Consider the following 984936-nt stretch of genomic DNA (forward strand, 5'->3'; position numbering starts at 1 on the left):
CTCTCTAGCATTGTTTACAAACACTGTGCTACTCTACCTAATTTCTTTCTAACAATACTTGTACCTGGTCTCTGTTTTGTGCTTCATTGTATGCAGTGAGTAGCTTCTCATATTCCCTGAACCATCGCAGCTACAAAAACACGACTACAGCGTGAATAGAAGTTTCCACCCTTCTCAGATTTCAGCATTCATGGAGGTGAAGACAAAGAGCCTTCACGCATTCTTGACATTTCTCCCAGAGCTTTGCTATGCTTTTTGCTGCTTCCTCAGATATTTATCTGAAGATATGTCTAGACTCCCCCTTCTCACAGAGCTGCTTTACATTTCACATTTGTCAAGAAATCTGAATCTCTAATCATGGGCCAGCATGGGAATTTTGGATTCTATTTCACGGGCAAATAGATTTAATTCATGCTTCCTAACTTAGCAGATCCTGTTACCAAGGACTTTACTAAACAAAAATAGCATTCCTGTAAAATGAATAAACAGTTTCTGTAAGTAAGAATTCAGTTAGATCAGGTGTGCTGCCATTCATTTATCTGTCCAGTTCTCCAGTTCTCTCTTCTCCCGGGACAAAGGGGCCATCACTTGTGCTAGCCATTGTTCTGATCTCAGCACTGAGGAAACAACCTAGAAGTTGGTGAAAATGAAGGTAGACAACTTCTTTGCCTGCTACCATTCAATAATCCAACCTTGTGATCATGATGTGCTCATGAAGCTCTGGCTTCGGCAGGGCCAGCTGAGCAAAGGCAAGTGCTGTTAGTATCTGCAAGGGCAGTCATTAAACTCAGAGCCGCGCATCCCCTCACTACACAACACTGTAATATCTTTCTGCTTTATGTACCCAAGTCTCGTCACTTAGGACGTTTATACACATAGTTTTCTATCCCATGATGCACCACAAATCTGCTGCTTCAGAGCAGACTCGCTTAATTGAGTCTGCTCCACACAAGCTGAGGCGAACTGTACTGCGCCACGTGCAGTTGTACAAATGGCGAAATGCATGAGCGCACAGAAAATGGTGGTGGTGCACTTTTGAACTAAAGCATCTCCAATGTGCTTTAGCTCAAAATCACCCCACCACCATTTTCTCAGTGCTGATGCACATTTCACCGCTTATATGACTGCAAGCTTGCAGTGCCGAGCTCTTTTCAAAGTGCCCAGCGCTGGGGCACTCATGTTCTCATGCCCTTAAGTTTTAATCAGAGCAGAGATGCTAACAGACTGTGAACAGGCCATACCTCCCTTAGCAGAGTTTCAGCACAGTTCTTTAGATGTTCATAAAAAAAACCTTTTGGGGGAGAAGCCTATAACAGGGAACCAGGGGCATTTAAGGGAGAAGCTGCAGCAGGGATAAAACTGTACATTATGGGCTAGTTGCAGGGGAGTAGTCAGCCAGGGCAACAGGTGCCTATTGCAGGGCTACCTGCCTAGCAGTAGAGGAGTAGGGCAGAGCCCTGGTTAGGCAGCTTGGGTGCTGGCAGTAAGCTGCCCTGGAGGCTGAGGGGGCACACCTGCAGCTGGTCAGGGGAGCACCTGACTGGAAGGAGAGGAGCTAGGGATATAAACCTGGGCCTTGAGGCAGGGGGGCATTCCAGGCTTGAACTCAGTTGGGGCAAGAGCTCCTGCTAGTTCAGGCTGGTGGGCAGTGAGAGCTGTGGGTACTCATGAGGCTGGGACAGCAAGAGAGCAGGACAGTGGCTTGACAGTAGTATAATGACCCAAAGGGTTAGTGTTTGAGTTGGGAGTGGTTGCTTGGATTTTTGCTCTTGTTTATGCCAGGAGGGTGAATGTGACTTCATGCCTGAACCATCCCTGTAGCTACAGCATGCACCGGTAGATTTATTAAAATGTGCACTAATTTGCTAGGTTATATACAAAATCTAAAAAACACAAAAACTCAACAAGAACAGTGAAAAGATATTATTTCATTAATCCTGTAGTCATTGTAGTCAAATGTACTTCTCTTATTTTGTAAAACAAAATCTAGCCTTCTTGAGTGTTTTGAGAGTGCTTCCAGTACTTCAGTGTCAATCATTTCTGTAACTGAATTAATTATTACTATACCTGAATTAAGGGTTTTTTTGGTAGCGCTAAAACAGTCTGCAGAGCTATGAAATAGAAGAGAGATTACTAGGAATGGCAAACAGACAGCAAAATTGCAAAAGGAAGGGTAGTATGAATAGTGACACATCAAGACCACTGCAAAGGAGACAAGGATGTTACCATCTGTGGAGTGAAAAGAGATTAGCAGGAATTGGGTAGATTATAAGGAGTCATTAAATCAAGTAACTCCCTCATGGCTGCCTGACTAGAAATGCCATTGATGCTGCCAGACAGTTGGTTTTAAAGTTTAGCTTAAGCGAGAGGCAAGGGGGGGAGGGGTGGCGGGGAGTAGTGCAATTATACCACTGAATCCCACTGGGTCCACCACGATAGCCACATCACTCCATGAATTTGTCATAAATAAAAATATTGCCTGACAGCATAAAGCTAGGGAGATTTTTCTTCTGTGATTTTTATATCAGGGTCAGCAGATGTAATTTTTTTTTGGACAACAAGGACCATTTAATAGTAGTAGCATTTATGACCTGCAATCTAAGCATGCTTCTAGCTAGCAGCTTTTAATGTGTTAGTGCCTTGAAAACATGTACAAATGTAATTGTTACGAGCTGCTCTATAATTATAAAAGTATCTAAAGCACTCACAAGTAGGTCTCCATAGAGCCTGTCTGCAAAGGAACTGAAATTTACCCGATGGCTTATGATAGGAAAACTTGACTGGTCCTTCTCACAGCTAGGTGTCGAGAGTGCAGACCCTGCACAAACTCCCCCACAGTGGTGAATCCTAAGCATCTTCCAAACACAGGTTCCCAGCTGACCTCTGCTTTTTGAACGTGGACAAATTTTGACCAGGGAATAAGAGGAGCTGGTCAACCCCATTTTGTGCTCATGATGGATGGAAAGCTTTAACCCAAACTCCTAAAGATGAAAGGCTGTTAGGTTAACCTGCTATGCCACTGTATACTCTAAAATAGAGTCCAGATTTTGTATGGCACTGTCATTTCTTTGCATGGTCCATCACTAACCATGGTTAATTCTTTATTTGGGCTACTTGATAGAGACTGAGACCCCATGGGTTCTCTCTCCCACCTTTGGTAGTGTCTCATGCCTTCCTCAGGGTGGCCTCAAATCTGGCCTAGGGTCCATCAACAATGGATTGTATTCTGGGCCTTGTTGCTTAGTGAAGTTAGTGAAGGTATATATACATGGCACAAGCAGTTTGGGTATTAGAAGCCGCATAGCTACATCAGCACCTCATTCTGCCTGGGCTAATCTCTGCTTCTCAGTAAGGCTAATGTGCTTGAGCATAGAGCACTGCCATACCTAATATGTCCCCAAGATAGATGCTAAAGGGAGCAGCTGATACTGCCTAGAGGGTATTGAGACTTGTATGGGAAAAAAGGTGATGATAAAGTATTTCTCTGTCCAACTGCATTTAATAAACATGAGCCAGGTCCCACAAGCTGTTACCTGTCAGCTTTGTGTTCTTGAGGGAACCCTGGCACCCAGCTTGCTGGACTTACAAAGGACTTTTCCTTCCCCCCTCCTCCCTGGACACCTCATCTAACCAGAACTAAGCAGAAGAAAAGTTTAATAGGCATTTCAAGCCATAGCTTCCTCGGTCCCAGTATGGGAAGCCTATTTAAACTTGATTGACTAAAACTTGGTCACCAGGTTAGGAAACGTTGAGGCAAGAAACAGAGTCAGAGGGGGTATGGGCCACATTTTAACAATGGTTAAGGGTTCATCACAACATCCAGTCCGTTTGGTGCCCTGACCACAAATGTTGTCATACTTTCCCAGGATGACTGGTGGAATTCCTCCCCACAAAGTTTATGAACACTCCAAGTGTCCCCCTAAGTCGACTGCAGTAAGATCTGGAAGTCATGCTAAGCTGAGGTTTATTAACAACAGGTAAAATGCAAAACATTGATGCTGACTTCACAGTGCAAGCATAGCTAGGCCATCTGAGAAGAAATAATGTGGTATCCCTTCCAGTTTATCTTCTATATTCATAATCATTTCAAGCTGGCTCCTAGGTGTCTGGTTACTCCTTAACAACCAGGAAAAACAAAGTTTTAATCAGTTTCTTGAGATGTTCCAAACCAGATAACCCTTTGTCACTGAAAAAAGTAATTAATTTAAATTGAAACTATTTATATAATAGGTTTTTCCCTGTCAATTATGGCTTGGGACCCTCTTGATTTACACAATTAAAAGAATGCTTTGAAGAGGCTGGGCTAAGGGTATAAGTAAAGCAGCAAACTGTGTGCTTCAAGAGGGAGAAATCTCTCTGACACCATCTGCTGTTGTTCTCGAGAAACTGGGATAAATGGATCGTCTCTGTTTAACCTTCAACAATCACGCTGGGAACTTTGCCTGTCAACAAAACACCCAGGTGCCTTGAAATGATGAGATCCCACCTCTCTCTCGCGCGCGCACTCTCTCTCTCTCTCTGTGCATAGCTTTCTAAACCTGAATTGTATTAGTTAAGCTTGAGCTAGGTTTCCCTAAATACTCAATTGAATCAGGGTAATATTGTAGTTGTTTTTGTTTGTTTTTCCTTGCATGGCTATTATTGCTAGTACCATCATAAATTTCATATACTTAGCAATAAATAACTTTTATAGTCAAACTGGTGGTAACCAGGTGTATTTTTCCTTCTCTACTTCCCCTTTCCCACTTGCTCTGCAGCAACATTTATTTTACCTAAGCCAAAGATCCCTGTAAAGCCCCAAACTACTGTGATGTCTGCTCATCAAGAGGCTACCACTACTAGGACAGCTAGGGCAAAAGATTGGGATGTGCGGAGTTTGAGACATAAGGGGATCAGCTTGTACAGGCTGATTGACCCAGTTTGGCTCAGATGTGCCCAAATGAACTGAATGCTGGCCCACGAAGGTGTCAGCTGGACACCCAGCCGGATTCAGAGGGACTCTGTTCACCTGTGTGCTTGTGTCTGACTGCAGTTTATTGTTGCCCTGCTCAACTGATTCCTGGCATATGAGAGTGTTAGCCTGTACATGCTGATCAACCCAGCCGGGTCAAGCGTGTCACATTAATGTGTGTGTGTGTGTGTGTGTGTGTGTGTGTACTTGACTGATTTGGTGGCTGGAGGAACCCAGCCCAACTGAAACTGAGTCCTGCAAGATAGCTCCACTGGGGATAAGGACTTGCAGAAGTGAGAGATACAGCTTCATACAGAAACACAAGCAGAACATTGAATTACAGAGACCCCAGAAATGTACCCGTAATAAATGAGTATACCCCAAAGTGATGGGCAAATCTGATAACAAAGCCTCTGAACAGTAGGGGTTACAGAGAGGACAAGCCAGGCAAGTCACTCTACCTGTTTTGGTTTCTGTGCAGTAGTTAATGTGCATTTAGAAGTGGTTAAGAAATGAGGAAGACAAATTCCGAAGTTTATGGGTAAAAGCAGATACACTGGGGTCCTATAAATCACAGCCTTGTCTGATACCAGGTACAGGTGAACACGGAGTATTTCTTCACATTCATAAATCATTAATAGAAACAACGCTGGCACATTCCAGGTGCAAAGCAAGGTGTGGGAAGAGGAGTGAGTCGGAGGGGAGGGGCGTAAAAGGGAGAATGTGTGGGCTGAGAGGAAGCAAAGCCACACATTTTTAATTATGAACTCTCATTCCCCTGCACCTTATTTGAGGGTCTGCCCTGTTGCTGTAGTACACATAGCTCCTATTGAAGTGAACACAGCCAGCTTGCTCTCCACCTCTTATAGACTAGATGCAGGTGATGTGAGCAAAGGATTTGGACATGAACTGTAAACACAAAGCAACCTCCTCCCAGGTTTATATTTTGGCTCCTTGACTCAGGCAGCACAGAGTGGCACCCACTAGATGGGGCTGCCAGCAGCAATGATTACGTGTGCGTTGCTTCCTGGCTACACAATGATTTAAGAACTGTTGACAGATGGGGGAAAAGTGATCATATTTTAAAGCTTATGCATTCTGCAGCTTGGTACCTGTTGAAGACAAACAATTTGTTCACAACACAAATGCTGTCAGGCCGGTACCCTAAGCCAGCGCCAAATTGTTTTCTGCTCCCGTCGGGGAATAAGGCACTTAACTACTCTTATTTAGAATTTTGTCCTTCATCCTTTACACGTGCCAAACTCCAAGTGATGTTAGTCGGCTGCCGTTACCATCAGTGGAAGTTGTGTGCAACGACAAACTACAAGGGAGAGCTAATATATCCTATGCCTCTGAACACAACATTGATTAACCTGGTTCACAGTGTTGACTTTTTCAGGTTAGATTCTACATTTTGCTTCTAATAACAGATAGACCACTTGTAAATAAGATAATTTAGACCTAGACCCAAGAGAGAATAAATCAGTAGTGTAATGCTGGGGCACATGGGGCACAAGCCCTGGGTGCTGTCTAGAGAGGGAAGGGCACCAGACTGGAGCTGTGGAGGGAGGGCCCTCATCCACCCCCACCTATCCCTCCTTTCGTCCCCTCCACACTTTGCCCCTTCCCTGCAGCAGCTCTAGCTCCAGCAGTGGAAAGGGCAGAGATGTGGCATCTCCCCGAGCAGCAGTGAACCTCTGCCTCCAGCATGTGCCAGCACCACCCAGGGCACAGTACTGGCCAGTTATGTCTTTGAGAGTAACATTTCTGTTGCACATATTCCTAAATGTTTGAATTTTCTTGAATGGATTATCCCAGCACATCCTCACATAGTCTCTCCACCAGTAGGCCTGCATATGTGAAATAATCAGGAGCAGAGGATATGCCTGCACTTTGTTCTTTGTGGAACAGAGAGAGAGAAGCTCGTCACTGCGCTCGATGGTCCGATTTCAATGCGGCGATTACACCAGTGAGCTTTTTCAACCCTATCAACCCTTGCTTAGGTGGAACTGATGCATGTGCAGGCACTGATGTTTGGTTTGGGGTTTTTTTCACTTCTATAACCCTGCTGAATCAGTGGGAAATTCGGGTGGAAAAGAAAATGGAAGAGGCAGTCCCTCCATTGTGCTATAAGAAGATCTCCCTGGCATCCAGTGAGGACAGAAAGAAAAAGGAAGGGGCAAATTTAAAGGACTATAAATAAAAAGAGGACAAAAAGAACCTGCTACTCGTACAACAGGGCAGCGGCAGGATTACAGCTACAGGTGACCGGAGAGAAGCCTGGCTTGTTGCTGCCACCAATGTCTCCTTGGAAACAGGACGGTAAACTCCAAGTTCCTGAAAAAGGAGCTGGCCAGGATACGTAAACACGTAAACTGAGACAGACGGACAAGGAATCTCTCCAGTCGGTTTTGGGGCTTGCGATAGCCCTGCATCAATTAACATGAGCTGCCCAATCACAACCAGGGGGCTGTGACATGGAGAAGGAGGAGGAGGTGAGGGGGAGACAGGACAGCTTCCCAAGCTGAAGGAGAAAAGCATCCATAGTTTCAAGTAGAAGCAACAGGTTCCAAATTATCATTAAAAGGTAAAGGTTTTTCTCTTTCATTTGCTACCTGGAGATTTTTATGTATTAATTATACTGGGTTTCAACAATAGAAAATAGTCAGCTGTTTTATTATTAAAGCTAAAGCCACAGCAAATAATGATACTTTTGCTCCTTGTGGTAGAAAGCAGACCAAAGCTGCTGAGGGGACATTATAGAGAGGAGAGGTTTAAAATAGGGCAAAATGCTGTATCAGCTGATGGTTTCAGGGCGCGGTGCTTCTCAAGTGACAGAACAGAAACTTGGCAAGCAGATGTGCTGGTTCAATGCTCGTAGTATTTGTAGGGAGTGTTACCATTAAAAACAACAAGAGATGGCGTTCGTTTAGATGATTAAGTTTTCACAGAATGTGACCTCTTGGCGTTAGAAATAGCACGCTACGTGGCACTTAGACAGAGGTTGTCACTTTGGAACTGCTACTGTCATCTATATAATAAAGCCTTTTTGTTCACTTGTCACACCAATGTGTTTTTAGGGAGATAAGGCTGGACTTCCTAAGAGCATTCCCTGGGGCTCGATACAGACTTGGGCTGGTAGCGTGGAATGAGGTGATGTACAGAAAGTCAGATGAAGTGAGTCAGTCATTCCTCTTGGCCTTACAGTTCTGATTGCAAGGGGATTAGGCACCCAGATGGCATTACATTTCAGTGACCTCTTTGAAAAGACCTGCCTGGCATTTCATTTTTCTAAGAAAAAAATGCAGTCCTTGACCAAAGCACCATAGCTAGTAAAAGGCAACAGCTCAGGCTAAAACCTGAAGTTATCCCATACAAAACTGTTTAATGTTAAGAAATTAAATCAACAAACCAATATATCCTTCTTCACTTATGAGTGTTATCTGCTGCTTTCATGTAGTAGGAAATCATGACATTTCCATTTTTTTTCACTGCCAGTAACATTCATAAACCACATGCAAAGCAACACTATTAAGCATAAATGTACAATCATTTAGAGCTAGATCCAGAAACGGACTTGTGAGTTGGGTGCTGCAATGCTTAACTTAGAGGCACTGGGGCCTGAAGCAGACACTAGGATGTGGGTTGAAGTGGGTACGCTAGTAGGAAGAAACAGGCTGCAAGCAGATCTAGGCAGGTTACAGGGGTGGGCCGAAGAGAACAGGATGGGGTTCAGCACTGACAGGTGCAAGGTGCTGCACCTGGGGAGGAAGAACCCGTGGCACACCTACAGGCTGGGGAACTCCCTTCTCACAGTGTTGAGACAGAAAAGGATCTTGGAGTCATCATTGATGCCACAATGAACATGGGCCGACAGTGTGGGGATGTGGTCAAGAAGGCCAACTGTACCTTGTCATGCATCCACAGCTGCATCTCAAGCAGGTCCAAGGAAGTGATCCTCCCCCTCTATGCAGCACTGGTCAGGCCGCAGTTGGAGTACTGCGTCCAGTTCTGGGCACCACGCTTCAGGAGGGATGTGGCCAATATGGAGAGGGTCCAAAGGAGGGACACCCGCATGATCAGGGGTCAGCAGGGCAGGCCCTACAAGGAGAGGCTGAGGGACCTGAACCTGTTCAGCCTCCACAAGAGAAGGCTGAGAGGAGATCTAGTGGCAGTCTACAAACTAGTCAAGGGGGACCAGCAGGCACTGGGAGAGTCCCTGTTCCCCCAAGCACTCCCGGGAGTTACAAGAAACAACGGACACAAGCTAGTGGAGGGTAGTTTCAGGCTAGACATTACAAAGCACTATTTCACTGTCAGGGTGGCTAGGACCTGGAACCAACTTCCAAAAGAAGTGGTGCTGGCTCCTACCTTGGGGGTCTTTAAAAGGAGGCTGGACGAACATCTGGCCAGGGTCATTTGACCCCAGTACTCCTTCCTGCCACAGCAGGGGGTTGGACTAGATGATCTCCTCAGGTCCCTTCCGACCCTAGCAACTATGAAACTATGAGACTCCAGAACCCATAGGTTCCCTGTGCAGTAGGTGAGGAGAATTAAGCACTCCCACAACAACCAGCACACTGAGTAGGGAGCCATCTAAAGAGAGCCCATAAGGAGATGCCAGTGACAGGATGTATCTTTAGCCCTGCTCCAACCTGGGATTTAGGCATGCTATGATTCTGTCAGGCGGCACCTCCATCCACTTAGACCCCACAGCTCAGAACCTTCCCCAGAGTACAGATAACTATGTCCTTTCAAAAGAAGCAGCACAAGTTTCATGGCCAGAAGAGGACATGGTGGGGGTAGTGGGACCCCCATCCTACAGTGCCACCCAGCTCAGCCACAGTCCCATTGTACAGGAACCTCAGTCTCAGGGATTACAGTCCCTCCTCCAAGACTGTTGGTATATTTTTCCAATTACTGTTTAATGTTAAACCACACAGTCCTTAGAGGAGGGGTTGGACCCCAGATCCCCCTGCTAAGTTGAATACAAAACTATAAGGATACAATGTCATGCCCTCACTTGCACAGCATCTCCTTTCTCCTCAGCCCAATACATTTTGCATTTGGCTGTGCTGTTTCAACAGGTAGGGTGGAGAGTGCCCCTAGCAGATTATCCTGTATCCGGAGACTTAAGGAGTTCTCCTAGGTGGGTCTGAATCTCCTGGGTGGGTCTGGGTGGGTGAGGCTCTAGAGTGGTGTTGTCACCACTACTATACTAACTCTGGTTACAAGAAAGTGGGGGTCTGCCACAGTATTTTCTCAAGAGCCCAGTACAGTGTTTTGTACAGCATTTGGTGTGCTTCTAGAACATGCACCAAATCAAGTCCCAAGGGTAAGAGATAGAAATACATCTGGTTTCTGGATCCCAGTTATTGTTAGGCATAAGTTTCTCAGCCCTGTCAAGACTGAGGTGCTTTTCCAAGATACCTACAAGCAGGATGCTAAGTATTTAGGCATCTTTACAAGAAGGCACAAGTGAGGTCCCTCAAGGTTTAGATAGCAGCTGGATTTGGTTTTCAGGATCTCATTTTTGCACACAATGCAAGGTTTTTAGGTACCAAGTTCCCATCAGTTTTTATAAAGTTTCATTTCCAAATATCCTTGAGGATATTTGTTTCAGCCTTGTAGTTGCCATATGTATTTCTGATCTTCATAACTCTGAGTAATAATGTTATCAGAGTGGACATGGGATTCTACAATCTCTCTCAGACCCCGAGTCCATCAAGGTCACATTTCTGTGCAGGGTTGCAGAAGATACAATATAGGGAACAATTCTGACCTATGAGAAAGCTGAACTGAGGGATTTAGAAGCGATTTGTTATTCATGATATCAAACAAGAAGTAAAACTCTACTTCAACAATTAGATCCACTTGTGCAGCCCATCAGCGGAGCTTCACATGGGCCACAGTGCTGAATCCAGCTGCTGTGGATTCACAGGCAAAAAAATATTTTTCACTTTCATCAATCCAGTGTTTACCATGCTGTTACTTAGTTTCTTCTGCGAATGCAAAAGAGCCAGCTTTATCTCTGGTGTAATTCCACTGATTGCAAGGTCTCTAGACACCAGTTGTGAAGGGTGCTGTAACCACTACACTGACTTGTCCTCATCAAGCAGTTTTAACACTCGCTCCAGCCAGGTTCCCTCAGGCTTGGGGACCAGAATGATTTAGGGCTGAATGTCCCCCAGCTCACACCTTTACTTTGTCAGATGGAGAAAATTGGTACAAAAGGGGAGGGAAGTATGGAATACCAAGTACGATCACAGAAACTCCAGTTTTTTCTTTTTACTTGGAAGTTACCCCCAGGTCCATGCTTTCTGCAATCTGTATATTAGGTGCATGGAACAGACACAATAGAAGAAACCCCTGCTGCCAGTGAAGGAGAAGAGACACTGGGAAGACAATCCATAGAAGAGAAATCCTATGAGAGACTACTGAAAATAAGTTCTGCTTTTGGAAGCACCAGTATTTGTTGCAGAACAGTATAGTCCCAAAGTGTCCCTGCCCCTTGATCATGCTGTTTCTATATCACACACACTGGCATTCCTCATCACTTCTAGGGATTCATATGAGTTAGAATTTATTTAAAACTGCCCAAAAGAAATCCAATATTAAAAAATCAGCTGTGATTGCTTCTCAGGGACTTGGCTACACATCCTCAATCTATTCAAAGAATTGGGACAAGATTCCACTTCTGTTCTGAAGGCAAAATTATCCTGTATATTCTGTACTTAATTGTTGTATACACATTTTAAATAACTGTGAATAGATATTCACTGTTACTAATTCTCTGCAAAGAGTCTCAGGAACAGCAGTCAGGGCTTTCCTGCACTAAACGTATTCCACTGAGTAAAGATACTGAAAGACTTAGGGTCAGGGCCAGCAGCTTTGCCTGTTTTAATGCGAGATAGTGCTATCTTCATCTCTTCTTCACTGAAAGGAGCTGTTAGGCTTTGATATGTAGTTGGTTATTTTAGGATGGATGTGGTTTTCTGCTTGATGACCTTGTCAAAACTTTAATCTGGTTCTGGAAAGTTGCCATTTGTGACTAATACATTTGTGATGGCATTTGGTTGAACAGGACAAAGTCTCTGTGGCTTGACCTCTCCAGTTAGTCTCTTGCTGATTGACCAAGCCTTTTGGCTTGAATGGGTCATGTCTATGTTTTTTATCATATCTAGCCTCCTGTTCCTCTTCATCTCATTTAGGTGGAGCTCTAGCTCACTGGCGGTGTGACATCTAGCCATGCTATCAGGTGGCTATTCTATAGTCTGCAATAGTTTGCTGCATTTCTCATCCCAGCAGGGTTTTTACGGTGCCCTCTGGGGGTGGTGGCATGGGCTGTTGTGAGGCTCATGGAGGTGAAGTCGGTGATATTTTCAGCAGTAGGTGCTGGTAGTTCATGTGCTGAATCCTCGATCTTCTCAGAGTATAATAAGCAATTAGCCTTACAAAAGTTCCATCTGGATGCCAGTTTACTTGGTGTTTCAAGTACTGTATTGGTAGTTGTTATTATCAATGTGGGGTGATGTTGTGATTTGGGAAATTGGCTTAATACCCTTATTGTTGGTGCTGGTTGTGTGCCAACCCACCGCACCAGGTCTGAGCTGGTCTCAGTGCCCCATCTGCCAGATGTGAAGGTCTTTGGTTGTTTAGGGTTGTGTATGAGCAGTATGTTGTTGATGCTTGCCCAGGTGATTAGTGTTTCTCTATTCTTATTGTTCCTATGGTAGCCCCAATCAATGTGTTGGCTATTGTAGTCTCCTGCAAATAGAGCAGGCATTGGCATAGTCAGGATTGTCGCATGTTACCTGTGCTTGAGGAAGTTTGTACATGTTCATGATAGTGGTATCTGTGGTTCTTATTGCTGGCCATTCAATCTCTTGCTGTGGTGTACACTTCTGAAGGAGTAGGTAAGGTAGGTTGTAGTCCATGAAGGTAGCAATGCCATGCACTCGGCTCAATGTAGAGTCTGCAAGTACATAACCTGGTATCTTCAATCTCTGTGTAGTTTCACAGTGAGTCCCTTATAAGAGGATCACATCTGGTTTGTACTTGATAGTCAAATACTCAAGCATGTTAATCTTGAAGATTGTAAGACTTTGACATTGAGTTGTAATATTGTAAGGTTCAAGATGGCTCAAGTAAATTGACTAGTTGCTGTGAAATGTTCTGAAATTGTTTTGGTGACGTATTTCATTTAGCTGTGGAATGGACTCCTCAGCTGCTCACAGGATGCAACATGGGAAAGTATACTTCTTGCATCCCATCAAAAAAATCCTAAGCATTCCCCATGTGGGGTATTCATTATACAAGATCTTTAGGAAGAAGATTGGAATAATTGATGCACTTGGTCCTAAATATCAAGTTCCCAGAGGATTGTGGTGGTGTAATTTGTAAAGCTTGCAGAGATAATACTAATATTTAGTACTTGTCTTTTTTAACTACAGACTATGGGAGTAGGGTTGTGCTTTTTTCTCTGTCTGTTGAGTGTGAGGTCATCATTGGAATATCATATCCATCCAGCTCTGGTGTCCACACTTCTAAAACAATGCTGGTGTGGGGAGGAAGCATCAGAAGAGAGCTACAAGGTGATCTGAGGCCTGAAAATATTCCTTTACAGAGAGAGACTGAATTGGCTTATTCTATCTAGTCAGCCAAGAGAGAGTTAAGAGAAGCACAGTCTACAATTACCTATCAGAAGAAGGCAATTATGAAAATAAATGTATCCTTAATCTAGCAGAAAAAGGTATAAGATCTTTCATTTGGAAGCCAAAGTGAGACAAATTCAGACTAGAAACAAGACAATGAATGTAATTAGCCGTTGGGAAGGCTTGCCTAGGGTAGATTCTCCAAACCTTTAAATCTAGACTGATGTTTGTCTGAATGTGTTATTGCACAAGCAGAAGCTAGGGCTTGATGTAAAGATTACTGGGCGAGGCTCTTTGGTCTCTGTTATACAAGAGCTAAGACTAGATGATCATGCTGGTTCTGGCCCTGTTCTGTGAATCTTGTGTGTAGCATGTTGGGTGTGAATAATTTGAGCAGAAAATGGTTTGGTGGTAATAGGGCACACTTGGATTCAGGAAATATTAATGGGAGCAACTCTACATTTCTGCAAAGGGGCCTAGAAAGAGAGATCTGGTAACCCTGTTGTGTTAAGAAAATATTTTATAATGTGGTCATTTGGATGACCTTCAATGGGTAGGTTTTTGCAGCATGCTTTACTGCTAAGTGAAGTTGGCATTTATCATAAAGAGATCAGGTTTGTTTGTGGACAGATAGCTACCAATCTGGCCACCTGTACATTTCCTCTTAAGGGCAGGTTGCATTTCCTGTTTTGTGCAACTACATGTTTGCCCTCTGAAAGGGCTACAGAGGTCTTTCTAGTAATCCATTAATGAGACACTAAGAAAAAGGGCCCCTAAGTACATTGTTAGTTCTGAGTGATGCAATAGCTGAGGCAATATGCTGTACATCCATTCAGAATAGTGCTGTCTTGTATTGAAACACCAATTGAAGAACAGTTATTTTCTCATCACCTATCTTCACACACAGTTGATGCAACATATGAATCTTGAGACCTGGAGTCCCTCACTTTTGACCCTTAGCCCCTGCACCCTTAGACCTGCCAGTACCCCTCACTCTGACCTGCAGCCCCCTGGCTCCCCAGCACTGCTGCCCATGCAGCTCTCTGCTGCCCCCGAAGAACCTCTCTACCCCCTTCCCCTGCCCCAGCACCGGCAGGCAGGCAGGCACGCACACGCGCATGCGCACACACCCACACACCCCCTGCCTACAGTTGCCAGGGCCCACACACAGACCATGTGTTGCCCCAGCCTCCAATCACTTTTCCCTGCTGCCTCCAGCCCCGGCAAGCTGGCAAGTGCCAGGAAAGCAGAGGCAGAGCAAAATCCCAGACTTCTGCTGATATCTTAAAAAACCTCCTGGACAGAGATGGGAGGACCCAAAAAGAGGACACATCTAGGAAAACCCAGATGTATGGTAACTCTACTCCTGTCTCTAAAATGCCAGCATGACCAAAGGAGGTCCTACAGCTAGGCACCAGCTCTGCTTAGTACTGGACAGGGGAAAGGACTAGAGCAACGGTTCCCAATCTGTGATACCGGTACCACCAGTGGTACGCAGACAACCTATTAGTGGTATGCGTTAGCAGATTTATTATAATTACTTTATATGACAAAAATGTGCTGGTGGTACTTAAGGTTGAATTGAAAAAGTTGCTGGTGGTACTGAAGATTGTATCATTTTAAATTGGTGGTGTGCAATCTGTCAGAGTTTGGGAACTGCTGAACTAGAGGCATGGACTGATTAAGCAATTATGCCACTATAAAGGGGAAGAATTCTCCCAGTCCACCTGAATTGCCTGAAATAATTTCCTATGTCTCATTGATCCCACAGTCTATTGAATAAATTACCATTTGTTTCATTCAGGGGTAAATCACTGTGGTTTGTTTCACTTGTTGCAGGAAAGGATCAGACAGACAAAACAATTACAACTAGTCTGTTGAAGCATGTTCATGAGACATAGTCCTCCCCCCGCCCTCCCAGTTTCCCATTTAAACAGCATAATTGTCTGTCTATCCCAGGGGTTCTCAACCTTTTTGAATAACTGTACCCCTTTCTACTCAAAGTTTCAGCTCATGTACCCACTTATCATTTTTTCTGTTTTTAAGGGGGGTGCAGATTGATGCCTCCGCAGTGCGGGAGGAAGTGGGGCTGGGGTAGGCGCTGCACAGCCGGGGTGGGTTGCGAGACAGAGCCATAAGCGGCTCATCCAGGGAAGCGTGGGAGGTGGGGGGGGGGAGCCCCCGCCACTGCATGCACCCCAGGAGGGCATATGTATGCAGGGTGGGGCAGGCTGCCCCAATGGTGGGAGAGGGAATGGTACTGGGGCAGGGGCTGCCTAGCTGGGGTGGGGCATAGAACTGAGCTGCATGGTGGGGTGGGAGAGGCTCCTGTCACTATGCGCACCCCTGGGAGGGCATGTGTCCCTGGATCTATGTGCGGGGTGGGGTGGGGCAGGCTGGATCTGTAGGATGGTGTTGGGGAGGTACCGGGCTCTTCCCGGCAGGGGCTGGGTTGGGCTGGGATGTGCTTGGGGGGGCAGTGGTGGAGCTGGGAAAGTGGGTTGGGGGGGCTATGTCGAATTCTGAAGTGGCTGCAGCCCCCTCCATAGCCCTGCTCCTATAGGCCCCTGCAGTGAGGGAGGGAGTGGGCAGTGGAAGGGACAAGTGCTGCACCGCCAGGTGGAGCATGGTATGCAGCCATGAGCAGCTTATCTGGGGATCGCAGGAGGGGGGGTGGCTCCTACTGCTGCATGCACCCCAGGAGGGCATGGGGGGTGCATGCCCCTGGATCTGCACACAGGGCAGGCTGGGACCAGGGCAGTGCCAGGCTCTTCCCAGCAGGGAGGCTGGGCTGGGCTGGGTTGTACTTAGGACGGACAGCGGCAGTGCTGGGAGGAGGGCTATGGGAGGGGCTGCAGCCACTCCAGAATTCACTATAGCCTCCCAACTCCCATCCCAGTACTGCTGCTGATCACCCCAAGTGTAGCACAGCCCAACCCCTCCACTGGGAAGACCCTGGTGCAGTCCTGGTCCCTGTCTGCAGTGTCAGCCTTCCCTGTCCCTCACACAGATCTGGGGGCACATGCCCCCTGTGCCCTCACAGGGCTGCACATAACAGCAGTGCTGGGATGGGGGAGACAAATGGGGGGACTCACATGTGGCAGCCGCCACCCCTTCCACCACCCACTGCCACTGCTGCCCCACCTTGGCTGTGCACCACACTACTTTACCATGGCCGGTTGCACGTGCAGCTCCATGGGCTGCTGCTAAGCCTCACGCCCAGCTAATCGCATGCTCCTGGGGGCAGGCACAGAACACACTTCCTTTCCTGCCATTCAGACCCTCGTGGCTCTGTGGGAAGGGAGTGGCCGCAGCACCTCCTTGCCTTTGGCTATTGGCTGAGGGTGGCAGCTCAGCACCCAATCAGGACAGTGAGCGGCAGTGGGGGTGGGGAGGTGATGGTATGTGCAGTGTGGAGCTGGTGGTGCCTGGCATGCCCCTCCCCCTCTCCCTACCCCAGCTAAGAGACAAAGTGTGGGAATGCGCCAGGGGAGACGCTGCCACCACACCCTGGGGTGTGCCCCATCCCCTGCCCACCCACACTCCCACCCACGTGTACCCCCTATGACCTTTCTAAGTACCCCTAGGGGTACATGTACCCCCACTTGACAACCCCTGATCTATCCACATAGTAGGAAATGTGAGGCCACATGGGCTGCTCTACTGCTACTTTCTGTGAAAGGCTGTGGACACTAGGGCCATTTATAAATGTTATCTTTTTCTAGGCTACTCTTGGACTACAGCCGTTAGTATATACACATGGATGTTTGTAATCCGAAATAAAATTGGCTCCAGTCCAAATGAACTAAACCTCATTGAATGAGGGCAGTTCGAATTAGGCATTTTAAACTGTATTAATTAACATGTATATAGGGAGTTGCTTTTAGGAAAAACAGTCCTTAGGAACTCTGCAGCTAAATATTGCAAATATCAAACTCAAATGGGTTTTTTGCAACACAACAGAGGTTATCAGGCATAAAGTAACACCTTTACAAAGTCAAATGTGCCAACAACACCTCACCATGACTAAGTCTCAGGTCAGTTGCACCCATTACAGTTCTGGAACAGCACTTTAGATAACTGTCAGTAGATTTGCAACAATGTAGTAGTGCTTAAATAGGTTGATTGTTATTTCCTAATTATTTCCAGCTGCAAGCGCTAAGTGCATAAGCCGACACACAGAATGTGCAAATCAGGTCTGTTAAGAGGCTGATGGTCAATGATAATTTATTAACTTTTAATTCAAATTGAAATTTGATTCAAACTGTGTGATGTAAATCAGTTAACATAGTTTACAAAATGGTGAGGAGGTCTGCAAAGGACCTGTAGGATGGTAATGGATCACTATGGGATTGCTAACCCTCTAATACACATGTACCCCACAGGGTGGTTGTGAAATTTAACTGAGTATTTACAGAGAGCTTGACATGCTGCAATGAAAGATGCTATGAACACCTGTAGTATTTAGTTTGCTGTTTATTTTAAATTGGTACTAAAGCTAAGGACAGAAATTATACCTAAACTGATAAAAGCAATAGGACAGTGGTTTAAATCTGGAACACAACAGAAGTTCAGTGCACCTAAACCACTTTCAAAATGACCAAAACCAGTTTAAAATAAACCTGGATGGATGTAGTATCAGACTTAACTAATTTAAGTTAAATCGATTTATTGAACTTCTGTCCCAGATCCTCTCCTGATTCAAATTAATCCAGCATCCCAGGATGCTTTGCATCTGCCCTGCAACCTCCCCCCTGGCAGGGTGGCCTAAGCTGTCTGCTGCAGCCAAGCAAGAAGGCATGCTCTAGTGCCTCCTGGCTTCTGGCCTGAGCCACTGCAGGCATGTGGCTGCATTTCTGGAATCAAAAGTGAATGTCTGTTTACTTGCTTATGGGTTCAATCCATGAAGCTTAGACTAACCTACGAATATTGAATGGATTCAGTCTTGGGCTTTTTGACTGTCTATACTTAGCCTGAGTCACCAAGAGAAGGCCTCAGTATGCCAACCTTTGTACCTGTAGGAGACATCCACTGCCGTGGAAAACTAGTAGCAAAATACAAAAATCCCTAAATGAAAAAAGAACAGCTATGAGAGACTAGTAACTGCAGTACTTTGCATTTTTGTTGTCCGTTCCATATGGAGATTCAAGCTGATGAGCTGGGCTGCCAAAGGTGCCACTTTTCATTGCCTTAGTAACCAGAACAGTAAAATGACGGTCTAATAGCCAGCTGTGTCAGACTTCTAGATGGCCAAGTTGCATTCATCAGCCTTTCCAACACTGCTCTTCAGTATGCATACTACACATGTCAAATACTTGCATGTCTTTTACTATTCACATATGAGTCAGGGTCCTGGCCCGAGTGGAATAACTCTACAAGCCCCCCTTCAGGTGCAACAAGCCCACCCACTTACTCTAGTTGTCCTCCAGGTCAAAGCTGTTGTCTCCAGCATGAGAGGAGGAGGCCCTGCCTGCCAAGTTAGGCCCTGCATAATTTGCCCCTCCGAGGGATCTGAGGAAACAAAATAAAAAGAAAGTGAGACAGAACAACTGAGCTGCCATCCCTCCTCCTCATGGAGCCTGGGACAACTTGCAGCCTGACTCATTGACCAGCAAATTCCTTAAAACAATAGCTCATAGTCCTGCCCACCTTCACAGAACTGGGTTTTAGGGTGGAGCCATAGAAGTAGCTCTTTAACCCTGTTGTGCGTGGAGTGAACTTTATACTGTACACCCCTTGCAGGCCCCTCTTTAGGAAAGCATCTAGGTATGTACTTAAGTCCATCCCTATTGATAACATAAGCAGGTGCCCATATCTTCAATGGTAGTTATGCACATATGTGAATGTCAAACTGCATAGGGATAGTTTCCTGAATCAGGGCCCCCATGTATTCAGCTAAGTATGCACTTAAGTATTTGGCAGGCTTAGGGCCATACACTACATCTTAGCAGAGCAGAAAGCTCTGACAAGTGAATATCCTGCTGCCAAAGTAGGTAAGCCAGGGTTAACTATTCATTAGCAGGTGCTTTTGAGAGTGTATTCTGCAATCAGTGCCAGTCACACTAAGTCTTTATCTTCATTATAAATATGCACTAAATGAGAATTCTTGTACCAGATGCCCGGTACAGCAAGACATGACCGAGAGATGGCAATCCAAGCCAAAAAAGACCTGGTCAAAGCCACAAACCCAATTGAGAAGCTTCGGCTGCAATGTCTATCAAGGGGGTCTGCAGGCATCAAAGGACTTGGCAGGTAAGCCTAGGCAGCCAAATAAATCATTAGTCTGAGTAGCACGTGTTACAGAGAGCTACAGCAATCAGGGGGAACTACAAAATCTCAGCAGTAGAGTGAAGTCCTGGCCACCTTGAAGTCAATGGCAGACCTCCCACGCACTTCAGTGGGGCCAGGGCCTCTCTTGTCTATTTCAAACCCTCCCTAATTTGGGAGTGGAGGTTGAACCTGGAAAGTTCAACTGCAGTTCCAGTGCTACAGTGCTGTCTTTTTTTATTGTATTTTTTTCTTCAATGATTTTTTTTTAAAAGTACAAAACCAAGTGACCACTGGAAAACCATGCAACAAGCAGGGCAGATAAATGAATGCAACAATCAGGACTACCAACATCAAAACAAAGGAGTGTAGTAAAACAAGGGCAAAACCTCAGACTTTGGTAGAGTGACACTGATTTCCAACAGCTGAGGACATGACCCATATCTTCTGTTTTGTTAACATTTTAACACAGGGAAGGAGTTGACTGGAAAGTAGGGTTTCAGCCCCCCAGCGCATGGCTATAGGTTATATACTTACTAGTTTATGAGTTTATAGTGTGAGGTTGTACAATCATTGTATTATTCCCATTTATGAATTGGAAAGTGAGGCACAGTGAAATTCAGGACACAAAAACACCTGGGCATCTAAGTCAGGTTTGACTTCCATATTAGGTATGTAAAGATATGTCTGTAGCACCCCTCCATATCGAGTTTTTATTAGTTTTGTTTTTGTGAGGTCCAGAGGTCATTTTCAGAGGAGACAGATTGGAAAATGGGTCTTATCAAGCTGTGTAGATGAGCTGTGTAGACATTGTTCATCCCTTCCTCAATTGCTGCAGCCCTGCTCCTTCCTGAAAAGAAATTAGGAGGAGAAAATGTTATCCCAATGAAGGCTCCTTCTACCTTTTCTCCTTATTTCATTTATATTTTCTTCAAATCACACATTTTTCCACAGAGTCTTTCGGATTATGGATGATGACAACAGCAGAACCCTTGATTTCAAAGAATTCATGAAAGGATTAAGTGATTATGCTGTCATGATGGACAAGGAAGAAGCACAAGAGCTTTTCAGGATGTTTGATAGAGATGGCAGTGGAACAATAGACTTTGATGAATTTCTCATAACATTAAGAGTAAGTTTATGATCACGGTGCTTTGTTATTACAGAGATGCAAAAAAAAAAAAAAAAAGAAAAGAAAAAAGATCTGAACCTAGTTAGGTAATTTATCAGTACAGACCTGGCATTTCCTTCAGTAACAGTGGTATCTACAGCAATGTTAAGGTGACAACTTCCATTTGAAAAATTCCACTTTTATCTAAGTTACATGAGATTTAAGGGGGCTTTGCTATTTAGGCTACTTACTTGGGGCTCAGAAAATTTGGGTTCTCCCCCAGCTCCAGCTTCTGTGGTCAAGTTATTTAATATTTTTGGGCTGCAGGCCTGCATCTCTAACATGCTGATAAGTCTTCCTTTGTCTTTCTTCTCTGATTATATTGTGTGTTCATCCATGTAGGGCTGTCTCTCATTACAGACCTCTGATCTATGGACTGCTACAACTTAAAAATAATTAAAAGAAAGATAATATTTTGCGTCTTTTTCAAGTGATATTTAAAATCATTAGAACAAAAGGATATTATAGGAATCATTTCACTTCTGTTTGCAATTTGTTGACTTTGCACTTGATATGAGTACCCTCCATTAAATTGCTTTGGTGAGGCTGAATTGCACTTTCTCTTTTGTTCATTTGTCCAATGAGACCACTCTCATATTTGGCTGTGGTCAGAATACCTATGTCCCAGGAAGAGCAGTAGTAAAGCTGCTTGAAGCTGATATTGGACAGGTAAGCAGCAGATCAGGATTAATTTATTACTGTTTTCTTCCAGCCTCCAATGTCCAAGGCCAGAAAAGAGGTCATCATGCAAGCATTTAGGAAGTTTGACAAAACAGGTGATGGCGTGGTAACCATTGAAGACTTACGAGGGGTTTATAATGCACAGCATCATCCCAAATACCAGAATGGAGAATGGACAGAAGACCAAGTTTTTAGGGCTTTCTTAGATAATTTTGATTCGCCCTATGACAAAGATGGGAAGGTAAGTGAAATAGCTTGTGTCACCCAAAAAGAACTCCACTTGATTCCTGTCTGACATTGTTACATGTGAAAACAGTCATAAGCCATTTTCAGCATTGTGCTCTTACTTTTGTCCCGAGATCTTTAATGAAAATAGTCAACAAGACTGGTCCCCAAACGAATTCTTTAAGAACTCCACTGGTAATTTCCACGCTTTGGTTCTTTTCTGTTTTAGACCACGATGGGGATTTTGGTTACCACCTGTGCCAGTTACTGGCCTTAACTGTGTTTTCCACTTGAGAAGCCTTTTCAACACTCTTCTAATGCTGATGGTTATAGAAAAGTCAGTTCCAGAACCTAGTTCTTTTGTTTAGAAGTTCTTGGGCTAACCCACTAGACCACAGGTCCTGAGCAACAAACTTGACCTCTCTGCACTAGAATCTGATCTCAGCCACAATGTTGGTATAAAGCTCTGAAGCCTGACCTCAAGTTTAAAAACATCCTGTTATTTGAAACAGGGACACGGTTCCTGAGTAAGTACAGAGGACCTAGCCTGGTGTTTTTAACATCAGGTTTCAGATCAACAAGATTCATATAACTGAGAGACAAGGATTGCTGACTCCAGCCAAAATTCTTCTTCCTAAGTGCCTTAATGCTGAGTTTTGCTAAAAAAGCATCTTTGCCCCATGGTCTTGCTGAATTCTCTGAGATGACCAGGCTTAGCAGTATGGGTTATTTGCTTATAATCAGTAGAACAGACTGTAAGGTCTGGTTTTCCCATTCAGCAAATATTTTAGGTGTTTGTCAACTAAAATGTTTGGAACAATGGGAATTACGGGGTCATATACCTTGATATATGAAGTGAGAGGCAGGGATTTCTTAGGGTGATGCCTTTTATTGTACCAACTTCAAATGCAAGACATTCTTTGTCCATTCAGATAATTCTTCAAAGAATGTCTTGCATTTGAAAGCTTGTCTAACTTTTTTTCAGCTAGATAGTTGATCCAATAAAACATAACATCCTAAGAAATTCTTGCCTTCCACATATTTTCTGGACCATCACTGCTACAAAATTACTCTGACACATTATATAGGATAGCTTTATTCAGAGTATTCTATAAATAAGCCAAGTATTAAAGCTTCACAAAAAGTATGTATGATTCATATGAATGAGGGAATGGAAATATATTTCTTCATGCAATCAATGCCATGGCAGTACAAAGAGCAGGAAGTTTAGGCTAATTGTTTTTATAAAAGGATTCAGTCCTGCAGTGCATATCAAAATAAGAAACACTCCCCTGGGTTTAGAAGCCCGTTTTGTTTGTTTCTGCTCTGAAGAATGGTACTTCTTGCTGGATAAATTGAAATAAAGCTGCAATCTCCTAATTGCACTAGGAGCCTCTTCCATTGTATTCACAACAGTGCAAAGAATGCCTTGTTTGAAGACCAAATGAATATCACTGAACAAGTTACGTAGCAATATTAATCTCCGTGAAGGATCAGTGTTTTACTCATTCTGGTTATTCTAACTTTACAGGTTTCTCAAGCAGGATGAGATTAATAGTAAATCTCTTTAACTAGGTTTACCTATGGTCTTGCCTCATGGTCTTGCTGAATAACTTCTGTACGCAGGTCAAATTTCTGACCAGTGGAGAAGCCCCAGGAGGCTGTGGAGTGCCCTTTAACTAGGTTTACCTAGTTATAGAAATCAGAGATTAAGATCTCTGATTTCAAGGACCTCTCTATAGTAAGACATTTTACAAATGAAGAGGTTAATTTCTGCAACATACACGTCCTTCGTTTTCCCTTGTGTATTAGCTACTTAAATGGAAATGACTTAAAACATAGCTATGCACAAAAGTTGCTTTTTGCACCATTTAAAATGCTTCAGTGCCATGACAGCAGAGGTGCACAGCTTTACAGCACTTTAACAATGGATACAGTGCTTTAAATTAACCCTTGTTAAATGAGGTATTACATTTGAAGCACTGTATTTTATAGCACTTTAGCAACCTACATCACTTTAAATAACTTCTGTATGCAGGCCAAATTTCTGACCAGTGGAGAAGTCCCAGGAGGCTGTGGAGTGCCCCTTGCCTCCTAGCCTGGAAAGTGCAGGGAGACACATAGGCCCCCACCACCAAACACTACACTTCTGTCATGTTTAAGAGTACTTGTGATACACCTACAATGTTTACAACATATGGTCTACATCCTTGTTCACTTCCTGGTGTTTCTTTACATATAGCTCATGTGTATAATTTATGACACAAAGAATGAAGGTTTCTTTTTCTTTTTTAAATTCTCCTACTTCAGGTTACAACAGATGAATTCATGAACTACTACGCTGGAGTCAGTGCTTCAATAGACACAGATGTCTATTTTATCATCATGATGAAAAATGCTTGGAAATTCTGATTGCATGAAACGAGACTGTATTTCTTGCTTTTTAGCTCCACCTCGTTAAATACATACACAATCATTATGGCCACACTTCCTGCAATAGCAACTTTCAGTCAATGTGCTGATTTCAGTAAATAAGGAGCAGCAGTAATTACTGTAGCACACTGTTTTTGACAAAATCATCCTCACCTGATTGGCAAAAGGCCATGCCAGTCATCACTCTTTTGTTTTTTTTCTTTTACTCTCCATATCTATCTTTTCTTCTCTCAGGGAACCCCTTTCTTCTACCACTGTACTGACTACCAGTGGTTCCCAAACGTGTCCTTACATCTGTCGAATAAGATGCAGCTGTGTTTTTCAGGAGGTGGAATAGAAGCGTAGCAAAGAATTGTGGGAATGCAAATACTTCACATTTTACACCCTGTAAACATAAGGGCACGCGTGTAGCACAGACGCTGTCCCAGGGTTCCTTAGACGTGTCTGCCATCTTTTTTTCCCTTCTATTCTTTTGTGTCTTGACTTTCTCTCCACTCTCTGGGACCATCCAGCTTTGCCCTTCTCAAAGAAAACTGTCTTGTGGATGTAGATGTTTTATGGTATTCTTTTGTAACTGTGCACTGAAATACTTACCACCGCTCTACCAGACCTACCCCAAAAAACTCTCCCATTTACTAAGATGCTACTGCTTGGAAATTTCTATGAACTACAGAACTTTGTAGTCTGACAATTTCTGGCTTTGCTGCTGAAAAGAAAAAATAAATAAATGAGAGAGAACCTAAAGAAATAGTTGGACTCTTTCTGAATTTCAGTACCTCTGAGAATGGCTGGCTGCTCAGTTACCTGTGAGGAGAAGCAGAAGCTTGTTGAAAAAAGGAGCCTGTCTTGCCAGACAGGTCTTGTCTAATTCTCTCGGCTGTGGTCCCCCATCCCCATTGCTTCCCCTCACCTATTTCTCTTGTTTGGTTCCTCTTTGTCCTGAAATAAACTGTTGTCATTGGAGTTCACAGTTTGCATGGAGAAGCAGGTATCCCTTTTTGGTCATGAAAGCACCACAAGCCGATATGTTCAGTCTTGTCATCCGTAGTGAAAAGCTCAAGGTTTGATAAACAGTGAGCTACACCGAGAGCACGGTGGGTCAGATTTCCAGAACAACTTGCCACTGGAACCAGAATTTTAAGAGTTCAGCTCCTAGTTAGATAGAAACATAACTGGGTAGTCCTGTGCCCCCGCTGGTGGCCATGTCTGGGGTCAGCAGCAGGAGTGACTACTATTTTTGTGCCCCCTCCCTAAGTCAGCACCCTGGTCACCGTGCCCACTTGGTTACACTTGCTTTTAGAAACCAAAAGCAGGCTTACCTTTTGGCTTGAATCGATATGATGTAGCAGGTAGGTCCCTGGAATTCCTTTCCACAAGCCATGACCTCTCTGTGCTTTCCTTGATCAGCACACTTGCTTAATGATTTAGTGTGGAAGTTGGGATGAATGTACAGTCTATGGAACTGGTTCCATTAAGAAAACATGTTTCATCAAGAAAAAGAGGAGTCTATACATAATGTAATACTGTTGGGCCCCATCAAATACATCTATGCACATGAAGTATAAAGGTGGCTTATGTGAAAGATATATATGCCCTCAGCTACAGCCTTTTCAAAAGTTGGCAGTTATACATAACCAATTTAAAAAAAAAATTATCTATTAGTTCTGTAACAAGTCTTACATTCTCTACTATGAATGTTTTAAATAAAAATGTAACCTTAGTGGACTGAGAGAATTACAGAGTGAAAAGCATATACTTTTTCCCAGGTCCACAAGTTTGTTGTGTTGACATTTAATCAAGTGAACTGAAATGTTTTAATAATTTTAACCAGCTTGTCTGTTTAATAGTAATTGTATAAAGGTGACAAACAGTCACTCCATTCCAAACACAATACACCTTTTCAGAAGTAACTGTTTCTTCAAAACAGGTGAAAAGCACTTATAGTCCCAAACCTGTTGGTCCTGTCCCCAGCCAGTAAGGACCATGGGGTGCATACAGATGAGCACAGTCATCCCTGGGGACAAGAAGCAGCAGCAAGCCTTGTGCCACTGCTTCTTGTCCCTGGGGAATGCTTGTGCCACATGCCCTCTGGCGCACAGCAGGTGCCCCAGGTAGGGTAGGGGAGGCTGGGGCCAGCAACTGTGCTGTCCCCAGCAGCCTTGCCTGGGGTGCTGGGGGCAGGGGAAACTGCAGCCATGTTGCTCCTGCAGCTTGGAGGCTGCCTAGCAGCTGGAGTATGGCTTTGGCAGGCCAGGCTTGGGTTTTGGGCAGCATGTGCTGCAGCCATGTGCACCGCCCACATTTTTTCTACGTGGATTTTATTGAGCCCAGGATCTCCTGGGGTCAAAAAAACCCCAAACCAACCCGTCCTGGAAGGTAGCAGCGCGGGAAACATCTGAATGTGAAGTATGTGTCTCCGCGGATGGGTCTGCAGCACCACATACCAACATGGCTGTGCTCATCTGGATGCAGCCTATGAGTTTTGGAGGTAGTTAATAAATGTATTTATGTGGTTTGTGTGTCACCCTTCCCAACAAAGGCCCAGGATAGCTTACTGCAAGAGAAACAGAAACTTAAAAGGGAAACTAGACTACATAAAATAAAATGAGACATTGTAAAATAGCTGCATTAGGCTGAAGTCAGGCAGAAAGCAGGGTAGATTTGAACTTTATAGACTAATTAAATTTAGTGCAAATCAACCCTGCCTTCTGAGTTTTGCCCTTGACTTTAAAGAGCATAGGATCAAGCCCATTATGTTTAATGAAAGATCACTACTTTGAGGTGAAATCTCTCTCCTCTTTCTGCACTAAGTTTGAGTAACTAGATTTGTATAGGTGAGTGAGTGAGATCAACAGGGCTAGAATTTGTACATCCCATTCATCAGGCAGGCGGTACCATTGGCGAGCTATTCCAATAGGATGGAATAGCAGCTCTTTAAGCCACAAAATCTACATAAGTACAGCTCCCATGGCTGTTTCTCTGATAGACAAATCTTTCTAAGCCCCTTCTAGAAATCATTTGTTATAATTAACTAACCCCTATCATTTAGTGCAGAACTGATTACTAATGGTCTGAATCGGATCCCTTGATGTCAATAGCAAAGCTTCCATTTATTTCAGTGGCCAAAAAAATGCTCTGGCAGTCACATTTTCAAAGCAAATCATGTAAGCTCTGAGAAAGTATGTTGTACTCAGGACAAACAAATCTGGGAAAAGGCTGATTTGAAATATTTGTTTACCTTTAAGCAAATATATACAAGGTGCAAATAAAGGGAGTTTTGTTTTCAGATGTGCCAAATCCGAGGACAAACATGATCACCAGCATGCTGGCTGTTAATTAGGAACAGTGCCACCTGACAGCCACATATTGCCACCCCTGATTTCCAGGCAGAAGTTTTACTGACTTTAATAGAAGTCAGTGCACAGACAGATCAAAGCCAGCTTGGGTTTAAGCACTGAATCAGGACTCCTATGCTGTTATGACTAATACCGTGTGCTTCGAGCCAACAGCAGTCTCTAGCATTGCTCTGTCTTGTTCCACTAAAAATGCAGTGCTACAGAAAACAACAGTAGTTGGTCAGAACGAAGCAAAATCAATTAAACAGCCTCTGCTAACCTGGTGGGGTTTGTTTGCTTTGGTTTAAAGACAGTAAACACTGGTACTAAACAGATGCTGTAGATATGGCTGTAGATATCTACTAGAACTCAGTACTGCTTTTTGCACAGCAGCAGAGATTGGAAGATACGTGACAACGCACGTCAGCTTATCTGGCACTGCAATCAAGATTCGACAGTCTTATTGAGGACTTTACACAGTGGCATCTTTTTTTATTTCCGATCATGAAAGACAAGGTAAACAGGATGGTATAAACTGAGAGAGAGGTAGCAAGCTGTTTCAGATGGAGGCCTGTCACGTTTTTGGTCGACACGTGGAATTCTCACCGATGCCGGTAGGGCTGTGCCTCTGGGCCCAGGGCAGCGTGCAGTCCTTGACTGGGGCATAAGCTCCTGCGGAGAATCTCTGTAGACACGACTTCTGTGCAAGGAACCCAGGGGCTGATGTTCTGGCTGAATCTTCTATTAATGCACAGGGGAAGCAGATTGTTTCTCCCTCCTCCTACACCTCTGTGTGCAAACATCACATCTTAAAGACAGCACAGTACATAAGAGGAGCAAAGCTAGGGAGCAGTTGCCTTACACAGAATACTTCTCCAGGAAAACTTCATTTACACACAAGAAACACAGAGAACAGTGGTGTTGGTTCAGGCAGTATTGACTTGATTGCTGCAGCTGTGCATCTGTCAGAGATGACAACAGAGAGCAACAGGGAAGTCGGGATAATGGCAGCAGAGCCCGACACAGAGCTATTCTATTTACTATGCAGGAGGGCCTGGATATCAGCTAGAAACAGACCCATCAGCCAACATGGAAGCCCCAACACCAAAATTCATCCATTGACCCTTGGCTCCTGGCTGCCTGCCGTGATGTAGCCCCAAATCCTTCAACAGCAGTGAAACTCGCAGCATCTTCCCTTTCATTTTCCTCTAAATACAAAAGAACATAGGACTAGAAGAAGCCTGATGGGCCACCCCTCAGCCCCAATATGTAATACACTTATTCCAGTCAGGATACCACGTTGTATCAGAATCTGACTCACAAGCCAGATGTTCCCGAATTTAAACTGAGTCATAGTCTTGAATATGATTATTCAAGCTGGCCTCTGAAGTCAAGCAGCCATAAAACTGGAAGGTCAAACCAGGAGGGGTTTCTCCTGCCTATGAAATTCCTTGGGCAGTGCAATTACCATCTTAATGTCTCTTCTATTAGCCCTTTTTGCATCCAGTTCAGGAGGTGTCTATGAGTGAAAGGGCTTCTGAGTAGTTTGTGACAACAGTGTTAAACATGAAGCTACTCTAATGTGCACCAGGAGCTGAGTCCAGTTCTGAGCATTTTCGTCAACTTTTCCCCCAGATGAAGAATGAATACTACTGCAGTTGAGCTTCAGCTCTCCTGTTGCTGGATGAAGCAGTTTTACAGCACCACAGGATGTAAAAAGAGAGACACTGAATCTGGATCTAGGCATGGAGAACACTTGTCCAAAGGAAAAATGGGCCAACTATGAGCCAATGCTGAGCAGTCTCATAGACTTCAGTGGAGCATTGCTTGAGGCTTGGCGACAGGATCCTGTTAGCGTTCCAAATGCAAAGTAAATTCAGACCAGAATTAACAGAAGGACAACAAGAAGAAATGAAGTATTTCCACTGAGGCTGGTCGAACAATTTCAGACAAAACTGCTTCTCCCTGGAAAGGCAGGCTATTTGAACGAACTATTTTTCCATACGAAATGCTGGCTTTTCACAGACCATTTCAATTTTTAATAGAAAAACAAAATGCCCAAATAACAGTAATATTTTGGCTAGGACCCAAAACATTATTATTATTGGCTGACATTTTTCATCATTTGAATTTAATTTGGTATTTTTCAATGGGTCTAAATTTTCTGCAGAGAAAAAGAAACCCATCTCTGCTTTTATGCCCTGGTTTAATTCTTAAGATCTTTTTGAAATGTTTCCTCCTAAGTTGTTCAGTTAATCCGTTCATTGCTTCTTCTAAGTCCTGATGGTGATGGCATGTATGTTCGATTGTTTCAACTGCACGGTAATATCTGATTTCCAGCTAAGGTTATTTATTTTAGTTCGGGCCATTGGACCTGTCCACCCCCCCATCACAGGAAATGGGAGTCGTTTCATTGACTTCAATGCCCCTGGGTCAGATGGGCACCTGTCCGTAGCAATGAAACATAATATCAAAATAGTTGATCATTTGACCTAAAAAAACAGACCTCAGTGAAAGACAGAAATCAAGCACTTGCAGCGGTTTTGGAATGTGTTATTCAAACATTCTGCTTTAGTGTCTGGCATGGAGCAATGTATGATGTCAGCACGACAAGCTGTTAACTATCTTTTTCTCATTTCTAGGTTACAAAAGATGAATTTAAAAATTATTACACAACTTCATTTTAGTGATGAAGAAACCCTGGAAACTCTAACTCCACCGCCCTCCCCATTTTGCTGTTGCTTTAATTGAGATTAGAAACTATGAGAAAGTGAAAGGTATCTGAAGGGCTAAACATGAGTCTGGTGTTTTTTTTCCCCTCAAACTCTTCTTTGGGCTAACTCTTCTGAGGCATGCAATGAAATTGCACTGCCTAATGCAGCAGTTACCCTGAACACTCAGGCATACTTTTCAGTATTTTCAACAGGTGGCGCCTTGAAGCCAAGAAATTACTGAAATTGAAAAGAATGGAGTCAGTCAGCGGATGTGGTAATCTACTGAAATTCACATTTGCATTTTTCAATGCAATCACTTGCTTTATTGTATGCCTACGTGTGAGATTTGTATCACAAATGTTCCTGCTCTGTATAAAAGCACACCATTCTACCACTTTGTTGCCCTTTATCTACTGATCACAATACTAAGGGGTTTGCTTCACCCTGAAATAATTTTAAATAATGATTTTAAGTCTCCTTTGTGCTACATTTTAACACATTCAGAATGGAAACCTTGAAAGCCTACAACCAAGTTTCTAAATATATTTAACACAAAAATATATATGCTATAAATACAGACTTGTTTTGACAATGTAGACCCAAATGCTGGAAGTACTCTTGCATGTCAATAACTTTGCTTTTGTGAATAGTCCAGTGGGACTATTTTAATGAGAAAAGATAGCACCTCTAGTTACAGTGATAAAATTATTACCAAAGGCTTGACTTCTACCAGTGTCATTGATTTCACCTGGAGATGAAGGTACTTAACACTTCCAGGAGCCCCTCGTCACCCTGCAGAACTGAGCCCCAGCCACACAAAGCAATCCTGCAAGGTACAAGATCCAGGACTACCTGATAAATTCAGAGGAAGTAGGGAGTATTCAGTGAGCACGTCTACATCAGCCACTTAATGTGCTGAAGACTAATTCTACTGCACATGTGTGTGGCAGGCTAAGCCCATGCTAATGCATTAATGCACAGTAGATTTAGTCTAATGCACATTAACGTCACTAAAAAAGCATTCATCTGTACTAATGTGCAGTAATATGCTGATTACAGCACATTAAGCTAGTACCTGTCATTATAGGTATTAAACTTAATACGCTGTAATTACAATGCATTAATGAATGCGTAAATGTGCCCAGTGTCTCCTTGGCCTTAGAGCCTTGTTACACCTTATGCTGCAAGCCACACAAGCATTGATCAGTGTTAGTGCTAGCTTTAGTTTGGAGCAGTCACAGCCTTAGTCTAGAAACCTTCTCTGACCGTCCCCCACCCACACAGCTGTGACCTGCCACTAGAGGCCTGTTGAGCAGGGGGATGACTAGGAGCTGTAGCTTTGAGGTGCCACTACAAGGCTGGTGATCCAGGACAAGCTTCTATTCCTGCTCTATGGGCAGGGGGGTGAGATCTTGGGCTACTGGAGGATTTCAACTGGGCAGTACATCTGTGGGGAGTGGCCACACCTCAGTGGAACAGGAGCTGGGTAGCGCAGATCAGAGATAATCCTGCCCTGGAGTGGAATCATGTTGAGCTGCATGACAAGTGCTTAAAGCCACTTTAAGGTGTTAATGTGCAGACAAGGACCCTTAGGGCCTTGTTACATGGTAATTTTGGGCAGCTCCTGGAGCTCTTAACCCCTGGATTGTCCTCACATTAACATCTTAAAGTGGTTTTAAACTCTCCTATATGGCTTACAGTATAAAGTATAACAAGGTCCTTAGATGCCTAACCTGCATAGGAATGCAAAAATCTAGAACTCTTGGTTCCAAAGTGATACCTTTTATTAGACCAACCAAAATAAAAGGTATCATTTTGGAACCAAGAGTTCTAGATTTTTGCATTTCTTTTTGTCTCAGACCAACACAGCTACCACATAATCCCTGTAACCTGCATAGGCACTTTTAAGAATCCCCTTAGAGCTAAGTACAGACAGTCAAAAAGCTCAAGACTGAATCAATTCAGTCTTTGCAAGTTAGTTTAATTGCAGAGATTAAACTGAGAAACAACTGGATACACATTTACTTTTGATTCAGAAAATGCAGCCACATGCCTGTAGTGGCTCAGGCCAGAAGTTGGGGGTGCTACAGCACAGCTCTCTGGCACATTGCCAGCCTGGGATGTGTGCTCACTTCCTCTTCCTGCTGCCCCTGAGGTCTCTGGGATTTGTAGTCCACACTCATAGCAGCAGAACTCTTCCTACTTCCAGGTGCCTCTGGGATTTGTAGTCTACAGTTGCAGCCAGAAGTAAGTTTGAGACGGGGAAGGGAAGTTTAACTGGCATCCCTGGCCCCAGACCTCAGCCTGTGGGGAGCAGTCCCTGTCTTCTGGCCCTCCCCCTCAACCCTGCTCTCTGAAGCAGACAGCACAGCCCAGGGCTGCAAAGCATGCTGGAGGACTTTAATTTGAGCCAGGAAGGGGTCTGGGACAGACATTACATAACTGATTTAGGTCAAACTGGTTTAAGTCTGATACTACGTTCAACCAGGTTTATTTTAAACCCATTTCAGCCATTTTGCAACTAGTTTATGTGCACTGAACTTCTGTTCTGTAACAGGTTTAAACCAGTTTCTGATCACTTAAACTGGTTTGTGTGTAATTTCTGTCCCTAGCCAAGGCACCTACCTGCATCCTTAGACATTGACATACCCCCGCTGTTCCCTGCTGGATCTGGGGAGCTTCTGCAGGATTGAGACTTTACTTCACTGTGCATTCTGCATCTCACCCACTTAAGCACCACTTGGTAACCTCCTAGGGAGAGATACTCTCTCATACATAGCACCAAAATTAGAAGCCATTTCATCTTCCTAATGGCCCCTGCAGGCAAAAATTTATTTCCCTCCTTTCTCATGAACAAGTACAAGAGGAACAGGTTTGGTAAACAAACTAACAACACCCACAGGGAACAAAGAGCCTTGGGAGGCCATTAGCATTTCTGTCTCAGCAGCCCAAGCACAGACTGTCATTCATTATTGAGCTCCTTTTGGCAGAAAGCATTGCTCATTTCTGACAGGGGCAGGTGTGCCATTAGAGGTTGTTTACATAATGCAAAGGACCTGTAGATAAATGGGAACATCACTTAGCAGGGACTGGTGTGTCTTGTTAGCAGAAGCAGCTGGCTGACAGAGCTGACGTGCATGTCAGCATAACAGCAGTCTTCTGCCTGAGGCAGGTGGCATGAATCTGCTATATGCCTGTCAATGGGGGAAACCAAAGTCTGCTGACAAGAACATGGCCAGAACAGCTTCATTGGCCATGTCCATGTGGCATAGGGAAAAAGAGCATGTGTTAGGTCGGATGCAAAGAAAATGTGTGTGTGTGTGGCATATCCAGGTATTTGTTTCCTGGGTTTGAGTAATGCCCTATGGAAAGCACCTGAGCTTCTGTCTTTCAGGTGAAATAAGGAAATGGCACACGTCTGTGTAATGGCTGCATGACACCTGTGGCACCTTTGGCTGTGCAGTGACGTATCTTCCTCTCATTGCTAGTGGCGGTGCATTTTGCATGATGGCAGCTAGAATTTGACCATGCAGCGCTACTACTAACAGCTACCTTAGAAGCTGCTGTGGAGTGACTTTCTCCTTCTGCAAAGAGAAACTGAACATTTATCAGAAACCTGGTCTGTTCTCTTGTTTTATTGTGCTGAGGCTATTCTGCAAGGCCCTCAAAAGCACAAGTACCAGAAGATAAAACATTTTAAAATGGGAAATGAAGGATAGTTGCAGGAGCTTGGCACACCTGAAAACACATCAACCTATAGCATATGGCCAGGTTTTTCCAAAGGTTCAGCTTCTACAATGGAGGCCAGATTTTCAAAAGCCCCACAACAGCAGTTGGGTCCTGAGCTATCTGACCAGTGTGCACATTCCTAGACATTCCCAGCTAGACTGTTTAGAAAAACTGGCCAGCTAGGGCCTGAAGCAATTGCAATTGTAATCAGTGGCCCATTTTCACTGACTTCAATTCATTTTGGATCACATACATATTGAGGTACTGACTATAGTACTATGGGTACTGAAAGGTACTGAAATGGGAATGGTTTGGTACCCAAGCACATGAAGGTAAGGATTGCAAATCTAAAATCCATCACATTTGAAAGTGGTGGTCACTGCTTCCTGTATACAGGTTTTATCATGTTTCACCTGCCTGCCGTACAAAGATAACCCAGTGCTTCTAAGGAACAACATCGTACTACAGTTTGCATAATTAGCAGCAGTTTGGAACTACTCTTCTTCTACATGAATCCTTAAGTTGCATTCATTCAGTAACAAATCTCTATTTTTCTTATTAGTGTATTGTTTAAGTTAAAGGTAGTACAATATCTAACACTAACTACATAGTCATGATTCAGTATATCTGCACATTAAAAAGCACCTCACAAGGACACTTTCCTGGACCCAGAGGAACAGACTTCCACCTCTGTGAAAAATGAAGTTTGCTTTCTACCTATGGGGACTTTTTACCATCTTTAATTTTCCCAGAGCCTGAGGAAGGGCGTGTGTGCCCTATATCTTTCAGTAAAAGATAATTTTTTGAGATTTCTTAGTTGGTCAAATAAAAGGTATCATCTCTAAATCAAGAGTTGTAGAGTTTCACATTTCTGATTCAGTGAAATGCATAGATATACTGCAGTCTGGGGGACGGTTATTACCTTTTCAGTTCATTTTGATCCAGATTCACCACTGTCACTGCTGGGCTGTTGAGCTCTAGGGTTCTCCACTGCAGAAGAGACAGGCCATGAAAGTACAAATACCTTGCAGCTAGGAGATTCTTGTTATGCTGCTCAGTGGCTTGTTACACAGCAATTGCCATACAGAACTGGAGGGTAAAAAGATGATCACTTCTGCCCTGACTACCTTCCCGTCAGGCTGGGAAGGAATGCCTAGTTTCTGCTGTAAGTGTTCCAGATTGTATAGGGAGGCTTTTTTCAGACATGGCATCCAACCCCATTCCAGATCTCCTTGCTTTGTGAGGGCCTGACTAATGCACAGAGAATATTTCATATCTGCTTGGACTTTTCAGATTTTGAGTACATGCAAAACAATCCCTTAGTAACAATACCTTCATTTAAATAAATCAAGCATTAAAATGCAAGCAAGTAGTCATTTGTTTTCCATGTCACTGGAGGACTCCAAGAGCAGAGCCATTTTATTTATCTGCCTTATTTTAATGCCACATTCCTCCAACATGGCAGGGGCTCTAGAGGAAGCAAGCTGTTTCTTCTGCAATAAAGGAAGGGTAAACATCTAGAGGAGGAAAGGCTGATCACAAGCAGCCAGCATGGATTTGTGAAAAACAAGTTGCATCAAACAAACCTGATCCCCTCCTTTGACAAAGCAACTCCTTGGGTGGATATGAAAGGAATGCTGTAGAGATTGTGTATCTGGACTTTAGCAAAGATTTTGACAAGGTCTGTGCGACAGGGGGCCATCCTGAGGCTGACCTCTGTGTCAGCCTACCCACCTGTCTTGGGCAGTCCGCCTACCTATGTCGCCTGCCACAACTTGTTAGTAGATAATTAAGTTGTTCATTAGGCAGGAGGCTGTCCTTCATGCACCCAGCTATACCAGGTAGTGTATACATGCTCTGACCTTCTTTACATATGTCTCATGCTTTGCAGGTGTTACTACCATTGCCAACTTTATACACCCGTGGCATTGAGCCCTCTGGCTCCCATCTCTCTGCAACATGCAGGAACTGAATTCTCTAGTGACTGGCTTTCTGTGCCTTTCTCTTGGGTGCCTGATTCTGTGCCTCTCTCCCAGGCTCCTGGTTCAGTATCCCCTTAGTTCCATACCTCCGGCACTAGGGGTGCTGCTGTATCTCTCTGGTGCTCTGGGCTTGTTGTACTCTTCTGGCACTATGCTTACTGTGCCTGACACTAGGCATTACCAAATTATATGCCCTCTCTCTCCAGGCACTAATGAGGCCTCCAAACCTCCCCTTCCAGCCTTATCCCAATCCACTGGAGTAAAACTAATACAAATACAAGCCCATAGGCTATAATTTAAATACTAACAACAACAACAGTTCTATGCCCTTTTAAAGGGCAAACTTCCACTCTTCCTTATTCTGGGAGACTTCTTGTAGTCAGGTAGCACCTAGATAGCAGACTAAGCAGTACTGGAAGAGCTAGGCAGGCAGCACCAGGTCTCAAGTAGCTTCAGCAGACAGGAACTCCTTCTCCAGCAGTTGCCAAAAAGAGAGTGTATTGTATGCTAGCTACAGCCTGGGCTTATATATCCCAGAACCCTGCCTTCTCATGGTCAGGTGACATTGGCAGGTGTGACCCATTACTTCCTTAGGCTGTTACCCCAGCAACCTGCAGCTGGGGAGCTCTCTTCTTCAGCCTTAAGGACCAGGCACATCTTAGTGCCCTGCTACAGTCTGGCATGACCTCCTCATACACAAATTGGAGAAATATGGGTTAGATAAAACTACCACAAGGTGGATAGATAACTGACTCAATAACTGCAAACAAAAGGTGAGAATTAACAGGTCCATGTCAGAATGGCAGGAGGTTTCAAGTGGAGTCCCACAGGCATCTGCCATTTATTAATGATTTATATACTGGCATAGAAAACTCCTTGAGCAACTTTGCAGATGACACAAAACTGGGAAGCATTTTGAACATATTGGAGGATATAAGTGCAATTCAGAATGATCTTGATAGATTGGAAAGTTGGGCCAGAGCTAACAGATTGAAGTTCAATGTGGACAAATGCAAGGTGCTACACCTTGGGAAATAATCGCAAACAAAAATACAAAAGGAGTTGCACCTGGCTGGATGGCAGCACTCTGGATAAGGACTTGGGATTCTTGGTTGATCAGAGTCTCAGTATGAGTCTGTAGTGTGATGCATCTGAACAAAAGGTGTATGTAATTTTGGGATGCATTAATAGAAGCAGTAGGTACAAGATATGAGGTGATGATGTCTCTCTACTTGGTACTGGTTAGTCCTCATCTGCAGTTGTGTGTGCAGTTCTGGGCTCCACATTTAAAAAAAGACATGGAGAAGTTAGAGAGGGTCCAGAGGTAGGCAGCAAAGATGATCAAGGGCTTGAAAAGCAAGTCATACAAGGAGAGGCTGAAGGAGCTAGGCATCTTCAGCTTGTGAGAGGGAACATAAGAGGAGACATGGCAGTAGTCTCCAAATACTTAATGAGCTTCCGTAAAGAAGAGTTTGAAGTTGCAGCAAAGTAAGTTTAGATTGGATATCTGGAAAAACTTCTGCACTGTTAGAACAGCGAAGCAGTGGAATAGGCTGCCTAGGAAAGCTGTGGACTCTCCATCACTGGAGGTGTTAAGGAAGAAGTTGTATAGCCATCAGTTTGGGGTGATCAAGATGGAGCTATGCCTATGTTCTCCTATAGGTATTTCTCATGCTTCTGAGCTTTTCTGGTTGCCCCAACCCCTTTCTGCTACATGTGTCAGGGTGCTTTTAAATCTTTCTTAGAAGTGTTGGGTGTTGGTTATGGCCACAGCTGGGGATTTGACTGAGGCGTGCCAATCCTCCTGCTGGGAACAAAGCCAGAGGTTCCTGACTCGGAGGTCTTGCCTGGCCCCTCCACTCAGGGTCACACCAATCTCCGTATTTGGGGCCAGGAAATTGTTTTACCCCATGGTCAGACTGGAATGGACGGTGTGTATTTTTGCCTTCCTCTATAGTGGGCTGCATGGCCCTCTACCCCTCTATATCTCTTAAGCATATATTGACAACACTTCATAGTTGGACATTGGCTGCCATGGGTCAGGCAGCTGCTGCTGTCTTGGCTATTGGCTTGGATCCATAGCCAGAGCTGAGTCACCATCTGCCCTGAGCTGGGGTGGCTTGCATGGCAGGGGAGGGGGCACATGGCAGAAGAAGACCACACAGGAAGGTGGGGGGCACAAGGGGAGACTGTGCAATGGGAGATGGGTGTGGGGGGGCCTGAGTGCATAGCTTGGGGAGTGTGTGGGGGAGACAACAGCCTGCCCCACCCCAGCTACCTGCACCCTCCCCCACACACACCATTTAGCTTTGTCTCTAACTCTGTCCCTGGCTCTGGCCCTAGTTCTAGCTCCAACAGAGCTGGTCCTGGAGCAGTTGCTGCTGCTTCTGGTTGTCCAGGCTGAGCCAAGGCTGCTGCCACCTCTCACTGCCCTGGAGCTAGAGTCCCCACAAAAGGTAAGTGGAGGGGAGGCTAGAGGCCATGAGGAAGCAGGTGGCAGGGGGAACCCGGGGATAAGGCACAGGGGCAGCAGGGAGTAAGGGGGATAGGCACAGGAGCAATATGCAGCAAGGGGGAAGGGGCAGGGGCAGGCTCAGGGGGGCGAGGAGTAGGGGGACAGGCAGGGAGAGACCGAGTGTGGGGGTCTGGCTATCTGCTCCCCGCCCTCCTCTGCTTTCCATTCCACAGCAGTGGGAGGGACACATTTAAGACAACCTTCCACAATTAGATTCTATATTTTGAAAATTATAACCAGGTATATTATAACAACGATATTATTATATCATTTTCCATGTCTAGAATCTAATTATTAGGTGATCATCTTAAATTTGAATTTGCTTTGGATTCAGCTAAAAATGGTAGCTTCTATGACAGCAGAATCAGACCTTTCATTTCTAATAGAAACAGGTGGTTATACCACGACAAAGATAAGTTTGAGAGATGTGAATACGTAATGCTGTTACATTCTTTAATATGGTAAAAACATAAAAACCATGGTTACATGCTATTCAATTAAATAAGACACAAATATAATGAGTATTTAAACAATAGCAGTGATGCAAAAATATACCTACTGCATATGAAGAGCATGTCTGTGTCTGTATACACACACACCCACGTAGATAGTTTGTTGGTATTAAAATAATTAGATAAATGTTTACAAAAAGATGCCTTTGTAAAAGAGCAACCACATTTTTTCTGGCATGCACAGTAGAGCTGTTCTTTCATAAATGCCTTATTTTTTAAAAGTGCAGATGCTTGTGTCTCCTTAAAACAAAGTGTGTGAGTTTAAAATATGTATAGCAGGATACATGAGTTGTGTAGTATTAGGTTTTACATGTTCTTTCTTCCTCTTTGTATTTGGTGTTGCGTTCCCAGGGCTAGATACTGTATGTTCCCGACACAATGTCTGCACCTATGTTCGCACTATGCTTATATCCAAGCATTAGCAGCAGCTTTTTTTTTATTAAACAGAAGCATTTTCAAGCAAATGGATTCACATCCAGTTTGATCAGATGATATTGTTTTACCACTTGGCAAGAAACAGGAATGAAAAACAAAACTGCAAAACATCATAAATGTTTGGAGCCACATTCCCAGCACTTCTGCAGAGACTACAACACTGTTCCTGGTGGAGGATCCCCACAGGACAAGGTGTTTGCCAGGGTGTGGCCAGCTGGGGTACTGATGCGTTGCAGCTGTCTCTGGTTAACGCAGTGGTTTTTCACGAGTTCTCGCTGGCTGTTTAGAGACAGTCCGAGCAGCCCGGAGGCTGACGGCCACCTTTCCATGTTCTAAGCTTCTGTGCTTAGCAGAGTTCATCCAAACACACTTATGTGCATGTAAGTGGATGTTTTTCTTCATTTGCTTTGGAGAGTAAAAGGCATATAACACATAGACATCTAGAATCCAGTGTGACTGGGATAGCATGATGACTGCTTTCTCTCTTTTTAATTTCATATGAGAATGAATAAAAGAAGGATTTGTGTTCGGTACTTTCTGTGGCATATAAAACATAAACTGCCTGTAGGAACTACTTTGTATTGCACTCATTGTGGCACATAGATAGACCTCCCTAAAAAAGACTTTGAAGCAGCTATGGGAACTGAGACATTGCAAAGAGAACTGATACACAGTAAAGCAGCTGGGATCTCCCAAGGCCCTACTCATTGGCTGTCATGCAATCATGAGGCTATAGCAGCTCCTGCAACTCCCATGCACCTTCTCCAGGCTGACTATGATCCCAGTGGGTGCGCATAATTGATGTCTATGTTGTAGCATATAAGTACCCCATGGTCTGAGGCTAGAGTAGGGCAAGTAGGCAGGGGCAGGTTTCCCCCTTCAGTAGTAAATACTGAGTATTCCTCGGACATTGGCACTGGACAGATTATGAGATGTGCAGAATGCCCCTTGAAAAACAGACCCTACAGCCAGTAGCAGAATCTATTAATTTATTTTCCATTTGCTAACCCAACTTTTGCAAAGCAGTCATGAATAATTACCAGCCCAGGCACACAGTCTACAACGCCTTAGTCACAGAGACTGGTGATAATGAATGAATCATGATAATTCAGTCCTACCCACCTGGGAAATACTCACAGGCTGCACTAATACATCATCAGAGGTCAAAGAAAACAGAAGTCACACATCTCCTATATACACATCTCACTGCAGCTAGGCCAGTTTGCACCCACCAGGGATTCACCACATTATTTTAATATATAATTAATATTAATCACCATAACCCCCCCCCTTAACATATTGCCATATTTCATCTTTACCTGTGTTATTTGTTTTTTATGTGTATTTCCTGTTTAGACTGGTGGCGCTTTTGGTCCTGGGGTGCAGGTCCGCAGGCTGGATTGGGCCCCTCCATGCCAGGATTGGGCCCTGCACTGCCTCTGCTGGGCCTGCACACCTGGATCAGGTCCTGTGCAGTCTTGGCTGGCACCCCAGTGCCGAGATCAGGTCCTACAAGCCGAGCTCAGGAACTGGGAGCCGGCATTGCCCCTGCCTGGCCCCAGACACTGGTATCAGGCCCCATGCCACCCTGTGTGCCTGATCTAGTGTGTGGGGCCACACTATATGGCCCATGGGGCTTATCACAAGTCTGTAAATGTGGTAGCAGAGGAGTGGAGCCAAATAACATGGTGCTGGGGGTCGGCTCTGGCCTGCAGGCCAGGGATTGAGAACCCCTGGTTTAAACTAATAAAAATGGAATGCTGGGTTAGTTGAACTGTAATGTTGTTTCTCTGTAACTGTTTTAATTGATACTAAAGGACTCAAGTACACAGCAAGAAGCAGCTATATCCTTCACACAGATCATTGGAAGTTAACAAAGCCAGCAAAGAATTTGGCTCATTTTTTTCCCTCAGTAAATAAATAATAAAGCTTCAGAATACCTAAAACGAGAGGATGGTCCTAAATTTGTATCCCAGAGTCGAGGCGTGGTTCCACCAAAGGGGTTCATTTACTTCCATCTCTACATAAAACCAACATGAGTAAATTTACATGTATTAGACACGTTTCTTCCTCACCACTGTCCATATCTTCCACATGGGCTCCAGGCATATTTAAGCTTTTTTTGGACATCAAGAAATAGGATTTTTTTTTGTCTCAAGTACTATGCATCCAAAGAGCCCTTCCCATGGTTATGGGAGCATGGTTCTAGGTATCTTAACAGTATGTCAGCATTACGTATGAAGTTATCAAAGATGTTATTAGAAAGTAATTCCATGTGCTCCCTTTCCTGCTGGAGCAGAGCTGCCTCCATCTACATTTTGCTGAGTGGGAAATGATCAAACTCAGATTCTGAAACCCAAATTAATCCAGCCAGAGTCTGTTCTCAGTTACAATTTTTGTAAAGCAGTGTAACTTCACAGACTTTACCTGAGTTACTCCTGAGTTACCCCAGCATAAGAGAGATCAGGCTCTACTTAACCAAGTTAGATTCTGTAGCACTTTTTTGTGCCAGGGATTTTATGACCATCAATAAACTGGTCATAAATTATAACTCTGAAGACTGAGAGCTTACTAACATGTGAGAACTACCTTCTGGATCTCTGATGAGCTCACTAAACAAGTGCAAAGTTGCTATTATGGATTAATCAAACTTCATTAAAGCTATCACTGACTGGGACAAATTTGGGGGTTTTTTGCTACAATGGATTTACTACAGACCATCAATGGTTTGACTGAGACATTAATTAATCATGGAATCCTAAAAATGTTCACTGTCTAATGAGTCTAGCATTGCACAAGATGGGTGCATTATTGAGTTTTGTTGTTTACTGAGACAATCATCCAGAGGTAGGAGACCCAAACAAAAAGGTTCCTTAGTCTGCTGTATGACATCATATCTTACGTTGCTATATTTTTCATGGTTTACTGATTTTTGTAGAAGCTGGACATTGTGACATAGGCTTCATCTTTATTTGATGACCTAATTTCATTATTGGGCTGTGTCTGGGATGCTATGCTCATATTTAGGGGTCCTGACCTGTGCTGAGTCATGGCATCCATTGCAGAGCTGGAGTGGGTCCTGACATCATCGTTACGCCATTGCTTGCCCGAGCTGCTGCCCTCTGGATATGTGATGGCACTGCTGAATCCAACACCATTGGGAAGCAGAGTTGGACATGAGCACCCATTCAAAGCATCAGATGGCCAGATTCCTCCATAAGTGAACAGCAGCTTTAGGTTACATGTACCTGTTCCAATGGGGCTGCTCTTCAGCTCTGATCCACTCTTAACCTTTTCAGGAACATCTGCTTCTGGAGGAGTTGATGGCTGCAGGAAACATTCTGTTTCTGTTTTGGCTTGAATGTTGTCAACTTTATGGATATGGACATATCCAAAACTTTCAGGGTTAAAGCTGGTATCAAATTGCTGCAAGACAAGGAGGATAATAACAGGAACTCATTTAGGGAAAGATATTCCCATAACTCACCAGATTTTAGGAGAATACTTGTTTATTTTAAAACTTTTATAGTGAAAAAGATTATTCTAAAAGCTATTTAAGATCTGATCAAAAGCAACTCTGGGTGTAGCATATAATGGCATGACCAGCAGTTATAAGAGAATCAGCTACAGAAGTGACTCCGAAGCTTGTCCATACTAGAACTAGTCAGGATCTACACAAGGCCAAACTCTGATGTAGCAAGGGTCAGGTGGTCATGCCTCCAACACCTATTTGTCATAGCTGTCAGGTAGGGTAAAAATGAGGCAGGAGACCAAAGACTAAGTATCTTGGACACGTCAGAAGTGGCATATACTCAAACAACACTCCATGTGAAGAGCGGTATTGTTTACAAAACACCACTTTCTCAGTTAAAAAAACCCAACAGCCTAGACTCGAGAATAGTTCAAAACCAATAAGCTAATCACTCCTGTGCCTTAGTCAATTATGCACTGTCTGCCAAAGAAACATGTACATGTTTACCTTTATACACTGAGAATAGTCCTATGGGCTATATAAGAACAACTGGCCCCATCCTGGGACACATTTTGAAGGCCCTTAACCCCAGGTCTAAGTCCAGCCTGTAATTTATTTTTTTTTACAGATCAAATATCACATCTCAATTTGTCAATTAGGTAGTTAAGTTGTCTGAGTTGCCCATCTAGATTTGCAAATACCATCTGCCCTTGTTAGTGCTAGTTCCTGTGAATGAGAATTTAGAAGTTATTTTGGAATATCTGGTCCACTATCTACAGAGTGCACTATACTGTATGAGAATTATTCATATTCACTATGCATATATTCATGCCATAAAAGCAGTGGAAGAACATACATTTTTTGGCTTTTTGCACAGCTGTTCCAAGGTTTTCTTGTGGTCGGGAAGATTTGGCCATACAAGGGGCTTGATTCTGAAATAAGATATAAGAATAACAGTATTCAAAAGAGATTACTACAACAGCTATTGTGGAAGATGCTGAGCTGTACCAGTCATCCTTTGAATCATCATACCAATCATTAAAGCACCTGGGTCACTCATACTACCCAGCATGAAATACTGGTTCAGGGATGGCCTCCTTAGAACTCTTACTCCAAGGATGGAGATTAAAAATAAGATGTAAAGTAAAAATAGCAGTCACTGTTCTTTTGAATGTACTGAGTGGTATGGAGTATATCTTACTACTTCTGAACGATAGTAATATTGTATTGGTACACAGTAAGACCACTTCATCCATACTAGGCACATCTACACAAGACATAACGGTGCTGTAGTGATGCACTACGGTGACATAGCATCTGTTGGCAAAAACTGTAATGCCACCGCTACATCACCATAGCAATGCGTTATCTCTTTATAGTGCATTGCTATGGCAATGTAGAAGCCAAAAATAACCAGGCATGGCCGGAATGGAGCAGTACAGGTTGTTACTGTGCCGTTTTTTCCTACTTCCAAAAGGAAGTACTAAACGACAGCGGTGACAAAGGTGCCATATGGCCATGAGTAGACATGCCCAATAGGGGTGTGCCAAATGGGCCCTATTTGATTCAGATTCAAATTCTGCCCAAATGGGGGGCAGTGATTCGATTCGTTGATTCGGATCACTGTCCCTGATTCAATTCGGCCAAATCTGAATATGAAGATTCGATGATGATCAGCAATTCGGCCATAGACACAGCTTTAAACGTTTTTTCTACATACCTCGAGGTAACAGGCATGGCTTGTGAATGCTGCAATGGTGGGATGGATGGAGCATCCCACAGGATTGCAGGGGAGCCCCCACATACTCGTCAGTGAACTGAAAAGTGAACTGGAAGTACTGCCGGTCCACTTCTGAGTCCACTGGGGAGCGTGCTGGGGAGGCTCCAGCGCGCCCTCCTGGCTTTGCAGTCAGCTGCGGGGGGACCCTGGGTACTCCCCAGGCCCAGGAGGCACCAGTCACCAAGCCAAGGGGGCACATTGGGGGGGCCCTCCTGACTCAGATTCAGAGATTTGGTCACAAAATTGGGCCAAATCTCTGTTGAATTGAATCAGGGACTGAAGCTTCACACAGCCCTAGTGCCCAATGTATATACAAAAAATCATTAATTTACAAGATTGAACTAAGACAAAATAATTTACGCACATAGTACCCTAATTTTCTAACTGTGATATTGAGGCAGGGGTGCTAAGCTCCACATTTATCAAAATAGCTACAAAATTTGAGTACCTAATTTATCACAGGGACAACATGATACATCTAAGAAGAAATTCAGAAATTAAAGGGAAATTAATCTAAGCCTTAATGGAGCACTGCTGAAAACTGGGGTTTAGGTTTCCCAAGATGAGCATCCATAATTAGCATGACAACTTTTGAACATGTGGAATTCCATGATTTGTCCAAGCTCACAGAAGGAATCAATATCAGAGTAAAGATTATATTTCAGGAGTTGTTTATTCAAACTTCTGTGTTCAGATTATCTCTAAAATTTATTCAAATGTTTAATAACTTCTATAAACCCACAGCCAGTGCTCTTAGCAGGTATCCTTGAAATTAAAAATATCAGTACAGACAATGGGCTACCCATCAGTGTATACTCCTCAAACAACAACCTTTGTAACCTTAAAAGTGTACGTGGATTTTTAGCATCATTAACTAATTTGATTTTCCAGTAGCAAGGACCACTTAGTGGAGAACATCCTGTCAGCAGCTTCCTCCTGGGAAATCCCATTTGAGCATCTCTGTCCCACTGTGGCAATACACCATGGAAAAAGGCAATCTCTTAGGCAACCAGCTCCCTAATAATTTAGAATATTTATTGGCAAAAACATAAATTTTCATTTAATCTCAAAAGCTTTTTGGAAGCCAGAGTAGATCATGAAGTTTCAGTTTAATATGCTCCCAATTTTCAGTTTTTCTTCCTAAGTGAGCGTCAGTATTCTGCACTCGCTTAAATTTCTGAATGTTCCCAACCTGTAGAGAACATGACTGCAATCTAATCTTGAGGAGACAATGGAGCTAGACTATCTCCTTTGCCCTACTTATGGTCTTGCCCATGAACGACTGGTGCCTCCTGCAACTAGAGGGGCACCATGGCAGTGAGTGGGGACTGCCCACAGCCAGCAGTGGCTGTGTTGACGGCAAGGCGGGGTGCTGACTAGGGCTGTGTGAAGCTTCGGTCCCTGATTCAATTCGGGGGATGTTCAGCCCAATTCTGTGACTGAATCTCCAAATCTGAGTTGAATTAGAGGACCCTTTAATCTCTCCAAATTAAATCGGAACCCTCTGAATCAATTTGGAGAAATTTGGAAAGATTCAGAGATTTGGACATAGACACAGCTTTAAATGTTTTTTCTACATGCCTGTAGGTACCAGGTGGCTCATGAATGCTGTGATGCTGGGGCTCATGGAGTGTCCCATAGAAGCACAAGGGGCTCCCCAGCATGCTTGGCAGCAGACCCAGAAGCGGGCCAGAAGCACTTCTGGTCCACTTCCAGGTCCACTGGAGAGAGAGCCCCCTGCACCCCCCTGGCTTGGCAACTGGTCCTCCTGGGTCTGGGGGGGCACCCAGGGTCCCCCCATGGCTGATTGCTGAGCTGAGGTGTTCGGGGGGGCCTCCCCTGTGTGCTCCCCAGCGGAACTGGAAGTGGACCAGAAGTACTTTTGGTCCACTTCCAGGTTCACCACCAAGCACGCGGGTCCCCCTCCCCCCCCACTTCTGTGGGAAGCTCCATTTGCCCCACCATTGCAGCGTTTACGAGCTGGGCATGGTACCTTGAGGTATGTAGAAAAAACATTTCAAGCTGTGTCCATGGTCAAATCGCTGATTCTCTGAATCAGCATCGAATCCTCAGATTCAGATTCAGCCGAATTGAATCAGGGACAGTGAGCCGAATCAATGGATCGAATCACTGTCCCCAATTCAGGCTGAATCTGAATCTGAATTGAATAAGGCCCGTTTCACACACCCCTAGTGGCAACCATCTGCAGGAGCCAGCAGCAGCTTTGGCAGCGGCCAATCTCAAGGGGGGCACTTGACCTCCTGTGCCCCTGCCATGTGTTACCTATGGTCTTGCCTGCCTTCCTGCCTGCCTCCCTTCTTCCTCCCTCCCTCAATTTGTTCTGCAATGTGTTTGTTTATTTTGAAGGGTAAGCTGGGGAGGGGAGAGAATTATTGGTTAGTGAAAGAGCGTCAGGGGAACTTTGCAATGGGATTGTCTTAAGGATCTTTTGATTAAAAGACATTTAAATTACCTGTTTTTCCAAAATGTTAGGATCAGAACAATCACAATGACTGAAAAGATGAAGCCCACAGTGCACAGGGTAACCATTATCATGTCGCTGTCTAGCAAAAAATAAAGAATAGATACCACAAGGTTACTCCTTCTGTATACAGTATTGTTGTGAGCTCTTGTAACCCGACCAGGGCAAGGTCTTCGACGTGACCTCGAAGTGGGACTCCAGCAACCACTTCATGCCCAGCAGGAGCTTCATGCGCTTCATGGACTGGCGCTTCCTCCACCATGCCCGCCTCAACTGCCTGCCTCTGAACGAGGCTGTCTGCTTTGGCCACCGGGACAAGAGGTGCCGATGGTGCGGCTACGCAGCACAGACCCTCCCCCACGTGCTGTGCAGCTGCAAGCTGCACACCAGAGCCTCGCAGCTCTGCCACAATGCTGTCCAGGACTGCCTGGTGAGGGCCATCCTGGCCGCAGCGGGGGAGGTCTCCGTGAACCGCACCGTCCCGGGCTGCGAGAGCCAGATGCGCCCCGACATCGTCATCACCAATGAGGAGACCAAGAAGGTCATGATCATGGATGTTACCATCCCCTTCAAGAACCGACGCCAAGCCTTCACCGACGCCCAGGCTCCCAAGCGGGAGAAGTACGCCCCGCTGGCCGACATCCTGAGGGGACGCAGCTATGACGTGACGGTCGACGCGCTCATTGTGGGAACACTCGGAGCTTGGGGCCTCAGCAACGAGAGCGTCCTGCATGCCTGCTGCATATCCCGCCACTACATCAAGCTCATGTGCTGCCTCATGGTGTCCGACACCATCCATTGGTCCCGTAACATCTACATGGAACACATCACGGGCCACTGCCAGTACACTGACCCCACCAGACGAACCGCCGCTGGACTGGACCCAGAGGGGACAGCCTGAACCCCACCTCTGCACCAGATGGACCTTCACTTCGAGAGGATTCTTCAACTACAGATGACCCTGCTCCACCTGAAGAGGCCCCCTGTGATGAGACTCTATATGGACTGAGACACTTTTTCTGCGAACCACTTCTTCCACTATTGCAGACCATTGTAATGGGTTTTTGTGTATCTATCTTATCCTCTCAGCGTCGCGAACCCCCTCCCTCCCTTCTCCCTTCCCCCGGGCTTAGTTGGCTAACCTTGTATCTCCTGTAACCTAGTTGCATTCCCCTCCTCACCCCCATCCTTCTATTGTTAGTCCCTCGCTCGGGCGCTATGTATTTCCCTACCGGCTTTGTCAGCTTTTTTTGGATTCACAGTCCTAAACATTTACTAATAAAAGTCAATCTTTACTTTCATGAAAGAACCAATTTATGATTAAAAATAGTAGACAATATTGCCAAATGATACAGTCCCCTGCTTTGGATTACAAACCCACTCAAATTCTTCTTTTTTTCTATCTGTCTGGAGGTGACAAAGGGGCTTTGCACACCTTCAGCCCTTGGATGGCCAAGGAAGAAGAGAACTTTCTAATTCCGGCTAAGAGCTGTTCAAATATGCCTCACTAGCTTATGTAGGTTATAGTAACTTGGAAGACGCTCTGAGTTATGTCCAGGGCCAAACTAGCCCTTTGGGATTGGAGGCCCTATGGCAAAATACAGGAACCTTCTGTTTTTTGCATTTTACCGAGCACACTTCAGTTTTTAGCCTCCGATTTCTAAGACATCAGTCTGAATCTGGCCTGGCTTTGGAGTGATACACCAATACATGCTTACAAATGAAATGGTGACATTTCAAACACAATCTTGTTTGTGATTAATTATAAGCTGATTTCAGCTGTAATGTGTCTGGAACTCGACAGAAAAAGACGGAGCAATGAGTATCAGCCTGACCCCCAACCTCTCTTGTACCAAGTATCTTAGTCAGGTTTTAAACATTTTACAAATGTAAGACTCTGGGGACTCTCTGCTTACTTTTCTCCAGGGGAGGTTTCATCTCTGTGGTGAAGAATTCAGAGGTGCTCCAGTCACTCCATGTGCCATTGAAAAAATTTCCATTGGGCTTTGAGCGCACTTTCAGTTCATACACTGCACCCATTTCAAGGTTTCTCCCCAGTAATTTTATCTGAAGATACTGAGACTCTATGGTCTAAATAGGGAAAGATGCAATTGCTTTTCTCAGATGAAAAATTGTACTTTTAGATTCAGTAAAATAAAACAATTAATTCAATTTGTACACCAAACATGTTCAGAAACATCAAAGTCCTACCTAACAGAGACAGGTCCCCTGCTTTTTATGGATGTGCATCCTAGCAGTAACTTAATGAAATACAGCTGATAGAGGAGCCCCAATCAATCACTTAGTCAAAAGGCCAAGAACTTCCTGCAAATACTGTCCAACATGAGAAGGTCAGACAGGTAGCACAACACACTGTAATTTTCAAGAGAGCTGAAAAACAGACTCTCTTCCTTCATGACAAGTTTTATTTGAAATACTAGATTTCATAGATTTCATACTGAAATACTCATAAGTGAAGGACTTGAAGCTTCCTGAAATAATCTATGAATTTACTATATAGTCTAGGTAGTGCTGAAGTGATGTTGTAGCTGTAATGGTCCAAGAAATATACAAGAGGCAAGGATTTTTGTGGATGCTGTCTTTTATTGGACCCACTGCATGGTTGGGATAGATTCAGACAAACTTTTATTGCATGGTATGCTTCAAGTCTGAGAGAAAAGTGGGAATAGCTTGAGTTAAGTCTATACCAGGGTTGGGCAAAGCTGTGATCAGCTTCAGAGATGTGCAGGCACTGGATTGCAGCTCTTCCCTGGCTCTGGACCACAATATCACTGCTACAAGATCCCAGCCCTGAGCAGCTCCCTGACCAGCCATGTGCCCTGCTAGTACTGCTGGGGCTAGTTTCCATGGAAACCCCAGCCCTGCACTGTCATGGCACGGTTGCTGCTGGGGTCTTCAAGTGCACCAGTGCACCCCCATCCTGTATCCACCCCTGATTATGTACATCTCTTGGGTTAATTCAATAGAAAACTGCCTAAGAAGACAGACAATAGCCCAGATAAGAGCTCTTCAGCAAACACTCTGGGCTTTTAGCTCTGATATGCTATCTCAAGTTTCCTGATAGGGCATATACGTTGATTTGTCTACAGGCAGTCCTTGGACTTATGACACAATTGGTTCCTGAAAACCACATCTTAAATCAAAACGTTGTAACTTGGAACCAATTTTCTCATATGAAACAAAGTTATAAATGGGGTATTGGTTCCTGAACCAAGGCCTGACACCGTATTTTCGCCAAAAATAGCCCAGAATTTTGTACTCAATCAATTATAGATGAGTAATATAGCTACATTAATGTATTTATATCGTAAATAGCAATCGTATTGATTTGGAAGGACTTCTTTGAGGTGACTTTGCTGGACTTTTTGAAAGGCTCTTGGTTGGACTTTTTGAAGTGCTCTTGGCTGGGCTCTTCTCAGGAGTCTTGGCTGCAGGTTTTTCTGGAGCCTTGTCTGCTTTCTTAAAGAAAGTGTCCAAGGAAGTTTGGACAGATGTTCTCCAGTGAGATGGGTGACGCAGCAAACTTGTTCACAGTTGTGGCGTCGCATCAGATCAAGCATTGTAAAGTCAAAACTGACGTCATAAAGTTGAAACAGGGTGTCAATTTAGAAACATTGTAAGTGCGAAACGTTGTAACTCAAAACATTGTAAGTCAAGGACTGCCTGTACACTCAAGGGATGATAAGAGAACAAAGAATTTTGGGGTGGATGAAAGGAAGAGGAAGGATGAGAGAGTCACTAGCCCAGGTGTATTGCCAAGTGGACTCAGATAATCTGTGAAGTACTGCATAGGTATTTCTTTTGCCCCTTACTTCTTTGATGAGGTATTTAATCTGAGTCACAGTCCAGTCTACCATAGCTGTACTCATTTAAACATGTAATGCACATTTCTAATAATACTAATGCTGATATATTTTAAGCAATACAAAGTAAATCTAACAATCCAAAATAAATCCAGAATGGATTGGAACTGGTGATTGAGAAGTGAAATGATCTAAATACATTTATTTTAGTTTCTTAAATTTTCAGCTCAATAAAAGCAAATTGGATCTTTTTGTGTGTGTTTTAGTACTTTAAATAATGCAAACTTTAGTAACTAGCAAGTCACTACAAATTTTTACTTACACTCCAACTCCCTTTTTGCCACCGATAGGATATTTGGTGTATTAATTTACCACTTAGATATCTCTTTGTTGAATGTGGCGTCTTATATTGAACAAGATACTCATTTGCAGCCTCTTGGAATGTGATTGTTACATTAAATGGTTTCTCAGGTTTTACTGTAAAAGACAGTAAGACAAGTTGCTGTGTTATACATTCATGCTGATCTTAATGCAGAACTTCCTAATAAATTCAATCCATTCTTTAAAGACTTACTAAAATAAAACCATCTCTAGAGCGACCTAATTTGCTCCAGGAACCATTCCAGCTCACAGCCCTCCTCTCAGTATTTCCTACTTAAGTATTTCCTATTTCCCTGCTCAATATGTTGGCTACTGTGAATCCCATTCTTAGTCATCTATCTAACTATGTGAGAGGTAAAGTTTGGTAGATGATAACTTTTATAGTATGCATTGTTTAGGTGGCTTAGGATGTTGATATAACCCTTGCTCACTATGGCCATACTAGACTTTAGGAGAAAATGGCCATCTACTATCAGCTCTATACTACTTGCCAAATCCATTTGATGTCTTCTACATCTAGGGCTGGATCAGAAATACACATAGGAAGATAAGTAAGCTGCCTACTATAAATGTAGTTTCATTATATCTAGTTTTGAGGCACGGGAACTTCACATTTTTTCTATGTCTAGGGCCATAAATTATCTTCACTCAACCTTGTCTTGATCTTCCCCTCAAACAGTCATCATTTCCTCCATCTTATCTGGATTGAACCTTGGGTTTTGCAGTTCATTTTTCTTCAGTCATTTACATTGCTTAATACTGTGCAAGGTGTTTAGCATCTTACCAATACTGATTACTTTGAGACTACTGCAGTACTTTCTTTTTGACTCGAGGATGACACAAACACGTCTAGGCAGAAGGATTTGGGAAAACTCCAAAGAATATGTGCTTTCCTGCTTCTTCATTTGTGAACACTTCTCTATTCTTTCTTCACTGATACTGTTGAGCCAATATAACACAAATTTACTTTCTTATTAGTCTTAATGTAAAACATTTTAGTAAAGGTAACTCCCTATCTCTATGTGAGGTTGGATTTTCAAGTTCTTTTCCAGTACATCTTGCAAATATTGACTAATGGATGAAACACTCACTAAGACACTGTCCCTTTGAAACCAGTGCATTGACTCCCAACAGAGTAATGTTATAATACCTGTTTGAATAATCAGTTCCTTTGATACACGGACAGCTCTTATGAAAGGCCAGATTCTGATATCTTTGCTTATATTGACTTCAGTGAAACTGCGTGTGGAGCAAAGTACCATGTAAATAATAAAAAACCTAGTTGTAGTTTAGTAATGATCATGTGTAGGAACCTACGGAAATTTTGCAGGCCAATCACAGGGCTGGCTGCCATGTTTGCGGGATTATCCTGATGGGGCCCCCCCATGCCTCTGACTGGCCAAGGGGCCCCCGGGGCCCTGCCCCCCAATGCTGATTGGCTGAGAAGGCTGCCTATCATATGGCCCCGTCCCTTGGCCCTCTCCCAACAGGCTGCAAGGCTGGGCCATAGCAGCGATGAGGACTGCTGGCTCTCACTGGGGAGCCAGCATTTTATTTTTAGTAAGTTTTTTTGGTTTTAATTTTGCAGATTTTTGTGGTTTCTGTGAAATCTGTGTAATCACAGATTTAATAGTCGCTAATCATGTGGTATCACTATTAAAGCATGGTAGGAGTTATAAAGCTGAGTAAGAAAATGGAAGAGAGATTTTGTATGCTAATAAGAGATGTTTGGGCTAAAGTAGCTGTGTGTTTTTAAACTTGATCTTAGTATTACAGTTTTCAAGTGCAGTACAAATGTATCCCAAAAGGGTCTGCTCTGGGTACCACTGCAACCAAGACAAAACCTTCACTGGTTTCAGCAGAGGCAGGATGAATGAATGAATGAATGGAGAGAGAGGGAAAAATTCAATGGCAATATTTCAAGGACTGAGGAACTTCCCTATACTCTTCCCTCCAAATCACCCATGTTATATGAATTCTAGAACAGTTTTAATCTGAAACTCAAACCGGCACCAACTTTCTAACTAAAATAAGGTGGAAAAGCTATCAGGATAGCTGGATGCAAACCCCTCTTATAGGTGGCCATTCCTGCACTTTTGGTTTTGGGAAAAACAAGGCAAAGGACAAAGCAAAAGTAGGCCACAGAATTAAAATCTGAACCAATTCAGAGAGGTGCCTTTGTAATAAACAGAATTGAAAATGTTACCTGTCCCTGTCTCTCGATCAGCAATTTGCTTGATAACTGTACAGGTCTTTATAAACAATATTCATTCTAGTGCATGCTTTCATGGAAAGGAGATGACTAATTAATATATATCTCAATTTAAATAATGGAGCATCCAGGTCACCCTTTTTAGCCTCACATACCCCTATTTTAGTAAACAAATTATACTCTGAGTAGTATAAGCCCCCCCCCTCCCTTTTTTTTTTAATTCTATGACTCCATCCATGTTCCCTAACCTGTGACAAAACAATCGCTTACTGATGGAATGCCTGACTATTAATGTGGCAACTGATATGCACATAGCCACTTACCATGAAACAATTTGAAAGTTAGTGTTATTAAGACTTGGCTCTGAAAAGCTGCAAATTAAGGCATGAAGGGAAGAGACAATTTCCAGCTGGCTGAAACAATCAATCTCAGGGTTGTCTAGTTCGTCATCTCCAAAGGTCCCTAAGGAAAGATATGCAGAATATTAATGAAGGGAATTAATATGTTAACACAGGCCCACTGTAAGAGGATTTTTTCCACAGAAGCTGATTAAAAGAAAGAGCACCAACATTTCAGTTAGGTATATGGTTTTGAAGAAAAGAATATGTATTTTTAATGGTGTCCTCCTGCACCTGGATGGTTTCCATTCCCTGTCAGACTCATGGAATTAAATGCACATATGGTAGTTCATATGAGAACTAGAAAGTATCCTCTAAGAGCTAGCTTATTCTTTTAGATAGAGTAAGTTTCTGGTGTTGATGTGTTTGCTGTCAGACATGATATAAAGGAATATTTATGTGAACTTGGAGGTCCTGTAAGTATAGACTTCCTATAGACTAATACAATGCAGACATTTTGTGGGACTGCAGTATATAGTTTTACTTACCATGAATTAGAGGTGACCATATTCTTTAGAGGTAGATGAATATTGGCTTTAAGAAGCATGTATGAACCTTATACCAAGAGAAGAATAGTAACTAATTTAGGATGAATTAATCTACAAATGGAAACTAGGAATGGAAGCTAACTTAAGAAAGTGATCTAAACACTCAAGAGTTTTCCAAAATAGATATTTCCAGTAGAAATACTACTTCTAGATTCAAAGGTCTGCTATTTCATGGGCTGTTAGGGATAGAAGAAAGAGATACTGCTGGCAAACCAAAACCCAGTATCAACCTCTAGGCCTAAATCATAGTTTCATAGTTTCATAGTTGGTAGGGTCGGAAGGGACCTGAAAAGGAATACAAACATGAAAAGGAATTTGATTGGCATCCTATAAATTGACTCAGATATTCATAGCACAATATTGTTTAAGAAGGTTACAACTGCAATAAAAGAGGAGTTTCTGGTCAAGACCACAGGCTTGTCTACTAGAGTTATTAGAGCTCTAGAGTTACTAGAGCTACTCATGCTTCAAACTGCAATACTTAGCACTGGAAGTAACCCCTTATTATTCTGGTATAGCACATCAAAACTGGAGGACCACACCACTGCCACTGACTGTAGCTGCATGGGTACAAATAGCACCCGTATGCATACACCTCTACATAGCTGAGAATTTCAGTGCAGCAGCTCTCTGCTCAGTGCCTTCTGCTCCCCCAAACTCCCATTCATCCCCTCACATCTCTGATGTGAAAATGAACCCATGCTTGTGCTCTGCTCTCTGATTCGTGACAAGGAATAGAAAACGAGGGTAACATTTTTAGAGTTCTCATTTAGCACTTCTTTGCCCTGTGGCACATTTCTGTCAAATGTCATAAATGAGGCTGAGCAGGGAAAGCTGAATTTTTTGTCATACTACAGTTTCTCGCAAGTTGTGTCTTGATGACTCATTCTAACAATTGCATTTTGACTGCAGGGGATAGCAACTCACATCCAAAGCTCCTGTAGGCAAGACCAATGATAGTGAAATAAGAGGAGGATGTCACTTTACCCTGGCTTCATGAAATCCCACTTGTCATGGCAAACCAGCGGTGAAGGGTGAGATCATGACAGGCTCTTCAGTTGGTCTGCAAGGGAAGAATCCCAGGAGCTTCTTATCCTCATCCCCTTCTAATGAACTAGCTACAAAGTGGGTAGGAAGAACAGACCCTGTTCTGTGAGTGTTAGTTTAAAAGCAAGTATGTACAACCTGCTGGTTCCCTACTATATTCTGGAAGAGATGGGCATGATGAATTGCACCTGGATGTCAGGAAGCTACTAACAGCTTCTCCAAATCCTGTAGTTGGTTCCCTCCTTTTTGATTCTCAGCCGTTCCCCTCTGCTTGTCTTGGGGAACTTGTAAAGAGCCATGATCTCTGCCCAAGCGATGTGGGGTATACCCCTGGAATCCCCCTACCCAGGGGCAAATAACACAGGGCTGTGTCACTATCACTGATTTGCCATTGCTAGAATTGATTCACTGATCATTGTTAAATTGTTTGCATTAAAGCTGATCTCATAACCTGCCTTGTCACAGGCAAATTATGCTAGATACAACATAAACCAATTCCCATCCAACAGAGAATACGTTATGAGGAAATCAAGACTCAGCCAGTGGTTTCAGAGTTGAGGGAATGCGGGGGAGGAAACATAGAGATAAGAGGATTTAGGGTTATTTTAAAATAGAGATAAGTAACAGCAATGATTTTCCTAGCCATTGTGAGTTGTGGGCATCAAGGCAGAAGTACATCTTGAGGGGAGATTAGAGGGAGAACCTGGCAGCAGTTTGAGAAGGACACTGATAACAAGGGGCCGTGCATCCATGGAAGCAGCAGCCCAGGGGAAAGCTGCAACTGCACTCCCAGCAGAGCTCAGGAAGTACGGGTGTTTGTATTCAAGGTGGCATCAAACACTCAGTGGTTTGAGTCTGTTTTTGTGAAGGTTCAGATTTACACCTAAAGCTAAGACTGTAGAAGCTTGTTCTTGTAGGTATCTGGGTGCCAGGAAGCTATGAATTGCTTCTTTATCATAGTAAAAACCAGTTTCAACTTTGTGTTGTGTTTGCTACAGAATAAACTAACTTCCTGTATCAGGAGGAGAAAAATGGGATCTGAGGACATCCACTGTCCGCTCTTTACCTTGCATTTAAAGTGGGATGCAGGTTACAGGGAATTTTCTTTTAAGGGGGAGAGAGATTTTTTCTTACTAAAAATGAAATATTCTGCCCAACAGTTCTAACAGGCAAGTGAGTTCAATGCAGGTGAACAATGTGGAGTTGGAGCCCTTGAAGAATGATGCTCTCTTTAATCTATAGGAAAGGTACAGCATGAAGAGCAGCAGTTCAGACTTCCCCCAGGCTGCTCTGCTTCGACTGTGAATGGTGAGGACCACTGCTAGAGGTGAGAGGCATACTACTGTGTTGTTATTTGTGTTAGACATGTGCCCTAGAAGCCTTGATTCAAGATAAGGGCTCTATGGGTCTAGATCAGTAGTTTTCAACCTGTGGTCCACGGACCTCTGGGGGTCCACAAACTATGTCTAAGGGGCCCACAAAAGATGACTTTGATCAATCAAAAGTATGTGAACACCCACACTTACAAATCAAAGGGGTCCACACCTCTATTTGAAAATGTTTAGAGGTCTGCAAATGAAAAAAGGTTGGAAACCACTGTTCCAGGTAGTCTATAAACATAATGAGAGAACTATGCTCTGATGAACTTGCAGTGTAAATAAAACAGGTAGGTGAAACAAACCACCAGGTATGGAAGAGAGAAGAAAAGTTAACAGCAACAAATAGCACAGACTTTAGGACAGCTTACTACATTCAACAGAGGAACCAAGAATTGACTGGGCATAGAAAACATCTGGTATGAACTGAACTATTCCACCTACAGATCAGGGTAGCAATGGTGAGACTGTCCATGAAGTCTGCCTATTAGGAACTGAATTAATGCCATCATGTTTATTTCACATAAATGATTTCAATCAGTATTGCTTCAGACTTGACACGAGTAAAATCATAGACTCATAGGAAAGTAGGGCTGGAAGGGACCTTCAGATGTAATCTAGACCAACCCCCCTGCCTGAAGCAGGATCATACCTATTTAAACCATCCTGTACAAATACATTGTCTAACCTATTAGCAAAACTACACTAGCCAACACCCAAAAGTTCTGAGGAAGGCGAAACCTGCCCTTCACATATACACGCACCAGCAGAAGGGGAAACTTTTTCTTCCCAGCCCTTGCCACAGGCACGTTAAGTCATACATGACTACAGACTATGCAGAATGTCATATAGTAAGCACTTTCAAGATTTCCAATTCAATTTTTTGTAAATAATTTGTAAATAATTTCCTATCCACAATTCTGGTTACATAGAATTAGCGTTCAAACTGTTACAGATTAATACTGCTGTTTTTTACTTATATAGTGACATTGCCAGATGTTTTATGTATATAAAGGTGTTGGCATATTATATATGAATCCACAGATTGCATTTGATTCATAAATATTTTTTGTATGTAAATATTCTCTTGCCATCTGCTAACCATTTACTGGAAAGGGGCTCATAAACAGAGGAGTCAAATGCTAGAAAAGTTGTAAATCAAAATCCATCCTGCTGTCCTTGAGAAATCATACAAGCTTCTTCGTTTAGCATTTGACCAGACTGTTTAATGTTTAACTAGCAAAGGAGCCCTTTGGTTGTTAAACCAGTATTAAAGTTGAAACAGGTCTCTTGCACTGTCTGACGTTGAACTTCTCACACTGTGAGTATGTTTCATGACTCAGAACAAACAGTATTCTACCAGTAAAAATACAATTAAAGTAACCTAGGATTATCATTGCATGTGCAATTTTAAAAGCATTTACAAGTACCATCTTATACAAATTAACATTGTGTTTTGGTATCTGGTATGGGCTTATATATATATATAATATGGTTATTTGCTTCTTTCTATCTAACCAGAATGGTATACCCTTCTTTGTTCACCCTGGATTTTCCGACCCTTATAAATAGCTCACAAACAAGAAAGTGGTTGCAGGGACTCCATCATGGTTTCTCCCATGAGTAACAACTGTTTTGGGGGGTAAAACTTGGCAGGATCACAACTCTTTTTCCAGGTCTTAGGTATTGCAAACTAATGGGTTTATCCATATTTCCCTAAACTCAGTCAACGGGTAACTCTGACACACTTGACTCAGATCTATTTATACTGTATGCTCTTCAGGGCACAGGGTTTTTTACTCTCTCTTGTGTGTACAGTGCCCAGCACAACGGGGTTACAGTCCTAATAGGGCCTTTTGGCATTACCATAGTATAAATATTTGCAGAGCCTTACACACAGTTGAACTTCCTACATTAAAGTCAATGGGATTATCTACAAAACACAATTAAGCAAAGCCAGAACGGTTTGACAGGATCAGGGATTAAAATTGCCTTGGAAGTCATCATCATTGCCGCAGATAAGGACACCTATTTCATGTAGTCTTTTTGGTATTACTGCTACCTGAGAATGGACAACATATTGAGAGATTATCTGGAGAAATCTGTAATTAAAATAATGTTGATGTGGGTTGGTCCAGTCTCATAGGAAGAGGACCACTGAAGTCACCAGTTCTGTCCAACCATCACTGCTACCCCCACATCAATGCTACTTCCCCACCAACCTCATATCTGTTCTCTTCCTCATGTACCACATCGGTCCTACTCCCTCCCTCCAGCAAAACCTCTGTTTCTCCTGCAGCTTCTGGGTTCTTCATCCCTCTCTCAGGCTGGGTGTTGCAAGGAGAGAAAGTTAGGGGTGGAGGGGAGAGCAGGGGAAGGAGCCACTTTATTGCTCATTGGGGTGATGGGGAAGACCTTCTTGAGCTGCTCCTCCCTCCCCTCCCCTGTCTCAGGACAAGGGTATTGGTTCCTCAGGAGGAGAGAAGAGTTTTGTTTGCTCTGTTTGCTTTCTGAAGTAGCTCAGATTGGCTGCTCTTCCTCAGCAGATGGAGAAGGTGGAGGGTGGTCAATTGTGGTAAATATTCCTCAGGCAGGGCTAAAATTCACGAGGGCTGGAGCTGTAAGTACCATGACAGACCAGTGCCAGCCCTGGCCAAACTTGCCTGACTTAAAGAAGCGAGAAAACTGGCAACACCGAGTAAGGGTTGCAAGGATCTGTTTCTCCAGCTAAAGAGGTGCTCCACCTTGCTTTTCTCAAAGTCAATGGCAAAACCCTTTTAACTCAATAACGGGTTCAATAATGTGTCAGAGATGCGTGGTCCCAATGATTTCAAATGCATTGACTTTAACTTTAAAAGATTAATGTTGACTTCAGAGGAACCCTTCACCTAAATAAGGTTTGCAGGTTCTTTGATCACTCGCAATTCTAAAAACAGAAGAAAATAGAACATATGCATCAGAATTCATTTGAGGTTCTGGAAACCATCGTGTACTCTATATTCTTCTGGCTTGCAAAGCTGCCACACACTACAGCTTTGCTCTTCTATTATAAATAGAATTCTTTCAAGCCAGAGAGAAACAGAAGGAGCTAACAGAATTATAACTAAAAGATAATGTAGGTACATGGTAACTGCCTAATTATTAAAAAACAGAAACTGTACCCTCCAAGTGTCACTCACACTATAATGACCTATATAGTCACTCACACTTTAATATCTATTACCCTAAATGACTGGTAATTAAAAGAACAGCCATATGTCAGTAGTCTTTTAATGTGACTTCTTATATGAGTAAAGATTATGGCATATGAGTAAAGAATATGGCATATGTGACTTCTTATAGGGTAAAGATTATGACACAGGTATTCAGGATTCGGCTCCAAGGGTTACCAAAAGAATCTAATTTTGGAGTTCTACGTATGGCAAAATTCTTGCTGTCAAGGGAATTTTTTCCTGAATGGAGATTTAGAATGAGGCGCATTCCTGCTGTCAAGGGAATTTTTAATAAAAATGTGAGCATTCATCTGCTATCAAACATTTCAAAGTGTGTAGACCTGAGGAAGGGAGTTTGTGCCTAAAACGTCTCTAACTTCTTTCCCAACTATACAGTTGGTCCAATTAAAGATATACAAAAGAACCTTGTGTACATTTTGTGGACCATCATGACTATACTGAAACTCTAATCTCACTACAAATAAAGTCATGCAGTTCATAATAATTTACGGACTTAGAGTTGTTATGGAGCCTACTGTCTATGAGTGACAAACAGCCAAACATTTGTGGTCCTCTCTTGCTGATTTCTAGGAGTCCCGTATTTAAATGTTACTGTGACCACACGAAGAGTGGAACAGAGAGAGCCCCTTATACCGTGGAGTCACTCCCTGCCAGAGATAACTCATACTGGATGTTCAGAAATATCCTTCTAAAAAGGATGCTTATGCTGGAGCCGAGCAGGTTGGACTGTGTATGTACATAGTAGGTTGGCTCTGTTGCTTCATACCCAAACTACAGCAAACCATTTTCTCTTGACAGGGTTGCCTACAGAGTTTATAAAACAAAACATAATATAAAATATACCAGGACCAAATGATTCTTCACTTACAAGCCTTAAATAATCACTGTTCTTTTCACAAAAGATAGATATAATGCTAAAGGCAAAATGGGTCCTGCGTTCCTTCTTCACGCCACATTTTTGGTGATTTAATAAGATTTTGACGTATGCAGGAAAGGCAAGTATGGAAATAAGAGCAGATCCATATCTGTATAAATAACACATCGGCATCACACATGTCTCATGACTAGGGAAGAGGCCAGGCAAATCTAAAGCCTAAAGTTCTAATAACTCCTATGTAAAACAATTCCAGTAAAGGCACTTCCAAAAACCGTGCTTTCAAGATTATTCATGATTGTATACACAAACATAAATGACTCACCATCCCCATCTGCCGAGGTACAACAACTCTCTCCAGAAGCAGTATGAAGTAAAAAGAGTAAAATACTAAATGCTGCACTTGTCCGTGTCATCCTGAGCATACTTCATGTGTGCTCTGTGTGAGCGTGTGATATGCTTGCTCTCCTACTTTATACTCAGCCTGCAGCAGAAACCCACTGCTCTGATAAAGCAACCACAGACAGGGGGAAGTGTAAACACGTTGAGAAGGATGACAAGTGGCAAAGAGCAAACCAGGAAGCGAGAGTATAAGTATTTGTGGAACTTATATTTCAAAACGTGCCAAACAAAAAGCCCCTGAATTCATTGGAAGGACTCCTACTGACTTCAGTGGATTCAAGATCAGGTCCTAAGAGCCCATTTCTGTTCCCACAGATGTCAATGGAATTTTTGCTAGTGATTTCAGTGAAAGCAAGATACAGCTCTTATGGAAAATGGCTTAAAGCCTATGAAGACCACAAAGCTGGGAACTATATTCTATGCTCAATTATAGCTGTGTGACTTTCATAGAATCCTAGAAAATTAGGACTGGAAGGGACCTGAGGAGGTCATCTAGTCCAAACCCCTGCACAAAGCAGGACTATCCCCAACTAGATCATCCCAGCCAAAGCTTTGTCTAGCCAGGCCTTAAAAACCTCTAAGGATGGCGATTACACCACCTCTCCAGGGTAACCTGTTCCACTGCTTCAACACCCTGCTAGTGAGAAAATTCTTCCTAATGTCTAACCTAAGCTTCCCTTGCTGCAACTTGAGACCATTGCTCCTTGATCTGTCACCTGCCACCACTGACAACAGTCCAGCTCCATCCTCTTTGGAACCCCCCTTCAGGGGATTGAAGGTTACTATCTAATCTCCCCTCATGCTTCTCCTCTAGACTAAATAAGCCCAGTTCCCTCAGCTGGACCCAGTACTCCAAATGTGGTCTCACCAGTGCTGAATAATTACTTCCCTCAATCTGCTGGCAACACTTCTACTAATGCAGCGCAGTATGCTGTTAGCCTTCTTGGCAACAAGGGCATACTGGTGACTCATATCCACCTTATTGCCTTCTGTAACCCACAGGCACCTTTCTGCAGAGCTGCTGCTTAGCCAGTTGGTCCTAAGTCTTTAGTGGTGCATGGGTGCCCCTGTGGTGATATATGGGAGGGAGAATGTACAAAGTGCCCTGAGATCTTCCATATGACAAATGTTATTTATGACTGCCATTATTCATTCTTTAATCACTAATACTTTAATCATTAATACTTTAATCCTTAGCACTATACTAGAAGCAGATAAAGAGGCTATGCTCCAAAGAGATTACAATGTAAAAGGCAAATCCTGCAACAGATGACTCACACTATCAATTTGTATGCAACCAGAGCTTCTTGCAGTTTGCAAGATCAGGACCTAGAAGACAGGTACAAATAAAGCAAGATGAAGGGAGATGCAGAGGAGGTGTTACACGTTTCCTCTGTCTCTTTCTGTATCTCCAACCCCCGCTGCACCAACACACACCAAAATTGCATAGGGCTATATCAGTATCGACTGATGTGGGCTAGTGTTTGTGAGCAGGAGTTTGAAAAGAAGAGTGAAGTCCTGCCACAATGAGACTGGAAGCAGTTAGATAGCTCTCAGCTGGTAGCGGTGGAAGGAAACAAAGTGTGTGGAGCAACTGACATCACTGGCAGAGCAAAAGGGACAAGAAGACAAAATAAAAAACATCCAGTGTTAGGCTTGGCTGGAGCTGTCCAGGGGCCCCTGAAGCTGCAAGGAAGCCGATCAAATTAGTGCCAAATATCCATGACCAGAGGCATAATGATGAGGCAGGTGCCTGGGGCACCTGCCACACGTGGGGCGGAGGTGACTTCTGGTTACCATCACTCTACCAGCGCAATTGTGCTGCTGTGATAGAGCTGTTATTTTCCAACCCTCCTGCCACAAAGTTGGTGCCTGGGGCGACTGCCCTGGTTGCCCTGCCTTGGTTACATTGCTGTTCACAATGAATTCGTCTGTCTCAAGTCTGTTGCACGGAGAAGTGGGCTTAGCAGTCAGATCAGTAGCGAAGAAAATACACATTTGGCCTTTGGTGGGAGACAGGGGAACAAATCGTAGACTGGTTCCACCATTTTTTAACCAGTCTATGTGTGCCTATCTTCTGTTCTGTTACAGGTATCAACTAGTTTCCAATCACTTATACTGGTAAAAGTGTAATGTCTGTACCTAGCCTCAGACTCCTAGTTTGGGCTCTGGTCTCCCTTGCCTTAGAGGAAAGTATTTTCCTTTACCAAACACAAATTACTTCACTGTTCAGGTCACCTCAGCTGTTTTGACTAGTACCTGGTGGAGCAAATTTAAGGCCTCACTCATTTCTTCTCCTTTTGCACAGGAAGGGGAGTAGCAGTTGTGTGGAAGCAGCTGTCAGCCTGTGCTCTGACCCATGACAGGACAGACATGGAGAGGAGCAATGGGGCAGGCACCCCTAGATAAAACTAATTTCTGTTAACTGTATCCTAACAGTTGATCATGCGTGTGTGTGTGTTCACACACATACACGCTTACCTGCTGAGATTTAACCCTTGCTTATGTGTAACTCATTCCTTTTTTGGATTTTTATACTTATTTGTGTTTTGTTCTAAACCTTTGCTATTTCATGCTATTTGTGCAATTATTAGCACTAGCATTTTTGCCTCAGACCTGGTGTTTGCCCCTCTTCATTCCTTCCTTCAAGAAATTTCAGATTTTTGGATACTGAACCGCCGTTGGACTTTGACAGTACAGTAGTGATTCTCAACCAAGGTCCTGCAGCACCCTGCGGTGTCATGAAATATTTTTAAGGATGCCACACAATATGGACACTGTTAGGTGTGCAAACACCTGCACATGATTCACAAGATAAACCCAGAAATTTCAAAAAGGAATCAATAGGGTGCATCTACACAAGATGCTATGTTGCCATAGCAATGACCTACGGTGACATAGCTTGTCACTATAGTGATGTAGCATCAGTGGGCACAAACTATGACACTGATGTTACTGCACAGTAGCAATAAGCTCATTGCTACTGCACAGTAGGGTCAGAAACAACCGATGCGCTGCTGGGACTGCACAGTAATGGTGGTTACCACACAGTCGGGGGCATGTGTAGATTTCATAGATTCATAGACATTAGGGCTGGAAGGGACCTTGGAAGATCATCGAGCCCAGCCCCCTGCCCCAGAGGCAGGAAGTCAGCTGGGGTCATAGGATCCCAGAAAGAAAAACATCCAGGTTTCTCTTGAAGGTGTTCAAAGTACGTGCTTGAACTACCTCTGGTAGCAGGCCATTCCAGACCTTGGGGGCTCGGACAGTAAAGAAGTTCTTCCTTACGTCCAGCCTGAAATGGTCTTGCAGGAGTTTATAACCATTCAACCTTGTAATCCCTTGGGGCGCTCTGGTGAACAAATGTTCCCCCAGATCCTGGTGAACACCCCTGATAAACTTACAGGTGGCCATCAGGTTGCACCTGAGCCTGTGCTTTTCTAGGCTGAAAAGTCCCATGGCTCTCAGCCTCTCATCATAAGGTCTGTTTTCCTGACCTCTGATCATGCGCATGGCTCTTCTCTGGACTCTCTCGAGCTTCTCCACATCCTTCTTGAATTGTGGAGCCCAAAACTGGACGCAGTACTCCAGCAGCAGCCTCACCAAGGCCGAGTACAATGGGGGAATGACGTCCCAGGATTTGCTTGAGAAGCATCTATGGATGCAAGCCAGCGTTTTGCTCGCTTTACTTGCTGCAGCATCACATTGCAGGCTCATGTTCATCTTGTGGTCTATCCTGACCCCCAAGTCCATCTCGTCCGTAGTGCTAGTCAGTGTAGCACTGCCGAGCCTAAAGACATGCTGCAGGTTTTTCCTCCCAAGGTGGAGAACCTTGCATTTTTCAGTGTTAAACACCATCAGGTTCTCGTCCACCCATTTACTGAGCCTGTCAAGATCAGCCTGGATTACTCCCCTGTCCTCAGGTGTGGATGCTTTACCCCAGAGTTTGATATCATCGGTGAACCTAGCCAGTCTGCTTCTGACTCCAATGTCTACATCACTAATGAAGAGGTTCAATAAAATAGGTCCAAGGACAGAACCTTGAGGGACCCCAATGGTCACAGGGCACCGTAACAATTGACTTCCGTCAAGCACCACCCTCTGGGTCTGACCACGGAGCCAGTTCCCCAGCCAGTGGATTGTGGTGGACCCGAGGCTGCAGTTGGCTAGTTTTGCCGAAAGGTGATCATGGGATACCAGATCAAAGGCTTTTTTAAAGTCAAGATATATGACATTAATCTCTTCCCCCTTGTCCAAGTGATAAGTCACCTGGTCATAGAAGGAAATGAGATTGGTCAAGCACTATCTACCCGCAACACACCCGTGCTGACTATCTCTCGGGATATTGGCATTGGCCAGGCCATTAAGAATGGCCTCTTTAATGATTTTTTCTAAGACCTTCCCTGAGATAGAGGTCAGGCTGATGGGCCTGTAGTTTGCCAGATCCACTTTCCTCCCTTTCTTGAAGATAGGCACCACATTGGCCTTCTTCCAAATCATTGGACACTTCACCAGAGTGCCAGGAGCTCTCAGAGATCCGTGCCAGGAGCTGGGCTATGATGCAGGCCAGCTCCTTGAGTACTCTGGGATGTAAATTGTCAGGGCCGGCTGACTTGAAGGTGTCCAGCCTCTCAAGCTGTTACTTCACGAAGTCAGCACTGATGGAGGGCAAGGAACCACCCTCACTTAGGCATCCCTGTCCTGTAATGGGCAAGGGCTTGTGAAAGACCGATGTAAAGTACCAAAGCAAGTTGGCTTTTTCCTGGGTGTCGGTCGTCAGTTCTCCCTTCTGGTTTAGTAGGGGTCCAATGTTGTCCTTGCTTTTCCTCTGGCTCCCCATGTATCTAAAAAAGGACTTTTTATTGTCCTTGATACTTGTAGCCAGTTGGAGTTCCATGGCAGCCTTGGCTTTCCTGGTTAGCTCCCTGCAGGTCTGGACCAGTGCAGAGTATTCCTCCTTGTAGATGGATCCCATCCTCCATCCTTTATAGGTCTGTCTTTATAGATGCAGGAGGAATGCTAGTTCCTTGTTGAGCCAAGGGGGCTGCTGTGCCCTCTTGCTGCCTTTCCTCTGAGAAAGATAGCCTTAGCTTGTGCATAGCCTTAGCTTATGCATCTAGGATCACTCCCTTGAGGAGCAACCACTCTTCCTGGACTCCCTTTCCTTTGGGGTCGTGGTCCCTTAGGGCCTCACTGACAAGTCTCCTGAGCTTGTCAAAGTCAGCCCTCCTGAAGTCGAGGACCTCTGTACTTCTGACTGACTTGACAGCTTTTCAGCGGATGGTGAAGGTGATCAGCTTGTGGTCACTGTCACCCAGCTTCCCTTCAATCGTTAGGTCACTGATTAGGTTGTCCCTGTTTGCCAGTACCAGGTCAAGCAGCACTTTGCCTCTTGTTGACCCGTAGACTTCTTGAGTCAGATAGAGCTCATCCACGCACATGAGAAAGTTTTGTGAACATTTGGATTTGGCTGAGTGCATTTCCCACGAGATGTCCAGGTAGTTGAAGTCCCCCATGACAACCATGGACCAGGAGTGTGCAGCCTCAGCCAATTCCCTGGTGAACTCCTGGTCAATCTCTTGATTCTGGGAGGGAGGTCTGTAGTAGACTCCCACCATTGTATCTCCTGTGCCATGTTCCCCATGGATTTTAACCCAGAGGGTCTCTAGTCATTCACCCTGGGTGCCGATGTCAGCTTGTAGGGATGTGTAGCTCTCCTTGACATAGAGAGCTACATCTCTGCCCCTTTTGTCCACTCGATCCCTCCTGTACAGGTTATAGCCATCTATACCCATAGTCCAGCCATGGGTGGAGTCCCACCAGGTCTCTGTTAGCCCTATGATATTGTAATTGTTTGTGTTGAGCAGGAGGACAAGTTCTTCCTGTTTATTCCCTAAGCTCCTGGTATTGGTGTACAGGCATGCAAGTGCCCCTTTGGGGGCCCTTGCCTTGCCTGCAGCTTGCTCTTGGGCTGGGGTAGGGGTAGTCTCCCTTAAGCGCCTTGGGCTGCTGGCTTTGCAAGGGTTGCTCAGTGGGCCAGCAGTGCCGGTAGTCCCCCGTGTCCACCAGTGGGTTTAGTTTAAAGCCCAGTGGAGCAGGTCAGCCAGTCTGGCTGAAAAGAGCCTTCTACCCAGTGGAGAAAGGTGGAGGCCATCCCTTCCCAGCAGCTTGCTGCCTCTCTCACCAAAGGACTGTGGTCATGGAAGCCAAAGCCTTTCCGATGACACCAGCACCGCAGTCTTTGGTTCACTACCTGGATCCTCCTCTCCCGCCTCAGCCCGTAGCCCAAAACTCGAAAGATCGAGGAAAATATCACCTGCGCCCCCAACCCCTTAAGCCCTGCTCCCTGAATCCCTGTAGTGCTTCATGACCCGACTGGGAGGGTTCCAAGCCATGTCATTGGTGCCCACATGGATGAGGAGCATAGGGTAGTGGTCAGTGGGCTGAAGGAGTTCAGGGATCTTCTCTGCAATGTCTCAGATACGGGCTCCTGGGAAGCAGCAAACTTTCTGGGCCAAGGGGTCGGGGCAGCAGATTGCCCCCTCCGTCCCCCTCAAGATGGAGTCTCCCATGACAAACACTTTGAATTTTGTCTTAGGAAGAGCGGGGGTGGTAGCTACAGTTGAGCCTGTTTTGCCTGCAGGAGCTGGCAACTCAGCAGGCTCTGCTGGGGCTGCAAGAGGTTCGTACCTGCTGCAAAGCTCCAGCGGGGCAGGGGCCTTGGTGCGGCGGGACTTAGGGCCCTTGACCACCTTGGTCCAACCCCATGGCTGGACAGAATGGGAGGTCCCCAGGTCCTCCCTTGTCCTGGAGGGAGACCGTGGTCTACCCTCCATCTCCTGGGGGAGAAGGGCCTGGCAGTAGGAGTCAATCTCCTGCTCACAGTCCCTGATGGCGCACAGTCTCTGGACTGCGGCCCGGAGCTCCTCCAGCTGGTGCGCCAGAGACCCCAGTAGGGAGCAGACCCCACAAGGGGAAGTGGCCATGCTCCCAGGCCCCAGAGCCTGAAAAAGTGGCAGGCAGCCCCTGCAGCCGAGAGCCAGGGGCTCCGTCTGGGTAGAGGCCTCTGAGGTGCCGGGGGGGGTGCAGACCCCTCGGGGACCGTTGGGGTGCGGCACATGCCCATCTGTGTCATGCCATTGGTGGGCTGGCTATGGCTGGGACTGCTTACCCAAGGGGGCTCACAGGCAGGGCCTCGGGCCCTCCTGCTTGCCCTCCTGCGCGAACTCCATGCTAACTCACGTGCCGGGCAGACAAGTACGCCTGTTTGCACAGCCTGTTTGCACGGCTCTGGTTGCGCGGCTCCCTGGGGGGGCTGGCCAAAGTAGGGGCCGGGCGGGGCGAGACCCTCCCCAGTTCCCACTTAGCTGCGTCCCGCAGCTGAGCTGGGCTAGTCCCCTCCCCCACGGGCCCCACTTACCTCCGTCTGTTGCTGGGGTTCAGTGGGGGGCTCCGTGGCAGTTGGGGGTAGCTGGGGGGCTTTGGGGTAAGGGGGTGATAGGCTTTCACCTGTGCGTCTCACACCACTCCCTAAGCCTCTCTGGGGCTTTTTTTCTTTGGTGGGTCCATTTAAACTATGTGTATGCTCAGTGGGTCCACCTCCAGCACCTGTCCACTCCTGGGCAAGGGGGGGCCCTGCCTGGGATTTGGGGGACCCTGCCTGACTGGAGAGGGGTCGGTGAGTACCCCCTCACCGCCCATAGAGTTAAAAACAGTCTGACTTGTTGTGGTCTGGGTTCTTTGCAACAGAAGAATTGCTCTATTTTTTTCCTCTGGTCAAAGAATGAGTGAAAGCTAAGAGCTGACATTTTCCAAGGGGTTCCTTGAGTCTAAAAAGGACTGAGAACCACTGCAGTACAGCATTGCCTTATGAACGTTCCCCCCTTGATTTTCCAAGGACCTGATTGAAACCCATTGAGTCAGACAGGTCTTCAGTCAGACACAACAGCAGACTCAGGGGGTGTGCTGCTACGTTTCCACCCCCCTCTAGTTCCTACTCCACTCAAAGTTGAAAACCCCTAGCTTATTAGTAAAACTTCTAATTTATTTTTAATTTAAGAAAAATATGTGTTGCTTTCATATGTGATGATGCACCTCACCATCTGCACCCCGCTTTTCAAAGCTCTAGATCCGCCAACGATGGGGCAGGTTGGGGCTATGAAACATTCCTGTCACAAGACCTTTGGATAAAGGCAGCCTCCCCTATCCCTAACCTGCTCCCAGCTCAACGGTCATTCTGCCTTAAAGAGACTGGGAGGATTTCAGGATCTGGCTTAATAAAATTATGTACAAAATTTAAAGGACAAGAACTGTTTCACTAAATACAATTTCTACTGCATTTTCCCCTGTTAACGAAGTATCAGATCTCTCCAATTAATAGTACTTATATTGTGAATCATACAAAGTTATATCACTGCTCTTTAAATTTTTATTGTTTATCATTTGAGTGGACCATCACTTTTGATCATTCCTTTTTTTTTTTACCTGTCTCAAGCAAAGCAAACTGAAAGAACAAGGCTTTTTAGACATAATATTTTGGCTGAGCCTGTGCAATCTTATTATCAGAACAATGTCATTTAGGGGATTTCCAGCTTGTCACTTTATCACAGTTGCATTTTCTCTGGGTGGGAAAACAAGGAACCACAAAAAGAAATAATAAAATAAACCAAAGCAAAAGTATATTTTGTTTTTACTTCTGAACTTTGCTTCAAAAAAACAATTGCTCTGTGAAAGGCATTTGTTGTCTGGTTCAGCTCGTTGCCCATAATAACTAAGGTCCTTATTCAGTAACATATTTTAATACCTGCTTAAATCTATCCCTGATCCATTTAGCACTTAAGAATGGGTTTAATTTTAAGCATGTAAATCTTCAAAATAATACCAAAAAATATCAGGAAGCAGGAGCATTTGCATTCTGGAGACAAACTGTAGGGCTTGGGTACTGGAGGGCTCAAAGTTTGAACTAAAATGCAGGGAAATTCATGGAGCTCTGAGACAGGCTCCAGGAACCACACTAGAATCAATTTTTCAGGAAAGGGTGATCATCTTCTCATGTGCATGTACATGACAAGGCAACTGTCCTGACTGGGACCTACAATTACTATAACTATTAAATGATAATATTATTAGGAGTAATTGGTAAATCAGTAACAAGAGAGAATGAGTCGGGTATAAATTACATACCTGTGTAGCCCAGGTAACTCGAGTATATACTCCCCTTCTCCAATTGAAGGGAATTGTTAGCTGGCAGGTGTGCTGTGGGGGAACTGCAGACTGCTCAGTTTCCCTCCGTCCCTCTAGAACCAGGCCAGGACAGTCAGGGGACTTAATTATATACACACATTTATTTACATTAACTTATCACAAGGAAAAGAAACATGGATATAAACATATGTACAATATATATATATATTATATATACATAGTACATATGTTTATGTATGTGTGTATTTATATAGAGAGAGGACTCTACTAGGACTCTACTCATCTACTAATTTACAAACATGAGAGTTCACAGAATATAAGGCATGACATCACACCACCTATGGCACAAGAACCCCAAAGATAAACTTAATCCCAAGGGGAAACCCAGGGCTCATGGGCTTTTCCCAAGCCCTACAAGGAAGCTGGTAATTTTAGGGGTCCCATTCCCAGTGGGACCTCCACTTTCAGGAGCCCTTAACTAACCAGGAGGGACTCCCCCTCCCCTGTGGGAATCCTCTTTTCCCTGCAACTCATGACTCTCAAGCCTGGAGGGTGGCCCTCGTCCTCTGCGCCAAGCTGCTCTCTCGCCTGCGGTGGGCTTTGCAGGGGTCACTGTCCCCTGGAACAGGGCTCTGCTAGGCAGGGCTTCTGGCTTGGCCCCGTTTGCTGACACAGTAGCCCGAGCGCCGCCTGGCTCTCTGGACTCAACCTTTAGCTATGGGTCGGAGGCCTGGGCTACCTCATACAGCACCAGGCTCAGTCCACTCCCAGACCCTCTGTGCAGTGCCTCCTGCACTGAGCTCCCAGCCTCATTCTGGGGGTTGAGGACCTGAGCCGCCCAAGCGCCCCAAAGATCCTTCTCCATGCACTGGCCTGTGCACCGTGTCTCTGGCCATACACCAGAGGTTGCAGACTCAAGCAGCCTTACGCAGCTCCCCAGGTCTGGACGTCATGCGCCATGCTGCACACCAAGAGCCTAGCTGCTGGAACCGTCCACCGTTCCCCGCTGATGGAAGTCTTCAGGTGCGTTTCTGGGCTACTGCTTTGTCCTGCTGAGCAGCTCTCCTCAGCTCTTCTAAGCCCCGCTCTTCTCGCTTTTCTGTCCTGGATGTGTTTCCCCCGTGCTGGGCATGCAACTCCTTTTATACTCCCCAGGGCTTTGCCCCTGAAGTCTTCCGGACCTGAGTGTTGCAGTCTTCGATCAGGTCCAGACGGGGAGCTCCTCTGCCCCTCCCCTCAGGCAAGGGACGTGATTTGCTGCCTCTTGATTGGTGGATCCTGCCTCTTGCTGCCTCGTGATTGGTGGATGGGCTCCACCAATCAAAACAGCAAGATTTCAAGCCTGGGACTCAACCCAAGCTCCAAAAGGCAAGCCTGCTACACCTGATTCTGTAGAGTTTCTGCGAAGAATTTGTTTTACTAGTTTCACTGAACTTTCAAAACATTTGAAATCTCCTGATCCTCTAGCAGGCTGACCAAAAAGTAGGAGTGGAGAGTTCCCCTAGAAAGTTTTGGATTTTTAAAAAATGATTTTTGCTGAAATTTCAAATACTGACCAGCTCTGATGCATGTCTATGTATCTAGATATATGCTTAGAAACCCTCTGAGAGACTGCCCTCTGAAGATGACTCAAATTGGGCATCCAAGAGACACCCAAAATCATTTGTAACTTTTGAAAGTATAGGCAATAGTGCATGGTAAAATGCAGACTTGGCTATGGAGATAACTTGCATTGTGTGCTACAGTGACTTAAAGGCATTAATTGCTTCTCTGGCACAGAAGGATAAGAGATGTATGATGGTTGCACAGTCAAGCCTTGCTTCATATGATTGAGCTATCAAGAACTGTTAGTCTATGAATTAAGTTATTTTAGGAACTATTTCATTAATTCATCCCAAAATGACTTTACTCTGAAGAGCAGGATGAGCAACACTAGTGGAAAGTTTTTGTTCAATACCACATAAATCAGCAGAGAGAGAAATAGGACTTAATTTAATTGATAAGGGAAATTTCCCAGCATCCCAACGAAGTTTAATTTTTAGCCCTGAACTATTGCTTAATCCATCTGATCTATCCATTTTAAATTCCTCCCCCAGTAAGATTGCTACTAAGGATTGCTGTTGAAGGATGAAGGAATAAAAAGCAGAGTAAATTTTTGTAAATATGGGGATGGGGCAAGCCATACTTTGTCATGTACAATATCAACAGCCCCAAGCATTCAAATGTTTTGGGTTAAGCCTCCAAATACATGCAACTCATTAAAAAAAATACATTTTTAAAAAAGAATAATTTTAGAGCACCTTTTATTTGCATTCTGCTTTTCTAGATCTATAGGACACAATCAGAAAACATTTTCAATCTATTCTCCACAGCCATGAAGGATAAAAATGTATCTAAACATGAAATCTAGATCCTCTTGAAATCACTTATGCTGGGGTTTTCTGAAAATATCAAATATCATTAAGCTTATCAGCACATCTCTACAGCTACATTAACACTTCCAGAACCAGTCCCCCTAAGGCCCCTAAATAAGTCTACCAGAGCTGAGCAACATTTTTGAACCAAAACATGTTTGATAAAAATTGCAGATTTGGCAACATGGAAACTTTTGTGATTTAAAAAAAAAATGCTGCTCAGATGTTTGCCCAATTCTGAAATAGAAAAAAAGTTTTGTTTTTTTTTCATTTTAAATACAATGCTTTGATTTTTTTAAATTAAAAAACTACTTTTAGTTATGAAATGTTCTCTACACCTATTTTAAAAAATAAAATAGTAAAATATGGTCCAAATTAAATATTTTGTTTTGGTATGAGAGAAATGTTTTGACTCAAATTAACTTATTTTGGTATTCTCAATTTACCAAAAAATGTCTAAAAATAGTACTTTTGGTTTGACCTCAAATTAATTTAAAAAAAATCAGTTTTTAGCTATCGAACTAAATCAGTTTTAGTTTGGTTTTTTGCTACTAAATCAGTTTTTAGCTATCGAACCAAACAGTTGGTCATTCCTGTTGTCCTGGTTGTCACCTTTTCATTATTTTTCTTTTCAAGAGAAGTGGAAGTTTTCACTTTAACTCGGAAAGCAGAGTTGTTGGAGCAAAAGAGCCAAGAATGCTCCTAGAAAGAGTCTATCTGCTTGTCTCCTTTTCTTCCTCTTTGTTAGATTAAGGTGTTTCAAATGAAAATGCAAAAAACTGAATCACAGGGGGGGGAAATTCCCCTGCTCTCACCATAAATGGTGAGCTGCCCAGCTAGTCTATCACCATGTCCACTTGTGGATGTCACTGCTAGTGAAAGTGAAGTTTGAACTGCTGCTGGAGCTAATAGGAATCCAGTGCAGGTACTGCTATTTGCAGGGTTCAGATGATTTCTGCAGCATTTCCTCCAACATGTGCACTGCTGTCAAAAGTGAAAGTAAAAGGTTCAGGCCCTCAGTAGGCAGATCTAACCACATACTAGACCAGCAGGGGCCAACTTTTTGCGGCAGGCATGGCACAAATTAAGCTCCATGTGCTCCTCAAGTGCCACTCTGCTCTCCTTCTCCTGCCTAATCTGACGCTCTGCTTTCTGCTCCCTGCCCCACACCCAGTTTGCTGCATGCCATGCACATGACACACGTCTCAGGTTGACCACCCATGTACTAGACGCTAGAGCAGGATTAATCATTATAATTCCTTATGCTTAGATTCCAACTGAAAAGCAAAAGGTGTGCCTAAGAGAATAGTAGAAGGGAAGAAAACTGTGAAAGGAATACAAAACATCCCCTACACGCTATACAGCTGCAAGAGGGCCAGCAGAAAGAAAAATGGTGATGTTGACTTAATCTACAAAGAATTAATGCTGGTCTAATGCTACAAGGGCATGAAGATCAGTTTAAAAATTGGCCTGTATTATTTGTAGCTGGTAATAATTTGGGATGGTGCTTGGCCATCTTATTGTTGGATGTATTTGGAGTGTTGGCATTGGCTTTTTGCTAATAGCCACTGAAATTACGTATATAGAGACATGGAGGGTGCTGTTTTACAAAAAGAGTTGGGCACTTAGGTCTTCGTGGCTTCACTGGGTAATCAACTTGCAGCTGGGGTCTGGGGAGGAGACCACCTGAAAGCAGTCGAGAAAAGTAAGCATTTGAAGGAGGAAAAGTTGTCCCTCAAAAGCCAACTTGTGTCACTCAGCCTGTTACTTTGATGGATGAGGAAACCTCCATCAGCACTGTAAGATGTTCTACATGATAAAGCACTAAGGGATATTTCCCAGATATCTTTCTTGCTCTCTGCCTCTTCATTCAAGGAAGTAGACCTGTAAGGCAATCAGGAAACCTGCAACCATGCCACACCTGGGAGCACTGCCATGACACACTTACATTCCTTGTGCATCTACTCCTAAAAACAACCACCTAACAGCATGGCTGAGTGCCCTCTAACTCCCCTTTCCAGGAGTGCTCCTTGGGATTCACTCAGTGCCCCTCGAAGGAGGCTACACTGCCTTATTTCTGGGATTTGGTGTGCATGGAAAGAAAGCGTGTGGCCAGCACTGGTTTTAAAGGCAGGGGAACAGAAGTAGTATAGACATGCCCATAGGTTTGGTCCCATGATAGTTGCAAACCTTTTTACTCAGCAGGTTTACAGTCTCTAGATGAATTTGGATGACAATAAACCATAACCACATTTTGAATAATTTTGGTAACACAGCTTATTGCTTATTGACCGTGGTTTGAGCATAGTTTAATCAACCTGGCTGAAGTGTGATAAAACTGTTTTTTAAATAAAAGAAAGGATTTGCTTGTCATTAAAAATACTTTAAAGGGCATAAGCAAATGAAAATGCGATAAAAATGACAAAATTGTAGTTAAAAGACAATTTCATGTTCTTAGTTATCTCTTCAATTTAAATCACATCAGTGTCATCTAAATTATAAAAATAGGGCTTTTGAGGTGTCCCTAAATTTAGATATCTGACAAGAGAAAACCACAGGAATGTAAATATGATTAACGGAAAAGGTCATCCCTCATTATAAATACAAGTGTGGTGGTGGAGGCAGCCCTCAATGAGAAGTGCAATGAAAAGAATCACATTTCTTCTTCCTATTTCCCTTTCTAAACCAGAAAACAAAAATAGATGCATAGCTATAACATCCGTGAGAGGAACACACACATTAGCATATTGGGTCCAACCAGCTTGCTTTGATATTGGCCAGCATAGATGCTTCTGAGGGACTGGTCCCATGCCATTCATTTGCCCATGGACTGGTCCCATGCCACTCATCTGATCCTCAGGCTGTGTTTTCAGTGCCTAATTCAGTTCAAAACTAGGCTATTCCAATATTGTGTTTAGATAGATAGACATTTAGCTAAGTCTTGTGGTTGAGCTTGCCTCCAACCAATCATAGTTGCAACTTTAGTAATTTTTTGTTTATGCTAACATGGCTGTTAAGCATCTTGTTTATAAGTCTGGAATCACAAATAAATACCTGGTGCATATATCTCCCCTACCTAAAGAAGTAGGTGTAATGAATAGTCATGTAGTAGATTTGAGTGTGGGATGAAAGCTTTCAAGCAATATTGACTGAGCTATTGCTAGTGCTAAAAGAGGAGCATGGAGGAATTACTTGCCTAAGGAATCTGTGGAAATCCTAAAAGTTCACTGATACTGGGAGCATGCAGTTTACTAATATGCGTGTGAGTTGTTAGTATGTGTAGCGTGTGGTGCATGGCGTGTACCCAAGATGGTGGGAGAGTCCCATTAGCTTTGCCTTTTCCTCTGAAACACAATATTTTCCTTTTTGTGGTTCTTCTTCCCTCTCCCTTTCCTCTTCACTGTGTGATTTCTCTCTCTCTCTTTTCAGTGGGTTTGTATAATGGCAGTAGCATTCAGTTTATCAAAACCACATTTGATAATTTTTTTAAAGGGTCAGTGCCAACCATTTCATGGCCTAACAGAAAGAACCAACCTAATTAAAAGGGCTAACTCACAGGTGCCTCAACAGGAAGCAATGGGATAGCACCTACCCTAACAGTTAGTTCATGGAGAGGTAACAGAGCTTGCAGCTCCTACCTCTTTATGCCACTGGCGCAGGAGTTCTGCTATATCTTGGGTCCTCTGTGCCCATAAGTGTGGGAAGACTTTTTTACATTTCACAGTCAGATTCCTGTTTCCTAAGGACTAGCAGATGATCTTTTGCCACCTATGTGCTAGTCATGTTATAGTCTACTGGTGAGTATGTCTTAGAGGTCTTTCCTCTGAGCCAAAGATATGGATTATTACAGAAGCCTAAGGGGGAACTTGATAACAGATTTAAATGTACAAAATGTTATTATAAAGAAGGCATTGGTCAAATGCTATACCTGTCCACTAGCTGTAGGTAAAGAAGTAATTGACTTAAGTTGCAGTGGAGAAGATTTCGGTTGTACATTAAGAAAAAAATTCCTAGTTATATCACCAGTGAAACACTGGAACAGGCAGGCTACCCATTTAGGTATGCTATCATTATCATTATGGGCTTCAGTTTTTAAGAATAAATGAAGCAAACTGGCTCAGAGGAAGAGGGGTGGACTACCTGAACTCTTGAGGGCTCTCCCAGCCCTACATTTCTATGATTTTCCACAAGTCCTACACAATTGTTCCTGATTTTCTACTTTTGACCAGTTGCCTTTACCTGGGCTTTACTCCAGTTAGTCTACCATGTGGCACCATCTGTTACCACGCTGCAACTTTGCTGGATTCTTTCTACGAAAGGACAAGGTCAAACTGTTCCCTGGAACAATTTAGACACACCTTAAGGCTCTCAAAATTGTGATGGCTGCAATAGCTCCCAATGGGCCATGCTAGCAGAAGGGTATTGTTGAAGCTCTGCAGCCTGGCATTCTCACAATAGCCTATAAGCAAGGCCTGAAATTACAAAAAGGTTGGGTGACCTGAGCATTAAAAGAGGAAAAGATAATGGTTTGGTGGACAATGGTAAGGAGATCATGCAAAGAGGATGGCATGAAAAAAAGTATGGAATCTCTTAATGGTAAAACAAACAAGGTAGGTATGGAAGGGTATGAGTTACTATTGATCTGTTCTGTTTCAGTTTGTTGGCACACAGATATTCATTTTTAGAGTGCTGTAATAGTTTAATAGTTTCATAGTTGTTAGGGACTGGAAGGGACCTTACAGATCATCAGGTCCAGCCCCCTTGCACTTGGGCAGGAAAGACTGTGGGGGTCAGATGACCCCAGCAAGATAGGCGTCAAGATGCTTTTTGAAGATCATCAGGTTGGGTGACTGTACCACCTGTGGGGAAAGCCCCTTCCAAACCCTCGGCACTCGACTTGGAAAGAAGTTACAAGATAAGATGTACATACCTGTGTGTCCAGTATGTAATGATGCTGTTGTGATTTAGGTGCTACTTTCATGATTATTCTATGTTTTTATATGTTTAGAACAGGGCTGCCCAACTAGTGGCTCATGGGCCAAATGGTTAAATTGAGGCCTGCAGGGCCTCACAATGCAGCTACCAGAGCCTATATATTGGTACAGCTCCAGAGCCCACAGGGGAAACACTGCTGCCACTCACCTTGCTACCCACACCCTCCCACACCAAAGTCAGGGGTTTTGGTCACTGTTGACAATTCAAACTAGTGGCAGGGGAAAGGTGGGGTGAGCAGCAGCTCACTGGCTTTTGGAACCACACTGACACAATGGCTCTGGCAGCTCCTCCTTTTATTTTACCATGGCCCCTCTCCTCCCCACCCTCTCTGTGACAATGCCTATCCCGACAGACACATGGAAGGAATGCTGCTTAAGCTCCTCTAAGCAGAGCTTTTCCCCCTTACACACAACAGGTGCTTTTGTTTCCCCTTTAACCATACACCTACAGGAGGGTTGAGGGTGACCTGGCTGATAGTCTTCTGTCTCTCCTCATCAACACAGACCATATCATCATTGGACTAAATAACTCCCATTAGAACATCTGAGGTTCCTTCCCTGCTCCTCTACCAAAGTCATATAGTCCATCACCTGTTTACAGTGCCCTTCTGCTGTCTATGTTGGACAGACAGGGTGATCTCCACATGAAAGAATGAGGGGACATGGATGTGACATCAGTTCCAGAAGGACACACAAGTCTGTGGCAGCACCTTTAACCTCCCTGGACATTCCACTGTCGATCTCATAGTAGCTGTTCCTAGACAAGGAAACTTTACAAACTAACTTTAATAGGACATTGCAGAACAAGAACTCACCTATGCACTGCGAGGAGTTAAGAATGGTCTAAGCTGAGACTACGGATTCTTATCCAATTACTTGGATTACTCTTATGTCCCTCAGTGGGTTAACTGTTTTGTTTTTCTCTCTTCTACCCATCTTGCTTCTCTCAACAGTGTCCCCTCCTTTTTTCCTTCTCCTTCCCTACCCTTTGTATTCTAATCACTGCTTTCTATTTAGAAGCTCTGCTTTATGCAATCCCTTCTTAGCATCTATGAAATAAATTGTACTTTCGACAGTTTATATCTCTCTGCTTTAGTCAGTTTATAAAGTGCAAAATATACAGCTTTTTTGCCCACATTCTCTTGCAGTACTGCACACACTGTTCAGTTTTCTATGTGAACATTGATGGGTTTTGTATGTCAAGAACAAATATTATCTGTGCTTTAAATCTATGGTAGTTCAAAGGAGTGTTGCTTTAAATTTCATGCCCACATTAAAGGTCCATGCTATTCAAATCTGTGTCAAAAGTTATTTAAAAGCAGGATAATATTCATGCAAAACAGTAAGCACAGCTTTGCTCAGAGAGCTTGGCCAACACTTCAGCAACCTCAACCTGAGCTGGAGTTTGTAACAAAGCATGACAATAGGCAAGTATCCACAGGTTTCGGGTTTTTTTAATACCAACATTGCGCACAGTGCAAGTACTGTCACTGTGGCCAAGTTACAGTTGCTCCAGGAGCTATCACTTTGTATGTGTTTATATTTACAGTCATCATGTCACATCAGCCTGAACTGAATTATGTTAGTTCAAAGAGACAGCGAGAAAGAAAATATAAAATGCAAGCAAATAAAGAGAAAAAACAAACCACAAAAAACAGCAGCTTGTTGAACCATGCATATTTGTTGTAGCATGAGAGTCAGCTGGAAAAGTGCGCAAGAAGTAAAATGCAAACACAGAAAGACCAAGAACAGAAAGGGTTTTGTAGCCCCACATACCTGTACAGGGGATGTGGAGGTCATAAGGGACCTACTGATTTTCCTGAGTGGCTACTCACTTGGTGGAGTGAAGAGCAGAATTCATGGTGCTGCTGCTTCCTTTTCAGGTAGGTGATCACATAGTAAGAAAGCACTCCTGGAGCAGGACCTGTTTTCTCCCTCTCCAAAGCATGCTGGTAATCATAACAGAGGCAGCTCAGAGTGGAAATAATCTGCATCAGCTGTGGAATAATAGTAGGTTACATCTCCCATTGCGAATAGGAAAAGTCAAGGAATAAATTGTGACTCGGCGGGTTCTTGCAGACATTACCTTTATGGCACAATCAACGTTTCAATTACACCAGAAATGGCTACATGTCACATGTTCAGCCAATTTATGGCACCATAAATAGCGAACCAGCTACAAAAATTCCACATATAACGTATGCATGTAAACCATTTTTGTAGCTCCTTTGTTTGGAGCCTTAAATTGAAGGTATGGCATGCCCGGGTCCCTATATTGTTTGTGAATATTGCAAGGGGCAACCCTGGCCTGGTTGGAGACCCCAGGCTTTCAGGTTCCCATGATAACTATCAGTTGTCCTGCACATGTGGCATGGCAGGAAACACAATTATTTGGATCAAGCATCAGATTCCATCATGCCTTTAAATCAATGTCTGCCAGGTGTTAGAGTTACATGGTTGTACCCTGCTGCAGCTGTTGGGCAGTTCATGACAATCTAACTAAAGGAAAAGTGGCAGGGTATGTGTATTTGGGTCTTTACAGCTTTGCAACATGGAGATAACATGGTGTATAGAGTTCTAAAGAAGGAGAGCTGTAAGGCACCTCTAGAGGTCATCTAGCCCACCCCCTGCCTGAGGCAGAATCAACCCTATCCGAACCATCCCACACAACTATAATCTAAATCCTAAATAAAACTACCATTAACCCTGGCACAACATAGACCTAACACTGTAACCTGCTACAACCTGCTACAGGGGAACCACAACAGCCAATTTCCTGCTTCTATAAAATTTTGGCAATATATACTCAAGAGGTCCCAGGTAGAGGGCCACCTCTCCCCTCTCCATCCTCCCTCCCCCTGCAGAAGAAGACAAAAACCTCCATAGTCCATACCAATCTGACCATGGGGTAAAATTCCTTCCTGTTCCCAAATATGGTGATAAATCTGACCCTGAGTAGATGGGCCAGACCCTCTAGCCAGGAAGTAAGCAGACTTGGAAAGATGTGAATACTCAGAGTGATCACCATCCAAAAACATGGATAAGGTCTGGAAAGATTCTGAATATCCTTGGTCTAAAAAGCAGAATGGAAATGCCAGAGACAGAGTTTATATGAAACATTGGGTACGTGGTACTTTTTACTTCTATTCAGGCTGGATATTTCATGGAAACAGTATTTTTAGTAGGAAACCATTTAATGCAGGGACCAATTTAATGTTTAATAAAAACTAGTGGAAAAAAATAATAGCTTCCCTTCTTATTCTTGGCTGAAACAAGAAAGTTCTGAGATTCATGTTCAAAGATTCATGGCAAAAAATAACCCTTGCTTCTGGACTTTTTAATTTTAAGAAAACATGGGTTGCTTATTTATGTAAGTTTCACATTTCTGTTCTGTCTCAACAGGTTCATCTGTATCTAAAATCACAGCATTTAAATATATATGAATGTACAGAGATAGTGGGTGCAACATGAAAAAATGCATCTAAAAAGACTTTTTCATTCCACTAACATTGAGCTTTTTGTCTTACCCAGGTCTGCTGAAACTCTTCCAGTCATCATCACTATCTTGCAGTGGTTTACACTGTTATAGAAGTGGTATTTTAACCAACACAGTCAGCATCTTGAAGTTTCCTGATGATTTTTTCACATGTACATACACATGAGAAAATGGCATGCAGGTAGGAGTCTACAGAGAAATCATGTTTTCCTGTCTATATAATTGAATCAACGCTTACGTCTTGAAAACTCTGTTTAAGTTTTAAGGTTGTACACACAAGACTTCTTGCTTCAGTAATCAATTGACCATACAGAAAGTCAAAGAACCTCAGCTAGTATAAATTGATGGAGGGAGCCATCTTAACTTAAACCAACCATAGATCAGGTCCAGGGGTCTGGGAAAAGATTTGACAATGATTGAGAGAAATAAAGGTTGCTTCATTTATATTTAGCACTGGTTGACTATTTCAGACACAATGAATGAAACCTTAATCCCATAGAAATAAATGGGAATTTGCTAATGACTTGAGTGGGGTCAGATTCCATCCAGTGTGAGCAAGTTTCCATTCAAATTGCAGTTGCTATTTGAATTATGTTAATTTCTTACTTTAATATACAGGCAACCCCCCACCTAGCGCTCTTAATTGGTTCCTGGAAAACCGGGTGTTAAGCAAAACAAGCATTAAGTGAAACTGAAAGTATTTGACCACCCAAGATGGGGACTGCAATTGTTTTTAATGACCTAAAATGGTGACTGTGAGTGTTATAATAAACTCGCTGAGCACTAAGTGAAATCAGGTATCAATTTCAAATGAGCGTTATAGCAAAAGAGTGCTAAGTAAAACAGCGTCAAGCGGGGGTTGCTTGTATTCATAAATATTGGAAATAGTAGGTTTTATTTATGAACAAGGAATAGCTTGACATAAATGTTTGAGGACATATTGTTTTCTTGTTGGTAAGTAGTACCTGTTTGTAAATGAAGAACGGTACTCATATTCATGCATGAACTAAGTTATTTCTGTTTGGAAATCTTTTGTTATCTAAACAGGAAGAATATTTGTGATTTACGTGATCATAGAATCGTAGAAAGTTAGGGTTGGGAGGGACCTCAGGAGGTCATCTTGTCCGACTCCCTGCTCAAAGCAGGACCAGCCCCAACTAGATCAGCCCAGCCAAGATGAATGTTATACCACAGATTGTATGTGATCAATATATGCAAATCAAAACTTGTTTATCTAAATTTTCAGACTAAGTTTCTCAAATACAAGCATATTTGGTGATAGCTGGGATCAGCTTGTGAATAATTTGCAAACAGGCGATGGACTGAAATTTGTTTGACTATTTATTTGCAATGAATAGCTTTGCTTGTGCAATGTATCTGAGCGCTCTGATTATACTGTTAGTACTTAATTGTTTTGTCAGTACTTCAGCCGATAAAAAAATATAGCTCCATTAACTTCAAAGCAGCTAAACCATTTTATGGTTGCAGAGATTATATTTAGTTTAGATGTTGCAGTTCTTATTACAAGATCAAGGTTCCCTGAATCAATAAAAAAAACCCCCTTCACTTATATACTGTTTCCTCATCTTCAAGTGGTTGTACAGATATGAATTTTTGCCCATTTTCTTTCCCTTCTCTTTCAAGGTCATCACCTGCTAGATTGTTTTGTTGTGTACACACGTATAGTTTTGAGAAAACATTGACCAATGTAGATTTTACCAACCCTCAAGGATGCGTGAGTGGTTCCATTTAGGTGTGGGTGCGACGTGACACTTTTGCCTGTGGTTTGATGTGTTAAAAAAGCTTCATCTATTAAGCTACTGGTATGCAGTCAGCATACTGTTGGTTGTGCAGGTTTACAATGAATGATTGTGGTCTGTATGTTTCTTGTGTAGATTAGCTCTTAATTGCATAAGAAAAATAGTTAATGTTTCTTGAAGTTTCAAATGTCACAGGTAAGAAGGTAGAGAGATTTTGTTTGTCAGGCTGTGAAAACTCCCTCTTTTATCTTTAATTTAAATAAAAAGAAAAAGACACCCACTGGGGATTTTTAGATTTTTCTGGTTTATCTAGGGTTTTTTTTTTTAATTCTGTATCACAGAAGAAAATTTCTAAATTAAAAAGACTTGACATTTTTTTCTGTACTAGAATCCTAGAACTCTAATTTCAAATTGAAAGTACAAATTTCAACTATTCTAAAATGTTAAAGGGTGAATTATAGAAGCATCAAGGTTTCTCTTACATCCAGAGAGAATGGGCAAGAAAGTTATATAAAGTTATATAACTTAAATAAATAAATAAATAAATATAAACCTGAGAAGTGATTGGTGTCAACTGTGATTCCTGCCTAGTGCAGGGGACTCAGCACCATGATCTTCCAAAGTCCCTTCCAGCTTTACAATCTATGAATCACCAATATTATTAATATTATTATTTAGATTTATATCTCCTTCTATGCAAAAAGGCTTGGAGTGATTTACAATACATGACAAACAATAACAGTAAATTCTGTATATAACACTCTTAGATTGGTTTGAATTGCTCAGTTGTTTATGCTTCACAGACAACATGGCACATGAATTTATCTAATTCAGTATGCCCAAAGTTGAAGGAGATGGTGTGAAACCAAAAGCTGAATAGAATGAAATAATAAAAATGTTTTTGTAAGTTAAAAAATCATTATCGTCAAACATGTTAAGTAGTACAAACCAAAAAAAATTGTGCTTATCTCAAAAAATGCAGAAAATCTTTTCCTTTGGAGTCTTCAGCACCAGTGTATCATTTCATTAGGTGTTTTCCAGGTTTTTCTTAAACAGGAGTAAACAATTAGGCTCCTAGATTCTTTTTAAGACATTTAATTTTTCCTGAGCTGAGCATCCAAAATCCTGCTTGCTTCAGTAAGACTTTTGAAAACAAGGCTAGTTATTTTAGTGTTTCAGCTGGAATGTAGGTGATCCTGTGATTTTAAAATGAGGCTTACACTTTACTTAATTCTTGTCCTTCAGAAAAATTTAAAGCACCAGGCCCACTATTAGGTGATGATGTTGGAGTAAAGAAAAAATACGGATTTGTTTTAAACATGAGAAATTGTTCAATAATGGCTACAAATGTCCAATGAAAATAAATGTTCCTAATTAATGCTATTACTTCTACAACTGAAAAATATCACCAAGATGGTACAAAAGACTGAAGATGCCCTCCAGCACTGAAGAGGCAAGCGTCACACAGGAAGTCTGCCATTTGTTCAAACCATAGAACAAAATAGAAAAGAGGTGAGAATTTTTTAGGTGAAATCCCTAGGGGTTTATTCTGCACAGTATTTAAATATCATGAACTAACTAGCACCGAACAATCTTAATGCACATTGTAGTAGCTCAAATATTCAAATGATTATATCTGAGTCATTGTTCATGTTGATACGCATGAGTCATTGCTACTACTGAATCTCTATGGTAATAACTGAGGCAAGATTTTTTAAATCTGTTGTCCTCCTTCTGTATGTTTGAAAAACTGCATGAGAAATTTCCAAACCTAGCTGCATTGAGGGAAACACAGAACAGAATTTAATGTACAGACAATGTTATTATAGTAATGCATGATATGAATTAGGTCAGCTTTCATGTGTGTCTGATGCCTGCAACCTACTCCCTTCAAAGTAGGTTAGCCTCCAGTGTCCAGTTTACTGACAACATTTCTATAACAGGGGATATGGACTGTAAAGCAGCAACAAATGAGGAAGCCAGAATGAAACAGATTAAAATAAAATTTGGGGGTAAATTCTCCCCTCCATGTCAACCAATGGCAGTTGCACAAGTATATCTCAGCTTAGTTTAGTGATGGAAAGACACATAAGTAATAAAACATCCTCTGGCAATTCAGGATTATTCTTGACCTTTACACTAATACTATCTACCTATATCACCATTCTGCAATGGTATTGTATATCTTCCTCTCTTGTATTTATGGACTAGTAAAGCATGCAGTTCTCAACAGGAACTCATCATATTAATAACAACAGTAGCTTGAAAATCTCAGTAATAAATCAAGATAGAAAAGAGTGTGCAGTACTTCAGTTCCTGTTAATCTAATCTAATCTAATCTAATCTAATCTAATCTAATCTAATCTAATGCGTGAATTTGTTATGCTATGATCTGTGGGCAGGAGATTTTAGTTCTATAACAGAATTAGTAAATTACAGGAATCCTGTGTCTAGTCCTGGAAGAGATACTGAAAAATTAGAAAGGTTTCAGAAAAGAAACGCAAATGGGAAGTCAAGTCTAAAAAAACCTACTTTACAAGGTCACTCTATTTTATCAAAAAGAAGGTAAAGAAATCACTTGGTCACAATCTATATACGCTTGCACAGTTAGAAGAGGGCTTTTGTTAATGTACCAAATAAAGGCATGATAAAACTCAATAGCTGAAAGTGGAAGATAGAATTCATGCTGGAAAAGTGTCGATTTTTAACAATAAGGGCAATTAACTTTTGGAATAACTAAAGATCGTACCAAATCCCTTTCACTTGAAGTCTGCAAATCAAGAATGGATGTTTTTCTAAAAATGATGTTTTGATTCCAGTGGAAGTTGTGGGCGTTGTCGGGAATTACTCCGTCAATTCCATTCCAGGCCCGGTGGACGAGATGACTTGAATGAGATCTTGACTGAACTGAAGTCAATATCAAAACTTATATTGACCGCAGTGGGGCCAGGATTTCACTCTGGGTATATGCAATCCCCAGAGTGGACTGTTTATAGGAAACAATCTTTGATTACAAGTCTTAAAAAAAGGTTTGTCCTTATTTTGTTCCACAATCTACTATTGTTTTGTTCTCAGAGAGTTCAGATGTGGGTAATGTTAGTGGAGAGGAAATTTGCTTTTTTAGTCTAATTCAGCTGTTTCTGAGAAGCTTCATTTTGATTTAATCTGGAGAAGAGAAGACTGAGGGGGATTTGATAATGATCTTCAAATACCTGAACAATGATTATTAAGAAGACAGAAATGAGTTTTTCCCTGTGGAAAAGGGCTAAGAGCAATGACCTCAAACTGGATCAAAGAAAATTTATGTTGGAGATTAGGAAAAATTTTATAAGAATGGCTAAGCGCTGGAACAGACTATCTAGAGACATTGTGGACTCTCCCTCAAGAGCAGTTTAGATATTTACTTCGCTGGGATGGTTCAGTCAGAGATGATCCTGCCTTGAGCATGGGGCTAGATTAGATGACCTTGTGAAGTCCCTTCCAGCCCTACTTTCCCGTGATCCTATACCATGCCAGATATCTGTGTGGGTGTGTGAACATGCACACACACGTGATTTTAAAGTATGCACGGCCACTATCTTTTAGTAACATTGCAGCCTCGCTAACCTATTGACCCTGTGGAACATGTCCACCCTTTACTATATTCTGTGGTTTAAGAATATTCTAAACTTTTCTGGTGAAGCCTAAGGAGTGTAGAAGTAGTGAGAGGAAAATGTTACCTATAGATGACGTAGAGAAAAAGAAAGGGAAAAAAAGAGAAGTGAAACGCAAAAAAAAAATAGTATTCACAGATAAGTAAAGTTATGAATAGGACACTCACTTCAGGAAAGCCCTAAAATGTTGGCTTTGCATAGATTTAATAGATTTTTAGGGTTGGAAGGGACCTCAGTAGATCATCGAGTCTGACCCCCTGCCCTAGGCAGGAAAAAGCACTGGGTTCAGATGACCCCAGCCAGGTGTTTGTGCAGCCTCCTCTTAAAGACCTCCAAGGTAGGGGAGATCACCAGCTCCCTTGGCAGCCCATTCCAGATTTTGGTAACCATTACTGTGAAGAAGCTGCACTATTAACTCTGTTATAATGAATGCACATGTCTATTCCTGTTCCTTTTGGTAAAACTGTATTGAATTAGCTATTGTGATATGTTACTAATGTATTCCATAAAACATACAGGCTATATAATATAGCCATGCTAACATTGTTGGGTGCCTATAAATGTGCTAGGCCAACCAATGCTGTTTATAGAGAGACATTTTCAGAGTTGAACTACACTGTATTCTTTGGAATCTCCCAATTTTTGTAATGTTACCATAATGCTTGTGGATTACACCTCATTTTAAGTTTTAGTTAACATGCTGTGTTCTTTTACAGCTTAGAGAGTTTTCTCTTTCTTCACTGATTAGCAAAATTAAACAGAGTCAGGAGGTTTTTAACAAGATGACTTCCTTCTCTTGTGAACAGGATGAAAAAAGGCAGTGGTTGAACCTTGTGCTCAATGGAAATTTTGAGGTATGGACCACAGAGCAGGCTGAGGAACTCAGCTTGCTATTATAGCAACAGCATGATGTCATCCAGCCACATTTTAAGTTGAGAAAAAGAACTGAGTGTTTTGAAGCTTCGTCCAGATATCACCTCTCAAGTGTTCTGCCTTTCACTAGGCCATATTGAAGGTATGGAAGGGGTGCATCGTAGAGACTAATTGGGTCAAAGAGGCATATACTTTTGTAGGCAACTGACTACTTTGTCAGATGCTGTGAATGGAGTTGCAGAAAGAAAGAGTTTTAAATAGAGAGGAATTTACATACAAAAGAAGGGAAAGGGAAGGGAGAGGGAACACTGTTAAACGAGGCAAAAGGCAGGTTAAACAGGTCAATAGGGATAAACAGGGTAGTTAACACATTAAGGTTAGGAACAGATGTTGCATTTCTCCCTGGATAAATTGTGCCTGTGTTTGTCCTGGAACAAATATATCTCAGGATTGGCATGTACATACATTGCCTTCTTAATCAGGAATTAGTGAGGAGGGGCTGAATGCAGTGCTATTTTTCTGCCATTGATTCAATGATATGATGCAATCCAGGGATAACTGTACATACATACTTTGAAATATTTGGGGATAAACTGTTACTACCTTTTATCCAGGAAACGTTTTTAGGATTTATCCCAGAACAACAGGCATGGACATCTGTGTGATTGTGCCTTGTCACAGAATAAAATGGTTTATCCTGGGATAAATGTGATGTCTGTTTGCAGCCGACAGGGCATAGGAATAAACAGCTGAAGTTCATAGCTAGTCCAGGTAATGCGATAAGAACCTAGAATTTCTGATGTGACCATGTATATTAACACAATCCAGCCTATGTATGATTTCTGGTTCCATAAATTCATGTTCAAGTTGGTCTTTAAAGTTATTTTTATTTAAGCATAGGTACACTGAGGCCAGTGATTGAATGTCCAGGGAGGTTAAAAGATTCTGACAGAAGCTTTTGCATGTTTCTGGAATTGATATAAAATTATATCAATCATTCTTTCCTGTAGGGATTGTCCTGTCTGGTCGATGTAGACAGCAGAGGGGCACTGTTAGAAGATGATGGCATACATAGTGTTGGTAGAGGAGCAAGTAAATGAACTCCCCAATGTTATATTTCATGTGGTTTGGTCTAGTGATAATGATGGGGCAGAGCTGGCATCTGGGCAACAAGGCTTGATAGCTTGGAGAGCATTGGAATTAGGTAGACTGTTGCTTGAGAGATGCTTGAAGTGGGGGATGCTACCTACAAGCCAGGACAGGCTTGTCTTCCAAGGCTATCTTGAGAAGGTCATCATTTTCTGGAAGGAGTTTGAGGGTCATTAAATGGTGTGTTGAAGCTGGGAGCTATAGGTGACAACCAGAGGGATTCTGCTGTCCATGTTGCAGTGTTGGTATTGTAGAAGGTTAGTGACCACGATAGTTGCCCTGAGCACCCCATCTTCATTATGCCACTGGTGCCATCTGCCAACTTATCAGATGCCTCAATACAAGTTTAGTGTAACAGATGGGCAACAGTGAGCAACAATGAGCAAAGGTGATTGTAGTCAAACATGACTAGACGTAAAATGAAACATGAATGTAATATTGAAAAGAATAGCTTGATTTGTTTAATCTTGAGAGTCCTGCAACTCATCATGAACACCCTGGGTTTGATTCCCAGTTCTCCACAGACTAGGAGGATGCTGAAGCCACGTTATACACTATACAGCTATTACACTACCCTTGTTCTTGCATCTTTGCATAGTTCTCTGCTGAAGGACAAGCCATCACTGCATCTTCCAAGACTTTTCAGAAACAATTCAACAGGGTGCAAACAGTGTCAGTACATAAAACAATAAGTAAACAGTAATAGTTCCCAATTAACAATCCAGGAGGATGTAATATAAAAAACACTAATGCACACTGTAAGGAGGTGCTTAGCCTGCAGAGGCTGAGACCCAGGTGCAGGTAATTGGCAGTTAAGAGTCTACCTGGCTAGAAGCCTGGGGCTGAGCTGTGATTAATCAGGAAATGAGGGAGAAGCACAGAGCCTGTCTCACTCCTCCCAAGGTATGAAGTAAGACAACAATTTGGGGGTTTGTTGGTTTATTTGCTTGCTGTTGTACTTTTGCTTGGTTTGTTGTTTTGCTTTTACTGTGTCCCCTGTAAATAAACTGCCTGGAAACCTTGGACACAGTAATCACTGGCCTTAAGGGAGCTGGGTAGGTCACCCACATACACACACAACACTGTAAAAGTATAAAACACAGTAACCAGTGTTACTTATTAACAACTTTCAAACAAGAGGCATTAGGCAGCAAATTTAACTGTTGCTGAACCCTTCAGACCTGCCAGCAATGGCTGTGGATCAGAACAGCTAGCAGCATTTCAGACTTTATGTTAATAACTGACTGGTCCTCAGCTGGTGATGGAGCAGAAAAGTATTACCTTGCATTCCAAGGGAAATGCATATTGGGACCTAGACCTCCAGCAGACATGTCTCTTGGTGCTGCCCTGGTCAGTGATTGAGGGTATGGACATACACACATTTTATCTACTTTAAAAGTGTAGGGAGAGCTGCCACTCAGGAACTCCAACTGTTATATCTGTGTAATCCTGCAGCAATACAAAGTGAGCTAAATCTTCCTAACTTCAACACTGAACAAAGCAGGGATTAGAAGGGTAGCAGATTTGCTATAGTTGTACCACTAAACAATATTGATGTCAACTCACGGGAAACTATCACCCAGGACCACCCAAAATGAAGGAAAAGTCTGCTGCAGGGATCTCAGTTCTTTGAAACCTCATGACAACAACAGGAGATGGAAAAGTGGGAGCAACAGAAACAGCGTGTCGCAGACCAAATCAAGAATCCAGCACCACCTTCCCCGCACGGAAACACATGTCCAAGCTGCAGTAGAGTCTGTTGATCCTGAATAGGCCTCATCAGCCATCTTTGGACATACAGATAAGACAACCGTGAAAGACAACCATCCTCGACTGCAAGGGATTGCCAAAGAACCACTAAATAAAAATGCCACTATACCAGTTCCATCCTAACAACTTATATGGATATCCTTTGCTATTGATATAGTTATTATATAAGTCTATACCTTGAATCTACAGATTTGTCCTTTACTCTACATTTTGTCTCCCCTGCCTACATTCTGTCTTATCCCTCAGTTATTCTGAACTTCCTTGCTGCCCCGCTTTTATGCTTTTATTCAACTTCACTCCTTCGATGACTCTTTGCTTCTGGATTGGTCTCTCTGTGGTCAGCATGCTGCCAGCATATTCCTTTGTCTAACGGACCCATCACAAGTACATCTCTTAATCTGGCCTTTTTCTGGTGTCTTACTTTGGGCATTGTCCATTGGTCTCCCTTATCACCTTTCATTAATAGATCCAATCCTTTCATCCCTCTGATTCAGCTGGTTAGTGCCATATTCAGTTAACTGGAGCTCGTAAAAAGGCCATTGCTATGTTATGTTAAAAAAACTTCTCACAATGATAAAAATAAAAAGTTAATAAAGACAAAACTTAAGCAATGATTAAATAAGGCTAAATATAAACAATTCTATAAGCAGGTGCAACTTCAAAGTATTAAACATAACAAACTACCCTAACAATGGGGTACTTCAAGCTACATTCCACATCATTTCCCCCATGTTTCTCCCTTCTTTGGCCCACAATAACTTATCAGATGCTGAAGTATATATACAGCATGTGGGTTACATTTCCATTCCATAACTATCAGAAAGTGGAGTTTTTCAAGATGTACTGTCATATATGCATTTCACATCTCACCATTCATCCTCCCTTCTTTGGATCCTTAATACTTTTTGGAATCAGTGATAGAGAGAAAAGGGTCTGAGAGGCATGCACTGCTCTTTATGCCTCCTGAGTATGAGGAGAAACAGGGCTCATACACCATACAGGGACTGCAATAACAAAAAGTCTCTGAGCTCAAGTACTTGAGGCACATGCTTCCCTGCAGTGGAATGTGCAATGGACAACACATCTTGAAGAACTCCAATTGTCATTGATAAAACTTGTTTCTGTAAACTGTAGACCAGGGCTAGCAAGCTTCTGGTGGCTGGGGACCAAACACCTCCTGCTGAGTTGCATGCTGCCCCTCTTTCCCTGCACTGCAGGTGCACATGCCCCTGCCATGCTTTATGGACTCAGTGTCCCTGCACCCTGTATGCATATGGGTTTCTCCTACTGCACCATGGAACAGGCACACTGCTCTACCTTGCCAGTGTCCCATGCTGTGCCACACAGGGTCCCTGGATCTCCCTGGACCATCTGGCGGCAGACTCCCTTGGTTCCATCCCCAGGGGTCAGGTCAGGGAGTGGAAGTCACAGAAAGGAGCCCCAAGACTCCAGCAGTAGCTACTGGAGCAATGAGGGGAGCAGCACCCAACCTGGGAGTGTCGGGGGCTGCATGCAGCCTGTGGGCTGCTAGCTGGACAGTACTTCTGTAGATCACTTTGTGAGCAGCTTCCCTGGAATTCCCCAGTAAGAAAACATTCTTTAGCTTTCCAGGGATGCTCATTTTAATGGGATCTGTAGTTTCTAAGCCACCTTAGTAATACCCATGACAGATAAATACAGGTGACTATCAAACTTACAAAGATTAATATGCTTATTATTTTAGGACCTGACAGATATAACTTTTGATAATGACACATCTTTCTTTCTCATTGGTTTATTAATCTGGCAGCACACTCAAGAAGTAACCACTTCCTAGAAGTGTACTTCTAGCCACCATGCTATTGCGTTGGTTTGTTCTCTGCACTTGGCCAGTGTTGTGAATGCAGTGATGACCAGTGTTTTATTTAAAACTTCCCCTTTTCAGGAGTGATTCAGCAATTTCCTCAAACATGTGTTTAATTGTGAGAATATGAATAGTTATATTAACTGCTCATGTGGAATTACTCATACTTAAAGAGAAGTACACGTTTAAATAGTTTGCTGAATCAGGGGCTCAGAGCTAAGGAGATTAATATGTTACTAACTAGAGTAAACAAACCTCCCATCTTTTTTTTTAAATTTCCTTATATAATAGCACTTTTTGTTTCTTAGCTCAAGATGATCAAAATCTGAAAAAAAAAGTTGTAGACAAGCAGGATGATCAAACTATCTGCATGTGACGTACAAAGCTAAGAGCAGAACACAGTAAGCACATCACTTCAAGCAAATTATGTATCTGTACTCTGCATACTTTATACTAACCACACTGGCATACTATAACTAAGTACTACCTTAGAAACAGCCATAACTTTGTTGTGCCCCCACAAACCATGCTGAAATCTCAACACCCTCATTTTACTTTGCCAACTGACTTTACAGATTAATCTGTTCTATTAACAACATCTTTTCTTCTTCTAACAAAATACAGCTCAGTCAAAATCTCCTTTTATTTCATCCAATATTTTAACAGTCTATTCTTACAGAGGTTTAACAGACATTCCACATTTTTCATGAAGAGGCATCTCCATGTATTACTTTTCATTCCAATTTAGCTTCTTATGCTTCAAGCAAGCTGTAATTCCAAGAGTAAAGCTGTTATTTTACCAAAAATGGTAAATTTTCATTCTCAGGTTCTTCCTATAAATGTGAATAGCTTTAACTTCAGCTGTTGGAAATCAGAATCCAATAAGCTTGTTTCTAGGTCTGCAGTGACTGGTTTTTAGTTGTCTGCCCTTAACCAATTTTATCAATAATCTGGAAAAAAAACATGACTAGGATAAATAAAAAAGAAACAGCTGGGGGGTTTAGACAGGGATGTTGCTGCCTTGAATAGGGGGTTGGACAAGGTGACCTCTGCTGTCACATTCTGCCCTATTTTTCTAAGATCCCATGAAAAAATCATAATAAAGCCTGCAAATGACACACAGACTTGGGGGGGGGGTGCATAAATAATGAAGGGGGCAGGACATTGATTCACAGTGCTCAGGATTACTTGGTAAACTGGGTGCAAAACACTGTGGTAGTAAACGGCTAATGTGATCCTTGGATTAATAAAAAGGGGGAACATAAAGTAGGAGTAGAAATCTTGTTACCTTTTGATTTGGCAATGGTACTACTGGCCTGTTCTCAGGGTTTGAATTACGGGGGGAGCTTGGGGTGGACTGAGCCCCCTCTTACAAGATAGAAGCCCCCCTGTAAGATTTGAAAATCATAACCTGAGGGGGGTCTCTGATTTTATTAGGGCATCATGATGGGCAGTCCAATTTATTTTACATACCCGCCCCACCCTGCCCCCTCCCCCCACCCCAAAGTATAATTCGAACCCTGCCTGTTCTGTCTAATTCTGGTCTTTACACTTCAAGAAGGATATCTAAAAATCAGACAAGGTTCAAAGAAGAGTCATAAAAAAGAGTAAAGGATTGGAAAACATGCGCTGTAAGCAATCTGGGTAGGTGTTGACATGTGCAGGGACTAGGCAGCAAATTTGCTGCCAGTTGTCCACAGCCCTGCAATGCACCCCTGTGGCCACCAGGGGGAGCCTTGCAGCCCTCTTTAAAAGGCAGCCATGCTCTGTGCTCTCCTGACAGCATCTTCCTGTGCTCAGGAGCAGTGTGGGAAGTGCAGCGGCAGCACGCGGCAGCTTTGTCTGTGCCCACCCTGCCTCCCTGCACGGTAGTCCCTGGCCCTGGCAATAATGAGCAGCGTCCCAGGATCCCGCTGGCTGCCACACTAACCAATGGCTGACCCACGGCCGTCTCGCCTTACCCAGCTCCCCCATGACCAGCCATCACCTTCCCAAATGCAGTGTGCCTTCCCAGGACTGCCACTGTCATGCGGCTGCCACTGCCAAGGATGCTGACAATTGGCTCCATGAGGCCAGTGCCAGGGCTGCTGTCATCCTCATGGACCTCCAGCCCTGTCACCTCCAGGACCACCGCACCAGCCAGTGCTGGTGGCAGCACCCAGTCCATCAAACCTAGGATGATTAGCAGTGGGTGGACAACTTCCAGCTCACCCAGGCCATGTTTGGGGACTTGCTGCAGCAGCTCCAGCCCCACCTGGAGGACCAAGACACTGGTATGCACCCAGACCTCCCTCCTGGCACCCACCTGGCCCTGGTGCTGCTGAAGCTGGCCACGGTCACAACTTCTGGTATGTGGGCCACCTGTTGGCGTGGGCAAGGCCACAACTGCGGAGGCCGTTCCACAAGGCCTGGCCAGAGGAAGTACAGTGGGCAGACGTGGCCTGTCAGCAGGAGCATCAGCATTAGTAGGTCCCTCCCACCAAGGCCCCAAGAGATGGTGGACCTGGGGCTTTTGTGAATGGGAGGTAGCAGAGGACCTCCTCCCTGGCCCAGGTGGTGGCTTGCTGCAACACAGTGGGAACTTCCGGGGCTAGAGATGGGGGCCAGGCAGCAGCAGACATGCATGAGACCACCAGGCCCAGGATGGTGTTTAGGGTCCAATGGTCATAATCCGTGGCCTCCACAGCCCAGCCCAGGATCCTATTCTGGTCCTGGAGGATCTGGAGCCACTCCCGCTCCAGAATGCCTCCTCCTAGGCAATGTCCTCCACCCAGCACCTCTCCTGGTGGGCCAGGGTCTCCTCCCACCACCTCTTCTCCCAGGCCAAGTCCTCCTCCTGGAAGGCCTGCTCAGTCTCTTCCCACTCCTCAGCCACTGCCACCAGCTGCTGGAGGACGAGGGTCCAATCTGCAGGGAGCTGGCAGTGGGCAGTGCTGTCCCCAACCTGGCATCCCCACTGGGCTCTGTGGCCTTTCTCCCATGTCCAGATGCTGAATCTGCAGAGGCAGGAGACAGAAGCCTTTTGTGAGATTTTGTGACATTTCAGAGATAAGATGCTCTGCTCCAGGGGCCATGCGCAGCCCAGCCTCATATTGGGCATCAGGTGTGCTCAGATGACCAGGGACCATGGTAAATTAGCCAGGCAGGCCCAGGCTCAGGGTATGTGGAGCTCTTGGACAACTGGGATGAGGAACTGGCCGTGCCCCCACCCTCCCCGCAGGGGGCCTCTCTGGGAAGGTGCCCCAGGGCCAGCCACCTACCATGCCTCCACTGTGCCCCAAATGTGCCCCCTCTGCATGTGCCATGGGCAGTGTGCCTGAAGAATGATGGGTGGCAATGCTACATGTCCCTTTCCCCCACTGCTGAGGAGGACATCACCACTAGCATCAAGGCCTTCCTTGGTGTGTGAGAGGCCTGTGGCCACCCAGCTGTGGGGGTATGGGCTGTTCAATAAAGTTTTGCACTATGTCCCACCTCTCTGTGTGGTGTGTGTGTGTGGGGGGGGGGTAACCCAGGGCCAGGGGAGTGTGGGTGGGCGAGGTGGGGGTGGGGGCAGGGGGAGAGGCCGGGGCCCAGGGTGGGGATGGCCCTCCCCCTGCTCCCAATGCAGGGCTTACCACATGTCCAGGGCTGGTGAGGCTGATGGCTCAGTACAGTCCTCCCCATTGGCAGTGGTGTGCAGCTGCAGCCGGTGTCCTGGTCCTGCGGTGCATGGCATGCAGACACCCAGCTGGGGCCCCCCAAGGGAGAAGTTGGTCCTGCTGACAGCTGGTGATGACATGGCTGGTCATTTCATGTGGCAGAGTTGGGGCTATGCAGCTGCCAAGGCAGGTGCTGGCCAGGGTTCCCCAAGCTGCTGGTGGACTGCACACCCAGGGAGCTGGGTGGGATGGGATGCTCAATGCCTGAGGGCCCCTTCTCCAGTAAAATGTCACTGGAGGGGGTTAGGGTGGGGCAGGGGTTTGGGCAGGCCATCTGTGCTGGTAAAAATCGCACAGTTGCAGCCTGGGTCCTGGGGTATGAGAATGCTGGTCAACTGCTGTATAAAGGGCATAGTCTTACAGACATGGCTGGACGGATGGTTGTGGTTGGTCATGACCACCAACTGTGCTTGCAGGACCTTGACCTGTATGATATGACACTGCTATGCCAACTGGGAGTGCCCTCACTCCCACATCCCACCTAACAGAGCCTTATATATATACATGTTGGAGCATCCAGCCTGCTCAAATTTGAACTGCACCTCTGCATCACCCCAGAACACAAGTAGGTCATCAACCTCCTCCTGGCTCCAGCTGGGGCCCTGGGTAGAGGGCACGGGCATGCACACATGGGTGGGGGCAAACCTGGGCAGGGAAGAGGAGGCCATCTTGGGTCCCAAGCTGGCTCTCTGGGTGCCTACATGGCTGTCCCTCTGTTGCCAGCCCTGGGAGCTGCCAGCAGTGCCCAGCTCAGGGGTATGGCAAGGGACTGGCAGCTGCACAGCAGAGGCTATGCCTTGCAGCAGCTGCAGGTGCAGGGCAGGATGATGGGGCTGAGCAGCACACAGGTGCTGCTGACCCTGCTGCCAGAAGCAGGCAGCCCTAGGGTGCTAACAGGCTGGCTAGGTGCTGCAGAAGCCTGCAGCAACTCTTATGTGCCCACTTGGCCTGACAGGAATGCCCAGGAAGCCAACAGGCTGTGCATGGCCAAACAACAGCGCAGGTCTCTAGAGAGGCAGGCACAGCTGGGCTGTGGCCTGCCCTGGGGGACACACAGGGCCTGCAAAACCCTCAGGCTGCCTGTGATGTGTACCCGAGGGCACAAAATGTCTGCAGGCTTTTATAACCTGCAGGCAGGGGCTGCGAGTGAGGCAGATCAGCCTTGCATCAAGAGAGGTTCCCAGACAGGAGCCCTTTAATGGCTGGGCAGACCTGGCAGCAAATTTGCTGCTGGGTCACATCTGCACATGCATTACTGCGCAGTTACTATTTGTGATTAAATTTGCTACCTGCATTTGCAGGTAGGAAATTTAATTGTGATTAGGGATTTTTACTGTGTAGTAAGTATGCGCATGTGTAGATGCGCATGCTTACTGTGCAGGAAATGGGCAACAGTGCAGTAATGCTTTTTGTATAAACATGCCCACTGAGTATATTTAAAAAGAGGAATGCAAAGTCATTTGTTAAACCAGTTGTACAAAATGTCTAAAACCTGAGTTAACAATCACACCATTTTTCAGGTTTGGACCCCAAAATCCATGTTAAAATGATTTCTGCCAAGATGGAGTATATGTCTTATTGTGGCTTTTAGAAGATACTTCTAACTGGGGGTCATGCCTTGGGATTTTGTTTAGGTAGGATTGTGCTGCCCAGCAGTGTAGCAACACAGCCAGGTGCGTGGGCAGTGGTGAGAAGATTTTTTGATGCTTGTTCAAAGGAAGTACAGAGAAGGGACAACATCCTCCTCTGGAGAGTAGGAGAAAAGTGGGTTGGTTTCAGGTAAATCCCCCTTCCTGGATCCTGAGGCTAAACGTCTTCAAGGTGTAGTAGGCCTCTGAGTAGGTTAGAAGAAACATGTCATTTCAAGTCAACAGATTGAGCAGAACAAAAAAGGAAGAAACTCATTCAGCTCTTTATGGAACTGGGGAGCACTATGAAAAGAGGCAAGGGTGATGCTACATAGGTCCTGGTAGGAGAAAGTCTCTGAGTTCTGAATGTTCTATGGGTATGGAGAGACACTATGGGAATGTGCATATAGAGAAACTCCAAAGGAGAGGAAACAGTTCCTGTCAGGTCATCATTATTTCTCATTACCCATAAAAGAATGGAGAAGCAGAATGAAACTATTAGGCCTGTGCAAACAGCAAGTATTTGCTTCAGATTTGGATTCAGCTGATTCAGAGGAACAATGATTTGATTTGGTGATGCGAATCACTGTCCCGGTTTGATTCGGTCAATTTGGATCTGAAGATTTGGTGCCAATTCAGAGATTCAGCCATAGACTATAATGGGGAATCACTAAAATACCCATAATGTTGTCATTTATTTGCAGATTCAGATGAAAACAGCAGAGGTAGTAGCCCCTTCTGAGGGCATGAAGCCTACCAAGTTTCAAGGAGATAGGTGCAGGGGTTTCTGTGAAAGTGGACCTCAAACTCAAAAGCAAAACTCATATCACTTGTGTGTGTTAAGGCAGCGTGGGATGAAAACAGCAGGGATGGTAGCCCCTCATGCAGGCATGAGGCCTGCCAGGTTTCAGGCAGAGTGGTGCAGGGGTTTCTATGAAAGTGCACCTCAAGTTTCTGAAAGCAAATAAAAAAAGCATATAGAGGCAGAGTGAGGAGGGTGGCACTCACTCTGCCTGCACGTGGAGCTTGGGGAACCCCAGCCGGGGGAGGTTCACCTTCAGGAACACCAGCTGCTCCACCAAACCAGGAACCAAGGAGGTGCAGTGGGGTGTTTGCTACAAGCCTTCTGACTCTCCAAATCTCTCCAAAGCAATTCAGAGGCTTCTGATTCAATTCAGACCTTTTAATGGATCTCTTGATTCGATTTGGATCGGCTGCCAAATCTCCTCTGAATCAAATTGGCTACTGAAGCTTCACACAGCCCTAGAAACTATACAGAAATATAGAAATGCTACTGACAAGCAAAAATATTTTTTCTAGACTTCAGCAAGAGATTCAGTAAAAGTCAAATTTCATAGAAAGAAAGGAGGATAAAACAGAAGTCTGACTTAGGTCAGATATTTTCTCAGTCTAACCCAAGTCACCCCTAGATATTGATGAGTCCTGTATAGGGGACCAGAGAGAATGCAGCCCCTGGCAAAGCTGGAACTTAAGTCACATGGGAGCCTGTTTCTTTGTCTGTAAAATGCAGTTCTGTTACTTAATTACTTCTGTTTGGAAAAGGATTTTGGTTCAGGGTTTCCATTCTCATCCCAACAATCACATGAAAGGTCACTTAATCTTCACTATCCCTGACAATTTGCTGCACTTGAAAATGAGCTTGGAAATATTCTAACAGGCTGCAATCAGATCTTAGTTTAGAAATGAAAAGTTAGGAGTAGAAGGGCAAGAGTGGAGTCTCCCCAGTGGTCTGTGTTGGGCCTGGTTTTATTCAATATTTGTATAAATGACACGGAAAAGAGATGCACAGTGAAATCATAAATTTTGCATAGTATAGTAACTTACTTAATACAGTCAAAATCCAAAATATGGGTAAGGAGTCGCAGACAAAAGTGAAGTTCATCAGCCACTGCATTACCCACTCAACAAAACTGAGTGAGTGGGCAATGAAGTGGCTGATGAACTTCAATATAGACAAATGCAGTGATGTACACAAGAAAAAATAACCTGAACTATATATATACAATGCTGAGTTCTGAACTAGTTGTTATGACTCAGAAATAAGACCACAGAGTAATTGTAGATATTTCTCCATGTGCATTGGCTCTATGTGCGACAGTGATAGAAAAAGCCAATAAAAAAGTTGGGCATCATTAAAAAGAGAACTGAAAACAAAGCAAAGAACATTATGTGACTGAATAAATCCATGGTGCACCCATTTCTGAAATACTGTATGTAATTTTGGTTTCTACATGTTAGAAAGGCTGTAATGGAAATGGAAAAGGTACATAAAGGGCAATAAAGATGATGAGAGGTATACAGTAGTTGCTGTACTAGGAGAATATGAAAAAACTCTCTTGAAAACTCTTCAGTTTTGAAACTCTTCTGCTGACTGCTCAGTGATTGCTGATTGTTGAGGAATTGCTGATTGCTGAGTGATTGCTGAGTGATTGTTGCCTGGCCCTGACAGAAGCTCTAACAAGGGAGATGAGTCAGCCCAGGCCCAGAAGGGTATAAAAGAAGACTACCCAGGTGACCAAGGAGATTGTGACCAGGAAGCCAGTGAACAGGGACTGCAAATGGGAAGCAGTTTGCAGGCCAGTTCCTAGGCCAGTTCATGGGTAGTAGCATAGCCTATTACCATGCGATGGTGGGGACGCATCATGCCCCATGACTTGCCACCTCGGCCCCAACTAGTGCTCCCTTCCCTTGTACCATTGATGCCTTCACCCAAACAGAACCCATGGTTCTGGCCTCTACCCAGACGGAGCCCCTGACTCTGGGCTGTGGGGGTTGCCTGGCATGGCTGCCAGCAACTGGGAATGGGAGCAAGGTCACCTCCACCTGTGGTGTATGCTCCTTAGTGAGGTTTCATAGTTTTATAGTTGGTAGGGTCTGAAGGGACCTGAGCAGATCATCAAGTCCGACCCCCTGCCATGACAGAAAAGAGTACTGGGGTCAAACGACCCCAGCAAGGTGTTCATCTAGCCTCCTCTTGAAGACCCCCAGGGTAGAAGCCAGCACCACTTCGCTTGGAAGTTGGTTCCAGATCCTAGCCACCCTGACAGTGAAGTTGTGCCACCTGATGTAAGTAGCACCTCCAGTGAAGTAGTGCCTCCTGAAGTAGCACCTCCTGAGGTCCCTGGAGTCCCAGGTGAATGAGCTTCAGGCCCAAGTAGGCAGACTTTGTGCCCATGGTTCTGGCCTCTACCCAGATGGAGCCGCTGACTCGGCTGTGGGGTTTGCCTGGCATGGCTGCTAGCAACTGGGAATGGGAGCAAGGTCACCTCCACCTGTAGTGTATGCTCCTTAGTGAGGTCCCTGGAGTCCCAGGTGAATGAGCTCCAGGCCCACGTAGGCAGACTTTGTTCCATCAGGGCCCACAAGCCCTGGAGATTGATGACTACTACAGTCAGCCTCTCATCCTGAAGAATGAAGAGAAAAGAGCACAGATGCCCGACTATGTGAAGATGGACAACAGACTAGCTGACCTGCTCCACTGGGCTTTAAACTAAGCTTGCCGAGGGACAGGGGGACTACCACCACTGCTGGCCCACTAAGCAAAGCCAGCAGGCCAAGGTGCTTATGGGGGCCCACCCCTGCCCCAGCCCTGGAACAACCAGTAGGCAAGGCAAGGGCCCCCAAGGGGACACTTGCCTGCCTGTACACAAATGCCAGGAGCTTGGGGAATAAACAGGAGAAACTTGTCCTCCTGCTTAACGCAAATAATTATGATGTCATAGGGATAACGGAGACCTGGTGGGACTCCACCCATGACTGGACCACAGGTATATACCCTGTACAGGTAAGATCGAGTAGATAAAAGGGACAGGGGTATAGCTCTCTATGTCAAGGAGAGCTACGTGTCCCTGCTAGCTGACACTGGCGACCAGGTTGGACATCTGGAGACCCTCTGGGTTAAAATCTGTGGGGAACATGGCACAGGGGACATGATGGTGGGAGTCTACTACAGACCTCCCACCCAAAGTCAAGAGCTTGACCAGGAGTTCGCCAAGGAATTGGCTGAGGCCGCATGCTCCAGGTCCATGGCTGTCATGGGAGACTTCAAGTACCCAGACATCTCGTGGGAAGAGCACTCAGCTAAATCTGAGTGGTTGCAAAGCTTCCTCTTGTGCATGGATGACCTCTATCTGACACAAGAGGTCTACGGGCCAATGAGAGGTAAAGCGCTGCTCAACCTGGTACTGGCAACTGGGGATGACCTAGTTGGTGATCTAACAATCAATGGGAAGCTGGGTGACAGTGACCACGAACTGATCACCTTCACCATCTGCCGTAAAGCTAGCAAGACAGTCAGCAATACAGAAGTCCTCGGCTTCAGGAAAGCTGTCTTTGACAAGCTCAGGAGGCTTGTCAGTGAGGCCCTAAGGGACCATGACCCAAAGGGCAGGGGAGTTCAGGAAGAGTGGTTGCTCCTCAAGGGAGCGATTCTTGATACACAAGTTAATGCCATTCCATCTCGGAGGAAAGGTAGCAAAAGGACACAGCAGCCCCCTTGGCTCTCCAGGGAACTAGCGGACCTCCTGCAACTAAAAAGAAAGACCTACAAAGAATGGAGGACTGCAATGTTCCGATCCTGCAGGGAGCGAACAAGGAAAGCCAAGGCTGCGACTGAACTCCAACTACCTACAAGTATCAAGGATGATAAAAAGTCCTTTTTTAGATACATGGGGAGCCAGAGGAAAAGCAAGGGCAACGTTGGACCCCTGCTAAACCAGAAGGGAGAACTGACAACCGAAGCCATGGAAAAAGCCAACCTACTAAATGGGTACTTTGCGTCAGTTTTTCATCAGTCCCATGGGTTGCCCCTGCCCATTACAGGATAGTGAGGCCCAGGTGAGGGAGATTCCTTGCCCTCCATCAATGCTGACCTCATGAAGAAACACCTTGAGAGACTGGACACCTTCAAGTCAGCCGGCCCTGATGGTTTACACCCCAGGGTACTCAAGGAGCTGGCTAGCATCATAGCTCAGCCCCTGGCATGGATCTTAGAGAGTTCAGGCCAATGTGGTGCCTATCTTCAAGAAAGGGAGGAAAGTGGATCCTGCAAACTTCAGGCCCATCAGCCTGACCTCTATCCTGGGGAAGGTCTTAGAAAAATCATCAAAGAGGCCATCTGCAATGGACTGGCCAATGACAACATCCTGAGGGATAGCCAGCATTGGTTTGTTGCAGGTAGGTCTTGCTTGACCAATCTCATTTCCGTTTACGACCAGGTGACCTGTCACCTGGATAAGGGAGAGGAGATTGATGTTGTATATCTTGACTTAAAAAAAGCCTTTGATCTGGTATCCCATGATCTCCTCTTGGCAAAACTGGCCAACTGCGGCCTCAGATCCACCACGATCCACTGGCTGGGGAATTGGCTCCATGGTAGGACCCAGAGGGTGATGGTTGATGAAAGCCAATTGTCATGGTGCGCTGTGACCAGTGGGGTCCCTCAAGGCTCTGTCTTTGGGCCTATATTTTTCATCCTCTTCATTAATGATATAGACATTGGAGTCAGAAGCAGACTGGCCAAGTTCACCAATGATACCAAACTCTGGGGTAAAGCATCCACACCTGAGGACAGAAGGGTGATCCAGGCTGACCTTGACAGGCTCAGGAAATGGGTGGACAAGAACCTGATGGTGTTTAGCAATGAAAAAATGCAAGGTTCTCCACCTTGGGAAGAAAAACCTACAGTATCCTTATAAGCTCGGCAGTGCTACGCTGGCTAGCACTACAGATGAAAGGGACTTGGGGGTCATGATTGATCACAGATGAACATGAGCCTTCAATGTGATGCTGCAGCTAGTAAAGTGAGCAAAACGCTGGCTTGCATCCATAGATACTTTTCAAGCAAATCCCGGGACGTCATTCTTCCATTGTACTCAGCCTTGGTGAGGCCGCAGCTGGAGTACTGCATCCAGTTTTGGTCTCCACAATTCAAAAAGGATGTGGAGAAGCTTGAGAGAGTGCAGAGAAGAGCCACTCGCATGATCAGAGGTCAGGAAAACAGACCTTATGATGGCAGGCTGAGAGCTATGGGACTACCTGATGGCCACCTATGAGTTTATCAGGGGTGTTCACCAGGTTCTGGGGGAACGATTGTTCACCAGAGTCCCCCAAGGGATGACAAGGTTGAATGGTTATAAACTCCTGCAAGATGGTTTCAGGCTGGACGTAAGGAAGAATTTCTTTATTGTCTGAGCCCCCAAGGTCTGGAATAGCCTGCTATCAGAGGTAGTTCAAGCATCTACTCTGAACACCTTCAAGAAAAAATTGGATGTTTATCTTGCTGGGATCCTGTGATCACAGCTGACTTCCTGCCCCTGGGGCAGGGGGCTGGATTTGATGATCTTCTGAGGTCCCTTCCAGCCGTAATGTCTGTGTGAAATCTGTGTGAACAGGAAGATCAACCAGGAGCTGCACCTGGGGGATGCTTGGAAGATGGTTGCCTTGTGTCCCAAGACGCACAGTAACAGGGCCACTCCTCCATTGGAACTGAGCAACAGGTATGCACCTCTCACACCACCAGCAGAAACATTAGCAGAAGCACTGGCTCTGGATGAGGAGAGGCAGCTACCTGCCACCCCTAAGAAGAGACACAGGATGGTCATGGGGGGAGAGTCCCTTCTGAGAGGGACAGAAGGAGTGATCTGCCATACTGACCCCCAGCCCATGAGGTCTGCTGCCTCCCAGGGGCCCATATCCAGGATGTGGCAGAGAAGATTCCTAAATGCATCTGGCCCTCTCATCACTATCCCATGTTCCTCATCCATGTGGGCATGAATGACATGGCTCAGAACAAACCTGGCCAGGTCATGAGTGACTATGGGGCTCTGGGGACTGGGCTCAGAGGGTTGAAGGCACAAGTAGTTTTCTTCTCAATTCTTCTGGTTACAGGTCACGGACACAGGAGGGAGAGACGTATTGAAGAAGTCAATAGAAGACTGCGGTGTTGGTGCCATCACAAAGTCTTTGGTTTCTTTGATCACTGTCCACACTTCAGAGAGAGAGGCAGCAGTTTGTGGGGGAGGGATGGCTTCCACCTCATTCCAATGGGAAAGAAGTTCTTCTAGGACAGAATGGCTGACCTGATTGACAGGGCTTTAAACTAAGATTGCTGGGGGATGGGTGGACAATCACTAGTGCAAGCCTTGGAAGTGCAAGCCTTGGAAGTGACAACCACAGCATCAGCAGGTCAGGTAACACAAGGGAACTCACTCCTACCCCAGCCCAAAGACAGGACTCTTCTAAGAGGACAGGGAAGCCCAAGGCTTCTTTTGGCAGGCTTAGCTGCCTGTACACAAATGCCAGGATCATGGGGAACAAACAGGAGGAACTGGCCCTTCTGCTAAGTCAGAATTAATATGATCTCATAGGGACAATAGAGACCTGGTGGGATTCCACCTATGACTGGATCATAGAACACAGGTATTGTTGGCTATACCTTGTATAGGAGGGGTCATGGCAATTCAGGCTGACCTGGACAGGCTCACAAGGTGGGCAGATCAAAACCTGATGACATTCAATATGGAGAAATGAAAGGTGCTTCATCCTGGGAGAAAAACCCCACATCATATTTATAGGTTTGGCAGTGCTACATTCACTAGCACCATGACTGAAACAGACCTGGGGGTCATGATTGACCACAAGATGAACATGAACCACCAATGTGATGCTGCAGCTGGCAAAGCAAATAAAACTCTGGCTTGCATTTACCGATGCATCTCAAACAAGACCCAAGAAGTCATCCTCCTGCTTTACTCAGCCTTGGGCCCCAACACTGTAGAAAGAATGTGGAGAAGCTTGAGAGAGTCCAGAGGATAGCCACGTGCACGATTAGAGGTCAAGAGAACATGCCTTATGAGGAGAGGCTGAGAGGCATGGGATTCTTCAGCTTGGAGAAGCAAAGGCTCAGGGGTGACTTATAGGTGGCAGCCTATAAATATATAAGGGGTGTGCATCAGGAACTAGGAGAACATCTGTTCACCAGGGCACCCCAAGGGAAGACAAGGTCTAATGGTCACAAGCTGCTGGAAGACCGTTTTAGACTGGACATAAGGAAAAACTTCTTTACTGTCTGAGTCCCCAGAGTCTGGAATAGACTCCCTCCAGAAGTAGTGCAAGCACCTACTCTGGATACCTTTAAGAAATGCTTGGATGCTTATCTTGGTGGGGTGATTGATCCCAGCTGACTTCCTGCCCCTTGTGAGGGGGCTGGACCCGATGATCTCACAGGGTTCCTTCCAGCCCTAATGTCTATGAAATCTATGAAATTTATTAAAAGAGAAGGCTCAGGGGGAATATGATAGAAATGTATAAAACCATGAAGGGTATGAATAAAGTAAATAGGGAACTGTTATTTATGAAGTTCCAGAAAACAAGAACTAGGGGCTCCCACTGAGGCAGTTTACAGCAAACAAAAGAAAGTACTTTTTTACACAGTTGGTGCATCTACATGTGCTATTAAGGCAATGCGATAAAGTCCAGAGCAGTTTGTGCCTGGAACTGGCAGCTCTGCTGGGGCAGAGCTGCCCTGGACTGGCAGGGGACACAGGGGGTCAACCCCAGGCTCTGACCTCAGGTGGCAAAGGGGTTGGCAGGAGCTAGGGGTCTGGCCCCCAACTGGCTTAGCTGACCAGATGCAATTTGTGCCTGGTGGGCACCATCCACACAAGCATTTGACAGCAGTTAATTACTCTGCCATCAGACAGCACCATTGCTGACAGTAGTATCTTATGGTGGAGTTAATTAATTTACTGTGTGCTTATACCAGCACATATGATACTTTACTATGGAGCTAATTAGTCAACTCTGTAGTAAAGCACATGTGTAGATGTGCCCAGTGGCTGGATCTACATCAGACACTGACTGCGCAGTCATTGCTTGTATAAACAAGTGCTAACAAGATGCTAACTGTGCACTAGCTCGTGACCACTGCACAGTAGTGTCACATCATGCTTCCTGCCATGCAATGCTACCGCGCAGTAGTCATGGGCTACTGTGCAGTCAGTGTCTCATGTAGACATCTCCAGTGTGTAGTTAAGTTGTGAAAATTGTTACCACAAGAGGTTATAGAGGCAGATGGTATGACCAGTTGAAAAAAAGGTTAGACAAATTAATGGAGAATAGGACCCTTGGAAGCTGTAAAAGAGATCAGTCAGGGATGTATCCTTTAACATTCTTAAACCTATGATAGTTGATGTCATGGAGGGATGACAGGGGATGTGTCACTCTACATACTCTAGATGGGTCCTGTTAATGTGGTCTCCCTCTTGAGCATCTACTATTGCCATTGGACCTAGATGGACCATTGTTGGGCTAGATGGACCATTGGTCTGACCAAGTTTGGCACTAATGATTTTATGCACATTTAAGTAACAAGGGTTCATCATCTCAGCTAGTACCAATTAACTGTATTTTCATATACACTTTGTATTCATCCATCAAGTTTAACTGAGAAAATATAAATATTTATTTACATTATCAGTTTATTAACTAGCAATTGCAAAATATATTTTATATTATGTTAATAAATATCAGCATGTTTGTGTTGTAATACTATAAATACTAGCAAAAGTCATTATCTTGCATACAAAAATGGCATGTGCTATCCCCTCTACAGTGGACTCTATTGTCCCATGTATTAATATGCATTTTCCCCTAAAAAGCATAATAATGGAAAATAAATGAAATTATTGCAATAGAAGCTGCCCAAAATCAATCAAACTTCTGTTAAAACTCTCCCCTCACAGTTTAATCCTTTTGCGGGTTGTCTTATATACTGGAAAACACAGTATTAAAAATTGCTATTGGCTCTATTATATGTATTCAACTAAAAAATCAGCTCCACTTTATTTAGAAGTATTATCAAAATATTTAAGTAGAAATAGACAAAATCCTTAATTAAGAAGTATTTATTAAAAGCACAGTATATATAGCATACAATATATTTAATTATTTTAACGTTTTATCTTGCAACCCGCAAGTGAATAGTCCTTTCTATGTGAGTAAGATTTGAAGGACTGATTCTTACAAAAACCTTTGGAATATTTACTTAATAGTAAAAAAACCCTTTTATTCATATTTTAATGTCTTTAGATGTTGTGGTCTCTCCGTCTGTAGATTGCATTTGTTCAGCCCTTTGTAGAATCAGTTTAAAATTCTATGGAAAAGAAAAGGAAAAGGCAGTTAGAAAAATGGGTCAGATAAGTTAGGTCACAATCTGATGCAACTTAAAACTGCTGTAAATTAATCAGTAATCATCCTTGCCTTTCCAGGAACTTAAACTACAATGAAGGGACAGAAGGTTTATGAATATAACCTGCATTTTTATGGGGATTCATTCATATAATTCCCTCTTTCCATTTATTAAACAAAATACTAAATGGTTTAAATTGAGGATACTGGCACTGTCATTAGAGCTTAATATAGGGCTCAGTGGAATATTTCATAAAAAGCAAGCACAAAAACCATTTATACAACACGTATAATGCCAGTACAATACAAAGTTCATAATATTGGGCATGTTTACATGTGCATTTGATCTGAGATCAGTTTGCTTGCAAGTAAACTACTTGTGAGTAAACACTCCTGGGTAGGCATCTACATGTGCAGGGATGTGGCAGCAGATTTGCTGCTCTTAGCAGCAAACTGCTGTCACTTCCTGTGGTCCTGCAATGAGCCCCAGCTGCCACCAGGGGGGAGATCGAGCCTCCAGCTGCAGCTGCCAGCATCCAGCAGCCATCTTGAAAAGCTAGCTTTACTCCCTGCTCCCTGGTCAGCCACTTCCCTGGCCAGGAGCAGTGTGCACAGTGCAGCAGCAGCACGTGGCAGCTCTCTCCTTGCCACCTCTGCCTCCCTGCACTATGGCTAGGGTGGCTCTCATAGAGGACATTCTGGTTTTCTGCTACCCTGTCCTCTATTGATATGAAACCCGATGGCTTTATGTCCTCATTTTTCTCTTCAATATTTTACTTCAACAGAAAAATAGAGTTTTGTTTGGTTTCATATCAATTGAGGACAGAGGACAACTGGAATGTCCTCTATGATGGCCACCCTAACTATGGCTGCTTCAGCCCCTGCCAGTGATGACCAGCACCCTGTACTCCTGCTGGCTCTGCTGGCCTGCTGTGCTGACCACCGGCTGGCCCACAACTGTCTGAGCCTCCCAGGTCCCCCACGCGCAGCAACTGCCTGCCTGACCGCAGCACACTGTCCTAGGGCCACTGCCACTATGCAGCTGCCTGGACCTCATCCAGCTGCCTGGACCCCAGCAGGGACACTAACAACAGGCTGCTGGACACCGCCGCTGGGGCTGCCCTTGCCTTCCTGGACCTCAAGCCCTGCCACTTCTGGGCCCACTAGGTGGTGGTGTCAGCAAGGACTCGTGGCTGCATGTTCTTCAGCAGACTTGGGATAATGAGCAGTGGCTGGAGGCATTCTGGATGACCAGGGTCACCTTCTAGGAATTCCTGGGGCAGCTCTAGCCACACCTGGAGGGGCAGGACACCAACATGGGGTTGCCCCACCACACAGACACCTGGTGGCTCTTGCCTTGCTCAAGCTGGCCATGCCCACCAGCCTCCCTTATGTGGGCCATCTCTTTGGGGTGGGCAAAGCCACTAATTGAGAAGACCATCCTGCAGGTGTGTGGTACCCTCCGGGACGTGCTGAGGTACATGGTGCTCTTGGTGCATGCTCCCCTGGCAGTGGTGGTGGGGTTCTGTGCCCTGGGCTTCCTCTTGTGCATCAGGGCCCTGGATGGGACCCACATCACCATCACTTGCCCACCCCATAGTGACTGCCCCTACTATAAGCAGAGGGGCTTTCACTCAGTTGTGCTCCAGACCATCATTGACCACCACAGCACCTTCACAAATTTGAGTGCCAGCTGGGTGGGCAGTGCCCACAACACCTACGTTTCTCAACTTGACCCTGCTAGCCCTGGTACAGAGTGACTGCTTCACACTGCTGTGGTGGTCCTGCCACTCCTCATCGGGGACCCCACCTAACTGCTCCTGCCCTGCTTATATGACTCTACACTGGCCAGCTGGATTCCCACCAGGCCAACTTTAACCAATGCTTGGGCCAGACCTGTGCCCCAGTGGAGTGCACCTTCAGCTGCCTCAAGGGATGCTGGCATACTCTCACTGCCTGCCACAGGTTCACCGAGGACAACCTCCCCCAGGTTATTGTTACAGCCTGTATGCTGCATAATGTCTGTGAGGCCCACGGGGAGCTCTTTTGTGAGGCCTGGGAAGAGGAGGTATGGCAGATGGAGGATGCCTGGCAGTAGGAGCACCACCTGTGGAGGCAGTGACAGGAACAGCAGTGTACCCCCCTGCTGAGGCCCTGAGCAAGCTGCACACCTACCCCTAGGCACCAGGGCACTGGGCACGAGAGGCACTGGCTGACCATCTCCTCCTGCACTCCCTGCTGTAGCCCACCTGGACAGCCACTCATAGACCACCCCCCCCCGCGCACACACCCCCATCCCCAGCACCACGCTCACTGCAGGCATATCTCAGAAGAACAAGTTTTTATTCCCCTCACATCAAACAGACCTCCACTTCCTCCTCAAGAAACAGAGCCCTCCTCTCTCCTCTCCACCAACAGAGCCCCTCCACCACCCACCCCACCCACCAACAATAAAACACCTTCTTCCTTGTGCAAAGTATTTAGAATGTGGTTGTGTGTTGTCCAAGGGTGGGGGGGGGACAATGGGGGGGTGCCTAGGGGGCAGAGCACATGGACAGGAGGCCAGTATCCTGGGTGCACATGCCACGGTGCGTCTGGTGGGTAGGGGCTTGCCTAGAAGTGACAGCAGCCACTGGCTGTGCCTTGTGGCTGGGGCTGGGGCTGAGGCTGCAAAGCTGTTGTGGTAGGCACTGGTCCAGGTTCCCTGAGCTGCTGGTGCTGGCTGCAGGCAAGGAACTCAGCCAAATGGGCTGCTGGCACCCAAGGCTCCCCCCCTACTTTGACACATCAGCATGGGTTCCAGGCCAGGGGTTGGACAGGCTGCCCATGCTGCTGTACACAGCACAGCTATGGCCTGGATCCCAGGGCATAAGGATCTCTGTCAGTTGCCACATAAAGGGCAATGACTTTTGGGCACTTCCCCATCGACAATTGTGGTCAGTGATGGTGACCCACAGTGCTCACAAGGCCTTGAACTTTATATGGCACTACTGTGCCAACTGGTTGTGCCTGTGCTCCTACATCTGGCCTGATAGCCCCTTACAGACATGGATGCCAGAGCTCCTGCCCTGTGCGAACTGGCACTACATCTCCATCTTGCCCCACCATACCACAAGTTTACCAGTCTCCTCCTGTGACCAGTTGGGGCTCCAGGTAATGGGCATGGACATGGGCAAGAGTGAGAGCATTGGAGCTCCTGTGCCAGCTCTCTGGGCCTCCGTGCAGCTGTCCCTGTGCTAGCAGTGTCCAGTGCAGGGGCACGGTGTGGGACTGACAGCCACGCAGTGAGGCAATGCTCCAGATCACCTGCAGACTCCAGGCAGGTTGCTGGGGGTGGGCTGCAAGCAGCTGGAGTGGCCAAGAGCTGCCTGCAGCTGTGCCTGGGTGCTGACAGGCCTAGCAGAAGCCTGGAGGAGCCTGCAGGCCTGGACAGTGCGGGATTGGCAGCTGCCTGGCACCACAGTGCCAGGTAGTAGTGCCAGGTTGCAGGCAGGCTGGTACAGATAGCTTACAGCCTGCCTGGGAGGACACAGGGGCTTGGAGTGGCCTCAGGCTGCCTATATGTGTGCCCCAGGGCTCAAAATACCTGCAAGCTTTGAAAGGCCTGAGGCTAGGGCTGCCATAGAGCCGGCCCAGTCCTGGGACAGGAGAGGTTCCCAGCCCCAGAAGCTTGGGACTAGCCTCAGGGTGGCTCTCCAGTGGCAGGGCTGCTGGCTACACGTGTGTTACTACGCAGTAAAACTACTCGCAAGTAAATTTACTGCTTGCATTTGCAGGCAGCAAATTTACTCACAAGTAGCATAATTTTCTGTGCAGTAAGTGTGTGCAAATGTAGAAGCATGTAATTACTGCGCAGTAAACTATGCTACTGCGCAGTAAAGTGTCTTGTGTAGACATGCCCACTATAACACAATACATTGGACCAAATGGTTATGAATCAATGTGTGTAAGACTAATGGATGTTTCTTTACTTTAGGTATGACATATATATATCAAGCAATAAAGCAATATTTTTTTAAATATGGAATTAAACAGATTATTTCCAAGATAGTGGTATATGTGTGGTTCTTCAAGCATATGACAAGGATATGTCAAAGTATGGTGTCAGCACATGAATTTTAAATAACAAAAATCAAGAACCTTCAGATTTAACCCAATTTTCTTACCTATGGTTAGGAAAGTCCTCAAAGCAGGACATATTTATACTGTAGTATCTGGACAAGAATATGGAACATGGCAATCAATTCAGAATCTTTCTATTTGCTGTTTCTAATTCTGATACTTGCTCTTCATGAGAAGTGCATGCTTTTCATTTTTATTGTCTTAATTAACCATGACAAAGAAAAAAAAGAATTCCAACTTGATACCCTTGATGGACTTTGTCTGGAATAAAGGTATGAATTAACACCCTATGTTTCTTATTTATCTACCTAACTGGGTTTTTAAAGCACTGCAATAAAGAGAGTGGTATTCTTACGCCAATTTCAATGGAAGTTTTAAGTTTTGAGTACCTTTGAATACTTCTGATGAGCTAACCCAGTTCAGTGCAGGGGTGGGCAAAATACGGCCTGTGGGCCGGATCCAATCTGCCAAGGGATTCTATTCGACCCACAGCACGTCCATGGGCCCCACCCGGCCCAGGCGCAGGGGGCAGTCTGGACCATGGCACATGCGGCTGGTCCTGCCACCCTCAGGCACAAAGGTGCTGCTTGGTGCAGAGCGGAGCCCACCCTATCCGTGTGTGGCTCTCGGGCATGCCAAGACCTGTGGTCTGTAGAGCTGTAGTGTGGTGCAGCAGTGAGGTGGGGGCAGCATGGCAGCCAGACTATGCTTCCTGGCAGCCCCGGGGGAGTAGATCCTTCTGGCTGCTGCTGCCAGTGTCTCTACTGTTGCTGCCAGACCTGGCACCACTGCCCCACACTTACTGCTGGCAGCACCAGACAGGATGGACAAGAGGGGTCTCCATGAAGGGAGTGCTTGGCTAGGCAGATGGGATGGGGCCACAGACAGGTAAGGAGCAATGTCCAGGAGCAGAACGGGCCCTCAACAGCAGATCAAAACTTCTAAGTGCCCCTTCAGCCCAAATAATTGCCTACCTCTGGTTAAGCAGGTTCATGCATATTTGTTTCTTCTTTTCCAAGAGGGGAGACATATAAATGTATTAATGTTTTTCTTCTACTCTCCTCTCTCTTCCTGTTCATTTCTCAGTAACTAAACTATGAACTCATTAAAGAAAGGGCTATCTCTTACTCTGTATTTGTAGAGGTTCTCATATAATTGGACAGTGTTCCTGATTGGATCATCTTAATGCTACAATGTTAGAAGTGAAATAATACCATGGAAAAGTTTTGTCAGAGAGTAAGTTCTTGTACTTCAACCTAAACGTGATCATTTGTGAGATTAGCCAACCTCCTTTACAAGTTTGTTCCACAACCACAACCCTTTGCCTATGAGAGATTGTTCCTGAAACTCAGCAGCATTGTCAACACATCCTACATATATAAATATTCAGTCTGTTTTGAAAATTAATTAATTTTTTTTCTCAAGCAGGTTCTGCCTCAGTAAATGCTGTTTCTCTCTCAGATCTTTGAGGCTACATTTTCACTGTATGCAACAGGTAACAGCCTGGAATTTAATTCTCAATTCAGCAAACACTTAGGCATGTGCTTAACTTTAACATGTTTCAGGGGTGTACTTGGTAGTCATGTTGGTCTGAGACAAACAGACATACGAAAAGCAAGAACTCTTGGTTCCAAAATGATACTTTTTATTAGACCAACTGGAAAATCACAAGAAAATTGTCCTTCTTTGCAAACTTTCGGGATCAAAGTCCCTTTGTCAGGCTCTGGGAAAAGTATAGATGGTACAAGATGGTAAAAAGGTCCCATTGGTAGGAGATAAACTTCATTTTTGCACAGAGGGAGCTGAAGATGGAAGGCTGTCCCTCTGGGGCCATGAGAGTGTCTTTGTGAGCTGTGCTGAACTTTGTCAGCACAGCTCACGAAGACACTCTCATGGCCCCAGAGGGACAGCCTTCCATCTTCAGCTCCCTCTGTGCAAAAATAAAGTTTATCTCCTACCTATGGGGACTTTTTACCATCTTGCACCATCTATACCAGGGGTAGGCAACATTTTTTGGCCGGAGCGCGGAAAAAACCACAATGTCTATCTTGGATGGTGCTGGAGTGCCGACATGCTGGAGCCCGGAGCAGCTGTTTGCAACCTCCTGGCTGCAGCCGGGCCACGGAGCCCAGTCTGCTTGCAGCAGGGCTTGCAGCCTCCCAGCTTCCTGCTGGGAGCAGCCTGGGCTCTGTGGCTGGCAGCAGCTGCTTAGAGCCTGGACTGGCAGTGGTGTGCCAAGCAAAATGGCCTTGCGTGCCATGCTCAGCATGCGTGCCAGGGGTTGCTAACCCGTGATCTATACTTTTCCCAGAGCCCAACAAAGGGAATTTGATCCCGAAAACTTGCAGAAAAGGACAATTTTCTTGCAATTTTTCAGTTGGTCTAATAAAAGGTATCATTTTGGAACCAAGAGTTCTCATTTTTTATATAACTTTAACATGTCATTTGAATTGGCAGGTATGACTCAGAACACACAATACCAATTTCTTGAGTAAGAAGGTTTCTTTTTAATAAATCAAACATCAGACTAAAACACTTTGAAGAAATAGAGGCAAAGATAAGGAATAAGAAAAACTGTAGCAATGTTTTGAGTAGTATATACCTACATCCAGACAGTATGCAATTATATTTTTGTGCCACATTTTGTACTTATAATACATAGAGTAACTTATTAATCTTATTAGTCTGACACTTTTTTAAGGAGATAAGACACAAATTATTTAATTTCCATAATATTAGTAGTTCTACCAAATGAACGGTTAATTAAAATATGTATTTTTCTTTAACTATAAACGCAAGTAGCGTTTTGTTGGTTTTATCATGAAAGTCAGTGATTACTTATTATGTTTTACTATAACCAGTAAAAATAAATGAAAAATATTTTCCAGATTATAGAATATAACCAAAGATTTGATAAAATAAATAAGATAATGTACAAATACTTCTTTCAGACCTACTTTATTTTGTCTAAATTTTTCAAGTTTGGCTTTTTCTTTTGTTAGGTAGACAATTGCCCTGAACTGTTGAAATTTCATTTACTTTTAAAAAGAGCAGCATTGAAAAGAATAAAGGAAAAGCAGTAAAAGGAAAAAGATTAAATTTATTGACCTTTTGTTTTAGAAGTTAGTGTTAACACATTAGGCTTAACTTGAAAAGTTCTTCAGCTTTAGAGAGAGGCATCTTCAGTACACTGAGTCAGAAAAAGAAGCTTCATTTCCGGCTATATAAAAGTGAAATGTTAGCAAATGGAACCTTGAGCAAGTTCATTATCAGTACTTACCACCACCACATGAAGCAGATATTGATATCAGTTAATTGTAGTCTCCTGACATGCTAGAATGTGCATTTCATTACTTGATTTTTTTACATTCCAATATACTGTGTATAATGTATAGATGTAAAAAAAAATTCAAAAAATGGTATTTATCTTAATGGAATAAATGCTATGCAGAGGGGCATGTCTGATGTGTTCAGCATGGGAACTGGGAATTTTATATACTAGACAATACTGCACCAATATATCTTAAATAGCCTTGTAAAAATAATAATAATAATAATAATAATATTTTATTATTAAAAACTCCAGTTTTTTCAAGTCGCTTAAATATTCTTCTTTCCTTTGTATATATAGATAAAATAATAATAATAATTATTATTATTATACATATATTATGTAATTATTATTATTATTATTATTAAATATGTGTAATTATTATTATTATTATTTTATCTGTACATACACAAAGGAAAGCAAAACCTTTAAATGACTTGAAAAAAACTGGAGAAGTAATATTCTCCTAAGATTTACAAAAAGTAAATCCTTTAACAGGTCCAATACACAAAATGTTTTCCTTCAATTTCAGACAAACATATTTCTTCATCTGGTTCTTTCATCTGAACAAGTGTTTGCTTGATTAGAAATGTAAGAAACATACTATTGAGTCACGTATGTTGCCTTGTTTATGTCCTTGATGAAGCAGATAACACTGAGACCACATATAGGTAGCATTTTAATAAAATTTACTTAAAGGCCCTTTTAGGCACCAAGTTAAATTTACCTTTCCTTGTCTACTGGAACATACAACATACCACATGAAAAAGGTTTCACAAGTTTCTGAAGTATCATACGAATTATCTAGGAGTAGACAGTGATTCAGCAATGCTTTTTCTGCCCTTAGTATTAGGTAATTTATTTAATACTTGCTCTGGGCCCCTCTTGCAGTTCTTACCAAGTAAAAACTCTCCCTATGTATTGATGCAGTATACTCCTCCATTATTAATTGTCAATTGTTAATTCTGTGACAAGGATAGAAAAAATATACTGGAAAACTACCAAATGATAAAGTAATTAACATACTCTACATATTGTTCTCACTAAAAATGAGCAAAGTATTGTACTGGAAATACTGAATATTCTAAACATTATGGAGGTAAAAAGAAATTAAAAGATTTATTGTTGACTGTTGAAGTTAAAGACTTAATTTTAGCTTGTTTTGTGATTATATTACATTGAAAATGCATTCAGTGAAAATATTCAAATTTACTTAAATTAACACACACAGTCACATGCAAAGAAGAGTGTGTGTTTCAGGCACATATGCATGTATGCAAGTACACGTGTGCTTCCGTATGCATAATGATGAAAGACAGCCCTTAAGAATGATGTTTTCTGTTAAACCAGAAGTGTGTCAGTAGTCACAGAGAGAGACACAAGTTTACCCCACAGTTCTATTGTGGACAGAAGAGACGAGGTAAAACAGATAGAATAATCTTCACACCCTTATTGCTGAGGCTAATAAAAACAGCACCAGCAAAAGTGGTTGCTTTTGATGTCATCGCTGGTCGTCTAGTACTGGATTATGAAAACAAACTCATTTAAAATAGATCAGCAAACATCACATCACAGCCTGTTTACCTTTAGTTCAAAGGTGACATGGATAGATTTAGACTGATGATCATAAAGTGAAAGCTGTTTAATTCATGACCAAGAGAAACTACTTTATCTACACATAACCAAATACTTTTCAGCACCCTGTTATATTCCCCACTGTTTACGATAACAGTAGTAGAAACATTTTAACCTTAGAAACCACACCCAAGCTTTGCTATACTTATCTTGCAAAAGATCTCAAAATAACAGCACTGTGGTTCAACATCATTTTTATAGAGATTTTTATATTCACTTAAGAATTTTTGGGAAAATTTTTCATATTAAAAGTACTATATTATTAATTTTGTTGTTTTCGAAAAGAAAAATTTCCCTAGCTAGAACATGAAGCTCTTCGAACAGATTGTCAGAATAAACTGTGTTCCTGGAAGTGCATGCGTTTTTGACACTGAAGTTAGAATTCTATGGAAAAAAATACTGGCCACTAAGGCCACAAGTATGTTTCTTTGTGACTATGCAAACTGCATGCAAATGGTACTAGCTCTTCCCAATTAAATTAGAAAGTGGAGATTATGCACAGAGAACATGGTTTCATACTTTTAAGAGCAGTTACTGACTATAAACTTGCTTTCTTTATGGGTGTAATATTGCTTTCTTTATCTACAGTCAGGACAGATGCCCATATTTAAGAGACTACTTAGCTGTAAACTGCCTGTAAAGGGAAAAGTTAAAGGATAACAGTCAAAGATAGATGGTCTGCATCAGTTCTGACTGCCAAAACAAGAGATATATGCATTATCTTTAACTGCAAGATGAAGAGATAAATGTATTTAATTGAGCACTAGACTGCTTGACATATTTTTAATGGTAAAAGTTTTTCTTAGATATACTTTGGAAGCTGCTTTTGACTAGGGAATGAGTTCTAATGACCTGAGCTACTGTGCAGGTTGGCATACCAAATCTGATCTTCTGAGGAAGGGCTGTCCAACTGGTGGCCTATGGACTTCAGTTGCAGCCTCAGGGCTTCTACCTGGCTGCTGCTCTCCCTATTGCTCTGGCTGCAGCAACAGCTAGTCTCCAGACTCCCCTCCCTCCTTTGGCTTTCACTGCCTGCCCTTGCCCCAGGGGGCAGGGCACTGCAGTATGTGGCACAGAATGGCTGGGGGAGCTGAGGGCAAGTCTGGGGCCACAAAGAAGTGCAGTGCAGCAGAGAGGGGCATGGCACAGTGATGAGGGTTGGAGAGGGCCGGTGCAGGTGGGCAGTGCAACAGCATTGGGAAGGCACGAGTTGGTGGTACAGCAGGATGGGGGGTATCCATGTGACATGCAGTCTAGGTAACCTGTCTCTTGCCCTGGTGTGGCCCTTGGACATGCAATGCCCAAAGGTGTGGCCAAAGGGGTGTTCTGTTTGGCTTCCCACTGCTTAGAACCTGGACAGCTTTGTTATTAGGTAAATTTTGGAGATTGTGACATACAGGATCAGTGTGTGGGGACATAATCTAGGTGTCTTGTATATGTAAGTTTGGTTATATTTAGATAATAGTTAAGAACTCTTTTAATGTGTATTAAATTCTGAACTTTAAGCTATGTCTTGCAGCTTTTCTGAGAAATGAGTGAGGGTTAGTTAAGACTACTGGAGGTTAACTCTTTGGTAAGATCAGAATCAGAAATTATACTGATCAGGGGTTTACTGTGCTTAATAGCTGCTCAGCTTTATGATACCCTTGAACTACTATGTCCTGCCTCTTAATATTTATCTTTGCATGGATATTTCAACATTGGGGAAAAGATGGTCTCTCAAACAGAAATATTCTCTTATCAGTGATATGTGACAATTGACAGGGCACAACTGAAGATCTGCTGATGACTTGCTTTGTAATACTTAGGTATACTTAACTGTCAGCTCTCTACCAAAAGAAATGTATTCGGTTTTCGGGTTTGTTTGTTTTTTGAAATTATGGCTGCAAATGCTCCAAAAGTAGGACACCAATAAAGAGGCTTAAATTTGTCAGGGGATCTTGATACTTCTTATTTTCCCTCATTGCGAAAATTAGCCTAAATGCAGGTATCAGATATGGGTCTTAAGCTGGTTCTAGGAGACCTTTGTAGCTCAGCTGCAAGATTGAGTAATCAATAGATCTCTCCCTGTCTCTCCATAATTCCATGTCCACAGCTTCTACTTTATACCCACATAATTTCTCAAATTCTAGGAATCATACAATCATGAATTTGAAGGGCCCTTAAAGGTCATCTGGTCCAACACCCTGTAAGAAATGCCAGAATGCTACTCCTAAACTATTCCTATCAAATGTTTATCCAGCCCCCTCTTCAAAATGTCCAGGTTAAAAACAGATTGTGGCGGCGAGATACCCCCATAGGCTCCCAAAGTGGGGGGAAGTCTCCTCGGGCCCCAAGCCACACAAGCAGCCTTCCCCCACACTGGGGAAAACTCACCTGCAGGGGCACAGCCAGAGCCAGAGCATGAGCCAGCATTACACTGGCTGATTAATTAGCTGTTCCCTGGGCAGAGAAAAGCTGGATCAATCGCAGCAGCCAGAAGAGCCGCCACGGGACGATTTAAAAGCCCCTCTGGGACCTGAGGGGAGGGGAGTGAGGGAGTGCGCCGGTGTGGAGCACGCCAGGTGCGCTGATGCTCTTGTGGGAGCAGGAGCAGTGCAGCCCGCTTGGTGCTGGCATCCAGAGCAGGGGAGCTGAGCCCCTGTAGTAGGCTGGGAGAGGAGGCAGTCCCACACCCCTCTCCTCTCCAGCGATCTACTTTGTTCTTTGCCAGAAAAAAATTAGAGGCGTCCTGTCCAGAGGCAGCGAGGAGTACGTCAGCCTACGGAAGCCCAGCTGATCAGCATCTGAGGCGGAGACGCTAGCCGTTGGGACAGCCAGGCTAGCCTACCAGGACCCACACCGACACTGGTCCTCCGGCAAAAAGGGGTCTACTGAACACAATCGAAACACGCATGTGGCATCCATCTGGTTGGCGAGTGGATGGGGTGTAGGGGAGGCGGAGCCCCACGGAACATCACAACCAGACAGTGAGTACTACCATACCCAGGTTCCCCCCAGAAAGAAGGTCTCCACTGAACCCCTCCTTTTCATTCAAAGACGCCAAGTCATGGCAAGCGAGTTGAGGGGAGGGGTCCTGCACCAGACAGAAAGTACATCACCCGACGCAAACCCCACCTAAGACACCTTTTATCACACAGATGTCGGGTTTATCCCTCAGCTCATTGTTCTGGGCTTTGACTATGCAACAGACATGGGACAGCCATTTAGCCATGCAGCTTGAATGATAATTAACTTGAATTAGTCATGATTGCCCTGGCAAAAAGTGTTATCTCAGTACTTCACAGGTATTTAAACCGGGATCCCAGTCAAGAAGAAAACAGCTCCGCTGAAAGACTTAAATAGAAATGTCATCACCGATAACAAAAACAACTCGAGCATTGAATCAAACACTATGGAATTATGTACTCCAGTGAGACTGAAATCAAACATGCAGAGCATGAAGGATTACCACAGTTTGAAGTTATGATGGATTTGGGTAACAGACCTCCATTAGAAGATTTGCAGAATTGATTCCTGGGAACAAGGCATTTGGCAACAATTGCTTGCCTGATGAAATCTACAAACGTGCCAATGACAAATTACTTCAAAAGCTCAATGAAGTTATATTGCTCTGCTGGAAAGAGAAAGCAGTACTGCAAAATTTCAAAGATGTTCATTTTGTATAATTATACAAAAACAAGGGGGATAGAAGCAACTGTGACAACTATACAGGTATCTCCCTGTTGAACATTGTCAGAAAAGTTGTCATTTGCATTATGCTCCATAGGCTGCAATCTCTGGATGAAAGAATCTATCCTGAAAATTTATGTGGTTTTTGCTCAGGATGTTTCACCATTGATATGATAGCTTCAGTCAAGCAACTACAAGAGAAGCATAGAGGAAAATGAATACCCCTGTACATAGGGGTGTAGGTTGTAGCCGTGTAGGTTGGTCTAAGGACACAGGCAGACAAGGTTCTTTGGGTAAATCTTATATCTTTTATTAGACCAACTAAATAGTTGGAATTTTTTTTCTTAGCAAGCTTTCAGGTTTAAAAAACCTTTGTCTGGCTGCAGTTGGTGTGTGCACTTCCTGGATGGAATGAATAGTAAAGAAGCCAGAGACTGGGCTGGTGTGCATGCAACAAAGCCAGTCAGTGAAGATGTAAACTGAGGAGTCAATGGGTGAGAGACAGGCTGGGGGTTGAATGTAGCAGGTAAATAGTGGAGAGGTACCTGGGGAGTCAGATATCAGGCAGGTTATAATGTGTCATAAATTCAATGAATATGTCATATTACATGAATCTCTCAGTCAATGAATATGCCATAAATCTAATAAATCATAAAACTTCATTTAATCAACCTCCTGGATACAAAAAAATATGGACTAAATTTAGACATTGGATTTACGACACATTATAACTGGCGGGGGGGGGGGGAGGGAGAAGGGGAGTGGGGGTCGTAGCCAGGCTGCTTGGTGCAGCACGGCATGGCAGCCCCATCTCAGGGCAGGGGGTGTCAGAAGCCTCTCCTCCTCTTCCCTCTAGCCCACGCTGGGGCTGGGCATGCTCCGCTGTTGCCTGCATGAATTGGAGCCAACGTGCTCTGGCCTGGTCAGGATGGGGACAGCTAGGGCCCCTCTGGCAGGGCTGGAAGGGCAGGGAGCTGTGGGTCAGAAGTGAGGGGCGCTGGCAGTGCTAGGGGGCTGTGGCTTGGGAGTGAGGGGCACCAGTGGGGATGGGGGGGGGGAGTTGAGGGTTGGGAGTGATGGGCACCATCATGGCCCTTGGGAACGGGGTACTGCGGTTTGGGAGTGAGGGGCAATGGCAGGGCTGGGGTCAGTGGGTCGGGAGTGAGAGACAGCAGTAGGGCTAGGGTGGGGGCTGTGGCTTGGCAGTGAGAAGCAACGGCAGGGGCAGGGCACCAGCATGTTACTGCCCCCACCGTCATATTCCCGCCCCCCCCACTCCTTGGCACAAAGCAGGTGTCCTCTTTTTAAACCTGGATATATGGTAACCCTACTTCTATACAGTCAACAGACAAGGCCTTTTTACAGTTCTGAAGGAACTAGGTGGCCTCCAAAATGTTGGACATCATTCATTCATTATGTCAAGGTATGAAGGCAACTGCAGTATAAGGAAACAAAGAATCAAATGCCTGTCATCAACAATGGATGAAACAGGGTTGTGTCTTAGCCCCATGCTCTTTAACATCTACTTTTCATTCCTGCCTCTTCAAGTATTCAAGGGCGGCAAAGATCACATTGATCTTCAAACCAGACTAGAGGCCTGGAGGCTTGTTCAACAACACAAGGTTGAGAGCAAAATTGAAAGTGAAAGAGCTGGTTCTGAGAGATTTCCTCTTACGTATGACACAGCCTTGTGTCGATGACACAGTTGCCCACAGTGAATCTACCCTGCAAAATCTTTTCGGCAGATTTTCTGTCATGCATGAACTTCAGGCTGACAATTAATCTCAAGAAGACTATGATCATATACCAAGGTATGGAAGAACCAGTGTCTCACATCACTTGGCAGAATAAATCTCTTGGCATCTCTTGACAGCTTTTGCTACTTGGGTTCTACAGTCAGCAAGAATCTTGACTTTCAGACTGAACTGATTCACAGAACTGGAAAAGCAGCTAAGAATTTCGGGCTGTTACAGAAATGTGCATGGAATAACAACAATCTATCAATTAAGGTGAAGATACAAATCTATGAGACTTGGGTGCTAGTTGTCTCTGCTTCATGGTTCAGAAATGTGGACTACATATGCAAGGTACATCAGGAGATTGAACAGCTTCCACATGAGATACCTGTGCAAAATCCTGAAAATCAAGTGAAAAAACAAAATGCCAAACACAATTGCTGGAACAAGCAGGACCAACATATTTAGAAGTGTAAGACAAGAAGGTCACGATGGTTCAGCCATGTCAGGAGAATGGGAGGAGATCATATCCCCAAGAATATTTTGTACAGTCAGATTCCGGATGGCTCTAGAAAGTGGCATTGCCCTCTATGATGGTACCATGACGTGCACAAATGACATGAAGTTGTTCAACATCAAAATAGAAAGCTGGGAGGAGTGCACAGAATCCCATCCAATCTGGAGGGAACATCTGGGTGCCCATCCAATCTGGGTGCAGCTCAGCATGAAGTGACTTTGATCCAGAGGATGGAAGCAAAGCGAGAACGAGGAAAGCAGCATGCTGTAAACTTGGACTCCAATTCAGACAACACATGGTCTGTGAAACTTGTAACAAGCTGTGTCATTCAAATTGGGCTTGATAGCTACAAGTGGATTCATCAGGCACCTGACTAGACCTCTTACACGTACACCATGATCCAGAGGATCGATGGTTGCCTATTGGGAGAAATCTAACATCTGTTTTTAGCCCCTATGCAGGAGACTCAAAACTTCCCGCGGCAGTCTCTTCCACTATTCTACTAGTAACCTTACATTTGTCTGCACTGAACTTTCTGTTGTCTTTAACCCAGCCTTTGCAATTGACCACAATCTTTTGAAATCTCTTACTATCCTCCAAAGTGTCTGCAATCCCTCCCAGTTTCATGCCATCTGCAAACTTGATTGGGAAGCTCTCTGTTCTGCCATCCAAATAAATAATAAACATGTTAAGCAGCACTGGATTTAGAACGCACCCTTGGGGAACTCCATTTGAAATTTCCTGCCATTCTGACATTGATTCATTTATAATTACCGTTGATTGTGCTTATTAAATTAATTACATACCCACCTAATAGCAATTTAATCTAGCCCACACTTCTCCAATTTATGTAGGTTTATATCAAAAGGTCATCAGATGAACAGCAGAAGAACCCTATATTTGCATGTAGAAAGAAAGACTCTGTTCTTGCTCTTAATCTTCTCAGAATTCTTATTATTTCCATCTCAAGAATCAAAACGTTTATGGGCATAGTATAGATCATAATCATTTCATTTGTTGCTCAGGACCAAAATACATTGAAAGAGCAGGACTCTTAGAAATCTTGACAGAAGACTTTTCTTTTGATAACTGACCCCCAAGAAGACAGACCTATGAAATCTAACCCAGAGGGACAATAATCATGTACGACCCATAATAAAACGCAAGACAAGGTCAAACCAAAAGCACTCTTGAGTCACTGAGAGAAGGTTTCAGATCTGAAAATGCACACGTGTCACAGTTCAATTCAACCCCATCCAGGGTGCTTGTGTTAATAACATTTTCACACACAATTTTCTTTTAAACCAAGTTTCTAACTCTTGCCTTGTTTCTTTTAGTTCTTCTTGTTCTTGTCTTCCTCTTGCAGCTTCCTTTAACAGCTCCTGCATCTTTCTTTGTAGTGCTCTTAGCTCTTTTGTTCTTTTCCCTGTGCATCTTTGGCCTTCCTTCCTGAAAAATTCTTCCATCTTCTTCACTATCATCCAGCATTCTCTGGTACTCCCGAAATATTTCCACAGTGTTCATCACACCTGATACTGTCTCATGTAAGCTTGACACTTCTATTCATCCTGTAACAACTGCACATTTAACTTCCACAGTCCCTTCCCTTTCATGGGGCTCTTCCCAGGGGCGATGTGTAGGGGTTACATGCAGGTGCACATGTACCCCCTGAGCGTGGTGGTACCCCCCCTACAAAAAGGTGCCGCCGGCCTGCGGGCAGTTGCTGCTCGCCACCCCACCGCCACAACCACCAGCAGCATTTGCGGCCGGTCCGCAATCCCCGCTGGTCGCCACCGACACTGCTGGTAGCATCTGAGGATGGTCGCCGACCCATCGCCAACACTGTCAGCGGCATCTGCAGGAGCTCCCCCAGTTACTGCCGCCGCGCTCCCACTGCTGCTGTGCCCCCCCAGCCGCTGGCGGCATGCGTTATTCATGGCTCTTCCCAAGATTCATTTCCACCTTCAGCATCCAGTGATCACTAAAAGCCACATGTATGTTTTTTTTTCTTCTTTATCCTTATTTCTTTTGATACAAGCACAAAGTCAATTCTTGATTTTTTCTTTCCATTGGGGTCTGTTTTAGTGGAAACTATCTCCTCTGCCCACACATCTCCTAGCAACTCTTCTTTTATTATATTTGTTAACAGTCTGGATGAGCTGTGTAAATCTCCATTTCCTCCTTCCCCTGTTCTATCACACACTTCAGTTATACAATTGAAATCTCCCACTATTATGCACGGTCTCCCTCCAATCACACAAACCACTAGCTTTCTACACAACGCAGTCCTTTCCTCCCTCTCTGGTGGTGCACATACATTGAAAATTCCTAATTCTGTTCCCCCGACTGATAGTATCATTCATTGCAATCTGCCACTGATGACTTCTTCTGCTTGCTTTGCTCTCAGCTCTGGGTTCTTGAATAAAATTGCTACCCCTGCTGCTTTGTCCTCGTTTATCCCTCACCACCAGGATGGTCCCATCTCCACCTTTTCTCAAAGTATGTATAATCCCTCTCTCCTGGTATACCACATTCTTGTAGGCAGATTATGTCTGCCCTTACTTAGTTTAACAGTGGTTCAGTCTGCTCCCATCTTTTCCTTGTTAAGATACTCTGACGTTAAGCAAAACTACTGTCAATGCCATTTATGTTTGTTTTAAAATGAGTGCACCTATCCCTTTAAGGTTCATTTGTGCTACTGCTTGTGGCAGTCGACTCCTCCCCCTTCCTCACTCACATTCCTGTAGCCTTTGCAAGCTGCCAGATCGCTTTTGCACTTAGGAAGGCTTGCATATTCCTGCCTTCCTACCACTTTCTGACTTCAGGTCTCCATTCCAGGCTGGAACCCAGCAGTGTTAGCAGCAGGAAATTGCTCTCTGGCTCTTCCTCTGATTCACCTCCCTCAGTACCAGGTTTCTTTTTCCTGGTCTTCTGCCCCTGCATTTTCTTTCTTTTCCTGGTTTGTCTCTCTGGTTCTTTTTCTTGCTCCATCTCCAATTCTGTTATCTGTAGGGTGTCTTATTTCTTCCCCACCCCTACCTCCATGTCTGAGCCGTTTGCTGTTTCTGCTTTCCCTTCCATTCTGTCTCCTATCTCATCCTGCACTGCCTCAATCACAGAAATTTTGCCTCCTTCCTTCTCTGTTTCACCTTCCTGTAGGGCTTCTTCCACCATGTCTACCTCAGTGGTCCCAAACCCTCCTCTCCTCTGCTCAGCTCTTCTGCTCTGGGTTTTATTGTTCCTCAGCCAATTTGACTATACTTGCAAAGGCTTTGGGAAACCTATGATACAAGTGTCGCTCTCCCTTACAAATAGTGCATTTTAGAGACTCTTGGCACTCTGCTGCTGTATGCCCCATCCCCTCACATTTGTAGCATATTGTGAGGGGGCAGGGTATGGACAGGTGCACTACCTTTCCGCATTTGCTGCATTGTTTTGATTGCCTGTGGTACATTATAAAACCCCAGTGCATCCCAATTTGGATCACTGCTGGGAGGTGCAGCACCCCACTTGGGCTCCACTCATCTGCTTGTAACACTACTCGTGCCCTCCAAGACCCCACCCAGGGGTCTTGTCCCTTACTTTCTCTACCAACATGACCCTTTCGACTTACTTTTCCATCCATCTTTTTATGTCTTCTACCTTTAGTAAATCCATGTACATCTGAACTCTTGCCTTTTCCCCTGCTATGAACATTATCCCTCTTAATTCCTCCCTCCTATGTTTCTCTGTGTCACGGCGGGGTCTTATAGGAGGGCCGTGATCTCCTTAAGGCCCTCTCTCCGTGCCAATTCGGCCCAAGGGCACCCTCTATTCTCACCTGCCATGTCTTTGATGTTCAGTAGGTTTGGGAGGCTGCCTTGCGTCTCCTTGGGCACGTAAACTCCTGGACCCCTCGTGGGTCTTATCCTGCACCCATGGGTGCCTTGGGGCACCCTAGCCTTATGGGCTACGCGTGGCTCCTACCAACCCCTAATACCACGCCCCAAGCCTCGCTGATGGGATAGACGTTGGTATGTCTTTCTATATGTACACGGCCCGTCTCTCGGGCCTCCTCTATATACTCTCGCCCGCTCTCTGGGGCCTCCTCTTCTGTGTTGCCCCCTCTCAGGCTCTCCGAGCCCACTCGGGGCCTCCCTGCAATGTTGCCCCTCTCCGGGGCCTTCTCTATAGTGTCGCCCCCTGTCCGGGGCCTTTACAATAGTGCCCCCTCCTGGGGGCTTCCCTGCAATGTCGCCCGAACTCGGGCTCCTAAAATACAGCCCCCCCATCTGGGGCTCTCTGTGCCCACTCTGGGGACTTCTCGGCAACGCCGCCTGACTCTCGGGCCCACCGTGCTGCCACCCCCTTCTCCCAGGGCTCACCGCGCCACTACCCCCTCTCACCGGGGCAACCGCAGCACTCTACCCTGCTCTGGGGTTTACTAGCCCTTCTTCAGAAGCTCACCGCACCCGCACTGGGCTTCCTAATAATATTGCCCCTTCTCTAGGGCTTGCTGTGCCCCTACTGGGGTTCCTCATAACACTGCCCCCTCTCTGGGGCTTGCTGTGCCTGTCCTGGGCTTCCTAATAACACGGCCCCCTCTCTGGGGCTCGTCGTGCCCGCTCTGGGGCTTCTCAAAGCCGCCCCTCTCCAGGGCTGGGGTCTACACCCCGCAAGCTGCGCCCTCACTGGCGCTACGCCTTCACTGGTGCCGGGGTCCCCATACCACTGGGGTTCCCCCTGGGAATACTGCACCCTCACTGGCGCTAGGGTCCCACCCCCTGCGGGTCCCTATGAGGCCTCCTCCAACCCCTATAGCCTCACCCAAACCACCGGTGTAATACACAAGAACACAAACATAAACTCGAGCCTCCTGGCTATAACTCAACTCAAAGCCGCCTGGCTATAACTTAACATTGCTCAACTCTGATTGAGCGGTACTTGCTGTTAGGCTTCTCTCCGCATCCTAACTCCAGGAGCTCCTGCCCCTCTGGCTGCTGGCAGGGAACTGTCAGCCTGTCCTCAGCCCTGGGCTTTATGAGGGCCAGGCCCTGCCCCCTTCTGGCCAGCTGATTCTTATTAGTTGCCCCAGCAACCCGCAGCTGTGCTCATTATGTTCTGCCAGGGCTCTCTCCCTGGCAGTTTCTCCTCTCTAGGAGCAGGAGCACAGAGGCGCCCTGCGACACTCTGCATATTTCTTCCAAAAGCTCTCATATCCTGCTCCATCCTAGTAAGTCAATTCCCAAGTCTTTCAGTTCAAGAAAGCAATCAGGCTGGTGAGATTCGCATAGATCGGGCTTTCAACGTTGATGGGAACATACTTCAGAGATAAGTTAGTCAGCCCATCTGAATAAGATACATGGTGGTGCCCCTTGTGCTTAGTCCCCTGCAGCACTGACTCTTTTTCTAGTCATGGTGATCCCCTACACGGAATATACTTTGACTTCCTCTTCATTTCCACAGATGATCTGTGCCTTTCTTTCCTATTTCTAATGATTCCTGTTTCCAGCCTTAAATGTCCAGCAAACTTCACCAAATGGGGCCCAAAACAGTTCACCCAGAATCCCCCTGCTCTCAGCTTGGTACATATGATTAATATGGCCCCAACCTCCATGAGGTGGAACTGGACCAGGGTGCCCTGCATCTCATCTGCATATAAATTTTTGGAGGATTCAAGAACTCATGAGAAGAGCACCTGGTTTCAGTCATGGGGGGGAGGGGGGCTAATTAGGACATGGATCCTTTGGGCGGGGGGGACAGGATATCTGGAGTATACACACACATACTGAACAGTGCTGAGCTATGGGGTCATCACGGCTTGAAATGCTTTTGACTCTACTAGGTCCCAGCTCAATGAGCTATATGGTAAATCATGATCCTTTTGGCCTTTGGAATAATAAGAGGTATAGTTTGTACTCTATTTAAGTACATATAAAGGTGCCGCTTAAAGTATGTTTGTGGAATACCTGTGTTAAAACTTCAAAAAAGAGATAAAATGTGTCAATTCATCCATCATTGTTTTCAAATTTGCCCCTCATTTCCATGTGCTCAGGGAGAACAGGTTCTAACAGTAAGAGGGTGGATGGGGAAGTTGCAGGGGGAAGAAGTTGTGGGGGGACAGATTTATTTTCTCTGCTGTAGCAGTGAAAAGGGGACATGTGCCTGTCTCCTCTCAATGGTTCGCTCTCATGCTGCCTTTGGCTGAGCCACTGACCTTGCTCGCCAGGGACCTTTGTGCAGACCCCAGAGGTACCTTGGTTACCTTCAGGGTGACCCCCAAACTTGCCTGCCACAACTTCGGATAGTCCTTCAGTGGAGGGGGTCCCCTTTGCTGATGCCTCCAGAGTTGTCACGCGTCTCGGCAGACATCGAAGGGGCTCCAACCTCCCCTACACCCCAGCCATATGCCAACCTTCGAGACGAGCCTCAGAATCTTTTGCGGCTATCCCCTGCTGATGTCTTCCCCGGTCCCGACGTCCCCTCTTGCAGATGAGCAACCTGGGCTCTGACCGGACCCAGAGGATCTGGTGACACTCAGCCTTTGGGCTTGTCCCCTTCGACGCCCTGAGCCTTCTATGGCTGATGCCATTGGCCCTCACTGCATTCTCACTTGGTCCTTTCCCGTCCTTGGATGAAGTCCCTGCTACCCCAGCCTGGTACTGAGGGCTCCGTTAACCTGCTCTTGACACAGAACTAAAATAGATCAGCCCAAAAAGGGGAAACACAACTGATACCCTCACCACCATAAAACCCCTTGCTCTGAAATGCTCCGATGTGAAACAAACAAACAAACAAACAAAAAATGAAACTAACAATATGACTACCAGAGAATTGCGACAAAAGGGAGAACAAAAAAGAAGAGGAGTACCCAAGGGGAGAGTCCCGTACTCCCCTAGCCCCTAATGCCCCTAGGCTAGCATGCCCTCTGGGTCAGGTCCACACCTTCACCCCAGCTGGGGTCTCTCTCCTCCCCTCCAGGACCCGCCTCCGCCCTGGAGCCATGGCACCCGTTGCCTTTGATGGGAGTTCCCACGCTGGCTTTCGCTGTACCCACTGCCGGCCTCTCTGATGGTTCCTCTGATCCCAGCTGGTCATCTCCAGCATGGGGACCCCTTGCAGCTCCTGCTATTGCTGCCTCTGCCAGCCTCCCTGCTGGCTCCTTCGGTCCCTGCTGGTCTTCCCTGGCTCGGGGATCTCTTGAGGCTCCGGATGCTGCCGCCACCGCCACCGCTGGCCTCCCTGCCAGATCCTTTGATCCCTGCCGGTGTTCTCCAGCTCAGGGATCTCTTGTAGCTCCAGGTGTCGCTGCCTGTGCTGCCGATCATACTGGCTGGATACTCTCCGCCCTGCGGTTCCCCGCTGCTCCTCCAGTCCTCGGCGTCCTCTCTCCCGCACTTTTGGGGCTGATTTTTATCTTCACTGGGTGGCGTCTCTTCATGATGTCACCCCAGCCCAGCTGGAGATGGGCGTGGCTGATAAACCGCCCGGGCAGTTTTCCACCATGCACTTCCTCGCTCCTCCAGACCCCTGTAACAGGTATGTTTTTTTCTTCTTTTACCTTGGTCTGGGGTTTGCCTCAGAATGAGGCTTCCCCCTTGTCTGATCCTGTGCCCCTGGGACAGGACAAAATCAATGTAAACCTCCAATAAGTAGATTTTATACCTGGAAAATTATAACAAATTTATAATTTTTCCATATACAATAAAATCTCTGCTATCTGGTACTTGACAAATTGGAATACTGGAATACTTCATTAACCAGATTTTCTGGCCAGCCAGCCGGCCAGACATGGGAGGGAGCTCACATGCAGCGGGTGCTGTCACCACCCACCACCCTGTGCTACCACCACTCTGCATGTGGCCGCCACCACACCCACACCACCCAGCTTTGCCAGCCAGATGCAAGGGGGGGCGGGGGGAGTTCACAGGTGGCCGCAGCTGCCACACACCACCCTGTGCTGCTGCTGCTCCTGCCAGGTTATTTCAGACAACCAGAGTTTTTATATTTTTACCCTGAGGATGCCAGATAACAGTGATTTTACTGTATAGAATCTAGTTGGGGGGGGAGGGGATCTTATGTTCAAGTAATTATGGTAGATACCAAACACCACAGAAATAATTCTAATTTGGGAGAATATTTTGCATGCCACATGGTGAACCCTTAAGGCAATTTGGTTTTGGGGTGAATCCATGAAAGAACTAAGAAGCATTACAGCTGGTGGAAATCTTATAAATTAGGAAGAAATGGGCACATGAGGAAAATAAAAATAAAATTTATTCTAATCAAAAACTACAAACAAAGTGGGTGTGTCTGCTTTTCAAAGGGTGGGCTGCCCTCTCTAGACCGCTCTATCAGTACAGTGACAATCTTGTCATGATGTGAATGCCGGAAGCTGTATATTTCATTACTGATAGGAAGAAGCAGCCTTGCCTCCTGATGCTATCTTACCCAAAATGGTATTTATCAAAGTAAAAGCCTTGGTTACCTTAAACTCTGTCTATGTAGGTGTTGTGCACTGGTGTTACTACTGAGATGGGAGCTGCATTGATGAAAGATACTTTTAGAGTGCTGCAGCACATCTATTCCAGGGATTAGCACCAGATCAATGAGGGCTTCGCTACTTTTGAAAGTTAATCCATTTTAAGGGAAGGCATGGATTAAAAGTAATAACTATTCCTGAACAACTCAAAGTTCATTTAGCTAGAGAAGTGGTGCCCAAACTTTTTGCCCCGTGAATCAGATGAGTGGTGCCAGGCTTGACCTGACTGGTGGGCCCAATCCAGGTGTGTCTGTGAGGGGGAGGGGTGCACATACCAACAACCTGCATAGATTGAATCGAGAAGCAAGTGAATAAACATTCACTTTTGATTCGAGAAATGCAGGCATATGCCTACGGTGGCTCAGGCTAGAAGCCAGAGCGCGCTAGAATGAGCCCTCCCTTCCCTTTTGCAGCAGCTGCAAGGCTGGAGGGAAACTGGTTGGGGAGGGCGGGGATGGCCAGGCCCTGGCAAGCTGCTGAGTATAACTGGGGATGGGTTTAAACCCCGACACTGACCTGCAGGGTCCACAGCCGGGGCCTGCCTGACTATTCCTGCTCAAGCAGCTGTGGCGAGGGAACCTTTTGTCAGGACTGCTGGTCATCTTAAGTAGAGCTTAGAGTATGGGTGTGTACAGGATGGTCTGGACATGAATGCTCCTGCCTCAGGCAGGGGCTGGGCTAGATGCGACCCCTGCAGGTCCCTCCCAGCCTCACTCCTCTAGGATTCCATGACCTGATCTAGAGAGGAGCCCCCTGTGCTCTTCCTCTAAGAATGGAGTGTTTCAGGCCCTTGTTCTACTGCAGAAAGAAAAGGGGGAAAGGTCCAAAGTCTGTTTCCCTGCCAGGACAGGTACCTCTGCACTGGGACATGCACAAGGGGCTGCATGAAGCCGAGGGTCACACTCCCACCTCCCATGAAGTGAAGCAGGGCCCAGTGGAGCGCACAGCCCCTGCTCTCTGCCTTCCCTGCCCCACTGGCTTCCCACAGCCATGAGCAGGGGTTGTGACCCTTCCCCTCAAGGCCCTTCCCCTATGCAGGCCACCTAGGTCTGGTGGTTTGAAAGAGAAGGCTGCGATCCGGCAGCTGCAGTGCTTGATAACTCCGCGAGTGAATGCTGGCAACTTCCCCAGTGACAGCCATGGCTCTCCAGAAGTTGGTGAGAGTGACTCAGGCAGAGTCAGGAGAAGGGGTTTGGGAAGAGGGATCCCCGCTTGTCTCCTGATCGGTGCCACTGCTTTCCCCTCCCCGAGGGACACCTGCCCTGCACCGGGCCTGGGCCCAGGAATGGCCCCGGTGGGAAGAGAAGCCACTCAGCAAGTGCCCCCGGGGCCAGCACCTGCTTTCGAACACCCCACTTTCTCCCCATTGTTGCGTCACAGAGGGGGGCAGAGCTGGGATCCCTCCATGGGCATCGCTCCCCCTGCCTGCCTCCCCTCTGCTTCTGTCCATGACAACACTAGCCAAACTCTCCTCTTCCCTCCTTTGTCTCCAGTATATCTGGCCACACCCCCTGTGACTTTTCCCACCCCCTTTCTCAGCCATCCAGAGCAATGATAGTGCTCTGCCTAGGGAGGAGAGGGGTGGGGCCAACCCTGCTCTCCCAACCCAGTCCAGCTCAGGGCTGCAGAGCATCCTGGGATGCTGGGGGACTGTGAGTTAACTTAAACCAGGATAAGGTCTGGGACAGAAGTTCCGTAAACCAGTTTGACCAAAATCAATCGAGTCTACATTCAACCAGGTTTATCTGAAACCAGTTTTGGCCAGTTTGAAAGTGGTTTATATGCACTGAATTTCTGTTTTGTTACAGGTTTAAACAGGTTTCTGATCACTTAAACCAGTTCATGTGTAACTTCTGTCCCTAGCCCAAGAGTCTATACCTGTGAATATGAAACATTTCATATAATCACATTTATATATCTATAACAATATAAATTCTAGAGCTTTGTTCTCAGAAAAAAGATACTTACAGGGAGTGTGTATTCTTGATAAGTTTTGATTAAGTCTTGAATGAATGGATGCTTCAAAAGAAGTGTAATAGGAATGGGTTTCAGGTCCTCAGAGCCCAGTTCCTTGAAGATTTTTATGAAATTCTTTTAAAAAAAGAAATGATTCTTGCTTTATTTATTAGGAAAATTGAAAAAGAATGACTGGAAAAGCAAATATCAGAGTAAGCATTTCTAAAACACATTTTTGCTGAGAAGTTAAAATATTAATTTTAAAATGTGCCATTAAATATTTTACATTCTGATAATTCATTTACATGTTGTTTTCTTTCTAATGAAATATGAAGATCTTTCTTGAAATTAACCAACCCACCTTATTGTAACTGCTTTCTTTTTGCAGATCACTAAATCTATTATTGTCCTCGTCTTTACTTCCTTCATGTTGGAACACTCTAAGCAGGGTTGCCATAGAAATTCTCCCCTCATCTGTGTAATTTGGTAGTTCCCCTTCTTCTCCTGAAGGTCCTCCATTCATTTGTTTATCAATATTGGAAACAGACTGTGAAAGAAACCATAATCTATAATGCTTCAGTGGAAAGTGGTCTATCAGACAATCATATGTTTCAGCTTGACATTTATTAACAAACAAAGCGGATGGAATTCCAAACTTTGAATCTCATGAAATGGAAATCACCTATACACTCAAAATCAGTCACCAGACTATAGCCTAAGGACCTGATACTGAGTGTGCTGAGGTACCCCTGCCTGACTTCTTTTCATGAATGCTCATCCCTTCCTAAGAGCAAGTCCAAATTTCTGTTGTGGAAAGAATACCTTCCAGAATGCTGGAAAATGCTAATGCTTTCAAAATACAGCCATAACTTCCTCAACTAAACAAAAAGATCTTAATTGCCATTTACTCTGAAATGAATATTGTATTACATAAAGACTAAACTCAGTAATTCACATTACAGATTGCTACACCAAATGCAAATACAGAATTAGGAGAAAGAATAAATCCTCTCTTCAGGCACTGGAAATGTATGTAAATGTAGCAAGGTATTATCCTACTCCTGGTTATGGAGTCACTCCCTGGGGGCTCCTCTAGACTAATTGTTGGTGTTACTTCTGCAGGGAAATAGGAAGGGAGAAAAGAGTTTTGATTTAAAGATCAGTTTTTGATAGGTTTAGTATAAAGAACTGGTAGGACATCTGTAAGTTAGCAGCAGATACAAGGAGATGGGAGAACATAGATAGGGAAAGAGCAGCAGTGGAGATTTATGAACACAGAGATGAAAAAGACTCACTAATATTGATATCTTGGTCGCCTGTAAATTAAATAGCTTAAGGCAGAGCCCAGAGGGCACAAATCAAGGGCAGAATGGAACACTAATTAGTGTAAAACATCCTCTACCCCATTTTTGTGTTTTATCCTTACTGGTAAATTCTTTAAAATCAGCTTAAGGTCTTAATGTCAAGTTTATTCTCCAAATGTAAAATTCAGTCAAGAAAATTGTACTTTCACTGCATCTTTGCTTCCCTTTCTAGTGTTATGCTAGATCTATAATAATAACCTAATAATCAGTAGTAAAAAACCCTAATCTTTATCACCAAGTAAGGAGATACTACTATGAATATACATAGTAGTGGACAGGTGGTATAAAACCAAGCCATTTTTAAACTCATTTTTCAGAACAGAATTGTACCAGAAGTAGGTTAAGGAAGTACTAGTTACTGTGGTTGTGCAACTGTGGTCAGACATTTCATCATGTGCAGTGAGTGCATTACAAACATATGTACAAGAAACTGTGGGGTGCGTGCTTTAAAAGGTCAGTCATGACTTTTATATTTTTATAACAAGAACAGATAATTATCAGTATATTACAGAAAGCTTTAGATCAGGAGTGTCAAATATATTTTGGCCCCATGAGCCAAATGAGTTGGGCAGGATGTGTTTACTGGCTGAATGAATGGCACCAGGTTGGATCCAGCACCCACTTTGGTAGATCTGGGACTGCACTGCATGCAGTGTCTGCCCTAGCTGGTTCAGCATATGACTTGCGTGTGGCACCCGCTCCAGCTGGTCTGGAGTGGATGCTGTGTGCATGGGTACTGAACTGGCTGGAGTAGGTGTCACATGCAGACCCCTGTCACCTGCAGGCCAGATCCAGTGCCCATTCTGGCTGGTCTGAGATTGTTCTGCACGGTGCCATAGCAAGGGGGAGTGAGCATGGTAACCACCTCGGGTGCTGAAGTGAAGGGGCCTCAACAGGCGCTGCCCAGCTGAGGCGGGGTGCAGGACAGAGCCATGAGCGGCTCATCTGGGGGGGCCAGGGGAACGGGGGAAGGGCAACTCCTGCCACTGCATGCACTCCTATGAAATCATGTCTATAAAATCTATGAAACCTGGCCAAGTATGGGAGGGGGGCATGTGCCCCCCAGATCTGTGTGCAGGGCAAGGGCAGGCTGCCTCTGCAGGCTTTGCTCCAGGTGCCAAACTTCATAGCTATGGCACTGGTGCCACAAGCAGTGCCTCCTTCAGGACCCATGCTGCATGCAGCACCCACAGCAGACTGATTAGAGTGGGTACCATGTGTGGCTTGTGTCTTGACCTGGCCAGAGCAAGTGCCACATGTGCTGGATCCAGCACATGAAGGGGAGGTCCTGGACTGGCCCCACACAGGTAACCATGTACAGCATGGTCCTAGATCCTGTGTGCAGGGCCAGTCTGGCATGTGCCATGTGTGGGTGCCCTCGAGACCCAAGACCAGCACTGGGGTTGGATCACATGGCCCTGCAAGCTAGATTCAGCCTGTGGGCAGTGTGTGGATATCTTTAACAGTGTTATGTATAAGTTGTTACATTGGCTTGGGGATTGCAGGAGGAAACCAGAGGGAACCGCAGATCATTAGGCTAAAATGGCTCTCTGAATAAACAAGCTTTATCGTTCTATAAGTTTAACTCTTTGGTCTTTTGAGACTAACATGTTACCAGGGGTGGGATGCACCTAAAGACAGAAAAATGGAGCATCTCAGAATTCCAGAGGAGTTAAAGTTATCCAGCAATGCAGCAGAAAACAGGAAAAATTTAAGCTGAGCTTCACCATATATATGATGGCCAGTGGAGAAAAGGAAGATCCACTCAAGATAGCTATTTTTTTTTTTTTAATATAACAGGCCCAGAAGCTCTGTCTCTTTATAATAGCCTACAACTTTTAGAAGCAGAACAGAAAAGCTATGGTAATAAAAAAAAGTTTGAGTAATATTAAAACCTTTGAATGGTATAATTTCCACCTTAGACAGAAGAAAGAATGTGAGGCAATAGAAAAGTTTGTCAAAGACCTCAGACTGCTGAGCCAAGCATGCAACTTTGGAGTCTGAAAAAAGTCCATGATCAGAGACCAAATAGTATTGGGTATAAGGGTTACAAACCTCAGGAAAACACTGCTAGAGGATCCTGAGCTTAATTTGGAAAAGGCAGTTAGAATGTGCCAAGCAGGTGAGATAACAAATGCCAGGCTGCAGAAGCTGGAGGAAAAAAGCAGAGCAAGCTGAACTAGACAGGATTACAAGACTGTAAAAACCTAAGGTACACAAAAAAACAATACAGAAAGAAGGACCTCACTATGAAGCAGGCAAGCAGAGGCCAAAGAGAATTGCTTGAAGAAACAATGGTCCGCTGCAGATGCTGTGGGGGTTCCCACAAACCCATGCAATGCCTTGCAATTGGTAAGCACTGCAACAAATGCAAAAGATTCAATCACTTTGCAAGAGTTTGCAAAAAGGAGCAGGATGCAACATACAAGAAACAGCAGGTTCATGCTCTATGCAACAAGGAAGAGGAAGAATTCCTCATTGGCACAATGCAAGAATAGTTCATTCTTCTGAGGACTGGACAATCACCCTGGATACCAATGGACTAATGGTAACTTTTAAATTAGATACAGGGGCACAGGTTTATGTAATACCAGAATACATTATTAAAAAAATGAAAACTAAACCTGCGTACTATGAGAATAAGAAAGTGAAACTTAGAGCATATAATGGGAACATGATTGCAACCAAGGGTGTTTGTGCACTGCATGTTAGACATGAGGGTAATATAGTAAAAGTTCAGTTTGTAACAGTCCCGGAAAAACTAGTGCTAATTATTAGGTTGCAAACATGTAAAACTCTAGGTCTTATTAACAGAATAGATGCCATTGAGGGACTAGAAAGCAAGAATAAAGAAGAGTTTTATGATATATTTCAAGGCATAGGGAAACTGTCAAGTGAGGACAAGATAGAATTAAGAGAACCAAATGCTTCCACCATACATGCTCCAATAAATGTTACCATTGTACTAAGGGAGAAACTGAAAAAGGAATTAAATTAGTTAACATGGACATAATAGACAAAGTAGAGCAACCAACTGCTTGAGTTCATTCACTGGTCATAACAGAAAAAAAAGATGGATCCTTGAGATTGTGTCAGGATCCTAAGCAAAGGTACAGATACATCAAAAGGGAGCATTTTTCTATTCCCATCAAGGAACAGGTTTTTGGCAACTTGGTAGAAGCTAAATATTTCTCCACATTGGATGCCTCTTCTGGGTTTTGGAAAGTTCCCCTAGAAAAGAATAGCACTAGATTATGTACCTTCAATATGCCATTCAGAAGGTTTTGCTTTTCATAGGCTTCCTTTTGGACTGTGTTCTGCATCTGAAGTATTTCACAGAAAGGTGCAATAAATTTTGAAGGTCTTGATGGAACTATGGTTTATACTGATGTATTAGTTTGAGATACTAGGGAAGAACATGACTTGAGGCTAAGAAAGGTACTAGAAAGAGCTCACAGAGCAGGTTTGAAACTGAACAAACAAAAGTGTAAATCCAGGCTCAAAGAAATAATGTATCTGGGAGAAAAACTTTCTGAGAAAAGAGTAAAAATCGATCCTGCAAGGGTTAAATCCATTACAAACATGTTACCCCCTACAGGTAAGGGAAGAATGCAAAGATTATTGGGAATGATCAATTTTATAGGGAAATAGCTACCTAACTTAGCAGAAGCAGACCAAACATCTTAGATCATGCCTACATAAGAATGCTCAGTGGATACGGGAACATGAAGATGAAGCTGGATTTAAAAACTTGAAGGAAAAAATAATGAAAGCTCAAAATACTATGACCCTAAAAGACCCATTAAATTGTCAACAGGTGCCTCTAAAGAAGGCATTGGAGCAGCTTTGCTTCAAAAACATGGGGATAGCTGGAGATCAATAGCAGACGCATCTAGGGCACTCTCTAAGTTAGAGTTTCTATATGCACAAATTGAGAAAGAAAGTTTAGCTTTGGTATATGGCTGTAAGAATTTCATATATTCATCTATGGGAAGCCTGTGACAGTTGAGACTGATCATAAACCTTTGGTAAGTATAGCAAAGAAAGGGTCATTAGACGTGCCACCCAGATTACAGAGACTTTTCTTTCAACTGCAAATGGATGATCTAGACATACAGTACATGCCAGGAAAACATCTACTTATTGCAGATACATTGTCCAGAGCATATGACACAACAGAAAATGACAGAATTCCAGACTCACATAGTACATACTAATCTAATTAAAAGAGTGATTCCTGTCACAGATAAAATGTAGACACTAATTGCAGAAGCTACTGCTCAGGACACCACACTGCAAGAAGTGACAAAAGCTATTCATGCTGGTTGGCTTGGAAAAAATATACCTAGCCTCTACTATCAGTTCAAGAAAGAGCTGTCAGTACTGGATGGCATTTTGTTCAAAGGCTCATGACCTGTTGTTCCAGCAGAGCTAAAGGAAGACAAGTTAAACAGAATACATAAGAGGCATCTCGGCATTGAAAAATGCAAAAGGAGAGCAAGGGGTGCTCTATACTGGCCCAACATAAATAATGACATGGAAGATGCTGTAAAGGCTTGTACAATGTGCCTAAAGTACAGATCAGTGAAAAAAAAGCCCATGATGGTCATAGAGGAACCCGTAGCTCTGTGGTATCAAGTGAGCATTGACTTATTCATACATGCAGGAAAAAAATATGTATTAGTGCTGGATTATTATTCTCACTATCCTGAAATTGCATTGCTTGAAAGCACAACAGCAAACCATGTCATAACACACATCAACTTACATCATAACTCCGTCACAACACTTCAAGTCGTAAATACTCACAATCCAATTGCCTGAAAAATGGAGTACAAATAGTGAAGAAATTGTTGAAAAAAACTACTGATTCACACACTGATGTTTACCTGTCACTCTTAAACTACAGGGCAACACTCATGAAACATGGATTGTCCCCAGCAGAAATGCTGTTTAACAGGAAACTCAAAACTAGGCTGGCAAATGAAAAGCAAAACATGAAAACATTAAAAAAATTTGCCAAACCATGTCATAACACACATCAACTTACATCATAACTCCGTCACAACACTTCAAGTCGTAAATACTCACAATCCAATTGCCTGAAAAACGGAGTACAAATAGTGAAGAAATTGTTGAAAAAAATTGACAAACTCAAACAAAAATGGTACGATGACAGGGGTCCCAGGGAATTACCACAACTTCACAACAAAGATAGGGTGCTTATTTCAGATGGACTAACATGGAAATAAAAAGCATTAGTGTCGCATCAAGTGGCTTCCAGACCCTATAAGATAGTCACATTGGAAGGGCAGGTATTAAGAAGGAACAGATGACACTTGCAGCTCATAAAGGGGAGAATAGAAGCAGCATCATGAGATTCCCCAGAGGAATAACAACAAAGCAACAAGAAACGACAAAGGAGACTGAAAATGACACAGAAGCACAGACATCTGAACAAGGAAACCAGACAAGAACTGAACCAATAAGGATTGAGAAAGCAGAGAAATTGAGTTCATTTAGAGCTAAAAAGCCAACACAAAGACTAATAGAGGCCTGTTAAAATGTACTTTAACAATGGGTTGAACTAAACTTCCAATGTTAGTATTACAAGGGGAGATGTTTCATAGATTTCATAGACATTAGGACTGGAAGGGACCTCGGAAGATCATTGAGTCCAACCCCCTGCCCGAAGGGCAGGAAGTCAGCTGGGGTCATAGGATCCCAGCAAGATAAGCATCCAATTTACTCCTGAAGGTGTTCAATGTAGGTGCTTGAACCACCTCCGATGGCAGGCTATTCCGGACCTTGTGGGCTCAGACAGTAAAGAAATTCTTCCTTATGTCCAGCCTGAATCAGTCTTGCAGTAGTTTGTAACCCTTCGACCTTGTCATCCCTTGGGGCGCTCTGGTGAACTGGTGATACTGGTGGTCACTCCTGATAAACTTACAGGTGGCCATCAGATCACCCCTGAGCCTGCGCTTTGTCAGGCTAAAGAGCCCTATGTACTGTTACATTTAAGGGGGAAGATGTGTGATACATATAAGTTGTTACATTGGCCTGGGGAATGCAGGAGGGAAACGGAGGGAACAGCAGATCAGTAGGCTAAGATGGCTCTCTGAATAAACAAGCTTTATCGTTCTATAAGTTTAACTCCTTGGTCTTTTGAGAATAACACAGGCTGGATGTCTGACACCCTGCTTTGGATCAGTAAAGACTGGAAACACTGCACATAAAGCAATGAGTTATAAAATCTGACTTAAAATGTTAACTGGGATTTTTGAAAATAACAAAACTAAACCTTAGAGATCCTAAAGATATGTTATGGAAATGAAAGTTAGTACCTATGGCAACACAATTTTTCCTTTTTTTTAGCTTACAATAACAATAGTAACAGAAAAGATGTATTTTACTGGGAGTCAATAGAGAGCTGGGTTTAATAGTCTATGGTAAGGCCAATTCACTCTTACTGCACACTAGATACCAGGAATGCCATATATTTTTGTTACTGCTGAAGAGGCAAATTCCCAGACTCCTCTTTATATTTGTGAGGAAGGGTCATTGCAACATGTGAAATGAGAAAAGAACTGACCCCACATCTTTAGAACTTAAGTTATGATTATCTAGTACCATTATTACCCAATATAATTATTTATAGCATGATCACGTTTTACCATGCAAGGAGAAGAAATCTCTTTTTTTCTATGGATATATGTGCCAGTAGCAATACTAAGTGCTCTGTAGACTCCTTCAACAGCATCAGGGTGGGAGGCAAAATACAGCAGCATCTTAATATAGTCAAGTTGAGGTGGATCCATTCTGTCATCAGCAAATAAAGTGAAGAAGAACTATTAAAGGAAAAACATTTAAATTAATTCTTGCAATAGATGCTTGACACATTTTAAATAAAATTTTACTGATCTGTAAGAAGTACGACTATAAGAAGTCAGTGGTTTTCAATCTGAGGTCTGTGGACCCCTAAGTGCCCACAGACTATGTCAAGGAGGTCTGTGAAAGATGACTATGATCAAGCTAAAGTATGTGAATACCCATATTTATAATTCAAGGAGTCCACACCTCCATTTGAAACTTTGAAAGGGGTCTGCAACTCCAGTCAAAAATTTTAGGTGTCCACAAATTAAACAAAATTGAAAAACACTGTGCTAGATAAACGTAAAAACATAAGAAGTGCCAGCCTGGGTCTGACCAATGGTCCATCTAGCCCAGCATCCTGTCTCTGACAGTGGCAGAAGTGGATGCTAGAGGGAGAGCATTGAACCAGATATTTCTAGAGTGATTTATCATTATCTAATACCCTCCTGGCATATGCCAGCATTAGTTCAAAGATGCCAGAGAAGAAAACTTCCACAGCTATTAATAGATCTATCATCCATGAATCGTTTTAGTTCAGGTGTGGGCAAAATACAGCCTGCCAGATCTAGCCTGCCAAGGGATTTTGTCTGGCCCAGGCAGGTGCCTTGGTTTCGCCCAGCCCAGATGCAGAGGGCAGCCCAAGCCATGGAGTGTATGGCTGCTTCCACTACCCCTGGCCAAGTGGGGTTGCTTCCACCACCCCTGGCCCAGTGGGGCTGGGGCAGTGCAGCAGTTGGACTTGCTTCATTGCAGCCTGGGTGGTAGCAGCTCCATCTGGCTGCTGCCACCAGCCCCAGCCCAGCCCCGCTGCCTGGGCACCCCAGCAAGTCCATCCCATACCCACTTCCAGGGCGGGACCTGTGAGGGCAGAATGCACAGTCGGAGAGATGGGATGGGGTTGTGGGAAGGCAGGGAGTGGTGTTTGGGTGCAGGACAGGTAGGCGAGGCCGGGATCATGGGTGCAATCACAGGGCAGTGACAGCGTGGGGCCGGGGCAAGGCCATGATCTGCTTCCCGCATGTGCCTGGCCACAAAACTGGCACCCATAGCAGGGGTGTGCAGGCAGAAGAACATGGTTCTGCCCCAGGCCCTGGCCCCATGCTGCCACTGCCACAATCCCAGCTCTGGTCCCACCTGCCCATCCTGTTCTTCAGTGCTGCTCCCTGCACACTCATGTCCCCATCCTAGCCACCCAAGCAAGCATGGAGCAAAGACACTTAGGGAGTTTTGGTGAGCTGTTGCACTGGAGGGGGTGGGGTTGCTGACCTGGCCCACAGCAGTTCACCAAAACTTCCTATGTGGCCCATGGGCCCAATTGCCCATCCTTTTTGAACCTAGCTGTGCTATCTGCTTCCACCACTTCTTGTGGCAGTGAATTTCACAGCTTAACTATCCATTGTATAAAAAAAGTACTTTCTCTTGTTGGTTTTAAATCTGTCTCCTACTAATTTTAGTGGGTGCACCCTAATTCTATTATTCTGGGACTTGGAACACAGTAGTTCCCTGTTCACTCAGTCCATACCCTACATGATTATATAGGTAGTGAAACAGTTTTTGCTGAATAGAGATTCTCTTTAAGAAAGAAAGTGTGTTGAGATTCTGCAGAAAATTAAAAGAAATCAATATTATAATATTTTATTTTCTCAAATGAGTATTTCATAGAATGACTTACAAGTTAACACATGTAATCAATCTGTTTTAGTAGAAATGCTTCATGTGTATACCTATACCCAATGTATTTAAATATAATTGGTCAAGCTACATTTTCCTATTCCTGGGTGTTTTCTTATATATTATTACAATAGTTATTATTATTCTTAAGTGATTTACTTAAACTTCACATTTGCAACCAAAAACTGTGCTTATAGTTTCAAAAGCATTGAGCAACTAATGGCTCTCACTGATTTCCCTTAGATTTGGGTACCCAAATACTAATTTGAAGTCTAAGTAAGGGATCCATTTTTTTAGTTTAGGCTTTAACTTGCAATATATGAAAGTTTGAATTCAGAAGCAAAAGTGGCTGTGCATTGCAACAGAAGACACCATCAAAAATTAGAAGCAGGAAGTTTGATTCAGAATGACAAGTGATATTCCAAAATTCTTAACAGATTTCAACAGTTACCGTTATAAGATGCTCCAGCCTGTTAAAAGGCAAAGGTTCTGTAGGACTTTCTGGAATTTTTAGATCTTCACTGCCTTTAAACCATAAGCCAACCTACAAAAAAAAAAAAATTGTTACTCATTGTTTAAAGCAAAATGAGTATTTTCTTCTCAAATTAGGGAACAGCTAAGGACTTATTCTGATTTAGAATTTGTTTTTGTTGGCAACAATTTACCATCAGCAATTTAATCAGAACTCTGAATACTTGCAACAAATTACTTTTGTGAGCGAATGACTACTAGATATTATGGCATCAATTCAAAACCGTATGCTGTTGAAGGATGAAACTGATTGGTTTTCAAGGGATTGCTCTCAAAATATCAAGTATTGAAACTATTTTTTCACACACTTACAGAGCAACAAATGCTTTGACACAGGCCTCTGCATTTGCACTGCTACATGAGCAAACTGATGATTCTCCAAGTCATTATCAGCCTTGTGGTTTCCTGCTTCTCCAGGCTCGGGGTACAGCTAGCTATCCCTGAGACCTGGCACAAAATATGACCTTTGAGAGGATGTGTACCATGGCTCTGACTGATACGTTGGGGGCAGGGGTTATGCACACAGATTAGGGAAGGTGCCCTAGAGCAACTCCAGGAAGTCAATGGGTTGCAGAGAATAAGGGTCAAGTTTATACTCCATTCTTCTCCAAGGCAGACATATTGTTTGGGCTGTAATCTGGTCCCTAATTATTATTGAACAAATCTTGCACCTCATTAAATTAGAAGTACAAGTGACTCGATGTTAACATTCACTTTGGTCAGTAGCCATATGCAATGAGAAATTGCATATTTTGTACATAATGTTTTTATTATTCTCACTGATGTTTATTTTTTCATTGTTTGCTCATTGGGATGGTGGAGCAGGGAGCCTGATGAAGGCAGGCTGCAGGAGCTGGCTGCAGGTGAGGCAGAGGGCAATTAAGGGAGCCAGATGATCCAAAAGGGACTGGGCTTGCAGGATATAGCCCATGGCCTGAGCTGGGCAGGCAGTTTGACTTAGAAGTCATGGAGAGAATAGCTCCTGAGCCAAAGAGCTGCAGCAAGGTTCCTGACTAACACCTGAACTGGGGTAGGCAAGACCAGTGGTTTAGGGATTGAGACTGTAGGGGCTGTCAAGGTCTCAACTGGCCAAGGAGCAGGGCCAGGGCCCTGAGGAATAGAGGCCAAGGCCAAGGAGCAGGGTCACAGTCATAGAGTGATGCAAGCAGGCAGGGTCAGGGACCTGTAGCCCAGAAAGGGCAAAAACCAGGGTCAGGGACCTGTAGACCAGGAGGGGCAAGAATAAACAGGGCCAAGGGGGCCATAGCCCAGGATGGGCCGAGTCCATTTCAGATAATGATGCCTATAACCAGGACAGAGAGAGGACTGAGGCATGGGCCCTGGAGGGACTGGGAAAGAGTTGGAGGGGCCAGGGAAGAGACAAAGGCCTGAGCCAAGAAGGGGCTGAGACTGCAGGCCGAAGCCCAAGAGGAGTTGAGATTGTTCAAGGTACAGAGGCCTGAGCCCAGAAGGGGCCAGGATAGTTAAAGGCACCAAGGACAGAGGCCCCAACAGTGATGAAAACTGTGTCAGGTTTAGAGGCCTGCATAAAATGGAGTTGAGACTGGGGCTAGAGGGCCATGGATGAGTGAGTGACCAGATCGGACAATGGGGATTAATGCCCAACGATGAGCAAATGATAGGTAACATCTGTACAGTTTGGGTGTAGCTAAAAGCAGGAAGGAAGGCCACATAATCAGCCCTTAAGACACTAAGTAGCAACACCCGTGCTAATTAGTATGAGACCTGGCTCCAGAATCCCTGGGACAGCCTCCCTTTTCACACGTATACATTTACATCAAGGCGTGGCAGGTAACCTGAAGGGGAGAGTTTCCAAAGACAGTAAAGATAACTAGGGCTGAAGGGTGGATCCAAGGGTTCCAAGGCCACCCCTGGGGTGGAACCTTGCTATAGATGGCAACATAGGTGGTAACTTAATCTGATTTTCATGACATTTTGAAAACCAGTGAATTTTTTGTATGAAATAGAGAATGAAACTTTACTGAACTGTTACACTTAATTTTAAAATAATAAGAAATTACATTCTGAGTATATTTCTTATCTGTTTAATAGAATAATATGATTATTACAGGTGTAAACTTTCACAGTTGGTAAAGAAAGGCTGTCAATAGATTATCAATGTATCCATTAAATTAAAACTCTATTTGGATTAGGTTTTTAGGTTTAAACCTTAGCAGCATTAAGTTTTTTTCCCTTCAAAAAAGGAAGTTCCTGAATTTAAGAAGGGAGGGGGTTACCATATTTACTTGAATACAAGATGATGTTTTCCCCCCAGTCAGCATAGGGAGAAAAACCCCTCGTCTTCTACTTGCATAAAATGAAACCTCATTAAATACATTGTCTATTATTAAACTACTACCCAAAACAATATATGTTAAGCAATGAAAACCAACTTTGAAGTTCATTAAATGTAGCCAACACTAAGCATGACTATAGAGTACATGGCCCACATTGAGTAAACATGCTGATGGAACCCTTTTTTATTTTGGTCCTTAATAAATGAGTAGGTTCCTTCCACAGGGAACTGGCAGTGGGCCTGGAGGTACTACAATACCAGTCTGGAAGTTGGAGGGCCAAAGCCAGCCCTGACACCCTTCCCTTGGTGCCAAAAATACTATATTTGATTTTAACCAAAAGGCTGAGAAGCTTATGGGAGCCTAACACAAGGACAGGTTAGTGCAACCCAGCTAATTAAGCTAATTCCTAGATTCATAGATGTTAGGGTCGGAAGGGACCTCAATAGATCATCGAGTCTGACCCCCTGCATAAGCAGGAAAGAGTGCTGGGTCTAGATGACCCCAGCTAGATGCCTATCTAACCTCCTCTTGAAGACCCCCAGGGTAGGGGAGAGCACCACCTCCCTTGGGAGCCCGTTTCAGACCTTGTTCACTCTAACTGTGAAGAAGTTCTTCCTAATGTCCAGTCTAAATCTGCTCTCTGCTAGCTTGTCGCCATTATTTCTTGTAACCCCCAGGGGCGCCTTGGTGAATAAAACCTCACCAATTCCCTTCTGTGCCCCCGTGATGAACTTATAGGCAGCCACAAGGTTGCCTCTCAACCTTCTCTTGCGGAGGCTAAAAAGGTCCAGGTTCTCTAGTCTCTCCTCGTAGGGCTTGGCCTGCAAGCCCTTAACCATACGAGTGGCCCTTCTCTGGACCCTCTCCAGGTTATCCACATCTCTCTTGAAGTGCAGCGCCCAGAATTGCACGCAGTACTCCAACTGCAGTCTGACCAGCGCCCGATAGAAGGGAAGTATCACCTCTTTGGATCTATTCGTCATGCATCTGCTGATGAATGATAAAGTGCCATTAGCTTTTCTGATGGCTTCGTCACACTGCCGACTCACGTTCTTCTTGGAGTCCACTAGGACTCTAAGATCCCTTTCCACTTCCGTGCCACCCAGCAGGTCATTTCCTAGGCAGTAGGTGCGCTGGACATTTTTCCTCCCTAGGTGCAGCACTTTGCATTTCTCCTTGTTGAACTGCATTCTGTTGTTTTCTGCCCACTTGTCCAACCTGTCCAGGTCTGCCTGCAGCTGTTCCCTGCCCTCCAGCGTGTCCACTTCTCCCCATAGCTTTGTGTCATCTGCAAACTTGGACAGAGTACATTTGACTCCCTCGTCCAAGTCACTGATGAAGACATTAAAGAGTATCGGTCCAAGGACCGAGCCCTGCGGGACCCCACTGCCCACACCCTTCCAGGTCGAAACCGACCCATCCACCACGACTCTCTGGGTGTGACCCTCTAGCCAATTCGCCACCCACCGGACTGTGTAGTAATCCAAGTCACAGCCTCTTAACTTGTTCACCAGTATGGGGTGGGATACCGTATCGAAGGCCTTCCTGAAGTCTAAGTATACGACATCCACCCCTCCTCCTGTGTCCAGGCGTTTCGTAACCTGGTCATAAAAAGAGACTAGATTAGTCAGGCATGATCTGCCTGCTACGAACCCGTGCTGGTTTCCCCTCAGCATAATTTGTCCTGCCGGGCTCTCGCAAATGTGAGCCTTGATAATTTTTTCAAAGACTTTGCCAAGGATGGAGGTGAGACTGACTGGCCTATAGTTACCCGGGTCCTCCTTCCTCCCCGTCTTGAAAATGGGGACCACATTGGCCCTTTTCCAGTCCTCCGGGACTTAGCCCGTGCACCACGAGCGTTCAAATATTCCTGCCAGTGGCTGTGCAATGATGTCGGCCAGTGCCTTCAGTACCCTCGGATGGAGCTCATCCGGGCCTGCTGACTTAAAGGCATCCAGATCTTCCAAGTGACTCTGCACCATCTCAGGGTCTACGCATGGTAGTCTGGCACCTTGCTGCTGCCTCTCTACAACCCCAGTGAGAGACTTGTCTTGCCCCTCTCTTAGGAACACTGAGGCAAAGAACTCGTTGAGGAGTTCAGCCTTGTCCCCACCTGTCCGTCACCAATTGCTTCTGCCTATTTAGTAGGGGTCCTATTCCTCCCTGGGCCTTCCTTTTACTCCCTACATATCTAAAAAACAATTTCTTGTTATCCTTTACTTGGGATGCCATCCTCAGCTCCATGGTAGCTTTGGCCCGTCTAACTGCCTCCCTACAAGCGCAAGCAGAGGAGGTATACTCGTCTTTGGTGATCTCTCCCTGTTTCCACTTTTTATGTGCTCCCCTTTTGGCCTGTAGGCTGCCCTGGATTTCTCTGGTCAGCCAAGGAAGCCTCCTGGCCCCTTTCCCTCTTTTTCCTCGCATCGGGATTGTCTCTCTAATAGTAGTGCCCATTAAACGCAGACCCCCTGAACACTGTCTCTTTATTTTTTTCCAGTCATGGTGAGCCACTACATGGCATCCATTTTTACTTCTTCACTCCCACAGCTGATCTGTGCCTTTCTTTCCCATTTCCAATGATTCCTGTTTATTTACCAGCCTTAAATATCTGGCAAATATCACCAAATGGGGTCTCAGTTCACCCAGAATCCCTCTGTTTCTTCCTCTCTCAGCCTGGCGCATATGATTGCTGTGGCCCCACTCTCCATAAGGTGAAGCCAGACCAGGTTGCCTTGCACCTGATCCTTATATAAAGTTTTGAAGTATCCCAGGACTCATGACAAGAAAACCCAGTTCCAGTTGTAAGTGAGGGGCTAATTAGCACATGGCTCCTTTGAGAGAGCAGTATCTGGAGTACATACACATACTAAGCAGTGCTGAGCTTTGGGATCACCATGGTTTGAAATGCTGTTCACTCTGCTGAGGCCCAGCCCCATGAGCTATCATGAACCTTTTGACTTTTGGCTAATATCATGCATAGTTTGAACTATATTTAAGCACATACACAAGATGGAAATATGATTGAAGCGTATCTAGCCCAGATAAAGGCAGATATTATCTGTATATAAGAATGTGCAATACCAGCAGCCAAAAATTACACAGAATATGAGAGACGGTATAAGCGGGACCCATCTAGCTGGTCTGGCTTGAATACTAACAGAGCAACAGGTATACTAGGAATGCAAGCATCAAAATTAAGAGAATAAAGGAACGGAGAGGGGGGAAGCGAATCCTGCAAGTAGCGTGTGAAATAAATTAGAAAATATTTGAGATCACAAATATCTATGCACCAGTGGATTGAAAGGAGAAGTGCATATTCCTGGAAAAACTGGAAATCAGCATGACTGCCGGAGCACTGTGTACATTAGTAGGTGATTTCAACTGCAAATGACAAGCACAAGACAGAAAGGACAAGAGGCAAGCAGGAACCATAGACAAGTTGGCAAAGATTCTAAACAGAATAATCATACACACTGACCTGCAAGATATAGAAGAAGAAAGACAGAAAGAAAAAGTTGCCTTCACAAGAAGATACTGGGCAGGGAAAAGGTTCTTATGGATTGACTTTATCTTGACATCAAAGCAATGGACAAAGAGAGAAACAGAAATAACACCAGTTTTCTTATCAGACCACTGCATGCTTACAGCAGGGCTGGAAGAAGGGATATGCATGCAGAAATGGAAAGGAATCTGGAGACTAAACACCACGCTACTCGAAGAAAAGACGACCTGAGAAGAGAATGAAAAACTGTACATACGATGGAAAGCACTAAAAGGGTGTTTTGAAACAGTAACCAATTGGTGGGAGTGGGTTAAAGAGTGCACAAATGACTAGTTTATAAGAATAGGAAAAGAACAAGCAAAAAGGAAAGAAGCATATAGGATGCAATTGCAACAGAAACTGCAAAAATTACAACAGCAGAGCATGCTAGGATTCAAAATGTAAGAAGAAATTGAGGAACCAAAAGGGAAATTGGAACACTGATTTAAAAAGCAAGAAAGAAAAAATGTGTTTCTGGCATGAGCATAGTGGTTGGAGGAAATAAAAGAATGGACGGATTTCTTCAACGAGATCAGAAGAGGAAATATGGTGCCTCCAGGATGAGAAAGAAGAACAAACATCAAAAGAAGCCATACTGCAAATAGTAAAACATTTCTACAAAGAACTATACAGAGAGACAGCGGTAGAGCTGAAGGCCAGAAAGATCTGTCCAGAAGAACTGCAAAAGCAGCTAATGGGAGAAGACCAACAACAACTGGTATAAGACAGGAAGGTGCAGAAAGTCTGAGACACCCTAACCTCATCACCAGAAGCAAACTTCCTCAAGCCCAGAACACACCAAAAGGATCCAGATTGTGCCATGACAAGAAATGCAAAACCTGCCAACATAACTCCACCACCCCCACTATTACTAATACCCCACAACAGAGCCATCAGCATTCCTGGATCTTACAGCTGGACCTCCAGAAATGTAATATATCTCATCCAATGCATCATATGCCCTGATGGAAAATACGTAGGAGAGACCAAACAACGACTGCGGACCAGAATGAACGCACACCGGAAATCTATCAATGACAAGAATACCCAATTACCTGTGGGGGCACATTTCTCACAAGAAAACCACTCTCTCTCCAATCTCTCAGTCCTGATCCTCAAAGGAAACTTGCAAAACATTTCTCAGAGACGAACCTATGAACTCCACTTCATCAACCTCCTGGATACTAAATCATGGACTAAATATAGACATTGGATTTATGACACATTATAACCTGCCTGACATGACTACCCAGGTATCTTTCCACTTTCATCCCTCTTCTCTCTCTTCTCCCCTACTCCCCAGCCTGTCTCTCACCCATTGACTCCTCAATCTACATTTTCACTGACTACCTGTTTTGTATGCATACCAGCCCAGCCGCTGGCTTCTTTACTCTTCATTCCATCCAGGAAGAGCACACACCAACTGCTGAAACTTCCCTATCCTGACAAAGGGTTTTTGAACCCGAAAGTTTGCTTAATAATTATTTTCCAACTATTTGGGTTGGTCTAAAAAAAGAGATCAGATTCACCCAAGGAACCTTGTCTGCCTGAGACACCCTGAGAAGTTTTAGAAAATGGGAAAAGACAGACAGCCAAAAGAATTCTAAGTAACTTTCTGGGACCAACTGGGACCAGACCTGATAGAAGTTTACAATAAGAGGAGAGAAAGAAGAGTCTCAAAAGGCATGAAAGAAGGAATAGTAACCCTGATATTCAAGAAAGGGGGTAAAACCCAGATAAGGAACTGGCGCTCAATGATTTTGTTATACTTTGACTACAAACTTCTAGCCAAAGTGATAAGTGAACAGGCTAGAAGAAGTAATCTGGAAAATGTTAATAGAAGTTCAAGTATGAGCAGTCCACTGGAGGAAAATTAATGAGGCCACGATACAAGTAAGAGATGCCATGCAATACTGCAAAGAAAGAAACCTAAACCTGACAATATTAAACACAAAAAGAAAGCCTTGATAGGGTCAACCACAAATTCCTATGTCAACTGCTGGGAAAGCTAGGCATCTCTGCAGGATTCCTCAGTAGGTTGAAGATGTTATATGCAGGTGCAAAAAGTCAGGTCTTAATAAACAGACACCTGATGGAGCCAGTAGAAAAGAGCTCGAGGGTGAGGCAGGGGTGCCCCCTGTCCCTACTGTTCTTCATCTGTGCAATAGAACCTCTAGTAGAGTAAATAAAGAATTCTGCCATTGTGGTAGTAATCTAAATACTGGGAGGAAGCAGAAGAAAGACTAAGTGCATCGTGTACATGGATGACATAAATGTGGTAGGTAGGGACCAATGGTTCACCAGGAAAGTAATAAAGCATTTTCAGCTTTGTGAGGAAGTGGTGGGGGCAAAACTCAACATTGCGAAGAATACTTGTATGGTATGGGGGAGTCAGGGTTGGGGGTCACAGTGGTAAAAGAAGGGATATGGGTACTGGGAGTATATTTTGATGCAGAGCTTAAAGGGAGGGAGGTGTGGTAGAAAACTACTGTGAGAGTCAAGCAAAACTTGGGACTCTGAAACGTATAAGATGGTGGAAGCTAACACTTAAGGGAATGGTGTGGCTGCTAAAAGGCCATGATCTTCTCTGTGTTCTTATATACAGGATTGGTGCTTCCCCTGACATGGAGCACAGCCTGTGCAATACAAAGGAGCATGTATGTGTACTTCTGGGAGTCACAACAGAAGAGATTGGCATAGGACATATTATAAATACAGAAGAAGCACTGTGGGAGAGACTTTCCAGATGTATTTTTGTTTATAATGGCCAAGTACTTAAGTCTGTGTTGTAATCTGATGGTGGGAAGGGAGTCTAATTATTAAGGGGGGTCATCTTATGATGAGTCATCTTATATTTGAGTAAATATGGTATTACGGTATTTCCCTAAATCCAAGACAATTCCCCCCGCCCCCTCCCCCAGTCAACATCGCTGCTACTGCTGCTTCTGCTTACCTGGTCTCCCTGCCAACTGCCCTGGAGCTGAAGTCAGAGTCACCACAGAAGGTAAGTGTGGGGAGGGGAGGATTGCAGCCAGTGGGCAGGCAGAGGCACAGGGAGGCAAGGTATGGGGGTCTACCTACCTGCCCCCATTGCTGTTTTCCCTGCTGCAGTGATGGGGGGAAGAATTTAAGACTACCTTCCAATAATCAGATTCTGTCCATGTAAAATTATAACAAATTTAGAATTATAACAAATTTAGAATGTATAGAATTGAATTATTAGGGAGGTCATCTTAAATTCAAAGCTGTCTTGGATCTGGGTAAATATGGTAATAAAATCTCCTTTTTTTGTGCTGGATACCTTCTGCAAACAGATTAGCAGAGATAATTCAGCAGGTAATTCTGAAAGTAAGTAGATTTTCATATTATTTTTGCAGGTCCTTCTTAGCATAAAAAAAATCAGTGGACTCTTTACATTTTTGCTCTTTTCTTAACTTTCTGGACTATAACTACTGGCTCACTTACTCTATGATTCATTCTGTTGTCCAGGAGATGACTCAGTAATTCTATATCAAATGAGTTTTATTAAACAAATGTAAACGACAAAGGAAAGAATACTGAGTTTGTCACAAGTACTTCTAAAAGTAGTGGAGAAAATCCGACTTCCATTTCCCTATGCAGCTCATTTCAAAGGGTTAGTATAACCAAGAGCAAAATTTGGTCATCTAGGCTAAGTACAGACATTCAAAAAGCCTGAGCCTGAATTGATTCAATCTTTTCAGGTTAGTTTAACCTGCATAGTTTGAACTAATTTGCAAGTGAATAAACATTCACTTTTGATTCTTGAAATGCAGCCATGTGCCTGCAGTGGCTCAATCTAGAAGCCAGGGGTGCTAGAGTGAGCCCTTCCCTTCCCTTCTGTAGCAGCTGCAAGGCTAGAGGGAAGCTGACTGGGGGCGGCGGGGCGGGGGGAGAGGGGAGGGGGCGTGGCCAGGTCCTGGCAAACCATTGACTATGATTGAGAAGTTAAAACCCCTACCCTGGCCTGCAGGGACCCCAGCCAGGGTAAGCAGTCCTTGTCCCCTGAGGGGGAGGGGGCATAGCTAAACAGCAGCCAGGGCAGCACTTCAATGGAAGGGGGGTAGGGAGGAGGATTAAATTCCCCTGTCTCCCCTCTTGGGCACAGGCACGGGCACGGGCACAAAGACCCCAGCCAGGGTCCCCCTGGCTTTCCGCCCCGCTGGCCACTTGTGCAGTGGGAGACATTGTCAGAGCCGACCGACATGGCCCTGCCATCAGCCTGCCTCTCCCAGGGCTGAGGCTGGGGGGCTGAGCTGCGCCAGCCCATGGGTGCTGCTAAGGGCAGGTGTGGAGGAGCTAGCTTGGACTGGGACACGGGAGGAGGTCCCCTCCCAACCGGCTGTGGCTTGGGCTGGGGCTGGGGCTGTGGGAGCTGTGCACCCACACTGTTCCTGGCTCCCCACACCCAGGCTGGGCCAGGCTGTCAAGGAGGCACAGGTGGCTGGGAAGGGCCCTGCCCCCATGGCCTGGCCTGGGTTGGCCCCTCCGCACCTACCCTCAGGTAGGTGCCCCAGCCCCGGACAAGGCAGGCAGATGGCAGGGCCATGCCAGCTGGCTCTGGCCATGCCCCCTGCCACACGAACGGCCAGCAGGGGAGAAAGCCAGAGAGACCCCAGCTGGGGTTGCCATGTCTGTGCCCAGGGGAGTTTAATCCCCCTCCCTGCCCCCACCTTCACCTAAGGCACTGCCCTGGCTGGTATCTAGCCATGTGTCTAGTGGGGCCAGCCCAGGCTGGGCCGTAGGGGTAGGTCCCTTCCCAATTGGCTGCAGCTGTGTGACAGCCTAACCTGGTGTGCATGCATGGTGGCTGGCCAGGAAGTGCATGGAAGTGATGCTGTTGCAGTTGTGGGAGGGCACCTTGCCATGCAGGATGAGTCCTTCATGCCTGTAGCTGCTTAGGCCAGCTTGGAGGTGCCAGTGGGCCCAGAGCCCAGCAGCTGCCTGCTATGGGGGCTCATGTGGCCGCAGCTGCCACTGTCGCTGTGCTCCCTGCACGGTGCTCGCTCATCTATCTCATGTGGCAGCTATAGACGGACAAGCAAGCACTGTGCAGGAGGTGCTGGGCTCCAGGCCTGCTGGCACCTCTGAGCCAGCCCTGGCAGCTATGGGTATGAAGGACTCATCCCACATGGCCAGTCCGGCTGCCAGGTGCCCACCTGCAGCTGCAGTGGCATTGCCTTTGCGCTGCTGCCCAGCCAGCCGCTGCCCATGCACACCAGGCTGGGCTGTCACAGAGCCACAGCTGGCTGGGAAGGGCTCTGCCACTGTGGTCTGGCCCAGGCTGGCTCCACTATCTGCTCACCTTGCCCGGAGCTGAGCAGGGCTGGCTGTGGGCACTGCTCAGGGCAGGCACGGAGGTGCCAGCCTGGGCTGGGCCATGGGAACAGGGCCTTTTCCAGCCAGCTGTGGCTCCATGACAGCCTGGACTCAGGGAGCTGGGAGCAATCTGGGTGCACAGCTCCTGTGGCCCCAGCACCTCCTGTGCACAGCTCCCGTGGCACAGCCAGCTGAAAAGGGCCCTGCCCCCATGGCCCAGCCCCTCCGTGCCCACCTTCAGCAGCACTTGCAGGCCAGGCCGACTCAGCCCCGCAGCCCAAGTCCCAGCCCCAGGCAAGGTGGGATAATGGCAGGGTCAAGCCGACTGGCATCTGGCCACACCCCCGCTTCTGCTGCTGGAGCAGTTGGGGGGGGGAGGGGTCTATGACAGGGGCTGCTCTGCCCTGGCCAGGCAGATTCTGGCTGTGGTTCCCCAGGGGAAGAGGAGAGGGAAGAGGAATAAACCCCTTTAGGAGGCCATGCCAACTGGAGTCTAGCCACACCCCCACCTTTGCTCTGGCTAGAAAGCAGAGGGGTGGTGTCAGCCTTGCTCTCTGGAGCAGACAGTACATCCCAGCCCAGGGCTGAAAAGCATGCTGGGATGCTGGGGAATTAGATTTAATTCAAACCAGGAATGGGTCTGGGCAAAAGTTCTGTAAACTGGTTTGACCTAAATCAGTGAAGTTTGATACTACATCCAACTAGGTTTATCTTTAACTAGTTTCAGTCATTTTGAAACTGGTTTATGTGCACTGAATTTCTGTTCTGTTACAGGTTTAAACCAGTTTCTAATCACTTAAACCATTTTGTGTGTAACTTCTGTCCCTAGCCCTAATTGCAAAACTCTCTCTGTTGGGATAACCAATCTGAACTTTCCCAAGTTTGAAAAGCTTCTGCCTTCATTTTTCCCCTGAGGGAATATATAGAAACATAACTTTAAATTTTGGCACCTGGGCTACCATAGGAGTGCTCACCTCTTCACACTGGCCCTGGGATGCTGCTTTGGCACAAGCTCCCACAACATGACCTAAAGCTGCCATTCTGTTGCTCTTCTAAATCAGTGTCCAGGGCTGGTGCCTGGATCATCCCCCTACAAGTTATGCTACTGGAAATATATATTTGTGTTTTAAAATTATAAGAACTACAATTATCAGGGCTGTCAACAGTATGTTTTGTAGGAGTCTGTGGCATTCTACAGATTTTGGTGAGTATTCGTTAGAATTAAGTAGGCTTTTGTTAAATCTGGCTAGAGCCCAGTTTTAAAAAGGACTATGTGCACTATACACCTTTTAGTCAGAATTTACATGCATGGGACTTGATTATTAAGATTCTTAGATTCAGCAATACCATGTATTTTTGTACCTAAATTTTGGAATCTGCACCTATAGGAAGAATTCAGAAAGAAGAACTTGAATAAGACATCTAAGCACATTTTATTCAAGATCCACAGTAATCAGTGCACTATGCAGGGGATCACGTAAGCCACCCAACAGGAAGAGGATGTTGTATGTCTGGGACCACAACTTTACTCCTGAAGTTAAGCAGCATTTAGGCTTTTATGTTGCTTGTTTTATACAGCATAGTTTTCTGCTAATATAAGGTTAATACAATATCTTAATTATTTATACTCTGCATAACAGCTACTTTTAAAAATTGCCAACCAAGTTATACTTTCACCAGGAGCTTTTGTCTAGGTGTAAGACAATAATAGCCTCTCACAGTCAGCAAAACAAAAATTACACTTGGAAAAATTCAACCAGTGATACTCCCACATTTAAAGTTTGAAGACTGTCATGAGACACAAAATAAACCACACATACACAGCTATAGACAGATCTACTAAAGGGCTGAGGACATAGAAACCAATAAGACTGAAAAAAACATTGTGGTCAAGAGAGTCAAGATCCAGATTGACTGGATAGGTATTCTCAGATGCACCTAGGAAACCGAGCCTTATAACACTCAAGCGTTCCGGTGGTGAATATGAAAAATACTTAAGTTTACCATACATGTGTCCATGTGGATATCAATCAAAATGGAAGACATCACAACCATGCATAGTAGGTAAACTACAATGCCTAGCTATGTTTAGTACAAGTGTCAAAACGTACCAAGACTTCATAAGCACATACCAAATAGTCAGAACAATAGTGATTTGCATATTACATAAAAACCACACAAAATCTAATTAAACATATGATCCTTTTTGAATTTTCATTTGTCCTTAATGTGTGCTTAAGCTAAGTCCTGCCCAAAAGTTTATATGGATGTGAAGTCCTAGGTATTTCACCAAAGATCTATGCATTCTAATACTTATGTAAGAAAAGGCACAGGCCATGAAAAATCATGACTACTACACATGCTCCAAGCATCTGCTTTGTTGAAAGATAAGCACCTGAATCCTAAGGCTAGTTTGGGATTCTTATACTAGACAGCCTGTGCCTAAGCCCCTTGAAGGACCCAGTGCATTAGATGTACTTATTACCCATCCACTTTGTTGGACCACTCACCTTCTACCCAATAGCTTTGTGGTTAGGGTACTTTCTCAGGAACTGGAAGACCTGGATTCAAACCTCCTAAGCCTGAGAAGGTTTTAATCCATATCTCCCATTTTCCAGGAATGTGCCATAACCCCCAGGTTAAGAACTTGATAAGGCTGAGGGATTCCATAGCAATAATGGATTAATCAAAGGAGTTAAATTTAAAACATTTGCAAATATCTTTTGAAGACCATTCCATGTATTTCTATAGATTTGCAATGTAAAAACTACTTGTTGGAAGCAAGAGAAAGATACTATTAGTATAGCATTTAAAAAATGAAAAAATCTAACCATCTCCTTTCTAAAAATTTCCTAATGGTTTGTATGTATGGCTGCAAAGCAACTGCTAGCTTGTTCAGCACTCGTATCATTCATATCAGATACTGAGTTAAAAGATCTTCAACTAGCGTCCTGTGTTAAAGACGCCACATGAACGTTCTGTTCACTTTGGAACTCTCCACACTTCAGTGAAAAATACTGTAACAATGTGTAAATAGGTGAACTGTCTAGAGCTGCACTTTTTGTTGTTTTTCCAGCTCTGAGAAAGTTTGGGTGTCTATAGAACATGTTCCAGGGTGGGGGTGGTGGGGATGTTTTCATTAGAGTGGCTCCTGGGCAACCGTTCTAATTAAAATGCTGCCGTGTCATATGTATCCTGCATTTCAAAATGGCATTGGGGGCACTTTAACTAAGGCCTGTTCAACAAGTTTTAGTTAAAGCGTCCCTGTCTCCATTTTGAAATGTGGGGCGCTGAATGCATGTGAGGCTGCAGCATGCTTGAGCATGTGACATGTTGCCCTCCCCAGCGCCATCTTCCAGGTCATCTGTACCTTATGTGGGGCGCCCTTGGAGTCCTCTTGGACCTCTGCTGTCTCGCTCTAACCTTGCCTGCCATGTCTTGATGGAATTAGTATGTGAGCGGGAGACTGCCGATTATATTGGGTATGTTGGCGTCTCTCCTATAAGGTTCTGACCCATTTTTTCTCTAGCTAGACCTTTCCATCCAAACCCACAAAACAGGGTTAGACTCCGAGGCTCTAGCTCTTCCTTCCAGTGCCTGGAGGCTCTTGGCCTCTTTTCCGGCTCCCTTCTGAGGCATAACACCCCCCCAGCCCAGAGGCACAGGTGCTGGCCCCACAGCCAAAGGGGTCACAAATTCAAAACCCGGGTGCGACTCCACCTGTCCAAACAACAGAAAAAACACACAACTGCACCTGCCCCCCCCCCCGGTGCTCTAGGCCTCCCTGGCCCTTTTTAAGGTCATCCCACAAGCTGCGCCCTCGCTGGCGCCGGGGTCCAGGCCCCCAAAAGCTGCACCCTCACTGGCGTCGGGGATCCCACTCAGGAGTGGGTCCCTACAATGAGGCCTCCTCCAACCCCTAATAGCCTCACCCAAACCACTAGTATTAAATGACAACACAAACGCAAGCCCCTTGGCTATAACATAAAAACTTAAGCCGCCCGGCTCTAACCCTGTGTCGCAGGGCACCTTAGTGCCTGCTCCTAAGAGAGGAGAAACTGCCAGGGAGAGAGCCCTGGCAGAACCAAGTGAGTACAGCTGTGGGTTGCCGGAGCAACTAAGGGGAGCCAGACGCCGGTAGGGGGCAGGGCCTGGCCCTTATAAAGCTCAGGGCTGAGGCCAGGCTGGTAGTTCCCTGCCAGCAGCCGGAGAGGCAGGAGCTCCCTCGGCCGAGATATGGGAAGGAGCCTAAGTTGCAAGTACAGCTCAGGATAGCCCTGGAGGCTTGAGCTATGATGAGGAGTTATGGCCAGGCGGCTTGCATTTGTGTTACAGCCTAGGGGCTTGTGGTTTTGCTTTGTGTTTGTGTTATTACACCCGGAGGCTTGGGCGAGTCTGTAGGGGTTGGAGGAGGCCTCAATTACTCGCGCGCCAGTGTATGAGCAAATGGCGGCAAGGAGCGCGGCCCGTAGGTTGTGGGCACAACCCGTAGGTTGTAGACGGGGACCTAGACCCCGGATTGCGTGTGGGGGAACATAGACCCCGAAGGCGCAGCTTGCACTCCACTGCGCGAGCAGCTGGCGGCGAGGAGCGCGGCCAGTGGGTCGCAGGCGCAACCCGTAGGTTGCGGACGGGGACCGAGACCCCGGATTGCGTGTGGGGGGAACATAGCCCCCGGCCCCAGGAAAGGGGCGGTATTACTGAGTAGCCCAGTGTGGGCACGGCGAGCCCCAGAGAAGGGGGGGAGCGCCATACTGAGCAGCCCTAGAGAGCGGGGCCATACTGAGTAGCCCAGCGTGGGCGCGGCGAGCCCCCAGAGAGGGGGAACGCCCTTGTACATTATTGAGTAGCCCAGTGTGGGCGCAGCGAGCCCCAGAGAGGGGGAACACCATTGGGTTTTATTGAGTAGCCCAGCGTGGGCGCGGCGAGCCCCCAGAGAGGGGGAATGCCATGGTGTTTTATTGAGTAGCACAGTGTGGGCGCGGCGAGCCCCCAGAGAGGGGGAACGCCCTGGTACATTATTGAGTAGCCCAGTGTGGGCGCGGCGAGCCCCAGAAAGGGGGAACGCCATTGTGCTTTGTTGAGTAGCCCAGTGTGGGCGCACGGGCATAGCGGGCCCGGCCGCAGGCTAGTGCGGCAATCCCCCTCAGACCAAGGCAGGGCGCTGCGGTTGCCCCTGAGAATACAGGGAGTAGCAGCGTGGAGAGCCAGAGTCAGGGAGGGTATCCGTGCGGTTGGCCCATAGGACCGGAGGCCTGCTGGAGAGTCCCGGAGCAGAACCACACCGGCAGGGGAGGCCCAGAGTGGGCCAGGCGAGAGTCCCAGCAAGAGGCTGGGCACGCGAGAGGGAGCCCAGAGTGGGCCACATTAGAGAGGAGGCCCGGGAAGCGGGCGTATAGACCAAACAACGTCCTTTACATCTGCGAGGCTTGGGGCGTGGTATTAGGGGCTGGTAGGAGCCACGCATAGCCCATAAGGCTAGGGCGCTTGGGTAGCGCCATTATACGGGGAGACCCACGAGCGGTCCAGGAGCTGACAGGCCCGAGGAAACACAAGGCAGCCTCCCTATTACATATATTCCATCAAGACGTGGCGGGCGAGAATGGAGGGTGCCCTCGGGCCGGAGTAGCGCGGTGAGAGGGCCTCAAGGAGATCACGGCCCTCTGCGAGGACCCCGCCGTGACACCCTGCTCAAGCCTACCGGGGGTATGCCATCCCGCAGCAGTGTTAGATGCTGCTCCTGCATTCAGGCTGCTCCTCCCTTCCATGAGAGAGCTCCTTCCTTCTTAGCTGCTGGTAGCGTACTGCCCTCTTGGCCTCAGCTCTGGTGTTTAAATGGGAACCAGGCCCTCCCCTTCCAGTCAGCTGACCGCTAGCAGGTGGGGGACACTGGCTCCCTCTGGTCGTCCTGGCAACTGGCACCTGAGTGGCTATTCCGGCTCTCCCAGTAGCAGGCACCTTAATGCCCTGCTACACACCTCCCCCAATAAGATTCAGACTCACCGGGCCAGGTCTTGATTTTTCTCCACCGCACATCTTTTATCTCCGTTCTCTCTGGTCCGGGCTCTCGTTCCTTCACCATTGGAATACGTAAAGGCGGAGGTTTTAAGGCGCCTCCTGCTCGCCTTTTCCCCAAGGCGCACTGTGTGGGATTTTATGGGATTTGCCCCGGCACGGGCAGTACCCCCCACACTAGCCAACCTTGGTAAAACAAAGCTGCCGTCATTCCACAAGTTCATAGCTCCCGCCTTTGGGCCACTCACCAGCTTCTCTGTGGAGCTCTCAAAAGGGCACTCCTTCCCCTTCTGTCATTCTGCTCTGGCTTATCCTGCCCCTTTCAGGTCGGCTGACTAGTGGGCTGGAACCCATCCTTACCCCCTTCCACACCAGTACTCTGGGCCCAGAAAATCCTTGTCTTAAAGGTGCGGGTCTGCTGCCTAGTGACAGGGTTAGGGTTCCCTGTTATACACGCGCCCCTCTTCTCTTTCATCTGGGGTATTCCTTTCTCCTCTGGACCCTCCTCCTCTCCATACTGTCGTGATAAAAAAATCTGCACTTACTTTTTTTTTCCAGGACGATGCTCCACCTCAAAGCAGTATGGTTGAAGACTGAGGGCCCATCTCATTAACCTTGCGTTATCAGTCTTCATCCTCTGTAGCCATCGCAATGGAGCGTGGTCTGTGATTAACATAAACTTCCGCCCTAACAGATAATATTGGAGCGTTTCTATGGCCCATTTGATCGCCAAACATTCTTTTTCTATGGTAGCATAATTTCTTTCTGGAGGGTGCAGCTTCCTACTGATGTATGCTATCAGACGTTCTTCTCCTTCCACCATTTGGGCCAATACTGCCCCGATAGCCCAGTTGGACGCGTTGGTCACCACCACAAATGGTTTACTGAAGTCTGGCATATATAGTAGTGGTTGTGTACAGAACGCCTCCCTCACTTTTTGGAATGCTGTTTCTGCTTCTGGTGTCCATCTCACTTTGTTCGGGGCCGCTGCCTTTATTATTTCAGTTAAAGGCACCACTACCTCTGCGAAATGAGGGAAGAATTTCCTATAATAATTTGCCATTCCCAAAAAGGCCCTCAACTTGCCTCTTCGTTCACGGTGCTCGATACTCCCTTATGGCCTCCACCTTATCCACCAATGGTCTTACTTTCCCACTGCCTACATGGAATCCCAGGTACTGTGTCTCTTCCTTTCCAATTGTGCATTTCTTTGGGTTGGCGGTCAACCCTACCCTCCTTAAGTCCTGTAATACCGTCCGCAGTGATGTTAAGTGCCCAGGCCAATCTGTAGTATACACAATGATATTGTCTATATACACCGCAGCGTATCTCCTATGTGGCACCAGTACTCTGTCCATTAGCCACTGAAATGTTGCAGCAGCTCCGTGTAAGCTGAATGGCATGTGTCTGAAATGAAATAGGCCCCATGGGGTGGTGAATGCAGTCTTTTCTTGGTCCTCGGGTGCTAAGGGTGCCAGTAGCCTTTCTTTAGATCTAATGTGGAGATATAGCTAGCTTGCCCTATGTTCTCCACCATTTCATCTATCCTCGGCATTGGGTATGCTTCGAACTTGGCCACTGTGTTCACCTTTCAGACGTCGATACAGAGCCTAATTTTTCCATCTGGCTTTGGCACAACCACAGTGGGGCTGCGCCACTCACTTCGAGACTCTTGGATTATGCCTCTCTCTAACATCATCCCGAGTTCCTCCTTTATCTGGCCTTGGAGTTGTTGTGGGATTCGCCTCCAGTTCTTGCGGATCACCTGAGCTGGAGGGGTCTGTATTCGATGTATCATGCCTCGGGCTTCCCTGGGGACCTCTTGGAACATGTCTCCATATTCCCTCACCAATTCTCTTGCCTGCCGCCTCTGCTCTTCAGAGAGTCAGGGAGCCACTTTCACTTCACCTCCCCCTTCTCTCTCCCCCAGAGAGGGTCCTAGCTCTGGCTCTTCTGGCTGGAGGGCCACATACAGGCCCTCTCGTTCTTGCCATGGCTTCAGCATGTTAACATGGTATATCTGTTTTTTCTCTTGTTTGTCTGGCTGATATACCTCATAATCTACGGGCCCTTTTTGGCGTGTTATTTCCTAAGGGCCTTGCCATTGTGCTAGCAACTTACTCTCCTGATCTGGCAAGAGGACCGGTACGCGGTCTCCCAATTCGAACTTCCTCTCCTGAGCCCCTCGATTGTAATAGATTGCTTGCCGCTCTTGGGCCTCCCTCAGATTTCCTAAGACTTCTCTCTGTGCTGACTCCAGCCATTCTCTCAGTTGTATTATGTATTGAACTATATTCTGATCTTTACTTTGTTGCTCTTCCCAGCTTTCCTTAACCAAATCCAGAACTCCTCTTGGTTGTCGTCTGTATAACAGTTCAAAAGGGGAAAACCCCGTTGAGGCCTGCGGTGCCTCTCTTATTGCAAACAACAAAGGCGGTATCATCTGGTCCCACTTCTGGGGACTCTCTACCACAAATTTTTTTAGCATTTGTTTCAATGTCCTGTTGAATCACTCCACTAATCCATCAGTTTGGGGATGGTATACTGCCGTCCTTAGGTGTTTGATTCCCAGTGTTTTACTCACCCCCTCGAACACACGAGATGTAAAGTTAGTTCCTTGGTCAGCTAATTCTCTGGGGAGCCCCACTCAGGAAAATATCTTTAATAATTCTTCTACCACCTTGGGGGTAGACACCGTTTGCATAGGTGCCGCCTCTGGATATCTGGTTGCATAGTCTATTAGGACCAAAATAAATTGGTGTCCTGCACTGCTTTTTGGTAGTGGTCCCACAATGTCCATGGCCACCCATTCAAATGGTACTTCCACCAATGGCAGTGGTACTAATGGGGCTCTTGGAGGACAACTGGGGTTCACTTTTTGACATACAGGGCAGGAGGCACAGTATTTGGCCACTTCCTGTATTAACCCTGGCCAAAAGAATCTTCCCCTAATACGAGCCTCAGTCTTGTCTGCGCCAAATGTCCACCCATAGGGAGTTTGTGTGCTACTTTCAGTAGGGCCTTTCGATATCACTGAGGCACCAGTAATTACTCTACTTCCCCTTCCCCATGTTTGTTTTGTTCCACTCTATACAGCAAATCATTTTTCACCTCAAACCTCGGGGTGGTCTGTATCAACTCAGGTCTTAGCACTTCCCCATTCTGCTGGGCTAGGTGTTCTTGGAAGGCATACCGAAACCCTTCTTCTCGGCTCTGTTCTAGTTGGAAATGTTCATCCTCCCACAGATGTGTTACGTCCACCTCCTGTTCTGCTTCTTCTTCTGTTAGGGGAAGTCCTGGCTCCCCTGCAAAGGCCTCCGCTATAAAACCTTTCCCCAGGACCCTCGTGGACCTTGCAGTTTTGCACCTTCTTCTCTGTGTCCCAAGTGGTCTCCCACTGGGACCTTCTCCTACCCCTGAATTCTCCTCCGAGGCTTTCCCCCTAGTGGGACTAGGGTAGGACTGTGAAGTACCTCCATTTTTCCTCTCCTCTTCTAAACTAAATGCCTGAGCTATAACTGCCAGGAGCTCTGGCCAGTCACATCCTAGTATCATGGGGTAGGGTAAGTGCTCCATCACTCCGACCTTCATGCAGCGTACTTTCCTACCCACTTGCATGGTGACCCACACCCGGTCCGTGCTTTGTGCCTCCCCGCATAAGCATTGAATGGGGATTTGGTCTGCCCTTTCTCTGTCTCCTCTTGGTAAAATGTTTCTCCGCTCTATCGTGTAGGATGAACTGGAATCCAACATTGCCTGGACTTCCTGTCCCTCAGTCCTAACGTCCGTAGTCAGTACCGGTCATTCCTCTCTTGGTTCAGAGTAAACCCTTGCACCGTACCTACACATGTCCATGGGGGAAACTGGTTCTCTTGGCCTGTCCTTCACCACCTTCTCTATCACTGCCTGTAGTCTTTCTGCTGGTTGCAACCCCAGTTGTTGTTCCTTTAAATCCACAATGGGGTTCTGTCCTGACATTCCCATCTTCTTCTTGGACCCAAGGGTTCTTTCTATCATTTGAGTAAACCATCGTCTCAAGGTACCCATGACCATGTGGAGATTCCCAGCCAATGCACCAATGTGACAGGTCGCCCTCCCCAGCGCCATCTTCCGGGTCATCCGTGCTTTATGTGGGGTGCCCTTGGAGTCCTCTTGGACCTCTGCTGTCCTGCTCTAATCTCGCCTGCCACGTCTTGATGGAATTAGTATGCGAGCAGGAGACTGCCGATTATATTGGGTATGTTGGGGTCTCTCCTATAAGGTTCTTACCCATTTTTTCTCTAGCTAGACCTCTCCATCCAAACCCACCAAACAGGGTTAGACTCTGAGGCTCTAGCTCTTCCTTCCAGTGCCTGGAAACTCTTGGCCTCTTTTCTGGCTTCCTTCGGAGGTACGACACCCCCTGGCCCAGAGGCATGTGTGCTAGCCCCACAGCCAAAGGGGTCGCAAGTTCAAAACCCGGGCGTGACTCCACCTGTCCAAACAACAGAAAATAACACACACCTCCACTCCCACCCCCCCAGGTGTTCCAGGCCTCCCTGGCCCTTTTTAAGGTCATCCCACAAGTTGCACCCTCGCTGGCACCAGGGTCTAGGCCCCCAAAAGCTGTGCCCTCACTGGCACCACGGATCCCACTCAGGAGTGGGTCCCTACAATGAGGCCTCCTCCAACCCCTACTAGCCTCACCCAAACCACTGGTATTAAATAACAACACAAACGCAAGCCCCTTGGCTATAACATAAAAACTTAAGCCGCCTGGCTAACCCTGCTCAAGCCTACCAGGGGTACGCCATCCCACAGCAGTGTAAGACACTGCTCCTGCATTCAGGCTGCTCCTCCCTTCCATGAGAGAGCTCCTTCCTCCTTAGCTGCTGGCAGGGAACTGCCCCCTTGGCCTCAGCTCTGGTGTTGAAATGGGAGCCAGGCCCTCCCCTTTTGGTCAGCTGACCACTAGCAGGTGGGGGACATTGGCTCCCTGTGGTCGTCCTGGCAACTGAGCGGCTATTCCGTCTCTCCCAGTAGCAGGCACCATAGTGCCCTGCTACAGAGCATTCTAGAACAAGTAATTGAATGTGTTAGAGCACATGTATAGGCACCCTTTGTTTCTTTATTAGAAAGGAGATGGGAGTTCTGGAAGGTTTAAGTTAAAGAAGAGATACCTTGGGTACAGAAATTCTGAAAACCTCATGAATCTATAATTTCATAGCCAATATTTCATTTTCCAAGAGGAGCACTATAGATGCTTTTGGAAGGAAGCTATTGCAATAAGTGCTGCAGAATTTATTAAAGCCTTCCTGAAAATTCTTTCGTTATCACCAATTAAATCTCAAGTGACATAACGATATAGTTTTTACGTGCATTGGATGGTTCTGTAAAATAGATTATTGCTCAGTAAGAATTGGTCCAAGACTAATTTTGCATATAATTAAAAGCAAAACTAAATTAAATTAAAAAAAACTAGTAGTATTTTGCTAAAGGAGAAAGGTAACATCTGTATATGCAACACTTTATATATGACACACTTGCATGAACTTTTTAAAAGCTTACCAAACTATGCAAAATAAAGGCTAAAAAAAAAAAAAAAAAGATTTCTAAAACAAAAAAGAATACAAAAATCTTGCAATTTTGACCTGGCTAGTCAGCAGGTAGAAAGCAAAAATGTCATTTCTAAAAATTGTTTAATTAACTAAGTGAAGATAAAAGTCCAGAAATGTTACAGTGAAAATAGAACTGTCAAAACCAAGTCAAACCAAAACAACAGAAACAAACAAAAATGCTCAGTATGCCTATTTTAGTTTGGGGTCACTTTTTCCCCATAGTCAGTATAGGGTCAAACTTAAATAGGCATTCTGCTTTTTTTTTTTTTTTTTTTTTTTTTTTTTTTTTTTTTTTTTGCTTTGGCTTGGTTTGGACTTTTTTTACACAACTATGACACCAGATGTCTTAACAGAAAAGATACCAAACATTATAAAACAATGTTTCTTTTCCTAGAAAAGGGGGGAACATTTCATTAGAAAGTAGTCTCTAAAAGAGAAAAAATGAACATTAGGAGTTAGTGTAATTATCCCACAAATTATGATGGGATTGGCAATTATTGGGCACAGTTCTGAAAAGTTTCATGTGTCCTCTGCACACAAGATATGTTTCACAAAAATATTCTCAGAAAAGCAAAACTTTCAACATCCAACCTGAGCTTGTGAAATGAAATTCCTTCCTTTTTTGGGTCCTTATGACAAGGCATTTAGCAGAATTTGCAGATTAGTTGGAATTTGACAGGCCATGCCATAAGTACTTTTGCTAAGGCCTCAAACTTGCAATCTGGGCTATCAACTGTGCGCCTCAGCGCTCATGCCACCCCAGCCTCCACGAAATGAACAAAACTAATAATGCACTACCCAATTTAATCATATTCTTGCATAATCTTGCAAAAGATTCATATTCAAAAGAAGCATGAGTTAGAACCTGATTATAGTATTCATGTGTAACAAAGCCTGATGCAGCTTCATCAACAGCTTTAAAGCCATGTAGGGTTTTAAGGAGTTGTATCACAGTTGGAATTGGCCACGGCTGTGAAGCTGCTAGTAAGAATCGTCGCCAGTCAATAAGCTCCGAGTTCACTGTTAACGTAGATGCCAGTTTTTGTAACTATAAAAATAAAAACATAAATAGTTTGGAATATATTATTGTGCACAGAATTTCCTACATAATTAAAGTATCTATATTGCCAGTACTATTTTATGCTATTATTCAGAAGGAATTTTCTTTAATCTGACAGAAGTTGCTTCTTGTCATATTGTGACAGTTTTAGACACTCTTCGTTTGTGCCTTGTTATTGTTGCTGGCACTGGGCATGTTTACATGAGATTTAGAAGACTAATTAACTACACAGCAGACACATCTACACAAGACACTAACGGCACAGTAGACTAGTTCTACTGTGCATTAGTGGGGCACGAAAAAGCGGTACTAATGTGTTAATGCACAGTAAAATTAGTCTATTGCACATTAGTATCACCTAAAAAGTATGTGCCAGTGCTAGTGTGCAGTAGCACCAATTATGGCACATTTAGTTAGTACTTGTTATTACAGGTACTAAACTAAATGCGCCATAATTACAGCACATTAATGCATGTGTAGACATGCCCAGTAAACATCCCGTGTCTGCACATGTGGCTCTATTAGGCTGCAAAAACGAATTAACTCTCTAGCAAGGTAGTACTTATAAATACAAGTACTGCCCTGCTGTGGAATTTTTTTACTCCTCAGCACTGCACATGTAGATGCTGACATGGCTGGCTGGGGCACAAGGTGATACACTGCGGGTGCTGCCTACTGGTTAGCCCCACAATGGAGCACACTTAGGCCCCAGCCAGCCCCTTCACAGCATGTTGAGCTAGGTCAGAGCAGCCGCAGGCTAGCAGGCTGACCCCCTAGGTCCTCTGCCAGCTGGGACAGCTTCATCCTGACTCAAAGTGATGCGGTCCCAGGACCATGTGTAAACACAGTGCTCTGGGATGTGCACAGAGTTTATTACTATGCGTTAATAGCATGTGTAGATGTGCCCACAGAGAAGTAAAATGTCCTTTCACACCATGTGCGATCAGGTTAAGGTTCCCTGGCCCTTGTGTCCCTATAGGGAAGGAAGATTTATGAACTTAGTACTGCCCCATCACAGACATTGGGTGCATCTACATGATATGCTTACTGTGCAGTAGCCTAACAACACTGTGCAGTAGCATGTTGGTCAAAAACCATGTCAATATGCTACTGCATAGTGTTATTAGGCCACTGCACGATAAGCATACAAAAAAACTGTGCGCTGGTGCTACTGCACAGTAACTCTAGTTACTGCACATTTAGTTAGTACCTCATTAAGCAAATACTAAATGCGCAGTAACTACTGCACATTAATGAACATGTGGACGTGCCCATGGGTGGCAGGGAGTAGAGAGGAGGGACGGGTGGAGCTTTGGTTCTGTTCAGAACAGCCAGGCCGCATCTACACGTTACACTTAAGATGTGATTAACGAGTTAAAAGTTTGTCTGCAGCATATAAGCCCCAATTATAAAGTCTTTCTGAGAACCACTTGACTGGAAGTTGAGCGAGCCTTTTTTAGAAGAACGGAAATTTGCTAAATCTGGTAATCCTCATTATCCCATAGTTTTAAATAGTGACTTTGGGTGCATGTTTTGTTAATTAGGAATAACATGGGGAATTTAATATTCTAATCAAACAGTCCCAATATTCAAATCTGGTATTTGGAAAAAACTAGATTATGGGTCTATGCGTTGGTCCCTCAAGCTAAGGCACTCACATACTACTGTATGTGCTTAAACATGGACAAATAAATAAATAAATAAATAGAGTGCTGAAATATGGATTTAATTCTTGACATGGCTGCTTCCACAAAGTAACAGAATGGAAAGAATAGCAGCAAATAACTGGCAATGCCCTTTAATAGTTACTCTCTTGGCTTTTTCATGGTAAGAATAAGGATGCATTTACTACATGTAAAATGGAACTGAGTTCATGCATCACACTAAAAAAATGTTCAAGTTATAAGAATTTAAACAAATGAAAATAGCACAGAAACTTACATCTGAAACTGTTAGGCGCAACCATATATCAGGAAGGTTGTTTGTTCCAAGGTTCAAAGTAATCAAGTCAAGAAAAATGTCAAGAAATGTTTTACTTGGTATTAAACCTGGGGAAAAATAAAAATGAACATTCCACTAAAATAAGAATATTCATATCAAAATACATGTTTCTAGCATTTATATCCTATTCCAATAAGGTAACTTAATGGTACTATTAATACATTTTATACATAATTATATATAATCACATACTATGTATACAATTTCCATCATATATACCCATTTAATATCCAAAGGTCAGATCTAAAAATGAACCTAGATGAAACCAATCCACAGAAGCACCTAACCACTTAGGCACCAATTTTTACCAATAAAGTTATTTAGGCTCCTAAAGTTCTCCTCCTACACATACTCTGTGGGTACGTCTACATGTGCATTTACACCAGCTTGTTTACTGCACAGTAAATTACTGTGCAGTAAGTGGGAATAGGCCAGTGTCTACACATGCAGGCATTAAAGTGCGCTCAAGTTAGTTGCAAGTCAGTTCGTATATGCAGTGTTACTGCACAGTAAGGTGTCTACACATGCGTTACTGCGCAGTAAGTAATCCGGCATAAATTGGATACCTGCATGACGTAGCTATCAAATTTATGCTCAAGTAACTGTAAATCACCATAATTACTACGCAGTATGGGCACGCATATGTAGATGTGCACCTGTGCTATGCAGTAATTTTGGTTACTGCGCAGTAAATGTGCATGTGTAGATGCGCCCAGTGATACATCCATCTTGGCATTTAGCTTATGTCTAGGCTATTTTGGGATTTGCAAATTAGGTGACTGTGACAGGGGGCCTCCTGGGGCCGAGCTCTGTGGCCCGCCCGCCTGTCACCGTGACAGCAGGCCTACTCAGGGCCGAGCTCTTCATGGCCCGCCCACCTGTCTCTGGGCAACCGCCCGCTCATCTCGCCCGCCACGCCTTTGATGATAATGAGTTCAATTATGATGATAATTAAGCAGGAGGCTGCCCTTTGACTGCCCCGATGCCCAGGGGCGCTCTGCGGCTCCGACCTCCCCTAATACTGCAGCCCAAGCCTCGCAGATGGCATCATGGTGTTCAACATCTCACCGGCCCCACACTGGGCCCCAGAATCTTACGTGCAAGACCCCACTATGGTCTTCTCTCCTCAGGTGGCCACTCCGCCGTCATCTGGGCTACCTCGCCCACCCGAAGCCTTGTTCCCCTCTCGGGTGTGGTTCCCCTGGTACCTTCGGCTACCTAGCCCTGGCCCACCTCAAGGCCAGTTGGGACCCCAGGCCCCCGGCTCTTGGGCGTCCCTCGCGGTGGGCCCCCGGCCCTTTTGACCCTCACTGGTCCTGGCCCCAGCATGGGCCAGTCGAGGGGACTCTCCCCTTCGGGCTGGGTCTCTCTAGCCACTCACTAACACTGGGCCTCACCGTGCCACTAATCCCTTCCTCCTAGGAGCAACCGCGGCACCTCGCCCACATCACTCCCACTCTCGGGGTCCGCCTTCTCTGGGCCCCTCACACACACGGGCCCTCTCGGCCCTCATCACACGGGCCCTCTCGGCCCTCCAGTAAACACTAGGGTAACCCACCTGGTGGTGGTGGGAGCTAGGGGTTAAGGCGCCCCGACCCGCCTTTCACCGGGGTGATCACTGGCCTGGCATTTCCTGGGGGCTCCCGCGCCACTGAGAGCCCCAGCAGACCGCCCACTCCCGGCAGGGTGCAGTTTCAGGTCATGCCCAGGACCAGGAGCCTCCTACCATCCCCTTGCAGCTCCCCCTTACCTCCGGGCGTTCACAGCAGCCCTAAGGCCAGGCAATGTTGCTGCCTGACCTCCTGCAGCCAATCTGCCTGGTTTATATAGGCCTCAAAATGGCTGCCGCAATCAGGCACCTGGAGGCTGCCTGCTCCAGGCCCTTAAAGTGGCAGGAGCACCCTGTGCTCCGCCACAGTGACCTTGAACCCACAATGGCTGACGGCCTGATCATGTACACCTAGACTACATGGACAACACTGAGATCAGTGCAAAACTGCACTCATGGCCTAGTCATTAGGAGTGTCTATACATGTGCTGGGGGGGGTGCACTTTAATGCCCACAATGTCATATGCATTCAGTGTCCTATCCTTCAAAATGGAACATTTTGAAGGATTGAGATACTAAACAGATGTGACACAGAAGCTGCTGGAGTATGTTAATTAACATGCTCCAGCAGACTTGATTAATTGAATCTGTTCTGATGCATGCTAATTAGCACACATTGGAGAAGACATCTGGCATGTGTATAGGTGCCCAAGAGCACTTCCCTAGGAAGCAGGATGGCCATGTTCAATGTCCTTCTCAGCCCAAAGTGATTCAAACCTACATTTTCCATCTCCCAAGAGAGTGCCCAAAATACCAGTCTATAGGTAAGGTTCTTCAAACCTCCTGTTGAACCTGAGCCACTATGCAAAAAAGGTCACTATGTATAATTCATAGGGCCAGAAAGAAAGCAAGTGAGGGGGAACATTCTGTAGCCCAGTGATAAGGAGCTCTCCTGGGAGAAGGGAGATAAGGATTCTGGTCCCTTCTGCCAACACCTTTTATGCATTTTATCTAATTATTCTTTAATATAAATAGCATAATCAGTTCCTGGAGCTGGGTGTGGATCTGGGCCCAACTGATAAAACTTCAGAACTGTATGATAAATTGCAATTAATTTACATGTGGCCTCCTTTTCTTCACTATGTTCACTTATCTACTTCATCCTATTCTACACTGACAGATAATAAGTAAAAAGCCCTTTCACTAAAGTCCACCACCATTACATACAAACCCATTCTATGTACATGAATCTTATCATAGATATCAAATGTTGCTTTCTTTTTAACTTTGAAAACTCTAGATACTGTAGTGTAGGTTGGTTATATACAATTCCAGATATCTACAATATTTTCTCAAGTTATGGGGGAGTATGGTCATGCTTAAAGATAGGCTACACATACAGGCAGACCTAGACAGGCTAGCAAGTTGGGCGGATCAGAACCTGATGAAGTTCAATGTCGAGAAATGTGAAGTGCTCCACCTCGGGATGAACAACCCCCAACACACCTACAGGCTTGGTGGCACCAAACTAACTAGCACCATGAGAAAAAGGGACCTGGAGGTAATAATAGACCACAGTATGAATATGAGCTGGCAGTACGATGCTGTAGCCAGTAGGGCAAAGAATACTCTGGCATGCATCAATCGATGCATCTCTAGCAAAACCAAGGAGGTGATTCTTCTACTCTACTCTGCACTGGTGAGACCGCAAGGACATGGACAAACTTGAGAGAGTCCAAAGAAGAGCCACCCATATGATCAGAGTCTTAAAAGGCAAGCCATACAAGGAAAGGCTGAAGGATCTGGGACTTTGATACTGGATGTGTCAGACTCTGAGATTGGATGTCAACATAAGGAACTCAAGAATTCAAATACCATAACAGAGTCCCAGTGGGCAGGGGAACAGAAGAAAAATATGTGTAGGATAATGGCCTAAAAAGGGGGTCCAATATCACTTCTGGATGAAATCTGAGTTAGATAATCTCAGAAAAAAACTCTAAAATCAGCACTTGGTGTACCATTTGCTAACTCACACAGAATCCTAATAAATTCCTAATTTACTAAATTAAAGTTTAATGCACCAAAAAAAGACGTGATGAAAACTGTAGGCTATAGAAATCACATGATCTTGCTTTGAGCAGGGTGTCGGGCTAGATGACCTGCTAAGGTCCATTCCAGTCCTACTTTACTATGATTCACAAGACACCGTGGAGTAGAATATTTAGCTCAGCAGTAAACGTCTCGTGTCTACATGTGAGGCCCTATTAGGCTGCAGGAAACTAATTAACTGAGAAGCAGCGTAGTACTTGTAAATACAAGTACCATCCTGCTGTGGAGTTTTTTAATCAGTCAGTCTTCATTTCTCTAATTTCATTTCAGGTTGTTGATCATTCTTTTAACTTTGACATGCTTTAGATTGTTTTATGAATTTTAAACAATATTGTCACAGCATTATACTAACTTAGCTTTATGCAGTTTTTCCTTTTAGTGTGTAATCTCTTCCACTCTTGACATTAGCCTTCCTTTTTTTCTAAATCATTCACCTCCCCCAGATGCCTACCGGACAAAGCTTTGCAATGTAAAACGTACACGGCCCAAATTAGCTCTATGGTCTCTGAAACCCAACTGCTTCTTGCCTATCTGCAAAAGCTTCCCAGGATGCAGATGCCCCCATCCTTACCTTTTATGTAATACTGTTTTGTGAACGGTACTGGAAGTGATTGCATGAAAAGGGAATTCAAGGGAACTTGAGTCGGAGATAACTGATATCTGAGCTGGGGTGAAAAGAAAACTAGATAATACAATATTAATCACTATTAACAGCACTATTATTGCCAGGTGGGTGTGAGTGCATGAGATTTCTGTTTTTCTTTATTTACTTTTGAAATACTACTTGCACAGAGTTATTTTATAACCACACTGAGACAGTGGAAGTGAATGCATGGCTACAGAGATGGCTTTGGCTTCTAAGACCCCAAGATGGTAATCTTTCAAATAGAAATGGGGGGAAAAGACAGGGCCTATCTGACAAAGAACAGGAAGGAAGAATATCCTTCAAAATTAACTTGCAGCCTAGGTTGAAGGCAGCTGGAGACAAAAGCCCAGAAGTGAGCAAAAAACAAAAACAACCCTCCCCGCCCCCCACCCCCAACCAACCAACCAACCAACCAACCATAACAACTTAGTCACAGGGCTAACGTCTGAGGGGAAAATCAGAAATTGCATTTAAGCATTAGGAAAGGCAAGAGGGAGAATAATGGGGCAACCTGATGAGCAATAGTGATGTCTGTGTACAACTGCTAGGACTACAAACGACAGAATTACAAGTCTTAGTACAACACCAAAACTATGCTGTCACAGGCACTTTGTGAGACAAATAGGACTGGAATGTTAACACAGAAGGTTCTAGCTTGTTTAGGAGGGATGAGAAAGCAAAAAAGGTGCAAATATTGCAATGCATATAAAGAAAGCATGTACTTGCTTTGAAATCAGGAAGATATAAAAGGCAGGTCTGTTGAATGTCGCCGAATAAAGAAAAAGAAGAAAAGAACACAGGCAATGTCTGCTACGGATCAATTGTTTGCTGCCTTATCAGAACAAAGAGGTGGGGAGGACAGCTCTTTAGAGTAACTATCTGAAGCATCTAAAGGACAGGATTCTGGCCATAATGGGGACCTGTATTGTCTGTCCAACAGACATGTGGATAAAATCAGATGTAGATAGTCCAACCATTTCTTGAAATGTAAGTGAACATCTTTTAGAAAGTGGAAGAAGTGAATAGAGTGGCTATTTTATAGTTAGTTTTAATGAGGAACTGACTGAAAAATGTGAAGGTGGAAGTGTGATAGTCATAATGAAATTATAGAGAGTTCACAATTCTAAGAAAAGGAAGAAGTAAGAACAATTGAATAAGGATAATTGACGTAAGAAAAGCATAAAGCAAACTCAGGAAACTGACAGACTAAGGTTCTTGAGAAGATAATCTAGAGCAAGGGTGGGCAATTATTTTGGTTGGCTCAAAAACACATAATGAGTTTTGGTGAGCTAGCAAGGGCTGCATACATAAAATCATAAAAACAAACAAATAATAGATAAAAATCATATACTAAAAATCAAACATCTACTATAAAGTATTTTAATTTTATATAAAAAATATTTTTGTCCTGATCTATGTTGAGTAGTCTATATAGAGGAGATTGCATAATAGCTCAAAATAAAGTATACTCAAATAAAAGATACTCTTGTATATTGTGCATGTGGAGTGGTGGGAGGTCGGGTGTGTGTGGGGGGGGGCGCTGCCTGTGCACTAGATCCAAGAAGCTAGCTGGGGTGGGCAGGGTTGGGGGGGGGAGGCTGAGAGAGGGGGCAGGAGGCATGTGCAGCAGATCTCACCTGGGCAGTGCAGTTATGGTCTGTCCTGCCACATGGCCCAAGGCTGCCTCCATGGCACTCATGCCTGGGGCAGCCCGGGCCACACTCCCACCTGTAGACCCCCTGCAGCTGCTGACAGCACTTCCCTGGCCCTGGCTAGTGTACACAGCTTCCTGGTAGGGTGCCGTCACTGGTGGTGCAGCCACCGGGGTACTGCTCAGTTCCCCCCACCTCCAGTGGCTCCACCTCCTCTTCCTTCTGCCCCCTGCTGTGCCACTTGGGGCAGCAGGCACCACATGCCAAGCCAGGTAGGAGGAAACTGCAGTTGGGTGGCTCCTGCCTCAGTGCGCAGGGCTCCAGCTCCAGCTTGCCTAGGTGGGCACCCAAATGGATGGAAGACAGCCAGGAGCTGGAGCTCAGCATGCTGGGACAGTAGCTGCCGGGCTGCAACTTCCCCCTTGCCTGGCTGGCCATGTAGTGCCTGCCAGAGGTAGGACGAGGAGAAGTTGCTGGAAGCAGGGGGAGTTGAGCAGTACCCAGGCAGCTGCAGCAGCAGTAGTAGTGGCAACAGCCCTGCCAGAAAGCTGTTTATGCTGGCTGGAGACAGGGTCAGGGCCATCAGTGGGTGTGTGGCAGGTGCAGTGGGGTAGGAAAGAGCAGCACAGGCTGCCCTACGTGGAAGGGGGCAGAGCTCAGCCCCATGCAGAGTACTAGGCAGCTACGAGCTGGACACAATTAACTGATGGGTCAGATCTCGCCTGCGGGCCATATTTTGCCCACCCCTGCTTTAGAGGAAGAGCCAGGAAAGCTAGCAATCACTGTAAGAGACTATATTAAGTGTGCAATACAAGCAATACCCATGTGATGCAAAGATAGGAAGTATAATGAGAATGCTTTGGTTACATCAGAAACTCTTTAATTACCTGAATATAGTAATCAATAATAGTAGCAATAGTAATAAATGGCTCAATATCCAGTTGGCAGCCAGTATCAAGTGGAATGCCCCAGAGATTGGTTCTAGGGCTGGTTTAATTCAATATCTTCATCAATGACTTAGATGATGGGATGGAATGTACCCTCAGCAAGTTTGCAGATGATACCAAGCTAGGGGGAGTAGTAGATGTGTTGGAAGGGTAGGGACAGGATTCAGAGACATGTTGACAAATTGGAGGATTGGGCCAAAAGAAATCTCATGAAATCTCAAACAATCCCATGCACTGGTACACGCTGGGGACTCACTGACTAAGCAGCAGCTCTGCAAAAAAGGACCTGGGGGTTACAATGAAGAATAAGCTGAATATGAGCCAACAGTGTGCCCTTGTTGTGAAGAATGCTAACGACATACTGGGCCACATTAGTAGGAACAATGCTAGCAGATGGAGGAAAGAGATTATTCGTTTCTATTCAGCACGGGTGAGGTCACATCTGGAGTACTATGTCCCGTTTTGGGCCCTCCACTACAGAAATGATGGGGACAAATTGGAGAGAGTCCAGTGGAGGACAACAAAAATGGTTAGGGAGTTAGGACACGACAACATAGTGGGGTGGAACTGTGGCCAGCTCATCCCAGGGAAAGGGGGATGAGGAGGGGAAGTAGCTCCCTGCCACTGCATGCTCCCTCAGGGGAGGCAAGGGGGCATGTGCCCCCTGAATTTGTGTGTGGGGCAAGGGTGGGCTGCCTGCTGCTGCCTTGGGACCAGGAGCTGTGCTGACCTCTTCCCAGTGGGGGAGCTGGGCTGGGGCTGCACCCGGGGTGGGTGGGGGCAGAGCAGGCCTCAGTGATGCTGGGAGGAGTGTACATAGGGTGGGCTATGGTGAATTTTGGGGTGGCTGTAGCCCACTCTGTAGCCCCTCTCCCAGCGCCACTGCCTGCCCCACCCTGAGTGGAGGTGAGCAAGGGAAGAGGCCAGCACAGCCCCTGGCCCTGAGCCCACAGCAGGCAGCCCACCATCACCCCGTGCAAAAATCCTGGGGGCACATGCTTTCCATGCCTCCCTCAGGGTTGTGTATAGTGGTGGGGTGCCATGTCCCCAACCCACCCCCTCACACCCTTGTGGATGAGCTGCCTGCAATCCCAGCCTGCTTCTGGGGGTGCATTCATCACCCTGGCTGGGCAGTGCCTGCCCATCCCAGCCCTAGACCTACTCCCTCCCTCACCTTGGGGGCCTTGATCTGCTCCCCCATGCCCCTTCTCTCCCCCATACCCCTTCCCCCCCACAGGCTTACTGGCTGGATGCTGCTCCAAGCTGCCAGGCTGCATATTGGCTATTGGATCGGTATGGATCGGATTGGTATTGGATCGGTATTAACCAATATGGCTGGTTAATAATCAGCCATCTGTATCAGCTAAAAAATCTTTATAGGTGCACCCCTAATATTAAGTGAAACTTTCTTATTGTCAGCATGATAAAACAATGTAAAAGGCTACCTAAAGATGTTATAAGATCTGCACTGGAGGTTAGCCGAACATCTCTTGGAAATGGTCTCAGTATATTTGATTCCGGTATACTACTAGGAGTTGGATTCGATGACCTTTGGGCCAAGTCATCAAAAACATGACACTTTTATTGGTATAAGTGATTTGAAACTGGTCTAAACCTATAACAAAACAGAAGTTTGGCAGAACTGGCAGAACCTGGTCTAAGATAGGCAGCTTGCATACCCACCCAACCAAAGGGTAAATGTGTGTTCTGTTTGCTACCAATCTAAACTACACTGCTTATGGAAAACCATGCAACTTAGATCAATTCCATCTTGGGCTTTTTGAGTGTCTATACCTAGCCCTTGAAGTTCCTTTTAGCTAAATATTCTATGCTTCTATGATTTCAGAATATGTTGCATGCTGGGATGGTACTTTGACGCTTTGCAAGAATCATCCTAAAGCCAAGTACCAAGTGCTGTCAACTGACAGTATTTGAAAATCATAAATCAGACATAAATCATGAAATGCCTTTAAAATAATGAGTTTTAAAAACTAAATTTTTGGCTTGTTTTTATTTGCTAAAACTTTTTCACAACCCTGGTGGCTTGAAAGTTCCTTTAAAAATATTTCTGAAACTCTCAACTTCAGGAGCTATAGCTTTAAGAAAAACATGAAATATCATGAGACTTGTGATAAAATCAGGAGAATAGGCAACACTGTATACCTAACAATGTACCCAGTACAACACATACCAGGCTGTTTTTTGCTGCTTTAGAAGATTAGCATACTTCAACATTTTAGCTATAAGAAAATGCACAAGTCTTAAAAAAGACATACCTTTACAGATGTGCTCTATCTTATGGTTTACAACACTAATCTCTTGTTCTGATGTTACCAGATTATGTGTACAAGGCACAACGTAGCAGCACAAAGAGGTACCCAAGCTAGCTCTAAGTGAATTAGTTTGGTACTAGGAACAAGATAGTTATATTTAGGCTAATTAGCCACACTGAGAAATAGGGAATATTAGCTGCTATGGAATGCCACATTAACACAGAAATATTACTTCCAATAATATAAGCTAGCTTGTATAGAGCTAGATTGGGGATTCTATCCAGCATTGCACTGTGCCAAATAAATATACATGGAATGAGTAAGCAGCCAGTGTATGTGTATATTCAATGCTTATGTGAATATGTCCATTTATTTTACTCCACTATCAAATCTTGTAACTGCTTAGATCTAGAAACAGTTTGTGTATGTAATAGGGCTGTGCAAAGCTTCGGGTGATGATTCGATTCAGAGGAGATTCGGCCCGATTCGGTGGTCGAATCTCCAAATCCAAATCAAATCAGGAGACCAATTAAAAGGTCTGAATTGATTCAAAGGTCTCCAAATCAATTCGGAAAAGATTCAGAGAGCTTCAGCAATATGGAAGTCCCCACTTGTTGCAGCAGGGAGCGGGACCCGAACTCCATGCTGGTAAGTAGGGGGCAGGGGAGGGGGGCTAGAGGATGGGGGAGGGGACCATGGAGGGACCTCTGCCTGGCCCCATTTCCTGCCTGCTCCCCCAGCCCCCCTGAGCACCCCCGACCCCTGCCCACTGTCCCAGCCCCCACCATGGCTGCCCTGCCTGGCCCCAGCTCCAGCCTCTTTAAAAAAAAGACCCCATTCACTGACTGCTGCTAAGTGAAGGGGCAATTGCCACTGCCCCCTCGACTGCTCTTCCAGCCCCCCACCACATGGCTGCCCTGCCCACCCCAGCTCCCGGGCCTTTAAAAAACAAAAAAGAAAAAAGTCCCCACTCACCAGCTGCTGCAGTGGCCTCGCGGCTACTGGGGGCTCATGGTAGAGCCCCCCCCATGCAGCACAAGGCAGTGGGGGGCAGAGGGTATCACATCCCCGCCTGGCAGGAGCTGGATAGTGTGAGCTTTCTGGTTTTTTTTAAAGGGCCAGGAGCTGGGGTGGGCGGGTCAGCCGTGGGGGGTGCTGAGAAAGCGGGCAGGGTCGGGGGGCTCATAACAGAGCCCCCCATGTGGTGTGGGTCAGTGGGGGGCAGCAGGGATGACCCCCTCCGCTGCCTGGAAGCATCCAGTGAGTGTGGGCTTTTTTTTTTAAGAGCAGAGCGCTGGGAGAGTGGGCGGGGCAGCCATTGAGAGTAGGCAGGAGATGGGGCCGATTTGGACATTTGGCCAATTCACCAGTGGCCAAATCTCTGAATTAGATTCAGCTGAATCGATTCGGGACAGTGATTCAAATCACCGAATCGAATCACTGTCCCCTGAATCAGCCCAATCTGAATCCAAAGTGAATACTAGCCGCTTCGCACAGGCCTAGTATGTAATATATATCCAAGATACCTTCTGCAGCTATGTGCATTATTGCCTTATACCCACAGTACACAATGATCTCCTTCATTTAGAAGTTAGTTGCTTTAGGAGTTTGTTTCATTTTAAGTCCTGTCTGGGTCTTAGGCCTCGTGAAAGTTTTGATGCACAGAAATATCAGAAGTAATCTCACTCTGTTTTTCTTGTCATACAAATTTGATTGCATTATTTGAGAGTAGAGACTACATTTCTTGGCAGGTCCTCCTCTTGGTAGCGCCTCCTGGCCAGAAAGAAACTAAGAGACATCTAACTGCCCCAAGAACTACCAATAGCATGAACCCCTCTAAACCACTATGTTGTTGCATGATCTTGGTGTTCTAGATCAGACACATATGCACACATGGGAAATGCTTTTGGCGGTCCAGCAATAAACATAAAATGGCATGTGATATGTAATGAATAGCCACAGCAAAAATTGCATTAATTAAATACTACAAAGTTAATGCATGCTATAAAAATGGCTGCAAACTGAAATTGGGACTTCTGTGCAATTCTAATCACTTCCATAATGACTATCCAAATCAGAGTCCGAAGAGCAATCTGATATTTCATTAGTTATCATATGGCTAGGCTGTAGTCTTCTATTCCTCTGACAAGTAGTATTCCACAGGTGAATAGCCTTCTCTGGGTCAAACTTTCTGATGTCTGGAGAATTCATTTGAATTACCATGAGATCAGTTACACTGTCAGACATTAGTTTAGAGTGCTGTTGCATTGTGGTACGCTTCATTTGACTGAAGCCTCGTTCTGCTTCAGCTGAACTTGCAGGCAGTGTTAGGATCAGATCTATTAGTGTCAGGATGTTAGGATACTTATGCGAGTATTCTAAGTTCACCGAATCCCATGTCAAGCTCCGGATATTTTGAAATCTAAAAGAGAATAAAAATAAACAAAAAGTTGGTCACAGCTATAGAATTTCATAGTCTTTCAAAACACATACTTTAGGCATTTCTAGTTCAATAAACACACATAATTTCAGTATTCTTATTACCTATCATATAGCTCTAATTTCAGCATGCTCCATTCAGTCTCAACCTCATCAACTTTTACATTGGCATTCTCTAGTACTGCTTCAAAATGTTTAGTTAGGACAGACACCTCCCTTTCACCAAAGTCTGTAACAGAGGTAAAAGAAAACAGCTGCATAACTTAAGCAATATATATTACAAATGTGCATTTACTCAAATAGACAGTATATAGCTTTCTGTACCTTGTTCGATTTTGTCTGGCCATAGCTTAAAACTTCCAATGATGGTTGCTCTCAAAATATCTTGGCTGGCATCACAAAAACAGTCGTGTAGTCTCTTCATCATATTGCTTAGTACTTTCATTCGTAATGGTAAAATATTTCCATTCCCTAAAAGCTGGTGACCGTGAAAATGTGTAACAGTCTCCACTAGGCGCTCCTTTGGACCGGATCTGAAAGATATAAAGACACAGAACACTATATACTAACCTTTTTTCTATAATTTAATGTAAATTGTCTGATGCAGTTTTCAGATATGCCTCACCTTGTTTGATACATATGAAGTGTTTGTAATGTTGACTGCATGGTTGCAAATATATCTGCAATGGAAGAGTTACAATCCTGTGTAACACGGGATAGAATATTGAGGACATTAATGACATCCAATAAGAAATGAGAAAACTTGACAACCTCCATTTTGAGAAGGAGCTTTAGAAAACCTTTGACTTTCTGGTGGTTTGTGGCACTTGGATCTCCTTGAATCTGAAACTCAATAGGAAAGATAATTCATGTAAAAAAGTCTGGAAAATGAGGATCCATTAACTTCTTTTCCCACTGCATTACATCCAATTTTTGAAGAACTTACCTTACTCAGATGCAGGACAATTGCTGCATAACCCTTCAGGAGGATTTGAAGAGCTGTCTGTAGGCGAGGTAGCCATCGGGACCCACCAATTTTAGAGGGAAGAGCTAGGTGTAACTTAAAGGCTTCATATGCGGATTTGAGATTGCTCTTATTTAGAGGTGAGTTATGATAAAAGTAATATATATTTTGCAAGAAATCAGTTAAAACAGTATACAGCTGAATGCTTTCCAATGCTCCTTTGTAAGCCAATTCAAGGTGATGAGCAAAACAATGTACGGACTGTACACAAGGCTGAACTTCCTGCAGAAGTTTAGCTACTCCATTATTTTCTCCTGCCATGACATCAGTACCATCACTTCCAAACCCAACTAATTTTCTGGACCAGTCTTGACTTGACAGATTGAGCTGAAGATTAATCTGCAATATTTTCTCAATCACATTTTTTACAGTCAAAGCATTAGACTTATCAATTGGCTGAACTCCAACAATCTGGCAGTGGACTCTTCCTTCATTGGCAAAACGTACATATACAACTGCTGTTTCTTTAATTGAATTGTCTGAGACTCCATCGCTAATGAGGGAGAAGAACTTACTTTTTTCTAGTTTCTCTTTTAAGGCCCTTCGTTCCACTTCAGCAATAAAATGTGTAAACATTTTTGCATACTTGTAATTTCTAAATACAGAACCAATGTCCACACCTTTCATATCATCTAGCTTGCACATCCAATCAAGGTCTGTGAAGGGACGTCCAGATTTGGCAATAGCATGACATGTTCGAAAAATGTTTTCAATTCTTCCTAATGTTATTTTGCTCATGTTCTTTAACATCTCCTCAGCAGGAGCAGTATCTGGAGTAGCACTGCTGGCAGCCTCCATGCAATTAGCCCAGGCATGAGCTTCACTGCTGTGATGTGCATTTATAAATTCAAGCTGAAAGTCATCAGTTCCGGAACAAAAATTATGTACAGTTTCCCCTAAATTAACACTATGTTTGCGACACAGAGCACAGAACATTATCCCTCTTTCTTCATCATATTTTAGCCAGGGGTATTTTGTTAACCATATTTTTGGAAACTGTCGATTCCTCTTTGTTTGAAGATATTCCAAACCTTGTTCCTCTTCTCCTCCATCACCACCTTTTTTCTTGTTAGCAGAGATATTCTTGCTTTTAAATTGCTTCAGTACTTTTATAGCTATAATTTAAAAAGAAACAACTATATATAAAATTGGTTTTATTGATATATTTTCTAACTTTTTTTTCTTTTTTCTTACACCTTTATTTTATTCATTTGGTAACTAGATTATAACTTGGTCTATATAGCTGTACAAGGAAATAAGGAAGAATCAGATTTCCCTTAACATCTTTTTGAAAGTTGAACCCACACAAATAAGTAGGTGTTGAATGACCTCTTAGTTCTAACATAAAGCATGTAATTAGGGAACAAATAGTTTCAGCAAAGGTCCGGAAAATGTCTGTTAATATTTGCTGCTGGTAAAAAGTAGGAGCAAATCATGATTCTCATGAAGCAAACAAAGGAGATGGAGTGAGACTTAGAGGGCATGTCTACATGTGTGCCAGACTGTGCAGTTGTTACTGCACAGTTATTTAGTACTTGCTACAAGCTGCGCAGTAGCGTTGGCATCACAGTTCATGCCTGCTGAATCCATGTCACCATAGCAACAAGTTACAGCAACATAGTATCTCATGTAGATGTGCCCAGAGTGTACCTCAGAGGCAAATTATTCATGAGAGCTATTGCTGAAGTCATGATACTTGCACAACATCCGTTATTCACTAGGGTGCTTATAAACACAAGCTAACTCATAACATTTCCTTTTCAAGAGGTGTCTTCTTCTCTGGATGTGTATGCATACAATTACTTGTCTAAACTGACTATATCTTGAAGATGTATGTTACAACAGATCACTAGTCTGGGACCTATGCTCTTGCATGTGGACATGGTAGGAACCTCTCAAGCTCAGAGTTTAAAACCACTAGTGTCCACAGAAGACATTTGGAATGCAAAGTTTTAGGGAGTTGGCTGCCAGTTCCTATTTAGTGAGACATTAAATATTTTTAAACATTTTATTAAATATAGTAACAGGTAAATCTCAAGGAACACAAGAGGAAGGCAGAAGACTGATGGACTATCACAGCACATATTATCTGAGGTCAGGAATTTTTCTCTAATGCAAAAACATATTTTTGGTAGACTGCCCACACCTATGGTTTAAAATAGTCCAGGAATGTCTGTAAAGTGATAATAAAACCACTTAGTAAACAAACAAACATGCATACATACATACACACACACACACATATATACAAACATACATATATACATATATTCATAAGCTATAAATAATAAAAGATGAGACAAGAGATGAGAAACATGGGAAATAGATGAATTACCTTTAAAACAAAATAATTAAAAAAACAGACACTCAATGCTATTTAAAGAAAATAAGGAGGCACTGATTGAGATTTGGACCACCTAGTGCAGAAAAGATTCTGTAACACAGATTTAGTAAGGGCTAAAAATGGTCCTGCATATACTGGTGCAACTTTGCTGATGCCAGTAGGATTATGGCTGCTTGAAACAAAAACCTGTAACAGTGATTCTCATCCAGGATGCTACAGTACCCTGTGGACAAGGCCTGGTCAAAGAAAGGGGAGCTATCAATGCCTGTTGGAAGGAGCATTTTGTAGACTTTCTCAATTGAGACTCTGTTGTTGACAAGTGTTCTCAATTCCATACCACAACATCCAGTCAGAGATGATCTCAGAATCCTTCCAACCCCTGAAGAGGTGAGGAAAGCTATCAAGCAGACGAAAAATGACAAGGCATTTGGAGCTGATGGAATCTCCATGGAAATCTTCAAGCATGGGAGAGAGGAGCTCACATCACAGCTTGATACCCTCATTCCCAGATGACCTCAGGGACACTGATTGTGACAAACTCCAAGAAAGGAGACAAGCCCAACTGTGGAAACTACAGAGGGATCGCCTTGCTGTCCACCACAGGAAAGATCATTGTGAGAAAATCTCCTTCCACTTGCTGAAGAGCTCCTCTCAGAATCTCAGTGTGGGTTTAGGGCATTAAGAGGCACAACCATGATCTTCACTGCTTGCCAACTGCAGGAAAAATGCCAGGAACAACATAAACCTCTCTATATGGTCTTCTTTGACCTCATGAAAGCCTTAGGCTGTCAACTGAGAAGTGCTATTGGTACAGATGGTATGGATTCTCACTGTTCTTTGCCTGCTCCATGATGGTATGAGATCAGTGGTTCTCAGTAATGGTTCTATCACAGATCTCTTTGAGATTAAGACAAGAGTTAAGCAAGGCTCCACCACTCTTCTCGATATTCCTTACTATGATGCTATGTCTGACCATCAACAAGCTTCCAGCCGGAGTGAAGATAAACTACTGAACAGATGGTAAACAGTTTAATCTCAGCTGACCCCGAGCCAAAACCAAGTCTATCCCAACCTCAATCATCGAGCTCCAGTACATTGATGATACTGTAGTGTATGCTCACTTGGAAGCAGATCTTCAGGCAATTGTTGATGCCTTTACCAAGGCATAGAAGAAAATGGGACTGATGTTTAACATTCAGAAGAATTCAGATTTACAGTGGGACTCTGGAGAACATTGAGAATTTCCCATGCCTCAGAAGCCATCTCTCACAGAAGGCTGACATCAAAGAAATCTAACATCACCTCAGATACGTAAGTGCAGCCTTTGGATGCCTGAGGAAATGGTTGTTCAAAGATTGCAACATCAGATTCAAAACCTGGCTGTGGCGGAGCACCTTTGAGGTTGCTCGCCACTTGGGGGGCTCCCACAGGCTCCAGTGGGAGCCTGCTTTGGAGGAGAAACAGGGGAAACCCCCTAGGTACCATTTAAAGGGGGAAGGTGTGTGGCAGGGCACTGTTGGTGCCTGCCACTTTAAGACCAAAGCTAAGCAGCCAGCAGGTGCTTGATTAAGGCAGCCATTTTAGATCTCTGGCTGCCTATATAAAGAGCTCAGTTCCCTGCTGGCTGGGCAGGTAGCAACATTGCCTGGCTGTGAGGCATCATGGATCATCCTAGAAGTAAGGGAGCAGCTGTATGGGATGGTTAGGAGGCTTCTGGTCCTGGGCATGACCTAAAACTGAACTTTGCCAGGAGTGGGTGGCTTGGTGGGGCTCTCAGTGGTGTGGGAGCCCCCAGGAAATGCCAGGCCAGTTATCACCCTGGTAGAAGGCAGGTAGGGGTGCCTTAACCTGAGCCCTCACCTTTGGGTGGATTTGCATAACACTGGAGGCAGTTGGAGCCAGGCATGGCTATGGCCACCTGAGCCCTGTGGGGTGAGAGACCCCAAAGAGGGAGAGTTGGGGGCAGATATGGTTGCAGCCACCTGAGCCCCATGAGATGCAAGACCCTGAGGAAGGAAAGTGGGGGCCAGGCACAGCTGCAGCCACCTGAGCTCTGTGGGGGTGCAAGACCCTGAGAGGAAAAGCTGGGGCCAGGCACAGTGGCGGCCACCTGAGCCTGCTGGGGAGGAAAGCCCCATGGCCCCAAGTGAAGGGGGTGGTGTGGAGCCCGGAGTGAAGGGGGCAGAGATGAGTAGCCTTGAGTGGAGGGGGCAGTGTGGAGCCCTGGGTGGAGGGGAGTAGGCTTAGGTAGGTCTTCGGACTCCAAAGGCTGAGGGCTGAATAAAGGGGGACTCAGCCGAAGAGAGAGATAGGCGAGTCCTGACCCCGGTAAGTCCTCCATTGCTGGGAGGCTGAGTGTGGGTCAAAGGTAAGATCTTAAGTAGCACCACAACCTGCTGCTCCAGAGGGCAGTGAGAGTCTCCTGTGAGACCCTGGAGCACCAGTCATGGTGTGAGGCACCCTAGCTCCCACATCCAGGAAGGTGGACCTGAGAGAGAGTGTGGGGCTAGTGAGAGAGGCCAGAGGTAGAGTACCCCCTTGACTGGTCAATGCTGGGGCCAGTACCAGGAAGGTCAAAAGGGCCAGGGGCCCACCGTGAGGGATGCCCCAGAGCCAAGGGCCTGGGGTCCCACCTGGCTTTGGAGGTGAGGCCAGGGCCTGTGTGGCTGAAGGTCCCGGGGGGACCATGCCCGAGAGGGCAGATAGCTACAGGGAGCTCGGCAGCCTGAATGATGGCAGAGTAGGCTGCCTGAGTGGAGGGATCAAAGGAGGGTCCTGATAGGAGGATTCTGGAGCCCAGTGTGGGGCTGGTGTGACTAACAGCTGGATGCCATTTGCGAGACATGAGCTGTGGTGTCGGGAAGGCCGCAGATAGTGCCCCCTGGCATCAGGGCAAGAAATGGGCAGCCTCCCACTTAATTAACATCCTAATTAATAAGAACAAGGCGTGGCAGGAAAGTCAGGTTGGAGATGTGCCCAAAGGCAAGTGCGGAACCTAGCACTGTGGCTAGGCGGGGAGCCCCACTTTGCCACAAAAACTTGTAGTTTATCAAGCAGTCATGATCCCTACCTTACTCTATGAAGATGAGACATAGACAACATGCAGGAGACACCTAAAGTTGTTGGAAAAGTACCATCAACACTGCATGTGGAAGCTCTTTCAAGCTTCCAGTGGATAGAAGTATGCACGAACATTAGCATCCTCTCACAAGCAAACACCGTGGGCATTGAGGCAAAGATTATTCAATATCAACTTTGCTGGGCCGGCCATGTCATCCAGATGTCCAACTCCAGACTCCCAAAGCAAGTTTTATTCTCCAACTCAGTCAAGGCATACATTTAAGATCAGGGCAGAGAAAGTGCTTCAAGGATATCATCAAGGCCAACTTGAAAAAATGCAACATTCACATCAACTTGTAGGAGACTACCTCCCAGGAATACCCCAAATGGAGAACGAATCTGCTGCAAACATCTCAGTACTTTGAAACCTCACGACAACAGGAGACAGAAAAGCGGGAATGGCATAAACAGCATGTTGCAGACCAAACCAAGAATCTAGGGCCACCCACCCCACATGGATACATATACCCGAGTTGCAATGGAACCTGTTGATCCTAGGTCAGTCTCATCAGTCATCTTCAGACCCACAGATAAGGCAATCATGGAAGACCATCATCCTGGACTGCAAGCGAATGCTGCTGCTGCTAACAGTGATTCTTAGCCAGGATGCCACAGCACCCTGGGGTGTCTTGAGATGCTTTCAAAGGTGCTGCAAGGTGCCACAAAATCTTAGCACTGTTAGATGTGCAAATGTAATTCACAAGATAAACCCAGAGATATCAAATAGGAATTCACAGTGTTAAAACACTTTGAAATGTAAAGAATTGCTTTATTCTTTTTCTGTAGTGAAAAAAATGAGTAAAAATTAAAAGCTGACATTTTCTGAGGCATGCCTTCAATCTAAAATAGGTTAGTGATCCTTAACCATCATTCAATTCCCTTCTAGAGCAGAAAATGTAACAGTTCTTTGTAAAAGTGTACAAAGAAGGATCTGTTGCAGTCGTATCTGTACACAATATAAATTGCTTACAGAATGAAGATAGCTTAAGCTGTGGGGAAAAACGCTCATAGCTTTGCTGATTCTATTACCAAGGAGAAATATAAGAAATGTAAATACCTTCCTAACAGGGTTTAAACAGAGCCAGACATAGGGAAGAAGTGAGAGCAACTGCCTATAGCCCTGTTATTTCTATAAGCCTTGGTTCCTGTACCCACTCTGAATACAAAGAGGCAAGAACACTGAAAGCTAGCAACACATTTCTGTTTGTTTTGATGTTATTTCAACTTGTATATCTAACAATACAGTAGGGTCTGCTATTTAGAACAGAATACTGCCTAAATGGCTGTCTGAAAAATAAAAATCCATAGGAGTTGTGGCATAGGTCAGCTCTGTAAGGTCAAAGGCCATTATGTACAAAGTAATTCTACTATGGCAGCTAGCCTTTATTTTCTTTCCCTGCAAAAGGATCTGGAAAGCAACCATGTGGCATTTTCACAAGGGCATTCTATTGTCCCAAGTCACAATGAAGGAACACTTCACTTAGCCAGTTTCAGTTCTAGTTGTTACAGTGCATGTAGTGTATGTCAGCACTGAGAGACAGCTAGCAGCATAAAAGTAATCATACACATCCTACTTGCCTTAGCATCTGCTAGAACGGGATCAGGTTATCGCTGAAAATGGTCAAGAGACTAGATGAGGAAATGGCTGCTACAAACCTATTCAGAATGGAATGTGCTTTAAGAACTAATCAATTTTAAGTTACTCAGAGTAAGGGTAGCTTCATACAATAAGTTGTACTGACAAATATCAGACTAGTTGTAGAGTAAGTTGTACTCAAATGAGTGAGTGGCAGAATCAAGTCCTAAAACAAAACTGGTAACTTATTCATTCCAAAAAATGGGGAAAGGAGAAATCCTATAGATCAGAATCTTTACATTTATCTTTACATGTGAAAATATATGAAGCTCTTGAGAGTCATTATCTTATTCTTCAGCAAGGCACCGTCTGCCCCAAACTGGCAGAAACTGCAGTGCCCATGGAAAAGCTTGCACTAGTAGGTCACACATTCTTATCAGCTCATTACAAGCCACTGAAAACACCATCACAATTAGGTAATGGTAAATATTATCAAATCCTTCCTCAGTCTGTTCTTCATACTAAATCATCTCAGTTCTTCCAATATTTTCTCATAAACTGTATTTCCTGGCCCTCTAATCATTTTGTGCTCTCTGACAGATTCGGGCCAATGTTTCCACATCTTTCTTGAAGTGTGGTACCTAAAACACTTCCTTTGACTTACAAGTGACATATTTATTAATACAACCCTATTAATTCTATTAATACAAAAGTTGATGGTTTGAGGGGTTGGTGTTTTTTGTTTGCTTGTTTTTTGCAACAATACTGTTGCAGTACACTGCTGCCTCATACTCAGCTACAGGTCACCATTATCCCAGGCCTTTTTCTGTGGTACTGATGCCAAGCCATTTGAAGCCATGTACATTTGATTGTTTCATGTTAAGTGAAGTACTTTGCACTTGCCCTTACTGAACTTTGTTCAATTAATTTTGGGCCATTTTTCCTATTTTTAATGTCATTTTTTTAATCCTAATCTTATCATTCAAATAATCTGCGGCTACACCAATCTTGTTGTCACCTGAAAATTTGCTCAATACCATTCTCCAAATCATTCATGAAGATAGTAAACTGTATCAGACAGGTTAGGACAGAAACCTAGCCAAGCCCACAGTATCTCCTCCCAGGTAGACAGTAAGCCATTGATGACTACTTTGATCACAATGATCCAATCAGTTATGTATCCACTTTACAGTAGTTTCATTTATACTGTATTTCCTTAGCTTACTAATGAGAATATCATAAAAAACAGGGTCAGAAACTTCGCTAAAACAAAGGTATTTTACATTCACTGCTCTCCCCGCATCCACTTTGTCATAGGAGGAAACCAGGTTGATCAAGCATGGCTTGCGCTTGACAAATCCATGTTGGCTATTCCTGGCTGCCTCATTATCCTCTAGGTGCTTAGAAATAGATTCCACGATGACATGCTCCATAATATATCCAGGTATTGATGTTAGACTAACTGTTTTGTAAAGAACTTCCTTCTTCCTTTTTTTAAAATATGTGCACTGTATTTGCTCTTTTTCAATCACATTACATTCTGAAACCTCTACAGGTTCTCAGAGATAACATGCGATGGCTCTGTAATTACCTTGGCCACTTCCTTGAATACTCTAGGATGCATCTCATCTGGCCCTGCTGACTTTAAACATCCAGTCTCTCTAATCTGTTCTTTCCCTACTCTACACTGATTAGTGCCTTCCTTATCTTCGCTGCCAACTGTACTTTGTTATTGGATACCTGGATTTATTCATTAAGACTTAGGTTAAAAAGGCATTAAATACTTCAGATTCTTCTGTTTCATCCATTAGTAGATTGCTCTTTGCATTCAGTAAGGGACCTAATGTTTTCCTTGAACTTCCTCTTACTTCTTAATTTATGTTTATAGAATGCTTTTTATTGCCTTTTATGCCCCTTGCTACTTGTTTCTAAATTTGTGCCTTGGCTTTCCTGATTTTTCTTCTCCCTGCATACTCAGGCTATGTAATATAATATGGACAGTTTGTATTTATGTAAGATTCCTTTTTAAGTTTCAACTTCTTGAACAGCTCACCAGTTAGCCAGGACAGTCTCTTGCTTCACTTCTTTCACATTGGGATTGCCTACTCTTGTGCCCTTAATATGGTCTCTCTTCATTCTCCTTTTGTTACATCTGTCCAAGACCACAGTTTACATTAGTCAAATATCTGTCCCCAAGTATTTTTGTCCCAGTAAAATGTTAAAAATAAAGACAGGTAAAATTGAAGTATAAATATATTATAAATAGAATTGCTTTAACTAGAATGTTTTTCAAAGTAAATATTGTTTACTGAAGTATTTTGCATTTTTCACAAGTGGTAACATACAATTTCAGTAAGTATTGAAACTAGATAACATAACAAAAATGTCTGGTTTCAAATGAACATGAGATGTCTTAACAATAAAACAAAACTGCAAATGAATAAAATATATTTTAAGGTAATTTTAGAACAATAATAAATAAGAATTTTCATTATGCATGCCAAGTAGGCATTCTAAAACAACAAACAATAAAGATGGAAATAGGAAAGAGAAATGATACAGCCCACATTGTGAAAAAGCACATAAACATGAAGCAAGCTTTGCAAATACAAAGGCCAATTTTCAGAGACTTAGAAGTCAGTAATAGATTTTGAACTTAAATTTAAATTTGAGTGGTAACCATGTATTTGGCACAGAAAGAACAACAAAGGCTACCATAGGCATAATAGAAATAACAAATGATACGAGCAGCAGAATATGAACAGAAAGTAGACCAACTAGAGAGGAGGCTGAGAGATGAGCAAGAAAGATCCTACAATAATTAAGATGAGTTACTAAAGCTGGTTGAAAAAAAATAAGGAAACTGGTTAATAAAATTTCACTGGAAAAAATATGTCAAGGATGTTTTTGGCCATCACTTGAGATTGCTAAAGACTGGGAATATTGAAGATTGCAGTCAGTGATGTTTCAGTAGTGGATAAATGAGTAAAGTAAGTACTCATTGGTTGATACTCCACCCTGAGCAAAGCATGCATGTGTATATATATGTAGTTAGGTTGAATGGGTGCTCATATGTCATACTGATAAGTTTCTTGATTCTTAGATCAATATATAGATTATATATGCATGCATGTGCATGTTTGCAATGCTCTTTAAGATCCTGTCAGATGAAAAACATTTCACAAAAGTAATTATGTACAAAGAAAGATTTTAAAGATTTATATACAGGCAAACATCCACAGACTTTAAAAATATTAAATAAAAGACACCTATATGATTTTGTGAAAGGTAACAGGAGAGCTAAATAATAAGTACGTTTCATAGTTTCATACTGCTTAGGGTTGGAAGGGTCCTAAACAGATCATCAGGTTCGACCCCCTGCCTTAGGCAGGAACAAGTACGGGGTCATAACACCCCAGCCAAATATCTGTCCAGTCTCCTCTTGAAAACCCCCAAGGTAGGAGAGAGCACCACCACCCTTGGGAGTCCATTCCAGAGCCTGGCAGCCCTAACTGTAATGTCTCCTGATGTCCAGCCTGCAACTTCATTTTTTTTCAATGTGGAAGGAAGAATTAGCCTTAGGGAAAACAGTACTAGAGATGGAGGATTGATTACCTTTGCCTATAAACAAAACTTCAATTTCTATTTATTATTTGTGATTAAATTGCATTCAACAAAATGAAACTAATGATAAGACTATAATATCTGGAGTTTTGACACAAATAATGGTGATAATGCCAGCCACTGACTGTCTATTATATTTGGTAAATCTAAATTCATAAGGCTTGGGAGAAATTCTTACCAAAACTAACTGGACATAATGAATTAGAAAGATAAACATCAAATTACTGTATATATCCTGAATGTCAGAGCTAACAGGATTATTTTAAACTGCTTCAAAACTTCACAGGTATTGTTTTTTCTGTATTTTGAATGTAAAGGAAAATAAAGACCTGATTCATGATTGTTTCTGCTGACTGTATGGATCTGTAAATAGGAGCAGTCTGGCTCATCCGGGTCATGATTGCAAGAAATGGCAGAATATGACTAAGACCATGCTTATGTATTTAAGTTATAAATAGATTAAAAGAACTGGGAAATAATGTATTTTAGTTAATTTGGTAAAGCAAAATGGTGATTTCAAAGTAGGATTAAGTAGGGTACATTTAGAATAGATAGACAAGTCCCAAAAACAAAGGCATATTGATGCAATTGACAATAGATGCAGTTATAAAAAGAATATACTGCTGAAGGAAACCAGAGGAAGTAAGATCAGACAAACAAGTAGTCAGATTTTCCTGATAAGGAAGAATATATTCAAAGACACTGCTAGAAAAAGGAAAAATATATCAACTAGGCAGTAGTGGCTCAAAGATCTATCTCAGGCCTTCCATTACAGAATAGAGGTATCTTCATTCTAAGAGAATAAAGCAGCACATTCATTTCACATGGAAGTACCATTGGAAAACTGATCAAAGGACTTAAAGGAACTAACCAACGCTGAAAAGCTATCTCCAATAAAAACAATGACACTCAGAGTAACCAGAGTATATCTTAGGTGTTCCGTGTCAAATGAAAGGATGTGCCAGCAGGTACGAAGGTCCAGTACAAGCCTGGTTTTTCTTCATCGATGTTTAGAGCGGTCAGTTATGTAACTCCAGAGAGAACCAAGGGTGAAGGACACAACAAAGTTGCTTTTGATGCATCAGCACTTCTTTAATACTTTATATTCCTAGGAAACATAAAACTGTTTAAAATTTGACCTTTCTAATATTGAATTTTTATGGGTCTAACCCATTTTTAAATGTATTGGGCTTCCCCTTTGTTCTGTTCATTTGGCAATCTATTAAATATAAGCACCAAGATAGCCTCTATTTCCAAAATATCTGCTACCCAAGTTGGCTGTGGTGATTTACATGTTTATTCTCACAAAATTAAATCTCAACTTCGTATTTCTTCTTCTCTTGTTTTCCAGACTAAAGAAATGGGAAAATGCAACTAATTAAAATTCTGCTATAGGCAGAAGCTCCATTTTGGTGAGGGAGATAACCCCTGTGCTAGGCCTGGGAACATTAGGTTTGGGGCTCAATTTGAAAAGTGTGGCCTAAGTAGAGATGCTGGAAGTATTTTATGTATACAGTAATAATTAAAAATAGTAACTGATAATGGTGATTATTGATACCGCATTCAGCACCAAACCAAGACCGTGGTCCTTCTTTATATAACGTTAAGGTTTTCAGGAAAACACACAGTAACCGCAGCAACAGCATAAACAATACCACAACAAAGTTGACACAAAAAAACTTCATTAACTACACATAAAAAAACAACAACTGCTTTGTAAGTGTGTTAAGATTGGTATCTGGGGTATTATATACCTGTAGCTATCTATATCAGTGCTTGATTCTGATTCAGCCTGTGCTCATAAATTGTTAGATGACTTCCCTACCACAGGTAATCTGAGGACTACTCACATGAGTAAGGACTGAAGAATTAGACACTAGTTGGGGGTCAATAGTTAATGGTGGCTTATTGTTTTCTTTAGACTTAGTGTTTGCAGCAAAGAACTCAGAGCTCCTCTTTTATTTGGGATGAAAACTGTAAGAGGGATTTGCATAATTACTCTGTTGGGTAAAAGATGTATATATAAAGGTAATGGGATCTGAGGACAGGAATGAAAATCCTTTCCGTTTCCTTGCTTTGTCAAAAGGAATAGAAGATTTAACTCTCCTTGAAAGGTTGAGACTATAAAAAAAATAAGCCTGTCTCTCTTGGGAAGTCTGGGGAATGTCTTGATTTGGTGGTCACTTTAGGGTGGTCAGTAGGGTAGAACAGTGCTACTTTATCCTTAGGATTTAAGTTCTCGGGAGGGGAGTGTCAATGACAAGGGTCCTTCATTCTTGTGCTAAAGGCAAGAAGAGACAGGACAGAGAGACATTTAAAAAGTGTGCTGTTAAAAACATAATAAGGCAATACTGGGTTAGACCAATGGCCCATCTAGCCCAGTATCTTTTACAGTGGCCCATCTAGCCCAATCTCTTACAGTGGCAGAAGTGGAAAGCTACACAGGGAAAGCATTGAACCAGATATCTCTAGAATGATCTATTGAATACCCTCCCTGGCCTCCACCATTTATTGGGTTACAGATGCCAGAAGAAGCATCACCAGCCATTCTTAATAGATCTCTTATCCATGAATTTATCCAGTCCCTTTTTTAACACAGTTATGCTATCTGCCTCCACTGTCTCTGGTGGCAATGAATTCTACAAGTTAACTACACATTGCATAAAAAAGTACTTTCTCACATTCGTTTTAAACCTGTCTCCTACTAATTTTAGTGGATGCTCCCTAGTACTAGTATTCTGGGACTTGCTGAACAACAGTTCCTTGTTCACGTAGTCCATAGCCTTTATGATTTTATAGACCTCTATCATATCCCTTTCTGTTTTCCAAACTGAGAATCCTAGCCTTTTTGGACTTTCCTGGTTTGGCAACTGTTCTATGCCCCTGATCACTTTGGCTACCCTTCTCTGTACCTTTTCTAATTCTACTACATTATTTTGGAGATGTGGGGACCAGAAGTGCACACAGTATTCAAGATGTGCACCATGGATTTGTATAATGATATGGGGTGCAGACAGAAGTGCAGCTCCCCGCTGTAACTGAGAATGCATTGCAGGAACCTTTCTGAGTTACAACCATCTAGAAAGAACAGAAGTTCACTGTTGGTTCCAGGGAGAGGGGAATCTAGTGGCTGGCTGCGAGCTGCAGCTGGTTTCCCTTCGCAGCCGCCTCTCCTCTCTCCCAGCCTGTCCCTGTTTCAGAATTGGAGGGGGAAAGGGAGGAGAGGGAGCTCCAGTACACCTGCCCCACCCTCCAGCAGGGGCTGACAAACCCCCAAATTAACTTCCTTCGCTCCCTTTCCCTACTTCCATTCTGAAAACAGTAATAGGCTGGCAGACAGTGCAGAGAGCAGATACAGAAGATGCTCTGTTTTGAAATGTTTTCATCTCACCCCTCATGCAATGAAGGTTTATATTTTCACCCGATTGGCCTTTTTTGAAGCTGTCTGCAGCCATGCACTTGTGTTTGGTCATGGCTGTAAACTGCTTTCTGTGGCAAGATTGGGCGAAAATTTGTCACTTCTGCCTAAGCCCATGGTGATAGCCTCTCTCTTGTTTTCAATTCCCTTAGCGATCAACATTTTATTGATCACAGAATCATAGAAGTAGGGTCGGAAGGGACCTTGTAGATCTTCAAGTCCAACCACCTGCCTGGGCAGGAGGAAAACTCGGCTCAAATGACCCCAGCCAGGTAGGCATCAAGCCTCTTCTTAAAGACCCCCAGGGTAGGAGCCAGCACCACTTCCCTTGGAAGTTGGTTCCAGATCCTAGCCACCCTAACTGTGAAGTAGTTTTACGGATGTCTAATCTAAACCTACTCTCCAACAACTTGTGGCTGTTATTCCTTGTTATCCCTGGGGGCGCTAGGGGAAACAAGGTCTCCCCCAAACCCTTCTGGTCCCACTTAGTGAGTTTGTAGACGGTCACCAGGTCCCCCCTCAGCCTTCTCTTGTGAAGGCTGAACAGGTTTAGGTCCTGTAGCCTGATTTTTTTTTCTGGTTGATGCTGCACACTGAATTAATGGTTCTAAAGAACTAGCTATAATGACTCTAAGGTCTCTTTCCTAAGTCATAACAGCTAGTTCAGAACTAGCATTGTATATGTATAGTTGAGGTTATTTTTCCCCAGGTGCATTACTTTATACTTGTACACACCGAAGTTCATCTGCTATATTTTGCCCACCCGCTTAGCTTTGTGGGATCTTTCTGTAGCTCCTCTCCATCAATTTGGAACTGAGATGTCATTGTACACCCTCATCCCAGGTCATTGATGAAAATGTAGAACAAAATAGGACCCAGCACAAAAGCCTGCAGGACCCCAGTTTTGACCTGCCTCCATCTTGGTAAGTGACCATTTAGCCCTTCCCTTTGCTTTCTAATTTTTACCAGCTCTCAGGCCACAAAAAACATTCCCTCCAATCCTGTGGCAACACAGTTTTTCAAAAAACCTTCAGTGAAGGACTTTGTTATATCTGAGCATTCAAAAAGTATTTATTATGTCAAATGGATCACTCTTATCCAAGTGCTTGTTGATACCCTTGAAGAACTCAAGCAGGTTGCTCAGGCAGGATTTCCCTTTCCAAAAACCACATTGATTCTTCCTCAACAGATCATATTTGTCCATGTAACTACTGATTTTATTCTTTATTATATTTTGTACCAACTTTCCAGGGATGGAATTGAGACTCACTGTAGATCTGTAGATCTCAGGAACCCTTTTTGAAGATGGGTGTTATGTTGGCAACCCACCAGTCCTCTGGCACGGGCCATTTGTAACAATAGACTACATATTATTGCCAGCAAATTCTACAATTTCACCTTTGGGCTCCTTCAGAACTCTTGAGTGAATACCATCCACTAATGACTAATTAGTATTCCGTAGGGCTGTGTGAAGCTTCAGTCCCTGATTCAATTCAGCGGAGATTCAGTGGCCAAATCTCCAAATCTGAATAGAATCAGAGGATTTAATCTCTTTGAATCGAATTGGAGAGATTCAGAAAGATTCAGACATAGACACAGCTTTAAATGTTTTTTCTACATACCTCTAGGTAGCAGGTGGTTCAAAAATGCTGGGGCAGTTGGAGTGTCCCATGGGAGTGTGGAGGGCTCCCCAGCATGCTTGGCAGCAGACCTGGAAGTGGACCAGAAGCACTTCTGGTCCACTTCTGGGTCTGCTGAGGAGCATGCAGGAGGCACCCTCGTGCCCCCCCGGCTTGGTGACTGGTGCCTCCTGGGTCTGGGGGGACACCTGGGGTCCCCTCGCAGCCGATTGCTGAGCCTGGCATGCTTGGTGGAGGACCCAGAAGTGGACCGGAAGTAGTTCTGGTCCACTTATGCATTCGCCACTGACCACATGGAGAGTCCCCCCACACTCCTGTAGGACGCTCCATCTGCTCCAGCATCGCAGCATTCACATGCCATGCTGGTACCTTGAGGTATGTAGAAAAAACATTTAAAGCTGTGTCTATGTCCGAAGCACTGATTGTCCAAATCAGCATCGAATCTTCAGATTCGGATTTGGCTGAATCGAATCAGGAACAGTAATCTGAATCAACGAATTGAATTACTGTCCCTGATTCAGGCTGGATCTGAAATGAATAGGGCCCGGGTTGCACATCCCTAGTTATTCAGTTTATTGATTTGTTCTAATGCTTCCTTTACTACTACTTCAGTGTGGTCCAATTCTTTAGACCCATCCACTAGAAAGGATTTATCTGGCATGGGAATTTGCCCAGTTTCTTCTACAGTAAACATCAATGCAAACAAGTTTTTTTAGCTTCTCTACTATGGTCTTATCATCCTTGGATGCACCTTTTACACCTTGGGCATGCAAAAGTCCAACATATTCTCTAGCTGGTTTCCTGCTTCTGATGTATTTTTAAAAGTTTTTATTATTAACTTTAGCATCTTTTGCTAGAAGCTCCTTAAATTCTTTTTTGGGCCTGCTTTATTTCACTTTTACAACATGACTTGCTAAAGTTTGTGAGTTTCCTGTTTTCCTCATTTGGGCATGCCTTCCATTTTTTGAAGGATGCCTTTTGGCCTTGAATGCCCCCCTTAACTGTGCTATTGCGTCATGCATTGGTTTTATTGGGCCATTTGGTACCTTTTTGATTTGTGGTACACACTTTTCCTGAGTTTCTAATATCGTATTTTTAAACAGCTTACAAGTTGTCTGCAGGCCTTTTACATTTTTGACTGCTTCTTTAAGCGTCTTACTTTTTGTTCATGTGTCATTTCCCTTCCTAAAGTTGTATATTAGCATGGTGGACTTTTTTGACTTAGTCCCTTCAGTTCAAATGTTGAATCTGATATGTTATGGTCACTATTACAGAGTGGCTCATCAATAAATACCTCTTGAATCAGGTGCTGTGTGACACTTAAGATTAAGTCTAGACTTGCTTCTCTTCTTGTGGGTTCCAAGTTGCTTTCTTTTAGAAAGCAGTCATTTATCACATGCAGAAATTTTATTTCCACATCATGCCCTGATGAGGTATTTACCCAGTCTATGTGAGGGATCCACTATTATGCAGTAACAGGTGCTTATAAGAATCTTAACTATCTTACTATCACCACTGGTAAATTGCAATTAAAAGACCTAAGTGAACTAGCAAATATTGAAAAGCCACATCCAGTTGAGACAATGACACTCAGAGAAACAAAAAAGCATAGTTTAAGTGTTCCTTGTTAAATGAAACCTTGGGCAGAAAGCATAAAAGGCCAGTACAATCATATCATACAATTTAAGAGCTGGAAGGGACCTCGAAAGATCATCAAGTCCAACCCCCCCTGCTCTGGGCAGGAATACTGCTGAAATCAAATGATCCCAGCAAGGTGTCCATCCAGTCACCTCTTGAAGATTTCCAAGGTTGGGGACTGTACCATTACCTTGGGAAGTCTATTACAGATTCTGGTCACCCTTACCGTAAAGAAGTTCTCTCTCACACCTAACCTGAAACCATCCTCTAACAGTTTATGGCCATTGCTCCTTGTCCTCCCCTGGGTCAACCTACTGAAAAGTTTTTCTCCCAGCTCCCAATATTCATCCCTTACATACTTATAGATGGCCACCAAGTCCTCCTCAGTCTTCTCTTCCCCAGGCTGAACAGTCCTAGATCCCTTAGTATTTTCTCATAAGGTTTATCCTCCAGGCCCGTAATTATTCTTGTGGCCCTTTTCTGGACCCTTTCAAGATTCTCCACATCTTTTTGAAGTGCGGTGCCCAGAACTGGACCCAGTACTCCAGCTGGGGTCTCACCAGTGCTGAGTAGTGAGGACATATTACTTCCTTAGCCCTGGTCATGATGCATCAGCCAATGCCTCCCTGTAGGGCTGTGTGAAATTTCGCTGGGTGTTTCATTTCAAAGCTGTTTCAATGCATTTCAAGCTCAAAACAGCAAAATTGAAATGAAACAAAGGGCTTTGAAACAGCTTCAAAACAAAACGAGGGCACTTGAAACGACACCCCTCAAAAGTTTCTAAACGTTTTGAAGCTGGGCTTACTTGGCTTCAGCGCTGGCCAGGGCTAGCAGCGGCAACCTGTCATCCTGTGCACAGAGCCGGGGGCCCATGCCCCCTGGGAATAGTCTCTAGCACAGTCCCGCAGCCCTCCCAGGGGTGCGGGCGCCTGGATGTGTGTGTGGGATGACAGCATGCTTTTGCTACCAGATGTGGCCAGCGGCAGCAGCAGTTTTCCTGGCACTTGGCATGGGCTGTGCCCAGCACGGGTTCCAGCTGGCAGAGGCAGCCTCCTGTCATCTGATGCACAGCCGCACGGCCCTCCCAGGGGTGCAGGCCCCCAAATCTGCCTGCCAGATGAGAGGAGGCTGCTACTGCTGCTGCTTGGGACCGGCGTTGGGCACAGTCCACACCCAGCACCAGGAAGATTGCTGCTGCCACTACCCCCAGGCAGCAACGGCAGCCTCCTGTCATCTGGTGCACAGATCCAGGAGCCCACATCCCCAGGAGGGCTTCAGGACTGTGCCGGACTCCTCCCAGGAGTGCGGGGCCCCAGATCTTTGTGCCAGATGACAGGAAGCTGCCGCTGCCAGCAAGTGTCACAAGTTTTGCTTTGAACAGTTTGAGGTGCACTTTCCAAGAAACCTCTGCACCTATCTCCTTGAAACTTGGCAGTCTTCATGCCCTCAGAATGGTCTACCATTCCGGCAATTTTCATCTGAATCAGGCAAGAAATGACACAGTTTTAGGCATTTTCATGATTCCCTATAATAGTCTATGTGGGCAAAATGTCAAAACATGTCAAAACAGCTAAACAGTTTCAATGAAACAAAATGGAACCGTGCTTTGAAATGAAATGATGAAATAAAACACTGTCCCTTCGAAATGGCATAATGGAAGTTGAAGCAAAATGGTGCTGTTCCTCACAGCCCTACCTCCCAGGATGCTATTAGCTCTGACTACAGCATCGCACTGGCAGTTTATGTTCATCCTGTGATCAGTCATAACCCCAAGGTCCCTTTCAGCCATCATGATGGCCAAGACTTCTCCTCCTAACTTATATTCATGTTGCTGGTTACTTCTCCCTAGATGAAGCACTTTGCATTTATCCTTATTGAACTGCATCCGGTTCTGTTCCACCCACCTTTCCAGTTTGTCCAGGTCCACTTGGATCTACATCCTATCCCCTAGCATGACTGCTTTTCCTCATAACTTAGCATCATCCGCAAACTCGGCCAGCATGCTTTCCACATTGTCATCCAAATCGTTGATAAAGATGCTGAACAGCCTGGAGCCCAGAACCAGTTGTTTTTTTTTTTTACAAGCCTGGTTTTTCTCTATCAGTCAGAGTGGTCAATTATTTGTCTTCGGAGAGAATCAAGAGTGAAGTACACAACAAAGCTGTTTATGATGCAAATGTCTCTATTGTATCCACTTGTTATTTCTTGCTTAAGAATATATGCCTAGGGAAAAAAAGGGATTATCTTTTATAATGTTATGTTTCATTCATGTTTAACAAAATGGGACCCTTGCCATGTTGGAACCCAGAAGGCACTACCATACTATAAACTCAACTATTTTATTTGTTGCTAATAAAGATGTAAACTGGGATCCTTGGTTTTGATCTCAATAGTTTCTAATGATGAGTATGGGTACACAAGGACTGCAAATCACAATTGTGGCTTGTGCTAATAAAGTTCTCTGCTTTATAAATATCACCATAACTGGATTAGACAATACTGCAGACCATATATTGGGACAGCTAATATTAGCTGATTATTTGATACAGCATGAACTGAAAGGATGCAACAAGGAGATGGTGAGACAGTGCTTTGAGACTTTCACCATAAATGGACTGAATAAAATGAATTCACCTTCCTTTGGTGTGAAAAGATGGGACTAAAGTTGGTATACAGATCATCTCCATGTTCCTGTATGCATAACCCACTGATGTTCTTTTGGATTTACCCACACTGTTCATACTTGGTGACTTCATCAGATATATGGATGACAATTCTTCTGTGTCAGCATGGGATTCTCCCAAGTCAGTTCAGGTACTCATGAGGATCATGGCTGGCCACAGTCTCAAGTATCTGGATAAGGATTAGAGGCAGAATAATTGATATATTCCTCATGTCATGGAGGCCGTTCCCTTCTGAGAATGAAGTTGCAGCACATCTTGTTTATATGGAAACAGTTTTGATTATCTGCCCTGGAAGATTGATAGAAGATTGTTCCTTCAATTCTGTCATTCTCTTCAGAGTAGTTTTTAAAGCTCTCCAGCTATGGCTGTGCAAGAAGCCATTTTGCTTCCTATGTAGCATCCACAAAATACCATTTCACAGATTTTTTTTTTCCAGATGATGGATTACAGATCTGCTCCCTGAATACACTCGCTTTGCACTACACACTGACTCCAATCAGAGGCTGACATAGTCTGTGTTGTGAGAAGACTCTTCCTTAATTTATGGAGCTGGATTTTGCTGCTATAAACATAGGATAATTGTTTGGGGGACAAATACTGTATTACCTGTACTTGAGTTTCAGTCAGTGGCACTCTATTACAATAGATATGGGGGAATCTTTGAGATGCCTGGGCTCTGCCTTGCCCTTGAGAAGTTCTGAGTAAAGTCTTAATATAGACTGTCAGTTGCAGTCTTAACATCAGGCTGTTGGTTTCACTTAAAGACCTACTGATAAGCTCTTTGTTTAAGATAGCAAAAAGTTAATATCCATTATCTGGTAACTATTGTTCTGCCACCTAATCTTCTCCTTGTGCTTCAAGTTATCTTGATAGCTCAGATTTCCTTGATTTTTGTCAACTGAGATCAACAGGGGTACAGGATAGAAACTGTGTCGACTGTGTTGGTTGAAAATGAAGGCTAAGTGCATATACCAGTATTGTCAAATAAATTCACTACTTTCCATGTCACAAACTATGGCACATTGTTATGGATCTCATCTGTGGGTCAGGAAAGAGTGGGTAGGATTGTCCTTGATCCCTTTTCTCAGACTTTACAAAGGGAAAAGTTTGACCCAGATGGTACAGTAGAGTGCTTTTCCAAGCGTCTGATTTAAACTGAACCATGGATGATACTGAACAAGCTGAAACTTAATACTGATATACAGAGGGATGGAGAAAGTAACTGGAAGACATGGTGAGGAGTGTATTGCTCATGTATTTGAGATTATCCAATCTCCCACTTTTCACGGATATTTGCAACTTGAACATTTGGTTGGATTCTTAATGACTGCAGGATGACTACATTTCAGCAAGAACCAGGACTGTTTTCTTCTATTTAAAGCTCTGACTAGACAATTAAGACCATTATGTGGATGTGGATCTTAGTCACATGATTCATGCCTTTATCACCTAAAGGCTAGTTACTATAATGTGCTCTTGGCACTATGTATTCAAGCCATTTTATGTTGACAGAGATTCAGAAGGCAGTAGCCCAATTTTTGTGAGAAGAATATCTTGAAGAATATTACACCAGTGCCATAGTTACTGCACGGTACAGGTGTGAATGTGTAGATGTGTCTGTACTGAACAATCATTTTTGGTTAGTACGCAGTAACCTAAGTTACTGCACAGTAATGGTGCAAGTGTAGATACACCTGCTGGTGATATTAAATTAATACCAATAGTCAGATATTCTGAATCACACAATGTTACATGCACAATACTATATTTGCTAATACTCAGATGACCCTGAATATAAGATGACCCCCAATAATTAGATTCCATATTTGGACAATTCATAAATTTGTTATAATTTTCCAGGTATAGAATCAAATTATCAGAGGTTTGCCTTTAATTGGCCTTCTCCCACTGCTGCAGCAAGGAAAATAAATCTGGGGAGTCAGCTAGCTCCCTTGCCTTCTGGCCCACCCACCTTCTTGCAGCCCCTTTCCCCCATACTTCTTACTATCAGACACTGTTCTTCCTGAGCACTTGGAAATAAGAAGCAAATTTGAAAACCCCGACCTTGAAATAAACATAACATACCATATAGGCAAATCTCTATAGGTACCTGTATATTTACTTCATCTAAAAATTGATGCATTTCACCTTTTTTTCTTTAAACTGCTGCACATTTTAGCACAGGATCTTTGTAAACACACTTTTAAGCAGTGTACCTTCTTATACATAATACAAACTGCATGATACTAGTTTAAAGCCAAATGGCTCATGATTTACCATATAGTTTTTTAAGCTGAGCCCCAGCAGGATCAACAGCATTTAAAACCGTGGTGACCCCACAACTCAGCACTGCTCAGTATGCATATGTATTCCAGATCCCCACCCCACACATATAGAATTCATGTACTAATTAGCCCCCATTTCTGATTGAAACTGGGTGTTGTCTTGAATTCTGGGATCCTCCAAAAATGTATATGCAGATGAGGTGTAGGACTACCTGGTCCGGTTCCACCTCATGGAGGGTGCGACCACACAAATCGTATGCAACAAGCTGGGGGGGAGGCGGGGGGAGGAGGTGCGACAAACGGATTCTAGGTGAACTGTTTGCGGCCCAATTTGGTGATGTTTGCAAGACACTTAAAGTTCAGTGATCCAGGCTAGTGATCCAGGCTGACTTGGATAAGCTTAGTAAGTGGGCAGACACAAACCTGATGATGTTCAATACCGATAAACGCAAGGTATACCACCTCAGGGAAAAAAAACCCACAGCATACTTATAGGCTTGGCAGTGCTACACTTGCTAGCATCACTGCTGAAAAAGATTTGGCGGGTCATGATTGACCACAAGATGAACATGAGCCACCAATGTGATGTCGCAGCTGGCAAAGCAAACAAAACCCTGGCTTGCATCTATAGATGTTTCTCAAGTAAATCTCAGGATGTCATCCTCCCACTGTACTCAGCCTTGGCGAGGCTGCAGCTGGAGTACTGCATCCAATTCTGGGCCCCACAATTCGTGAAGGATGTCAAGAAGCTTGAGAGAGTCCAGAGGAGAGCCATGCACATTATCAGAGGGCAAGAGAATAGGCCCTATGAAGAAAGGCTGAGAGCCATGGGAATCTTCAGTCTGGAAAAGCACAGGCTCAGGGGGAACCTGGTGGCTGCCTATAAGTACACAAGGGGTGTTCATCAGCATCTGGGAGAACATCTGTTCACCAGAGCGCCCCAAGGAAAAACAAGGACCAACGGTCATAAACTCTTACAAGACCATTTTAGGCTGGACATAAGAAATTTATTTTTTTACTGTCTGAGCCCCCAAGACCTGGAATAGACTCCCTCCAGATGTGGTGCAGGCATCTACTCTGGACTTATTCAAGAAACGCTTGGATGCTTATCTAGCTGGGGTTCTTTGACCCTAGCTGACTTCCTGCTCCTGAGTCAGAGGGCTGGACTCAATGATCTTCAAAGTCCCTTCCAGCCCTAACGTCTATGAAATCTATGAAATCATGAAGAAACAGGAATCACTAGACATGCAAAAGAAAGGTGTAGCTCAGCTGTGGGAGTGAAGAAGCTGAAATGTATTCAATGTGGTGGCTCACCATGACTGTAAAAAGAGTTGGTGCTTAAGGGGATGGCGCAATAGGTACTATCCACACATCTTATTCAGATAGGTTGTACTAACCTATCCTTGTGATAGGCTCCCAGGTATCTAGCAGGAGAACTAACATCTCCTCAACCTTGAGTGACTCAAGTGTTAAAGGTAGAGGCCTGTCTTTCTTGCAATGCTGGCAAGCTGACCCTGCAACAGTCTACAAATGACTCCAAATGTGAGGATCTCAGCTACACAATTTATGGTGATGGGGGATTGGTTTTGGGTGTTTCCTCTAGCTTGCTTCTTCAGCATTTTGACTAAGGACAAGCAAGACTGAGGGGCAGCTGAACTACAAGGCCTCCAGGCTTTGGGCTTGCCACGTGGGATGCTTGCCATGGATTTTGGAGCATCTAAAGTCCAGACTGATGAGTCTGGGAGGTACGATATTTGCCTGTGCTAGTGTCACACAGACTTGAATGATTGGGCTCTTCTCAGTTGAAATTTGGAATTTAACTCAGAACTTATTTGGCCCGGGAAGAAAAATTTTACTAAAAAAAAATAATCAGTATGTTTGTCCAATGTGGGCCATGTGTTTTAAAGTCATGTTCGGTGTTGGCTGCATTTAAGCAACTTCATAGTTGATTTCCATTAGTGAGTACATGCTGCTCTTGGCAGCAGTTTAATGATAGCCAATGTATTTAATGAGGTTTCCTTGTCTGTGAAAGTAACATGAGAGGCTTTTTCCCCCCCATGCTGATTGGAAAAAACATTTTGTATAATTTGTGTAAATATGGTACTAGCTATACATTTAATTTCTACACAACAGTTTGGAATGATTAGATGTGCTCACATACCTCCACACACCCACGTTATAGAGAGAATGATATGTATCTCTTTAAAGGAAAACTGTAAACATGTTTCTCAGCCAAAGAGAGTTCAAAAGGTAAGTTCAAAAGTATTTTCAATTTCTATGTAAACATACAGTGAAAGGCGTTTCAACAAAAGGGACCAAATTCAATCTTAGTGGCCCACAAAGGGCTTCAACCAAGTTATATTAAGGGAATTTGATCCTAATGTTAAATTACACATCCTATTTCAAAACCTCCTACTGTTAACAATGATTTGCTAAAAAATTATATAATCTGTGACACTAGCAGAAATAAATCTGTCAGATATTTTTAGTTATTTAGTTCTTTTCTATCTTGCATCAATACTGGTTTAACTAATCAGCAGGAATCCGGGTTTTCCACTTGTCAAGAAAAAATGTAGATTTTCTCCTTTAGAGAAGAAAAATGTGGATATTCTCCTTGAAGTTTCCCCTTGCAAGCTGGCAGTGTTCCAGCCTGCAAGGGACTGCTTGGGCCTAGGGGGAACAGAAAGAGGCTGATTGAACACAGGGGGCACCATGTGCATGTGTGTGTATATACACATGCGCATGGCTTGGAATAGAGCCCCAGGCAGCGTGATGCACAACAGCTCCCCCAAACTGCCTTCAGGTAACTCTATGGCAGAGGCATAGGTGACGCATGGGGGAAGGCCAATTGAGGCGGTGGTGGTGGCTCGCACTGAGCTGCCAGGATGAGGGAGGGAGTGAGGCAGGGTCGGTGGCTGGGGCTGGGGGCTCTGGCAGCTAGGACACTGCACAGAGCCTGGGGCTTGAATGCACAGCCATGGGGCCCAGCTAGGGAGCAGGATGAAGCCATGGGCAGCTTATCTGGGAGAAGGGGAGAAGGGGTTAACGAGGCGGCCAGCTCCCTGCTCCTTTGCACTCCCAGGGAGGGGTTGGGTGCCATAGAGGATGTGTTGGGGATGCATAGGGGGGCATGTGACCCCCAGATTTGTATGCCAACAGCAGGGCATAGAGCTGCAGCCTGTCCGGATTGGCATCAGCTGCCTCCATGACACAGGACCCTGCGTGGGAGGGCGGAGCAGGGCAGGAAGACTCATTGCTACTGCTGCCGTCGGCACTGCTAGGACCTCCAAGCCAGCTGCACCACCAGGGGGTAACACTGCATTCTCCCCACCTCCCCTTGGTCCGTTACTCCTTGCGCTGCTGGCAGCACAGTGTTACTCTGTGGTGATGCGACTGGCACAGGGGTCCTGGTGGTGCTGACAGGTGGCAGCAGCAGCAGCAACAGCAATGCATCTTGCTGTTCTGCTCCACCCTTCTGCACCAGGTCCTGCCCACTGGGTGGACACAGCTGCCCAGTGTCAGTCCAGCCAGTCTGCAGCCCTGTGCCCCACTGTGGGTGCATAAATTTGGGGGACATATGCCCCCAGATGCCCCCCTGATGCATTACTCACGGCACCGCCTATGGCTGGGAACCCCCTGCCCCACACCCCCCCACCATACCACACACTGTGGGGCTGGAGCCTGGGGGTGGGGGACAGTTGGTTGGGAATGAGGGGACCAGCAGGGCTGGGTTGGATGGGAGGCTGCAGGTTGGGAGTGAGAGGCACTGGTGGGGACTGGGGGCTGTGCATCAGGAGCAAGAGGCAACAGCAGGGCTGTGGCTTGGGAGTGCGGGGCACCAGCATATCGGGGCTGCTCAGCACCACAAAGCAGGGGGGGAACAGCTACAATTGGACCCACGTCCTGGTGAGCGAAGGACACAGGGAGAGCTCTGATTTTCTATGATAAAAAACCAAAATAAAATGCCAAAATATATAGATATTTATAATTTATTTTATTATAATGATTGAGGCACTGGTAGGCTTCCAAATTGCTTTAAAATGATAAATATATCAATAAAACATTGCGTACAACTGTTATATATACAGTGCTATTTCATTTTAGTAGCAGAAAAATGTAGATTTTGGGGTTTTTATTCAGAATTTTGGATTTTGAAACAGAGAAAATCAAGATCCCTGCTAATTCAAATTGAAAAATATATATATAAAAATGCCTAATTCATAAAACACTTAAGTAGCTTTATATCATTCTTGAACCAGAACTAAATTAGCCTGGAAGCTTGATCATCATCTTGAATCTAGGATTCTTTTACTTTCAGGGTGTATTTACACTTATGTATGTCTACACTGTTGAGTTAACATAGGTACCAGGTACTGCCCAGGTTTTGTTTTTAATTACCCAGGTATTATTATTAACCTCTTGAATTTCCACAGACAAAAAACTGACTCAGATTTTGTGGTCTAAACAGGAAAATTGGTTTGGCTGGGATATAGATTAGAGCCCAAGTTCTACTTTAACCTGAGTTATGAAGTACCCACTTACTGTAAGGGCATGTCTAAGTGAAAGAACCCCCCCCAAAATCTACTACAGGATTACCGACTGCATGAAGTTGTTGGTTGGCTCCAATATCAAGTTTCCTGTGGCATAAACTATAATTGCATCTGCTAATTCAGACAGAATTGAGCAAAATTCTCATCTCCAAGCAGTGCAAGATGAAAATAAAAAAAGAAATGAAAAGATAGACCACATTTACTCACATACCACATGCACCTTTCATTCCCAAAATTATCCAACCCAAATTGCAGTATGTTTTCAGCATAAAGTCAATTTATGTGCTGGAATGGAAGCATGGGGATGCTGCTGGGGATTGGTTCCCTCCTGGCCACATGGAGGAGGGGCATAGTTTATTCCTGTGCAGCATTCACTCTCTCCTTGCTGCTCAGCCAAAAGCTAGAGGTTTAAACCTGTCACAGTCAGTGGTGAATTGAAAGCAGCTTTTGGCTGAATAGCTGATCCAAAAGCTGTGACAGGGTTAAACTTCTAGGTTGTGGCTAAGCAGCAAGGGGAGGACAAGTGATGCTGCCAAATGGACTTTACCCCTGCTGCATGGGGCCAGGATTAGGCCATAACTCTGGAAAAACCATTTTTCTTCATTCTGCCTTCCTAAAACAAAGTGCATGTTCTTTGGGGTCATGTGGTATATGAGAAACTATGTTATCTGACTAAACATTTGGAAACTGCATGAACTGGCTGTTGGCAGTGTTCAACCCAGAGGTTGGTTGCAATACCTTTTGGCAAGAGTACTAGTTGCCTAAATTATACTATTTTTAATAGCATGGTACTCATCAGCACTGAGTTGAGAACCATAAGGTTCTTAAAAACTTGTAGCTGGAAACAATTCTTGTCTCGTGAATTTTCAGAATTTCATTAAGGATGGGTACTACATAAAAGCATATATAACACCCAGATAGATAAAAAAGAGTGAATAAAAGTTGCCATGAGTTGTTACAAGGATATTAAATGTAAGATCCCAGATTCAAAGCTTTAACAGTTTACTTGCACTTAAACATTTCACATTGTCAGGAAAATGAATGAATAGCATTATGACTGCTCTCTGCAACAACAAATATATCTTTACTTACTGGTACAAATTTGTGTAAATAATGTTATTGCAAAGAGGAAAAATGGCTTAGTAGTATCTAACAGTTGAATCTTGATTAGGTAACTAATACACATTATGAACATAAGAATATTTTTCCCTACCTTTAGGTGCCAGCTGCAGAAACTGCTTGTGGAGCATGCTAAGCTGTGAAGTAGTTAGAGCACTATTTGCAGATGTCTCTGCAGGTGGAGGGTGTGGTTGAGGGACAGGATCTGGAATTACTTTTACTTCACTGCTAATAAAGAAGTCTGTTTCCTCTAAAACCATTTCAAATTGGATTTTGGTAGAACTTTCGATGTGGTGGCGTGCAACCTCAGTTAATTTTTCAACACTGTAAAATCGAAGTATAGAAATTAGGACATTAAAAATATTAAGTGGTAGTGACTTAGGGTAAGGTTTGGAGATCATTCATCACTTGCAGGTTTTCTTAACAAAGCACACATCCTCTATGTGGATCAAGGAAAAGGAATGAACAGGAAGCCTGTTCCCAGTCCGTACTGTACCTACTATAACCTGCTTCTCTACTAGCAGCATGACACCATTTGTCACTGCTTTGTGGGCTCCACGTAAAGGGGAATCTCATCTATAGAGGGGGCTTGATGGAAAGATGACACAGCCATAGCCAAAACATGCTGGGTGATGTCTGCTTGTCTGAACACACCATCTACCCACTATTTGCTCATCTTTTCTCCCTGTTCTCTCCGCTACCATACACTCCTGGATTTATACAGCACTTCCCACAGGAAAAGAACAATATTGGTGTTTTGACATATGAACTCTGATTATAGGTGGGAAAATATGACCAATACACAGAAGATCCCCTCTTCATAATTAAAGGGGGTAACAAATATACCCATATTTGTCCAAATCTATTTCCTCCTTAGACAGCGCAGACTAGTTGTACCAGAAAGGATACCTTTTTCTTTTGTGATCTTTAAAATATCTCCTGATAATTGCTACACACACAGTGGCAGAAACGCTAGGCGGAGAATTCTGATTGGGAAAAACATAGTAAAATGACCCCAAAATTTCAAAGTACAACTGCTCTGATACTGCTTCCTGGGAATAAATTACAGCTCTCTACCAGGATTCCTAAGTCTGCTAATTCTGTTTTTTAAGAAAAGAGTAAGATTACTTGTGTAAGACTTCCATGGACTAATTTTCCAAGACATGCAGCACTACTGGAATCATCAAGTGTTAGTTAAGTCATAGGATCTATATTAGCAAATTAAAGAAAAATTTAAACTCATTTTTAAAAGTTACTCGTGCTTGCCTTATCTGAACAATTATCTTCCTCAGCTTTATTATAGTTTTTGTTTTTTAAAGGGGGCACAAGTTCCACTTAAAAATTAGGCATATATTACCTGGACATCTCTGCTAGAAACCTGGCTCCAAGCCACTTTTCCATGTCTTTGTAAGTTTCTTCTGCTTTTCTTACTAGCTCTTCAACAAATGCTATTGCTTTTATTTTTATCAGCTCTAGTCGAGATTTGGCAGCTTCCTCTGTTTAAACAGTTATTTCAGAATTACTAATATTTATACAATCCAAAGCTATTTTTCAAACTTAGGCACTTAGAAGTTAAGCACCTACACCTGATCTCGTGTATAAAAAATACCTATTTGGGTTTCTCAGATTCTTGTATTCTCTTATATTTTTCAATTTTTACTCAATTGTAGAATTTTACAAAATGCATCCACGGTACAGATCAGAATATGAGGTTAAAGAAATGTTAACCAAGTTGATGTATAGACAGGAGATGACTTAGTCTTAAAAAATAATAATATGCACCAAGACTCATATAATGCCCTCTCACAAGTGTTAAGCATAATGATAAATGTATATAAGAAGAACATTGTGAATTATTTTAAAACATTTTCCTTGGACCTCAAACACAAGATCATACAGAAGTTAGGCTGGAAGGAACTGCAAGAGATCATCTAGTCCAACCAAGGAATTGTACCTGTGACCTTGGTATAGCACCACACTTTAACCAACTGAGCTAAACAACCACTGTTTGAAAGGGGAAGTTCATTATTTAATCTCTAAATCATATGAAATTACAATCTGGCAAAGAAAACCTATTTGTTCTCAGGAGGACAGGACTCACAAAAGAAAATGTATGCCATATGTAAGATGTCTTCATTGTTCTGTTCCTGACATCCCACTGAAGTCAATGTAAGTCTTGACACTGACTCCAGTAAGCATTGGAAAAGGCCCCATAAGCACAACTGTCTTATATCCACAAAGTTGTACTTATAACAATTTCCACTTTGTGAAAATGGGCAGTTTAGTGGGGACTGAGAAAATATTTCAACTCTGCTTTGATTTATATTTAAGTTTGTTTTCACTGAGAGAGTGAAGGATGGAGGCAATACACAGGATCCTGCGAATACAGAATTATCAATATCTTGAAGATGGGTACAGAGTGGGAAAAAGAGAAATAAATTGGGGTAACGCATATTGAACAGATAAGGGTATGAAAAGGCTTTGAAGAAAAAGGCAAAATCAAAGATGGTAAACTCAACTTTTTTAGAACTTAATTTTATATACTATAATTTAAAAACTATGTTTGCTAACAATAACTTCAATAGTTAAGATAGAAACTCTTACAATTACAGTCCTTATTTTTTTCTTGCATATAACTTTCCAAAGCATTCCCCTCTTGGGCTGAAATTTACTTCAGAAATCTATACACAAAGGTGAACTTATCTGGAAAATGTGAAGCAAATCCCTTTAAGATACTCTCTGAGACATACGAAAAAGCAAAAATACACATTTCTTGTTCAAATACCACAAAATATATACTAGTAAATGAGGATCCACTCCTACAATGTAGCTAAATGAAATGGCTATATACCTTCAAGTTCAAGGGCTCTAAAATATTCCCGCCTCATTTTATGCTGCAATTCTTGCTTCTTTAATTCTTCTGGTGTTAATGGAACAGGAGTGGCTTCAACCACAGGTGCTGGAGAAGGTGCTCCTACAAGAAATAGAACCGTTTTATCAAAAAATAAAATGTTAGGACGTGTACACAGCACGGTACAATTTGATTTACAGAAAATAGATCCTTTCACGTTAACTTGATAGTTTTTATGAGATGAAAAGTTCGCTTGATAACATAGCATACTTAGATTTTGGTCAGGAATTTGACTTACAACTATATAACATCCTGCATCAGCAGATGCATGACCAATAGGTCCAGGGAGGTGATACTTCCCCTCTATAGGGCGTTGGTCAGACCGCAGTTGGAGTACTGCGTGCAATTCTGGGTGCCACACTTCAAGAAGGATGCGGATAACCTGGAGAAGGTCCAGAGAAGGGCAACTCGTATGGTCAAGGGCCTGCAGACCAAGCCCTACGAGGAGAGACTAGAGAAACTGGATCTTTTCAGCCTCCGCAAGAGAAGGTTGAGAGGCGACCTTGTGGCTGCCCATAAGTTCATCACGGGGGCACAGAAGGGAATTGGTATTTATTCACCAAGGCACCCCCGGGGGTTACAAGAAACAATGGCCACAAGCTAGCAGAGAGCAGATTTAGATTGGACATTAGGAAGAACTTCTTCACAGTTCGAGTGGCCAAGTTCTGGAACGGGCTCCCAAGGGAGGTGGTGCTCTCCCCTACCCTGGGGGTCTTCAAGGGGAGGTTAGATGAGTATCTAGCTGGGGTCATCTAGACCCAGCACTCTTTCCTGCCTATGCAGGGGGTCGGACTCGATGATCTATTGAGGTCCCTTCCGACCCTAACATCTATGAATCCTGATTAAAAAAATGAATCATATTCAAAATCAGTTTAGCATGTATTAAATGAATAATATTAAATGAATAAAAAACAAGAAAATAATAGAGCTCAAAATGTAATTCTCAGTGGGGAATCACCCTCACACGGACAAGATTTTATGGGGGTGCTATCTGGTCAAAATGGTCCCTTCTGACTTCAAAATCTAGTAATCTATAACGAACTGCAAAAACACACAGTACCCCTGCATGGCAAATTTCTATCTTTTACAATTAATGTACAGCTCAGGTCCGTTCATAGGTCTGCCACAGACCACCTGTGTGACGTTGGGCAAACCTCTTGGGACTAGATACAGTTTGATTTCTACAATGTTTAGATTTAGGTGTATCAGCCTGGGAAAGCAACCTAATTTAACCATGTTTTGGTACCCAAGATGTCTATACAGTCAATGGGGAGACTTGGGTGCCTTCAAAGGACAAAGAGAGGTAGTTGGTTATGTTATTCTGAAGACAGGCAGAAGGCAACATCTGATGAAGTACGCCTCATGCTTACAAAAACTTATGCTATACACCTCTGATTTAGGGCAGAGCTGCAATCTACTGCCCTCACACCCCTGCAATGCATGCAGTTTCCTTGGGCAGGAGTGTGCAGGGAGTGAATTGTGGCTCTGCCCTGGCCTGGCCCCACACTGTCACTGGCCTGAAATCCTGGGGTGTCCATAGAGCTGCACTGGCCATGCACATGGCCAGACAGATGAGATGTGACCATGGCCAGGCAGGGAGGTGCATTCAGGGCCAGGTCTGGGATCTTGTGGCAGTGACAGTGCAGGACCAGGGCCAGGGCAGAGCTGCAATCTGTGCCCTGCACACCCCTGTCCATGGTACCACTGCCCACTGCAGGAGTGTGCAAGCAGCAGATTGTGGTTCTACCCTGGCCCTGGCCCCCCGCTGTTACCACCCCATGCCTCCACCCCATGGTCCCAGCCTCACTTGCCTTTCCCACTCCCAAATACTGCTCCCTACACACCTGCAGCTCCATCCCACATATGGAGTTTTGGTGAGCTGTTGCATAATGGGGTGATGGATGCTGATCTGGCCCGCAACAGCTCAGCAAAATTCCCAGTGTGGCATGCAAATTGCCCACCACTGTTCTAGTCCCTGCTGCCAGATCATTTCTATTTTTTAACCTATGACTATCTAAGATAAAATGTGTAAAGAATTCTAGAAGCAAGCAAGAAGGAACATGCCTCTAACTTTGAACTTAGGGGATTCACTTCGGAAAGTCAATCTCAATCTCTCCCCTCAAACTCTTTATACAATGGTGGTCAAGTGGGAGATAGGTATCTAGAGGTGCATCTACACATGCCATTAAGGCAATGTGATAAACTGCAGCACAGTTTGCGTCAGAGTTTATCATGACACACATAAATATTTAAACTGCTGTGGTTCAGGGTGCACGTGCAGATGCTGTACCCAGGACTGCAGCAGTCTGAGCCAGGGCAGAGTAGCCCTGGGCTGGGAGAGGGCCTGGGGGGTGGCACTGGGCAGTGCCAGGGTTGGCTGGGGCACAAGAGTGCCCCATTATATGAAGCTCCATTATATGAGTCCACTACAGCAAATTAGTCTACTGCACAGTTAACTGCATGTGTAGATGCACCCTAGGGCTGCACCCACACGAGCACAGATGTTTGTTTCCCTAGGGACAAGAAGCAGTGGTACACTTTGTGCCACTGCTACTTGTCCTTGGGGAATGACTGTGGAACGCACCCTCTGGTGCAAGACAGGTTACCCTGAATAGGGTAGAGGAGGATGGGGCCAGCAACTGTGCTGGCTCCAGAAGCTTTACCTGGGGTCCTGGGCGCCTTGGGGAGCTGCAGCCATGGTGCTCCTGCAGCTGGAAGCATGGCCAGCAGCTGGACCATGGCTCTGGCAGGCCAAGCTCCAGTTTTGGACAGCATGTGCTGCCACCATGTGTGCTACTCCGCTTTCTTGCATGGGTTCTTTTTGACCCTGGGATCTCCCAGGGTCAAAAAACTCCATGCGCTGCAAGGCAGCAGCAGGGGGAATGCCTGAATGTGCAGTGTGTGGCACCACAGATGGGTCTGCAGCGCCACATATTGCATGGATGCGGTCGTCTGGATGCAACCTAGGTGATCAAACTGCACTGTTTCTGGGCAGTGCTCTAAAGCTCGTGGGTAGGCACTGAAAGGACTTTGCTTAAACTGAGGAGCTACTCAGTTGTATGGTCTATGAGGTGCCTCTCAAACCAAACTGGATCAGACCAATAATTTCATTTTTAAAACAGAGATATGGACATTTTTCTCTGCCATTTGCTTATTCAGAATTTAATTTCTGCTGGACAGGGGCTCTCATATTAGTTGTATGCACAGTGCCTATCATATGGGGCCCTGATCTTGCTTGAGATTCTTCTTAATCCTAGACTTAATTTTAATATCTTTTGTTTATATATTGCGGATAGGTATGCCATATACACAATGGATCAATAAACTCCATCCCCACTATTATAATGACTGATAAATTACACTGGAAAGTAATCTTTAGCTACTTTATAAATGTGTCAACTATTTTTATCGTGATAAGTACTTGATAAGCTTTTACCTACATCAGGAGATTAAAGTAATCAAATAATCACTTTTTTAAAAAGTTAACATATTTTGACAAAAATGTCTTTATGCATTTTTCCAAATCAATACACAGAAAAAGAATAACAGTTAGTTTTCTTGGTGGTACTTTAAGATTTATTCCTACATCTCATTTATGAGATTTATTTCAGTCAGTAGCATTCTATAGTCTTTGAGTTTCTTTGTCTCTGCATCTCAGAACATATCACGTTTTTGGACTATCACAAGGAAATACAGAAAATAATTAAACTTAGCTTTCTTTTTAATACACGTGCACTAAACTTTAACTTTTTTTGCTATTTTTTAAAAGGATCATATGCTTCAGTTACCTTTCTTTTTGGTGGGTGACTTTGGAGGTTGTTTCCTAGTATCTTTGGCATCCTTACCAGCTGCCTTCCCTCCTGTTGCCTGAGAGGATTTTTGATGTTCCCTTTCTTTTATTTCTATTTGCTGGTGTTCTTTTTCTTCCTCTGTTTCTTTTGACTGTATTTCAGCAGTTACCTTAAATTCATATTCACGAGTTTAGTGTAATATACAGGATTGATAACATACAATTAATGATTTGAAGCATCTGTCTTTCATTTCCCACTTGTGTGTATGTGTATGTGAAATAAATGAGACATTTTGATTTGTGAATTTTATAGTGAGCTGGGATGTGCATTCTGATTAGGGCAGAAAACAACTGTTAAAGCAAAAAAAAAGGAAGAAGGAGAAGGATGAATATCATTAAAAAAAAAAATGGTTTAAGAACCACAGGGAGAAGTGTAGGCTATCCAGTACCCCAGTAAGCCTAAATTCAGTGGAGGCTAAGAAGCTGAGGAACTCAGTAAAGTTACTTTAAGGTATTCACATTAGAGGATCTAACTGCTAGATAGCCTTCAAGTAAAAAAAAAGCGTGTCTTACCATATTTGATATGGCTAATACAGCAGTTTGCCATGTATCAATAATAAACTTCTCATCCATGCCAAAACTAAACGCTACATTTTCAGAAGAATTCTCATCCTTACTGCTCTTCAACTGAGTTCCTTTGCTTTTTGGTTTGGTGGTATTTATTTCAGGAGAAGGAGCTCTACGAGGAATCACAGGAATCCTTAAAAAACAGAAAAAACAAACAAAAGAAATAATTCACTGTCTTTGTCTTATAGCACATGTTTATGTGGTTCAAAAATAAATAAAAGAGCTAGGATTCTACTTGGAAAATTTGTGGTAGCTATAGAAAAGGGAGGGACTTTGTTAGTGGTCAGAAGTACATGGGTTGTGAACATATATTTTATTATAAATAGTATTACAGCATTTTAAAATATATTTGATGTTATGATCTTACCTTGAATACTGAATTGTGTTCTGGGACCTCTCAAGGTTGCTTTAATTTAGGCTTAAGTATCCACAACCTAGGGGCTGGAGCTGTTAAATATTAAATTTCTCACTGGTCCAGAATTGAATGTTTAATTTCTAATTGTTATTAGTTGAAGGTTTGTTGAGAAATAGTCACAATTTGAGGGAAAGAAGGAAACATTTCTATGGTAGTTTCTTTTGCATTGGGAGATGTTCACAATTTGGAATATTGAAAAATTAAAAGCAGAGATGAGAGAGTGTATTCAATATAAGTGAAACAGTTATAAAGCAAAGTTATACATGAAATGTATTACATGGCTTAATATTTAAGTGACAGATATAATCAACATGTGGTGTTTCTTATCAATCTATCTGAACAATTTACATATGCACAAAAACAACTTTTTATTTTTATAGCAAATATTGCAGTTTTTACCTCCGTGACTTGTTTTGATCTCCAGATTGCTCTACATTAACAATATCTAGTAATGGGATTCTTGTAAACTCCTGACTGGCCTCTGTTGGGATTTTTCCTTCCATTCCCCTATAATAGTCATGAAGAAGTCTCTTTGTATCTTGGAAACGGTCTACTTCAACCTTAGAGAGAAAGACAGATTTACATTTGAAACAGGACAGAACAAAGCAATTCTTGTTTTTTAAAACTCAGACTATATTGTATAAAAGTAATGCCCATTAAAATGCTTAATGGATGGTACCAAATGCAACTATTCAATCATAAATATTTGAAAATATGTAACACATTTAATGCATACTTCAAAGGATACTGAAAAAACATACTTTTAGAATTTTTCTCAATTTTAACATATAAGCCTTAAAAACAATATTTAGTTATTACATTTAAATTTAATCGACACACAACTCCTGATACATGGATTGATCTGGTGCACTGAGGTGCCCTCAAAAGTCCCTAGGGGGTTGCTCAAAACCTGTTTACTGACTGTTCGATGGAGAAGGTCAGATATGTTTTCTGTCTCGCTCTCTTTACCTGGCTGGGTGTCTCAATCATGCAAATTGTTAAGAAATGTTCGCAGAGATTTTCAGGAACAGTTTTCAGAACCCTAAATGCCTGAGACCAGAAGATCATGGCAGCTGCCATTTCCCAGGCTCAGGGGTTTTACGCATCGCCAGGGCTGGGAGATCCTAGCAGCTGCGATCTTCCAGCCACAGGGGCATGTGGGATACCCCCATGGCTGGGAGCCCCACGGCTGACAGGGCTCTCAGCTGTGGGAGCTTGCTTCTTGCCTGATCCTGAGCTTCCCCTGCACCAGCAATAATGGGATCTAATGTGTGCACAATGGGATCTAATGTGTGATCCCACAATCACACTTTCTGCCATGCAGAAAATCATGCTTTCTGCCATGCCACATGTGGCATAGCAGGAGGTGAAATTTTTGGATCACACATTAGATCCCATTGCACCTTTACCTGCATGTATAGAGAGACCCTAAAGTTCAACATAAGAACACCAGAGTCATCCAGTACATGCTAAATCTATTGTCATCAATCTTTCATTCTACCTCAGTTTCTTCAGAGTGTGCATTATAATGCTGTGATACTCTGGTTTTGTTGTGATATTTCTGGTTTAAATGTTTTCGTGTTATTATATTGCATACCTCAGGCTTCCTGACTAGTTTGTACCCTGGGAAAAAAGGGGTTACTTTGTTTGGAACTAGAGCTGTGGGGATCTGCCTAAGTGCTCTACTAGTTGGTAGCAACAAGGAGCTAATCCATCCATTTTGATAAATCAAAAGAACTCTGGCCCACTACCTGAAAAGACTCCCTGCTGTTTCTGGTGCCAGGGAAACACTTCCCAGAAGGACAGTGCAAAAAGAGTCTTGAAAAACAAGACTCAAAGACAAAATGGGGAAGAGGAGACTGAGAATGGATGGAGAATGGATGGTCTTGTTTTTGTGGCCAAGGATCTGCCTGCTGTATTGCTATTAACCAAAAAATGTTGCTTTTGCTTTAAGAAGAGCCACCTGCTTCACTGCATGCGATTTTGGTGTACCCTGCCCCTTTGAAGAGGTAAAATCCCTCACTTAAAGCTAAGCTAGAAGGTAGCACTCTGAGTGGGCCATGTACAACCAGGGAAGTTAAAGACCAAAAAGGCCAGGAATCCAAGAAGTCATGGTCTCACTCCCTTTAGACTAAAAGCTACACCTAGGTTGGCTTTGGGGGCATTTAAGAGACTGTATAAGATTGAGAATCTCAGCAAGTGGCTCTCTATGGAATCCGTGACATGGGATTGACAGAAAGGTATATATTAATCCAGGGACCAAGGGGATGAGAGGCACCGGCAGGGAGCCTATGCTTGTACTTCTGGAAGAGGACCGGGCCTTTGACAGGCTACTCATGGTAGCTAGTCATACATGCTACACACTGGTCACTGGTCAAGAATAACATATTGCATACTTCAAATACTAACTATAATGCATACTTCAAAGGATACTGAAAAAACATGCTTTTAGAATTTTTCTAAATTTTAACACACAAGACTTAAAAACAATATTAATTATTACATTTAAATTTAATTGATACACAACTTCTGATAAACACGCAAATTTATTTCTATGAAAAGAGCTACCATTCACTTTGAAATTGTAATTAAATTAAATTATAAAGTAAGTTTAGAAAGTTGTTTTGTGTCTTTAATTCAAATTATGAAAAACCATTAATAACAACATAAACAAAACTGCTAAGTGACCAAAAGCAAGATTGTTAAAGATGTATGAGTGACCACTTTTCACTGAGATCAATAGAAATAGGTAATGAAATACCTTAAAAAATATTGTCCATGTGCTTATTGTACAACTTGTTTAATGAGGAACCAGGGTGGGATTTATAAGGCTCAAAACATCTATACATTTCAGAGTGAAGCCAAGAAGCATTAGCACCTGTCATAATTTGATTTATTAAACCAGCAATGTGTTAGTCTCCAACTGACAAAACGGCATTAAATATTCATGGGAAAATGCACAAAACCACATTCACAATACAAAGGATAAAATTCTCATAGAGTAAAACAGACACTGGCTAAAGTTAAGGATTAAAATTCTTTAGTTATAGCATAGAAACAAAGAAAAAAGCATAAAGGTACTGATGTAAGTTTGTTAGGGATAGAACACCTCGCTAAAATTAATATGTAAACATTTACAAGTTGACACAGTCATATAGCCACATGAGGAACATACTATAGCAATTACCTCCTATAGAGAAATTAAAATAAGGGGAGCTTTGAAACCAGAGATTATGTCCTCATTTTGTTCTTTGTTTCTAACAAAGTTATTGAACATATCCTGTGATGTTGGCTTGCCACTTTTCGCTCTAACAGTTTTCTCCATTCTTACCAATGTAGATTGTTGCAGATAACATTTTGGGGGTAAAATTTTCAAAAGTGCCTATGTGACCAAAAGCCTAAGTTGGACTGACTGTCAGTTAGTCCCAGGCTTGTAAACGCCCCAGATGTATATGAAAATAGGACTAAGCTAAATCACACAATGGCTTCTTAGTTTGGAATAACTAAGAATGGAATTAAGACAGCATGAAAGAGCCACTGCAGTTCAAATTCATATTTTACTGGTATCTTATTTCCTATTTTTACTGCATAAACAAGTTATAGGGGTACAACTTAATAGAAAGAGGATATAACAGAAGAAGAATGTGGTTTATGGAAATTATAATACATTGTTGTTCTGCGAAAGTCAGTCAAGAAAACAGATCTAATTTTTGTTTCTTCTCTTCTTTTCCCCACTTATTTTTTGTAGATGTCAAAGTAGAAGGGGTCATTAAGAAGCACCTGAAATGTAAATCACAGTGAATTTGCAGAATACCCTGGAAAAATGTTAAAGACCTGATCCTAAATCATGGAAGTCAAAGTCTGTATCTCCATTGATTCCAAAGGCTTTGAATCAGGTCCTCCAGACCCAGAGAGAAAAGAAAAAAGATGTTTATAGTCAGTTTTAGAAGAAACCAATGACTATGTCATTGAGGATAGCAACGATGGTTATTAAGGGATGACACCTTGATCTTAGTGGTCACTCACATTGTTGCTGTGAGGCACCTAAACTTCACCTACATCTCTGGAAGGACCTGATCTGTTAGATGTGCCCACAGCATGTCTAATTTGATTTGATAGCATCAAATGAAACTCAAAAATAGTAGCTGAGCCTGTGCCCACCTTTTGTCCAGTAGCCTAGTGATAAGAGTTCTCACGAGGATGGGAGAGACCTGGGTCATAAACTCTCATCAACTTGAGGAGACTTAAACACATGAGGAGACTTACCACTTCCCAAAAAAGTGCCCTAACCACAAGTCTATAGGCTAGTCTTGTTGTGAACCCCTCCATCCCTCCCATTTAAAGTTCCTGGGTAGCAAAGTGTGTAAAATCCTTAGGCTCAAAAGAAAAACAAGCAAAAGGCAGCATGACTGTACAACTCACTGGGCTGATTTTTTTGCCCACAATGGGGAAATCTGTTTTCTGCTCCCTGCTGCCAGGATTATTTCCATTTTTTAACCAATGACTGTGTAAAGCAAAACATATAAACTTTCCTGGCAGCAGGGAGCAGACTTCAGATTTCCTCCTCCCTGAGCTACCAAGGCAAGCTTCTGTTTGTTTGTTCTCCTTCAGCCCAATTAATCTTAGCTGCCCAGTGATGGAGCTTGAATAGAAATGGTACAGCAGGGTGAGAAAGACCCCCTAAGATCAGCCTGTACTCTGGTTAATTAAGGATAGCTCTAGAATAGTGAGAGATGTGGGTTTGAATCCCTTACACTTGTAGAGGGCTTAGAACCCAGGAGCACTTTTACATGTGTTCTGGGGGTAGGGCAGCCGCACTTTAATTTGAGCGGCTCTGAGAGTCGCACTAATTAAAGCACCACTGCATCTTGTGTATCAGTGCCCCTGCACTTAAAAATGGTGCCAGGGGTGCTTGAACTAATGCTCATTTGACAAGCTTTAGAAAAAGCACCCCCAATGCCATTTTTAAGCATGGAGACTGTGATACACAAGACATAAGAGGCTGCTGAAGCATGGCAATTGCCACGCTGGAATTCTAGTGCATTGGAGCAGCCTCTGCACATGTGTACAGGCTCCCCAGGTTTCCCAGTTCTTAGGTGAGTGGTCTAGCTACTAGACTATTGGGCAACAGATGGGCAGCTCCACCACCTAACATGATGGGGTTCAGTCCCAAGTTTGACACCTAAATTATGAGGAGTTCTGATTGTGCTTCTCATTCCTCTCTCTCTCAAATGCCTCACATTTCCTATTAGCTACTTGTACACGTCTTTCTGCTCAGCACCCAGACACACAGGCAGACACATGATTTGAGGTGCTAGATGTCATGACCCAAAGGGTATGATTTTGTGTGTGCTTCGGCACTGCAGAATTATTTCCCGCCACATGGAGCTTTCTTTGCACAGTGCAATTCTCAGTTGCATAGAGAAAACCCCGGTGCAAAAGAGTTCCCGCCACCCGTATGTAAATTTGTTTCCCACTATTGGCTGTTACTAAATTATTCCCACGTGGCGGCTAGCGATTGGCTTGCTAGCCGTATAAGAGGCTTGAGCAGTTTCCGCCCAAGTTGGAGGACTTCACACCCATCTCATGAAGAACTCTAAGCGTGCTGTGGAGCCTAACAAACTCCGCGTGTGCCTTAGAGGAGGATACAGGGGCCTGATCAACCTCTAGCCTCTCCCCGTTGCGCAACAATCCCTCGACGTACCCTACCCTGCGCGCTCGTGGAGAGTCACCTTTCGGACTCTCATTTCGGTCGTTCCACGGAGCCTAGCAAACTCCGTGAGTGGTATCCAGAGCTCTGTTCGTGTTCGTTTAGCGGAGCCTAGCAAACTCCGCTTGTGTGTCTTCGGTGGAGCCTAGCAAACTCCACTTGTGTTTGTCTGTAACTGCAACTCAAGAAAGTTTTTCCTGCCTGCACCGCGACCACCTACGGTGTAAATAAAACAATCTTTAATCAACCTCTACGCGTCAGTGCCTAATTCTAGTTCGCCGTGCCGACCTTTTCCCCGGCCCACGTGCCCGGGCTGCTGGCCACAGCCCCTCGACCCCGACACTAGAGAGTTATGTTTATGAAAAAAAGGATGGTCTTAATGTGCAGCATCATTGGTCCCACATCTATGGAAAGTATTATTTTGATTATATACTTTGAAATATGATACAAAGATCTCCTAAAAGACAGAGAAGGGTAATATCTATTTTTATAAACTGAGTAGATAGTATAGTAGCTAATTTCTCAGGATTCTCCACTGAGCCTTTGTGAACTGATATTTTCCCAAGGTTTATAGCTTGGCCAAACTTGAGCAGGTTTTCTGAGAAACAGCAAAAGGCAACTAGCTGAAACAAAGACTGGTCACTCCTAAATTTCAAGTTTCTGCTTCAAAGTATGGGAGCATTAGAACTTCTCCAAAAAGGTTGCCAGAATTATTTTATATGAGAAAGCAGCACATTTGCCCTTAGCACTAGTATTTTTCTTTATCACCTTTGTCTGCAAGGTGATACAGTGTTATTACTTTTACTTATTTTTATTCTATTAATGCTTAATTGTATGCACTCATAGGAGGAAGGTGATGAAAAGGTCATTTGCTATATTGGATCTGATCCTGCAGTCATATATGTCCACAAAAGTTAAGACTCAGTAGAACATGATCTACTGCAGAACTAGGACTCTACTGGCTAAATCATACCTGCATAAGTGATAAGAAATGGTTCATCACTGTTCCCATATGATCTGGTAACCACCCATCATTCATGAAATCAGCACGTTCTTGCTCAGCTTCTTCCCGTCTGTTATCACAAATGTCCCAGAGACGGTCTCTTAGGTCCTAAAATACAAATGCATATACAGTTACAAATAAATGATGTGTGAGGGCTTAGGAACCCTTTAGAGATTTGTTATTAGAAATTATATTAGTGCCCTGGCAGAAGAATCTGCCCAAGAGAGCACAATGGATGCACAGTTGCATCACTACTCTGCAAACTCTAATAGTAGAGTGAATTTAAAGCAAAGGAGGAGGGAATATCAGCAGTTCTTAGCTTAAATGATCAAAGCCTTACATTCTTAATCACTATGGCTTAGAAGACCACCTAGTAAGGTAATATTCTTTAGGAAAAAAATCAAAAAGCTATTTGATAGTCTGCAGATCTTTTAACCTGCGCAGTTCTATTCCTTTTATATTTAATGTAGATAATTCTTCAATACCAAGTATCATGAACTTCAGTATTTCCTGGACTTGTGTACTTCAAATCCCTTTTATTCTTTATATGGTTTTACATTTGTTAGAGACAGGGAATACAGTACTTGACTGACTGGACTTGATTTCCATCTATTGAGACTGTTTTTAATTGGTTACATGCTGTTGTTCTGGATAAAGCACACCGTGGGCATTTTGGGACATAAGATCACACTTTTTTCTAGATGGTTTCATAATTAATGAAGTGTTCATTCCAGTAGCTGGGTCACTGCTTTGATCTGAATGGGCACAGCAGAGACATCTTCTGAGGAAGCAGCTAGGATGAGATCTCACGTGGGAAGTGTTCTACATGGCCATTCTCTTTTGTTGTTATGTACCGAAATACATGTGTAGGAGTATGCTCTTTATCTATGTATCCTCTTATCTTCTCTAATATCTCCCGGATGAAGGAAGGTTGGGACTGTCTTCCAGTCTGTTACCCTAGGAGCCTGAAGGTGTAGAGGAATCAGCATAGCCTTCAAATTTTTGTCCACAAGTTTAAAACCTACTGAGCCACTGCCGCACATTTATAGCTCTCCCAGAGCACCTTGTGTATATAGGCGTGTACTCCAAGTTGAACAAGTAAGGTTCATCTGTCTCTGCATTTAACCATATTATGGTGTCTGTGTCACATTTTTTGTGTGTCCTCTTAAATTAAAAAAAAACCTCTCTGCCATTTTGCCTCCCAACTCAGGTGAACCAATTCTTTTGTGGTAGATTCTTTCTGGAAAATATTTAGTATCAACTTCCTAAAATGACAGACACCCCAGGGGCCAGTGATTAGGATTTCCTAATATGTATCATAACAGTAATACTGTTGGATAAGAGGTTCCATGTAACTTCTATCACGTCAGTGGCTGCATCCAGACAAGCACAGCCATGCAGGTACATGGTGCTGCAGACATGTCTGCGGTGCCACATACCACACATTCAGGCATTTCCCGTGCTACTATCTTGCAGTGTGGGGGGGAAGGGGGTACTGACCCCTGGAAATCCAGGGGGCAAAAAAACCCACACAGAAAAAGTGGGGCAGTGCATGTGGAGACAGCATACGCCACCAAAAAACAGAGCCTGGCCAGCCAGAGCCACATTTTGGCTGCTGGCCAGGCTCCAAGCTGCAGGAGTGGCACAGCTGCAACTTCCCTGACCCCCAGCACCCTAGGTAAGGCTGCTGGGGCCAGCAACTATGCTGGCCCCAGCCTCCCTTACCCCAAACCAGGATAAACTTGCCATGTGCCAGAAGGCACATGACAAAGGCATTCCCCAGGGACAACTAGCAGTGGCACGAGGTGTCCTACTGCTAGTTGTCCCCAGGGAACCAAATGTCTGCACCCGTCTGGGTACGTCCAGTGTGTACAACCATGATTCCACCAGTGTTCCCTTCAGAAACAGTTATCCTGATTGTGGGATTTTGTACCACCTCAATCGCTGTTTTTCCTTTGTCCATCTGGACTTAAATAATAACATTTCCTGCAATGATTTCAGCTAAATCACTCCAATATGCACCATCCAATAGCAACAAGTAGTAGCAATTTTGTTGCTATTTGCTTTTAAGTGGGAGGCTGGCCTGCTTATAGCTCTTTATTACATTTCTCAGAGGCGTTTATCTATGTTTAAACTTGGCCAGCTCCTGTTGGGACCTTTACTATTTCACTTGGAAGGAGATGGTATTTCCAAGAGCACAACAGCTAAGCAAGGAAAACAAGTGAAGAGAAGTTTGTAATTATAGTATGTAGGGAGCAGAAGAGTCAGGGAGCAGAAATGCATGCGTGCCACCTCCAGCCAGGATTCACAAGATCCTTAACGATACAAAATTTCACAGAATCACTCCCATACTTTGAGGATGCTAGGGCTGTGAGAAGTTCTGGTTGCTGATTTGATTCGGAGGAGTTTGGCCCGATTCAACGGCTGAATCTCTGAATCTGAATTGAATCAGGAGACCCTTTAATCTCTCCGAATCAAATCAGAAGCCTCCGATTTGGTTCAGAGAGATTCTATGATTCAGCCATAGACACAGATTTTATGTTTTTTCTACGTACCTTGTGGTACCAGGCACGGCTCATGAACGCTGAGATGCTGGGGTGGATGGAGCATCCCACGAGAGCGTGGGGCGGGTGTCCCCCATGAGCTTGGCAGTGGACTGGGAAGTGAATTGGAAGTACTTCTGATCCACTCTTGGGTCTGCCGCCGAGCACGCGAGGGCCCCTTTTGCCCCCCAGCTCAGCGACTGGTGCCTCCTGTGTCTAGGGGGGCATGTGGGGTCCGCCTGCGGTCAACTGTCAAGCCAGGGGATGTGGGGGGGTCCCCCATGAGCTTGGTGGCAGACCCCCCCCACACTCCCGTGGGATGCTCCATCTGCCCCACTATCTCAGTGTTCATGAACCGCACCTGGTACCTTGAGGTATGTAGAAAAAACATATAAAGCTGTGTCTATGGCCGAATCACTGATTCTCCAAATCAGAATAAAATCTTCAGATTCAGCCAAATTGAATCGGGACAGTGATTGGAATCAGTGAATCAAATCACTGTCCCCCGAATCAAGCTGAATTCAAATCGAATACTGCCTGCTTCGCACACCCCTAGTGGATGCTATCATTTCAGAATCACAGGCAAATCAAGTCCATGTTTTATAGAAATGAACTTGAACCCACAGCAAATGAAACAAACAAACTTTATCCTATCCAAACGTCAGGAGAGGGGCAATTTTAGCTCTGGGCTTCTCCCTAGAACATCAATCTAACCTTTTCTGCATTCCCATCCTACAGTTCTTATACTTTTGTGGTTTTACTTGCCACTGCTTATCAGTTCCAGATGGTCCCCAACCTCCCATCCAGAAAGACTATTCTGTTGACCACCTGCAGCTAGGTTCCTAGCCCTTTAGGGGTAGAGTACCTTTTTATAGTCCATCTAAGTAAAAATAGCTGAATGCATGCTGGTATATGAGAAAAGGGAGAGAAGGTGACTAGAACACTATCACACAAATAAAAGGGAACAAAAACATATAATGGTAAAAAATTGACAGAAATACAGATATAATAGAAAATATTATAAAGGTAAAACTGAAATAACTCCAGAAAATTGAAAAAATAATTAAGATATTAGAAGTCGTACAATAATAATATTCTGAGAGTTCAAATCATTGGAGCTTCACAACTTATTAAACTGTAACATTTGCCATTTTACTTACAGTGACTCTTTGGTGTAATTCTGCTTTTGTTTCCTCATCCTCCCACAGGTCATCAGCAGTAGAGTTAAAATCAGCTTGCCACTGAGATACAAACGCTTGCTTATGATCTGGACGTTTCAGATAATTCAGGAAATTGTTTCTATGAACAGTGAGTTTAGAGAGTTTTAAAGCTAAAATTTACCTTGGCTGGCAAAGGGAATATATGAAATGTAAATTCTAATGCATTAAGCTAGTAGTACTCACCTAATATCTGCTAAGTAATAAATAAGAGAATGCCGTTCATCTCTCAGATGTCTAAGTATAGTTTTGATGGTATTTACATAGTTGTTTTCTACCATCTCCCAATAAGGCACTAAAAATTCTGGTATTTCCTGTTAATTATTGAAATAAACAATTCATTACTTCATACACTTTCTACTGACCTGCCAAATATAATCACCAGCACATAAAAAAGAAGTTATACCTGGATAATAGACTACTTGAAATACATTTCTTTTCCATTTTTGATAATAAATTACAAATATCCTACCAAAGTTTGTTTACTATCTGTATGTCTTTCATAATATTAAAAAGTAGTAACATCTTGTCACCCATATGCTACTGTTCACTGTGATTCTTAAAGCAGTGATTCTCAACCAGAGTGTGATGGGGCCCTGCAGTGCCTTGAGCTCCTTTAAAGATTGCTGTGGCAAGCCACACAGTGTTAGCACAGTTGGGAGTGAACATGATTCACAAGATAAACCCAGACATTTCAAACAGGAGTCTATAGTGTTAGAAACATTCTGACCTGTTGCAGCTTTTCTGAGTTCTTTGCAAAAGCAGAATTGTTCTATTGTTTTTCTATAGTAAAAAACCAAGTCAAAGCTAAGAGCATTTTCCACAGGCCTTGACTCTAATGATGGGTGCCTTGAGTATAACAAAGCTGAGAAGCACTGCTCTAAGGAATTTATCTTAAAAGTCTTAATATATTTTGTTATTGCAGGGGTGTACCCTTGAAGACTGTCTGGAAGCTAAGACTGGTGCAGAATGTGGCAGACCACCTTCTGATGGGGATGGATCATTACCAACACATTACTCCAGCTCTCTACAGTCCAGCTCTCTACTAGCTTCCAATAGCTTTGCAGGCACAATTCAACGTGATGGTTTTCATCTAACTGGCCTTAGACGGAACTGGCCTAATTGTCCTGGGTCCTACCTAACTAAGGGCACGGACAAAAGTGATAATTTTTGCCAGATCTGGCCACAGAAAGCAATCTACAGCCATGACCAAACACAAGTGCACGGCTGCAGAGTGCTTCAAGAATGACCTATCAGGTGAAATTCTGAACCCTCATTACATGAGGGGTCAGATGAAGACATTTAAAAACAAAGCATCTTCTGTCATTTCTGTCTGCATTGCCTGCCAACCTGTCGCTGTTCTCAGAATGGGAGGGGGAAAGGGAGCAGAGGGAGTTTGGTCTGGGGTTTTTCAGCCCCCACTGGAAGGTGGGGCAGGTGTATTGGAGTCCCCTGAGGTGGGAGGGCTCCAATTCATGCACCTCACCCACCAGTGCCACTTGGGGAACCCCTAGAATGAGCTCCCTCTGCTTCTTTTCCTGCCTCCCATTCTGAAAATTTTGCAGCCTCCCAGGCAGGAGGGGCCACTGCTGTGGGAACCCGGCTGCAGGCTCCCAGCCAGCAGCTAGATTCCCCTTTTCCCTGGAACCAACAGGGAACTTCTGTTTGCAATGGGCAATTGTTGTAATTCAGAATGCTTCCTGCAAAGCCTTCTCAGTTATAGCGGGGAGCCGCCCCCTAACTGCGCCCTAAGGGATTACTTCCTTCCTTATGTTTCGTTAAGTTAGCTGAGACCAACCTCTTGCAAGTTCCATCTGTGTGCCAAGTGTGAGCAGCAAAAATATGTGGGAAATTATTCTCAGTAGTCACTTGTCAGCTTTGGAACTCTTTGCCCCTTGAGGCACATCTTTTGGAAGCACTGCAAGACTTCCCTATCTGGAATCACTGCTTTATTTGGGCAGGTGTTTAGCAGGCACAGTTAAGTTTTCAGGTATTATCTGGGGAGTCATTTTCTTACTCACTATTATATTTTAATATTTTATCTGTTTTTTTAATTTATCTTTTTTTTGTTGCAAGGTACCCAGAGCCTTTTTTGGTGAGGGAAGCATATAAAGCAAATAAATATCATATAAAATGCATGCAACAACTTCTCCTTCACTCTTTACCTATTGAAAAAAGTCTTTAAAAACAAATGATTTTGTATTATGACAAAGTATATGGGAAATTCACTGTAAAATTGAGAAGAACATTTAAAAATAATCTTGAATTCCTGCACCTTTGGAAGTGGTTCATCTATATAAACCCATTTATCTGAGCCTGGTTTAGTTGGTGGCGGTCCAACTGCAGTTGAAGGGGGTAGATCTTCAGGTGGAACTGGTGATTTTCCTCGAGCAGAGCCTTAAATAAGAATGAACAATTAGTATGCTGCACATATTTTATGTAAGAAGAAGTTAATAGACTTGCATTCTTGGTTGCCTTCAAATGAACTTTGCAGGCTAAGCATTTTATTGTTCAGATGTGTCATTCTTTATCCCAGAGCTGTCCAACTGGTAACCTGCAAACCGTATGTGGCCATGGAAGGTTAATATGTGGCCTGTGTGCTCCCACCTGGCCACCACTCCTCGTATAACCTCTGCTGCTATGGCAGCTGAGGGCTGTGGGCTTCCCCATTCTCTTCTGGCTCCTGCTTCCTAATCTGCTTCTGGGTGCAGGCTGGGGCAGTGGAATGGGAGGTCAGGGAGGGGACTGTGCTACCCATGCTCTGTGTACAGCCAGAGAGAGAGGAGCTGGGCTCCTTGGGCTGCAATGACCTGGAGCAGAGCTGGGCTGACTGCAGCAATAGGGTGAAGGGGAATGAGCTGCCTGCACAATGGAAGAGAACCCCCAGGAGGGCTGCCACAGGGTGTGCGACCTATGGGTCTGGGCCCTGCAGGACATGCAGCCCCACACCATCCAGAAGTTGGAAAACCCGGCATAAACCAAGAGAGACGAAGTCAGTTGCATTCCATTTATATCAGGTTTCTTTTGAATTTGGCTTTAATTTTACTTTAAATTAAACTGAAAGTTAATGAATAAATATATATACATAAAGAGTCAAAAGGAATAGGAGGTAGGCCAAAAATGCTGGACAGATTCATTAGAAAATATAATGGGAAGATATTATGTACATCTAGATTTAAACACATTCAGAGAGAAGGTACAATAACACCTGAAGGAGCTTATTTAATAGTCCCTTTTTGTTGAAAGACATTTAACATTTTTAGCGAAGATACATTTTGATTCGCTTCCGTAGCTATCATAACTCTGTGCTTTTCAAAAACAGTGTCTTGTCTGATGCCCAAAGGAACAGTTGCTTTTAACAGTGTTGATTTTGTGGGGCAGAAAACAGGTAAGTTGATGGTCAACTAAAGCACTCTGATTTATACCTTAGAATACCTGTGCTAAGCATTCTGAGTATCATTCTTTTATTTTTCCCTAGTATGTCCTTATCAATGGCCTAATGAGTACTCAGTGGTCTCCTATTGAACATTCATCCCTCTGCTTTGCCAACATTTTCCCTCCGAGCATAGAAAACAGGATTGAACTCCATTGAGAATCCACTGATATAAACCTGGAGCTGCTGCTGATGACTGACCCAACATATTTTTTCCTCATAGGACATGAGTGTTCTGTTTCTGCAGTACTTCTAGTGGAAAATCTTGGCTACATTTAAGTCAACGAAAAGCTTGCCATTTCACCCCAAAATTCAATCAAAATTTTGGAAACACAAAAATATTTGTTAGGTATGAAAATTAGAAGACTCCATCATGAAATGGCATGCAGACTCCCTTCACTGAAAAATTACTCTAATTTTCCCTGTTTCAGCATGTTCTTCCAATTAATTAACAGGTACTAATGGTATTTTTAAAGAGAGGCGTTGAAGATAACTACAGACACTAAATAGTCTTAGGTGAATTTCCAAAACAGTAAAAAATGCAAACGTATATTTAACCTGGTTTATTTGCTGCATCTTTTCCCTTGGCTGCTTCGTCTTTCTTTCTTTTTTTGTCTTTAAAGGAGTCTGACTTTTTGGGTAACTCTAATGCATGCACAGACACAAAAAAAATATACACCATTAGTATGCTGAGTTACAAGTGTTTTGAGTGTTAGCAATAAAAAAAAATATTGTGTTATTCGATCCAGTGAAAATACTAGTTTTGAGGTTTAACACAGGAAACAAAGGATGAAATTGAGACTCAGTTATTTCACAGGGCTAAATTATATATACTAGACATTGTATGTTAAACATTCTAGTGTCTCTCATTAGATTTGAAACTGATTTACATAATCTGAAAAGGTAGATAGGTTGAGGGCCATTACCTCGCAGAAAAAGGGTTCTAGTTATTTTATCTTGAAATATATACAGTATAAGTACTGTTCTCCAGCAGTAGTGTAACAAAGGATGGGCAACTGGAACATCAGCCCTGGGCGTCCACTTGGAGGGGACTGAGAACAGCAGCTGCCACTGCTTCTAGCCCACCTGCCACCACTGTCACAGCCACCCCTGCCCCTGCCACTGCCCAGGGCATAGACCCTGGTATTTATGTCTCTGTTCCCCAACATCTGTTATAAAGAGCTGAAAAAAAAAGCTCAAAATCAGTTAGTTCACTATTGCTGACAAACCTTTGGGTACTTTGGATTTTGTGAGTGCAGGATCCTTATCTTGAGAAATACGTTCAGTTTCCTTGTTTTTATCTGTTAATGTCTCAGTTGGTTGCAAAGGTGTGCGAGTTCCTTGCTTTTTCTCAGCTTCTCTTTTTTCCAGTTGTTCTCCTTTAAAATAATTTCAACAAAAAATATAATTAGATAAAAGCAGCATTAGAATAATGTTATTAATTTTGAACTGTAATTCACAGCAAGACTTTTTATGATTATTCACTGTTACACCATATATTTGTGCAAACAACAAGTACTTATAGTTTTATTTAATGTATTTAACTGAATTCTCTTTAATAAGAAATGATCCTGAAAATGCTTGAATCTATTTAGGTTCATAGAAACTACATAGTTGTGAGGACTTGTCAAAATAATTTTCTTTTAAATAAAACATTACTGGGCAATGTTTTTTTAGTTATACCACTGTAGTGCCAGATTGAGCTAATGTAACTTCATCCTAATTTATACCAATGTATCTAGGGAGAGACTTTGGCACAGGTTTATACAACAATGTTTATTTAAATACTCACAAAAGAGCCAAATAAAATTACCAACAATGTCTAATTTGCATAACAACATTGAAATTGATATTTCTAATTTGCTTCAAAGCCTGATTTTGATCCAACATTGACAGCATTTTGATCTAACCAATTTCTACAAGTGAATATAGGTTTTTATTGATAAATTGACAAAATTCTAACTAACGGGAAAAAATTATTTGCTTTTGCAGTGTAATACTGTTCTTTGCCAATAGACTAATGATTAATTAAAAAATATGTTTAAGTATATAAAAAAGTCTGCCACAAGAATAAGAAAGGTGACTTTTCAACAAATATAAATATTTTTCACTTTCATGTACTTTTAATGTCACCAGCAATAAACTTTTTTAGCACATACCTCACTTAATTATACAAAACCCATATATATTAATATTAAAATCTCAATATGAAAAATAGAAATTAAATACCTTACTTTTATTTTGTTTTTTGAAAATTTCTTCCAGTATGATTTCCTTTACACTTCTGCACAAAAGATTCTCTTCTATCTCTGCATTTACTTTCACTAGAATATTTTGCTGCACTGAAAACCACTTCTCCAGTTTGGGCCAGCTCTCCCGAAAGCCTGCAATTCTATGAAATTATATCAATATGGTATGTTTAAATTTGTAAGTCTCAAATAAACATATTAAATCGAATATTGGAAAATGTAAAGTATATACAACTATTTTATTTGTTTATTTATTTTTGCAACCATCTAGGTGGTCTAATAAAAGATATCCCCTCCCCAAGAGTTCTGAATATTTTATTTATGAATATTTAATATTAATATTATTAATGAATATTATAGGACTTTTATATATTGATATATGAATATTTTATATTTGAATACTATTTTTATATATTTTTATATACAAAAGAGTACATTTTAGGAAATGTGGCCAAAACAAAATTAAGAGACAATATTCACTTATGTTTGACACAACATTCTAATATCTTACCACATCACTGAAGCACATATAAATAAAGAAAATAATAAAATAGGACCATTTTCTCTACATGTTTGAAAAAAATAGATTCTTTTAAGACTACAACAAGCTGCACATATAAATTACTATCTTTTAGAATTATACAATATCAAGAAATGAGGGTACTGATTCAGGTCTAGGATCAGCAAAAATCTTGAAAATATCCTTAACTTTAAGCACATGAATACTGCAATGTGAAGTATAATCTGACTTCCAATGTACTTAAAATATCACAAAATGCCCAAATACTCAGATATTAGAGGTTATTATTATTGTATTTAATAAAACTAACCTATATTGCATCTGGTCCCTGATTAAATCAATCTTCTCTCTTTCTTTGAGTTCAGCATCAGAAGCTTGATCACTATCTTCCTGCTGGTCTTGAGTTGACTCTAATTTGTTACATGGAAAAATATTAGAGAATCCATTAAAAAAGAAACTATATGAGCTAGTTCTGGGTTCCTATTAAAAACTTTATCAAAATGAAAACTGCTTTATTTGAAATACTCATATCATATATTCTGAAAATAAAAAGATAGTAGGTAGTACAGGAGTTTAACAGGAAATATATTCTCTTCAGATTCTTGAAATTCTAGCATGAATTGTCAATTTTTTAAAATGTTTAAGTATCAGGATTCTTTCAAATTAATTAGACTTCAAGTATTACATTCCAGGGGCTTGCCTTTACTGTTATTTGTGTTTTGTCCCTAACCTGACTCTTGTCAAAATATAAACATACCTAAGTTCATGTCTGGGGATACTGGTTGGCGCTTGAGTAATGCTGAGACTGGAATTAGTAAATTCCAGCAACTTTGTAATTGACTCTGTTCAATCACCCAGTGCCGCTAATGAAAGCACTCTGTATAGCTCACATGGTTTGCAGTGTGGTCCCTCTTACCTGAGCTAAACTAGCCAAGTGGAGAGTAACTCAAATGCACTAAATTGTGCTAACCTTTCAAGTAATAGCAAAGCCCTCCTCTGTGCCATTTTGGAAGTTTAAGGCACAGTCTCCTTACAGATTGGCAAACGTAAGATCTCTTCATGAAAGTATATCCTCATGTGTCCAGACAGGGTTAGTAAGAGGGTAAAGTCTGAGGGGGGAGTTAGAGCTGGCCATTGCTGAGCTTCCTTAAGCTTATGTTGGATCCTAGCTCAGTTCTACAAAAAGTTTTGTTACTACAAAATGTTTTGTCCATTTTGGTCAAAAACAGATAATTAAAGAAACAGCCAAGGAAGTAATGAAAGCAGGAGTAGTGCTGGTGCTCAGTGAGATGAGAACCTGTCCTGTCCATCCCTCCATAACATTCTCAATGCATTATGCAACGCTTGAGAATGAAGTTTTCTATCTATGCATAATTAACTGCTCATATTTCTGCATCTCCTCTATTTTACGTTTCTTCTGCTTGGTACTTCATTAAATTATACAAGATATGGCACAACATTGGGTGTTAATACAGTGTAAGATTATCACACACATACTTTCAGCTGCAGGCAGATTTAAACAGAAAAAACTGTAATATTTTGAAAGTATCTACAATAATATGATGCCAAGTTTATGCATGAGATCTTGTGAGATTAAAAGAAAATTGCTATGATGGTACTTTGCTTCATTGTATGGAGCTGAATGGTCAAATCTAGTAAATATTGGTAAAGCTTGAGATAACATTTATGATTAGAGAGTTACTTAGACTTGGTTACGCACTGTAGCAAAGTGCAGGGTGTGCAAAAGGATCTTAGCAAAATATTAACATTCAGCTAAGCCCTTTCCTTGTCTTCACAGATGAAAAGCAAAGCTAAGGATGAAACTGAACAAACGGTTCCTAATCATCATCATCATTTAAAGTATGAGTAAATAATATAAGTTCTTGCTACCTGTGACACAAAATATGTATAAGAAATTTAAGATTCATTCTTAAAACTCCTGGCAAATAGGTCACATGATCCTTGGTAGCATAAATGTAGAGCAACCTTGATAAATATAGTTGTCTCAGTGTCATAACTAGTTTTTATTTCCTATTATATTAGGATGTGGATGTCATAGAGGTTTCATAAATGCATTCAAAGAAATGTAACTTACTCTTTGAGTCAGCCATGCGCTTTAGCACTGTGATATCTGAAACATCTAGTAACAAAGCAAAATCAAATGCAGGTAGAGGTAAAGGTGGATCTTTGGGAGCTGTTGGGTCTGTAACTAGTAAGGGCTTTCTAGAACGTTCATCCTTTACTTGTGCTTCATCTGGATCACTGCCTGTAAGTGCTTTTTCAAGTAATTTTGCCTGATTTATTGTCATTGGAAACCCATCCATGATCCATCCTCTCTTCTGCGGTGTTTGCCTAATGAACAATAAGTACAATAAATACCTACTGAAATTATTTTAATTTAATAAGGTATAACAATGAAGTGATTCTCCTATCATTCTTCAATCTAAATTAGGCACAACAAAATATCCTGAATACCACAGGATCCTTGCATACATTATTAAAATAAACACTTCAAAGAAAAAAGTTGGTTAAATAGAAAAACATTAAAAAAGACTAAAATCAAGCCAGACTAAAATCAAACCAAACTCCAAAGTACTTCAGTTTTCTACATAAGGTCAGAAAAACTGATCTTTATGCTATGAGAAGAAATGTTGCAGCATCAGTTTTCTCTTCTTTGCTGACATTTAGGGCCCCTCTACAAGTACACATAAAAGGTGCAATGGGATCTAATGAGCAATCCACACAATTGTGCCTCCTGCTACACCCCATGTAGGTCAGCAGCTGGGAGATGCCACTGCTGTCATCTCCCAGTCCCAAGGGTGCGTGGAACCCCAGGGGCTGGGAGAGTGTGACTGTTGCCATCTCCACGCCTTGGGAGTACATGAAACCTGGGCACATTGCTAGGACCCAGCACCTGCAACAGGCTGAGAATCCCCTTAGTTGGAGGACTCCCAGTCCTGGCTAGGCAAAGTGCACTCCTGCAGCTGGAAACCCCATCAGCTGACGGAGCTCCCAGCCACAGGGGAAATCCTGCTACATATGCAAATTAAAGCTCAGCTGCAACCAGCTATAAAGTTAGTATGTATTTTTAAGGTCTAACTTTATATCTGGCTGGAGCTCTTTATGGTGTGGAAAGTACTTTGCATGTGTGGTTTTAAGATAACTGTGCAATTAACCAGTTAATTGCATGATACCTGTAATGTATGGAGGAGGCCTTACAGTTGGTAAATAACAGATTTTTATTACAGAATCTTGATGTAAGAGTGGGAGGTACATTTTTGAGTGATTGCCCATTAGGAAACTAAAATGCAGTGCCATGAGTAGAATTCAAAAACATGACTGCTTTACTTCAAGAAAACTGATGATATAATACGAAATAGGGTTATAAAACTTTAGATGCTGCATTATACATACACACTTTCTCTCAGAAAAAAATTAAAAGAAAAGCATTAGGAAATACTGTACAATTTTATTCTGGCTAAACAGGTATATTCAGCTTTATTAATTGTTGATGAGTTAGAGGTCCCATTCCCCCCTACCACTACTGTTTTTGATTTTGCTACATTTAAGGGTGACAATTAAATGGAGTCAGCTATTAATATCCATGAGTCAGAATGGCAAAGTCTGGCCCTAAGAAAAAAGCATACAACTACATTTTGCATAATAATACTGAAACATAGTAAGGTCTGCCATTCAGGGTCAGACGAACAGTCCATCTAGCCCAGTATCTTATCTCTGACAGTGACAAGCAGCAGATACTTTAAAGGAAGAGTATAAAAAGCAAACTACTGTAGTTCGTACTTAACAGCTTCCACCATGATGTTAACTAGGAGTTCATCAGGAATATTTTTTCCTTTCTTCAAAAATTTCTCTGATGCTGCACCAAGTTGGGCATGTACGGATAGCTGGGGAAAAGAGTAGTCAAAAAGATGTAGCGTTAATATGTTCAGGAATTCAAATCACAAACTAAAATATTTGTTAAATTATTTAATGAAGTACAAGAGCTTCGGTTGGTGAAATGTGGCCTAGCTTCACTGAAGTAACCAGCTCAGGCCCTTGAACATGATTAGGGACCTATTCAAATCGCAAATTTGCGGAAATTACAAAATTGGGTGATCTTCATGAAATCCATGGAAAAGCAAAAACAAAACAAAACAAAATGACTAAAAATAAAATGCTGGCTCCCCAGCAGGAGCCAATAGCCCTTCTGGATGCACAGCCTAGCACAAAGGAGGCTACTGGCCCTAAGGCAAACACACAAGCAAGCAGAAGACCCCTGCCCCTCACTGCTGATTGGCTGAGAGAGCTACCTTTTGTCAGGCCCCACCCTCTCTATCAATCAGCAGTGGGGGTGGGGACAGCAAGGGCACCACAATAAGTCTGTGAAAATGGCAGCTGGCCCTGTGCTCTGCCTGCAAAATTAGCTAGCTGCCACCTCGAGTTGGGTAGACCCTTTGTGGCAGAAGGCCACCTTTGTTTCTCCCCAAAAACTCTGCTGTGACAATTTGGTCAGGATGGGCCCAGCAGAGGAGACACACCTTATCCTATCTCTTTAGGTAACCTGAGCTGGATACATTCCTGGGGGGGGGGGGAACCTGCTCCCTCTGCCTACATGACTATTATCACATACTTGGGTAAGGGGCTTCCTCCCTGGTGGGCTAGTCTGCCTGGCAACTAGTGATGTATTTCAATTGGTTGGCTGACAGCCAACAGGTGCTGGACTCCACTGGACCAGGTAAATGAGGTCACAAGGGCTATATAAGTTAAGGACTGCCCAGGAAGAGGGGGCAGCAGCCATGAGGGAGACACAGAGACAGTGAAGAGCTGAACCATCTGAAACTTGCTTTCTCTCTCAAAACTCATGATCAAGAAACTGCCTGCCTCCAGAGGGAATCTCTACCTGCCTCTGGATGATACTTGTGAGTAAGCTACCTGAGATCTAACTAGATATTTAGCTTGCAGTAATCCAGATGCGTGATCAAAGGCTACCCAGCCAGGGGAGTTTGCTCTATGGGATTGCTCTGATATTGCTCTACCCTGTACCCTTTTCTAGCCCTACCCTCTATAACCAATAAAGTTCTCCTTTGTACCTATTTGTGGGAGACTTATTGGGAATGGGTCTAGATTATTCCTTGGGGTCCCCTTGGTTCGGCTGACTAAGGGAGACCACTAGTTGTGCTTCTGACTAAGGAAAGCATCCCAAGTTCTTGAATTGAATCGAGTACCCTTGAGGGCTACTAGGCCTGCACTTCCCAGGGTGCACAGAGCCAGAATCAGTCCAGAGCCCTGGGTGGTGGCAGTGGAACCCCCAGGCTAGCGGTGTGCTCCAGGAAGGGGGTTGGCCAGACATGAGGCGCCCCCAGGGAGGCACTCAGAGCCTAGAAGGTGGTTGGGTGCAGTGAGATGGGTGGCTCAATGCAGGAGCACCCCCTACTGGCCCGCCACACTCTTAATCATTACATGTAATAAGTTATGCTAAGCAATGTTAAAATCAAAACTAAAGCACATAAAAGTCAGGGAATTAAAAGTCAAGATACTCGATTCCAACTTCTTGCTGGGTTTACATTGATAATTCTATGGACTTTAGTGAAACGCATTCCTGATTTATACAAGCACAGGTTCAGAATCAAGCATGGGAGTTTACAGCAATACTTAGTTTGACTGATGTCATCAGAGTAATGCAGCCTACATGTCTCAGGACCTTCCCATTTCCTTAACATACTGGAAGCAAGGGAGTATATATTAGCATGACCAGGATAAGAGTAAATTCTGGCAAAGTTTTGATATAGCAATCTGCAGCCTTGTAAATGTGAGAAATGGTGGATGGAAGATATATTTCTGGACAACCGATGACAAAGAAGTCAATAAGACAAAGATTTAAAAAAATTCCAAATAAATGTCGTGACTTTGTGCAATATTATTAGTGTTCATATTTTATATAGAAAAAAAATTACTGAAATATGGCTGACAATGTAAAAAGAGGAAAAGTGTTCTGCTTAGTAGAGGGGTGTCAAACTCATCAGACCCTGCTGGTTTTGTAACTTATTTAATTAGCAGGTTATTTAAACAAATGCATATTAATTGCTGTTTACATGCCTCATTAACAGAATATTCTATAGCAGGGCTATCCAACTGGCCCCAATAGGCCATATGTGGCCTTCAGGGGGTTAAGTTGTGGCCCCTGGGCTCTCACCTAGTCGCCACTCCCCCATTGTTCCAGCTGAAATAACAGCTAGAGACCCCAGGCTCCCCATTCCCTTTTCCAGCTGCCACTTCCTGCCTTTGCTTCAGGGGGCAGGGCAGTTTGGCAGTGTAGAGAGCTGAGAGTGAGTCCAGGGCCATGCTATAAGCAGGGATCAGAGCCACCTGTTGTGGGGCCCCTGGTCATGTGGTCCCCAAGGAGCTGAGAAACTGGACGGCTCTGCTCTATAATAAGAGAGATTTACAAATGTTAAGCTGTTATAAAAGCACTAACCAAATGCCCAGCAAGAATGATTGGGGAGGGAGGGGCTGGGATGGAGTGCTGTCACCTAAAGCCCCATGCTGCTGCTGGTCTGCCTTTTGCAGGGAGCAGGGTTGGGGAGCCAAGGCCACACCCCCTGTCCAGTCCTCAGTGCTGCTTGCAGGGAGCGGGGTGGGGAGCTGAGCGGGGTCGGGAGCTGATGTTTCCATCAGCCAGTCAGAGTGTGAATGAAGCATTACAGACAGACAGACAGACAGACAGACTTAGGCTTTTACAATATTAGAATTTTTATACTTATGGTAAGTTTAAAAAACATTGGTTGAAGGAGTTACAGGAGACAGAAGGCTGTTCAGCCTTTATCCCTGACACCGCTCAGTCTCATGTAGACAGAGCACATAGACAGTCAATGGCACATCAGATGCCCTATATACACCAAAGAAATCTAAGAATGCTTTCCAAAGGAGTCTGAAATCATTTTACTGCACTGCTCAGTTCTTGCATTTTCTCACATTCAGATGGAAAGCTCTTGCATTGCAACAATGTATTCAGTCACAAGCCTATACAAGGAACTGATTTATTCTTCAAGAAAGAAAATAAGTTACTATTCTGAGATAGCTGTTCCTAAAAACCACATTCTTCCCCTCCACTTCAATAATTGTTTCAGAACAAAGAAGATAGCTTTCGTTAGCTTCTGTGCCTTCAGTGTAAATCTCATTATCTTTAAAAATGCACTATTACTTGGCAGTACTTCATTAAAATGAAGCTGGTAGCACTATCAATCAATAAGCTTGCCTGTCATTTCCCGCTTTCCCATGGCCTGTCACATATGCGGCTCCGCAGGCTGCTGATGGGCAGCATGCGATTAGCCAGCCACAAGGCCTGTCAGCAGCCCACAGAGCCTCGTGTGCGACTGGCTGTGGGAAGCCAGGGGTGTGGTAGTGGTGGGCGGTGGCGCAGTGGGTGGCAATGGCGGTGTGGGGTGGTGGGTGGCCTCCCCCCCTCCGCTTCATGTCAAGCTGCCACCACCAGAAGGGGTAAAAAAAAAAAAAAAAAAGTTAAAAAAGATTGAAACCCCCTGCACCACAACATGTTAAAAAAGGTGGCAGTGGCAGCATAGGGTGGACATTTCAGCTGGATGCAGAGTGACGGCAGCACAGGGTGGCGGCAGCCGCTGCCGTGTGCAAGCTTCCTCCCCCCGCGTCTGGCCAACCAGCTGGAATTCCAGTTAATAGAGTATTCCGGTTAGTAAAATGCCAGATAACAGGGCTTTTACTGTACTTGTTTAAGATTTAAGACTAGAATGAAGAAAATGTTTCACTTATATAAAAGGTAATAATAAGAGCCTACAGAATTGTAGCTTGTCACTGCATCTAAATTATATCTACATATTTACTTATAACATGGTCCAGTATGGATTACAAGAGCTTTTAACACAGCATATATTTTTTGTGTTTATAATTTTAACAAATAGATTAAGAAAAAAGTCTACACAAAGCTATTGATGAGGGGGAAAAAAATCACTAATCAAAACTGCCTTACAGTTTTCTATCTGTGGGTTATTTCAAGATGAAAAAACATAGGTTATTCATTTTTCTTCTACCCTATTTCATCTTGCTGTTCCCTATGAAAGTTAAGAACAAAAATCTTACAGGCTATGATGAAGTGCACTTACTTCATTTTGTTTTACAGAAACTTCTGCTTCCTGTGGAATCAAGTTGGTTTCAATTTTAATTTCATTTTCATGGAAAGTTTTGATGGCTTCCTCAACCAGAGTATCAATAGACAATATCTGAATGTTGCAACCTAATACAAAGAAAATATTATTGTGATAGATGTACATTGGGCAGAATGCACAGAAAAAGAGAATAAGTAGAATTAATGTTGACAAGATGCACTGCAAACATCTTTCTGTTGGAATTTGTTTCCACTGATGTGTCTCTGTAGAGACTGTATAATGCATGTTAGTAACTGTGCAGTTTTTTGGCAGCATCTGATTAAGTGAACTTGGATTCTCAAAAGGTTGTGCATTATATATCTTAGTCAGTCTATAAAGGTGAATATCTATCTGGCCTTCCACCTTTTTTATAAATATCACAAATAGAAAATTCTATGAAAACATTTCCTAAACTCTCAATACATTCTGAAGTAAAGTGATGAGAGATAATCATTAACAGTGGACTTTGACATTCAGGAACTTTATCATTTTTACTTGGGAGCGGGAGAGTAAATAAATTATACAGAGTCAGTTCCAGGCACATACTAATGCATTTGAGTTTCCAGTCTTGCAATGAGGTCTGCATTGGTGCAGGGGCCTGTCCAGAAAGAGCTAGTTTGAGAGAGGACACTCAGCAAACAAGTTCTAGAGAAAAAGACTCTCTACCTTCTTTCAAGAACTTTGCACAGGTCGTTTTTCCACTAAAAAGTTTTCCCAAAATACATCCCTTGATACGAAATGAAGGAAATACAGGTGGTGGGGGTTCCGCTTTTGGAGGGTAGACAATGGCCATCAATCTACGAACCACATAACCCAATATGTTATTATTAGGTGGAGGTTTGTTTCCACTGTTCTCTTTGGGTGGGTGCCACTCCCCTGTCATACTCTGTAGAAGTGACAAATTAGAAAATAATTTGTGAACATGTATTGTTCTTCATCTTTTGAAAGATAAATGCAGTAACTGAATACATTTAAAACCAATAACCTAATATGATCATGAAAAAACTTTGCACTGCTAGAGTGATATACTTCACCTAAAGAGATCACGAACATTTATTGATTAACTGAGGTAGGAAAGTATTATTTCATTCATTTAACAGACCAGTCAACCATTTTGATTCATTTTACAGGGAAATTATACGTGACCAATGCCACACAGCCAGTCATCACAGCATTTGTAACAAATCTCTGGAATCCACTACACTAAATACTAAAGAACACTATTTGCCTATGCTATATTTCAACATCTAGCTGAAAGATTCAGTAACACAGGGATTTATAATAGTCAATAGCTTTTATTTTATTAAAAGTGTTCTATTATATAGTACTCTAAAGGAGGAAAATACTGATGGGAAATGTGAGCTAGGCCTACATTACACTCTGACTGCCACAAGTGTGTTGGTCAGAGATGTGATAAGGAATAATCCCTGACTGACATACCTTGGCCAGCAAAATCCCCCTATTACAGACACAGTCATAACAGCAAAGTTAGGTCTTTGCTGGTATAGGTTATTTCAATTTTGGTGGACTAAAATAAGCTTTACCAGCTTTTGCTGTTATAAGCTGTGTCCACACAGTGCCAAGATATTTCACTGGGATCATTAAACAACATAAGCACCAATAATGTATACTTGGCAAGGTTAATACTAACAAAAAAAAAAGGCATTTTAGTAGGTCAGAACAATTTTAATTCTGTTTTATTGATTAGTGAAGAGACAGAGATTAAACAGCTATCAGTGGATAGGTTTTGGTTACTAACAGTGTGAGCCAGGTTCAGGCTTACAACTTTGAATTCAAGACTTCATTACCAACCCACTATTCCCTCTGAGCACTATTGATAAAAACACAGTATTTATTTTTCCTCCATCTATTAACAAGCAAATATTATCAGAATACATTCTAATATTCCTGCATTCTAATATAAGACTGATATGTACTTATTTTCCCTTGGAACATCCTTGCAACATGTAAATGTGTATGACTTTATATAACTAAGTAGTAGTATAATTTAAAAATAGGCGTCATTTTAAAATCAATCAAAATAGCGAAAATATTTTGAGTTATAAAACGTACTTCTCTAATACTTCTCAGGGCTGATGTTCTAAAATGTAATGATGAACCTTTACTACTTAAAAAGGGCACGCCTGAAGAACAATTTTCTCCTTGTTCACACCCATCTCCCTCAAATACATAAGAGATGAGATGGATCACATGACTTTAACTGTTTCAGAATGGCAGGAAAAGGGTATTCAACATTGGAGGAATACTCTATTGCATCACTTATGAACTGATTTCCAGATCTTTATGTCCCAAATCTAAAGATTTTTAAACTGTGCATCTCTGCAGGCATACCCTGTCATAATGACTTGTGAAACAGACGCAATTTTTTTGGTTACACAGAGCCCAAATCATCTTAAGCTACACGGAACCAAGTCAACATCTGGTACTACACCTGGAAGTCAATGTACAATCTTTTGCAAGTTATGGAGAACTAGCATTATATGCTTCCTGTGCAGATTAACACATGAGCAGCCTGCTGCATTTACATCAGATTCTACATTGATCTGATATACTTTTACCAATTCTGTTTCTTATACTGATGTCATAGTATTTTTGTAGACCAATAAATATCCATCTGCCTATTTACTCACTTGACTTCACTGTGTCCATCTCCAATATCAAAAGTTAACACTGTACCAGAGGAAATTGGAAAAATAATTCAAATATACTGTTAATGTATTTGTTTATCTTCAAATGTGATGAAGCCACTGTATTACAATATTTGCTTTTATCATCTATACCATCCATTGTTACTCCAAAGTTCAGCTGAATTGTGTGTATTAGAACCCAATTTCTACTTATGTTTAATTTTATCAGGTGACTATTTTTCTTACTTTTAATAAACACTATTGCATATTCCATCTTATATAATATATAGAAAATATTGTCCCAATATTCAAGAGTTTATATTCTGAATGACTAAATCCTGATGTCCTCAACTCAATCTACTGATTTTAATAAAATCTTGCCTAAGAACTTATTAAACAATAATAGCTTCAGTGTATAGCTCTAAATTAGATCAATAAAATGTGTCAGATATATAAGAAAATGAACAAGCACAGCCTTATGCCTGATCAGGTATGTAAAAAATATGGTCCATGGGCCAGATCCAGCCCAGTCATGTCATCTGGCCCTTGAGACTTGCCGGGTGCGGGGGAAAGGGGGCAGGAATTTGGGGGCAGGGCTCACTACCAAAATCCATTGCACAGAGCCCTGTTGGGAATGCATGGGGGGGAGGCAGCAACAGCCGCATTAATTTGCCACTGTTGCTGCTTGCCCTGCTGTTGCATCTGGATCGAGCCTGTGAGGGGGTGGAGTGAATTTGACACATCTGGTATAGATAGTAAGATCAGTAAGGTATTTTTTTTCATGCTCTCAGATTCACTTCTGCTTTGATATTAGCTGTGTCAGTGATTGCTCAAAAGTAAATTTTGGGTTAAGTGACCAAGAGGGAGTCAATATTGAAACAACAGTTAAATGCAACCGGATATCCAGTGAATCAGGACTCTCAATCCCACCAAAAGCCTATTATACTATACTCCTTTTATCAGCACTGGTTTTGTTTCTGTTTATTTTCTGTTCAAATGTCTGTAACCAAAATATGATTTGAAAATGTTCCACTGAATGGTATGCTGTTTAGTCAGCTAAAGGAGCAGGTCTAAATTGAGGAAATGTCAGTGAAGAGAACTGAACCGAGAGTCAGAGGGCTAGCACGGCCCCAGGGGCAGGAAAGGAAGATTATGCTTATTACCAAATTTATCTCTCTCTTTCTCATGAAAGTGAAGGAGGAAAAATAAGATAAGCCAAGTATTGTGGAAAAGATCCCCACATACCTCTACCAAAAACTTTCTATGTTGGCTTATAGCAGTTTTTGTTTTTCAAACCTTAGCTTCTTTTGAAGAGAAAGAAAATCATGTCAAACTATGCATTTTGTAATAGGAGAAAATGGAGACTACAGGAAATTGGCATAAGATGACTTGCATTTGATTGCAACTCCAGTTAGGATATTAAAGTAGGTGTCTTGGGGTGAAGGTCTAATGTACATTGGCTCCTTTGGCTCTGAATGATGATACGGTCAAATGACATTAAAACAAACAAAAAAAAAAAGAGGTGAAAAATCACAATTTCTGGATTTGGCTTTGTTATCTAAATTAAAACAGGGTCATTTAAGAGTTCTTTCAATTAACCTAATTCACAGATTGCTATGGAACTGATACAACGACAAAACCTTTGCAGCAGTATCATACACCAAAATACATATTTAATTTGAACTTAGTGCTATCATGGCTAGAATGAATTTTTGTGATATGGAAACTGCAAGTTGGGCACAGAACAGTGATTGGAAATGGTCTGTAACTGTCATACATACTAGACTAGAGATATTGCAATGCATGCTAAAAGTAAAAAGACCGGATTTTTCTTTACAGTAATGTCCCTTTACACTACCAGCCATGCAAAGTGGCATTATATTTGCATCATATTTAAGGCCTAGGTATTATGACCATGATAGTGCTAAAGGAATTCAATAAAAATGAGAATGTGAACTGAAACTCCATATGCTATCATATGCTAGGAATCCTCAGGAAGTCCTAGTTGCCTTCTGGCCCCCAGCCAGTAGATTTACTTTTTTGCTGTCTTGAGGAGTTATTTTCCAAGTTATTATAGCTGTTAATGCAGTATATATAGGATTCTTGTAAGTTACTTTCATTTAAAGAAGATACAAAGGCTGAAAATAATCTGAACTGTCAGACATTCACCACAAACTCCTAACACAAGTTTACTATTCTCTGTGAAAGAAAATGTACCAAATGGTTCAGGATGTGGGTAAAAAGAACATATAGTGTGGTAATCATTTCCCAAACAAGAAAAGTAGAAAGACAGGTTATTTACAATGATTGCCCCATATTATACTGAAGAGAAAAAATTCAAAACAAAGTAGTATAACAGTGAGGTTGTAGCTGTGATGGTCCAAAAATTGTGCAAGAGGCAAGAATTTCTTAAGCTGATATCTTTTTTTGGACCAACTATGTAGTTGGGATAAAGTTAGACAAGCTTTTGAATGCAGAACATTCTCTCTCAGGTCTCTGATCACAGGAAGCCAGGCACAGTGACCTGAGGAAGAAGGTCTTATATTCACAAGTTTGTCTAACTTTTGGTCTAATAAAAGATATCGCCCCCAGAAATCCTTGCCCCTCGAGACATAAAAGGTATCTTTTCCAAGGAAGAGAATTGAGAATACTGAATTCCAGAAAATAATTTAGTAGTACTTTTCAACTGAAGCATTTCAACATTTCATTTTCAAACATTAATTGTATTACTACAACCTATACTCTAAAAATACAAAAAAGAGATATGGAAACCTGAAAAATTCTTATTTGGATTCTTACAGAATATTAACAGTAATACCAGCCATCTTTCAGAATTACTTCTTATTTAAATAAATGGATCACCAAATACCATTAAATTCCTTTATATTCACAAATTAATGGAAAGAATTTATTTATCCAAGATATACCAGATTTTTTAACAAGCACTGCATTTATTTTGCTCTGTGTTTCTGACTATATTCTTTTACATGATCTGCCATGAAGTGGTGTTAGCCATGTTTCTGTTTCTTTTTAAATACAAATTATAATGTTGTAATTAACTGATCTGTTGGGAGTAACACCATGGGCATCATATGCAGTAAGAGATGTGGTGTCCTTCAGGTCAAACACCACAGGACTACATTTTTCAGGGTTGCATAAGCTTTCAAAAGTCAGTGACACACAACTTCATAACAATATGGGGTTAATGTAAAACACGTTTAATTATGGACATGTATATTAAGTTCCACTGTCTCAAACTGAAAAAGAACAAAATGTATTATAACATCACAGCAAAATGTTGGCTGTTCTGAAAAAAACAAGGTGCATTTTCTTCCTTTATGGCTTGCCAGCTAGGTGTACCTTATATTCATCATAATCCTTCTCATCTAGCAACTTCATTTTATCCAGCTCTACAAGTTGCTCTGCGGTTGGTTCAGTTGGCAGAGGTTCAATCAAAGCTTGTGCATACAGTGGTTTTCCATTAAAAAAAAATTCTTTCCAATCCCTCATCAGTTTAATTGGAATTTGGCTGCAGAATCAAAACAAATTTAAGTTCGCTGTTATACCAAATTAACAGAGAATTATAGATACAAGTGCATAAATGAAGCAAGCAGGCTCTGCATTAGGCGGCTTGTGGGATTTAGATGGAATTCTCTCTAATAATTAAATGCAAAGTGGTGCCCAACCAGCTATGCTGATATCATGGTGGTGGCAGAAACAATGGCTTTACCTTTATTGTATCCATGTGCCATGTTTGGATGGCTGAATGATGTACAAGCAGTTCCACTGCCTGCTTTTCCCCACTAATCCCCCCCACCTCCCCGAACCTGCTTGGGATAGGCATCATTGAAGGATCTGTAGAGCTATATGCTAAAATCCAGAGGAGCTATATACACCATGTCTTAATCAAATCCTCTCTCATTGTTGCATGCTCAGAACATATGTGGGCAAAATTTACCCAAGAAAACCTACTTTACATACCAATATTAAAGTAATTCAACCTGTGTTTCCACTATAAAGGAATTAATAGACAATTACCAGCTAAAACAAACAAAAAATATTGTATGAGTATTATTACTATCAAAGGTAAGACAGGGCCTGAACACACATCACATACAATTCCATGACTGCTCAATAAACAAGATGAACAAATAAAACACCATTAGCAGCATATATTCAACAGATGTGGTAAAAATGAAGTTGAGTTGTTTTGTTGTCAAAATACATGCAGTTACTTTCTCTTGTAGCGTTCTATTTTAAGTAAACAACTAGGACTTCCTTATATGACCATAAAACGGCAAAACTCTAGAACATTGTTTACAGATACTCTAATCATTTTGATGCGACACATGAATTTGAATTTTCTTTTTAACCACAGATCTATGGTAACTGAACACTGTGCTATATATATGGGCTCTGCCTGTAATTATCTTTAAGCATTAAATACATACTGTTTTTATCTTGCACAATGAAATGTTTGGAAATACTGACAAAAATTTACCTTTGGTAGCAGTGCATGCTGATAAAATCTTGCCCTGCTTATGTATTTGAAACACCTATGTAAACTACTCAGTGCTCAGCTCATGCATGTGTTATACTAATTTACATTGGAAATATGGGTGTACATTGTAAATGAAATCACCGCTAAGTTATATTTATATTTTCAACATCACTATACTGAAATAAAATTCATATCAAACAGCTACTGAGCCATACTTTCTCTCTACACAATTGTTTTCTCTCCTCTAACAGGTAACTTGATTCAGGCTTTGCTTTTATTCTTTGAACATGGGGGCACCTTTTAAAATTTACAAATTATTCAGTTTTTCTAGTTTAAGATTAATCATTCTAATTACACAAACATGCTGTGGTCTCAGCAATGAAATTACAGTTACTAGAACATAACCATTTTCCTTTTTTCCCTTCCCTCATCCTATATTCAGCTCCCTGAATTTTCATTGTTTCTATGAAGTCAAACGCATCATCATAACTATACGGTTATTTCTTAATGATCATACGCTATGTTGATCCCTATTTAATCTAAAAGCACAGGGCAGAGATTTGCACACTCAGTCTAAGTACAGGCATTCAAAAAGCCCAAGTCAGAATTAATGTAAAATATGCAGTTTTTTTTATACATGATGCAGTTTAGATCAGTAGCGAACAGACACTCATTTGCCCTTTGCTGGTGGCGGGGCAGGAGAGGAGGGAGGCACATCTTAAACCAGGTTCTGCCATTTTTAAACCAATCTGTGTGAGCCAAACTTCTGTTCTGTTATGGGTATAGACTGGTTTCTGATCACTTATACAGGTAAAAGTGTAATGTCTGTATCTGGCCTCATTGTATAGTTATTTTCCTGAGTTTCTCATGAAAAGCATTGTGATCAGTGGAAGAAAAAAGGAAATGAGAGAGGAAAATGAGAAACTGAGAGGGGAACAATGAAGTCTCAAAACCATTCAATATTTCCATATTTTTAAAAATGTAGCTTTCAGTAGTCTAAAAGCTGTCCTCCACTTTCATTTAGAATATAAATACTAAATTTTCTCACCTACAACATGCACCTTTTACCCAAAACCAGCTTCTGGAAATTGTAGTAGAAATATGGTCCTCTTCTGGGTGACTACAAAAGTAAAACCTGAAGTGATCCACAGGGAATAGAACAACGAGCAGATTCAGCTGCACAGCTACTGCTACTCAGTTACTAACTACAAGGAAAGATGTTTTTTTCTTCATTGTGCCTTTCAAAAACAAGATGCAGATTACCTTCTGGGGGGGCATGTTGTAGGTAAGAAAATAAAGTAGTTAACTTCAGTATATAGAGAACAACAAAAACTGGAGGTTGCATCATCCTGGTTAAAACTATGTAGCAGTGACCTCTCCAAGGAGACAGAATTAGGATTTTTGTTAAACAGTGATTGAGTCTTCCAAAAACCAGGATCTTCTCATGGTGAATTAGGAATTATACACTGAATTTATTTTAGTAATCTTTATTATTTCATATCAAAGCCAATGCATTTGTTAAAAGTGTGGTCACTTTTATTAAGCAAGGTCTCTGAAGTTCAGTTAAAGATACACCACCTAACTCAACCTAACTGAGTGTTAATCTTACTGGCTTAATCTTTGAGCCATGATAGTCTGACCCTTAAGTTTATCACAAAGCCACAAATAAATGTTTTCATTCTTTGAATGGCTTAACCTATGTATCTAAAAGCTACTTTACAAGGATAGTGACATTAAACCTGATGCAAATTCAGATTTGGATAATTATGTTAGCATCAAAGCCTCAGATGGATATGCTACTATTTCAGTCTATTACAGTTTAGTCAGGCTATCACAGGCCTTTAAAAGCTAACCTGTGTCCAATTTTGGTCTCTAAAGGATGTTCTGGTCACTGCATTACCAGCAGGCATTGTGTGACTGCAGACTACAGAAAGGCCTACTGCAGAAGGAGAGAGACATGTTGTGTCCTTTCCCAATAGAAGGGGAGAGAGAGAAATTATGGCAGCTTCCTGGCGAGGTGCTCCAAAGTGTAACAAACTGATCTGTAGACCAAGACAGCACATGCAGCATGTGATGAAGACAGAACTAACCCTTGTTTAGAGATTCAAAGCCAGTATTTCTAAAAAAGAGTTGGAAAAAGTTCTCCTTTACTTTTCTACACCATAGCACATCATGGGAAAAGGACTATTAACCGAGTAGAGGTGAAGGAAGATTGAGAACTTCACAGAAAGTATAAAACATAGAAACAGTTTACTGAGAGATCAAAGGGGACAGAACTTTGCTGTTCCAGGGTAAATGAAAGGCAGTGCATGTTTTTACTCTGTTGGCATGTCTACACAAGATGCTGTTGCCTTAGCGACAAGCTACAGCAACGCAGCTCATCGCTATGGCAATGTAGCGTTGGCAGACATGAATCGTGACACTGTGCAATAGCCCATTGCTACTGCGCAGCAGGGTTGAAAATGACCCGTGCAGCACCAGGACTGTAACAACTGCGCTGTTGGGCACTCGTGTAGACGTACCCACTGACATAGGCAGCAGAAGGCCAAGGCTAACAGAGCTTAGCCGCCACCCCCCTGCCAATGCAGGACAGACTGGCTGCAGGCTCTGGGCTGCTGCAGGGTGGCGAGTCACACAAGCTCAGTCATGCAGCCAAGATCGCAGCCCCGGAGTGTAGATTACTACTCAGCATAGGAGCCAGGCAAGTTTAAGTGTACTCTGTAAAGGGGAAGGGTCTTGGGGGGGCCAGATCAAGGCCCCCCACAGTGCAGAAGGGAGTGGGGCAGAGGCAGAGGCAGGCAGAGGCTGGGTGAAGGGGGCCCCAGGCCAGGTCATGGGATGCTTGGAGCCCGGGCAGCTCATCCAGGGGCGCAGGGGGGCTCCTGCCACTGTGCATTCTGGGGAAGGCAAGGGAGGGCATGTGCCCCCAATCTGTGTGTGAGGCATAGGCGGCTGCTGCTATGGGCTGGGCTCTGTGCCCTGCTGCCGCTGCCTTGACAGCCAAGTGACACCATGTGCATCCCCACCACTGGGCTCTGCACCCCATGTACAGCAGGCACATGGTGTTGCATCACTCCTAAGCAGGGCACAAAGCACAGCCTGCCTCTGCCCCGCACACAGATCTGGGGGCCACATGTCCCCTAAGCCTCCTCAGTGATGCAAGCAGCAGCAGGAAACCTCCCCCACTCCCCACTCCTGGATGAGCTGCCTGGGCTCCAAGCATCCCACAACCTGCCCCTGCCCCGGGGCCCCATTCGCCCTAGCCCCTGCCCCTGCTCCACTCCCCCCCTCACTGCAGGGTCCTTGATCTGCCCCCACACAACCCTTCCCCAAGACAGACTTACCTGTGGGGGGCAGAGGGGTATGCGTGCGTGTGCATGCAAGTGCACGCATACTCAGTCTCCCAAATAATATTTTCTCCCTCCACCTATGCCCACTGATAAGTGGAAACTAAACCACATGACAGTAACTTAGCTATCATTGAAACAGACAGAGTACCATCCACTAACCACAGGGCCAGAGCTTGCACATGGGCAGTTATTGCAGAGCAGCTGATATGTCATAAAGCCCTGCTACCCCCTTTTACCTTATAGAACACTGTTAGTCCCAAGTGTGGTTGAAAGACTATTTAGACCAGTGGTTCTCAACCTTTTTAGACTCAAGACAACTGTCAGAAAAACCAGGCACTTAGCTCTCACTCATATTTTGACTATGAAAAAATAGAGCCATTTTTCTGTTGCAAAGACCACAGCAGGTCAGAATGCTTTTAATACTACAGATTTCTATTTAAAACCTCTTGGTTTATTTGTGAATCACATTTGCACACATAACAGTGTTCACAGCACTGCTGACAGGATCTCAAGACACCCCAGAGTGCCCCAGCACGCTGATTGTGAATTGTGGGTTTAGACCATAGATGGAGAAGTCTAATGGTATAACCTGTACACAATTCTGAAAACCTATGATCCTTTGGGAACAGAGAGCTGGTATGAAATGTCTGCAGTCAAGAAGAAGCACATACCCAAGGATGGATGAAAGTTTATTTATGGAAGTATTTTGTTATGACCTTTTATTTGTCTGAGAGAGAGAGAGAGAGAGAGAGAGAGAGAGAGAGATGTGACTATCTGATGTGGCCAGAATTGAAAACCACCAACTCCTTGAAAACAAGGGGAAGCTTGTACACTGAGGTGAGTGGAAGCTGAAGCATGAATGCACCTGAAGGCAAAACAGGTGAGAAAAACTACCATGCAGCCCTAACATGTTAAGTTAGTGTTAGAGTGTATGGCCAAGATGGCCTAGGAATTATGCAAGGGGCCTCTCTGCTCTTGGTTTTCAAACAACTCCCTAATCTTACCTGACTCATCACGAGAAGCAAACTCTCCACCTCTCAACAGACCTCAAATGGGACACAGCCTTAACACAACAGATGCTTAGCCCATCAACACGTCTCCACTGCTAAGACAATCACTCCTGCACAACAAACCATGGGAATCTATGGATTTTACATATGCCTTTCCCAAAATGTGATTCATCTGATCCAATGCACCAAATGCCCTCAAGGTAACTATGTGGGTGAAAATAAACAGCAACTATGCATCAGAATGAACTCTCAGACAGAGGTACATATTCATCAGTTAAGTGCGAGATACCTGTAATGTGTAGAGGGGACTATGGAACACAACTACAAGACAGGTGATTTGAAAGAGAACATAATGTACCTGATTAACATTTTTCTTTTAAATATATTAGAAACAAAAAAATTATTTTCTCTGATTTCTGAAGCATACTTACTTGTTTGTCAACAAACGATATTCTCCAGTTTTGGTTGATAAATCAATAATTTGGTTGATCACCTCCCGGCACATCGAATAATGCTTTTTATAACGAGCCTCAACTATTTCAGCAGCAATTTTCCTGTGAAGTTCTTTTTCTTTGAGAATCTGTTCCTCATAATCAATTTTTTCTTGTTTTGCAAGAGCCTACGGATTTTTTTAAAGTAAACTTTTTACTTTGTAAAGGGAAAAAAGATTAAAATCTGCATAATCCATGAAAAAAAAAGAACTGGTTCAACTGAAGACAAGAATAGAAAATATGTTTTAGCATTGTTTATATAGCAAACAATAGCTACAGTTCTGAATACAGTTTTTGCATATTCTAAGTTCCCACCTTTTTGTAAAATGGATACAGTATAGGAAAAAACTTACTTCTTCCACACCAAGTAGAATATTAATTTGTTTAGTGACTTTTGGGAAAATAGGACATTTATCTTTAGAACACAGAAAGAGTATTTTTGATATTTATGAGAAACAATCATGTTGAAAACCGGGTGAAGTTCCAGCCACATTGATGGGTGCAGGAAAAGACACCCATTGTGTGGTAAATAAATAGCAAGGTCTTAATCAGCTTCAGAGAATTAATATGAAAATACTGATGACCTCTAAATAGAAAAATGTTAATGACTGACTGACCTTTGAAAACTTATATAGACTCTAACTGAAGGCAGAAAGCAGATCTTTGTAGGTAAAACTGAAGGGAGAAGCAAGTGGGGTCAGCAAGTCCCTGTGACACAGTGGCCCCTGGTGGCCAGGAACTGTCATTTCAGGAGATAGTCTTATCAGAACACAATGATGGTGAATAAGCAGTTTCTCCAGGGCTGGGAGAATTATGTTTGTTTGCTTTTTAATTAGTGGAGAAGTGTGCAAAAAGAAAGGCTGGCAGCTGGTAGAAAAATATATCATAAGTGCAAGTATTATGTCCACAGGGATGCAAGATGTGGAAGGTAGACCTCTGACTCTATCCTTTCAATCACGGATTTCTAAATTCTTTTGGTGAATGTCGGCTTTAGTAACTCCAGACCAGAAGCGTTAAAACCCCAGAGTGGAAATCCACCACAGCTAGCACTTGCTAAGAACAAAGATTAAATTTCTACACCTAGAGGAACCTGCAGGCTTGATTTTGAAGAGAGATTTTTGCTATTGTCTCCCACATTTTGCTTCAGCGAACTAATCCTTTCATTCTTAGAAAGGAGTCATAATATCAGGGATAGTAAAAATAATTTTAAAATATATCAAAATTAGGTTTTAAACTATATAACAGTGGGGGCATTTACAAAGACATTTACTGCCAAGTAGACTAATAAGCTCCTCAGTAAAGAAGTTACACATAAGCCAGGTTAAGTCATCAGAAACTGATTTAAACCAGTAACAGAACAGATGTTCAGTGTACTTAAACTGCTTTCATAATGGCTGAAACTGGTTTAAGATAAATCTGTTTAGTTGTAGTATCAGACTCAACTGATTTAGATCAAACCAGTTTACAGAACTTCTGTCCCAGATCCCCTTCTGGTTCAAATTAACCCAGTACCCCAGCACCCCATGATGCTTTGCAGCCTTGGGCTAGACTGTCAGCTCCAACAAACAGGGTCTGCCCTGCTCCTCTGCTCCCTAGCCAGAGCACTATCACTCTTCCAGGTGGCTGAGGATGGGCTGGGGGAGAAAAACCCACCTCTCTGGTCCAGGACAAGACCCCCAGTCGCATGGAGGGGGGAGGGGGGAACCAGACCCAGAGCCGGGTGCTCCTGGCCTGGGGAGAGTAGGGGGAGTCTGCAGCGGGGGTTGACTCTGCCCCCAGAGCCAGGAGCTGGGAGCCATGCCCCCTTCTCAGCCCTGCAGGTGGCTGAGAGGAGGAGGAAGCCTGTACTGGGGCTTAGCTCGGCCCCCCAGAGCCAGGAGGAGGGCTGGAGTCCCCTAGCTCTGCCCCCTTCTCAATTTTTAGGCTGTCTGATGTGGCTCCCAGCTCTGGGGGGCGGAGCCAAGTCCTACTGCAGGCTTCCCCACTATCCAGCCTGGAGGCTGAGTGGACGTGGCTCCTGGATTCTAGCTGTGGGGGACGAAGCCAAGCCCCAGTGAGGCCTTCCCCACATCCCCCAGTCGAATGGAGGCTGAGAAGAGGGTATGGCTAAGGGGTTCAAGTCCTGCTCCCAGCTTTGGGAGGTGGAGGCAAGCCCCCTGCTGCAGGCTTTCCGTACCCCCCTTCCCTCAGCCAGCCCCAGGCTGAGGATGGGGCATGGTTCCTGGCTCCCAGCTCTGAGGGCAGAGCCAAGCCCAGATGCAGGCTTCCTTCCCCCACTGCCTCAGTGGGCTGGGAGGCTGAGAAGGGCTAGGAGATTCCATCCTGGCTCCCAGCTGGGGGAGATGTGAGGGCAGAGTAAAGCTTCCACTTCCAGCTTCCTCTCCCCCTTTCCCCCCTAAGCTGCTCTCAGTTGGGGGTCTGGTGCTGGGTGGGAGGGGTGGGTTTTCCCTTCCTCACCCCTTGCTTAGCTGGTGGGGAAGCTGAGAAGGGGGTATGGCTTAGGGAATCAAAGGGCTCAGGCACTCTGCAGTGGCCAGTAGACTGGGAGGTGTGCTCTAGCACCTACCAGCTATTAATATGGGCCAACGCAGGGGTCTGGCTGCCTTTCCTATTTGAAAAGTGAACATCAGTTCACTTGTTATTATTTCAATCTCTGCAGTTTAAAAAAACCTGCAAGGATTGAATCAGTTCAGCCTCGGGCGTTTTGACCGACTGCACTTCGTCCTTGCATCTACATGTGTGGCCCTATTAGGTGGCAGGAAACTAATTAACTGCAGCAGGGTAGTACTTGTAAATACAAACACTATCCTGCTACGGAATTTTTTTAATTTGCAGCACTATACATGTAGAAGCTGACACAGCTTGCCAGCCCCTCCATAGCATTTGAGCCGGACAGAAGGAGCCCTGGGCTGGCAGGTTGACCCACTGGGCTCCCTACCAGCCAGGGCTGATCGAACCCGGCTTGATATGTTGAGGTCCTGTGCGCACGTGCAAATACAGTGCCCAGGAGCAATAAACTCCAGCATGATGTGCACCAGGGTTTATTGCTGCATGTTAATAGCACATGCAGATGTTTTTTCTTAAATCAGATTTTATTTTGGATTTTTGTAGTTAAAGGCACTATATTTACCACTGGATTTTCAAGCCTAGAAAATCACAAGTGTTAATGTCTGTGTAGCAGGGCACTAGGGTGCCTGCTACTAGAAGTGCTGCGATAACCCTTCAGGTGCCAGTTGCTGAGGCAACCAAAGGGAGCTAATGGCTTACACCTGCCTAGCCAGCTGAAGAAAGGGGCAGAGCCTGGCCCCTATATAAAGCACAGGCAGGAAGCTGGAGGCAGTTCCCTGACCAGCAGCTAAGGAGGAAGGAGCTTCCTGCCAGAAGTAAGAAAAACCCTGAATACCAGTGCAGCATTGGTTACTGTGGTAGGAGAGAAAACCTGAGCATTGCTCAGGTAGGCCTGAGCATTGTTATAGCCAGGCGGCTTATGTTTACATTATAGCCAAGAGGCTTGTGTTTAGGTTGTTGTTTGTATTTGCTATTGATTACACCAGTGGTTTGGGTGGGGCTAGAAGGGGATGGAGGAGGCCTAATAGGGGACTCATGGTAGAGTGAGGACCCCAGCCCCAGTGAGGGCACAGAGTTTGGGGTGTACAGACCCCAGCTCCAGAGAAGGGCAGCTGAGAAACCCCAGAAGAGGGGGCTGCATTGCAGAGAAGGGCCCAAGCGCCAGAGGGGTGTAGGCCAAGACAGTGTTGTACATGCATAGCCCACAAGGCTTGGGGACACAGAACACCTGAAGCAGGAGAACTGTAGCCAAGCAAAAGAAAGGTAGCCTCCCTATAAAGAACTCATATACAATCAAAGTCATGGCGGGCAAGAATAGGAGGGTGCAAGTCAGAAGTTTGGCACAGTAAAGGAGGCGACAGGGGAGAGCACAGTGACCCTGACGTCGCTCCTGCCACGGTCTGAAAGTGCATTCGACAGAGTGGGTGATGCATTGACTGATTACATGTACAGTAGGCCTCCTCCATGTAAGATAGGATTACGTATCTTATTGATAGTAAAACAGACTGTTCTACAGAAAAATCAGTGAATAATTTGTTTTTTACCGCCTCTCTGTCAAGAGCTTCTTGGAACTCTTTCAGTCGCCTTTCCTCATATTGTTTCTCTCTGAAGATTCTGTTCTGCCATAATACTTCTTTTTCATGACGAACATGCATGAGTTGTACAGCAATCCTCCGCTCTTGCTGGGACTGTCTCATTAATCTATTAATAAGCTGCTCCTCCCGGTAAGCCTCCTAAGAGATAAAGCATTGTAAGCTGAACTAAGAGTGATTAACTTGTTGGTCGGATTAGTTTCAGACTACATATTACTTTCTCATATAAAGAGTCTGTACAAAATAGCATGACAATATTCATCTGTCTTTTTCAATATCAAGCATGTATATTTGATACATAACCTAACACACACTTCTATTTATAATGATGATATCAGTAATGCAATGTCAACTTGGTCTTGTAAAGCAGCATAAGTAAACTTTAAATGTTTCTAAACACCTTTCAACTAAGGTACTTTAAAGAGAAATTATTAAGCGCTACCTAAAAAAGAAATTCTATATCCAAAGAGAAAGTTGCATGCAATTCAAATAGTTATTTATAGACATATAGATATGGCCAGACCCAGTTCCCACCCCACCACCACCCTGATCTCCCACAGTAGCTTTCAGTCCTATTAGCCATGTTCCTCTCTAATTTTCTAACCTAATTTTCTTCCCCTCCACACATGCTCCCAGATCTAGGTTCTGTCTCCTTGTTTTTGATTCAAACAGCTTTCTTCCCCATCCTTTCTGGGCCCACTGGTGTCAGAATGGGTTGGGAAGAGGAGGTACTGGGGGAAGAACACTGAAAACACAGGAAAGGCAGGGCCCCACCTGGACATAGCACAGTGGACAGCAACTGAGAACTGCAATTTCAGGAGAAGTCCTAATCACTCCAGGGCTGAAGCATGACTACTGTGACAGAATTGTTGAAGCATTATGCTCAATACGCACGATAGAGCTTCACAGCTTATGAAGCATTTTTCAAAAAGTGTATAACTTTGCCAAACCGGCAGATTTTCACATAAATAACAGGCAGAAATGTTTTATTGTTAATTTTCAAGTTTCTTTTTTAAAGCATGTGGGTACTAGACTTTAGCAAAGAAATTATTACCATCTTTTTTGAACAAGGGAAAACAAAGGATTTTTCCTTGAGCCTTATTTTTGGAAATTACCAGACATTTTTTGGCTAAAATTTTCCTAAATAATTCAGCCACAGCTTGGTAAATTACTGTCCAAACTGAAGCAGAAGGAAAAGAATAGCAGCACTACATTGACAATGCTCTCCATCCCATGTAAGCCTGGGCTTGTGTTCACTGCTCGCATGTTACAACCTGAAGCATAACACATTATATAAATTCATCTCAAACACTTTACGTTAAAAAAAATTATGGTACTAGACCACATTCTAGGGAGAACGAAGCACTCTAGGATACTGGGGTCTGAGAGATTCCCTGTAGCGCTACATGTACTTATGCATGCATTACATATGGTTCTACCAAAAGGTAAGTGTTCTAGAGAAGTGCCTGTTTGAAACAGGACCTTTTTTTGTAGCAAATCTGACATCTTTGCAGTACTACAAACAACACATTTACTAAGAGGATTTAGAGCTCTATCCTTCTAAGGGCAAATGTTTCAATTAGGAATCAAGCCAATTTCTGAGGCCCTAACCTTTGAATGAGCTCCACATGGACATATGGTTCTGTCCACAGGAATTTCATACAGGATCAGGATCTAAATTTGGATACATACTTTGTTTGCGCACACAGGGTTATTTCTATATGCAAGTACAAAATGCACAAGAAAATCCAATCATTTCCACATCTTTGAGATGGAATCTATCAAATCATACTCCTGGGGTGTCCTACACAAGTCTCCATAGAGCTCAGATAGAGGGCACTGCAGTAGGTGCATCCACCAAGGTGGTCAAATACAGGTTTCCCTTGATTTATATGCATTCAAAGAAAAGCATGCATAAATCGAATTTGCATAAGGGAACCCAGTTTATAAGGTTACAAATAGGGATATGTTTGGGAGGGAGGGAGGAAGTAAGGCTGGGACTAGGGGAGGGACGCAGCCCGTTGGCCATTCCCGGGGCTGCAGCAGAGAGCAAAGCAGAGGAAACTGAGTGGGTGCAGGGCATGGGATGGTGGGGCACAGCTCTTGCTGCTACGTGCACCCCGGGAGGGCTGCGGGCTGGTGGGTTGCACCAGGCTCTTCCTAGGGGGTGCATGCCCCTGGATCTGTGCAGAAGAGGACAGCAGGCTGCCACTGCCAGCAGGGGCCAGAGATGGCACCGGGGTCTTCCCGGCGCTCGGGGTGAGCAGCAGCAATGGAAGGGGAGCTGCTACCACCCCAAAACTTGCTGTAGCCCCCCACCCCAACCTGACCTCTGAGCACCGCCACCGAGTGCTGGGAAGAGCCTGGTGCTGCCACTGGCCCCAGTTTGCAGTGGCAGCCTGCTGTCCTCCCACATGCAGATCTGGAGGCACACGGCCCCTGGGAAGAGTGCAGCAAAGCCCCCAAGCCCACAGCCCTCCTGTGGTGCACATAGCAGCAAGAGCCGTGTCCCACCCATCCCATGCTCTGCACCCACTCAGTTTCCCCTGCTTTGCTCCCTGCTGCAGCCCTGAGAGTAGCCAACGGGCTGTGCCACACCCCTCTCCCTGCCTCTTCCCCTACAGACTTACCTTGCTATGCCTCCGGCCTCTGCTTCTCCCCACTCTCCCCAGCCCCTGCTTCAGCGGCCCCAGGAACAGCCAATACCACCTGCCTGCACCATGGTACGGCACAGCCCAGGGGCTGTTGAGTGGGGACAAGCGGAGCCCTGGAGTCAATCATGTAAGAGTGAATTTACCTTGCATATGATGAATTTGGGGTATAAAAAGAGTCATTGCATAACCGTGAATTTGCATATACAGAACCCGCATAAATCGAGGGGAAACCTGTAACCATCCTATGCCTCTCCAGGGTGCTTTTCTAGTGTTCTCAAGGGGTGGTTTTCAAAAGAGGCATGTTGCTCTTTGATACATATATTCTTTCCACTTCTTTAGAGTCAAGCTTCCATTAAGAGTTTGAGAGAGGTGGAAATATGAGTGAGCTATGGGAATATGCAGAGTTCATCTCAAAGAACTTCAAGTAAAGTTCTTTATTTCATCTTAGTGTTCCCTGCATACTCCCACTCATGGGATAGTCTGACAAACAGTACCTGTAAAAGAAAGGAGACTTGCAATTATAACTTGATGATGATTTAGGAGTATTGCCCTACTAACCAGTATCTAATTGATCATGAGCTCAAACTACTAGTCTAAGGAACATTGTTTTGAAAGCATATATATAGAGAGAGCTCTATGTTGCAGCCCCAGGGATCTCAGCAACTGGAATGTGTCTAAAGCATGCTATAGAGGTATCCATTGCTCTAGTCAAGTATGAACTAGACCCAACAGTCAGAAAAATAAATTAAAGCCTGTAACTTTCCACTGTATGTTGTCTAACACTCATAAAGAAGCAATGTAACCCTTGCAGTTACCTGCTTATGAAACTGTGAGATTCTTCAGCCTATCAAAAATAAAAAAAGTTTGGCTCCATGGCTAGGGACAGAAGCTACACATAAACAGGCTTAAATGATCAGAAACTGGTTTAAACCTGTAACAGAACATACATTCAGTGCACATAAACCAGTTTCAAAATGACTGAAACTGGTTTAAGATAAACCTGGTTGAATGTAGTATCAGACTTAAGTGATTTGAGTCAAACTGGTTTATGAAACTTCTGTCCCAGACCCCTTCCTGGTTCAAGTTAAATCACAGTCCCCCAGCATCCCATCATGCTTTCCAGTCCTGAGCTGGGCTGGGCTGCTCCAGCAGAGAAGGGTTGGGGTGGAGGGGCAAGGACTGGTCCCCCAGGCAAACCCTGGCTAGGGTCTGGGGCCAGAAAGGGATTTTAACCCTCCTTTTCCCTGGTTCAATCCCACTGCCCCCAAGTACAGAGCTGCCCTGCTAAACCTACTGAAAGTTACTGCTGGCTGTAACTGTGGACTTCAAATCCTAGGGGCACCTGAAAGCAGGAAGAGGAAGTGATGAGCAACTCTGCAGAGTCCTGCTTCTATGATTGGACTGCAAATCCCAGAGACCTCAGGGGCAGCAGGAACAGGAAGCAAACACACAGCCCATGCTGACTACATGCCAGAAAGCTGTGCTCTAGTGCCTCCCAGCTTCTGGCCTGAGCCACTGCGCTTCCTGAATCAAATGTAAATGTATGTTCACTTCTGTTTCAGTTTCATCTGTGCAGTTTAGACTAACCTGCAATGGCTACATCAATTCGGCCTCGAGCTTTTTGACTGTCTGTACTCTGCCATCAGTTTGACTTTTAGTTCTAATGAGCTAACTGAAGTTTTGGACATCTTTCTTCTAGGACAGTCTCTACAACCCCAAACTGAGAACTGCTGGCTGTTTAGGAACAGGAGGGATTTGTTTTGTTTTGTGGGGTTTTTTTGTTTTCAAATGTAGACAAGTTCTAACCCAAAAATGCAGGAATCTGGGCAACATGTCTTTGAAAAGGGCATTTTCCAATGAAGTTTCAACAGGCTTCTTGTTTAAACACAATAAATAGAAACTGCACTGTGATAATCCAAAGAACCAACAAATAACAAATAGCTAATGCTGAGAGTTCAATAACACCCTAATTCTGAAATTATCCACAAAAGATGATGAAATTATCCAGGAAAAATGATGAAAATATTTGGAACCTGCCTTAAAAATGAAACCAGAGCATCTTACTTGGAAGTTGTCATTCAGCAACTGGACAAAAGTGCAACAATATTTAATGAAAAGAACCCTTCCATTCAAGTCTTCTCAGAGAAGGAAATGTTATGGCAGTTAACAAGATAACAGAATCATAGAATAGTCAGTCCGTTAGGGACCTCAGAAGGCCATCTAATCCAACCTGGTAGGACTCCACCTATGACTAGGCCACAGGTATAGATGGCTATACCCTGTACAGGAGAGATCATACTGATAAAAGGGGTGGGGGTGTAGCTCTCTCTGTCAGGGAGCCTCTAAGTTGACATTAGCACTCGGGGAGGATGACTGGAGTCCCTCTGGGTTAAAATACATGGGGAACGTGGCACAGTGGACAATGGTAGGAGTCTACTACAGACCTCCTAACCAGGAAAAAGACCACACCAGGTTTGCCAAGGAAGTGGCTGAGGCTGCATACTCACAGTGCATGAGTGTCATGGGAGACTTCAACTACCCAGACATCTCATGGGCAGAGTACTCAGCCAAATCTGAAAGGTGACAAAGCTTCCTCATGTACATGGACAAGCTCTACCTGACTCAATAAATCTATGGACCAACAAGAGGTAAAGCGCTGCCGGACCTAGTACTGGCCAAAGGGGATGATCTAGTCAGCAACCTAAGAATCGTAGGAAAGCTGGGAGACAGTGACCACAAGCTGATCACTTTTTTACTATCCGTTGCAAAGCTAAAAAAGTCAGTCAGCAATGCAGAAGTCCTCGACTTTAGGAAAGCTGATCTTGATAAGCTCAGGAGGCTTGTTTTCAAGGCATTAAGGGGTCATGACTTGACAAGGAGAGGAGTTCAAGAGGAGTGGCTGCTCCTTAAGGGAGCGATCTTGACAGCAGAAGGGATGTCCATCCCATCTCGGAGGAAGGTAGCAAAAGGGGCACAGCAACCCCCTTGGCTCAGCAGGGAACTCATGGGCCTCCTACACCTAAAAAGAGAGGTTTATAAAGGATGAAAGACTAGAATCACCACCAAGGAGGAGTGTTCTGTACTGGTCCGTACTTGTAGGGAGCGAACCAGGAAAGCTAAGGCTGCAACCAAACTTCAACTAGCTACACATATCAGGGACAATAAAAAGTCCTTTTTCAAATATGTGGAGAGTCGGAAGAAAAGCAAGGGTAACATTGGACCCCTGTTTAAACCAAATGGGACAACTGATAGTTGACACCTAATAAAAAGCCAACCTACTTAATAGGTACTTTGCGTCCCTTTTTCATCAGCCCAAAGGGACCACCCTGCCTAGCATGATGTGGGATGGCCAGGGTGAGGGTGAATTTATACCTAGCATTGGTGTAGGCCTTGTAAAGAAACACCTTGAGAGGCTGGACACCTTCAAGTCAGCGGGGCCTAACAGATTGTACCCCAGAGTACTTAAGGAGCTGGCAGGTGTCATAGCCCAAACATTGGCAAAAATATTCAAAAACTCGTGATGCTCAGGTGAAGTACCTGAAGATTGGAAGAAGGCCAGTGTGGTACCTATCTTCAAGGAAAGGAGTGTGCCCGCCTCCGTTCGACCAGGAGTTCACGCGCCGCCTTTGCCCGGACCCAAGATCTTGCGCACCCGGGCTTCGTTGGTACGCCCCAGGGTTTACCCCGTCTGGTATAAGGGTGGACCCCAGAACTCGCCTGCCACGACTTTGATGACTCTTTCAGTGGGGGGTCTTCCCTTCGGGTATCCCCCGGTGCTGGAGCGCTTCTTCGCGGGTACTCTTGGGGCTCCGTCCTCCCCTACACCCCGGCCATATGCCACCTTAGGTCTTCCTATCCTGACCTCCAACCCGTCCTCATCTCGTCCTCTCTTGGCTCAGTCCCCCCGGCCACTACCAGCGGTCTTCGGACCGGGTATGCCTCTCCCAGTAGGGATGCTGACCTGGCCCCGCCTTCCCTGGAATGCAGATGGCCTCTCTGCTTCTCCAATAGTCCCTGTCGCGGTTACCCGCGCCGTCGGCTCCGTAGTGTGGGGTGCAGCTGGCTCCACTCTCGGCGCTGCTGTCGCGCCTCCTGCCGCCTCGGGTGTCGGGTTCCCCGCTGGCTGTCACCCCACTTACGGGGCTGACTTCTCCCCCCGTCGTCTCGCTCCCGCGTGCTCCGCCGCGCTGCTCACAGTCGGCTCTGCCTCCTCCCTGCGTCGTCCCGCACTCTGCGGGTGGCGGCTGATCCCCTGCTCGCTGGGGCTCTGCGCTCCAGCTCTCTCCCTTCAGCCGCCCCGCTGCCTCGGCAGGGCCGCCTTTTGTTTCTCCCGGCCGGCGTGCCCTGCCCCCGCCGCTCAGCCGCAGCCAGATAAACGCCCGGCTGATGACCCACGCCGGCAACACTGGCGTGTGGAGTTTCTTCAGCGCCTCTGGCCCTGCGGGAGGTAAGCAGACCCCTTGGCCGCCGCAGGGGTCTCCCAGTGCCCCCGCTCCCCTGGGACAGGGAGGAAAGTAGATCCGGAGACATACAGGCCAATCAGTTTGACCTCGATCTCCGGTAAGATTCTGGAAAAAATTATCAGAGAGACCATTCTTGACAAGCTGGCTGATGGCAACATTCTGAGGGACAGCCAGCACAGGTTTGTTGTCGGTAGGTCTTGCGTGACCAATTTCATCTCCTCCTATGACCAAGTGACACATCACCTGGACAAGGGAGAAGTGATTGACATCATATACCTGGACTTTGAAAAAGCCTTTGATCTGGTGTCCCATGATCTCCTTATGGAAAAATTGACCAACTGTGGGCTCAGCTACATCACAGTCTGATGGCTGGAGAATTGGATCCGAGGTCGGACCCAGAGAGTAGTAGTCCACGGAAGTGAATCACTGTGGTGCTCTGTGACCAACGTCATCCCCCAAGGATCTGTCCTTGGTCTGGTTCTCTTTAATGTCTTTATCTACGATGTGGACACTGGTGTCAGAAGTGGACTGGCCAAGTTTGCCGATGACACTAAACTTTGGGGTATGGTGTCCACACCTGAGGATAGGCCTGATATAAACCTGATGAAGTTGAATACCAAAAAAATGGAAGGTACTCCACCTCAGGGGAAGACCCCCCCGCAGGATGATTATAAGCTCAGCAGTGCTACACTCACTAGCACCATGGCCAAAAGAGACTTGGGGGTCATGACTGACCGCAAGATGAACATGAGCCACCAATGTGATGCTGTAACTGGTAAAGCAAACAAAAAAAACTCTGGCTTGATTCCACAGATGCTTCTCAAGTAAATCTCAGGATGCCATCCTCCTGCTGTACTCGGCCTTGGTGAGGCCGCAGCTGGAGTACTGCATCCAATTCTGGACTCCACAATTCAAGGATATGGAGAAGCTTGAGAGAGTCCAGAGGAGAGCCACGCACATGATCAGTGGACAAGAGAATAGGCCTTATGAAGAGAGGCTGAGAGCCATGGGACTCCTCAACCTGAGCACAGGCTCAGGGGTGACCTGGTGGCAGCCTATAAGTACATATGGGGTGTGCATCAGGATCTGGGGGAATGCCTGTTCACCAGAGCGCCCCAAGGGATGACCAGGACCAACCGTCACAAACTCCTCCAAGACCACTTTTGGCTGGACATAAGGAAAAACTTCTTTACTGTTTGAGCCCCCAGCGTGTGGAATAGACTCACTCCAGAGGTGGTGCAGGCACCTACTCTGGACTCTTTTAAGAAAAGTTTGGATGCTTATCTTGCTGGGCTCCTTTGACACCAGCTGACTTCCTGCCCCTGGGGCTGGGGGCTAGACTTGATGATCTTTTGAGGTCCCTTCCAGCCCTAATGTCTATGAAACCCATGCCCAAGGCAAGATCATCCCTATCTAAACCATCCTATACAAGTGTCTATTTAACTTATTCTGAAAAAATACACATACAGCTATATTGCACATCTACTGGTTACATTGACCCAAAACACCAAGAACAACTGAGCCTACCACAAGTAAAGCAGTAGGAAAAGGGCACTGACAACATCCTACTACTATAGAAAACACACATTCAGATCTTAAATATGAGAAAGCTTTGTAATAGTAATTATTTGAGAGAGAATGCATAAAAAAACTTTTTAAATTACATCTGAGACAACAGTGGCATCCAGTGGTCAAACACACATAACTGTGTCTGATGTAGTACATTAATTCTATATTTATTACCATAAACATTACATTTATTACCATATTTTATTTGACTTTTTTTTTTTTTAATTAAATGGGACTAGAACAACTACATGCTGTTTTATGAAGAACAGCAAGAAATGGGAAAAACAGAACACAGAACTCGGGCTTCAATAGCAAAAGACCGTCTTAAAAGATTTATACATGTACTTCACTTTCTGTACTGTGGGTAAAATTCAATATGAGCTCTGCCATGTTAAAAGTAATGTGCACTTGTAGATTTTACAAGCCTAACCAGTAATAAATAATTACATGTGTGAGATATAACCTAGTTACAGTTCAAATTTGCAATCTTAATCTTATGTATTATACAGGATTTTGCAATGAATACATTATGGAAGTTTTAGTTCAACTTTTTCTTGTTATTCTGAAGGGGAAAGTATGGACTACACCTATTCCTACTTTAAAATATCTTAGCTTTATAGACATGAACTGAGCTATGATAGTTCTTAAGGGATCTTTTTCCCTCTCTACTCCTATAATAAAAAAAATGTGAACAGATTTTGTTAAACCTTCCAAAAATAGTAGTATCATCTGAGATAAGAAGATAAGAAGTTCCAGCTGATCAGCAACTTCCCATTTGATGTTCCCAACACCAATACATTCAAAAGCAAAATATATGCCAATCAGAATGACTACACTTCCATCTTATAAAAAGAAATGAGAGACGAGGATGATATTATCCATTTTATCAACTGCAAGAAGTTCAAATCTCCCTGCCGTTCTGAAAATATTCTGATAGCTAAAGTCTGCTGTTAGGGGTACAACTAATGCACAATGTTTTGCTTTGTTATTCCCTTTCAAATTAATAACTCTACGTAATGCACAGCACAGGTATCTCACCTCTTGTGCTTCATGGGCTATTAGCTGTTCCATTAACATCTTTCGTCGTCTTTTTTCTCGTTGCTCTCGGGCAAAAGTGTCTTCCTCTAGACGTTTTTGAATTTTTCTGATATATTCATCCTCTGAATAGGTATTTAATAGTTCAGTAGTTGTCTGTTCTGAGATATCCTGGGCTGCTGAGTCTAAGTCCTGTGTCTTCAATGACTCTTGTATATTACTGAGAAAATATATACATCAGAAAAAGAGTTACTTTCCAATAACTTGTTCTTCAAGATTTATTTCACTGTGGGTGACCATGACTTCCCTGGTTCATAGATTCATAGATGTTAGGGTCGGAAGGGACCTCAATAGATCATCGAGTCCGACCCCCTGCATAAGCAGGAAAGAGTGCTGGGTCTAGATGACCCCAGCTAGATGCTCATCTAACCTCCTCTTGAAGACCCCCAGGGTAGGGGAGAGCACCACCTCCCTTGGGAGCCCGTTCCAGACCTTGGCCACTCGAACTGTGAAGAAGTTCTTCCTAATGTCCAATCTAAATCTGCTCTCTGCTAGCTTGTGGCCATTATTTCTTGTAACCCCCGGGGGTGCCTTGGTGAATAAATACTCGCCAATTCCCTTCTGTGCCCCCGTGATGAACTTATAGGCAGCCACAAGGTAGCCTCTCAACCTTCTCTTGCGGAGGCTGAAAAGATCCAGTTTCTCTAGTCTCTCCTCTTAGGGCTTGGTCTGCAAGCCCTTAACCATACGAGTGGCCCTTCTCTGGACCCTCTCCAGGTTATCCGCATCCCTCTTGAATTGCGGTGCCCAGAATTGCACGCAGTACTCCAACTGCGGTCTGACCAGCGCCCGATAGAGAGGAAGTATCACCTCCTTGGACCTATTCGTCATGCATCTGCTGATGCACGATAAAGTGCCATTGGCTTTTTTGATGGCTTCGTCACACTGCCAACTCAAGTTCATCTTGGAGTCCGCTAGGACTCCAAGATCCCTTTCCACTTCCGTGCTACCCAGCAGGTCATTCCCTAGGCTGTAGGTGTGCTGGACATTCTTCCTCCCTAGGTGCAGCACTTTGCATTTCTCCTTGCTGAACTGCATTCTGTTGTTTTCTGCCCACTTGTCCAACCTGTCCAGATCTGCTTGCAGCTGTTCCCTGCCCTCCGGCGTGTCCACATCTCCCCATAGCTTTGTGTCATCTGCAAACTTGGACAGAGTACATTTCACTCCCTCGTCCAAGTCACTGATGAAGACATTAAAGAGTATCAGTCCAAGGACCGAGCCCTGCGGGACCCCACTGCCCACACCCTTCCAGGTCGAAACCGACCCATCCACCACGACTCTCTACGTGCGACCCTCCAGCCAATTCGCCACCCACCGGACTGTGTAGTTGTCCAAGTCACAGCCTCTTAACTTGTTCACCAGTATGGGGTGGGATACCGTATCGAAGGCCTTCCTGAAGTCTAAGTATACGACATCCACCCCTCCTCCTGTGTCCAGGTGTTTCATAACCTGGTCATAAAAAGAAACTAGATTGGTCAGGCATGATCTGCCTGCCACGAACCCGTGCTGATTTCCCCTCAGCATAATTTGTCCTGCTGGGCTCTCGCAAATGTGAGCCTTGATAATTTTTTCAAAGACTTTGCCAAGGATGGAGGTGAGACTGACAGGTCTATAGTTGCCCGGGTCCTCCTTCCTCCCCTTTTTGAAAATGGGGACCACGTTGGCCCTTTTCCAGTCCTCTGGGACTTGGCCCGTGCGCCACGAGCTTTCAAATATTCCCGCCAGTGGCTCTGCAATGATGTCGGCCAGTGCCTTCAGCACCCTTGGATGGAGCTCATCCCGGCCCCTTGGATGGAGCTCATCCGGGCCCGGTTGCAAGACTGGATTCTGTGGCACCCCACCCATCTTCTTAAGGTCCTTGTGCCTCCCACCTATGGGCAAAAAGGACTCAGTGGGCCCAACTGCTCAATTCCTTCAACAATATCAAATTCTGAAGATCTCTGCAACATTGGGGAAGAAGACAGATTCATGAAAGCAGCATATCTCTAAGAACTATAGTTTCTATGGGGTAAGTAACCATTCCCTTTTTTTCTGTGTGATATCAATGCAGACTAGATCCTTGATGATTAGCAAGCAGGTGTCTGTATATCTGAAAGCAGATACTAGGAGACCATGACTACCAGACAGCCTGACCAAAACTGCATTCAAGAGGAACCTGTCATCAAAAGGTTGTGTCTTGTAAAATGCATGGACCAAGTTACCCTACAGAGCTGTCTAGATTGTACTGGAACAAGCTCTGATGCAGATACAGTTTCTTAAATGTATTTCTAAGTGACTGAAATTTCACTCTTTAATAGTAGTAGAGAGTAGTAGTAACAGTAAAATGAATATATTTTGATATAAAGATGTAAAATGTTTTACAGAGGCTGAATATTTTGACTAATAATACATTGATATTAGTGAACGTTTTTTTCAATTACTGTATTTAATTGAATATAAGACTACCCTGATTATAAGATGACGTCCCAGGAATTAGATCCTATATAAGCAAAATGTATACATTTGCTAAAAATGTTCCAGGCATAGAATCACATTATTGGGGGTTTGCCTTGATTTTGTCCCCTTCCTACTGCTACAGCACCAAAAATAAATCTAGGGGGAGGTGGCCCCCTAGCACATTCCCCTCCCCCCCGCCCCCGCCACTACTTCCTCCTGCAGCACCTCTTGTCCCCACTTCAGCCCCCCAACTGTCAGAGCCTGCTCTTCATTTCCATATGCTCAGGGAGAGCAAATCTGAAAATGCTGACTGATGAACTGATGCATTTTATCTTTGTTTTTTAAACTGATGCAAGTTTTTGCACAGATACTCCACAAACATACTTTTATACCTACTTATAGAAAATATGAACTAAACATTATATTGGTTCAAAGCCAAAAGGCTCATGATTTGCCATTGACAGACAAGATTCTTTGGGTAAATGTGAGATCTTTTGTTAGACTGGCTAAATAGTTGGCAAAATCAGCTAGTTCCCGGCAAATCAACAGCTTTTCAAGCCATGGTGACCCCACAGCTCAGCAGTGCTCAGACTGTACGAGTACTCCAGATACAACTCCTGCCACAACAAAGTATTCATTTGCTAATTGCGCCCCCACTTGTGACTGGAACTGGGTATTCTTGTCATGAGTCCTGGAATCCTCCCAAGATGTATATGCAAGTGAGGTGCAGGGCAGCCTGTTCTGATTCCACCTCATGAAGGGAAGGGCCACACTAATCACATGCGATAGGCTGAGGGACGGGGCAACAAAGGGATTCTCAGTGAACTATTTGGAGTCCCATTTGGTGATGTTCGCTAGATATTTAAAGCTGGTAAAGAAACAGGAATTATTGGGCACAGATCAGCTGTGGGAGTAAAAAAGCTGTGAAAAATATTCTAATGTAGACTCACCATGACTTGAAAAAGTTGTTGCTGATGGGGACTGAGCACAATGGGCACTAACATATATCTTATTCAGATGGGCTGCACTGGTCTTTCCTTGTGGGGAAATACCATGACTGAGATAACGCAGTATAGTGGTGGGTTGCACCCGTGTCTGCTTGCAAAAAGGACGCGAGAGCCTCCACAGTTAACTTCTTGCTGGCCAGCTTCCAGTAGGAGGATCTTGGCCACACACTGAATTCATGGAAATGGGAGACTCCCCCCTAGTTTGCTCCTGTGGCCATCTGGCTAAGAGCAAGCCAAACTTGGGGGCATCCAAACCCCAAGCTTTTGGGCTTGGGCTTGCACGTAGGATGCCTACCAAAGGATTTGGAAGCATCTGAACCCCCAGGCAGAGGTGGAGAATGTTTGCCGGTAGTAGGGCCGCATTTATCGTTTCATAGTTTGTAGGATCGGAAGGGACCTTGACAGATCATCAAGTCCGACCCCCTGCCATCACAGGAAAGAGCACTGGGGTCAAACGATCCCAGCAGGGTGTCTGTCTAGCCTCCTCTTAAAGACCCCCAGGGTAGGAACGAGCACCACTTCTCTTGGAAGTTGGTTCCAGATCCCAGCCACCCTGACTGTGAAGTAGCGCCTCCTGATGTCTAGTCTGAATCTACCCTCTGCCAACTTGTGACCGTTATTTCTAGTCACTCCTGGTAGTGCTTGGGGGAACAGGGACCCCCCCCACCAATACCTGCTGGTCCCCTCTGACTAGTTTGTAACAGGCCACTAGATCCTCCCTCAGCCTTCTCTTGTGGAGGCTGAACAGGTTCAGGTCCCATAGCCTCTCTTTGTAGGGCCTGACCTGCTGCCCCCTGATCATGCGGGTGGCCCTCATCTAAACCCTCTCAATGCTGTCTATATCCCTCCTGAAGTGCAGCGCCCAGAACTGGACACAGTACTCCAACTGCGGCCTGACCAGAGCCATGTAGATGGGGAGGATCACCTCCTTGGACGTGCACAAGATGCATTTGTGGATGCATGACAAGGTACTGTTGGCCTTCCTGACCGTGTCCCCACACTGTCGGACCATGTTCATTCTGGCGTCAATAATGACTCCAAGATCCTTTTCTGCCTCTGCACTGACAAGAAGGGAGTTCCCCAGCCTGTAGGTATGCTGCTGGTTCTTCCTCCCCAGGTGCAGCACCTTGCACTTGTCAGTGTTGAAACCCATCCTGTTCTCATCTGCCCACCCCTGTAACCTGTCTAGGTCCAATTGCAGCCTATTCCTCCCTTCTAGTGTGCCCACATCCCCCCACATCTTAGTGTCATCAGCAAATTTGAATAGGGTGCTTTTTACCCCCTCATCCAAGTCACTGATGAAGATGCTGAACAGCGCAGGTCCAAGGACCGAGCCCTGCGGAACCCCACTGCCCACATCCCTCCAGGTCGAAAATGAGTCCACCACCACTCTGGGTGTAGCCCTCCAGCCAGTTAGTGACCCATTTGACTGTGTAGGTGCCGACACCACAGTCCCCTAGTTTTTTAATGGGGATGGGGTGAGAGACAGTGTCAAAGGCTTTCCTGAAGTCCAGAAAGACTGTCCACTCCTACCCCCGAGTCTAAGGATTTTGTGACCTGGTCATAGAAGGCCACCAAGCTGGTCTGACAGGACCTGCCTCTAATTAACCTGTGTTGGTTACCCCTAAACATAACCTCCCCTGCTGGCCCCTTGTGGACATGCGCCAGGATAATTCTCTCAAAAAGCTTACCCAGGATCGAGCTAAGACTAACTGGCCTATAGTTCCCTGGGTCCTCCTTCCTCCCTTTTTTGAAAATGGGAACCACATTGGCCCTTTTCCAGTCCTCTGGCATTGCAGCAGAGCACCACGAGTGCTCGTAGAGCGGTGCCAAGGGTCCCACAATGACCTCTGCTAATTCCCTCAGCACTCTGGGGTGGAGGTCGTCAGGACCAGCTGATTTAAATACGTCCAGTCGCTTCAGAAGTTCCCTGACTAGATCCTCACTGACCCTAGGCCTGTGTGTGCCTCCCCTAGGGCCTGAAGGGGTACTGGCGGACGGGTTGATCTGGTCCCTGCTCAGGAAAATGGAGATAAAGAAATCATTAAATAGGTTAGCCTTGTCTGGTGCGACAACCGGATTTCCTAGCGTGTCTTGCAGAGGCCCCGCGTTACCGGGTACCTTCTTCGTGCCCCCTATTTAGTTCTTACATGACTCATGGATTTGGAATTGATTTGTCCAATTTGACTTGGAACATGAAAAATTTTCCAGAAAAAACAAACAAACAAACAAACAAACAAACATGTGGTAGGTTCCTATCAGCATCTCAGCCTTTTTGGCTAAGATCACATGTAGGATTTTTGGCACCAAGGGGAAAGTGTCAGGGCTGGCATTGGTCCTTCCAGTGCTGGCCTGGTATCGCAGTACCTCCAGGCCCAATGCCAGTTTCCTGTGGAGGGAACACTCATCTGTTTAGTTTGTTTTTGGGGGTTTTTTTTAAAGGCCACACATACTAGAAAAGAAAGTTTCCCATCTGTATATTTGCACATTATGGCCCATGTACTTTACAGTTACCCTCAGTGCTGGCTGAATTTAATCAACTTTGTAACAGGGCGAAGGTTCCTTTGATGTTACTAAGTTGCAAGTAGTCAGGTCAGGGACAGGGAAAAGTTAATTACTTAATAAACACAGTCTGGAAGGGGATCGCACCTGGGGTGAATATTACTTGATTATTTTTTATTAGACCAACTTAAATAGTTGGAGAACAATTTTTAAGCAAGCTTTCAGGTTCAAAAACCCTTTGTCAGGCAGAGGACATTTCAGCAGTTGGTGTGTGCTCTTCCTGGATGGAATGAAAAGTAAAGGAGCCAGAGGCTGGTCTGGTATGCATACAAGACAGGCAGGCAGTGAAAATGTAGATTGAGGAGTCAATGGGTGAGAGAGAGGCTGGGGGGGAGGGGGCAGAGGTGGGGAAGAGAGAACGGGGATGAATAGTGTAGAAATACCTGGGGAGTCAGATGTCAGGCAGGTTATAATGTATCATAAAAACAATGTCTATATTTAGTCTATGATTTTTAGTATCCAGGAGGTTGATGAAGTGGAGTTCATAGGCTCGTCTCTGGGAAGTGTTTTGTAAGTTTCCTTTGAGGATCAGGACTGAGAGATTGGAGAGAGAGTGGCCCTCCTGTGAGAAATGTGCCCCCACAGGCACATCTATCAAAGACAGGGAAATCTGTCTTCGATAGATTTCTGGTGTGCATTCATTCTGGTGCGCAGTTGTTGTTTGGTCTCTCCTACGTACTTTCCATCAAGGCATTTGGTGCATTGAATGAGAGATATTACATTTCTGGAGGTGCAGCTGTAAGATCAGGGAATGCTGATGGCTCTGTTCGTGTTGGCAGGTTTTGCATTTCTTGTCATGGCATGGTGTAGATCCAGAACACACCAAATGGGTCTGAGGAAGTTTGCTTCTGGTGATGAGGTTGGCGAGGTTCGGTGCTTGTTTGACAGCTAGGATGGGTAGCGCTGGGAAGATCTCTTTAAGAATAGGGTTTCTTTCTAGTACGGGTTGCAATTGTTTGAGGATTTTCCATATGGTTTGAGGGAGGGGTGATACATCATAACCAGCGGTGCGCGATTTGTGGGGGTTTTTCTTCTGTACTGCAGTTCTTCACATGGTATCCAGGTGGTTCTTTCAAACTTGCGATCTCTCTCTCTCTCTCTCTCTCTCTCTCTCTGGAGGAGTGTCCTTGTTGGGTGAAAGCCTTTTTAAGATTGGTGAGGTGGCAATCTCGGGTGTTCTCTTTAGTGCAAATTCAGTGGTATCTGAGGGCTTGGCTGTACAGCTTTTTTGCTGTGTTTAGGGTGATGTATGAATACCAGCCCAGCCTCTGGCTTCTTTATGTTCCATTCCATCCAGAAAGAGCACACACCAACTGCTGAAACTTCCTGAGCCTGATGAAGGGTTTTTGAACCCGAAAACCTGCTTAAAAATTGTTCTCCAACTATTTAAGTTGGTCTAATAAAAGCTATGAGGTTCACCCAAAGAACCTTGTCTGCCTATGTCCTTAGACCAACACGGCTACAACCTACACTCCTATTAACTGATTAGGAGCCAGAAGCTACTTAAGTCCACAGCAAGGGGTTTTCCTTTGCCCCCTAGCATACAGCGTGGAGAGATTCAGCAGGGACACCAGGAGTGGCAGATCCAGCGCTGGAGCAGCTTGCAGATGAGACTGGCCACCTGGGTGTAGGTAACCACAGTGACCAGTGAAGTAAGGAGGTGAGGAAGAGAGGAGAAACCTACTGTTTGAGAAAAGGTCTCACAGAGAAAGGATCTGCTGGTACCACAGGAAAGAGAAAAGAGAGTGGGACTGGAGTGGAGCTGACTGACTTGGGGGAGTGGGCTGCACAGTGGTAGAGAAAAGGGAGACCACAAGCTGTGCAAACAGCTAGGGTGCTCCACAACCTGTGGGGAAGTTACTAATAAACCAATTTTCTTTTATCCTGCTTCTGGGGTGATTTACTACACTCTCTCTCTTTGGGGAATTAACTTCTTATTCTTCTATCATTCCAAAGTGTGGCAGGTGAGTCCCAGGGAGAGAGATTTTCTTATTCACCCCCACCCAGCCACAAACTTCTTATAGTTGGTTTTATTATAAAGTACATGTTGTTTGTGGCAGCAGTTCAACAATAGACAATGTATTTAATATGCTTTTCTTCTATGTGATTCTAAGACAAGGGGCTTCTTTCCCTCATGTTGATGGGTGGCAGGGCCTTGTCTTGTATTCAAGTAAATACAGTACTACAGTTTTATCAGTGTTAACTTGGTATAAACATCAAGTATCAACTACCAGTTCTAGCCCAGGTCACAAGTCACAGTAGTAACTGACCAGGTAGCCCAAGGGAACCCACTCCAAACACAGCCCAAGGAAAAGTCATGCCCCAGTGCATAGGGAAGACCAGGGCTTCCCACAGCAGGCTCAGCTGCCTGTACACAAATGCCAGGAGTTTGGAGAACAAGCAAGAGGAACAGGCCCTACTCCTGAATGACAATGATTATGATCTCATAGGGATAACGGGAATCTGGTGGAACTCCACCTGCAACTGGTCTGTAGGTATAGAAGGCTATACCTTGTACAGGAGAGACTGTGTTGGGAAGAGGGTTGCGGGTGTAGCTGTCTACATGAGGAAGCAATATACTTCTTCAAACTGAGTTTAGCAAACATGGAGGTCAACTCAAGACACTCTGGGTTAAAATACGGGGGGAGCATGGGGAATGGGACATAACTGTGAGAGTCTATTAAAAACCTATACAGGCTAGCTGACAGCAATATCCTGAGGGATACCCAGCACAGGTTTGTTGCTGGTAGGTCTTGCTTGACCAATCTCATTTCCTTTTACGACCAGGTGACCTATCACTTGGACAAGGGGGAAGAGATTGATGTCATAGATTCATAGATGTTAGGGTCGGAAGGGACCTCAATAGATCATCAAGTCCGACCCCCTGCATAAGCAGGAAAGAGTGCTGGGTCTAAATGAACCCAGCTAGATACTCGTCTAACCTCCTCTTGAAGACCCCCAGGGTAGGGGAGAGCACCACCTCCCTTGGGAGCCCGTTCCAGACCTTGGCCACTCGAACTGTGAAGAAGTTCTTCCTAATGTCCAGTCTAAATCTGCTCTCTGCTAGCTTGTGGCCATTGTTTCTTGTAACCCCCGGGGGCGCCTTGGTGAATAAATCCTCACCAATTCCCTTCTGTGCCCCCGTGATGAACTTATAGGCAGCCACAAGGTCACCTCTCAACCTTCTCTTGCGGAGGCTGAAAAGGTCCAGTTTCTCTAGTCTCTCCTCGTAGGGCTTGGTCTGCAGGCCCTTGACCATACGAGTTGCCCTTCGCTGTACTCTCTCCAGGTTATCCGCATCCTTCTTGAAGTGTGGCGCCCAGAATTGCACGCAGTACTCCAACTGCGGTCTGACCAACGCCCTATAGAGGGGAAGTATCACCTCCCTGGACCTATTTGTCATGCATCTGCTGATGCACGATAAAGTGCCATTGGCTTTTCTGATGGCTTCGTCACACTGCCGGCTCATGTTCAACTTGGAGTCCACTAGGACTCCAAGATCCCTTTCCACCTCTGTGCCACCCAGCAGGTCATTCCCTAGGCTGTAGGTGTGCTGGACATTTTTCCTCCCTAGGTGCAGCACTTTGCATTTCTCCTTGTTGAACTGCATCCTGTTGTTTTCTGCCCACTTGTCCAGCCTATCCAGGTCTGCCTGCAGCTGTTCCCTGCCCTCCGGCGTGTCCACTTCTCTCCATAGCTTTGTGTCATCTGCAAACTTGGACAGAGTACATTTCACTCCCACGTCCAAGTCGCTGATGAAGACATTAAAGAGTATCGGTCCAAGGACCGAACCCTGCGGGACCCCACTGCCCACACCCTTCCAGGTCGAGACCGACCCATCTACCACGACTCTTTGGGTGCGACCCTCTAGCCAATTCGCCACCCACCAAACTGTGCAGTCATCCACATCACAGCCTCTTAATTTGTTCACCAGTATGGGGTGGGATACCGTATCGAAGGCCTTCCTGAAGTCCAGGTATACGACATCCACCCCTCCTCCTGTGTCCAGGCGTTTCGTAACCTGGTCATAGAAAGAGACTAGGTTGGTCAGGCACGATCTGCCCGCCACAAACCCATGCTGGTTTCCCCTCAGCATAATTTGCCCTGCCGGGCTCTCGCAAATGTGAGCCTTGATAATTTTTTCAAATACTTTACCAAGGATGGAGGTGAGACTGACCGGCCTATAGTTGCCCGGGTCCTCCTTCCTCCCCTTTTTGAAAATGGGGACCACGTTAGCCCTTTTCCAGTCCTCCGGGACTTGGCCCGTGCGCCACGAGCATTCGAATATTCCCGCGAATGGCTCTCCAATGACGTCGGCCAGTGCCTTCAGCACCCTCGGATGGAGCCCATCCGGGCCTGCCGACTTAAAGGCATCCAGTTCTTCCAAATGACTCTGCACCACCTCAGGATCTACGCATGGAAGTCTGGCGCCTTGCTGCTGCCTCTCTACAACCCCAGTGAGAGACTTGTCGTGCCCCTCGCTTAGGAACACTGAGGCAAAGAACTCGTTGAGGAGTTCAGCCTTGTCCCCTCTATCTGTCACCAATTGCTTCTGCCCATTTAGCAGGGGTCCTATTCCTCCCTGGGCCTTCCTTTTACTCCCTATGTATCTAAAAAACAATTTCTTGTTGTCCTTTACTTGGGTTGCCATCCTCAGCTCCATGGTAGCTTTGGCCCGCCTAACTGCCTCCCTACAAGCACGAGCAGAGGAGGTATATTCGTCTTTGGTGATCTCTCCCTGTTTCCACTTTTTATGTGCTCCCCTTTTGGCCCTTAGGCTGCCCTGGATTTCTCTGGTCAGCCATGGAAGCCTCCTGGCCCCTTTCCCTCTTTTGCCTCGCTCGGGGATCGTCTTGCTTTGTGCCCAAAGGATCGTTTCCTTTAGGCACAGCCACCCTTCTTGGGCACCCATCCCATCAAAACTCCTACTCTGCAGTGCGTCCTTGACTAATCGCCTGAGTGCAATGAGATCAGCTTTCCTAAAGTCTAGCACTTTCACCCTACTAGTTACCTTACCCACTCGCCGTCTTATGTTGAATTCTATCATAAGGTGATCACTGTCTCCCAGATAGCTACCGATTTGGAGGTCCCCTATCATGTCATCTCCCGTTGCCAATACCAGATCCAGTATGGCATTCCCCCTAGTGGGACCATACACCTCCTGTGTCAGGTGGAGGTCCTGTACACAAGTTAGAAACCTGCGTGAGCGATGGGACCTTGCTGTCTGCGTCTCCCAGCAGATGTCCGGGTAGTTTAGGTCCCCCATGACTACCGCCTCTTTAGCTTTTATGGTCTCCGAGAGTTGCCTCAGGAGCCCCGCATCTATTTCTTCCCCTTGGTGTGGGGGTCTGTAACAGACCCCTACCACCAAATCCCTTTCTCCTTGCCTCCCATGTAGCCTAACCCACAATCCTTCTACTTCCTCAGCCTTGGATTCTGTCTTGATGAGGGTTGATGTATATTGCTCACTGACATAAAGTGCAACCCCCCCCCTTTCTTCCCCGACCTGTCCTTTCTGTACAATCTATAGCCCTCAATATGTACCGCCCAGTCATGGGATGAATCCCACCAGGTCTCTGTTAGCCCCACTAAGTCATAGGTGTATGTTGACATTAAATATATATGTTGACATTAAAAAAGCCTTCGATCTGGTATCCCATGATCACCTCTTGACAAAACTGGCTAACTGTGGCCTCGACCTCACCACGATCCACTGGCTAGGAATTGGCTCCACGGCAGGACCCAGTGGGTTGTGGTTGACGGATGAGAACCTGATGGTGTTTAACACCGAAAAATGCAAGGTTCTCCACCTTGGGAGGAAACACCTGAAGCATGCTTATAGGCTTGGCAGTGCTATGCTGGTTAGCACTACAGTGCTTGGCAGTGCTATGCTGGTTAGCACTACAGATGAAAGGGACTTGGGGGTCATGATTGACCACAAGATGAACATGAGCCTTCAATGTGATGCTGCGGCTAGTAAAGCAAGCAAAACACTGGCTTGCATCCATAGATGCTTCTCAAGCAAATCCCAGGACGTCATTCTCCCGTTGTACTCAGCCTTGGTGAGGCCGCAGCTGGAGTACTGCATCCAGTTTTGGGCTCCACAATTCAAGAAGGATGTGGAGAAGCTTGAGAGTCCAGAGAAGAGCCACACACATGATCAGAGGTCAGGAAAACAGACCTTATTACGAGAGGCTGAGAGTCATGGGACTCTTCAGCCTGGAAAAGCGCAGGCTCAGGGGTGATCTGGTGGCCACCTATAAGTTTATTAGGGGTATTCACCAGGATCTGGGGGAACGCCTGTTCACCAGAGTGCCATGAGAGATGACAAGATCGGATAGTCACAAACTCCTCTGCGACTGTTTCAAGCTGGACGTAAGGAAGAACTTCTTTACTGTCTGAGCCCCCAAGGTTTGGAATAGACTGCCACCAGAGGTGGTTCAAGCATCTACTCTGAACACCTTCAAGACACTTTTGGATGCTTATCTTGCTGGGATCGTATGAGCACTGCTGAATTCCTGCCCCTGGGCAGGGGGCTGGACTCTGATCCTCCAGGGTCCCTTCCAGCCCAAATGTCTATGAAATCTATGAAACCTCCCAAACAAGAGTAAGAGCTGGACCGAGAATTCAATAGGGAACTGGCTGAGGCTGCAAGCTCCAGATTTCTGGTTGTCATGGGGGACTTCAAGCTCCCCAACATCTTGTGGGAAGAGCACACAGCCAAATCTGACTGGTTGCATAGCTTCTTCCCATTGATGACCTCTACCTAATGCAAGAGGTCTACAGGCCAACTAGGGGAAAGGCACTGCTGGATCTGGTTCTGGCCAAAGGGGATGATCTGGTGAATGATCTGAGGGTCAAGGGGAAGCTTGATGACAATGACCATGAACTGATCACTTTTTCTGTTCAATGCTGGGTGGGCAAGTGTCTCAGTAAAATAGAAATTCTCAACTTTGGGAAGGCCAACTTTCAAAAACTCAGGAGACTGGTCAACCAGGCACTCAGAGACCATGGGCCTTTAGAAAGGGGAGCCCATGAGGAATGGTTGTTCCTTAAGAATGTAATCCTTGAAGCACAAGGAAAGTCCATCCCACCCTGAAGGAAGTGCAGTCAGTGGGCTGGGGTGCCCCCTTGGCTCAATAGGGAACTTTTGGGCTTCCTGAAGGTAAAAAGACAAGCCTATGCCAGATGGAAAAAAGCAGTCATCAACAAGGAGAACTACACAGCACCAGACCGCACCTGTAGAGAGCAGACCAGGAAAGCCAAGGCAGATACTGAGCTCAGGCTAGCAACGGAAATCAGTGACAACAAAAAGTCCTTTTTCAGATATGTGGGAAGTCGCAACACTGAACCCCTATTAAATCAAATGGGGCAGCTGACACTCAGGAAAAGGCGAGTCTCCTAAACAATTACTTTGTGTCGTTCTTCCACCTGTCCAAAGGGGTCACCCCGTCAGACAGGACGCAAAGCATCCAGGGGGCAGGAAACAGACCCACAATTGATGTAAATCAAATTTTGGGCCCCCCACTTCAGGAGGGACGTGGATAAGCTTAAGAGTGTCCAAAGGAGAGTCACCCGTATGATCAAAGACCAAGACAGCAAGCCTTACAAGGACAGGCTGGAGAAGAGAAGGCTTGTGGGGACTTGATGGCAGCCTATAAGTACATAAGCCTATAAGTACCTAAGGGGGGGTACACCAGGATCAGGGAGAACAGCTGTTCACCAGGGCTCTCCAAGGGATAACATGGTCTAACAACCACAAATTTCTGGAAGGCCTATTTAGACTGGACATAAGGAAAAACTTCTTTACGGTCCGAGTGTCCAGGGTCTGGAAGAGACTCCCCACAGAGGTGGTGAATGCACCTAGTCTGGACTCATTCAAATGGTGTTTGGATGCTTATCTTGCAGGGGTCATTTGATCCCAGCAGACTTTCTGCCTATGGCAGGGAGGCAGGACTTGATGGTCTTGCAAGGTCCCTTCCAGCCCCTAATGTCTATGAATTACCTGCCTGAGACTTGGCTGCTGCTAGGTGCAGGACTCCCTTTCCTCATAAACTTCTCAAACTTCTTAATCTCTTTGTGCATATCCTAAAGAAGAAAACAAGCATGAATATTTCAATGTTATTATCTTTCCTAAAAAGCAAAGATGGATACAACCATTATAAAATTGTGTTTACAGCGTAAACATTATGTAGAGAAATTTTAATGTCACTTTAGATGACATGATGCTGAAATCATATTATGCCTCAGCTAGCTCAGGGATAACAGAAGATAAAGGGTATGAACAAAAGTGATAATTTTCACCCAGTCTGCCCACATAAAGCAGTTTATAGCTGTGACCAAACATAAGTGCACGGCTGGAAACATCTTAAAAAATGGCTGACTGAGTGAAAATCTGACTCCTCATTGCATGAGGTATCAGATAAAGACATTTCAAGATGTAGCGTTTTTCATAACTTGTGTCTGCAGAGCTCCCTGAGCTCTGCTGTTTCCAGAATGGGAGAGGAGAAAGGGAGCAGAGAAAGTTCAGTATGGTGGTTTTTCAGCCCCGCTGGAGGATGAACATGGGGTGGGGAGCCCCAAAAATGAGCTCCCTCTGCTTCCTGTCCCCCCCTCCCATTCTGAAAACAGCAACCGTGGCACAGAACCGTGACTGTTGCTATGGGAACCTGGCTGCAGGCTCCCAGCCCCAGCTACATTCCCCTGAAACCAACATTGAACTTCTGTTTGGTTTGGGGTCATGCTGTAACTCAGAAGGTTGATGTGAGGATCCAGGATCTTAACCATGAAGCACACTGCAACAGGGGGCTTTAATGTGACAGTAGAGTAGAACTAAAGAGTGCAGCAAAAAACTACCAGCATTCGTGGGTTTGATTTCAGAGGTGAAGAGCTGTGTTACTCTGAGGTCAGGCAGAGGAAGCATCTGACAAGGGCTGTTGCCTCCAAAAACTCATGTTTCTTTGAACCAGTTAGTGTCTAAGGGCTCCTACAGACATGAAGGGAGCCTGCTCCAATGCGCTGGCACATCAGAGCAGACTCGATTAACTGAGCCTGCTGGAGCATGGAAATTGACGCACTCCGGTAACCTTCTGTGTCACATGTATCAGTGTCCCTGTGCATCCCCACACTGAAAAAATGGTGACGGTGCACTTTGAAATAAAACACGTTCAATGAGCTTTAGTTCAAAGCGCCCCATCACCATTTTTTCAGTGAGAGGACACTGATACACATGACACATAGGCATTTTTAATTAGCACAGCTCACTCATTAAGGCACCTGGTGCAGTGTCCCAAAACACATGTGAAAATGCCCTAATGTGCCACCCTGCTCTGCCTTCTGCCTGGTTTTGATTTAAGGCAATTGTCAATTTTAAATCCTACTACAGTTCCTATAATCCTAATATTATAAAAGCCTTAATCTGTCTGTCTGTCCATAATGCTTTATTCACACACTGACTGGCTGACTGAAACAGCCAATCATAGTGCAAATAAGCATTTGGAGAGGAGGTAGAAGTGCAGCAGTGAGCCGCCATGATGGCGGGGACACGGGACTGAGCGGGGGTGGGGAGGTGAGGCTCAGGTCTGATGCTGGGGGAGGGGGAGGTGGAAGGAGTGAGCCCGAGCAGGGGGAGAAGATGGCCCGCCATGGCGGTGGGTGGGGGAGCAGTGGGCCTGGCCTGGTCCGGTCTGGCCTGATGCAGCAGCAGCAGGGGGAGGGAAGGAGCGGGCTTCCTCCCCCGCATCAGCCCTGAGCCTGCACCTCCCCTCCTCCGGCTGCCGCCAAGTCGGCCCAGGCCTGCTGCTTGCCCCCTGCCATGGCAACCCAGCTTTTCCCCACCCTCGGGCCTGGTGCTCCCCTGCATTGGGCCCAGGCCCACTCTTCCCCTCCCCCTGCCGCTGCAGCAGGGAGGCAGGGGAGCAGGCCCAGATCCCAAGAAGCAGGAGGGAAGCGGGGAGCGGGCCCATGTGGGGGAGAGGGGGGCACAGGGCTCCATCTTCCCCACTCCCCTCCCTGTCATTCTTGATGGGCAATTGGCTAGTAAAAGATAAGCTTTTATAGGATACAGTACCAGGTACAAGTACAACAACCACAAATTGCAGGAAAAAATTAAGGGTTTGATTCAAATTTCATTAAATGTCCTCTGTATTTAGTGCAATTGGACTACATCCTAAAACAAGGATTAAGTTAGTACATGACCACACACTTTTTATTTAAAAAGAACTTCCATTGATGGCAGTGGGACTGTTCCTTAAATTAAAAATGCAGAACCAGGTCCTAAATTAATCCTTGATATTTGGCCTGATTCACCATTGCATTAGTTCTGTTTGTTGCTAGTGTAACTTTATTGCAATCAGTCAGTGACTTTATGTGTGCACATTATATCCCACTGTGGATTTCTATCCCAAGTTGCTTGGCAGTTACAATTCAGTGTACTAAATAATAAAGCCAACACTTACCTCTGCTTCTTTTTTCTTTTTTAATATTTTTCGGGCTTCAATAGCTTTCAGGGTACGGTTTGGTGGTGGTTTTGGAATCTGTATAATAGCTGCTTGAATTCTGGCCATTATTTCATTTTGTCTCCTCCTTGACATGCGTTGCTAAACACAAAGATGTTCAATTAAATCCTATGAGGAACGACTAAGATCTGGGACTGTTCAGCTTGGGGAAGAGAAGACTGAGTGGGGACTTGGTGGCCGTCTATAAGTATGTAAGGGATGAATATAAGGAGCTGGGAGAAAAACTGTTCACTAGGGCACCCTAGGGGAGGAGAAGGAGCAATGGTCATAAACTGTTAGAGGATGGTTTCAGGTTAGATGTAAGGAAGAACTTCTTTACGGTAAGGGTGACCAGAATCTGGAACAGACTTCCCAAGGAGGTAGTGCAGTCCCCAACCTTGGAAGTCTTCAAGAGGAGACTGGACAGACACCTTGTTGGAACCGTTTGATCTCAGCAGTATTCCTGACCAGAGCAGGGGGTTGGACCTGATGATCTATTTCATAGATTTCTAGGGTCAGAAGGGACCTTGTAGATCAAGTCTGACCCCCTGCTCTAGGCAGGAAAAAGCACTGGGGTTAAGGTCTTTCAAGCTCCTTTCCAGTCCTTAAGTTCTATGATTCTAGTGTTACACATGCATTGAAGTAATTCATAAAGGAGAGAGGAAGCCCAGAGGTAACTGGCCTTCCCCAACCCCCAGCCATGCTAATGCAGGCAAAGAGCCCCAGAATAAAATGGCCACCCATATCAGATGCAAGTAGTGACTGATAGGCCTGGGGGCAGAAGTTGAGGGTCAGGTGACCCAGAAAGAGAGGTATAATCACGGGGCCTGAGCCTGTGAAGGGCTGTAGGAGCTGCAGGAGGCAGAACTCCAGGAGATAGCCAGGACAAGTGGCCCAGAGGAAGGACTCTAAGCTGAAAGAAACCCTGAATCCCAAACAGGAACAGTGAAGTGCTCAGGCCGTTGGGGTGGAGCTTCTGCAGGGCGAGATTAATCCTGGGAGGGGAGCCTTTTGTTTTGGAGTAGGCACTCATGTTTTTGGGTTTTGTTTATACCAGAGGAACAGACATGGCTGAAAGGAGTGGTTTGGAGGCCATGAGGGTATGGGTAGGGCCCTCAGTGTAGAGCCTAGGGTGACCACCCATACCTAATTGGGCAGGATAGTCCTAGAATGGGACCCTGAAGTCCCAGTCCCAGGCTGCAAGACTCTAGGACAGCATTTGTTCCAGATTCACAGCATCGTGCACGGATCCAGGTTTCCCCTTGCAGGCTAGCAGTGTTCCAGCTTGCAAGGGGCTGCTTGGGGTCGGGGGAGCGGGGCACAGCGGGCACCACGTGCACAATCTCAAAACAGCAGAGACTCCCTATGCCTGAAGAAGGGTGCTTCTGCCCGAAAGCTTGCAAAGAACTTTTTTCTAACTACTCTGTTGGTCTAATAAACAATATCAAACCTACCCAAAGAAGATTGCCTGTCTACGTCCTTAAATCAACACAGCTACAACCAAAAACCCTTATCCATAGAGAAATACTTTTATAAAAAGAAAATATATTAAAAACACATGTTCTACTCTTAAGTATAATGCTAAAAAACCTTGCTTAAACAATTTATTTTAATAATCAGAGATTGAAAATAATGTACAAAGGGGGTATCTCTATCTTGCCTACAAGGAAGTCGTATCTTAGTGATCATATTTTCAGTTCTTCTTTGTGTATCCCTAACATGTATAGAAAGCAATTTTTTATTTTGTACAAAAAAAGGGGCTCTAAGCTAAAGTTTAAATTGCTTTAAAAAAGGTAACACCTCCTGACTGCTCAAGAATGCTGGCAACATACAAGCAAACTATGGCTGCAGTTAGGCTTTCCAGGTTTAGAGGGAGGCATACTTTTCAGCAGTAATAACTGAGGATAGTATGTTCTCAATTCACAATGCCTTCTGGGTCATAAGGCCATGACAGAAGTTCACAAGGAATTTGTCCGTGTTACATCTTTGCCAAGTTGCAGCCAACACTTAAACTGGCTGGTCATCTTTGCTGGTATGTAGAGGTCCGATCACCATCTCATGTCAACCCCATGCATATATACGTTTTCAGAAGCTGCCAATGCTACCAACCCTGCACGCCCCTTCAGGGACATGCTGCTCTCTGGACTTTTCTCGTCTTGTAAGACCACAGAGGGGAAAGTATAATTTAGCTGTGTGTGTCTCACTACTTTTTTTTTCTTTTTTTACTGAACTCCATTACAGAAAATAACAATGTTTTTGCCCAAAGGATGGCTACTGATGCAGCAAATGCAGGATTTTCTAATAATTAAGTTTTGAACATTTTAACATTATTATCAACATTTACTGATGGGTTCATATTTTAAAATAGAGTTCTTTCATTTATCCTTGACACAATCTGGCATTAACTTTCACCATCCTTCCCATGTTGTCTTCTATTTCTTACAGTTTTGTTTCACTTCTACTTTTCCAAATTTAACAATCCTTCAGTCTCTCTCTCAGAAAGCATGTAGTTTTAAACTGAATAAAACTATAAAAGCTGAATCTCAGATTAATGCTTCTGAATCAACAATTGACAAAAGAAGAAATTAAGAATGCGGTCCCCCACTGACACTGAAGTGCTACTCAGAGTTCATAAGCAACAGTACACTGAAGGGCCTCCTATTCTCTTCTAAAACAACCTTTTCTTCTCTAGAAACTACAACTGTTCCATCTGACATTTCCCAGCAGTACTTCAAACGCAATAAAGCACCAATTTTCCAGTCCTTTTTGTACAAATGTAAATATGAACTGGGAAACTGCTGAAACTGCATAGGTCAGGAAGTGAGACTAAAGGGACAAAGTCAAGTGGACTGTATTAGATGAGGCATACATAGGTAAGGTTGAAGTAGGGTGGAAAATAGGCACTTTCCACTTGATGGTCAAAGAGAACTTAAAAAAAAAAAGAAAAAGTGTCAAACATAATAGCAGTGTGTCTTTTATTTTAAGGTTTTAAAATGTTGTTTTTATTTTTAGATACATAAAGTACTTCTTTCTTTCTTTCCTTATTTGTCTTATACTTACAGGCACTGGCAGATCTAGAATTCAGAACAGAGGGGTGAGAGATACACTGCCCCTCAGATAGTGGTTGGGGGATAGGGGCAAGGGGCAGTTGTACAGCATGGGACACAAGGGAACCAGGGCTGGGAGCAGGCACAGGAAGGGGTAACCTGCCCCCTGCTGCCACTGTCTCTTGCTGACTTGGCAGCAGGGGAAGTTCCTCTCACCTGATGGCCAGGGTGCTGGCTTCAGCTGGGGACAACAGCAGTGATGAGTAGGTTCTTCTTTCCTGCACCTGCCTCCCTCCTGCTCCGTGTCCCCTGCTGACTAGGAACAGGTGCTAGAAGTACTGCCACCATCCCCAGCTGTGTCTGGCAACCCATGCAGCCAGTCCCTGCAGAACTCAGCTGAAGCAAGGCAGGAGAGGCTCTGGGGCTTCCTCCCCTGCCTGCGTCATCTGGGGACAGGCATGGCAGCAGCAAACAGGTTCCTCCTCCAGTAGCACCTGCTCCCAATCAACAGGGGACATGGGGTTGGGGAAGCAGCACAGAGCAGGCACAGAAAGAGGAAGTCACTTCCTATGGTGGGAGTGAGGCAGGAGTAACTCTGGGGCTCACCTCATGCCTGGGTCAGCCAGGGACATCAGCAGCAGTGGATGGATCCCACCATCCTGTGCCTACTTTCTGCCCAGTCTCCTGTATCCCCTGCCAGCCTGAGGGCTCCAGCTGCAGGGAATGGCTGTGCAGAGTGCCAAGCTACACTGCAGATATTGGCAGTGGCAGAAGGGTTGCACCACCACACCCTGCCCTGGATATACCCCTGCTTACAGGCTCAGTAAGACTCTTCATGTTATTTGCTTACATCATGATTTGTGCACATAATACAGATTTTAATGAAGCTAAAGATTTAGGTGAAATAAGAATTAGGCTAATGCTGGAAATCACAATAGAAAGCAAAGGCAGGAATGTGAATAATTAGACAATGCTCTGTGAAACAAGAATCAGTCTGAAAAATGAGACAAAGTTTTAAGACCATAAGACTATATAACTGATATGGAATAACACTTGGGTTAAGAGGTAATTGCAAAATGTACTAACCACACAGCTAAACTTCTCAAAGTGCATGCCTCTGGTTTTGAGACCCTAGCTCTTCTCAGTCCCTGACTTCCCCGGTGACTTGTAGCATTCCCTCCTCCAAAAACATTTTCTTTTTGGTCAACTTGTGGAAAGTGGGGGATGTTTTCATCTTTCAGAAAGGAGTATCAGAATGCCAATGTCCCCAAATAGCACAGCAGACTGCTTCAATACAAACAGTCTTTCTTGAGCGATTCCAGTTCTCTCTGTCCTTCCTTAGACCCCACTTTGTCCTCGCTGGGACTTTCTCCTTGCCTGCTCTGGGACCTTCCTTTCTGTCCTTCCTGGGACTACTTTTTCCATACAGGCAGCCCCTGCTCAACGTGGTTGTGATTAGCACTATTTCGCTATAACGCTCATTTAAAATTGATGCCTGGTTTCACTGAGCGCTCAGTGAGTTTTGCTTTAGTGCTCAGTGGAATCAGCGAGTTTTGGCAGGAAGGCAGGGAGAAGCAGCGGTGGCAGCAGCAGCAGCAAATGCGGTGAGTGGCAGCGAGTGGGAGGTGGGCATGAGCATGGGGGGTGGGGAGAAGCCAGGCATGGCTGCTGAATACAGACTGATGGGGTGGTGGAGCGTCCCATGGGAGGGAGGGGTCGTTATGCAGCCAGCCAGCCAGCCAGGAGTGGGGTGGGGTTTACAGCTGACCACGCATGTAGTGGGGACACTGCAAACCCCCCTGCTCCCAGCCACTGCAAACATCCACCCTGCTCCTGTGGGATGCTCCATTGCCTAAGTTCATCAGCTGAAGCAGCGGAGATAGGGAGGAGTACAAGGCCTGCGCCGGTGCCCAGGGCCAGGGCCAACAGGGGCCTACACCCAGGGTGGGGCAGTAAGAATGCGGGGCCAGGGGCCCATGCCCAGAGAGGGGCAGCAGGAGTGCTGGTGCCCAGGCTGGCACATGGGGCCAGCAGGTGGCTGGGTGGGGAGAGGTGGTGAGAAGTGGTGAGTAGGGGGGACGGGCATCAGCACAGGGTCTGCGTTGGTGCCCAGGGCCAGGGCTGGCAGGGACGCAGCAGGGTGAGGCAGCAGGAATGCAGGCCCAGGCTGGCACGTGGAACTGGAGCGGCCAGCAGGCTAATGAGGAAAGGCAGTGGTGACAAGAAGTGGTGGCCAGAAGCCATGGTAACCAATTACCTATAGTTACATTCATTCCTATGGGTGAATGGATTTCGCTAAGTGCTTGTTTTTTTCCAAGACTTAATATTTAATTATATTGGGTGAATGTGGTCCTCCAGGTTACTATAGTTTTGTAACTGTTTTGTTGCAAGTGGAGCTGACTGGGCCAGAGGAGAAAGAGTGAGGCTCTGGGAGAGGTAGAGAGTATAGGCAACTCCCGTTTAGTGCTCTTAATTGGTTCCAATCAAGCAGCAGTCTCTGGGCCTGGCTTGCCAGGCCCAGATTGCCATTTCCCCATGGGGTGAAAAGGGTATGTATATAGGTATCTTACTTATGAAACTATTTGCAGCATAGCCTATTAACTCTGAGCCCCCCGCCCCCCCCCCCACCCCCCAGTGTTCCCCATTGGAACTGCAGGAACTTAGCCCACTTAGCCTCTTCTGTCACACAAGCAATGTTGCATTTCATGTTGAAATTCACAAGGTGTGTGAAGTTGCAATATTTGCCTTCTGTCATCTTCCCTAATAATCCATTTGAAGTTCGGCAATATATGCACACTGTGAATTATCCTGTTATTTAAATATACATTTTCTAAATATTAATGTTTTAAGTGTCTTATAAAAAAGTCTATTGGTTACATCAGGACTGTCCAGCTCATTTAGATTTACAAGCTCTAACCTGACCACAGAGCTTTTTGCTGACCACACAACATTCATCCAGGCACAGAGGGCAAGTGGCAGCAGTGTTAACCCTCACATGCTGACAACACTGCCACTCCTTCCTTGCCCTGCTGCAGAAAGGCATCCACAACAGGGATCTCAACTTGGAAATGCAGTGCTGGGAGCAACCAGCTCCCATGGGTTAACATTGCCGCTGCTCACCAGGTTGAAACCAAAAGGCATTCCCAACAGGGATCCCAACATGGGAATTCTACAGTGGGACAAGTAATAATGGTGTTAACCCCCACAGCCACTGATCCTGCTGACTCAGTGGCTCTGGCTGCCATAGGACACACTACTACTGCTGCTTACTCCACAGAATTTCCAGGCCTGCGTTTCTTAATAATATTTTAATACCCGTCACCAGCATTACCCATTTTTTATGTTTTTTTATAAACATGAGATTGCATAGGAGTAACATAAGGCCAATTAATAATTTTCAATAGAACTGATCACATGCTTAACCTTAAGAAAATGCATCTAAAGAACTGAGGACCTGGTATGAAAAAAAAACATTTGGCTTCTTACCTTTTCAAGGTCTTGCACTCTTTGTTCCTCCTGTAGTTTTTGAACTTTCTGTTGTTCTACAATGTGTACACGAGTTATTTTAGCTTCCATGTTCTTAGATTTCATTTCAAAATGTTCTGAAACCTGCTGCAGTCTCAAGTCAGTCTGCCGTGGTGTTAAGTTCTTCAAACGCTAAAATGCAATAGCATTCCAAATATCCAAGAGTAAGAAGCAGTAACACAAACATTCTACTAACCATTTAAACTATTGCCAGAACCCAAAACTGTTCTAAAGCATTTCAGAAAATGATATTTAAATAGGCATTTCCCATGTACTGATATACAAAGAAGAACATCAAGACACAGTGGAATATTTTAATAGAAAGGGCCAGATTCACTGAAACTGGTGAAGACTGTTGAAAACCAGGAGAGAAAATGTTTCTTTGAACATGTGCTCAATTAGCTGGCAGGTGCTACTCACTGTGGCCTAACTGTACCTCCTGGTTTGTGCCACCAACATATAACATTCTTGATGAATGGGTACGATGGCTGCTTGGTGCTGCTCCCATTCTCATTGATGAACTTCCTGCCACTGTGGGTTTATGGTGAGGTTCATGCCAACAAAGTACATAAATCTAGGTGAACTTGATTCACAGTATATAATTTATTTGAAGTTGCTCATCCTGATAAAGAAGTGTGAGCACTGCCAATGAAGTTAAAAAATGTTTCTCCACTATGACTCACTTTCAGTCTTCCGTGTTTTGCTTAATTTTGTGATAGGTCTACACTTGAGTCAGGAATATAATGTAGAGATATTCAAGTTACAAGCTCATTCAAGTACTGGAAGTACTCCAGTTACAAGAGCAGGGAATATTATGTGCAATGATTTACCCTTCCAAGAACCAACTTATTCAAAATTAGCTTACTTACTTTTCCACTGTGCTACAGTTTGCAAGAGAGGCTGCTGAAAAAGTGTAAGAAGGAATTGCTGCAAAATGATTAGCCTGCACTGTTCTGTACTTCAAAGCAGGAGAAAATCAGAAGGGTGCAGCTAAGGAAAGATCTGGTTAAAGAAAGTGAAAGTGGACTGACATTTCTGTGAATCAACAAGGTGCAGGGAAAACTAGGCATATATCTTGGAGAGACCAGGCCAAAGCAATATTGTATTTTATGGCATACAACACACCCCAAAATAAAATCCACATCTTGTTTTTGAAAGGTAAAATGAAGAAAAAAAATCTTTTTGTGTAGTATGTAGCTGAGTAGCAGCAGCTAGGGAGACAAGCCTGCTCATTGCACTGCTGTTGAGTCTTGCATAGATTTTACTTTCCCTTTTGCTCGTAACCACCAGAAACTGCTCTTACTGTATTTCTTGCATATAACGCATACTGCAATTTCCAGCAGCTGATTTTTGGGGGGGGAAAAGTGTATGCTGTATGTGAGAAAATACAGTATATTTTTTTCACACACGTAATATATGTTGAACCAGGGCTGTCCAGCTGGTGGTCCACAGGAAGCATCCAGCCTGCTAGGAGTATACTCATTTTCCCCAGCTTCCTGGTCCAGAGGCTACTCCTCCCATCACTCACGCTGCTGCAATCAAAGTCTCCAGGCTCCCCCTCCCTTCTCCAGCTTCCACTTCCTGCTCCCCCCTGAGAGTGGGGCAGGGCAGTTCGAAGAGCCAATGGAGCCCCACAGCCTGGGAGAATCAGGGGGCCTGGAGCTCCTGTGCAGGATGGAAGCACCTGTGAAGTGTAGTGAAGGATTGCCTGCTGTGCGGTACAGTGTGGTAAGGGGTGGGGAAGCCAGCCGTGTGTGGGAGGGGTTGTGCTTGTGGCATGCAACCCTTGGCCTTTCACAAATTGGACAGTCCTGTGTTGAAGAAAGGTTTCCAATAAGTGGATTTGCATAGTTTTTGTGATCCAAGATGTACAGGTAAGGGTACTGCATTTTACTCTATTGAATATCTAATGATATGTATGTCAAGCATACTTAATTCACCTACCTCTCGATACAAAGTACTCTCAATGTACTTGAGCTTTGCAGGTGCTGCAGGTCTCATTGTTTCCATGGCTACTCCAGTAAGCCCTGCCTTTTTCTTCTTTTCTAGAGCAATATACATTTGATACAAAAGTTTGGTTGCAGCCCCAGGCTGTTCTGTCATGATGCTCTGGGCTACATTCTGGTCAAACTGCACACCAAGGAGTTGAAGTGTTGGTTCCAAACGAGAGAAATTGTTAAGTTTAGCGTTTGCAACCCTAAATGATTTAAAAAAACATAATATAAAGTATAGTAATTTGCTACTGTTATGTAGAGAGAGAGGTAGTTAGCTGTGTGAGAGCAGAAGGAAGGGCAGAGTAGCACTGTAGTGACAAACTGGTTTCGAAAGGCATAAGCTTTTGCAGGCAACAGCCTATTTTATCAGACGCTCATGTTCATAGCATCTGATTAAGTAGTTTGTCACCTAAAAAAGCTCATGCCTTTCTGAATTGATTAGTCTCTACAGTGCCACCCTGTCCTACCTTCCGCCTTGCTTCTATATAGTGCTCTGCATACTACTACATACTATAGGGAAATAATCCTCAGGCACTTTCACTTAGGTGCTGTAATGCCTAATGCCTTATGGAGAAATTAAAAAAAAAAACTCCACAGGTGCTTATACAGTAACTAGAGAGGGTCAGGTACCTTCAAAGAGCAACTTGCAAACTCAGATGCTGAGTGAGGAACCATCTAGAGCTAGCCAGTAGGTAACAGTAGACACAAAGGTGTGTCTGAATTTCCACCCTGCTCTGGAGTTAAAGCATCTGTCTCTGGCTTCACATTAGGTCCCCCACCCACTTAGGAGCCAGACTGCCAGCTCCCTTTCTCTGTATCAATCTGAAGTTCTGTTAATCTGAAATCAGGCAAAAGGGAAAGACTGGGTCGGAGGGGTATCAGCTTTTGTAGGTGACAGCCTACTTCAACCTAGGATGAAACTGATTTGGGCTGAGGACACATTAATAACATGAATTCATGTTACTAGTCTGCATGCTGGGGTACTCATGACTTTTTAAGGGGTAACTTTATCCAAAACTGGCTTTTACTTATGTAAAGCTATACACAGAATGTCCACTCCATATCTACCCTGGTGTAAAAGCAGATTATACCAGTATTAGTGTCCAGATCCTAAATTTCACATAATCTCCATTTAAGTACCTCATTGGACAATCTGGATTTTTAGTCCTATGTTTCCTTATATTTTAAAGGGAGAAATGCATTGCAAAAAATGCCTACATGCATGTGCTAGATACTGGATGAATTACTTATTCTGCACTAAGAAATCTTTATTACTAAAACAAAAATCTTGTATAATTTATATGGGAAATGTGTGTACTACTTATGCCTTAAATGTACTAACCTGCTTTGTGAAAACTGGTTAAAGTCATCCTGAAGCTCATATTTGTGAAGAAGTTCTCCAATGAGGTACCCAGTAGAAAATTCTTTTGGCAATGTGTTTGGATCTGAGTTAATGAAACAAGCAGCAGTAACAACATACAAAGCGTCACATCAATAATGAAGACTATTATAAAATGTTACAGTATCTGTATCACATCAGAGACCTAAACTTAATTGTAATACCATTCGTTATCACTCTTGTAAAACCTTGAGTGTATCAGATACATTTCTGATAAAGAAATGAATGTCTTTAAGTAACTTTAGTAATAGAAATTAGTCTTCAAACAGCAGCTTTCTTCAGAGGCACTGACTGAGGACTCTGACTGGGGCGCGCCAGCGCTCCTGCCGGGACCAGAACCTGGTGGAGGGTCTTGCTGCTCCACTTAGGGTCGCCGTATTTGGGGCCAGGAAGGCCTTGTACCACAGGGTAGGGCTGCTACTGACTGTGGGGGTTTTTGCTTCCTCTGTAGCAGGCGCTGGGCCCTCTACCCAGCATCTCTTGACAACATTTCACAGAAGCAGGATACTGGCTGCCCTGCCCCACCCTGCTTTACCTGTGGCAGCTCTGGGGTTCACTTTGTGTTTGGGCACTTTTAGACCAGCGGTTCCCAATCTGCGGTATGCCTACCACCAGTCGGACACAGACAACCTGCCAGTGGTACGCGCGAACAGATGTATTATAATGACTTTATATGCCGAAAATTAGTTGGCGGCCCTTAAGGTGGAACTGAAAAATGTGCCGGTGGAAATTAGCCAGGTTGTATGATGTCAACGGACGGCGTGTAATCAGTCCGAGTTTGGGAGCCGCTGGTTCAGACGCTGGCTGCACGGGGCGGTTTGGATGGGTCGGACTAGGTGACCCCAGCCCTGCGGGTCCCTTCTCGACGCGGAAACCTGTTCAGAGCAATGTCTGCTTTACTCCACTTCCAATTCAGCTCAGTACCAGCCCGGCACCGGTTTCCGTGGGGCTCCAAATGAAACCGTTGAGAGAAAAAGCCCCGCCCTCCGCCGGGGGAAAGCACCCCCCGGCTGCCGCCCTGCCCCGCGCCCCCACGCAGCTCCCGTCCCCCGCCGCGGGGAGCAGCACGGCCCCGGCCCCGGCCCCGGCCCCACGCCCCGCCGGCGCCGCACGCTCACCCACGGGCCGGGACAGCGTCACCTCCCGGTTGAGCCACTCGCACAGGATGTCCGACATGGCGGCCCCACGAGCGCCGGGTGCGCGTCCCCGTTGCCACGGCGACCGCGCTCTCCGCATGCGCAGTAGAGAGCGGGGCTGGCACGTGCTGCGCATGCGCCGCGGAGAGTCCTGCGCGCACGCGCCACCTGAATCCGTAGGGCAACGGGGAAGCTGTGGTGAGTTGGGGCGGGCGAGGCTGAGGGCGCATGCGCAGTAGAGCGGGAGAGACGGGCGCGGCAGAGGGCACGTGTAGGGGAACGAGTTCTGGGGAGGCTGGGGCAGAGGCGTTGGGTGGCACGTGGCTGAGCAGCTGGGGTATGTGTGGGGCAAGCACGGCCGCTGCTGCCACCACCTTCTGTGTCTTTATGGCAAGGGTAATTCCCTGCATCAGAGCTTTTTCTTTCAGTTTTTTTCACCTGGAGCCCAACAGAAATTAACCTGTGCGCTAATTGTGGCTGCGGCCTGAAGACAGCCTGGCTGGACCCTATGTTCTGGGTTGGGCAGCTGCGCAACAGTAGGATTTAGTTAGGGCAGGTGGCCATGGGCACTGGGATTGTCCCCACCAGAAGCCGAACCGGCTCTGTGGCTCGGCTTGGCCACGCGGAGAGTCGTGGTGGATGCCAGCCTACTCTGAGCGCTGCTGGCAGGAGCTAATGTATCGCCGTGCTGCAGAGCCCGTGTTTTGCTGCTGTGGATCAAGTCACCAGTATTAGGTGCCCTCTCCTGGCTTATCCACCAGCCAAGCAATATTGATGTTTTGGAGTAATGATGACAAACCAGAAGGCAACCTTGTTGAACTCCTGGGGAAACCGGGTCGTGCATCAGCTATTACCCAGACTGTTCTCTTCCTTGGGAGACCTGGGTTGTGGGCAGCACTGATCATGCTAAGGGTTTTGAATGGGCCTATCCAGTCTTACAGTCAAGCTGAATGCCTTAAATCGGAGGCCTGAGGGGAGCCCATGAAGTGCAACACGCAGCTTATTAAATTCAGTGATCTTCTCAAGAGCTGATTCAAGCTAAAGATATGGCTGATCAATTAGCACAACAGTTAGGTCCAACTAACTGAGCCTCAGCCTTTGTCACAAAGCAGCAAATGGATTCTTTGCAATCTAGTTCTTCTTGTTGCGAGAGGTAGTTTGCTGCATTCATCTGAAGTCAGGCAGAAGGCAAAGTGAGGTAGCACTTTAAAGACAGTAACTGGTTTAGAGAGACATAAGCTTTCATAAACAACACCTGTTTTGTTATTTGAAGGAAGATGATACTACAGAAACGTCATTCCCAACTCATTAAGGATGATTATTTGCCCTTTGATCTAGCTAATGAAGCAAACTGGTAAGCACTAGAATACTGTTTCTTTGCTGGCAAAATGATTCTGCCTTTTACTGCAGAGTTGAAGAAAGGCCCAAGAACTGGTTTTCCTTACAAAATAATTTGACGGCACTTTGACAGGGAAACCATTTGATCTTTGTTTTTGCTCTCAAATATGATACAGTTTGAAGATGCGTTTTCCTTGGCTTCAGCCACTGAAAGCATTTCCTTACTGAACTATGTCTGACATATAAAGAGTTAAGACCTCCACATCAAACCAGCAGCAGTTAATCAATGCCCTTTATCAACTTAGAAGTGGAAAGCCTTCTCGTGGTCTAGTTATAATAAGTGTTGGTGGAATTTGTCTAAATTTGAGCCATTTAGTGGCTAACGTGAGAATCAGAGGTACAATTTTGTCATTAGAGCCAAAGGTTAGTGCCAAACTCTCGACCTCTGCAAAGTCGAGTATTAGCAATTGATGATTGCTGACTATAGTTGATGAGAATGCAATCAATATCAATCCTAACAAAAGCACATGGGCTGGCCAGAAGTTTGGCTTGTAAATCTTTAGATGCAGAATTGCCACATGTGGGAGTTGATGAATTCACATTGTAAGGCTGTTTCTCCTGAAGCTGGCCATCTGCAACAATCTGGCCAGTTGTCCTAATTGCTGTAATAGTTGCGCGTGTGTTTCTCCTGAGTTAAAATGACAATAGAAACTATTTGAATTATCCTAGTAATCTACGTGTTGACAACACGTGTAATAGTGAGCCCTGGAATGTACAAACATTTTCTGAAATAGCCAAAGCTGTCCTCAGTAAACAGTTGAAAAATATATTCATAGTTTCTAGGGTCATAGAACCAAAGAAGTAGGGTTGGAAGGGACCTTGTAGATCTTCAGGTCTGACCCCCTGCCTGGGCAGGAAGAAAACTGAGCTCAAATGACCCCAGCCAGGTAGGCATCAAGCTCCTTCTTAAAGACCCCCAGGGTAGGAGCCAGCACCACTTCCCTTGGAAGTCAGTTCCAGATCCTAGCCGTCCTAACTGTGAAGTAGTTCCTACGGATGTCTAATCTAAACCTACTCTCCAACAACTTGTGGCCGTTATTCCTCGTTACCGCGGGGGGCGCTAGGGGAAACAAGGTCTCCCCCAAACCCTTCTGGTCCCCCCTAGTGAGTTTATAGACAGTCACCACGTCCCCCCTCAGCCTTCTCTTGTGAAGGCTGAACAGGTTCAGGTCCCGTAGCCTCTCGTAGGGTCTGCCCTGCTGTCCCCGGATCATGCGTGTTCCCCTCCTCTGGAACCTCTCAATGTCCACATCCCTCTTGAAGTGGGGTGCCCAGAACTGGACACAGTACTCCAGCTGTGGCCTGACCAGTGTCGCGTAGAGGGGGAGGATCACCTCCTTGGACCTATTTGAGATGCACCTGTGGATACATGATAAGGTCAGGTTAGCCCTGCCGACCACGACCTCGCATTGTCGGCCCATGTTCATCTTGGAATCAGTGATGACTCCAAGATCCCTTTCTGCCTCCATGCTCTCAAGAAGGGAGTTTCCCATCTTATAAGTGTGCTGCTGGTTACTACTGCCCAAGTACAGCACCCTGCACTTGTCAGTATTGAAACGCATCCTGTTTTTGTTAGCCCAACCCTGCAACCTATCCAGGTCTTTCTGCAGTCTTTGCCTCCCTCCCTGCTAACGTGCCCACCTCACCCCAAATTTTGGTATCATCAGCAAATTTGAACCCGTTGCTTTTCACCCCATTGTCCAAATCGCTGATAAAGAAATTGAACAGCGCGGGCCCAAGGCCCGAGCACTGGGGGACTCCGCTGCCCACTTTCCCCCAGGTCGACCACCACCCTCTGAGTACAACCCTTCAGCCAATTCGCAATCCATCTGACCGTGTAGGCATCGATGCCACAGTCACCTAGTTTTTTAATGAGGATGGGATGGTCGACGGTGTCAAAGGCCTCGATGAAGTCCAGAAAGACTACATCCACAGCGACACCTGCATCCAATGCTTTTGTGACCTTATCGTAAAAGGCAATCAGGTAGGAAGGGACCTGAACAGATCATTAAGTCCGCCCCCCTGCCCTGGGCAGGAATGAGTGCTGGTATCCTCAGGGAGTATTGAAGAGAAAATTGAGGACATTTTTTTCAGTTCTCTGGCTGATGGGGTGGATAGTGTATCTTCACCCAGTCCCCATAGGTCATTGCAGAGTTGCCTGGTAATTAGCGAGCAAATAATTGGTGTCCAGGCAGGGCAGGAAGCCCTTAAAGCTAACGCAACAGCAACTGCAGAAACTCGAAGAGCATGACTCTGAGTGATATTAATGATCAGATAGGAAAGGGTAACAATTTTGAGAGAGTATACCTGGTAAGTTCCATACTGGGGAAAAGAGCACGCACAGATGGTGCTTGCTGGAACTGGCTATAACCCTTAATGGCATAGTGATCACCGAGTCATAAAAATTCACAAGATTCACAAAAGCAGTGAGACTCAAAAGACCTAATTGAGTTGGTTGGAGCCTTTGAATCCCTCCCCCCCCCGCCCTGCTCCACACACATTTTACTTATGTATTACACAGGCAGTGAATTCTTTTTTGCTTACCTACATGTCAGCAGAGCTTCTGCAGAGAGCTCCACATGTACTGGAAGCTTTCTGGGCTCACTGGCTGGTTGGTTCAAGATCTGCCTGGAGTCCCTGCTTTCAAACAGCTCTGGAACCTGTTGCTGTTCACTCTTCCCCTCCGTTCTTCTTCCACCACCTTGAATTCAGCAGCAGGGAAAAAAAGGAGATGAGGCTCAGCCCCTGCTTTCAAGTAGCTCCAGCTCTGTTTCATTCCTTATCTCCTTGCCTCCTTCCCCCTGTTGAATTTAGTGGGGTTGGGGAGGAGGGGAAAACAAACAACTGCAGGCTCTGGAGCTTCTTGAGAGCTGGGACTCCAAGCAGACAACTTGTTGACCAGCTGGTGAGTTCATAGAGCTCCCACCAGGAGCTCTTCTGTCAATAGTGGTGAGCTCTTGAGAGTTCACTGGTATCCAGGATCACAGTGAGGGGTTGCAGCCAAACTCCCTTTGGCAGGGATAGCACAATGAGCTTTCTTCACTGTGCATATGCCACATAGCCAAAGGGGATGTAGCAGCACCTCTGCTGCTGTGCCTGGATCTGATTATAATAATAATAATACCTGCTAATTTGTGATTCCAGAGAGAAGGAAACAAAATTGTCTTTATTTACACTGTGTCAGATTCTGCATCCTTAGTTCCATAATGATTTGTTCAAAAGTCACATAAATAGGGATGATATAAATTGTCTTTGCATGGGGATGCAACCAATGAATGTAACATTAGGCCATCACCAGAGTGTTTTTGAAAATCTGTCTTTACATATATTTATGTATATTTTGCCTTTCATCTAATTAATAAGCAGTAAAATCTGTTAGGTTGATTCAGCTATTGTTAGTAAAAAATTGTCTGAATCTATTGACATTAATTTTTATTGTTTTCTAGGCTATTAAGCACCTAAGCTTCACTTATGGTGTATAACTATTCTTGAAATAGAGATATTAGTTTTCTAATTATATCTGTATATATATGTATTAATATAATCCCTATGATAGTGCTCATCATTTTTCAGACATGAAAATGAAAAGAATTAATATTTAATTCAAAACAAATCTTAGTTTCTAATTTCTTTTGAGACATTTTTGACTGCATTGTGAAATAATTTATTTTCTTCAGATACTTAAAGAAAAAGAAAGCCAAGCTTATATCACTTCCTGCCTCAGTCTCGCTGTAGCTAGCTATGCCTGTGAATCGGTATCATACTTCTCTTTTCACCTACACTGTTTCTCTTTACCTGTGGTCTAACTTGTTCTTGATCCTGTAAGGAGGGATGAGTTCCTCATTCCTGTAACTGGAATTCCACATGGATACAAGTGCTCACCTATTCAAATTAATTGTCATGACTTGGACCTTAGATTGTGCTCTAGCTTATTTTTTTTAAATTACAAGAAATAGTGAAAATATGTTGAGATCTGTGTGGGACCTGGCAAACAGTCTCTGCTATAGCCTTACCAGGGGAGATGCATAGTAGATCTGGACATGCATCCTTTCCCCTGGCGCACACCTGCTGGCTGCTCTGATCCCTGCTCTGGCCCTTAAAGTAGCAGGCACCAAAGGTGCTCTGCCAGATACCTCCCCTCACTTAAGATAACTACCATGAGAGGGTTGGTGTGCTTGGCTGGTCGGGCCAATGCACCATTGTGACTGGGGGCCATGTCAGGACCAGATCTTAACATCAGCCCACCCTTCTGTCTAAGGTAGTCTGCCCTGCCTCGCCTGGCATGACTTGCTGGTTAATAAAACGGATGTAAGGTGCGGGTATACCTGGGTCAAAATACACTGCTCCAGCCTTCCCTGTACAATGCCCCATGCCTCACAGATGGCATCTACTGTGTGGCTTTGGCCCCACACTGGACTCCAAGGTCTGGTGTTCAGTCCCCAACTAGATCCCTGCTAATCAGGTGGCCTCAATTCCCACCATCATGTAGGGCTGTCAGGCCCTAGACCTCTTCCCCTCTCAGGCGTGGCTCCCTTACAGGACCTTTGGCCAGACAGGCCCTGGCCCACCTCCAGGCCAGTCGGAACCCCAGCCCCCTGGCTCTGGGCATCCCTCGTGTTGGGCACTCTAGCCCTTTTGACCATCCTGGTCCCTTCCCCAACTCTGACTAGTCAAGGATTTTGTCCTGGTTCTCGTGCTGCTTGCCCACTCCCTCTCACATGGGTCCACCTTCTTGGGCCCCTGCTTGTCCCTACTACTGGGTAAGCTACCAGGTTGTGGGGGCTGGGGCTTTAAGGCGCCCCTTACTTCCTTTTCACTGGGGAGGCAACTAGCCTGGCATTTCCTGGGGACCACCCTATCATGAGTGGACCCTCCAGATCATCCTACCCCAGCAGGATGTAGTTTTCAGTCATTCCCCAGGGCCAGGAGCCTCCTGCCATCCCCATAGCTCCTGCCCTTCCCTCCAAGATGTTCCAAGCCACTCCAGCCAGGTGGTTTTCTTTCCCCAGCTGTTTGCAGCAACTGCTGACTCAGCCCTGATGGCCTGAGCTAAAATGGAAGCTGCTTAGCCCTCCCCTCCAATCACATGACTCTCCTGTGGTCCTGTGACCATCTCATCCGGGCTGGCCTGCACCTACCAGCTGCTCTCATCCCTTAAAGTGGCAGGCACCAAAGGTACTCTGCCGTACAGTATGTCCTAGGAGAATTTCCTGACTATCAGGTGCCAAACCCCTGTTGAAACTGGGTCACAGTAGAAAGGATTACAGTAGTCATAGGGCCAGGAGGAACGAATAATGATAGATACACATGGATACAACTGCTCACCTATCCAGATTATGGATGCATAATTTGTGAATCCCTGCTCAGCTCAGACAAGATGGTGGCAGTTCTGTGCGTGCAGAGTAGCAGAATTTTAGGCATGTAAGTATTTGCCAGAAAATATTTAGGTTTATGTGTCCTTCCAGATACCCTCTGTGGCTAGGGTGGGGTTTTTTGGATTGCTCACTTGGATTTGGCATCCAAAAACATCAATAAAGGCATTGTTTTTCCCTCAGTGTCTACAGTTTGGCTTTTGCTCATTCTCAGAAGTAATCCGTTTGGAGCATCTAAGGTCCAGCATGATTCATATGGGTGTTGGGAGGTACCTAAACTCTACGCAAGTCCCTGGAGAGGCATAATCTGTTAGATGTACTCTGAGCATGCCTAACATGCTTTGACACTAGCTGTCCCCCTCTCAGAGAATGCCGTAACCACCAGGCTTCAGAGCCATGTTTCCTTTTGCTTGCTGTTCTGGCCCCATGGCACTTGGACTCATGGCTATCTGGTGGCCCAGGTGTGGTGGAAGATGTGGGCTCAAATCCTCTCAGAGTTAGGAGTGGCGTTACCAGTAGTGGCATTACCTTTTGCCAATATCCAGCAGTTAGACCACTTGCCCTGGAAGCAAGAATCACACCTTTTTTTTTTTCTTTGAACAGTGCTTGTGTGAGTTTTCAGCTGAATGTTTATTTGATAAACTGGCTAATTTTAGATGCCTCATAATGTATGGACCATTAGCATGCTGTATTCAAATACAAGAAATGGAAGGATGGTACATCTGGTAGACCTACCACTGGGACGTCTGGTCCCATCAAAAAGACCATTCTCAAAAAACAAGAAAAGACTACCCCATTTTCTCAAGGTTGTAGAGATGGGCACAATATAAGCCACCACAGTCTAGAACACAGGTGGCAAACTTCCTAACCTATTGGTTGCAAACCAGAAATCTTGATACAACTGAGACCTGCAGAACACAAAATTTTGAAGGTGCTCATGCCCTGTAGTCAATGATCTGTATGTAGCACCCCAGCTTAAACACTAAGTTGTTTTTAAGTGGCATTCTTCAGGAGCTGCTTTTATACTACCTGGGAGCTACATGCAGCTCACAAGCTGCCCTACTACTCATGGGAGGCCATCTTCTTCCTTAGAGGTCATTACTTAATCTGATGCTACTTTTGCTCACTATAAGAGAGTGGCAGAACGTAGCTGGAAATTATTGTCCATCGGTGATCCTTTCATGTAGAACAGTTTACATTTCACATACCACCTCATCATCATCAGCATCAAGTAGGTTCATTAAATGTTTCTATTTGAGAGAATTTGATGTTCATTGTGTATTATATTAACACCAAAACTAAAGGGTGAGACTGGTTTCCCTTTGTGTATCTAAATAGCAGCTTTCTAGCCACACAAATGACATCCGCAGTTGTGGAAATCTGGGTCCTGGCAGCACCCTGCAGCTGCCAGGACCCAGAGTCAGCAGTTGCTGGCGCTGGAGTCCCCTCGCAGGGGAGACACTGCTACATGTGCAAATTAAAGCTTGATAGTAAGCAGATATAAAAATTAGTACCTATTTTTGAGGTCTAACTTTAGAGATGGTTGGAGGTTTTTATAGCCTGATAGGTATTTTGCATGTGTAGCTGGTCTCAAGGTAATTGAGCAATTAACCAGTTAATTGTGCGATATCTGTATTGTGTACAGTGGGTCTTATTGCATATCTCCATTCATCACCTTACCAGGCCTATCCAAAACAGCTTCTCTGAACAATAGTCAAATCCTGTATTTGACAGGCTGGATGACTTCAAAAGCAACTTTCTAGAACATTCTGCTACAAAGCAGAAAACATGGGACTAAATTACAAGTTGAAGAAGTGTGCTCTTTGGATACCTGAGCATCAAATGAATCAAGTCAATACAGATCTTACTTGAACAGCTGTTTGCTCAATGTGATTTGAGGTTTTCTTATACACTCCAGGCATTAGCAGTAGTTTCTGCACGAATTCAATATCCCCATGAAATTCTGGGAAATTTTCAAGAAACAAATCAATGAGTAAAAGCTCTTATTTATGCACACTTGTCACAACCAGAGGTTTTGATGTGAAAAAAGTTGAAAACATCTCATTGCATATCAAGCAAAAGCCCGCCAAGTTGTGAGGCAGCAATAATATATACGTGTTAGACAGAGACTTTTCATTTGCAGACACCTTCCATCAGTTATGATTAAGACCGAAGGGTATATTACTTTAAATTTAATTCTATTGACCATATTTTTGGCTTGTGATTTTTCTGATGACTGCCAGATCTAGCATAGTTACTATATCCCATTTTTTTTAAAGCTATATGAACATGAGGCGGGTGGGTAAAAACAATCAAAGTGCTTGAGGAGTCTGTTATTGAATATGTAATATGCTGCTTGCCTATTCAGAGGGGAAAAAAACTAAATACATCATTCTGGCTACATATTTTCCCTAAGAATATGTTTCCTTCATGGACAATTAAAGGAAAATTAAACTCTGCTGGCAGAAGCCAAATGGGAGGCATATAGAAGAGCAAGGAAACTGTATTAGCTTAGGCTGACATCATGAAAACTTGCCTTACTCTTGGATCAGTTCCCTGAAACCACAAGACTCTCTAGAGAGCACTTTACTAATACCCAGAGAAAAACGTAAGCTACTGATGAGGGATGGGAAAAATGTTTTTGTTTGTTTGTTTGTTTATAGTCAAACTAGCTGGTTTCATTATAGATAATCAAACAGCTTCACCCAAAAGACATTTCCTTGAGCTTTCTCAAGAGCCCCAAACTTCTCACAGATGTACAATATCTAGGGCAGTCCACCCACTTACCACGCCTTGGATGCATCAAATTAGTTGTTTATAAAGCAGGAGGCTGCCCATTTACTGCCTGATGCCAAGGACATAATACACAGCTCCAAACCTTCCCTTATACCACATCCCATGCCTTACAGGTGGCATCGTTATGTAGCTCCAGCCCCACAATGGACCTCCTTCTACAGGTGGCATTCAGACCCCACCTGGATCCCTCTTCCTCAAGCAATCTAAATTCCACCCTCATAGTGGGCTGCCAAACTCCCTAAACCCGTTTTTCCTCGTGGCTGTGGACCCCTCTGAGACCTTTGGCCTCACTGGCCCTGGCCTCACCTCTAAGCTAGTTGGGACTCCCAGCCTTTAGCCTTGGCTGTCCCTCACAGTGGGTGCTCTGGCCCTTTGACCAGTCTAGTCCTGACCACAGCATGGGCCAGCAAGGTTATTTCAGGTAGTTTCACAGTTGGTAGGGTCGGAAGGGACCTGAGCAGATCACTAAGTCCGACCCCCTGCCCTGGGCAGGAAAGAATGCTGGGGTCAAACGACCCCGGCCAGATGTCTATCTAGCCTCCTTTTAAAGACCCCCAGGGTAGGAGCAAGCACCACTTCCCTTGGAAGTTGGTTCCAGATCCTAGCCACCCTGACAATGAAGTAGTGCCTCTGATATCTAGCCTGAATCTACTCTCTGTCAACTTATGGCTGTTATTCCTTGTTACTCCCAGTAGTGCTCAGGGGAACAGGGACTCTCCCATTGCCTGCTGGTCTCCCTTGGCCAGTTTATAGACGGTCACCAGATCCCCTCTCAGCCTTCTCTTGTGGAGGCTGAACAGGTTCAGGTCCCATAGCCTTTCCTCGTAGGGCCTGCCCTGCTGCACCCTGATCATGCGGGTGTCCCTCCTCTGGACCCTCTCAACGTTGTCCACATCCCTCCTGAAGTGCAGCGCCCAGAACTGGATGCAGTACTCCAACTGCGGCCTGACCAATGTCATATAGAGGGGGAGGATCACCTCCTTGGACCTGCTCGCGATGCATCTATGGATGCATGACAAGGTGCTGTTTGCCTTCTTGACTGTCCCCCCACACTGTTGGCCCATGTTCATCTTGGAGTCTATGACTCCAAGATCCTTTTCTGCCTCTGCGCTGACGAGAAGGGAGTTCCCCAGCCTGTAGGTATGCTGCTAGTTCTTTATCCCTAGGTGCAGTACCCTGCACTTGTCAGTATTGAATCCCATCCTATTCTCATCCACCCACCCCTGTAACCTGTCCAGATCCAATTGCAGCCTGTCCCTCCCTTCTAACATGCCCACTTCTCCCCACATCTTAGTGTCATCTGTGAATTTGAACAAGGTGTTTTTCACCCCCTCATCCAAGTTGCTGATGAAGATGTTGAACAGTGCAGGCCCGAGGACCGAGCCCTGGGGAACCATACTGACCACATCCCTCCAGGTCAAAAATGACCCGTCCAACACCACTCTCTGGGTGCGGTCCCCCAGCCAATTGGCGACCCATCTGACTGTGTAGGCATCGACACCACAGTTGCCTAATTTTTTTTATGAGATTGGGGTGAGAGACAGTATCGAAGGCCTTCCGAAAGACCACATCCACCATGACACCTGCATCCAAGGATTTTGTGACCTGGTCATAGAAGGCCACCAGGTTGGTCTGACAGGACCTGCCTTGAATGAACCCATGTTGGTTGCCCCTAAGCATAATCTGCCCTGCTCGCTCCTTGCAGATGTGCTTCTGGATAATTTTCTCAAAGAACTTCCCCTGGACCTATAGTTTCCTTGGTCCTCTTACCTCCCTTTTTTGAAAATGGGGACCACATTGGCCTTTTTCCAGGCTTTCTGGCATCTCGCCAGAGCACCACAAGCACTCATAAAGCTGTGCCAGGGGTCCCACAATGACCTCTGCCAATTCCTTCAGCACTCTGGGGTGGAGATAGTCAGGACCTGCTGATTTGTTTGACAGGAGCTAGTTTAGAGTTTTAAACATGTTTTTGCTGTTGCCGTGTTAAACTCTTGTATAGGATTTGTTTTTTCTGTTAGTAGGGATAAATTAATATTAATCAAGGTGGTGCTGCTGTTTTGTATTCATATGTACTTTAACCTCTGCCATACAGTGTCTTTGGATATGGACACATAAACGAATTACAGTGGATGAGAAGGAAACCAGTTTACCAGGCTTCAGCTGTTCATATGATTGTTCTTATCTAAGATAAGTAAAAGCTAAAATCCCTTAACTAGTCTTGTCCATTGATGAGCAAGTTGTCCTGGTTTAATTCTCCCTTACTGTAGCATAAGAGTAGGCACATGAATACTTTCTGTGCATTGACTGCTGTGAAACAAGTCCCTGCCTTCTTTAATTCACTGTAATGTGTTTTTTGTTTCCTCCCTATGCTGAATGCACCGGTCCTGAGATTACAAAAGCACTTATTTACAACTTTAGGAATGTGATACAATGCAGGTGCTTAGGGTTTAGTTTTATATATACCAGATTCAACCTGTTGTGTCATTTTGTCAATTTGTTGCTAAGAACAGAAGAAAAAAGTTAACAGTTTGTTCCTGTGTGTTTAAGCAACACTGTAAATGTATGCTAGGTGCATATAACCATTTGCCTGAGCATCATCTTGGTAGCAATTTCTTATTTATGAACCTGGCCCTTATGGTCATTGGCATTCATCAGATAATTCAATCTGCAGCAGTGTGTCTAGAAATGGGATGCTATGGACATCATCTAATTTACAGCTGTAAGAATAATTTAATCTTTTGGTTCACTGACCAAACTGAAAAATAATTAAAAAAAAACAACTACTTTCAAGTTGACCATAAATTAAAGTTTGCTTTTCCTGCTGACATACAAGCTTTTGATGACCTATAACCTATAACGCTTTGAAGTTTCTGTAGTTACTGAGAATGTTTGAGCCTTTTACAGTTTCTGGGTTCTCATCCCTGCTTGGGGCTCAGGACTTTTCCTGTAATGGCTGCTTCCCACTACTGCAAACTATGGGTTGTGGGAAACGAGCACCAGAATTTAGGAAGAACCTTGTTCGTTCTGTATTCTTAATGTCCACCCCATCTATTGACATCTATGCAGAATAAAGGAAAAAGCAGTCTGGTTTGAACATAGAGAGAACAAGTATTGGGCTAGGGGAGGGAAATGAGTAGATTATGACACAACGTGGTGAGATTGGGACTCACCAAAGCAGCGAAAGTACTTGTGAGTTGGAAGAGCAGATTGGACTGGTTGGGAAAGTAGACTGGGAGTAGCAGGGCAGCAGAATGGGCACTGGAGAAAGCGAGACTTAAATTTCTGAGACATGGTGACTGGAAGCCTGTGAGGGGAATAGAATCCACTTGGGAAAGGAATACCAGTTACAAAAGGAGGCTGGGACAAGCAACCTGGGATTAGAAATGAGTGGGGAGAACAGGAGCAGGGAGGAGGACAGATAAATTTAACAGGGAAATGAGGCACAGGGAAAAAAACGGGATTAAAGTTTAAGGGAAGTAGACAGCAATCTGTGCCTACTCTATCCCTTTCCTGCAATGCCTGGGGTAAAATTCATGGGCTTCCATACACGTGCAGGGAAGCTGCTGCGACGCGCTGTAATTATAGCATGTCAGAGCAGCCTCAATTAATCAAGTCTGCTGGAGCATGGTAATTACCATAATTCAACAGACACCAGCGTCATGTGTATCAGCGTCCCCGTGCTGAAAAATGCGGACGGGGTGCTTTAAACTAAAGCTGGTTCAACAAGCTTTACTTCAAAGTGCCCCACCACCATTTTCCAGGACAGGGATGCTCATACATATGACACACTGGGTGCTTTTAATTAGCACAGCTCTCAGAGCACCCCTCCCCCTCCTGGAGCACATCTATAAATGCCCCATGGTTTCTGGGGGTGTAGGTTGTAGCCACGTTGGTCTAAGGACAGACAGACAAGGTTCCTTGGGTGAATCTGATATTTTTTATTAGACCAACCCAAATAGTTGGAGAATAGTTATTAAGCAAGCTTTCGGGTTCAAAAACCCTTCGTCAGGCTAAGGAAGTTTCAGCAGTTGGTGTGTGCTCTTCCTGGATGGAATGAAAAGTAAAAAAGCCATGGTTTCTGGGACCCACTATTTCTCTGCTGACAGCAAATACCTGTGCAATGCAGTGGCAAATTGTGCATCTCATTCTCTTAGTGCATCTCATTAGCCTACATATACATATGTGTACATGTAAATAATGTATTATTTTTTCTCTGGGTTCCCTGCTTCCTTCAGTGCACAGAATGAAGGAGGGTTGAGTAGTGAGGGAGTCTGTTACCTGTTGAAAACCACCTTTTTTTTACAGCAGCAGCAGCTGGGAGATATATACTAAATGAATTGGAGTGCAGGAAGAAAAAGGAGGGTCTCAAGTTGAAGACAGGTGAATTTTGTCACAGAGAATTGGATTCTGTCTTTGCCACTGAGATCCTGCATGAGGCAATACTAACCACCAAAAGCAGACTTGCAGACATTGTCACTGACTGTGGAGCTCTTATTATATAGATGCTTGACTTTTTAGATGCTGGATCTAATTTGCAAACACGCTGAAGGCTTATAGCTGCAATTGAAATCAATAATACTTTCACTCAAATACGTAAGTGCCATGAAGTGCAAAGTACTCAAAAATCTGGCCCTAGCTATTTTGAAATTGAACATTCAAAAATAGTAGACACTTGTGGCTAATCTCTCTGCTTATGCATCTCCCTCACATCACAATGGTTTAGTAAAGATAAATTAATCTTGTGAAGCACTTGGATACTGAGTAATAGTTTCATAGTTGGTAGAGTCGGAAGGGACCTGAGCAGATCATCAGGTCCGACCCCCTGCCATGGGCAGGGAAGCGTACTGGAGTCAAACGACCCTGGCTAGGTGATTATCTATCCTCCTTTTGAAGACCCCCAGGGTAGGAGCGAGCACCACTTCCCTTGGAAATTGGTTCCAGATCCTAGCCGCCCTGAATGTGAAGTAGTGCTTCCTGATGTCTAGCCTGAACCTACTCTCAGTCAACTTGTGGCCGTTATTCCTAGTTACTCCTGGTTGTGCTGGGGGGAACAGGGACTCTCCCATTCACCGCTGGTCCACCCCGGTAAGTTTATAGACGGCCACGAGATCCCCTTTCAGCCTTCTCTTGTGAAGGCTGAACAAGTTCAGATCCTGTAGCCTCTCCTCGTAGGGCCTGCCTTGCTGTCCCTTGACCATACGATTGGCCCTACTCTGGACCCTCAGTGCTGTCCACATCCCTCCTGAAGTGCGGCATCCAGAACTGGACGCAGTACTCCAACTGCAGCCTGACCAATATCGCATAGAGGGGGAGGATCCCCTCCTTGGACCTGCTCGTAATGCATCTGTGGATGCACGACAAGGTGCAGTTAGCCTTACTGACTGTGTCCCCACAATGGCAGCCCATGTTCATCTTGGGATCAATAATGACTCCAAGATCCTTTTCTGCCTCTGTGCTGATGAGAAGGGAGTTCCCCAGCCTGTAGGTATGATGCTGGTTCTTCCTCCCTAGGTGCAGTACCCTGCACTTGTCAGTATTGAATCCGATCCTATTCTCATCCGCCCACCCCTGTAACTTATCCAGATCTAGTTGTAGTGTGTCCCTCCCTTTCAGTGTGCCCACCTCTCCCCACATCTTAGTGTCACCTGTGAATTTGCACAAGGTGCTTTTCACCCCATTGTCCAAGTCACTGATGAAGATGTTGAACAGTGCGGGCCCGAGGACCGAGCCCTGGGGGACCCAACTACCCACGTCCCTCCAGGTAGAAAATGACCCATCCACCACCACTCTCTGAGTGCGGTCCTCCAGCCAATTTGTGACCCATCTGACTGTGTAGGCATTGACACCACAGTTGCCTAATTTTTTAATGAGATTGGGGTGAGAGACAGTGTCGAAGGCCTTCCTAAAGTCCAGAAAGACTACGTCCACCGCGACACCTGCGTCTAAGGATTTTGAGACCTGGTTGTAAAAGGCAGCCAAGTTGGTCTGACAGAACCTGTCCCTAATGACCCCTTGTTGGTCGCCCCTAAGAATAACCTCCTCTGCTGGCCCCTTGCAGATGTGCTCCTGGATAATTTTCTCAAAGAGCTTCCCCAGGACCGAGATAAGACTAACAGGCCTATAGTTTCCCGGGTCCTTCTTCCTCCCCTTTTTGAAAATGGGTACCCCATTGGCCCTTTTCCAGTCCTCAGGCACCTGGCTAGAGCACCATGAGTACTCGTAAAGCTGTGCCAGGGGTCCCACGATTACCTCTGCCAATTCCCTCAGCACCCTGGGGTGGAGCTCATTTGGACATGCTGATTTGATCACATCCAGCCCCACCAAAAGTTCCCTAACTAGGTCTTCTCTGACCCTGTGCCTCTCGTGAGTTCATCTGAGATCCTGGTGGGGAGGATGTTCAGTCCCTGCTCAGAAAAATGGAGGCAAAGAATTTGTTAAAGAGGTCAGCTTTATTGTCTGGTGCAACCACCAGATTGCCAAGTGTGTCCTGCAGGGGCCCCACATTACCCAGTGCCTTCTTTTTAATCCCTATATATTTAAAAAAAGACTTCTTGTTACCTTTGATCCTGGTCACTAGTCCTAGTTCTGTCTCCGCCTTAGCCTTCCTAACAGTCCCCCTACATCTCAAGCAATGGAGGTATAATCCTCTTTGGTGATGGCCCCTCCCTTCCATTGGGTGTCTGCCTCCTTTTTAGCTTTCAAACATTCCTGAATGCCTTTGGTGAGCCATGGGGGCTTTTAAGCACTCTTGTCCCCTTTGACTCACGTTGGGACTGTCACCCTTTGGGCTCAGAGGATTATCTCCTTAAGGAACAACCACTTGTCTTGGACTCCCAACTCCCCTACCGTCCAGGACATCAGTGCCTCCCCGACCAATTTGCTTAACTTGTTGAAATCAGCGCTCCTGAAGTCAAGGGCTGCTGCCTTGCTACAGGCCTTTGACACCCTGCGCTGGATGATGAATTGCAGTAGGCGATGACCACTATCACCCAGGTGGTCGAGAACCTGCAGTCCCCTCACCGGGTCATCGCCTGTGGCCAGGACCAGGTCCAGCAAGGCCTTTCCCCTGGTGGGACTGTGTACCTCCTGGGTTAGGTGGAGGTCCTGTATCTTGGCTAGGAACCTATGTGAACAGTCAGACCTGGCTGACTGCTCTTCCCAGCGGATGTCTGGGTAGTTTAGGTCACCCATGATGACTACATACCTTGACCTAACTGCCTCCACAAGCTGACCTGAGAATTCCTGGTCCAGCTCTTCCCCCTGGTTGGTTGGTTGATAGTAGACGCCCACCGTTAAGTCCCTTTCCCCCTGACCCCCTTGTATTCTGACCCAGAGCACTTCAGTCTGCCCCTCCTCTGACCCAGTGCTGTTTGTTGAGGATGTGTATTGCTCTTTGACTTAGAGCGTCACACCCCCGCCTTTCCTCCCCATTCGATCCTTCCTGAACAGTCTGTAGCCCTTGATGTTTACCGCCCAATCACGGCTTGAATCCCACCAGGTTTCAGTGAGCCTCACTATGTCCAGGTTTGTGTTAGCTAGCAGGAGGGCAAGTTCCTCCTGCTTGTTCCCCATACTACGAGCATTGGTGTAGAGGGATTTAAGGCCTCCTATGGGTGCATGCACCTCCCCCCTGATCCCAGGACTATCTGGACCCCTGTCACTTACCTGGGTACTTCTTGTGCTCATCACCTGTCATGGCTCGGAAGTGTCCTCGTGTCCCCCTATGGCCCCATCCCCCAGCGAAGCTAATTTAAAGCATGCCGTACAAGATCAGCCAACCTGGAAGAGAAGACACGCTTGCCTTTAGGGGAGAGGTGAAGCCCATCCCACCCAAGCTTGCCCCTGCGCAAAAATGCGGGTTGTTGTCAAGAAACCAGAGGCCTGCCTGGTAGCACCAACTCCGAAGCCGCCAGTTGACCACTCGGATCCAGGCCTCATGGCACCATCCACATCTAGTTACCGGGAGAATAGAGGAGTATTGAACTCCAGAGAAAATCTTAGGAAAAAGTTAATATTTTCCTCTCCAGAGCAGGGGTTTAGTAGTGCATGGTGAATAAGATTAGGCATGTATTGAACAAAGATAACACAAAATATTTAGTGAGCACCAACTGCCTCTGTTTTTTTAATGTAGGTTTTTCCTGTAATTATTAAGCAACCCAAACTGTTTTACAGAATATATATATATATAACACACACACACACACAAATCTCTTTGCTTTCCCCTGAAACTAACATTTTACAATTCCTAGAAGTCCCAGAGCCACTGCCACTTTCAGCTCTTCCTCTGCTCGCACCTGTGTGGTGTCTGTCCAGGCAGGACGACTGCGCACTGTCAAGGCTTCCACCCAGATCCTGGTTTGGTGCTGTGCAGACTGAAGCTCGCAGGTTCTGTACGGTGCCAGCTAGGCGGGGGGTGCCTGCAATGGGAGCGCTGCCTTCTGGTGGTGTCCATCAGGGAGAAGGCAAGGGAACTACAGGAGCAGGCAGCAAGGCTCTGAAGCATCCTCCGTCGTGAGGGCTTCATCGAGTCCATGCTGGAGGAAACGTCTAGAACTGTGGAGGAAGTACTGCCAGAGGTGATGCTAGAAAAAGAAGAGGGCAGGGACTCCTAGAAAGGTGGAAGCTGGAAGCTTAATACCTCTGGCAGCAAAAAGAAATAGTCATCCCCAGCAAGAAGAAGTTGTGGTGGCTGTCTGCTTTAGACCAGTAGACCAGGAGGATGAGGTAAATGGGGCTTTCTTCAGATAACTAGCAGCAGTTTCCAGATCACAGGCCCTGGTTCTCATGGGGGACTTCAGTCAGTACCATAGCAAAGGGGGGAGGTGAGCGGGGCAACCTCCCTGGGTACTGAAGCGAAGGGGCGTCAACAGGTGCTGCCCAGCCGGGGTGGGGTGCGGGATGGAGCCACAAGCAGCTCGTCTGTGGGACGCGGGGACAGGGAGAAGGCGGCTCCCACTGCTGGGTGCACTCTCAGGCAAGCCTGGGGGAGGCATGTGGCCCCCGGATCTGTGCATGGGGTGAGGGCAGGCTGCCTCTGCGGGCTTGCCCTGGGTGCCAAACTTCCTTCCTATGGTACTGACTTCAGTCACCCTGACATCTGCTGGGAGGGCAATACAGCAGTGCGCAGGTAATCCAGGAAATGCCTAGAGAGATCAGCTAGGGGCCATGATCTTGACCTACTGCTCGCAAACAGGGAAGAATTAGTGAGCAATGTAGAAGTTGATGGCAACTTAGGCAGCAGTGACCACAAGATGATCGAGTTCAGGATGCTGAGAAAAGGAAGGAAGGAGAGCAGCAAAGTATGGACCCTGGGCTTTAGGAAAGCAGACTTCGACTCCCGCAGGGAACTGATGGGTGGGATCCCCTGGGAGGTCAGTCTGAGGGAGAAAGGAGTCCAGGAGAGCTGGTAGTATTTTAAAGAAACCTTACTGAGGGCACAGGGACAAACCATACCAACATGCAGGAAGAATAGTAAATATGGCAAGCGACCAGCTTGGCTTAGCAGAGAACTCTTCGCTGAGCTTAAACACAAAAAGGAAGCTTGCAAGAAGTGGAAGCTTGGACAGATGATTAGGGAAGAGTATAAAATATTGTTCAGGCATGCAGGGATGAAGTCAGGAAGGCCAAAGCATAATTGGAGTTGCACCAACAAGGGATGTAAAGGGTAACAAGAAGAGTTTCTTCAAGTATATTGGCAGCAAGAGAAGGATCAGGGGAAGTATGGGTCCCTTACTGAATGGGGGAAGCAAACCAGTGACATGATGAGGAAAAGGCCAAAATGCTCAATGCCTTTTTTACCTCAGTCTTCGCAGGCAAGGTCAGCTCCATGACTACTGCACTGGGCAGCACAGTTTGGGGAGAGGGTAAGCAGCCCTTAGTGGTACAAAAACAGGTTAAGGTGTATTTAGAAAAGCTGGGTATGCCCACGTCTGTGGAGCTGGATGCAATGCATCCAAGGGTGCTGTGGGAGTTAACTGATGTGATTGCAGAGCTGCTGACCATTATCTTTGAAAACTCATGGCAATCAGAGCGGGGTCCCAGGTGGTTGGAAAAAGGCAAATATAGTGCCCATCTTTAAGAAAGGGAAGCATGAGGATCCAGGGAACTAAAGACCAGTCAGCTTCACCTCAGTCCCTGGAAAAGTCATGGAGCAGGTCCTCAAGGAATCCATTTCTAAACACTTGGGGGAGAAGGTGATCAGGAACAGTCAACATGGATTCACCAAGGGCAAGTCATGCCTGACTGACCTGATTGCCTTCTATGATGAGATGATGCATCTTATCCACAGGCTCTGCGGATGTAGGGAAAGCAGTGGACATGATATACCTTGACTTTAGCAAGACTTTTGATATGGTCTCCCACGACATTCTCACAGGCAAGCTAAGAAAATATCAGTTGAATGAAGGGACTGTAAAGTGGATAGAAAACTGGCTGGCCCATCAGGCTCAGAGGGTAGTAGTCAATGGCTCAATGTCTAGTTGATAGCCGATATCAAGTAGAGTGTTCCAGGGGTCAGTTCTGAGACTGGTTTTGTTCAATATCTTCTTCAATGACCTAGACAATGGCATAGAGTGTACCCTTAGCAAGTGTGCAAATGACATCAAGCTGGGGGGAGTAGTAGATTTTTTCTCTCCACTTTCTTCTTTTTCTCCCCACTGAAGGGAGCATTCAGAGTGACCTAGAAAATTGTAGGATTGGACCAAAGGAAATCTCATGAGATTCAATAAGGACAAGTGCAAAGTCCTGCAGTTAGAACAGAATAATCCCATGCGCCAGTACAGGATGGGGACTAATTGGCTAGGCAACAACTCTGCAGGAAAAAACCTGGTGGTCAAAGTGAAGAATAAGCTGAATATGAGCCAACAGTGTGCTCTTGTTGCCAAGAAAGCTAATGGCATACTGGGCTACATTGGTAGGAGCATTGCCAGCAGATGGAGGGAAGCAAGTATTCCCCTCTATTCAGCACTGGTGAGACCACACCTGGAGTACTGTGTCCAGTTTTTAGGTCCCAACTACAGAAAGGATGTGGACAAATTAGAGAGTTCAGCAGAGGACAATGAAAATGGTTAGGGAGCTGGGGAACATGACTTCTGAGGAGAGGCTGAGGGAACTGGGCGCATTTAATTTGGAGAAGAGAAGACTGAGAGGGGATTTAATAGCATCCTTTAACTACCTGAAGAAGATGGAACTAAACTGTTCTCAGTGGTGGCAGATGACAGAAATAGGAGCAATGGTTTCAAGTTGCAGCAAGGGAAGTTTATGTTGGATATTAGGAAAAACTCTTTCACTAGGAGGGTGGTGAAGCACTGGAATAGGTTACCCAGAGAGGTGGTGGACTGTCCATCCTTTGAGGTTTTTAAAGCCCAGCTTGAGAAAGCCCTGGCTGGAAAGATCTAGTTGGAACTAGTCCTGCTTTGAGCAGGGGCCTGGACTAGGTAACTTCCTGAAGTCCCTTCCAACTCTAATTTTCTATGATTCTATTAAATAGGTAGGCTTTTAGCACTTTGAGCATGGCTCAGCACAATTTTTAACAGATAAAGTAAAGAATAGTCTGTCTGCAGGAACAGTGGGAGTAAGAAATATAACTCTGCCTTCTGGGACCTAGGTCTTTTATCTAAGGTATTTGTTTTTCATCATGTTGAAGAGCAGTTGGCAAGGGCATATTGTACTTCAGAAATATTCTTAGGGGAACATTACATTTTTACAGTCTAGTCCACCAGGGTTAGCTAATTAGGCAAACTAATGCTACAAACATGCAAAGAATAATTATAATGCTGTGCATATAGACAGGAGGGACTGCAGGATAAGGTGTCCTACACATCTGGCTTTCTTTATAATTAACTAATGAGAAGGTAACTCATAGTATCTTAATATTCATGCATAGAGTTGAAGTTTATGAGGAACAGTTGTGGGTATATAGTTTCTTGTCTTACAGAAGTCAGTTTAGCTATTTGAGTCACACATTGATCTCATGTCATAACTGTCATAGTCTGAAGCTCATTTTAGCACAAAACAGTAGGCTAAGAAATGTGGGGGGCTGCCCTGTTTTCCATCTCACAAGGCACCACATAATTGTGTACACACACATACTCTAATGGCTTTTAGAGCACTTCTAATATTCAGACTTTAAAACAGAAAATATTTCTCAACAATAACCAGAGCACAGCTAGTGTTCTGTTATAATAAGGCAAAAATGTGGTATGTTACTACATTCACTAGAAAATACAATTTATTTAAAAAGGTATTCTTATATTCCCAATAAATCAAACACAAATGGCAGGGATCTGAGCTTCTTCATTCTTGCAGAATTAGTCAACAAAAGCAAAAGGTGACATTTACCTCAATTCAAGCTGCAGTACTATATTTTGTTGTTTTGTGGTGCTTTATACCAAACAGTCCAGATACCTGTTCAGATTCCGGTTTACATGTTCCAACATTTTGACAACCTTCTGAATTTAAACTGAACGATGATGAAAATAACTTTTTCATAAATATGTCATTTGAATTCTAAGGCAATTACATTTGAATAACCTTGAAGTAAAGTTTTGTTGTCTGGGTGTTCAGGGCAAAAACTGTATTGCTGTGAAACCTAATTGTTTGTGCAGCCATTTTGGATTGACACTGCCAAGACTATACAACAGACAAAAAGTAGCTGTTTATAAATACAATTTAAGTTGCCTTCTTTTACTATGTTTAAAGTGTGGTAGTTTATACAACCAAAAAAATGCCTTCTAGAAGAAGGAACCAAAAAGGGTTCCTCAATATTCCCTAAATGTGCTTCGCACAGGCATTTCCATTTTTCCTGGAAGTTCTGAAATACTGCAGATTTACTCACCCACATTTTCTGTTCATGATATTAGATTAACCAGTCAAGGAACAGAAAACATAACTTAGGTGATGACTGCATATTCAGATATTGACTTGTGAATATTGAATGTGAGTGGGAAGTAGCCTATAAGCAATTCACAGGCCATAAAATGTTATGTGGGAATCTTAAAGAAATGCAAAAAAAGTTTTGTGGAAATTAAAAGAAAAGGGTTTCTATACTATTTTTTTCTCACAATACGTCTCTTCCCCCCTCCCCCCATCAAAAAGAAGCCCCCCAAAACTGGGGTGTTTGTATTAAGTTGGGAAGCTGAGGTTTTGATATCTTGGTCTTTCTCATCCTATTTCACAGCTCTGGAAACAAGTTTGGCTCTTTTCAGAATCATAGATCTACCCATAGAGACCAGTCTTCCGCAGCAGCTAGGGTTTCAGCTTTAGTTAAGGCAGGAACGGGAGGGTGAGTCAACTGAAGATTAGGTTCTGTCCCTGCTCGATTCAGCCATAGCTCTGGAAACATCTTTTCTTCATTCTGCCATTCAAAAAACAAGTTGTGCAGTATATTCTGGGGCACATTATATGTGAAAAAATACCATAATTAGTTACTCTTTCAGTAGCTTGGGTTTCCCCAGAGGTAGATTCTTTGGTCAACAAGTTTACATTCAAAATTATACAGCTGGGTAACTTTTGTACTCTGAACACCTCTTCACAAATTGATAGCTAGAATTATCTGTACCTTTCAGAAAGATCTTTGAAAAAAAGTCTAATGATAATTGCTTTTGATCACTATTGATTTAAGTAGTATTTAAACTTGACTATCAAAGGGACGAAGCCTCCCAGCATGATTTAGACTTTGTCTTTTTTGAGTCAAGGTTTGATTTTTTTTTTTTTTCATAAAGCATTTAAGCTTTCATGAAAACAAAAAATTTTCAGACCTTGTTTTGTTAGGTTGCCTTGTCTCCCCTTTTCCCAAAAGCCATAAGGAGCAGGGAAAAGATATTTTGAAGCTTCCAATTAAAACTAATTTTCTAATATCTAAGATAAGATCATTATGATATTGCATACTATATTAAGACATTTATGTGTAAGCAAAGGTAGCCTACTGTAGCATTCTATATGAAAACAAAAAAAAAATCACAGTTTGTTGAATTATTCTTGAGCTGCAACACTAACAATCAAGTACAGTTCTCAGATCAAAGGCAAATGCAGGTTACTTGGTACATTCCAACTATTGCTTTCTTTGAGCCTCAGTTCCAGTTTTACAGTTTGCTTCCAGGATACTGATCTGAATGATGATCAGCATTTTCAAAATAAAATATGGAGTATTAACAAATTTTGAATAGGGGCAGACGGGGAAAGGGGGAGGAAAAAGAAATCAAATGGATTCATTGGTCATTCCAACCATTGTGAGAAGTTTTATTGATTAATTGACAAAGCAAAATTAACAGCTGAGGAAAAGCATAATCTTACAGAACAGGTGTTGACTGCCACAAAGTGAAGCTGGCCAGGCTCACAGTCTCCATCCACAGCTTGAGGTCCTTCAAACAGTCCCACAGGCAAACAGTTCACCAGGTGTCGCATAGAAGTTCCCAAATTTCCCCTTAGACTATACCTATTTATAGATAGCTGGTAAACCTAATCTTAATGTTTTAATAAATTAGCCTTCATTGGTTTTATTTAAAATTTCTTTGTTTTACTGAAACTTTCAGAATTGGATTAAACCAGGTCTCTTGTGGACCAGAACAGTGTCTATTAGTTAAAATGTATATCCTTGAGAAAGCAAAACGGACCAAAAGGGAGGACTCCCTTATTTTATTTTCCTTCCCATTTACACTAATTTGTTACCTCTGTACTTTAGTTTATGGTCTGATAAGGCTGCTTTGTTCTTACGACCTATTTAAACATTTTAACAAAAATACATCTGTTATAGCAGTGTAACATTTAATACATTTGGCTACATCCATCATTACTTATGGTTCTTTCTTACAGGGTTCCCAGTTTTCACATATGTTAACCAAGTGTCTATGGCTCACTTTGAAATGTAAATGTTGCTCCCTGCTTTCTTATGTCACATAAACCAGTTTAAGCAGTCTGGTGCCCCTCCCCTGCTACAGGTCTATTGTGTAGCTCCAGTATCAGTTAAAGGGCATGATTCTGATGACTGTACCTGATGAGACTGCTAGGTCTTTGCCAACAGGAATTGTATGGGAATTGCTTGCAAAGTACATTTTTAATCACATTTATTTGACATAATATTTCAGTGTCTGTGTTTATAGCAATATGTAAATTCACTTTTTAGTCTGAAGTTAAATGCTCCTGGCAAGCCACAGAGGTGGGGGCCAAACCTCGGCAGTCCCCAGGGTGAGAGAGGGGACAGAGGGAAGAATTAACTTCTTCCCTGCCTGGCTGTAGGCAAGCTGCAGAGGTGCAGCCAGGGCTGGCAAACTGCAGCTGCAATCCACAGGGGGAGAGGGGATGGAGGGAGCAATTAACCCGCTCTCTGACCCCTTCGCCTTAACAGGGCCATGCTGGGAGGGCATCTGGCCACTCCTGAGGTGGAGGTGGCAGGGTGGGGGGGAGCCAAAGGTGCAACATAGCCCCATGTACCAGATGAAGGGTGCTACCCCTATGGTTTTGCTGCCACTGCTGTCTGCCTATCTGGCACATGTGGTGCCTATCGGTAAGTCCAGAGCAGGCATCCCCTGATGGCACGGTGACAGCTCCAGTGGCAGGAAAGCTTCAGGTAGTGCTTGGTGCCTGGTACATGGGGCTGGGCTGTGACCCAACCGCCAGGTAGGGGAAGAGTGAGCAGGGCATGCCCAGCTCAGTGTCCAGTGGCTTCAGGTGTAGGGCTCTGGTCTGAGCCTCTGCTGTGCATGGCTGTGAGGGCCAGGGCCAGGGCCAGCACAGGCCCTGCTGTCTAGCAGGTAGAAGCAGCCACCAGGCAGAAGCTGCTCCCCCAGCTGCATTCTCAGCTGGCTCTGCCCCTGGCTAGTGCCATGCGGGTGAGACAAGTGGAGGGGAAATTAAACCCCACTCTGTCCCTGTTTGCTGGAGGCAATTGGCCACTTCCTCCCCCCCCCCCCACCCCTCTGCCGCTGCTCCAGGCAAGGGCTGGAGGGGGCAGGGGGGAATGCCTGACAGGGGCTGCTACACTTCTGGCCAGGCAGATACCAGCTGGCATCCCCTGGGGGGAAAGAGGGAAGAAAGAGGGAAATAACCCTCCTCCCTGCCCCCGTCACCTCAGGGGGGCATGGCAGGCCAGCATCTGGCCATGCCCCCACCACTGCTCTGGCTAGAGAGCAGAGGGGCAGGGCCAAGCCTGCTCTCTGGAGCAGACAACAATGCAGCTCAGCCCAGGGCTGCAAAGCATCTGGGATGCTGGGGGACTGTGATTTAACTTAAACCAGGAAGGGGTCTGGGACAGATATTGCATAAACTGGTTTGACCCAAATCAGTTAAGTGTGATACTACATTCAACCAGGTTTATCTTAAACCAGTTTTGACCATTTTGAAACTGGTTTATGTGCACTGAACTTATGTTCTGTCACAGGTTTAAACCAGTTTCTGATCACTTAAACCAGTTTATGTGTAACTTCTGTCCCTAGCCTAAGCCAGTACCCATGTGCTTACGCCTCACTCTGAGAGGCCTGTAGTCTCTTGATCTAAGCTAACTACAAACTCTCAGTGCCTTCCCCAGGTGCTCACATTGACCTCCCTTCTCCCTGCAAGCCACTCCTATGCCTCAGGGCTAAACACAAACGCAATACTGAAACAACATATAAACAACATAACTTTCCATGGGACTCTCCTCCTATCTTTCCTTTTCCCTTTAGGATCTAGGGCAGAATGGAATTCTACACAGGGGTTAGGCTTATGTCGCCTTCTGATTCCACCCCCTTCCAGTTATCTGCCTTTCTCTTCTGACCTCAATTAAGTAATCTGCAGGCTTACTGCTCTGCTGCACACCTCCCCGCAGCTGTTTAGCTCTGCTCCCTCTCTTCCAAGTAACAAGGTTTTGGGTGCCCTGTTACAAGGAGAAAAATTAAGAGATTCTGTCAAGTTCATCTCATCCAAAAGTTTCATTGTAGGGGAAAGGGAAAGAAAGTCTTCCATGCCACGCATCTGAAAATTACATGCTGCACACATTTGTGTTTATTGCAATATTCTTAATGCTGCCCAATAGCAAAGTAAGTTAATTAAAAGAATTCTCGTATGTGAAAAAGAAAATTTGGTTCACCTGACATTGTATCACCTATGTGGTTAAAATACATTTTATTTTCATTGCATATTTCTTCTAAATTATGAATGTATTTGACTAAGTTAAACATTTCCTTACCCCAAAGCATAATTACAAGTGAAAACAGTTTTGAGCTCGAACAGTTAAATAGAAATAAATATATTCGACTCTGTAAATATACTGCTTTCTAATTAATAAATTCGCACAGATGAAAATGTAGTAATTTTAGAAATTACCTAGTGCCCAAAATCATAAGACTCCCATTGATATTGTTGTTTCATGTTTCCTACCTTTGAACTGGAGTAGTAAGGTCCCCTACCTTATAGTGATACTTTGAGAATTAAATAGTCCTCTCTTGCTATTTAATATTCTAATGTTTTATGGCAGAAGGCAGGATAGATTTGCACCTTTTAAACTAACTAAATCAAAGATGTATAGCATAAACTGTCATGAGCTTGAGCTCACTTTATCGTATCTGAAAGTGCAATAGTCTGTAACAGCAGATCTCAACTTTTTGGTGCAGTGGGCTGGATGAGTTTCATGGGGCCCATTTGTGGGCTGTATCAGGCCCTGTACCACCTCTGCTTGGCTCATTGCTAGATTGGACCTCATGCCACCTCCCTTGGCCCCACACAGCTGGATCAGGGGCCCGTACAGCCGAATCAGAGCCCCTCAGTCCTACACCACATCCTTTAGTTCTGTGCCCCTTGTTCTGGCACTGCCAGACTGGGTCTCTGCACTTGGCCCTTGGACATTACCAGCTATCTGTTGATTCACACAGACCCAGTATGTGGTCTGCTAGCTAATGCACAGACACCTCTCAAGGCGGGGGTGGAATTTGTGCTTAGCAGAGAGTGGCAAGAGGGAAGGAGGGGAGCAAACAGCTCTTCTCAAACAGTGTTTCCAAGGAAGGACATTAAGCTACCTGTTGATTAGCTCCAAAAAGCCTGTCTGCCTTTGTCTCTCCCACAGACTGTAGCCAGCATGTGGTCTGCTAGCTAATGCCAAGGTGTCCACATTGGGTAAAGCAGAGGGGGGAATAATCTCTATTTAACACGGAGAAGCCAGGTAGACACAGGGGAGAGGGGCCAGCCCTGCTGTGGAGCAGAGAGCCCCATCCAGCCCAAGAGCATGCTGGGATGCTGAGGGACTCTGGTTTATTTTAAACCAGCAAGGGGTCTGGGACAGACATTGCATAAATCAGTTTAAGCCAAATCAGTTAACTCTGATACTACATTCAACCAGGTTTATCTCAAACCAGTTTCAGCCATTTTCAAACTGGTTTATGTGCACTGAACATCCGTTCTGTTACAGGTTTAAACCAGTCTCTCATCACTTAAGTCGGTTTATGTGTAATGTCTGTCCCTAGTCAATGTAATCAGATGGAATTCAATATTGACAACCACTTGTAACTTTCCCATTTTATTTCCTACTACCATTCCTTCTGAGGCCTCCTGCAGGAGGGCATTATCAGCTGACATACTCAATTGTTGCCTTTTTTGGCATGTTCAGGGAATTCCATGTTTTGCTCCCTTTGATTCGCATAGTGCACTGGAGCGTCTAGCTCTAAATTTTGTTATTTACACCCTGAAAATTCCCATGGCATATCAGATTTATGCAAAAGTTGGTTTTGTATCTGTAGTTCCTTATTTGTATTTCCCTGGAATCTATATCCAAACAGATGTAAGACATATAGTATTACTTCTTTTTCTTATGCCAACTCTATTGCTTTGTGTCACTTTACAATATTCTTCTTGAACTACTCATACTTGGTTATTGTTTCTTTTCTGAACTGAATTTTTTTATTAATAGCTATTGTTACTTAGCAACAAGAATCTAACAAAAACCTATCTGTGGCTTACAATAGAGATGATGCTTTGTTTATTTCTTTAATCAGTATTCCCAAGAACAACCATAAATTTAATAGACAATAAATGTCAGAGAAAAGAGCCAGGCAGTTCACATTTAAATCTATGAACAGCTCACAGATAAAAGTTGAAATTCAGTATTTAAAATAGTACTTTGCTAGTGAAAATTTTCTTGATATTCATGATTTTTTTATCTTTAAAGCCTGCAAAATTTACATGTTTATCATTTGAAATTTAATTTAAAACTGTATTATGATTAGTTATCCAGAAATAAAGGTGAGCATAGTGTTTACAGATTAATGAAAGAGACAAGTTCTTACCTTGATCGTGCAAAGATCTTGTATGGTAATATTAGAACCAAGCAGATAACCAACCAGAAATGGGAAAAAAAGGATTTATCAGAAAGGAAACTTATGGTCTCTGAATTGCCTTCTGGAGTCGTACTAAATTATTCCATATGCAATATAGATGTGTACACACAGCTACTGTCCTGTATCAGAATGGGAGTGCTATATGCCTTCTTGGGTGGAATAGAATTAACCTCCTAAAGTGAGATCCATATTTTTGGGAAAAACAGCTATATCAGTTTAGAAGTCTAGTAGGTAGAAAAGGAACTAGGCTAACATTTTTTGGTCATGACCATGTTTAAAGATGTTATTTTCATAATACAAGTAGGGTCATAGTCCAAAATCAGTGTTGATTGCCCTGAACAAAGCAGGTAAACTGAAATGCTACTTACCTGAATTATGTTTTTCCTTCTTGGGTAACTGAGATGTATTCCTCCAGAATTTCTCATTTCTGTTTGCTGTAGCAACAAGATATCATTCACTCTGCAGTTCATCAGCTATGAAGCTGACCTCTGTGGAGGTATCTCAAGTTCTCTCACCACCCATACATACCCACACACAGATGCACTACTAGAGCTCTTAAACATTTTAAGTATCTTTATATATTATTTTATCCTGAATAGAACACAATAATGGGCTCCTATAGATGGGCAGGGAGCTGACTCCAATGTGCTGAAAATCCAGTGTGCACTGGAGAGCAGACTCGATTAATCGGAAATAAACACGCTTCAGCAGACTAGTGTATTAGCGTCCCTGTGCTGAAAAATGGTGGCGGGGTGCTTTAAACTAAAGCTTGTTTGATGAACTTTAGTTCAAAGAGCCCCGCCGGCATTTTTCAGTGCAGGGGATGCTGCTACACATGATGCTCGGGTGCTTTTAATTAGTGCGGCTTGCTAATTAAAGTACCCCCCTCCTCCCCCCGGACACCTCTTGGAGGATGTGTAAAAATACCCAATGATATTACAAAGAAATACTCCAGAAAAAGGCTCGCCCTTTTCCTTTGGTCTCTGTATATTTATAATGGTAAAGCTGTTTCTATGTTCTGCTAATTAGTGAACCAAACTCCCATGATGCTTGACCCATAATAAGGATTAAACCAAACTTTAAATGATTTGTTTGTCACGCATTAATAAACAATAAGGGTTTTCCTTCGATAGCCAGATAATGTGTCTTGTACTTTTAGGTTTTAATTTTTAAGAATTGCAAGATGGATACCAGTAGTAATAACTTGTATATCTGGTCCTTTGGTCATCTTATCCTGCTGCTTTTGAGATAAACAAATGAGGATTAGCTAATTCTATAGATTTCTGCATTGTAAACAAGTAGGTATAAACATAAAAGTGCTTAACTCCACCTGGGTACTTAATTGATGGAGTAGAATCTGGCCCCAGGTGTCTGAAAGAAGGTGCTGAGCTTGTTTCATTTTGAGTGCTGTAGGACCACATGACTGCAAATGATTTTCTGTCACTGATTGGTTATAGTTTTTACCATCCTAATCAATAAACTACTTGAACTGTATTAGTTTGTTTTTTCTAAGCTTTCAAGCATGTTAGAAACAACTAATAGTCAACAGGGCTCTTGAATTTTTGAGTCACCTTTTGACCATTATTCTGTACCATTATAGCTGCTCTGAGTTTGCTCCTCTATATCTCAATATTCCCCCACCTCTTATTTGAACTGCTGAGAAATTCCCTGGCAGGGATTCAGACAAAGGGAAGAGTTCAGTGTTGTTTGTCTCATTTTTTAATACTGAAGGATTAACTGTGTTACAAAAGCTAAAAGTATTCAGGCCCGTACATATAATCAAATAAAGATCACTTGAAAAATGTATGAAAAAGTGAAATGTTTAGTTTGTATGATATTACTAAACATAATTTTAAAGCCTTTTTCTCTAAATGTCATAGTCCTGGCTGAGTCTCCTTTTTGGTCAGTCACTAAATTGTGTTAATCAGATCCAGACTTTGAATCCCACACATTTATCCAAGCCAGCTGGGTCTGAGCAGAGTTACTGCTTAAGGCTGGGGGGCTCCTGAGGCACATTTCTGGGATAGACCTCATCTATGAATATAGACATATTCCCCAAACAGTTACAATATGGTAATACTATGCATATTTAATTTTTTTTTCTGGTAGAGTAAAACATAAAATGGAGCCTAAGCCAACATTCTTGATCCATATCCAAATCTCTGTTGGATCTGGATTAAAAAACCCAAGCTTGCGTGTTGTCTGACCCAGAAATACAGGACTGGAAGGAGCCTCCTGGTTCGTCAGTAGGGATCCTGGTTTTTTCTCTTTAAAAATCTCAAATTCTCTGAGAAAAACCACAAATCCAAAATACTCTGACTAAAACCCCCAAAATTCACGTTTTTCCATGATTAAAATGAAATGTCACTATATATATAGGTATTAGTTGCACCCAATGTTTTATTTATATATTTATAATTTTAAAGCAGTTTGGAAGCTTACCAGTGCCATAATCTTTATAATAACATAAATTCTAAATACGTATATATTTTGGCATTTGATTTTGGTTTTTTTATCATAGAAAATCAGAGCTCCCCCTTTGCTCACCAGGACGTGAGTTCTCCCCCCTGCCCCTGCTGCTTTGTGGTACTGAGCAACCCTGATACATCAGGGTCCTGGCCCTGCCCATGCCATTGCCCCTCACTTCCAAATCACACACCTCCAGCCCTGATGGTGCCTCTCACTCCTGACCTCCAGTCCCCCGTCCCCACCAGTGCTCCTCACTCACAGCCTCCCACCCCCTACAGCCATGCTCGAGGAGGCTTCCAGATGGGAGGTGCATGGTCTGTAGCACCCTGCCTGCCCCCACAGTGTCTGAGCCCCAGCTGCCATGCACGGGGGGAGGGAGGGGGTGGCTGCTGTGGCTGAAGCAAAGTGCAGAGCCCAGTCCCCCCAACGGGCAGCATGGCCAGAACAAAGATGAGTGGAGTCCGTGGTGGGGGAGGATGCGGGCTGCCTTCTGTGGGCTCAGGTCTCCCCGCCCTGCTGCCCTCCCCCCAGGGGCTTCCATAGGCCAGCGCGCAGGACCCAGTGTGGGAGGGCAGAGAGGCTCAGTGCTGCTGCCTTTAAGGGCCTCCTGCCAACTGCACTGCAATGGTGCGGTGACCCCTGCTTACCCAGCAGCACCTGGGGTTGTGCCTTCCACTGATGCTGGGCAGGCAGGGGGTTCCTCATCATAGCAGCACAGCTGGCCTCTTCACCAAGCAGCACCTAGCCTCTCCACCCGCCCACGTTGGGTACTGACCACTGGGCTGCCAGAGGGAATGCAACAGGATAGAGAGCCTTGACCCCACAGCAGCCAGCCCGTATCTTCCCCTGCCCCATGCATAAATCTGGGGGAGCATGTGCCTCCCCCATCTCCTCCTCCTTTGGAATACACATACCAGTGGGGAGTGGCCCCCACCACTGGCTCCCAGACAAGCCAGCCATGGCTCCATCCCACTCCCCCAGTGGGGTTTCATGGTTGCACATTCTCACCCCAACCCCAGGCACCGCCCTAGCTGGGCAGCACCCCCAATCCCAGCCACCAGCCCTGCCCCACTCCCTCCCTCACCATGGGGGCCTCAATCTGCCCCCACCATATTGCCTATGTCTTTCCCCCACAGATTTATCTGCAGGCAGCTGGGGGAGCTGCCCTCCTGGCTGTATTGCTGGCTATGTGCATGTGTACGCACAAGCACATGTATGTGGTGCCCCCTGCATCCTACGCCCCAGAGTCCCAAGCAACCCCTTGCAGACTGGAACTCTGCCAGCCTGCAAGGGAAAACCTTCCATGTCACACATTTTTCTTCTTGAAAGAAGAAAATCTGTGATATTCTCCTTAAAAAGAGAAAAATCTCTGTTTTTCTCCTTTAAAGGGGGTAATCCGCATTTTTCCACAGTGAAAGCAAAACCTGGATCCTTGGTCATCAGTTTCAGTCCCCTGCATCCACAGGCAATTGATTACCCCAGGAATCCTTCAGATTAGCACTTCAAGCCGTTGCAAACAAGTAGAAGGCACAATATCTGAAACATCACCAGCAAGCTGGAACATAGAGCTAAAGGCAGAGGTGGTGAGGCACTGACAATGCTCTGACACTGCAATAAGGAAGTAACTGATTAAAATGCACACATCAACACACTAAAGCAGATTGTCTCAGTAAATTTGTGCTATTGCACTATGAGTGGGTGATCAAGGATTTGGTCCTGCAGTTCACCTTTGCTAAGTGGAGCTACCCAGATGCTGGCCTTTTTGCCTTGGATGCCAGCAAGAGCTATTTTAATGTGTAAGAAACAGTCTAAGTGAAAATAATTATCTGAACTTTTCAAATGTGCTGTCCAAATACACTTTCCACATCCCATTTTCCATCCCTCCTTCCTCAGAATCTGATATGTGCTTTGACTCAGTGGTTGAGAAGAAACTGAAGCAAGGGAAATGCTCATTGACAAAGAGGACAAGGAGGGACGAAGTAAGTGACCACTACATAGGTTTTCCTTTGCATGTTATCTCCTCAGGTTTGAATTTGTGCATTTGATTTTGTACAAATCTGTTTCATTTTTGATGTGAACTTGGTTACTAGCTTTATATGTCTTTGGTTTGAAGTAGAATTAATATGGGAGTTCTGAACTTTCTTTCCCACTTGCCCTCCTGCACCTTTCATCCCTGCTACTAATCTTTCACAGATTACTGGTAGTTCATTTTCTAAGCCTAGATAGTTATGAGTCAGCATTTTTGTCCAGTGTAGCATGAACTGCTTTGTTGTTTCTGTAGATTTTTGTGTATACTTTTGAAAAAAATGTCTTATATATATGACGTGGGTTTTTTTAGGTTAAAAGTGCCTTTGGACCCAGGGGGGAAGGTTGTTAATGTGTACTTTCAGTCCAAATAGTATAGTATAGTCCAAATGCTGTTGGAATATATAACAGATTTTTATTTTTAGTTGAATCACTTAGCCTCATTACAGTTAGTGCTTTCTCACTGTGATTTAAAGAATGTCCAGCTGAGAACTACTGCCTCTTTAATATTCATCAAGAATCTAGTGTGCTGTCAGGCTTATTTTTCCTTTGTTTTGTTTTGTATTGCTTTAGTAGGCTTGTTTTTGTTCATCTGTTTTTTACAACATTCTTAGTTTCTGATTTTGCATAACTGAAAGAGTTGTTCCACTTACGATGCTGTTTAACATTCAAAGCCCAAAAGGAGAGACAGCTAAGATGTTTCAACATTCTGGCTTTATTTGTTCCTGCACAAATAAAGCCATGTTGTGTCCTCTGGAAAAAAAATATCTGTTCACTGCACTGCTATGAGATGTACCAATTCAAATCCTACCTATCTCCTTCTCTCAGTCTTCCAGCTTCTTCTAGCTGTCAGTATTTACTGTCATTGAGTCACTTCCTCCTCCTTGGCTCACTTGTTCTTACTGTATATTTCTATGCCACCATGGTGTGTGGAGGACATTACAGAGCACATAGCACCTTAGAGTTGGAACACCAGAGTCAGAAGTGACTCTAACCTCTTGAATGAAACAATTGGCAATTGGAGGAGTAGGAAAAATCAACTCCAGTGGCATCATCCTCTTGACCAAATGCACAGAACATAGATTCACCATCACCAACACCCTGTTCCATCAGAAAAACAAGCACAAGACAAGCTGGCAACACCCAGAATCTAAGCATTGGCACCTGGTTGACCATATCATTGTCCATGCTTGGGATCACAAAGATGTCTGCATCACCCAAGCTATGCTAAAAGCTGATGATTACTGGACTGATCACTGACTTATGCCCTTGGTTATGTCACTCAAACTGGCTCCAAAACAACAGCTGCAGCAGAAGCAATGCCTATGGAAGATCAACCTGGAAGGACTCAAGGACCCAAACAAATAAGACCTCTTCCACCAGTACCTTAGCAAAAAACTGGTGAATTCTAATGAACCACAATGGGAGAATGATGGCAGCATGTGGAGTGCCTTCAGTGCCACCATCATCAATGGCTGTGAAGAGATTCTTGGATTCTCAACCAGGAAACATCATAAATGGTTTGATGAGAATGAACATGAGATCCAAGAGTTGTTCAATCACAAGCACAAGGCCTTTTGTGCTTGACAAAATGACACCAATTTCAAGCAAAAGAAATTGAATCTCAAACAAGCTAAGGCAGAGGTCCAAGGAGGACCTGTGATATGAAGAACAAATGGTGAGAAGATGAGGCTAAGGGGGTTCAGCATCTCACTGATGTCCATGATATACGCAGTTTCTTCAATGCCACCAAAGCTATCTGTGATCTGAGCACTCAGGGACCAACCCCCTTGAGACCTAAGGATGGAAGAGACCTGATCAAGGAAAGGGGAGTCTTCAATGCCTGTTGGAAGGAGGATTTTGAAGACTTTCTCAGTCAAGATTCTGTTGTTGATGAGAGTGTTCTCAACTCCATCCCACAACACCCAGTCAGATGTGGAACATGTGGAATCCCCATGGAAATCTTCAAGCAGAGGGAGAGAGGCTCACATCACAGCTTTGTGCCCTCATCTTAAGGATGTGGAATGATGAGGAAATCTCAGATGACCTCAGGGATGCCACGATTGTGACAGTCTTCAAGAAAGGAGAGAAGTCCAACTCTGGAAACTACAGAGGGATCACCTTGCTGTCCACCACAGGAGAGATCATTGTGAGAACCATGCACCATCTCTTTCCACTTGCTGAAGAGCTTCTCCTGGAATCCTGGTGTGGGTTTAGGGCATCAAGAGGCACAACTGACATGATCTTCACTGCTCACCAATTGCAGGAAAAATGCCAGGAATATATCTCTATTGCCGCACTTCAATAAGGATGTGGAAAAACTTGAGAGGGTCCAGAAAAGACCCAACCCGCATGATCGCGACACCCAGAACTGGACTCAGTACTCCAGCTGTGGTCTCACCAGTGCTGAGTGTAGCAGGAGTATCACTTCCTTAGTTTTACAGAAGATGCAGTGGTTGATGCATGCCAGCGTGTTATTTGCCCTGCTGACCACTGCCTCACACTGATGCCTCATATTCATGAGATAGTCCATCGTTACCCTTAGGTCCCTTTCAGTTGTGGCGCAAGTCAAGCTGTCACCACCGAGCCTGTATGTATGTTGAGAGTTGTTTGCCCCCAGGTGGAGCACCTTGCACTTGGAAGTGTTAAACTTCATCTGGTTCCGGTATACCCAGCTCTTGAGCCTACCCAGGTCTGCCTGTATCTGCAACCTATCTTCTGATGTGACCACACTGCCCCATAACTTGGTGTCATCTGCAGACTTGGCCGGTGAGCTTTTCACTCCCCTATCCAAAGCATTGATAAAGATGTTGAAAAGCAGCGGCCCAAGCATGGACCCCTGAGGGACACCACTGGCCACTTCGCACCAGGACGACACAGATCCATTCATGAGAACTTTCTGCATCCTGCCCTGTATCCAGTTTCCCACCCACTGAACCGTCGAGCAGCTGAGCCCACAATCTTCCAGTTTTTCCACAAAGATATCGTGGGATACTAGATCAAAAGCCTTTTGTAAGTCTAGGTATATGACATCTACCTCATCTCCCACGTGCAGGTGGCAAGAGACCTGGTCATCCGGATAACATGGCCAGCCCAGTGAAGTTGATGTCAGATGATCATCACCTCAATACTCATGCTGTTTGCTTGCAGGAGAATGCTAACATTGGTGCACCTCTCTTCCCACTGGATTTGGAGGATCTTCCACAGGCAGTATTGCTGGTACTACCCCAACAACTTTAGATGTCTCTTGTAAGTTGTCAACGTGTCAGCTCCATACAGCAAGGTGGGGATCATGACTGCCTGATAAACCATGAGCTTGGTTTCAGATTTGTTGTCGTGATCTTTGAACACCCAATTCTTCAGGTGTACAATGGCTGCACTTGCACATTTGAGGTGATGTTGGATTTCTTTGTCAATGTCAGCCTTCTGAGAAAGATGGCTTCCAAGGTAAGGTATGGAAAATATCCAAGGTTCTCCAGAGTGTCACCATGGATCTGGAGCTGGAGATTGTTCATTAGGAAAGGCTGAGGGACCTGGGCCTTTTTAGCCTAAAGGAAAGTAGGTTGAGAGGGGACTTGATAGCAGCTTACCACTATATCAGAGGGATGCATCAGGAGCTGGGAGAACAACTGTTCACTCGGGCACCCCTGGGGAAGACCAGGACCAATGGATACAAACTCCTGGAAGGCCGCTTCAGGCTTAATACCAGGAAAAACTCCTTTGACTGTGGAATAAACTCCCTCCAGAAGTGGTACAGTCACCTACCCTGGAGATTTTCAAGAGGAGACTGGACAGTCACCTCACTGGAGTCACTTAACCCCAGCTGTCTTCCTGCCTAGGGCAGGGGGGCTAGACCCGATGATCTGCAAGGTCCCTTCCAGCCCCTAACAATCTATGAATCTTCATCTGACTCCAGACTCCTGAAGCAAGCTTTATTCTTCCAGGCCAACCAAGGCATACACACAAGAGTAGAGCAGAGAAAGTACTCCAGGGATGTCCTCAAGGCCAACTTTAAAAAATGTAGCATTGATGTCAACTTGTGGGAGACTGTTTCCCAGGACCACCCCAGGCGGAGGTGGAGTCTGCTGCAAGGCATCTCAGTACTTTAAAACCTCACAAGAACAACGAGAGATGGAAAAGTGGGAGTGGCAGAAACAGCGTGTTACGGACTGAATCAGGAATCCACTGCCACCTACCCCACCTACTCCACCTACCCTGCACAGAAACAAATGTCCGAGCTGTAGTAGAGTCTCTCAATCTCAGATAGGCCTCATCAACCATCTTTGGACACACAGATAAGAATCCTGGAAGACAATCATCCGTGACTGCAAAGGGTTGTTGAAGAAGAGCACACCTTAAAAGTACCTATGGCATCATCGCCTCTTAACCAACTTCTGCTCTTTATGGTCCCCGCAGCCTTCTCTCTTCATTAGCCTATTTTTCTGCTTTACACAATCCTGACTCCATGTTTTCTCACACACTGCACCATGCAGCTCAGAGCACTTCAAGCAACTTCTAAAATGTTATCCTTTCTGTGAAATGTTCAGGACGTAATAGCCATTCTTTATCCTGTATGTTTGATCTTATCTTGAACTGTGTGCTTTTGTGCCATAAGTTCTAAGCCCTTAAGGAATGTTTTTTACTTGACTGACCTAGATTTGCTGTATACATTTATAGTACTATCACAGTTATTAACTACTTAAAGTTTTGATGCAAGTAAGTGTCAGGCATATCAAAAAAGTTGTCAGAGTTTGAATGTCTGGCAATATTAGCACAAAATGTGTACCATTTATAAAACAGAATTTTGTGGTGAGAGTGTGTAAGGATATCACTGCTATCTTCATGTGAAGACAGGTAGGCTGTGGTTAAACAATAAATCTCTTTGCAATAATGACCACCAATCAGTGACATAACTAGATTGGGGTGGCTGCTGCAACTGTCCTGGGGGCTGACTTGGGGCGCGGGGTGAAAAAAACCCAGCTGGTACTGGCACTGCAGGATTGCAATTGTGATTGTGCTGGCAGCAGGGCAGCAACCAGAAGCTGCCACTGCCCCTGTGCCCAAGGCGCCTAGCTGTGTTACTATGCAGCTGCTGACAATGCTATTAGAGATTTACTATTAGGAATTTTATTAGATTTTGAGCCTCCCTGCATGAACTCTTTAGCCTGAGCAGGTTAAATATTTCTGCAAAAGTAACTAAGGAGAGAGTTTATTAAGGTTTTATGCAAACAATTTTGCTTTATTTGAATGCATTCCAGCCTTCTCACATAATTAAGTTCAATGGGGGAAGTGAAATATTTGATTAACTAGCTATCAGCCTGAAGAAAGCAAGGTAAATCTCAACAAGGGATATATAAGATCAAACTTTGTGATCAGTGAAATTGAATTCAGTCGAATAAAACTTTATAAGTATCTTGGGTGAATGTCATCAAATATTGTCATTACCAAGTAGGATATATTTACCAAAATTAAAATGTCATGCTCAGCAGATGGTAATAGTAACAGTAGGCAAACTTTTTTACAGCATATAACTCCATAGAAATTAACAGAATTATGCCAGCAAAGAATATGGTCCACTACATCTTAACAAAATACTCAACACATACCATATTTTCTTGCATAGGACAAGCCCTGAAATTTAATACATACCTTGTTTTTGAAATGCAGAATGAAAAAAAAACAATATTTTTCCAGATTTATGGCTACATAGAAGCGGGGGGGAACCTGATCTTCAGCCTAATCTAATGGCTCATCTTCCTTTTCCTACTTATACTGTGAAATAGGAAGAGAGAGATCAGGAGCACTTAGCAGGTGGGAAAATTGCCTTAAATGTTAGCTTGATTAGTGGAACATCAAGACCACTGAAATGATCCTTAATACCTGTGAAATGGAGAACAATGATCCATTAAGTCAATTGACGCTTTCAGCATGCTGAACAATAATATTATAGCTGCTGCATTATTGAGCAGGAATCAAAGCAGGGTGCTTCTATCCTGGGCAGAAAATCAGTTTCTCTGCTTAATACATGTACCCCAGTGTTGGGAGATGATATTTTGGGGGAAAAGTTTATATTGCACACAGGAAATACAGTATGCGTTCCACAAAGCAATAGTTTCCAATTTATTTTATAGAATGAAACATATGGAAGCTATATTGCTGGTACATCGAAGTGCTGGAAAATTTTCAGCAAAAATACCTTCAAGCTATTCAACATGTGAGTTGGTTAGATAAAATCATTAATAATCAGGCTCTGGAAAGAGATTATACAACTACATAGAAACAGTTCTTATGAAAGCACAACTTTGCTGGACAGGGCAGGTCATAGCAACTGAGGACATCACTTTCCCAAAGAAAGCACAGAAAGATGAAATTTAAAGCGCAAAAGAACAGAATAAGAGATATGGAGATATTTTGAAAAAGGCCTTCACCCATTTTTATACAAATTATCAACATATATGAAGCTCTGGAATTTAAAAAAAAGTCAGAAAAATTCTAGAGCAACAGAAGGCACATAAACTTTTTTTTAAAGACTTTATTAATAAACAACAGATAAAAATAGTATTTTACAAGGGAAAAGAGTAAAAAAGAAAGCAGAATTAATAGTCCACTGACCACTATCCCATGCTCCTCATCCATGTGAGCACCAATGACAGGGCTCGGAGTGCTCCTAGCCGAGTCATGAGGCGCTACAGAGATTTGGGTGCGGGGCTAAAGGGTCTGGGGGCACAGGTGGTGTTTTCTTCAATGCTCAGAGTCTCGGTCTACGGGCTGAGGAGGGAGAGGAGGATCGAGGTAGTGAACCAAAGACTGCGGCGCTGGTGTCATCAGGAAGACTTTGGCTTCCATGACCTCAGTCCGCTTTTTGGAGAGAGAGGCAGTGAGCTGCTGGGAAGGGACAGCCTCCACCTCTCTCCGTTGGGGAGGAGGCTCTTCTCAGCCAGACTGCCTGACCTGCTCCACCAGGCTTTAAACTAAGCCCACCGGGGAATGGGGGACTACTGTCACTGCTGGCCCGCTGAGCAACCCTTGCAAAGCCAGCAGGCCAAGGCACATAAGAGATCCCACCCCAGCCCTGGCCCTGGGACAAAATTTAGGCAGGGCAAGGGCCCCCAAGGGTTTCAGAAATGTACATTCAGAAATGTATTTGTCCTGGGATTTAAAGTAACACAAGGAGCAGATGCTACCCAAATTAGTATAGCAAGCGAACACTCTGATTGCAATTCTTTTTTGGGTATTTTGCAATTCTTTTTTTACTTTTGCCTTTGAACATATTTGGTTTACAGCAGCTTTTCTCTGAATAAAGGTTGTCGGCTAATTCATGCCACAGACTAACAAGCAGTTGGGTCACACATACCCCTTACTCTCTCTTCTCCCTAAAATGTGTTTTGTGTCATTTTACCAAGAGACAGTCTCTGCATACCATCACCACACAAAATGACAGTATACCCTTTTTGTCTTCAACTGAGCTATGTTGTTCAGCCAGTCCTAAATCTCGTTCAGCCACTTTTGTGTTTTCTCTTCACAAACTTGCAAAATTAACTGTTTTTTTCTTTTAGATGACAGATTTTTTACTTTCCTACTAAGTATCTATTGATGCCAGGTTATTCTGATTCCAGACAATTTGTTCTTTACAAAGCATAAGTAGTCTGTTTTATAGGTGTTAAAAGGTAAACCTGGTATGGTAGTATTTATAACACACCCTTTTCCTAACTTCTCTCCTAATTTGGATTGCCCAAATCCATAGTTCCCAGATTTTCTGACTAGATTTTGTTTTGTAACAGGTTCTTTCTGTCTCGTGTTTGTTTGTGTGTGATATCCACATTTCTTATTTCAAGCTATTCAAGCTTTAAATGTATTTTGAGGGACTAACGGTAACTGTTAAGAATTTTGCTGGTTCTCTGAGGTTAGAGAGCAAACACTTTTAATATATAATGCAAAAACAAAAGAAACAGATCTTTCTGGTGTGCAACTTTTAATATATTATTATCAGTTCTTCTAAGACTGCCAGCATTAAGTTGTAGAATATAGATTGTCTTCTGATATTTTTTAGCTTAAGTCAAAATTGAAGGTAGTACTTAAAATATTATGGGCTAACTCCTATTTTAGCAACTGGCTGTTTCGGCCAGAGTTTGATTTCACTTCACATACTCATATGGCCATACAACTATGTCTGCTGGGTGTGTGTAAGTCAGAACAGTCTGTCTAGCAAAAACCCCCACAACTAGCAGCTGTTAGTTAAAGAAGGAGGAAGAGGGCTCTTGCATATTGTAGGTACAGTAACTGAAGGTCTATAAAATTTACCTAAGAAGTGGGAGATCTGGGTTCTAGGACTTGCTCATTAAGAAGGTGGGTGTTTGAACGCATGTCTGACTGAATTCCCAGTACAATGCTCTAATTAACAAGCCACAGGTGTCTATCTGGGTGTCTTTCCAGGATCCCTTTTGAAGATGGCTCCTTTGGGATGCCTAGGTTCACCCAGGAGGCCAGGCTAGACAGGGTTTGGCTGCATGAAATGGCTCCTGCTCTCGGAAGGAACAGGTCCTGGGTTCTGCCCTGAACTCTTGTTCCCAATACAGCAGAAACTTTCCTACTATTCTCTATTCATTTTTTCCTGTAAATATTAAATACCAGACACATATGGACTTGTGTTCTGTGTACAGGCATGCAGTGCTAAAACATGGGAGGATCCTTCCCATAACTTATGCTTAGATATGCCTGAAAAACCTTCAGAGGGAGATCCTCAGTTACACAGAAGATTATGATCTCTGTTTTTTACAACAGGAAATTTTAACTTATGTTAGGGTGTGTCCCTCTGCTCAGAATCCTACTTCAAATACTTGAAGACTGTCATAAAGAAGAGGGAGAACATCTTTTCTCTCTTGCTGCCAGGGGTAGGACATGGACCAATGGCTTGACGTTGCTGTTTAAAGAAAGCTTCATCCAGCACATCCTCCTGGTCTGGTGGTCTATAGGATATACCCACCATGACATCACCCTTGTTGTTCTCTCCTCTGACTCTAACCCAGAGACTTTTAACAGGCCTATCTCCAGTTTCATACTGGAGCTCTGAGCAATCATACAGCTCTTTTACATAAACTGCAACTCCTCCTCCTCTTCTCCCCTGCCTGTCCTTCCTGAACAGTTTGTACCCATCAATGAAGCTCCCACCAAGTCTCTGTTATTCCAATCACATCATAGTTCTGGGATTGTGCAGGGACTTCCAGTTCTTCCTGCTTGTTTCTCAGGCTCTGTGCATTTTTGTACAGATACCACCACCACCCCTTACTTCCTCTTGGTGGCAGTGATCTCAATCCTGCCTACTTGGTGATGCCTGACCTGGCCTCTTCCACCAATGGAATCTGTTCCTCCTCTGTTGCTATGGTTCCATATGTGTTCTTCAGGCAAACCACTGCACGTGGAGTTGAAGACTTCTGCTTGCTTCCAGAGGTCACAGGCTTCCGCCTTCCTGGGAGTCCATGTCCTCTTCCTTCTCTAGCGCTGTCTCTGGCAGTCCTTCCTCCACAGTTCTAGAGGTTTTCTCCAGCATCAAAATGATGAAGTCCTCATTGAGGAGGATACTTTGGAGCCTTGCCAGCTCCTTCCTTAGCTCTCTTCCCTGCTTCTTGAAGGACACCACCAAGAAGCACTGCTCACATTGTAGGCACAGCCCCACCTGGCTATCCCTGGGAGGAACCTACAAGTTGTAGTCTCCACAGCACCAAACAAAGACCTGGGTGGAAGCCTCCATAGTGAGCACTCCTACCTGGACAGACACCTCACAGGTGCAAGGAAAGGAAGAGCTGGAAGTGGAAGTGGCTCTGGCATTATGATGTCCTCCAGCCATTTCTCTGGGTCTCTTAATCTGCTGCCTCTTTCTTCCTGCCCCTCTTTCCAAGCTGACCTTCCCTAGCAAGCTCCTCTGTAAGCTGGCCTGTTTGCTGCTCCTTGGTCCTGAAAGGTTCTGATAACCTGCTTCCCCTCACCAAACTTACAGTAGGAAAGCAAGAGAGAGTTTCCAGGCATACTCCCTAGAGAAATGTTCCTCATTCTGGACTCTAGTTAAGCAAGGGGTTTAAGTATTGGTCTAACTTCTGAAAATAGCTACTTACGCTAAATATATGTAGATTAGTTTTTCTTAATTAAAGAAAGAATTTACCTTAAAGGGTCACCTTCAAAGAGGGGAATGGCAAACTGACCTTGAAATGGACTTCTTAATGGTGAAACAGAATTCTGCCCGTCATCCTTTGCCTCCATTCTTTTTTATGTGTGTTTATTTTTTATTTTCTGTTTTAAATATGTGAACTGTTTTAAATTCCCTGTAAAATAAATATAGGTATATTGTTAAAGAATACTTTTTAAATGGAAAGATAGATTGTTTTCCTCTGAATTTATGTCAATATATGCACACATGCATTCTAATGTTCTTTTTGGCAAGCAATGTTACCTTAAATCCAGTTTCACAAATTTTTGTTACAGTAATATTTTTAGTATCACTTTTATGTTACATGTTTTCTCTTTTTCTTACAAGATTCAAATGTAAATTTAATGGCTAACGCTATAATATAAATATTTTTAGAAATCTGTATCTCTGAGTTGTGTGAACAATTCTGCCTATTGTGGTAGTGCACTTGTAGTACCTACCACTTTAAGGGCTGAGTCAGGCAGCCAGCAGGTGCCTGATTACAATGGCCATTTTAAAACACAGGCCAGCTATATAAACACAGCAGTTTGCTGCTGGTAGCCAGGCAGAGACATTGCTTCATTGAACTGCTGTATGATACATCTGGCAGGTAAGAGCAGGGGGCTCTTGGTCCCGGCCATGACCTAAAACTGCACCCTGCCAAAGTAGGGAGGCCTGGTGGGACTGCCAGTGGCACAGCAGCTCCACTCAAATGCCAGGACTGTGAACCTCCCTGGTGAAAGGTGGATTGGGGCACCTTAATAACCCCAGCCCCCACAACTGGGTGGGTAAGCCTGTAGTAGGGCCCGAGTAGGCAGACCCAAGTAAGAGAAAGTGGGTTAGTTGCTCAGAAGCCTGACTTGTACCCTTGACTGGTCAATGTTGAGGCCAGGACCAGATGGGTTAAAAGGCCCGGGGGCCCACCGTGAGAGATGCCCAGAGCCGGGGGCCTGGGGTTCCAGCTGGCCAGGGCCTGTGTGGCCAAAGGTCCCAGGGGGGGCCATGCCCGAGAGGGAAAAGAGTGTAGGGAGCTTAGCAGCCCAGAATGAGGGCGGAGTAGGTTGCCTAATAGGAAGGGATCTAGTTGGGGTCCAGGTTAGAGTGTTTTGGGGCCCAGTGTGGGGCCAGTCATTAAGAACTAGGATGCCATCTGCGAGGCGTGGGACAGAGTGTAGGGGAGGTTCGGTGCTGAAGATAGTGCCCTCTGGCATCAGGGCATGTAATGGGTAGTTTCCTACATTAACCATCAGTTATGAGAACAGCAGAGTCATAGCAGGCAAGACTGGACAGACTGCCCCATAGAGAAGGTGGGCGGGCTGAAATGAGACTTGGCCCAGAGCGTGCCCCCTGTCACACTTATCCAAAATGGCTTCAGGAAATTTTAACTTACTTAGCAGTAGCATCTTGAAAATGAAACACTGCTCCCTTATCAGTTAGTAACTTTTAGATAGTTTTTGATGAATGAATTATAAAAGGTGTGTATGGCAAAGTATAAGAAGAGACCGAGAAATTTTCTTGGTCTTAACATGTACCTTATCCACAATGTTCAGTATCAGTCTTTGTCATAGGAAGAATGTACAGGAATATCAGAGAGAAAAAAATCACTCTGAACTGGCAAAAAGCTTATGGGTTTTTTTTCATTATAACTACTATCTCATTTAATTTTTTATGGCTCTTAGAAAAAAAGTTGTTCTCCACTTTCTTTTTTAAATTCTGTAATTTAGTAAGCATATGTTTGGTAGGATATGTGATTTGAAAACTAAGAGAGAAAATTGTGGGTTAAGAGATTATGAATAATAAGAGAAATATCAGTAGGAAAACATGGTGGCACAATTAAAAGAAATAATGAAAAGATAATGAAAATACTCCTAAAATATAAATAAATCTCTGAACAAAGATGAGATACAAGTATATAAATGGCAGAAAGAGACATAGTAGACTTTCTCTTTTCCTTTTTACATATTATCCTTGGTTAATTTAGTTTTAGGAATATAATAATAAAGTTAAGTATGATCTCAAAAAAGGTAGGAAGTGTCATATTCCTATAACCATCAGTTTATGGGGATAGTGGTCAAACAATGGTTTGAATGTCAGTAATAATTTGCATACAAAACTAGTTCAGCTCCAACAACAGTATTAGGAAGCAGGAAACAGTTGGTCAACAGAGTATTTTTTCCATGAAAAAATATTTCATCAAATCATGGTATTTTGGGGAGAATATATTTTTCAGTGGGTTTTTTTTTTTTTTTTTAGTTTTTGCTTAATTTTGGGAATATCAGAACATTCAATTTCAGCATATGTTTTGGTTTGTTTCAGTCTTTTAAATATTCATTATTCTATTACAGTGATTATAATTATAAATGCTCTGATATCTAAATGAAATGTTTTGAATGTTACACATTGACTTTTTTGGCATCTTTATTATGCAGGAAATTAAAAAGAATTGGCTGCTTGTTGTAATTCACAATGAAAACAAATTTCAAAATGTCAGAATGAATTGCAGAAAGGAAATTTTAGATTCTGACTAGTCCTCCTGGCCATTAATTTTTTTAAAGATACAATTTGATCAATTTTCTTCATATACTTATGTTTCTATATGATATTATACCCAATGCTTGAATTAATTTTATTAATGGGTAGTGCCAATATAGAGCACACAGTAACAAGTAATTGTTTCGTGTGAGTCGTACCTTTACCGTTAATAAATATTTTAAGATAGTTTTTCACCTATGATGGTAAAGCCTTTGAAAGCATAGTAGGATTAGCCATGTTCTGCAAACATTTTTCTAATTAAAGCTAGAAAAAAAACTATGAATAATTTTACCCGTGAAAATGATGGATTAAGTCATTGATCATATTTCAAACACCATATGCATAAGAGATCATGGTTCCAGTCACCCTATAATGACTGGAAATGGTTACTAAGAGGTGATGACATTGCATGTATGAGTCTTGGGCTACTTTGTTTTGGATTATCATCAAGGGCTTTTGAAATCAAAAGCAAACTTGCTGAAGGCACATTGGTATAAATGAGTTTCTGTGCAGTCCTGTGTTCCAAAAAACAATAGAAATAATGCATGTGAGATGATATAAGACTGAGAGGGGATCTGGTGGCCATCTATAAACTCACCAGGGGGGACCAGCGGAAAATAGGTGAGGCTCTGTTTCCCTGGGCACCACCTGGGATAACAAGGAATAACAGCAACAAATTGATTGAGAGCAGGTTCAGGCTTGATATCAGGAGGCATTACTTTACAGTTCGGACTGCCAGGCTCTGGAATGGGCTCCCAAGGGAGGTGGTGCACTCCCCTATCCTTGGGGGTCTTCAAGAGGAGGTTGGATAGATATCTGATTGGGTTATTATGATCCCAGCACTTGTTCCTACCCATGGCAGGGGGTTGGACTTGATGATCTGTTCAGGTCCCTTCCGACCCTAGAAACTATGAAACTACGATATTAATTCATCCTTATCTAAGCCTGAACAGCAATATTAATATTCTCCTTGTGTTACAAACAAGTGTGTATTGCTCTCTTTCAAGTTACTGGAAATCAGACGTTTTGTTCTCTACCACAGCTCGAATACATGTACATCTTGTCTAATTCATTGCTTCTTGACATTATGGTGAATAGAAAACCAACAGGCAGGCAATCTGTAGCCACCCCTTCAGTTACAGCAGCACAATCTATTACTGATTTCCAGATAATGGCGTTTTCTTATCAGATGTAAACACTAATTGGCCTATAGGTGGTGACATACCTGTACCTACTTGCATGCTCTCCTTACTGCTCTACCCCCAGATACGTTACACACCCTGTTTTCAGAAGGCTGAATAAAGAAGAAAAGATTTCTCTTGCCAGCAGTGAAAGAAAGCAGCTGCAGTAGGAGGGGAAGGTGGGAGGATGGGGCAACAACCTGTGGTTGCTATATTAACCCCCTAGCTGCTGGCTGGCTGTGGACAATTCCTCTCTCACCCAGCACAAGTTTACTTTTACTTTTCTCCATCTAGACACTCCTATTGCAAATGCTGCTATTGACTCAGCATCAGTGTCCTCTGGGCAGAAGTTTGAGGATGTTTCAGGGCTCAACATTTTCTCATTTAACACATGCATCACAATTTTCAGCAACAGATTTTCCAGGAAAAAAAGGGTGTGCAGTATGCAAGAAAATACAATATTACAGTTTATTCATATTTGGTTTCAATTGAATTATGGGCTCGGTATGAAGCAAAAGGCAGATCCTTGCTTTTCAAATCTGCTATGTTATCACCTGAAAAAATACAAAAGACTAATGTTTGACATGCCTCTACAAAAACTTCTCCTAAAATATTGGCATGGGCTTTTGAACCAGCCCTTGACTCCTGCTTTGCACCTCCTCTAGACCTCTTTGTTGATCTAAGGGCCGCGTCCAGATGAGCTCAGCCATGCAGTATGTGGCAATACAAACATGTCTGCAGCACTATTGTACCATACATTCAGTTGTTCTCTGTGCTGCAAGAGAGCAGCACAGATGGTTTTTTTGACCCCTGACATTTCAAAATTTGTTTTCGTTGTGAATTACAACTAGCAGCCAATTCTTTTTAATTTCCTGCAAAATAAAAATTCAAAAAAAGTCAATGTGTAACATTCAAAACATTTCATTTATATATCAGAACATTTATAGTTATAATCTGTGGAGAAAAAAAGCAGAGCAGCGCATGCACAGACAGTGTGCACCACTCAAAAGCAGAGCTGGGACATTTGGAGCCATGCTACGGCTGCCACCCAGGCTCTGTGTGGTAGAATCCCTGCTGCTGCAGCCCCAGGAGGCCCCTAGGACCCAGGTAAAGCTTTTGGGGCCAGCCCAGTGCTGGCCCCAGCCTCGCCTAGCACCCCTGGGGGACTTGACACATGCCGGAATGGGTGTGGCACAGGTGTTCCCCTGGGGACAAGTAGTGGTGGCACAGGGTACCAAGTGACCACACCATGCATGGATGTGGTCAAGGAGGCCTTTTTTCAAACTATCTTAGGGTCCCGTTCTGTGTTATGCTCCCTTTTGCAATATCCAAGTGTGCCATACCCCATCAACCAAGGTATCATTTGTAATAATTTCTTTCAAAAAAATTCTAAAACTTGGTCAGATTAAAAAAAATATATATTTGATCACAGTTGAAGCCTCTCTCATCCCTTGACTGAAGTTATAATCAAATCTTTTTCAGAATATGGCCCAGTGCAGCTAGACATCCTTTAAGTTTTCATTAGATAACTTGAAATATGGCCCTAAATTTATGGCAGTAAAAGGTAGGCTCCAGTGTGACAGCAACAGGCTCCTATTGATAATTTTATCTGGTTCCTCCTTAATGAAGGACTAAGACAAGGAAAGCCCACAAAGCTAGAGAGTTTCTGACCTCTTGTTGTTTTTTTGAGTAGCGAGTATGGTGAGACTCCACTTCCAATATTCTTGAATCAAATTATTCAGAAGTCTGTCAGGAGACTGCAAATAGTGTTGGTAATAAACACACATGGGTGAACTGACCTCAGATCTTGGAGTTGTTTCCCCAGAAAACAAGCAACAATTACAGCTCTTTGAGCAACTCTGTGGAGGGCTAGAATCTGTTTCCCAGGAATTCCGGTCCTGAAATGGTGATCCTCTCCATCATTTCTCATTATGAATGGTATAATTGACTCTCACTTACTCTGTGGTCAGAAGGAACAAAACAATATTAATCTGTAAACTGATCTGCAATTATATCATCATTAACACACAGGAGACTAGTACAAGATACTCATGGGTTAGGTAGAAACCAGTCTAATATCTCTCAATGGCTAGCATGCACAATCATGAAACAGGCTGGCTGGGTCAAAAATCTTTCCCAGGGATGTGGAACAGAACCAGGATGTGATCTTACAAGTCTACAAATGTTGGAATAAATTGTCATCAAATCTGTTTGCATGAACCAGAAATGCCAAACATCCCTGACTCCACAGTTAAAGATGAGATCTGGTCTACCAGTCTCTTTGCTGTTCCTTAGGGCAATGGTTTCTTCGTTGATGGACCCCTACAAAATTTTGGATAGAGGTGCAGACACCTTTGAATTTTAAGTATATGCATTCACATACTTTTGATTAATCACAGTCATCTTTTGCAGACCCCTTAGATATAGTCTGTGGACCCCCAGGGGTCTGCAGACCAAAGGTTGAAAACCACTGCCTTAGGGAGTTTTCTTTAGTGTACCTTTTTCCCTTTTCATTTGCCACTTGATACCTGAAGAGGCTCAAGGAAAACATAACCGTTCTGATTCTGATCCCAACAGAATGATGCCTGCCAGTTTTGGTTTTTTGAAACATGGGCAGTACCCTCTTTCCAGTGTCCTGAATCAAGGTCTAATGTATCACATTTTCCCAGGGAAAAAACCTAACAATTGTCTACACTACTATAATAGTTGTTTTTAGCCCTAAGGAGTCTGAGGGTAGATGAGACATTTACTGCGCATAGACTAATTAGCTGCACAGTAAACACCTCACATGTACCTCTAATGGACCGCAGAAAACTAATCAACTCTGCAATAGGGTAGTACGTGTAAATACAAGTACTTGTATATAGAAGTACTAGCAACACATATGTAGACGCTGACATGACTGGCTGGGGCACTAGGGTGTTTCAGAGTAGGGCTGCCTGCTGGGGCACGCTCATGTCCCAGCCAGCCCCTCTGCAACACGTTGAGCAGGTCAGAGCAGTCCTGGGCTGGCAGGCTGACCCCCTGGTCCCTGTGCCAGCTGAGACTGCTCTGACCAGGCCTAACCTGCTGTGGTCCCAGGTTCACATTCAAGCGCACTATGAAATGGTAAACTCCAGCACGATATGTGCCAGAATTTATTACTGCATACTAACAGCACGTATAGATGTGCCTGTATGAGCAACACCTATGCCCTTCCCGCAGGCACTTTTCAAACAAACTTTAGTTAAAGCACCCCCACCACCATTTTGAAGTGCAGGACACTGAGTACACAAGATGCTGTGGGTGCTTTAATTAGACTGAATCCTGAGAGCCTCTCAATTAAAGTGCTCCCCTACCCCCACCCTGGAGCACATGTAAAGACACCCAGAGAGGCAAGTCTGAAGCAGCCTCAGTGGCTGCTTGTGGCTGCAGTTATAAATGAGTGGACAGTGACAATAATGTGGTGTGATCAGGTCACTGAATATCATCTCCCAATATTGAAACAATGTGGACAGGCCCTTACAGGCCTAGCTTGGGAAAGTCTTTTAAGCATGTGCAAGCTCATCAAACAGGTTAGTCTGAAACCTAGGAAGGTTGCTACAGATTGAGAATTGTTTCCAGCTTCCACCACCTAGCAACTGGAGTATTTCTATGAGGGTGGTTGAGAAATGAGCTGTCTTCACTGAGAGGGATGGCAGGTATTCACTGTTAGGGCTGGTTAGGGCTCAACAGTTCCTTAGCAAGTCCTATCTCATAGTCGTTCTGGCCATTTGTAGACATGCTTACCCTTTTTTAAACAGTGTTAACTGATTCACACCACATAGTTTGAATCAAATTTCAATTCGAATTAAGGGTTAATCTATGGTCATTGATCACCAGGGAGGTTTTTGTACATTTCTGCACTTCAAGGCCACAAAACCTTGCTCACTTGCTACACTTGGTGGTGGGCACAAGCAAAAGCAAGCCCCAGATACCCACTGCATATACATGTTAATTAAAACAGTTTAAATTGCCTAATTAGGACTGCCCTCATCTGCATTAATTTTAATCCGCATTCAATAAGGTTAGCTAATTTTAATTTGGACTACAAATGGCCATGTGTATATAGTGATGGCTGTAGTCCAGATTAAACATGGAAAAATGTAGCGTCTATAAATGGCTTCTGTTAAGGGGAGAGACCACAAAGCACAATGATTGCCTGTGCCTCTTTTTGCTGACTTGGAGGCCAGATTCATTTTTTCCTTGGTTACGCATTCTTTCTTTTAGTCCTAATTTATTTCTCTTTTAGATCTCTCTTTAATACTAACCTTTTTGATTTGAAAGGTACCCATCTTCTAACTGTGGGAACACTGCCCCACTATTCTACAGTGATAAAGTATCTGCCTGTACAGTTCACCTCACATCTGCATTCTCTAGATGCAATTTAGGTAATTAAACATGCTATTCATCTAGAAGAGGGGTTGTTAAAATATACTTGAGAGATCAAAAGAAGAGGACCACTTCTCTCTACAGAGGAGGGCAAAAAACCCCCACATGGTCAGCCAACACCAATCTAACTATAGAGTAAAATTCCTTCCTGATCCCAAATGTGGCGATTGGTCTGACAGTGACCAAAAGGGAAGACCCTCTAACCAGGAACCTCTTGGTTTTTAGTTCCAGTAGCAGCAGCACACCCCTGTCAAAATCGTCAGCTTCTGAGGCAGGTAAAAAAAGCCCTGGAGGAACAGAAGGGGGAAACATTATTTTGTGGCCTCACGTGGCAACCAACAAAGCACAGAAGCATGGAAAAAAACAAACACCCTCCACTCTGATCTGGAAGCTAAGTACAACAAGCAACTCCACATGTCACCCTCATCACTGGAGAGCCAGAACTCCATATCATCATCCCTCCTCTCCATAGACGTATCCTAGCCCCTATACACTTCTTTCATAGCTAAACCACTTGTGGAGCTCTGTTTCATTCCCCTTTTGCTGAGCGCTGTCCTGGTCGATATCCACCTGCTCAGAACTGCAGTGCTCTTATCATGTGTTGGGATCTCTTTACAGGCACAGCCACATCTCGAACATCCCTGACAAATGCCTATTCGACATCTTCTTAAAGAGCTCCAATGAAGGAGATTTCATGACTGCCATAGGCAGCCTTTTCTACTTCCTCACTATTCCAACAGGGAAGAAAGTTTTCCTGGCATCCAATCTAAACCTGCTTTGCTGAAATTCAAGGCATTGCTATGTGTCCTATTCTCTGCATCAGTGGAGAAAAGGTGTTCTCCCTCTTTTTTATGGCAGGGCTTTAGATATTTGAAAATTGCTATCATATCCCCTCTTAAGCACCTTTCTGCAAGCTGAACATGCCTGTTTCTTTCAGCCTCTCGTCATATGGCTTGCCTTCCTTTAGTTTTAGTTGCCTACCTCTGGACCCTCTCTAACTTCTCCATGTCCTTTTAAAGAAGTGGAGCCCAGAACTGCACACACACAACTCTAGATGAGATCTAACCAGTCCCAAGTAGAGGCACTGTTACTTTCTATGTCTTCCACTTAATGCTTCCATTGATGGAGCTTAAATCTGCACTGGCTTTTTTGTAGCTATATCACACTGCAGACTTGTACTGAGTCTGTGATACACCAAGACTCCTTGATTCTTCACCACGGTACTGCCATACAGTCAGTTGTCACCCAGTTTATATTTGTTTTGGATTATTCTGTCTGCGGTGTAACACCTTGCATTTGTGAGCATTGAGCCTCATCCTTGGCTCTAGCTCAGCTTTCCATTCTGTCAAGATCTTGCTGAGTTGTGCTCCCCTCCTCCAGTGTGTTTGCAGTCCTTCCAAATTTCATGTTGTTTGCGGATTTACTCAAGAATTTTTCTATTCCAGCATCCAAATCAATAATAAAGATGTTCGTGAGTACTGGGCCCAAGACAGACCCCCATGGACCTGTGGGACTCCACTGAAAATCTCCTGACACTCCAACTTGGATCAATTTACAATTATCCTTTGTTTTCCAGTTGTCTGTCCATCTCATAAGTTAGCTGGCTGGCAGCGGATATTAAGAACAGAAAAGAAATTGGGGAAAGAGGGAAAGACTGGGACTTGCTGATCAAGGAGACCAGGATTATGAATCAGTGGCAGGGGAAAGGGAGTTGGAAACATACATCTGGTCTTTTGTGTGCAGATAATACTTGGATTAGCTAAGTACAGAGATAGGGACTAAGTGCTAGAAAGAGCACAGGGGAGATTCAGATTGGATGAGAAGCCTTGGGAGACTGGTACTGGAGCATAAAGACAGTTCAAATGAGTAGTAGTGAGATGGAAAAAATAGGATTGGCTTGGGAGGCATGGGAGAAGGGAACCTGCCCACCACTACTGATGTCTCTGGCTGAGCCTGGCTCTATGAGCAGGGAACAGGAGCAGCTCTGGAGCCCCTCCCTGCCCCCCAGGGCAGCTGGGGATAGTGGCAGCAGTGGGGAGGGGAGGGGACATGCTGCTGTACACAGAGGGGAGTGAGGAGGGAAGATTGTTACCTGACTGAAAGACTTAAAAAAAAAAAAAAAAGACCCTCGCTGCTGTTCCTGCAGCACTGGTCAGTGCTTCCACACCCCTCCCCCCTTTACAAAATCCTGGATCTGCCCTTTTATAATGCTTTACCTTCAAAAGAATACTAAAATTATTTACAAACAATATACTATATATCCTTCACCACTGGAAACTGCACACATGCCTTCAGGGACACTTAAATGTATACATTGAAAAGAATGAGCAAGGCAATTTTAGAAAGTATTACAAGAGGTCTGCATTGTCTTCTGGTGGGGGGGGGTGGTGCTTGCCCTATTTTAGGCTCCTAATATTTTATTGTAACTGGTTTTTATAAACAAATGTAATTAGATAACATCCTTAAAAGAACACAATTGTTGCCTCCTAAAAAATTGCTGTCTTACAGGAAAAATAGACAAAGATAAACATGAATTAGTGCTAGAAGATTAATGATAGTGAAAACTGCTATGATGTCTTACCTTTGAAAGTTGAAGTTGGAGCTGTGGTTGTTGAAAACTGCTGTGACAGGTATTTAATATAAAATGTTGACAGTTTGACCTGTTAATTCTTGCTGCTAAACTTTTGGTGATTAGAATTATTTGTAAAAAGACTGATAGTGTTTGAAGATATAATGTTAAATGGGAAATTTTTAAAAAGAGGTCAGAAAATATGTGTACTTACTACAGATGTGAAAACTGGAGATTTGGTAGTGAATGGATTGAAGATTTCTTCGTATTGTCAGGTACTAGTAATGCTTCTATTTTATCCTTTATTTAGCTCTGCTTTCAAGCATGAAAAAATAGGCCTGGTTTGAAGGGAAAAAAACTATTAAGATCAGATCCTGCCTTACTACTGCTGATTCACTGTGTGACTTTGGAATAATTCTAATTATGATTTCTTCTCTGTTCTCCTTCTCTAAAAGTGAAATATTACTGTTTAGTAGAGCTGTATGAATGTTTTGGCTCTTGGGCTCAGTTGAAAAATATTGTTTCAGGCTAAATTAAATACTGTGATCAAAGTTAAAAGTTTGTGTCCCTTTTTTATTTTCCAAATTAAATTGAAGAAAGTTTACTAAAACTTTCATCTTGAAACAAAAACTCAAAACATTTAAAGAATAGCAAAATAAAATGTTCCAGTTCTTCAAATTTTCTTTAGGTTTTTGAAAGTTTTTTTTTAACACATTTCAGTACAAATACTTAGTAATTTTAGTCACCCTAATTACAACCAGTGAAGCCTCCAGCTTAGAGAACTGGGCTATAGACAACAAACTGAAGTTAACAAAGAGTAAATGTAAGACGGTACGCACTGGAAAGAAAAACAAAATGCACTAACACAGCATGGGGGATAATAGCAAGGCAGTAGCACTACCAAGAAGGATCTAGCAGTTATAATGGATCACAAGCTCAACAGGAGTCAGAAATGTGATGCTGTTACAGAAAAAAAGCAAATGCAATTTTGGGCTACTTTAGAAGAAGTATTACATGGGAGACTCGGGAGGTAATAGTACCATTCTATTAGGTGCTGGATAGACCTCAGCTGGAATATTGTGTGCAGTGCTGGACTCTTCATTTTAAGAAAATAGAGACACTGGAAAAAATCCAGAGGCAAGCGACAAAGATGATAGAGAGATTGGAATGCAAGGCATAGTAGGAAGGACTGAGAGAACTAAGTATGTTTAGAGAAGAGAAGATTAAGGGAGAACTTGATAGCAGTTTTCAAATATTTGACAGGCTGCCATAAAGAAGAGGGCGAAACACTGTTCTTTCTTTCCCTGGAAATCAGGACACAAGGGCAATGGGCAATAGATTCAGAAAAGCAGATTTAGATTAAAACTCAGAAAAAACCTTCCTAATGGCAAGAACAGTAGGACAGTGGAACAAACTGCCTAAGTTGTGGAATATCCTTCACTGGAGGTTTTCAAGAGGGGGCTTGATAGGCCTCTGTCTGGCATGTTTAGGAACAGTGTATCCTGCTTCTCTACAAGATGTTGAACCAGATGACCCTTGAAGTCCCTTTCAAGTCTATGATTCCCTGATTTTAGCTCTTTGGCTGTGGAAGGTCAAGTGCTACCAAATAAGGTGGTCTACGCAAGAGGTGGTTTCAGCAGAAAGGATTAGAAGATACAGAGGCTTTTGTCCTCTGAACACTCTCACAGGAGAGTGTGCAGAGGACAGGAGAGCACAAAGGAATCCATTAATGGAGAGAGACTTTACATTTGAATCAATAAATACAGAACAGATTGAAGACTTTTAGAATCTTGAGCTACACTCGCACAATATTAGCAAACAAAGTGTTTAAGTCTATGCTTTGCTAATAATAATACATATTTCTTCATCAAAGGATATTCATGTTCTAAATTAGTTCACAAAAATGTGCTATTGTCTTATGAACAAAGTTGCTTCGTAATTAGGGACCTACTGAATTCCCAATTGTGTGATTTCTATGGAAAATGTGAAATCAGGCAGGCTCTATAAAAATGGCAGGCTTCATGATAAATGGTTGGCTCTGTGATTTTGGTGGGCTCACTGAAAAACAAAATAAAACAACTTACCTGTAAGCAGAAAAAAGGGCAGGAAATGCTGCAGTCCTCAGGCACAGGGGGAGCAAATCAGGCTGAGCCTGTGATATAAGCTCAGTCTAAGAGGCAGTCCGGGGCCAGTCAGGAAAGTGAGAGAGGCTTTTGGAACTGGGTTTTAAAGCAGCCACAGGCATGCTGGTACAGCGTGCTGCAGCTTGAGGAGGATTATTCAGCATTTACACTGAGAAGAAATCCTCCAAAACAACCAAATATGTTTCTGTGCTGGACCATGTAAGGCAGTATCCTGCAGGGACCTTGCACACAGATGGAGGCAGTCTGTTCTGTACTGCCTGCAATGTGACTTGGGATGTGTCGAGGAAAATCAGTATAGATCAACACTTAGAGTCTGAGGCATATGTGAAGCAGAAGGCTGCTGCAGAGGCTGATGGTCAGAGCAAGAAACAAGTGACCACATCCTCACTCTTTTAAAGGACCACAGAAAGCAGCTTGGCAAGGCAAGTGGTGGCATTTTCTCTTGTGGAGGCTTTCACAGTGGCAAACATCCTGCTGGAGAAACTTGATCACCCCAATTTGAGGGACTACCTGAAACAAAACATGCCAAATGCTGTCAGTTTTCCATTTGTAAACAAGTTTTGCCAAGAATATCTCCCTATAGTGATTGCTTTGCATGTAGTCCACAAAGTCTGCATTGGCAGAGTTTGAATCCTTCTCCATTGTGACTGATGAAGTCTCTGACCCTCAAGAGAACTAGGTGCTGCACATTTTATTTGTACCTGGGAGCTGGACAGACTGGGACCAACCTCTTTTTCGAATACAGCCAGTTCACCTCACATCTGTCAATTTTTCTACCATGTCTAAAGCCATAGAGAAGGTAATTGTCAACTCTGGCTTAGAATTCAACTGTCTGGCAATGCCACATACATGTGCAAGGCTTTCTCTGACATGCTCCATGGAACGATGCCCAACGCAGTTCATGTCACCCGCAACGTGCACATTCTGTCTTTAGTAAGTGACATCTGGCACATGCAGTCCCCAGTGTGGATAGCCTAGTGTCCTTCAAGAAAGCATTCAAGCACTGTTCAGGCCGTAAGGTCTGGTACAGGGAGTCTGTCACCAGTCAAAGTGGGGACTCGCATGGCACTGTGCCATTGCCACCAGAGCCTGTGCTCACAAGGTGGAATTTGTGGTTCAGTGCAGTCCGTTGCCACACCAAGTATATGCAGTACTACCAGCAGTTTGTGAGCAAGGAGCTGGAAATCACGCTCAGCACACAGTGCATGCTCAGGCTTCACAATCTCTTAAGGCAAGGCAACCTTCAAGATCAAGTGACATTTGTGGCTGAAAATGCCACCAGAGAGCGGATCTGTTCCAGGCAACAGCTGCGAAGCTGAACTAGTACTATAGGTATGACTCGTCACTGCCACCACAGTTCAGACAACTGGCTGCCTCCTACCTATTGCTGTTCACATTTTGGACCCCAGCCAGGTGCCTGTTCTGAGTTGTGACCCTCAGCTACTGAAATCAATCTCTGGATAGTGGAAAGAGCATGACAATGAGAGTGTTGCTTATATGAACTTTGTTAAAGAGTGCTGGATGCCTGTGCCTGTGTCTGCATTCTTGGACTCTGCCTGCAACCAATTTCCACATCTCTACACCCTGGGAAAATCCTGCTTTACCACTCCAGTGAATTCAGTGGATGCTGAGCATTCAGTAAACTTCTTTTTACAAGGTCCTTTCTAACTAATGCCAACTATACACACTTTAATAAAGTGTGTATAGTTGGTTTTAGTTACAATTCATGTTGTGTATAGCTTTAAATTCATAACACAATCAAGTTTAGAGTTTAATTAAATGTTTAGATTGCTTAACAACACATCAGTTAATGGCTTGTGCAGGGCCATAGAGAGAGAGGGCTTTGATAGGAGATTTCTGGGAGGGGTAAAAAGGAGGGCTTAGATGCAGTGAAAAGGATTCACTTTAATTCCAAGAAGAGAGCATGGAAGTAGAGTGAGAAACCTGGCAATGAGGCAAAGGCATGTGTGAGCAGAGGTAGTGGTGCTTAACACTATACATTACTTTATGGGTAGGGGTCTACCCAAATCAAGAGAGCAGATGGACAATTTCATGGGCTTGTCATGGAAGGGTCCCCCCATCCCTCTGGCCAAGGGGCCCCAGCAGTCCTGCCCTTCACCGCAGATTGGGAGATGCCCCACAGCCATGGCATAATTACCCTGACTAAGCCTGCAGAATCCACTAATGGATGCATTGTTAGCAATCTAGGCATTCAGTTAAACACTAAACTGAAATGTCTTACGATATTAAAGCTATACACAACATGAATTGTAATTAATACCATCACCATACTTTATTGATGACGTTGTAAAAAGGAGTTTAGCCATACTCAGTGCTAACCTTGAGAAAGGCAAGTCATGCTATCTGTTAAACACTAGCATGCAACATCCACTGACAGTTGTCATTGACTTCCTCTGTCTCTGCAGGGTGAACACTTGTCCTTACACTGAGATCTCACATTCAGACACTTGGAGATTGGACGGACATCTGGCTAGGGTCATCTGACCCGAAGCACTCTTTCCTGCCTGGGGCAGGGGGTCGGACTTGATCATCTAATAGGTCTCTTCTGATCCTAACATCTGTCAAACTATTCAGTGTCCACTGAGTTGGTTGGGGTGGTGAGACAGTGTTTTCTTAGGGCAGACAGAGAAGAAAAATGGTCACAGAGTCCCAAAACACAGTCTCAGGCATCCAGCATTCTTTGACAAAGTTCACGTAAGCAGCACATTCCCTGTCATACTCCTTCGGCCATCCAGGGATTGATTTCAGTAGCTGAGGGTCACAACTCAACAGGCCCCCACTTGCAGTCCAAAATGCAAACAGCACTGAGGAAGGGGGCAGCCAGTTGTCTTTTTTTTTTGCTGATGGGTTCTTGCAGGCATAAAAAAACCACAAAAAACCCCTGGCACTGTATTTTAACTTGGTGCATTCCCACAGTGAGCCCTGCACATGCCCAGAAGAGGGGGTGCATTATTTGCAGCATCTGTAAAGACTGGGTGCTTTAGTGGGGCTCTTATGGCACTTTTATCTAATAGGTGATTGAATTCTTTTTAGCTAAAAGTGCAAAAAAGCCCCACTGAAGTCACACATTGCTTCTTCTGGAAAAGCATGGGGGTTTTTTTTGCTTGTTTAACACCTGCAAGTGGCTCCATGGGTGCTGAGCATCCACTAATTTTTTTGGTGGGTGCTTAAGCCCTGGATCACCCATGGACTTAGTGCCTATGCTGGAGCTTATGGCCAAATCAGTGCTTGAAGGCTTTGTTGAAGGAGGACACCAAGCTATGCTGTGTGTCCAGATGTCACTTATTAAAGACAGAATGTGCACGTTGCAGGTAACATGAACTGCGTTGGGCATTGTTCCATGGAGCAAGTCAGAGAAAGCCTTGCACATATATGTGGCATTGCCAGACAGGAAGGCTGAGATCTGGGTAAAATCTAAGCCAGAGCTGACAATTACCTTTGCTGTGGCTTGAGACACAGTAGAAAAATTGACAGATGTGAGGTGGACCAGCTCTGTTTGAAAAACAGGCAGGTCCTGGACTGTCCAGCTCCCAAGTACAAATAAAACCTGCAGCACCAAGTTCTCTTGAGGGTCTATGGCTTCATGGGCCACAATAGTGGAGGATTTATACTCTGTCAATGCAGACTTTGTGGACTGTATATGCAAAGCAGTCACAGAAGAGGGATAGTCTTGGTGAAGCTTGTTGGCACACAGAAAACTGCCAGCATTTAGCATGTTTTGGTTCAGATAGTCCCTTAACTTAGGGTGATCGAGTTTCTCCAGCAGGATGTTCGCCACTGTGAAAGCCTCCACAAGGGAAAATGCTACTGCTTGCCTTGCCAAGCTGCTTTCCATGGTCCTTTCAAAGAGTAAGGACATGCTCACTTGTTTCTTGCTCTGACCTTCAGCCTTTGCAGCAGCCTTTTGCTTCGTGTGCCTCAGACTGTAAGTGTCGATCTATACTGGTTTTCCTCACCACATTGCAGGCAGTACAGAACAGACTGCCTCCATCTGCATGCAAGGTCCCTACAGGATACTGCCTTACATGTTCCAGAGCTGAAATGTATTCGGCCCTCTTGGAGGATTTCTTCTCTCTATTCATTCTGCCTAATCCTCCTCAAGCTACAGCATGCTGCAGCAGCGTGCCTCAGGCTGCTTAAAAGATGGCCCCAAAACCCTGTCGCTTCCCTGACTGGCTCCAGACTGACACCTGTACTGAGCCCACGTCACAGGCTCAGCCTCTCATTTGCTCCCTCTCCCGACTCTCTCCCCATCGTGCTCCAAGGCTGAAGGGCTTCCCACCCTTTTCTCTGCTTGCCGGTAGGTTGTTTTTTTCCCTTCTCTTTTTCACAGTGAGTCCAACAAAATCATGGAGCCTGCCATTTTTCACAGACAACACCTGATTTTGCTAGGTCCCTGTTTATGGGAAGTGGATAATATAACAATGATCTGCTCCTATGTTTTTTCCTTCTTTATCCATTAACATTTTTATAAATATTGCCACGAAAGTACTGTTCTATAAACCAGATTTGTATGTTTTACATTTTAGCTGCAGTGGACATTTTAGTTATTTGAATTGTTGATAATTTGAAATATGATTGAGTCAAGGTTACTGCTAATTCCCAGTTTAACTCAAAACACTTGGTAAGATCTGAATAGGATTTAAAATGTCTAAGGCAATCTTTCTAGTGTTGAGGTTAGGTTAATTTTTTCAGTTTAACATGGCTGGCTGAAGCTTCAGAAAGTTTAACAGACTATACATTATATGATGAACATTCTGTTGGGAAAATGAAATGCTGCAAAATGTTTGACTTATCTTAGAACAATTTGCTAAGTTAAGTTACTCTATATGTTTATCAGAAAAGCACTTGCTTTTTAGAAGATTTTGGACAGTCATTCACTCTCTTACTTGCTCAGTATTGTTACTCTTGGGCCAGAGAGAGCTGGGCGTCGCTGCCGTAGTATCCACATGCCTCTTATGGAAAGTCAGTAGCAATAACAAAATCCCTACCGGACTTCATGGACTGTGTTGCACATCTGCATGAGCTCAAAAGTTCCCTTTTTGGTTTCTCTATTTTTGGTGAGAGCCAGTAGGAGTTTGGAAATAGAATATAGTATTCACATTTTAAGTGTCATTTATGGTAGAAAGGTTGTTTTTTTTAAGTAGATTTTGCAACATTTCCTTAAGTTCATGGCACTGTGAATTTGCATCATCTCATCTGGAGGCTACTTCCATAGTTTGTTCCTAGCCATTGAGAATTCTTGTTGATCTTCATTATATCAGAGAAGTGCCCCGTCATGGTGGTTCATAGATCAGATTTGGTCTTTGTGCATGGAATTTGTATTCTCAGTATTCTTTTTCACAGCTCCTCTGTTTGCATCTGTTGTCCCTGGGAGTCCAAGGTTATCTTCCATCCAAGTATTAGCAAGGCCCAGCACTGCCTGTCCTCTAAGATCAGATGAAATTAAATGCTATCAGTCCAATACGATCCTTTCTTGATTATTATTTATTTTTGGAAGATGCATCAAAGAAGTTTTACATTTTCTTCTGAGGTTCATTGTTGTTCTGAGATCCTGTGGGGAATTGTTGCGTAAATTGGGCCAGCCAACTAGAAAGTGCATCTTGTTCCATTCTTAAACATTGACATCTCAACTGTTGTGGATTGTGTGCTGAGGTGGACTTGAAAACAACCTAAGCTTGTGCTATTGGTGACTTTGGAGACAGGGGCTGTGCACACACATTCACATGATCTGGCAGAATTAGCCTGGGATTTGTTTTCCTTACCCAGAGATACCTGAACAGACATTCAAATGCTGAGCCCCTGAAGAGCAGAGAGCTTGTAATGCTGATGCTGTGTAGCCTCTGTGCACACATCTCAGTGTACTGAAGTTTTTTTCAGTCTGCCTGAAGGCAAAATGGCAGCAGTGCAGAGGGCAGCCCTGGTTGACTGGGAGGCTGAAGGACTGCACTGTGGCTTCTCTCCAAAAAGAATGTGTAGAGATATTCACCCTCCCAGTAGAAACTCTCCTGGGAGTGATTTAACCCTAGTTGTTGTGGGGGGGAGCTTTCCTACCCAAAGTGGACACTTTTGCTGTAGGAAAAAAGTCCTGAACATCTCTATAATTGTGGTTTCTCCTGGGACAGCAGCAACTGTTTAAGGATTGAACATTTAAATTTACTGTATTCAACAAGGAAACAATTGGATAAGTGGAGCGACGTATTCTAGGTGAGTTGTGTTGCTAAGGAGACAGATTGCTTCATTCTAAATTGGTTAAAGCCTTCCATTTTATTGTTTTCAGTACAAAATATTTGACATTATATTATTCAAGCCTCGAGGTCTTAAAGCACTCAATAATGTAGTCAGACCAGTATGAGATGCCTCTCTTCACTACACCTGTCTCATTCTCTCCAAACTAACATCTCAGCCTTTCTCTCTGACATCTCCTCATGAACATCCAGCACAGAGCTCCAGTTAATGGGCGCATCTACACAAGCCATTTACTGTGGAGTTAACTAATTAGCTCTGTAGTAAAACGTCACTGTCTATATATTCAGTGCCATTAGGGTGGAGTAAACTAATTAGCTCTGCTGTAGAACGGTACTGCCAGACACAAGTACTGTCTTACAGTGGAGTTGTTCATTTTTTTTGGTAATAATATTTGTCTGTATACATAGAAGTTACACCTGTTACAATAAAATGCATCCTCGGAGTCCTCAGGCCTTTCCCTATCCTGATTATTTTATTCCTTCATCCCTGCCCCGATTATGAGGTTTAAAATCGCAGTTACGTTCTCCACCTCAGTGCATGTGTAGATGCTGATGGGCTGGCTGATTCATGAGGGTGCTTCAGTGAGTGTTGAGTGGGGTCTATGCACTGTGGTAAAACTCACCCTTCGATGTAGCATATTAAGTAGAATATCTGTTGTTCAGTGCCTGAAGGAATATCTGAATTTCTTCCAAGAATATTGTGTCTTTCTGAATACAGTTTCTAACATGTCATATACAGGCAACCCCTGCTTAGCACTCTTAATTGGTTCCAAAAAAAAATCAGTGTTAAGCGGAACCACACTAAGCAAAACCCATTTCCCCATACAAATTAATGTAAATAAATATAATTGGTTTAACTGCTTCTTGCCACTGCTGCCCCTCCCCGCCCACCTGCCGGCCCCTTTGGCACCATGTGCCAGCTTGGGCCCATGCTCCTGCTGGCCTGCCCTAGGCCCCACGCTCCTGCTGCCCCATCGGCCCTGGCCCTGAGCCCCGTGTTCCTGCTGCCTGCCAGCTCTGGCCCCGTACACCAGCCCAGGCTCCACGCTTCTGCCTCCCCACCCTGGGCCCTACTGGCCCTGGCCCTGGCCTCAGGCACCAGCGTGGGCCCCACGCTCTTGCCACCCTGCTGGCCCTGGCCCCCAGCCCCGCACTTCTGCTGCCTGCTGGCCCTGGCCCCAGGCACTGGCCTGGGCCCTGTGCTCCTGCAGCCCAGCTGGCCTTGGGTCCTGAGCCCCACTCTTCTGCTGCCCATTGGCTCTGGCCCCAGGCACCAGCCTGGGCTCCACGCTCCTGCCACCCCACCCTGGGCCCCACTAGCCCTGGCCCTAGGCACTGGCCTGGGCTCCACATTCATGCCTCTCACCTGCCCCGACTCACCAGCACTTTCGCCACCACTCCTCCCCACCCATCCACCACCGCGCCAGCACTGCATGCTGACCCAGGCCCTGCACTCCTGCCGGCTCTCCCTGGGCCCTGCCAGCCCAGGCCAGTGCCTGGGCTCTGTGCTTCTGCCACCCCACCCTGGGCACCGCCGATCTTGACCCTGGGCACCAGCCTGGGCTCTGTGCTCACGCACCCCTGCCTGCCCTTTGTCACCACCACTACTGCCGCCACTCCTTCCCCCCTGCCTGCCGGCTATTCCAGCAACATGTGCCAGAGTGGACCCCTGGCTCCTGCTGCACTGCCCTGAGCCCCCGCCAGCTTCCACTCACTGCTCACTCGACAACAACACTGCTTCTCTCCACCCCCGTGCTCAGCGTTATAACAAAATGTGCTGAGTGCTAAGTGGAATCAGGTAGGTATTTTAAATGAATGCTATAGCAAAACCACGTTAAGGGGGGGTTGCCTGTCATGAAATCACTAGTTGAAGATTAGGAATTATTTGAAAATCACTTGAAAGATGTAAAATGCTCTAAATTGTGTACTCCCCAAGGCAAGGATCACGGGGCTCCTATACACACGCAGAGCGCCTGCTCCAATGCACTGGAAATCCAGCATGTCACAGCAGATTCAATTAATTGTGTCACATCTATCAGCGTCCTGATGCTGAAAAATGGTGGCAGGGTGCTTTGAACTAAAGCCTGTCAAACAAGCTTTAGTTCAAAGCAGCCCGCCGCCATTTTTTCAGTGCAGGCACGCTGATACACATGACGATCGGGTGCTTTTAATTAGCGTGGCTCACTAATTAATGTGCCCCCTTCCATGCTTCCTGGAACATGTGTAAAAATGCCCATAGTGCCTTCTGTGTTTCTAAACTGTCTGTTATGTAGTAGGCACTCATAAGTAATAACAAATACTTCAGGGATTAAATTAGAGCTGGAGAGAGAGATTGTATTGGGAGATTCTCACTGATTTTATTTTTAAACTACCATGACTTGTAGAAAATAACATTAAGTAATAGATGTTATGGTGGGCCATCCCTAAACCTTGACATCGCATGTGGCAGTGGATGCTGTAGCAACTGCAGCTGTGTTGTCAAGGAAACAGCCTTGTGCTCAGCAGGCAAAACCAATGAGGATTAAGCACTGCTATATTCTAGCTAAGCCTCTGTGACCTTATCAGAGAGCAAAAAGATCTATCTGTTCTTCATTGCACAGGTGTCTCAGAAGAGAGGGAGGCATGCACAGGCACAAACACATACACACAGCATACCTGACTTAAATGTCAGACCTGGATTATTCAAACAAGTGAATTTACTTACTAGTTAGATGGATTAAGAGACACCATTTGTGTAAGTAAACACAGATATAAACTAGCATTAAATGTTGAAAAAGAAAACTATATAATTATGTTTTACCAAATGCTATATTGTTGGGTAATGGTTATAGAATTGATCTGAGATAAGCAACATAGAAATTCTTTATGACTTTGTGGTACTGTAGTGAAGTAGTTTCTTTTCGTAACTTTGTTTACAAGCTGAAAACTTGGAGAAGGAAGTGTAAATTGTGCAAAACCATATGAATCTGTTCATTTGCAATGGCAAGAAACATTGTGGACAGAAAAGTGAAACACAGGGGAGTTCATTACTACCATGGGATTTTCATTCTCCAGAATGAATTGGTGTGTCTGCGATACTGAAGTCAGCTCATGCACCAGTATGCACTCAGTTTTTTCATTTCAGTATTTACAGATCTATATTTCTACTGAAAAGAATTAAAATTCCAAGAGAACCAATTCTAAGCAATATGAATGGGGAAGGGATAAACATGAACATTTTTCTCTGCAGTGAGGTAGGGAGAGAGGTTTTGTAAAATGCTTCCAGGAGTTAAATATTGTTTCACTTTATCCTCACAGTGGGTTCCTTTTCTTTTCTCTAAAGCGCAAAAAAAAAAAGTTTTAGAATGCTGAACAGTACAATTTTACTTGTGTTGGTGTAGTTAATTAAAATCTTCTGTTGTGCATAAGTATATGTCATATAATATAACTCAGTGTTACACCAAAGATTACTACAGTTCTTTACGTATTAATCGTATGTGATAACCATTAAGCTGGAATCATTCATATTAGCCGTCTTACCCTTCTTATTGCAATCTCTTGTGTATTGTACAATGCCTCCTTCCTCAGCAGTCAACAGCAACATGTTACCCATAGAAAGGTAATGCCAAAGGTACTTTTATTGGCTAGATGATCCATTTACATTCCTCTCTTTCTGATATCATAAGTCTGATAGAGAATGGCAAGTGGCTGAAGAAATACATTGTGATGATAGGGCACTTTTAATCTGAACAATGCTTAATAAACTTTGCAAGCCTATATAACTGACATTTTTTTCCCTTTGGAAGCAAACTTATTTTCCTGGTGAATTTTAGCACATTCTGATGTTTCTGTTGTTGCATTTTTCCTATGGTTTGTTTTTGTGGTCAGTGGAATGTTTGCCTCTCGCGGTCTATTTTCATACACTGTTGTGTAAAAATAGCTTGTTTTATCATTCCCCTCCTATTCACTATACCTCATTGTGCTAAAATAAGAAGTTCACAAACTGCATTGCATAGTAGAAGCAATTGCAGGAAACTTAAAATTGAAGTTGCAATTTATGACTTAATTTCTAAATCTTTCCAGAAAACTGTATGAAACTTTAGAACCATAGGGAATGAGCCAAAGGTTAAAGTGGTTAGGGAGATTTCAGAATAGTGTCCTAATAGGGCACTAATAACCCTCCTTAACCTCTTTAAAATATAGAAATAGAGATGTCAAAAGGTGAAAGCCTATCTAATGCTGAACCTGTTAAATCCGTAGTTTGGTTGGACTCCAAAAACTGTGGATTACCTCCTATGATAAAAGCTTGGCATTATCCATGGATATTTAGAACTGCAGGTGCTTTGGGATTTAAAATTAAAGGTTTAAGAAATGTGGCCACCTCCCCTATGTCTCCTTTTCCCTTTTTTCTTTCATCACTCTCATTTGTAATTTTCAATTTATTTTTCTTGTTTTCACATTTCTTTTCTACCCATCATGAAATTTTTATCCTCTCTTGCTGTTCTTGCCATGGCCTCTGTAGGCTATTTCAGAAGCAATACTAACAGACAGAGCTTGTAAGAGGCACCAGATGGATGTTCTCAAACTTCATCTCTTTCTTTGTTTTGTTTTTTACTCCTTTGTTGTATCTGTTTTCTGTACCCTTTTTTGCCCCTGTTTTCTATTCTCCTTTAAAATTGCATCTCTCTCTGGTTGCTTCCTTCCTTGGCTAGCCTTGAATTAACAACCTGATGTGGCTTTGACCTAATACGTGTGAGTTTGGACAGGTAACAAGTACCTTTGGAGGAGGGGAGGGAGAGAAAATAAAATCTGCTCTCTTTCCCATTCTCTCAAATTGCTTTTTATCTGTGGGTCATCTGTTAAATTCTAATCGGCCAAATTCAGAGCTGCATTCAAGCAGGTCCAAACTGTACTCATTTATGCCAGTTGAAGGCTAATGCTGCAAGCTGGACTCAGAGGATGCATCCAGACAAGTATGCTGTGCTGCAGGCTCATCTGCCAGGCTGCACACTGCACCTGCTGCACATGCAGGCATTTCTGTGCTGCTAATTTGCAGTGCAGTACAGGAGGGAATGGGTTGACATCAGGAGTTCCCAGTGTCAAAAAACCCTGCACCTAAAAAAATTGGGGCAGTGCACATGGTGGCAGTGCACACGGCCCAAAACCGGAGCCTGGCCAGCTGGAGCCACACTCCAACTGCTGGCCAGGCTCCCTGCTGTGGGATTCCTGCAGCTGCAGCGCCTGGAAGCACCCAGGACCCCAGTTAAGGATGGTGGGGCTAGCCCAGGTGCTGACCCCAGCTTCCCCTACCCCACCCAAGGTAACATGCTGCGCCAGAATGTGTACACAGGGGTTCCCCAGGGACAAGTAGCAACGGCACACATTGCTGCTGCTCTTTCCCAGGAAAACTCACATTTCTGCTCATGGGGACGTGCTCAGATAGGTGTATAATTGGGTCTGATTTTCTTTGGTCTTTCACTTTATGGGGCTATTTACAATTATGTAAAATTGTGGTAAAATTTACTAAATGAGAATGGAAATGTTTTGCATGCACTTCCTATAGCTCTAAATGACTACACAAGGAACAAAGCTACAGACAACTTGAAAAACAACCAGCAGGCTGGTTTAACAGTGTGTAAATTAAAATAGGCCTATCCTGATTTCAGCCTATACATCAACTCCTACACATGTAGGTTACATCACCTTAGATTCCCTTTTACTAATTCTATTGGCTGTGAAAGGAGTGTGTTTATAGGAGTCTTGTAATGCATTGCACAACAGCTCTCACACTTTTCAGGTCTGTTTGCATGAATCGCACACAAATCTGCTCTGCATTTTTGCTTTGCAAATTAACTTTAGAGCTGTATTTTAATTTACATATTTAAAACATGTTTTTCATGAGGTGATTTTGATAACTAGACTTTGCTTACTCAGCTGGGATTTAATTTTTTGACAAACAAAAACTGCAAAGCTCTGCACCCTTTCTTAAATCATGAAACTTGAAATTTTTGGTGCCTAGAACACTAGTAACTGTATAAAAGTACTTGTTTACCAGTATTCTGTACCATAACTGGGCATGTTGCTTTGTTAACAATGTAGCAACATACCATCCCTTATCTGTTACATATGGATGGCTACCCATGATGGTATTATCTGCAGACCAGATTTTTACAGATATTTAAATGCCTAAATGTTATTGTTACCACCATGATTTATGACAGTACAAAACCTCCACATAAGATAAGACAGCATCATGCTTTCTGCAAATCAAACAATGTCTTTCTGTCATATAATCCATGGTCCTGTACATTGTTAGAGTATTTACACCTATATTTCACATATTCTTGAGCATACTTTTCTGTGCCTGTCTCTTAGTTTTGTTTGCCCTTTTAGTATAAAAATATTACTATCCCACTCTCACCTGCCCTGTAAAGTTGTTTGATGTTCTCTAGCATTTTTCTCTGTGTGTATGTAGCTTTTATACAATTGTATATATTTTTGCAAACCTATCATTGACTAACACGTTAAATTTAATTGCTTGGCTGTGGCACACAAACAAAGCTTGCAGTTATAAGTTACTATAAAAATGGTAGAGAGGACATCTTCCTAAATTCAAATTGTTAGCTGCTCAGCCTGTCCCTGACCTGCCCAGTTTTTCTGGTCCAGTACGCAAGATGCCTGACGTTTCCCTGTCCAAACAAAACTGTTTTTCCTAAGCTTCTGGGCATTAGAACTGGTTTTCAGCCTGCATCTGACACTGCTTATTTCCGTACTAAGGTGATTTGCTACATTAACGCACACAAGTTTGTAAAACATTTGCCTCTCTTATACCTCACCTTTATAAAAATCTCATTTTCAAGTAAGTAAACATTTTAAAAGCCCCACTCATTAGATTGTGACAAAAATCTGTTTTCACAAATTATGTGCCTTTTCCAGAAAGCAGCTTATTTATTGAAGTACTCTTCATATATTTGTGCCATTTTTTCAGCACAAAAGTTCTCCAAATTCTCATGCCTTGTTGGAATATTGGTGGTTCTCAAGAAGTGCATCATTTTAGTATTGCTAATTAACAGTTATTAATCATCTATGTGTTAAGTTTCATTCCTAATATTGGGTAGGAAGCTGGTGTAAAACTTTCTGACCAACTTTTGGGAGACCACAAACATAGAGATTGTATCCAATTAGTTAAGGGCACAGCTTACTGTCAATGAAAATTGAAAGGCAGTCAATTAAAAGAACATGGCCTGACTCATGAAATCTGATCTTGACCTCACTGTTTAATAATTCCACTGGCTTTAGTAGAGCTTTTTCTAATTTAAACTAGTTTACATTAGAGAAGGATCAGGTATTCTTATTCAGGTCTCCAGCAACCCAAAGCAGCACAGACAGAAATACCAAAAAGATCTGACGTGCAATTATGTATCTGTAAATATAGTTACAGTATATCAAAGACTGTTTTTGGCTGTCTTCTTCTAAGAATATTCTGTAGGTAATTTGCTATGTGTTGTTTCTGTTGCTGGGGAAAATAGAGAATGCAACATCTTCAGGACCTTCAATGAAGTTGTCATTACCAAGTCCACATGTATAGCTATCGATAGAGTTTTTTGTACCATAAATGCTATATCATGCTTAGTAGTTACATAGGTCTATTGAAAGGGCACAATAGAAAATCCTACTGTAACTATAGACACATTTTTAATTAAATTATATTTAAAATATATGGAGCAGTCACTGATTGCACATGGATACACTTTTTCCAGAATCCAGTATGCTATCAGGATCTGTTCCTCCAACCATTGCAGAAGAGAAGAAAAAAAAAGTAAAAGAGAAAAGTAATGAATGGGGTAAGATAACCATTGTACAAGTATGTTCTAACTGCCACAAAAGTACTTATTTTAGAATAATATGGATGCATTTACACATGCATTTAAGCATGACTAAATTTAATGCACATTAAGCTAATGTGTATTAAGTGATTTTTGGCAGGAGTCTACACATACAGGAACTTGGCACTAAAGTTAGTGCCAAATCTCTGCAGCCCTGCCATGTGCCCCTAAAGGCTGGGCAGACCCAGCACTAAGGTTACTGCCAGGTCGCATCTACACATACGTTAATGCGCTTTAACTAATCATGCCTAAATTTCATACCTGCAAATTCATACCTGCATTTGTAGGTATCAAATTTAGGCCCGATTAACCTAATTTCGTATTTTTTAATGCACATTATGGGCACTCACATGTAGATGCATGCCCATAATACACATTAAATTAGGCTAGTGTGCATTAAGAAGTCTTATGTAGAGGTGCCCTACCAGTACCACTTTTATGAGAAGGACAATTAAAATTTAATTTACTAATAGATCTTTTAACATTATTAAAATAAATTGCATTTCATCCTTGGATCTCAAAATTTTTTTCAAACAAGTAAGCCTCTACCACCCAGCAAAGTTGTGTTTTTTTATTATTTTACATGGATAATCGTAGAACAGGGGTTAGCAACCCCCAGCACATGTGCTGAGCATGGCACGCAAGGCCATTTTGCTTGGCACACCACCGCCAGCCCAGGCTCCAAGCAGCTGCTGCCAGCCGCGGAGCCCAGGCTGCTCCCAGCAGGCAGCTGGTAGGCTGCAAGCAGACTTAGCTCCGTGGGCCAGCTGCAGCCGGGAGGCTGCAAACAGCTGCTTCGGGCTCCGGCATGTCAGTGATCTGGCATGTCGGCACTCCAGCACCTTCCAAGGTAGACATTGTGGGTTTTTTGGCACTCCGGCCAAAAAACATTGCCTACCCCTGCCGTAGAATCATAGAAAGTTAGGGTTGGAAGGGACCTCAGGAGGTCATCTAGCCCAACCCCCTGCTCAAAGCAGGACCATCCCCAACTAGATCATCCTAGCCAAAGCTTTGTCTAACCGAGTTTTGAAAACCTCCAAGGATAGAGCTTCCACCACCTCTCTGGGTAGCCTGTTCCAGTGTTTTACTACCCTCCTAGTGAGAAAATTCTTCCTAATATCTAACCTAAACTTCTCTGGCTGCAACTTGAGATTGTTGCTTCTTGTTCTGTCATCTGCCATCACTGAGAACAGTTTAACTCCATCCTCTTTTGAACCCCCCTTCAGGTAGTTGAAGGCTGCTATTAAGTCCCCTCTCAGTCTCCTCTTGTCTAGCCTAAACAAGCCCAGTTCTCTCAGTCTTTCCTCATAAGCCATGTCCCTCATCCCCCTCACCATTTTTTTTGCCCTACGCTGGACTCTCTTCAATCTGTCCACATCCTTTCTGTAGTGGGGAGGCCACAGTACTCCAGATGTGGCCTCACCAGTGCTGAATAGAGGGGAATAATCACTTCCCTTTACCTGCTGGCAACATACCTACCAATGCACCCCAGTATGCCGTTAGCCTTCTTGGCAACAGGGGCACACTGTTAGCTCATATTCAGCTTATTGTCCACTGTAGCCCCCAGGTCCTTTTCTGCAGAGCTGCTGCCCAGCCAGTCAGCCCCCAGCCTATACTGATGCATGGGATTGTTCTGTCCTAAGTGCAGGACTTTGCACTTCTTATTGAACCGCATGAGATTTCTTCTGGTCCAATCCTCCAATTTGTCTAGGTCACTTTGAATCCTAGCCCTACCCTCCAGGGTAGCATTAAGTATTCTAGCCAAGTCTACTAAAATGTATCACAAAATGTGGAATTATTGTGCCAGCCTTGAAGTGTTTTGATATGACCCCAAAAATACAGAGACAACGAGCATGTTTATATTTGCTGTATTCTACAAGTATACATTTATACCTATAGAACTTCTGGGAATTCTCCTCATCTTGTATTTTCTGGCATAATATGTGCACCTTTCCCCACAAACCTAGCTAGTAAAACTTGAGGTGCACATTATATGCAAGAAAAACAGATCCCCACAGGTCCAAAAACTTGGTGGTGAGGAAGCAGTGTCAGCATAAATTACTGTGTCTTCCAGAACTATTAATACTGTCACTGTTCCCCAACCATCAAATTTATTGACCCATGGGGGGAACCCCCTAGCTGAACAACGTGTCTGCAGATTGAGCTAGTATGCAGGTTAGGTTTGCAGCCAGAATTGGTGTGCGGGGATGGACCTAACCAGACCTGGCACATGGGATTGGACCTGGCACACAGGCCTAAATCCATCCAGCGCACTGATCCAGCACACTAGGTCAGTCCACAAGTCCCATCTGGTGCATGGGGCTGGCAACAGGCTTGGGCGCAGGCTCAGCTCCCTGCCTGCTGCTACTCACTCACCATCACAGATCCTGGTTTTCTCCACTTACAAATTGCAACGTCTCTGATTTAAAAAACCTAATATCTGTGATTAAAATGAACCACCACTATATATATATATATATAATCTGTGTGTGCGCAGGTATGGGGGGGGGGGGGGTGTCTGTATTATATAGGCTGTTCGAAGCTTCGGTCCCTGATTCAATTCTGTGGCTGAATCTCCAAAACCGAATTGAATCAGAGGACTCTTTAATCTCTCCAAATCGATTTGGAACCCTCCAAATTGATTCAGAGAGATTTGGACAGATTCGGTGATTCAGATGTAGACACAGCTTTAAATGTTTTTTCCACATACTTCTAGGAAACAGGGGCTCTGAACGCTGTGGTGCTGGGGCAGATGTAGTGTGCCACAGAAGCACAGGGGCCTCCCCAGCATGCTCGGCAGCAGACCCGAAGTAGACCAGAAGCACTAAGGAGTCCACTGGGGAGTGTGCAGGGGGGGGCCCCCACACCTCCCCTGGCTCAGCAACTGGTGCTTCCTTGGCCTGGGGAGGCACCCAGGGTCCCCCTGGGGCCAATCGCTGAGCTGGGGGGGGGGGGGGGGGGGATGCACACTCTCCAGCAGACCCAGAAGTGGACCAGAAGTATTTCTGGTCCACTTCTGGATTCACTGTCAAGCAAGCTGAAATGCCCCCTGCGCTGCTCTGGGACGCTGCATGTGCCCCAGCACTGCAGCAATCATGAGCTACGCTACCTCAGGGTATGTAGAAAAAACTTTTAAAGCTGTGCCTGTGTCCATATCACTGATTCGCTGAATCAGCATTGAATCATCAGATTCGGATTCGGCCAAATTGAATCAGGGACAGTGATCCAAATCAGCGGATCAAATCACTGTTCCTGATTCAGGCCAAATCCATATCAAATAGAGCCCATTTCTCACACCCCTAATATATGTGTGTGTGTGTGTGTGTGTGTGTGTGTGTGTGTAGGGGTGGTCCTGGGGAGCACCGCTACCATGGAGGGAAACACTGGGCCCTGCACAGCTCAGGGGCTGTGCAACCTGGTGGCAGCTTTTTTTTTTTTCTCTCCTGGAGCCAGCCTGCCTGCCTGAGCTGCGCAGGGCCTGGTGCTTCCCCCCACAGCAGCAGCGCACCCTGGGAGCACCCAGGTACACTGCTAGCAGGCGAGCATACTATAATGTTAGCCAGCAACAACCCAGAACTAGTAAAGAAGGAGAAAGTTCAGTGTTTTATCTTAGTGGTTAGAGCTCTCATCCAGAAAGCAAGAAGCCGCAGCTCTAAGCCTCCTTACTGAGAGAAGTTTTGAACCAGAATTTCTCCAACTTCCCAAGGCAGTATTCAGAACACTAGGTCATCAGTTGGGCATAAATCAGTCCCTTCTCCAGTCCTTCTTTTGAAGCTGACTTCTGGGCAGCCAAGAATGGAGGGCCAGGTGAAGGCAAGCAAACCAGAGTGTATGTGGCTCAGTGAGATGGTCATGCCATGGAAAGAGAGAGAACCCTAAAGTCTAAGCTGAGTTTGGGATAGAAACATGCTCCCTGCATTGCTCTCTATTTGTTTTATCCAGTGACTAGGAAAGGCAATGTGCCAGTGTCTCAGCTTCAAGAAAAGGGCTAGAGAGTGGACAGCATAATGTTGACCTGTGGCCTGGTGTTTTGTGCTCTGTATTAGGTAGTCAAAAAATGTAGGTTCACATCCCCTAAGGAAGGATCAAAAGAACCTGAGGCATACAGGCAGCTTCTGTGTGGGGCACTTGACAGGTCAGAGAGGAGGCAATTAGCAGAGTGGCAGATATGAGAGGGAAAAGAAATTAAAGTAGCATATTGAACAGGGACCAGAAAGCATACCAGACTGGGTAGCACAAGGGGATCAGAATGACTCTTGGGGCAGGTGCAGGGCTAATTTTTGGCATCCCTGCCAAAAAGGTTAGTTTCCCCTGATCTAGAACATGGATTTCCTGCTTTCTGGGTAAGTGAACTAACCACTAGGCTGTTGGTCTGACATGAGTGGGCTTTCTGGTTTTTGCTAGCTGAGAAATTTAGAATCTATGCTCAGGTATGCACATATCAGACCCCCCTAATTAACTTCCCTTTTAGTGGGCTGTAGAAAACATATTTTGGCTTCTTTGGTTAGTTCCAAAACTCTTAGAAAATATCAAGCTATAGAATACATCATTTCAGTCCTGAATTAAGTCTAATGGCCAACACACTTATAGGATGGTTGTATCATGTAATTTTGGGATATTCCCTTAAAGATTAATGATTGTGAGTAGTGTTGGTACTTTGAGACAGTGCTTTAGAATGCAGCCTAGTTTTTTTCTTACACTGTGGCTTGCTTCATAGGCTGCTGACTGTTCAAGGAATAAATCTGTAACAATTAACAAAGGTGCCTGTGTGTTTGAAAACAGAGACTCCAGCTCTGTAAGTTTATCCAGCTGAGAAAACGTGATAGTGACTTTCCATCCAAACGTCATCATTACTACATTTTGACAGTGTTGTGGTCCACAGCAAGTGATACAGGTCCAATGACGCCCTGGTTATCTTGCTCCTTTGAGGGAGACAGAATAGCTTACTGCAAAAACTTTTCTATGGTGGGCTTTGATCTCATTGCTTCCTCATTTATGACCCAAACCCAGCCCTGCTCTTACTGTTAAACTGCTTCCCTCACCATTCACATTCATACTAGTTCTGCTGATTGCTGGCTTCAGATCCAGTTGCGTAAGCAGGTGAGCTTTGCAAATAACCTTTGTTTTTGCAATGACTAATGCATACAAAACATCTGCCAGGACATCCAGGTAGCTTCTAGTGGTATTATCAGTTCAGAAGAATGCTGACAAGGAGGAAAAGCTTAAATGTAAAGGAGGGAGGAGTGGGTTATCTGAACTGAGGTGGAAAAGGAAGGGCTTGAGAAGAACAAAGGGACAAAGGGAATATTGTTTGATGTGATGCTAAGGAGAAATAGAGAAAGCTGAGTAGAGCGGCTAGAAAGGGGGGGAAAGCTAAGGTTGAATGAAAGATAAGGAACAGGAAAAGATGGAATGAGAAGGTACAAAGAGGGAAATAATAGATAAAGGACAAAGGGTATGCTAGATGATACAATTCATGGTGACATCTGGAAATCTTCAAAATACTTTTTTTTTCAATATTATGGCTATGACAACAAGAAGTGGATAGGACAATGGATAGGACAATAAGAAATCCTTCTTTAGGTACATAGGGAGCAGGAGGAAGACCAAGGAAAATGTGGGGCTCTTGCAGAATGGGATGGGACAGCTGATAACAGACAGTCAGGAGAAAGCTGAATTCTTTAATGAATACTTTGCGTCAGTGTTCTTGCATACAAATGGTGGTTGCCCACCTGATCAGATACTGGAAGGATGCAGGGGGTGGCAGGAAGCAGGGGCAATTGCCAGCCAATGGTCAGTGTCGAACTGGTGAGGAAGCACTTGGAGCAGCTGAATGTCTTCAAGTCAGCAGGACCAGATGGACTATACCTGAGTAATGAGGGAATTGGCTGGAGTCATTGCAGGAGCATTGGCAAAGGTATTTGCAGAAGCAGTCTTGCTTACAAATGCCTCAGTCCCAAGGACTCTTTCTCTGATCGTTTACGCAGTTCCCCAGCAGAGAGATTAATTCTCTGCTCCTATCTTCCACAATAGGAGGTTCTCTTACTTAACCCAAATGGACAACATCATGTACCCTTGTCCAAACTGCAGACCTCAGGCATGCTCCAAAATCAGGTTGCGACCCTGTCTTCCTTGAAGTTGCTGCTCCTACCACCAACACACCTTTGCCCCTGTACACTACTCTGCCTAACCCGGACAAACAATGTCCCCTTGGTCAGCAGTGCAACAAACCAACCTTCTGCACAAAAAAACTCGGACACAAACATGGTTAGTTAACTTACAACTCTAGTTGGAACTACCATACAGCTTTACCTTACCAACAGATCTCCACCCATAGCTCCACAGCCTTATTCCACTACAAGTCTTGGCTGACCCCTCTACAGAGGTTCACTTTGTATCCACAAGTTCCCCAATCATTCAGGTTACTTCCCTCAAGTCCCAGTGGCCAGGTGTTGGCAGTGGACATATGACCCAGATACCGTGCTCCGGGCAGACCCAAACCCTCAGACCAGCCGCAACTTCTCCATTCAATAATAGGCACATTTTAATGATACATAGTGATAGCAGATAAGAAAATAATTCCATATCTACCAGTCCCAGGGTTCACAGAGTCAAAGTCTGGCCAGTACATGAGCTTCACTCTGAGGTTCTCTCTTGAATGGTGTCAGCAGCCTGGAGGTCAGAGATCGAGGCCCACTCTTCCCCAGTGGGATGAGTGAGATGGGCTAGTGGTATGTCCTCTGTCCATGGTGGCCTCAGGTTCCCCTCTCAGGGACCCTTTGATTACCAGTTTCATTTAAGCTCCTAGAACAGTGGTATTCAACCTTTTTGCTTGATAGGCAAGGCTGACAGTGCCCCATGTGTCCATGGGCCAGATCCTGCTGTTGCCTGTCCAGGATTGGGAACACAGCAAGAACCATCTGGTTGCATGGAGGGGGCAGGGAGGGCAGGCCAGCCCAATGCAGCCCCACAAGCCCCACAGAGGAACAAAGCTTGACTCAGCCCCATGGAGAGGGAAGGGGGCATGGCCTAGCCCTGAAGGGGAGGGGACATGGCCAGATCCCAACCCAGCCCTTTGTGGGAAGGGCGTGTGGCCCACTTCCAAAAGGCCAAGCCCTGCAGGGGAGAAGGGGGCATGGCCTGGCAACAGCCCAGCCCTACAGAGAGGGAAGGAGGTGTGGTCCAGCCCTGTGGGGCAGGGGGTTGGGGACGTGGCCAGGCCCCAACCTGGTTCCACAAGGGAAGGAGGTATGGCCCAACTCCAGTAGGAGAGAAGGGAAATGCCAGCTCTTAGTTTTCACTTGTTTTTTGACTGCAGAAAAATAATAGAGAAATTCTTTTGTTGCAAAGAACTCAGAAAGGCCACGACAGGTCAGAATGTTTCTGACACTGGATTCCTATTTTAAATCTCTGGGTTGATCTTGTGAATCACACATAGTCTTTTGAAGCCTAACAATGCCAATATTGTGTGCTGTGGCACCCTGGTTGAGAATCATTGGTGTCTTTGCTCAGGGGATCTATATTTTTATAAATATCTGAGACAACACATTTTCATTTTTATTGTATGATAATATTTTTTGCTCTAGCACTAAAAATAGTAGTTATACAGTAAATCACTTGAGTGCTACTCTTATTATTTCCTGAAAACTTGGATTGCTTTTGTATCTCTCCTTAAAACTGAACAGGGTACAGTCAAACAGTATTTCCAGTGTTAAATGGATTAATGCAATATACAAGTGACCAGAGGTAAGTGACTGGAGAGTTCTTTTTGCTAAGCATTTACTAGTTCTTGAGATGAATTACCTATATGTGAAATCCTAAAATACTCTAGGATTTGGTCATCCACTTCCTCTCTAATGGCATTAAAAGACTTATTTTCATGAAAACTGTCCATGCGACTTCTGTGTCAACTCTTTTAAAGAACTTCACCTTAAATTTGGGTCTCAAATACAGCAACTTAACAATCATCATTACCACCTCTTTAAACACAAACCTTCTTAGGAAAAAATAATCTATGGTAGACATCCTTTGAAGTCTTGTACTGGTGTTAAAGATGAATGCAATTTCCCATTTACATTATATTGGTACAAAGCACTCCCTTTCAATAACAAACTCTTTGCTTTGATTGCATCCTTCCAGAAGTGATATATTTTTGTGCCACTGCACAAAACTGAACACATACAAATACAAGTAAATGTATCCTCACACTGATAGAAAAACTCAAATGTGAAGTATCAATATTTCTGCCTCTCCTTCAATAGCACCCTTGTTTGAAGTAAAAACTGTAGTACATATAATTGCATACATTCACAAACTAATGCATGATCATTACCATAATGAAATATCCATCATTTCTATTCTGAATCTGCTGAGGGACCATAATTAAGCACGTCTCTCAACATCTTCAATTCATGTAATTTTCAAAAGAAAATTATACCCTATATCCAGTAAGGAAATTGTGATTTATATTTTTAAAGTCAGCCGCTAACAGATTTCTTAATAGAAAGCAAAATTATTCTTGTTCAAAGCAAAGCAATTTATGTGATAGTTTCCAGAAAGCAGCAAAATCATTCATGTCCTTCCTTGGAAATATATCATTTTAATTCCCTTTCAGATGTATATTTTTATAGACACTTACGTCAGTGGGTTCTGCCTGTTCCAGAGAGAACATTCAAATTGCAAACTATAAGTATACCATTTTCTACACCAGTGAGATGTGGTGAAGCATTAAAAAGAATAATGACTGAATCTGTATTTTTAGTTTACAATACACATGCAGATATTGTGTTCATAGGGAAAAGATAGATAAGATAACACTCTCTAGATATTACCCTTGATACAATGAATTAAGACTTTGAAAATGTGTTTTTTGTAATGCAGATTTAAACTATTTGCAGAATCCTTAGACAAGTAGTTCTCAACCTTTTTGGACTCAAGGCCCCTCTTGCTTCTGACTTGCAGCACCCTGGCCCTGCTGATGCCCCTCACCCCTGACCTGCAGCCCCCTGGCCCTACTGGGGCTCCTCACTCCCAATCCACAGCCCTCCACTTCCCCACCCCCCAGCTCTGCTGCTGCTCCTTACTCCTGACCCACAGCCCCATGGCCCTGCCAGTGCCCCTCCTGACCCACATTGGGGGAGGGGTGTGGGGGGGGAGGGGGCATGGCCTAGCCTCCACTGCTCCCCGCAGGCCACCTGAACTCCACCCCATCCCATCTCCCCTCCAGTGGTAGGAAGAGGGCAGCACGGCCCCCCATGGTCTATTACTCTTCCCACTGCTGGTGTCATGAGTGGTATGGGGGTCCCAATGGTGGTGGCAGCAACAAGCCTCACCATCCTGCTCCATGATCCCATGCCAGATCCCATTGGTCAGTCTGGCTAGGCTGCAGCCCTGTGCTCACTGTGGGTACATGTGTCTCCCCCCCACCCCTTGACTTACCTGTGGGGAGCTGCCCTCCACTGCTGTGTGGTTGCCACTTGCCTGTGTGCACATGTAGATTCCTTTGAGGTTAAGATGGGAGTTAAGCAAGGCTACATCATTGCTGTAACACTCTTGATATTCCTTACTGCAATGCTACATTTAACCACCAACAAGGTTCCAGTAGGAGTGGAGCTAAACTACTAAATGGGTCATGAACAGCGCATACCCTCGGCAGCTGGTGGGGCATGACTGCGCTTTCGGCGGCGGGAGCATGGCAGTGGCGACAGTGGGAGCTCAGCGGTGGTAAGTGAGGGAACTCCCGCAGATGTCGCTGGCACTGTCAGCAGCCGAGGGGGCGAGCACCAACCAGGTGTTGACAACCACCCACAGGTGCCACTGGCAGTATTGCTGGAGGCCAGCAGCAATTGTGGACCACCCATAGACACCATTGATGGTGTCAGAGGTGGGCTGGCAAGTGACAACTGCCTGCAGGTGCCACCAGTAGTGTTGGCAGTGCCTTTTTGTAGGGGTGCACTGCCATGCTCAGGGGGTGCACGTGCACCTGCATGCACCCCCTATGCATCCCCCCTGCAATGGGTGGTAAGCTATTTAATCTCAGTTGATTCCAAGCCAGAACCAAGACCAGATGTTCAACTCCAGTCTCTCAAAGCAAGTTTTATTCTCCCAGCTCAGTCAAGGCATATGCTCAATGGGAGGACAGAGAAAGTATTTCAAGGTGGTCCTCAAAGCCAACTTGAAAAAATGCAACATCAATATCACCACCCCAAATGAAGGAAGTCTGCTGCAAGGATCTCAGTGCTTTGAAAACTTATGACTAAAACAGAAGGCAGAAAAATGGGAATGGCAGAAAGAGAAGCTCATGAACTGAACCAAGACCCCAGAGTCACACACTCTGCACAGAAACATGTGCCTGATCTGCAACTGAACCTATCAATCCCAGATAGGCCTCGTCAGCACTCTTTGGACCCAATCATGGAAGCCAATCACACTCAACTGCAAGGGATTGCCGATGATTATGATAATAATGAGAACTACATAGAAAGGGATTTCTTTATTCTTTATTTGCCATCTGAATCTTAAATCTCCTGTATTCCATAAACACCTCTACATATATTAGATAACATGTTCTTGTTTATTATTTTTTAATAAATAAATGTATTCATTTTCCACTTTTAAATAAGCTATCTTGATCCACCCTCAACCTTTCACTATTATTTTTTTTTACAAAGAAAAGCTATTTCTACATCTACTTCAGAAAATAGGCCTTTCTCAAGCATAAACTCCTTCTCTTGGGGATGTCAGCAACATAGGAAATCACTTCCAAAGGTTTCCCACTCCTGCTCAAGGAGCTCTCTGAGTGCATTAGTATACAAAAAGTGTATTCAATACTTAGAGAATGTGTATTCTCAGAGGTTATGCCATGATAGTGTCTGGGCTAGGAGTTGTAGTTAATCTGTTCTTCCACTCTCTTTCCTTGTAACTTTCTTTCATTGTATATCTAAATTGCCTCAGAATGAAATATGCCTCAGAGGGCACACCTACACATGCAGTTAATGTGGTGCAATATGTGCAGCAATAAACTCAACATGCTGCAGAGGGGCTGGCTGGGACACAAAGATGCTTCAGATAGTGCTACCTGCTGACTAGCCCTATCAGTGTCTACATGTGCAGAGTAAAAAAACAACAACTCCACCATAGGTTTGTACTCATGTTTACAAGTACTAATCTATGGTGGAGTTAATTAGTTTAATCTATCCTAATAGCACTGCAACGTGTAGATGCTGAGAAGTTTACTGAGGAGTTAATTGGGCAACTCCACAGTAAACATCTTATGTAGATGTGCCTAGAGTGAACAAAATCTATTCCAGGTGCAACTGACCCAAACCCACTGGACATTGAATACTACCTCTCTATTTGGACAATATAGAGGTCTTATTCTTATGTTGCATTGCAAAATAAAATCTGATTTGCAATAGCTGTCACCTCAGGTTATTTCCAGTATTCCTGATTACCAAATTTCCCTCTCCTCCTGTGGGGGTCTCTAGCGGATGCTGTGCATACAACACCACCACCCCCCTTGGTCAGGGTCCCCCAACTCTCCTGCCATGACTTGTTGTTACCTGAAGAGAAGGAGGGGGTTCAGTGATGTTCTTCTTCCCTTATCAACCCGGAAGTGGGGTACTCACAGAAGTGCCGTGGTGTTCCTCAGGGCTCCGCCTCCCCTACACCCCGTCCACTCGCCAGCCACTCGGGTGTTCCATTCATTGCTCCGCCATTCCCTGTAAGCCCCTTTATTATGGGGGTCAGGCATCAGCTGTGGCAAACCGGCTGGTAGCCTGGATGTTAATGCGCCTAGAGCCTCAGACCCTGATCCCAAAGGGGTGAGCTCCTGTTGTTTGGCATCCTCCCTCTGAGGGAGAGGGACACTTCTATAAGCTTTGAAATTGAGGGGGCTGGGGATTATCCATCACCAGCCTCACACCGGATACTGCTCCCCCTGCCTCGATGTGGGGACAGTGTCTGCAGGGCTGCTACTACCAGCCTCTGGAGCCTGGCATGCTCCCAACTGGCTCTCTCTCTCTTCCCTCCCGCTGGCTTCTGGCAAGGTTTTTAAATTTCCCACAGTGGCAGCATTAGCTGCCACAATCAGCTGGCCACCACCCCACCTGGGAAGCAGACGCTTGAAGAGCCGACGTAATGCCAGCTCTCACAGCTCCTGCTCCGCTCCTGCTTGTCCCGGCAGTAAGTTTACCAGGGTAAAGGGGGCTTGCTCATTGCCCCCAGCATCCTCAGTGCCTGTGGGGGCTTCTCGCCACCACACCTGTTTGTTATATTTTTTGTTTATCCCTCAGATGTACTAGTTTACATTTATTCAAGGTGTTTATAACTGTATATTTCCTCTATTAAAATTTATCATCTCTTTCTTGCTCTTTTATTTCCCTTTTCTGGCTAGTATTCAGAGACCCCAGAATGTTAATATAGTCTATGAGTTTAAGTTCTGCACCTGTGTTCCCTCTTCCAGATTATTAAAGAAAGCGTTAAATGAGATTAGACCTAATACCAATCACTGTAGTACCTAACTAGATGACAACCCACATTTGCACAATAAATTTGCCATTTACAGTCTCATTAAACTGTTTCCAGTTTGCGTAACTGCATTCCTGTCTTAGCCTACTTGAATTAATCTTTCAAGTAAGATATATGAGACAATATCAAATGCTTTTTTCATACAAAGATATTTAACATTTCATTGTCTTCAGGTAAAATGAAAGTAATAGATCACATGGCTAGGCATATGGAGGGGGCACTGTCAGGATATGAATCATTAAAAACAGCTGGAATGTTCTTATTTTTATATCCCTATAAATCGCTAGGAGCAATAAAGTTACTTTTTGTATAATTAATCCTACCATTTAACTTCCATGTACCTCTAAGCAAATATTTTAGAAACTGATAGAAGTATTATAAAATTAAACTGTGAATTCATATAGCACTTCAGTGAATGTTTTATTGAGCTAACATACATCAAAGCACAGCAGAGGCCCAGACAAATATATAGCATGTATTTAAAAAAATCCTTTTCTAGCCTTAAATTCAGCCATTTTTTTAAAAGTTCACCCCACATCGTCCTGGGATTGTCTTTATCTTTTTAATGAAAACTTTAATCCCACAGTGTCATCCTACATTTAGAAGTTTAAGGACTTTTGGGACTTTTGGGACCATTTAAGGACTAAGTTAAAAACAATGTTGTCTAAGGCCCTTCAGTTATACATGTGGTTGAAAGCATATTCATTTTCCAGGGCTTCTTATCTGAGGGCTTAAAAAAAATCCTGATTGACATCCATAAGACATCTGGTTATGTTTAGCATGATCTTTGTAGGCTAACATAACATTGTTTTGTATGGCATATTAGTTTGTTCTTTGGTCGCTTCATAAGTTTCATACGTTTCAGTCCCTGTTACACCTGTGACATGTTAACAGTTAACTGTATTTAAAATGCCAGTGTCCCTGTGTTCAAGCAGTAAAACATGTGCTAAATGCCATTGGATTATAGCGATGTTAATACTTTATGCAAGAAGAGCATCTCCAGATGGTGTTAAGTAACTCATGTTTAGCTGTGGTGGGACTGCTCCTCAAAGATAAAACAAACTGTCCTCACCTGCTCTGGTGTGATGCAGGGGGCAGGACTGACAAACAGCTGTTTGTTGACTTTACAGCCAGGTCCAACCCTGTCCAGATCATAGTGAGCATTACCATGCAACTCCTCCAAGCAAGTCTGAACTTTTAGTTACACTTACTACAATCTGTATAAAACACATGCTAAGTGTCCTGTGTGACAAGACCCTAACATACATATATATTTCCTGGAGGGCAGCAGCTTTCAGTCTCCCAGCCTGTCAGTTTGACACCTTTCATGATCACCAAAGTAACAAGAACCAGTGTAGATAAAAAGTAAAAACATTTATAAAGCTCCATGGAAGGGTTTCCCTGCATGTACCCCATGAGTTGACCATTTATTCTGTTGCCTTTTGGAAGGATAACATTGTTTCCAGGATCTTTAACTGTAGCATTAGATTTTTTGAAGTATTTTTAAGTGTGCTTATTACAACTCATAAATGTCAGGAAGAATGTAAACATTTATTAAAACTTCAAGTAAAGAGGAAAAAAAACCCAGTTTCCTTCCCACACACCTCTGATTGACATGGAAAACTTCCTTATATATTATCTTCCTTTTACTCCATTTCTCCTTTAGTGGCTGCTTGGTAATGAAAACCTTAAGGGTAGAAGTAACCTTTCTTAATGCTTATTGTCCTTCTCTATCTTCCTTGGCATTACTCCTCTTCTAAATTTTCTCATGGCTGTGTTTCAGGGTGAGACTGATTACATCACTCACCTTGAAAGCATGTTATGCAACTTGCAGTTTATTATTATAAAAAGTCCTGCTCATTTCTATGTACAGATTTAATGGCAGTTTCATTGTGTCATTTCTTGTTTTTATTTTTTATCCATTAGAGCTGCCTTTTTCTAGTCCTCTTGTATTGACTTTCCAGACTACACTACACAACTTATTGAATTCTTTCAATCTATCCCTCCTAGACTATTTGTGACATTTCAGTATTGACCTGATGGATGGTGCAGAATTGCACTGCCCCAAAAGAGAACTGAAGGCCTCATGCTGCACGGAGCTTGCCAGCATCCAGGGGGAGAATGTCAGCTGCACCAACTTTAGAGTGGCTCTTAGAGAAAATGAGGTCTTGTCCCTGATTCCTCCCCCCCTTCTAAGATGTCTTGTACATGAGAAATTTCTAAAAGAGAGCAACTTCTGCATTTGAAAAGGGTTGTAGGAACACAATCTGTAGACAGCCTCTCTGCTAGAAGTTTTGGGATTTTAAAAAGTTCCTTTGGCCCTTACAGTTTACTTCAGGTTACCAGTTTGCGACTTCCAACTGAAGTCTTTCACTGCATTGATCAAGAACGGTGCTGCCAATTATAAATTTAGATAACACTGAAGAAATGAAGTAAAATAATCTAGTCCTGCATTCTCTTCAGATATTGAGCAGGTTGTGTCTTTGCTTTCTGCCTTCTGCTTAGTGGTTGTTTGGAGATAACATGGGGATCCCTTCTGTAATGTAGAGATTTTCAGACCATCTGCTATAAAGCCTTTTAACAATAAAAAAAACCCCTAGCTCCTAGTCTTACTGTTGACCTTTGCAGTGTTCTTTTGAGATGTGCTACTTACTGATTTTGAATCCTTTACATGAAGGCATGTTTGGAATGGCTCTGGTAGATTAAGAGCTAACTCAAATTTATTCAAGTCCTCATCTCATAGATTCATAGATAGATATAGGGTCAGAAGGGACCCTGCAGATCTTCTAGTCCGTCCCCCTGCCCTGGGCAGGAGAGAAAACTGGACTCAAATGACCCCAGCTAGGTAACTGTCAAGCCTTCTCTTAAAGACCCCCAAGGTAGGAGCCAGCACTACTTCCCTTGGAAGTTGGTTCCAGATCCTAGCTGCCCTAACTGAAGGAGTGCCTCCTGATATCTAGTCTGAACCTACTCTCTAACAACTTATGGCCATTATTCCTTGTTACTCCGGGAGGTGCTCGGGGAAACAAGGTCTCTCCCAAATCCCGCTGGTCCTCCATAGTAGTTTATAGATGGCCACCAGGTCCCCTCTCAGCCTTCTCTTGTGAAGGCTGAACATGTTAAGGTCCCGTAGCCTCTCCTCATAGGGTCTGCCCTGCTGCCCCTGGATCATGCGAGTGGCCCTCCTTTGGACCCTCTCCATGTTGTCCACTTCCCTCCTGAAGTGCAGTGCCCAGAACTGGATGCAGTACTCCAGCTGTGGCCTGACCAGTGTCACAAAGAGAGGGAGGATCACCTCCTTGGCCCTGCTCATGATGCATCTGTGGATGCACGACAAGGTGCGGTTAGCCTTCCTGACCATGTCCTCTCATTGTCAGCCCATGTTCATCTTGGAATTGATAATGACTCCAAGATCTCTTTCTGCCTCTGAGCTTTCAAGAAGAGAGTTCTTCAGCTTATAGGTATGCTGCTGGTTCCTACTGCCTAAGTGCAGCACCCTGCACTTGTCAGTATTGAATCCCATCCTATTTTCATTTGTCCACCCCTGTAACCTCTCCAGGTCCAGCTGTATCCTGTCCCTCCCTTCTAGCATGCCCACCTCACCCCAAATCTTGGTGTCATCCACAAATTTAAACAGGGTGCTTTTCACCCCCTCGTCCAAGTCACTAATAAAGAAATTGAACAGTGCGGGCCCAAGGACCGAACCCCAGGGGACTCCACTGCTCCCATCCCTCCAGGTTGAATGTGACCCATCCACCACCACTCTCTGAGTGTGACCCCTCAGCTTCCCCGGGATCGAAATAAGACTAACAGGCCTATAATTGCCCGGGTCCTCCCTCCTCCCTTTTTTGAAGATGGGCATCACATTGGCCATCTTCCAGTTGTCCGGCACCTGGCCAGAGCACCACAAGTGCTCATAAAGCCATGGCAGGGGCCCTGTGATAACCCTTGCCAATTCTGTCAACACCCTGGAGTGGAGAGCATCTGGACCTGCTGATTTGAATGCATCCAGCCCCTCCAGAAGCTCTCTAACTCGGTCCTCCCTGACCCTAGGCCTGGCAGAGTCTATCCTGAGTTCATCCCGAATCTCAGTGGGGGTGTCCCGGTCCCTGCACAAGAAAATGGAGGCAAAGACATTGTTAAAAAGGTCTGCTTTTTCCTCTGGTGCAATCACCAGATTGCCTAGCATATCCTGCAGGGGCCCCACATGACCCGGTGCCTTCTTCATGCTCCCTATGTATTTAAAAAAGGACTTTTTGTTGTCCCTGATCCTTGATGCTAGCTCTAGTTCCGTATCTGTCTTCGGTATCTCTTCAAAAATTGGATAACCTCTTGGATAACCAAAAACTTGTGGCACATACCCGCTTCTGAGGGAAACATAATTAATACATCACTACTGAATGTTAGATGGGAAAGATAATGAACTTTTGTGCCATGGTGTAAATAATACTTTATAGACACATGCGTGAAGAAAGAGGCATTTAGAAAGATCAGCGGACACACTGGATGTATCTACGCATGCAATAAGGCAAAGCTATAAACTCTAGATCAGTTTGTGTCAGAGTAAACTGGTCCTGGGAGCAGTGTCTACACGTGCTCCTGGGACAGCAGCCATTTGAGCCAGGGTGGAGAAGACCCCGGCTAGCCGGGCTGACTAGGTACAATTTATGCACGCAGTCACCATCTACACGTGTGCTTGAGCACAGTAAATTTCCCCACTGTAAGATAGTAATGTCAGGGGCAATACTATCTTAAGGTGGAGTTAATTAGTTTACTGCACCCTAATACCAGCACACGTGTAGATGGTGACATTTTACTGAGGAGCTAATTAGTCTACAGTAAAACACGTGTGTAGATGCACCCACTGTTTCTTAATTTTTTTATGTAAGTGGAAATCAGAGAGCGAGAGAGGATCTCATTGGAACTAGTGAGATAGGATGTCTGGAGCCAGTCTTATTTTTCTCCTGCTGAGAATTTCTCTGATCTCAGGCCTTTCTTGTGTTGTGGCTGATTTATTTAATATGGAGAAGAAGTTGGGTTTTTTTTCTTTTCTTCTTGACTGTCATACTTTTTTACCTTTTTGACTTATCCTAGATTACTGCACTGAGATTTCTTATTCATTAAGCACTTTGTCTAGAGAACAGCTTGTCAATACTACTATTATTCTCTGCAGCCTGGTTTTGGAACAATACAATGATAGGATCACAAGGAAAAGTCACTTATAAAAAGCTCCTCAGTCTCTCATGCATAGCAGTTATGTGTTTGCTGAAGATTTCCAAAGGCTGGACACTTTATACCATGATCATGTGTCCAGGTACAGTATAGCTGTTATACTATACTATAGCACAAGGGAAGGACAGAGTTGTTCTTATAGTCTCTAAAAGAAGGTAGCATTTAGCAGAGCAGCTCAACATAAGGACATTTTTTAAAGTTAATGGCCTTTGACAAAATTAAAAAAGCTAATAGCCCAGGGACATGAAGGGTAAGAAGAAAGGTTTCTACAAGTATGTCAGCAACAAAAGGAAGATCAGGAAAAATGTGGGTCCCATACTGAACGGGGGAGGCAACCTAATGACAGATGATATGGAAAAGGCTAAAGTATCCAATGTCTTTTTTTACCTCAGTGTTCACAGGCAAGATTAGCTCCCAGACTACTGTACCTGGCAGCACAGTCTGGGGACAAAGTGAGAAGCCAACAGTAGTGAAAGAACAAGTTAGGGACTATGTAGAAAGGCTGGATGTGTACAAGTCTATGGGGTCGGACATAATATATCCAAGCATGCTGGCAGGTGCTGGCTGATGTGATTGCCAGAGCTGCTGGCCATTATCACATTTGAAAACTTGTGGCAATTGGGGAAGGTCCCAGACAATTAGAGAAGGGCAAAAATAGGGCAGTGCCCCTGCTGCCATTTTTCAGTGTGGGGATGCTGATACATGTGATGCTGGAGTCTGCTGGAGTGTGGTAATTATCATGCTCCAACAGACTCAATTAATTGATTAAAATGCTGTAGTTACACCATGTCAGAGCAGCCTCACTGCATGTATGTAGATATCCACAGTGCCCATCTTTAAGAAAGGGAAGAAGGAGGATCCAGGGAACTACAGGCTGGTCAGCCTCAACTCAGTCCCTGGAAAAATCATGGAGCAGGTCTTTAAGGAATCCATTTTTAAACACTTGGAGGAGAAGGTGATTAGGAACAGTCAGCATGGATTCACCAAGGGCAAGTCATGCCTGACCAACCTGATTGCTTTCTGTGATGAGATGACTAACTCTGTGGATGTGGGGAGAGCAGTGGTTGTGATATACCTTAACTTTAGCAAGGCTTTTGATACTAAAGAAAAGAAGACAGAGAGGACTTAATAGCAGCCTTCAGCTACCTGAAGTGAGGTTTGAAAGAAGATGGAGCTAGACTGCTGTTCTCAGTGGTGGCAGATGACAGAACAAGGAGCAATGGTCTCCAGTTACAGCAAGGGATGTTTAGGTTAGATATTAGGAAAAACTTTCATCCTAAGAAGGTAGTGAAGCACTGGGACAGGTTACCCAGAGAGGTTGTGGACTCTGCATCCTTGGAAGTTTTAAAGACCTGGCTAGACAAACCCTTGGCTGGGATGATCTAGTTGGAGCTGGTCCTGCTTTGAGCAGGGGGTTGGACTGGATGACCTCCTGAGATCCCTTCCAAACCTAACTTTCTAGGATTCAGCAGAATTTAAAAAAGGTATAAGCTTCCAATGTTTTATTAGCAATGAAATTTAAACTCCTTTTTGTATGATGAATAAATTATTTTTATTGCATGTAAACATCCTGAGAACTTATCCATGACTTGATGATCTGTTAAGATCTAACAAATGTAGAGTTCTTCTGGCTGTCTAATTTGTCTTCTAAACAATGGAAAAGCTCAGATTTCACTCAGGCTGATAAAAATAAGGGTTTTTTTTTTTCAACTAAACATTTAATCAGTTTCTGGCCAGGCAAATGCAAACTTGATTGATGCTATGATGTGAAAGCTTTGAAATAAGAATTACTAGAAATTGCTGTTTAGGTTGTTAGTTTGTTTTTTCCTTTCACGAGTCAAATAAAGCTGTTTTGGCATGAAATAACATAATGGGCTAGACTGTACTTTTGTCACCCACTGCCACGTGAGGTTTTTGGAAGTGTGCACTGTAATTGGCACTAGCTGGAAGGCATTTTGCCTATGGAGCATATAAACAAGTACAGTGCTCCTAGGTGTGCTGACATTCCCCACCAGTGATGCAGCCCTGCCAGCTCATGCAGAAACTGGAGGAGAAAGAAGAGTGTTTCATACTGAATTGTCTCCAATGTAAAATCCCCTGCTGTTCACTGACATGAAAGCTGTATTCTTTCTTTCTCCATCTCCTACTGGATCCATTTTGTTACCTTTTATCCCATTGTTTCCTTGGCTCTTGACAATCATAAAATATGTAATACATATGATTATTTTTTTCTGTTAAGATACTTGCTGCATTTATGGAAAATTGAAATAAACAAAAAGATAAAAATAAGAGAATAAACTTCAGCAAAGAAAAACAAACAATTAAATGTCTTGGAAGAACCTCTTTTTTGTTTCCTTATTTGGTATTTAGTTGCATGAAGTGTCACTTTATCTTAGTCTCTGGCCTTTTTGCTTATACTTCTCTTTTGATTATTAACATGGTTAAGAATTTAAATTGGAAAATCTCAACAATAAGTGTGATGACATTTTTATGTACCATATCTTGTCATGGTAACCAGAAAATACAAAATGTTTTTAAAAAATTTCACATGGTATCTTTTAAACCTTGATACCCTCTGGAAGTTAAGGGAAGCTTTTGAAGGCTGTGCTTACACTAAGCAAAGCACTTAACTGTGTATTAAGCTAAGCACATATGCTATCCCATTGAAGTCAAAACTCCTTAGTTTTCATCTTGACCAGTGAATACATATGAAACCCCACCTTCCCTAGGATTTTAAAGTGTGCTAGCTAACAAAAATTTAAACCACAAAACAAAACAAAAGCCATATCACCCCATGCACACCAAGTCAAGAGTACTGAAGTAGACAGAGAGCAAGGTCACCAACAAACCAAGTCAGGAAACCAAGAAATCAAACTAAGAACAGGCTAGCACCAAGCCAGAGGAGGCAGCCAAGTAATCATGATTCAGATAAAACCCTACTTCCCAGACATTTCTTGTTCCTGTTCAAAGGTTTATCTGTGGAAAGTGGACAGTCAGCCGACCTCAGTCAGTCATTCAGTGGGAGGAGTGTTGCCCCAAAATTAGCATTAGGTAGTAGGTGAAAGTGATTCATGGTACAGGCACAGACACTCAGTCCATTCAAGGTATTGAGTTTATTGTATACACAAGAAAACAGTACAACAAACGAGAATGTGCTTGCATAGCCTTGATATCAGAGTGAGTCCTAAGAGTTGATCAGGCTCTGAGGATGCTCTGGGGTTTTCAGATACGATGCTCTGTGACCTCTGCTAACAGTTGTCCAATCTGCTGTTTTTGTTGTGTTTTTGTACTTCCCACCTTCTATGGTGGTTTCAGTTACCAGCTGTTGTTTCAAATCTGTTGCTCTTGTGTCAGAAGTAATTTTCCATTCAGCTAAAGTGTGCACTTTGATCGTATACGGTAGTTTAGTTTTGAACCAGCAGATAGTAACTCAGAACTTAGCAGCAGTGTTGCTGTATTATGCTTGTGGAATGGGTAGAGAGTTAGGTCCTGCTGGAGGCTTTAGGTGTGCCTTGGCCATACCGTGACAGACTGAGGCCTAATTCAAAGCCTGGCATCACTTTCCCCCAACTGTGACCCCTTGTGGGCATTATCTTTGGTTTCTCTGATGGTCCTTATGCAATTTTTTCAGCAGCTTGGGAGTGTGGATGTTTTCTGCCAGTTTGCACACACAGTCTTTGGTCCCATATCCTTCCCCATCTGCTAACTAGTACTGCTTTCTTCAGCTGACAACCATGCTAACAGCAAGGAAGGCCAACCTAATTGTGCTGATTGGTGCCAGCCTTGGGGACGAAGAAGGCCAGTGAATGTCAATGGGGCGCAAAGGCCCACATCCGTATCCGGTGATATCCCGACACTAATATGTGAATAGTTAATATACCATTGGTTGGTTAAAATATCAGCAAGGGGGAATGGTCATCTGTTTAATTCAGAAAAAGATAATGCTTATCTTCAAAACATAGGAACTTAAATGTATGGCAAAAAACAGTGAAACTTACTGAAAAAGAAATATTTTTTAATGTTGAAATATGAGATTCAGCCACTTCAAGAGTAACATTTGCTCCAAGACAGTCGGGCAGAAAGTTTGCAGTTTTTACCAATTAAATGCCAGATTCTCCAAACACTAGCGAGGATAATGCATACTTCTACTATAAATTAATATTCTGGTTGCTGACACAATATCTGGTAAAAAAGGGCCTCTCAATACTAAATAATAGGTTGCATGTACATAAAAAAAATTATCTACTCATTGTGGGATATTTTATTGACCTGGATTTTCACCTTGTTCTTTTGCATTTTGAGAAAGGAGTTTTTGCTATATGATTCAAATCCTGTCATGTTAAACTGATGAAGAATAATTGATTATGCAATTAAGCAAACAAATATTTCCTGATCAAAGATATGCATTTAATGTTCTAAAACCTTTTCGTGTTTTCTGAAGAATCTGAAGTATTTTTTGTTTTACTGAACTTTGACATGTCAGCTACTTGCCCCAATTATGATTAACTAGCCAGCTGCTTGTCAAAAATGATCAAGGGGTGGGTGGCTGGGGACAGCGGCCTGTGTCTGGCTCTGCTACCCCCCCCACCATCGGGGCCAGGCCCACTCCCCCCCCTGCCACTTCCGGCCCTCCCCCATCTGCTGGCCCCACCTCACTATTCACTCCATCGTCGCTGCCTGCAGGGCTAGGAGGGCATGGCCAAATCCTCTCCATTTTCATGGCCTGCAAGGAGCAGGAGCAGCACTGGCCCCATCTCCCCTTCATCCGCTCCATTCCCACCGCCTGCAGGGTTGGGGAGCCGGGGCCAACAGTGCTGGCCTTGCCGCAGAGAGGGCAGGGTCAGTGCTGCTGGCCTGTCCAGTCCGTCATCTGTCACAGGTGGAGACAGAGACCCGGGGCCAGGCTCGCTCCCCCCACCCTCACCCCCACTGCTTCAGGGCTGGGGCTGCTTCCCCCTCCCCTTCCCTGCGGGGGGGCTGGTGGGGACAGAGCCCAGTGTCCAGCCCTGCTCCCCTGGTCTGGCCCCACCCCCTCAATTCGGGTCTGACCCTTCCCCGCCCCCCCATTGCTTCCTGGCAATTCAGGTTCAGGGCTGCTCCCACTGTCTCCCCCACTTGCTGCAGCATCCCCGACCGCATTCCCCTCCCTTTCACCACCGCCACCTCCTCCATGGAGTGGGGGAATGCTCCCCCTTTCCCTCACTCCACCACAGGGCTGGGCCTGGCTCCCCCATCCTCCCTGCCACCCTTGCAGGGCCCAGCATGCCCCTCCATTTTGGGGCCAAGCCAGGCCTGGCATGCCCCCCCACCCTCCCCACCTCCGCTGCCACCTCCAAGGAGCAAGGTGTCCATTCCATCCCTTGTGTCCCCAACATCATGGTGGCGCTCCGCTGTGCTGCCACCTCCTGTCTGAATGCTGCTTTGTTGTTTGTGTCAACTGATCAGAGTGTGAATAAAGTGCTATAGACAGACAGACTACAGCGCTTATAATATTTGAATAATGAAGAATGAACTATACCTTATTTCACTATTTCAAAACATAGCCACAACAAATCAACCTTTACAATATTCTAGGAATTACAGAATTACTGTAAATACCTCTGGGAGTTTGAATTTTGTAATTAAACTAAAACATCTTTTTAATGGCCTCTGTTGTAAATTCAGCACTTGTTATGGATCAGACTTAAATTTTAAATATCATGACTTAGTTACAGACCATCCAAATACTATGGGAAACAAGAAAGTGGGCTAGTAATATAGCATATCTGTACCTTATTAACAAGTCATTTGTGCTGTTGACATAAATGGGAGGAAGATGTACATGAGTAAACAGGAAAATACAAGCAGGGATAAATAGTGATGCAGTAAGTAATAATCCCATTGTTTTCCATACTACCTAATTGTGGACTATGCAGTTGCTTTACACAAATATGCAAAACCATTTGTCTCAGAAAGCTTGCCAACTAAAATGTGGCCAAATGCAGTTGAGGAAAAATCAGAATTGAATGAGAAATAAAATCATAGAAAATGAGTGTTGGAAGAGACTTCAGGAGGTCATCTAGTCCAGCCTCCTGCTCAAAGCAGGAGCACCCCCAACTATGTCACCCCAGCTGAGGCCTCGTCTAGCTAGGTCTTAAAAACCTCCAAGGATGGAGATTACACAACCCCCTCTGAGTAATCTGTTCCAGTATTGTATTACTCTCCCAGTGAGAAAGTTTTTTCCTAATATCTAACCTAAACATCCTTTGCTGCAACTTGAAATAATTGTTTAGTTTTAAAATGGTACGTTTGGTGATTTCCAAGATATTTCTTATTGTTTTGATTAAGATAATAGGTGGTGGTGTAACAATGCAATCATATTTTATATAGTGAAGCTTGACAACTAGGAGAAGAAAAACTAAAAGAATTGAGTCTTTGCAAGTAGTTTAAAGGAGGAAAGCAGTGTGAGGTAGAACTGCATAAAGAAATCAGAGGAAGCAGCCTGATGTGTAAAGAAAGAAAATTGAATAAAAGAAAGAGAGGCAAAGGATTTAATAAAACTCAAAGAGTTGGTAGTTCACAGTCATCAAAGAAGAGTGTAATAAAAAGTTAGGATGGGGATATACGTAAGGGTTGGCACTTCAAACTTTGATAGTTTGAATAAGTAGTTTAAACCAGTGATTATCAACCACAGTGCCATGGCATCCTGGGGTACCTTGGGATTCTTTAAAGGGTGCTATAAAGTGCCATGTGATGTTAGTATTGTTAGATGTGCAAACATGATTTACAAGATAAACCAAGAGATTTCAAACAAGAACCCACAGTATTAGAAACATTTTGATCTATTGTGGTCTTTCTGAGTTCTTTGCAACAATAGAATTACTTATTAAGAGCTGGCATTTTCTGAGGGATATCTGAAGTCTATCAAGGGGTGCCTTGAGTCTGAAATAGGTTTGGTTTAAACCTATTACAAAATTAGACTAGACAATATCTGAAGAGAGTAAGTGTGGGGAAGGCATGGTCAGAACAGATATCACGGTAGATCAAAAACTTCAACTCATTAAAAGGGCAGATGAAGGGAAAGATGAGCAATAAAAAAATCTGATAATAGAAGGCTCTTATAGCATAGCATGACTATGGCGGGCAAGAGTTCCTGGTTTTCTACACTTTTCATATCAAACACTGAGGAAGGAGGATTTGGGACTTGCACCATCTGTTTTTCATTTGCAAAAAGAGGGAACTGCAGACAGTCAATGGCAAGGGGGATTTAGAAGCTGTCTTTGCAACTGACCCTGAGGGATGGGAAATATTACACTGTCATTGTAAAGTCTAAAAAGAACATTCTCTTGTGATTTCTTTACAAGATTTCCTGGCAGGTGAGTGACTGCTGACCCACATCAGCTAATCTGCAGTTTTTCAGGATCACTCAAGTCTCTTGCCCTTCAAAAGTGAGGCATTTAGCAGATACCATCTTTTAAAAAGGGAAAATTACTTCCTTGTAAAGATGCTGTTGATGATGATACTTCTTGATGATGATGGTTAGACTGGATTGTCACTTATGCTTGCTTGTTTGCTTCTTCTTGGAGGATGAATACCTTTTCAGGAGTTTCTCTACTTACAGTTTCTAATTTTCCTCTTAAGCATTTTTATTCCTAACTAATAATTTGGTATTGGCTTATTGTAGGAAATTCATCATATAGCCTACTGATGGCTCATCTACTGATGATATTTATAACCTACATATAATAACAAGTGCTCCTTTAAAGGGTTGTGTATTAGTACTGTTGCTGTAAAGGGTCAATTTCTTTAAGAGCAGTGGGAATTCTTCCAGCTTAATTCTTGAAAGCAAAACTCCACACAACTACCATTTCTAGAAGTTCCTACTATAAAAGATCAAAATGGTTTCAACCAGGACTCTACATCTGAAATGGAAACCGTGTAGTACATAACATGCATCAGTGACATGAGTCCGCAGCTTTATTACAAATCAAAATGTAATTTATGAGAAGGATTCCAGCTCAAAGGTAAGCAGCAAAACTAATTTGGACCTAAACAGTGTTGAATGTGAAATTTGAAATTGGGAACAATACTTGCAGGGCTAGAAGAGACCTCCTGTGACATGTAATTCTGTTACTGCAAGCAACCATATAATAAAATCTCATTTATAAAATTGAACCAGTTCCACTTTAAAACTGGTGAGGTTTTTTCCCCCTACTATTCTAGATGCTTTTTCCTTTGACTAAATTTAGCAATATCTATCTTATGCCTTTTTGTTCTTGTGCCAGCATTGTCATTTGTATTAAGTAGCTTTTCTACCTCCTTAGTGTTCACCCCCTTAATACATCTATGAAGATTAATCATATTCCTTCATAGCCTTCAGTTTTGCTAAGTAAAACAAACCAGCCTTGTTTGCTGACCTCACCCCAGGCATCCCAGTAGTCATTGCCTGCACAGGTTTAAGTATTGATTTCACCTTCATTAAAGATGAGTAGGAACTGGTACAGATCAGTCTTGTAGATGTTCTTGTTATGCATTTGTAGTGCCTAAAAGGTGCCCGTCCCAAGGGAGTGACACAGATAAATAGGGTTGGATACATGAGATCCCTAAACAATCAGTGGAGCAATGTAGCTGCCCTTAAATGGAAATCTGGAGTACCTAGCACTGACCAGAGAAGTGCCCAGAGCTAATCAAAAGTAAACACTGAGTGAAGAGATACATGAACTCCTGTTATTTTGCCGAGCTTAGGTACCCTTATGTACTCAGGCTTCAGAGAACCTAGAGCAGGAGTGGGCAAAGTCCAGTCCACAGGCCAGATTGGGCCCATGGCAGGCTCCATTTCCTAGTAGCCCCCTGCCTGCATGGCTGTGGCCAGTTTCCATGGAGACCACAGGAATGGCATGGCCATGACAGTGCAGGGCCAGGGTTTCCATGGAGACCAGCCCAAGCAGCGCTGGCAGGATGAATAGCTGGGTGGGGACCTGCTCCATGTCCAGGGCCAAGATCTTGCAGCAGTGACAACATGGGTTGGAGCTGGATCAGAGCTGCAATCCCCTGCCCACATGCCCCAGCCCACCCCTGACCTACAGCATAGTCACCTAACTCAGTGGTGACCTTTTGACCTCACGATCCAAATAACTAGCATGGGGCCAGTCCACAGGCCCTAAGATCAGGCCACCATGCAGACTGTGCTGTCCCTATAAAGCCCTGCATGCCAGGATTGGGGCCCCGGGACCCCACACCACTTCTGCCCAGCCCCGCATGCTGGGATTGGGGTCCTGGACCATGTGCCACTTCTTCTAGACTTCATGTGTCAGGATCAGGGCCTTAGGGGCTGAGACTTCCTCTGATTTTGGGGCCCTGCACCATGTCTGCCCAACCCTGTGTTTGGGGATCGGTCTCTGGGGTCTGTGCTGCCTCTGCTGGGCTCGGCCTGCCAGGATTGGGCTCTGCATTGGCCTGCGCACCCAATCTAGCATGAAGCGTCACAGCCCATGAGGCCCCCACAGACCTGCAGGGAGCCCTGCAGGTCAGATGATAGGGGCCACGGGTTGAGCACCCTTGACCTAGCTCATTCATAGTAGCGATGCCCACCTTTTACATAATAGCCCAGCAGTCACAGCATTCATCTCTGAAGTAGGAGACCTGGATTCTAGGCTCTCATTAGGTTGTGGGGGTTAAATCCACATATTCAACGTAAGTGAAGAATGCAGTAACTACCAGGTTACAGAATGTGCTGGATGAAGGTACCCTTTAAGCTTCCTGTTGAAGCTAGGCCATTGAACAGCCAAAAGTACAAGAATCATAGAATCATTGAAAATTAGGCTTGGAAGGGACCTCAGGAGGTCATTTAGTCCAACCCCCTGCTCAAAGCCCCAGACACCCTCACCCTTGCACCCAGAGCCCTGTAGTCACTTTTGATATACTCGGGGTCTCCCCTGGAAGTATCATGGGTGCCCACATGGATGAGCAGCATGGGGTACTAGTCAGAGGACTGGATGAGTCTTGGTAATCCCTCTGTGACATCTTGGATCCGGGCTCCGGTCAAGCAGCAGACTTCCCAAGGCAAGAAGTCAGGTCAGCAGATGGCTCCCTCCATCCCCCACAGAAGGGAATCTCCAACCATCACCACCCATTGTTTCTGGTTGGTGGTGGTCGCCTCGATCCTTCCCACCTTGGTGAGGCCTGACCTGTCTCCCTCCACCAATGGAACATGCTCCTCCCTCTCTCTTGCTAGGGTTGCATATCTGTTTTTCAGATAAACCACTTCAGATGGAGTTGAAGGTCTGTGCTTGCTGCCAGAAGTTACAGGCCTCCAGCTTCCACCCTCTTAGGTGTCCATGTCCTCTCTCTTCTCTAGCACTGCCTCTGGTATTTCTTCCTCCACGGTCCCAGAAGTCTCCTCCAGCATCAAACTGATGAACTCCTCATGGTAGAGGATTCTTCAGAGCCTTGCCACCTCCTTTTGTAGTTTCTTGCCTGTTCCCTGAGAGACACCACCAGGAGGAACTGCTCACACCACAGGTACTCCCCCACCTGGGTGTCACTGGAAGGAACCTGCAAGCTGCAGTTCCTACACAGCCAAACCTGGACCTGGGTGGAAGTCTCAATGGTGAGTGGTCCTGCATAGACAGAAACCTCACAGGTGCAAGCAGAGGTAGTGGCAGTGGCTCTGGCATTGCAATGTCCTTCAGCCATTTCCTTGGGTATCTTAATCTGCCTTCTTTCCCTTACTGCTCTCCTTCCATGCACACCTTCCCCAGTAAACTCACCTGGAAGCTGGCCCGTTTATTGTTCATTGGCCCTAAAGGTTTCCTTTTTCTCCTGCATCCTCATGCCAAACTAAAATACTTGCCCATCAAAAAGGGGGGCGGGGGGCTGTGGTGGCATGAACTGGCCTAGGTACTGGCCTGCAAAGTGCTTGAAAACTGCTTACCCTGGTCACCTGGGGAGTCTCCTTTTATATCCTGCTGGGACTGGACTGGCTCCACCCCCTTATTAGGGCAAGAGATATGGGGCCAGAATGAGAAGAAGCAAGAAAATTCTAAAGCCAAGTGAATAGGGAAACCCTAGGGCGCAGCAAAATTTGGTTCTAGGACGATTTCTGTTGTTTTATCAATGATCTGTTGTAAATGCATAAATTTTCCTTTATAAAAGAAAGGGTAAGAATTATTCCTATTGGAAACCTGTCCTAAAACAAACAGTGGAAGGTACTCTTTTATATCTCACCTAGTTTGAACAAAGAGAGTGCATCTACACATGCATTTGACTCAGGATCAGTTTACTAGTGAGTAAACTACTCACGAGTAAATGCTCCTGGGCAGGTGTCTACACATGCAGGGAAGTTGGAGCACATTTGCTGCTAATGGCAGCAAACTGCTCCTGCTTCCTGGGGCCCTGCAATGGCCCCTGGAGCTCTTTCCAAGTCCTGTGCCTTGATAACCCAATTGGAGCATGGGGCTGGGATCTGCCTCTGACTGGAAGAGTTCCCAGCCCCCGCTCTGTAATTGTGGTGTGGGGGCTGGAGAGCCTGTTCCCTGCCCAGCTCTGCGCCCACAGAACTGAGCACAGAACAGGCTCCCCAACCTGTTTCCTGCCCAGCTCTGCACTCATTTAGCTGAACAGGGAACAGGCTCCTCAGCCCCTGCCAGCAGGGAGCTCCCAGTGACAACTCTGCAACTGTGGGGCTGGTGCTGGGAGATCCTCTTCTCCCAGCCCAAGCTCCCCAGGCATGGGGCTTAGGATGGAAGACCCTTATCTCCCAGTACCAGCTCCACAACCACAGGGCCAGCACTGGGAGATCCTTATCTCTCAGCCTGATCTCCCATGAGGGGCTTGAGCTGAGAGAGAAGGATTTCCCAGCTCCAGCCCTGTGGTCGTGGAGCTGGTGCTGGGAGATATGTTTTGTTACATACATACCTTTGGACTTCTGCAACTGGTTCCCTTCAAACCTGGTTTGAAACCATGTTCACTAGATAGTGGGGTCAGTATCGTAGGATGCTGTTTCCCTTCATCAGGCGGATCCCAAATCTTTCATGTCCATGAGTAGTATGGGTTAATGGTTAGAAGGCCAGGTGATCCTTAGCAAAATACCTTGGATTTTGGCTTTACACAAGTAGCATACCTCGTGTTGGCATTTGGCTTATAAGATCATAGGAAATTAGGGCTGGAAGGGACCTCACAAGTTCATCTAGTCCATTCCTCTGCTCAAGGCAGGATTATCTATAGCTTAAATATCCTGGCCAACCATACTTCTGCCTTTCTAAGAAGGGAGTCTCTGATCACCACCACCCTCCTTCTGCTCCTGTTGTGGGCAGGATTGGCTGGAATGGAAGGGTCCACATATATTATATGGTTGTCTATGCTTGCTGGGGACTGGACTCAGTAATGCTGGTGGTAACTGCCAGTGCGGCATTCCTATCATGGTTCAGTTCCTAAACAGAGTCAGGAATTTGCAACTGCTATAAATAGTATCAATAGTACACCACCAAAAGACTAAAATTCATCGTCTTCCCCCTGCACGGCCAAATTGGGGATGAGTCACGCCCCCGTCCCCCTGCCTGGCCAGATTGGAGCCAGGTCATGCGCCCTCTACCTGCGTGGCTAGACTGGGGCTAGATTCTCCCCCTGCCTTGTTCCGCATGGCTGGATCGAGCCTCACCAGACCTACCCCATGTGCTGGATTGGACAGACTAGGCACCACCCATCTGACCTGTGGGACAAAAAAGGTTGAGCACCACTGTTCTAGACCAGTGGTGCTCAACTTTTTAATTGGCAGGCCAGATTAGCAGTGTCTCTTCTGTCCATAGGCTGGATCCAGTCAGTGCTCCCAGTCCAGGCAGGCACAATGGACACCACCTAGCCACATGGTGTGGGGTGGAGGGCAGGCTGGCCCCAATGCAACTCCACAGAGGAAAGGAGTTTGATTCAGTCCCATGGAGCAGGAAGGGGGCATGATCCAGCTGGGGCAGGGGAGAGTAAGGGAGCATGGCCAGATCCCCCCTGGCCCCACAGGGAAGGAACGGGACATGGCCTAGTCCTGTGGAGGGGGAAGGGAGTATGGCCGAGCCCCAAAAGAGAGAAGTGGGCATGGTCCAGCCTTGCAGGGGAGGAGAAGGGAGGGGAGCATGGCCAGCCCGAGTCTGGCCCCTCTGGGGAAGAGAGTGTGGCCCAGCCCTAATGGGGGGGGAAGTGGGTATGGCCAGCCTTGTGGGGAACAGGGTATAGCCAGGCTCCAACCTGGACCTGCAGGGAAGGTAAGGGGTGTGGCCTGGCCCCGATCCAGAAGTGGAGGGTGTGTAGCTTGACCCTGCAGGGGGAATAGCTTGCAGCCCAGCCCAGTCTACCACATGGGGCTTCGGGTTTGGGACTATGGCAGAGGGACTGTAGCTGTATTAATGGCCACCTCTCCTCTGCTGCTAAATTTCCCAACCCATGGGGAGCCCCACCAGCCAGACGGGATGGCTCCATGGGCCAGAGGTTGAACATCCCTGTTCTAGACAGTCATTCGTCTCCTTCCTAATGTTTCACAGCACAAGTATCCTTAAGGGAAGTAAGTAATTTAATGAATTAATACTAAAAATTGTGTAAATAAACCAAGTCTGTGCATCATCTCATGTATACCACCTTTCTGTGTCAGACTTCTGCCTTGCAAATTCCCAGGGACAGGAACCAATCCAGTTTGTTCTGTGAGGCACCTAGCCCACCGTTCCTTGGGGCTTCAGTGGTCATAAAGGCTTCTCTGAGATTCTCTGAGAGTTTGTAAAATTACTGGAGAGCTACTAAGTTTAGATATACTCACTGTAACAGGAGTCCAAAGACTCTGTTACTTGAAAAGTGCAGCAGGCAAGAACTGCTACCAGATACAGATAGCTGGGCAAGGGAGAGCTGCAGGAGGGTAAACAGACAGAGGAAGCTGAAGAGAGGGGTTACTGGGCTGCAAGTAACTATTTTGGAGCTAGTTGCATGGCAGTAGCCCAAAAGAACACAGCTTCAGGCAGGTAAGAGGGCAAGGACTGCTGCTTAGTTGGGCAAGATGCAGCAGGTAAGAGCAGGCTCCTTATTGAGCTGAGGGGACACACCTGTGATTGGCAAGAGGCCATGATGACCACAAACCTCTGGGCCTGACCTTGGGGGTGGGGGTGGGGGGGGGAACACATGTCCTGCTGTAGAAGAACTGCAGATTTAGAAAAGTTCCTGGAACATGGGGTTTGTGGCAGTGTAGAGACCTAAGGTGGGGTTTTAATTTGAGTTGAGGACTGGTTGGTTTGTGGTGGTCTTTGTGTGTCTACAGGGATGGTTGGAAGCCTCAGAGGGTGCCTAGGAGACACTTTGTGCTTTGAGCTCTGTGAGGATCAGGGACCTGGTGGGCTGGAGCAGGGGCTGGGGGGCCTGATGTTACAACCATGCCAGAGGGCCGGCTGAATGGACTTTGTACAACTTGGGAAGTATGGGTGTGGCTATGAGGGAGGACACAGAGGGACACCCTAAGAAGCATGCTATCATGGTTGGTGCTAGTGATTCACCCTGTGGTTTGGGCCTAGTTCCTGGGTGCCCCAAAAGGCAGACTGTCTGGGTTGGGCCTTGGGGGATAAGTTTCTTGAAGGGTGCCTTGTTAGATGAGCAGATTGGGAGTCCTGTTCAGGTTACAGTATAAGGATAGGGCAGACTGGTGGCGTAATGATGACCAGCACAGAGCAAGGCTGAAGGCCAACTTCCAGCCCTTTGAAAGACAGCCTCCCAAATGAATATAAAGCGTCTATCAAAGATGGTACATAAAGCAAAGAGGGGGTACCCTGAGGAACTGGAGTGGGGTATAATTTTAGGAGGAAGTAAAACATTATAGAAGCACATAAATTAGAAAGGGAAAAGCTCTTAAGTCCACTGCTGCTGAGAAATCATTTCCTATTTGGTGGGCGCATCTACACATGACGCTATGTTGCCATAGCAATGCACTACAGCAACGTAGTGTCCACGGGCTTCTACACGTGACCAGCAGTTATGGCACTGTAGTGATGCGCTCCCCTAGTATAACATGCTGCTGCAGCGAAGTAGCTGCTAAAAATAACTTTGCGCCACGTGCATGGCGCAGTGCGGGCTGTTACTGTGCCATGATTTAGTACTTCCAAAGGAAAATACTAAATCACAGCACAGTAACAATGTTGCCATAGTGACACATGTAGACGCACCCTGTATATGTAAACACAAATCTATTTAAATAATGTAGAGAGACTTGGCTTCTGTAGCTTCACTTGACAGTTTCCACAGTTTATTTGATGGAACATCCTCATGTCAGCCACAAACTGCCTAATGGGAATGATCAATAAATTATGCCCATGCACCTGTGGCTGGGGGGAGGCAGGAAGGTGCATGTGCACACAAACTACTTGAAATCCCTTGTGCAAACAATTTGTTATTGGGGAAAGGAGGGGGTGGGGAGTTGGTGGGGGTGATTTCCCAATGATGAATTGTTTGTACAAGGGGTTTCAACCAGCTAAAGCTACGAGATAAACAAGACTATCAATTCAAACATAAAAGCTAGGTACTGCACATATTTCATATGAAGTTAAAATAAAGAGAGCTTTTTCTGAAGTTAGCCTTCTTTTTTATACCTGTATAATGCAGAGGAAGAAGCATGGATGCACTTGGTTTGTAAGCAAATTTCAAATAGTGTACATTGACAAAAGATTATACAGAATAAATTTAAGAGGAATGTTATCTGCCACATATAGACAGCAAGGAACTGGACTTCTGTACATTGTTCTGTTTGTCAAATGAGAGCATATCGTCACATTATTTCCTCTTCTATTTAAAGATTTTTTAACACTTGCTTTTGTTCGTGGAACAGTGGCTGAGACCAACAAATTGCAGCCTATCAGCTTCAATTTCTGGAAGTAAGAGATAAGGAAGGAAAGTTTAATACCAGTAAAACAAAATTAAGCAGTACCAAATAGAAGAACATTGGAGACAAGGCATTGCATCATTGGAAAGATGAAAACAAGAACATTTCTCAAGCATAAGGTCCAGTTGATAAAAAAAAAAAAAAAAAATTGCTGTATTTTTTTGCAGCAACAACTGTACTGACTACTATATCCTTATGTCAGGTTTGGGATAATTAGTATGCAAACACATGGATGGATCCAGGGGGGTGTGGGGGTTGCACCCAACTCCTAGCTCCTCCCCCATTCCCATGTCACAGGATCAGCAGCAGGGATTGTTAAGTCCCCCAAATCAATTAAGACTCACATCTGCCACTCTCAGCACCCCCTCCCTCCACCCTCCATCTTCAGCAGCACCCCACTCCTTCCCATTTGCCTCCTCCCCCACCCATGGCTGCTGCTGTCCCAGACTGTTGAGGGGGTGGAGGGTGCTCCACAGTTTCTGCTGCCCCCTTCCAGCTGGGCTCAGCAGGGGGCAGCAGCAGCAGCTGGGTGGGATCATCCACTCCACCCAGTCCCCCAGGCATTCCCTTCTGAGTCTGATCGCAGCAGCTCTGCTACTTGTTGAGCACCCAAACTCCCATTTAAAACACCTAGCAGAATCAGTCCTGTGACCTTCAAAGAACTTTTGCCATCCCCCAAAGCACCTGTGAAATACTTTCTTAGTTGTATTGTGCATTTTCTCTTTGGATCTACTGTATTGTTGGAACTGCAGCATGATAGGAGCCATTGCTTTTTTCCTTTGGTATTTTGTTTTCAGTGTACTGTGTTTTGTTATGTAGTCGTCATCAGCAATCTCTCACAGTTGAAGGATGATGTCTCCCAGGGGTCACGTAAAGGGTTGTAGATGATGATTTTTCCTTTGTTCTTACAGAATTGTTCATTTTGTCTAGCTGTATTGTTTTTATATATGAATTGTTTCTTGTTCTATTTGTTTTTAATTGCCCAAAAGTGATTAATAAATAATTCCACATTGCTTTGTGTTTTATTTTTTAATGAAATACTTAATCGTTTTCCCTTAATTATTAAGTATTATGGTTTTTCTAAGAAAAGCATTACTTATATGGAAAAGAATATTCACTTTTCATCATTGCCATCCACAAAGAGCAAAGTATGTACGTTCAGTAAAAATATTTTAGATTAAAGAAAACAAAACAAAGACCAGAACAGCTGTTCCTTCTGCAGACAAACAGAATTCTTCAGACTTTACATTGAAAACAGAATCATAGAAAAGAGGTGGAACAGTTCTGAGTACACCTTTCCTAAATCCTCATTAGTAGATTGCTTCTTTATTTCATTTGCCTTAGGTTTCAATCTTTGTTTTTCTTTCCAAAGTGTAGCAAACTGGTTAGTCTATGTTAAAGCCTATCCACAGATGATATTAATCTGCTATAGCCCCAATCTCCAGAATCTGAGTATTTAGTACTTACATCATGATTCAGGTATTAGGCCCTGCAAGTCTCTTCTTCAGCCTTGGTGTATCAGCCAAAATGGAAGTTGCCATTTAAGCCATCGTACGTGCTAATCTTCTAAGTAAGAACTGCCATACTTTGTCAGGCCAGAGGTCCATATATCCCAGTATCTTGTCTCTGATAGTGTCAGAAAGTGAATGATTTTTCACTTAGTAGCTGTTCCTAATCTTCATTTGTTGAAAATCTATTTGTGTTGTGCATCAAAGTAGCAAGAGTATAAGACTTAAAATGTTTGTGAGTTAATAGATCATGAATCGTAGTGGAACAGGTGTAACTATTAAATCCTAGTTGCTGTGTGCCGTGTGTGAGTTGGAAAAGTTAAATACTGAGAGTGAGATTGAAAGCAGAGTACAAAGACATTTCAGGGTGCATATTAGCACATAATTTGTCCTTCCCTTCATGTAAGTGGAGGATAACAGTCATACACAAGTGGCTCACATTCTTCCTGGACATCAGTGGGGAAGAAAGCTTGTCACATTAAAAAGGGAAACCTAGCAGTGCCATGCCTGTTATACTTAAAGCAACCAGTGTTTTCTCTAAAACCAGAGGTTAGATAAATGATTGAAGAGAGGTTTCCATCCCCCGTGGTATCTTCTCATACTCCTACCATCCCCACCAATACTAGTTCTTATTGCACATCTCCACCCTCAAAACCTGGGTCAGAAGATGAGCATTGCAAGATGGCCCTAAGATGTTATATGACACCTGCTGACTACTTGGCTACAGAGGCTTTTACTGAACATTGGCTTACCTCAATTACCATTGACACCACTTATATTGGAGCAGGGAGAGGAGGTGCAGTGGAAGCTGCTGTCAGATTGTGTTTTAAGGGAGTGACCTTTTTATGATTATCTCTTCTAGTCGCATTGCAGTGGAGAATTTGTGCTACTGAGTATATTAGTTCTTCATACTGACACATAGAAACAGGACAAATTAAAATAGAAAAGTCTGAGCTAATAAGGTTCATTTGCAGTAGTGGAACATTGCAGTACACAAACAGCGATAAAAAATAAAATATAGTGTAGACATAACCCTTTACTCATCCTCTTGAAAGGAACTGAATCCATACCATCTGACCCTGGCCTTCCTCCCTCTGCTGTGGTCCTCTTGCTGCAACATACTTAAATCTTTCATAATTCCCTCAGAGAAATGGTACTTTTTTTAACTCACACTAGCAAAACTTGCCTCTTTGCCCCACCCCAGGGGCTCACCCATGCAGCTAACTTAGGCAGGGGTGGGCAAAATACAGCCTGCCAGCTGCATCTGGCCTATGGAGGACACCATTTCCCAGCAGCCCAGCGGTGGTGGCTCCTGGCTGTCGCTGCTGGACCCAGCCCTGCTTTCCGGGCACCCTGGTCTGTCTGCCCCACACCAACCACCGGGGGCAGAACCTGCATGAGCAGGCCGCATGGCTGAGCAGCTGGGATGGGGCTGTGGGCCAGCGGGGAATGGCATCCCGGACCTAGACAGGTGGGCAGGGCCAGGGAGACCCTGCGATTTGGGGGCAGTGACAGCGTAGGGCTTGGGCCAGGGCCAGGGCAGAGCCACGATCTGCTGCCCGCATGCCCCTGTGACAGGCATGAGTTCCATGGACAGGGGCATGCAGGGGATAGATCGCGGCTCTGCCCCAGCCCTAGCCCCATGCTGTCGTCACCCCATGATCCCAGCCCTGGATGCAGCTCCCTATCCAGCTGTTCATTTTCTATGTAGCTCCTGACTGGTCTCTGTGGAGACCGGGGGCTCATAGGGCCATGAGGACACGTGGCCGGGGCCAGGGCAGAGCCCCAGTTCTGTGGGCAGGGATGTGCAGGAAGCAGTATCGTGGCTCTGCCCAAGCCTTGCACTGTCACCACCCCAGAAGCCCCCAAACCTTGCAGGCCCAACCCAGCTCCCCCCAATACCCCAGCCAGGGCAGCTGTGGTGGGGCAGGCTGCAAGGTGAGGGGGCCTTGTTCCCTGCCCCCTCCCCATCAGTGCTGGCCATTCAAAGCAGTCAGGAGCTCCTTTTCTCTCCTTCCCACTTCCCCCACCCCTAATCTGACAGCCTGAGGGGCAGGGCTGGGCTGGTAGCCAGCCCAACCCAGCCCCTGCTGGCCAATCACATGAAATATTAACCGTGGAGGGAACAGAAGTTCCCTAAGGTGCTTTGCTTCTGAGCACCTTAATACCTGATTTAACCAGGGTTAATTTTTTCTGCTATCAGCTATTTTTAAAGTGCTTTGCAGTTGTGCACGTGTGTTATGACACAGCTGTAAAGTGCTTTCAGGGGCCAGCTCACTTGAAAAATGTTACTTGTCTGCGCCTAAGGATACAACTTAAATCAATTCAGCAGGTAAAACTCGTGTGGAACACAGCAGGCCTCTCGCAGTGCATACTTAGAGCAAATAATTGTTGCTCTGTTACTGCTTTGCAGTCCATTTTTCTGCCTCGTGCTCGTAGTTTGTATGAGTTGTGGGGAATATGCTGCTAAGCTGGTTCTTACTGATCATAACATGTGCTTCTAATCAGTAGCAAGGATTTTTAAAAATTAGAATGATTGGTTTTTTTATGTATGTGTAAGCAGGTTACTTAGCCTGCTGGTTTTCTGCAGGCAGGCTTTTGCTCCCTCAGGAGTTACTCAGTCGGTCCTCTCAAGTGACAGTCTTCAGGCAACAAGCAAACAAAGCAGAAACCCTCCTGCCTGTTCTACAGATATATATACATAGTTGTGTTTCATTTTAATCACGGGAAAATGTAGATTTGGGGTTACTTTTAATCTGAAAATTGTGTATTTTTTAAAATCAGGAAAAACCAGGATTCCTGCTTATCACAGTTGCATTCACAGCTTACTTCCTCTTGCTTACTGCTGTGAAGCGGGCTCCTGCTGGGGCTCTGAGGACAGCGGCAGTGGTAGCAGGCTCCAAGCATGACTCCTTGATAGCTTGCCACTGGGTTGGCTGTCAGGGAGCAGGATATTGTGGGATGCTGGGGACCCTAGCGACCCCTATAGCACTATGTTTAACCATGTGGGCGTTACACTTAGCACTACAAAGCTAAGATGTTCCTTTTTGGTAGAGATTATTTTGTAGTGTTTTCACCACCTTTGTAGCACTACAAACAGCTTGACCAGCTGAACACTTGCTTCTTGTAGTGCCTCAAAGGTATATTTAGCACTGCATATGTAACATTTATCCATGGCCTCAGATGGCAGGGGAAAAATCCTCATTCCCTTTATGCCTTCAAATGTCAGTTTCCCAGCCCCATAACTACCAACATGACCAATATGCCCTTTTAGCCCTTACAAAGAGATCTCAATTCAATTCCATGTGCAGTGTGGGCACACAAGCATCCATATGGGTACTGAGGCAGCTCCACCTCACCGAAGCACACCCTTTAGCTTGTTCTGTTCCTCCAGGCCTCACATATCTCCTTCTCAGCTTCCCAAGGAAGGCGTAAGAGGGGACTGGATAATGCCTAACTTGTAGCCTGGTGTTTAAAGTATGGCAGATGTGGTGGGGAGTTGGAGCAATGGAGGTTTAAGGTTAAAGTTTAACTCACTGGGTTTTATGTTTCCTGGTCAAGTGGTCTAACCTCTTAGCTATTGAGCTAAAACATAGGAGGGCTGTCCTCCTCTGTCTAATATTCATTAGTCGTGGTTTTTGCCTGGCTACAATTTTGTGACTTACACAGTTTTATGATTGCTCCTGTGCCCTGCCAAGCCTGGCACCAAAGCAGCCACTCCCCACAGCCCCCAGCTGGAATGGGAGTTATTCTCAGGAGTTATTCTGGGGCTCCCCATCTGCCTGTCAGCCTGGGGACAGCAGCAGCGGTGGGTGGCCATCAGCAGTTCTTTCAGGATCTGCTTCCTGCCCAGGTCCCTGGTGTTCCCCACTGGTCTGGGGGCTCCAGACATGCCTTGCTGTCACCCCACCATGGTCTGGAAAACTGTGCGCCCCTGCCCCCCTTTAGGAAATCCTAAATCGGTCCATGCTCAACATACATGACAATAGAGCTGTGTACCAGTGCCAGGCCAGTGCACAGCTTATTGCATATGCTCAATGTATTTGTGTGAATGCATGCATATGCACTGCATGTGGAGTAGGATCACAAACTGTGTTTAAGTACCAAAAATGGCAGCTCTGTGGCTAGGTAGCTGCCACTGAGGTGCATGGGTGAAATAGGATTCTGTCCTAAAATGTCCTATTTATTTGTTCTTTATAAAGATTACACATATGCCAGAACACTGGATGGCAATGTTTCTTACTGTGTTAAATAATATAAGAGGCCACAAATAATTAAGAGAAGCATAAATACCAAATGGAGCAAAGCCCTCAGGGAGATGTTTTGTAATGCTGCCTCCGTTTAGTGTCTGTGTTTTCAGACAACCTGAGATTCTTTTGGATACATTAATCACATGCTGAGTTCTCTGGGAATGCAGCCTGATCTAGAAATTCAGGTAGACCTGCCACAGCTGTGACAACATACCTGACTCACTTTACAAGAGCATGAGTTACGATTTTGCAGCGATGAATGCAGACAAGTTCCAAGAGGTTAAGCAGATTTGCTATTTTCTCTCTGAATGAGAAAGCTAAGCCTTTACATATATTCATAAAGGAGTTAGTTACTTCATGTTTTGTAGCAACACAGATTAGTAGTACATAGATCAATGACTTGTGATACCTAGGGCACGTCTGGCAATGCATGCATACGAAACATATAATTAGGTAACTTGCAACACTGTATACTGCATTTTGAATAAGGCTCAGTACACTGGAGTTTTGTATCGAGCCATGATACCCACTTAGCTACAGAGAATGAATGCATGCTGTATTTTTTCATCTTGTCCTATGATCTAGTCAGATTTTATGAGCTAAACCAGGCTGGATCGATACTAGCATGTGAGACTTTGAAGGGAAAATGAGGCACTGCTAACAGTGGGACTGGTGACTTAGTAACTAGCATTCTTCTCCCTGAGTCAGTACAGAAGAAGAACAATATGATAAGGGTTTCCGTGCTTCTAAAATTTGAAATAATTTGTGCAACGTAAAACCAGTCTCATGACATGGTGAGGGGACTCCAGGTCCTCGACCACCTGGGTGATAGCGATCATCACTTGCTGAAATTCACCATCCAGTGCAGGGTGTCAAGGGCCTGCAGCAAGGCAGCAGCCTTAGACTTTAAGAGGGCCAACTTAAATGAGTGGAGGAGATTAGTGGGGGAGGCACTAGGGTCCTGGAGAGTAGGGGAACTGGGTGCCCAAGATGAGTGGTCGTTCCTTAAGGAGACGATACTCAGAGCCCGAGGAGTGACAATCCCAACAAGAAGCAAAGGGGGCAAGAGTGCCCAAAAGCCCCCCTGGCTCACCAAGGGCATTCGTGAATGCCTGGTTGCCAAAAAGGAAGTGTACACCCAGTGGAAGGGAGGGACTATCACCAAAGAGGAGAATACCTCCACCGCTCAGGTCTGTAGGGGGGCTGTTAGGAAGGCTAAGGCAGATACGGAACTAGGGCTACCATCAAGGATCAAGGACAACAAAGGTCCTTTTTTAAACACAGGCAGAATGAAGAAGGCCCCGGGTAATGTGGGGCCCCTTCAGGATATGCTTGGCAATCTGGTGGTTGCACCAGAGGAGAAAGCAAACCTCTTTAACAATTTCTTCACCTCTATTTTCTTGTGCAGGGACCGGGACACCCCTACTGAGATTCAGGATGGACTTGGGAGAAACTCCGCCAAGCCTAGGGTCAGGGAGGACTGAGTTAGAGCACTTCTGGAGGGGCTAGATGTGTTCAAATCAGCAGGTCCAGATGCTCTCCACCCCAGGGTGTTGAGGGAATTGGCAGGGGTTATAGCGGGGTCCCTGGCACGGCTTTTCAAGTACCTGTGGTGCTCTGGCCAGGTGCCAGACAACTGGAAGAGGGCCAATGTGGCCCCCATCTTTAAAAAAAGGGAGGAGGGAGGAGGCAACTATAGGCCCATTAGTTGTACTTCAGTCCTAGGGAAGCTCTTTGAGAAGATTATCAAGGAGCACATCTGTGAAGGGCCAGCAGCAGGGATGATGCTCAAGGGCAACCAGCATGGTTTCATTAGGGTCAGGTCTTGTCAGACCAACCTGATTGCCCTCTATGATCAGGTCACAAAATTACTGGATGCAGGTGTAGCAGCGGATGCAGTCTTTCTGGACTTCTGGAGGGCCTTTGACACTGTCTCCCACTCCATTCTCATTAAAAAGCTAAGTGACTGTTGCATTGATGCCTACACAGTCAGATGGGTCGCAGATTGGCTGAGGGGTCATATTCAGAGAGTGGTACTGGATGGGTCATTTTCAACCTGGAGGGAAGAGGGCACTGGGGTCCCCCAGGGCTCAGTTCTTGGGTCCGCACTGTTCAACTTTTTTATTAGCGACTTGGACAACGGGGCGAAGAGCAGCCTGTTTAAATTTGCAGATGACACCAAGATTTGGGGTGAGGTGGGCATGCTAGAAGGGAAGGACAGATTACAGCAGGACCTGGGCAGGTTACAGGAGTGGGCAAATGAAAATAGGATGGGATTCAATACTGACAAGTGCAGGGTGCTGCATTTGGGCTGTAGGAACCAGCAGCATACCTATAAGCTGGGGAACTCCCTTCTCGAAAGCACAGTGGCAGAAAGAGATCTTGGAGTCAAGATGAACATAGGCCGACAATGCGAGAACAGGGTCAGTAGGGCTAACCGCACCTTGTCGTGCATCCACAGATGCATCACGAGCAGGGCCAAGGAGGTGATCCTCCCCCTCTATACGACGCTGGTCAGGCCACAGCTGGAGTACTGTGTCCAGTGCTGGGCGCCGCACTTGAGGAGGGATGTGGACAACATGGAGAGGGTCCAAAGGAGGGCCACTTGCATGATCCGGGGACAGCAGGGCAGACCTTATGAGGAGAGGCTATGGGACCTTAACCTGTTCAGCCTTTGCAAGAGAAGGCTGAGGGGGGACCTGGTGGCCGTCTATAAACTACTAGGGTGGACCAGCGGGGTTTGGGAGAGACCTTGTTTCCCCGAGCGCCTCCTGAAGTAACAAGGAATAATGGCCATAAGTTGTTAGAGAGTAGGTTCAGACTAGATATCAGGAGGCACTCCTTCAGTTAGGGCGGCTAGGATCTGGAACCAGCTTCCAAGGGAAGTAGTGCTGGTTCCTACCTTGGGAGTCTTTAAGAGGAGGCTTGACAGTTACGTAGCTGGGGTCATATGAGCCCAGTTTTCTCTCCTGCCCAGGGCAGGGGGTCAGACTAGAAGATCTACAAGGTCTCTTCCGACCCTACATCTATGAATCTATGACATATTAGTTGTGAAATATGAAGTAGCATTTTCATGAGTCTAATGATTCACCAGTTTCCTCTCTAGATTCTGATGCAGTAATGAAATTCTGATTAAACAAATTATCTTTGCTATAGCAGATGCATATGGTGCTGTGGCACCTTTTACCTATCCCACCATTAAATGCCAACATATAATAATAATAATAATAATAATAATAATGTTTAGATTACAGTTGAAACGGGCAAAGAACTTTGAGACAGGCTTACTGTAATCCCTGGTTATTGCAAAGATATGATGAGGAAAATTATTTGTCGCCCACAAAAAATTCTTTTTTATTCAACAGGATGACACGATAGGATACGGAGAAATTCTTTGAAATATAAAAGACTTAGAGTAAGGTATTTGAGTATTTTATCTTTTGACTGTTGCTTCAAATCCACGTAGTAAGTAGCGACGTACAACTTGGTAAGTAGTGACCAAAAGCTATTGCAATCTGACGCTTCTCTGACAGTCGAACTGGTGGACTGCAGGTCACACATGGCCTATGAGAGGATAACAGGCAGTCCATGGGCTCCCCTCATTGCTTTTGATGCAGTGGCAGCTTGGGGGGCCCTTCCCCGCCCCCCACCCCAAGCTTCTGCTTCCTGCCCCACTCCTTGGGGGTAAAGTGGTGCAGCAGGATGGAGCAGGGATACCCATGCTGTGTGTCTGGCAGGGAGAAGCTGGGCTGCCCATGGTACATGTGCCCGGGAGGGGGGGAGCTGGGCTGCCTGCACTGTGCATGGTGGCAGAGGGAGGAGCTGCCCACCTGGTGTGCACAGCAGGAGGACCAGAGTGCCTGCATTTCACACAGCAGCTGAAGACAGGCCTGCCTGCACAGCAAGTCCAGCTGGAAGCACTGTGAGGCTGCTCACAGGGGAACCAGGCTACCTGCTCAGCTGAGGCTTGGGCCACCTGCATAGCAAGCAGCCCCAGTGGCCTGTGCAGCCCAAACAGCATGTGGCTAAGAAGCTGAACAGCCCTGGCCTTCAGTAAATGAAATGGGAATAGAGGGTTGCAGGGAGGGTCGTTTGTAAAAGAGATTTATTTCTGCCTCACTGTAACCAAACAGTTGGCAATAGTAGTTGATGCCCTTCCATGAAATTTCAGTAGCAAGGTTGAAGAGCAAATGAACAAGAAAACTAAACTACCTTCTCAAGCACATCCTCAAGCATCCATTGTCTCATAGCTTTTTGCTGGTTTTTACAGAATGTAAGTCAGCACTCCTGTCAATCTGACATCTTACCACCCGCTGCAGATACCAGTGCATCAATGGGAATTTTTTCAATGGCCTTAAATTATCATCTAATTAATTCATGCACGAAGTTTAGGAAAAACCAAAGTTGGCTTTTCAGATGTCACCACCAAGCAGTATTGGATTTGTTGGTGGGTAGAGAGTTTGAAAATGAGGTGACTGAAATCGTATTTATTTATTAGATTCATGTCCCACCCTCTTCACAAGTCTTCGAGCCATAATCTTAATTCTCAACTTCCTAAATGTGTTAGGTATTAAATTATATGGGTTAAAAAAGCTTCATGCATTTACTTTATGAGGACTCTGCACAAGATACAATTTGCAGATTTTCATGTAACAGCATGAAGTAAAGATTTGCAAAAACATTCATCAACACATTCTCAACCTTTTCCCTCATCTCCTTTGCCTTTCAGTCAATTATCTGGGGAGACGTTACAAACAACACAAATCCATTAGGATGCTACTACCCATTTTTCCCTGATTTGGCTTCATTGGAGTTAAAAGAACTGAATCTGACTCTCAACAGGCCCAAGGCATTCCCAGGAAAACCTCCATATCTGACTCCTCGCGTCCTGGCAGTTCAGCTCTGAGATAAATGTTCCAGCTGCTGCTTTGCAGCCTTTACAGTCAGACAGAGGTGTAGGGCTGCAGATGAGTGGTACTTGGGGAGCATCTGTTGGCTTTTGTTGTTTGGCAACAGGTTGCCTTGCAATCCCTCTTTCACACTTTAGTTTCAGTCTTGGTATCTCTAGTTTTGTCAATGTAACTGCAAAGGGAAGATAAGTCAAACCAGTTTTGTCCTGATTGTGCAGTCTTGAAGCCAGTGGGCATGTCTACATGAGACACTATAGCACAGTAGCAATGAGCAGCTTCACTCTGCTTTCTGCTCATTGCTACTACACAATAGCATTGCCAGGCACTAACTGTACGGTGATGCTACTGTGCAGTAGTAACAAGGTACTGCGCAGTAGTGTCAATAAAAAAAATGTTTGGCGACGGTACTGTGCAGTAACACCGGTTACTGCATGGTCATTTTGTACTTGCTTATGCTGATACTGATGGGTAATGAGTACTTGCATAAACAAGTACTAAATGACTGAGCAGTAACAACTGCACACTCCACTGCACGTGTAGATGTGACCAATAGGATTTTTGCTGTTGGCTTCACTGGGAGTAAGAACAGATCCATATACAAAAATGGTTTCAACATAATAATACACTGTAGAGAGAAATATATAACCTGGTTGTTATTGTGGTTGAAAGATTATGCCCTGTTGTAGGGTTTTTGTAGGTCTTTGCTTACATTAAAGAGAGATGCCAATCTATGGGAGAAAACAGATTTTATGTTTTATGTATCAGCACACCTAATAGCTAATTTGAAACTGTGAGCTCACTGGTTATCTGGATGCATATTTGCTAATGAGAAAGAGGTTAGTATTACTCATTCATTGCAAAAAGTTATAAACTTCCCTTCCTACTTTTGTTAGTAATAAAACTGACTGGATTAGATGAGAATAATGTAGATAGTGTGTCCATTGAATCAATCCTTCAGACTAGTTCAGGATAAAGTTTGTTACGAAAGTTCATAACCAAAAAATCCATTGACTTCTTTCCTTGACCAGGCAGGAATTTAATAAAGGAGAAGATATTCCTACTGTATTAACAGTTCCAACCAGAAGCAAACCTGTTGTTCTGGTTTAAAGATAAGATACAATGAAGCTGAGGCTATCCACCAAATACTTTTGCAGGGCAGGGTCTATACTTATAGGGGCTATGGGGCCAAATATGCATAGCAGTGTCACAGCAGTCTACTCATAATAACTTGCCTTTACTTAGAGAAGGTTTTATTAGCCAGCTACTTCATATGTATGTTGAGCAATGTGGGAGGTAGGAAGAGGCTTTGTACAACATCTCCCAGTGATGGTAGATGGCTATTTAGTTAATGGCAGAGTGGTGTATGGTGTTTCACAAGCAAATGAAAAAAACGTGGAGCCAATGTCTTATCAAATTGGTATCACTGTAAATCTGAACTACTTCATTTGCTCAGATTTACTCCAATACAACTGGGATCAAAACTTAGTCTGAGATGCCTGACTATGTCCAGTTACACCATGGCAGGCTACTTCATGTATATGCTGAACAATTGTAGAAATATGACTAATTCAAGGTGATGCTCAGATCTGAGGAAGGGTGCTTGATGCCCAAAAGCTTGTCCAACATCTTTCCCATCTGTGCAGTTGGTCCAATAAAAGATATCACACAAAACCCTTCCCACTAATACACTTTCTAGACCATCACAGTTACAGGAGCACCGTGTACAAGATACACCATGCTGAGCACAAAAATGACAGACCAAATTATGGTTGTATTTACAAGATATTCAGCCCTTCCTAATCTTCCAGACCTCCTTTTTTTTTTTTTTTTTTTTTTGAAAATGCGGATTAACTTGTCAGCCATTCTTTAGAGAGAGGTAGCTAGCCGTGTTAGTCAGAAGTCAGGAAGAAGTCAGGATAGATTTGTAATGTATAGGCTAACTTAATCAATGATGCATAGCATAAGCTTTCACAAGCAGCAGGCTTACCTCATCAGATTTGGAAGTAAGCCTGCTACTTACAAAAGCTTATGTTACGCATCTCTGATTTAGATACTATATGGGTGTGTCTGCATAAGATGCTTTACTACATCTTAGCCTAATTTACTGCACAGAAGGGGCATGTGCCTACACATGCATGCCCTTACTGTACAGTAAAAATAGCTAATCATCACTAAATTTGATACCTGCATTTGCAGGTATCAAATTTAGGCACGAGTAGTTAAAGTGCAGTAACGCACATGTAGATGTGACCCAGCACTAACTTTAGTGCCTGGTCTGCTTAGCCACTAGGGAGCCACCCTGAGCCCAGCTCCAGGCCTCCTGGCTGACTGCCTCTCCTGCCCCAGGGCTGGGCTGCTTGGTGGCAGCCCCTAGCTGCAGGGTATAGAAGCCTGTGATATTTTGTACCCTGTGGTGCACACACCAGGACCTTGAAGCACTGCAGGCCCTGTGACAGGACCCAGGCTGCCTCTGCCAGCCCTGCCCCTAGCCAGAGCTGGTGCTTGGCCAAAGGTGAGTGTTGCAAAGGGCTGCAGCCTGCTGCACCCCCTGCCCAGCCCTGAGATGCCCCCAGGGTTGTTTCTGGTGGCAGGGCCAGCACCTGCTCCCTGCTGCTGTTCCCTCCCAGCAGTGTCTCCTGTATTTTCAGGTGCTGTGGCCCATTTGCCTTTGCCTCTGCTACACAGCTCCCAATCTCTGGCCATGCCCCTCTGCTGAGTGCTCCTGAGCACTGTCCAGGGCTGGCCACACAGGGACAGCTGCACAGGGGCCCAGAAAGCCAATGCAGGATGCACCACCATGTCCTCCCCAGCCCCAACTGGAGTCAGGGGGAGGTTGGTGACTTTGTGGCCCTCTGGGGGATGCAGAGATCCAGAGGCAGTTTGCACATGGCAGGTGCTCAAACGCACATATTTATGAGGCCCTGTTGGCGTCATGAGAAAGGGAGGGCATGGATGTCTGGTGCCGCCACTTCTGGAAGTGGCATGGCCACTTTTGCTGGTGGCTCCGCTCTCCGGCCAGTGCTTGCAGGGGGGACACTGGTGCTCCCACCTGCCCCCCTACCTGCCAGCTAAACAGGGAGCGTGGCCTGACAGGGGGTGCACCGGTGATCTCAGGGGGTGCATGTGCACCCCCTACGTGTTGCCCCTGAGTGAGGGCACTCCCGGATGGCACAGCAGTGGAGTAGAGTGGGTGTCCTGCATAAAGATCAAGGCCTTGCGGCACAGCAGGTAGCCACAACCAACCACAATCGTCCGTTCAGTTGTGCCCACAAGAACATGCCCTTTATGCAGCAGCTAAGCAACATTTTGACACCCCAGGACCCAGGCTGCAACCCTACAGTTTACACCAGCAGGGGCAGCCTGCCTGAGCCTCTACCTCGACCTGACTGCTCTGGTGGTGACACCTCCCTATAGGAAGGACTCTTAGGTGCTCAGCGCACTGCCCTCCCACCTCTGTAGCTGCCGCACCTATCATCAGCTTGGGGAGCCCTTGCTAGCAGCTGCCTTGCCAGCTCCTCACCCCCAGATCTAGCCACAAGGAACAGCTGGCTATGGCACCCCTGCCAGAAGTGCCAACTCCTCCCTGTGGGGGGACCATGGCCAGGCACTGGTCTACTGCACACCATGGACTGAGGACATCAGGCACAGGGAGGCCTGCACCAAGCCGCCAGCCTCACCAGCCCCGGATATGTGGTAAGTCCTACACTGGGGGGAGGGCCCTCCCCACCCCTGGCCCTGGCCCTGGCCCTTTGCCCCTGGCTCCTTACCCAGCTGGCCCACACTCCCCTGGGCCCAGGGTTCCCCCCTACAGCATGCACAGAGGCAGGACACAGTTCAAATCTTTATTCAGCAGCCCGTATCCACACAACTGGGCAGGCACAGGCCTCTCACATGCCAAGGAAGGCATCAATGCCTCAGCCATTTCCTTCTCAGCAGTGGAGGGCAGAGATATATAGAGTTGCCACAGATAGTCCTTCAGGCAACAACGGAGGTTGCGGGGCAGCCTAGGCTTGTCCCCCACACCATTGTAGCTCATGGTCCCAAACCAGGAGCGCAGGTGTGCCCAGGGCACCAGGAGGGTCAGCCGCATCAGGCCATATTGAAGCTCAGACACTCTTCAGGCTGCACAAACAGCTCATTGTGCACCACCTGGGGCATGCTCAGGGTGCAGTGGAGGCGCAATGAGGTGCCGGCACCTCAGCGGCTCCCCAGACAGGCCCCCAGTGGGGAGGGTGATGGCGTGGTCAGCCCCTTGCCCTAGTTGTCTGGGAGTCCTGCACTCCTTGAGCCCAGGAGCCATGGGATGGATGGCAGTGGAGTAGAGTAGGTGTCCTGTAGGGAGTGGTGGGGGGGAGCAAGGTCTACAGCTGTAGCAGCAGGTGCTGCCAGTAGCCTGGCCTGTCCCACCCTGGGAAGTGGGTAGGGGAGACAAGCTGCCTGAGGCCAGCACCCAGTGGGCCAGTAGGCCCAGCAGAACAAGCAAGGATGGGAGGATCAGCTGGTAGCTGCCTGGGCCCAGGCCTGCCCGGCTCACTTACTGTGGTCCCTGGGCACCCATGCATGATTGACTCCTGATCTGAGGCTGGGCAGCGCATGGCCCCTGGTGCAGAGCATCTTATTTCTGAAGTGTTGCAAACCCTAATAAAAGTCTTCTGTCTTTTGCCTCTGCAGGGCCAACTTCTGGACACAGGGGGAAGCCCACCAGCCCCAGCGGATAAGTGAGCATCAGGTCACTGCCACTCAGCGCTGGCGCCATACAGATGTGCTGGCTGTGCCAGCAGTGCACACTGGATAGAACCATCTTGCTTCAGCAGCTGGCAGAGGAGCAAGAGGGCAGGCACAGGTGTGTGGGTGGCAGGGCAGATGGGCTGGAGCAGGGAGTGCAGGAGGAGGCGATTGGCCAGGGCCTCCTCCACCTGATGCTCTGGTTTTCTTTCCTATCTAATTAACAGCCAAGCACCATACTGAAGCTTGAATGTGTCCACTGTGGGGTACATGTGCAGAGCTGCACTACCACATGTATTTTTTTATTGGCTCTTTTGCTGTGTTAAATGCTTTCTTTCTTGCTGTTCTTTTTACTCATGTTTGGATGCAGACAGAAGTGCTGCTCCCTACTGTAACTCAGAACGCTTTGCAGGAAGCGCATTGAGTTACACCTATCCCTCGGACCAAACAGAAGTTCACTGTTGGTTCCAGGGGGGGAGGGGAACCTGGCTGTTGGCTGCCAGCCAGTTTCTCCTAGAAATGGCCTCTCCTCCCTCCCAGTCTGTCCCTAATTTCAGAATTGGAGGGAGGAAAGAAAGCAGAGGGAGCTCATTCTAGCAGTTCTCCAGCCATCGCTGGAGTGTGGGGTGGGTCAACTGGAGCCCTGCCAGTGGGGGTTTTTTAAAAACCCGAGGCCTCAAACTGAACTCCCTCTGCTCCTTTTCCTTCTCTCGTTATGAAAACAGCTCTGAGCCTGGCAGGCAGACAGACATGAGTTGCAGAAGACACTATTTTTTTTTAAACATCTTCTAAACCCTTATACAATGAAGATTCAGATTTTCACCTGATCGCTCATTTTTGAAGCAGTCTGCAGCTGTTCCCTTGTGTTTGGTCGTCGTTATAGACCGCTTTCTGTGGCCAGTCAGGTGGAAATTGTCACTTCTATCTGTGTCCTTTGTAGGCTAGTTGGGACCTCACCTCCTGGCCTGCCTAAACTGGAGTAGATTACACATCGAGGCTAAGTTTGGATGTAGACAGATGAACTTCTCTTTTCTATCTGATTCTTCTCTACAGAGATCCTGCTTATTTTCCTGTAAAGATAAAAAAGGGGAATAAAAAAAACCAATAAGGCTGTGAGTAGATAAAGCTACTTCTTTCCAGTTAGCTATTCAAATTGATCAGGGTACCAGGTAAAACTTAATTCAGGTCCAGCCCTGAGCACTGCCAACATACACAACTTTCTCTAAAGTCATCATCGGTGGAAAGTGCTCTTCATTTCTCACCATGCAAGATTGGGTTCTTTTGTCTTTTCTAGGAGAGTTTCAGTTTTAGCACTTGCATACTCTATTCTTCAAGGGTAAAACACCTACTACACACTACTGATGTAATCATTCTTCCTGTCTAGCCAGTTCTGGCACTATTAAGTAGTAATACAGGTAGAAAAGGGAAAAGAATGTTCTCCTACCATGTTACTCAAACATGCAAGTATTAATGCTCCTAAAAACTTGTCTGCAGCTTCTTGTTGCTTGTGTTCTTACTTTACACAGAAGCTATATTTATTTGTCTGTCTTAGGACTCCTGGCTTCCAACAGTGCTAGTGGATTTCAGTTCTTCCTGTCATTGTATCTAACTTGAAGTTGATTCTCCTCTAAGTTACAGTAGTGTAACTGAAGTCAGGGCGTTTCTACACATCGCCCTACGGCAACGTTGTTACTGTGCTGTGCTTCAGTACTTCCTTTTGGAAGTACTAAAGCATGACGCAGTAACTACCTGCACTGTATCGTGTGTGTGGCATACCATTAGTTTTAGCTGCTACTTTGCCATAGCAGTGCACTAAAATGGGAGAGCACACTGCTACAGCGAAATAGCTGCCGATCACGTGGAGAGATTGCTCTGTTTCCGCAGCGTGTCGTATGGCACGGCAGCGTGTTGCAATGATGACAGGGTGATGTTTAGATGTACCCTCAATAGTGATAAATTAAGGTTATTTTAATGTATTAAACCTTTTCTTTCTAGAAATCTAATACCCTTGTGCTGCAGTAGCCAATGAAAACTCCAGATTTTACTAAACTGAAGGGAAACACCATATTGGAACTGGTTATAAGGTCTCTATTATTCATCCCTTCTTTGTCTCTATTATTCACCCCTTTGATCCAAGACGAACTCTGCTCCAGGGACCTTTCTGATGCAGGTTTGACTGAACTTATTCAGCATTACATTTCTTAGTTGTTATGTATTATATATAATCCCTCATTTGTAGTATGTCTGAAGGGATGCCTGGAGAGTTGGTCCCAGAATGTTTTCAGTCCTATTCTATTCTAGTGCTCAGAATTTGTAGCAAAAAATCTGAATTTTGTTGCTTCTTATTCCTCCCCCATAGAAATGTAGGATTGAGTCATTAAGTCTGCCCCTTACCCCTTGTAGACAACCATTCCTTACCCTTTTATTAGAGACCTACTAAATTCATGGTGGGAGTGGGGTGCACAGCGGCTCGTTTAATCTCGCAGGTTCCCCTGTGCACCTCCCCACCACTGAATGGCGGAAGGGCCCCGCTGCTTGCCACTCACTCCTGATCAGCAGGGAGGCATAAACCACAGGTTTAAAAATGGCACTGGTTTTGCTGCTCACAGCTGATTGGCTGTGGGCCCTGGCAGCCATGCTGTCTGTTGCTAAGTCAGGCTGGGAGGAAAAAACTGCTCACTCCTGATCAGCAGGGAGGCAAAACCCATGGTTTTAAATATGGTGTTTTTTCCCTCCCAGCCAGTCAGCAGCAGAGATCATGGCTGCCAGGGCCCCTTGGCCAATCAGCAGCGAGTGGCAAAAATGGCTCCATATTTAAAACTGCAGTTTCTGCTTCCCTGCAGATCAAGAGTGAGCAGCAAGCAGCAGGGCCCTCTGCCCATCAACAGTGGGGGGTTGCACAGGGGAACCTGCGAGATTAAAGGAGCTGCCATGCACCTCACTCCTGCCATGAATTTAGTAGGTCTCTAGCTTTTATAAACATACCAAAAATTAGCCGGGTTTTTTGCCCCTCTTCCTCATATTGAAAGGTTGTTTCAGAACCGTATTGCTCTTGCTTCAGTGGTCAGAAACATTTTTGATTTTCAACCTTCATTTCTTCATGGCCAGTTTATATCTGTTTGTTTTTGTGCAAACAATGCCTCTAATCTTATATAGTTCTTCTCCTTCCCTGTCATTTAACCTCATCCCCTGTGTATTTATAGACAGCAGTCTTACTCCTTTCAGCCTTCGTTTTGCTGCACTAAACAACTCAAGCTCTATCACTCTCGTAAGATAGGTTCTTCATTCCCCTATCTCTACATCTGTTGCAATTTGAACTAATTTTCTTGAACATGAGTGACTTAAACTTTACACAGTAGTCTAGATAACTTTACACAGTAGTCTACATGAGGTTTTGCCAGTGCCTTATACAGTGGCACCAATATTGTCCTCTTTCTAGTGCAAACACCTGGTAAGCTACTTAAGATTTGTATGCACCTTTTTCAAAGCTGCATAACAGTGGTGGCTCAGGAACATCCTGTAATCAGTGAGTACACTCAAATACTCCTCTGCTATAAGCATTTCCAGTTGATGAACTCAGAACTTACTGAAAAAATAGTGGCTGGGCCTTAAGTGCATGGCTCTGCACTTCATACCATTGACTATCATCCCATTGTTTTTATTCATCTTCCAAGTCATCCAGTTCTTCTTGTATGATATTTCAGTATCCCAGTCCTCTGTACTGACATCTTCGTTGTGCTCACCTACAAAATATTTCACTAATTTCATTTTTATTATTGTTTCTCTGTGACTTGAAATATACTAAATATAGTCTAGATTGCAGTCAATGCAGCTTGTAAAGACATACTCAGACTAGTTTTAACTAGCTAGCTTGGGCAGTGCTGGCAGAATAGGCATAATAGCACAGAACTCAGTGTGGACTGCAGAACTCACCAGAGAGAATGAACAATTAACGCATGAGCACCTGCCTTAGCTAACTAGCTAGCAGCGCCTGAGTTAACTATAAAGTGGATAGCATTGGTTTGTCGAGTTGAGCTAGTTTTAGAATGTATCCTCAGTAATAGTCGTTCTTGTCCTTCATCATGGTTTAACTTTAGTAATATTTTCTTGCCTAGGGAATCTTATTGACTTCATCCAGACTAAGTAAGGATGACTTGGTCAGGAAAAAAGGCAAGCACAGATTCTGAGTTTGTAATTATTATACCATAAAGATGCACTTCACCTGCAAATGTACCTACAGAAACATAATAGAGCAGTAATATGTATAATGCTGAAGGCAGCCCTTTCCCAAGAAACATCTTCCTGGTTCTTACTACCTCCCTCCAAGGCATTCTTTCGTTTTTTATCTTGGTTCATTTTCTAGGGCTGAGCCTCTGCATTTCTCAGAATTGCTTCTCTAACGTAACTTGCTACAGCTTGTCACATGTCCATCTTTGTGGACTGGTTATGTACCTATTATGTTCCGGGAAGAAAATATATTTTCAAACATAGATCTTCAGTCTATCATAACAATTATTTAGCTTCAGTATTCTAGATATGGAGCTACTTGGAAAGAAATGGCAGTAGACCTAGCTGAATTGTGTATTGTGAATATTTGGATAATTTAGCCATTTTGATGTTCAGTTTAGACTTTTTGTTCTTTAATATGTTTCTGATTTTCCCATAGATTGTTCACAAACTGTATTCATGTGATATCCTGTATTTGAAATCATCTGTTCAAACTATATAACTAGCATTAATTCTCAGCCCTGACGGAATGGACCAAATATTAATTACTACACTACATCCACCTAAAACAAGTCCTATTTCATCATGAAATAATTTTTTTTTTTAATTGGCATTTCCATTGCAAGCATATCCCCTTTATGTTCTACATACTTTAGTGTAAAGAAAACTTCAGTTTTGTGAATGTAGAGGATGCAAATGTGACTGAATGAAAGGATGAATCAAAACTGACCAAAACAATGTTTGCAAATAATTTCTCACCATAAAATATTAGTAAAATACAATACAGAAATGTTAGTAAAATACAAAGGTGTAGCTGAGAAGCTGAAGCTCTTTTCAGTTCATGAAGCTTCTAAAAAGCTGAAGGAAAGATACCCATTTTTCCTTATGCCTGAACAATATAACAGAAAAGGTAACTCAGGGTCAAAAGGGGTTTTTTTGTGGTATCCTGAAATAAAAAGCATTTGACGCTTTGGTACAAACAACTTTTTGGAAGCACATGATGTTCAACAAACATTTACTTAAAAAATACTACTGTTATATACTTTGGGGCAGGCCTCGTTAACTCCTACAATAAAGCTTATTGTGTAAAATATGTTTTCATTGCTGCATTCCTACGAAGTATCTCTTTAACCTTGTAAAACCATCCGGCTGGGACATTTTGCATACTGGAGAAAATCACTGTTTTGCCTGGAGCAAGGAACATAAATGTTGCAACTCTGGCTCCTCCTCTACTGGGGAGAGAGTGCACAAGTACACCGAGTTAGATTTCTCATAGAGCTGCCAGGCTGAATATCTTGTAGTCGAAGCTGTAAACGTTACAGATTTCTCTGTTTATCATTTTATGTATTTGGGAGGTGGGGGTTGTTTTGTTCTCTCTTTCCCTCTGGATATATTTAATTCACGTGAAGCTATGTTACCAATACTGGATTTTTGATATCCTTGTTCAGCAAGTGTTCATGACGTGATGTGGATCAACTCAGACCTTACGGGACAAAAAGTGAGTAGTGTGGCTAAACCTGTTCGTATAGTGTTTACCTGGGCATAATAGGATGCCTGTCATTATATACAAGGCAGTGTAAGCTTTAGATTTATCAGTCAAGCTTGCAGTGTTTGTAAGATGTTAAAAATAGTTAGAAACCAGCTGAACTCAAGAATGTGTGTTAGATACTGTGTGTCTAACAGCCTGTGGAAAGCCTGTTTTTTGGTGGGGAAGGTCACACTCTCCTATAAAATGCTAAAAATAGCCTGAAGAGCAATGTCACTCTTTTTACACAACACATTACAAGGAATTCAGACTTGCCTTTGTCTTTAAAAAAGTAGTGACATTTACCAAAAAAATCATCTCATAACTTCATTAGTGCTAAGAACAGGAATTATGTTCACCAAAGGTACATTATTTATATCAAAATACACTATATCACACGACATTAGTGATGATGTGCTGGATATGAACACCCAGATACAATAAGGCTGTGGGGGTCAACTTTTCTGACAGATGTGCCACAATTTAGCCCTGCATCCTCCCTGTGCCACTTTGATCCCTTTCCCCTGCCTGATCTGCGGCTCTGCATTCTGCTTCCTGCCCTCTCTGGCACCATGCTATCTGAGCACACACAGGATGGCCATGCCACTTCTGGCATCTGTGCCACAGGTTGGCTACCCCTACAAGAAGGCATCAGATTCCTACTACCAGCATATAATGTACCTGTTGTAACCACAAAGCCCCACCTGTATGATATTTCACACATGCATACTCATTTTAGTTATATATTTGGCTCCAGAAATTGAAGGAGAGGATCCCATTGTATCTTGCCATTCTCAGTATTTGTCACTACTTGGCATATGGTGAAAATAGAAGGTGGAGGTGAAGGAGACATAAGTGAGTAAAGAAAAGCAGCTAGTTGAACTGGGGAGGAACAGGGAGCTGCCATGATTTGTAGTTCTTTATTCCAGGAGCATCCTTTCCCTCATTTCTTCCTTCATGCCATGTAAACATGGTGCCATCTCTCATCTGTTCTGGCAGTCACAAGGGATGTCGTTATTGTGGGTGTGCTTCCTTCTCTACATTAAGTCTCCCTGCTAGTGAAGCCCTGCACTGCAGCTACCTATCTGACATACTTATGTGAAGACATTGGGTAGCTGTTGAGTTGTCTGAGGCACTCCTTTCCCCAAAGGCAGTTAGGTGGACTGTTTCAGCTGTGTGAACAAGTTTAAGCAGTGAGCAGTTCCTGGTATTTACATATAAGCACAATCACTTTGGCATATTCTTGTGTTGGCATCAGTGCCTGATATACTGATATCTAATTATGCCATGGGCTTTCCATCTCGATGAAACATGCCCTAGATAAACAAACTGGCATGAAGATTAGCGACAGCTCACATGCAGCTCTACATAAGGGGCATGCAGACCTGGAAGTAAAGTGGAACTTGGAGGAATGCAGGTAATATAAAAATTAATGATGGCAACAGTTACAAGAGCCAGGGGTGGGTTTCTTTTTGCAGTGATAATTTTTAAAAAATGCATGAAAACACATTTCAGATAAGATTGTAGAACAGAGTCTTCAAATAAAACTAAAACAGCTTTCAGCCTCTCAGTCAATTCCTTTGTCTTCATCCAGACTTTTCAAGGGTGTCAAACCCACTACACAAATATTTCAGTAGTTTATTTGTTCATTTTATTTCAATTTTTGTTTCCTTAGTAAAGACCATGAGACCAATCAGGGAAGGGCCAGTGAGGAGGAGGGGCTGAGCATATAGGAAAGGCAATGTGCTTTTGGGTGGGTGATTTTGCTTAGATTCATCTGAAACAAAACGCCTCATTTTTAAGGGTTTTTAAAAATATGTTCTAGGGTTTTTTTAAATAAAGTTCAAACAAAAATCATTGAAATATTCTCTTTTAAATAATATCACAATTAAACATGTTTGATTTTTGTAATTTTAAAAATTTGTTATATTTGGCTGAAATTGACATGAATTTGTGAAATATTTTGGTTGATCCAAGTCTACATTTTTGGTCATACCTTTGTCCAGCCCTGACTTCAGCTACCATGTTTTATGACACAGTGGTTAGTATGCAGCCTTTCCTTTTTCAACTGGGGGTGAGGCAGGAGGGCTGCAGTAGTGACATTTCTACCTAAGAAAGATAATGCAGCTTAAGTCTGACCTCCTTTCTTTGCTAAGGACTTGGCTTTGATATGATTCTAACATTGCACCTAAGTGTCAATGATACCATGCTTTATAACAATAGTATTTAGTATTATAATGTGGGAAATGTCTGTCAATCAAATTATGAGGCTGAATCTTGTAAAGATAGCTTGCCATCACCACCGTGCACTGCCATTTTCAGCACACTTCCATCTTCATTCAAAGGGAATTATCCTCATCAGTTTTACTTTTTCAGAGGTGCCAACACCAAAAGTACAGCTTGTGTTGTCAGGGTAATGGCATCACCTGTTGTATATTCTGTCAAAATGTTTCTCCTGACTGGTCAAATGTAAATACCAGCACATATGGAAATAGGTTACACATCTTATTCTGTGCTATCTACCTTATCTTATGCTGTTGTATACTGTTTGAAGAACAAGGGAATCATATCATGCATCTTTTCTCTCAAGTTGGATTACACTTAATTCACTTCCTTAAAAAATTAACACAAAACTTTTTGACTAATTTCCAATATTTGGAGGGAGCAGCATATTGATAAATTGCTTAACAAGCTGTAAAAATAGCTTTTCAATATCTTATTTGTTCCATATACATTGATTTTATCTGGGGGGTTTTGATTGTGGTTATCATCTTAATAGAGAAAAAGCTGAGACTAGAATCTGGACTCTGAAACTGGACACTTTGAAGAAATTCATATTTGGATTTGAAGTTTGCAATGAATGCCTGCTTCTAAACAAACATTAGGTGAACATAAAATACAAGTAATAATTTTCAACCCTTGAACTAAGGGAATATTAAGATGTAATAATATAAGAATAATTAAAAAATTATTTTTAATTTCAAAGGAGATTAAAAATATTTGGACTGCAACATTTTTGTTTGCTTTTTGTTGTTGTTAGTTTTTAGGGGTTTGGGGGGGTTGTTATTTTTCTTTCTTTCTTTCTTTCTTTTTACATATTCAGGCTGTAAAAGATCATCTTACATTGGACAGATTTTAATTTTTTTTCTTCCTTAACTTAAATGTCTGAAAAATATCAAATCATCTTTTTCTTACTGATTCTGGAGAAGCATTTGTATTGTACACTCCCACACTTTAAAATTATTAGAGAAAGATGGTGTTGAATTTGAAAAAAATACCTTAGTCAAATCTTTAAATATTTGGGCTTAGGGAAGCATTAAGATAGGGTATGAATATTAAACATAGAGAAGCACAAAATAAGTATTTCATATTTTATGGTATCTTATGTGAAAAAATAAACTGTATGGTCATAAAAAGTTTCAACACGTAAAGATTTCCCAACCCCAGTTCATGTCATGTCAATTATAGAGGCAATAATTCCCATCCATTTCCATATTAATTTTTTTTGTTTGCAGAAGTTAATACCTGAATGATTCTTATTAATAAGTCACTTGTGCCATGCCCAGTAGAGTGTTGAGTACCATCTAAATAACTGAAACAGGCCTGGTACCTGCTTCAACTAACATGCAGCCCCAAGGTCAGATTATGCATGAGGATCCAGCCACAGAGACTCCTGCAGCCATGAGTTCCATTGTAGTCAACATAATGTTGCGGAGATTTATGCCAGTACATCCTACTATGAGATCAGGATCTCAAGTGATGATATCCGACAACAGAGATAGAGGAGCTAGGGGGACACAAGGGTAAAGGATAAAAAAGTTTGCCCAAGTGCTCACATGTTAAGTACAATGTACAGGGTAAGTGTAAAAATCAACAAAGGATTGCTGGGCACCTTACCTTATCCTAAGAATTGTTTGCTTGTAATCTAAATATTGTAACAACATATGATTTTGCATTTAATATTTCAAAACACATATGCTGTTTACTGTGCGAAGAGATAAGTGAAATATTGCTCATAGAAGATAAAATCCTGCCTGTGTTGAAATCAGTGGGAATTTTTCTACTGACTTAAGTCGGACCACCGTTACGCCCATACTCCTGCAGCCTTCATTCACATAAGCAGTCCCAGGGAATGTTTATGTGAGTTGGGGGTTATATGATCTGTCCCTCAACAAAAAAAGGGAAAGTTTACAGCCACACTAAAGGTTGCTGTCAGAATTGCCTTATTCATTGTCAGGCTGTTCCGCTCAACCGTAGGGATCCAGTGACGGTGTTGTCTTGTAGTCTCCACTGGCTAATGAATCCATAGATCAAGCCCTAATTCTCAGAGAGGAGTTGACTAGGAATTGGCCACCTAAACAAACATGATACAATCATGTAGCTTTGCTGTGCAAGCACAGCGTTTGCCTGAAAATAAATTGAGTGAAACTGGAAATAGAGGACCAATAGGATGCAGGAGACACTAAGATTAGTGGTACTGTATTTACAGTTCTATCTGTATCTGCTTTATTTCCTTACTACCTTTATTTCCTTACTACCAAAAAAACAAGGCCCATGTTTCATGCTAAATTATCCCCTATCACTACTGAAATCAACAGAGGTATAAGTCATTGTAGAATTTGGCCTTGTGACTTTTGTAGCAGCAACTCAATTCAAGCTGTTATGTTAGGACATAGGTTTTTTAAACTGTGTTTTAATTTCAAATTGAATAGACCTGAGTTGTATATCCAAGATAAATGGTTTGTCTCCCTGGCTCAGGAAGGAGTCACTGTCAGGGCTGGTTCCAAATTCCCTGCCTATTAAAGAGTAACATATGTATTGTAGTTACTTATACTGTATATGCTGAGTTAGCAGGGCAGTACAAGAAACCCCCTCTGGGGCCAGAGAGCAGAGAGAGGAGATATAAAAAGGCAGGATGCACTTCTTTTAAACTTCAGAAAAAATCTATAGTAGCCCTGAGTATGTGGCATTTTTTCTTGTCAATTTTGTCACATGTTCTTATGATCACTATGACAATTTGGGTTGAGAAAAACTGACTTAACCCAGCTCTAGTTTTTAGTTGCACCAAGGAGGATGGAAGCTTCAGAGGGAATGAAAAGATCAGGAAAAAATGAGGCTGCTTATCACAGCGTGAATTCTATTTAGAAGGAAGGAGTACGTTAATGAGAAAGTTGAATAATTGGTTTGCTGTGTGTTGGGAATGCAAGGATTAATTCTGAAACAGATGTTGGCTTATGCTATTGTCTTTGGCTATGAACGGTGCTAGGATCTGGGGGTTTGATTCTGACCCATATCTTGGTAACAGAATTCTAGCAAATCCAGCTGCCAGATGCAGTCTCATTTCCTAAACCAGTAATTAAATGGCTATTTATAGAGCTTTTTATTCTTTGGCAAAGAATATTTAGAACTCTGCACTTAATATTCGATACCTTTGAAAGTGTGAGATTAAAGTCCATTGTTCCTGATTCTAGTCTAACTTTTCACCAACTTCATGGGGTAGCTCTAATGACTTTAATGGAGTTACTATTGATTTAACTGAGAGCAGAGTCTGTATCACCATAATTCTCTTTTTCAAAAATGGTTTAAAATGGCTTTTTGACAAACAAAGCAGACTTTAATCTGGAAAGAAAACAGTTATGGCAATACTGATTTATCAGACCAAGTGAACAGATTCTGAAGATGAGATGCAGTAACATTTTTTAAATAACACCTGTCGATGTGGGAAAAGTAGTTAAAAAAATTCCTAGTACTTTCAATATATCATTTTTTTGATTGAGTACCATAACTTGAAGAGCTTTTAAAAGAGAAATACAGTAGAAATTATATTAGACTAAATATAAACATTAATTGTAGAACAAAATACAATGAGCCAGACATTTCACTCTGGTCCACAATTATCTGGATCCAATGGTTTATTCCTGCAAACTTACAGTGAACTCACTGAATAGGTTACTTCTGAAAAAAACTGCTTACGTGGTTTTATGGAAGAGAGCAAGATGTATCCTTTAATAAGTAATGTGATTATAAAACTGTAGTTAATATAAAGCATGCTACTGCCTCACTAATACTGTGATTGCTAAAATGCTGGCAGAGTGCTTGAGTTACAAATTAATTTGCATATATTTTATTGTATTTCTAACCTGAACTGTAGAGATGCTAGTGCAATTTGAATTTTTACATAGCACTGTACAATGGGGCTGAATTTCATATTCTTCACAGAGTCTCATGCAAGTTTTGAAACTCAGAAGGTATCATAAATATGCACACATAGGTCTGCATCACTATAAAATGTATGCCAATTGACGTCTACTAATGTGGTTTCCTGTTGTGAGTCTTTTAGGGCTGCCAAAATGAGGATGCATTGGTTTGATTATTTTTTAGGCATAAATAAATTGCTTATATGGCCATCTATTTGCATGGAAGGTTGTATGCAGGCAGTCCTTGGCCTTACGACACAATTGGTTCCTGCAAACCTCATCTTAAGTAAAAATGTTGTAACTTGGAACTGATTTTCCCATAGGAAATAATGTTATAAGTGGGGGATTGATTCCTGAACCAGGGCCTGATACCCTATTTTCACCAAAAATAACCCAGACTTTTCAATCAATTATAGATGAATAATATAGCTACATTCATGTATTTGTATTGTAAATAGCAATCATATTGATTAGGAAGGACTTCTTTAAGGTGACTTTACTGGACTTTTTGAAGAGCTCCTGGTTGGACTTTTGAAGGGTTCTTGGCTGGAGTCTTATCAGGAGTCTTGGCTACAGGTTTTTCTGGAGTCGTGACTGCCTTCTTAAAGAAGGAAGTTTGGGCAGACGTTCTCTAGGGAGACAAGCGACGGAGCAAACTTGTTCGCTGGCACGGCGTGGCGTCGGGTCAAGTGTTGTAGAGTCAAACCTGATGTCAGAAAGTTTCATAGTTGTAGGGTCAGAAGGGACCTGAGCAGATCATCAAGTCCAACCCCCTGTCGTGGCAGGAAAGAGTGCTGGGGTCAAACGACCCCGGCAAGTTGATTATCTAGCCTCCTTTTGAAGACTCCCAGGGTAGGAGCGAGCACCACCTCCCTTGGAAGTTGGTTTCAGATCCCAGCTGCCCTGACTGTGAAGCAGTGCTTCCTGATGTCTAGTCTGAACCTACTCTCATTCAATTTATGGCTGTTATTCCTAGTTACTTCTGGTAGTGCTTGGGGGAACAGGGTCTCTCCCATTCCCTGCTGGTCCCCCTTGATAAGTTTATAGATGGCCACTAGGTCCCCTCTCAGCCTTCTCTTGTGAAGGCTGAACAGGTTCAGGTCCCATAGCCTCTCTTTGTAGGGCCTGCCCTGCTGTCCCTGGATCATGTGAGTGGCCCTTCTTGAAACAGGGTGTCAATTTATAAATGTAAGTGCGAAATGTTGTAACTCAGAACATTGTAAGTTGAGGTTATTTTTAGACACATATTTATCTACTGATTTAGCCTAAGATATTAATTTTACAGACTGACTATTTTATTCCTAAAATAACTGTGTTTTATTTTCTTGTTCAGCATCTCGGATGAAATGGGCTACTGGCTACCTTCTGATTTTTTATTTGTTTTTAACTAGAGATGAGTCCAAACTGAAACATTTTCCTCTCCTGGATTTTGGAGAAGATTGGATCCAGATCCAGTTTGGGACTGGAATTTCACAAGTAAGATCTATTCTGCTAACACATTTAATTGGAATTTCAAATCCAAAAGCATGGTTTGAAGAAGTTTGGGTTCAGGGGCTCACACTCCAGTTTCCATACCTTAAGCACACCTGTAGTAGTGGATCACACTAATGTGATCCATCCACAAAAAATATCTGGAGGTTAACAGCTGGAAAAATCTAGAAAATTAATGCAGAAAAGGACTCAAAAATGATCACCAAGGCTAGGGACAGAAATTACACATAAACCAGCATAAGTGATCAGCAACTGAACTAAACCTGTAACAGAATTCAAGTTCAATGCATATAGACCAATTTCAAAGTGGCGGAGCCTGGTTTAAGATAGATCTGGATCGATGTAACATCAGATTTAATCAGTTTAAGTTAGACTGGTTTATCAAACTTCTGTTCCAGGTCCACTCCTGATTCAACTTAGGTCACAGTCCCCTGGCATCCCAGGATGGTTTGCAGCACCCCACTAACCCCCACCTCACAGGGCTGGCAGGCTAGCCTTTATCAGTGCTCCCTTGCTCCAGCTGAGCTGGGCTAACCCTGCCCCCTGGCTGTCACAGAGCTGAGGAAACAAATCCTCTGCTCCCCATCTTATGTCCTGCTTGCACCTGTCAGCCCAGCAAGGCAGTGGGAAGTGGGGCACAGGACCAGAACCCAACCTGCCCTGGCTCTGGGCCCCTCAAGCTTGGGTCTGCCCAACTGAGTTTCCCTTGCCCCAGCCTAGCTGCTCAGCTGTGCTGCCTGCAAGTCTCTTCCTCTGACCTGCAAGGGGAAAGGGAGCCCTCCACCCCAGTCCCAGTCCCCCTGGGTGCGTGGCTCCCCACAGCCTAGGCATCTGCCTGCCTTCCCCAGCTGAATAGCGAATATGCTTTCCATTTGTTGTCAGTCCAGTCTACGCAGCTTAGAGAAACCTGCAGTGATTGGATTGATTCCTCCTTGGGCATTTTGACTGTCTGTACTTAGCCCAAACCTGGCAGTTTCAGTCAATATTAGAATTGCTGTGAAAGGTGTTGGTTGGGACACTGGCTATATCAGCTGTGCTTAAAAATGTACAGATCCAGTAGAGGAGTTTTGTGAAATAGTAAAGTTCATCTTGACATAAGTCAAATAATGTGACATGAAGTAGCTAGTTAAATCTGCCTCGCTAAAAAAGAGAGGTATGGTTGCTCAGTGTTTATTTTTTAAATTTAAAAACAAGTTCTCACAAGGAACAGCAAATAAGTAACAGAGATATCTCCAGAGGCCCTGAGCAGCAGTAAGATACCATTCTTATAGAAAGGATTATTCACTTCAGAACAATGGTTTTAAAAAAAAAGTACGTAAACCCATAAATCCACTCAAACTTTGAGAATTTTAAAGTTTGACTCAAATGTTGTTGGGCTATTGTGGTTCTCCTTAAAAAGGTACTTTTAAAACAGAGAAGAGGAAGGCAGAGAGATTCCAGTGGACAATGGAGCAGAAGCTAGATAGAGGGACAAAAAATACTGTGTGATTTCTATTGTATCTGAAGTAGCACTGTCTTTTTTCACCATGAAGCATACCTTACTTCATGAATAGGTCCAATAGAAACTGTATGGAGTTGAAGCGTTTTTAGTAGGGCTGTCAAACAATTTAAAAATTTGATCATGATTAGTTGTGATTAAAAAAAATAGTCACAATTAATCATGATTTTAATTGCACAGCTAAAAACTCAAAACTATGCAAGATTATGGTACTTTGTATGGTTGGGAGGTGTGTGGGGGGAAATTTCTGAAGGTATGGGGGGCTGCGGGTGTGTGTGTGGGGGGGCTTGGAGCCCAGGGAGGGGGGATCCCTGCACGCCCTGACAGGATGTGGGGTACTGTGGGTCCAAAATGAGGAGTAGCAGCAGGGCTGGGGGGGCTGTGGCTTGGGAGTGAGGGGCAGACACACACACACACACACACACACACACACACACAGGCACACACATACAGACACACAAACAGTGCACTGCAGGTAAGTCTGTAGAGGGAAGGGGCATGGGGGAAGAAAGGGGGAGGGGGGCAGATTGAGGCTCCCACAGTGAGGGATGGAGTGGGGAAGGGGCAGGCGCTGGGGTGAATGGGACCCCAGAGCCAGGGTAGGTCATGCAGGAGAGCCATGGGTAGCTCATCCATGGGCACAGGGGAGGGGCATAGCTCCCTGCTGCTGCGGGAGGCATGGAGGGCATGTGCACCCCAGATTTGTGCTCAGTGCAGAGGAGGGCTGTCCACTGCAGGCTGGAGCTCTACGTCCTACTGTTTTTGCCTATGGGCATATTTCTGATTTCCCAGCACAACTATAGGTCAGGCATTATCCTATGAGTTCTCCAGCCCTCCTCTTGAAACTCTGTTTCAAAGGAATACATTGAAATTTTTTTAACTAAGTCAACTTTGTGAAAAATAGGGGTTTAAATAAGAGGAAATAGGTCCTTTAGTAAAAGTGTGATTCAAACATTTAAAGACTCTTCCCTGTCATTCATATATATATAATTTCTTTTTTCCAAACTATCATATTTTACTAAAGGTAATAACATTGACCAACATAAAAGAAAGCATTAAAAAAGTAATTAATCCAAGAGAAAATGAGGCCAAATCTGGGCATAACTTGCTTATTCATTCCGGTGGGATACCTTCCCTGTTTAGTAACCCTTTGTGGAGTTGGAACGCTGTGGGCCAGCTGCCTTTGGCCAGTGCTAAATTACTGGAGTTACCCTAGTAGCTTAAGCTTACCCTACCCAGAGCTCTACCTTGGTGGGCTCCCCAGATTACATCATATCTATCTGGGGGGTAGACTAGGGATATAAATATAATTTTAAAAATTATCCGTTTAACCTCCTCTAATTATACTGGTTAAATGGTTAACCAATAACATATACCTAGTTCCTTGCCAGGGGGGTGGAGCCCCCAAGGTTTGGGACCTGCCCCACCCTATTCTAATGTGGGGGAGGAGCTGCAGACACCTGCCCCAGGGTGGGGAGCTGGGGCCTGTGCACAGACCCGTTCAGACACAGCTGCTGCTGAGAGCTGCTCCCTGGGGCTTTTGATGTGGGGACGGGGTGGAAGAAGGTGGCAGCAAGCCCCACCAAACGATACAACTCATGGAAGCCATGGATGGCAGCAGCCAGCAAGGGGCTTTCCCACCTCACTGAATCCACCGGTGTGCTGGGAGAGAGGGAACAGACTAGTTATGGATACTAATCCCCCCCTCTGCCCCTCCCCGTCCCCACTTCTCCCTCCTCCTTCCCCTGCTGCCTTCCAGTTCCTGCTGGGACACCGCACAGCTTCCCTTCCCCTGCCTTTTCTGCCAGACTGTGCCTTGCCCCATGCTAAATGATAACCGGTAACCTATAACTGGTTAACATTGGGCTTAGTTGTTTAACCCTAGGTTAGACACAAATTCAAATCAGGATCAGGGTTCTGTAGTCTTGTCTTCCAAGTCTGTACTCAGAATAGATGGTACTTGCACAGCTCTTGGAAAATTAACATATTTTGAAGCCTATGTGGTGGTTATATAGTAAAGATAAATGTTTTTCCATAGAGAGAAATCAGCACTTGGAATTTCCCCTACCTTAGCAGAGTTCACCTTGCAAGGATGGAAAAAAGGGCAGATCATTTGGTTACCAATGACTTGCCTATGTGGATATTATTGGCTGAGAAACCCTGGTGATGCTTACAAATGTGTGATATGGTTCAGTTGATCACCAAATTTGAAGTCAGGACTGAATTTGGTCCAATATCACATATATATAAACTTTTTTTTTTTCTTTCCTCTGGAGCACTGATCAGGAATCACCTACTCAAATTAGGTGGATGATCCTACACAATGGGTGCATCTACACGAGACACTAACTGCACAGTAGCCTGATAACACTGTGCAGTAGCATGTCAGGCAAAAACCGTGTTAACATGCTACTGAGCAGTAGTATTAGGCTACTGAGCAGTAAGTGTCACTAAAAACCCAGGAATTGGTGCTACTGCACAGTAGTGTGAGTTACTGTGCATTGATTTAGTACTTGATTATCCAAGTACTAAACTTAATGCACAGTAACTACAGCAGATTAGTGAACATGTAGACATGCCCAGTTAGTACTTTTGATGGCTAGGAGACGGTTGGATTTCACACCTTCTGTTTCTGTTTTTATAGTTAACTGTCAAGCAATCATATAAGCTAATCACAGAGAAGGCTTATAATATCCTTTTGTCTAATGCCTTTCTAATGTCAGAATTTTGCTACAAGTATGTATGTTGCCAATGTTCTGAAGTATCTTTATTCAAGAATTACAGTTTATTCAAGAATTACAGTTTTTATATAGTCTTGAAGAAACAGTTTAGAAACCAAGCAGTTAGAAACATAACTTTTAAATAAAATGATCCTTTTGCATCAAGCCTAAGAAATAAATGTATGCAGTGTATTTAATCCCCAAGAATTACAAACAAAATGTTTTACAATGTGAAACTACATATACAGAGAAATCCCTACAGGTAGCAGATGGGAGTGGGCAGCTGTTTACAGTACACAATACCACTTGTATAATATGCCAGAAGAGGGAGTAAAAAAAAAAAATTGCTTCCAGTTAAAACTGCAGAGGGAATTAATGGGTAAAATGTGTATTTTCTTAATTTGGGATATGTGCAGAACAATGAAGTTAAAATTCATTTCAATGAAACAAAATGTAATTAAGTTGCCATGTTCTTGGGGTATATCTAGGCAGCACTGTGCAGTACTGTGTAAAGATATTCAAGATAATAGAAGCACCACCAGGTCTAGTTAGCTCTGCTGAGCAACAAATTATTTTATCATGGGTGATGAGTTATCTGTGCAGGGTAATCTGTTGTGCTATGTTGAGAAACTTCGTTTTTTTCTCTTCTCTGAAAGATAATGGACCTGAGGATAAGTGCCATTTGGGCACATAAAGTGAAAGTTGAATAAAAGGTCAGGATGAGTTGCTTAACCTGAACTGATAATGTTTCTTCATTAACTCAAACCAGAATCCACTGAAGAGCAACATGGTCAATCTAGGTTTCAAGCCACTAGATGGCAAAGAGTTATATCTCTGCAACCAGATCTTTCATAATGTCTCTGGGATCAGAGGGAAGAATGGCCTCTGGTGTACCCATAATTATGCACTTCAGACCTTTGATTATGCCTTCCTAATTTCAGAATTTCACTACAAGTGTGTATGTTGCCTCCGGGTGCAGTGGGCAGGCAGCAGCAGCTGCCTCATCCTGAGTACAGGTGGGAGGGAAACAGGCCCCCGGGGCCTCCACTGGTCTGCGCCAAGCAGTGGGAGCTCCCCACACATGCCCCTGTGCCACGGAGAGTCCCAGACCTGGCTGGGCCAGGGCCCAACACCACGTTCCTCTGGCTGCTGGGCAGGCATGGCTCAGCACAACAGCAGCACAGAAGTGGGGCTGGGCCCCAGCCTGGCTGGATCTGGGGAGATCTGATCATCCAGGGTCGCGGAGGGGGGGGGGGTGCTCCTGCCCCTGGGTGCAGCCTGGCAGAGGCCCCATGGACCTGTGCCTCCTCCACCTGTGCTCAGGTTGAGGCAGCTGCTTCTGTGAGCTGCTTGCTGAGCCCTAAGCACAAGTGGGGGGGCACAAGCTCCTGGGGCCTCTGCCAGGCTGCACCCAGCAATGAGAGCCCCACCCCAAAACACACCCCTGGATGACCAGATCTTCCCAGACCCAGCTGGGCTGAGGCCACCCCCATGTGAGACCCTGCTGCTGAGCTGAGCCATGCCCACATGTGCCCAGCTGCAGCGGGACTTGAGGCATAGCAGCAGTGCCTCTGCCACCTCTGCCCCCACAAAGGTGGAGAGGGAGCCCCCCCCCCAACACATCCCTGGAGGAGCCCACCAGACTCCAGTCCTCCCACCACCCAGCTGGGCTGGGGCCCTCCTTACCTTCCCCTGCTCCTGGCTGGGCTGCACACTCAGTCGCTCATTGCGGGAGCCTCAATCTGACCCCTGCCCCTTCCCTCTCTGACAGATTGACTTGCGGGGGGCTGGGGATGGTGGGTGTGCTCATGCGCACATGCCCAGCTGTTCCTCCAGCCCACGATCAACCCAAAGGGGCTCTGAGATCTTCCTGTTGATCAGGATCCCCAGGTTGGTGACGACTGCCCTAGTGGTTCAAGCAGTTGGCCCAGAAATGTGAGACCAGAATCCTAATAAGTTCTCACCCACTTAGCATGGGTAAGATTGTACATACAGTCAGTCAATACAGAGAGGCTGCCATCTGAAAAAAGCACACCCCCATTATGCTGCATTAAATTGTTTGTACGCCCATACCCTCAAGAAAAGTTAAAGAAAGAAAATTGTTTTTGGTGTTTGGCATAATTTTTCAGGTCGGAGTCCTGAACCCCTATGTTGGCCTGGAGGTTCTGTTAATCTCCAGAATGTGCCACCACATTTCTCAAGAGCCTCATTGCACAAAGAGATTGACTAATATTTTAATGAGTGTGTAGTCCCTAGTTTTCATGAGAGTAGTGTGTCATATTTCACACCCATGTTACTAGAATTACTGCTTTTTCCATCTCCAAATGGGAATCTAATCCTGTCTCATCCCAGTTTACCTGAACCACTCCCAAAATGAAATCAAGACCCATGTCATTTATCTTGGTATTCAGTCAGTTTCTTGGCTCGCAGCAGGTGACCTCTGATGGTTGCCTTGTCAGCTGCTCCTTCGGTCACATCCACTATTCCAATTAGAAGGAAAATGTCCTTAGGTTAACCAGAGTTAATCCATTCACTTGTTACCATTTGTTAATTTTCAAATGAAACAAGCTGCATCTTTAAAAATGTAGTTAAATAAAAACCTGTTCCCTTCCATTTATTAATCAAGCTCACAGCCTGATAGGCCAGGCAATGGGAGGATGTGTAGCAGGAATCCTGCCCAGTCCCTGCTCACTGGGCAACTAACAAGAGGTGCCTGTCAGATACTCTTCTGGTACAGAAGCTGCCAAGCTTATATATCTCTAGTGTGCAGGGCAGGGGTAAGGAAGGATCTATGCACCAGTTGATCCCTTGGTCTGCCCAGATTCATTGCTTTTGCATGGCAGATGGTGTGTACGCCATTTCCACTAGTGTGCTGTTGGCTTTGCCCCTTATGACACTGAATAGATGTGTTGTAGTAAGTCAGTCATTTTCGTTATAGAAGTCACAGTTGCAAACATTCTGGAGCATTTTACAGAAGAGAAAAGGTAAGTTAAGAAGAAAATGAAAAACAAATGATGGGGGGGAGGTATTTTCTCTTCCTATGCACATGTAGTTCCTCATTAACGCTGGTAAGGAGGACATTGTTCCTAGTGAAGATTTCCTTAGTGGTCTGAAACAAATCCCTCAAAGTATATGGGCAAGGTTTTATCTTGGCTTTACAGACAACCAAGAACACTTTCTTATCCACCAAGACAGGGAATTACAAAGGCAGAGCACATGATACAATAAACAAGGACATGGCACCAAACAGTGAGGTCTGTGGGAGGAATATAAAGCACAATTTGTTCAAAAGTCTAGCTGAAGCTAATTCAGAGATTCCCCTGGAGAGGTACTAAATGTAACACTGATTTACAGGTAAGTTTTGTACTTGAGAACTATTAACCATGTAATCTTCAAGTCTGCAGAGGCCAAATTGATCCTATTATGGCTCACTAAAAGACATCAGGGATGAATTATTTTATTCTGGGTATGTCTACACGTGCATTTAAGCATGACTAAATTTAATGCTCATTAAGTGATTTTTGGCAGGTGTCTACACATGCAGGGACTTGGCACTGAAGTCAGTGCACTTGGCAGTAAAGTTAGTGCTAAGTCCCTACAGCATTGCCATGTGCCCCTAGTGGCTGGGCAGACCCGGCACTAAAGTTAGTACCAGGTCACGTCTACCCGTGTGTTAAAGTGCTTTAATTAATCGTACCTAAATCTGACACCTGCATTTGCATATGTATACAAACAAATGCATATGTGTATGTAAGTTTGTATGCATGTATGTATATTGTGGCAGAAGGCCACCTCTGTTTCTCCCCAAAAACTCTGCACTGTGACAATTTGGTCAGGATGGGCCCAGCAGAGGATACACACCTTACCCTATCTCTTTAGGTAACCTGAGCTGGATACATTCCTGAGGGAGGGGGGAAACCTGCTCCCTCTGCCTACATGACTGGCATCACATACCTGGGTGAGGGGCTTGCTCCCTGGGGAGCTAGGAACTGCCAGTCTGCCCAGCAACTAGTGATGCATTTCAAATTGGTTGGCTGACAGCCAACAGGTGCTGGCCTCCATTGGACCAGGTAAATGAGGTCACAAGGGTTATATAAGTTAAGGACTGCCCAGGAGGAGGGGACAGCAGCCATGAGGAAGAGTCAGAGAGAGAGAGAAGAACTGGACCATCTGAAACTTGCTTTCTCTCTCAAAACTCATGATCAGGGAACTGCCTGCCTCCGGAGGGAATCTCCACCTGCCTCTGGATGATACTTGTGAGTAAGCTACCTGAGATCTAACTAGATATATAGCTTGCAGTAACTCAGATGTGTGATCAAAGGCTACCCAGCCAGGGGAGTTTGCTCTATAGGATTTCTCTGATATTGTTCTACCCTGTACCCTATTCCAACCCTACCCCTTGTAACCAATAAAGTTCTCCTTTGTAACTAGCATGGGAAACTTATTGGGAGTGGGTCTAGATTATGCCTTGGGGTCCCTTTGGTTTGGCTGACTAAGGGAGACCACTAGTTGTGCTTCTGACTGAGGGAAGCATCCCAAGTTCTTGAAGTGAATCAAGTACCCTTGAGGGCTACTAGGCCTGCATTTCCCAGGTTGCATAGAGCCAGAATCAAGCCCATCCCTGGGTGGTGGCAGTGTTACCTCCAGGCTAGTGGGTGTGCTCCAGGAAGGGGGTCGGCCAGACATGAGGCACCCCCAGGGAGGCACTCAGAGCCTGGAAGGTGGTTGGGCACAGTGAGGTGGGTGGCTCAACGCAGGAGTGCCCCCTACTGGCCCACCACATATATACAGGCATCCTGCATCTTACGCGGGGGTTATGTTCTAAAGGCAGCGCACAAAGGCGAAAATCGCGTATAGTGAAATCGCATATTACCATGCCAGCGGTGACTGCCTCTGCCTCCAAAACCTCCCGCCGCTGCCGCAGAGCTGCGCTTAGAGCTGTGTGGCCGGTGGCAGTGGTGCAGCGTGGGGTGGTGGTGGGGATGGCTGTGTGCCACCTGGCCACCACCATGCCTGGCGGCTGGCCACACAGCTCCAGGCACGGCTCCATGGCGGTGGCAGGAGGTTTTGGAGGCAGAGGCAGTCAGCCCTGGCAGCGTGGTGGTGGCCGGGCCTCCAGGTAAGCGGCAGCGCTGCGTGCAGACTCAAGCCCCGCCCCCCCCTCCCCACCCGCGTATAGTTGAATTTGCGCAAGTTAAATGCGCGTAAGATGCGGGATGCCTGTACACATATATAGTTGTATGTATATATAAACAGTTCTGGGAGGTTTACTAATACAGTCCTCTGGCACAGAGGACACATCTACATGAGACACGTTAATGCGCATTAGTTTAATTTAATGCTCATTATGGGTGTGTGTCTACAAGTGCATGCCCTTCATTCACATTAAAAAGGCAAAATTAGGCTATTGTGTCTAAATTTGATATCTGCAAATCCAGGTATCAAGTTTAGGTGCGATTAGTTAAAGTACATTAACGAACATGTAGACGCAACCTGGTACTAACTTTAGTGCTGGGTCTGCCCTGCCACTAGAGGCACATAACAGGGCTGCAGGGACTTGGAACTAACTTTACTGCCAAGTGCACTAACTTTAATGCCAAGTCCTTGAATGTTAATATGTGTGTGTGTGTGTGTGTGTGTGTGTGTGTATTGTGGTAACTCCCCAAAGACCAAATCAGTTTGGACTCTCATTGTAAGTGCTGTACAAATATAGAGTACAAAGCAGTCCATGCCATGAAGAATTTCTGTGAAACTTCCTTATTTTTTTCAATATTTTAAAAGGAAAGAATTCTGAGGACCTTAATTTTCTTTCCATCTTGGAGCTTTGTTGAGTTTTGTTGTTTTTAAGGAGCAGGTGACCATATCTCTGAGCTTTCATGTTTAGAGGGGTAGATACTAGCGGAATGCAGTTTTTTAAATCTCTGTATTTGTTTCAGTATTTTAAATATTCATTAACTATTTTTATATTGAAATAAGAAGTCATAATCAAAACCTTAATGTACCACATCCAAATTCATTATTGAACTTATTTAGAAGATCTTTTTGTACTGTACCCAGGTCTGAGGTAACAGTCTAGTTTAGTTTATATAATCCTGTGTGCTCATGTTTACATAGTTCAGTTAATTGTTAATTGACTGAAGTTTTAACAAGCAGTGTGAATAATATCAAGAGGAAACAAAACAACATCAAGACATTTTTGAGGTACTGTGTACCTCAAAAACTAGTCTCAGTATTTAACATTGAAGGTGATTAACCACTGCAATAAGTTACCAAAGGACATGAATTCTACATCTCTGGGTATCTTCAAATCAAGTATGGATGCTTCTCTGGAAGATATACTTAAGTCAACACAAGTTGTTAATCTAAGATGTAGAAAAGCAGAAAGGTGGTTAACTGTGTTAGGCTGAAATCAGAGATGCAAAGGTACAGGACAAATTTTGAGTTTCCTATTTTTATTTATTTAATAATTTGATCCATCAAATTGTTATTAAAGGAAACAGGCTACTCCCCAATCTGGAGGATTAGACAAGTTGTTCTTCCAAAGTCAATGGACCTGTATTGCTCTATATCATCTGAGGATCTGACCCAATGGATCAAAGGACAAAGAAAAATAGAGTGGTAAAACCTTTAGGTTTTTGTGCTTTTTACCTATCCAAAACTAGGTAGCTGGCCACTGTTATTACAGCAGCAAACCCAGTCATCCTTGCTCAGGACTTCATTGCCTACTCCAGCAGATGGCTTGAGCTCACAATGCTAAAGTACATTTTATTCATTCCTTCTTCAGGCAAATGTTATTGCTTTGGAAGACTGAGTTAATTGTAGAGATAGGGCTACAATCAATCTGGCTCACTATGGTAATGCTTCTTGGTACTTATGGCCATGTCCAGATGAGCACAAACTTTTGGTACCCCAGGGACAACTAGCAGTGGCACACATTGTGCTGTTGCTAGTTGTCTCCGGGGAACATCTATGTCATGTGCCCTCTGGCACACCGCAAGTTACCCCAGGTGGAGTAGTGGAGGCTGGGGCCAACAACTGTGCTGGCCCCAGCAGTCTTACATGGGGTCCTGGGGGGCTGGGGAAGCTGCAGCCTTGGTGCTCTTGCAGCTTGGAGCCTGGCTGGCAGCTGAAGCTTGGCTCCGGCCAGAGAAGCTCCAGTTTTGGGTGGCACGTCCTGCCTCCATGTGTGCCACCCCACTTTTTTTCTGATCTCCATGGGTCAAAAAAAAAAATCCCCTGGCTGCAAGACAGCAGCATGGAAAACACTTGAATGGGCAGTGTCTGCCGGCCAGGCTGTTTCTGGTGGTGCATGCTGCTACTTCCCGCACCACTTTTTTAAACAGTGTCTTTTTTTTTACACTGGGATCTCCCGGTGTCAAAAAACCCCACCATTCTCCTAATCAGCAGTGCAATGAATGGGTGCACATGCACCCTGTATAGTTTGTGGCATGTCAAACAGGTTTGAGGCGCTGCAAACTGCACATGCATGCAGGTCGGGACACACCCATGAAGGCTCCAGCTAAATTAAATCAAATTAGAAACTAGTCTCAGTATTTAATATTGAAGGTGATTAACCACTGCAATAAGTTACCAAAGGACATGAATTCTACATCTCTGGGTGTCTTCAAATCAAGTATGGATGCTTCTCTGGAAGATATACTTAAGTCAACACAAGCTGTTAATCTGAGATGTAGAAAAGCAGAAAGGTGGTTAACTGTGTTAGGCTGAAATCAGAGATGCAAAGGAAGAGCAGGATAACATCCTTACAGCTTTTAAAGGAGTTATTCTGCTACCACAGTACACAGAGGGCAAAAAATGTGTCTTGGGATGGCCCCCACTGAAAGTACATGTATTTGTTGATAAGGTGTGGTCTGTGGGACCATAACTCTCCACCTTCCATTTTTCACAACTTTTCTGTAAGCAAAATGACTCAAGAGTTTCACTCTGACCAGAACTGGTTTGCCATTCATTGTACAGTGTCTATGCAGCATCTTATGTTGACTATAATGTGATCCACATACACTCCATTTTTTGTACAATTCAAAGTAAAATGTCTAGCATTTTTTGCCAACCTCTAGAAATAGGCACTTTGGGCAGTTGAACCCTGCTGAGTTCACACAGAGGAAAAGTAAGGCATCCTAATTTTTTTAACCACTCATTCATTCCTGTTAAAGATATACATAATTAACTGCCTTGCACCGTAATAGCTATCAGAAATTTCTGAGATATTGTCCTTCTTCCTCCCCAAAACTTGCAATCTGTGTAATGGATTTTAGAAGGCCGTACATTTCCTATAATGTTTAAGTGGTCTATAACATGCTGCCACATTCTTTGGGTTGCGGTAATAACCAAGCACTCACTAAATTACCTAATGATCAGTGGGTCTGATCCTGCAGTCATTGTAGGGCAACAAAATGCCTCACACCGTAAGAGCACTCCCAGAAGCAAGTAGAAAACAAATAATTGATGGCGTAAGCAATTCCAAGGGCAGTATTTGTCTGAGAAAGTACTAATTAAGTAAGTATTTCAGAATCTGGTTTATACATTAGGTATATATCTCCTATAGATTTCCCTCATCTCCCACATATATACAAATGCTCCTGCCATTACAGTACCATAATATGTTCATCTGGACTGAGGAAGAAATGTGCTTCAAAGATTTTTGCATAAGGGACAACACTTAAGATGTTGTGTTTGGTGCTGACTAATTTATGTCTATTCGGTAACCGGGATACTTCATCATATAGTGCTGAGCGCTTGCTACATTTGCTGTGTGTTCTATGCTGGGGTTCAGTCCTAAAGGATTGGGTTTTTTATAAAATGGTTGTGGTGATATAGCCTTAGTCAAGCTATAGAGGAAAAGGTTCAATAAAGAAATTTTGATATTCTTTGGAGATGAATAATAGAAAGTCATAAAGAAAGACAATATTAGTTGCACAGGTACGGAAATGTAAATCTCTTAACCCCATTGGCTTCTGTTAATTCAATTCTAGTCAGCAGTTTAAGATAAGGTAGCAAGAAAAAGATGGCTCTGAGATTAAATATTTAGCTACACTTTGACAAATCCAATAATGTTCTGATTGGGTGCTTTGTTGAAGACTCATTGCATCTAGTTAAAATTGTGCAGATACCATCTATAAGAAGTATGCAGTTTTATGCGAAACAACCTCTGGCAAAGCGCTGATTTAAACTTTTAAAATGACATGGTTTTTCCACTTTGTCAGCCAAGGACACCGTATGTGATTTCAACAGCCTAAGGATGAAGAATGAAACCTCTGCTAAAACCCTTTACACTTTGAGTTTCAGAAAAGTGGAATCTGAGGGTCTGTTTTGAATGGTTAGCCACATCAGACTTTACATGCAAGGGAATATATTTTATTTCAGTGAAGCACAAAACTAAATCCCATTTACCCCTCATGTGTTAAGAATTTATTTACAACTTGATGACCTTATCTGAATTTCTTCTAAGTACTGGACAGAGGCTAGAGAACTATGATATACTGTAAAGAAACTTACATGCCACCTTATGTTTGCAATGATCTTCCACCAACCAGTGCTCATTTACTAATAAGCACTTGCTGCAAGGATTTGCATTTGTACAGTGAGGGTGAAACAATGTCTGAAAATTGTAAAAGCAGAGGAACATGCTGTTACAAATGCAACCTTTTCTTAAACCTCAGAATGACTTGAGTGATGTTTAGTATAGTCTAGACAATGGATTTTATTACAACACATTAAACATTGTCTAGACTATACTAAACATCAAATCAGACACTATTTCACTACTCCCTTACTAAACAATAGAGTAGATAATTGATTTACATAGACAATCCCTCAGGGAGTCAGCAGTGCTGAATTAGCTTTGTTACACAGTGAGTGTGTCTGCACGTGCCCCTGTACTTGCTTTCACTCACCGAATGAGCTTTAAAGCACCCCACCTCCATTTTTCAGGCCAGGGACATTGATACACATGACACTGGAGTCTGCTGGAGTGTGGTAATTACCATTCTTCAGTAGACTTGATTAAGCAAGTCTTCTCTGATGCTCTGTAATTACAGCACTTTGGAGTACCTCACTGCATGTGTATAGGCACCTTCTTAGGTTGGGAAGGGTACAGAACATTGATCTCCCAGTCCTTGGGGGAATACTCAAACCACTGGGCTGTTTTTAAGAATGGGCAGGGGCACCTGGCACCAACTGTAGGTGCCTAAGTGTTCTTGTGGATCTGACCCTTAAACTCCATAAGTACCTTAATGTACAACCTGAGGACATGGCAAGGAACCATCTCCTTGAGGTGCTGCTCTCTCCTCCTTCATATTTGGTACCTAATGGTGATATAGTCCCTCAGGGATGACACTTCATTTTAAAAAGGAACAGGACCATAAATGGGACCCTAATTGCAAGATGGGGTGGATTCTGTTAAACAAGGTTGAAACTCTTGGTACTCTGTTATAAATGATATTTTTAATCATATATCCCCTCCCTTTCTGTCCACTATTTTATTGGTTTTCTTTTGATTTTGATTTGCCTTTGAGAAGCTGCTGTGATGTGTGTACAGTATGGTTGATCCATTTAAAATATCCCAAAAATCAGGCAGTTGAAAGATATTTCCTGAAGAACTCTAGCCATTTTGAATTGGTATTATGTAACTGCTATCTTACACTAAATGAGATATTTAGGAGGAAAAAAAGCCTTGAAGAAAAAAGTGGGTTGATATATTCTTCCTGCTTAACTTATTCTGAACTCTAAACAAGTAATTTGCTTACTGTTTCACTCAGTAACTCCTTGTGAAATCAGGAAACAGAATCTGAATGTTCCAAAATATGAGGGATCAATTTAAGAAGCGCAAGTTATAAACTTTAGATCTGTGTCCTAAATTCTTCAGAAAGTGGGTGGGAGGAATTGATTCAGGCCTAACTCCAGCAGAGATGAAAAACAATATACTTGAAAATTCCTCACAAGTTGCTACTGAAGTTCTTGTGAGAATCTGTACAATTTTCACCTGTAGAAAGGGCTGAGATTTTGACACACTAAATAATCTGAAAAGCTATGTTTTTCATTAGTTGAAGTATTCTACATCTGTTAAACTAAAGCAAGGAATAAAAATTCTTCCACCCCTTTTAAATAAAGGGCATTAGTTACACCTACCAGCTTCAAATATATTTTGCCCAACCCCAACAATCTCTGGCTTGACAGTCTTTATAGAGAATGGGATGCACTATTGTGTTTCTAACATAATGATTAAATCAACTGCAACTTGTTTCATGCTATGAGATGTTTTTAAAATCCAATGTAGCTCAACATTGTGTGACCTTTTAAATAATTGCAGGTAAAACCTATTTCCTGAAAAATACAGCATTTTTTCTGTAAGTCGGACCTTGAAATCTTCTTTCAGTTTTTCTATTGTAACCATATCAAATTTCTGAATTCAATATGTATTTTTTCACTACAAAAAAGAATAGAAATCAAATACAGAAACCAACAGTATAGAACATGATAAATTAAGCAGTCAAAAGTGCAGAGACTTCCAAAATGTAGATGTTACTTCAGTGCTTATTTGCCTTAATTCACACATGCAGTATTTTCTATACCTATTAAATGAAGCTCAGTGACTAAAATGTATTTTTTTTAAACTAGGTAAATAGTAGGAGAAAGTGTTGCAGCAAACACATTTAATTAATGAGGATAACAGTAAACCTGAAATATTCCAGTAGCAGAAAGGGCTATTTCTGGAAATATTGTTACTGTAAATTACCTCTGCTAAGCTATATGTAATATTTTGAAAGGACATGTATGCAGAAAAGCATGGTAAGTAAAGTTGATTTACTAGGGCTAGGTACAGACAGTCAAAAAGCCCAAGGCTGAATTGATTCAGTCTTTGCAGGTTAATCTAAGTTGTGTGGACTGACTCAATAAACAAGTGAAAACAGTCACTTCTGATTCTGGAAATGCAGCCACATGCCTGCAGTGGCTCAAGGCAGAAGCTGGGGGGCACTAGAGTATGCCTCCCTTTTTGGCTGAAGCAGACAGCTGGGGCCAAGAGTAGCTCCCCTATCCTGTGTGGAGGGGGACTTGTGAGTTAACTTGAATCTGGAAGAGATCTAGGACAAAAGTTCAGTAAACCAATTTAAGCTAAATCAGTTAAATCTGATACCACATCTATCCAAATTTATCTTAAACTAGTTTCAGCCATTTTGAAAGTGGTTTATGTACATTGAACTTGTGTTGTGTTACAGTTTGAACCAGTTTCTGATTACTTATACCGGTGTATGTGTAACTTCTGTCCCTAGCCCAGCAGAATACTGAACAGGAGCAAGTCTATTTACACCAGCAAGGAGATAGAAATGTATCTTAGCGTTTGAGATTCATCAGTATGGGCTATTCAGGAGACATCAAGGAACGTGGAAATCAGAGATAATCTTATGTTGGTAAGCAAATAGTAATGCAAAAGAAACTCTGTTCTATAAAAGGAAATAATGAACATGTTGCTAACCTTGAACATTTGCACAAATTCTCCGGCTGAACTTCAGGGGGGTGTTCATCCATGTAAGAGAAAGGTTTAAAATCTGGTCTTAACAATACAAGACATTGTTCATTCTCCTCAAACTTTGCATACTTTGAAAAGCTTGGGTTTTTAATCTTGCGTTTGCTAGCTTTTAATACATTATATATTTTATAGGCTGGTAGAGAGACTGCTAAATACAATGTAACAACCCTTCATTAAAAATAGGGCTGGAGGGGACCTCAGGAGGCAATCTAGGCCATACCCCTGGTCATATCCTAGATCACTGCTGTCTAACCAGTCCAAGCAAGTGTCGGTCTATCCTGCTGTATCCTCCCCAGGAATGGGGATTCCACAACCTCTCTAGGTAAGAGGTTTCTCTTTCCTTAACTACCCACATCTTTAGAAAGTTTGTTCTAACATCCAACCTAAATGTCCTTTACTGCATTTAAAACTGTTATTTCTTGTCCTGTCCTCTGTTCATGTTTGGTCCAAACCCATGGTGGAGCCTAGCCAGTTATTCCCCGATTTGTATTTGTGCATTTGATTGTTCCATCCTATATTGCACTTGTCCTATGTGGCGTAAATGGTCTTAGTGGAGGAGTGGAAGGAAGGACTCCAGAAGTTGATTAATTTCAGACCATTTTTCTCAAGGTCAGTTTGAATCCCAATCCTATCCTCCAAAGTATCTGCTATCCCATCCAGCTTGGTGTCATCTTCAGATTCATTAAGGGCAGAATTCTATTTCACTTTACTCTGTCAGATAGCAGTTTTCTAGTCTTGCTCATGGCTATTTTGGGAATTTACACACAGTTTGCAATCCTATTCTGTTTTATTTGTTGCAAGCATCCACACAGCTTCTGAATATGTATAGTAGGCTTCACACTGGCCAGGCAGGTAAGCAGCTATGTATGCTGGGTATGTAAATCACAAAAATCTACCTGGCAAACACTCATAGCCAGTGGCAATAGCAAGCCTTCCTTGTTTTAGCCACAATAATTGAGTAGTTCAAGTACTCATCCAGGTTCAACATCACTCACCCAGGATTTGAACCTACCTTTTTGTTTTACTTCATAGCTTGCTATTTGACCCACCAAGCCCCAGGTCAGGCATTATTTGCTTCCCTTACTAGATAATGTTGAAGCTGCACTTTATATTTAATATTAATTGGGCAAATGGGTAGACAATATTGAAGAAGCTTCTGCCCCATAGGGAACAAGGATTCAGGCTAGAATCATGGTTTTCTCTCTTCCAGGGCAGCATCCATCTCACTGAGCTATACATCTTTTAGTTTGCTCCCTTCCCACTGATCCCACTTATCTTCCTTTCTTGGCTTCCAGAAGCTTAATAATGATACCAGCAATTTCAGAGTAGGAAAAACAATTTCAACTACTATTAATGTTACTAATATTAATTGCTGCCACCTAACTATCATAGAATATAGGGACTATTTCCTGCAATAAAAAATAAATTGGATATCAAAGGTACAGCCCATTGGCCAGATCTGGCCCATGGAGCCCTATCATCTAGCCAGCGGTGCTGCCGATAGGTTTCAGGCTGGACCTGCATGCCATGTGTGGTATGCCCCAAATCGGCCCTCATGCTGCATGCAGAGCCCACCAGCCCTGGCCTTGCACAATATATGTGATGCATGAGCCTAGTTTGGTGTGCATACTGGATCTGGCACATGGGGCTAGCCTGTGGACTCAATCCAGACTGCAAACGAGCCCTCTGCATCTCATCCAGCCCACAGGGCCTGATGAGTTTGATGTCCTTGTATTATAGTAGAATTTACAGAGGACTTTAGTATGCCTATTTTAGACGCATTTTATTTTCTACCAGTTGTTTTGTAAGTGACTGCCTGGAAGCAAACTCCTTTGCTTGAAGTTTGTTACAGCTATATTTGTTTACCAGGTTAAATGATTGACATCCACTGTGACTAGAAACTGCCAGTTTCTTTTTCCCATCCCTCTTCTATTGGTGGATGAAGTCATGAGACTACATTCCTCACACAACTTAAAGGCACTGAACTGAAAAAATAAAAAAGGAAACCAAGTTTATTACAAGTCACGCTTGACAATCTGAGCCAAGAGATAGACAGTTCAGCTATAAGGCTGGGGACAGAAATTACACATAAAACGGTTTAAGTGATCAGAAACTGGTTTAAACCTGTAACAGAACAGATGTTCAGTGCACATAAACCAGTTTGAAAATGGCTGAAACCAGTTTGAGATAAACCTGGTTGAATGTAGTATCAGACTTAACTGATTTGGCTCAAAACAGTTTATGCAATGTCTATCCTAGACCCCTTGCTGGTTTAAGATAAGCCAAACTCTCCCAGTGTAGCCTGCCTTGTCTCTCTCCAGTGCATCTCATAAGGGGATTCCTTTCTAGCCTCGCCATTATTCTTAGGGATGAACAGCTGGTTCACTGGAATGACTTCAGGTCAGTTCACCAGGGGGCCTCACCTGCCACGTCTTTGATGATGATTGCCTTCAGATTGGAAGGATGATGTTTTTGTGCCATCTCCCCTTAGCGTCTCCCCTTGGTCGTTCCTGCTGTTTCGCCTTTGTGGGGCTCCAATCTCCCCTACACCCCACCTAATGACAACCTTGATGTCATCACCTGTGTTGTTGAGGCTGATGTCCCGTGCCATCTTTGATGCTCAGGTTCCTGGAATATGATGGCTGCCAGGTGTGGGAGATGTCATTATCCCGAGCATTTCTTCCAGCCTTCTTTCTTTCCGATTACGCGCTGTCCAGCCTCAGTGCTGATCCATCCCCCAACATGTCGCCTCCGCCCCGGGCTTGGGACCTGCCATCCATCTGTCTCACCTGTATCCCAGCTCCATCAAGTCCTGCCAGGCTTCAATCTCTGCTGCTGGCTTCCTTGGTCCACGCAGGCTCTGTAACCAAATCCCTGGGCCCTCTCTGGCCCTGAGTTATCATGGTTACCCTTCCCCCCCCCCCCCCAGTCATTGCCTAAGTGGCAAGCGCGGCCAGTCAGGGGGTGCACGTGCACCCCTGTGCACCCATTCTGCATCACCACTGGGTTGTGGTACAGTTCTGGGTTTCTTGATTTTTCAAGGAAACATTTAAGTAGCAAATTCTATGTTTCAGTGTATTTTCTGCTGTTTATAAACTTTGCTGTATTTTCACCATTTGGATTGAGGCTCTCCATGGTGACTATACTTCCATAGAGATGATACAAGGAACCTCTTGAATGATTTATATACTTAGTTATTGGTGTTTTTAAAAATATTTTTCAGCTGAACAGAATGCTTTTCTATTAGTTAATGCCGTCTTTTTATTTGTATAAATGCTCCAATCAGTCATAAAACATAAATGCAGTTATAAAGTCAACCATTACTATGAAGATTTTAGGGACAATAATTATCCAATCACGAACATTTATGTGTATAAAAATGTAATATAGTTCTTTTTAATAAACTTTTTAATAACTTTCTTTTTAATAAACTACTAAAAAAAGTTGATCAATGGGAATTCTGTAGTTTATGTGAAAGTCGGTCGGATAACCTTAGCTTGTGTTCTTATGTTTTCACTACAAACTGGTGTTTTTGCAAATCAATGCTAGTACACATCAGTGCAAATATTGTAATAGTGGTAAGATATCATACTGCCATATTTTTGGCTTTCAGTGTCTTATTGTTTGATAAGCACACTCAAATCTCAACCATTCCTTATTTCTGAGTGGGAAGGAAGGCTAGACGCAGACAGTCAAAGGCTTAGTACAGACAGTCAAAAAGCTCAACACTGAATTGATTCAGTCTTTGCAGGTTAGTTTAAGCTGCACAGATTAAATTTGAACAGACATTTACCTTTGATTCAGGAAATGCAGCCACATGCCTTCAGTGGTTAAGGCCAGAAGCTGGAGGGCACTAGAGCAGGGGTTTTCTGTCTTTTTTAACAAGCATACCCCTTTGGTCTCAACGTTTCAACTCATGTATTTTTTTCTTGGTTTTAAGCTGGGATGCAGATCGAGACCCCGTGGTGAGGGAGTGAGTGGGGCTGGGGCTGAGGCTGAGGCTGAGGCAGGGGCAGGGGCAGATGCTACCTAGGCAAAGAGAGAAAAAAATATTTTGGAGGGCTGAGCATATGCATGCCACCCCCTCCCCCCCAGCACGTAAGTCTTTGGGGGAAGGGGTGGGAGGAGGGGAAAGGGCCATGGTAGGGGGGAGATCAAGGCTCCCATGGTGAAGGAGAGAGCGGGGCAGAGGCAGGAGCAGGGGCTAGGGTGAGCAGGGCCCCAGCTGGGCCAGATGCTGGGACAAGCGGAGGCCCAGGGGTGCTCCCTGGGCTCTCACTTGTCCCACCACCCGGCCCAGCCAGGGCCCCACTCACCCCAGCCCCTGCTCCTGCCTGTGCCCCACTCCCTCCCTCACTACGGGGGCCTCAATCTGTTTCCCACTCTACAACGGTGAGGGAGGGAGTGGGGGTGGGGCTGGGGATTGAGACCCCACCCAGTGCAGGAGGGAGTGGGGCAGGGGCAAATCATTCACCATTGCTTCTGCCCCACTCCCTCCTGCACTGTGGGGGCGTTTCCCATGACCTTGCCTGGTGAATGGGGCCAAGGCCGGGCCAGGTGGTGAGACAATCAGAGCCCAATGGCTCATCCAGGGGAGCTGTTGGGGGGGGGGCATGTGCCCTCCACTTGGCTCCCTCGTGATGCGCACAGCAGCAGGAGCCACCCACCCATGCCCCTGGATGAGCTGCCAGGCTCCAGTTGTCCCACTATCTAGCCTGACCAGGGCCCCATTCACCATGAATGGGGCCCCGGCCAGGCCGAGTCACAGGACAGTCCTCACAGTACAGGAGGTAGTGAGGCAGGGGCACCCATGAATGATTCGCCCCTGCCCCACTTCCTCCTGCACTGTGGGGGTCTTGATCCGCTCCCCCCCCCCCCGAAGCCCAGTCACAAAGAAAGTGAGGGAGGGAGTGATGAGGTGAGAAAGGAAGTGGGGCTAGGGCAGGCACTGCACAACTGAAGCAGGGTGTGGGACTGAGCTGCATGGGGGGCAGCGGCTCCCACTGCTATGCGCACTTCTGGGAGGTCATGGGGGGTGTCCCCTGAACTGCGCGGGGAATGGGGTGGGCTGTGGCTGCAAGCTGGGGCCAGGGCTGCAGCCACTGGGGGCAGGGGAGGGTTTAACTGCTTCAAAATAATTTACCCAGGATAGTAAATATTCTTCAACTGCCTGTGTTTTATGTGCTGGGTCTCCCCATGTCCTGAGAAAGGGAACTTGTATCTTAAATTCAACAGCTTTAATGTGACATTTGTAGAGCACAACCAACTCTAATACCACAAGTCCCAACCTGATCTGGAGAATCAAGTACTTACGAGGGAATTGCTTGTATTGCGTCACAAACCTGAGCTGTAAACTACATAAAACCTTCAGAGTCATTCAGGGCAAACAAATTTGTAGGTAATAGAGCTGACTGGAAAATACTGAGCATTAAAAAAAATTCGTCTTGAATCAGAAAAAAACATTTTAAATGGAACATTTTTCATGGGAATAAATATTCAGAAAAGATGGAAATGGAAGTTTTCAGGTTGCTGGTTTACCAGTTTCACAGTCCCCTTGCAGTAAAGTTAACAAGATCATTTTTTTTAAGCTGCTGAGAGGGGTTGCATGGCTACAGCGAATTTTGGGGTGGCTGCAGCCCCTCCCGTAACCCTGGTCCCAGTGCCACTGAATATCCCAGTTCTCTGCCTTCGTTTCAGCCCAGCTGCCAGACAGGCAGAAGGGGCAGGTCATGTTTGCATAGCTATTTTTCTGGTGGAAAATCATTCCAGTCAGGGTTAGTTCTGACTAGTTTTAGGAGGAACCCAGCCAGCTTAGGGTACATGCTCATTAAAAGTCTATAGGTATTCCAGAATCGGAGACTACTTCCTGCATGACTTGGAATATAAGAACTACTTTCCTGTAAAAGTAAATTATCTTCTTTCAATGTGGAATTTGCAAAGTTAGGTTCATCTGTGTCTTCTAGATAAAAGATATTGCAAAATATTAAATAACTATATCCCCAATGTTTCGGTGGGATCTCAGAATAACTATGTAGGGTTTATAGCCAGCGTACCCTGAGCGCTCTTGCCAACGGCTAGAGAAAGCTTAATGAAATATTCAACATTTTCAGCATTCAGCTTTCATAAAACATGCTCATTTGACTCCCATTAGTATGTGCTAGTATATAAAGAGTAAGAACTATTCAGATAATACTGAAAGCTGTAGCTCCATTATACTGCTTTCACCCTGACTTTTACATTAAGCTTATTAACTTGTGGTAAACTGCAGTCTGCATATAAAACACTCTTTTCTGTTACACAAGCACTTCTTGAAATAAGCAATACTTTTATGATTCTTGCGTTTGCTTTTTAGAATTTTTATTTATCATTTTGTCACCAATTTCGTAGTGCCTGCTACTTGCGAGAAAGGAGTAACCGATACGTTAATACTCTCTTATCTCTATCTCAGATTGTATTTGGTGTCTTAACTAGGACTCTGAAGAACAAGATAATGTGTATTTTAGTTTATAGTCTCCTCCCCTTTAGTCAAAACATAATTCATTCCCGAGACATGCAACAACTTCCATTAATAAGAGTTCAGTATGTCTAGATAGCAGACAGAACACACTCATGCTCCGTATCATAGACTGCCATGGGCAGCAAGAAGAGAAATTATTCAGCCCAGACCTCAGTACATTGATCAGGTACCGTGACTATTGTTGTTTGCTATTTGTACTACGCTTATAACCTGTGGGGCCAATCAGGTTCAGGCACCTCTGTTACAGGAAATGTATAGACTTATATTAAAAGAATGCCAGCCCGCCAAGAGTTTGCAGGCTAGCTAAAGACAGTAGGCTATGGATTTCTTTAGCAGACAGTGGAAGAGTTGGGGCAGTGGAGATGGTAACAACAATGGGAACACAGCTTGTTAGACTCGTATAACATCTCAGTTTCCCTTTCAGCAAAAATGGGGATACTAATATTTACCCTCCTGCCTTCCAGGTGTGGTGTGAAGATATTAGTCAATGTTTGTACAGTTCTTTGATCATACAGTGTGCTATAAAAATCCTGGTTAACCACTAATAATGTTACGTTTGCAAGTAATCACTGGTAATGAAAACAGAGTATTCCAACCTTCCGTGTATGAGGGTTTTTTTGTTAATGATATTCTCTCCCTGCCCTTAATATTGCCAAGAAATATATTTGTTTGCTTGTTTCTAAGATAATTTGTATTTCTGTGCTTGTGGAGGGAAGGAAAGCATTGCAACAGACACTGTCTTAAAGATTTTTTGAAATTTTAATTAAAAATTAAAAAGTAAACATATAGAACATACACTCTACATTAGTGCAGAATTTGGACCATGGAACAGAGAATGTAGATTTGTCACTGAAAGCCTAGAACTGCTTCTGGTTCTGAAGTTCTGCACTAATACAGAAAACCATATAATGTGTATCAGTAATCATAGATAATCACAATGAAATATTATTGAATTGCAGCCACATTCTCTTTCCTTTCCATATGTTAATAAACATCAGGACCAAAACCCATAATACGCAACTCCAGTGGTTGCCCTAAAACCAATTAAGTTGACCAGTGGAGGATTTCCTGTACCTAGAGCGGGGGCGGGCAATTATTTCAGGTGGAGGGCCACTTAGTGAGTTTTGGCAAGCTGTCGAGGGCTGCATGGGTAGCCCCACCCCTTGACAGGTGCCCCATCCCCTGGTTGCCATCTTGGGCCAGATGTCCCACCCCTGACGTCTGGCCCTTGCCACCAGAAGTCCTTCCCTTTGCCCCTGGAAATACTCCTTCAGGGAAGAGGGTTTGCTATCTTAAAACCAGAAAAAAAAAATTATGTAGTAAAAATCAAATACCCATAATATTATATTTTAATTCCATTAAAAATATATATTTTTGTCCTGATATGTGTATGTTTCTGCTTTACATGTAGAAGTGATTGCATAATAGCTCAGAATGCAGTCTTACTCTTGCATAGTCTGTGGGGTGTGCAGGGGTGTCAGGGGATATGGGTGAGTGGGTGGATGTGGGGCTTGTGGGAAGCTGTGGATGTGTGTGTGTGTGTATGGTATTTGTGGGATGTGTAATTGTGTGTGGAGGAGGGTGTGGCTCTGTGATTTGCAGGAAGGGTTTGAGGGTATGTGAGTTGTGCATGGGAACGCCCTGCACACTCACCACCGAGCTGGTCAGCACCCGACCCCACTCTGCAATAGCCCAGAGCCCAAGGGTGATCTGCCAGTGGGCTGCTGGGCCCCTGGTGTGCAGTGGGGCCCAGGCCTGCCCTCCCCCATGAGGTGCTGTGCCCTGAGGCTAGCCGTGGGGAGAGCCAGCTGCCTGAATCCTTGTGGCCATATTTGTACTCCAGCATCCCCTGCCACCACCAGGAGGCTGAAGGCCACTGGGGAAGGGTCTGTCAGGCCAGGGAGCAATGCGGGGGGGCTCCCAGAGCCACTAGGGGTGGAACGAACCAGCCAAGGATGTGGCTCAGGGCATGGGGAAGCGGTGTGGAACTTGAATCGCATTCCTGTGGCTTGGGGCAGCAACGGCCCAGCTGCCCCCCCACAGGTGGCCTGGGGAGTGCCACCACCTTGGGGGGAAGGCCCGGCCCCTGCCACCCTGCAGGGGTGAAGCGGCAGCTTTCCCCCCGGCCCTGGGATGGGCAGGAAGGCTGCGACAGGAGCAGGAGCAGAGCCATGGCCACTTTTCTGCTTTGAAAGCTCCTGCACCTTCCAGGAGGCTCAGGTCCCAGGGAAGCACCTGGCTGGCCCTAGAGGCAGTGCAGGGAGCTACCTGAGACTGCTGGGGGTCGCACAACCCAGCAAGGATGTGGCCTAGGATGCGGGAAGCCTGGGGAGGCGGAGCAGAAGTTGCATCCCATGTGTAAGGCTTGGGTTGGCAATGGCCTGGCTGCCCTCCCCCATGGGCGGCCCTGGCACATGCCACCACCCCAGGGGGAAGGCCCCCCCACCCACCCCACAGGGGCCTGGTGGCAGCTCATCCTCAAGCCCAGGACGGGCGGGGAGGCTGTGCCAGGAGCTGGAGCAGAGCCGCATCCATTTTTTTGCTCCAGAAGCTCCTGCAGCCTTCCTGGGCTTCCTGCACCCTGGTCTGGGACCCTACCAAGTCATGCCACCCTCAGCAGCCCTGGGAGGCAACCCATGCTGCTTCTGGGACCAGCCAGGAGCTTTCCTGGGACCCCCAGGCTCCTTGCGGCTGCAGGAGCTTCTGGAGCAGAAAAGCGGCTGCATCTCCACTCCTGCTCCTGGCACAGCCTCCCTGCCTGTCTTGGGGACAGGGAGTGAGCTGCCACTGGGCCCCTGCCAGGCAGGGGGTCCCAGGCCATTACCCCTGGGGTGGTGGCACCCACCAGAGCTTCCCGGGGGGTGGGAAGGGCCAGCCGGGCTGTTGCTGCCCCAAGCCTCAGGCTCATGATTCAAGTTCTGCACCACCTTCCCCATGCTTCCCGTGTCTTGGGTCATGTCCCTACCAGTTCATGCCACCCCCAGCAGCCCCAGGCACCCCCCATACTGCCCCCAGAGCTGGACAGGGGGGTTGGGAGCCAGCGACAGCCAGGTGGTACCCCAGGGCCAGTGCCGGCGGGGCTTTATGGAACTGGGCTGAGCTGCCCCAGCAGTGAGGGAGGGGAGCCACCCCACTTGAAGCCCCACTGGCACTGGCCCCAGGACACCAGCGCTGGCTCCCATGCACTCCCTTGCTCCAAGCCCCCCCTCCCCAGCCCCGTGGTCAGGCAGGGACCAGTGCACACAGCCCCGACCCCACTCTTACCTGAGTTTCCCCCTTTGGCACAGGCAAGAACAGCCCCATAGTCCCAGACCAGAAGCCCCTACTGGGCAGGGGCTTCCGGCTGGGGCCAAGCAGGCCCTGCTCTTCCAGGGACCTGCCGTGGCTTCCCCTGGGTCCTATTGCCCTTGACTCCTCTCATTTTTTATAGGAGCCAGAGGCAAATAAATGTTCATTAAAAAAAAAATTGGGGGCCCCATGGGCTGGACAGAATGGCCTAGCAGGCTGGATCCGGCCCATGGGCCAGATTCTGCCCACCCCTGTCCTAGAGAAATGCCCAGCTGTTTTTTTCTAGTGATACCCAGACTGCAGATCCCAAGCCACAAATGACTGTTCAGTTTATCACATAGAGCTCTTCAGAGAAAATGTTGTTTCTTAATGCATACATAACATATATCTTCCTTGCCATCATGAATAACAGAATACATGCAACTTCACTAATGCAACACAGGCAGTATCTTTTTCAGTAGCAGTAGAAATTAAATAGTTCCATAGCTGTGTTGTGTTATTTGGGGGATTTTTGAACCGTAGTATTTTTGCCACAATTCCCCTGAAAGTATATGTTATTGTGGTTCCTCAGTCCTCAGGACTGAGTGCCACTAGCCTATTCAGTTCAATTTAATTTTGGTCCTTTATACTGACCTCATTATTGCAGTATGTGAGCTCTTGCCAGCAGTAAAATATGTGATATTTTAAATTATGCTCACATGTACAATTAAGCATGTGTCACATGTGGTTTGTTCTTTTTCTCATCCTCTCCCCAGGTGGAGAATTATGTGTACACTGTCATAGGTTGTCTTGGTAATGGCTCTTATGCCTCTAAATTGCACCCATTGGGCAGTCCCAGGAGCCTGAAGATCAACAAGGTTTAACGGTGACTCAAAGCCCTCTTTATACTCCAAAACAAAAGCCTGGTTCTGAAATTTTGGGCCAGAAGCTACCTGTTACAGAAATAGAGGGAAATGTAAGCATTATAGAAGAAGAAAGAGCCATCTGATCTGTCTTAACTTCCTCTTCCTCCAGTATCTTAATGAATCCTAATAAAATAAAAATAAACACCATAAGCAGCAATGTATTATTCATCTTATCTGCTTGTGATTTATTTGTGAATGGAAGCTGCCTGTGTAAAGGTTATAGAAAGTATTGCAATATAAACAGGTAAAACAACATAATCAATCATGTGATAAAGCTATAAAAAAAATTCAGCATAATGGGGCTGGAGTGAAAAGGTTTGATTAGACTAAAACTCCAAATTCAGAGCATGCAGCTCCAAATACTGAACCTTTATCAACCAGTGCAAAGTCTCATTTCACTCAAGCCTGCATATCTAGTTAAAAACACGTCCTCCACTGAGTTGCTCCAAAGTATTTATTAGACATAAAAACTAGGGGATAAAACTAATGAAAAATGAGTAAGCCCCAAGAACATTTACTGCCATACAAAAAAAATGTATGTAACATGTTGTCTATCCCCTTAAAAAAGTCAGCCAGCCCTGTTACAGGTGTTCGACTGTGGCAAATTCTGCTGCTGGGAGAGAGAATAGGAGTGAGTAAGAACAGAGCAGGGAAGTAATCTGTGAAGTGAAGTTATGGTGAAAAATGGCTCTTTTCCTAATGTTTGGGGAAGACAGCAGCTTTTGATTTGTTTTGTTGGAGGTGGAAACTTGTTTTGTGAAGAATAAAACTACCTGAGGAACTAACAACAAAGGTAAATCTCCTGCAAAAGGCAGCAGGATAGATGACCTGCTTACAGGTTCACTGTCCTAAAGTTTGTTAGTAGCATACCTGTAATCTTCTGTTTCTGCTCCTCTAATGATGCCATTCTTGATTCCTATATGGATGCCATTCTCGATTCCCATTTTCTAACATGCATCTTTACATTTTTCCCACGTTATATCTCATGCATGAGAAGGACTACCTGTAAATTTTTAAAAGCCACTTTATCCTCCTCAAAATCCCTCCTCAAGCCTCTCTCCTGCTATGAATCCTGCAAATAACAACAGCTGGCACACATTGACCACTGCTTCTTAAGCTGCTCATTATCACTTCATTTTTCCTTGGTGTTCCCCTAGCTCTTCTCCCTAGATAGTAGAGTGTAAAATTACTCAGGACACAGAGCCATCATTTTATTATATGTCTGTATAATGCCTAGCATGTCTGAGTGCATCAGCCAAAAAGAGTTACAGAATTTCAAAGTATTGTTAATCACAAGTGTACTATGAAGCATGTTATAAAGTTGTTTAAATAATTCTTACTACAGAACCTGTTTTTTCTCTATCACTGAAAGTCTCCATCTGTTGTTTTCAGAGGAGAGATTGAGGAAGGAATATTACAAATAGGGTTGAGGAATCCAGTCTAATTTTAGTACCAGATATGCATGCAATAATATCTGTAGCTTTTTTCCTTGTTCTTGACATTCAAAACAGAATTTAATATGTGTTAACTGTAGGAAAAAATGCAGTTAAGAGAAAGTTAAAGAATAACGTCCCTCTAACATAAGTAAATTAAATTGTTTTGTATGTATCCAAGTCATAGCTGCTGACTCATTATCCATGAAGAATTTTTCTTTTTCCAGTTGTTAAGCTTCTTACTATACGGTGCAGGGAAAGGTTTGCAGATCTGATGATAAACATTGGATTTAAGTACACAGGAATGTGTTCCACATTAATATTGCCCAGCAGGTTGATTATTATTGCCTGCTGTAAAACTATTTAGATAATTGTCACTCATCGTGGTGTCCTGTGACCAGTGGGGTCCCCCAGGGCTCTGTGCTTGGACCCATACTGTTCAACATCTTCATTAATGATGTGGACGCTGGAGTCAGAAGCGGACTGGCCAAGTTCGCCGATGACACCAAACTTTGGGGCAAAGCATCCACACCAGAAGACAGGCGGGTGATCCAGGCTGACCTGGACAGGCTCAGCAAGTGGGCGGATGAGAATCTGATGGTGTTCAACGCCGATAAATGCAAGGTTCTCCACCTTGGGAAAAAAAACCCGCAGCATCCTTATAGGCTCGGCAGTGCTATGTTGGTTAGCACTATGGAAGAAAGAGACTTGGGGGTCATCATTGACCACAAGATGAACATGAGCCTGCAATGCAATGCTGCAGCTAGTAAAGCGACCAAAACGCTGGCTTGCATCCATAGATGCTTCTCAAGCAAATCCCGGGACGTCATTCTCCCCCTGTACTCGGCCTTAGTGAGGTCGCAGCTGGAGTACTGCGTCCAGTTTTGGGCTCCACAATTCAAAAAGGATGTGGAGAAGCTTGAGAGAGTCCAGAGAAGAGCCACGCGCATGATCAGAGGTCAGGGAAGCAGACCCTATGATGACAGGCTGAGAGCCCTGGGGCTCTGTAGCCTGGAAAAGCGCAGGCTCAGGGGTGATCTGATGGCCACCTACAAGTTTATCAGGGGTGACCACCAGTATCTGGGGGAACGTTTGTTCACCAGAGCACCCCAAGGGATGACGAGGTCGAATGGTCACAAACTACAAGATCGTTTCAGGCTGGACATAAGGAAGAATTTCTTTACTGTCCGAGCCCCCAAGGTCTGGAACAGCCTGCCACCGGAGGTTGTTCAAGCGCCTTCATTGAACACCTTCAAGATGAAACTGGATGCTTATCTTGCTGGGATCCTATGACCCCAGCTGACGTTCTGCCCTTTGGGCGGGGGGCTGGACTCGATGATCTTCCGAGGTCCCTTCCAGCCCTAATGTCTATGAAATCTATGAAATTGTTATAAAATGTTGCATCTAAAGGATTTGAACTTGGCTTTGAAATAAAAACTTAATAGACCAGGTGACTGCATTTCCTCTGTCTGAAAAAAATAATGTTAATTCTTGTTTTTATACATAGTAAAATTACGCAAATATTCCAGAATACATTTTTCACATATTCAAGAGAATAGAAGATCATGTTTTTATCTGCTTGTTAGATTAAAGGCTAGCCACCAGTATCATTCTTTCTGTAGTGTTGTATCAGAATGTTAGGCCAGGTGCAGACATTACATGTTTTCCAGTTTAGGTAGTTGGAAACCAGTCTGTATCTATAACAAAACAAAACAGACATTCAGGGCACATAGACCACTTTAAAAATGGCAGATCCCAGTTTAAGATTGATTTGGATTGATTTGGTCTATCAAATGTCAGTGCCAGGTCTACTCGTGAATCAAGGTAGGTTGCTATTCGCTGGTACACCAGTTGCCTGTGCAGGGCCCCCCACTATCCCCAGCCTCGCGGTGGGGAAGATGGGCACAATGCTTTTGCAGCCACGGAGAAGCAGCTTCAGCCAGGAATTTAGTGCTGGCTCTGAGGCCCTTCCTGGAGCTGCTCCAGCAAAGGGTCCTGGGGCTCAGGACAGGGGAGGGACACATTGTACCCCATTGACCTGGCTGGAAATGCAGGGTGTGCCACTGGCACTGCCTCCCCCAAACAGCTTGTGAGCCCTGCTCCCCCCTGCCTCTGTCCTGCCTGGGGTGGACCCCCAAACCCACAACCCTGGACAAAGCCCAGGGACCCTGACAAATGACAGAGCCAATCAGGGATGATGCAGCCACTCAGCTGCATTCGGCTGCTTTTGGCAATCTCTGGCACACTGGGAGGTGTGCGTGAGTGCCCCCTGCCTTTTGGCTTCTGCCAATGCAGGGATCTGGCTGCTTTCCCCAACCAAAGCGTGAATGTGAGTTCCATTCACCTCCAAACCCATTTGCATAGATTAGATCCATCTCACTTCAAGCTTTTTGAATTTCTGTGCTTAGCCTTAATCTGCAGATATTCCATATGATGTGTATACTGACCGAAACAGTCTACAGCTCAAGCAAATGGCTAGTGTAACTTCATGAATGGGTTTTAATCAAGGGTTTAAAAAACTTTTATATAAAAGTACTGATTCTCCCAAGTATGTTCCCAAAACCAAGCTGTAGCATATTCTTCTCCAACACATATGTTACTATTAACTAATGTACTATCAAGTAAAATAGGAGACTATCCCACTAGTGCCAGTTCATCTGGAATTTCACCTAGAGAAGTTGTGGAATTGTCATCATTGAAAGTTTTTAAGAGCAGGCTGACAGACACCTGACTGGGATGGCTTAAACAGGGACAATCCTGCCTTGAGCCCAAGGTTGAGCTTGAAGCCTTGAGATTGGAGAAAATCATCAAGGAGCACATCTGTGGGGGGCCAGCAGGGGAGATCATGCTCAGGGTCAACCAGCATGGGTTCATCAAAGGCAGGTCCTGCCAGACCAACCTGATTGCCTTTTATGACCAGGTAACTAAATCCTTGGATGATGGTGTCGCCATGGACGTAGTCTTCCTAGACTTTAGGAACACCTTTGACACTGTCTCTCACCCCATTCTCATTAATAAATTAAGCAACTGTGGCATTGATGCCTCCACAGTTGGATGGGTAAAAAACTGGCTGATGGGGTGTACCCAGAGTGTAGTGGTAGATGGGTCGTACTCAACCTGGTGAGATGTGAGCAGTGGGGTACCCCAGGGCTCGGTCCTCAGGCCCGCACTGTTTAACATCTTCATCAGCGAGTTGGACGAGGGGGTGGAAAGCACATTGTCCAAATTTGCTCATGACACTAAGATGTAGGGTGAGGTGGGCTCACTTGAACGGAGAGAGAGGCTGCAACTAGATTTAGACAGACTACAAAAGTGAGCAGATGAGAATAGGATGGGGTTCAATGTAGACAAATGCAGGGTGCTGCACCTTGGGAGAAGGAATCCACAGCTTACATACAGGCTGGGGAGTTCCCCTCTTGAAAGCACAGAGACAGAAAGGGATCTTGGAGTCATTATTGACTCCAAGATGAACATGAGCCACCAATGCCAGGCCACAGCCAGCAAGGCCAGCCATACCTTGTCATGAATCCAAAGGTGCATCTCAAGCCGGTCCAGAGAGGTGATACTCCCCCTCTATATGACATTGGTTAGGCCTCAATTGGAGTACTGCATCCAGTACTGGGTGCCGCACTTTAAGAAGGATGTGGCCAGCCTGGAGAGGGTTCGGAGGAGGGCCACCCACTTGGTGAGAGGGCAGCAGGACAGGCCCTATGAGGAGAGACTGAGGGACCTGAACCTGTACAGCCTTGGCAAGAGGAGGCTGAGGGGGGACCTGGTGGCTGCCTATAAACTCATCAGGGGAGATCATCAGCAAATAGGAAGATCCCTATTCTCCCCAGCACCACCTGGGGTGACAAGGAACAATGGTAATAAGCTGATGGAGAATAGGAGGCAATATTTTACAGTTACGGTGGCCAGAATCTGGAACCAACTTCCTAGGGAAGTGGTCCTTGCCCCTACCTTGGGTAAATTAAAAAAGAGGTTAGCTGATCACCTGTCTGGGGTCTTGTGAACCCAGCATTCATTCCTGCCTGTGGCAGGGGGGTCAGGCTAGATGATCTGTTCAGGTCCCTCCTGACCCTAGCTACTATGAAACTATGAAATCTTCCCCAAAGTCCCCCTTCCAGCCCTATTTTTCTATGATTCTATAAATCTTGGATCCATATCTGCATATTTTGTAGGCATTCTTTTAGCTACTCTTGAAAATAAATAATGCAATAGGGGCTAGCAAAGATGTGGGGGGGGTTTTAAATAAAAAACCCTTGGTTCAACCAGACTTTTTAAAGGTGTGAAAGGCTTGAGGTAAAAGCATCTTTTGAAACAAAGAATGTTGATCAACCGACCCCTAAAGCAAACATCATTTCTGCATCCCCTGAATTTGCAGAACAGAAAACTGATCTTTTGTAACAAAAGACCCAGACCCAGTTGCTTGGGAGTAAAGGAAGGGGAGGAGAGGGAACTGTGGCAAGGAGCCAGGAGGCTCCTGTCACTTTACAAAGATGGAGATGGCTCAGCTGGCTTTGTGGGGCCATAGGTATAGGAGAGCAGGCTGGCCCTTGATTGACAGGGAAAACCCTGTGCAAGGCTGGGGAAGGCAGGTGACCAGAAGGGGGCATAGCTTTTAGGCACATAAACCCAGGGCCTGAGCCACATTATGGAGTCTGACCCTGCATGCTGAAGGGTGAGGAGCTCTTGAGGAAGATGCCTGCAGCAGACAGACTAGCAGGCACCTGACTGGTTCTCTGGAGCCACCTAGAGGAAACTAAAGGGAGCTGGGGGCCCTGTATGGAGGTAATAACCCAAAGCTGGGTAGATTATTTTGTTGTGAAGCTGGGTATTTTTCTTATGTAGTAAAATAGGCTTTATACCAGAGGTTTGGGTTGTGGCTATGGGGAAGGTTTGGAAGCCATGGAGGGGTGCCTGGTAGGGTACTTGGCATTAGGCATCCCAGCCTGGGTAAAGGACCAGAGAGCTAAGGGCTGGAGAGGCAAGCAGCCTGGCATGATATCAAGGATCAGAGGACTGAGGACTGTGGAAGCAAGCAGCTTAGCCCAGGATAAGGGACCAGAGGCCTGAGGGTAGAGACAGGGGCTATGGACAGACATTCAAAAAGCCTGAGCCTGAATTAATTCAATCTTTGCAGGTTAGTCTAACCTGGCTAGGCTAAATCAGTTTGTAACTACACAGACATCCCAGACATGCAGGCACATGCCTGTAGTGGCTCAGGCTAGAAGCCTGGGGGTGCAAGAGCAGCCCTCCCTTCCCTTCCACAGTACTGAGCTTAGGGGGACATGGCCAGGCCCTGGCAGGATGCTCTGATTAGGGTTTAGGGAGGGGTCCCCACCCCACCAGCCCAGCAGGGAATTGATAACACAGTGTTTCTCACCCCATTAAGAAAACAACAGAGGAACATTACCAGCTACCTGTTGATTCTGCCTTTGTCCCATCTGCCACAGCATGAACCGTAGCCAGCATGTGGTCTGTTAGCTAATACACAGACACCTCTCAGCAAGGGAGAGGAGAGGAGGGAATCACCGCTTAGCAGGGAGTGGCGATGGGAGGGTGGGAGCACGGGGAAGCCAGGCAAACCTCTTCAGTCTCTTCCGGAGCTGCAGCCAGGGAGCAGCAGGGAGTGGCCAGCTCTGCTATGGAAGAGAGAGCCCTGCCCAGCCCAGAGAACATGCTGGGATGCTGGGGGAGTCTGGTTTATCTAAAACCAGCATGGGGTCTGGGACACACATTACATAAATCAGTTTGACCCAAATCAGTTAAGTCTGATATTACATTCAACCAGGTTTATCTCAAACTGGTTTCAGCCATTTATGTGCACTGAACATCTGTTCTGTTACAAGTTTATACCAGTTTCTGATCACTTAAACCGGTTTATGTACAATGTCTGTCCCTAGCCAGGGAGGGCAGCTCAGCCTGGGGTCAGACACCCTGTTTGCTAAGGGCTGTCCTGGAGTGAGAGACACAGGGGCCAGGGGCCCAGAGACACAGAAAACTGACAGGGCTGACACCAGGAGAGCTGGGCATGAATCAGTGGAGATCTGCAGCTGGAGGAAAGGGAGGCTAAAGCTGAGAGGGTTGAGGCCTCTAAAAGGGCAGAACAGTGTACAGAATGACATCTGCAAGGCATGGGTGTAGCTGCAGAGGTAGAAGGAGGCCAAGAAGTTAGCCCTTAAGGTGATGAACAATTAGATCATGAGTGGATGAAATCTCATTCAGGGATCCCTGGGGCAGCCTCCAATTTCTAAATACATATTTACATCAAGAAGGCACAGCAGGGGAACAGAAGGGGAGGTGGCCTTGAGAACAGGGTGAAAAGAAGCTAAGTGGCCACCAGGGGGCATCACGGCCACCCCTGGGGCCATCTTTGTTACATACCTATATCTAATATCAAGGACAGAAGCAGATTTCACCTAAATTCGTGAGAGCTTGGATCTGAAGCTGAACTTGGACTCAGGCCCATACCTACTTAATACTTTCTAAGTATTATTTTCTAAGAGTACTCAGTTAACCTGCAAAGGTTTCTGATAGCATCATATTAGAATTATAGTTTTTCCTATTAATGAATCACAATCACATATTTTATTTCAAAAGGGTCAAAAGACACTGAGTCAGATTTTCAAAGGAGCTTAAAGGAATTAGGGCCTCTAGGCTTATAGAGACACTTCCACTGTTTGCTCGGTTCTCCTGTTTCCTCTGACTAGCAAATAAGTTTAAACTTTTGTCTCTGCCCATCTGTCATATAGTAACAGAAGAGACAGAAGCATTTTCAAAGTAGGAAAATGTGAATATAAAACCATAGCCATTAGTATGGTTAGGGTTTGAGGTAGCATTATACCTGCAATTACTTCCATCTCTTTCTTTTTTTTACCTTAATTGATTAGATTCAAAGTTGGAGGCATTCCTTTAAGTACAAATGCTACTTATTGGCTTGTTTGGAGGTTAATAGATTTAGCTGGAAGGGTCAGGGTTTTTATGCCTAGATCACAGACTGTACTATAAAACTGAAAAAAAGCCAACATTATGACATGTTTAAAAATAAATTACTACCTAAAATAATACACAACATTTTTGGATTACTAGTTTTTATGCTCTGTGCATTAGCCAGTAGTATGTTTTTCCTTTAAGTATAATAGCAAAGAAATCAAATGTTATCCAGTAATTTTCTCTACTTCTGGCCTTGTTTATCTGCATACTGAGTTATAGGGAAGATGTACCTCCTGTACTCAAATTCTTTAGATTAGTACAGGAAGACACAAGAAGTTGTTTTAAGAGGACTGTGTGTTGAGCTGCAAAGTAAGCTTTCGTGCTTTTGTAGAGTTGTTGCAATACAAAAATATTTGCTGTGCTAGTGCTTAGCTGCGGAATCTCTTGTAAATATATTTTACAATGGTAGCGTGCATAAGTCTGAGTCTTTCTTCCCAGGGCTCTGTAAATCATTAAAAGAGCACTATGTGTGGCCAGTAGTCAATTTATATTTTAAGTAAGCAGTGCTTGTAGCTTGGGCACAAAGGTAAAGGCATTACATCAAAGCATGAAACTGGATTGAGATTCAAAATCAAAAAGAGCTATTCAGTAGCTGCATAAATAATGTGTAATTAATAGCAGAACAACAATATATATACCATTAGTCACTAGAATCATCAAAACACTGTTTCATCCTAAAGATAAATCCAGCTACCAAAACAGCTCAGGCACAGAATGTTTGAAGCTATCTTCTTCTCCTGCCACATCTTTTCTTCCTGGAATCCTTCCACCCATCCTTTCTTTCTTTTCATAAAGTAAATGCAAGCTCCTTGTCCTCATCTTCAGGGGCTCACCTAACCTTGCCCTACCTTTGTCTGCTTAAATTCAATTTATTCTCCTCAACCCCTTTGCTTCTTTCTCTGCTAAATTATTTTTTCCTTCTCTCTCTCATTCCATCATCAGCATAGGCCTCTTCTGTGGCATTTCAATGTCTTGAACAAATAAAAGCAAACACAAAAAGTTTTCTCCCTGTTTCCTGCCCTAGTAGGGAGGCGCTTAAGGAGCAGGTTAATATGTAATCTTGTTGGGAAAGCAAGATTGAAGGTTTAGGTTTACTTTAGTCCAAGGCACTCAGGCGTACATCTTTCATACAACCTTCTACAGTAGGACTAGTTTCACAAATCTTGGCTACCAAGTATGCCTTTACTTAACTTACTCCATATACAATCTATATCTTCCAGAAATCCCTCCTCACCCATCTCTAAATCTCCTGTATCTGAACTGCTGTTTGTGTCTTTTTTGTCTGTATGGTTTCTCTTAGATTGTAGATCATAAAGCAGAAGAATGTGTTTTATTCTGCAATTTGAAAAGCAGCAGAGTTGCAAGGCAATGTATGCTGTTTGTCATAATATATTTAATATTCAGAAGTAGTCCAAGTGTATAATAATAGATATTAATTGCACGTTACAAAAACTAATTCTGGTTTTATATATTGCATGTGTCCAGTTTCAAGCCCCACACTTCAAGAAGGATATGGGCAGTTGGGAAGGAGTCCAGTGAAGAGCAGCAAAAATTGTTAGGGGCCTGGGAGGCAAGACTTATGAGGAAAGGCTGATAGAACTATGGTTATTTAGTCTGGAGGAGAGAAGATTACGAGAGGATTTGATAACAGTCTTTAATACCTGAACGGCTATTTACAGGGAAGATGGAGATGAACTCTTCTCCATGACCCTAAGCAACGGTAGTAGACACAATGGGCTTAAACTTCATCAGGTGAAATTTAGATTGGAGATTAGGAGGAACTTTCTAACTATAAGGGTGGTCAGACATTGTAACAGGCTACCTTGAGAAATTGTGGAATCTCTGTCCTAGGAAATTTTCAAAAGCAGGTTAGACAGGCACTTGGTTGGGATGGTTTAGTCAGGGATGATCCTGCCTTGAGCAGTGGGCCAGACTAAATGACCTCAGGAGGTCCCTTCTAGCCCTACTTTTCTATGATTCTGTGTAGAAAATTGTAGCACAGTAAATATTTATTCCAAAACAATAAGACTAATTGGTAATTTTCTCTCTTTGCACAGAAGAAACATTTTGTTCTAGTGTTTGCCACACAAATTAAGCATAGGGAGACCTGGCCCAGTTCTGTTTCAGCCCCTTTCTTAGTCTCGTTGAAACACTTGACAGTTCTGTACCTCTGTATAAAATGGAAATGGCAATACCTATTGCAACAGTATGGATGATTTGGTTGTTCCTTGTTTACAAATTCTGCTTGACATTATGAAGTAGATGTTCTGTATCATGGCTTGTGTCTGTGAACATGGTGTCTGTCATTTGCTATCACAAATGTTGCATATTTCTGCCAGACCACACTCAATTATTGGTCATTAAATCTTAAATCATCTGTTCAGGGGAAATACCTTGAGGCAACAAGTTGGGTGAAGTTGGGAAAAGCCACTTTCTCCACCCTCTTTGCAGGAAGTGAGTAATGGAAAATCCCTAGCAGCACAACAAAGGAACAAAGGTGTTGATGCAATTCTCTAAAAACAACAGAAATTAGTTGGGTTAAGGAGACACACAGACATTCAAGAGAAGAAGGATATATATCCATAGTAAGCATGTTCCATTTAACTATGGGATCAGCCATGATTGGAGCTGGCTGATCTGAGACAGGGAAAGAGACTCCATGCTTCAGAGGACAAGCCAGGGGCTACAGCAGATAGATCCAGGACCACAAGAGGATCCTCATCTATGCCCAAGGATGCTCTAGAAAAGAGGTGTTCAACCTCCAGCCTGTGGAGCCATGTCATGTAGCCTGTGGGCTCTCTAGGGGCACGAAATTTGGTGGTGGGGGTCTGGTGCCAATTAACACTGCCATTGCTTCCCCAGCACAACACTTCCATACCTTGCCATCTGGCTAAGGGGCCAATCTGGCATGCAGGGCTGGGCCTTGATCCAGCTCACAGGGTTGGGGCCACATGCTGGGCCAGCTCTGTATGCTGGACTAGGCCACGTTCCAGATGAGGCCCACAGACCATATCTGGCCTGCAGATTAACTCTGCACCACTCATCTGGCCCATGGGCCAAAATGTTGGGCACTAGTGCTCTCAAGTGCTGAAGGTTTTCTATAATGGTGAGGCAGGAAAATGCATGTAGGATTTTCTTTTTGTTTAAAACTATATATCTCTTGTCCTAGGTAGGTAAAGAGTAATTGTGTTTGGAAAACCTGTGCAAAGCATAGTTGTGGGTGGAGGTGGGTGTGTTTTACATGCTACCCAATCACATTCCCTCAAAGAGTAAAGGTAAAACCTCCACACAGGTGGAGTTCTGGAAGATGAGATGCTTAAGCTACACAGGGCACATCTACATGTACTATTACTGCAGTTTGTAGTAGAGTCTATTGCTCCCAGGCACTGTGCTTACATGTGTCACCTGGGACCGCAGCACATTGAGCTGAGCAGCCCTGGATGGCAGGGAGTCTGGGGGCCTAGTTGGGACACGAAGGTGCTCCAGTGCAGGCCTAGCCAGCAGACAGCCCCACACTGAAGCATCCTGGTGCCCCAGCCAGCCCCATCAGTGTCTACATGTATGTTGCAGTGCACCAAATAACACTGCCATAGGATAGTACATGTGTTGACAAGTACTAACCTACGATGGCATTTATTAGATTATTGTGGCCTAATAAGGCTACATATGTATAAGCTGAGGCTTTACTGCAGAGCTAATTAGGCAACTGCAGTAAATGTTTCATGTAGATGTGCCCACAGATATCTTGGGGTCAGCGGTGGTTCTAGGGGTCCATGACAGTTGGATCACAGGGCTCAATTTCCATAAAGAAGTAACAGACAATCTGTAACCAGGAAGTGTCAAAGAAGCCAAAATCAAAAACAGTTTTAAATCCTACTGAGACTCAGGGAAATTTAGAAACATCAGGGTTAGAATTCAGTGCAGCAGCCAGATGGGCTAGGGAAAGCTCAGCCAGGGCTGTGATGCCTACCTTGTATCATCTACTTTGCACAAAGTACATGAATGTTATCAAATGGGATGTCTGAGGAATAGCATTCCTGCAGGGGTTTGGAGCAGGTAACTCTTGATGTCTTTTCTACCCCTATGATTCTATGAAATGACAAGGCTGTGTAACTGAGCAGGCCTCTAATAAAGCCCTTAGGGACCCAGCAACATGTTAGTTAAATTTAGGAGATTTTCTATTAAAGCTGCAGAGATTTTAGCCTCACCAGTTTTAGCTTCAACAAGATTTTCATCCTTGGTAGGTTTAGTCCCAGGGCTTCTGTCAGTTCATATATCAAGACTATGCTGCCAAAATAAGTAACAGTCTGCTTTTTATTTCTTAGTTATAGATTTAGTGAGATGACTGTTATCTTTAAACCAACTCAGTGTTTGAGGGCCATGATGGAATTCTGCAGAATTGTCACCTTAAAACCTTTCTGAACCCACTTTCAACCTACATCAAATTTCAAAGCACAGGCATGTTTGAAAATAAAAGCTGCAAAACATGTAGGTCAGAAGGAAAATTTGTTTGTCTTTTTTCATGATCCATAAACCACTTGTCTTCTGTAACCGGGAATGCTGTGTCATTTACATGGAGAAGACTGTGATGGTATTCACAACCATTGCAACAGAATCCATGTCTGATTCATAAATGAATCACAAGGAAAACTCCAGGAGAATTGTTTGACATGAGACTGCATTTGAGCTGAAATGCACTGGGAGAGGTGAGAAGAGTAAATTCTCCATGTCAGCATGGCTTTTGTTGTCAAGTAAGGAGTTTATTCTGACATCACTGCACGAAGAGCCTCTGATCCCCTTGGGGACTTGCCACACTCACTCCATAGGCCAGTAGAATAACTTTCTGTGCTGCTACCTCATGGCACATTATCTTGAGCCCCCAGATATTAGGAACTGAGAACATTGGATAGACAGTGGGCCATATTAATCCCTGGTGTCATTCCATTAATTTTGGCAGCGTTAAACCTAAATAAATTTGGCCTAATGATCTTAGTCTACAGGGAGAAGGTCCCGATGGTGAGTGGTACCGTCTGCAGTTCTCCAAAGCCCAGTAGAGTTCAGCAGTATCCTAACGTTACCCAGTAAATTACCGCCTTTTTGGCTCTACAAATTTTGAAGCCCTTGTCTAAGAACATAGGTAGTTCAGGGGATTGTTTGCTGATGGGAAGCAAAGGCTGTGCTAGTGTTCAAAACATAAAGGAAAGAGAAGACACTAAACAAAAATCTGGATCTTTTTCATCACCAACAATAGGAAGTCACACTCCGTTAAACTCTCCCTAATGTTGCCAGTCTTAGAAAAATAATACCTATACAAGCATAAAATGTTCTTGAACAATTTCTGCACACAGTAGGCACAAGCAAGTTTTGTCTTAGCAGCAAAGTGAAATTCCTTTTGTGTTAGCTGCAAGTGTTAGAATAAATTTAGACACCTTGAAATTAACTGTAAAAGCAAAACTTGGATTTGGACTGGTTTTAGTGAAAAAACAAAGGCATATTCGTTTTGTCTTTTTTTTCCTTTGAGTACAAAATAGTTTGTACTTACCTTATCACTGATCTTTTGATATCAAGAAAATTCTTGAGGTGAAGTATTTTGCTCTCTGTCAAGTCTCCAGAGAGTATAACAATCTGCAAGACTGTTGTGTGTTAAGCTCACCATGGTGCTGCTTTCCCATTGAGACAATCTGCCTTATTTACAACAAAATACTTTGTCAAATTGCATCCACATCCGCATCATGTAAAAATACGGGAGATTAAAATGCCTCTCAAAGCAATATATTGACAGTAAGTGTCCGAATATGACAAATTGCCTCACCAATCATATATATTTTTAAGCATTTGGCAATTATCATACATCTGTTTCAATGCCAGTGATAATGTAAGAGTAATGGTATAGCTGTGATGATCTAGAAATTACAGTTGTATGGGAATTAGGATAATATGGAATTGGAGTAGGCTACGTAAACTTCAACCTGAACAGCAAAGGCAGTATAAATCAGCCTGCCTTCAAATTCAGGAAACATCCACGATTTACTATAGTCTTGTTTTCATGAACTATGTATTTTCACCATCTATAGATTTTTTGGATGCTGCTGCATAAATGGTGACTCAGTTCCAGCTGGGGTCATATGCATGTCTCCTTTATCCCTGATTGTGTCAGTTTAGCCAACATAAAGGCAGGGATTCTTCTGCTCAGTTTTAGTTTTAAGCATGGGGGAAGAAACAAATGCAGCAGTAACATAAATGATGATGTAATTGCTACCTGAGTAAGCTACTACAAGATCTTGACACAGTCCAAGGAAATAGAATTTCTGGTTTGTAACAGGGAAGCAAAAAAGATATAAACATGACATAGGAGCTTGCTTTAAAGTGTATATAAAATGTACTATATATTTACAATGCAGTGGGGCGATTATATCACTGCAACAGCTTTTGCTCACTTATAATATGAAGCTCTGATTCTTTTTGCAGACTGATTATAAATCAGGGATGACTTCATTAGGACTGATGTTGCATCAATTTTCAGTAATGATCTTGGTAGCATTAAAGTGAGGTTGTAGCTGTGGTGGTCCAAGAATTACGTGAGAGGCAAGGATTTATTTGGGGGTGATAGCTTTTGCTGGACCAACTGCTTGGTTAGAATAAAGATAGATAAGCTTTTGAATGAAAGACATTCTTCGTCAGGTCTGGTCTTGGCATAAAACATTTTGCTGGTGAAATTCTGATGGCATAAACTGGGGCACCTTATCAATATAGAGGTGATGAATTTGTAGACTGCAATAAGAGAAGTGATATGAAATTTAATAGTATAAAATGTATTTAGGAATGGTAACAAAACTTGCTATAAATCGGGAGCTCAGCAAGTAGAAATGCCTGAGGATTGAGGTATACGAGTTGACTGCTAATGTGATGTCATTAAAAAAAGACAAATATTAACTTTGAATGTATCATTCAAAGTATTTCCTGTAGAAATAGGGAACTACTAATAATCTTGTACAAAGCACTGGTTAAACCTTCTCTAAAATACCGTGTGTGGCCCTAGTCACTCATGTTCAAGCAAAATGCCTGCAAACTGTAACACTGTAAGAGAAGAGCTAGCAGGATGATCAAGGGATTAGAGCAGTAATTCTCAACCAGGGTGCCTTGAGATCCTTTCAAGGGTGCCACGAGGTGCCACACGATGTTAGCCCTGTTAGGTGTGCAGATATGATTCACAGTATAAACCAGAGATTTCAGATAGGAATCTGCAGTGTTACAAACATTATGACCTGTTGTGGTCTTTCTAAGTACTTCACAGCAGATTTGTTCTATTATTTTTTCTGTAATAAAAAAAAAAAAGGGAAAACTATGAGCTAGCATTTCCTGAGGTGTGCCTCAAGTATATCAAGGGGTGCTTTGAGTCTGCTGAAGGGTGTCTTGAGTCTAAAAAGTTTGGGAATCACCAGACTAGAGAATTTACCTTATGAGAAGATACAAAAAAAACCCCTTGGACTAGTAAAAAGAAGCAGAGAAAGGATTTGATTCCTTTATAAAAACACTGCGAGGTAAGGAGGAAGGATAAGAATGATTTAAATTAAAGGACAATGTTGGCATAAAACAATGGACATAATTTGACCAGAATAAATTTAGGTTGGAAGTTAGAAGCCTTTTAATCTTTAGAGCAATGAAGTTTTATGTATGGCATATTTTGAAGTGTTCTTGGATCTCCCCATTTTGTTGTTTGTAGTTTTACATGGGGGTTTAAAGTCGCAATTTTAGGGAACCCTTGAAGAAATGTGACCTGCAAATGCATGGACCTGAATTCAGTGTCCCATAAGCCCCTTCCAGTCCATTTTTTTTATGTTCCCATATACTTTTGAGATGGAGCTAGACACATTTAAGGAAGTGATTTATATGATGTGGTCTCTACAATCGCAGAGGACTAGACTTCATGACCCAGATGATTTCTTTCTGTCTGATTTGTTGATGAAGTTGCACTGGACTAAAACCTATACGAGTACGTCCAGATGAGCGTGCACGTGCCTCTTGCCCCATCTCAAACCCCTTTGAGACGGGGAAAGAGGCAAGTGCAGGAACAAAAAAATCCAGGGGTCGAAAAAAATCAAAGTTTAAAAAACCAGGGCAGGGCATGGTCCCGGACTGTGCCCTGAGGCAACTGCAGGCTGGGTCCTCCACGGAGGTGCTGTGGCTGCCAGAGCGTCTCTGTGATTGGCCCCTCGCCCTGGTGCTGAAACGCACGGCTGGCCAGGCCACATGTCCAGCACCAGGGCTCCAGTGCCAGTAAGTAAGGGGTCGGGGGGGCTGGAGGAGGGGGGAGGGCACCATGGGGGGGACCTCTTCTGGCCCACTCCCCCAGGCCCCCTGACCCCTGCCCTGCCCAACCCCACCCCTGCCTGCTCCCCAGACCACCCCCCGATCACTTCCCTGCCCGGCCCCTCCCCCCACCAGGCCCCCAAGCCCCTCTGATCACTTCCCCACCCGGCCCCTTGACCCCCCACAAACCCTGCCCTGCCCTGCCCATCCCCACCCCCCATCCCCCAAGCCCCCCCAATCCCTGCCTCCCACCCCATAGTTTTAAAAAAACGAACCCCCCTCAGCACTTACCAGCATTTCAGCTGCCATCTGGCTGACTGGGGCCCCGCCCGCACAGTGTGGGGCAGAGGGAGAGCCCCAGTGGCCCCAGCCTGGGCCCTCCTGCCCCCTTCTACTGGCTGTGCAGTCCCCATCCGGGTCTGGCAGGTGCACAGCAGGTCACAGCCAGGCAGCAGCCCCCACTGCCAGACTGCTGCAGTGGGTAAAGGGTGCGGGGAACTCTCAGGGCTGCTTCAGCAGTCCAGCTGGCACAAGGGGCAGTGTCCCCAGGTACCAGTTGGCTGGGCCATGAGCTACTTGCCAAGGCAGATTTTTGTACTGCTGGGGCCAGAACAGGGCAGCCTTTTATACTGCTGGGGATAGCACAGGTGCTGGCCCTGGGCTCTAGCTCCCCCTGGCTGCAGATCTGGGAGGAGCCAGGCAGGGTTATTTTGCCCCAAGTGGCATAATTTGCTCCACAACAAAGTGCATGTCCGAGCACGTGCACTGAGGCAAAAAGCCCCGGCTCAAATTTGCACCACTTCTATTTGAGCTGCTGCAAGCGCACATGCTTGCATGTGTGGATGCACCCTATAAGTAATTAAATGATGTGTCTTTTTAATATTCTGCTAGTGAGAAATACAGTTATACCTGGAGGCAACCTATGGTACAAAAACCAAGAAAAGTGGCTATGATCCCATGTAATATAATGTGAGCAAAGAATGGTACTTATATGTCACCACAGAATTGAAACCAGGTTGTTTGTTCCTTATAGGAAGAACTAGGAAGCTCAGTGGTTCCAGACTCTCAACATTAGACCTGGTCCATCCACTGGAATACATTGTGTGTTAAGACAACGCTGCTGCTGTGGTGGTTCAGGAAATATGTGAGAGAATTCTTGTGGGTGATACCTTTTATTGGACCAATTGTATGGTTGGTATAGAGCAGGGGTCTTCATCCCCCAGCCTGCAGGCCAGATCTGGTCCCTTGCACTATGCTTTCTAGCCTGTAGGGCTCCCCACAGGTCAGTGAGAAGCCCCATGGCCATGGCCTTGTGTGCTAGACGGGTGTGCACGGTAGAATGGGTCCTGATTCTGGTGTGTGGGGCCAGCTGGAGAACTCATGGAACCCCGATCCCAGCACACAAGGCCTGATCTGACTTGTGGACTGGCCCTATGCCATTCGCCTGGCTTGTGTGACCAAAGGGATGAGCACCACTGGTAAAGACAATATATTGAAGGCATCCCTTTCAAGTGCCAGACATCCCTTTCAAGTGACATCCCTTTCAAGCAGCAGAATTGTGCAGCTTCCCCACCCTTTAGACTCGGAGCAGAATCCTATTTCACTTTTCATGCCCAAAGAGTAGATATCCAGTCATGAAATTGCCATTTTTGGCACTTGTACACAGCTTGTGATTCTATTCCACAAGCAGCATGCATGCATAAGCTGTGCTCTATCTGGGTAGGTACACAGCTCCATAGGAGCCTATACTGGGTGAGTATAAATCACAGCATTGTACGAAAAAACCATGTTGGTGGATGAACAGGAAATCCTTCCAATGCTTTAACCCGGTGGTCACCAACCAGTGGAGCTTGATCCACCAGTAGATCTTGGAGCCTCTTGTGGTAGTTCTCAGAGCCTCTTGGAGTCAATCCAAAGCTGGGGTGAGTGGCTGAGTGCCTGCATGACACATTATAATCTGCCTGACAACTGACTCCCCAGCCCAGCCTCTGGCTTCTTTACTTTTCATTCCATCCAGGAAGAGCACACACCAACTGCTGAAACTTCCTTAGCCTGACGAAGGGGTTTTGAACCCGAAAGCTTGCTTAATAACTATTCTCCAACTATTTGGGTTGGTCTAATAAAAGATTTCAGATTCACCCAAGGAACCTTGTCTGCCTATGTCCTTAGACCAACACGGCTACAACCTATACCCCTGCTTGCATGCACGCATGCACCCCAGCCCAGCAGGTCAGTCCATGGGGGAGGGAAGGGGCAGGAGCTAGATGGAGACCCCTGCCATGGGGGACAGTGTTGCAGAGGCAGGAGCAGGAGTAAGTTGAGTGGGGCCCCGGCTGGGTGGGGCGTACCAGCTGGGGAGACATGCCCCAAAATAATTTTTTATCCCTCTGCCTTGATCTGCACCCCCTTCCCTCCCCACAGACTTCCCGGCTGGGCAGTGTGGGGGGGGGGGCACACAGTAGATCTTGGGTTGCTTCTAAATGCCAAAGGTGATCGCCTATTTAAAAATGTTGGAGATCACTGCTTTAGCCTAATAGCTAAGTGATTAAGGCACTTGCCAAAGAAGTGGAAAACTTAAGTTCTAGCCCTGCTGTCTAGAATGAGGATTTGAACCCACATTGGCCTGATTTCCTAGTATGATGCTCTAGTCACCAGGCTGCCTACCCAGACCTTTCTCCAGGTTCTTCTTTTGAAGCTGGCTCCCTGGACAGCAAGGAGAGAGAAATATTTGGGGAAAGGAGGAAATGATCTAGCTAGAGAATGTGTGAGTCAGTAACATGGGCAACTGGTGCCTCCCGAGTCTGGGAGGGCACCAGATTGCCAATGCGGGGGTCTCCCAGTGGCCAACAGCTGACTGGGGGGAGGTTCCCCAGCAGCCAGTCACTGGGCAGGGGTGGCAAGTGCACTTCTGGGTTCGCAGCTGGCGTATCCAGGGGGAAGCACCCACATGCACCCCCCATGCATCACCAATGGCCAGTAAGATAGCTACTCCTTTAGAAGGCAGCTTGGTAGTGACTCCAACCTGACCCCTTGCATTTAATGGGGCACATACTTCCCCACTGCTCTTCCTCCATTTTATCCAATGAATAGTAAATGCAAGGTGCAGTAGCTCAGTTTCAGCTGGAGGACTAGACATATATGGGTTATTGCCTAACCCAGGGCTATCCCACTAGCAGCCTGTAAAGGGGCTCCCTCCTGGCTGTCACTACCCCTAGCGTTGTACTGGTTGCAACATTTTTGAACTGATAGGGATGAACTTCCACATCATAAAATGGTCCACAGCCTAACTATCATTTAGATAAGTAGATAGTTGTATTGAGAAACAGAAATGTATCTAAGAACCACAGCATAATACATTTTTTTTTAATCTCTGGAGGTGTATAAGCTTATTTTTAAAACCACAATGGAGAAAAGCCATAATTTCTCCATGTGGTTTCAAGAACCATTCCGTGCATTTTTCTGAACCTATTGTGAAATGAAGAGAACAAACGTAAACTCCATTTGTAGGAATAAATGCAGCCAAAGCAGGGACTTCTGTATTGAACAGAGGGGATAAAACAGAGTGCAGCACCCTATGGAGCCAGGGCTATGCAGAGGAAATCACCCTCCCACTGTGGGGTACTTAGGGTAGGAAAATGCAGGCAGCCTGGGACTGCCTGTATTCTCCAAGCAGGCACACCCAGGGTTTCAGGGGCCTGACTCTATGCTGCAGGAATCCCCATGCAAGAAAGGTTCCCAGGGCGTGCCTTCTCACTGCCATACCCTGGCTCAGGGCCTGGCCTACAAGCATAGAGGTGGGGATCCTGCAGGGGATTCCCACAGTGGGGGTATCGCACTGTTGCACCCTGACTGGAGGTGCAGCGCCTATGGCCACTGTCTTGCAGAATTGGGCTTCTGAATCCCTGGGGGTGCCAGAGGTCTGACCCTGCAGGATAGTAGCCCTGACAACATCTCTGGACACCAATGATGATGATCATCTGTGTCCAACCCAGCACAGCTGATTCCACTCAAAACATGACATCTGTTTATACCCAGTCATGTTTAAGGGGGATACTGATGGCAACTAACTGTTAACTACAGTCTTCATATTCTTAGCTTTACTAAAACTGCAAGTATCACTTCCTGCTGTTTATTCAAAGTTGAACCTCTTCATTTTAAGAATTCTGGAGTTTTCATGATTCAAATAGGAGCATTTTAAAATTTCTTGCTTGAAATTCTAGACCAGAATTTTCTGGAGTCCGCAATATTCAGATAGTTGTGTCAGATCTAAGATTGGGTTTTATGCATGCAAGTTTAAATAATAATACACATAATTTGATCAAGCATTTGAGCCCACTACCAATTTTCCTTGTAATTGTGAACTGTTCCCTTCTTGTAATAACATTTTCTTGGTATGAGTGAAGATAGTGCATGACAGGGTACATAAGTTAAGTCTGCATTATGAAGCTTATAAAAATCAATCATATGAAAGAAAAACATATTGGTATATGCTCTCAGTCATATTCATAATTTATATCAACATCAATAAAGGAAATTTAGCACTGCCTTTAAATGAAGACATTAAAGTCAGCTCTACTATGGACTTTATGAATTTGTGTTGTAATACTGACAAATGTACTCAATTCTGGTTAAAATAAGTTAAAGTTAATAAATTAAATAAGTTCAGTTAAAATAAAAAGCTTCATAAGGCAATATAATCAGCAACTAAACCCACAATTTGGAAAATAATCCAAAAGATCTGTTGGTGTCTTGGATAAAATAGATCACTCCATTAATAATTTCCAACCACTGTCAATTCAGATTTTAATTTTTAATATTCATCTGTCCCATCCCACAAATCAAGCTCAGGTGAACTGTAGAAGATAAATGTTTTTCTTTGTTTTGCTTCTACTCACATATTTGGCTCACCACAACACAAGCCTTTGAAGGTGTTGAAGAAAGAATAAACAAAGGAAGAATGAATAGGAGTGACACTTTTATAAGCTAAAACTGTGCGCCTTTACATGGTAATTAACAAGGAAAAGATGTGACTACAAAAGGAAAGGAGACCAGTGAGAACACATGGGTTGACAACAGTATTTCCCTTGTCAAAAAGCTGGAAATCCGAACCCCCCCCCCCCCCCCCCCCCCCCCCCATAAACCCCACCAGAAAAAGCCACTCTAAGGTACTGGATTTGATTTCCTTCTCATGCCAACTTTGTACATTAGTGCAACTCCATTAATTTTACTGGTTTGCTCCTGATGTCTGTTGGAGCTTAGTAAATGAGAGGACATTCCAGATAATAAAGTAAAATTTAACCTTTCAAAAGAAGTTGCCAGCGAGGCATGAAGCAGATCACAGGGAAGAAACGTCATGCTTATGTTGCAACAGATCAAACTAATTGATTTTAAAATATTCAGCAAACTTGCACTTCTACTTTCCCTATTTCATGAAGTTCCAGCATACAAAAGAAGTTACTTCACATTAATTACAAGAAAAATCAATGGGAAGATGCCAAAATATTTTGCATGTAATGGTATGATTGATATATTAATAATAAATACCATTCAATATTTACAATCTATAGCACAGCTTCCATCTGAGGATCTTGCAAGATATCTGAGGATCTCCTATAGATAGGGGTCTACTGAACTCAAGGAGGTGGCCTGCCAGTTTCATAGGCAGATCATGGGGCCAGCTGCCCTTTTTGCAGGCTGGTTGTGGCAGGTCCCCCCGCCATGCCCCTGATTAGCTGAGGAGCCCCGGCAGTCCTACCTCTCCCCACAGATTGCCAGATGGCGTGAAACTCCAGCTTAATTGTTTAAAAAATGTTTCCTTTAATTGTTTCTGCAGGCTTAATCAGGGGATTAAGTGTGCAGAAGCCATTAATTGACGCATTATTAAGCAATCTAAGCATTTAATTAAACTCTAAACTGAAATATCTTATGAAATTTAAGCTATACACAACATGAAGTGTAACTAATACCAGCTATACACTGTATTAAAGGACACTGTAAAAAGGAGTTTACTCAATGCTAACCTTGAGACAGGTAATTCATGCTAGCTAATAAATGCTAGCATGCTGCATCCAGCGACAGTAGCTGCAAATGTTCTCTGTCTGTGGAGTGAGCATTTGTCCATACGCTGAGATGGCACGCACATGCAGCATCCACTGAGTTCATTGCAATGGTGAAACAGCATTTTGCCAGGGACTAGAGAAGTGAGTTCCAAAATACAGGCACAGGCAAAGGCATCCAGCGTTCTTTGATGAAGTTCACATAAGCAGCATGTTTGTTGTCATATTCTTTCTACCATCCAGGGATTATTTACAGTAGCTGAGGGTCACAACTCAGAACAGACACCTGGCTGCAGTCTAAAATGCAAACGACACTAAGGAAGGAGGCAGCCACTTGTCTGAACCATGGTGGCAATGACAGGTTGTATGTGTAGTACTGGTTCAGCTTCACAGCTATTGCCTGGAACAGTTCTTGTCTCCACTGGTTTTCATGAGGACAGGTTGGCAGTTCTTGTGATGCCCTGTCTTAGAGCCAGTTTATCAAATCTATCACTTTGTTGTGTGCAGCCTGCTGGTCTTCAAACCACGTTACAAGCTCCATGAAATGGGTGGCATTTTCAGCCATTTGATCTTGACTATCGCCCTGCCTTAAGAGATTGCACAGTTTAAGCATGCACTGTGCGCTGTGTGATTTCCAGCTCCTCAGTCACAAAGTACTGCATATGGTGGCATGGAAACAGGCCACGTTGAACCACAAATTCCACCTGGTGAGTACAGGCTTTGGTGGCAGTGGCACAGTGACATTTGAGTCCCCATTTTGACTGGCAATGGACTCCCTATACCAGACCTTACAGCCTGGACAGTGCTTGAAGGCTTTCTTGAAGGAGGACACCAGGCTGTCCACATCGGGGAGCTGCATGTGCCAGATGTCACTTAGTAAAGACAGAATGTGCGCCCTGCCGGTGACATGAACTGCGTTGGGCAGCATTCCACGGAGCATGTCAGACCAAGCCTTGCACACGTACGTGGGACTGTTGGGCAGGAATGCTGAGATCTGGGTAAATGCTAACCCACAGCTGACCGATACCTTCACTATGGCCTGAGACACAGCAGAAAAACTGACAGAAGTGAGATGGACTGACTCTGTTTGAAAAATAAGCAGGTCCTGCTCTGTCCAGCTCCCAGGTATAAATAAAATGTACAGCACATAGTTATTCTGAGGGTCAGTGACTTCAGCCTCCACAATGGAGAAGCGTTCATACATTTGTGGACTTTACATGTGAAGCAATCACTGCAGGGAGATAGTCTTGGGGAAGCTTGTTGGCACATAGAAAACTGCCAGCATTTGGCACATTTTGGTTCAGATATTCCTTCAAGTTTCTCCAGTAGGATGTTTGCTAGGGAAAATGCCGCCTCTTGCTTTGCCAAACTGCTCTCTGTGGTCCTTTTAAAGATTGAGGACGTGGTCACTTGTTTCTTGCTCTGCCTTCAGCCTCTGCAGCAGCCTTCTGCTTCATGTGCACCTCGGACGCTAGTGTTGATCTATACTGGTTTTCCTTGACTCATACAGAGCCATATTGCAGGCACCACAGAACAGTCTGCCTCCATCTGCATGCAAGGTCCCTGCAGGATACCGCCTTATACAGTCCAGGGCTGAAACGTATTTGGCTGTCTTGTAGGATTTCTTCTCAGTGTAAATACTGAATCTTCAGGCTGCAGCATGCTGTAGCAGCATGCCTGTGGCTGCTTTAAAAATTAGCACCAAAACCCTCTCACTTCCCTGACTGGCTCTGGACTAGCTCCTGTTCTGAGCCTAGGTCACAGGCTCAGCCTCTAATTAGCTCTCCCTCTCTCTCTTGTTCCCTCTCCCATCTTCCTCCCCTATCCCTGCCATGCTTCAGGACTGCTTGCCCTTTGCTCTGCTTGCCAGTAAGTTTTTTGGCATTTTTTGCAGAGCCCACCCAATTTCACATTTTCTGTGAAAAATGTGCAATCATGATTTTGGTAGGTCCCTACCTATAGAGAATCTCAGTTAGGATGAACTGTAAGTGCAAATGTATCTGAAAAGATTTCTAAGGTACTTGTAAAACTGATTTTCATTCATGTTCTAATGCACTGAGACTTGTTTAACAAATCATCTTTATTAGGCAACCTCCTCCCTTAAAAGACTGCTCAAAATATTAACACAACTGGAGTAAAAACAGTAAAGTTTGGAAGATTAGAGTCACACTGGGTACAGCTATGCTCTTCCTTTCATTAGAGGATAAGCTCTGTTAAGCAGTCTATTTATTGTCATTTCCTTAAATAGTCACTTAAGTATCACTGATTGAAAAACACAAAGACCAGATGTAACATTTTTAAAACACAAAACTTTCTTTTTACTCACATTATGGCCTAAAATATTTTTTAGAATCACTCTCTGAAAAGAGGATATTCCAGGAATACATGCATGACACAAGCCAAGTCAGTGCATCTCTACCCTGGGGTTGTTCTGCACATGCTAGCATGAAACCAGAAGCAATATAATCCCATTAGTATGGCGCTATACCTGGGCTCTCAGCAGAGCTCTTTAGTCTGGCCATAGTGCCAGGCTAATGCAGCCATGCTGCTTCTATTTCTGGAATTTGGACAAGCAGAGTTATGTTGGGATGTCTCTGTATTGCACTGCCTTGCAAGTTATAGGTATAGCCTTGCAGCTCAATTCTGCTTTTGACTGTGTCGACTTTACAGCTTGGAAGTGCCAGTACACTAAAAATAATTTGTATTCCTGCTCATTCATTTTGTCTAAAACCATGCAGTTAATTTACTGCAAATAAGTAGCACAGGATGCTTGCTATGATTTCTTTTATGGGATTCACTAGATTTGGTTTCCCATCCACCTCTCTTAAATAGCTGTTATATGCCTCAAGTTAAGGTGATCTGTCTGTTTTCGAGCAGATATTATCTTTGTGTGGGTTTCTTCTTGTGTTCAGGCAAACACCATTTGCTTTTCCAATTTGTTCTTGTCTGCTTATTTCTAAATGGAGTACATTCAGTGGTTGTTCAGAAATGTAGCTTCAACATGGCTTTCTTGCAGACACTTAGTTGATTTGCATTTTAAATATAAACCTTGTGTGTTTAATAAATAGCCCCTGGGCGTATCTACATGTGCAATTAATGCAAAGTAATAAACTCCAGAATTTATTGCTCCTCAGATTATTGCTCCCAGGCACTCTGTTTGATCATGTGCCTGGGAGCAATAAACTCCAGAGCAATAAACCCCCAGAGCCCCAGAACTCCAGGGTTTATTGCTGTTTGTATGTGCACCCAGGATCACAGCACACTGAGCTGGATTGGAGCAGCCCCAGCTTTAGTAGGGTGCTTCAGTGCAGGGCTAGCTAGCAGGCAAATCCCACATTTAAGCACCCTCATGCCCCAGCCAGCTGGGGTACTGTCTACACGTGTGCTGCTGCAGAGTACGTTTGTTTGTTAGTTTGTTTTCTGCTCCACAGCAGGACAGTACTTGTATTTACTTGTAAGTACTATCTTGCTCTGTAGGGCAGAGCTGTACTGCTACCCCACACATCCACAGGGGGTAGATAGTGAAATGACCTTCAGGGAAGGTTAGCTGTAAAATTAGCAGGGGTAAAATAAACTGTAACCTAAGAGGGAGTAACTGATGAATAAGCAGTTGTGGACCAAGCAGTGGCAGCACCACCAAGATGTGGTGAGGACAGTAGGTGGCCATGCTTACCCCACTGAAAAGCCACATACATTCTTTGACAGTGCTATGACATGGCACGTACAGGTCACCACTATATTAAGCCTGCCCAGACCCCCAGCTCTGTGTCTATAAGTCCTCACCAGAAGAGCAGGAAGTAGAAGATCTCAATGGCTATGAAGATGGATGAAGGCTGCAGCGGAATGAGATCCCCAGTTGCCTTGGTTTCCTTGCCGTTGGATTCAAGTCCCGTTCTGTCAAGAGCCATGTGGTAGCTGATGTGCAGCAGCTTCTCCATGATAAAAGAAGTCGTGCACAAGCATCTTCCATGAAAACCGCTTTTCCAGCACATTTCTCAAGCCCTTTGGTGACCACCTAATGGTGATGGGACCAGGATTGTGAAGTCTGGAAGCTCCTAGTCATGAACTGACACAACATTGTCAACTACAAGAAGGTTATCTACCACTTGGATGAGACAGGAGTACAAGTCAGCAGCTGTAACTGTGACTGAGCAGCCCTCTTCAGGCTCTACTCTGTTCACCCCAAATGGGGAGGGGACTAGAAAAGGCCCGTCTACCTTCTTCCTGACTGGATAACCATGTCCAGTGGGATCAGCTTTACTGCAGTCAAAAATACCAGCAAAGACACACCATCATTTTTGGGACCTAAAACATCAGAACCCTCATGAACAAGCCTAATAATGAATGCCCAGAGCACTGCATTGCAATCGTGGCCCAAGACCTCAGGTGGCACAACATTGATGTATCTGCACTGAGCAAGATCCAGTGAGTGGGAGATGGGCAGCTCAAAGAACATGGAGGCGGCTATACCTTCTTCTCAAAGGGTAAATAGGAAGGAGAACACTGACTTCACAGAATTGGTTTTGCCATTAAGAATGAACTCATAAACCAATGTAATTAGTTTCCTATCAGAATTAATAGGTATTGCGTGACTCCCCATGTTAAACTGGCAGGAAACCAGTATGCCACTGTCATCAGTGTGTACACCCTGACTCTTGATGCTGCTGATGAAACCAAGGAGGAATTCAGTGCCAACCTTGACCAAGTCCTTTCTGACTTTCTGGAGGGAGACAGACTTATTTTTTTCAGTGCTTTCAGTGCCAGAGTCAGAAAAGATTCCAACCTTCTGAATGGAACCATCAATAAGGAAGAAGTAGGAAAGGTTAACTCCAGTGGCATGCTCTTCTTGACCAAATATGCAGAACATGGATTCAGCATCACCAACACCCTATTCCACCAGAAAAACAGGTGCAAGAAATCATGACAACACCCATGATCTAAGCATTGGCACCTGATTGTCCGTGCCCAGGATCGCAAAGATGTCCTCATCACCCAACCTCTGCTAGAAGCTGATAATTGCTGCACTGATCCCTGACTTATCCACTTGGTTACGTCTCTCAAACTGGCTCCCGAATGATGGCTGCAGCAGAAGCAATGCTGATGGAAGACCAGTGGTTAAGGTCTCAAGGACCCAAGCAACAAAAAACTGGTGAATTCCAATCAACATCCATGAGAGAATATGAGCAGTGTGTAGGGTGTTGTTAAGTCCACCATCATCAGTGTCTATGAAGAGACACTTGGATTCTCTACTAGGAAACATCAAGACTGGTTTAATGAGAATGACCAGGAGATCCAAGAGTTGATCGATTGCAATCACAAGGCCTTTTGTGCTTGGCAAAACAACAACTCCAAGCAAAAGAAATTCAATCTCCAACAAACCAAGACAAAGATCTAAGGAGGACCCACAATATACAGAACAAATATTGGGAAGACAAGGCTAAGGAGATTCAACATCTTGCTAACATCCACAATATTCATGGTTTTTTCAGTGCCACCAAAGTCATCTGCAGTCTGAGCACTCGGGGACCAACCCCCCTGAGACGTAAGCATGGAAGACACCTGATCAAGGAAAGGGGAACCATCACCCCCCATTGGAAGGAGCATTTTGAAGATCTTCTCAATCAAGACTCTGCTGTTCACAGAAGTGCTCTCAACTCCATCCTGCAACAGCCAGTCAGACATGATCTCAGAATCTCTCCAACCCTTGATGAGGCGAGGAACGCCATCGAGCAGAACAAAGCATCTGGAATGGATGGAATCCCTGCAGAAATCTTCAAGCAGATGGAAGAGAAGCTCAGATCACAGCTTTATGCCCTTAAGGATATGGAAAGATGAGGAAATCCCAGATGACCTCAGGGATGCCATGATTGTGACAATCTTCAAGAAAGATAACAAGTCCAAATGTGGAAACTATAGAGGGATCACAGACATTAGGCGCTGGAAGGGACCTCACAAGATCATCAGGTCCAAATGTGGAACTTCCCATACCGGGAGTTGGGCCCAGGCCGTTTGAGTAAAAACCAAAAATTCTAACTGCTAGACCTTGATGTCCTCAACGGGAAAGATCACTGTGAGAACCCTCCTGAACCATCTACTTCCACTTGCTGAAGAGCAACTTCCAGAATTTTAGTGTGGGTTTAGGGCATCAAGAGGCAACTAACATGATCTTCACAGCTTGCCAGCTGCAGGAGAAATGCCAGGAACAACATTAAACCTTTCTACATGGCCTTCAACCTCATGAAAGCTTTCAACTGTCAGCCAGGATGTGTTGTGGAGGATCCTTTTGAAGTAGGGATGCCCACTGAAATTTGTCACCATTCCCTGCCTGCTCCATGACAGTATGCAATAAGTGGTTCTCAGCAGTGGATCTATCACAGGTCCCTTTGAGGTTAAAATGGAAGTTAAGCAAGGCTGCATCATCATTCCAACACTCTTCTCATTATCTTTGCAACAATACTACATCTGACCAGCAACAAGCTTCCAGCCAGTGTGGAGCTAAAGTACCAAATGTGTGGTAAACTATTTAACCTCAGCTGACTCCAAGCCGAAACCAAGACCACCCCAACCTCTGTCATTGAACTCCCAGTATGCTGATGATGCTGTACATATGCTTACTTGGTAGCAGACCTTCAGGCAATCATCAACACCTTTACTGAGGCACACAAAACAATGGGACTGACACTTAACATTCAGAAGACTAAGGTCCTCCACCAACAAGCTCCTAGGACATTTATTCACATACCTGTTCATGCTGCGATGCACTGGAGATCCAACCCATCGGAGCAGACTTTATTAATCAAGTCTGCTGTGCATGCAAGCTGACATGCCCAATACTGCATCACATGCATTCGTATAAACAGCAAAATGTGCATCAGCTCTGGAAAAATGGCAGCAGTGCAATTTTGAACTAAAACATCTTCAGTGAGTTTTAGTTCAAAGCACACCACCACTAACATTTTCTCAGCACTGACGTATATTTCACTGTTTATACAAAAGTGTGTGTCACGGTGCCGGGCGCTTTCAAACGTGCCTGGTGCTGCATTATGTGCACATCTAAAAATGCCTCTTATGAATAATCCCCAGCTCCGACAATCTAGATCCACAGCGAGACGCTGGAGAAGGTTGTTTCTCGTACCTCAGAAGCCATCTCTCACAGAATGTTGACATCAATGAAGAAATCCAACGTTGCCTCAAATCTGCAAGTGTGGGCTTTGGACACCTGAAGAAACCAGTGTTCAAAGTTCATGACATCAGATCCAAAACCAAGCTCATGGTTTCCCAGTGGCTGTGATCCCCACTTTGCTGTATGGAGCAAAATAGTTGGCCCCTACTGGCATAGTATAGTGATGCTCAATTTTTGCCCTGCAGGCCAGAGGAAGGACACAGGGCCAGTCCTCAGGCCAAATCAGGCTCTGCACTGTCCCTGTGCACTGGGATTAGGCCCTGCATTCCCTCATGCCAGGATTGGGTCCAAGGGCTCCACAGGGCCCCTGCTTTGCCAGGATCCAGCTCTTGGGGCCCTCTCACCTGGCCCTGCACACCCAGATCAGGCTCCGTGGCTCCTTGCACATATCTGGCCCACAGGCTGGGGGTTAATCACCCTTGGCCTAATGCACTGACTCGTACTATCACACTAGTTCCTCATGCTTCCCCTCCTCTATGTTACTTTGCCATCCCTTGTCCATAGTCTCTGTCTGGGGCAAAGACAGGAACTGACTTTTTTCATATTTATACAGTGCCTAGCACAGTGAGTTCTGGTCCATTACTTAGCTTCCAAGGCACAATAAAAATAATTAGTTAGATCTCAAAACCATATATTAAATAAGGTGTATTTTTCTCATGTTTGTACATACAATTTGCAAAATGTAATTGTTTTTCACTAGAATCCCTGTAACACACAACTTCTAGTTGAAAGCTTATAATAATAATAAATTGGATTTTTTTCCAGACAGTTATTTTCCACCACAAGCACTTATTATTGTTTCCGAAATTCATTCCTGTTGACTCATTATGGCTGAACTGTTTCTGAAAGAGCTTTTGTTCTCACAATTGTGCAGACTCATTATACTCGCTGGAATAGAACCTCAGCTATGGTCCAGCCATGGAGGGAGGAGGTACAAAGGTGTCTTTAAACTGCTCTAAACTCTCTGTATCCCAGAACCATAAAACATTGGTCAATCCCACTGTATGAACTAGAGCTACCTGAAAGTACCCCTGCTCTGTACTAACTGTCTATGATACTATGCCCATTCTGCTAGCCCCAGCAAAAGGGGTGGTACATAAGCCCCTACAGCAATTCTACCAGATAACACCCCCACCAAACAGGTATGAGCCTGACCCTATACTCCCCTATAAACTGCCATATTCAAAGTTGGCATGGAGCCCGTTTACCCAGTTCATAAGGGCTTCAGTCAGGTGCTCAATCTACATATACACTTCACACATTGCTGTAACTTGGGCATGGGTGGATCCAGGATTTTGAAAAGAGGGGTGCAGGAGCAGCAGCCAATGCTACAAAGTGGCTGCACCCCCACTCCCAACTTCCATCCTACTGGGGCAGGCAGACTGTGTCACAGCAGTTGGGGACTTTTTAAGTCCTTGAATCAGGTAAGAATCTCCACCACTCTTGGCATGCCATACTTTTCCCTCTGGGCTCAGCAGTGCCTCCCCTCCCCTCCTCTCCCCTCCCCTCCCCTCCCCTCCCCTTTCACTCCATGCCCCCCCCCCCCCAGTTCCCCCTACTCCACCTCTGGGCACACCCAGAGAAAACCACCTTCCCCAGCTGCTGTCCTTGTCCCACTGTAGCCAGGGCTGCAGGTAGCAACTGTGTGGGGGGCCAGGTTGAGTCAGAACAGCAGCAGCAAGCTGGGCTCCCCTTCTTGCACCCAGAGGTGCAAATGGAGAGTGGGAAGGAAGGGAATGAAAGGGGAGGGAGGTGCTGCTAAGCATGGAGGGGACGTGAGGGTGTGCTGGGGGAGGGATTCTTACCTTCTTTATGACTTTAAAAAGTCCCTGGATGTTGCTTTCATGGTCTGACTCTGCATGGACCCAGGCATCTGGGATTGCAGAGAAGTGAAGCTGCAAGTTACACTGCGGAAAGGAGAGTGGACAAAACCTCTGGATCTACCTTTGAACTTGGGTTGTCCTGACTGGAGGAATTTGCTGGGTACATTTCTTTCATTCTATGTTAGTGAGATCTATGACAGACAGACCAAGGTGTGTGGAGAAAAAATATGAACACAATGGTCTGCATATTTTGTAGACATTAGAGGTATATTGCAGTGCTATTTAGGATCAGTCTGTAGGTCAGACTCAAGCAGCCTGTTATGTGAACCACCATTCCCCATCTATTCTAGATCATACATTGTAGCCTGTACCAAAGCCTTCTTACCTCTTGAGCATGGCACCAAGCTGTGTCTGATTTCCTTGTGGATCCCTTCTTAAAATCAGTCTGCAGAAAATTTTGTTTCTGGGATTGTTTCTAGTTACAAGCAGTAGAAAAGGAAATGGGATGCAGGTCTTGTAAACAGGAACGGGGAATTGTGGGATTGATGCTGCCAGAATTGTGTTACTTACGACCTTCAGTGTACAACTAAGTTCCAAACACTTTGCAGAAAGAGTTGAGCTGGAGGTGAGCTTCCAGGCTTGAGCTGGGCTGCTGCTGGAGCTTGAGCTAAGAGGTTTATAGCATAGCTGGGCAGTGTGCGTGGGTGTGAGTAACCGATAAGTCTGTAAGTGTAGACAGAACCTCAACTGATCACAGAGGCTCTTCTTTCTCAGGAGTGGAGATTCTTATCTGAATCACCGTGATATACTACTGTGGTCTGAGGTGTAATATCAGTGAGATGTAATGCTCACTCTAGTTTGTTTTCAAAAGTAAGTGAAAATGCCTTTCAAACAGAAATGCCAAAGGTTATAGTTTGCTTTATAGCAGGGGGTTGGTGTTGTTGGGCAGAGTGCCAAAAAAATTGCAACATCTACTTGTAAGATGGGGTGCCAGGCAAACAAAACAAGAAGAGGGGTGGGGGGACTTGGCTGGATGCATTGTATATTATTATGGTTAATAATCATAAATATATATTTTTTGCAGTAAATACCAAATTTAAAAAAACACCAAAACTAACTACCTGGTGACAATAAGTAGAAGATCACATAGTACAAATATAAAGAGAAACAGGTGGATATTTTTTCCCTTTGCTATTCTGCTTTTTTTTTTTTTTTTTTTACTGTCAGTGCTTTGGGATGTCACTGACATGCAGGCAGCCAGGAGGCTGCAAACGGCTGCACCTGGGTCCACCGAGCCCGGCCTGGCTTGTTGCTGGTGGCCGGTGTGCATCTGCCTCAAGGCATATGGCAGGGGAGCCAGAAGGGCCTAATCCTTGTTCTGGCAGCACAGTCCTGGTCCCCAGCATGCATTCTGTCCCAAGGTACGTATTCACCTGCCACTGGCAATGAGACAGACCGGGACTGCACAGACCCCAGTGCAGCTGCTTGCAGACTCCTGGCTGCCTGCCACAGCCAGCCCAGGCGCTGAGCAAGCCCCTGCCACCTGCCACAGAAGTTTTACTCCGAGAAAACCTTGAGTCTGAAACAACTTTTCTGAAAAGAGCTGGCATGCCAAGCAAAATGTCTTCATGTGCCATGTTCTGGCACACGTGCCCCCGGGGGTTGCTGACCCTTGCTTTATAGATTAGCAACCTACATATTTTAAAACAGAAATGTCTTTAGTTCAGTAGAGAAGGGAACTTCTTTCAGAAATGGCAGACTTATTATTTTCCTTTTAGTTAGCCAAAGAAAAATTCCAGTTAATTTTCTAAAGAAAGTCAGATTGCTCCCAGGTTGACTATTTTTATGATATAGTTTCATAATTTGGCTATAACGTTCAAAATAACTGGAGAAAATGGTTTCTAATGGAACCTGTAGTTATTGGATGCTGCTTGTATAATTAAGTCTTTAAAAATTGATAAAGTAATCTAACTTTTACAATATCTGTTTTTCCATTCACTGATGAGTGAGTCATGGTCCATTAGCTTAAGTGCAAAACTGGGAATCAGGCAATGTTCAGTTTTAACTCGGGTTTTTACACATACTCCCCAGTGGAAGGTGAGATCTCTGGACCTCTTATAAAGTATCCTGCACCTTTCAGAACTCAGCCTGCAATTTCAGTGCCTCAGTTCTTCCATTTCTAAGGCTGCAAACAGACATGGCCCTTCTTGCACCAGAAGTTTTGTGATGGCACTAAATGTGAGCAAACAGATGTCCTTGTCCCTTGTTGCACCCCAAAATATTTGCACAACAGTTCCTAGTAAGAGTGCATGCTGCTTTATCGTGGAAGATGTCTGTTCACATATGACATGATCCCCCTAGCCCAGGGCTGCCCATACTTTTCAGCCACCCAGCACAGGCGGTTCTGGAGTATAAGTTTCACACTGCAGAGCAAGGGAACCACCTTGGGCTTCCCCGCTCTGTGCTTCCAGACACATGCCCCAGCTTGGGGACAGGCACAGGAGCCTTTGTCCTGCAAGATCAGATCCCTGAACCTCAGGAGCACCAGGGGCCTGATCCTGTGGGACAGTGGCCCTGCGTGACATTTGTAGCTATCAATCAGGATCAGCTGTTCTGGGACACATCATAGCATAGCCGATCCCACACAAAAACGGCATCTGTTTCTACCTTAAATGGGATTAATAATGCTTGCCTACTACCATCACAAGACTGTTGTAAGGAATGATCATGTAGTTTAAATCCTACTTGGCATGCAAGATATTGTAGAAATGTATGGTATCCTTATTTGAAAAACAAAGATACTAAAAAAATATGTGACACTTGCAAAACATGTAGGTTCTTGCAATGAGATGTTTGTCATCCCACAGCATTTTGATAAAGATGGATGCAAAGTGGGATTTGAGTGTACAACGATTTCTAATACATTCACCTATGCTTATTTTGCTAGTGTCCTAATTCTCCAGCCTGGATGAGTTTTATTTCTCTCACACAACACAATCCATGCTGTATGCAACCATTTTTTGTGACTAAATGCTTGGATACTACAATATTCAAGGGCATATATAAACATAAATAATTGGTACTCATTTAGTTTTTATGTCATTCTTCTCAAAGAACACTGAAGACACACTGCTGCATAAATCATGTGGGATGTCTCCACTTGTAAAAATGACTAGAAATGTAAAATATAAAAGCCCAGTCAATGAGATTCTGATAGGAGCACAGAGACTACTGGATCCCAGTGCATGGACAAGGCCTATAGCTTTCTAAGGGAGGAACTTAGCCTTCTGTATTCAGAACTTATGCTCTGCAACACCAGAAGAATAACAGAAAAAAAACTTATTCTTCTAGTTTTTCTTCATGTGTACTTTGTTGGCAGAGAGATTGATTTAAATAGTGAAATTTGCAACAGGAACAGGTAATGTAGTAAAGATAATGGACCTATAATTGTATCAGGAACAGCTATGTGTCCCATGGATATTTTCCAAGTGAGAAGTAGGCTATACATCACATACAATACAAGAAGCTTTAAGCACTACTATCTTAGGTTGAACAGCCTTTTTCATCAAGGTAACTTTCTGCTAATCTATGACCATCGGTAATGGTCTCATGAAAGGAGTATATTGACAACATGTAACAGAGATGTAATATTATACCCATGGAAGGCTTATGTATATATCTCAGTTGAAAGTTTTATTTACTCATAATTAAATCCTGGACCAGTAAATCATGGCACAAAAGCTATAATTTCTTTTCCTACTTTTCAGAAAATCAGTATTTTAAAAAACAAAGACCTGGTTTGGGTCTGAGTGTTAAAATGAAAGACAAACCTTTAAGCTAATAAATAGTAATAATAAAAAATATCTTAATAAAAATTCCTACTTTACATAACACAGTGGTTGGTACTTGTGTTCACATATGTTAGAGAGACCCTATGAGTGTATATTACTGAAACTGCTTAGGGATACCACAGCAAAGATTAAATAAGAGCTATGGTGCAAAATTCTATTCCCAAATCAAAGCCTTTCTTGAGGATTGAAAAAAAAAAAATTCGTTTCACATTTATCACATTCACTGATGGTAAAATTCATTTCTGGGCACAGACAGTAAAAGGTTTACACACCTCCAAGTATCATTTAAGTCTCATTTATTTAGGAGGTGAATTTCACTGTAAGTGGTTTTATACAGAGTTGGATTCAGAAATACTTGTCATGACCCCCCTACAGTACTGAGGACACCCAAACTCTCATTGAAATCAATGGGAGCTGAGGCGCTCATAGCACTTGTGAGAACCTCTGTTCTGCAAAGATGGGACAGCTTGTGAACACAGAATTCAAATGACCTTGACAGATCGGAGACCTGGGCCCTGGATTTTTAAATTCAGTAAATTCAACTGCAAGGTTCCAACTATGGAAAAGAACCAAGAGCTCAAATACAAGAATGGCTGGGGCCTTGTGGCTACTGAAAAGGACATGGGGGTTTTCAAGGATCACAGAGTCAATATAAGCCAGGAATGTCATGCAGTAATCAAAAAATAAATAAATAAAATTGGGGGCTGCATTAGCAGAACTATAGTATCTAAAATAAGCAAAGAAATAGGACAGCTCTGCTTAGTGGTGCTTAAGCTTTATCTAGATATAAAATATTGTATGCAGTTCTAGGCCCCACAGTTTAAGGATGTGGAGAAACTGGAGAGGGTTCCAGATTTGAGCCACAAAGATGACAAAGGAGTTTGAATGTAAGCTGTATCTGGAAAGATTGGCAGAACTCGGTATGACTTTTTTTGGTAAAAAAGAGATCTGGGGGGCACGATAGTTTTCAAATATTTAAAGGACGTCAATAAAGAAGAGGGAAAACCACTGTTATCTTTTGCTGCAGGGGGCAGGAGACAAGACAAGCAATTTAAACTGCAGCAAAACAGATTTAGATTATATATCAGGAATAACTTCTTTGCTGTTAAAAGTGTAGGACAGTGGAAGAAGCTACCCAGAGAGGTTGTAGAATCTGCTTCATCTGAGGTTTTCAAAAAGAGGCTAGATAAGCATTTCTGTGGGATAATATAGGACTAATGAATCCCACCCTTTGATTCTGTGGACCAGAAATCTATATCGAAATGCTTCTTGCAGGATCTTCAAATCAAAGAGCAGAAAATGAACTTCAGGTATTGGTGCGATCATCAATGTGTTTAGCTAAACCTCTTAATGGTGGGGGAAATGCCAAAGCCAGTCACTAGGGTGTCTGGGTAATGACTGAAGCCCTATTTAACTAAAACTCCCCCTGAAGACCAGCAGGACTTGTCAATATGCCATTGTTGTTCAATGAATATTAACAAAGTGGTGCACACCATGCAGATCTATGACTCACAGCTTTTCATTGAATTGTTCATGACCAGATAAACAAGTTCTGCTGTTGTATATTATTTCAGGTAGCAGTATAAGTCTGAAGCAGTTTAAGAATGTGTTAGGGGTTATTGTGAAATAAATAAGCGTGTTCTGCAGTATGTGTTTTATTGAGCAGTGTTTATATGTAGAGAAGAATTACCTACATTTATTTAATATTTTGTGATTTCCATTTCCAGCAATCAGTGTTCTCTGCAAGAGTTGAGAGTGTAAGGTAAAAATTAACTGGCAAATATTTAGGCATACGCAGAGCTTTGAAGACAATGTGAAAGGTCGGTGCCATTTAGCTGCTTGAGAGGCTGAAACACAAATGATCACAGACTAAAACTAAGAAGGAACCTGACAGTGAAGCAGCTAAGAGACCCTTCTTTACACAGTGATTAAGTCATATAGAACAAAGTGCAAAAGGCAGCAGTGAAAACTACAATATCAAGAAATATATAGAAAAGATAGAGTATTGATATGGTCTGCAAAGGGTGATGGATTGTATAGGTCAATCTCCTTATGGCTCTGAAATGTATGTGATGAAAAAACTTAAGGGCTAATTGCAAAGTGGCACTTACATACCTGTGAAAGTGCAATTTTTGATGCATTCTGGATCCACCTGTGATGCAGTAGGATTACTCAGGCATGTGCATACGTGCCAGAAGTAAAATAGTGGTGGCCTCTTACTCTTAGGCAAGAAGTCTGCTGATTAATGCACTAACCTAGAGAGAGAGAGACCTAGGTTCTAGCCTCTCTCACCCAACCAGAAGGGGTTTGAATGTCCACCTCCCGCTTTCCAGTGAAGTGGGCTGGACTCTCCAGTGCTCTTGAAGCTGGCCTTCTGGGCAGCTTGAAAAATATGTGGAGTTAGGAAAGATATGTGAAGTTAGGAGGAAGGAAGCAAGATAGAGAGAAAGTATCTCAGTGAAGGACCAGGTGTTTTGACCCCTGTCTTTAATGGCTTATCTGTCCCTTAAATTTAATATCCACTGGATAAACAGCAGTGGTATAGCTCCTGCTCCATTGGGGGTAGAGCCAGGCCAGTCTAGGGGGGCATCTCCCTACCGCTGCATGTACCCCCTGGGGACATGGGGGGGACACATGCTCCCCAGATTTGTGTGGGGTTGGGGTCAATGTGAGCTGCCCGCTGAGGCCTTGAGGCTCCATACCCTGCTGCCCCAGGAGCCCAACATTGCCACAGCGACAGGCCCTCTGTCCGCCCAGCAGCAGCTGGGCGGTGGCGGCATGCAGTTGTGCCACCCACTGCTGCTGGGCAGGCAGGGGTCACATGAATGGCACAGGGCTCCCGGGGGAAAGGCAGCAGGGTGGAGAGCCTTGAGCCTGCAGTGGGCACCCCACCCTGCCCTGCTCAGCTCTGGTCCAGCCGTGCCACCAGTGGGGTTGGGGGGAGGTGGGCATGTGTCCCAGCTCCCAGTTTGGAAAGGGTGATCACCCTACCCCTAGGCAAGTGCCCTAGCCACTAGGCCATCAGACTAAAAAAGGTGAGAACCCTTCCCTCATCCTCCTCCTCCTCCAGCATCAGACACTCACTACTCATGACTTTTCTTTGATTAAAGTTTTAGGACTTAGTGATACGCACATGCCTGGGTGACTCTGTCCCTCTGGTATGAAGGGAAACACATGGCAAGCACAGTTACACATGTGCAAATAGAATCCAAGCTTTGTGTAAGTGCCAAATAGTGCACCTATATGGTTGTGTAGGTGACATTTGTACTTAAAGGTGAAATAGGTTTTATTTCTAAATGTTTAAATCATGCATCTGTATTCCTCTGTATATTTTCTCCATTTTGGTAGTCTGCCCCTGTTTAGCGGACTGGGTCTGCAGGCATTATATAATCTGAGTTGCCTTTTCTGCTCCCTCCCTCCTTGGGGCTACCAGTGGTTGAACAGGTCTACATTTTGTTTGAACAGCTTCAGAACTCCTGTTAATGACCATCAAAGTTTACGATGCCACCTGGGAATCATGGAAGTGTAGGATTGAGCCAACCATGCCTCTGCCTTTTGGCTTGCAATTTCCATACCCCACTAGTTGGGAGTTGGGGAGGACCTTAAGAAGGGCATAGAGCATTACTGGTTCTTGGATTTCTTGGATTTACTGGGGGGGGGAGGGGGCCCAGCAGGCAATAGGAGCTGCTCTGTTTACCAGGGCAGCCCTTGGAATAACCAGGAACAACAGCCACAAGCTGAAAGAGAATAGATTTAGGTTGAAGATCAAAAAGAACTTCTTCATGGTTAGGGTTGCCAGAATCTGGAACAGGTTTCCAAAGCAGGTAGTGCTCTCCCCTACCTAGGGGGTCTTCAGAAAGAGACTGGACAAGCACCTGGCTGGGGTCACATGACCCCAGCACTTTTTCCTGCCACGGGTAGGGGGTTGGACTTGATGATCCATTGAGGTCCCTTCCGACCCTACCATCTATGAATCTATGATTCCATTCTCCCAAGTTGGCCAGTTACAGCAAGTGTGCATCCCCTTTGCATTGTGGAAGCAACCCAATCAGTGGGAGCCAGCCTGCTTCAAGCAGGGCAGATCAGGATTGAGACTCTTCTCCAATACCTTTTGCACAAAGCCACATCAGGTCTCCAGTATTGTTTCAGTGTGGGCACACTAAGGATTAAATTAGAAGCATAATTTAAATTGTAGATATGTATTCTGCCAAGATATCTTATGTTTAAATTATGTAAAATATGGGGCTAACTAGGGCACACATCCAGGAAGATGCAAGCCTACGTAACCATAAAAGGCAGCATTGCTAACCCATGAAACTGTACGAGAAGTTGCAGCCAACAATAAAGATTGGAGGTGTAGATTCAAATATCTAATAAAAATGACTTTTATATCAAGTGAAAAGTTCAGCCTTTGTATAAGTTATTATTAAAAGGCTGTATTGTATCATTATGTAAACTAAACTCCTCACCGACAGGTTTCTCCCAATCATTGCTCAGTGTAATAATAACTGTTTTGATGACTGCCTAAGATTTTTATTTCAGGTGATGATATGGAAAAATATTGTTGTAGCTTATAAACAAAATGAATGCTGTTAGCATGTGAAATGTCTGAGTGGAAAAGAACAGGAGCCTTGTATACTGCAATACAAGAAAACCCTGCTAAGACATGACTATTTTAAGTTGGTTTTTAATGTGATCTGAAGTAAAATAGGCTGGTGTTAATTAAAGAAGCAACAGAATACTGTCCTGGAGATGTGACTTAGTGACTAACTCCCACTTGACTCTCTCAAAAAAATTACCAATTTGGTAAACATGTAAATTATGTAAAATATGGGGCTAATGCACATTAGCCTAAGTTAATGCACATTAAGGGCATGTATCTACATGTGTACACCCTTAATGTGCATTCAAAATGGCAAATTTAGGCATGGATAGTGAAAGCGCATTAACACATGTGTAGACGTGTTAAAGCACATTAACGCTGTGTGTGCAGACTGACTTAGGACTAACTTTAGTCCCAAGTCAGTCCACACACACAGCATTAATGTGCTTTAATGTCTGCACATATAGACACCTGCCTAAATCCGCTTAATGCATGTTAAGCTAATGCACATTAAATTTAGGCACACTTAAATGCACATGTAGATGTGCTCTAAGTATATTATTAAAAATTGGGGGTGGGGAATAAAGTTTCTGATACCTGTGTATTTCCTAGGCTATGTGAAAACATTGGATACTTTAAGAAAAAATGCCACTAAAACTTTGCCATTGTTTGGCCCACAAATCATACAGTTCAAAATATTTTTGTGAAACGACACTATTGCCATTAAAACTTGCAAAAGTCTTTTCCATGAAACAAGTTAGAAATGTCACGTTTTACATAAAAATTGATCTTCATCTAGCCACAACTTCTGATTTGAAATATTGAAAGTTCTGTTGTTTGTTTTCTTGAAAACAAGACTTGTACTTGATAACAGTCCTATTCAAGGGCGGGGGGGCGTTGTATTGTGCAGATTTTATATACTCGAACAGATACGTTACTTTGAAGGAAGAGAACTTTGCATCTGACAAGGTTTTCCAAATCTTACAACTTTGGTCTCTCTAGTGACAACAAAGCTTATAAAACTTAATAATGACACAGTAGACAGAAGCTCAATTTTTTCAAGGACCTGGATTGAGATTTGAAAGCAAAGGACAAAACTTTCAGTCATAGCTGCTTGTACAGTAAATGGAGTGAATCAAGAACATTTAGCACAGAAGAACTATGGCTTGATTTGCTGATACTTGCCATAGTCCTGAACTCCTTAGACCAGGCCTCCTGCCTTTCAGTCTGACTATTTTGGTCCCCTTTCATCAAATAATATGAACTGTCCTCAGGAAAAAGCATGAAAAACAGATTCTGTTTTAGTACAGGATATACTTTGCTTATTCCTTAAATACAAGTATTTGAGGTAAATTTTCCCCTCAAGCATAAGTTTCTACTTCTTCATGATTTCACTAAGGAGTGCACAGCCCATAAAGGGGCAGGAGAAAAAAGCCATGCTGCCAAGAATTGGGACTTTGAACTTACACTCTTTTAGAAACAAAAGGCAAACTGGAGGTTTCTTGCAATACAGAAGCCAGAAGTTAGGTTCTGACGATTCTCATACACTTTATCTTGCTAGACATCAAACATTGCCCAAAGTCCCAATCCTGGGATCATTTACACGTGTACTCATGTAAGTGGTCTCTGCGTTTAGTGTACAAATAGAGTTTGCCAAAGTTTTGGCCTAAATTTAAAGCATGAACACATTTCATATATCAAAGATGTGAACCGTTCCTCTAGAAATTCACCCCCCCAGTGCAAGATACAATCCTGTTCTTGCAGTTTCTGGAGGGCAGAATGAGGAGCTAATGCATTTGCTTTGGGTGTCTGGAGATTCGGGCTCAGAACTGAATTCTGTAAACATGTAGAAAGAACTGGCACCGCGGGCACCCTCAGGGTCATTTTCTTCAAGCCCAAGAAACCCAAAGTTTATCTCAATACAGTTTGTTGAGTTCAATGGAGTACAGCACTGACCTAAACCACTTCACCACCATAGTCCAATTACATAATTACATAATTAACCCACTTTCATTTCGAAGAGTGTTGGAAAAGAAAAGTGAAAGTTGGACTACGGATCAAAGGGGGAATTTACTTCAGTCCAAAGGCCCGGCTGTTGTTTTGTGGAGCTTTACTATTCTTCCTCCACAAACCACATTGCGAAACAGAGTTTCATGCTATAAGATGGACCTGTACTCACACCTGCGTGGAGCAGAAGAAATAGTGCACCGACACACACACTACATTGCCGTGGAGTGCTGAGCAACCAGAGCTGTTCGAAAGTTTCTTTGTCACAAATCTGGTTCTCTCACAAGGGCATGCTGCTGTTTGCTTATGCGTGGGATGGTTCAACAGCACCTGTCTGAAGAGCCGAAGAAAACAATCTTCTCCAGAATATGGTTAATGTTGCGCGCTCCAGAATTATGCACAGGAACAGATCTACAAAGTGCCAAAAAAACAGAGTTAAGTATGATGAGCTTGACCCTTCTTTGCATATTCTTCGTTAAGGGAAATATAATGCTTCAGATAAAAAAGGTGAAAGAATCACTTTGATTATATTAAATTCTGTAAATGAAGTTTATATATTGTATTTGTAGCGTTTATTTCCAGCAGTTCCTCTCATATCTGAACATAAGAAATGTGTTTTCTCAGCTTTAGATTAAAAAGATAACGTTGTTCTGTTACTTCCATTAAAACAGCATTCTCCTTCGCTGGCTTACAGCATTGTATCCTCCAGCATTTAACCTTAAGGCTTTCTATAAAGAACGTTAACAGGAGGTCTGGCCTGGGGCTGACGTAGCTCACAACTGAAGCTAACAGGGCTTTGCCTCTTTGTATGAATGTATTTAGACTTGTAATTTTTTGATAGTCCGGTTCTCTTAGTGAATAGCTGTGCAATTACTTGCATAATGTTAGTTTGAATGTACTACATGTACTCAAAAAAGGACAAAGAAATGGCTACTTGTAGAGGGGCTTTCACACCAAGAACCTCTTGGAAAAGAGAACATTTAAAAGCAGTTTACCTGGCCAGTTATTTTCTTTGCACCTGCTGCTTTTGCTAATTATTGCCAGTTATTTGCTTTGTTCCTGCTGCTATTGCTAATTATTGGACATATTTCTAGTTGGAGAAGAACCTTTATTCCTCGGTAGCTAGGCTTCCTTTCTTCTCTAGTCCTGCCTCAGCCATAATGCTTTGAAGAGGAACCAGCTGGTACAAGCAGCTGCAGAAACAGTAGAAGGAGGGACTGATGTTGTAGCAGGAAGAGAATAAACCAGGGTCCAGCTGGTGCTAGCCCTCTTCCTCCCCACCCCAGCCCTACATAACTGGCCACATAACTGTCCAAGGGAGAACCCCATCTTGCTTCTCCCTCCCTTCATCCCCATCATGTGAGTGTGGGGGGAAAACTCCAGAGAGACACGAACCAGAAACTGCAGCCAGTAAGAGCATCAGCAGAAACTGCCAATTTGGGACATCAGATTCCTAGAGAATTATTAGGGACCATTTTGACTGGATTTTTTTGTGCAGTTTTGATAGGGCAGACAGCCAAGGCTTTCCCACCTCCTTCCTTAGCTGCACTGCACACCTGCCAAACTTTCTTTCTTCTCTCCTGCCTTGTCACCCCTATCATTTCCTTTCTGTCCCCTCTTTCCTCACTTTTTTCACTTACCTTACCCCCTCCTACCTAAACTCACTCCTTTCCTCTTCCCTTCTCATCTCCCCCACAAAGTAGACCATGATGTTGCAGCCATCGCTCTGCTTACGTGTGTATTTTACCTGGTCATTAGTTTTAAAAGTTTTGATTAAACTAAATTATTTGCAAAATCATTTTGATTTTGATTCATGTTTTCAGGGGAAGTCCACAACTTTTCAGTTTGGAACATTTTCATTTGGGAAATTTTGATATTTTGGGCTGAAGCTGTGCTTGAAAATACATTGTGTTTTTATTTTTATATTATTGTTGTTGTTTTTACATTTCATTATTGTTCAACAGTAATGGTACATAATAGTTGAAATATTTGTTTTATTGTAAAAGTGTTAAGGGCAGCCATAACTAAATAGTTTGAAACATTTTACCTTCTTTTCTAGATTGAATGGTTGCAATTTCTGTTATGATAAAAATGTCAAGGCATCAAATTTTCATTTCAGTTGATACTTGATCTAGAAAAGATGTTTCTGGAATTGTCTCTGGGGGGATGACCAGGAAAATTAATCCAACTTAACTTTTGACATGTGTTAGTTATGCTGCCTTTCCCTTCTATATGAATCTCTTATTAAGAACCAAAATGGCTTTAATTTGGTTATCTTCATGCATTTTGGAAAAGATTAACCATGCAGCAATTTGATCTGATTTATCTAATCCAATCTAAAGTTATGCTTTTAGTTGGGCCCTTCATATTTAAATAAAATAAATAATGTAATTTAAATAAAATAACATATTAATAACATATTAATCCATTTTGTCACACTATGTTAGTGGTAATAGTGCATTTATATGACAGAATTAGTCAAAATATTGTAAAAGTAATAGTAAATTAAAACATTAAATACAATTCAAAGCAAGATCAAAATTCTAAAATGAAATCTTGAAAGGTTAAGAAATCTGACATGAAATTTTTCTAGAGATGAATTCTTGTAATTCCTTTTCATTGGAAATTTCAGCAATATTTATTTTTATTTGGAAGGAAAATAAATTTTAAAACTTCAGCATTCCCTCCAAGTAAAAACTGCAAGTTATGGCTCTTCTCCCACCCTATGTCAGGATTGTGTGTTCCTCTTGGAGCCCCTTAGAACAGGGACCATCTTGATAGTTCCTAGCATAATAAAACTGTTCTTGTCCTTAATTCTACTATGTAATAAATAGCATAAAGAATTGATGAATAAATATTATTATTATAATTTGACTGGAAATGGTGGGTGTAACAGGCTGTATGCGTATGCCTCAGGGGCTGCAGCACAGCTGCAGGCCGTAAGGCACTGATTGCAGGCTTGCCTGGAGGAGTGAGCCAGTTGTGGAGAATAATTAGCCCAGAGGAAGTCAAAGGCTCCAGTGGGGAATGGAGCTGGAGAGTACTGAGAGAACTGAGGGAGAAAGGGAGCTACCAGGCTAGTGGATGCAACACCGAGCCAGGGTACGCTCTTGGGTCACATCCCAACAAGCACATATCTGTGGTTTGTGGCTCCTCAAAGCAGTTTGAGGCACAGAAAACTGCATGCAGCACATGTGCACCTGTTCACCATGCTGCTAATTTGCAGCATGGTAGTTTTTTTGACACTAGGAGATCCTGGTATCAAATGCAGTGATTCCTCAAAGAACAACTGGCCACCTCTAAGGGAAGAGCAACAAAGCACCCTCCAGGAGAGGGATATGGCTTTGCTGAAGCTCCAAGTATTCCAGCAAGGAAAAGAGGAAGAGCTGGCAGAGCACTGACCACCCAGCTGTACACCTGGGAGAAAGCCAGAGAAACTAGCCAAACCTCTGCGGAGGAGATGCAAGGGAGAAAGCCGAACCAAGTCAGAGGTTCCAAGACCTGGATGCCCGAGTTCGTGAGCTCACCATGAGGTGCTGATAGAGGGAGGCCCAGGCAGAAGAACCCACGCTGCTGAAACTTCAGTTCTGAGAAGTGGAGAACAAGCTGAAAGAAAGTCAGTGGAAGCCTTCAGAGAAAGAGAAGCCTGATACACTAGAAATGAAACTACCAGAAGCCACTGCTGAGAGCACAAAGCTCCCAGAGACAGCATCAAAGGAAAAGCAATGTGCAGCTGACAAAGTAAGGGACCTCAAGTTGGGGGCGAGTTACAAGCAGGAAATAGAAGAAGTTCTGAGCAGTATGCATGCATAATGTGAGCATTACCGAGCCACCCTGGCTGAGACAAAAATAATACTCCAGGCATTGCAGGAGATGGTAGAAAAGGAGGAAGAGACCTGGACAGCAAAACTGACTGTATTTGAGGAGGAACTTAAAGTCCTAGCCCCAAGTGCAATCTCTAAAAGAGGCTGTGGAGAAGATGAGAAAGGAGCTGGTGGGACTCATTACCCAGTATGAGTAGGAGCCTACCAACTTCATGATTTTATGGTTTTTACAGAAACCATGAATTTTGTAGGTCTCCCATGAAAAATCCTGGTTCCTGTGGAAAAAGCATAGGGACAGTTAAAAAGTGGGAATGCAGCAGCAAGCCAGTGGGGATGGGAGGGGGAAAGGCAGTTGCAAACAGAAAAGGGAGGCAAGTCCAGACATCCTGGAGCACTGCGGGGAGGGAGGGAGATTGGCTGAGGGGCCCTGGAAGTCCTGCCCATCCCCAGAGATTGACAGATGGTCATCTGTCAATCTGGAGAGGGGCAGGAGGGCCCGACATGCCTCTGATTGGCCTAGGGGCCCCAAAATTCCTATCCCTCCCTGCAGATTGGGGGGGGGGGCACCGCACTCCGCTACAGAAATGGCACCTGACACTGCACCAGGACTGCAAAATCTTGCGGCAGCATCTGTGAATTAGGTACGTCCCTAAGTATGAGGTCTCTCAAGAGGATACATTTAAGTTATCTGAGCAGGTAAAGTCTGAGTGACACCACTACAAACAGAGAGTCAGAGGTGGTGGCCTTGAAGAGCCAGGTCTTATAATTAGAGGCAGAGTTAAAAGGAGCCAAAGTGAGGTCAGCCACATCTCCACAGCAACAGAAAGAGATACAGAGCCCTCCTGGTGGGTGAGGATAGAGGACATGGACTGAGCAGAAAAGTGAAGCCCACTGGAAAGCAGACAGCTCAAACCCCAAGAGAGGTATGCTGCTTGAAAGGGCATGGGGTGGCAGTCTTACTGGTGGAGTTCCTCAGCAGTGGGCTTGTTAATACCATTGGACTAATAATGATGAGGTATCCCCATGGGGGTGCTGGGAAGAATAGGGCTCCCAGGATGGGAGCCAAGAGACTGTTTAAGGGACAATCCCCTAGAGCAAAAGAGAAAGAGGGGAGCAAACCTAGCAGGGCATGAACAAGGATGGGGAAGCTGCAGGATGTAGAAGAAGGCCTGCAGGTCATGATGGAGACCAGTGGACCAGAGCAGACCAGACCAGTAGACCAGTGCTGGAAACTGCAAGTGGAATCCCCACCAATGAACAAAAGCCAGAGGCAAGCATCAGGAATGGCTCTCCTCAGACAACCAAGAAGGAGCTAAGACCAGGGAAGAAACCAGTAACAACACCTGCTGCAACTGTGGAGAAAAACCCAGATTTTGTACCCAGGGGTAAGCCATCCTGAAGGGCCAGTCAGTTAGGGTCCATGGTGTTTGTGAGCAACCTCTGCTTCAAAGTTGGCTGGAGGGAACTGAAGCAAGTATTCCAAATAGCAGAAGCAGTAAGGTATGCAAATGTTTGGAGGACCAGAAAAGGGAAAAATCAGGGCATAGGAAGAGTTAACTTTGAATGCCTCAATGAAGCCACTAGGGGTGTGCAAAACAGGCCCTACTTGATTCAGATTCGGCCTGAATCAGGGACAGTGATTCGATTAGTTGATTTGGATCACTGTCCCTGATTTGATTCGGTCGAATCTGAATCTGTAGATTCGATGCTGATTCAGAGAATCAGTGATTCGGACATAGACATAGCTTTAAAAGTTTTTTCTACATACCTCTAGGTAGCAGGCGACTCATGAATGCTGCAATGCATGACGCTCCATGCATTGCAGCATTCATGAGTCGCCTCAGGAGTGCGGGGGGGACCCTCCACGTGCTCAGTGGCAAACCCAGAAGTGGACTGGAAGTATTTCCAGTCCACTTCCAGGCCCACCGGGGAGCATGCTGGCCCTTCCCTGTGTCCCTCTTGGCTCAGCAATCAGCTGCAGGGGGACCCTGGGTGCCCCCCCCTCCCCCAGACCCAGGAGGCACCAGTCACCGAGCCAGGGAGGTGTGGGGGTTCCCAATGCGCTCCCCAGTGGACCCAGAAGTAGACCGGAAGTGCTGCCGAGCATGCTGGGGAGCCTCCCCGTGCTTCTGTGGAACACTCGATCCGCCCCAGCACTGCAGCATTCACGAGTTACCTGCTACCTACAGGTATGTAGAAAAAAACATTTAAAGCTGTGTCTATATCAGAATTGCTGAATCTTTCCAAATCTCTCCAAATCGATTCGGAGGGCTCCGATTCGATTCAGAGAGATTAAAGGGTCTCCTAATTCAATTCAGATTCAGAGATTCAGCCACTGAATCAGGCCAAATCTCTGCCGAATCAAATCAGGGACTGAAGCTTTGCACAGCCCTAGAAGCCACTCACGCAGTGGCAATGTTTAATAGACTGGCATTATGGGGCAGGCCCATCCAGGTAAAGATGGGCCAAGAGGCCACTTCTTACAGAGACTGTCCAACAGAGGCCCTGGTGGGGCCACAATTGCCTTGGGACTTAAGGAACTTTGGGGTAAGATACGGACTTGGGGGAAAAACTTCTCACAGTCGTTTGAGAGAGCAAGACTTAAGGTGGGGGTCTGGCATGTGGAAAGATATGAAGGACTGTGCTTGCTACAAGGGGTATGAGAGGCAGGGCAGTCTGGGGCTAGGCAGAAAGGGCCCACAGGAGCAAGTAACTAAGGCCTCAGACAGGAATGCTCGATAAACTCCACCTGTGATGTTGGTAAGAGAACCAAAGGGCCATGAACCACCTGTACGTTGTAAGAAAGGGATGTGAAGTATGCTTGCTCCTGCTATAGCAGAGAGCAGCCTTGCCCTGTGCCAGGGATGCCAGGGGGCAAGGTAAAGCCTGAGAGGGACAGATTTCCTCTCTTGGGCTGGTGGGGTGGAGGGGGGAGGTGGTAAAGAAATTGAAGAGGGTTCCCCTCTTGGGGGAAGGTTGTGTAACAGGCAGTATGACTCGGGGGGGGGGGGGGGGGCTGCAGCACAGCTGCAGGCAGTAAGGTACTGATTGCAGACTTGCTGGTAGGACTGGGCCAGCTGCAGAGAATAATTAGCTGGCCCAAAGGAAGTTAAAGGCTCCTGGGGAAGGGAGCTGGAGAGAACTGAGAAAGAGAGAGCAAAAGTGAGCAAGTGAGAGACTGTAACACTGAGCCAGGGCACACTCTAAGGGTCTGACCGGGAAAAGACCACAGTGTGCGTTAACCTTTTATTGTTTATGTAAATATTTATTTTGTGATTTCAGCTGTTCCCTGTGAGGCAAGCGTGCCCAGAAAATAAACTGTGTTAAGTGAACACCTTACCCACTAGAGTGGATAAGGTTCTTTGCCTTGTGTTGTGCAAGTCAGACTGGATAATCATTAATTGACCCTTCTGGCTTCGAAATGTGTGTGACATCAGAGTGACTTTGGAGCAAAATGTTAGGAAGACAATGTGAGGGAGTAGACCTGCCATCACTGCATAAAATCACTTTCTTATGGAAGCAATTAGGAGTTCCAAAACAAATCCGTGGTAGAGTATAGCTGTAAGCTTTTGTTGCATGATAAAGTAAATAGAAGCTGGAAAATGTATCTTTAAACAAAACAATCTGAAATCAAAAACAATGATCCCACATTTTTAAATATGTCTTGTTCATGCAGTCCCACTTCAAATGGGGCTCCAATGGAAAAGTTGTATAATTTTTTTTTTTTTTTTTTTTTTAAAGGCAAACCACTGCCAGATAGGTTGGGACTCCAGGACTGGAACTCCTAGTTTTCAGGCTTCTTTTGGGAATTCTAGGAGGCAAACAGTTTGGGCTATCACTATCCCTGGTATAACTCCATTAAATCTCCAAGTCCAGATGAATCTGGCATCTGATTTCTATTCTGGTAAAATGGGGATTATGAACTACTTTGCTAAACTCCACCCTTAAACTACTTTTTGCCTGATGTCACACCCAGATGATTAGTTTAAATCTTTGATATCTTGGATGTAAATGCATAGTTCTGCTGTATTCAACACTATATTATGCAAGTAAACACATGAGTGTACACACACGTTCGCAGTTCATTTCTCTCCAAAATTATTTGGCTGCTAGGTGTTATGCTATTGGCAAAAAGATTTATGATTCTCATTAGCTTTCCTGCAATGGTGCTGAACACTAAAATGCCCTGATAACCTGGCAGTTCTGTTGCTCACGTGTTCCATACACTACCCAGAATGTCCTTGATGCTACCTGTATACTCTGTTTTTTCTCAAACTGTTAAATGAGAGGAGATACTACAACTAATTGGCACAGTGACACTGGTTGTTTTATATCTAACTAGTCTTCCTTTCTGAAAGAATAACTGTCCAGTGAACTTTGGATCAGTTATTTGTTCACAAAGAGAACATGAAAAGGGTATGACCTATGGAAAGACAACGGCAGAGATTTGTTTTGGTAGGCAGTGCTTTTCTGTCAGTCATCTAGTCTCAGTGTACTACTGAGAAAGGTAAAATGCATCCCATATTGTTGGGGGGAGAGGTTGGGGTTGGGGGGGGGCTGAGGGGGGGGGGTGCTGATGGGTACACAGTAGTGTGATGTTTTTCTCTATTTCTCGCATTTTTGTAAATTCATTTAGGCATTTTTGTGAAAATGTGTGAAGCCAAATTAACCTGTGGTTTTAAATAATTTAGTTGCATTAAAGTCAATAAGGTCATGTCACCTTAAACCAATAATATATTTTGTCTCTGATTTCTTTTTTTTTTTTTTTTTTGGCCAGGAAAATAATAGTAATTTTTTTTTCTTTTTAATACTAACATGACTTTCTTCTTGTAGATAATGGATTGATCAGATATTCATGAACACCGGTATCAAGAAATCTCATTCACATAAATGAATTGGACAGGTAAGATGAAGAATTTTTAATTTATTTGACTCCATGAACATAGTATTAAAACAGTTATAGCACAGTAAAATAATTACTGAAGGATCAGGCTTTGATGAATACTAAAAGTGGATTGACTTAGAATTTGACCAGCTGTTTGTAAAGTTCAGACTCTATAACTTATGCTCATGTCTCTTTCCTTTGTAAAAGAAAGTGTTCTGAAAGCTGAAATCACAAACTTAAAGGCTAGGGACAGATATTACACAAACCGGTTTAAGTGATCAGAAACTGATTTAAACCTGTAACAGAACAGATGTTCAGGGCACATAAACCACTTTGAAAATGGCTGAAACCAGTTTGAGATAAACCTGGTTGAATGTAATATTAGACTTAACTGATTTGGGTGAATCTGATTTATGTAATGTCTGTCCCAGACCCCTTGCTGGTTTAAGTTAAACCAGACTATCCCAGCATGCTCTCTGGGCTGAGCAAAGCTCTCTGCTCCATGGCAAGGCTGGCCCCTCCCCTCTGCTCCCTAGCTGCAGCTCCAGCAGTCTCTGCAGGCATTTGCCTGGCTTCCCCCTACTCCCCGCTTCTGCTCCCCACTCTCTGCTAAGCAAGCATTTCCCTGTCCCTCACAGGTACCTCTCAGCATTAGCTAGCAGACCTCTGGCTACCTCCAGAGCTGTGGCAGATGGACAAAGGCAGAATAAACAGGTAGCTGGTAATGTCCCTCTGTTGTTTTCTCAGTGGGCTGATAAACACTGAGTTAGGGGTGACAAAACTTCCCTGCTGGGGGGAGAGGAACCCCTCCCTAATCATAGCATCCTATGTGGGGGGTGGGAGGGTCTGGCCACTCCCCACCCCCAGCTCAGCTCTGGAAGGAAAGGGAGGGCTGCTCTAGCACCCCCCAGCTTCTAGCCTGAACCACTGGAGACGTGTGCCTGCATTTCTGGGATGTCTGTCTGGTTATAAACTAATTCAGCCTAGCCAGGTTAGACTAACTTGCAAGGATTGAATCAATTCAGGCTCAGGCTTCTTGAATGTCTGTCCCTAGCCAAACAGATAAACATGGCAAAGGAGTGAAACAGTGTGGTGAGGAACCATGAGATGAGCGCAGTGAAAGATTTAATGCTTAATTGATATTTGTTGAGAGAGAAGGGGAAGCATCCTCTTTCACTTAGCGGGTTAGATTGAACTTTAGAGTGGTTTGGCATGGAGTTAGTAGGTCTGCAATGCTGCAGGGGTTGTTGAGTGGAATTCACATTTTGAAAATGTTTAAGTTGGCTTTTGAAGGAGAAATGGCTGCCTCTCCCCAGTGTGTTGGCCATTGGCCACAGCTATATGGAAGGGCTTGATGAGCAACCTTACAAGTAAAAAGTGGCAGCTATTGAAGGCCATGTTATGGCTCCATAACCACAAGCCTTTTTGTGTGTGCATGTGTATCTCCTTTCTCTTAAGAATCGGAAGAGAATACTAAATTCAACAGTAACTCCGTGGAGCGTTTACTTAAGCAGAATATAATGACCCCCAATGTTGAAAAGAAGACTTGATCAAAACCTTCAAAAGAAAGATATAAAAACTTTAATTATCACAGTTAATCAGGGGCTTGGTTTTATATACATCCTGGCAGCTTTCTGTCTACTGTAGCCCATGTGGAAGAATTTATTCAGTATTAATTTAAAGTATTCACCCTTCTGGGCTGCCATCCATTTTAAGGAAAGGTCTTGTTTGAGGCAGAGAAACTGCTCTCTTCATGCAAATTTGACTAGGTGAAAATGGTATTTTAAATGGGTATTAATACCTATATTTATAGACATGAATAGGTATTTTTCAGTGAGAATAAGTATTTTAAAAATAACATCTCAGCAGATATCAATTGGATCACAAAGCTTGCACCAAGTAATAGAATAAACACAGGCATAAAAACTGAAATATACTGTGCTTGGAACTTGCTGGCCTTTGCTCTATCGTGGCTGGCACTCCCTTGCCTAGTAATATAGATACGAGACTAAAATGGCTTTAAGATGCTTTTAGCAACATGTTTATGATCCTCAGACAAACAAAGAGCTCTTGTAATTATTTTAAAGACCGTATTTTGCAAACATTAATCTTAACCATAAAATAAGGCATCCAATCATCTCACACTTATAAACAGTTTTCTGACTTTTAAAACTTCAGTATTTTTAGCTTGAATTGGTAGAAACATAGGACTGGACAAGATCTCCGGGGTCACTGAGTTGAATGCCCCATCTTGGGCAACTGTGTTTATACAACTTCTGTCATAAAGAGATCAAATTCCATTTTAAAGGTAGTTAGGTTTTTGTCCTAACTATTCCTTTTGGAAAGCTGTTTCAAAACCTCCCTGCTCTTGTGATTAGAAACCTTCCTTTCCTTTCACCTTCCTTTCACCTTCCTTCTCAACCTAAATGTATTCATGACCTGTATGTCCCCTTTGTTCATGACAATATACTGTGTTTTAGTTCAAATAATTTTTTTCCCTTCCTCATACTTACCTCTCCTCACATGTATTTATCAGAGCAATTATGGCCTCATTCAGATGATCACGGACATGTGGTATGCGGTATGCGGCACTGCAGATCTAGGCATTCCCTGTGCTGCTACTTTGCAGTGCAGGGAATTTTCTGCACCCTGGGAGATCCCCAGGTCAAAAAATTCCATGCCAAAAAAAAAAAAAGCAGGGTGATGCATGTGGCAGTAGCACATGCCACCCAAAACCAGAGCCTGGCCAGCTGGAGCCATGCTTTAGCTGCCAGCCAGGCTTCCTGCTTCAGGAAAACACTGGCTGCAGCTCCCTGAGGCTCCCAGGTAAGGCTACTATGACAAACGTAGCTGCTGGCTCCAGGCTCTCCTACCCCACCCTGGGTAACCTGCTATGCACTGGAGCGTGCATGGCCTGGGTGTTCCCCAGGGATAAGTAGCAGCAGCTCAAGATGTGCTGCCACTACTTGTCCCCAGGGAAATACACATTCCTGCTTGTGGGGACACAGCCCATATGTCCTTTTAACATTTTCCTGGGCTAAACAAACCAAGCTCTTTAGTATCTTCTCATACAATAAACTCCCAAATCCCTTGATCATTCAGTTACCCCCTCGTGTATCCCTTCCTGTTTTGATTTAATGTCTTGCACATGGGTAACTAGAACTGTACATGGCATTTCAGATGAGTTTCACCAGTGCCTTGTACAATCTCTACTGAAAGTTCCTCCTCTGAAATGCCCTAGGATCAAATAGGACTTTTTAACAGCTTCATCACTTTAGTGTCTCATAAGCTTTCTGTGATGTCTTTTCCTCAGTCCTTCTCCAACTGCTGAACTCCCAATTTATAATAGAAATTCTTGTCACTTGTCCCTAGGTTCTCCAGTTCCCCCTGTACAAAAACTCAGTCTTTCTCTGTACTGATTCTCCTAACTTTTTCTCATAATAAATTTTATCAGCTTGCTACTAAGTCTTCATGGCAAGGTCATTAATGAAAACAATAAATATTATCAATCCCAAGACAATACTTGAGGAACTCCACTATCTAGCACCCTCCTGTCCCATATTTCTCCTTTCAATACCACCTATTCTTATCCTTTTTTTAGGGAGTTCTTTACAATTCTATTAATCCTCATCTCTTCCAGTTTAACTAATTATTTTTCATGTGGCACTGTATCAGAGACTTTACTGACGGATGAAACTACTACAGTTCCTTTTATCTAGAATAGTGGGGACCAACTTTTTTTGGCGGGTATGCTATAAATTAAGCCTTCCACAAGTGCCACTCTGATCCCCTTCCTTTGTCTGATCTACTGCTCTGCTTTCTGTTCCCTGACTTATCTGCCACTGTACTGCCTGCCCCCTCCTTGATCTACCATGTGCCATGCACACTGGCCGCTTATGACACTTGTGGCACTCATACTGCAGATTGGCCACCCCAATCTATAAAATCAACTCTTATGAAACAAGAGTTGGCTAATGATTCTGGTACAAGGTCCCTTTGATAAACCCAGGCTGGATTTGATCCCATTTTCTATTTACCAGAACATCTTCATTTATTCTTTTGTGCTTTCAGAGTCAGTGTAATGAGCTGTAGTTGCCCAGACTATCTTTTTCCAGATGCTTTTGTGGTGGTGGTGGTGGTGGTGGTGGTGGTGTTATTATTTTGATCTCGGATCAAGACAGAATTGTTCTAACTGGACAGCAAAATTCCTTGCCATTCATCAAGAGCTGGCTTGTTCACATAACTAAGATGATTCTGTCCATTTCTTTTAACAAGTCCTTTTCAAAGTTGCATAGTTTTGATTGAACATTTCACCAGTTTAACCCCTACATGCTAGCTTCATTTTTATCTATATTGTATATTGGGCTTTATGAGGACCCATAGGTAATCAAATATGGTGATTTCTATATTTATTTATTTATTTCTATGACCCAGTCCCCAAGAATGCACATTAGAAGAATGGCCTTCAGAAGGTGTGAAGCCCCTCCTTACAACCAGCTGTATGAAACTATACCCAAGTTAAATTTCTCTTGCCCTCAAACTGTTAATGCTCACTTATCTTGAAGCAAAAAAACTTATACCCATTTATAAACAATTGTCCCATCTATTGTGACTGCAGGTATCTGTTAATTATAGGCAGGACTAATCCTTTTAATCCTATTGAGGTCTTTGCCTCAGTAATATGGTTTGCAAGTGCATTCCACAAACTTATTTATAACTTTGGTAAAAACCTACCATGTTACTTTGTATTAGTTCTCCATTGTCATCTTTTAATGTAATTGATTATCTTTTTGTTCTTGTATTAGAACATTATATATTGCATTCACTTGATCTTCTTTATACCATTCCTTACTCCATAGACATTAATGCATCAGTTGATTTGTGACTATGTAAAGGGGAGATGTAAAAGTAGAAGAGAGACGACAAATCAGATCAGTTTTGTGCCAGTTAGAAATTTATTCTGAAAGCATCCTCAGTTATTGTTGAGAGAATTTCTTCTGATTGTATTCTGTTTTTTTAAAGTGCATTTCTTCTATAAAAGTAGTAGTTTGGGGCTACTTGTTTATTACTTTTCAATAACTTTTTTGTAACACTTGTGCTTAGTTACAAATTAAATAATGGCCAAAGGCAGGGCAAGGTAGCACCTTAGAGACTAACTTTGTCAGATGCTTCACCTATAAAAGCTTATGCCCTTCTGAACAAGTAGGCTACTGTATGAAAGCTTATGCATCTCTGAACTACTCTCTCAGGTGCTGCCCTGCCCTGCTTTCTGCCTGACTTCAGACTAACATGACTAACTGTCTTTCTCTAAGTGTACTAATGTTTTCCTAGCTGCCAGCCCTAGGTTTTGAGTATCATATTCTTTCCTGGTGGAGCATCAATGAGAGTAATAAAGGTATGCCAGGTAATTTATACCTTAAGATACACCTGTGCAAGCAGATTGTCTTCAGTAGGTTCACACACCTATCCCTGCTTGACTCTTAACAAATCTGTTGATTTATGCCTAGAAAGTAAATGAATCCAGCTGTCTCTATCCTAGCAGTATGTCTGATTGGTAAGGATGAAACGTACTAAAAGTGCACTTACTTTACTGTTTTGAAAAAGTGAGACGGAGAGCAGGCCTGTTTCTGGAGAATGGTCATATTTATATAAACACATTATGAAATAAAACTTTTAAAATAATAGCAAACCTTTTACTTGCTTATCCTGGCCAACAGCATATCAAGGGATGAATGAGCCACACACCTGCCTCTGGTGTCCACTTTATTAGAGGGAGCACCAGAGTGGCAGCTCCTCGGGGAGTCTGTGATGCTGCAGCTATCGCAGCAGCCAGGCTCAGGGTCCAGGGAAAGCACTCTGTGCCAGCAGCAGCTGGTAATTTCCCCTCCCCCAAACCCCAGGCAGGTTAGACTGGTTTCCCACTCCCTACAGTCTCTTGTGCCCCCGAATCCCCTACAGGGGAAAAGATTCAGAGAGCTTTGATTTGGGCAGTCCCTGGTGGCTGCAGCAGGGAGAGGCAGCTGACTCTGAGCTGGTAAGTAGGGGCTGGGAGGACCCCTACCAGCCCCCCCACACACCCCAGCTCAGTACTTAAAGCCCAGGTACTGCCAGGCAGGGGGGCAATCCCTGCTGCCCCCCCCCCCACTACCCCACGCTGCATGGGAAGCTCTGCCAGGAGCCCCCTGACCCCCTGCTCCGCTCCCCCAGCCCCCCCACAGGTGCCCTGCCCAGGCCAGCTCCGGCCCTTTCGGGGGGGGGGGAAGGGGGAACCCAAGGAAAGCCCCAGGACTCACTGCTTCTGCAGTGGCCTCAGGGCTTTGGGGAGTCATGCAGAGCCCCCCATGTGTTGTGGGGCAATGGGGGGAAGCAGGAATCACCCCCCGCCAGCAGGAATGGTGTGTCTGGGGGGATTTCAGGTGGGGTTTTTGTTTTTTTTTCTTAAAGGGCTGGAGCTGGCCGGGGGGGGGGGGGGGGGGCGTCAGGGCCCCATGCAGCATGGGGCAGTGGGTATCACCTCCCTGCCTGGCAGTACCCGCTGAGTGGGGACTTTTTTTAACAAGTGCCGGGAGCTGGGGCAGGCGGGGCAGCCATTGCTGGGCTGGGGGGATGGGCCTGGGTGATTCAGAGATTTGACAGCAGCCAAATCTCTGAATCAGACTCGGCTGAATTGATTCGGGACAGTGATTTGAATCGCCAGATTGGATCACTGTCCCCCGAATCGGCCGAATCTGAATCCAAAGCAAATACGAGCCACCGCACAAGCCTGCTGGCTATGCCTCTCTCTGTTCCTGGCAGTATGTTCCTCTCTAGCTCACTCTGGTGGATTGTTACAATTGACAAATGCAACAAATGCCTCCAGGACTACTATCCCTGATGTAGTGGTGATGCCAGGTGTTTCCACAGCTAAAGCCTTCCTTCATTTTTTTTTTTAAAGTGTCTTTATTTCCTCTAGATCTGTCTAGTGTCTTTTCTTCACTTGCTTGTGTCTGGGAATCTTGTCCATGGGTCTTTATGCAGAGATGCTCTGGGTCTCTTTCCCAGTGACTTGTATCAGTTGCTTGAAAACTTGTCTGTCTTTGGGGGAAGGGGACATTGGAGGACTGGAGATGCATCTACTCAGGAAAGCTTAACTGTTCCCAGCAGCAGTGCTGGGTGCTGCAGTGCTCCAGGCTTGCTGCCTCCGATACTGAAAACAGTGTAGTCACTTCATGCAGTACTGCAGGTGATAATGAACATCGCTGAATGACAGTGCCAATTAGCCTGCCCTGTGCTAAGAACCATGGCATGCTGCATGTTAAGTATAATCCAGGGTGCCATGTGCCTGCAGCCATGTTGATTAGGAGGGAGCCTGCCTGGAGCAGCACTCCCTATTGGGAAGCACTGCTGCTAGAGATGAGAAGTTTACTGTGGAGACATGGGCCATGTACAAGCATTCATTTCTAGCAGTGGAAAGCTTCTGCCACCAGTATAAGTAGCACATGCTTTCAGCCTGCAACTGCCCCCTCTTCCCTGCTTCTTAAACCTTCCCAAGACAAGTGTGATCCCAGCCTGGGGAGCAGTGGCTGCTCCAGTCCTTCCATTTCTGTGGGGACTGAAGCAGCAGGGCAGAGCCCCCACCTACAAGAAAGGGGCTTGTGGCACTGCTTGCAGTTTGTGGCTTGTAGCCCTGCTCCCTCCTGGTGCCCATGGGTAGTGAGAAAACAGAACAGCATGGCAAAGCCCATGCCTGCTTCTCACATTAGAGTCCCTACTGGGTAAGGAGCTGGCAGGGATCAGCTAGCGGCTTTTCCTTTCCTCCTGTCCAGTCTTTAGGAGGAGCAGAAGCAGCTCCCTCCCATATCTTCTTCCAGAGATCCCAGTCTCTGGACAGCACAGGAACCCTTCCCTGCTCCTGGATTTTCCTGGTCCCTGTACAAGTGTCTGTTCTGTTGGAGAAACCCTTCTGGGAACAACCTGTATCGGGTTAGGGTTGGGTTAGCTTTCTCCCAGATCCACCATTTTTGGTCTGGAAGAAATAGCGTGAACATTTGTACACTTGCTATTTCTAATGGGAGAACAGGGATTCACCCAGTAGAAATGTAAATCTTGTACATGGCCATGGCCTTGCATTCTTGAGTGATTTAGCACCCTACAAAATAAGCAGGGGAGAGCTTATGGGGGAGAGCAAATTGTCTGCACAGTGTAGAACTCTAGACACACAAGGACAGAGTTGAAATAAAAAGGAGGGAATATTATCAGTGCAGCCCTGGGGACCAGGAAACCCAAAAAGGTGAAATTTAGCTTAGTTGAAATATAAGCAACACCAGTGACTAAAATAATCAGCCAGAACTTCTTTTATGTCACTGTTGTACAACACTTTCTTTTCATGAAACTCATGCAACGGAACATTTGGAGAGTGGTTGCAGTACTAATTAAAAAGAATGAATCAGGAAGGCTGCCTAATTACCAGGAATAATAGTTTCTCAGACTCTGGAATCCTTTCCTGTGATTCAAAAAAGCATGGACCTTGAAAAGTAAATCATCTTCCATAAGCTGGAAAGGACAAGCACTGAAAGTATCCAGCATGCACACTAAGTCACAACTGCAAAATGTGTGTGCTCACAATGTGCATGTCTTCACATGCAAAATGGCACCTGTGAAGCAAGTAGATGTATAGCATACTTATTTAACAAGCACTATATCTAACACCTTGGCCAGTAGTAAGGTTCTCATTGACTTCAGTGTGGCCATGATTTCACCTTGTTTTCCTAAACTTGAAGTAAGTCTTACCTAGACTGAAATAACATTTTGTTTTGCCTGCTCTAGATCAAAGAATTAGAGAAAGTTAGGGTTGGAAGGGACCTCAGCTGGTCATCTAGTCCAACTCCCTGCTCAAAGCAGCACCATCCTCAACTAGATCCTCCCAGACTGCCTTGTCTAGCTGGCTCTTGAAAACTTCCAAGGATGGAGATTCCACCACCTCTCTGGGTACCTGTTCCAGTGTTTTCCTACCCTCCTAGTGAGAAAATTCTTCCTAATATCTAATCTAAACTTCCCTTGCTGCAACTAGAGACCATTGCTCCTTGTTCTGTCAGCTGCCACCACTGAGGTAGTTGAAGGCCGCTATTAAATTCCCTCTCAGTCTTTTCTTTACCAAACTAAATAAGCCCAGTTCCCTCAATCTCTGCTCATAAATCATGTCCCCCAGCACCCTCACCATTTTTTTTGCCCTCCACTAGACTCCCGCCAATTTGTCCACATCCTTTCTGTAGCGGGGGTTCCCAAAACTGGACACAGTACTCCAGATGTAGCTTTACCAGTGCTAAAGAGAAGGAAATAATCATTTCTCTTGACTTAATGGCAACACACCTACCAATGCAGCCCAGTGCAGCCTACTTGGTAACAAGGGCACACTGCTGGCTCATATTCAGCTTATTGTCCACTGTAACCCCCAGGTCCTTTTCTGCAGAGCTGCTGCCCAGCCAGTCAGCCCCAGCCTGTGCTGGTGCACATCTCCTCTTTGCACTTGTACTCGTTGAACCTCATGAGATTCCTTTTGGTCCAATCCTCCATTTTGTCTAGGTCACTCTGAATCCTAGCCCTACTCTCCAGCAAATCTACTATTCCCTCCAGTTTGGTGTAATCTACAAACTTGCTGAGGATGCACTCAGTGCCATCTTCCAGGTCATTGACAAAGACATTGAACAAAAGCAGCCCCAGGACTGGGCACTCCACTTGATACCAGCCACCAGCTAGACTTCAAGCCATTGATTACTGCCCTCTGAGCCTGATGCTGCAGCCAGTTTTCTATCCATTTAACAGTCCATTCATCCAGCCCATACTCCCTTAGCTTTCCTGCAAAAATACTGTGGGAGACAGTATCAAAAGCCTTGATAAAATCAAGGTACACCACATCCACTGGTCCCCCCCACCATGTCCACAGCCAGTCATCTCATCATAGAAGACAATCAGGTCGGTCAGGCATGACTTGCCCATGGTGAGTCCATGTTGACTGTTCCTAATCACCTTCTTCTCCAAGTGCTTAGAAATGGATTCCTTGAGGATCTGCTCCATGTTTTTTCAGGGACTGAAGGGATCTCCGCTAGGCCAAGCTGGTCTTCTGTCATACGTGCTAGTCTTCCTGCACGTTGGGAGGGTTTGTTCCTGCACTCACAGTAAGGCTTCTTTAAAGTACAGCCAGCTTTCCTGGACTCCCCCCCTGACTGGTTTCCCAGGGGATCCTGCCCATGAGTTCCCTGAGCAAGTCAAACTCTGCTTTTCTGAAATGCAGGGTCCTTACTTCGCTGTTCTCCATCCTTCCTTTCCTTAAGATGATTGAGTTCAGGATCCTGTGGTCGCTGCTGCCCGAGTTGCCATCCACTATTACATTCCCCACCAATTCTTCCCTGTTTGTGAGCAGCAGGTCAAGAAGAGCATGACCCTTATTTGGCTGCTACAGCACTTGAACCAGGAATTTGTCTCCAACACTCTCCAAAAACTTCCTGGATTGCCGCACACTGCTGTATTGCCCTCCCAGCAGATGTCGGGGTGATAGTCCCCCATGAGAACCAAGGCTTGTGATTGAGAAACTTCCACTAGCTGTTTGAAGAAAGCCTCATATCCCATAGATGGAACATCCTGACATACATCTGTAGCAGTTTTGTAAGTTGGTATGGAGAGGGAAATATCCACATGTAACACTGGGGTTTTAATAATCAAACCTAATGGGACTCAAAAAAAGGCTTAAGTGTTTTGCTAAGACAGAGATCACCTAGAACTGAAATAGAAATATGCATTTTCCTTCCTTCTTCCCCCAGCCCCACAGCCTTTTTTTCAATTATTATTTGCTTTGTCCAAAGAAAATAGTTAAAAGAATCCCTACTTGAATGGCCTTATTTTTTATTGTTGATATGCTCATTATGTCATCACCAGATACGAAGTAACAATTGAAAATTGCATGCAAGGACATTAAAAAGTTTATTCTAGTGTATAATAGGAATCTGCCATAAACAACAGGAGTTAAAAGGAATGAACATAGCAAGTGTAAACTTTAGACACATTGATTAATAGTCTGCAAAAGTGAGAAGCTTTGTGTAACCCAGATGGTACTCCAAGAGGTACCCCCTCTCCAATTGAAGGGATCAAAGCAGGTGCACAAGTGCTGTGGGAGGTGAAGGGACTCTCCTCCCCCTATAGAGCAGAGCCAGACCACCAATAGGGACTTAACCATATACCTTTTAATGAGAGAACAGTACTGGGAACATAACCAGTATAAACCAGGGGGTATAGGGGACACTACAATGCCCCAAGGGGCAGGATTCAACAAAGGTTAGGCACTTACAGTCATAGACATATTCATCCAGTTGACAAAAGACAGGGTTAACCAAAATGTAAATCACAAACAGCAGAACAAACAATACTGGTTGATATTACTAGAAATATAAAAGGCACAAAATACAAAATGTCAAATGACAAGGAATATAGGGCCTAGGTACCTGGAGAGGGAGAAAGGTGGAAAACACAATAGCTCCTTTCTACTGCAAGAGGAATTTCTTCTTGTTAGTTCACTCACCCCAAGTCACCAAAGCTGGGACTTGAACTGAGATCTCCCATGTGGTAGGCAGGAACACTGCCACACAGTCACCAGTACTGGCACTGCTCCCAGCTGCTAGGGGTCTTGACCTTCCTGGAGCCCCGGCCTCACATCGAGCTGCCTGGCCTCTGACTGGAGGAGCTGGAAGCAAAGCTGGGAACTTCTCAAGTTGCTGCTCAGATCTTGCTGGAGCTGAGGAGCCTCTCCTGCCGGCCACAGCCTCTCATAGGAGATCCTGGAACCCAGCGGGGAGCCGCTCCTGCCAGCCTCATGCTGCACTGCTGAGGACCCACGTGCTGCCTGCAGTTCCTACTCCTTCAGGCTCTTCTGGGGCAACTGCTCCCACCCCACTGGCTGAGCTCTTGCCAGCTCCTTCCTTGTGGTCCCTTACTGGTCTCTTCCTTGAGTCAGCCGCGCTGCCCCTTTTATCCCCCTCCAGGTGACCCAAGGGGCCAATTAGGGGGCGTGGAGGGTGAGTCTCTGGGGCCTGATTGGTGATGAAAGGGAATCCTCCAATCATCTTTTACCCCTTCAAAGCCCCTGGGCAAAATCATTACCAGATTGGTGAGGAAAGGGAATCCCAAATCCTCCAATCATCTTTTGCCCTTTCAAAACCCCTGGACTAAGTCACTACCAGCCAGCCCGTCACATTTGTATAGACTGATTGCACTAGATAGGCATTGTTCTATGCTAAAAATGGGCTAAATAGAATTAAAGGGATACATTTGTTTAAATTTGAACTCTTATCAAAACATTTTTATCTCTACTGTCACAAATGAAAGTTTGCTGCATTCATGAGATTACTGGGAGGTTATTTTTCTCTGCTTTGTCAAGAAGGTTTCTTTGAGCCTTTGACATTCCTAGTTATTTTTGCTACTTCATTCTAATCAATTTCCCCTATTGCTGGGGAGGCTTTTTCCATGGAACAAGTCAGGAAAGCGTAAGAAAAACAACAAAAAGGAAACTCTTGATATGAAACCACAACAATTGTCAGGAGAACTGGAGGCAGACCACAGTGCCTGGGACTACATTTAACTTCTGCTTTCAGCTGATTGGATTTCAAATAAACAGGCATTTGAGGTATTGAATATACATGTACAAAATATGTGAAGATATGATGTAGAAATGACACCCTGAGGATAAATATTTTGTAAAGCAGTGACATAATATGGGGAAAAAAAATCCCTAACCACATGCAAAAACCTATATCCAGGTTTGTCAAGCAGTAGTGTAATGGGTGGACATGTGGAACATAAGCCCTCAGCTGCCTAAGGTGTAGCACACTGGAGTGGAGCTAGGGGGGCACCTTGCACCCTGCAGTAGCTCTAGCAGAGGGGAGGGCAGAGAAGCTAGGCAATGTGCAGGAAGAACAGCTAGAGGTCCTCTACTGGGGGAGATACCACCTCCTGCTGCCAGAAACAAGCGTATGTGTGTGTGGGGTGGGGGTTAGCTGCTTGCTGCATGTCAGCAGGTGACATCTGCACAGCAGCAGCAAACCTGGTTGTTTCAGCATGCACCACTGCTGTTGCTCTCCCGTCTGCTGCCGGAGCAGGGAAGGTATGGGCTGTGGGGGTGCCCTGCACTGCTCAGCACATAGTACTAGCCACTAATGCCTCCGTTGTCCAGATTAACTTAATTCACTTGACATATCAAGGAAGTGCAACAGCGAATGCTGCTTATACAAGGACTACTGATGTTGGAAGAGATGAGAGCAGGACATAGCACCTTACTATTTTAGTGAGGAGGAATCGAGTATCATGAAAGAGGCACTGAGAATGAGAAGGGTGTTGTGATCACAGCTACAGAAATAAGTTAATCCTTTAGAGGATGAATTTTAAAGATCCTTTTCTGTTGTCCTGCTGAAGATACAGCTACAGTGTTCTCATTATTGTGGCCATAATTTCAGTTGAACATTTTTGAAGCTGTTAAATCCTAATTGTATGTTCATAAAATAAAGTTAATTTTTTTCCTTTGGTTTATATGTCTAAAAAGTAAACATTCATACAGAAGCAGCACTAAGAAGGACTATTAAAGTGTAAATAATCCTTTAAAATTGATGTTTGCACGTCCTTAATTGTTTTGATTAGAAAGACATTTTGCTCTTCTTATGACAAGTTGGTCCCATATAATCAGCCTGAGCAGTTGTTAGTGCTGTATGTTTGTAAAAGCAGTATGCTCTGTGTTTAACATGGCAAACATTCTTTTGTTACTAGGATTTCAGGCCATTTTGTACAACTACATAATAAAGAAAATTAAATAAGTCTCTGTTTTAAACATTGAAGAGTATGAGACTCTATTCCTTGGCTGTAATCTTATAGAAATGCACAGGGATCCACTATAGTAAATCTCAGAGCAGAATTGAGGCATGTATTCAAATAGGAAAAACATAAGGACATGACAACGTAGGGAGACACGGGCACAAGAAAGATAACAGAATTATACAGTCACTTGGGAGATGTAAATTAAGGGACTGTTATTTACAAACTCACAGGAAGTGGATGTTGTAAATTAATAATATTAAGGCACATGGTATACAAAAACTAGGAGCCCTATTTTTGCCTTTCTCCTCTTTCTCCTACTCTTCTCATTGACTTGCCTGCTTTTATCCAGAATGCCTCTTGTCTCTGTACATCTTTGTGCAATCTTCAGAAAGATTAAGATTTCTGAAGCAGTTTATATTTAGAGACCTACTCTTTATTTATTTGCAAGGCCACTGCATAGTAAATCCCCTATACAGCCCCCAAATTCTCAACACATGTGACTTAGTAACACATCAAGGCAGCAGCAGAGCTGGAAATTGAAAGCCCTTCTCTTGATTACCAGGCTCTTAACCTCCAGACAGTTGAGGAAGAAGAAGGTGGAACCATGGCAGATTATAGATGAATTATAAAAGGACTGAAGATGTGAAAATGGATTTTTAGAGGGCTTTCTGACAAGTGGGGTTGGAGAAGGTAGAGTGAAATGACACCTTAAAAAGGGAGAAGAGCCCTAAGTTGTAGTAAACAGAAAGCTTGATTTCAGTAATCAAGTAAACTTAGGGGATTTAGGAAGATTTTAATTTGATCAAAGCATTGGGAGAAATAGATTTTTGTTTTGTTTTGCTTGTTTTGTTTTTGAATCATGGATTGATTCAATCAGGGGCTTGAAGTGAGTGTTAGGAAAACCAGATTTGGGAGCTGCACTAATGAAAGCCTGAGATGGTCTCTACTGGGTTTCTGGCAATAACAATAGAGATGCTGGAGATCTCAGAGAGGAAACAATTGGCAGCAAAGAAAGAACTGGAGAGAAAAGGGGATTCTGTGAAAAGTGGGCTGACCGAGCTACAGAGAAGAACATGTGTCTTGTTAGTTCAACATGTGCTTATTTTTAAAAGAAGTGATCTTCAGCCAATTTGTGGATAATCTTGCTTAGTTATAAAAGGGGTGTTGGGTGCAGAGAATCATCAGGAAAGGTAGAAAAAAGTGGCAGAGGAAAGGGCATTTGTGACAAATGAACTGGAGAGACTCGTGGGGCTTTTTGGAAGAAGAAATCAAAGCATTCAGAGATGGGAGCCTGGAGAGAGGTGGCACTGTTCATAGCTCCCTCATACAAAGTAGGAAAGCTAAAGGAGCAGAAGGCACTGGATTCTTTAAAAACCAGAATTAATATGTAGGCTAGTTGTCAAAATGTGAGCTGTCCATTGTACTGTAATGGTATTTCATTAGCTGTAGAGAATCGAAGTATTGTTAAACCGTATCACTAAACCATTCTGGCAGTACTCAAAAATGCAAGTCCAAAAATGTAATTAAAAAAAGAATTGGGGAAAGCAATTATGGACAAATTTTTGAAGGATAGAGGTTTACTTAAATAGAGCTATGTGAACTGGTTTTTGTATGACTATTTAGACTAATGTCACAAAAATAGGATAATTCCATGTGTAAACTGATAGCTAGACTCTTAAATATCCTCTTGTAAATACAAACCCCTGGCATTCATGCCCAGTCCTGGTACCCCTCACATACGGTACATGTTGTCTGACGTGGCCTTTCAATTAGTCTTACTGTTTCACTGTAGATAGTTTCATCTGTTTGTCAGGTTTTAACACAGCATCAGAGGAGAAAAAACATGTATATAAATAACTCAGTAGTGGCAGTACCATCATATGAAGGGGATATGTGAAACTGAATTAACTGTAACTTGGATAAAAGGTGGTGGTGTTTTTGTAAAAACTGCTGTTGTGCGTAAGCATCATCACTTGTTACTGTTTTGTGTATTGTATGAATGAAATGGTTATCATTTGTGCTTCATTATTTTTAACATCAGCTTTAGGCCATGGGAAAAAGCTGCAGTTTTCTTAAAGTGTTCTAGATTATGCAAGAGTTAAGGCTTTAGCTGACTGCTAAAAGTGCTCAAGTTAGTTTGTGCCTGAAGTTATTTGATATTGTAACATTTGAAATATATCCATTCTGCATGCACAAAAACCCATGCTTGCCTGTAAACTGTGGGTCCTTCCATTCGGTTCATACAAAAGCTGGGTGAATAAACCCAACATTCATGCAATTCTGAGGTGGTGGCAAATGAAAATGTAACCCCATTTGTTTTAAGGCAATGCACGTGTGTTGCTAGAAAACGTATGCTAAAACTAAACCAGAATTAATTGACTTTTAATATAAGTGTGCATTAAAAGGGGTGTATGTGGCCATTGTTTGTAAAGAGTGAAAATTGATCCAGATAACCAATCATTTATAATTTCCTGTGCAAGCAAAAAGCTAATCCTCACCTGTGCTCTGGAACATTGAACACAAGTACTTGTCAGATGAGCAGAATTGATTTTTAGGCCTAAGAGGTAATGGTCCTCTCTTGAAATGGAGTGCTTTTTGGTTTCAGGAGTGCACCTGGTCAGAGTGGGCCTGGGAATTGTACAGTTAGTAATATTAAGATCATGTCATGAGCTATTTCTTTTGAGTAGACAGAAGGCTTTGTTTGGGTTCTCAGTTTTCTTCAGGAAAGATGCAAGTTAAGTACATGGACTTAAATGTGACAGAAGGCAAGATAGAGGGGCACCTTATAGACTAACTTAATCAGAGAAATATAATCTTTCAGGAACTATATATAGTACCCTTCATCAGGGGCATCTCTGCTCTGCCTTCTGCCTTGCATCAGACTAACATGACTAGCTACCTCTTCATCTAAAAACAGACGGGGTTTATCCCAGGGCTTTGACTCCCATCAAAACAGGTGCAGAACAGTAGTTTACACACACTTTTTTGGATGCCACTTAACTCAAATTAGCCTCAAATATCCCAGGGGGAAAAGCGTCATCTTGGTACTTCACGGGTATTTAGGGTGGGACAATGAGTTTGTACACCCAAAGGACCTGAGAATGAAAAGCTTTGTCCTGGCCTGGGGGTGGGGGCATGGAAAGGGAGGTGAAAATTGTTTCCAACTTCTGTTTTTAGCCACTGTTAAATGTGAGGTCCACTTAACACGTGTTATTTAGGTTATGGTAAGTATTAATATAGGTGTAGTTGCATATTACAATTAGCATTTGCTAACTTAAAAGGAATGTTAGTTAGTGTTAAAATTAGCATGTGCTGGGAGCAGTCACATGGTCAGGGCTAAACCCTTTGTAAAATGCACTGCTCTGACCTGCCCTTAGAGGGTTGGTGAGCGGGGCCATGGCTAAGAGCTGCCAAGTTGGCTCTGTGCCCACCTGACTGACCTGTTTTCTGGGGTAGTGTAGGTCCCAGGAATGGGGCCTGTGGCCCAGATTTGGACCCCACCAGCTTCTGGTGGCCTGCATCAAGCCTGTCAGGCCCTGCCTGGCCAGACTAGGTCCCCATTTCCCCCTGCTGGCCTGATCAGGTCTGTCACCCCCCCCAGTGCAGGCTCCTTTCCCCCTGGACATCATTACCCCCCCCCCATCCTTTTATCAGGCCTGCCACCCCAAATTGCACCTGCTGTTCCCTACTAGCCTAGATTGGCCCCTGCTTACCTCATATCCCTGCCCCTTCCCCCTGCACCTTTCTACTTGCCTATAGCTGCCAGCACTGTCCTGGGGGAGCAGGCAAGGAAGGAGCCTGCTTGCCACCACTGCTGCTGATCTCTGGGCTGGGCTCAGCTTGGAGAGCAGCAGCAGTAGCCAGGCAAGCAGGTGGGTTTCCATTCCCTGCCTCTCCCCCAAGACAGCACTGGCAGTGAAGGTAAGCAGGGAGTCGAGGGACGTGGTGGGGAGGGGGAAGGAGCCCTGAGGAACAGGGGGCAAGGGGAAGTGAGACAACATGGGGAGCCCTGGGGGCAGCATGAGTCCAGAATGGGAGTGGAGGAGGGAGGGGAATGCTTACCTTCAGGGCTCCCCTGGCTGCCCCCACTGTCACTCTAGGGGAAGAGTCACCTGTGGGTGGCTGGGAGTGGTGCTTCCTGGGGTGCTGGAGGACTGCTCCCAACTCATCTTGGCTCTGTGGAGCAGTCCAGTGTGACTGCAACACCAGCTGCCCCAGAAGAGCTAGAGAAAGTGCTTGCTGAAAGAAGACTCCCTCTGAGACCCTCAGAAGGCACTTAGTTCATGTTTTCCTGTCATGGTGTGTGGCCACTCCTGTCTTCAGAGCCCTTAACGTGCCTTAAAGGTAACATGCAACGACACCCTAAGGCTTAACATCTGACTGCTCAGAAAAAAGTAATGCTTGCTATGATCTAAATATAGACGATAGTACTGCACTGGAGCCTTGAACAGCTCTGGTGTGATCCTAGGCCTCACACCAAAAATCAGCACATTATCGGTCTCAGCCCTGGGTGTGACTGCATTAGAGCTGGTTCCAGGCTCTGGTATGATGTAGGGGCTGGGAGCAATACTGGCAGAGTACAAAAGCCAGCCCCAGCCCCTGCACTCGATGGGAGCTGGTTCAAGGGATGCAGGGACTGGGACTGGCTCCTGTGCTGTGAGGTGCTGGGGCTGGGTGCTGTGTCACTCCCAACCCTTGCACTGCACTGGAGTCTTGTGAAGACTGAGGTAAAAAAGGCATTGAGCTCTTCAGCCTTTTCTGCATCCTCTGTCACAAAGTTGCCTCCCCTGTTCAGTAAAGGATCCACGTTTACCCTGATCGTCCTCTTGCTACTGACATACTTGCAGAAACCCTTCTTGTTACTCTTCACATCCCTTGCTAGCTGCAACTCAAATTGTGGTTTGGCCTTCCTGACTTTATCCCTGAATGCCCAAGCAATGCCCTTATGTTCTTCCCTAGTCATTTGTCCAAGTTTCCACTTCTTATAAGATTCTTTTTTGTGATTTCATTTTACTGAAGAGGTCCCTGCTAAGCCAAGCTGGTTTTCTGCAATACTTGCTAGTCTTACTGCGTATCGGTATGGTTTGTACCTACACTCTCAGTAAGGCTTCTTCTCTCCTCTGCATGTTGGACTCTTCTTTCCTCCAAAGCCTTTATTCCATGTTTAATAGACTGTTTCCAAGCACTCTGATGCATTTGCACCCTGGAGAAGTCACTCCAGCTTTGCTTTATCTTTCAAGAAAGGATTCAACACTACACTCCCCAGGTACCTCTCCACTATCACACTGCTACATTCATCTCATCCCTCATTTCTCTCCTCCTCCTCCCCCTCCCCCCCAGCCTGTCTCTCACCTACTGACTCCGCAGTTTACATCTTCACTGACGGCCTGTCTTGCATGCACACCAGCCCAGCCTCTGGCTTCTTTACTATTCATTCCATCCAGGAAGAGCACACACCAACTGCAGAGGCTTCCTCAGCCAGGCAAAGGGATTTTAAACCCGAAAGCTTGCTAAAATTTTGCTTTCAACTTCTTAAGTTGGTCCAATAAAAGATATCCGATTCACCCAAAGAACTGTGTCTGCCTATGCCTATGTCCTTAGATTAACACGGCTACAACCTACACCCCTGATTCAACACAATGGCACTTACCACGTGCTTTATTGCTTGAATGCTCGGATGCTAATGTTTTAAGTGCAGATTGTTTCTTTGGCAATCCCTTCAGCATGACTGTCTTCCATGATTATCTTACCTGTGTGGTCTTAAGATGGTTGATGAGACCTGTTCTGGATTGACAGACTCTATTGTAGCTCGGACATGTGTTTCCATGTGTGGTGGGTGGCACTGTGTTCTTGATTTGGTCCACAATATGCTGTTTGCCTGCGGATTCCCTGCTGTTTTCTATCTCCTGTTGTTGTCGTGAGGTTTCAAAGTACTGAGATCTTTGCAGCAGACTCTTCCTCCATTTGAGGCAGTCCTGGGGAATAGTCTTCCATGAGTTGGTTTCAATGTTCCTTTCTTTTTTAACTTGGCCTTGAGTATGTCCCTGAAGTGCTTTCTCTTGCCTCTTCTTGATCATACACCTTGGCTGAGCTGGAAGAATAAAACTTGCTTTGGGAGTCTGGAGTCGGACATCTGGACGATGTGGCCAGCCCAACTAAGTTGATGTCAGACGATCATCACCTCAATGCTCGTGGTGTATGCCTGCAGGAGGATGATAACATTGGTGTACCTGTCTTCCCACTGGATTTGGAGGATTTTCCACATGCAATGTTGATGGCACTTCTTCAACAACTTTAGATGTCTTCCGTATGTTGTCCATGTCTTAGCTCCATACAGCAAGGTGGGGATCACAACTGCTTGATAAACCATGAGGTGATGTTGGATTTCTTCGTTGATGTCAGTCTTCTGAGAGAGGTGACTTTCAAGTTACAGGAAATACTCAGTATTCTCCAGAGTCCCACCACGGATCTGGCTTACTAGAGCTCAGGACTGTTCATTAGAAACTTGTTGGGGGTGGACCTTAGTCTTTTGAGTGTTAAGCATCAGTCCCATTGTCTTTACTGAAGCATACAAGAAATTGATAACTGCCTGAAGGTCTACTTCTGAGAAAACACACACTACAGCATCATCACTGTACTGGAGTTCAGTGATTGAGGTCAGGGTGGTCTTGGATTTTGCTTGGAGTCAGCTGAGGTTAAAAAGCTTACCATCCTTTTGGTAGTTTAGCTCCACTCTGGCTGGAAGCTTGTTGGTGGTCAGATGTAGCATTGTGGCAAGTAATATTGATAAGAGTATTGGAGTGATGATGCAGCCATTCTTAACTCCTGTCTTAACTTCAAAGGGATCTGTGAGAACCACTGCTCACATACCTTCATGGAACAGGCAGAGAATGGTGAAAAATTTCAGTGGGCATCCATAATTCAGAAGGATCCTCCACAACACTTCCCAGCTCACAGAGTTGAAAGCTTTCATGAGATTGAAGAAGGCCATGTAGAGCGGATTAATGTTGTTCCTGGCATTTCTCCTGCAGCTGGCAAGCTGTGAAGATCATGTCAGTTGTGCTTCTTGATGCCTTACACTCACACTGAGATTCTGGGAGAACCTCTTCAGAAAATGGAAGTAGATAGTTCAAGAGAGTTCTTATAATGATTTTTCCTGTGGTGGACAGCAAGGCAGTCCCTCTATAGCTTGCACAGTCAAACTTGTCTCCTTCCTTGAAGATTGTCACAATCAATGATGGCATCCCTGATGTCGTCTGGGATTTCCTCATCATTCCAGATTCTTACGATGAGGGCATGAAGCTGTGACATGAGCTCTCCTCCCCCCTGCTTGAAGATTTCTGCAAGGATTCCATCCACTCCAAATGCCTTGTCATTCTTCCTCTGCTTGATGGCTTTCCTCACCTTATCAAGGGTCGGAGATTATGTCTGACTGAGTGTTGCAGGATGGAGTTGAGAACACTTTGGCAATGGCAGAATCTTGATTGAGAAGGTCTTCAAAATGTTCCTTCCAAACAGGCATTGATGGCTTCCTTTTCCTTGATCAGGTCTCTTCCATCCTTAGGTCTCAAGGGAGTTCGTCCTTGAGTGCTCAGACCTCAGATGGCTTTGGCACTGAAGAAACCATACATATCGTGGATGTCATGTTGACAAGAGATGTTGAATCTCTTTAGCCTTGTTTTCCCACAATATGTTCTTCATATCACAGGTCTTCCTTGAACCTCTGCCTTGGCTTGTTGGATATTCAGTTTCTTTTGCTTGGAGTTGCTGTTGTTTTGCCAAGCACAAAAGGCCTTGCACTTGCAACCAATAAACTCTTGCATCTCCTGGTCATTCTCATCAAACCAGTCTTGATGTTTCCTGGTAGAGAATGCAAGTGTCTCTTCACAGGTGCTGATGACAGTGGCCTTGAGGGCACTGCATATGTTGCTGTCATTCTCCCATTGTTGATTGGAATTCACCATTTTTTTTGTGTGTGGCTTTTTGTTGTTGTTGTTGAGGAGCTGGTGGAAGAGGTCCCACTTCCTTGGGTCCTTGAGTCCTTCCATCAGCATTGCTTCCGCTGCAGCCATTGTTTGAAACCCAGTTTGAGTGACATAACTGAGAGGATGTGTTGGTGATCAGTTCAGTAATCATCAACTCTGAGCGTAGCTCAAATGACATGGGCATCTTTTGCAATCCTGATCATGGACAATGACATAGTCAATCAGGTGCTAATGCTTAGATCTTGGGTAGTGCCATGATGTCTTGTGCCCTTTTTTTTCCTGATGGAACAGAGTGTTAGTGATTGTAAGTTGATGTTCTGCACGTTTGTTCAAGAGGAGGATGACACTGGAGTTGACTTTTCCTACTCTTTCCTTGGTGACAGTTCCTTTTCAGGGGTTAGAGTCCCTTCCAACTCTGGTGATGAAATTGCTGAGAAAAAGTCTGTCTCCCTCCAGAACATCAGAAAGGACATTTGTCAAAATTGGCGTCAAATTCCTTCTTGGTTTCACTGGCAGCATCAAGAGTTGCATATGCTCTGATAATAATGGCATCTTGGCTCCCTGCCAGTTTAAGGCGATCATATGGTGCTCATTCATTCTGATAGAGAACTCATTAAGTTGATTTATGAGTTCATTCTTAATGGCAAAACCAATTCGGTGAAGTTGGCATTCTCCTTCCTGTTTACCCTTCCAGAAGAAGGTATAGCCACTTCCATGTTCTTTGAGCTGCCCATTGCCCACTTGCTAGGTCTCGCTCAGTGCAGCTACACTGATGTTGTATTGCTTGAGTTCTCAAACTAAAATCATAATGTGGAACTCTGCCCATTCACTATTAGGGTTGTCCATGAGGATCCTGATGTTCCAGGTCCCAAAAGCGATGGTGTGTCTTTGCTGGTATTTTCGATCGCAATAAAGGTGATCCCATTGGACGTGGTTATCCAGTCAGGGTGAAATATAGAATACCCTAGCGGCTGATCACTAACTGGGGGGAGGGTCCCCCAGCAGCTGATTGCCGAGCCTGAAATCACCAGTGGCAAAACTGGAAGTGCACTTCCACCGGCACTTCTGATTTTGCAGCTGGTGTTTCCAGGGGGTGCACAACCAATCTTGGGGGGGGGGGGTGCACATACACCCATGTGCACCCCCTATGTGTCGCCCATGTAGAATATGGTATTAGACAGGTTATGTTTAGGGCACCTTTTCTAGCCCACTCCCCATGTGGGGTGAACAGATCAGATCCTGAAGAAGGCTGCTCAGTCACAGTTACAGCTGCCGAATTGCACTCCTGTTTCATCCAACTGCTAGGCAACCTTCTTGTAACTGCTGCCTTCATGCCAGTTCATGACTAGGAGCTTCCAGACCTCACAGTCCTGCTCCTTTCGCCACTAGCTGGTCACCAAAGGGTTTGAGGAATACGCTGGAAAAGTTGTTTTCATGGAAGATGCCCAAGCATGACTACTTTTATCATGGAGAAGCTGCTGCACATCAGCTTCCAGATGGCAGGGTTATTATAGTGGCGACCTGTACTCACCTTGTCATAGCACTGTCAAAGAATATGTGGCTTTTTAGGAAAGAAAGCATTGCCATTTGTTTTCCTCACCACATCCTGGTGGTGCTGCTGCTGCTGCTGCTTAGTCCACAACTGCTTATTCATCAGTTACCCCTGCTTATTTCACAGCTAACTTTCCCTGAAGGTCATTCCACTATCCACCACCTGTGGATGCACTAGATAGCAGTACAGCTCAGGTGCAGATAGCATGTGGCAAGTGTAATGTGTAAGAAGGCCCTCATAGATGTTTGTGGCTAATTTCCAGCTCTTGCATCATGAAGTTGTCACCACTTAGGGTGGCTTCCAATGGTCACTTGCAACAGTTGCAAATCATTGGACTATTGACACCTCTTGCAGTTAGTACATGTTAGAAGATAACCCTGAAAGGGAACCTTTTTGCAATGCAGAAGTCATTTACCACTTCATGTAACCACTTCTGTTTTAACTGCACTTCGTAAGTGTTAAATTCAATGCGTGACACCATCCTGACAGTGATTCACAACCACTATGCACCTTAACTTGTATTCTGAGGACATCTAGCGGTATAAGTGTACTTTACAAGTGAGAACTATTCCTTAGACTAAAGGGCGATCAGCCCTTTATTTACAACAGTATCATTCTTCCTTCCATGCTGTTGCATCCTTCCAATTTATGCTGGTATAAGGAAGAGGAAATCAGGCCCCAGTGCTCATTTTTGCCTGGTAAGTTAATCATAAAACAATGTTTGTTTTCCATTCTTTCTTTCTTTTTTACTTGCTTTGTCTTTTCCATTTACTGAAGAATCACATGCAACAAGAAGGAGGTATTCTATGTTCTGAAGTCATAGAAGCTCATTAAAAATAGGGCTGGTACCTCAAGGTATTCTGCTCCGGACCCGATCAAGGCAGGACAATCCCTGTATAACCTGCCCAGACAAACATTTCTCTAACCTGCTGTGAAAAAACCTCCAGTGAATGAGGAACCTCTCTAGGGAACCTGCTCAACCTCCCTAGGGAATCTGTTCTGATGTTTTAAGTGCCCTCACAGTTAGCAAATTCTTCTTGGTATCTAACCTAAATCTCCCTTGCTGCAATTTAGACCATAGATTCTTTTCCATAGGGAACTGGACAGAGAAAAAAATTAATGATCATTCCCATGATAATGACCCTTCTTGTATTTGACAGCTGGCTGAAAATTGCTGAGTGGGATGCTTAGCCTCTCTGCAGCTGAGTTTCCCTATGTATAAAATGCCCTGCCTGTCTGAGAGAGTAATCAGGATTAGGAAGTTACAGCTGGCAAAAATGGCTTGATTAAATAAAGTGATAATGCTATTATTGAATGTTGCATGTTGCCATATTTCTCAGGAAGCCTTTGATCTGACATCCCCACCTGGAAGAGGAGTAGATAAAGCAACATGCAGCAAAATTTGATGTTACCGGTTCAGTTTACTTTGTTGCTTTTTCTGAACATGGTGTATTTGAATGGTAAGTCATTTGTGCTTTAGAGCATGTTCTTTTCCTAAATACTTTATTTAGAAAAATCTAAAGATAATCTGTAACTATCCTTTAAATGTCTGATTCCTCCAAAATCGCCTAAGCAAAGGTTTTGAAAATGCCTTGACTTATTCTTCTTCCTTTTTTAAATTTAAATCAGTCATAAAATGAAAACACTGTTTGGCAATAAAAAGTCAAAATATTTTATTTTAAATTATGTTGAAATAATGCTTGGCTCTCCTGAAGTTCTTCAGGAGAGTAATTTTTAAAGCCCAAACTTTCCTGAATTTGATTCAATTTCTTGAATGCTATTTGCCAAAAATACAGCTTATTAACTGGGTGACTTCTGTCCTTCCCCAGGACAGTCACCTCCTGGAAAACCTGAGGTACTTAGATGTCGTTCACCGGAAAAAGAAACCCTTGCTTGCTGGTGGAAACCTGGTTCTGATGGAGGACTCCCTACCAACTACACTCTGCTCTACAACAAGGAAGGGTAAGAAGCTGCGAAGTGTTGCCTTATTTTCTTTTCTCTTACAGACAGCTAAGAAGCTGTGGATAATTCTTCCGTAGATTATTATATTCTTTAGTTTAAATGTTCATAGATTGAGCCCTCCCATGTCCTTAATGCAAGTACTCTCAGCTGAGGACAGTGTTAACACAAAATGGAGAGGTCTGTATCAGTTTATGAATTCCATTTTTATAAACCCATGCTCTATTTTAACCTCTCTTTTGTATGTAATCTTGAGTATAGGGATAAGCATTCAGTTTAGTAGTAGGAACTTGAGACTTAGGTTTTTGACAGGCATTCATTTGTACTGCTATATCATGTCTCAGCACTTTGCTCCTCTCCAGCCTGGGGACTGGAATGTCTGTGCTACGAAGTGAAAGACAAGCTAGTCCCCACGTGTGCAACTGAGGACTGTGCAATCTCTGTCCAGACCCCATTTGCTTATCAGCAGTTGAATCCCATCAGACAGATGAGTGTCTGCTTGAGGAGCAGGATGGTTTCAGGCTGTCACTTCAGAAATCTGTAAAAGAAATGTTGTTTAATCATGAATGAGATGCTTGTACTTGTGAAAATAAAAGCTCTGTAGTTGTGCAAATGTCTGCCCACTATGGACTTGGGGATCCCTGACGATGCCTGGGTCACTGTTGATTCTCATATACTAGTAACGAATCAGACTAATGGTTAGACTTCTACCGAATCAAAGCCTGAGCTATCTGGGGTTAGTTTACTTAAATGAAACGTATCCATTGTAAATTGGCATTTCCTTTCTCTCATTTCCATTTGTCTTCAGTGTTCTGTATATCAGATCTCCTTTCCAGAGTCCTTTGTCTGGACATGGTTTTTTTGGAGATCCTAAAAATGATTTGTTCGGCATCAGTAAAAGCCTAGGTTCTGTTCCAGGAAACTGCCATCAGGATTGCCGCTGCTTGCTGGATATGCAATCTGTGCAGAGACCCCCTTGAGGCAGTCTGGCAGGGTAGTGTAGCCTTTTCTTATATTATTTATTTCTATGCTACCAGCTCTAAATGTAAAGAATGGGCTCCATTGTCTGGGGCTCTCAATCATGAACCATTTTTATAACCATAAAATTCACTTTTCCAAACAGAGAAAAGATTCTAGCTCTCTTCCCCCATTTTACACACCCCACTAAGCTTTCTGATTACAAACTTATTGAAGTCCAACAATGATGAAGTCTTGTATAGGATCGAAGGGGGCCCAAGAAGTGACCCGAGTACCTTCATGATTTGCAGGTGGGTGGATATCAGTTCTGGTCAGTGAACAGCAGGAACTGTTTGGCACTATTCCTTACCTAGGCAGTGGTGGAGAGGATGCAAGCCCACAGCAATGCCCTATATTCCACCTTTGGTTCATGAAGCAGAGCAGGACCCCAGGGAAATTCATATGCTCCCTACTATGTCAGTTGTAGAGTATATAACCTCTGTGCATCCTGCTGGTGCTCAACTACTAGTGCTCTAAGGGGTGGCACGAAGCACAGGGCTCAGTCTAGGATCTAGCATTACCATAAAACGATCCTATTGCCAAAAAATCCCCAAATGCCTGTGAAAGGACTAGGTAGGTGTGATGAACTAACCAATGCTTATTTTAATGAGAGTATAACATTAAAGAATTAGATAAGGCATCATCCCGTTGGCAGACCAGAACAATCTGATCATTACAATTCTCTTCCATCATTGTTGTAAAATAATAAAGCTACTCTAGGTTCTCTAGATTTCTAAACTTATGCCTCAGTGCATACACAAATGTATCCCCAGTCCGGGGAGTTTGACACCTAGATTCTGCCTAAGCCTCATTCAGAGATGAGGCAAATCCCACCTAAATTCTAAGTCCCCTGATAGGCTCAATGTGGTAGCCCAGCTCTGAGCATGCCTAATACACACCAAGAGCAACGGGTTCAGAAGAGAAAACAGCAGCCTTGCCCACCTCCTTCAACATATAGTAAGTAGGTGGTGGGGCTGCTGCAGCCCACCTCTTACAGAACAGCCCAGGGTTGTGAGCTTGCCCAGGGCGATAGGCCATCCCAGATCTCCCACACCCACAGGAGTGTGTCCCAACCACCCAAGTGTAGAACGGCCTGGGTGCAGGCACTCTCTACACCTCCTGATGAAGTTGGACCACTGTGCTAAGAAGAGTAATGAGGCTGGAGGGGAGCAAGTGAACAGGAGACTGATTGTGTAGTCTAGTGATTAGAGCACTTGGCTGAGGAAAGCCTGGGTTCTGATCCCTGCTCCCAGACCTGCTTATGTAATTTATATTGGCCAGTCACTGCATGAAAACAGAAGTAAAGTGGGGGGGAGGGGAGGTGGGGCAGACACATTAGCCCAGGACACTCCCCCACACACGTGGGTACATTAACCACTAGGTTACAAAGTCATACTCCCCCCTACTTGCTCTCCATCTGGGAAGTGGGAGACGTTACGTGGAGTCCCCTCTGGTAGATGGCCAGGTCCCTCACTTTCTGGGTGAGCACCAAGTTGTTACGCTGTGGTTGGGAACAACCATCTCTTGTCATGTATGACAAAGAATGAGCCCTGCCCAGTTCAGCACCGAGCCTTAGAATGGGAGTCCAGAACCCGACCCCGACGTTAGGCATTTCCAAGTCCGGTGTCTTAGCTGCAGGCAGAGTTGGGTGTTTGGACATACCCCTGTCTGCAGCATTTCTGTTGGCTAGCTCTAGGCAGCTCCTGGCCCAATGTTTTTGTGGATTACCTTGCAGAAGCATTACCTCTCCCCACTCTCTGTGAATCCTACTTCAGAGGTAACTTGCCTTCCCATTAACTGTACAGGGAGCCTGGGATCCATCTACCTAAGGTCTAGGAATTGCAATGATTATGTCAGAGGCTCTCTGGATCTTGCCCTAGGTGACCTGATTTGTCTCTTCACTTGATTTGAAACATTTAAAATATGGAGCAGTGTCCTCAAATATATTCTGAGTGTCATGAAAATTATCTTTCTTCCTTTTTATTAGCACTCATCTTATTATAGCTTGTATAATAATAAGTACAGCCTGTTCTTTTAGGACCCAAGTAATTATTGTAAAAACAGTTCTAAGTCAACCAAATAATTAAGCTAATGGAACTTAAGCACATACTCGGGTGTTTTGCTGTGATGGGAGTACATGCCTGCTTAAAGTGAAATGTGTTAAGTACTTTGGTAAATCAGGACTATTGTTGGTAAATTAGACACTTTACTTCATGATATTTTAATTCTTTTGTTTTAGAGAAGAACAAATCAATGAATGTCTGGACTACAGAACAGCAGGTCCCAATTCCTGTTACTTTGATAAAAAGCACACCAGTCTGTGGACGACTTATAACATCACTGTCAGGGCAACTAATGAGCTGGGAACTAACATCTCTGATCCTCATTATGTGGATGTGGCCTCCATAGGTAAGGGAAAAAATTAAGCTAAGATGGCTCTGAGCTATTTCTCAGCAGTTATCTTGAAAGAGTGGATTGTGAGGCTAGTCTCTGTTTTATGGTAATGTAGCCCCTCTTGCAAGGGGGTGAGGGTGTATGGCAGTGGTGATTCAGTGTCCCTAACCTCAGTTTAGCAAGAGGATACAAACAAGTTGGATTTATTTACACCCTAATCAGAACTGTAAGCTGTAACCCAGCATGGAAACCTGATAACAAAATTACCCCTTTCAACAAAGCAACTTAGAACCCCAACTCCAAACACTCTCAAAAGGATCCTTTGGGATGAGGATCTTCACCTTGTGCACAGCCCAAACCATCCCAAATGGCACAAGGACTTCCACTGCACAAGGACTTTTGCAATCACACTGACCACACTAACTTCTGAAGCCCTTTCAGTGCTACCCTCTCAGGTCCTGGTCCGATGCCTCAGTCAGTTTCTCCCACTGCTGGGGTCTCCTCTGTGGTGAAGACGATCCATCTCCCAGCTGCACTCAGACCTGATTCTTCCACAATTTCGCTGTGGCCTCTTTCAATGGTGCTTGAAGCATATCAGGAAGCAAGGCCTGCTCCCTGCTGCAAGCATGCTGGCTCTGGGCAAAATGGCCCCCACGTTGCAGCTCTTTTTTCCCACTTCCCCTCCTGCTAGCCCTCAAAGCAGCCGGGGGGGGGGGAGGGGAACTGTAGTTCAACCCAGCTCCTTGAGTCCCCTTTTTCTGGACTGGGAGTGTCCCCACACCTCTCTGCATAGCCCCTTGCAACCCAGGGGCAGGGGTCACAGTAAGAAAGAGCAGGTCTTGTGAAAGAGACCACTGATCTACAAGACGTGCATAAATTTAAAATTGAAGTCTGTGATCTGCATGACGAGTGGATTTAATTTAATTAATTTTTGGCTGATAAATTGGCACAAGGGTTTTGTAAAGTTAGCTCAGTTTTTCTCACTTGTGGAGTCTCCTGGCTTGTCTCAATGCTAGTATTGTGACCCTGTAAGATATGTCCAATGTTTCCATTAGTTAGAATATTGAAAGTGTGATAAGCAAGAGTGCTGGTAAGAGGTTGAACTTTGTTTTCTAGTCCCAGTTGTCTGACCTGGCTCAAAGTTCAAAGATTTCATAGACGTTAGGGCTGGAAGGGACCTCGGAAGATCATTGAGTCCAGCCCCCTGCCCCAGGGGTAGTAAGTCAGCAGGGATCATATGATCCCAGCAAGATAAGCATCCAGATGTCTTTTGAAGGTGTTCAAAGTAGGTGCTTGAACCACCTCTGGTGGCAGTCTATTCCAAACCTTGGGGGCTCAGACAGTGAAGAAGTTCTTTCTTATGTCCAGCCTGAAACGGTCATGGAGGAGATTGTGACCATTTGACTTTGTCATCCCTTGGGGTGCTCTGGTGAAGAGATGTTCCCCCAGATCCTCGTAAGCACCTCGATAAACTTATATATGGCCACCAGATCTCCCCTTAGCCTGCGCTTTTCCAGGCTAAAGAGTCCTGTGGCTCTCAGCCTTTCTTCATAAGGTCTGCTGTCCTGACCTCTGATCATGCACGTGGCTCTCCTCTGCACCCTCTCAAGCGTCTTCACATCCTTTTTGAATTGTGGAGCCCAAAACTGGATACAGTACTCCAACTGCAGCCTCACCAAGGCCAAGCACAATGGGAGGATGACGTCCTGGGATTTACTTGAGAAACATCTCTGCATGAAAGCAAGCATTTTGCTCGCTTTACTAGCCACAGTATCACATTGCAGGCTCATGATCATCTTGTGGTCAGTCGTGACCCCCAAGTCCCTTTCATCTGTAGTGCTAGCCAGTGTAGCACTGCCAAGCCTATAAGCATGCTACAGGTTTTTCTTCCCAAGGTGAAGAACCTTGCATTTTTCAGTGTTAAACACCATCAGGTTCTCATCCGCCCATTTCCGGAGCCTGTCAAGGTCAGCTTGGATCACCCTCCTGTCTTCACCCTAGAGTTTGGTGTCATCAGCAAACTTGGCCAGTCTGCTTCTGATACCAATGTCCACATCATTAATGAAGATGTTAAGTAATATAGGCCCAATGACAGAGCCCTGGGGGACCCCAATGGTCACAGGGCACCACAACAATTGACTTCCATCCACCACCACCACCCTCTGGGTACGACCACGGAGCCAGTTCCCCAGCCAGAGGATCATGGTGGACCCGAGGCTGCAGTTGGCTAGTTTTGCCAAAAGGTGATCCTGGGATACCAGATTGAAGGCTTTTTTAAAGTCGAGATATATGACATCAATCTCTTCGCCTTTGTCCAGATGATAGGTCACCTGGTCATAGAAGGAAATGAGATTGGTCAAACAAGACGTACCTGCAACAAACGCATGCTGGCTATCCCTCAGGATGTTGCCATCAGCCAGTCTGTTAAGAATGGCCTCTTTGATAATCTTTTCTGAGACCTTCCCCAGGATAGAGGTCAGGCTGATGGGCCTGTAGTTCGCCGGATCCACTTTCCTCCCTTTCTTGATGATGGGCACCACATTGGCCTTCTTCCAGTCGTCGGGCACTACACCAGAGCGCCAGGAGTTCTCAAAGATCCGTGCCAGGGGCTGGGCTATGATGCTCGCCAGCTCCTTGAGTACCCTGGGGTGTAAACTGTCAAGGCCGGCTGACTTGAAGGTATCCAGCCTGTCAAGGTGTTCCTTCACAAGGTCAGCATTGATGGAGGGTAAGGAATCTCCCTCACCCGGGCCTCCCTGTCCCATAGTGGGCAGGGGTGTCCCATGGGACTGGTGAAAGGCCGACACAAGGTACCCATTTAGCAAATTGGCTTTTTCCTGGCCATCGGTTGTCAGTTGTCCCATCTGGTTTAGCAGGGGTCCAATGTTTCCCTTGCTCCTCCTCCGGCTCCCCACATATCTAAAGAAGGACTTTTTATTGTCCTTGATATTTGTAGCTAGGTGGAGTTCTGTTGCAGCCTTGGCTGAGTTACAGAGATAAGTTTCAGAGATAAGTGTTTCTTTCACAGCACAGGAGTTTGTGTCCATTGCCACGTGGGAGCTCAAGAGAGTGCATTCTCAAAAGTAATAGCTGAAAGTGTTATACCCCACCAAAGCTTTTTAGTGTCATTATAAATTATATCCATTAATAGTCAATTGTCAGCCCTAACCCTTGGTTTATTTCACAAGTGAAAGCTAAAGTAGTACCTTATTTTATTTTAAATATTTCCCACCCCAGTGAGATATAAGTAATGCCCAAGCACTGTAACACTTCTTTTTTTTTTCTTACCACCCCAGATTTTTAACATAATTGTCCTTTCAGCCTCCGCTTACTCTGTACTTATTACACTGCTATGTATGTATAGCATGCCCCGTTTTTCACTATGTGAAAGATCAGACAAAGTCTATAGAAGTGTGTCTGGCTGTTATGTAAGTGTGGCTCTTATTTCTGTACCTGGACAAATTCAGCAGAACATCTGAGAGGAGTATGAGCAATACTTTGGCCAGTCAACAGCCAATGAAAATATCTTAAACCAGTGACTCTCAACATTTTTCCTAATGGAACTCATTTGCAAAGGCTCATGGCCTGTCTGACCCACACCCCGCTGGCTCTGCCAGTGCACGACCCACAGCCCCCTACTGCTCCCCCAGCCCTGCCAGAGGGGCCTCCAGCTGCCCCCCAGCTGCCGCCCTCCCACTCAGCCCACAGCGCAGCGGTGGCTCCAGCTAATGCAGGCAGCAGCAGAATGAGTCCAGCCCCAGCACGGGCTGGAGGGAGCAGGAGGGGAGGCCTGCAGCATCCCCGCCCTGGGCTGGGGCTGCTGTGCCACACCAGGCAGCCTGGTCACAGCCCCTTCCATCCCCAGAGCAGCATCTCCCAGCTGCTCCGTCCCCGCGAGCACCCAACCCAGCCTCGTAGCTCTCCCCTTTCCCCTACTGGGAGGGGCAGGCGCCTTCCAGCCACCACTCTGCCTTGCCACAGTCTTGGTACTTTCGCAGGATCAGCGTTTCTCAACCTGTGGTTTGCAACCCTCTGAAATCTTGTGACCAACTTTTGGGTCACAACCCACGGGTTGAGAAATGCTGTCCTGCACAAGACAGAAAGAAAACCAGATTACTCCAAGCCACTGCTGTGTTTTGATTTGTTTTTTTGCTATGTGCTATTTCCTGAAGCTAAAGAGCTAAAATATCAGATCTTGCAGTGAGGCTCTGCAGGTGGGATAAAATAAGAGTTTCACTTTTTTTTAATCTGTTCATTTGTACAGTTCAGCCAACTGCTCCTGTGGACCTCTCTCTAGAAGTAAAACAAACAGCTGGCATATTGTACCTGTGGGCAAAATGGTCTCCACCCCCATTAATCAATGTCAGACCAAGGTGGCTAATACTCTATTATGAGTTACGACTTAAACCGGAGGGAAAGGAAGAGTGGCAGGTAAGCAAACAGTCAACTTGCTAATAGAAGTTCTCTTTCCTATTAGTTCATGAACCAAAACTTAATACACTGGCAGTTTACATGCGCTGGAGCATCTGTCAAGGGTGAGGGTAGCAAAGTAAAGATATCCAAACATGGCCATTAAAGATGAGAATAGAACTGAGGCTTGAAGAAAGATCAAGTGAGAAATCCAGATATTTGCATTACTGGCCTGGATCCCATATTTGTCAAAGAGAAATTGATTACAACACCAACAAAACACAGTAGATTTTCCTTGGAGTGGTTATTGTGAATGTGTGTGTTGAAGAGATGCTAGGAAAAAAAATCATAGGTCATACGTGTTTTGCTTTATGCAAGTGGTTCTCAACCTTTTTAGACTCAAGGCACTCCTCATTAGACTCAAGGCAGTCCATGGAAAATGCCAGCTTCCTTTTCATTTTTTTTTTTTTTTTTTTGATTGCAGAAAGAATAATAGAGCAGTTTTTCTGTTGAAAAGAATTCGGACAGACCACGACAGTTCAGACTGGTTTTGATTCTATGGATTCCTATTTGAAATCTCTGGCCATGTCCAGATGAGCATGGATGTTTGGTTCCCTGGAGACAACTAGCGGCAGGACACCTTGTGCTGCCGCTAGTTGTCCCCAGGGAATGCCCGTGCCATGCACACTCTGGTGCACAGCAGGTCACTCCAGGTGGGGTAGGGGAGGCTGGGGCCATCACTGGGTTGGCCCCAGTGGCCTTACCCGGGGGCCTCACAGGGCTGCAGCAGCAGCGATCCTTCTGCTCGGAGCCTGACTGGCAGCCATAGCATGCCCATATGGCAGCCATAGTAGGCCCGGCTGGCCAGGCTCTGGGTTTGAGTAGTACATGTTGCCCCCGCATGTGCCGCTCCACTTTTTTTTTGCATGGGGGTCACACTGCTTTATAGGCTTGAGGAAATGCAGGCTCAAAGGTCAGTACAATTATATTTCTCCTACAAATCTGAAATGGAGTTTCTGAAGTTGAAAGCAGTGAAAACTAAACCCAACTAAACCAATCATTCAGACCACAGGTTCTAAACACCTGGAGAACTTGGTCTCATTTAAGGGAGCTTTGACATTAACTTTAGGTGGCTAGGAAGTCAGCCTTTTTTCTATTTGCTGTTCTCAGGACTCCATGGGATCTTCAGTGAGGGCCAGCATTTCAAAGTATGATTTATTTTTTTGAACTAGATAAAATGCCCCAGATACTCATGGTTTCTTTATGCCTTCCAGACTATTTTTGTTGGACAGCAAACCCAATACAAGGTGCTCAAATTGTATCCTGGATTGAAATACGTTGTACAGGTCCGCTGCATACCAGACCGTGGAGAATGGAGTGAATGGAGTTTAGAGAGTTACATTCGGATCCCCAAAGGTGAGTGTTTTACTTTAAAAAGACTTAATGAGTTAAATGTAGATAGAGTATGAGGGAGAAGGCAGCAGTGTCTCTCATAATCAGCCTTTAGCTTTTGCAGCCCCCAGGTGTGACAGGCAGCCACTTCTCCCTGATCCATTCATTCCTTGGTCTCTGCTTAGATTGGCAGGTGCTATTTAATGCCACTGGTGATGGTGGATTTAGGATACTAATTAACTAGAAACTGGACAGAGATCAGCAACTCATTTCAAACCATCAGTCCTCATCAGATTACATTTACTTGTCAGCCTGCTTTGGTTTAATTATTTGTATTCCTGAATTGACATGGAGATTGTTGAAATATTGACAATAGATACAATATTCAGAAGTCCCTAAGTGATTATGGAGCCAAAATCCCATTTTCAGGTACCTGACTTAGGCACTTGGGAGCAGTGAAAATCAATGATCGTAGGCTCAGAGATGAAAAAATATTATTAGCATCTTGAGGCCATGTTGCAACCCACATGTACAACCACAACAGCCCCATTCTTTGCCATGCTTTAATTGGCATCATCCTATTTGAGTTTAAACTACACCCTTTTCTCTGACCTTCTGTATGCCAGTGATTCTCAACCAGAGTGCCACAGCACCCTGAGGTGCCCTGAGGTCCTTTCAAGGGTGTTGCAAGGTACCATGCAATGTTAATACTGTTATGTGTATAAACACAATTTACAAGATTAAATGCAGATATATGAAATAGAAGTCCATGTGTTAAAAACATTCTGACCTGCTGTGGTCTTTCTGAGTTTTCTGCAATAGAAGAAGTGCTCTATTTTTCTGTAGTCAAAAACAAGTGAAAACTAAGAGCTGGCATTTTCCAAGAGGTCTAATGAGGGGTGCCTTGGATTTAAGAAGGTTGAGAGCCACTTCTCTAAGCACTTAGCTCAAGTCTCTGATAACTCGAGTGAGAAAGGAAACATATAACAAAAAAGCTTGCTTTGGCTGTGTTCAAACAAGTAGTCGAGATCTCTAGGTATCAGGCATAGGGTCACTAAATACAGAATGTGTGTGCTTCCTTCCTGTTATCTTACAAATCAGTACAGCCTCTACTGGGGCTCCAGAGGAGAAGAAAAAATGTAGACAAGGATACAAACACATGGGCAAATTGTTTAAGAGAAAAATGTACACTCCTATGGTGTTGTCTTCCCCTTAACACAGATGTTGAAATAGCCTGTAGAGGGGTGACAATAAAAAAAGAAAAGAGTGTGAAATAATCTGAAGACCTTCTGGCTATGTCTCTCTATCTTAGTAAGATCATTTCTGTGTTTCTGCAGGGCAATCAGCTCCTGGAAAGCCGGAAATAATGAGGTGTCGCTCTCCAGAAAAGGAAACTTTTACTTGCTGGTGGAAGCCTGGCTCAGATGGAGGACTTCCAACCAACTACACTCTGAACTACTACAAGGAAGGGTAAGAAGCTGTGAATAATTATTCTGTAGCTATTGCCTTACTCTGTATGTACAGAGTTTGTTTGCTTTTAATTGTCAGGTAAAGAAAAAATAATTTCAGATCTGTGCGTTATGAAGCAGTACTAGCAACCTCACATTTACCATTGCAGCCAGGTTTCTGTTTCAAGATACTTTGCTTTGAAAAATGCTCTGGCACCACAAGGACCCAAGGAGAGTTTGTGGTACAGATTTTGGCTCTAGGGCCAAAGGGCTCCCAAGAGACTGAACTACCCAGAATGACCTGTTTGAATGATTGCCATCTCTTTCACAGGCAATGGTGGGATGAACTCGTACAAAATAGATTTCCCTGCAATGCTGTAGCTGTGCTCTAACCCTGGGTACCAGCGTCAAGATCCAAAAATTCATTAATAAAACTTTGTTCAGTATGTTGTTATCTGTGTGGGGTGAGCTAATTGTGGCTCAGCCCAGCACTGCTCAGTTTTGGGCTTAGAGCTAACTGGAGAGCAGAGTCATTGAGGAAAGGGACAGTTACAGATCCACTCATTGAGGATCAGTGCATGGTGCCTATGTGGACATCCTGCTGTTTCACAGGGGAACCCTAGAAATGAATACATGTTTTAGAAATGAGCTGAGCCGGGAGAGGGGAATAGCGATGAATGGAATTTTGGTGACATGGAAAGCAGCAAAAACTGAATTATTGAGGTGCATGTGTTTAAAAAAGCTGAAGTAACCTTCGGGCATGGGGGAAAGATGCACAAAGCACATTTTGATAGTATATCACAGAGACTAAATTCATTTGGAGGGTAAAATGAACATTTGGGGTGCTCATTTGTAAAGCTTTGCAAATTTGTCAGTTGCTTCATTTACAGATTAGTAATTTGTTTAATTTTTAAGCAAGTTACCTAGCCTGCTGCCTTCTGCAGGTAGGTTTTGCTCCCTGAGGTGTTCCTCAGCCTCTCTTGCCACATAAAACAGTCTTTAAGCAACTAACAAGGAAATAAATGAACAAAGCCAGACTTGTCCCAGGCACTAAGAGGGGAACCTTGGGGTGCTGGCCCCAGCACAGCACCCTTGCCCCTCCTTGTACCAAGCTGCTGTGCTCACAACTTGCTGCTGCTTCTTTTGATTACTCTTCTGGGAGCTTTTTAAAGCTCCTAGTAGGACACTCCCTGCCTATCCAAATGTCCTGTGGCTGGGCTTTCTCAACAGAGCTTCCTGTTCTTTCTTAAATGGAGAGATCACCCTGGTACAGGCCCCCTTCAATCTGCTCTTCCAAACAGGCAGGAGCCAGGAAGTAGGAATCACTTTGCTGCTTTTCAGTAGGAAATACTGTAGCTGCAAGCCAGATAACTCTTACTCCAGCTGGATACCAGAAGAGCTGACTGACTGCACCATCTTGGGGCAATGGTGTGCAAATCATCTCCATGTTTAGGGCCAGCTGTACTTTCTTGAATTCCAGAGGATAAACCTTGCCTTATGGCCTGGAAGCAGCTCTCCAAGCCATCTTGCCATCTCCCAGAGCATGAATGAACAGAACCTGGTCCTCGGTGGCACTAGCAATAAGAAAAAGTAAAATTCATGTATTTTGTTTGATATACTTAATCATTGGTTTATTTAATTTCAGAGAAGAACTAATCAATGAATGTCCAGATTACAAAACAGCTGGCCCCAATTCCTGCTACTTTGATAAAAAGCATACCTCACTCTGGACAATATATAATATCACTGTAAAGGCAACCAACAGGATGGGAAGTAGCATTTCTGATCCTCATTATGTGGATGTGACTTATATAGGTAAGAGACAAAGACTTTTAAAAAAATGGAGCTAGAGCTATATTAATCTAAAGTTCATGACTTTGGGATCCAGAGTTCTGGTCCCAGTCCATCTACAAAAATATACTTTATACAAAGTGACATCAAAGGTAAAAGCACTGAAAAATAAATTAAAGCTGTGCAGAATTGCATTGACTTTAAATCGATGACATACAGTTACGGTCCCTGTAGTCCTTTGAACATTTTTAGGTTACTCTATTTGTTATTACCCTAAACATCAGAGAAGTTAAAAACACAACAGTACTGGTATATAACGGATTTTAAACTTTATTAAGAAATATTAGCTTTAGGGTTATTTTACATGGCTTTGCCGAGTTAGAAGAGAATATAGGATCCTGCACGTGGTAGCTACATGGGTAGCATTTCCTAATAATAATAATTTCCTGACTTCTTTTGCCTGAGATGGGTAACTGAGCACACACATGAAGATTTCATAGGGAAAGAGTGTTTTAAGAGTCCCTCTCTATCGGTAATTTTTTTCCTGTTTGCCAGTAGCAGCGTAACTCAATTATCCTAGCAAAACCATATGTACAACTGTACACAAGGCTTAGGCATTTTTACTACCATGTCATAAATACTTTCTTGGTACAGGTTTTTCATAGATTCATAGATGCTAGGGTCGGAAGGGACCTCAATAGATCATCGAGTCCGACCCCCTGCATAGGCAGGAAAGAGTGCTGGGTCTAGATGACCCCAGCTAGATGCTCATCTAACCTCCTCTTGAAGACCCCCAGGGTAGGGGAGAGCACCACCTCCCTTGGGAGCCTGTTCCAGACTTTGGCCACTCTGACTGTGAAGAAGTTCTTCCTAATGTCCAGTCCAAATCTGCTCTCTGCTAGCTTGTGGCCATTATTTCTTGTAACCCCCGGGGGCGCCTTGGTGAATAAACCTCACCAATTCCCTTCTGTGCCCCTGTGATGAACTTATAGGCAGCCACAAGGTCGCCTCTCAACCTTCTCTTGCAGAGGCTGAAGAGGTCCAGGTGCCCCAGTCTCTCCTCATAGGGCTTGGCCTGCAAGCCCTTAACCATACGAGTGGCCCTTCTCTGGACCCTCTCGAGGTTATCCGCATCCCTCTTGAAGTGTGGCGCCCAGAATTGCATGCAGTACTCCAACTGCGGTCTGACCAGCGCCCGATAGAGGGAAAGTATCACCTCCTTGGACCTATTGGTCATGCATCTGCTGATGCACGATAAAGTGCCATTGGCTTTTCTGATGGCTTCGTCACACTGCCGACTCATGTTCATCTTGGAGTCCACTAGGACTCCAAGATCCCTTTCCGCTTCCGTTCCACCCAGCAGGTCATTCCCTAGGCAGTAGGAATGCTGGACATTTTTCCTCCCTAGGTGCAGCACTTTGCATTTCTCCTTGTTGAATTGCATCCTGTTGTTTTCTGCCCATTTGTCCAACCTGTCCAGGTCTTCTTGCAGCTGTGCCCTGCCCTCCGGCGTGTCCACTTCTCCCCACAGTTTTGTGTCATCTGCAAACTTGGACAGAGTACACTTCACTCCCTCGTCCAAGTTGCTGATGAAGACATTAAAGAGTATCGGTCCAAGGACCGAGCCCTGCGGGACCCCACTGCCCACACCCTTCCAGGTCGATACCGACCCATCCACTACGACTCTCTGGGTGCGACCCTCTAGCCAATTCACCACCCACCGGACTGTGTAATCATCCAAGTCACAGCCTCTTAACTTGTTCACCAGTATGGGGTGGGATACCATATCGAAGGCCTTCCTGAAGTCTAAGTAAACGACGTCAACCCCTACTCCTGTGTCCAGGTGTTTTGTAACCTGGTCATAAAAAGAAACTAGATTGGTCAGGCACGATCTGCCTGCTACAAACCCATGCTGGTCTCCCCTCAGCATAATTTGTCCTGCCGGGCTCTCACAAATGTGAGCCTTGATAATTTTTTCGAAGACTGCCTAGGATGGAGGTGAGACTGACTGGCCTATAGTTGCCTGGATCCTCCTTCCTCCCTTTCTTGAAAATGGGGACCACGTTGGCCCTTTTCCAGTCCTCTGGGACCTGGCCCGTGCGCCACGAGTGTTAAAATATTCCCGCCAGTGGCTCTGCAGTGATGTCGGCCAGTGCCTTCAGCACCCTCGGATGGAGCTCATCTGGGCCTGCCGACTTAAAGGCATCCAGTTCCTCCAAGAGACTCTGCACCATCTCAGAGTCCACGCATGGCAGTCTGGTGCCTTGCTGCTGCCTCTCTACAACCCCAGTGAGAGCCTTGTCTTGCCCCTCGCTTAGGAACACTGAGGCAAAGAACACTGAGTTTTTGTCAGACTGGGAAAAATACTTAAGCTCTGTCTATATATACTGGCTGTTTGAACTGATGTAGCTGTAACACTGCTGACTGTGACTGGAATATGGGTTCAGTTTCTCCAAATTTAAATAAGCCCACAATATTGTCACTGGTCACCAACTCATGCCTGTTAATTCTACATACTGTATGTGCACTTGGGAATGTTCTCTTATATTCTCTGATGTTGATGTGGGAGATGTGACTATGTAAACATGATACCTACTTAGTTATCAAAATCTGCTTCTTTTGCACATTCAGAGATATGTCGTCTGACTTTCATGGTGAAAAGGTCATGACTTTCATAATAAAAAAAAAAGCAACAAAAAAAACCCCACAGCACAAAAATGAACTTGAAGAAACTAGACAAATTGGAGGTGGCAACTAAGTGTAAAATGTTGCCAGATCAGAATTTGCTCTACCCATTTATACCACTGATAGCATTTTGTACTCACTGATGGCATTTAACACCCACTCTTGACAAGTAACAAGGAAAAAGGAATTCAGACCCTCCACTTCTGATCTCATTTTTACAGTGCAGCCAGACCCTCCTATGAACGTGATCCCAGCAGTAGGAATACAAGATGGAAAACCGTATCTGCTTGTGAAATGGTCTCCCCCTCCATTGGCTGATGTCAGATCGGGTTGGCTTACTCTTATATATGAGTTGCGACTAAAAACAGAAGGGGAAGAGTGGGAGGTAAAGCAATTCAAAACGTGTGTGTGCATGCGCATGCTCTGGTCAATGAGATTTTATATAGCATATGCCATCAATAATACAGCCCTTTCCAGAATGAATTCTTGGTTGCTCTGTAAGAGGATCATAGTATTTTCCCCGCAGAAGAAATGGCAATAATGTTTCAGGTGCCTCTGAGTGGTAACTGTAAGCCAAATATTTAATGTTGGTGATTTTGTACACTGACTGCTTCTTATCCATTTCAAATAGTCATTTCCAGCTTAACTAGGATGTAGCCTATGTTTGAGGGGTAGGGAATCTTATGTACCATAGTAATCTAGTCCAAATCCTGAATGTTATACTAACAAAAGAGAACTTATTTTACCTAAATTAATCAATCTGTGCAAGGGTTTAGGTTGTAGCCGTGTTGGTCTAAGGACATAGGCAGACAAGGTTCCTTGGGTGAATTTGGTATCTTTTATTAGACCAACCCAAATAGTTGGAAAAAGTTATTAAGCAAGCTTTCGAGCCTCAATCTGTGCAAGGAATTGCTAGGAAATTGTTGCCAAGCCATATAGCAATAACACAGTATGCACAAACTTTTGCCTTTCCATGTTATTAAATCTGGAAATGGTTTGTTTGGAATTCCCAGCTCACAATTTTTCCTGTTGCTTTCACTACTTATGGGCATCTCTCCAAGTTTCCTCAGCTTTGTAGACTTCTCGGCTTTCTCTCTTCTCAACAGCTCTGCTTCTCTCTCTGTGCAAATCTCCTTGGACCTCTCGGCCCTTTCATCATTCATGTTTTCAAAATTCCCAGTTGAAAACTTCAAAATCAAAGTTCCCGTGTTGAGAGGATGTTGCTTTCTTGATAACTCCTTCTTGGATGCTGTTTTTAGTAGCCACTGTTCAAAATAAAACTAGGAAAAAGAGGAGGGTCTACTCCCGGGGAATATCTGCCCTGGGAGTTTTAGAGCTAGAATTCATTCTCACGGTAATCTCTTATAATGCTGAGAAGTGGCTGTTTAAAGAGACCTTTATTCTGTTCCTGTATTGCAATTCCTAATGTTGCTATCTAGTTGCAGTAATATTTATTCTACAATCTCATTCCTTTGTTGTCAAATTTCAAGTAATCTATTACTCTCAGAGCAAAATGCTTCATGTTTATATGATGTTTTTGTCTTTTTTATTTCTTTCCAGACTTTTTTAGTTGGACAACAAACACAATATAAGATATTTAGTTTAAATCCTGGAAATAAGTACATAGTACAGGTTCACTGCAAACCAGACCATCACGGAGCCTGGAGTGAATGGAGCCAAGAAAAGTATATTCAGCTTCCCAGTGGTGAGTGACTGGTCATCACCCTTTTTTTTTTTTGAGTAAATGCTTTTAGTATTTTGTTAGCTGTGCAGCCTGAAGATCTGAAGTGCTGCATTACCCATAGGACAGATAAAAACAATCCAAAGGTAACTGATATGCCAGGTTCCCTATATCGCCTGCACACTTTCCTTCAATTTGATAGTAAGCAGGTGATTCATTCTCCTTGTCCATTTAAAACTTGGTCACTCTGCTGACACGGGTGCTATTCAGTGAGCTTCAGGTTGGTGATTTTTGATGGATGGATACTTGTCCACTGAGAACTGCACTAAGACTTGCTTAGACAAAAATTGGCTGTAACCCTTGGAAGGATAACATCTCTTAGCCACAGCCTCACTGGACTGCATTTGAACTGGTGGCCTAAAAATAAAAATGTTTTGTGTACCATTAGAAAGTCTAAAAGCCATATAGCTCATTTTACCCTGCCTTCTCATTTCATTAATGATTTGATACATAATTTGAATGTGAAACACCTTAAATACTGACAGAAGCAGATTTAGACTTGGCATAGATTCTTCCCTTGGTTTCTGTCCTGTGTTGCTGTTTCTAATTGTGGTACAGTTTCCCTGCTCGGGTATGTTTCAGTCTTGCATAGTTCTTCTCACAGGGATTTTATTTCCTGTGCTTTGCCTTGAGGACAAGAACAGATTAAATATCAAGCACCAGTATGCAATGTTAGATCAGCATGTCCTAGAGAAGACTTCAAACCACAAGCCTTGAGTTTGAGATTATAGACATTTTAAAGATTGGAGATGTTTACAAACTTCTCAACACTCCCATCTTTATTTGTTAGGCTGCATATAATTGAAGTATTCCTGTTTATTCTCTCTAGACTTCAGAATGAAGGATCTGATCGTATGGATCTTTGTGGGCCTATTGTCATCTGTCATTTGTTTAATCATGATTTGGATGATGGTTTTAAAAGGCTATAGGTAAGTCACCAGTCAAGGGTTCGTCTGTGGTAGAAAGGCCCAGTTAAAAACCATTTAAAAATAGTCTTTTAATATGTCTTATATCGCACTGTTTTGTGGGGGGGTGCCCCATTCCACATGGTAATTTTACTGTGAGATTTGAACTGTATGCAGCTTGTTGCATGATGGAAACTCTTGTGGATTGTGTGTGGCCAGATGTGAAAGGGCCTGTCTTGCTTTAGGGGGAAAAAGTGGTGCATGAACTGCCACTGCCACCACATGCTAGCTGGGGGAGCTGGTGAGCTGCTTCCCCAGTGAACACCTCCACCTCTGCCATGGCAGCCCCTGTTTCTGGAAGTTGTCAAGGGCAGTTGAGCAAAGGGCAAAGTGCTCACAGACTGTCTGGAGTGAGACTCACCACCCCTCCATCTCCCTTGTACTGGGACTGCAGAGCAGCAATGCACCCAGTTCATTTTGTGCCCAAAGGGGTTTTTTGCTTGGTTTTTTTTTTTTTGGTGCCTTTTTTCCATGCTCTAAGACAGGAATGGATCCAGAACTCCCCCACCACAGGCCCTGCCCCAGCTGCAGCAAGGAGTGGGGGTGGGAGGGGGAAGAGTGCATCATCAGTGTATTCAGGTATGCTGGAGGACCTGGCCATGCACTGTCTTGCTACAGTTGACATGCCAGACATTAACATTGTTGTGGGGTGCTTCCACACCAGAAGTTGCTGATTTCATCAGGAACTGTTCTGAGGCAGCTGCATATATGTTGTTGTGGGTTTGCTGTTTTTATCACAGGATAACTTGATTGATGGTACAGAAAGCTGCACAAAATGTGCTTTTAACCCAAAACAATGGAAGGTCCGGAGAGAGCTCTAGAAACAGATATACAAAGCAAAGGGCAGATCCTCCCCTGATGTAAAGGTCACTCTGAAGTGGTGCCTAGTGCACATCCAGACCTGACCTCTCTGCTCAGTTTTTTTCAACTCCTTTGGCAAGCATTACATTTGGAAGCATTGCTGCTCCTGCAGGAATAAGCAAGCTGCTGTTGTGGTTTTTACCTTTGTTTCTGTCTTGGTACCCATTGCACTGAGTACCCAGCACAAGAGAAGTATGTTTGCTGGGTAGCTGCTGTAGCAAAGTACCAGAGGTGTTTTGTGCATGTTTTTCTGTAGTAACAATGTAGATCCAGCTGTTCCCACTGTGGTGATCCACAGCTATGCTGCTGTCCAAAGTTATACTCTTAGTTACAGCCAATGGGTAGGGTAAGGACCTGTCTTCTTCCATCCTTCCCGTCTCCTTGGGAGCACAATGGGGGACAGGGAAGAAGCCATCCCTTAGACTCTCCCCACATATAAATATTGCCATAGATGGATCTAGAATTTTTTAAAAGAGGGCTACAGATAGTGCTCAGGTTGGCCCCCTAGTGCTTAGTTAACCACTGGGTTACTGCACAGTAATGAGTCTACACATACGTCACTGTGGAGTAATTAATTGGGCATAAATTTGATGTTTGTATGCTGCAGGTATCAGATTTACACTCAAGTTGACATAAGTTGCTATATTTACTGCACAGTACAGGTGTGCACATGTAGACACATGCCTGTACTGTGCAGTAATTTCAGTTACTATATAGTAAATGCACATGTGGAGACTCTGTGTTAATGCATTTGTTACATTTGATTAACTTCACCTCAGTGTTTGCAGGATTCTCTTCTCTGTGTAGATGTATAGCAGTGTAGATGCACTTAAGTTGTTCACTGAGCTCCAGCTAGCTCAGTAAGCAACTCTGGGCTTCGAAAGTATCAGGTAATAAAGAAGGTACTAAATGCATTACAAGTGTCTGAAACTTTAAGCTTATGCTATAGAAACAGGATAATTATTGGGATGATGGAGCCTGTACTTACGCTGCCTATATTCTCTGCTTTTGTTTTTCAGTATGGTATCCTGCATCCTGCCTCCGGTTCCAGGGCCAAAGATAAAAGGCTTTGATACGCATCTGCTAGAGGTGGGTCCAGAGATGTCTACCTTATCCAGTGTTTGCAATAATGAACCCAACAAAGTTGGCAATTGCACTTAACACAAGAGCAAGCTTTAACCATAAGGAGAGGTTTTATACACATAATCAGCTTTAAGGATAAGTAAAACAGCCAAGTAGGCAAAACTGGGCCTTTAAGCTAGTGTCTGCATTAGGGTATGAGGGAGCTATGTACCAGCACCTCTTGCTCCTCAGAGACACTGTATGTGAGGCTGGTGCCAGCAGAAAGTCTGAGTAGCCCTTGCTAATGATTTGTATAGGTTACAGATTGTTCTCACAATATTCTGCTGTCCAGGGAGGTGGAGGTAGCTGGACCACAGTCCTGCTTCATTCTGTCCCTTGCCACTCCATTTGATCGCGTACTTCCATTGTCGGCACTAGATTCCCCTGCTTTTTATTTGTGAGTTGTGGGATTGTGTTTGGCCCCTGATCAGGGAGTGAGAGGTCCTTGTGGGCATTGAAAGATGTGCAGTTCCCTGCTGTAACTCATGACGCTTCACAGGAAGTGCCATGAGTTACAGCAAGGCCTCCCCCCCAACCCAACAGATATTCTCTGTTAGGTTTGGGGGAGGGGCAATAGGACGGGGGTTGAGGGATCAAGCTCCACTTTGGAGCCAGCTGCATGTCTACAGCCTCTCTCCCGTAGCCCTCACCCCTGCTGCTTAGCTCCAGTGCTGTCTTCAGGATGGGAGGGGGAGAAGGGAAGGGAGGAGCTTGGTCTGGGGTTGGTCCAGCTTGCGTTGGAGGGGGGCACAGATGGATTGGAACCCCCCCACCTCAGAGGTGCTCCAGTCCAACCTCCCAGCTGGGCAAACCCCAGACCAAGCTGACTCCCCCCCCATCCTGAAGACAGCACCAGGGACAGGGCTGGACTGCATGAGCCCAGTCCTGCTCCTGGGCAGGCACTGGCAGAAGCTAATGAAGGCACTCTGCTTTGTAGCACCTTCATCTGAATCTTCATGTAATGAGGGCTCATTTGTTGCACGAATGGGCACTTTTAAAGCACTCTGCAGCCATGCACTTCTGTCAGGGCATGGCAGTAGAGCACTTTCAGGGGGCTGATCGCACAACAAGTCACTTTTGTCAGTGCCTGGCATTTTGCCATTCTCTTGTTAGCCCTAGCAGTATCACTGCACCCATTAGTGTGACTACAGCTTTCAAACACTGAAATGTTTTCCTTGTGATGCAGTAAACTAATGGCAGTTGTCAATCAGTGGGGAGAGAAGTGTCAATAAAATATAAATCCTGAGTGTAGCAGTAAACATGGCACCAATGTATATTATTGTTATCCCATCAGACAGGGAAATCTGAGGAACTACTGAGCGCTCTTGGCTGCCAGGGTTTCCCTCCAACGTCAAACTCTCAGGACCTGCTGATAGAATTCCTGGAGGTAGATGACAGCGAGGATCAGCAGCTCATGCCAAGTCATGACAAGGGTCATTCCAGTAAAAATATGAAGTTGGTGCACAAGGAAATGGACAGTGATTCAGGACGAGGGAGCTGCGACAGCCCTTCCCTGCTGTCTGAGAGATGCAGGGAAGCCAGAATCCCTGCACCAGCATTTCAGACACCAAATACTGGTGAAATTCAAGAAAATTTTGCAAAAAATAACAGGTGGGAAATGCAGAGCACAAAGGTAGAAGGGAACGTACTCTGTTCTAACACTAGTAGTCCAAAATCATCGACGTGGCCTGGAGCTCAACTACTGAACAATCAGGCTCTGAAATTCTCCTGCCCCAACAATGCAGATGACAATAAGAGGAACACTGGTTCCATGAACAGGACTGTTGTGTCACTGTTAAGGGGAAATGAAGAAAAGCATCAATCGCGATATTCTAACACCATTGAAACTATCAGTTCGGAAAAAGTGGATAAACAGGAGGAAATGCAGAATTTGCATTCCAAAGCTGGGCAAGATGCCGTGCAGTTGCTATCCAATGAGAAGTCACCTTTTTTGCCTGGTAAACTACTGGATTATGTAGAGGTTCACAAAGTCAACCAGGATGGGGCACTTTCAGTATTACTGAAACACAAAGAAAACAGTGGCAAAACTGAAAAATATAATAACCCTGGAATAAGCAAAGAATATACAAAGGTCTCAAGAGTTGTAGACAGCAACCTTCTAGTACTGATACCAGATGCAAGAGTTCAGCCCACACCTGTGTTTCAAGAACCTCCACAAGAACCTGCTCAGAGCCTTCAACAGGATCAAGCAGAAAAAAATATGAGCTATTGTCTTACAGCACCAATAGAGTGCAAAAACCAGACTGGTGGGCTAGACTACATGGATCCATCTTCTTTTATGTGTTCCTTTAACTAACTGAAAGTTTGATTCTTTTTCTTCAGGTAACACTACAGTGTAAATTAAATGCAATCAACATAAAATGCTCAAGTCTGTGCTTTACGATTACCCTCCTAAAGCCCAGTTGTAGCTTCCCCTTTTTTATACATCCTGGTCAATCAGTCAGGCTACTAGCTACTCACTGATTGTAAAGTAAATTTTATTCCATTTTCAATTGTTATTTTTACATATTGTTTTTTGTTAATAGTTAAGTACAGCAAAGCAAGAGCACAGGGCACAGCTTTGTACCAAATCTGTTCTAACAAGTGTACTATAAAGAAAATGACAGGATTTTTAGGTTGAGCAGAATTCAACCTTAGATCAAGACTCCTGAGGTAGAATGGAAAGAAGTGGATGTAACGTGCCATGAAAAACTATATTGTAAACAAATGATTTGCACATCTACTGCTTGATTTAAAGCCAGCTAAATTTTGCAGTTCAACAAGATACTAAATAGTAGGAATTGATATGCCATAGTTGTCCTCGCAATTCCTTCTTGCTAATTAACTACTATCAAGTAATGTGATGGTATATACCACATACTTCTGGTTTTTTTAAGCTATATGAATACTAGTTTCAGTTTGTCTTTGTATTTTTTTAAATTCTTAAAATGAAAGCACTAGTTTTTCAAATGTTGGAAATTTCATGTATAAAAAATAATATATTTGAGGAATTTATTGCAAAATAGTGAATCATTCTAAAGCTATTGTTCTGCTTCATTTTTGTATGTCTAATAATTGTGCACCACATCCACCTGTTAGTCAGATAAAGCCAAACAAAGATTTGCATATATTGAAAGACAAAGCCCAGCAGGATGCAATCTGATACACTGCCTTACTGTACATAATAGAAAATTCTACTTTAGTACAAGCCCATTTGTTTAACAATATATTTTTGAAGACTATTTTTCTATAACAAAGTTAAAGTAAAACATTTTCTAACCTCTCAGTCCTATTTATCTACCTAATTTCACTGTTTCCTCCTGCTGAGGCAGAAGGAAGAATTCAGTGAAGCCACCATTTCTGTATGAAATACAATTTCTATATGAAATATAAACTGAGACTATAAAAATATGAAGGATATGACATAAGTCCTATTTCTAATATTAGTTGTTGGTAAACTAGGCTGAATTCTAGGTTGTGTAGGCTCTGTCCTCTCCTCTGCTGGCCTGTTTACTGCTCCAGTAGAATTTGCTGCATGATGCTGATCAGAGATATGAATGAGGTCTCCTGCAGCCCTCGCACAAGGGCCAAAGCTGGACTTTTCCCAGAACCAGAGGGGAAGTTTTAAAGGTACATTTTCCAACACTGAACTGTCACTTTCTGAAGTTAGAGAGACATGACCTGAGGAGTCGGAGAGGGACTACCCAGTCAAAATGGAGATTGAGGCAAGGATTGGGGACTGGTCCATATACTTAGAGGCCATGTCTACCCAAGATGCTTGCTGACTACGCAGTAGCTCATTATTACTGCACAGCAGACACAGCCAATGTGTGGCAGCTTCCCCCATTACAACCAGGGGCTCCTGATTTCACTGGTAACTGCAAGAGGTAGCGCCTATAAGTACACCAAAACAGCTAGGCTTACTGGTGACCCTCACTTCATGGAAGAAGTGATTTTATTTGCTAAAGGAAAATGCAATGAAACCAAGATGTCACCTTTGCAATTAGATCACATACAGGAGAGACCTACCCAACATTCACAGCCATCTTGGCCTGGTGGAGAAGGGAAGAGGGACAAGCTGAGCATAGAGAACTGTGTTGTGCGAGTGGTAGGAAATATATTTGGAGTACATGAGCTCCCCTTCCTCACGGACCTATCCTGAATGGTGCCATATTCTTCAGTGGGTAACCTCTGGTTTTGTTCACTGAGCCAGGCTTTTTCCAGTATGGTGTTGTATGCAGCATAGCCAACAGACATGGCTTTCCAGGCCTGGGGAGTTGTGGAAAGCCACATTTAATCTGGGCAGTAGAGTCCTTGCATAATAACGGTGGGCCAGAGAGAAGCCTGCTTATTGATCACTCCTTTGTCTGTGTAACTTTCACAGTGGCAGGACTTTGGAGTGTGGTTAGTATTTTTCTTTCTTTTTTCTTTTTTTCCAAAAACCACTATTATGAAATATAGTATATAAGGTATGTGTGTGTTTATGTTTATGGTTGTATGTAGAGTGAACACCCCTAAAATCTTTGCTTCACTTTGGATAACAAGCTAATTTTATTGCAGGGTTTACAGCATTTTCTAGGTAAGGGATGCTATGATTACCACAGTGAAAATATCAAGTTTGCAAAAGGAAAATTGAAATGTTTCTAAGGGGAGAGAGTGTGTATGTATATGTGTGGTCTGAAAATACAAAATCTGTCTCTCAGTGTGCTTCTTTTGGACTTCGATTTTCTAGCTGTGAATCCGGTAATTAGTTAGGATCAAACATGCTCTCTTTCTTCACATGGATAGCAATTGTCTGAGCCATTTTTTTCCCCTACTACTAAGTAAATAGGGGCCAGACACTCAGCTGGGCTACAGGCCTTTTTTGTTTCATCGGTTGTCAAAAAGTCTGAGGAACCATCCCCTATAGGATTTCCCTTGTGTAGTGGAAATCCCTGGGCATAGGCAATGCGTAGGGGGGTCACATGCCCCCCTTAGATTGACCGCCGCCAGGTTCTGTGGGCGGTCGCTGCTTGCACCTGCTCCCCCTCGCCACCAATGCAGGTGGCAGTGTCTGCAGGCAGTCCCTGCTCCCCACTGACACCACTGGTGGTGGCTGTGGGCAGTCCCCACTTGCCGCCACCGACACTGTGGACAGCAGCTGTGTGCAGTCCCCGCTCACCTCTTGCCGCCATGGTGCCCCCAAGTTGCGGGAGGCACCAGTTGTTCATGTCCCTGGGTAAAGTACAGCTGAAGAGTTAGAGCGTGTAGCCAGAGGAAAGATAGTGTCCAGAGCAGCAGTGTACGCCAGTTGTTCATGACACTCTCAATGGTTACTTAAGACCATAGGAAGCCAGGCACAACTTGGAGCAGTTGTTAGGCTGCTTTAAATAGCATTAGAGATTTGAGATAGTCCAGAATCTGAGAATCAAGATGTAAACCACCTTTGGCTGCTCATACGTCTTCTTGTAAAGAGGTGGTTAGTTGCAAGTCAGGCAGAAGGCAGGGCAGGGTGGCACCTTAGAGACTAATTCAGGGGTGGGCAATTATTTTGGGCAGAAGGCCGCTTAGTGAGTTTTGGCAAGCAGTCGTAGGCTGCATGATAGGCAGCCCAGGGCAGATAAATATTAATTTTCTAAAATTTTTAAGGACCCCACAGGCCAGATAAAATGGCCTGGTGGGCCGCATCTGGCCCCCAGGCCACATTTTGCCCACCTCTGGACTAATTGATTCAGCAAGGCATGAACTTTTTTGGGCAACAACCTATTTCATTCAATATGATAGATCTAATGACCAGTTCTCACAATTGTTGCCTTGAAAGCTCATGCCTCTCTGAATTAGTGTCTGTAGACGTGCTGCGAGGCTGCTCCGATGCACTGTAATTTCAGCACATCAGAGCGAGCGTGGTAATTACTGTGTTCCAGCCGGCCTCTGCACCTTGTACATCAGTGTCCCCGCACTTCAAAATGGCAGTGGGAACACTTAAACTAAAGCTCATTGAACCAGCTTTAGTTCAAACACCCTCACCACCATTTTGAAACACAAGGACATTGATATACAAGATGCTGCGGGCACTTTAATTAGAATACCTCTCAGAGCTGCTCTAATTAAAGCGCCCCCACCCCCACCCCAGAGCACATTTAAAAATGCCATAAGGTGCTACCCTGCCCTGCCTTCTGCTGTCTCATCCTGTACTGAACTTGGCCAGATGAGAGTACGTGGCCTGTTATGATTTGCTGGGAGTAGGTTTACTTGAGTTCAGCATTCGCTGCTAACTTAAAGCTCGTGAGGTGTTGGACGATAAATGACTGAATTCACAGGGTATCAGTGACTTACTCTCACATGCAAGCTCCAAATGGTATTTTTTGCCTGTGAAGACAGGTTTCAGGTCTATAAGAGAGGCCCTTTCAATACTAATGGTTCAAATACAAAGGGAACCACAGCAGCTATTTCTTGCCATAAGCTGTGACAGAAGCTGTGGAAACTCTATAGCCTAAAGCAAGTCTAGAAGCATGTTCCCCAGTGAGCTTTCAGGATCTTGAGGCTGGATTACTATGACTTTATGTAAGGATGGAAGGATTCAGCCAAAATGAATAAGCTGCAGCTCTCCTGATTGCTCTGAACCATGTCAACTTTTTGGTGGGGGATTGCTAGAGATTTATTACATTTAAATGTTTTTCCGAGCAAACATCATTATTTAAATTATGTGTATGTATGCACATGCATGCACACACACACACTTCAAAATTATTTTGCTTTTAAATAACAATTGTCTCCTTTGGGGTGCCTGTTTCTTCCAAAAATCAATGGAAGTTTTGCGCAATAAAGTCCTGTGAATTTGGCCCTTTTTGTTTTAGAAGACATTGGTACACATTAAGTGAAGAATAAATAGTTGCTCTTTAAAATTAGTTTGAATATATGGATCTTCAAACATTCAAATATTTCATTTTCCCTGCTTTAAATAGGATTTTCATTTACAGCTGTTTAAGGGATATTTTTTCTTAGGGAATAAAATGCGATTTTATTACAGATATGTCAGGTTTCAGCAAAGTACAGTAGCCTGATAGAACAGGGTTTTGACATCTCAGCTGAAACACAGACAGACAGATGCATTACCTACCAGAATTCATCCCAACAAACAGAAAATTGCCCCCTTGCATTTACATTTGTCACTTGGAAAAATAGTTCAACTAGGTTCCATGTTTCTTTTTATTATAGGTTTACAAATATGCCAAATAAATATGTATCACTTTGTAATAAAAGGCCTAAAATTGTAAAAATAAAAGCTTCTCTGAAAAATACTAATTTATTATGAAATGCACAAAAATGATTTGTACATGTTGTTTAAATTAACTACCTCCACTTTGGGTTCATGCTTGCTTTATAAATGAAAGATTCTACTTTTCTTCAGTATTGAACAAGATGATGCCTCAAGCTTTTAAATTTTCTAATTAGCCTGAGTTTTTTAGTAAAGAGATATTTGATGTACAATACCACTACTTTCTGTGTACTTCTCCTGGCTTCTAACCAGTTGTCTATGTGCTTTACTGAATTTGGGACATGTGCTCCTAAACTGCATGTTACATGAAACTCATGATCTAAAGAACTGTTTTTATGATGTTACATGACTGCAAACAGTTATTTAAATAAAAATGTAAGAATCTATCCATATACAGTGTGTATGTCTACAGAGCAAAATTGAAAAACATCCTTGCAAGTACAATGAATTTCTGTTTGAAGCAGTGAATACTGTTGTAAATGCTTTAGGTCTCTGTCTAGATAGTTTTTAAACTGAGATTTACGGTGGTTTTGGATATCATTCACATGTTGGAAATACAGAAAATGAATATGCAGACCTTGCTTTGTGGCCTTTCGGATATTATGCAGAGCTCCATTTTTTTTCAACCAGTAAATGTCATTTAAGTTAGCTTAAAAATTGCACAGGGAAACCAAAGTAACCTTGATTACTTCCTAGACAATGTAAATCCTCTGTAAAGCCATACTGTCATATGAAATGAAGTATGTGTCATAGGATTAGGTTCCTTTTTCTCAAAGGAACTGCTGCCCTGCATTTTTTTTTCCTCCCTCTAAAAGGCATCTTACCATTGCAAGTATATAAAAAACAATCTTGCCACTTCTAATTGCTTCTCTTTATGATACCCTGTCAGGAAGGCACCATCTGTGTTGCACTGAAACCATTAAAAGGGGATATTAGGGACACATGGTGAGGTGTGAGAAATTACAAAAGCATTTTTAACTCCCGAGCAGGCCGAGGCCAGCCTATTGGGCAATTGCCATTTTCCTCCTGTGTTAGTCATTTCCTCACCTGTGGAGCCAATTATCTGGACAGTTTCTCAGGGCAGATGAGCTAAATTGGTGTTCACATTAATCAGACAAACCCAAGTATTTATCAGGGTGTGCTTTGAGACCTGGGGTATTTGAGTTGCTGCTAGTCTGAATTCCTGTCCACTTTCCACTTCTTTCCCACTCTGTGGAAATGGAAAGCAATATCTCTCTTCTAACAGTGACCCTTCAACCTCCTAGCTCAGCTTCTTTCTGACTCTTTTTACTATGGAGATGGGCCAGATAAACTCCACTTTCCTTGACTAGGAGTAAGGCCCCTGGCAGACATTCCAACTTAAGATGTGATTAACTTGTTAATTGTGCTATAAATAGTACCCCTCCACACATTCAAGGAATTAATGGTAACCAACCACAAAAGATATTCCACAAAAGATATGTCATATTTTTGTGACTAGCTTCCATTGTGCCTTAAATTCAATGTGTGGCAGGGTGATGACAAACCAGAGCCAGTTCCAGGCTCCTGTGCAGCCCCAGGGCTGGAACCAGCAATTAGCTGATTGTCAGTCCCAGTCCCAGGACCATACTGGAGTAGGCTCCAGATTCCTTTGTGGCCATGGGGCTGGAAACAATTGATTGCTGGGTCTGGCCTTGGGACCACTTGGGTTCATGCTGGGTTGCAGGCACCCAGGGCAGAGGGAGTTCAGGATCACAGTCTTGAGTGCCAGTAAGTAGGGCTGTGCAAAGTTTGGTAGCTGATTCGATTCAGAGGAGATTTGGCCCAATTTGGGGACCGAATCTCCTAATCTGAATTGAATCAGGAGACCAGGTAAAAGCTCCAAATTGATTTGAAGCATACAAATCAATTTGGAAAAGCTTTGGAAAAAGATTCAGCTGATTTGAAGATTTGGCCATAGACTAAACAGGCAACTGACAGCTGCCTCCAGCTGGTAAGTATGTTGGTGTTGGGGAAGTGGGAAGGGAAGGAGGGAGGGGCTGGGGTGGGACAAGCTGCCCAACCGGGAGGGGGAGGGGGGTAGAGGGGGTATGGGATGCAGACACAGCAGCGCTGGGAGCAGGGGCTCTGCCCTGTTGCCGCTTGCCCAGCCAGGGCGGGGGCAGGGGCGGGATGCGGGCATAGCTCACTCCAGGCAAAAGGGGGCAAGTGGCAGCAGGGCATAGTAGCCCCTGCTCCCAGCGCTGCCATGCCCGCATCCCACACCCTTCTGCACCAGCTAGCAAGTGGCAGCAGGGGAGAGACCCTGCTCCCAGTGCTGATGTGGGTGCAGCAGCTTCGAGAGCGGAGACTCTGCCCTGCTGTCACCTGGAGTGAGCCATGCCTGCATCGCACCCCCCCACACACACTAGCTGGGCAAGCAGCAGCAGGGCAGAGCCCCTGCAGTTCCCCCTGCTGGGGCAGAGGCAGGCACAGCCAGAGGAGCCCCAGGAGAAGCCTGCAGGTCTGCCCTGCCAAACCCCAGGCCCTGCCTCCCGGCACTTCAAAAAAAAAAAAAAAAAAAAGCCCCACATTCACCAGCTGTAGGAGCGGTGATTGGGGCATCTGGGCGCTCATTGCAGAGCCCCCCCACACAGCATGGGGCAGTGTGGGATTGTCCCCTCCCCCCTGCCTGGCACCCGCACAGCAGCTGCCCATGGCACGGGTTCAGTGTGGCTCAGCAGCGCACTGCACACTGTCTGGGAGCTGGGGCAGCTCCACCTGTCAGCCAGAGCTCCTGGATTGATTCCCAAGCTTTTCCCAGGGGGCACGGCCCCTGGATCTGCACATGGGGTTTCAGCAGGCTGCTGCCGCCAGCTGGGGAAATAGCCCAGAGCTGCTGCCATCACCAGCTGGCAGTGGCAGCCTACTGTCATCCCACATCATCAGGGGGCCTGTGCCCCCGGGAAGATCTGGGGGAAGTGATCAGAGAGCTGGGGGAAATATTGGGGAGCTGGGGAATCCAACTAGGAATTGGGGGAAAGTTCAGAGATCTGCACATTCCTCCTGCACCTGGCTCGATTCCCCAGCCCCTGGTTCGATTTGCCTGGGAGCTGGGGTGGTTCCATGCATCGGCCTTGGCACCCACGTCATGGGGGCAGCTGCCATGCGGGTGCCAAGTGAGGGGGGGGGCGATACTCACTGCCCCACACTGTGTGGTGGGGGGGCTCTGCCATGAGCACCCAGAGGCCCCAATCGCTGCTCCTGCAACTGGTGAGTGTGGGTTTTTTTTTTTAAGTGCCTGGAGGCTGGGCCTGGTGGGGGATGGGGCCGGGTAGAGCAGCCATGGGAGCTTCTCCTATGGGTCCACCCACCTGGGGAGAGGCAGGCACAGCTGGAGGAGCCATGGGAGAACCTGCAGCCACCCGGCCATGCGTGCCTCTCCCTGGCCAATCTGAATCACTGACTCTCTCCAAATCAGCACTGAATCTTCTGAAGCTGATTCAGCCAAATTGATTCAGGACAGTGATCCAAATTTCTGAACTGAACCACTGTCCTCCAAATTGGCTGAATCCAAATCAAATACTTCCCTATTTGCACAGGCCTACTAGTAAGTAGCAATGGTGCCACTTGGACTTGACCCCGATCCCAAAATCACACATCTTACCATGCTTGCATGGTATGGCAAAAAGTGTAATGATTGAGATAAGGGATCAGATCCCATCACACCATTAGATGAATATGTGCCAGGGGCCTAAGGCTGAAGTTTTTGCTTCTGTGTTTCTTCCTTCTTTCTCTCTGCACCAGGTAGCAAATGAGTGTGATAGCTGAGAGGTACAAATAAGTGATGAATGGAGATGTAAATAGTGCAGAAATGCTTGGAAGAAGTTGCAAGTGAGTAGTGAGCTCTGGGTAATGGTGCAGAAATAGAAAATGGAAAGTGTAAATTTTATCAGAGAAATGGGGGAGGGTAGTGCCAACAATGACTGATGTCTAGATGGATAGAGGGTGAGTGAGGGACACAAAAATGGAGGCAGACAGGGAGTAACTTAGAACAGGGGAAGAATAAGAAGAGGGATTATTAATGAAAGCATTTGAAAGAGAATTGTGGGAGGAGAGAAATACTCTGTAGGGAGGAAAATGAGGGAATGAAAAGGGATGGAATTAATATTGTAGCAAAATTATTTTGTTAGAAAACAAAATAAACATGAGTGGACAGAGATACCAAAAAGTAGGAAGAGAAGAAATTTGACATCAGTGGGCACATCTAATTCATTCACTTTTCCTAATGCACATTAAATTTAGCACCTCCAATGTGAGGTACTAAATAAAGCACGTCACACCAGAAGCAGCTCTATTTTATCAATCACTTAGAAGATCCATTGCAATAATAATAGTAAAAAAGTTCTTAAAAAAGAGAGAGTCAAAGAATAAGCAACATCACAGAAAGAGGGACTCTCTTCCCTTCTGTTTTTTTTTAATGGATGAAGGTGAGAAGGTGAAGGTGAGACATGCACACTTTTTAGTGACAATGTACAGTAGCCTATTTTACTGCACATTAGTATATTTGCACATTTTTACACAGCACTTTAATGTGGAATAAAATAGGCTACTATGCATTAAAGCACGTGTGTAGGTGTGTCCAGTGTGAATAATGAGAGTATCCACAGCTATGTTAAGTAGAATAAAAATTATAAGCATATATATTCTAAGAAATCATTTTAAAAATCCCCAAACTATAAATGAGGATATGTAAACAGCTGGGCCAGGCAGCAAATGAGAACAACTGTGCTCAGTACATTGTTGTATGGAGAAAATAGCAGGATGGAAAGGAAAGATCTTCTCACCTTCATCCAGTAAAAACAAACAAACAAAACACACACAGAGAAGAGAAGAAAGTCCTCTTCCTGTGATGTTGCTTATCCTTTGACTCTCTTTTTTAAAGGCCTTTTTTAGTATTATTATGGCAATGGGTCTTCTAAGTGGTTGATAAATAGTGTGCTTCTGGGCCCAACCTGTAAGGTGCTGAACACTCAACAGTCATTGATATCAATGGGAATCGAGCTCTCTCAGTAGCAGCTAGATAAGAACGCAGTAATAGCAAATTCTGTATGTTAGACTAGGAAGAAGAGAGTGGGGTTTCTTTGGTGTTTGTTTCATAGAGTGCTGTAAGTCCTTGTAGTCGTCCCATGTAGGAAATATCCTATAAGAATCCCAGAAGATAGTACACATTTGAGAACAGGTAGACCATTTTGTAAAACCCCACATGATGCATCTACCTTTTGAAAGAGTAAACACACAGAAGTACAATGATATTGAGCCGTGTTCCTTAATAAGCACAATGATGTGGAGTGCCTTTGCTTTTTGGTAATTCAGTTGTCCTTCACTCCAAAGGAAAAAAGGGAAAGGCAGACCACAGATAACTCTTTTTCATGAACGTGATCTTAAAATTAAAGGAGCTGGGCTCAGAGTGAAATAATATAATACATGGTCTATACATGGAGAGGAGAAGACGAGTATAAAAACAAATACCTCTGAAATCCTTCACTACTGATGAATGTATGGGCAGGAAAGCATTTTAAAGGTGATAATTTCTCACTTTAAGGTGACAATTTTTCACTTTAAGTTATTAAAATGTTAAACATTGACTTTAATAACATTCGTCTGTGGTTTCACTTACATGATTGATATTGCAACTGAAGTCCATAGCTTTCTGAAGGACTCTCACTTTTTTTCCCCCAAGGAAAATGCTCTTCTTCAAATCAAAGCCGACCAGGCTGGAGTTGGTTATACCTTTTTGTCAAGTCACTGCCTGATTTCTCAGGGCACGCAGGGTTTGATCCCACTTGAGCCAGGCTGGGGATGGAGTGCTCAATAATATAGAAACCAGATGCCCCTGGAGGCCCCATGTTGCCAAAAGGGCAGTGTAAGCAGCCTGATGTGCCTACAGCGTTGCAGGTTGCCTTTGCTCCCTTGAGTCCTTCAACCAGAGCCACAAGCAATAATCCTTGCCACAAACAAATAAGTAACACATGTTTTACCCTTTCTCCAGCTGATAGGAGAGGCCCCTGAAAGTGAGGTTATCTGGGTTCCAGTCTGAAGGTGAGCTTATCTGGGTTCCCAGCAGTAAACTTTCCCTTTCTCAGCTCCAGCTCTCTGCTTTTTCTCTCACTTGGGCTTTATACTGCAAGCTATATCCACAGCTGGGCTCTAACTCCAGGACTGGCTGCCCCACTTTAAGGGCTAGACCCCTGTTAAATACTACCCCTTCCAAAAGTAGAGTCTGAGATCCACTATCCTGCTTTTTATAGGTACACTGATACATCGGTCCCATATCATATCAGCACCGATGTAAGGAAAATTGGCATTATTGGCAATTGGCTTTTTTTTGACTGATATGGCCTATAATGTCACCATTAAATGCCCTGTGCATGCATGCAGCCCCAGCACAGCACACCAGTGGCCAGGAGTGCAGCTTGGCAGTGTAGAGAGCATCATATGACTGGTAAGTCTGTTGTGGGGGAAGGAAGGGATGTGGGACAGGGGCTATGGGGGGGTGCTGCAGCCACCCCAAAATTCACCGTAGCCCCCCTCCCAGCACTACTGCCCCCTGCCCCAAGCATAGCCCAGCCCAGCCCACCCCAGCCCAACCCCCCTTCCCCCCCCCCCCGGACAAGCTGTAGCTCCGTCCTAAGCCCTGCACGCCCTCACTGCAGGGGCGGCCCTCCCCTTTCCCCCACAACAGACTTACCAGCTGGATGCTGCTCTCCAAGATGCTGGGCTGTGTATCGGCAATCAAATTGGTATTGACTGATATGGCTCATTAAAAATCAGCCACCAGTATTGGCCACAAAAATCTCTAATGGTGCACCCCTACTGCTTTTAGTCTCCATTAGCCCCCCCATAGGAGAGGTCTGTACAGCACAGTCCAGGGATTGGCCTCTGCTGGCCCATGTTTGAGTGTCATGTCACATGCTGCAGCAGGAAGCTGGCAGGAGCCAGAGAATGTGTTAGAAAGTTGCCTGCTGGATGCTGTAGTAGGTACAGAAGGACCTTACCCTACTTGATATTTGTCAGTCACCTCTGCAGCTCATTTCCAATGACCTTGTCCCTTGTTGCCACCGGAGCCTCACACTGAAAGGTATAGCCTTTCAGCAAAGGCTCGGTTCCTGTAGTATCAGGAGCCTAGGGAGTCTGTTCCCTGCCTGTGTTCTCCCCTCCAGAAGGGCGGTGTAAGCAGGCTGGTGTGCCTGCAGCCTTGCAGGTTGCCTTTGCTCTCTTGAGAGTCCCTGAGCCAGACTGACAAGCAATAACCCTTGCCACAAACAAGTAGCACAGCATTTAGCCTTTCTCCAGATGGTAGAAGAGGCCCCTTTATTTCTGGCCCCTTCTTGAAAGCGTCCTTACCCTGTGGCTGTCTTATGATATCAGGACTCCATCTAGGTGATGGGCCACATACAATAACCTCCTCCCCGTGATACTCAGTGTATGAGCCAAGGGGAGCTTATCTTAGGGCACTTGGCAGCCACGTGATAGAATGGAAGTGGATCAGATGACTAAGCTCATCCCACCCTCTCATGGCCTCTCTTCAGCAGAGACATGGTGCTGTCATGAGCCAGCCTCATCACCTGTTGTTCCAAGCCCTCCTTAGTTAGGGCCTTCCATGACCTGGGTTTTGAGGTTCCCCCTGTTGAGGGTGGATAAGGGCTAAGCAATGCATCTGCCAGATCCTTGCTCCAGCAGCTAGTCCATATTCAAACAGCTCAGAGCTCCCAGCACGTGAAGTCAGCTCACTGCTTCTAAGTGGGAGCCATCCTGCTGGGAACCCCTGGGTGGGGAGCCTTGGGCAGTAGGTGGGGGTCACCAACATGCTGGCTGAATAGCCAGAGGTCTGTCCTCACCCCCCACAGCCCAAGGGCCTGCTGTCCTTACTGAACACAGCACCCAGGTTGGGCACCGGGCTGCCATGATACAGCCTCCTTTTCCAATCCCAGGCTGGGGAAAGTCCAGCTCACATCCAGTTCATGTAACCCACCCTGTGGAATTAAACAAGCTGCATGATGCAAAGGGAAGGAAACGATCCACTACACTGTGTGGCTGGGGACTGGATTAGACATGGCTCCTTCCACTGTGGGCTGGGGGAGTCAACAGTGATAATTTTAGGGGCAGAAGTCTTCTGGAACTGAAGCCTCTAGGCAGGGGTGGACAGAGGATTTGGCAAAGGTGGGGTGTGGGAGCAGCTACCGGAGCTGCAAGGTGGCTGCAACCCCTGCTCCCAGCCTGCTCCCCTCCCCCACACTGGTGTGGGCACACCATGGTGCAGCAGCTTCTGGGAACTTTTTTAAAGTCCCTAAAGCAAGTCAAAATCCCTCCCTTTCTCTTCCTGCTCAGATACACATCTCCTTCCCTCACCCGCTGCTTCTGCTTTCTCTGCTGCCCTGGGTAGGGGAAGCTTAAAAGCCCCTCCTGCGGCTCCGGTTAGGCTACGAGGGGGCTGGACTCAGCTGGTATAGGGACAGCCATAGCAGCTGAGATGAGCGTGGGTACGTCTCCCCCCAGGAACTAGGCATGGGAAGGGGAACCCACCTTTCTGTCGCTTCTGCTGCTGTCGCTGTTCCCAGCGGAGCCCGCCCCTGCGCTGGAGGGAGCAGGAGCAGCTTTGAAGCTCCTTGGTCCCCTGGGGCTACAGGAAAAGCAGTAGCAGCAGGTGGGGAGGGCAGCTGTCTGAGCACGGAGGGGAAGGGGGGGGGGGGTCTTACACGCTTTGGGGACTTTGCAAGGGCTCCGGAGCTCGCTCTAGTCCCAAGGGCAGGAGAGTGCAGCCGCGCCACCGCACCCCTCTGGATCCGCCCCTGCCCCTCCACCACGCCAGCATGACAGAGTATTAGGCTCAAAGACCCAACATGGGTTAAAAGCTACACAGATGGCATATTTTTTCTCTAAATACAACAGAAACACACTGGCCATTGTAGGAGTTCTGGTTGTGCTAGGCCTGGTTACGCTAAGCTATGGCAAGTTATGGTGCCAAAAAACCAGTACAGATTTCCCTCGCTTTATGCAGGATCTGCATGCGCAAATTCCCTCTTTTCATACCAAATATTCCCTATCTGCCAGGTAAATTCACTCTTATGCGATCGGTGTGGTGGGGCCCCTGCTCTGTGCGCTGCGTTGCGGGAGTGACGGGCACCAAATACAGTCTCCTGTGCGGCCTGCGCTCCGGGCTCGTGGCCTGCCGCGCGGTTGTCGCCGCCGTGCCGTGTGGTAGCGTGCTCCTGTGCGCTGCTGGCGGGGACCCACACTGTCTAGTAGAAGTGGGGCTGGGGGTCCGTGCAGTCGAGGTCGTGGAAGGGATCCCTCCTGGTTACATTGTACAGTGGGGCCCGCCAGCCAGCTCCAGCCACGCGCCGCTTTCCAGGCACGTGCACGGGGTAAAGCGGGGGAAACCTGTGCGTGTCGAAGGGGCCTCCGCTTGCTGGGGGACCTGGCATGGCAAGGAAGAAAAAAACATTTTTTTAAATTAAAAAATGTCCGGGGCTGCGGGAAGCCGGGCTCAGCCCGGGGGCGGGGCGGGGCGGGGCGGGGCGGGGGCTGCGCTGCCCGCCCGCGGTGGCGGCCCCGCAGAGGCGGCGGCGGCGGCGGCCATGGGGCGGCTCGGGCGGCTCCTGGCCTGGCCGGGGCGCGGTGAGTGGGGCGCGGTGAGCGGGGCGCAGGGAGCGGGGCTGTGCCTGTGTCTGTGCCTGTGGCAGCGCTTTCTCCCCGCCTCCACCTCGACACATCCCGGGAATTGGGACGCGGCGGTGCCGGGGCCGGTCTGCGTTGGCGGCGGCTGCACGACCTGCCCCCAGGCCCCTGCCCTGCCCTGCCCTGCCCTGCCCGTCTCCAGGATCCTGCCAAGGACGCGTTGGTCTCAGTCCTTCCCCGGGGCGTGCGGGCGCACCCGTTTCGGGGGCAGGCGGCCTGTCCTGGGCCGAGCGCGCCACCTTTCAGAGGGTGCCTGATGCCCTCTCCGCTGCGCTGTGTTTCTGCAGGTGTCCTGTGGCAGCAGAGCAGGAAAAGCTCCTTCCCCTTGCGCGCCAAGATGCCCCCCTGCGACTTCTCTCCTGGAAACTACGAGGTAAGTCGCAATGCCACCCCTGCCTGGCCTACCCTGCGCCTGCCATAAGACTGCCATGCCGCTGGCACTACTGTCCCGTTTGCTAGCTTCCCGCAGCGGTTCAGGGGTTGAGCTCGGGGCTTGCTCGCAGCTGGTGTGTGCCAGGGAGCTTGCGGAGGGTCAGAGTTAAGCAGGACCTCTGTGAAGTGAGGCACTGGTACACATCAGATCAGGTCAAGGCTGTCATCATCCCATGAGAGATCTCGCACATGCTCTGTGGTGTGGCACCACTTGCTGGGACTCAGAAGTGTGGTGTGAGTGTTTTGTAGCTGTAGGAAGACTAGGTTAAGGAAATGTATTTCGTTTTCAGTTGATGGCAGGATTCAGGAGGACTCGAATACCCATGTATTGGGGTCAGTTGCGAAGAAAGCGCTGTGCGCTGTACTCTGGGCTCATGAGTATCGCCCTCTTTGGGGAGCTGCATTTCCTCGGCAGTGTCTCTTGCAGGGCAAAGTTAAGCAAGCCAATGCCCTCTTGGGGTCTTAGAAGTGAGTGTTGTCTTTTATCCCCCCTCCGTGGATATTCCGCGTGGCAGCACAAAGAAGAGAAAGAAGTATGTTTTAGAGAGAATAAAACACAGCTGTCTCAGGAGTGGGGTTGTTTTTCATCCTACCCACATGGCAAGCTGGTTTTGAAAGCTGAAAGAGGGAGTCCGTTCAGTTGGACTGTTGTCGTCCCACAGAAGCTGAACTGGTTTCAGGCTATGAAGGGGCTGGACTCGGCTGGTAAAAGGAGGAGAGTTAAGAGAGTTGATTCCTTATGCCATCCTTTGTCAGTAGTCCTCAACCCTTTTAGACTCAAGGCACCTATTGTTAAACCCAAGACACCCCTTGGAAAATGCCAGCTCTTAATTTTCACTCATTTTTTGGCTAAAGAAAGTTTTTTCTGTTACTACAACTCAGAAAGAGCCCAGCAGGTCAGAATGGTTTTAGCGCTATGAATTCCTATATGAATCTGTAGGTTTATTTTGTGAATCATTTTCATGGCACCCTTGACAGTATCTCTGTGGCGACCTGGATGAATATCACTGGCCTTTGTGCTAAGCTGACTCTGGGCGAGAGAAAGTTAGGATCAGATCCATAAAAGAATTTGTGTGTGGCACTGCTTCGTGGCAGCATACCGAACCCCCAGACTTGTTGGGGAGCAGGGAGTCGGGGGCTGATCCCTGCTTCTGTATTTTGCATTATTTAGTGGGTTGAATGCATGAAGGTTTTTGGCATCAGGGGCTGAACCCAGGACTCTACCCAGGTGCTATCATTTTGAAAGGAAAGAGTTGTGCCTAAGGGGGTTTCAGACTGTGCTTCTCAGTTTCACGTAAGCACCTAACTCAGGGCTGGGTGTAGGTGCCAAAGTCTGGGAATTAGTCAATTTTTTGATCCTCCCCTCTTTCCTATTGGCTGCCTTGTGTGTTCAGTTCCTCCACCCTCCAGCATGCTGTTTTTTATTAATCCCCTCCTCAGGCATCTAACTCTGCAGTTGGTTAATTCCTCTTCTGGAGGCACCAGAAGACAAGGGCAGCACAACACTGAAAAGTAGCTGCCACAGTATTTAAAGTTGCCAAGCTTAAGTCCCTTTGATCTGGACCTAAATTCCTAGAGAGGGAAGGTAGCACTGACCTGAGTTCTTACACAGCCTCACTCCTTGCAATACACAGTGGATAAAACTTACAGTAAAAAGCATGACCTCAGTGTGGTGGTGGTAAAGGTCCCTCCTGTGAGAATAGCTTAACCTAAACTAATGTTTCTATTAATATACTAAGCTGGTGCCTATCACACAATGAGACTATAAATTCACATGCTTTTCTCACCCAAGCCATAGTAGTTCATCTGTTCTATTGCCAACAGGTATTGCACATTTGGATGGCAGTTGTGACAGATGGTTTGCGCATTAGCTGTTCAGCATGTTTGTTTAAAAAAAAAAAAATCAACTACAACTTTCCAAATGGGTGCTTCTCCATCCTCTGTATATCAGAATATGAATCCATCTGATACCTTTTTTAATTGATGTGCTTTAAAGATGAGATCAGTACAAAATAACAACCTTGTTCTGCATAATGGAATTGCAGAAGTTTATGGAGACTAGTTGTGTATCAGTGTTTATTTTCATATTTTAGTTAAGTGAACAAATTGTAATGTGTTGATGTGGCAAAGCTGAAACCTTTAGAGAAAGGGAAAAGAATAATGATTTTTTTACAACATGCAGTCTTATCCCTATGACCATATGCTGAAGATCCGCAAACAAAATGTCTCTCCCTCACTGGCAACATATTACAAGAAACCATTGCTACTACATCAGGGACATATGCAGTGGCTGTTTGATTATGAAGGAAGACGATACCTTGATCTCTTTGCTGGAATTGTGACTGTCAGTGTTGGTCACTGTCACCCGTAAGTATGTTATCATTTGAGTCACTGGCTAATACAGAAATATACTGTTCTATTTTGTTCAGTGTGTAGCACTGTAGGCAGAATATAGCTTTTTGTGCTTTGGCATTTCATTTCTATGTTTAAAACAATAGTGGTGATCCTTTGGAGAATGGGCTTATTCATTCCTTCATGTGGCAGTTTAGAAATTACCAGAATTTTAAGAATTAAAAATGTAGTGGATTAATTACTCTGTGTGTGTTTTGATTACATGCAGGAAGGTAACCGCAGCTGCCCAAAAACAGCTTGGTCGTCTTTGGCACACAACCAACATCTACATGCATCCATCAATCCAGGAATATGCAGAGAAGCTTACGGCACTTCTCCCTGATCCGCTTAAGGTACCTTAGTTCTAACAGGGTGGCTGGCTGCTAAGTATGGATGAGGAGAGATACAGTATATGAGACACAAAATAACACAGTATCAAACTCTGAGCCTCATTTCATATCCGCAGAAAGAGTATAAACCTTCAACTGAAGAGAAAAAAATGATAATTCTCAAGACATGCTGAACTTTACTATGAACCTAGACTGGCACAAGTATAAGAGAGAAGTAGTTAGCTGTATTAGTCCTAAGTCAGGCAGGTGATGGGGTAGATCTGCACCTTACAGACTAAATCAGAGATGCATAAGAATATGCATAAGCTTATGTACCTCTGTTTAGTTAAGGTGCAAATCTACCCTGCCTTCTACATGTGGAAAATCCTGCATTGTCCGTACCATGTAAAGTTCTGCTTTGCATCATTTTTAATTTCAGATTTCACCATACTGGGGCACTGCCAATTCAGAAACAGTCATAACTCTGAAAATATGTTTTCCCTTTTATTACAAGCATTGTGTAAACTACTTGAACTTAGAATAATTGGTGTTTGGGGGAAGCATTTTCATTGCATTTGCTTTTCACACTTTAGAGCATTCTATTTGTAGTTGGCTTCACCGACTATTTCCCTGTATAGTCCATTAGACTCATGTAAAGAGAGCACGCTGTCCTCTGTGCAACAGTAGGCAGGGAAAAAGTTTAAAATCCTCTCAAAAGATGGCTAGGGCACTCAGGATCAGGACTTACATCTGAAACTACTTCAAACCTTTTTCTGTAAAGAAATTACTTGAGGAAGGATAACATTTTGAAGCACCAGAGTAACTTATGCATTTTAGACTATTTAAAGTTAGTAGGACTTAACCTTTCAAATTACATGCATAGGTTTAAAAAAATTAACCAAGTTGCTTAGATCCCTCGCAGGATGCCTGAATGGTGTCCCCTTAAAACTCTAACCTCCCATTGTCCAACCACTGCTTACCTTTTTTTTTCTCCTCCTCTACCCTCCCTATTTGGTAACTAATCTGCAAGACTATTTACGATCGCCTTTGCTGCTGTTGTAGTTCCATCTACCCTCTGCATCTGAGGGCCTTGTCACATGTCACACTTAGGATGTTAACTGCACTTAAAACATCCGCATCTGCATGTTCAAGCAGTTAAATGTGCACTAAGTGCAATCGTATCATAACAACGTTAGGACTTTTCGTACAAGAAGTAACTCCAGATTATATTAAGTAACATGTGTTCAGCTCTTGTTGGACCATTCCAGAGATACTAGTAGGTATTTGTGGTCCTCACCCAGCTGTGACATCAGCCAGGAACCCCTCAGCTCTACCAAGCCTCCGCTGTTGATCCCAGTTCCTGCACTGCACCAGAGCTACTTCACAACCCGTTGCAGTGTCGGGGTGGGACTGACAATCAGCTGACATAATAGCAGCAGAGTCTTGAACCAGCCCTGGTGCAGTACCTGACAATCCGTGATCTGTGTGTATTAGAGATAGTAGTAAACATTACCATGCAACTGCTCAGAACATTTTCTAACTTTTAATGTTACAGTAATGCTAACTGCAGTCTAAATAAAATGCATGCTAAGTATCCCGTGCAACAGGGCCCTGAGTCATATATACCTGGGAGTACACAATTTAATTCTTCCATTTTAATGTTTGTGTTTTAATTCCACTTCATCTTTGTCCACATTTCCCCTCCTGAGCAGCTATAACAGTCTGTAGAGCGTGCTTTCCCTCCATGAAAGGGCATTCTGTCCACCACCCTGTATGTGCAACACATGAGCAATACTGAGTTGATTTCAGTGAGCAGCTCCTTGCATCTGTTCTAGGATCTTGCTCCGAGTGCTGTGAGATTTGTTTGAAATATGTATCTGTCTTGCATTGCATAAGCAGAGGCATCAGATATTCCAAACTCTCTTTGCAGACAAAATGCAGTAGAAATTGATCTTTAAACAGCTGTGTTCAGTTTGATTGATTGGCCCTTGTAAAACAAAGTTAATATTTGATTGTTGAGATCAATATAAAATTTGTCCTTCCATAGGTGGTTTACCTGACCAACAGTGGGTCAGAAGCCAATGATTTGGCAATGTTCATGGCAAGGCTTTATACTCGTAACTTTGACATCATCTGTTTCAGGTAATCATAATACATTTTATGAATTCCATTTGCATAACCATGCACATAACGCAGGAAATAAAAGGGACTTTATTAACCCAGAATCTGTCATTGAAGTATTTGAATTAATAAATGTGACTGCTAGTTTAGTTTAAAGACTTAGTAACCATTGGGAGCTGAAGTGCTCCTTGTGTATTAGGACTGCTCCATGTACAAACCACTTGCCCATCTATAGCTTATACTTTCTATTATTCTTTATGGCAGTGGTTCTCAACTTTTTTAAACTCGAGGCAATCCTTATCAGATTTAAGGCACTGCTCAACCTTTAATTTTCTGTCATTTTTTTGGCTCCAGATGAATAATAGAGCAATTTTTCTGCTGCAAATAACTCGGACCACAACAGGGCAGAGTGTTTCTAATAACCAGGTCCCCTCTACACATTACCGTTATTGTGCAATTAACTGAGACCAGCTTCACATGCAAAATCCTTATCGTTATCACTTGCAGTGAGTGAAAGGGATTTTCACAGGTTGCTTGGGGTGCATGAAGCAAACTTCACAGCCTTTTTGTGGTGAGCCTGCCCCTTGCTGCTGATTGGTTGAGGGGCCCTGATGGCCCTGCCCCTCGGCATTGATTGACAGAGAGGGCTGTCCAGCGTGTGGCCCCTCCTCTCACTGCTGATTGGTTGAACCAAAAAGCAATGCAAGCTGTTATTCCTCTTTCCTTCCTGGCAGCCTGTTTTGTGCACGTGTAGCCGTGCACATGGTGCAATGTCTTTGTTGCACAAGAAAAGCTATGCCGCGATTAACATAACATATAAAGCTGCCCTGGGTTCCTGTGTTTACCTTCTGAATCACATTTGCATGCCTGACAGTGCCAACACTGCTTGGCACCCCATAGCACCCCTGAAGGGATCTCAAGGCATTCCCTGGTTGAGCATTGCTGCATTAAGGAGCGTGCTTATAATGTTTTAATCTTAAAAATACTTAATCTTTTTGCTCAGAGACAATATGCAAAAGCACCCAGCTTTGCATCTGTTCTGCTCAGAGCAAGGTTTTGAGATCCACCGAATATAGTAATTCCTATGAATAAGCTGTAAATTGTGTATGAATAAAATATCACCCCAAACTGAGTGGAAATATCTGCTTGGGAGGGAAGAGGTGCCCAAGATTAAAAAAGCAGGGGTGTTTGCTGCCCAAGGTTCAGATGCACAGGTACAGCTGTGTGAAGAAGCTCTCATAGCACCTGCCTGTATTACCGCTGGTCAGTATGTCTAAGCCAGGGGTGGGCAAAATGCGGCCCACGGGCCGGATGTGGCCCGCCAGGCCATTCTGTCTGGCCTGCGGGGCCCCTAAAAAATCTAGAAAGTTAATATTTATCTTCCTGTGGCTGCGTGTCATGCGGCCCTTGATGCCTTGCCAAAACTCAGTAAGCGGCATTCTGCCCAAAATAATTGCCTGCCCTGCTAACTTCTCACCAGAATGAGCGCTTAGTTACAAATCCAGAGCTAATTAGCATTCAAGTCTGCCTTAAACAAAGCAATAAATGGTGGAAGTATTGTTTATTTGTATTGCATCCAGAAATGCCCCCACTTCACCAGGTTGTCTGCTCTTTTTCTCTACCCAGAGAGCAGGAGCAAGCTCTGTATGAATGAGTGCAACTGTTTCCACCTAAACCTCACATGACATCCAAAGGAAATGAGCATGTGCTTTGTTCTGTTCCCACAGAGGAGGATACCATGGAGGCAGCCCTTACACGCAGGGTGTGACATCCATCAGATCTTATAAGCATGGTGTCGCCAACGGCTTTGGCTGCCCAACAGTGAGGTTTTTAATGTTTTATATCTGTCTTAGCCACTGAATAAGAGTGCTCATTTGCCTGAATGTGATAAAATTTACTTAATGCCTTATGTCATCAAAATACAGTTCAGATGTTAACTAGTAAGGAGGATGTGCTGGGCCTGAGTCTGCTTGGTCATTTGCATAAGTACAGAGTGGGCACATCTATACATGCGGTGGACTGCGTGGTTGTTACACTACTGCACAGTAGATCGTTGCTACTGCATAGTAGCAGCTAAAATAACCATGCAGTGATGGAACTGCGCAGTCATTCAGTACTTGCTTAAGTGGTGTTATTGTGCAGTCTTGTCACTGCATGGTTATTTTAGTTGCTATTATAAAGTAGCAACAATATACTGCGCAGTAGTGTTGCCATCACAGTTTGTGCCTGGTGATACTACGTTGCCATAGCAATGAGCTATGGTGATGTAGGATCTTGTGTAGATGCACGCACATGCCCAGTGAGTGGGGAAAGATGCTGCCAGCTCAGAATGGAAGTGTTGTGCCCCTACTTTGCTCTAATTTTGCCTGGGTATAAAAGCTGCAAGAGGGGTAGGGCAGTAGCACATAAGGCCCCAAGCCCAAGTTTATTAGGACACCTGATAAAAATGATATAAAATAACCTCTTGTGGATTTCCCTCTGGATTGAAAACGCAATAAAAATGTATAGTAGCCCCTGCTAATATCTCTTTGCCCTGATGGCAGAAATGGCTAATGAAGACTGTTGACAGCTGGGATTGGCTAATTTAATCTACACTAGAAACCATCCTAGGTGCAAAATTGGCCCCAAGAAGGCTTCTTTGGGATCCACTCCCTCCCCTGACCTCTCAGCTCTTTGTTGCATCCATTTCTCAGACTGCAGCTGAGCTTCAGCCCAGAGTTTAAATGACTCTGCTGATGCCATTATTAGGGTTAAAAGTAGAACTCAGGTTTTTGGCCTATTGTCAGTCCACTGGACTGGACTGCCTCCCTGCAATATGCTGTCCTTTATCTAGTTTTGAACACTTGGAATTCATAGAATCAAAGAGTAATAGAAAAGTTGGGCCACAAGGGACCTCAGTAGGGTGGCTAGACCCTATCTAAACCATCCCAGACAAATGGTTGCTAACCTATTCCTAAAACCCTACAGTCTACCCTGTTGCATGACTATAAGGCACATAGCCCAAGGACAGCAAGACCACCCTAACCTCCCACAAAAGCAGGGGAACAAGGGCACTGTCAGTGTAGTGCCACTGCAAGGTTGTATGGACAAATTTGAAAGGTCAGTTTTGGGCAACCATAATTGATTAATAAAATCAGTAAGCTGACTATCCCTACAGTAATCACTGAAGAACAGAATGATTTTAATTTCAAAGACTTGGATTCCTAGTCTAGCGTACTGCCTTCCTTTTGAGGTTGCAGACCCTTGCAGAAGTACATTTGACAAGTTGTTTTCAGACCGGTCAGTTGAATTGGATCTCCCATTTGACATCAGCAGATTTTTCATTTTCTGTATCAAAATTTCTTTCAAACAAAACCACATTATTGGAAGAACTGTTTTAATGTGTTTTAGGATTATTGCTTAAAGTCTTTCATTGAACAATAGGAATTCTGTTCTGTTCTCAGTACTGACTTGTTTTGAAGGTCTGCAGCTATTTCTGTTCTTCTCCATAGACAATGTTACCAGATGTTTTCCGTGGTCCCTGGGGAGGAAGCCATTGCCGAGATTCTCCAGTGCAAACTGTTCGGAAATGCAGCTGTTCTGCAGGTTAGTTGATGGCAAGGCATATGGTTGCTGTTAAGTGCAAAAGGAAAGATGGGACAGGAGAAGCTGAAACAACATCACCCAGGGACTCCCCTCCCTGCCAAGGCAGCATCCATTACACCGAGCCATCTTTACTCTCGCTTTCTCTCCACTTCAGGAAGTGGGCTGGAGAGTGTGGTAGGCAATGCCTACTCCATGGCCTGGTGATTAGCATGTTTTGCTGGAAAGCAAGAAATACAGTTCAGTTCTCCTCCGGGCAAGGAGGCCTAGAACCTAGGTCTCTTGTTCCTTGGGCTAGTGCCCTACCCAGTAAGCTAGAAGTGAAGAAGATATCCTTCTTTTCCTGCGCCCTCCCCCTATTGTGGTATTTCTGTGGCTAACACTTTAGGATTTACCTGATGCTATGCACATACCCAGGCAGTTCTGTTTCCTGCAGCTCCCTACGCCAGGGGGTGCTCAACCCGCAGTCCAGGGCTCCTTGGAATCTGGCCTGTGGGACTCCCTGAGGGTCAGGAAATTTGGTGGCGGAGGAAGAGCAGTGGCAGTTAATACTGCCATCCCCCCCTGCTCCAACCCAGAAGTCCTGTGTGATGGGTTGGAGCTGTGTCATGATTTCCCCCCAAAACTACAGATCAGGGCCAGGCCATGCTCTCTTCCTTCTGCCCAGCCAAGCTGGGCCGCATCATGCCCCCTTCTTTCTGTGGGGTCAGGCCATGCCTCTCCATCTGCACAGCTGGTTTGGGGGCAGGTCATACCCCCTTCCCCCTGTGGGGCTGGGCCATGCCCCCTTTCCTCCCACCTGGCCAGGTTGGGGCTAGGCTATGCCCCTTTCCTCCCACAGGGGCAGGCCATACCCCCTGCCCCTGTGAGGCTGGATTGGTGCCAGATTCAGTCCACTGGCCAGATCCAGCCTGTGGATGGACTGGGCCCTGCCCATGCAGCTTGCTGGACAAAAAGGTTGATCACCACTGACCTACATAGGTACCTACTGAGGATGCTCAGAAGAGAAGTTCAGGGCAAGAGTGACTGTGTACTGTAACCTACATGCAAGTGCTAAAAATTGCAGTTATGAGGCCACATATGTGCCCTCTAGGGCAGGGGTTTCAGAGATGTAGCCCATGGGCTGAATCCAGCCCGTGGTGCTAGCTGTGGGTTTTCGAATAGACCCACATGCCACATGCAGTGCACACTGGGCTGGGTTGGGATGCATTCTGCACAAAGCACCCGCACTGGGCCTGGCCAGGCTGAGCGCAGCACATGGGGCCAGTTTGCAGGCCTGATGCAGCCTACCAGGCTGGTCCTGCACCATTCACCTAGTCTGTGGACCAGCCCCGTGCCCTTCATCTGGCTCAAGGGGCCTGATGAGCTTGACACCAGTGCTCTAAGGTATAGACAGATCTAACAATGGTATCAACAGCAAAGGATGCCATAGGAGCTGTTAGGTTGGAACTGGTTCACCTGCATGATTCTCTAGTGATACAAGTGTAGCAAAACCTCTTAGACTTTACCTTGCTTCATTTAGGATCCAAGTTAGGATGATTTACCTAATTTGTATGTTAGGATCACGCAGCGATAACAGATAAAGCATAACAGCAGCTGTATGTTCCCAAGCAGCAGTTCCCCTGCTTCTTTTAAAGTAGTTAAAATGTACATTTATCCATATCCTTAGGCACATGAAAGGGGAGTAAACTTTGGCCATCAGTGTGCTTTGTTTGAGTGTTTGATGGAGTGTTATGAGTGCTTTGTTTTATGTTAACCTGTGATACCTCCTTCCTCCAAAAGGCTGGCTTTATGACTCAGACAGCATACTGGGGAAATGCAAAACTATTTATTAACTTCTGATAATCCACCTTCAATCTAGGAATGTTAAAAATACCTAAAAGCATGTTCTTATGTACATCCATGTAATGTTAGATTATTGATCTACATGTCTGTCATTTCTAGTACACCATTTTTGTGTTCCTTCCACACAGGTCATTGTCATGCAAATGACCAGTATATCGAACAGTTCAAAGACACTCTGAATACTTGTGTGCCTAAGGGAATAGCTGGATTTATTGCCGAGTCAATCCAAGTAGGTGATTTACCACGTTCCATTCTAATTGTAACAGCACAGTATTGTATAGCACAAAGTACTCAAAAACAATGTGGTTGGTGGGCTCTGAATGTGAATACCGGCCAAAAACTGAGCTTTAGTATGCTCTGAACCACCTCACTCATTCAGAAGTGGGGCTGCAAAAGTGCAAACTGCTTAACTTACTGCCTACAAGACACCTCATATGGAATTTTGGCACATTGAAGGTGGTGGGCTGAGCTATGGTTTTGTGGAGGTCATTGACACCTAGATGGTAGACTTAAATAACCAAGCACCTACAGGAAGATCTAGGCCAGCATTGCCTCCAAATTAGGCAGCAAGCTGGGTGTATTTGCACTGGGGCCATGTATACTAGAAGTCTCTGAGGCATAAATGGTGTGGGCTCATTAGCTTGAGAAGATTGACCCCATTGTCTGTCTCCTCTTTGCTGCCTCCTCGCTGTGTACGTGTTATTCTTAGGCTGTTTTAGATGGGTAGTAGATTTTGGGGTTCACAAGACAGCTGCTTCCTCCATTTCAGCAATGCCTCTAAAGTCTAAACCAAGCCGCCGCAGAATTCTCCAGATAACTTACTGATCACATTTTATTCTTAGATTCTCTGTCTTATAAGAACGTTGCTAGGTTTTAGGTTTGAAATAACAATCCTATCTCTCTTGCTGAAAACAATGCGTTTACGTATTTTTTGACAGGGTGTTAACGGAGCTGTTCAGTATCCTAAAAGTTTCCTAAAAGAAGCCTTTCAGTTAGTCCGAGAGAGAGAAGGCGTCTGTATTGCGGATGAAGTAAGTGTCCGTAGCTGCAAAAGTTCTTGGGAGTTTTGGAGAATTCTGCAAGGCCATTAGCCAGGCAAAGGCAAAATACTAGCCCAGTTGAAGGCCTGGAAGGAGTCTAAATCAGTGAAGGCCAACCTTTTTGGCAGGCATGCTACCTTAGCCCCACACCCTCCCCATCCCCTTCCCCTGCCTGAACTGCTGCTCTCCTTTCTGTTCCCTGCCCTGTGCTCCCTGCTCAATATGCTGCTCTGTTTTTTGTTTTCTTCCCTGTCTGCCATCATGCTGCCTGTCTCCTCCCTAGTCTGCCAGGTATCACACAAAAAGGCTGCCTGTGTACTTGTGGTGCACATGCTGCAGACTGACCACCCTGCTCTAAAGTAAGTCTAGAGCAGGGGTTGGCAACATTTTTGGGCAGAGCACCAAAAACACCTGCAACCTCAATTTGTAAAATGGTGTGCCAGGGGTGGATGGCAGGGGAGCTGCGAGGGGCCTGATCTTTGTTGTGGCAGCTGAGCCCCGGCCCCTTCTCCACCGTTCTCCCCAAGGCACGCACGCCAAGCAAAATGCCTTTGAGCGCCAGGCTTTGGCACCTGTGCCAGGGGTTGCCTACCCTGATCTAGAGTTTAGCAGCCTGAGCAGAGTGCAGCATTCCTAGCACAGGAGCCTCTGCGAGTCAGGGCTGGCACACATTATTCCCTAACTTTCTGAGCGCTACGTTTCCTCATTTGTACTAAGCTGACAATTTCTGTTGCAAATTCATTGGATCTTATTCCCTGCTTGTATAAATGGGTGGTGCTTCTTTGACTTCAACAGTTTCATTTCATCAGCAGAAAACATGATATTTAAATACTCCTACCAGTACTCATTTGAGGCCAGGTTTGGACTAGGAAAAGAATTGTTTTACATTTTTAGCTATTTCATTGCAGTATAGACAAAACCAGCGCTTGCAGAAGAGAACGTTTGAGGAGGATCTATCCCAAACCACCAGCAGATACCCTTTTAAATATAACTTTCTTAGTAAGACAGTTTGAGTTAATAGAAATGAACTATTAGAGAAACAGGGAGGCAACCTGGAAGTGAGTGAGAGAGACTGTGATGGATGCTAAATATACTGGCATAGTAAAATCCTGGTACAATTAGTGCAGTGACCCCTGGAGTTGCTTCTGAAAGCTAAGCATATGCAAGTCCCTATGACTTCAGTCTACCTAGATCTGTCTTAGGATAAGCACTGTAAGCTCTTTCATATGAGAGAGGCTTTATACAGTTTTATGTAATAGAATTTATATGACTGGTTTTTAGGTTTAAAATCTGCACCTACAGAAAAGTCACAGAAACGAACCCTCCAGATTGTGTGCTATGCCACTTTTCATTTGTAGCAGGTGCAGTGTTTCTGTAAAGATAATGTATAATTAGTAACACAGCTGTCAACAAAACTAAGCGTGGAAAATGTTTTGTACCGAAGTCAGCGTTTGTTAGAGGTAAAATACTCTGTGTGAAGCTAGTTGAAGAAGAATCCCGCTCAAATAAATGAAGTTTGCATTTAGATATTATGATTACAAAGCAATGCGATAGGCAAGAACAGAAAGGCTCATAAATAGTACAAGCATTAAATAACTCTTGAAAAACAACTTGTAAGCAAATGTTTGTGTATTGCTCTTGCAAGGTACAGACAGGCTTTGGACGCACGGGCAGTCATTTCTGGGGATTTCAGACACATGATGTAGTTCCTGACATAGTTACCATGGCAAAAGGAATTGGTAATGGCTTTCCAATGGCTGCTGTTGTAACAACCAGAGGTACAAATATTTCTTATTTTAAGACATGGGGTAGTTTGAATATAAAATATACTGTATACTCTTCCAATGGCTATGGAAACAACAATCTCAGCAAGTGCGTTTTAAAAATGAGATACGTATATATTCAGTCTCAAAACAGGCTTTGGACATAAACAAGCCTGAATCTTATTTCTCAGAGGTGTATGGAGTTAATAAAATTCACAGTCTGATCAGCCACATAATGATCTTAGCTACATCAGAGTAAAACCCCCAGGCATCAGTGGAGTAACTAAGGTCATTGTAGAACTGGTAAGGGACCCCGAAAGTCCTGCCCGAATTCACCTGCCTACTGAATAGATGCACTTCTGTTATACAAGATAGTATTCGGACAGCTGCTGAACTGCTGACTGGTCGGTACCCATGACCCAGTATGTTTAGCCCAGATCCATATCAGCTCTGCTGGTGCTTTTATCTTAGGCTTCAGCATGCCTAAAAAGCATGAGCTTTGCACCAGGAGCTGATCCAGAAGGGCAAGGTGATATTCCCAGGATCAGCATGTGGTGCAGAGTGCCATCCTGAGCACCCAGGGTTAATGAGCAGGAGATACCTAGGCTGAAGGGGAAGTGTGTGTTTGAACTCCTGTCCCTCCTCAGGACTTAGATGCCTTCATCCTCTTTCGATCCAGGCCATATTTTATTTGCTAGCAGGTGTTCAGCTAGCGCCTACTTCTGCATAGTAGCCTAGTATAGCAGTACTCAACCTTCAGCCTGTGGGCAAGATCTGGCCTGTAAATCTGTCTCATGCAGAAATTTTGCAGTGGTGGAGTTGTGGCAATTAATGCTGCCACTACTTCTCCCGCCACCACATTTCTAAGCCCTGTGACCAGAAGTCATGGCCCCGTGCACTAGATCAGGCTGACTTGCAGACCTGGGGACAGTGTGGCAGGTCTGATCCAGTGTGTGCAGGGCCACATGCTGGATTGTGCCCCTACTGGGTCAGGCCCACAGACCAATCCTATGCACCAGCTCTGGCCCATGGACTGACCCTGCACCACCCTCCATCCAGCCTGCAATGCAAAAAGGTTGAGCACCACTAGCCTAATGGGAGATATGGGTGCTAGCCCATCCAGAGCCTGACAGGATGCAGGAGTGCCCTACTGAGTCTGCCACTTCCTGGGTGAATGCTCTCATCACTAGAAAAGATGGACCCTCCCCCAGCAAATGGTTGCAGCAATTTGTACTGAATTCACACCATCAGTAAGCATTAGGAGTTGTCAGAGCCCAGCTAATAGCATGGGTGTGGTCTGGGCAGGCTCCCAGCTCCATTCTGGATCACACGACCGGCAGGAGTTGGGTGTTTCCGTTCTCAGACTTGGGCATTTCTTTTGTGGCTGCTGCAATAGGGACATTCCTGATTGCTTTCCCTGGTAAGGGCACCTCAATTCTACTTCACTCCTATTTAAGCTCAAATTTATCTGGTACTTAACATCTACTGAAAATAGCAGAGAATCCATAACTCATCAAAATTATTCACCTCTAAACCCCACTGCCCATTTTCTGAAATGTTTGTCCTATTTTTTTTCAAAACAGTTACTGAGAATCTAACACCTTATTCTCCTTTTGCCTGAAATTAAATAGAAAGAATGAGGCACGAGATGTATTGCTGTTTCAGTTGTAAACTAGAGCTGATGAGTACAAGCAACAGGCAGGCAATGGTGAGGGAGGAAATCAATGAATGTGCTTTTTCTTTTAGAGATTGCAAATTCCTTGGCTCAAAACCTTCACTTTAATACATTTGGAGGAAACCCTGTGGCCTGTGTAGTTGGATCTGCAGTGCTTGATGTAAGAAGCATGTTACAGTGATACGTCCTGAGTGCCTTATGCTGTTTGCAAAATGCTATGGCAGAGACTGTGGCAAGACTCCTTTACGCTGCTGGGACTTTCAATAGTTACACAAGAGGGAAAATGTAAATATTAATTTAAGACCACGAACATTAATTTTTCTGATTGTCCCATTATTGAACTTCACTCTAGTGCTGTAGCAGGGCTAAGATTTTGTCTTGCAATACTGTGCATCCCTATATTAACACCTTCAGTCTTCCTGGAGCCTCATTTCAAAAATAATTAATGTTTGTCCGCTGTATCACCAGGGTTGCCACATCTAGTCCCTTATTGCTCCCTTCTTTAATAGAACTCTTTTCCCTAGAACGGACTGCTGTCCTGACTCACCAGTGAAGCAGCAGCGTCCACTTGAAAAACTAGAATAGCCAGACTGTCAACAGCTTTGTTTACCAGCTGGAGTGAGTGTTACATGGGTGTCCCAGATCATCTTGTGTGCTTAGCCAAGTTTCTCAAAACCGGAGCTAGATTAACAAAGTATGAATAAAAAAAATACCAGTTTTGGCATCTCTAGCTGCAAGCTTCCTCCTTCCCCCTCCATCTCTTTCATAAAGCAAATTTTCAGTGTATAAAGTGGTTGATGTATGTCAATAATTAAATACAGTAATAGTTTGTGTTAGCAGCTGGGGGAAGCTAGAAATAAGACAAATTCATTTTAATTCACTCTTACTATTAAAGATTTCTCTATATACTTTAAATGTAAGTGCTTGCCAGGAACCTTTAGAAAGCAGAATAGACTTATGCTGTAAGTACATACAAAGCTTGATGCTGATATGACATGAGAAAGGAGAGTTGAACTATACTAGAAGACTTTTACAATGATCAAAATTCATATATAAAACTCACACTGACTGACTTAGGCAAATAAATAATGGGAAAAAAGCAGCAGTGTATGCTTGACAAGTGCAGATTGCTATTCCAGTATTTTCTAACATGCTAGTGGAGGTAGAACTTTGCATTATTAGCCTGCTGTGTCTTTGCTAAGGGAAATAGAGATGGCTGTTGCACATTAGGTGCAGGGGAGTCCAATTTTAGATTTAATCCTTTTTCTTCAACCTGGATGTCTGTCATTTCTAACCAGGCCATTGTAGAAGATGGTCTACAAAAGAACAGTGAAGAAGTGGGGACTTACATGCTGTTGGAGTTAGCCAAAGTGCGGGATAAGTTTGAGATCATTGGAGATGTCCGTGGCAAAGGACTCATGATTGGAATAGAAATGGTGAAGGACAAGGTCAGTAATAGGGCTCATGCCCTGTGATTTACAACAGTGCTAAAGCTCTACCTTCATGGGCCACGTGGCCACAAGAAACTGTTCCTCTTAAAAGGAATCCATAGAACAGGTGACAACGTTGCACTTACTAAAAGTGAGTTAGAAGATTCAAAGTTCCAAAATGTATCACAGATTTTTAATACGCTGCTAAACAGCACTTGTGTCTTTGTTTGAAAATGGGTAATTGCATCCTAATAGATAGACAAGCAGGCTTTTCACTGGGGTTAGTCAATGCAACACTTGTGCCTCATGGATTTAATCTACTCAGATAATATAAAAGATAAATGGTCTCTCTTCACAGGATGGTTGTCAGCCTCTTCCCACTGAAGAGATGAATCAGATCTGGGAAGACTGCAAAGACATGGGAGTATTGATTGGCAAAGGAGGAATTTATGGTCAGGTACAGGAGCCTCTAATGTACAACTGGAGCTTAAAAGTTATGATATAGTCTAAGTCGTGCTGTAGTCCATGTACGAGTAGCAGCAGGTAGGATTAGGCTTTACCGAGTGGAATTGCAAGTATAGGAATGATTTAGGACTGGACCCAAAACAAGGGATTTGGAAGCCCCAGTGCTGAACACTGCAGTATTTAAACTTTAGTCACCACCTCCCAGTCAGACTCCTGAACCTTGACTTAGACTGGGACAGGAACCAAAATAATCAGCCCCTTGAGCCCTCCAACAGGAAACTGCTGAGAAGCACGTCATGAATCCTACCCTTCCCTAGGGCTTATGTGCCTTACTCGGCCCTTCACTGCACTTGGCCTAGACACCTTTAGGAAAATGGAGCCAGGGTCACTTTTTCCAAGTGATAGATGTGCTGTTGCTATTACTCCTATTAACCCAGTGGTTAGGAATATTTATGTAGGGTGTGGGAAATCTAAATTCAGTCTTTCCTTAGCCTGTTGGGACTCAAATCCACCTCCCAGAGAGTGCCCTAAATACCACACTAAGGTATTAGGGAGGCACTGATGCCACCACATTTTCTGGTCAAGCCCAGTGTTTGTACTCTAAGTCAGGCTACAAGACTGAATTGCTCAGGAGACTTAAGGGAAGAATCAGTTTGGGATGAGGTACAAATTGATGTTGGCTGCTCACAGAGGGGGGAGCACCTTGAGATAAAAACTTCATTTTCTCCTGTTTAGTTGCAGCTCAGAATGCTTCAGAATAGAAACAGGAATTTCTACTAAACTCATGTGTTACACAATCAGTTTCCCCCCTTACAGCAAATACATTTTGCATTAACCACCGTACCCATCTTGTGCCTGTACTCTTAAATCAGCCTTAAGAGTGAAAGACTAAATGAAATAAATTAATTTTACATGTTATTCAAGCTATCCTTACGCTTGAATGGATATTATTATTACTGGTAATCTGTAAGAAGACTGGCATGTTACTTATTCCTGATTATATTGGAATGCAGGGGTAGTTTTACTGGGTGACTGTGCATCAAATGTTCATCAAAACTTTCTCTCTTCAGACCTTCAGAATTAAACCACCAATGTGCATCACTAAGCAAGATGCAGACTTTGCATTGGAAGTATTTCATGCTGCACTAATGAGATACATGGAAAGAAAAGCTGCAAAATAGACTCTAAACAGTTCCCTTGCATCAGATGAAGCTTGGGAATTTAGTGCACACATAAATCAATACTCTGGAATGGTCCTGCAATCTGCAGGAAAGTCATTGGATGAAGAAAATGAGACCTTATTTCACTGAGCACTTTGTGAATTTAAATGATTTTGGAAGATTCCTTAATTTGGTGACTAAACAACAACTCACTCTTACTGTAATGTCCTGTATCACAAGAGCAGTTTTGCCTGTTGTGAACACACAAAGCCAAATGAGTTATTAATTAGTGCCTTCCCAGTCAACTGGGAGTAGAGTACCTGCAAGACTAATCTCTCATCCCAGCTTTGGCAGCAAACCAGTGACTGACAATTCATACCATCAGTACTGGGCAGGAAGCCCTCAGGCAGGGCCTGTCTTTAGTTACAGTACTGGCTGTCAAGCATCTTAAAATTTAAGTTCAAGCTGTGGCGATTTCCCCCTCCAATCCAACTTTAATCCTGGCGACTCAGCTCGGAAGGAGCTGATGGAATTCTGGCTGCAACGTTGATTCTACTCGAAGATGACATGCAGAGATTTACTTTCTACAGTGACATTGCTGAGTCACTAATGACTTCATTGAATTTTAAGCTCTGGTGCTTTTAGATAGACTTCCTTTAGTAGATTTTAGCATTAAATTTTTGTTCCTGGAACAGATGTGCTTCTACACCAGCAAACTAAAAGTGATTACCCTTCCGTTTCAATGAAAAGCCTCAACGTTTGGCTGTGTGGCTGCAAAGTGAAGAAATGGTAACAAGTCCCTGTTTTCCCATCCAAGGAGACCAGCATCACACAACAAACCATTTAACTCCTGTAATGATACCTATCAAGAGCCTAATTTTCCTTTAGGTAGTAGGAAATAGCTGTAGCAGCAAAACAGAGGCAGAACAGAGCGTACTCAGGTTCTACTGCCAGTCATTGCTATTGGGCTGCAGGGCGCGGAGTTTCTGTGAAACCCTCCGAGATGATGAAGCCACATAAGATGACGCCTACCTCAGAACTCGCCCCTGAACGCTGTCTCCCACAGCCGTCTTCCCTCTGCTCTCACTGGCAGCAGCTCTCTGAGTTGTGTCGGCACCCCTGCTTCACATAGCTAGAACAACCATCCGCAGCTGGTGAAACAAAGTGCTGTGCTCCCCTGTACAAACATGGGTAAGGAGTTCAGTAGTGTTTGCCATGAGGTACCTACTGCAAGACTTCTAATAAACATCCTGCCTACTAACCAAGGATGCTGCATTTGCAAATTACACATTACGAATGTTAGCCCCCACACAAAAATCACTTTTTGGTCCAATAAAGGCATCATACTGACCTTATGTGTTGCATTTCTTTGTAATTCTGTCTTTACAGTTTAGAGATGAACTAGCCATAAAGAGAAGTTGGGCCTTTTCCCACAAGCAGCTCTTTAATTTATATTTCAAGGCAAATAAAGGAGCATAGCAAGATTTGAACTGTAACAAAATACAGGCCAGTTTGGGCTTTCTAATATTTGTATATGGGTCTAAAAGAAGCAGATGATTAAAGACAGTTCATTTGCTTCCCATCTCATCATATTCATGAAATTAGCTCTGTAAAATAAAGAGCACAATAGAAGTGTTAAAATAATTTATTTCTTCCCCCTGTACATTTTTAGTGATAGAGTCCAGCAAATATTCAGGAAGAACAGCCTGTAGATGTCAGCTTCTCAAGACTTTAAAGTCCCTGGAACAGCCTCTGAAAATTCAGTTAAATGTTGGTAAAAAAATAAACACCACTTTCTGCACAGGATAAAAATGCTTTTCCATTCTGCAAGTTTAGCCAGGCCCTTTAATTCAGATTACAGGACACTGACGCCTTTTGGTTCTGAATGGGTTTTGCAAGTATCCATGTTTGATTGTCCAAAGGCTGCCAGCCGAAGTCCTATCTGTTTTTACGTTTTTCTTTTTTGCTTCTGGCATTCGCAGCTCCATTCAGAGTTGGTGCTTGCACTGCTTTTGCGTGGCCTGTGGCCTTTAAGTGTTCAAACAGCTTATTCCGAGACTGAAATTCACAATTGCAGGTTACACAGTGGATGGGACCTTCATTCTAATATATATATAAAAAAAAATGTCAGTACATACTGAAGAGTAGAGGGTAATATTTTATCTTTTTAATAGTATTTATCATTTTAAGCATTTTATATGCACCAGGCTTTTAACAGAAAAGGGTAAATATTTAACAAATAGTTTGGTTCTGAACTACATTACTCATTCCAGTCAGAATGGGGAATTGTACCATGGAGCACTATCCTAAAGTCACTTCACAGGGGCTCTGCTCTGCTCTGCATCCTAATGCCAGAAAGAAGCCTGTACAGTGTAAGGATCTGCAACAAACTAGGAAAACTGATCTGGACCTTATTCTCCCCTAAGACTGAAAATAAACTTTGCCCTGGCTTTCCCTTAGCTCTGGGTGAGGATATATCAATGGTTACTAGGGCTGTGTGAAGCTTCAGTCACTGATCAGATTTGGCAGAGATTCGGCTTGATTCAGTGGCCAAATCTCCAAATCTAATCAGGAGACCATTTCATCTTTCTGAATCGAATCAGAACCTTCCAAATTGATTCGGACCAGGTGGCTCGCGAATGCCGAGATGCTGGTGCAGGTGGAGCGTCCCATGGGAGCATGGGGGGGGCACTCCAGTGCGCTCGGTAGCACTTCTGGTCCACTGCAGAGTGTGTGGGAACCCCCCCGCAACTGGTGCCTTCTGGGACATAAAGCTGTGTCTATGGCCAAATCGCTGGTTCTCCAAATCAGAAATCGAATCTTCAGATTTAGGTTTGGCCAAATTGAATCGGGACAGTGATCTGAATCAACAAATTGAATCGCTGTCCCCTGAATTGGGCCGAATCCAAAATAGAATACAGCCTGCTTTGCACACCCCTAATACACTGGAAATAACAGTAACCATTTACTGTTGCATTTTATTTTCAGAAGCAGGAAAGACTAATATGGTTTGTAGGTCTCAATTCAGAAAGTTAATGGATTTGATGAGAAGTGAGGAGACTTCTCCGTTTTCGTTGTTGACGCATACAGGTAGGGAAAGTTTGGCAGATGTTCCTGTTATAAGGATGACTAGTCTTACAGAGGTACAGAGTGAATGCTGACAGGACTACATCAAATAGTTCAAGCTTTCCTCATACACGATCAAACACTCATCAATATGTGCTTAGGTTCATAACAAGAGGACAAAGCCAGTACTGTTAAATATTTTAACTGCACTACAGAAGAGGGGCTGATTGTGCTGAGCAGCATGCTAAGGGACAGTCTGCTCAAACCTGAGCTGCTCGCTCATATGACAGTGATTTTCTGAGATTCTGATTTGTGCAGAAACAGGAAGTGTCTTCTATAGGACAATGAAAAAACAAAACTCCCCCCAGCTCCCTTCTCCCCACTATATCATTCCCCCCAAAGCCTTGTTCTCAGTGCATTATGCCATTTACCAAAAAGTTAAGAATCTATAGGTTTAAATATTTTGTACTCACCGTTGTTTGAGACTCAGAAGATGCCTTAGCAGATTTTTTCATATCCTTAGCTTTCTTTCCTTTAGGCTTAGGTGCACTGAAGAAACAAGGGGAGTTAACAATTTCAGTTTACCTGTAAAATGCTGAAGAGCATTTCTAAGACATCTCTGAGGAGGTTTGATGGTATTAAACCACTAAAAGCAGTTAAATCCAACCCTCAGGAGTCACTTGAACATGCCACAGATTTCAGTGGTCCCAAATTTGCAGGTTATTAGCCAGGTCTGTCAAGGTAAGACTTTTAGGAACAGATAAGAGGGAAGTCATGGATGTGTAAGGTCATTTTGTAAGACCTACCATCAAGAAGTGTTCAGATAGCTCTACCTTCAGTAAAGCAGAGCCAGCCTCACATTATCCAAGATGCCAGGAAAGGGGACATTTATTTTACATGAATTTGTGTTTTCAATTCATCATTTATTTCAGCTTAAAGAAAAGCCTTTTGCTTTCAATTTAAAAAGTAATTTTCTCAGTATATTTCCTTTGATAGAGGAAGCGACTATCGTAGATAACGTGCAGGTTTCATACCCTGGACAGTCTTGGACTTTTCCAGCTTAGGGTTTCTCCAAAAGTGACATTTTGTCTTCACAGAGTTAGATCAAAATTGCATTAACTGTTTGCGAACAAATGGTGGGAAATGCTCTTTGATAGTTCAAATTTACTTTACAAGCTGACAGGCCTGTAGTATAGTTGTAGGGCTGAAATGCCCGCAGGCAGCTCTCACTGAGGAAACCTACTCACATGCTATAGCAAGAACTGGTTTTGACCAAATGAGCTGCTGGGGGAAGGGAAGGATTACAGAAGAAATCAGCATCAGTTCTTAAGTGCAGGACTTTGCATTTGTACTACCGAACTTCATCCAGTTTCTATTACTCCAGTCTTTAAGGCGGTCAGTTCAAATTGTATGATATTTCAATCCTCTTCTATATTGATAATGTCTCCCAACTGTGTCTCCTCAACAAAATTTGTATCAATACACACCACTTTTTGTGCCAAGGTCACTAATGAAAATATTTAAGGTTTCAAGACCAACTCCACTAGGAGTTTCCCTCATGCACAGCATTGGCCTTTCAACATTAGTGCCTTACCAACTCTACACATCTTTTACCAATTCCTATTTTATCCATATAAACTAATAATTTCTCACATAGTTTGGTACAAATGCTTTACTATGGCATATTTGTGCTTCCTATAACCTTCAATTAAATTAGTTATCACGATGCAAAGGACAGCAGAGACAGTTAAATAACAGGTTGCTTGTAGAAAAGCAAATTAATCTGACTAACCTATTAAGACGTATGCTCCAGAGAGAACACCTTCTAAAAGAATCAGATACACTGAACCATAAAACACTGAAATTACATTGCAAACATAAAAGATACGAGATGCTACAGGTGTAAGCAGTGCTTGCATGAGGTCCCTGACATTCAAAATTTAAGGCACCATACAATCCAGCCATAAACATGTTCTGTGTTGTATGTGGAATATTTCTGTGCTTGGTTTGCCATTTTATGGCGTCTTAAATTAGATGAACATGTAGCAACCTTCCCGTTGATGCTGTAATTCACATGTTAATCAGGGCATAAATTAATATGCAGAGGGGCTCTAAGTTTCTCAGATTTGATAGATGCCGTGCATTCAATTAAAGACTTCTTTAATGCACACGTGGGATGGGAAGTAGAACATGTCTGTGTTTTTATACCATGCTTGTATGCTACACTGATGACCAGACTAAAACATTTGATTAAGTCACAGGTGCAAAAACATCCTCAGCTTTCATCTTGTAGTCAACAGGTTAGAAAATTTATCACTAACAAGTCTAGTAAGCAGTAGAGTGTATGAATGTGGTGTATATGACTAATAAAGAAGCAGATGACATGAAGAAAACAGAACAGCTAAGAAAGGAGAAGTTGTAGCATCAGCAACTAGAAGCAGACAGTCGAAGGCCAAATGCCTGTGCAACATCCTTGAACAAGAAGACTAGTTCAGGCTGGCTAGATAAGGAGGGCTTCACTGAATGATGACCAAACAGTGCATGCCTTGGAGAAAGGGTTCGAGGAATCTTGCCCAGCAACAAACTGTATAAAAGGGGGCTAGAAGAAGGATGATGTGGGGAAGAACCTGCCTCACCACCAGAGCCCGTGCCTGTGCATGCCAGGTCGGATACCCAGCTCCATCAACGGATAGGGACTGGCCATTTCTATGTGCAATGCTTTTGGGATTAATTATGTAAGTGTGCCATCTGCAAGAATGTATGTATGTGTGTATGGTAGGATAACGCAATTTCTAATAAGCTAATGGTCTCTAATAAGTATAGAACTCCCCAGTACCCTTAGTTTCCTTTCAGCGGGGTTTATTGCTAACTTTGTAATTAGCCTAATTTTTGGCTAACAAGCTGAATGTTTGCATCAGCATTACCAGTACAACATTCCACAAAATCATGAAAATGGGTTAAAAATTAAAATGTAGAAAACAAACATGGGGTTCTTGCATTGAGCTGTCAGTGCTTATTTTTTTGAACAGCTCTTTGAAACCTCAAAAACTAGACATTTTTTAAAGAGCTGCGATTCTACCTCAACCAAGACCAACAGATTTAAGAAAAACCGCTAACTGCCACAATTCTTGTGGTAACAGAACCATTAACACCAGCAGCATTTAATTATGTAGCACTGACACCATCTTGAAAAGTTTCTTTTGCTAAAATATTCCTTGAAATGCAGGTGTGATCCATAGGTTTTCTTCCCATTTTGCTCACTTCGTATTTTTTAAACATTTAAAAGATTTCATACTCTTGGCTCTAGCCAAATCTTTAAACAGTGATCAGGGTTCTTATTTTACAGCTTGAGACAAAAAAGTCATTTAATGTAAATGGACTGGGGACCTATGCCACATTAAGATGACTTTGGACAGATGGATGAAAAAGATGTTTATCTTAAACAACGCTGCATCCCCTCACTGAGCTATTAGATATTTCCCAAAGGCACAGATGCGAATGAGATGCCTAACTTCAGCTTGGGCCCTGTAACATTTCCCCGCATTAGACATCATAGAATCAAACTACGGAGAACAAAAACAATAATGCTATTTAACCAACTACTGTAGGTACTTGCTACCAAGATAATTTGTCCAGCTACTTCTTACTTTAAGCAGTGTAGTGGTTTCTAGCAAATCAAAAGCTACTGCCAATTTAGGGTCTGATTCTTCTGACTTACAACAAGTTTTATTCCCATGCAGTTCAACTGCTTTACTGAGGAAGAAGTGGATTTACACTAATGAGAAGATTCAGGACTTAGGAAACCACATTAGAATGAGGAATGCAAAGAAATGACTTGTTACTTCAATACGGTATCCCACCCCTTACTGGTGAACAAATTAAGGGGCTGTGATGTGGATGACTGCACAGTCCGGTGGGTGGCGAATTGGCTAGAGGGTCGCACCCAAAGAGTCGTGGTAGATGGGTCGGTCTCGACCTGGAAGGGTGTGGGCAGTGGGGTCCCGCAGGGTTCGGTCCTTGGACCGATACTCTTTAATGTCTTCATCAGCGACTTGGACGTGGGAGTGAAATGTACTCTGTCCAAGTTTGCAGATGACACAAAGCTATGGGGAGAAGTGGACACGCCGGAGGGCAGGGAACAGCTGCAGGCAGACCTGGACAGGCTGGACAAGTGGGCAGAAAACAACAGGATGCAGTTCAACAAGGAGAAATGCAAAGTGCTGCACCTAGGGAGGAAAAATGTCCAGCACACCTACAGCCTAGGGAATGACCTGCTGGGTGGCACAGAGGTGGAAAGGGATCTTGGAGTCCTAGTGGACTCCAAGTTGAACATGAGCCGGCAGTGTGACGAAGCCATCAGAAAAGCCAATGGCACTTTATCGTGCATCAGCAGATGCATGACAAATAGGTCCAGGGAGGTGATACTTCCCCTCTATAGGGCGTTGGTCAGACCGCAGTTGGAGTACTGCGTGCAATTCTGGGCGCCACACTTCAAGAAGGATGCGGATAACCTGGAGAGGGTACAGCGAAGGGCAACTCGTATGGTCAAGGGCCTGCAGACCAAGCCCTACGAGGAGAGACTAGAGAAACTGGACCTTTTCAGCCTCCGCAAGAGAAGGTTGAGAGGCGACCTTGTGGCTGCCTATAAGTTCATCATGGGGGCACAGAAGGGAATTGGTGAGGATTTATTCACCAAGGCGCCCCCGGGGGTTACAAGAAACAATGGCCACAAGCTAGCAGAGAGCAGATTTAGACTGGACATTAGGAAGAACTTCTTCACAGTTCGAGTGGCCAAGGTCTGGAACGGGCTCCTAAGGGAGGTGGTGCTCTCCCCTACCCTGGGGGTCTTCAAGAGGAGGTTAGACGAGTATCTAGCCGGGGTCATTTAGACCCAGCACTCTTTCCTGCTTATGCAGGGGGTCGGACTTGATGATCTATTGAGGTCCCTTCCGACCCTAACATCTATGAATCTATGAACACAAACAGAAAGACATTACCTTTTTGCTTCACTTGGTGGTTCAGCATCTTGGTCTGCAGCTTCTGCAGCACCTGCTCTTTCAGAAGAAGCATCTCTTTGGCCAGCATTTTCCAGCTCTTCTGCTGTACTCTTCTCCTTGTCTGCACCAGCTGCCTCCTTCTGTACAACTGTTTCTTCTGCACTTTTGGTCTCAGTGTCTTCATAATTCTGCTTAAAGAAAAAAAAAAAGTTAAAAAAAAAAAAATCGGGATTAATGCTCAATTAATTGCAGTTTAATCAGTTCACCTCAAAAGTGGTAACTTCTCAGCTGGTCACTGAGGGCACCTCTACACAGTCAAAAGCAGTACAGTGTAGAGGTAGCTCTACATGGGCTAATTTACCCTGCTTTTCCCAATGGGCAGTACACACATCTGAGGTTTGTGGCCAGATGCAGGGCAGGGCCAGACATGAAATGTTGGTCATGATACTTGAGAGTATCATGACCAACAGAGGTACACCATTTTTTATTTTTTTTTTGAGAGTGAGGTAAAACATTTTTAATACAAAAATCCATTTTGAAAAACTCTGGAAACTTTTTTATGGACCTGCTCTAACTCCTTTGGAGCAGAGACTTGAAATTTGGTAAGGGATGAACCAGTGTGTCTTTGAAGAGCCTTCTGCCATCTCTGTGAATATCCACCCTAATTTAGTAGTTATGAGCCTTTGAAAAACCGCAGTTTACACATGCTCAGAGCTAGTGCTAGAGCTTCACAGCTAAATCCTGGAAAATTCTGTCTATAATAAGCCTGCTCCAGTTCAGGGCTATAGAAGGCCATGGATCCTAACTAAAAGCAAGGATCTCTTCTGTGCTTTTAAATGCCTCCATCTCCAGCACCGGGTCTGCACATGATGGAGGCAGAGGTTTCCAAATTTAAATGGTGAGAGGATGAGAGTCAACTAGAGGAGAACGGAGATGGGAGACTAGTGGATAGGGACAAAGGGGAACTGGCACTGGTGGGCATAGAGATATGGAAAAGAAACCAGAGAAAGGGCAAGACAGACCAAAGGAGCTACCCGGGATAGGGAGGCCTGAGGCCAGTGGAAGCAGGGTGGTGACAGACTGGACAAGGTGCGAGTGACAAGAACCAGCTAAGCAAGAGGACTGGGATGTTGAACTAAAGTGAAGGAAGAGGCAGGGCTAGGACAGTTTGGAGATGGCAAACACAGGATAAGAGGCAAGAGCATTTGTCCACAAGGGCATTATCCCAGCAGAGCCTGGAATGAGGGTCAAGCTCCCAACAGTCCTACACCATCAGCAACTATCTGCAACACCCAGAGGCAAAGCATGCAAAATGTGCATCTCCCCCTGCAGCTGGTCCATATGGAAGATGACCACCTGATACTGCTGGCACTGGCTGCATTAGTTCAAGTGACCAGGGTTAGTGGGGTGAACCTAAGGCTGTGGACAGATGTAACTTGCAACCGCTTTAAAGGGGGAGAGGCTGTTGCCGCTCAGGAGCATACATCCTACCAGATGACAGTTCACATCTGCACGTTCCCAAAGCAAAACGAGGGAGCTGCAGGGCTGTAATGCTAACCCTGAAGAAACGGGGTCAAGGGTCTCAGGTTTTGCTATGTTTCACTGGCACAGTAGTATGCAGGTAAATTACATTTTAACAGCTTATATACGTATCATTTCTAAATTAACATATAGGGACCTATCCAAATCAAGGTGGCAGATGGGCTATTTCACAGGGTGATCACAGCACCACCCACCATTTTTGCAGTCTTTTCATAGCAGCTCCCTCTCACCCCCCACTGACTGGCTAAGGTCCCTTGTGGCACCAACCCTCACTGTTGACTGGGGGCTGCCCTTCCTGTGGCCCTGCCCCTTGCCACTGATTAGCAGAGGGCTGCCCTTCATGCAGCCCTGCCCCTTGCCACTAATTGGTGGAGAGGGGCAAGACCACACAAAAGACAGCCCTCAGCCAATCAGCGGCAGAGGAAGCAGCCACTGTCTTGGCTGCTCCCATTCACATCAGCGGCTTCCCCCCACCCAGTGGGGTGCGAAGCTGGCTCTACTGGGGAGCCAGCATTTTATTTTTACTACATTTTTCCCTCCAGTGATTCCATGCAAAATTGTGGAAACTGTGTTCTCCAAAACTGCCATTTTTCAGTTTCTGCAAAAATCGCGAAATCACAATCTGAGTAGGTCTCTATTGCTAGAACTGTTACCTGTGTCTATAACCATAGTTAAGTCCTACTAGACAATGCCAAGAATGGAGCATAATTCCTGGGTTTTATGGGATCACTAAAACTTACTGCTGTGCACGGCAAATAGGTTGCTTGGTGTAGCTCTTTATATTAGCTCGTAATGAGTTTCCCATGGTACTCTTAAGAAAGTTAGACACAGTTTTGCTTGAAACAAAATACCATATTTACTCAAGTCCAAGATGATGTCCTCTGTCCCGTCCTGTCCTCCCCCCTCCCCCAATCAGTGGGGGAAGAGGTGGGGGAACCTCATCTTGGATTCAAGTACTGGTCCGGGGCAGGTGGCAGCTCAGCCCTATGTTTGGCCCCGGGATTTGGGGCTGAAGCCAGAGCTGAACCACTACATGCCCCCAGCTCATTTGGCAGGAGAGGGGGCAATCTGCACCCTCCACCCCTTGCCCCCTGTGCCTGTTCTTCCTCCCCACCAACTCTCCCCTACCCAAGGGGGCAGGGGTCTGAGACCTCACTCCCTCACTGATACTTTCCCTGCCACAATAGTGGGGGAAATTAATTTAAAATTACCTTCCACTAATTAGATTATCTACATGAAAAACAACACATTTGTCATTTTCCATGTATAGAATGTAATTACTGGGGGAGTCGTTTATCCAAGACGACTCTAAATTTAAGAGTCTAAATTTTACAGTCGGTTCTCAGAAGGTAAAAAAAGTGCCCCGATGTGAATACTACTTATTTTACAAGCTGACTGTCCACACTGCCTCTTGTGCAGGCCAGTACCGGCTCACTGGGCACATCTACATGAGACGTTTACTGCAGACTTACCTAACTAGATATGCAGTAAACGTCTTAGCATTTACATGTGCAGAGCTATTAGGACAGAGGAAATTCATCAACTGTGCTGCAGCTTAGTACTCGTAAACACAAGTACTATCCTACAATGGAGCTTTTCTAATCTGCAACAACACATGTGTAGACACTGACAGGGCTGGCTAGGGCAAGAGGGTGCTTCAGTGCAGGGGCTGCCTGCTGGCTAGCCCCACACTGGAGCACCCTCCTGCCTCAGCCAACCCCTTTGCAGCACGTGGAGCCAGGATGGAGCAGCCCTGGGCTGGAAGAGAGCTGGGTGCTCAGCCTGCCAGCCCAGGGCTGCTCTGACCCAGCTCAACATGCTGTGGTCCTGGGCAAACGTTTAAACACGGTGCCTGGGAGCAATAAACTCTGGCACAACGTGCACCAGAGTTTACTGTTGCAGATTAATAGCATGTGTAGATGCACTGTGTCCTAGTGTCCCCTTCTCCTTTGTCATGTCTTCATTTTGATTGTAAGCTCTTCTGGCAGGGACAACCTTTTTGTACAAATGCTGAAAATAATGGGATCCCACTCCATGATTGGGTCTTTCAGTGATAGGAAAAAGATAAATAAAATAGATACAGGAATCGTGAAAGAGGACTACGCAGTTAAAAACAAAAAATAATTTTCCAAGGCCTCACTAGAATTTCTATTTCCCTCAAGTTTTTTTTCCCTTCTGAGGCCAAAATTAGGTCACTAGACCAAAGGAAAAGCTAACCAGGTCTCAGGTTTGCTTCAATTTTAACATATCCTTAGAAAGAATTTTGTATAAATTCCCTACCATCATTGTTTTCTGTTTTTTCTTCTGCTTTTTGGACAGCCTGTAAAGATAAAAACAAAGTCAAATTATTAATTCTCAACCTGTTTAAAATAATAAATATAGGCTATATTTTAAACAGTCGTTCTGATCTGTCAGCCATGGATACTTCATTTGGGTTACAAGTATTCAGTTTTGAAGTAGAAATAACTATTTCATATGCTATTTTTAGGGAAATAACTGTAGAAGTCTTGCGTAAATTGAATCCAAATAAAGGCTTAAGCAGAAGACTGCTTAATCATGCAGTAAGTAGTACTGCTTTCAAAAGTATGAAATGGATTTCAGTTCACTGAAGTAAATAAGTTTTCTAGTTCAGACAGGCTGATTTGGTGCAATATTGCTCTCCAGCAACTAATACTGCTCCCTTTAACAAGGTTTTGAGCTTTTAATTTTAAAGTCTTTTTATTTCTTTAAATATACTTTATGGAGAGATACAGGAAAAATAGTAGAAAACCATTATCCAATATGATTTCAGTCCATTAATGTCACCAGGATCTACTGCATTAGAATCCAAAGCAAAAAAACACATTGTAACAGTTAATTAAGTTCCAGCATCCTATGACAAACAACGGTCTCTTGCTGAGAACACCATAACTGCCATTATGTAGCTTAACTGTAACAAACACTTTAATAAGCTTAAGCAATTATTTTTTAAGTTACTTTTGTTTGGGTGTTTCCTCCATTTCTTCTTCCTCTTTGGCATTTCCTCCATTTATGTCATCCACAGGCACAGACAATTCTTCCTCCTCCTCTTCCAGCTGCTGCCTTAACAGCGCTACCATCTCTCGGTGCTTCTTTGATTTTTCATGGTTCTTCATGCTGTGGAGTCCATTGGACAATTGTTAGAGATGTGATGTTCTGTGCATGTTTGTTGCACACGTGCACATGTGTGAGTAAGTAGTTAGCTTCTCCCAGTGTTAAGAACAGAGAATTTTACTATTCCAGTGATAAGCGTGAACAGAATGGGCAAGATTTTCAAATTGTTTGAAGCACTCAAGCACCCAACTGCAATTTAGAGATCAGCTTTAATGGACACACGCATCTGAATCACTTAAGCGAACTTGAAGAGTCTTTGCAAAAGTTATTAAAAACACACTTACGCTTTCTCCGTCTTTAAGAATTTGTCACAAGCAGGACAGTACAGGTTATCGTATAATTCAACATCTTCAGCCTCATCATTCAATTTATCTGCAAAGGGCAAAGTTGGAGGAGAAAAAATAAGAAAAAGTCACATTAATGATGCTAACATGATCTTCTCTCAGTTGAAGTGTCAGCATCTTCTCCCTAGTTCCCCCATTCAACCTGGTTAGGATTAGTGAAGTGTGCAGCCTGATACCAACCACACAAACATTACTTATGGAAAGGGTTCAAGTGTCCAGGGAAAAAAACATAGTGTAAGAGCCAAACACTTTCCTGTCACATCTCAGTTGAAGTTAGAAGTTACTCCAGCTGAAAAGCTGGGTTTGAATGTCATTGACCCATGTTTGTGCTGTACGGACTTTCAATATACACCTAATGGGCCAAAAATGACACTCTTACCATCTAATCCTCTTGGCTCCTGTTCTTCTCTTTCCTGTTCATCACTAGAGCCATCACCAAATTCCTTCTCATACTGTGCCTCCATCTCCCGCAACTCTCTCTCCAGGTCAGACACTGTTATCCAGCTCTGCTCTTTATATTGCTCACCAAGCCTTTAAATAAAATGCAACAACTTTTTGTACATGTTTTAAAGTAAAAAAAAAACAAACTTTATGCTCATCATAAGTTATTTAAAAAGGACAGAGCTCCTGACTGTCTTATCTTAACCCAAGAACAAGCACCCAACAGGAACTGAAATTTCTTTGTAGGGATTGGAAAAACTGAGCAGACTGGTTGCAGATGTCCAAACTACATAGTTACCAGACACCAGTTCCCTCCTAGTAATACTTCAGCTACTTAGAACTCTGTCTGACTAGCTCCTGCATTCAGGACTGACAGGCCATTTGCCAGTATATAAGCACATGAGCATACAGCTTTACTCCTTTCAGTGAAGACCAACTCCACCACCACTACTTCTCTACTTAAAACAACAAAAAGTAATGAGAGTGAGTCTGTAAAATTGGGGGGGGGGGGGGGCCCTAAATAAAGCTCCCTTCTGTACCTCTCTCTCTTTCCAGCTTCCTTGGCCCTGAGCTGTCACAGCCCTGACATCCTGGCCCTGCCTGCACATCCTGCTCCTGGAAGCCGCTCCCTGACTGCCCCATCCCATCCGCCCAGCCAAGCAAGCTCTGCCCGCGGGGGTCCCAGGCTGGTCTCCATGGAGACCCTGCCCACCCACTCTGTCCAGTGCCCCCAGCGGCGGGTGCAGGGTGGACAGGCATGGGGCCAGATAGGATCAATTAGCATCACCTCTTCCCCCACTGACCTACAAAAGCTCACCGAAACTCCTTAAGAGACCCTCCAGCCCAAATAATTGCCCATCCCTGAAAACACTCTTCTGAACGGTGATGCTCTCAAATAAGAAATGGTAGGTTCCTTTAATAAAGGGAACTCACGTCTTCACCAACCTGCTACCACCTCTACTTTGCCTGGGTGGTTTGGCATTAAACAGCATGGGAACAATTCCCATTGTGAATACTTCTCTCATGTTCCTTCACAAGATCGAGCGTGAGGTGCTTGAGCATTGTTTGATCCTGAACATCCAAGCAGTCCCCTCCCTGATAAACTCAAAATACACCAATCTTGCAGACAGCAGTACAGTATAAAGAAATGCAAGCTAGTTGTAAACTAGACATATCAGACACTGAGTGAGGTGTAGTTGCAGAATGGGCTGGTTTACCCTGCTAAGAAGAGATCCCCAGTTACCCAAAGAGCAGCATCAGTGACCCTACCTGAGCTCCATGCTGCTACAGTTAGATTACTTCCAAGTCAACTAGCTCATATCCAGCCTGGGCATCTGCACTGCTGCCTGCAAAGTAGCTACGTCTGCAATTCTACAAATCTCTTGAGGACAGACATCAGAACGTCACATGTTTGCGATAAGCTGCTGGTGGTAAAACTGAACCAAATTTGACTCCTTCACAATTGTTTTTTCAAGGTACGAAACACTTCCCTAAAAGTTTACATACTTAGCTTGTCTGAGCTTCTGCTGTTTCCAGAATTGCTCTGTCTTCTTCGCTTTTTCTGCATTCTGTTCTTCTAAAAGTTTCCTGTGGGCTTGAACTCTCTTATCCCTTTTGCGGATAAAAGCCACAAGCTCCCGCACCAGTTCATTCCTCTCCTTTCTGGCTTTGTCTCTCATTTTCTTGTTCTCTTTTTCCATAGCTCGTTTCTCCCAGCGGTTTGACGCCTGCCGTGTGTCATACTCTTCCTTCCATGCAAAGTTCTTTTGTGTACAGAAACTTTGCCAGTAGGCATAAAAAGGATGGACAACCTGCAGGAAAGAGGGAATGCAATGTGACAAGGCACCTTATTGATGAAGGCAGGCAAGGCTCTTTGGGTGGATATGACATCTTTTATTAGACCAACTAATTAGTTGGAAAAAAGTTATTGGCAAGCTTTCAAAAGCTTGCCTGAAAGCTTGCCAAGAACTTTTTTCCAACTGTTTGGTTGGTCTAATAAAAGATATCGCATCTAGCCAAAGAACCTTGCCTGCCTATGTCCTTAGACCAACACGGCTACAACCAACAACATCTTGTTGACAAAGATCTAATAAAAGATATCAAATTCACCCAAGGAACCTTGTCTGCCTCTTGTTGACAAAGGCACTTATAGACTATTCGAGAAGCAAGGTGGGGGAGAGAAGGGCCTATGGCGATTCTTTAAATTTGACATACAAATGGTCTAATAAAAGATAAACCAAAAAAATTCTTGCTTCTCACATATTTCCTAGACTAACAGAGCCACAACACTCCAACCCTACTGCGGACTACTTGGACTTTTATACATTGGAAGGCCAGAAATAACCAGGTTTCATTACTGGGCCAGGCTTCCTACCTTGTATATGCAGATCACAGTTTCCCCAGAAAGAGTATATTCTGTGAAGAGATCTAATCACTTCTTACAGCCTTCAAGCCACAGTGAAGCCACCATTTCCCTAGCAAGCTGTTCTAGTGTCCTGACTGCCAGGAAATGGCATTTAATTACTATCAGTTTCCAGCCACTTTTATAACTTTGTAAGAGTGAAAAGTCCCCAGTATTATCTTTTCCATATATAGTGCCTACATAGTGAGCAAACCCTCTCTTAACTTCAACAAACTGAGGAGACTATGCCCCTCTAGCCTCCCATAGTAAGGTTTGCTTTCCTGCTCGCGATTCATTTCTGTGGCTCCTCTTTGAGGTCTCTCTAGTGCTATAGTTCTGAGCTTTTATGGACTCAAGGCACCCCTCACTGGGCTTGAGGCAGCCCTCCATAAGTTTTGTGAAGTGTGTGATACCCAACGTCAAGAACTAGTTTATAGGTTACAGTGCTTACTTCTTCACCGAGGGGCCTGGCAGTGGGGATGGGGGTTCATCCAGGCAGGGGCAAGCCTGAGTCTGCTCTTATCTGCTTATCTCCTCACATCGTATGGCACCCTTCAAAATACCTGGCAGCACCCCAGGCTGCCCTCGCACCCTGGTCGAGTCACTGCTCTAGTATTTTCTGATCTTTTGTGAAATCTGGCACCAGACCTGGATATGGCATTACCAGCATGGTACAGAGGCAAGATTGCTTCCCTAGTTCTTTAAATGCATCCATGGATCTTCCTACTCCTTCCAGTCCAGTAGGAGTTCATATTAAGACTGTTACCTACAATAACCCAAGGTCCAGAGTCGCTACTTTCCAAGGGAGTCTCCCATCTTGCACACTTAGATGCTTTGCTTGAAGATCTCTTACCCTGAATTTGGCTATATTAAAATACATTTTGCTGACCTGTGACTATATAACTCAGATGTGACTCAGATCACCATTACTATAACCTGTTCTCCACCATTTATCATCTGCAAAATGATAGACCATTGACAGAAACAAGTGAACAGCACCAAGGACTGATCCCTGAAAGACACCACAAAGAGCCGTCCCCTCACTTGTATCTCCCTATTAACAGCTAAGCTTTCAGTTCTATCAGCGAGCCAGTTTTTACATCTATCAAATGTGTGTCTTGTTAGTTCCATAAAATGCAAGACTGTTTATACCAATTTTAGGTAGTAATACCATGGAGACATCAAAGAGCTTTCCCACATTATGGAAAACAGTTTGTTATTGTGCTAAAACCAGATCTATGTTAAGTTGATTAAGAAAAAGCCCCTGCCAATAGCTTGTTGTGTTGATAGGGGAGTGTTCTGGGCCCAAAGGACAGATATTAATGAAACCCCTGTCTCTGCTATACTATTAAGCAGTTGTATGTCACACGATCACTTTTCCAGCAATAACCATTACCAATCATTTTAGCCTTCTATTTTTCCATAGAAAAGAAAAAATATTAAAGCATAACTTAAGGCTTTTGTTGACTACTGATCTTATTCCTTTTCTTTTATAATTGTTCATATGGAAGACTCCTGCTTGGCATCTTTTTAAGACGGTATTAACTCTCCTTTCCAGAGCTAAAAAGAAACAGCTTGTGTTAATGGTCCTGAGCTGCTTTGAAGCCCTTCTTTCATTAGAACAAGACGCATACACACACACACACCCGGGAAGAGAGAGTAGGAGAGAGAAAACATAGCTATTGTCTCCAGTATCAACTTTCCCTTGAAACTAACACCATAGGAGGAAACGCAGGCCGAACAAACCTGCTAAATTTGTGCCAGCATTAGACAGTAAGCAGATTTTAGTCAATATTAGCCGCAAAGTCCTCTGACGTGTATTGTCAGGCAGAAGAAAGGCCCAACCATGTCATTCTAGGTCTCAGGGTGCCAAACATTGGAGCAATTGTTAGCCATAGAGTGCGTATCTTGCCATCTACAAATTCCACAGCTTCAATTTAGTAACCTCCTCCAGGTAAACAAAGCTCAAGAAGACTCAAGGCTCAATGTTATTCCATCAATTACTGCCATCTTGGCTTGTTGATAAGCCAACCTGATGATTTACCTGAACTTCTGAGACTTTTACCTGAAGATTTGAGACTTTATCACAGTTCTTTAAAACTTAGCTTGTACCAGCCTTGTCGTCTCCAGCTTTTGCTGAGTTCCAGGAAAAAGTTTTACGTATAGACTGAATCAGACCATTACTAGCTGTCAATTTAGGGTACAAGTCGCTGCACAAGAAACCCCCAAAGAAAGTTAGTGTAGGCACTGCAAAAGCAGTATTCCAATAGCATATTTCATCAAATGATTTTGTCCCTTCCTACATATTAATTTTCAACTGATATGCACAAGATAATTTAAATTGGTTGAGTATATAAAAATCCTGTATAAAAGTCATCTGAAGAAAAATTATAAATTAACATTAAAAAGGAACATAGCAGGAAAGGTGTTTACACAGGGGACTCTGGCTATCTGACTGGTAGAAGTCAACACAGAAAGGTGCTAGTACATTTTGAGATTAATTTTAAAGGAGGAATAAGGTAGAAGGAAATTTGGCAGGCTGTTACAGCAGAATAAAAGGATCCAATCCTGGGAGGCAACAAAAAGGGGAATGAGAAGTGGCCAGAAGTGATAGTGCAGACCAGAAGAGAATGCAGATATTTTTACAGAAGCATAAAGAAGGCATCACCACCAAATCCCTTAAATGGTAGGAAAGACTCCTATTACAGATTATCCCCCATCCCATGTACTCTGAATTAAAGTCCGCAAGTTTTACTTGTGCAAGTGCAGTTTCCCTATTCTCAAATCAGGGAGGATACAGTACATGGGGGGTTTTTGTTTTAAAAGTCACCACAGACTGGAAGGGACCTCAGGATGTCAGTTAGGCCAAGCCCTTGCTTGAAGTAGCATCACCCCTGTCTAAGCCATCTCCAACACACATTTGTCCAACCTGCACTTACAAACATCTGATGAGAGAGGTTCTACAGCCTCTCTAGACAATGTTCTCACATTTAACCATCTTTATACTTAGAGAGTTCTTTCCTAATTTTCAATGCAAATGTGCCTTGCTGCAACTCACACCCATTATTTTTTGTCCTGTTCCTTAAAGACCTAGAGAATAAATTTATTGCCATCCTCTTTTGAACAACCCTTTCCATAGCATTTGAAGATTTATTAAAAATCCCTCCTCAGCCTTTTCTTCTCCAAACTAAATAATCCCAGTTCCCAGCTTTCCCTCATGTCATGTGTTTTCGCCCTCTAACCATTTTTGTAATTTTCTGGCCTCTCCTCCATTTCTCCATAACAGTATCGAAGTGCGGTGCTGTACTGAACACTGAACTCCAGGTAAGTCCTCATCCTGGTGAAGGATGGAAGAATCACTTCCATTAACCTGGAAGCAACACTCCTCCCATATTCCATTAGCCTTTCTTGCAACTCATGTTGCAGTGGCAACTCATTCAGCCTGAAGTCCACTAAAACACCAAGGTCCTTTACCACAATAATGCAGCCCACCCAGTAATTCCCCATTTTGTATTTGTGCTTTTGACTGCTGATTTATAAGTGCAGAACTTTGCATCTGCCCTTACTGAATTTCATCTTATTTATTTCAGGCCATTTTTCCAGCTGATCAAGATCATTTTGAACCCTGATCCCGTCCCCTAAAAATGCTTGCTATACCACCCAGCTTGGTGTTATTAGCCAATTAATTAAAAGTACATCAATGTAATACTCCAAGTCAATAATGAAGAGATTGAATGGTACTGGACCTAGAACAGACACCATAGGAAACCTAACCCCACTTGGTATCTCCTCAGGTTGACCCTGAACCATTGATTACTTTCTTCAACATCATTATTCAGCCAGTTACAGTTTACTGCTTTTATAGTAGTTATACTGGTATTTAGTATATTTTGCTTCAGTGTACTGGAATAAACTATACCATGGAAATACTTTTGCACTATACACTAAACATGGATATACAGTCTAGCCATATAAAGAGCAAAACTAGGTACATATGTGGCCTTTAAACAGAGTTCTCATTCACCAAGGAAAGACCTTGTGGACGCCTGGCCAGAATAATGCCAAGGGTAGCCTTTCCTTTGATTTCAGTGGGTGATGAATCAACTCCAAATCCTAGTCATTTAACTGCACCGGACAATTTAATTTTCAGAATGATTGTTACCGTATCATAGTCACTTTGAGAGTATCCAAAAGTAGGGAATTCTTCAATATCGCCCTGAGGCATGTACTCCATCTCTTCTCCTGTAATCTTTTCAAACACATGGCGGTAAACTGTAAAGAATCCCTGAAATACACAATAGGGTTACTGAAGAAAGCAGAATTAACCCTACAGCTAAAGAATTAAAGCTGACTGATTTCTGAGAAGCATCATCATTTACATTTTGTCAAGGTAGTTTTAAGTCAGAAGACACCCTATACCATAGGCGACACAAGTGCTGACAGGGGAGATATAACTCCACACTGTCGCTGCTGCCGGGCATTGGGTCTGGCCAGGCTGCAGCCCCATGCCTGCGATTGGCTCAGAAATCATATCGCTGTCACTACCACTGCTGCTGGGCCCTGTTGTTGATGCAGAAATGTGCACGCATGGGGGGGGGGGCACATATCTCCCCAACCCCCCGACACATTGCCTATGTCCTATATCAAAAATAAACAGGCTCTAGGAACACTTCTTGTCCAAAAATTCATCTAATACAGAAACCCCATGGTTCCAGAACTCCTTAAACAAGCTTATACAGCCCCCAAAATACATTCCTGAAAATATTCCTTTATCGCTCCATCTCAGACCAGCACCCTCATTAAATGCAACAAAGCATAATGGGGTAGTTCTGTGCATGAGGCATCAGCTGCATCCAGGCTTCTGGGAGAGGCAGCACAGCCATCTAGCAGCTGCACTAGCTGCTACTTTTGCGCACACAACTTTAAGGGGTGCTTAGGATTCCTGCCTCAGTCACATCCTTAGTTACACTGCTGAAATGTAACTCTACTCCAGCATCTGAACTTAAATATTACCAAAAGCCTAACTAGAGAGGGTTGCAGCATGCCTTGAAAGCTAGCAAATTCAGGTCATTTGCTAAAGAGTGAATTCCAAAGGCAAGATTTTCTAGAACAGAATTCACCTGCAGAGCTGCTGGCAGGGTCATTAAGCACGTTCTAGTGAAGAATTGCACCTCATGAGAGGTGCTCTAAGGTCTCTTTCAAACACCTGGGACTCACAGTCAATATTTTCAGCTTTTCCTGAAAACTGGAAAACACCTGGCCCAGCACCTAGAATACTAGCGGAACACTGTTTGTGTATATCCTTGAATCTTCTGACTTGTGAAAGGGATCTCAGCATAATGAGAAGGTACTGTGAAAGGCCTACCAATAGATCACATGAAAGAACTAATACAGCTCTGCAGGGCTTAGTAAGACAACTGGGTGCTCAGAACTGATCAGCTACATAAGATATACGTTTTGCTTGTCTGTTAGTTTTCCTTAAGCATTTAAGGAACACTGGTTCCAAGAAAGGGGTTTCAGTGAATTCCCGTGTTTAACTGCTTGTGCTCACAACAGGTTAGTTCATTACCTTCTCATCATCCCCATATCCGGAGTAACAGTTAACAGTGAAATAATGCAGCAGATCCAAGCTGTCATCTTGGTACTCCCCATCAACTCCTCCTTTCAGCAGAGCCTCCCGGTGATTATCGTACCTAGTGGAATTGAAGAACACAAGCGGTCTGTTACGTGCTTTCCACACCGTAAAATTAAAAGGAATTAACTAATGGCTTTTATACAATTGCTGGTTCACACCAAGGTGCTTGTGTTTGAGACGGATGTACAGAACCAGAAGGGAAAAAAACCCTCAGCAGACTCCGACTCCTTATTTTTCTTACAACTCTGAAGGCTCGTACGAGGTGCAAAACGCATCTCAGACAGTTTTAAATATCCAAACTGGGTGTTGTTGACTTCACGATGCCTACAGCTGAAGCGGCTTGGAAGTAATTTATCCAGTGCCTGAACCTAGCCCATGCTGCAGAAGATCACAGGCCTGTGAGCTGCAGGCTCTGCTGCGGTCCGGACGCATTGTCCAGGCATTACTGCAGCGCTGCGTTTGCTGCCACCTCACAGCCCTGGTGCAAGATGAAGGTGGCACTTCCTGAGCACGAAGCTGAACGTCCCTCCAGAAGAGGGACACGTGGATGAACATAAAACCAGCAGGTGCTCTGCTCAGCCCCCGACGGGAGTCCAGAGCATGCCTGAGGCAGGGCCGGACACAGGCATGGGCAAACCAGAGCCTGGACAGAAAGGGGTCCTGAAAATAATGATAATAATAATCATTATTTTCATCATCTCTGGGAAAGCGAGGGCCTGATACTAGAAGTTTGCCTGGGACTGCCTGGAGTCTAGGTACGGTGCTGGCCTGAGGGCACAACAAACCCCGAACACCCAGAGATGTGTCAAGGTGCGTCACGTGTAGACGGGGGGCTCAAGGGGCTGCTGCTACCAGACTCTGACGCAAAACCTGTGAGGTCAAGGACAAACCTCTGGGGCGACAGCAGCCGTAAGGTGAAAGAAAAGAGCTCCTCAGGTAGAAATCCCCCTGAGATAAAGGGACTAAACTCACAGGGGAAAACAGCTCTGGCAGGAGGGAAAGCACCTCTGCCGCAAGGAAAAGGAGAAGAGCTGACGTCAGAGAAGCGCTGACGTCAGGCGGTGGCGGCTGGTCCCAGCCCGGCCCCTCGGACTCACCAGGCGCGCTCCTGCGGGTCGCTGAGCACGTCGTAGGCCGCCTGGATCAGCTTGAACTGCTCGGCCGCCTCCTCGGCGCGCTCCAGGTTCTTGTCTGCAACGAAGCAGGGACAGGGACAGGGTCAGGGCCGGGCCGGGCCGGGTCAGGATCGGGCCGGGCCGGGTCAGGGTCGGGCCGGGCCGGGGCGCACCTGGGTGCCAGCGCAGCGCCAGGCGCCGGTAGTTGCGCTTCAGCTCCTCGTCGGACGCGTCGCGCCGCACGCCCAGCACCTCGTAGTGGCACCGCATGGCGGCAGCGGGCCCGGCCCGACCCGACCCGGCGCGGCGGCAAGGAGACCGGCGGGGGTGGGGCCTGGCGCGCGGGGGGCGGGGCCCGATGGAACGTTGCCGGCGCCAGCGTTCTGCGGCGCCTCGCGGCCACTGGTGAACGTTCCACGGCCCGAACGCTCGGAGCCGGCCCGCGGCGGAGGGGGAGGGGGAGCGGGATCCCCGGGGGAGCCGGGCTGCCACGAGCGGGGCTGGGCGCGCACAGACCGGAGCAGGATGAGCGTGGGGCTGAATCTGGTTGCTTTATTCCCACTTCCTGGTTCCTCTTCCTCGCAGCTCCAGGTTGTTAGTAATAGATGCCACCCGCTAAAAAGTGGGGATTTCATCAAGTATGTGTATTTACTCATTAAAGTGTAAGAGAATGGCATGTAGAAAAGAAAAAAGACCTGAGATTGGGTTGGGATTATGTGGCAAAATCCAGGGACGCTTCTGGAAGAGGGGGGCACTGCCCGACCCGAGGCTTAGTTGCCGTGTACCAGCCGGCCTAGCCGTGCCCTCCAGGCCTGTGGGCCGTGTAGGTAGTGCTGAATTAGGAGCTGTGTTTAGGAGGCGATTACAGGTGGAAGTCCTTTTCAGATCATGCCAGACCGCACATCTCTGCTCTCTGGGGACTCTTCCCAAGGAAGCCTAGGCAGACTCCTTAGTTTGTAAACGTCAACCTGACAACTAACAGGCCCCGGGGTTGTGTGCTATGTATGTTCCTGTGAATAAAGAGCTGACTTTGAGCTGGGATTATGGGGAAAAAACGTTTTTGGATCCTCTCCGTCACCTAGGTACGCTCCAGAAGAAGTCTGGGCTTGACACAATGCTCAGTTTCTGAGCACCAGCCTGCCACCCACCCCTCAATACCTGCATGCTAAATACATTGTGCCAAATAACGATATTATTTTGGGCTGGGATTACGGGGCAAAGCCCCCTTTGAGTCACCCCAAACCACTCATCTCCCTAACTCGGGGATCTGAATAACTGGGCAGGCTGGTGCCCAGCCTGAAGCTTGGTTTTCACATGCCAGCCAGCTAACTGAGAGCTACCCAGGGTTACATGCTATGTAAGCAGCACCAAATAAGGTGAAGGTTTCCAGACAAAATCCCATTTTGGTCACCCCAAACGTCACCTCTCCACCCCTGGGGAACTCCCCTGAAGAAGCCTTTTCAGGCTGCATTTGATCCTTGGGTTTTTCCACCAGATTTCTATAAGTAACATCAAGTAATTTGGTAGTATCAGAGTTATGTTGAAGCTGTGATGACATTAAGTTAATTGAAATAAAACTATATGCACATCTAGCTCTATATCAAATTACTGAACCATGCCTTCTCAAATGCCAGGCGGGAGCTTTTCAGAGATGGTAGTACCCTGTTCCCTTGCCCCCAAAATCCTTTTCTTGTATCCTGTATTTAGGTTTCCTGTATAAGTAGATGGAATATTGCTAGTTAAAACATGTCACCAGTCCTGATTAATTCAACAGGGAACATCAGACATGTTCACACATTTAACCTTTTTTTTGGCAAACTGCTCTCTCATTGCAGTTACAAAGTAGTTGGGGCAAGGTGCAGTACTGGCAACCATTTTGTATGTTTCCATAAGCTTGGCGAGACTGAGTTGACATTGCTATGATGGAATTTGAGAATTAAAAAAGGAAGGATGTGGAGATGCATCTGCCACCAAAGAAGAGTTCCCTAAAGCTCTTAGGGAGTACAGCGTACCAAGGCATGTTGTTGCTGTACAAATGTCTTAGAAACATTAAGGATGTTAGCAAGGGCACAAACAGATCGTTAAATACATACCAAAGCCTCACTCTCAGGAATTAAAGACACTGTACTGGTATTAATAAAGGTCAGGTTCACCTGCTACCATAACTTAAAGTAGACTGAATGACCTGTGACCGTTATCGCTGGGTGGCTATTAAATTACCTGGCAACTTCTAGGGTGCCAATGGCTTTGTGCAGAAGAGCATCTTAGAGGCAGTACTAGTCTTACCCCGGTGGAGGAAATGCCACCAAAAAAATTATACAACTGAAGTCCACTCCTTGATTGGGTAGGCTGGGCTCTTTAGCCCTGGTCAGCAGCTAGCCTAGCCCTGACTGATGAACAAATGGATGTTCTTTACTCTGGCAGCTCCTGCAGCCAACCTGGTTCCCAACATACTGGCATTTGCCTTTTCTAAAATTAAATTAGCCCAGCTGAGAGGGGGACACTGGTGTGTGGGCAGCTGTGTGTCTCCGTATACACTGCTTAGGATTTTGTGCCCTGTCCTGAAAAACATTTGTTTTGGAGTGATCTGAAAAGGATCGTGCTAGATAATCCCAACCCAAATCCAATTGCTTATTCAGGTCTACATACCTGGCAGAGGCCTGAGTGGAGGGACAGCAGTTGGCAGTCTGGCATGTGAAAACTGAGCTTCAGGTCAGGCAGCACCCAGACCAGACTTCAGGAGAGTTCCCCACTAGTGAAATTAGCTTTGGGGAAACCCAAATAGATGTTTGCCCCATATTCCTGGCCCAAAATTAGTTTATATGGCTCAGTATACCTACCTTATCAGTTGACACTCAAGACATGCTTCAGGTCAGGCAAGGGGCTGTCCAGACTTCTTTGAGGGAGTCTACCAGTAGCAGGGATTTCTGGTTTGGGGTGACCCAAAAAGGATTTTGCGTAGTAATACCAGCCCAAACTCAGCTCCTTTTTCAGGGCTCAGTACCTAGTACAGGCCAAAGTGGAGGGGTGTTAGTTATCAGCCTGGTATTTGCAAACAGCTTTGGATTAGGCAGGATCCTGCCTAGGCTTCTTTGGGAAGAGGCCCCTGACAGCAGAGACATGTGGTTTGGGATGGCCCAAAAGGATTTCCATCACTAATTCCAGTCCAAAGCTATCTCCTGAGGCCCAGGGGCCTGTGAGTTAGCAGCCTGGCACTTACAAACCGGGCCCTGGCCAACCCGAGGCTTTTCTTAGTCTTAAGAGAATCCCCCAATGACAGAGCTGTGTTCTTTAGTGACCCGAAAAAAAAATTTCAGCTGCAATTCCATTCCAAACACAGCTAACTATTAACTCTGGCAATTTTAAATTAATGTAATGGGGGCCTTTATACATCACCCTAAGATACCTCCATAACATGAGGAAGTGTTGTGTTTCCAGGAGCACTAGGATCCATGAAGGACTTGCTCTTCTTACCTCTGAGCAGATATAGTACAGATCCTACAGGGGTTATCATTACAAAGGTAAAATATTGTGACCAAGATATCCAAGGGAAGTGGTGCTGGCTCCTACCCTGGGGGTCTTTAAGAAGCAGCTTGATGCCTACCTGGCTGGGGTCATTTGAGCCCAGTTTTCTTCCTGCCCAGGCAGGGGGTCAGACCTGAAGATCTGCAAGGTCCCTTCCGACCCTACTTCTATGATAGTCCACCCTATTTTCCAAGGACTGAGAGACATGACCCAAAGAACTAAGAAAGCCTTTATATAAAAAGCAAATTCAATCTTCAAGAAAATGGACATAGATTTCTGCTGCGCCAGACCAAGGAAGCAGACTGTGACTTGTGACTGATGGAAAGTGCTAGAAAATTCTTATTGCTATATTTATCCCTCCCCAACCCCAGGAAGCAGGTCAGATGGTTCTTAAAAAATGATTCCTATGTAAGAGGCATGGCATATCATTATACTTGTAAAAAGCTATTTAAAATCAAAGAAATGAAAAACAACAACAAAAAAATGTATTTAAAATGAGTCCCACAGGTATATATACAACCTGCCTCAGATCACAACTCCACATCTGATTTTTTTCCATTTACTCAAAATTGATGGCACATAGGCACCGATGTAAAAAGATATTTACATTAGTATATGCAAGGCAGCTATAAAATATAGCTAAACACAAATATACAAGGCTGAGAGGTGATCTAGTTTAAATTTGCAACTGTTATGCTCCCACTCTGGAAAGCTTTTTTTGCTTCTTCCTTTGACGTTGAAATTGTTTCTTTCTCTTCTTTAAATTGACTTTTGGCTCTGGTTTCACCAACTCTATCTCCAAGGGCTTTTCTCCAGTTGGTGTTTCAAAGACAGTCTCAGTAGGATCTTCTGGAATACATGTCTTGTCTTCTTTACTCTTAATCTTTTGAAGTTCTTTCATTTGATGTTTTTCTTTAAATTTAGCAGCTATAGCCAATCTTATCATCCGCCGATGCTATAAAAATTAAGGAAAGTTAATGCAGGTGTGGCAAAAAGCAAGGAGATGGAAAAAATTCACACTAACATTTGGAATTCACACAAAACATTTTATAATGTAAATGCAGACAGAAGAACCGCCGAATTTTAAAAAAAAGGGACCCAAAGTTTACTTACTGTTCAGTGGCCAAATTTCTCAGTCTACTCTCACCTTCTCATTGATATTAAACAACTCAGTGTTACTAATTTATGACCACTCACTTGATATACTAGTGATTATTTCTGCCACATCACCTCAAAAATATTCCTACCCTGTACACAGGGGTCCACTCATGCAAACAGCTTGCGGATCAGGGCTGGAATAGCTTGTTAAACTCAAGCACGGGCAAAGACAAGTCAGCTTACCATGTTTGGAGACTGGTAATGGGGGTTTTCGTACAGAGTCGGTCCTCCAAAGCTGCCCTGGAAAATCTTAATAAGATTTAAGACAAAGCGAGGTCCAATTTCTATAAGGGAGGCATCTTCTTCTACAATCTGTAATGAAAATGCAGAAACAATCAGCCATCTTTGACTGCCCTGTATTGGACTTCTCAATCAAGAGTAATATGTATAAGTACACATAAAAGATTCACAATAGTGTCTGAGCCTGATATTTAACAGAACCAATTTTTTTAAGGTTAGCCCTGTTCAACTATGATTATGCATAATTATGTATGTACCAAAGGCGCCTTTTAAACACTAAACTGCAGCAGAATTACTAGTGGCCCCTTGGAAAAAGAGTCTAATTTCTGTGCTCTGCTCCACATAAACATTAATATACAAACATGAGCTTGGGCTTTAACTACTAGTATACAGCAGTTTTAGAAAGTAAACTAAGTGAGAGAATGAGGAGTTAAGTAAAAGAGAAGGGGGTACTTCTATTTACAATCATATTCAGTTTAATAACAAATTATCTTAAGCCTAGACCTACAAAGTAAGTCTGTTTTATAGAAACTAGAGCTGAAAGCTCATCTACAATGAAAAGGCATTTATAATCTACTATAAAAACACTCATGATACTCATGTGAGCATTGGATATAAACCCATCCTGGTAATTAGTTTACCTTTTCAATTCATATGAAATCACTGAATGATTCTCAAGTTATGAGGTTAGTGCAATTCAAAGAATTAAGGGAGATAATTAACCTGATAATTCCGGAACCAGATCCTGTCGTCTGTGATGGAAAATGTGAATACATGATCTATAAAAGGTTGGCTTTTGGGATGATACTGTGGTGTACTAAAGATCTGTAAAAAAAAAAGACAAAAAAACAGCTAAAAAGTTATCAAGATGCCAAATTATTAAATTTATCTTTGCGTTCATCTTAAATCTAACGTTGCATGTTCTCAACCGTATAGGCTTAAATATATGGTAGTTAAACCACAAAAAGCCCCAGTGACATCATGAAAATAAGTCTTTGTGGCATTGTGGCCTACGCAAAAATATATTAGTGTAATCTTCAGTATTTAAAAAAACTGAAATGTTAATAGAAAGATGGTTTGTAAGAAGCAAGAAATACCTAATACCAACCTGAATAAACAACTCTTTTAACAAAGCATAGTGTGGTTCCTGATCAAATGCCTGTAAGAGGAAAATACAGTTTTACACACACACACAAACAAACAAAAAAAGCAGCAGTGGTATAGAGAACAAGAAAACAAACAAAAAAAAGAGTCAAGCAAATCTGAAACATTATACTTGCCTGATCAAAAGACAAAAGAGGCCGCGACCCCCTCAAGCAGTTTCCAGTCATCTTCAGCTCTGCAAGTGTGTGAACTACAATGATTTGGAACAGGTTAAGTGTTCAGTAAAAAAAAGATTGGGGGGGGGGGGGGGAAGAAGGAAGGAACCTATATAAAAGCAATAGCCTGAAACCTTGACTTACTATTCTGCACCAAGAATTTGGCTGATGGTCCTTGGGGTGTATTTGAAAGCCTGCAGAAAGAAAAGTCAGCTAATAGCACTGTAGCAAGAAACACACTTCATAATTCCATAATACTTCTCATCCAACAATTTATCTAAATGGTTTTAAGTGGTTTGAAACTGCCAGTCAGCTCATTTTAGATATTTTTCTTCAAATTGCGAGCACTGTGGTCAGTAGACCTTAAAACAATGAGACTTAACAGAAAGCATTTGAAGTACATTTGCTTTTTAAAATGATAAATAAACCTAAAACTATAGGCTCTCTTCCCATATAATATTAAAGGTCCTGACAGCTATGGGAAGCGGAGCTTAAAATTCTACGGACATCCAGTAAGGTAAACTGGAAATTCTTTGGCAGCTTCAAATAAATTAAAAATTATATCTACTTTTGAAACCAGTATGTAGGGGAATGTAATTGTGAAATTTATTTTCATTTTAAAAAGTACCAAACAAAGGTTAAAGAAGTCATTTTGCTACTGTGTACTTCCGCACTTACAGCAAGTTCAACTAATTTTGACTGCAGATACCCTTAAAATGGGTCATTTGTGGAGAGTCAGTTTCTTCTACATCTTTGAATTTAACTATTACTTTAATCAGGACTCTAGTTAAAATGTGAGCTATGGAAACGATACCAAGATATTTAATAAAGTATAATGTATTCTCTTACCACATATAAAGATCCTGTTTCTTTTTGGCTTCAAAAAAGATACACTTGTTGCAGTTTTTTATTTCACAAACCTGTATGAATACATGTGACAAATCAACCATGAGTAACGCTCTGAAGACCTTTTCACAAACCTTCCAAATTAGTCCCTAAAATAATTTTCCGGAATAAATAGGTACAAATCTGAAGATCCTACAGTACTTATTAATACCTAGAGCTGCAGAACAGTTCATTTAAATTAGCAGCCTCTTCAAAAGGCTTTTGGAGTTTGCCTTGCCAGAAAAGCATTAAATACAATGTATTTCCAAGCAGTCTCATGGATTGTGTATGCATGGGGCATTGCATCAGGGGCCATGACATATGGGTTCTAGTCTTGGCTTTGCCAGTGGCCCGTTGTCATGGATTTAAGTCAGTTAGTCAACCTATTTGTTACTTACTTTTCCCAACTTTAAACTGCAGGAAAACCTTTTGTAAGGCATTTTTCATGGTTGGGTCATGGAGTGACAGAACAAAATGCTTCTAGCCTATACAGGTTCCTGTTTTTAAAATGAAGTCTTTTTTTTTTTAAATCAATAATCAGCTCACAATTTCAAAATAACCTCATTTTAAAGATCATGAATGGCAATTTTCACCCAGGAAGGTACTTAACATAATTAAGCAACAAAATCAGCAGAGGCAGCCACATAAAGCAACTACAGGATTACTAGCCTACTCTTCCTAACCAAGAGCTATTCCAGCACCCTGAAACAGAAGAGTTCAGTGTATGACCACCTTACATGCATCAGGATCAGTGTGGAGCAGTGGTTCACGGGCTCCTGCTCCCAGAAGTCTCTTTACCAAGAGCAAAGCCACAGACATGTTTTTGCAGTCTCTTGTCACTTTACCCTCTGATGCCACCAGTTTATCTTATCTGTAAAGAGACCCCAGACTGCTCCGATTACTCTGCAGTATTTCTGTTAGCGCATCCATTTGTACTACAGGGTTAACCCAACTCCTTAACTATGTTCTATGCACTTTTCTTCACCACCTGCTTCAGCCTTGTACAGACAATGCCATCTGTAAACAAACTTAAGTATTTTAGAAAATTACTTACATGACTATGTCTATCTTATTTTTTGGCAACAGCAGCTGTGACAGCCACCTTTTTCACCCCTGTCCTCCCTTCAACCCTTTTGTTACACTTGTTATTCAAAGTATTTGTTGTCATGGCATACTTGGAATTCATAACACAGAGCTCCATCTTATAAGCCTTCTTGGATAGCACTTCTGTTGGTTTCAATGAGAGCTCTAAACATGAAGGACAATCAGAATTATTTGACTTACTAGTCTTGCTTTTCAGAGTCAGAATTAAACAAGAATACCTCTATACAGGAGAATAACTTTTTTCCCTAAATAGTTATACTGCCTCTGAAGAAACCCAAACTAAACCAAATAGGGTGATCTGTATCTTCATGCAGTATAATACAGTTCTCTTTGAGTTCACCTATCTTCCCACTTGGTGCATGTACCGTATCTTGGTTTCATCAGAAATTCAAGCTTTAGATGAATTACAAGATTACCTCATTAATTACGAACAGCTTGTCTTTACGGTCCATCTTAGTGTCTGGAAAACAACAACAAAAGTGTTGTTGAGTAGGCTTATATGCTTTTTCATATTGCCAAGAGGCACACACACTTCAAAGAAGCTGAAGTCATATTTCACCCAATATAATTACAAGTTCATGTACTATCTATCTTCAGCAATTATGTATTTATCAGTACTGGTTTTCACTGTTACTTCACACCTATGCTTGACTTTCATTCTGAAACCCTCTGTTCTGCCAGTGATTGGGACCCAGCCCTGTGTTGGAGCACATCAGGAAGGGCTCTACGGACTCTGCTGCAAGACTGCAGTGAGACAAGAAGGCAGCAGCAGCCTGCGGTGCTAGAAGTGGATCACAATTTGCAGCAGTTCTTTCACATATACCAGTGAAAAATCCCAATTGTGCAAAATACTCTGAACGTTTGTAACTGCATGCAAGCAAGTAGCTTGACTAAAGCCAAGGAGATAACCAGAGACAAAGCAAATAGGTGTGACTGCTTACCAAATGGAGGTGTACGTGACTTTCCCAAAGACCATACTGTTTGTATGGTCAAGCTTTTGCTTTTTGGGGGTTTTTTTAAGAGTAAATAAGGACACCACCATGCAGCCAGCTGTGAGAACTATGTGGTCAAAAGGCAGGCAGTTGGAGCTAAAAGGTATAAAACTAATCTAGATAATATAAGTAGAGTCAGACATGGATAACATCAACACTACCTGCTTTCGAGTGGGGCATCAATGTTCGCAGGTCTTGCATCAGATGTCTCGTCCTGAAGTTAATTCCTCGGGAAGAAAAAATTAGTACGCGCTCTTTGTTTTTCCATTTTCCCTAGAAGAAATATAAAGCTCAGGTGAAAATATGATGTTTCCAACATTAAATAAAAATTGTACTAAATCAGTCATTTTCAACCTATTAAAAGAGTAATGCACTTCTATAAAAGCTTCCACTTAAAAATCTATTTTTTTGTGACAGGCTGCAGATTTATTATAAGCTTCTGCATACATTTCCTGACCCATCCTACTGGACTATCTACAGCCATCTGCCATGCTACACCTAGATACTGATGTTTTAAGAGGTTCACAAAAGATTTCCCGGATGAGCGTCCCTTTGGATACGCCAATAAGAAATCACAAAAACAAAGGCCCTGAGCACTACACACAACACGCACACGTTTTGGAGCCAAAATCAACACTGTTGATCCAGAAGCAAGATGAGCTTTCAACAGCTGCCCAGAAGAGACCTTACGGTCAAGTCACAAGCTCTCTTACGCAGTGCTGGGTTTACAAGAAAAACGGGGTTTTTTTGGATTCTTTTTATACACTGGTCCAAGAGTAGCTGCGCTCCTGACACCGTACCCAGGCTGCCGTCCGGCCGCACACTTGGGCACCTGGCAATCAGAAATGGACCGATGCCCACGGACACCAGGGGGGCTCAACTCCCAGGCCACGGGCCACATGCGGCCCGCAGGACTCCCCAAGGGACGCGACCCTGCGTGCCGTGCCAGGCCAGGCCAGGCGAGGCGAGGCGGAGGTGGCCCGGTTTCGGCAGGGGGGCCGGGAGCCCCAGCAAGGCCGGGCACAGCGCACAGGAGGCGGCGCGGGCCGGGCAGGGGCAGCGGGGCCGCATCCTGCTTCACTCCGCGCGGCACCACCGCCCCCGGGGACAGGGAGAAGAGACCCTCACCTGGGAGACCGGGGCCGGGACGCGGTGCTCCTCCCTGGCCGGGCCCGGCCGCGCCCCCTCGGCCGTGCCCCGCGCTCTCTTCCTCGCGCCGGCCCGGCCCGCGCCCGCCCCACGCTTCCTCTTGGCCGCCGCCATCGTGCCTGCACCCCGCTTCCTCTCCACGCCGGAAGTCGGCGCTCTGCGCTGAACCACTTCCCTCTCTATGGCTTGCCTCCCGTGTGGTGGGCGCTTTGTGACGTTCGTATCCACACTGGACACGTCGTATTACGATGGCCATAAAGCACCCCTACTCCAGCCGGCGGCCTTCTTTTACGACGACCGTAAAACAGCAGGGGATAGGCCAAAAAGCACCATCCCCACGTTCACCGGGCGTCGTTTTATAGCAGCCGTAAAGCACAACCCCGTCTGGCGGCCGGCTTTTACAACGGCCGTAAATCGCCGTGCCTTTTACGGCGGTCGTTAAGTATAGCCCCTACGTCTTGCCGCCCCTTTTTTCTTTTTTACGACGGCCGTAAAGTGCTCTCTCCAGCCCGCGGTTGTGATGCCGCTGTTGCTGCCGGCCGGGGCCGGGGCCGGGGCCGGGGCCGGAGCCGGGGCGGATGGGAGCGGGGCGCGCTACGTGCTGGTTGCCAGCCTGGACAAGGCGCGGCACCTGTCCACCATGCTGCGGGCCGTGCACTTCCGGGATGTCGCCACGTGCGTGGCCACCGCCAACGGCCTCAAGGTGACGGTGGAGAGCGCCAAGTGCCTGCAGGCCTCTGCCTTCATCCAGGTCACTGCCCGGCCCCGTTCCGCGCGGTCGCGTCTTTGAGGAGATGAGCCCCTGGGAAGCTCAGCATGAGCGTATTTGCTGAAAAACGACCGTACCCCCAAAATAGGCAAATAAGTGTTCGCGTTTACTGTAAACGGGTCGCTAAGTCACCCACTCGCCAGCGAGAGCTGGGTCATCAAGTTGGAGGCAGGCCATCCTAAGAGTCTCAGCCTTGTTTCCTTCCTTTTCCCTAATGCCATTGCAGTAAATACCTCTTCTTTGTCTTTACTGAAGTAACTCATGCTCATCTTCCCCTCCCCCCCTCCCTTAAAATATATTTTATGATAGTTTCTTACAAGTGTAATTAATAGCTGGCATTTAATTTATTTCAGGAGTTCAACGTACTCCGCATTCAGGCATCATTCCTTTTAGGGAATCGTACTTCAGGTCATGGATCAATAGATGATTCCTGTGGTTAACTTGAGAGCGCTCAGTTCAGTCCTCTTGACATGGAATCATAGACAGTTAGGCTGGGAAGGGAAGGGAAGGGAAGGGAAGGGAAGGGACCCACAGGAGGTCATCTAGTCCAGCCCCCTGCTCAAAGCAGGACCAGCCCAGCCAGGACTTTGTCAAGCTGGGCCTTAAAAACCTTCCATCACCTGTCTAGGTAACCTGTTCCAGTGCTTCACCACCTTCCTAATGAGAGTTTTTCCTAATATCCAACCTAAACTTCCCTTGCTGCAATTTGAGACCACTGCTCCTTGTTCTGTCATCTATCACCACTGAGAACAGTCCAGCTCCATCTTCTTTGTAACCACCCTTCAGGTAGTTAAAGGATACTATCAAATCCCCTCTCAGTCTCCTCTTCTCCAGACTAAATGAGACCAATTCCCTCAGCCTCTCTTCATAAGTCATGTCCCTCAACCCCCTCACCATTTATGTAGCCCTCCACTGGACTCACTCTAATTTGTCCATGTCCTTTCTATGGGGGGGGGGCCCAAAACTGGATACAGTACTCCAGATGTGGCCACACCGCTGCTGAACAAAGGGGAACAAACACTTCCCTTGATCTGCTGGCAATGCTTCTACTAATGCAGCCCAGTATGCTGTTAGCCTTTTCAGCAACAAAGGCACACTGCTGGCTCATATCCATCTTATTGTCCGCTGTAACCCCCAGATCCTTTTCAGCAGAGCTGCTGCCAGCCAGCTCAGCCCCAGCCTGTACTGGTACATGGGATTGTTCCGTCCTAACTGCAGGACTTTGCACTTATCCTTGTTGAACCTCATGAGATTTCTTTTGGCCCAATCCTCCAATTTGTCCAATTGGTCCAAGGTCACTCTGAATCCTAGCCCTACCGTCCAGCATATCTGCTGCTCCCCCCAGCTTGGTGTGATCCATGAACTTGCTGCACTCCATCCCATCTTCCAGATCGTTAATGCGGATTTTGAACAAAACTGGACCCAGGACTGACCCCTGGGGCACTCCCATTTGATACTGGCTGCCAACTAGACATTGAGCCATTGATTACTACTCACTGAGCCCAGCAATCTAGCCAGCTTTCTGTCCATCTTACAGTCCATTTATCCAACCCATACTTCCTCATCTTGCTTGCAAGACTGCTGTGGGAGATGGTATCAAAAACCTTACTAAAGTCAAGGTATATCATGTCAACTGCACTCCCCACATCCACAGAGCCAGTTATCTCATCACAGAAGGTAATCATGTTGGTCAGACGTGACTTGCTCTTGGTGAATCCATGCTGACTGTTCCTGATCACTTTCTTCTCCTCCAAGTCCTTAGAAATCGATTGAGGACCTGCGCCATAACTTTTCTGGAGACTGAGGTGAGGCTGAATGGTCTGTAGTTCAGACCATTCAGGGGCGGGGGTGTAGCTCTCTATGTTAAGGAAAGCTACACGTCCCTGCAAGCCGATATTGGCGACCAGGGTGGACGGCTGGAGACCCTCTGGGTTAAAATCCGTGGGGAACACGGCACAGGGGACACAAAGGTGGGAGTCTACTACAGACCTCCCACCCAAAGTCCTGAGCTTGACCAGGAGTTTGCCCGGGAACTGGCTGAGGCCGTATGCTCCAGGACCATGGTTATCATGGGTGACTTCAGTTACCCAGACATCTCGTGGGAGGATCGCTCAGCAAAATCTGAGCGGTCGCAAAGCTTCCTCTCGTGCATGGATGACCTCTGCCTGACTCAAGAAGTCTATGGGCCAACGAGAGGCAAAGCGCTGCTCGACCTGGTACTGGCTACTGGGGATGACCTAGTTGGCGACCTAGTGATCGATGGGAAGCTGGGTGACAGCGACCACGAGCTGATCACCTTCACCATCAGCCGAAAAGCTGGCAAATCAGTCAGCAACACGCAAGTCCTTGACTTCAGGAAAGCCGACTTTGACAAGCTCAGGAGGCTCGTCAGTGAGGCCCTAAGGGACCATGACCACGGAGAGAGGGGAGTTCAAGAAGAGTGTGGTTGCTCCTCAAGGGAGCGATCCTCAATGCACAAACTAAGTCTATTCCATCTCGGAGGAAAGGCAGCAAGAGGGCACAGCAGTCCCCCTGGCTCTCCAGGGACCTAGCAGACCTCTTGAGGCTAAAAAGAAAGGCCTACAAAGGATGGAGGATGGGAGTCACCTCCAAGGAGGATTATTCTGCACTGGTCCGGTCCTGTAGGGATCAGACCAGGAAAGCCAAGGCTGCAACTGAACTCCAACTAGCTTTGAGCATCAAGGACAATAAAAAGTCCTTTTTCAGATATGTGGGGAGCCAGAGGAAAAGCAGGGGCAACGTTGGACCCCTGCTGAACCAGATGGGGCAACTGACAACTGACGCCCAGGAAAAAGCCAACCTATTAAATAGGTACTTTGCGTCGGTCTTTCATCAGCCCCATGGGACGCCCATGCCCGCTACAGGGCCAGGAAGTCCGGGTGAGGGTGATCCCCTGCCCTCCATTGATGCTGACTTTGTGAAGGAACATCTTGAGAAGCTGGATACCTTCAAGTCAGCCGGCCCTGACAATCTTCACCCCAGGGTACTCAAGGAGCTGGCGAGCATCATAGCCCAGCCTCTAGCGCGGATCTTTGAAAACTCCTGGCGCTCTGGTGTAGTGCCTGAAGACTGGAAGAAGGCCAACGTGGTGCCTATCTTCAAGAAAGGGAGGAAAGTGGATCCGGCTAACTATAGGCCCATCAGCCTGACTTCTATCCCGGGGAAGATCTTAGAAAAGTTTATTAAAGAGGCCATCCTTAATGGACTGGCCGACGCCAACATCTTAAGGGATAGCCAGCACGGGTTTGTTGCGGGTAGGTCTTGCTTGACCAATCTCATTTCCTTCTACGACCAGGTGACCTATCACCTGGACAAGGGAGATGAGATTGATGTCATATATCTTGACTTCAAAAAAGCCTTTGATCTGGTTTCCCATGATCGCCTCTTAGAGAAACTGGCCAATTGTCGCCTTGGGTCCTCCACGATCAACTGGCTGCAAAATTGGCTCCGGGGTCGGACCCAGAGGGTAGTAATTGATGGAAGTCACTCATCATGGTGTCCTGTGACCAGTGGGGTCCCCCAAGGCTCTGTCCTTGGACCCATACTGTCCAACATCTTCATTAATGATGTGGACACTGGAGTCAGAAGCGGACTGGCCAAGTTCGCCGATGACACCAAACTTTGGGGCAAAGCATCCACACCAGAAGACAGGCGGGTGATCCAGGCTGACCTGGACAGGCTCAGCAAGTGGGCGGACGAGAATCTGATGGTGTTCAACGCCGATAAATGCAAGGTTCTCCACCTTGGGAAGAAAAACCCGCAGCATCCTTATAGGCTTGGCACTGCTATGTTGGCTAGCACTGTGGAAGAAAGAGACTTGGGGGTCATCATTGACCACAAGATGAACATGAGCCTGCAGTGCGATGCTGCGGCTAGTAAAGCGACCAAAACGCTGGCTTGCATCCGTAGATGCTTCTCAAGCAAATCCCGGGATGTCATTCTCCCCTTGTACTCGGCCTTAGTGAGGCCGCAGCTGGAGTACTGCCTCCAGTTTTGGGTTCCACAATTCAAAAAGGATGTGGAGAAGCTCGAGAGAGTCCAGAGAAGAGCCACGCGCATGATCAGAGGTCAGGGAAACAGACCCTACGATGACAGGCTGAGAGCCCTGGGGCTCTTTAGCCTGGAAAAGCGCAGGCTCAGGGGTGATCTGATGGCCACCTATAAGTTTATCAGGGGTGACCACCAGTACCTGGGGAACGTTTGTTCACCAGAGCGCCCCAAGGGATGACGACTAGGTTGAATGGTCATAAACTACTACAAGACTGTTTCAGGCTGGACATAAGGAAGAATTTCTTTACTGTCTGAGCCCCCAAGGTCTGGAACAGCCTGCCGCCGGAGGTGGTTCAAGCGCCTACGTTGAACACCTTCAAGAGCAAACTGGATGCTTATCTTGCTGGGATCCTATGAACCCAGCTGACTTCCTGCCCTTTGGGCAGGGGGCTGGACTCGATGATCTTCTGAGGTCCCTTCCAGCCCTAATGTCTATGAAATCTAGTTCTCTGGGTCCTCCTCTTCCCTTTCTTAAAGATGGGCACTATATTTGCCCTTTTCCAATTGTTCGGGACCTCACCTGATTGTCACAAGTTTCCTAAGATGATGGCCAGCAGCTCTGCAATCACATCAGCCAACTCCCTCAGTACCCTCAGGTGCATTACATCTGGCCCCGTGGACTTAGATACAGCCAGCTTTTCTAAATAGTCCTTAACCTGTTTTCACCACTGAGGGCTGCTCTCCTCCTCCCCAGTGCAGTAGTCTGGGAGCTGACCTTGCCTGTATAGACTGAGGTAAAAAAGGCATTGAGTATTTCAGCCTTTTTCTCATCATTTGTCACTAGGTTGCCTCCCGCATTCAGTAAGGGACTCACACTTTCCTTGACCTTCCTCTTGTTGCTGACATACTTGTAGAAACCCTTCTTGTTACCCTTCGCATCCCTTGCCAGCTGCAACTCCAGTTGTGCTTTGCTCTTCCTGATTTCATCCCTGCATGCCTGAGCAATATTGTTATACTCCTGCCTGGTTATCTGTCCAAGCTTCCACTTCTTGCAAGCTTCCTTTTTGTGTTTACGCTCAATGAAGAGTTCTCTGCTAAGCCAAGCTGGTCGCTTGCCACATTTGCTATGCCTTATGTCTCACTACATCCTTCCTCACCTTTAAATTCCCTTTTTTTAAAAAGCATATATTTAGAGTGACTGGTGTTGATCCTGTATTACCTTTCCCCAGTAAATTCTGACTTCTTGTTAGATTTTATTTCTTTGGATTTTAAGAAGTCATGTCCTTTTTTAAGATGTTCTCTTCTGCCTGCTTTCTGCATACTTGTCTGTCTTAACAGTGTCTGTTTCTTAGGGCAAGAGCACCTATCACACCAGAAATGTAGCCAGAAATAAAAATCAAGATGATTTTATTTAAGCTCTGCAGCCCATTGAACATCTGCTGAGAGGGGAAAAGCTTTAGACTTCAACACTTTGACTTTAACTCACTTTGAAACTATAAAACTTCATTGCTTAAATGTCACATTTGTATGGTTTCCCTTCAACACTTCAGACTTTAACTCACTTTGAAACTATAAAACTTCATTGCTTAAATGTCACACTTGTATGGTTTCCCTTTCTCTGGTAATGTTCCAATTTATAAAGGATAATGAACGGATGTTGTATTTTACATGATGCTCACTTTGCATCATATGGAAAGCTGAAGGGTGACAGTTATGAACTCACAGGAAAGTTTAAGTCACTAGAATTGTAGAATGCCACAAGAAACAAATGTCTGACTCACCTACCTACCTTTTTCTTTCTCATCACTCCTCTCCTACAGGCAGGGATTTTTCAAGAATTTGTTGTTCAGGAGGAGTCTGTGACATTCCGAATCAATCTGACCATTCTTCTCGACTGCCTGACCATTTTTGGTACAAGTTCCCTGCCAGGTATGGTCCATGCATGTCCTTGGTGACCGTATGGTGATGTTTCCCAGGGGCTTCCACAAGCATAAGCTTTCTAAGTTCTGCAAGGTTTCTTCCCCTTCCAAAGCATAAGTCACCTTGGAAAAAGCATCTGGCATTAATTGATTAGGCCAGGGCTGGCTAACTGGCAGCCTGTGAAGAGTTAAAATGACAGCCTTTGACCTCCTGCTGGGCCACCACTCCCCCCACTGCTCTTGCTGCAGCAGCTTGGCTGGAGGGGCAGCGTGGCAGTAGTGGGGCTGATAAATTTGTTGTCCTGTGGGTTGAGAGGGGGAGGCATGGTTCACTCTGCTTGCTGCGTGGGGGTTCCAGGAGCATGCACAGCATTTGTCCTGTATAGTGTGTGGCCCAGTACCCGTGACTGGTGTGCATCCCCTAGTCACTCTGAAGTTGGACAACCCTGTATCTGCTGTCTGCTTAAGCTGCTGCAAATGTACACTCTCCTAAAAGAAACACTCTCACAATTCAGGAATAGTTGAATCTCTTTCAAAGCAGTACTCTGGTCTCCATCCCACAACAGGAAGTGAGCATCAGTGCATTTATCCACAGATGGGAGATTGAGGCAGTTATTACTTGCACAAGTTTGCACAGGAAGCCTCTGCAGAGCCATGAACTGAATCCAGATCGGAGTCCAGTTCCTGGGCTGTTAACTGTATGAGCATCCTTCCTCTGTTTGTACTTCTCAGTAGGGCTGCGTGAAACAGCACCATTTGTTTTGAATTCTGTTTCACTGTTTGGAAGGGACAGCGTTTCATTTCATTTAGTTTTGAAGCACGGTTCTATTTTGTTTTCTCAAAACTGTTTCGCTGTTTTGACACATTTTGACATTTCGCCCATAGGCTATAATGGGGAATTATGAAAATGTCTAAAACTTTGTCATTTTTTGCCTGATTCAGATGACGGTTGCAGGGATGGTAGCCCCTTCTGAGGGCATGCCAAGTTTCAGTGAGATAGGTGCAGAGATTTCTGGGAAACTGCACCTCAACGTGTTCAAAGCAAAACTCATGATACTTGCTGGGAGCGACAGCCTCCAGTGCACAGATCAGGGGCCTGCACCCCCAGGAAGAGTCTGGCACAGCCCTGCAGCCCTCCTGGGGTTTGCAGCCCCCTGGATCTACATGCTGGATGCGAGGAGGCTGCCAGTGCTGCTTGGGTCCAGCACTGGGCACAGCCTGCACCCAGCACCGGGAAGATTACTGCTGCCGCTGGCCTGAGGCAGCAGCGGCAATGTTCTGTCATCCGGTGTGCAGATCGGGGGCCCGCATCACTGGGAGGAGTCCGGTACAGCTCCGCAGCCCTCCCGGGGGTTACAGGCCCCTGGATCTGTGTGCTGGATGAGAGGAGGCTGCTGCTGCTGCCTGGGACCAGTGCTGGGCGCAGATCATGCCCAGCACTGGGAAGATTGCTGCTGCTGCTGGTCCAAGGCAGCAGCGGCAGCCTCGTGTCATCCGGGGGCCTGCAACTAGCAACAGCATGCTGTCGTCCCGCGTGCAGATCTGGGGGCCTGCACCCCCAGGAGGGCTGCGGGGCTGTGCTAGACTCCTCCCAGGGGATGTGGCCCCCGGACCTGCGCTCCGGATGACAGCAGGCTGCTGCTGCTGGCTGGGACCAAGTAAGCCTGGCTTCGAAACTCAAAATGTTTTGAAAGTTTCAAAACATTTCAAGTGCCCTTGTTTTGTTTTGAAGCTGTTTCAAAGGCTTTTGTTTCATTTCAATTTCACTGTTTTGAGCTCAAAATACATCAAAACAGCTTTGAAACGAAACACCCAGCGAAATTTCGCATAGCCCTACTTCTCAGGTAGTTGAAGGACTCTTGCATTTGACCTTAAGACTTAGGCACACTGCAGAGCAGACAAGTGTCTCATGGCCACACAACTTGTTCTGTGGTTTTGATTCTGTAAGTCAACCTGTGTTCTTATTGCTTAGTGTTTTTCAACGGATTGTGATTTGAATAGATTTTTTAAAATGCCTATTTTTTTGGTTGACTGTTGTTTTTTTATATGAAATATTGTATTTTTCCTATGAAGGTGAAATTGTTCCTATTCATCTGTTAAGGGAAAAGAAAGAAAAAGTAGCATTCTTACTGGGGCTCCTGAATCCCAGAAGAATTCACTACCTAAAAATAGTTCAAAACTGTTTTTCTGATGCATGAAACTAGTAACAGCTCTGACAGGAGTCTTGTGTGTAGCGGAAATGTTCTGTCGGAGCTTTCTCAGATGTTTCTGTTGGTGCATCTCAGTATTGACCTCAAGCACTTCTGCTGTTCAGAGTGTGTCTTCAAATGACATTCAGTCCTGCTATATCATGTCATGATCTCATGTTACGGGCTCAGGCTCTGGCTACACAGGAAAATGAAGGAATTAGGAAGCATAGGTCAGCTTGTTTGTGCTAGTTTTACTCTAACTTACACAGGTAATAGTGGTGGACAAGAGACAAGTGCATACCAAGAGTTTCTGGAAGGCTTTTACTTGAGTTAGTAGCTCACACTGAAACCTGCACTGCTACACCTTCAATACCACTGTCATCCACATTGGCATAGAGAGGTCATCTGGGCTACAGTCTTATTTAATTTGCTGTGTAGTGTTACACTCAGGTAGGAGCTGCCATAAACTAGGCTGAGCTTACTTCATTCATTTTGGATGATTTAAGTGTGGGTGAAACCCAAATCTGCAAAGGTAAAAGGCCATGCTGTCTCTCTCCCAACAATTGCTTATTTCATTCTCCTTTCAGGCACTTCAACAGCGCTTCGGATGTGTTACTGTGGCTATGGCTACCCATTGACGCTCTTCCTAGAAGAAGGAGGTGTGGTGACCGTGTGTAAAATTAACACTCAGGAGCCTGAAGAGACGCTAGATTTTGATTTCTGCAGCACAAATGTGGTTAATAAAATTATCCTGCAATCTGAGGGGCTACGAGAAGCATTTGCTGAATTGGACATGACAAGTGATGTTCTGCAGATTACAATGTCACCAGAGAAGCCCTATTTCAGGTAACTGAAAACACCTGTCTAGATATCCATTATTGGCGACTTTTTTTCCTTGGTTTGAAATCATTGTGGCCTCTTTTGCGATGTACAAGTTTGCACCATTCCTTAGGTTTCTGTCTGAGCATCTGTGACCTTCTGTTGTTACACTCTACTCTGTCTCATGTAAAAATGCTCTTGATTATTCAGGGGTTTAGGCTGTAGCCTTGATTATTCAGGGAAGTTTTAGAGAAATTTTTCTCTGCTTGTTTCTCAGGATCCCACATTTTTCAACCCGATCCTTTTGACACTTATGGTGTGTATTTGTTTTTGAAGTTAGGTAATCAAGTTCACCTGAAAAACACACAGGTGCAACTCTTATTACCTGGTATTTTTTAAACACACATTTCAGATCTTTTCATTTAGCATGTTTGGCTGTTCAGAGTAAGTTTCTGGGGTTTGCCAAGCTTTGAGAGGGGTGATTGTCTCTTCAGACTGAGAAGGTGCATCTTGCAGGAGCTAGAGCAGGGGTCATGAGCTTTCTTTGTTCCTAGAAGCTCCAGAACCAAATGCTGCAGATCACTTGGTACTTGTAACAGAGTGTGTCTTCTCTGTGCCAGTGTAATACAATAAGGAATCAGTCTTCCTTGTAAAGTAGCTTTCTGTGAAGCCACTGTCAGCTACATTCAGGACTTTGGACAGCCTCAGTTCCCATGCCAAATTAGCCCAGCTCCACCCAATTAGAGAGATTCATTTTACTGTATATAGTGTTGAGTGTCCTACCAAGTTACACATGAAAACTACCTGCTATTAGTTTTCTGTCAGATTTTTGTAGGGCTAGTATCAGTTCTTAGCTGCAGTGTATTTTGGTCTTTTAGATTATCTACCTTTGGGAATGCAGGAAGTGCACATCTGGACTATCTCAAGGAGTCTGATTTGATGGAAGTGTTTCAGTGTAACCAGACCCAGACAAACAGGTGGGTGATCACTGCAGTAATAGCAAAGTACTGCTTGGCTGTTAATACCACTTTGCCATGAAACTCAAAGAAGTTTCTAGATATATTGAAATATTTCTCTCCCTAGCACATCAAGTATTTAATATAAACCCTTTCTTCCCCTTTGGCAGAAGTGTGCTCCTGATTAAAACCTCAGTGATAAAAATGTTGGAGCAAAATGTCTATTGCCAGTTTAGAGAAAAATTAAACCAGAATGTAAAATAGCTGCTACAATTGAATATCTCACTAATTAGAATTAAGCTATTACTCAGTTAGTTATCGTGTTAATGTACTTGAAAGAGGGTTTTTTTTTCTTTCATTTGTAGGTATAAGATCTCATTGCTCAAACCATCTACTAAGGCGCTGGCTTTATCTTGTAAAGTGTCTATTCGAACAGATACTCGGGGATTCCTCTCGCTGCAGTATATGATTAGGAATGAAGATGGACAGATCTGTTTTGTGGAATACTACTGTTGCCCTGATGAGGATGTTGCTGAAACAGAACTATAACGTTCTGAAGGTCATATGTGGTTGATCAGGATATTAAACCTTACATTTTTAAGTGAAAGTTGTCAGATCGATAGAACTGAAAAATAAAGTTCTTTTTATTCAGAGAACAGGCAGCTACAATGCAGGCTTCTCCCTGCCACTGTTTTTCTGGCCCAAAAGCAACCCCTATACAAAACAAAAAGGTTGCTTAGTTCTCAACCTCTGCAGGGCCTGATGAAGGTGCCACTGTGTGTTACATACAGCCATGCTTCCTGCCCACTTGAAATGCTCACCAAACAGCCTTTGGGAATGGAATCACCAGTCACAGTGTAACATAAGGATGATATATTAACAAAGCAGCATGATTTTGGTGTTATGTTGATTAGTCTGTACCACATGCAGTATTTTAATCTACCATTTGTTGCTGTGGTTTGTTTTGAGCATGGACAAGGCATTATAGACAGCGAACAAAGGCTAAGGGCATGTACTAGACAGCAGAAACCTTCAGACGATCAAACAAAAATCACTTTTCTCAAAAGACTGCTCATGCAAGAAGGTGACTTGGCATCTGACTTCTCAGTGCTTACAAATGGTTTACTCGTCAGACGTAGTCAGTTGTCTACCCTGGAATGGCATCTGGGATGAATGTTACCTGCTGTCTACAGCATTAGTGCTTGTGTTGCACTGGCAAGGTAGGGTGGAATCCAGTATGAATCGCCCGCAGAACAGCACTTTGGCCGTGTTACTTGGACTGAATCTCAACTACTTTTTGTATTTCTCTAATACAGGGAGACTGCCCTCGAAATCTGTTACCTTAAATGACACTTCCCTTCTACCCTCTTGGAAACCCCATACATCTCCTACCACTCTCTAGACCACAGGCTTCTGCTTTGATTCTTTAAGGAAAGAGGCCAGGAACATGCGTTTAAGAAGGAATTTAAAATGTTCTTTTATGGAATGATTGATAAAATACTATACCGTGTCCCTATTATGAGTCCCATGGACTTTGATTGGCTGTCTGACTGTTGACACACGTACAATCCCATATGTACTGAATTTACACTTTTTGCAGCATTTATAAATGTTTTTGTATTTTTTTAAATTATCAAATTTATTCCCTGACAATAAAAATTGCAGTTACATTTAAAAAATTTTGGGTCTTGCTTATTCCCCAAGAACTATGTAGTGTCCAATGGGGCACTGGACAGATGATTCAAGATGCAACAATTTTCAGAATAATGCAAAGGGGGACATTTTTAATGACTGACACTTTCCACCTCAAATCACTACTCTGCCATTTTCTCAGGATACCAGAGGAAATGGTTTCTTGAGCAAAGGCCAAGAGCCACTCGTTCAAGGGAAAGGCATGCTTGCCCTCTGCACCACTGTGTCCAGATCACTGATAAAAGTAAACCCAGTACTCCATGAATAATTTGCCAAGACCTAGGAGATAAGCAGGGTTTATTCAGGCTGGCCCTCAGTTTCTCCAAGTTCCTCTAACAGGTTGGACAGCAAAATGACTTGCACTTTAGTCAGAGAACATGTCTGAAGGAAACAAATTCAATGTTATCCGCTGCAGTAAGAGTGGGCAAGCCTATTCTATCCTGTCTGTCTGGAAAAAAAGTCATATTTTTGCAGGGAAGAAACCACAGTATATATACAACAAGATGCAGCAGCCAGAGCAAAAAGTGTCGTAGGAAATAGCATAGCCAGCTTGATGCATTTCAAGAGAGGACAATTGGAATAATCCAGGGATCAATGAGAGACTTCCATTGTTTTGTTAGGCAACTTGTGTGTGCTCATTTATTTGTATTGCAGTAGGGCCCAAGACCCTCACTCAGCATCAGGGCCCTGTACAGACATAGGGAAACTGCATCCCTATCCCACAGAAGGTGCAAATTAATTTGAAATGAGAACAGGAGGGAAGTGGTGAAGGAGAACAAGGTTGCTGGCGAGAGGATCACGCGATATCAGTTGACTTGTACACTTCACAGGAGTCCAAATCATTTGAAAGTGATATTTAAAATAAGTTCTTACTAACCACTTTATGTAGCACTTGCTGTATTTACCCATTCAGAGCAATAGGGTTCCACTGTTATAATTTTCATAATTGGTGTCACCTAGAATTCATTTTCTAATAAAAGTAGCCCTCAGGGATTTTACAACATCCAAAACCATAGAAGAGCCATATATTGCTTTGTTTTCATGTTTAATTTACACTTTACATGAGTTTTCCTTTAAGCCAGTAGTTAAAATCACTGTTTTTTCTCCTAACATCTCTAGTTTTCCTTTCAATACAAGTGAGATCACTATTTATCTGAAAGTTGTATCGATAATTATTTGTATATTGCCCTTGAATGTTTTGAACTGCTAAGAATGATGTACATTATCTCTCAAGTGACTAAGAAAGCAAACCACTGCCTGACTGACTTAAATGTATTCACAGTTGTCTGACTTACCTTCTGCTGTATTGATGGACATAGATGAGATTTTAACATTACTTTTGGACATAAGACTCACGGAAGTATAGATGTTAAACATGAATGGTCCATCTGAACCCAATTGGTATACTATTTTCTCATCTATGTAACAGCTTTTCTATTACCTATACCACAGTGAGCCTGGAAGGAAGATCCTGAAAAAATAAAACAAGCTGAATGGTAGTAGCCACTAGTAATAACTAACATCATGAATATAGTGGAACAGGGAACCCTAAGCACACAGAATTTTTCCTCAAGGAGGAAGGGCATCCTCTGCATCCCATTGGCTTCACATAGGACCAGATTTACAAAAGGTATTTAGGTGTCATGTCCTATAGTAAGGACTCTGGCAGCCAAGGGTTCAACATTATGGGGGAAACTCTCAGAAAAGAGTGTGGTCTTTGTCAAGTCCTGTGGGCACTACCTGGGTACTTAGTGACGCCTGGAATGCAGTGCACTGGCTCAGCCATGTCTTATCCAGCTGTGTCCCTGTGCCTAAGTTAAATCGTAGGTTTCATGATGACTATGGACTTGTCTAAATGCTGAGGTGAGCATATGGTGGCTATACTATGGTGACTTCCCATCTGGACACGTTTAGGATGCAGTAAACTACACTATGAGTGTTCAGAAGGGCAGTCAGAGCAGACTGACTGTGTTGTAACTTCCCCACCCAGCTAACACGGTGCTGAATGGTGTCGAAAGATTACATAGGCAGCGAGATCTGCAACAGGAGTCGTGTGCCTGCACATTGAAGGACCTGGTCATGTTTCTCTTGAAAAGTGGCCTGGGGTTTCTCAGTCACAGCAGTGCTGAAAACGTTTGCCCCTTCTCTAACAGGAACTGCCAAGCTGTGGCCAGCAGTAGGTGGGAACACAGCTGTAAGGAGTGAAGTTTGCTACAATAAAGGTTTTGAAAGGAAGTCAAAGCCTTAAAGGGAGATTTCATGCTGAGGAGAAGGCATTTGCCCTTTAGAGCTCCCCTGCCGAGCTCAGCTAAATTTAATATTCTCAAAGTGAATTTACCAAAAAAAGCCACTGTGCAAACAGTTCTGGGGAAGAATCATTGCATTTGCTTTCCTCGGGGGGACACGCACTCAAGGATGTGTGGAATGTCTTGTAAACAGGCTCTCAAATCCCCGTGTACACATGCTTGGAGCAAAACTCTCTTCCAAAGGGAGCTCTATTTGTTTTAGACAGCTCCGGGGGAAATAAAGGACATAACTTACAGACCTCTGCCATGCTGCTCTTATAACCAGTAAGAAAAGAAAATCTAAAGGGAGGCCAGGAGGGGCAAATTTGCCTGGGAAGTTAATACTTTCCCACAGCCAAAGTGAAATTGCTAATACTTTTCCCCAAGCTGGAAACATGGGGAGTTTGCTTGAGTTTATCCAAAGCAGCCTCCCAGCACTAGCATTCGGTTTTATCTGTGGCACTCTTGCCAAGGCGCTGGGAACACTGTCAGCCCAGTCTGACGTAGCGCTGTCCATCTCTTCTACCCCAGGGGCCTGTTCTCCTCACAAACGGCAGACGACCTACAATAGAGGAGATATTAAATTCACTTTCTTCCCTGGCGCTGTCCCACTCTAGTCATTCTTAGGCTACAAATCCCAGACCCTACTCCTCTGCATGGACAAATGGGACAATCCCATCCTATCTACCTGATGTCAAAATACAAAACACCTACCTGCCTAGATTGCACTGCTTCTGCACATCCAACCATTTTAGTGTAAAACACAGCAACAGTCCTGAGAGGAGGGACCAGAGGCCAGGTCTCCCCTCCCAGTCCACCAGATTTTTCTTCCCTTCTGCTTCCTCTTCTTGGTCTAATGAATCTTGACTTTGCCACAGAGTGAAACAGGTTCAGGAAGAGGAGGGGTGATGACTGTTCCCCCCCAGAATAGTCCACTGTCTGGCAGGAGGAGGGAACACAGGCTTGAATGTCCTCGGGCTGAGGGAACTGAACCTACGCCTCGCTTCATGGGGGAGGGCTCCAATCAATGGGCTAGTACAAGAGGGTGCAATGGCACCATCAGGTCCGCCACTGGTAGCTGCAGTTTATAAGGAAGCGTTGGTTCAAAGGTTGGAAAAACAGTGGCACCAGTGGAGTTTAGGTGCATCCAGGTGCATTGAAAGAGACATTTTCAGACCTACAATACTGGACTTGAGTGCCCAAACTGTGATTACGTCTCACTTCCAGATGCCAAGCCTTTGTTTGGATCTAGGCCCTAGGCACTAAACCTTAACATTAACAGAACAACAACATCTTTCAGTCAGGAAGGTGACTGTTTTGGAGAATTAAAGTAAGAGTTCAGGAAGAATAAATGATTGTGGGGATTTTCGAAACCGGTTTTGGCAGAGCACATATCAGATGCCAAGAGCTGTCAGGTGCTGCCAGCCCAATCTGAATGAGGGCTCTTGAATCAGCAGCAAGAGACTCCACGTGCTCCTGTTAATTCTGAGAGACAGCCAGGGTGATCCTGGCAAATGCTCCAGCTTCAGTGTGCTCCTGCAGGCACATATGCTAACCTTAGAGAGGCCGGAGGATAATTCCTATAAAGGAGATGCAATGAGGGGTCAATACAGGTGGCTTGACAGTATACAAGGCAGCCGGAGGGATGCTGTCTGTGGGCTGCTGTAATTGGTGCAAGGGACCATTTTGGACCCCACAGAAACCCAGAATCCAGGGGGCACAAAGGTGGAGGAGGGCACTGTGCCTCTTCTCTGGGTTGCATCCTCAGGATCTCCCACCTTCCAGAGGAGTCCCTGCCTTTTTTGTGGATACCAGCCTCTTCCCTGCCTTGAATGTGGATAACACCAATCTGCTAAGATCCCTGTGGCTGTAACAGTGCCTTGGCTGTGCTCAGTAGTAGCCATAATTGTAGCATGGTTGTGATGTTGTGCTGGACTAATCTATTACTCACTTCAACATGTTCAGAAGCTCTCGCATCGCTCTGGGTTTCCCGTGTTGAGGTCCATAAACAGCCAGCTGAATCTGCAAACACTGTGCAGGACAAAGTGGACATAAAAGGACAAAAACTGGTTCTGAAATCAATCAAGTCACCTGGTAGACAGATTCACTGTGTTTGGCACCTAGTAATCTGTATGTTAGTGAAGAAACACCAGTGTTTCCAAGCAGAAAAGATAAAAAGGAATATAGCGCAACCTCATAGTCAATCTCCCCCACCCCCGAGACCACATTAGAAGAGGGCACTAGCTCTCTTCTAATAGAGTAAGTCAATTTGCTGCATCTTGGTGGTGGAAATGTTAAAAGCGGGGGTCTGGAGAATGGTGTTATAAACAGGATTTGTTTAAAGGGGTTGTTTTGGTGCTTGAAAATTTGGCATTAGACTCTACATGGAGACTTCTCAACTCCCTCCTGCCTAAAGTCACCATCAGTGACTATTTGATTTTAAGGAATCTTTCTGTGGCCTACAAAAAAGCTGCTAGAATCCAAGAGCTCTCTTCTTTAGATGTAAGTGCACAGGTCCACATAGATAATCATAGCATTATCACATGGTGCTTTTCATCATCAGAGCCCTCACACTGACTAAGTAATTCACCTGCACAATACTACTGTTTTGATGCAAGTAATATTAACCACTGGGGAAACTGAGGCATAGACACTGGCTAGGGGCTAGTTTCTCTCCTGCTAGGAGGGGGAAGAGAGCCACTTTTCCTTTTAATTAATGGAGTTTCCTTTTATTCATTAGCATGGAGAACAGGGCGGCAGAAGACCATGCCCATCTTCGGGTAGGCCCGTCCCCTCTTCCCTCAACATCAAATATTCTGGTTATCTTCCCATCTCCAGCTGTATGTTGGCAGCAATCTTGTGAGTTCATCAGCACTACTGACTCCAAAAAGAATCCAAACCAGTCCAACAGCTCTACAGGGATAAAGGCCAGGGTGTGTAGCTGCTTGCCCAGGGCACACAGAGGGGCTCCTGGGTGCGTGTGGGATTTATGCAGGTCAGTCTCAGTGCTAACACGAACAGAACCCACACACTAAGCGCTCTGGGAGGCTATAAAAAATGGTAGCCAACCTGAAGCACAGGTGTCACAAGTAACATGGGCAGCCTCTGTGTGTGGCACGTAGCAGACTGGGGAGGGGACAGGTAGCAGAGCAGCAAATTGGGCAGGCAGCAGAAAGGAGAGTAGTACATCAGGCAGAGAGCATCAGGAAGGATGCTGAAAGCACAACAGCAGACCTGACGGAGCACAGGCAAGGGGGCAGCAGATCAGTCAGGGAGCACAAGGCTGGCAGCAGAAAGCAGAGCAGCAGATTTGGCAGGGAAAGGTGATCGGAGTAGCACTTGAGGAGGGTGTGGGGCTAATTTGCAGTTGTGCTAAAAAGGTTGGCCTCCGCTGCCTTAGAAGAACAGAAGCCATTGGACTAACCTGGGCCCTAGAAGCAGTCTAGCTATCACAGCACAGAACTGTGGAGGCTGATTTGCCCTGCTTCTCAGTAAGACTTGTGTTAAGCTCTGTGCTAGACTGCACCCGATTCCTAGGCGAGCTCATTTGAAGCTATCTCGCGCATCTCTACAACACTACTTTGCTACTTGCCATGTAAACCCACCTAAATGTATTTGTACTCAATGCCATTTTCAAACAAACTGGAGATGATAAATCCAAGAAATTATCAACATAACATTAGTATTACCTTATTGAAGAGCTGATGAGCCTCTCTTATCTCTCCTTCTGCTAAGCAGATACTGCCCATGAGATGGTAAATTTCAACCATCTTCTCACTAAAACCACCATTGATGTCTATGTTGGCCTTTAAGGAATCATCCAGCAGTTTGTAGGCTTGCTAAAGGACAAAAATGCAAAATCTGATCAGCACATAAAATACGGCAGTGTCCGGAACAGACTCCTTAAATGAATGATTGATGCAACTTTTTTGGGTGCCTGTAGATGCATGGGGAATTACAGTACATTGGAGCAGATTCAATTAACCTAGTTTGCTGGAGTGTTCTAATTAATGCACTCCAGCAGCCTGTGTCTCATGTATTCAGCATCCCTGTACTTCAAAATGGCAGCAGGAGAACTTTAACTAAAGCTCGCTGAATGAGTTTTAGATAAAGCACCCCCACTGCCATTTTGAAGCACAGGACACTGAATACACAAGGTGCTGCAGGTGCTTTAATTAGAGCACTTCTTGGAGCTGCTCTAATTTAAGCACCCTCTCCCCCCCAAGCATGTGTAAAGATGCCCTTTTAGTTTAACCCTTGAGTTTCTAGAGATGCGCAGCCACTATCCACAAAAATGAAAAACTGCAGGGCAGAGAATGATAGACTGACAGCTACAAAATGACAAATCAGGAAGAGGCCAAAGGTAACCCCCTGTCTCTCTTCTAGACATCTTTTCAGTTAGTGCCCCGATCCCAAGTCAAATCAATGTAGGACATACTTGGTCCAGTATTTCACCAATAAGCTTGCGATGGATCATACACTAGGCTGCAATACATTCTTATAGCCGGTGTATAAGTTTTATTGGGAAAGTGATTTGGGGCTCTGTCCCCTAAAAATAATGTTAGGGCAAAGTTTTCAGAAGCACCCTAAGTGGCTTAGGCACTTCTGAAACTGTCACTGTTAGTCCCCTATGTTTCCTTGAGATATCGTTTATCCTCTTAGGGTGAATGCTTGCCCTACAGGGAGAGGGTAAATGTTGCTGTAAAAAACCCTTGTCAACTCATTATTGACTACACAGGAATCACAACAGGATCTTCATCAAACATGAGGGAAATCTGGCCCTTAAATCAACAGCAAAATACCCTTTGACTTGAATATTTCATGCTGCTAGACCTAATGTTAGTGCTCTCAGGTGTGTCTGATCTAGATGCAATCACAGACCTTGCTGAAGCAGATAGGCAGGCTAGTCACTCTTCATCAGAACAAACAGGAGGAGTAATTAAGCTCCTTCATGGCCTATGGTATCATATTCATTTGAATTCAAGACACCCTTGAATTTAAGATGCATCAGTATTTTCTGACTCTCAATTCAAGAAAAAAAAAAAACCCCAATAAACTGAACCTATGCCTCGCTTCATGGGGGAGGGCTCCAATCAATGGGCTAGTACAAGAGGGTGCAATGGCACCATCAGGTCCGCCACTGGTAGCTGCGTTTTATAAGGAAGCGTTGGTTCAAAGGTTGGAAAAACAGTGGCACTAGTGGAGTTTAGGTGCATCCAGGTGCATTGAAAGAGACATTTTCAGACCTACAATACTGGACTTGAGTGCCCAAACTGTGATTACGTCTCACTTCCAGATGCCAAGCCTTTGTTTGGATCTAGGCCCTAGGCACTAAACCTTAACATTAACAGAACAACAACATCTTTCAGTCAGGAAGGTGACTGTTTTGGAGAATTAAAGTAAGAGTTCAGGAAGAATAAATGATTGTGGGGATTTTCAAAACCTGTTTTGGCAGAGCACATATCAGATGCCAAGAGCTGTCAGGTGCTGCCTTTATCCTTGTGCACATTCACAAGGACACAAGCCCTATGGTACAAACCGGAGCTTTTTACTTAAATTTCAGATGTAGCCCAATTTTAAAAGGAATAGTTGGTTTGAAAAAGTGTGTTCTACATTGGAATATGGTAGCTAGGGACAATGGAAACCACCACTCAAGGCTTCACAGGCCATGTACAAGGCTGAGCAGGACTGACTTATTCCAGCTCTGGTCCCAGGACTAGCTACAAATGATGCATCTGTGTGAAGGCAACAGCAAGGCAGCAGCCAGCCTCTAGCCAGAGAAGCAGTTGCAGCTGTGACTAAGAAACAGTGAAGTCTGAGTTGCTCGGGGCACTAAATTGGCTGGAAAGGCAGGTGTGGAAATGTCTGCTTCTGTTTGTTCCCGATGTGCTCAGACGAGCAGGAATTAAGCTGAATACACCAAGTCAATGCCAGTCTCCTATTATCAATTGTCCCTTTTACAAAAATGACCTACAAGTCCCCAGATATCAAATAACTGTTTGGTTGCTTGGTGTGCTGTTACTAAGAGGGTCTTGACTGTCTCCTTCTGTATTTAATAGGAATTTTGTCGTTTGATCTCAAGGGAGCAGGACTGCATCTCCTATGGACTTCTACATTTCCAAGCAAGTGACTTGACACATGGTTATGCCAACCTGAATGGAGATCCCAGGTCACTCAGTGCTGCCTTTCACTCAGGCTTCTCCCACCCCTCAGAATAGAACGTGCCTGAGGCTGCCCATAGCACCTGCGCTGCACTACACTGCTGGTGCAAAGCTGCCCGATGGTCAGCAGCAGGTCTGGCATAGGAAGACCTTCGTGACTCAGCGCTGGCAAAGTGGTTGCTGTGCTACTGTCCCCTCCAGTGGCAGGTAGAGGAAGGGTGACCAGGAAAACCCTACAAATCACAGATGCCTGGTACCATAAAGTCCCCTTGCAACTGTTGGCACTATGCAACACTGAAAGGCACAGGCTGAATTGAGAAGCTGTGGCACTGAGGCATGCAGTAAGTTTGCATACTAGTATTTGTGGTTATGGTTACCTGCTTTTTCCCAACGCGCACAAGCCATTTGCTGAATTCTGTGACGGCTCTCAGTGTCTGGGCGTCATCTGCACTCAGCATCGTCTGATACGCACTGAGGCTCCCTGTGAAATGCATTTCAGCAGCCACTAGAATTAAGCATAGCAATTATTCTTAACAGATGGTACCTTCCCAATCTCACCTTCACCAGTCTCTTACCCAAAAAATGGATGAACTTTGTAGCTAGAAAAAGGTCTGTTTTTGTCTTCCTTAAAAGCAGATGGCCCAATTTTGCCTATTCCTTCTGCTTCAGAGAGGCTTTCATGAGTGGCAGAATTGTCCTCCTGGAGGTAGTGAGAGGTGCCAATACCATGAACTTCAGGTGTTTAATAGCCCGTAAAGCAGCTCACTGATTAAATGTGCATTCCATGCAACATTTTCCCCTTTGTGTTGCAGCATTATAGGGTCTAGGAGAGCCGACTATGTCCAGAAGGCACTTACCAATGTGCTGCTCTTCTCCAGTTGCAGCATAAGCTTTACCCAGCAACAGCCCTGTTTGAGCCGCTTCAATGCTGAGCTCCCTGTGCAAGGCTACACAAATGGAATGTGCCTACAACAAAATTACAGTGATTACTTGAGCTAAATAAGCACAGCGCATGCAGGGGGTATTTTCACAGACAACACCATCTTTGTCAAGTTAGTCACAGGTGCAGAAATGAGGTAACAGTCTGGAACAGGATAATTCCACCCAGCTAAACAGCTTAGCTCCTGATATTTAATATTGCCAGCATTCAGTCTGTCTTCATCCTCCAGTTTTGGCTCTTCCCCAAGTAGCAGGCACTGAAATTAAAACATTGGAGATGGGCCTAAGCTGCGTACTTTGGATTCAGATTTCCAGCCCAACAGAATTTAGGGAGGTTTGTATCCAAGGGTTTGCTTTGTGCCTCCAAAAAATGGAAGTTATTATCAACATTCTGATTCAGGGTAAGATCCAACTCGAAGCCACACAAAAGGTTCATGAGGGTTTGATTCTGGGTATTTTGTTTGCACCATCTTTAAAAGTTATCCTTTATATCTGGTCAGTATTTAAATCTTAGCATGGGTTAAAAGAAAATATTTTGCCTCTACTTGCCAGTAAATTAAATACAGGATCTTCAGTGTCTGAACTTCATAAACAGAGGGGATTAAAGCTCCCTAGGAAAGAGTCATGTGAGAATGACAAGCACTGAGGCACTTTCTAAAAAAATCTCTTTCTAATTTAGTTGGAATAGGGAAAGGCATTTTTATTCTTAAAACTAGTCTCACTCTCAGGTCCTTCATTTGCTAACTAGATTGTACACTTTGTAACTGAGGTCTGGTTCACACTCACAGCCCCTTAACTCTTGTGGGGTTGACTTTTAACTGGAGTTGTCTGCCCTACCAGGAGGGGGGATAAACTAGCACACCACGTCACCTGCTACCACAAGCATCTGCAGCACGAGTGTTACTGCACAGCATAACCACTCTCAAGAGCAGTTAGAATACAGATCAATGAGGGCCAACATATTTGGCAGGCATGCCACAAATTAGTCCCACACCCTCCAAGTACCACTCCAATCCCTTTCCCTGCCCGGTTGACTGCTCTGCTTTCTGCCCCCTGGCCTCTCTGATACTGTGCTTCCTGTCCCCTCCCTGGTCTTCTGCCTGCCACATGCAGAGGCTGCCTGTGCCACTTGTGGCACACATGCCATGGGTTGACTACCTCTGGTATAGATGATTCAGAGTGGGATCCTCATGGAGTCAGCGCTTGGTACTTTCCTCACATCTCCATCACCATGACTTTCTGAATTAAAACAATGCATGCATCCTGACCATGACTGGAAGCAGTGGCAGTGCAGGGCACATTTGATGGCCACTAGCTTCAAGAGCAAGGTGCCTAATGAAAGTGTTTTAAAATGCCAACTATGTAAAAATCGCCCCCTTTAACTGCTGACTGAATGACAAAAGTGCTCCTTTGTCTGGCAAAGCACATACAGCTCTGGCAAAGAGAGAAGAGCTCAAACGTTTCTGGCATCACCTCAGACTTGCTTGCTAAGTTCCAGGTCTGGTCAGTCCCACCTGCGCAAGCTGGGTTTCCCACAAGACTGACCGAGGGCTTTTGGTGCTGCTGATGAAGTGATATTTTTTGGAAATACCAGTAACTGAGATACAAACCAAGGACTCACATATGAGACTTGTCGCTTTCTGAAGCAGAACTGCTTGAAGGAATTCTAAATAAGAGTTCCTCTACTATTTAAACATCAGTAACTCAATATGTTGCTGAAACTGCGTTCATAAGCAAAGAAGTTGTTTGCCCTCATTGACAGGAATCTATTGAGGAAGTCGAGGCATGAATCGCCATTTACATTAGAGACAGAACTGCACTGGCATCAGCAAACACGCACCACAGTGGAGAGAGAGTCTACTGGCTACAGAGTTCATGTAATGGCATGCAGTCCATCAAGATCCTTCGGCAAATCATTGCTAATGTAAAGCGAATAAAAGAAGTGTGCCTACAGCACACTCCGAGCAGTGACTCTAACTTAGTTATAAGTCCTGCAGCCCTGAAAAGGATTTTGAGCTTTCTTACCTTCAGTAGATACCCAATGGCTTGTTCATGGTTTTCCTTTAGTTGCTCCATTTGGGCAATTTCCTGATAAAGACTAATCAGTTCTGGAGCCATATCTCCTTCTGCTGAAGTTACAGCAGTGACAGCTTTTTCAAAATAACCTGTGGCAAAACCCAACTTGTTCTGCTGCAAACATGTCCTGGAAGAAAGTGAGGAAAATGGGTCCTCTAGTCCAAAGCACATATCAGAATAAGTATGACATTCAGTCACGGAGACTCTGATCCTGGTCCCATACACAAAGAAAAAAAACTCCTACCGAAGTCACAGGCCCTGTCCGATTCCTGTGACATGGTTTTCCAAAGCAGCAGAGATCTAGTCCTCACTTACACATGACATTCAGTTTAGGCCTCCTTCATTTATTTACCTGCCGAGTGCAATGACCAGATCTTTCTGAGATACTTTCAGTCCCGTGATCACTCTCCCATCCAGCTCCTGCAGTTCTTCCATGATCTTCTCTGCCTTCTGCAGATTGACATAAGATTCTTTGCCAGTAGGACAGTCAAGGAAAGCCACCAAAAGCACATGCCATCAGCCAAACACAATCGCATAACCAGAAACTAATCTTTACCATTTCTTTGCTCAGACATTTGTTTCCAGAACAGTCTCTGCACATTGATCAATACCAGTTGAGAAGCATGTTTGTTGCTTTGCCTTCTCTGTTGCTTCCTCGCAGGAAGTGACTTTGGCAAGGGAGTGGGGGCTTAAAGGAAATAGTGCATTACATTACTCACAAAGTCTATTGATGTGCTGGCTTCTCTCCTCAGAAAATGGTGTGCACTAGAAAGAAATGGCTTGCACTAGAAAGAAATGAAGAAAAATGGCTTGCACTAGAAAATTTATTTGACTATCTGGACTAGGCAGTTAGTCCAATAAAATATATCATCCAAAGAAATCCTTGCGTCTCGCATTACTCACAAAAGCAGCCACCACGGTCCCATACATGGATCTGCAAATGTATGTGGTGTTCCTCAAAGTATAACACAAGCCACACTCTGCCCTGAGGCCTCTGCAAGTAAAGAGGGATGAAATATGCTGTTGGATATGAGGGATGGAGGATGGAAAAGCAAAGGGAAGGGCTGAGGGGGACTATTCCCTGCTCTGTCTCTGGATTCCCGTAGGATTTTTGGCTTGTGGTCAAGCCTTCCAGTGACATTTTGCTTTTGCAGAAATCTAATATCACTTTTTGGGACAAAACTGCCAAAAATAAATACCAATTTTAGTTTTTGGGCACAGCCTTCCCTTGTACAACAATATAGGGTGGGTAAAAGCGGGTAGTAGACTGTTTGGCTGTGTCTTAAATGCAAAACTGCAAGCCATTTTCCACAAATGGTTATGGTCAGAAGGCTCCTGAGATCAGCTCATCTGACCCCCTGTATAACACAGAATTTCATTCAATTACTGTCTTAGTGAAGTTCACAGCTTGTGTTTGGCTGAAGCATGTTTCGGGAAGGCATCTAGTCTGGATTTGAAGACAGCAAGTAATGGAAGATTCGTCACCTCTTGTGACAGTTTGTTTTAACACCTGACCATGGTTAAAAAAGCGCCTTTTTCTGGTCCTACTCTTTAACAACTCCCTGTTTTTGGCAGGTCACTAAATGTCTTTGACTTCTGTTTTTCCATCTATACCACCCACCAATGCCCACCTTGCTGTACAGGACGGTTTACCATTGAATGAACATGCAGTTGCTTGAAGGTGAAAAAGACCACGTAACATTCATGATGTGACATTTAATAACCATTTTGTATTAGACACTTTAACCTGAAGTATTTTCACAGGCAAGGATATTTGTTTTGTACCAGGTGGGCTGCCCCCAAGGTATAGTAGAGAGTCACAAGTGTTCCTAAGATTTCTCCCTTTTCTCCCTGAGATGGCGAGGGAAGGTGCCCCCGTGTGAGAAGGGCACATCTGGCTGATTCAGCATGCTGTATGGCCTGTGCAGGCAGACCTGGAAGACAACAGCTCGCTCATAAAACACAGAAAATATCCAAGCAGATGTCTGTCCTGACCTATTGGAGCTCCATAGAGAGACACAAATTAGTCATTGGAGGAAAAACCTGGCATTATTGATATCTGTGGGAGCTGTGCCATTGACTTTTTGAGACTAGGATTTCACCCCCAGTCCATAAGAAAATAATTAGAAGAGTTCAAGGAAGAAGATAAGCCCTTCCAGCTATCATGGCTCCCCACAGAACTACTGTGCCAATAGAGAAGATGCACCTAGAGGAAATATGTAGATAAAGGAACACAGCATAGTCATGGCTTATGCAACCCCTCCTCCACAATACATAATGTTTTATGGAAATAAGATTATTAATGTTATATTTAGTCCTAATGTCCCCCTTGCCAAAGCCCCCATACAATGCAGCCATCTGTGTACCATCACCCGTACATTGTGTCCGCAACTTCCCTCTCCTTGGGGAGTCAGAGTACCATCAGGCAAGAAAATACCTAATTGCTATTTAAAAAAATCAGCCAGCAGCCAGAAAAGGCTGACTGCTCTGAGTACACTCTTTGCATCTCTGAGCATTAAAGCAGGTTCTGACTCAGTAAACTGTAAGTCACAGGTACGATCTCCCAGCTGGGAAATACATTGCTAAGCAAATCCTCAGATGAGCAGGGAAGTTGCCCATAATTGTATTTCAGAGAGCTTTGCCAGCACTAATTTCTCCATATACTTTCTTTATCACTAGGAAAGGAAAGGAACCAGGGCAGCCAAATCCATTGCAAGACATTTATTTCTGCTTCCTCACAGACTTCTCTTATTACTAGTACTTATATAACTTTGGTGAGCACACAAAGAAATTTACCCAGATTGCGATAGGCTTAGCCAGATAACGGGTCCATTGAGTCTGGAATCCATCTCTGACCACACCAGATCATAGAGAAGTCAGGCTGGAAGGAACCTTGATCAGTCATCTAGTGAGTCCAAACCCCTGGATCAGGCAGGGTCACACCTATCCAAACTACCCTATACTAATCCATTGTCTAACCTCTTAGCAAAACTACATCCACATATGGCAACCAGCAAAGCCCAGAAGCATAGGAAATACCTATAGGAGAACATAGGTGTAGCTGCTCCTAAAGCATTTCCAACCAGTGGTTGTCCAAACTCTTCTTGAACACCTCCAGTGATGGGGAGTCCACAACTTTCCTAAGCAGACTATTCCACTGCCCCACTGTTCTAGAGTGAAGATGTTTTCCCTGACACCCAATCTAAACCTACTGTGCTGCAACTTCAAGCCACTGGTCTGTATCCTCCTCTCACAGAAAAAAGGTGTTTTCCCTCTACTTTATGGCAGCTCTTCAAATATTTGAAGACTGCTGTCATGTCCCCTCTTCGGTGCCTTTCCCACAAGCTGAACATGCCTAGCTCCTTCAGACTCTCATGTGATTTGGCCTTTATCATTTTTGTCACCTGCTTCTCGACCCTCTCTAATTTTTCCATGTCCTTTTAAAAATGCGGATCCCAAAACTACACGCAGTACTATAGATGAGGCCTACCCAGTGCTGAATAGAGGCACTATTACTTCCTGTGTCTTGCACATAATGCTTCCATTGATGCATCCCAAAACTGCATTTGACTTTTGTGCTCCAGAGAGAGATGGAAGAAACAACTATGAAATCATCAATTGTGAATTCCTGTAAGGTTCTCTCTCATCTCCACCAACCCATGGTTAGCTTGTCCTCATATTAGTTTTACAATTACATTTTGTGTGACCTTGCACATTCTTTGTATCTATGCAAATGTCCAGTCCTTCCTGAACCCCCTAAGTCTGTGTTCAGTTGTGTCCCGTGGCAATGAGTTCCATAGCTTTTACATTGTTGAAAAATCATTTCAGTTTTGAATTTCAGTTACAGTAAGTGTACCCTTATCCTCATTTTAAAAGGAAAAAATATATATATTTGTTACCTCCCTTCTGAGCCAGGGTGACTGTCTGTCATTCAGGTCAACATGTACCATTAGTTAAAATAAGGGCAATATAAATCAACATATTTGAAGGCTATAAGAAACTACTGGGATCATCTGTTCTGTTCCTCTGCATAAAACAGAGCAAAGAATCCCATCTGATTTTTTCTGTATCAAACCTCTAAATACAATTTGCACTATGGCACATCTTTTAGCTATTGTTGAAAATGTTGCTGTGCCAATTGAGTTTTCTATTCTGGTCTTTGAACATTTTGTTTCCCTTGTTTGACAACCATGACATACAGTTAAGAGGATTCAGTAATTCTCCACATTTATTTATTACTTTAAATTATCTTGCCTTTCATCTCCCTGGCATGTAAATTATGTCCCTTTAAGCACTGTTAGGCAGGAGGCAAGAAAATATTACAGAGCTCTGCCTGAGAGCAAGGGGATGAAATTGTCCCAATACATTTAGGATTCTGACATTAAGAAACTAAAAAAATGCTCAGTTTTGATACATGTGAACCTTTCTTATATTTTTAATATCCTTAGTTTGTTAATGTGCCTTTGTGTGTTCAAGGTCTGTGTCTAAGGAACACATTGGTTCATTCTTTTCTTCATTAAACTGAAGCTAGATGGCAGCATCACTCCAGCTTTCAAATTTAATTGTAGTTCCAATGCCCCTTACTTTGTAGGTTAACACATACATGTCAGTGCAGTCCCATTCCCCAGGCACTGTCTTGATGCAAGCCAGAGGGGCAAGCAGACAGCACTGTATTACTTCAAGCTTGCTGAGCTCGTACAGAAGCTTGATTTCTAGTATGATATCCAAAATGCAAGTTGAAAGCTTATCTTATAAATTGTAAACTTTTTTATGAGCAACTGTATGACTGGAATAAGTCGCTGAGTTGCACAAGCACATAAACCATGCAGTTCCTGTTATGAATTACATTTTAGGCTTGTACTTTGGTGAGCTTTGTGGACCATAGCCTTTCCTTATTTACTTCACTTCTAACTTTCAAGAGTGAAAGAGGAGCTTCTGTTTCTAACATGATTTTAAATTCCTGTTTTCCTACCCCCATTCCTAAGTAATCAATTATTGTGCTCGAGGTCGGCTTGTGGAAAGGACAAGAAAGGATATTACAAAGAGCGTGACACCAGCCCTTCCTCTGTCAGATGATGGAGACTATCATGATGAATTCTCCTGCCATGAAGCTTCAGTCAGCCATGTGATAAGTATGCTGCCTTCAAAGATAAGACACAGGTATGAATAAGTGGTTCTTGAAGCATCATAAACTGAGCATGGGCAGTCTGCCTAGTGGTTAGCACAAGGCCCAGATTGGAGGTCAGCTGGGGAATAGCTGGGTTGAAGCCAGGAGATTGGAGTCTGAGACAGAGCTGAGTCAATAGGCAGAGGCAGAGGGCAGGAGGCAAGCCAGGTCAGTACCTGGAGTCCGAGTACAAGACAGAGCAAGACGTGAGGCAGAGGCAATAATCAGAGTCTGGGCCAGGTTTAGCAACAGTATGTTGGGCCAGGGGCTGGAGACAGGAACACAGGGAACAGCAGAATAGTTTGAAGGCAACAACAACCTTACTGCTCAGGCAACTTCATGCTTCCCATATAGGCCTTAAATAGGCTGGAGGGACCAACCCCATCTGGGAGTCCCAGCCAATTAGGGGTCAGAGATTGGAGGCCTTCACAGCAGTGGGGGAGAACAACAATGACAACTCATTTCCTACTGGCCTGCCTTCGGCTACAAATAGTACCCTGGTGCCAGGCTGTGCTGGTGCTTGCCTCTAGAGCCCCCAGGTCCAATGTCTGAGACCACTTCCAACCATCCAGTCCTTGGCCCAGTTACACTTCCACATATGAACCTGTTGAGATCTTACAGAGAAGAATTGAAACCAGTTTTATCCTTGAATAAATATTGACTCCTGGGAATAAACCAAGTATGATTTGAGCCTATTGATTTCTAACATTTTAGAAAAGGTATTATACAACCTGATGCGAACATGTACATTGGTCCTCCTGACACCAGCATCCTACTTCTCAGAGTAGCATTGCTCCTCTAGCTGGCAGTTGCAGAATTTGGAGCTCTGTAGGTCATCTTTCCCCATGAAGGAAACATCAGTGACACAGGCTGTGACATACTCTATCGTATACGTTATACCGGTCTTGGAGAAGAGGTGGCCACAAACAGCACACAAGCAACTTCATCTTCCTGCTGACTCAGAAAACTCATCTATGCCTGGTCCCCAGGAAGCTGCTGTCTCTGCAGAACGTTCTCCAAATATAGAGAATAAGGCAAAACCCAGCTTTTCTGAAAGAACCACTTCAAAAGAAGCCATAACAACCACCTAGCATTTATTCAAGGGCTAAACACTTGCTTGCACAGAGAGAAATGGGTCAATTTTATATAACACTGCCTGCTTGCATCTCCTTCCACAATGTGTGCTCTGATAACTCGTGTGGACCTGCAAAGACATATAAGTGTACATAACCACTCATCTGGTAGCCTTGTTTGTGAACATGTGTAAATATCTGTGTGACTTAAGTCCTGAAACCAGTTTTAGACTCTTTCATGTTTCTGAACTAGGGCAACTGAGAGCAGAAGATACACACCTTGCAAAATCAGATAGCCGTGAGCAAGACTGGTAAATGCTTGTGCCATTTTCCAGTGCCCATCTCCATGGATGATTCTAGTAAGAGCCACATATCGGATCAGTTCCCTGATGGCTTTATGAACCTGAAAAACAACACAACATAGGCAACGTGATTTCTTTTTGTTTAAAAAGAAATATCATTTGGGGCTCCATATAACCCCTAGAAGTGTTTTATTTCCCCTAAGCTAGGTGGAGAAATATATACACATAGATAAGAAAATAAACTGAAGCCTTGAATGAGCTGATGTCAGAATTACACAGAACAAAGGATTCTTGCTTTGGATTCACATGGTTTCAGTTACAGCTTCCTCTTGCCTTGAACACTGCAGTCACTTGCCTCCCTGACTTTCACTTCATCCTCTTCAATCCAGCCAAAATGCTGCTGGCAAATATCAGTTTCATGTCACTCAGACCAAATCCATCCCGCCTCTCTTAAAGACACTTCTCCGACTTCCCCTTATCTTTAGGGTTTCTGCCTTCACCTTCAAGACTCAATGCAGCTTAGCACTTACCAACCTCTGTAAATTGTTTTTGTTCTCTATTTCATCTCTTCCATTCTCCCAAAGCCACCTGACCTGCTGCTTTCTTTTGTGTCTTCTTTTCACTGTCATCTCTGTGCTTCCTTCACTGGGGATCCTAATGACTGTAATTCCTTTCTGTCATGTTTTTGCTCTCTAAGCACTTTAAATAACATAAGAAAACTGCAGCAGCACTGCTGGATTCTAAATAACTGTGTTTACTAAGTATATGCTAACAGACAAGGCCTGGCCACATGTTCATTATATCTATGTGCATGCATGTGTGCACACACACCAGTTGCTTTGTTAAATCCAGTGATTTCTTCAATAGTCCACTAGAGGACTCTCAAACTTAACAGAGTAGTAGTACCTGGTTCCGATATGCTATTCTATCTACCAGGAGTACATATTGCAGGGGCATATATCCTATATGCCAGGAGTACTCAAGCCCCAGCCCATGGGCCAGATCTGCCCCACCTGTGTCCTGTCATTTGGCTCCCTACAGGTCTGAAAATGTGGTCCTGGGGGAGCGGTGGTACTACTTCCCTGCTCCCAAATTTTCAGATCTGTGGGGAGCCTTGCAGGCTGGATAGCACAGCTCTGTGCACTGTATCAGGCACACAGGGAGGTGCAGGGCCTGATCCTGGCATGCAGGGCTATGCAAGGGTAGCATGGGGACCCAGGGCCAGCTCCTGGTACACAGGGCCCAATCCTGGTGCGTGGGGCCTGATCCAGTCTGCAGGGCCAAAAGTTTAAGTACCGCTGTGCTGGTTTTTATGCTTTTTATGACAGAATTCTCCCTTAAAACCAGTTTAAGAAAAAGGATAGGGAAAAAAAAAAAAGAGATCAAAACCAAGCAATGTGGCACAAAGGGGACACGTGCTCTAGTTAATGTGGCTTAATCACTCCTGTGATGTTGTCTTCTACCTTTCATCTCCTGCAAGTTCTTCAGGGTAGAAACCTTGTTTCCCCACTCAGCTTTCAGGGACCTTATAATTAATTTATGCTCAGTAAAAACAATAGCATCCAATTTACTGAATTGTATTGATGTGACAAGACATACAGCTGTTGCATCCATAGAAGAGGTTTCATAGGAAGGCTCTGGCCCATGTGTCTACTGCGCATTTACTACTGGACTATCACAGACCACAGCCAGTCTATTTTGTGGCTGTAAGGCCAGATTTGCATCTACTGCCAGATCAGGAAATGCTCAGAAAGAATTCCCTCAGCAGACAACTGATGTAAGTAGCTCAAAAAGCACCTTTCCATGGCAGGATTCAGAATATATTGATGCAGGTAAGCCAACAAAGGGATCTTTGCATAAGGGAAGAATAATGGGATGGAGCAGCAGCAGGCTGAAGAATGTGTCAAGACAGCAAATACCAAGGGACTATTAATATCCCCGTATGTTCGAGAAAGTAATTCTCAGAAATGTTGTGGTGATGACTAACACCTCTCTGCTGCCATGCTTAGGCCTTGAGATGTATTCTTGGCTCCTTGAGGATGCTTGCTAATTCTTTGATACTTTCCTTCTAGGAGCTGAATGATCTGGCTGATGATTACAAACAGAAAAGCCTCTGACAGGAAAGTACCTACAAACTGCCTGGGGAAAGGATGATCAAAATGTCAGTTTTGCTACCATAAAAATGAATGAAATGCAGTAGTTAAACAGCAACTCTCTCCCCACTCCCCTTTCCACACACACATTTAAAGAAGTAATTTAAAACGCATTCGGGGGATTTATTATCTTCTACATGCAAGTTTGAGAGATTTCTCTTCCTACAGGAATAGAGGCATATATTTCACCCCCAGCCTGAACTAAGCAATTGGGAGGCATGGGTGCTATAAAACTGGACCCTTTCCAATTTGGCATGAGAGGCTGATAAGCTATAGACATGACTCCAATGAGCCCCACTCCTCTTCCCGGCTGGTACAGGTGAGGTACTGGATGCCAGCACCACCACTTGTGGGGCTTGTGCAAGAGGAGTAATCCTCCTCACTGGGGTATGAGTTTGGTAAAAGGTCCACAACCCCTCGTCACTTGGTTATTAGTTTTAAATTACCCTTAACTGGAAATTACCCACAGTTACCATCGGATGACTTAGTCATGTGTGGCTGTAAAATGGATTAGTCATCTGAATCTGCTTCCTAGCAGACAGGAAACATATTGCTAAAACAGCCATCAGAGAGTGTTCCTACTTGATACCAGCCAGTCAGCGGAGAGCCAGACTTACCTTAACTACCATCAGCCTTTTGGAGGCATCCCCTCCAGGATAGGTCTACACCTATTAGGGGAAGCCATGGACTATGTAAGCACAGGAGTTCCTGGCTTCAGGAAAGTCCTGGCTCTGGGGAACACAAAATGGACCAGATCTAAGGCACCCTGCACAGCTGGCTGCTTTGAAGACAGATCCTGGAAGCCTGGATTCCTCCGCAGCCCGCAAGAAAACTAAGGACACGATCAGAATCAGAGATGTGTTTGCAAATCATTTCATGTGCAACAAAAGGCTGCCGACAGACATGAAAAACAAACAAACAGACAAAAAAAAAAGTGCTTTATCTGAAGAGGCAGTGCGTTAGTCTGACCCAGCTCCATAGCATCTATATAGATCACGTGCTTCAGTGGGACTTTTTGGCGCTTTTATCTAAAGCTGATTCAATCAGTTATTAGATAAAACCAAAAAAGCCCTGCTGAAGTGCCTGATCTATACAGATGTTGGGTGAGCTGGATCCAACTAACATGATGCCTCTTCAGGGCATGTGCTGGGCTTGGCACAGCAGCATACCAAGTTTAAATAGATTTGAGGTGATCAAATGGCATAATTTTTTTTTTTTTTTACATCAGTAAGCAGTGTGTTTTCTGATGCAGCTCTGCTTTGTGGGAAAAATTCCAACTGGCTCTAACTGAGGTCACTTAGCTAGATGCTGCACGAACGCAGAACCAGAGACAACTGTTACCTAAAGAGGTTATAATCTAGAGACTAGACAGATGCAGGAAGTGTTACTACTCCCACTTCACCAAAAGGGAACTGAGGGCACATCTACAGGAGATGCTTTATTGCACAGCAGAGCTAAATATTGTGCAGTGAGTGTCGGCATCTACACATGCAGACACTCACTGTGCAGTAATTGGCTCTAATCATGCATAAATTTGCTATCTGCAAATGCAAGTAGCAAATTTAACTGTGCAGTAGTGCACGTGTAGATGCCTGACCGAGCGCAAATGTTGTGTTCCCAATCAGCCGGGCAGCAGGAGGTGGAAAATTTCTCCCTGCCTCGGGAGCTGCCTGCTGCTGGGGTGGGCTCCACCACTGGAGCCTGGGTGGGGACAATGTCTCCCTGCCCCAGCAGCAGGGGGCTCCCAGACCCTGCTCCACCATCATGGGACCCTGGCGGGGAGATCCTTATCTCCTGGTCCCAGCACTGCAGTTGAGGGACCCTGTGGGGCTGGCTCTGTGAGATAAGGACCTCCCAGCCTGGGTCCCGGGACCAGAGGGAAGAATCTTCCAGCGCCAGCCCCACGACTGCAGAGCTAGTGCTGTGAGATAAGGATGGAGGCGTTTTAAGAGGAGTTTTAAGTAGAAACAATTACACACAGGACTTTTGTTTAGTAAGTTATAAAAAGAATATCACCTCTTTCTCTTCCATGAACTTTTCTGCCATTTTCATTGCTCCTTGCAGTTTCTCCCTGGGTGTTGAAGCCCAGTCTGTACAGAGTGGCTCTGTCCCCATTGTCTTCTCTTCTCCTTCACTATCTCCTACTGTACTCTCATTGTTTGATTCATCCATATGTACAGAGGCAGCTGTGCTTGTTTCATGGACTCTGATTAGAATCTATTGTAAGGTTATATCACTCGGGAGATTTATTGCAGATCCATCTGTTCTATGCTGCACAACATTTAAACATGAAACAGGGAAAAATGCTTGAAAATATTACTATTAGGATGTGAATGAAAAACAGAAGTGGCAAGTTAAAAGAGGAATTATAGGTTGCTGGGCCTGCAATGCTAAAAAAAAATTAAAAAATCTCCCTTTGGAAATGAAGTTAAGTGACTTACATGTGACATGGAGAATCCACAGCATTCTGCCTGGATTTTGTAGGAACACACATCAGGCTGGCTTGCATTTCCTTTTTCCCAAGGAATACTAAGGAGATCTGAACTGACTGGTTACACCTGCTCAAAAGTAATGTGGAGGATAAATATATTTGCACAAAATACTTGAGCAGCAGAAGCAATGACTATTCAAATAACCTCCCTTTAGGGTTATTGCTTAATGTGCTAATCAAAGCTCTCACTCTTACTTCACACTGCCTCCATCTATCCTGTGTCCTCCTGCCCCTTCATAACAACAAGTCTTAGATCTATAGGCAGTGATAATTTTCCCGTTGTACATCAACACAGCGCTAAGCAACAATGGGCACTGTTCTTAACTGGGGCCTTCAGGCTTTACTACAACAATATAGTATGTTTCTTTATTATTTATATTGTAGTACTTAATTTTCATGGAGCAGGAGACTGCTGTGCTAGGAGCTGTACAAACATGAAATAAAAACAGTCCCTTCCTAAAAGCACTTGCAATCTATATATAGGAGGAAATAATGCTTTCATTGTTTCATAATGCTGGATCATCTCAGTTCACGTCTATGTTGTTTTATACTGCTCCATAGAGAAAAGGAGAAACAGCCTCAAGTCCCAGAATTTTAAAAATGTTCACAGCTTTACTTTCCATTTGTTGAAACTGGCCCTGGCCAATCACATGCATCACCAGTGGGGAATGACTGGTTCTAGAGGGGTTTGTTGCACCAGGGAATAACATCTAAATAAAAATGGAGCTGGGTGGCCTGTTCCCATCTAGTTGATATTCTACTACACTCAGAGCAGAGCACCCACAGGCAGTTGTGGAGGCTGATAACAACCAGGATCATAAGGGGATTAGGCAAATTCATGGAGAACAGACCCATCAGTGGGTATCAAACCTCAGTGGGTGCAACCTCAAAACTAGGACTTCTGAGCCTCTGAATGCTGGAAACTGTGGTGCAAGGGAGGGTTGGGAGGGGATGGTGAGGGGCAGGGACAGATCAGGCTAGATGCACCATGCTTAAACACTCATCCCCTTCACATCCACTCTCTCCTGCTGGGAAAGACAGGCCAATTTGTAGCATGACAACAGTGGACTGGGGCCCACCAGGAACTACACATCCCACTAACTGGCGGGAATAAAAACAATAAAACAGGAGCATAGGTTGCAGGTTACTAACTAGGGTGCCAAGGGAGGATGCTAAGCAGATAAGTGCGGCTAGTGCCCATGGCTTCTCAAATGTATCTAAGGAGCCATGGGATGGACGCTGAGCAAGGTGGGCTTGTGGTCTGACCCAGAATCAGCTCCTATGTCCTTAGCACATTGCTGACTCCTTCCCTATCCCTCTCCCTCCAACATCACCCAGAGCACAGGCATAAACATATTCTTGTAATCTGGGCAGGAGATCATTCTTGACTTGTTGGGTTAGATTCGATAGCCTTGGGATAGTGGGGCCTGTGCCCACAAAAACAAGACACATAAGCAGAACCAGGTAGACCCTCTCCCGCTCCCCACCGCAGCACAGAGACATGGCTGAAGAACCCTGGCTCTTAATGACTTTCCACTTCACATTACAATACACCATTCACCACTGCCCAGAGACCTGGGGGGGTTCCTCCTTGCTGCCTGCCTGCTCCCCCTCACTGCATGGTCCATGGTCTAGTGACTGTAATATAGAAATGACACAGCTCAGAGGAGGGACAGACACAAGTAATCACCTGCTGACTGCAGTGGAGCAAATGCCCAGCAAGAACTACTCCTCTGCTGAGCAGGGCCAGGCGCCTGCTCTCAGCTCTGCACCCATTTGCTCCGTGCTCCTTCCATGAAGGACTTGTTCAGTTCTGGCAGGTTCATTCAATGTCATTTCAATGAGTCAATTAGCAGGCATCTCTCCTCCTCCTGTATAATCTGGAGCCTTTATTCTCCCTTTTTCCCAAGTCAGAGGCTTTTGTGACTGGCTCCACCCCCACGCTGTAGTCCTGACAACCACATGCATGGCCCCAAGCTGTAGTCTGGGTGACAGTACACTCACACATGTACACACACATGCACGCGCAACTGCCCCATCACCTGGGTCAGGTACATTGTGCAGGTGTTTTCCATTGTGCACAACAGAGCCTTCAGCATCAGCATGATCTGAATCAAGGCCAGCCTGCTTTAAGATGAGTACATAGACAGCCATACAGAGGAAGAGGGCATCTCTGCAGCAGATCTGCTTCCAGCTGCAACCCATAGAGACTGCTCCATTCCACCTTGCTCCTCCAGACTCCCCAGGACTGGTAATTAGGCAGGACTTTAATTACACAGATGTTTGCCAGAGCATAAAGCAGTAGAGATATGTCAGTAAGAAGGTCTCTGAAATAGGCAGGAGGAGGAGGCAGAAGTTGTTAATACTGCTACTAAAGGTCAGGTGACTGGTTATTTCTTTTAACAAAAAAGGGACAGAAAATGCAAAGGCAAAACAGCTGTTAAACAAAATGTAGTTTTGTGCATCCTCTTGGGGCTACTTTGCTTTCCAGTATCTGTGTCCTGCCTACTTCAGTACTCAGAAAAAAGCTACAAGTGTTTTAAGGGAACATGGGAGGTAGACGCATTGCCAAGAAGCATGCTACTCTCTAACACTTGGGACCCAGCAGGAGGACCTGGGCCACAGTGTACAGAGCTGGGGAACAGCCAGGTCCCCGCTACTCTGCCACCCACGCAGCTTGGGGAGTTTGGTGGCTCTTCAAGCATCGTGAGCTTCTGCAGAATTCCCCCTAACGCTGCTCCCATGCACACGCAGGCTGGGAAGCTGCTGAAGTCAGCCCAGCTCCACAGAGAATGCAGCTGCCAAGAGAAACAGCTAAGCAGGGGCTGAGGGGAATGTGCAGCTCTGAGCTTTCCAGTATGTGCCACCCCCAGCTCTCCCCTAGCCTGTCCTCCCAGTGCTGGTAGTCGGGGCCCTGCAGTAGAAGCCCAGAGCATTCCTTGAGGGCCCGGAGCAGACCAGCTGCTGAAAATACAAGAGGGAAAGCAGGTCCTCGCTACTTCGGTGCAAGTAACCTACATGGGTTACTTGAAAACAGTTGTAGGGCTCATCTGACAGAGGGTGGTTCCTACAAGCAAAGACCTGTGTTTTCAAGACAGCTTGGCAGAGCCGTCCCTAGGGTACGGCGAATTGGGGCGACCACCCTGGGTGCCATGCTTTGGGGGGCCCTGCAGAGCCGGGCAGAGCAGCCGCAGCCCCTCCCGCAGGGTCCACCTGGAGCTGGCAGCTCAGCCACGTGCCGCAGAAACACGGAGACTCTCCCTCCCCTTTGCAGGGGTGCCACGGCCCCGTGCAGTGTCAAGGAGGCCCTGCACAGGCTGATTTGCCCTGGATCCCACACCCCCCTACGGTTGACTCTGTAGGTTGGTCACCTCAGTACAATTCTGATGACTGCTACGTAGCACCTATGCAGCGCACACACTCAAGTTAATGTTCCTGCTGCACCAGACTCTCGGAAAGGGTTACATAACATTTGTGAAAGAACAAGCTATGAGCTTGGTTCAGACAATCAGGAGCTGATCCCAACCCGCTGAGGCACAGGAAGGATCAAGTCTAGCCCAGCTCTCTACATAGGGCAATGATGTCACAGAAACTGTTTCCAGTCTCCAGCTGCTGGTAGGAGGCCCCATTACCAACCGTCTGAGCATCTGAGGCTGTTGGAGAATGTACTAATAGGGCCAAGTACTAGTCTGAATAGACAGGAGTTCAACCATGCCAGAGGCACTTTTAAAACTTATAACCCACCCCCCAGACGACTGTGAAAATACCTGAGATAAGCTAAATAAAGAGCAGGTCCAAACTGTAAAAGCTGAGAGGTATGTTTCTCTAAATTGCCCCAGGATTTGTAAGTACCATCATGTCACTGCTCCCACTTGAGTGGATACTGGGGTTTGAAGTGGACATTCTCCTAGGGACAAAGTCATGATCTTCTACCACTTGGGCTAAGGGGCTGAAGTCCTTTAGCTGGAACTAGTGCTGGACCATAAACCTTTTACTCAGGCTGAAGCTGGGAACTAGGGTGGGACAAAGACCTGTTCTATGGTCTCTTACTCTTGAATGCAAATCACCCAAGGCAGAGATCACCACTCTCTCCTAGGAAGGATTCTACCATATTTCATTATATACTTTTGAAAAGCATTACACACTTCAGTTTCAAGCCACCTGCATCAGTTTCTTGCTAGGGCAAGAACTGATGGCATCTGCTGCAACTCCAGAAGTTATAACCTGGCGTCTTAGGAAGCTTCTTAATAGAAGCTTTGAATTAATCTCAGCTGTAGTTTATAGCTGTTACGTAGTTCTGAGCTAAAGGGAGTATTAAACTGACTGTGAATACAAACACCATCAATTTATTACTGCTTGTAATAGGGACACCAGAACAGGGTGAAAGCATGACTCTGATCCATAATTACTGTCTCATATTGAGAGTGAGAGGCTTTTACTCTGTTTAAACTAACCAGCTTTACAAACTCACTATGGGATCTGAGCATCAAAAGCCAGCCCTCCTCTTATTTGCATGTCTCTTCCAGTAATAAAAGGACTGTGCAGGCTAAGATCACCCTAATTACAGTGTGTGCAATCCCTCTCTCCCTATAGTTTGGGGCTGGCATATGTGTAATGGCAGGCAGAAGATGATCCTGAAACTGGAACTTTGTTATTAACTCTGTTGATGAAATTGCCAAGAGAAAATCCAACTCCTAAACCTGCTCCTTTGTTGAAAGGGATTTGGACTTGCTTTTATGTGCTGAAGCAAACAGATAGGATTCCAACTATATACACAAAATGGAGTTGTTGAGCAAAGTGATTCCTTTTCTAGTACACAACAGTACCAGTTAAATGCTTTGAGGTAATCAAATGCACAAATGCTAAATAGCTTATCATGTGTGTTATTTATCTACTCTAACCTCCACAAGTCATTTATTTGAAAAATAAAGATGAATTGTTAAAACAAAGCAGCACAAGGTTACGTGTTTGCCAAAGAAACATAACTAATCCATGCAGACCTTAAGAGTGGATGGAAATGAAAGCTTAAGAAAATTATTTCCAAGTTGTATTGTCTGTGGAGTACCCACATTGCAAGTCAGCCTGCACCCACAACTATGATCGCTAAGCTATAATCAAATGGAGCCACATTCATAGCCCGACATCAAATTGCAATCGGTGATTTGCCAAACTACAGCAAAAGCTCTGTTATCTGGCATTCCCTGGGAATGGGGAATGCCAGTTAATCAAATATGCACCGTCCGGTGCACTCCCTGGTGTCAGCATGCTGGGGGACAGGGAGGGAGGCCCTGCGCAGGCTGCTTTGCCCCAGGCTGTGGGCTGAAGAAGTGAATGCCAGTTAGTGAAGCTTTCCGGTTGATAAAGTGCCGGGTAACACGGCTTTTGCTGTACTAGGAGCTTCTAGACATTTTCTTATGGCTCCCTTACATTTAAAGTGCCCAGGTTGTGCCTGAGCAGCTAATGTAAAGCTCAATGGCAACATACAGCTGGGCAGATGACATTCCCATGGTTGTTTCTCAGGGCAGAGTCACACTTCAAAGCTATATAAAATAAAAACAATTCTAAAAGCACCAATTACTCAAGAGTAGCTCTTTCAAATGAAAGGACATTTGGACAGAGACCATATATATTTCAGAGGCAAGAGAGGATTATATGTATTTCATCCCCTCCCCAGTTCTGGGGGCAGGGAGGGCAGTATAGTTGAGGATAGTAGGACAATGGGGAATGTTTCAGTTGTGTCACAGCAGTGACTACTGCATACTGAGCACTAATAGGAACAGGACACAATATTTTATCATAATGCACTCCACTGACCTACAACCTGTTCTTTAATTCTTTCTATGCATGGGGATGTTTACTAGAGAAACAGCTTTAAACTTATCAACCAGCTAGTAGCAGTGATTTGCAAACCTCTTCAGTAGTTTGGACCCATACCTAAGATCAAATGGAGCAGAAGTAGTTAATACACTCAGAAAGTTAACAACAGAAATACACTTTGGTTATGAAACTGGGAAAGAAATTCTCATATATTTGACACAGTCATAAAATTTTGGTATTGCAGTACTTATTTCAGTTATATTAAAATACAATAACATGGTCTTGTTTAACAGCTTCCTGAATGTACAAAACAGAGCAAGAATAAAAAAAACTGGAAATAGTTTATTTGCTGCATAAGGAAAACTTTTTTGTAAGTTACATACAAAGACAAATTCTATGCTATAGTGTATGATCTTCAATATTTCACAAAGATAACTGAAATAAATATGCATTACAAAAGATAAAAGGCTAAATCCATCAAGCAACCTACAAAATGGTTCAAACATGCTTGAAAATGTATTGTTTATTTTTAAGTGCTGCAGCAAAAAAAAAAAAAGGTCTTTTCACATTTCTTTGGAGCATTTTTTAAATTGTCTAACTATAAAATACTGTCCAAAATTATCAGGCATTAGTTATACACCCTAAGAAAAAAACCCACCAAGGTCGAACTGATGCAAAGTTTTTAATCTGTTTAAGCTCTGCTGTGGTTAGGAAGTATTTTTGAAGTGGCTCTGAGTCCAGTAAGCCTCAGGCACTGTAGACTCTGTCAAATTACAAATCTATAAAGTTAACAGATTATACAGCTCTGGAGATTTCTTTATTAGAGACATCTCCACCAACAGGAATAAAACCACTACTATAGTGAAGCTGCAAGTTAGTTATAGTATGGTTTACCCTCAAGGGCAGTGTATGCTTACATATTTTCCAATTGTTCTCTACTATTTGCTGTTATTACATCGCCCTGTTTCAATTCTACTTCCAATTCTCAAGAAAAGGACAAAGACTGTAATGATGTCTTTCTTACCCTTGAAATACATGACATGATTCTGTTGTTATCTAATAAACTTTTCATCTTGCTATATCACTAAACGTAGAACTGTCATTTCCACTTCACTGCTCTGGGACATGCTGACAGACAGGTCTATTATTTCATATAATTTCTTTTTGTGGAGAATACTTCACTATTGTTTCACTAAAGCTGAATACTTCGGGTAAAAAAAACCAACCTAAAACATGTTTACCTAAAAATATTTGTTAATACCTTTAATGAAAGTATTTTGTAGCAAAATGAGTTTAGTTACAAAAAAAATCACTAGAGGGCCAATAAAAATATATTGGAGAGACAATCTTTAAAAAAAGTGAGGTTAGGAAGTGTGAGGCATTGACACTCACTGTAAACATCCTGTGTTCACTAGAATCCCTTGTTTGAAACATATGCATCTTTTTTTCCTGAGCTCCATGGCCAACAGCATTTGCATAGATAGCTTGACCTATTGTAAAAGGTTGTTTTGTTGAGCACTTCTGAGGTTCAAATGACTAATATTTTTACCACTTTAACTGATTTTGTTTTTCCTGTGACCAACTAACATCTGATATCAAGGCAATTCCATAAAATATGAAGTACAGACTACATTTTACACAGTTGGTGTATACAACAGATCTGGGGAACCTGTGGCCCACGTTAATCTCACTAACTATAAAAACAGATTTAGTTGTTCGATGCTCTGTCTCACCAAGAAAAATTAAGTAAAGAGATCTGCTTTTTCTCACTGCTATGGGATGACCAAATTTTGCCCATTTAGAAGATGCATCTGGCAAAATACCCTGAACATTAGTCACAACTTGGAGCTGACTAAAGCACTCCCATCCTTTTCAATTTCAAGGTGCAGCCTGTAAAAAAGGTACAGGCCTCAGAATGGAGAACTTCACTTTGTCCCAAGGTGTGTGATGATTCAGATCCAGATGGAGTGCTGCATGCTGGAACCTGGACTTTTCATATGGAAGCCTCCATGAACTGAAGCTGTGAAGTACATTTTAAGCCCTTCTAAACCACACTTACAAGGTGGAGCAGCCAAAGGAGCAATAACTTTGAAACAAAACTGCTTGCATTTTAGATATGAAAACAGTGCTTCAAAAACTTGGCGGAGATGGTTTGGGTCCCAGTGCATATGATGAATAACAAAAGTGGCAGAGACAAATGACAAATTCTGATCACTAAAAAAAAAGCAGCAGATTGCCATTTTTAAACCGTGTGTTAAGGTGAATCTAGATAAACACCATGGCAGCATATCAGGAATCCTTAAAACCAGTGCTTCATTTTTTTTGTGACTGACTTTTGCACATTGTTAAAATCTGCTTAAGCACTTTCTGGACATCTTCATCCATTTGACCCTAAATGGGAAGGAAAAATAAAAGAGCAGAGTTAAATACAAGCACCTCTTGTCCTCTTTGATACGATGTACATAGAATGTTTTAAAGGGGAGCGAACAATGTTTTCAAGAGGACACTGAAAATATTAATTTTTTTTGTATATACAAACTTAAACATAATTTCTCTGATTTATGGATTTGTATGGGGTGGTTTTTCATTGACTAATTAAGAATTTGCAATCATACCTGTACAGCATAGAGAAGATGCATCCTATAAACTGATACGATTTCCTGATGTTGTTTCTTTGTCTCCTAAAAACATATGGCAAATCAAGAAACATGAGCAACTTCATTTAAGAATAACACATCTAGATTCAAGGCATATAGTTAACAACAGTGGTATCTTTACTTATTGAGAGAAAATTATCTTGGTTACAGGCAATATTTTACAAATCAGCAACAAGAATAGGATTAAGTGCAGCATGTTGTTCACAGAGACACTATAGCTTTGCCTGGAAAGAAGCCACACCACCTATACATCTGCACTGAATCAGAAACCATAGCCAAGTCTTGCTGAGAGTAAGTTACATGACTTTCAGCTTGATAGTTTTTAGCTGCAATTCAGGAAGATCCTGGTCTATGGAGTCCTGGCAACCACTATACATGGCTACAGAGACAAAGCCGTGTCTTTTCTGCATGGTCATTGATTGCTGTGTCCCAAGAACCATCCTGCCATGGGCACCTAGATCTGTTTCAAAACTAGAGCAAAAGAAGGAACAGGCCAAATGGCCCTAAAGCTGCTCCAGAGTTCCCAGAAAGCACCTATCATGGTGGGTTGCTGTTTTCAAGTTTCTGTTATGAATTCCAGCTTTCCTCTGGACAGTTGAACCCCACCTTGGAAGCAGAAATTGTGGCTCTGCCCAGAACTCTGGACATTCCAGACCCATTGCTTGTGAACTGGAGAAGCAGTTTAAGGTGGTACAACTTTATAACAATTTAAGAAGCTAAAAATTCAGAGGGAAAAACAGGGTGGGTTTGATTTAAATCAAATTGATTTAAATCATGATTAAAATCACTGGTCAGGAAGCCTCGATATAATCATTATTTTCTACAAAAAAAATTAATTCTTGTTGTTTGATATCCTTTATTCAACTTCTTGAAATTTTGCACTTTTAGAGAAAGATAAGGGCTTGACTGTGTGTACACAAACTTGTGGAGAGATAATAGGGCTGATGGGTGGGTAATCAGGTCTTATCTCTCATCTGCATATACTGCTGTTAACAAGATGTTATTTCTAGAGACAACAAACTGTCCCTATGCCTGAAGAAGGGCATTTGTGCCCAAAAGCTTATAAAGAACAATTTTTCCAACAATTTAGTTGGTCTAATAACTGAACTGTGTCTGCCTATGATCTCTGGAGACACAAATCCACAGGTTGCAAACTGAAACTAAGCACCTCAGAGATGCTTAATGGGATCGTCTAGACTGAGCACTGGGTCTCATTGGGTAGTGGGGTTTTCTTTAATCTTCATGAATATATAGAGAAGCCTCTGAGAACGACATAAGATTGAGCTCCTAATATAGTCCATGGCCTGTTGTGACCTATTTATAAAACTTCTAAAAAGGTTACATGAATATATTGTCTCAAATACTATATAATTAGAAGGTATAATCTCTATCCCATGATGGTATATTTGAGCTTTAACATACCTTAAATTAAAATCTGATTTAAATTAAAAAAATATATTTTTTTTATATTTATTTATTATTTTTACAAAAATCATTGATTTTTATCCACCCTGGAAAAAAAAATTCTCACTCAAAACATATGGATGTGCTTGGGCTGAAATGTCAATATTTGAAAGTTTATTTCTTTAAAAAAATGCATCAAGCCTTCTTTTAGCCAAAAAAAAGAGCCCAAAACAATAGAACCTGGCAGATCTAGTCATCAGCTGTTCTGAGTAAAATACAAAAATCTAGGGAGGGCTAACTGACTACATACTTAACACATTACTATGCTAGCACCATGCAGACAGCACGTGTTATTCCAGTTATGGCAACCTGGATCAGCTATTAATCTAGCTAAAAATAATTTGCTGTAATCATTCAACATCTCAGAGGTCTGATGCTCCATTTAAAGCAGCAGCTTTCTAAGCTATCTTTTGTTTCTGCTACTGTTCAGTTTTACTTGTGATACAGTGAAGTGATCAAATATACTGAGATAGCGTGACACTGGCTTAAGAACTGAAACAATTATTTTATCAGACCAATCCACTTAATCCTAATTAATGCTCAACTTCAACACAGAAGCTCCCGCAACTTCATGCTGTCCACGTAGCCCAGTTTCAATTCTCTAGAATGGCTGCTCTATTCCCAACCTCCAGAGCAGAAAGGGAAATGTGTGAAGCTGATGGATCCCAGTGACAGAACTTGGGGGAATCTATTGGGACTTGGCACCATCTCCTAGTTCTGTGGCATTTCTAGATGACAGCACTGCTTTGACCCATTCTTGAAGCGTCACAAGTATCAGCGTTAGTGTATTATGAAAATTAACTTCCTTGGATGAAACAGCTTTTTCTTGTACTCATTGCTAGTGCTCTTTTCTAACTGGGAGCATGGAGCTCTGCAAGGAAGGTGCCATGTCCCATTAGCAACATGGGTAGCTTGTGTTCAACACTGAAAAAACCCACACTTACAGCCAGCTGATTTTGTAACTGTTTCACTTGTTGCTGTAAGGCCTCCAGCTGTTGACTTTGTCGTTTGGGAGCACTGCTTGAGTAGGAAAGCTGAGAGAGGCTGTTCAATGCTTCCTTTAATTTGCTAACTTCCTTGGACATCTCACTGATCTATTGGGGGGGAGGAAAAAAAAAAGCAGACATAAGAGGATGCAAGAAATACCACATTTTAGAAGGCTTTATTTTGGAAGCATTTGTGCTCCCTTCCCCAGGATACAGCACTACGCTTGCACAGACAAATGGGATACAGTCCTTGACTGGCCAACTCTACAGAGCCTCTTTCCAAACCAGCAGGCTAGGTGTGCAGCTTTCTCTCAAGCTACTGCACGCCATTTTTGCTCTTCATTGGGACAGAAGTGGTATGCAAACAACTGCATCTTATACCCTAGTGGGTTCCATTAGCAGCTCAGCAATGACTGACACCAGGGGCCAGATCATCTTTGGCATGTTTTGCTGGCTCAAACACACAAGGACAAGGTCTTTCCCTAGGCCAAAACAGCCTGTGAGGCCTAGAAGCCTGTCCCATTTGGCCTCTCACAGCTCCAGTGCCAGTCAAAGGAGCAAATTCCCTTTTGCAGCTCTGCAACCAAACTTTTTCAAACTTTCTGGCTCCTTTTTTCAGCTGCAAGTGATAATCAAAAAGGACTGGGGCACACCACCCTATTATTCATGTACTCCTGGCCAGACACTTTCTCCTCTTCTACAAATGGTCCCCGGGCTCCTAACCTTTCTATCACTCCTCCTGTTTCCTTCTCTTCTGCTAACACTGCAATAAAATGTCAGGTTTGCTAATCTCTGGTTCACTAATGTCTCCCTAACTATCCTTGGCTCTCTCTGCAGCAAACACTTCTTTAGCCTCTATCAGCTACCTCCCATTTTCCTCATGTCTGGTTGGCCGTGTGCCGTGCCACCCCTCTGCTTTGGCATCTGGTTGGCTGTGCACCAACCCCCAATTATAGAGAAGATGGAGACAGAAGATGGAGATAGCTTCACTGAAGTTTAGGAGGAACTTTTCAAGTAGAAGGGTGGTCAAACATTGGAAGAGGCTACCTAGAAGGTATGGAATGTCCATCCCTGGAAGTTTTCAAGGGCAGGTGAGACAAGACATTGGGCTGTGATGCTTTAGTCGGGGATGATCCTGCCTTGAGCAGAGGGCTGGACTAGATGATCTTAGGAAGTCCCCTGCAGCCCCAGTTTCCTATAATCTTGTATTTATCAAAAATATATTGCATTTATTGATCACACAAGCAGATCTGTATCTGAAGACAAAAATACAGTAAGCTTATCCATAAAAAAAAAGTTGTGTAGTGTCAGGCATGGATAAAATAAGTGAAGCAAGAACCACTGTATCTAGGCTCATTTGTTTTATTTTGTGTAACTTTGGGCCCTGTGCACGTCTCCCTCTTTCAAATCCCGTGGGTACTCATGAGAACTGAGCCTGATGTAACCAGACTCCTAGAAGAGGTAGAGAGAAAGATCATGCAGGAGAGAACCTCTACAAGATCAAATACTACTGATAAAAGGCTGCATGGATAAATCCTTTAAAAAGATGTTATTGTAGCACCTAACATTACAAGATGGAGTACTCAAATTCCTGTTCTAGGGGTCACCTTGTTCAGTACAGGGTTCTGAACTGCTTGTATTATCCAAATTGTTTTACAAAGACTGAACATCCAGACCACCAACTCTGTTTAATGAATTACTAACCCTTTTATCTTTGTCTTCTTCTAGTTTGGATGAACTTTCAGAGAATTTTTTCATTTCCAGAAGGTCTTCCTGAGCTTGGTGGAACTTTTGTTGAAGTCCATTTTTTTCTTGCTCCTTTGCTTGAAGTAGAGTTTGAATGCTTTCTTTTTCCTCTTTTAACTGCAAAACTTGATTTTTTAATTGTGCAACATTTGAGGCTGAATTTTCTCTCTCTTTCATTAAATCCTTCAGTTTGGATGACAACACGTTTACTTCACCTTCTAATGACGTCTGGAGTTTTTCATATGAAGTTCTGGGTACCATTGCTTCGTTAACTGCAGCTTTTTCTTCCAATAATTCCTTCTGTAGTTTTCCTATCTCAGTTTCCTTGTGAATAAGCTTTTCTTTAAGCTCATTTATTTCTTCCTGCATTTCCTCTGCTGCACTCCTGAGAGCATTCACCACCTGCAGGTGTTCAGCAGTTGCTACCGAATTTTGCTTTTGAGCATCTATCAACTGCTTCAGTTGCCCTGTTTCGTCTACCACTTTTGTGTACTGTGACTTCATTTCAGACAATTCATTCTCAGCTTTATCTTTCAATAAATTTGCTAACTCCATTAGTTTCTCGTGCTCCTCTCTAGGAACATAGTCCAAAGCTACATTCTCCAGAGCTTTTCCTTTCTTGTAGCTTTCAAGCTCTGTTTGTGCATCTTCATATAACTGAGACAACTCACTAACCTGTCTGTTTAGCTCATCTATCATTCTGGCCTGTGCTTCTTTAATCTCCCCAGCTTCATCACTAGTTTCCAACTGCACCTGAGTTTTCAACTTGTCTTGTAGCCTTTTGATTTCTTCTTGCCCTTCTTTATACCTCTCAATCAACAAAGCCTTCTCTTGGTTAATATTCTCAATAACTAAACAGTATGAATTTTTTATTTCCTCACATTCTTCCACAGACATTCTGCTACCCACATTCTGCTCTCTTTCTTCAAGTTTTGTCTCCAGCTCTCTCACTTTCTCTTTATAACTTTCCCTTTCCTCTAATGCTTTCTTGAGTTTTAGCTTTAGCACCTCAATTTCTTCACATGTAGCCTTCAAGACATTGAGCTCTGAGCAAGTATCTTTGTTTTCAGAAGAAACAAGGCCCAATTTCATAGCTTCTTCATACCTAGTATGGGTTTCTTTGAATTTCTGGCTAAGATCAGAGCCATTTTCTGAAATTTCTGTGCTGTTTAAATGGATCGTTTCGGGTACTCTAGATTGAAGCTGTGTCTCTAAGTGTTTCCTTTTTGCTTCAGAATTTTCTAATTTTCTCTGCAAAGCCTTTAAATCTTCTTGTAGATGCTTGAAGTTTTCTTCATTGTTGCTTGTTGATTTCTCATAAGTTGGTGTTTCATTTAAAGAAGGAGATTTTGGCTCCTGAGCTGAGCTATCACTCTGTCTGTCTGCTGATTGATCAAGCTCTGTTTGGGTGGAATTATAAGATTCTAGGGTAGAATCTATATCAGCTTCTCTAAGTTCTTTTCCCTGCACAAAACACAAACATTTTGTAAGCATATGTATTACAACATTTGTTGGAGTAGATTAAATATGGAACTCTTAGCACCTGAAGAGGAAAGGTAAAAAACTGTGAGCTAAGACTTACAGGGGCATTCAGAGCCCAATTCCTCTAAGGAGATACAGCGGAAGATACAGTCTTTTCAAATATCTTGGCTGATTTTTACAACATAGTAATGAAAAGCTCTGACAACTATAAGAGTGTGAGCCCTCAATAAGTTAACCACTGTTTTGAAGTTTACCATTCTAACAAACAAGGATATCCAATAGTTTATGGGAAACGTAAGAACTGAAATACAGTACTTTTATTCTAAAGAACAAAGAAGATTTCCTTAATTCTCTTACTACCTATAAACCCTCTTTGAAAAACTGTAATTTAATACTGAAGACAAAGATTGGTTCCTCAATGCACTTACTATCTATTAACCCTCTTAATTTCTCTGTACAACATGCCTCTTTAAAACTATAACCAGTTCTTTATTCTGGGTTTCAAGAACTAAGATTCCTTTGCTTTGTGAAAAAAGTTTTAATACATACCTGTAATTTGTCTTGCAATTCCTTATTGCGTAATGTTAGAGAGGAAATTTTTGCTTGCAACAGTTGAAGTAGATCTTGCTGATCAGTTTCAGAACTTATATCTAGTAAACTATCTGCACCTTTGAAATAAACAGCAGTAACCAAGGTGATTAAATAGTTATTGCTCTTATTACATACTCTATCCTTTTGAATAAAATAGCTTTGAGAAAAAGTGAACTAATTTGTTTTCCTGACCACTACGTGTGCTAAATGAAGGAATTCTTCCTAGGTTTGTTTCTAAAATACTAGGTTTTATCATACGTAGAAACAGCAGTTTTTGCTCTACAGCTGCAAGACCAAAACTATTACCCAATAAAAGTATTGTTATTTTTGTATTGAAGTGTTTGACATTCTAAAATTAGGCCCATACAGCATTGCAAATGGCACGTTGCTACTTTACATCCTTTACCTAAAAAAGTCCCACTGGAGAAAAAGCAAATACGATCCTCTTCATTTACTTTACCTGTAGTGCTGTCACTCAGCCTATCCTTATCTCTCTGTATGGAGCTGATCTCCTCCTGTGGGGACACAAGGGGACAATTCTTCTACTTAAAGTTCTATACTTCACAAAAATAATCTGAGAAAGAAGTCAAACCCTACAAAAGACCAAACCTTTCTTTTGGACTCTGGGGCCTTGTTCTACATAGAGCTAGAATGTTTAAATCTAGGATTTGGGTCCCCAGTTCCTACTCCAATCAACATGATTTGGGCATCCAAATCCCCACAGGGAGTTTGGAAAGTTGCAGCCTACATGTTTAACAGTGCGATGTTGTATTGCATGCTTTATGCTCAGGAACAACAGTCCTGAATAGTGTGGACCAAAATCAGACACTAAGGTCACTGCCTGAAAGCCTTTTGGACAAAAACTATCTTTAATTTGCATATTATATAGTGTCATACAATTTATTTGCACTATGTAACAAGCTCTCATAGCAGCAAGACTTACTTTCATGGTTACATTACCAGATGTTTACTAATTATGATGAATTAATTACCTCTGCATATTTGCTAAAAGTAAATCACCTTACAAAGTGCATACATCTTACTTTGGTAAAAAAAAATCTTTAAATACTTAAAAGTTGTCATTCATATACAATGATACCCCATTATCAAGCTTCTGTATTTAACCACCTAAATTGAACCCAAGTTTATTAAACATACCAAAACCCCAGAAGCTAACCTTGCTTGCTCGTTCATCAAAGAATGCCTGTCCTTTTCCAGCCATTGGAGTTGAAGTTGCTGAACGTGGAGAGGACAATTCACTAAACTGAAAAACATACACAGAGTTATCTACATTAAAGAGTTCTTCTTCCTGTGTTAACACAAAACATAAATCTGCCTTAGTTCCCAAGAGCTAACTTTACAACTGAATATTGTGCTTAGCCATTCCAGTACATGCAGCATAGCTGTCATACTGTTTCAGTTTAATATTAACCTATTTGTTAAGAGGTAGTTCAACCCCATACATTATATTTATGTGTACATGGAAGTGCATTTAAGCTATTCATCAAAGTAGAGGGATCACCTTTAAATGGAAGCACCACTTTTATAGTATTCTGTAAGCTCTATCTTAGGCCACACCATTATATTCAGCAGCTTTTTTAATAAGTGTAACCAATATGGGTTTCAAGATGTCAGTCTAGCCTCAGACATCCATTCACAGACATGAGACAGACATATCAAATAACATTGCTAAAGCAAATTCAGCCAATATCTTTCAATATTATGCCTTACTTATTCCCCACCCCACTAACAATCCAAAGTTGTATTTTTTCTTTACCTGGATAGGACTGATAGGAGGAGGTGGGGCTTTGCGTTTTTTTGGAGTTCCACTTCTTTCTGAACTTACTTTAGAGACTTGATCATGCTGAAAGTTTCACAGGCCAGAGAATGGAGTTTTGTTAGTTTGGTTAGTAAAGTCTGCGTAAGTTGCTTTTATTAAAAATCCCACTTAAGAATAAATTTTAGCAGTTCCTGCCTTGTTTAATTCAATTTTTTCCTATACAGTGGCTATGCTGCTATTATAAAAGCTACTAAACATGCATGAAGATAAGGCTTCTTTATTTGCAATCCATGCTTCAATAAAAACAAACAGATTTAGTGAAAAAGCACAAGCCAATGAGAAGTTTAGCATTTTACTAGTGCTCTCAAAATGCTTTAGTTTATTCACAGCTTCTGACAACTCTGTTAATAGGGATTATTTTTCTTTTTCATCAACACTTCTGTTTGGATGGCTAGAAACTCGTTTCTCCTATAGTGCGACTGAATTGATACACATCGTATCTACCAAGTTTCCTGCCACCTCTGTAAACTGTATGCCCTGCAAAATACTGTGCCACTAATAGTTTGTATCAGGGCAGTTGTCACTGGTTGTACCTGGCAAGATCATCAGGGTTCTCTAACATATGGTGGATCCCAGAAATAGGAATATAGCTTTCATTTTTGGAAACCTGAAGAGTTTTCCTTTGCCAGTCTCTACAAAGTGCAGAGAATTCCAATCTTTGAATCTGAATTCTTGCATGTTCACTATGTGTGTCTGTGGTTTGTTTCCCCATGCAAGTAAAATTCCCTCTAGACCCTCCTTTTGGAAAAAAAAAAAGGAAAGCTGGTTGGTTACTGAATTTTAGAGGCTAGTCAAAAAATAAAAAAGCAGTATTTCTGAGACACATTTCTATACAATGAGCAACTCAATATATTCATGCTATAGAATGTAAATCACAGAGCAACATTTATTAGTGTTTATAAGCAAGTCACTTGTCATTTTTTCAGGCAATCGCAATCTGTAGAGTCTGAATGTTTTCAAACAACTTAGAGAGACAAATACCTGCTTTGGTTTTGTTGGTGATTTTGTATCTGTAGAGCAGAAAAAAAAAAGTTGCACATTTACCTTAAAGTAATACCATTATGGGGAAAAAAGGCAAATCTCTTCGCACTGCCCCTACTCTCACCTACTCTCTCTTGATGTCAAGCTATATTTTGATTAATGATCTGAGGAACAGACCTATCTTCAACTTGTGGATTTCTAGTTTGAGATTATGAGCTGTCTGCCCATCATGTATCAAACCGTACAGTCTATTTTGAATGCTTTCTTTGTCGTCTTTTTACCTTCATCTTGAGGTGAAATTCCAATGGGAGGTGGCACAGCGGGTAACCCTAGAGGTTTAATGAACCTCAATAGTTCTGTGCTTGAATGGAAATCCCCTTAGACAAAAGGAAGACAAACCAAGAAAACAGATTCTGATATGTGGGCTAGCAGGCAAGCAGTGGAACAGTTGATGGGGAGGCTCTGAACACCTGACAAAGAAACGCGATGTAGGGGACTGAAATTTTATTGGAGACAGACGGACAGAAAAGAGACCAGCAGCAGAAAGCAAAGCAGTCTAAAGTGGGGCATGGATGTCTAGAACAATCAGACCTAAACCCAAAGACTACTGAGACAGGGAAGGATGCTGATGTGTTCAGCTGTAAAAGGGATGGCACGAAACCTGAAAAGTCTGTAGGTTACACCCAGTTGAGGAGTTAATTAATTTACTGGCCCCAACATGGGCACATGTGTAGACAGTGATGCTTTACTGCAAAACTAATCAATCAGCTCTGCAGTAAAGTGTACATGTAGATGTACCCATTGTGTGCTAGACTTTACTATGTTACTCCATTACCTTACTGTGCCTACCTCTCTTCCTTCCCCTTCCTGCTGCTCCCTAATGTCCTGCTAACCCCTTTATCTCATGTTGGGTATTATCTTGAAGTTCCTTGGGGCACAGAACTTGTCTTTATATCCTAAGAAGCACCTGGCAGGCAGATTGGTGCAGCTTCATAGTAATTCTTGGAGGTAGCTGTTTAACCAACTAGCTCTATTCTCAATAAGTTAGCTTCCTTTATGTAGCAAGTTGAAGTTAAGAGAGGACAATGCTGCAGGCTATTTCCTCTTACCAGCATCCTGAGAGATCTTTGCAAGGAGGAGACTCTGAATCCCTGAATTTTCAGAGAGCTTAGAGTAATGGAGGGCGTTGTGTCCAAGGGCATCCACCAGGTTGAAGTCTGCACCTTTTTTGATTAAGGCTTCCACAGTGTTAAGACCACCAGCTTCACAAGCCAGCATCAAAGCCGTTCTAGAGAATAAAACAGACCCGAAACATGTCAAGCATACCTGTGAGAGCTGTAGCTTTGTCACACTACATTGCCATGATAAAGAGCCCATGTGAATATTGATAAAATGGAAAATGTTTTCATTATAACCAGTTTTCCTTCCTCATTTTGCACTATTATCACTCTTACAATTCTCCCACAAACACCAGCTGGGGCTTTTCCAAAGGACTGCAGTGTTCTATAGGTCTCTCCATTTTCTGCACTGCATTTTCAGGAGGTGGCTGATGCACAGCTTATTTCAGCAAGTGGCTATTTGGCTTTGGGTTAAACTAATCATTAAACATCTCAGCCACGATCACCCTGCTGACCTAGTGCAATACAAGAGCACCTATTTGAACACAGTTGCATTTCATTCACTGCTGTTGAAGGTAACAGAAATAAAACAGAGATTTACTTATTTCAGCCAAACAGCAAAACGAATAAGCCACTGACATGCTTAGTGAGAACAAAAGGTGCACTTAAGGAGGAAAGTTCAAATCTCTAGTCTCCCTTCCCCACTTAAAAATATTCCATTATACAACAAAAAGGCTTATGTTGATTCCACTTCCAAGGCTAGCCAGTCTTAAGAGTGTCAAGATCTCGAGCCAGAGATTACCCGCAGCAGGAGTATATTGTATTAACTGTGTTTCCAAGTTACTGGCAGGGATGAAGAGAACTACACGCAGTAGTTCATCAAAAGTGCTTGAACACATTCTAACATTCTTTACCCTGCTGGATACAACACACTGTTCTTCAGTTTGTTAAACAGTGTTTGTGCTGTGAAAGACCCTATCACAGCAATAATTGTTTACTTCCATGCTTGTCAAACCAATCATTGCACCCACCGATAAAATGCAGTCTTCTCAGAGGAGTGAAATGCTCAGGAGAGATGATTCGTACTGCTTTGCACCAGACAAAGAGCAGTGCAAGGCAGAAAAGTGAAGAATATTATTTATTTCAAGCAACCTTATAGAGTTAATTTTATAATAATAAAATCAAAATAATAACTCAGTGAAATCTGGATGGGACACTGAGTTGGAAATACTCACTTCCTATTTTTCCTTTTAAGGAACTGTGCATATTTCTGATTTTGTGAACTGAAGACATGAAACTAGCATCCACAAATGGGGCTGGGGGACAAGAAGGAAAACAATGTTTCCCATTTAGCACCCTCTGCTCTGCTTCCACCCCCAACTTTTACTTTCTGAAAAAAACAGGATTACAACTGCTGTGCTGCTTGCTGAAGAATGAAGTGCTCTAATGCAAATGGACAATGAACTTTAAGAGTTTCCATAGGAAGCTCTGAGTGAAAGGTAGAGATCTCTGAGTAGACAGACCTGTAGATGTCATGGCCATTCAAACTGAGCAGTGGACAAAGGGGGCTGGATTACTAATAGCCAAGAACAACAAACCCAAAACAAAACCCCAAAACCCTACTGTAATGCACTGTATCATCAGACCAAAGGAAGAGCTAACTCTGATTTTCCTGGATACTGTCAAGGAACAGTAAAGCACTCTAGATCATTTTATTATGCATTACAGCAAGTAAGTGCTAAATCTCCTTTGCCATCTGTTTTGCTGTGGCAATTTCAATGCTGGTTTATAAAATAATAAATTAAAAAAAAATTTAAATCAACAATATCATAAAAAGAAAGTGAAGGAAAAATGTATTTTGGATGCTCTTGTTTAAAATGTAAATTCGACAAATAAACCGCCTGCAAATCCAATAAAGCCCTAATTGGTAACAGTAAGACAAAATCCAGCATATCTCTATTGTTAAGTCTTTGTTTTGTTTTCTCTGCAGTTTTCTCATTATCTGATCATCACTGTATATCAATGATCACTTAAAGAGATGAAAGCCTTTTGGGAACATGTCTTGACTGTACTAGAGTTTTAGGAGCCAACTTTGGGATGATTACATGAATCAGATATGGAATAGATACAATGGATAAAACCAAGAAGCCTTCAAAAAACATGTACCTGAGGTGGCCAGATAATTGTTGGATGGGTTTTAAAGTTCAATTTACACCTTTCTTACAGCCTGGGGTATTACCATCTAGTGCTATACATTTGCCCTTTCAAGTTTTCCTTTAGATGTAACTCAATATGTCCATGCCAAGTTCCCTAACAAACCTTCCTCAAAAAACAAGATTTCTTATGCAGTTTCTTACACAGATACCTGGTGTTAACTCTTAAATGACAAGTTTACAAAAGGTTGTGGGGAGAGGGAAGCAATGGTTTGGTTTCCAAAGGTCTGTATTAAGAAAATCATGAATACAGTGAAGCTAGTTTGTTGTACCTTCCATTTTTATCCCTGGAGTTGATGTCTGCTCCATGATCCAGAAGGTGTCTGCATACCTCAGCATGGCCATTGTGTATTGCAAGAAGCAGAGGTATGTTCCCATCCTATGAATACATTAAAAAAGCCCCTATGAACAATTTTCCATCTATCCATAAATTGCTCAGTGTAATTATGCCTAGGCAATGGCTATTGCTGATACTCTATATTTTTCTTGTTATAAATGTAAATTGGCTCACTTTAACCCTTTGCTGACCGATTCCTTTCCTAATGAATAAACAATCACTCAGCAAAGCCTAGGAATGTTGCTTATCACCTGTGCTCCCTTTGTTCTGTAGGCGTTCAAACAAAAATCTAACTAGGTAGGCAGGAGCAGAAGTATGATTTCCGAACACTTTAAGATAAAGTGAGACAAATTCTAGGTCTAATTTTTGTGGCATACGCAATACTAAAAAAGCAGCAGTAGGTGGACAGAAGAGAATAGATATTTTTCTATATCTATTAGAAAAATAGGGGCTGGTGAAACAACTTTGGAGAGCATGGATGAGTATTTTTATGCCTGCTCTCATGTCTAAACTCTAAAATGCCCCAAACAGCTTTCTGACTTGCAAAGTGCATTTTTCCAGAAGACCTCAAAAACTTGGCAGTAGTTTGTGGTTCATGGTGTTCATACTTATTTCATGGTGACAATTCTATTTCAAATGTAACCTCTCTAAAACCTTACACATGTAAGGAATATGGGGCTTGGAAAATTCAGGTTCAATTACGTACTCTATTATATGTTGGGCAGGTCATTTAATCTTCCTATGCCTCAGTTTCATCTGTAAAATAGGGTTTAATATTATCACTTCTCTATCTCTAGCATGTTGTGGGGATGAATACATTAAAAACTTAGGTGCTTGGATATAGACATCTTTCTCAAAGAAATCTGAGGCAAGACAAGAATCATATTGCTTAGAGCAGCAGTAACAGAATTTTGATTACCTGAAGGCAGTAAAACTATTTTAAAGTGTTCAGTGAGATGATAGACACATACCGAATCTTTAACATTGATTGGACACTTGTGCTCACACAGAAGTTGAACTGCTGGAAGGCAGCCACATGCAACTAGGAAAAGTTAAAAACATTAGTTATATCATATCTTTAAATGTTTGTCTCCACATTGTAGGTTATAACAGGAGAAACATCAAGTTTTACTCAAGAATTTTTAGATTGGGAAACATTAAATATTTTTTTAAAAGAAAATAACAATGGAAAGAACGTGTGCATAAATTTAGGTGTCTCTCCATCTTCCATATAACCCAAATAGTACGGTATCATGCTAATGTCTAAGAATGAGCAAATCAAATTGACCCATCTGTTTTCACCATCCAAGCAGAAGGAAGGGGGAATATAAAAGGGATTACACTGTAAAATGTAAGATTTATTTTAAAACAAAACAAGTAGTCAGAGCTAGAGTAGCATTAGGCAGACATTAATTTCTTCTGGCAGACATTAATATAAGTGTGCAATGGGATCTAAGGAATTGTATCCTGGATCATCAAAATTATGCATCTTTCCAGATGCTCATTGGGAATGGTTCCCAATGCTGGGTGCTAAAGCTCTGCCTTGCAGCTTGGCATTGGGGAACGGTGTACTGGCAAGATGGAAATTGTACTCTGCAGCCCTGCACCAGGGAACTAGTTCGTGGGACTGGGCAGAGAATGGACAAGGCCCAGCCCACCCTCTCCCCCACTCGATCTGGGACACAGCTGCCCCCTGTCTGGTCCTGGGACCCTTCAAAGGCACACCTATAGCCTGGGACCCAGAAATCCAGTGTTTGGGGGTCCTATACTATAGACACACTTGGAAATTTCAGGAGCAGCAAGCAACCTGGGACAGACTGAGGGGCAACTGGGATAAGGCTGTCTGCAAACCTTCTGAGAGCTCATTGCCAGGCAGACTGCCAGGGAGCTGGCTGCTCTCCCACCCTGCCTCTCCCTTGCACTGGGGGAGAGAGAGCTGAGCACTGAGTGATACAGGAGTGAGTACACATCATATGCTCAGTTTAAAGCAGAATAGCATATTAGCCACAAAGACGTTCCACACTTTAACAAATAACATCTTTGTGGCTGGTTTGCCATTTTATCTCATTATAAACTGCTTGCACATGTGGCATGTTACAATTTGTCACACAATTAACATGTTAATCACATGATAAATGTAGCATCTTCCAGGAGCCTAAGAAATTAGTCACTTGGTGCAAATGTCTGAGCCACTTGACTCTTAATACACTGAAGCTTCTAATCTCTGCACATAAATTTTGTAATGTACTATACTTGATTCTCTTGTCCTGAAGCACAGCCAAAGCACAGCTACTGATCATGAAGACAAGTATAATTTGCTTATTCAAGCTGCAAAAAGTCAATACTCTATTCTACTGAAGTACAAAATTTACTGTAATTAAAAAAAAAGCAGGAACAATTCAGAGATACTGAAATGTTACAACAAGAAAACATTGAAAAAGTAGAATAAACACTGTTCTATGTGGGAACAAAAGTAGAGTTACTCCATCCTGTTGCACCCACTCTTCTTCCAGTCCTCAGAAACAGGAGCCATGAGTGCTGTATGTAAACAGCACTTGTCAAACTCCAAGAGCAAAGGGGACTAAATGAACGTCACAGTGCAAGAGAGCAGATAACAGTCAACAGAAAAGTTACCTGCATAATGTAAAGCTGTTTTGCCAGAGTTGTCGGTGCTATCTGCTGGGCATTTAGACTGCAGAAAGAAAAAGGTGCTTAAAGAGAAATCAAAGTGAAGCATGTTTGCTGCAAAGCGCAGAAGAGCTCAGCTGACATTATGGAAGAACCAGCTTTATGAGCTACCACATCAATCCTGGTCCACAGAAATGTATGAGTATCAAATCATTAAAAAGGGATGGTTTTCCACCTAATAAACCCTGACTCCCTGCTGAAAGGCACTGTATGGAAGTCAGGAAATACTCTTGAGAGAAGATGTGAACAAAGATAGCAGTGAATTCAGAAAGTCTGTATCCAGATGCCTTGGAGGGAGAACACCCACAAAAAACCCTCCCTTTTTTTATAAAAAAGCCAAGCCAGATCTTTTATACTACAGTTCTGATCTTCAAATTCTAATTGCTTCTAGTCTTGTAAAAGAAAATGTGTGCTTAATCAACTATTATAACACCTGAAGCACCTAGGAAGATAATACATCTAATCAGAATTTACTTTACAGGGATTTTTAAAATGCTAGCCATTATGGACTGATTTTAAAATCTTGACTTTCCTAAGATTTATTGTTTTTAATTATGTAGGATGGCCATGATCCCTTATCAAGAAACATTTCGATGTAGGAGACTTTGATATCATTTTGAGAACTTAAAACATTTTTGCTTTTAAAAAAGCTTTTGAAAAGCAAAAATGTGGCTTCAGTCTTTTAACCCTACTATAAGCAACAGCCTTGCAGAAGTTTATGTGGGTCTATACACATTACTAACTTCTGTACAGGAAGGTTAAACTTTAATGTTTCATATACATCTCCTTGAATTTGACTTCAAAGATGAGCTTACGCATTCCTCAGATTTCAAACAGCTTGCATCATGTAAAACAAATCTGTAGAGAAGTAGGAACATGATCTGTGGAGCACAAACTAACTGAAGAATGTTACCATTATTTTATATTTTTAACAATGTGCTGATTTCTAAATAATTTTATAAAAAAACAAGTAAAATATCAACCAAGTAGTAAGCTGTTGTAGCTGATAAGTTAATGGACAGCTAGTTGGTACTTGTCTATGTATGCACCCTGTTCAGTTGTTCAATTAATCAAACCACTGTGTACACCATGACCAGTACCAGTTGTGTCTATGACTGAGACTGTTTTAGAAATCATTAACATTTATGCCCAATTGCTTCAACCTTATTTTACCTCCTTCAGCACTGCCAACTTGCCCCATCCCTGAGTACCCACAGAGCCTTGTATTGCCATCACCTTCCCCCATACTCAGCCTCTCACTCTCTACTCTGCCAACTCAGTTGGTAGCTATCTTTGCTAACTTATCTGGCTTCCCCCTTAATGTCTCTACTCATGCAAACGCCCACCCGTCAGCTCATTTCACAGCACCCAAATCCCCTGTTCCTGCCTCTGACAGAGTCTCATAACCATAACTACAAATCAGTCATCTCTCTCACTGCCCTTGCTGGGCAAGTAGGCCCACTCTTTAATTCTTGTGTTCACAATTCCCATTCCTACTTGCTACTTTCAACATCCTCCTAAAAAAACCCCTTCTCCTTACTGTGCTATTCCAAGGCATTCAACCTCAAAGGGAGCGTGGAAAATTAGATAAGTCTGGTGACCTGTCAGAAATCCATGCTGCAGGCTGCCACCTCAGTGAGCGAGGAGGGGAGGAGGGGTGAAGCAAAAAAGCAATTTCCTAAATCGGGAAGATATAATGCTGGTCTCTCTCACCCACTTAGGGAGAAGCTGGAGAACAAGGAAGAAAGATTGAAAAGCCAAACGCCTTACCTGACTATAATGAGACAGAATATGAACACCAAGGGTAGAATCTGGTTTCACTGTATGCACCCAAACAATAGCTACAGAAATCCCAAATGTGGGGAAGAGGAGGAAGCGCCCATGTTTTAGCCCTAACCTCTGACATTGCCTCTCAGGAAGTGGAAGCCCCAACTTCTAGGCCCCTTTACTCTGAGATGCTTACTCTGAGGCTGTAAGCAGATTTTGTGCTTGGAGCAAGATGAGTTGTGCTGAGATGTGTCCTGGCACAGCTGATCTGCTTCACTGCGTGACACAGTGTCAGGTCCCTAACATTCCTGCAACATCGGGGCCTGATCCTGCAGGACAACTGCAAATGGGGGAACCACAGGATCCCCTGTTTGTAGAGGCCACCACAGAAATCCCCCAGCAGAGGGTTCCCTGGGTACGTGTATCAAACCCCAACTCAAGATGCATCTCTGCAAACAGGGGAATCCTGGCAAGTGCTCCCAGAGACAAGTGCTGCATGCCCCAGCAATTTCCTTTCAGGGCCCCTGAAGCTCCGTGTGTGCCTGTCCAGGACAGCTAGAGAGTATGGGAAGCTCTGGGCTGCCCACACTCTCCTGCCATAAAGAAACAGATGTGCACTGCTAAAGAGTGGCATAACATTTTTACCGCCTATTGTTGCAGACACAATTTTGGGCATTTGTGATTCAACTTGGGGCATGGACATCTGTTTGCTTGGGCTTTGTGCTGCCATAAAAATGTTTATGATGGCACAAAGGCAATGTCTGTTTACAGCCTGATCTTCCAGTACAGGCTCTAGCTGCCAAGCCACACATCAAGCATTATCCAGCCCCTCTCCAGTGCTCTCTTAAATGCAAGATGCTTTGGCTCAGCTTCAACAGGCTTTGGATAAAACGGACAGACAGCAGTGGAGAAGTCTCTGCCCCACTGGGAGCAAGGGACATACTAGAACACACAGCCTACACCCTTCTAGGTTGACAGCCATTTCACTGAGCCACACATACACAATCTAGCTTGTTCTCTTTCTCCTGGTCCCAAATATCTCCCTCCCTTGGCTGCCCCAGGGGAGCAGCTTCAAGAGGAACACCAGAGAAAGGACTGGATAGTGGTCTAATGGTTAGTGCGCTGGGCTGGAAAGTCAGAGATTCAAACCCCTGCAGATGATGGGTGTCTAGAACCAAGGTCCCCCCCTCTGGGCAAGTACCCTAAACATGCAACTATTGAGGCTAATGCCTCCACCACACCCCAGACATAATACGCACTTGTTACGGGCTTTTGCCAGGTAGAACCAGTGCATATGTACACGGAGTCACATACTGTCCAGCCTGTCCATATCCTACCACATAAGTTTACACATCCCACACTGCACAGGGAATACAATTGTAAGCTGTGCTTAAGCACCAAAAATGCTAATTATATGGCTGGAAATGTGCCATTTTGACACAAAACTAAATAGGATTCTGCTCCAAGAATACAGGATACTGGTGTGAATTACTGGACAAGGAAGAGCAAGAGAAAAAATATGCAGAGAACACTGAGTTCTTATTTAACTTTACCTGAAGAAGCCTCTTGATGCAGTCAAGGTGGCTGTTCTTTGCTGCTAGATGTAAAGCGCTGTGGCCTAAGTTTAAGTAATGAAAAAAAATTAAGTACTCAATTATGAAAAGCCCAACCTTGCCCCTTCCAGAAAGGTGAGATTATGAATTGCTCCATTTGCTTCTAAATCAACAACATCACAGCAGGGATTAGGAAAAAGATAGAAAGCTTCACAATAAATGAACAACAGTTACTTCCTACTCTACAATTACTCTGCAATTGTTATACTACTCTTTAGTTTGAGTACTAAAAAATTATCCCAATTTATGGCTCTTGCAAACATCATACAAAAATCTACCCTGGCAGAAGTCAGTCTCGCCCTAAGCAAGAGTTTGTGTTTGGATCATATTTTCTTGCTGAAAAAAAGAAATTGTGCATTTAAGCTTTGTTTCTCTAAAAAGCAATGTTGTCATCACCTTGTTTCTCTTCCCTTTGATTTTGACACAACTGCTGTAGCGATGTCCATCAAGTGCTTCTGTGATGGCCACCATCTTGGGCCTTGAACTATCCCACAAACAGTATCCCTCAAACAGAAGAAGCAGAGCTGCTACATCTTGAGCTCCAGGCAGGATAGCTATCCTATTCTAAAATACTGATTTTTCCTGTGAATTGGGCAAGTAAGGCTGTCGCAGGGCACCTCGGTACCCCTGCTCCTAGAAAGGAGGAACTGCCAGGGAGCGAGTGAGCGCGCCCTGGCCTGACATAACGAGCCCAGCTGAGGCTTGCTCAGGTAATGAGCGCAGCTGCGGGTTGCCGGAGCAACCAAGCAGAGCCAGCTGCCTGTAGGGGGCAGGGCCGGGCCCTTATAAAGCTCAGTGCTGAGGCCAGGCTGGCAGTTCTCTGCCAGCAGCCGGAGAGGTAGGAGCTCCCTCAGCTGAGATATGGAAAGGAGCATGACTCGCAAGTACAGCTTGTGATAGCCCTGAGAGGATGGGCACTATGGTTTAGCCAGGGGGCTTTAGGTTTGTGTTATAGCCAGGAGGCTCTAGTTTATGTTTGGCTCTGTATATTACACCCGGAGGTTTGGGTGAGGCTGTAGGGGTTGGAGGAGGCCTCATACAGGGGCCCCACAGGAGTGTGGGGGGCCCCAGTGCCCGAGGAGGGCGCAGTATCCTCAATCACAGGGACCCCAGAGAGTGTGGGGTGCCCTAGCGCCGAGAGGGCGCATTATTTTCATAGCGCCAGGGAAGGCGCAGCTCGCACGCCAGTGTGTGAGCAACCGGCAGCGAGGAGCGCGGCCAGTGGGTCGCGGGCGCAACCCGTAGGTTGCGGACGGGGACCTAGACCCCGGATTGCGTGTGGGGGAACATAGACCCCGGCCCCAGGAAAGGGGCGGTATTATTGAGTAGCCCAGTGTGGGCACAGCGAACCCCAGAGAGGGAGCACCATTGTACGTTATTGAGTAGCCCAGTGTGGGCACAGCGAACCCCAGAGAGGGGGAGCGCCATACCGAGGAGCCCGAGACGGGCATAGCGAGCCCGGCCGCAGGCTAGTGCGGTAATACCCCTCAGACCAAGGCAGGGCGCTGCGGTTGCCCCGAGAAGACAAGGAGTAGCAGCGCGGAGAGCCAGGGTCAGAAAGGGTGCCCGTGCGGTTGGCCCATAGGACCGGGGCCCGCTAGGGAGTCCCTGAGTGGGACCATACCATCAGGGGAGGCCCAGCAGGAGGCTGGGCACTAGAGAGACAGACCGGACAATGTCTATTACATCTGCGAGGCTTGGGGAGTGGTATCAGGGGAGGTAGGAGCCACGCATAGCCCATAAGGCTAGGGCGCTTGGGTAGCGCCCATTGTACGGGGAGACCCACGAGGGGTCCAGGAGCTGACAGGCCCGAGGAAACAAGGCAGCCTCCCTATTACATATTACATCAAGACGTGGCGGGCGAGAATGGAGGGTGCCCTCGGGCCGGAGTAGCGCGGTGAGAGGGCCTCAAGGAGATCACGGCCCTCCGCGAGGACCCCGCCGTGACAAAGGCCTATAACCTACACTTGCTTTGGGGACTACATTCCTACAAATCTCATTAATTTGAGAGTGTTCACATTGCACTGGTAGACAAGAGCATAAGCGTATATGGAAGCATGACCAGAGATTGCAGTATCTCATCTCTTTTTATTCAAAGAGCCCCAGAAAAAAATGGGAAGTCAGGAAAAAAGTGAAGAGAAAGGAGTCAAGTCAGTACTCATTAAGAAAGACACTCAGAAGCCACTGAGGATGTGCTCCAAGGCACTGTACAAAGAAACCCATGACTTCAAGAGGGAAGTCCATTCAAATTGAAACAAGCATCAGCGTGATGCTCTCAGATAAGCCTAGGCCACTTTGCCATTTAGAACAATGTGCAAATCCTGAAATGTGATGAGGTGACAACATTTGTTAGATTTCTATGAAGTGCCCGAGATTCAAAGTAAATTACTCTCAGAGGTGCATCCATGTGTAAAATTTGAATTCTCCTGCCAGAATCAGACACTTCCTTATATGTGGATTATTCTGTCAGGTACAAGAAAGCCAGACCCTTATTTGGCATCTGGAGCAAGAGATGGACCTAGTACACCCAATGTTTAAAGTCGATTATTTTTACAGGACAGAGCACTGGCAGGCTGTTCAGGTAACTGGTCTGCCTAGAGGAAGTACAAGGCACTGATTCTGTAAATACAACTTGGATGAAAGGGCATGATCCATTAAAAAAAATCTACTAGGTTCTGTCCTCTTCCCTTGCCCCACTTGTACATTAAAGACTACCACACTACACTTTTGAAGACTGAACCAGTGGAGGAGAGAGCTCTCTGCTCCACTTTGCCCAATTAGCTCAAGTCATAATGCTCAAGAAATGTCCTGACGCACTTCCAGTACATCTGAGGGATTAGTAGGCCTGATAAACATAGAAAGTGATAAATGAGGCCTTGATTTAAACACTGCAAAATCCTACAGAAAAATAAAAAATTACGTTTTTATGTTAGAGATCCAGGTGATTATTTTGTAATCTCAAGTCCAATAGCATGTTTAAATCTATAAGACTGAGGGTGGAGATTTCAAATTTGGAGGAATGAATTTTGCCTGCAAAAACTCTGCTTGCATCTGCATGAGCAATTAGCGTAATTAAGTTTACCCTCCAGGGAAAAGATGAATGCAAATGAATAGCTGAACACTTATGAAACAACTTGTCCATGCTGTCACTTTATTTGCACAAAACAGGTAACTATATATCCAAGTGCAGTTTTATAATTGCTTGTGCCACATTGTTGACTGACTTCCAACTTTGTATTTTGAAAACTTATCTTGTCCTATGTATGGCATAACATAGGTTTAACTTTACAGTGACATACCTGCACCATCCTGTGCCGTCACATCCACACCATGTGTCACCATAATCCGGAGGCATTCTGCATGTCCTTTCGTAGCAGCCAGGTGAAAACTAAAAGAGAGCATCTGCAAGTCACTTGGTTTTATTAATATTTCCTTTCTATTTAATTTGTACACTAACTACTGGTAAAGACCAGTACTACCCCCCCATCCCCATTCTAGATGTCTTTACGTGCCTCTAAACATTTCCCAAGTATACAGTTCTCAAAGTGAATGTGCAGTAATAAAAAACCTGCCACATTCATACCATATGTTTTTGCATCTCACACGGTCCCAAGTAAAACACTCACTTTGTTTTTTGGAAGGCAGAATGAAGGAAAATACTTTTTAAAAGAGTTGTTACTGCACAGAGCAAGGGCAGAGGCTAATCTCCAGCTCACAAACCCTCCTTTTTCTGCTCAGGCAAAAGCTACAGTTGTAATGGTTTCTGAACTGAACTGTCAGCAGCTCTTGGTTGCTCAGCCAAAAGCTGAAACTGTAGCTGAATACTGGACTCCGTGGGTAGATCTAGGATTTAAAACAAAAAACAACAAAAAACCCTAAAAATGATCTACAGGGCTGTGAAATAGGAGAAGAGAGACCAGAAGTAGCTAAAAGACAGCAAAATGGCTGAAGAAAGGATAGCTTAGTTATTGAAACATTAAGGCCATTAAAACTGGTTTTAAGCTCAGGGTGAATCAGGAATCAAAGAGGGTGGTGTAATCACATCACTGCCTTTCCCACATGTGGCTGCTGCAGGGAAGAGAAGGGAAAGCAGCAGCAGCTCTCTTACAGCATCTCTACGCTTCCAGGAGGAGTCCAGAGGAGAGCCACACACATGATCAGAGTCAAGAGAGCAGGCCTTATGAGGACAGGCTGAGAGGCATGGGACTCTTCAGCTTGGAGAAGTGTAGGCTCAGGGGGACTTGGTGGCAGCCTATAAGTATATCAGTGGTATGCATCAGGATCTGGGAGAATGTCTGTTCACCAGGGCACCCCAAGGGAATACAAGGTATAATGGTCACAAACTGTTGGAAAACTGTTTTAGACTGGACATAAGGAAAAACTTCTTTACCGTTCGAGTCTCCAGGGTCTGGAATAGACTCCCCCCAGAAGTGGTGAAAGCACCTACTCTGGTCACGTTCAAGAAGCATCTGGATGATTATCTTGCTAGAGTCATCCAACCCCAGATGACTCCTTGCCCTTTGGGCAAGGGGCTGGACCCGATGATCTCGCGAGGTCCTTTCCAGCCCTAATGTCTATGAAATCTATTACATCTATTCTGGGGAGAAAAATAAGCTTCCCTACTTAAGATACACACCATAATATTCGAAGGTTAACTTTTGGGAAAAGGTATGAGAGTATATGTGGTATTCTGCTCAGGATGATTTCTTACTAAGCGATCCTGAATATCTAACATAGATGTGCAACTGCCCCCCAATTTCTAAATGAATGGATAAATCAGGGTCTCATTGAAGACAGAAAAATCCAACTAAGTTCAACAAGCCCTAAATTTTAATATAATGCATGCGTTCTGTGCATCCTCTCTCAACAAGTTACTGGATAGTTGCCCAGCTGTGCTATAAATATAGTCTTTAATTTTGGGGTTTCCTTTTCACCACAAGCATGGCACTTGGTAACACAGCAGGGAGTTGTTGAGGCCACTTCATGGCATGACCCAGTCAAGAGCAGTAATTACTAATGGCTTAATTACAGAGTAGTTGTGTTGCCTCCAACTTCCTCACATGACATAGTAGCTGCAGTTTCATCTTTGAAATCTCTGGCATTTCAGGATTTACAGAAAGTATCCCGTGAAAAGGCAGGCATCTGCTCTTGAAGATATGCCACATGACATATAAGGAGATGTGATGCAGAACAGAGGGACAGAGCTTTTGAAAAATTGGAAGTGTTTATGTTCAGCATGCACATTTTGCCTAAAAAAATGACTCTCAGGAGATAGATGGAGTGTTCTGAAAGTGGTCCTACTGGAATAACGCTCTGCATAGCAAGCTGATGAGTAATCTGAACAGCTCGCTTTAGATAATTGTGCACATTAAGGTTCTAAGGATGCTATTGAACAGCAACCACTGGCAGGTAAGTCTGCATGTATGGAAAGACAAACAAGTTACAATGATTGTGGTCTAAAAGCCCAATCAAAACAGCACCAAGCTCTTGCTAAAAAAGTGTGCCCGTAAGACCAAAAAAAAGAAAAAAAGAGAGAGTAATTTAGGGCATTACTTTGCAAACTTTATGAAAATCCCAGTAGAAACTAAGGACAGAAGCCACGATTCTTGTAACACGCTAAGAAGTCTCACAAAACAATGAGGTCCTTCCTTGCTTGGAGCTATTTAGCAAGGACAGAGGAGCTCTAAGTCAAGCAGAACAACTACCTTATCCCCTAAAATGGTCCCTCCAGAGAAGCACTCCTGACTGCTGTGGTGTGAACTTGGAGTGGTATTGCTTAGACTTTAAACTATTCTGTGCATATACAAAAATATCCTGAACACTCCATCTGGCACCTACCACACACTGGGAGCATTTATGAAAATAAAAAGCATTAAAATCATTTGTTGCTGGAAGGCCATATAGATTTATGTTAAATGAGAAAGGAGACATATACTAAGACTAAGCATTGGTCACTTATAAATATTTCTGTCCAGAAAAAGAAATTTGTCTCTGAGCTCTGGAAAAAAATCATTGGGGAAAGTGAAACCCAGCATCTCTAAATATACCCAGTACAACATACCAGCACCAAAACAAATGCAATAGTGAAAGAGGAAAATCAGATCAAAGTCAAAGAGTAGGTGTGTTGAAGTATATAACTACATTTTGACAATATTTGTAAGAATTATAAATACTTGCATAGTGGCAAATTGGCTAAAGTAGTAACATCTAACATTTACAGACAGAATGTTTGCATATATGTATTGTGTCAATTACAATAAAAATGCTCAAATACAGAAGTTTTGTTTTATTTAGGTAAAAACAGACACAGAAACACACATACACACACTCCATTAAGGACCCCTGCCTCTCCAAATCCTAACTGCTTTCCAAACTGTATAATGCAGTGTATCCAGAAGCAGCATTTCACTGATGCAAAAGCACATCTTAACATGCTATCACTTGTAGAGATATAATTCAATTTTGGCCTATGAAGGTTCTTGCAAGCAATGAACAAATTAAAATCTCTGCTGCTTTTGGAAGATGCATCAGATTAATAGAGGAGAAGATGGGTCAGAGAGAAAGCAGAGAGTCTGTATAGCTAACTGTATGGGTAAGAAAACTCACAAAACATGGAAAATGTAAACAAGTACTGAGATAATTAGAGTTAATATTTTGACCAATTCAATTTTAGCAAGTTTTCTGCCAGCAGTTTATGATCACATGTTGGTAATCTGCTGAATAATGTCTGGAGATAGTTCTTACACTGCATTTGTTCAGACAGTTATTAAATATTGCAACTTTTAAGCTACTATTGAGCTTTCTGGTTTGTGTCCTCACTTATTCAAATTTTGTTTAGCGATATTATAATAGTTATGCAAAAGTAACATTTATACTAACATTACTGTCTTCAAAGTTATCAAATGTGGGGTTTTAAAAAACTTGCTACACGAGGGGGTGGGGGAGGGGGTGAAAACACATGTTTTCAGTTAAAGGTACCATCTAAATTTATTACAAACAGAAAGAAACCCAAAAGCCAGAAGGGAAGGGATTTTGCTAAGCATCCCACTGGTTTTCATTTCCAGTTGAAAATGTTGATGTGGTTTTATATACTTCACTTTAAACACTGCAAGAAAGAGAATAGTTTCTCCAGAAATCTGGCTGGCTGTTTTTTCCATGGCAGGAGACTTTACAGAATGAATCCTATAAGATAGAGACCTGGATTTTCCAAAAGAGATTAGTGATTTTGTTTCAATATTTTGGGACTCAGTTTACAACATTCAGAAGCCTGATCCTGAGAAAGCACTGGTAACACTTTCTGGAATCCAAGTCCCAAATCAACTGTGATTTTGTGTGCTCAAAATCACTAGTTACTTAGGCCACACTAACTCACAGTAAGGAACATAAATGGTGAATGAAGAACACTACAGCTTAATGTGCAAGATGCAGGAAGCCTATGCCCCCCCCCCCCCCCAAAAAAAAAAAGTGTAAAGGCATAAAGGGTCCTTGATGGAAATGACTAAATGCCAGGTGCTGCGTGAAAAAAGACATGATAAAGATGCAGGGTATACCAAGAGATGAAAAAAGTGGGATTGTGCCATAAGAAAAGAGGACAAGGGATTTTAACTTCCTGCCAAAGGAGAGCGTAAACAAATCATTCACAAACGTGTTCTTGTAAGGAAGAGAAGAGAGTCTTATTACCTAATCAAAATGGTCTGTGCTTCTTATTAAAATCATGTTTAAGATTTAGCAGTTGACATTACAACACATTTCTGTCCATGAGGAGTAATTCTGGTTCAAAATAAAAAGTAACGTCTTTTTTACATTGACAGTGGACATTTTTGGACGCTGACAAGCAAGAGGGAGATTCCCACAGTGGAGGAGTTGCAGAAATTTGATTTCCTACAGAAAAGCTGCATAAACTCTCCTAAAATAGTTGGGACAAAACCTGCAGGTTTGCTGTGGCTGGAGTTCTCCCCAGCCCCAGGATCAACCCCTAGAACATTTCACTTGATACTGGGTACCAACTAGAAATTGAGCCATTGACTACTACACTTTGAGCCTGATGATCCAGCCAGTTTTCTATTCACCTGACATTCATCCAGACCTCATACTTCCTTAGCTTGCTTATGTGAATTTTGTTGGAGACTGTATCAAAAGCCTTGCTAAAGGCAAGGTATATTATGTCTACTGTTCTCCCTACATTCACAGAGCCAGTCATCTCATCACAGAAGGCAATCAGGTTGGTCAGGCATGACTTGCCCTTGGTGAATCCATGCTGACTTTTCCCAATCACCTTCTCCTCCAAGTGCTTAGAAATAGATTCCTTGAGGGCCTCCTCCACGATTTTTCCAGGGACTGAGATGAGAGGCTGATCAGTCCAGAGTTCCCTGAATCCTCCTTCTTCTCTTTCTTAAAGATGGACACTACGTTTGTTCTTTTCCAATCACCCAGGACCTCTATCAATCACCATGAGTCTTTAAAGATAATAGCCAATGGCTCTGTGATCACATCAGCCAACTCCCTCAGCACCTTTGGGTGCATCCTGTCTGGCCCCATGGATTCATACACATCCAGTTTTTCTAAATAGTCCCCACCCTGTTTTTCACACGTTGGCTGCTCACCTCCTCCCCAAACTGCTGCCAGATGCAGTACTCAGGGAGCCAACCTTGTCTGTGAAGACTCAGATGAAAAGGCATCGAGCCTTTTCCACATATCTGTCACTAAGTTGCCTCCCTCATTTAGTAAGGTAGCATTAGTACTCTCCAAAGAACAGCATTTCTCCTTGTCTTGAAAGTAACCTGATATGGTACTTAGCAAAATATAAAAAACTTAGCGAAAAATGAATGCTTGAGAACACTCTAGGACTGTGAGAGGTCAAATGGCAAGCGAACAGTAAATACAATATCATAGCATGCAAGGACGAGAGCCTAATGTATGAGCACAACACATGGTTGGTTTGTGCCATTCATCATCCAAGTTCCCTGAAAAATACATTAACAGCAATGAGGTCTGAAGCACATTATGAACTTGCTTAGACTCGCTGTCAGGGTTTATTTTGAGTAAAAACACCCCTCCCCAAAGCAGAGCATTTTCTCTTTTTTCTAATGCATGTCAAATCTTTGTTGACTTTCAAAAAGCATGACTTGCCTGCCAAAAGCTGGATGATTTACAGTTTCCTGACAGATGACCACCTTTGCATAAACAAACAAGATAGCTAAAACAAAGATACAGCACTCCTTGGAGTCTCTGTGGTGCTGATAAAAATACAGAAATGGAAGTTTCCCAGTCCTCACTTCAACCAGCCCAGACAGATGAGTGACCTGCTAAGCTAACCAGCCAGGAAAAGATACACGATAACACTAGCTGCCTTTACTCCTCATTCACCTCTGACCAACTTATTCACGACCTTGGACTTGCACTTTTATGTATTTTAGTACTGGTTTAAAAAAAGCACATATGTTCATGGACACATTATCTCTCTTCCTTCCTTGTACTAAATTCTAGGTCAGTTCCGTTCTTTATTTCTGTTTCAACAGCCAGACCAAAAGCAACAGTTTTACTTTCCAGCTGAATTTTAGCTGTATTTCACAATGAACAAACTGAGAGAAGTGTTAGAACAAAGTTGTAGAGACCTGGCCACATTTCCCCAGTCAGTGTGCAGCTCCTTGTCCTTAAGGACGGGAGCTGGAGAACTATGGGATAGGAAGTGCTTGCAATTATTCAAAAGCAAGTCCAATCCAGTTGTCCTTGTCAAGTAGTATAGTGACTAATAGCTACAGTAGATTTAAGGAAGACTTTTCAATAGTTACCTTGATGGACTATGATTTATACGATACACAAAAAAGAATTTAAAGCCATACCTGGAGAGAAAAAATAACCTAGAAGGGTGTTTGATACATTTTGTGTCTAACCTACATGCATAAATGAACAAAGTCATCATTAGCTTTTATATGGTGAGGAACAAAGCCCCAGGAGACACTGAACCAACAGGTATTTCTGCCTTGCTCGCTCAGCCCATGCAGACCCCTTTCTGTGAAACCTAGGCTGCTTGGCTGCGTGCCCTCGGGGCTTTACAACAAATGCTGCTGAAAGTAGGGCTTGAAGGGACCTCAAAATCAGGATCATTCCTAACTAAACCATTCTAGCCAACTGCCTGTCCTACCTGCTCTTGAACATTTTCAGGGGTGGAGAGTCCACAGTTTTTCTCGAGAGCCTGTTCCAATGCTTGACCACTCTTAAGCATGTGGTCTGGGGAGGAAGGGGGCAAATGGAGCACAAGCTACAGGCTGCACCCTGGTGGAACAGCTCCAGAGGGCTGGCTTCACGGCTGGACCAAATGAGGCTAAGCTGGAGCCAATGCACAGCACTGTCTGCCAGAGTACCAGATGCAGCATACATGATGCTGGGCCCTGTGCTGCAGGCATCATGCAAGGTCAGCCCAGCCCTGTATACCACTGGCAATATGTGCTAGTCCTTCTGTGCCCTACTGAACCAGCCCTATACACTGACTCTGGCACAACCCAATCTGGACCCACCCTGGAGTCAGTGCTCTGGGGCAGGTCTGGCAGTACAGCCTGCACTATGTGCCCCATGCCAGCCCCGCCAGGCTGCATGAAATACCCATAGTGCCAGTTCCAGCCCATGTGCCACCTGCACACAAGCCCCTAAGTACAGGGGTCTGGTACAGGTAGCATGCTGCATGTGGAGCTCCACCTGATAGCCTTGCATGCTGACTCTGCCATGCCATCCAGCCTAGCAACACTCACTCAGCTGGCAGGGCTGTAAGAGTTCAATACCCTTAATCTACTATTTCTCCCTTCTTGGCAGTACTACAATCTAGGCAGTCATTCCCCAGTCTGTATCTGTGCATGCAGTTATTCTGTTCCAAGTGCAGGACTCGGCATTTGTCCTTTCTGAACTGCTTTGGGTTGACTGCAGACCATTTCTCCAGTTTATCCAGGTCACTTGGCATCCCAGCCCTACCCTCAGGAGTGTCTGCAACTGCACTTACCTCAATGTTGTCTGCTAATTTGATAAGCATGCACTCAGTCCCAACAACAGAGGACCCAGAAAAGACACTTGGGAAATCCCACTTCATACCTTCTCCTGACTAGACACTGAGACATTGATAACTACCTACTGAATATCATGGTCCAAGCCTATTATATATCTGTGCTACAGTACTTTCATCTAGTCTGTATTTCCTTCACTTGTTAATGAGAATGTGAGAATGTTGTGGGGGAGAGTGACAAAAGCCTTACTAAAGTCCAGATATATCACATCCACTGGCCTCCCTTCATCCACAGAGCCTGTCACCTTGTCATAGAAGAAAATCAGGGTGGTCAGGTGTGACTTGGTCTTGGTGAATCCATGCTGGCTGTTCCTGATCACCTTGTTCTCATCGTTTCTCGGCCTTCTGGCTCAGATCAAGCGTGTATTCCTTGAGGACCAGGTCCACAGTCTTCCCAGGTATCAAGTCAAGCTGACTAGTCTGTAATTCCCCATATCTTTCTTCTTCCCTTTCTTAAAGGTGGACACTATACTTTCCCTTTTCCAATCATCCAGGACCTCACCTGACCTCTGCAAGTTCACAAAGAAGATAGCTGTGACTCTGAAATTACCATAGCTAATTCCTTAGGCACCTTAGGGTTCATCCCATCCAGCCCTGAAACTTGAAAACATCTAATTTCTCTAAGTACTTCCCAGCTTGTTCTTCCAGTCATCATCTGGTAGCTGGCCCTATTTGTGAAGACTGAAGTAAAAAAGGTCCAGCATCATTCACAATAGACTGTCATCCACGTTTCATAAAGGACCTATGGTTTCTTTGATTTTCCTCTTACTCCGGACATACTTACAGAATCCCTTTTTATTGCCTTTGATGCCCCTTGCCAGCTACATCTCAAAGTGTGCCTTGGCCATCCTAATTTTCTCTCTGCATGCCCATGCAATACTACTATACCCTTTCCCAGTATTATGACCGAGTTTCCACTTTTTATAGGAGTCCTTTTTGAGTTTCAACTCACTGAAGAGATTGCTGTCTAGTCAAGCTGGTTTCCTGTTGCACTTCCCTTTCTTTTGTCTCATTGGGATAGCTTGCTCCCGCACCCTTAAGATGGCCTCCTTAAAGTACAGCCAGTTCTCCTGGACTCCTTTACCCCTGAGACTTGCCTCTCAGGGGAGGCTGCCCAGTGCCCATCAGTTCCCTGAGCTTGCTAAGTCTGCATGTCTGAAGCCTGGTGTCCTTATGCTGCTGCTCTCCTCCTCCCTCCCCTTACGATCTTGATCTCTATCATTTATAGTCACTGGCTGCATCTGCATGAGATACTGACTGCATAGTAGCCTGGAACTACTGTGCAGTAGCACTGCATGACAACAACCGTGACACAATGTTACTGCGCAGTAGTGTTAGGCTACTGCTCAATGATGTCACAGAAAATATATTGGATGGTGCTACTGCGCAGTTTGACTTCCATGCATTTGACATACTACTTTACAGCTAAGCTGACTTCAGTTTGCAGAACAGAAATATACTCATGGCACTGTAAACATTTATAATGACACTCTAAATATTTATATAAAGGAAAGCCATAATTTCACTGTGTTCATTTTATCTCTTCCCAAGAGCATACTTGATAAATATAGCTTTTTCTTAAAGAGCACACTCCATAATGTACGCCAGGCAGACACACATGACAGAACAAGAATTAGCTCAAGAAAAATAGTTAAGGAACGTTTGTTAAAATGTTTTCTTTTCAGGCCTCAGATCTGGCACCCTTATAAATTGATAAATAGACTCTCATGGATTTAAAATATTTATTTTATAAAGCATTCCATCATCGAGAAGTTAATACATGAAATTAAAAATATGAGGCATTTCTGCATTTCCTCTACTGGTTGCAAAGCGGCAGTAAAAATTAAAAAGAAAAGAAAAGAAAAGAAAAGAAAAGAAAAGAAAAGAAAAGAAACAACAGGAGCCATGATGATTCTAGTTATGGCACATAGCTGTCTAGTTATAGTACACAGGATAAGCTACATAACTGCCATTCCTCACCAGGACAACGCCCGAATCTTTGTGAGCAACAGCACTGGAGTGAGGGACATACAAGCAGAAGTGCAGCCATTGACAGAACATTTACAAGCAGTGTCCAAGGACAACAGAACATGGGCTATTTTTAAAAAGTTTACACAAGTAGTACCATAGAAAAGGGGGGTTGGAAGGGATCTCAGGAGGACATCTAGTCCAACCCCCTGCTCAAAGCAGGACCACCCCAAATAGATCATCCCAGCCAAAGCCTTGTCAAGCCAGGTCTTAAAAACTTCCGAGGATGGAAAGTTCACAACCTCTCTAGGTAACCTGTTCCAGTGTTTTACTACTCTCCTAAAAAAGAGAAAGTTTTTTTCCTAATATCTAACTTAAACTTCCCTTGCTGCAAGTTGACAATGGCTGACACCATTGTTCTTTGTTCTGTCATCTGCCACCACTGAGAACAGTCTAGCTCCATCCTCTTTGGATGGTCCTCCAACCACTCTTCTGGTAGTTGAAGGGTGCTCAGTCTTCTCTTCTCCAGACTAAATAAACCCACATCCCTCAGCCCAGTCTCATAATTCATGTCCCCCAGCCCCCTCACCATTTTTGTTGCCCTCTGCTGGACTGTTTCCAGTTTATCTGCATCCTTCCTGTAGCGGGGGGGCCGAAAACTGAACACAGTACTCCAGATGTGGCCTCATAAGTGCCAAATGGAGGGGAACAATCACTTCCCTCAATCTGCTGGCAACGCTGCTACTAACACAGCCCAGTATGCCATTAGCCATTTGTGCAACAAGGGCACAATGTTGGCTCATATTCAGCTTATTATCATCCACTGTAAGCTCTAGGTCCTTTTCTGCAGAGCTGCTGCCCAGCCAGTCAGCCCCCAGCCTGTCACAGTGCAAGGGATTCTTCTGTCCTAAGTACAGGGCTTTGCACTTCTTCTTATTGACCTCATGAGATTTATTTTGGCCCAATCATCCAATTTGTCAAGGTCTCTCTGAATCCTAGCTCTACCCTTCATCATATCCATTACTTCCCCCAGCTTGGTGTCTTCTGCAAACTTGCTGAGTGTGCAATCTATGCCATCTTCCAGGTCACTGATGAAAAGACTGAACAAAAGCAGCCCTAGGACCAGCTCCTGGGGCACTCTACTTGATACCAACTGCCAACTAGTAATCAATGGCTCGATATCTACTCTCTGAGCCTGATGATCCAGCCAGTTTTCTATCCACCTTACAGGCCATTCATCCAACCCATACTTCCTTAGCTTGCCTGCAAGAATGTTGTGGGAAACCGCATGAAAAGCCTTGCTAAAGTTAAGGTATATCAAGTCTCGCTGCACTGCTCTCCCCACATCCACAGAGCCAGTCATCTCATCACAGAAAGCAATCAAGTTGGTCAGGCATGACTTGCCCCTGGTGAATCCATGCTGACTGTTCCTAATCACCTTCTTCTCTTCCAAGTGCTTAGAAATGTATTCCTTGAGGACCTGCTCCATAATTTTTCCAGGGACTAAGGTGAGACTGACTGGTTTTCAGTCTTTATTTTCATTCAAATCTCTCTGATAGTATTAATATTTTCCTTATTTAAGGGAAAAAGAGGTTCAGGCCCCATGTCAATTCAATACAATTCAGGGACTTAATATTCTTACAGTCCATGTCAAGTTTAGACAACCTTGGGCCATTAAAATATTGCCAAGGAAGGCAGTGGCAATTCTGGGCTGACATCAATCTCGCTCCTCTTGCAGATACAGTAAGCAGTCCTGTGATGTTCGAATAAGTGCCTCCCCAGTCAGACACTAGAAAAGGACAAGATTTGTAATAAAAATCCACAGGGGCAACATCTCAGGTTTATCAAAAGAAATCCTACAACATCTACAAGGTCTGAAATATAGTTTGCACTCCTGATATCAGACATTTAAAACTATGAGGGCCTATAGTGAACAAAGAATAAATGGATCCAACAGTTTGACAGCTGGTCAGAACAACAAATGGACTAGATACCCAGTATCTTGTTTAAATATTAAAGGCGGCAGGGTAAATATACACCTTTACAGACTAACTAAAGATAGATATATATATATATATATGAGATCTCAAGTTTCTGTGAACCCAAGTTCACTTCATCAAGATGCCATGAAAGGGGAAAGAAAGCAGAGTATAAGAAGGAGAGGGAAATTGGAATATAAAAGAGAGTGGGGGAAGCAAGAGGGGGACAGTGCTAGGAGGGAAAAAGCAGGTGAGTAGTAAACCCACAGAAACAAAGGGGGTCACAAAAGCAAATCTAGGTAATGAGATAAGAATCCAAAGTCCCTGTTTAAACCGTACTTAACAGAGTCAAGTATGTGGATGATTTCTTGTTCCACAATTTCCCATTCAAACTAGTTTTTAATGTTTTTTTGCCTGAGAACAGCAATCTGATGAAGTGAACTTGGATTTGTGAAAGCTTATATTCTCTCTACATACTTAGTTAGTCTATAAAGATGAATATGTGCCCTGCCTTTTGACTGACTTTAGACTAACACGGCTAACTACTTCTCTTTAAATATGAAAGCCAGACCTTTATTCCATTCAAGACTAGGATTTACCAAATTGACAAGGGCAGTAGGAACAGCCACCTTGTTATCTCCCACTGTTAACCTTGTCAGGAAGGTATCCCAGGAACATACCAGACAAATCATTAGTTAGTAGGAGTGCCAAATAATATAACTGGCTAGTTGAAGACTAAAGCTAAAACTAAAGGAGTCTGCTCTATAAATACAGATATGATGGGATCAAATAAAGTTTTGGAGCAGTATCTGTAAGAGGTCTCAACTACTTCAGTTCTCAAAGCAAGAGGGCAGTCTCTACATCAGATATTGTATAAACCACTCTAACCAATTTCTTTTGGAGCCTTTAAAGACCTGGGATAAGGCTTAAGTGTAACCCCCTTGTATTGCAGGAGAGCATTTTCCAAAATGCATCCATCTTAGGAAGGTCGGTGAGACAATCACGAACATGCTTGGTGGGGATATGGTGGTGGCTGGTGGGAGCCCAGAGGGGAGGGCTCTAAGAGAACTCTCTGAGAACAGGAGCAGGGGCTGGTTGACGGAAACTGAGTGTCCTACTGAAAACCCTAACTGATCAGCAGGTATCCCGGTTTTCCGTTTCCCACGGAAAAATGGAGTAAACCACAGATTTTACCTTTTATCAGAGGCGAACACGGATTTCTCATTTTAGTGGAGAAACCTGTGGATGTTGTAGTTTTGCCATGAGCTCTCTGCAGGCGGGCAGAGTTCCAGCTTGCAAGGGGCTGGGGGGAGTGGGAGGAGGGCAGCCAGGCAGGCTGTACATGCATGTGCATGTATATGCACATGGCCCTAGGCAGCCTGGACAGCAGCTCCGGCCCTGTGGCCCTCCCCCGGGGCCTCCACAACCCAGTGCTGCAGGGAACAGCAGGGCCAAGACGTTGTCTGCCTCTGTGAGCTCCATGCTGCCTCCGTCCCCTGTGCACAAGCCTGTACTGGCACCATCACTGCAGCCACGCAGGCAGGGGACACTTTGCCAGGACAGCGCGGAGTTTGTAGCAGCAGGCAACCTCTGGCACAGCTCTGCTGTTCTTTGCAGCGCTGCGTTGCACACTCCGGGCTGTGGAGGCACTGGGGGAGGGCAGTAGGGTGGAAGCTCGTAGTGGGTAGTGCACAGAGTGCACAGCCTGTCCCCTGTGGTGGGGAGCAGTCTGCCCGAGCCCGCCACAGGCAGGCAGAAGGGGGGGAGCTGGGCTCTACTCTGTTGCAGCTGCCGCCACCTTCTGCCAGGGACAGGGGGCTGTGGACCCAGGTCATAGATTGTAAGGGGCCGGAAGGGACCTTGTAGATCATTGGGTCCAGTCCCCCTGCACTAGGCAGGAAAAGACAGCTGGGGTCAAGTGACCCCAGTGAGGGGACTGTCCAGTCTCCTTTTGAAGATTTCCAGGGTAGGTGACTGCATCACCACTGGAGGGAGTTTATTCCACAGTGTGGACACCCTAACTGTGAAGGAGTTTTTCCTGGAATTGAGCCTGAAGCAGCCTTCCAGGAGTTTGTATCCATTACTCCTGGTCTTCCCCAGGGGTGCCCTGGTGAACAGCTGTTCACCAAGTTCTTGATGTGATGTAGCGGTAAGTCGCTACCAAGTCCCCTCTCAGCCTTCTCTTCTATAGGCTGAAGAGGCCCCAGGCTGCCTTTTCTCGTATGTCTTGTCTTGCAAGTCCCTGATCACACGGATGGCTCTTCCCTGGACCCTCTCAAGTTTTTCCATGTCCTTGTTGAAGTTCGAAGAAGATGAGATTGGTAAGACAAGACCTACTCATGACAAAGATATTCTGGCTGTCATTCAGAATACTATCTACGAGTGTATTGCATATAGATTCTTTAATGAGTTTTTCCAGGATTTTCCCTGGGATGGAGGTTAGACTAATTGGCCTATAGTTGCCCAGGTCCTCCCTTTTCCCCTTCTTGAAGATGGGCACAAGGTTGGCTCTCTTCCAATCCTCAGGGATCTCCCCTGTGCGCCATGATTTCTGAAATAGTTTTGGCAGGGGTTCCACAATGACCTCAGCTAGCTCCTTCAGCACTCTCGGGTGAAGTCCATCTGGTCCCGCTGACTTACGAATGTCTAGCCTTTCTAGTCGGTATTGTACCAGCTCAGCATCTACAGTGGGAAGGCTATCATTCCCACCATGCTCCCTGTGAAACTTATCTCGCTTATCTTTCCCCTTGGTCCAGTGAAATACCAAAGCAAAGTGGGCATTCAGGAATTTAGTTTTTTCCTGAGTGTCTGTTACCAGCTGTCCCAAGCTGTTAAGCAGGGGCCCCCTGCTTCCATTTATTTTCCTTCTGCTCCCTACATACCTAAAGAAGGACTTCTTATTGTCCTTGACTCCCTTGGCTAACTTAAACTCAGTCGCCACCACCTTAGCTTTCCTAATCATTTCCCTACAACTGTGAATCACTGTTGTATAGTCCTCCTTGAGGACTGTCCCTAGCTTCCACTGTGTGTACTTTGTTTTTATTTTTTCAAGAGGACCATTATGTCCCTAATAAGCCAGGAGGGCTTACCAGCCCTTCTGTTACTTCTCCTCTTCAAGGGAAAGGTCTACTTTTGTGTTTTGAGGATCGTGTCCTTGAGGAATGACCACTCTCTGTGCATCCCAATCACCTTCCACTTCTGGTCCCACATTGCTTCCCCTACTAATGCCCTGATCCTGTTGAAGTCAGCATTTTTGAAGTCCAAGACTTCAATCCTGTTAGTTGATTTGTCAACCTTGTGGCAGACGGTGAACCTGATAAGCTCATGGTCACTGACGCCCAGGCTACCCTCAATATTCAAGCCACACACCAGATCATTTCTTTAGGCCAAGACCAAGTCTAGGAGAATGGTACCTCTGGTTGGACCTTGCACTTCCTGAGTCAGAAAGAGCTCCTTGATTACAGCAAAAAACCTACATGACCAATCCGACCTGGCCGAGTGTTCCTCCCAATCTACGTCTGGGTAATTGAAGTTGCCCATGACAACCAACTCCCTTGCACATGTGGCCTCGGTCAGTTTTTGAGAGAACTCCAGATCCAGTTCTTCCCCGTAGTTCAGTGGCCTGTAGTAAACGCCTACAGTTAGGTCTCTCTCACCTCGCCCCCCTGAAGCTTGACCCAGAGCGTTTCAAGCTGCTTATCTTTGAGCCTAAGTCCCTGGTCCCATAGCCCTGGCAGATAGAAGCCCCCTCTGGAAGGGGCTGTGGGTGGGAGGCGAGGGTCAAAAGCAGGGCTGGGAGTTGTGGGGTACCAGGAGGGCCAGGGGTGGGGGGAATGAGGGCACTAGCAGAGCTGTGGGGATGGGGGAGAGGGGGGAGGCTTTCATTTTAATCACAGATGCTGAGGTTTTTAAATAGAGAATTTGCATTTTTTTTTAAATCAGAGAATTTGTGATTTTTTTTTTTCCATCAGTGAAAACCAGGATCCCTGCTGATCAGGGCTGGGTGAGCTCTGGCTTCTTCTGGCAGAGAGGTAATAAATCTGTCCAGTGTCCCAGGAATGAAAGAGATGGAGGGGAAACTGGATAACTTTTCTCTTCACCAGAGGCACATGTTACGCTCTGGGCACCTGCTGGGAAGAAGAAATAACACAAACACCTTGGATCCATTTAGAGAGGGCAGATTCAATCTGTTCCTAACTGGACACAGAATAAAATGAGAATCAAGGATGGTGAAGCTGCTCAGCAGCTTATTTGCCATATGGAGCAATATAATGCTTACAGGTATATATTGTGATTTTAACAGTTTTCTTTGTAAGGTTTTCATTTGTTGTTCATTTTTTATTGTATTTGTTATTGTAGCAGAAAGATACATTTGGACATTTTTTATTCTTTAGTCTTCACTGAGGAAAGATCCAAGTGTGCCAAGTATCTCATGCTAGGTGCTGGGGGGTGTGCGTGTGTTGAGCATTTGGTATTGCATAATCCTTACATAAGCACTAAAACCTGTCTTCCCACCAAGAAAAAGTCCCATATACCTTTTCAACAAATAATAAAGTGATTGGAAGCGAGTCACAGAGGGGATGTTTTCTTTTGTTTTTAATCCAATTTTTCCCACCATGCTTCATAGCATGAAGAATCTTGTTTAAATCACACACACCTCAAGGAAAGCCTACTGAACAGCTGTTTTCTTAAGGGGTGGGAGGAAGATGATTGCATCTTACAGTTCAAGAGCTGGGAGGTAGTAGACTCCCAATTTTAGTCTTCAATTTTAGCAAAAATATCCCCCCAGATGCTCTTCAGAGAGGTTTCTAGCATCCCCAGAAGCCTTATATTTTTCATTCTTAACTTGTATTCCAACATCTCATTTTTATGGAAATTTCTTTGGCACATCCAGTTACTGCATTACTATTGGCTCACTGAAGGATTTAGATTGAAGAACTTCCATTACATTCACCATTAAGTGTAACCATCAGCGTTCAAAATTTCAGTTCATCATATTAAGTTTTGAAATAGTATTACTCGGGGTGAGGTGAGCTGAATGAAAGCGGATTAAAAAATAAATAAATCAAGAAATATGAAGTTGATTCCATCGCAAAAGTCCTTAGGATGCTAAAATGACTGCTGTGCTCTTACTCAGCTTTAGGCCAAACTGGAAAAAAAAGAAAACCTTTCTGGTAATGTATTCCCAGAGACCTATTAAACATGTATAGTCTTAAGATATGTATTCATCTTTTGCAACACACTTCTTTTAGCCCCTAGATTTTCAACCTAAATGGCAAGATCCCCAGGAAAGTCATGAGCAGGTTCAGGCTATTGCAATCTCCTCAGCCTGGTTTTGCTAGATGAAAGGAGCCTTGAAATTATGTAAAGGATATCCCAAACCTTTTGAGTGGAACATGGAGTCATGCTGTGTAAAAGACTGGGAGTTTCTCGATAAAAAGTTAACTTGAAACCAACTTTTGCTGTACGAAAAGCCATCGAAGCTTGAGAATTGTCTATGTTGATAACAGAAGTGAAAGACCATCCAAAACCATATGAAAGTAGGTACAGCCATCACAACAGCTCAGAGTACAAGGCACACTTAAAATCTATTAGATTTTTAAGTTACAAATGCATCCAATTTTTCCAGATTTAAAGGACTGTGCATAAGATTGAATCTTTCTATTAAAAAAAATAATGTAATTTTTATACCAAATCATTTTATTCATGGAGGAAATAGATTTGAAGACAGGCAAATAGAATGGAATCACTCATTTTCATTAAAACTTCATCAGGTCATGGCAATACTTCCTCATTTATCATTTCACAGCAACCGCATTTCTCAATTATACCTCATTTACAGGTATATGATCCTGACAAAAAGACAGAGACACCAGATCAGTCTATACCCTGAGACTATTCTGGTAATTCACTAAGTTTTAAAAGAAAAAAATCAAATCCAATACCTGCAGGGTTTTTTTTCCTTTTGTCTTTCTCTTGACTCTCTAGATTTGAACACCTCTTTAAACTAGAAGTCGGCAAGCTAGTATAATAAAAATCTTCACATACAGTTCATTTGGTTGCACAGACCTTTGAGATTATAGACAGACATTCAAAAAAAGCCGAGTTTGAACGGATTCAATCTTTGCAGGTTAGTCTAATCTGCGTAGATTGAACTGATTTGCAAGTGAACAAACATTCACTTTTAATTCCAGAAATGCAGGCACATGCCTGCAGTGGCTCAGGCTAGAAGCTGGGAGGCGCTAGATCGAGCCCTCCCTTCCCTTCCGCAGCAGCTGCAAGGCTGGAGGGAAGCTGACCAGGCAGTGTGGCGAGGCCTTGGCAGGCCACTAAGTATGATTAGGGAGGGGTTTAAACCCCCAGCCTGGCCTGCAGGGACCCATCCGGCGTGTGCCTGGAGGGGAAGCCGGGAAGCAGCCTTTACCAGGCTTGTCCCCAAAGCCAGACACTGGCTGGGCAGCACCTCAGGTGAACAGGGGCAGAGAGGGATTAAACTCCCCTGTCTTCCCCCTCAGGCACAGGACCCCAGCCAGGGTCTGCCCAGCTTTCCCCTCTGCTCGCACGGTGGGAGGGCCTGGCCAAAGCTGGCCAGCATGGTCCAGCCATCTGCCCAGGGCTGCAGCTGGGGCTGTGGGGATGAGCGAGCCAGGCCAGCCTGAAGGCACTGCTGAGGGTGGACACACAGGGGCCAGCCCGGGCTGGGCCATGGGGGCCAGGGCAGTGGCTGGCTAAGCAGTGGGCTGCCCAAGTAGTGGACTACTCAGGCCTGCTTGGAGGCACCGGCAGGTCCAGAGCCCAGCAGCTACCTCAGGGGCTCGCAGCTCCTGCTGTGCCCCCGTCCTGTGCAGCACACACTGGCTGCAGCCACACCACATGCTGTGCGCTGGCTGTGGCCGGCAGGGCTCTTCTGCTTCCCTCGCTGCCAGCTGCTGCTGATGCCACTGCATAGCTCTGGATGGGTGGGTACAAGCTTTAGCCCTGCAGGTTCTGCCCAGTGCCTGGAGCTCTGGCTGCCTTCTGCCCACTCGGCACAATGAGCAGCCCCTGCGGGGGAGATGGGGATGGGTGGAAAGCAGAGCTGGAGCCAGAGCTCCATACGCTGGACAGATGTCGTGGGGCTAAAGCTTCCACACACCCACCCAGACCTGTGCGGCAGTGGGAGTGGCAGCTGGAGGTGAGGGAAGCAGAAGAACCCTGCCAGCCCCAGCCAGGACACAGATTGTTGTGTGGCTGCAGGCGGCGGGTGGCTACTAGGCTCTGGGCTCACAGGGGCCTCTGAGCCAGCTCGGGCAGCCTGCTGCTTGGCCAGCCACTGCCTGTGTCCCCCAGCCTGAGCCCAGGGGCCCAGCCCATGTGTCTGTCACCAGCAGCACCTACAGACTGGCCTGGCTCAGCCCCACAGGCCCCTGCCTCTCAGCTGCAGGAGAGGCAGGCAGATGGCAGTGCTATGGTGGCCAGCTTTGGCTATGCCTCTGCTACTGGAGTAGGAAGGGCGGTGAATGCCTGATGAGCTGCTACACCCCAGCCAGACAGACCTCAGCTGCAGTCCCCTGGTGGGAGAGAGAAGAGGAGAATAAACCCCTTCCCTGCTCCGTTCGCTGCAGGGGGCCACACTGGCTGCTAGAAAGCAGAGGTGGGGCCAGCCCTGTTCTCTGGAGGGGAGAGCACAGCCCAGGGCTGCAGAGCAAGCTGGGGGACTCTTATTTAACTTAAACCAGGAAGGGATCTGGGACAGAAGTTCCATAAAGTTTCATTTAAGCCCCAACAGCCTAACGGATAAAGGCACTGGCCTCCTCAACCAGGAAGTGTGGGTTTGAGTCCCATCTCGGGTGGATAGCTTTTTCAAGGAACAATGGTCACAAACTGACAGACAGCAGATTTAGGCTAGATATCAGGAAAAACTTATTCACAGTAAGGGTGGCCAAAATTTGGAATGGACTTCCAAGGGAGGTGGTGCTCTCCCCTACCTTGGGGGGGTCTTTAAGAGAAGGCTAGATAAGCATCTGGCTGGGGTCATCTGACCCAGCGCTCTTTCCTGCCTAGGCAATCTGATGACCTGTTGAGGTTCCTTCCAACCCTGGCATCTATGAAAGTGGTTTGACCCAGATCAGTTAAGTCTGATAACTACATTCAACCAGGTTTATCTTAAATCAGTTTCGGCCATTTTGAAACTGGTTTATGTGCACTGAACTTGTGTTCTGGTACAGGTTTAAACCAGTTTCTGATCACTTAAACCGGTTTATGTGTAAATTCTGTCCCTAGCCCGAAAGGTTTTAAATAACCGTGGCTGGTTAGGACAGTGTTCTTGCCCTATTAAACTTCATAGGCTGCTTGACTGTGTATCACAGATTTTACCAATCTGATCCTTTGGTCCATAGAGGAAGGATTGTTCAAATGTCATTGGAACAAGACTGAGATGTCAGGTAGGCATGTGAATACCTCTCAAAGCTGCAAGTATTTTCTTCCAGTATAATTACCCAGTAACAGATAATAAAATGGAATGGATTATAAAAAACTGTTAATTATGAGTGAAAAAACAACTCAGTGAAACAGCAGGATAGTACCTGAAGGAAGAATAATCAGCCTATATTTGTCCCTCAGATCTTGAGATGTTATCTACAGGATGTAATGTACATGAAAGACTTGCACAGCAAGAGTCTCTTGGATCTCAAAGCTATTCATGTAAAATTAAAGATTTGAGCTTTAGGACTCCCCTCCCACCCACCCCCATAATGATATACCAAGAGAAACTGAGAAATTCCATACAAATTCCTTTCCAGAAGGATTTCAGTCATAATAAAAAGTCTTAAAATATTTTCAGTTTGTATTTGTCCGGCTGTTCCATCTTGAATTAATTTTATGACTGCTTATTCTTGGCATCATTCAATTCACATTAATATTATGTCTATTAATTATGTAAGGATATAAGATACACAAGTACTGGCAACTGATGTAGTGGATTTACAGAAGTATACATCTTTTAAACTTAAATTCCATTATAATATCCTGCTGAAAAGGAAAAAAGACTCAGGGAAAGTTTTCCTTAGTTTATCACAAATCTTGTATCACCTGGGCAATTTTTTTTTCTAATTCTAAGGTTTCATCTCTTTATCTAAACTGCTTTTATTTCAATTATTCTCTCTCAAATGGAAAAATGTTACAGTTGTAGCATATCTTCATTTGTTAAAAAATTCCCTTTATAAAATAAAGACTTGCTCTCTCTTGGGACTCACTTGACTTTAGAGTTTCATGTTTCTCATGGTATGCTATGGGCAAAGTAGATGAAGAAAGTCTGGAAAATAAAAACATTTAAAAGGCTGACAAGAACACCCCCCCCCCCCCTTTTTCCTTTGCTTCTGTTAAGGTGAATATGAAAAATAAAACTGCACTGAAGGGAAAGTCCATTGTCATTTCAGCACTTGCATTGAGTTAACTCCTAACTGGCTAATTAAACTATATGATTTAAGTTACTTTCCCTGAACCTTTTTTTTTGGTCAGAGGTTGCATGTGCATGACAAAAGCAAGACTTTTTCAGTAGCAGAGTATCAGATGAAAAGGAGTGACAGAGAGCTCAAATAAGACCAACACGGTGACAGGATCAAATGAATATTAGGTACATAATAAACTTGAAGTACATGGACTTGGAATGTGCAGCTATGCATGCTCTGGTTCAAATCAAAATCTAAGTTTATTATCTCTACAGGGTATAATTGATAATGGTCTTGGGAAAACCCCTAGAAGTGCATTTCTGGAGTCTTCTTGGTCTTTTTGTGCCATTGTCAGTCCTCATTTCATTTAACAAGCACTGATGCAATTGCAGCTAAAAGTTTACTAAGGGCTATTGTTTTAAGTTAATAGGCATAAGCATTTAATTCTATTCTAACTCGGTATCTTGTAGAAACATGCAAACTTAGCAGTAATGTACTGGCACAGGGACAGAACAGCCTTAGGACATGGAAGTGCTGCCATTTATACATTGCAAGCTATTTGTGAATTTTCTTCAAGAGCAGCTTCTTTAAATTACCATCCATTTGAAAACTTAGTCCTGTGGAATAAGCCACACGAATACCCTGGCTTCAACAGCCTTTTTTTTTTTTTTTTTTTTTTTAAGCTCATCTGGGATTCAAATGGTCAATATCCAAACTGGAAAAAGTATTTAAGCTTTTTAAGAAAGAACAACAGAAAACAAGCCTGGAACCATTTTGGAAATGCTGCCAGGGAGAGTCCAATTTCAATTACAAACGTGTTTGGCAGAAATTTGCTCTGGCATAAATGGAGTTCTGCACCAGCCTGCACCAAAGGTGGATTTTCTCCATGGCAGCGAAGCTGATTTACATGCATGTGTTCATCAAAAAGTGTGACTGTGAAAAAGCAAAAACCTCCAAAGTCTTAAAACTGCCACATCAGCTTTACAGAATGCTAAAAATGTTGCTGGGAGAGTTTCTCTGGCTCCCACATAAACTCTAAATCCTGCTCTAGAGGGATTCATGGGTATTTAGGGAAGATCTTGGCCTTCAGCAGCTCTTTGCTTCACTACATACATCTTAGGAGTCAGTCACTCAACCCTACCTGCTGTAGACTAAAGGTTTTTATAATTATTATTTTGGCTTCTGTAACTAATCGGAGTATTTGATTCTGTTCCTCCTCATAGCAGCCCCATTGCATGCGGTGAAAAGTATCATCTTCCACATTTCTTAGGTCATTTCTAGAAGTTCTTGTAACTTGTGCATTTTTGGTTAGAACTATACTGTATCCAAAACTAAATGCAGTGCCTCAGCTCAGATACAAGAAACATCAAGTAGAATGATTTATTCCCCCCCCCCCACTTCAAACGATTCTTTAAGAAAAAAAAACAAAGACAAAGATCTTAATAGGAACAGGTTATCTTAAAGAAAAAATGTGAATGTGATAGACCAAACAAATCTGTCATGCAAAAATATTATGGTTTCTAATGTTCCACTTTCAAGCACGTTCCATCACAGTGTTTAATCTCATATGGAATTTGTTACGTAATTTAATCCATTAGGTTCTTTTGATTAGTCCCCTTCAGCCTAGTTCTATAAATGAATATATCAACATACACTCAAAGGAATCAATAAGTCATTCATCCAAATAACTTTTCCCCTACGTGAATATGCAGACCTGCTACTACAATACAGCCAGTGCATAGTATGAAATTGGAGAGTGGTTGTGGTCAGCAATAGTGCTAAAGCACATTTACCCTCTATAATACCCAGAATGCATCCTTTTTAAAGGATGAAAATCTTCCATTTTTGTGCTAATTTGGTAGGGAGTGTTAGTGGAAACATGTGATGTGAGGGAAAATGCAGTTTCAAAATTGTCTTCTTTCTCCTAAGGAGACAGTTGCTGTTTCAAAATTAGCAGTGGTCCTCTTCTACTTAAGATGTCTAGATTTCACTCAAGTGTCCATTTTGGCATGGAAGATTCCTCAGTGACTAGCCTAGAGCTACTGCACGTAGGATTACAGGAAAGCAGGGCTGGAAGGGATCTCATGAGGTCATCTGGTCTAGCCCCTTGCTCAGCACAGGGTCATCCCTGACTAAGTGTCTCAGTCAAATATCAGTCTAACCTGCCCTTGAAAATTTCCAAGCATAAAGTTTCCACAAAATCTCTTGGTAGCCTATGCCAATACTTAACCACTGTCTGAGTTAGAAAGAGAGTGGGTGGATGGCTAGGTCCTGAGGGAGGTTTCAGGCTAGCTTTGTCCAGTCTGATGGGTGGCTGTAGAATGGCAGGCTGGGTCGGGCTGAGGCCCCAGGTTGTGGTCTGACAGTAGCTCAACGAGGACAACACTCCTCTAGAAAGAAGGGAGCTTCAAGTTTTGGCCCTTGCTCCTAATGCTGTTTGTGCATTTTACATGAAATACTCAATGGATGGAATAAACGAGCAGCATGTGGAGTAGAAGCCAGAACTCAGGGCACCATCCCATCAAGAAGAACCACCTCTTCACTGGTCTACTGAGTCCAATTCCTTTTTGGTTTTTGTCTGAAAGAATATGTTGCATAAAACCTTTTTGAAAAGCTTGAAAATGGGGAGAAGAGGGTGGACACCACAACACAAACTCATGAGCATACATACCTCAACGGCAACAAGGCACGCTAATATGGACTCAACGTGTGTGAGTATGTGTACTTCTCCGGACCTGCCCCCAACAATTTCCTCATCTGTCAGACACTGTCTTTTCAGTGGTGAAACAACTTAAGCATTTCTTAAGTTTCCCACTATACGCAAGGAAGAATAAGGGTTGAAAGCAGGGTCTTGAATAAAACAAATGTTGCCAAAGAAAAGGATCAGCATTTACTCTGGTGCTCTCTTGGGCTTTGAAATTACTACAAATAAATATTTTAAATCAAATGCTAGGTAAACGAACCTTTCAGACTAGTGAGAACACAGACCTTTAATTGCTTAGAACAAATAATGGCATTGTTATAAAAGTCACAAAGATACCTCTATGTTAAGAAGACAACTAGCCTCATGGTTACAAACTAAAGTATTATAGCTTGCAATGGATATAGTATCACAGGAAAGTAGAGCTGGAAGAGACCTCACAAAGTCATCTAGTTCAGCCCCCTGCTCCAGACAGGATCATCTGACTAAACCATCCCAGCTAAACCATCTGTTGGCAACATTTTTGGGCAGAGTACCAAAAACACCTGCAACCTTGACTAGTAAGACTGTAGTGGGGGAGCTGCAAGGGGCCCAATTCTTGTTGTGGCAGAACAGCCCCAGCCCCTTCTCTGCCCCAAGGCGTGCATGCACTCGCTGCTAGTAATGAGCTGGACCGGAGCTCTACAGACTCTGGTGTAGCTACTTGCAGCCTCCTGGCTGCCTACCACAGCAGACCTGGGCAGGCCCCTGCCACTCACCATGGAGCCCAGGCTGCTCACCACAGGTGATGGAGAGGCTGCAAGGCACACATGCCAAGCCAGATGCCTCTGCATGCCACACACTGGAGCATCTGCCAGGGGTCGCTGACCCCTGGTCTAAACTGCTCTTGAAAGTTTCCAAGGATGGAGATCATACAATTTCTTTAGGTAGCCTGTTCCAATACTTCAGCACCATCATTGTTAGAAAGTTCCTCTTAATCTCCAACCTAAATTTTCCCTGCTGCAGCTTGAGGCTGTTAGTCCTAGTCCTGTCCTCCAAAGCCACAGAGGAAAGTTCATTTCCATCCTCTCTACGATCACCTTTCAGGTATTTGAAGGCTATTATCAAATCCCTCCCCCAGTCTCCTCTTCTCCCAGCTAAATAAACCTAGTTCTTTCAGCCTTTCTTCATAGATCTTGCCTCTCAGGAGCCCAAAACAGGACACAGTACTCCAAGTGAGGCCTCACTAGTGCTGAACAGAGCAGAAGAATCATTTCCCTTGATTTGCAAGTGATACTTCTTTTAATACTAACCAGTATGCTGTTGGCTTATTTTGCAACAAGAGCACACTGTTAGCTTATACTCAGCTTATGGTCCATTGTAACCCCTGGCCCTTTCTCTGCAGAACTGCAGCCTCAGTACTGCACCATTCCCCAGTCTGCATTTGTGCATGCAATTATTCCAGCCAAGAGCATGACTTTGCACTTGTCCTTGTTGAATTTCATCAGATAGATTGCAGATAATTTCTCCAGTCTATACAGGTCATTCTGGACCCTACCCTGTCTTCCAGTGTTTGCAACTCCAGCCAACTTGGTGTCATTTGCAAATTTGATAATCATGTGCTTGATCCCATCATCCAGATCATTAATGAAGATATACTGATCAGTACTATACCCAGGGCAAACCCCTGGGGAGCCTCACTTGATACCTCCTCCCAACTGGACATGGAGCCATTACCTCCAGGGCTGTAGAAGAAAACTGCAACATGGCCCTTGAGTGACAACAAACCTGTGCTTGAGAAACAACAGGCTCATGGATATTGATGGAAAATATTAATTCCCATTTGTTTTACAGACCAGTTCGTGTTATGATATTGCTTTTGACATGCATAAACCTTCCACAGAAAGAGAGGTTAACTAGCTACAATGGAGGATACAATGGAAGAAATTCTAAAAGTTAGTGCTACGTAGACCAAAGTAAAAAGTGGAACATTTGACATATCTGTGATTACAGGAGCTCAACTGATTGATAAGATACAACTAAATTATGTCTAATTCTCTGTTTCAAAACAAAGCATGTATATAATGCCATTTAATTAAAACCATATTAAAATGAGGAGAAAGTCCAGTAGAAGTAATCAGAGCTTAGGAATTCTATGGGTAAGTCATTTCAGGTCATTAGGAGTCCATGCCATCACTCAGTTTTTCATATTCCAAACTGAAATAAAAGAGATGCACCAAACTGACACAAACCAAGCAAGGAGCAGAGCATGACTCCATAAATACAGCCTAAAGGTAGATTCTTAAAACCATATTAGCATAAACCATCTTAAGCTGCCTCTTCCAAGAAACGATGGTCATTTTTCTCTGCATCTCCCTGTAGCCTTTAAAATCTACTTGTTTTCTAACAGTTTGCTAAGTAGTAAGACATTTCTTGTACATCCATGAAACAGGTTTTCTGTTCTACATACAATGGGAAGGTATAAGGGACTGTGGTCCTTTGGTGGCCGGTTTTTCACTAGCGGTTTGTGCCAATATCTTTGTGGTTAACGCTCCTAAAAAAATTTCCAATTCAAAGTCACCAGCAGTTTTCACTCCAGTTTAGGCTACTTAAACTCAACTGCCCTGGGGGCAGCGTGGGAGGGGAGCTCCCAACACTTAATGCCTTTTTGGAGTTTATAATCCAGACTGCCCCATGACATTCTGGAGCCTACCCCTTCCCCCAAAGAACTCCAGTCAGGACAGCCATCTGGATGCATGGCAGTTCAAAGCACTGACATCCTGCACTGGCATTTGGTTAATATTAAACTGTAAATGAAGCCATGCACAAGCTGAAAATGGTCTCTAATACTGTGTACTTAGGCTGGGGGGGGGGGGGAAGAAGAGCAGGGAAGGAGGTATAATTCCAGGTTAATCTTTGTTTCATAGTTGCTGCTCTCAAGGTCATCCTGTAAAGGAAACATGAATCCAAGGTGTCTCCCCCCTCCCTCTCCCTTGAGCACGCTAGACCAGTTTAGAGCAGACAGACTTACGCAGTTTTGCCCTCGCTATCCTGTTTGGTGGCACTGGCTCCCTTTTTGCCCAGCAGCGAAGCCACTTTCTCTGCATCGCCATTCTCCACAGCCTGCAGCAGCCGGTCATCATTCTTATTCCACTCGTTGGTCTGTGGCAAAAGAAAACAGGTGGAGAAATTGATCCTGGTGATCTCCCCAGGGTTCACCAATTCCCCCTGCCCACTCATTTACTATCTCTTAAAGGGAAAATAAAAAACAATTAAAACAAAACAAAACACCCGCTGCTTGCTTGTTGATGTTCGAGGTGCCTACCAGTAACTTAAAATGGATCATTTGTTGCATGTGTTCAAGGACTAGCAGCAGCTCAAGTCAGATCAGATGGATTTCTTTTAAACTACCAGGGCAACAAGCAGGCCTCTGAAATTTGTTACCTCAGTGCCAGGTAATCAGCCTGCAGCTTACCCCTGGAAGTCTACTGCTAATGTGGAAAATTCACTCTAACGCTATACAGCAAAAACAAATCCACTTGCTTCATTAATGTTCAATGAGGTTTGTATGTGATCTCATCTGAATTCCTCTAGTTCCAATTTTTGTACGAGCACTATACTGGTCAGGTGCTATCATTTTTTTCCTAACACTCTATGTGAGACAGAAGTGTGATGCACGCTGTAACCTGACAGACACCCCTCCTCACATACCTGCAGGAACCTTAACAACAAGCAGCAGAGCCACAACAACAGGTTAAGAGGTATCCCTTTGCAAATTGCAATCAAGTTTATTGCATTTTTATTGCCCTGATGCATGGTATTATCTAGCCCAGACAGATTCCAGCATGGAGCACTACCCCTCTACATACAGGCAGAGAGCCACCTTTTAACCAAAAAGAAACTTCCATCATTCCTCCCTCCACACGAGAAGCTAACGAGCAAAAGAAGTCTGGACTCATGCTAAACTAAGATCCTACATAAAAAGCACAACATGCTACAGACATACTGAAAAATGGATCTGACAGAAGGCTGGTCAACCATGACAGTGAGCTCATATAAGCATGCCTAGATATCTCAGTACAGCTATGGGGAAGTTTTTTTGAAAATTCACAATTCAAGCAATTTTTTTTTTAAGGTAACAGAAGAACTGGATCTGAAAGAGAGTTACCAGAGGTTGAAACACTGCAAGAAGGACAAGCAAATTGTATGGAGCGAGGCAGTAGGTGAAGGAGGAACTAGGAATGGTGACCAGGATGACCATTTTGGGGGAAGTCCAAAGCAGATTTATTTTGTTGGCTGTATCGTGTTCTCTACCATTGCCAATTTCACTCGACTGTCACCATCTGCTTGGCGCAAACCAGCTGCCTCTCACCTAGTGCACAGGCGCCTGCTTCTTACTGCAGAGGACATTTACACAGAGAAAATTTACTGGGATTATTTACTATGGAGTAATGTGTCATGGGTCCACACCCCCTGTAGTGCAAGTGTCTTGGTTAGTGGATGAAGTTATACTCCTAATATGCAGCACAGATACAGACCCTAGCTCCTGCAAACTCTAAATGCACTAGTTTTATCAATTATTCCAGTATCATCAATTTATAGCCATTTGGGTACTATGGTCATGGGAGGCTAAGAGGCAGACCACCTAAAACAAATTTTTGATAAGGTCTTTTTGACAGGTATCTATATTTCCTGTCAATAAAACTCTTATAATATGATTTTTTTTAAAGTGTGGTTATCCTGTCCATGTGACAGTGCTTTCTGCCTATGTAGTTTCGCAATTCACCTTGCTTATGCTTTTTTTTTTTTTTTAAACAAACATGAGGGGGGAAAGGACCTAAAGAAATTTAGAAGTACAACAGTAAACCTTCTGAAAACCCACAGGGAGACTCAGAGGCAGGGGACGTACCTGCTCTTATTTCTGGAAAGCAATTCTACAAATTGGGAACAGTAAATATTAACACACATTTCCACAAAAGGTAGACAAAAATGCTAACCTGAGATCTTTTCATGACCTGAAATAACCAGTACTAATTCTCCAAATGTTGGAAATTGAGCTATAGGAAAGCATTAAGACTTGCTGAAAATCTTTGGCAGAATGCATCTTAACATAGCTTCAGCAATGCTCAGCTGTTTTGTAATATAAATAGTAGGGCTGTCAATGAATCGTGATTAATGCACATGATTAACGTATTCGTTGTTATTCGTGTTAATTTTTTTAATGCCTTAATCACGTGTGTAGTTTTGGAGCCTACGCCCAGGCTCCGCTCCGCTGCTGTCACCGTGGCCTCTGGGCTGCCCTGTGGGGTAGTGGTGGCAGTGCAGAGGACCGCAGGGCAGCGGTGGTGAGAGGGGCATGCAGACACAGACATGCAGTTGCAGGCAGCCAGGAACACAGCCCGGCGTTGTGTGGAGCAGCGCCCAGCAGGTAAGTCTGTGAAGGGGAAGGGCATGGGGAGGGAGTGGCAGGCAAGGGGCAGATTGAGGCCCCCATGGGGGGAGTGGGGCAGAGGCAGGAGCTGGGGTGAACCAGGCCTTGGGACTGGGGCAGGTCGTGGGATGGAGCCGCAAGTGGTTCATCCGGGGGGGCAGCTCCTGCCGCTGTCAGCACCCCGGGAGAGGCATACTTGGGTATGGGGCCGAAGTGGGCTGCCGCTGTGTACTGGGGCTCTGTGCCCTGCTGCCTTTGCCCCGGGAGCTGCATCCCCTGCCTGCCTGGTGGCAGGAGGCACAGCATAGCATCACACAACTCCCAGGACAATGGCAGCAGCCCACCTCTGCCTTGTGCATAAATCTGGGGGGCATGTGCCCCTCATGCCTGGGGGTATGCACAGAAGCAGAAGCAGCACCCCTACACCCCTGGATGAGCTGCCCACAGCTGTCCCACAACATGGACCAGCCCTGGGGCCCCATTCACCCTAATCCCTGCCCCGCTCCCTCCCTCACCATGGGGACCTTGATCTGCCCTCCCCATGCCCCTTTCCTCCCCCACACACTTACCTGCTGGGCAGTCTGTGTGCATCCCTCACTCCCAAGCCACATTTCCCCTAGCCCGGGTGCTGCCCCTCACTCCTGACCCACTGTACCCCACTCCTGCCATGGTATGCAAAAACCCCTCTCCCCAGGTTCCAACCCACCACACATACTTACAGCCCCCCCACAACTTCATAAATAATCCCCCTCCACACCCTCCCACACAAAGTGATAATTTTGCATAACTTAAAATTTTTCTGTGCATGATTTTGAGCGTTTAGCTGTGCAATTAAAATTGCAATTAATTGTGACTATTTTTTTAATTGTGCAACTAATCACAATCAATATTTTTAATTATTTGACAGCCCTAATAAATAGTTGAGTCCTCCAGAACCAATTACAGATGGTTTTAATATTTTAAATATTAACCTGTACCAAATAAATAAAAATCACAGAGTTATTGAATGATATGCCAATAATTAATTAGAAGCATGTCATAAGGGACTAGAAAACCAACACAGTTTACAATTTAAGAAAGCTGACTTGATCTCAGTTATTTTTCTGTCATGTACTAGGGACTGTACAACCATAACAAAGCAGCTCTGGAGGCGACGTCCATAATCACACCAGTCACTCAATCTACACCTTAGAGCAGTGATTCTCACCAGGGTGCTAGGGTATCCTGGGGTGCTTCCAGATCCTTTGAATGGTAACATGAGGTGTGAGGAGAGAAGTGAGACGTTACGAGATAAGCAGATAAACTAAGCAGATAATCCAGGTTCAGGCCTGTCCCTGCCTGGATGATCCTCTCACACTGCAATATACAAATTCATTTTTGAAACTGGATGCCACTGAATTCATAGAAGTTATGGAGGGGTGTCTCTAGTCCAAAAAGGTTGAGAACCACTGCCTTAGAGGAATCAAGCTGAGTCTTAAACTATGGCTCTTTATTTATTTAGTGTTGAAGTTGTGTCTAGAGTTTTACCAGCACTGAACTGGTAACCCAGGAACATTTTAAATACAGGTTTATGTTACTGTGTTTATTATAACAACAAAGTACATGGTCAACAACTCAGTATAAGGGAGTTAAATCCTTGAAAAAGGAGAGGAATAGGCCTCAGTCAGTTTCCAATCACTTTCTTTGGTAACACAATGTAGGCCTATGCTCTGCTGAATAACGCAACGCTTCTCCACATACGTCCTATAAACCTGTGAGTCTACGGGCTCCCTGGTTACCCAAGAACTATACAGTTTTTAACCCTGGCAAGTTATAATTAATGTGCTCCTCTCATAAGGAGTTTGAGAATACATATTTGCATGAGATTAATACCTATGTCAAGATTAGGTTATTGACAAGTCTACTTTTCCATCCAAAAATAGAGAAAAAAACCCAACTTTTCCACCACAGGAGGAAAAAAAATTGTTAATTTTTCTTTATCAAGGAAAGGAGAAGAGTGGTGTAGAATAGGACTGTCTATATTTGGAGATCATTAGAGAACCTTGCTTTCAGAGAGCTAGTTCTGGTATCTAATTAATGTCTTTTCTTCTGATCATTGTGACTCATCAGGATGGATAAAACAATGAACAGTTTCAGAGAATGGATCACACGCCTAATCAGCTTGTATCAGCTCTGCCAATGATATACCTCTGGGTTTTTCAGCCGCAATGTTCTTTTTTAAAAGGAAAGGGAAAAAAACCAACAAAACCACCAAAGAATTAAGAGGATTTCTTTCCAAAATATATGTAGATTAATTCTTTCCAAATTATTGTGTGAAAAAATGCATTAATTCTAGCAGTAAATAGGAATGATTTTTTATATATATATATATACACACACACACACACACACACAGGTGAAAATATCAAATCCTCTTTAAACCATTAAAAAAATTAATGTCAACCAGGGGTGGATGATTTCCAGGCAGCTGGGGAATACACACCGTGCCAGGCAGGGTCTTGTGGGATGCTTGAGGCATAGGGTGCAAACTAAGGGCTGCCTGCCACACAGGCAGCCCCCCTCGAGCTTTCCTGTGCCATGCAGGCAGCCTACCTAGTGAGTTCCTCCCCCCCCCCCCATGTACACAGCATACATGTGCCACCTGGCTCCCTGCCCCTCCCAGCCACATGTGCTGCCTGGCCCCTCTCCATCCCAACCATGGAGAAAACACAACTCAACCCTGAACATCACCTCCCTCCTTTCCCCACCATGTACCCACCTATATTACAGCTCCTGCCTTTCATACACAGCACGTATAGCCCGTCCCCTTCTTCTGCTGCACACATAGAACAGGCAACCTGGCTCCCCACTGAATGCACAGCTCTGGCACCCCAAACACCTCCTACAACCCCCCCACCCCAGGAGCGGGGGCAAAAAGTAGAAACAAAAGAAGGGAGTTAGGCTCCCCAGCTGAAGAACCCAGCTGCTGTGGCAGGAGCAATACTGACAGGGTATGGGGGAAGGTGCTTGCAGCAGCTAGGCAGGAACCTATGGGCTATATTTGGCCTGCGGGCTATCATTTGGATAGTCCTGATGTAGACAATAGTTTCTTCTCTGCACTAGAGTGGCAACGAAATATTTGAACCTGCAGTTACATAAAGCCCTGCTTTACTTTTGAACAAGATCACAAAGGTACTCATCTAAATGAAGTTATAGAAATGCAAAACTCTAGAACTCTTGGTTATGAGATGATACCTTTTATTAGACCAACTAAGAAACTGCAAAAAAAAAAAACTTTGTCTGCAAGCTTTCAGGTACATTACAGGTAACTTTTATGGGTATCAGAATATTTTCTTTGTAAAGTGAGAGATGGTACATTTGTATTAATGAAATACTGTTCACCTGAAACAGAGCTAGCCAAATCTACAGCATACCTTAGAGAACAACGTGCTATTATTTAAACTCCTTCAGTTTTGTCCTCCTCCCCATTGTGTTCAAAATGATAAACAATCTCGGATACATTCCACAGGGTAAAAGTATGAGCAAGGACCAAAAGAAAGTTAACAAAAATCAACCAAGCCTTCTGATCCCAAGATGGCACTTTCTTCCCTCTCTTGGGATAAATTACTGTCACTTAAAATACAGAAATTAAGAAATAGCCACAAAAAAGTAGGCAGCCATAAGGTTGGGCGGGGAAACCAACTTGAGAACATGGCCTGGGCCTGAAAATTTCTGTGGCTGGTTTTCTGAACAAAGACCAGTGTACGTTGTAGCATGCGTTTCTGAATCTCTTGAAGTCTTAACTCCATCTGAGATACTTTCAGGCATTTTTTTTAAACCAAGCTCATTACCCTGGTAACCAAGTCCTTTTAGAAGGCATTGGAGTAATCCAAACTGACAGTCATGGATGGGCACAAACCTGAAGGAGACAGAAAGCATTTCTGGTAACTGTCAATGCCTGGCTATTCAGCACCAGTCAGGGATGCAGCAAATTTAGCAACAACTGGCTGCTAAAACTTCCTCCATCCAAGGTACAGACAGTCCTCCAACTTCTTCCCTGGATTGGAGCTCCCAATTTTGTCTAGCTTCACTTTCACCCAGTTGGCTCTCATCCACACTCAGTGCTCCATTAGATAACAGGCAAGGCTTTCTATTGCATCAGTGGTGCCCAACCTTTTTCCACCTTAAGCCAGATGATGGTACTCAGTCTGTATACAGGCCAGATCTGGCCAATGAGCCCTATATGGCACAGGGGTCAGTGAGGCAGGACCCAATGTGGCCATGTGGGGTGGGGAGGGAGTGGAAGACGGTGCAGCCTGGGCTAAATCCAGCCGCACGGTTGGAGAAGGGACATGGCCCAGGCCCAATCTGGCTGTGCAGGGCTGAGTGGAGCAGGGGAGGGTGGCAATATTACTTGTCACTGTTTCTGTGCCGCCAAATTTCCTGACTTGTGGAAAGTCCCACAGGCACGATGCCCTGGCTCCACAGGTTACACTTGGTCCCCAGGCCAGAAATTGAGCACCCTTGCACTACACCAACAAGGCAAGAAGAGATGGCGATGCAGCAGAGTTCAGAGACACATCTCTGAAGTCATACTTCCTCCCTAGCAGAAGCAACTAACTGAAATGCTGGGAAACCCAGAGGCACACAAACAAGGCTTGATCCAAACCCCATGAGAATCAGCATTACCTTAAATGGGCTTTGGACCAGGCCCTAACTGACTCCTGCTCTACTAGGAAGCTTGGACTGGAACCACGAATCTAAATTCTCACAAGAGATGACCAAAGACATTGTGCTTGAAGGCAGTAGTGAAGACCCAGGTGTGTGTACATTTTACTTGTAAGATGGCAAATTTTGCCAAAAAATTCCTTGTCCATAGCTCATCCAGCTGCCCTGGTAGCAATACTTGGTATAAGCTATTTGGCAGGTAAAGGTTCAGCAAGTGTAATCATTATGTTAGTCAAACCTGCCCAGATAAAAGCTGCGCTAAGATATACAATTTTTGGCATAGCCTGGAACAGGGGTGGGCAAAATACAGCCTGCAGGGTGGATCCAGCCCCCCAGGTGACTGGATCTGGCCTGTGGCTGCCCCTGCAGTGCTCCACATAGGGCCATGCCTTGCCCACTTGTGCCAGGGCAGCCTGCACCAGGCTCCTGTCAGTGCTTGCCAGCCCAGGCCCCTGCCAGCATGCAGCTTCTGCCGCGGCTGTTCCCAGAGCTGGCTCCAGCTCCCAGCTGCCTTCCTAGGAGCTGGCGCTGGAGTCCTGCGTGCTGGGGCAGGGGCAGAAGCAGCTTCCAGCAGGCTGTTCCCAGGGTAGCTGCACCGTGCCGCACCATTCAGCAAGCACACTGGGCCTCCAGCTCCAGATCCCAGAACTGGAGGCAGGGGGCACAGAACTGCACCTGGCCAGGTTGTCGGCACCAGCAGGAGCGTGGCGCAGGCTACCCCAGCACGAGCAGGCAGGGCTTAGCCCCATGGACAGTGTGGACTGCACTGCCCAGGGCAGCTCTGTTGCATGTGCCTCCCCCCCCACACCTCACGCATAGCAGGCTCTGGGACCTAGTGCCTAGGCAGCCCCCGCAACTCCACACACACACCTCCCTACCCAGAGGGCAGAGGCATGTGATCCCAGCCTCTCCCACCCCTCCCACTCCACTCCTGAACACTGCTCCCACCCACCCACAGCCCCATACAGAGTTTTGGTGAGTTGTTGGGGGACAGGGAAGCAGGGGTGGTACTGATCCAGCCTGCAACAGCTGATCAGATCTCCCTGTGTGGCCCTTGAGTTCAAATAACTGCCCACCTTGGCCTAGAAGGTACTGGGTGGAACATTTTGCCTTGCTTCGTGAAGTCAGAGAGAACCTACTTCTTTCACGGCTCTAATACCTCCATGTTGGCTTTCATTACTAGGGAGGGAACAAGATCAAGCCTGTAGGCCACAGCATTTAAATTCCTTTGTAGTTCAAGTCCTACAGGGATGGGCTGAATAAGCCAGTTGATTTGTCTGCATCTTAAATATTTCAATGTGCCCAGACAAAAAGCATACTACTGAAGTAATAGGCTTAATTACAATATACAGGTCGGTTCCAAATAGCACTTTCCTGTTCACAGAGGGCGTGGGAAAGCTGCAGGGGTTTGGATTCTGGTGCAATTTGCAGAAGTGGCCCAATATTGTAAGAAGTTTACATGTTGGTGGGTTTTTCCTCAAATATAGAGAGAAGCCCCAAGCTTCCTCCTCCCGGCAACAGCTCTACTACAGAGCCACACAGAGAGCCCACCACACTCCAACCAGGCTCTACCCACAAACTGCCCCAACATTTCCCTGCCCCAAGGAGCCCTAGCTCTTAGCCCCATCCCCAGTACCAGCAACAGTCCCTGCCTCCACGCACCCTGCTATGCCTCTGGATATCCCATGACTTATCATGGCCACTGTCCAAGACAGGTTGTGCTTACCACAGTCTTTTCATATAGGCAGTTACTGGGAGATAAATTAAAGTTCTAGGAAAGATATCACAGGGAACAAAACAAAATCAAAAAGTTGAAACATGAAGGCAGAGGGTGGGAGTTGCAGTAGTAGGGCAGGCAGGACATCTTCCTCAGCACTGACACCCTTAAGCAGCAATACATTCTCAGTATTTTTCCCCTTCGCATGTTGTATGCTATAAAGTTATGTTTCTCTTTGGGTTCTTTTAAAAGAACCTACTCATATTCTTTAACATGACAATGGTATGTGCGCATTAAAAAATATCAGCCAAGAAGACGCATAGTTTAGCTTAATGAAACAGATTCAGCATATTACCTGAGCTTTGCCTAGACTTTCTTTTAAAAAAAAGAACATCCAGTTCAGCTTATGCTGTTATATTAAATAGGCCTGACAGACCAGGCAACAAATCACTATGCAAAGGAAGCCCATTAGAAGGGATACTTCTGGTAAAAAGGAAGAAAAGATAAGCAATACATAAAGGAATTTTAATTCTTCTAATTACAATTAGAATAGTTATAGTGAAAATTCCACCCATGGTTCAGACAGGTGCTCTCACATCCAGTTACCACCATGGATACCTACCTCAGGGCCAAATTGTGCCAGCAGATAACTGATGAAGCTGAATGAGCTTGAGAAAGAGAAGACAAAATTGGCCCTCAAAACTCAAAGTGAAGCATTTAGCAGTACATTCAATATTCACTACATGGCAGGCAGATTCACTCATCATGCTCACTAAGAGAGAAACCAAGGCAGTTTTTAATAGCATGCTCCGTGCTATGGCAACTGCTGAAAGAGGATTACACTTGCTGCCATTCACTCTTGCCTTGCTGCCCTAGGTGACAAGGCATCTGCTTAGCAGGTGTGCTCTTACAGTTTATCATGTTAACAAAAAACTTAGTGCTGGAATCACAGACCATATACATTTTGTTAATGGGTTCATTTATGTACATAACGTGCCAAGATGAAGCACTGCTGAAAGTACTTAATCAGGCAGACTTTGTTAGACAGCCGATACAAGCATCAAAATACAAGTACAGTCTTCACATGCAGGCAGTTTTGGAACAAGTTATATGCATTAAAAAAAAAAAAAAAAAAGAATAGCTTGTGCATCCCAAGAAAGAAGTTCAACGAATAGAATAGTCATTCACTAATGCCTTTTGCATATCCACCTTATTTTGGTTGGGCAAAGATCAATTCTCAGAGTCACCTGTTGCATCATGAAATTAAACCTCAGCTATGTAGCATTTACTGATGTTCTTATGCAATAAAAAGAACAATCACTGAGTAACATGATAGCAATACTTAACATAGTGTTTTACTTTTGCAAAAAAATGAGCAAACATTAACTAGCTAATCACTATGGCTGCTTACAGACTTGAAACACCACCCCACCAGCACGTTACCTTCAGTTCGGCAGACCCCTGCACCATATGCAGCTCGCCCAACTTCTGTATAGATCGCACACTTCAGCAGGGCTTTTCGGCACTTTTGTCTAATAGCTGATTGATTCAGTTATTAGATAAAAGCACCAAAAAGCTTTGCTGATGCTGCCAACCTAAATGGACAAAGAGTAGCTGGGTCAAACTGATGCTCTTCCTCTCCCCTTAAAGGGCTCTTTTCCCACCCCCCCCATGTCTGCCAATGACCAATGCAAGTTTATCTTTGGCAAGCAGACTACAGGAGATGACTTGGTGACCTTGCACTGTTGCATACCTATTACCACAGATTCTGCTATCACCACTGAGATCAGAACTTCATGGAAGTCAAGCAACAAATTGAAATTCCTGATATTTTCAAACTCAGCAGCTCTGTTCAGAAACCTCACCCCCAGTATTTAGAAACTAAGCAGATGTTTGTAGCAAAGACAAACCAGCTGCCACTTGATCATATTGTGAATAGAATGGCTCTCTCTCCCCATTTCTTTTTCTAGTACAGGGAACATCACTGTGGTAGTACGCATTGAGAAAGTGTAGCTTAGAGGAAATGCGTTTCATTAGGGAAGATGTCTTTAAAGATAAAAATTATAGCTATGGGCCTTTTTCAAAAGAAATGGAAAGCTTGTACTCTAATGTTTCCATGGAAGCAGATTTTAACCATGTGAAAAAATTGCATGAACTCTGTTAGGCTCCTTCATTTAACCAAGAGTGAGGTCTTGGATTTCACAAATTAGTTTCCAGTTGTCAACAAAATGGGAGTGCAGAGGGATTAGAACAAGTTTATACCAATGACACCTCATGATCCAGGGGCTACTTTGGAAATCCTTGCCATTGTGTTCCTTACAGGGGTGTAGGTTGTAGCTGTGTTGGTCTAAGGACAGTGAAGATATAAATTGAGGAGTCAGTGGGTAAGAGACAGGGGCTTGGGGGGTGGGGAGAGGGGAGAAGGGGGATGAATGTAGTAGGTTAATAGTGGAGAGGTACCACCTCCTTCAATGCACCAAATGCCCTGATGGAAAATACATAGAAGAGACCAAACAACAACTGCGCACCAGAATGAACACACACCAGAAATCTGATATCAAAGACAAAAATACTCAATTACCGGTGGGGGCACACTTCTGACAAGAAAACCACTCTCTCTCCACTCTCTCAGTTCTAGTACTCAAAGGGATCTTACAAAACACTTTTCACAGATGAGCCTATGAACTTCACTTTATCAACCTCCTGGATACAAAAAATGATGGACTAAATATAAACATTGGATTTATGACACAACCTACCTGAAATCTGATTCTCCAGGTACCTCTCCACTATTTACCTGTTATGTTCATCACCCTTCTCCCCCCCACCCCACCCCACCAGCCTGTGTCTCACCCACTGACTCCTCAACTTACATCTTCACTGACTGCCTGTCTTGCATGCAGCCCAGCCTCTGGCTTCCTTACTATTTATTCCACCCAGGAAGAGCACACACCAACTGCAGAGGCTTCCTCAGCCTGACAAAGGGTTTTTAAACCTGAAAGCTTGCTAAGAACATTTATTTCCAATTATTTCAGTTGGTTTAATAAAAGATATCAGATTCACCCAAAGAACCTTGTCTGCACTATGTTCCTTAGGTTTTTTTTGCTGACCATGATGGTTGACATTAAAAATTGACAGTTGCAGACTAAAAACATTTGCTTCATACAAAAGTATTATTTGGCATTCTCTACACTGTGGAAGCAAGCAACATTTTTTATAGTGGAATATAAATCAAGAAAAGTTAGTTATCAGCATACATTTTAGAATGAGAAACTATAATCCAGTGTTGTATCCTTGTTAATTTTGGGACAATTTCTGATTAACCCTGGGGACTCTGACAGATCATGAATTTCCACTCAGAATGTAGGGTTGTCAGTCTTCAATTTAATTTTTTTTTTTTTTTTTTTAGTTTTAGTTTTTTAGTTTTTTATTTAACTTTAGCTCCCCCACTATATTACAATTCCAAGGGACGGTGATAAAGAATGAACTGGGGGGGAGCATTAAACATTAATGATCCTCTATTCACATGGAAGCTCCTTTGGACAAAGAGCTGCCTACCGACCAGGGTAAGTCAACTTTTCAAGTCTGATTTCTGAGGAAGAAACTGCACAACAGGTCATCTGATGACGTTTAACTGGTCATCTGACAAAGGGGATCTGAAATTATAAAAGGGCTTCTCGCAAGAGCTAAAAAAGAGAGAGGAAGAAGACGACTAGAAGCAGAAGTGAAAGAAGACTCCATGCTTTGGCAAAAAAGCCATATACTGGAGAAAGTTGTGAAATTTATGCTAAGAAGAGTTTATTGCTGCCGGGACACCCTGAGGGACTCTGATCTAAGGCCAAAGCAGCAGAGATGAAACTAAGGTAAGGAAAGGTGTGTAGGCATTCGTTATTTTGCTTAAATATGCATTATTTCCAATGTTAAGAAAAGTATAGTGCTATAAGTTTTTGGAACTTACAAAATCTAAATTGATTTGCATCTGTTGTCCCATGTCCTTAACAAAATGAACATCTAACTGGGAGAACAAGCCAGGCTGGACAAATTCTTTCCTTCCCCACCCCAATAAAGGCAAAATTCAACCTTTGTTTTAAGGGCGGACTAGTGTCTCTCATTAATGTCTAATGGAAGTCCATACACTTAAATCTATGTTCTTTTGAGCACTATTGCTCTTTTAATTGTGTTCCTTTTCCTAAGTTTCTTAAGTTTCCTTTAGGCTGCAAGTAGGAGAGGAACAGTGGAAGAAACCCTGGTCATATTCTGTTCATTCTCTATTTCAGCATCAACTGTTTGCCACTGTGTGACATGGGATACTAGGCAAAATGGATCTGTGGCCCAGTTAATAGCAGTTCTTATTTTCTTAACAGCAGAATAGAAAAGAATCTGCTCACAAAGTTGACCATGTGTCAGAAAAGAGAAAAATGAGGTCTAAATAATTGATAGCACATGGCTAGAATATTCACTGTACATGAGACCACCTCCTACTGCTTATCATCTCGCACATCAATGAAGTGACTGGAGATTTATCACTGCATGGAGATAACACAGAATGCTTTGGTAACCACACCACATGTGACCTATCATTTACATTAAGTCTGAAGGTAGTAAAGCCAAGAACTAATTGAGTGAAAGATGCCCTGTTTATCTTACCACAGGGAAAAAACTAGAGGGGCCTTTTGAAAAGGAAACAAAAAAAAAATAGAAGTAAAACAAGAAACACCTCACAGTTTTTTTTCTCTACTTTGTTCCATCTTTTGCTGTGCCACTCCAAACCCCTTTCCCAGCCTGATCTGCAGCTCTGCTTTCTGTTATCTCCCATGTGCTCCCTGCCCAATCTGCTACTAGCCACTGTGCTGCCTGTCCCCTCCCTGGTCTCTGCCACATGCCACACACAGAGGCTGCCCATGTCACTCATTGCAAACGTGCTGCAAGTTGGCCACCTGTCTTAAGACTTTAAACCAGGGACGGGCAATTATTTTGACTGGAGGGCTACTTAAGGACTTGTCCCAATTTATGTGCGTTTGCATAGTGTATATAGAGGAAATTGCAAAATAGCTCAAAATAGAGCCTTACTCTTGTATATGGCGGGGGGAGGATGTGGAAGTGTGTGGGGTCTGTGGCGGGTGGGAATGTGGGGTTTGTGGGTCAGTGCGCCCCCCCACGCCACGTGCCCCTCCCCACGTGCACATCCCCACGCAGCAGCAGCACCAGAAAGCAGTGCATGGTTCTGGCCGAGTCCCCAGACTGCTGGCACATGCCTTTGGACCAGACCGGGTTAGCTCCATGACAGCACATGGGGCTCATGGCACTGCAGGTGGGGACCACATGCCATTGGACTGGGCCAGCTCCATGCCTTCACATGGGGCTCCCAGCACCCCAGTAGGGAGCTGCACATGGAGGAGACATGGAGCCCGCCCAATCTGATGGTGCACGACACCCCTCAGCCCTGGTCTGCACACCGTCAGGCTGGGCAGGCTGTGTGAGAATGAGACATTTCTAAGCCACAGAGAAGAAGCTAGGTAGGTTTGGAAAGGAAATGTTCTCTTATAAAGATGTCTGAAGAATTAAAGAGCTGGAAAATTGCCAAGTCAACAGATCTCAACTATGCAGCTCTGTCACAATGAACATGCATTTTTAACTGGAAATTCTTTCCAGCTGAGACTTGTAGGAGGTTAAAGGTGTTTGGTGCCCAACTTTCATTACATTCGCCAAGGTTTTTAGAGCTTAAATCCCTTGGCTTCATTTGAACAAATCACAGCCTTAAAGCCAGAGGGTGTCAAACCAAGGCATTTGGGAAATACAATTTGGCTTTGGAATAGGTAAACGCCTCTTCAGTGACAAGCAGACCACTGCGAAATTACAATTTCCATGAGCTACAAGACAAAGCCAGCTATACAGAGTAGTGCTGGAGTAATGGTTTAAAACAGGGGTCAGCAGCCCCCGCCATGCATGCCGAGCATGGCATGAAAAGTCATTTTGCTTGGCACACCACCATCAGCCCAGGCTCTAAGCAGCTGCTGCCAGCCATGGAGCTCAGGGTGCTCCCAGCAAGCAGCTGGGAGGCTGCAAGCAGACTGGGCCCCATGGGCCGGCTGCAGCTGGGAGGCTGTGACAGCTGCTCCAGGCTCCAACATATCGGCACTCCGGCACCTTCCAAGGTAGACATTGTAGTTTTTTGGCACTATGGCCAAAAATCATTGCCTACCCCAGTCTAGAATATATACAAGAGGCAGGATTTTTGTGGGTGATACCTTTTAGTGGACCAACTGCATGGTTGGAATAGACTTAAACAAGCTTTCTAATATGCATTCTTCAGGTAGACTGTTTTTATTTTTTTTCTGCATCTGCTGTTTCCTCAGACCTGAAGAATGCATTACATTCAAAATTTTGTCTAAGTTTCTCAACCACACACTTTGTCCAATAAAAAAAAACATCACCCACAAAAATCTTTGCCTTTATGCAGAGCTTATTGTAGTTATTGTATAACCACCATGCAAACTGCAGCCTGAAAAGTGTGTTAAATATTGTGCTTTGCAATAACAGCAATGTGCCTTCACAATCACAAGACCAGGTTGTAAATTCATTGGGGGTAAGGACTGAGAGTGTCTCAGCCATCCAGACCTGCACAGACTATCAGAATTCAATAATTAATACATATACCATTTATGGCATTACTTTTTTAATTATTATCAACTCAGCAGTACTTTTCCTTGCTTTAGGCAACTGAACATACTCCTTCCACTCTTCTTTACTGACACCTTTGAGCTCCTTGACTGGCATCTCTGCCTAGAGACCACCAGCATGCAATGGATCTTGCTCGGGTCAGGTGAGCATATGATCCTGACCTTGATGAGTTGGCAGCTTTTTCTGTACAACACCTACTAGAGAGTCTGTTCCTTAGTGCTTTTGATCCACATCTCCTTTCAAATATTATGAAGACTGGTTCCAGACTACTATTCCACTCCTCCATCTATCCAGCTTTGAGCCCTTCCACCTGACCATACATTTTGCATTTTCATATATTCATAGATGTTAGGGTCAGAAGAGACCTCAATAGATCATCGAGTCTGACCCCCTGCATAGGCAGGAAAGAGTGCTGGGTCTAGATGACCCCAGCTAGATGCCTGTCTAACCTCCTCTTGAAGACCCTCAGGGTAGGGGAGAGCACCACCTCCCTTGGGAGCCCATTCCAGATTTTGGCCACTCTAACTGTGAAGAAGTTCTTCCTAATGTCCAGTCTAAATCTGCTCTCTGCTAGCTTGTGGCTATTATTTCTTGTAACCCCCAAGGGGACCTTGGTGAGTAAAGCCTCACCAATTCCCTTCTGTGCCCCCATGATGAACAGCCACAAGGTCGCCTCTCAACCTTCTCTTGCAGAGGCTGAAGAGGTTCAGGTGCCCTAGTCTCTCCTAGTAGGGCTTGGCCTGCAAGCCCTTAACTATACGTGTGGCCCTTCTCTGGACCCTCTCCAGGTTCTCCACATCCCTCTTGAAGTGCGGCACCCAAAATTGCATGCAGTAGTCCAACTGCGGTCTGACCAGCGCCCGATACAGGGGGAGTATCACCTCCTTGGTTCTGTTCGTCATGCATCTGCTGATGGTTTTCTATGGTTGTAAAAGGCAATCCTTATTACAGAATTTTTAGACATTGTTTCTATTACTGTGCAATAGCAAAGTGTGAGGTAGAGACTGGGAAGGGCGCTATAGTATGAATACAAGATTTCAGTACCAGTCTGTGTTGCATGGCTCAAAATGTTAGATGATCCAATATTTATGCTTCTTGGGAACATGCCAATATGCTGCTAGCTACCTATGCATTTCAGCATATTGGACAAACATCCACTTTGCCAGAGCATAATAAGAACATTTTTGTTCAGACAAAGCTAAATTTTGAGGTAGCTGCCAAATAGAACTCCACCATCTGAATATCATCCAAAATACTTACTTACCAAATATGAGTATGGACAACATGAGAGACAGTGAAGAGGTTAATTTTGTAACAGAGTTATTTTGGATATCTAACAGACTGCAGAGCCTGATTATTCTTGCAGTTTTAGGAAAAAAAAATCCTATTTCAAAATTCATACCAAAATCTCAAAATGTTTCAGAGCAAGGAAGCCATGTGGGCTATTTATATATGAAGTCTTGCCATTCTGATATCGGACATATCCATTATTACAAAGTAGAGCTTTCTACTCTCAAATACATGACTCAGCTAAACAAAACAAAAAATACAGAAGAGAAACCCTTGGATCAAGTAATGATTGAGTCTGGAGCCTTGGAGGGTTTAGTTCAATCTTGAGGAGCATTTCAAGATCCCAGAGGCAGGCCAGCGTTTGATTATTTGTCTAGTCCTCATGAGGCTTCTGACAACTGTTTGCACCACAGACTGACCTCTGGATCCAATACCTGTCAGTTTGTGAATTAAATCTTACAACTAAAAGTTTGACTCCTTGCCATATTAAATTTCATGAGTGCAGTGAAGGATAATCCAAGTCACAGGCAAGTTACACTAAAGATTAGTTTCCAGAAGAACTGGAAAACTCTGGGAAGTCATTAAAAAACCCCAAAAAACCAATTCCCTGACATGTTAGAGTATTTGGCAATTTCTTGACAGTGCAGCTTTCTATGTTACCTTCCCTTTGTTAGAGGGCAGATGAAACATGGTGAAAGAATCATCCTCTGCTCTGCTTCTCCCTTCACAAAATCTCCACATAGCCATAACAATTCATAAAGTAGCTGTCCCAATGAATCAAGAATCTTGGTTTGTTCCATCTCACTATACAGGCTACCTGTAAACTGGCCCCAAAGACCCTGGCATAGATCTAAATTGTAAATTAAGGAGTCCGGTAGGTAAGTTAAAGTAGAATTGAGAATTGAGAAGCTGGATACCTTCAAGTCAGCCGGCCCTGACAATCTTCACCCCAGGGTACTCGAGGAACTGGCGAGCATCATAACCCAGCCTCTAGCATAGATCTTTGAAAACTCTTGGCGCTCTGGCGTAGTGCCCGAAGACTGGAAGAAGGCCAATGTGGTGCCTATCTTCAAGAAAGGGAGGAAAGTGGATCCGGCTAACTATAGGCCCATTAGCCTGACTTCTATCCCGGGGGAGATCTTAGAAAAGTTTATTAAAGAGGCCATCCTTAATGGACTGGCCGACGCCAACATCTTAAGGGATAGCCAGCACGGGTTTGTTGCGGGTAGGTCTTGCTTGACCAATCTCATTTCCTTCTACGACCAGGTGACCTATCACCTGGACAAGGGAGAAGAGATTGATGTCATATATCTTGACTTCAAAAAAGCCTTCGATCTGGTTTCCCATGATCGCCTCTTAGAGAAACTGGCCAATTGTCACCTTGGGTCCTCCACAATCCACTGGCTGGAAAATTGGCTCCGGGGTCGGACCCAGAGGGTAGTAATTGATGGAGTCACTCATCGTGGTGTCCTGTGACCAGTGGGGTCCCCCAGGGCTCTGTCCTTGGACCCATACTGTCCAACATCTTCATTAATGATGTGGACACTGGAGTCAGAAGCGGACTGGCCAAGTTCGCCGATGACACCAAACTTTGGGGCAAAGCAGCCACACCAGAAGACAGGCAGGTGATCCAGGCTGACCTGGACAGGCTCAGCAAGTGGGCGGACGAGAATCTGATGGTGTTCAACACCGATAAATGCAAGCTTCTCCACCTTGGGAAGAAAAACCCGCAGCATCCTTATAGGCTCGGCAGTGCTATGTTGGCTAGCACTATGCAAGAAAGAGACTTGGGGGTCATCATTGACCACAAGATGAACATGAGCCTGCAGTGCGATGCTGCGGCTAGTAAAGCGACCAAAACGCTGGCTTGCATCCAGAGATGCTTCTCAAGCAAATCCCGGGACGTCATTCTCCCCTTGTACTCGGCCTTAGTGAGGCCGCAGCTGGAGTACTGCATCCAGTTTTGGGCTCCACAATTCAAAAAGGATGTGGAGAAGCTTGAGAGAGTCCAGAGAAGAGCCACACATATGATCAGAGGTCAGGAAAGCAGACCCTACGATGACAGGCTGAGAGCCCTGGGGCTCTTTAGCCTGGAAAAGCGCAGGCTCAGGGGTGATCTGATGGCCACCTATAAATTTATTAGGGGTGACCACCAGTATCTGGGGGAACGTTTGTTCACCAGAGTGCCCCAAGGGATGACGACTAGGTCGAATAGTCATAAATTACTACAAGACCGTTTCAGGCTGGACATAAGGAAGAATTTCTTTACTGTCCGAGCCCCCAAGGTCTGGAACAGCCTGCCACCGGAGGTGGTTCAAGCGCCTACACTGAACACCTTCAAGAGCAAACTGGATGCTTATCTTGCTGGGATCCTATGACCCCAGCTGACTTCCTACCCCTGGGGCAGGGGGCTGGACTCGATGATCTTCTGAGGTCCCTTCCAGCCCTAATGTCTATGACATCTATGAATTAACTCACACCCCCACTGAAGAAGGTATTGCAAGGGTGGGCCAAATGTGGCCCACAGGCAGGTACCAACCAATTAATTGCATCAGGCCCCACCTGCAGCTGCCCCTGCTGCACTCTGCATGGGGCCGAGTCCCACCCAGGGCAGCGTGTGTTGCTCCCAGCCTCCCTTGCCAGCAGGCAGTTTCTGAGCAGGGCTTCTGCTACTGCTGCCACCCAGGGAGCTGCTGGGCTCCCCCAGCCTCCAGTGACTCCTCCTGTCCCTGCTGCAGTGGTCCCAGCAGCAGGTAGGGTGGAAGAAGCTGAACCATCAAGGGGAGCAGGGTGGGCTCTGCCTGCAGCTTGCTTTGGTCCTGCTTGTGTGGGCCAGAGGAGCATGTGGAGGGGGAGACGTGAAGAAGTCTGGCTGCTCACAAAGCCCTGCAGGGCAGGCACAGAACAGGCAGGAGGAGGGAGCAGCAGCAGAAGTCAATGTGCGCTTGGTGTAGCCCCATCGGGCAGGCACATGAAATAGAAGCAACAGCAGCAGGAGCCAGTGCAGGCTCAGTTGCAGCCCCGCTGGGCAGGTGTGGGATGGAGACCAAGAGAGCTGGCGGTGCCAGACTCAGCTCCCTGCCCCACTCCCCTTTTGCAGGGGCTTCTGTTGCTGCCCATGGGCGGCAGCTGCTTTTCTGCCCTTGCAGCATGTTGGGAGCCAGGCAGGTAGTGCCAACCTCCTTCCCCCATCCTGCCTGCAGAGGGGCTGGACTAAGCCATATCACAAAGAGCGGGAAGGGGGGAAGTCCCCCAGATGCACACACCCAACCTACCCACGCTCACTATACCCATCCCACACCCAACATTGTCCCATACACCCCACACCGCAACCACATACCCCACCATACCCATCCCACACACATACACCCACCATACCCACAAACACACCCCACAGCAACCCAGCACCCTTATACCTCCCCACTGATGCACCCACATCCCATCACACCTACACACACCCATCTCTTCCACACTCCCCACACCCCAACCACACACCCCATGCCCCCACACACATCCACATATACACCCCATACACACCCTCCACACACATCTTACCCCCCTACCATACCCACACATACACCCAGCAGCCCCCCACCCCCCAAACTACATATCTCCAACCACACGCCCCCCCCCCCCGCCTTACATACAACACAAGCAATTCCAGCCCCACAGGAGTACTCCTGGGCAAGGGAAGAGACTTCCAGTGGCAAAGGTCAGGGGTCACAAGACAGCAACCAGGGGATGGGCCACCCTTGCAGCCCTCAACGCCTTACCAAAACTCGTTAAGCAGCCCTCCAGCTGAAATAGTTGCCTGCCCCTGAAGCAGAGTGATCCCTAAAACTGGCATTATAACATCAAGTCTACAGGCGATATAGCAACAAAGTCCCTTTTTAAGCATCTTGTGGACAACCTGTCAGTGCTCCACTCCGCTCCAGGTTTTGGGCTAGAGAAAGGCCAATGAATCATTAGCAGTGGCTACTGAATAATTAAGTGAATCGAGTTCAGAATATTAGCAGCGTTTCTGCATTTCTATTTTAAAGGTGGGAAGGGCAGGGGGAAGAAACAGAAGTTAGTAGTTTTTCCATAAAGCCATGTTTCTGGGAAAAAAATGTTCTGTAAATGATACTAGATAGCAAAGGAGGAGTGTGAAGTAATCCAAAAGCTTCTGAGGTAGTTTGAAACCAGCATTAATTCCTCAGTTCAACAAATCTCAACACGTTCCAGGGCCAACAGATGAAATGACATCCTGTTTCAGCACATACCAAAATGAGTGAATACTAGTGCAAATGCCACTTGTCAAGGCAGCAGGTAGCTTTGCTATGATATTCCTGATTTTAAAGCCAAAAACAACATTTACAGGTTACTGATACTTTTTCAGTCTAAAAAACAAACAATTTAAAGCAGCAAGAAACTGAGAAAGGGCAAGATCTGGACAGGATCTGTACCTAGTTTCCAGAAGTAAACATTTCCCTGCTAACAGCCCCCTGATCAGAGATGGGAAGCAAAAACCAAAACTAAAAACCCCTAGCTCATCCTGGTAGTATCTGACAGCTGCCATCTGTTTTCATGAGGCTTTCTAGACAAAAAAAGAGTAACCCTTTTGGAGGGATGGCCACACCAGCTTAAAAACCACTTCTACCCCTCCAACCAACTGTGTCACAGAAATTATAGGGGAAGACAACCCCTGCCCTCTTCCCCAAGAGACAGCTTTTTCCTCATTAAGGGAGCAAACTCTATTCCTCCCCCAGAGCACCTTCTGTGGGGGATGGATTTCTTGTTCATATGGCAGATGGCTCTACCTTCCAACTGACTAGTGGGCCACAGCTGTCACTCCACCCTTCAAGCTTAAACCCCTCAGGTAGCCTCAACTGCCCTAACTCAGCAAGGGGTTTAATTTCTTCTAGAGGTGCAGCGATATATCGGTCCATATTATATCAGCACTGGTAAAAGAAAAATCTACATCATCAGCAATTGGCTTTTTTGGTACATGTGGCCGATAATGGCACCAATAAATGCCACGTACATGTGTGCAGCTGCAGGGTGGCAGGGAGGGAAGTTCTAGGCCCCTGCAGTGAGAGGGAACGGGGCAAGGGTTGGGGCGGGCGCTGCCCAGCTGGAGTGACATGGCATAGGATGCAGCTGTGGACGGCTCATCGGGGGGGGGGGGTACAGCAGGGGATGGCGTGCTCCTGCTACTGCACACACCCCTGGGGAAGGTATGGGGGGCATGTGCCACCCAGATTTGTGTGTGGGGCAAGGGCGGGCTGCCTGCTGTGGGTTTGGAGGCTATGCTGGTCTCTTCCTTGTGGGGGCACTGGGATGGAGCTGCATCTGGGGCAGGCAAGAGCAAGGCTGGTGGCGGCAGCACTGGGAAGGAGGCTACAGCAAATTTTGGAGTGGCTGTAGCCCAACCTGTAACCCACACTCCCAGCACCATCACACCCTTCCTCACTATGGGGGCCTTGATCTGCCCCCCCAGCCCCCTTCCTTCCCTCCAACTTACTGGTTTGATGCTGCTTTCCAAGTTTCTGGGCTGCATATCGACTATCAGATTGGTATCAGCCAATACAGCTGGTTAATAAATCAGCCATCGGTATTGGCCAAAAAAATAGTTATCTGTGCACCCCTAATTTTTTCCTGCTTGAGCACAGAACAAGGAACCTACATCTTGTCAAAATAACACTAGCCCAGAATTAACCTCACAAAATACATTTAAAAAAAAAAAAGAAGATATCGTATACAGCCTGTTTTAGGAATACTATTATTATAGGGCCAACCATTTGCTAGAATTGTTCACATAAGACTAGAGAGAGCACCAACAGGTGCATAATTTTTGTTAATAGGGGTGCACCAATAAAAATTCTTAGCTGATACCAATAGCCAATTATTCACCAGGCATATGGGCTAATACTGATCCAATAACCAATTTACAGGAACGCAGGCAGGCAGCATGGAGAGTAGCACCCTGCAGGTAAATCTGTGGAGGGGAAGGGCTGTGGAGGGGCAGATCAAGGCTCCCATGGTGAAGGAGTGGGGCAGGTGCAGGGCAGTGAATGGGACCCTGGGGCCGGGGTAGGAAGTGGGACTGAGCTGCAGGCAGCTCATTAAGGGGATCTGCATCCCGGTACTTAAAAATGGTGGCAAAGGCACTTAAACTAAAGCTCACTGAATGCCTCTGCCATTTTTAAGTGCCGGGATGCTTTTAACTGGAGCAGGGTGAGGGTAGAAGTGGGCTGCCCACTATGGGCTCGGGGCTCTTCACCCTACTGCCTTTGCCCTGGGAGCTGCATGCTGGCCACATCCCCTGCCCATCCAGCAGTGGGAGGCACAGTTCGCTGCCACCACTGCCACTCGATGGGCAGGGTATGTGGCGCGGCCAGCGCGCAGCTCCCGAAGTAAAGGCAGCAGAGTGAAGAGCCCTGAGCCCACAGAGGGCAGCCTGCTTCTGCCCTTGCCCCGCTTGGCTCTGCTCCAGTTAAAAGCATCCAGGTGCTTAAAAATGGTGGCAGCAGCACTTGAACTAAAGCTCATTTGATGAGCTTTAGTTCAAGCGCCCCTGCCACCATTTTTAAGTGCCAAGACACTGATCCCCTGGAAAACCCACTTGTGGTTCTGTCCCACTCCCTGCCCCAGCCCCAGCCCCTCCCTCACTGCAGGATCCTCAATCTGCCCCCCTTCCCCCACGCCCCCAGTGTCTGGGGGTCCCAGCCAGAAGGCATATTATATTTATTAGTATGTTATTAGCGACACTGGCCAAAAAAAAAAAAAAAAAGCCAATAATGTTAATTTTCCTTTTATCGGTGCCAATCTGATATGGCATCTATATATCAGTGCACTTCTATTTGTTAACACACCTTTTCCTTTTAAACCTACAGTAGATCAGCCCCTGTAGCATTTTAACATGTCAACACATCTCAAATTGTTCTTCTTTTATCAAGGTTTAGTGCTGCCACTGATCTAGGGCAGTGGTGCTCAACCTCTGGACTGAGGAGCTGTCTCATCTAACCCACAGGGCTTCCCATAAGTCTAGAAATTTGGTGGGTGGGCAGGAAAGTGTTGGCAGTGCTATTTGCCACTGATTTTGCCACTCCCCTGCTACCAAATTTTGGGGCTCATGTGGAGCCCAATGGGCCAGATGACATAGCCTGCGTGCTAGATCACTGGTCCACGGCAGGGCCAGCATGCAAAGTCATTTTGTGGCCAGATCTGGTGTGCGGGATCAAGCCAGCGTGTGGGATCAATGTCGCATGCTGAATCTAGCCCATGAATGTGCACTTATCATAGACTCACAGAAAAGTGGGGCAGGAGGGGCCCTCCAGAAACCAACTGGTCCAGAGATGAGATCATCCCCACCCAAACCATCCTATACAAATCCACGGTCTAACCTATTAGCAAAACTACACAGTCAACCTGGACACAATCACAAGCCATAATACCCTAACCTGTTACAGGTAAAGCAGGGGGACAACAGCAGCCAACGTCCTGCCACTACAAGGGTTGTTAAATATGCTTGAGAGATCCAAGGAAAAGGACCACACTCCCCACTACAGAGGAAGGCAAAAATGCCTATACAGACCATACACCAAGCTGACTGTGGGGTAAAATTCCAAATATGGCAATCCATCAGACCCTAAAGCGAGGAACCTCCATGTTTAAGTCTCAGCAGTGGCATTGGCACGCCCCAGTCAAAATCCCTGGTCTTGGCTGCAGCCAGCCTGTAATGCTTTTGAGGCATACATCCCAAAACCAGGCCATGGGGCTGGAAGGTTGAGCATCATTGATCTAGGGCATTTAACATTTAGCCTCAAGTAACCAGCATGATACAGTACAGCATTGCTGCTCATCACTGAGGTTAAAATGTAACCTTTTTGCAAAATCCACACAATTTCTGTATGAAAAGATGTGGATACATATCAGCTGACCAATTCAAACAAATTTCCAAAAATGAAGAGATGCACCTCATGATGGGTGCTAGCTTTAGGAGTCCAAGAACCCAATCAAGCTCAAAAAAAAGGTAGCCATGTTATTGCAAGACAGCCAAGAGTTCTGGCATGAAGATAGTACAAAAGCATTGTGGCAATAAGAGCAGCCTACCTGGCATTTAAGGCTTACAATTTTTTTTTTGGTGAAGAACTGCTTCTTTGACGCTTGCAGGTAGTGAAGGTTGACAGGCAAACCTAGTTATTCACTTCTCTTCCCACCCCCAGCTTGCTCTGTCTACTCTGTACCCTGGGAAGACTATATACTCAGCAGGCAGGAACTGTGATTTTTTGTACTATATCAACTACAAAGGCTGTGGATAAGTAACTGAGAGATTCAAACTGCTCCTGGAAACAAATGGGGAGTCAGCTACTAGCCAGGTTCCCTCCTTCTCAGAACATAATTTTTCTTCAAGGCATGTAAATGAGGGAAATTTTCTTCACAGATCCAGATTTTAGTCTTAAGAGTAAGAGCAAAACCCCAGGAGAAGTAATGTTAAAAGTAGGACAGATAACAATGCAAATTCTTTGAAATGATACTTTGTATCTTTCATTTCTCCTTCCATCATAGAATATATGTAACCCAGTTTAACTCAGAATCCATTATTTTTTTGCCTTCTACAGCCCAGTATTTATTTAATGTTTATTTTTTAATTGAACCAGTAACAGAATCTGCTTAAAATTTTCATGACTACATCCAGCACGAGGACTCCAAATAGTAGAGTTAAAAAATGCTATAAATTTAAACACTCTTTTGAAGATACTTGTACAATCCTTCCAGGGCTGGAGAGAACAGATGATTCAACCATATGGCCAAGTTCCATTAACACTGTCTTGCAATCATAAAATATGATGTAATGCAGGGTGGTCCCTAGAGAATGAAAGGCGTTAGACATATATGACATGTACAAGTGTTCCCTAACCCATCTGGCTCTCCATTTAAAAAGATATTACACAAGTAAGGCTTTTGAGTTTAAAAAAATATACATATATCCAAAATGCTCTTAATTCTTTTGAGAGAGAAATGCAACAGAAATAAGTAATGTTCTTTAAAAATTAATGGTTCTTTGCATTTCAGTATAACTACCAAAAGTACTACTTGATAAGTATGTATATAAACCATAAAATGCTAATTTGTTAGGCTTTTACATAATAGTGAATCCTTAAATTATATCACCTTTCAAAAATATGTAAAACCTAGAGTTTATTATTTTGCTTTTAACCAATGAGCTATATACCATATAGACAGATCGCTGAATGTTTTTAATTTTTTAAGTTTTAAGTTCTTCAATCAAAATAAGTTACAACAGAAGAAAGGAAAGTTGACTAAGGTTTACATGAGATTCAGCAAATCTACATTTAGTATTGTGGAAATATAAGCAGCTTCCCCTACCACCACAAGTCTTGCTCCTGTTAAAATGAATGGATATACAATATTTTGTTCTAGCCAAGTTTAGAGTGTACGTCAGACTCGCTTCTGTTCAATGAACCATTTTTTAAACAGTAAAATATCCTAAACAAAAACTTCAAATGTTTTTAGAATATAATATCCTTGACAAATCTAATATTTTAAATGTGTTTGGAAAAAGTCATTTAAACCTTCCTGTCAGAGACCCACATTCAAAGCTTTGTGCTTCCCCAATATAGCAAAAGCACTTCAGAAAGCAGAGAATGTCATTTCCTGCAATACTGTTATGATGTTTGATTTGGGAGAGAAACTGAAGCTGTCAGCTCTGGCAGGTAAAACGATTCTTAGTTCATTAAACACTCAGAAATACAGAACAGTCAACTTTTGCAGCTCGGGGAGGAAAATATTTTAAGATGACATGGAATGAACAGCATTGGATGCCATCACTCAGTATATTCAGAGTTATAACTATGCTCGCCAGTATATTTGGGGTTCCATCTTAAAAAAAAAAAAAAAGAGTCATGCATAGATGTGCTCCATTCATGGTTTTAACTAAACAGCCATAGTCTCAAGGATTTCCTTAGCAACTTTTCTTTTCATTGCAAATAGCTTAATCCATCCATATCCAACACAGACTCTGGGGAAAAACAACTCTCAATACAGTAAGAGAATCCACAGAAAAGTAAGCTTAGGGTGGTTTAGGCAAGCAGCCATAGATTTAATTTCTTTCAGGAGCAAACCATGAAAAGCTTAAGTCATTTGAGACTTCCCTAAGTCATGAAAAAGTATCACCCTATTGCATTATCTTTTATTCAAGCAGTGCCTAGAGACCCTAACAGAGATCTGGGCTGTCATGTGAGGTGCTCTAAGAACTCCAATTGGAAGACTCTGCTCCAAAGAGCTTCCATTCTCCGCAGACAAAGGATGGAAGGAGCAGCAGAGGCACAGAGAAACAATTTGCACTTTGTCACACAGCAGAACAGTAGTTGAGCTGGGAAGAGGAATCAGGAGATCTGTGTTCCAATCCCATAGTGCCTGAACCATTGGGATGAACTCAGGCAGATACCTGCAATACTTGAGCGACTCCACGGTCTTGCCAACACATGATAATCATCTCTTGGTGAAGAGCCTCACTTGGTAAAATCAGAAGTCTAGTATGAATGGAGGGTATTGCCCAGGCTTTTGGGCCATGAGTTGAACAGCTGGAACTAAGGGTGGAAGATGCACCTTTAGACTTGACACAGACGGCAACTGTCAACTGGGATAGGATGCAGCTGCAGTTGACTCTGCTCATAAGAGTAAAAGTCTCTGATAAGAGAACTTTGTAGCACAGGCTTGCTAGTTACATAGATGGGCCTTTTCTTAAATCAGTATGAGCTGCCTTTTTGAAAACCAAGGATCTTAACTGCATGCCTAAATATGGATTTGAAAAAGAGACTTCTAAGACCTTAGCATAACAATTTATAAATTATTTTAAAACTCACATAATGTTAATTACAAGATGTCCATTTTTGTTATGCTTTTAAAACCTGTAGTACATTCAGAAAGCAAGGGCTTTTGGAAAAATCCACATAACTTACTTTATAACAGCCTTGCAATTACTTCAGATAAATTCACTTCTTAAAATCTTGGCCTTGCATTTTGTTTGTACAAAGACTTAACAAATGCTATGAAAGTGAGATTTACTGCAGCCTATTGTTTTAGCAGAAATGAATCCTATTAACAGTGTTCACTACAGTAATATTAATTCCATAAACAGATGGCTATGCTGAAGTGTAAACAGAAAAGTCCTCCATAACCTCCATGGAAAGCACTGCCATCCAGTTGAAAAGTAAAGAACTCTTGAGCATCTACAAACAACCCTCTGATATTCTGAGGATTGTGCACTGGAAACTGTTTTATTGCAAGACAAGAAGGTTTTGGCACATGCTCCACAAAGTCACTGTAAATTAAGCCTCAGTACTGCAGCTGTCCAAGCTTTCTTAGCAGTCGCTGACACCACATTGCCTCAAGCCGCTGACTGCCTGCCCAGCTATTGAAGTGGTTTTACTATGTTCCCCTTTGCAAAATAAGTCTATGTCCATTGTGCACTAGCCTCTCATTTCCCTTAAGTGCTAGCACCCACCGACTAAACCACTGCAAAGGGGAGTAGGGAAGACGGTGCTACAACATATAAACACTGTGTCATGGCTTAATCATCTCTGGAAGTGGATTGTGGCATTTGCACTGTAGTAAACACACTTGTGTTGGTTTTGTCCTCCTGCATGTCCTTTTAAAAGTTTAAAAAATGATGCTGTCCAGTCAGATGTCTCAAACACAGCATCACACTGAGGTTTTGATAGGATTATTACACAATCTGTGAACAAAGTTTTGGGGTAACATGTAACAGCATGGATAATTAATTTGCATTTCCTTAGTTCTGATTTATTTTATAACGTGCCATTTATTTGTTTTTTTACATTTAAGAGGTTTCCCAAACAGTTAACATCAAACCGGAAAACTGGCTGTCATCCACTTTCCTCTTCAGTCTGACTACGCTTTATCATCTCATTCCATACATCCTGACACTATACTTCTGTTTATTTCAAGTCAGAAACGTAAATAGTGTATTCTGCTGTTTATGACTCCTACCCCAGTATCCATATGTAACAAAAACATCCTTGTACATACAGAAGCTCACTTCTGGAGATCTGCTATCATGCATCATATCTGACTTCTAAGATATAAAAAAATCTTATTTTGTGTCCACAACATTCCTATGTTAATCTATGAATAAAGCAGCACCGAATATTTTAGACTTCATAATTTAGTTGGCTGCCCATTCATCCCTCCCTCCCTCTAGAGTAAGTCAATGCCACTCAAGTTGTCCGAAGGGGCAAAAGAATAAATAAATAAATTCATTAATTAGGGAGTTGCACAAAAGTATTTATTCTCTGCCCCAAGCACTGAACATTTCTCTTCTTCCATGCTCCCAGCCTCTTTTGGCCCAGCAAGCTCAGGATTAAACTCTGATCCCTTTCATCGGAACTATGGAAACAACATCATATGGTCTGTCGTTAAATCTAAATAATTTATTGTTGTACAGGGAGTGAGCTAATTACTTGTGCCTAATCAAAAGTGGTGCATTTCTTCCTCTTACACTGGTGCAATTGCTCCCACCATTTGTTTTAGACAGAGCTATTGAGCTATGCCAGTAAAAGCCTGGTTACCTAGGCGACCACTCCCAGCTGGCTCTGGCAGAGCTCACAAAGATATATTTTACCCCACGTTGTATTTCCTTCAGTTTGATCGATTCAGTCAAGTTCTGTGTGCTTCAGCAAACATTTGGCCTCGCATGGCAATGGTCACTGCAGCAGCACTACAATTGCCACCTCCATTACTTTCCAATCCATCAAGGGTTGCAACACTGAGGGCAAGGGAAAAAAAAATAAAAGGAGTACCCAAGAGAGTCTGGCAGGAAAAAAAAATGTACAAAAACTACATTCCAATAAGGACCTGCTCACACATTTTAAGTTGAAACATCTTTTTGATTGGGGTGACTCTGCTATTCCACTGATTAAAAAGACTAAATAAGATGGTAAGCAGATTCAATTGAGGGAAAAATGGTGCTTAGTTTAATGGTGAAAAAAGCTGGAAGAGAATGAGTGTATTTAGGGACAAATGCTGGAATTAATGCTAATATTTATTTTAGAAAAGGTAGTGAAGCAAGCCATTTGAGTTCGTCCTTTCAAAACTGAATCCTCAGTGCAACATTTCACATCCAAGACCGTTAAGTGGAGTCCTGAAATTCCAGCGGCAGGACATAGACAGAAATATGAAGTTGAACAATTAAAAATATTTATCTATAAGGAATGTTTAGGCCTATTCTTATACACATAATTTAAGAATGTCTGTAGGAGTAAGAGAAGATGGGAGGAGTTTCTTGAATGAGAGTTAAGAAGATAAAAGGTCTCTCCTAAGCCCATGCAGTGCCTCAGCCTAGCAATTTCAGGAGCCAACAGCACGTGGCTAACTAAATATTATCTAGAGTCTTTGACTCCCCAGGAAATGACTACATTCACATACCCATTCACAGCTGCCTTGCCTCTATGAGCGAGTCTGGAGGGAGACTTTCAGGTCACACCTCTGGATTTGTTGTAGCAAGACACTTTCAGTGGCTCGACCACTGCATACGCATGATGGCAGCTAGCAACATCTTTTAAAGCACTCTGAAAGTTAATTTCTCTACAGAAACAGGTGGGGATGAAAGGAGATTTTTATACTCAAGCAACATAAAGCACTTTCATGTGCACATTTATTAAGCGTAATTATTCAAAGTTGCCATGGTAAAGTTCAGCATATCGTTCATTAAATATTGGCTATGTAAATCCTTGCACATTTCCAAGCTGCAGCTGAATAACCAGCAGTCACAAGGTCAGAAGCCAGAAGCTGTTCAGGACGTAGAGGGGCAATTATCTGAAAGTCACAGTGTGGGCATTTAGAACTGCGCGCTGCTTTATTCTCGCGGTTACTTACCCAATTCCGAGCATTTCTGCTGAACAGCACAGAGCTGATCAAATGCAGATTTTGCCTCTTCTTACAGTATTTCTACTGTTAGGCCATTCATGATTCAAAACATACTAAATACCTTCCCCACCCCCACTTCTTAAGCAGTGGAATCCTTGCAACCACTTTTTTTTTTTTTTTTTTTTTTTACAGCCAGGAGCAAATTCCACCACAGTCAGACTCTAGGAGCACAGCCGGCCATGCTGTATTACTTTAGTACTGTACATTGTATTACCAAACAAATCTTGTACATCCTCTGAACAGGCACAGGGCCCTGGCTGTGTAGGTGGCAGGCAAGCCATCCTTCCCTCCCATTTCTCGAAGGCTTGTGGACAGTATTCCGAGAATCTATGTAGTGGTTAAAAGATATGTGCTGGCTCTAGCGCCCCAACACCATAAGGCATTGGCAGCTCTAGACTAGTGGGGCTCAACCTTCCTGCTCCACAGGCCAGATGAGTGGTGTGAGGCCAGTCCACAGACAAGGTCCCACAGCAGGCCCGATCCAGTGGGCGGCTGTTGCACAGGGCTGGGCTGCAGGTGCAACCCCACATGCTGGATCCAGCTGCAGCCCAATCGTATGCACCAGCCCAGCTCCACATGCCAGATCCGGCCACAGCCCAACCCTGTGCACCGGTGCCACCCGGCCTACAGGGGTCCACACAAGTCTGGAAATTTTGTGGTGGACCAGTGGCAGCATTAATTGCTGTGGCTTTGAAAGATGTGACAACGCTGCCACCACTTTCTTGCTGCCAAATTTCTGGACCCATGGGGAGCCCTGCAGGCTGGATGACATGGACCCCAGGTTAAAGGCTGAGTACTACTGGTCTAGATGTATTAATACCAAAGCAGAACCCCCTCCCACAAGGTTAAAATCCCAGCTTTGAAATCAAAGTGGCAGCTGTTTCAGCAAATCCACTGTAGCCTGTTGCATTCTATTTGTTTCCAGCAGGGCCAACTGCAACGAATTGCCTGAGGAGCCATCAGGCCAACTATTTTGCCCTTTCCATGGAAAGAAGCAATCTATGCCTTAGCTTTCAAAGTGGACTTCACCTAAGACACCAAACCTTGATATCCCATTCTACAAACTACTCTTCTTGGAAGAACATACAACAAAACAGTGAGATGTGTATACAGCAAAAGGAGCAGAAAGTGAAATAAAAGGCAACGCACTCCATTTTGTACACGGGTGTTAGGACCTTAAAGGGGCAGAAGAAAGAGGCAATTAGGGGAGGGGGAACCTCATTTTACAAGTATAACTGAAATGCAAAGCAAGGCCAGAAAATTAGTTAGCCCTGTCATTTATACAGACTACTGGCCCATGTTTTGTCTCACAGTGGGCACACATTTCCCATTGTGTCAATTCAACCAAAGCCACATACACATATCCGAGATGGAACTTGGCTTATGGATCAATTCCAACGTCTCAAAGATGTCCTGCCCAAGAGAAGAAAGACTGCCAGCCTGGAAATCTGTTCTGCTCTTAATTTGCTCTACTGGAGCTGCTCTAAAGAACACACAGGTTGAGGAAAAACATGCATTCCTTGTATTTTTTGGTGGATTCTTGTTTACATTTTCCCCAATGAAAAATAGACCTTTCACCTCTGTTGAAAGTACACGGCTGTTGAAAATTAGAAGGTCTAAATTGCAGAATGGACCATTATAATTCAATGCATGCTGCTTTGGTGGAGGAAAAGCATGTTTTTGCAATAGTTTCATTATGGGTCAGGAATGTAAAGCAGAGTTCAGATTTCAGTTGAAAATGGGAACCAGAGCTTATTATTTCAAACTCTACTTAGTTGTATCCTAATGAGGGAAGAGACGACTGCGTATTACAGCTTTAGTACTCTGGAAAAGGCTCCTCAGAAAAGCAGCCATCTGGCTTCTTTTAGTGCACCCATATTTTACAAAAGGCAGAATTACACATTACAGAACAGAATCCTGCTTTGCCCCACAATGCAGTGAGATGCCCATTTTTGTTTTTCTTGCTTTGTTTTTATAACTTACTCTCCTGCCCAAAGGTCTGTATTTTCAGAAGTTACTGAATGCAGATTAACTCATAGATAACCAGTCTGAAATGGTTTAGTGTTTACCAGCCCTACTACATTACAGAACTACACCATTGCAGCTTGCACCAGTGTGTTCAAATCACTTTGAATAGGAACATCCTGTACTGTTTAAGTGAAAACATCACACCTCTGCACTGAATTTCCTATAACAGTGGACCAAACTGTTTCAGTACAGCTTCCTGAAGGAGGTACAGAATACCTACTGTCACCTGTTTACGGGATTGGTTTGTTCCATTGCATGCTTTGAACCATTCTTTCCTGCACTGGGTCCAGGGACTGTACTTCCTTGTACCGAGTCCTACTGTAAGGAAGAGAGAACATCTTGACGGTATTATTATACATGCTATGATGGAGCATCATCAGCTTTCTACTGTGCCAGTCAGGCTAGACTGCTTTGGATAAGTATGTTCATTTGTGATATAAAAGGTGTAAAAAACAAAACAAAACCCCCAAAACAAAAAAAGATGGCCTCCTTCCCTATATTTTCCTTGTATTCAAAAATGGAAAAGATGAGCATTTGAATGTGTATCATCTAACCACTGGCTGCACTTCAGGAAAGCCCTTATGGAAGGAAACTTTTAGATGACTTTGAATCCAGTATCTTCATGGTTTTTGTTGGTCTGGTAGGTTGGAGAGAAGAAAAACTGGACAGAGAAGACGCCAACTAGACACAACGTGAAAGGCCTGATCTACACAATGTACACAATGTGAACCCTGATCTACACATGGCTGACAGACTAGCATCCTAAAAGGTAACAGACTTTGTGTTCTCCAGTATCACTGAGGTGTGAAGGAGCATTGTGCAATTAGAGCAGTTTTAATGCATTATTTCTTGTGCAAACTCGCAATGCCAAAGAATCAAGAAACATGGTGAAAGACACAACTTTAAAAATGTCTCCGATCTTTGAATAAGTAATTTTTGAGATGTGCTAGATAGAATTAATGTAATGCCAATACATTTGATGTGTCCAAGCCTACAGTACTTTTATTAGAAGTGGCAAATGAAGGTGTTTAATGCATTCCCTAGTTGTATGTACATATGATTCCCAGCCATGAATCACGACCCCATTTTCTTACATGTTGTACAAATGATTTTCCCTAGAAAAACCTTAAACACTGATTTTGGACACAGCACCCAGCAGGTAACTAGTAGGGTGAAAGGTAACTAGTAGGGTGAAAGTGCTAGACTTTAGGAAAGCTGATCTCAATGAACTCAGGCGATTAGTCAAGGACGTACTGCAGAGTAGGAGTTTTGATGGGACGGGTGCCCAAGAAGGGTGGCTGTGCCTTAAGGAAACGATCCTTCGGGCACAAAGCAAGACGATCCCCGAGCAAGGCAAAAGAGGGAAAGGGGCCAGGAGGCTTCCCTGGCTGACCACAGAAATCCAGGGCAGCCTAAGGGCCAAAAGGGGAGCACATAAAAAGTGGAAACAGGGAGAGATCACCAAAGACGAATATACCTCCTCTGCTCGTGCTTGTAGGGAGGCAGTTAGACGGGCCAAAGCTACCATGGAGCTGAGGATGGCAACCCAAGTAAAAGACAACAAGAAATTGTTTTTTAGATATATAGGGAGTAAAAGGAAGACCCAGGGAGGAATAGGACCCCTGCTAAATGGGCAGAAACAATTGGTGACGGACAGGGGGGACAAGGCTGAACTCCTCAACGAGTTCTTTGCCTCAGTGTTCCTAAGTGAGGGACACGACAAGTCTCTCACTGGGGTTGTAGAGAGGTAGCAGCAAGGCACCAGACTGCCATGCGTAGACCCTGAGATGGTGCAGAGTCACTTGGAAGAACTGGATGCCTTTAAGTCGGCAGGCCCGGATGAGCTCCATCCGAGGGTGCTGAAGGCACTGGCCGACACCATTGCAGAGCCACTGGCGGGAATATTCGAGCGCTCGTGGCGCACCGGCCAAGTCCCGGAGGACTGGAAAAGGGCCAACGTGGTCCCCATTTTCAAAAGGGGGAGGAAGGAGGACCCGGGCAACTATAGGCCAGTCAGTCTCACCTCCATCCTTGGCAAAGTCTTTGAAAAAATTATCAAGGCTCACATTTGTGAGAGCCCGGCAGGACAAATTATGCTGAGGGGAAACCAGCACGGGTTCGTGGCAGGCAGATCATGCCTGACCAATCTAGTCTCTTTTTATGACCAGGTTACGAAACGCCTGGACACAGGAGGAGGGGTGGATGTCGTATACTTAGACTTCAGGAAGGCCTTCGATACGGTATCCCACCCCATACTGATGAACAAGTTAAGAGGCTGTGACTTGGATGACTACACAGTCCGGTGGGTGGCGAATTGGCTGGAGGGTCGCACCCAGAGAGTCGTGGTGGATGGGTCGGTTTCGACCTGGAAGGGTGTGGGCAGTGGGGTCCCGCAGGGCTCGGTCCTTGGACCGATACTCTTTAATGTCTTCATCAGCAACTTGGACGAGGGAGTCAAATGTACTCTGCCCAAGTCTGCAGATGACACAAAGCTATGGGGAGATGTGGACACGCCGGAGGGCAGGGAACAGCTGCAAGCAGACCTGGACAGGTTGGACAAGTGGGCAGAAAACAACAGAATGCAGTTCAACAAGGAGAAATGCAAAGTGCTGCACCTAGGGAGGAAAAATGTCCAGCACACCTACAGCCTAGGGAATGACCTGCTGGGTGGCACAGAGGTGGAAAGGGATCTTGGAGTCCTAGTGGACTCCAAGTTGAACATGAGCCGGCAGTGTGACGAAGCCATCAAAAAAGCCAATGGCACTTTATCGTGCATCAGCAGATGCATGACGAATAGGTCCAAGGAGGTGATACTTCCCCTCTATCGGGCACTGGTCAGACCGCAGTTGGAGTACTGCGTGCAATTCTGGGCACCACACTTCAAGAAGGATGCGGATAACCTGGAGAGGGTCCAGAGAAGGGCCACTCGTATGGTTAAGGGCCTGCAGACCAAGCCCTACGAGGAGAGACTAGAGAAACTGGACCTTTTCAGCCTCCGCAAGAGAAGGTTGAGAGGCGACCTTGTTGGACTACTGCATGCAATTTTGGGTGCCGCACTTCAAGAGGGATGTGGAGAACCTGGAGAGGGTCCAGAGAAGGGCCACACGTATAGTTAAGGGCTTGCAGGCCAAGCCCTACTAGGAGAGACTAGGGCACCTGAACCTCTTCAGCCTCTGCAAGAGAAGGTTGAGAGGCGACCTTGTGGCTGTTCATCACAGGGGCACTGAAGGGAATTGGTGAGTATTTATTCACCAAGGCGCCCCCGGGGGTTACAAGAAACAATGGCCACAAGCTAGCAGAGAGCAGATTTAGATTGGACATTAGGAAGAACTTTTTCACAGTTTGAGTGGCCAAGGTCTGGAACGGGCTCCCAAGGGAGGTGGTGCTCTCCCCTACCCTGGGGGTCTTCAAGAGGAGGTTAGATGAGTATCTAGCTGGGGTCTAGACCCAGCACTCTTTCCTGCTTATGCAGGGGGTCGGACTCAATGATCTATTAAGGTCCCTTCCGACCCTAACATCTATGAATCTATGAAAGGGGAGAACAGGGCGGCCCAACTTCTGAATAGCAGGGAGCTGCATGCTGCACAGACGAAAGACCTGGGGGCTCCATGTGATGTGGACAAGTGGGCTCCTGCCTAGCCCCCGCATTGCTGTGCACAGTGTGGGCAGCCCAGCGCCCACCTCCCAGGTATAACTGCTGTGTGGGCTGCCCAATGTATCCCCCAGCCACTCTCATGCCTGGCTGCCCCCAGAACTGTGTGGGCTGTCCCTTGGCCCCCCAGCATAGGCACCCCAGCTCCCCTTCACCACACACACGGCACCCACCCCTGTTCCTCCCCGTCCTCCCATCCCACCTACCTACAGTGTGAACAACCCAGGTCCTTTCTTTGCCCAACATGCAGCTCAGGCACTCCAACAGCCTGCTCCTGGCTGCAGCGATAGGTAGTAATGGGGGTGGGGGAAGGAGATGAAAGTAGAGAGCAGTGGCTGGGCAGGAGCTTGTGGGCCACACACCAAACCTTCAGGTGCCACATGCAGCCCTGCGAGCAACCACTTGGACAGCCCTGAAGTAGAAAATGGTTTCGAACAAAAACTCTATTAGGTAATCTTGTCAAGTAAGTATGACTCAGGGGCAGGCTTTGGTCCCATCTATTTTGCAAGATGGAAATGTGCTTTAACAAGGTCTCCTAACAAATTAATGTACCAAAGAAAGAATCCATGTTTCTGCTCCTGAAGATTCATAAATTGTAAGACTACCAGAATGGCTAGGTTTAGAACAAGGCTCAATTAGGCAGTTTCCCATTAGCAGAAGCAGTAAGGACAGACAAATGAAAATAGGAGGCCTAGAGAGTTAGAAGTACCTATGGAGAACAGTACTGGGGGCCCAGTGTCTAGCTGTTCCATCACAGACAAAAAATAACAAGCAGTACAGGAGACCCATGTGGCTACCCAAGGAGTTTCTTAGCTATGTAAAAAGAGATGCACGTACAAGCAATAGAGGGAAGGATGCATCACTAACATACAAATGGCAGAAATACAAATGAACAAAAATCAGGAGCTCAAAGGTGAATAATATTTCTTGTCATCTGACTCATTTAAGACAATAACATAAGTCATATGGAAGAAATCCCTGGGAAACTAGGTTTGTTACTCAGTAGAGAAGGTGAGGTATTAACAGAATATGTAAAAAAGAAGCATCTGCTCAATGCCTGCTTTATATCAGTCTTCACAAAAAGATAAACTGCTACCAGTTAGTAAAATTAATATCAACAAAGAAAAGGCAAGGCTGCAAACTGTGATAAATCAAGAGTGCATAGCTGTCAGGAGCGGTCCCCAAACACTTACATAGTACCCATTTCTAAAAAGGGAAACAAGGAGGATCAGGGGAATTAGAGAATGATCAGTTTGACTTCAGTACTTGGGAAGGTGCTGGAGCAGTTGTTCTCAAGCTTCCTAACATTGTGGAACCCTTTCATATTACTGCTTCTGCCAGGAAACCCATACCCCATCCAGTGAGCTGACACAGAGCCAGGCGACCCAGCTCAGCAATGGTGGCATACCCCCTCCCAGCTTGCTTTGCTTTTACCCCCAAGCTCTTTGCAGAACCCCGGATGACTTGTTGTGGAACCCCACGGTCCCACAAAACAGTTTGAAAACCACTGTACTAGAGGAAGCTATAAAAGCAGTCTATTTGTAACTGTAAAGCACCTAAAGGTCCTAGAAGTTAGAAGGTAGCACTCACTAACAGCCAATGTGGATTTGTTTACAGCAAATAATTCCAGACCATCTTGATGTTATCTCTAACAATGCAACTACTTTGGTGGAGATGGGAAGCATGGTTGATATAATATACTAAGCTGTTTAGCAAGGCTTTTCTCACAGTCCCACAAGGTATTCTCATAAGTCAACTGGGGAAACATGGTCTAGATAGAACTACCATTAGGTAGATATATAATGTGTTGAACAACTGTAAGCAAAAAGAGGAACTTTAAATGGATTGATGTCAGACCGGGGGAGCTCAAGTTGGGTTTCACTGGGGTGCAGCCTGGATCCAAGGCTGTTTAGCCTTTTTACTAATTGCTGAAATTCAAGAAGAGAGTACTGAACAAATCTGTAGATAAGAAAAAACTGAGAGAACATGCAAACATTTTGGAGGATAGAATTAGAATTGTAAGGGATCTTGATAACCTGAAAAACTGGGCTATAGAGGCAAAAGGAAGTACAAAGACAATTTTATGGTGCTACACACTGGGAAGAAAAACCAAATTACCACAGGTGGGGTAGGGGAGGCTGGCACCAGCAGCCTTACTTGGGGTCCTGGGGGTCTCTGGCAGTGGTGATCCTGCCATGAGGAGCTTGGCTGGCAGTGGAGTACAGCTCTAGATGGCCAGGCTCTGGTTTGCGCAGTGAGCAATGCCACCACGGCTGCCACTTCATTTTTTTTCCCACCTTGGGTTTTTTTTGAGCCCCAGATATCCAGCAGTCAAAAAACCCTTTGCACTGCACTACCCTGCAGCATGGAGAACACTTATCTGGACAAAGCCCATGAGTCAGCAAAGTGACTGGGCTGTATAACAAAATTGTGGTGTGCAAGATGCAGAAGGCAACAGTACTGCTCTATTTAGCACTAGTTAGGTCTTAACTGCATCCAATGTCGGGCACCACAATGTAATAAGGATATAGAGAAACTGGAGAGGGTCCAGAGGCATGTAGTGAAGATGATGCAGTTGGAGTGCAAACCATATGAGGAAAGCCTGAAGGAACTAGGTATGTTTAGTATGTAGGAAAAATAGAATGGGGGGAGAAGGATCAGCACAAAAGGATCAGCTGTCCTTTTAACAGCTAGTATCATTGAAAATCAGCCATATGTTTGAAGATCCTGCTTTAGAACTACAACTACGTATTTACCCCAGATTATAAACTCCAAGACATTTTAGTAAGATTTATTTTGCCCAATATCTACATGCTTCTTTAACACCCAGGCCCCTCCAAACCGCACCCTTTATTTCAGCAAGCCCCTCATCAATCCCCTATGAAAATATAACCACATGTGCACCACAGTAATCCAGGTACAGCCTTTATCTGGGAAGAGGCAAGGATTTTTGGGGCTGATATTTTTCACTGGACAAACTGCATGGTCAGGATGAAATTTGAAACACAAGGCATTTAAACCTACCAACGCTCTGGGGAAGAGACTTAATTCTGGGCTGAAGGAGGTGCCTAGCGAGACTTCACAAGGAATTATATACAGTTACTACTTTCCATGATATTTATGGAACAAATACTTCACACCTGTTTACATACACCCCTAAAAAGGGGCCTAGTCAATCTGTTTAAAGTATTTTTCTCTTGAATTGCAGAAGATGGAAAAAAAGCCCACATGAGTATAGTATAGCTTACTTCACTGCCTTCAACTATGAAAGTCAAGATCAGTTTCCTTATCAGTCTCATATAATTAAAACTATGTGCTCTCAGGTGACTGCAGTACAAGGCATGTTTGGCAAGCCAGTATACTAAAAGAATGAGACAGGCATTAAGCAAGTGAGCACAAATGAACATTGGCTGTTGGTTTCTACCACTATTACCTCTTGCTGCAATAGAAAAGTTAAGAGCATTGTAATTAACTTCCCTCATAAAAATGCACGTCTTTAAAGTTGGACCTAATTAGACACAATGTAATACTGGTCAGAAAAAAGCAGGCTTCGTCTTTCACTTTCACAACTGGAATTTGTTATTTCTCTGGACTTGCACTTCCCTGCTGTTGCATTAAAAAAACCTGCAGACATCCACCACAGGGAAGGAAACTGAAGTATGACCAATTATTAACTACTCTTTTACATGATGGAGAAGGGCTTCTCACCCTAAAATGTATTATAAAACTATACAAAATGAGAATCTAACCAACACTGCACAAGGTCAAGAAGGTAACTACATAGCCAAGTTTTGGTTTTGATTATACGGCACCTAGTGCAGTGGACTCCTGTTCCAAAACTAAGTCCTTGGCATTACTACAATGGTAATAATACAGTTGAGTGGGGGAGGGGGAGGCACCAGAGAAAGAGGACAGCACTGTCTTTAGTTTAGCAAAGATGCTTCTGGCTGATTAAACAGCTATAGAAGCTGAAAAGGGAATGCCTTCATTTGGTAAGGAGGGGGGATATGGCTCCGGCATAATGTCCCAAAGGCAGTGCGAGAAAGCTGCATAGGGAAAATGGCAAAAAGGAACCTCAAGGCTTGACCAGGACAAGGGAGCCCATGCCAAGCACAAGACAAATTAAGTGCAACTTGAAATACCTCCAAATATTGTCTGATCAGTTAAAAGTCAACTGAGAATGTGTACAATGTGGATGACATTTTTATAAGATCTGAAAATTTAAACAAAATTTAGGATTCAGGTTGCAAGTTTGATTTTTTTTTTTTTTTAATTATGAGCAAAAACCTTTCTTGAGGACTCAGAAAAAAACTGAGGAGCAGTCACAAATAGCAGCTGCCTTACACCCTGCAACTGGTTTCTTCAGGGCAGGAGTGGGCAAAATGAGAGATCCAGCTGGCAGCTGGACTCCATTTCCCAGCAGCCTCTGCTCATGCTGGTCTCCATGGAGACCCCAGGAATGGCAGGGCCGGGACTCCCAGGGTCTCCATGGAGACCAGCCAGAGCAGCACTGGCAGGGCACATAGCTGGTGGTGACACGCACAGGATCTGCTGCCCCTGTAACGAGCGGGGTCCGCAGGCATTGGCGTGCAGGCTGCAGATCGTGGCTCTGCCCCAGCTCCAGCCCGCATGGTCACTGCCTCAAGATCCTGGCCCTGGCCCCAAAACAGCTCCCTGCCCAGCCACGCGCCCTGCCACTGCCAGTTGGTCAAGCTGGTCTCCCTGGAGACCCTGGGAGCGCAGAGCCATCACAGCCCTGCCCCGCCGCTCCTGACAAACTGCAAAAAACAAGAAAAAAAAACCAGCAGACTGTCAAAAGGCAAACCCTCCTTCACACCGCAAAAATATTTCCTGCATCACATCCTGTCCCCTATGAGCAGCAGGCAAAGCAGTGGGGACATATATGGCTCCATGAAGCACCACTGCCAACTACAAGAACTAGGATTCTTCAGTATACGGAGGGAAGGGACCTGTTATATCTACATTCAAAACAAACACAGGCAAGCTAAAAAATAAAGTGAAGCGGAGGAGTGTGGGGGAGGGTGGGAGGAAGATGTTCTCTATGCATCCCAAAGCAACATTGAAGGGAAAATACTCAAAAAATGTTTTCTATGCTGTTAACTCTTAAGACTAGTGCTACAATAAAATAAGAGAAACTCAAATAAACCCCTTTACTTCCTAATAGCATCCCAGCCAGAGCTTAATGAGCTACAAGATTCAACGACTTAGACCTCATGTCATGTGGTCCTAACTGTAGACTCTTAAGTGTATTACATGCCTTCCACTCAACTAGTCAATGATAATTTTGGTTATAGGTGTTGGATGTCATAACTAGGGCTTCTAGCCTCTTTAATAATTGCTGTTGTACAAATATTTCTCAATTTAGTGTTTGTGCTCACCCAAGGATCTAGGCTTGGCAACCAGCAATGACACAGGTTTGGGAAATCAAATCAATGTGTTCAAAGCTAGCATCACAACAACAACAACAACAAAAATTACAACCATTCCCTCCGAGACCCATACCAATTTTAGCTCTCAAGAGTGTCTCACCACTTGTAATCCATTTATCTATTTGTGTCATACTTTAGTCATTTTGAGTTAGACAAGTTTGGAGGGGGCAGGGCAAGTACAGACTCGTGTCTAAAGTTACTATTTAAGGATATTTTAAGATAATCACTGAGTTGGTTTTGGAACAGAGCACATACATATGTTTGAAATGATTCATTAAGAGACAGACCTAAAAAAAAACCCCCAAAGAATTAAGACACTGCAAGCTTTGTGAGGTAATACATTGGAAGAACAGCATGTTGCAAGAGTAGGAAGCAACAGGTATTACTCACTGACCATTCTCCTAGAAACCAACTACACTGGCCATAATATAATTTAGCAACAGCTGTCTTTCATTTTAAATCCTAAAATAATATTTAAATCCTGATGAACAGTTCTTATAGTTTGTAACCTCTTAAATTTGGCATGAAGACTGCCAAGTAGTTTTTCGAAGTCCCAGGTTTTATATCCCTTTGCATTAAAAGCATCTGTGTACCCAAGACATCTGAGAGAGAACCAGCCAGCAAAATGTAGAAAAATTAGAAGCAAAATACAGAGTGATTTTCATATCAAGTGCATTTGAAATATCACTTTGGGCAACAAAGGCACTCTGAGTTAGACAAAGACAGAGACTTACCCTGAATCCTTACTAAATATTTTTCTTATGTTAATCTGTCACTATTTCATAATATTACAAATACCATTTCTTCTAATAAATCAGGGGTGTCTGTACAAATATGCGCACACATATTCTTTGTGGGTGTATACATAAACACATAAATATTATATACATATATACATGTATGTATATGTACAATGTGTGTACTGTATATAACATGTGTATGCTATATATATTCCTACTTCTTATTGCTCAGCTACATATAAAACTTCACTTAAAATCTAATCCAACTGTTTCTTTAATTACAACTGAGGAACTTGAAGTGATGTAACTTAGGAACGCAACCAGTCCTCCCCCTATCCTGGAGCAGCTAGAGTACATAGAGTGAAATAACTGTGGTTATGAGAAGACAAGAAAAAGGGTGAGGGAATAGGGACTTTCTGGCATTTTGTTAAAAGTTTCCTGTTCACCCTTGCAGAAACTGTAATGTGGTCTTATGAAAATATGTGAACTCTTTTTTTAGCTGAATTTTTTTTTTAAATTTCGCAATAAATGCAATTCAAATATCAGGTTGCACATTTATAAACCTAAAGAGAGAAAGGTCATGAATATTACTGCCTTTTTCTCCAACTAAGAGGAGTTGGTTTCCTTTCCCCACTCCTTCCTAATTTAATGAGAGTTTTGATTTTCCCTGGGAGACAAGGTCACAGACGAGGGCATTTCCTGTCTGTAGCAACGCTGTGTGCTTATGCAGACATGAGTCTTCTGACAAAAGACGGATTTTATTTCAAAGACAGGGTCATTAAAATCATAGCACATAGCAAGATCACATTCCTTCTTACTTGCCTTGCTTAATCACTATGGATTACTTGAAAACATATTTGAGAAAGAGGATGCATTTCAGCTGTGTGCAGAAACAGACACTGTATCTGAAATCCCACACAAGCTGAAAAAAATGGACACTGTAGACATCGTGCCCAATTCGGAGCGCACGCTGGTAGGAATCAGGAGTAAGTTACTGATAATCACTTTATTTCTCTGCAAGGGACCCATCATAGAGCTTCTTCCCATTGGGAGTCAAAGGCCCTGAACAGCAAAACAGCTCATCGCCAGGGCTATTTATGGTTCTATATTTTAAGTCCTAGCCATAAAAATGTCCACATGTACTTCAAACACACATTGTTCAGTCTTGTCATGTAGGCCTGGACACATAATCAGAGCCTGCACATGGAAATCTTCAAATGGTGGGAGATGTCGCTCAGGTAACCTACTCCCCACAGACAGGAAGAACAGGGGACAGAAGTGAGCAGCAGGAAGCTCAAGAGACAGTTTGTAATAGCACTGGAAACCACGGGCTAACAGCCAAGCTGAGGACAGGAAAGCCTTGAGAGACCTGAGAGAAGGCAAGGAGGCGCTGAGACAAGAGCTGAACTGGACTGGCTGGGAAAGGTTGGTATATATTTTACTTCTAAAAGTTCACTCACTACCTTATGTCACAGTGATGTAAAAGCATCTCAAATATTAATTATTGCTTTTATTGTCACTACTCCCCTGAGGTCGTGACAATTAAATTGTATTACCATTCCAGTTTTACAGATGGGAAACTGAAGTCAAAGACTAATCAATCTGCACCAACATTAGAGAAGTCTCTGTCAGAGTATGGACTTGAACACAGATAGCCCAGTGGCTAGGTTACTAGCCTGGGACATCTTTCTTCCACTGCATTAGGAGACATTTCAAACATCTGAAAGCTGACTTCAATGCACTGACAATTGGTTTTACATTACAACAAAAACCAAGATAGACTCCCCCCGCCCCCCATGCAACATGTCACATGCCTACACAGCATCTGTGCTGGCTTCATAGATTTCACAGACATTAGGGCTGGAAGGGACCTCGAAGATCATCAAGTCCAGCCCCCTGCCCCAGGGGCAGAAAGTCAGCTAGGGTCAAAGGATCCCAGCAAGATAAACATCCAAACATTTCTTGAATGAGTCCAGAGTAGGTGCCTGCACCACCTCTGGAGGGAGTCTATTCCAGGTCTTGGGAGTTCGGACAGTAAAGAAATTTTTTCTTATGTCCAGCCTAAAATGGTCTTGTAGGAGTTTCTAACTGTTGGTCCTTCTTTTTCCTTGGGGCAGACTGGTGAACAGACGTTCTTCTAGATCCTGATGCACGCTCCTTATGTACTTATAAGCAGCCACCAGGTCCCCCTGAGCCTGCGCTTTTCCAGACTGAAGAGTCCCACGGCTCTCAGCTTCTCTTCATAAGGCCTATTCTCTTGCCCTCTCATCATGCGTGTGGCTCTCCTCTGGACTCTCTCAAGCTTCCCGATATCCTTCTTGAATTGTGGAGCCCCTTATTGGATGCAGTACTCCAGCTGCGGCCTCACCAAGGCAGAGTACAGCAGGGGGATGACATCCTGAGATTTACTTGAGAAGCATCTATGGATGCAAGCCAGAGTTCTGTTTGCTTTACCAGCTGCAGCATCGCATTGGTGGCTCAAGTACATCTTGTGGTCAATCATGACCCCAAGTCTCTTTCAGCAGTGGTGCTAGTAAGTGTAGCACTGCTGAGCCTATAAGTATGCTGCAGGGTTCCCCCCCCACCCCCGGTGTAATACCTTACATTTATTGGTATTGAACATCATCAGTTTGTATCTGCCCACTTACTAAATTTATCCAAGTCAGCCTGGATCATTAGCCTGTCCGCAGGTATGGATGCTATGTCCCAAAGTTTAGTGTCATTGATGAACTTAGCCTGTGCACTTCTGACACTAATGTCCACATTGTTGATAAAGATGTTAAAGAGAACCAGTCCAAGGACTGAGTTGTGGGGAATGCCACTGGTCACGGCGCACCATAATGATTTGCTACCATGGACCACTACGCTCTGGGTCTCACCTTGGAGCCAGTTTCCCAGCCATCGGACTGTGGTGTAGCCGAGGCCACAGTTGATCAATTTTTCCATGAGGAGGTCGTGGGACACCAGATCAAAGGGTTTTTTAAAGGTCAGATATCTAACATCAGTTTCATCTCCCTTGTCCAGGTGATATGGCACCTAGTCATAGAAGGAGATGAGATTTGTCAGGCAAGACCTACCCACAACAAACCCATGCTGGCTTCTATGCAGATTGCGTTTGTACCTCTACTGCAGGGGTGGGCAAAACACAGCCTGCGGGCCGCATCCAGCCCACGAGGCCATTCTATCCAGCCTGCGGGACCCCTAAAAAAATTAGGAAAATTAATATTTTTCTGCCCTTGGTTGCTGTCAAAAATGACAGGAAACAAGGGCTGTAGGACTCAGGGAAGCCTGGCGGGTTCCAACAACAGTGGGCCTGCCCAGCCCTGCTGGAATCCCCAGCTGCAGTTTCTGGGAGCACATGGCTGCCCCAGCGTGGGAAGCTAAGGTAAGTGGGGGCGGGGGAACCCTGGGCAGGGAAGGGGCACGGGGTGGGAAGCGGCATCTCCCCTTCTTTCCCCTCCCCACCCATACCTGGTGCCTCGCGCTGCAGCTGCTTGCAGCCTGCATGGGGCTGCCTGTGCCTGCTCCAGACAGCCCCATGCGGGCTGTAAGCACCTGCAGCGCCGGGTGGGGGGGCGGGGGAGGGGCCGCTTCCCCCCCGCGCTCAGCTTGTCCCTGGGTACCTTCCCTGTGCAGAGTAAAGCAGCCCCTTGCCCGCTGCCCTGTGCTGCAGGCACTCGCAGCCCACACAGGGCTGTCCAGAGCAGGCACGGGCAGCCCCAGGCAGGCTGCAAATGGCTGCAGCACGGGGCACCGAGCAGGGAGGGGCTGCCAGGCTGGCAGCGGGGGCAGGTTACAAGCTGGTGCTGAGCACTGGGAAAAGTGGCCCCTCACCTGCCCCATGGCCAGCGCCCCGTGCTGCAGTCACTCACAGCCCACCTGGGGCTGCCGCTGCCTGTGCCTGCTGTGGGCTGCGAGCACCTGCAGCAGGGAGCACCGACCATGGGGCAGGTGAGGGGCCACTTTTCCCGACGCTCAGCACCAGCTTCTTCCCCCCAGCGAGCAGCAGGTCGGGGCTGTGCGCTGCCCCCCACCTGTACTGCGGGGCTGGAGGGCACTGGGTGTGGGTGGACAGGAAGTCAGTAGGAGCACAAGGGCCCGCACCGGTGTCCCAGGGCCAGTGCTGGTAGGGCCCAGAGCACGGTTGCAGGAGCATGGGCCAGCTATGGAGCCGGGTAAGCTCCCCCCTCCCTGTTGGTGCAGCCCAGCCTGGCTCCACAGACCCCTGCCAGCCTGCGCCCCACTTTGGGCCCCACCGGTGCTGGCCCTGGGGCGTTGGCCCCAAAACATTGGGATGTTGGTCCCAAGATGGTGACTAGGGGGCGGGGCACCTGTCAAAGGGTGGGGCTACCCCTGCGGCTCTCGACAGCCTGCCAAAACCAGGTAAGCAGCCCTCCGCTCAAAATATTGCCCGCCCCTGCTCTACTGCCTAGGTTGTATCAACATTTTCAAGATCACTGATTTTAGTTCTGTGATAAAACATAACAAGGCCATTAGTATCATTTCAGAAACCTTTTATTTTCCTCCTCAAATGCAGGGCCAATCAAACCTGGGCCAGTTATTGAGAACAAGTGGGGCATGGGCAGGAGGGAAGAGAAATTACCAAATGGGGAGGGGTTAGGGGAGGCAGCAAGAAGTCTATCCTTAAGTAACAGTCAGATTGTTTTCAGACAGTGTTCCCTTTTATCTGAACATTTACAGATAAATCCAAACTGGAAGGCCATTTTGAATCAGTGTTAGAGGAAATGGGCAATTTAGCATTTGAAGGATAAGTTACAAAATTACACTGAGGTCGTCACTTTTTTTTAGAAGTATTAGGATACATTAGGAAAATAGATCAGATTATAAATCTGAGTTCCTGGCACAAATACTCCCTTGTATGGATTGGGAAAAAATATACCGTGGCACAACAATTACATTCCTCTGCTACCAGAGCACTAACAAAAAATGCCAAGAACATTTCAGCTTCCTGTTAACTCACTAATCTCTTTTTTCCAATGCCTGACGAATACTCTGCTATTGGACACTTCCACTGGAAGGCCCTGCAAGTTTTGCACTTGGGGCATTCTGTCCCAGCAAAACCAAACAGAAACGAAGCAGCACAACCACGAGGGAGACTGGGACAGACACACGCTAAGCAGACCATAACGCACGCTTTATACAGACCACTTTTTGTTCCAATCACCACACCATGCTCCCCTCTTCCTTGTTTCATGAACAAATTACAGACTGACTCAGCCCAGTTTCTGCACCAACATCCACATTAAAAACCTACCCAAATTGTCAATCCCATAAATGAGAGAATAAGAACTAAACAACCCCAGAGCAGAAGAAACCTACTCTGCACACTTGCACAATGCTGACCCCTGGACCACCCTACTGTATTCATCCTGTTGTAACATTACATTTAGCATTACATAAACCCCCTTAACCTTACCAATTCTGATTAAAAAACACTAAACCACACAGCAACAAAAGGAAGTCAACATCAAAACAGTGATTAGCGCCAGCATCCTCTCTGCATTTCCCCCAGTCCCAGTAAATAAAAGCGTTATTGGAACATAGGTGTCTGACAATACACAGCTGCACTTTAATGGTGGTGTTTATCCGAGCAGACCCTCAGCATAAACATAGTGATAACAAGACTCCTCTCTTGACAATAAGGCATGGTAAATAGCCATCAGAACAAGCTAGATAAAATAAGCCCTGGCTTGCCAACAAGGAATCTACGTTTAAAAAAAGTGAAACATTTTCCTGATTTAAAAGGCAAATGATTTAGCATTTCCATTAGAAAACTGTGCTCTTTGTTGCCTGGAACAGCTGCCCAGGAGCAAGTTTGGCACAACTGGCAGCCTGCAGCAGTTTGTGAGCATAGCCCTGTGCATAGTACCTATGTCAGCAGGGCATGAACCCAGAATTTAGTCTGCTTGTCATAACGGGTTAATAGATTGAGAGGCAGCAGACAAGTCCAGCAAAAACAAGAAGTGATAGGCTGTTTGCACCAAGAGAAAGTAGGACAGGAACACTGATGGGTGGGCAAAGAGTCAACAGCCTGAAGCAGTGTAACGTGTCAGTAAAAGCAGCAGCAGATGCCTGGGGAGAGTTGGAGCCCAAAGCCTCTCTGAAATGGTCACAGAAGATGCAATGCATTATAAATTAGGTCTCAGACCCCTTTGACCACAGCAAGACTCCCAGCTTCACCCCAGCTGCTAATCATAAGGAAATTAAGTGAAGCTAACTGATCTCTCATTCCCCAAAGTTTTCTAAGAATTAACATTAAAATCAAAAGGTACAGTCAGAGAGGTAATAATTTGTATGCAAGGTCTCCCAAGTTTCCTTGCGGCCTCCCACCCATTCCTCTCTTACTTTTTGCTGCTTATTTGTACTCCTTTACTATGTTTCCACCTCTTTTAAAGGACTTGTCAACAGGGAAGAAAGTTAGCATGTAAATTTACAGTGCAGTATCTACTCAGTAGTAACTCCCTGTGTGGATGCTCTGTATGTGTATTACATTACACCATGCTGAAAAATGGGGTGAGCTATCTTGACACTAACTGTATCAATGCAGAGGGGTTTGTGTGGATCCAGCTAGTTTGATCCAAATTCAGATTCTAATGTACTGTGCATTGATACTTCCTCATGTCCTCATGTACACAAGCCCTGTGCTGATGCATACTATGGTTGCATCCAGATAAGCGCAGCCGTGAGGTATGTGTCGCCACAGACCACACATGCAGGCGCTCCCCGGCCTGCTACCTTGCAGCGCAGAGGGGGGAGAGACCCTGGGAGATCCCGGGGTCAAAACAACCACCGCCAAAAAAAGATGGGGCGGTGCATGTGGTGGCAGCACACATCACCCAAAACTGGAGCCTGGCCAGCCAGAGGCACACTCCAGCTCCCAGTCAGGCTTCTTGCTGAAATAGGTACTGTGCAAGCAGGCCCGGGGGACCCCAGGACTCCGGATAAGGCTGCTGGGGCTAGCACAGTTGCTGGCCTCAGCCTCCCCTACCCCACCCAGGGTAACCTACCACACACCAGAGCAAGTGTGGCATGGGCATTCCCCACAGACAACCTTGTGCCACTGCTACTTGTCCCTGGGAAACAAACATTGGTGCTGGTCTGGACACACCCTATAAATGCATGCTAGGGACTAAGTGCAGAGTAACTAATGTGCCAGTCTACCAAAGTCGCATTCTACCTTGACTGTAGAATAACTTCCCCTGCAGAAAAGCCCTAAGTCTTGCATTGTAGCCAGTCTCCATATGCTTCATACGTTGCAAGTCTGGTAGTTGTACACTGAAAAGACTATTGTACTTCCAATACAACTTAAAAAAAAATTTAAAAAAAACCCAAACCAGAACAGAACAAGATATCTTCTCAAAAAGAAAGAAAACAACCCTATAAGAGAAGCTGCAACAACCAGCCCAGCCATTAGCAGCCACTCTGTAAAATGGAGTTCCATTCCAGACTAGAGAAATTCTGTTCCCACTGAAGTGTAGCCATTGACTTCAACGGAGATGCTCCTAACAGCAATGAATGGTATATTGTAAACAAGCTTTGCTCAGATGTTTGCAAAGTGATACAACTCAACAGTCCCCATCTTGGTCTGTTTCCGTCATGCAAAGGAAACTGGCCATGCACATCTGTACAGATGTGAAGGAAGCCAGGCCCTCAAAGAACAGTCTAATCCTAGGGGGAAAAGACTATCTGCAATAATCACAACTACAGGTTGGCTAGGTGTAAAAGTGAAATTAGGGCTGAGGCTGCCTACCCGGTGGGTGCAGACGGAGTTCAATCTGTTGGTACTTTTTCCTAGAGTTAGAACAGAGGCTTTAATTCACCAGAGCTTTTACCTGAACAGTATAGGACTGTAAGGGATCACCTACCTTCCTATATCACGCTGAGCTAAATTTAGGCAGCTACTGACCTTAAGAACGTGGACACAACATTAAATACAGCGCAAGCTTATTTTATTCATAATAGAAGTGGAGCAGGTGTACACTGATGAAAGCCTAGGCATCATCACTCAGCTCTCAGGTAGGGTTACCTCTTATAAAGTGAGGAGCAACTATACACCAGTATGAATTACACTGCTGTATTAGTTGTGTAGCAGATCTCTTCATTTCATCCTAGGCTATCCTCTTTCTCAGTGTAAACCATCTCTCCCCCCACCTAGTGGCCAGGGATTTTGATGGCACCTACTGCAAAGCAGCTAGCTCAGGAGAGCTAGTTGTGTCCCCACTCTAAACAGGAGTGATTTTACCTCATCATGGTAATCATGTCCTGGTATCTAATCCTGCGTGACATGCTTTTTGTGAGGCTAAACCTGAAAACTGTTCAGAAAGTTAATACTAATCAGAAGGACACTTATGTACCATTCCATGAATTATGCTCGTAACTAGTTTTCCTTTCGGTGTGGTTGAAGTTATAAGAATTACTGTATTTACTCAAATATAAAATAGTGTGTGTGTCTGTGTGCATCCATCCCTCTGCAACTTCCCAGCCCTTCCCTCCTCCATACTGTCAGGCACAGCTTGGCTCCAGTAGGGTCTCTCCCAGCCACACACAAACTCCTTCTCCTGCCCAGCCAAACAGCAGAATTCACACTGCCGCACTGCCTACTGGGCCAGTCAGCAACACTGACACTGCTGCTGCGTGGGCAGGCAAGGGCTGATCTTCCATATGCTGTGCTCCTGGAGGAAGTAGCTTGAGCAGCATCTGTAAGTAAAGGGTGGGGGGAGGAGGAAGAGTATGGAAAGAGGCTGAGACTGGAGGGAGTTTGGAGGGAGAGGTAGAGGCTGTGAGGACCTGGGGATGCAGGTGGCAGGGGGAAGAAGCGGGTAAGACAATGGGCAAGGGGGCCACCTTACTTCCCCCCAGCCATTGCTTTCCCTGCTGTAGCGGGGGGAGGGACATTCAAGACAACTCTCTAATACTTAGATTCTATACTTGGAGAATTACAACAAATTTATACATTTTCCATATATAGAACCTAATTATTGGTGGGTTGTCCTATATTTGGGGTAGTCTCATATTCAAGTAAATATAGTAATAAGATTGAGCTGTGGTCATTTTTATGTGCATACAGGAATATGGTAGATTTAAACACCTTTACTATAAGTTGATGTTAATTTACAAGATTCCAAGATTAGAACTGGATAAGTGCCCTCTTCAGTAACAAGGACAGCTTACATTCTACCTAAACCATTTGTTATGTCAGGGGCTGGACACTGCCTGCATGAGTTAACTGGCTGCAGTTGAATGCAAAGCACAGAAGCTGTGGGAAAACTTCTTCCTGAAAGGGCACTGCTCAAGCAACAGGAACAGCCTTCCTAGAGAAGTGGAGCCATTCTAGCCAGTATGCCCACTACCCATTTTTCTTGTGCTTGGCTCTAGACATGCACTGTAGAGCAAAATAGAGCAGGGCTGGAAATCAGGTACTAAAGCTGAAGGACTGCTGTTGGGACGCTTTCTACATTTGTGCTCGAAGCATCTGGTTGAGTATGAACTGTACTAAAGGAAGGAGCACATAAGAGGGAGGTTCAGCTGGGGGCTCCCACATGCATAAGAGCTTCTAGGGGCAGGCTAGGCTGCCACTGACAGGTGAGCTGAGGCAGTGGTTTTGGCCACACAGGCTAAACAAATGGCCCAGGATTGGGCTCTGGGGACCTCATTCAGCCCCTGACTGCCCAGGGATCAGGTCCCATGTTGCCCAGCATGCTATATCTAGCAAACAGGGTCACAGGCCACAGGGCTTCCCACAGATCTGATGTGCGGGCCAGAGGTTGAAAATGCTGTAGGCTCAGGGGTGCTAATATAGCTCGCTGACTGATTTGGACTAAAGGATGGGGTATAAGGAAACCTTAAGCAGCAATACAGATATATCAGTAATGCACTGCTTCTTCTCACCAGCTAAACCTTGACCTGTTTAAAAATGCATTTTCAGTCTTTTTGGTATCAAAATAAGGGAAAATGAATATCTGTACTTGAGTTAAGTGCTCTAACCAAGCTAACCAAGGTGGAACACAGAAATTGTATTCAGCATAAACATCTCTCACTTACATTACCACACATATACATCCTTTCAACTCTGTAGCTTTATTTCAAAAGGGCCTTCATAGAATCATAGAAAATAGGGTTGGAAGGGACTTCAGGAGGTCATCTTTTAGTCCAACCCCCTGCTCAAAGCTGGACCATCCTCAACTAGATCAGCCCAACCAAAGCTTTTTCTAGCTGGGTCAAACCTCCAAGGATGGAGAATCCACCACCACTCTGGGTAACTTTTTTCAGTGTTTTACTAGCCTCCTAGTAAGAAAAATTTTCCAATATCTAACCTAAATTTCACTTGCTGCAACTTGAAACCATTGCTCCTTGTTCTGTTATCTGCTGTCATTGAGATCAGTCTAGCTCCATCCTCTTTCAAATCACCCTTCAGGTAGTTGAAGGCTGCTATTAAATCCCCTCTGAGTCTCCTCTTCTCTAGATTAAATAAGCCCAGTTCCCACAGTCTTTTCTCATAAGTCATGTCCCCCAACCCTCTCATCATTTTTGTTGCCCTCTGCAGGACCCTCTCCAATTTGTCCACATCCTTTCTGTAGTAGGGGGCCCTAAACTGAACAACACAGTACTCCAGTTGTGGCCTCACCAGTGCTGATGAGGGGAATAATCACTTCCCTCGACCTGCTGACAACACTCCTTCCGATGCAGTCCAGTATGCCATTAGCCTTCTTGGTAACAAGGGCACACTACTTGCTCATATTCAGCTTATTGTGCACTGTAACCCCCAGGTCCTTTTCTGCAGAGCTGCTGCCCAGCCAGTCAGCCCCCAGCCGGTACTGGTGCCTGGGACTGTTCTGTCCTAAATGCAGGACTCTGCACTTGTCATTGCTGAACCTCATGAGATTTCTTTGGGCCCAATCCTTCAATTTGTCTAGGTCGCTCTGAATCCTAGCCCTACCCTCCAGCATATCTACTACTCCCCACAGCTTGGTATCATCTGCAAACTTGCTGAGGATGCACTCTATGCTATCTTCCAGGTCACTGATGAAGACATCGAACAAAAACAGCCCCAGGACCAATGCCTGGGGCACTCCACTTGATACTGGCTGCCAACTAGACACCATTGATTACTACCCTCTCAGCCCAATGCACCAGCCACTTTTCTACTTTCCAGTCCATTCATCCAGTCCACATGTCCTTAGATTGCCTGTGAGAATGTTGTGGGAGACAAAAGCCTTACTAAAATCAAGGTACACCACATTCACCAATTTCCCCGCATCCACAGAACCAGTCATCTCATCATAGAAGGCAATCAGGTTGGTCAGGCATGGCTTGCCCTTGGTGAATCCATGCTGACTGTTCCTCATCACCTTCTTCTCCTCCAAGTGCTTAGAAACGGATTCCTTGAGGATTTGCTCCATGATTTTTCCAGGGACCAAGGTAAGGCTGACTGGCCTGTAGTTCCCTGGATCCACCTTTTTTCCCCCTCTTAAATATGGGTACTGTTGGACCTTTTCTAATAATCCGGGACCTCTCCTTGTCACTATGAGTTTTCAAAGGTGACGGCCAATGGTTCTACAATCTCATCAGCCAACTCTCTCAGGACCCTTGGGTGCAACCCATCCAGACCAAAGGACTGGTATACGTCCAGCTTTTCTAAATAGTTCCTGACCTGTTCTTTCACCACTGTTGGTTGCTCACCTCCTGCCAAAACAGTGCTGCCTGGTGCACTAGTCTGGAAGCTGACATTGCCTATGAAGATTGAGGTGAAGAGGGCATTGAGCACGTCTGCCTTTTCTACATCCTCTGTCACAAGATTGATTCCCCCCCATTCAGTAAGGGACCCACACTTTCACATATCCTCCTCTTGCTACCAATATACTTGTAGAAACCCTTGTTACCCTTCACATCCCTTGCTAGCTGCAACTCCAATTGTTATTTGGCTTTTCTGACTTCTTCCTTGCATGTCCAAGCAATGTTCTTATACTCCTCCCTATTTATGTGTCAAAGTTTCCACTTCTTATAAGCTTCCTTTTTCTAACTTAGTTTACTGTAGAGTTCCATTCTATGCCAAGCTGATCTTCTGCCATGCTTCCTAATCTTCCTGTATATTGGGATGATTTGTCCTCCAGCATCAAATCAATGAACTCCTCATGGCAGAGTATGCTTCAAAGCTTCACCACCTCCTCATGAAGCTCCCTTGCCTGTTCCCTGAGAGGTACCATCAGGAGACACCGCTCAGGCTGCCGGCGCTCCCTGACCTGGCTGTCACTGGAAGGAACCTGCAAGCCGTACTCCCCACAGAGCCAAACCTGGACTTGGTCAGAAGCCTCATGGTGAGCAGTCCTGCCTGGACAGAAACCTCACAGGTGCAAGCAGAGGCAGTGGCACTGCAACTTCCTCCAGCCATTTCCCTGGGTCTCTTAATCTGCCTCTGTTCTTTTACTGCCTTTCTTCCAAGCACACCTTCCCTAGCGAGCTTGCCTGGAAGCTGGCCTATTTACTGCTCATTGGCCCCAAAAGGTTCTTTTTTTTCCTGCTTCCTCACACCAAGCTGAAAGGCTCCAGCTTCAAAAGGTGGAGGGAGGTGGGGGTGGAAAGAAGGCAAAGTGACCTAAAAACTACTGCAAACTGCTTACCCTTTTTGCTGAACTATGCCTTGCAGGAGATTCAGCTGAGAAAGTGAGCCACCTCAGGTACTTCCTGAATTCTGGACTCAGTTTCGGAGATTGTGGCTTTTTAGATTCTATCACTAAAATAAAATTAATAGGTAGTCAATTTTGTAAAATTTTTCATTTGATGTTTCCTAGCTTGCAAGCATTGCCTTCTGCCTGCCTGGTTCACAACCCCTTTTCAGCATGGGAAGAGTGCAGGGGACTCAAACATCTCATGAAGTAAGCCGCTAACCATACACCACACCTTGCTTTGTTAACATCAGGGTATCTATTCCTACTAGGAATGCCTTTGGTTCCAAGGACAAACAAACCCAAATCTAAAACTCTCCGAAATGGCTTTGCCACTTCCCTCTCCCTCCCCAAAAGTAGCGGACTGAATCAGTCAGTGACTTAAAAAAATTATCATTCCCTTAATCATGCTTTAAGAGCAACTTTTTAACATATAAGTAATATGAATTGATTAAATGCAAAGCAGCAAAGAACAGCAAGAATATAATGTTCCATAATAAGAACAGACAACTAATTTTTTATAGTATTTTAAAACTTATTTTGTGTTTAATTCCATTTAGAGATAAACAAACAAATTAGGCATTTGGATATGATTGCTTTTTTGCAACTCTTCCAAACTCAGGCCTTTGAACTTTTTTTAAACGCACACAAATCCACATGAGTTTTTGAGCCCGTGTCCCTTTAGTTTCAAACAAAACTGAAAAAAAATTATTTCCTGTTACTAAACACACAAGTATTTTTAAAACTTCCTTTCTAGTTTGTAATGGATAATTCACTTATTGTCTGTGCTGTTTATTCTTTGCACTTCATTTAGCATGAACTGTGAACAGAGACCAACCAGTTGTTTTTTACGTCACTGATCTCTTTGGATTTTGCAAACTTGTCTGTCACTGCAGCACCAGAGTGCTCTCCTTGTAAGCAAACTGGCAACAGCATTGTAACTTGAATGGCATCTCTGGCTCACATTCCTTTCTGAAGTATTGGAACAAGTCCTGAATGTTTGGCTATCAACATTGTTGGGGTGCATGGGAAGAGTTTGACAAACTGAAGGGTGTTTATTGTTTTCTTTTAAATAACATCTTTCTGAATGCATACAGCCCACTCAGTTTAGGCCCTAAATAAGTTGATCATGTGCCTGAGAGTTACACTACAAGAGCTGAGTCAAAGGTTCCAGTTACATCATGGAACCTAATTGGGACACAGCTGTCTCCCACTAACAAAGTCATTAATTTGCAGCAGATCCTGGACCATGACAGGATTCCAAGGTCAACCTGAAGTCTTGGATAGGCACAAAAACCTGAAAGGTATTTCTCTCTAGGTTAGCCTATAAACCAGAAACTGGAAGGATTATTGTGTCATAGCCCAGTACATACTGAGAGTAAGGTAAACTAGCTCCTTCCCAGGAAGGAGTCCTACTAGCTTCAGTGGGTAATTCAGCAAGGGAAATGTCTGCAGGACAAGAGTCCTTGGTGGTTTTTAACTGCAACTGTTTTAAAATGTAATGATACGAGACAATTTTAAAAGATCATATACACAAATTAAAGTTGACCCTCTAATTCTCTGTATCCTTAATAGAGTAAGATGCAATTAAGCTACAATTGTGCAATTCTGTAAAGTAGCAACTACATTAGCAGTTAATGAATCTATACATCCAGAAGACTGAAATATTTCTACCAAAAGGGTTAGGGAGACCTGCCCAGTAAATTTAACAGTTTCCTATTTATCTGGAAACTGGAGTGGTACCTGTAATTTGGATGCTGCCACCATCAAAGGTGGTCAAACTGATTTGCCTGGAAGCTACCCTTCTTTCTGCACTACAGGCTTTGTGTTCTTTTCCAGATCAAACATTATTTGTTAAACTTTTTTTTGCTGAAGTCTTCCTTAAAATACCCCACTGTTCCTACTCCCGTCTCTGTAAAAAGTTAGCAGGACTTCTATTCCTACTCTGCCTTTCTGCCTAGTGCTCTATTTCTCTGATTGCATTTTTATTTTTCCCTTGATTCTTTTCATGTCACCACCCCCAGCAAAACAGAGCATGCTCTTCCATTGGTGGCTCAACAGTGAACTGGCTGATAAACGAATTTTAGAGGAAGTGCCAGATACCGAAGGGACGCAACGTCCTGGACTCTGCCTTACCCTATACCACTACCAAGTGATGCCACCAGATAAAAGAAGCTAGGATGAGACAGTATATAAAAACAATTTTCTGCTGCATGCTGCAGGGCTTGAAAACCACCCTCCCCAGGGAAGCAGTTGAGTTGTTAAGTTTTGTCTGTACTACTGAGTTCAACAGAGGAAAGAGCTTGTGACATACTCTAGCCTACAGGGCAGCAAGAAAGGCCAGAAGCAATATAGCCTCCCTCAGAACTGAAAGGGAGGAGGCAGCAAGGAGCAGAGCTATGAAGAAGTAGCCCTGATACTGCTACCTTAAGACGAAAGGGAGCCACTGCTTTTCCAAGTAAAGAGGATGTCCAAGCCAAGACAGATGGAGAACAATCCATTTGTGCTAGAGATGGAGATCAAGTTGGGGGAAGAATCCAGTGTGCTTAGGAATCCAGGAGATAGGTGAGGAGGTGCTGAGTTTATGTAGATCCATCTTAAAAATCAATGAAAATTGAAAACATACACAAGAGAAAGCAAATTCAGACAAGCATAAGCCACAGAAACAACTGGGAAAAGCAGCCTTTTCCAAGTTGCTGTTCCACAGTGGACTTCCTTTAGAAGCTAACCCCCCCCCCCCAAAAAAGAACATTCATGAAAGGCCCACAATCACCTTTATGGAAACTGCAAATTGTGAATGGGGCTGTTGATGTGAATTATCATCAAATTCAATATTTGCTTTTAGGCTAATTATAACTTCGAGCTTTAAAGAAAAATCTTCCTTTCTTTAAGTGCCCCACCCAAAGAAAGGCTCTTGTTCACAGATTAGCCTCCAGAGTGCGATGGAAATTAAACTATTTATAAAGGCAACAATCAGTCAGTGATATTCAGGATCCATTAATATTTTACACTACAGAAATATTTAATGGGAGCCTGTAGTTAAGACTCACTATTGTAGGGAATTTTAATTTAAGATGACCCATGTTTTAGTTATGATAAACAGCTCAAATTCTAAAATAGAAACATTTTACATTATTGTAAATCACATTACAACATATCAGGCCATCTCATACATTTTGAAATCTACAATAAATGACTCAGTGTTCCTCAGAATGGAATTTTTTTCACAAGAACTGCCTATAATGAGGAATTGGCATTTCCACAAATACCAGAAGTTTAAGCTGGTGATTAGCACTGGGAAATCCCAGCCTTTGCTGGCTATAGTTCTGACAATAGCTATTTTTTATGTTGAATCACACAGTCTGTTTACAAAGATGTTTTGAAAACAGCTTTAATATTTTCACACAAAATATACAAATAGCAGGAAACAAAGCCCTGAATTCTAACTTCTCCCACTCAATTACATGTGGAAAAATTCTCCACTGTGGTTGCACTACAGAAAGAATAAAGGGTGGTTTGCATTAATACTGAGCAATGCAGAACAAAAGAAAACAGCTCCAAGAGTTAGCCACTGCCCATTGCCCATTTCAATCTGAAGTTTTATTTCTTGCAGAAGACCATGACCTTATTTATTTGTGTGATTTATATGCCACAAAAGGCTTCCCAACAAAGGCTCGGGGCAGCTTATACAGTAAGTGACCTTGAATGAATGAGGTGTGTATTACCGCTACACAGACTTTTTTCTTCTCCAAGCAGAGTCAGTATCACTAATTTAAAGTCTTAAAATCAACGGTTATAATTTATATTCTGTATCATGAAGCATATTGCAAACACAGCTTGAAGAGCTTGCCATGCAGCGATGCTCCCTGCTGCCATAGATACAGATTCATAAGAAGCAACTATTTATTTTTGAGGGGTAAAAGAAAGTGAACCAACATGGTTATATGGGTTTATGTAACACTACCTAGCAACAATTAACATAGTAATCCTTTCAAGTCAAACTCTCTTGACATAGCTGTTGCTCATCAAAAGGGGCAGAGGGAAAATATGTTTCAACATCAGAAAGGTAAAAGTTTTGTCAAGGAATAAGTGTAATTTTGTTGCTTTGTCCACAGAGCCTCTACAGCATGCATAACTGATATTTAGTTTCCAGTTACATCATTCTCACCTACCCATCCATCCCCACACAAGAGCTCCCAGATTATGTCCATATGGAACTAAAGTGCTGAGCTTTGACAATTCCCACTTGCGACCAGGCATTACATTTCATTGCCCCACCCCAAATATACATGGTTTTCATGGCAACAGCTGCCCCAAGTAGGATTCGATAATTATCAAGTGAGCTCTGAGAGTCTCAAAAATAGATGTGTCCAGGTAAAACAAAGGGTAAATGAACAGTGATGTTTATCCGTCAATTCTCAGTTTTGAGTCAGGATACCAGGTGGTAGCTAGCACCCTGCTACCCTCCTCCCCATCACTCATGCCTGAAGACAGGCATGCCAATGGCAGATTCTCCAAGCCACTGCCATAGAACAGAGGGTTCAAATGCACAGTTCATGGGCTGAATCCAGTCCCTGAAACTGTGCCATCTGGTCCACAGAGCATTCAGGGGGGCTGGGAATTCAAAAGCAGGATCTGCTGCCAAAGTCTGGGGTAAGGATCCCTGGCAGGGACTTCTTGTGTTATAGCAAGGACCAGGCAGTGGCTGCATGAACCCCCAACACTACTGCTACTTGCCCTGCCACCCCATCCCAATCTGGCACACAAGGAGGGGCAAGTTTGACACCCCTGCCATAGAACTCTAGGGTGACAAAGCTCATGTGGTTGCATGCCTGCAGCTTGAGGAAAAGCTGCCCACCACATGGCGTGCCATTCCTGCCTATCTCCTTTAACCAGCCTGTCAAAGTGCTATTTATTCAGCTCTATACAAAATGATAACAATAAGACCATTTCCAGCTCTTACAAGCTTTGGCAAGGACAACCTAGTTTGTCTCTCCCTCTTGAGTGTGTAACTCCTCCAGTTGGCTATTTGGAATTAGGCTCATAAAGTGGTTTTCCCACCAATATGGTGGAAGCTTAGTTTAGTGCAGTGCTACCCAAACTTTTCCTCAGCATGACCCCTCACTCCTAACCCAGATCCCTGTTTATTGTGACCCCATCCACTGATGTGACCCCATTTGGGGTTGCGACCCACAGTTTGGGCACCGCTGGTTTATTGTGCTGTTATAATAACACAGTGTCCTTTTTGACAATCCAAAAGGGCCATCATGGGACCTCGTTAGTACCAACTGTCTGGCTGAACAGAATGAAGGACTAATGGATTATGTGTCATACTTCCATCCTCTGCTCAGATGTGTGAAGAATCCAAGGCAGTTATCAAAACCAAGTGGAATGAGGTCATCTGATGTAATCCCAGGGGATGGGGTAGCTAAAGTGAGATCCAGTAGTATTTATGCATACCTCAGCCATTAATCTAGAGTGACAGTCCAGGCAACTATCCCAAAAAGCTAAAGCAACACCATCTTAATTAAATACACTACACTAATACCGAATGTGCTCACATATTTAAGAGCTTTATTCCCATTCTTACTGCCCAAACAGATGCCTATTCAAAGGATTCATAAATTTATACTGATAAAGTTAGGTGATATGATACAATTTCTGACTAGACTACCAAGAGATTTCAAAAGAATAAAGCAAAAGTTCCAACTCTTGGGACTTGCATAGTTATGTAAGTGGTGTTCTGCTAATTAAGAACCTTTGATGAAAGCTGGGCCTTCATGCCATTTCTCTGATTTTCACAATAAAATAAAGTCAGCAGAAGAATCAAATAGGATCTTCCGCATGTACAGAAAATATTCTCTCTTGTTTTGTTTCATTTTATTTTGTTTAAGTTCCACCTAAATAAAGATGGTATTTCAGATCCAGACCTCCAGTCCTGGAAAAAAAACTTGAAAATGTTTTGGTAGCTTACGTATTTCAACACCAGAAACTACATTAGAAGACATACAAAAAAAGTGTGAAGTTATGTGTACCACTGACCCCATTCTTTGCCCTTTATGATTGTTCCATTTTAGTCTGATAGCTACCAAGCCAAAACATCACCACAAAAATCTCCACATATTCAGACTATCCTAAAAGGCTCATAAATCAAGCTAAGCAGGAGAACCAAACCAAGATTTTTAGAAATTCCTTCAGATATATATGCAAAGATGATGGCCATGCTCCCACCAGAAACTCAACATAATAGTTGCCTGCACTAAATGCTACTTTTAGCCATAAGGTTTTTGAACAATTATCTACAGTTACATTACACTGGCACCTCCTCTTTGTTCCCATCTCTCCGACCTTAGTAAAACCAGCAAGCTGCCTCTGCATTATCAGTTCTGTACAGGGGTCTAGAATGCTTGCCAACCAAAGAACCCCCAAACCCTAGATGGGATTGCAGTTCTTGCCACCCTGCTACAACCTGGATACACTTTCCCAATATTTAGATACCACCACAATAAAAATAGTATGGTTCTTAAGTAAACATTATTTGATATCAAAACTATTAAAAGGATACCAGGAGCTCTGTGTGTAGAATTAGGATCTAGGAGCATGCGCTGACAGAAGGTTAGTGGACCCAATGGGTGCAGATATTCATACTTCAGTTTATGCCAAAGGAGCGCAGTGTAACCAGATGTGCAACAGAGAATCAGAGTCAAACAGAAACAGTCTACTCTGTGCCATAATCTACTGTTACATTTGTGTTGGAAAACAGTTCAATTCTCTGTAGTTCATTAACTACAGCTTTTATCAAGGTGGGAGTGAAGGAATGTTTCTACAATACAAACTAGCAAATGTTAGTCAGCCAGACAGAGCCACAGAAAACTTACGTCACTCTTCCTGAACTTTGCTTTCAAGCTCTTCATGTTTTATCCCATCGAACCTTCCAAATATTTGAGGTTTTCTTCAACACCTAGACAAAACAGAAAGCAAAATTAAAAAAAGTTTCTAATTGGCTACCACATAGATTGACTAGGAGCTCAATTCCATTTTTTAAAAAGATGACTCTCTCTCAAACAAAGTGAAACAAAAAAAATCAAGAGGTACTAATCAGTCATTTATGTTCCAACACTCAAGCTTTAAAATTAAGCTGAAGGAAAAAGTATTTCACTTAAGTGCAAAAAGCCCAAAGTCTGTTCCACTATTCCTTTGTGGAAATTTAGTTAAATCATTACCAATAATTACATTTAAGTTTATATTCTATAATACTAGTGGTGTCTTCAGTAGAAAGGTCTGCTAACATGCCCGTGCATGTAACATCTGTATGAAAACACTGATGTATTTCAGTATTAGCATGGAAGACTAAAGGTAGACACGCACCCCCCCAATGATACTTGGTATATACAAAGAAGGGTTTAAACTGTATATTTAACAGATATTAATAGAATTAAATATGTTGTGTGTAGATGAAAACTTGAAGGAACTACCTGAGGGAAACAAGTCTTACTATGGAAAAGCAGCATACAGCTCAACTATTACATGAGGAATCTAAATGCTGGGAATATTTTGGGCAGAAAAAAAAAAATCAAAACTGACTGGCTAACTGGACAGCAACAGGCTACCGCATCACTTTCTAGGAGCAGAAAGTTTCAGCATTGCAGACAAGAAGCAACAACTAAATGAAAACTTCCTTTAGAATGGATCTGGGGTACACTTAACAGCGGGTGCGTTTACATGTGCAAATGCTGCTGGATGGGCTTACTCCAGAGTAAATGGGCAGGCATTTACACATGCACTCATTTGGGAGCAGATTTGCTGCTCCTGGCAGCAGTCTGCTGCTGCTTCCTCTGGCCCTGCACCAGTCCCCTGCACCAGCCAGTAGGAACTCTAAGCTCCCCCTGGGTGCTAGTCCAAGGGCCAGCAGGGAGCATGGGGCCAGGAGACACCAGTTTCCTGGTAAGGGTTGCGAGATTGCTAACTGCCCCCAAGAGTTGCCTGCTGCCAGGATGGGCTCTTCTGGTGAACAGAATTTGACTAGGGAGAGAGGTAAGCATGCCTATTCCTTGAGTACATATAAAAATAAGCAGTTAGAGTCACAGTTAGGAAAAAATGGCATACTTCCCAAAGGGACAAAGCAGCAAGATCCAGTATTTCAGCTACAAAAATAGTCTGTATAAATATTCTTGGACTTTTAATGGCTATGTAAGTTCCTACTGAAAGAGCAGTCTAAACAGAAATGGTGTTCTTCTCTCTACACTAAAATAAATGGAGGAAAAATCCACACAAACTTTTCCTAGAGGCTGGCAGACAAATTAAGAGCTAAGAGTTTACTCCCCTCTCATTACAGAAAGTCACACTGATTCACTTTGCAACATTTTTTGTCTATTTTCAGAGATGCTGGATTCCCATTTGATAAACCAAAAAAGCACTAGTTTTTTCCATCATGTTAAGTTTGCTTTCTGATGAGCAAGTCAATAAGCTCAAATGACTATTTTGTACATGTTAAAATTTAACATGTATCCATATGCAGACTTCCAAAAACACCATCATATCAAACATATGGCCTGTGGGCTGGATCTGACCTATAGAACCTCTGTCTGGCCTGTCAGGCCACCAGACATTTGGGAACATGGCTTACTTCAGAATTCAGTGCTTTTTGGCCCCACTAGCCATGGCTGTTGGCAGTGAGCTTGGTTCACCATCCTGAACTGTCAGTGAGCACCAGACCCCTTCCCACAGACTTTTCACCACTACCACAGCCACCACAATGGCCACCCCTGTGCCTCTAGGCCAAATTCAGTCCATGAGGAGCCCCACAATCCAGATCCAGTCCAGGGTCCCAGGTGAGTTGGCCACTACTAGTTTAGCTCAAAGAAACGTTTGTATCATCATAATTCTAGTTCTTATACCTTGAAGACAGCATATGAATAAGATTTCCATCAAATCCAGAGAGAAATGCCAAGCAGGAACTGTTGGTAAGCCAATTCCCCTTCTTCCACCAAAACAAAATACTTCACATTTGCCTGGAAAACTAATACCAAACCTAATTAAAAAGACACTGAGCCCAATTTTAGGGAGCTGTTCTGTGGGCAGAGCTTGAAGGGAATTTACTTGTAGTAAACCTGAACTTTGTCATCCTTAAAGTTGTTTAAATTTAGGCTTATGCTCTTTCTTACATTTGTATCCTGTAGACAGAAGTCCTGAAAAGGGTCTGCGTGTTTGTGCACGAGTCTTCACATTCTTTACCATTTTCTTTTTAATGGATCTTATCTACACTGGTGGATTCTACACTGATAAGAATTAGGGAGACTACAACATCACAGAGCTAAACAGGATAATAGAAGTCCAGTAACTGGAAAACAATTCTGTATTGAACTGTTTCTGTCATAACTGCTTATCTTCAAAGAAAGGCCTTTAATTTTTTTTGCCAAATAAAAATGCGTGAATTTAGAGCAAGCATCCAACCTTTCCAGTATTCTCTAGCAAACCAGTAAAGAACAACCATGGAATTTCTGATATTGCCAAGGTGAGAACAAGATAAAACACCATTAAATCAGCAAAAAGAGGGGGAAAAAAAAGAAAAGGGGGACAGAAACTGAGCATTTTAAAAATTCTTTGCAGGTAATCACCTTTAAGCTCAGCAGAAAGGTGCTATCATTTCCTTTTTAAAGGAGAGACACATCACTACAAGATAGCATGAAACCAGCAACTCATCAGGGCTTTTCAATAAAGGTTAAGCAATTTATGGAAATAAAAATATCCGCACTTACATTAGAGAAGTCTTTAACCATTTTAAATAAAGAGAAGAAAATGAGTGCTCTGGGAGAGAAAAAAAAAAACATCCCTGGGGCAGAGTCTGCACAATTATGCATAAAAGGTTTTAAAGGGAGAGTATATTTTTTATTATTATTATTATTTTTATCTCCATCTAAAGCATCTGCTCCTAGTCCTTGCTGAAGACAGGAACCAGCATGAAAAAAAAACACTAGGTGTGCAGATAGCTCATGTCTCCAGCCACACTTTCTTCTATGGGACAGTTGTCATTCTTTCCATTTAACAAGCATCACTGAATCACTTTTGGAATGAAACTTTTTTTTGGCTTGTGCTTGAGGCTAATTTTTTCCAAAAAATTCATCAAGATTGCTGTGTGCGGACAGTAGGTGCCTTTTTATACACTTAGAGCATTATCTAAAACCCACTGCAAAAATCAAGAAAAGGACTGCAAAAAAACCAGATTTCCAGCTTTAGTCATAACAACCTACACACTGATTTTTTTCCATCAGAGGTAATTAAACATGAACATTAAGATTAGAAATCATGCATCATAAATGCTCATGATCCCTCTACTACTAAGGCATAAGAGCTTGCAAAATACTAACCGGTGAGTTTTTGTCCATTATTTCTGAGGTCTACATTCTCAAACAGGGCAACTGCTAGAAAGAGACTAGGGTCTCAAATCTTTATGACAAAAAATTAGTTTCCTGGGAGGGGGTATAGCAATTAATGTCTTTGATGTTGTACAAGATAGAGAACGTCAATCACAATTTACTAATGAATACTGCGCCAAGACATTACAAAACAAGAATCAATGAGACAGATACAGAAGTAGTACTAATAGTTAATTTAAACAAAAGTCATCTTTCCCATACATTGATTAAACCAGGAGTGTCCAACCTTTTTGAATGTGGGGCCAGATCATGAACTTTTCATCACCCAGTGGGCCGGTGAGCCATATTCAAACACCCTCTGTCCTAGGCCAGAGAGACCCTGCCTCTGCAGCCCTACTACACCTGCCTGTTACTGCAAGGTTCACGGTAGCTGCTGGTGGGCAGGGGCAGGACGGACCCATTCTGCATCCAGCCAGCTACTGCTCCAGAGACTGAAGGGGAGAAATAAATAGCTCCACATCTCCATCCCCCGAGCAGCGCAGCCTCACGAGCCAGCGCTGCCTGAAGGGGGCTGGAGCGAGGCGGCTGCTGCACTGCAACCCCTCACCCACCCGCCCGCATGGCCCCACTCACCGTGGTGCCCAGCCGCCTGCGCACGCAGCCCCGGTGGCCTCGGCGCTGCGAGTCCAGAGCACAGGATCCGGCAGACACCGGCTCCCGCCGCCTCGCCCCACAGAGGTCACGCCAGGACCCCACCTGCCGAGGCCTGCTCTGCCGACTGCCTGCGCCAGGTGCCGCACCCCGTTCCCGCCACGTGGCCGCCGAGCCCGGCGGGTCCCGGGAGGCGGGAAGGACACTGGGGGCAAGGGGCCAAGCCGGAGAGAAGTAAAAGCAGGCGCTGTCCCCAGCTCATCCCATCAGTCATGGCTGGATCAGCCCCATGCCATGCAGCCCTCGAGCCGGGTCCCGCCGCCGCTGGCCCACGTGACGAGCCCGGCCCCGTGGGGGTGAGCAGCTCCCCTCCCCTCCCCCACCCGCCTGTCCCAAGCGAGGGACCTTGGGCCTCAGAAAATGGCTTGGCGGGCCACATGTTGGACAAGCCTGGATTAAACAGTGCATACTTCTCATTTTAAAACAGAAGTAATAATATGTTAGGTATGATTAATATGTATCCGTGGGCATTTTTTTTTTTTAAATAAAAGCATGTAGCCCCCTTGTATTCTCAATAGCTTAAATCTGGTTAAAAAGCATTGACCATTAGGTTCAATTAAATACATAGTTCTTGATCTGAACTTCAGTCAATTTATCATTTAAAAGTTATTGGCATCAGGAACATGCTAAGACCCCAGGAGACTTGTGACCAACAAAAAACCCCCCACCTAGTTAGAGTTTGATGTAGCCAAATGGTGAAAATACAAACAGTGTTCAAATTAATTATTAACCATTAAAAGTTTAGGACAATGTTTTCTATTTCAATCAATCTCCATAAATCTAAGTAAACAGCGCTTTTTAAAGTAAAACCTTTCATTAGGTGCAATTAGCATCATATCAAAGTCTTTCAGGTATCATAAAAATTAACTCCTTGAATGCCCCTGAAAATCTGATTGAGCGACACTAAACGAGCCTTGGAACCAGCTCTGGGCACTCTGCTCGTGCCAATGGTAGTCACTCTATTCTTATTCCTTATTTCAAACATTCAGGCTGAAATCTGACCACCTTCAGGAAACATTAAGACGGTCTTGCAGTACTTCTCCCCCATAACCCAAATGACATCCACAGCTTCGCCCAGCCCTTCCCTTCCAAAAGAACGGCTCTCATAAGGCTACCCAGAAACCTCTGCATGAAAGGAGAGGAAATAGACTCCATGGAAAACCAGCACTGTGAATATTCCTTCTTCAGTATCATAGTATGGATTCTCCCAGACATCTCTTCCCCATCACTACTCCATCCCTCATGCTCCATAAGTTATGAACCCAGGTACCACACTGAAGATGAGGCTTGCTGTGACAGACAGTAGTGCCAGATATCAGCGCCAGATGAATTAGCCAGAGCCACTTGCAAAGTTTCTGCCTATTCCACTGCCTGTTGCATCACCTAAGCTTATCCACTAACCAGGAGCAAAGTCATTCCCAAACTTGAGCCTATGCAGCAAGGCAGCTTGTCCCTTGTCCCACATTTGGCACTTTTACACCATAGCATTTCACATTCTCATGAATTCCTTTCAATTTCTATCTAGCTAAGTATAATTATTTTCCCTCCAGTCTTCTGGCAGTCAACAATCCACCATCAGACAGGGGAATGACATCCTTCCCTCCTCCTCCTTATCAAAGTATCCATTTTTCCATCTTAAATGACCCATTTTTCTGCTTATTTTATGAAGTTTTTAGCTTAATGGTACCTATAGAGATAAGTAATTGTCCATCTCCATTAACCTAAAATTACTGGTCATGAAAAATGCACTGAGAGAGGCACTGTGCAATTCAACTGTTGCACAAGAATGGTAATGATTTATAGTCAACTAATCCTACTTTAAACAGAATCACACACATCAGAGATAGGAGAGACCTCTGGTGATGGCCCAGTCTCTCTGTTGGGATGGTGATATCACTGAGCCAACCAAGAAGGTAAAAATCCTGAAGGCAGAAGGAATCTTATGTCAGACTGCCCTGAAAATAAAAATAACATTTTACAAATGCCTAACTTTGATGATTATGATTATTTATCTTTGAAGAAAGCCAGTATGAAAGTATGGGATACTCCCCAAAGGGGAACCCAAGAGTGGGGGCTATTAGAAATTCCCCACCTGGTACCTGGGTGAAGCATTTTAGCTTGGTAAGGACTGGAGAGCCCCCTCCTACATCCTGATACGAGCAGTGGCAATGGCCGAACAACAGGAAAAGCAGGAGCCTCCATTTAAGAGCTCCTTCTCCCTCTGCACTGGAGGACGCCCGGGAGCTGGCTGTGTAACTGGACGTCTGGCATGGGCAGAAGAGGGGGAGAGAGCAACAGGAGGATGTGAGGACACTGCACAGAGCTGCACAATGATGAAAGTGAAGCAGATGCAGACCAAGCCAATGAAGGGAGAGCCTCCATAGTCTGAGAGTTCGGAGGAACACCCAGAAACAGGTACCTGTTCCCTGGAGAAGTGGTGGGGAGTGAAAGCCCTGAGACACCCACACAGATCCAGGTGGAGAGAGAGAGAGAGAGGATTTATTCTTCCTGACTGAGGCATGACACAACTGGCAGGCAGGTAACCCACTGGGTTGGATGAAGGAGGAGCAGCTGATTCACCAGCAGGAACCACATCAAGAGATCCAGATCGTATAGAGGACAGGCACTTTATTGTGGGAGCAACCTTAGCCCTTAATGAATTTGTAATATTTTGATTGTGCAACGAAATTAATTTAACTACTTGATTTCTACAATGCTCAATGAATTGTGGACTCTTAGTTTTGATTTCATCAATTGTTAATTTAAAAGCTTAATGAAATTAATTGAAGAGGTTGGTTCCCCTAATGTTCAACAAACGGTGGACCTGCTTCTGACATCACATCAATAATCCTCAGTGAACCAGCACCGAGACTATGACACCTTGAGGGAAGTAAACTGGACAACGACATACTCGGTTGATGTGTGGAAGGTGTGGAAGGGGAGGTGGAGCCCCACTTAGTGCCCTCGTGCATAACTAGTGCCCACTTCAGTCAACAACCAGGAATCCTCCTAGCAACATTTAAGACCAAGGCATGGCACACAAAAAGAGGGTCCGCTCCAGGAAGTAGGACACATTGAGGCTGTCCAATCCTAAGAGCCAGCATTTCAGGAGCCTAAGCTCTCCTTTACTGCAGCACAGGTCATACCTGCAATGCCACTTGCAGCCAGCCAGAGATATGATATGGCAATTTCATTTGGTTTTCTTCTCTTAGCTGCACGTCTACTACAGCTGTAGGTAGGTATGTTAATAGGGCTTTCATAACTTCCATAAAACACATTTTCTTTTTTCTGATCAATATAGCATACTATTGGGAGTTTTTCCTGACCTCTCCCTTACTATTTTCCTAGGAGTTCTCTCTATCTTATCTTATTTACCTTGTTACAGCCTTGTGTGGCAACAAAGAATTCTTCCTCCAACTTGGTACCCGTACATTTCAAGCATTTTGCACAGTTCTGTCACTACAGCCAAACATACAATTTTCATTTCACCTGTCTCTTCCCTTTCCCTAGCTTGGTGCATGGTAGAGTGCACCGAGCTGGGAAAAAGGTTGAAGTTCAGCTCCCTAACTTCAAAAACCATTTTCAATCCACAGTTTTGTAAAGGGGTTCACCAAATGCAAATCTGTCCACATAGAAACCTCTTGCTCCAAACCATCAAGCATCTCATGTGACACAAGCCTCATATCAACAAAACCCACCCTCCACCCCAGTCCCCACATTTGCCCCTGTCCTAGGAATGTGAGGATGGGCCCATGTAGAATTACTGGAAGCTCTGTTGTTTTCCAGGCAAAGTGAATAGAGGGTCAGAGAGAATTCAGTTAGAATGAGTGTCCAAACCATCTCCCACTTGCTGCTCAGAGACTTGGATGCGGGGAAGGAAGTAGACAGCAGAGCTAGCTCCTTGCTTCCTAGGCAGAGATCCACAGATTCTGGCCCCTTTCCACTTGCAGAGTCAGGGAGATCTGGAGCCATTACAACTGATCTTACTTGTTGAACTTTTTGATTTCTGCGCTAGCAAAGCAGAGGTTTTATATTCTATAGATTTACCACAGATGTGAATTTTTTTCAAAGTCAAAATACTGTCTGTCTTATTTAAAAAAAACAAATGTGTGATAAACATATTTTAAGTACTGTCTGGGACGCCAATGGGTTGATCAAATTAGTAACTACTTATGTACTAAAGTATATCTTGGTGACACTGGCATATCTCGTACCGATATACAAAATAGAACAGTACAAACCTCTGTGTAGACGCTTGGATAATGAATAGCACAAAGCTCCACATGGGCTCACTCTTAAATAGGTTTATTATGCCACCCCCACAAAAGGCTCAGGGCAACTTGCAATGAAAATAAGACAACACACTAAAATTAAATCATAATAAAACAACATCCCAAACAGTGCCTCAGAACTTAACCCCACCTGTAAAAGGCTGCCCAAATAAAAAAGGTCTTACGCCTCTTCTGGAAGATGTCCAGGCCCAGGCTCTGACAGACCTCAAGGGGAAGGAGTTCCAGAACGGAGGCACGACTACCGAGAACAATCTCCCACGTGTTTTTGCGGAACAAAAGTTTGGCACAAAGCTGGAACCTGTAGGAGGCTGCTCTCGGCTGGCCCTGGGGATCAGCCTGGTTTACATCAGGGTTAGGATTTAAGGAGCAGTCTTAGTTAAGCGGGTGCAAACTGTGCATCAATAAGGCCTTAGAGACACCCAATTACTGTAACTGAAGAGGATTAGAGAAAACACTCAAGCACATTTTCAGTCTGTTTACTTGCACACTTAGCAGCACTCTAAGTAAAATCCAAGCTCAATTAAAGTCAAAGGGAATTTTGCTGTTTGTTTACGGGACCCAGGTTTCACCCTGTTTCTAGTCAGGTTCTTGTCAGGGTTGATCTTTCAGCACAGAATCAGCAAAATGAAAAATTGTTTTTAAAGACTTGCTTAAAAGTAGGTGAGTTTGTAGGACTGTGTAAGTTAGTGGGTGGGGTGGTTATACTTGAACCTTTTTTGAACCCAGCTTTAGAATTCAGTTAGATGCCAAGTAGCCAGTGTCTTCTCGAGTTGAGGAGTTGGAGCACAGTTCTCCTGAACAAGACAGACAGGGATAAAACAGGCCGATCTTGTAGAATCCCATTATCCGTCTCAGAAGCAGCCTCTAGCCAGGCAGCAATGGCTTCAGCAATTCAAACTCTACTCCTCTTGGGAAGGTCTTCATGGCCAAGTATTTAATTAGCCAAGAGCAGCATGGGAATTGGGAAAAAAATCTGTTCATAATAAAGCATGTTTAAGTCAAAAGAAAACAGAAAGGACAATCTTGAGTTAAAGAGCTTAGGAAACTCCAGCTCTGTCTCAGACTTGTGTCTCCTACCCAAGTTTCCTTATTTCTAAAAAGAAGAAGGGGAAGGGACTTCTTCCCCTGCCTTGTGTGTCTCTCCTCTAGATGGACCACAAAGACTTTAGGTGGCAGATGTTTGTGCAGTGTCTAGGCACATCCAGGTTTACTTCTCTGTCGAGACCTCTAGTTACAAATAATAATAATAAAAAAAAAGCGCTACACAATTAGAGCAGCAGTGGAAGCTCCATCCTTGGAGGTTTTCAAAACCTGGCTAGACAAAGCTTTGGCTGGGATGATCTAGTTTGGGATGGTCCTGCTTTTAGCAGGCGCTTGGACTAGATGACCTCCTGAGGTCCCTTTCGACCCTATCTTCCTATGATTCTAAGTCAGAATTCTGCTTTTTATGCTTAAACATTTAAAGAGTGATCCAACTAAGCAACAATGCCCAATCAAGAGATGTAACCAGCAGAGATGTGTTGAACAGCTTTTTTGTTCCGACAAATACATCAGGAACTTGGAGCCCTGCGTGTCACAACAGCTGGAACAGCTAGTAAGCAAGCATGAAAAAAAGGATGAAGATACATCTTAAATCCACAAAAGGACAAATGTATAGCTTTATGGAAGAATGTAGCAAGGCATGACGTGTTAAGAAGGGATGAATAGTGTCTACCCTGTAACACTATCAACCACATGCATTGGTCACACGTGACTCAGAGGGAAGTGATTTTATTAAAAAAGTTTAAGCCATTTCAACTGTTTGTAAATTCTCAGTTATGTAAAACACTTAAAAAGAAGTCAGTTAAAGAGCCAACACCATTAATCCTAAATTTAGCAATGAGAGGTCCCATTAATATTTTTTCTTTGTGGAAAATTCTGGGTAACAGGAGCAGACACTAAATACACAAGACTTACTTACTTCCCAGTAGAAGGGAAAGAATCTTTAATTGGGGGGGGAAAGGGGGGGGAGAAACAAAAAACATTTTTTATAGATTTATCCTTCAACAATGGCAAGGGAATACCATATGAATCTTGAGGAAGGATGGTTTAGCGTTCAGGACACTTATTTTGAGATTCTAAAAACCCATATTCAATTTCCTGCTCCACTAAAGACTTATTGTATGCTCTTGGGCAAGTCTTAGGCACCATTAGTATTAAATTATTTCATTGGAAATTAGGCACCTTAGTGCCTTTGAGGATCTCCACTTCAGTCTCTCATCCATCATTTTCCCTATCTGCAAAATGGAGACAACAGCACCCTCCCACAAAACAACACTATGACGAAAACCACATTACGAGATTAAATGCTGCAAGATAAGGAGGAATATGGAGTGTTTTTTTACTTGGTAGCTGAACCAAAACTCATATATTGTTTTGGATCAAAAGAAAAGATCCATTCTTTACCCAATTCAGAGCAAGGATCTGAACCAAGACCTATGGCTTCTAATGAGCAAGCTCTCAAGCAGTATTTACCTCAAATTCTGCACCTCTTCCAAGCATCCTAACCATACTCAGGACAAGCTGCCATCACTTCATTACCTCACAATGGGGCTGTCCCAACTCGGAAGCAGCTGAGGACCAAATGCCTTGCGGGCTGCACCAGGGTGAGTCATGACACCCCTCCCCTGCCTAACCCCAGGTCTGCACAGGTATCCCCTACCCACTGCTGCACAGTGCATCCACACAGTCCCAGGCTCACCCTGAGCACGCTGGACCACACTATACCACACTTCCCCACTCCCTGGGATAGGGGCAAGGAGCAAAGCACGGGGGGCGGTTAGAGATTCCTGCTGCTGTTGCACCTAGAGGGACATTGGGGGGGGGGGGGGAGTAGCAGCAGGATGGGAGCCTGGGGGTCACAAATGAACCCCTTGCAGGTTCTGTACAGCCCGCAGACTGACAGCTGGACAGCCCTGCCTTAGAAAGAAGTGAGACTTTTAAACTTCTACCACCATGCTCATGCTAATTTCCACCCCAGTGCAGTGTCACCCAAAATTTGGATACTTAAGGCACACTTTTTTCTGGATTAAAATTGGCTGCATATTTCACTCCTGGAAAGGGAACCCGTGAAAACTGCTGGTGGGGGGATAACACAAATGCAATTTGCGGGTGTCTGATCTTAGTGGTGGCTGGAAGCTGCATGCATGTCACAGACAGAGAGTGGGGGCTGGGAGAATTGGCAGCTGTAGGGGCACAGGGAAAATCCTCCTTGGTGGAGACTGAAATGGGGCAGCAGCCCCTCCAACAGGGGGGCATAGAAGCGCTCCATTGTACCCCCCAGTAAACAAACTCTGTGCTGCCCTGAGAAGCCACCAGGTCACAAGTAGGGCTGTGCAAAATTTCACTGAGTGTTTCATTTCGAAGCTGTTTCAATGCATTTCGAGCGCAAAACAGCGAAATTGAAATGAAACAGAAAGCTTTGAAACAAAATGAGGGCGCTCAAAAGGTTCAAAAGTTGTGAAACGTTTCGAGTTTCAAAGCAGCTGGGTGGCGGGAGGCAGGGGAGAGCCAGGGCTGCGCTCCAAGTGGCTCTGCAGCCCCATGGAGCTCAGTCTGGTGGCGGGAGGTGAGCAGAGCCGGAGTTGTGCTCCACCTCCCACCACCAGGCTGAGCTCCGTGGGGCTGCGGAGCCACTCAGAGAGCCTGGCAGCAGGAGGCGAGGAGAACCTGGGCTGGGCTTCAACCAGCTCTGCCAGCCCCACAGAGCTCAACCTGCCCTCCCAGCACTATTGGACTCCTCCCGGGGGTGCAGGCCCCTGGAAGTGCGCGTCAGATGACAGGACGCTGCCACTGCTGCCTGTGGCCAGCAGCAGCATCAGGCTTCCCTGGCACTGGGAGCGGGCTGCGCCTAGCACCGGTCCCAGGCAACAGCAGCAGCCTCCTGTCATCTCACTCAGATCTGGGGGTCTGCACCCCCTCCTCCCCCCAGGGGTGCAGCCTATGGATCTGTGCACAGGATGATAAGAGACTGCCACTGCTGCCTGGGGCCAGTGGCAGCATCAGTCTTCCCTGGTGCTGGATGCAGGCTGCGCCCAGTGCCAGTCCCAGGTAGCAGGGGCAGCCTCCTGTCATTCAGCGAACATCCAGGGAATCACACCCCCAGGAGGAGTCTGGCACAGCCCCACAGCCCTCCCAGGTGTGCAAGCCCCCGGATCTGCACTGGATGACAGGAGGCTGCCACTTCTGGCAAGTGTCACGAGTTTTGCTTTAAAGAGTTTGAGGTGCAGTTTCCCAGAAACATCTGCACATATCTCCTTGAAACGTGGCAGGCTTCATGCCCTCAGAAAGGGCTACGATCCCTGAAGTTTGCATCTGAATCAGGCAAGAAATTACAAAGTTTTAGGCATTCTCATGATTCCCCCGTTAGAGCCTATGGGTGAAACGTCGAAACGCATTGAAACAGCAAAACAGTTTTGATGAAACGAAACAGAACAGTACTTCGAAATTAAACAAAACGACAAAACAAAACACTGTCCCTCCAAAATGGCAAAAGGGATGCTGAAACGAAACGATGGTGTTTTGCACAGTTCTAGTTACAAGCATGGCTGAGGCAAGGAGTGGGGCACAGATACTTGTTGGCAAGGGCACCCTGGAGATCTGTGGGGTGGGGCCAGGTGAGAGGGCTCCCAGACCCCCACAAATCAGCTGGACCTGGGAAGTGGGGAGGAGGGAGTGGGGACAGAACTTGCACCTACCTACCCAGTGTGAGGGAGAACAGCAGGCATGCCAAGCAGGATGCAGCTGTGTGCCCAGGTATACAGCACAACCAGTGACCCCAGGGTACAGGCAGGGTACAGCAGCAGCAGTCCGCAGGCATCCAGTCCCAGTGCCACCACATCTTCCCCCAGCCCCTTGCTCCCTGGCTGCAGTGCACGTGCAGCTTCCCACTAAGGACGCGCACCAGGATCAGACACCTACAAACTGCCTCTACCGCATCCCGCCGGCACCCCAGGGCCACAGTCACACTGCACTCTACACTGTCCAGCTCTCCACGCAGGCTATGTCCCCCCAACTTTACATATAAAAAAAAAAAGGAAGAAAAGCACCATCTGTCACAGCACATTTCTGCCACCCTCATGGCAAACTAGTGTGCCTCGGCATACCCTTTGTGAATCACTGCCATAGTCTTCTACAACGGTTTCCATCAGCTTCTAGCTACAAATGACAATACTGAATTGAACCCAATCATCTTTCCTGACGTCCATGGTTGTCTAAAGCAGCTTAGTAATTATAGCTTCTGCCATAACTTATTACTTAGGTTGGGATAAGCAATATGTTCCTTCTTCAGTATCTAATATACAACAATATCTTTACATAGCATTTAAGCATCGTGGAGAATAGAAGAGCTATTGCCAGGGACTATAATTTGTAACTTCTGATGGGAAAAAAAAATTAAGTCACCAAAGCCAGCAGGGTCAGCAACATTGACCAGTAAGCTGGATCCAGTCCAGCAAGCTCCAGACCCCTGCTGATCACAAGGAGCACCTGAAAGCACAGTGAGCTTTCAGCCATATGGAAGAGTTGCAAGCACCATGTGCCTAGCAGCAGCTGCAGCAGTAGGGACTGGGACAGACACACCAGCACCACCCTGACCAGCATGGTGCAAAACAGCTTCACAGCTGCAGCTGAACAGTCCCTTCTGCACCGTGTACCAGGCTGGTCATGGATATACTGGTGCTTCTGTCCCAGTTCCTACTGCTGCAACCAAGTGCGGGGTACAGACTGACCTACATGGCTGCAACTGTGGTTCCTCCACGCATCCCACAGCTGTTCTGCACCAGGCACAGAGCTGGTTAGGGACATGCTGGCGCCTGTTCTAGTCCCTGTTGCTGCAGCTATTGCCACATATATGGTGCAGAATGGACCGCGTGGCCAACACGCCTCCTTCACACATCCAGAGCACTCACCATCTGCTCGCCCAGAGCTTGGCAGGCCACACACTGGAAATCAGCAGTAACAGCAGGGACTGGAACAGCAGCTCCAGCATGTCCCTGATGAAACAGAGGCAGTCAGGGAACAGTCTGTGTGGGGCTGCGCTTATTAGACTGCAGCAATGGGAACGCTCTGCAGGTATAAACCTGCAGCTGTGGTTTGGCGTGCATGGGGGAACCCGCCTTTAATCAGTGTGGGAGCAAGGGTGCCTGCCCCCAACTCCCCCTGGGTCTGCAGGGCAAGAAACGGTCTCTCCCTAGAGTTTGCAAGAAGGGGGTTGCTTTGCTGGGAGATTCCTTCCTGCTGCTAACAGACCACAAGGAGCTGGGGCAAGTCCCTGTACCTGTGCTTTGTGAAGGAGCCACCCGGTGTCACACTGCTGTTGAAGATCCAAGCCACAATCAAACTGCACACTTGGGCCCTCCTCATTTCTGTGCTGTTAATTCGTGCCCACCCCCTCCCCCTTACTGAAAGGTTGCTAACCCCCGACTTGGATGGTTAAAGTTCGAAAAATAGTTCTCCTTTGCTTATTTTAATCTTTGCCATCTAGGCAGAAGACAATAGGTTAAAGCTTTGCATTTTTTTTTAACAAAATCTATTGGTGGAATTAATGTCATTTCATCTATTAATCATTCAGGCAATAAAAAAACCGAGCACGATGAGAATGAATTAATTACAGCGGGCCATTATCGCAGCTGGAGCTAACACGGTGTCAGCAACTTCCACCACAATCTAGACCTGCCTTTAAAAGAAAAACAAAAAACTTCCACCCGCTTCTGGGAGCCCTTCCTTGGCGAGCACCTGCCCCAGTGGGGAAAGGAGGCAAAACGTAAGAGCTCCGTGCTGCTAAAAACCCTCCCGCCCAGGTGAGCAGGAGCAGCGGTCTCCCGCGGACTCGTGCCCCTGCCATGTGGCCGGTGTGTACGCGCCGGGCGGGCGGCCGCGCTGGGCATCGCGAGGGGACGGGTGCGTTTCTGAAGCGGGGCCGGGAGGGGTCGTTGGGAGGCCCCTGCTCCCGGAGCGCGCCCGGGGACCGGCCGGAAAGCCAGCGCCAGACAGCCCGGGCGCGGCTCCAGCGACGCCCGCCCCGCCGCTGCCCCGGAGCGGGCGCCGGGACACGAGCGCGGGGCGGGGAGGCGCGGGCCGAGCCGACACAAAGGTGTCCTCCACGGGCGGGCCGGGCCGGGACCCCGCGGGGGGCCACACTTCTGGCGGGACCAGGGACGGAGCAGGCCCGGGGGGCAGGACGGGCTGCGCTGCCTCCTGCTCGGGCAAGGAGCGCGGGACGGGACGGGACGGGATGGGATGGGGCGAGCTCCCCGGGGCCCCGCGCCGGACACACTCACCGCGTGGGACCTGGACCGGCTCCGCCGCCGCCGCCCCGGGAAAGTAGTTGCAGGCGCCGGAGCAGCACGGGCCCCGCCCCCGGGAGCCCGTGACATCACTGGGCCACGTGACCGCCGCCGGGCGGGGGGTCTGGAGGAGTCACGTGCCGCGCGAAGCCCCTCGCCCGCGTGGGTGCGTGGGGGGCGGGGCGGGAACCAGCCCTCGCGGCCGCGTGCGCCGCCCGGCCCCGCGCGGGTCGGGGAAGGGGCTCTGCCCTGCTCTGACCAGGTCGCGGTGGTCCTGGGGTCACTTCAGTGCCAGCCCCCCTTCGCCAGCGATACTCGTAATAATCATCATCGAAAAATGACCATTTTTCACAGATTTGATAGAGGTGAGGGCTGGGAGGGACCTTGCGGGTGCGCGGGGTGCGGCCCCTGCCCCGGGGGCAGGAAGTCAGCTGGAGCCCAAGGATCCCAGCAAGATAAGCATCCAAATGTCTCTTAAAAGAGTCCAGAGGAGGTGCCTGCACCACCTCTGCAGGGAGTCTGTCCCAGACCCCGGGGGCTCGGACAGTAAAGAAGTTTTTCCTTATGTCCAGCCTGAAACAGTCTTGGAGGAGTTTGTGACCGTCAGACCTCGTCTTCCCGTGAACAGACATTCCCCCAGATCCTGGTGCTTATATACTTACATGCAGCCACCAAGTCCCCCTGAGCCTTTGCTTCTCCAGGCTGAAGAGCCCCATGTCTCACAGCCTGTCCTCATAGGGCTTGTCCTCTTGCCCTCTTATCCTGCGCGTGGCTCTTCTCCCAACTCGCTCAAGCTTCTCCACGTCCTTCTTCAAGTGCAGGGCCCAGGACTGGATGCAGTACTCCAGCTGCAGCCTCACCAAGGCTGAGTACAACAGGGGATGACATCCTAGGTCTTGCTTGAGATGGATCAATAAATGCAAGCCAGGGTTTTGTTTGTTTTGCCAGCTGTGGCATCGCATTGGTGGCTCATGTTCCATCTTGTGGTCAGTCATGACCTCCAAGTCCCCCTTTTCTGGCCCCCTTTCCGCCTGGGCCCTGGGCGGGTGGCTGGTTCGCCCACGCCTGTGTCCGGCCCTGCCTGGGCCCCACAGCTGGGCCCTCCTGGAACAGAGACCAGCGGCCCTGAGCTTCCCCACCTGCCCTGCCCTGTGCCACAGCTGGTTCCCCCTCAGGAAGCCCCTCTCCCTCCCTCCCTGTTCCCCAGCTAGGGCCGCATCCATGCTGCCAGCAGGGGCCCGCCGGGCACCGGATCTGCAGCCTTCCTCTGTCTTGCAGCTCACGCCCCACCATAGCAGCAGCAGCCTTAGGGAAGGAGAAACCGGATGACTGCCCAGGGCCCTACATTGGCTATCAGCTTATGCCCTGTGAGGAATTTGTGTTGTAGATGGGCCAACATAGAAGATGCAATGAACCTAGAATATAACTCAATGTTAAAAAGCTCTTTCTTTCTCCAACTTATTTAAAGCTGTTCTTTCTTCAACTTATGCCTCTAAGGGGCCGCAAATGACTGTTTTGCCAAGAGCCCCAACAACCCTAAAGCCACCACCGACTATAGCCAGGGACTGGTAACACCAGCCAGCCTCTCACACCCCAGCACCATCTCCCTCTTGTTGAGGATCCACCAGCCTCAGACAGTGGACAGCACTGGGAGGAAGTGAGCACTTCCTCTCCATACGGCTGTGGTTAGAGCAGCCGCAAATAGTGGTGTGACACAGACCGCACCAGTGTCACGGGGAAGTGCGCTGATCTGAATGAACTGGTGATCCCCATTGGGTGCAGTGACAGTTGTTTTAACTGTGAGAGCATAGTCACAAATGCACCAGGCCCCTTTTCTTTCTTATAAAGCACAAAGTCATGGGTATAAGTACTCCTGAAACCCAGAAAAATAAGAAAACCTTTTTTTTACAGCAGTGTTAGCTACAGCATTACATATTGTAGTATTTGTTTATTCCTGTTTCTGCTGTAAATATATACCTTTAAAATAAAGGTACATATTTGTTGGTTGTGCCCTCCTCTCCTTTCTGCTACCTGTGTCACGGTGTATTTTAGCCTTCCTCAAGATGCACCGGGTGTTGGCTGCAGCCAAGGCTGGGGATTTTGATGGGTGTCCCAATGCTTCTGGTGGGACTTAAAAGCCAGAGGTTCCTGGTTAGAGAGTCTTGCCCCTCCCGCTCCAGGTCTGACTGATCATCGTATTTGGGGTCAGGAAGGAATATTACCCTGTGGTCAGATTGGTATGGACTGTGGGGGTTTTTCCCCCTCTGTAGGGTGTGGCCTTCTATGTGGGATCTCTTGAGCATATATTGACAAACATTTACAGAAGCAGGATGTAGGGTGGCCTGGTTCTCCTACTTTACCTGTGGCAGGTTAGGGTATTATGTCTCGTGTTGTGTCAGGGTTCACGATAGTTTTACTAAGAGTTTAGATTATGGATTTGTACAGGATGGTTTGTAGAGGGGTGATCCTGCCTGAGGCAAGGGTTGGACTAGATGACCTTTGGAGAGCCCTTCCAGCCCGACTTCTTCAGGATTCTGTGAAAACATTGCCTATATCCACTATGGCTGAGTTAACAATTACTATGTATTCTTTTAGCAGATTCTTCCAACAATCTGGTTACAGTGCAATTTCAGACCAACCAACAGATTTAGAAACACCAGCATGAAACTGGTGTAATGATGTAGCAAATCAGATCTCTTAAATTTTAAATATTTTGATTTTTGTTAATTTATCCTATCATCTTTGGATTGACAAAGGGGTGATGAGTTTTGATGTGTGAGGGGTGTGGTTGTATGTAATAAATAATATACTTGCAGTCGACAGCAAATTCACACATCATGATTGAGGGGTGTAGGTTGTAGCTGTTTTGGTCTAAGAACATAGACAAGGTTCTTTGGGTAAATCCAATATCTTTTTTTTAATCTACTGGCTTCCTTGCATATACACTGGCCTCTGGCTGCTTTACCACTCTATCCGGGAAGAGCACAGACCATCTGCAGACGCTTCCTCAGCCTGAATAAGGGTGTTTGTTAGCTTGCTAAGAAGAATTTTTCCCACTATTTGAGTTGGTCTAGTCAAAGATATCAGATTTACCCAAAGAACCTTGTCTGCCAAACTTCATGATTGCATACTTCTCACTGATGGTGATCTAGTGAATAGATTACTGACTAAACAGAGTGAAGTATTGTTCATTTTCTCAAAACTATAGTTCAGGATAGTGCTCTTGCAAGCTACCCACACACAGTTTGCTTAGATTTCTTAAATTATCTTAATTTGTCTGATGACCCTCTAAATTAGCACCCTTTTATGCAAGACCGTGCTTCCAGTTTCCTCCACATGTTCCCCTTTGGGTTCCTAAAAATAGCTGATGGCTTTGGAAACCTCATTCTGTTTAAAAGTAATCTCTTTTTTATTTTTCTTTAACAACCTAAGGGCCATTTCCAGTTCACTTGGCAGCTGGCAAGCAAGAGGTCCATACACAGGAGCTGTTAGCCTCTCTTCCATACCACAGAGGGACAGCAGATTTATTCTGGGCTACCACTGCTCTGCTTTGCCACCTGCAAGGGCTTTGACATAGGAGTATTTTATGGGTTCAAAACAGTTCTTCATCGCCACAGGACAGAACGTAAGACTGGGAACCTGGAGGCATGGATTCTCTTCTGGATTATGCTACTGAGCTGCTGCAGCATCTTGGGTGGCCACTTTCAACTGTCTGTTTCACACTTCCTAGATGTACATGTCTTCCTCTATCAAGCATATTGAGATCTATAAGGAGGAAGCGCTATGTAAGAGTTATTGCTACAGCCAGTAGATAGATTCTAGTCTCTGAGTCATGCCAGAGCAAGAAGGAATCATATTGCTGCTGTATGCTTCTCAGACACACAGTACTGATGATAAGGGCTGTCTTGACAGCTCACCCCCTTATTCCTGTGCACAGGATGCATGTCAGAGACAAGAAGGATATTTTCCTGTACTGGCTAATCTCAGCTCCTGGAAAAGGCCCTTAGGGAGTTAGCACAGCCAAGTGTAAGTTAGAGCAGCCCTTATGCTTCTCCAAGCTATACTTGGACCACGTAGACCTTAAGCCTGGTTAGAACAGGGAAAAGAGCATAGGTGACTTGAACTAACCATCAGTTTCCTTATACTATGTTAACAGGTTTTTTTTACCTAGTTTGTGTTAATTGTTGGCTGCATATATATGGATCATATCTCCTTCCAGAAACCAGATACAAAATAAAGCAGAATTTTGGACTGCTTCACCTTCCTCTGTTTAAGCTCCTTAATCTTTATTTCAGAGACCAAAAATGGTCTCTCACTGTTCTGCCACACTCCCATTTCTTGTTGGACTGGTTCAAGTTTTATTATATCCAGTCCAAATATAGTTTGTCTTGCTAATCCTGAGCCATTTTTCTCCTTAGGAGCCATTAAGAAAGTTTGCTTTCAGATTTAGTGACATGTTTTTGTTCCATTGTTATTCTATGCTTACAAAAATGATTTTCTTTACCCTTTTCACAGATGTCTCCCACAAGTGCTGGGCTCTGTCTCTAATAAATAAGTTTAGGAGGGTTACAGCATAAGCACTTTATATCTGCTCCCATCACAGCTCTTTTATTTTTTTAATAACTTGTTAGGACAGAGTGGAGTTACTCAGTGTCCTTCCTTTGCCTCCATTTCAGGGTATCCAGAGCAGACTACTAATCCCTTACTATTTGACTGTCTAGTCTTTGTTAGCACCACCAATGCACGCCATGCTGTGAGAGACAAAAAATTGACAATCCCTGCTCTGAGTAGCCTGGTGGAGATGCTATGAAAAAATTCAAAGGACTAGAAACAGCTAGAAAGAGGGCTTCTTTTACAAGCCCCTGCACTGAGATGAAACTTTAGGGCAAAGAGGGAGTTGTATCCAGGTACTTGGAAGGAAAACAAGAAAAATAATATAAGAGCCAAAGCGAAATCCTGGCACAATTGAAGTCACCTGTCTAGATCAGGGTGACCAAGATATGGCATGCAGGCTGGATCTGGCCCATAGATATCATCTGGCCCTCAGGGCTTCCCAATGATCCAGAAATTTGGCTGCTGGAGACCAGTGGCAGTGTTAATTGCTGTGGCATTGGGGCCATGGCAATTAGTGCTGCTGCTACTTGTCCCACTACCAAATTTCCAGACCCATGGGGAGCCCTGAGGCCAGATGATGTGTCTCCACATGCTGAATTGGGTCTGCAGACCAACCCCTTGTACCATAACTGACCCACAGACCAGCCTCATGTTACTCATCCAACTCATGGGGCTGGATGAGTTGCCCACTGCTTATTTTAGAGATTTGTTTCTCATGGTACCAGCTCTTCCTCCTGCTTTTCTGTTCCCTCCCCCATATATTCCTCTTTACAACTTTCTCCTTCAAATCCTGGCATGGGATACTTTGTCTGAGCCTCTTCTATGCCTGCATTGCATTCTTGTGCATGACTGGTCATATACTATCAATATATAATGTCTATGAGATCCTTCTCACTGGCTTCCCCTTCCCCCCCCCCCCTTTTTTTTTTCATGGCAGCAAGGCTGCTCTGCCAAGGGTTGGGACCTCCATCTGCATATTTCCCTTCTACTGTGGGAACAGAAGTCATAAAGGGGAGATGACGTTGTTTCTGTTAAATCCTTCAGTGGTTCATTATCAGAAATCAACTGGATCCTAGGAAGTTTGCCATAAAAGGCAGTTGCTTCCTAGCTCCTCCTGCCCTACATATCCTGTCCCTGTTGGCACTGCCACAGCCGAACAGAACCGATGGAGACGTGATTTTGTTTGCCTAGGTGAGGATGGGAACACTTCTCCACTATCTCTCTCCAGAGATGCACTTCTTCAACTTCTCTCTCCCTGAGAAAGTAAGGGGATAACAGCCTCTTGCAATATTTTTAGCAAAACATTTAGCGGTAGGAATGCATACAAGAGACTGGTTTACTTCTTCTTAAACAAAAGAGGTAAAAATTTTCCTTTTCTTCCCCTTAGACTTATCACCATGTTGTAAGAGTTGGTGCCTGAGTGTTTTCATTGCTAGTATGAATGACACTTTATGCTTTTTAACCACAAGAAAAATCATCTCTTGGCCCTTTGGACTTTTGGCTGATACCCATTGTAGTATCAGCCTCCCACTGGGACCACATCTAGTACTTGCAAGAGGATAGACTTGATGATCTAATGTGTCATTTTCACAGCAATATCATCCTCGAAGTGTTTCCAAAGCATATTGAAGTTTTAAATTTAATTTTCAAAGTGCATTAGGTCCATAGAAACAACAAAAGGATTACATGATCCTTGTAGAAACAGATAAAACCTTAAAGATCTATAAATATAAAAATAGATAAGGTATTCTCATGTTTCTTCTTACAAAAGAACCCTAAAGAACTCAACAAGCAGGAAGGCAACTATCCAAATGGCTATTCAGACCTTTGAAGGTAGAGAGCAGAGCCTTCTTAAAAACTATCAGCCGGAACCAACAAGACATTTCAAATCTGTACAATTTTAAATGACCTGTTATGTTGCATCCCTTTTCTAATCATTTTACTGAGTAACTTAGAGCCTCAGGCTCCCCATGGAAATGGAAATTTTCAACTCATCCATCTTCCTCCTCATTTTTCCATAGGAGAAAGAAGAGGATTTTCTTTCCTGTGGAAGAGGTTACATGTCCAAACCCATAAGCCCCATGGATCTTGGGGAACAGCTGGAGATGAAAGCCGTCTGGTGAGGGAACCTCAGGCCTCAGCACTACTAGCTGGCTCCTTAATAATGTCACCTACAGGCTGTCCTTGGAGCTTTACAGGGGCTTGGAGGCTTCTATAGTGTGGAGGGGAAATGTGCACACCTTATTTTTCACACTTAGATTTTTTAGCTCCCTGAGGACAGGCAGTGAACATGTTGCTTTTAACTACACTGAAATGTAAAGAGCCATAGTTTCCTCTGAGCTACACCAGTGCAATGCTGTTAAAAGCAAGGGGTTGTCCAAGAGAGGAGAATTTGGCCCAGCAGATTTAAACGGACAAGAAGGATAACTCAAGATTAAAATCCTCAGTGCCTCATTACAATGAAGAACACCTTTACTGTGTTGTAATGTCTAATATTGTTAAACATCAGACCAATTCCTAAGGGTAAAGTAAGTTACAAGCCATATTTACTGCATATCATGCAGAGAGAGTTATTCTGTCTCAGCTTTTTCTGTAAGGTTTCCATTCCATTCCTGATTTGTAAATCAATTTCCTTTTCCCATTCAACCCAAAGCAAACCACATTCCTGCATATTTTGTATGACTATTTGCATTACAAGGAAATCAGGCACCTAGTAAATGGCATTTCAAGCTGCTTATTTTTGTCTGTGCTGGTTATAGGATTTCTTAATGTACTTGGCATCTGCGGTCTTAAACTTTTACTTTGTCCTCAGACTTTATCCCCATGATACTGTTTCTGTTATAATTCTTGTTAAAGAGGTACTAAATCCTAGATGCCTTCAAATCCTGTTTGTTGCTCAACCAGCTATTGAAAAGAAATTCTTCTAAATTATTAGCTACAGAGTAAAAAGATTTCAGTACACTGATTTTCTATTCAGTTTTAAAATGCTCTGCTATAGACATTTATACACACTGTTCCTTCTATGATTATTTTTTTTCTTTTGAGATTCATAATTTCAGGGTCTTTCTTTTGAAGTAAAATCTCTTCTTCAAAAAGGACACCCTAAGGGTACTTTTCCAATTTTCAGTATCAGCCTAAGCAAACTATCAGCATTGTTTGGTATGATTCACATTTGTACTGAAGCCTATAGTTTCTTAGTGTAAATGAGAATCATTTACCTTAGTATCAAATACATCCTGGGGCATTAAAGAAAAATATCACAACTTGGATTGTAGCCAAGATTTAAACTCTGATTAAATGCAGGATACAGGGGACTTATGCACTTTGCACAAGGACAAATTATAAACCTTATGTAATCTGGATCCAGCAGTGAGCTTTCACGTACAAAACTTTACAGATGAAGCACCTAATTACAATCCTGTAGCAAACAAAGCAAAAAGGGAGCAAGATCAAAGTTTATATACATTGTATTTATTTTAGAGATGGGAACAAATCATAGCTCAATGTGTCTGAATTTAGAAGCTCAGAAATATAGCTCTGAATTATGAGTCTCTGACCTAAGTACATGATTCTCATACAGAAATAAGATTAGTACCACCAACTTCTGGTAAAGATCAGAACCATTTTGGAAAGTTTTACCACTGTCTTCAACTAAACCGACACACCAGATTCTGGTCTCAGTTATGCCAATGAAAATCTGAAAAATATGCTGGATTTAAACTCCTATAGCACCAAACAGAATGTGATGCTTAAAAAGGTTTGATCCTATAACTGGATCTGTTACTTTTGGGTCCATACAGAACCTCACTGGGGTTTCCCATAAGGACTAGTGGATGTAGTTGCAGAATTAAGGGTGATGATTTTGATGTTGTTGTCCCTTTCTCTAGCTTTTCGGTTGAGTGCACTTCATTAATAGGACCCACTAACATTTGATGTAACCCCTAATTCTAGTTATTTTCATTTGTAGCCATGAAAGGAAAGATAAAGTGAACCCAGAATGGCTTGCGATGGAATTGTTCCTCTTTTATTATATCAGAAACTGCTGACTAATTCCCTCAGTTACATGATGTGGGCTAAGTTCTACCTCCATTACACTAAAGTAATATAATTGACTTCAGTTCGGGTTACACTGATCAGAGCTTCCTAACTGCACCATATTGCGGTCTGTATGGCTGAGCTAACGTTGATTAACTATGATTATTGTGGATGAAGCTTCTCTTTCCGTACACTTGGTAATATATGAATTTCTGCCATTATTTGAGTATCTATCTAAGTATCTATCACCATTCAGATATATTTATATACGTATGATTTTAACTCATTAGGCTGTTTTGGTACAGTTGGTAGACAAGGTACTGTACAACACTGATTTCATACATGATTCTTAGGAATTTCTTATTTGTAAATCAATTTTCTTATTTTTAAAATGTATCAGTGACTGGGCATATGGGAACTGAGGAGGAAAGAATCCACTCTCTCTGCATTCTCTAAACGGTTGTCACAAATTCCCTTTTGTTGGGATATTATTATGCTTACAGAGGTTTTTATCCAGCTTCAGATCCCAAACATATTGGCAGAATGCTTCTGATAAGCATAATGTAACAGAAAGAAAAGGAGCTATTTGACTTGAACGTCTTTGTTAATGTGATTCACAGAGCCATTTGATTTCTTGGGTATGCCAATACTACCCATGATTTTCATTTTCATTTTCATTCCTTACTGAGCTGAAACATAGCTCTTAAAACTTCCTTAATCTCTGGTGTAGTCAGCATCATTCTTTACCAAAAGTCCTCTGATGGTTCCATGAATCTGATCTATTCACCAGCTTTGTCCTCTTAGTGGGAATATATACACTTGGTTTAGGGATGAGGAATGGAATTTGGCCCATTACCTAGCTATTGCATGGCTGATGTGTGCCTGAAATCTCTCTCTGCCTATGAAAACGTGAAAAAGATGGCATGATATGAAATATAATTGCATATACAAATGAATATATTCAATTGAATATATATATATATATATATATATATACACACACATATATAATTGAAGACATGGGTATCCTGTGCCATACTTTTTGGGCATCTGGGTTAGAATTTAGATTAGATTAGACTGCATGATGCTGTGACAATGCCTTTAGTTTCTAGCAGGGCAGTATCAGGAAGATGGCACATGCACTGCTTTGTAGCAGCTAAAATAACAAGGACTTCATGATGCAGCAGCCCACACATAGTAATAATGCAATGATTGTGATCTTGGAAGAAAAGGATATAAACTCAGATATGTATTACAGGATCTGATGCAAGTTTACACAATTTAGATCACACTTTTATAGATCAATTTGGCATTGTTGGGAGAAAAATATCTTCCCTTTTGACCTAAGTTTCACATAACACCTTGAATTTTTAAATTGAACGTATTTTGATTTTCAGAATTTATGCTTGTTGCTTTTTCCTTTCCATTTGGGTTGCTAACATTGACCAGGAATCCACACACATTAATGAAAATCATTTTACATTTTTTTGTTTGAACATTTCAATTGGACAAAGAATCTTGGAAAAATTATTTTTAGAAACCTAAATTTTGAGCCAAATTTCTCCTTATACTGTAGTTTTGATTCTTATGCAAATTAAGATTCATTTTTGCAATGTAAAGTAAGTTTAAATATAGATTAATATTATTTACATTCATTTAGTGAAGGGTTTTTTTGGTAAGTGAAAATGTATTCCCATTCCTTTAAAGAAGATATCAAATAAAATGTAGATATTATTTGCAGTCCTGCTTTTTTAGATGGGTACAGTTCCTAGTGACTTTAAAGTCAGTCCAGAATTTGGTTCCTCATATTTTATTTCATTATTAAACTCATTCTGTGAGCACTAACAAAGGGTAGTATACGCTTAATCATAAGATCACAACTGTGTCTTCAACCAACACATTCCAGCCATACCACTCTAGATGGTAGATTGTAGTACTTGTTTTCATTAGCTGGTGATTTAGCTTCCTTAATTACCAAAGTATAAAAGACAGGGTGGAAATTCACAGTAACTAGAAAACCAAAACCCAGTCAAAATGTGCCATCAGAACTGAGCTGGCTGTTTAGTGTTTAGGTATTTGTTACCTGGATGAGGCTATAAGCTGTGTCCAGATGAGCATGGCTGTGCAGTATGTGGTGCTGCCAACACGTCTGCAGTGCTACATATCACACATTCAGCTGTTGTCCACATTGCAAGCTAGCAGCACGGGGAAGGCGGGGGCTAGACCCTGGGATATCCAGGGGTGAAAAAAACCTGTACAAAAAAAAGCAGGGTGGTGCAGATGAGGGCAGCACACACTGCTCAAAACCAGAGCCTGGCTGGACAGACACCTTGTGCTGCTGCTTGTTATCCCCAGGGAACAAAATGTCCATGCTCATGTAGATACAGCCATAGTGACTAGTTAAGCAAATAGTTCACTAAATTACATCTTTGTTCAGAAATGTATAATACTATTAGCAATGGGAAATTACACTGATAAATTATATTGTAAAAAAAATTCCTTTTGCTGAACATCCCACCAAAAGCTAACTGTTGGTATATCCTTTTTTGAGCTACAGAAGAAGTTTTCTACTGTTGCTTGGTCCTCAAAATACCAAGAGCAGGCACTCATTTACTGCAATTAAGATGAAAAATACAGATGACCAGTTCTGATAATTGTATTAAAAAACAGCAAAGAGCCAATCCTAGAAATATTTATTCACATAAATAGGTTCTTTTCACACAAGTAATTCCACTAAAGTGAACAGAACTGAAATTCATCACTGGAGGCTCAAAAATATCATAAGTTAGAAATAAAATATTTGGGTAGAATCTGTAGTATATTTGCATATTAGAATCCCAGGAGCTCGCTAGTATTCAACTAATTTTCTCTTCTGGGAAGCCTATTAACATAACCTGAGATTTTCCTTTCTCTACTACATAAATAAAATACCATAATCTGCACATTTGTAAAGAAAAGTGTTCACATGTAAACTCTATGTAATTTCAGATCTGAATGCTGTATATCAGCTAATCAGGAATATCAATACATGTTAAATTTTTATTAGTAGAATCCTAAGGTTTTATTACCTTAGGGTAAGTTCTGTAAAAACAGGGTTAAACCCAGAATATGAAACACTGCTATTGATCATCTGAATGGTGGCTAATAAAATGGACATTCATTGCATGAGACTCCCTTTCCGAAGACAGACTATCTCCTTGGGGCTATAAATCTAGTGTTCAGGGAATACATTCTAATGTCAGGAGTAACCATTAAACACCATTATGCTGACAGTTGCCTTCATTGACCAAAGGATACTCCAAGCTGTGTATGCTGCATGCATAGGAACACCAGACATTAAAATCTTTCTCATGTTCCATGTTTAGCATTCTGGTGGCACTATCCATTGATTCATTCCTTAAGCATACGTTCAGGCTTTATCAGTAATAATTATTAATAGGAAAAGCTCTCCAGTTGTCTCTCCCTCTTTCCCCCTCCTTGGCTTTTGCTTTTGTCTCTCTCTCTCAAATCCTCCTGCTTTGCCTCTTTGTCTTTCTTCCTTTTTCTTTCTTTGTCTCTCCCCAGCTATCTTCTTTCTCTCCCTCTCCGCTCAGGGTGCTTACAGATCTGAAAAAACAAAACAAAACAGTGCTTTACTTGCAGCTCAGCATGCCCACGCACCAAGTGCAGCACATGCCCAGAAGAGGAATTATTAGTTTGACACGGTATGCCTAGTGTCTGTATAGCTCACACGCACTTCAGCGGGGCTTTTTGGTGCTTTTATGTAATAGCTGATTCAATCAGCTATTACATAAAAGCACCAAAAAGCCCCGCTGAAGTGCATGTGAGCTATACAGATGGTAGGTGAACTGGGTCAAACTGATGCTCTTCCTCTTCTGGTAAAGTGCTGGGTTGTTGTTTTTTGGGTTGGTTTTTTGTTGTTGTTGGGGGGGGGCGGCAGGGTTGCCCTATTTTTCTATCAGTGACTCTTACCTTGTATCATTCTCTTCCTGTATCTTCTTGTTTCCTCTCCTCTTAACCCTCTTGCATTATACTTTCCTTCATGGTCAGCTGCTTTACTTAATTTCCTTTCTCTCTGTTTCTGTCTCCACTCATATGACCACCCTTTTAAACTCAGAGTGACAGAAACCTTTCCCTACGGTGCATCAGAGAGGACAATAGCAAGATATAATTTGGTTTATTTTTAGTCTTTTTATGATTTTATTTAGATTCATTAACTTACCTATCTGACCTCCAAGCACTCGTAGCATCAAACACTATATTGCCATATTACTAGTAATTCTGTCAAGAGATGTATGATCAATCTGCTCATCATAACTACTGCTGCCAATATCTGGCTATTAATCTCCTTCCCAGGTTCCATAGGACTCAAACCCCAGTTACATAAACACAGGTGGAAAGAAGATCACTAGAGCATCCCCTTGAAAGTCAATCTTAGATCCATCACAGTCAGTCAGAAAACTCCTACTTATTCCAATGAAGCCATGATTTCCCCCTCTGTCCCCAACCTATGTGGGGAGAGGTCCAGGGCTGGGGAATCCTGACAGGAAACACTCTAATGTTGCCCCCTTCCTGGCTAACCCAGTAGGTTACCAATTTATGTACTATCACTAATATTTAAAAAAATAATGTGTACTTTACAACTACTTTCTCCTTTATATTTCCCTGGCAATGGAAAGGGGCCTCCAAGTAGGTATGATTAGACTTTTCAGGAAAATTTTCCAGACTGGATGCCTTTCTGGAAGAGGGGCTTTAGCCAACCACAAGTAGCTCAAGAAGAGAGTAACTGGATGAAATTCTCTGGCATGTGTGTACAGGAGGTCACACTGGATTCAGACCTTAAAACAATCTGTGAAGCTGTTCAGCTCTTCTTCCTGTTGAATTTCAGTTGCAGATAACTAAAAATAGGATGTTCTCTAAATGGCGAGACTCTTGGAACGCAGAAATGCTCCCTACATGGTTTGCTTGTTATCTCTAAACAAAATTAAATTAGATCATTGGGAGTAGGATCAATGTTAATGGAGGCAATGTGTGCATTAAGATAGCCCTGCACTGTCTTTAGGAACTCCCAGGTGCCCACAGCAGAATTTGAACAAAACTTGCATTTCAATACATTATTTATTTTTAAAACCATTTATATTCATGGGTTCTAATTAATCTGTGTTAATTTGTGAAATGGAGCTGATGAAATGAAAGTCAAAAGCTTTCCTCTTCCTCTTGCTTCCTGGATCTGTTACCATCCTGTTCTGTTCTCTCTGTCTCTGATTGAAGAGTAATGGTTTGGGAAATGGAAATCTTTTATAATAATGTGATTATACTCTGAGTGTCCTGTAACTGTTTTTAAAGGCAGTAATAAAAATGTATGAGTGACTGAGTAATAGTTAGCAAGGTCACCCTAACTATCAGTTTAACTTGCTATGAAGTCCATAATACACATGTACTTTCCCCTGTCAACAGTAAGAGGTTCTTCTATAATAAAGGACCTAAAGAAAGCAACACTGGCAATGGTAAACCACAACACTCAGTTAGCAGGCATCAACAAGATCTTTGCCTTTGTCAGGAAGAGGGAAATGTATTTCATGGACAAGTTGTAACAGAACAGAATTTCAAGCTGTGCGGAGAAGTTATGGCACACCAATATTTCTTATGCTCCCAAATTTCTCAATGAGACAGCAACAACAACTAAAGTATATAGAAGGTGACAAGAATCACAGGAGAGAATGCCAGTTTGCATTTATATGCATGCATATTTATACAGATGCATGTAAATTTATGGCCTCTTTTTTCTGAATATAATTCCCAAATGCATCTTGTTCATGTTGAGAATACATGTACAAACACATATGACTATGGAGGTGCCATGCACTTTTATGAACCTAGATTTATTTATAGAATCAAAGTATCATAGAAAAATATGGCTGAAAAAAAGAACTTCTAAAGGTCATCCAGTCCCTCACCCTATCCCAAGGGCAGGTAATTATTTTGGCTGGAGGACTGCTTAATGAGTTTTTGTTAGTTGGGGCCCTCCGCATAGGTAGCCCTGCCCCCTGGCAATTTGTCCTGCCTCCTGGTTGCCATCTTGTGATTATAAGTCCTGCCCCTAACCCCTGACATTTCCATCAAAAGTCCCTCCTCTTGCCCCGGAAGTACTCCTTTTTTTGGGGGGGTTGTTATCTTGAAACTGGAAAAAAAATCATATACTAAAAAAAAATCAGACAGCTACTATAACTTATTTTAACTTTATTTAAAAAAATATTTTGTCTCAATTTGTTGGTGTTTGCATAGTGTATCTAGAGGTGTTGCATCATAGCTCAAAATATATTCTTACTTTTGTGTATTGTGTGGGGGGCGCTAAGGCATGTATGCGGGGATTGTGTGGTTGGGGGTGGGTCTGAGGGTGTGGGAGGTGTGGGTATGGTGAGTGGGGTGTGTGGGGGAGGGTGGGAAATGTGGAGGGGTATGGGTGTGGGCTATGTGGTTGGGGTGGGAGGGTATGGGAGGATGTGGGTGTGGGTATGGTAGGGGTGAGAGGGTGTCAGTGTGTGTGAGAATATGGTGGGGGGTGTGGGAGGGTATGGGTATGCACTGGGGGTATGGTGGGAGGTGGGAAGCCAGCCCTGCCCATTCTGTCTTTTCTACAGCACGCAGTTTCTGGCTGTAAGGCCAGGACCCACATGGTGTGGAATGGAGCCAGCACAATGCGGATCCAGCTGCAAGGCTGGGGACTGCATGGCAACCAGCCCGGCCCAGCCCATCCTGTCTGTGATGCACAGTTCCTGGCTACAAGGCCGGGACTAACGTGGCACAGCACAGAGCCATCCTGGCCCAGCTCATCCCCTCTGTACCATTCTGTGTGGGTCCCGGCCTTGCAGCAGGGAACTGCACGCTGCAGCTGGAATGAGTCAGGCCGGACTGACTCTGTGCTGCACCACATGAGTCTGAGCCTTGGAGCCAGGACTTGCACGGTGCGGCACAGAGCCAGCCCGGCCTGGCTGGTCCCAGCAGCATGAGGTTCCTCGCTGCAAGATTGGGACCCATGCAGTGCAGCACAGAGGGGCTGGGCTGAGCTGGCCCTGTGCCACATCGTGCAGTCTCCGGCTTTGCAACCAGAACCGCATTGGGCTGGGTCAGGTTGCATGCTGGCTGGGGCTGGCAGGGCTGTTCTGCTTCCCTCATCTCCACTACTGGGGGAAGGTGACTGGGCACCGAGGCTGTGGCAAGGGAGGGGGTAGGGGACTGTGGGTCATGCACCCAGGAGGATGTGGGTCAGGAATGATCTTGGCAAATGGGTCCCATTAGGAAAAAAGTTGAGAACCACTGTTCTAGATCATCCCTGACCAGTGCTTGTCCAACCTCTTATGTAAACCTTCAATGACAGAGTCCACAACTTCCCTAGACACACTATTCTACTGCTTCTCTGTTGTAACAGTGAAGACGTTCTTCCTGATACCCAATCTAAACCTACTTTGCTGCAACTTCAAGCCATTGGTCCATGTCTTGCTTTCTGCAGCAAGACAGAAAAGGTGTTTTCCCTCTTTTTTATTGAATCCCTTCAGGTATTTGAAGACTTCCATCATGCTCCTCTTAAACACCTTCTGCAAACTGAACATACCTATTTCCTTGAACCTCTCCTTCTATAACTTGTCTTCCAAGGCCTTTATCATTTTTGTTGCTCACCTCTGGACCTTCTCTAACTTCTCCATGTCCTTTTAAAACTGTGGAGCCCACAACTGCACACTACTCTAGACTAGGACTAACCAGTGTCAAGAAAAGAGGCACTATCACCTCCCATGTCTTGCACCTAATGCTTCTATATGCTGATATACAATATTTGTTTTCTCGTAAATGGAAAATAACAACACATTCAGCATTTTCTTTTTCCTTTCTTTTTTCTTCTGTCATTTTATTCCCCACCCCCCTCTCTCTCTCACCTTCTGTCATTCTCCTACCTTTTCTTTCTGGGTGTCTCATCTTTCTCTCTCTATATTTTTACTATGCACTCTTTACTGTGTTCTCTCCTTCTTTCTTCAATTTCTTTTCATTCATTATGTTCAGTGTTCTCCCTAAGAACATAATATACATAAAAATTAATAGAACCTTAGTTAGAGATGGCCAATATAAACATTTATTGTCTATTTATATCTATTTATGTTAAACTCTAGCCTGCCATCTGTGCATATAACTCATTTATAACTATTTGCTGCAGCCACTGCTACTTTGTCCTTCCTTCTGGCACTCCTTGGTTTGTTTATCACATTCTCCGTATTGTGCCTTAGCTCAGTCCAGGTCTACCTTATAAACATTTCACATCATGTCAGCGGTCCCTAATGGATGTAGTTGTGCCAAAAAAAGCCCTTAGTGTAGGATGCTGCTATACCAGCAAAACCACACTTTTGCCTACAGTCTCTTTCACAGGCCAAGGGAGAGAATCTGCATATTTCACAGGGTTCTAGGTCTCCCTGATATCTATGCCCCAGGTTTGTAGTAGAGAAGAAAAGGAAGCTTATGATTGCTTAAGCCAGGCTTAGCAGAGAAGGAAGCCTGAAGGACCTTACCATGAAGCTTTCTTGCAGAAGAAGATGTTTAAGAAGCAGACTTTGCAATGGGGAGCTGCATGCAGAGAAGAAGGCAGAAAGGACCAGGATCACGGGATATGACACAAAGGTCACTGATGTAAATGTGAGTCTTTCCATTGACTTGACTGAATCAGGCTTATAGAGCAAAAACAGTCAACTCAGTGATATCAAGACTGAAAGCATTTGGGCTGTGAGTGAGTTGCATATGCACCTCTAGTCTGGGGTTTCTGTACATCTCTCGCTGTATGGTCTTTGTTGTCTCATATGTAGCATGAGCAAGAGGGCTGCAAAAGTTAAGTATGTGAGACATCTGCACAAAAATAAGAAAGCTTTCCTGTACCGTATAACTGGTTCTGCCTGCCGACTGGGGATGTACACTTGCTATATCCACTCTCCTTACAGGTTTTTTTGTACATGGGTCATAGTATTTGTAATATTTTTGTTTCTTATATTCCTAAACAGAATCCTACAAATATTTGATCTCTGCCAGGGCTAAACCTAACTTTTTGCCAGGGTGAGGAACATTCAGCACAATTACTATAAAATAATTTACCTTGGATTCTATTCCTTAGTAAGGAGGACACATGACCATCCCTTCTAAGGTAGTTGCCTAAAGTAGGTGCTGCCATGGCACCTGGCCACCAGAAGGCAATGGAGCTAGTCTGCATTGAACAAAGGACTCTCCCAATGAGATTGTCTCAAGGACTGGACACAAAACCAGTATGCCAGTGTAACTTAAACCAGTGTATAGTACTTCTCACTTTCTGAATGCTAATTTTATCCTGGAGTGGACTGACTTCCACCAGCATAAGATATGTGTCTGCTCCACATTTACTATGGAGAGAAGTCAGTTTACCCCATTTTACATGTGTTGTGTGCCTTGCCTGTCCTCTCAGGTTATGAAGGTTCCTCACTGATCCGCAGGTATTCTGGTTTTCTCTCATTTAAAAAAATCCCCAATTTTCTGTTTAAAAAAAGTAACCCTAAATCCACATTTTTTCATGATTAAAATGAAACACCACTATATATATATTACTATATATATATATATATATATATATACACACACACACACACACACACACATGCATATATATCTATATATATATATATAGATATATATATATATATTAGTGGTGTTTCATTTACATAATGGACAAATGTGGGTTTGGGGTTATTTTTTAACCGAAAATTTGGGATTTTTTTAAATCAGAGAAAACCAGGATCCCTGCTGATCAGAGAACAGCTGCAGCCCAAAAGCCATCTGCAGATCTGAATGTTGATTAGCTAGAGAGGTGCAGATGATGTATATAGCCAGTTTCAAGTCAAAGAATATTCAGACACAGCACATGTAAAAAATTTGTATATGGGAGGAAGGATTAGATGGATTTTAAATACAAATTAAGTCAGAAAGAGGAATGGTATTTCTGAGATGGAAGTTGTTATGAAATGGAAACTGAAAAAAATGAGATAAAGTCATTTCTCTATATTGACTAGGTATTATTAACACATTGCTGCTAGCCAATTGTAAAGCTCTTCCTGTATTCAAACTCCCTTCTCTGTAATTATAGATTATAAATAGATTATTGCATTCTCATAGTATATTTTGGCACCTCAAATCCTTCCTTGGGCTCTGCAAAAGTAATTTGGAACAGTCTATCTCTTTATCCAGTGCAATCACAGGTTCTGTCAAGATTTAATATACAATAAATCAGAAAGTACTGACACATCTAATCAGCCACCATCTGTGAAAACAAAACAAATCACAGTCCATGGATTGTACTGAAATATAGTCCATCAATACAAGCTCTCCCCACCAGGCATAGTGTTTACCATCATGAGCAGTTCCAGTAGACCCAATGTCTTGGTAAGAAGCAATGAATTCAGTGACACTGGCTGTATCTGATCCCCTTAGGGATGGATGGATTCTTAATCTCTTGTGTGTAGTTTCTTAAAAATATTCATGGACTTGCACAATAAGAGACTGGGTCACTGAGAATCATTGGAGGGGACAGATTGACCAGCACAAAAGGGAGAAGCTTTGCATGCACCAACCTTTACAAAAGCTCAGACTTTGCACTAACACAAACCCTTCCCCCAAACACTGAGAATCAAGAAGCCTCACCCTTGCCATACCCAAACAGAAGGTGATCATTGTGGTACTGACATGATGCTGAATTAATGGAGCCTGGCCCCACTATAGCAACATCAGTTAAGAAGAGAAGGTTACCAGAACCAGTCTGATACCGCTGCAGCCCACCCTCACATAAGAAACAGGCATATTCCTTGAGTTATAACTGCCAAATCCCTCTGAATAGGTATTTACAATCTGCGTATCGAGAGGCATGGGATGAATGCTAGTTGGGTTTAGATAATATACAGCATCTTTTGCTTATGCCACACAATAAAAAGTGCTTCTCTTATGGAAATAACATTTCTGTTTCATCTTTGTCCTGGATGGAAAGCAACACAGATTCTGTAAATGATCTGTTGGAATACTCCAAAATTTTAAGGTAGTCATAAATTGCGTATTGAGTAATATCAGATTAAGTCCTCCTGAATAAAATAAAAATGAAAGCCACAGAATTTTATATCACTAGGGGAAAAAGAATTTTTAGCTGCCGGCCACAACTGTGTTCACATGATTCTCTGCCCAAAATGCAAGTCATGGTGCACTGGTGAAATAGGAAACTCACATTCCACGGGAACCAGACATCACAGAAACTACTCAGAAAGGGTTCACAAGCCAGGTCAGCTCCAGCCAAACATTGTTTCGGTCAGCCATTGCACATTTCTGAACCGGGAGCCTAATCTTCAGAGCACAATTCTGGACTGCAGATATGCCAAAAAAATGTGCCAAACTATTTAGAAGAGGACAAGAGTTGTGCTGATATACTTTGAAAGTATAGCTATATAATACGAGCTAAATATGCCCGTATTTCAGCTAGACAGCCCAAGCTGAAGCCAAGTTTTGTTAGTCATATTTATAGATGTGCTAGAATTATGTTATTTTTCACTTCATGAATTAACGTATTACAGTCCTCTACAGCATCCTTAAAATGGTATAAGTTAGTATGAATTCCTAGCAACCAGGGCTAGACTGGAATATTGATGAGGGTGTTTCTGGTTTTTGTTGATGCTCTGGTTTCCCTTTTAAGTTGTTTTGTTCTCTTGTTTCTTCTCTTGTTTTATAAGCTATTCTCTTATTAGAAGCTGCTCTGAGCCCTTGTTAAAAAGGGGGGCATATAAAGCAAATAAAATAAAACATATCAATAAATCAATACCTGACCTTACATCGTGTATAAAAGCTGCTTCATAACAATGAATGATACTTTCTCCTTTGCAGGTTTATTTCTGAGCTCTTGCCAGTTGTTATTTTAAATAAAAAAGTGAAAGGAAGGGTTTAAATTAGATAAGGGCCTGAACTCCAATGACACTGTATTTCAAATACCACAGCCAAGCATTTCACCTGGGTCCCTATGCTGTAATGGAAACCAACCCCCTTGATCTCAATCTCCCTAAGGGATCCTGAAAATGTGGAAGAAGGATCCAATTGCAGATGGCTTTGAGCTCATCTATAGCTAAGAGAGTTTTCTCATTACTGAGTGGTGGTTTTGGATGCCTCAGGCTGTGGACAGGTGTTACATTTGTACCAAGGGAAATGCCTTCCTTCCAGCACAAAAAGCAAGTGCACCGCATTGAAAACCGTGTCTTTTGTGAAAAAATGAGAGCACCTCCAACCAGGAAGATCTTTCTCCTTTCACTTGAATGCCCGAACACTTCTCTCAGTTCTGAGGACCCTCCACAGACCTCTGCTTCAAGAGGGAGGAAGGGAGGGAGAACATTAACCCCCAGAAAGGCTGCCCAGCAAAGAGTTGTTCGGGAGGGAGCTCTCTGGGAACCTTGCTGCATTGCTTGAACACTGCAGGAGGGTCCCTGGGCTGTTCAGGCAGCAGCAGCAGCAATGTCCCCTGCTACCAAGCAGACCCAGGTCACCTGATTGTCAGGACTGGGCAGGGGGGCATTCTCCTGTTCAAGGCATGGCACAGGTCACCCCAGATTTGTGTACAGGGTGGGGAATATTCCTGCTGTTCAAACTGGGTCTGTGCACAGGGAGGGAAGTATAGGCACCATGGCTTGAACCCTCCAGGGTTTCCTGGGAGGGTTCCAGCCCTAGGAAATGTCCCCCAGCTCCTTGTGAAGACTGGGGTCACCCCAGAGCTGTGCAAGGGGCTGGGAAGCATTCTGTCCATAGCCTCAGTTCCACATGCCCAAACTGAGACTCATTTGAAGATGCTGATTTTTAGAAGGCAGATCCTCAGATCATCTTGAAAATCAGTCTCTCCTAAGGTCATTTTCACCCAAATCACAAGTCACTTTTGGAAGCTGTGTCCTTAATGTGTGTGTTTCACAGCAACACTGATTTAGTTTGTATGTATTATCAACACATAGGTGCTGCAATGCCACAGGATAAAAAGGGGGATTAATAAAAGGGGCTTATTCCTATGCACTTTATCTGGGCACATCAACCATGTGTAGAGGTCCACTGGGTGAATTTATCTAGTTTTGTTTCACAAACTTCACATGCAACAGTGCTTAAAATATAGGCTTGGGGACTGACTTAAATTCCACAGAAGTCAATGGTGCCTTGCAGTTGATTAACTTCAATATGTGCCAAAGAAGTCAAAAGATACAAAAGGTGTGCTACACACTCCTACATCCTAGCATCAAAAATAGGCATGGCCTCAGCCTTCTGCTTTAAAATCTATGGTGTGGTCTGGAGTAAAGGAAGTAAAGGAAGAAAGAGTAGAGGAAGAAACACTCTGCTGCTGCCTCTATTAGCAGTGAGTGGGTTAGAAGAGGAACACAACAGCCCAGCCAAACTATGTCTAATGGTCTCAAAAACAAAAGACACTCCACGAGGCCAAATTCTGTGTTGTTCTGCACCTTGTGAAATCCCATGGATATCTGTGGGGTTGCACAAGAGGAAAAAAGGGCAGAATCTAAACCTGTGGGTGGATCCAAGTTGAAAATTAAGCCAGTTTTAGCACCTGCTTCATATTTACGACATTGCTCAAAGTGCTTCAAACTGCAAGTGACTATTTGTGCTGGAAAGTCTGTTATGGTATCTCCTCAGGACCAGGCCAGTATGTGCTTACTTCTAACCATATTAAAAAGTAGGACTAACCTCAGATTACTACTGTTACACTGCATGCAGTTTACTGGATTCTCTCTGTTAATGGCTGAACTTTTTATATAAAGACCAAACATACGTTTTTGATTTTCTTAGACTAGTAAAGAGGTTTTTTTTTAAAAGAAACTGCTGCCCTAAGCAAATTGCAAGTCTATAATATTTCTATTAAGAGATCTTACGTTCCCAATGTCTAGTGATTTCAGTAATATGTTATGCAGTCCAGAAACATGGAATGAAAATTGTTCTTGTGACCACAGAAGCATTTTAGATCCTTCCGGTGAGGCCCTTATCCAGGTCATTTCAATCTGTTTGATTAATGTTTCCTTTTTTCTCTGTCATTACTTATAGGGAAGTGGGGGAGGTACAGATTTCTTTCAGAAGAATGTAGTTTAAATGGAAACAGATTCACATTTACAAGACTTTAAGAATATTTTCCTTTATTTCTTCCAAATCAATAGAATCTGGCAGGTAAGTCATAATGGGCTGCACTCCAGGCCCCAACATGGCCCCCTTACAGGGGTTGATTGAAGGAGCAGTGCGTACATCCAGAGCATTCCTGTATTTCAGCTCTCTACTGTTAGCAGATTTCTTTAAGGACTGGTAGCATTCAGTACAAGTTGGAGGAGCCCTGAGACACCTCTGTTTCTTTGGATTAGTGGCAAGAAAAGGGGTGGGTGGGGGGGAGACAAGTGAACTCCAGTATGTCCCTGGGACTGGGAGTTGTACTAAGCAAAGCTTGGCTAGACCCATGTGTTAGCTGAGCTAGAGGCTTAGGCTTACTTAAGATGGTAGGAAGGGCTTAGTGTCTGAAAGTCCCCTAAGTTCAAAAAACAGCTGAACTACTGAATTAAGCAGTATTGGACACCATCCCATAAGGATAAGAACAGACTGAGGAACAGGACAGCTTTCTTGATGAGGTCAAGATGGGTTGGTACCAGCCTCCAAAGGGCAGTTTTCTGCACCTTCACAGCATCAGTGTAATCAATCAGCAAGACTGTGGTTTTGAGCAGTGGCATAAGTCGGGCAGAGCAAACATGGCAACCAGCCTGGGCACTGACTTGGGCTGGGATGGGTGGGACAGGGGAAGGACAAGCAAAAAAAGTGGTTGTTGACAGCTATGTGATTGCAACTGTAAACTGCAGCAGCAACTGGAAGTCACTGCTGCCCCTGTGTACCGGGCACCTGGCTAGGTCCCTATGCTGCTGGTTTTGACACTTGGTAAAGTCCTTCTGTAACCCAAAACTAGTATAAGAATGGAGCTATAATGGCTGTTGACTCACTGTGTATCTTGCGCAGACTTGTAATCAACCTAAACTAGTGATTAGTGAAAAGATGCCTAGCAAGCTAAATTTATGCCTCTTCTCTGTTACCATGTGTGCTTAGCACTGCTACAGGTATCATTAAAGCTCTCCCTGAGTAGCACCAAGGGCCTAAAACGGTATAAACTCAAGTATATGCTCTGAGAACCTAATCAGCATGTGCATGCAGGTTTTGTCATTTGGACATTTACATTGTAGGTATTTGCATAAGTGAATATTAAATTTGGTGGCATCACTTCTATAAGTTTGGTCAGACTTTCAGGTAACCACATGTAACCACATATAAAAAGTTACTTGTATGTAGTATACTATAGTTACTTTTTCTTCCTGTACATTACCTCTTCACTTAAAGCCATGTTCCTTATTCTGGCATGCCTGTGGATATCAGTTGAATAAATATAACTACATATGTCATTCACATCTGTCAGAAACTTGCTGATTCACAAGCATTCTTGACAGGCCTACTTCAGGTCTTATAGTAAGTGGTTGTTTTGGAAGAATCTCATTAGACAAGGCGAAACAGAAGTGAAAAGTACAATTAGGCTGCTTACAGATACGGAAAAGCAAACAAACAACACTTTACTTTCACCTCGGCATGCCCCTGCGCCAAGCACAGCGCATGCCCAGAAGAGGCGTCGTGGCTGACTAGGCTTGCCCAGCATCTGTATGTGCTTTAGCAGGGCTTTTTGGCACTTTTATCTAATAGCTGAAGCCCCGCTGAAGCGCATGAGCTATACAGATGCTGGGTGAGACAGGCCAAAATGTCATGTTGCCTCTTCCAGTAAAGCACTGTTTCCCTCCCCTTCCCCGCCTTCCATGTCTGTCTGTTAGTCGCCTTATTGCCTTGGAGGAAACAGAACTGTAAATCAATTAGCTGAATCTTCATGGTGTGGTTCTTGGAAACATTTGGATAATGCTGAGATCCTAGATACTTCACGGTTCTTAATCTTGTGTACTGGATTAAAATGTGTCACTGGCTATGCACGTCCTTCATGTTTAAACTTTTGAAAGCAGCATCTACAACTGCTGAGAAGAGTTCACCTCCTCTAGCTTCATCCTAAATCCTTCCACCCCTCTCTACTCCACTGAAAGTGCCCTCACCAGAAGCTCTAAGGTCTTCTTCATGGCCAAACTGAAGTGCCTTTACCTACTGGCCAAACTGAAGTGCCAACAGCCAACCTAGGAGTTTGAAAAAGGTGTGTGTGTGTGGGGGGGGGGGGGGGTGTCAGGCTCAGGTCCTTGTCCTCTGGGTCTGGCAGAATGTGGCAGTCACTGCTGGTACCTGGCTCAGGAAGAGAGGCTGGGCCTCTGGTTCTGGCAGGATCAGGCCCTCCACTCCCGTGGACAGCAGGAATGCAGCAGGAATTGAAGGTGGGTGTGACTGCACTGCTGCATCCTCCCAGAAGCAACCCTGACTCCATCATTACTTCCTTTGATTTCTACATTGTCAAAAGCAATCTAAAACCCAAAGGAGGTAATGACGGAGTGGGCAGATATAAACCTGATGACGTTCAGTACCAAAAAATGGAAGGTATTTCACCTTGAGGAAAAAAAACCCTCAGCATGCTTATAGGCTCAGCAGTGCTATGCTCACTAGCACCACTGCTGAAAGAGACTTGGGGGTCATGATTGACCACAAGATGAACACGATCCACCAATGTGATTGTAACCCAGGCAGTACTCCAAGAAGTACTTCCTCTCCAACTGAAGGGATCAAAGCAGGTGCACAAGCACTGTGGGAGGTGTAGGGACTCTCCTCCCTGTATAGAGCAGAGCCAGACCACCAATGGGGACTTAACCATATGCCTTTTAATGAGAGAACAATACTGGGAACATAACCAGTGTAAACCAGGGGGTATAGGGGACACTACAATGCCCTGAGGGGGCAGGATTCAACAAAGGTTAGACACTTACAATCATAGACATATTCATCCAGTTGGCAAAAGACAGGGTTAACAAAACATAGAACACAAACAGCAGAACAAACAATACTGGTTGGTGAAATATAAAAGGCACAAAATACAAAATGTCAAATAACAAGGAATATAGGGCCTAGGTACCTGGAGGGGGGAAAGGGGGAAAACACAATGACCCCTTTCCACTGCAACAAGAATTTCTCCCTGTTAGCTCACTCACTCCAAGTCACGCCAGCTGGGGCTTGAATTAGGACAGCCCACATGGTAGGCAGAAACTCTACCACACAGCCACCAGTGCTGGCACTCCTTCAACTGGCTAGGGGTCTTAACCTTCCCAGAGCCTCGGCCTCATGTCGAGCTGCCTGGCCTCTTATTGGAGGAGCTGGAAGCAGAGCTGGGAACCTCTCAAGTTGCTGCTCAGATCCTTGCTGGAGCTGGGGAGCCTCTCCTGCCGGCCGCACGCCACGCTGCTGAGGGTCCACCTGCTGCCTGCAGGTCACACTCCTTCAGGCTCTTCTGGGGCAACTGCTCCTGCCCCGCTGGCCCAGCTCTTGCCAGCTCTTTGAAACTCCTTCCTTGTGGTCCCTCACTGGTCTCCCCTGAGTCAGCCGCGCTGCCCCTTTTATCCCTCTCCAGGTGACCCAGGGGCCAATCAGGGGACATGGAGGGTGAGTCTCTGGAGCCTGATTGGTGAGGAAAGGGAATTCAAAGTCCTCCAATCATCTTTTACCCTTTCAAAACTCCTGGGCCAAATCATTACCAGATTGGTGAGGAAAGGGGATCCCAAGTCCTCCCATCATCTTTTACCCTTTCAAAACCCCTGGGCTAAGTCACTGCCAGCTAGCCTGTCACACGATGTTGCAGCTGGTAAAGCAAACCAAACTCTGGCTTGCATCCATAGATGCTTCTCAAGTAAATCCCAGGATGTCATCCTCCCATTGTACTCAGCCTTGGTGAGGCTGCAGCTGGAGTACTGCATCCAATTCTGGGCTTCACAATTCAAGAAGGATGTGGAAAAGCTTGAGAGTGTGCAGAGGAGAGTCATGCGCACGATCAGAGGGCAAGTGAACAGGCCTTATGATGAGAGGCTGAGGACTGTGGGACTCTTCAGCTTGGAAAAGTGCAGGCTCAGGGGGAACCTGATGGCTGCCTATAAGTACATAAGGGGCGTGCATCAGGATCTGGGGGAACGCCTGTTCACCAGAGCACCCCAAGGGATAACAGGGACCAATGGTCATAAACTCCTCTGTGATCGTTTTAGGCTGGACATAAGGAAAAACTTCTTTACTGTCCGAGCCCCCAGAGTCTGGAACAGACTCCCTCCAGAAGTGGTGCAGGCACCTACTCTGGACTCATTCAAGAAACGTTTGGATGTTTACCTTGCTGGGATCCTTTGACCCTAGTTGACTACCTGCCCCCGGGGCAGGGGGCTGGACTTGATAATCTTTGAGGTCCCTTCCAGCCCTAATGTCTATGAATCTATTAATTCTATCATCTCCTAGTTTTCCTGTTTCCCTTATCATTCCTTCAACTTCCTCTGTGGTTTCTCTCACCTCTCCTACGTACTTTATCCTTGGCCTTCCTTTCTTCTTTGCACTATGCCACTAGATAATCTTATCTACTCACAGGAGTTCAATGTCCAGCTTCGCTCAGTGAGCTACCTTTTTACTCCTAACCAGACCTCTTTTATCTGGTTCAACCACTGGCTCGTCTCCAACACCTTTTTATGAAGGTTTCAGCTCTGGCTTAAATTTAACATGGTCAAAACTGAATTCCTTATCTTTCCTCCTTATGCTGCCCTTCTCTCTCCTTTTCCTGTCACTGTAAACAGCATTTCCAGTCATTCCAAATTATTTGTGTCCACAACATTTTTCTCAGGTTTATTTGTGTGCAGTACCCACATAACAGCTCTTTGGATATTTCTTTGTTAAACATGATGATTGAAATTAAACTACTTAGCAGCCCCTCCTAACTTTATCAGCAGAATTCTTATGTTCCTTTATAAGAAAAAAATCTCATAGAACCAAATAGGAGTGAAACCAATACGGTTTTCCAGAAATAAGACAGGGCCTCTAAAAATTGCTACAAATGTAATTTAAGAAAGATTCCTTACCATCAAATTCAACAGAAAATTCCATCCTTACTATACAATTCTGTGCCAGGGTTTGAATAGTCCTTAGAAAGAGGATTATTTTCTATAAAACTCTATAAGACTTCCAGAAAGGCTTTTTGTTTATTTAACTAAAACTCTCATTCTGACTAGCACAGTTGTCTGAAAGCATGGGATCCTGAGTTCTCACTGTAGGTTACATTTCCTGTACATAATTCTAATGGAAGCAAAATAAAACAGGAATCTTAAAAATATCAACAGACTGGCATATGGAGGAAAATAATCCAACATTACAGACAAAACGGTTGTGTTGCTATGTGGTCTGGAATTCTTTGACATGCCAGCAGACTTGCCAGCTGCCTATAATATAAGAAAAATTAGGAGAGCATCTGCAAGATATTTACAGTCAGGGCAGAGGCAGGGGGAAGCAGCCTTTGGAGTTTATCAGTGGTATGCAGGGGTCAGAATGCCTTTCAAATCAAATTTGACATAAAAACCCAAATAGGAAAGATATTCTGAAAGTGCTAATGAAGTCCTAGGATCATTCTCTGCATCCTTCCAAGTAGATTCCTGTTCTGTGGGGAATCCTACACCAGGGAATTGAGGTGGGGCAGCTGGAGAAGCAGGGCAGGGATATGAAGTGATGTGAGGTAACCACTAAGTGTGCTGGTAACACTGGGTTATGTCCCAGATACTCCCAGGGAGGGATGCTTTAGCATATAACTTATCTACCCACACATGCCAGGAATCAGGCTTAGAAGATCTGCCCCCCCCCCCCCAAAATACTGGAGACAGGACTCCAAATGGTGGGAAGGGATGCCCTGGGAGTAACTAGGTTTCTGGTTTTGAGGTGTGCATGCAGGAGGGGGCAGGTTAGACATGCTCCTCCCCAGGAGCACTGGGATGGGATGAGACACCTTCACACTGCCCATTTGTGGTCTCAGTAGAGGGCAGATTCCAGCCCTGAGGACTTAGAATTCAGAGCACCAAAAATGATGGCATTAGCTAAAAAAAAATGCTTTTTTTTCTTTAATATTGCATTTGGTGGTCTTTTTTCTCTGCTTTCTACATGGGCCTTTAGGTCACATTTAGGTCACACCTATCTTTTTTCCACAATCCCAAGGGCTAGAGAATTTTGGGGCTTTTTTTAAAAAAAAGCAAAAGCTGAGTTTCTCACCGCACTGCCTGACCCTGAAAGCTGGGACCTTAATAAAAACATCAACTCTCCTGTTATTTGCAATAAGTCAAGATGCTATTCCTCTTCTGCTGAATGCCATCTTACACCTCATCTGGGGCCATTTGTGCAGTAAAGTATTTCACAGTGTGAGAAAGGGAAAGAATTTCAGCTTTGAAGGCAGCTGGAAGACTTAGCCTTTTTAATGCACAGTCATTACAATTTGGCTTCCTTCTCATCAAGAGAATATTTTCCTAGCAAAGTGGAACAAAAGACCCCCTCCAGAAAGCTGGTCCTCCTGTGATGCCACTCACTCTAGCCTGGTCTACACAACAGGCTCCGTGAGTGCCTCCAGACACACTGCTTCCCCTGTAGCAGCAGAAACCCCTCTTTACGTTGACTGAGCAGCAGGTCTCTGAAAGACAGATAGCTTCTGCCAACAGCCAAGAAACAGAACATATAGCCTGCACCTTGTGCCATCTTTCTCAAATAGCCATGCCTACCCCTGGGGCATGGCTGTGTCACAATTGCAGAGGAACTGAAGAGCAGCTGCACCATTCTGGCAGGAATGGCACAGAGTTGCTTAAGGATGCCTTGGATGTGTGCTAGCTCTGATGTCTTACCTGGGAACCCTCCTTTTGGCCTCTAGAAAATTTCTGTTAGGTGAAGCTGCCAGGTGTAGACCGAGTCTGGGAGTTGTGCCACTGACCAGTGGAAACAGGTTAATGTCCTACAGCTAAATTCTGCTGTCATCATGGTCATCAGTATTAATCAGGAGTGACTCTACTGAAGACAATGAAGCCTGGCTAACAGAAGAACAGAATCAGTACTTATCACTTTTGTTACACCATTCAACAGTTTGCTTCAGGAACTCTCTTGGTTGCCTGCAGTAAAATTCTTTGAGACAAATGAGCAACAAGCAAATCCTGGGCTGCATTTCCAGTTGTGCTGTGTGTCTCCTGGGTTCTGGTGAGGAGCAGAGTTGTACCTCTGTGCCCCTGGAAGTCTCTGCAGTGTCTTGAATGGCAAGATACTTGTCTGTTCCAAGTGATGCTGAGTGGCAATACCCCCCAAGGGCCAGAGCACCATCAGAAATTAGATGGCAGCACTCTAACAGGACTCTGGCCACATGTCTTCCCCTGTCCAGTCCCCCCTGACAAGACACTTGTTCTGAAGGTAGGGGCAGGCTAGGACATAGAAGTCAGCTCTCCTGGCTCTTTACGCCCTTGCAAATCCAACCTGCCTAGTGTCAAAGCGGTCAAATGACCAAAGCACACATACTCTAGTTTCCAGCCTCCCCAACATTCAGCCACTTGATAGCAGACTCCCTAATCAATTTGCTTAATATTTCTAAATAAATTTGCCCTCATACTTATTTAAAGTCAGTCAAATTTAACAGACCAAACATTTGGCCTGCCATAAAAGTTGCATTAGTCTGTCCTCACTATCCTGTTGACAACTTGAGCATCATCAAGACCAAACAAAGCAAAAGTTGTAAAGCAGGTTAACTTGATTAAAGAGCCAACTGCTGTGTAGTGCATGACAAAACTGTGGAAGCCAAGGACAATGAGACTTGACTACTGCTTGTGCCTCTAATGTTTCCATGCCAAGCTCTCTTCATATTTACTGGTTAGCTCAGTGTTCTCAACCTTTTTGGATTTGAGGCAGCCCTCACTGGACTCAAGACACCCCTGGCTGGGCTTGGAGCACCTTTCTCTAACTTTTCTGAATTGAGTGGCAAAAAACTGATTTATATATGACAGTACTTTCCTCCTTACACTGGGGCTGGGCAGTAGGGATGGGGGATTGTCCAGGCAGGGACAAGCCTGACCCTGGCTTACCTGCTTATCTCTACACACCTCACTTATCTCCTTATGCTCCATGGCACCCTTCAAATAATTTGGCAGCACCCCAGGGTTCCCAGGCACCTGATTGAGAAGGACTGTGATAGCTTATTGGACTAGCAAAACAAACTGATCTAAAGGAGAAACTCCTTGAGGTATATATTTCGAGGTTGGTTACATTAATTGTTTTAAAGGAGGCAGCTCTGAATGATTTACAACTGACTAATTATGAAGACCCACTGGTGTGCATGGCACTGTGGAGATTTTCAGACTGGCAAGAAGGTACTTTGCAGGTCTTCCCTGTGGTGGAGAGACAGAAAAAAAACAGGAAAAATGACTGTGGTTACTGGAGATGGGGTAAAGCAGAAAGAAAGAGGAGAAACAAGAGAAGGCAATGGGGAAGGAACATTGTTCTTGGAAGAGTGTAATTTTAAAAAGAAAGCAGATCAGATAAAGTCATTTATTTTTTTTAGCACATGTCTTGCCTTTCCGTGCATCCTAATTCTTTGGGTTGTCTGAGCTGTTACTTGAACTCTCCTGTCTTTATAGCTCTGTCCAGGAAAACAGCTTTGGTGGGGAGGCAACATGAAGTGATGGTGAGTAATAGGTCCCACCTCAAATATTATTACCCAGCCTCTTCTTAGCCAAAGACAAGTTTGACTTCTTTCCCATTAGAAATTACTCTTGTCCCAGCCCGCCTCCCCAGCTGAATTGCCTGCCTGTATATTTAGTCTTTTATCACCTGTTTTGTCTTTAACATACCCCAGGAAACTTTGAACATGGCTCTCCCTGAACAGGCCTCTCCACCCCACTTAATACATCAGTTTTTGTACAACATTGCTACTGTTCATGAAAGCTCAGTGAACACATTAAAAAACCCCCTAAAAAACCCACCTCACATTTGAGCTGCACAATGCTGCCTAAGGAACCATGGATGACATTTCCATTTCCTTTTAGGTAAATGCCTTCTGCTCTATAATGTGGTCCCTGTGGGTATATTGTTGCTTCAAAGTACAATTTTCATCTGGAAGGGATCTGATAGCTTGTTGTCTGGCAGCAGCCATTTCCTTTAGGTAAAATGCTTTTCTTATACTTGGCAGGAGAATGGTTTCTGAAACATTTTCTGCATGGCAGTGCTCACACCAAGAGCTTTTTGACTGATCAGGCTTCAGGGTACCCAATAAGAGCCACAAATTTAGGGGGACACCATTTGCAAAAGGACCAAATGAAATTAAAGCAGCACCCTCTTCTATGTACTGAATTATATAGTGTCACCTCTCTCAGGCCCTTGTGCTCCTGCGCACGCAATGCCCTTGTCACTGCAGTGATTCATAGCAGCAAAACCCCATTGTGTCAAACGTAAATAGGCAGGCACACCCAGCCTGTTCCGTTTGTGAGGAGCGCCTGGGTCATGATTCATTTGTTACTCGCATTGCCGTACTGTACTCAGACATTGTGAATTTCTTTTGTTTCTGACCCCTAGTTGAAACCATCTTTCCCAGAATTAATTTCTCTCTCAACCTTGTCTTGTATTGCCTTATAAAACTTTATGGACTAGGAGGGCAAAACCTCAGTTGTGTGTTAGATTTGAGCTATGTGAACCCCAATTACTTGCATATAATAGCACAGAAATATCGCTGCTTTTGAGATGCTCTCCGTAAGATCATCTGCAGCAGCACTTCACTTTTCAGTAGGTGCTGATGGAAGCAAACACTCATTTGGTTTTAAACACTGCCTCCCCATGTACTAAGCATACTGTATTTATTTGCACACCACACACACACCTCTTTTCCAAATATCAGCTGTCCAAAATTGGTGTGTGCATCTTAAGCATGGAAGCTGATTTTTCTTTGCTAAAACAGAACCATGGAGGAATAAAAACAAAGAGATTCTGTATGGCAAGATAGCTGCCAGTTCCTCTCAACATCAGTAAGCAGGGGAATGAAGTCCAGTGTTAAGGCTTTTAGAGCCACTCTCAAACTGACAAGTTTTTGGCTGAGTAGCAAAAATCTACTGCCAATTTGAGAGCATGTGTGAAAGGGTTAACACAAACTCTGCATAAAAACACCAGCTCTAGGCCACGACTCAAAAAAAAATCTTTGGTTCTACGTTCTGCCTTCCAAAAACAAGGTGTATGTCTTATTTGGGAGTTTGTGGCTTGCAAGAAAATATGGTAAACCTTTTTGGAACACATGAAAGTTATAACTGAACTCAGATTCCATGTTATTGCATTTAAGTGATAGAACTTCAATTCACTGGCAAAAAGCTTTGTGTCTGAACGACAGTATTACTAGATAAGAGAGAGAGAGACAGCAGAAAATCATTTCTATCTTTCCTCTGGAAAGTGCATCCTGGCAATCTTTGTTTGACCCAGGAGTGCTTTAATTGAACAGATTAAGTGGCCTTTAATTGGACACATTAAGATGATTTGAGCAGCCTAAGGATCTCTCTCTTTAGTGGAAGTACTGCAGTCTGGATGGTGTCCCACTCAGAAATACCAGCATCAAAAAATTAGTGCTGAATCTTCATCTCACTTCCACCCACCTTTCTTCAGCCAGGTCCATACTGCTTGGCAGGGTGCCCTCAGAGGCAGTGTTGCTCTGTACCAGCTGCCTCTTAAAACATGATCAAAGTAACTGTGCTTGTACAGCCCTCCAGCTGGCCTAATTATCACAGGAAAGCTAATTAGCCATGTCACTCATTAATGCTAATTAGTCCACTGCATCATGGGAGCACAACTACTTCACTGCTGGTTTAGGGGGCAGCCCGGGCAGAGGAGTTTCAGCTTCTTTGTGCACGATGTTGCCACATAGACATGCCCTTAGGGCAAAGAGTTTATTTTGCTCTGATGCACTTTCACCATCCAGGTTGGACTTCCATTGATGCCAGAAGTGCCATTTCTTAGAAGTTAAAGAAATCACAGTGTATCTGGGATAGCAATGCCAGCACACTGCCCACGTAGCATGTGTTCTCCCAGAGCTCCAGAGAGGCACCCCGAGTGAACTCTCCTAATAGACGCAGGAAATGACTGGCTAAAACTTTCTAAAAGGCATTTCCTCAGGGCTTGGGCCTGCATAGCTGAGCTGGGAGGAGTCTCACCACATCATGAGAACAGGATGGACAGCAAGGAAACATGTGGCATAGGGAGTTCATGCATAGCTAGGGAGTCTCATGGTGCTTTTCCTATGACTTTGACCTATGGCTGCCACTGTTCTGCCCTTTCCTTTGGGACTGAACTCATGAGCTGTCATCTTGACTTGACTTAGACTGTATGTAACAAATGTAAAATTAGTATAAAGAAGATCAGAATCAGGCTCATTTCCTAGAAACTGTAGGAACCTTTGCTGCTTAGGCTGGAAGTGGGGAAATAAGAGTTTTCCACACTAACAGACTAGCTTCTTGCAGGTCTGACTATATCACTTGTTGAAAGGAACTGGTAGTGGAGCAGTGGCACAGCACAGTATCTGTGGAACATGTGATAGTGGGCCCATAAACTGATTATAGTGGAGTTATGAAGGCAGTGATGTGGGTTGCGTTGGTCTCCAGGAAGTCTCTTATCAAATTATAGTAGGATGATATGCAGCAAGAGGAGAAATTTAAAAAAATTGGAAGGAAAGACAGCAAAATAATAAAAAAACCCTAGCATGTAATACAAGACAATAATCCATGCCTGCTTGTCTAGCAGGGTATTTGTATTGCCCTCATTGCTGTAGCATCTGATTATAATATCACATCTCGTCTCTCCCCCTCCCCCAGTAAAAACAGTTAAGAAGAATATCAAGTCTGATGAAAATTTAACAGATTTAGCTCATCCTATGAGAAGGCTTGCTGCTCAGAAGAGCCTGGTGCCAGGCCAAGTCCCTCCTTGAGGATACCAATGTGCTATGTGGCCAGTGGTTTCTGTTTTGGAGTTTTCTGTCCAGACCTTCAAATTTCACACAATTGCCAAACCGTCAGCGAGACTGGCTGGGCAAACTGCTCAGGAGAGTAGGCCAGTCCCTGCTCAGCTGAAGTTTTCCAACAGTTATGTAAGGGAGAGGTAAACACTGATGAGGAGGAAAGCTCAGAAAGGCAATGAGCACTTTTCCCTCCTCCACCAGTACTAATGACCTCCCCCATCTCCCCATCTTTTGAGTTTGCAACCACATTGTTTCTTCTGACTCCCCTTTTGCCTTCAACTTTGCTGCGGCTACAGTTATACAATCCTGCCATCAGAACTCTTCCTTGCCTTTAGTCCTGCAACCTCCTCTTCTCTGGTCTCTCAAAGCATGTCTGTATCCTGTTCCTAGTGTGCACCCCACCATGCCCCACCCTTCTTCCAGGGTGGGAAGATCCAGGAAATGTGCCACTATTCTAGACATCCATAGCAGCTGCTCTCAAACATGCTAGAGATGGAGGTGTTCAAGCTGATCATGGGGGGGATGTCCCCACTGTGGCTTCGTTACTACATTTTTGTGAAAATGGATGTGGTAGAGAATGCTTTTAGGAGAATACCTGCTGGGACAGGCTATGAATTTGGTCTAGACAAGCTCTCAGATGCTCACCTCTCTCCATCTCAATATGTACAAAAACCTGAAATAAAAATAACCTTCTCTTGATGTTCAGATCACATGCAGCCCCTCTTTCAGTGTCGAACTGGTGAGCAAGTACTTGGAGCAGCTGAATGTCTTCAAGTTGGCAGGACCGTATGGACTGCGCCCTAGAGTGCTGAGGGAGTTGGCTGGAGTCATTGTGGAACTGTTGGCGAAGGTATTTGAAGACTCATGGTGCTCAGGAGAGGTCCTGGGAGACTGGAAAAGGACCAATGTGGTGCCAATCTTTAAGAAGGGGAGGAGGAAGGATCAGGGAAACTATAGGCTGGTCAGTTTGGCCCTCAATACCAGGTAAAATTTTTGAAAAAATTATCTAGAAGTCCATTTGTGACAGTCTGGCAGAAGGCATGATGCTGAAGGATAGCTAACATGGTTTTGTTGTGGGCAGGTCAGGTCTGACCAACCTTGTCTTCTATGATTAAGTAATGAACAGCTTAGGTGTGGGAGACATGGCTGATGTCATATACTTGGATTTTAAAAAGGCTTTCAATATGGTCTCCCATGAAACTTTTATAAAAAAACTGGGGAATTGTGGGCTGGCAGAGTCCATGGTCAGGTGGGTTGGGACCTGGCTAAGGGGTCGAACCCAGAGAGTGTTAGTGGATGGGTATGTATCATCTTGGCGGGAGGTGGCCTGTGGTGTCCCTCAGGGTTTGGTTCTTGGCCCCATGCTGTTCAACATCTTTATCAACGATTTAGATGAGGATGAGGAAAGCACGCTGGCTAAGTTTGCAGATGATGCTAAGTTATAGGGAAAAGTGGTCATGCTAGGGGATAGGATACGGATCCAAGTGGACCTGGACAAGCTGGAAAGGTGGGCAGAGTGGAACTGGATACAATTCAGTGAGGATAAATGCAGAGTGCTTCACCTGGGAAGAAGTAACCAGCAACATGAATATGGCTTAGGATGAGATGTCCTCAAGGTTATGGTTGATCACAGGATGAACATGAGCTGCCAGTAGGATGCTGTAGTCAACAGAGCTAATAGCATACTGGGATGTATTAGTTAATGTGTCACAAGCAGGGCTAAGGTAGTGATACTCTCTACTCAGTGCTAGTGAGATCCCAGCTGGAGTACTGTGTCCAGTTTTGGGCACCATACTTTCAAAAGACGTGAAGAATCTTGAAAGGGTCCAGAGAAGGGTCACAAGAATGATTAAGGGCCAGGAGGACAAACCTTATAAGGCAAGGCTAAGGGACCTGAGACTGTTCAGCATGGGGAAGAGAAGACTGAGGGGGGACTTGTTGGCTGTCTATAACTATGTAAAGGGTAAATATTGGGAGCTGAGAGAGAAAATGTTCACTGGGCCATCCCAGGGGAGGAAAAGGAGCAATGGCCATAAATTGTTAGAGGATGGTTTCAGGTTGGATGTAAGGGCAAACTTCTTTATGGTGAGGGGGACCAGAATCTGGAACAGACTTCCCAAAGAGGTGGTGCAGTCCCCAACCTTGGAAGCCTTTAAGAGGAGACTGGACTGACACCTTGCTGGGATCATTTGATCTCAGCAGTATTCCTGCCCAGAGCAGGGAGGGGTTGGACTCAATCTTTTGAGGTCACCTCCAGCCCTTAATTTCTATGGTTCTATGATTCACACCCCTTCAGGAACTTTCTGTTTTATGTCAGTATGGGGTAAAGCATAGCCAGTAGCTTTGTGTTTGCAAGGAGAGGTACATTAAGAGTCTTTCTAGATATTTATTCATAGGTGCTTTTTGGAATAATTAATTATATTAACTCTGGTATCCCTGGCCAGACTCTAGTTAGAATATCCTGCCTTCATAACCTCCCTTGGTAATTAAAGTAGAAAAAATATTCTTCACTTTCTATTCTACAAAATAGTAGAGGTGATCCTATTGCTAACAACCTATATTTGACTGTATTTCAATAGCAGGAAGAAGATGTTATATTAGTGTTAATTAATTTATGTTACGTTTGTATGAAAGTTTCTTCAAATAATTAATAGAAGGGCTAGGCTGGAGAGGATTGGCCATTGACTACTTTTAGATCCTCACACCATAAATAACTTTTACAGGTTACCTTGGAGTAGCTTGATAGAGAGGTATGTGGCAGATGATAATGCGAAAGGAAGACGGTCATCATACTCCATGGGTAAACTGCTGGAGCATGAAGACACCTGAAAGCCCTGTCTTGCGGGTCTGGGGCAGGCTCTGCAAGGTTTACCTTCCTACAGCATTACTCTCAAAGTCTGATCTAACAGAATTAATTTGAATTGTGGCGTCATGGGTCGGGGTCCCCAGGAGTGGCCGTGATGCCTCTGGTGGCTCTGCAACCTTGCCAGCTCCACCCTGAGGGCACCCTCTTGTCTTTCCTGCCATGTCTTGATGATGAAATAATAAATCTGGAGGCTACCCACCAGCCTTCATGTGGCCCTGGTCCACTGAACCCCACAAGAACTCACTAGTACTTGGGCCTTTTGCCAGACCTCACTCCAGTACTGTGCCACACGGAACCCCTTGAGACTTATTGCATGGCTCCAAAACCTCCCCTACACCATGCCCTATGTCTCATGGGCATTACAAAAATATTGTTCCCTTTGTTGGGACCTCAGCCTCCACCCCTTCTAGCCTAGGCCCGCTGTGTCAGACCTGGCTTTGAGGCACTAGCTCCAATCTGTCACTTCCAGTTATTGGGCTCCTGGGCCCTGACAGCTGGGCCCCTGGCCCTTGTCTGGCTGCACCTCTCTGGCACTGGGCCCCCTGGCCCTTGTCTGGTCTGTGCCTTGCGCTCTCTTCCCACGATAGGCTTGGTAACTACTTAGGCCTTAAGCCTGCCCCTAGCAGGGCTCAAGGTGATTGTGTACCACCCTCCCACCTCAAGGCACTAATGGGACCTCTCTATCTCCCCTTACAGTTACATCCCAAACCCCCAGTTCAAACAGCAATGTAAACAAAAGCCCCTGGGCTATAACATAACAATACCCATGGAGACAACGCACTGCTCCTTTAAGAGGGCAAACCTCTACCCTAGCATAGCATGCCTCCTAGCCCTGGGTACCTTGTGAGCTCCTGGAGCCTTCTCATTCTTGTAGGCAGCAAAACAGGCAAACAAATGTCACTGGGTAACTTTCTTGTACAGGAGCTCCTTCCCCTGGCAGCAGCCACACAGCAAACCCCTGTTAGCCCCCACCTGTTAGCCCCACTTCCAAGGCCCTGCTTTTCTCCAGTCAACTGACTGCCTACAGGTGCTGGCTAATTATCTCTTTAGCCTGTTACTCAGGTGATCAGTAGCTGTAGTGACCTGCCTAGCCTACAGGGCTCCCTGGCTATGTTGCTTCTACTCTTACAGGAGCAGGCACATTTGAGTGGGAAATTTAGTGAATCCAGAATGCCCCTGTCTGGACTGAAACATAGCCGGCTGCCTATGCAGGGCAAGTCAGAGGAGCCAGTGCCAAAAGACATCTGAACTATAATTTCAGAGACAATATTTCCAAAGTAAAATTAAAGTCTGGAACTCATTGCCACAAGATGTTGTAGAAGCTAACAGTTTAACCAGGTTCAAAAAGAGTTTGGACAAAGTACTGGAGGAAAGGTGCATTAGTAGCTCCTGCGCCTGGGAATTAGGGGTACCGCCTCTGAATGAGAATTTCCTAGACCAGGGGTAGGCAATTGTTTTGGCTGGAGGGCCACTTAACAAGTTTTGGTGGGCTGTCAGGAGCTGCATACACAAAAATCTTTCAGAGGTATCATATTAACAAATCATAGATGACAAACGAATCATATACTAAAATCAAGCATCTACTATAACACATTTTAATTTTATTTAAAAAAAATTGTCCTGATTTATGTTTTTTTGAGTAGTGAATATAGAGGTGTGTGCCTGCCTCTGCTCTACCAGGCGTTCTTGTGCGGCCTTAGCCCAGACTATCAATCTTGCCTGTCCCGGGCTTGTAAGTGGACCCCAAAGGCTACCCCGGCTGATGTCCGGGGATCCCCTTAATTCTCCTGCCATGACTTCAAATGGAACCTCAGTGAAGGGGTTCCCCTTCGAGGCAGCCTCCAGGCTCATCACACCTCTTGGCGGGCACTCACAGGGCTCTGACCTCCCCTACACCCTGGCCACTCGCCACCTTGGGTCGCAGGTCTTCTGGCCCTTTGGTATCCCTGGTTCCACTCAGCTTCTTCCGCAGCCTCCCGTGGCCCTCCAGCCACAAGTCCCAGTGTCCCCGGGTCGCGGCTTGAGCATGAAGGCTTCGAGGCCCTTGGACCTAGATCCAGCTAACCCGTATCCCTAGTGCCCTATTCCAACCACCCTGTGACGTAGCGTGCGATCCCCACCACCGTGACTGCCGAAGAGATGCGACCAGTGGATCTGGAGGCCACAAAGGAATAAAGAGTGCCCTTAACCTGTAGGCCCCATGTTTTCCCTGTGCCTAGGTGCCCCAGCCCCAGTTGCTTGCCCCACTTGGGTATGGCGTCCTGGCCAACTCTTCTTGGGATGTTGTGGGCCCGTCCGCCGCTTAACCGTTCCTGCTTCGGGTCTTCTGCCGCACTCCATGGCTATCCTCGTTGGGGTTCCCGTCGGCCCCGCCCTTGTTACCTCCTCTCCGGGGCTTCCCTGCCGGCTTGCCAGTCGGCATCCCTGCTGGCTTGCCAGTCAGTGCCTCTACCGGCTTGCCAATCGGTGCCTCCACTGGCTTGCCAGCTGGTGCCTCTGCCAGTTCTGCAACCGGCTTCACTGCCTCTGTCTCCGTCAGCCTCGCTGCCAGTGCTGCTGCCGGCTCCACTGCCGGCTTCTCTGCCAGTGCCTCCACAGGCTTCACTGTCGGTGCTGCTGCAGGCTTTGCTGCCAACTTTCCTGCTGGTGCTTCCACAGGCTCCGCTGCTGGTGCTGCTGCCAGCTCCACTACCGGCTTTTCTGCTGGAGCCTCTGTCGGCTCCGCTGCCAGTGTTGCTGTCAGCTCCACTGCCAGCTTTTTTGCCAGTGCCTCCGCTGGCTCTGCTGCCGGCTCTGCTGCCGGTGCTGCTGCCGGCTCCACTGCCAGTGCTGCTGCCTGTGCCTCCTCCGGCTTTGTTGCCGGTGCTGCTGCCAGCTCTGCTGCCGGTGCCTTCGCCAGCTTTGCTGCCGGTGCTGCTGCTAGCTCCACTGCCAGTGCTGCTTGCTGCCAGCTCCACTACCGGTGCCTCCACAGGCTCCGCCCCCGCTGTCCCGTGCTGCTCGACACAGTGGCTGCGCCCCTCAGGGTGTGGGCTTCCCCGTCAAGCCTCCGCTCACCAGCCGCCTTCCTGTGCCTCCGGGGCCGCCTTTTGTTTCCGCCGGGTGGTGTCTCCAGCTGACGTCACCCGGCCCCAGCTGAATATGAACACAGCTGACGAGCCGCGTGGGCGGTTTCTCTGCCCTTGCCTTCTCACTCCTTTCGGGCCCTGGAGATGGTAAGTTGGAGCTGCCTTCTATTTTGGGTTGGGGTTCTCCTGCAACCCCGGCACCCCTGGGACAAGATGATTGCATAATAGTTCAAAATAAAGTCTTACACTTATATATTGTGTGTGTGTGGGGAGGGAGGTGTGGCAGGTATGTGTGGGGAGGTGGATGTAGGGTTGTTTGTGGGGGAATGTGGGGTGTGTGTGGAGGGGTGTGGGGTGGGGTGGAAGGTATGTGGAATGGTGGGTGTGCACATATGCAGGGAGGCTGCTCATGCGTTAGGTCTCAGGAGCCAGTCAGAAGTGGCGAGAGGGAGGGAGGGAGGATTGGGCAGCAGGCACATGCAGCAGAGCTCCTCTGGGCAGCGTGGTGCAGGTGTTTTGCCTCCCTCTATCTGGCCCACAGCTGCCCCTGCAGTGGTTCACGTGGGGCCAAGCACCACCTGCTCCCATCCAGGGCAGTCTGCAATGCTCTCCCATCCACACCTGCCGATGGCACTGCCCCAACCCCAGGTCCAACTATGGCCCCAGTCCCAACCCTGACCCTGCCCAGCCTGCCACCCACTCCACCTGCCTGGTGTGATAAGCAGCCACCTGCAGGCAGCTAAGTAAGAGAAGGTGGCTGGGAGCTGGAGCTGGAGCTGTCTGATGCAGCTTCTCTTTCCCCGACCCCAAGCCTGGAGTAGCACATCACAGGCAGGAGGAAGAGAAGCTGGTGGTGGGCAGGGGAAGGGCAGCAGTACCCTGGCAGCTACAGCAGCAGCAGCAAGAGCAGCCCGACTGGGACGCTGTGCATGCTGGTCAAGACTGGGGCCAGGTTGGTGTTGTTGGTGGGCATGGGAGGGCTGTGGGCAGAAGCACTGTGCGGGCTGCCCTGGGTAGGAACAGGCAGGGCTCAGCCATGCAGAACGCTGCAGGGGCAGTCATGGGCCAGATAATTAATTGGCAGGCTGCATCCAGCCTGCAGGCTGTTTTTTGGCCACCCCTGTCCTAGACCTTAAATGCTGGAGGCTGCAAGTGAGAGAGGAACAGTGGAAAAAATCCTGGTTATCCCCAGTTCAATCTCCCTTTCAGTCTCCAGTCTCTGACACTGTGACACAGGACATGGGGCAAGATGGACCTATGGTCTGACCTAGTAGATAGCAGTTCCTATGTCCTATGCAAAATATTTTGGTTCTAAAAGATAATATTTTAAAGTTATTTTTTTTTTTACTAGAAAGGCTTTATTTCTCAGAGAAAATTTTGAACAAAAGAATTTTTGTTGCTTTAATTGAAAATTTCTACAGGGAAATGTGTGCTTTCTGATTAGTTCTAGTTAGAAACCTTAAGCAGACATTAAGCAGTCACTCTGGGGCACACTTGAGTTGAGCAACTGTTAGGCTGGCAGCCTTGAACTCAGGATCTCATCAATAATATTAGCTCAGCATCTTCTTGATTTGGCCATATTTCTAGTTAGACTTGTATATTCATGTTCACTGATGAGACAGTTGGCAACATGATGGCCAGATAGCTGTTGGAGCAATACCATTCTCACTATACTCTAGTTAGTGATTAAAAGTTAGGAAATCCAGGTTAACTGCAGAATTGCTCACCTTGCACATTTCTGAGGTTTCCTATGAATTAATCTAGCTTTATAATGAACACCTTACTTTTAGTACTTCATATAAATGTCTTTCGGTTGAGTCATTGCTTATAGGTGCAGACATAATTCTATTCATGTTTATCTTGGTGCATAGCCTGCATGAATGTCATATACTACCTTCTTCATAACCTTCTGACTAGCAGAACATTCAGACTTAGATCTGGAAAGGCTGTGTTCCAGATAAATAATGTGTATATAGTTATGTATCACGTGTAGGGGGAGATGACCCCAGTAATTTACTTCTGGGAAATATTTAGCAGCGAGTCTTCACCATAGGGTGCCTTGAAATCCTTTCAACAGTGCTACACAACATTCGTATTGTGTAGCCCAGAAAACTCTGGTATATACTCCCCTTCTCCAGTTGAAGGGGATTGTTAGCTGGCAGGTGTGCTGTGGTGGCAGGGAACTGCAGTCTGCTCAGTATCTCTCCATCTGTATAGAACCAGGCCAGGACAGTCAGGGGACTTCATTATATACACACATTTATTTACATTAACTTATCACAAGGGAAAGGAACATGGATATAAACATATGTACTATATACAAGGTATCTAAACAAACAATACCCTCTGGGTAAATGACATAAAATCTTACACCAGTGCTCCAGATACAGGTAAGTATCTGATCTGAAACAGATAAAACCCAAAGTTAAACTTAATCCCAAGGGGACACCCCAATGCCCATGGGCTTTTCCCAAGCCCAACAAGGCAGCTGGTAATGTTAGGGGTCCCACTCCCAGTGGCACCTTCACTTTCAGGAGCCCTTATTTAACCAGGGGGGGACTCCCCATCCCCTGTGGAAACCTTCTTTTCTCTGCAACTCATGGCTCCCAGGCCTGGAGGGTGGCCCTTGTCCTCTGCGCCAAGCTGCTCTCTCGCCTGCAGTAGGCTTCGGCGGGGTCACTGTCCTTTGGAGCAGGGCTCCACCATGCAGGGCTTCTGGGGCCTCTGGCTTGGCCCTGTCTGCTGGCTCAGTAGCCCAAGCACTGTCTGGCTCCCTGGACTCAACCTTTTGCAATGGGTCGGAGGCCTGAGCTGCCTCATGCAGCACCAGGCTCGGTCCGCTCCCGGACCCTCTGTGCAGCGCCTCCTGCACTGAGCTCCCAGCCTCATTCTGGGGGTTGAGGACCTGAGCCACCCAAGTGCTCCAAAGGTCCTACTCTGTGCACTGTCCTCCAGCAGTTGCAGACCCAAGCTGCCTCACGCAGCTCCCAGGGTTTGGATGCTATACTGCATACCGAGAGCCTAGCTGCTGGAGCCATCCACCGTTCCCCATTGATGGAAGTCTTCAGGGGCGCTTCCAGGCTACTGCTTCGTCCTGCTGAGCAGCTCTTCTAAGCCCCGCTCTTCTCTCTTCTCTGTGCCAGATGTGTTCCCCCCGTGCTGGGCACACAGCTCCTTTTATACCCTCCATGGCTCCGCCCCTGAAGTCTTCTGGACCCAAGTGTTGCAGTCTTCAATCAAGTCTGGGACGGGAGAGGGGGGAAAAACTCCTCTCCCCCTCCCCTCAGGAAAGGGGCATGACTTAACTGCTCTTGCTGCCTCCTGATTGGTGGATGAGCTCCACGAATCAAAACAGCAAGATTTCAAGTCTGAGACTCAACCCAAGCTCCAAAAGGCAAGCCTGCTACAGTTGTTGTTAGGTGTACAAACATGATGCACAAGAGAATCTAGACATTTTAAAGAGGAATCTATAGTGTCAAAAATATTGTGACCTGTTGTGGTCTTTCTGACTTCTTTACAATAAAAGTATTGCTCTATTTATTTTTCTGATGTCAAAAAACAAGTGAAAACTAAGAGTTGGCCTTTTCTGAGGGGTGTCTTGGATCTACCAGGTGCCTTGAGCCTAAAAAGGTTGAGAACCACTGGTTTAGAGGTATCTGACACTCCATGGAAAAATTGGTTTTGAGCAAGACTGAAAACCTCACTCTTCATAGGACTACTAATTTGTCTTTTTAAAATTTATCTTTTTCTTAATGTCATTGGTTTGAGTAAAGGTCCCTTAGTCTTTCCTGTACCTTCCTGACATACATTCTGCACTTCAAATCACATTCCTGTTATAGTCCTAGCTAGTTTCTGTGGGGATAACTAAGTTCACTTAAGACAGACAAGCTATAAAGCTAAAAACATTTGGACAAAAATTCACTCACATGACTCTACTGAGACAAAGTAATCAAATATCCCAAATTTTCCAGGACAGTCCTGAAGTGCTGATATTCCCAGACAGATTGAATTGGGACCTTTACCTCAAACTTGAAAAGTGAATCCTAAACTGGCCAAGGTGCCCAAAATGTTCTTATGGGACCAAGCTATCTTGCTGCATCTGCTGTGAGGCGGCAGTGTCTTCGACTGTATGAAGACAACTGTACCACTTCAAGAGGAAGTTCTGAGCCATCTCGTGAACCAGAAGCAGTATAGCTGCATCCATATAACATACACTGGAAGCAATTTAGTCACTCTTACATGGTGAGTGTGATGTATGATGCACCATGGCACAGCTAATCCACTTCACTGGGCTGAATACACATAGCTACTTGTCCCACCCTTGATGGTGTGGGACAAGGGATGATGTGATTACCTCCCTTTCCCTGTGCAATCAGACCTGTGCCATAGGTCTGGCTAGATGGGGAAAAGCCCTTCCCCACTCAGCCAGACCCTCTCCTCTGCAAGTTGGGGGGGGGGGGGGCAGGGCAGGTCTGGCTAAGCAGGGAACCCTGACTGCCCCACTTCGGGAGAGGCATCTTGAGATCCTGCATTGCAGGAAAGCATGCGGGTGCTCTGGCAGCTTGAAGGCCCTTAGAGCACCTGCCAAGGGTGGCAGGAGAGCGCAAGCAGAGCTAATAGAGTTAGTAGATGTCCACTACAAGAAAGTGGCAGAATCTATTACCACCTTTTGTTGTACTACTCATTTTCCTTTTATATGGTGAAACAAAGGGTAGTAATGTCTATCTGCTAAACATTTGTGCTTCCACAAATATTTTTATGGCCACACAAATGAGACATCAGGCTAGTGACCTAGAAGTGGTGCAGACTGCTTTCACTTCCAGCATCCTGTGGAGAATTTGGGACTGTCCCTCAGATTTTTCTCCCTGAAAGTTGGTTGTCTTCATGGGCAGATCTAGGATTTAAAAAAAGGTGTGCAGATGGTGTGGCTCGTCATCATATATAACACAACACATATTTTCTCTAGTTAAAGATGGGGCTAGAATGATATTGAAGATCAAAGCAAAAAATAAATATAATTATAGGAATGTGCACTAATTTGCTAGATTATATATAAAGTTTAAAAAACACAAAACAAACTAGGCAAAAATAGTCAAAAGAGATTGTGTCATTAGTCCTGTAGTCACCATAGTTGAATGTATATTTCTTAGTCAGATTCATAAAGCAAAATCTAGCCTTCCTGAGCATTTTGAGAGTGCCTCCAATGCTTCACTGTCAGTCATTTTTACACCTGAGTTAATATTACAAAGCAGAGTTAAAGTTTTTATCTAGAGCTTCAAACAGCCTGCAGGACTGTGAAATAGAAGAGAGACATTAAAAGGAATCGATAACAGAGAGCAAGATTTCAGAAGAAAGTATAGTTTGAATAGTGGAACATCAAGACCACTAAAAAGGATAGAGGGTCTTCAACACCTGTGGAGTAGAGCGAGATTAGCAGTAATCAGGTAGGTGATAATGAGCTATGAGGTCAATTGCCTCTCAGAAATGCCACTGCACTGTTCAGGCACTTGGTATTAAAGTTTGTGTGGAGCCAAAAACAAAGGGGAGAGAAACAAAGGGGAGGGAGCGCAACTGCACTACTGCACCCCCCACCCCTTGGATCTACCCTAGGTTGCCTAATACTGAAGTCATTGGGTCTTTCTTGTACCAGCATGCTCATTTGCAAATGTTAAAACTTACTGGGGAGCATATTTTGCAGACTAAGTTTCCTTTCCATTTGTGTAAGTGACGGAATCTGCAAGGGAGAGATCTGTAAGCACTGATCTTTGGAAATGTAGGTTATAGCCGTGTTGGTCTAAGGACATAGGCAGACAAGGTTCTTTGGGTGAATCCAATATCTTTTATTAGACCAACTCAAATACAGTAAAATCTCTGGTAACTGGCATCTTACAAGCAAGCATGTTCTGTTAACTGGCATGCCGGATTGTAAGGAAAAGTGAAGTTGAAAGTGCCCACCATGGCCCTTCCCGTTCCTCTGAGCCCCAATGGCCTGGGGCAAAGCATCCTGCGCTGCTGAGCCCCCACGGCCCAGGGTCATAACAGGCTGTGCAGGGCCTACCTCCCTGTCCCGCGGGAAGAGCAGCAGTGCTGCAGGAGGGGCGGTGATGCCCCAGACACGGCGGGAGAAGCGGCAGCCCGAACAGACAAGCACGCCTGTTCAGGCCACTCAATTAATAGGCATATTGTGTTATCCGGCATCCCCCATTCCCGGGGGATACCAGATAGCAGAGCTTTTTCTGTAGTTAGAAAAAAAAATCTTAGCAAGCTTTCGGGCATGTCATGGGATCGGGTCCTCAAGGGTGGCTGTGTTCTCCTAAAGCCCCTTGACCATGCCAATTTGGCCCGCTGGGCACCCTCAGTTCTCACCCGCCACATCTTTGATAGAACTATAAATATAGGGAGGCTGCCTTTAAGTCCTCTTGGACATGGTTTGATGGATTCTCTGAACCCCGTGGGTTCCCAGACCCCTTGTGGGTCCCATTTCACAATGGGTGTTTCGGGGGCACCCTAGCCTTATGGACTATATGCGTGGCTCCAACCACCCCTTTACCACGCCCCAAGCCTTGCAGTTGGTACTGGTGTTGTCTTGCCTAGGCTTCATTATAATTCAGCCCCTTGTCCTCACTGGGCTGTCCACGGCCCTTGTCTCTGCACCCTCTCTGGCGTCAGGCTCTGTGCCCCCCCAAATGCTGCACCCTCTCTGGCGCCAGGGTCCCCACACTGCAGGGGGCCCCCAATGAGGCCTCCTCCTTCCCCAAATAGCCTCACCCAAACCACTGGTCTTATAAAACGGCAAACAAAACGTAAGCCCCGGGGCTATAATGTAACACAAGCTACATAAGGTGTGCTCAGCCCCTCTACATTACCTGGAGCAGAACCCAGTCAGACCTCCTGCCTCCACTTACTCCAGGAGGGCTCCTTCTCCCTTGGCCACCAGCAGAAAACTGCCTTTTCTAGCTCCAGTCTGGGGTTTATATGGGCCCAGGGCCCGCCCCCTCTGGTCAGCTGACCATGTGTAGGTGCAGGCTAATTTGCCCTCTGGGTTGTTGCCCTGGTAACCTGCACCTGGGCTTCTGTCTCTCTCTTTGGGCCGTCTCCCAGACAGTTTCTGCTCTTCTAGGAGCACCTGCGACAGGGCACAGACACCTTTTTGGAAGCCTTTTTGGAAATAACATATAACATTCTGCTTTCATTCATGCACAGTAAAAGGAGTTACATGCACATAACTGAAAATAAGATTTAGCTCGTTGCTTAGGAACTTTTTGACTCAGACCCATTAAAGTCTCTTCATAAAGAAAGCAGCTGGCAAATAAATATTCAATATCTAAAATTCTGTAGGCATAGTATTCTTCTGTGTGTGGATTAATTGACTGATAAGTGAAAGAAATCAAAACATAAGGAGATACAGGATGAAACATATTCAAACAAAATGTTAAGAGTGGAAGCCAATAGTAGGAATGTAAAAGTACCATTTTTAGCTAGAAAAGTTTACATCACACTGTGATATCGTTCATATTTATTGGACAGTTGCCCTTACCTAATTAACAAGAAACATTAACAAGTCACCAAGGTAATAATAAAATTGTAACTGGCACATGAACTTACTGATCATTTATATTTCAATAGAGAAAATCTAAATAAGTTTTGCAGTAGCCTTGCGGTATTTTAGATATGTGACTGCCCTCTAGTGGAATTTGTTTGTTTTACATTCAAGCTCAAGAAAAGCTGGTTTATCCTTCACCCGTGTTGCAGAAACGTGTGTATTGTGTGTGCTTTTTCAGTCTTCGCTGTATCTTGCTGTCCTGTATCTCCATCCACTGCATAGGTCTCATGCCTTGCTCAACTAAGCCCAGTGAAAAATACAAGATAGATAAACTAAGGTATGTTTTAAGTGTTATATAAGGTTAGTCTCAGCTCCTGATGTAATCAATAGTAAAAATTAGACTGAACTGTCACAGGGCAGAAGATGGCTCTCCTGGGGGCAGCTGTGACCAAGTGAATGTAGAAACCAAGGGAAAATATTGCCATTTTGTTCTGCCAAGGGAGAGCAGATTTAAATTCAGTGTTAAGTGCTCATGGGCATGCTCATATAGTGATATATGCATGAGACAATGATTTCTTAGTGTGATATCTTTTATTGGATCAAAGGTGTCTAATAAAGAAGCTTCCAAATGCAAGACATTCTTCACCTTATGAAGAATGCCTTGCATTTGAAAGTTTGTCTAGCTCTATCCCAACTACATAGTTTGTTCAATAAAAGATTTCACCCTAAGAAATCCTTGCCGCTTGCATAATTTCTGGACCATCACATCTAAAGCATTACTCTTATACTACTGTTATGCTATATGTGAGGCAGCTTATACAGCCAGTGGAAAAGCAACTTTGCATTGTTTGAGAGGTAAGAGTATACCCATGGGCAGTTACTATGGACTATCTGACAAGATGTAAATTCATATCCTAGCTTACTCTCTGGTAAGTTGCTTATGTGCCCATAATGTAAATGATATGCAGGAGTATCAGCAGGAGTCACACAGAGGGAACTGAAAATAACTGAAAAGGAAAAAATAAAACACCACAAGGCTTGATAAATCCTCTGTGATTATATGTGCAAAGATTGCATTAGGCCTTTCTGCCATAGCATCACACTAGGTTGCTTGTCTATAATAACCCTGAAATGCTTTTCAGAGTCACCGCTTTCCAGGTTACATCTTGCATTCTGTGGGTATGGGCAGCATTCCTTGTTCCTAGATATATAACTTTCCATGTGGATGTATTAAAATTGACATAATTAGGATAAAAGGGGTGGGACAGAATTTTTTCAATTGAAAATTTTACCTGCTGAAATATGGATTTCAAAAAGTGCTGAATTTAATCCAGGAAAAGGATGACATTTATGGAAAATGCTAACCAAAATATTTAATTTAAAAACAACATTTAAAATATTGAAAAAGATATTCTGAATTGGAATGTTTTGTTTACACTGGGAATCAAAATGGTTTATTCCCACTTTTTACAATCACTATTTTTTATTACTTTTTGATTCAAGAAAGAGTCTGATATTTCTTGTTTTTATTGTGTTTTGGGATGGAAACACAACCAAATGTCGGTATTTCCATTTCCAATTAGGTTGGTGTAATACAATGTGCCTGACATTTCAGTACGTTCACAATCTGGTAGCATTTATTTTTTATTAACTAGTGGTCTCTTTTCTCTCGTTGCTCTTCTTCATTGCAGCACAGCTATGAGAGGGAATCTGAAAACTGCTTGTAAACTAATTTGAACACTGTATAAGAAGGATAAGCAGTAGCATAACTAGAGTGGGCAACTGGGGAAATCACCCCAGGTGTCTACTTTGGGAGGGGGTATATGGGAAGGGATTGAAAAAACTGCTGCCACTGTAGCTATGCAATTGCCCCAATGGCCTAGTGACAGCTGAAAGTCATCACTGCCCCCATGTGTCACAGCTGCTCTGGGCACCCAGATGTGTTATATGTGAGTACAAATGGCCATTAATTGCACTGAGCAACAACTCATGCAGCAGAAACATTCATCTTGCCTAGGGTATCTTGCCTCTTCCCAAGCCCTGCCCCTCACCCTCTCACTTCTCTGTCTGAGAAAGAGACTTGGCCCTTGTGGGCCCACAAAGATTTCCCACAAACTGCCTAATACAACTATTTTTCTCTCTGAAAAAATATCAGCAATACCTGAATTCCTGCAGCACAGCAGTAATGACCTTTCCATACAGCTGCAGGTTATCTTCCATCCCATAAAGTAAGCCTTTTAATCATTCAACTAGGTAGCTATTTCCTTTATGGAAATCACAAATGAGCACTGGTACTTTACTGATCTTTCGCCACTTTTCTTAGACTGAGGATTAGAAAGTCTCCATTAAATCAGGTACTATTACCAGGCTGCTGTATGAGTCAGGCAGTCTGCCTGACTGACTGAGGACCCTTTATAATTTCCTACTGAGAGTAAGTACTGCATCAGCGGTAAAATAAGTCTCCTGGAACATCTGTATCAATCATCTTATTTTTGTTGTGTTAGCTGAACTTTCTCCCTTCCTGCACAGATCTGACCCAGGGTTTTTATTATATTTCCAAATAAATGATCAGCTGTGGAGCTGTTTCAGGGGCTTACTAGATGAAAAACAGTATCACCCTAGTTGTGTGTGGGGGGGAGGAGGGATATGGTCTGCAACAGAAAACTTACATGCTGCTGATAATGGATGTCTGCACAGATGCTGGAAACGGTGTGCATGTGGGCAGGGGTAAACAGTATTCATGACTGCTTCAGAAATCATGTAGAAAACAAAAGGATGTGAGATCAGAATGGCTTCAGAATGCATGTCTACATGTGCATTTAAGCACAAAAATTAGTCTACTGTACCCTAATTGATGTGTTCGTGTAAACGGTGATGCTTTACTGTGCAGCAAATTAGTCTGTGCACAGTAAAGTGTCTCGTGTAGACGCTCCCACTGTGACTAAATTCTGTCAGTATTAGCAATATTAATACTATTGAAGCCTGACATTGGAATAACCTTGGCCAGACAGAAATGGGCCTGTTTAGAACTTCCCCCACATAGTCACCATAATATGAACGTGAAACTTTCTAGTGAGATCCATCAAAAAACCTGGAACATCCCAGACTTAGTTTGCATCCCCAGCAGAAACACATGGAAAAATCTAATTAAAAAATCCCTGAAAGATTAAACCAGAGAGTCGCACACTCCATAGTTTGGAAAAGCTGCGCTCATCCTACACACCAGTTTCCCTCCAGCCCCCTTCCAAGTTCCCCATGTCCCACTTTTCCATGCTCTCTATTTCAGAGACTTTCTGTAGTACCACTACACCCTGATTGTCATATCACCCCCATGCCACTGCCCCATTCTCTCCTTATGCCAAGATTTCTGTGTGTCCCCCCTGTCACCTCTTCCCCCATTCCAAGATATTTCATTCTTTTTCCATGGCAGGAGCTTTGTACAACCGCTCCTCTCTTACCTTACCTGTCCTGTTTGTTTTTTTACAGGGGTGGAGACTTTATTGTGTCTTTGGAGCATTTCTTGTTGAAACCTGGTTGGCAGGTAGATTTCCACCAAAAATCCTGCATATATTTTGTATAACAGGGAGCCAAGGCCCCGGTTACTATATGAGGGGAGAGCAGTGGCTCTTAAGCTCCATTCTGATGGTGACAGCTAATCTCAGGCCAGCTGCTGAGCAGGCAGCTTGCTGAGTCAAGGAGGGGCACCTAGGCTCAATAAGGGGGTATGTCTAGTTGTGGATGGTCCTGCTTTGAGCAGGGGGTTGGACTAGATGACCTCCTGAGGTCCCTTCCAACCTTAATTTTTTATGATTCTATGATGCGACCAGAAAGGGGAATTGCTCTGGGAGATAAAAGTAAGTCCTGAACCAGGCAGTTAGGCCCTGCTCCCCAGGCAGAGAGGAGCTCTTGCCTGCAGTAGTGACTGCAAGGAAGCTGGCAGCATAGCCAGGAGTTTTCAGTGTATAGAGACCCAAAGTGAGGACACAAGCCTACACTGAAGATTAAGTATGTGTTTGCATTTTGTGTTTAAGTTACCAAAGGACTGGGTCGTGGCTGTAGAGGTAGTGTAAGGGCTGCAGGAGGGTGCCTGAGGAGCCGTGTGTGTTTGAACCTTTCATAGACCAAGGCCCATGGGGCAGGGACAGCAAAGGGCCTGAGGCAGAGGACTGGGGAGTCTGCTGGGTCAGTGACAAGAACAGGTGGGAGTTTGCTTGTTGGTGAGGAGGTTGGGGTCTGTGCCAGCACCATGCTCAGGCTCCTCTAGCCCTGAATTCCTCACGCTGTCGTCCAGCCCAGCTCTGGATGGGCAGGGAGCTGCACTTCTTAGTACCAAGTGCTGTAGTCTGGGCATAGGAGTAGGGGTCAGTTGGGCACAGGTGTCATGGAGTGGGTTGGCCAAATGCACTCTGGCCTGAGTGGATCCCAAGCTGTTCAGGTCCTCAATGGAGTAGGATTGTCTGTGATTTGAAAAAGCCAGGAGCAGAACAGGCCCCCTAAGTACTTTGTCACCAGGCTTTTCTATGCTCAAGCACTCAGGGGGCATGTCCTGCTCCCTGCTTGGCTGTGACTGACAGCCTGTGGAGGAGGGAAGTGGGAGAGGGAGCAAAGCTTGCTAGGATTCTCAAGGACGGCTCTGCGGGTTCTCTCCGATGGATACTTGTATAGATATTTAGTCTCCTGAGAAATATTCTCCCAGGAGCCATTTCACACAGGATGTTCCTGAGTTATTTGTCTTCCAGTGCAGGCATTTTTGCTCTGGGAGAAAAAATATGAATGTCTATCTAATTTGGCAGTGACTCTCCCAGGAGAAATTGAACACGTGTATGTAGCCTAGATGGGTGTCTACAAACATTAAGTACTTGGCTGTGTCCTGAATGACAAGCTGAAGCTGACTACACAGTCTGGGTCCATTGAACTGAGGCCCCAGATAAGGGCTTTTCTGACCTGTCCAGAGAGTACTCCTTTGCTGAGGTATGGAAGTAAAGACTTTATCAACTATGTTGAGTTCTCACGCTCCCTCTCTCTTTGATGCTGTCTTAAAGGGGGAACATAAACTTGTTCACTAGTTTTGGCCTTATTTGGTTTGGTTCCTTTATAAAACCAGATCTGTCCAACTTATGAGCAGCCAGGGGTCATGTGCCATGTGGGCTGCGTGAGCCATGGGCATGCCTCCCCATGCTGCACTGCATCACGGGTTCCCCCAGCTCTGTAGCCTGCGCCATGCCTCACTGTCCTGCTCTCTGGGGTGGGACAGGAAGAAGAAGCCAGAGGAGGGAGAGGAGCCCAGAACCCACGGCTGCTACCGCAATCAGAGTGACAGAGTAGTGGTGACCAGGTAGAAGCCCAGGGGCTGCAAATTAACCCAACCTGGGCTACATGTGGCCTTTAGGCTGTCAGTTGAACAGCCCTGTTTTATACTAATTGAAATGCAGAAGCAGGAACTTGACCAAAAAAGAACTGGAATGCAGAAACTTGAACTGTTTTTCTCTCTCTCATTCTTTGTATGGCCTTTCAGCAGTACATCATGTTTTCCATGTGATAAGTAATCCCAGTGAAGGTTTTGGCTTGTGACTGTCATGCCAATGTTTCCAGCGGTTAGCAGGAACTAAAGGAAGGTCAGTTGATAGTCATTAAAATCTTCTCAATGGCTCCTCTGAGAAGATATTGTCATGTGGTAAATGGTAAAGGTGTCTTTAAAGTATTATAAAGTATGCAACAAAGAAAATGCAATGAATTGTAAGGCCTTCTGTCAGGTGAAAAAGATACAAAGAATGGACCGTCATATGATGGGGGTAGAGCCCAGCAAATCCTGGTTCAGAGCCTAGAATAATTAACTAAGCTTCCATTTGTTTGAAGCTGGATTCACCTTACTTTATGTGAATTTTTTTAAAGAGAACTTTGAAAGCCTACCTTTTCACTATGATTATGAAAGTTTCCATAGCCTTCTAGTGAGAAGCAGTTTCCTAAGCTGAATTTTGAATCCCTTCCTAGTGATGTTTACTGGTTCATATTAGATCTTTGCTTCAGAGGTGGCTGTGTTTAGGTGGCACTGTATTTGCATTGATTCCAAAGTTCTTCAGGATCTTTTCAGCACAAATAAATCTTGTCTTTTTAATAGGGGCATCTAAACATTAAGAATTAAGCTAGTCTAGGTTACGTGAACTGAGAAAAGAAAAACAAAAATTAAACTGGATTTATCTGGGAATATTAATAAACAGCCTAAAAGAAATGAAATAGTGGAACATAGAGAAAGAATGTTATAACAAAGTTTTCAGTAGCAGCATCTTTTCTATTAACGTTTTCCCTGTTCTGTAGTTATCAGCAAGACATGCACTTGTCATATGTGGTTCTTTTTAAAAAAGAAATAATCTTTTTTCCCCCTCTTCCGCTTCCTTTGACTGGAAATAGGCCCATGTCATAAAAATTTTGTCTGGTGCCAGGCTTGAAATTCAGAGATATTTGCATTCAGGAACCTGCAGGAGCATCAACATGTGATGCTATGTTGCCATAGTGCTGCACTACGGTGACGTAGAGTCCATGGCTATCTACACGTGACCGGCAGCTAGTTTGCTGTAGCGGTGTGCTCCCCATTACAGTATGCTGTTATGGCAAAGTAGCTGCTAAAAATAACCGTGCACTATGAGTATGGCTCAGTACAGGCGGTTGCTGCACCATGCTTTAGTACTTCCAGAAGGAAGTACTAAAAGGAAGTACTAAAGGATGGCACAGTAACAATCTCTCCTTAGGGCAACATGTACATGTGCTCTGCATGTCTTTGCTAAAGATAGGGATGATTTGTGAAATCCAGATGCAGATTTCAAATATCTTCAAAAGGGGGAAAGTTCAGACACAAGGTTTTTTGCTCAAGAACCTCTGTAATAAAGACTTTCCTGAAAAGAATAGCATAAGCACATTGGAGTGTTGGAATGTGCTATTGACTGCCAGCAGGAGTGTCTCATCTATAGGCAGTCATTGACCTTCTTGGAGGTGATGGGAATACAGCTAGCTTTCATTCAGGCTAGAGTAAGTGAGCAGTTACTGTGTCTATAGTGAGAGCTTAAGCAACAGCCCAAGGCAAACTAGCTGGGAGAGAGGTTTTCCTGGGTTTGACCAAAAACGCTAGAGCTGAGACCTGTTTAGTGTGTGCGTGTGTGCATTAATTTATGCATATTGGAAGAAAGAAAGTGTGGCTGTGGCACTGGGTGGAAGCTAAGAAAGAGTTTCTCTTGGGCAGAGTAACTGGCTGGAAAGGCAGGTTTGTGAACCAAGCAAGGAAGCTGCCTTTCGTTGCTGTTTCTTACTGTGTTCAAAGAAACAGGACTTTGTGCAGCAAGAAGAATAAAAAAGGCTCATATACTCTATTTCATCTCTTAATGGGGGCAACCAGGCATAGACTCGACTATTGGGTAGGGGGCAACAATGTGATAATGAACAGGGGAATAAGGGTTTGAAAAAAAAAATCAATCCTGATTTTCACTAAGAGGAATCTTCCACCCCTGATGTTGTTGCACCAGGAAATGGAATAAGCCTCATTAGCCAGAAACTTTGGAATCAATACATATATTATGAACAATGTTGGCAGCATATAAGCCAAGGTGCAGTATTATGAATTCATGCTGCTTTTCCCAGAAGTCCCATGTATGGGAGTTATGATCCAACATCAGTCATTCTGCATTTCTCACACAGCATCATTTTCCAACTTGCTGCTTGGAGGGGTAGGTTTTCTCGGAAGCATCTAACTCCCTACTTCTTTCAAATTAATCGTTCCAATCCTGTTCGGTGGGGAGACAGAATATCTGGTCAGCCTGCCACAGAATTATAAAGAAGAGAGTTTGACATGACAAATTCTCTGAACCTGCCTATCTGCCATTTGCTTTTGGCATGTTTTTGCTAAGGGTTTTGAAATATTTGCCAAGGGACTTAAATAACACATAGTGATTATAAGAGAACCCATGATGAAGTCTTGTGAAATACTTCCTAGACCAGGGGTTGTCAACCAAGGGTACACATACCCCTGAGGGTACTGGGGACGGCCCCAGGGGGTATGCATGGCAGTGCAGGGAAGCAGTCTGGAAGGGGGTACACTCCAGAAGGGGTACCCACCAGAAGGGGTACTCTTTTTAAAAAGGGTTGAAAACCCCTGTTGTAGACCACCTGTCCTTGGATGGATCACAGTGGCCCATGCTAACTAGGCACTCCTCCTAAGCTATGCACTGCCCCTGTACTTTGCACATCTTGCATGCTGCCCCTCAGTCTGACAGCCATCAGGGTGGCAGATAGGTATCAGCTGCTCATCTGGGGGCTTCTCACCTGGTCATCCAGCCCTGCTGCTGTTGCTCCTCTGACATGCAAGAGCCTCACCATTCCTGCTCCACAGGCCATGGAGGTGACCTAGCAAGTTCTTCATACCAAGTCCGTACTTGGACAAACCTTCCATTGAGAACATAAACTACTTCCTTTCATAGTTTTCATAGGTTTTTGGGGGTCAGAAGGGACCTCAGTAGATCATAGAGCCTGACCCTGTGCCCTGGCCAGGGAAGAGTGCTGGGGTCAGATGACCCCAGCCAGGTGTTTTTCCAGTCTTCTCTTAAAGACCTCCAAGGTAGGGGAGAGCACCACCTCCCTCAGAAATCCATTCCAGATTCTGGTAACCCTTACCGTGAAGAAGTTCTTCCTGATGTCTAGTCTAAATCTGCTCTCTGTCAGTTTGTGGCCGTTGTTTCTAGTTACTCCAAGGGGTGCCCCGGTAAACAGAGTGTCTCTTATCCCTTGCTGCTCCCCCAGACAAATTTGCAGATGGCCACTAGTTCTCTCAGCCTTTTCTTACAGAGGCTGAAGTGATCTTCGTCCCTCAATCTCTCCTCGTAGGACCTTACCTGCAGGCCCTTAACCATATGAGTGGCCCTCCTCTGGACCCTCTCAAGGTTATCCTCATCCCTGTTGAAGTACGGCATCCAAAACTGGACTCGGTATTCCAGCTGTGACCTTACCAATGCCGCATAGGGGGAAGTATCACCTCCCTGGACCTGTTCATCCTGCATCTGCTAATGCATGATAGAGTCTAATTAGCTCTATTGATCACTTCATCACATTGTTGACTTATATTCATCTTTGAGTCAACTATGACTCTGAGATCCCTTTCCTTTGCTGTGCTGCGTAGAAGGTCATCTCCCAATCTGTAAGTGTGTTGGTGATTCCTTCTCCCTAGGTGCAGTACTTTGCACTTATCTTTGTTAAACTGCATCCTATTTTGTTCTGCCTACTTCTCTAGCCTGTCCAAATCTGCCTGAATCTGTTCCCTGTCCTCCAGTGTGTTTACTTTGCCCCATAATTTGGTGCATCTGCGAATTTGGACAGTGTGCTCTCCACGCCCTCATCCAAGTCACCAATGAATTTCAGGGAATCAGTTAGACAGGCCCAGGTGGGGCTTGAGCTCAGGCTGGCTTCAACAATCAAGGACAATAAAAAGTCCTTCTTTGGGTATATAGCAGGCAAAAGGAAAGCTCAGAGCAACATAGGGCCCCTGCAGGACAAATCAGGACAGTTGGTGGTTGACGCGGGGAAAAAGGCAGAGCTCTTCAATGAGTTCTTCACTTCAGTATTTCTAAGTACCAACCAAGCCAATTCCCCTGCCTCGATCATTGACAGATGTCCACATGGCACCAGTCCACCTACAGTTATTTCTGAAATAGTTAAGGAGCTCCTGGAGGAGCTGGATGAGTACAAGTCAGCAGGCCCAGATGACCTCCATCCAAGGCTGCTGAAAGAATTGGACAGTGTCATAGCTGAGCCGCTGGCACAGCTGTTCGAGTACTCATGGTGCTCCAGCCAGGTCCCTGAGGACTGGAGAAGGGCCAATATGGTGCCCATTTTCAAGAAAGGGAGAAGGGATGAGCTGGGTAACTTTAGACCAGTCAGTCTTACCTCTATTCCTGGGAAAATGCTAGAGAAAATAATTAAAGAACACATTTGTGCAGGCCCAGCAAGGGAAATGATGCTGAGGGGAAACCAGCACAGGTTAGTCACAGGTAGAGCCTGCCTGACAAACCCTGTAGCCTTCTATGAACAGGTCACACACTGCCTGGATGCAGGAGCTGAGGCTAATGTCATCTTCCTGGACTTTAGGAAGGCCTTCGACACAGTTTCGCATCCTATCCTCATTGGGAAGCTAGCAGACTGTGGAGTGGACGCCTACATGGTCAGGTGGGTGGCCAACTGCCTTAGGGACTGCGCCCAGATAGTGGTGGTGGATGGTTCCTTCTCGGCCTGGAGGGAGGTGGGCAGTGGGGTCCCACAGGGTTCGGTCCTCAGACCAATATTATTTAATATCTTCATCAGCGATTTGGACGAGGGTGTGGAGAGCACCCTCTCCAAGTTTGCTGATGATACCAAGTTATGGGGCAAAGTTAGTACACCGGAGGGCAGGGAGCAGATTCAGGCCAACCTGGACAGGTTGGATCAATGGGCAGAGAGAAATAGGATGCAATTTAATAAAGATAAATGTAAGATATTCCACCTGGGAAGGAGGAACACACCTCCCCAGAACACCTCGGAGGCAGAGAGTGATCTTGGAGCCATAATTGACTCCAAGATGAACATGAGCCGGCAGTGTAATGAGGCCATCAACAAGGCCAATCGCACCTTGTCGTGCATTAGCAGGTGTGTGACTAATAGATCAAAGGAGGTGATGCTCCCCTTCTATGCGGTACTGGTCAGGCTGCAGTTGGAGTACTGTGTCCAGTTTTGAGTGCCACACTTTAAGAGGGATGCGGAGAATCTGGAGAGGGTCCAGAGGAGGGCCACTTGCATGATTAGTGGCCTTCGGGAAAGACCCTACGGGGGGAGATTCAGAGAGCTGAATCTCTTTAGCCTTCACAAGAGATGGCTGAGGGGAGATCTTGTGGCCACCTATAAATTTATTAGGGGAGGTCAACGGGGAATAGGGGAAGCATTGTTTACTAGGGCGCCCCAGGGAGTGACTGGGAATAATGGGTGTAAACTAGTTGACAGTGGATTTAGGTTAGATATTAGGAAGAAATTTTTCACAGTAAGGGTGGCCAGGATTTGGAATGGGCTTCCAAGAGAGGTCTTCACCTAGCTTGAAGGCCTTCAAGAAGAGGTTGGATAGTCACCTGGCTGGGGTCATCTGACCTCAGTCCTCTTTCCTGCCAGAGGCAGGGGGTCGGACACGATGATCCATTGTGGTCCCTTCCGACTCTACAATCTATGAAAATATTGAACAGGACTGGTCCAAGGACCAAGCCTTGGGGGACCCCACTGTCCACATCTTTTCGGGTTGATACCGATCCATCCACCACCACTGGGTGCATTTCATTAGCCAATTCACCACCCACCTGACTGTGAAATCATCTAAGTCACAGCCACTTATTTTTTTATGAGAATGGGATGTAACATTGTATCAAAGGCTTTAAAAAAATCCAGGTATATGACATCCACCTCGAATCCTGCATCTAAGCAGTTTGTGACTTGGTCATGAAAAGAAACAAGGCGTGTCAGGAAGGATCTGCCTGCTATGAATCCATGCTGGTTGCCCTTCAGCATTATTTTTCCTGATGGACTCCAACAAATACAATCTTTAATAATTTTTTCAAAGGTTTTCCCGAGGATAGAAGTGAGACTAACCAGTCCACAGTTACCCAGATCCTCCTTCCTCCCCTTTTTGAAAATAGAGACCACATTAGCCCTTTTCCAGTCCTCCGGGACTTGTCCTGAGAGCCACAAGTGCTCAAACAAGTGGCCAGTGGCTCTGCTATGATGCTGGCCAATTCTTTCAGCACCCTTGGATGAAGGTCAGTTGGGCCTGCTGACTTGAACACATCAAGCCCCTCCAAGTGTCCCTTCACTAGGTCAGTACTAACTGTTGGTGGGCCAGTGTCCCACCTGTGCTTGTCTATAGTCCAATTTGGAGATGTGTCATTATCTGTGTTCAGGAATACTGATGAAAAAACTCATTGATGAACTCAGATTTGTCCCTCCTATCCATCACTAATTGCCCTAGCCTGTCCTGTAGGGGTCCTATGTTACAACGCAACTTCTTTTTACTCCCTATGTACCTGAAAAAGGACTTTTTGTTGTCTTTAATTTTTGTTGCCAGCCTGAGTTCCACTGCTGCCTTGGCCTTTCTAACTGACTCCCTGCAAGTGCGAACCAAGTAGGTATAATCCAAGTTGGTGGCTACCCTCTGCTTCCACAGTCTGTATGCCTCTTTTTGTATCCCTAGGTTTTCCTGGATTTCCCTGTTCAGCCAAGAGGGTTTCTTGACCCCTTTGCCCCCACTTATATGCAATGGGATTGTCCTCTTCTGTGCCTGAAGGATCGTTCCTTTGAGGAACAACCACCCTTCCTGGACTCCCACCTCACCCAGGCTCTTGTCCTTCAGTGCCTCACTTACTAACCTCCTGAGCTCACTGAAGTTAGCTTTTCTGAAGTCTAGCACTTTTGCCCTACTGGTTATCTTCCCCACCTTTCAACAGACAGTGAATTCTAACAATTGGTGGTCACTCTCTCCTAGATTACCCTGTATCTGCAGTTCCTCCACCAGGCCATCCCCTGTAGCAAGCACCAAATCCAGTAAGGCATTTCCCCTAGTGGGACCATATACTTCCTGCATTAGTTTCTTAACCTGCATGCAGGAGCTTCACCTATGTGAACGATCAGATCTAGCTGACTGCTCCTACCAGCAGATGTCAGGATAGTTTAGGTCACCCATGAAAACCATGTCCCTTGAGCGTACTGCCTCTGAGAGCTGCCTTGAGAATTCCAGGTCTAGCTCATCCCGCTGGTGCGGCGGTCTGTAATAGACCCCCACTACTAAGTCCCTTTCACCCCGACCCCCTTGTATTCTGACCCACAGTACCTCAATAATCCAGACAGGTCAAAGTTTTTGTTTGTAAGCAGAATTGTGAGTTCCTCCTGCTTGTTCCCCATGCTTCCTTCCAATAGGAGAGACTGGCCAACAGCCCAAAGTGGCTTATAATAAGAGAAAAAATGGGGTAATATGCATATACCTGCTTTTCATCATCTATAAAAAATACCAGAAGTTGTGGTTTGGTTTTTTTAAGTTATTGATGTCTCTCTTGCTAGAAAATTAGGCTTGAATGACCTCCTTGGCTTCAATACCAAAGCTTGCTTTAAACCTGCTTCACAACAGTCAGTTAACCTACTAAGCTCTGGGCTATTGTGACTGGACTACTTCTGGTATCCAAACTAATAAGTTTAAAGCTACCTCAAGTATTTGTATTTTTTTCAGATTCAACACTTCCCTGTTTAGAGAAGTGATACACAGTCCCTAGCTCTTGAGTCACACGTGGTTCTCTAACTTACCACCTGCATCTCTGAAGACAGTGTTGATACTAATGTGTTTTTGTTTGAGCGCATGCATGTTTTAAACTTCATGCAGCTGGGCCTTCCCTGTTACCATAAGCATTGCATCCCATGCATGCTCCCTCTGTGTTAGTCACAGTAAAAGTGCTATGGTTTTTTCTTTTGCATTGGAGTATATTTTCCACGGTTTACTTGGGAAGGCATGTGAATGTTGCTGTGGCTGTTGGCTCTTGAGGCAGTAAGGACTAAGTATGGCTGTTTTAAAGTCTGCGCATTCCTGAGACCTCCCAGAGCTTTTCCATCAAAACCAAAAAAAAAGACCAACTTAACATTGCTGATATTCCTGAGTTAAAAGGCAAGTACAAGAAACCTTAAAAGGACTTCTAAGGCTCTCTTTGAAAGTGCACAAAGGTTAGTTTTTAAAAATAAACTAAAGATATACATATTTGCCATAGTTTTCATGATCACCTTCACTGATCATTTAGCTTTCACTTTACTGTTAGGGTTACAGTAAGTTTGTGTGAAGAAAGCTATCTACATGTATTGGTTTGTTGCTTTTATTTCACATGTTGATTCAAACACTGGGTTGCTTTGCCATTTTTTCTAATGAGCTGTTTGTTTTCTTCTGTGCCCTGGAGAGAGGCCTCATGATTCATGGACACAGTCATGATTTTCTCTCTGTCACTAGGAATTAACTTTAAATTATCAAAATTCCAGCACACAAAGGCTCTTCTATATATCTTTATCAGGAATTAGGCTTGTGTTGCATTCTTACCATTTCATAATTAACCTTATCTTGAATGGTGTATCTTGTGATGCATAAATTGACTTAAAGGAAAACTCAGCTAATTCATTATTGATAATACAATAGTCTATAGTCTCATAATCATTCCCTAGAGTCCTTATCATAGCAAGAGAAAAGCACATTACAGAGTATTATTTAAAGAGCTGGCATGCATGAACAGCAGACAGTTTTAAATATTTTAATAACTTGAGTCTGTTCCAAATATGGGAATATCCAAAATAGGCTGTTATGTTTTGATGGCTCCAGACAATAGATTGCTATGATGTAGCAAGCTGGCAGTTATGGTCTAAGCAAGTCATTACATGCATTTCAGACTTGGTCTGCAGCATATGTATTTATATGCTCCTTTGACATGATTCCAGAGAATCTGTTACAATTTATCAAGTAGATAATATGCATTTAAAAATGGTCTCCATACTTATCTACAGCATATGCCCTTCTGTTATGTGAATTCCCTTACCCTTCCATGCAAGATTTTCTCCTCTAATTTTTTGAAATGCGCTCTGAAATTCTAGGCCCTGTCACATGACATAGTTTTTAGGGACATTTACACACTTTTTTAGCATGTCATATGGGGCTGTCGAATGTTCTGCTGAACCACTTGACTTCCTTTGTGCGTGGTTAGAGGGAAATCTCCTTTTAAGAGGAAAAGCCTACCTTTTCCCCTTGCTGGTTTAAAGCATATAACAAAGTTCTCCTGAGCTCTGTCACTTTCCTATTAGATTTACAAAATAGCCTCTTCAGCATAAGTGAGACAAACTTTTTAATCGCACCTCTTTCCTTACCAGATCCTGTAATCCTTTCAGAAGTGGTGGCTATTTTGTTTTATACACCATATGAAATAAAGCATCTATATAGTAGTCATCTATACAGTAGTCTATGCTTTGAGCTACCTAGTTAATTATACAGTACAGACAGTCCTCAACTTAAGATGTTTTGAGTTACAATGAACAGAACCTAAGACGTTTATAAATTGACACCCTGTTTCAAATTTCTGATGTCAGTTTTGATTTTATGATGCTTGATCAGATGCCATGCCATGCCAGCAAACAAGTACGCTGCATTGTCCATCTCCCTGGAGAACTTCTGTCCAAACTTCCTTGAGCACTTTCTTTAAGAAAGCAGACAAAGCTCCAGAAAAACCTGCAGCCAAGACTCCTGAGGAGACTTCAGCCAAGAGCCCTTCAAAAAGTCCAACCAAGAGCCCTTCAAAAAGTCCAGCAAAGACTGGACTTTCAAATCAAATATGATTGCTATTTACAATATAAATACATTAATGTAGCTATATTACTCATCTATAATTGATTGAGTACAAAATTCTGAGTTATTTTTGGTGAAAATAGGGTATTGGGCCTGGGTTCAGGAACTGATCCCCCATTCATAACATTGTTCCTATGTGAAAATTGGTTCTGAATTATGACATCTCAACTTAAGACATGATTTTCAGGAACCAATTGTGTCGTAAGTCCAAGGACTGCCTGTATCTGAAAAGCCAGCAGCCCAGCCTCCTCTTGAAAGACGCTCTCCCCACAAACACCAGCACTCACTCTCTCTTATTTCAAAGGCCCACCAAAAAAAATAAATCATTGGGCTCCACAGTGTCAAATGGCTTTGAGATTGGGAAGCCAAAGCATGTGAGTTCAAGCCTTTGGGTTGGACTAGATGACCTTTTGAGCTAGTGTCCAACTTCTCTATGAAATCAACCCTATGACCCTATGACATGAGGATTCCCTGCGGCTTACACTCAAGACTATGGACTGTGGAGCCAGGGAAGTCCCCTTTCCCTCCATTGCAGGGAATGGCTATACCACAAGCAGGGGCAGTATCATAGGGCCCCTTTCTCCCCAGAAACATCAGAAAAAGCCCCCTCCGTTCCTTGAAGAAATAATGGTAATATGGAAGGAAAGTACTTGCTTTGGTTTGACTTGGTCTGTCTGCTTAGGAGGAAGAAGGGCTGGGGTCTTCAAGCTAGTATGCCATTTGAAGTACAGAGCAGGTCACACCATGACAGCTTAGGTAGACATCCCTTGTGGATATATCTACACTGAAACTATAGAAGTGTCTTCTGTGCAGAGACATCTGAGTTAGGTTTAAGCTTGGGAACTATGGCCACTTTAAGGGCCTGAGACAGCAGCCGGCAGGTGCCTGATGAGGGCAGCCATTTTAAATCCAAGGCTGCCCATATAAACAGGGCATTTTGCTGCTGAGAGGTGAGGCAACAACATTGCCTGGCTGCAGGTAACATCTGGTGGTAAGGGAGGAGCTGTAGAGGATGCATAGGAGGCTCCTTGGTCCTGGGCATGACCTAAAACTGCTCCCTGCCAGGAGCAGGTGGCCTGGTGGGGCTCCCAGTGGTGCGGGAACCCCCAGGAAATGCCAGGCCAGTTACCACCCTGGTGAAAGGCGGGTTGGGGTGCCTTAACCCCTAGCCCCCACAACCAGGTGGGTTACCCCTTTTTGTAGGGTCTGGAGGGTGGACCCCCAGATAGAGAGAGTAAGGCCATAGACTCACGCCTGTCTGGACTTCCCCTGACTGGTCAGCGCTGGGGCCAGGACCGGAAGGGTCAAAGGGCCGGGGGCCCACCGCGAGGAATGCCCAAGAGCTGCACACCTGGGGCTCCGACTGGCCTGGAGGTGGGCCAGGGCTAGTGAGCCAAAGGTCCTGGGGGGACCACACCCGGAAGGGGAAGCGGTTCAGGGAGCTGTGCTGCCAAGAATGAAGGTGGATTTGGCCGCCAGAATGGAGGGATCATAGAGGGATTCAACACTAGGATTATGGGTCCCAGCATGGTGCCGGTGATATGGATAACATCTGGATGCCATCTACGGAGCTTGGGCTGCAGTGTGGGGGAGGATCGGAGCTGCAGATAGCACCCCCTGGCACTGGGGCAAGAAATGGGCAGCCTCCTGCTTTATTAAGATCAATTAAATAATTACCAACCAGGCATGGCGGACAAGAAGGCGGATGGTTAGCCCAGAAACAGGTGGGTGGGCCACTGGGAAATTGGCCCCAAGAAGGCCCCCTGTTACAGGAACCAACAGACTTGCTGCGGCAAAAATTTCAAACCTATTTTTTCTTTTTCTGCTTTAGAGCACATGAATAAGTGCTGAGGGTTACACTCTGGTCACATTTTCAAGGTTTTCTTCACAACCACGAGGTTTAGAAACTTATTATTTTTTTTAAATGGAACATGAGATTTTGATATAATTGCATGAGTGGCTGGACCTGGTCCTGTGGTGCCAATATCTTACTCCAACCCTGGCTGTAATAGGGAGAAAAGGCCTCTCAGCCAGTCAAGTGCCAAGACCCTGACTTTAAAAGGTTAGCTACCTGTGTAGAGGTTATATACAGGGTCAAGGAACAAATCCCCTCACACCCCTTTGGGTGCTCATGGCTGCAGCAGGCAGAGCCCCTGATGGCACATGGCTCCAGTTGAGTCCTGGTCCTACATGTGACGGCATGGAGCCCACCTGGCCCAGCCTGTTGGCACACACCTTTGAGCCAGAGCAGGCTGGCTCTGTGCCAGCACATAGGGCTTGCAGCACTGCAGGTGGGAGCCACGCGCCATTGAGCTGGGCTGGGCTGGGCTGGCTCCATGCCTCCATGTGGAGTTTCCAGCACTCCTGTGCGAAGCTGTATGTGGAGGTACGGAGTTGCGTTCATTGGGCCAGGCAGGCTCTGTGCCTCTATGTGTAGCTTCCCGCTGGAGTGCTGGAAGCCCCACATGGAGGCACGGAGCCAGCCTGGCCCAGCCTGATGCTGTGTGGCTCCCACCTGCAGTGCTAGCAGCCTCACATGCTGGCACAGAGTCAGCCTAGTCTGGTTTGAAGGCACCGTATGCAGCCCCTGGAGCCATGCACCACTGGGGGTTCTGCCTGCCATGGCCGTGAGTGCCCTGAGGGCTCGATGCCTGCTGCTGCTGGTGGCAGGGGCTGTGCACCATGGTGGGGGGGATGGATGTGTGGTGGGGGAGGCCACACATACATACCCCCCACTCACATACCCTCCCATGCCCACCCATAACCCTCCCCCCCACACCCGTTCTGCAGGTGGGAGCTCCTCTCTCTATTCACCAGCTGTCCAGTCATGTGCCACCACGCTTGGTCCCTGTACATGGGGCTCCTAACTGGAGTGCCAGGATCCCCACAAAGGTGGAGGCACAGAGCCTGCCTGGGTTAAATTATGCACAATTATGGAATTATGCGGGGTCATATGTTTTATGTGCAAACTTGTGTGGGCATAATTCCCTGGGGTGTATCTGATGCAAAAAGGAAGAAGAAAATCCTGCTGTTTGGATGCATCTTTCAGATGAGGCGTGACCAGCTGCTAAAGACATGTTCTTCTGTATGGTTGAGGGCATCACAGCCAGAAGCCAAAAGCAGGCAGTACGGGGAATGACTAAATGACAGCAGACTAGTGCAGCGGACATCTAAAGATGCTGCAAAAGTACAAGACAGAGAATAATGGACAGTGAGGGACAATGCATATCTGATCCCTGTTGTCCTTAGGCTACGAAGCAGAGGATGGAAGGAAAGAAGGATCTTGACCAGATTCAGTACAACTATGGAGAACTTTTTGGGGAAAATAAAATAAATCTCTGGATGTGGCAACCTAATTCTTAAATTCCACATGCATACTTGTCACATGCAAAAGACCGCGACACCACACACAAATATCCAAGGAGAAGCAGATAACAATGACAAAGAAAACAGTCGAGCCTCAAGCCCCACAGTCTGCCCTCAGAAAACCCTGACTTGCATTAGGCCTCACAGTCTGCCCTATCCCACAGTGGCAGTCAGGGTAAGGTGTGAATGGGGACTCCAGCATCCTGCACATGCTGAACTGGATGCTAAACTGTGCATGCTGAAGGGACACATAAACTGGCAAAAGTGATTAGAAACTGGTTCAGATCTGTAACAGAACAGAAATTCAGTGCACATAAACCACTTTCAGAATGGCTGAAACCAGTTTAAGATAGACCTGGATGGATGTAGTATCAGACTTAACTGATTTAGGTTAAATTGTTTTATTGAACTTCTGTCCCAGATCCCCTCTAGATTCAGGTTAACTCACAGTCCCCCAGCATCCTAGGATGGCTTGCACCTCCCCTGCAAATCCCATGTTTCAGGGTGGGTGGGCTAGCCTTGGCCGAAACTGTCTGCCCTAGCTGAGCAGGAAGGTGTACTCTAGCACCCTCCGGTTTCTGGCCTGGGCCACTGCACACATGGTTGCATTTCTGGAATCAAAAGTGAATCTCTGCTTATTGGTTCAATCTACACAGTTAAGACTAACCTGCAAAGATTGAATCAATTCAGCCTTAGGGTTTTTGACTGTCTATACTTAGCTGATGATATGTCCAGACTGAAATGAGTTCAAATCAGACTATTAATGTTACTCTTATATCTTGCAGCTTTCTGGTTAGACACTATTCCAGAATGACATGCTTTTTATAGTCAGCAGCTGAAAGGAATCTGCTGGTGGAGCCTTTAAAATTCCTACTTACTCTGTAATTTCCTACAGTTTAGGTTTATAGTGTTACTTGGACAGGTTTGTTAGCATATAAACGGAGAAGTGTATTCAATAGTACATTCAAGGCACAGAATAGGCAAAAGCCAGGTACTGCAATGTATGTTGGGAAATCTTGCTAGAAAACGAGGGGTTTTGTTTTTGGGGTTTGTTTGGTTTTTTTGCAAGAGCAAAAATGACTGTGGCTGTGTTTATGTACCTGGAACAAAAAATCTTTCATGAAACACATTAATATTTTGCATACCAAAAATTTAACAGTAGTCTCTAAAATGGTTGTGAGAAGCAAGGGTTTCTTTTGATAGTATCTTTTATTAGACCAATGGTATAGTTGCGAGAGACATTAGACAAACATTCAGGCACAGCGTGACCTGAAAAAGGGCACATTGTGCCTGACAGCTTGTCTAATATCTCTTCCAACTATACAGTTGGTCCAATAAAAGGTATCACCAAAAAACTTTGCTTCTCACATACTCCTTGGACCATTATGGGTACACTAACACTCCAACCCCACTCGAAAAAGTTGTTTTTTTTTAATTCATATATCAAAAGAAGTGATATTAACTGTCCTTTTCCTTCTTTCCTATTCTGTTGCTGACTGACAGATTAACCCCCTGTCCCTCCCAAAAAACCCAAACCTTCACTGTGTACCCAGAATGTTGATGAATATGTTTGTAGATAAAGGAAGTGCTGCAGAAGCATGTTATGCACTTCAGTCTGATGTGCTGTGCTCTCTTTGCCTTAACTTTGGGTTGCCCTTATTTTTGGTCACACTCAAATGACAGGCTGGAAAGTTAAGAGGAGGGAAACGTGGGGCATAGGGGATTCAGAAAAATCCACAAAATGTGTTATCCTAAAGAGCTGAGGTCAGCCAGTGTGGCCAGAAGATGCATCCATCTCAAAGTCTTCTATAAGTCCCCCAGTGCTGTGGGATATGGCAGTCACAGAAAGTTCAGGGTCCATAGGGGAAATTATCAGAATTTTTAAATCAACCATTTTTTCCTCCACTAAAATCATTTAATCAATATTAAAATATTTTGTGAAAGCAGTTTGCTGCTGACAATATTCCCCATCAAGCTGAATAACCAATATGAGACTTATTTACATAAGTGGCTTCTTCCTTTTTCTGTGTTTTTGAATGAAAGTGGCCATGGCTGCCAGGCTTTGTGCTGAACTCAGTGCTGTTGCTGTGTGTTATCTAGGCTCACAGCAGAGTCTGGCCCCTCCGGCGACTCACACTGTATCTACATTCAAACGGGGTAGGGACAGCCTGGGGCTGTTCTAGGCATGTGCAGAAGGCAGACCTTTTGGACAAACAGGGAGGCAGTTGGTGAGCTTAGGTGCCACCAGGATTAGATGACTTCTGAGCAAGGGGCTTTGGATCAAGGCTTCTAAGTCAAAAACTAAGTCCTGATCTGAGAACTGAAGTGCTTTGTTGGATTTGGCCCCTGGATATTGTTTTGACTTCTGGGTCAGCAAGACATTTTGGAATGGATTATTTCATTGTTAAGGTAGAAACATAAGGACCCAGACACAGGATATACTATTTGTCTTCTAATTTATGTACAAGTATATCCACTCTTGAGGAGGTAATGGTAATGCTAAAGGAAAGTTTCAGCTTGCAGTTCGACAGGTGTAACACCTTTTCCAGAAATGCAGCTGAACAGCTTTCTGTTCAAATTCCAGCCACGGTTCTGCTTCTCCCCAGACACTGTTTCATATTTTGGCTCAGACTACATCAAGGAAACATGAGAGAATTTTTCCAATGCTGTTAGCAGGCATTCAGCTGTAGCAACATAGGAGACCTGCTGTAGAACAGATTCCAGCTGTCAACAGGATTTTCAGCACTGTGTCGTCTAACTCTGCAGGGAGTAAGTATCCTTGAAGCAGTGCTGAAAAACATATTGTTAGAGTGATGCAAATAAATATTAGTGACTACTAATTGGACTGGACAGATCATTAGAAAATATTCTTTAGTAAAAATCTGGACTAGTTAGTGAGTGGAAGAGGTGGAACTAGACCTAGTGCAGATTTTCTAGCCATAGTGGCTTTTAAGTTTCTGATGCTAGTCCCTGCATTCCAAAAATGCTAGAGAAGGGCAAAAATCAATGGTATTTTTAGTTTGGTTCTTGAGAAGCCTCATTGATTGGGCAAATGGAAAAAAAATAACCCAAAATAAACCAGGAGTGGTTCCACTCTATATGCTTATACATTAGGGCACATTTTTCTAGTCTTAGTCCATTTATGAAATTTTTTCCCCCTTTTCACTTAGTGTCTACTGTACATGGTTCATTTATTGTTATCCTTTGCTGTGGAATGAAAAGCTGCCTTGATCTACAAAACAGTGAGCAACAGATGGTGCTATTTCTGTTCAAGTAAGAGCTGGAGAAAGTGAATTTGTTTAGTATAATAAAGGACAGTAGTGGCTGTCTCTCAACAACGTTTTGTCCTCATTCTAAGCTGTTTTTTATGATGGAGTCTAAATATTTCAGAGCTTACGCACTTTCAGGACAGGAGAGGGACACAACAGAAGTTAGGAGTTCGAGGCCTGCATTCTTTGACAATATTGCTCATGCATTTCAAAGCAGATAGCTTTCTACACTAGTCATCATAACAGTCACAGAGCAGTATAAAGCAATACATGAGCAGTGCATACAAAATGACAATTTTTTAAGGGATTAGCTGGGAATCTTACTAGTTTTGTATGTAACTAGAGTCACTAACTCATATACTGAGACAAAATGGGTCATTTATTTTAGTGTAAATCGATAACAATTAATAGTTACTTGGGATTTGTTTTGGCAAAAGGGGAGTGCACTTTGGCCAACTAATACAAATAAAAAATCTCAGCAACATTCTGCTACAAATTATTCCCAGTCCATTTTTTATATCCCTCTTACTTTTCATGGAGAAACTTAGCAGAAGCAAAACACTGGTAGGGCACTAAACTTCAGTTACCCATATTTGGGTAAAGTTTTCCTAAATGAAGGAGAATTAGAGTCTGTACATCTTCCCCAGCACCCTTCTCTGTTAACACCACTTCAGCCTTTATGGTGTTTTTTGGTTGTCAAGAGCTGTTCTCCCTCTCATAGATATTACTCTGCCTTCTAAACTCTTCATTTCCCCTTTCTAACTTCTAGCTGTGCACATGGTGTAGTACTGAATGAAATAGTCTCTTGTAATACATCAGGCTGACAAGTCACTAGCCTTGGGCTGTCACGTGGGAGAATTTTCAGACTGTGGTTCCTTTGTCAAATCAGAGGTTACTATTGGAACTAGGGTCAGAGCACTTCCCTGCAGGGCAATCAGGGAATCCTTATTAGTTCATATTTCCTCTGTTCCTCTTAGCTAAAAACCTGGCACTACAGATGAAACAGGGAGTGTTTTAGGATCTTTTAAAAAAAGTTTAAATAGAAATATTTTTCTATGGATGTCCTAAAGGGGCTATGCAATACCTTTATATTGCACAGCAGTTCTTACTGGGTTTCTTACATAAGAAAACCACTTTCTCCAAGTCATCCTGGGTTTCTATTTTTCAGTCCTTGATCAGATTTGAGGATGTGACTTATTACCTCTTGGTCAATATTTGCTTATTTCTAAACTAGAGAACAAATGAAAATTCCCTTAAAGCGGTCTATATGTAGCAGAGAGTAGGTCTGGGGCTGGAAGATGCTAAGTACTTGGAATTCTCATTGTAGGGTCTCAGCACATGCATTTACTTCATAACCTAATTCAGGACAGCACTCCTGTTCAGCAGGGCTAGGGACAGACATTCAAAAAGCCCGAGCCTGAATTGATTCAATCTTTGCAAGTAAGTCTAACCCATATAGATTGAACTGATTTGCAACTGAATAGACATTCACTTTTGATTCTAGAAAGGCAGGCACATGCCTGCAGTGGCTCAGGCTAAAAACCGGCTCGTGCTAGAGTGAGCCTTCCTTTTCCTTCTGCAGCAGCCACAAGACTGGAGGGAAGCTGACCTGGGGGCATGGTCAGGCCCCACCGGCAGGCCACTAAGTATGATTGGGGAGGGGGATAAACAGCCACCCTGGCCTGTAGGGACCCCAGCCAGGGTGTGCCTGGAGGGAGAAGGGGAAAGCAGCCCTTGCCTGGCTTGTTTCCGAGGGGGTGGGGTGTGGTCAGACACTGGCCCAGGCAGCACCTCAGGTGAAGGGGCACAGGGAGGGGGTTAAACTCCCCTGTCTCCCCTCTCAGGGGACCCCAGCTGGGCTCTGCCCAACCTTTCCGCCTGCTCACTGCTCATGCAGCGGGGGGCTTGCCCAGAGCTGGCTGCCATGGCCTCGCCATCTGCCTAAGGCTGAGACTGGGGCTGTGGGACTGAGGCTGGGGCTGAGGCTGCAGGGCTGAGCCAGGCCAGCCTGTGGGCATTGCTGACGGCAGGCATGGAGGGGCCAGCCCAGGCTGGGCTGCAGGGGCTAGGCCCTTCCCAGTGGGCTGTGGCTTGGGCTCTGGTCACAAGAGCTGTGTGGCCAGATTACTAATGGCTCCCCATGCCCAGGCTGGGTCAGGCTGTCATGGAGCCGCAGGCCTCTGGGAAGGGCCTGGTGGGACCAGCCTGGCCCAGGCAATGGGGACAGGGCCCTTCTCAGCTGGCTGCAGCTCCAGGACAGCCCAGCCTGGCAGCATGGGTGGCAGCTGGCCAGGCAGTGGTGCAGAGACAACGCTGCTGCTGCTGCAGGCAGGTGCCTTGGCAGCTGGACTGGCCATGTGGGATGTGTTAATCATGCCCGCAGCTGCCTGGGCTGGCTCAGGCGCCAGCGGGCCTGGAGCCTGATATATGCCCGCCATGGGGGCTTGTGTGCCTGCAGCTGCTGTACCCCCTATCCGTCACTGTGCAGCACCCGGCTGGCTGCAGCCACAGCAGAAGCTTTGTGCTGGCTGGGAATGGCAGGGCTGCATCCCTTGCCTCCAGCTGCAGCTGCTGCCGCCACTGCTGCTGCTGCCACCCCTGGCCCTGCCTTGTCACTGTGGGCAGGCGCGTGGGAAGCTTCAACCCAGTAGCTTCTGCCCAGCTCATCAAGCTCTGGCTCCACCTCCCAGCTGCCTTGAATCCACTCCACCCACCCAGCATGATGAGCAGCTTCTGCAGGCAGGCGGAGTGGCTGGGAGCTGGAGCCGGATCTTTGTACATTGGGCAGAAGCCGCTAGGCTGAAGCTTCCTGACTGCCCACCCAGAGTGGCATGGCAGGGGTGGCAGTGGTAGTAGCAGCTGGAGGCAAGAGAGGCCATAACAGCCCCACCAGCCCCAGTCAGCACACAGCTTCTGGTGCAGCTGGCCAGGTGCTGCACAGTGATGGACAGGGGGCGTGGAGGCAGCAGTGACTGCAGGCACACGAGTTCAAAGGCAGGCGGCTGCTGGGCTCTGGGCCTGCCAGTCCCTCTGAGCTGGCCCAGGCAGCCACAGGCACAATTAACACCTGGACCATGGGGAAAACAACTCCAGGTAGAGTACAGGATGAGCACGGTAGGAATAACTGCCTTCCTACTATTGCCATAGAATTGGTGTACAGGTGTGTCACAACTTACGCAGGGGTTAGGTTCCGAGGTCAGCGCGTAAGGCGAAAATCATGCATAGTCAAATTGCCAGCGATTTGACTAGTGGCGACTGCTTCTGCCTCCAAAACCTTCTGCCGTCGCTGCAGAGCCGTGCTTGGAGCTGTGCGGCCACCGGCAGCAGCGCAGTGCGGGGTGGGGGGGGGGATGGCTGTGTGCCACCAGGCCACCACCACGCTGCCAAAACCTCCTGACACCACCGCAAACTGAAGCCCTGCCTCCCCCCCCGCTTAAAGTTGAATCCGCGCAAGTTAAATGCGCGTATGATGCAACTGTACTGTATGTCCAATTTAAAAAATTAGACATATACAAGTCAGCAGGACTGGATGATCTTTATCCGAGAGTGCTGAAGGAGCTGGCTGAAGTCATTATGGAACTCCTGGTGAAACTCTTCCACAGCTTGTGGCACTCTGAAGAAGTCCCTGAGTACTGGAAGAGGGCCAATGTTGTGCCCATCCATAAGAAGGGCAGGCGAGAGGACCCAGGTAACTATACCCAATCAGCCTAACTGCTATCCTAAGGAAAATCCTAGAAAAGTTCATCAAGGAGTCTGTCTTCAATAAACTTGCAGAATGTAAGATTCTGAATGACAGCCAGCATGGCTTCATCATGGGCAGGTGTTGCCTTACCAAACTCATCTCCTTCTTTGACCAGGTAACTCTCCACCTGGACACGAGAGCAGGTTGACATTGTATACCTTGACTTCCAAAAGGCCTTTGATCTAATATCCCACAATGTGCTCATGAGGAAATTGGAGGATTGTGGGCTTAACTCCAAGACAGTCAGGTGGGTGAGAAACTGGCTGCAGGATACGACCCAGAGAGTCATAGTAAATGGATCTGTGTCATCCTGGAGAGAAGTGGGCAGCAGTGTCCCATGGGGTTGGTGCTTGGTTCAGTACTTTTCAACACCTTTATTAACAATTTGGATGTAGGGGTGAAGAGCTCACTGCCCAAGTTTGCGAATGACACCAAGTTATGGGGAAGCGTCATCACACTTGAAGATAGGCTACAGATATAGGCAGACTTAGACAGGCTAGCAAGCTGGGCAGCTAGGAATCTGATGAAGTTCAACGTTGAGACATGTAAAGTGCTTCACCTCGGGACAATCAACTCCCAACATACCTACAGGCTGAGCAGCAAACTGACTAGCACCACAAATGAAAGGGACCTGGGGGTAATAATAGACGACAGTATGAATATGAGCCAGCAGTGCGATGCTGTAGGCAATAGGGCAGTATGGCAAATAATATTCTAGCATGCATCAATTGATACATCTCCAGCAAAACCAAGGAGGTGAGTCTTCTGCTCTACTCAGCACTGGTGAGACCGGAGCTGGAGTACTGTGTCCTGTTCTGGGCACCACACTTTAACAAGGACGTGGACAAGCTTGAGAGAGTCCAAAGAAGAGCTACCTGTATGGTCAGTCTTGCATAGCAAGCCATATGAGGAAAGGCTGTGGGATCTGAAGCTCTTCAGCCTAAAGAAAAGAAGGCTGAGAGGGGACCTGGTAGCAGCTTATTGCTACACTAAGGGAGTACATTAAGGGCTTGGTGAGCAACTGTTCACCGGGACACCTGAGGGGAAAACTGGGAGTAATGGCCACAAACTTCTGGAAGACCGATTCAGGCTCAACATTAGGAAAAACTTCTTCACAGTCAGGATGTCCAGACTGTGGAATAAGCTCCCTCCAGAGGTGGTGCAATCAACTACCCTGGAAATCTTCAAGAAGAGACTAGACAATCACCTTGCTGAAGTCACTTGACCCCCAGTTATCTTTCCTGCTTGATGCAGGATGCTGGACCCAATGATCTTCCAAAGTCACTTCTGGCCTTACAATTGATGAATCTATGAAACATGTCCCACAGGATCAATCCAGCTGCCAAGGTGCCTGGCTGCAGGTGCAGCAGCAGCACTGCCTCTACACCACTGCCCAGCCTGCCACCACCTGTGCTGCTGGGCTGGGCTGTCATAGAGCTGCAGTCAGTTGGGAAGGGTCCTGCCCCACCAGGCCCTTCCTCACCAGCTGTGACTTCATGACAGTCCCACCCAGCCTGGGCAGGAGAAGCCAGGAGCAATCTGGCTGTACAGTTCTCAGGGCCCCAGCCTGAGCTGGAGCTGGCTGGGAAGGACCCTGCCTCCGTGGCCCAGCCCAGGCTGGCCTCTGCATCTGCCTTCAGCAGCAAGCCAGCTTGGCTCATCCTCACAGCCATAGCCTCAGCTGTGGGCAAGGCAGGTGGATGGCTGGGTCATTCCACCTGGCTGGCTCTGGCCCCATCCCCACCCCTGCTGCTGAAGTGGTGAGGGGAGTTACCCTGACAGGGCCTGCTCTGTTCAGCCAGCCAGTCCCAGCTGCAGTTCCCAGATGGAGAGGGGAGGGAGGGGGGAATAAACCCCTCCCTGGACCCTTAGTCTCAGAGGGCCATGCCAGGCTGGTGTCTGGCCATGCCCTTGCCCCTGCTGTAGCTAGAGAGCAGAGGGGTGGGGCCAGCCCTGTTGTCTAGAGCAGACAGCATAGCCCAGCCCAGTGCTGAAAAGCATGCTGGGATGCTGGGGGACTCTGGTTTAACTTGAACCAGGAAGGGGTCTGGGACAGAAGTTCCATAAACTGCTTTGACCCACATCAGTTAAGTCTGATACTACATTCAACCAGGTTTATCTTAAACCAGATTTGGCCATTTTGAAATGGGTTTATGTCAGGGGTGGGAAAAATATGGCCCATGGGCCAAATCTGGGCCGCAAGCCCATTCTATCCAGCCCGTGGGGTCCCTAAAAAATGCAGAAAATTAATATTTCTCTGCCCTTGGTTCCTTGGTCAAAAATGACAGAAACCAAGGCCAGTAGGACCCAGGGGAAGCCCAGCTGGCTCCAACAACAGTGGGGCCTGCATGGCCCCACCCCCCCAGCCGGAAACCCCTGCTGGGGCTTCTGGCCTGGGAGAAGGTGGCTGCCCTTGCTGGAACTGCAGGTAAGTGGGGGGGAGAAGGGTGGGGGGGCCCCCAGGCAGGGAAGGAGTGCGGGTGGAGGGAAGTGGCCCCTTCCCTGCCCCGTGGCTGGCGCCCCATGCTGCAGCTGCTTGCAGCCCACATGGGGCTGCCTATGCTTGCTCTGGACAGCCCCATGGGCTGCAAGCGGCTGCAGCAGGGCCATGGGTTAGGGGAGGGGCCGCTTTTCCTCCCATGCTCAGCTTTTTCCTGGGATCCTTCCCTGCGTGGAGAAAAGCGGCCCCTCACCCGCCCCATGGCCGGCACTCCCTGTTGCAGGCACTCACAGCCCACACGGGGCTGTCCGGAACAGGCACAGGCAGCCCCAGGCCGGCTGCGAGCAGCTGCAGCATGGGGCACTGGGCATGGGGCAGGCAAGGGGCTGCTTCCCCCCTCCCACGCTCAGCACCACCTTGTAACCCGGCTCCACTGCCAGGCTGGCAGCAGGGGTGGGTTACAAGCTGGTACTGAGTGCAGGGAAGAGAGGCCCCTTGCTCGCTATGTGGCAGGTGCCCCGTGCTGCAGCCACTTGCAGCCCACATGGGGCTGCCTGTGCCTGCTCCAGACAGCCCTGCAGCAGGGAGTGCCAGCCATGGGGTGGGTGAGGGGCCGCTTTTCCCTGTGCTCAGCATCAGCTTCTTCCTTGCTGGCAAGCAGGGGGTTGGGGCTGTGCAGTGCTCCCGCCTGTACTGCGGGGCTGGAGGGCACTGTGTGTGAGTGGGCGGGGAGCCAATGGGAGCACAGGGCCTGCACCGGTGCCCCGGGGCCAGCGCCGGTGGGGCCCAGAGCAGGGCAGCAGGGGTGGAGGGTCTCAGCTGGCAGGGGCCCTATGGAGCCAGACCAGTTTCCCTCTCTCCCTGCTGGTGCAGCCCAGTCCAGCTCCACAGGCCCCTGCCAGCCTGCGCCCCACTTTAGGCCTCACCAGTGGCCCTGGGACATTGGTCCCAAGACATTGGGACATTGATCTCAAGATGGTGACCAGGGAGCGGGGCATCTGTCAAGGGATGGGGCACCTGTCAAGGTGCAGGGCTACCCATGCGGCCCTCCACAGCCTGCCAAAACTAGGTAAGTGGCCCTCCGCCCTAAATAATTGCCCGCCCCTGGTTTATGTGCACTGAACTAATGTTCTGTGACAGGTTTAAACCAGTTTCTGATCACTTCGACCAGTTTGTGTAATGTCTGTCCCTAGCCCAATTTGAGCTCATGATTAAAGTTAAGCACATAAATGATTTGTTGAATCAAGGGCTAGGGACAGACATTACACATAAACCGGTTGAAGTGACCAGAAACTAGTTTAAACCTGCAACAGAACAGATATTCAGTGCACATAAACCAGTTTGAAAATGGCGCAAACCAGTTTGAGATAAACCTCGTTGAATGTAGTATCAGACTTAAGTGATTTGGGTCAAACCGGTTTATGCAATGTCTGTCCCAGACCCCTTCCTGGTTTAAGTTAAATCAGAGTCCCCCAGCATCCTGGCATGCTCTCTGGGCTGGGTGGGCCTCTCTGCTCCAGTGAGCTGGGCTGGCTCGTCCCCTCTGTTTCCTGGCTGCAGCTCCAGCAGAGACTACACATACAGCAGTGTCTGCCTGGCTTCCTCCTGTTCCCTCCCTCTCTACCACTCCCTGCTGAAGCAGGGATTCACCCCTCCCCTCTGCCTTACACAGATACCTCTCAGCATTAGCAAGGATACCACATGCTAGCTATGTCCGTGCTGTGGCAGACAGGACAGTGTCAACTTAGGGCTTCTTAGATCTAATCAACAGGTAGCTGGTAATGTCTCTCTGTTCCTTCCTTGGAAAAATGTTGTTTAAGAAGAGCTTGATCTAATGGAGAGAAGCTTTTGTTTTCTTTGTTTTCTTAATGGGCTGATAAACATTGAGTTAGGGGTGATAAACACCGTGTTATCAACTCTGTGCTGGGCTGCTGTGGGGTGGGGGCGACTCCTCCCTAATCGGAGTGTCCTGCCTGGGTCTGTCCATCCCTCCCTCCCAGCACTGTTGAAGGGAAGGGAGGTCTGCTCTAGTTCCCCCTGGCTTCTAGCCTGAGCCACTGCAGGCATGTACCTGCATTTCTGGAATGAAAAGGGAATATCTATCTACCTCCAAATCCGTTCAAGCTTTGCAGGTTAGACTAACTTTCAAAGATTGAATGAATTCAGGCTCAGGCTTTTTGAATGTCTGTCCCTAGCCAAGATGGACAGAAGTACAAGCTTAAGTGCTTTGCTGAGTTAGAGCCAGTGGCCTCAAATTTTGACGCTAATGATGGAAAGAGGAGATTTATTTATGCACTTTTGATCACAAATCAAAATTTTAGGCAGGTCTTGTGTGGAATTGCAATTATACCTAGCATGCATGCTTATAAAGATTCTGGGCAAATTGACTTCACGACAGGTGTCATGAATTAATGACTTGATACTGATTTTATGTATTGATAAGTAAAAGAGAAGCTCTGCTCCCCCCACAAAAAATGAAGAAGTGTTGGAACTATCCCCCTGTCAGACAGTCTTACGTAGTCTTATTTCCTAAGAGTTTTCAGATGACCCATCTTCTCACACACATTCTTGATAATTTTTTCCAGCCTGGATCAAATTTAGAAAAGAAGTTTCTCTATCTACAAGTCTGGGGAACAGATCATTGCCTGAGATTAAGTCTTTATATGCTCCTAAATTTGCTTCAGTATTTCCTGGGGCATACTGAGCAAGTGGGCAATCACACATATTTGCTTAAAATTTAACCAGTACAAGATGGTGAGGAATTTTGGCCATGTAATTGTAGAAGCAGCTCAGAGTATTGGAAATTTGGCCCAATGAATCTTTTCCATCTCTAAGTCTGATTCTGTGACCATTACTACTTAGTTGGCAGGCATCTTACAACTTATCCTGCTGGTTTAACCGTTCATCAGTTTTTTGGGTTTTTTTATATATAGAGCTCTTTAAGACTGGGATTATGATTTCTAGTGCCAAGAGGAAAGAAGGATAAAAAACAAAACCTCAGGAAGAATTAAGAATATATTATTTATCCTTTTCCATTACTATTCGGAGGCATTATGACCTAGATTTTTCCTGACCCTGTTTGGATGCCCAAGAGGATAGCAGGCACAAAATTTCTGTGCTAGGCCAACACCTTTTGAGCTATGCATAGGGTGGCTGTCATAAAGGACATTCCAGATTTCTGCTACTCTGTTCTCTATATGAAACCCAATGCCTTTATGTCTCTTCAAGAAAAAAATAGAGGACATAAAGGCGTCGGGTTTCATATCAATAGAGGACAGAGGACAACCGGACTGTCCTCTATGATGGCCACCCTAGTATGCATCAAGGATTTTAACTTAGAGAAAGTCAGCAACATATGCTGTGGCCACACTAGGTTGTTGTCATTGTAAATATTTGGGACTGTGGTCCTTCTCCATCTTCCCCCCTTTTTTTTCTGTGCCACAGATTAGCTAGCCCTCTCTTTTCAGAGAATTTGTGTATGTAGAGAGAAGCAAAAACAGCAATGGAAGTGTACCTGCCTTCCAGGAGATGCATGTGAGATGTCAGCCACGTAGCACACTCCAGCAGAAGGAGTAGCTGATAATGTTGATCCTGTTCTGTTCCTCATGGCCTGTCTCTATCACCCGTGTCAGGTTTGGGTTGCCATCAGAAATCCCCCCCCCGTCCCACTTGCTCCAGCTCCATAGACACCCCCCCCCCCCCCCCCCAGAAATGGGGCCTGGTTACCACCCCAGGGCAGTGCTGAGCATGTACCCATAAGCAACCCCAGGATAAGCAGGCTGAGAGGGGTGCAATGTGTGTATTCAGTGTTTTTCTGAGCTGCTATATTGCTTCACTTTCAGAAACTGGTGTGAATGAGCAGGGGGACTTCATAGGTGAGGCATGCCCCTTCTGCATGGCTTGGGGGCAGTGCCGACATCCCCCGAGCAGTATTGAGCTTATTGCCCTGTTACAAATCCAGCTGTTGGGGGGGGGACATATTTCTCTAAGTGAGAACTATATGTACTGTATGAGCCTCCTGGAGCAGAATTTAGCCTGAATTTGAATAGCCTCTCCCCCTTTTTCCTGTGCCTTGCCAACTGTAAGTGAACTTAGGTACAGCAGTATTTGTAAGGGATGGTCGTTTGCAGGACCAGTGTCAAGTGCACGTGGCAGCTATTATACTCTCAGTAATAGTGCCCAGAAAGCCTAATGCATTAGAACCTGAATTACTGAGGTCGTAAAACAAGACCAAACCTCAGAGCTTTTCTTCAGAAATTAAAACTTCTCTATGCTCAGTACATCTGTGGGGCTCCTCCTCCCGCTCTGTGGGGCTCCTTCTCCCGCTGTTGTACTACAGTAGCCTAACAGAGCACAAGCCTAAATACTGGGGGGAAATTTCAATCTACAAGGTACCAGCCACAGCACTACTGCCTTTTCCCTTGAACCCAGGACTGATCCCATAATAGTGTACTGTTTCCTAGGGAACCCCTTGCCAGTGGGTGGGTGGCTGTTTACAAGGAGATGGGCCTCTACCTAATAAGCTGCTTCCTAGCTAATGAGGTCCTGATGCCAGGGGTCAGCTGCTAGGTTAAAGATCACCTGGTTTTCACAGAAGCGAGCCAGAGCTCAGCTGTAAGGAAACAGTCAGGGAATAGGAAGATTGGTGCAGGTGTTCAGAAGTAGGGAACGCTCTAATTTATATGCAACTCCAGCTGTATAGCTGCACAGCTCTGCTCCTGAAGTAGCTGCATGGCTCTAGGGGCTATGCCAGCTCCTGCTGTGCTGATTACAGTGATACCATCAGCTGCTGTGGCAACAGCTGATTTTGTGTCCCCAGCGAAGGGTATGCCTGGTGCTACTGCTGTGGTTGCCTGCCCCCCAAGTTACACTACTGTGTGACTCCCAGGCAGATGCTCTGTGAAGTACTGCAGGGACAGGGAGTCTGGATCAGCTGGGAGAATGCAGTTAATATGTTGAATTTATGCTTAAACATGTAGGGTGTTTTGTTTTTAGAAATTCAAGAGAAAAAAGACTGACATCCTGGAGTGTTGTTTGGTGTGTAGGTCAGTAGGTTTGGTGAGCTGAGGTCAATAGGACCCCTGTCTCCGGCCACCTGGGTTGGGGAAAGAGGAGTGCCCCTAGCATACAGAGCCAGGCCTAGACATCAGGGACTATACCTTTTCAGCACCAGTAGTCAGGTTTGTGGTCTGGCCTTGAGCCTTCATCAGGGCCTTCATCATTTCAACTAGAAAATAGGTGGGTGGCCACTGTCCACTTTCTGTGAAACATGGCTAAGAAATCAAAGCTTGAATGCTGTCCTTGGTCTGTGAGCTATCATCTTTTAATAGTGAATTTAGTCTAATATTTCTGTTGAAGCCAAGGTTTTGGCTTTTGTTTTATGGCCCAGAATGATTTTAAAAGAGGGGTCCAAGCTGAGGTGTTCAAACTAATCCTCTTCAGAGCCCATGGTACACTCTACAACTTTGTTTCTGTAATCCTGGGAGCCAGTAATGTTTGTGGGTTGGAACTGAGAGTTCCCGCTCAACATACAGTGTAAAATACTTTTCGTACCCGGACAGCAAGCAATCATGATGGTATCTAGTGCTAATTCCACATACAATCCTTTGCTAGAAATCCTAACAAGTCATCACTGAAGTCTAGTGTCTGTTAAGGCTTTCCCATTTCAACACCTGTTGAGGCCTGGTGTTCAAGCTTGACCCTGAGCTACAACCATGTAAGGCCTGATTCTAATTTTAAATGTAACTTAAGCATATTTACTCTACCAAAGCTGTGTACAGGGACTCTTTCTAAATGACAATTGGTGCCCTATTGTTCATATTAAGGGCTTTTGTTTTCTCCCATGTATAAGCAAGGATATTTGCTGCTACCTTTTGTCATATGTTCAGTATTGCAAGGGCGCATGAGTCATTTTCTGGCAAGAGCTAACAGTTCATCAAGGCCTAGGTAATGAATAGTTAATACAGGTCTGGCTGGGTTTCACATCTTCCCCAATTCCATTTTGAAGTAGCTGCCATATGCCAGTTAGTTTGCATGTCTAAAAATATAACTGGTTCTTTCCCAGTCCAGCCTTCTTTAATTTTCCCCTTTCAGTTATTTGGCTTTGTCTTGTTTGATTGCTTTTTTGGCACTCTTCTGCTTATGGTGATTGAGTTTTTCTGGACATGAGAAAATGTGTGATTGACTGTTGCAAGTGATAAAAGTAAATGGCTTAAAGTGGCCTGCTTACATAAGGGGGTGGGAAATAAGGATAAGGATTCAACTGTGAAAATCCACTGCTCATGGTAATGGTGTTAGGTCAGTGGTTCTCCACCTTGTTAGACTCAAGGCACTCCTTGGAAAGTGTCAGGTCTCAGTTTTCCCTTGATTTTTGACTACAGAAAAATAGTAGAGCCTTTCCCACGTTGCAAAGAACTCAGAAACACCTGTTTGGACACTATGGCTTCCTATGCAAAATCTCTGGATTTATTTAGTGAATCATGTTCTTTGCACACCTAGCATTGCTAATTTTGCGTGGCACCCTTAAAAGGGTGGTGCAACACCCTGGTTGAGAATCATTGGGTTAGTGATTCAAAAACGTCACAGTCTCTTGGAGCATTCCCATTCACTGTTTGGAGAATGCACTACAAGTGCAGTTCTCGGAGAAGAGACTACATAAAAATGACATTGGGATTCCTGGTGGTTGGTGCCTAATGATTTTCAGAATGGGTTTACTCAGTTTACAGGGGGAAAAAAACACATTGCTATGAACAACTGAGTGCAAGGACTGCTGCATTATGGAGAAGGGCAATGTGGTCATCTGTTAGGGCCATCCCCAACTTCCCTCACAGCCAGAACTACAAAGCAGAGATGGTCTCTGACTGTGGGGACAGACCCATAAGTTATCCCCCTTCCCCATAGCCATGAGGACTCCTAGAAAAGAAATTAGTGGGAACAGACAACTAGTAAGTCCATCTGGGAGATGCAGTTCCAGAGGAAGCTTAAGCAAGACCCACTGACACTCGTCAGAAATTTTCATCTATTTTAACTGGAGGTTGACCGATTGCTCCAGCTTCCCGTCTCCATTGAAACTTCCATACCTGTCCTTCTTATTGTCCTTCTTTCCTTGCCTGCCGTGTTTCCTTCACTACCTTATCTCCAATAACCTCATTCCATATTGCTTGCTCTCCAGTTTATATAGCTGTCATGACACCTGTTGCTCCTGGGATTTTTACTCTCATGTGCTATGCTCCTCCCTGCACCCGATGTCTGCCTTATCTAGTTAAACTGTAAACCCCTCAAGGTGGGGGAAGTTCACAACTCTGTACAGTCCCTACTGCAGTGGAGGCCCATCCTGGTTGGTCCTGAAGCACCCTGTAATAAATGTAAACATTTAACAATAAAGTTGGTTTTATTGTGCATCAGGCCTGCAAGACAAACCTGGCTAGGAGACACTTGTCTCTTTCCAGCTCATACATCATCTGCAATGACAAAGTTACATCAGTTAGAACTTAGTGAATCAGAGTAAACTGTAGCCTCCTCTTCCAGAGCTGGGCAGTTTCAGTCGTGCTGATAAAAGTAAAACAACTGATCGTGTAATTTAGGCAGATATGGAGAGGTCTGTTGAACAAAATGATGCCATTTTACAAGCTCATTTAGCATTAAGTCTCCTCTTTTAATGGGCAGATAGATAGATAGATAGCTAGATAGATAGATAGAATGTTAGGGTCGGAAGGGTCCTCAATAGATCATCGAGTCCGACCCCCTGCATAGGCAGGAAAGAGTGCTGGGTCTAGATGACCCCAGCTAGATGCTCATCTAACCTCCTCTTGAAGACCCCCAGGGTAGGGGAGAGCACCACCTCCCTTGGGAGCCCATTCCAGACCTTGGCCACTTGAACTGTGAAGAAGTTCTTCCTAATGTCCAATCTAAATCTGCTCTCTGCTAGCTTCTGGCCATTATTTCTTGTAACCCCCGGGGGCGCCTTGGTGAATAAATACTCACCAATTCCCTTCTGTGCCCCCGTGATGAACTTATAGGCAGCCACAAGGTCGCCTCTCAACCTTCTCTTGCGGAGGCTGAAAGGTCCAGTTTCTCTAGTCTCTCCTCGTAGGGCTTGGTCTGCAGGCCCTTAACCATACGAGTGGCCCTTCTCTGGATCCTCTCCAGGTTATCCGTATCCCTTTTGAATTGTGGCGCCCAAAATTGCATGCAGTACTCCAACTGCGGTCTGACCAGTGCCTGATAGAGGGGAAGTATCACCTCCTTGGACCTATTCGTCATGCATCTGCTGATGCACGATAAAGTGCCATTGGCTTTTTTGATGGCTTCGTCACACTGCCGACTCATGTTCATCTTGGAGTCCACTAGGACTCCAAGATCCCTTTCCACTTCTGTGCCACCAAGCAGGTCATTTCCTAGGCAGTAGGTGTGCTGGACATTTTTTCCTCCCTAGGTGCAGCACTTTACATTTCTCCTTGTTGAACTGCATTCTGTTGTTTTCTGCCCACTTGTCTAACCTGTCCAGTTCTGCCTGCAGCTGTTCCCTGCCCTCCGGCGTGTCCACTTCTCCCCATAGCTTTGTGTCATCTGCAAACTTGGACAGAGTACACTTCACTCCCTCGTCCAAGTTGCTGATGAAGACATTAAAGAGTATTGGTCCAAGGACCGAGCCCTGCGGGATCCCACTGCCCACCCCCTTCCAGGTCGAAGCCGACCCATCCACCACGACTCTCTGGGTGCGACCCTCCAGCCAATTCGCCACCCACCGGACTGTGTAGTCATCCAAGTCACAGCCTCTTAACTTGTTCACTAGTATGGGGTGGGATACCGTATCAAAGGCCTTCCTGAAGTCTAAGTATACAACATCCACCCCTCCTCCTGTGTCCAGGTGTTTCGTAACCTGGTCATAAAAAGAGACTAGATTAGTCAGGCACGATCTGCCTGCCACGAACCCATGCTGGTTTCCCCTCAGCATAATTTGTCCTGCCGGGCTCTCACAAATGTGAGCCTTGATAATTTTTTCAAAGACTTTGCAAAGGATGGAGGTGTGACTGACTGGCCTATAGTTGCCTGGGTCCTCCTTCCTCCCCTTCTTGAAAATGGGGACCAAGTTGGCCCTTTTCCAGTCCTCCGGGACTTGGCCCGTGCGCCACGAGCATTCAAATATTCCCGCCAGTGGCTCTGCAATGATGTCGGCCAGTGCCTTCAGCACCCTCGGATGGAGCTTATCCGGGCTTGCCGACTTAAAGGCATCCAGTTCTTCCCTTCCCTTCTACTTGGGATGCCATCCTCAGCTCCATGGTAGCTTTGGCCCGTCTAACTGCCTCCCTACAAGCGTGAGCAGAGGAGGTATATTCGTCTTCGGTGATCTCTCCCTGTTTCCACTTTTTATGTGCTCCCCTTTTGGCCCTTACGCTGCCCTGGATTTCTGCGGTCAGTCAGGGAAGCCTCCTGGCCCCTTTCCCTCTTACGGGATCGTCTCGCTTTGTGCCTGAAGGATCGTTTCCTTAAGGCACAGCCACCCTTCTTGGGCTCCCATCACTTCAAAACTCCTACTCCGCAGTGCGTCCTTGACTAATCGCCTGAGTTCATTTAAATCAGCTTTCCTAAAGTCTAGCACTTTCACCCTACTAGTTACCTTACCCACTCGACGTCTTATGTTGAATTCTATTATTAGGTGATCACTGTCCCCCAGATGGCTACCGATCTGTAGGTCCCCTACCATGTCATCCCCCGTTGCCAATACCAGATCCACTATGGCATTCCCCCTAGTGGGACCGTGTACCTCCTGTGTCAGGTGGAGGTCCTGTACACAGGTTAGAAACCTGCGTGAGCGGTGGGACTTTGCCGTCTGTGTCTCCCAGCAGATGTCTGGGTAGTTTAGGTCCCCCATGACTACCGCCTCTTTAGCTTTTATGGTCTCCGAGAGTTGCCTCAGGAGCCCCGCATCTATTTCTTCCCCTTGGTGTGGGGGTCTGTAGCAGACCCCTACCACCAAATCCCTTTCTCCTTGCCCCCCATGTAGCCTAACCCACAATCCTTCTACTTCCTCATCCTTGGATTCCGTCTTGATGAGGGTTGACGTGAACAGTGAACAACATTAAAACCATCTTATTAAATGCATGCCTGCTTTAGCAGCTTCTGTGTTCTAAAGCTTATGGGTCATTTTTAGGTGTGTTGCAGTATCAGTGTAAGTTTATATATATTTGCTAGTAAGCTTGTAACCAGAAAATTCTTGCTCTTAGGAAGCATATTAAAAATAAAAAACGGTATCTTGCAGTAACAGGTTTTCAAAGAGAAAAAACAGACAGGGAAGTATTGTTAGTGGGAGTGACAAATTAATCTTATATTGACAGGAAAAATATTTTTGAAATGGAACATTTTGGCGAAAGCTAATTGCTGGAACTGTAAGTTGGCCACTTTACATTGTTGTTAGTTTTCTGATATTTTATTCAGTAGTTTAGAGTGTTCTCCCCAGAACAGTTCAGTGTGTATATTTGCTTATTATTACACATTAAAATGATTACCAATAGAAAGTGCTCTGTGGTGTTGGTTCCAGTTCTTTTGTTTAGCCCTGGGTATGCTCCTTAGGCCATCTTACTTAGAACTTAGATCCATCTCTTCTTTTGAGTTCCAAACATTTAACCCCGTCTGAGTCTTGAGTGCTTGAAAAGATATATCTAAGAGGTGGGCTCCCTGATACTTTTTAACTGATATTTTTTTTGGATAAGATATATACTCTGAGAAGAATGGATCCATGATGGTTCATATAAAGCTGTGTTTGGGTAGAATAGATAGGTGAATAATAGGAGTTACATTTAATGGCATCATTCCAATGATCTGTGTTTTTAGCAAAAAGGTAGAGTTTCTACACACCTCACCTGCTATTCATAGAAGCCCATGATTTTATTAGTTATTACTAAATTACTGCAATGGCTGTTGGCACCAGGCTTGGCCTTGCTAATATAAGATTCATTTTGAAGGCACATTTTCTGAATGTGAGCTGTTCAAAACTCACTTCCAACTCAACTGCCATTCTGACCCACTTGTTTATCTTGTTCAGCCATGCGCATTGTCTTAGGTCATGTACAGACATTCAGTTTCTCCTGGGAGAGACGCTGCTGTCCCAGGAAAAACCACGAGTATGCACATGTTTAAGATTTCTCTCTCAGAGCAAAAATGTCCACTCGAGGAGAAGAAAACAACCCGGAAACAACCAGGGTTAAATCACTTCTGGAGAGGTCCTCCTGGGAGACCGAATGTCTCTGTTCAACTTACCCTTCTGAGAGAAGCCACACTATAGTCCTCCAACATCCCAGGGTGCTTTACTTCCTCCCTCTCCCAGAGACAATGTAGCACTCAGGCAGGACTCTACTATTTCAGCTGAGCTTGGAGCAGAGCACGCCCCACCTCCCCCCCAATCCCCACGCAGGCTGAGTTTGAGCAGTCTGGGCCAGCCAGTGTGTTGCCAGGCAGACTGAAGGAGCCTGCAGAGCATGCTGAGAGGTGTACACAATGATAGTGGCATAACTGGGGTGGGAGGGTGGTGGTGGTAATAGGGCAACCACCCCAGGCACTGACTTGGAAGGTGGAGAGGCAAATAAAATTCATGAACTTGAAATCTCTGCTTCTGCTTTGTCCCAGTGCCTGGCCCCATCCCTACACTGCTGCACAGGGGCCCTCTGGCTATGCAGCATCAGCACTGCAACCTCTCTGCTTGCCAGAGGCGCAGTGTTCAAATATCTGTTCATGTGTTTCCAGGTAACTTGTTTCTACCAGGAGAACAAACCCTGGAGAACTCTACCAGAACATTTGATTATGTGTATGAAGCATTAGTTTAGGCAAGGAGTGTCATTCCATAGGGGTATAGGGGCTTCCACTTTATTGGCCTTTAGGCAATTAACAAGAACAATTCAAATGTCAAATACCATTGATAATCTAGGCCCCCTCTAAAAGGCACCTGGGGCAGGTTCCCTGCTCACCCTCCTTTTCTCCCCACCAGTTATGCTACTGTGGATAGTTGCTGGTAATTTTTGGCTCTGCATAACCTTCTCTGTCCTTTCCATTTCAGTTATTTTACAGTCTCATTCTCCATGTTCTAAACTGAAGCAACGTTTTCACAAAGAGACTTTTTTTTAAATATCAAAGAGGTTGTGATTGAAGAGATTGGTAATGCAACATATGTAGATCTGCAAGGAGCTGGCATTTTGGCAGTCACAGAATTAATCTCAGACTTCATTTCTGGCCAATGAATTGAGCTTTGGATTCTCATAGAGTTTTTACTCTTTGTGGTAGTGGTAATGAAGTCAGAAGAGTAACAGTATGTAAACCAATCTGTCTGTGACTGCAGGGAGCTTGAAACAATCTGAGAAGTGAAGTCTCTTCAAGGGGCCTTTAATGCTGAGATGGATGGCTGAGACTGTCTCCACATCTGAGTTTTCAAAATAGAAAGCAATGTGAAATTGACCATTTTAATATAGTATAAAAATAAATGGCACAGGGATCACTTTATTTATATTATTTCATCCTCAATTCAATGGAAACTTCCAAATGAATTAATAACCTGAACTGGGAATAGAACTAATAGCATACCTATCACACTTACAGAATTGACAAAGGATCTAGGTCTAGCATGCCACAGGATACAGAACATGTTGCATATTGAGTTGCCTACATTAGTTTAGCAGGTTCAAAAGAAGCCCAGATCAGTAGTGACCAAGAGCTGTTATCAGGTGATAGCCGTCTGATACCTAAGTTCTCACTCCAGTTCCCAGTTGATCCCTGACAGGTTCATAAAATTCACTGCAGTTGAAGCCTGTATTAGAAGTCTGAATAGACAGGACAAAGTCTGACACTGGCTTTGGAGACAGTATTAATCTTACAGATGATCTCTAAGTGAAATAGGAAATGCAATGGTAGACAATTGTAGAAGCTTTGTCTGCCACGGTCTGCTGTCTGTGGTGTTCTGACATAATTCCCCAGGACTGTTGGTTCAAAAATCTATTAAAGTACAACGAAAAAAAACCTGGTGCAATAATGTTGTTTCTCTGTTTTCTTCCCCCCCCCCCCCCCCCCGATAAATTTAATATTTGGGGGCCAAACTAGAAAGAAAAAGGAAGCTCATTTTTTCCTTTCTAGGGAGTTAATTTTTATTTTTTATAAAAGTTGTTCAAGCTGGCTAGGCTTTTACCCAGTAAAGCCTGCCAGAAATGTAGCACTCTTCTTTCCAGGCAGGCATCTTGCTACCATTTATTATTATAGTATGTACTTTGAATATTATTTTTAGCTCAGATAGGAAAGCAGTGAATGAGAGAGAACAAATGTCTCATGCAGCACCAGATGTCACTCTTAATTCTACCCAGTGCTGTTAAACTGGCATTAAATAGATGTGTATAGATTGAGAAATAGCAGGGAATCCTCTGCTGGGAGCAAGGGAGCAAAATCCATCTTAATGTTCTGCTGAGTTCATGCTCTGTGCTGGCACCTGCATAGTTCTTGTTACTCTGCATTGTTCCATCTTGCCTCTTTCTAGAACCAGGTTCTTGGCTTCTGGGGGACATGCCGCTCAGTGTAATGGTGTTGCTAGTAGAGTCAGGCAGTTTATGGAGTATGCATGTGGAAACCACAGTCAAGAGAGCCTGGCATCTTGTTCCACTGGTTTTGAATATGTTAGTTGTTAAAGGAACTAATACTTAGACTAAAGGAGCAGGCATTCAAAAGATGTTTAGTGTGTTTTGTCAACATGCAGTCTGTGAATACATCATCTCTACCTAGGAAACAAGGTGGATATGGCACATATTGAGGTCACACTGGAGGATAATTCATGTCAGAAGGTGAAAGACTCAATCTCTTTGAGCTTTTCAGTGTATCAAAATAGAGAACTACCATCTTTGAATTCAGCCATGAACGTGCAGTCTAATTTGGCCATAATGGAAGGGCTCTGGGCTTTTTGGCCTTATTCAAGATGGGACTGAGTTCTAAGGTCTCTGGATATTCAATATCATTGTTACAAAGCCAGCTGCACTTCTTTGAGCTCCTTCCTCCCTCCTTTCCAGTCTCAATGCACCCATCACATGTCAGGCCTAATTTATGGCCTCCTGTTAGATAGGAGATCAAACTAAATCATCACTGCAGTCACTTCTGGTTTTTCATCTGTGAATCTGTATTACTACTCCTGGATTGGACCATGGCATGCAGCCCTTTGTGTATCAACCTGCTGTATTTGGCACTTTGGGACCTGTGATCAGTGGCTAATGTGTGTGAACAGACAGCTTCTCACAATGAAATGCTGTTTAATGTTAATAGGAGTAAAGTGAATTCATAAAACAGTAAAAGATCTATATACATGTATATCTTTAACAGGTTGCCCTCCCCAGCAGCATTTTTTTTTGTTTTTGTTTTGCTACCTGCGGCCTGAGGGGCGCCCTTGAAGTCCTTTAATGCTTCTTGTATCCCACTTTTACTTGTCTGCCACGACTTGATGGAAATATTATACAGATGTTCTTACAAGCAGGAGGCTGCCTATTGTATTTCTATGTTGAGGTTCTCAGCCACCACAGGCCTTGCCCCCTGTCTTTCCTCTAGCTAGGCCTACGAGCCTGAACCCACCAGATAGGGTTTGACTCAGAGGCTCTAGCTCCTTAATCTTGGGGCTCGTGGCCCTCCTTTTGCCTCCAATATAGAGCCCAGGCTTTCTGGCCTAGTGGTGTGCCCACTGGTCCTACAGCCAAAGGGCTGTAAGTTCAAGGCTAGGCAGTGGCACTGACCCCTCCAACCCAAAAATATGAAACTGCATAGCCTGGTGTACCAGGCCCCCTTGGCCTTTTATGACTGCACCCAAGGCACTAATGAGGTCTCCTCCTCCTCTACAGCTTCAGCCACAAACCAACAGTGCATCAATCAACAAAAATACATATATACAGTCAGTCAGTGGGTTCTAACAACCAAAAAAAAAAAAAAAAGAAATTAAAAAAGGCAGCATGCCAGTTTACATTTTCTTCATGGCTTGGTGCTTCTGCTTCCCTGCTTCCTGTGACACTTCTCCCTGTGGCACTGCTGCCACTTCTCTGAAGATCAGCAGCAGTTCCCTTCTCACAGCAGTCAGACCAGCAGCCAAGCCTCTCTGTGGAGCTCTCACATGCAACCTCTGAACCCTTTGGCCACTGCCACCAAGCCCAGGGCTTTTATAGTTCTGGCCTGCCCCCTTCTGGTCACCTGACTAGCTGGCCTGGCTCAGCTTTTAACCCCAACCCTGCCAGCAATCTGTGCCCAGAAAGTTCTGGTCTTAAAGGGACCAACCTGCTTTCTGGTAACAGGGCTAAGGTTCCCTGTTGCAATATCTTACCATACTACTCTGCCTAATACTGAGCTAGACAGATCTTGTTTCTTCAGACTCTCCAGTGGAGTAAGTCTCTGTGTCTCTTTGCAAGCAGCTCCCTGATAAATGCCTCCCTCCTCTTTTCTGAAAATATGTTTTTAACCTTTTTGTCTCCTGGTCATCTTCTGGCTCCCAGCCTGGCAAAACAAGTCCCTGAACTTTGAATGGAGCCTGGAAACAGAATCTTCCTATTTATTTGGGCATTTTCTAATGACCTCTGCCATCTCAGTCTTCACATGAAATTTGTATATGCAAAGCTAATGTGTTGTCTACTTGCTTGCTTCCTAATAGTCCTGCTAGAGAACTGTTCCAACATAAGCATACAGTAAATATTCTAGGCATACAGTAACCACCCCCAAAACTGGGTCAGCTACTGCATTCATAAATTACTTATTTTTCAGCCCCACATCTCTTATTTACAATACCTAATTTTGTTCTGTCACTTCCCTTTAGACAACCTACCTTTGTAATTTCTGTAGTTGATGGACCAAGTTGGAATAACAAAAAGTATGAATGGACATAAACCCATTCATATTCTTTCTTCACAGGGAGATCAGATTACCATATTCTCTATTTCAACTCTCTTCCCAGGGCCAGATCTTATTCCAGCTGTTGGGTGCCTAATTGGGAGCCTATTCCACCCTGCCTGAGTCCCTGAAAAACCATTAATGCAAAAAGTGGGTGAGGCATCTTTCTCCTTGCTGTGATTTGTAATTTAGTTCTAAGGCTAAAATGACTGCGTATCACAAAAATAGATATAATAATGGATTTTCAGGGACTCAAACTCAATAGGATCACACTTAGGTGACTGTAGTGATAAAAGTTATAATTTAAGTAACTCCCTAATTTAGAGGAAGTTGGCAACTGGGAGATAGATAGTTGTTAGTCAGTTAGAATCAGAATGGAGTCACATGACTTTCCCAGCCATTGTTATGAGTTGCAGGGGACCAGCTAAAAAAAAAAAAATAATAATACTTTGCTGCTTACTCGTCTGCCACACTTTTGATGGGAGAAATGAATTAATAAGCAGACAAAGAATGATCTTCAAAAATTAAACTCAGTCTATATTAGCTGGATGATTGTTTTCCGCCTGTAACCGGGGGCCTTCTCAGAGCCTGTCTACCAATGGCCCTGCCCATCTGTTTCTGGGCCAACCACCTGCCTTCTCTCCCACCATCCCTTGATGTTAATTGAATAATTGTTGTTAATTAAGCAGGAGGCTGCCCATTTCCTTGCCTTTATGCCAGGGGGCACTATCTGTGGCTCTGTACCTCCCCTACACCACAGCCCATGCCTTGCAGATGGCACCGGCCCCACACTGGGACCCAGACTTCTCTAATTAGGACCCCTCCAAGATCCCTCCATTCAGGCAGCCTACCCCACCTTCATTCAAGCTAATTAGCTCCCTGAAACTATTTTCCCCTCTTGGGTGTGGTCCCCCTAGGACCTTTGGCCACACAGGCCCTGGCCTCACCTCCAAGGCCAATCAGAAACCCCAGGCCCTCCTAGCTCTCGGTGTCCCTTGCAGTGGGCCCCTCGCCCTTTTGACTGTCCTGGTCCTGGCCCCAGCATTGACCTGTTGAGAGTACTCTCTCAATCAGTCTGAGTCTCTACCCCACTCTATCTCTGGGGTCTGCCTTCTGGTCCTTTTAGCAGGTGACCCACCCGGTTGTGGGGGCTAGGGATTAAGGCGTCCTGACCCACCTTACACTGGGTTCTAATTGGCCTGGCACTTCCTGGGGGCTCCCATGACACAGAGCCCCACCAGGCCACCCACTCCCAGCAGGGTGAAGTTTTAGGTCATGCCCAGGATCAGGAGCCTCCTGACCATCCCCTACAGCTCCTGCTCTTACCTCCAAAGTGTTCCATGAAGCCTCGCAGCCAGGTGACGTTGCTGCACCCCCAGCCAGCAGCAAAATGCCCTATTTGTATGGGCGGCCAGAGCTCTAAAATGTCTGCTGCAATTAAGCACCTGCTGGCTGCTTGGCTCCAGGTCTTAAAGTGGCAGGCACAAACAGTGCCCTGCCACCCCCTCCCCCCCTTATTTTGCAACCAAAAACCAAACATAAACAGCATGTGCAAACGGCCTTAAACCATGAGTCAGTCAAGTCCATTAACAGTCTCTATGTCTGTTAAGTGGCATCCCAGTATTTTCACAGCTGATACATCATCTCTCTCTTCATGATTAATAAAGAAAATGATACAACAAAAATCAAGAGAATTCTCAGTCCTCAAATGCTCCACTGGCAAATGAACAAGGGTTTTACTCCCTTAAAGTCTGACTATGGTGTGTACCTGAGGGTAGTGTGAATCTGCTCCACTCTTGGGCACCGCTCTGAAAATCCCCGTGCCTCTGCACAAGCTACTTCAATCAACTTTCTCGGTTGCTGCTCTGCAATCCCCTTCCAGGGGTTGTTTACTGAGAATGTTTCCCTTTATGATGCCCTCTTCATTTCTGGTAAGTGAATTCTAATTCAGTCCTTGCAGGTGGAGTTCTCCCAACACCGGGCGACGCCAGGTGATGTCATCTTCTGTGGACAGCATCCCATCTCCTCTATGAGATTTGTTTCTGGAAGTAACAGGGCATTCATTAATCCTCCTGTTACATTATATAACTTCACAAATGGTATTTTCTACAACATTGTCAAGATCCACAAAAGTACATGTTTATGGATTACAGGATAGGAAAATGTTTAACTCAAGATTGCTACATAGCTTTCAAATTAAATGGCTTCTTTCTCTGGACTACATGGGTGAATGCAAAAAGTCAGCAAAAGTCCGGTCTTCTTGATAGTCCCTTTCTGTAGAAGCTGCCCTGAGGAGGGCAAGGAGTGAAAGAGCTAAGGTGGTTTTATTTTGACTGCTCACAGTTCTTGCAGAGAGGTCGCCTGCAATGACAAGGTCCGAACAATTGTTTTTGCCTTATGGCTGAGCAGCCATGGTGAGGATGGGGGTGAGAGAGCCAGTTCTCAGGCACCATTCAGATGGTAACCATTTAAGCAGCTCTTCTGTGATCTTCCCCCACTCGAGGGAGGTGATGCTTGTTCTTCCTGCACCTGGAGTTCCATTGAGTAGTTTCGACTGGTTGATAGGGCAAGTCTTGCTCAACCACCTCACAGTTACTGGTCAGTCTTCTCTGTTCATGCAGTTATGCTGTGTAGTCAGCCAGCTTCTGCAAAGCTATTGTGCCTTCTTGGGTGACCATCCACACCCTCCTGGCCTGAAATGGCAAGTCTCTTTCCTGTTCAGAGACCCTCAAGATGTTTATGCCCTTGACAGGTTGCCCAGCCTCAAGGCAAGGCACAGAGCCCTCACTGTGAGAGAGGTTGGCAAAGGGGTATAAAACTATCCCTCACAGTGGTACTGTTGACAAGAAAATTGCTTCCCGTTGAATGTTAAAAGCTCTTTTTGTTTCTTTAGAGATGGTGACTGACCACAATGTGATCTGTAGCTGCCTCAATAAACATTTACCTCTGGACAGTTGGTCTCAAAAATGAGCGGGGATGACATGCCAAAATGAGACGTTACAAACTGCGGCCTTCTACCATAGAAGTAAAGTAGAGGGCGTTCATTTCTGCAACTGTAGGAAAAAAACGTACTACTCAGACCACCACATGTCCCTTTTCAGGTACAAGCTTTGATAGTTTAATTGTTCCAGTGCCATGCCTCAGCACATAGGAAGCCTGGCATTAGTAAAGGTACCAAAATCTGTGAGGTACTGAGGGAATGGAAGAGTGGGAGGAAGGTCAGAAAGGATGGGTGGCACGTCAGGACCGGGACCAAGAACATGGTGAGCATTTGTGCACAACAATAATGAACACAAATGAGCATTGAGGGCTTTATTTGCATGCATAAGGCTGTGGGCTTTGTTACAGTCAATGTCATGCGTCATAGGGAAGGGTGATGCATAAGGAACAGTCAAGCCCCTACACAGGATGTTGTCCTAGCCAGTACTTAGTGCCTGTAGCTGGTTAAGGCCAGGCCTCTTTGCAGGTCATTATACAGACACGAGCTCCCTGCACTGCTCCTCCCCAGCCTCTTCTATGAGCTATCACACAGTAGATGGTGTAGGAGGTAGAACTGCTGGATGTTGTGTGAGATTTGAACAGACCCCACAACCTTGGGGGCTGGGAAATCCCTTCACTCTACACCCTGACACCTATGGATGAGGAGTTAGGATGAGAAATGAGAACAGGAGTTGGGGTGGAGGTCAGATATCTGGATACCAGATATTACTGTCATTGATGCTACCTGCATGTGCTTCTTGCAATCTAGTGATTTAAAAAAGTATGTTGCTTGCATTAATTCAGAACTCCGCTAAATTTGGATGTGTTGCAGATAGGTTTGTTACAGACAATATCTTCTAGCCACAGGAGAAGATGTGCTGTGCCATCACGGTAAGAAGCTGCTGTTGAAAAAGAATTAACTCTGTTTACCTGGGATCTGTTTTGTTTTTCACTGCTTTGAGCTTTTCAGGGTAGCTATTCCAGAACAGAGTGAACTCAAAAGTCATTGTTTTGTGTTGGTGTCATGTTATACCAGGGGTGGGCAATTATTTCAGCTGGAAGGCCACTTAATGACTTTTGGTGAGCTGTCAAGGGCTGCAAGGGTAGCCCCGCCCTTTGACAGGTACCCCACCCCCTAGTCACCAACTTGGGACCAGAAGTTCCACCCCAACCACTGACTTTTTTGTCACTGGAAGTACCCCATTCCCTACCCCTCTTGCCCCTGGAAGTACTCCTTTTGGGAGGGGGATTTGCCATCTTGGAACCAGAAAACAACAAATCATATACTAAAAATCAAAGTCTACTATAACATATTATAATTTTATTTAAAAAAATATGTTTATCTAGATGTAACAGGCTCAAATAGAAGCCCCATTACTGGGTAAACCCAGGACACGGGCAGCCAAAAGAGCTGGGGCCACAGCGGTGGAGGGTTTAGCTCACCAGGTGAAGATGAGGGTAATTAGAGCTGTTGCTGTACCTAAAAGGTGGAACTAGAGAACCAGTACTTGCCCTCGGGGCACCCAAGAGGAGCGAAGCAGCTGTGGGGAACAGCAGAGCAGTGGAAAGGAACTCGAGCCAGAGGAACAAAGAATCAGTGCAGAGCTGGTGAGATGGGGAGGGCACTTACCTGGAGGAGCGTGGACAGCTCGGGAGACTGGCAGGACACACGGGAGGTCAGGGAGCCCCATCCTAGGGAAGCCCCAGGGACAAGTAAACCCAGCAATCAGGATGGCAGGAGAAACGCTGCGGTCAGGGAAGAGTTAGAGGAAGACACCAATTAATGAATTGGCGTATCTGCTGCTTCTGCACTAACAAGGCAATTAGCATGGTTATCAGAAACTGTAAACAATGCTCAATAAAGATTAGAACCTGGGTGATTAATTTCTGGGTGGTCTGTTCTGCCTCACCTCTTTCAGGGATTAACATCTAACCCTTTTCTCCCATCTCAAAAGTTGTGGCAGGAGAGCCCTCAGGGGAAATATAGCAGGAAGCAGACTCACGCCTACACCAGATTTATATGTGTTTGCATAGTGTATATAAAGGTGATGGCATAATAGCTCAAAATAAAGTGTTATTCTTGTATAGTGTGTGTGGGGGGTGCATCTGTGTGTGTGGGGTTTGTGAAGAGGTGTGGAGTTTTGGGGGGGTTGTGAAGGCATGTGGGGGTATGTGGGGGCTGGTGTTGGGTTTGTGGGGGATCTGAGTTGGTGTAGGCCTCCTCACCCCCCCCCCCCATTGGTGCACAGCTCCCACTGGTGGCAACAGCAGCTGGTGGTGTGCCCTCAGGACACTCCTGGCCCATGGCAGGCAGAGCACCCCCACTGGTGTGTGACTCTGGCTGAATCCCGGGAACTGCACATGGTGGCATGGAGCCAGCCTGGCCCACTGGCTCATGCCTTCGACCCAGACTGGGCTGGTTCCATGCCAGCACATGTGGCTCCCAGCACTACAGTTGGGATCCACACGCCATCAGGTCAGGCTAGCTGTGTGCCTCCACATGGGGCTTCCAGCACTCAAGCAGGGAGCTGCACATGGAGGAATGGAGCTTGCCCAGCCTGATGGCGCGTGGACCACAAGCCGCAGGGAGTTGCATGCTATTGGACCATGCAGGCTTCATGCTACCATGTGTGGTTCCCTGTTGGAGTGCTGAAAGCCCCACGTGGAGGCAACAAGCTGGCCCAGCCTGGTGGCGCATGGCTTCCACCTGCCATCCCAGAAGTCCCACATTCTGGCATGGAACTGGTCCCACTCAAAGGCACATGCCATGGGTGGGGGGGCACCCTTACCCTTACCCTTACCCTTACCCTTACCCTCACCCCCAACCTCCCTGCTCCTGCACGCAGGAGCTCTCCTCCCCACTCACCAGCTGTCCAGTCATATACCATCATGCTCAGTGTCTCCATATGGGGCTCCCAGCTTGAGTGCCGGGAGCCCCATGGAGGTGGAAGCACAGAGCCTGCCTGGTCCAATGGTGCACAATCTCTGAAAGCCCACCTCCCACCTGCTTTCAGAGGGGGAGCTGGGGGTTGGTAATAATAATTTTGGAGGGGCCCACGGGCTGGATAGAATGGCCTGGCAGGCTGGATCTGGCTCGTGGGCTGTGTGTTTGCCTGCCCCTATGTTTACATTCCTCATCTGTATTTGACAGTCCAAGGGTCAAGAGTAAAGAAATGGTTTCTCCATTTTTTCTTATCTCCTCCAAAACTTTTTGTTGGTGGGAAGTGGCCATAGAGGCTGGAATACTCCTGACCCAAAGTACTGAGAAAAATGAGGAGGAACATGGAATTATGTATTTTTGATTTTACTCAGCAGATTGATTGCAAGTAACCATGCAAAAATACTAAACCCAGATTAATTTAATGGTACAAAAATGTCTGTTGTATTAAACCACTGGAATAATGATGGTTAGGAACCAGGTGGTCTTTATTAGAGGGAGTGGAAGGGAACACTGCTTCTTTCAAATTGTTGCCAAGAAACATGGTTGTTGCAGCTTTTGCTTGAAATGGCAAATGGGGGGCTGCAAAGCTTAAATCGTCTTGGTTTTATTCCTGCTCTCTTTGAGACATGGGTGCTGTGAATGGGCATTACTCATATTGGAAACATTTTTCTCCTTAATGCCACAGGAAGCTCCTGGAACACAGTTTGGCAAGCCATGAAAGTACTAACAGCAGCTGAAAACATCAGTTCTCCTCAGCACTTGCTGAATCAAACTATCAAGTGCCAAGTTGGATTAATGGTTTTCTATGAGTCATTCCTATGTTGTCCAAGTTTCTCAAGCTTAACCACCAAGAAGATTCCCCAGGAAAAAAAGAAACCTTTTAGGTAATAACAGCTTCCAAAATCTGTAACTGTACTTAAAAAAAACAGCTGGAATCTCTTGTCTTGCCCTACTATGAAGGCTTTTCCCCTCCATCCCTACCCCATGAAATAACCAGAATATTTGTTGGAGCAGGGCCCCAGATGTTCAGTGGCTCTGAGACCATCTTGCCTCAGAAGTGTGTTTCAAAATCTAAGACTGCATTTAGATACAATAAAGTTCCCAGCCCTTATTAAAACAAATGAACAGATGTCATTCTGTCTGCTGCCCTTAGGTTATCAGATACAATAGCTCTGAGAAACAATAGCCTAATTTTCCCTGTCCACAAGGTTTCTTACCTGCAACCCCAATATTGCTTCTCCTCAAGGAAAGGGACCAGGATGTCTACAGTTATGGTCACTGTTTTACAAGGAAGCATTTTGATGGTGGATAAGAGAAGCTGGCAGAGAGATGGGAAGAGAAGGAGACATTGTCCATATGGCTGCTGTAAGGACTCTAGGGCTGCGTCCAGACGAATGCAGCTGTGCAGTATGTGTTGCTGCAGACAGACACGTCTACAGCACCACATACCACACATTCAGCTGTTCTCCATGCTGCAAGGGAACAGCACAGTGGGTTTTTCTGACCACTGCACATGTAAATTCAGGAGCTATCCAGGGGTCAAAGAAACCCATGCAAAAAAGCCAAACACAGAGTGGAGCATGCGGGGGCAGCATGCGTCACTTAAAATTAGATCCTGGCTGGCCGGAGCCATGCTCCAGCTGCTAGCCAGTCTCTGAGTGGAAGGATCCCCTCTGCTGCAGCCCCAGTAGGCCCCTAGAGCCCCAGGTAAGGCTGCTTGGGCCAGCCCAGTGCTGGCCCCAGCCTCCCCTGCCTCACCCAGGGTACCCTGTGGATCCCCTCTGCTGCAGCCCCAGTAGGTCCCTAGAGCCCCAGGTAAGGCTGCTTGGGCCAGCCCAGTGCTGGCCCCAGCCTCCCCTGCCTCACCCAGGGTACCCTGTGACATGCCAGAGGGTGCATGGCATGGGTATTTCCCAGGGACAACTAATGGTGGCACAAGGTGTCCTGCTGCTAGTTGTCCTTGGGGAACCAAACATGCATGCTCATGTCGATATGGCCTCGGGGTTGAATGTTGCAGGGAGCCTTATGCTCTATCTCTTGAGTGATATTGTAAAATACTGTGTTTTCTCACATACAAAACATCTCAGAATATAATGTGCACCCTGTTTATGAAAGGCAGAATGAAGAAAAAACAATCTTTCCTTGTGGTAAGTAACAGAGTGGCACCAGCCAGGGACCAGAGCCTGCTCAGTGTTCCCTGTAGGGACAGAAGTTACACATAAACCAGTATAAGTGATCAAAAACAAGTTTAAACCTGTAACAGAACAGAAGCTCAGTGCACATAAATGACTTTCAAAATGTCTGAAACTGGTTTAAAATAAATCTGGATGGATGTAGTATCAGATTTAACTGATTTAGGTTAAATCAGTTTATTGAACTTCTGTCCCAGATCCCCTCCAGATTCAAGGTAATTCAGTTTCCCAGCTTCCCAAGATGCTTTTCACCACCTTCACAAGCTCCCCCTCACAGAGTGGGCAGGCTAGCCTTGGTCCAAGCTGTCTGCTCCAGCTAAGAAGGGAGGTGTGCTCTAGCACTCCCCACCCCCCCAACTTCTGGCCTGGGCACATGGCTGCATTCCCAGAATTAAAAGTAAAAGTCTGTTCTTTTGCTTATCTGTTCAATCTACACAGTTTAGAGAAAACTGCATAGATTGAATCAATTCAGCCTTAGGCTTTTTAACTGTCTGTACTTGGCCTGTGAGTCTTGTATATATTTTACTTTTACTTTTGCCAGTAATTGGTAGAAACTGTTCTTACCATATTTATTGCATATAGTGCACCAGCATCTGGTTGGGGGTGGGGGGAAGTGTGTGCTGTATGCATGAACATACAGTAAGCTGTATCCCTTGCTCTTTGTATCCTTCCTCTGATATATTGCAGCTCATGTGCTGCAGCACTCGGGGACCCCAGTGGTAGCCTCTGAGGGTTATAGTGACATCACATTGGGACTCCAGTAGAGCTCTCTACAGCAGGACTGCTGGGGCTCACCTTCTTTAGCTCATAATGAATACTGTCCAATCATCTCCATGGGTCAGGGGTCAGGAGTCAGGGCAGCAGGCAGGCTAAATTGCTCCCAGCTTGTCCTAAATGGGCCTGGCTGTCAGCAACCTAATTACTTCCCAGTTGTATGCATGAGCATGGCTGCCTGCTTCTTAGCAGTAGCCCTTTCAGTTCACAGTAGGCTGCTTAACAGGACAGGTGCCTCTCTGTTAGCTTTGGGCTCTTGGCCCCTTGTTCTTATTTACTTGGTTGTTGTCTGTTGGTTCCTAGTTTTGCAGTTCTGTGTTCCTGTCAGCTGGCCCTTTTGCCCACATTCAACCCTGGATCCCTTTGTTCTGGACTTGCTGGTTCCTGGCTTAGCTTGGCAATTGCCCACATCCTGGTCCCTTGCAGTGGCAGGTGCCAGCTCTGGACCCCGAAGTTCATGACTCTGATTTAGATTCCAGCTTCTTGTTCCTGACCCCTTGGCTTGTGGCTTTGTTGCAGTGACTGCCTCTGTCTTGGTGCCTTGCAGACCTTTATCTCTTAACCCAGCTGCTCCTGACTATTGACTCTAGCCTGGGCCAGGGGACAGCCTGGTCAGGGTTTGGGGGATAGAAACAGCATAACCCTGGGGCTGTGGAGAGTGGCTGGCTTTTCCTGGTTAGGGGCTGTGCTAGAGACCCATGCAAGTGTTTGCAAGGCTAAGTTAACCCCATGTCCATCTAAAGTTGGTTCTTGTCTGATGAGAACTGACTTTAGATAGGGCATGCCATTTTGGGGTGACCTGAGGCTGGTGAACACTTACACATTGGGGCATTTAGATCTTTTTAACCTTGATTAGGATGATTTAAATGTAACACTTGTACACACTCTTAGGCAATACATTTATTCCTCATCTACTGCCCCCGGTCCTGAACTGCTTTCTGCTTTTCCCAAGTTCTAAAAATCTTGGAGAAGAGGGATAAAGAAGGCATCCTGAGCTGGAATGGAATGATAAAAAGGGAGTCATTTTTTTAACATGCTTAATTGCATATCTCCATGTCAAATGAATCTCTTCCAGCCCATTTAAACTTCTCTTCTTTCTTATTGTCCACAGGGGTTTGAACATTATTCCTGCCTGAACTCATTGTAACAATTGGCTCTGGAGCTACAGCTGTGCTCCCTCAGTCACTACTGTCTGAGCCTTAAGCCTGTCTGTCTTCATGGGAGCCACAGAAACTTTGGCTAAGCAGAAACATTTGAAAAGCCCTAGGTGGAAGCTATCTAAGTTATGTGGTTTTCTGTATGCATTACAGGTTAGATCAGTAGCAAATGGAGCACACGTTTGCCCTTTGGTTGGGAGGGAGAGGGGCATGCAGGCTGCCTGCACTGGCTGAGACCAGCAGGTAGGGGTGCTTCTGCATGCCTCTCAGCATATCCTGTCAGTTCCTGGGTTGTTGGAGACTGCTGAGTGCAGCCAAGCACCTGGGCAACCCCTGAGTGGCTGCTGGGCACAGGTGAGCATGCCCCCAACCCTCTGCTACATCATCGTGCAGCCACAGGCATCTGTCAGCTGCAGGCAGGTGGGGAATGGGCGGCATCTGTTTTCCTGTGCATGAGCCCTGACATCTGGGCACCTGTGTCCCAGGGCCTGGCCCCACACCTCATCACGAAACACCCCACAATATACACACAGCCCTGACACGGAGCCCAGGAGAACCCCCCATGCTTGAGCACAGTCCCATGGAGCCCAACTGGGCTGCTAGGCAGCTTTTTTGTGATTCAATCTTAAAGGTAAGAAGATGTAGTTGTTACAAAAGTGGTAGATGCATTCAGGACTTCAGCAGGGTGGAATACAATTGCACATAGGTGCCCGAGTTCAGTTAGATGCCTAACAGGTAGAATAGAGTCTGGCCCTTAGTGTAAATGCAGTAGTATCAGTAAAACTGTAGTTAAACCATAATACTATAGTGGTACTGTACAATGCACAGCTTGCTTGTATAGTTGCAGCCACCTGAGTAGCACTTTCCTGATATAGCATATACTTTTCTTATACTAGGAAACCTTCCTTGTAGCTTTAATAACTGTACTAGAGCCCTGGGAGATTTACTACCTATATATTTATAAAATAATGCATACAATGTTCGCAGGACTCTCTTGCAATTGTGGAGTCTTACCAGTGAGCAGTTTCAAAAATTGAAATGAGTATTGTTATATGTATGCCATATTTTGGTTCTCTTCTCTCAGCATGAAATAAGCTGCACAGTAATTTTATGTTTACTTAGCATCCAAGAAGTAAAATTTGGTTTGGCAGTTGCATTTAGCAAAACATTGGAAACTTGAGGGGAAAAAATATCATTTAACAAGGAAGGTCAACCTAAATGCTAAGAACTGGGGTGCTGTGAATCTTAGTTTTTCAAAACTGCTTTCCTAATCTCCTTCCACCATTGGCCACCTGACAGAAATTTAACATTTTTTTCCTTTTCTCAGTGGATGAAAAGCATAGTCAGAAATAGCCGCTGAGTTAGAATCATGTGCAAAAGCTCCTTTTGTGCTTTTGTTTCCTAATTGCTCTTGGAAGATTTTTCAGATTGAGCTGATGCAGTTGGTGTATGAATTTCCTGGCAGATGAGGAAGGTGACTGCATCCAGAAGACGTTTCAGAGTGTAAATTCACAGCCTTTCCATGTCTAATCAAGGAACGTAAACCGTTAGCCACATGTTCTCCATTTCCATCACATTTTTTCACACTTAAACAAAAACATGCCAAAGAAAAGGTGCTACATTCTTTAATGCCCCCAAATAGGAACCACAGGAGTCTGTTAAATGTGGTGGCCGTTTCCAGCTTGCAAATCAATTTTCCTTGTGGTGGTGAAGTGGTGAATAATGCCTGGCTTGTTTTAAGGAGGCATGACTGATTTTGGATGAAGGATCCTGTCACTTTGGCATTTTTCATTTTATTTATTGCACACAACCGTATAAAACTTGGTCCTGATCTAAGTGCCAGGCATAATAGTGGAAATAGCTGAAAGGACCACAGAACTACTGGTGGAGTAAAGGGGCTTCTCCTGAAAGGCATCTTCTGGACTCCTCTGAAATTATTTTGAATAACATGGCAGTCAAGGATTTCATCAGCTGGTATCTGCTGGCTTTATTTTTTCTTCCATTTTGCCTGTGTCAAGATGAATACGTGGAGGTGAGCAGAGGATCTTATAAACCAGTGGCCAAAGTATTGCAAAGTCATCACCAGACTGGCCATAAAGGTTCCAGAAGCAGGGAAATATTGAGACAGCGGAGTCAACTTGTAGAGTGGACGATTGATGATAATAGCACTTCTACAGACCAAAAAGCCCAGAGACCAGAGGTAGATGATGTAGAGCAGACTACCTCAGACAGAGTCCAGGTACTCTGAATTAATCTTCTAAAGATAACTGTAAAAGTTAATGAAAATTTTCTAAGATATATATTTAAGAAAATAGGATTATATAAGATGCTTATTGGTCTGTATGCTGTTGGGTTGTGATACAGAATCTCTTAATTAGGTGGTAGAACAAACCATGGTGTGGGGAAGTGATAACAACACAGCCAGCATCCCATTGTTCTACTGAAACCTTGATCCTGTTCAACCAGGTATTGTAATATACAGTTTCTCAATTAATGTGCCATTTATTGTCTAGCAAAATAAGGCTTTATGATCAACTTATTATATCCTTTGAAGAGGAAAATTATAGACTCTGTAAACAGATATTATGTATAAGGACACTGTTCTGTTGGCAGGGAAAATACAGTTTACTTTAAATTTACATGTAAGAAAATATATCCTTTTAAGCTTAGGAAGGTAATTTTAATGCAATACTGAATATTTTCAATCATTATTCTTTGCAGTGTTTTTTTTTCTCTTAACTCATGGCACTTTTATTGGGTTTGAGATCTAAATATGGTTAATGATATATCAAATTGCTGCCAGTTTAATTTTATTTTTTGTAAAAAGAGCTAAATGAGTGTTGTATAAATGTCTGCAGAGTCTACTTTTTATATTGGGGAGTTTTTATAACAGATGTTATATAGAGTTTTACTATTCTAGGCATTAGTTTCCCACAAAGGAAAAATTGCCATCATTTGGTCATACATAAAATAGGACAATTCAGGGTTGTTGTTTTTTTAAAGGAGTGAACGTTGTAGAGGATAGCATGAAACTTTTGAGTAATAAATAGGAAGTTCTATTGCAGGCTGAAGTTTTTATGTAGCTTATTTTACACTCAGTAGCAAAATGCAGTATTATTCTCAGTCACTACTGAATGCAAATGATTTGATTATTACATTTTAGCTGACATAATTGTATCTTTTTTCAACCTAACCATGGCAGCTTGTATTCTAAAAGCAGAAAGAGGCTGATGTGGGTTGAATAGCTGATTCACAGCTGTCTCATGAGAAGCAGAGATGAGCTTAGGTAATGTTGAGGAACTTAAGGAGTTGCAGTACATTCGAGTATGGCAAAATATAGGCTTAAATACTATAACTACACTGCACTGTATGCAAGCTTTTTGACACAATCAAGAAATATATTATTTAATATTAATTAAATTGTATGTGCTATAAAGAAACAGTATAACTAGTAGGCATATATAATAATGGACCCATTAGTGTATGTTCCCATGAAGTACCATGCAAGTATGTATCTTAAACTTTATGCTGCTCGTAATTAAAATGATTTTCCACATGGCTGAGTGGTTAAGGTGCTAGACATAAATTCTTAGGGGTTTGAAGCCCACTTCTGGTAGCCCTGCTTCTGGGGGTTGGAACAGATGACTCTTGAGGTCACTTCTGACCCTGTAATTCTAATTTCATACCATCAGCAATGGGACAATCAAATGTTGTCATAGATTGTATCCTAGAAACACTCCCTACAGGATGGCAAGTGAGTTGTGCACTGGGCATTGTGAACATCTGTTTATCTTAGCACACCACATTATTTGGTTGAAAATTACCCACCTGCTAGAGAAATGCAAATCTTATCAGGCTTAACTCAGAGAATAGCTGCAGGTACTTAGAGTAAAAACATATGGCCATCTAGTGAGTGAAAAAGGAAAAATGTATAGGTTACTAATGCTTCAAAATCCTCTGTAACAATTTTCATAGTGTTCTCTAAGTGCATATTAACACTGGGATGGCAGTAGAACAGTCTCTTGAAAAGTGCTTTTACTAAAGCATTTTAGTAAAAAAAAAAAACAAAAAACAACATTTAAATGCTGAGCACATAGGGAACAGAGGAAAGAATTTCTGCCTTTGAATTCCTTCAGATTCTCCTGCCTCCCCTCCCCACCTGGTGAATCGCTGTTTCTCATTCTACTGTTCCTCAGCATGCTGCTACTGCTGCCATCTCAGACTTTAGGGCTAGGGAGAGGCATTCAAAAAGCCTGAGCCTGAATTGATTCAATCTTTGCAGGTTAGTTTAACCTGGCTAGGCTGAACCGGATTATAACTGGACAGACATTCTCTCTGGATTGAGGAAATACAGGCACATACCTGCAGTAGCTCAGGCCAGAAACCAGAGGGGTGATGCTAGAGCAGCCCTCCCTTCCCTTCTATAGTGCTAAGCTAAGGAGGGCTGTAGCCAGGCCCTAGCAGGATGCTCTGATTAGGGGAATCTGCCTGCACCATCCCAGGTTTTTTTTAGCTAGCTGCTCAAGTGTGGCGGGGGGGAAGTGTTGCTGGACTCCAGCCCCCAGCCAACACTCTGAGGCAAGGGATAGTGTGTAGTGCATGCATCTGTTGGTGATACAGAGCTTTTAAATCTTCTTTATACTGTCTGCAGCAAACTGACAGGCAAGCAAGCCAGCAGGGGGCTGATAACAGTGTTTATCACCCCATCAGCAAAACAACAGCCTCTCTCCATTAGTTCAAACTCTTCTTAAACAGTTTACCAGCTGACCTGTTGATTAGCTCCAATCTGTTGATTAGCCCTAAATGGTCACTGTTCTATCTGCCTGTCCCAGTGAAATCAGAGACACATACACAGATACCTATCAGCATTAGCTAGCATACCACATGCCTAGTGTCTATGGGGCTGGGGTCCATGCTGTGGGAGATGGGAAGGTAGGAGTCCAGAAAGTAGGCAGGGGATTCCTTCTTGAGCAGTGAACAGCGAGGGTGGGGTGGGGCAGGAAAAGCCAGGCAGACCCTACTGTACCTGCAGCCTCTGCTAGACCTCAAGCCAGAGAGGAGAGGGGAAGGGCCAGTTCTGCTGTAGAGCAGAGAGCCCTGTCCAGCCCAGAAAGCATGCTGGGGGTGTCTGATTTACTTTAAACCAGCAAGCGGTCTGGGATAGACATTGCATAAACTGGCTTGACCCAAAACAGTTAAGTCTGATACTACATTCAACCGGATTTATCTCAAACAGGTTTCAGCCATTTTCAGACTGGCTTATGTGCACTGAATGTCTGTTCTGTTACAGGTTTAAACCAGTTTCTGATTACTTAAATTGGTTTATGTGTAATATCTGTCCCTAGCCTAGAGGGTACTTCAAGCAATGGAGGCACAAAAAAGTAGTATTATTGCTCCCATTTCTCCTCAGTGACTGCAGACCTGCTAACTGTGCATCATCTTTGCTAATCTAGGAGATTTCAGGGTAGGTCCTCAAACGTATTGTAGTAGAGTGCATTGAAAGCCCCCTTGGAGATTTTTATTCTAGTTGTTCTGCTCTCTCTCACATGGCATGCTAGTGAAGGACTATACAATTTGAATGGGGGGGAGGGGAAAGGTAGGGACTACATTTTAATTTAGTTTTGGTTATATGATTTAATACAAATTGCTTGTAAGTAATAGAAGTTCTAGTCCCAGATGCAGAGTACCATTGAAATACATGGGGACATGTGTATAATTATTCATGTTATTTTTACACCTACAGTACTGAACTGCTTATTGGGTGAAAAAGTGTGACTCTAACCAATAAGAATACAGTTGAATTTATGGCATTTGCATATTATTCCAGTGTCTGAGAGAGAATCTCCCTTGCTGAGAGAAACAACTCATGAGTCACTTAAAACGAGATGAAACCATAGCCAAGATACAATAGGGAGAGTCCAGCATGAGCTGGCTAGTAGAAAAGTTGGATTATATCTGAAGAGTCTGTTTATTTTGGGGGAACAAATGTGGCTATAAGCTGTTCCAAGGGATTTGTCATCACCATCCCTGGTAAGCAGACCTGCCAGGAGCTGATCTAATTTATGGTGAACACCTTCCTTCCGCAAGAGATGACTGTGAGCTGCTTGGTATTAATTGCGTCCTGCAGGTTTGGATCTACATGTAGGATGCCCACCAAAGGATTTGGAAGTATCTGAAGCCCCAGGCAGGGGTGAAGGATGCTTGCTGGTAGCAGGGCCACGTATGGTTTTTGCATGACTCACAGCTTCAGAATTGTTCTGGCTGATTTGACTTGGGACATGAAAAATTTTCTATATAAAAATAAATAAATAAAAGTTTCAGCCTTGAATGGCTTGGTGTAGTTAGAAGGTGAAAGCCTGGCCCTTGCACCGTGGACAGGTCAATCCCTGCGAGAGTCTACAAATGCGAGGCTCTCAGCTACACAATTTATGGCAATGGGGGATTGCTTTTGGGCTTTCCCCCTAGCTTGCTCCTTCAAACTTTTGGCTAAGGGAAAGCGAGACTATGCGGTATCTGAACACCAAGGCCTCCAGCCTGGACGTAGGATGCCTGCCATTGATTTGGGAATAGCTGAAGCCTCAGACTGAGTCCAGGAAGTAGGATATGTACTGGTAGTAGTGCCACACAGACTTGAATGATTGAGCTCTGCTCAGTCAAAATTTGAAACTTAATTCAGAACTGATTTGACCCTGGAAACAAAATTTAAAAACAAGTTCCAGCTGAGAATACTTGCAGCTGGCAATGCAAGGGAATGCCCTGACCCTAAAATGCAGCCCATCTCTAAGATATGGAAGTCAGTGCCGGTGCTGAGAGAATTCTCTGCTGGGCCTTTTCTCGTTTCCATTTTCTCTGAAATTCTTACCACTAGAAAAATAACTCTGCACCTCTTGCCTAGCTGGGCAGTGCAGGTGGTGCTTTTAAAATATGTGGAGCCAGAAAATGTGCTGGGGAGAGCTCTCCTTGCTGTAGCTCCTGCTGTCCTGTCTGTGGAGGGAGCAGCAGAGCAAGCCCCCTGCCTTCTCCTCAGATCTGGGACCCTGGTCAGGGGAGCAGGTAGGTGGCTTTGCCTCATTGCTCCAGTCCTCTCCCAAGCTGACCTGGGAGAGGGGGGATCAGCAAGGCAAGACTCCCAGCCCATGAGTTGTGTCTTTCTGCACCTATAGATTTAGTGACTATCAAATTAAGGTCATGCAAACATAAACAGTTTAGATCAAGTTATAGAGCAAATATCTTCAGTGCTCCCTGTCACCCTAATTTCCCATCCATCTCAGCAAAACTGTGAGAGGCTTTTCACAGCCTACTGAATTGTATTTATGTTTAGGGAAAAAAATTGCACAAACTCTTCAAGCAACAAAGTTTGTAAGGACTTTGACAAGTGAGTTGGAAATGAATCTTTCCCAGTTTAGGGAAAGCAGCTTTGCATTATCCATCTTTCATATTTAAGTCTCAAATCCCCAGATTTGTACTTTAAAATGTATTAAAATGTATCGTTCATCTGCATGGAGCTCTGTATTGCTTGAGACCTCTCCTGAATATTCATTGTACTTGGGACATTGAATGTGACCAGATTTTTCACTCTGAAATCAAAGGATTTGTAAGGATAAAAGCCAACATGAAGTCAAGAAGTGTAAGGATAAAGTAAGAATTGCCAGAATTCAAGCTGTCTTAGGCCTTGCAAAGGACAGAAAAATAAATAGCAAAATGTTCTTCAGTCATACAAATTAAAAAAAAAAAGTTGTGAAAGCAGGGAGGATGGGGTAGAGATTAAGAATAATCAAGGTATATCCTCCAAAATAAAAGACTACTTCAGCTTTTCCATAAAGGCAAAGTTGGCAATAGGGGCAAAGACAAGATACCTAATTGGAACAGGTGACCATCCATCCCTAATTGGGCAGGACAGTCCTGAAATGTGAACATCAAGTCCCAGTCCCAGGCTCAATGGCTCCAGGACAGCATTTGGCCCAGATTCCCCTGGACACTGTCAATTATCATCCCAGTATCATGTGCAGGGATCCAGGTTTTCTGTTTGCCATGAGACAACAGGAAACCATGGGTTTCCCCTTGCAAGCTGGAAGAGTTCCAGCCTGCAAGGGCTGCTTGGGGCTGGGAGAAGCAGGACCCAAGGGGTGCCATTTGTATATGTATGCATGCACACATGCACATGGCCGGGAATACAGCCCCACGCAGTAGTGGAGAGCAGCTCCCCCAGCTGCCTGCAGGTAAGTCTGTGGGGGGAAGGGGTATAGGCAACATGGGAGGGAGGTGGTAGGCTGGGGTGGGGGGGAGGGAGAAGACCGAGGCCCCCACAGTAAGGGAGTGAGTGAGGCAGGATTGGCGGCTGGGGCTGGGGATGCTGCTCGGCTGGGGTGGTGCATAGGGCCTGGGGCCCAGGGCCGGGGCAGAAATGCACAGCTGTGGGGCCAGGGTGGGGAGCAGGACAGAGCCACGGGTAGCTTGTCAAGAAGGTGTCAGGGGGACATGTATCCTGCCTTTGCATCAGGAAAAGGTGGTCACCCTAAGTGGGAATGAAGATATGAAATTGGAATTATCATAGAATCACAGAAAATTAGGAGTGGAAGGGACATCAGGAGGTCATCTAGTCCAACCCCCTGTTCAAAGCAGGACCAATCCTAATTGGATCATCCCAGTCAAACCTTTGTCTAGCTGGGTGTTAAAAAGAGAGAGAGGAAAAGGGGTGGTTCACTTCAAGTAGCCCTTCACAGACCTTGTAACTTCACTATTTCCTTGTGAATAATTCTGAAAACCACTTGCAGTTTGAAATATATCAGTCCTTGAATGTGAAGCCCAGTTGAATGTGAAGCCACTTGCATATGCATAATATTTTGGGATGAACATTAACTATCAGACTTTATTACTGTAATAAATATGGATAATTATTACTTTATCCTTGATACATTATTTTGATAATAGGAATAGTGTCTTGTTGGAAGAGCTCTGTAATCCCTCTTGTGCCCACACATGCACACATTATAACCAAATGCCTGCAATGTTATATTTCCATAAGTGCTTAAATTTCAGATGTGCCTAAAAAGTCTTGCATGGGTCTAAGTGACATGTTCACAACACCTTATATATGTCCAGGTCAGTTTTTGGCATTATTAGAATTTAGTGATTTTTTTTTTATTTTTTTTTTTTATACACTTACCCTTTTGAAAATCCAGGTCTATGCTCTTTCAGATTTAGCAGAGTGAGTGCTTTTGATTGAAGATGCTCCAAGCCACAGCTCTGATCCCACTGCTTTTTTGCATCCAGACTGGCTTGCCTGACCAGAATCCTTCTGAGGTAGTGAGAGTACGTGCAGGCGTGCTCTGTCCCTGTGTGCAGTGAATTGCAGGATTCTGTGCTCAGTGGTCTATGATTTTTAGTCACTCAGATTTTTTATTTTCATAGTTTCATAGTTTCATAGTAGGTAGGGTCTGAAGGGACCTAAGCAGATCATCAAGTCCGACCCCCTGCCATGGACAGAAAAGGACGTTCGGGCCAGACGACCCCGGCCAGGTGGCTGTCTAGCCTCCTGTAGGGGCCAGCACCACTTCCCTTGGAAGTTGGTTCCAGCTCCTAGCCGCCCTGACAGTGAAGTAGCGTCTCCTGATGTGGAGGTCATGAAATTCTGATATCTTAGTCATGACATTAGGATCCCACAGGGTGGCACTGCTCCAGAGTCAGCCCTTGGGGACACACCTCATCCTACTATCCTAGGACCTGGAGGGTGGACCTTGGAATTGCCTAATTGAATATTAGGCCCCCCAAAATATCAGCTGTGCAATTCCTAATAGTATACAGAGCACTGCTGGGAATCACTCCCCACCCACTTGGTGCATATCGACTCCCTGAAATCAAACAATGCATCACTTTAGAACAGCTGTGAAATTACACTGGTCAGAACTCTCGAGACAGACATCACGAGAGCGATTTGGGTACCAATGCAGCTGTATTACCTCATTTCCAGGATCTAGCGCGTGTGCAAATGGGAGCTCCCAGGCTTGGTACAGAGGAAGTGTAGATAAGCCTGCATCAGTATGAAATTAGAGGCAAGGAGGGAAGCAAGAGAATGTATAGGATAGAAATACAAGTGGTCACCCATAATTGGGATGAGACAAGAATCTAGGAAAAGTAAAACACAAAGAGAAAAAGAGACATAAGAAGAGAAGAGAAGGTTTTCCTATCAGAAATGCATTCGTCTATACCAGACAGAGTATTACACCCAGAAATGTGGATTCAAGTATCAGTAACTAGCATTAACAAGAAAAGGCAAAATTACTTGGCTCAAGTTCAGTTATTTACATGCACCTGAAGAATAACATTTAGTCAGAGTAAAACTATTACACCAACAGGGCTAAGACTTGAATGTTGCCAGATAGCCTCACCTATATACTGAATTTTTCACAAAAGTCCTCACAATATCTCCATTTGAAATTCTTTTTTATAATAAATAAAAAAAGGAAAACAAATTATGTAAAAACTCATATCTCATCCTGCCTAGATAAATAACTCACTGTGTGTAGCGTAGTTGTTTTATTAGCAAAAGATTAATTTTGCTCATTACATGAGGCAGATTTGCACACTTTTTCTTTGGAATTCATGTGAAAGTCAAGTATTTTTTTTCAAAAGGAAGATTTTTCTTTGATATTGTAACTCAGAAACAATTGAAGGACCTCAGTTTTAAAGTTTTAAATGGACACTGAGCTTGGGATATATAAAAAAGAGAAATGTCCCAAGAGTTTATCAGAATATGCCAATTTAGGGATGTAATGCAGCCCTTGCTACCAGGATGCATACGTGTATGTTTAGCCAGTAAAATCCCAGAATGCTGTATTTAAATACTGTGCATTTTTGTGCACTCAGCCCCCTCCGAGTGGACCCCAGAATACAGACTGCAGTGCCTGCTGTCGTGGAGATTTTGGAATGAAACTCTATCAAGGACCACCAGGACCTCCTGGACCTGCTGGGATGCCAGGTAAAAATGAAATTCCAGATGACTCGGTGCTCAGTCTAACCACAGACTGGGTTCAGTGAAAATCAGAGACCGATCCTAGCATCAGAATGCAGCTGGGGATCTGTGTCCAAACTTTTTAGCAATCAGGGTTGAGATTTGGATTCAGGTTTTAGGTTCCTCTGCTTGTGTGTAAAGTGTAGCAGCCATTTTTTCCTCTGTGCTCAGTTATGGAAATTCATTTTTTTTGTTCATTTGTGTTGCCTTCCTTCAAATAAAATAAAATAACTCTTTAAGATTGGAAAAAAAGTCTCTAGTGTATGGAAAACGTGACATAATAATTGAGGTTAGAATTTTGGTCTGGTGCTTGCTGTGGAAAGAGAGGTGGCTCTTAAAGGGGTAAAGATAATTAGGCAGTGGACTTGATATGGCAGTTGCCTTCAAGAATTTGAAACTGAGTCATAAAACAGCTGTGTAATATAAATGAGTTATGGTTCGGTTAGCTTGCCTCATCCTTTTGACCGGCTTGATTTCAGTCACTCGTCTGCTTTCATTCTCTTGTTGCAAGCTGCTGACGGTAACGGGTATCCTTCACAGCAAACCAGAAAATCTTTCTTGCAGTTGGCTGTTGATATTCCAGTGTTAACAGTTTCCAGTAACTGTTAGATCTGTGACACACTGTGCTGTATAAAGTTATTTAAATAAGCAGCTTTGGATGGCAAAAAAATGTAGAAATAACATGTTACTTGGACATTTTTGGCATTAGCGTGTTTTAAGGAATAAGATTTATTAAGTGAACCAGTCATCATCAACCCTCTACTCTATGTAAATACTATACTTAGGGGGAATATATGGGAGAGAATTTTACTACAAAAACATAACTTTTTTAGTTATGGAAAGTAACGCCACGAATATTTGCTGTACTAGAAAATGGCATATAATATTCACATTATCCCTTCTTTCTACTACTGCTGCTCAGGGTGGTTTAGTTTTTCAGACCTGTATTTTGCAGGACACACCTATTACTGCTCTCATCTAATGAGAAACTATAACTCAGCCAAATCCAGGGCAGACTAGCAGACTGTGCCACACCAGCTAAGGCAATGTGGTTTCATGGAGTCAGTAATGACTCCATGAAATTTGAACCACTGACGCCAGTAGGAGTTACAGATATGTAACTTAGGGAAGACCCAGGGGGGTCAGATTCAGAGCTGGCTTACATAATATGCCAGGGTGGTTAACTTGTAGTGCACATGCCACTAGTGGCACAGACAGCCTTTGCGTGTGGCACATGGCAGATTGGGGCGGGAGAACTCAGCACAGGGCAGATAGCTCCAGGAGGACAGGGCAGGAAGCAGAAAGCAGGGCAGCAGATTGGCTGGGAAGGGGATTGGAGTGGCACCCTGGGAGGGTACAGAGCTTAATTTGTGTCACACCTGCCAAAAAAGTTGGCTCCCACCATCCTGTGCAATCCCAGCAGGAGCATGTAGAGCTGTGCTGACAGTTTATGTAGTATTATCCAGTGTTATTACAGAGCCTCAACTATAGGAAGGAAGGAAAATGTAGTCTAGGAGTTAAGGTGCTAGGTCAGGTGTTGGGAGACCTCAGTTCATGTTCCTGATTTAACAGACTTCTTCCGTGAGCTCAAACTCACTGAGGGTCAGATCTAATAAAGGATTTAGGTGCCTAGAATGTAGGTGGTGCACTACCCAACTTTAGGGCTAGGTAAAGACAGTCAAAAAGCCTGAGGATGTATCGATTTAGTCTTCGCAGGTTAATCTAAGCTGCACAGATTAAATTGAAACAAAAGTGAACAGGTATTTAGCTTTGATTCAGGAAATGCAGCCACATACCTGCAGTGGCTCAGTTCACTTCCTCTCCCTGCAGCCCGCAAGGTCTCTGGAACTTGCAGTCCAGAATTACAGCATCAGGACTCTGCAGGGTTGCTCATCACTTCCTCTTTCTGCTTCCAGGCACCTCCGGGATTTGTAGTCCACAGTTAGAGCCAGCAGTAAATTTGAGTGGGGAAAAGGGTGTTTAACCCCCCCTCCCTGGCCTCAGACCTCAGTTGGGGTTTGCCGGGGAGAGCAGCCCCCCCCCCCGACTCTGCTGCATCCCCAGCCGACCTTGCCCCCTCCCTCCTCCACCCCCTTGTCAACCAGCCCTTACTGCTCCAGCTAGTGACCAGGGGGGCAGGGCCAGCCCTGCTCTCTGGAGCAGACAGCACAGCCCAGTCCAGGGCTGGAAAGCATGCTGGGGGACTGTGATTTAACTTGAACCAGGAAGGGGTCTGTGTCAGAAGTTTCATAAACCGGTTTGACCAAAATCAGTTAAGTCTGATACATTCAACCAGGTTTATCTTAAACCAGTTTCAGCCATTTTGAAGCTGGTTTATGTGCACTGATCTTCTGTTCTGTTTACAGGTTTAAACCAATTTCTGATCACTTAAATTGGTTTATGTGTAACTTCTGTCTCTAGCCTAGAGGTACTTGGCCCCTACAGTGAATCCAGAAGCGAGGTACCTTGGCTCCAGGTTAAGTGTACTGAGAAACTTAGATACTGCAAAATGGGATCCAGAGCAGCCACCATGCTCAAACTGGAGCTGCAAAGAGAAAATACTGAGGACAGGAGTGTATCTGAAACCCTACCTCTTTCTGAGACTTAGATGCCTCTGGGTGCTGCATGGAGGAACCTTCAGTGCATTTGAGAACCACAGCTTGGAAACCTCTCCTGAGGGTAGGCATGTACAACCTCTCTTTTAAAAAACTGACAAGGGCTTATTTTTTTCTATGGAGGGTACCTACTGGTTAAAGGATTTGCTTAGGATGCGGGACACATAGGTTTAATTTCTACATCAACTGATGGCCCCTAACCACAGGGCTATATCTGTTAGGAGGTGCCCTGCCAGCACCCCTTCTGTTGAAGCTGGGCCACTGGGCAGAAATGAGTGCAAAATTTGTGGTTACAGACAGAGTGAATGAATGCAAAAAGAAGTCTTATTTTATAGCCTAGTGATCAGGATACTCAGCAAAAACAGGGAGCTCTAGGGCATTTATACACATGCTCTGGGAGTGGGGTGGTGGTGCTTTAATTAGAGTGGCTCTCAGAGCCTCTCTAATTAAAGTGCCCGGAGTGTCTTGTGTATCACCGCCCTGTGCTTAAAAAATGGTGGCGGGGACATTTTATCTAAAGCTCATCGAACGAGCACCATGCACCATTTTTCAGTGCGGGATGCTGATGCATGAGATGCTGGAGTGCAATAATTACCATGTTCCGATGCACTGGAATTACAGCATGTTGAAGCAGCCTTGCTGTTTGTGTACAGGTGCCCCAAGGTTCTGGTTCTTGTTCTATACTTGGCATGAAACAGTCATTGTGGGAGGAAACAACTGAATTGATCTACAACTGGGCAGGCTTCTGCTTGTTACTACAACTGTTTTTCCACACTTTTTTTTTTTTTTTTTTGCATCTACCAATGGGAATACTGTCCTAATGTGATTCCCTCCCCAACCTTTTTTAAAATTGGATTCTAAGAAGGACTCTGTCATTTTAGTTTATGTAGAATAGTCGCAGCCATCCTGCTGTTTCTTTTGTTTTTATTTATGCTTTTTTGTAATTTTGGTTCCAATCATTTTTTTCTTTCTGCGTTATGGGACACTTCTTAAATGGCCTCTTCTCATGTATATGCAAAATCTGCACGTTACAATTACATTTTTATCTAACCAGATGCTGTTTGTAAATTTCTGATTTTAGTATGTATGAGCTATGTGTACATATTTGAATAATTACCCCATGGCACCTTTCCTTTTATTGGTATTTCTGTTTCCTTTCTCCATCTGATATACTGAATGACATTGGCAGTCTAAGAAAAACTACATTTACATTTAACCCAATTTCTTCAGAGTGTTTGTGTGTTCTTGATCTAACATAGGGATGGGCAATTATTTCAGCTGGAGGGCCACTTAATGAGTTTTGGTGCACTGCTAAGGGCCATGCCTTCCCCGCGCCAGGAGCACCAAAACTTGGGAGAGGCATGGCATGTGGCCGCAGAGAGTGGGCATGCGGGGTGCACCCTGCCCTGCGGCCACATGCTCTAGCTGGCAGGTGCTGCCGGCATCCCCCTGCTCACTCCCCTTGGGGTTGCCTGCGGCCATGCACCTACCCCATGACCCCTCCATGGCCCGCAGCTAGCAGGCACCCTCCATGCAGGGAGTGGCATGGTACATGGTGGGGGCACAGAGTGCAGAGCCACAGGGTGGTGTGAGGGGATTGGGTGGGGGGGCATGGACAGCACCCGCCGTCTGCAGTCTGTGGCCGTGGGGCGAAGTGCTCTGTCCTGCCTGCTGCCTGTGCGGCACCCTGCAGTCATGCCTGCCCCCCACTCCCTCCCGCCCCCCCACATGGGGAGCGCCTGCCCAGGCACATGGCCGTAGGGTGCCATGAGGGAAGCTGGTGCGGGGATCACTCCCCATGTGAGGGGGAGGGGATGTGGGGCATGGCCGCAGGGTGCCGCAAGGGCAGTGGGCAGGGGGGTGTGGACAGCGCCCACTAAATGCAGCACACAACTGCAGAGTGGGACGTGTCCCCCGTGCACGTTCACTGTGCAGCACCCAGCAGCCAAGCACTGCTCCACACCTCTCCCCGCACTGGAAGCTGGCTGTAGGCAGCAGGACATGCAGGGGGGGCGGGGCACGCAGGTGGATGTGGGTGTGGGTGTGGCGTGTGGCTGGGTGGGTGGGTGTGGTGTGTGGCTGGGTGGGTGCATGGCATGTGGTTGGATGGGCGGGTGTGTGTGGCACGTGGGTGTATGTCTGAGGTGTGGTGGGGGTGCATGGGGCCGGACACAGAGGAGGGTGGGGGGGTTGTGTGCGGCGGGATGTGGAACAGCGGCAGCGCTGCACTCTGTCCCTGCCACCTGCCTGTCATTCCTGATGGTTACTTTGCTAGTAGCTCAAAATAAAGTCCTACTTTTGTATATTGTGTGTGGTGGGTGTGGCATGTGAGTAGGGAGCTGGATGTGTGGAGGATTTGTGGGGGTATGTGTGCATGAGTGGGGGGCTGCCTGCATGTCAGGTCCAAGAAGCTGGCTAGGGGTAGGGGAAGAGAGGGAAGAAGAGGGAGCAGGGGATGCATGCAGCAGAGTTTGCCCAGGCAGGGCAGTGCAGGTGTAGTTTGCACCCCCGCCCCCCACCCCAACAAGGTCCACAGCTGCCCTTGTGGCACTCTGTATGGGGCTGAGAGCCACCCACTCCCACCTGGGGCAGCCCATGCTGTGCTCCGTCCTGCAACATGGCCCTGGCCCTGGCCCTGGCCAGTGCATACAGTTTCCCAGCAGGATTGTTCCCAGTGAGGCTGCAATCACCTGGGTACTTCTCAGGTCCCCCTGCCTCCAGTGGCTTCTCCGCCAACCAATGCCCCGCTAGGTGGTGGGAGAAGCTGCAGCTGTGTGGCTCCTGCCCCAGTGCTTGAGGCTCCAGCTCCTGGCTGCCTTCCACCCACTCTGCCTGCCTGGTGCAATCACCAGCTGCCCACAGGTGGCTGCTCGAGGTAGAGGGAGGTGAGCAGCACCTGGGCAGCTGCAGCCTCACTGGGAGCAGTCCTGCTGCTGGGGGGCTGGGGCTGGGGCCAGGGCTGGGCCATCAGAGGACATGGGTGGAAGTGTAACGCAGGCTCCCCTAGGCAGGAGTGGGTACATTGGCAATGTGTAGGGGGTGCACGTGGGTGCACATGCACCCTCTGAGATTGGCAGTGCATCCTCTGCAAAAAGCGCCGCCAAAACTGTCGACTGTGCCTGAGGTCAGTCGCTGCACCCCCCACCCCTTGCTGCCAACACCACTGATGGTGTCTGTGGGAGGTCCCCATTGCTGCTGGCGGCATCTGTGGGTGGTCACTGACTGCCAGTTGGTGCTTACCATCCCCCTCACTCCTGTTGCCGACAGCGCTGTGGCTGCCTGTGGGAGTTCACTGCTTGCTGCCATGCTCCCACAGCTGACAGCACTGCTAGCCACCTGCGGGAGCTCGCTGTGCCTCCACAGCCTTCAGGGACATGCGGTGTTCATGAGTGTGTGCAACTTGGCCCCATGTGGAGCACTTCTGGGATGGATACAATCAATTGGTGGGTGCCTGTCAGCAGATCAGGTCTAATCAGTTGGCAGGCCGGAACCAGCCCACAGACTGTATTTTGCCTGCAAGATATGGTTCTTGCTTTATTTGAATCTTAGATTGTTGTTGTGATTTTTTTTAAAACAAACGTAATTGTTTTCTTCGTTCTAAAAAAAAAAAGAGAAACCAAATTGCTCACTAGAAACCAGCATTTTTAATGTCCCTTTGCTATTTAACCACTCCTTTTATGGACAGCATTACTTTTCCTTAGCACCAAAACCATCTGATGATTCATTAAAAAGCACCGTTGAATTTGGCCTTAGATCTAGAAAATAATAATGATGTTCGTGAAAGTTTATAAGGAGAGTGACTAATCTCTACATATCAAAGAATGCTTAGCTGCAAAGAATCTAATTTCAGTTCAGTGATGATTAAATCAAGGCAGTTTCCATCTATAATTTCATTTAAAGGTTAAGAATTTAGCTCAAGTAATCCTAGTTTGATCCTAGGAGTTAATCATTTTTTTCTGGTTACCCTGAAAATCCTGGCAGTTGCCACAGATGGTTGCACAATATTTTCAATGCTTCAGTGATATCTTTTGTAAATATTGGGAAGAGTAGATGACATTACAAAAAATTTAAAAAGTTACTTTAAAATGAGCCTCTTTAGAAAATGATGAAACTGGATCAGCAGTGTTGCATCTTGAGTCGTCGTCTTCTACTTGTTTAAGAGTTCCACTACATATTACATTTATGCCACGATTAATATGTTAATCATGTTTAAATGGGAAGGGTTCTACATATGTACCAAATTTAAGGTGCCATAAAATGACAAACTAGCCATAGAAATGTTCCACATATAATGCAGAAGATTTTTGTGGCTGGTTTGTATGGCATCTTAAATTGAACATAAGGCATGTGTGGGACTGCCTTAGGGCTGGTGCCAACAATCAGCTGCTTGTTGACCCTGGCCCTAGCACAGTCTGATCTCTTGAACTGGCCCTGGTGATCATAGAATCATAGAAATTAAGGGCTGGAGGGGACCCTGAGGGATTGAGTCCACACCCTCTGCTCTGGGCTGGAATATTGCTGAGAATAAATGATCTCAGCAAGGTGTCTGTCCAGTCTCCTCTTGAAGACTTCTAAGGTTGGGGACTGCACCACCTCCTTGGGAAGTCTATTACAGATTTTGGTCACTCTTCCTGTAAATAAGTTCTTCCTTACATCCTTTAACAGTTTATGGCCATTGCTCCTTGTCCTCCCCTTAGGGTGACCTAGTGAACAGGTTTTTTTCCCATCTCCCAATATTCACCTCTTACATATTTATAGATGGCCACCAAGTCCCCCCTTAGTGTTCTCTTCCCTAGGCTGAACAGTCTCAGATCCCTTAGCCTTTCCTCATAAGGTTTGTTCTCCAGACCCTTAATCATTCTTGTGGTCCTTCTCTGAACCCTTTCAAGATTCTCCACATCTGTTTTGAAGTGTGGCACCCAGAACTGGACCCAGTACTCCACCTGAGGTCTCATCAGTGCTGAGTAGAGAAGAAGTATTACTTTCTTAGCCTTGCTCACGATGCATCAGCTAATGCATCCCAGTATGCTATTAGCTCTGTTGACTACAGTGTCATACTGGTGACCTGTGATCAACCATAACTCCAAGGTCCCTTTCAGCCATCATGCTGGCCAGGACATTTCCTCTTAACCCAGGGGTGGGCCAGATGTGGCCCACCAGGCCATTTTATCTGGCCCACGGGGCCCCTAAAAAAATTTAGAAAATTAATATTTGTTTGCCCCCGGCTGCCTGTCATGCAGCCCTTGATGGCTTGCCAAAACTCAGTAAGCGGCCTTCAGCCTGAAATAATTGCCCACCCCTGGCTTAACCTATATTCATGTCACTGGTTACTTTGCCCCAGATGAAACACGCTGCATTTATCCTTATTGCACTTATCTGGTTCCACTCTGCCCATCAAGGGCCACATGGGCAGCCCTGCACCTTTACAGGTGCTCTGCCCCCTGGTCACCATCTTGGGACTTGAAGTCCCACCCCCTAATCTTTGACCTTTGCCACCAGAAGTCCTTCCCCTTGCCCCCTAGAAATACCCCTTTCAGCAGAGGGGTTTGTCACCTTGGAACCAGAAAAATACCAAATTATATTCTAGAAATCAAACATACTACAACATACATTAATTTCATTTCAAAACTTATTTTTGTCTTGATTTACACGTGTTTGTATAGTGTACGATGGTATAATAGCTTAAAATTAAGTCTTACTCTTGTATGTTGTAGAAGGCTGTGAGTGCAAGTATGGGGTTTGTGGGGGGCTGGAGGAGCATGTGGATGTGTGGGTGGCTGGGGAGGATTGTGGCATGTGTGGAGGGGGAGGGTTTCCTCACAGCCTGCCCCCCCCCCCATGGCAGGCAGAGCCCCTGCCATTACTGCTCCAAGTCCAGACTCTGCTCCTGCTGCTCCTGGCCCCATGGAGGCCCATGCTGCCACTCACAGCCACTTCCCCCACCCCTGTTTGTCACTGCTGCCCTTCTCCTGTCACTCCCCCCTGCTGCTCTAGCACCAGATCCCAGCTGCTCCTGTGGTCCTGGTGCTGTAGCCAGGAACCATGTGGTGCTGGAGCGGCTGGCCAGCAGATGAGGGAGAGAGGGGGGAGTGGGGAAATGGCTGTAGAAGGCGGGGGGAAGGGGGTAGTGAGTGGGCCTTCAGAGTGCAGCAACAGCTGGGCAGGAGTGTGGGGCCTGAGTCGGTGCACCTGGGGTTGGGGGTGGGGTGGGGTCGGGCTGGCCCGGCCTTGCTGCTTCAGCTGCTTAATCCTGCTGTTGGCTGTCTCTGGGTCCCACTGCTGCTGGCTCCTGTCATCTTTGACAGGCAGCCAGGGCAGATAAATCTTAATTGTCTAAATTTGTTAGGGGTCCCGTGGGCCAGAAAGAATGGCCTGGCAGGCAGGCCACAGGCTGTATTTTTCCCATCCCTGTCTAGCCAGTTTCCAACCCACCTGACCATGGACTCTGCCAGCCCAGAATCCCCCAGTTTTTTATAAAAGCATCATGGAAGAACTTATTGAAGGGCTTTTTAAAATCCAAGTATATGACATCAACCACGTCTGCCACATCTAATTGATTCGTTACTTGATCTCCCAGTGCCGGGGCCCAACAGTCAGCTGGTTGTTGACCCTAGTTCTGGCACAACCCCAGGTCACACGGGACTCTGAGTCCCTAGCATTTGACTTGCCAGTGCTGGGGAAACTTGGGATCGTGATCCAGGGCTCCCCCTTCATAGGCAAGCATAACGGGCACAATTGGGGTCTTATCCCTGACCTGAAAATTGTGCCTGATCTGAAATGTGTGGGGCTCAAATCCCATGGTGCCTTTAAATAAATGTGTGCCAGGAGCCTCAAAGAATGTGCCAGTTCCTTCATAAGTTCCTAGTCAGCCTGAGAAACTATATTCTGAAATGTTAGGCAGAGCTGGCTGAGTTGGCTGACCTGTGAGAGACTCCTCATAGGTTACAGTACTTTTCTGCCCAAGTCATTTGTATTTGTGCAGATAGGTGGCAAGCTGCTTTTTTGGATTCATTTGAGAAAAGTGGCCTGCTTCTGCATGTGTGTTGAACTGCCCTATACTGGGCAGCTACATGCCTAGCTCCTGTCTAAGCCTAACTGGGATCTAAGTCCCTTGAGGAGGCTGATGGAGCAGGCATGCTCAGAGCATGCCCAATACATATTAGCAACATAAGAACACTCACAAAGTGGAGTTTGGCAATTTTCTTCTTAACACATACCTAGAAGAGAAGGAGGACATACCCAATTTTAAAAGCACCATGTAGTGGTTAGAGTGCTTGCTCAGGAAGTGGGAAATCTGGTTTCAATTCCCACCTTCACCTGGAGGGGTTCAGACCTATATCTCCCACCTTCTTAATTACAAGACTGGGCAACTTCCACCCTTCTTGCTGAAGCTGTCTCACTGTGCAGGGTGGGAGACAAGGTACAGTGGGCTGGATTGAGTTAGAGAAAGGGCAAGCGAAAGACTGACTCAGTAGTCCAGTGTTAGAAGCACACACCTGGCAGGAGAACGACAGTCTCTCCTACATGAATAATTTCTTTTTATCATTCCAATGACTACACAATACATAGTGCATAGCCAGTGGTTGGAGAAGGGACTGCGACACGGGATTCCTCTCCCAGCTCAGTGTCCTGATCATTAGGCTTCATGCTTCCACTAACTCTTTTTTCTGGTCCCATGAATGTTGTATTACTACACAGTGAATCAGCTTCAGCAGGAGGGGTGAGGAGAGTCTGCACCCAGAGCAGTGTGTAGCTGGGTTGTTATGTGCTCTCCTGGGAGGTGAGAAATATATAGATTTGAGCCCCAGGCAGGATGAGACAGAAATTGAACTTAGGTGTCCCACTTACTGAATGAATGTTCTGGCCCCTGGGTATTATTAAAAAAAAAGTCAGTCCTGGTGCCTCTTCTGGCCAAGCTCTAAATGAAGCAAGTTATTCTGTCCATTTCCTTCAAAGAATGGATCTAGGCACATCTTCTCAGGAGTGTATACTGCACCCCTAATCTGGAGTGCACTGAAGAGTCTGCTTGCTCCTCTAAGGTACCTACCTCAGAAACGTATTGGGTTTATTCAGGTACACATCTGTCTTCAGCGTTCCCTAGTGGTCAGCTCTGAGATGCTGGACAGACACCGTGCAAGGTTTTTGGATCACCCTTCTGAGGATGCTTAACACGGACCAACTTCCTTGATTGTTCAAGGAACAAGTCACCTTTATACAGAGAATAGGATGTGTTATGGCTTGGGGGTGGGAAAGGACAGTATCCTGTCAAAAATTGTTTAACATATGGATTACGTATTACATAATTGTATTGGGACTAATCAGAAAACATTGATTATTTTAAGGAAATCATGGAAACAATGGAAATAATGGAGCAACTGGCCATGATGGAGCCAAAGGGGAGAAGGGAGACAAAGGGGACCTGGGACCAAGGGGAGATCGTGGCCATCATGGACCAAAAGGAGAAAAAGGTTATCCAGGGATTCCACCAGAACTCCAGGTACAATATCTTTACTGTGGATCTCAAACCAGTAGGCTTTACCCTTGGGGTTTCCTGTCTCAAAATCAGCCTGCAGTTACCAGAATACAGATATATGCTGGTCCTTTGAATATAAGATCTAGCTTTTAAAGTGAAAGATTACTTTTAAAATGGCCTGCAATTTAAACTGGAGCAAAAAAATTGAAAAAAAAAAGGCAAAAAGCTCTCACAGGCTTCACAGAGATTGTATCCTTGTGTCTTTTTATTTTATTTTTTTTCTTAAAGTGAGATCAGAAAATTTATGCATCTTAAATTCAAGGGCATCTTCTATTTGAAGTAATGTAGTAGATCAAACCCACATATAACTTAACAATAAAAAGAATAGTGTAAAGTTTTTCAGTTTGGAAGTCAAATTCCTTCAAGTTCTTTTTCGTTCACCTTGTCTGATACCATGCAGTAATCACCAGGTTCAATAAACATAGGCATATATGAATGAAAAGAACTACACAATAGGTGTGTCTATACACAGATTTGATGTGGGAGCAGTTTGCTTATGAGTAAACTACTCATGAGTAAATGCTGGAGCAGATTTGCTGTTTATGGTAGCAAATTACTCCTGCTTCTTGGGGCCTATAATGGCCCCTGCTACTACTATGGGGAGCTCTAGACTCCCGTTGGGTGGTAACCCAGGGGCTGGCAGGGAGCACCAGGCCAGGAGACAGCTGTCCAGACTGGACAGATCATGGAGCTGAGCAGGGAACAGGATCCCTAGCCTCTTCCCCATCCAGCTCTGCAATCACAGAGCTGGGCAAGGAACAGGCACTCCAGCCCCTGCCATCAGGAAGCTCCCAGTGCCAGCTCTGCACCTGTAGGGCCAGCAGTGGGGGATCCTTATCTCTCAGCCTGAGATCCCAGATGCTTAGATAAGGATGTCTCAGCCCCCGGCTCCCTGATTGCGATGGCAAAGCGGGGGCTGGGAGAGAAGGATTTCCTATCCCCCACTCATTGATTACGATCTTGGAGGGGGGCAGACTTGGAGCTCTCTGCTGCTGGGGCAGGGGGACATAATCATCAGGCAGCTCTCGGGGGCAGGGTGCAATCTCCCACCCCCTGGTAGCCAGGTGACCAGGAGCAGGTTTGCTCCTAGTCAGGCATCTACATGAGCACTACTGTGCAGTAAGTAATTGCAAGTAAATTTACTACTTGCATTTGCAGGTAGCAAATTTACTTGCAATTAGTGAGGTTTACTATGCAGTAAGCATGTGCACATGTAGATGCACACGCTTACTGTGTAGTAAACTACACTACTGTGCAGTAAAGCACCTCATGTAGACACACCCAATAGGCTTTATTCTGGAGCTGTACATAACCCTTGCAGCCTCCATGTTTGTCTCTGACTAAGAGCTGCTATGCAACAATCTAGTTGCTGCCTAAGGGACCATCTCCCAGTTCCCAGCCCCCAGCCTTCTGTTATGGAGCCTTTTAAAATTATGACTTCTCTCGCTATAGGCATCTCAGAGGGTCTACACTGAACACTGCAGTATAGTGTAGAGACACCTGAGCCAGCAGGTGAATGAGCTGAATGAGGTAGTCGAAATACTAGCAGCAGTCCAGCTGTGGTAGCACTAGAACTCACTTGGGTATCTCCACACTATACTGCTTTATTCACACTCTGATTAGCTGACTGAAACAACCAATCAGAGTGTGCCAAGAGCATTCTGGACAGAAGCCGGTGCAGCGGAGTACCACCATGACTGCAGGGACACAGGGGATGGAGCAGGGGAACAGTGAGGGATGGTGACGGAGTGGATGGGTGTGCAGCCCTGCAAGCAGCAGCGGCAGACCAGACAGAGCATGGGGGAGGTATGGGCAGGGCTGTTAGCCTCAGCCCCTCCCCTCTCCTTCCCCCCACTCCCCCCGGCTCTGCTCCCTGCAAGTGGTGGTGTTGGACCGCCTGCTCCCCCAGTGCACAGGACTGGACGCTGGGGGTGGGGGAGGGCACACGGGGCCTGAGGCAGATCCAGCCTTGCTGCCGCATTGCAGGGAGGAATGGGCCTGGACGTAGGGCTTGGCCTTCTTCCCCTTCCCCCCCCCATGCCGGCAGAGACTGAGGGGCCAGACCTGGTGGGCAAGGCCAGCAGCACAGAGCCAGCTGCGGGGGTGGGTCCACAGGGCCAGAAGCAGAGCAGCAGCAGTGCTGGCTCTGCGCCGCTGGCCTTGCCCACCCGGCACTCCATCCCCCACCCCCCAGTCATTCTTGATGGCAACTGGCTAGTATATCATAAGATGTTAAGTGTTCTTATGATTTGGTGTCCACTGATTATTAAACTTGTGTAAAATAGTAGCGTAGCATGGCCAGCCATAGCATTAGGTATTAGACAGGAATTAAGTATACAAAAGGAATCCCCAGTCCACACACTTGTTAATATTAGGGAAAATAGATGTTCCATTTACCGGTCCAAACTCTGTAATTTGGGCTAATACCTTTTCAAAGTATGGTTTCATAAAGTAATATTTCATTGACCTTTTACATACACATAAAGGACATGAAAATTAACAGTAAATACACCAATACAAACTGTGGCATCTGTGCAGTCTGGAGGCAATGACTTTGCATTCTTTGGTGCCATATATATTTACATTGTCAAACATGGAGTTGAATTAAGGGAGAGCCTTTGCAGTGGATGAAATACAGCTTGAAAATGTTTTCCTACTTAATTGACTTTTGTAACAAGACAAAGTAGCTGAAAGAGTCTTCAGAAGATTATTAATTTGTAGGAATTTTCTGGAAGAATGGCTTGAAAAACATACTTGTTGCAATTATGTACCTTATAAGCATTTCTGTAATTTTAAATTTAGCTGCCAGAACCTTCCCTAATGTAGGTATTCTTGTGGAAATTTAACTGGTGCACAAAAAGGATTCCCTCTTGTTTTCAGTTATGTTTAAAATTGTTAAAGCAGTATAACCTTGTGTTTTTAAGCTACAATATCCTCAGAAAGGTGAAGGGAGAGAAGGGAACATGTTTTTGCATGAAATATCTCTTTAGAACTGGATTAATTTAAAGGAGAACTCCATCCCCTTTGATCAGATGTGTTATAACAAAACAGAAGGTGGAGGAAGACTCTTCAGCTGCATCCAAACAAGCATGTACATGCCTGTTGCAGCATCTCAAACCAGTTTGAGATGCCACAAGAGGCATGCTGGGAACCAAAAAAATGTTCCCCATACTACATACTTGCAGCACAGACTCTGTGTTTTATACCTGGAAATCCAGGTATAAAAAAAACCCAAAAAAACCCCGTGGGGAAAAAGGGGACACAGGGCACGGTTGTGCAGCATGCCTTGGGGCAACTGGTGGCTGAGTCTTCCAGAGAGATGCTCTGGCATCTGGCCAGAGTGTCTCTGTGGTGCTCCTGCTGCCCCAGAATGCTGCCTCTGTGTTGGGGCAAACAGGAGAGGGGTAAGGCTGCAGTGTGACCCAGACCAGGGTATTGTCCCTGATCAATAGGGGTGGGGGGGTCTGTGTGGTTTCTGGGGGGATTGTGGGTGTGTGGATGGGATGTGAGGTGTGGGGGGGTTGTTAGTGGGTGTGGGGCTTCTGGCGGGGTTTTGAGGGGGGGCTGTCGTACACCCGTCCCCTCCACCCCATGTGGCACACCACCCCCGGCACTGGCAGCAGCAGCCACCTGGGCCATGCTCACTGCAGCACAGACCCACAATGGCACAGTGCAGTCTGACCCACATAGTGCACATAGTGAATGGGCCTAGCCTGACCTGGCTTGGCTCAGCCTGCCCCAGTAGCGCAAGTGGTGGAAAGAACCAGCGCAGTCCCGTCCAAACACACACTAGCAGGCCAGGTCAGGCTGGGCCCGTTCACTATGTACAGACCACAGGTCAGGTGGTGCTGTGCCCTGAGGGGCTGTTCTGCAATGGGCATGGTCCAGCTGGCTGCTGCTGCCAGCGCCGGGGGCTGTGTGACATGGGGGGCAGGATGGGTGTGTGAAGGCCCCCCTCAAGCTCCTCTACAAATCTCACCCAAAACCCCATATCCCCTCTATACCCACACATCCACCCACGAACCCTGCCACACCCCACACCCCCTAACCCCCTTCCTGCAAACCCCACATACCCCCCACCCCTATACCCTATGCGCCCACCCCATACCCTATGCACCCAGCCCATACCCTATGCACCCAGCTGCCAGATAGGATGAGACCTGCTGGCAGGAGCTGTGGCTGAAGGGGCAGCTATCCCCACATACTGGTTAGCGAAGGGATCAGGGGGAACTCTGATTTTTCTATGATAAAAAACAAAAGCAAACACCAAAGCATATAGATATTTAGAATTTATTTTATTATGATGATAGAGGCACTGGTAGGCTTTCAAATTGCGTTAAAATTGTAAATATATCAATAAAACATTGCCCAACTGATCTCTCTCTATAGACAGATAGATATCGATATAGTGGTATTTCATTTTAATTGTGGGTATTTTAAAGAATGAATTTGGGTGTTTTATCAGAGAACTTGCAATTTTTAAACAGGGAATGCCAGGATTCCTGCTAGTGAGGCAAATGGCATTACCCAGGCAGAGGAGCCTGCCCAGGGCTAGCACTGGGGACTCAGCTGGAGGGCAAATTAAGTGGCTGACCTCCTGGCCATTTGGGGCTATGCAATGCCAGTTCAAAGTAGGCCATCACACTGGGAACATCTTCCAGGCGATAGCTGCCCAGATACCAGGGTGGGGGCACACGTGGCAGCAGTGCCACATGAAGGCCGACTGTGCAGCCATGGCCCACTGGCAGCTGGCCCAGAGGTGCAGGCAGCTCTGCTACAGTGCCCACGCCACATCCCAGGTGGCTGTGTGGTCCCCATCCAGGTCTGGCAGGTGTGCAGACATGGGGCTGCAGGTCCAAGGGGGAGGATGCTGTCACAGGTGGCAGCAGGTCACAGCCAGGCATCAGCCCCCATGCCAGGCTGCTGCAGTGGGTAGAGTGGAAAGGGGTCACTCTAAGTCAGGGCTGCTGCAGCAGTCCAGCTGGCACAGAGGGCTAGTGTCCCCATATGCCAGCTGGCTGGGCCTTGAAGCTCCTGAGAGTAAGTATCCCTGAGCTGCTCGCCAGGGTAGCTTTTTAAACTGCCAGAGCCAGCCCAGGTGCTGGCCTCAGCCTTTAGCTCACCCTGGCTGCAGATCCGGGAGGAGTTGGGCAGGGTCACTTTACCCCAAGTGGCACAACTTGCCCTACACCAAAGTGCATGTTCAGGCACGTGTGCTGAGGCACAAATCTCCAGCGCAAATTTGTGCTGCTGCTATCTGAGCTTCTGCAAGCGCACATGCCTGTATGTGTGGATGCATCCTTCTTTTGTATTCTAATTAACCTCTGAAGAATAGGCTGCAGTTGAATAACATTTCAGATATTATTTTGAAAAAAAATAATCCAATGCATCAAATCATCACTGTAATGATCTTATATCAGCATATAAACTTAACTAATTTGAGTGCAGTGCTGCTTAAGGGAACTGTAGTTCAAGAGAATTAATCACTTTTCTGTTCTAAAAAATGCATGAATGGAAAGAGGGAGCTAGTCCAGACTGCTACCCAAGTTCTAGATCTTCATACTTCTAGGCAGGTGGTTTAAAATTTCAGCTGCTGGGTCTGAATTTAGATCTATGGTTTTAGTTCAACTAGAAAGACGTCATTTTTCTTGCTCAAGTTCAGTATTTTGTTGACAGTGCGGAATAACAAAAATGATTAGGGACCTGGGAAGCAAGATTTATGAGGAAAGACTGAAAGAAATAGGGTTATTTAGCCTGGAGAAGAGAAGCTTGAGGGTGGATTTGATAATCATCTTCAAATACCCGAAGGGCAATTCTCTGTGGCCAAAGGGGATAGGACTGGAAGCTCTGGATTCAAGGTTCAGAAGGGGAACTTTAAGCTGGAGATTAGGAAGAACTTTCTGCCTATGAGAGTGGTGAAGCATTGGGACACGTTACCTAGAGAAACTTTGGAATCTCCATCCTTGGAAGTTTTCAAGAGCATATTAGACAGATACTTGGGTGGGATCATTTAGTCGGAAACAATCCTGCCTGCTTTGCCCAATCACCCAGCAAGTCTGTGGCCTTCTAGAACCTGTGTCTGTCCACTGCAATGATGTGTTTTGAGATCTCAGACCCAGAACTGGTTTTTAATGGGTCATTTTCTATTACCTTGTTTAGTGTAGTTTGAAGTATCCCATGTGAGGGGGTTTGCACCACTTCCCTTTGGACATTCTTCTAGAGCTTAATGCATCTCTCAGGCAAGAAGTTTTATATAACAATCTATCAAGCTAAATTTCTCCTTTCTTAATTTCACCCCTTTACTTCCAGCCTACATTGTCGTGACAGAGGAATTTGGAGCAGATGATGGGGGACAGGGAAGTTGCTTGATGAATCTTGGGCATCTCATTTAAGAGACCATAGTCAAGTGACCTTAAAATTGCTAAACTCATACCTGATGGTTGCTGGCAAGAAACAGTGATGTGTATATGGCTTAATGAGCCTTACTTATTTCTTATGCTCAAGTAAAAGCAGTATCTGAGTTAAAAAATAAACTAATTTAATCAGTTTTATACTAAAAGATCACACATTTCTTTTTTATCGCATTGGTCTCATCCACTTTAAAGTCAACAAAATTGAAAATAAATGCTGACCTGTACACATTGCCTAAGCGTTTAACTTCAATTGGACTATTCAGATTCATAAAACTAAGGGACATAGGCCTGTTCCAGCTTAATTCAATGGGATTTTTGTTATGGGAGTTTAATTGCCCTTGGATCAAGTCCTAAAAGAACATCCCTATAAGAAAAATAAATATACTTGAAATATACAGAAAAGCTTTTACATTATGGCTTCATATTTGTCCTTTTCCTCCTCATTAACCACTGGTTAAATATGAACTATATTTTATAGGTTGCATTCATGGCTTCCATGGCAACTCACTTCAGTAATCAGAACAGTGGGATAATCTTCAGTAGTGTTGAAACCAATGTTGGAAATTTCTTTGATGTTATGACTGGTAGATTTGGTGCTCCAGTCAATGGTGAGTATTTACAAGGCAAAATAGTGTAGATTGACTCTGGAGTGTCTTATTAGTCAGATAGGAAGTAGATGTTGAAGGAACAAATTTAAATGTTCTGTTGTAAGTGAAAGGGAGTTTTGCTATTGACTTCAACAGAGGTAAGATTTAGCTCTAAATTTGATTAAACTCTTGGCTTACCCCAGATTGGAGAAATTGTGTGTTAGAATTGAGGAAATGATACACAGTCATTGTTCAGTACAGTAAGACTATTATTAGTCAGTGTTGGTCTAAATTAGAAATGAGTTTTTAAAATAGGATTTTTGAGTTCATAAAAGATGAAAGCATGGTCTCTTTAAAGACCCAAGACTTCACCTTATCTACAGAACACCTGCAGCCTAGATGGTGACAGTATACAATTCAGTACAAAGTTTTGTCAGGGCAGCTCAGTCCTGAGCTAGAAGGACAAATAAGGTCATTTGACTTTTCATGTCATTTATATTGGGCGTGTCTACACATGCCTGGGACTGCACATTTGGTACTGCACAGTCCCAGTGGCACAGTTTTTTTTTAGACGCTATGTTGCTGTAGTGACAAGCTACAGTAACATAGCGTTGGCATCGCGGTTTGTGCCTATTGACACTACATCACCATAGAGATGAGCTACATTGCCATAGCTCATTGCTATGGTGATGTAGCGTCTCACGCAGACGCACCCACCAAGGCCTTGCTACATACTCAAGTTGCACTGCCTTAGCTGTACAGATATAGTCAAAGTAGTATGAGCCCTGTAGTGTGGAAGCAATTATAATGGTGGAAAAAGTACTGGTACTGCTGTCATTTGTTCCTGTACAGAAGGAAGAATAAGCTATATTACTATAAGGCACTTTTTCATCTGTGTAATTGCATCCTCAGTAGGAGAAGCAGAACTACTGGTTGTTCTGTAAAAACCTACACACTCTAACTGCAAGATATATTAGCACAAGGTCAAGGTCCAGATTCAACTTCAGATTTAGGTGGGTAAATAGCACTTGCTCAGCTAACTTTAGCAGTGTCAGCGGCGGTTTTGGACACTTACCCAGATTCTAGACTCTGTTCCCCCGAGAATGCACGTTTCAGGGGTGAACAAATGGAGGTGGTGGCAACCAGCCCCTGCACCTTTTAGCCCAGTAGCTTGGCTAGGGCTGTTTTTCAGAAGGTGTGAGACCAGGTTTTAGCTCCCCCTCACCTCATCCTACTTGCAGCTCCTTTTTCTCAGCAAAGCATGCTCATCTTCAGGCAGCCTCTGTGGATTTGCCCATGACATTGTCAAGATTATCCTCCACTTTTCCTTTAGGGGTTGGCTGGAGAGGGATGGAAGACCCAGTTGTTTGTAAATATTTATTTATTCAGAGTTTCATATCACGAATTTCGTGGGCTGTCTGTAGAATAAGACCCAGTCAAATCCCGGCCTCCCTAGGACTGAATAAGAAATACCTATTGACTTCACTGAGACCAGCTTTGGGCCTAATTACATTAATTTTCTAGTCAACAAATGCAAATTTATGGCAAATAGTCTACTACATGCCAGTGTCAAACGCAGATACATGTTATGTTTGTTAACTTTTTTTCAGGAGTATATTTCTTCACCTTCACTATGATGAAACATGAAGATGTGGAGGAAGTGTATGTGTACCTAATGCACAATGGTAACACAGTTTTCAGCTTATATAGGTGAGCTGAAATGCATGGGATCTTCATCATAATGGAGAAATCTACATACATAGCCAGTCTTACTTTCTCATGGATTTCATCCTACCAAGGTTCCTTTAAAATGAGTAGAAATATTTACCACCCTATATTGACACATCTGTATCATTACTAGATCTTTGTATTCAATCTTGGTCATAATTTCCTCAAAGTTGTCAAAAGGGGGTAAGTGTTTTAATTTGGGGTTGGGATCTAATGGTGACAAACTGATATATTTTTGAAAAAGCAATATTCATCTCCAGTATATTTTAAAATGAGTGATTTACAAAAACATCCATATCAACTAACTGACAGTCCTGTTGCATGCTACAAGAAAGCTGGTTATGTTAAAGGAAGCTGTTCTTTTTTAAACTACATTACTATAGGTAAGTAAGAAGCCTAGGTGCTTTATTTAATGTCACTGAAAGAATACATCTTAACTAAAGAGATTTTGTATCATGAGTAGCATAGAGAACATAAACTGGAATAGGAAACATTTGACCATATCTAAAGAAATATATTGAACCAAGTCACATGGTTAAAAATCTGTAGCTAGTTGGGTACCTGGAGAAATTACCCTCTTCTGTTATTTGTGTAATGCTGATGATGGACTTGGAGCCATGCTGTACACAAAGTAAAGCTCCTCTTCCAAAAGATTTGCAGGCACACAAAAATACAGAACATAATGAGAAATCCAGAGCTGGGAATGAATGAGCAAGTCTTGGTCCCAAAGGAAAAAAATCATACATAACCATCCAGAATTAAAAAAACCCCATGAAATAAAGCAGTTAAATTTGGGCAAAATGGGACTAGTAAGCCACATAAGATTGTAATTTACTGCTATGATGTTCAAGCAAGGCAAATGAAAGAAAACCAATAATGAGTCAGCAGCTTGTTAGGGGATGCTCTGTTCATGCAACATGCATTCTTGAATTGATATTCTTTTTGTTCTGATGCCTGCTTGATCATTGTTGACAAAGGCAAAACTGACCTGTTTGTGAAATGTTCCTCCTCAGCTACGAATCGAAAGGAAAATCTGACACGTCAGGGAACAGCGCAGTGCTAAAACTTGCCAAGGGAGATGAAGTGTGGCTGCGTATGGGGAACGGAGCGCTACATGGAGATCATCAGCGCTTCTCCACTTTTGCTGGGTTTCTTCTTTTTGAAACAAAGTAAAAACAGAAGTCCATTTTGATGCAGCTCCTTTATTCAGGTGATATTCTTTCTGGTCTATAGAATGACGTTACATATTAAGAGCAAAGAAGGCTTGTTTGGATGCAGTACGTTGGTATTTGTGTATTGGGGATGCATTGAACACATCGAGCAGGTGACACAGATACAGATTCTCATGAGGTACATTGACACCTTGGTTGCACCTAATCAATGAGTAAGCCTTGCTAATACCGCCCTCCCCCCCCCCCCCCATTCCAAAGCAATTGAAAAAAGGTTTTAAAGATGTTATTTAGAGAGCGATTTGGGAAGCTTGACCCAAAATTTTGTGTAGATAGATTTTTGTCAAATCTGTTAGGAACTTTACAATTGATTGATGGCCCCTTATTCATCTAGTTTGTTTTATTTTTTCATTTAGGCTTGCACCATAGGAGCTGGCTCTGGCTAAACTACAAGAGGACTCAGCTTCAGATGAGAGTGGATTTAGAGGAATCAGTTTATACTGGACTAGAAAAACCTTTGCAAAAACAAAAAAAAATGTGAAAAGTAAAGATGGCAGGGATTCAGGTTTCTTGCACCATCCTCTTTTACATTTTGAAGATGAGTTTGGTGACTTTAATACAGTTTTCATGTACATATTCACTCCTTCAAAAAAAAAGTGTGTTAGGTTTTCTCAGTTTGAGAAATCCAAAGATGAGTTTCTTTTGCCTGAGTTATGCAGGTCATATGGTTCTTTCTGGTCTACAAATTGTGAAAACTGTCCTGGCAATGCTACGTATCAGGACAGAGACCTAGCCAGTATTACCGGAGATATTTGAAATGGTTCAAACAGCACAACAAGCTAGAGGACAGGTACTCTGTAGAGCTTGGAGCTCTTTTTAAAAGAATGACCTTACAATACAGTTGTCAGTGTTATTTTTCGCACAATCTCTCCTGGAAGTGTTGCTTCTAGGAGACAGTTGGCATGTTTACATGTACATTAATGCACCATAATAACATATACTAACTTAACATGCTGTAATTGGCAGTACTGCTCAGTAGCGCCGGCGCACATCTTTTACACAATGCTAACGCACAGTAGACTGATTCTACAGCGCATTAACGCATTAACACAGCTTTTGCCATGATGTGCTAATGTACAATAGAATTAGTCTACTGTGCTTTTAGCATCTCATGTAGATACGCCCAGTATTTCAGAAATGGCTTTACAATATGGTATGCCAGCAACTACGATGTATACAGAATATACAATATATAGCTGATAAACCAAAATGTTATTGGTTCAGGTGATCTGTATCTACAAACCTGGTTCTGGCCATTGTATTTTTGTTATTCATCTGTCTTCACAAGCAGTAGCACTTGTCCTCCATTTTTCAACTTTGTTACTTTAAGTCCTATCTTGTCTATGCTTTGGTATTTTAAAAATTAATTTACAAGTTCCAAACAGGCTAAAGCACTCTTAACAGTCTTTAACACAAGGGCCCTTCTGCATATTACAGCCTTCCCCATACAAAGCTTTCCCTGTGTAAATTTTATCTTAAGTTCTTTTATGCAAGATAGTGATAACCATTGACAGTATCACAGACTAATGATTTTAAAATCTAACTTTTGAATGTGTGTGTCCTTTTATTCATTCCTAGTCTGTGTTAATTTCTTTTTTTAGGGAAAAATGTGTTAATACTTGACCAATAAGATTGCTATGCTTTTTAGATTTTACTTCAATCACTGATAAATATGGATGTTAATGAATTGTCATTTAATAACATTAGGTTTTATTTATATAGTGTTGTACCAAAACATTTCATAACCTAAGACCTTATTATTTTCATAAGCATTTTAGCAACAATTCGGGGTGCCTTAAAATTAGAAAAGAAATCACATTAGGAAATCCCATTGGTGTTGCTGTTTTGAAATAAGTCCACCTAGTGCATGTGACACATGGCCTTGTGCATTAACTTCCATGATAAGAGAAATGTTTGCTGAAAATACTATTTCTTGCTTTGTTAGGAATGTTTGCGTACTTTGTAAAACATGTAGTTACCTAATAAACACGAATAGTTATAAAATTCTTATGGGTTATTTATACCTATACTGTCAAAGTTACGGAAATGGGACAAGTACAGTAGTCTTCTGGAGACTATCAATATCTATTCTCAGCATATTTTTCCTAAGCATCTATTTTGCTAGTACGTTGAGTGGTAATGTTCTCCATTGCCTTGTATACTGTGTAATATCTACACCTGTGCAACACGAATGTAAAGTAGGTTAAAAAAAAGACGGGTCTGATTCTCATTTACATTAAGGCCATTTTACATTGCATGGACAGCATAAAGATACCTTGAAATAAGGCAAGGGCAATTTAAATCTATTTTAAGACTGTTTGTTATATATAATACTTGCTAGAGCACTGCTAGTGTGTCAGTAGTATAAATGAAAAACAAGTTCTGTGATTCTGATACGATGTAATTTTAAACCAACTCTTTACTCAGTTTGCCCTGACGTATATGATTGAAATGAGGTATAAGGAAATTGAGAAGCAGAACTCCAAAATTTTTAACAAACTCTGTTTTGGAGATGTCAGTCACAATTCCATGGTTAAAACTGATTTGGGTTTTGCACTAAAGCAAAATTTAATCTCTGTATTATATGAAAAATCCTAATTTTTATCTTTCCCAAAGTAATATCATGGGCTCCCCGACTGCTGAATACATTTTCTGAGAATTTACAAATACAATGAGGGATACAAATACACAGTTAAGTTATCCAAACAATCTGAATTCTGCCTCCATAGTGACACTATATGAAATTATCTACTGTGTCTTTTAAAAATAGTTTAATAGTTTCTAGGGTCGGAAGGGACCTGAACAGATCATCAAAACTGACTCCCTGCCCTGGGCAGGAACGAGTGCTGGGATCATAATACCCCAGCCAGATATCCATCCAACCTCCTCTTGAAGACCCCCAAGGTAGGAGAGAGCACCACCTCCCTTGGGAACCCATTCCAGAGCCTGGCAGCCCTGACCGTAAATCAAGTCTGAACCTGCTCTCAATCAATCTGTGGCCGTTATTCCTTGCTATCTCAGGTGGTGCCTGGGGAAACAGATCCTCACCTATTTTCCGCTGGTCCCCCCGGTGAGTTTATAGACGGCCACCAGATCCCCTCTCAGTCTTCTCTTGTGAAGGCTGAATAGGTTCAGGCCGTTTAGCTTCTCTTCATAGGGCCTGGCCCACTGCCTCCTGACCAAGGAAGTGGTTCTCCTCTGGACCCTCTCAAGGTTAGCCACATCCCTCTTGAAGTGCGGCACCCAGAACTGGATGCAGTACTCCATCTGTGGCCTGACCAGCGCCGCATAGAGGGAAGGATCACCTCCATGGACCTGCCTGTGATGCATCTGTAGATGCATGACAAGGTGCTGTTAGCCTTACTGACTGCGTCCTTGCATTGGTGGCTCATGTCCATCCTGGAGTCAACAATGAGTCCAAGATCCCTTTCCACTATTGTGTTATTGAGAAGGGTGTTCCCCAGCCTATGGGTGTGTTGCTGGTTCCTTCTCCCTAGATGCAGTACCCTGAACCTGTCAGCGTTGAATTCCATCCTATTCTCATCCACCCACCTTTGTAGCCTGTCTAGATCTAACTGGATTCTGTCCCTCCCCTCCACTGTGCCCACCTCGCCCCACATCTTTGTGTCATCAGCAAATTTGGACAGCGTGCTTTCCACGCCCACCTCCAAGTCGCTGATAAAGATGTTGAATAGCACAGGCCCGAGGACCAAGCCCTAGGGGACTCCACTGCCCACATCCCTCCAGGTCGAAAACAACCCATCCACCACCACTCTCTGGGTGTGACCATCGAGCCAATTTGCCATCCATTTGACTGTATAGGCATCAATGCTACATTCGCCTCGTTTTTTTATGAGAATGGGGTGAGAAACAGTGTCAAAGGCCTTCTTGAAGTCTAGGTAGATGATATCCACCTCAGCACCTGCATCCAAGGACTTTTGTGACCTGGTTGTAAAAGGAAATCAGATTAGTCAGGCAGGATCTACCTGCAATGAACTTGTGTTGGTTGTCCCTGAGCATTACGTCCCATGCTGGGCCCCCGCAGATGTGCTTCTTGATAAATTTTCCTCAAAGGTCTTCCCAAGGACTGAGTTGAGACTAACTGGCCTATAGTTACCCGGGTCCTCCTTTCTCCCCTTCTTGTAAATGGGGACCACATTGGCCCTTTCCAAATGAATTTTAATTTGATGTGGGACAAAAAATTTACTAGGCATTGCATGTTTGGAACATTGTGTTACATTCATAATCTTCATGAATTTTATTGAAATGTTTTAAAAGTTAGTGGGACATTTTATTAAGAGCACTCTCACACTCTTAAATATATGGAATAATTAAAAAAAATTGATTATCAGTCTGGTATGTAATATATAGTCATCTTTCCCCACATTCCTAAACTTTCTGCTTCCCCTTGAGATTTTCCATGGAAGATTCTGATTCCACCGTCATGGCTCTCAGATCCCCTCAGATATGATGTTTTTATTAAAAAGTATGTTTTGTGTTTGGAATCAAAAGGATCCTGAAGGGACAGAATACGTGGTGGGGAAGGGTTGCGTCAATGACTGTAAAAAAATTCTGTGTTCTTATTGTAAGAAATTGATACAATAATGCATCTATTTTGTAGTTAATCTTGCCTCAGAAACCAAGAGGAAATAAATCAGACAATGCATCAGGTCAGATTTTAAAATCTTGATCCAGGAGAAAGAATGGGGCAAACCAGATGCATTCTGGGGTGTAACACTGGACTGTAATATTGGGATACCAGGCAAGAAGGCAGATACCTGTACCACCAGCTACATGATGCTATGATCTCTGCATAGTGGCAAGCACAACTTTTTCTTAAAATTATTTTGCAGTTTCATTAGTCTCTAAACCAATCTTGTTTAGACCAAATGAGACTGTATTCTTTTTTGGGGAAAGCAGTTTAGATACCTTATTCTATGGGTCAGTGTACCTGGTCTTGTAAGAGTGCTATTTTCACTTGTACAAGATGGGGCTGAAGAAGCAGCAGATGGTAGCTGAGTATTAGCAGAGTGATGTTACAGAGTACAGAGAGAGGAGCCATGGGTATAGGAACTGATAGTAGAAAGCTTCTCTCCATACAGTCCTATTCCAACTTTTTTTCAGCATTTGCAAGATACTGGAGCAGTAAAGGGAATCTAGGTCCTAAACACCTCCCGTGAAGGTGAGAATGAAATGGGATAAGTAGTACAAAAGTTGCATTTGAAACAGAGAAAGGCACTTTCAGTGCTGAAATCTGCCCAATTAATGAGCAACCCTGGCACTTTTTTCCACAAGGTTGAATTCATTTAACTTACTATGATGTTCTTTTCTTTAAAAAACCTAAGAAATTCCACAGAGAATACTGCTCAAATGAATGTTAAGGTTACACACACAAGTTCTCAGATGACTGGACATGCCAAGGTTAAAGCTGCCCATGCAAGCTTAACTCTGTCTCCTTGTGTCTGTGCGTTCCCACACAGTCTTCATGTTACATGATCACATCAGATTGCTTGGGGAAAAATATAATATGAACCAGTATAGCAGTTGGATGGTAATTATTACTAAATGAGGAATGGGCTACACACGAGACTCTGATGACACAAAATAAACATTGAACCACTTCCTCATTCAACAGGTTTGATCCAATTTACACATTTGGGGGTTAGAGGACCTACAGAAAATACACTGTGGTATCATATAATAACTAAAGCAATGTGTATGCACAAGTGAGTAGAATTAAGTCTGCCACAGCAACAGTGACTTGAGCAGTTTTTGAATTTGGAGAGTGCCATTACATTATTCTACCTTATGATTTTTAGAACAGAATACTGTCCCAGGTGTTGAATGCCATTGGTTTCCACTGTATCATAAAAATTGAGGGTGCTCTACACCTTACAAATAGTACTCAGCACTTTTCAGTTTTGGATCCTCAGGTCAGGACACAGACACTCGGAGCTTGCGTCTTTCAGCCCTATAAAAAGCATTGATTTGCAGTTGAAACTGGTGGATGAACAATAACATTTGATATTTTTGATTGCTCATTGTTTAAGCTACTGCACCATCCACTAAAGCCCAGAAATGTCACAGTGCTTAAATAAAGTCTTACAGAGAATGAATCTGTTCAGATCAATGATTTCCTCCTTTCAGGATTAGACATTTCTTTTTAAAAAAAGGTCATTGTTTGCACTCCCAAATTGTCAATGAGCCATGAAATCAACAATGATATGAATTAGTTATGAATTAAATATGTCATGGCTGTCTCCAGGGTTCAGGTGAATGGCTGACTTACTGTCTGATAGGAATTAGATGCGATGCAAAGCTATATTGCTCAATAGCACTAGTAACACAGGAAGAATTGCCTAAGTTTAAGTTGTAAAAGCGGCAGTCCTAATGGGAACTGCTTGGTGGATATACATTAAGATTCCAGGACCAGCAAGAGGGTTATTAGTACTGTCCAACAATCTTTTCCAGACTAACTATATAGGGCCAGTGGCCAGAAACAAGCTTCCTGATGTTGCTCACCTACACCAAGAGGCCTAAAACCGTAACCCAGAACAAAGTACCCAGGGAAAAGCAAAGCCAAGTTATGGTTATTACGGTTCAGCTACTAGGAGAAGCTGTCCAGAACAAAAACTGCTTGCACAAACTATAAGTAAATTGCATCTCGTTTGTTTTCTTGTAACCCATTTTAAAAGAATGGCTATTGGTAAAATCCTGACCCTACCACAATCCATGGCCAAGCTCTTATTGTCTGCGGGGGGAATCAGTGCATCACCCCAAGGCTGTATGGACAGGTCAAGTTACCTATAGGCTATGCTGGAACACTGGTTAGTACAAGCATTGATGAGAACATATGCTACTTGCACAACAGCTTTGCTAAGGCAGTGACCAACGCAGGCCTCTCTAGAGCAGTGACCGATACATGAACTGTTTACACAAGTGTGAGCTGTAGAGGCATAGTGAGCTCAGCCAGTGCCTGAGGCAGCAGGAGTGGAGGGGACAGGACTATGCCAATCACTGTAGACTGGGGTGGGGGTGAAGGGAAGGAAAATTGTACCTGCCTGGGTTCTCTACACACTCAAAGCAGCTGCTGACTGCTGGAGCATCATCAAGGGAGGAAAGTGGATCCGACAAACTATAGGCCCATCAGCCTGACTTCTATCCTGGGGAAGATCTTAGAAAAGTTTATTAAAGAGGCCATCCTTAAAGGACTGGCCGACGCCAACATGCTGAGAGATAGCCAGCACGGGTTTGTAGTGGGTAGGTCTTGCTTGACCAATCTCACTTCCTTTTGTGACCAGGTGACCTATAATCTGGACAAGGGAGAAGAGATTGATGTCATATATCTTGACTTCAAAAAAGCCTTTGATCTGGTATCCCATGATCACCTCTTGGCAAAACTGGCCAGTTGTGGCCTTGGGTCACCACGATGCGCTGGCTGGGAAATTGGCTCCGTGGTTGGACCCAGAGGGTGGTAATTGAGGGAAGTCAATCATCATGGTGCCCTGTGACCAGTGGGGTCCCACAATGCTTTGTCCTTGGACCCATATTGTTCAACATCTTCATTAATGATGTGGACATTGGAGTCAGAAGCAGACCTGCCAAGTTCACCGATAACACCAAACTTTGGGGCAAAGCATCCATACCTGAAAACAGGAGGATGATCCAGGCTGACCTGGACAGGCTCAGCAAATGGACGGACGAGAACCTGATGGTGTTTAACACTGAAAAATGCAAGGTTCTCCACCTTGGGAGGAAAAACCTGCAGCACCCTTATAGGCTTGGCAGTGCTATGCTGGCTAGTACTAAAAAAGGAGGGAAGGAGGACCCAGGGAACTATAGGCTAGTTAGTCTTACCTTGATCCTGGGTAAGCTTTTTGAGAGAATTATCCTGGTGCATGTCCACAAGGGGCCAGCAGGGGAGGTTATGCTTAGGGGCAATCAGCACGGGTTCGTTAGAAGCAGGTCCTGTCAAACCAACCTGGTGGCCTTCTATGACCAGGTCACAAAATCCTTAGATGCAGGTGTCGCAGTGGAAGTAGTCTTTCTGGACTTCAGGAAGGCCTTCGACACTGTCTTTCACCGCATTCTCATTAAAAAACTAGGGGACTGTGGTGTTGACACCTAGACAGTCAAATGGGTCACTAACTGGCTGGAGGGCCGTACCCAGAGAGTGGTGGTGGTGGACGGGTCATTATTGACCTGGAGGGATGCGGGTAGTGGAGTCCCCCAGCGCTCGGTCCTCGGACCCGCACTGTTCAACTTCTTCATCAGTGACTTGGACTAGGGGGTAAAAAGCACCCTATTCAAATTTGCTGATGATGCTAAGATGTGGGCATGCTAGAAGGGAGGAATGAGCTGCAATTGAACCTAGACAGGTTACAGGGGTGGGCAGATGAGAACAGGATGGGTTTCAACACTGACAAGTGCAAGGTGCTGCACCTGGGGAGGAAGAACCAGCAGCATACCTACAGGCTGGGGAACTCCCTTCTTGTCAGTGCAGAGGCAGAAAAGGATCTTGGAGTCATTATTGACGCCAAAATGAACATGGGCCAACAGTGTGGGGATGCGGTCAGGAAGGCCAACCACACCTTGTCATCTATCCACAGATGCATCTCAAGCAGGTCCAAGGAGGTGATCCTCCCCATCTACAAAAGCACTGGTCAGGCTGCAGTTGGAGTACTGCGTCCAGTTCTGGGTGCTGCACTTGAGGAGGGATGTGGACAACATGGAGAGGGTCCAGAGGAGGGCCACCCACATGATCAGGGGGCAGCAGGGCAGGCCCTACGAGGAGAGGCTAAGGGACCTGAACCTGTTCAGCCTCCACAAAAGAAGGCTGAGGGGGGATCTAGTGGCCTGTTACAAACTAGTCAGAGGGGACCAGCAGGCATTGGGGGAGTCCCTGCTCCCCCGAGCACTACCAGGAGTGACTAGAAATAGCGGTCACAAGCTGGCAGAGGATAGATTTAGACTAGACATCAGGAGGCGCTACTTCACAGTCAGGGCGGCTAGGACCTGGAACCAACTTCCAAGAGAAGTGGTGCTGGCTCCTACCCTGGGGGTCTTTAAGAGGAGACTAGATGAACACCTTGCTGGGGTCATTTGACCCCAGTGCTCTTTCCTGCCATGGCAGGGGGTCAGACTTGATGATCTGTCAAGGTCCCTTCTGACCCTACAAACTATGAAACTATGGAAGAAAGAGACTTGGGGGTCATCATTGACCACAAGATGAACATGAGCCTGCAATGCGATGCTGGGGCTAGTAAAGCGACCAAAACGCTGGCTTGCATCCATAGATGCTTCTCAAGCAAATCCTGGGATGTCATTCTCCCCTTGTACTCAGCCTTGGTGAGGCCACAGCTGGAGTACTGCATCCAGTTTTGGGCCCCACAATTCAAAAAGGATGTGGAGAAGCTTGAGAGAGTCCAGAGAAGAGCCACGCGCATGATCAGAGGTCAAGAAAACAGACCTCACGATGACTGGCTGAGATTTATGAGGCTCTTCAGCCTGGAAAAGCACAGGCTCAGGGGTGATCTGATGGCCACCTGTAAGTTTATCAGGGGTGACCATCAGTATCTGGGGGAACGTTTGTTCACCAGAGCGCCCCAAGGGATGACGAGGTTGAATGGTTATAAACTAGTGCAAGACTTCCCCCCCAATACACCGCTAGGCGTGGGGCTGCATCCCCCCTGGCTCTTATGGCTAGATAGCACAAAGCTGCCCCTGCCATAGTTGATACCCGAGGCTCGTGCCCCACTCATCCCCTGCAGTTATGCTGCTGATAAGCTGCAATAGATGTATGTGAGGCTGGCCCAAGACAACAGAATGACACAAGGTGTGCAGTACTGCCAAGTAGGGGAGCCAGGCACAACACCTGTGCAATACTTGTGTGATAAATGAAGAATAGGACAAAGATCTGAGGAAGCCTGGTGTCGGCTTAGGGCCAAGTGCCCCAAAACACAATTATCCCTGGGAGCCAGAGAGTGAGACCAAGTTTGGGAAGCCCTCCCTGTCTTTAAGCCTCCCAAGCCTTGAAGCCTCCCTGTCTTTAAAGGACTATAACATCAAGGCATGGTGGGTGAGCAAAAGAGAGTGTGACCAAGTAGGGAAGTTCAATTAAGGGCTGAGCAACTACCAGGGAGTGTCATGGCCACCTCCTGGGACAGAAGTTGCCAACCACTGAACCACGGCCCAGTACCAGGTCGCAAAGGGTTGGCTGCCAGGCTGTGGCATGAGCCCCCCACTTGGACCCCTGTCTGTCTGCCCAGCCAAGCAGTTTCTGTCACTGGCAGTGACATGTGGGATTAAAGTTGGGTGGCAGGGCAGCCCCAGGAGGGAGGCAGCCAGCTCTGCCACTCCCATGCCAGTGTACAGTATAAAAAAGGTTGGGAACCACAGCCCTGGGACAAGCATCTTGTTACTCTCCTCCTAGTTGACACCTGAAGTAGGTGTCCCACAGACATCCTTGTTATGCTACTGGATTTGAGACGTATTAGTAAGTAGCTTGTGCTCTCACTGCCAGTGGATGAATAGTGGAATTTAGTCCCTGGGCATGTAAAAATAATAAGTCTGATGAGCAAAGTTTAAATCCTATCATGTAATGGGCATATTGGCAAGAGAAGCTCAGACACAGGTAAAACTAATGCAAAAAAGGGGTTTAATACAAAGGACATTTGTCATAACAGTATGAGGTTAGAACAAAGTATGAGTCAGAAGTGTGAAGTATAAACTACAGTACAATCTAATCTACCCAATACAATCTATCTGAATGCTAGAATGGTAAGAACGGAGTCCAAAAATCTCTGACAAAACATAAATGCTGCCATCCATGGATAAAACTAACCGTCTTTAAAACATGCAATAAAGCTGGGAAAGATAATGCAAGAGATCCATGGAAGTCCATGGATCTTGATTCTCCTTTGGTCTAAGCCTAATTGATCTTTTAAAATTAAATATGAAAGTTTGTTTTATTATTGGATTTCAGCTCAGTGTATAATGACATTTTAATGATAACATATAGAATATTTCAATAGACTAACACATCTTCTACGTCTCTCACTTCTTCAGTATACAAGTAAAACAAATAAAACAAAACAAGAATAAACCATGCTATGATAACTATCTTAATAATCTTGTACTTGTGACTCTGATGTTGATTTGCAGGGGGGGAAGGAATCAGAAATAAAAATTATAACCTGAAAAATGGCATATATTCACATCTGTGGTATATACAACAGTGTATATTTTGATCAGGTACTGTCAACCAGGGTGGTGGTGAAGGGAAGGAAAGTCTTACCTGGCTGGGTTCTCTGCACACTGAAGGCAGCTGTGAATTAGATAAATCTGTCTAATCCAGTGATTCTTAACCAAGATGCCAGTGTCTTTAATTTAATTGTCTGTTGCCAACTGGACACTGGGTGTTTCTGGTGATTTTTGCCTGGATTCATGCCACCAGCCTCATTCTCCCCCCACTTTCTCCCTATGATTATTTGTAGACTTTCTCTTAAAAGACACACTTTTTCAAACCCAATTCAATGTTCATCAAAAGTGCCAGCCTTTCATCTCAGAACTGCAGTGCTCTCATTTGGGCCGAGTCATGACATGAGTGACGAAGAATGCCACTTCTAAAGGCAGGTGGGCTTCCGAATGAGGTCACTTGCTCACGTGAAACACAATAAACTTTGCTAGCTGCAGGCTGCTGAAATTAGACAACAGGGAGTCTGTGATTATGGTGGGATCTAAAACTTGACAGACTGAGAACATGGCAGCAAGAAGAAAATTGCTAAAAGGATCCTGTCCCTGCTCTTACCTAATGGAGACCCCAAAAGGGTCAGAGTGAAGAGAGGTAGGTGAAAATGACAAATATGCAGGGAAACAGGAAAAAAAACAACCCCAAAACCAAAAACAGAAAATGCCCCAAGAACACTGCTGAGTAATTATGGAAACAAATATTTAATATTCAATTGAATATTATACCTGAGGGAGATAATGAAAGATAACAAAACAGCCCTTTTTGAATTAATGATACACATACTGTCCTTCTACAGTATCTTGTCACAAGCCCTACATACAAGTACTACTACTTAGTAGTGAACATATAATTGATGTGCCTAGTTGCAAATAGGAAGGTTTTTTGAAATAAACGTTTCTAACCCTTAGATTCTTCATTGTTAGCATTAAGTCAGGGATCAGATCTACAGCTCTTACCCCCATATGGAGTTCTGTTATCTTAAGTACCATACATACAAATAAATAATTAGAAAAAAATGAAATGCAAATCAGGAAAGCCGAGTACTAGGAAAATGTACTCAAAGTGTATAGCAAGTGAGAGTGTTGAATACCTGGCTGAAAGAACAAGTAGACATGATCAAAGGTCATACCAGGAATCAGGGCAACTTGTGTTACCAAAAAATAATTATTGCTTATGCTATATAGCACCCATGTTCTCCATGGGAAACAGAGGCCCCAACTATGCTAGTCACTGTACAAGAATATAGGGGATTTTGTACAGTGCCGACTACTGATTATCCCTCTGTGCATAGCTCTAACTGTATACAGGAGAAACAGCAAGTGGGGTGCTGAAAGGTTGGAGTCAGGAACAGGGAATCATTGCTGATGAACTTCCTTTGCTTGCAGCCTGAAGGGAGAGGAGGGCTCCACCTCTAATGGTGAAGTTCAGAGCTTCCAGGGGTCAAACTGAACCACTAGCAGGACTCAGGTTTAGGGGTTTTCAGTGTAGCTGCTCAGCATTCACAGGGTTAAGCCAGTCTTCAAGATTAATCCCAAATCTCAGGGTAGACATACTTAGCAAGAAACAGCCTGCTGCATACTCTAAATAGGAAAGACAGACAAAAGGTTGCAGACAGAGGCACAGGTGTGTTAGGAGTCAGGGTAGTGGGTTGACTGATCAGCCTCAGATTGTCTGGGTGAGACTGACTGCCACCATTTTCTCAGTGCGAACGAGTGCTGTACCACTGACACACGTGATGTGTGAGGCTGCCAGGGGGGGTCCTCATGAAGCCAGTCATAGCATTAGCCTTCTCACCTGTCCAGGGCACTCTGCCCAATTTTCCTGCCACACCTTGATGTATCAATGACTGATGAAATAATGTGGGAGGTTCTCCATTAATTGCCCCAATACTAGGAATATTATACATGGCTCTGACCTGCCCTATACCATGTTCCATACCTTGCAGATAGCATCCAAAATACTAGGCTCACCGGCCCAAACTTCCCACTATTTACTACTCCCAGCTCCCTTGTTGAGCCGTACCACTTGGCCTCTGGCCCAAGTGTGGCCTCAGGCATCTGTAGACTTACCTTGGCCATTCTGCCCCCTCCCTGGGACTTCAACTCATGCCCTCAAACTAGGGCCTTGTGCCCTCTCATTAGGGCCATCAACTGCTCACTAAACTTTGGGGCTGGCGTGCACGCAGTCCTTCAAGCCACTCCTACAGCCCAACTCTGCATCCCCCTGTGCAGCCCTTCAGCCTTGCCTATGCAAACCCTACTCTGCACTCACTCAGCACAGTCCTTCAGGTCACCCATATGCATCCTACTCCACACAGCCTACTTCTTTACCTATGTCCCCTAACTAGGGCCACCAGGGTCTTACACTCCATGGGTTCAGGTGCCTCTCTAGGAGTGCCTGGCCCCCCTGCCTGTCCCTATAATGGGGTTACCCACCAGGTTGTGGGGGCTGAGGCTATAAGGAACCCCATACTCACCTTTCACTAGGGAGGTAACTGGAATGGCATTTCCTGGGGACCATCCCACCAAAGACAGCCCCACCATACTATCCTGCCCTAGCACGGTGTAGTTTTACATCATGCCCCAAGACCAGGAACCTCCACCACCCCCATAGCTCCTTACCTCTACCTTTGCTGAGGTTCCACATGCAGCAGATCCAGCCAGGTGAAATTCCCTCTCTAGCTGCTAGCAGTAAACTGCCAGCTCAGCCCTGATGGCCTGGGTTAATATGGAGGCAGCTCAGCCCCCTCCTCTAATCCCAAGACCCTTCTGCAGTCATGTGACCACATCATTAGCCTGGCTCATACCTGCCAGCTGCTCTGCTGTCTTTTCTGGCCCTTAAAGTGGCAGGTACCAAAGGTGCTCTGCCACAGCCTGCTACATCATGCTTCAGCAGACTAGATTAATTGAGTCTGCTCCAATGCACTATTATAACAGCGTGTCAAAGCAGCTTCCTGGTGTGTCTACAGACACCCTTGGTTTTTAGCCCCCAGCTCCTGGATTGCTGGTTTCTAGTTTTCTTGTTCCTAGTTCTAGTCCATGATCCCTGACTCTGATTCTTGGTTTAGGGTCCATTGCTTCCTGACCTTCCCTGTTTCTGATCCCCAGGGCTCAGAACCCCTTAGCACTGAGCCCTGACCGCCAACAACTCAATTGTGCCCCTGGCATTGTGCTACATAAGAAAATTAGACTGCAAGCTCACCTTAACACACTACTTTTAATGATGGGGACCTTGTTTCAATTTGGTGGAATGATGTTTCTGATTGGAATGATAAATAATGAAGAGTGCAGGTAAATCTGGATTCCTAGCTAAGCTGCACTATAAACAGGACAGTCTGCCCCTTTAAAAAAAAAACAGTCAGCCCCGTTGAGAAGCCCAGCTGTAGGACATTTGGATAAAGAGGGCCTGTCCCACTGGGAGCTGAGAAGCCCCAAGGGAGAGAGCAGAAAGGCAGCAAAGGGGGAAGGAACACTTGGCAAGGAGAGGGAAAGCTGTGAGCAGAACAAGCTTGGTACTAAGGAGGGGTCAAGCTACTGTGTTGTGCTTAGAGCCAAACGGCTCCCTTGCTATTCCCCAGAATAAGGCAGAAGGTTTTAGCTTGTAGTTATTTGTTTCTCAAAGACTGCTTTATTTGGGAGGAATGGCTGAGAAGCTCCTCAGGGAGTAAAACCTGCCTGTGGAAACCTGCAGGCTAGGTAATTTGCATAAATGGGCCCATTTGAAAAAAAAAAGTGTTTTAAAACAGACAAATTCAAATGTACACATGCATCTAGAAAATGGGAGGCAACATCCTGGAAAGCAGTCACTGAATAGGATTCATCGTTGTAGAGGACAAACAATTCAGTTTGCAGATCAATTGTGATGTAGTGGCAGGGGGCTAGCATGATTCTTGGATGTCTAAACAGGGATGTGGTGAGTTTGGTATCTGGCATTGGTGACACTGATATTAGACAACTGCATCCTGGTCCACATTTTAGAATTGACATTGGAAAGCTACACGGGGTGCCAAAAGGAACCACAAAAATTATTTCATTTTTTAAAATGAAGAACATGTCTTATAATGATGAACTTAAAGGGTTCACATGTTTAGCTTATTAAAAAAACTGGAAGGTGGCTTGGGGTATAGAACAGTTGCATCAATATAAAAGATACCAATAAAAACAGCTACACTAGAACTATTTGCATTTGTATGCTCCTGTAGCAATACAAGTGTAGCAAAAACACTATAACTGTGGCCACTTTCAGTCAGGGTAAAAGACTGTGATTTAGCTAATGAGTATTATTATCAAACCATGCAGATAGTTCTATGATGGCAGTTCCTAAGCCACAGCTCTCATCTCTCTTTCAAACACTGTAAAAAGTGCCTATGCTTATAGTGCGTAAGTACCTTTAAAGGGCTAAAGAGCTGTTCAGTTTAACATAAAAAAATATAACAAGAAAAAAATCCCTGGAAAATGAAGCCAGACACGTTCAAACTGGATATAAGACACAACAGTTTAACAGCCAGGGTAGTACCGTATTCACGCACAGTTAGAGAACGGTGATGCTCTCCCTTCTAAGGGGAGGCACTGGAGATGATTTTTAGAGTGCCGCTTCTTTCTCTTTCTCCTTGCGTGCTGAGCTGAGCTGCTGAGAGCAGGGTATGCAAAAAGCCTTGTTAATAAAAAGCCAACTTAGTTTACTCTACATAGTGCACAATCCCCTTCCCCTGAGCAACATAAGCAAACACAATAAAACAATGATTAACAATGGAATAAAACTGCCAAGGGAAGCAGTTGATATTCTATTTCTGGATGTCATTAAAACAAATCTGGATGCATGGTCTGGAAAGTGTGCTTTAGCTGAATACATGTTACGTGTTAATCAGATACAAGCTATTGTACTCAGCACAAGGTAACTGGCCAGAGTTTAAACTTCTGTGACAGATAGAAGTTCATTGCCAGTCCAATAGCATAACTAGGGGTGGGTGAGAAGGGCACAAGCCTCGAGTCCTGACTTGAGAGGGGCCACAAAATCACACCCACCCCTATGGCATCTACACCCTGGCAGCAAGATTAGCCCCACCACATGGTTCTTGCAGCATCAGCCAGTGCACAGATGCTGCACTGTTACTGCTGCTTTAAGATCCAGAGCTTGGGAGGGCACAGCTCAAGGTGGCCATAGCAGCTGCAGCAACCAGGGACTGTTTGGGGTAAGACTCCTGTGCGCGATCCCCACACCATCCGCAGGATTTTCCCAGGGTGGAAACCCTGCTTGTTACACGACTGTTCTAGCCTCACACTCTACACATTAACCTGCATTAAATGAAAAGCACTGCTGCAGGATGTAGGATTGGTGATTTCCTAAGTGTCATTCTTCACTCTGTGTCACTACTGGTCTAGCTCCCCAACACAATGTTGTCTTTTAGACGAGCTGTAAAAGCACAACCATGTGTGGTCCCAACCATGTGCGGTAAAGATCCCAATGGCCCTTCTCATAAAAGTAGAGATGTCAGCTTCATGTCCTGGCCACTCTGCAAGACATGTCATTATGGGCTGTCCCCTTACATTTTCACTTGCTATTTCAATTATATGTATTTATTATTCATTACTCATCTCTCCTGCCAGAGATGGCCACTACTACCATCGCAGCTGAGGTGGCGAGCTGTTGACAATCATGCTACTGCCCCTGGGAAACTGACATGCTATTTTGGGAGCCCATCACCCATCCTTCATAGGAGGCTGCCAGCCTGCCCAGAAGTCCCCCTTTCCTGGAGGGGGAACACAGGGGAGGGTGGGCTGCCAGTGATTCAGCTCACTGACAGGCAACCCTGGGGAGAAGGGATAGGAAAGAAGCAGCCTTCTATCACCTGCTCGCTAGATAGCACACCTGTGCAGCAACTTTGGGAATGGACACACATAACATTGAGACTGGTTTATATGTCAGTTAAATAGGGTGGCCATCATAGAGGACAGTCCAGTTGTCCTCTGTCCTCTATTGATACGAAACTGTCTTGAAGAGATAAATAGAGAACATAAAGGTGTTGAGTTTCATATCAATACAGGACAGAGTAGCAGAAAACCGAAATGTCCTTTATGATGGCAACCCTAAACCTGATGCACGTAGATGTACAAGCCTGTCAAACTGGTTTAAAGCTGCCTGGAATGGTCCAAAATTGTACCTCAAAATTTACTACTATTTTGAACATGTTCCAGTCTTCCAAATGTCCCACACAGTATTGCTCCTTACCCTTCCCTTTCTCCACTGCTGTGACTGCATGCTCTGTTGGCACTGTTTATCAGTGAGGTCTCTTGCACTGCTTGCTCAGTAAATGCTACCTTTCTGACAACCATTGGAGTCCTCACCATGCCATTCCTTCTCATGACCTCCCCAGCCCCTGAGAACTGAGAAACATGGCTCCAAGCACTCCCCTTCTCTTGGGCACCTAAAGTCAAGCAAATACATTGAAGAATACAATCAAGTGCATGCTACTGCACTAAACTCATTTTGAGGGAAACAGTGATGACACCCCTAGCCACTGGCCCTGACACCCCTAAACAAGCACCCCCATCCCTATCCCACTCACCAACTGCAAGGTAAGTTGGGCTGGGTGCTCACTTCCTCCCCTGGAGTCAGAGCTACAGCATTTCAATGCCTACAAGATGGCCATTCTACCTGGAATGCTACAGCACTGTATTTGAGGCCACCTCTGACCTGTGATAACTGTAATTCAGCTCCCAGTGATATTTAGAAATGGTTCAATATTTACCTGTGTCTACATGCTACATCATGCTTCTGCTAGGGAACTGGGAATATATGTATGTCCCTGCGCAACAGGGAGCCAGAAGCTCTTCTTAGTTTAAGGGTATGCTGCAGCATGCTGTGTAGGACCAGCAGCTGAGCAACAGCTAGTGGTGGGGAAGCAAGCAGGCCAATATCAGGTGGGATAGGAGCTACTCCTATCACAGGGCTGTCTACAGAGCTTGCTGCTTGAAGCCAGTAGCTGGGCAAAGACCAGCTGCTAGAAGATAAGCAGCTAAGGTGCAGATATTGAGGCAGCCCAGAAGTAGAAGTTACAAGCAGATGGGCTAATCCACAGCAGGAGGAAGGCAGACTGGTCATCAAGCCTAAAATAGAAACCTCTGTGGATGGTGGGAGAGACACCTGACAGGAAGGGGAGGGGCTTTGGGGCATATATAACCAGTGCCTGAGGCCAGGTAGTTAGTTTAGCCCTACAGACAGCCGGAAGAGGAGTGCCTGAGTAGGCTAGTTGTAGGAGCAGGATTGACTGTGCATCCAAGCTACTTTCAAGAGCTGCAAGTAAAGAGGAAGGGGAGCCTACAGCTTGCAGGGAAGCTATGCTCCAGTGTAGGGAAATACCTTTTGTTAGACAGCCAGTGGGCTTGTGTTTATATTCTGATTAAGAACTGGAGGACTAAGCTGTAGCTATGGGGGATATGTGGAGGCAGCAGAGAGGTGCTTGGTAGGCACTCAGTAGTAGGCAGCCTAATCTGGGGTCGGAGACCTAGAGGGCTTTGGCTGGTGTGCTGCATTAGGCTAAGGCTGAGAGGGCCAGGGTCAAACAGCCTAGCAGGGCTGGCCTTATTGGTGGGCAATGTGGGTGGCTGCTAGGGGGTACCACAGTCACTCACTTTCTTGGAGAAAGTTCTGTAATGTTTATTAAGCACCTGTGAGTGAGGCTTGTTAAGAAAAAATACATATCATTTATATTAATTTGCAAGCACTCTGCCTGGGCTGAACTTGTCCAATGGGTGTTTTGCTATTGATATTACTAGGCTCAGAATCCCACCCCAGGTTTTCAAAACTGTCATTAGAGCTGCAGTAGAAACACAGATACTATCAATGTTTGGAATTGCCTTAAAAAAAAAAAAAAACTAACAGACTCACTAATAAAACCAACTTTTTTGGCTAACCAGTCTAGTCTATGCTAAATCCAAGGCAAAGATGAGCAATACGATTTCCTGCTTCTTGCACCACAAAGAAACATGTATATAAGTAGTGGAAAAGGGGGTGGGTGAGCAGAGCATTTGACTACTATTTCAAAGGAGGCCCCAAAACAACAGCAGCTGGGGAGCCCATACTGTATGTGCGGACTGCCATTGTAGCAGCAGTCTATATATGGGAAGCACCTGGGGTAAGGTGCGACTCTCCAGTGCTCAGCACCTCCCTCCCTGCTCTCTAGCATTTCTGCCTAGAGTGCAAAAATTGCTAGTGACATCTCTGGTGCATATTTACATATTGAAAAGAGGTGCCAAATTTGCATACTTTGCCCACAAATTGTTCAACAAGCTTGGCTATGCTTTTCAGCAGTCGTTTTTCTAGGAAGTCAGTAGGAACAGCAAATTTATTTCTGCTGGAAACTGCCAATTCAAGTAATCCTTATGAGCTGATAATATTTCAACAGAGTTTCCTTTTAAATACAATAAAAACATCAGTATTTCAAACATGATCATTTGTGGCCTGCACAAAAGCGTGGGGAAAAAACACCAAACAAACTACGCGTTTCTTTCAGCTGTGAAATCAAACAGATTTCAAAACAATCAAACATTAATCTTTTACCATATAGGGCAGGAACCCATAAAATAAATGCAGGGATTACTTGCTGAACTAAAAAGAGCCTAAATATTCATTTTTTAAAAATGGGTAAGATCTTGATTCTTGGTTGTCTTTGTCCTTGATCACTCTCAATCTGAAAGAAAAATGAAAAACAACCCACATCTGACAGCTTTGAGCTACTCTTCTTTGCAGTGCACATCCTGACAAGCTTTGACCAGACCTGATGCTTCAGCATATCAGCCCCTGGTGGTGTAGGGATACCAGTCAAATAAAACAGGTTTGCTCAGCAGCTGCAGAGCAGGTAGATGCAACAGAGCACACGCGTGGAAGTGGGCATCCTTCCCATGCAGGGACCTTCAGGAAAGTTAAGGTGAATCAAGTGAAGTAATAAAGACAATGCACATAACTTAAAGCAGGTTAAAGTGCCCTGGCCATCTAAGGCTACTTTACACCTAAATGCAATGTGCTTTTTTTGTTTTTTAAGGAAGATTTTGTGTGTTCCAAGTCAAGTCGTCCAAATCAAGTTCAAATCCCTGAGAGTCAAGAACCGTAAGTGCCCCCAATTACCAGCAAACATCTTCCACCCCCACACGGGGCTTCAGATGCTTCCAAATCCTCTGGCAGGCATCCTACGTGCAGGCCCAAGCCCGGAGATCAGGGTTCGGATGCCCCCGAGTTTCGCTCGCCCTCAGCTGTGTGGCTGCAGGAGCAGGCTAGGGAGCAGTCTCCCATTTCCATACAGTGGGTGTAAAGCCAAGATCTTCCCACTGGAAACGAATGTGGGAAGTTAACTATACATTACCTCTGTGGGTAATGCCCTGTGCCAGAAAAGTGGTTATCCCCAGCGACAAGGAAAACTGCCTTACTGATCATGGTGTTACCTCTTCCAGGTGAGTTGCTTTTTTGTTTTTTTTAAATTTTCTGTATTCCCAGCCAAATTAGCTCAAACAAATTCCAAATCCATGAGTCAGTCAAGAACCATAAGTGGCCTTGCTACCGGCAAACATCCTCCACCCCAGCTGGGCCTTCAGGTGTTTCCAAAACCTTTGGCGGGCATCCTATGTGCAGGCCGAGGCTTGGGGTTCGGATGTCGCCGAGTTTTCATATGTTCGTAGACGTTAGGGACGGCGGGGACCTCAGCAGGTCATCGAGTCCGACCCCCTGCCCTGGGCAGGAAGAAGCGCTGCGGTCAGACGATGTCGTCCCACCCCAGCTTGCCCCCTTTGCTAGCCCTCCCTCAGGCCAAGGCCGCAGGGGCGAGCCAGGGGCCAGGCTCCCATTTCCACAAGGCGGGCGTAAAGCCAAGACCTTCGCACGGGAGCAGCTCAGCGGGAGGGGCAGGGGCAGGTCACGGCTGTCCCCTGCCAGGCAAGCGCGGACCAGGCTGGCTCGGGTCGGGTCGGAGCCCACACGAGGGCAGCGGGCCCCGGGGCCAGGACACGGATGAGAAGCGAAGACGTTTGGTGCTGTGAGTTGGCAAATTTCCCGGCTTAAACGCATTGGCCCACGCGGAGGTGCGACTGGCGGGGCGGGGCGGGGCGGGGCGGGGCTGAGCCGAGCCGAGCCCACGTGAGCCCGGGGCCGGGGCGGGCCATCGCGGCCATGGCGCTGCAGGGGCTGCGGGTGCTGGAGCTGGCGGGGCTGGCGCCCGCGCCGCTCTGCGGCATGATCCTGGCCGACCACGGCGCGCGCGTGGTGCGCGTGGAGCGCCCGGCCTCGGCGCCGGCCGTGCAGGGCCGCGGGAAGCGCTCGCTCGCGCTCGACCTCAAGCAGCCGCGGGGCGCGGCGGTGCTGCGGCGCCTGTGCCGGGCCTGCGACGTGCTCATCGAGCCCTACCGCCACGGTGAGCGCCGCCCGGGCCTGTCGGGGCGCTGCCCCACCCCCCGCGAGGGCACGAGCCTGCCCATGGGGGCGGGGGGGCCGGTTCCTTCTTGGCCCCAAATCCGGCCCTGAGCCGAGGGGGACACCGAGGGCACCGAAAGTGTCGAAGAGCTTTAAAAGCTCCCCGGTGTTTAGAGCCGGGGGGGGGGAAGCCCCATGCTGGTGAAGGGTGCGAGCACCTGCGCCTTTTTCCAGCGGGCGCTTGAGCCCCAAGTCGGCACCGGTCCGCAGGACCCTGCAGCCGGGAACCGCCGGGTTTAAGTCCCAGCAGGAGCATTGGCACGACCCGGGCAAAGTCCCGGGCCCTGGTGGCAGCCAGCACCCAACGTCTGCGTCGCGCTCCCCGGTCCCGTCTGCATCACACCAGAACGGTCCCAGTCCTGTTTGGGTCGTGCCAGGGCGTTCCCGTGAGTGCGCCAGGTCGCAGCCCCTCTTCTGCCTCGTCCAGAGCCTCTTGCCGAGTGGTCCCTGCACTGCCCACCCATGGCCCCGCCAAGTCCTGGGACCTCCTGGTCAACCTCCTCCTGGCTCTGGCCAAGCTGGCTGTCCACCAGACAGGAATGAGGCCCTGGCTGGGAGGTGCCCGGGCCGGGTGGGGCTGCCTTCCTTCTACCTCTGCTCCTGCCTGGGCAGCGTTTCCCTGGGCAGCACCCGCAGGCTCCCTTCCCTCGTTCAGGGGCAGTGGGTGCTGGCCGTCGTGCTCTGCTCTGTCTCCTTACAGATCCCTTCTTACTAACCTGTGACTTCATTCCCCCTTTCCAGTTTTCTCATTCTTTGTCCCCTGGAATTAGTTGGTGTGTCCCCAGTGGGCTCCCTTATTGAGAGAGTTTTATCGTATCCCATGATGGGCCCATGATCTTTGGGCAAATCAAAGAGGCCTGTCTGGGCAGTCTCTGATGCACGAACTGTTGTTCCTTGGGGCCCCGAGGCCAGGTCCTGGTTCCCCGCTTGTGGATGGCAGAAGTGTGTCATAAAAATGGCCCTGTGTAAACCAACCAGCCCACATCGCTAATAATGTCCGTTATCACTGAACTTTGCAAACATAGCATGCTCTTTGCAATATATTGTTGGGGAGGGTTTTTTTTGTTTAACTTCTCTCAGGCTGAACAATGAAAGCTATTAAAACCATTTTGTTTCTATTTGTAGCTGGTTTTGTATATTCCACATTTGTATTTTCAGATTCTTCAACCTAGATCCTGTGATTGGACTTAAGCAAACACCTGGATCAGACCCTGGACAAGTTCCTCAGTCTGTGGTTAAAATAGGCAGTCATTGAACTTGACATTTCATTTTTGCAGAATGAAGCAATTTTTTTTCCTGTCCAGGAGCTCACTGTGACTGAGTGGAAATCATATTTTTAGCATGGGGAGCAGTTGAAAGAGGTACACACACTATACCTGTGTGTAATTATCAGGGTGGATGGATTTAAATAGACAAGCGGGAAATCTCAGTTGAAATCGTTGATTTGAACTTACGTTTCCATTTATACTTGGGCTGTTTTCCAAAGCAGCGGTTCTCAACCTCCTTAGGCTCAAGTCGTGCCTCTAACTTTTGTGAATTGAGCAGCACCCCAGGTCAAAACCGAACTGGTTTATCACAATGCTTATCTCCTTGCAGTGTGGCAGGCTGTGGGGTCGGGATATGGGCCAGGCAGGGAGAGCCTGAGCCTGCCCTTATCTCCTCATGCCTCGGCGCCAGTCAAGGGATCTTGCAGCACCTTAGTTGAGAATCACTGTTCAACAGAAATGTGCCTTCTCTTTGGCTGATACAGTCATTCAAATGAAGACAAGGTACATCTTTTTTCTACCAAGGAGGTATACTGTAAGTCTCCGTTCTCTTGTACTCCGCCCATAGATTCTCCACGGATTCAGAGTACACGACCTTTTGTACCAAACTTGTCTCAAAAATCAGGTTATTTTTCAAGAGAGAAATATGATAATTTAAACAACAAAATCAGTAATCCAAATACATAAAATTGTAAGGACCAAGTGATGATATTTCAGGACCAGTTTGGGAAGAGGTTTCCATTTTTTAGCTGCAGTTCTGAAGAAGGCATGAAAACAGTTTTAAAAGTCCAGCATTTTTCTTTCCCCCTCCAAGTACACTCTTCTGCTATACTGCTACAATTCAAGAGACAGAGTTTTGATTAAAGTTTAACAAGTGTCAGGTGAAAGTCCATTTTGTACACTATTTACAACTTGAAGAATTAGTGTTTTAAAAGTCACATTTTGGAAAAGTGAGATTCAGGCTATACAACTGCTCACTTTTGAAAATTCAGATGGACCAAACATCTATTCCTTTTGATTTCTGAAAAAAGTATTCTTGAGCTTTAGTTTACAAAATCAAATGTTCATTAGTGCAGTTCATGTAAAGCAGTGTCCAAATGAACAATAACCATAGTTGTTTTGCTCATATGAGCACTAGGCTAAAGGTAACTGCAGCAGACGACTAAAGGAGAACTGCATTGAGCAGGCGAGCGAAGTGCTATGGTCTGATGAAGGAGAAATCCTGAAATAATTATGACCTAGAGGTTCTGCTAGTGGAGCACATTAGCTAAGAGCTTTTCCTCTTTCATTTGCCACAGCGCCTGGCATTTGAGACCTGTCTGTCTCTCTAGCTTGGCTATGTTCAATGGTACATAAATAGGAAGCTGGCTGGAATGGTTCTTGAGGATTTGGAAAATGTTGAGGAAACTGGAGAGAGAGAAAGGATCCTGATGCTAAATTTACTTGTACTGTAACATGCATTTAATAGAGCATAAATTGGTGTATTATTGGTGGCTCATATTTTTCCATATTAGCTGTATTCGAAAGAATGTTGCACTATGATTGTAATACATTAAAAATAACAAAACATTTTACAAGTTTTTACATTAAACCTTTTTGAGTCTGTTTTAAAAACAACAATGTGATTTGGGATTAAACATTTTTTCTTCTTGCAAAGGTGTCATGGAAAAGCTTGGTCTTGGTCCAGAGATCCTCCTGCATGAGAATCCAGAACTCATTTATGCTAGACTTACTGGATTTGGTCAGACAGGAACATATGCCAAGTCTGCAGGTCATGACATCAATTATTTGGCTTTGTCAGGTATGTTGTAAAACTTCACATTAAATTTACCTTATTTTTTCTAAAATCTGGAATTCAGGTTCTAAGAAAGGTCCTATTTGAACAGCTCAAATAACCAACTATGATGTTCTTTAGGTTTTCTTTATGTTTTCTGTGGATGGAGTATTTTTTTAAATGTTAAAATAATTGTGTTTGTAGTTTTTACCTTCTTTTGGGTGACTCTTACTCACCTCGGTAATCCTTCAGGTCTTTCGTGGTCTATCATGTATTGCTGCTCTCCCTCACCATCACTGCTGATAGTCATTGTTAATGAAAGGTGTCACAGTCTTGACTTCTACTGAACTTCATAATAAAAAGCACGCTGCCTGCAAAATCACTTTCTTTTCCCTGGTACTGATTTCTGCAATACTGTTTTGTGTAGGTTCTGGCTGTTGTTACTGTAATTGCTTATTGCAAGATACTAGACACAAGTAGCAACACTATAATTCAAACTTTTGGCCCTTTTTTCATAGAATGGATTCTGTCAGAATTTCAGTTTGGAAAAAAAAGATCGGAATAGTAAATGCCTTGTTTGCAAATTATTTTCTAGACTTCCAGTAGTCAGGGGCAGAACATCTGAAATAGATCTTGTGAGCACTTTCCATAGCAAACTATGAACCCAGTTTTTTATGCACAAACAGAAAAGGCACAGCTGTAGTTTGCCTACCCGGGGGTGGCCACCCCTTCCCCACCATGTGTGGCTGGAGTTCTGATCCTGGGGCAGCAGGTACAGCTACAGCATAGCCCTTGTTTCACATATAGAAAGGGTAATGGCTGAGAGCGTGTTCATCTTCTGCTGTGGGAGGCCAGGGTTTGCTTCTTCCCTGGAGCTGCCCCTATCCATTGCCCACATGGCATCAGCTGGAGGCAGCATCTCTGCTGTGGGCTTGGGGGGAAACAGGAGCATCCTCCTATTGCCCCATGGATTAAGAGCGTGCCTTAGAGGTGACTTTGTAGCTCTCTAGTCAGTGAGCTGGAATGCTTGCACTCTGCAAAGTGCTGAGATGCTTTGGAGCAACTACAACTGAACACCTGTCTGTACCCTGATTTTACTTGACTCCATGTAACATTTAGGGGCTCAGTTTGCAGGTTTGCATCTATGTGATTAGGTACCTGAAACCCCATTTTATATCCCAGAAATCAGAACTGACATGCTTATGATGACATACTAGGTACCTAAATATAAAAGAGCTAAGAAAGATGACTGATATGTTCAAAGTTTTTTCAGTTGTACCATTGAGGAAATAAAGAAGCTTTGATCCCTATTGCCTGAAATACTTGATTCAAAGTGACAACATGTTTTATTTCCATTGCCGCATTAGATTGACTGTATGACCTGTAGCAAGTGAACCATCTTTTTTCTGTGTCTGTGTTCTATGCATTGAATAGGATTGACAGTATTGTCTTTACCCTATTTCACTTTCCTTTATCCCCTGTCTTATCCTTCTTTTCCAAAGCTATTGACTTGGATGCATTTGTGTGAGGTCCTTCTTAAGACTTTTAGTTAATGGACTGTTTGTCCAGTGCTTGTAATTGTGTATTAAAAAATAACAACAAACAAAACAAGCTCACTTATGTGTTGTGAGTCTCAATTCATGTTGGTAAAGCTCATTGGTTTTTACCTGAAAGGTGCTACATAAATACAGAGTATTATGCTGACATTTAATTAATGCAGTTGTTGGCAGTTAGTATTATCTTGTGTCATTTATTAGTAGCCTAAACCTCATTGGATGTTGAAAGCCATACTGAAAAATCTATCTGATGAAATAATAAACTATTAATTAATATAACTTTAAATATTGTAGTTTTATGAATGAACGAGCAGTTTGCTGACCTATGACTAGAATCAAGTAATGTTTAGAAACCAAGGGGTAAGGAAAAGTCTTTATCCTCATCTATGCTACTGCCATAAATTCAAGAAAAGGGGATTTCAATATTGGAAAAAAAAATCTAGTAGTCATTCATTTTGTAATTTTTTCCCCTTTGCTGTCCAGGTGTATTGTCAAGACTTGGTAGAAAAGATGAAAATCCATATGCCCCACTAAATCTTCTGGCTGATTTTGCTGGTGGAGGGGTCTTGTGTACAATGGGAATTATTATGGCCCTTTATGAACGTACCAGATCTAGCAAAGGGCAAGTCATCGATGCAAGTATGGTGAGTTTTCTTTATTAGCTATCGTTTTTACAAACTCTAATACCGCAGAAGGCCTGGGCGTTAGAGAAATGAAAAGCTAAGCAACCTAACAGGACATCAACTTTTACTCACTGGCAAGTGTCTCATTGCACCTGGCTGCTGCCATCCTACCTTAAGCCAAAGACCAGAAACTACAACCTTAGTTCTATCTTTTACGAATGCTAGTGTCCAGTTCTCCCTTCACTAAATGATCTCTTCTTAACACTATTAGTTGCACATATTCACTAGCACAGTTTATATTGTAAAGGGGATTAGATCTTATATGTTTCCAACAGCTCACAGGATGCATGGTGACAAAAAGTCTTTAATCTTAACATATTTTTTAAAACAAACCTATCTTATCCTATCTAAGATTCAGTTGTCTTCCAATATGTATATAGACAAGGTCTTTTGAAAGGTATCAGTTAAAAAAAAACCTGCTGGGAATAAAATGTTGACCAAATGTTAATTTTAACCACTTGTAATTAGTTTTATTAAAAGAAAGTAAAGATACTAGGTAGGAAATTCAAAGTGTTTCCGGATGAGCACTATGACATTTCTTATCTTCTTCTTTAACCTTATCTTTTAAAGCAAACTTAACTAGAGTTAAAATCAATGTCTCTGTAATAATATTGTCATTTTTATTATTGGCAACCACTATTAATTAAGGCAGTTATTCATTTTGTGCTCTCAGTGCCAACATAATTGTATTAAGACATTTGAATTTAATTAGGCATTCTGACAAGATGTAGAATTTCCAAAGCGTTTCTTTTCACAGCCTTTTTCCATATCTTCAAAATGACTTCTTATGAAGTTTTCACCTTCTTCCACATAGTAGTTGACCATTTGTTAAAACTTCTTGAAATAGCTTCTTGTTGGAAGCGTCTTCAAATCCTCTTGGAATTTTAAGAGAGACAAGGGGTTGTGGTATTTGTTATTGGACCTCCTCAAATTTAGCTAAGTTTTGTCTGGGTGCAATTTAAAATATAGAGATTTAAGTTTTTTAGGATACAAATAATTTCAGGAACTTTTATGTGAAAAATATCTTTTAAAGCTATGGAATATGCAAGCCAAAATGATAAATAGATATGATTCCAATTTGAAAAACATTCATGTTTATGGAAATAACTCCACTAATACTAGTAGTGATACACTATTATAAATAGATATACAGTACAGTCAGACCCAGTGTCACCTTTATGATTTCCTGTAACTGGGAAGAGTGTAGGACAAAGTGATCTTTAGGAAAAGAAACAATAGTGTTGATATTCCTGTCATCATTTCACAGCTATTTAGAGAGAGCTACAGAATCCTTGTTCATTGACTAAGACTCTAACTGAATTGAACACATGAGAATGGAACAAAAGTGGTTCTTTTCTTATGGGATAGACTTCTCAGTGTTTCATGAGAGTGCTAAGCAAAGTATATTAAAAGGAGACCCTCATGATTCTGTGTTCTTTAAGATTTTAAAGGTTTTTGTTGTTTGTGCTTGAAAGAAGAAATTAATAGGTACTTCAGCAACCAAGTTCTGTCATATTTTGTCTCAGTAAACTTTCTTTTCAGTATTTCATAGATATTTTGAGATTAAATAGCAGTATTGGAAGCAAATAAATACTATTTGGTATTAACAGATATTGATATGCATTGGCAATGCAGTGGAATCCTAGAATTTGCCATGACATTAATGAGGTCAACATAAAGGTAACAAATGCTTGGGTCAAGTGACACCAAGCCTTTTTGGAATTCACTTGGAGATATACAAATATTCCTTTAGCCCCGTTTAAAAAAAGTAATCATTTGGTTTAAAAATTAAAATGTGACATCACTTCTGATGTTTTAGTGCTGTTTGTCCTCATCACCACTATGTGCTTATTAGCGTATGGTTTATAAAGTCCTGTCTTTCTCTTCCCACTGAAATCTCTGTTTTAGAGAATGTGCTGGCCATGTTACTACCCAGTTAGTGTGTCTACATGAGATGCCCATGTTGTTACTGTGCAGTCATTTAGTACTTGCATAATCAAGTACTAAATGACTGGGCAGTAACCAACATTACTACGTAATAGTGTCCCAGCATGGTTGTCTTGTGATGCCCACTGCACAGTAGCTCGTTACTGCTGCTTAGTAGCATCACATCACGGTTTGTGGCCGACGACACTTCTGTGCAGTAGTAATGAGTTACTGTGCAGTAAGCATCTTGTGTAGATGTGACCTGAGAGTCCTGCCAGCAGAAGCCTAACAATAGATAAAATGGATGCCATTGGGCCCTTGGAACTTTTATTGATGCAGCTGTTCTTTATGTGAGAAGATAGAGAGTAAATAGGTTATGGCTTTAAACCTCCTAGTGGCTAAGGATGTTTTGGAACTGTACGGATTAGTCAGTTCCAAATGTGTTATAGGGGACGCGTCAGAAATCGATTCCATCTGTCATCCCTCCCTTTGCCCCGTCTCTCCTCAACCTTTCCCCTCCTAACTCTTCACAGAAGTCAGGTTGGAGAGAAGGAGGATTCTGCTGCAGTACAAAAGTAATGACTCTGTAAAAGCTCGAGATTTTATTGGAGGATATATTTAAATTGGGTAATGGCTGAAAGGCTAAACTTGAATTAATACTTACGTTACCTGATTTTACTGTACAAACCTGCAGCTTTCATTAGATGATCAGACAGATACTACCTATGCTTCGTATTGCTGAATTCATCAGGGGCCTGGGCTATATAATTTTCCTTCTCATTTCTCTTTGCTTTTGCCAGTGGGTGCATTTACACGTGTGCTTTAATGCACAATAGCTTATTCTACTGCACATTAAAGCGTCATGGCAAAAACAGAGTTAATATGCTAATCCACAGTAGAATTAGTCTACTGCACATTAAGTGGCGAGTGCCTCCTGAGTGGCAGGCACTTGCTTTTGCTCTTGGGCATTGGGGCAGCCTAATCAACCTTTATTTAGTGCCTTATATTAGAGGTACTAAACTTAATGCATGGTAGCAAAAGCACGTTAATAAATGTGTAGACATGCCCAGTGAGAATCTCAGGGCACTTTTCACATGGGTGGGGAGGGATACAGCACTTTAATTATCATGGTTCTGAGAGCTGCTCTAATTAAAGTGCCGCAGTGTCTTGTGTGTCAGTATCCCCATGCTTCAAAATGGCAGTATGGACCCTTGAGCCAAAGTTAATTTGGCGAGCTTTAATTCAAGTACCTCTGCTGCCTTTTTGAAGTGCAGCAAAGCTGATACATGAGACACGGGAGGGTGCTGGAGCACAGTAATTATCATGCTCAATCAGACTGGATTAGTCAGAGCAGGCTCTGCACTCGTGCACAGGCCCCCTCAGAAACAACACAGGTTAGTGAGAACTAGTTTGGGAGAATAGTTTGGTTAACTCAGTGATCCAGATCCTTAGCTTCCAGGGTACTTAGAGCCAGAACCAGATATTTACCTTTTGATCTCCTTCCAGTTTATAAAAGCTTATAAAAGCAAGCAGACCTACCTCAGCCAGGTAAGTGCTGAAGCATTTAAAAGTTGTAGTTATTTAAATTGGTGCTGAAAGGCTGAGTTTTAAGCCTCTTGTGGGGTTTGTACACAACACGGGGGTTTAATTCTCCCTAAACTGAAGCAGTGTTTTTTTTAAAACACTGCTTCAATTTAGGGCAAAGTATACCCCCGCCCATGTCATGTACACCCATGTTGGAGCCCGATCCTTACCTGCCTCTCCAGTGGCGGGGATGGGAGAGCAAGCTGCTGGTGGGCAGAGTGGTCCCTGAGCTGCAGGGGTGGGGGGAGCGGGGTGGAACAGATACTTCCCTCTGCGGCAGTGGCGCCCTTCCCCCTGCCGGTAGCACATGGCTTGGGCAGTCCCAGGGGCTACCACAGCCCTAGAGGGAAGCGCTGAGCCCCTATGCAGCTCAGGCAGGCAGGCAGGCTGCAGGCGGGGAGAGATTAGGCTTGCCACTTTTTCCTTCTGTGGAGCCTGTCTTCCCAGGCTACTGCCCGGCTGCCTGCACGGGCTGCCTGCACAGCTTCCGAGCTGCGCAGAGCCTGGCGCTTCCCTCCCTGGCTGTAGGGTAGAAAACTAAAACTCCTTGGAGGTGCTTTACTTCGCAGCACCCCAAAGTCATTTAAGGCACCTTACGCCACCGAATGTGCTACAGTGGCTGGAATTAACGCGCAATACGCCGCTGAATGTGTGTGGCAGGGCACTGTGGGTGCTGCCATCTTAAAGGCCTGGAGCTGGCAGCTGCCAGGTGGCTGATGAGGGCAGCCATTTTGGATCTGGGGCTGCCCCTATATACAGGGCAGTTCTGCTGCCGGGGGCCAGGCAAGAACATCGCCTGGCCGGAGGGCTGCTGGTGTCATCTGGAGGTAAGGGAGGAGCTGTAGGGGATGGCTAGGAGGCTCCTGGGCATGACCTAAAACTGCTCCCTGCCGGGAGTGGATGGCCTGGTGGGGCTTTTGGTGGCGCGGGAGCCCCCAGGAAATGCCAGGGCAGTTACCACCCTGGTGAAAGGTGAGTCAAGGTGCCTTAACCCCTAGCCCCCACGACTGGGTGGGTTACTCCTAGTTTGGAGGGCCTGGAGGGTGGACCCTCAGAGAGAGAGAAAAGGGCCATAGACTCAGGCCTGTCCAGACTTCCCCTGACTGGTCCATGCTGGGGCCAGGACCAGAAGGGCCGGGGGCCCACCTCGAGGAACCCCCAAGAGCTGAGGGCCTGGGGTTCTGACTGGCCCGGAGGTGGGCCAGGGCTAGTGAGCCAAAGGTCCTGCTGGGGGGACCACACCCGGGAAGTGGTTCAGGGAACTGTGTTGCCTAATATGAAGGCGGATGAGACTGCCCAATGAGAGGATTCCAGGTGGGGTTCAATCAGGAGGATTCTGGGGCCCAGTGCGGGGCCAGTGATGATGATAAGAACATCTAGATGCCATCTGCCAGGCTTGGGCTGCAGTGTAGGGGAGGAATGGAGCTGCAGATAGCGCCCCTTGGCATCAGGGCATGAAATGGGCAGCCTCCTGCTTAATTCACATCTATTAATTATAATAAGGCATGGCAGGCGAGAACACGGGCGGTTGGCCCAGGAACAGGTGGGCGGGCCACCGTGAGATCGCCGGCCCCCTGTTACAATGTGCAAACAGCAGTGCCATTAAAGAGGTGCATAAGGCATTTAACCTGTTTTAAACATGCTTAAAAGTGTCATCTATAAATGCTCCTGGTTTCTAAAAGTAGAAACTTGAAGGAGATCAGTAGTAGCATTTACACTGATATTATTTTGGGGAGCTAAGGAGCTTGTCTTATCATTTTATAAATCTTTATATTAACTATGAATTTCTAGGAGCTAATGGAAGTAAGTAACTGAATTTGTCTTGTGCAAATCAGATCTCTCTGGGTTCCAGGTTTGCCAACTATCAGTAAATTTACTGACTCTCAGTAAAAAATCGAGCTACGCATGGTTGTCAGTAGTCTGTAAACCAACAAACAAACAAAAAACTTTATTTGTCAGTAAAAGTAATAAGTTAACCTCACTGCACCTTGATTGAAACTCCAACAAACAGAGCACAATATTGCCAGCTGATGTCTCAGTAGGACCACAGCATCCTGTAGGGAATGTTTTCTCAGCCATTTGTTGCTGCTGCTGCATCCCAGGCTGCCTTTACTAGTCCTGGGCTGCAGCTAGGCTTTTTTGGAGCTCTGTGTCAGGATGGGGTGAGCAGGGCTGGCAAGGGTAATGCTGTGGGTATACAGGGGGAGGCAGCATGGTGCAGGGTATAGTCAGGAGCATCAGGGTGTGGGGGTGAGTGGGAGGCCCTCGGTACAGCTGTGGGGGCCCCAGCACAGTGTAAAACCATCATTGCAGTCCAGCAGGGTTGCTAACTTGAGATTTTTGGGTTTTTTTATTGCAAACTTTTACTGGCAACCAAACTCTATAGTTGATGTTAAATCCCTAAATTTGAAGCCAGTCCTTCTAACTGAGACCTGACAGCAGGGCAGGGTCTGGCAGAAGAGTTACGTTTATATTATATAAAACATATTTTAGTAAAAAAATATGTCAGTATAAAAGTTGGGCTGTCAGTAAAAAGCTTGCAGACTCTCAGCAAAAAAAAATAAATCTTGGGTTGCCAACCCTGCTGGGTTCCATGTTACTCTCTATAATCTTAGAAAATATCGCACACACATCTTGAAAAGTAAAGTTGCTCTTTACAGTAATAATTCTCTCAAATTACTCAGCAAGAATTTTACAACTGGAAATCCTAAAGAAGAACAGATTTGCCTGCAGCTTTGAATACTTACTTCAAGTGTAATTTAACTATAGAGCATGCCACCTATTTCTCTAGTTACTATAAAGTGGTTTTTGCATCTTTAAGGTTGAAGGAACTGCATATCTAAGTTCTTTCCTGTGGAAGTCAGGAATCTTAGGTATTTGGAACAGACCGCGGGGGGAGAACTTGCTGGACAGTGGGGCACCTTTTTACGAAACCTACAAGACCGCCGATGGAAAATTCATGGCAGTTGGTTCTATTGAACCTCAATTCTATGAGCAACTAATAAAAGGTAAGTAACTTTCAGCACGTGGTTTAACATCAACAACTTTTCTCAGCTAAGTGTGATTGAAAGAAAATAAGTCTGTTTGGGGATTTTTCTGTGAAATCTTTTACAGTTGTGTGTGTGTGTGTGAAACAGCTTTTAAACCCAGTGTGTGTAAACCAGACATTCTGCAAATTTGAATGGGTAAGGTTTGTTTTTCTGTAATTACAAGTTCAGTTCTGGAGATGTGGTGCTGTGGCATTATGAATGATGGATGTTTATACACATGCTCCAGGAATGGGGGCAGGGCACTTTAATTAGAGCTGCCCTGAGAGCTGCTGTAATTAAAATGCCCAGAGTGTCTCGTGTATCAGCTCCCCTGTGCTTAAAAATGACAGCAGGGGTGCTTTAACTAAAGATCGTTGAACAAGCTTTAGTTAAAGCACCCTTGCTGCCATTTTTAAGTGTGGGGACATTGTTGCACAAGACATTGGAGTCTGCTGGAGTGCAGTAATGACCATGCTGCAGCAGACTCGATTAATTGAGCCTGCTCCAACATGCTGTAATTACAGCTCGCTGCTTGTATATAGGTGCCTGATGTGACTAAAATACCAAAAACTTTCTGTAAAGCAGAATTTAAACAGAAGTTTATAAATCTGCTTTGAAAAATCACCATGGGACCTTACTTGGGAAGCAAAGCTTCAGATAAATTAATTAACTTTTTCTTTACCAATTTGCAAAGAAATTAGTTAAGCTATTTTGAAAGATTGGATTAATTGTTTTAAAGCTATACCTTGACTATTCTATCCAGTGGGTAGATTGGGACTCCTTTAGAATTGCATTTATGTAATATTTGACAAACATACACATTATATATAAAACAAAATGTGCATATTTTGTGTGTGAAGATTTGGGATTTATTTTCTGTTCTGATATTTAGACATGAATATGTAGGACAATACTTGAAAAATAATTTGTGTTTCCATGAGTACTAGGAATACCAAAGTAGAAAATGCCTAAACCAGACATCTGTCACCAGGAGTATAATCATGCTATGATGTATTATGAACAGCTCAACCTATGATATACTACACTGTACCCTTCTTATTTTGAACGCGGTATTTTTATTTATGGCTTTTCATATATATGAGAATTACAGGTTTGAAACAAACAGTTGGACCACTCAAAGCCTGTCTTTATATAGAGTGTAAAAGTAACTGATTTTGATTGCTGAGATGCTAATTTGATTGTATAACTGGTGGTCTTATAGTAGAGGACAGTTTTTTCTTTGATAAGGTATCTCAGATTTTGCCTAAGCTCATAGCCAGGAAATGTCATAAGCACGCACTGGCTTTTAATTTCATAGCTCAAGCCAGAGGGTTCTTTCCTAGATGACCTGAAGAAATAGAAGAAAGTTCCAAAATTCCCTTTTGTTTATCTGGGCCCAATTACCGTAACACTCAATGGCTTTTGTTACAGGACCAGGGCTTGAAGTCTTTCTTCATCTTCTGACTTTTTTCCTCCTCGGTTACTCAGATGATTTAGGAAGCTGCCCCTATGATGCTTGACCTGTGTTTGAATAATCAGACCTGTTCTCTTTACTTGATGCATGTGTTAGATTATTTGTTGACGCTGTCCTGCCTTGCTCTTAGGTTTGACAGAGATGCTGGCAAGATCTAACTTTGTAGCACTACAAAAGTCTAGGTGACAGATGCTCAGGCCTTCTGTAGAGCTACAGAAATGACCTAAGCGCCACGAAAATGTTCCTGGGTGAAATGAGAACTTCTCTGTAGCACTTTTGAACTGCTACAGGTTGTGTGGATGGTGAACTGTAGCACAATAGGGATCTCTTAATCCCACAGCATCCCCCATGTTTCCACCTCCACCATCTATGATGGGGGAGAGATCAAGGTGGACAGTCAGTGAGTTTTCTTGCGTATGCTCGGCTGTCTTTGGGGCTGGAGAGCAGGAGTCCCTGTGAGCTTCCCTGCCTCCAGTCTCCTTGTTCTGCCTTGGGGCAGGGGGAGAAGGGAGCTGCACTCCCTGAGTGACCTGGGATTGCAGCATACTAATTGACATCCTGCCTCCCCTGTGTGTGTAAGCAGGAGGGAAACCACAGTCTCCAGGAGACATGGGACTTCAGCCTGCTCACAGAGAGACCCCTGTGCCTGGGTCGGGGAGGAGAGTGGAGTTGCAGTCCCATATCCACCCCTGGCTGGAGAGCACGCCATTGATTGCAGTGATTTTGAAACACTCAAGCTGTGGAGTGTTACATCTGTACGCCCATGCAGTGGTATATTTTTATAGCATTCAATATGTAACAACATTTGCAGCACTACAAACGTTAAATCTATCCAGGGCCAGACTTTCTCAGAAATCCAATGTGTAAACGGATATTGTGCAGTATGCTTATTGAGAGCCCACAGATTCATTAGATTATATTAAGTCTCCAAAATTTGACAGTTTTAGCTTATGAATTGAAGATGAAAGGGGTTTGGTGTAACATCCTGGAGCTTCATAGTCCTTTATCCCCCTAGTCAAAGACCAGTATTATTAGGTAATTGGAAAAGAGAACAACCATGTGTACATTTGTTTTCATTACTCCTAACATTTGACTCAGTCTTATTTCAAATATGTAATAAGAAACAGCTTTCCTAAGGGAATTCTGTGTTTTGGTGATGGATCAAACTCTTGAGAAATAGTTGCCATTTATTTGACTGTTTCTCTGTACTTTCTATTGGTAGCTGTTCCTCATTCCTTACATGGAAGGTTTTTATTCAATATATCAAGCTAACCTCAGTCACTCCCTTTTGCCTGAAGAAGGGTGTTTGTACGTGAAATCTTGCAAAGAAGAATTTTTCCAATTATTTTAGTTCGTCTAATAAACAATATCAGATTTACCCAAATAACCTTGTCTGCCTGTGTCCTTAGACCAACACAGCTATAACCAACACCCCTCAAGCTAACCTTAGGAATTTTCAGGCCCTGCAACACTGAAACTGCTTGAACTACATTTGCTGAGTTTTAAATAGATACTGCAATTTGGGCCAGATTTTCCTATAGGAAAAGGTTGTCCATTTCAGTAGCTCTTGTTACAAGCTTTTGGAAAAAGTGACAAATTAAATTATAATAGTTATTTTTTATTGTAGTTTTACAGAGACATTTTTTCGTTAGAGGGGGTCTATTGCAGAAATATAATTCAAAATTTAAGCTTTTAGTACGATGGGGAAAAGGGCTGCTTTGAGAGATTTTTGCTGTTTCGCAAACCAAGAAGCTTTAAAGCAAGCTCATGGTCTCTTTAAGGTTTTATCTCACTGTTTTGAAGTGGTTTTAAGAGGCTGTGTTTTGGTTATAATTTCTATAACTTCACTGAAACCTTTATTCCCTGCCTCTGACATGTTGAGCTTGAGGAACAGTTAGCTGTCCCAGGTAAAGTATGCTGTGATATTTGTCACTTAGGCTAACAGATGGAAGAATATCTTTTTCCTCTTACTCACTTGCGCTCCTTATACTAGAGAGGGGCTACTAGGTGCTGGTTGAACAACTTTAGAAAGTGTCTGCCTTCTGTTTATGGAAAGTGCCAAATTTGGAGCCTTGGGAACTGAAGTTTTATGCTTATCCACAGACTGGATTCAAAGAGTGCACATTTTCCCACCAATATGCCTATAAGGGAGGACTGTTTCTAAGAGTAGTTTGTAGTTCATAGTCAATCCCTGAACTCTGACTGCCAGCAACGGTACCCATCAGCCTCAGTATTAGAATTGGTGGCTGAGAATTATGAAAGGAGCACCACTGCTGCCTGCCCCAAGCGCAGCCTGGACCAACCCCTATGCTGGGAAGAGCCCAGCACTGCCCCAGCCTACAGGGGCAGCCTACCCTCACCCCGTGCGCAGATCCAGGGGCATGTGCCTCCCATGCCCTCCCAGGGTGCCTTAGCAGTGGGAGCCGCCACCCGTGACCCCCGTGTCCCCGAAATGAGCCACTCGCGGCTTTGTCCTGTGCCCCACCCTGGCTGTGTAGTGCCTGCCCCTGCCCCAGCCCAAGCCCCTTCCTTCCTCCCACCCCTTCCCCTCCAACAGACTTACCAGCTGGATGCTGCTTTCCAAGCTGCCAGGCTGCATATTGGCAATCGGATCGGTATCGGCTGATATGGCTTGTTAAAAATCAGCCATCGGTATCAGTGCATCCCTAGTTTTAACCCATGCTCTACCAGTGTAATGGCTTAGTTTAGTTTCCTTGTCAGATAAAGAGAAGCTTGTTTGTGGCCAACATACAATAAATTGGAACTTCCTTTCCATGTTTGCTTTGCTCAGCTATTGGGGAAGCTTTTCATAGCAAAATTTATTTGCATAAGGTGCAGAAATAACATGAAGCAATGGTAGTTCTGTCCTGGACTTCCATAATTTTGTTGTGTTGGGCTGAATTATAAGTAGAAAACAAAACACCGTATCATAGGCAGTGAGAATAAACAGGGTTGTAGGGGAAGGTTACCATTGAAAAGAGAGCATTTGTGGGAGAGATTGGGTAACAGGGACACTTTCCATTTCCCCTTTGCATCAGTCAACAACAGACATTAATTACCTTTCCAACAGTGAGAGTAGGTGGGGCTTTGAACATGGCACTAATGAGAATGGGTTTCAATATATGCCTTGTTGCCTGCAGAATCTTGATTAGCCAGTGAAAGTGATTATGCTCTTACTCATTTCAGTGTGGTGCTGCTTGAGTGGAACCTCGTCTCTGTAGACCCAGTGCAGCACTGTATCTGCAATTCCTTTGTACGTGGTAGCTTCCCTTTGTGACTGTGAAGGCACCACATAGGAAATTTAAGTTTACGTTGTGCAGAGAGGGTGTTTTTCCCATGCTCAGCTGGGGAAGGTTTATACTTACCACTGACCCATTCATTTTTCCAGCTTCGCTTTTATTTGTCGGACAGTGAGAAAACATTCCAGTTAGATTGTGATTCAAAATGCATCTTGTTAGTAATTCTTATTTGCAGCATTAGATGGTGCGTTCTGTGCTTATTACAGACCACTTGTTGTTTTAAGTGAGCTGAACGACGCTCAACTACACTGTTAATTGTGCTACTAGTGAAGTCGCTCAGTCAATAAATGAAGTCTGCTGTCATTAGAAATGTCAGATCTGATGAACACATTTGCTTTATTACAGTTCATTTTTAGTCTCGTAGTTGGTGTTAAAAAGAAAGCAAAACTTCATGCAGATGACCTGCAAATTGTCATACAAATTTTTCTCACCTCTTGGCAACGTGCCATTTAAGATAAATATGCAGAACATATAAGGAAATTAAATGAGTAGAGGTGCACTGATATATTGGTTGTATATCGGATCGGCACCAATAAAAGGAAAATTAATATTATTGGCTATCAGCTTTTTTTTTTTTTTACTGGTGTAGTTGATAATGTTCACGGATAAATATAATATGCCTCTGGCCAGGGCCTCTGGATGTCACGTGTGCGGGCCGGGGGCGAGCCGGGCCCGTCTTTGCGCACGCGGGCTGTGGCCAGCAGCCCGGGCATGTGGGGTCGGAGAAGACCGGGGGCGAGCTAGAATTAGTCACGGATGCGTAGTGGTTGATTTAAAGATTATTTACTTACACCCAAGATGGTCACGGTGTAGGCTGGACAGTTTCCAGGTACAGCTCCGCTTAAATCCTCGTTGGAGGACTATGACAAATTCGGTTCTTTAGCCCCGGAGTTGTTAAGGCTCCGCGGGTTCGGTAATTTCTTTCCCACGGAGTTGTCGAAGCTCCGTGGGTTCGGTTCTTTGGCCCCGGAGTTGTTAAAGCTCTGTGGGTTCGAATCTTTAACATGCAGGAAAGGGATACGTCTAGGATTGCGCTCGGCGACGGGGAGAGGCCAGAGGCTGTTTAGACCTCTGTTGCCTTCTTAAGAAATGCGTTGGGTCCGTAAGGATCCGCAGCGCTTAGAGATCTTCACACAGCACGAAGTCTCCTCCTCCTGATGTTCGTGGAGTCCTCCAACTTGGGCGGAAATCACCCAAGCTCTTTATACGGCTAGCAAGCCAATCGCTAGCTGCCACGTGTGCATGTATTAGAATCGGCCAATAACGTGGCACGAATCTTCATACAAATGGCGGGAACTCCTTTGCACCGTGCATTTCTGAGATGCAAAAGAAATGCACCCTGCAAAGAAAGCTACAAATTGGCGGGAAATTCTCCGTTGCACCGGGGTTCTCTTCTGCAGCAGAGAACTCCACCGTGCAAGGAAGCTGCAATTTAGCGGGAACATAATTTAGCAGTGCCGAAGCGCACACAAACAAAAAATCACAACTTTGGGTTGTGACATCATGTACATGCGCATAGCTGCACGTGTGCATGTGGCCAGGAATGCAGTCAGATAGTGTGGAGAGCAGTGTCCTGAAGGTAAGTCTGTGGAGGGGAAGGGGTGTGTGTGTGGGGGGGGGTTAGGGGGGGGAAGGGGGGTGTGTGTGTGGGGGGGGTGCTGCCCTGCCAAGGCAGTGCATATGACCCAGGGCTGGCATGGGGAGTGGGATGGAATTGTGGGTAGCTCATCCAGGGGGCATGAGGGGGAGCAGCTCCCTGCCACTACATGCACCCCCCAAGGGAGGCATGGGGGGGCACTGTGCCCCCCCCATATTTGTGAGTGGGGTGGATGTGGGCTCAGGGCTGTCTGTCCTGATGCCTTTGCCCTGGGGGCCCTGTGACGGCTGTGCATCCCCTGCCTGTCTGGTGGCAGTGGGGGTGGTGAGTTGTGTCTCCCACTACCAGGCGGGTAGGGGGTGTGTGGCTGGCACAGGGCTCCCGGGGCAAAGGCAGCAGCGGGCAGCCAGTATCTGCCCACGTCCCACTCATCTCTGCTCCAGTTGTAAGCGTCACTGTGCTTTAAAATGGTGGTGGCGGTGCTTGAGCTAAAGCTCATTTGAAAAACTTTAGTTTACGTGCCCCCACTGCAGTTTTCAAGCACTGCTGCCCTGGACAAGCTACCCATGACTCTGTCCCACTCCCCACTCCAGCCCCGGGTCCCATTCACTGCTGTGGCTGGGCAGTGCCCCAGTCCCTGCCCCTGCCTAACTCCCTCCCTCATTGTGGGGGCCTCGATCTTACCCCCCCTACGCCTTTTTCCTTCCTCATGCCCCTTCCCCTTCACAGACGCACCTGCAGGTGCAGAGCGCTGCGCTGCACACTGCCTGGATGCATTCCAGTAAATTGGTTATCAGGACAGTATTGGCCAGTATGCTTGCTTAATAATTGGCTACCAGTATCGGCCAAGAAAATCTTTATCAGTATACCCCTAGAAATAAGGGACTGATTCTGGTTTCTTACATTTTTACCCTGGTGTTACTATTCAGTGAAGTGGAATTACTCTAGATTTACACTGGGGACAGAATATGAGTAGTCCCTGAACTTGGGAACTTCTAATGTGCTCAGCCTCAGAGTCTGACCATTGTGGGTATTCCATACATTTTGGTATATTTGTCTGAAATTTTTAAGAATAATTCGGAAAACATTTTAAATATCTGGTTCTATAGTAGAGGTGCACCAGTACATTGGTCCGATATCAGATCAGCAATCCTATAATAAAAATTGTCTTTTTTGAAATTGGCTGATAATTTGGCTAATAAACGGCCTGTGCATGCGCCTAGCCACAGCGCAGCACGTAAGTGGCGAGGAGCACAGTCCAGCAGCTTGGAAAGCTGTGTGCAGCTGGTAAGTCTGTTGTTGTGGAAGGGGATAGAGAAAGGAAGGGGTGCAGGGGGGCAGATCATGGCCCCCGTGGTGAGGGAGGAGTGGGGCTAGAGAGGAGTTCATCCGGGGAGTGTTAAGGGGGGGGGACAGCAGCACTTGCTGCTACGTGCCGCTCATCTGGGAGCCGCTCATCTGGTGGCTCCTGCCACTGCTCTTGCCACTCGTCCGGGCGGGCATGCGGGGGGGGGTGCCCCCGGATCTGCATGGGGCAAGCTGGGAAGAGCCCTGTGGAGATCCGGGGGCACATGTCTGTGTCCCCCACCCCCCATGTCTTCCTGGATGAGCAGCGGGAGCAGCGGTGGAAGCTGCTGGATGAGTGGTGCGCAGCAACGGGAGCCACTGCCCTCCCTGCATCCCCTGAAGGAGCTGTAGCTCTGTCCTGCATGCCCCCCCTCCCCACCCGGGCTGTGCAGTACTTGCCCCAGCCCTGCTTCTCCCTCACCATGAGCACCTTGATCTGCCCCACCACGCCCATTCCTTCCCCCCTTCCCTTCCACCACAACAGACTTACCAGCTGCAGCAGCTCTCCAAATTGCTGGCTATTAGAAATCGGATGGGTATCAGCCGATATGCCTCCTTAGAAATCGGCTCTCAGTAGCAGCCCCAAAAATCTCTACTGGCGCCACCCCTATTTTATAGTTTTGTATCTCTGTATGTATCGAGGTGTTCACAAAAATAGTATGTAATTGTAAATTATAAGAGTTTCATGTGTAAATTTACCCTGATTTATAATCCTTAACGTACAGCATTTTGTGCTGCTTTGCTGTTAAAAAAATGTACAAGTTGAAAAATGATTGCCTGATTATGCATTAGACAGCATAAATAATGTATAGTTTCTGTTTTTATTTGGGGTTCCTATAAAAGTGAAATATAGGATTTAGACATCAAAGTAATTTCCCCCTGCTGATTAAAAGATGAATAATATGGACATTAGTAGCCAGTTATCATCTTCTGTAAGACATTCAAGCTTCTAGTCAATTTGTTATGAAATTGCAGAAAAATAAGTTAAAGGAAGTGAATACTTGTGAATGTTAGGGGTTTGTATTTCTTTTTAATTAATATGGAATAAAAGCAGTCCTCTTTTCTTAAAGATTGTGGGATCTATGCTTTTACTGCATGTGTATTTATGTGACTATATGCAGAATGCAGTTGTTGCTTAGTGCCGATCAGTGTATAGGAGTAACTACACATATTTTCAGTTGTGACAATTACACACAACTTGCAGGTAAATATGGACATCTTTGATCAGATTATGAGAAAAGTTTGAGGGCAAAAAAATATTCTTTGCTTTTAAAATGCTGCAGTTGGAGAGTAAATTTTAGTATCTTACCCTTTGGGGTAGGATAATCAATGCATGCTACGTACAGTGAACACTGTAAAGTGTTCTGGTGTCTTTTAGTTCCTGAAATGTATTTTATATATAACCCAGAATATAAAACATAAATATATAAATAAAATATATAAATATAACCCATTTTATATATAACTTGGAGAACAGATAATACCAGCAGAGTCTCCCCTATGCCTAAGGAAGGGTGTTTGTGCCCAAAAGCTTGCAAAGAACATTTTTTCCAGCTATTTAGCTGGTCTAATAAAAGATATCACATCTACCCAAAAAACCTTGCCTGCCCTTTTATATAAAAAGTATTTTTAAGCAAGCATAAAGAATGGGCATGCATTTGATCTCTGGCTGCAGTCGGATACAATATTATGAAAACCCTGTGTAACGGGGGCCCCTGTGGTCTCCATTCCAAAGAAAAAAAGAAAGGAGAGGAGTCCTTTCAGAGGGACAGCGCTAACTCTTACAGCAATAAGGGAAGGGCTCCAGCAGCAGAGGAAAGCAGAGCCAAAGCCCATTTTAAGGGCCTCTCGTTAAGAAGCCATAGGAGGTGGCATGTAAAGGGACCCAGAGGAGCCTTGGCCACAAAAAATGCTTTGCTTGAGTGACCTGCTTGCCCTGTTAGCATCAAATTGTGTGGGGACCAGAGGACTGCACTGTGCCCAAAGAAAAGGGCACTGGTGAGCTGTCATACCCTGCCATGCAGTTTCATCCCATTATGTAATAAAAACTTATTTTCAAAACTACTCTGCATATGAGCTCAAAACCTTGAAAACTATACTGGAAAAGTAAAAAAACAAAACAAAACAACAAAACAAACCCCCAAAACTATTAGAGAGCGTTAAACACTCTTTTTAAAAATACCCTATGCAGAAAAATCAATTTCTAGTATAACTTTCAATGCTTGATCTATGCATGGTTTTATTTCTTTATGTATCCTGAAATGGCTGCCTCATTTTACTATACTTTTTTTGTCAGAACTTCATGCAGCAATTCATTTAATTTTTCCTATGTATCTTTACAACAATCATGGGGGGGGAGTGTTACATTTTCATTAATTAGGAGCAGAAGCATACCATTATCTCGAGCTGCTCTGCTCTACATGACTAAACTTTCTAAACCTGAACACAGTTTCTGCTTACTATGCCAGTTATGCTGCATATGAGTTATTTTGCTTTTAATTTCATTATGGTGAAACTGGTCATTCTGTTGTATCTTAAACAGAAATGTATAGTGTAATTGTTTCCTACTGGTTCAGGTCCTCCTGTTATGAACCTCTCTGCCCCCACCACAAATAATTAGTTCAGGTGAACATTAACAGCTGCTACACTTAATGGATGTGAGTTTGTATCCTTTAAAAAACCCCTGAAGTCTGCAGTAGTTTTTGGAGTACGTGTGACAGATACTGAATTCCACGATATATCCTCTTGTTTTATTTTTTTTATGTTCTTGTGAACAGGTTTTCCCAATTTTCCTTTAGATGTGATCTTCAAATATGATAAGATAAAGGGGCAATGGTATAGCTCTATTCAGGACAAGCTGACTGCATTAGGTCAAAAATACTGTATTCAGTGTTGAAGTACATGAATCAGAATATTTAGTATTGATAAATCAACATTTCTAAGTGATAAAATTTCATGCGTTGGGAAAAAATTATCTCCCTTTGTTATCATTTAACTTATGTTTTTTATTTTGATAGAGAATTTGACTTTGCCAGTTCTTATAAGACTGACTATAAAATATGGTACAATATTTTTGGCTTTAGTGGCATATTTTGAGTAAAAATTATTTTCAAAACTGCTATTCAGAACTCCTTGGGCAACAATGAATCTTCACTAATTTTAGTTTTCTGGGGAAGCAATGAGCCACAAGAGAGGCAAGCACTGGGATTATTTGTGGGGGATGAGAATCTAAAAACTGGGATGCTTTTTCTACTCCTGCCTGTCAGTGGCCAGGAGTTACCACAAGAGGGCTAGGGATGATAATGGCCATGTCTGATGCCGTTATATTCAACAGCAAACACGAAGGCTTCCTTCTGCTTTCTTCTGATTCAAACCATATTATTAAAAACAAAACGAATGCATTTTTAGCTAGAATTTTGTGCCATAGCCCTTATGCATTTTAGCTTGCCTGCAATAAATGTGCTTCACAAGAAGTACGTTTTGTTTGGGGCTGCATGAAACAGGCTTCATGTTATGAGCTTTTCTAAAATATAATAATTCAGCTGAACTTTTGTTTTATGCTTTCAGGACTGGGGCTAGATTCCTCTAAACTTCCCAGTCAGTTCAGTATCTCTGATTGGCCTGAAATGAAGAAACTGTTTGCAGATGTATTTTCCCAGAAGACCCAAGCGGAATGGTGCAGAATCTTTGATGGCACAGATGCTTGTGTGACTCCTGTTTTATCCATCGAAGATGCAGCCTCACACCTGCACAATAAAGAACGCGGTTCTTTCATAAAGAATGATCAGGAAGAGATCAGTCCTAGACCCTCTCCTCTTCTTTCAAGGACTCCGGCAACGCCATCTCTGAGAAGGGACCCTTATATAGGAGAACACACAGAAGAGATACTTCTAGAGTATGGCTTCACAAAGGAGGAGATTGCCAAACTTCATTCTGATAAAGTAATTGAAATCAGTTATCCAAAAGCTAAATTATAATTTCCAAATATACAAATCAGAAATGTTTTGAATATTTTAATGTGGCATAATTTAAGGTATCAAAATGAATGCAGTAATTTAATACTAAATATGCAAATTGTATTCCAAACTGGATTAACACACAATATTACTATTGATACTTTGGTGCCAGGAGATCTTGTTCTGAAAGTTCTCTAATGTTTGCTCAGGATGAAGATGTAAAGCTTCATAATGGTTTTCAATAAGCATAGTCTATGAAATGTTGATTTGTTTAAATCCTTTTGTATGTAATTTGCTGAAGATAATAATTTGTATAAAACACTTGTACTTGATGCTTTATAAATGGTGTCACTTTCATAAACTGAGAAAGTCTTAGTTGTAGGAGCTCCAGTCTTAGGAATGATCAGACCTGTTGTCTACACAAGTGAAGCGTTCCCATTCTATCTAGTTCACAGATATGGCATATTTTTGCATCTCATTCAGAAGCTGTTTGTTCTTTGGGGTGATTATTCTGCATTACAGAACTAATTCTTCATTGAGGAACTAATTCCATTTTCTTTTTCCTGCTCCTATTCAATTAAGGCATGCAGAACTGTCATAAACATTGCACACTGTGAACAAACAGATTTATGTCACTAATGCCTGTGATCACTAAACCTAATATGTTTCCAGCTTTGTTCAGATGAACATTTCTTGCATTCTGAGGAATTTCGTAGTGCTACAAAAATGTAGTGTGATGTGAATTCAGATATTCACAGTGCCCAGTCACTTACAGCACTAGAAAGAAAAGCAGGAACATGCACAACTGGTGCTTAGCAGGTAGAAGGCTGGTGTGCAGACATCCCAGCATAACTTGCAGGGACCCAGTCTGAAGAATCCTGAGGACAGCTAAGTACAGCACAGCCCACATTGCACTGGAAGTGTAAAGCCATGGTATGCCTTGTCATTCTCTACTCACAAAGGCTTGCCAGTTATGCTCCAAGCCTGAAATGAATCCTTACTGCTTGCTTGTCTGGTCAGGGAGGTCAACTGTCTCTGTTATGCTCATCAAGGCCTACCAGTGACTGCTCAGCCTGTTACACATCCTGGGTGTTTTGGCATGCAGCATTGTGTATGTACATGCTCACAGGACCAGGGCCTTGGAAATGTGTCCATGAGACTGCCCCATCTAGGTATTGGCAAACAAGAGCAAGTTGTCACATGGGACACTATAGAGGCTGGGCTACTACAAGAGTATTTCCAGACCCTGCACTGGTGCTTTGGGCAACAGAGCATAGTACCAACTGGTGGGAGCACATTGCCCCAGGAATCTGGAACAACAAGCAGCGGCACAGAACTGGGTGCACCAGATCATCTTCACGAAGGTCTGGATCAACCTGGTTCCCAGCCTGGAGTGCAAGTTATCAGTACAGGGGCTCCCCTTACTGTGGGGAAGCACATTGTCATAACCATCCGGAAGTTCACCGCTCTGACAGTCTCAAGTCCATTGCCAACCGGTTCGGTATAGACAAGTCTACAGAAGCATTGACTGTAGGACAGGGATGGGCAAAATGGTGGATCTGGCCAACAGCTGGACTCCATTATCCAGCAGCCCCTGCCTGTGTGGCTGGGGCTGCTTTCCATGGAGACCCCAGCAGCAGCCATGCTGTGATAGCCTGAGGCTGGGGTTTCCATGGAGACCAGCTCCAGCAGCACTGGTAGGGCGCGCAGCAGGGTAGGGAGCTGCTTCAGGGCTGGGCTGGGATCTTGCAGCAGTGACAGCATGATCTGGAGACAGGGCAGAGCTGCAATCTGCAGCCTGTATGCTCCAGGTGGTGGTGTGCAGGCATCTGATCATGGCTCTGCCCTGGCTTCTTGCAGTGGTAACAGCATGGTCTGGAGCTGGAGCAGGGCCTCAATCTGCTGTCTACACACCCCTGTCCAGAGCATGCAGGCTAGATTTGGGAAGAGCGTTCCTCTCCTCTGACATGGTATAGAACAAGGTATGAAAGTAGGTTTAAAAATCCAGTATTTCTCTTGCTTTCTGTTCCAGTTGTGCTCTGCTGCTTTATTCATATGGTTTGTGAGACAGGCTTCTGCAGCAAAAGGAAGGACATTTACATCTAGCAGGTGTATTTCAAATATGTTTAGTACAGTAGAAAGCTGCATATTGTCATTGGTTCATGTTTTCATTTAACATCAGTATTTAAAGTATGTTGCACAATGATTGTAATACATTTGAAAATAATTGTACTACATTTTACAATTGTTTACATTAAACCATTTAAAAATCTGCTTTAAAACAGCCATCTGGGTTAGGATCAAATATTTTGTCTTTTGAAGGTGTCATGGCAAATCTTGGTCCTGGTTCAGAGATCCTCCCACATGAGAATCCAACATGTCTGTACTAAACTTACTGGGTTTGGTCAGACAGAAATATATGCCAAGCCTGCAGGTCATGACATCAATTATGTAGCTTTGTCAGGTATTCTGTAAAGTTTCCTGTTTTTTGGGAGCGGGACGGGGAGAGGTGTTGCTTAAGTTCAAAATTCAAGTTCTAGTAAAGTGTGCTTTGTGGATAGTTCAAATAATTGAATATTTAATTCTTTAGGTTTTTCTTCTATTTTATCTGGGTAGAGTACTTAGGATCTTTGTAAAATGTTAAAATAATTGTACTTATATTCTTCAACTTAACTTTCCCTTTTTAGGTGACTGTTACTCACCTCCGGCCTCTTGAGGCATGCTTTCTTTCTTTCTTTCTGTCTATCTACTTACACATCCTCCTCCATCACCAATAATCATGCCAGCCGAGACTGGCAGTGTTAATGAAGGGATGGTATGCTATTGACAACTTCTGAACTTGGTAACAAAGTGCACACTGCCTGCAAAAATCACTTCCTTCTCCCTAATAATGGTTTCTGCAGTACCATTGTATGTAGACTGTTGCTGTAATTGCTTACTGCAAGATTCTAACCTGAAGTAGCAATATCTGTATTTTTTGGTGCTTTTCTCATAGAACAAATCTTATCAGAATAATAAGTGCCTGGTGTAGAGATTCTTTACTAGACTTCTGATATGGTCAGGGTCAGAACGTCTCAAACTGGTCTTATGAACACTTTTCAGAGCAACCTGTAAGTCCAGTTTTCTACACACAAATATTTGCTTAGAAAATAAAATCAATTTGCCTGAAATTTCACCTGCCACTTGGAGGCAAATAAGACATTTGGCAGGTGTAAGAACATCTAACTTAGAGTAATATGGTGTTTTTTGTTGCTGACAAGTGTTTTTTGTAGAATAACTTTTTGGACTATTCCTTGTTTTATCATGCCATTAATTGATTGAATGTGTGGCCGTGTCACAACTTAAGATGTGATTAACTGGTTAATCATGTCTTTAGATTAATATGTGGCAGGGGCCTGTGTAATGCAGATATAGTGCAGGTTTGATGGTGCAGTTTTCTAGAAATTTTTCCTTCAGGTGACTCATGAAGAGGTTGGCATACTGAGGGACCATGTTTATGTCCATAGTTATGCACAGGGTTTGGGGGAAGTGACAGTTGTTGAACGTGTAGTTGCAGGTGAAGATGAAGTGTATGATTCCTGCTTTAACAACTGACCTTTTCGAACCTGAAATTACTATGCCTGTTATGCTGTATATGTAACGCTGGGCATGACGCTACACATGCCCTCACCTGATTAGTGGGATCCTGGCGTACCCAGTAGCCGCTGGCCTTGTTCAGCTCCCTGGGTAGCTGCTGCAGTCCCCAAGCGGAGAGCCTCCCCTAACAATCAAACAATCTTGCAGTCCTTTATAAAACTATTCACAGAATTTAATTATTTACAAGGTAGTATATAATTAATACAATAAAATCAATAATATTACACACACACAACCCAGTGATGGTGGCTTCAGGGTTAATGCTTCTCTGATGCACCTCACACCAGGGGGATACGTACAAATCACCCACGATAAATAAGGAACCAATAAATAAATACGTTGATACACCAACTAATAAACTATCTAGAACTTATTTACACACTCAACCTATAACTTGTATGCTGCAGGGTAACTGAGGACCCCGTGTTCACTGCCTCTGGCTTGGTCTCTCAGGGAGCAGGGCTGCATCTTGTGCCCCTGCACAGGAGCCCCGGGTGGTCCCTGCTGCTGGCGTCCCTCTCCGAACTCCAGGCATCTCTGTGCGGCAGGTGGTGGCTCCTCCCTTGTGGTCCCTGCAAGAGAGCTGATTCCTGCCCAGACCCCCATCTCCTGGCTCAGCAGGGAGCAGTGTGGGCTGCAGGCTGGAGCAGTTCCCCTGCTCGGCACAGCCTCACAGCATCCAGCTAATGCAGCCCCTCCCTGGGCCCTGCTCTGGCCGGAGCAGTCCCTGCCCCTCTAGCCCAGGGCTCCCTCCAGCACCCGAGCCTGCCCCTCCCCGGTGCTTTCTCACTCACGGGGAAAACACCAGGGCAGTCTCCAGCCTCTCCCCCTGGCCCTGCATCCCCATCCCCTGCTGTGCTCGCCCAGCCACACGGGCTTAGAGCAGGGTTTCCTCACAGGCAGCTTCTCTCTTGTGCCTGCCCTGGCAGGGCTCCAAGGGGGATTTCTGAGGCACAGCATGGTGAGGTCCTTTTCCTGACCTCCAGCCTGTCTTTCTTCCCCTCTGTTTTCCCTGTGTGGGGAAAACTGCTCCCCCCTTTTAAACAAGTCTCCTTAGGCAATCCCAGGCCAGGACTCTTTCTGGGCTTTTGCTGAGGTTCCTCATTGAAACCCATGGGTGGCTGGTTCCACCTGAGTCGGGGGGGGGGAGGGGGGGCACATGCCCCACCCCAGCAGCCAGTCAGCAACTGGGGGAGGGTCCCCCCATGGCCGATTTTGCCAACCTGGAAGCACGAGTGGGGCACCTGGAAGTGCCAGTGGTGCTTTTCCTGGCACTCCCACTCCCCAGCCAGTGCTTACAGGGGGGGAACAGTGCTCCTGCCTGCCACCCCTGCCCATCACCTAAGCAGGGAGCGCTCTCAGGGGGTGCATGTGCACCCCCTACGCGTCGCCACTGTTCAAACCCCTGCTGGGGTTACATCACTCCTCCCACTTCAAAGAGGGCTACCTCCAGAACAGCTTAATTTGCTCCTAGGGCAGACAGTGTCCCTACTGGGACAAACTCTCTCTTCACACTGTCTGTCTGCAGGGCAGCCCTCCCTATCCCTTCTGGTAAGTACAATTTTAATGCTGCTACACGTATAAGATACTTTGCCTTTAATTTCATCATGATGTAGTTGGTCATCTTTTGGTACCCTGAACAATGCTCTATTGCTTAGTTTTTTCCTATTGTTCATGTCCCATTATGATCCTCTCCACCTGAGCTGCAAACAGTTGGCTCAAGCTGAAAATGAACAACGGAAGCACTTAATGGGTGTGAGCAGATAAGATTTGAAAAACCTGCAGTCTGCAGTGGTTTTTGGGAGATGGTTGATACTGGACACGTCTGCATGTGACACTATGGCGCTGTTGTTACTGCACCATCATTTAGTACTTCCTTTTGGAAGTACTAAAAGATGGTGCACTAACAGCCAGTACTGCGCTCTGTGCACCATGCACAATTATTTTTAGGCACTACGTCACTATAGTGACTCACTATAATGGGGAGGAAGCACATTGTTACAGCAACGTAGCTGCGGCATCACGAATTTTGCATGCGAACACTATGTCACTGTAGCATGTTGCTACAGCGACGTAACGTGAAAACACACCCACTGAATGGCAAGATGTGTTCTCTTGTTCTGTTCACAAGAACAAGCAACAGTAGACTTTGCTAATTTAAAAAATATTGTTTTTAGTGTTTAAGCATACAAAGCAAATTCTTTAATGTTTGTTATAAAACAATAGTTTTAATTGATAATATTTTATATAATGAAACAGAATTACCTACGTAAGTTATCATTCAACTTCATTTTTTCTTCACAAGAAGAAAGGTAACTCCTTTGCCAGCTCTTATAGAACTGGCTATAAAATATGTTGGTTTAGTAGTAGTAGTAGAGTGTGTGTATGTGTGTATGTATGTATGTATGTATCTATAAAAAGATACACACACACACACACACACACACACACATAGAGAGAGAGAGAGAGAGAGAGAGAGAGAGAGAGAGATATTGAGAGAGATTAACCATAAAATGTATATAGAGTAAGATTAACCATAGCATTTAATTTCATAAAGGTAACATTGTGTGTGACTATTTAAGCATCTGGAAACTTTAGTTTTACTGAGGATGCAAAATGGACATGCATAATCTTCATTTTTCTTTATTAAGGATTAATTCGATTCATTATGAAGCACTGATGTTGTCCAAAGACTAGTTTGGTCAGCAAGTCTGAACCCCTTGGGCAGCAGTGAATCTCTCGGGAGTCATGTTAATTTTAGCTTTCTAGGGAAGCTATGAGCCACAACGGGGGTAGGCACTGGGATTTAGGTGTGGGGAAGATGAGACTGAAATTTTTTTTTTACCCTCATTCCCATCCCCTCTACCTGTCTGTAGCCAGCAGCCACCACAAGGGGGCTAGGGATAACAAATATCTTCCATCCTCTTTAGTAATCAGGAGTCCATAAGAGTACAGAAAGCTCTGTCATGTTACTGGAGGTGAAAGGTAAGAGGAACTTTACATTTAATCAATCTCTCAGTAGTCAACATGTGGTTATAAAGGATGGTGGTACAAGGATAGCAGTTCCAAATCCAGAAACAGCCTGGCAGGGAATCCTAGGAAAGGATGCAGCATCAAATTAAAGTGATACAGGTCTCCATGGCTTGGCTGTATCTTAGAATGCACTTTTCTTTTGAAACCATCTGTTTTTTTTTGTTAGAACATGAATTTTCTTGCACAGGTCACTTACCTATGTTACAAACAATTAAAAGGATCCCAAAGAATAACAGTCCCTGAGAGAAGCAAGGTGGGTAAGAGTGCTCAGAAACCCACTTGGCTCAGCAAGGGCATTCAGCAATGCCTGAGGACTAAAAGGGGGGCGTACAACCAGTGCAAGGGAGGAGCTATCACCAAGGAGGAGTACTCCTCCTTGGCCTGGGAGTGTAGGAGGGCTATTAAGAAGGCCAAGGTAGAGATGGAACTCAGGCTAGCATCCAGGATTAAGAACAAAAAGTCCTTTTTCAAGTACATTGGGAGCAAGAAGAGGGCACCAGGCAGGGTAAGGCCCCCACAAAATGCAAATGGTAATCTTGTGGCTACGCCAGACAAGAAAGCTGATATTTTTAAGTTTCTTTGCCTCTGTTTTCCTGAACAGGGACTGGGATATCCCACCTACCAGAGGTAGGAACAATCTTGGGGATAGCTCTATCAGGCCTTCAGTCAGTGCAGATGTAGTTAGGGGTCTTCTGGAACGGCTAGACATTTTTAAATCTGCAGGTCCAGATGCCCTCCACCCAAGGGTGTTGAGGGAGCTGGCAGGGGTCATCGCGGAGCCCTTGGCCCATCTTTATTAGCATTTGTGGTCATCTGGCTAGGTGCCAGGGGATTGGAAACTGGCTACTGTGGTCCCAATTTTCAAGGGGAGGAAGGAGGACCCAAGTAACTATAGGCCTGTAAGCCTTACCTCAGTGCTCCGGAAAATCTTGGAGAGGATCATCAAGGAGCACATCTGTGGGGGGCCTGCAGGGGAGGTCATGCTCAGGGGCAATCAGCATGGGTTCAAAGGCAGGTCCTTCCTGACCAACCTGATTGCCTTTTATGACCAAGTAACTAAATCCTTGGATGATGGTGTCACTGTGGACATAGTCTTTCTAGACTTTAAGAAGGCCTTTGACACGGTCTCTCACCCCATCCTCATCAATAAATTAAGTGACTGCGGCATTGATGCCTGCACAGCTGGATGGGTAAAAAATGGGCTGATGAGGCGCACTCAGAGAGTAGTGGTGGACGGATTGTACTCAACCTGGTGAAATGTGAGCAGTGGGGTCCCCCAGGGCTTGGTCCTGGGACCCGCACTGTTTAACATCTTCATCAGCAACTTGGACAAAGGGGTGGAAAGCATGCTGTCCAAATTTGCTGATGACACTAAGATGTGGGGCGAGGTGGACACACTTGAAGGGAGAGAGAGGCTGTAACTAGATTTAGACAGACTACAAAAGTGGGCAGATGAGAATAGGATGGGGTTCAATGTAGACAAATGCAGGGTGCTGCACCTTGGGAGAAGGAATCCACTGCATACATACAGGCTGGGGAGTTCCCTTCTTGAAAGCACAGAGGTGGAAAGGGATCTTGGAGTCATTATTGACTCCAAGATGAACATGAGTCGCCAATGCCAGACCGCAGCCAGCAAGGCCAGCCATACTGTGTCGTGCATCCAAAGGTGCATCTCAAGCCAGTCCAGAGAGGTGATCCTCCCCCTCTATGCGACTTTGGTCAGGCCTCAGCTGGAGTACTGCGTCCAGTACTGGGCGCTGCACTTCAAAAGGGATGTGGCCAGCCTGGAGAGGGTTCAGAGGAGGACCACCTGCTTGGTGAGAGGGCAGCAGGACAGGCCCTACGAGGAGAGACTGAGGGACCTGAACCTGTTCAGCTTCAGCAAGAGGAGGCTGAGGGGGGATCTGGTGGCTGCCTACAAGCTCATCAGGGGAGATCAACAGCAAATAGGCAGAGCCCTTTTCTCCCAAGCACCACCTGGGGTGACAAGGAACAATGGTCATAAGCCCATGGAGAATAGGTTTAGGTTAGAGATCATTAATTTGAGTCACCGAGGCAGTAATCAACTGGCTCCCTCATGTGGGCATCATAGGCATCACCATAAGGTGATACAATCCTGGGCTGTGCTGTACTGAGACAGGCTGTGTTAGCTTTGGATATGCTAGCTTCCAATTCAGTAGTAGTGTGCAACTGTGCATGGGCAGATCTAGGATTTTGAAAAGGGGGGTCAGATAGTATGTATGTTGCCTCATCACATACAAAGCATCACATATTTTTCTCCAGTTAAAAATAAACTAACTAGAAGATTTAATAATACACCAAGGGCCCAAGGCTGTGTTATTCAGCTTATGACTGGAGCAAAAAGAAATATATATTCATTGGTATGAATTAAAAACAATCTTCAGGGCTGCAAAATATATGCTTCATTACCAGGAGATGGCAGAAGAAAGGTCAGCTTGATTGGTAGACCATCAAGACCATTAAAAAGGAGATGGTTGTTAACACCTGTGGAATGAAGATTTTAGAAGAGATCAGGTAGATGACAATGTGCCATGAAGTCAAGTGACTCCCAGCCTCAGCATGACCTGAGTAGAAATCCTGTTGCCACAGCAGGGGAGTGGAACCACTTGGGATGGAGCAGGAACCAAGTGGGATGCAAGTGCAATCCCTCAAATCTGCCCCTACAACTGTGTTAATGCAACACTGCACGCAGGCCAGGAAGAGACGCAGAATGCATTAGCCCATGTGTACTGCTGCACTAATGCACCTATACTGCACCTAATTCAGGAGCTAGGGTGTACAGAGTCAGTGTGGCATATCTCAGCACAGTGCTGCCTTGTCCCACACAGACAGATCAATAGAAGCTAAAGATAGAATTGATCCTTCAAAACTGTTTCCCATCCATGTTTTCTACCTTTTTTCCCCCATCTCTTCAAGTGGTCAGGTTATAAGATTAGACAGTTTGAGGAATCTCTATATCTGACAGACTGCAGACCCCATTTTTAAATGTAGGGCGTGGCTATTTTCTCTGCCTTTTTTTCCTTCTATATACTGGAGGTGATGGGATGAATTTCTGCATTTGGTACAGAGCTGACAATAGAATGCTATTAAATGTTCATGGTTGCCCATTTAAGTAGAACATCCTTGGATAAAGAGATGGCCGTCGCACAGAGCAGACCAGTTTTTCCAAGTCTGAATTCCGGGGAAGAGATCACTAAACACCTTGTCATTGGGTTGAGAACTTCAGTCAGCTGAGGAAGCTGAACTAGAATTAAGCTGAAGGTTATAAAAAAAGAGGTGAGGCAAATGGAAAGGCACTGACTGCAGACACCACCGAGTGGAAGGGAGAGAGGCGATCAGAAGCAGAAATTTGTCTGCCCAGGAAAAAGAGATGGAAGAAGGCCAGGGAGAGGGACTGCATAATCGAGAGGAAAAGCCACGTGCAGGAAGAGGGATTCCAAATCCCATAGACATCTCGGACCTCAGCTCGGACAATTCTCCAGAGTGGTGAGGAAGCTGAGGCAAGGGATATTCATTTGTTTATATCTGTCTAATGCTCATGCTAGCTTAAAGATTGATCGCATTTTGGAAATTGTACAATGTCTTTGTCCATCTGCTTCAGCTATCACATGTCTCTGAAGAGGTGAATTTGAAACATAGAGCAGATAAATGGTTGGACTGGTGGAAAAGGATGTTCTTAAATTACAGGCAAATCTGAGAGATGAGTACTGGCTAGGGACGCTGAGCATAAGATCTCTTTTCCATGGAAGACTAGGGGGAGAGAGAAAGAGAGGGCTTGAGTCCAGGAAGTACGCCAGAGTCAAAGGAAATGGTTAGCGCTGGAGCTGGCACAGACGAAGGGAAGCTGAGAAGCAGATAAGGTAGCCTTCCTGGAGTTTGGTGGTGCTGCATTTAGATTGCTTCCAGTATGCGAGCTAGCTCAGCGCAGGCAGTCTTGGCATGTGTGTGTAATACTGCAGTCTGCAGTGTGGACATGACCTATCATGCTGGGATCCAAATATGGCAGCCTGGTAACTGTGAAGTTTCTGCTGTCAGACCAGCGATATGTACACGCTATATGTTTATAGCTCTTAGGCTGAGGCCAGCATATACTGTTTCTGCAAGTCCATGTCTGACACAGTTGAGTATAATACCAAATGTGGGGTTGGCTGCAGTTTTTTCTTTTTCAAACCTTACACCTTCTAATACATTTTGAAACCATCTTTCGCTACAATCTCATATGCTACAACTCTTGCATAGTTCAGCATGTCTACAAAAACCTGCTTTATAAGTGTAACCCGGGTGGTGGCCCAATAGTTGTCACCCCTGCCCAATATCAGGGATGGTGTGGTGAGAGTGGGGCAGGGCTTCCAGCCAGAACCAGTTTACTTTCCAGCCAGCCCCTGCTCCCCACAGAGCAGCCCGTGGTCCCAAGAAGGTCTAACACTTAACTGATTTAACTATTTACACTTCATTTACAAAACAAGAATAACAGGAAAGGTTATTGACAAGTGAACTTAAATGGCATAACCAGAATCACAAAACAAACCAGAATGCATTAGTCAACCCTTGACTCAAGAACCGCAGGTAGGGTAAGTGGCAGCTTTCAGCCACTGCTGAGGTGCTACCACAAAGAAGCAAGGTGGTCACTCCCTGCAGCTCCAACAGGCTTCCAGTAAGCCACAGACTGCAACAGGTTAAGATCTTCTGGTCTGCAACAATCAAATTGTATCAAACCCCAACCTCCCAAAGAGGCTGAAGGGTGACCCTCTGTGGCAACGAAAAAGGCAAGCAAGAAGCAAGAGAGTAGGCTCCTGCAGCAATCAGCATGACCCGAGCACAAAGCTTAGGGACTCCATCCAATGACAATCAGCTGCAGAATAAGGGACAGGACCGAGTCCCCTCTGGGGCAGTCAGTGGCAGAGGGTCAGCAGCACAGACAGCTCCCAGGGGTCATTGCTCCAAACCCCTGCTCCAGATGCCTGGCTGGGCATCCCACATGCCTTGCGGCTCGCCAATCCCACTCCAAGCGCCAGCCTGCACCCCGAGCTCCCAGGGACCCTCATAGTGGCGCTCTGTTGCTCCTCAGAATCCCAATGCCTTGCCTGCTGCTGTCCCACTTCCCCAGGGAAGGTGAGGGGTTTCCTCAACTCACCGGCCCAGCTCCCTGCTCCGGATAAGGATGCCGCCTGCGCTCCTGGCCGCTGCCTCTTCTCCGCAGTGGAGCGGGGGGCCGACTGCCACCCCTAGCCTCCGGGAGACCCGGCACATCCAGCACACTGCGATGGGACCTTGGGGCACCAGCTCTCTGGCCACGGCTCCCTCTCTGCTGCAGCTGGAGGCACGGCCGATTGCAGCTGCCGCCTTCTCCCAGGGCCTTCGAGGCTCTTCAGAGTGGGGTCTCTGCTCCCTCGGCTGGGTCAGCTCACCCCAGCTCTTAGACCTCCTGCGTCGTTCCCCAAAGTCACTGTCAGCAGTTCCCACACCAGTTCGGTTGCTGCTCTTATCCCCTCCGGCAGTCCCTCCCTGGCTTGCAAACCGGCCAAGCAGGGCTCAGGGTGGCGGGCCCCCAACCCCGACCATCCCCCTTCCATGCGAATGAGGGGATTGAAAACCCCCTCTTTCGATTGGCTTCTCCTTTTCCACAGGGCAGGGCTCCCCTGCTCCACCCTTGTGGCCGCTCACAGTTTACTGGCACTGTTTCTAGCCTAGGGTAAGTCTTTCAAGCCAATCTGGTGAGCCCACATTGGCAGTCTGTTCCATCAGAAACCCATTTAGCTAGGGGCTGGATGAAACAGACTTCAGCTTATTCAGTTGTCTAATGTACAGTGCAGCTGAACTTCGTTTTTATCCTTTCAGGACTGGGGCTAAATTCCTTTAAACTTCCCAGTCAGTTCAGTGTCTCTGACTGGCCTGAAATGAAGAAGGTGTTTGCAGATGTATTTTCACCCCCAGACCCTTCTCTCTTCTCCACCCGCCCGTCCCTCCACGCACACTTGCCTCCTGGGGGAGTGTGTATCTGTGTGTGTCTGCATCTGCACGTGTGCGTGTGTGTGTATGTCTGCATCTGCGTGTGCGTCTGTGTCTGCATCTTTGTGTGTGTGTGTGTCCCCTGCCCGCTCGGCAGCAGCAGGCACATGGCATTGCATAGCGCTTGGGGCAGCAGCAGCGGGGTGCAGAGTTCAGCCTGCAGCAGCAGCTGCCTCTGCCCTGAGCACAGATCTGGGGGGGCACGGGCCCGCCGGGCCTCCGCTGGGGTGCGAACAGCACTGGGAGCGCCCCCCCCCCCCCATGCCCTCCAGACAAACCGCTCTCACGGCTCCATCCCGCACCCTGCCCCAGCTGTATAGTGCCTGCCCCAACTCTGGCCCCAGCCCCACTCCCACCCTCACCACCAGGGCCTCAATTTGCTGCCCCCACCCCTTCAAAATAAGAAAAAAAAAAAAAAAGGGGTACATGAGCTGAAACTTTCAGGCA

The 984936-nt window shown here is 44.5% G+C and overlaps 12 protein-coding genes and 3 long non-coding RNA genes across 37 annotated transcripts; 7 read left to right on the top strand and 8 right to left on the bottom strand.

Moving 5' to 3' along the window:
* The first annotated feature begins 7369 nt into the window (after window positions 1-7369).
* Window positions 7370-25345, top strand: CAPSL (calcyphosine like). 2 transcript variants are annotated; one of them, XM_006270040.4, is made up of 5 exons: window positions 7370-7538; window positions 19721-19857; window positions 20827-21004; window positions 21756-21965; window positions 24260-25345. In XM_006270040.4, the coding sequence occupies exons 2-5, from the start codon at window positions 19721-19723 to the stop codon at window positions 24359-24361; spliced, it is 627 nt and encodes a 208-aa protein (XP_006270102.1). In that variant the 5' UTR covers window positions 7370-7538; the 3' UTR covers window positions 24362-25345. The 2 variants fall into 2 exon arrangements, with proteins under 2 accessions (XP_006270102.1, XP_019351675.1); XM_019496130.2 differs by lacking the exon at window positions 7370-7538 and adding an exon at window positions 8051-8128.
* A 13740-nt stretch (window positions 25346-39085) lies between these two features.
* On the bottom strand, window positions 39086-61690 carry IL7R (interleukin 7 receptor). The gene is made up of 8 exons (XM_006270039.4): window positions 61557-61690; window positions 54079-54217; window positions 52328-52482; window positions 51485-51639; window positions 49255-49429; window positions 47330-47420; window positions 43933-44008; window positions 39086-43030 (listed from the first exon to the last, which is right to left on the bottom strand). Exons 1-8 carry the CDS (start codon window positions 61654-61656, stop codon window positions 42527-42529), a joined length of 1395 nt encoding a protein of 464 aa, XP_006270101.3. The 5' UTR covers window positions 61657-61690; the 3' UTR covers window positions 39086-42526.
* Window positions 61691-89846: 28156 nt separating this feature from the next.
* Window positions 89847-91063, top strand: LOC132249641 (uncharacterized). Its single transcript, XR_009461159.1, has 2 exons — window positions 89847-90079; window positions 90760-91063. It is a non-coding gene; the product is annotated as an uncharacterized LOC132249641 (long non-coding RNA).
* A 16965-nt stretch (window positions 91064-108028) lies between these two features.
* Window positions 108029-296990, bottom strand: SPEF2 (sperm flagellar 2). Of its 6 annotated transcripts, XM_019496054.2 has the most exons (35): window positions 296883-296984; window positions 295708-295810; window positions 294316-294568; window positions 292333-292503; window positions 285761-285901; window positions 283309-283391; window positions 269242-269458; window positions 259470-259658; window positions 255298-255485; window positions 249366-249534; window positions 244024-244243; window positions 243316-243446; window positions 238982-239085; window positions 237276-237532; window positions 235491-235590; window positions 234646-234803; window positions 233641-233790; window positions 232970-233056; window positions 231254-231375; window positions 229165-229292; window positions 228922-229060; window positions 225189-225326; window positions 218905-219065; window positions 218037-218223; window positions 217462-217633; window positions 213614-213736; window positions 212120-212258; window positions 210857-211086; window positions 170066-170172; window positions 167930-168112; window positions 144177-144269; window positions 141856-142029; window positions 134179-134364; window positions 133830-133952; window positions 108029-108292 (listed from the first exon to the last, which is right to left on the bottom strand). In XM_019496054.2, the coding sequence occupies exons 1-35, from the start codon at window positions 296938-296940 to the stop codon at window positions 108209-108211; spliced, it is 5268 nt and encodes a 1755-aa protein (XP_019351599.2). In that variant the 5' UTR covers window positions 296941-296984; the 3' UTR covers window positions 108029-108208. The 6 variants fall into 6 exon arrangements, with proteins under 6 accessions (XP_019351599.2, XP_019351600.2, XP_019351597.1 ...); XM_019496055.2 differs by lacking the exons at window positions 108029-108292; window positions 133830-133952 and adding an exon at window positions 140232-140283 and having other exon boundaries at window positions 134328-134364; window positions 296883-296986; XM_019496052.2 differs by lacking the exons at window positions 108029-108292; window positions 133830-133952; window positions 134179-134364; ... (2 more) ...; window positions 167930-168112; window positions 170066-170172 and adding exons at window positions 179021-181723; window positions 181846-181969; window positions 182065-182273; window positions 182366-182583; window positions 182687-183879 and having other exon boundaries at window positions 296883-296989.
* A 33152-nt stretch (window positions 296991-330142) lies between these two features.
* Window positions 330143-561132, top strand: PRLR (prolactin receptor). Of its 9 annotated transcripts, XM_019496007.2 has the most exons (17): window positions 421912-422166; window positions 429782-429866; window positions 446390-446527; window positions 508276-508345; window positions 532359-532395; window positions 533038-533157; window positions 533527-533659; window positions 536913-537082; window positions 541332-541498; window positions 542752-542893; window positions 544207-544339; window positions 545963-546132; window positions 549015-549178; window positions 550354-550498; window positions 551364-551463; window positions 553380-553449; window positions 554777-561132. In XM_019496007.2, the coding sequence occupies exons 6-17, from the start codon at window positions 533088-533090 to the stop codon at window positions 555797-555799; spliced, it is 2487 nt and encodes an 828-aa protein (XP_019351552.1). In that variant the 5' UTR covers window positions 421912-422166; window positions 429782-429866; window positions 446390-446527; window positions 508276-508345; window positions 532359-532395; window positions 533038-533087; the 3' UTR covers window positions 555800-561132. The 9 variants fall into 9 exon arrangements, with proteins under 9 accessions (XP_059581212.1, XP_019351552.1, XP_014449476.1 ...); XM_059725229.1 differs by lacking the exons at window positions 421912-422166; window positions 532359-532395 and adding an exon at window positions 330143-330215; XM_014593990.3 differs by lacking the exon at window positions 532359-532395.
* On the bottom strand, window positions 478891-489880 carry LOC109285301 (uncharacterized). Of its 2 annotated transcripts, XR_002093021.2 has the most exons (4): window positions 489543-489880; window positions 489140-489241; window positions 487287-487370; window positions 478891-479015 (listed from the first exon to the last, which is right to left on the bottom strand). It is a non-coding gene; the product is annotated as an uncharacterized LOC109285301 (long non-coding RNA). The 2 variants fall into 2 exon arrangements; XR_002093019.2 differs by lacking the exon at window positions 478891-479015 and having other exon boundaries at window positions 486989-487370.
* Window positions 561133-570307: 9175 nt separating the features above from the next.
* On the top strand, window positions 570308-590027 carry AGXT2 (alanine--glyoxylate aminotransferase 2). The gene is made up of 14 exons (XM_006270044.4): window positions 570308-570379; window positions 570727-570812; window positions 573054-573238; window positions 573492-573615; window positions 575639-575733; window positions 577440-577533; window positions 579204-579297; window positions 581268-581368; window positions 582078-582170; window positions 583825-583957; window positions 585689-585777; window positions 586916-587065; window positions 587406-587504; window positions 588583-590027. The coding sequence occupies exons 1-14, from the start codon at window positions 570340-570342 to the stop codon at window positions 588691-588693; spliced, it is 1494 nt and encodes a 497-aa protein (XP_006270106.3). The 5' UTR covers window positions 570308-570339; the 3' UTR covers window positions 588694-590027.
* Window positions 590028-590301: 274 nt separating this feature from the next.
* On the bottom strand, window positions 590302-611682 carry DNAJC21 (DnaJ heat shock protein family (Hsp40) member C21). 2 transcript variants are annotated; one of them, XM_019496059.2, is made up of 12 exons: window positions 611519-611682; window positions 611328-611421; window positions 610165-610288; window positions 608758-608880; window positions 603701-604005; window positions 602133-602284; window positions 601694-601781; window positions 601254-601412; window positions 600558-600597; window positions 596736-596926; window positions 592212-592287; window positions 590302-590775 (listed from the first exon to the last, which is right to left on the bottom strand). In XM_019496059.2, exons 1-12 carry the CDS (start codon window positions 611613-611615, stop codon window positions 590611-590613), a joined length of 1614 nt encoding a protein of 537 aa, XP_019351604.1. In that variant the 5' UTR covers window positions 611616-611682; the 3' UTR covers window positions 590302-590610. The 2 variants fall into 2 exon arrangements, with proteins under 2 accessions (XP_019351604.1, XP_014449474.1); XM_014593988.3 differs by having other exon boundaries at window positions 596736-596923; window positions 611519-611681.
* A 3651-nt stretch (window positions 611683-615333) lies between these two features.
* BRIX1 (biogenesis of ribosomes BRX1) lies at window positions 615334-622091 on the bottom strand. The gene is made up of 10 exons (XM_006274193.4): window positions 621697-622091; window positions 620730-620841; window positions 619993-620036; window positions 618437-618507; window positions 617732-617781; window positions 617549-617622; window positions 617377-617427; window positions 616992-617093; window positions 616212-616340; window positions 615334-615825 (listed from the first exon to the last, which is right to left on the bottom strand). Exons 1-10 carry the CDS (start codon window positions 621829-621831, stop codon window positions 615562-615564), a joined length of 1032 nt encoding a protein of 343 aa, XP_006274255.1. The 5' UTR covers window positions 621832-622091; the 3' UTR covers window positions 615334-615561.
* Window positions 622092-622198: 107 nt separating this feature from the next.
* On the top strand, window positions 622199-634059 carry RAD1 (RAD1 checkpoint DNA exonuclease). Of its 2 annotated transcripts, none has more exons than XM_014594117.3 (5): window positions 622199-622468; window positions 628318-628426; window positions 631193-631451; window positions 632303-632401; window positions 632746-634059. In XM_014594117.3, exons 1-5 carry the CDS (start codon window positions 622238-622240, stop codon window positions 632927-632929), a joined length of 882 nt encoding a protein of 293 aa, XP_014449603.1. In that variant the 5' UTR covers window positions 622199-622237; the 3' UTR covers window positions 632930-634059. The 2 variants fall into 2 exon arrangements, with proteins under 2 accessions (XP_014449603.1, XP_059581215.1); XM_059725232.1 differs by having other exon boundaries at window positions 622204-622420.
* A 1041-nt stretch (window positions 634060-635100) lies between these two features.
* Window positions 635101-658653, bottom strand: TTC23L (tetratricopeptide repeat domain 23 like). The gene is made up of 12 exons (XM_019496046.2): window positions 658410-658653; window positions 656670-656786; window positions 656245-656499; window positions 652053-652176; window positions 647308-647467; window positions 645886-646011; window positions 645483-645660; window positions 643376-643484; window positions 642896-643023; window positions 640047-640196; window positions 638309-638388; window positions 635101-636919 (listed from the first exon to the last, which is right to left on the bottom strand). Exons 3-12 carry the CDS (start codon window positions 656398-656400, stop codon window positions 636880-636882), a joined length of 1251 nt encoding a protein of 416 aa, XP_019351591.1. The 5' UTR covers window positions 656401-656499; window positions 656670-656786; window positions 658410-658653; the 3' UTR covers window positions 635101-636879.
* Window positions 658654-662858: 4205 nt separating this feature from the next.
* RAI14 (retinoic acid induced 14) lies at window positions 662859-792246 on the bottom strand. Of its 3 annotated transcripts, XM_014593986.3 has the most exons (19): window positions 792158-792246; window positions 790787-790870; window positions 776338-776420; window positions 714159-714289; window positions 687319-687407; window positions 683960-684024; window positions 680586-680643; window positions 678923-678993; window positions 677887-677993; window positions 675393-675571; window positions 674284-674312; window positions 673240-673326; window positions 672640-672726; window positions 671923-671977; window positions 671421-671539; window positions 669348-670853; window positions 667602-667751; window positions 665152-665217; window positions 662859-664927 (listed from the first exon to the last, which is right to left on the bottom strand). In XM_014593986.3, exons 3-19 carry the CDS (start codon window positions 776371-776373, stop codon window positions 664850-664852), a joined length of 2913 nt encoding a protein of 970 aa, XP_014449472.2. In that variant the 5' UTR covers window positions 776374-776420; window positions 790787-790870; window positions 792158-792246; the 3' UTR covers window positions 662859-664849. The 3 variants fall into 3 exon arrangements, with proteins under 3 accessions (XP_014449472.2, XP_006266167.2, XP_059581216.1); XM_006266105.4 differs by lacking the exon at window positions 790787-790870 and having other exon boundaries at window positions 792158-792245; XM_059725233.1 differs by lacking the exons at window positions 673240-673326; window positions 790787-790870 and having other exon boundaries at window positions 792158-792245.
* An 89344-nt stretch (window positions 792247-881590) lies between these two features.
* Window positions 881591-886576, bottom strand: LOC109285288 (uncharacterized). Its single transcript, XR_002092995.2, has 2 exons — window positions 885759-886576; window positions 881591-882298 (listed from the first exon to the last, which is right to left on the bottom strand). It is a non-coding gene; the product is annotated as an uncharacterized LOC109285288 (long non-coding RNA).
* Window positions 886577-895924: 9348 nt separating this feature from the next.
* On the top strand, window positions 895925-928595 carry C1QTNF3 (C1q and TNF related 3). Of its 3 annotated transcripts, none has more exons than XR_009461160.1 (7): window positions 895925-896714; window positions 905342-905453; window positions 916444-916598; window positions 923526-923655; window positions 925245-925344; window positions 926376-926712; window positions 926948-928595. XR_009461160.1 is itself a non-coding variant. In XM_019495855.2 (7 exons), exons 1-6 carry the CDS (start codon window positions 896424-896426, stop codon window positions 926533-926535), a joined length of 948 nt encoding a protein of 315 aa, XP_019351400.1. In that variant the 5' UTR covers window positions 895928-896423; the 3' UTR covers window positions 926536-926572; window positions 926948-928595. The 3 variants fall into 3 exon arrangements, 2 of the variants coding, with proteins under 2 accessions (XP_019351400.1, XP_019351401.1); XM_019495855.2 differs by having other exon boundaries at window positions 895928-896714; window positions 926376-926572; XM_019495856.2 differs by having other exon boundaries at window positions 895960-896507; window positions 926376-926572.
* A 19231-nt stretch (window positions 928596-947826) lies between these two features.
* AMACR (alpha-methylacyl-CoA racemase) lies at window positions 947827-974076 on the top strand. Of its 2 annotated transcripts, none has more exons than XM_019496091.2 (5): window positions 947827-947866; window positions 951223-951366; window positions 953379-953539; window positions 959910-960096; window positions 971402-974076. In XM_019496091.2, the coding sequence occupies exons 1-5, from the start codon at window positions 947842-947844 to the stop codon at window positions 971809-971811; spliced, it is 927 nt and encodes a 308-aa protein (XP_019351636.1). In that variant the 5' UTR covers window positions 947827-947841; the 3' UTR covers window positions 971812-974076. The 2 variants fall into 2 exon arrangements, with proteins under 2 accessions (XP_019351636.1, XP_006267820.1); XM_006267758.4 differs by lacking the exon at window positions 947827-947866 and adding an exon at window positions 947986-948241.
* Window positions 974077-984936: the final 10860 nt, after the last annotated feature.

This window comes from Alligator mississippiensis, chromosome 3, assembly GCF_030867095.1.
Source record: "Alligator mississippiensis isolate rAllMis1 chromosome 3, rAllMis1, whole genome shotgun sequence".
Lineage (NCBI taxonomy): Eukaryota > Metazoa > Chordata > Crocodylia > Alligatoridae > Alligator > Alligator mississippiensis.

Coding starts and splice junctions, on each gene's coding strand:
- CAPSL (XM_019496130.2), top strand. CDS start 8,108: ATGTACAGAAAGTCAGATGAA. Junction 21,005..21,755: donor AATTTCTCATAACATTAAGA/GTAAGTTTATGA, acceptor GTTTTCTTCCAG/CCTCCAATGTCCAAGGCCAG. Junction 21,966..24,259: donor CCTATGACAAAGATGGGAAG/GTAAGTGAAATA, acceptor CTCCTACTTCAG/GTTACAACAGATGAATTCAT.
- IL7R (XM_006270039.4), bottom strand. CDS start 61,656: ATGCTCAGGATGACACGGACAAGTGCAGCATTTAGTATTTTACTCTTT. Junction 52,483..54,078: donor AACTTTCAAATTGTTTCATG/GTAAGTGGCTAT, acceptor TTGGCTCAACAG/TATCAGTGAAGAAAGAATAG. Junction 51,640..52,327: donor TCTCAAAGTAATCAGTATTG/GTAAGATGCTAA, acceptor TGTCTTTTACAG/TAAAACCTGAGAAACCATTT.
- SPEF2 (XM_019496051.2), bottom strand. CDS start 296,940: ATGTCGGACATCCTGTGCGAGTGGCTCAACCGGGAGGTGACGCTGTCC. Junction 249,535..255,297: donor TATCGTTTGTTGACAAACAA/GTAAGTATGCTT, acceptor TTGATTCTGCAG/CCAAATTCCAATTAAACTGA. Junction 243,447..244,023: donor TGCAAAGTTCTTGAAAGAAG/GTAGAGAGTCTT, acceptor TCTTTGTATTAG/GTTGCAACATTCAGATATTG.
- PRLR (XM_059725229.1), top strand. CDS start 533,088: ATGCAGCAAAATTTGATGTTACCGGTTCAGTTTACTTTGTTGCTTTTT. Junction 541,499..542,751: donor AGGGAAAGGAAGAGTGGCAG/GTAAGCAAACAG, acceptor TATGCCTTCCAG/ACTATTTTTGTTGGACAGCA. Junction 551,464..553,379: donor ATGGTTTTAAAAGGCTATAG/GTAAGTCACCAG, acceptor TTTGTTTTTCAG/TATGGTATCCTGCATCCTGC.
- AGXT2 (XM_006270044.4), top strand. CDS start 570,340: ATGGGGCGGCTCGGGCGGCTCCTGGCCTGGCCGGGGCGCG. Junction 573,239..573,491: donor AGTGTTGGTCACTGTCACCC/GTAAGTATGTTA, acceptor GATTACATGCAG/GAAGGTAACCGCAGCTGCCC. Junction 573,616..575,638: donor TTCTCCCTGATCCGCTTAAG/GTACCTTAGTTC, acceptor GTCCTTCCATAG/GTGGTTTACCTGACCAACAG.
- DNAJC21 (XM_019496059.2), bottom strand. CDS start 611,615: ATGCGGTGCCACTACGAGGTGCTGGGCGTGCGGCGCGACGCGTCCGAC. Junction 601,782..602,132: donor GGAGCCAAGAGGATTAGATG/GTAAGAGTGTCA, acceptor TGCCCTTTGCAG/ATAAATTGAATGATGAGGCT. Junction 601,413..601,693: donor TTCTTAAAGACGGAGAAAGC/GTAAGTGTGTTT, acceptor TGGACTCCACAG/CATGAAGAACCATGAAAAAT.
- BRIX1 (XM_006274193.4), bottom strand. CDS start 621,831: ATGGCGGCGGCCAAGAGGAAGCGTGGGGCGGGCGCGGGCCGGGCCGGC. Junction 620,037..620,729: donor GATGCCCCACTCGAAAGCAG/GTAGTGTTGATG, acceptor GTTGTTTTCCAG/ACACTAAGATGGACCGTAAA. Junction 616,341..616,991: donor TCTGGTTCCGGAATTATCAG/GTTAATTATCTC, acceptor TTTTCATTACAG/ATTGTAGAAGAAGATGCCTC.
- RAD1 (XM_014594117.3), top strand. CDS start 622,238: ATGCCGCTGTTGCTGCCGGCCGGGGCCGGGGCCGGGGCCGGGGCCGGA. Junction 622,469..628,317: donor AGGCCTCTGCCTTCATCCAG/GTCACTGCCCGG, acceptor CCTCTCCTACAG/GCAGGGATTTTTCAAGAATT. Junction 628,427..631,192: donor TGGTACAAGTTCCCTGCCAG/GTATGGTCCATG, acceptor TTCTCCTTTCAG/GCACTTCAACAGCGCTTCGG.
- TTC23L (XM_019496046.2), bottom strand. CDS start 656,400: ATGGATGAATCAAACAATGAGAGTACAGTAGGAGATAGTGAAGGAGAA. Junction 643,485..645,482: donor CCATTGGGTATCTACTGAAG/GTAAGAAAGCTC, acceptor ATTTTGTTGTAG/GCACATTCCATTTGTGTAGC. Junction 636,920..638,308: donor GAGCTTCTGAACATGTTGAA/GTGAGTAATAGA, acceptor CCTCTATTGTAG/GTCGTCTGCCGTTTGTGAGG.
- RAI14 (XM_014593986.3), bottom strand. CDS start 776,373: ATGAAGAGCTTGAAAGCAAAGTTCAGGAAGAGTGAC. Junction 680,644..683,959: donor GCATCAAGAGGCTTCTTCAG/GTAAAGTTAAAT, acceptor TTCTTTCTGCAG/TCTAAATGCCCAGCAGATAG. Junction 670,854..671,420: donor AATTGCAAGACAAATTACAG/GTATGTATTAAA, acceptor TGTTTTGTGCAG/GGAAAAGAACTTAGAGAAGC.
- C1QTNF3 (XM_019495855.2), top strand. CDS start 896,424: ATGGCAGTCAAGGATTTCATCAGCTGGTATCTGCTGGCTTTATTTTTT. Junction 905,454..916,443: donor TGGACCTGCTGGGATGCCAG/GTAAAAATGAAA, acceptor GATTATTTTAAG/GAAATCATGGAAACAATGGA. Junction 923,656..925,244: donor ATTTGGTGCTCCAGTCAATG/GTGAGTATTTAC, acceptor ACTTTTTTTCAG/GAGTATATTTCTTCACCTTC.
- AMACR (XM_006267758.4), top strand. CDS start 948,001: ATGGCGCTGCAGGGGCTGCGGGTGCTGGAGCTGGCGGGGCTGGCGCCC. Junction 951,367..953,378: donor CAATTATTTGGCTTTGTCAG/GTATGTTGTAAA, acceptor TTTGCTGTCCAG/GTGTATTGTCAAGACTTGGT. Junction 960,097..971,401: donor CTATGAGCAACTAATAAAAG/GTAAGTAACTTT, acceptor TTATGCTTTCAG/GACTGGGGCTAGATTCCTCT.